The sequence below is a fragment of the Callithrix jacchus genome, chromosome 4 (assembly GCF_049354715.1).
Source record: "Callithrix jacchus isolate 240 chromosome 4, calJac240_pri, whole genome shotgun sequence".
NCBI lineage: Eukaryota > Metazoa > Chordata > Mammalia > Primates > Cebidae > Callithrix > Callithrix jacchus.
Genome location: NC_133505.1, coordinates 38,041,485 through 39,186,253, shown reverse-complemented (window position 1 = coordinate 39,186,253; position 1,144,769 = coordinate 38,041,485). Strand labels below are relative to the sequence as shown.

The 1,144,769-nt window shown below is 44.9% G+C and overlaps 30 protein-coding genes, 9 long non-coding RNA genes, 8 other non-coding genes and 15 pseudogenes across 242 annotated transcripts in view; 32 read left to right on the top strand and 30 right to left on the bottom strand.

Moving 5' to 3' along the window:
• LY6G5C (lymphocyte antigen 6 family member G5C) overlaps positions 1-4,042 on the top strand; it is a 4,102-nt gene extending 60 nt beyond the window's left edge. The window contains exons 1-3 of the mRNA XM_035295250.3: positions 1-65; positions 1,040-1,207; positions 3,606-4,042. The exon at positions 1-65 is cut by the window's left edge and continues 60 nt beyond it. Coding sequence (XP_035151141.1) covers positions 1-65; positions 1,040-1,207; positions 3,606-3,772 — 400 coding nt within the window. The 3' untranslated portion in view covers positions 3,773-4,042. The remainder of the gene's footprint in view (positions 66-1,039; positions 1,208-3,605) is intronic.
• A 3,726-nt stretch (positions 4,043-7,768) lies between these two features.
• On the bottom strand, positions 7,769-10,177 carry LY6G5B (lymphocyte antigen 6 family member G5B). 2 transcript variants are annotated; one of them, XM_002806688.6, is made up of 3 exons: positions 10,009-10,177; positions 9,730-9,858; positions 7,769-9,138 (listed from the first exon to the last, which is right to left on the bottom strand). In XM_002806688.6, the coding sequence occupies exons 1-3, from the start codon at positions 10,064-10,066 to the stop codon at positions 8,738-8,740; spliced, it is 588 nt and encodes a 195-aa protein (XP_002806734.3). In that variant the 5' UTR covers positions 10,067-10,177; the 3' UTR covers positions 7,769-8,737. The 2 variants fall into 2 exon arrangements, with proteins under 2 accessions (XP_002806734.3, XP_017826458.3); XM_017970969.4 differs by having other exon boundaries at positions 9,730-10,027.
• A 1,328-nt stretch (positions 10,178-11,505) lies between these two features.
• Positions 11,506-16,325, bottom strand: CSNK2B (casein kinase 2 beta). 4 transcript variants are annotated; one of them, XM_035295238.3, is made up of 7 exons: positions 16,091-16,325; positions 14,682-14,764; positions 13,615-13,717; positions 12,917-13,032; positions 12,399-12,474; positions 12,063-12,252; positions 11,506-11,735 (listed from the first exon to the last, which is right to left on the bottom strand). In XM_035295238.3, the coding sequence occupies exons 1-7, from the start codon at positions 16,107-16,109 to the stop codon at positions 11,645-11,647; spliced, it is 678 nt and encodes a 225-aa protein (XP_035151129.1). In that variant the 5' UTR covers positions 16,110-16,325; the 3' UTR covers positions 11,506-11,644. The 4 variants fall into 4 exon arrangements, with proteins under 4 accessions (XP_035151129.1, XP_035151131.1, XP_035151130.1 ...); XM_035295240.3 differs by lacking the exon at positions 16,091-16,325 and adding an exon at positions 15,629-15,711; XM_035295239.3 differs by lacking the exon at positions 16,091-16,325 and adding an exon at positions 15,380-15,500.
• Positions 15,780-23,503, top strand: GPANK1 (G-patch domain and ankyrin repeats 1). Of its 6 annotated transcripts, none has more exons than XM_054253803.2 (4): positions 15,780-15,995; positions 16,597-16,747; positions 17,122-17,569; positions 19,454-23,503. In XM_054253803.2, the coding sequence occupies exons 3-4, from the start codon at positions 17,124-17,126 to the stop codon at positions 19,896-19,898; spliced, it is 891 nt and encodes a 296-aa protein (XP_054109778.2). In that variant the 5' UTR covers positions 15,780-15,995; positions 16,597-16,747; positions 17,122-17,123; the 3' UTR covers positions 19,899-23,503. The 6 variants fall into 6 exon arrangements, with proteins under 6 accessions (XP_054109778.2, XP_035151123.3, XP_035151124.3 ...); XM_035295232.3 differs by having other exon boundaries at positions 17,122-17,752; XM_035295233.3 differs by having other exon boundaries at positions 15,780-16,010; positions 17,122-17,752.
• Positions 21,077-23,503, top strand: C4H6orf47 (chromosome 4 C6orf47 homolog). The gene has a single exon (XM_008994152.5). It carries the CDS (start codon positions 21,888-21,890, stop codon positions 22,767-22,769), a length of 882 nt encoding a protein of 293 aa, XP_008992400.1. The 5' UTR covers positions 21,077-21,887; the 3' UTR covers positions 22,770-23,503.
• Positions 23,504-23,620: 117 nt separating this feature from the next.
• APOM (apolipoprotein M) lies at positions 23,621-30,324 on the bottom strand. Of its 2 annotated transcripts, none has more exons than XM_008994147.5 (6): positions 30,265-30,324; positions 25,200-25,354; positions 24,833-24,906; positions 24,644-24,742; positions 24,400-24,498; positions 23,621-23,761 (listed from the first exon to the last, which is right to left on the bottom strand). In XM_008994147.5, the coding sequence occupies exons 2-6, from the start codon at positions 25,250-25,252 to the stop codon at positions 23,736-23,738; spliced, it is 351 nt and encodes a 116-aa protein (XP_008992395.1). In that variant the 5' UTR covers positions 25,253-25,354; positions 30,265-30,324; the 3' UTR covers positions 23,621-23,735. The 2 variants fall into 2 exon arrangements, with proteins under 2 accessions (XP_008992395.1, XP_002746390.1); XM_002746344.4 differs by lacking the exon at positions 30,265-30,324 and adding an exon at positions 25,727-25,892.
• Positions 30,325-30,608: 284 nt separating this feature from the next.
• BAG6 (BAG cochaperone 6) lies at positions 30,609-45,766 on the top strand. Of its 50 annotated transcripts, none has more exons than XM_054253789.2 (26): positions 30,609-30,747; positions 31,471-31,591; positions 34,952-35,069; positions 35,184-35,380; positions 35,615-35,668; positions 35,828-35,902; positions 37,309-37,547; positions 38,068-38,197; positions 39,215-39,412; positions 39,625-39,877; positions 40,242-40,319; positions 40,430-40,537; positions 40,650-40,762; positions 40,867-40,951; positions 41,731-42,014; positions 42,430-42,721; positions 42,884-43,053; positions 43,236-43,289; positions 43,403-43,505; positions 43,597-43,721; positions 43,887-44,033; positions 44,124-44,183; positions 44,300-44,443; positions 44,525-44,632; positions 45,154-45,300; positions 45,581-45,766. In XM_054253789.2, exons 2-26 carry the CDS (start codon positions 31,484-31,486, stop codon positions 45,674-45,676), a joined length of 3,486 nt encoding a protein of 1,161 aa, XP_054109764.1. In that variant the 5' UTR covers positions 30,609-30,747; positions 31,471-31,483; the 3' UTR covers positions 45,677-45,766. The 50 variants fall into 50 exon arrangements, with proteins under 50 accessions (XP_054109764.1, XP_035151087.1, XP_054109763.1 ...); XM_035295196.3 differs by having other exon boundaries at positions 40,864-40,951; XM_054253788.2 differs by having other exon boundaries at positions 30,609-30,836.
• A 914-nt stretch (positions 45,767-46,680) lies between these two features.
• Positions 46,681-63,498, bottom strand: PRRC2A (proline rich coiled-coil 2A). Of its 6 annotated transcripts, none has more exons than XM_078368801.1 (31): positions 63,375-63,498; positions 60,977-61,188; positions 59,990-60,167; positions 59,538-59,637; positions 59,374-59,446; positions 58,677-58,820; positions 58,382-58,533; positions 58,124-58,203; positions 57,833-57,975; positions 57,139-57,229; positions 56,804-57,020; positions 55,770-56,244; positions 54,678-54,868; positions 54,169-54,466; positions 53,591-53,801; positions 51,374-53,251; positions 50,716-50,984; positions 50,379-50,509; positions 50,013-50,142; positions 49,825-49,910; positions 49,401-49,625; positions 49,106-49,246; positions 48,914-48,985; positions 48,631-48,798; positions 48,401-48,483; positions 48,028-48,238; positions 47,841-47,936; positions 47,509-47,721; positions 47,315-47,409; positions 47,127-47,217; positions 46,681-47,019 (listed from the first exon to the last, which is right to left on the bottom strand). In XM_078368801.1, the coding sequence occupies exons 2-31, from the start codon at positions 61,086-61,088 to the stop codon at positions 46,879-46,881; spliced, it is 6,495 nt and encodes a 2,164-aa protein (XP_078224927.1). In that variant the 5' UTR covers positions 61,089-61,188; positions 63,375-63,498; the 3' UTR covers positions 46,681-46,878. The 6 variants fall into 6 exon arrangements, with proteins under 6 accessions (XP_078224927.1, XP_035151077.3, XP_035151074.3 ...); XM_035295186.3 differs by having other exon boundaries at positions 60,977-61,151; XM_035295183.3 differs by lacking the exon at positions 63,375-63,498 and adding an exon at positions 63,019-63,162.
• On the bottom strand, positions 60,689-60,820 carry LOC118153370 (small nucleolar RNA SNORA38). The gene has a single exon (XR_004742609.1). It is a non-coding gene; the product is annotated as a small nucleolar RNA SNORA38 (small nucleolar RNA).
• A 22-nt stretch (positions 63,499-63,520) lies between the features above and the next one.
• Positions 63,521-100,308, top strand: LOC128931727 (uncharacterized). The gene is made up of 3 exons (XR_013534018.1): positions 63,521-63,692; positions 95,796-95,899; positions 99,571-100,308. It is a non-coding gene; the product is annotated as an uncharacterized LOC128931727 (long non-coding RNA).
• On the bottom strand, positions 66,078-67,864 carry AIF1 (allograft inflammatory factor 1). 2 transcript variants are annotated; one of them, XM_002746341.8, is made up of 6 exons: positions 67,761-67,864; positions 67,516-67,577; positions 67,362-67,428; positions 66,954-66,995; positions 66,603-66,765; positions 66,078-66,286 (listed from the first exon to the last, which is right to left on the bottom strand). In XM_002746341.8, the coding sequence occupies exons 1-6, from the start codon at positions 67,783-67,785 to the stop codon at positions 66,202-66,204; spliced, it is 444 nt and encodes a 147-aa protein (XP_002746387.3). In that variant the 5' UTR covers positions 67,786-67,864; the 3' UTR covers positions 66,078-66,201. The 2 variants fall into 2 exon arrangements, with proteins under 2 accessions (XP_002746387.3, XP_008992398.1); XM_008994150.5 differs by having other exon boundaries at positions 67,822-67,864.
• Positions 100,309-101,774: 1,466 nt separating the features above from the next.
• NCR3 (natural cytotoxicity triggering receptor 3) lies at positions 101,775-106,492 on the top strand. The gene is made up of 4 exons (XM_035295241.3): positions 101,775-102,058; positions 105,611-105,955; positions 106,123-106,230; positions 106,370-106,492. Exons 1-4 carry the CDS (start codon positions 102,016-102,018, stop codon positions 106,414-106,416), a joined length of 543 nt encoding a protein of 180 aa, XP_035151132.1. The 5' UTR covers positions 101,775-102,015; the 3' UTR covers positions 106,417-106,492.
• A 366-nt stretch (positions 106,493-106,858) lies between these two features.
• On the bottom strand, positions 106,859-109,611 carry LST1 (leukocyte specific transcript 1). The gene is made up of 5 exons (XM_035295242.3): positions 109,513-109,611; positions 108,512-108,639; positions 108,032-108,127; positions 107,798-107,820; positions 106,859-107,239 (listed from the first exon to the last, which is right to left on the bottom strand). The coding sequence occupies exons 2-5, from the start codon at positions 108,534-108,536 to the stop codon at positions 107,075-107,077; spliced, it is 309 nt and encodes a 102-aa protein (XP_035151133.1). The 5' UTR covers positions 108,537-108,639; positions 109,513-109,611; the 3' UTR covers positions 106,859-107,074.
• Positions 109,612-111,966: 2,355 nt separating this feature from the next.
• On the bottom strand, positions 111,967-113,455 carry LOC144582103 (small ribosomal subunit protein eS1-like). The gene is made up of 2 exons (XM_078368813.1): positions 113,321-113,455; positions 111,967-112,788 (listed from the first exon to the last, which is right to left on the bottom strand). Exons 1-2 carry the CDS (start codon positions 113,427-113,429, stop codon positions 112,106-112,108), a joined length of 792 nt encoding a protein of 263 aa, XP_078224939.1. The 5' UTR covers positions 113,430-113,455; the 3' UTR covers positions 111,967-112,105.
• On the bottom strand, positions 112,796-113,319 carry LOC103792356 (small ribosomal subunit protein eS19 pseudogene; annotated as a pseudogene). The gene has a single exon (XR_013534017.1). The product of XR_013534017.1 is annotated as a small ribosomal subunit protein eS19 pseudogene (transcript).
• A 1,585-nt stretch (positions 113,456-115,040) lies between the features above and the next one.
• On the top strand, positions 115,041-116,896 carry LTB (lymphotoxin beta). 2 transcript variants are annotated; one of them, XM_002746338.8, is made up of 4 exons: positions 115,041-115,209; positions 115,599-115,644; positions 115,831-115,902; positions 116,305-116,896. In XM_002746338.8, the coding sequence occupies exons 1-4, from the start codon at positions 115,048-115,050 to the stop codon at positions 116,757-116,759; spliced, it is 735 nt and encodes a 244-aa protein (XP_002746384.1). In that variant the 5' UTR covers positions 115,041-115,047; the 3' UTR covers positions 116,760-116,896. The 2 variants fall into 2 exon arrangements, with proteins under 2 accessions (XP_002746384.1, XP_008992393.1); XM_008994145.6 differs by lacking the exon at positions 115,599-115,644.
• Positions 116,897-120,178: 3,282 nt separating this feature from the next.
• On the bottom strand, positions 120,179-122,080 carry TNF (tumor necrosis factor). The gene is made up of 4 exons (NM_001257261.1): positions 121,768-122,080; positions 121,133-121,178; positions 120,898-120,945; positions 120,179-120,600 (listed from the first exon to the last, which is right to left on the bottom strand). The coding sequence occupies exons 1-4, from the start codon at positions 121,948-121,950 to the stop codon at positions 120,179-120,181; spliced, it is 699 nt and encodes a 232-aa protein (NP_001244190.1). The 5' UTR covers positions 121,951-122,080.
• Positions 122,081-123,382: 1,302 nt separating this feature from the next.
• Positions 123,383-125,010, bottom strand: LTA (lymphotoxin alpha). The gene is made up of 3 exons (XM_008994144.5): positions 124,850-125,010; positions 124,657-124,762; positions 123,383-124,410 (listed from the first exon to the last, which is right to left on the bottom strand). Exons 1-3 carry the CDS (start codon positions 124,946-124,948, stop codon positions 123,998-124,000), a joined length of 618 nt encoding a protein of 205 aa, XP_008992392.1. The 5' UTR covers positions 124,949-125,010; the 3' UTR covers positions 123,383-123,997.
• Positions 125,011-138,369: 13,359 nt separating this feature from the next.
• NFKBIL1 (NFKB inhibitor like 1) lies at positions 138,370-152,272 on the bottom strand. 4 transcript variants are annotated; one of them, XM_002746332.5, is made up of 4 exons: positions 152,150-152,272; positions 150,739-151,015; positions 139,350-139,571; positions 138,370-139,177 (listed from the first exon to the last, which is right to left on the bottom strand). In XM_002746332.5, the coding sequence occupies exons 1-4, from the start codon at positions 152,246-152,248 to the stop codon at positions 138,588-138,590; spliced, it is 1,188 nt and encodes a 395-aa protein (XP_002746378.1). In that variant the 5' UTR covers positions 152,249-152,272; the 3' UTR covers positions 138,370-138,587. The 4 variants fall into 4 exon arrangements, with proteins under 4 accessions (XP_002746378.1, XP_002746379.1, XP_002746376.1 ...); XM_002746333.5 differs by having other exon boundaries at positions 139,395-139,571; XM_002746330.4 differs by lacking the exon at positions 152,150-152,272 and adding an exon at positions 151,414-151,587.
• A 114-nt stretch (positions 152,273-152,386) lies between these two features.
• Positions 152,387-154,648, top strand: ATP6V1G2 (ATPase H+ transporting V1 subunit G2). Of its 2 annotated transcripts, none has more exons than XM_035295182.3 (3): positions 152,387-152,490; positions 152,910-153,010; positions 153,539-154,648. In XM_035295182.3, exons 2-3 carry the CDS (start codon positions 152,951-152,953, stop codon positions 153,710-153,712), a joined length of 234 nt encoding a protein of 77 aa, XP_035151073.1. In that variant the 5' UTR covers positions 152,387-152,490; positions 152,910-152,950; the 3' UTR covers positions 153,713-154,648. The 2 variants fall into 2 exon arrangements, with proteins under 2 accessions (XP_035151073.1, XP_002746380.1); XM_002746334.6 differs by lacking the exon at positions 152,387-152,490 and adding an exon at positions 152,498-152,645.
• Positions 154,649-157,071: 2,423 nt separating this feature from the next.
• Positions 157,072-169,434, top strand: DDX39B (DExD-box helicase 39B). Of its 6 annotated transcripts, none has more exons than XM_035295179.3 (11): positions 157,072-157,125; positions 158,609-158,864; positions 160,242-160,369; positions 160,660-160,752; positions 163,052-163,235; positions 164,210-164,328; positions 166,774-166,905; positions 168,265-168,374; positions 168,473-168,617; positions 168,756-168,903; positions 169,231-169,434. In XM_035295179.3, the coding sequence occupies exons 2-11, from the start codon at positions 158,654-158,656 to the stop codon at positions 169,245-169,247; spliced, it is 1,287 nt and encodes a 428-aa protein (XP_035151070.1). In that variant the 5' UTR covers positions 157,072-157,125; positions 158,609-158,653; the 3' UTR covers positions 169,248-169,434. The 6 variants fall into 6 exon arrangements, with proteins under 6 accessions (XP_035151070.1, XP_078224925.1, XP_035151071.1 ...); XM_078368799.1 differs by having other exon boundaries at positions 158,521-158,864; XM_035295180.3 differs by having other exon boundaries at positions 157,072-157,242.
• LOC118153344 (small nucleolar RNA SNORD83) lies at positions 157,851-157,928 on the top strand. Its single transcript, XR_004742584.1, has one exon. It is a non-coding gene; the product is annotated as a small nucleolar RNA SNORD83 (small nucleolar RNA).
• Positions 163,286-163,361, top strand: LOC118153345 (small nucleolar RNA SNORD83). The gene has a single exon (XR_004742585.1). It is a non-coding gene; the product is annotated as a small nucleolar RNA SNORD83 (small nucleolar RNA).
• Positions 169,435-169,444: 10 nt separating the features above from the next.
• MCCD1 (mitochondrial coiled-coil domain 1) lies at positions 169,445-170,594 on the bottom strand. The gene is made up of 2 exons (XM_002746385.6): positions 170,415-170,594; positions 169,445-169,932 (listed from the first exon to the last, which is right to left on the bottom strand). Exons 1-2 carry the CDS (start codon positions 170,580-170,582, stop codon positions 169,744-169,746), a joined length of 357 nt encoding a protein of 118 aa, XP_002746431.1. The 5' UTR covers positions 170,583-170,594; the 3' UTR covers positions 169,445-169,743.
• A 6,713-nt stretch (positions 170,595-177,307) lies between these two features.
• On the top strand, positions 177,308-178,097 carry LOC144582265 (peptidyl-prolyl cis-trans isomerase A pseudogene; annotated as a pseudogene).
• Positions 178,098-197,809: 19,712 nt separating this feature from the next.
• Positions 197,810-214,195, bottom strand: LOC100390841 (MHC class I polypeptide-related sequence A). Of its 8 annotated transcripts, none has more exons than XM_017970953.4 (7): positions 210,618-210,731; positions 202,546-202,800; positions 202,021-202,296; positions 201,155-201,433; positions 200,932-201,081; positions 200,602-200,695; positions 197,810-198,468 (listed from the first exon to the last, which is right to left on the bottom strand). In XM_017970953.4, the coding sequence occupies exons 1-7, from the start codon at positions 210,685-210,687 to the stop codon at positions 198,351-198,353; spliced, it is 1,242 nt and encodes a 413-aa protein (XP_017826442.4). In that variant the 5' UTR covers positions 210,688-210,731; the 3' UTR covers positions 197,810-198,350. The 8 variants fall into 8 exon arrangements, with proteins under 8 accessions (XP_017826442.4, XP_017826443.4, XP_078224919.1 ...); XM_017970954.4 differs by having other exon boundaries at positions 202,546-202,770; XM_078368793.1 differs by lacking the exons at positions 200,602-200,695; positions 210,618-210,731 and adding an exon at positions 214,033-214,195.
• A 2,789-nt stretch (positions 214,196-216,984) lies between these two features.
• Positions 216,985-220,626, top strand: LOC144582102 (uncharacterized). Its single transcript, XR_013534013.1, has 2 exons — positions 216,985-218,528; positions 219,854-220,626. It is a non-coding gene; the product is annotated as an uncharacterized LOC144582102 (long non-coding RNA).
• A 36,745-nt stretch (positions 220,627-257,371) lies between these two features.
• Positions 257,372-259,610, top strand: LOC100390118 (ERI1 exoribonuclease 2 pseudogene; annotated as a pseudogene).
• A 19-nt stretch (positions 259,611-259,629) lies between these two features.
• LOC144582101 (uncharacterized) lies at positions 259,630-262,600 on the bottom strand. Its single transcript, XR_013534011.1, has 2 exons — positions 262,396-262,600; positions 259,630-262,005 (listed from the first exon to the last, which is right to left on the bottom strand). It is a non-coding gene; the product is annotated as an uncharacterized LOC144582101 (long non-coding RNA).
• A 5,558-nt stretch (positions 262,601-268,158) lies between these two features.
• Positions 268,159-269,909, bottom strand: LOC100394698 (SWI/SNF-related matrix-associated actin-dependent regulator of chromatin subfamily D member 2 pseudogene; annotated as a pseudogene).
• Positions 269,910-270,524: 615 nt separating this feature from the next.
• Positions 270,525-286,943, bottom strand: LOC100394035 (MHC class I polypeptide-related sequence A). 6 transcript variants are annotated; one of them, XM_078368786.1, is made up of 7 exons: positions 286,259-286,943; positions 275,290-275,544; positions 274,752-275,027; positions 273,885-274,163; positions 273,662-273,811; positions 273,332-273,425; positions 270,525-271,183 (listed from the first exon to the last, which is right to left on the bottom strand). In XM_078368786.1, exons 2-7 carry the CDS (start codon positions 275,321-275,323, stop codon positions 271,066-271,068), a joined length of 951 nt encoding a protein of 316 aa, XP_078224912.1. In that variant the 5' UTR covers positions 275,324-275,544; positions 286,259-286,943; the 3' UTR covers positions 270,525-271,065. The 6 variants fall into 6 exon arrangements, with proteins under 6 accessions (XP_078224912.1, XP_078224913.1, XP_078224914.1 ...); XM_078368787.1 differs by having other exon boundaries at positions 286,781-286,943; XM_078368788.1 differs by having other exon boundaries at positions 274,752-275,010; positions 286,781-286,943.
• LOC108591138 (uncharacterized) lies at positions 286,412-315,089 on the top strand. The gene is made up of 3 exons (XR_013534012.1): positions 286,412-286,960; positions 311,381-311,526; positions 313,366-315,089. It is a non-coding gene; the product is annotated as an uncharacterized LOC108591138 (long non-coding RNA).
• On the bottom strand, positions 300,364-301,028 carry LOC128931946 (large ribosomal subunit protein uL13 pseudogene; annotated as a pseudogene).
• A 4,320-nt stretch (positions 315,090-319,409) lies between the features above and the next one.
• On the bottom strand, positions 319,410-348,568 carry LOC103792351 (uncharacterized). 2 transcript variants are annotated; one of them, XR_013534014.1, is made up of 3 exons: positions 320,627-320,797; positions 320,388-320,504; positions 319,410-319,955 (listed from the first exon to the last, which is right to left on the bottom strand). It is a non-coding gene; the product is annotated as an uncharacterized LOC103792351 (long non-coding RNA). The 2 variants fall into 2 exon arrangements; XR_013534015.1 differs by lacking the exon at positions 319,410-319,955 and adding an exon at positions 348,472-348,568 and having other exon boundaries at positions 320,346-320,504.
• LOC118153289 (U6 spliceosomal RNA) lies at positions 340,204-340,310 on the bottom strand. The gene has a single exon (XR_004742545.2). It is a non-coding gene; the product is annotated as a U6 spliceosomal RNA (small nuclear RNA).
• On the top strand, positions 348,480-351,788 carry LOC144576397 (patr class I histocompatibility antigen, A-126 alpha chain-like). Of its 5 annotated transcripts, none has more exons than XM_054254936.2 (8): positions 348,480-348,574; positions 348,705-348,974; positions 349,199-349,474; positions 350,042-350,317; positions 350,455-350,571; positions 351,012-351,044; positions 351,151-351,198; positions 351,363-351,788. In XM_054254936.2, the coding sequence occupies exons 1-8, from the start codon at positions 348,502-348,504 to the stop codon at positions 351,365-351,367; spliced, it is 1,098 nt and encodes a 365-aa protein (XP_054110911.1). In that variant the 5' UTR covers positions 348,480-348,501; the 3' UTR covers positions 351,368-351,788. The 5 variants fall into 5 exon arrangements, with proteins under 5 accessions (XP_054110911.1, XP_054110910.1, XP_078224924.1 ...); XM_054254935.2 differs by having other exon boundaries at positions 350,994-351,044; XM_078368798.1 differs by having other exon boundaries at positions 351,151-351,203; positions 351,373-351,608.
• A 6,805-nt stretch (positions 351,789-358,593) lies between these two features.
• LOC100393621 (cyclin-G1-like) lies at positions 358,594-359,500 on the bottom strand (annotated as a pseudogene).
• Positions 359,501-379,837: 20,337 nt separating this feature from the next.
• Positions 379,838-380,236, top strand: LOC100387943 (E3 ubiquitin-protein ligase RNF181 pseudogene; annotated as a pseudogene).
• Positions 380,237-393,602: 13,366 nt separating this feature from the next.
• LOC108590331 (putative uncharacterized protein C6orf52) lies at positions 393,603-624,904 on the bottom strand. Of its 28 annotated transcripts, none has more exons than XR_013533999.1 (11): positions 624,629-624,904; positions 623,725-623,846; positions 622,957-623,254; positions 616,917-616,999; positions 616,533-616,713; positions 612,509-612,554; positions 581,145-581,228; positions 573,819-573,932; positions 550,000-550,191; positions 534,016-534,173; positions 529,545-532,228 (listed from the first exon to the last, which is right to left on the bottom strand). XR_013533999.1 is itself a non-coding variant. In XM_078368780.1 (8 exons), exons 4-7 carry the CDS (start codon positions 616,985-616,987, stop codon positions 581,164-581,166), a joined length of 363 nt encoding a protein of 120 aa, XP_078224906.1. In that variant the 5' UTR covers positions 616,988-616,999; positions 622,957-623,254; positions 623,725-623,846; positions 624,629-624,904; the 3' UTR covers positions 393,603-395,712; positions 581,145-581,163. The 28 variants fall into 28 exon arrangements, 13 of the variants coding, with proteins under 13 accessions (XP_078224906.1, XP_078224905.1, XP_078224908.1 ...); XR_013534003.1 differs by lacking the exons at positions 550,000-550,191; positions 573,819-573,932 and adding exons at positions 570,749-570,867; positions 571,423-571,506; XR_013533998.1 differs by lacking the exons at positions 529,545-532,228; positions 534,016-534,173; positions 550,000-550,191 and adding exons at positions 571,168-571,506; positions 576,323-576,526; positions 578,916-579,031.
• On the top strand, positions 434,893-441,931 carry LOC144582321 (uncharacterized). Its single transcript, XR_013534785.1, has 2 exons — positions 434,893-435,787; positions 440,433-441,931. It is a non-coding gene; the product is annotated as an uncharacterized LOC144582321 (long non-coding RNA).
• On the top strand, positions 463,702-472,666 carry LOC100896345 (uncharacterized; annotated as a pseudogene). The gene is made up of 4 exons (XR_013534992.1): positions 463,702-463,934; positions 468,817-468,850; positions 469,052-469,352; positions 469,472-472,666. The product of XR_013534992.1 is annotated as an uncharacterized LOC100896345 (transcript).
• On the top strand, positions 490,532-505,681 carry LOC144582320 (uncharacterized). 3 transcript variants are annotated; one of them, XM_078370643.1, is made up of 4 exons: positions 490,532-490,728; positions 498,095-498,189; positions 498,990-499,094; positions 505,524-505,681. In XM_078370643.1, the coding sequence occupies exons 1-4, from the start codon at positions 490,647-490,649 to the stop codon at positions 505,539-505,541; spliced, it is 300 nt and encodes a 99-aa protein (XP_078226769.1). In that variant the 5' UTR covers positions 490,532-490,646; the 3' UTR covers positions 505,542-505,681. The 3 variants fall into 3 exon arrangements, with proteins under 3 accessions (XP_078226769.1, XP_078226768.1, XP_078226770.1); XM_078370642.1 differs by lacking the exon at positions 505,524-505,681 and having other exon boundaries at positions 498,990-499,389; XM_078370644.1 differs by lacking the exons at positions 490,532-490,728; positions 505,524-505,681 and adding an exon at positions 491,038-491,269 and having other exon boundaries at positions 498,990-499,389.
• On the bottom strand, positions 494,318-494,425 carry LOC118153269 (U6 spliceosomal RNA). The gene has a single exon (XR_004742526.2). It is a non-coding gene; the product is annotated as a U6 spliceosomal RNA (small nuclear RNA).
• On the top strand, positions 506,007-509,318 carry LOC100411069 (HLA class I histocompatibility antigen, C alpha chain). 5 transcript variants are annotated; one of them, XM_035297568.3, is made up of 8 exons: positions 506,007-506,106; positions 506,214-506,483; positions 506,720-506,995; positions 507,657-507,845; positions 507,985-508,101; positions 508,542-508,574; positions 508,681-508,728; positions 508,894-509,318. In XM_035297568.3, exons 1-8 carry the CDS (start codon positions 506,043-506,045, stop codon positions 508,896-508,898), a joined length of 1,002 nt encoding a protein of 333 aa, XP_035153459.3. In that variant the 5' UTR covers positions 506,007-506,042; the 3' UTR covers positions 508,899-509,318. The 5 variants fall into 5 exon arrangements, with proteins under 5 accessions (XP_035153459.3, XP_017824886.4, XP_078226766.1 ...); XM_017969397.5 differs by having other exon boundaries at positions 508,524-508,574; XM_078370640.1 differs by having other exon boundaries at positions 507,570-507,845.
• LOC108590057 (E3 ubiquitin-protein ligase RNF181 pseudogene) lies at positions 521,210-521,683 on the top strand (annotated as a pseudogene).
• LOC108590059 (small ribosomal subunit protein eS27 pseudogene) lies at positions 576,333-576,585 on the top strand (annotated as a pseudogene).
• LOC144582415 (small nucleolar RNA SNORA16B/SNORA16A family) lies at positions 577,549-577,681 on the top strand. Its single transcript, XR_013534998.1, has one exon. It is a non-coding gene; the product is annotated as a small nucleolar RNA SNORA16B/SNORA16A family (small nucleolar RNA).
• On the top strand, positions 603,983-606,143 carry LOC103790497 (serine/threonine-protein kinase MARK2-like). Its single transcript, XM_008990283.5, has 2 exons — positions 603,983-605,784; positions 606,039-606,143. Exons 1-2 carry the CDS (start codon positions 604,243-604,245, stop codon positions 606,117-606,119), a joined length of 1,623 nt encoding a protein of 540 aa, XP_008988531.4. The 5' UTR covers positions 603,983-604,242; the 3' UTR covers positions 606,120-606,143.
• Positions 624,905-625,216: 312 nt separating the features above from the next.
• LOC144582098 (serine/threonine-protein kinase MARK2-like) lies at positions 625,217-748,364 on the top strand. Of its 50 annotated transcripts, none has more exons than XR_013533992.1 (12): positions 625,217-625,351; positions 627,560-627,722; positions 632,064-632,329; positions 634,945-635,090; positions 635,182-635,279; positions 657,554-657,846; positions 658,282-658,621; positions 658,874-659,221; positions 691,338-691,455; positions 709,599-709,716; positions 716,385-716,442; positions 719,113-721,117. XR_013533992.1 is itself a non-coding variant. In XM_078368729.1 (12 exons), the coding sequence occupies exons 11-12, from the start codon at positions 699,418-699,420 to the stop codon at positions 701,296-701,298; spliced, it is 1,626 nt and encodes a 541-aa protein (XP_078224855.1). In that variant the 5' UTR covers positions 625,217-625,351; positions 627,560-627,722; positions 632,064-632,329; positions 634,945-635,090; positions 635,182-635,279; positions 657,554-657,846; positions 658,282-658,621; positions 658,874-659,221; positions 660,964-661,297; positions 676,299-677,862; positions 691,338-699,417; the 3' UTR covers positions 701,299-701,325. The 50 variants fall into 50 exon arrangements, 44 of the variants coding, with proteins under 44 accessions (XP_078224855.1, XP_078224852.1, XP_078224860.1 ...); XM_078368729.1 differs by lacking the exons at positions 709,599-709,716; positions 716,385-716,442; positions 719,113-721,117 and adding exons at positions 660,964-661,297; positions 676,299-677,862; positions 701,218-701,325 and having other exon boundaries at positions 691,338-700,962; XM_078368726.1 differs by lacking the exons at positions 709,599-709,716; positions 716,385-716,442; positions 719,113-721,117 and adding exons at positions 660,964-661,297; positions 675,402-677,862; positions 701,218-701,325 and having other exon boundaries at positions 691,338-700,962.
• On the bottom strand, positions 687,853-699,045 carry LOC144582100 (uncharacterized). Of its 2 annotated transcripts, XR_013534010.1 has the most exons (4): positions 698,999-699,045; positions 698,527-698,662; positions 696,437-696,743; positions 687,853-688,260 (listed from the first exon to the last, which is right to left on the bottom strand). It is a non-coding gene; the product is annotated as an uncharacterized LOC144582100 (long non-coding RNA). The 2 variants fall into 2 exon arrangements; XR_013534009.1 differs by lacking the exon at positions 698,527-698,662 and having other exon boundaries at positions 687,855-688,260.
• Positions 748,365-754,354: 5,990 nt separating the features above from the next.
• LOC144582099 (saoe class I histocompatibility antigen, A alpha chain-like) lies at positions 754,355-783,791 on the top strand. Of its 3 annotated transcripts, XM_078368769.1 has the most exons (10): positions 754,355-754,438; positions 754,568-754,837; positions 755,090-755,365; positions 755,948-756,223; positions 756,346-756,462; positions 756,889-756,921; positions 757,028-757,097; positions 757,248-757,336; positions 781,977-782,041; positions 783,726-783,791. In XM_078368769.1, the coding sequence occupies exons 1-9, from the start codon at positions 754,366-754,368 to the stop codon at positions 781,991-781,993; spliced, it is 1,221 nt and encodes a 406-aa protein (XP_078224895.1). In that variant the 5' UTR covers positions 754,355-754,365; the 3' UTR covers positions 781,994-782,041; positions 783,726-783,791. The 3 variants fall into 3 exon arrangements, with proteins under 3 accessions (XP_078224895.1, XP_078224894.1, XP_078224893.1); XM_078368768.1 differs by lacking the exons at positions 757,028-757,097; positions 781,977-782,041; positions 783,726-783,791 and having other exon boundaries at positions 757,242-757,655; XM_078368767.1 differs by lacking the exons at positions 757,248-757,336; positions 781,977-782,041; positions 783,726-783,791 and having other exon boundaries at positions 756,889-757,155.
• On the top strand, positions 783,726-817,862 carry LOC100397968 (class I histocompatibility antigen, Gogo-B*0101 alpha chain-like; annotated as a pseudogene). The gene is made up of 12 exons (XR_013533993.1): positions 783,726-783,858; positions 784,660-784,712; positions 802,285-802,524; positions 802,828-803,049; positions 803,177-803,446; positions 803,690-803,963; positions 804,548-804,823; positions 804,964-805,080; positions 805,525-805,575; positions 805,658-805,712; positions 815,858-815,976; positions 816,882-817,862. The product of XR_013533993.1 is annotated as a class I histocompatibility antigen, Gogo-B*0101 alpha chain-like (transcript).
• A 10,365-nt stretch (positions 817,863-828,227) lies between these two features.
• LOC144582412 (U6 spliceosomal RNA) lies at positions 828,228-828,334 on the top strand. The gene has a single exon (XR_013534995.1). It is a non-coding gene; the product is annotated as a U6 spliceosomal RNA (small nuclear RNA).
• A 3,474-nt stretch (positions 828,335-831,808) lies between these two features.
• On the bottom strand, positions 831,809-831,915 carry LOC144582411 (U6 spliceosomal RNA). Its single transcript, XR_013534994.1, has one exon. It is a non-coding gene; the product is annotated as a U6 spliceosomal RNA (small nuclear RNA).
• A 19,197-nt stretch (positions 831,916-851,112) lies between these two features.
• Positions 851,113-854,653, top strand: LOC100399078 (HLA class I histocompatibility antigen, B alpha chain). Of its 3 annotated transcripts, none has more exons than XM_008990779.4 (8): positions 851,113-851,413; positions 851,542-851,811; positions 852,060-852,335; positions 852,907-853,182; positions 853,322-853,438; positions 853,879-853,911; positions 854,016-854,063; positions 854,229-854,653. In XM_008990779.4, exons 1-8 carry the CDS (start codon positions 851,128-851,130, stop codon positions 854,231-854,233), a joined length of 1,311 nt encoding a protein of 436 aa, XP_008989027.3. In that variant the 5' UTR covers positions 851,113-851,127; the 3' UTR covers positions 854,234-854,653. The 3 variants fall into 3 exon arrangements, with proteins under 3 accessions (XP_008989027.3, XP_078224847.1, XP_078224848.1); XM_078368721.1 differs by having other exon boundaries at positions 853,861-853,911; XM_078368722.1 differs by having other exon boundaries at positions 854,016-854,067; positions 854,235-854,545.
• A 17,523-nt stretch (positions 854,654-872,176) lies between these two features.
• LOC144582097 (E3 ubiquitin-protein ligase RNF34 pseudogene) lies at positions 872,177-912,984 on the bottom strand (annotated as a pseudogene). Its single transcript, XR_013533985.1, has one exon. The product of XR_013533985.1 is annotated as an E3 ubiquitin-protein ligase RNF34 pseudogene (transcript).
• Positions 912,985-965,196: 52,212 nt separating this feature from the next.
• LOC100406950 (uncharacterized) lies at positions 965,197-968,623 on the top strand (annotated as a pseudogene). Its single transcript, XR_008480954.2, has 5 exons — positions 965,197-967,429; positions 967,569-967,684; positions 968,116-968,148; positions 968,255-968,302; positions 968,487-968,623. The product of XR_008480954.2 is annotated as an uncharacterized LOC100406950 (transcript).
• On the bottom strand, positions 965,787-989,529 carry LOC144582318 (uncharacterized). 10 transcript variants are annotated; one of them, XM_078370633.1, is made up of 9 exons: positions 970,719-989,529; positions 970,178-970,271; positions 968,895-969,099; positions 968,445-968,603; positions 967,597-967,646; positions 967,253-967,357; positions 966,516-966,551; positions 966,215-966,388; positions 965,787-965,926 (listed from the first exon to the last, which is right to left on the bottom strand). In XM_078370633.1, exons 3-8 carry the CDS (start codon positions 969,012-969,014, stop codon positions 966,232-966,234), a joined length of 627 nt encoding a protein of 208 aa, XP_078226759.1. In that variant the 5' UTR covers positions 969,015-969,099; positions 970,178-970,271; positions 970,719-989,529; the 3' UTR covers positions 965,787-965,926; positions 966,215-966,231. The 10 variants fall into 10 exon arrangements, with proteins under 10 accessions (XP_078226759.1, XP_078226760.1, XP_078226757.1 ...); XM_078370634.1 differs by having other exon boundaries at positions 969,551-989,529; XM_078370631.1 differs by having other exon boundaries at positions 970,178-989,529.
• Positions 989,530-1,001,465: 11,936 nt separating this feature from the next.
• Positions 1,001,466-1,004,435, bottom strand: LOC144582319 (patr class I histocompatibility antigen, B-1 alpha chain-like; annotated as a pseudogene). The gene is made up of 2 exons (XR_013534784.1): positions 1,004,393-1,004,435; positions 1,001,466-1,004,264 (listed from the first exon to the last, which is right to left on the bottom strand). The product of XR_013534784.1 is annotated as a patr class I histocompatibility antigen, B-1 alpha chain-like (transcript).
• A 77,699-nt stretch (positions 1,004,436-1,082,134) lies between these two features.
• Positions 1,082,135-1,085,351, bottom strand: LOC144582316 (class I histocompatibility antigen, Gogo-B*0101 alpha chain-like; annotated as a pseudogene). Its single transcript, XR_013534782.1, has 7 exons — positions 1,085,257-1,085,351; positions 1,084,857-1,085,126; positions 1,084,336-1,084,620; positions 1,083,489-1,083,764; positions 1,083,219-1,083,335; positions 1,082,763-1,082,795; positions 1,082,135-1,082,655 (listed from the first exon to the last, which is right to left on the bottom strand). The product of XR_013534782.1 is annotated as a class I histocompatibility antigen, Gogo-B*0101 alpha chain-like (transcript).
• Positions 1,084,686-1,089,826, top strand: LOC144582317 (uncharacterized). Its single transcript, XR_013534783.1, has 2 exons — positions 1,084,686-1,084,766; positions 1,089,455-1,089,826. It is a non-coding gene; the product is annotated as an uncharacterized LOC144582317 (long non-coding RNA).
• A 10,451-nt stretch (positions 1,089,827-1,100,277) lies between these two features.
• LOC144582315 (uncharacterized) lies at positions 1,100,278-1,110,254 on the bottom strand. Its single transcript, XR_013534781.1, has 2 exons — positions 1,109,918-1,110,254; positions 1,100,278-1,101,215 (listed from the first exon to the last, which is right to left on the bottom strand). It is a non-coding gene; the product is annotated as an uncharacterized LOC144582315 (long non-coding RNA).
• Positions 1,110,255-1,144,769: the final 34,515 nt, after the last annotated feature.

Below are 1,144,769 nucleotides of genomic sequence, written 5' to 3'. Positions count from 1 at the left end.
CAGCACCCCCCAAGCCCTGTACACTGTCTTCTTAATAGTGCTGGTCATGATGAGTTTGGCGTTTGGTAAGTGGCTCTAAGGGGTCAGAAGGGTCTCCTGGCCTACAGGATAGAGAAACCCACAGACATCGAGCGTCTGGGTCATCTGTCCAGGACGCTCAGGTAAACCCAGGCAGGAGGAGAGATGGGGATGGATGGGTTTGGTAAGGAATACCTGCTCATGGACTGATGTGCACTCTGAAGGAGAGTTCTTTCTTTCTTTTTTTTAGATTGAGTCTCACTCCATCTCCCAGGCTGGAGTGCAGTGGTGCAATCTCAGCTCACTGCAACCTCCACCTCCCAGGTTCAAGCGATTCTCATGCCTTAGCCTCCCGAGTAGCTAGGATTACAGGCACAAGCCACCACAACCAGCTAATTTTTGTATTTTTAGTAGAGATGGGGGTATCACCATGTTGACCAGGCTGGTCTGGATCCCCTGACCTCAGGTGATCTGCCCACCTCGGCCTCCCAAAGTTCTGGGATTATAGGTGTGAGCCACTGCACCCAGCCTCTGAAGGAGATTTCTAGTGATCACCCCAGGGCTGTCTCACTCCACAGCAGTGACCTGAATAGAGATACTGAAGAAATACTCTTCAGATCTGAGAGCAACACAGAATAGGGAGGGTTAGGGAGTGTGCTGGATGACAGAATCAGAATCCACAGGATAGAACAAGACAGTCCAGCCTGCTGGCCTCCCCACTTGCAAAGCACCATCCACAGAGACAAGGGATTCAAAGCATTTGTTTAGCACTTAATTCTGCCTCACACCAAGTGCTCTGCTGGGTCTGGGGACTGGTTAACGTGTGCTCTGGGCTTAGGACCACAGGAAAGAGGGGATGTATATACTTGCAGATGGGGAAGGACGCAGAGAATTGGGGCTTTGGTGGTTTTCTGAGATAGGAAGGGAAGGAACAGTGGGGTTGAGTGGCCTGGAATCAGGCAGTGGTGGGGTGTGAGGGAGAATGGGGTGTCAGTGGGGTCAGCACTTCTCTGTATTCTAGGTAAGTTTGTTCCTATCAATTGGGAACCCCCTCAACCACTTCCATTCCCCAAATACCTGCGCTGCTACCGATGCCTCTTGGAGACCAAGGAGCTAGGGTGCCTTCTGGGATCTGACATCTGCCTCACCCCGGCTGGCAGCAGCTGCACCACTCTCCACATAAAGAACGGTAAGTGGCCTTCTGCTGTGGGCCCGGCACTCTCCAAACTGAAATTCTCTCAGCCTCCTAAACTGTACCCCAAGATCCCATGACACTGCTCCAACAACCCTGTCTGTCCTTTTTTTTTCTGAGACAGTATCTGGGTCTGTTGCTCAGGCTGTAGTGCAATGGCACAATCTTGGCTCACTACAACCTCCTTACTATGTTCACCTCCCCAGTTCAAGCAATTCTCATGCCTCAGCCTCACAAGCAGCTGGGATTACAGGTGTGCATCACCACGAACTGGCTAATTTTTTGTATTTTTAGTAGAGATGGGGATTGGCTATGTTGGCCAGGCTGGTTGGTCTCAAACTCCTGACCTCAGGTGATCCACCTGCCTCAGCCTCCCAAAGTGCTGGGATTACAGGCATGAGCCACTGCACCCAGCCTCTTTCCTTTTCTTCAGAGCCACTCTATCTCCACTTCCACTACCTTCTCTCCTCAGTCTGTAGCTAAGTAGCTTCCACCCTATCAAGGTGCCCAGCCTTGACAGGGACCCTCCAGATCTCCAGGTGCCCTTGCCTGTCCTCAAGCTGCCTGCTCCCCCATCTCTCTGCAGTTACTGCTGGCGTTGCTCTTCTCCTGCATCCTCCACTCTTCTTCAGTCTCCTCCACGGAGTCTTATTTTCTCTGACCCTTACTGGTTCATGTTCACCAAGGTTTGGTCCTTAGCTGCCTTCCCACTTCATATACTCTCCCCAGAGGATTTTGCCTGCTTTGCTGGCTTCAACCAGCAGCCACATAGCACTTCCTTCTGAATCCGAATGTTATGTCAAACAGCTCTCCTCATATCCCATTGGCCATTGGCCATCTCCACCTTGCTGAAAATTGACTTCTTCTTGATGCCTGCTCTTATACAGATCCCCTACCTTTCTTCAGTTAGCAAAAACATAACACATAATATGTGTTAGGCACTGTTCTAAACACTTGCAATCCACTGAAGCAGGTATGATTACCATCCCCATTTTACAGATGAGGAAACAGAGATGCAGAAAGGTCATAACTTTGCCCCAGTCTCATAGAAGCTGAGCCAGGATTTGTGATGGCTCCAGAGACGGTGCTCTGAACAACCACTGCATGCAGCTGCCTGTGTTCAAATCCTCGTTACCCTTTTAACATAGCTGATGCATAGACATAGGTCAAATATCAGAGTATACGATACCATCAGTGCAAAGCCTCCCACTACTGCCCTAACCCACCTGGCTCCCCTGCATACATAGCCACTTTTTTTTTTTTAAAAGGATGATCCCTCCCGCAATGTTTTGTGCACATTCTACCCTGCACAAATATGCTATTTAGTATTTTTGCACCTCTTCTTTCCCCCCAAGATAGTAGCATCCCATTGTAAACATTATTTTGCACTTAACAGGGGAACTGAATGTTTCAATGTCAGGTTGTAAACAGCTTCCTTGTTTTATTGACCTGCTGTGTACTGCCCTGTAGCATGGGCATATCACAGCTGATTTCCCCATCCCACTATTGATGGGCATTTAGTCCATTTCTCTCAAGCAGGGCAGCAGCAAACATCCCTGTACATGACTTCTTGGGATGCAAGCACAAAGATTTTTCTCTATTACATATAACAGCGGGAGGCATCATCTTATTCTTACTTTTTGTCTGAAAAATAATGACAAAACACCTCCTTCCTGCTATTCAGCCTCCAAAACATTTCCCAGCTTTTTCTCACATGCTCCTGTGGTGCTAGTTCTTCCCATTTGACTCAGTAAGTCCCAGCTCTCCCTCCAACCAATACACTTCGAATGGCTCTTTTCCTCCAGCCTTGCATGGGAAGGAACTTCAAAGGAGTTACATGGCTGGTGAACACTGGGCAGCTCCACCTTTGCCTAACTCCAGGAATCTTTTCTTTTCTGAGACAGAGTTTCACTCTTGTTACCCAGGCTGGAGTGCAATGGCACGATCTCGGCTCACCGCAACCTCCGCCTCCTGGGTTCAAGCAATTCTTCTGCCTCAGCCTCCCAAGTAGCTGGGACTGCAGGCAGGCACCACCACGCCCAGCTAATTTTTGTATTTTTAGTAGAGATGGGGTTTCATCTTGTTGACCAGGATGGTCTCGATCTCTTGACTTTGTGATCCACCCGCCTTGGCCTCCCAAAGTGCTGGGATTACAGGCATGAGCCACCGCACCTGGCCTTTTCTTTTTTTTAAAGATGGGGTTTCACCATGATGGCCAGGCTGGTCTTGAACTCCTGACCTCAGGTGATCCACCCACCTCAGCCTCCCAAAGTGCTATGATTACAGCCACCACGCCTGGCTCAGGAATCTTTTCTTTTTCTTTATTTTGGTTTATGAGTGAGGGGATGAGAGAATCTGGGTCTCTGTATCACTGGTGTCTGTGGTCCTTCCCCAGTTAGTGGTTCTGACATCATGGTGAGTGACTGCCGAAGTAAGGAGCAGATGAGTGATTGTTCGAATACCCGAACTTCTCCGGTTTCTGGCTTCTGGATATTCTCTCAATGCTGCTTCCTGGATTTCTGCAATGACCCTCAAAACAGAGGGCACTATACCTTAGAGTGACTGCAACAACCTTTGGCATAAAATTCCATCAGTTTCCAGCCACCTTCCTGACTTCTCTCAGGGCTTGGCCAGGACTTCTAGTCCTTCATACCAGCTCTCCTTGCCTCCCTCCAGTCACGGGATCCCAGCCTTGGTCTTCCTCTTGGTTGACACCCTTCAACACCCTTACTCCCACTCTGCACCCCCCAGTCCTGCCCCTCCTCCCCCAGGTTTCCTCTGTTGTCCCTAGTCCCTGGGTGTTTCTCCAAAATAAATTTGTGTGCAAACTGTTTGGTTTGTCTCTTTCTTCTGGTGGAGGTGAAGGCTGAGGGAGGTGCACCTGCCTGACTGCCCTACCATGGGGGGAGGTAAGGGGCCCCTAGCCCTGCTGAGCTCTGCTCCTGCCCTGCCTTGGTATGTGATTCAGCTCTAGACCCTAAAAGGGGAAGAGGAAATGAAAGCATTCCTATGGTGAACGCCAGAAAGTCAGGGCATCCTCAGCAGTGCTGTCAGACCAGAGCTGCGTGGGGTTTGGAGGGTTTAGAGGGCTATGTTGGTGGGAGTTGGGGCTGCAAAAGGACAAGGCCCAGATAGAAGGAGGTAGGCGAGAAGGCCACTCTTGCTTTTTTTAAAATTTTTTTATTGTCCCACCTCTCTGCAGAAAGGCCACTCTTTTTTTGAGATGGAGTCTCACTGTCGCCCAGACTGGAGAGCAGTGGTGTGAATCTGCCTCCCTGGTTCCAGCGATTCTTCTGCCTCAGCCTCCTGAGCAGCTGGGATTACAAGCACATATTACCATGGCTGGCTAATTTTTTGTATTTTATTATTAGAGATGGGGTTTCATATTGGCCAGGCTGGTCTTGAACGCCTGACCTCAAGTGATCTGCCTGCCTTGGCCTCCCAAAGGGCTGGGATTATGGGCATGAGCCACCCCCGGGCAGAGAATGCTACTCTCAAAGAGACGTTAGGTTGATTGGATTCTTGGTCTCTTCAATTCTGGGCCAAGTTCTTCAGCTTTTGAGGGTGTTTTCCAGGTTGACCTGCTAGAGTTGTATAAACCTGGGCCTTTCTCTTATACTGATGTCAGAGGTCATGGAGAAGGGTGGACTTAGCGAGGTGGGGTTGGGGGAGCACATTAAGGATTTGTACCTTTGTATTCCAACTGCCTCATGACCTAATTATCATTGGTTTGGTGTCTTCCGTCAGAGTACAGGCCACAGAGATTAGTGAACATGTGTGCAAAACACTGTGTAGGTAACAAAGCTGTACAATGCCATTTCCATCAAGCACAGACAAAACTCATCTAAGCTACTACCAGTCAGGACAGCAGCTACCCCAGCGAACTGGGAAAAGCACCTGGGAGGGATACACAGGCAGGCTTGGCTGCGGGTAAAGGTCTTAATGCTGACTTGGTGGCTGGTTACACAGGTATGTGGTTTACCAAAATCCATCTTGTGATATGTGTAAGTTTCTGAATGTTTCACCAAAAAGGTTTGAAAATAAATAAATCAGCCAGGTGGGCATGGTGGTGTGCATCTACTTGGAGGCTGGGGCAGAAGGATCACTTGCGCCCAGGAGTTCAAGGCCAGCTTGGGCAACATGGCAAGAGCATTAGGAAAAAAAGCCAAACATTGTGTATGCATTTGACTCTAAGGCAAATACGGTTTTTTGAGGGGGAAAAGGCGCTAACTTCCACTTACATATGCACATTTACATGTGTTTTCTCAATCATCTGAGGCACTATCCCTACTTGACAGGTGACCAAATTGAGCCTGAAGAGACTGACTTCCCCAAGGGGTAAAGGAGCTGGGATTGGGCCTCCCAGCCACAAAGCTGCACTGCTTTTCAGAAAAAAAGGTTTCTTTCTTTCTTTTTTTTTTTGAGACGTAGTTTCGCTCGTTACCCAGGCTGGATCGCGACAGATGGCGTGATCTCGGCTCACCGCAACCTCTGCCTCCTGGGTTCAGGCAATTCTCCTGCCTCAGCCTCCTGAGTAGCTGGGACTACAGGCACGCACCACCATGCCCAGCTAATTTTTGTATTTTTAGTAGAGACGGGGTTTCACCATGTTACCACGATGGTCTCAATCTCTTGACCTCATGATCCATTTGCCTCGGCCTCCCAAAGTGCTGGGATTACAGGCATGAGCCACCTCGCCTGGCCCAGAAAAAAGGTTTCATAACCCAAGCACTGGAGTACAAGACTTGGAAGAGCAGACACCTGGCTGTGCTCATCTGGGTATCCAGCCGCTCAACACTGAGCCTAACTCAGAGCAGCATATGTGCAGTATGTTTACTTAGTGTACAGAAAAGGCTGAGTTGTAGCCATCACTGCTTTCTATATGCTTGCAAGATTTCAAAATTAAAATGAAGATCCAACCACTACAGCCCAAGGAGTGCTCTCTGCAGTTGGCCCTTCAACCCTGGAATCCCTGAGGGTGTCCGAGATGCTAGAATCCTTGAAAAGAACTAAGGAATGGCAGGAGGCCAAGGTCCCAGCAGCAGGTGACTCTGGGACATGGCTCTGAGTTCCAGAGTCTTCCTGGTTTAGAGAAAGTTTTTTTTCTATTGAGACTGAGTTTCATTCTTGTTGCCTAGGGTGGAGTGCAGTAGTATAATCTCCGCTCACTGCAACCTCCACCTCCTGGGTTCAAGTGATTTTCAGGCCTCAGGAGTAGCTGGGATTACAGGTGCCCGCCACCATGTCCGGCTAATTTTTTTTTTTTTTTACTACAGATGGGGTTTCATCATGCTGATCAGGTTGGTCTTGAACTCCTGAACTCAGGTGATCCCCCCCACCTCAGCCTCCCAAAGTGCTGGGATTACAGGCATGAGCCATGGTGCTTGGCCGATTTTTTTTTTTTTTTCTTGAAACAGTTTCACTGTTGTCACCCAGACTGGAGTACAATGGCGCGATCTCGGCTCACCGCAACCTCCGCCTCCTGGGTTCAAGCAATTCTCCTGCCTCAGCCTCCCAAGTAGCTGGGATACAGGAGAGCACCATCATGCCCAGCTAATTTTTGTATTTTTAGTAGAGATGGGGTTTCACCTTGTTGACCAGGATGGTCTCGATCTCTTGACCTTGTGATCCACCCACCTTGGCCTCCCAAAGTGCTGGGATTATAGGCGTGAGCCACTGCACCCGTTAGTGAAAAGACCTGGCATCTTCAAGGTTTAATGTTCTATGTTTTGTAGGGTATGTTTAAAGGTGGGAAGACCCAGTCCCTATGCTTTGATCTCCAGCTGAGCAGAGGGTGGGGAAGGATGTGTACCCTTTAAGGGAGGCCGACAGGAAGCCACAAAGGCCAAGTGCAATGGAAAGGGCCCTGCAACCCTATCTGGATCCCACACCTCATTAACTCTTTTTTTTTTGAGATGGAGTTTCGCTCTTGCTGCCCAGGCTGGTGTGCAATGGCTCACTGCAACCTCCGCCTCCCAGGTTGAAGCATTCCCCTGCCTCAGCCTCCCCAGTAGCTGGGATTACAGGCATGTGCCACCACGCCCGGCCAATTTTGTATTTTTAGTAGAGATGGGGTTTCTCCATGTTGTTTGGGTTGTTCTTGAACTCCTGACCTCAGGTGATCTGTCTGCCTTGGCCTCCCAAAGTGCTGGGAATTACAGGCGTGAGCCACCACACCTGGCATTAACCCTCTTTTTTTTTTTTTTTTTTTGAGATGGAGTTTCGCTCTTGTTACCCAGGCTGGAGTGCAATGGCATGATCTCGGCTCACGGCAACCTCCGCCTCCTAAGTTCAGGCAATTCTCCTGCCTTAGCCTCCTGAGTAGCTGGGATTACAGGCATGCGCCACCATGCCCAGCTAATTTTTTGTATTTTTAGTAGAGACGGGGTTTCACCATGTTGACCAGGATGGTCTTGACCTCTTGATCCACCCGCCTCGGCCTCCCAAAGTGCTGAAATTACAGGCGTGAGCCACCATGCCCGGCCCGGCATTAACCCTCTTTAACCTGTTTATACCTGCCCACACCTGAGCCTGACCCCACAAACAATGTCACACAGATTTAGCCCAGTCCCAGTTTATTGTGGAGAAAAACAGGGGACATGGAGCTGAGCAAGACACATCCTTCCCTCTCCTCTCACAGGCCCCTAGGGAGGTGGGTGTCAGGACTCAGTGAGGGGAAAGGGGGCTGAGGAAGCCAGAGACTGACAAGAGAGGACAGAAGAGAGAACAAGACCAGGACAAAAGGGGGGTGGTGGAGACAGTGAGGCAGGGACACAAGATTGCCAAGTCAGGACATCTGCATAGAATTCTATTCCTCATCCTTTTTCTTTGAAACAGTCTCACTCTGTTGTCTAGGCTCGAGTGCAGTGGTGTGATCTCGGCTCACTGCAACCTCTGCCTCCCATGTTCAAGCAATTCTTCTGCCTCAGCATCCTGAGTAGCAGGATGCTACTCAGGGATTAAAGAGGTGCGCTACCACACCCGGCTAATTTTTGTATTTTTAGTAGAGACAAGGTTTTACCATGTTGGCCGGGTTGATCTCAAACTCCCCACCTCAAGTGATCCACCCACCTCAGCTTCCCAAAGTGCTGGGATTACAGGCGTTAGCCACTGTGCCTGGCCTCCTTATCCTTCTTGCTGCAAGTTCAGTCCGGTAGTGGGTCTTAGACACAAGGACAAGACAGAGGAAAAAGAGCTGGATCTAAATAGGCAAGTGACCAGATTGAGAGGGATGTGGGACACTGGAACACTCATAATGGAGAAGGAATGGAGGATCCACTGTGACTTTCCCAGGTCAGCCTGTCTGGGCAGAATCCACACTAGAGATTATTTTCTAGGAGGAAGAATAGTACCAGTGTTCAAGAGAGAAATTACACCAAAGGCATATAGATGCTGGTGGTACAACAGAGGGAGGCCTAATAAATTACTGACCAAAGAATGTGGGTGTTTTCAGAGAGGGGAGTGCAGGATGCTGAGGGTGTCAGAGAGAGACACTTGCACAGAGTGGAATTCAGGAAGGGTGAGGTGTCAGAGTCCAGCCTGGGGAAGAACCAAAAGTCCTGAACTATTGAGGAACAAATACATGCGGCGCAGGTCAGCAAAAGACAAGCCCAGGTTCAGGGGCAGTGTCGCCACGGAGTCCAGGCCATCAGGCTCCTTCCCAGCATGGAAACTGGGGAGGGGCAGTGAGAGGTTCAGGGCCTGGTAGAACCACGGAATCTGCCAGTCAGACAGAGGCAAGGCCAGGGGCCTGTCACGGGGCTCCGGCTGGGAGCTCTGGAGCTGGGGGCTTGACCAGGAGTTGCAATAATCATACTGGCAGCATTGGGCCTCATACCAGTACTCTGCAAAGTAGGTGTTGCGTTTTTCTTGGCAGCGGTAGGAATTGTACTGTCCACAGCCTCGAACAATGAAGCGAACCTTGACATCTGAGGGAGATGGGAAAGCTGATAACCTCTTCCAATAGCTTCCTATAGTCCATAAACGCCAGCCACTGACTTTCCCCTTATTTCACCCAGACCTGACTTCTAACCCACACTCCTTCAAAAAAAAGCTAGAAAAGTGAGCTCTGTTGGTCCCCTAGAACCTTAGACCCCTCCTTCCAAGATCCTTCTCTCTTCCTTTTTTATTTTTTTTGAGACAGGGTCTCGCTCTGTCACCCAGGCTGGCGTGTAGTGGTACAATCTCGGCTCACTGCAATCTCTGCCTCCTGGGTTTAAGAGATCCTCTCACCTCAGCCTCCCGAGGAGCTGGGATTACAGGTGCACACCACCATGCCTAGCTATTTTTCTGTAGAGACAGGGTCTCACTATGTTGCCTAGTCTGGTCTTGAACTCCAGAGCGTAAGTGATCCACCTGCCTCAGCCTCCCAAAGTGCTAGGTTTACAGGCATGAGCCACTATGCTTGGCCCCTCCTCTCTTCTTGTACCCCACACCTGGAGCAGCCCTGATATGTGAGAGGAGAGGAGACCAAGCCATTGGCTGCCCCACTAGCAGCCCCTTCCTGGGAGCTTATTTACCATAATAGATGGTGATCACCATGCATGGGGATGAGCTGCTGATGGTACACTTCTCTGAGCCTGAAATGCATCCTACAGAAGGGTCTTCTAAGAGGCAGAAGTGGCAGGTCCGGATGTCAGGAACAGGAACTGGGGAGGCAGAAGAAAGGATCGATGGGGGCACTGGCTCACTCTCAAATACCCTGGCCAGTAGGAAGCCCAAGTATCCACGGCCAAGCTCCACCCCCATCCTAGACTCAGTTACCCCTCCCTCCCTCCCTGCCCCTGGGCCCCACTTACCCTTTCCCACCGCGAAGCCCACCATGACCAGCACACCTATAAGCACATGGGCCTTCATTATGGGATTCTGGGGAGACGGGCAGTTTCTGAGGGAGGCCCTGAAACCCCACCTTCCTGTGACCACGCTCCTTAATCCTGAGCTGCAGGGTGGTTTTGACAAGGTCTGAGCAGGAGCTACTGTAAGTGCAGAGCTATATTCCTGCCTGTTGCAGGATTCTGGCTGGGGAGGAAGTTATTAATTTGGCAGGAGGGACAGTGTGTCCTCACCCACAAGGTCTGGTTCCTGAGTGTGGGAGCAATGTTCCAGATGGGGCAATACCTGGGTACTACCTGGTTCTTTATCCAGTGTCTACCTTGGTTCTGCATACCCTCCAAAGGCCTATTCCCTCCCATGGAAAGTCCATGGGTTAGAGTCTATCTCTGCCACTATGTGCTGTCTTCCTCATACAACAGAGCCAGTCCCCACTGTGCTGGGAGAAACTAGCCAGGAAACCAACCATCAGCAGTCTCAGCTCCCCCAACAGGAGGCACAGACATCACTGAGCAGCAATTCTAGACCTTGTCCCACCTCGTTCCACCCTTTAGTTATACCGACTTTAGGACTACTTTTACTTTAAAACCAAAACTAGGCCGGGCGCAGTGGCTCACACCTAATAATCCCCTCACTTTGGGAGGCCAAAGTGGGCAAATCACCTGAGGTCAGGAGTTTGAGATCAACATGGAGAAACCCCATTTCTACTTAAAAAATACAAAATTGCTGGGCACGGTGGCTCAAGCCTGTAATCCCAGCACTTTGGGAGGTCGAGGCGGGTGGATCACGAGGTCAAGAGATTGAGACCATCCTGGTCAACATGGTGAAACCCCGTCTCTACTAAAGATACAAAAAATTAGCTGGGCATGATGGCGCGTGCCTGTAATCCCAGCTACTCAGGAGGCTGAGGCAGGAGAATTGCCTGAATTCAGGAGGTGGAGGTTGTGGTGAGCCGAGATAGCGCCATTGCACTCCAGCCTGGGTAACAAGAGTGAAACTCTGTCTCAAAAAAAAAAAAATTAGCCGGGCTTAGTGGCGCATGCCTGTAATTCCAGCTACTTGGGAGGCTGAGGCATAAGAATTTCTCGAACCTGGGAGGCGGAGGTTGCCGTGAGCCAAGATTACGCCATTGCACTCCAGCCTGGGCAACAAGAGCAAAACTCCGTCTCAAATAAAAGATGGAGTTGCTGATTAAGTCCCTTATATAAATAGACAGTCACAGGTATCCAAACAAACACTTCTCATCTTTGAAACATGCTTTTTCTACCTTTTCCTTTTGACCTTGCCCTTCATCACATGCAGTCCTAGGAATTCTGTTCTATACTAAAAACATCACCCAATCCACTGAGCACAAATCTGTCCTGGTTTTCAATCTGGAGAGGGTGGGCTGGGCCATGAGGGCCCTGAAGTCCAATATACCATCACCTTCCCTTCCCCAACCACAAGCACCAGCAGACTAGCTCATGGCCTTTTCTTCCACTTTATTTCATATTCCCACCACAATAATGACTCCTTTAATTTAAACTAAAAACCATACAGGGTTCCTGAAACGGTGGTAAAAAGGAAAGGAAGTGCCAAAGACTGCAGGACAGATCGGGTGGGGAATCAGCGAATCGTCTTGACTGGGCTCTTGAAGTTGCTGGCGGCTTGGAGCTGCAGCTGGTAGGCCATCGGATGGATCTTGAAACCGTAGAGCCTGGGCCAGGGCAGAGGTCAGAGGCAGCAGTATGAGCCCCATCCAGGCCCTGCCAGTGACCTGCATTCCCACCTTCCCACCCGAGCTCCTACATGGACCTGTTCAGAGCTTAAGCCTAGTGTTCCCAACTTCTCAGCTCAAGAACATTCTATGATAAGGTAACTGAAGCACAGACAATCAAATAACTTTCCTACCAGTCACTTAGCAGGGAGATGTCCTGATTCTGGAAGAAGCAGGCCTCAAGAAAGGGACATGCTTTGTCCTCCCTTCTCTCTAGAGGATCTTAGGCCTTTCCTTTGACCCTTAATCACTCTCTCTGCTTCCTACCTGGGCACAAACTGGTTGGCAGGTCGTTTGGGCCGGTACTCGGGATGCACCATGAAGAGCATGTGAGGGAAACCAGTGCCGAAATAGGCGCCATCCGTGTGATGGTGCCGTGATGACTTGGGTGTGTACACATCCATGCACTTGGGGCAGTAGAGCTTCACCATGGCTTCACCTGGGATGTCTGAAAGGCCTGGGAGACAGCCAGACTCAGCAGGCCAGGTAGCCCCCCATTCCCACCCTCACCTCCCCTCAGGACTCAGGCCCCAACATGCTGAGCCCAACTCCTTTCCATAAGACTGTCACACAGTTCCTTCCTTTCCCTGCTTCAACACTCACCAATGGGAAGCATTGGCTGGTTCTCACAGTACACACGGGGACAGTAGCCAAAGTCTCCCTGCTGGTACTTTTCCAACTGAGGTGAATAAAATGGAAGGGGTTGGCAGGTAGGTGTTAAGAGAAGAGGCAACTCCCTTCTCAGCCCAACCCACATCACTCTGTCCCCCACTCCTCCCACCTCTGTCCAGAGGCCCCTTCACTGGCCCAGATGGGCTCTCAAACTCCTATGTTGCCTTTCTTCCAGTTAGGCAGACAACAAACCATCAGAGCCATTCACTGTTTGTTCCTTGAGGAAGAGCCAATCTATAACAACTCTCTGTTCAAGGTCTGTCTCCCTCCCTGAAAACGATCCCTTCAGGATGACCCCCAATCAGGATTAAATTCCAAGGCCCAAGTTCTGGGGTTCTTCCCCTCTTCTCAGCTAGCTTCCTTAGCTGGGCTGAAACATGACTTCTTGCTGCAGGAACCTGTTTCTCTTACTGCTCAGAAAGAGGCAAGTGGGAGCAGAGTGGCCTCACCATCTGGGCAATGCCACGGTTGGTAAGGATGTAGCGGGCGTGGATCAATCCATAAAGCATCTCGGCTGCCTGCTCAATCAAGTCACTCTGGTTGGGGTTGTCTTCCAGTTCTTCATCTGAAACACAGCCCAGCCAAATGCAACCACTTGTTTTTCAGCTTTCCTAGGTGCCCTGCCCATACCCAGGGGCTGCTAGCTATTCAGTTTGCCTAGCACCTACTTTTGAGCCTTACCCTATCCAACACCTGGGCATGTGACCCAGAAACCTGGGCTTCTGACGCTTTCACCAGCCCAAGGCAGAGCTCTGCCTTCTCTTCACACCTCGTCAGCCTCTGCCCTCTCCTCTCCTCTCCTCTCCCTCCCAACTCCCTCCTCAATACATAAATGCGACAATATCAATGCAGAAGATCAAACTCCGGACTAGAAGGTCCAAGGTAGGAGAAACAGACAGCAAATGAGACCCATGAGGAAACCCATTTTGGAATAGATCCGAACTGTGGATTTAAAAAGTATGGGAAACAAGTGATAATGCGTCACAAAACTAGACAAGAGTCAGGTGGAGGATCAAAATAAAGCATGAATTTGGGGTTAAGAAAATCAGAGAACCAAAGGAAATTTCAAAATTCAAGCAAGTGAATAGGGATCTGAAGAGAAAAAAAAGTACACGCACACACACAAACAACCCTGAGGGTGCCTCACCAGGCTCCAGGTCCAAGATCATATCTAGAGCTTGTCGATAGTGAGGGACCTGCTCATTGAGTCCAGTAAGATTAAATTTGTCCTGGATGTAGTCTTCATCCACCTGTCAGGATATGGAAGCCAAGAGGGAACCCATGTCAAAATCTCCATCTTTAACGTGAGCAAAATGCTCTAACTGATGCCTTGTTATCAACCTAACTGCTCTGTTCCCCCTTGTTTCTCACTTGAAACTCAGCAGAAGTACTCGCGTCTCTTCTCTGTTCACCTATACTCCCTCCCATAAAAGCTTTGGCTTTTGTTTTCTAAGGATAAGCAGGTACAGCAGTCTTTTTCTTAGAGAGACATTCTTTTCAAGATCTCTATCCTTATTCCTGTCTCCCATCGCTAGGAACCATTTTGTCCTCTCAGCTGGCTAAGGAAGGTGGAAGCTGAACAGCCTGGTTTCTGAACAAAAGATTTGGATACGTAGCATTTCAATTCTCCTAACGGCCACCTGAGACAGGTACTAGCAGTGCCACTTTAGTAATAAAAGACACACGCTGGGTGCACTGGCTCATGCCTGTAATCACAGCCCTTTGGGAGGCCAAGGCGGGCAGATTACCTAAAGTCTGGAGTTCGAGATCAGCCTGGGCAACCTAGTGAAACCCTGTCTCTACTAAAAATACAAAATTAGCTGGGCGTGGTGGCAGCCACTTGTAATCCCAGCTACTTGGGAGGCTGGAGCAGGAGAATCACTTGAACCTGGAAGGCAGAGGTTGCATTGAGGTGAGATCACACCACTACACTCCAGCCTGGGTGACAGAGCAAGACTCGGTCTCAAAAAGAAAAAAAGAGAAAGTCACAAATTGCCTAGTCCAACGTTATATTGCTGGAGGATGGCAGAGTTGGGACAGGCCCCAATTTTGCCACTTTAGCACAGATTTGCCGGGGGTTACTGAGGGGACTCTTCATTGATGGGAAGTTTTCAAGTAGCATATAAGAGAACGATGAGGAAGTGGAATATGTGGAGAAACGTCTAGTGGGAATCTATGTGGAGCTGGCAAGGAGGGGGGTTGAAGAGAACTCACTTCACAGAAGAATTCATTGCCACGGAGCCCACAGAACCAGGAAATCCAGGACACCTCCTCTGAGCTGCTCATCTTCACGTCAGCTGGAAAACGAAGAATGTCAGTAAAGCTCAAGTTCTCCCTCCTTGCCTCTGGTATCCTCCCTCCTCCCACATTCGGCCCTCCAACCACGGGAGACTTTAGAATTTGGAGCCGTCCTTTTTTAAAGGATCCCAAACTCTGAAACACTCCTCTCCAGCTCCTCTAATTTACGTCTCAGCTCCTTTTCTTTGAGGTTAAACACACTTTGGGGTCCCACCACTTGAGAGAACCCAACAGATACTTTGACCCACCAGCCTGACCCACATCCCTGGAGCTCCCGAAGGCCAGGGCCCTCTCTACTTTGTGTCACCTCCAGCACGGACCTCGGCTCAGGCTCCCTACCACTGCAGCTCTCTGCATGACCCCGGCGCCTTTCCCAAGCGTTTCGAAGTTTATCATTCTCTAGCAAGAGCCGGGCCCCTCCTCTTCTTATGGGCTGGAGCGACCGTCAAGTCCCTTTCACTGGAGTCCACACATCTTGCCTCCGCTCCTCAGGCCACCTCTCCCTCCTTTGTGCCGGACCTGGTCGCTTCCTCCCCCGCCCCCACATCAAAGTACGGAGACCCCATGTGCTGCTCCCAACAAGAGACTCTGAGTAGCGACGACCTCAGACTCACCGCCTGGACGGGGACCAGGACTGGGGTGGGGTAGGGAAGTCGCTAGTTCCAAAGAACGGCGGCGACCGCTACAGCGCAGGCCGCGGACCCGACCGCGGCAAGAGAAGTGGGGTGGGGGGGAGTGGAAATTGGGGAGGGTGGGGAAGAGGGCAACACGCAAGCGCCAAGGGTCAGGTGCTGCGATGGATGCCGGGACACGGAGTCCCAGGTAGAAAGAGAAACTGGTGAAATGAAGGAAAAGCGAACTACCAATCCCAGGAAGACCCGCGGACGACCTGGCTGTCACGAAGCCCCGGAGGAGGACGCTTGCGGGCGGGGCACAGCGAGAAGCCACCGGAAGCGGAAGCCAGGTATGACGTTTGGGGCCAGGGAGCCTGGGAAATATAGTTGTGTGCTCACTGGGAGAAAAGCCGAGATGGGGCGGGGAGAGGAGGGAGACACGCAGTTCCCGTCTAGTTCCGGCGCAGCGGGGCGCTGCTGCCCAGGGGACTGGCCCATCCCCGGCCAATCCGCTGGGTCCTTATTGATTGTTGAGCCCCTAGTGAGAGTCAGTCCCGCCGGACACCCTTGACTGGCCTCCTGTTACCCTCCCGGCTCTGGCCTCATGAGGCGAGAGGTGCAGTTTGGCTCCGTGCGTAGGGACTTGGGTTGGGTGGGCTGGGCTGAGCTGAGCTGAGCGTTGTGAGAACCAGAACGGCCCAGTGCGGTAACCTGAGGTGGGGCCAGCCATTTCGCTCGTCCCCTTGCACTTCTCCTTTTACGCTCTAAGTGTGACCTTAGAACCCTGGTCAGAGTAATGGTGAGGGGCAGGCGTGACGTTATTTCATTTCACGGCTTCTCGGCATTCCACAAGTTTCCCTCCGCCTCCTGAGGGCCTTTCCTAACACGGAGAGTGGATTCCCAGGTCCAGAAAATGGACTTGGAGCGAGGGGGCGGGGAGGGGGGCGGTTCACGTTGAGGAAGGCGAAGGGCATTGTGGGGGCGTATAGGTAAAAGTAGAACCCTAACCGACAGATCCTGGTGCTCGCGCCAGCGGGGCGCGCAGAGCTTTGCGCGTTTGCTATTGGAAAGGTTCCAGCGCGGGAAACTGAACTGGGAGCTTTGCGCACGCCTGAGCCCTCAAGTAATGTGGGTTGTGGTTTTTGTTGTTGTTGTCGTCGCCACGCATGCGTCTTCGTGCCGTGCGGCTGTTTGATTGTGTCAACTCTTCTGTTTAGAATAGTGCCATTTTGCCGTACGAAAGCTACACAGCATCGCAGACTGGAGCCTGTCCTCCAGATCTTCCTAGGGAGTGACTTCTGTTTCGGAGAAAACTCCAAAATGGTATCGAGGAAGATTTAAAGGGACAGGCTGATTTTTTTCTTAATGGTATGTGTGTTTTACGGAGGGGTAAAATGGTTTCAGAAAGAGGCTGGTATTTATTGTTGGTGAGGATGGGGGTGGGAGTGGGGGCGGGACGCAGGACCGCTGGACAACTGTCTCATGGAGTTTTATTAACCTTTGCTAAGGAGCAGAGTCGGTTATTGTAGGGTTCTGTGTTTTTACAGAAAACCTCTTTCCCTTAGGCCCTGCAAGGTCCTAAGTTGTGGCGTCATTTTAGCGGCAGGAGGGTGTTTTTTGACTAGTTTTTCTCATCCCAGCATGTCCCTGGAGACTCTGGTTGCTACAGGGGTCACCAGTAGCTTGGCTTGCTTGTGTCATCCTTCCCTTGCCTGGTTTCATTTTCTCATTTCTCCCAAAAGCCATGTCCCGGCCCTTCCTCATCACCTTCACCCCAGCCACTGACCCCAGCGACCTCTGGAAGGATGGGCAGCAGCAGCAGCCACAGCCCAAGGAGCCAGAGTCCACCCTGGATGGGGCTGCAGCCCGAGCTTTCTATGAGGCCCTGATTGGGGATGAGAGCAGTGCTCCTGACTCCCAGAGATCTCAGACTGAACCTGCCAGAGAAAGAAAGAGAAAGAAAAGAAGAATAATGAGGGCAGCTGCGGCAGAAGCAGTGGCAGCAGGACCATCAGGAAGACATGGACAAGGGAGATCCCTTGAGGCTGAGGAAAAGATGACTCAGCAGATACTGAGGGCAGCCCAGGAGGGGGACCTAGCAGAACTTAGGAGACTGCTGGAGCCCCATGAAGCAGGAGGATCTGGGGGGAATATCAATGCTCGGGATGCCTTCTGGTGGACCCCACTGATGTGCGCTGCTCGAGCGGGCCAGGGGGCAGCTGTGAGCTATCTCCTGGGCCGTGGGGCTGCCTGGGTGGGGGTCTGTGAACTAGGGGGCAGGGATGCAGCTCAGCTCGCTGAAGAAGCTGGTTTCCCTGAGGTGGCTCGCATGGTCAGAGAGAGCCATGGAGAGACAAGGAGAACAGAGAACCGGTGAGGGGAAGCTAGTTCAGACCCATGTTTCAGTGTGTTCTGCCTTTCTCAGCCACTCCACACCAGAGGCCCCAGCACAGTGCTGAAGAGTTCTTTCCTTATGGTCATGTGTAAATTGTCATGGTGGTGTAGTCAAGTGGTTATGAATGTGAGCTCCCTGGATTGATTTATGTTATTATTTTTTTGAGACAAGAGTTTCGCTCTTGTTGCCCAGTGATCTCGGCACACCACAACCTCTGCCTCCTGGGTTCAAGTGATTCTCCTGCCTCAGCCTCCGAGTAGCTGGTATTACTGGCATGCTCCACCACACCTAGCTAATTCTTTACTTTTAGTAGAGACAGGGTTTCTCCATGTTGGTCTTGAACTCCCAACCTTAGGTGATCCATCTGCCTCGGCCTCCCAAAGTGCTGGGATTATAGGCGTGAGCTACCATGCCCAGCAGCTCCTTGGCTTTAAAGCCTGATTCCACTTACTTGGGCAAACAACCTAATGTCTACATGTCCTAGTTTTCCATCTTAGAAATGGGGGTAGTAAGGATTGTTGTTAGTATTCAGTGGGTTAATACATGTAAAATACTGGGTGTGGTGGCGCCTGCCTGTAGTCCCAGCTATTCGGGAGGCTAAGACTGGAGGATCTCTTGAGTCCAGGAGTTCTAGGCTGTAGTGTGCCATGCCGATTGGGTGTCCTCACTAAACTCGGCATCAATATGGTGACCTCCTGGGAGTGGGGGACCACCAGGTTGCCTAAGGAGGGTGAACCAGCCCACGTCAGAAACGGAGCAGGTCAAAACTCCCGTGCTGATCAGTAGTGGGATCGCACCTGTGACTAGCCACTGCACTCCAGCCTGGGCAACAAAGCGAGACCCCATCTATTAAAAAAAAAAAAAAGGAAAAGAAGAAAAAAAGATATGTAAAATGCTAGAATAGTACATACCACATAGTATGCGATATATGAATGTTAGCTGTAGTCATTACTTATCACTAGTATTCCTCCACTTGCCAAAGAGCTTGCTAGGCCTGGTTACCATTTTTTTCTTATAATTATTCTGCTCTGAGTCCCACATGGTTTAAAAAAAAGTTTTTTTAAGACAAGTGCAATAGTGAGAAGGGAAAAGTAGAGTAAGGAGTTTGATCTGTCACTGATTGAACAATCAGTTCAGATAATTCACCACCTTTGGATCAGTCTGGATCCCTCATTGTTAAATAGGAAGGATGGCAGTTTGTTCCTTTTCTTTTTGAGACAAGGACTCACTGTTGCCCAGGTTGAGGTGCAATCTCAGCTCCCTGCAACCTCTACTTCCCGGGCTCAAGCATATTTTTTGTAGAAAGTGGGCTTTGCCAGGGCATGGTGACACATACCTGTAATCCCAGCTATTTGAGAGGCTGAGGCAGGAAAATCACTTGAACCTGGGAGTTGGAGGTTGCAGTTAGTCGAGATCGCACCACTGCACTCCAGCTTGGGCAGCAGAGTCAGACTCCACCTCAAAAAAAAAAAAAAAGCAGGCTTTGCCCAGGCTGGTCTCGAACTCCTGAGCTCAAAGCAATCTGCCCACCTTTGCCTCCCAAAATGTTAGGATTACAGGGGAGAGTCACTGTGCCCAGCTGGCAGTTTGTTCCTTAGAAAAGCTGAAAGGATCCTGTCCCACCCTACCAGCCCCTTTTCCCTCCCCTGCCCTTAATGCTTTTTCTTCTTTATCTGCAGGTCTCCCACTCCTTCCCTCCAGTACTGCGAGACCTGTGACACCCACTTCCAAGATTCCAACCATCGCACATCCACTGCTCACCTGCTGTCACTGTCCCAGGGTCCTCAGCCTTCCAACCTTCCACTTGGGGTGCCCATCTCCAGCCCAGGCTTCAAACTGCTGCTGAGGGGGGGCTGGGAACCAGGAATGGGGCTCGGACCCCGGGGCGAGGGCCGTGCCAACCCCATCCCCACTGTCCTCAAGAGGGACCAGGAAGGACTAGGCTACAGATCAGCACCCCAGCCCCGGGTAACACATTTCCCAGCTTGGGATACCCGAGCTGTGGCTGGGAGGGAGAGAGCCCCTCGGGTGGCCACACTGAGCCGGAGGGAGGAGAGTAGGAGGGAGGAGAAAGATAGGGCTTGGGAGCGGGATCTAAGGACTTACATGAACCTTGAGTTCTGAATTTGGTAAAGTCTGACGCTGGTCTGCTGAAGTCTGAATTTGGGCCTCTGACCTGGGCCCTTTGGCTTCCACTTCCTGGGATCTGCCCTGGTGCAGACCCTTGGGTTTTGGGTCAGTGGGTTCTGTCTTTGCAAGAGATGGGCTGGGAGTGAGAAATAAATCAACCTTTTGTGGTTTAGTCACGTTTCTGGAAGCTGTTTTGAGGAAGCCAAACAAGCCTGGGAGCCACATGCATGTCCCACCTGAGCCAGAAGGGGCAGCCTCTCCAGGTGGCGTGTTAAGGTCACTTCCCTCCCTGCCAGACTGGATTTACTTTCAGGTCCTAGCCTCTCCTGGGAGTGCTCCACCTGTTCTTTCAACCTGCCCTGGACCAGGAACTGCTGAGCTCCATGCAAGTCTCACTTCCCCCCAGGAAGAGTTCCCTGGCTAGTCCAGCCAGTTTACTGATTGTACAAACATAAGTCCATATACTATGTGCGAAGAATCTAGGTAAAGACATTCCCAGCCCTCAAGGAGTTCACAGCTGGAGGGGGAAACAGCCATGTGATCAAATACAGGATGATAGGGGAAGTCAGAGAAGGCCCCTAGAGATGAGAATGGGTAGGGTTTTGCTGGAAGAGGTCAGTGTGATAGGAAGGCCCATGATTATCAAGCTTGTACACTTAGTTGAATTGGGACCAGAACTCTGGCCTCCAAATAAAAACTTTAAGTAAAGGTTCTTCATTCCACCTATTTGTCTACACTTTTCCATACTTCCCCACCACAACACCCTTGTCTTGCTCACGCCAGGTGCTAGGCACAGGAAGAGCTCACTGTTGTGAAACCTAGGAATTAAAATTTGCAGGGACAAGGGAGGGCTGTTCGGGTTGCAAGACTTCTCTCATTTTTTTCTTTGTGGGAAAGCCTTTCATGAAGTTTTGGATGCAAAATGGAGAAGTGGTAGGGATGTGGAAAAGAGCCCAGGGGCAGGGGGCCATAGAGGGCGACCGAGTTTAGGGGCGCATGGGAGGCCCAGGAAAATGGAGAGCTGGGTTTATATTCAGGTCCCGGCCCTTGCTGATAACTTGGCGTCCCGCGGTCTGGCACGCACGGACAGTGCAGTGACACGGGGGCGGTCGATCCACAGGGTCCGCCCCATGAGCTGCAGCACCGCCCCCGCGGGTCCTTCCCGTCCCGGTGCAGCTGCTTCCGGGCTCCGCGGCTCCCGGCGGCTCCGCGAGGACGCTGCCCCAACGCTGGGCCCGGGAGCAGTCCCTGCGCACATCACCCGGATGTGTGGGTTCCCCGGGTAGGCTCGTGCTTTGTCTAGCGACTGGGATCTCCAAGGACATCTTAGTTCTGACCTTGCGGAGGTCGCGTCTGTGCTGCGTGTTCGTAGGCCAATTGGGCCACTTTGTAGAAATCATAGCCCTCTAAATCAAGAGACGAACGCTGCTGGCTGGAGTTTGCTGGACACTTCCATTCTACCCCCCAACAGAGAATTCCTATTCCACGAGGTCCCTTGGGGCAGCATTTAAAAACTACACGATTCAGGAATACCTAGGACTTGGGTCCACCTTCGTGCCTGCTTTATTGGATGAAGCACTGCCTCCCCAGTTTCTGGGGCACCTTGGGGCGTGGCCTTGGTGAGTGAAACTTGGGGTGCTGCCTGCTGGGAAGGAAATCCGGAAACAGGACATTCTGGTGGTAACCCAGGCCTTGTCAGATCTGAGACTCGGAATCTTGTTTGTGGGGGTGTGGATGGTGAATGAATTTGGGTGTGCCTCCCTTCACCCCAAAACTGAAGAAGAAGCAAACCACTTGCCACATTTAAGGCTGCATGACCCTTCAGAGAAGGGAGGAGCGACTCTTGAATTCAGAGTACCACTGCATCACCAGGCAAATACCTGTTCTGAGCCAGAAAGACTCTGGCTTCTGAGGAGATCCTGAGAGTCTGGGCAATACCAGGAAGCAGCCTCAGAATTTAGGGGCCCATTACACACCCTAACCATGTTCCTGCGACGGCTTGGTGGCTGGCTACCTCGTCCCTGGAGCCGCCGGAAACCAACGAGGCCTGACCCACCTGACCCAGAACCCAGACGGGTGGACAGCTCTCCTGAGAATTCAGGAAGTGACTGGGATAGTGCCCCAGAAACCATGGGAGATGTGGGGCCTCCCAAGGCCAAGGACTCAGAGGCATTGAGGGTTTCTAGAGCTGCTTCCAAACCAAGCAGTGAGCTCCAAGTTGAGCAGCTAGGTAGCAAAACAATGGATTCCCTCAAGTGGGACCAGCCTGTCTCTAGCGCCCAAGAGCCTGGGAGACTGGAGGCTGGAGGGGCCATTCCCAAACTTGGATGGGATCATGTGGATTCAGGTGGCACCAGGAGATCAGGGGTGTCCCCTGAAGGGGGATTGAGCGTCCCTGGACCAGGAGCCCCAGTGGAGAAACCTGGCAGGCATCAGAAGCTATTGGGCTGGCTGCGGGGGGAACCAGGAGCTCCCTCCCGCTACCTGGGGGGCCCAGAGGAGTGTCTGCAGATCTCCACCAATCTGACCCTGCATCTGCTGGAGCTACTGGCCTCTGCCCTGCTGGCCCTGTGCTCACGACCACTGCGAGCAGCGTTGGACACATTGGGCCTGCGTGGACCGCTGGGCCTCTGGCTACATGGCCTACTGTCCTTCCTGGCTGCCCTGCATGGGCTCCACGCTGTTCTGAGCCTACTTACTGCCCACCCCTTGCACTTTGCCTGCCTCTTTGGTCTCCTGCAGGCCCTGGTGCTGGCTGTCAGCCTCCGGGAGCCCAGTGGGGATGAGGAGGCCACTGACTGGGAGAGTAAGGGGTTGGAGAGGGAGGGTGAGGAGCACAGGGGAGACCCAGGAAAGGGGCTGTGATTGTGGGGTGGGGTGGGGGCAAAGGGTGAAGATAGTGTGGGCTTTAGGAGAAAAGTGTGGGGCATGACCCAGATTGTAAGCATGGGGATCTCAGGGATGGGGAAGAAACCCCAGAGTATGAGGATGCAGAACCCCCCACTTCATACACAGAAGAGAACAGCTATTTAGTGTGTTTGTGTATGGACAGTGAGGGCATTGCCCTTGGATTCACCAGCTGTTACTACTTTTTGCTTTTACATTTCTCCCACCTTCGGTTTTTTTCTTTCCATCTCCACTTTTTAAAACCCCCCCCAAAAAAAAGTGTGTTGGTAGAGAATAAAGACCAAAGGGTCCTCTCTACCTTTCAAAACTCTCCTGTGGTGGAGGAGACCAGGACAGGATAGACAGACCTCTGCAGTAAGAGAATGGTTAGGACACCCAAGGTATTCCTTGGATCTCGGGATCTGAGCCATCAGGGGAAGAGTGGAGCTGCTAGGCAAGTGGATTAGGGGGTATGTATTGGGCTCCACAGGTGACAAGGAGCCTGCAGGGCGGATCTGGTGATCATGGGAGCCAGAGGGAGTGGGGACAGTGCAGGCAGTATTGGCAGGAGGGCCAATGCAGAAGGGCTGGTACCTCAGGCAGTGTGGGGGAAGCACGGGAGCTTGCAGTCCCCACTTGGGGGCTCGGGGTTTGCTCACTCAGCAATAAATGACTGTCACACCAATCCCTAAATATACCACTACAAAGTGAGAGTTACTGCCACTCTGTTCTTCCTGACGCCGTCCAGCTGGGGGTTTAGGTGGTAGAGGATCCAGGGGGAGTGTTGAAATGGGAAGAGTGGGAATGACGTCTGGAGACAAACCCCAGAATGAGGATTAAAAAATCATCTTTATTATCTTAAATGGGAGTTGGAAGTCTCCAGCTTCTCCCTCTAACAACTCAGCTGCCACTGTACCCGTCTGGGGACTTAGATGAAGTTACAGATCAGTTATTGGACAGCTCACAGGGCTCTGTGATGGGAAGAGGGAGAAAAGAAGAGGACAGAAGTCCAGGGAGAAAAGCAAAGTTGATAGTAATGGGGTGGGGGAGGGGGATGTGTTCTTTCATTCCCTGTGTCAAAGGAGTCTCTAAGGCCCTTTTCCCTCCATGTCTGACCCTCTGCCCTCTTTATGTCGTACAAATTCAGAAACCTCTTTTTTTTTTCTTTGAGACAGAGTCTTGCTCTGTCGCCAGGCTGGAGTGCAGTGGCGCAATCTCAGCTCACTGCAACCTCTGCCTTCAGGGTTCAAGCAATTCTTCTGTCTCAGCCTCTGGAGTAGCTGGAACTGTAGGTGCACACCACCACACCCAGCTAACTTTTGTATTTTTAGTAGAGATGGGGATTCACCATGTTGGCTAGGATGGTCTCGATCTCTTGACCTCGTGATCTGCCTGCCTCAACCTCCCAAAGTGCTGGGATTACAGGCATGAGCCACTGTGCCTGGCAAACCTCTCTTTTAAGTAGTTCAGAACCCATCCTGGTTCCCTCAGGTGACATCACAACTCTTAGCCACATGCCTCTAGTGACATTACACAAGCCTCTTTCACCCTGTAACCCCAGAAGTCTTGGTGGGTCCTAAGCCTCTTCTGTGAGATTTTAACCCCTTACCTTGATTCCTGGGAGTCAGTAAGAAGGCTTTGGAGTCCAGGCAGGAAGTTAGGGACTTGAATTCCTCCACACACTTTTTGGGAGGATATGGTGAGCGATCTGGAAGGGCAAGATGGGGCCAGGCCAATCAAAACCCCTGGAAGCACCTAGCTCTTCCTGGGAGGATGTCATAGGTCCCAGAGTGAGGAGCTCTCTGCCCTCCCTTGTTTCCCTCCAAACCTTCCTGCTTTGCATCCCCACTCACTGTAGAGGAGAAAGCGCTGGTAACCCTGGCCTGTCTCGTTCAGCATGATTCCACCTGGGCACGAGCTGGAGAAGAGCTCAGTCTTCATGTCAGGGCGGCCTGTCAAGGTAGGTTCGGAGAAGCATGAGAACAGAGGTGCAGAACCAAGCTCAGGGTACACGAAAAGGGTGAGGGCTGGGAAGAACCAACCTTCAGTTCTGAGATATGTGTTCCCTTCAGTCAGGTGGTAGATCCATTTCCGGGGCACACAGTGCCCATCTTTCCTGCAGAGGTCATGGTGGCAAGGAGGAAAGAATGAGCATCACCCCAACTACAGTGTACCAGCTTCTATTTACTCCATCTTATTCTTTATTGAAGCCAAGCTCTCCTTGGGTTTCAAGCTACTAAGCATTGGTTAGGCCCATCTCTCTCCAGAGGACAATTAATACAGCCATTGAATTCCATGGGTCAAGAATAATGGATATATCAGCTAAGAGCCCAGCTCTTGGTGGGTGGGTTGTCACACTTTCGGACAGAAAACTGAACCCACTGATGCTTCTGCATCCTCACCACTTACATGCGGATGGTAGCACGAAGGTGGAGCTGCATTGGGGCAGAGCCAGCAGCCATGTTGAAGACAATGTTGTCCACAGGGTCAAAAGTTGCCAACTCCTTCTTGGTGGGAGCTGCCCCTGCAATAAAGTACCACTGGCCCAGGTGGACCTCTGGGAGCTGGAGAGACAATGAGGGGAGTGAAAGAGGGTGAGTTCCAGCACAGGACAGGTCCAACCTCTTCATCAGTCAGGACAGCAAGACTTAGGAGTAGAGGTGTTGGCTGCCTTCCTCTTTCCAACTGGGATTGGATCCATGACAAAGTCATGAAATGACTTTTTCTCTTTGCCCCTCTTCAACCTGGGTAACCACCCCAACCATGCCTCTGCATTGATGGCCACAGTACTGATATTTTTCTTCTTGCTTTCATTATCACAACACTCACACCCGCTTCCTCCCTACCTTTCCCAGGATGGCTTCCAGTCATCCTAGGCCATCCACCCAAGTCCCTCAGAGCTTCCACCATGGGCTTCCCCCAGTCTCAGTCCATACCTCCTTCCCATCCACGCCCAGAGTTGTCAGTTGACTGTGCTCAGGGCACTGGTAGATGGAGTTAAGGATAATACCATAGAGGTAGAGCAGAGCTACCCAAATTTGGTAGAACATCTTCAGGCAGGAGCGAGCTGGTGCTCTGTGTGCCTTAACTGCCCTCTCCCCTACTGGCTGCTCACTACACTCTGCTTTTCCCTTGCACTCGACCCTTGACCCTTTCACCTGCTAATGAATAACTTCAACCTTGTTTTCCAACCCAAACCTGGATTACTTAGTGTTTGGGACATCCTCCCCCTCTTCTGGATGCAATCACTCAACAGGACACCCTGGCATGTCTAGGGTTTCTCAGGAGTTATGAGGAGAGCTGAGCTGTCCAGGTAGAAGCCTGTGGTCTTTGAACTCGTATGTGAGCCTGTATGTGAGCTGCACTGTATGGCGCTGAAGAGAAGTAGTTTGATTGGGCCTCTCATTCATTCACTTAGCAAACTGTTTTTGAGTTCCAGGTGTTTCCCAAGAACTGGCTAATCCCCAGGGACATAAGTCAGTATAGGAAAAACTGGCTGTGTAGACAAACCAGTGCAATACAACCCGATTAAGTGCTTTTGAGCAGCTATGATGCAGATGCTGGGGCACAGTGGATTGCTCTCTAGTTTATAATTGGAAAAATATGTATACCCTGGCAATGTTCACTGACACAAATATGTTCATTCACTCAACATTTATTACTACAAAGAGACTACATAATCTGTCTATTAAAGAGGATAGATGTTGGTGTCAGGCAGAACATGTCCAAACCCTAACTACAGGTGGGGCATGGTAGCTCATGCCTGTAATCTCAGCACTTTGAGAGGCCAAGGTGGGCTGATCACTTGAGCCTAGGAGTTCGAGACTAGCCTGGGCTACATTGCAAAACTCTGTCTCTACAAAAAATTAGCTGGATGTTGTGGCACACGCCTGTAGTCCCAGCTACTAGGGAAGCTGAGGTGAGATGATTGCTTGAGCCCAGGATGTGGAGGCTGTAGTGAGCCCTGATCATGCCATTGCACTCCAGCTTGGGCGACACAGTGAGACTCTGTCTCCAAACAAAAAACAAAAAACAAACAAACCAAAAAAACCCACCAACCCCTAACTACTATGTCTGTTTTTTCATCTGTAAAATTGGCAAATCTTCAATCTCATAGGATTAAATGAAATAATGCCCATAAAGCCCTTAGCAAAGACTGCGCATGGTAAGTCCAAAGTATGTATTTGCTACAATTAATAGTAATGTTTGCTAAGCACTTTAGTTTCTGGTGGGTAGTAAGTTCTCAAATAATAGATGGTAAGAATTGCCAAACAGGCTGTCATTCGACAGCACCAAGTGACTGGAACAGCTAATGCTCTGAGATGTGGGGCTTCCTTGATAATTATGTATTTATTTATTTATTTGAGACAGAGTCTCGATCTGTTGCCCAGGCTGGAGTGCAGTGGCGCAATCTTGGCTCACCGCAACCTCCACCTCCTGGGTTCGAGCAGTTCTCTGCCTCAGCCTCCTGAGTACCTGGCATTACTGGCACCTGCCACCATGCCAGGCTTTTTTGTATTTTTAGTAGAGATGAGGTTTCATCATGTTGGCCAGACTGGTCTCAAACTCCTGACCTCATGATCTGCCTGCCTCAACTTCCCAAAGTGCTGGGATTATAGGTGTAAGCCACTGCACCCAGCCTACTTATTTTTTTAGCCAGTCAAATTTAGCAGTTGGGGGTGGGGGCTGTACACCAACTTTAGTGACACTGGTAATAAGTTCTGATACCCACTACCATCGGACCAGCCCTACTTCTTTATTTTTTTGACGTGGAGTTTCACTCTTATTACCCAGGCTGGAGTGCAATGGTGCGATCTCGGCTCACCGCAACCTCTGCCTCCCGGGTTCAAGCAATTCTCCTACCTCAGCCTCCCGAATAGCTGGGACTACGGGTTGCGCCACCATGCCCAGCCAAGTTTTGTATTTTTAGTAGAGATGGGGGTTTCACCATGTTGACCAAGATGGTCTCAATCTCTTGACCTAGTGATCCACCCACCTCGGCCTCCCAAAGTGCTGGGATTATAGACGTGAGCCACCGTGCCAGGCCCTACTTATTTATTTTTAAGACAGTGTCTCACTCTGTTGCCCAGGTATGATTACCGCTCACTACGACCTTGACTTCCCAGGTTCAGATGATTCTGGAGTAGGAACTATGGGCACACACCATCACATCTGTCTAATTTTTTGTAGAGACAAGGTTTCACCATATTGTACAGGCTGGTATTAAACTTCTGAGCTCAAGCAATCAGCCCACCTCAGCCTCCTAAAGTTGGGATTACAGGCATGAGCCACCATGCCTAGCTTGATAGATTATTTATATCCCATGGGCTGCCACAAAAAATTTGCCCTAAGGGATGAGGCTTGTGTTTTTGTTAAAAACAAAATTTGGAAAAAAAATTTTTTTGGGTGACCAGTATATTACAGTTCATCATACTATTTTATTTTGGTGTAATGTTTGAAAAAAAAATTTTTTTTTTTGAGACGGAGTTTCACCCAGACTGGAGTGCCCAGACTGGAGTGCAACGGCACGATCTCGGCTCACTGAAACCTCCGCCTCCTGGGTTCAAGCAATTCTCCTGACTCAGCTTCCTGAATAGCTGGGACTCCAGGCGCACACCACCATGCCGAGCTAATGTTTGTATTTTTAGTAGAGACGGGGTTTCACCTTGTTGACCAGGATGGTCTCGATCTCTTGACCTCGTGATCCACCCGCCTCGGCCTCCCAAAGTGCTGGAATTATAGGTGTGAGCCACTGCGCCCCACCTATGTTTGAAAATTTTTATAATAAAAAGCTAAAATGTGGCTAGGCACGGCAGTTCATACCTATAATCCCAGCACTGTGGGAAGTCAAGGTGGGAGAATTGCTTGAGGCCAAGCGTTCAAGACCAGGCTGGGCAACACAGCGAGATTCTATCTCCAGAAAAATAAAATTAGCAGGGTGTGGTGGCATGCATCTGTGGTCTCTACTAGTTGGGAGACTGAAGTGGGAGGATTGGTTGGGCTCGGGAGGCAGAGGCTGCAGTGAGCTGTGATTGTGCCACTGTACTCCAGTCTGGGAGACAAAGCCAGACCCTCTCTAAAAAAATAAAATAGGCTGGATGTGGTGGCTGACGCCTGTAATTCCAGCACTTTGGGAGGCCAAGGCGGGCAGATCATGAAGTCAGGAGATCAAGACCATCCTGGTCAACATGGTGAAACCGTCTCTACTAAAAATACAAATATTAGCTGGGCGTGGTGGCAGGCGCCTATAGTCACAGTTACTCGGGAGGCTGAGGCAGGAGAATAGCTTGAAACTAGGAGGCGGAGGCTGCAGTGAGCCAAGACCGCAACTAGGAGGCGGAGGCTGCAGTGAGCCAAGACCACGCCACTGCACTTCAGCCTGGGCGACACAGCAAGACTGTCTCCAAAAAAAAAAAAAAAAAAAAAAAATGTGTGTACATAATAAATAAAATGTAGGCCAGGTGCGGTGGCTCAAGCCTGTAATCCCAGCACTTTGGGAGGCCAAGGCGGGTGGATCACGAGGTCAAGAGATTGAGACCATCCTGGTCAACATGGTGAAACCCCGTCTCTACTAAAAATAAAAAAAAAAAAAAAAAAAAAAAAAAAAAAATTTAGCTGGGCATGGTAGCGCATGCCTGTAATCCCAGCTACTCGGGAGGCTGAGACAGAATTGCCTGAACCCAGGAGGCGGAGGTTGCGGTGAGCCGAGATTGCGCCATTTCACTCCAGCCTGGACAAGAGCTAAACTCTGTCTCAAAAAAAAAAAAAAAAAAAGAAGCTAAAATACAACAACAATTCTTTATTGGGGCAGTAAAGTACAAGTGCTCGATCTGGACTCCTGTAGGCCTAGATTTGTCAGTTCTCCCACTTAGTTCGTCTAAGTGTACTCACCTATAAAATGTTAAAACGCTTATGTTAAAAGGCTGGTTAAGATAAGACAATACACAAAACCCTTAGTATGTGGGCTGGCAGAAGTGCTCATTAAAACAGCTGCTTATTAGAACTCTTAACTAAAATATAACCAGAACCTGGGTATAAACTATGAATCCCAGAAAGGCTGGGCACCCCAGCAACGATGTGCTTTCTGGAAGACTCGCAGTTTCGCGAGGCCGAGGCCCTTTTCTTAGGAAAGCTTAAAAGAAGAGGGCACGGAGAGGCGGTAATGCCTCCACCCCAGCCTTCGGAAGCACGTTGGCCGGCCTTTCAATTCCCCACCGTCAGGGTCTTGTCTTTTGGTCCACTCGGACTCCATTTGCTCCCAATTCTCAAACTCGGAGGCGCCTCATTTCTTGAAAAAAGTCCTGCGAGTTAGTAGCATGCTTAGTTTTCCTAAAACGTGTCATGTCCCCTTGGCCGCACACCGCCGACGAACGTGACACCCACAGCCCGCAAAACGCCCACCCGGCAGAACCGATATCTAGCCCAAACAACCAACCAAAACCCAAATACATCCTTGCCGCCCCCAAATGCCTACTGAAAGTAACTTCCGGTGGCGGAGAAAGAAGGGCGCAGCGAGGGCGATAGGGTCGGGAAGAGTTTTAGCTGGCTAGGACAGTGCCGCCTGAAATTCTCAGCCTGCCAAAATTTAAACATAGATTAATGTGGCATAATCCTCCATCTCCAAATCCAAGGTCCATGCGACCGTCCATAGCCCCTCTCGAAGCAGTGGTGGACTCCCATCTGGCGATTGTTTTTCAGGCATTTACAGTAGCCACCTCAATCTTCCAGCGCTCAAGAGCTCGCATAGGAGAAGCGAGAGCCGACAGAGGGGGGTGGAGCGGTGCTTCAGTGTGTACGCATACGTAGTGCAACGCACGCAGGCGTAGTACGGTCCCCTGGGCGACGGCGGCGGCGGCTCCTCGGGGTCCTCGGCTCCCTCCCACCTAGGCCGGCCCCGGCCCGACTCGCCCTCAGAAACTCACTGGGGCTGTGGACTTTCTCGTCGTGCCCCACAAAAGTAAAGCTTGGGGACCTGGGGGGAGCCGGAAGTATCGCCTTGAGATCCCCAAATACTATCGTGGAAACGGAAGTGGCCGTCGGTGGCAGGTTGGGGGAGACCGGAAGTGACGGTCCGTGGGGAAGTCGGGGGCGGAGCCGCGGGGTCGTTGGGTGTGTGTGTATGTGTGTGTGTGTGGTTGTGGTTGGCCGTAGGTTAGTTGTGCGGTTCTGCTGGAACACCGTGGGAAGGCAGTAGACGAGGGCAGTCAGCTAGCTCGTACGGCGCCCCGTGAGTGCCGTTTTGGGTCTAGTGAGTTAGGGTTCGACGGGCGTGGCGCGCGTGCGCGAAACCACTTTCTCCGCAGTGTGTGGCGCGACCCCCGCTTTCGCCTTGTCCCAGGATTTTGTGACCTCTGGGGCGTTTGTCCCGTCGTGACCGGTGATGACACTGGTCTCTGGTCTCGTGCTTTTTTCCTAATCTGACTGGCTCCCCCCTTATTGTGATTGGCATCGTGGAGCCCCTCCCACCTCTTGTCCTCCAGCTCCTATGCCGTCGATCTCCTGCCCTTTGTGTTTCTCTCCCTGTGCCCCGGAATTACAAGGGTGATGGGGGCAAGTGTGAATGTGTGTGTTTGTACAGGAGAAACTTTTTAGGTATTGGGGCAGGGATTAATGCTAGGGAGGCTTCCGGGTACACGCTGCTCTGGGAGACAACGGGCCTTTCTTCTTCATTCTTCTTTAGAGAGCTGTCGGCCATGGAGCCTAATGATAGTACCAGTACGGCTGTGGAGGAGCCTGACAGTTTGGAGGTGCTGGTGAAGACCCTGGACTCTCAAACTCGGACCTTTATTGTGGGGTCCCAGGTGAGACACCTTAGAAGTTCTGGAAGACACATTTAGATTTTCCTCTTTTAAGCCTCTTAGCCTGATTTTGTGGTCATCAGATTTTCTTTATTCTTTCTTTCTTTTTTTTTTTTTGGAGTTGGAGTCTCCCTCTGTCCCCCAGGCGGGAGTGCAGTGGCGCCATCTAGGCTCACTGCAACCTCCGCCTCCCTGGTTCAAGTGATTCTTCTGCCTCAGTTTCCCAAGTAGCTGGGACTATAGGCACCTGCCATCAGCCAATTTTTGTATTTTTAGTAGAGACGGGTTTCACCATATTGGTCAAGCTGATGTGGAACTCCTGACCTTGTGATTGGCCTGCCTCACTCTCCCAAATTGCTGGGATTACAGGTGTGAGCCATGGCACCTGGCCCTTTTTTTTTTTAATTTTTATTTATTTATTTAAAGATGGGGTTTCACCATGATGGTCAGGCTGGTCTTGAACTCCTTACCTCAGGTGATCCACCCACCTCGGCCTCCCAGAGTGCTAGGATTACAGGTGTGAGCCACCATGCCCTGCCTTTTTTTTTTTTTTTTTTGACATGGAGTCTTGCTTTGTCTCCCAGGCTGGAGTGTAGTGGCGTGATCTCAGCTCACTGCATCCTCCACTTCCCAGGTTCAAGTGTTTCTTCTGCCTCTACCTCCCAAGTAGCTGGAATTACAGCCACTACACCTAGCTAATTTTTGTATTTTTAGTAGATATGGGGTTTCACCATGTTGGCCAGGCTGATCTCAAACTCCTGACCTCAGGTGATCTGCCCACCTAGGCCTCCCAAAGTTCTGGGATTATAGGCATGAGCCACCACACCTGATCTCAGATTTTCTTTTCATTGATTCCTTTGTTTGTATTCCAGTGGAACGTTTTCTGATGTTTTGTGAGTGAGGCTGATTTTGTTCTGTCCTCCACATGGATAGAACTTAATGCAGAGGGAAACAGAGTGAGGAAGAATCTGTGTGTCATCATCCACCCCAAAGGGACAGACATGGCTCTGGCCTTTGGGAAGGGAAACAGCGCAGGGACCCTAAGCAAGTGTATCTTATTGATAGAAAATGGTCAGGTCTGTGCTGTGTTTTTAAAGGATAGAAATCAGAACTCATAATGGAGATTGAGCCTTGATAGACTGTTGAGGGAAATTACTAATTTTTGTGGCATAGCTTGAGTCTTTTGAGCTTAAAGCCTTGGACACAGCTATCTATATCTTTATTCCTGTAATAGAGACGAATTGCATGTGAGTTGGTCCGTGGTTTTCTAAAACATGGTATTAGCTGGATATAAGAAAGCCATATATAGAGTTGTAATTAGATGCGTGTAAACACTTTATCAAGAGTAAGTCTCTAGTTAGGAAAAACGTTTTTGTTTTTATCGCTACTTTTTTTTTTTTTTTTAAGATGGAGTTTTGCTCTTGTTGCCCAGGCTGGAGGGCAGTGGTGTGATCTCAGCTCACTGCATCCTTCGCCTTTTGGGTTCAAGCCATTCTCTTGCCTCAGCTTCCCAAGTAGATGGGATTACAGACGCTTGCCACCACGCATGGCTAATTTTTTTTTTTTTTTTTTTTTTTTTGAGACAGTTTCGCTCTTGTTACCCAGGCTGGAGTGCAATGGCGCAATCTCGGCTCACCACAACCTCCGCCTCCTGGGTTCAGGCAATTCTCCTGCCTCAGCCTCCTGAGTAGGTGGGATTACAGGCACACGCCACTGTGCTCAGCTAATTTTTTGTAGTTTTTAGTAGAGATGGGGTTTCACCATGTTGACCAGGATGGTCTCGATCTCTTGACCTCGTGATCCACCTGCCTCGGCCTTCCAAAGTGCTGGGATTACAGGCTTGAGCCACCGCGCCCGGCCAGCTAATTTTTTTATTTTTAGTAGAGACAGAGTTTTATCATGTTGGCCAGGCTGGTGTCGAGCTCCTGACCTCAGGTGACGAACCTGCCTTGGCCTCCCCAAGTGCTGGAGTTACAGGTGTGATGCGCCAGGTCCTTTTTTGCTACTTTCTTAGTTTTTCTTCTTTTTTTTTTTTTTGTTTTTGTTTTTGTTTTTTGAGACGGAGTTTCGCTCTTGTTACCCAGGATAGAGTGCAATGGCGCGATCTCGGCTCACCACAACCTCCGCCTCCTGGGTTCAGGCAATTCTCCTGCCTCAGCCTCCTGAGTAGCTGGGATTACAGGCATGTGCCACCATGTCCAGCTACTTTTTGTATCTTTTTTTTTTTTTTTTTTTTTTTGAGACGGAGTTTCGCTCTTGTTACCCAGGCTGGAGTGCAATGGTGCGATCTTGGCTCACTGCAACCTCCGCCCCCTGGGTTCAGGCAATTCTCCTGCCTCAGCCTCCTGAGTAGCTGGGATTACAGGCATGCGCCACTGTGCCCGGCTAATTTTTTTGTAATTTTTAGTAGAGACGGGGTTTCACCATGTTGACCAGGATGGTCTCAATCTGTTGACCTCGTGATCCACCCGCCTCGGCCTTCCAAAGTGCTGGGATTACAGGCTTGAGCCACCGCGCCCGGCCAATTTTTTGTATCTTTAGTAGAGACGGGGTTTCACTAATTTGACCAGGAGAGTCTCGATCTCTTGACCTCGTGATCCACCCGCCTTGGCCTCCCAAAGTGCTGGGATTTCAGGCTTGAGCCATCGTGCCTGGCCAGTTTTTCTTCATTAACCTGATTCCAGACCCCATCTTCTTTGCCATTTTTTAATCTTGGGAATTATAGGAGAGTCTGATAAATAAACTCCTGGTATCATTTTGTGTTTGGAAAGGGGTCACTGATGTTTCAGACACACATTCCCGTGGGAGCCAGGCAGAGAATGTAATGTCCAGATGTTTTTTTTGTTTTGTTTCTCATCCATGTTATTTTTCATGGACCTATATATAACCTGAGCTTCATTAAATTTATTTATTTAATTTTTTGAGATGGAGTCTCACTCTGTTGCCTGGGCTGGAGTACAATGGCACAATCTCAGCAACCTCTGCCTCCCTGGTTAAAATGATTCTCTTGCCTCAGCCTCCCTAGTAGCTGGGATTACAGGTGCCCACTACCACACCTAGCTAATTATTTTTGTATTTTTAGTAGAGACAGGATTTCATCATGTTAGGCTGGTCTGGAACTCCTGACCTCAGGTGATCTGCCTGACCTTGGCTTCTCAAAGTGTTGGGAATACAGGTGTGAGCCACTGCACCCAGCCAAGTTTATTGTCTATATTTTGACAGCTGTTACTTCAGTTTAAGGGTTTGCACGGTGATTACCTCACAGTCAAGACAAATGGGTGGTGATTCTGTCAGTTGTCCGTCTCTGTTCTTCCTCTTTCCTCTATTCTTTCCATTCCTGTGCATACCTTCTCTTCCTTGCAGATGAATGTGAAAGAGTTTAAGGAGCACATTGCTGCCTCTGTCAGCATCCCATCTGAAAAACAACGGCTCATTTACCAGGGACGAGTTCTGCAAGATGATAAGAAGCTCCAGGAATATAGTAAGGCGACTGGGGAGGCAGTTGAGACGTTGAGACTGCTATCTGGAGTGTTGAGTTGAGGCCACGGGTTTACCTGTTCATACTATGTTTTGGTGTGTGTCTATTTTTCTGCAGATGTTGGGGGAAAGGTTATCCACCTGGTGGAACGGGCTCCTCCTCAGACTCAGCTCCCTTCTGGGGCATCTTCTGGGACGGGGTCTGCCTCAGCCACTCATGGTGGGGGACCCCCGCCTGGTACTCGGGGGCCTGGGGCCTCTGTTCATGACCGGAATGCCAACAGCTATGTCATGGTTGGAACCTTCAATCTTCCTGTAAGCTTATGTTCCACAGGGGAGGGTCTTTGTGGGTAGCTTTGGTTGTGGTAGCAGCAGGGTATTAATAAGATAGATGCTTCCATCTTTAGGTTGGGTTCAGGGGGCCCTGTGGTATGCTATTGGTGTCAGTGTTTAAGGAGAAAAGAGAGCGGGGCTCCAGGGAATGAATCGGAAGAGTGGAGGCCTTAGTATTGGCTTCTCCCAGAACAACTTCCCTTACCCTTTCCCCAGAGTGACGGCTCTGCTGTGGATGTTCACATCAACATGGAACAGGCCCCGATTCAGGTATTGAGGGGCCTTGGAGGGTCAGGGAAGGGGATCTGGGAGAAGGAGGCTGGGAGGTGGGGTAGACCTGGTTGAAAGATGGCTGGGACCTGATTTAGTAGGTGGTAGAATTCATGGCTTCATCTGTAACCTACCCTGATCACTCTTCTCTCATTGTAGAGTGAGCCCCGGGTACGGCTGGTGATGGCTCAGCACATGATCAGGGATATACAGACCTTACTATCCCGGATGGAGGTAAGTGGGCAAGGCTGGCTAGAGTCTCTCCCCACCTTCCCCCTTTTCTCTCAGCCTGGGGGTTGGGGCATAACTGGCCACATTCACAGGGTTTGGCCTTCGTAATCTAGACTTCTTTGCAGTATTCATTCTTTTGGACAGAAAAACGTATCTTTGTGAGCTGCTCTCATTTCTACCAGTCCTCTTGGTGCCTGGTGCCTGGTATCTGGGGAGTTTGTTTCAGATTTGTCTCATGGGATCTCTTTTTTTTTTTCAGACGGAGTTTCGCTGTTGTTACCCAGACTGGAGTGCAATGGCACGATCTTGGCTCACTGCAACCCCTGCCTCCTGGGTTCAAGCAATTCTCCTGCCTCAGCCTCCCGAGTAGCTGGGACTACAGGCGTGCACCACCATGCCCAGCTAATTTTTGTATTTTTAGTAGAGACGGGGTTTCACCTTGTTGACCAGGATGGTCTTGATCTCTTGACCTTGTGATCCACCCGCCTCGGCCTCCTAAAGTGCTGGGATTATAGGCATGAGCCACCGCGCCTGGCTGGGATCTCTTTTCAATTAAAGGATTCCACATTTGGCCTGGCGTGGGGGCTCAAGCCTGTAATCCCAGCACTTTGGGAGGTCAAGGCAGGCGGAGGTCAGTGAGACCAGCCTGGCCAATATGGTGAAACCCCATCTCTACTAAAAATACAAAAATTAGCTGGGTGTGGTGGCATGTGCTGCATGCCTGTGGTCTCAGTTACTTGGGAGGCTGAGGTAGGAGAATCGCTTAAACTCGGGAGCAGAGGTTGCAGCAAGCCGAGATCATAGCACTTGAACCTGGGTGAGAGAGTGAGACTCCATCTCAGGGAAAAAAAAAAAAAAAAGGATTCCACACTCTTAACTAGTGAAGGTCAGGAAACCACAATCTCTACTCTTTGTTAGAAATCTGTTGACAAATATTACAGATGCTATGGGCAGGCGTGGTGGTTTCTGCCTGTAATCCCAGCACCTTGGGAGGCCATGGCAAGTGGACAACCTGCAGTCAGGAGTTCCAGACAAGTCTGGCCAACATTGCGAAACCCTGTCTCTACTAAAAGTACAAAAATTTGCTGGTTGTGGTTGCATGTGCTTATAGTCCTGGATTGCTTGAATCTGGGAGGTGGAGATTGCAGTGAGCTGAAATCATGCCACTGCATTCCAGCCTGGATGACAGAGTGAGACTCTGTCTCAAAAAAAAAAAAAAAATTACAGATGCTTATTCATCTAATTTATGTTAGTCTTATGCTAGTTGCTAGAAAGTCAGATATACAATTGCAGAGCCCTGCCTTCAGGGAGCCTAGTTAGGACACTTTCTCTATTCAGTCTCCTGCAGAGTAATCCTCTGCAGCAGTCTCATCCTGCCTTTTGGTATCCTGACTCTTCCCCACCTTCAGTGTCGAGGGGGTTCCCAACCGCAGCACAGCCAGCCACCCCCGCAGCCACCAACTGTGACCCCGGAGCCAGTAGCCTTGAGCTCTCAAACATCAGAACCAGCTGAAAGTGAAGCACCTCCTCGGGAGCCCATGGAGGCAGAAGAAGTGGAAGAGCACACCCCAGCCCAAAACCCAGAGCTCACCCCTTCTGGCCCAGCCCCAGCGGGCCCAACACCTGCCCCAGAGACAAATGCACCCAAGTAAGAGATGGAGGGAATCTTTAGGGGGTGGGGAATCCTGAGTGAAGTGTGGGGAGAAGAAAATCAACCATTGTAAAGGAAGGAAAGGATTGTTTGGAGGTCTTAGTTGGAGGGTTAGCATTGAGAGTCGAGGAGGGTATATCTCAGTATAAGTAAATGATGCTAGGAGAGGCAGCTGACAAGAACTGCTCTCCCTGTGGCAAGGAAATCCAAATGATATCTCCTGAGCCTGATCAGAATTCTCTTCTCTGAGTTCACATAGGCTTATTCTCTATTTTAGAGTTAGTTTCTCACCATTGTAGGTGTAGGATTGTGGTGGGGAGGGTGGGAGCAGTTAATTTTCTTCTCCCCATCCTCTCATGGATGGGAGTAAAAAACAAACTTTGCTGGTCCAGAAAAGGATTGGGCTAGCGTTCTGGGAGGCAAGGGAGAGAGAGAGGGTACATGTGGTCCCTGTTGACTGTGAGGTTGGGAATCTGAGGAAAGCTTTGGCTCATCTGTCCCTTGGGTTTGTCCACAGCCATCCTTCCCCTGCGGAGTATGTCGAGGTGCTCCAGGAGCTGCAGCGGCTGGAGAGCCGCCTCCAGCCCTTCTTGCAGCGCTACTACGAGGTTCTAGGTGCTGCTGCCACCACAGACTACAATAACAATGTGAGCCCTTTGATGACCCCACCCCTTCTCCTCAGCCCCAGTACTCCCCAAAAAGAACAGGTGAAGTACAGATAACCCTTTCCCTCCCTCCAAAAACATTGCATCAGGGCCAGGCATGATGGCTCACGCCTGTAATCCCAGCATTTTGGGAGGCCAAGGTGGGTGGATCACCTGAGGTTGGGAGTTTGAGACCAGCCTGGTCAACATGGCAAAACCTCATCTCTACCAAAAATACAAAAATTAGCCAGGTATGGTTGTGTACATCTGTAATCCTAGCTACTTGGGAGGCTGAGGCAGGAGAATCGCCTGAACCCAGGAGGAGGAGGTTGTAGTAAGCTGAGATTGCACCACTGCACTCCAGCCTGGGTCATAGGTTGAGACTCCTGTCTTAAAAAAAAAAAAGGACGGCCAGGTGCGGTGGTGCACACCTGTAATCCCAGCACTTTGGGAGTCCAAGGCAGGTGGATCACGAGGTCAGGAATTCAAGACCAGACTGGCCAACATGGTGAAACCTCATCACTAAAAAAAAAAAAAAAGTGTATATATAAAACACGTTGCAACAAAACGATTTCCCTCTGAACCTGTAAGTGATTTTTTCCTTTCTTACAGAGAAGGTGATAATCTTTGCTGTAACCACTGTCCTGTGTCCCTTAATGAATTTAGAGAGCTTAAAGTAAAAGAGATTCAATAGATAATGACTTACTGATTCATTGTAGTGGTTTTTTTTAAATAGATTTGTATCTTTGCCATTTATTTTTTAAAATCTTATTTAAAATATTAAATAATACAGGTTTTCAGATATGAAAAAATTACTGCAATAAAACAGTTCAGAGGCATTGTAGTGTTTTAATAGGATGTTTATTATGGGAATAAGATAGAATTTATTTGTAGACATTTGGTATAACTTAAAAGTTTTAGAGGACATGGTAGTCTCAGAAGGCATTATTGCTTTTATTGGTGAAATGGACTCCAGCTTGATATATTTTCTGCCTTTCTGTGTTTGGCTGGGGTGTGCAGCACGAGGGCCGGGAGGAGGATCAGCGGTTGATCAACTTGGTTGGGGAGAGCCTGCGATTGCTGGGCAACACCTTTGTGGCACTATCTGACCTTCGCTGCAATCTGGCCTGTGCGCCCCCACGACACCTGCATGTGGTCCGCCCTATGTCTCACTATACCACCCCCATGGTGCTCCAGCAGGCAGCCATTCCCATACAGGTGGGTTAGGGGGAGTCTGGCCTGAGGGAGAGAGTGAGGGGTGTTGGTAGAGTGACCTACAGTAGCTACTGGGCCTGAACGAGGTTAGGAAAGGAGGAGACTTTGGAAACATGGTGATGAAGGCTGGAGATACTTTAGAGGTGTATCACGAGGTGCTCTTGGTTCGGCTCATGTATTTTTCTCACTTTTGCCTGTCTGTCTGTCTTTTGCAGATCAACGTGGGAACCACTGTGACCATGACAGGAAATGGGACTCGGCCCCCCCCAACTCCCAATGCAGAGGCACCTCCCCCTGGTCCTGGGCAGGCCTCGTCTGTGGCTCCGTCTTCTACCAATGTTGAGTCCTCAACTGAGGGGGCTCCCCCGCCAGGGCCGGCTCCCCCACCAGCCACCAGCCACCCAAGGGTCATCCGGATTTCCCACCAGAGTGTGGAACCGGTGGTCATGATGCACATGAACATTCAAGGTGAGTTAGGATCAGTTGCTGGCAGTGAAGAGCAGCAGGATCTGTATGATGTGGGAGGTTCATGCAAAGGTGTGAGGGAACAAGCTGGGGAAGGAAGAGCTCCATGCTGGTGGTAGCCTGGGGACCAAAGCAGAAGCTTTAGTAGGCAGATGTGGATGGTGGGTCAGAAGGGTTGCTTTGTCTTTGGAGATGTGTTTGTGTGGTGAAGGGAGCACCTTCTCCCTGTTTAGATGGAGGGAAAGGCAGGCTTTCTGATTGGGGGATTATATCTGCCTATGTGGTGAAGGATGGCTGATATCAGGAGGATATAGTTAGGCCTTGGCCCTACTTACCTCAGGGCCACTCTTTCTGTCTCTCTGCCCAGATTCTGGCACGCAGCCTGGTGGTGTTCCGAGTGCTCCCACTGGCTCCTTGGGACCCCCTGGTCATGGCCAAACCCTGGGTAAGAGTAAGGGCATCAGAGTAGGCTGAGCTCTGGGTAGAGATGGGGAAGGGCTGAGTGGATGGGTTGAAGGGGTCCAGGTTCAAGGTTACATCAGACCCGCCCCCCAGGCTCCACCCTCATCCAGCTGCCCTCCCTGCCCCCTGAGTTCATGCACGCCGTCGCCCACCAGATCACTCATCAGGCCATGGTGGCAGCTGTTGCCTCCGCGGCCGCAGGTAATGACCTGGAAGGGAAGGCCTGGGAGGTGGGGCACAGTCCATGGTGGTGGCTGGCTGGCAAGGGCCTGGCCATCAGCCCTTTTTGGTCTCTCTCTTCTGCCACCCACAGGACAACAGGTGCCAGGCTTTCCAACAGCTCCAACCCGGGTAGTGATTGCCCGGCCCACCCCTCCACAGGCTCGTCCTTCCCATCCTGGAGGGCCCCCAGTCTCTGGGACTCTGGTGAGCAAGGGTGGGGGAGTTCTAGTGCAGAAGAGTCTGGGGAGAGACTCCAGTGGTACGTGGAAGGGCAGGACTGAAATCCTCCCCTGCTCTCTCTCCAGCAGGGTGCTGGGCTGGGTACCAATGCCTCGTTAGCCCAGATGGTTAGCGGCCTTGTGGGGCAGCTTCTTATGCAACCTGTCCTTGTGGGTAAGTTTTCATCCTTCCCCATTCAGACTTTAAACTCCTTTCCCGGTCTGCTCACAGGCACTTTTCAGTTTTTTTGGTTTTTTTTTTGAGACGGAGTTTCTCTGCTGTTTACCCAGACTGGAGTGCAATGGCACGATGTCGGTTCACCGCATGCTCCGCCTTCTCGGTTCAAGCAATTCTCCTGCTTCAGCCTCCCGAGTAGCCGGGACTACAGGCGTGCACCACCATGCCCAGCTAATTTTTGTATTTTTAGTAGAGACGGGGTTTCACCTCGTTGACCAGGATGGTCTCGATCTCTTGACCTCGTGATCCACCCGCCTCGGCCTCCTAAAGTGCTGGGATTATAGGCATGAGCCACCGTACCCAGCACTTTTCAGTTCTTAATGTATATTCTTGGTTCTTGCTTTCCTGGCATGGGGCTGCTGTAGTGTCTTCAAGTTTCAGCTTGCTTCTTTTTTTTTTTAGGAGACAGGGTCTTGCTCTGTCACCCAGACTGGAGTGCAGTGGTGCAGTCCAGTGAGTGAGTTATGGTGCACTGTAACCTTGAACTCCTGGGCTCAAACAATTCTCCCACCTCAGCCTCCTGAGTAGCTAGCAGTACTAGCTCTTGCCTAGTAATATTCTTTTTTTTTGGTAGAGATGGGGTCTCGCTATGTGGCCTAGACTGGTCTTGAACTCCTGGGCTCAAGCAGTCCTCCTGCCTTGGCCTCCCAAAGTTGTTGGATTACAGGTGAGACCCACCATGCTCAGTCTAGCTTTCTTCTTTTGGTTTCTTACAGCTCAAGGGACCTCAGGAATGGCTCCACCACCAGCCCCTGCCACTGCTTCTGCCAGTGCTGGCACCACCAACACAGCTACCACAGCTGGCCCTGCCCCTGGGGGGCCTGCCCAGCCTCCACCCACTCAACCCTCCACAGCTGATCTTCAGTTCTCTCAGCTTCTGGGGAATCTGCTAGGGCCCGCAGGGCCAGGGGCTGGAGGGCCTGGTGTGGCTTCTCCCACCATCACTGTGGCGATGCCTGGTGTCCCTGCCTTTCTCCAGGGCATGACTGACTTCTTGCAGGTGAGTGGTTGGCATGCTATTCACCTCATTCTTCCTGTTCCCTGGCCCACCCAGGCACTGGTACCTTGTTGCCATTATGTAACTACTAAGAGCCCCTAGTGACATGTTAGGGGAAGGGACCCTGGGAATTCACTGACTGTGAACCCTTCATTTTGGAGATGAAGAAAATGAGACTTAGAAAAAAAAGTGTAGTAATTAGTATCACTGCTTTCTGACAACCTGTGCAGAGGGGGAGGTAGGTAGTTGTGCTGCTTGACTGTTAGATACCTACCATACTTCTGCTTCAAGCAGTGAAGATCAGAATATAACTCTGCATCTTCCCAGAACCATTGGTTGTGCCCTCTTGATGCCTTATTATTTCCTTGTCTGCATTCTCACCTCACCTTCTGTTCTTTGTTCCTTCTCTGTTTGCCAGGCAACACAAACAGCCCCTCCACCCCCGCCACCTCCTCCACCCCCACCACCTGCCCCAGAGCAGCAGACCATGCCCCCACCAGGCTCCCCTTCTGGTGGTGCAGGGAGTCCTGGAGGCCTGGGTCTCGAGAGCCTGTCACCAGAGTTTTTTACTTCAGTGGTGCAGGGTGTGCTGAGCTCCCTACTGGGCTCCTTGGGGGCTCGGGCTGGCAGCAGTGAAAGTATTGCTGCCTTCATACAACGCCTCAGTGGATCCAGCAACATCTTTGAGCCTGGAGCTGATGGGGCCCTTGGTGAGCAAAAGGGGATGCTTTGGTCTGCTCCAGGAAGGGGCAGCCAAAGGAAGGTAGATGGCCTTGGTTTAGGGGTGTTGCCAAGGTGGGATGAGGTTGATGATTGCGGGTGGGCAGGCTAGGTGGTAAAGGCCATTGCTAACATCTTCCCCTGTCCCCCAGGATTCTTTGGGGCCCTGCTGTCTCTTCTGTGTCAGAACTTCTCTATGGTGGACGTAGTGATGCTCCTCCATGGGCATTTCCAGCCACTACAACGGCTCCAGCCCCAGCTGCGATCCTTCTTCCACCAGCACTACCTGGGTGGTCAGGAGCCCACACCCAGTAACATCCGGGTAAATGAAGGCCAGGGGCCCCAGAGCTCTCCTCCTTTGCATATTCAATTCCTTATTTCTGACTGCTTCTCTGCCAGGTAGAGCTCCATTTGCCCCCACACAAGCCCTAGACTTGTTGGGGTCGAGGTGGAAGTGTTGGGAGGACTGAGGTTTTGAACTAAACCTGTTCTGTTTCCCCACAGATGGCAACCCACACATTGATCACAGGGCTAGAAGAATATGTGCGGGAGAGTTTTGTGAGTAACCTGTCTCTATTCCCCTCCTCTCCTGGGTCTGGTCAAGGTAGCTGCCTCCTCCGCTCCCAGTCTTGTGATTGCTGATTTTGGGATCTTTGTGTCTTGTCTCTCAGTCTTTGGTGCAGGTGCAGCCAGGTGTGGACATCATCCGGACAAACTTGGAATTTCTCCAAGAGCAGTTTAATAGCATAGCTGCTCATGTGCTGCACTGCACAGGTCAGAGGCTGGCCAGGCGGGGGCAGGTGGGGCCTGTTGGATATGCAGGGCTGCCATGTGCCAGCATTCCCTCCTTATATTTTGCCCACAGATAGTGGATTTGGGGCCCGGTTGCTGGAGTTGTGTAACCAAGGCCTGTTTGAATGCCTGGCCCTGAACCTGCATTGCTTGGGGGGCCAACAGATGGAGCTTGCTGCTGTTATCAATGGCCGAATTGTAAGCACCGCCCAGCCCTAGGACCTTAGCCTTTTGTTTCCTAAGGTTTCCATTCTCTGCAGTTGTCATTTTTCTTTTCTAAACTGACATTCTGTATTCTGGATCTGATGTATTCCAAAAGGTGGTTGAGGGTTTTGTGTTCTAAATCTGCTTTCTGCCCTTCAGCGTCGTATGTCTCGTGGGGTGAATCCCTCCTTGGTGAGCTGGCTGACCACTATGATGGGACTGAGGCTTCAGGTGGTACTGGAGCACATGCCCGTAGGCCCTGATGCCATTCTCAGATATGTTCGCAGAGTCGGTGATCCCCCCCAGGTAAGGGACCTGATGGGCTATGGGGTTAGGGGACTTGAGAGAACTGGAGAGATCTGAGAGGAAGTATGTTGTTCTCCTTTAATTTCTCAGCCACTTCCTGAGGAGCCAATGGAAGTTCAGGGAGCAGAAAGAGCTTCCCCTGAGCCTCAGGTACTAGGCAGAGGGAGTGATTGAGGGGCCAGATAATGTGGAGTGGAGGCCTGGGGGAGAAAGGTTTGGAGGCTAAGAATTCTGAAGCCTGGCTCTTCCCGCCACCTGCCTTCCAGCGGGAGAATGCTTCCCCAGCCCCTGGAACAACAGCAGAAGAGGTCATGTCCCGAGGTCCACCTCCTGCTCCTGAGGGGGGCTCCCGAGATGAACAGGATGGAGCTTCAGCTGAGACAGAACCTTGGGCAGCTGCAGTCCCCCCAGTAAGTGTCAGGAAGTGATCCAGTGGGTCATGGCAGCTGAAAGTCATGGGCACTACTACTTTCTAATCTTTTCCTCCCCAGGAATGGGTCCCTATTATCCAGCAGGATATTCAGAGCCAGCGGAAGGTGAAACCGCAGCCCCCTCTGAGTGATGCCTACCTCAGTGGTATGCCTGCCAAGAGACGCAAGGTTTGTTTTCCTCCTCCCCAAGCCTCTCTTTGTCCAGGTTTTCCTGTCATGCCTGGAATCAGACTATTTAGAGCTGGTAGGAGCTGCTTCTTACTCAGTCTCCCCTCATTTAATGAGGCAACTTTTCTGGGATTCGGACTTGCTCTTGGTTGTTGGATAACCATATAGGACTTTACCTTAGTGTTTGCTAGCCATCCTGTTAGTTCCTCAGCTGCCTAATCCTCATGTGCCTAGATCCCATTTTCCTTTAAGGTGGGTTTCCTCTTGTGGATTACCTAAACTCTGAATCCCATATGGCTTGACCCCTTCTGCCTCTCGTTTTGAAGAGCACATTCACTTCGGTTTTGGCTAGAGCCAGAGAATTAGGAAGGCATTTCAGCTGTAAAGACCACATCCTGGACTATGTTTCCCCTCTCTCCACTAGCATGGAGACTCAGTGGTTGACTCATGGAAAGGGTGAGCCGATGGTGGCACTGGATCTGACGTTGATCCTCTTTTCCCTCCCAACCCCTATCCCCCAGACAATGCAGGGTGAGGGCCCCCAGCTGCTTCTCTCAGAGGCTGTGAGCCGGGCAGCTAAGGCAGCCGGAGCTCGGCCCCTGACGAGCCCCGAGAGCCTGAGCCGGGACCTGGAGGCACCAGAGGTTCAGGAGAGCTACAGGCAGCAGGTGCCCCCACCTTGAAGCAGAATAGGGATGGTCTAGTGGGAGGGGTTGGGCTAGGGTCCCTCTCCCCTGGATCCCTTCAGTTTTGAAATGGTCAGCCTGGGGCTACCACTTGTTTTCCCCTTTGGCATCTATCTGGGAAGGCTTGGCGATGCCACCCCGGGCTATTTGACAGTGTGCTTGGTGGGGGAAATGTTAGCTTCTGAGGGATGGCCTTGTATGCTTGCTGGGATCATAGGGACTTGGCTAGTGCTTCTCCAACCTGCTTGCTTTTTTTCTCTAGCTCCGGTCTGATATACAAAAACGACTGCAGGAAGACCCCAACTACAGTCCCCAGCGCTTCCCCAATGCCCACCGGGCCTTTGCTGATGATCCTTAGCTCTTTGCTCTGTTGCCCTTTCTCACCAGGAGACCGTTTCCCCCCTCTTCCTTCACAGTATTTAAGAAATAAAAGTCGGGTTTTTCTGGCTGCTTTCTCTCTTAAGTCGCCTGCTGATTAAGAGTGTAAGTCCCTTAATCTTGAGTGAACTTGTTTTTCAAATTAATACTCCCTTGGAGTACCAGAAAGCCTGTAGTATCTCCGCATGAGCATAACAGACACTACGTTCTGTGCACCTAGCATTTGATACTAAGATTTTTGTGCAAAAGCACTTTAAACAAAAGACCTGTACTTTTAGTTGGGAGCATATGCTAGGTGCACACTAGGGTAGAGCTCTCAAATTATCCAGCAAAGTTTCTGAGCAGCTGCAGACCTAAATATAATCTTAGCATAACTAGCATGCAGTGTTACCATGTGAAATCTCAGTTTAACAATGCTGGAACTGGTCTATACAATTCAAAGAGCCTCTTATTAATGTGCTCCAACACGGAGGCCTTAACAGAGACTTCCCCTTAGTTCATCATAAAGGACCAAAGTCCCATGACTGCAAATTCTTTGCTAGTCCCTTTGAGATACTACAGCTGATGTCCCTTCTGCCCTATTTCTCTACCTTGGCCAGTTTAGTGCTGGATCAACTGAGCATGGCAGCTTCCACCTAGACTTGGAACATGAGCTCATAACAGGCCTGCTAGAGTGTCCATATGAAGATGCTGGTTGATAATCCCCAGATGTCCCTCTAAGGCCCCAGATAATGCAAAGGAAACCATATTGGGCTCAGCCCAGGTGTCAGGTGCAGACTGAACCAGCTGAGACCACTCACTGGCACAAAGCGGCAGATTTACCCAGCTGAGCTCGGCCAAATTCGCAAAAATTTAAAGATCCAATACAATGATCATGTCCTTAGTTACAACAGCTTAATGAAATAAGTAACAAATAGTTCCCTGACTCAAACTACCAATCACTCAGCACCAGGCTTTAAAACAATGCAAACAAGTAACCCATACTCAAATCATTGTAGAAATTTTTTTAAATCCTTTTATTATTCTTTTTTAACAAACAGCCCCAGGGATGGGGGACCAGGGGAAGGGGGAGGAGGGGAAGTGAGGCCCCAGCCCCAACACCCCTCCCCACCCACCCCTTTCCCCCTTATATATTTATAATCTATATACAAGCCCCAGGGGTGGGGGGCAAGAGGAACTCCCTCAGCGGGGTGGGGGCAACCCAGGCTCCTTGTCCCCTCGGGACCCGGGCTCCTCCGCCCGTCGGGAAGCCCCTTCTCGAGAAGGTGGCCCTGTCCGCTCCCAGGGCTTAGGTATCCAGCGCAGGGCATCTGGTGAAGAGGCCTAGTGGACAGGCATGTGTGAAAGAATGAGTCATAGTGGGAGGATGGGATGGAAGGACAGAAAATCTGGTGAATTTAGACTTGGGGCTACAGGGGTTTCTCCTTCACCTGCTGGTAAAGGTCGATGCGCTGGGTGCGGAAGACTCCACTGTAGGTGGAAGGTGTGGCCTTGAGACGGGAATTGAGGCCAGAGAAGGACCTGAGAGAAGAAGGGCTTTTAAGGCAAGCCCAGGATCCAGACCCTGGTCCCAAAGCAAGGAAGTACTTAGAGAGTCCACATCCCTATTCCCTTTCACCTTCCAGTTGGGGGAGTACGTGATGACCCAGGTCCCCCAAGGTTGCTGCTCAGTTTTTGATAATCCTGGAACGGCTTTAGTTCCACTGGATGCAGCTGAGGGGGAAAAAAAACCCATGAGTTTCCTGCCTTGAAATACAGAATTCCTACCACCAAGTTTCGGCACTCCCTAGCTCCTCAGTTCCTGTATCTTACCTCTGCTCGCCCCAAGCTAGCAGGGAAGGGCCTGGCAGGTGAAGGCAGCACCCGAGGAGCAGGAGCAGGTGGGGGCCGCACAGCCAGGCTGGGGGGCTGCAGAGCAGGGCCCACAGGTAACAGAGAAAGGGGAGGTGGGGCAGGAGGTGGTGCTGGCGGCAGGGAGCCGAAATTCACCACAGGCAGCTGTGAGTCTACCATGGGTAGAAGCATCTGTAACAAGAAATTTGGGTGTGCATGTTGGGGGCAGGGAGGAATGTCAGAAAAACAGGGAAAATCAAAGGCAGCAACTGGACAGAGAAATGAAGGGGAAATGGGAAGACACGACATACCTGTTGGGCAGGAGCCCCTGAAGGGAGAAAGCCACTTTGGCCACCAGGCTGCAGAGGAGAATAAAAATCCGAAGGGGATGGCAGATCCTGGCGTACCTGTTGGGAAATGGGGAGGAATACATCAACCCCACGAAATCATTCTCCCCACCCTATCTCCCGATATCTAACACCTGCCCCCGCCCCTTACCTGAAGCAACGATGTGTCGGGCAAAGGACTGGGGCAGAAAGCTGTAGAGTAGAGGAAGGAAGGTGGAGGGTAGAGAACTCCTCCAGCCGGCAACTTCCCTAGCTCTGCAGCTTGTAGTGTGGAGAAATCTAGAAACTGGCCCTTGAGAGCTACCCCAGAGAGTAGTGCTGAGGGAGGGGCTGGGCCGGGGGGTAGGTATAGGGGCTGTGATCTGCAAAGAAATTGTGGGGAGAAGAAACTGTTAGGACGTCAGAGTCTGAGCAATCCCTTAAGTTCACTAGCTTCTGGTGCCCTAGAACTGTGTCTGCCCCTTCCCTCTCCCCTGAAACACATCTCCATGTACTTTCTGTGATCCACAGGCATCAAGTCTTACCTGTAAGGATGCAGTGAGGGTGTCCCAGGGCGGAAGCCTCCACTGTTTGGATGTAATTGAGAGTCCATGGCTCCCCCAGAGACCTGCAGGAGAGGAGTAGGGTTCAAATAGCTTTAGTATCTGTGATCAAGAAAAGATCAACACCCCACCCATAGCAGCAAAAAGTAGGGAGAAAAATGAAATGACAAAAAAGTTACTGAAGGGGTCCTGCAATGGGAAGTGGGGCCCACCTCAGAACTGGAAGGTCCAGGGCTGCCATAGAAGACCTCAGGATACAGGCGCTGGCCTGAGGAGCTGGGCTCTGTGCCACAGTGCCCAGAACCCAGGTTCTTGGATTGTGGCTCAGCAGAGGCAGCAGCACTGGGAAGCAGCTCCCAGTCTCGGGATATAGGAATGGCCTGGGAAGGAGAGGCCTTGTGGAGAGGGATGTCTGGCATCCTGGATGCCCTGGTCACACCAGCAAGCTTCTCTGGAAATCTAGAGCCTTTCGACCAAACTCTTACTCCCACTTACCTCAGTGACTGATACTGATAGCTCCTTCTCTGCTTTTAAGGTGTCTCCTACCACGAGGCGTAAGTCAGAGTCCTGTCATCACAAGGCAGGAGACATTGTCCCATGACTTAGACATGTGTCCTCTACATCCCACCTTTAGTCCTTCCCTTCTCTCCACCCAGCTCAGGATACCTAGATCCAGCCCACACAGACCTTGTCACTAGTGCCAAACTGGATGGGGGGGCCAGGTCGATGGGATGGCCGAATGGGGCCAGGCTCTGGTACTCGGTCTGTACGCTGTGACCGTTCTGTGCCAATGGGGCCAGGGGGCAGTGGCTGCTCCCGGGGCAGCTCCTGGATTGGGCACACAGTAAAGTGGGTTGGGGAAGGGCAAGGGAAATCCTAATTGGAATGCCCAGAACACACAGGCAGAGGGAAAGAGCAGAGAAAGGTAAGGCCAAAGTTGGATTCCTGGGAACATTCCCCTTACCCTTTTTTGGTCTTTTACCTTTCTGTCCCCATCGTGGGGGGCAGGTGGCGGTCTCCTAGGAGGTTCAGAGCCAGGTGGACCCTCACAAGTAACGGCATTCAGGGGTGAGGGGCCTCCAGGCCTCTTGGGAGGTCCCTCTGCTGCCCCCTTGAGTCCTCCATCAGGGGAACTTCGCTGGCTGCAGGGACCTGATGACACCTGAGAATCCCCACTCAGGTCCACCCCACTGTCAGACTGACTCATCTGAGAGGAGTGGAGAAGGAGCTAGTTAAGTCAGGGTAGAAAGCACCCCAATAGCTGACTGATGCACACATTTAGACAAACTGCAGAAAGGGGACCACCAAGTGAGAACAGCTTCCAGACTCAACCCAGAGTAGGTGGGGGAGGATGGCCAGTGCTCAAAAAAGTCCCAGCTCAGACATACCCTCCCACCCTCACTCACCTCTGTGCCAGCCACATCCTCAAAAGGACTCAGGGGCTCCATCCAAGGCTCCATGGAGCTGGGCCTATAACTCTTTCGGCTAGTGGCTGGAGAAGGGAGCATCAACCACGAGAAGTGAGAGATGATAGTTCAGAAGCCCATCTCATTCTTAATCCTTCTACCAAAGTCCTTTCCCTCAGTTTACTCACCAGTATGTAAACGGTTCCAGATGTGAGGGGTCAGGGCCTCCGTGCCTGTATCTCTGGATTCTGCCTGAGGGCCTGGGCCCTCAGGCTTGGAGCCCAAGAATCCAGAGCTATGAGGAGGTGGCAAAGATTCCTACAGATAAGTGCCAGAGGCAAAACAGGAATTGGGTGGGAATTGGAAATTATAGGAAGCCTGGACAGAGTGGGGTGACATAGAATGGGTGTGGGGGCAACAAGGGAGACACATGGGAGACTAATACTGAGAATTCTGGGGTAAAAAGAGAGAGATATAGGAAAGAGAATGGAGAAAACATAAGAATTTTCATGAGTAAGGGTGCAGCGAAGCACAATCTGAAACCCATCCCTTACCTCCTGTAGCAGCTCTGGTCTTCTGGGAGGCCGCTCCCGACGTTTAGGGGGAAAGGGACTAACCCCGGTGGGATCCCGGGGAGTCCCACCTACCCCACTCACCATTGGCCCTGGCTCCTCAAAGTGGGTTTCTGGGGAAGAGAAAAACTGTCAGCATCTGCCTTGCTCTACCACTGACCCCAGGCTTTTCCTCCCTACTCCATCTCCCAATCCTTCTATACTTGTTCCCTACAGAAACCCACCCAGCAGCAGGGCCCCTAGGCCAGATTCCCCACCCCCTCCCCCTAGCACTTGACCTTCTCTGGAGATATTCCCACCCGTAACCTCTCCGGCTTACCAGAACCAAGGCCGCTGTTGGCTCTCTGGGGCTCATATCGGGTTGGGGGCCTAGGAGAAGGGCCCTGAGGGGCTTGAGGAGGCCCAGGCTTGTGCCTTGGGTGCCCCCCTGGTGCAGTTACACTCCCTTGGCGGCTACTAAGCTGGGCCAGAGCCTGTTGGATGCCAGCAGGGTTGCTATGGATAACTTGGTCCAGGCGGAAGACAGCAGAACTGCTGGGAGGTGGGGGAGGCAGGGGAAGCCCCTGGGGACGCTCCTCTGGAGGACGACTGGAGAAAACAGAGCATTAGCTCCAGTATCTACTAAATTGTTACTTTTCCCCACAAGTCTGTTTCCCAACTTCTGTTTACAACCTATTCTCTTTCCTTTCCAAATGCAGGTGTTTCTGAGTCCTTCTAAGGGTTCCTATGTGTATAGGTCGACAGAATGGAAAGCAAAGAACAGGGAATAAGTATACGAATGGGTATTCCTGACTCTATCACCCTACCAACTGCTTTCCAGTTGCCTTAGCTAGACTCAGACATTCAACTGACAGAATTCTGAGTCCATGGCCCCTCAGGCCATAATCTCCACTGCACCCAAACTTATCTTTCCCTCATGTTTTACTCCCCTCCTCCAATTTTTAAACCATAATAAATTTAGGTTTGTTCCTACCCACCTTCGGTTCTTGGGAGAGGGCCAGCTCCTCTTGTCACCTCGTCCTGGCCCAGTCCTTCCTCCAGGACCGCCACCTCCTCCTCCACTGCTGCTGCTGCTGCTGCTGCTGCCAGCCTTGCCCCCTGGGCCAGGGCGCCGGTTCTGCCGTTCCATCCCTGGCCGCTGACTTGAGAAGCTCCGTTTACTCAAGTCCTTGGCTCTCTGGCTCAGATCTCCACGGGACATGGCTGAAATGCCTGGTATGCCTCCAGCTCCACCTCCCCCAGGAGTTCCCACAGCTTTGGGTGTTAGCAATGCTGGTGGGGGTGCCTCTTTGTCCCCCCGGCGCTCACTGGCAAAGTCGCTGCTCTCTGATGCAGTCTCCCATTCCTCATTGGCTTGGTCTGAGTTCTGGTTTGACAGATCAGGAGACTTGGCAGCTGCCCGGCGAGGTGGTGGGGCCACTGTGACTGTTGTGAGAGCCTCCTCGGTTCCAGGTGTGGAGGCTGGAAGGGTTACAGAGGGCTTGCCCTCAGTCCCCCTGGCAGCATTCTCCCGCTCTTGTTTCAGCCTCCGGAAACGAGGTGGTTTGTCCTGCTGCTGAGCCCTCCCATGTCGCCTCCTTCGGGGTCGCTCCCCGTCTTCCACACCTATGCCCATGTTGCTGCCTCCACTGCCGCCCCCGCGCGCCATGGGCGACAGAGGCCCTGGGATCAACTTCTCTTTCAAAGGCTCCTTACTTGGTGGTAAAGGACCTGTGGGAGGCTTCTTGGGAGCCAGTGACTTGGCTGGAGGACTCCAGCCTGGACAAACTGGAGGAGGGGGCCTCCCTCCCCCACGGCCTCGGCGAGACGGCACCCCTCTAGGAGTGAAGACTCGCCCACCCCGGGCAGTGGAGAAACGGGCTGGGGCTGGTGAAGGTGGGGCACCTGGTGGTGGGGGAGCAAGAGGGCCCTGGGTGAGTGTTCCCTCCTTGGGTGGGGGGGCCTCCTTGTCTGAGGGAGCCAGATCACTCTCATGGGTCTCGCTGCCTGTTTCTGAGCCCCGCTGCCGGCGCCGCTTGGGAATTTCTTCATACTCTGAACCTTCGCTCCGTGTCTCGCTGGCAGTGCGGCCTCGGGGAGCAGGAGGGTGGTTTGGTCCCCCTGTCCCACCTCCACGCCCATCATCTCCTCGGAATTCTCGGTAACTGCGGAACTCCCGGCTTCGGGCTCCCCGCCCTCGTCCCCCATAGGTCCCCCGAAAACCCCTCCCTCTGGCAAAATACTCGCCTCGGCCCCTACCCCGGCAAGAGGTAGGACCCACTCTTTCATAGGAATAGTCCCTCCGAAGCCTTGGGGCAGGGGAAAGATTCCCACTGGGTGGGGTATCTTTGGGGCCCCCTAGCTTTCCCTTTGCTATTTTGAGTGGGTCTGGCTTTGGGGCTTTGGGGGTTTCATCCCCCTGTTCGAGGGGCTTGGGAGGCAGCTCTTCGATTTTTGTAGGTGGTGGGGGTTTCTTTATAGGCCCAGCCCGGCGGGGTGGGGCCCCTGGCTCCTCTGGAGGGATTCCACGACGACTGCTGCCTGGACGAGGGCCCCAGCGGGTCTCCGTGCGACTCTCTCTACGTGGTGGCGGGGGGCCCTGGCCTCCACTTCCGACTCCGCGGGCAGGCTTTCGGCCTGCTTCTGGCCCTGTCAGCTGTGCAGTCTCCTCCTTAGGGGACTCCTTCTTGGGTGGTGGAGTTTGTATCTTGGCCACTTCATCACTGCCTGGGGGCCAGGGGAGTGGACGGGGCCCAGTGGGAGCTGGTTCCTCCAGAGAAAAGCGAGAGATTGGGGGCCCAGGGGCTCCATTCTCAGGAAAGCCTGGATAACTGGCCAGATAGGGTGGTGGGGGAGGTACTGGAGGAGTCTCACTCCTGAAGAGGGTGACAGAAAGAATGGAAATAAGTATCTCAGGAAAACCAGAACTGGTGGAAAAACAACACTTTATTATGATCTAAACTCTCTTCTACTGTTTTACTGTTTTTTTTTTTTTTTTTTCCAGAGATCGAATCTAGTTGCCTAGGCTGGTCTCAAACTCCTGGGCTCAAGCCATCATCTCGCCTTAGCCTCCCAAAATGCTGGGAATACAGGTGGGAGCTACTGCATCCAGCCTCTCCTTTCTTGTTCCTTCCTATCCCTACCACTAACCCAAAGTACCTTTCTCCTAGGCCTAGATCCTATGAACTCAACCATTTCTTATGACCAAGACTCACCTCATCCCCTTGTCCTCCTCATCCGCAGCCTGGCGCAATGGTGAGGTAAGTGGGCGGGGGTCGGTGGGTGTGGTGGTGAAGACATCTCCTACCCAGGCTAACTTTGGATCCACTGGTGGAGTGCCCCGTTCCCGTAACATGGCGGGTGCATGACGGTCAAATGGCTCTGAGCTTGAGCCCCCACTGTCTGAGCGCTCTCGGGGAACTAGGCCTGAAGAAACAAAAGAACAAATACTTTTCATGTCATAGGTCCTCCAGCCCAACAGGTATCTCCCCAGTCTAGTCCTCCCTGTCAAGTCAGCTCTTCCATCCCTTGTTCCCAGTAGGTCTGGGCCTTGCCTGCTCTCGTGTAACACTATCCACTCAGCTTTCCTACAAAAGAACCAATCCACCCTAAATATCCTGGCCAATGAAGGACTACTGCTTATTTCTTTACCAAGCCCATTTTTGCAACAGAGCTATCTTAGCTGGAAGCATATACCCTTCTCTCTTCACTATTAAAACCTATCACACTGAGGTCACAGCAAGACACTTTTATCCCACTCCTGTTTCCCACTACTCCTCCCACAACCCCTTACCAGAGGGATGCACTCCAGGAGGGTAGAAGTCTAGAGGGGGCCGACCCTGGAGGAGCCGGGGGTCCACATAAGGAGGAATCATCATCCATCGGGGATCAAAGTTCATTGGGGGCATAGGTGGGGGCCGGCCCAGAGCACCTGGGTACAGGGCCTTGGGAGGCGGTGGAGGAGCCTGTGGAGCTGGCACAGCCCCCAGGGTCACAGGCTGTGGTGGTGATGGGGGAACTGGGGTAGGAGGGGCAGAGCTCTGTTGATGCTGTTGCCACTGCTGCTGCTGCTGCTGCTTCAGAAGCTGCTCCTAGAAAAAGAGATAAGACAGGATGAGAGAGGCTCAAGGCACACAGGGACAAAGGAATCAGCAAAGAAAAAACCAGACTAGGGGATATTGGGTGACAATGAAGACAACTGGACAAAGCAGCAGAGAGACCCAGAAGGTAACTTATGAACAGAATTAAGTACTGAAGCCAGGAAGAAAAGCAACCCTTAGAGGGGAAGTAACTTGATCTTACCTGCTGCTGCCGCTGGAAACGAGGAGGCAATGACTTCTGATATTTGGGGTAGCCCAAGCCCTGACTAGGGGGCTGGCGGGGGGGACCAATCCCATCACCCTTGGGTTCCACCTTTGGAGCTGGGGGTGTGGCAGGAGGAGGGACCTCTTCTGGCGGTTCAGGACCCTCTTTTGAGGGCAGTTGCGGTTCCACTGCATTGAAAAACAACAACAACAACAGAGTAACTAGTCCAGCAATAGACACACTCCATGAACGCCCCAGGATTATCAGGTCTCACCTCTAACTCCCCTCTACTCCACACCTGTTCTATTGAAGCCCCTCCCACTTAAGATCCACAAAAGCACTTCATGGCCTCCTATGAGCCTACAATGAGGGCATTAACTTCTACGAAACCATTAAAATAACAGCACTTTCTTCAGTCTTGACCTAAAGGAAATGGTTTTTATTTTTATTTATGTATTTCTTGTGAGACAGTCTTTTCTTTTTTGGGGGGGAACAGAGTCTTGCTCTGTCACCCAAGCTGGAGTGCAACAGCAAGGTCTCAGCTCACTGCAACCTCCGTGTCCTGGGTTCAAGCAATTCTCCCGCCTCAGCCTCCCGAGTAGCTGGGATTACAGGCATACACCACCATGCCCAGCTAATTTTTATATTTTTTTTAGTGGAGACGGAGTTTCACCATATTGACTAGGCTGGTCTTGAACTCCAGACCTCATGATCCACCCACCTCTGCCTCCCAAAGTGCTGAAATTACAGGTATGAGCTGGCTGATGGGGTCTTGCTTTGTTGCCCCGGTTGGTCTCAAACTCCCTAAACTCAAGCAATCCTCCACCCCAAGCCTCCCAAAGTGTTGGGATTACAGGCATGAGCCACAGTACTTGGCCAGGAAATGGTTTCAAGTCCACAATTTGGGATTTCAGACAACAAAACCTTCCTTTAGATACACAAATGACAGGACACTCTATCACTGATAGTCCAATAAACCAAAACAACTGCCTTCTATTTCATTTACCCCCAGCCTTACCACCCTGCACCTTTAAGCAACTTGAACCAGATATCTGACATCTGGTAGTACCTATCCCCATATTTCCATACCTGGGCTGGCTTCGAAGCTGCCACTGCTGGTGCTACTGTTACTGCCACCACCACTCACCGGAGTGGGAGCCGGAGCCACACCTGGAGTAGGAGTAGATTGGGCAGGAGGAGTCTGTGCTGGCTCTTCAGGTTCTTTCTCTGGTGCTGGGGCTGATGCCGGTGGTGGAGCTGGAGATGCAGGGAGTTCTTTGGGAACTGCAGGTGGTGGAGCTGGGGTAGAAGGGGCAGCAGGTGGGGGAGCAGGCTCTGCTTTGAGCCGCTTGTCAGGTGCCCCAAACTTTTCATCAAGCCGCTTGAGCTTCTCAGCACAGGCTGCCCGGCGCTCTTCCTGCATGCGCCGCTCCTCCTCTTCTCGCCGTCGCCGGGCGCGCTCCACTGCCAGGGAAATCTCAGATGATGACTGCTTTCGTCGCTGCCGCCATGCTTCATCCTCATCTTCAGGTGCTGGGGGCTTGCAGGGAGGGCCCCCACGATCCTGTCAATTGGCAAGACCCAGCAGGGCCAGGAGTATCAGTTACTATGCTTTCTTCTCCTTCACAGACCAATCAATTGTCGCTACTTGTAAGACGCAAGGACCCAAGCCTTGGGGTTGATCTCTCTGGGTGATGACAAATTCATTACCCTTGTCTTGTTTGAGGCCAGGTCTTGCTATGTTGCCCAGGCTGGTCTTGAACTCCTGGGCTCAAGTGATCCTTCTGCTTCAACCTGCTCAATAGCTTCGACTACAGATACACACTACCAGATCCAGCCATCTAGCCACCCTAGTGTCTTTTTCTGTTCCCTCTCTCCTTTAGAAACCCAAACACCCAGGCCTTCTTGTTCTTCTTTCCTTATTGGCATCCCAGTTTCTCACTTCTTACCCAGATTCCCCTATCACCAATGATATTTCCAAGCTTTCCAGAGGTGTTCTGCAGCCTGGTACTTCACACAGCCCATTTTAAGCACCCCCTTCCTCTATTACAACTGCTTCAATTACTCAGCTGACAGTAATCTCCCACAGCTGACCCTCTCAATCCCTTATTGTAGATACTCACTGGGTAGTCCCCAGGGGGGCCCCAGTTCCCGGCGGGGCCCCGGTGAGGTGGGGGTGGGGGAGGCTTTGGGGCAGGAGGTCCTGGTTCTGTCTCTGGAGGCCGAGAGGTTTCTGCCCAAGCCGTCTTAGGAGGGGGCGGTTCACTGCCGGGAGAGTTGCCCTTTTTGCCATCTGCTTCAGGGGGCCGTTCCTCACCAGAAGCTGACTGGGAATCCTTGCTGTGAGCAGATCAACAGTGGAATTAGAACCAACTGCAACTAATATACTCCTGTAAGAGTACATTATTGCAAGACAAAACAAGATCCATCCTCCTCTCCCCTAATGGCCCTAACTCACTGGCCCTCAGCTCCCTCCTCATCAGAGTCTCGACCATCTTCCTCATCGCTGAACTTGAGCTTTTCAGTGTAGTCAACCTCTTCATGGGCCCCTGAGGGAAAATATGAGTATTAGTAATGCAAGCATTCTGCTCTCCAGTCTCAGGAGGTAGCCTGCAACTATGTAACAAGATGTACTACCAATGCCAACAGCCTCCCTTTGAAGTCTAGATCCACCAATGAAGTCTTGTCATTCTTATTCCTCTTACCACTTTGCCAGGACTTGGTATTCCCCCTCCGTGTGCCTCCCCTACCCTTCTATTTTTTTTTTCTTTTAAGAGATAAAGTCTTGCTCTGTTGCCCAGGATGGAGTACAGTGGGATAATCATAGCTCACTCTGACCTCCAACTCCTGGGCTCAAGCAATCCCACCTCAGACTCCAGAGTAGCTGGGAACACAAATGCATGCTCCACACCTAATTTTTAAAACTTTTGTAGAGGTGGGGATCTTGCTATGTTGCCCAGGCTGGTCTTGAACTCCTAGCTTCAAGCAATCCTCTCACCTCACACCACAAAAGCACTGGGATTACAGATGTGAGCCACTGGGCCCGGCCTTCCTACCCTTTGGTGTCTGCCTTTCACCCACATAACCCTCTTATTTTTTCATCAGGTTTTGCCTTTCAAGACCCAAGTTCTTGACCCTTAATATCCACTTACCTGCCCAACCATCATCATTCTCCTGATCTAATTGATCAAACTCTTTGAGATTATCCTCTTTGAGAATAGAGGGACGACCCACAGGCTCTACTAGGCGCATTGGTGGCCCTGAGCCTCGGGGGCCCGCCACACGGGGAAAACGGCTGTGTACAGAAAAGAAAATGAAAGATGGCAAGTTGTGTAACCACATGCAAGAGTGATCCTAGACTGAGGTTCCTGGCTAGTAAACCATCTCCTCCCCCAGTAAGCTTCCCCTGCCCACAACCACAAACCCAGACCTGGATTGCTCACCTGGGCCCATCAGGAGTTGGGTATCGGTAAGGCCCCTGGGGTCCGTAGGGCGGAGGGAATGGGAGATATGGGGGATACATCTGTAAAAGGGTCCAACAATAGCTGCTCAGAGGGATAATCATATACTCTTCCAGCTCCTTAAGCCTGCTATCAATCCTCCTCCCACCCTCCCTTCTATCTCATAGGCCAAAGACAGTCCTGATTCCTAGGTCTCCAGCCTCCAATGTAATTGCTCCAAGACAAGACACCAAGACTCACGAAAGGCGGCATCATTCCGCGGTAGGGAGGGAACTGGGGTGGGCCTGAAGGCTGCAGCGCCCCCCGGGGATCATGACCATGATGAAGTTTGGAGTCCGGGCCCTCCAGCTCATCAGGGCCACGCCCACCTCCGTCCCTCCAAGTTGTAGAATCTGTATTTTGGAAAAGGTAGAGAGAGGTATCAACGATTGGAGGGCAAGTGAACGCAGGTGAAAGTGATGGAGAGGAAAGTGAGTAAGTCAACATTTAGCTGAGATGGAACAGGTAATGTCTTGGCCAAAAGGCAGCCACTCACTTTGGGGGCGGAGGCTTGGTCCGGGCCCAGACGACTGTTCGGCAGACTCCCTTTCCTTGGCAGCTTTGTCCTGGTCGCCAGCCGCCTGCAGGGTCGGAAATTCCTCTCGAGAGAATCGCGACAGTAGGCTTGATGCCCTTCCACCTATTAGGATGGGGATGCAGAATGGAAAACAGAAGTACATTTACTGAGGATATGCTTAAAAGTGGAAGGCTCTGACAGGTACCTCAGGTTTCCTGCCTTCAAATTCACCCCCCTATAGAATAACTGCTTCTTCGAAAAGAAAGTCAGTTCTGGGACCACTACACTCCATCATGTAAGAGTGAGACTTGGCTGGGCACAGAGGCTCAAACCTGTAATCCCAACACTAAAAATACAAAAATCTGTCTGGCGTGGTGGCACATGCCTGTAATCCTAGCTACTTGGGAGGCTGAGGCAGGAGAATCGCTTGAACCTTGGAGGCGGCAGGTGCAGTGAGCCAAGATTGTGCCACTGCATTCCAGCAAGACTCCATCTCAAAAAAAAATAAATAAGAGTGAGACAGTGAGACTTAAGGCTCATGTGCCTTCATGAAACTAAATATAGGTTGTCTTAGATTTAGCCAAAGAGGACCAAGGTCACTTTGCTGAAAATACAGTGCAGGGGTCATGCATCCCATGGTGCCTAGACACAGCTCCTCAAACAGTGCTGCACTCACCATCTCCATGTGCTCCATGGGTGACGCTGGCTTGTGCCCAGGACTTTACCCCGCTTGGAACCGAAGGAGTGTTCTGAGGAAGTATTCAGAGAGATGATAAATGATGATGTGGGTGGGGCACCTATGAGCCATTCTTCCCCCAACCCCTCCAGTTCTCCAGGTACCTCGGGGGCTGCTGGGGGTCGTTTCGGCTGGTTGGAGGCAGGCATCTGTGAAGCCGGCAGTGGCTGCGACTCCGGCGGCTGAGCGGTTGAGGCATCGGAACTGAAGGGACAGAATGGGAAGGTTATTCAGGCCAAAGATGCATCCCCGACTTCTCCAGAACTGGTGGAGACTTAGGACTGAAACTCTGCCCATTGCTGCCATTTACAAATTAAGGACAAAATAATTTTGTCATCCTTTGTAGGTTGCCATCTGTTTCTTCATGCTTTCTCTCCAAGACAAAAAGCTAAAGGCATCATTCCTTAGTTACTTAACAAGAAACCTACTACAGATAAGAAAGGAGCCTCCTTCTTTGTCTCTGGTTCTTGTGTGGCTGGGATAAACCAAGCCCCAACTCTCCCTGAAGTTCAAGTTACAATACTCATGACTCTGGGTCCCCAAAGCCTCTGCTTACCTCTTGGGGTCGGACTGCTCCTGTTTGCTTGCCCATCCTGTTCCGTCTTTCGGCACTAGTGAGACATTGGGGTCATTGCCTTTGTTCTCGGCTTTCAGGCTTGGAAGGTTGGCTGGAGGTGGCATACGCCGGGCAATGGCAACTTTCCCGAGACTCTGCAGGCCATGGCGAGGGGCAACTGGAGAAAAAGATGGAGAGAGGGTCAAAAATGACTCATATGGGAGATATGATGGCCTCCCACCGTGGGCCACATTTATACATCTTGAATATTTTATTACCTACTTCCTCCAAACTTCTCTTAGAAAAGATCCCTTCTGCTGCCCTTAATAATCTCTGAAATTGGGCTAGGTGAGGTGGCTCACGCCTGTAATCCCAGCACTTTGGGAGGCCAAGGTTGGCAGATCACCTGAGGTTGGGAGTTTGAGACCAGCCTAACCAACATGGTAAAACCGTCTCTACTAAAATATAAAATTAGCCAGGCATCAGGCATGGTGGTGCATGCCTGTAATCCCAGCCACTCAGGAGGCTGAGGCAGGAGAATAGCTTGAACCCAGGAGGCAGAGGTTGCAGTGAGCCAAGATTGTGCCATTGCACTCCAGCCTGGGCAACAAGAGTGAAACTCCATCTCAAATATAAAAAAAAAAAAAAAATCTCTGAAATTCCTATCAAGAAGGATGAGATATGTAACATTCAATGTTTCTGTATGAGATCGGTTGATCATGAGGCTCCAAGGGGCAAGCTGGCCTCAGATTTTCCCAAGTCCACATTTCTTTGCCTCCAATTCTTACGTGTTCAAAGACAGGCAACCACAGACACGCCTTTGTAGGAGGGTAACTTGATGTTCACCCAGAGCCCACACCTCCTTTAAAGGACCCTCTAGTCTTTTGGTATCTCTACTACAGCCTCTTCTCTTCAAAGAGCTCCAAAACATATGGCCCATCCATGCCTAGTTTCCAACCATCAGAAGTATCTTTGCAGGACCCTCACCAGCGGGTTTCTGGATCTCTAAGGACTTGCCCTTATACGTATCAAACAGGTTGAGCGAGGAATACTTCTTTCCATCCTTTCCCTTGGCAGTCGGCCCCGAGCGATCGGACATTGCGCTGGAAGCTCATTGAGTATGTTGGGTCCTGCAGGCACCTCCCCCAAAACGTGCCGGAGCCTGTGGGCCAGACAGCAAGTGTCTCAGTCTCTGTCCCCTGTACAGACCATAACAGAAGTTTAAAAAATTCCGTTGTATTCTCATTAGGGATTCAGATATGAGGCCCTCTGATGTCTTTTCCTCCAGTCTATGTAAGCTACCCACTCTCTTTAAGCGACCACGATCGACTTAGCTCCCACACAGCCCAAATGCCATGCTCCCTCCTTTCCTCCAGACACCTTTGCCAAGGAAATCCAAGTAAAAATCCAGTATTCTCCTAGTATAAACACTCTGCGCCCTTTGTGCCACTCTACAAAGGGTAGCAGCCTTTTCATTCCTTACAAGTAATAATCTCTTCTCTCTTCACCAAAATCATTTCAGAGACTTAAAACAGGGCAAACAAATTCAAGCAAAACTAAAAAAGCAGCATACAATTCCACCATAGAAGAACTGAAACAGCGCTTTAGATTCCCTATTTATTGGCGACCAGCTACCTAATCATACACCAGGACCCTGTATCCCAGGTTCCCTGCCCAGCAGCCTCGTGTCCATCTGGGAAGGTTTGCAGGAAGGTATGCTGGGAGTTAAAGGATTTTATGAGCTTGTTCAGCTGGAATGGGGGTTGGTACCAGAGAAATCCTCATAGAACAACTGGGGCTCTACAAACTCCCAGACTATAGGAACCCCAAGTATTTGAAATATCCCATCTTTTCCTAAACTTGCTCCTGTATTGGCTCCTGGAAAAAACTGCTTCCAGGTGAAATACTGTTTCACCATGTGAAGAACTGAGAAAAACAAAGCTTTAAGGAGACACCTTGAGAGCACTATGGGCCAGAAACAGAGGGCCAAGGCCAAAGCCATCTTCGTTTTCCTGTCCTCATTAAAAATGTCCATCACCAGTGTTTCTCTCCTTGATACTTCTAGCTCCCTAAGCAAGCCGGACATGTCTCTCAGTCCATTCCAGAGTGACCAGGCATTCATTTACAGACGGGGGCAGTGTAAAGAGACGAGAAATGGTGGAGAAAAAAGCAAGGAAATCCAGACCGGCCCAGAATGAAAGCCAAAATTGGGGAGAGTGAACTTTATGACAAGCCAGAGATGAGATGAATGTAGCTTCGAAGGTGTTTAAGGAGACCAATCTGTGAAAATAAATATATGAAGGGAAAAGAAAGAAAAGGATCATGTAGTGAACAGACCAAAACTAACAGAAAATAATGAATACGAAAACAGGTGGAAAATATATGGAAGCCGGAATGGCAAAGAAAGGATGTAGAGAACGAAGTAAGAGGGCAAAGACCCAAAAAGAAAAACGGGGATGGGGCAGAAAGGAGACGAGGAATAGAAAAAATGAAAAAGCAGACACAGGGCGATTGAGCAACATAGAAAGCCAAGATGCGGGATAAAAGCAGGGTTCTAGAGTGGGAGTGGCTCGACATGAAGAGGGGCGCCCCGGGGGGGGACCACAGCGCTGATAGGAGGGGGATCCAACATGGAAGAAAAGAGCCCTTTGGAGAGGAGAACCTTCGGACGCGGCCCACCCCAGGGCGGCAGCGGGAGAGGGGGCCCACAGATGGGGGTGAGAAGCCAGGAGCGCAGCAGAAGGTAGGGAGTTACGGCCCAGGCGCAAGGGTCATCCCCTGAAGCCAAGACGGTGGGTGGGTGGGGGCAGACTGTGGATCTTGAATGAGCGGCCGGAGGTGCGAGTCCCAGAGTAGAGGTACCAGAGGGGGAGGGGCGGGCAGGCCCGGCAGCGGAGGACAAAATGGCGGCTAATGGCAGCTTCTCCTCCCCCCGGCCCGCCACCGCCGCCGTCGCCGTCGCCGCCGCCTCCGCCACAACCGCTCCCGCGCCGGAAAAGGGCGTCAGCGCACGGTTCACCCAGACTCACCTGGCCGGGTGCGCGGGGATCCGGGACCGGGACCTAGGGGCTCCCCGGAACGGGATGGCGGTGGGGCGGGGGAGGATGGCGGCGGATGGCGCCGGGTTCGGCTCCGCCCGTCTCCCTAGCTCACTCCGCGGCTGAGCTCCGACTAACGGCCCATCCGGGCAACCGCCGCCCCCGGGAGCACCCCCCCAACTCCCACCTCCCTTCGCGCCTAGACACGCCCCTTTATTTGCATAAGGGGCGGGGCATTTTCTACCCTAACCCTCTTCGCTGCCGGGGCTGCCCTTAGTTTAAAAAAAATAAAAGGACCGGGAACGCGGAGCAGGCGGAGGTTATTTGCATGAAGAGGAGGGACTTACGAGCGCTAGGACGCCGATTGGCTGAGGGGGCGGGGCGGGCCTCCCGGGGTCGGCTGTAGGGACGTGTTGAGGGGTAGGGAATGCGGTGCAGGTCGGCTGGGCGGTTGGGACGCAGAATTTACTCGACGAATGTGGGAGAAAGAGGCGGAGCGTGCGTCGTACGTTCAAGGAAAGATGGGAGCGGAGAGACGTAGGGACGCCAAAAGTGGAAGGAAACGTTACACGGCCCATGGCGCCTTCATCTGAGGAGACGGAGAGAGAGGACAGGGGCTGGCGGGGCGGAATTAGCAGCCGGAGGGCGGAGCTTGCGCAGACCTGGTAAGAGTTCCAGCTCTCGCGCCCCTCCAGGGGTTTGGGGTGGTGGTTGTGGGGAAGTTGGGGCGGGGGGAGGGAAATGCACCAGAGGGGCGGGGCCTTCAGTTACTAAATCACGTCATGCAAATGAGGTGGATAGACAGACCAATCCAAAGGTCCCGGGAAGCCTATCGCCTGCACCACGCAGTGAAGGCTTTCTTCGGGCAGTTCTATATATTCGCATAATGTATGCAAATCATTTGTACAAAGATAGGCTAGGAATACCTGGTTCATGAAAATATCGGCAACCATCGACTAAGACGGACATTTAATTTTATAACCAATATCTTCGTGAATAAATTTTCATATTTGATATTGGGAATTTGTAATTTCTTAACAATGGGTTTCATTTTGCAAAATGAAAGTAGTTTGCCTCCTTTGTCTCTTACTACCCGATTCTAGAGGCTCTCTGCTCTCATCTGACCTACTATCATTAAACGACTATGATTTGAAGGCGCTGGAGATATGCACAGGATATTTTAGAAGTAGAGAAATGAAATATGACTATACCTGGGGTGGTTGAGAAATGCTTCTAGAAGAGTTCTTATTAAGCGATATGAAGGGCAGGGCTTGGTGTCTTGCACCTGTAATCTAGCACTTTGGGAATACGGAGGCGGCTGGATCACCCGAGGTCGGGAGTTTGAGATCAGCCTGGCTAACACAGTGAAACTCTGTCTCTACTAAAAATATAAAAATTAGTAAGCTGTGGTGGTGCGCCACTGTAGTCCCAGCTACTCAGGAGGCTGAGGCATGAGAATCACTTGAACTTGGGGATGGAGGTTGCAGTGAGCTGAGATAGTGCCACTGCATTCCATCCTTTGCCACAGAGTGAGACTCCCATCTCAGAAAAACAAAAACAAAAAACGAGAAGTGAAGAAGATTGGAGTAGATGCCTGTGAAAAATATATAAATAAATAGATACGAAGAATGAGTTAGAACTTACCCAAGTTTGAGGAGTATACATCTCAGGTGCAGAGAACAGATTAGTAGAGTCATGAATTTGGGGGGCCTGTGCCTAGGCTGACGTGGCTAAATAAAGGAGACTACTTGTTCATTATGGAAAGTGAAGGCAGAAAAGTTTGCAGGAATCAGATGATAATTTTAGCCTAAGGCTCAGTAAGATTTAAGATGACTCCCTGGCCGACTACCACACATACCATTTTGTTACCCTTTACAAAAGAATTCCTTTTTTTTTTTCTTTTCTTTCTTTCTTTTTCTTTTTTTTTTGAGATGGAGTCTCTGTAGCCCAGGCTGGAGTGCAGTGGCACGATCTCAGCTCGCTGCAACCTCTGCCTTCTGGGTCTGGTTCAAGCAATTCTCCTACCTCAGCCTTCCAAGTAGCTGGGATTACAGGCGTGAACCACTATGCCCAACTAATTTTTGTATTTTTTAGTAGAGAGGAGGTTTCACGATATTGGCCAGTCTGATCTTAAACTCCTGACCTCATGATCCACCAGCCTTGGCCTCCCAAAGTGCTGGGATTACAGGCGTGAGTCACCTTGCCTGGCCAGAATTTCTTTTAAGCGCTGTTCATGGACATTGTCTCCAATGAGTTTCTCCTTCCAGTCTCTCTCTCTTTTTTTTTTTTTTTTTTGAGTCAGAGTCTCGCTCTGTCACCAGGCTGAAGTGGCTGGAGTACTGTGGCGAGATCTTGGCTCACTGCAACCTCCGACCCCCTGGTTCAAGCAATTCTCCTGCCTTAGCCTCCTGAGTATCTGGGACTACAGGCATGAGCCACCATACCCAGCTAATTTTTGTATTTTTTAGTAGAGATGGGGTTTCACCATGTTGGCTAGGCTGGTCTCAGACTCTTGACCTCGGGTGATCCGCCTGCCTCGGCCTCCCAAAGTGTCGGGATTACAGGCGTGAGCCACCATGCCCAGCCGTAAATTCCTTATTTTATTCAGTAACACCAGTTCTTTTATTCATCCACCCATTCATTCAAGTTTTAAACATTGAGGGCTTGTGATATGTCAGGTACAACAGCATAGGTCACTTTATCCCCATTTTCAGAGAAAAGACTCCCAGAGGCTGAGTGATTTGTCAAAGTGACAAAGCTTAAAGTGGCGGAGAATGTTGGTTCAAGGTATTCCTTGCTCTTCATGAAAGCTATCATGGGCCTGGGTACACTGGACATGTCTTTTCATCCTGCCTGCACTCCTTGAGGTTAAGGCTGTCTTATACAGCTGGAATCCCCCTTGGTGCATGAAGCCATCTGCTATAGTGGACACATTACAGTATTGTTGGTGGATTGTTCATATGGGCAAATCCTTGCCACCTTTCCCTCAAGAACTCTCTCTCCTTCCCAAACCCTGGAAAAAAAATCCCCGAAATAAAAACTAAGCTGACTTGATCTGCAGAGCGAGGGTAATTTATTTAATTTGTTGACTCTGGCTTACAATTTTGTCTTCTGTTTCCATATCTGGGTCATTAGAACCCCCTTCAATCCCACCACATTCCTTTTCCCTTCAAATCAGGGCAACTCAGAGATAGCTTTCTTAGCTGGGGGACCCGTTGGCTTTTCCTGTTCTCTCGCTTTTTCCTCATACATCAGGATCCTGGTTGAGATGGAAAGAGGCACAGGGATCAGGGAAGACTCTTCTCAAGGGAATAAATTGTAGGCTGCTGGGAAAGGCTGGAAGGGGATGAGATGTAAAGGTGGAAGGGGAAGGAGGAAGGGCAGGGGTGGGAGGTTCTGGGGCTGTGGGGACCAGGATTATGGATAGGGATGGGGACAGGCCCTTGGAAGGGTCCCTCTAAGGATGGAAGAAAGGATGCTGAGCAAAGTGTAGAAAAGTTGAGCCTGAGGACAAGGGTAGGGGTGGGGGAGGAGAAAACAGGTAAGTATAGGGGAGATTGGAATTTGACACTCACATTTTTAGGATGGCAGATCTCTTGCCCAACATCATCCTGAGAAAGTCAGGGTAGCTGAATGTCTCCCCAGAGCCACTGGACACCTCTCCAATTAATTTCTTTAGCTCTAGGTGAGTCTTGGGGGCCCCAAGTTTCTCCAGCATTCGCTTCAGGGACATGATATCTGGGGGCAGAGGATGAGGATGGGGAGAAGGTAAGGAGACCCTCTCTCTCCTCTCCCACTTCCACATCCCCATTCTTCTTCCTACCACTCTGGTAGGTGGGCCCCCTCCCAAAAGATGAGGAATGGAGCACGTAGGAGAGACCTCTGCCTTCCTAGGCCTGCACCCACCCCAATCACCCATTTCTCACCAATATCGCCGTTTCCATTAAGGTCAAACTCCATGTATTTCTCTGGATGAGGGGAGAGAGCAGAACAAGTAAGCAGTGACTAGAGGGTTTTTGGCAGGGGATTGAGGAAGGGGTTGTCAACCAACTGCTAGGTAGAGGAGACAATGTGGAAGGAGGAGGAGGGGCAGGCAGAGGAAGTAGGGTTGGGGAGTTGACAGCCAGCTAGGATTTAAGGAGCTAGAGGGGATGCTGAGAGGGGCAGGTCTGGGAAAGGGACTGCAGTATGTGGCAGGAGGGCAATAAAGGCAGGCTCCCCTCTTGCTACCACAAAAGTAAACTTTGTGTCTCTGCTGTCCCTGCCCTGTTCTTGTGGAAATCCCAACCCTCCTACCCCCGGCCCCGCCTCCACCCCTATAGTCTTCCCCTCACCTTTGAAGGCTTTCAGTTTGGAGGGCAGATCCTCGTCATTGCTATATTTGGGATCATCTAGGAATTGCTATGGAGGGGAAAATAAGAGCCAGGGTAGGCCCTCCCTATCCACGCCCCATCCCCCAGGCTCTGCCCCCTTAGTTCTTCCTTCTACCTTGTTGATCTCATCCAGCTTTTCTTCCTGCTGGGCCTTCAGCAGTCCAAAAGCTTTTCCTCCTGTGGTGGGGGAAAAGGATTAATCAGCCCTCATCCCTCCTTTCCTCCCCTTACCCTGACATCAACCCAGGGACATTCACAGTTAGCCTGCCTAGACCAGGCGACTGCTCTCCTAGCCCACAGCCCAGGTCTGTCCATCTCCTTCCTCCGATCTGATGCCCCTGCCTATCCCACCCTCCCTACCCTGTAAATCCCTGGTTTGGCTCATAGCTCAGCAGATGCCCGTGGAGGTGGGGAGACAGACCAAGCTGGAGGCCTCTGTCTGCAGGCTTTTCTTCTCTCTCACTAGTCTTCTCAGATCCTCCCAAACTTCCCCTTTCCTCTCATTCCTTCCTCCTCTGCCTCCCAGACCTCACTTCCCCATCAGTTTCTGCTGACACTATCACCCCAGGAAGAAGGGGGAGCCCTGTGTGAAATGCAGATGAGAAAATAACATTCTCCCAAATTATTCTTAAATGAGAGCCCAGTGTGTACATGAAAGAAATATTTTGGGCCGGGCACGGTGGCTCAAGCCTGTAATCCCAGCACTTTGGGAGGCCGAGCGGGTGGATCACAAGGTCAAGAGATCGAGACCATCCTGGTCAACATGGTGAAACCCCGTCTCTACTAAAAAAAAAAATACAAAAAATTAGCTGGGTACAGTGGCGTGTGCCTGTAATCCCAGCTACTCAGGAGGCTGAGGCAGGAGAATTGCCTGAACCCAGGAGGCGGAGGTTGCGGTGAGCCAAGATCGCGCCATTGCACTCCAGCCTGGGTAACAAGCGAAACTCTTGTCTCAAAAAAAAGAAATATTTTGATAAGCTACTGGAGCTGTGCAGAAAGGGGAGGAAGACACCAGGGGGATTTATTCTCAGGAACAAATGATTTTTTTGGACAGGTCCAACGTTCAGGTAGTTATAAGACCTTTCATGAATCTGGGCAGGCAAGTGTGGATAGGAAGTCAAGGAAGGGCTGGCTGAATTTTCTTGCTCTGTAGATAGGAGAAGACTCTCAAGTCTGCTGGCAGCTTCAGGAGGATGACAAGATGGGCACAGGGTTTAGAAAGGGAGAGACATCTCACTCCCAGCCTGGAAGCTGTAAGGGGGCCCTTAGAAATATGGAAATGTCTAATGACACATTTTAATTTGTTTGCTTTAGGATGTGCAGTGTAACCCACTCATCTTATGTCCTTTGAAATCTTCAGTAAAATCTACAGAGATCAGGAATTTGAGAATTTAAGTAGATTCTTTGGAGGAACTGAAAGTGATACTTAAACAGCATTTGTGGACAAAAGAGCCAGGAAATGAGGCTGACATCAGGTTTGCATATTGCGCCTGCGTGCATGCATGTAGGCGTGTTTGTGCCATGGGGGTGCTGGTCACTGTGGGTTCAACAGAATGGATAATAGCCTCTGACACATGCCTCCCTAGGCATAACCTTTATCCCCTCTGCCACTCTTTTTGGCCAGTTGCCTCTTGGGGAGGTGAGGACAGCACATTTCCCTCATGTCCTTGTCCAAACTTCCTGCCCAGGACATCATCCACCCTGTCCCGGCATTAATGACCTTTCCTTCTCCCTTCCCCCCAACATATTTCCTCTTCTGTAGCTGGGAATTTTCACTTCTCACTGCCCTCTCTCTGACCCGGGCAGGTAGGGGAGATCCTGGAGTGAACTGTGGCTTCTTGACTTCCCATTATTGCAGTTGCCTTCTCCTGCTGCAGAGAGAGCTGCAACCCTGCATTCCCAATGTTCTCAGCGCCTGCTGGGAGAAACTTCTTTATTCAAACATTCATTCAACAAATATTTACTGAATGCTTACTATATGCCTGGCATGCCTCTAGGTCCAACAAATGAAAACTCTTGTCTTCATGGTTGATCTCATTGGGGAAGGCAGACAATACAAATAAAGAAGTATATTAAAGGTACTAGGTGCCTATGGAGGAAAGCAAAGTAGGGGAGAGGGAACATAGGAGTATTGCTGATGGTCCCAAGTTGTTGTTTATTTTTTTTGAGACGGAGTCTCGCTCTGTTGCCCAGACTGGAGTGCAGTGGCGCAGTCTCAGCTCACTGCAACCTCTGCCTCCCAGGTTCGTGCAATTCTTCTACCTCAGCCTCCCAAATAGCTGGATGGCCAGGCTGGTCTTGAACTCCAGACCTTGTGATCCACCTACCTCGACCTCCCAAAGTGCTGGGATTACAGGCATGAGCCACCATGCCTGGCTGGTCCCCAGTTTTAAATATGGTAGTCTGGCTAGGCATGGTGGCTTACGCCTGTGGTCCTAGCCACTTGGGAGGCTGAAGCGGGAAGATTGCTTAAGTCTAGGAAATCGAGGCTGTAATGAGCCGTGGTTGTGTCACTGCACTTCAGTCCGAGCAACAGAGTGCTCAGATTGAAGCAAAAAATAAAATAAGTAGGCCAGGCTCAGTGGTTCATGCCTGTAATCCAGCACTTTGGGAAGCAGAGGTGGGTGCATCACCTGAGGTCAGGAGTTTGAGACCAGCCTGGCCAACATGGTGAAACTCTGTCTCTACTAAAAATATAAAAAAATTAGCCAGGTGTGGTGGCACATGCCTGTAATCCCAGCTACTCAGAAGGCTGAGGCAGGAGAATCACTTGAACCCAGGATGGGGAGGTTTCAGTGAGCTGAGATCACGCCAGCCTGGGCAACAAGAATGAAACCTTTCTCCAAAAAAAATAATAAATAAATAAATAAGGCCGGGCGCGGTGGCTCAAGCCTGTAATCCCAGGACTTTGGGAGGCTGAGGCGGGTGGATCACGAGTTCAAGAGATCGAGACCATCCTGGTCAACATGGTAAACCCTGTCTCTACTAAAAAAACAAAAAATTAGCTGGGCATGGTGGTGTGCGCCTGTAATCCCATCTACTCGGGAGGCTGAGGCAGGAGAATTGCTTGAACCCAGGAGGCGGAGGTTGCAGTGAGCCAAGATCGCACCATTGCACTCCAGCTTGGGTAACGAGCGAAACTCCGTCTCAAAAAATAGATAGATAGATAGATAGATAGATAGATAGATAGATAGATAGATAGATAGAGTGGTTAGAGAAGGCTTCTCTGAAAAAGTGATATTTTAGCAAAGATTTTAAGCAAGCAAAGGAACAAGGCTCTGTCTTCCTGTGCCTGCTCTTGCTCTGTCACTCAGGCTGGAGTGCAGTGGCACTTTCTCGGCTCAGTGCAACCTCCGCCTCCTGGGTTCAAGCAATTCTCCTGCCTCAGCCTCCCAAGTAGCTGGGACTACAGGGGCGTGCCACCATGCCCAGCTAATTTTCTGTATTTTTAGTAGAGATGGGGTTTCACCGTGTTAGCCAGTATGGTCTTGATCTCCTGATCTCATGATCTGCCATCCTCGGCCTCCTAAAGTGCTGGGATTACAGGCATGAGCCACCGTGCCCGGCCAAATCACCTTTTTCTCACTGATATCTCTGTTTCCATTCTGGCCAAACTCCATGTATTTCTTTGGGTAAGGAAAGAGAAGAGACAGGGTAAGCACTGGCTAGAGGGTCTTTGGCAGAAGATAGAGGAAGGGGTTGCCGACCAAGTGCTAGGTTGGGGAAAGGATGTGGAAGAAGGAGACTGAGCAGGCAGAGTGGGCTTGGGGAGTTGAGGGACCATGTAAGGTGGATATATGGATAGAAAGAAAAATACTTTTTTTTTTTTCAATATGGAGTCTCGATCTATTACCAGATTAGAGCGCAGTGGCACGATCTTGGCTCACTGCAACCTCCGCCTCTCGAGTTCAAGCAGTTCTCCTCCCTCAGCCTCCTAAGTAGAAGCTGAGACTACAGGCATGAGCCACCACACCCAACTAATTTTTGTATTTTCAGTAGAGACAGGCTTTCACCATGTTGGCCAGGATGGTCTCGATCTCTTGCCCTTGTGATCTGCCTGCCTCGGCCTCCCAAAGTGCTGGGATTACAGGTGTGAGCCATTGCACCTGGCTAGAAAAATACTTCTTGATCCTGAAGTGGAGTAGGTGCCACTGTTGCTTCTAGTGTTGAATCCAGAAACATAGCTGGACATGGAATCAGAGGATGAGTGAGAAATGCTGACTGAGTCTAGAGATGCCAAGGAGGAGGAGGAAGAGGAAGAGGAGGAATTAGTCAATTCCTAACTAAAGTGAAAGAGCAATGCATGCAGCTGAAAAGATAAGTAAAGTCTCAAGAGCAGCTGGAGCCCTGTGATAAGCACGTGTCCTCCAGATCACAGACAGGAGAGGATTGCACACCGCTCTTTGTCTTCTCTAGTGCAAAGGACCATTGCATGGCCCACAAATCCTTTAACAGCTTGAAATGAATGTGCAGACTCCTTCACCCGAGCTTTCCTCACTTGGGCATCAGGATAATTTCCCTATGGTTTTAAATACACCATTTGTTTCTAATTTGTGTAACTATGAGTCCATGTGAACCTCATGGATTTTGGCTTAGGCAAATAGCTTCTCTGTAATTGGCAGCAATTCCATCTTAATAAAGTTCTGTGATTTGCAAAACAAAAAAATATACTATTTTTTTTTTTCATTCAAGGGCTAGTGAATCCTGGGACCCCAGGGTTACATCAAGGTATATTTATCATCATGATTATAGTCCAGGACTGAAAGGGAGTTATTCCAGGCTTTTTGCAAAGAATCTGAGTTTTTGTTCTTGTTGTTTTATTTTGTTTTGAGATGGAGTCTTACTCTGTTGCCCAGGCTGGAATGCAGTGGTGCCATCTCTGCTCACTGCAACCTCCGCCTCCCAGGTTCAAGCGATTCTCCTGTCTCAGCCTTCTGAGTAGCTGGAACCACAAGTGTGTGCAACCACACCTGACTAATTTTTTGTACTTTTAGTAGAGACGGGGTTTCCCCATGTTGGCCCATCTGGTCTCAAACTCCTGACCTCAGGTAATCCACCCTGCCTTGGCCTCCCAAAGTGGTTGGATTCCTGGTGTGAGCCACTGCACCTAGTCTATGTTCAGCTAATTTTTCTATATTTGGTAGAGACAGGGTTTCATTGTGTTGCCCAGGCTAGTCTTGACCCTCTGAACTCAAGCAATTTGCCCAACTCGGCCTCCAAATTACAAGGATTATAGGTTTGAGCCGCCATGCCCTGTCCCCACATTTTTTTAATATTACAACACTTATTATTTTTTGTGCAACTGTGATTAGACAAGAACACTTCACTTCTTACACCAATCACGTGGGGATTTCTTTCACACCAACCAATTTTCCAATTCTTTTGGTAGATACCAACTGGGAGTCCTGCAATTGAAATTAATTCTGACACTCTGCCCAGAGTTACCAGTTACCTAATCCCCAAGGTCTCAATTCCACAAGACTGCCCCTACTCCAGATGCCAATCACCAGGCCTCCTGTACTTCTGACAGACCAACTATAACTGTTTCTATGACTCCCTCCTCTGGCTCAATAATTTGCTAGGATGGCACACAGAACTCAGGTAAACACTTTACTTACGTTGGATAGTTTATTATGAAGGATAAACCTTAATAGTGAGGTGGAAGAGTTGCACCAGGCCAAGTACAGGGGAATGGGGATGTGGAGCTTTCTTATCCTCTCCCTGCACCTCCATGTGTTCACCAACTTGGCAGCTCTCCAGCCCTCTTCTTACTTGGGTTTTTATGGAGGCTTCATTATGCAAGCATACTTGATTAGATAATTAGCCATTAGTTGGAAGTTAGGGGGTTGGAGCTGAAAGTTCTCTCTTTTTTGAGACAAAATCTCGCTCTGTTGCCCAGGCTGGAGTGCAGTGGTGCAATATCGGCTCATTGCAGCCTCAGCCTCCTGAGTAGGTAGGACTACAGGCGCGCGCCACCATGCCTAATTTTTGTATTGTTAGTAGAGATGGGGTTTCACCATGTTGGCCAGGATGGTCTCCATCTCTTGACCTCATGATCCACCCGCCTCGGCCTCCCAAAGTGCTGGGATTACAGGTGTGAGCCCCGGCGCCCAGCCTGTGATTAGATACCAACTGGGAGTCCTGCAATTGAATCACACAGTTGCCTACCTTGGCAACAACCCCCAACCTTAGAAACTTTCTAAAAATCAGCTTACTAACATAAACTCAGTTGTGGCTGAACAGGGCTTGCTATGAATAACAAGCTCCCTTCACTTTAACATTTAGGAAATTATAAGGGCTTTAAGAACTCTGGCCAGGAGCCAGGATGGAGACCAAAATACACACACAACACACACACACACACACACATACATACATACATACACACACACACATTAATATTTTGAGATAGGGAGATGGTCTCATTCTGTTACCTAGGCTGGAGTGCAGTGGCACAAACATGGCTACTGCAGCTTTGACCTCCCAGGCTCAAATGATCCTCCCTTCTCAGCCTCCTGAGTAACTGGGACTACAGGCATGTGCCATCATACCTGGCTAATTTTTAAAATATTTTTTGGCCTCCCAAAGTGCTGGGATTACAGGCCTGAGCCACCATGTCTGACTCTATTTTTTTTTTTTTTTTTTTTTTGAGAAAGGTTCTTGTTCTGTCATCCAGGCTGGAGTGCAGTGGCACCATCATTGCTCACTGCAGCCTCAACTGCTTGGGCTCAAGCAATCCTCCCACCTCAGCCTCCTGAGTAGCTGGGATCCACACCACCACACCTGGCTCATTTTTAAATTTTTTGTACAGATAGGGTCTTGCCATGTTGCCCAGACTGGTCTCGAACTCCAGGGCTCAAGTGATCCTCTGCTCTCAGCCTTCTGGAGTGCTGGGATTACATGTGTGAACCACCACACCCAACTCCAAAATATGTTTTTTATTATCACAATATCACAATGGGAGAAGAGCATTTCAGGCAGAGGGAACAGCAAGTTCAAAGGCCCTGACGTGAGAGCAGTCTGGTTATCTGGAGTGTTCATGGAGCAGCAGGGAGGCCTGTGTATCTGGAGCCAGGTGAGGAGGAGGTCAGCTTGAGTAGGGCCTTGTGAAGACTCTGGCTTTTGTTCTGAGTGAAACTGTCTCCCAGACTGGTCTTTCCATCAAGAATGGCTTAACAGACCACTAGGGTGCGACAGTGCTTAAATGCTCAGAAAAACTACCTGGAATAGAGAAAATGACAGCTACTCTGACTGTGGGACAAAAGTGAAGCCTAGGCCTTCACTTTTTTACAGGCTCATGCCTATAATCCCAGCAGTTTGGGACGCTGAAGTGGGTGAACACCTGAGGTTGAGAGTTTGAGACCAGCCTGACCAACATGGAGAAACCCTGTCTTTACTAAAAATACAAAATTTAAAAAAATAAAAATAAAAATTAGCTAGGTGTGGTGGCGCATGCCTATAATCCCAGCTGCATGGGAGGTTGAGGCAAGAGAATCGCTTGAACCTAGAAGGCAGAGGTTGCAGTGAGCCAGATAGCGCCATTGCACTCCAGCCTAGGCAACAGAAGCGAGAGTGCTGTTGCCAAAAAAATAAAGTGAAGACTAAAGGATATATAGAAGGACAAGCAGGTGGAGAAGGAAACTCAAGGCCTAAACACAGATAAGGGGGAAGAATAGACATGCAAGAAGGTGCCTGGGGCTCTGAAAATTATAAACCAAAGACTGGTGCTTTGAAATGCTGAGAAGCCTTAGAAGCTGCTCCAGAACCAAGGTCCTTCCGCATTTGCTGGAATTTCCTCATCTGACTGAAAAAGCTTCTTTGCAAAGAAATGGAGTTGTCTTAAGATCTCCCTAGAGATCATATTAAATAACCAGATCGACAACCAGAGAGAAGTTATTCAGTCATTACCATACCCAAATAGACTTTTCTTCTCTTTCTTTTTTTTGAGGCAGGGTCTTGATCTGTTGCCCAGAATGGAGTGCAGTGGCATGGTCATGGCTCACTGCAGCCTCAGCCTCCCGGGAGCAACTGATCCTCCCACCTTAGCCTCCTGAGTAGCTGGGACTGCAGGTATGTGCCACCATGCCTAAGTTTTGTTTTGTTTTTTGAGATGGATTCTCTCTCTCTGTTGCCCAGGCTGGAGTTCAGTGGCACTATTTTGACTCGTTGTAACCTCCTCCTCCCAGGTTCAAGCAATTCTTCTGCCTAAGCTTCCCAAGTAGCTGGGGTTACAGCCTCCCACCACCAAGCCCAGTAATTTTTATATTTCTTTTTTTTTTTTGGGGGGGGGGAGACGGAGTTTTGCTCTTGTTACCCAGGCTGGAGTGCAATGGCGCGATTTCGGCTCACCGCAACCTTCGCCTCCTGGGTTCAGGCAATACGCCTGCCTCAGCCTCCCGAGTAGCTGGGATTACAGGCACGCGCTACCATGCCCAGCTAATTTTTTGTATTTTTAGTAGAGACGGGGTTTCACCATGTTGACAAGGATGGTCTTGATCTCTTGACCTCGTGATCCACCCGCCTCAGCCCCCCAGAGTGCTGGGATTACAGGCTTGAGCCACCGCGCCCGGCCCTAATTTTTATATTTCTGAGTAGAGAGGGGGTTTCATTATGTTGGCCATGGCAGGTCTTGAACTCCTAACTTCAGGTGGTCCACCCGCCTTGGCCTCCCAAAGTGCTGGGATTATATACGTGATCCATTGTGCCCAGCCATGCTGGACTAATTTATCTTTTTTTTTTTTAAATGGAGTCTTGCTCTGTCACAAGGCTGGAGTGCGGTGGCACGATCTCAGATCACTGCAACCTCCGCCTCCTGGGTTTAAGCAATTCTCCTGCCTCAGCCTTCCGAGTAGCTGGGACTACAGGTGCACGCCAGTACACCCAGCTAATTTTTTTGTATTTTTCGTAGAGTCGGGGTTTCATCATGTTGGCCAGGATAGTCTCGATCTCTTGATGTCATGATCCACTTGCCTCGGCCTCCCAGAATGCTTGGATTACAGGTGTGAGCCACCAAGCCAGCCTTTTTTTAAAATATAGAGTCTACAGTCTGGGCACAGTGGCTCATGCCTTTAATTCCAGCACTTTGGGAGGCCAAGTGGGCAGATCACCTGATATCAGGAGTTAGAGACCAGCCTGGCAAACGTCTCTACTAAAAATACAAAAATTATCTGGGCTTGGTGGTGTACATTTGTAGTCCAGCTACTCAGAAGGCTGAGGTGGGAGAATTTCCTGAACCGAGGAGGTGGAGGTTGCAGTGAGCCAGTATCTCGCCACTGCACTCTGGCCTGAGCAACAGAGTGCAATTCCATCTCAAAGAAAAATAATAATTTTTAAAAGGCCAGGTGCAGTGGCTCATGCCTGTAATCTCAGCACTTTGGGAGGCTGAGGTGGGCGGATCACACTGTCAGGAGTTTGAGACCACCTGGCCAACATGGTGAAACCCTGTCTCTACTGAAAAAAATACAAAAATTAGCCAGGCATGGTGGTGTGCACCTGTAGTCCCAGCTACTCAGGAGGCTGAGGAAGGAGAATTTCTTGAACCTGGGAGGTGGAGATTGCAGTGAACCAAGATTGTGCCACTGCACTCCAGCCTGGGCAACAGAGCAAGATTCCGTCTCAAAAAAAAAGAAGAGTTTACCTGGAAAATTTTATTTGCATAATATATAATGCATAAAACAACCTTTGTTCCCATACAACTCCACCTCTTACCTTATTATTATTATTATTATTTTTTGAGATGGAGTTTCGCTCTTGTTACCCAGGCTGGAGTGCAATGGTGTGATCTCTGCTCACCGTAACGTCCACCTCCGCCTCCTGGGTTCAGGCAATTCTCCTGCCTCAGCCTCCTGAGTAGCTGGGATTACAGGCACGCGCCATCATGCCCAGCTAATTTTTGTATTTTTAGTAGAAACGGAGTTTGACCATGTTGACCAGATGGTCTCCGTCTCTTGACCTTGTGATTTACCCGCCTCAGCCTCCCAAAGTGCTGGGAATACAGGAGTGAGCCACCGTGCCTGGCCTACCTTATTTTATTTATTTATTTATTTATTTATTTATTTATTTATTTATTTATTTATTTATTTTGAGACGGAGTTTTGTTCTTGTTGCCCAGGTTGGAATGCAATGGAGCGATCTTGGCTCACTGCAACCTCTACCTGCTGGGTTCAAGCGATTCTCCTGCTTCAGCCTCCTGAGTATCTGGGACTACAGGCAGGTGCCACCACGCCTGGCTAATTGTTTTTTTTGTTTTGTTTTGTTTTTTGAGACAGAGTTTCGCTCTTGTTACCCAGGCTGGAGTGCAATGGCGTGATCTTGGCTCACTACAACCTCTGCCTCCTGGGTTCAAGCAATTCTCCTGCCTCAGCCTCCCGAGTAGCTGGGACTACAGACGCGCACCACCATGCCCAGCTAATTTTTGTATTTTTAGTAGAGACAGGGTTTCACCATGTTGACCAGGATGGTCTCCATCTCTTGACCTTGTGATCCACTTGCCTCGGCCTCCTAAAGTGCTGGGATTATAGGCGTGAGCCACTGCGCCTGGCCACGCCTGGCTAATTTGTATTTTTAGTAGAGAAGGGGTTTCTCCATGTTGGTCAGGCTGATCTCAAAGTCTCAACCTCAGGTGATCTGCCAACATCAGCCTTCCAAAGTGCTGGAATTACAAGTGCCAGCCACCATGGCCATCTTACTTTCTTAAATCTGCCTCCTACTTCCAAGGTCCATCTGGCCCATTAATTCTTCCTAATGATTTACTGTCCTCAAAAGAAAACATCCTCCATCTCCTTTCTCCCCTATGAGAAAGGGTATATAAGCTTCTGTATCACACAGGGTTATTGGGTATTCACTCTGTGATTCCCCTCACCTCCGTGCACGTTAAAATTGATATGTCTTCTCTCTATTAATATGCCCTTTGTCAATTAATGTCATTGAGTCTTCAGAAGGTGAAGGGGAAGTTTTCCTCTGGAACCTACAAAGGCACCTCCACCAGCTGGGGATGGTGGCTCATGCCTGTAATCCCAGCACTTTGGGAGGCTGAGGTAGGTGGATCACTTGAGATCAGGAGTCGAGACCAGCCTGGCCAGCATGGTGAAACCCCATCTCTACTAAAAATACAAAAAAAAGTCGGGCACAGTGGCTCATACCTGTAGTCCCAGCACTTTGGGAGGCTGAGGTGGATAGATCATGAGGTCAGCAGTTCAAGACCAGCCTGACCAACATGGTAAACCCCGTCTCTACCAAAATACAAAAATTGGGCATGGTGTGGTACACGCCTGTACTCCCAGCTACTCAGGAGGCTGAGGCAGGAGAACTGCTTGAACCTGGGAGGCAGAGGTTGCAGTGAGCCGAGATTGTGCCACTGCATTCCAGCCTGGGCAACAGAGCGAGACTTTATCTCAAAACAAGCAAACAAACAACAACAAAAAATTAGCCAGGTGTGGTAGCGTATACCTGTAATCCTGGCTACTCGGGAGGCTGAGGTGGAAGGATCACTCAATCCTGGGAGACGTAGGTTACAATGAGCTGAGATCGCTCCACTGCACTCCAGCCTGAGTGACAGAGCAAGACTCTATCTCAAAAACAAAAAACAAAACAAAAAAACCCAAGACATCTCCACCCAAACTCAGCAACCCAGCCCCCTTGACCCCAGAGAGGTTCAAGGGCATGTTATGGAGGCTGCAGCAAGGAATCCATTGAGAACTTGGAAGTAAGGAAATAGATCACTTTGACAGACTGCAAAGTCTAGATCCAAGTGGATATGCCTAATTTCCTTAAAGCAGTGGTTCTCAAAGAGTGATCTTTCCACCAGCATCACGTGGAAAGATGGTAGAAATGCAATTTTGGGGGCCTCTGACCAGACTTACTGAATCAGAAATTCTAGGAGTAGGGCCAAGAATCGCTTTAAAAAAGTGCCTCAGATGCTTCTGATACACACTCATGTTTGACATGAAGAAATAGTGGCTCCCAATCCTGCAAGGCTTGCAGTGCCTTGGCTAAAGATATTAACATAGTTTAAAAATAGGTCAGTGGCCGGGCGAGGTGGCTCATGCCTGTAATCCCAGCACTTTGGGAGGCCGAGGCACATGGATCACCTGAGGTCAGGAAATGTGGTTTTGAGATCAGTCTGACCAACATGGTGAAACTCCCTCTCTACTAAAAATATAAAAATTAGCTGGGCGTAGTGGTAGGTACCTGTAATCCCAGATACTTGGGAGGCTAAGGCAGAAGAATCACTTGAACCCAGAAAGTGGAGGTTGCAGTGAGCCAAGATTGAACTGTTGTACTCCAGCCTGGGAGACAGAGCAAGACTCTGTCTCAAAAAAAAAAAAAAAAAAAGCAAACAAACAGAAAAATAGGTCAGTGGATGGCTCACACCTGTTGTAATCCCAGCACTTCGGGAGGCCAAGGTGGATGGATCACCTGAGGTCAGGAGTTCGAGACCAGCCTGGCTAACATGGTGAAACTCTTTCTCTACTAAAAATACAAAAATTAGCCAGGTGTGGTGGCTTATGCCTATAATCCCAGCTACTCGGGAGGCTGAGGCAGGAGAATTGCTTGAACCCAGGCACTGGAGGTTGCAGTGATCCTAGATTGCTCCATTTTACTCCAGCCTCGGTGACCGAGCAAGACTCCATCTGAAAAAAAAAAAAAAAAAAAAGAATAGTTCAGTGGACTGCTAGACTGGACAGCCTTGGAGTCAGGGAAAGGTGAGTGAGTCACTGAAGCCAAGATTGTTAGTATCCAGCCAAATGATAAGGAAGAGAATACTGACCTGGCTCAATAAGCCTATTTGAACCCTATGAGCTTAGACCCCCTTAGGGAATGGCACATGTGGCTAAGTGTCCTTGTTACGATTGCATGCTGTCCCAGGAGAATTGCTGATGAGAATTGGGCCCCATAGAATGTGCCTATAGGAAGAGAATGCACTGGCCAGGAAGCTTATGTGCTTGTGCGTGGGTGTGTGTGCGCCCGCGTGTCCTGAATGTTTTCTGTTTGCCACCCACTCCCCCAACATTGTTTCTCTCCCACTCAGGTCTTTGCCCAAGGAGACTAACCTATACAGACCACATCAAAGGGTGCGTCTAGCTTCCAGCTGGTTTTGGCTGATGGAGCACCCTGGCGGGAAAACAGCTGGAGGAAGACACTGACTTGGGGGTATTTACTCCTCTGAGTCCTTTCCCAGGTCACCTTGGACTGGCCAAAACCTCCATTTGGCTGGGCACTGTGGCTCACACCTGTTATCCCAGCACTTTGGGAAGCCAAGGCAGGTGGATCACCTTATGTCGGAAGTTCGAGACTAGCCTAACCAACATGGAGAAACCCTGTCTCTACTGAAAATACAAGACTGGCCGGGCATGGTGGTGCATGCCTGTAATCCCAGCTACTCAGTATGGTGGTGCATGCCTGTAATCCCAGCTACTCAGTAGGCTGAGGCAGGAGAATCGCTTGAACCTGGGAAGTGGAGGTTGCAGTGAGCCAAGATTGTGCCCCAGCCTGGGCAACAAGAGTGAAATTCTATCTCAAAAAAAAAAGAAAAGCCGGGCATGGTGGCTCACGCCTATAATCCCAGCACTTTGGGAGGCTGAGGCGGGTGGATCACAAGGTCAAGAGATCGAGACCATCCTGGTCAACAAGGTGAAACCCCGTCTCTACTAAAAATACAAAAATTAGCTGGGCATGGTGGTGTGCGCCTGTAGTCCCAGCTACTCGGGAGGCTGAGGTAGGAGAATTGCTTGAACCCAGGAGGCAGAGGTTGCGGTGAGCCGAGATCGTGCCATTGCACTGCAGTCTGGGTAACAACAGCGAAACTCCATCTCAAAAAAAAAAAAAAAAGTTTAAACGAAAAAGACCCTCCACTTGAGAGCAATACTCCTCTCCAGGTGATCGAGTTCCTGAGACAGGTGATCCAGTTCCTGAGATTATCCTTCCAGGTTTCGGTATCCAGGGGATAGATTTCAGGTGATCAGGTGATCTGTGGACTTGGGGAAAAAATGTATATGTTTTTTTTGTTTTGAGATGGAGTCTCGCACTGTTGCCTAGGCTGGAGTGCAGTGGTTCGGTCTTGGCTCACTGCAACTTCCACTTTCTAGGCTCAAGCAGTTCTCCTGCCTTAGCCTCCCAAGTAGCTGAGATTACAAGTGTACACTACCATGCCTGGCTAATTTTTGTATTTTTAGTAGAGATGGGTTTTTGCCATATTGGCCAGGCTGGTCTCGAACTCGTGTCTCAAGTGATCCACCTGCCTTGGACTCCCAAAGTGCTGGGATAACAGGCGTGAGCCACCGTGCCCAGCCATATCTTTTGCTTAAGTCCAGTGTCACATACGTCATCTTGACTGACTATAAAGTGTGAAGTTCTCATTCAAGCCAAGCAACAACATCCTTTGTACTAATGTCTTGATTTATTAAAATTGAACTTCAACTTAACCTGTATTTCAGTGTGTTGTCTTCGGCCTGGTGTGGTGGTGGTTCACTCCTAACATCCCAGCACTTTGAGAGTTGGGGGTGGGAGTATTGCTTGAGCCCAGCAGTTCAAGACCAGCCTGGGCAACAAAGTGAGACTCCATCTCATATAGGAAAAAAAAGTTAATTGTAAAAAAAAATGCCGTCTTTTATTTAATATGGTAATAAAGCAGTACATGGGCAGGGCACAGTGGCTCACGCCTTGGGAGGCTGCGGCAGGTGGATTGCTTGAGTTCAGGAGTTTGAGACCAGCTTGAGAAACATGGCGAAATCCTCTCTCCACCAAAACTACAAAAAAAAATGAGCCAGGAGTAGTGGTGCATGCCTGTGGTCCCAGCTACTTGAGAGGCTGAGGTGGGAGGATTGTTGGAGCTGGGGAAGTTGAAGCTGCAATGAGGCTTGATTGTGTCACTGCACTTCAGCCATGGTAACAGAGCGAGACCCTGTCTCAAAGTTAAAAAGTAAATTTAAAAATAAATAAATAGTCCGGGTGCGGTGGCTTACACCTGTAATCCCAGCACTTTGGGAGGCTGAGGCGGATGGATCACGAGGTCAAGAGATCGAGACCATCCTGGTGAAACCCTGTCTCTACTAAAAATACAAAAAATTAGCTGGGCATGGTGGTATGTGCCTGTAATCCCAGCTACTCAGGAGGCTGAGGTAGGAGAATTGCCTGAACCCAGGAGGCAGAGGTTGCGGTGAGTCGAGATTGTGCCATTGCACTCCAGCCTGGGTAACAAGAGCGAAACTCCGTCTCAAAAATAATAGTGAATAAATAAATAACAAAAGAAGTGGCTGGGTATGGTGGCTCCTGCCTGTAATCCCAGCACTTTGGGAGGCTTAGGTGGGAGGATCACTTGAGATCAGAAGTTCGAGACCAGCCTGTCCAACATGGTGAAACCCCATCTCTACTAAAAACACAACAATTAGCCAGGCATGGTGATGTGCGACTGTAATCTCAGCTATTTGGGAAGCTGAGGCAGGAGAATTGCTTGAACCTGGGAGGCAGAGGTTGCAGTGAGCTGAGATCACACCATTGCACTTCAGCCTGGGCGACAAGAGTGAAATTCTGTAATAAATAAATAAAGCATATGGCTTTTTAGCCGCATTTCCTAATGCATGTGGCATGTCAGTACTCTGAGACGTTGGGTTGCAGCAGAGAGGTTTTTTTCGTTCGTTTTCTTAATTTTCTTATACATTGCTACAAAGACGTGTCCAAGAGAAAGAGGTTTAATCGAAACTGTCTGCTCCTTAAAACAAAACAAAACAAAAAAGAGGTTTAATCATAGTGCCACTGCATGAGGAGATGGGAGGGACCTTCAACTCCATCTCCCCCAGGAGTTTGTTATGTTGCTTAGGTTGGCCTTGAACTCATAGCCTTGCCTCCTCAAGCGCCAAGACAACTGGCTGGAGCCACCGTGGCTCCCATTTCCCATGAGTTTGGCGCTGGTGTTTTCAAGAGTTTTGGAGTGGGACGAAGTGTAGAGATAATTGATTAGTTGAAGAATGTAGGGGCAGGTCAAGAGACGGGGAGAGGAAGAAGCTGTATTCTCATGTTGATCTTGTTCCTTTTTGGGGGCCTTCAAACTGGTTTTGCTGGAATTCCGGATCTGAAAAACATCTTAAGCGATCCTTAAACAAAACCCTTATAATTCTAATGTCAGAGATCTTGTGTATAGGAAAATGCAAATCAATTCCTACACAGTCTTATGATCCTAATGCTAGCACAATGGGGATGCAAAATGGTCAGGATCTGGAGACTTGTAGGAATAGAGCTGTGAGCCAGAGTACAGCCTGGTTTATGCTTAATTATGACTGTATTTCTGCCCAGATCCCAGCATACAATTCTTGTCAGTCTTCAGACAGTTTCAATGTACCCTATTGGAAGTTTTTATTAATATTTTGATAACTGGAATGCAATTCAATTTTTTTTTTTTTTTTTTTTGAGACAGAGTCTCACTCTGTCACCCAGGCTGGAGTGCAATGGCATGATCTCGGGTCACTGTAACCTCTGCCTCCTGGGTTCAAGCAATTTTCCTGACTCAGCCTCCCTAGTAGCTAGGATTACTGGTGCCCACCAACATGCCCGGCTAACTTTCTGTATTTTTAGTAGAGATGGGGTTTCGCCATGTTTGGCCAGGCTGGTCTTGAACTCCTGACCTCAGGTGATCCGCCTACCTGGGCCTCCCAAAGTGCTGTGATTATAGGTGTGAGCCACCTCGCCCGGTGAATTTATATATATGTGTGTGTGTGTGTATGTAATTTTATGCTTTATTAGAATGACAAAGGGATCTGTGGCACCACTAAGAACTGCTGCTGTAACCTTTCCCCTAATCTCTTTGAGCCTGGGGGTGGCAATATCCCCTTCGGTTCCCTTACATAAAGCTCCCACCTTTGTAAAGAAACTTTGTCTCAAATTATCAAAATGTGTGGTTGCTGTTTGCTGTTGGGACCCTCACTGATAGTGTGCATGTGTACATACGTAGGGAATGCAGGAGTGGGAGAGGCTGGGAAGAAATGGATCTCTACAACTCTATTTCTTTTCCTTTTCATTCTTTCTTCTTCTTTTTCTTTTGGAAATAGAGTCTCTTTCATAAACACAGCTCACTGCAGCCTTGACCTCCTACAGGCATGCACCACCATGCCTACCTAATTTTTTAAATTTTTTTGTAGATATGGGGGTCTTGCTGTGTTGCCCAGGTTGGTTTGGAACTCTCCTGGCCTTAAACAATTCTCCCACTTCAGCCTCCAAAAGTTCTGGGATTATAGTCATGAGCCACCATGCCCAGCATCTGTTTCTCATTCTAAATGAACAAAAGGGCATCCTGGAGTATGCCTCAGAGTTTGAAGCTTGTTTAGTGAGAGGGCTGTTTCTGAGGCAAGAAAATAAGTCAGAATTTTGAGTCTGCAAGATGCAGCCCTGTATAATGATGACCAACTCACCAAGGTTGACATTACCATCAGTCATTTTTAAAAACAAAAAAACAGGGTTTCACTCTGTTGGCCAGGATTGTCTCAATGTCCTGACCTTGTGACCCACCCGCCTCAGCCTCCCAAAGTGCTGGGATTACAGGCATGAGCTACTGCTCCAGGCTGGTCATCATTCTTTTTAAAAATTCTCGCTGTAGACCTTTGTGAGCAATGTGGCAGCAGCTTCTTTCTAAATCTCCTCTCTTGTCTCCTGGAAACCAGAGTGCAGTAAAGAGAGTGGAAATACACATGCACACACTACATTTTCTGTAAAACTAGGAGACAGAAAACCTACAAACTCCCAATTATGTGCATGTGTGACCAAATTCCAAGAAGAGCAGATAGTCCCCAGTGGTACCTCAAGGAACAGCGGGGAGGGAGGAGGTGTCCTAGGGACCGCACATCAACAGAAAATATTCTTTCCTGGGAGGAAAGGCATCACTCTGAGAAGGAAAAGCTGTGAACAAGCTGACCAAGCAGAGGCAAGTACTACTGGGAAAGCTGAAGGGAGAATGTTTTAGAAACTGCCCAAAGGGACCGGGAACAGTGGTCATGCCTGTAGTCCCAGCACTTTGGGAGGCTGAGGTAGGAGGATCATTTGAGGCCAGGAGTTCATGACCAGCCTGAGCAATAGAGCAAGACTCCCATTTCTACAGAAAATAAAGGTAAAAAAGAGCAACAATTTACCAACAAATGATATGTCAGAAATATATTGCCAGTTGTCAAAAGCAGATGAAAACTGTAGCCCAAACTGTTTTTTCTTTTTCTTTCCTTCTTTCTTTTTTTTTTCAGATGAAGTTTCACTCTGTCATCCAGGCTGGAGTGCAGTGGCACGATCTCTGCTCACTGCAACCTCTGCCTCCTGGGTTCAAGCGATTGTCCTGCCTCAGCCTCCCAAGCACGCACCACCAAGCCCAGCTAATTTTTGTGTTTGTAGTAGAGATGGGGTTTTTGCCATATTGGCCAAGCTGGTCTTGAACTCCTGGCTTCAAGTGATCCACCCGCCTCGGCCTCCCAAAGTGCTGGGATTACAGGTGTAAGCCATTGTGCCTGACCTCAGATTTTCGTTATGAATTGAAAATCAGGGCCGGGTGAATTGAAAATCCGCCCGCCTCAGCCTCCCAAAGTGCTGGGATTACAGGTTTGAGCCACCGTGCCAGATGTCTTTAATAATTTTTTGGTCTGCTTAATATATAGTTTCTGAGAGATGTGAATCTTCCTCTAATATTGTAGGTTACTTTTATTTTCTGTCGCTGCTGCACAAATTAACCCTTTTTTTTTTAAGCATCCTGTGTAAAGACTCTAAGGGCAAACAAGAATAGTGTCAGCCAGCCTGGCAGCACTGAGGCAGGCCTCAACTGTGGCCCCTAGAGGGAAGAGGTGAGTGGTCATTAGCCTGCCTTCATTCTCCCACTCAGAGGAAAATGGGGAAGGAAGAGAAATGGAGTGAAAGAAGGAGGTATGGAGATGCGGAGGGATGGGAAGGGAAAATGTGGGAGGCAGAAAGCGATGCAAAGAGAGACAGAGAAAGAGAGGGAAAAAGATGGAGAGGCAGACCAGGATTACAGGCTCACACCTGTAATCCCAGCACTGTGGGAGGCTGAGGCAGATGGATCACTTGAGGCCAGGAGTTCAAGACTAGGCTGACCAATATGGCAAAACCCCCACCTCTACTAAAAATACAAAAATTAGCTGAGTGTGGTGGCACCTGCCTGTAGACACAGCTACTCAGGAGGCTGAGGCACAAGAATTGCTTGAACCTGGGAGGTGGAGGTTATGGTGAGCTGTGATCAAAAAAAAAAAAAAAAAACCAGAAAAATGGAGAACAATATCTCACATGGAAGGTGTTCACTGAATATTTGTTGAATGAGTGAATAAGCAGAAGTGTGTGTGTGTGTGTGTGTGTGTGTGTGTGTGTGAGAGAGAGATGGGGTGGGGTGTGTAGAGAGTGGAGACATGGGGGAAGAAACAAGTAATATGAATAACATGGTAAGACAGAAGGTGTTGTGGACAGAGATGTGGGAGAGATGAGAGAGATACTGCAAAGAGCAATTAAGAGAGATGAGATAGGGTGTCAGGCCCATGGAAGGCACTCGTGAAGAGCGATACTGAATAGATCAATGAACCTTGGTGCCCAGCAATAGGGGGTGAAGTGGATGCTGTGCGGAAACCACACTACCCATCAGAGAGGCAGCTGTGCTCGTTTCCTCCTGAGTCGATGAGGGATTTAATGAGCAGTAGAATGAAGGGGGTGGGGGAAGACACCTGTGATCTTTCAGAGGCAGAATGGACAGGGCGTGGCAGTCGTTTGGATGGAGGAACTAAGGGAGAAGGCAGAGTAGGATGAATCCCAGGTGTTTGCCTTAAGTGAATGGGGCTATCTATGTGTTTCTGTTCATTGAGACAGGGATGACAGGAGGCTAACCCAGTCTGAGTGGACACTGATGACTTTGAAATGCCTGTGGAGTATTCAGGGGAAGCGACTTGGAGAGCAGTTAGACAGTGTGGACTTAGGTATCAAGAAGGAGGCCTGAGGCAGAGATATAGATTGGGGAATTGATAGAGAATAAGCAGTAGTGACAACTGTGACTATGACAGGATTGCCTAGGTTAGCCATGGTAGCTGCTCAAAATTTATTGAATGAAAGTGGGAAGCCAGGCACATGCCTCTAATCCCAGCTATGTGAAAGGCTGAGGCTGGAAGAACACCTGAAACCCAGAATCAGGAATTTGACACTAGCCTGGGCAACATAGTGAGATCTCATCTCAAAAATATATATAAAAAAATATGTGCCAGGCACGGTGGCTTATGCCTGTAATCCCAGCACTTTGGGAGGCTGAGGCGGGCAGATCACCTGAGGTCGGGAGTTTGAGATCAGCCTGACCAACATGGAGAAACCTCATTCTCTATTAAAAATACAAAATTTAGCTGGGTGTGGTGGCACATGCCTGTAGTCCCAGCTACTTGGGAGACTGAGGCAGGAGAATCGCTTGAACCCAGGAGGTGGAGGTTGCTGTGAGCTGAGATCGCACCATTGCACTAGAGCCTGGGCAACAAGAGCAAAACTCCGGCTCAAAAATAAATGAATGAATGAATGAATGAAAGTGGGAGAAACAACCCAAAAATCTTCCAACAGGAGAATGGTGTAATCCCAGCACTTTGGGAGTCTGAGTCAGGTGGATCATGTGGTCAGGAGTTCAAGACCAGCCTGGCCAAGATGGTGAAACCCCATCTCTACTAAAAATACAAAAGTTAGCCAGGTGTGGTGATGTGTGCCTGTAATCCCAGCTACTCAGGAGGCTGAGGCAGGAGAATTGCCTGAACCCAGGAGGCGGAGGTTGCGGTGAGCCGAGATTGCGCCATTGCACTCCAGCCTGGGTAACAAGAGCGAAACTTCGTCTCAAAAAAAAAAAAAAAAAAAAAAAAAAAAAAGCTCCTGTTTAGAGTATAGGAGTCTGGGGACTCAGGTTTGATGGCTTTTATGTCCTTGGAAAGGAGGAGGGGAGATTTCAAAGTGAAGCAGCTTCCAGGATCTGAGATATAGGTCATGGAGAGTCAAGGTGATGCCTCGAGTGGACAAGGTAAAATAACTGTGAAGCTGCACACTTAGGGAATTGAAACGGCATTTGTGAGATGGGTAGAAGAAGGTTTGTAGTAGATTGCGTCATAATAACAAAAACAAAAAAATAGAAACAACCCAATGGTACATCATCAGGTGAATGGATCCACAAGCTGTGCTACATCATATGAAGGATTACCACTCAGCAAAAAAAAAAGGAATGAAACACTGATACACACGACAGTGTGGGTGAATCTCACAGACATCAAGCAGAACGAAAGGAGCCAGATACTAGAGTATGTACCATATGACTCCACTGATATGATGTTTGAGAACAGACTAAAATAATCTACAGAGGCCGAGCACAGTGGCTCACACCTGTAATTCCAACACTTAGGGAGGTCAAGGCAGGAGGATCACTTGAGCCCAGGAGTTTGAAACCAGTCTAGGCAACATAGTAGGACCTCTACAATTTTTTTTTTTTATCAGCTGGGTGCAGTGGCATGTGCCTGTACTCCTAGCTACTTGGGAGGCTGAGGTGGAAGGATGTCTTGAGCCCAGGAGGTCAAGGCAGCAGTGAGCAATAATTGCACCACTGTACTCCAGCCTGGGCAACAGAGCAAGACACTGTCTCAAGAAAAAAATCCACAGAGGTAAATATCAGTTGTTGCATCTAGGAGGGGAAAGGGATTTACTAAAAAGGGACATGGAGGAATTTTCCAGGATAATGGGAATGATCTCTATCTCAATTGCAGCATGGTTACATGGGTGTACATACTGGCCAAAGGTCAAAGGTTATCAAACTGCATTAAGATCTGTACATTTTATTGTATGAAATTATATCTCAATGTTTAAAAATGTCATTTATGTGGACATTAAGTCCATTAAGGAGATGGCAGAGGTTGAAATAGAGAGGAAGCTGAAGAGTCAGGTGGGGCTCTTGATGAATGTGAGGTGGGCTGGACATCAAGGAGAGATTGAAGGTCATGGGTTCAGATGCTATGAGCCTCAGAGGAGAAGCTATTCTCAAAAGCTGAAAGTATCATTACCTGGGAGCCATTCATTAGTTGGAAAATATTGATAAGACTTGGCCAGAAGCAGAAATATATAAAACACTTATAAATGGGGGGGAAAAAGATTTGGCCAGAGAAGTCACCCAGTCTCTCACCCCTGCCAACACTTAGAGAAGGAATTCTGGTGGGGGTGGGGGGTAGGGGCGGAAAAAGGATGAGATCAACTGTGCTGTGGAATTTTCTGTGTTTTCACCTGTTTTCCTGCTCTGAGTTCTGAGTTGGGAGTTTCTTGGCCTCAACCACATCCAGCCAGCCCACAGCTTGTTGTTAAAGAAGTCAAATCAGAGGCCAGACGCGGTGGCTCACACCTGTAATCCCAGCATTTAGGGAGGCTGAAGTGGGTGGATCACTTGAGATTGGGAATTTGAAACCAGCCTGGCCAACATGGTGAAACCCTGTCTCTACTAAAAATACAAAAAAGTTAGCCAGGTGTGGTGTCAGGCACCTGTAATCCCAGCTACTTGGGAGGCTAAGGCAAGAGAATTGCTTCAGCCCAGGAGTCGGAGGTTGCAGTAAATAGAGATCACACCACTGCACTCCTGCCTGGGCAACAGAGCAAGACTCTGTCTCAAAAAGAAAAAAAAAGTTAGACCACTGCACATCCACTTCAGCACTGTTTTATTTTTTATCTTTCCTCTTGATTGCCTGGGAAGTTTCTTTAGAAAAGTTCCATCCTTGGCCTAGTGTGATGACTCATGCCTATAATCCCACCACTTTGGGAGATCAAGGTCAGGAGATCGAGACCATCCTGGCCAACATGGTGAAACCCTGTCTCTACTAAAAATACAACATTACTTGGGTGTGGTGGCACACACCTGTAGTCCCAGCTACTCTAGAGGCTGAGGCAAGAGAATCGCTTGAACCTGGGAGGTGGAGGTTGCAGTGAGCCAAGATTGAGCCACTGCACTCCAGCCTGGCGACAGGATGAGACTTTGTCTCAAAAAAAAAAAAAAAAAAGTTCTATCCTTGTGCCCACTGTGATAATTAGCACAGCAGTTCCTGTCTTGCAGGTTAGCCTTCCCTAGATGTTCTCAGAATTATTAAAAGGGGTTCTTGAATGCACATGCATACCACGATTTATTCTAGATTGACTGAAAAAAAAAAAAAAAACAACCCACACTGTTTTTAGAATTGAAAACATTTTAATCTATGACAAATGTTTAGAAGTCTTAGATATAGAAAAGAACTGGGAGAGCAGCATGCCCTTGAGTCCAGGTGTAGCAATGGCACTGTCACCCTGGCCCAGGACTGGGGAAGGGATAGAGAACCACAAACTCTGCCAGGCGCGGTGGCTCACGCCTGTAATCCCAGAACTTTGGGAGGCTGAGGAGAAAGGATCATGAAGTCAAGAGATTGAGACCAGCCTGGCTAACATGGTGAAACCCCATCTCTACTAAAAATACAAAAATTAGCTGGATGTGGTGGTGCGTGGCTATAGTCCCAGCTACTCTGGAGGCTGAGGCAGGAGAATTGCTTGAACCTGGGAGGCAGAGGCTGCAGTGAGCTGAGATTGCGCCACTGTGCTCCAGCCTAAAGAAGAGCAAGACTCCGTCTCAAACAAACAAAAATCACACACTGAACACCTAGGGGAATGGGGTCTGGAAGTTTGCAAGTGGTACCCCCACTTTACAGATGGATAAATAGTGGCACCAGGACTCCAACCTAGGCTGATTTGTCTTCTAAGCTACATTGATTCCCCTGGGACGTGGAATAGAACCATGTGACTGAGTGTACATTGTGGAAGAGTGGAATATCTTTTTTGAGACAGAGTTTTGCTCATTGCCCAGGCTGGAGTGCAATGGCGCAATCTCGGCTCACTGCAACCTTGGCCTCCTAGGTTCAAGTAATTCTTGTGCCTCAGCCACCCGAGTAGCTAGGATTACAAGCATGTACCACCACGCCCGACTAAATTTTGTATTTTTAGTAGAGATGAGGTTTTACCATGTTGTCCAGGCTGGTCTCGATCTCCTGACCTCAGGTGATCCACCCACCTCAGCCACCCGAAGTGCTAGGATTATAGGCATGAGCTATAATCCCTGCCAGAAAAGTGGAGTTTTATCTTTAGGCCAGTTACTTATTCCATGTCCCCTCTGGTGGTGACCTCTTCTCCCTCCCCAAACCATGGGCTTCTCACAGTTGAGATAGTAGAGACAGTTTTCTCCATATTGTCGCTTTGGCGTGTGATTGGGATGTTGATAGACGGAGACAAGGTAGGACATCAGACTGAAGCTGGAATTAAGGCCCAGTTGAGAAAAGCCACCAATGGTAGCTTGGGCTTCCCATGCTCTGTGACCACCAGGGGGCAGCCCTGGCCTTGCCATGGCACTTCCATCCCACATCCTCTACTTAGCCCTGGGGAGGCGGCCACTTCACTGCTGGGGAATGGCTGAGTTGGTCCTTCCCAAATGGTGGTTGCCCCGGTAGCTTAGAGAGGTCAAATAATTTGTTCAAGATTAAACTGGGCACAGTGGCTCACACTTGTAATCCCAGCACTTTGGGAGGCCGAAGTGGGAGGATTGCTTTAGACCAGGAGTTTGAGATCAGCCTGGGCAACACAGTGAGACCCTATCTGTACAAAAAATAAATGAGGCAAATGTGATGATGTGTGTCTGTAGTCCAAGATACTCTGGAGGCTGAGGTGGGAGTTTCACCTGAGCTCAGGAGTTCAAGGCTGCAGGAAGCTATGATCACACCACAGCCTGGTTCACAGAGTGAGACTCTGCCAAAAAAAAAAAAAAAAGGCCAGGTGCGGTGGCTCACGCCTGTAATCCAAGCACTTTGGGAAGCCGAAGTGGGCAGATCATGAGGTCAAGAGATAGAGACCATCCTGGCCAACATGGTGAAACCCCGTCTCTACTAAAAAGACAAAAATTAGCCAGGCATGGTGGTACGTGCCTGTAATCCCAGCTACTCAGGAGGCTGAGGCAGGAGAATCACTTAAACCTGGGAGGTGGAGTTTGCAGTGAGCTGAGATCGTGCCACTTTACTCCATCCTGGCAATGGAGTAAGACTCCATCTCAAAAAAAAAAAAGATTGTATAACATGATTGTGGGGATCGTGGGAGAGCTGGCATTTGAACCCAGACTCATTCCAAATCAGCATTCTTAACCATGAGATGACTGCTTCTTCTCCAAAAGATAGCTCTGAATTACTTCAGTGATGTGTGAGAACTGGACAGTCTACAAAAGTACTGTGCCACAGAGCTAGAAACACAGACACAAGGGAAAAAACATGTATTAGGCCGGGCATGGAGGCTCACACCTGTAATCCCAGGACTTTGGGAGGCCAAGGCGGATATATCACTTAAGGCCAGGCGTTTGAGACCAGCCTGAGCAACATTACAAAACCCCATCAGTACCAAAAATGCAAAAATTAGCCAAGTGAGGCCGGGTGCAGTGGCTCAAGCCTGTAATCCCAGCACTTTGGGAGGCCGAGGCAGGTGGATCACAAGGTCAAGAGATCGAGACCATCCTGGTCAACATGGTGAAACCCCATCTCTACTAAAAATACAAAAAATTAGCTGGACATGGTGGCGCGTGCCTGTAATCCCAGCTACTCAGGAGGCTGAGGAAGGAGAATTGCCTGAAGCCAGGAGGCGGAGGTTGCGGTGAGCCGAGATCGCGCCATTGCACTCCAGCCTGGGTAACAAGACCGAAACTCCGTCTCAAAAAAAAAAAAAAAATTAGCCAAGTGAGGTGGCACATGCCTGTGAACCCAGATACTCAGGAGGCTGAGGCAGGCAAATCACTTTAGCCTGGGAGGTGGAGGTTGCTGTGAGCCGAGATTGCGCCACTGTACTTCAGTCTGGGCAACTGAGCAAGACTCTGTCTCCAAACAACAACAACATGTATTAATATAAAAGGATCCAGACCAGGACAACATAGCAAGATGCTGTCTTTCCCACCACTACGCCCAGCTAAATTTTTTATATTTTTAGTAGAGACAGGGGCTCATCATGTTGGCCAGGGTGATCTTGAACTCCTGACCTCATGATTCGCTCACCTTGGCGTTCCAAAGTGCTGGGATTACAGGCATAAGCCACTGTGCCTGGCTCTTTCAAAACTAAATAAAAATAAGTCAGTTGTGGTGGCACATACCAGTATTCCAAACTACTTGGGAGGCTGAGGCAGGAGGACTGCTGGAGTCCAGGACATTGAGGTTGCAGTGAGCAATGTTCATACCACTGTACTCCAGCCTGGGTGACAGAGTGAGATCCTTGTCTCTAAACGGTATAATAGTAACAAAACAAAAAACAAGAAAATATATAATAGTAAAAGGAGCCAGAAGGGGGCGTGTGGTAAGGGGTGGACACATGGCATATCACATGTCATCCTTCCCTTCTGTGTACTAGCTCCTGTAGCTGTGTGATACACATACAAGAGTGTCTGGCGTACTATTGTACTAATCCCTAATCCTTGTAGAGGTCTACCTTGTTTTTTATGTTTTGCAGATATGCTGTTTTTTTTTTTTTCTTTTTGAGACGGAGTTTTGCTCTGTTGCCCAGGCTGGAGTGCAGTGGCACCATCTCGCTCACTGCAACCTCAGCCTCCCGAGTTCAAGCAATTCTCCTGTCTCAGCTTCCCAAGTAGCTGGGATTACAGGTGCATGCCACCACATCTGGCTAATTTTTATATTTTTAGTACAGATGGGGTGATATCATGTTGGCCAGGCTGGTCTTGAACTCCTGACCTCATGATCCATATGCCTTGGTCTCTCAAAGTGCTGGGATTACAGGCGTGAGCCACCTTGTCCGGTTATGCATTTTTTTATATATTGAAGTTTGTGGCAATCCTGTGTTGAGCAAATCTATTGGTGCCACTTTTCCAATAGCCTGTGCTCACTTTGTGTCTCTGTGGCACATTTTGGTTAATTGTTGCAATATTTCAAATTTTTCATGATTATTTTATCTGTTATGATCTGTGATTAGCAATTTTTTTTTTTTGAGACAGGGTCTCACTCTGTCATTCAGGCTGGAGTGCAGTGGCAAGATCGTAGCTCACTGCAGCCTCAAACTTCTGGGCTCAAGTGATCCTTCTGCTTCAGCCTCCCAAATAGCTAAGACTTACTGGCACCCGCCAGCACACCTGGTTAACTTTTGAAAAGTTTTTTGTAGAGACACAGTCTCGCTTTGTTGCCAAGGCTGGTCTCAAACTTATGACCTCTAATGATCCCCTTACTTCAGCCTCCCAAAGTGCTGGGATGACAGGTGTGAGCCACTGTGCCCTATCATCAGTGATCTTTGATGTTCCTATTGTAATTTTTTTTTTGAAATGGAGTCTTGCTCTGTCACCCAGGCTGGAGTGCGGTGGTGCGATCTTGGGTTCGAGTGATTCTCTTGCCTCAGCCTCCTGAGTAGCTGGGACTACAGGCACCCACCAGTTACAGTGGGCGCAGTTGCTCACGCCTGTATTCCCAGCACTTTGGGAGGCTGAGGCAGGTGGATCACAAGGTCAGGAGTTCGAGACCAGCTTGGCCAGCATGGTGAAACCTCGTCTGTACTAAAAACAGAAAAATTAGCAGGGCATGGTCATGTGCACCTGTAATCTCAGCTACTTGGGAGGCTGGGACAGGAGAATTGCTTGAACCTAGGAGACAGAGGTTGCAGGGAGCTGAGATCACACCACTGCACTCCAGCCTGGGTGACAAAGCAAGACTCCGTCTCAAAAAACAACAGCAACAAAACACCCAAAATTAGCCAGGTGTGGTGGCACATGCTTGTAGTCCCAGCTCCAGCTACTCTATTTTTTTTTTTTTTTTTTTTTGAGACGGAGTTTCGCTCTTGTTACCCAGGCTGGAGTGCAATGGCGCGATCTCGGCTCACCGCAACCTCCGCCTCCTGGGTTCAGGCAATTCTCCCGCCTCAGCCTCCTGAGTAGCTGGGATTACAGGCACGCACCACCATGCCCAGCTAATTTTTTGTATTTTTAGTAGAGACGGGGTTTCACCATGTTGACCAGGATGGTCTCGATCTGTTGACCTTGTGATCCACCTGCCTCGGCCTCCCAAAGTGCTGGGATTACAGGCGTGAGCCACCGCGCCTGGCCCAGCTACTCTAGAGGCTGAGGCATGAGGATCACTTGAACCCTGGAGGCAGAAGTTGCAGTGAGCCAAGTTTGCACCATTGCACTCTGGCCTGGGCAATAGAGCATGACTCTATCTCAAAAAAAAAAAAGAGAGAGAGAGAGAGATCAATGCCTGGTTTCAAACCTTTGAAGGACAGGCTGACTCTCTTGTTAGGGGCCAGTTGCAGATGGTGACTTTCAATTGAAGTCAGTGCTCATTTACCATTCTGAAAATCCTAGATCCCTTAAGAATTTTTTTTTTTTTTTTTAAGAGCTGAGGCTGAGATGGCTCACTCCTGTAATCCCAGCACTTTGAGAAGTTAAGTGGGCAAATCAGCCTGGACATCATGAGTTTGAGACCAGCCTGGACAACATGGTAAGACCCCGCCTCTACAAAAAATACAAAAAGTATCTAGGCATGGTGATGGGTGCCTGTAGTCCCAGCTACTAAGGAGGCTCTGGTGGGAAGATGGTTTGAGCCTAGGAGATTGAGGCTTCAGTGAGCTGTGATTGTGCCACTGCATTCTAGCCTATGCAACAGAGTGAGACCTTGTCTCAAAAGAAAGAAAGAAAGAGAGAGAGAGAGGAGATAGGGGTCTTGCTATGTTGCCCAGATTGGAGTATCATGGTGCTATGGTTTTCACAAGCAAAATCATAGTATACTGCAGCCCTGAACTTCTGTCCTCAAGTGATCCTCCTGCCTCAGCCTTCTGAGTAGCAGAGACATAGGCACGTATCACTGCACTCAGCAAGAATTAGCTAAATTTACTCTGCCATGCTCTAGAAATGGAACAGTAAAGCCTAGATGGCTGGGTATGGTGGCTCAGGCCTGTAATCCCAGTGCTTTAGGAGACCAAGGCGGGCGGATCACCTGAGGTGAGGAGGTCGAGACCAGACTGGCCAACATGGTGAAACCATGTCTTCACTAAAAATACAAAAATTAGCCGGGCATAGTGGCAGGCACCTGTAATCCCAGATACTAGGGAGGCTGAGGCAGGAGAATTGCTTGAACCCAAGGGGCGGAGGAAGTTGCAGTAAGCTGAGGTCACACCACTGTACTCCAGCCTGGGCGACAGAACAAGATTCCATCTCAAAAAAATAAGATAAAATAAAAAAGCCTAAATGCTATGCATTTGTTTACAACATGGTTTACTGATTTTAGGTTTTCGTTTCAGACCAGGCCTGGTGGCTCATGCCTGTAATTCCAGCACTTTGGGAGGCTGAGGTGGGCGGATCACAAGTCAAGAGATCGGGGCCATCCTGGCCAACATGATGAAACCCTGTCTCTATTAAAAATACAAAAATTATCTGGGTGTGGTGGCATGCATCTGTAGTTCCAGATGCACTACTCTGGAGGCTGAGGTAGAAGAATCACTTGAACCCAAGAGGCGGAGGTTGCAGTGAGCCGAGATGGCACCACTGCACTCCAGCCTGGCACCAGAGCGAGACTCCATCTCAAACAAACAAAGGAACAAAACATTCTTTTCTTTTATTTTTTTCTGAGACACACTCTCAATCTGTTGCCCAAGCTGTAGTACAGCAGCATGATTTCAGTCCACTGCAACCTCTGCCTTCCAGACTCAAGTGATCCTCCTCCTAAGTCACCCTCCTGAGTAGCTGGGACCACAGACATGAGCAATTATGCTCAGCTAATTTTTGTATTTTTTTGTAGGGATGGGGTTTCATCATGTTGCCTAGGCTGGTCTCCAACCATTTTTTTTTTTTTTTTGGAGACAGAATTTCATTCTTGTTGTCTAGGCTGGAGTGCAACGGCGCCATCTTGGCTCACTGCAACCACCGCCTCCTGGGTTTAAGTGATTCTCCTACCTCAGCCTCCCAAGTAGCTCGGATTACAGGTATGCACTACCATGCCTGGCTAATTTTGTATTTTTAGTAGAGACGGGGTTTCTCCATGTTGGTCAGGCTGGTCTTGAACTCCTGACCTCAGATGATCCATCCACCTCCACCTCCCAAAGTGCTGGGATTACAGGTGTGACCCATCATACCTAGCCCAAATTTGCTCTTTTTTTTTTTTTTTAAAAGCTTCTCTTACTACTATTCCCAACTTAAATTTTATTTTATTTAGAGACAAGGTCTTACTCCATTGCTCAGGCTGGAATGCAGTGGCAAAATCATAGCCCACTGCATTCTTGAACTCCTGGGCTCGAGGAATTCTCCAGTCTCAACTTCTGAGTAGCTGGTATTATTGGCACGTGCCACCATGTCCGGCTAATTTTAAATTTTTTTGTAGAGACAGGGTCTTGTCATGTTGTCCAGGCTGGTCTCAAACTCCTGGCCTCAAGCAATTCTCTAGCCTTGGCCTCCCAAAGTGCTGGGATTACAAGTGTGAGCCATTGTGCCTAGCCAGTTTTTTGAATATTTTAAGCCTACTGTTGAGGCCTACTGCTCTGAAAAATAAAATTTCTTTAAAATGATTACTGCTCATTGACAATGTACATGGTTACCCAAGAGCTCTAGCTCTGATGAAGATGTCCAAAGAGATGTATGTTGTTTTCATGCCTGCTAACATAACATCCAGCCTGTAGCCCATGGTTTAAGGAGTAATTTAGACTTTCAAGTATTATTATTTAAGAAATACATTTTATAAGGTTGTATCTTCCATAGATAGTGAATCCTTTGATGGATCTGGGCAATGTAAATTGAAAGCCTCTGGAAGAGATTTACCATTCTAAATGCCATTAAGAACATTCATGCTGGGCATTGGGGCCATGCCTGTAATCCCAGCACTTTGGGAGGCCAGGGCAGGGGATCACTTGAGGTGAGGAGTTCAAGACCAACCTGGCCAACATGGTGAAACCCTGTCTCTACTAAAAATACAAAAAAAATTTAGCCAGGTTTGGTGGCGTGTACTTGTAGTCCCAGCTGCTTGGGAGGCTGAGGCAGAAGAATTGCTTGAGCCTGAGAAGTGGAGGTTGTAGTGAGCCAAGATCAGGCCACCACATTCCAGCCTAGGTGACAAAGGGAGACTCTGTTCAAACAAAAAAATTCATGACTCATGACTCATGGGAGGTAGAAATATTAACATTTATAGGAGTTTTGGAAGTTGATTCTCACCCTCATAGATCACTTTGAAGGATTCAAGACTTCTTTGGAGGAAGTAACTGCAGATGTGATAGAAATAGTAACAGAACTAGAATTAGAAGTGGAGCCTGGGCTGGGCGTGGTAGCTCATGTTTATAATCCAGCACTTTGGGAGACCAAAGTGGGTGGATCACAAGGTCAGGAGTTTGAGACCATCCTGTCCCGTTTTTACTAAAAAAAACAAAAATAGCGTGGTGGTGCACGCCTATAGTACCAGCTACTCAGGAGACTGAGGCAGAAGAATTGTGTCAATCCGGGAGGCAGAGGTTGCAGTGAGCTGAGATCATGCCACTGCACTCCAACTTGGGCGACAGAGTGAGACTCCGTCTGGAAAAAAAAAACTGGAGCCTGAAAATGTGACTGAATTGCTACAATCTTATTAAACTTGAACAGATAGCCAGGTTCAGTGGCTCACGCCTGTAGTCCCAGCACTTTGGGAGGCTGAGGCTGGCAGATCATGAGGTCAGGAGTTCAAGACCAGCCTGACCAATATGTTGAAACCCTGTCTCTACTAAAAATACGAAAATTAGCCAGGCGTGGTGGTACGCACCTGTAATCCCAGCTACTTGGGAGGCTGAGGTAGGAGAATTGCTCGAACCTGGGAGGCAGAGGTTGCAGAGCCAAGAACACACCACTGCACTCCATCCTGGGCGGCAGAGCGAGACTCTGTCTCAAACAAAACAAAACAACACTCGGCTAATTTTGTATTTTTAGTAGAGACGGAGTTTTACCATGTTGGTCAGGCTGGTCTTGACCTCAGGTGATCCGCCCGCCTCAGCCTCCCAAAGTGCTTAGATTACAGGTGTGAGCCACCACCCCGGCCTAGTGGCAGGTTTTGAAAGAAGTTCTACTGTGAGTAAAAGGCTATCATACAGCATCATGTGCCACTGAGAAATCTGTGAGAGTAAATCGATGCAATGAACTTCACCACTGTCTTCTTTTAAGAAAGTGCCTGGCCGGGCGCGGTGGCTCACGCCTATAATCCCAGCACTTTGGGAAGCCGAGGCGGGTGGATCACGAGGTCAAGAGATCGAGACCATTCTGGTCAACATGATGAAACCCCATCTCTACTAAAAATACAAAAATTAGCTGGGCATGGTGGCACGTGCCTGTAATCCCAGCTACTCAGGAGGCTGATGCAGGAAAATTGCTTGAACCCAGGAGGCGGAGGTTGCGGTGAGCCGAGATCAAGCCATTGCACTCCAGCCTGGGTAACAAGAGCAAAAACTCTGTCTCAAAAAAAAAAAAAAAAAAGAAAGAAAGAAAAAGAAATTGCCACAGCCACCCCAGCCTTCAGCAACTGCCACACTAATCCATCAGCAGTCATCAAATCAGCATCAAGGCACCAGCAAAGAACCTACACCAGCAAAAAGATTCTTACTTGCTGAAAGGTCAGATTATCCTTAATGTTATTTAGCAATAAAATATTTTGAAAGTTAGGTACGTAGACTTTTTTCAAACATAATGCTATTGTACGTCTAATAGACTACAGTATAATGAAACATAACTTTTATATGTACTGGGAAACCAAAAAAATCTGTGACTTGCTTTGTTGTGATACTCCATTTATTATGGTAGTTTGGAAGTAAACACAAAATATCTCTGAGGTATGCCTGTATAACCTTGGAGTTACCTGTAATGCATGTGTGTGTGTAAAAATAAATTTTATGCGTATTAAAACAATATGCAGTTTGCAGGTTCTCAATAAATGCTAGTTAAATGGTGGATTTCCCAGTGGGGAATAAGTCCCTGTAGAAGGCACTAGATAAAGTTGACTATGGGCTGGGTGCGGTGGCTCATACCTGTAATCCCAGCACTTTGGGAGGCCGAGGCAGGTGGATCACAAGGTCAGGAGTTCGATACCAGCCTGGCCAACATGGTGAAACCCCCATCTGTACTAAAAATACAAAAATTAGCCGGGTGTGGTGGTGGGTGCCTGTAATTCCAGCTAAGCGGGAGGCTGAGGCAGGAGAATTGCTTGCAACCGGAAGGTAGAGGTTGTAGTGAGCTGAGATCAAAACCACTGCACTCCAGCCTGGGCGAAAGAGCGAAACTGTCTCAAAAAAAAAAAAGCTGACCTCTGCTAGGGGTGTATTCCCTTAATTGAGATACAAATATAAATGAATCCAAACCCTTCCATCAGCTGCACTCACTCGTCTGCTAAATCACCTAAGTCAACACCATCAAAGGAAAAGACGGTGGTTGAGGCCGGGCATGGGTGACCCACTGTGGGAGGCTGAGGGGTGAATTGTTTGAGCTCAGGAGTTGGATACCAGCCTGGGCAACATAGGGAGACCCCATCTCTACAATAAGTACAAAAATTAGCCTGGTGTGGTGGTGTGTGCCTGTAGTCCCAGCTACTCAGAAGACTGAATTGGGAGGATCGATTGAGACCGGGAGGTTGAGGCTGCCATGAGCCATGATGGTGCCACTGAACTCTGGCTGAGCCAAGACGGAGACAGACCCTATCTCAAAAAACCAAAACAGCAATCCCAGCACTTTGGGAGGGCGAGGTTGGCTGATCACTTGAGATCAGGATTTTGAGACCAGCCTGGCCAACATGGTAATACCCCATCTCAACAAAAATTAGCCGGGTGTGATGGTGTGTGCCTGTAATCCCAGCTATTTGGAAGGCTGAGGCAGGAGAACTGCTTGAACCTGTGAGGCAGAGGTTGCAGTGAGCCAAGATCACTCCACTGCACTCCAGCCTGGGCTACAGAGTAAGACTCCATCTCAAAAAAAAAAAAACAAAACACTCAACCAACCAAAGAAAAAGACACACACACACACACCGTGATTGCTGTGTAAATAAAATATAGCTTCACCAATTGGCTTGCTTCTCTTAATCCCTCATAGAAATCCTGGAGCAGCTGTGGGGTTCAGTGAGGCCAGACTCCAGGAAGGGAATGGGTGGGATGGGTCTGGGCACTGGTGAGCAGTGGGGAGAGGAAGTAGGTTAGCTTCTAGGCTGAGAAGTGCTCCTGGAGGCTTATTCTGGGTAAAAGCTGGTCTTCTCGAACCTCGGAAGGTGGGGGAACCCACATCCTGGTCTCACCCACCCAACCGCCCACTCACCCTCGGGTTAGCAGCCATCTAAGCCCCACCCTCCCCCTCACACATTTAGGTAGGCTGCCACAAGCTGGCCTCTTGCCCTCCTAGAGACAGACATCACCACCAGCATCGTCCTCTCTCCTCAGGGAGGCATGCATTTGATGCTTGAGGTCCCTGGCAGTTGTGATCGTTCCCAAGTGATATGTGAGTCCTGTGTGTCATAGGAAGCTCCCCGTCCCCATCTGGGGACCAAAGGCCTGGCTACAAGTAGTGAGTCCTCCCTCCTCCACCCAGACCTCACTGCTCAGATCCCCTTCGCCAACTGGGACATCTTCCGACATGGCCTGGATGCTGTTGCTCATCTTGATCATGGTCCATCCAGGTGACAGGGCGTGTGCTCAGGACTCCAAGGAGTGTGGGTGGGAGGAGGAAGATCCAGAAGGTTGGACTAGATGCTATAGGGAGCAAGCCTGGGGGTGGCTGAAACACCCAGTTCTGAGGGAGGAGTGGGGCCTCTCCAAAGACACTCGGTGGATTCCCTAATTCACAGACTCTCTGTGTCACCCACTGTGAGGCTTTTTAGCTAGGGTCTAGACATATAATTAGGAGTTTGAGAGCTCCCAGTAAATCTATGATAAATTTCTTGGTGAAACTGGTTTTTTGTTTTTTGTTTTTGAGATGGAATCTTGCTTTGCTGCCCAGGCTGGCGTGCAGTGGTGCAATCTTGGCTCACTTCAACCTCCCGTGTTCAAGCGATTCTCCTGCCTCAGCCTCTAGAGTAGCTGGGACAACAGGCACACCCCACCACACCTGGCTAGTTGTTTTTGTTGTTTGTTTTTTTTTTTGAGACAGTCTTGCTCTATTGCCTAGGCTGGAGTGCAGTGGCATGATCTTGGCTCACTGCAACCTTTGCCTCCCGGGTTCAAGCAATTCTCCTGCTTTAGCCTCCCGAGTAGATGGAATTACAGGCACGTGTCACCACACCCAGCTAATTTTTGCATTTTTAGTAGAGACAGGGTTTCCCTACATTGGCCAGGCTGGTCTCGAACTCCTGACCTCAGGTGATCTGCCTGTCTTGGCCTCCCAAAGTGCTAGGATTATAGGTCCCAGTCATTTTTATATTTTCAGTAGAGATGGGGTTTTGCTATGTTGGCCAGGCTGGTTTCAAACTCCTTATCTCAAGTGATCCGTTTGCCTTGGCCTCCCAAAGTGTTGGGATTACAGGCATGAGCCACTGTGCCCCACCTGGTGAAACTGTTTTTTTTTTTTTTGAAACAGCCTCCTTCTTACTGCCTAGGCTGGAGTGTAGTGGCGCTATTTTGGCTCACTGTAGCCTCCACCTCCTGGGTACAAGTGATTCTCCTGCCTCAGCCTCCCAAGTCGCTGGGATTATAGGTTCATGTCACTACTGCTGACTAACTTTTGTATTTTTAGTAGAGACGAGGTTTCACCATGTTGATCAGGTTGGTCTCAAACTCCTGACCTTAGGTGATCCACTCTCCTTGGCTTCCCAAAATGCTGGGATTACAAGCATGAGCCACCATGCCCGGCTAAAACTGTTTTTAATGAACTGAGAGACGTTAACCAACAGGCATATTCATTGACAAAATGCAGGAGTTCTCAAAATGTGGTTTCCTGGGAACCTGGGACAAATTCTCAGGCCCCACTCCAGACCTACTGAATTGAAAACTCTAGGGGTGGGCCCAGGAATCTGTTTTTTAGCAAATGCTTCAGGTAATTTCCATACACACTTAAGTTTGAGAACCACTGAAATAGAATGACTGGTAAATTTCCCTAAGTAGGTAATTTAATGAGAGATTTTAATATTGGTTTAATTCATCAATATGGATGAGTTAAATAGGAATCTCAACCAATTAAGGTCATATCTTCACCTGGAGACTTAATTAGTTAATGTTCTTTTTTTTTTTTTTTTAATTTGAGACGGAGTCTTGCTCTGTCACCCAGGCTGGAGTGCAGTGACTCAATCTTGGCTCACTGCAACCTCCACCTCCGGGGTCCAACCGATTCTCCTGCCTCAGCCTCCCAAGTAGCTGGGATTACAGGTGCCTGCCACCACACCTAGCTAATTTTTTTGTATTTTTAGTAGAGACAGGGTTTCACCATGTTGACCAGGCAGGTCTTGAACTCCTGACCTCATGATCTGCCTCCCTCGGCCTCCCAAAGTGCTGGGATTACAGGCGTGAGCCACTGCGCCTAGCTAGTTAACGCTTTTTTTTTTTTTTTTTTTTGAGACGGAGTTTCGCTCTTGTTACCCAGGCTGGAGTGCAATGGCGCAATCTCGGCTCACTGCAACCTCTGCCTCCTGGGTTCAGGCAATTCTCCTGCCTCAGCCTCCTGAGTAGCTGGGATTACGGGCATGCGCCACTGTGCCCAGTTAATTTTTTGTATTTTTAGTAGAGACGGGGTTTCACCATGTTGACCAGGATGGTCTCGATCTCTTGACCTTGTGATCCACCCGCCTCGGCCTCCCAAAGTGCTGGGATTACAGGCTTGAGCCACCGTGCCCGGCCTAGTTAACGCTTTTTAACAAAAAACAGAGTGGCTGGGCGCAGTGGCTCACGCCTGTAATCCCAGCACTTTGGGAGGCTGAGGGAGGAGGATCACTTGAGGTCAGGAGTTTGAGACCAGCCTGACCAACATGGTGAAACTCCGTCTCTACTAAAAATACAAAAATTAGCTGGGCATGGTGGCCCATGCCTGTAATCCTAGCTACTCAGGAGGCGGAGGCAGGAGAATCACTTGAATCCAGGAGGCGGAGGTTGTAGTGAGCCAAGATCGTGCCATCGCACTCCAGTCTGAGGGCAACAGATTAAGACTTTGCCTTGAAAAAAAAAAAAAAGAAAGAAAAGAAAAGAGAAAAAGAACAAGGATGGCTTACTATGCAATGCCATTAGTACTAAAATACCTGGAATAATATAATTAGTGATGTTCGTCAACCAGGCAGCTGCATTCGTTAATAAGCTTCATTTCTCTATGATGGTTTACATTTTAGCTGGACAAGTTACTACTGAACTGGCTGGAGAATGATGGCAGAGGGTGAGAGTGAGACTTGGTATAGGAAGAATTGGAAAAATGATTGATTGAATAAGCAATGTTAAGAAATCAGATTGGAGGCCGTGCGCAGTGACTTACGCCTATAACCCCAGCACTTTGGGAGGCCGAGGCTGGTGGATCACGAGGTCAAGAGATGGAGACCATCCTGGTCAACAAGGTGAAACCCCCGTCTCTACTAAAAATACAAAAAGTAGCTGGGCATGGTGGCGTGCGCCTGTAGTCCCAGCTACTCGGGAGGCTGAGGCAGGAGAATTGCTTGAACCCAGGAGGCGGAGGTTGCGGTGAGCCAAGATCGGGCCATTGCACTCCAGCATGGGTAACAAGAAGGAAACTCCGTCTCAAAAAAAAAAAAAAAAAGAAAAGAAAAGAAAAAAGAAAAATCAGATTGGTTGGGCCAGGTGCTGTGGCTCACATCTGTAATCCCAGCACTTTGGGAGGCTGAGGCAGGCAGATCACAAGGTCAGGAGTTAGAAACCAGCCTGACCAACCTGGTGAAACCCCATCTCTACTAAAAATACAAAAATTAGCCAGGTGTGGCGGTACACGCCTGTAATCCCAGCTACTTGGAAGGCCGAGGCAGGAGAATCACTCTTAGCTGGGAGGCAGAGGTTGCAGTGAGCGGAGATCTCACCACTGTACTCCAGCCTGGGCCACAGAGCAAGACTTCAACTCAAAAAAAAAAAAAAAAAAAAGAAAGAAATCAGATTGGTTAAGACGAAAGGGTTTCATGAGGCACCCAAAGTGTCTATTCCATGAACCCTATACCTGAGACAGCTGGGATGTTCTACTATAAGCTCACCTGTCTTTTCTCTTTGGAGTAACTCGGGAGCGTTTCTCTGGGTCTTCCTTCTGCCTCCAGGATCCTGTACTCTCTGGGTGTCCCAGCCCCCTGAGATTCATACCCTGGAAGGATCCTCTGCCTTTCTGCCCTGCTCCTTCAATGCCAGCAGAGGGAAACTGGCCATTGGCTCCGTCATGTGGTTCCGAGATGAGGTGGTTTCAGGGAAGGAGGTGAGGAATGGAACCCCAGAGTTCAGGGGCCGCGTGGCCCCCCTTGCTTCTTCCCGTTTCCTCCATGACCACCAGGCTGAGCTGCACATCTGGGACGTGCGAGGCCATGACGCCGGCATCTACTTGTGCAGGGTGGAGGTGCTGGGCCTGGGTGTCGGGACAGGGAATGGGACTCGGCTGGTGGTGGAGAAAGGTGAGATGCTGGGAGGTGGCGTCTCTTCCTGGCTGGAGGCCCCAAGAGGCAATGTCCTTGGGAGTCAGGGATCTTCCCCTGGGGTCCCTATCCTCCTAGGAAGAAGTGCACACAGAAGAAGCCTGTGTGCACTTCTTCCCCAACCTCTTCTCCATTGCCCCGTGCAGAACATCCTCAGCTAGGGGCTGGTCCAGTCCTCCTCCTTCGGGCTGGATTCTATGCCATCAGCTTTCTTTCTGTGGCCGTGGGCAGCACCCTTTATTACCAGGGAAAATGTGAGTAATGGAGCCAGGGGCAATAGTGGACAAGATGGGAGGGGTAGTAACAGAGTGGGAGAAGGGGGGACAGAGACCAGGGAGAGGAGAGCCTTGGGGGACTTCGACACTAAGCAGCTCCTGTCCTCTCTCTGACCAGGCCACTGTCACATGGGAACATGCTGCCACTCCTCAGATGGCCCCTGAGGAGTGATCCCAGAGCCCAGTGATCCGCAGTCCTCTTCAGAAGACCCCAATAAATCGCTCTCTGCCCCACCGCTAACTCCTCCTTATGAGTCTCATGTGTTTTCTTCTCCATTCTCCAGATGCCCAATCTCCCCTCTCTGGATTCCCCCAGTTCTGAACTCTCCCTTCCACCAGGTCTAACCGGGAAAAGTGCAAGAAGGCAGCTTCCAGCTGTGGTGCCCAGGGCCCCTCCCACCGCCATGTGGGGGCTCAGCACACCTGTTTCCCCAGACCCAGGAGGCTGAGCCTGATTGTCCTAAGAAATGGGAAGAATCAGATATGACCCCTCCTTGGCAACTGCCATTTCCTGCCAGGCTCACACATACTCTCTCTTGGCTGTTAGGGGAGCCTGGGTCCCTGAAGACTCTCATTTGCCCAATAAATCACTACTTGATCCCAGAGTGGGTGGGAGGGTGAACCACTCGTTTTTTTTTTAATTTTAATTTTTACATAACAAACTCCCTATTCAAAGGTCAAAAAGCCACAGAAGTTTTGATGATAATCATTTTGAACGGAGGCTCGAGATGGACGACAGGAGTGGGGGGACCACGGTCTTTACTGGGTGGACCACCGGGTGACCCTGTCCGCCTGCCTGGGTTGAGGGGGGTGTCTGGGGTGCTCAGGTGGGTTTGTTCTCAGCAATGCAGGCATAGTCAGCTCTGGGATCCTCCTTGGTGCCTCTCTCTTCTCTGTCCCTGAGGTCAGGTCCCTCGCTGCTGGGCACTGGCAGCCTCTGCAGTGATGCATAGTGGAGCTCCTGCTCCGAGGACCCCTGGGCCTGGGGCTAGGACAGAAGGTGCTGATGGGAGGCCACAGCTTCAGGTCCTTCCCTGTGAGTTCTGCTCCTGCCTCCAGCCTTCCTTACTTCCCTGACTCATATTCTCTCTCTCTCTCTCTCTCTCTCTCTCTCTCTCTCTCTCTCTCTCTCTCTCTCTCTCTCTCTCTCGGCAGAGTCCCACTGTGTTTTCCAGGCTGGTCTTATCCCTGAGCTCAAGCTATCTTCCTCCTTCAGCCTCCTAATAGCTGGAAGTACAGGCGTGAGCCACTGTGCCTGGTTCTAGAGCTTCTCTGTCTCTCTGTCTCTCACTGCACTTTCTCTTTGTGCCTTTTTCACTCTCATTCTCTCCCTGTCTCTCACTCCTGTCCTCTCTCTCACTTTTTCTCTTGGTTTCTGTCTCCTTTTCTCTCTCTCGCCCTAATTTTCTCTGCCTTCCTCATGCTCCTACTTTCCTCTCTCCTCATCTCCCGCCCTCACCCCTCCTCTCAGCGCTCAGCCACACTTCTCCCCCCTCACCCACTCAGGTCCTCTCTTGCCCTCCCCCTTCCCTGTCCCCGGACTCACCCAGCTGCTCTCCAGCCTCTTTACTGGAAGAAAAGAAGAAGCTCAGCACAGACCACCCTTGGTGCTTCTCCCGGCCCCTCACTGGCTCCCCACCCCAGCAGGCATGGGCTCCCTTGTTGGCTTCCCCGTGGCTCCAGAGCCAGGCAGCGAGCGTTCTGGGAAAGCAGCGGGAAAGGGTGTGGGTGGGGCTACAGGGGGCCCTAATGCGGGGCGAGGAGGGAGTGTGGCGCTCACCTCTGCGATGCAGCCGACAAAGGCAGACTGACAGAAGGACCACAGCCAGAAGCAGGAGCCCACCCAGTCCCAGGCCCCCGTAGAGGTATATACTACCTACAGGGAAAAGGGCTCGAGGTTAGGGACCCCCTTTCCAGCCTACTCCCGCCTCCCGGTTGGTTGCTGCTTTCTCTGATTCCCTCTCCAACAGTTTTAGAGGCAGAAAAATATAACCTCAGAGCTTCACCCCAGACCTCAATGCCTCACCTCCTACCAGGGTACATCGGTTATCTTGCTGCATAGCTGAGACCACTCACCCTTCAGAGGCTTCCCAATGAAATCCCTGCTGTTTCTGGGCCTCCTGTGAGGTCCCTTTCCCTCCTGCATCAGCTGTCCCCAGAGGCTGTCCACCTAGTCATGAGCCTCACACATCACTGTTCCCCATCACCTCCTGAGCTCCCAGGACCCTCCCTATGCTGATGCTAGCGGCCCTTTACTTACACATATTGCCATTCCAATCTGGCATTATTAAGTCGGGGATCAGGGACTGGCCTGGAGGTCAGGAACTCTAGCCCTTGCTCTTTTAGGTGAAATGATCAGGGGTTAGTCACATGCCTCAAGTTCCTCATCTGCGAATTGAGGGGCCCTCTGTTACAATCGTTCCCAGGCTGGGGAGCCTCACTTATGTGCCAACCCTGAGCTGACACTTTCCATTCCTCACTGCTAATTCCCAGAACACAGGGTATCATGGTGTCCACTGTCCAAGCAAGGACCCGAGATTCAAGCCTGAACTTGACTATCTCCATCCCAGAAGAGGGGAGCTGGAGTTTAAGGCCAGCTCTGCCCAGCTCCAGAGCCCAGCCCTTTCCTCTGCCCTGGGCTGACTAGGTGGTTTGAAGGGGCCTTTCCAGCCCTGGATGGTTTTAGGTGCTGGTAAGGGGCTGATGGAGCGGAAAGAGCCTGGGCCTGGGTGGGTGTGGGCACTGGGAGGAAGTAGGGAGGGTGATGTCAGCACACCCAGCAGCTGGGCTGCTCCCTGAGCCTCAGAGCAGCGCGGGGGTGTGGGGGCCCCCTTGGCTAGTGTGGAGACCCGCTTCCCACAGGCAGATGTTGCTGGGGCTGAAGTGGGGCATGGAGGAGCGTCTGGGGCCCCTTAACTTCCCCTTAGGCACTTCCTGCCCTTCAACCACTAGTTCCTGTTTGAGGGCAAAGAGGGGGCCGCTGTCTTCACCCCAGAGCCAAATATACTGACTGGGGTCTGGAAACTGCAATCCTCCTGGGTTTAAGAGGAATTCTGGAGAGTGGGGAGCAGAAGCCCAGGTGGAGGCCATAAGGACTGTGGGCATAGAAAGGGATTGTCTTTCATTATTTGGGGAGCAGAGACTCAGAGGATTCCACGGTCCAGGGAAACTCAAATCCATACTCTCCCTCCCCTCATCTTAGCTTCACCTGACTCGGATGTGACCATCCTCCCACCAAGTCCCTGCCCATTCCCAGCTTACCCAGAGCCTGTGGCCTGCAGGATAAAGAGACTCCAAACTGGCCAGGGCTGTCTGGCTGGAGAGAAGTGTTGTCACTTCAGACATTCCTGCCTCTCCTCTGGTTTTAACTTCTCCCCCAGCCTGGGTTCCTCCCCAGCTTTGCTAGGAGAGGAAGTCCGGCTTGAGGGTTAGGGTTACAACATCTTTTCTTTCAAACTCTTGGGCCTGTAGCTAGGGCTGTCATCTCCAGTCATTTCACAGATCCTGCCACTAGTCAGCCAACATCCACCTCCTTCAGGTGTCTTCCTTGGTTAACTTTTTCTATATTACCCCTCACACTGCATCTGTTGAGATTGCTTGATTTTGGTGTATGTATGTGGACACACACACCCCACTCCCACATCAGACTGGGAGCTCTCGCATATTTGGGGTGACCCACTTGTGTCTGATTAACAAACAGGAGACAGACTAGATCTGCCTGAGCCCTGTGGATTCATCTAGGGCAGAAAGTTGGTGACAAGTTGGTGACAGAAAGGAGGCATGCGCAATCCAGGTAAACTTCCTGTAGGAGGCAGCTTTCTGGCACTGAAAACAGAACTAAGTAAAGGCAGCAGCCTGAGGCCCTCTGGAGAGACCCGGGTGAAGGCTTCTTAGTGGCACTGTGATGGAGAAGGAGATGGGTGCTAGAGGATTGCAGGCTTACTCCTTGGGGAGGGTGAAGACTAGGAAACTCATGTAAGGCAAAGGGTGAGGAGGAGATCTGGTACTTGGGTGGGTCCATATTCATCTGCATTTCCCCTTCCAATTTCAAGAAACTTCTACTTCCTCCCTCACCCTTCTCCCCATCCTCCACGTTCCTTATGCTGAATAATATTCAGGGTTTTTTACAGTTGATTATTAAAAAGTACAAACATAGGATGAAATGAAAAGAATTGAACAGTGAACATATTCTTACCACCTAGACACTACTAGTTAACATTTTTTGTTTTGCTTTTGAGATGGGGAGTCTCGCTGTGTCACACAGCCTGAAGTGCAGTGGTGAAATCATAGCTCACTGCAGCCTTGAATTCCTGGGCTCAGTGATCCTCCCACCTCAGCATCCTGAGTAGCTAGGACTGCAGGCACCTGCTACCACATGAGGCTTTGTAGAGATGGGTCTTACGATGTTGCCCAGGCTGGTTTTGAACTCCTTGCCTCAAGCAATCGTTCCACCTTAGCCTCCCAAAGTGCTGGAATTACAGGAGTGACCCACTGCACCTGGCTCTATTAACATCTTTTATTTGCTTTATCACATATTTATCAATCTATCCCACTTTTAAATATCTTTAAAAATCGCAAATATCAGTACATTTTACATCTAAACCCTTCAGAAGCTTCACATTGACTGTAGTTCAGTATTTATTTCCCCATTTCTTTTCTGGCCTGAGGAAGACAAATTTTACATACAAATCTCAAGTCAGTACTCTTTTTTTTTTTTTACCGAATCTCTTGGCCAAAAGGCTGAGAAGCGATCTCTTTTTTTGAGATGGAGTCTTGCTCTGTCACCCCGGCTGGAGCGCAGTGGTGCAATCTGGGCTCCTTGCAACCTCTGCCTTCAGGGTTCAAGTGATTCTTCTGCCTCAGCCTCCTGAGTAGCTGGGACTACAGGTTTGTGCCACCACACCCAGCTAATTTTTGTATTTTTAATGGAGACAGGGTTTCACCATGTTGGCCAGGCTGGTCTTTAACTCTTGACCTCAAGTGATCCATCTGACTTGGTCTTCTAAAGTGCTGGGATTACAGGCATGAGCCACCGAGCCGGGCCCAGTACTCAGTTTTTAAACTGCCTTGCGGCCGAGTGTGTTGGCTCATGCCTGTAATCCCCAGGACTTTGGGAGGTCAAGGCGGGTGGATCACAAGGTCAAGAGATCGAGACGAGCTTGGCCAACATGGTGAAACCCTGTCTCTATTAAAAATACAAAAATTGCTGGGCACGGTGGCTCAAGCCTGTAATCCCAGCACTTTGGGAGGCTGAGGCGGGTGGATCACAAGGTCAAGAGATCGAGACCATCCTGGTCAACATGGTGAAACCCCATCTTTACTAAAAATACAAAATATTAGCTGGGCACGGTGGCACGTGCCTGTAATCCCAGCTACTCAGGAGGCTGAGGCAGGAGAATTGCCTGAACCCAGGAGGCAGAGGTTGCAGTGAGTCGAGATCGCGCCATTGCACTCCAGCCTGGGTAACAAAAGCAAAACTCTGTCTCAAAAAAAAAAAAAAATAAAAATTTAAAAATAAATAAAAATACAAAAATTAGCCTGGTATGGTGGTATATGCCTGTAGTCTCAGCTACTTGGGAGGCTGAGGCAGGAGAATCGCTTGAACCTGGGAGGTGGATATTGCAGTGAGCTGAGAATCGCGCCACTGCACTGCAGCCTGACAACAGAGCGAGACTCCATCACAAAAATAAATAAATAAATAAACAAAACAAACTGCGTTGTCATCAAGGCTCTGGAGCCAGATGCCTGGGTTCAAGTCCTCGTTATGCCACTGGCTCTGTGAGCTCCATAAGATTCTTTTTTTTTGTTTCCCACAAATAAGACTTTCTATTTGCCACTATTATAAGTCTGAACTTTAAACAGATTCTTGGAGTGGTGGTTCATATCCATCAGCTCGTTCAACTTTAGCACCTGTCTCATCGTCAGTGGCTTTTCCAGAGCTACTGCCTTCACCACGAAGCTCCATGAGTTTTCCCAAGTCAAACTTGGGCTTCTTCAGCATTTTTACTTTTCTAACAGAGACATCATGGAGAGGATAAACAGATTGGCAGGGCTTTTCCATGTCTTTCCCAATGCTGTCTGGAATCCATTTATTGACCACTTCTTTCAAGTCATTTGTCTGCACCTCTTGGGTCATGATTTCCATCATCTTCTTCCGGATTTGGCGGACCTGTTGGTGCTGAGCATAAGAGGTCTTCCGTATCTGATTGTTGCGTTTTTTAGTAAAACCAACACAGAACAGACGAAGCAAGTAACCACCGGTAGTCTTGACATCAACATGAGCTTCAATCATCTGCCATTTTTTGACCATGGAACACATTTTGTCACGGGTAAGATCCATGCCATGGAAGTTAGTCAGGCAGTTTTTGCCCTGAACATCTTCAGTAATCAGCTTGAATTTCCTAAATGCAACCTCATCATTCTGCAAATCAGCAAGACTAACTTCAAACACTCGACCCTTGAGGCCGTCAGATGCAATTTTGGTTCCTTGGGTCCTGGTGACTAGCATCTTTCCAATATTTCTTATATTGAACATAGTGGGTGCTTTTTTTTTTTTTTATGAATGAGGCAATTTATTAACCCAGCATAGTTTGTTCTAATGCTTCTTGTTGGCAGCTGCCACCTGTCTGGTGATTTTGTCCAGATCTCTCTGTCCCTGAGGTGTCAGTTTGTGGCCCCCATCTTGGTCCTTTTCCACCATTTTCAGCCCCTCCAGGGCTTGGAGGACCCGGTGGGCCACACTCTTGGAGTCTCGGCTGAAGTGGCTGGGCATGATGCTATTTCTCTGACGTCCCCCATAGATCTTGGTCATGGAGCCAACCCCAGCGCCACCCTGGAGGTACAGGTGCTGCGCTGTGGAAGCAGCTCGCGTGTAGAACCAGTTCTCATCGTAGGGAGCAAGCTCTTTGTGCTTGGCCAGCTTGACGGTGTCCACCCATTCAGGGACTTTCAGCTTCCCGGACTTTTTGAGAAAGGCTGCCAGAGCTCCGACGAACTCCTGCTGGTTCACATCTTTTACAGTAACTCCAGGCATCATGCGGCCTCCGCGCTGCCAGCCAGGGGAAAAGCGCAGGTGCTTTCACATCATACCAATCTTTCTTAGAAAATGGATCAACCACTTTCTTCTTGGCTCCCTTTTTGCTGCCTTTCGTAAGGCGCTGATTCTTGCCAACCGCCATGGTGCTGCTCAGAGAGCCAAAAGGGCGCTCCATAAGATTCTTAACCTCTCTGTGCCCCAGTTTCCTCTTAGAGTTTTTGTCAGGATTATAATTATTGGCTGGGCATGGTGGCTCATGCCTGTAATCCCAGCATTTTAGGAGGCCAACACCAGCTGATCACTTGAGTCCAGGAGTTTGAGCCCAGCCTGGGCAACATGGCAAAAACCCATCTCTATAAAAGATACAAAAATTAGCTGGGTGTGATGGTATGTGCCTGTAATCCCAGCTATTCAGAAGGCTGAGGTGGGTAGATGGAAAGAGCCTGGAAGTCAAGGCTGCAGTGAGCCATGATCCTGTCACTGCATTCCAGCTTGGGCGGCATAGCAAGACCCTGTTTCAGAAAAAAAAAAGTATGGAAGTGTGTAATTCAGTGGCATACACATACTAAGTGCATTTTGTGTATCAGGTATATTATTCTTACTGTTACCCAAACACATAGAGATGTTACCAGGAAAGGGAGATGACTGGGCCCCTCCCAGATTCCCTGGACCTGGACTTGCCTCCCTTGACTCTTTTGGTTTTTTTTTTTATTTTTTTATTTTTTATATAAAAATGGGGTTTCTCCATGTTGGCTAGGCTGTTCTTGAACTCCAGACCTCAGGTGATCCACCCACCTCAGCCTCCCAAAGTGCTTGGATTACAGGCGTGAGCCACCGTGCCCGGCCTCCTCCCTTGACTCTTACCACTCATGCTGCCTTACATCTACTATTTGGTCCTTGCTGCTTTGTTTTGGTTATTCCTGCATTTATTTGTCCTTTTACTCATTTATGTATAAACATTTAGTGAGCACCTATTAATGGAGAGCGCTCATTGTAGACTTTGAAGCTCTTTGAGGGTGGGAGTATGCCGCATCCGTCTGTCTTTACTCTTTGCAGCAGGGAGGTAAAGCTCCATTTCCATCCCTCCTCAGTGAGTCAGCAGTTAGTGGTGAGGCTAAGGCTTACCTCTGCCTTTCTCACCCAGCACAGGGTCTGGAGGTGAGCAAGGGAATGGGAGGAGGTCAGCCCAGTATGGGAATCAGTTCTTCTCAGGGACCCAGACATCCATCCCTCAAGACTCCAGTCCTTGTCCTACTCCAGCCCTTGTCCTACTCCAGTCCTTGTCCTACTCCAGTCCTTGTCCTACTCCAGTCCTTGTCCTACTCCAGTCCTTGTCCTACTCCAGCCCTTGTCTTCAGGTTTGTGGGTCAGCTCTTCCTTCAGCACTGATCTTGAGGGTATAGAAGAATGCAAACCACATTGGAAACCTGGAGATCGGTGTTCTCATTTCAGCTCTGCTGACTGGCTTTCTGCAAGCTACCTTCCCTCCCCAGGCCTCAGTTTCCCTCTCTGCTGAGCCAGAAGATGTCTAAAGCCCCCTTTGGTTCCACCCTGAGAACCTATCTCCATACCCCAACTTCTCCCTCAGTTCAGAGAACCCAGGCATCCAGTTGCCCCACCCCAGCTCTGGGTAAACAGGAAGCTGGGTGAGGGGAGCCGGGGTGTGTGGAAAGTCCCAGCCAGGTGTATGGGTCTATAGGGAGGGGGTGGCCCCATCCCTGAGGTATGAAAGCCCCCGCTCTGCCTCTGGTTCAGTCTCAATGGGGGCAATGGGGCTGGAGGGCAGGGGTGGGAGGCTCCAGGGGAAAGGCACCCTCCTGCTCGCTGTGGCAGGAGCCACATTTCTGGTGACCCTGTTGCTGGTGGTGCCTATCACTGTCCTGGCTGTGCTGGCCTTGGTGCCCCAGGATCAGGGAGGACTGGTGAGTGGCTGCAACAGGTCCTGGTGGAGGGCTGTTTGTTGTGGATGCCGGGCTCCCTCTGGTTGTGCCTGTGGTCTTTTGCCCCCTCTGACTCAGCTGGCTCCGCTGTCCCTGGTGGGGATGTCTTGTGTCTTTGCTGACTCTCTTTCCATGTGCCTATGATGTTGTGCTTGTGTCCCAACGTCAGCCCCTTATGTCTCCTCTTCCCAAGGCACATCTGTCTCTGCCCAAGTGCCTAGGCCTTGCTTGCTCTCCCTTCTAGGGTGGTGTGGTTGGGGATGGTGCTGGTGGGAGAAACCCCAGGCCTGCAGCTTGAGTCCATTTTCAGAGGGGTAGGGGTGACATGAGCTGAATCTGAACTCTGGGCACTGTGACCCCCACCCAACCAGGTAACGGAGACCGCTGACCCCGGGGCACAGGCCCAGCAAGGACTGGGTAAGAGCTGACCGTTTCTCCTTACCCGCTCCAGCCCCTCAGGGGCTCCCAGCTCCCGGCTGCCTACCCAGAGACCTCTTCCTCCAGGAATCCAGGCTCCCCATCCCTGCACCCTGTCCTCTCAAGGGTCGCCAGCATGCGTGGGTGTCCTGGCCCCAATCGTGGACTCTATTATGCCCCTTCCAGGGTTTCAGAAGCTGCCGGAGGAGGAGCCAGAAACAGATCTCGGCCCCGAGCTCCCAGCTGCCCACCTCATAGGTAAGGATCTTAAAGACCCGAATAAGAATTTAAATAATCCGAAGGTTCCAGTTCTGCTCGCCCAGAGTCCCTGGGCTCCATGATTCGAGGGCTCGGTTTCCCACCACCTTTCACCTCTCGTGCCCACCCTTCCTCTCGTCCCCGCAGTGCATCTGCTTATTCTCTCCATCGCAGGCAAAAGCCGGCCCGGAGGTCCCCACTACAGCGCTCTGCGCCCAACATTCCTGTTCCCTCGGCCCCCAACTCGCACTCATCCCAGAGACATTAACCCCCTCCCCTCGACACACACACACCCCGCCCCAGCCCCGCTCGGCTCCCACCGGGGCTAAAAGCCGCCACCCTCCCAGAACCCGAGCCTTTAGGATCGTTTTCCCAAGAGCGCGCGGGCCCATGTCTCCGCAGGCGCTCCGCTGAAGGGGCAGGGGCTAGCCTGGGAGGCGACGAAGGAACAGGCGTTTCTGAGCAGCGGGACGCAGTTCTCGGACGCCGAGGGGCTGGCTCTCCCTCAGGACGGCCTCTATTACCTCTACTGTTTCGTCGGCTACCGGGGCCGGGCGCCCCCTGGCGGCGAGGGTCCCCGGGGCCGCTCGGTCACGCTGCGCAGCTCGCTGTACCGGGAGGGGGGCGCCTACGGGCCGGGCACTCCCGAGCTGCTGCTCGAGGGCGCCGAGACCGTGACCATCGTGCTGGACCCGGCCGGGAGGCAAGGGTACGGGCCTCTCTGGTACACGAGCGTGGGGTTCGGAGGCCTGGTGCAGCTCCGGAGGGGCGAGAAGGTGTACGTCAACATCAGTCACCCCGATATGGTGGACTTCGCGAGAGGGAAGACCTTCTTTGGGGCTGTGATGGTGGGGTGAGGGGATATGACTGCGTGATGCGAGTGTGTGAATATTGGGGTCCCGGACGCCCAGGACCCCATGGCAGTGGGAAAAATGTAGGAGACTGTTTGGAAATTGATTTTGAGTCTGATGAAAATAAAGAATGGAAAGCTTCAGTGCTGCTGATGATACAGATGCTGAGATGTGACGCGTCTTAATTCAGGATGGGTGCACGGGTGTGGGTTAAATATTCTCTGTACTTTTCTGGTTGCTTGAAACAATTCACCACAACACAATGTATGGGCTTTGCTCCTGGGAATGGTGGTCTGCTGATCCCACCCCTCCCTGCCTCCGAATGGCCCGGCCCGGCTATTAGTCCAGCTGGAAGGTGGAGGAAGGGGGACTCCTCAAACTCCTAAGCTTCTCCAGGCATCCTGATTTTCAGGCCCACATGGTCCCAACCAGACTGCACCACACTCTTTTTTCTTGGGTCCCCTCCAACAGTGAGAGGGGTCGCTACAGAGCACAGCAAGCACCGCTCAGAAAGGCCCAGCAGCAGAGTAAGCCCCCATCATGATAGATGAATGAGGCGTGGAGGGGCCCCGCACTTCTCCCCCAGGGCTGCCTGAAGGCCGCTTTCTCTCCTACCTCACAGTCAGCTCTTCTCCAAGGAGCTTAATTCAAGGCTCATGGGGGCTGATGGGAGGAGACTGAAGGAGAAAGAAGGGGAAGATATTAGAGAGAGATGGGGATGACGGAAGGTCTGTGGTGCCCGAAAACACCAGGAAGTTCTGGGGAGGTGTAAAAACCAATGCCACAATGTCCCGTTAAGGGTGAGGCAGAAAATCCTTACCTTTTTTTCACACTTTAGGTCCCCCTTCCCAAAAGTGAGTAAGTGTGGGTGCCTCGGGGTAACGGTAGTCCCTCCTTCACGACCGACTTTCAGCCACAGGCTGGGGGAGGCAGAGGGTGACCCAAGGCCCTATCTAGGTCGCCCCACTGGGTCACCCCACCCCCTCAGCCTACCACACAGTTTTCTCCTGCCTGGCACCCCACGGCTGGTGGTAAAGCCTAATTTCTGAGTTCACTGGGGGCTCCCAGTCTTGGGGTGCTCAATCTCTGCCTCCATATTTGTTTTTGGAATACGATTTTTGAGACAGGGTCTCATTGTGTCACCCAGATGGGGGGTACAGTGGCATGATCATAGTTCATTGTAACCTCAAACCCTGGGCTTGAGTGATATTCCTGTCTCAGCCTCCTGAGTAGCTAGGACTACAGGCATGCCCCACCTGGCTAATTTTTTTTTTTTTTGAGATGGAGTTTCGCTCTTGTTGCCCAGGCTGGAGAAAACCATGTGGTAGTGGAGTGCAATGGTGTGATCTTGGCTCATCACAACCTCTGCCTCCTGGGTTCAAGTGATTCTCCTGCCTCAGCCCCTCGAGTAGCTGGGATTATAGGCATGTGCCACCATGTCCTGCTAGTCTTGTATTTTTAGTAGAGATGAGGTTTCTCCATGTTGGTCAGGCTGGTCTCGAACTCCTGATCTCATGATCCACCTGCCTCATCTTCCCAAAGTGCTGGGATCACAGGCGTGAGCCACGGTGCCTGGCCCCCCTGGCTAATTTTTAAATTTTTTTGTAGAAACAAAGTCTTGTTATGTTTCATAGGCTGGTCTTGAACTAGTGGGCTCAAGTGATTCTCCCACCTTAGCCTCCCAAAATGCTCGGATTACAGGCATGAGCCACTGCACCTGCCCCTTATTTGTCTTTGACTCTGTTAAGAAGATCCTTCATTGGGGAAGGGGGTGCTTTTCTCTTTCCAGATCACCCGAGTGGGACCAAGCTGGCTTGTGAGTCCTTCACCCACCTCTTATTCCCATATATTTTGCTTTTTAAAAAAATAGAGGCAGGATGACAGGATGTCACTATGTTGCCCAGGTTGCTCTTGAGCTCCTGGGTTCAAGCCACCTTCTCACCTTGATCTCCTGAAGTGAAGGGATTACAGGTGCATGCCACCACGCCCAGCAGTTCAGTTCCTTCTTTATTGTCTTCAATCTCTTCAATTTCACCCACTGAGAGAATGGAAGGGGATAGGACAGCTGGAAACTGGTTGAAGGAAGTAAGCCGGAATTCACTGAGTGCCCACTGTGCCAAGGGCTGAGTGAGGCCCTCTGATGGAGGTCAAGCCTCCTCTCACATGCCCTATATGTGGAGGACGTTCCTATCTTCATTGGTTTGATAGGTTAAGTGGCTGGTTCAGGAGGCAGAGTCAGGACAGGGTGATTTGAAGCTTAGATACCTGAATCTCTGGAAGTCCCTTGACTGTGATTCAGGTACCTGAGAATGTGGCTCCTCCCCAGCTTTCTCCGCTGGCTGGCCAGCTGCAGCAGCCGGAAATCTCACCTGAGCTGTAGGATTTTCCCAGCAAGGACTGGAATTCCCAGAATTGGAAATTCCCATGCCCTGAGGGAGAGGTAATTAGGTTCAGGTTCCTGTTTCCTGGGGGATGGGGAATATTCTGCTGGGCTTTGTTTATGTAGGACCCCAGGAGTCTAAGGATGGGACTGGGTCTGAGGGATCTTAATCTCTGTGCAGACAGGACTTTGGGAGCTTCTTCCCACTCCCAACAAGAGGCAGATGCAGAATTAATTCCAAAAAGGAGACCATGTTTCTTTTCTAAGCAAACTTTATTTCTCGCCACTGAATAGTAGGGCGATTACAGACAACTCCCCTGGGGAGCAGAGGTTCAGCGATGAGTGACAGTCAGTCACCAGATCAGTACTGTTCAGACAACTTAATCAGATGAATATTTTTAAAAACATAATCAAAAGAAGGCACAGAGGCCAGGAGGCTACATGGGAACAACCTGTTATTCAGCTCTGTTTTCACAGAAAACATGTCTGGCCAAGGCGGCTCTTACATTGGGTCCCCCGGGATGCCTCGACCTCCTAAATAAATACATATTCGTTGATAAATAAATAAATAATAAATAAATAATAAATAATCACAGGTGCAAACATAAATAGAGGGGCTGGCTTCACGGGGAGGGCCAGGCTCTATGTCTCAGGGCAGTCTGGAAACATCTGGAGAAAGGAAGGCCGAGGTCACTTATGTCAACTTCTGGGTGAGTCTCCTCAAGCCCTGCAACGTTCTGGCAGGAACCAAAGGCTCCTGGTCCCCAGATGTCACAGACTGAGTTCGGAGATCGAAGCTGCAGGCCCCGGTGAGTTCTGGAGGCCCCAGTCTGAATTCTTGGTGGTTGCCAGTGCTTGACTGTGCAGGCCACACTCTCCTGAATCCGGGCTTTCGAATGGTGTTGCTTAAAGTTCTAAGCCTGGGGTCCGACCCTAAGCCCCTAATTCTCTTTTAAGCCAGAAGAGGATGAGGATGTCTGAAGGAGGGGATAATAAAGGGATTGGGGCAGGGGAGGGGTTTGGGAAGGATGGATGTCTGTCCTCCTCACAGGCCAATGATCCCAAAGTAGACCTGCCCAGACTCAGCCAAGTCGAGATAGTCAGGCAGATTGATCTCAGCGCTGAGTCGATCACCCTTCTCCAGCTGGAAGACCCCTCCCAGGTAGATGGGCTCATACCAGGGATTGGTCTTAGCGCCCTGTGGGGTCTCCCTCTGGCAGGGGCTCTTGATGGCAGAGAGGAGGTTGACCTTGGCCTGGTAGGAGACAGCGATGCGGCTGATGCTGTGGGTGAGGAGCATAAAGTTGGAGGGGCAGCCTTGGCCCTTGAAGAGGACCTGGGAGTAGACGAGGTACAGCCCCTCTGATGGCACCACCAGCTGGTTATCTCTCAGCTCCACGCCATTGGCCAGGAGGGCATTGGCCCGGCGGTTCAGCCACTGGAGCTGCCCCTCAGCTTGAGGGTTTGCTGGAGGGAGGGAGAGAGAGAGAGGGGAGTCAGTGTGGCCATGTCGGTTCACTCTCCACATCCTGGCCCTCGAGCTCTGTCCACCCCACATCCGGTTCCTGTCCCCTCTGTCTGTCACCCCACATCCCACCTGGATGACGTTCTGAGTATCCCCCAAGCCCTGTGCTGTTCTTCCACCCTCCCCTTGAGCTCAGTGAGTCTTTCTCACACTGTCTCCAAGGCCTAACTATCCTCAGCCAGGCTTCAGTCCCCACATCCTATCCCTCCAAGTTACAAGACACATCTCAGAACTCTTACCTACAACATGGGCTACAGGCTTGTCACTCGGGATTCGAGAAGATGATCCTGAAGAGGAAAGAGAAAAGGAAAAGCTGAGACCCTTAAACTTCTAGAAAATACTTCCCTACTTTCACGTTCATCTGTCCTCCCCCCAAGAACAAAACTTTAAATTTCCCCCACTACTTCCATACCAGTACTCACCCTGCCCCCCAACCCAAACCCAGAATTAGGAAAGAGGTTTGGAGACACTTACTGACTGCCAGGGCCAGAGGGCTGATTAGAGAGAAGTCCTTGGAGAGCTGTTGAGGAGAAGGAGAATGGTTAGCATTGAGGGAGTCGCCCTGAAAGGAGGAACAGCTGGCTGCCTGCCTGGCCTGCGCTCTTAGCCCTGAGGTGTCTGCTTTTTTTCTCCATTCATCTGTGTATTCACTCTCCATGCGTTCAACAACTCTGTCACTGAGTGTCTTCTGAGCGCCAGACACCCTATCTTCATCTCTCCTTATCGCCCTCATCTCTCTCCTTAGTTCTCTCTCACATCTCTTTCTGTTTCACCATCTTTATTCGTATCACTTCTTTCTTCCCCATCTCTCTGTTACACCCACATCTGTCTCCATATCTTATTTATATATCTGCTTGCTCATTCATTCATTCACTCTATCCACACTTAGTGAACACCTCCTGTGTGCCAGACATCCTGTCTCTCCATCTTTCTCTCTCTCTTCCCCATCTCTTGGCACATCTCTTTCTGCATCCCCATCTTTCTCCACGTTTTTTCTCTCCAGCCTCCCTGTCAGCACACACGTCTTTTGCCCATTCCATCTCCCTCCCTCTCCTGTGTCTGTACTTCCCCTTGGGTGGGAGAGTGATGAAGGCTGGCAAGGCACTCACCTCGTCCTTCTGGGGGCCGATCACGCCGAAGTGCAGCAGGCAGAAGAGTGCGGTGGCACCTGCTACAAGCAGGAAGGAGAAGAGGCTGAGGAACAAGCGTCGCTTGGAGCCCTGGGGCCCCCGGGTCTTGGGGAGTGCCTCCTCGGCCAGCTCCACGTCCTGGATCATGGTTTCAGTGCTCATGGCTGTTCTTTCCAAAGGAGAGAGGGTGGAGCCTTGGGGCAGTACGTGAGAGGGAGATAACCCTCCCGGCAGCTCGTCTGGGGATGTGGTGTCTGAGGTTGTTTTCAGGGGGGTCTGGAATTGCTCCTCTCCCTCTTGGCTGGTCCTCTGCTGTCCTTGCCGAGGGAGCGTCTGCTGGCTGGGTGTGAAACAACTGCCTTTATAAAGTCCCTGAGGGGAGAAGAGGGCGGGGGGAAAAGAATCAATCAACCAGCGGAAAACTTCCTTGGTGGAGAAACCCATGAGCTCATCTGGAGGAAGCGGTAGTGGGCCCTAAAGCTTCAGTCTCCGTTTCTTCTCCATCGCGGGGGTGGAGATTTGGAAAGTTGGGGACACCCAAGCATCAAGGATACTCCTCACGCTCCCCGCCCTCCCCGCTCCGATTCCTAGGGGCCCTTGTGGGCCAGTGACTGATTTGTGTGTAGGACCCTGGAGGCTGAAGTCCCTTCCCCCATGCCCCTCAAAGCCTATTGTCTGAATTTCTTGTGGGGACCAGGTCTGTGGTCTGTTTCCCTCCGATGTCCAGACAGGATGCAGGAAAAAGATAGAGGGAGAACTGGGAGGGGCTTCAGAAAGCTGAGTCCTCAAGGGAGGGAAAATGGAGTTGGAGGGAAAAGCTGAGTTGAGTCCTGAGGCCAGTGTTTGGGTCCCTGGGAGGAGAAGGAGCCAGGGATAGGGCAGCTCCATACTTGCGGGCAGGCTCAGGACCTCGGGGTAGGCTAGGTAGGGGTAGCAGGGACAAGCCTGGGACAGCCCCAGGGAGTGAAATCAGCCCCGGGAATTCACAGACCCCACTGGGGTATAGGGCTTCTCCTTTCATTCTGACCCTGGGACTCACACTGCTGGTTTCAGTCTTGGCTTCCAAGACACTCTGGGGTCCCTGATTTGTTCGTGAAGCTCTCATTTCTCACGGCCCCAGTGTGTGGCCATGTCTTCTTAAACATCGCCTATATTCTGTACCTGGAGGTCCTGGAGGCTCTTTGACTCCCTGGGGCCCTCTGTATGGCCCTGTCTTGGAGAGGGGGTCCCCACGCTCGACCCCCACAGCTCTGGACATTCTCCTACCCTTTGCTGAGGTCACATCTCCCCAGAGGTCTCCTGTCCCCCATTCCTCAGAGCCAATACAAGTGACCATATCTCCCAGTGGTTCCCTGACCCCCACCCCTCCAGACCCTGACTTTCCTTTGTCTTCTCAGCTCCTCCTTTGCTTCCCCTGCAGCAGTCTGGCTGCCTCGCCGGTGAGCCCATCACATGTCCCTGAAGCTCTCTGAGCCCTTTATCCTCTTGTTCTGCCCACAGTTGTTGCTCCCTTTGAGCCCTCTGTCCTGCCCTCCATTCCTTAGATAGACTGGGGAATTCTCACTCCCAGACAGACACGTACAAGCAGATAGCATTTCAGAGAAAAGAGATTTATTGGGCTTCATCAAGGGTGCAGATGCCTCTGTGTGGGGCTCTGGTCGGCAGCTGGCTTTCAGGGCCTTTTGCTGCCTTCTGAGGCCATGTGACCCCCCGTGATGCCTACTTCTTTCTTTCTCAGTCAGCCTTGTACCCATGCCCTCTCACTCCTCATTCCCCCTTGGATGTTCTTCTATTATTCCCCTCTCTCCATCCTCCATAAATAAATAATTTAATTTTTTGCCTTCATAAATAGTCCCCTCCCTGCCCCCAGTCATCCCCCAAGCTCCCCCACGTTTCTGCTCTTCCTCCGTGTGTGGATCTAGGCCCCACCTAGCTGGTGGGACAGACCAACAGCTTTGGGCGGGGAATTCCTAGACAGGCTTGAAATCCTCAGCCAGACAGACATCCGGGATGGTTCAGGCGGGTGTGGTCCCCTGGGATGCCTAGAATTCCTTCTTTGAAAGCTCCAGCTGACTTGATTGGGGAAGACTTGAGCTGGTGGAATGGTCAAAGGAGAGGCGGTGGTAACCCCTGAAATCGTCAGAGTGGAGGCAGAATAGGGAGAAGGTCTTGAAATCAATTATTTTTTCTTTCCAAATTTTCCCAAGTTCTACAGAGCAAAGGCTCCAAAGAAGACAGTACTAGGGCTGAGGACTAGGTGGCCTATGCCATCTGTGTGGGTGGATAGCTGGTCTCCCTGGGTGAGCTGGAACGCAGCCCCATGGTACATCGAGTGCAGCCAGGGTTCCTGCAGCCCTGGATATACCATCTTCTGGGAGCTGAGGAGAGACACGTGGAAGGGGTACTGGGAGGAGAAGAGCTGGACCTCATGGGCCAGGTAGAGCGGGGTGGGTGTGGCCTTGGGAGAGTAGGCGTTCCCAGAGAAGACCACCTGGGAGTAGACAAAGTAGATGCCACTGGTGGGGACCAGGAGAGAATTGTTGCTCAAGGAGAAACCATCCTGAAGGAAGGCACGGTCCGTGTTCGCTCTCCAGCGCAGTGATTTCTGGTTGCTGGGGTCTCCTAGGAACAGCCATAGAGGATGGGGGTGGGAGGTCAGGGGTCTGGGTTAGAGGTCTCAATCCCCGAGGAAGCAGGCACTGAACAACTGAGTTCCTGGGGGATGGCTGGGGGAGGTGTAAGAGTGGGCTGCCAGTGTTTTTGGGGGGTGAAGAAAGTTGGGGGAGATCGGTGGATGCTTGGGTTCCTGAGGCAGGGGTAGGAGCAGAGCTGGTGGGGACATGTCTGGGAAGTCAGATGGATGTTTACCAACGAGGTGAGCAGCAGGTTTGAGGGTGCTGCGGGCAAGATGCATCTTGGGGTGCTGACGGGCAATCTGGGAGGCTGAAGGTGTGAGGCCAACACCAGGGAGCCCCTAGGGGAGAACAGAGTTGAGGGGGGGCTTTAGGGCTCAAGGTTTGGCTGGGCCACCCCAGAAACCCCCATTCTCCTGCTGCCTCACCTGGGCCCCAGGAAGCAGGGCCAGCAGCAGCCCCAGAAGGAGGAGGTGTAGGGGGGTGCCCTGCACCCTTGAGAGGAAGAGACGTTCAGGTGGTGTCATGGGGAAGAACCTGCAGAGAGAGAGAGAGAATGAGCGGGGCGGGGCACACTGCAGAAGACAGGCAACAGACCTCCTTCCCTGGGAGACAGCACCCCCCACCCCCGGAGAAAGAGATCGACAGAGAAGGGGACAGGATGCAGTCAGAGATACCCCAAGGTGAGCAGAGGGAGACAGAGAGAGATGGGAAGGGAACAGAGAGGGATCATGGTGGAAACAGAGAATGTGTGAGAGACAGAGACAAAGAGGCTGACAGATGGAGAGTCAGAGACAGGGAAGGAAACCAAAACCAAACCCACCAAGGCCCAGGCCCAGGCAGGCCGGGGATCCAGGCAGCAGGTGCAGGAGGGACCGAGGCCCAGGCAGAGGGCAGGACACTGCGGGGTGGTAGTCCGAAGCACGAACACGGGCAGCCCGAGGAGATGGGGCCAGAGAGTCTCACCTGCTGTGTGGAGCCCCTGGGCCCGGACGCTCAGGTCCCTTTATAGAGGAAGCGGCAGCGGCAGCGTGGCAGGCAGCGGGCGGGTTCTAGGTCGGGGCTGGGGCCCGGGGAAGCCCCCAGGGCTTAGACGATGCTGCTTTTCAGTCAAAGGCAGGAAAGGCTGAGGCCTAGAGGAGAACCACAGGCCAGGGCTCAGGTGACTGAATTCTGGGAAAGGGAGGCAGGTCAGGGGAATCGTGGGCTGGGAGGGCCAGGGAGTGGGGTCAGGCCTAGGAGTTCCAGAGAAGGGACAGTCAATTCGGAGAGGAGGTTGAGCAGCTGGGGTGTGGGCTGGAGGCCTGGTTCCCTGAAGAGCAATCATATGTAACATCTCTGCACACTTGGCTGAGTACAGGCTTCTCTCTTTGCCCATTTTCTTCTCTTGTCCATTTTCTTCTCTTGTCCTCTGTCCTTGTCCCAAACAACTCAAGTCATACTTGTTCCAGTATATGAACTTTTCAGCCCATCTGGCATGGTTCACATCAAGAAGGTCCATTATATATCCCTTCATCAGGGACATTCTGGTGTTTTCCTCTTGTCCAGGTGAAAATATTAATGGAGCCCCCTTCCATTCTTGAAAGGATCCTAGTTTGGAAGATAAATTTTTTGGTCCCCTTACCCAGAGATGATGCTGGACACATCGTACTCCTGAAGGATGCCCTCCATCTCGTCCTGGCCTCAGGTGGCTTCCACAGATCAGATTTATATAAGCCCAAATAAATACATACTCCAGGATCAACATGGCAGACTCCTTCCAAAGTTCTCTACAGGGGAAGTGTCAGAATTCCACATGGGTGAGGCTTAAGGGTGGTGACTTGCGGTGGGGTGGACACAGCTAAGGGACTTGTCCTGAAGTTGCATTTGCAGAGCCAATACATTATTTTAAAACTGTTCCAGGCTGTGTGCAGTGGCTCACACCTGTAATCCCAGCACTTTGGGAGTCTGAGGTGGGTGGATTACTTGAGGTCAGAGGTCAGAATTTCGAGACCAGCCTGGCCAACATGGTGAAACTCTGTCTTTAAAAAAAAATGCAAAAAATTAGCCAGGCGTGGTGGCGCACATCTGTAGTCCCAACTACTTGGGAAGCTAAGGCTGGAGAATCGTTTGAACTGGGGAGGCAGAGGCTGCAGTGAGCCAAGATCGCACCATTGCACTCCAGCCTGGGGGACAGAGCAAGATTCTGTCTCAAGAAAAAAAAAGTTCCGAGTATTTTTTCCTTTTTATTGATATGTAACAGAGGTTTGAGGGGGACACCTCTTAAGTGTACAGCTGATGAATTTTTCCATCTCTTTGTAGCCATGTAGCCACTGCCAAGCTCCACGTATTTTCAGGTCCCCAGTAGGTTCCCTCATGCCCCTTCCCTGCTGATACCCTTCAAAGACAACCAACCACTCTCTGACCTTTATCCCCATAGATTAGTTCCTCCTGCTTTGGGGTATCATAGAAATGAAATCGTATAGAATCGACACATTTCTGTTTGGCTTCTTTCAGTCAGCATTTTGTTTGTGAGATTCATCCATGTGGTTGCATGTATCGGTAGTGGTTTTTTTTATTATATTGTGATGTAATATTCTATCATATCAATATACTCTAATATATTCTTCTGTTGATGGACATTTGGTTTGTTTCTAGTTTTTGACTAACACAAAAAATGTTGATACCAACATTCTCATACAGGAGCCCATTTTCACTTAGCTTGCAAGTTACAAGGTTTAAAAAAAAGCAAAATTTCTAAAGATGACTTTATTCACTTTTCCTAAGTTTGAGATAATACCAACTGGTCACCTCAAATATTATTACTGCTATTGGTGTGATTTTACTTGGACGGTGTTGAGAGGTTGGAGCTGGGGCTGGTGGTGACCCAGGGGAAAGCCCACTGTTGCATGAGGCAGGCCGATTTTCTCCCCAGGCACAAGGTCCCTGAGGGGTCTTGGAGTAACGTGGAGGGACATGGAAGTAACATTCTGGGTGTGTATGAGCTATTTCTTCTGTTCTGCTCCACTTGAGGCCCTGCACCTTTGCCTTTTATGCTTTACTAGTCTTAGCTATATTTCTTTTTATTCTGTAGGGCAGAAAGGGGTGATTCCTTCCTGACTCATCATGAGGGTCATGGCCAGTACTCCTGTAACAAAAGACAGGTTAACAGGAGAAAAGCACAACACATTTATTTAATCAAAGTTTTAAGGGACACGGGAGCCTTTGGTAATGAAGCCCTAAGGACCCATGGAAAACTATTTTTATGCTTAGATTTGGTGAAGAATGGACAACTATGCAGAAATATAATTGAACAAAACAAGCATAATTTAATGGGGTTGGGGGGAACCCAGGAAGGCCAGCCATATTCTTGGTCTCTCTGTAAAGCATTCCATCCTTCCAGGTATAGGGTAGAACCTCTTCTGGAATGAGGGTTTTTTTTTTTGAGACGGAGTCTCGCTTGGTCACCCAGGCTGGAGTGGAGTGGTGAAATCTTGGCTTATCGCAACCTCCACCTCCTGGGTTCAAGTGATTCTCCTGCCTCAGCCTCCTGAGTAGCTGGGATTACAGAGGTGAACCACCGTGCCCGGCTGGAATGAGGCTCTTATAACCTACTATTAGATGAGGTAGGTCAGAAAATTTCTTTTCATTTTTTTTTGAGACAGAATCTAGCTCTGTAGCCCAGGCTGGAGTGCAGTGGCACAATCTCGGCTCACTGCAACCTCTGCCTCCCAGGTTCAAGCAATTCTCATGCCTCACCTCCTAAGTAGCTGGGACTACAGGCATGCACCACCACTCTTCTCATTCTTTTAACCTTATTAACTCTCATGTCAGTGTTGATTTCCCTCTTAGGCCCTGCTCCTTTCTTTTTCTCTGCATCGCCCTTTCTCTCAGGGTTCTTTTTGCTTCCTGTTGTCTCTTTCTGCTTCTCTAATGGTATGAGCTGATGGATTGAGACCCCAGCTGAGCTATATTAAAACATAAAATGGTATTCCAAGGCCGGGTTCAGTGGCTCACACCTGTAATCCCAGCATTTTGGGAGGCCAAGGCGGGTGAATCATGAGGTCAGGAGATAGAGACTATCCTGGCTAACATGATGAAACTGCATCTCTAGTAAAAATACAAAAAATTAGCCGGGCGTGGTGGCTTGTTCCTGTAGTCCCAGCTACTGGGGAGGCTGATGAGGGGAATCACTTGAACCCAGGAGGTGGAGGTTGCAGCTAGCCAAGATCTCACCACTGCATTCCAGCCTGGGTGACAGAGAGAGACTCCATCTCAAAAACAAAAAAAAAAATAAAAAACAGCACTGTAATTGCAATTAATAGTGGGAGAGAGAAAGAGAGAAATTTAAATCAAAGTGGAAGAATGGGACATTGAGGGACAAAAAAGGGAAGCCAGGAAGGAGTGATGGGAGAAGAGAGACACAGAGGAAGGAAGGGCAAGACTGGGCCAAGGCTCAGTGTCACGTGCATGTGAGATGTGCTGAAGGATGCTCCTTGAGACGGGCCAATCTTGGTTTCAATCTCAGTTTCGGAGGTTCTTTGAAATTTGGTTTCTTTCTTGGGCAGGCCAACAGTTGGTTTGGGACTTTCCCTGGGTGGGAGAACTGATGACTGGAGACTTGTGCCTCAAACTCAGGAAAATACAGTCTTTATAGTGGTCTTTGTGGAGAAACTAGTGAAATCTCTGAGGCCTCCAGATGAGGCTGAAATGACATTAGCTTCGAACTTGAACTTAGCCTCAAAACCTAAATTGGGATTTAATACCAAATTCAACCCTAACCCAAATTTAACCTCAACCCAAATCACAACTCAAACCCAGCTCCAACTGTAACCGTAACCTCAAATCTAAGCACATCCCAATTAATAACACCCCAAATAAAACTTCTGTACACTAACCCAACCCTGTTTCTAGGGCTAATCCTGAAACCAGTTTACCACCACTCCTAACAGTAAACTTAAATCTGACTCTACACATAAGTCCAATCTGAGCCACAAGCCTAAAGTTAAACTTTATCCTGCTTTATGAATTATTCATCCATCCCTCCATTTAGTATCTGAGTGCCTACCGCATGCTGGGCATTGTTCTAGCAGGACGGACGTAGAGGCAGAGGAATCAGAGAAGGTGCCGGCTCCTGTGGAGCTTGAATTCCAGTGAGGCCAGACAGAAAAGAAAGAAACTGAAGAAGAAAGGAATAAGAATTTAAAAAAAAAAAAAAAAAAGAAATAAAAATTAAAAAAAAAGAAACAAGAAGAAATCGGTACACAGTGCTAAGAGAAAATAAGACAGGCTGATGTAATAAGAGGGGCAGGGAGCTACTTTTAAATACAGTAGTCAGCAAAATCCTCTTCGAGTGATTGCATGGCACTGGAGCTGAGGCCCAAATGAAAAGAAATAGTGACCAGGTAAAAGATTGGGAGCAAAAAAAAAAAAAAAGTTTGGGAGCAAAGCATTCCAGGTAAAGGGAGCAACGACTGCGAAGGCTGGAAGGCAGAACCAAGCTGGGGGTGTTGAAGACAAACAGAAGGCCAGTGTGGCTGGAGCAGATAAGAAGCTGGGAAAGGAGTGGGAGATGAGGTCAGAGAGGAGGGCAGGGGTCAGGTCCTGCAGGGCCATGCAAAGAGTGGGAAAACCTCCGGATTTCATCCAGCCACAGGAAGCCTTCAGAGGTTGTCAGTATGTGCTTGTGTGTGTGTTTGGCGGGGGGAAGAGAGGAGAGAGAGGTGAGTTGAAATGACGGATTTGTTTGCTTTGACATGGTGTCTTGATCTGTGGCCTAGGCTGGAGTACAGCGGCACCATCATAGCAACCTCAAAATCATGGGCTCAAATCATCCTTCCACCTCAGCTTTCCAGGTATCTAGGACTACGGGTGTGTCCCACTGTGCCTGGCTAAGAGACAGGGTCTCACTATGCTGCTTAGGCTGGTCTTGCACTCCTGATCTGCTGTCTCGGCTTCCCAAAGTTTTTTTTTTTGAGAGGGGGTTTCACTCTTGTTGTCCAGCTTGGAGTGCAATGGTGTTAGTTATCTCGGCTCACTGCAACCTCTACCTCCCGGGTTCAAGCGATTCTCCTGCCTCAGCCTCCTAAGTAAATGGGATTACAGGTGCAGGCCACCATGCCTGACTATTTAGTAGAGATGGAGTTTCACTATGTTAGTCATGCTGGTCTCAAACTCCTGACCTCAGGTGATCCACCTGCCTTGGCCTCCCAAAGTGCTGGGATTACGGGCGTGAGCCACCGGCAGGCCAGCCTCCCTGGATTTTTTACTTTTATTTTTTGATATGGAGTCTCACTCTGTCACCCAGGCCGGAGCACAATCATGCAATCTCAGCTCACTGCAACCTCTGCTGCCTGGGTTCAAGTGATTCTCCTGTCTGAGCCTCCTGAGTAGCTGGAATTACACATGCACACCACCGTGCCTGGCTAATTTTTGTATTTTTAGTAGAGACAGGGTTTTACCATATTGGTCAGGCTGGTCTCAAACTCCTGACCTCAGGTAATCCACCTGCCTCGGCCTCCCAAAGTGCTGAGATTACAGGCGTGAGCCACCATGCCTGGTCCCCTTTTTTTTTTTTAAGGCAGAGTCTCGCTCTGTCGCCCAGGCGACATCTTCAATGACCTACCATCATCTTCAATGACTTTAAAAGCCACACAGATCAGATGAATCTTATTGTGCAGTGGCACAATCTCAGTTCACTGCAACCTCTGCCTCCCAGGTTCAAGCGATTCTCCTATGTCAGCCTCCCAAGTAGCTGAGATTACAGGTGCATACCACCATGCCTGGCTAATTTTTGTACTTTTAGTAGAGGAAGTACACCATGTTGGCCAGGCTGGTCTCGAACTCCTGACCTCAAGTGATCCTCCCTGCCTCAGCCTCCGAAAGTGCTGGGATTACTGGCATGTGCCACTGTGCCAGGCCTGGATTTTTAAAAAATATATATATTTAATTTTTTATCTCTCTTTCCTTCCCTCCCTCCCTTCCTCTCTCCCTCTTTCTCTCTGTCTTTTAGAGGTGGATTCTCACGTTTTTGCCCAGGCTGTAGTGCTGTGGCACCATCATAGTTTACTGCAGTCTTGAACCCTGGCCTCAGGCAATCCTCGAATCTTAGCCTCCCAAAGTTGTTGGGATTACAGGCATGAACCATTGTGTCTGGTCTGCATTGTTTTTTTTTTGTCAGTTTTTTTGTTTTTGTGTTTTGAGTTGGAGTCTTGTTCTGTCGCCCAGGCTGGAGTGCAGTGGCACGACCTTGGCTCACTGCAAACTCCGCCTCCCAGGTTTAAGCAATTCTCCTGCCTCGGCCCTCTGAATAGCTGGGATTACAGGTGCCCGCCACCATGCCCAGCTGATTTTTGTATTTTTAGTAGAGACGTTAACACTTCTGAATTCCCGCTGGGATTTACCCTTCCTGGATTCAACTTCCTACCCTACAATGACCCTTCTCCCAATCTACTTTACAATATTTGGTGGAATTCCTCACATATTCAAATCCTGTCTTCTACTTTTGAAAGCATTTCCCCCTGGGCATTTAGTGAGTATCTGAGTGCCTATCACATGCTGGGCATTGGGAGGCCAAGGGGGCCTAATGATGCTATTTCTCTCTGTGGTGAAGGTTGCTCTTTCTTCCACCTCCATCACTAGGGGAACGAAGGCAGAAGACAGGGGTCATTATTTTATCACCCCCTGCACTATTGAGAACCTCCTCCTCCTCTCCCAAAGCATGTGCCTTTTGCATTTGCCATGCTGTTCCTGTCTTCACAGCACAATCTTATCCATCAACATCTTTATTATGCTCTTAACAACTTGTATATCTAGCTCAGTCTTTCTTCACATCTTATCTCTACCACCATCCTTTTTTTTTTTTTTTTTTTGAGATGGAATCTTGTTCTGTTGTCAGGCTGGAGTGCAGTAGCACAATCTTGGCTCACTGAAACCTCCACCTCCTGGGTTCAAGTGATTCTTCCACCTCAGCCTCCCAAGTAGCTGGGACCACAGGTGAGTGCCACTATGCCTGGCTAATTTTTGTATTTTTAGTAGAGACAGGGTTTCACCATGTTGGCCAGGATGGTCTTGATCTCTTGACCTTGTGATCCGCCTGCCTCGGCCTCCCAAAGTACTGGGATTACAGGTGTGAGCCACTGCGTCCGACCCCTTTTTTTGTTTTTTGAGACAAAGTCTTTCTCTGTCACCCAGGCTGGAGTACAGTGGCGTGATCTTAGCTCACTGAAGCTCGACCTCCTCCTGGGCTCAATTGATCCTCCCATGTCAGCCTCCTAAGTAGCTGGGACTATAGGTGCATGCCACCATGCCCGGCTAATTTTTTATTTTTATTTTTGCAGAGATAGGGTTTTACTATGTTGCTTAGGCTGGTCTTGAACTCCTGAGCTGAAGTGATCTGCCCCTCTTGGCCTCCCAAAACGCTGGGATTACAGGCATGACCCACTGTGCCCAGCCTCCTACCATCATCTTCAATGACTTTAAAAGCCACACAGATCAGATGAATTGAGAGGTCTGGCCTCTCAATTCTCCAACTTTCTCAAATCTACTGGTTTTAGAGCCTCTTCCCTGCTCCATTTTAGCCACCCAGGAGTAAGGTTGTACCTTAAACCCCCGCATCACTTGGAAGAGTTATGCCTTCAAGATCTTGATCTCTGAATTACCCTTCTCATCAGTCATTCACTTTTCATATCTCACACTCTCTGCCTCCCTTTGAATCAGTTCTTTATTCTCACCAAGACTTCCAGCTGCTTCTGCTTTCCTGGTTTTCCTTGTTTGTTTTACATGTACTGCATGGTCAACAACTTCAAATCCACTCTGTCTGCATTTTAGAATCTCTTACCACCGGGCACTGTGGCTCATGCCTGTAATCCCAGCACTTTGGGAAACCAAGGCAGGCAGATCACCTGAGGTCAGAAGTTTGAGACCAGCCTGGCCAAACATGGTGAAACCCCATTTCTACTAAAAATACAAAAATTAGCTGGGCATGGTGGCAGGCACCTGTAATCCCAGCTACTTGGGGGGCTGAGGCAGGATAATTGCTTGAGCCCTGAGGTGAGGTTGCAGCGAACTGAGATTGTGCCATTGCACTCCAGCCTGGGCAACAAGAGCAAAACTCCATCTTAAAAAGCAAGACAAGGCCGGGCGCGGTGGCACAAGCCTGTAATCCCAGAACTTTGGGAGGCCGAGGCGGGTGGATCACAAGGTCAAGAGATCGAGACCATCCTGGTCAACATGGTGAAACCCCATCTCTACTAAAAATACAAAAAATTAGCTGGGCATAGTGGCGCGTGCCTGTAATCCCAGCTAGCCAAGAGGCTGAGGCAGGAGAATTGCCTGAACCCAGGAGACGGAGGTTGCAGTGAGCCGAGATCGAGCCATTGCACTCCAGCCTGGGTAACAAGAGCGAAACTCTGTCTTAAAAAAAAAAGGCAAGACAAAACAAAAAACTCTTATCTACCTGATGTTCCACCAAGAAGACCCTGAAAAACTTCACTTGGGTAAACTAAGCGGTCTCATTCTTGGGGCTTTGTCTTAGGCTGCTAAGCATTGCAGGAGACAGCTGAGTCACTATAAAAGGCTTACAACTAATCCTGGCCAGCTAATCTCAGAGAATCATCAGTGTTCCTGGACAACTTTTACTCATGCTTTGTTGACTCCCCGTTGTACTCCTGTGGGTGATGTTCCAAATCTCCGTGCCTCTGATGCCCTTCACACTCATCTATTTATACTTCATCGAGCATAAGGTCATCCAGCATACATCTCACTTCCCTCTTTTCCCTTCACTTTGTTATTTATATTTCATCTTTCCTTACATGTTGACTCACAGTATTTTTTGTTTCCGAGGCTGATCCTTTTATCTGTACTCTATCCCACTTCCTCTTTTTTTTTTTTTGAGACCGAGTTTTGCTGTTGTTACCCAGGCTGGAGTGCAACGGTGCTATCTCCGCTCACCGCAACCTCCGCCTCCTGGGTTCAGGCCATTCTCCTGCCTCAGCCTCCTGAGTAGCTGGCATTACAGGCACGCGCCACCGTGCCCAGCTAATTTTTTGTATTTTTAGTAGAGATGGGGTTTCACCATGTTGACCAGGATGGTCTCGATCTTTTCTCCTAGTGATCCACCCGCCTTGGCCTCCCAAAGTGCTGGGATTACAGGCGTGAACCACCGCACCCGGCCCCCTCTATCTTTACTATATTATCTCTCCACTTTTTTCTTCTTTTCACTATCTGTCTCTCTTTTTTTGACAGTCTTGCTCTGTTGCCCAGGCTGGAGTGCAGTGGTGTGATCTCGGCTCATGCAACCACCACCTCCCGGGTTCAAGTGATTCTGTTGCCTCAGTCTCCTGAGTAGCCGGGATTACAGGCATGTGCCACCACGCCCAGCTAATTTTTATATTTTTAGTAGAGACAGGGTTTCACCATGTTGGCTAGGTTGGTCTTGAACTACTGACATCTAGTGGTCTGCTCGCCTTGGCCTCCCAAAGCACTGGAATTACAAGCATGAGCCACTGCACCTTTTTTCTTTTTAATTAATTAATTTTTTTTTTAAGGACGGGGTTTCACCATGTTGGTCAGGCTGGTCTTGAACTCCCAACCTCAGGTGATCCGACCGCCTTGGCCTCTAAAGTGCTTGGATTACAGGCGTGAGCCACCACGCCCAGCCTACCTTTTTTTTTTTTTTTTTTTCCTTGAGAATGAGTCTCGCTCTATCACCCATACTGGAGTGCAATGGTGTGATCTTGGCTATCTGCAACCTCTGCCTCCTGGGTTCAAGCGATTCTCCCACCTCAGTGCATAGCTGGAACCGCAGGCATGTGCCAACACGCCTGGCTAATTTTTGTATTTTTTGTAGAGACAAGGTTTTGCCTTGTTGGCCAGGCTGGTCTTGAACCCCTGGCCCCAAGTGATCTGCCCACCTTGGCCTCTCACAGTGCTGGGATTATAGGTGTGAGCCACTGCACCTGGCCTATCTTTGTCTCTTTAAGCACCTTCATTTTACATTCAATTTTATTTCTTGAAAATAACACAAAAGATTCTTCCTTGAAATCTTTCTCCCTCAAATGTCCAGTCCATCTCTCACCTTGCCTTTTCGTGTGATGTTTCAAAAGACTAGCCCCTTAACAAACCACTTTTTCAGGAACTGGTAAAATTTTCCTCATCTGTAAAATCTGTAGGTAGAACTAAGAGATGATTCTGTTATTCGGTGTTCACTTTGTGCCCACTACCTCCTTTTCCTCACCTCCCACTCATTCCTCAACCTATGTAAAGTGATTTCTGCGCCTCTATTAAATGGAAACGTTTTCTCAAAATTTGTAATCGTCTAGTTCCTGAACCCAACGATCTTCTCAACTCTCACTTAGTAGATCTCTTTGAAGCCTCAGACATGGCTGCCCTGTCTCTGCCTGGCATCCCCACTGCCCGCTTCTCTGACTGCTCCCTAACCTCTCTTTTATTGGTTCTCTTCCTCTGATCATGCTCAGGGCTCTTCCGGTCAACCCCCTTTGAAGATCATCAAAGGCTCAACCTCTACTGGGAAAGGAATGATGCTCTTACCTATTCCTCCAGACCCAACTTCTCTTGACTTCCAGGCCTGCTAGCTGGACAACTCCACCTGAGTGTCATGCTGGTGCCTCAAACCTCCTTTGAGCACTTTATTACCTTAAGCAGATACACCTCCCATTATGTATATAACTATTTGTATATTGTCTCATTACATTGCGAGTTCTATGAAGACAGTGACTTTATCATTTATACCTATTGTCAAGCAGTGCCTTGCTCCTAACAGGTGTTTAATAATGTGTTTTTTTTTTTTTTTTTGAGATGGAGTTTCGCTCGTTGCCCAGGCTGGAGTGCAATGGTGGGATCTCAGCTCACCGAAACCTCCGCCTCCTGGGTTCAAGCGATTCAGCCTCCCGAGTAGCTCTCTAGAGCTGGCACCATACCTTGAGCAGAGCCTGACAAGCCAGAAAATGCAGTATGTTCAGGGAAAGGAGCGTCCTGAGGCAAAAGCGGCACAGATGTGAGGGAACATGTGATGAAGAAAGGACCACAGAAAGTCAAGGTCAGAGGCTGTACTTCATTCTGTGGGTGGTAACAGAATGGTGGCCCAGGTAACAACGGTGAAGAAGTGATGCTCTAGAGAGCAGAGATACACTTCCACCCACCCAGTGTTTCATGGCAGGCATTGTGTCACCCCTTGGGAATCCCTGGCTCCCTCCCTGCCCCCTCCATGCTGGACAGGATGTCTGCTGCCAGCCCCAAGGGGTCAGAGGAAGCCAGGGCCTCTAGGGCTCAGTATTTTTATCAGCCTAGGAAACAGGAGACAGAAGCGGAAACCATGTGGTCAGAGAAAGTGAACAGCCCTTATCTCAGGGGAACCCCCACCAGGGCTGGGGGCCAGACACCAGGGAGGGACGTTGAAAAGACAGTGATCCGGTGGGCCCAGGTTTCAGGGCTTATCTTGCTTTGGTTTTATGTAACTCTTGCAGAAGGGTAAATGATGTGCTTACAAACCAGTGAGAAATCTCTCAGGTGGAGGAGCAAATTTGGTCAGCAGAGTTTTCCATGATTTATCTCTCAACCCCCAGCTTAGGGATCCTAACCCCAACTCCCTCCAAGGCCAAACCTAGGCTCTTTGCATGCCACTTCCGAAAGCTCCTCCGGCCTGTGAGAGGAACCGGACGCCAGGGTCACACACAGCTTGAAGTCTCTTCTCTGAATCACAGCAGCTTCCTCTCACAGGATCTTTCTCGCCAGCAGCCCTTCCCCCTCTTGCATCCTGAACATCTGCCTGCTCCTTTCAGAGGCCTTGGGACTCTTCCTAACATCCGGTTCTCTTCTTCAAGGATCTCACGGCTGCCCACCCATGTTCCCATGTTTCCAGAGGCTTGCCCTCCCTGCCCTCTACTGCCTTCCACTTCCACTCCTGGGGTTCTCCAGTAGAGACTGAAAAATGAGTTTCCGATTGATAAGATGCTGGCTCTGGTGTAGATATGCAGACTGCACTCACCAGCACATGCCTGTCATCTCCTTGCAGCCCTGTCCTTCCTTTCTGCCGAGTTCCCAGTTGTGTCCTGAGTGATAGTAGTGGGATCTGGTCTGCCATTTCCTATCCTAGTTTCCAGGGAGCCCCCCCCCCGCCCTCTCTGTGGGCATCCCCGACTCTCGCCCTGCACCCCTCAGGACTTCGACCACTGGTTCTTGAAAAAGGAAATGTTGATAGGGAAGGCTATGCCTGGGCTGCCCAGAGATGAACTCAGGTTTAGGATGGGGCAGAAGCTGAATGGCAGAGATGAGGATTGGGGCCCTGGAGGAAGAGAGATACAACTGACAAGCTAGAGGGCAGAGACAGATGGACCCAGGAGCCTGGCTAGCCTTGGGTGTGGAGCTGTGGTTGCCCAAGAACAGACAACCCAGGTTACATAATTTTGCTCTTTCCACCTCCTTCCCCTGCTCCTAATTTTAGCAACTGAAATCCACTCCCCCATAGGGCTTTTCCTCCAGCCATTGTGCTTGTATTCCCCCTCCTCCCAGTCTCCTCATGGCCCCCCAGTCCTGGCTACCCCCAACTCGCTCATTCAGTGACTCAGCAAAGGGAAAGCCCTGTGTTGGGGGAAGGAGGTGTTAAGTGGGGAGGAGGATGTGGTTCAGCTTGGGGAGCCAGGGAGGGGAGGGAAACTGGTTTTGTTCCCCTTTTTGCCTCTGTTCACATCTATTTCTCCAGCCACTGACTGCAGGGTGAACAAGACCCCAGTGCAGGGAGCAGAGTGAGACTGGATGGCAAACTGGGCCTTCTCAGGGCTGATCTGAGCGGGCATGCACAGGCTTCTCACCTCCAGCTGAGGGCCCGTGTTAGCGTGTGCGTGTGTTGCAGGTGTGTGGGAGCTGTGGGTTTCAGCAGGCGGGCGGGAAAGGAGATGTCATGGGTGATGAAAACCACAGCAATGGAAAAAGACAGAGGAGACACTGGGAGTGAGATGTGGAACCAGGTCTTATTAGGAAATGGAAGAGTCAAGGAGCAGTGGTGGTGGCCCGCACCCCCCACCCCCACTTGTTACAAGTTTCGATCCCACCCATATCCTCTGCTGAGCAGCACCTGGCTCTTCCTTGTGGTCCCCATCCTCTCCCTTACCCTTCCTTCTGCCTCATCCTGAGGCTGCAGCCCCAAAGTTTCTTGCTTCTTCCCTAGGGTCACTTGAGGGCCTCTGCATGGCGATTCAGGGCCTGAGAAAGGGCTGTCACTGCTCCCATCACACGGCCCAGCTCCCAGGTCTCAATCTGGCTTCGGAATCGCTGCAGAAAGCGATCGGGGTGCCAGCGGACCTGCTGGACCCTCAAGTACCTCCTCAGAGCCCCCTGCTCCTCCAAAGGGGGGCCCCTGGCCACCAGGGCTGCAGCCATGGCCTCTGGGTCCCCTCCCCCAGGGCAGGGCCAGGGCACATCACCAAATCGCCAGAGGCTGCCCCTCCCTGCTCCTCTGGGGTGCTCTGCCCTAGGCCCAGCCCTGGCTGGTTTGGGCCCTCCGTCCCCTTGAGCCTCCTGCACCCTCCTGGCTCGGCTCTCACGAAGTTCTTCCTCCTTGACCCGGGTTCGCTCTCTGAAGAGCCGCTGCTCTTCCTCCTGCTGTTGCCAGCTCTGACTAGAGCTCTCAGCCCGTGGAGGTCGACGGGATCCCTCTGCTTCTCGCTGCTGCTGCTGGCACTTCTGGGCATGTTCCTGGGCCAGGCGATCTGACCAGGCTGAGAAGGACTCAGGTTCCTGGGTCTCATGGGAGGCATCACCTGTTTGGGAGGGTGGGACGGGGGTAGTTGGAGAGAGGCTGTGAGAAGGTGATAGGCCTCAAGAGGCCGGGAAGCACAGAGGAAGGGGCAGAGGAGCCTAGTGTGATGCATTCATGCAGAAGGAAAGCAGCCAGCGGGGAAGGGCAGCTGTGAATGGAAGAGGGCTTCTCACCTTCAAACCTCCCCATGACTTCCTGCCACTCGTCCTCCAGCTCACCCTGGAGCTTCTGTCTCCATTCCCGCTCCTTGGAGGCATCATCTTCTTCCTCCTCTTCAGCAGAATCCCAAGGGGGTCCCCAGCCCAAAATTTGGCCAGGGGTCTCCCCATCCTTATTCTTTATTCCCATGGCAGAGGGACAGCGGCTCAGCAGTGGCAGGAAGAAATCGGTATAGGCTGTTGATGGGAGAGTAGGGAGCAGAAGTTAGCCGCAACTCCCACTCCTTGGCAGGGCTGCCATTTTGAATCCTGTTGCTCACTCACTCCCTTGGTCTTAGAGCCATGGAAGGGTGGCCCACGTGGATGCCTCCTGGGTCTCAGGAAATAACCATCACTGACAAATAGACTGATCGTTTACCACATGCATGATAAGTGTGGTAGCTTAAAATATTCTCACCTGTGTCTTCACAAACTATTTCAGTGTCCTAGAAGGTTCTACTACGCCAACTGACATTTTCTGACCTGCCTGCAGCCACCAGGGCAGTGCCAAAATTCTTCGACTATGTATTTCACTTTTGGCTTAAAAATACTGTCACTATATAAATCCCTTATTTTCTCACCTGAAACCATACGTCAGACTGGTAAACAATCTGAACACTCTAGGCCACAAATACACAAATATATAATGCTTATCTTTTATTATCACTTATCAATAAATTGAGTAAAATAAATGTTTTCAGGGGAATTTCTCTCAGCCACCCGTACTAGGGGATGATGGAAGAGGGGTGGGGAGGGGAACCAGCAACAAGCATGAGCCACAGAATGTGGGCAGCAGCAGAGCAAGCTCTTTCCAAATGACTGCTGACCGAGGGCAGGGGAAAGGGAGCAGAGTATGACAGAGGGTCTCACCCACGGGCTGAGAGAAAACGAGAGGAACTGACATTCCTCAACTCCCCTTTTCTTCAGTCCCAACCTCGCTGCATCCGGCCCAGCGTTAGTTGAGTGCCACACTACTTCCTTCACTGCCAACCCAGGCACCCTGTCCAGGGTCATGTGCTGTGGCTGCCAACCACCTCTTTCGCTGGCGGGGGGTGGGGGTGGGGTGGGAGGTAGAAGAAGGGGAGGGAGGCAGCCTTCCTTCCTGTGGACCTACTTTCTTTCCCCAGGGTTAGAGGAAATGGGCTAGCAGTCCTTAAATCTTTATTCGGTAGTGCTGGAAAGCACTGCTTACCTGGCAGAAAGCAGGAACAGGAGAAGGCACAGCCAGGAAGGCAGGAATACGGAATGGCCCAGGCTTGGCTGGCCAATAACCACCATCCCTAGCCAAACCACATCAGGGTGAGGGGAGGGGGACACTTCTCCCTAGTGCTGCTGTGACCTGTTATAGGCCCTCAGAACCTGTCCCACCCAGGGAGTATCTGGTCCTGTCTTTCAGTCACACATTCCCCATCTGAGCTCACTACAGGTATGAACATGGTGGGTGCTAAGGCTGGCATGGGAGATTTATAGTCACAGGTTTTAAGGAGGAGGGCCTCCAACTATAAAAACATAAGTAAACTATGGCACAGAATATTAAACAGCCGCTACAACTGAGGCATGTGTTTGAAAAAAGCTAGCTACAAAACCGTAGAGAGGATGAGATCCTAACTGTCTGAAACAAGAGACCAAATCCTATGGCTAGAAGAAAAAGAGGCCGGGTGTGGTGGCTCATACCTGCAATCCCAGCACTTTGGGAGATCAAGGCAGGTGGATCACCTGAGGTCAGGAGTGCGAGACCAGCCTGGCCAACATGGTGAAACCGTCTCTACTAAAAATATAAAAATTAGCCAGCAGTGGTGGCATGTGCCTGTAATCCTAGCTACTTGGGAGGCTGAGTCAGGAGAATCACTTGAACTGGAAGGCGGAAGTTGCAGTGAGCTGAGATCATGCCAGCCTGGATGACAGAGTGAGACTGCCTCGAAAAAAAAAAAAGAAAAAAATAAACTGGCAAAAAACATGTAAAATTTCTAGCCTATGGGTGGTGGGGCTGTGGGTGGTTTTCCCCCCAATTTTATTTGACATTTTAATGTGAAAGGGATAAAGTTGAAATTGTCTTTTTAAAGAAAGAAAAAATGTGCTATTAACAGTGTACTGTCTTCCCTTCCAGTCCCGTCTTGGTGTACCTAAATGCATACATGACACGTTTATTCAGAGATATGTAACCATACTATAAATATTGCTTGCCAACTTGCTTCTTTCATTTAACATCTCATTTATATTTTTTTCCACAGGAGAATATACAGTCGACCTCATTCTTTTTGATGACTGTATAGCTAGTGTTCCGCTGTGTGTACAAAACAAATCTCCTCACCCCAATATCCACAGACTTTGTTTCCAAAACTGTTCACCCTCATGAGTACCTTTGTGGACTTGCTACAGTCTTTCTGTGGGGGTAGATATTCATAAGGGGAATTTCTGAGTCAAAAAACATATGTTGTCAAACTCTCAACAAGTTTGTGCCAATATACAAGTGTGCCTATGTCTTCCTTTACCAAAATTCAGTATCATCAACGCTTTTAATTTTGTCAGTTGGATAGATTAAAAAATGATTTTATTAATAATTTTTTTTTCATTTTTTTGGCAAATGAGCTGCTCATATTCTTTGTCTGCTTTTTCTTTGGAAATTATACATATTCCCCATCTTAAAACAAAAAGAAAAAAAAAAAAAGCTGGGAGTGATGGCTCATGCCTGTAATCCCAGCACTTTGGGAGGCTGAGGCGGGCGGATCACGAGGTCAGAGTTTGAGACCATCCTGGCCAACATGGTGAAACCGCGTCTTAAAAAAAAAAAAAAAGGAAATTATACATATTGATATGAAGGGTCTATATATTGTATGTGGTATACATATTATAAATATTTTCCTCATCTATCTTTAAAAACACTTCATTTTTTTTTTTTTTTTTAAATTTGAGACAAGGTCTCGCTCTGTTGCCCAGGCTGGAGTGCAGTGGCATGATCTTGCGCACCACAAACTCCACCCCACCTAGGCTCAAGTGATCCTCCCACCTCAGTCTCCTCAGTAGCTGGGACTACAAGACTACAGCCATGTACCACCATGCCTGGCTAATTCTGTATTTTCTGCAGAGACCAGGTTTCACTGTGTTGCTCAGGCTGGTCTTGAACTCCTGGACTCAAGTGATCCACCTACCTCAGCATCCCAAAGTGTCAGGATTACAGGTGTGAGCTGCTGAAAAATTTTCATGTAGTTAAATCTGTATCAACATATTATTTTCTGACTTTTTATTTCATTTCACTCTTAGGAAGGCTCTCTCTGTTTTCAGATTATAAAACTTTCCCTGAGGCCGGGCGCAGTGGCTCACGCCTATAATCCCAGCACTTTGGGAGGCCAGGTGGGTGGATCATGAGGTCAAGAGATTAAGACCATACTGGTCAACATGATGAAACCCCGACTCTACTAAAAATACAAAAAAATTAGCTGGGCGTGGTGGCACATGCCTGTAGTCCCAGCTACTTGGGAGGCTGAGGCAGAACTGCTTGAACCCAGGAGGCGGAGGTTGCGGTGAGCCGAGATCGCGCCATTGCACTCCAGCCTGGGTAACAAGAGTGAAACTCCGTAACAAACAAACAAACAAACAAACAAACAAACAAACAAACACTTTCCCTGGTTGGGCACGGTGGCTCACGCCTGTAATCCCAGAACTTTGGGAGGCTGAGGCAGGCAGATCACAAGGTCAAGAGATCGAGACCATCCTGGCCAACATGGTGAAACCCCATCTCTACTAAAAATACAAAAATTAGCTGGGCATGGTGGCACGCACCTGTGGTCCCAGCTACTAGTGAGGCTGAGGCGGAAGAATTGCTTGAACCCAGGAGGCGGAGGTTGCGGTGAGCTGAGATTGCACCACTGCACTGCAGCCTGGTGACAGAGCAAGACTCCATCTCAAAAAAAACCAACCAAACAAAACTTTCCCTGCATTTCCTTCTACTACTTTAAATATATATTTACTTTTCTTTTTAGAAATTTAAAAACTCAGCTGGGAGCAGTGGCTCATGCCTGTAATCCCGGCACTTTGGGAGGCTAAGGTGGGTAGATCACGAGGTCAGGAGTTCAAGACCAGCCTAAGCAAGATGATGGAACCCTGTCTCTACTAAAAAATACAAAAATTAGCTGGGCATGGTGGTGGGTGCTTGTAATCCCAGCTAATCGGGAGGCTGAGGCAGAGAACTGCTTGAACCCAGGAGGCAGAGGTTCAAGTGAGCTGAGATTGTGCCACTGCCCTCCAGACTGTTGCTCTAGCGACAGAGCGAGACTTGGTCTCAAAAAAATAAAAAGACATTAACAACTCAAAAAAGGTGGGGCATGGTAGCTCACGCCTGTAATCCAAGCACTTTGGAGGCCAAGGCGGGTGGATCACCTGAGGTTGGGAGTTCAAGACCAGCCTGACCAACATGGTGAAACCCCGTCCTAGGAAAAAAAAAAAAAAACCTCAAAAAAGTACAAAGTATAATACAATACACACCCCCATTCCTACCATAGGGTTTGTTAATATACTGTCATGTTTGTAACATTGTTTATTTTAAAGAAATAAAATAATCACAGATAAAGGTACTTTTCTGTGACACTGCCTTCCAAGTTTCATTTCTCCCCAGACCATCTGTCCCATGAATTTGGTGTGTATCTTCCTGTTATATTCAGGTGTTTAATCTGCTAGAATTTACTTTTTGATTAGGTGTGAGGTAGGACTCTTGTTTTTCTCTAGAAGAGCCAAATGTTCCAACATCATTTATAAAATAATTCACCTGGCTGGGTGTGGTGGCTCACGCCTGTAATTCCAGCACTTTGGGAGGCTGAGGTGGGCAGATTACAAGCTCTTAAGTTCAAGACTAGCCTGCTAACATGGTGAAACCCTTTGTCTACTAAAAATACAAAAATTAGCCAGGCATGGTGGCATGCATCTGTTGTCCCAGCTACTCAGGAGGCTGAGGTGGAAGAATCGCTTGTACCCGGGAGGCAGAGACTGCAGTGAGCCGAGATCTGGCTACTGCACTCCAGCCTGGGTGACAGAGAGAGACTCCATCTAAAAATATATATATAGTTCAGTGGCTCACGCCTGTAATCCAGCACTTTGGGAAGCGGAGGTGGGTGGATCACCTCAGGTCAGGAGTTCAAGAGCACCCTGGCCAACATAGTGAAACCACATTTCTACAAAAACAAAAATTAGCCGGACACAATGGCAGTTATCTGTAATCCCAGCTACTTGGGAGGCTGAGGTAGAAGAATCACTTGAATCTGGGAGGCAGAGGTTGTAGCGAGCTGAGATTGTGGCATTGCACTCCAGCCTGGGTGACAGAGTGAGACACTGTTTCAAAAAAAAAAAAAAAAACTCACCTTTCTCCAGTATTAGAAATGCCCCCTTGATAGCAATTTAGCAGTACAGATCAACTATTCCCAATGCCCTTTAATATTCTGGACATTCACACTGAGAAAAATAAATATAAAAAACATTTTAGCTGGGCGCAGTGGCTCATGCCTGTAATCCCAGAACTTTGGGAGGCTGAGGCGGGCAGATGGATCACGAGGTCAGGAGATTGAGATCATCCTGGCTAACATGGTGAAACCCTGTCTCTATTAAAAATACAAAAAATCAGCTGGGCATGGTGGCACACGCCTGTAGTCCCAACTACTCGGGAGGCAGGAGGCTGAGGCTTGAACTTGGGAGGTGGAGGTTGCAGTGAGCCAAGATCCCACCACTGTACTCCAGCTTGGTCAACAGAGCAAGACTCCGTTTCAAAAGAAAAATCATTTTGTGGAATGGGCGCAGTGGCTCACGCCTTTAATCCCAGCATTCTGGGAGGCTGAGAAGGGTGGATCACTTGATATCAGGAGTTCGAAACCAGCCTGGCCAACATGGTGAAACCCTATCTCCACAAAAAACACAAAAATTAGGCCAGGCACGGTGGCTTATGCCTGTAATCCCAGCGCTTTGGGAGGCCGAGGTGGGTGGATCACCTGAGGTCAGGAGTTTGAGACCAGCCTGGCCAACATGGTGAAACCCTGTCTCTACTAAAAATACAAAAAATTAGCCCTGTGTGGTGTGGGGCCCCTGTAGTCCCAGCCACTTGGGAGGCTGAAGAAGGAGAATCGTTTGAATCCAGGAGGCAAAGGTTGCAGTGAGTCAAGATACCACTACTGCACTACAGATTGGGCGACAGAGGGAGACACTGCCTCAAAAACAAACAAACAAAAATTAGATGGGCATCGTGGCGAGTGCCTGTAATCACAGTTACTTGGGAGGCTGAGGCAGGAGAACTGCTTGAACCTGGGAGGCAGAGGTTGTAGTGAGCTGAGATTGCACCACTGCATTCCAGCCTAGGCAACAGAGCGAGACCCTGTCTCGAAAAAAAAAACATTTTGTGGAGGAAAAATTTACTTTGTCTTAGTGATGGAATCACTGATCTTCTCTGACCTATTAGAAGACATCAGCTCTATCTGAAAAGAATGGACACACTATCTCTTAAAAAAACATTCTTACCGCTGGCGCAGTGCCACGTGCCTGTAGTCCCAGCTACTCGGGAGGCTGAGGCGGGAGGACTGCTTGAGCCCAGGAGTTCTGGGCTGTAGTGCACTATGCTGATCAGGTGTCTGCACTAAGTTCAGCATCAATATGGCGACCTTCTGGGAGTGGGCGACCACCAGGTTGCCTCGGGAGGGGTGAACCGGCCCAGGTTGGAAACTCCCATTCTGATCAGTGGTAGGATCGTGCCTGTGAATAGCCACTGCACTCCAGCCTAGGCAACATAGCGAGACCCGTTCCCCAAAAAAACAAAACAAAAAAACCCATTCCTTTTAGCTTGGTATGGTGGCATGTCCCTGTAGCCCCAACTACTTGGGAGGCTGAGGCAGGAGAATTGCTTGAACCCAGGAGGTGGAGGTTGCAGTGAGATGAGATGGCACCATTGCACTCCAGCCTGGAGTGAGACTCCATCTCAAAACAAACAAACAAACAAAACAAAATAAAAAAAAATTTATTTAAAAAATGTCAAAATCAGCAGCTTATACTGAGTGACTGATGCTCAGAGGAGGAACAGGTAACAGCGGGTGGGGTGGACAAAGGGGGCTTCAAGGAGATTGCCACCAGGCGAGATGGCTCACGCCTGTAATCCCAGCACTTTGGGAGGCTGAGGCGAGTAGATCATGAGGTCGGGAGTTTGAGACCAGCTTGGCCAACACAGCAAAACTCCGTTTCTACTGAAAATACAAAAATTAGCTGGCATGGTGGTGGGCAACTTTAATTCCAGCTATTCAGGAGGCTGAGGCAAGAGTATCACTTCAACCTGGGAGGCAGAGGTTGCAGAGAGCCAAGATCGTGCCATTGCACTCCAGCCTGGGTGATAAGAGCTAGACTCTGTCTCAAAAACATAAAAAAAGAGAAGGAGGTTGGGCTTCTGCTGGGCTGTGAAGGAAGAATGACTTTTAGCAAAGTGGAAATCAGGTGGAAGGGAGGGTGACAAGCCAGAGATGAGCAGGCTTGGCTGTGTGTGTGCAGCATGAAGCAAGCCTGGAAAGCCAAATGCAACATAAACTGATGGCCTCAGGCACTTTAAAGCAGGGCCGCAGGCTACTGCACTGTGCAAGAGTAGAGTGGGTGACGGATGTTAAACGTCTGGTATTGTGCTGGCACAGTGAAGAAGTGCAGTAAATGCTACATTTAAAAAATTAAATAAAACACATTAAAAACCGAAAAACCCAGATTGGCTTTGGGCTTTATTCTTTCCGCAAAAACTGTGAGAAAAAATACCCCTATTTCTCAGTTTTCGTTAACTCTGCTATATGTAAGGGTTATTGTCTGACTGAGGTTTGTTTATACAGTCTTTGAGAGCTAAGACCTCTTACCCATGTTGGGTTGAGTTGATGGTTCTAAAAAGAAGTCACCAAAAGCTTCAAAGGTAGGGGCCATTCATGATGTCTCATTGGCTGTGATAACCCAGCCCAGCCACTCCAATATGCGCTGGCACATCCCTCACACCTAATGTAACAACCACCACCAGGAGATGCTGGGTCATTTAATCTGTTCAAAGAAGATATTTTAATTTTACTAAGGCAGGGTAGTCTATAAAAAAGCTGGAAGCTTGATTTTGCAGAGAGCATAAAAAAAAAAAAATGCTGGAAGCTGAATAAGATGAGCCTTTCAATCAAGGAGTTAGAAGGCCATCTGGTGGCAGGGCTGGCAGGGGACCAGGAATAAATAAAGCCAGAGAGGACACAAAGGTTTGAGAGTGAAGGCCCTAAGCTTGGGTCCCCTTTTGGAAGACAATGACCTGAGAGCTGTGAGATTTCAACCAAATTCCTGAACCTTCTGGCCTCTGCTTTCCTCATCTGTAAATGGGATGCTAACAGTCTCACAAGCTTCTTAAAATTCAGTACAATAGGATTGGGCATGGTGGCTCATGCCTCTAGTCCCAGTACTTTGGGAGGCTGAGGTGAGGACATTGCTTGAACTCAGGAGTTGGAGAACAGCCTGGATAACATAGCAAAACAATCTCTACCAAAAATACAAAAAACTAGCTGGGCATGCTGGTATGTGTTTGTAGTCCCAGCTACTAGGGAGGCTGAGGTGGGAGGACTACTTGAGCCCAGGAGGTAGAAGCTGCAGTGAGGTAAGATTACACCACTACACTCCAGCATGCGCAACAGAGTGAGACCCTGTCTCGAAAACAAAATAAAACAAACAAACAATAAAGGAAATTCCTACCACACTGTCAGGGGCATTTTTACTACTCTAAAGGCCTTAGTTGGGGAATATAAAAATAGTATACTTATTATTTAGCAAGTGCCAAAACTGCACTAAGTGCTTGCCTCATCTGCTCATTCGAAATCCCATTTGTATGAGGCAAATTGGGCTCACAGAGGTAAGCTGCATGTCCTTGTCAATAGTAGAGCTGGGGTCTGGATGCAGGTGTACCTTGGTGTAATCTGCTCTTTTGGCCGGGCATGGTGGCTCATATCTGTAATCCCAGCACTTTGGGAGGTAAAGGCAGGTGGATCACCTGAGGTCAGGAGTTCGAGACCAGCCTGGCCAACGTGGTGAAACCCTGACTCTACTAATATAAAAATTAGCCAGGTGTGGTGGCATGTGCCCATAATCCCAGCTACTTGGGAGACTGAGGCAGGAGAATCACTTGAACCTGGGAGGCAGAGGTTGCAGTGAGCTGAGATCATGCCACTGCACTCTACCCTGGGCGACAAAGCAAGAGACTCTGCCTTAAAAAGAAAAGAAAAGACCTGCTCTTTTGCCTTCCAGGGTTCTGCCTCTTACAATATGAGCTATCAAGTTAGATGCCTATACTTGGTAAACTTAGTTTCAAGTAAAAACAACTGAAGAAACAAATCTGAATATGCTAGCCTATGTCAGGTATGTTAAAGGAAATTTTTAAAAAGGGGGGGTTTTGACCATATGGGGGAGGTTTGGGGGGAGGGGCCTTTTGTCTCTACTTGAGCTGGGGGATGCTATGAGTTGCAAACCCAAACTGAGTTAGGATTGTTCATCCCGATCTAGAGGTTTTCCTCTAATGTTCTTACTGCAGAAGGAAATCTCTAGATGGGGAAAGGTTTTGCCTTTCCTTCTAGTAAAAAGGGTTCTACCTCTAAAGAGCTGCTTCCACCACATAGTAATATCACCAGGTTCCCCATCTAAATCCTTCAGTGTCAAAGGTTTTGCAGAATTCAAATATTTTTGGGACTTGATAGGGCTAACCTAAAAGTACACTTACTTATATTAGGTAGCCCAGGAGGACCCGGGCAGCCCCAAGAACCAAACACATGACTGTTTCTGCAGGGAATTCTGTATGAATATTGATATCAGTAGGATAAAAACAAAGCATAGAAAGCTTACCTTAGTTCAGATTAGGTTTCTGTCCCCAAACGAATTTTGGTGGCAGCCTGATGAAAAATGTTTGGTTCTCAGAGTGTTTTTGAACTTAGAATTGTGGGTAAGGGAGCATGGACCTGTTGATAACACAGATAGGAACAAGGCCCGGCATAGCGGCTCATGCCTGTAATCCCAGCACTTTGAGAGGCTGAGATGGGCGGATCACCTGAGGTCAGGAGTTTGAAACCTGCCTGGCCAACATGGCGAAACCCCATCTCTACTAAAAATATAAAAATTAGCTGGGCATGGTGGCACACACCTGTAATCCCAGCTCCCTGGGAGGATGAGGCAGGAGAATCACTTGAACCCAGAAGTTGGAGGTTGCAGTGAACCAGGATTGTACCATTGCACTCCAGCCCAGGTAAGAAGAGTGAAACTCCATATTAAACAAACAAACAAAAAACGAAAAAGAAAAACAGGAACAACAATCACCAGCATCTACCAATTGCTTATCGTGTGTGCCAGGTACTCTTATTATGTACTATGTCAGTTGAGTCTCAAAACATATATGTACCTGGAACATGGGCACAATAACTGTACAATACTGTAAGGTGTAACACAGGACAACGTAGCTGTTAAAAGCATGGACACTCTATCTAGGCCACCTGGGTTATAATCTCTGCTCTACAAGTGAATAACTGTAACTTTGGCAAACTTCTCTATGCCCTGTTTCCTCATCTGAGAAATGGGGGGATAATATCAGTACTCACCTTGTAACATTGTTGTGAGGATTAAAGGTGTTACTTTATGAGAAATGTCTGGCACATAGCAAAGGTTATGATTTTAATTTTTGCACATGGGCAAACTAAGCCTCAGGTAACCTGTCCAAGAATACATAGCCATCAAGTGTGGAGCTGGGATTTGGGGTTGGGGTTTGAATCCAGGCAATCTAACTCCAGAGCTTACCTTCTATGCTACTATTTGGCTACAAGCAAACAACTTGTCAAGGAACAAAGAAGCTACTAGACAAGATGTGAATTTTTTTTTGAGACGGAGTTTAGTTTTGCTCTTGTTACCCAGGCTGGAGTGCATGGTGCGACCTCGGCTCATCGCAACCTCTGCCTCAGCCTCCTGAGTAGCCAGGATTACAGGCACGTGCCACCATGCCCAGATAATTTTTTGTATTTTTAGTAGAGATGGGGTTTCACCATGTTGACTAGGATGGTCTTGATCTCTTGACCTTGTGATCCACCCGCCTCAGCCTCCCAAAGTGCTGGGATTACAGGCTTGAGCCACCGCGCCCGGCCTAAGATGTGAAATTTTAAGACCAGTTTTTGTTTTGGAAATGTTGGGTTCTTCAGACAATGGTAGCTCAAGAATGTAATGGCACAAATGACAGCCACATGCCAACTTGGTTAACTCCTTCCCTAGGTACTGATGACCAAATAACTAGCTTATTTCTCAGCTATTGGTTGGCTTTCATTTCAGGTCCGGTCAGTTGCTCATGACCTTGTTCCCCACTGGACAAACTCACCATCTGGGCCCTGGCGGGCAGCAGCATGCAGCGCCGTGTCCCCATGGCGGTCCTGGTGGGCAGGGTCAGCCCCAAGCCGAAGAAGCAGGCACAGGGCAGGGGCATCGTGGCGGGCACAGGCCCGGTGCAGTGGTGGGGGCTGCCCAGCATCTACATCAAGGCCTGGGTGTCGCTGGAGGAGGGCTTGGGCCCGGACCAGCCGTCCTGCAGACAAGTAACGACGGAAGCGACGTTCTCGGCGTTGGCGACGGGAAATGGAGGCCATGGAACTCTTGGGCTGAGGAAGGAAAAAAGGCAGCAGTCAGGACTTCAGCCTTGGCTGGTGCTTCTCCCTCCATCTCTGATATCCCCTGTTGTTTCTCCCTTGGTTCCGTTTTTTTCTAACAACTTCAGTAAGAGATGAGGCCTATTCCAACCCTGATCCTTTATCAGATGATAGATTGGAAAAAAAAATTTTGGGGGGGTGCTAGGATCAGAGATTTAATTTTTTAATGTAAAATTCAAGAAAAGGGTAAATAATTGGTTTAAGGCTCAGAAGCCCATGTAAAACTTTTAACAAAGAACTTAAAAAAACCCAACAAGGCCAGATGGGGAAAATTTTTATCAGCAGAAATCTGAGTTTTAAAAAGTCACAGATAATTTCCAATAATGATCTAGAAATTGAATATCATGTACCCGGCAGACAGATGTGGAGGCTTCTTCCTCTGGGACCTGGGGGGAGGGGTTACTCATCAGACCTGCCCCCGCCCCCCCAGTACCCCCAGAGCTGTAGGCCCCAAGGCCTGTGTTTAAGACGCTCGGAGACTGGAGGCGGGAAGGGCGGAGACACTCCAGGATGGAGGAAATGGCGCAAGCTGAGACGCAGGTGGAGGGAGGAAGTGAACTGTAAGGGGCGTTACCGGATGTCGTTTCGCCCCGACAGGGTGGTTCTTGGTTAGCTCTCCCGGGGGAAACTAGGGAACTTACGCTAAAGGGTCCGTCTGAAACCAGAAGACTGGACTAGAGGCGAGGAAAAGGAGGCGAGGAGAGGTCAGGGAGAAAAGAGAGATATTTGGAGGTTTTCCCTGGCCTCCTCTAACTTGACGGAGAGAGGAGATGGTTCAGTGATGGGCAAAAAGATGAGAGGGAAAACGGAAGATAAAGATAGGATAAAAATCACATTAAATGTGGAAGACAAAAGCAAAAACCACCGTGGGCCAAGAACAGGGACAGATCAAAAAAAGAGAAAACATACAGAAAAAAGACAGAAGAAGACTAGCGTAGGACGGGGCAAGTGAGATGCAGAAATTTGGACTTAGGAAATATGTAGAAAAAGATGGAGATGTTAACGGAGGCGGGGAGGGGACGGGGGCGTGGAGAAAGAGAGAAAGGGAGACTCTTCTCAACACACATTGCATGACGATATCCTTACCTTTTCACCCCATTCACAACCCCTTATGCTTCCTCTGATACCACCAATCAAGCTCTCTTTCTCTGACCCCAGTACTCCGCAACTCCGCCCCTGCCTCATCCCTAGACCTTTCCGAGTGCGAAGGCTAACCTGTTGTAAACCCGCAGCTTTGGGTCTGGTCTCTGCTGCTCCCAAGCGGCCCCTTTGGGTACTGCCTGAGCGAGAAGTGCTGGAAAGGAGGACGAGTCATCAATGGGAGGATCAGTTTGGGGGAGACACCCGGTGCAGGAGGCTGAGGGAGAAGGGGAGCACTAAGACCCAGGGGTGGTGGGAGACTGCAGCAACGAGCTGGAGGAGGAGAAGTAAGCCGTGGGGGGTGGGAGCCATTTGGTACCTTGACTGTATTTCAAAACACCATCGGCCATCACAACAGAAATGGCCAGTCAGTCCCAGGGTATCCAGCAGCTCCTGCAAGCTGAGAAGCGGGCAGCTGAGAAGGTGGCAGATGCCAGAAAGAGTGAGTCTCCTCTTTCCTCCCTTAGGAGTCTGGAAAGAAAATTGGGGGCGAGGGACAGCAAACATTCTGGGAAAACCCAAGGCTGGTGGGAAGAGAGCTAGGGTCTGGAGGCTGATTAGGAGAGAAGAAATGGATGGATATTAGAATCTAGCACCTGGCTCGTCGAGAGAAGGCTGTATAACTTTCTGGAAGGGACTGACCCCTGCTATTACATTTTGTGTGTGGGGGTCCACTCCCACCCACTGTCCTTTTTTCTGTCGCCAGGGAAGGCTCGGCGACTGAAGCAGGCAAAGGAAGAGGCACAGATGGAGGTGGAGCAATACCGCAGAGAGCGAGAGCAGGAATTCCAGAGCAAGCAGCAGGCGGTGAGTTGGGGCAGAGTTGGGATGAGACCCCGGTGCAAGTTGGTGGGTGCATCTAGTGAGGTGTGTATGGATGACTCAACAAAAAAATATGGTGGCAGCGGGCTGAGGCTGAGGGGACCCTGGCAGGGATCACATCAAGGAAACTTTGTGATGATATGTAAGAGAGTCTAGGAGTTTTGAAGGACATGTAGAGCTGGTGAGGGGAATTGCCACAGTCTGTGTAAGGTATAACATCTATGTGGAAAATGATTAACACTTATGGTGGAGGGTAGAGTTTTATGGCCATGGATGGTGAGGTGGTGGGGATATTACAGTCTGTTTTAGGAAGAAGTTGCACATCAGGTCTAAGGGGAAAGGGGATTGTGTGGATCTCTCTGGTGTTTGATATTTCTGTGGGATGGGGGTGGTTTCTGAGAGGGCCTTTCTTCCAGGCTTTGCTTCAGGATCTTTCCCTTCATATGCCTGGACCCTTGTCTCTCTGTTTCTGCTTTTCCCTTTCTCTCTTCCACCTCTCTCCCCACCCCCCAGGCCATGGGCTCCCAGGGGAACCTGTCGGCTGAGGTGGAACAGGCTACAAGGCGCCAGGTGCAAGGCATGCAGAGCTCCCAGCAGAGAAACCGAGAGCGTGTCCTGGCCCAGCTTCTTGGCATGGTCTGCGACGTCAGGCCCCAGGTCCACCCCAACTACCGGATTTCTGCCTAGGACCACCGTAGGGCCTAACTCCTTCTGCCAGTTCCTTCCCTCAGAGAAATCCTCCAATCAAAATCACCTCCCACCATAATCCTTGTCTTCTTTCCACCCCCTAGAAATCCTGGGAGGCAGGATTCAGTAGTTTTCATGTGAAACTTATAAATATCCTGCTCACATCTGAATCTCCTTGTTGTTCTTTAACCTTCACTGGGACTTTGTAAACTCTCAAGTCATTCTCACCTAACCCCTGTGTGAAATTGGTAACATGGGGAAGTAGGAATGTGGAAAACATCCTGACCTCAGCATCTGGCTGATGTGGATCCCACTCTTGACTCTGTCACTTGCTGGCTGTGAAACCAGGACAAGCTACTTAACTTGGTACCCTCAATGTCCTCTCCTGTCAAACGGGGATGATAATAATGCCTACCCTGTGAGGGTTGCTTCAGTGATTATGAATTATTCTGTAGAGTGTAGCATAGTTCCTTGCCTGTAGTAGCAGTGATTCAATAAGTAGCAACATTGTGATACTATTACCACACCTGCACACTGGCCAAAACCTACACAGCTATTTCCTCACTTCTATCAGTGGCTCTCTAATTCCACATGTTCATTCTGTGACCTTAGTTATTTTCTGAATAACTGGTTCTTCTTTTTTCCCAGAGACCTTCTGATCTCCTAAAAGAGATGATGACTTCATTTAGCCCCTCTTACAATTCCAGGTAGATAACTGCATTTTGTAGCCTTTGTTTTTCTTATGCTGATCTTTCTCTTTATTGGATTTTCCTCCTTTCCTATTTCCCCAAAGACTTATCAGATACTCACTGCTTTCTAAGATATAAAATGCTGTGTCCCCTCATTTGCATGACCTTCCTTTCTACGTCCTTGACACCTTACTTTCCCATTGTAACAATAAAAAAAGTGTCAATAAAATAATTATTGGCAAATAAATTGGTGAGTTGAAGCTGCCTCCTTTTGCCTCATCATTTCTCATTTTCAGCCACTTTCTTTCTTTTTTTTTTTTTTGAGATGGAATTTTGCACTTGTTGCCCAGGCTGAATACAATGGCACGATCTTGGCTCACTGCAACCTCTGCCTCTGGGGTTCACGTGATTCTCCTGCCTCAGCCTTCCAAGTAGCTGAGATTACGGGTCTGTGCCACCAATGCCTGGCTAATTTTCGTATTTTTAGTAGAGATGGGGTTTCACCATGTTGGTCAGACTGGTCTCAAATTCCTGACCTCAAGTGATCCACCTGTCTCAGCCTCCCAAAGTGCTGGGATTATAGCCATGAGCCACCATATCCAGCCTTCAGTCACTTTCTTGTTCCTTGTTTACAAATTCCCTAAACAGCCCAAATGGCTATCCTCTGAAACCTGTTGGAGAAACAAGAACAAGTCCTTTATTATTTCTCTAAACTGAGAAGCATGGTTCCTCATTTGGGAATCTGAGGACTATAGATGGCAACCGTGGAGAAGAGCTGGAGTGTAGGAGCAAGTACTCTTTGCCCCCTTACTTTGCATTTTCTTCATAGCACTTACTGCTACTTGTTTTTTGAGACAAGATCCCGCTCTGTTACCTATGCTGGAGTGCCAGCTCACTGCAGCCTTGTCCTCCTGGACTCAAATGATCCTCCCACCTCAGCCTCCTAACTGAAACCACAGGCAAGTGCCACTATGCCTGGCTAATTTTAAAATTATTTTTGTAGAGATGGGGTCCCACTGTTGCTCAGGCTGGTCTCAAACTCCTGGGCTCAAGCAATCCGCCAGCCTCGGCTTCCCCAAGGGTTGGGTTACAGGCATGAGCCACTGCACCCTGGCCACTTATTGATACTTGACATTATATTTGTGTTTATGTGTTTTCTTCCCTGTTTTGTAAACACTGTGAGAACAGGGTTATTCACTGCTGTGTCCCCAGATGCTAGGACAGCACATGGCACAGGGTAGACAGTTGGTAAATACTTTTGAATAAATTAAATGATACTTGGGAAAGCAGCCCTTTTATGACACCATTCTTGAATCAGCTACTTCATTTTATTACTGAAGATAAGCTTGCTTCACCAAGGATTTGAACTAATGAGGTAACCCCTAGGTATTTAGTAACCAGATTCTTTGAGCACGGAGGCAGAATACAATAGAGAATTAGAGGTGTTTGCATCCTGGCTGTAACCTCACCAGCCGTACTCCTTGGGACATGTTGCTTTGCCTCTGTCAATGAGATGGGAATAACGGTACTTACTCCTTAGTATTAAATGTGCTAACAGGGAGAAGGCCAAACGTTTGTTATTTATGTTACACAGCAGGACATTATGTCTTATTTTTGTAGCTCCCCATGTCAAAGACGGGGAAGTCAAATGTTTCAAGCAGAAAAAAATCCAGGCTGAACAACGGGACTGTTGGGGCGGGGCCAAAAACTTCTGCTCAAATTAACAGAATTAATGGGCCAAGCGATGTGGCTCACGCCTGTAATCCCAGCACTTTGGGAGGCCGAGGTGGGTGGAACATCTGAGGTCATACATGGGTGAAACCCCATCTCTACTAAAAACACAAACATTTGCTGGGTGTGGAGGCGCCTGTAATTCCAGCTACTCGGGAGGCTGAGGCAGGAGAATCGCTCAAACCCGGCAGGCGGAGTTTGCAGTAAGCCGAGATCGCGCCACTGCACTCTAGCCTGGGCGAAAGAGCAAGACTCCGTCTCAAACCAAAAAACAAAATTAATGAAATGTAGTATAACCCTCAGGCCCTACTATTAACACTTAGGGGAGAATCCAGACCCAGTCTCCCGTTCGGATTCAGAACACCTTCCGGACTCACTGGCCCTAGGGATCAGCTACCTAGGACAGCATCGTTTTGGGAAAATGCCGCCCACCAGCCCCACCACAGGGAAAGAGTCGGACAACACCCACGAGTACGCCAGTTCCCTTAGACTTCCCTCAGCTAGGGCCTGCCGTTTCCTAGTGCGTGCACAGCCGCCCTCAGGTCACCTTCACTACAGGGCCAAGGACCCCGTGGGAACTCGCAGGCCTTGCCACTCTCGTTCCTCGCGCGTCCATGGAGGGGTGCCTAGAGAGAAGACCTGCGTGGCAAAAACCTAAACGAAGAGATGAGGGGCATGGAGAAGAGTAGAAAAAGATCAGAAAGATAACAGTGGGAGGAGATGTTAGTTTCCTTTATAACTTTTGTTACTGGCGGTAGCAGGGAAGTTAGAAATGGTTTTAAAACAAATTTCAGACAGGCATTTTCCAAAGGCAAGCCTGGAGCGCGCGGATCCATACAACTGCGGAAGGCCCTGTTTCCGGTCCTTTGCGCCTGCGCTCTTGCAGCCAAGAAGGCGGGAGGCCGCAGTAGAGAGAAGGCTGCAACCGGAAGTGAAGGCAGATTTCCCTCCTTCGTCGCTGTTGCTGCCGCCATACGCGCTCTCCCTGCTTAGGTAAGCTTCGGCCTTCGCTACAATCCGTTTTCATCTGCGCTTCTCCGTACCCATCCCGTCACATGGGTTCCTGATACCCTCTTCACAGGCGCTGGTCTGATCGCTGGGGCCTAGTTGGTTCGTTATTTCTGTAGCCTGCATCCCTTTCGAGAGCAAACTGTTCCTGGGGGGAGGAAGGGTAGCTAAGAGGGGGCCCAATCCAAGATGGTGTCCTCGGCGCCATTGTGTTCGCTTTGCTCCCTTCATCCAGTGGGTTCTTCTCATATTGGAGGCCTCATCATCAATGAGAGGCGGCGCTAGGCGTCCCTTGGTCTTGGTATTTGCGGAGGGCGGGGCTCTTCTCACCTTCCTTGTCTTTTTTTGGGCCCTTTCTCGGCCCACGATGGGGCTGGGAGGAGGAGCCGGTTGGATTTTTCTCACCTCGACTTGCCCAACCTAATCTGGAGTGCCTTCCAAGTGTTTACGATTGGTGTCATTGTATGTTTCTCAGAAAGGAGTCTCACCTTCGTAGCGCAACAGTGATGTGAGACCACTTGGTAAAGATTTTGTCGAAGCCTGGGTGGGGATTGCCTTTCTCTGTCAACTCTTAGCTTATTGTAGGGTGGAGACGTGAAATTTTTTGTTGTTGTTGCTGAGCCATTTGTCTTGCACTGCCCGCCCCATGCTAATTACACAAGGATATCTTAACGGAAGGGAGGGTACTGAGAAGTGGGAGGTGGACGGCGGCCATATGATGTTTTCCTTTCGAAAGGTGAGCGCTTTGCGCAGTGATGACCCTCATCTATCACCCTTGACTGATGGCTGCTGAGTTAGGCATCTGCACGTTGGGATTATAATAGGGAAAGCGCGGTCCTATGAGGATTTTTCGGACTCTGTCATCTCCATTTTCCACTTCTCCAAGTTATTAGTAGTATTTTATCCTTTATTATCTATTTTGTTTCATCCTTGTTACTTTCAGATCAAGAATTTATTTTTTTTTCTTTTTATTTATTTATTTTTAAAGATGGGGTTTCACCATGATGGCCAGGCTGGTCTTGAACTCCTGACCTCAGGTGATCCACCCACCTCGGCCTCCCAAAGGGCTAGGATTACAGGCGTGAGCCACTGCGCCCGGCCCAGATCAAGAATGTATAAGTTGGTCTTCCTGTTCCAACTTTTCTGGTTTCTGCTACTCGGATTGCTAATCTTGTTGGGATCCTGTGTCCTAAGCATTTTCCCTGGGACTGCTTTTTCTATGCTGTTTTATTTGCTTTTCGCTTGTATGTTTTGTATCTGTTTCTCTTTCCAGGTAAAAGTTTCCCAGTTTAGGGGAAGTGGGAACTGGGGATGGAAAAGAGGAGGTGAAGGCTCTGCTTATGACTAAATCTTGCTTTTTTTTTCTCCCCCCCCCTGCAGCTCTTCTTTTAGAAACTAGTATCTTTGCTTTCCTTTGCTGTTCATCAACCCCCTAATTTTCACCCCTTGTTTTCACCTATTTTCCAAGAACCCATCCAGAGCCCCCTTCCCTTTTTCCCCTGCCGGCCCAGTTATGGCAGAGAACGATGTAGACAATGAGCTCTTGGACTATGAAGATGATGAGGTGGAGACAGCAGCTGGGGGAGATGGGGCTGAGGCCCCTGCCAAGAAGGATGTCAAGGGCTCCTATGTCTCCATCCACAGCTCTGGCTTTCGTGACTTCCTGCTCAAGCCAGAGTTGCTCCGGGCCATTGTCGACTGTGGCTTTGAGCATCCATCAGAAGGTAAATTTTCTCTTGGGCATGTATGCTCATTAGGCTCTTTAAGGATGATAAAAAGATGTGTTCATTGTTGCTCAGGTGGTAAAGGTTTATACTTAAGGCTAGATCAGGACCAGTTGCAGTCGCTCATTCCTGTAATCCCAGCACTATGGGAGGCCAAGGTAGGAGAGGGTCAGTTGAGCTCAAGAGTGCAGGAGAAGCCTGGGAAACCTAGGGACTCCTGTCTCTATGAAACGTTCAAAAATTAGCCAGGTGTGGTGGCGTACACATGGAGAGGTATGGCAAGCCAGGGGAGGATTGCTTGGGCCCTGAAGATTGGGGCTGTAGTGAACCATTATTGTACTACAGTACGCCAGCCTGGGTGACAGCAAGGGAAAAAAAATCAGGAGATAAGTATCAAAAACAATTTTGGATATAGGAGGCTTATACAGGTTTATTGTTTCTTTTATGATAGCAACAAAGTGCCAGTGATTCAAGAGTAACTTATAGGTCTGCTCTTCATTCTTGTGACTGGCTTTTCTTCTCCAAGACGGAGTCTTGCTCTTTCGCCAGGCTGGAGTGCAGTGGCATGATCTCAGCTCACTGCACCCTCCATCTCCTGGGTTCAAGTGATTTTCCTTCCTCAGCCTCAAGAGTAGCTGGGACTATAGGCATGCACCACCTTGCCTGGCTGATTTTTTTTTTGTATTTTAGTAGAGATAGATTTCATCATGTTGGCCAGGATGGTCTCAATCTCTTGACTTCATGGTCAGCCCACCTCGGGCTCCCAAAGTGTTGGGATTAAGGCGTGAGCCACCATGGCCGGCCTTGTCTGCTTATTTTTAATTTTGTCACTTCTAATTTTAAATTTCCAGAGAGCTCCTGGTTGGACCTGTAGACCCCCTTTGTTGGGCCAGGCCACCTGTGGTCTCTGGAAGCCTCTGTGACTGGTTTAAAGATGACTGGCTTCTGGGTCAGGTACCAAGTCCTTCATTTCGTTCAGGGTTGCAGTTATGTGATCCAAAGTAGGGCAGTCTAAGTAGGAAAAATGACCTGTGGCAGGTGTTCAAATGTCATGAATTGTTAAAGATTAAGAAAAATAAAGAAAGAGTCAGGAGCATTGAAGGTGATCAGTTGGTAGGTGCAAGGGAGTTGTTAGTAGGACTGGGAAGGCCTGGACCTGGAGGAGGGTGAAGCTAGGAGGAATGAGGAGTGTTTGATTTTGAGGTGAATGTGGTTGAAGGAGCAGAGAGAGGTAGAAAGTCTGGAAGTTGTCAAGAACCAAGTACATACTAGACTTTGAGAATTGAGTGGTAAGGAATGGGGTTGGCATGATGAAAAAGGTGGTAGAGTTATCTGGAGACTGGAGTCTAATTTATCTTTCCTCCCCCCTTCTTTTAGTCCAGCATGAGTGCATCCCTCAGGCCATTCTGGGAATGGATGTCCTGTGCCAGGCCAAGTCGGGCATGGGAAAGACAGCAGTGTTTGTCTTGGCCACACTGCAACAGCTGGAGCCAGTTACTGGGCAGGTACATTTGGGGAGAGTGCTGGGGAAGGGATTTTGGTTAGGATTATAAGGGAAAGGGGTTTTTGTCCTAGCTACATGATGCTTGCAGAGCCATGAGCACATAACCGCTGTTAGCCTTGACAACCTGACAGCTGTGGGGAATGTTCTGTTGCAAGCATAGAGTTCATGATTTAGGTCACAGAATTAAAGTCATTTATCACTGGCCAGGTATATTTTTGTGACAATCACTTCCCTAGAGGAGATAATGAAGGGCTGTACTTACTGTATGTCTCCATCTACTTCCTGCCTAAGGTGTCTGTGCTGGTGATGTGTCACACTCGGGAGTTGGCTTTTCAGATCAGCAAGGAATATGAGCGCTTTTCTAAATATATGCCCAATGTCAAGGTAAGTCAAGGTAAAGAGACCTGAGAGTGAGGATGTGGCAAGTTGGAGGGATGAGAAACTTAATTTTGGAGAAACTATAGTTTGCCTTGGTTTAACAGAGTGTTAAGATCCTGTATAACAGGAGGATTCATTTCATAAGTGGGCTATGGATGATGCTCAAGACCACCCTTTTCTTACTACTTCATACTGAATTGAATCCTATCAGTTTGATCATTTTGAGGTGTGTGGCAGAGAAAGCTAGAAACTTTAAAAACAGCTCCAGTGGTGAGAATTTTGAGGATTCTGGCCAAGCATGGTGGCTCACTCCTGTAATCTCAGTACTTTGGGAGGCCAAGGTGGGTGGACCACTTGAGGTCAGGAGTCCGAGACCAGTCTGGCCAACACGGTGAAATCCTGTGTATGAAAAATGCAAAAATTAGCCTGGCGTGGTGACATGCACCTGTAGTCCCTCCTACTTGGGAGGCTGAGGTGGGAGAATCCCTGGGAACTGGGAGGCAAAGGTTGCAGTGAGCTGAGATTGTGCCACTGCACTCCAGCCTGGGTGACTTGAGACTTGGTCTCAAAAAAAAAAAAATTTTTTTTGTTTTTAAATTTAAGTTAAGCATTTTTGGCAAGAATGCTGCATAGGTGATGCTGTATCTCCTGTTATGCCACAAATCTGGTTGATCTATCTTTTTTTATTTTATTTTTATTTTATTTCGAGGTGGAGTTCTCTGTTTCTCAGGCTGTGAGTGCAGTGGTGCAATCTCAGCTCACTGCAACCTGTGCCTCCCAGGTTAAAGTGATTCTCCTGCCTCAACCTCCCGAGTAGTTGGGACTACATAGTGCCATCACGCCCAGCTAATTTTTGTATTTTTAGTAGCGACAGGGTTTCACCATGTTGGCCAGGTGGATCTCAAACTCCTGACCTCAAGTGAGCCACCTACCTTGGTCTCCCAAAGTGCTGGGATTACAGGCGTGAGCCATCACGCCTGGCCTCGTTAGAGATTTTAGATTTACGGTGGGATTAGTGTCATGACAGTTTGATTCCATGGTTCTTCTTTTCCCCCTTGAAACTAGAAAGTAGTTTCTGGTGTTACTTGATAGCGTACCAAGGCCCAGATCCCTAAATAACTATTCACCTAATGGATTTAACATGGAGTGATAATATTTAACCTCAAGCAATAATTTCATGGGGTTTGTGTGGAGATTCTGGGTTTATTTAGGATAACTTGATGTTTCGTGTGTTTTTTGTGGTACTTTACACTCATCTGGTGATTTCTTGCTGTTGTTTATTTATTACTATATTACTATTTGAGACAAGAGTCTTGCTCTGTTACCCAGGCTGGAGTGCAGTAGCATGATCTGAGCTTACTGTAACCTCTGCCTCTCGGGTTCAAGTGTTTCTTGCTGCCTCAACCTCCCGAGTAGCGCCCGCCACTGCGCCTGGCTAATTTTTGTATTTTTAGTAGACATGGGGTTTCACCATCTTGGTCAGGCTTATCTTGAACTCCTGACCTCGTGATCCACCCACCTCGACCTCCCAGAGTGTTGGGATTGCAGGCATTAGCCACTGCACCCGGCCTATATTTATTTTTTATTTATTCCTTGAGGTGGAGTCTCCCTCTGTTGCCCAGGCTGGAGTGCAGTGGCTTGATCTCCACTCACTGCAACTTCTGCCTCCCAGGTTCAAGCAATTCTCCTGCCTCAATCTCCTGGGTTATTTTTGTATTTTTAGTAGAGATGGGGTTTCACTGTATTGGCCAGGCTGGTCTTGAACTCCTGGCTTGAAGTGATCCACCTGCCTTGGCCTCCCAAAATGCTAGGATTACAGGTGTGAGCCACCGAGCCCAGCCTTATTTTTATTTTTATTTTTTGAGATGGTGTATCCCTCTTGTCACCCATGCTGGAGTACAGATCGTGGCTCACTGCAACCTCTGCCTCCAGGTTCAAGTGATTCTCGTGCCTCAGCCTCCCAAGTAGCTGGGATTACAAGAATGTGCCACCATACCTGGCTCCTTGATTTTTTAAATGAAGCCTGGCCTCATAAATGAAGGAAGATGGTTAGATTAAGTCAGAAGAACTGAATTCTTGTCCTGACTGTTCTGAGTAGTTCTGTAACTTGAGGCAATCACTTTTGTTATAAACCTCAGTGTTTGGTGGGGCGACATAAAATTTTTAAATTAGGTGACCTCTAAAAGTTTATTGTAGTTTTGAAACATGCTAAAAATTGGTTTAGCTCAAACTGAGAGTGGGAACCCTGGGGGGATTGGACTCTTTCCTTCCTTGTTTTTGAGACTCTTTGCTCTTGGCTTGGCAGGTTGCTGTGTTTTTTGGTGGTCTGTCTATCAAGAAGGATGAAGAGGTGCTGAAGAAGAACTGCCCGCATATCGTCGTGGGGACTCCAGGCCGTATCCTAGCCCTGGCTCGAAATAAGAGCCTCAACCTCAAACACATTAAACACTTTATTTTGGATGAATGCGATAAAATGCTTGAACAGCTCGGTGAGTGGCAGTGCTGGGGCTTGGCTAATGCTGGGGAGTTGTTCTTTGGAGCCAAATGATGTTTATTTGAAACAGGAGCACCTCAGTGTAAGGACGACTCTTATCTATCACCCATGACTGATGGCTCTGGGTTCCCTGGTTGGTTTTTATTCTTTTAAGCACAGTAAGGGGGTCATCTATCATCTTTCTATGATTTCTTTTTAACCTTTGAGAATAGGGGACTTTGATAATTTAGGCATAAGTCGTCACCACCACTACCCTTTCCATTAAATATTTCTGTACTGGGAGTCATAGGGGATATTCTAAACTGAAGGAGAAGACTGTCTACCCTTATGGCATCTCCAGCACAACATACACAGTCAGAATTTATACCTGAATCAGTTTCTAGACTCGGGTCTGAAATTAATGTAGAGAGTGTTTGTAGGAGTTCATGTGGTGTGGTATTCTAGTGCTAAGTGGGGTTAATGAAGAAAGATTTTTCTGTCAGAATTGAATCTTGGTAAATGAGAGTGGGGATGGACATAGGCTCCAGAGAAAAGTTATTACAAATGATCTTTGGCAATTCAATATGGCGAGCTATAAAGGTGGGCTCCAGGTAGAGATGTCTTATTTGTCCAACTGGATAGAAAAGTGATCCAGAGGGTCATAGATGAACTTTGATAGCTGGAATGTAATATGTGCTTGATATTTGTAGTCTGCTGAAGGCTGGCCTGGGCTTGGGCAGGAAAGAGTTGGGAGAATGGCCTGTAAAGCATGTTTTGAAGGCCTTATGCCTGAGAGTATCTGCACAGGGCTTTGTCCCCATTTTATAGTTGTGAACTTCGGGGTTTTTATCTTTCTTGCTTAAACAGTTGGAATATAATTCCAATTCTTGATTCCAAGTTCATTGCAGTCTTCACCTCACTGGGAGGTCTACCTTTAATCTTTACTATACCTGCTTATTTTCTCCTACAATTCTTTTCTTGTTCTCATAGACATGCGTCGGGATGTCCAGGAAATTTTTCGCATGACCCCCCATGAGAAGCAGGTCATGATGTTCAGTGCTACCTTGAGCAAAGAGATCCGTCCAGTCTGCCGCAAGTTCATGCAAGATGTAAATACCCTTCTACCTTCTCTCCCTCCACTCCCCGCCCGCTGCCTCCTCCCCTTCCTCGCCCTCTTCCTCCAGACTCCCTTGTCATTCAAGTGCCAAGAAGTCGGCTTATGCCCAGCTGGGAGTAACGACTCCTTGAAGAGACATACAGAAGCAGAGACAGCTAGTGTTAGGGTCTGCGCGGGTGCCAGGGAAACTCCGGAAGACTTGGTCGGGTTAATGTGAGAGCGGGTAGTGTTCGACTTTTTCTCAAAAATCGCAACATTTTTGAACCTCTTCTCCTTTTGGGGGAGGGCAGGATTTTTCTGCCCTACCACCCACCCATCGTGTCTTACGTGCCCCCTACAGCCACGCATCCTCAAGGTGGCATCGAGCATACAGCTGGAGCCTTCTGCTCACCAAAACTCCTACTTCCCAGTGGCAGGAGAGCAAGAGAGGGACAGACAGATGGCAGGGCATGTCCAAAAGAAGAGCATCAGCACAGATGAATCCTCCCCTTCCCCACCTCCAGGGGTGGGGGCCTTTGGCACCTCAATCCCCGATACCCTACTCCTTCCCACCCACATCTCCTTGCACCCATCCGGAACCTCGGTTGATGTGAGCCGGCAACAGAGAAGCACCGTGGCGCGGCGAGGGAATGCGGACGGCACCCAGCGGTGGATGGCGGCAGCGGAGGCCGCGGGGAAACCTGACCAGGAAGCTGAGGACCAAACCAGCCTCTTTTTCCGTTCCCGGTTTTTTTCCTGAACCCAACGCGTGCCGTGCCCCGTTTCCCCCCATATGTGTTGGGGAGGGGTGTCCTGAATGGGGTGGTAGATTTTTTTTTTTTTTTTTTTTTTTTTTTTCTTAAAAAAATTTTTTTTATTACTCAGAGGAGAGGGACATAGGAAAGGTAAAGTAGATGTAATCGGGTGAGTGTTAGGGTTTGGGGCTAGGTGGGTCCGATTGCATAAGCAGTGGAGTGTGTTCTTCCCCTCCCTGCAGTGTTCCTTCCTGTGGGATAACTCTTTATCTGTATTTGGGGCTAGAATGAAATTTCAAGGAGGCCATGGAACTTGTCTTTAAAAAGCCTGCCTTGGCTGAGCATGGTGGCTCACCTCTAATCCCAGTGCTTTGGGAGGCCAAGGTGGGAGGATTGCTTGAGCCCATTGAGACTAGCCTAGGCAATGTAGTGAGACCTTGTCTCTACCAAAAAAGCTGGGTGTGGTGGCACATGCCTGTGGTCCCAGCTATCTGGGAGGCTAAGGCAGGAGGGTTTGCCTGAGCCCAGGATGTGGAGGCTGCAGTAAGCTGTAATTGTGCCACTGTACTCCAGCCTGGGTGATAGAGGCCCTGTATCAAAAAAAGAAAAGAAAACCTGCCTTGTTTTTTTTTTCCTATGGTACATGCATCATTTCCTATTTGGGCCGCGGGGTCTTCATGTTAACTATCTTTCCTAGGATAGTATAAAAAGTGTTAGGAAAATTGGGTTTTGGAGTTGTGCTAATTTCTGTATGTTACTTTCCTCCCCTTCAGGGGGGTCTTGGTTGTTTTAAAGATGAATGCAGTAAGGTGTGGTGGTATGTGCCTGTATTCCCAGCTATTCAGGAGACTGAAACCGGAGGATTACTTGAGCCCAGGAATTTGAGGCTGTAGTGTGTTATGATTGTGCCTGTGAATAGCCACCGCACTCCAGCCTGGGCAACATAGATCCTGTCCCTTTAAAAAATGCATATCTGCTGCTCTGAATTTGGTTTTTAATACCACTTACTGATACCTTCCCTGTAAGCCTGTAGATGGTTTAATTCATAGTCAAGAGACCAGTCTCATCTAAAACTACCCTGTTGTGGTCTGACGGCAAGTTACTCATCTTGAGTAATTTTTTGTTTCTCCGTAAGTGGCTTTTTTTTGACTGTCCATTTTAGCATTCGGATCTTAAAAGACATCCACTTTTCTAATGTACGTGAGATTCTCTTAGTTGAAGTAGGAGAATCAAATGGAGCAGTCGTCCTCCCCCCCAACCCCATGTTCTTACAAGCAACTCTGATGAAGTTATTCTGACCTTGAGTCATTGCCTCTCATCATTTCCCAGATGTTTGGGCCTTGCTCTCCCTTTGAGAATCCTCTCCCATTTTCTTTCTTCTCCCACCTCTATACGAGGTAATGGCATCTATGCCATTGGGTGGTTTCACTGCTCCTTTATGTCCTTTGCAAAGTTTCTTTCCCATGATAGTTTTTAGTGGGGCAGTCTTAAAACTCAACTGATAGTAAGGAAATTAGATGTAATGTGAGAGAGACCACAGTAAAATGTGGGTATTTTTGGGAGTGGGGTGGGGTTTTCAATCTTCTCTTTCCTCCTCCCCATCCCCCCATGGGGTGTATTGGAGATCAACTTCCTCCACCCCCCCAGGTTTAACCCCCCCACTCTGCCCTCCTCCCGTTCCCCACCCCCTTCCTCCCCCCCAGCCAATGGAGATCTTCGTGGATGATGAGACGAAGTTGACGCTGCATGGATTGCAGCAGTACTACGTGAAACTGAAGGACAACGAGAAGAACCGGAAGCTCTTTGATCTTCTGGATGTCCTTGAGTTCAACCAGGTCAGTTACATGTCTAATAGGGGGATGAGCATTGGAGCACTCCAGCTGTAGCAGAAACCTGAGTATTAAGTACACTTTTATTGAAACCACGTGTGTGATGTGGGAGAGAATGGTGAGGGTATAAATAGAGAGGCCGAGCATGAGCAAGATGGAAGCTGCTGTTCTATTCTGTGGCTGGCATGGATCTGTCCTCAATAATCTCTAGGAAAATAAACTTAAAAAATTAAGATCCTTGGCCAGGCATGGTGGCTTATGTATGTGATCCCAGCTCAGCACTTTGGGAGGCTGAGGCAGGTGGATCACTTGAGCCCAGGAGTTTGAGACCAGCCTGGGCAACATGGTGAAACTTCATCACTACCAAAGAAGAAAAAAATTAGCCAGGTGTGGTGGTGTATGCCTGTAGTCCCAGATACTCCAGTGGCTGAGATGGGAGGATAGCTTGAGCCCAGGAGATTGAGGGTGCAGTGAACTATGATTGCACCACTGTGCTCCAGCTTGGGCAATAGAGAGAGATTGTCTCCAAAAAAAAGTTTTTAGGAAAGGTTTTAGGAAGTTGTTAAAAGCCTTAAAACGACTTTTTGGGGGGCATGTTAGGGCACTTAAATGTTCAATTCTTCTAATACTGCTTACAAGAAGCATTTCTGGCTTGGTGCAGGGCAGTGGCTCATGCCCATCATCCCAGTACTTTGGGAGGCTGAAGCAGGAGCATTGCTTGAGCCCAGGACTTCAAGACCAGTCTGGGTAACATAGGGAGAACCCCATCACTACAAGTAGTGGGAAAAAAATAGTAGCTGGGTGTGGTGGGTGGCATGCACCTGTGGTCCCAGCTGCTTGGGATGGTGAGGTGGAAGGATCTCTTGAGCCCAGGAGGTGGAGGCTGCAGTGACTCAGGATTGTACCACTGCATTCCAGCCTGGGTGACAGAGTGAGACACCATCTCAAAAAAGCATTTCATTAATATACTTGTGAGTGGTCTATTTGCATTAAAAACTACTTTCTAGAATTAGGATAGCTTCCTTAGGTTTAATGTTTTGGTGAGCAGGAATATCAGTCACTCCTCCAGATCTTAATTCTAGTTTTTTACCACTTTTTCATGAGGTGACCTCATCCTTGTCTCCTGCCATGTCTGGCAATTTTGGTTTCTGAACTCTACCTCAGAGGGCAGCCTCCTTAGGTAAAAATCAGTGCTGAGAAAAAGTATTTCCTCTTCTGCTCTAAATATATAGTGGGGGAACAAGAGATGAAGAGGAATTCCTGAGAACATAATTACTGGAAATTCTTCTCTCCCACATAATGTCTCTCACACCATGGACCCCTATTCCCCAATTCCTGGCCCCCCTCCCCTCCACCCCGAGACAGGTGGTGATCTTTGTGAAGTCTGTGCAGCGGTGCATTGCCTTGGCCCAGCTACTGGTGGAGCAGAACTTCCCAGCCATTGCCATCCACCGTGGGATGCCCCAGGAGGAGAGGTGAGTTGAAGATGGGAAAGATGTTTTACATCCTTGGGAGAAAAAGACAATTGAGAGAAGGGAGTCTCAACATTTTTTAAATTTCCTTTCTCACAAAGGCTTTCTCGGTATCAGCAGTTTAAAGATTTTCAACGACGAATTCTTGTGGCTACCAACCTATTTGGCCGAGGCATGGACATCGAGCGGGTGAACATTGCTTTTAATTATGACATGCCTGAGGATTCTGACACCTACCTGCATCGGGTAAGCCCCACATGCTGAAGAAATCCCGTTCTCCCATTACCTTCTTTTCTATATCTTTTTGTACATTACATCTTCATCCTTGCCTCTGGGAGTCTCTTTCCTCTTGGGTCCTCAGTACTACCCTCTGTCTCCTTCCAGGTGGCCAGAGCAGGCCGGTTTGGCACCAAGGGCTTGGCGATCACATTTGTGTCTGATGAGAATGATGCCAAGATCCTCAATGATGTGCAGGATCGCTTTGAGGTCAATATTAGTGAGCTGCCTGATGAGATAGACATCTCCTCCTACAGTGAGTACTGATCTCATGAAACCCTTTAGATCATCCCTGTTCCTCAGTGTGTTGGTCCTAAATCCCATCATCTAGGTCATGGGCACCTGATGTGTAATGGACACTTGACCGGTTCATGTCCCCTGGCCTTCGATGCTGTGTTGGGTTATTTTCCTGACCTGTGTGTGGGGTCTTTGTCTTCTCTCATCATATTACATCCCTTCCCTCACCCGCATGTCTGTCCTCTGAACCCATACAGTACACCAGTATCTGCATGTATACTGTGTGTTCCTGCCTTGCTTTCCCCTTTTCATGCCTTATTCTGACCATGCTACGTTTTCTCCTCAGTTGAACAGACACGGTAGAGGACTCGCCCATTCTGGAATGTGATTGTCTGGCCTTCAGGAGAGAACAGGGTGGGGGTGAAGGAGACACTACTGCCCCCATCCCTGACAGCCCCCACCCCATGGCTTCCGTCTTTTGCATCACCACCACTCCTGAACCCCCATTTCTGATTTGTCAGAATTTTTTTTAACAAAACTAAAAATGAAACACACGTGTCTGTGGTATCTGTAAGTGCTTCGTCCCTTTATTGTATTTGGGGTGAGGTTATTTTAGGTCGTGGTCCTGAATAAATTCCCTGTAAGGCCTGGGTGCCCTGCTGTGAGGTCAAAGGGAGATGGGACTAAGACTCCAGAGCCCTGGCTCCCCCACTACCTGCCAATTGCCTGTGCTTTGTGGGGGGGTCTCTTCTGCTTTCTCTGCTCTGAGAGTGGCTTGGGTGTTTCTGATCCTGAAGTCCCTGGGGGGTGACGCACAGTATTTCCAGTGCCAGAGGGTGCTGTGGGCACTGGGGAAAGCTTAGGCACTGCCTTCCAGGCTCTCTCGGTGCCGCCTCATCTGTTCCTTCAGCTTCTGGATCTTGAGCACCAGGGCTTGGGCTTCCCAGGCTCCTTCCTGCCCTTCCAGGAGTGCCTGGTATAGCTCCAACTGCTGCTCCAGCAGCTCCTCAGCTTGGGCCAGCTCAGCTGTGCGGTGGGTCCCAGGGCCCTGGTAGGGGAAGTAGGGGAGGGAACATCAGCCAGGGCAGGGGTCAGAAGCCCTGGGAAGTGAGAAATTCCACCTTCCCTATCTGTTTTTGACCTGGTAGCCTTTATTGAGAAGCCCAGGGAGCTCCCTCTCTTGGGCATAGGCCTCTGCGGGGCCGCCCAGAGGCTGTAACCGGATGCCTTGAACAAGGATATGGGGTCACTGGAAAGGACCAGCTGCCCCTTTCTGCTAAGAAATAATTAACTGTTAGATGAAGGGGAATTCCTGTTCAAGGACTTTGTGGACTGTGCTGTTGTGGGTGTGGGTGGGGGAAGGGAGCCTAGAGGTCTGGGCTGGGGGAGGGGAGGGGAGGGGAGGAGAAGAGCTGGTAGCTGAACTGAAAAAGATGCAGGAGTAAGGGTGGTGCAGGGTGGGATTGATGGTTTTTTCCCCCACCTCAGTACAAACTCAAACCCTCTGTCCCTACCCTTGGTCCCACTTACCCTGGGCGGGGATGTCATCTTCTCATTGCCTCTGGAGCTGGTCTTTTCCGTGTTTGCCTTGGGGTTTTGGGAGCAGCACCCACGGGAGCCCTGGGGTGGCAGGGACCAGGAGGGCAGGAGGAGGCGTAGGAAATGGCACCGAGAGAGCCAGGACAGAGGGAGGACCATGGCGGGTGACCTGGCAGGGAGCTGTCTGAGCTGCCCAACAGCCACCAGGAACTGGTTCCCTCCAGGCCTTGGCCTCACTTCAGTGCCTGGCCCTGCCCAGGCCCCGGCCACCAGCCCTGCCCCTGCCCCACTCTGCCCCCACCTCTCCCAGCCTACCCCCAGTCAGAGTCCAGGAACACTTCCTGAGGTGAAAAATGTTCCTGCTAGTTTAGGCAGAACTTGCTTCAGAGTGCTGGTGCCCAGCCTACCACAGGTTGGTTTTTTGTTTTTATTGTGCTAAAGTGTTTATTAGGTAGGAATTTTACAAACATTACTTATATTAGCGGTAGCTGCGGAGCTGGAGAGTATTGTGTCGTCTCCAAGCTTCGTGGCAAGAACCACCAATAGTGTGGCAGAACTTCAGGCCTTTCCAATTTGGCCTGCAGATGTCAGCCCATGCGTCTTCCTGTGCTTGTGGACTGCTTTGGTGATCCACTGGGAGTCAGGTTTCCTTCTGATAGTGTTATGGAATGGCTCAACTAGGATAACCCCCCAAAAATTTGTACATGTAATCTTCAACCCAGTAAGAAGTACTCAGAGCTGCACAGTGGCACCCAGCTTGCTTCTCTGCAACAGACTGAAGGCTGTGAGCAAAGTAGCCGGTGAACACCATGATAGGCTTGTAACTTGTATTCTTTTTTTTTTTTTTGAGATGGGAGTCTTGCTCTGTCACCAGGCTGGAGTGCATGGTGCAGTCTTGGCTCACTGCAACCTCTGCCTCCTGGGTTCAAGCAGTTATCTGCCCCAGCCTCCCTAGTAGCTGGGATTACAGGTGCCCACCATCACACCTGGCTAATTTTTGTATTTTTAGTAGGGATGGGGTTTCACCATGTTGGCCAGGCTGGTCTTGAACTCCTGACCTCGTGATTTACCCACCTCTGCCTTCCAAAGTGTTGGGATTACAGACATGAGCCACTGTGCCTGGCAGCCTGTATTCTTAGGAACTGGGTTTTTGGCCACCACCAAGCTTATGGTATGGAATTTCGGCCACCACCAAGCTTATGGTATGGAATCCTACCTACCTTATAACGTAACCTTGCTTGGCTGTAGCCCAGTAGTGTGCTTTATTAGACTGGGTGGGAATCCCTATGGAAAGCAGAGAGCTGGTGGTATTGCCAGCAGTGGACCCTCAGAAGAAAGCGAATGACATCAGATTGCTGCTTCCATAGCTCCTAGATGTACTTGTGTGCATCATCTTAGCTTACCCTGCTGCCAGACAGAAAGGAAAGGCTACCATAGGTCTTGTGTCTTTCTTAACACTGTCTTTTCTCACTTCTCCACTCTGCAAGGTAGGAATTACATCACTGGTTCGCACCTGTGATGTAATTGGCTCAGATGATTTTGTTCGACACTCAGTGGGCAAGTGTTTATTGGGGTCAGCTCTGGGCTAGATGTGCTTGAGGCTCCACAGCTGGTGGATGGAAGGTCCTGGAGGGTTCATGTCCAGGTCCACCTGATTTGAAAACTCACCCTGGCCTTGCTTAAGTGCTGATTCCCCTTTTGCCAATGCTACTCTTTCTTTTATTGTGCTTCCCTTTATTGCTCTTTGCAGACGCTGTTTTTTATTTACATCAATCTATAAATAAATGAGAGGTTTGTGGTAACCCTGTGTCAAACACATCAAGCAGGTCTGTTGGTGCAGTTTTTTCCAACAGCGGACAGACACGTATCTGTGTCACACTGGTAATTCTAAAAACGTTTCGAGCTTTTTCATTATTATACCTGTTACAGTGAGCTGTAATTAGTTACTGAAGTTAACTATTGTGATTGTTTTGGAGCACCATGAGCCACACTCATATAAGACAGTGAACTTAATGGAAAAATGTGTGTGCTGTGACTGCGTCACCAACTGGTCATTCTCCTGGCTCTGCTTTCCCGGCCCTCCCTATTCCCTGAGGCACAACAGTATTGAAAGGCATAATCTATGATGCAACTGGCAAACGTCATTGCCTTATTTTAAGACGTTGTCAAAGCAAAGCAGCCTTCAGCAACCACGCCCCTGATCTATGGAGGCAAGACCCTCTCCCAGCAAAAAGAGGATTAGCTGAAGCCTCAGGTGATTGTTAGCATTTGTTTAGTAATAAAATATTTTAAAATTAAAGTTTATGGCTGGGCATGATGTTTTATGCTTGTAATCCCAGGACTTTGGGAGGCTGAGGCGGGTGGATCACTTAAGGTCAGAAATTCAAGATCAGCCTGGCCAACATGGTGAGATCCCATCTCTACTAAAAATACAAAAATTAGTTTAGCCAGGTGTGGTGATGGGCTCCTGTAGTCCCAGCTCCTGGAAGGCTAAGCAGGAGAATCGCTTGAATTCAGGAGACGGAAGTTGCAGTGAGCCAAGATTGTGCCACTGCACTCCAGCCTGGGCTACAGAGTGAGACCCTGTCTCAAAAAAAAAAAAGTATACACTTTTTTTTTGTATACAATGCTACTCTACACTTAGCAGACGACAACATAGTGCAAACACAACCTTTATATACAATAGGAAACTAGAAAGTTTGTGTGACTTGCTTTATTGCCATGGTCTGGTGACTAATCTGCAGTATCTCTGAGGTATGCCTGTAATTTCCCTTTCCCTCTTCTTGCTGGCCCAGAATGACCTTGTTTCTTGTCCCTGTCTAGCCCTGCATGTTGTAGGGGTTTGCCTACTCTGGTAGGTCTGGAAACTTTGTATCCCTGGTAACCTTGGCTCCTGGCATATGACACTGGTACAGGCCTCAAGCTCTGCTGGACTAATGAGCCTCCCCCCACACCTCCTGAAACTAGAACCAAAGTCCTGTGCACACACCATGCATGTGTGAGCCTGTGCAGAGATGTCGGCTTCCTGCAGGGTGTTCTGAAGAGGTGTCCTGTTGTGACTGGAGGACACAGCCACTGGCTTGGAGGCAGAGGTGGCTCAGAAGGGAGTGGCTGGTCTCAATTTTGATCATCTGGGAACAGGAAGGTCCATAGAAAACCATGTGTCAGAAGACAGGATTGCTGGAGAGTGCACAACTGCTAGCCAGCTCACTATCCAGGTATCACTCTGCACTGGGAAGGAAGATGGCCTTTGCCATGGTGTAGAAGTCCAGGAACCAGGCAGGGAGGCTTTCCCAGTGGTCAGGGCTTCTCACAGTTGGGGGCCAAAGCACTTTAGATGAGGCCAAAGACTTCACATTCCTTATTAGCTGACTTTTCCCCACTTAAGTGGAAAAAGAACCCAGAACCTTTGTAAAAGTTTTAGGGGAAAAGGGCTTTCCCTTTTGTCTCTTAGTGGTATGGTTATGCATGACTCATACTTTAATCGCAATGTGTACACAGCTTAAAAGTCTATTTTTTTTTTTTTTGAGACGGAGTCTCAGCCTGTCACTCAGGCTGGAGTGCAATGGTGTGATCTCAGGTCACGGCAACCTCTGCCTCCAGGGTTCAAGCTATTCTGCCTCAGTTTCCTAAGTAGCTAGGATTACAGGTGTGTACTACCACGTCCGGCTAATTTTTGTATTTTTAGTAGAGACAGGGTTTCTATGTTGGCCAGGCTGGTCTGGAAGTCCTTTACCTTAAGTAATCTACCCACCTCGGCCTCCCAAAGTGCTGGGATTACAGACATGAACCACCAAGCCTAGCCATTGCTTACTATCTTAAAATGCGAGTATGATCACACTATTATTCTTAAAACTCACGTTGACATTTAATTGCTATCCTAATGGTATGAAGATGTGGGACCTTTAGGAATTGATTAGGTTGAATGCATTAATGCCATTGTATGGGATGATACAAAGTATCAGTTCAGCCTCTTTGCCCTCCCACCGCTCACCATGGGATGGTACTGCAGCCAGGCCCTCATAAGATGCCAATGCTATGCTCTTGGACTTCCTAGCCTCCAGATTTGCGGGAAATACATTTATTTTCTTTATAAATGACCCAGTCTGTGCTGGGTGTGGTGACTCACGCCTGTAATTCCAGCACTTCGGGAGGCCAAGGTGGGTGAAGGGCTTGAGCTCAGGAGTTTGAGACAGCCTGGGCAACATGGCAAAACTCCATCTCTACAAAAATATACAAAAATCAGCTGGGCGTGGTGGTGCACACCTGTGGGCCGAGCTACTTAGGAGGCTGAGGTGGGAGGATCATTTGAATCCGGGAGGTGGAGGTTGCAGTGAGTCGAGATTGTGCCACTGCACTGAAGTCTGAGAGACAGGGTGAAACCCTGTCTCAAAAAACGACAAAATAAATTAGCTAGTCTGTAGTATTCTGTTATAGCAGCAGAAAACGGACTAAGACACCTAGATTATGTTGTTGTGTTTTTTTATTTATTGATGTTTTTGTTATTTCTGAGTCTTAATAGAGTCTTAATCAGATGAGCATTCTGGCCTGGCCTCTGCAGGAGGGACCTGTCTTCAGCCAGGGACAAGAGGGGATTAAGACTAGCATCATCCACAGGGTCAAGGGGCTGCAGAGCCCCTTGATGCCATTGTGCTGATGAGCCCTTCAATACTGTATCCTACCCAGTGGATTGGCAGGACTGGGTGACTGGCAGGAATCATTGTTGCCTCCATGTGAAAGTCTTATGGAGATGGTGGCTGAGGGACATTGAAGTTTAGCCATTACATTACAGTGAGAGAGATTATATTACTAAGAGTCAGAGACCTGCGGGGCACTTTCTGTTACTGTCACAGGTGGCTTTCACAGCAGCCTTTCTAGAGAGCTCTTTTTACTTTTCTTTTTTCTTTTTCTTTTTTTTTGAGACGGAGTTTCTCTGTTGTTACCCAGACTGGAGTGCAATGGCATGATCTTGGCTCACTGCAACCTCTGCCTCCTGGGTTCAAGCAATTCTCCTGCCTCAGCCTCCCGAGTAGCTGGGACTACAGGTGCGCACCACCATGCCCAGCTAATTTTTGTATTTTTAGTAGAGACGGGGTTTCTCCTTGTTGACCAGGATGGTCTTAATCTCTTGACCTCATGATCCACCCGCCTCGGCCTCTCAAAAGTGCTGGGATTATAGGCGTGAGCCACCGCGCCCGGCTTCTTTTTACTTTTCTTGCACATGGTCCAGTTGTTCCAACATCATTTGCTGAAAAGACTATCTTTTCTCTATCGTATTGTCTTTGCTCCTTTGTATTTATGTGGGACTATTTCTTGGCTCTCTGTTCTGCTCAAGTGGATCAATTTGTCTATTCTTTGCCAATGCTACTCCTTCTTTCTAAAATTAATTTTTCAACCGACAAAGAGTGTATACATTTATGGTATACATTGTGTTGATATATATACATACACATGCATACACACGTCATGGAATGGATAAACCAAACAATTTAATAACATGTACATTACCTCACATTTTTTTGTGTGTGTGTGATGAGAGTGCTTAAAGCTATTCTCATTTTATTTTGAAATATACAATACGTTGTTAATAAGTTTAGTCACCATAAGTTATAATAGATCTCTTGAACTTATTCTTCCTAACTGAAATCTTGTGTTCTTTGGCTAACATCTCCCCAATTCCCCCACCTCCCAGAATCTCATAACCACCAGTTTACTCTCTATTTATGAGTCTGACTTTTTTCTATACTCCACATATAAGTGAGATTGTACTTGTCTTTCTGTGCCTGGCTTATTTCACTTAACATAAGGTCTTCCAGGTTCATCCATGTTGTTACCAATGACAGGATTTTGTTTTTTAAGGCTGAATAGCATTCCATTGTGTGTATATACCACATTTTCTTATCTATTCATTCACTGATGGACACTTAGGTGGATTCAATATCTTGGCTATTGAGAATAATGCTGCAGCTAGGTGCAATGTCTCGTGCCTGGAATCCCAGCTACTTGAGAGGCAGGAGTTCAACACAAGCCTGGGCAACATAGAGAGACTCTGTCTCTAAAGAAAAAAAAAAGAATAATGATGCATTCAACACAGGAGTGCAAATACCTCTTCAACATATTGATTTCTATATTGTGTTGGCTAGGTCTTTTGCCTCTCCATATAAAGTTTGAATCAGTTTGTTAATATCCACAAAATATCTTACTGAAGATTTTTTTTTTGAGACGGAGTTTCGCTCTTGTTACCCAGGCTGGCGTGCAATGTCGCGATCTCGGCTCACGGCAACCTCCGCCTCCTGGGTTCAGGCAATTCTCCTGCCTCAGCCTCCTGAGTAGTTGGGATTACAGGCACGTACCAGCATGCCCAGCTAATTTTTTGTATCTTTAGTACAGACGGGGTTTCACCATTTTGACCAGGATGGTCTCGATCTCTTGACCTCGTGATCCACCCGCCTTGGCCTCCCAAAGTGCTGGGATTACAGGCTTGAGCCACGGTGCCCAGCCAGATTTTGTTTTTCAAGTTGAGTAAGGTCTCTATTCCTAGCTTGCTAAGAGATTTTACTTTTTTTTTTTATCACCACGAATGGGTGTTGGCAGTTGTCAAATGCTTTTTCTGCCTCTATTGATATTATCATGTGATTTTCTTCTTTAGCCAATTGATGTAAAATCAACATTAATTGATTTTCAAATGTTGAAGTAACTTTTCATACCTGGGATAGATCCCACTTAGTCATGGTGTATTGTTCTTTTCATACATTGTGGATTTGATTTGCTAGCATTTTACTGAGGATTTTTCCATCCATGTTCATGAGAGATATTGGTCTGTGTTTTTCTTTTTTTCTAAAGTCTTCATCTGCTTTTGGTATTTGGCTAATGCTGGCCTCATGGAATGAGTTAGAAAGCATTCCCTCATGGAATCCTGGCCTCACGGAATAAGATAGGAAGTGTCTGTCTTAGCTTTGCAGAGGCTGCTGCCCCAAGCCCTGTACCATCAGCCATGGGCAACCACACCGTGTTCTTCAACGTTGCTGTCGGCAGCCAGCCCTTGGGCTGCGTCTCCTTCGAGCTGTTTGCAGACAAGCTTCCAAAGACAGCAGAAAACTTTGGTGCTCTGAGCACTGGAGAGAAAGGATTTGGTTATAAGGGTTCCTCCTTTCACAGAATTATTCCAGGGTTTCTGTGTCAGGGTGGTGACGTCATGCCATAATGTTACTGGTGGCAAGTTCATCTATAGGGAGAAATTTGATGATGAGAACTTCCTCCTAAAGCATATAGGTCCTGGCATCTTATCCATGGCAAATGCTGGACCCAAGACAAATGATTCCCAGTTTATCATCTGCACTGCCAAGACGGAGTAGTTAGATGGCAAGCACATGGTCTTTGGTGAGGCGAAAGAAGGCATGGTTATTGTGGGCGCCGTGGAGTGCTTTGGGTTCAGGAATGGCAAGACCATCAAGAAGATCACCATTGCTGACTGCGGACAACCCTACTAAGTTTGGCTTGTATTTTATCTTTTTTCTATTCTTTTTTTTCTTTTTTGAGACGGAATTCACTCTTGTTGCCCAGGCTGGAGTGCAATGGCAAAATCTCAGCTCACTGCAACCTCCGCCCCCTGAGTTCAAGCGATTCTCCTGCCTCAGCCTTCTAAGTAACTGAAATTACAGGCACTCGCCACCACATCTGGCTAATTTTTGTATTTTTAGTAGAGACGGGGTTTTGCCATCTTGGCCGGGCTGGTTTCAAACTCCTGACCTCAGGTGATCTGCCCACCTCAGCCTCCCAAAGTTAAATCTATCATTATTCAAGACAAATTTAATTAAAAGTGAAAGGAGGCCAGGCACAGTAGCTCATGTCTGTAATCCCTGCCCTTTGGGAGGCTGAAGAGGGAGGATTCCTTCAGCCCAGGAGGTTGAGAGAAGCCTGGGCAACTTAGTGAGACATTGTCTCTAAAAAAGAAATGTTAGGCTGGGTGTGGTGGCTCACGCCTATAATCCCAGCACTTTGGGAGCCCGAGGCAGGTGGATCACGAGGTCCAGAGATGGAGACCATCCTGGTCAACAAGGTGAAACCCCGTCTCTATTAAAAATACAAAAATTAGCTGGGCATGGTGGTGCGTGCCTGTAGTCCCAGCTACTCGGGAGGCTGAGACAGGAGAATTGCTTGAACCCAGAAAGCGGAGGTTGCAGTGAGCCGAGATCGTGCCATTGTACTCCAGTCTGGGTAACAACAGCGAAACTCTGTCTCAAAAAAAAAAAAAAAAAAAAATTAAATATAAAAAGTGAAATGAATAGACATATATTAAAGAAATTAAATTGATAATTAATAACATTCAGAAACACAACATCATGCCCAAATGGGTTTACTGATAAATTCTACCAAACATTTAAGGAAAAATATAATACCAATTTTCTATAATCTCTTCCAGAAGACAGGTACTTTCTTTGTTGTTGTTGTTATTTAGTTTTTATTTCATAATCATAAACTTAATCATTTTATAATGATAAACTTTAGTAAAAATACAAAAGTTAGCTGGGCATGGTGGCTCGTGCCTGTAATTCTAGCTACTCAGGAGGCCGAGGCAGGAGAATCGTTTGAACCTGGGAGGCGGAGGTTGCAGTGAGCTGAGATTGCGCCATCTCTACTATTTTTAGTAGAGATGAAGTTTCACTGTGTTGGCCAGGCTGGTCTCAAACTCCTGACCTCAGGTGATCTGCCCACTTTGGCCTCCCAAAGTACTGGGATTACAGGCATGAGCCACCACACCCAGCTGGTCCGTGGAACTCCTAAGCCCACACATAGGTAAGCTTGCAGTGTAGGGAGTGTCTGGGAGAGAGAAGGCAAAGGTTAGAATTGCATTCCTAAAGAGCTAAGTAAGAGGTGAACAAACAGGGAAAAAGCAAAAAGGTGAAGATAATGTAAGGAAAATGGGGTACTCAGTTACAGGGCTGCCATAACAAAACCCCTCAGATGAGTGGCTTAACAACAGAAATTCATTTCTCATAAATCTTGTGGCAGGAAGTCTGAGATCAGGGTGTCAGGATATTGAGTTCAGGGTGAGGGCCCTCTTTCTGCCTGGCAGACAGCTGCCTTCTTGCCATATCCTCATGTGGTGAAGGGAATGAGAGCGCCAGCCTCCTCCTCTTCTTATAAGGACACTCATCTCATCATGGGGTCAATCTCTTGACCTCCCCTGAATCCAATAACCTCCCAAAGGCCCACCTCTGAATCCCATCCTGGGAATTAGAACTTTGACATATGAATTTGACACAGAACATTCATTCCATAACCAAATCTTAAGATCAAAGTACTGGAAAATTTGGTTTCTGGTTAGTGAGGGCTCTCTGCCTGGCTTGTAGATGGCCACCTGCTCACTATGTGCTCATGTGGACTTTCCTCCGTGTGGATGCACAAAGAGAGACATCTCTGTGTCTTCCTCTTAGAAACACCAGTCCCATCGGATTAGGGCCCCACCCTTGTGACCTTGTTTAACTTTATCTCCTTTAAAGGTCCTATTTCCAAATGCAGTCACAGTGGGGGTTAGGACATTTACATATGAATCCTCAGGGACATAATTCAGCCCACAAGGTGACTGGTGTGAGTGTGTGTGTGTGTGTGTGTGTGTGGTGTGTGTGTGTGTGTGTATGTGTGTGGGTGTGTTTGTGTCTGGTGCCTACCAGTTGGTCTCAGTTTCCTGAGGCCCTTGAGAGAATGATGCTCAGCACTGCCCCAAACTCGTGGTCTAGCCACACCAGCACTGCAGCCCTGCATTCCCTGACCATCAACTCCCTCTGATGTCACTTGGGCCCAGGAAGAGGGCATCTAGGTTGCAGGGTGCAGGGTCATGGGCAGCTGCTGTCCAGGTGGCTGCTGTAGCCCGGCTGCAGTGTGGGAGCCTCTGGGGAACTCTCCACAGGCTTTGGGACCCCCAGTGTCCAGGGTCAGTCGTCAGGGTAGAAAGGAGATTTGGGGTCAGGGCTGTGGACCTCCTAAACTCTGGGGTTGGAGGTGGCAGAGAGAGGGACCTGAGGGTCCAGACCCAGGTGCTTGGGTCAGCAGAGAAGAAAGAGGCAGCATCTCAAGGTCTGTGGGCAGCTGCAGGGTCCAGCCCTACAGGGTCCCATGAGTCCCTCTCTACAGGTATGGAGATGAGAAACTGGAAATAAAAGACACGAGACATTGAGAAAGAGAAAACAGTTTGGGCCCAGGGGTCAACTGCCAACCAAAGAGGGGAGTCCGGCAGTGGCCCCCAGTGCCTGGATGCTCTGACTTTTATTGAGTGCAAAGCAGGGAGCAGGGTAGGCAGGGTGAGGTAATGGAGGTCAGTGATAGGGTCAGATAAATCACATGTCTTCAAGATAGGGGTCCAGGACTTTCAAGTAGCCAAGACGAAGAGAGAACCTAACATGTCAACACTTTTTCACACTTGTCAAGAAAGAACAATGACATTAAGATTTATGTTACTATTACTGATTTTATCTTTTAAGAAAAGGAGGAACCAGATGCAGAAGCGGAACATGAGAGTTGACATGGAACGTGACCACTGGAGCACAGCACCACACAGACAGTTAAGCCCCCGGATATCTGTGGGTTTCCCTGACAGCCGTCAGGCCTATCACAAGTGCTTGGAGGAGTGGAGTTTTCTCCTAGTTCCCCCAAGGAAGGAGACGTCTCGGACGTTTTGGACATCTTCCTTATCTGGCTAAACAGCGGGCGCTTTCCCAGCGCTGGCACTGCCGCACAGCTGAGGCACCCTCCAGCAGCCTTACGCAGGCATGACAGAGGGCTTGGAGCAACTTGCCTTAGGGTCACTTTTTCACATTGTCACCTCAGTTCCATGCTTCATAACCCAAAATCATTAGTATGATTAAAACTATATTGAGTATATATATTTCTGTAATTACATATGAATAACTGTGATTATTCATGATTATATAGGAATAACTATGTAACTATATTTGTAATTCTTTTCTTTTCTTTTTTTTATCTGTAATTATTTTCTAGTTCTGTATTCAGGTGGAAACAGGCTGAGGCTTCAAACCCTTGGGGCACTTGCAGGGTCTCCCACGGGGTCTCCCACCCACAGGCATTGGGCTGCAGAGGGGACAGGGGCTGCCTGGGAACCTGGGAAATGGGTATTTGTTGCATGAGTCCTGCCACAGGGTCCTCATAGCCCATGATGGCATCCCATCTGGTGTGTCCAGCATATGGTCTTTGGGGCCTACTGGCCTGGCTCTAGCTGTCATCGGGGAGGAAGGAAGCAATCGTGACAGGGGCTTCTCAGTGCTGGGCTCGGATATGTCTAAGATGTTCTAGGGCAGAGAGTGGGACCCTGGAAACCCCAGGAATTTGGGACCTAGCCTGATCCCTACAGGTGTGGTACAGACACCTGCTCTTCCCTCTCCATGGCCTAGGACCTGGAAAACCCTCTCCAAACATGGCCCCCCAGGAGCCCCTACCCCAGCTCCTCCCTCTCCTCTCCTCTCCTGGTAACCTCTACCACTTACGTCCCCCTCTCCTCCCTGTCTTTGCTTCTCCAAGAGCCTCTACCCCCTCCCTGGACCTAAGGCCCCAAGGGCCCCTCCTCTTACATCCTAGAGTCTGACTCCCTGGACTGAGTCCCAGGTGGAGGGTCTCCAGTCCCAAATACAGCAGAGGGAACAAGCGACAGGGATTGGAGATTCCAAAGGCCCATCCCAGGAGACTGAGGGCACCCATTATGTTTATGGGGTCCACCCAAGACCTAGGAACCACCTGTTTTGGCCTGGAGACCTTGCTCTGGCCTGAGGCCACAGTCCACTGTCACTCAATGGGGAGGTAAATGCTGGAAGAGGAGGAAATGCCTCTGTCAGCGTGGATTTTTGGAGTCAGATCTCAAACCTGACGTGGGATGGTGGCTCCCTCTTGTGTTCAGACCCCTGTCCTGCGGCTGGGAGACCAGGGAGACCCAGGGCAGGTCCTAGCTGAGCAGGCGAGGTGGGAGCTCAGGGCCACTGTCCTTGGCCCTGTGGCTACACGGGGGCGCCGCCACGCTGCTCTTAGATTTCTACTGAGCCGCGGGGAGGGGTCTGGGCTGGGTGAGGCGGAGACCGCGGACCCGGAATGGGCGCGAGTGCGGGTGACTGAGCCTCTGAGGAGCCACTCACGGGGGCGGAGGAGAGGCGGGCTCAGAAGACCTGTGCGGTCCCTGAGGCTTCTGCCTCCTCCCTGCAGCCCCTCTCTCCATGCCCTTCATGGCCACACTCTGGAAAACTGAAAGAAGAAACATTTTCTTCTACTTTCTCTCTTTTTTTTTCGGTGCTCCTTCCGATGGCAGTGGAGGGCGTCCAAAGCGCCGCTGCCGCGGTGCCAGCTGCGGTGGGTGCGGGCGCGGGCCAGGGTTGTCGGGTGCCGACGCCGACGCAAAGGGTCCCAGGACGTGGCGCCCTGGGAGCAGCTAAGGTGGGGCCGCGCCGGGCCGCCTGCGGGGGGAGCTGCACAGTAGGCGCCGAGGCCCCGAGGCAGAGCGGGGCTCAGGGAGGTGCAGCGCCTGTGCACAGAGCACGGGGGCTGGCCCGCAACGGGGAGCGGTGGCCGCGCTTCGGCGGCCGAGGGTGGGAAGCGGGAGTGGCTCAGCGCACGCCCTGCATAGGGCGCCAGGATCCTGGGGCTGGGCTGAAAGTTTAGAGAGGGGCTGCCCGAGGCTGCGTCCCCAGGATCTATCCGGCGTCGGGGTGACCTGGTACTCCCGGCAGCCGGGTCAGGGGTTCGCGATCCGCTCCCGGAGGCGCCCCCCTGGCAGAGTTGCGAGCCAGGCAAAGGGGAGCCCCGGCTGGCCCCTGAGTGCCGGGGCCGCAGGGGGAACTTTCGGCGATGTCACTCCTGTCCCGGAATCCAGACCACGCAGGCGAGGGCCTGTAGCCCCGTCCCAGGATGCAAGGAGGCCTACGGGCCAGCAGGAGCGGGTGTGGGAGCTGCAGTGGATCCTCTGTGCCATTGTCCCCAAGGCAGCTGACTGTGCCACCCCCACCCTCACACAGCCGGGCAGGACGCACTCCCAGGCCTGGAGGCTCCGCCATAGCCTTGACCTTGCTCCCACGTGTCCTGGGAACCCACGGGACTCGCGGGACCGGCTCGGGAGCGTCGGGTTCGTTTGTGAGGGGTTGGCAGGGGTCACCGTACCACTTGCATCTCACCCTCTGCGGCTGAGAGGAGACGCAGAGAAGGGTGAGGTCGGGGCTGCACACTCTGCAGAGCCAAGCACAGGTGGGAGCCCCGCCCCTCCTGAGTTGGCAGTGTGGGAGCTCCCCAGGTGCTGCAGCCGCCAAGGTCACCACCGCCAGGGGCCTGGACCTCTTAGTGCTCTCAGTGCGGGAAGGCCTGAAGGCTGGGGGCTGGGCTGCCAGATAAGCGGACTGGAGTAGGGACTCGTGCCTTTTCCGGCTGCCCATGGTCCAGTGGGCACACACTTCCTTCCCTCTGAGGTCCATAAAAGCCCCAGGCTCAGCCAGAGCAGGGTAGAGGATGTAGAGACAACAGGATGACCCGCTGCAGAGAGGAGCCACCCTCTCTTCTGAGAGCTGAACACTGTAAAGGACACCTGCCTACAGAGAGAACTACCCACTGCCAGGCTCCTCTGAGCTGTTCTGACACTCAGTAAAGCTCCTCTTTGTCATGCTCACGGTCCACTTGTCTGCCGATCTGGAGGTAGGACAGAGGAACTCCAGCAAAAACCACAGGTTTCTGGCCAGAAAAGCAACACCCCAAAGATCCTGTAACACTTCTTGATGCAGCAACAATAACATGTGCATGACTTCATCTCAAGAAAGACACCAGATGCTGGGAATGTGCTCCTCTCTGGGAGGGAACCTGGGCACATGGGAAGGGAGGAAAATTTTGTTTGTAAACCCTTTGGAATATCTTGAAGGTTCTTTTTATTTTATTTTGAGATGGAGTCTCACTCTGTCACCCAGGCTGGAGTGCAATAGTGTGATCTTGGCTCCCTGCAACCTCCACCTTCTGGGTTCAAGCCATTCTACTTCCTCAGTCTCCCAAGTAGCTGGAATTACAGGCACCAGCCACCATGTCCAGCTTTTTTTGTTTGTTTTTTTTTTTTTTTGAGACAGAGTCTTGCTCTGTCGTCAGGCACCAGGCTGGAGTGCAGGGGCCCAATCTCAGCTCACTGCAATCTCCACCTCCTGGGTTCAAGCAATTCTCCTGCCTGAGCCTCCCAAGTAGTTGGGACTACAGGCGAGGGCCACCACACTTAGCTAATTTTTGTATTTTTTAGTAGAGATGGGGTTTCACCATGTTGGCCAGGATGTTCTCAAACTCCTGACCTCAGGTGATCCACCCACCTTGGCTTCCTGAAGGTATGAAGGATTACAGGTATGAGTCATTGTGCTCAGTCAAAGGTTCTTTTTAAAACATGTTAACCTGGGGTGTGTGTGGTGGCTCACACCTGTAATCTCAGCATTTTGGGAGGCTAAGGCTGGTGGATTGCTTGAGCCTAAGATTGAAGACCAGCAGGGCAACATGGTAAAACTCTGTCTCTAACACACACACACACACACACACACACACACACCTGAAAAACAAAAATTAGCTGAGTGTGGTGGCACACACCTGTACTCCCAGCTACACAGGAGGCTGAGGTGGGAGGATTGCTTGAGCTCAGGAAGTGGAGGTTGCAATGAATCTAGGTCGCATGCACCATGGTACTCCAGCCTGGGCCACAGAGCCAGACCCTGTCTCAAAAACAAAAGAAAACATGGTACATGAAACATCCCTCTCATAGGCAAAGCCCTCCCCAGTGGCCCCAATTTACCCACACGTGGCCGTGCAACGGGGTCCAGGCTCAGGCCCTCCTCAGGTTGTTCCTCCAGCATGCCCAGGTGCCCACACCTCAGAGCCTCTGTATGGCTGCTCCCCTGCCAGGAAACTCATCTCCAGGAGTTTCTCCTGGGGGTCCCACCAGAGGTCCTTCCTGGAAGGCTCACCTCCTGTGGCATCCACCGCCCTCCTCCACCCTGCTTCACTTTGTTCACAACCCTTTCACTAACATTTAAAAATATATTCAATTGCTCATAGTCCCTCTTTTTTTCTAGAATACAAGTTTTATGTAGACAAGGACAAATATTTTATTTTATTATTTTTAATTTTAATTTTTGAGATGGACTCTTACTCTGTCTCCCAGATTGGAGTGCAGTGGCAGGATCTTGGCTCACTGCAACCTTCTCCTCTCCCCTAGTTCAAGCAATCCTGCCTCAGCGGCCCGAACAGCTGGGATTACAGGCGCCTGCCACCACGCCTGGCTAATTTTGTGTTTTAGTAGAGACAGGGTTTCATCATGTTGAGCAGGTGATCTGCCCACCTTGGCCTCCCAAAATGCTGGGATTATAAGCATGAGCCACTGCACCTGGCCAGGACAAAAATTTTAATTGCAGATGTATTTCTGTTGTCTTGAATAGTGTCTGATTTTTTTTTTTTACTTTTTAAAAAAATTTTTTTAAGATGGGGTTTCACCTTGATGGCCAGGTTGGTCTTGAACTCCTGACCTCAGGTTATCCACCCACCTTGGCCTCCCAAAGTGCTGGGATTACAGGCATGAGCCACGGGGCCTGGCCATGCCTGATTGTTATATTTGTTGAGTGAATGAATGGATGCACACAGACTCACACACCCCAGCACAGAAGCAAAGATGCTGCCAGACACATCAACATGTTCTTACACATATACTCTCCACAGAATGACACTCACACCTAGCTGCACACACACACTGCCACGTTCTCATACAGATATTCTTGAGGCTTAATTTTCATTCAACGTGATGTTGTAAACATTTCTCTTGGGACTCTATTATTAGCTTTTGAATTTTCACCAAATTGCTGTAAAAACTTTCAGTCTTAAAGGTTGAAAGAATATAATGGTCACCCTAGAGCTAATGTATGTAATAAATTATGTTTCTTTTTTGAGACAGAGTCTTGCTCTGTCACCTAGATTTGGTGCAATCTTGGCTCAGTGCAACCTCTACCTCCGAGCTCAAGCGATTCTCGCCTCAGCCTCCCATGTAGCTGGGATTACAGCCACATGCCACCACATCTGGCTAATTTTTCTGTTTTTAGTAGAGATGGGGTCTTGCCATGTTGGCAAGGCTGGTCTCGATCACTTGACCTTGTGATCCGCCCGCCTTGGCCTCCCAAAGTGCTGGGATTACAGGTGTGAGCCATCGTGTCTGGCCTTGATTCAGTAGTATTTTCTTGGCTGGATGACCCAAAGCACCAGCAATTAAATAAAAATGGTAAATGAGACGTCGTCAAAATTTAAAAACCTTTTGCATCAAAAGACATTGTTAAAAGAGTGGAAAGAAAATGCACAGAATGGGAGGAGTTCCACCTTTTGGCTATTGGGAATGATGCTGCTATGAGCCAAGTGTACAAGTATCTATTTGAGTTCCTGCTTTCAATTCTTATTGCATGCGCTTTTGCATCCACTTTGTGTCTGTTTCCTCATCCCAATCATATATCTGATGAGGAATTAATATTCAAAATACCTAAAAACTACGACTTATTAATTAAAAAACAACCCTATTCAAAAATGAGTAATGGACGTGAAGAGACAATTCACTAAAGAAGATATACAAATGGCCAATAGACTCATGAAACATGCTCAGCTTCACTAGGCTGACTGTTGGCGAGGAGGTGGAGAAACTGAATCCTAGTACACCGGTGGTGGGAAAGTACAATGTTGCAGCCACCATGGAAAACAGTATAGTAATTCCTCAAGAAAGTAACAATGGGATTACCATGTGACCCAGCAATTCCACTTCTTGCCTTATACCAAAAAGAGTTTAAAGCAGGTACTCAGGGACTCAAACAGATATTTGTACACTCGGGCTCATAGCGGCATTATTTTCAATAGCCAAAAGGTGGAAGCTAGCCAAGTATCCATAGATGGATGAATGGACTAAGAAATATGGTACATACACATGGACTATTACTCAACCTTAAAATCAGTAAAATTCTGACACATGCTACGACACAGATGAATCTTGAAAACATTATGATCAGTGAAATAAGCCAGAAACAAAAGGACAAATATTATATGATTTCACCTACAGAGAATAGGCAAATTCATAGAAACAGAAAGTATTTGGCCTGGATCCTGCCAAAAAAAAAAAAAAAAAAGGAGGAGAAAAAACACAGAAAGTAAATGGAAGTTACTATTTACTGGGGTGGGGCGAGAATGAGGAGTTATTTTTAATGGGTACAGAGTTTCTGCTTGGGATGATGATGAAGTTCTGGAAATGGATATTTGTGGTGGTGGCTTGAAGCACAATTACAATGTTGTGCTTTGTAAAGACACTTACAAAAATGTGCTTAATGCCAATGAATTAGTACCCTTACCCTCAAAAATTATTAAAAAGTAAATTTTGGGCTGGGCGCAGTGGCTCACGCCTATAATCCCAGCACTTTGGGAGGCCGAGGCGGGCGGATCACAAGGTCAAGAGATCCAGATCATCCTGGTCAACAAGGTGAAATCCCGTCTCTATTAAAAATACAAAAATTAGCTGGGCATGGTGGTGCGCGCCTGTAGTCCCAGCTACTCGGGAGGCTGAGGTAGGAGAATTGCTTGAACCCAGGAGGCGGAGGTTGCGGTGAGCCGAGATCACGCCATTGCACTCCAGCCTGGGTAATAAGAGTGAAACTCCGTCTCAAAATAAATAAATAAATAAATATAATAAATTTTATGCTGTGTATGTTTAACCCAAATTAAAAACAAATATCAACAGTAAACCCAATCACCTCTCATTCTTCTATGGCCTCCACCCCAGAACCATCCTTCCTAGGATAGTAAACAGGAAGGGCCTTCCAGCTGGGCTGCCTGCTGCCTCTTACACCACTGCCACTACCCACACAACAAAGGCACAGTGAGCCTTTCAAATGGGAATTAGAGCAGATCTTCACCACCACATCCCACAGACACTCCAGCTTCTTCCCTTCTTAGGACAATGAAACTCCAATTTCTCACCGTTTCCTACAAGTCCCTCAACACAGGGCCCCTCTGGCAACTCTGACCTCATCCCACCCCTGTCAGCAACAGCTCACTCATCTCCACTCACAGCAGCCTCTTGTCACTGCTCTGTCCTGTCCCTGCCACCTGCCCCTGCTGTGACTCCCACATGTACCTGCTCCCCAGGGATCCACATGGCTCACTCCTCACATGATTCAGGTCTCTGCTCAAATAACCAGTGGTCAAGTTGTCAGAAACGTCTTGCTCGATGACCTTGTCTAAACTATCCCCTGCTATTCCCACCACCACCAATCTTCTGGCCTAGGCATATTTTTCTCAATGGCAATTATCAATAATACTAGGTTTTATTTGGTTACTGTCCATTTGTGTATCAGGGTTCCCAGGGAGACACAACAACCAGATAGATAGATAGACTACAGAGGGAAGAGAGAGGATTTATTAGTGGAACTGGATTACACAATTATGGAGGCTGTGAAGTCCCGTCATAAGCCATTGGAAACCTGAAGAACCAGGGAAGGCAGTAGCATAGTAAGTGGGTAAGCGGGGGCCCGTGGTGCAAGTGTCAGAGTCTGAAACCATAGAACCTGGAGTTCTGATGCCCAAGAGCAGAAGAAGAAGGGTGTCCCAGCTCCAGAGCGAAAGAGTTAATGAGACTTTCCTCTGCTTTTTTGTTCAATTTGCAACCCCAGGTGATTGGATGATGCCTTCCTACGTTGAGAGAGGATCTTTCCCACTCAGTCCACCAACTCACACATCAATCTCCTCCAGAAGCACCCTCACAGATGCACCAACCAATAATGTATTACCAGCTGTCTACATATCCCTTAATCCAGCCACGTTGACACCTAAAATTAACCATCACAGTAACTATTGCTGAAATATATGTTCTTTGAGCAAGGAATCTTGTCACTATATCCCCAATGTCATCATTAGTAAAGAATCAGGGCTCAGTAAGTATTTATTAAATGAATGAACAGGTCAGCACAATGATTTAGAGAAGCAATTTGGTAATGCGTATGAAAAGGCTTTAACATGTTTAGTCTTTGGCCTAATATGTATCATTTGAGTAATCTATGAATATTTTCAAATCCCAAACATAGAAGAACCTTTATGTACAAATCCGCTCTTTAAACATTGTTTACAACGAGACACGATGAAAGCAGATGGATCCAAGAGAAGTTGAGTTATGTCTCCTTGTTCGAAGTGAGATGTAGCTTGTGAAAGTGTTCAAACTTTATGCAGACTTTATAACATGAAAATGACTTGTAAAAAGCAATACTCAAGATAACCCATAACATATGAATGCAACTTTGTAAATTAAAAGCACATAAAAATATATAAGGACTAAACTCTTATTTTAAAATCTTGCCCAAATTCCTATCTAAGGGGTCTGGGGAGTCATGCCCTACAAACCATTCATTCTCATCAGATGGGTTTTATTTAACCCTCTATATGGTGACTTAGTTTCCAACCCTACTCTGGCATAACATTATGAGACAAGGAAGAAAATAAAAACATTTTACCCCCAGGACATGTTTCTTTGTCACATTTTGAAATGGCACTGCAAGCTGTCCTTTGTGGGAGAAAATTCACCTCTGCAAAGAATCCCTATTAACATAGCTAGACTGGGTGGGCATGGTGGCTCACACCTGTAATCCCAGCACTTTGGGAGGCCAAGGTGGGTGGATCACCTAAGGTCAGGAGTTCACGACAAGCCTGGGCAACATGGTGAAACCCCGTCTCTACAAAAATAAAAAAATTAGCTGGGCATGATGTCTAGTGCCTGTCATCTCAGCTACTCAGGAGACTGAGGTGGGAGAATTGTTTGAACCCTGGAGGCAGAGGTTGCAGTGAGCCGAGATTGTGCCACTGTATTCCAGCCTGGACGAGAATCCATTTCAAAACACAAAAAAACAAACAAAACATAGCTAGACCATTTCCTTCCAGGCCCCTCCAATTCTGAATAGATTAACTGAGAGTCTAGTCCCTTTTAAAGTGTCTGAATAGGAAACATTTGTCATTTGTTGTCTATAAAAGCAGCTGCTATGAGACTTCAAAAGAACCTTGATCTCTACAATCTTTCATATAACTTGAACATTTCTTTTCTTTTCTTTTTAATTTTGAGGTGGAGTCTCACTCTGTCACCCAGGCTGGAGTGCAGTGGCGCAGTCTTGGCACACTGCAACCTCCACCTCTAGGGTTCAAGCAATTCTCTTGCCTCAGCTTCCCAAGTAGCTGAGATTACAGGCCTGCACCGCTATGCCTGGCTAAATTTTGTATTTTTGTAGAGATGTGGTTTCACCATGTTTGCCAGGCTGGCTTTGAACCCTGACCTCAAGTAATCTGCCCGCCTCAGCCTCCCAAAGTGCTGGGATTACAGACGTGAGCCACCATGCCCGGCTGAACATTTCCTTTCTATTGATCCAATGTCCTTAGACAAAACCTCGATTGTCTACCAGAAAGTGTTTAAATTTACCTATAGCCTGGAAGCCCACTCACCACCTGCTTTATGTGGTCCTACCTTTCTGGAACAAACCACTGTATTCCTTAAATGTATTTGATGGATGTCTCATGCCTTCCTAAAATGTATAAAACTAAGCTGCACACCAACCACCTTGGGCACATGTTCTCAGGGCCCCCTGGGGGCTGTGTCATGGGCTATGGTCACTCATATTTGGCTCAGAATAAATACCTTTAAATGTTTTCCAGAGTTTGACTCTTTTTGTCAACAAGTGTATATACATAGAAAACAACAGAATGAAAATCAGCACCATTGTACAGGACAGCTCCGGGGCCACCACTCACACTGCAGTCTAAGAAGGTTCAGCAACATGCCTGCTGGGATTTTCTAAGTGGAGATTTAAGTGGTGTTTGTATCTTTCTTCTGACCATTTTCTGTTACCAAACAGATTCTGAGTTTTGTAATGAAAAACGCATACTTTTAACATTCAAAATAAAACACTTGAAGTAAAATAACAAGTGGCCAGGGGCAGTGGTGCATGCCTGTAGTCCCAGCTATTTGGGAGCCTGAGGCAGGAAGATGGTTTCCGCCCAGGAGTGTGGAGCTGCAGTGTGCTATGATCGAGTCTGTGAATAGCCACTGCTCTCCAGCATGGACAGTATAGGAAGGCCCATCTCTAAAGTAATAATAACAATAAAAGGGAGTCCAGAGCTCCTTTGTACATCTTCCTAAAGCTAATTTCTCATTTGCAAATCCACAGGGCAGAAATGCCTATTGATGAGTCCTTCAGAGAGAAGAAGTTAATTCTTCCTCCACCCTCCATCCTTTGGTTATAGCGTTCAGCTGAGCAATCAATGCAACACTAAGAATACGATCAACTTATAGATTACTGACTATTTAAATACATATAATTCCCAACATACCTGAGAGAAGGAGATGGATTCTTTCCTCCCACAGATGAAAAGCTGAGTCACCGAGAACCTGAAGAGTTGGTCTGGGATTGCTGAAAATGTTGGCCTTGAGACTTAGGGGATGCTCAGCCTCCTGCAGGTCTACCTGGGCATAAACCTCATCAATGGAGACTCTACAATAGCAGAAGGAGCAACTGAGATCCAGGGACATTCACACTTGTAGAGAGTCCACACCCAGTGGAATGCAGCTGAAGGATGGGCCAAGATTAGAGTTCAGCTTTTTCCTTTAGCTGGGGAGGAAGTTGTGTGTGTTGGGGTGGGCCAGTCAGCTACACGTAATGTATATGGCGGAACCTAGAGCTATTGCTAGTTTCTCTGCTGAGAACCTTACCCTACACAGAAAAAACTTATACTCACTGGTAAGCAGGATTCTTTTTAGAAATGCAAACTTGACTTCCCTAACATTAACGTCAACTATTGGCCCTCTCACTAATCATCTTTGTTAAGTAATCTCCTAACTCCCACTGAAATTAGCCCCAGAGTTGCATCTGAGCATTCCAAGACAGGAAGTCATTTTGGGGTTTGGACCTGCCTGATCTGGGACTGTCTCCTTAAAGGAGGCTTTTTACTTGCGGAGGAGCAAGGGTGAGCTCTGTTTGGAGGAGAAAAGACAGGGACAGATTCCCAAGAAAACTCAGGACCTTACCATGCAAAAGATTTTGGAATATATTTTTCAACTTCTGAGCAATTAATTGTTGGTCAACCCAATCATGATATCTGCTGGTGCAGTCCTGGAATCTGTGCTTTAAAGCTCCCTGAGATTTCTGTGTGTGCTGATGTCTGACGAGCACACCGTCTCTGCAGAGTAGTGGCCCTTGGAGCTCCCTGTGCCACCACGTTCTCTGATGTCAGTTCCCTCAGCTGCTTTTGAGTTGCGCATATGCATCACAATTCCTGGTCTGCTAATTATTTCCAGGAAATGTATTCATTTGGTAAAGATTCAGCACCTGTCTTATTCTGGGTCCTGTTCTCTATGGACCAGTCTCAGAAAAAAGAATGAAACTTCCTTGGACCTCATGGATGGCACAGCCTAGGTGGAGGTGGGAAGATGGATAAGCAAAGTGCAACATAACAAATTAAGAGTTTGACATGATTTATTTCCTTTGAAGTCTAGATTAATATTTTATAATAATGGTATTAATTTCCATATATCTATGATTACCAATTAATTTTTCTGTTTTTGTTCCTTCCTTTCATTTTTTGGTCTTCCTTTTTCATTTTTCTTGAGAGGGAGTTTCGCTCTTGTTGCCCAGGCTGGAGTGCGATGGCGCAATCTCAGCTCACTGCAACCCCTGCCTCCCAGGTTCAAGCGATTCTCCTACCTCAGTCTCCCCAGTAGCTGGGATGACAGGCATGTGTCACCACGCCCAGCTAATTTTTTGTATTTTTAGTAGAGAAGGGGTTTCTCCATGTTGGTTAGGCTGGTCTCAAACTCCCTACCTCAGGTGAACCCCTGCCTCAGCCTCTAGAAGTTCTGGGATTACAGGGGTGAGCGACCGTGCCAGGCTTTATTTCTTTTTAAATATATCTTAGTGACATTCTAAATATTTGTAGAGGAAGTATTTTGCTGAAAAACCAACAGTTTATTTCTATAAAAAGTCTTTGTTTTTGGCCGGGTGTAGTGGTTCATGCCTATAATCCAAGCACTTTGAAGGCCAAGGCGGGAAGATCAAGAGGTTGGGAGTTCAAGACCAGCCTGACCAACATGGTGAAACCCCTTCTTAAAAAAAAAAAAGTCTTTGCTTTATTCATTTCTTGTTTTGGTTTGTTTTTGTGTTTTGAGATGGAGTCTTGCTCTGTAGTCCAGGCTGGAATGCAGTGGAGCCATCTCTGCTCACTGCAAACTCTGCCTCCTGGGTTCAAGCGATTCTCCTGCCTCAGCCTCCCGAGGAGCTGAGATTACATGAGCTCGACACCACGCCTGGCTAATTTTGTATTTTTAGTAGAGATGGAGTTTCACCATCTTGGCCGCTCTGGTCTCAAACCCCTGACCTCAAGTGATCCGCCCACCTTGGCCTCCCAAAGTGCTGGGGTTACAGACGTGAGCCACCATGCCTGGCCTTTTGTTTTATTGTTGAAAGGTGGGTTTCACAGCCACACATTCCCAGTTTGACGTTGGTGTTTTCCTCAGCTGGTGAATGCTGATGTCTCTTCTGGCTACTGTGGCTGACAGGGAGAGATGTCAGCTACGTTCCAATCCAGATGCATTTTAAATGACCTTTATTTCTTCTATGGCTGCTTTCAAGATCACTGTCTTTACCGTCTGAAGTTCCAGTGCAGTCTGAGCCGATGTGGATCTCCTTTCATTCACTGGGCTGCGTAGACCTTTACTTAAAAGTTTGCCATCACCTCATTATGGAATACCTCCTTTCAGTCACTGTCCTTTCATCTTCTAGGAGTTTAATTAGACTAACGTTAAACCTCATTCAGCCACCGAATAATTGTAGAAGGCAGAATAATGGCCCCACAAATGTATTCAAACCCTAAGCTCCAGAACCTTCGGTTACATAATCTTACATAACAAAAGGAACTGCAGATATGGTTAAGGGTGTGGATACTGAGAGGGGAGATTATCCTGGATTATTTAGGTGAGCTCAGTCTGATCTGGAATTCTTTTTTTCTTTTGTCGTTTAGACTTTTATTTTAGGTTCAAGGGATACACTTTCAGGTTTGTTACACGGGTAAATTGTGTATCATGGGTGTTTGGTGTGCAGATAATTTTGTTACTCAGGTAATCAGCACAATACCCGATGGGTAGTTTTTTAAACCTCCCCTCCTCCCACCCTCCCCCCTAAAGTAGGTCCCAGTGTCTGCTGTTCCCTTCTTTGTGTCCATGTGTACCCAATGTCAAGCTTCCACTTCTAGGTGAGAATATGTGGGATTTGGTTTTCTGTTCCTGCATCAATTTGCTTAGAATAATGGTCTCCAGCTCCACCCACGTTGCTGTGAAGGACATGATTTCGTTCTTGTTGTTGTGGCGGGGTAGCACACCACGGTGTACACGTACCACGTTTTCTTGATCTAGTCCACTGTTGATGGGCATCTGGGTTGATTCCTTGTCTTTGCTAATTGAACGGTGCTGCACTGATCACGAATTCTTAAAGGTGGAGATAACTGAAGAAATGTAGGGCAGATGTAGTATGGAATTTCGTCTGCAGTGATTTCTGATCGAGTGAAATATGATTGTCTCTGTTTAAATGATTGGATTACGTGGTAACATGCATTAATAGATTTAAATATTCTTGCAATCTTGGGATTTAAATAAACTTGGTCAAGAAATTTAGTTTGTTTAGAGCACACTGATGGAAACAGTCTGCTATTTTTCTCATCTATTTTAATCTAATTATTCATAGTGATTTTTCTGTCATGTGTCTTTGTTATTTGTTCCCTAACTGGCTTTAGAGTGAACACTATTCATATCTATAAAGTGAGTGTTCTAGCTTTCTATGTATTTCCCCTTTCTCTTGAATATTTTAAACAAGTCCAATAACCTTCCTTGAAGGGTTGGTAGAACTTCCCTGTGAAAGAATCTCGATGTGGCTGAACAGAAATAGGATTTTACAACTGTTTTGACTTCTTTGTTTGCAGTAAGTATTTTCCTTCGACATAATTTTTTTTTATTATTTCAAGATTGTTTACATCTCCACTATAGCTGCAGTGGCATATTTATCTGTCATAACACTATTTTGTCATAACATATGTTTATCATGTGTATTTATTAGTGTGTTTTGTCATAACATACTTATCTGTCATAACACTGTCTTGCTCCTAATTAACATTGCCTGTTTTTTTCTCTGTTCAAAGAAACAGCTGACTTTGGTAGGCTAGATTCTCAGCAGCGGCAGCTGCCAGCTCGGCCTTGGTGTGTGGTGACTCAATTGCTGTGCCCATGCAGTGTCCATCCCAGCCACCTCGGCCACTTTGTGCAGGGACTGTATGAGCAAGCCCTGTGTGGCTGGGTGGCATCATCCATCAAGCCATCTCGCCCACCTGGTTACAGTGAGCCCCAGCCCCTCGGAGACCCTCTGGTGGGTATTCACATGCAGCCTCTATCTTCACACGCTCTTCCCATGGAAAGAGGTCAGTGCACACTTCACTCTTCCACCCCTCAATTCTCCAACTTTCATTTCCCCAAGTTCCAGACTGGCCAGGCAACCCATGAGCCACTGCCCATGATTCATTCATTCAGGCACTGCTGGGGCATCATTTCACATCCTTCACCTCCTGTGATTCTGTTTGGGTTTGATTCGTAGTTTCTGGCTCGACAGCCATTTCCAAAGCTGTTCTGGTGTCAGCTCCCAAGCTGACTGCTCTTGTTGTATATTCTTCTCTTCATATCTGAGTCCTGGGCATTTATTTCCTGGAATTTAAAAAAATGTCCCTGGTATTTTAAATGCAGCATTTTTAAGGACTTGTAGTATGAGAAATTCCATATTAGCTTAGAGATAATTGTTTTAAAATGCCAGAAATGTGTACTTGAATGGACAACATGCATGAAGGAAGGGGGAGAAATCATAGGTGGACAGTGGGTTTTGACCAAGTGAAAACTCAGGTAAACAACATCTTCATCTAGCAACAGGATTTCCCGCCTCCAAGAAACACCCCTGAGTCCTACTCACTCATAAACCACCCTCCTCACCCTAGAGTAGTCACTCTCTTGATTTGTAACACTGTAGGTTAGTTCTGCGGTACTGACTGAATGGAATCTTATGTCGTTTTCACGTCATCGGCCTCGTCATCTTTGTTGGGCTCATCATCTGCTGTGTGTGGTCACAGCCTGTTCACTCCCACGGCCGTCAAGTGCTCCAGTTTATATATGGCTCATACTCTTGTCCCTCCACTGTTGATGGACCTTTGTGCTGTATCTAGGTTTTACAACCTGTGCTGCTATGAATAATTTTTCATATATTTTGGCAAACACACATACATTTCTACTGCTTTTAACTAAGAGTGCTATTGCTGGGTCATAGGTGAGTGGATGCTTGGCTGCTTCTCTCAAAAAACAATTTTCTAGCTGAGCGTGGTGGCTCACGCCTGTAATCCCACCACTTTGGGAAGCCAAGGTGGGCGGATCACCTGAGGTCAGCAGTTTGAGACCAGCCTGACCAACAAAGAGAAACCCCGTGTCTCCTGAAAATACAAAATTAGCCAGGTGTGGTGGCACATGCCTGTAATCCCAGCTACTCATGAGGCTGAGTCAGGAGAATCGCTTGGGAGGCGGAGGTTGTGGTGAGCCAAGCTTGCATCACTGCACTCCAGCCTGGGCAACAAGAGTGAAACTTTGTCTCAATAAAAAAAAAAAAAGGTTTCTATTGAGCGAACAAATAGTAGGAGAGGGTAAATCTCTTCTTTTATATTATTCAGCTAGTAAATTAGGAAGGAATCAGAGACGGAGAGTATAATTCTTTTGCAACACATAATGAATTAACAGACTTAGCCATTGAACAGCAATGGCAATTAAGAGTATAGTAAAAATAGACAACCATCAGTAAGTTCTTCTTCCTCATGGAAGAACAGCGCAGTGCCATAAATAAAGTAGTCAAGAAAATCATCTAGCTTGCCTATAAGCAAATGTCTGCAGCCAACTACCAATTTATAAAAGTACAGATAAAAATGGCCCATATTAACCCACGCCTTGGGGTGAGCCAGCAAAATGCAAACTGGAAAACTCAGGCAGACAGTATACATTTCAAGGAGGAACATACAGAAAAAAAAGAACAAAAATTATATACTCCAAAGTAAAAGTAAACTGCAATTTTAGATGATGAAAATATAAAATAGAACAAAGAAGTGATGATCATAAGTCAGGCTGTGATTTTATGTGGGGGAGGGAAGAGTTCATCACTGAGCTGGGGCAGACGATGGGGTTTCTGGGCTGGCTGACAAGCTTCTATCTCTCTGGTGTTTAAAGCGTGTTTACCTTTTGAAGAGCAACATTTTCAGACAGGTTTTCTTTTTTGGTACTTGTTTTATTTTATTTATTTCTTCTTAAAAGAAGAAGCATAAAATAATTTATGGGTCACAGTTATGTTCTGCACAAAGCCTACTCCTCACACCCATCTCCAGACACTGAGCTCCAAAACAAGTGGCAGCCCCAGGAGCCCCTGGCAGGGCCACCTCACTTCTGGGTGTGGCCATGTCACTGGAGGAAATGTCCCGGGTCTGTTCCGTGATGCCTGGAAGAACCTGATAGGACACACTGAGAGGAAGCTTCCCTGTCACCTGCAGGTTCTTGGCCATCACTGTAGAGGGAGGAGGTCCTCACTCTCCACAGGCTGGATCACAGCCAGAGATTCCTCTCTGCATGGGGAGTGAGGCTGGTCCTTTCCCTGAACACAGTGACAGAGATCTCTCCAGAGGTGAAGATGACACCATTCTTACGTTCTCTGCTTCATAGGTCAGGGAACTGAGGCACCAAGCGGGAAAGTGCTGGTGAGATCCAGGCAGGGAGCTGAATCCCAGCCGCCTGGCTGCAGAGTCTCAGCACCCTCAGTGGAGCCAGTGGGCCCAGGAGCTGACATCAGAGGCTGAAATCCCAGCTGTGTGGCAACCCTGTGGTCTCCTGTCCCAACCACGTGTCAATCCAGGACCTGCAGGCTCACGAACTCTGGAGAAAAGAGAGAAACCGGTGAATGCTCCACTGGGTGCAGAATGTTGTGTTCATTCCCTGAGGACTTTTCTCTCTTCAGTTGCTCCAAAATCAGATTCTCCCTTTCTCTGAGGGAATATGAGGCCCTCACTGTTTTCTTCCTCCCACCCAGCTTTTCCCAGCCCCTGCCAGTTTCCTCCCATCACTCCATCAACATCAGCACCTGCCCTGTGCCCACCACCCATCAGGCAGGGAGTGAAAGGGCCCCAAGACTAAAGCATAAGACCCAAGAGGGAACCCAGTGTCCTCCCCTCTGCTCAGGCCTGACCAGTTCTGTTAGAGTGAGAGGCCTCCCCGAAGAGAGGCCCTGACCCTTGCCCTCAGTCCCCAGGCCCTCCTCTCCTGCAGAGGCACCTGCACACCAGGGCAGGCCCTGCCCACCGTGGGCTCTGCCCGATACCTGTGGCTCGGCGTTCCTCCCCTCCCAGCCCAGAGCTGGCAGCTCTTAACTGGGGACCCCATCAAGAAGCCTGAGGGTGCCTAGCAGGCTCAGCATGGAAAGACGTGGCTGTCACAGGATCAGTACGTGACCCTGGGACCCCCAGTTTGCTTCAGGAGGCACTTAGCACCCACCCAGGCCTGTGACCTGCTCTAGAGTCCCCACTGCTCCCGCCTGGTCCACTTATCCCTGGAAACGCAGCTCCACCCCACGGCTGCTGCTTGGCAAGGCTTCGAGGCCTTCCTGCCCTGTCTTTAGCAGGGATTCCACCTAGGACACTGCCCTTGCAACCTATAAGGGATTTTCTCCATGTGGAGTAGGGGGGACCCCTTAGCCTGAGGCCTCTGTGCACCTGCTGCACCTGGGAACTGCCACAGTCATAGCCACCATCTCCCACACAGACCCTCCTGGAGTGGGAGCTCCAAATTTGAGTTCCTGTTTCATTGAGTATGCTTTACAACATCAGTATTAGAGGAAATTCTGTCAAGATCATAGAGCTGAGATTACGAACGTCTTTATGGGACATCAACGTTGAAAGCAGGAATTTTGAGAAATTGGCACATGACTTTCATACCCTTTTCCTGGCCAAACTCCCAATGACCTCTGAGGAAGCCAGTCACGCTCACAGAAAACCAGAACTGACAATCCCTCTACGGGAGACTCCGCAGGTGAGAGCAGGAGCCACCACACACCTGCTCTGCCCCTGCTGCGGGTGCCTCCTGGACGGGGCCCTGATGCTGCAGGGCAGGGGATGAACCTTCCCATCTGCCCAGGCCTGAGGGGCAAACAGAGCAATGAGAAACCACCACCCCTACGGCCAGGCACGCAGAAGTGGGGAAATGACAGAAAGACCCAGGTCTCCTGGACGCTCCATCCTCTCACTGTCCCCTGCACTGCCTCTGTTTTTGCAGAAACACAAAACTTCCTACTTTCTCTTTTCATCTCCCATCAAACAACCGGACTGTGGGGGAAATGATCCTGACTGTCCCTTACTCCAAACTTACCAGGCAGTGACCACCTTTAGAAAGGGATATAGCCTCAGGGAGGGCAAGGTCAGGCCACAGAGCACAGAACAAAGCCCCAGAAACATGGTCCCTGGGGACTGTGACCCTTAGGGACTGGAGAAGAAAACACTTGGAGGTAGAATGAGAACAGAGACTGCAGCTGCCCTGATGAGGTGCTGGGCCCTGCCCCTCAAATGGCCCACAGACATCTGCTTATCCATATCATCTGCATGGAAACTCAGGGAGGCCAAGTGGTGGGAAACTGGAAAGAGCAGTGCCTTAAGTGACACAAAGGACATGACACCCGCGAGGCAGCTCCTGGAGGAGGCCCATGGGGAGCTGCAAAGCAGACAGAGAAGGCCGTGTGCGACCAGGACCCTCCTTGTTACAAGAGGGCCTCCAAGGGGCTCCACAGGCAGGGCCCCCGGTCCAGGCTTCATATATCTTTTCCTTGGCGTGTCCCTCCACCAAATGGCTGGAGAAACAGGGGAGAGGGATGCAGAGAGGAAGGGACTCGGGGCACCGCCTCCTCTCAGATTCCTCTCCAGTTTCTAGCCCTCCCCAGATCACAACTGCCTTTACTATTTGCTCCCTCTGAGGCTGTGATCATCCAGGCCCTCAGCACTCCGCATGTGATTCCCAACTCACCCCACCTGGACGCGCCCTAGTGAGCCCGAGAGACAGAGACACTGAGATGGGGACAGAGTAGGTGCCACGGCCGTCCCTGCTGGCCACTCCTTACCTGCAGCAAGAAGAGGCCACAGCTAGACATTTGAGGGCCTTCCCTGGCCCTTGCTTCAGAAGGATTTAGGGGTGCAGATGGAGATGTGGCTCCCATTCCCCTCCCAAATACCCCAACTTTCAACCCCTGTTCCAGAAGCCTGTTCACCTACATGCCTATCTGTGCAGGAGCAATGAGGGGATGCTGCTGCGCAGACAGGAGCCTTCCCATCTCCAGCCACTGCCCCCTTTTCTCACCTGGATGCTGTGCAGAGGATGTTCTCTTCTTCCTGCAATGAAGGACCCAGAGAAGAATAATACCAATAACAGCAGCAGCAGCAGTAGGAGCAGCAGCAGCAAGAACATATAGATTGGCTGGCCATTGACTCTCAAGCACCAGCACCTTCCCTGCAAAAAGGCACTTGTTATGCACCAGGCAGAGAGCCACAGCTGACCCTCTGCAAGGTCACCCCAGGCTCACCAGGGGGCACAGGGTGAGTGCTGTGATTCCCACTGTGTTCCATGTAGCAGGTGAAATTCTGCTCCTCTCCTTGGCAAATGCTGATGGTCACCCAGGTCTGGTAGGTTCCATTCCCATCAGGCAGGACACCCTCCGAGTGCTGGGCGTCCTGGCTCAAAGATACCCCATCCTGACGCCATGTCAGTGTGATATTCTGGGGATAGAAGCCGGAAGCCCAGCACGTCACATTGATGTTGCCATCTGAGTCCTTGAGGCGGGTGACATTCACCATGGGGGGCACTGGAGAAGAAAGTGCAGAGTCGGTGAAGCCCTGCTCCCCTCTAAGAGAGATGCAGGGAACAGGGCTGCTCCTCTCCACTGTTCCCACTCTGGCTGAAGCCCTCACAGACCTCAGACCTTCTGTAAGTCTGTCCTCACCCTGGGGTCCAGTTCCTCTAGGCTGGCAGGAGGATGGGCCTCAGGACTGCAGCCTTAAGTTCTAGGATCCCCACAATGATGCTGAGGAGGGGAATGTTATGGGTGAACTCCTGGGTCTGGGGCCAGGAAGGAACTCTCTGGGATGGGCAGGCTCGGAGGCAGATGGGGCAGCCCTGTCCCTGAAGGCTTCCTCTCCTGCCTGACACCCACCCCAGGCTCAGGATTCTGTTGGAGGACCTGATTTCCCAGATTACAACACTGAATGATTCAGTCCCAGACCCACCGTATTTATCCAGTGGCTCTGACAGGAGAGGAAAATCAGGACATGAAATGCCAACAGGACACGCCTGCATCCACAGCACTGAGCAGGTTTCCCGGGTCGGAGCTGGGGGGTGAGGCAACTCTAGCAGAACTGTGGGGAGAGGAGAGCTCCTGCCCAGGGTCCATACCTGTTCTCCTGACTCCTGCCCCAGATGCCAGATATCGCCGTAGTTTCCACAGGCAGTCTGCCAGCACAGCGCCAGCTTTCTTTGCATTTTCTTCCAAGACCTTCGTGATGTTTATAGGCAGGATCTGAACTCTGGAGGACTGCGACACGTTCCACTCCCGAGTGTCCAGGTTTTGGGAGAGGAAGAGGTTCCCATCAGAGTAGAAATGCCGGAAGCCCCTAGTGCTGCCGTCTTCATGGATCTCACAGAGTCTAATTTCCTGGAGGGAATGCAAGGCTGCCCCCACCCAGCAGTGACTTCTCCATTCCTGAACCCCTCACCTTCCCACCCAAGTGAGGAACTCAGCCCAGCGGGAACCCCTCCCTGGCTCTCCTCCGTACCTCCCTGTGCTGGCTCACCTTCCTGCTGAGCTCCACTGATCCCCCTTTCCCACCTCCAGCCCCAGGCAGATCCAGTGGCAAGAGACAGGTCCCTGCTCTCTGCCCCTAAATTTTCTGGAAAAGGCCTCTCCCTGCCCACTCTCACCTCCTTTCTGCCCCTTTTTATGAGCCAGGGTCATCTTGAGGTCCTTCTCATTCTCTCTCAAGTCCTCGATCTCAGTGTTTGAGGTCTCAGCTCTCAGGACTGCTTCTTCCCACTGTCCCTGGGGCCCTGCTGGGCATTTCTGCCTGTCACAGCGCAGGAAGAGCTGACCATCCAGATGTCCCTCAGCGAGAAATCCTGACTGCACAGATCCATTCCAGGACAGCACTGTGAGGTTATAAACAAGACTGTGGGGCTCTGGGGAAGAGAAAATCACAGATGAAACTTCTCCCTGGAAGTAACTTCACATCGATCCTTAACACACAGGTCTGCTGTATCGACCTTCCTGAGGAGGCAGGAAATGCACATGGGCAAAGGAACAAGAATGAGGGTTTCATATACAATGAAAACTGGGAAGGTGGGAGGATAGAGGAAGGGACTGAGGAATGGAAGAAGGGGGAATGGAGATGGCAAACTTGTAGGCCTGGTGCCAGGGCTGGGTGGCCACAGGCCCCCTGAGGGTATAAGGACCACAGGGAGAGGCTGCCATGCAGGGGCAATGGAGGAACATGAAGGCAGTAGTGGAAGGAAGGTCTTGCCAGAGGGGAGGCGGGGGATGGGAAGGGACTCAGGCTCAGAGGAACCCATGTCCAGTGTGGCTGTGGTGCACAGGTGATGGTGAGATGGAGGCAAGGGGAGCTGCCTCGAGAAAAGATTCATCATGGGCATGGTAGGGCAAGGGAGGGGTGGTCATGAGGCACAAGGGGCAGGACGGTTGTCGCCCCAGTAAAGTTTATAGTGGGGTCAGTATCCCAGAGGGAAGCAATGGTGTGGGCTTGGGTCCAAAGGAGAGTGGCATGATAGCATGATAAGGCCTCAGGACAGGCAAGTGCATGGACCAGCCAGTGTCTACTGGGGTGGGCAGATGACAGGGTCTCAAAGAGTCAGTCCACATTTCAGTGAATAGTGCTGGGGGAACTGGATATTCAAATAAAATCAAATCGGACCCTGAATTTGCACTCTATACAAAAATTAACTCAAAATCAATGAAAGACCTAAACTCTTAACTCAAAAACTAAAACTTAAAAATGGCTAGCCATGTGCAGAAAGCAGAAACTGGACACCTTCCTGATACCGTACACTAAAATTAACTCCAGATAAATTAAAGACTTAAACATAAGACCTAACACCATAAAAACCCTAGAAGGAAACCTAGGCAAAACCATTTAGGACATAGGTGTAGGCAAGGACTTCATGACCAAAACACCAAAAGCATTGGCAACAAAAGCCAAAATAGACAAATGGGATCCAATCAAACTCCACAGCTTCTGCACAGAAAAAGAAACAGTCATTAGAGTGAATCAGCAACCAACAGAATTGGAAAAAATTTTTGCAATCTACCCATCTGTCAAAGGACTGATATCCAAAATCTACAAAGAACTGAAACAGATTTACAAGAAAAAAACAAACAAGCCCATTCAAAAGTGGGCGAAGTATATGAACAGACACATTACAAAAGAAGACATACATGAGGCCAACAAACATATGAAAAAATGCTCATCATCACTGGTCATTAGAAAAATACAAATCAAAACTACATTGAGATACCATCTCATGCCAGTTAGAATGGCGATCATTAAAAAACCTGGAGACAACAGATGCTGGAGAGAATGTGGAGAAGTAGGAACACTTTTACACTGTTGGTGGGAGTGTAAATTATTTCAACCATTGTGGAAGAGAGTATGGTGATTCCTCAAGGACCTAGAAATAGAAATTCCATTTGATTCAGCAATTCCATTACTGGGTATATATCCAAAGGATTATAAATCGTTCTACTATAAGGACACATGCACACGAATGTTCATTGCATTCAATTGTTTACAATAGCAAAGACCTGGAACCAACCCAAATGCACATCGATGATAGACTGGACAGGGAAAATGTGGCACATATACACCATGGAATACTATGCAGCCATCAAAACAATGAGCTTGTGTCCTTTGTAGGGACATGGATGAACCTGGAAACCATCATTCTCAGCAGACTGACACAAGAACAGAAAATCAAACACTGCATGTTCTCACTCATAGGTGGGTGTTGGAACAATGAGAACACATGGACACAGGGAGGGGAGCATCACACATTGGGGTCTGTCGGGGGGAAATAGGAAGGGGACAGCAGGGGGGTGGGGAGTTGGGGAGAGATAGCATGGAGAGAAATGCCAGATATAGGTGATGGCGAGGAAGGCAGCAAATCACACTGCCATGTGTGTACCTATGCAACAATCTTGCATGTTCTTCACATGTATCCCAAAACCTAAAATGCAATTTTAAAAATTTCTTACAAGAAAAAATCTTCATGACATAGGATTTGACAGTGCTTTCATGGATGTGACACCAAAGCACAGACAGAATAGAAACTGGACTCATGAAAATTAAAACATCTGTGCATCAATGTGAATAAGCAATCAACCCCTGAAATGAAATAAATATTGCAAATCATACATCTGATAAGAGATTAGTTTCCAGAATACATAAGGAAGTCTGATGAAAAGAATGAAACAGTCAACCCACTCAAAAATGGGCAAAGTAGCCAAGCGAAGCTACGTGGGGCAAAAATGGGCAAAAGTCTTGAATGGCCAATTCTTCAGAGAAAACATACGAATGATCAATAAACTCGTGAAAAGATGCTCAATATCAGTGGTCATTAGGAAAATACAAATCAAACCCACAATGACATACCACTTCAAACCAATCAGGATGGCTATTATCTCACACACACACACACACACACACACACACACACACGGTGGAGAAACTGAAGCCCCGGTGTACTGCTTCTGGAAATATAAAATGGCACACCTCCTTCAATGGAAAACACTATGGTAATTCCTCTAAAATTAAAAAAATGAAATACCATATGATCCAACAATCTATTTCTGGGTATATATCCAAAGGAAATAAAAGCAGGAACATGAGGAAATATTTGGCCTCCCATTATCATAGCAACATAATTGCCCACATCCAAAAGGTGGGAAGTAATCCAAGTGTCCATTGTCTGAGGAATGGATAACCAAGAGGTGGTACATACATATAGTGAGTATTATTTATCATTAAGAGGAATGAGATTCTGACGCATATTACAACCTGGATGAACCTCAAAAATAGTAGAAGTGAAGTAAGCCAGAAACAAAAAGACAAACATTACATGATTCTACCTAAATGAGGTACCTAGAGTGGTCAAATTCATAGAAACAAAAAGTAGAATGGTGGTTACCAGGGGCCAGAGGTAGGGAGAAATGGGGAGTTACTGATGAATGGTACAGAGTGTTGGGTTGCACGAAAATGTGAATGTATCTAATGTCATCGAAGTGTACACTTAAGAGTGGTTAAAACAGTAAAATTTGTATAATGCACACTTTACCACAATTAAACATTTAAAGAAGAAGAAATACCAATCCTATTCAAACTGTTCTGAGAAACAGAGGAGGGAATACTTCCCAACTCATTTTACAAAGCCAGGAATATCCTGATACCAAAACCAGGCAAAGACACATAAAAAAGAAAACGACAGGCCTATATCCCTGATGAACACTGATGTAAAAACTGTCAATGAAATACCAGCAAACAAAATTCAGCAATACATTAAAAAGGTCATTCTTCATGACCAAGTGGAATGTATTGCAGGTATGCAAGGATGGTTTAACATACACAAATCAATCAGTATAATACATCATATCAACAGAATAAAGGACAAAACCATACCATCATTTCAATTGATACTGAAAAAGCATTTGATAAATTCAACATCCCTTCATGATAAAACCTCTCAAAAAACAGTATAAAAGGAACAGACTTCAATATAATAAAAGCCATATATGACAAACTCACAGCTCGTAACGTACTGAATGGAGGAAAACTGAAAGCCTTTTCTCTAAGATCTGGAACAAGACAAGGATGACTACTTTTTACCACAGTTGTTCAAAACAGTACTACAAGTCCTGGCTAGAGCAGACAGGAGAAGGAAATAAAGGACATGGAAACTGGAAAAGAAAAAGTCAAATTATCCTTGTTTGCAGGTCATGTGCTCTGATATTAGGGAAAACCTAAAGACTCCGCCAAAAAACTATAAGAACTGAAGAACAAATTCAGTAAAGTTGGAGATTCAAATTCAACATGCAAAAATCAGTAGCATTTCTACATGCCAACAGCAAATAATCTGAAAAAGAAATAAAAAACGAATCCCATTTACAATAGCTGCAAATAAAATAAAATACCTAGGAATAAACTTAACTGACGAAGTGAAAGGTCTTTCCAATAAAAATCATAAAACACTGATGTAAAAAATTGAAGAGGACACAAAAAGTGAAAAAGATATTCCATGTTCATGGATTGGAAGAATGAATTTTGTTAAAATATCTATAATACCCAAAGCAATCTATAGATTCAATGCAATCCCTATCAAACACCAATGACACTCTTCACAGAAACAGAAAACATAATCCTAAAATGTACATGGAACCATAAAAAACCCAGAATAGATAAAGCTCTCCTGAGCAAAAAGAACAAAACTAGAGGAATCACATTATCCAACTTCAATTTATACTCCAGAGTTACAGGAACCAAAACAGCATGGTAGTGGCATAAAAACAGACACATGGACCAATGAAACAGAACAGAGAACCCAGAAACGAATCCTGACATCTACAGTGAACTTATTTCCAACGAAGGTACCAAGAACACACACTAGGTAAAGGCAAGTGTCTTTAATAAATGGTGCTGGGGAAACTAGATATCCATATGCAAGAATAAAATTATGTCCCTAGTTCTTACCATATACAAATATCAAATCAAATGGATTAAAGACCTAAACCTATGACCTCAAACTAGGAAACTGTAAGAGAAAACACTGGGGAAACTGTAGGATATTGAACTGGGCAAAGATTTTTTAAGTACTACCCCACAGGCACAGACAACCAAAGTAAAACTGCATAAATGGGATCATATCAAGTTAAAAAGCTTCTGCACAGCAAAGGAAACAGGCCAGGCGCAGTGGCTCATGCCTGTAATCCTAGCACTTTGGGAGGCTGAGTCAGGTGGATTGCCTGAGCTCAGGAGTTCAAGACCAGCCTGGCAACACGGTCTCATCTTTACTAAAAATACAAAAATTAGCCAGGTGTGGTGGCATGTGCCTGTAGTTCCAGCTACTCAGGAGTCTGAGATGGAAGAATTGCTTGAACCCGAGAGGAGGAGGTTGCAGTGAGCCGAGACTGTGCCATTGCAGTCCAGCCTGGGCCACAGAGAAAGACCAACTCCCCACAAAAAAAAAAAAAAAGGAAGAAAAACCTCCTGCATAGCAAATAAAACAATAAACAAAGTGAAAAGACCATCCAAGAATGGGAGAAAATATTTTCAAACTATTCATTTGACAGAAGATTAGTAAGTGAAACATATAAGGAGGTCAGACAACTCTATAGGAAAAAAATCTAATAATCGGAGTTAAAAATGAGCAAAAAATCGGAATAGTCATTTCTCAAAAGAAGACATGTAAATGGCAAGCAGGTATATGAAAAGGTGCTCAGCATCCTTGGTCATCAGATAAATGCATCAAAACTACCATGAGATGTCATCCCACCCCAGATAAAATGGCTGTTATCCAGAAGACAGGCAATGAGGAATGCTGGCAAGGACGTGGCAAAAGAGAACCCCTGAACACTGTTGGTGGGAGTGTAAACTATACACCACTATGGGAAACAATGTGGAGATTCCCCAAAACTAACGTAATAGAACCGTCATATGCTGCAGCACCCCCACTGTTAGGCATATACCCAAAAGAAAGGAAACTGGTATATTAAAGAGCTATCTACTTTTCCACGTTTATTGAGGCACTATTCAAAATAGCCAAGATCCGCAAGCAACCTAAGTGTCCATCAACAGACAAATGGATAAAGAAAACGTGGCGCACATGTCTATTTGGAGTACTATTCAGCCGTCCTGTCATTTGCACAGACCCGGAGATCATTATGTTAAGTGAAATAAACCAGGTACAGACAGACAAACTTTAAGTGTTTTCACTTGTTTTTGGCAGCCAAAAACTAAAACAACTGAACTCATGGGGAGAGAGAATGGAATGATGACTACCAGAGGCTGAGAAGGGTGGTGGGGAGTGGGGAGTGAGATGGTTAATGGTTACAAAAATATAGTTAGAATGAATAAGATCTAGTTGATAGCACAGCAGGGTAAGTCAACAATAATTTACTGTACATGTAAAAATACTGAAAGAGCACAATGGGATTGTTGGCAGCACAAAGAAAGGATAATGCTTGTGATAGATACCCCATTTACCCTAATGTGATGATTACATATTGCATGCCTGCGTTAAAATATGCCATGTACTCCATAAATAAATATGTACTACATACTCAGACAAAAGTTAAAAATTTTAACAAAAGCAAGGGTTGGGGGTACTGGACATAGAGAGAAAACCAAGGTAGAGGGGGAGACTCCCAGCCTGAGGAAGGGCCTGCCAAAAGTAGTGCTGGAGGGGGAACAGTCACCCCAGAGCAGGGAAAACAAAGATTTTAGGTGTGTGGTGTAGGGAGTGAGAGCCCACTGGGGTCAAGGAACCGAAAGAAAAGAATGAAGGTCAAGAACAGTTGGACCAACAGCCTGTTTTAGGTCTGGTTTGGGGAGGGGAGATGGGCAGAGCAAGAACTGGAGGGGAGCGTGAGCGTGAGTGTGGGGCAGGAGTGACTGTGGAGGAACTTGGATTGGGGTGAGGACAGGAGGGGAGGGTGCTCTGTGGGGGGTGGTGTTTGGGAAAGATGAGAACTTGCTGAGGGCCCAAGGCAGGTGAGCAAGAGGTAGGAGCAACGCAAGGTCCCCAGGTGGAGAGGGGCAGAGGGACCAGGGAGGGATGGTCCAGCACCTGTGGGCTGGAGGGTGGGGTCCTCCAGAAGGTGAGGCTGAGGATAAAGGAGAGGAGAAAGGGCCACCATGAGGCAGGGCCCAGAGCAGGCTCCTGCACTGGAGGGGAGGGGGCATCTGCACTGCCCTGTGTCCAGCCTAAGACCGAACTGTCATTAGCACCAGGGCTCCCCTTGGGTGGTCTGGAGGGGAATGGGATGGAGGGAAGGTCCCCCCGCCCTCACAAAAGGCAGCATGAGAAAGTGAGGGTCAGGGACAGGTGGGAATGGGAGGTATAGGGTCACCACTGGATGAAGGCTGCTTATAGGAAAGGCCTAAAAGGGAGACAGGAGGGACCTGCTGTGGTGGTAGCAGGAGCTGGGAGGGCAACAGGACCCAGAGGGCCCTGAGATGGGCAGGGGAGAACGGGGCAGGGAATCTGGTGCCCTTAGATCACTGGTCATTAGTAGGGGTGAAATGCCAGAGTGGAGAGGACCCCCTCACCCCGGCCCCCCAATCCCCCCAGGAGTAGGGGGCCAGGGGAGAATGAGCCAGGAATGAGAGAAGTCGCGGGAAGAATCCTCTGCCCGGAACCTGCAGCCTCCAACCCCCTTTCCCCTCAGCCACCCTCACAGTCCCCACAGCAGCAGAAAGCACCACCAGCTCCAGGTCCCGAGAAAGGAGGGCCCCAAATACAGGAGCTGCTGCCCGGGAGCTGAGAACCCGCTGGCTCCGGGGAGAGGACTGGGCTTCAGGGACCTGGGAGCCGCCCCCAGCACCGGGAGATGCGGCTGCCTCAGTGGCCGAGCTGGGAGGGCTCTCAAATTCCATTCACAGGAGCAGCCCGGGGTGGAGGGCGCAGCCCGGGACCCCAGGGGTCTCAGAAGGGCTGGTTCGTCCGAAGTGAGAGGAGGCAGAGGCGAGGCGAGGAGAGCAAGTGAAGGACAAGAAAATGCAGGGGTGGGTGATGCGCGGTCCCGAGGAGGACAGAAAAGAGACCGGAAAGCAGGGCTGAGGTGTGGCGGCCACGGGCCGCGTCCAGCTCCCCGCACCCCCGACCCCGCGTCTGAGCGCCGCCCGGACCGCACCGCGCTCACCGCGACCCACCGGGACCCCCGGAAACGCCCCGCCACTCCCGCTCCGCGGAGGGCCGCCAGGAACCCCACTCACCAGCGGCGGCTCCCTGGGCTGCAAAAGAGAAGACGCCGGCCAGAAACAGCAGGACCCAAACCAGCCCCATGGCCCGACGTCGCCACCGTCTCAGCGGCTGAAGCACATGTGACTGAGCGGAGCCGGGGAGAAGGCCGCGCTGATATTTAAGCGCAACAACCGCTCCTCCAATGAAAATGAAGGCGGCAACTTCGGCACCACTTAGTCCATACTTGGCGGAGAGGGCGGGGCCACGCTCGGAAATTTCTAGAGGCTTGAGACTCGGGGAACTGTAGCCGGCGGTACCAGGGGCCCAGACGAATGGGAGCGCAGCCAAAAGCGGGGACCTGCTGTGAGTAGCTGAGGGTACAGCTCCAACCTGAGGAGCATGGCCAGGGCCCTGCCGCCCTCTCTGCATCGCCACCACCCATCCCCGCACCCCCACCCTAAGGAGCGCGGGCCTCACCAAGCCCCTTTCGCCGGTCGCCCCATCCGGCCGGCTCTCATTGGCTTGTTCCTTCCAGGACAGACAACGCGCGGCTATTCTCCCGACACACTCCCTCAGCCGCGCACAACGTTACTGGCAATGAGAGCAGTGACCAGATTTGCAGACTTGTTTCCGGATCTCAGTCACCTCTGCCTCTCAGCAGCACCTGCCTCAGGAGAACCGCTCAGACGACAAACTCTTAGACGTTTCAGCTTTAGAATCTCCTTCTCTTCCCTTCGACTCGAAACCAGGTCCCCCTTCACCCCATAATATCCTCTAAGTGTCTGAGGTCTCGCAGGGCCGCCTCTCTATTCAGTCCCTGGCTAATCACAGGGCCAAGGTCGCGGCTCCCCATGGTTCACTATAACACCAAGCTCTCTCCAGACTCCCTTTCCCAGCCTGCCTTAGGACATCTGTACCTCCGGGGCCACAGTCCCTCCAGTGTGACAGATCCACAAGAACTTTCTACATGTCTCCCACCACATCACTCCGTTTCTCTTTAGAGCATCACCATCCTTGGTCCCTTCTGATTTCCTCCTTCCCCTTCATCTCCAGGAGTCAAAGTCAGCTCCTCCAACCCTATTTCAATCCCACAGCCACTGCCTTGGTCTAGGCTTTTCCCTCCCTTCAGCCTAGGTTACTACACCAGCTTCCTAAACACGGTGCCTGCCCCAGTTGTAACCAGAGTGTTCCAAGCCACGCACAGCGCCACATCTGCTGAATGTCACACAGGATGCTTCCACTCTACCATGGAAACCACAGCTGCCAAAACCTGCTGTTTGGGGAAATGTCACACCCATTTCTCTGGTGACATCTCCTCAGGGTTGCAGTAAAAGTGAGCTCTGGGATCTCCTCACCCTATCCCACCAGGATGCCACTGCCTAAGCCATGTCCCTAATCCAGGTCACTGTCACCTCTGCCTGGAGCCCATCAGACCACACCATATCCTTAAAATCTTCCCGCTTAGGCTGGTCTGAGTGTACTGGTGTTTACACCTAATTGATCACAACCAGTATGGATGTCTTTGTTTCTTACTCACTCCCACTATTTCACTTGACTAGCCTAAAAAAAAGAAGAAAATCTTTTCATGTAGATAGCTGTGATGGTGGCACAACCTTGCGATTATGCTAAAAGCCACTGAGCTGTACACTTTAAAAGGATAAATTATGTGGCATATGAATTCTCAATTCTCAATAATAATAATCCTGTCCGGAAAGCCTCTTTCTACTGTGAGAATTGCCTTGTCCCCAGCACACATCTCTTAGTCTTTGGGACATTTAGCCAGTGGTCTTCAAACCTAGCCACTGCATAGAACCACCTGGAGAGTTTTAATATCCATGTTCTCAGGCCACAGCCCAAACCAGTTAAATCAGCAAACCTAGGTTGGACCTAAACCTTCGTACCTTTTAAAGTTCCCTAGGTGTGATTCCAGTGTGTAGTCAAGTTTTAGAGCTCCTGATCTAGCTCATGGTTTCAACCTTCCTGATGGTAGTGACTGTGCCCTGCCTTGAATCTTTTTTTTGGCCTCACTCTGTCACCCAGGTGGAGTGCAGTGGCGGGATTATAGCTCACTGCAGCCTCCAATGCCTGGGCTCAAGCAATCCTCCCACCATAGCCTTCTGAGTAGCTGGGACTACAGGCAAGCGACACCACACCCAGCTGTCATCTGCCATCTTCTACCCTCCCCCATTAGACTATGAACCCTCCAGGATCAGGAACTGTGTCCATTTCCTCTTTGTCAGCCTCACAAACATCTTTTTAATTTGAACTATACCTGTCATTGTTAACTATTTCCCTATGATCCCTAGCCTACACTTTTCTGTGGATGAAAATGTAATGTATTGGAGAATTTTAACAATTTCTTAGTTTTCCCATTAATATTCACTAATAATTTATTTTGATCCTCATAATTTATTGAGCACTGCAGGGACCAGTGTCCTTTCCCCACCTTAGAGAGATTATTTTCACTGCTAAATATCAAGATTATTTTCACTGCTAAAGATCATAAGCTTAGTGAGAGGCAGAGAGGGAGAAGGACCCAGCTCTCATGATGAAGGTCCCAAGCCCTTCCCTCCAGTGTCTACCCTCCCCTCAGGACTTCCTCTGTGTGCCAGCTCCAGCAAAGGTTCTCATTCAGCTCACCCCCGCAAAAGACTTTTCACACCTCAATAATAATAATAAATAGGTAAGGTTTGTTCCAAGGCTTTTAGAAGTGGTTGCGCAAAGACATGAAGCCAGTCCTCTCCCAGGCTAGGGGAGGCAGAGATGTTCTTGAGCTCCAAGTGAGTTGCTTCTCAGCGCCCAGGCTTGGGTGCCCCACCCCCACCAAACCTCCCAAGTCTGCTATCCGAAGCCCTCCCTTTCCACTGCCCCCTCCAGCTTCCTCTGCTCTGCCCCATCAACTATGTTTTCTCCCTCAGCGCTGACCTTAGACCCCGGGACTCAGGAACACAAAGGTGACTTCCTTCTCGCAGACTTTAGTAGTCACTGCTGGGTCCGGAAAAGAAAGAAAAAGGACTCAGCCCTGTCGCTTACATAATGCAGGGCGGGGCTGCGCTTAGCTCCGCAAGCTTTTTTTTTGGGACAGAGTTTCGCTCTTGTTGCAATGGCGCGATCTCGGCTCACCGCGACCTTCGCCTCCCGGGTTCAAGCCATTCTCCTGCCCCAGCCTACCGAATAGGTGGGATTACAGGCAGTTGCCACCATGCCCGGCTAATTTTGTATTTTTAGTAGAGACAGGGTTTCTCCATGTTGGTCAGGCTGATCTCGAACTCCCTACCTCAGGTGAACCGCCAGCCTCGACCTCCGAAACATACTGGCATTACAGGCGTGAGCCACCGCGCCCGGCTTTGCCCGCAAGCTTTTTGAATTCTACTGCCCGCAGTTCACTGCGAAGACTGGGATCACCCGTCACCCCGCCCTGGGCTATGGAAAATGAAGCGTGTTTACCGATATAGAAACGGAATAACGGCGCTGTGGGCTGGGGAGGGCCGAGCTGCCTTTAGGGTTCTGATTTCCAGCTTTGGGGCGCTCACACCCGCCGCTGTGGAGCAGGAATTCCGAGTCCTGGCTGGAGCGCGATCTGGAATCTGACTCGCTTGAATTCTGACTCGGTGGATTCGGATCCGGGTGAGTAGGGAAATGCACCTCAGCCCCTCCCACGGGCGCCCACGGATTCTTGGATCCGAAAACGCTTCCTGCTGCTCAGTCACCCCAGGAAGGCAGCGCCCGCCTCTGGGCTGTTCTGATGGAAACAGGCTCCGCCGCCCGCAGGAAAACCCACAACTAAGGGGCCAGGAAAAAGCCCCTCAGGATCTCGCCACTTCAGTGAGGATCCTAATTTACACCCTCCATCAAAGACTGCAGTGACCGTCACTGAAATGATACAAGACCCGGGGGCCCAGGTCGCTCGGCTCACAGAATGCGGAGACAGCGCCGCCTCGCGTCCCTTCCCTGACCTGCCCCGGGCGGCCGCGATGACGTTTGTTGGCCTCGAGGCTGGAATACACGGGAGATCAAGAGCAGGGAGTCCAGAAAGGAGGGAAGGATGCGGGGGGGGGGGGGGGGGGGGCGGGGCGGGGTGTGTTGAAGAAAGGAGGGAAGACAGGAAGGAAAGGGGAGAGAAAAAGTAAAGGAGAGATAAAATTTAAAACACATAGTTTTATTATGTCTTATTTTTGACCTTTATCTAGTTCTACTTATGAACATTTTTACCGTAGCTTTCTCTCTCTGAATTTGTAAATATAGGGCTATTACTGTTATTTCAGAGCCTGTGAGGGTGAGAGGCAGACAGCATGACCCTCTTCCTCCAGATGTGTCAGGTTGCGTCTCTGGGGCCCAAGAACAGGGTTTTTGTTTTATTTTACATAAGCAAAGTACACATCTCAAAGAGAATAATATTTTCATTTATATTTTTTTGAGATGGGAGTCTTGCTCTGGCATCCAGGCTGGAGTGCAGTGGCATCGTCTTGGTCCTCTGCAACCTCTGCCTCCTAGGTACAAGCAGTTCTCCTGCCTCAGCCTCCTGAGTAGCTGGGATTACAGGTGGCTGCCAGCACACTCAGCTAAGTTTTGTATTTTTAGTAGAGACGGGGTTTCACCATGTTGGCCAGGCTGGTCTCGAACTTCTGACCTTGTGATCCTCCTGCCTCGCCCTCCAAAGTGATGGGATTACAGGCATGAGCCACTGCGCCTGGCCAAAGGATAATATTTTAAATCATCGTTGGGACATACTTCGCATGCAATAAACTGCATCTATTTAAAATGTTCAACTTGTTGAGTTTTAACTGTTGTACACACCCACATCTCCACTACCACAGTGAAGATAAAGAGCATTTTTTTTTTTTGAGATGGGGTCTTGGTTTGTCGCCAGGTTGCAGTGCAGTGGCGCCATCTGGCTCACTGCATTCTCTGCCTCCCTGGTTGAAGTGATTCCCCTGCCTCAGCTTCTCAAGCATCTGGGATTACAAGCTCCCAATAATTTTTTTTTTTTGTATTTTAGTAGAGATGGGGTTTCACCATGTTTACCTCGTGATCAGCCCACCTTGGCCTCCCAAATGTTGGGATTACAGGCATGAGCCACAGCGCCCAGCGGGTAAAGCACATTTCAATCTTCTCCCAAAGAACAGCTACGGGATAAAATTCTATGTAGTCATTAAAAAGAGTAAGATTCATTTTAAGTATTGCTATGAAAAGATGTACACAACATACTTTTAACCTTTTCTAGAAGGTTAAGGAGGCTGGGTGACATGGCTCAGGCCTGTAATCCCAGCACTTTGGAAGGTCAAGGTGGGCAGATCACCTGAGGTCAGGAATTCAAGATCAGCCTGGCCAACATGGCGAAACCCTTTGGGTGTGGTGGCGGGCACCTGTAGTTCCAGCTACTCACGACGCTGAGGCAGGAGAATCTCTTGAAACCCAGAGGTGGAGGTTGCAGTGAGCTTAGATGGTTCCACTGTACTCCAGCCTGGGTGAAAATGCCACATTAATCACATATAATATTATATCTAATCACCTATATAATGTTAATGTATATTTTAAGTAGGGAATACCTGGAAGATTCCTCACCAAAGTTTTCACAGTGAGTTCAGAGACTGGGATAACTTTGTGACTTTCCCTTTCTCTGAAATGTTGGCATTTTATCTTTTAGTATAAACTTAGATTTGGGTGGGTTGCAGTGGTTCATGCCTATAATCCCAGCTCTTTGGGATCGGAGGGAGGAGGATTGCTTGAGCCCAGGAGTTCCAGGCTGCAGTGAACTATGATTGTGCCATTGCACTTCAGCCTGGGTGACAGGAGGAGACCCTGTCCCCAAAACAGAAAAATAAATAAAAGTTTAAAATAATAAAAACTATAAATTGCGATTTATGTGAACGTTAAGGAAGAGAATATTCCAGTTTGAGAATATGAAGCTAAGCCCCCACACTGAAATAGTTAGAGGTTTTTTTTGTTTGTTTGTTTTTTGTGGAGTCTTGCACTGTTGCCCAGGCTGCAGTGCAGTGGCAGGACCTTGGCTCACTGCAATCTCTGCCTCCTGGGTTCAAGCAATTCTCCTGCCTCAGCCTCCTTCAGCCTCCGGAGTAGCTGGGACTACATGCCTGCGCCATCATGCCCAGCTAATTTGTTTGTATTTTTAGTAGAGACGGGGTTTCACCATGTTAGCCAGGATGGTCTTGATCTCCTGACCTAGTGATCTGCCCACCTCAGCCTCCCAAAGTGCTGAGATTACAGGCATGAGCCACCACACCCGGCCAGTTACAGAGTTTTAAAAACCAAACTGTTCAAGCCGCGGTGGCTCAGGTCAAGCGTCCTGGCGCTTGCGGAAGCGAGGCGAATGCTTTGGAGTCCAGCCTGTGTAGCATAGAGAGCGCTCTTCCATTGAAAAAAATAATTAAACACACACACACACACACACACACACACACACACACACACACACACACACACACAGTCATTAAAACCCAGCATCAGAAACTCTGTTTCAAGAGGATCCTTCATCTTTTCCTGGCATTGAATCTTAAAGTGCCTTTAAAAGAGATATTTTTAGTGGAATGGAGATATGTATCACAATATTTACAAAAGAGATTTGGTTGTAACAAAAGGAAAACGCAAATCGGGTGGGGACAACAGGGGACCCTGTTCCATTTATTCTCTAAGCACGCTTGAAACCTGAGTTGCCATAGCGTCCTTGACTGAAGATAAAGTCGAGGCAGATCTTGTTCCTGGAGTATTGACTTGATTTTGCAAACGGTCAAAAGCTTTTGGAAATCAGGCTTTCAGATTGAAAGTCTCAAGAATGTTCTTTCTGGCAGTGAGCCCGTAAGAATCCGGGCCATCTGGATGATGCTGTCTCTGCTTCCACCTAGTGGCAGTGGCTGGAAGGACAGGGCACAGTGATACCGCACCAGTCAGTGGGTCTGAAGCCAAGGTGAACCCGCCTTTGCAAAATCCTCATTAAGGAAATGATGACAGTGAAAGATATCAAACCTAACTGACCCCATCTTGCTTCTAAACTCTGAGCTGCCCTTGTTCATTTTTGGGAGTAGGCCGAACTAGCCTTGGGAAGAAATTTATAGTTTAAAGAGAAACTTTTTTTTTTTTTTTTTTTTTGAGACGGAGTTTCATTCTTGTTGCCCAGGCTGAAGTGCAATGGTGCGATCTCAGCTCTTGGAAACCTCCGCATCCCGGGTTCAAGTGATTCTCCTGCCTCACCCTCCCAGCAGCGGGAATTACAGGCATGTGCCACCAAGCCTGGCTAATTTTGTATTTGTTTTTTTTTTTTTTTTTAATGAAAGAAAGAAAGAGAAAGAGAAAAGGGGGAGAGAGAACAGGAGTCTTGCTCTATTGCCCAGGCTGGAATGCAATCTAAAAGTAGGTATTAAAAACCTCTTTTATGCTGATAATTGTGCTTAACAGCGGAGACAGGAAGGAATAAGGAAAGAAAATAAACAAACAGCCAACCAATATTTCGTTTAAATCTGTGAAACGCTGTGCAGGTGCTGAAGAGTGATTTGCTTCCATTTATGTGGTCACTTTAGGTGTAATGTGATACTAAAAAAATGTATGTTCTGTGGACCTGGGATGAAGAATTCTATAAATATTCACTGAGTTTACTTGTTCCAGGTCTGAGTTCTAATCATAAATGTCCCTGTTAATTTTCTATCTCATTGATCTGTTGAATATTAACAATGTGGTTTCAAAGTCTCCCACTATTATTGTGCGGGAGTCCAAGTCTCTATACAAGTCATTAAGAACTTGTCTTATGTATCTGGGTGTCCCTATATTGGGTACATATATATTTATGATCATTGACTCCTATTGTTGCATTGATCCTTTTATCATCATGTAATGTCCTTCTTTGTTTCTTTTAGGCTTTGTTACTATTAAAGTCTATTTTGTCAGAGACGAAAATGACAACTCCTGTTTTTTTTCTCTCCATTTGATTGGTGAGTCTTCTTCCAATCCTTTGTTTTGAGTCTTTGTGTGTCCTTGCTTATGAGATGGATCTAGATACAGCATGCTGATGTGTTTTGACTTTTTATTCAGTTTGCATGTCTGTGTCTTTGATTGGGGCATTTAATCCATTTAAATTTAGGATTAATATTGATATTTGTGAGTTTAATATTGTCATTTAATGCTAGCTGACTATTTGCCCATTAGTTGATATAGATTCTTCATTAGGGAGATACTCTTTACCTTTTGGTAAGTTTTTGGGATGACTGATACTGGTTGTTCCTTTCTGTGTGTAGTGCTTCTTTCAGAAGCTCTTGTAAAGCAGGTCTGATGGTGATGAAATCTCTGAGTGCTTGCTTGTTCATGAAAAATTTTATTTTTCCTTCATTTATAAAACTTAGTTTGGCTGGATATGAGATTCTGGGATGAAAATTCTTTTCTTTGAGGATATTGAATATTGACCCCCCACTCTCTTCTAGTTTGTAGGGTTTCTGCTGAGAGATCTGCTGTAAGTCTGATAGGTTTCCCTTTATGGGTAGCCTGACCTTTCTCTCTAGCTGCCCTTTGAATTTTCTCCTTTATTTCAACCCTGGTGAATCTAACAATTATGTGCCTTGGGGTTGCTCTACTTGAGGAATATCTTTGTGGTGGTCTCTGTATTACCTGGGGTTGAATATTGTCCTGCCTTTCTAGGTTAGGAAAGTTTTCCTGAATAATATCCTGAAGAATCTTTTCCAGCTTGGATTCATTCTTTTCATGACATTCAGGTACACCTATCAAACGTAAATTAGGTGTTTTCACATAGTCCCATATTTCTTGGAGACTTTGCTCATTCCTTTTTACTTTTTCTTCTTTAATCTTGTCTTCTCGTTTCATTTCATTAAGCTGGTTTTTGACCTCTGATATCCTTTCTTCTGCTTGATCAATTGGAGTGTTAAAACCTGTGCATACTTCTCGGAGTTCTCGCATTGTATTCTTCAGTTTCATTAATTCACTTATAATCCTCTCTAAATTGTCTATTCTCGTTAGGATTTCGCCAAATGTTTTTTCAAAGTTTTAAGTTTCTTTACATGGGGCTAGAACATGTTCTTTTAACTCACAGAAGTTTCTTATTATCCACCTTCTGAAGCCTATTTCTGTTATTGGAATGCATTTGTTGTCCATCAGGCCTTGTTCCCTGGTTGATGAGGAACTGTGATCCTCTGTAGAGGGAGAGGCATTCTGATTTTGAGTATTGTCAGCCTTTTTACGCTGGTTTCTTCCCGTCATTGTAAATTTACCCACCTGTTATCTTTGTAATTACCGACTTTCAAATTAGGTCTCTGAGTGGCCGTCCCACTTGTTAATTCCCAGTGCCAAAATCTGAGCAACCCACTGCACCGTGGATGTCAAATTTCAGCCAAGAAACACCAGTATAGCAAAGTCTCCACATCACATTTAAAGCTCATGCAATGGCTCAAAGAGGATCAACGTCAAAAAACTGAATTCCTAGCTCAGGTGAAATCACCCAAGTTGCCTGTGAGGTGTCGTGGAACCTGCAGGTGGAAAGGGCATCTTTATTTAGAGCTGCAGCCCAATTGCTCCTGCATCTTGGGGCCCCGTGAAGGGACCCTCTCCCTTCAACATTGCACAGTGAGGCCATTTCTGGGGAGAAATGTAGACTCTCCTTGGACTCCTGAGGTTTTTACACTTGCTGACTCTGTGGACTTTGACGTCATCATTAAACACCTTAGAGTGATGTAATTTGCTTTGAATGTCGCTGTAGAACAGGCAGCTGTTCCTGAAGCAGGAAACAAGGGACCGGTGACCTGCACTGTCACCCCCTCCGTGGTTCTCTCATGCAATGAAATCATGAGTCGACAAATCTATGGCTAGGTGAACAGTAAACTCCATTTCAGCAAATGTTTCAGATGTTCCTTCTTGCCTAGTAGTGTTCTGGCTTTACTACAGCCTTAATATTTTCAAATGTATATTTTCCTTGGTGTAGATTTTTAAATAATTCAAATGTATTTATTATACCGGGTTGTTGCAGTAAGCCACCTCGAATGTTGCTGTAGAACTAAAGTAAGCTAATAAATGTGTGGTTCTCCATGGAGTTTCTGCTAACACCATCTTAAAAACTGATTAACCCAAATCCAATCACTCCTCAGTCCTCTACTGCCTCCTCTCTGGAGCCATCCTCTCCAAGATAGTAAACCAGAGGGCCTCCCAGCTGGGCTTCCTGCTGCCTCTCACTCAGCTGTCCATCACCCACACAACAGGCAGAGGGAGCCTTTCAAATGGGAATTAGAGCTCATCCTCACCACCATGTCCCACAGACACTCCAGCCTCTTCCTTCTTAGCACAGTGAAACCCCAGTCTCTCACTGTTTCCTATCAGCCCCTCGTCACAGGGTCCCTCTGGCTGCTCTGGCCTCATCCCACCCCTCTCAGCCCAGCTAACTCATCTCCACTAACACTGCTCAATCCTGTCTCAGGCACCTCGCCCTGGAACTCCCCGTGTGCACCTGCTCCCGAGGGATCCAAAGGGCTCGCCCCTCACACCAGTCAGGTCTCTGCTCAAACAACCAGTGGTCAAGCTCTCAGGCTTCATCAACAAAATATATCTCCTACCATCCTCACCACCAACAGTCTTCTAGCCCTAGCATGTTTCTCCATAACAATTGTCACCAATATTAGAATTGTTTCATTTGTGGTTTGTATCACTGCAACATGTTCTCTGAGGCAGGGACCTTGTCTAGTCACCACTTGGATTTCCAGCATCTAGAAGTCCAGGTACAGAGAAGGGGCTCAATAAATATGGGTTGAATAAATGGGTGAATATAATTGGCACACAGCTTTTGAGGAGGACTTAGATAATATGTATGAGAAGGCTTAAAATGTTCACACCCTTTGACCTAATAACTTCTATTTGAGAAATCTGTGATTTTAAAACAAAATCCAAATTATAGAAAGATCTTTAGGTATAAGGATATTAATTATCATAACGAAAAAACATACAAAAGAAGAGTGGCTAGGTCTTTGTTTGGAAATAGCCTACAGCTATTTCCAAAGAAAGCAGCATGTGAGAAGGTTTTGTAATATGATATAAAGTTGCTTGTTAATAATGAAGTTTTGAAAAGCAAGATTCACAGTAACTCATAAGCATGACTACACTAAGTAGTCCTGCACAGACACCGCATGCACAGAAACCAGGGGTGGAGACTCAGGGGCGGCTGCAGAGCGCAGCTCCAGGGCCCCTTCCCTCTGAAATCAGAGGCTCTGCCAGGCGAAGGCTCATCCTGACCCTCCCAGTGGAGACACAGGCAATTTCCATCCTTCTGCTTCTTTATACTTTTTAATATTTTCTGTATTTGAGTAGGTTTTACTTTCTAAAAAGATAATATATCAGAACATTTTTAAAATTTGAAATAAAATTATAAAGAAGTCCAAATCTTTATTCCCAACTCAGCTTGAAGGAAAGTCTCCTCTAGACTCCACAGGAGAGAAATTCCTGTTGATGGCACCTTTAGAAGGTAAGAAAGGAACTCTTCCTCCACCGTGCCTGACCCATCTTTGGGTTTTCAGCATCAGCTGACTGATAAAGGCAACGCTGAGAGTACGATCCATGTATAGATTCCCCACTGTCATGTAATATGAATCTCAACACACCTGATGGAGTGGGATAGATTCTCTCATTTTCATAGTTTAGGCATCTGAGTCCCTGAGAGCCTGAACGCCTGACATGGATTCTCCAAAAAATGTTGGCCTTGAGACTCTAAAGGGCCCTGGGTCTCCTGTGAAGCCCCCTGTGCATGCCCCGCACCCACAGAGGCTCCACAACAGTGGGAGCAGCACCCAGGGTCAGAGCCCAGGCGAGATGGCACTCAGGGACCATCCACACCCGGGGTGTGCAGAGGAGGGGCCAAAGTGAGAGCCGAACCCCTGCCTAGGCTGTGGTGACAGATGGGCTGCCTGTGGGTCCCAGTGCTCCCGGAGCTATCATTGCTTATCTCCGGGAGACCCCAGACCTGCACATAGGAAAACTCTACATTTCTGGTGTAGCATGATTCTCTTTTGAGGTGTATACACTACCTCTCATATCTTTTTTTTTTCTTTTTTTTGAGAAAAAAAAGATGGTCTTGCTCTGTCACTTGGCTAGAGTACAGTGTGTGATCCTGGCTCACTGCAGTCTCTGCTTCCCAGGTTCAAGAGATACTCCTGCCTCAGCCTCCTGATTAGCTGGGATTACAGGCATGTGCCACCACACACAGCTAATTTTTTTTTTTTGTATTTTCAGTAGAGACAGGATTTCACCATATTGGCCAGGCTGGTCTCCAACTCCTGACCTTGTGATCCACCCACCTCAGCCTTCCAAAGTGCCGAAATTGCAGGCATGAGTCACTGTGCTGGGCCAACTTTCCGAATCTTAAAGCCAGCCATTGTCACTCCTAGTTACACCCCAAAGGGATAAGCCTCTAACTCTGCTGAAAATTGCCTCATAATTTCAGCTGAGCATTTTGAGCCACAGGTGGAAAGTCTGTGGGGCTTGTACCTGGCCTATCTGGAAGGTGGTCCTGAAAGGTAGTATGTGACTAGGTGGGCTCTGAGGGGCATGAATGTCCCTGATCAGAGGGGAACAAGACAGATGGGAAGATTCCAAAAATGAGCTTCAATGGCCTTCTGCCCAGCACCAGCATTTGGAAAATCTCCCAGCCACGTTGGCTTGTGGTTTTGCATTCCACTTTCCTGTCTGCCAGGTCACTGCAGGCAATCCCTTCATTTGGTAAGCATTTATCAAACACCTATTCTGTGCTGGTTATTGTTTTAAGAGGAGCTGGGACTGAGGTAAGAGGAAAGAAACCCTCTTGCTCTCAAGGTGTGCCCAGTCTTGTTCAGGCAGAAATCAGTAAGGACATTGTAACACAAACTGAGAGAGGAAAAGGAAGAAACTGGTCAGGTAGGCAGTTGTGGTGGGTCCTCAGTTGAAATATTTCAAACAAAAGAACAGCCTGCAGGCACAGAGAAGGGAACTTGTACAGGGGGGCTTGCCTAAGACATGTGCACAGCTGCATAAGGATAATAAGAAACGCTACACAGGATACTTGCCCAGATATGCCGGCAATGGAAAAGTCTGTTCTCTGACACATGCGCAGTAAGGGGAACAAGACAATATCGAATTACTTAAGCTAAGAGCCCACATGGGCACTAGGAGCATGGGGTGGAGCTACCAGAAATTCGTGCCTTATGCAAATGAGACACCTAGCCCTCATCAGTTTCTTATAAAAGTCTTTGCATTCAGCTGCAACAATGGCAACCCTCTTCCAAGCGCCTGCTCCACTGGGGAGAGCGTTCTTCTTTTGCTTATTAAAGTTTTGCTCTAACCTCACCCTTTGTATCCATGCTCCTTAATTTTCTTGGTGGTGACATAAAGAACTACAGGTAATACCTCACAAGGAGAGACTGAGACTTCTGCATTGTGGTGCATTGACAAGACTAACAAACTGGCCAGTGGGACATGCACATTTGCTTGTGTGGGAAGTAGAAAAGTTTCTTTCTTTCTTTTTTTTTTTTTTGAGACAGAGTTTTGCTCTTATTATCCAGGCTGGAGTGCAATGGGGTGATCTCGGCTCACCACAACCTCCGCCTCCTGGGTTCAGGCAATTCTCCTGCCGCAGCCTCCCGAGTAGCTGGGATCACTGGCATGCGCCACCATGCCCAGCTACTTTTTTTTTGTATTTTTAGTAGAGACGGGGTTTCACCATGTTGACCAGGATGGTCTCTATCTCTTGACCTCGTGATCCACCCACCTCGGCCTCCCAAAGTGCTGGGATTACAGGCTTGAGCCACCGCGCCTGGCCCGAAAAGTTTCTTTTTAAAGTTTCCTTTCTTGTTAAACAAGTAGTGTGCTAATAACTTTGTTAAGCCCTATCCTACGGAGCTGTTAGACACGCCATGCTTACAGGCACATAGTACATTCTATGTCCTTGTACTTTAACCAAGATATCTGTGCTGGTCGTGCTCACAGGCATGTCTCAACTCTCCATTGCTTTTACCTGTTTAGAAAAGTTTTAAGTCGTTAGCTAATCGGGTTTTAGCTTAGATTGTAAGGTCTGGCTCCAGCCAACTGAAATCAGACACAGCAGTAAGGACAACCCTAAATGTGTAAAAGATTTGTGTGTTTTTCTTTGTTCACTGTACTCTTGTGGCAAAATGGTTAGGAAAAGTATCCTTCCTGCAGTCCAGAAAGTAAAAACTGCGTTGCTGAGTCTTTCTTTGCGGTACTGAGCATCTATTTACAACAGCTTGGTAGACATATATGTAGATCCTCAGCTCTGACTAATGAACAAATACCAAAAATCTCATAAATAACATCACTTGAGCTTTGTTTTGTAGTATAAGTGGGAGCCCACAGGCACCAGGATAGGAGAGCTTTGTTCAGGATCCTGGGTCACAGGACCAAGGATCCTTCCTGGGCCAGGCCAATATTCAGACTAAGCTGATTGAAGACCCTGGTACTTCCTGGCAAGAAAAGGTGTCCAACATCTGACTATCCAGAAGTCACAGCTACTCAGTATTGAGACCTGAAACAGTGAGAGAAAGAGCGAGAGTGAGAGAGAGAGAGAGAGAGAGAGAGAGAGAGAGAGCGAGAGCGAGTGCAGTGCGCATGTGCCTGGGCAACAGAATGAGACTCCATCTCAAAAAAAAAAAAAAATTAAATGGTATATTCTACATGCTCACTGCTGGTTCATAGAAAATGATTGGCTTTTACATATTAACTTTGCATCCTGCATACTTGCTGTAATTACTTGTTAGTTGCAGGAGTTTTTTATGTGTGGATTCTTTTTGATTTTCTACATAGACAATCATATCATCTGTGAACAAAGACAGTTTTAGTTCTTCCACATGTGTATATACCTTTTATTATGTCTTATTGCATTAGCTAGGACTTCCACTACCATGTTGAAAAGCTGTGTTGAGAGGGTCATTCCTGCCTTGTCCTGATCTTAGCAGGCAAGCTTTAATTTCTCACCATTAAGTGTGATGTTAGCTGTGGAGGTTTTGTAGATGCTGTTTATCAAGCTGAGTAAGGTCTTCTCTATTCCTAGCTTGCTAAGAGATTTTATTTTTTAACCATCATGAATGGGTGTTGGATGTTGTCAAATGCTTTTTCTGCCTCTATTGATATGTTCACGGGACAGGGATTTTCTTCTTTAGCCAGTTGATGTATGATTACATTAATTGATTTTCAAATGTTGAAGTAACTTTGCATACCTGGGATAAATCCCACTTAGTCATGGTGTATTGTTCTTTTCATGCATTGTGGATTTGATTTGCTAGCATTTCGCTGAGGATTTTTGCACCCGTTATTCATGAGAGATATTGGACTGTGGTTTTATTTTGTGTAAAGTCTTCATCTGATTTTGGTATTTGGCTAATGCTGGCCTCATGGAATGAGTTAGAAAGGATTTCCTCATGGAATCCTGGCCTCATGGAATGAGATAGAAAGTGTCTGTTTTGGCTTTGCAGAGGCTGCCGCCGGGAGCCCCATACCATCAGCCATGGTGAACCCCACCTGTTCTTCGACATTGCGGTCAACATCGGCCCTTGGGCTGCATCTAAAGACAGCAGAAAACTTTGGTGCTCTGAGCACTGGAGAGAAAGGATTTGGTTATAAGCGTTCCTCCTTTCACAGAATTAGTCCAGGGTTTCTGTGTCAGGGTGGTGACGTCATGCCATTAGGGCACTGGTGGTGAGTCCATCTTTGGGGAGAGATTTGATGATGAGAACTTCCTCCTAAAGCATACAGGTCCTGGCATCTTGTCCATTGCAAATGCTGGACCCAACACAGACAGTTCCCAGTTTTTCATCTGCACTGCCAAGACGAAGTGGTTGGATGGCAAGCACATGGTCTTTGGCTAGGTGAAAGAAGGCGTGGTTATTGTGGGCGCCGTGGAGTGCTTCGGGTTCAGGAAAGGCAAGACCATCAAGAAGATCACCATTGCCGACTGCGGACAACCCTACTAAGTCTGGCTTGTGTTTTATCTTTTTTCTTTTTCTTTTTTTTTTTTTGGAGACAGAGTTTCACTCTTGTTGCCCAGGCTGGAGTGTAGTGGCGTAATCACAGCTCACTGCGACCTTCACCTCCCGGGTTCAAGTGATTCTCCTGCCTCAGCCTTCCGAGTAGCTGGGGTTGCAGGTACCCACTGCCTGTATTTTTGTATCTTTAGTAGAGATGAGGTTTTGCCATGTTGGCCAGGCTGGTCAACATGACCTCAGGTGATCCACTTGCCTCAGCCTGGCAAAGTTAAGTCTGTCATTATTCAAAACAAATTTAATAAAAAGTAAAAGGAGACCAGGCACAGTAGCTCATGTCTGTAATCCCTGCCTTTTGCGAGGCTGAGGTGGGAGGATTCCTTCAGCCCAGGAGTTTGAGAGAAGCCTGGGCTACATAGTGAGACCTTATCTCTCTATAAAAAAATGTTAAATATAAAAAGTGAAATGAATAGACATATATTAAAGAAACTAAATCAATAATTAATAACATTCAGAAACAAAATATCAGGCCCAAATAGGTTTACTGATAAATTCTACCAAACATTTAAGGGGAAATATTATAGCAATTTTCTATAACCTCTTCCAGAAGACACTTTCTTTTGTTGTTATTCTCATTTAGTTTTTATTTCATAAACTTAATCATTATGTAATCATAAACTTAACTCTACTAAAAATACAAAAATTAGCTGGACTTGTGGCGTGCATCTGTAATTCCAGCTACTCAGGCAGCTGAGGCAGGAGATTAGTTTGAACCCGGGAGGCGGAGGTTGCAGGGAGCTGAGATTGCACCGTCTCTACTATTTTTGGTAGAGATGGTTTCACCATGTTGGCCAGGCTGATCTTGAACTCCTGACCTCAGGTGATCTGCCCACCTTGGCCTCCCAAAGTGGGGAGGCATGAGCCACCACACCCAACTGGTCCCCGGAACTCCTAAGCTCACACATAGGTAAGCTTGCAGTGTAGGGAGTGTCTGGGAGAGAGAAGGCAAAGGTTAGAATTGCATTCCTAAAGAGCTAAGTAAGAGGTGAACAATCAGGGAAAAAGCAAAAAGGTGAAGATAATGTAAGGAAAATGGGGTACTCAGTTACAGGGCTGCCATAACAAAACCCCACAGATGGGTGGCTTAACAACAGAAATTCGTTTCTCATAAATCTTGTGGCTGGAAGTCTGAGATCAGGGTGTCAGTAGACTGAGGGCCCTCTTCCCACCTGGCAGACAACTGCCTTCTTGCGGTATCCTCAAGTGGTGAAGAGAATGAGCCAGCCTCCTCTTATTCTTATAAGGACACTAATCCCATCATGGGCTAATCTCTTGACCTCACCTGAATCCAATAACCTCCCAAAGGCCCACCTCTGAATCCCATCACGCTGGGAATTAGAGCTTTGACATATGAATTTGACACAGAAACATTCATTCCATAACCAAATCTTAAGATCAAAGTACTGGAAAACTTGGTTTCTGGTTAGTGAGGGCTCTCTGCCTGGCTTGTAGATGGCCACCTGCTCACTATGTGCTCCTGTGGCCTTTCCTCCGTGTGGATGCACAAAGAGAGACATCTCTGTGTCTTCCTCTTAGAAACACCAGTCCCATCAGATTAGAGCCCCACCCTTGTGACCTTGTTTAACTTTATCTCCTTTAAAGGTCCTATTTCCAAATGCAGTCACAGTGGGGGTTAGGACATTTACATATGAATTCTCAGGGACACATTTCAGTCCACAAGGGGACTGTGCTGTGTGTGTGTATGTGTGTGTGTGTGTGTGTGTGTGTGTGTCTGTTGCCTACCAGTTGGTCCCAGTTTCCTGAGACCCTCAAGAGAACAATGCTCAGCAATGGCCCAAACTCGTGGTCTAGCCACACCAGCACTGCAGCCCTGCATTCCCTGACCACCAACTCTGATGTCACTTGGGCCCAGGAAGGGGGCATCTAGGTTGCAGGGTCATGGACAGCTGGGGCCCAGGTGGCTGCTGTAGCCCAGTTGCAGTGTGGGGGGCTCTGGGGAACTCTCCCCAGGCTTCGGGACCCCCAGTGTCCAGGGTCAGTCTTCAGGGTAGAAATGAGATTTGGGGTGAGGATTGTGGACCTCCTAAAGTCCGGGGTTGGAGATGGCAGAGAGTGACACCTGAGGGCTCAGACCCAGCTGTTTGGGTCACCAGAGAAGAAAGAGGCAGCATCCCAGGGTCTGTGGGCAGCAGGTTGCAGAAGGGGCAGGGGCTGTCCCAGGAACCTGGGAAATGGGTATTGGTTGCCTGGATCCTACCACAAGGTTCTTGTAGCCCATGATGGTGTCCGGTCTTCTGTGTGTCCAGCACATACATGGTCTTTGGGGCCTACTGGCCTGGCTCTAGCCATCATCGGGGAGGAAGGAAGCAATCGTGACAGGGGCTTCTCAGTGCTGGGCTTGGATGTGACTAAGATGTCCTAGGGCAGAGAGTGGGACCCTGGAACCCCAGGAATTTGGGACACGGCCTGATCCCTATAGATGTGACACAGACACCTGGCCTTCCCTCTCCAGGAACAGGAAAACCCTCTCCAAACATGGCCCCCAGGAGTCCCCTCCCCTCCCCCCTCCCCTCCTCTCCCCTCCCCTCCTCTCCCCTCCCCTCCCCTCCCCTCTCCTTGTAACCTCTACCCCTTATGTCTCCCTTTCCTCCCTCTCTTTGCTTCTCCAAGAGCCTCTACGCCCTCCCTGGACCTAAGGCCCCAAGGGCCCCTCCTCTTAGATCCTAGGGTCTGACTCCCTGGACTGAGTCCCAGGTGGAGGTTCTCCAGTCCCAAATGCAGTAGAGGGAACAAGTGACAGGGATTCGAGATTCCAATAGCCCATCCCAGGATACTGAGGGTACCCATTATGTTTGTGGGGTCCACCCAAGACCTAGGAACCACCTGTTTTGGCCTGGAGACCTTGCTCTGGCCTGAGGCCAGAGTCCACTCTCACTGAATCGGGAGGTAAATGCTGGAAGGGGAGGAAATGCCTCTGTCAGCATGGATTTTTGGAAACACTGTCAGGTCCCCAAAAACTGACGTGGGATGGTGGCGCCCTCTTGTGTTCAGACCCCTGTCCTGCGGCTGGGAGCCCAGTGAGACCCAGGGCAGGTCCTGGCTGAGCAGGCGACGTGGGAGCTCAGGGCCACTGTCCTTTGACCGTGGCCACACGCTGCTCTCAGATTCGGACTAAGCCGTGGGGAGGGGTCTGGGCTGGGTGAGGCGGAGACCGCGGACCCGGGATGGGAGCAAGTGCGGGTGACGGAGCCTCTGAGGAGCCACTCACCTGGGCGGAGGAGAGGCGGGCTCAGAAGGCTTGTGCGGTTTCTGCCTCCTCCCTGCAGCCCCTCTCTCCATGCCCTTTATGGCGACACTCTGGAAAACTGAAAGAAGAAACATTGTTTTCTACTTTCTCTCGTTTTTTTCGGTGCTCCTTCCGATGGCAGTGGAGGGCGTCCAAAGCGCCGCTGCCACGGTGCTGGCTGCGGTCGGTGCGGGTGCGGGCCGGGGTTGTCGGGTGCGCACGTCGAGGCAAAGGGTTCCCGGGACTTGGCGCCCTGGGAGCAGCTGAGGTGGGGCCGGGCCGGGCCACCTGCACCGGGAGCTGGACAGTAGGTGCCGAGGCAGAGCGAGACTCAGGGCTGTGCCCCGCCTGTGCACGGAGCCCGTGGGCGGGGCCCGCAATGAATAGCGGTGGCGGCGCTTCGGGGGGGCGGGGGTGGGAAGCGGGAGTAGCGCCTCGTTAGGGACTCTGCCAGCGAAGCCGCCGCAGTGCCCACTCTGCCTAGGGCACGGGGTTCCTGCATCTCGGCTGGAGGCTTAGGGAGGGGCTGCCTGAGGTTGCCTTCCCAGGATCCATCCGGCGGCGCCTGGGTGACCGCCGAGCCTGGCTCTCCCGCAGCCGGGTCCGGGGTTTGCCATCCGCTCCCGGAGGACCCCCTGGCAGGGTTGCAAGCAGGGCGAGGGGGAGCCCAGGGCCACCCCTGAGCGCCCTGGCGCAGAGGGGAAGTTGCGGAGGTGTCACTGCCCGCCCCCACGCCCAGAAGCCAGGCCAGCCAATGAGGGCCTGGAGCCCCGCCCCAGGAGGCAAGGAGGCCAATGGGCCAGCAGGAGCGGGTGTGAGAGCCGCAGTGAACCCCCTGTTCTCTTGTTCCCAAGACAGCCGACTGTGCGACCCCCACCCTCATGCATCGGGGCAGGACCGCTCCCAGGCCCCGCCACAGCCTTTGTGACCCCATAAAACTGCATACCTAAAAACCCTATGAAACTGCATACCTCAACCATACTTCGGCTTTCTGTTGAAACTGCTCTCTATAACCCCGAATGTGACAGGCAAGCAGTCCAAACCCATGCCGTCGTGGCCCCTGCGACTTGTAATACAAGTAACTAAGGTCTGTAATTTCCACCCATAACTCAGACAATGTGTAAACTAACGCTTATCTTGTCTTCTGTAAACCACTTAAGTAACAATCGGAATATCCAAAGTCCCCTGGCCCTTGGAATGTCCGGAGGCCCTCACTGCCACTCCTCAGCCTCAACCCCGAGGTGGTTTTACGGGCATAAAAGGTTTGGTCACCCTCCTTTTGGGACCATGGGCTGGAGGGACATGAGTCCTCCGTGGCCGCCGGCAATAAAGACCCTGCAATTTGGCATACTTTGTCTTGGTGTTGACTTTCGATGCTAGCCCCACTACAACATTTTGGAGATCCCACTGGGATTTTATATTCATCCATCACCAGACAAAAGTCGTCTCTGAGTCTCACCCTGGCGGCTGCTCCCCCTCTCAGGGACCTCTAGGGGAGGCGCCCCCTGAGATGTTCCCGGGCCCCAGAGTTTTGGCCCTGTGGAGGATGAGCAACTACCCGCCCGACATTCACCCAAAATTCCTCAGGGTCCCGGGAACCTCTGGAGGTAAGTCAGGTCTGGGGACCTGTCCATCAGGGGGTCCAAGTCGGGGGGGACCGGACGTGGTCATTGCAACTCTGACCAGGCAAGCCTACTGTGACACGTCACTGGAGGCTCACATTGCCTCACTGGAGGCTCAGGTTGCCTCACTGTTGCCTCACTGGAGGCTCGTGTTACCTCACTGGAGGCTCGGGTTATTTAGTTTTCGATTGTTTTCCATAACCTCGGTGTGAGTGAGAGAGTGAGTGTGTATATAGGTAGTCCCACGGCTGGAATGCTACAGGGCTTGTATGGGCCTTCACCCGAGATTCCATGGGGACGTCATAAGGCATAACGGTGATTCATCTCAGGACTAAAAATTCTGAGGTGACCAGGCCCGGGGTTTATATGGGTACACCTTAGCCAAGATGCTCTGAAGCATCCCTCTGGGGATGTGGCCGGGCAGGCAGCAGACTGGTCTCCCATCTGGGCGGCACCCATCCCTTGTCTGTCAGTCCTATCTGTGGTTCTGTCTTTCTTGTAAATTCACCAGTTTTGTTAGACTCCTGCTGGCTGATATACAGTGGTTTAGACCTGTTACTCTTGAGGTGGATGATATTCTCCATTGACTAAGTGACCATTGACTTCAAGGAACTCTAATTGAGTTTACACCCCTGGAAATAATTCTGTTCTTTCATTTTCTTCTTCTTATTCTATCATTGAGGCCTCATTCTTCCTTTTTTTCATGTCCGAGAGAAAATTCTGCCCCCGATGACTTGGGTGTAATTTTTTTCCTCTGTCTTAGGGAATCAAACTTTAAATAAGAAATTACCAGCCCTCTTTGCCTGTTTAGGGTAAAAAAGGAGTAATTGTCTCTTCTGTCAAAAGAAAAAGAGACAGAAAGAGAGAGAAAGATAGGAGAGAGGAGACAGAGACAGGGAGACAAAGAAAAGAGAGAGAGAAAGTAGACAGAGAAGAGAGGAGAGAGGAGGAAGAGAGGACAAAAAAGTAGGGGAGGGAAAGAGGAGAGAAGAGAGAGAAGAAAAGAGAGAGAAAGTAGAGAAGAGAGGAGAGGAGAGGAGGAAGAGAGGAGAGAGGACAAGAAAATAAGAGAGGAAAAGAAGAGAGGGGAGACAAAAAGAGAGAGACAGAGAAGAGAGGAGAAAAAGTGGAGAGAGGAGACAGAGACAGAGAGAGAGAAAGTAGATGGAGAAGGAGGGGAAGATAGAGAAAGTAGGGGGGAAAAGAGGCACAGAGAGAAAAGAGCAAAAAGAGAACGAGATATGGAGAGAGGGATTTAATGCTTTTTAGGGTCCCTGTGTCAAGGTGACCAAAAGCTGCAGGGGTGGAGAACTTGCAGCTGGCTCAGCTGTGAGCTCCGTTTGAGCACCATTTTAAACTGATGCAAAAAGCATGTTTTTTTTTTTTTTTTTGCCAGCCACCAGCCCCACCTGGCTTTCAGGTAGGCCACATCGCCTCAGGGTGCAGCATTTGCAACTGCAAGGTTGTTGGTTCAAATCCTCAGTGAAGGCAGTCTTAAATTAGTGAAATCTCTTTGGGGGAAATTCAAAAGCTAAAGGAAAAACCAACTGGGGTCATCTAGCTCCCGGCCTTGTACCCCACCTCCAGTGCATGATGGCCAACTTCAAGCTTGGGTTTTCAGGCCAATATGGGATAAAATTAACCCCTGGAGAACTCCGCTGTTTATGTAAACTAGAATGGCCGTCTTTTGATATTGGGTGGGCTGACACTGGGATCTATGACTCAAAAAAAGAAAAAAAAATGACCTAGGCTGTATGGAAAATGTTCACAGGAACTCCTGGACACCCTGACCAGTTTCCATACATTGACCAATGGTTGGATTTAGTCCAACAACCCCCTCCATGTCTCCATGGCTAAAACGCTGCATGAAACAGGCTAGACTTCAGGTCAGGTTAGCCGGCCCAAAGAAAGCCCCATCTGGGCCAGCCATTCTCCCCACCCCAGCAGAGGGTCAGGAATTACCTCCACCCTACTCAAGGCCCTCTGAACCAGGGCTCAGCACCCCACTGGACAGTACCAGTAACCAAACCTTGTCCCACCTGCACACCCGCAGCAGGGCTCCACACCCACTGGTGGTCCTTCCTCTCCGAGAGTGGCCCCCAACTGGAGAAGACAATGGGGGTTGCCCATTCTTTGTTCACATTCCCTTCTTATAAAGTGACTTATATAACTGGAAGGTGATAGAAATTAAAGAGAGGAGGCTGGGCACGGTGGCTCAAGTCTGTAATCCCAGTACTTTGGGAGGCAGAGGCGGGCGGATCATGAGATCAAGAGATCAAGACCATCCTGGCCAACATGGTGAAACCTTGTCTCTACTAAAATACAAAAATTAGCTGGGCATGGTGGCGTGTACCTGTAGTCTCAGCTACTCAGAAGGCTGAGGCAGGAGAATTGCTTGAACCTGGGAAGCAGAGATTGCAGTGAGCTGAGATTGTGCCACTGCACTCCAGCCTGGTGCCTGGTGATAGAGTGAGACTCTGTCTCAAGAAAAAAAAAAAAATTAAAGAGAGGGCCGAAACACCAAGTGCTGGAACAAGCTTTATTAAGAGCAAGGGAAAAGCTGCCGGGCCACACCCAAAATTGGCACGCAGCACCCATGGCGTGGCAAAGGGGATATTAATGGCCTTCAAGCCAGCAGTTACATCCAGTGTGAGGGGCAGTGCAGGAGGGTAGGGGCTGGGGAACTGCTGAGTTTAATAGTTCCTGGGAGGGTTTGTGCTGGGGAACTGCTGAGAGTTCCCGGGAGGGGGTCCTGCTGGGGAACTGCTGAGATGGTGAGAGGGGGAGGGTTAGGGACCTGCAGAGATGGAAAGTTTCCCGGGAAGGGGTCATGCTGGGAGGGTGGGGAACTTATGGCGGTGCTGGGGTTTTACAATGGAGTAAGTTCTGTCAGAAAGCTCAACATCCCCCATTCTCTGAGAAGCCCCAGGCTTTGACAGGGCTCTTAGAATTTCTACTCCAGACTCATGGCCCCACTTGGGACGACTGCCAACAATTATTACTGAGTCTGTTCACCACAGAGGAAAGAGGCATAATTAGACAGGAAGCCCAGAGAGCCATCATAGGTCCAGGGAGAGAAACAGCAGGAAAAAACTGGGACGGAATTAAAAAGGTTTTTTCCCCTCTACCCGACCCCAATGGGACCCCAACACCTTGGGGGTCACCAGGCTCTGAACACTTTTCACCGGTATCTTTTAGAAGGGGTTAGGGGAGTGGCCCACAAGCCCACTAACCTCTCCGAGGCAGGGACTGTAACTCAGGGTCCACAGGAGTCTCCAGCTGCCTTCCTTGACTGTCTACAAGACGCTTATCGCACCTACACTCCTATTGACCCTGAGGCTCCAGAAAATCAGCGGGCCATCAATCTGGCTTTCGTTTCCCAGTCAGCCCCAGAAATTAAAAAAAAGTTACGGAAGTTAGAGGGATTCCAGGGAATAAATTTAACCCAATTGCTGGAAATTGCCCAGAAAGTTTTTAGTAACAGGGATACTCCTGGAGTCATACAAAATAAAAAAGTTACTAATAAAAGGCAGTAATAAAAGCCCTTCAGGAGACAGGAGTCATTCCACGAGGGTAGGGGTCTTGCAAAAGGACCCCTGGGGATCCCGGCCCCCGTTAGGGAGAAACCAATGTGTGTACTGTAAAGAAAAAAGAAATAAGTGCCTCAGGAAAAAAAAAAAAAGATGAGTAACTGTTCAGGAAAAGCCACCGAGGGCGATCCTCAATTTAGAAGTCAGGATTGATGGGGCTGGGGTTCTTATTTACTAAGCCCCCAGGAGCCCAGCATCACTTTAAAAGTTGGAGACAAACCTGTCAGCTTCTTAATCATCACTGGGGTGGCCCACTCGGTCCTTAGCCTCTGGGACCACTATCCAGTAAAAAACAATTATCCAGGGGCCACAGGAAAAACCACAACTAGCCCTTGGACCACCAACTGACTCACTGATCTGGGGAACAGCACCGTCACCCACTCCTTAGTCATTCCAGAGTGTCTGTACCCACTGCTAGGACGGGACTTACTTCACAAACTGCAAATATTTCCTTCAGTGAGGGTCAGGCTCGCCTCTCAGTTCCTCCTCCCTTGGCTTTACAGCCACCTCAGCAAATCCTCATCACCTGTGCTCCGTCAGACGAGTATCTTTATCCTCAGAGGCATATTAACCACCAACATCAGGCCTCCACCAATTCCAAGAGAACGTACCTGGAGTGTGGGCTGAGAGAAATTTCCGAGGCTTGGCAAGTCACCGTACCCCAGTTGTGGTCCAGCTATTGGCAATGGCAACTCCAGTCCAGGTACGACAATATCCCATGAGCCAGGAAGCCAGAGGGGGAATTGCTCCACATATAGCCAGACTCCTAAAAGGAGGGGTCCTTACAACCTGTAAGTCCCCCTGGAATACCTGCTTGCTCCCCATCTTAAAACCAGGCACAAAGGACTATTGGCCTGTACAGGGCTTAAGGGAGGTAAACAAATGAGTGGAAACTGTCCACCCTATGGTTCCAAATCCGTATGCCCTCCTAAGTCTCTTGGGCCCAGAACACCCCCATTACACTGTCTTGGATCTCAAGGTTGCAGTCTTTTGCATCCCATTGGCACCCTGTTAGTCAGCCCATATTTGCTTTTGAATGGACTGACCCCGATACTGGGGTCTGGGGCGACTCACTTGGACAAGGCTGCCTCAGAGGTTCACAAACTCCCCCACTGTGTTTGATAAGGCACTTAGCCAAGATCTTGCCACCTTCCGAGCTGAGTTCTCAGAGTGTACCTTACTCTAATATGTGGATGACTTACTATTGGCTACAAAAACCCAGGAGGCTTGTAAAGAGACCACTCAGTCATTATTAAAGACCCTACAGACTTTGGGTTACTGGGTCTCAACTAAAAAGGCCCAACTCTGCCAACCCAAAGTTACTTACCTGGGCTATATCACAGAGAGGGGCAACTGGGAACTGGCACCCAGCCGAGTCCAAGAGGTGTTGTAAATACCCACCCACGCCTCAAAATGCCAAGTTCGAGAATTCCTTGGGGCAGTAGGGTACTGCAGGCTATGAGTTTTGGGATTCGCTGAGATAGCCAAGCCCCTGTATTCCTGCACTGGAGGAAATCAGCCCTTGACTTGGACAGAGATAGAGCAATGGGCTTTTGATAAGCTGAAGACTGCCCTGACTATGGCCCCAGCCTTGGCCTTGCCAGACATCTTTAAACCCTTCCGGTTCTTTGTACATGAAAAACAGGGAGTCGCTAAGGGGGTGCTCACCCAGACATTGGGACCATGGTCCCAACCAGTTGCCTACCTTTAAAAAGCCTTGATCCTGTAGCCTCTGGGTGGCCAGCTTGTCTGAGGTTGGTGGCAGCTACAGCCTTGTTAGTCAAGGAGGTGGACAAAAGAACCTTGTGGCAGGAGTTAAACTTAGTGGCAACCCACGTGGTGGAGTCACTACTCCGTGGAGCTGTGGGAAAATGGATGTCAAATGCCTGCATAGTTCAATATCAGGCTTTACTTTTGGACCAGTCCAGCATAAAGTTTTTAAAGGCTACAGTGTTAAACCCTGCCACGCTGCTACCAGACAGTGAGCTGGAGGAGCCCATACGTGACTGCCAACAGACAATGGACATCCTCCATGTGGCTCTACCAGACCTCACCAATGTCCCCCTGCAGAACCCAGAGGAGGTACTGTATACGGATGGCAGCAGTTTCATGGTCAATGGAGTCAGGTACGCCGGGGCAGCTGTAGTCACCCTAGAGCGGGTTATCTGGGCCCAGGCTCTCCCACATGGAACCTTGGCCCAAAAGGCAGAACTCATAGCTCTGACAAAGGCCTTAGACTGGGCAGAGGAAAAAACTGTTAATATCTACACGGATAGCTGGTATGCCTTTGCTATGGCTCATTGTACGTGGACCCATTTATAAAGAAAGAGGACTACTTACCTCAGAGAGAAAAGCCATCAAAAGTAAAGAAGAAATCCTAGCCCTACTAGAGGCTATGTGGAAGCCCAAGGCAGTGGCATTAATACACTGCAAAGGGCACCAGAAGGGAGATTCACCAGAGGCAAGGGGAAATAGGGCAGCTGACCTACAAGCCAGATAGGCAGCCTCGGGACCAGTAAAATCTCCACCTCTTCTTGTAACTTTTTTGCCGGCCCTAACCCTGCCCCCTGACCCTATGTACTCACCTGATGAAGAAAACTTTGGTAAAGAACAAGGAGACACACAAGATTCCACAGGATGGAGGATTCTACTGGTCACAAGGATTGTGCCCCCAAAGCTCTAGGACGGGCCCCAGTTAAGGACACACACCAGGCCACTCACTTAGGACAGACCAAACTAACTGAGCTGATAAAAGCCAAATACTACATTCCCCACTTACCTGAACTTACCAAGAAAATTACTACCCGATGTGATGCATGTGCCCGAGTAAATCCGGGAGGGAGCAGGTCTAGCCAGGTAGGAGTGAGACTCAGAGGGACTAGCCCTGGGGAGCACTGGGAAGTAGATTTCACTGAAATAAACCCCCAGCAAATGGCTATAGATACCTCCTGGTGTTTACAGATACGTTCTCTGGATGGGTTGAAGCCTTCCCCACTAGGTCCGAGACTGCTTTGGTGGTCACAGAAAACCATTGCAAGTCCTTGTTCCTTGTTTTGGCCTCCCTTTAACACCGGGGTAGGACAATGGGCCTGCCTTTACTACACAAATTTCTCAGGGCCTAGCCAAGGCCCTGGGCATATCCTGGAAATTACAGTGTGCCTGTCGTCCCTGGAGTTCAGGGCAAGTCAAACGAATGAACTGGACCATAAAAGAAACCCTGACAAAGTTTATCTTAGAAACCGGTGAAAACTGGGTCAGCCTGCTTCCTTTTGTCCTCCTCCGTGTCCGATGCGCACCCTATCAGAAAGGCTTCTCCACTTTTGAAATCATGTTTGGCAAGCCCCCTCCCTTACTCCCCAGACCCACGGATACTGTGCATGCTGAAGCCCATAACTATATACTCCTTAAGTCCTTACAGGCACTCCAGTCTGTTCAATCCCAGGTACACCAGCTCATTAAGGACACCTGTCCCACCTCATCAGACCTCGCAGACCAGCTGAGACACCCCTTCCAGCCCGGAGACTCTGTCCCTGTTAAAAGATTCGCAACCTCCAGCCTCACTACCCCCTGCAACCCCCATTAAAAGGGACCCTACATGGTTATCCTGACCACACCCACCACACTCAAGGTGAACAGACTAACGGCCTAAATTCATCATGCCCACATCAAGACTGCCCCACCGGAAGAACAATGGAGCATCAACCATTCATCCCCTAATTCACTAAAGATAAAACTTGTGTGCTTTCGTGGTCACCACCCTCACCACCTTAATCCATGCTGTAAATCCCTATAGCAAGCCCCCCTTAGAACAAACAAACAATACTAACCTACTAGAGGAATTAATGATTTAATTCCTGTAAATGAAATGAGGGGGGAATGTGACGTGGTAAAAGCCCCATAAAACTGCAGACCTCAACCATACCTCGGCTTTCTGTTGAAACTGCTCTCTGTGACCCCAAATGTGACAGGCAAGCAGTCCAAACCCACACCGTCTTGGCCCCTGCGACTTGTAATAAGTAACTAAGGTCTATATTTCCACCCATAACCCAGACAACGTGTAAAACACTTATCTTGACTTCTGTAAACCACTTAACTAACAATCAGAATATCCAAAGTCCCCTGGCCCTTGGAATGTCCGGAGCCCCTCACCCTCATCTCTGCCCAGGAGGTGATTTATGGAATCTACTGGTCCTCAGAATGTCTGAAGCCCCTCACCCCTACCCCTCAGCCTCACCTCCGAGGTGGTTTACAGGCATAAAAGGTCTTGACACCCTCCTTTCGGGGCCAGGGGTTAGAGAGATGCGAGTCCTCTGTGGCCGCCAGCAATAAAGACCCTGCAATTTGGCGTCCTTTTGTCTTGGTGTTGATTTTCTATGCTTGCTCCAGTATAACACCTTGACCTTGCTCCCCACCATGTCCTGGGAGCCCACAAGCACTGGCCAAAGGTGAAGCCTGGACTTGTGAGACTGGTCGGGAGCATCAGGTTCATTCGTGCAGGGTTGGCAGGGGCCACCATACCACTTGCACCTCACCCTCTGCCGCTGAGGGGAGATGCAGAGAAGGGGCAGGTAGGGGCTGCACCGTCAGCAGAGCCAGGGACAGGTGGGAGCTCTGCCCCTCCCAAGTTGGCAGGGTGGGAGCTCCCCAGGTGCAGCTGCAGCCACCCAGGTCACCACCGCCAGGAGCCTGGACATCCTGGTGCTTTCAGGGCGGGAGGGCCTGAAGGTTCGGGACCGGGCTGCCTGACTGCAAATGCACCAATGGGCACACACCTCCTTCCCTCTGAGGTCAGTAAAAGCCCCAGGCTCAGCCAGAGCAGGGTTGAGAATGGAGGGCCAACAGGATGACCAGCTGCAGAGAGCAGCTACCCGCTCTGCTGAGAGCAGAACACTGGAAAGGACACCTGCCTACAGAGAGAACTACCCACTGCCAGGCTCCTCTGAGCTGTTCTGACACTCAGTAAAGCTCCTCTTTGTCATGCTCACGGTCCACTTGTCTGCCGATCTGGAGGTAGGACAGAAGAACTCCAGCAAAGACCACAGGTTTCTGGCCAGAAAAGCAACACCCCAAAGATCCTGGAACACTTCTTGATGCAGCAACAATAACATGTGCATGACTATCTCAAGAAAGACACATGAGAGGCTTGGAATGTGCTCGTCTCTGGGAGGGAACCTGGGCACATGGGGTCTGGGAAGGGAAATTTTCTCTGTAAACCCTTTGGAATATCTTGAAGCTTCTTTTTATTTTATTTTATTTTGAGATGGAGTCTTGCTCTGTCACCGAGGCTGGAGTGCAATGGCAAGATCTTGGCTCACTGCAACTTCCACCTCCTGGGTTCAAGCACTTCTCCTGCCTCAGCCTCCCAAGTAGCTGGGATTATAGGCACCTGCCACCATGCTCAGCTATTTTTATTTTATTTTTTTATTTTTTAGTAGAGATAGGGTTTTGCTATGTTGGCCAGGCAAGCAGTCCAAACCCACACCATCTTGGCCCCTGTGACTTGTAATAAGTAACTAAGGTCTATATTTCCACCCATAACCCAGACAATGTGTAAAACGCTTATCTTGACTTCTGTAAACCACTTAACTAACAATCAGAATATCCAAAGTGCCCTGGCCCTCGGAATGTCCGGAGCCCCTCACCCTCATCTCCGCCCAGGAGGTGATTTATGCAATCACTGGTCCTCAGAATGTCTGAAGCCCCTCACCCCTACCCCTCAGCCTCATCTCCGAGGTGGTTTACAGGCATAAAAGGCTGCTCTCGTGACTTCAGATGATCCACCCGCCTCAGCCCCCCAAGTGGTGAAATTACAAGTATAAGCCATTATGCCCAGCTGAAGGGTCTTTTTAAAACATGTGGCTTGGAGACCAATCCAAGATGGCCGATCACTAACAGCTCAGGAGAGTAGCTCCCAGTGAAAGCTCAGAAAACGAGACGACGCCATACTTTTAGACAAATTTCATCACTCACGGATCAGCTGATTCCCAGTGGAGGAGCCCCACGGGTCGCCAGTGCAACTCTTGTGGCCGCCGCAGCGGTTTTGCCGGCGCCTCAGTGCAGCAGCTCTTCATGCAGAGCAAACGGGACTGCTTCCCCTACTGACTGGAGTTTGGAGCTCCGGGAAGTCAGAGCCGCTTGTTGCGGACTCAAGAGGGAAGCCAGACCAGAGATTCCCGGGCAGAAGAGCACCATCAGTCTTATCGCTGCTATTTAGGCTGCCACAGTGGGTGGCTCGGATCCCAGCACTGGGAATCAATAAACCGGACGTTGACTCAGAAACCTAATTAGAAAGGCGGTTCATCTACAATGAAGGGAAAAAAACAGCCTAAGAAGGCCGAGTATACTCAAAATCAGAACCCATCAGCAACGGAACAAACCCTGATGGAAAAGGACTCATCAGCAACGGAACAAGCCCTGATGGAAAAGGACTCATCAGCAGCAGAATAAGTCCTGATGGAAAAGGACTGTGTTCCATTACCTGAAGTAGGCTTTAAAAGGTGGATGATAAGAAACTTCTGGGAGTTAAAGGAACTTGTTCTAACCCAATGTAAAGAAACTAAGAACTTTGAAAAAAGGTTCGATGAAATGATGAAAAGAATAGATAATATAGAGAGGAATACAAATGAACTTATGGAGTTGAAAAATACAACATGAGAACTTACTGAAATATGTACAAGCTTAAATAGCCGAATGGATCAAGCAGAAGAAAGGATATCAGAGGCCGAAGACCAATTTAATGAAATAAAATGACAAGACAAGAATAGAGAAAAAAGGATAAATAGGAATGAGCAAAGTCTTCAAGAAATATGGGACTATGTGAAAAGACCTAATATATGTTTGATTGGTGTACCTGAATGTGATGGAGAGAATGAATTCAAGCTGGAAAATATTCTTCAGGATATTATCCAGGAAAATTTTCCTAATTTAGCAAAGCAGGACACTATTCAACCCCAGGCAATACAGAGAATACCACAAAGATATTCTTCAAGAAGACCAACCCCAAGGCACATAATCGTTAGATTCACTAGGATCGAAAGAAGGAGAAAATATTAAGGGCAGCCAGAGGGAAAGATCAGGTTACCCATAAAGGGAAGCCTATTAGGCTTACAACAGATCTCTCAACAGAAACCCTACAAGCTAGAAGAGAGTGGGGGCCGATATTCAATATACTTAAAGAACAGAACTTTCAGCCCAGAATTTCATATCCTGCCAATTTAAGCTTTACAATTGAAGGAAAAATAAAATCTTTTAGGAACAAGCAAGTACTCAGAGACTTTATTACCACCAGGCCTGCTTTACAAGAACTTCTAAAAGAAGCATTATACATAGAAAGGAACAACCAGTATGAGCCTTTCTAAAAATACACCAAAAAGTAAAGAGCATTAACATCAAGAAGAATTTACATCAACGAAAAGATAAAATAGCCAGTTAATATCAAATGGCAGTAACCCTAAATTTCAATCGACTAAATCCCCCAATCAAAAGATACAGACAAAATCTAATGGCATATCTAAAGATATACAAAGACTCAAAATAAAGGGTTGGAAAAAAACTTACTTACCAATTAAACGGAGAGCAAAAATAAATAAATAAAAAGCAGGTGTTGCAATTCTCACAATTAATAAAATAGATTTCAAAGCTACAAGGATACAAGGGTAAAAGGATTAATGTAATAATAAGAGATCTTAACACCCAGATACATAAGACCCATAATGAGATTTAGATTCAATGAGACAGAAAATTGATAACGATATCCAGGACTTGAATTCAGATCCAGAACAAATAAACTCAATAGAGCTCTCCATTTTAAACACACAAAATATATATTATCCACTTAAAACACACAAAATATTGATCGGCCATTATTGATACCCATTTTAGGAAAAAAAAAAAGTAAAAAAAATAAAACACGTGGCTCAAAAATCTCAGCATTTTGGGAGGCTGGTGCTGGTGGATTGCTTGAGCCCAGGACTTGAAGACCAGCCTGGGCAACATGGTGAAACTCTGTCTTTACCACATAGGCACACACAACAACAAAAAAAATTAGCTGAGCATGGTGGCACACACCTGTATTCCCAGCTACTCGGGAGGCTGAGGTGGGTGGAGAGCTTGAGCCCAGGAGGTGGCGGTTGCAATGAACGTAGGTCGCACCACTGAACTTCAGCTTGGGCGACAGAGCCAGACCCTGTCTCAAAAACAAAAGAAAACATGGTACATGAAAAGTCCCTCTAATTGGCAAGGCCCTCCCCAGTGGCCCCAATTTACCCACACGTGGCCGTGCAACGGGGTCCAGGCTCAGGGCCTCCTCAGGTCGTTCCTCCAGCATGCCCAGGTGCCCACACCTCAGAGCCTCTGCATGGCTGCTCCCCTGCCAGGAAACTCATCTCCAGGAGTTTCTCCTGGGGGTCCCACCAGAGGTCCTTCCTGGATGGCTCACCTCCTGTGGCCTCCACCGCCCTCCTCCACCCTGCTTCACTTTGTTCACAACCCCTTTCACTAACATTTAAAAATATATTCAATTGCTTATAGTCCCTCTTTTTTTTCTAGAATACAAGTTTTAGGTAGACAAGGACAAATATTTTATTTTGTAATTTTTTATTTTTGTTTTTGAGATGGAATATTGCTCTGTCTCCCAGATTGGAATGCAGTGGCATGATCTCCACTCACGGGAACCTCCTCCTCCCCAAATTCAAGCAATTCTCTTGCCTCAGCCTCCCGAGCAGCAGGGATTAGAGGCACCTGCCACCATGCCTGGCCAATTTTTGTAGAGACAGGTTTTTATCATGTTGGGCAGGTAATCTGCCCGCCTCGGCCTCCCAAAATGCTGGGATTACAGGCATGAGCCATCACGCCTGGCCAGGACAAAGATTTTAATTGCAGTTGTATTTATGTTGTCCTGAATAGTGCCTGATTGTTATATTTGTTGAGTGAATGAATGAATGGATGCATGCACAGACTCACACACCCCAGCACAGAAAGATGCTGCCACACACATTGACATGTTCTTACACATATACTCTCCACACAATGACACTCATACCCAGAGCCCACACACACTGCTATGTTCTCATAGATATTCTTGAGGCTTAATTTTTATTCAACATGATGCTGTGAACATTTCTTTTGTGACTCTGTATTATTAGCTTTTAAATTTTCTCCAAATTATTGTAAAAAGTTTCAGTCTTAAAGTTTGAAAGAATATAATGGTCATCCTAGAGCTAATGTATGTAATAAATTATGTTTTGTTTTCTTTTTTCTTCTGCTTCTCTCTCCTTTTTTTTTTTTTTTTTTTTTTTTTTTTTGTGAGACAGAGTCTTGCTCTGTTGCCCAGGCTTGGTGCAATCTTGGCTCACTGCAACATCTACCTCCCAGCTCAAGCGATTCTTGCCTCAGCCTCCAAAGTAGCTAGGATTGCAGGCACCCACCACCATGTCTGGCCAATTTTTCTGTTTTTAGTACAGATGGGGTCTCTCCACGTTGGCCAGGCTTGTCTTGAACTCCTGGCCTCAAGTGATCCATCCACCTTGGCTTCCAAAAGTGCTGGGATTACAGGCATGAGCCACCATGCCCAACCCATAAATTATATTTCTACAGTTTTTCTGAAATGCCTGAAAATCATCAGTCAACAGCATGACCCTAATTTCTAATCATTTGTCGATAGCATGACCCTCCACCTCTTAAAAATAACATCTTTTGGCCTGGCATGGTGGCTCATGCCTGTAATCCCAGAACTTTGGGAGGCCAAGGTGGGTGGATCAGGAGGTCAGGGTATCGAGACCATCCTAGCTAACATGGTGAAACCCTGTTTCTACTAAAAATACAAAAAATTAGCCAGGCCTGGTGGCATGCACCTGTAGTCCGGGCTACTCAGGAGGCTGAGGCAGGTGAACAGCTTGAATCTAGGAGGTAGAGGTTGCAGTGAGCCAAGATCGTACCATTGCACTCCAGCCTGGGTGACAGAGCAAGACTCGGTCTCAAAAAAAACTTTCTTCAAACAATAATATTATTACATGGGAGAAAAGTACTACAATTCCTTAATAGCATAAAATATTACAGTAATACAAAATTGTCTTAATTATTTCCCAAATGTCTTTTGTGTGGAGGTGAGCAGAGCTCAGGAGCTCCAGCCCTTTTTGAGATTCCTGTCTTCCCAGCAACTTCTCTCTCTCACCCACTGATAGCACATACTGGAAAATTGAAAAGTAGAAATATTTTTTTCTCATCCCTATTTCTGTTTTTTTTTTGTTGTTGTTGTTGTTGTTTTTGTTTTTGAGATGCAGTCTGACTGTCACCAGGCCGGAGTGCACTGGCGCAATCCCAGCTCACTGCAATCTCTGTCTCCCAGGTTCAAGCGATTCTCCTTTCTCAGTCTCCTGAGTAGCTGTGACGACAGGTGCGTGACACCAACCCCAGCTAATTTTTGTATTTTTAGTAGCGATGAGGTTTACCGTGTTGACCTGGATGGTTTCGATCTCTTGACCTCATTATCCACTTGCCCTGGAATCCCAAAGTGTTAGGATTACAGGCATGAGCCACTGCTCCTGGCTCTCATCCCTATTTCTTAGTCTTTTGAAAACCCTCTTTACTCAGCTTTCCCTTACTTGGGAACAAAATCTTTTCTTTTTTGAGATGGAATTTGGCTTTTCTTGCCCAGGCTGGAATGCAATGGTGGGATCTGAGCTCGCTGCAACCTCTGCCTCCCGGGTTCAAGTAATTCTGCTGCCTCAGCCTCTGGAGTAGCTTGGATTACAGGCATCCACCACCATGCCTGGCTACTTTTGTTTTTCTTAGTAGAAATGAGGTTTTTCCATGTTGGTCTGACCTCCGGTGGTCCACCCGCCTCGGCCTTCCAAAGTGCAGGCGTGAGCCACCACACTCGGCCTACATTTCTTAAAAAGACATTTATTTGGGATCAAAATCTAACAAAAGATAACTTTTACTGCTCCATCAAAAATATTTTTAAGCAGGAATGCAGTTTGGTCCCACTGCCTTGATTTTTGTTAAGGTGCTGGATGTGTTAGCTACCGCGGCGTTTGCACCATCCATGGAATCATCAACAAAAGGTAACAGGTAGATTGCATCCCAATCTTATTGTGAAAACAGGTTTCTCTCCTGGATCCTCTGAAAGGCACTGGAGAATCTCAGTAATCTATAGCAACACTTAGAGAACTGCAAAAATTAACTAAGTTTCCTAGTGGGATACAACTCCTAGGACCTTTAGATTCAGCTCTTTCTCTCTTTCCCTCATTCATCCAACTGATAATTATGTCGATGTTCAAATGAGTAAAAAAGCTGAAAGAATAGTGGAATGAAATCTAACAGTCATCATCGTGCCATGTTTGCTTAATATGTCTTTAGATACATGGAAGCAGGGTGTGATGATGGACAAGGGAGACTCGGAGGGGCTGAGGTAGATGAGGGGGTGGATGATGGGAGGTTGCTTGGTGGACCCAGCGGTGCTTGGTGGATGCTTTGCTCCTGTGACAGATGCACTGGAGGCCCTGACTTCACCACAGTGCAATACATCAATGCAGCAAAATTCACTCGTGCCTCATGAACATATATATATTTTAAATATGCAATTTTGTTAAATAATAAATAAATAAATTAAAGCTGAGCATGGTGGCTCACACCTGTATTCTCTGCACTTTGGGAGGCCAGGTGGGAAGATTGCTTGAGGCCAGGAGTTGGAGACCAGTCCAGACAACACAGCAAAATGCCATCTCAAATATAATCATAAAAAAATATATATTTTTTGAAATACATGAAGATATATGTATCTTTTGTTGTTGTTGTTTTTGTGAGATGGAGTTTCACTCTATAGCCCAGGCTGGAGTGCAATGGGTATGACCTTGGCTCACTGCAACCTTGGCCTCCAGGGTTCAAGCGATTCTCCTGCCTCAGCCTCCTGGGTAGCTGGGATTACAGGCACCCAACATCATGCCCGACCTGTTTTTGTATTTTTGTAGAGATGGGGTTTCACTGTGTTGACCAGGCTGGTCTCTGGTCTCGAACCCCTAACCTCAGGTGATCCACCAGCCTCAGCCTCCCAAAGTGCTGGGATTGCAGTCATGAGCCACCATGCCTGGCCATATTTATATGTGTGTGTGTGTGTGTGTGTGTGTGTATGAAGAGAGACAGAATGAAGAGATTCAGATTTTTGACTGAGCCATTGTATAGTAACTTGCTAGACCCATGATACTTCACTAAACACTTCATTATGCATCTCCTAAGAGTAAAAATCTACATTATCACACCAAAGAAAGTAAACAATAATTCCATAATATTATGTAAAGCCATTTTGTATTCAAATATCTTCACTTTTTTAATTCCTTGTATACATTTAATAACTTGGTTTTATAAAATATCCACTCATTGCCTTTGATTATGTGTCCTTTAGTTATCTATAATCTACAACAATCCACAAGTCTTTTTTATTTTAGAATGGCATTACTTATTGCAGGCCAGATACTTTTAGAATGCTCTCCATGCTGAATTTTTCATATCATTTCCCCTGATGCCTTTTACTGTGCTCCTCTGTCTGCTGTGTTTCCTAAAGATTAAGACAGATCTGGGTTAAACATTTGGCAACAACGTTTACGTAAAGCAGGGGCTGTCACCTGCAGGTTCATCACTCTGGGAGACACACAAGGCTCTTGGGGCTCTTTCTGACCCCACGATAGCCAAATTCATTCTGATTTCCCAGAGATGCGTACTCCTGGGCTGGGAATGCAGTGGGTGCGAGTGTGATTTTCTGGCAGTAGGAGGTCCTGCCATTCTCCCCATTCCTCCCGTGCTTCAGTCCCCCATACCTGAGGCTCTGGTCTCCAGACCTGCAGCCATCGGGCCAGGCCCAGCTAGGCCTGAACTTCCTTTGCCCCTTTCCCAGCCCCACTCTGCTGTGTGTCTGTTTCCTCATCCTTTCCCCCGTTCAAGCTCAGCTCCTGAGTGTCCCTACATCTCCAACCAGTGTCCTCATCTGGGGGAGATTTTCCCAGCAGGACACAGAAGCTGTGTCAGGAGAAATGCTTTGTTGCTGTAACTGGAGTGAGGGGGAGGTGCTGCCAGTGTCTTGTGGGGAATGGCCAGGGATGCTCCTGAGCATCCTGCAGTGCACGTCCCAATCACCCACGCAACAGTTACCCAGCCCAAGGACCAAGAATGCCAAGGGTGAGAAGGCCTGCCAGGCCTTGAGTACACACTTCCTTGAACTCCAGCAAAGGACAGAGACAAAGACCACTGAGAGATGCCCTGAAGGACATGTGTGGCTTCATCCCAGCCATCCCTTCCCTCCCCAGAGTTTTGTCTCTAAGTCTGCAGTGCTTAGGCCCTTAGCTGGGAGCGAGAAACCGATTTTTCCGTGACACTGCATGGAAAAGTGATGTTACGTGCACATGTGCCTTCATTCCCAGACCTCAGACTTTGGTATTTATCACATACCAAAGTGAGGAGTCCAAGACACAACACTTCTTCCAACAGGCCACGACCCTCTACACTAGAGAGAGGGTAGAGATTGAGGGAGGCCCTCACTCCAAATCTTCTAATATTAATGAAGTACTAGAGGTATGAGGAGGGTCACACCTGTAATCCCAGCACTTTGGGAGGCAGAGGCAGGCAGATTACCTGAGGTCGGGAGTTTGATACCAGCTTGACCAATGTGGAGAAATCCTGCCTCTACTAAAAATATAAAATTAGTGGGGCATGGTGGCACACGCCTGTAGTCCCAGCTACTTGGGAGGCTGAGGCAGGAGTATCACTTGAACCCAGGAGGTGGAGGTTGCAGTGAGCCGAGATTTGCGCCATTGCATTCCAGCCTGGGCAGTAAGAGTGAAACTTCGTCTAAAAAAAAAAAGAGGTAGAAGGCAGTGCATCCCCTCTAAGGACCTGGCAGAAAAGCAGCATCTCCACAATGTCAAATTCTATGAAAAAAATACCATTTTGGCAAAATATCCAAGTCAGATTTCTAAGCCCCTGGCAGCAGCTCAAATACAAACAATATCAAAACCCTAAAAGCTTAGTGAAGCTAAAAATCACTGAAGCTGGCTGCAGAGATTTGTGAGACCAGTAGTTAGAGAGAAGAACAACTCAATTTAGAACTGCAGGAGAAAAGCTGCATCATGTGGTCCCCTGAAAGAACCCTTTCCTTTCAGCGGGAAATTGTGAGGATTTTTTTGGTGGGGGATAAAAGTAGAATCTTCTTAAATTTCTGAGGTTTACATTTACTACTTACTCATTGACTTTGTAGATGTCAACTTCACTATGAACATCCTGCAATTCACTTTTTTACTCTAAGTGGAGAGAATCTGAACTAGTTTCTGAAGCAGGAAACCAGGAACTGGTTATGTGCGCAGTCACTGCACTCTGTGCTCTCTTATGCATAAGCACAATAGGTTGTGAGCCAACAGAATTCGTAGCAAGGAAAACAGTAAACCCTCCATTTGAGCCTATGTTTCAGCTTGTCTAGTAATGATCTAATCTTGCGTCACTCTTAACATTTTAAAGTTTAATTTTATTGATATTGATTTTGTAAGAATTCATGTATTTTCTACAAAATTAGCTGAGTATGGTGTCACATGCCTATCATCCCAGCTACTCAGGAGGCTGAGGCAGGAGAATCTCTTGAACCTGGGAGGCCGAGATTGTGGTGAGCCAAGATCATGCCATTGCACTCCAGCCTGGGCGACAAGAGAAAAACAACATCTCAAAAACAAAACAAAACAAAACAAACCAAAAACCAAATAATTTATGTATTTTCTTTTTCTTTTCTTTTTGAGACGGAGTCCCCCTCTGTCGCTGTACTCCTGGAGTGTAGTGGAGTGGTCTTGACTTACTGCAACATTCGCTTCCTGGATTCAAGCAATTCTCCTGCCTCGGCCTCCTGAGTAGCTGAGATTATAGGTGCTCACCACCATGCCCTGATAATTTTTTTGTTTTTCATAGAGACAGGGTTTCACCATGTTGGTCAGGCTGGTCTTGAACTCCTGACCTTGTGATCCACCCTCCTCGGCCTCCCAAAGTGCTGGGATTACAGGCGTGAGCCACCGAACCTGGTCGGAATTCATGTATTTTCATTTCTGTTGGCTTTCCCACTGGAAGTCTCCTCAGAACAACTGTGGAGTAAAGAAAAGTAAAAAATGCGTGGTGCTCCATGTACTAGCGCTCATTGCATCATACAAATGTGTCAGCCCCACTTCAACAGATGGTGCTTCAACAAACAGTGCTGAGGAACTGGATACCCGCACGCAAAAGAATGATGTTGGACAAAATTCACAGCCTTCCTTACACCATACTCAACAATTCACTCAGAATGGATCAAACAACTAAGCTTAAGAGTCAAACCTGTACAACCCTTAGAAGAAAACATTGAGGGAAGTCTTGTGGACATTGGATTCAGTAGTAGATTATTGGCTGGATGACCCAAGGCACAAAGCAATAAAAGAAAAATGATAGGCCGAGCTCAGTGGCTCATGCCTGTAATCCTAGTACTTTGAGAGGCTGAGGTGGGCAGATCACAAGGTCAGGAGTTAGAGACCAGCCTGACCAACATGGTGAGACCCCTGTCTTTCCTAAAAATACAAATATCAGCCAGGCATGGTGGTGCAGGCCTGTAATCCCAGTACCCAGGATGCTGAGGCAGGAGAATCACTTGAACCTGGGAGGTGGAGCTGAGATTGCACCACTGCACTCCAGCCTGGGTGACAGAGCAAGACTCCATCTCAAAAAAAAAGGAAAGACAGAAAATGAAAAATGAAACTTTATCAAAATTTAAAACTGTTTTTGCATCAAAGGACATTAGTAAGAGAGTGGAAAGAAAAGCATAGAATGGGAAGGGTTCCACCTTTGGCTACTGAGAATAATGCTGCTATGAGCCCGAGAGTACAAATCTCTGTTTGAGCTCCTGAGTACCTGCTTCCGATTCTTTTTGCATCCACTTTGTGTCTGTTTCCTCATCCCAATTATATATCTGATGAGGAATTAGCATTCAAAATACATAAAAACTACAACTCATCAATTTAAAAAACCCATTCAAAAGTGAGGAATGGACATGAAGAGACAAGTCACCAAAGAAGAAACACAAATGGGCAATAGACTCATGAAACAACCCAGTTTCACTAGGCTGACTGTTGGCGAGGAGGTGGAGAAACTGAATCCTTGTACACCGCCGGTGGGAATGTACAATGTTGCAGCCACCATGGAAAACAGTATAGTAATTCCTCAAGAAAGTAACAATGGGATTACCATGTGACCCAGCAATTCCGCTTCTTGCCTTATACCAAAAAGAGTTTAAAGCAGGTACTCGGCCGGGCGCGGTGGCTCAAGCCTGTAATCCCAGCACTTTGGGAGGCCGAGACGGGTGGATCACGAGGTTAAGAGATCGAGACCATTCTGGTCAACATGGTGAAACCCCGTCTCTACTAAAAATACAAAAAATTAGCTGGGCATGGTGGCGCGTGCCTGTAATCCCAGCTACGCGGGAGGCTGAGGCAGGAGAATTGCCTGAACCCAGGAGATGAAGGTTGCGGTGAGCCGAGATCGCGCCATCGCGCTCCAGCCTGGGTAACAAGAGCGAAACTCCGTCTCAAAAAAAAAAAAAAGCAGGTACTCAGGGACTCAAACAGATATTTGTACACTCGGGCTCATAGCGGCATTATTTTCAATAGCCAAAAGGTGGAAGCTAGCCAAGTATCCATAGATGGAAGAATGGACTAAGAAATATGGTACATACACATGGACTATTAGCCTTAAAATGAGTAAAATTCTGACACATGCTACGACATGGATGAATCTTGAAAACATTATGATCAGTGAAATAAGCCAGAAACAAAAGGACAAAAATTAAATGATTTCACCTACAGAGAACAGGCAAATTCATAGAAACAGAAAGTAAATGGAAGTACCAGGGGCTGAGGGTGGGGAGACTGTAGAGTTATTTTAATGGGCAGAGAGTTCCTTCTTGGGATGATGACAAAGTTCTGGAAATGGATATTTGTGGTGGTGGCTTTAGAATACTTACAATGTTGTGCTTTGTAAACACACTTACAAAAATGTGCTTAACACCAATGAATTGTACCCTCAAAAATGGTTAAAAAGTAAATTTTATGCTGTGTATGTTTAACCAAAATTAAAAACAAATATCAACAGTAAACCCAATCACTTCTCATTCCTCTATGGCCTCCACCCCAGAACCATCCTCCCTAGGATAGTAAACAGGAAGGGCCTTCCAGCTGCGCTGCCTGCTGCCTCTTACACCACTGCCATTACCCACACAACAAAGGCACACTGAGCTTTTCAAATGGGAATTAGAGCAGATCTTCACCACCACATCCCACAGACACTCCAGCTTCTTCCCTTCTTGGCACAATGAAACTCCAATCTCTCACCATTTCGTACAAGCCCCTCAACACAGGGCCCCTCTGGCGACTGTGGCCTCATCCCACCCCTCTCAGCTACAGCTCACTCATCTCCACTCACAGCAGCCTCTTGTCACTGCTCTGTCCTGTCCCTGCCACCTGCCCCTGCTGTGACTCCCACATGTACCTGCTCCCCAGGGATCCACATGGCTCATTCCTCACATGATTCAGGTCTCTGTTCAAATAACCAGCGGTCAAGTTCTCAGAAATATCTTGTTCAATGACCTTGTCTAAACTATATCCCCTGCTATTCCCACCACCACCAATCTTCTGGCCTAGGCATATTTTTCTCAATGGCAATTATCAGTAATACCAGATTTTATTTGGTTACTGCCCATTGGTGTATCAGGGTTCCCCAGAGAGACATGACCCGCTGGCTAGATAGATAGACCATAGAGGGAAGAGAGAGGATTTATTAGTGGAACTGGATTACACAATTATGGAGGCTGTGAAGTCCCATCATAAGCCATTGGGAACCTGAAGAACCAGGGAAGGCAGTAGCATAGTAAGTGGGTAAGCGGGGGCCCGTGGTGCAAGTGTCAGAGTCTGAAACCATAGAACCTGGAGTTCTGATGCCCAAGAGCAGGAGAAGAAGGGTGTCCCGGCTCCGGAGCAAAAAAGTCAATGAGACTTTCCTCTGCTTTTTTGTTCAATTTGCAACCCCAGGTGATTGGATGATGCCTTCCTATGTTGAGAGAGGATCTTCCCCACTCAGTCCACCAACTCATACATCAATCTCCTCCAGAAGCACCCTCACAGATGCACCAACCAATAATGTATTACCAGCTGTCTACAGATCCCTTAATCCAGCCACGTCGACACCTAAAATTAACCATCACAGTAACTATTGCTGAAATATATGTTCTTTGAACAAGGAATCTTGTCCCTCTATCCCCAATGTCATAATTAGTAAAGAATTAGGGTTCAATAGTACATCAGCACAACAATTTAGAGACCAGGTTGGCAATGTGTATGAAAAGCCTTTAACATGTTTAGTCTTTGGCCTAATATTTATCATTTGAGTAATCTATGAATATTTTCAAATTCCAAACATAGAAGAACCTTTATGTACAAATATGCTCTCAAAACATTGTTTAGAACAAGATACGATGAAAGCAGATGGATCCAAGAGAAGCTGAGTTATGTCTCCTTGTTCGAAGTGAGATGTAGCTTGTGAAAGTGTTCAAACTTTATACAGACTTTATCACACGCAAACTACTTGTGTAATAATACACTCAACAAGAACCATTCAAGACAACCCATAACACATGAATGCAACTTTGTAAATTGAAAGCATATATAAAAATATGAGGATGAAACTCTGATTTATTAATCTTGCCCAAATTCCTATCTAAGGGGTCTGGGGAGTCATGCCCTACAAACCATACATTCTCATCAGATGGGTTTTATTTAACCCTCTATATTGTGACTTAGTTTCTAACCTGCCTCTGGCATAACATTGTGAGACAAGGAAGAAAATAAAATTTTTTTACCCTCAAAACATGTTCCTTTGTCACATTTTGAAATGGCCCTGCAAACTGTCCTTTGTGGGAGAAAATTCACCTCTGCAAAGAATCCCTATTAACATAGCTAGACTGGCTGGGCATGGTGACTCACGCCTGTAATCCCAGCAATTTTGGAGGCGGAGGCAGGTGGAATACCTGAGGTCAGGAGTTCAAGACCAGCCTGAGCAACATAGTGAAACCCCATCTCTGCAAAAATACAAAAATTAGCCGGGCATGATTCCACATGTCTGTAATCCCAGCTACTTGGGAGGCTGAGGCAGGAGAGTTACTTGAACCCTTGAGGCAGAGGTTGCAGTGAGCCGATATCGTGCCATTGTACTTCAGCCTGGATGAGACTCCATCTCAAAAAAACAAAAAGCAACAAACGAAAAAACAAAACATAGTTAGATTATTTCCTTCCAGGCCCCTTCACTTCCGAATAGATTAACTGAGAGTCTAGCACCTTTTAAAATGTCTGAATAGGAAACATTTGTCATTTATTGTCTCTAAGAGCAGCAGCTGTGAGACTTCAAAAGAACCTTGGTCTCTACAATCTGTTATATAACTTGAACATTTCCTTTCTTTTTTTTTCTTAAATTTGAGATGGAGTCTTGCTCTGCCACCCAGGCTGGAGTCCAGTGGTGCCATCTTGGCTCACTGCAACCTCTACCTCCATGGTTCAAGCAATTCTCCTGCCTCAGCCTTCCTGGGCTTACAGGGATGCACCACCACGTCCAGCTAATTTTTGTACGTTTGTAGAGGTGTGGTTTCACCACGTTGGCCAGCCTGGTTTCAAACTCCCGACCTCAAGTAATCTTCCCGCCTCAGCCTCCCAAAGTGCTGGTATTACAGACATGAGCCACACACCCGGCTGAACATTTCTTTTCTATCGATCCAAGGTCCTTAGCAAAAACTCGATTGTCTACCAGAAAGTGTTCAAATTTACCTATAACCTGGAAGCCCACTCCCCACCTGCTTTAAGTGGTCCCATCTTTCTGGAAGAAACCACTGTATTCCTTAAATGTATTTGATGGATGTCTCATGCCTCCCTAAAATGTATAAAACCAAACTGCACAGCAACCACCTTGGGCACATGTTCTCACGACCTCCTGAGGGCTGTGTCATGGGCCATGGTCATTCATATTTGGCTCAGAATAAATATCTTTAAATATTTTCCAGAATTTGACTCTTTTTGTCAACATTATATATACATAGAAAACAACAGAATGAAAATCAGCACCATTGTATAGGACAGCTCCAGGGACCACCACTCACACTGCAGTCTAAGAAAGTTCAGTAACATGGTTGCTGGGATTTTCTAAGTGGAGATTTAAGTGGTATTTGTATCTTTCTTCTGACCATTTTCAGGTCTTCTGTGACCAAATAGATTCTGAGTCTTATACTCTAAAAAATCAAACATTTTTAACATTCAGAATAAAATAGTTGAAGTAAAATAACAATAAGTGGCCGGGGTGGTGGTGCATGGCTGTAGTCCCAGCTATTTGGGAGGCTGAGGCAGGAAGATGGTTTCCACCGGGAGGTTGAAGCTGCAATATGTTATGATCATGCCTGGGAATAGCTACTGCTCTCCAGCCTGGACAATATAGCAAGGCCCATCTGTAAGGTAATAATAATAATAAAAGCAAGTCCAGATCTCCTTCCTACACCTTCCTAAAGCAAATTTCTCATTTGCAATCCACAGGGCAGAAATGCATATTGATGAGTCCGTCAGAGAGAAGAAATGAATTCTTCCTCCACACTCCACGGTACATTCTTTCATTGTGGAGTACAGCTGAGCAATCAACGCAACACTAAGAATGCCATCAACTTATAGATTACTATTTAAATATATATAATTCCCACCATACCTGAGAGAGGGAGATGGATTTTTTCCTCCCACAGATGAAAAGCTGAGTCACCAAGAACCTGAAGAGTTGGTCTGGGATTGCTGAAAATGTTGGCCTTGAAACTTAGGGGACACTCAGCCTCCTGCAGGTCCACCTGGGCATAAACCGCATCAATGGAGACTCCACAACAGCAGAAGGAGCAGTTGAGATCCCGGAACGTTCCCACTTGTAGAGAGTCCACACCCAGTGGAATACAGCTGAAGGATGGGCCAAGATTAGAGTCCAGCTTTTTCCTTCAGCTGGGGAGGAAGTTGAGGGGGTCAGTCAACTACATGTGTCATGTGTGGTGGAACTTAGAGCTACTGTTAGTTCCTCTGCTGAGAACTTTACCCTTCAGAGAAAAGACTCTATACTCACTGGTAAGCAATTCTTTCCAGAGTTGCAGATTCTTTTTAGAAATGCAAAAAAGCAATTATTTTTAGAAATGCAAATATGACTTCCCTAACATTAATGTCAACTATTGGCCCTCTTACTCATCATCTTAATTAAGTAGTCTCCTAACTCCCACTGAAATTAGCCCCAGAGTTGCATCTGAGCATTTGGATCCAAGACAGGAAGTCATTTTGGGGTTTGGACCTGGCTGATCCGGGACTGTCTCCTAAAAGGAGGCTTTTTACTTGCAGAGGAGCAAGGGTGAGCTCTGTTTGGAGGAGAAAAGACAGGGACAGATTCCCAAGAAAACTCAGGAGCTTACCATGCAAAAGATTTTGGAATATATATTTCAACTTGTCAGCACTTAATTGTTGGTCAACCCAATGAGACCATCTGCTGGTGCAGTGTGGGTAACACCCCCATGGGCACCAAGGAAGGAGAACTGTCCAGACCGCAGGCACACCTAGTGCCTGAAGAATATCTTAGTTTATAGTGTTATTGCTCAGCTGTCTCCTTATCCTTCGTATATAATCCTATATTAGTTTATAGAATTAGTGCTTGAAGTCTAACTTACTGCTTACATATATCTAGCATACTTAGTTTTATATAATCTTTCTATATATTCATATAGGTATTGTAGTCGGAGCTGTACTGACACATTTAGTGCTGATTTATAGAATCCTTCTATATAACCATAGAGGAGTTTGTAGTAGGAGGAATGTCTAGAGCAGTCACAGAACAGAAGCAGTACATGGGAAAACAGCCAGACCAGGACGAGAACCAAATATCCAGGCGGTGGCGTCCCTGCCTGGAAGGGCTTACGCTGTATGGCAGGCTTGGAGCAAGAGCCTCTCCTCCTGATAAAGGAGTTGTAGTACCTGCATCCAGTCCCTGTGGAAAGTAGGCCTCAAGCCTGAGATCCTGGAAGTAATCGAGGGAGAAGAATCCCTCTGGTGTGACCAGTCATGGCGGCTGTACACCGTCAGTCTTTTCTCGCTTCCGTGCTAGCTCAAATAATCCTCCCATAAATATCTTAAGAGAAGAGCACAAGTCTGTCAGCTCCCACTGCATTAAGCTTAAGTATCCTTCTATTAGAAATCCTTTCAAGTCGCCAGCCCCCAGGTAAGAAGTGTTGCGGTTGGACTTGGAAGAGCAAGGAGTGTTGGGAATGCAACCAAGCAGCTGGCGCAGCAGCTTGGATTAATTAGGAGAAAGTCAGTTGCATCAGCAAATGGGAACCTAGGAAGAAGCAAATCCAAGCAGTTGCTTGACTACTTAATTGTCATTGATTTTGAATCGACATGCTGGAATGATGGGAAATGCCACCATAGCCGGGAAGTAACTGAATTTCCAGCAGTGTTGCTGAACACATCAACTGGACAGATTGAGTCTGAGTTCAGTGCTTATGTTCAACCTCAGGAACATCCCGTTCTTTCAGAATTTTGCATGGAATTGACAGGCATAAAGCAGGCTCAAGTTGATGAAGGAGTCCCTCTGAAGATTTGCTTATCTCAGTTCTGTAAATGGATTCATAAGATTCAGCAACAGAAGAAGAACCTTATTTTTGCTGCTGGGGTTTCAGAGCCTTCTACTTCTGAAGTAAACGCTTATACATTTGTTACGTGGTCAGACTGGGACTTGGGGGTGTGACTGGAGTATGAGTGTAAAAGAAAGCAGTTGTTAAAACCAGTGTTTTTAAATTCTTGGATTGATCTCAGAGAAACTTACAAGCTTTTCTATAGGAGAAAACCAGAAGGACTAAGTGGTGCCTTGCAGGAAGGGGGAATAGAATTCTCAGGACGAGATCATTCTGGGTTGGACGATTCTCAGAATACTGCCCTTCTTGCTTGGAAAATGGTCAGGGATGGCTGTCTAGTGAAAATTACAAGGTCGTTGAACAAGGTTCCCACTAAGAAGAATTCCAGCATTCTGGCCAGAAATTTGGATACAAATCAAGTTGAAGAAATGTCTGCCTGTAACAGCATCCGGGGTCCTAGCATCTATAATAAGGAGCCTAAAAAATACAATAAATTCTATGAAAAAGTTCAAATGAAGTCAGTTTGTGCAAATTTTCCTATAAAGGCACAGAAGGATCAATTACAAGTAAAGAACAATATAAAAACAGGTCTTCACAATGTCAAAAGTTGCTTATCTATTATTAATTCTAAGCCCTCTACTTCTCTGGGGCATTTGCAGTCTCCTACCTTGAATTCACCTATCTACATGCAAAAGCAAGGAAAAAATGAACATCTTGCTTTTAATACCAAATCTAAGTCTTCAACAGTTGGTTCAGAATTGGTGCTTGTTTCTACCAGCATTCTGACTGTTAATCATGTTTCTGATATGGAAATGAGCTCTACTCTTGTTTACCTATGTTGGCTGATTGGGAGGATGTGGTTTTACTGCCAGCATCTCAGCCTGAGAAAACCATAGAGTGTACAGTTCCCATTAGTGATTCAGATTTAGAGATTTCATTTAATTCTGGAGAAAGATTAATGGTTCTGAAAGAATCAGAAATGCCAAGTCATGAGAACTTGGGAGACATGGAGGAAACTCTCCAAAAATCTGAGACTTCTAAGTCTATTGTATACAAGAGTCCTCACACTACTACTTATAATGTAAAAGAAGCCAAAGATCCAGGTTCAGATGTTTCTGCCTTTAAGTTACCTGAACACAAATCAAGTACGTGCAACAGAGTTAATGCCAATATGTCTCATCCTTTAGTTTTGGGGAAACATCCTTTTCTTCCAGGTGGTACCAAAAGGAATCCATACAGTCCTCAAGCTTTCTCACCAGCAAAAAAACACCCTTCAGTATTCATGAAGAAAAGCCTACGTCATCTGATTGCTCTCCGGTAAGAAGTTCCCGGAAGCTTTCGCCATCTGTATTAACTTCTATAGTTAACCTACAAGAGCCTTGGAAGAGTGGGAAAATGACAGCTCCCTTATGCAAGTGTGGGCGAAGGTCTAGGAGACTTGTTGTTTCTAATAATGGATCGAACCATGGAAAAGTCTTCTATTGTTGTCCTATTGGGAAATACCAAGAAAACAGAAAATGTGGTTATTTCAAATGGGAACGAACACTTCAAAAGGAAAGAGCCAACAGCATAGTTCCATTTCATTCCACAGGGGGACTCACTTTTAATTCTCCAGAAACAAGCCATCTTCGTGACCGAAATGTAAGTATTTCCACCAAAAATTCCTTGAGACTCAGGCCTTCAATGAAGAATTGAGAATCTTTCATGTATGAATTCTAATTGTTTTTTGAATTTCCAAACATGAGTATTCTGATAACATCTTACACTATTTTATATATTAATGTTTACTGAATTCATCACACTTTCTTCAGGAACCACAAATATCATCTTTTGTGAACAGTATTTATTAGATTACATATAATAAGCAACAATAGTATATGATCCTTCTTTTAAAGTTAGAACTTGAAGCAAGTCTTAAACTATTTTTAAATTATGTGCAGGAAAATGTGACTAATAAAAATCCCTAGTCTATTTTCAGTTAGATACATGTACTTTGAGAATTATCATCATCTTCTAACAGGTATTTTGTATTTTTCTAAAAACATTGATAAGTTCTTTAGTTTTATTTCACAGCTCGAACATTGATTCTGATTTGTATATCAACATCTCAGAAGAATTAGTCAACTGAAGTTTGAAAACGTATGTAGCAGATCAAGGTCTCCATTGTTGCGTCTCCTCTGCGCCAGCAACTCCTAGGTGAGGCTACCACAGACCCTGTCAGCCTGTGACTTGCAGGTACTGGGAGATCCCTAGGGAGGACCCCGGAACCTTCAGAGGCTGGAAAACGGGTGATGTGTCCTCAGCCACTCTTCCGTATTTTCCTGGTTCTGGGTTTTACAACTGTCTGGGGATGACCCAAGATGCTCACAGTGGCCCTGTCTCTTGGAGTGTCTGATTCCCACTGAAAAATTATTGTGTGAACTTATTACAAGCAGGGTTCCTGTGTTGCACTGAGACTGGTGGGCTGTGCACAGAGTGGCCACAAAGTTACCTTGAGCAATTTGAATTTGAGCATGCCACTGCCTCAGTTTGATGGCACCAGCAATCCTCTGATGGTCACGCCACCCTTGGCAGAGGCCCACTGGGCTGTGAGGGCAAGGGACTCTGAGAAATACTTCTTTCTTTTGTCAGAGCCTTCTCTTTATTCTGCATCCCGCATGTAATAAGCCAAGAAAAGTCGTCACCATGAATTTATGATGTGCAACGTTACAAACGTTCCTTTTGAGGCTTTTGAACATGGGAAGTTGTGGATGCCCAAGATTTCCTGTTAGAGATGGGATGAGGTCCTTGGATATCAGTGAGGAAAAAGGCAATGAAATGTTGACATTCAGGGATGTGGCCATAGGATTCTGTCCAGAAGAGTGGGAATGACTTGATTCTTCTCAGCAACATTTGTATAGGGATGTGATGTTAGACAACTACAGAAACCTGGTGTTCCTGGGTCTTGGTGACTCCAAGCCAGAATTAATTACCCATCTGGAGCAAGGAAAAGATCTTTGGAATGTGAAGAGACAGGAGACAGTAGTCAAACACCCAGAGGATCCAAGATGGCTGAATGGACAAAACATGAGTGCCAACACCCAGCGAGAGAGATGCAGAAATCCTGAGATCTCCTAGCTCCAACCGAGGTTTTGGGTTTCAGATGAAGAGCTTCATCATCCTGACAAGAGTCTGCACAGAAATCAGCTTGGCCTCCTTGTGGTGTGGATGCTTCTCACTCTCTATTACTATTTTTAAGATTTTTTTTTTGTCTTCAACTTTTGAAAATTTGATTGTAATATGTCTTTGTGTGGTCTTTGAATATAAACAATTTTGAGCTCAGTTATATTTTTGGATGTGTAGATTCATCTCTTTTATGTTTAGAAGTTTTTCAGCCATTCTTCCTTGAAATTTTTTTTTTGACCTTTTCCCTCTCTCCCTATTCTTCCTGGAGTTTCCATAGTACTTATGATGGCAATGTAGTGACTTTTCATTAATATCTTAGACCCTTCTAATTTTTCTTAATTGTCTTAGTCAGTCTAAATAATTAAAATGGAACAACCTTAAACTTTGCTAATTGTTTTTATTTCAGTGATTTTAATATTTGACCTTAGAGTTTTTAATTTTATAATTATCTTTTGATACTTTCTATTTGATGAGACATCATTTTCCATTTTTTCTTTTTTATGTTTTACTCTCTTTTTCAGTATATTTAAATTCATTGATTTAAGGAGTTTTTAATGTCTTTAAATGTCTAGGATACCTCTCGGACTGTTTCAGTTTATTATCTTGTTAATGAGTGATATATTTTGGCCTGCCCTATGTTTTGCTATTTTTAAAACTGTACATTTTGATATTATAATATGGTAACTTTAAAATCATATTAATTAAAAAAATTAATCAATAATTGATGACTTTTTATATTAAGAAGTGATAGGAACATTGACAGTAATGCAGAGGAATCTACCAAACATATTATTTCAAAATTTAGCCTCTGATATCATAACCACCAGATGTTTTAAATCACCAGTTTCTGAGCATACGACCACAGTTTTTATCACCTCTCCATCATCTTGTGGTTTCTAGAGATTGATAGATAGTAAGTTTGTTTTATAGATATGGTAGTTAATGAAACACATTGAAATTGGTTTCCATTCTTTCTTCCTCAGTTCATTTCTTTTTGTCTTCCCACTGATATCTTTGGCAGCTCTTGAATAAATTCTACCTGTTGGCATCAAGGGGAAGAAAATTAGCCTGGAAATTTTTGTCTTTACATAAAGCCAATTATATAGCAGTTCAATTATGAATTCTAGGTGAAAGAATGAGAATACTCATTGGAATGGGTTTTGGGTAAAACCAAAGAAGGGAAAAGGGTATTGTTGAGGAAATTTGCCTTGATATTAAGTATTTACTGCAAGTCCAGAGGACCAAACAAAATAGGTTTAGGGTTTCATTTTTATCTCAAAGATTCTGATTCTCACTCATATGTCATCAGTTCAGTTTGGGACATGTGGTATATAACATGAGTGAAGAAAATAGTCATTAAAAGGGAAAAATAAACAGTTGAAATTTTCCATAACACTGAGCAAATATTCATCATAATTAGGATACGTACCTTTCTGGAATATTTGTAAGGTGCTGTAGTTTTTTAACATGCTCCTGAATCTCCTTTATTAGTTGTTCTTGATCATGTGACTTGTAACCAGGGTTCAGAACAATAGAAGCCTTTACTACCTAAAATTAATATTTGAAACACCAGGAAAAAAAAATTGTTGCACATGACACCTGTTGCACACAGTCTACCTCCTTGCCTTGGTGACCTAATGGGGGAGGACCCCTTTTCTGTATATGACCCTCTACTACTGCGCATGGCACAGCCTCCTGCTGTGCATGGCCCACCTCTCTGCCCAGGTTACAAGCTCCCTCGCTTGTAACTCACGTGATTATGTATGCCCTATCACTAAGCCTATAGATGATGACCTCACTCACCACCCTGCCCCCTGTTTGTATCTAATAAATACAGATGCTCTTGGGCATTTGGAGGCTGCAGCCACTCTCCACTCACAGATGGTGTGGCCCCCTGAGTCCAGATGTCTTCATCAGTTCTACAGTGTCCTGTCTCTTTACTTCTTAGATCCTGCACCTCACCACAGCATAAGGGACACCCCACGACCCTGTGGGGCCTCCACAGCCCTACATGCAGTCCAGGAATCTGTGCTTTAAAAGCTCTCTGAGATTTCTGTGTGTGCTGATGTCTGACGAGCACACTGTCTCTGCAGAGTAGTGGCCCTTGGAGCTCCCTATGCTACTGCGTTCTCTGATGTCAGTTCCCTCAGCTGCTTTTGAGTTGTGCATATGCATCACAATTCCTGGTCTGCTAATTATTTCCAGGAAATGTATTCATTTGGTAAAGATTCATCAAGCACCTGTCTTATTCTGGGTCCTGTTCTCTATGGACCAGTCTCAGAAAAAGGAATGAAACTTCCTTGGACCTCATGGATGGCACAGCCTAGGTGGAGGTGGGAAGATGGATAAGCAAAGTGCAACATAACAAATTAAGTGTTTGACATGATTTATTTCCTTTGAAGTCTAGATTAATATTTTATAATAATGGTATTAATTTCCATATATCTATGATTACCAATTAATTTTTCTGTTTTTGTTCCTTTCTTTCATTATTTGGTCTTCCTTTCTTCCCTTTTTAATTTTTTTTGAGAAGGAGTTTCCCTCTTGTTGCCCAGGCTGGAGTGCAATGGCATGATCTGAGCTCACTGCAACCTGTGCCTCCTAGGTTCAAGCGATTCTCCTACCTCAGTCTCCCCAGTAGTTGGGATGACAGGTGTGCGCCACCACGCCCAGCTAATTTTTTGTATTTTTAGTAGAGAAGGGGTTTCTCCATGTTGCTCAAGCTGGTCTCTAACTCCTGACCTCAGGTGATCCGACCGCCTCGGCCTCCAGAAGTGCTGGGATTATAGGCATGAGCCACCGCGCCAGGCTTTATTTCTTTTTAAATATATCTTAGTGACATTCTAAATATTTGTAAAGGAAGTATTTTGCTGAAAAACCAACAGTTTTATTTATATAAAAAGTCTTTGCTCGATTCTTTTTTTGCTTTGTTTTTGTTTTTGAGATGGAGTCTTACTCTGTAGTCCAGGCTGGAATGCAGTGGAGCCATCTCTGCTCACTGCAACCTCTGCCTCCCGGGTTCAAGCGATTCTCCTGCCTCAGCCTCCTGAGGAGCCGGCATTACATGAGCCCGCCACCATGACTGGCTAACTTTTGTATTTTAAGTAGAGACAGAGTTTCACCATCTTGGCCGCTCTGGTCTCAAACCCCTGACCTCAAGTGATCTGCCCGCCTCGGCCTCCCAAAGTGCTGGGGTTACAGACGTGAGCCACCATGCCTGGCCTTTTGTTTTATTGTTGAAAGGTGGGTTTCACAGCCACAGATTCCCAGTTTGACGTTGGTGTTGTCCTCAGCTGGTGAATGCTGATGTCTCTTCTGGCTACTGTGGCTGACAGGGAGAGATATCAGCTACGTTCCAATCCAGATGCATTTTAAACGACCTTTGTTTCTTCTATGGCTGCTTTCAAGATCACTGTCTTTACCGTCTGAAGTTCCAGTGCAGTCTAAGCCGATGTGGATCTCCTTTCATTCACCGGGCTGCGTAGACCTTTACTTAAAAGTTTGCCATCACCTCATTATGGAATACCTCCTTTCAGTCACTGTCCTTTCATCTTCTAGGAGTTTAATTAGACTAACGTTAAACCTCATTCAGCCACCGAATAATTGTAGAAGGCAGAATAATGGCCCCACAAATGTATTCAAACCCTAAGCTCCAGAACCTTCGGTTACATGATCTTACATAACAAAAGGAACTGCAGATATGGTTAAGGGTGTGGATACTGAGAGGGGAGATTATCCTGGATTATTTAGGTGGGCTCAGTCTGATCCAGAATTCTTTTTTTCTTTTGTCTTTTCGACTTTTATTTTAGGTTCAAGGGATACACTTTCAGGTTTGTTACATGGGTAAATTGCGTATCATGGGTGTTTGGTGTGCAGATAATTTTGTTACTCAGGTAATCAGCACAATACCCGATGGGTAGTTTTTTAAACCTCCCCTCCTCCCACCCTCCCCCCTAAACTAGGCCCCAGTGTCTGCTGTTCCCTTCTTTGTGTCCATGTGTACCCAATGTCAAGCTTCCACTTCTAGGTGAGAATATGGGGGATTTGGTTTTCTGTTCCTGCATCAATTTGCTTAGAATAATGGTCTCCAGCTCCACCCACGTTGCTGTGAAGGACATGATTTCGTTCTTGTTGTTGTGGCAGGGTAGCACACCACGGTGTACACGTACCACGTTTTCTTGATCCAGTCCACTGTTGATGGGCATCTGGGTTGATTCCTTGTCTTTGCTAATTGAACGGTGCTGCACCGATTATGAATTCTTAAAAATGGAGATAACTGAAGAAATGTAGGGCAGATGTAGTGTGGAATTTCATCTGCAGTGATTTCTGATCGAGTGAAATACGATTGTCTCTGTTTTAATGATTGGATTACGTGGTAACATGCATTAATAGATTTAAATATTCTTGCAATCTTGGGATTTAAATAAACTTGGTCAAGAAATTTAATTTGTTTAGAGCACACTGATGGAAACAATCTGCTATTTTTCTCATCTATTTTAATCTAATTATTCATAGTGATTTTTCTGTCATGTTTCTTTGTTATTTGTTCCCTAACTGGCTTTAGAGTGAACACTATTCATATCTATAAAGTGAGTGTTCTAGCTTTCCATGTATTTCCCCTTTCTCTTGAATATTTTAAACAAGTCCAATAACCTTCCCTGAAGCGTTAGTAGAACTTCCCTGTGAGACAATCTGGATATGGCTGAACAGAAATAGGATTTTACAACTGTTTTGACTTCTTTGTTTGCAGTATTTTCCTTCGACATAATTTTTTTTATATTATTTCAAGATTGTTTACATCTCCACTATAGCTGCAGTGGCATATTTATCTGTCATAACACTATTTTGTCATAACATATGTTTATCATGTGTATTTATTAGTGTGTTTTGTCATAACATACTTATCTGTCATAACACTGTCTTGCTCCTAATTAACATTGCCTGTTTTTTTCTCTGTTCAAAGAAACAGCTGACTTTGGTAGGCTAGATTCTCAGCAGCGGCAGCTGCCAGCTCGGCCTTGGTGTGTGGTGACTCAATTGCTGTGCCCATGCAGTGTCCATCCCAGCCACCACGGCCACTTTGTGCAGGGACTGTATGAGCAAGCCCTGTGTGGCTGGGTGGCATCATCCATCAAGCCATCTCACCCACCTGGTTACAGGGAGCCCCAGCCCCTTGGAGACCCTCTGGTGGGTATTCACATGCAACCTCTATCTTCACACGCTCTTCCTGTGGAAAGAGGTCAGTGCACACTTCACTCTTCCAGCCCTCAATTCTCCAACTTCCATTTCCCCAAGTTCCAGACTGGCCAGGCAACCCATGAGCCACTGCCCATGATTCATTCATTCAGGCACTGCTGGGGCATCATTTCACATCCTTCACCTCCTGTGATTCTGTTTGGGTTTGATTCCTAGTTCCTGGCTCGACAGGCATTTCCAAAGCTGTTCTGGTGTCAGCTCCCAGGTTGACTGCTCTTGTTGTAGGTTCTCCTCTTCATAGCTGAGTCGTGGGCATTTATTTCCTGGAATTTAAAAAAATGTCCCTGGTATTTTAAATGCAGCATTTTTAAGGACTTGTAGTAGGAGAAATTCTATATTAGCTTAGAGATAATTGTTCTAAAATGCCAGAAATGTGTACTTGAGTGGACAACATGCATGAAGGGGGAGAAATCATAGGTGGACAGTGGGTTTTGACCAAGTGAAAACTCAGGTAAACAACATCTTCATCAAGCAACAGGATTTCCCACCTCCAAGAAACACCCCTGAGTCCTACTCACTCATAAACCACCCTCCTCACCCTAGAGTAGCCACTCTCTTGATTTGTAACACTGTAGGTTAGTTCTGCGGTTCTGACTGAATGGAATCATACGTCGTTTTCACGTCATCGGCCTCATCATCTTTGTTGGCTCATCATCTGCTGTGTGTGGTCACAGCCTGTTCACTCCCACGGCCGTCAAGTGCTCCAGTTTATATATGGCTCATACTCTTGTCCCTCCACTGTTGATGGACCTTTGTGCTGTATCTAGGTTTTACAACCTGTACTGCTATGAATAATTTTTCATATATTTTAGCAAACACACATGCATTTCTACTGCTTTTAACTAAGAGTGCTATTGCTGGGTCATAGGTGAGTGGATGCTTGGCTGCTTCTCTCAAAAAACAATTTTCTAGCTGGGCACGGTGGCTCACGCCTGTAATCCCACCACTTTGGGAAGCCAAGGTGGGCGGATCACCTGAGGTCAGCAGTTTGAGACCAGCCTGACCAACAAAGAGAAACCCCGTGTCTCCTGAAAATACAAAATTAGCCAGGTGTGGTGGCACATGCCTGTAATCCCAGCTACTCATGAGGCTGAGTCAGGAGAATCGCTTGGGAGGCGGAGGTTGTGGTGAGCCAAGATTGCATCACTGCACTCCAGCCTGGGCAACAAGAGTGAACCTTTGTCTCAATAAAAAAAAAAGGTTTCTATTGAGCGAACAAATAGTAGGAGAGGGTAAATCTCTTCTTTTTTTTTTTTTTTTTGACAAAAGGATTTATTTGGAAATTTCCAAACCTGCCAGAAGTGGCACTCGCCAAGCCCCTAGGCCCATCCTCCTCACCAAGCTCCAAAGGGTAACACCGATCCTCCCAGCCTCCACATGCACACACCCATACCTCAGGCCATGCTAGAGAACTGGAGTATCCCCTCCACGGTCCATGCCACTGGAGAGGCAGCCCTCTGGCATCCCAGGAGATGATGGCGGCCAGAGCCGCTTGCATAGATTGAGGAAAGAAAACAAGGAGGCACCAAACAGGGTTCCCTGAAAACCCCCAACTTTCCCCTGTACAAAAAAAGTGGCTCCCACATAGAAAACTTGCTCCCAAAATAGTGCAAATACCCAAAGGAAAGGAAAAAACCAGCAGCAAGGCTGGGCTTGTAGGAATGGCAAAGAACTTTGGTTTAGAAAGGCTAGGAAGAGTCTGGACTGAACCTCCTCTTCCTGGGCCAGCTCCCCAGAGCCAGCTCTGACCCTCACCCCAAGGGGTTGTCTGTAAACATGCAAACCCAGCAGCCTTTGGTTCCAAAATTGTTACAAAGCACAGCCTCCAGCAGTCCTACTTGGGCCTGCCTGCACGGGGCAGAGGAGGCATCTGCTGAACCCAATTAAAGCCAATGCAAAAAGAATAAGGCTTTGGGGACCAAGCAACAAGGAATCCTATCACTACATTTATAAAACTAAAGCTGCGGAGTAGAGGGTGACAGCAGACAGTTCTCACCCCAATCTACATGTCTGAGGCCCCAGCAAGGACCCAGAGGGTGGTCTGTCTCCAGGGCTGGGAAGAAAGGAAGAGATCCCTGAGCAGTTAGGTCAGGTGAATTCCTAGCACCTGTTCCAGTTCCTGCCTTCGCTGCTGCACCTTGGCAAAGATGTGCCTGCCTACTGCTTCCTGGGCCCAGGGCTGGTGGTAGAAAGCAGCTCATCTCTCCTCCTCAGGATTTCCAATCACATCAGTGATGATCTTGAGGTCTCGGCGCTGGGAACGGAGCCATTCCTGGATGAAGTCCTAGGGGTCAGTGCTAAAGCTGAGCATGAAATCCCTCTGGGTCTTTAGCTGGTTGATGGACTCAATGGTCTCATGGATCTTGACATCAAGGGAGGCAATCTCCTGCTGATTGGTGGTAGAGGCCAGAAAATTGCTCATCTGGGCCTTCAGCGGGTCGTCCACCTCCACATCAATGTCGTAACAGGCTGTCTTCTTCTGGTCGTTTGGGTCCACACTAATGACATGATTGATGACAATGGGGTCCGGGTGCTGCAGCAACCCCGCCAGCTTCATGGGAATCTCAGAGAAACGGAGTGGGCCACAACTGAAGATCTGGCGGAAATAGCGGTTGCAGTTGATGTACTCCTGCTGTGCCCGTCCTGCAGCTGGTTATGCTTGATGTAAAGCCACAGGGCCTGCATGATGGCAGCCCTCGTCTGCGTGTGCACTCCCAGCAGTCTTGCCAATTGGGGGTCCAATTTGTATTGGGGAGGCTGATGATCCAGCACGAGCAGGAGGGTGCACTTGACATTGAGGTCTCCAGGCCGTTTTACCTGGAAGCCATCTGTCCCCTGGGTGGTGGGCATCCGGTGCCACTCCACCAGGTGATTGTCAGGCCCATACAGCTCAATGACCAGGCTCTTAAAGAATGAAGAAAACTTCCACTTCCGTTTGCTAGGATCATCCAGCAGTTTTCCTTCCACTCGGAGTTCCCAGGAAGCCACCTTGTCCCCTGCTGGGGTTCCCCCAGGGGTCCCTGCAGTTCCTACACTGTCGCCTTCTGCCTTGCTGGGACTGAATGTGTTGGAAATGTAGATCCGAAGCTTTCGCTTTTGTGTCAGAGGCTTTTTGATGGCCTCCTGGATCTCCATTCGTTTGCGAGCAATGGTCTGGTCCAGCTTCCGCTCAAAAGCCAAGAGATCCATGTAGGCCTGAGACTCTGGGACAAGCTCCCGGATTCGTTGAGGTAGAACCTTATCTGCCATCTTCCTCCTCTTTAACCCCCGGCGCTGGGCAGGCGTGGGGGGCTGCACCTGGGGCACAAGCAGGCGTTTTCGGAATGGATCCAGCATGGTAGGTGGCATGCCAGGTCGAAGTGGAGCTGCAGCACCAAATGGGGAGCCAGCAGGGGGTCCCACCTGCAACCCAGCCATGGGCATCCGGTTCCCTGGTGACATGCCAGGTCGCTGGTACTGCGCCGCGGGGCCCGCGGGGCCCATGGGGCGGAAGGCGGCGGCCCCGGGGCCCCCCACACCTCCAGCTGGCCCTGGTCCCCGAAGCGCCGGTCCGGGCAGCATGCAGGCTCCAGCAGAAGGCGGCGGCGCTCCCAGGGCCGCGGCCACCACGCCGCCGCCAGGGCTCAGCGGGGACAGCGGGAACCCGCCCGCGCCTCGGCCCGACATCGCTCCGTCCAGTCCCGCGGTCAAACCTCTTCTTTTATATATTATTCAGCTAGTAAATTAGGAAGGAATCAGAGACGGAGAGTATAATTCTTTTGTAACACATAATAAATTAATAGACTTAGCCATTGAACAGCAATGGCAATTAAGAGTACAGTAAAAATAGACAACCATCAGTAAGTTCTTCTTCCTCATGGAAGAACAGTGCAGTGCCATAAATAAAATAGTCAAGAAAATCATCTAGCTTGCCTATAAGCAAATGTCTGCAGCCAACTACCAATTTATAAAAGTACAGATAAAAATGGCCCATATTAACCTATGCCTTGGGGTGAGCCAGCAAAATGCAAACTGGAAAACTCAGGCAGACAGTATACATTTCAAGGAGGAACATACAGAAAAAAAAGAACAAAAATTATATACTCCAAAGTAAAAGTAAACTGCAATTTTAGATGATGAAAATATAAAATAGAACAAAGAAGTGATGATCATAAGTCAGGCTGTGATTTTATGTGGGGGAGGGAAGAGTTCATCACTGAGCTGGGGCAGATGATGGGGTTTCTGGGCTGGCTGACAAGCTTCTATCTCTCTGGTGGTTAAAGCGTGTTTACCTTTTATTGAAGAGCAACATTTTCAGACAGGTTTTCTTTTTTGGTACTTGTTTTATTTTATTTATTTCTTCTTAAAAGAAGAAGCATAAAATAATTTATAGGTCACAGTTATGTTTTGCACAAAGCCTACTCCTCACACCCATCTCCAGACACTGAGATCCCAAACAAGCGGGAGCCCCAGGAGCCCCTGGCAGGGCCACCTCACTTCTGGGTGTGGCCATGTCACTGGAGGAAATGTCCCGGGTCTGTTCCGTGATGCCTGGAAGAACCTGATAGGACACACTGAGAGGAAGCTTCCCTGTCACCTGCAGGTTCTTGGCCATCACTGTAGAGGGAGCAGGTCCTCACTCTCCACAGGCTGGATCACAGCCAGAGCTTCCTCTCTGCATGGGGAGTGAGGCTGGTCCTTTCCCTGAACACAGTGACAGAGATCTCTCCAGAGGTGAAGATGACACCATTCTTATGTTCTCTGCTTCATAGGTCAGGGAACTGAGGCACCAAGCGGGAAAGTGCTGGTGAGATCCAGGCAGGGAGCCGAATCCCAGCCTCCTGGCTGCAGTGTCTCAGCACCCTCAGTGGAGCCAGTGGGCCCAGGAGCTGACATCAGAGGCTGAAATCCCAGCTGTGTGGCATCCCTGTGGTCTCCTGTCCCAACCACATGTCAATCCAGGACCTGCAGGCTCACGAGCTCTGGAGAAAAGAGAGAAACCGGTGAATGCTCCACTGGGTGCAGAGTGTTGTGTTCATTCCCTGAGGACTTTTCTCTCTTCAGTTGCTCCAAAATCAGATTCTCCCTTTCTCTGAGGGAATATGAGGCCCTCATTGTTTTCTTCCTCCCACCCAGCTTTTCTCAGCCCCTGCCAGTTCCCTCCCATCATTCCATCAACATCAGCACCTGCCCTGTGCCCACCACCCATCAGGCAGGGAGTGAAAGGGCCCCAAGACTAAAGCACAAGACGCAAGAGGGAACCCAGTGTCCTCCCCTCTGCTCAGGCCTGACCAGTTCTGTTAGAGTGAGAGGCCTCCCCGAAGAGAGGCCCTGACCCTTGCCCTCAGTCCCCAGGCCCTCCTCTCCTGCAGAGGCACCTGCATACCAGGGCAGGCCCTGCCCACCGTGGGCTCTGCCCTATACCTGTGGCTCGGCTTTCCTCCCCTCCCAGCCCAGAGCTGGCAGCTCTTAACTGGGGACCCCATCAAGAAGCCTGAGGGTGCCCAGCAGGCTCAGCATGGAAAGACGTGGCTGTCACAGGATCGGCACGTGACCCTGGGACCCCCAGTTTGCTTCAGGAGGCCTGGCCTCCCCTGACCCTTAGCACCCACCCAGGCCTGTGACCTGCTCTAGAGTCACCACTGCTCCCGCCTGGTCCACTTACCCCTGGAAACGCAGCTCCACCCCAGGGCTGCTGCTTGGCAAGGCTTCGAGGCCTTCCTGCCCTGCCTCTAGCAGGGATTCCACCTAGGACACTGCCCTTGCAAACTATAAGGGATTTTCTCCATGTGGAGTAGGGGGGACCCCTTAGCCTGAGGCCTCTGTCCACCCGCTGCACCTGGGAACTGCCACAGTCACAGCCACCATCTCCCACACAGACCCTCCTGGAGTGGGAGCTCCAAATTTGAGTTCCTGTTTCATTGAGTATGCTTTACAACATCAGTATTAGAGGAAATTCTGTCAAGATCGTAGAGGTGAGATTACGAACGTCTTTATGGGACATCAACGTTGAAAGCAGGAATTTTGAGAAATTGGCACATGACTTTCATACCCTTTTCCTGGCCAAACTCCCAATGACCTCTGAGGAAAGCAATCACGCTCACAGAAAACCAGAACTGACAATCCCTCTACGGGAGGCTCCGCAGTTGAGAGCAGGAGCCACCATACACCTGCTCTGCCCCTGCTGCGGGTGCCTCCTGGACGGGGCCCTGATGCTGCAGGGCAGGGGATGAACCTTCCCATCTGCCCAGGCCTGAGGGGCAAACAGAGCAATAAGAAACCACCACCCCTACGGCCAGGTACGCAGAAGTGGGGAAATGACAGAAAGACCCAGGTCTCCTGGACGCTCCATCCTCTCACTGTCCCCTGCACTGCCTCTGTTTTTGCAGAAACACAAAACTTCCTACTTTCTCTTTTCATCTCCCATCAAACAACCAGACTGTGGGGGAAATGATCCTGACTGTCCCTTACTCCAAACTTACCAGGCAGTGACCACCTTTAGAAAGGGATATAGCCTCAGGGAGGGCAAGGTCAGGCCACAGAGCACAGAACAAAGCCCCAGAAACATGGTCCCTGGGGACTGTGTCCCTTAGGGACTGGAGAAGAAAACACTTGGAGGTAGAATGAGAACAGAGACCGCAGCTGCCCTGATGAGGTGCTGGGCCCTGCCCCTCAAATGGCCCACAGACATCTGCTTATCCATATCATCTGCATGGAAACTCAGGGAGGCCAAGTGGTGGGAACCTGGAAAGAGCAGTGCCTTAAGTGACACAAAGGACATGACACCCTCGAGGCAGCTCCTGGAGGAGGCCCATGGGGAGCTGCAAAGCAGACAGAGAAGGCCGTGTGCGACCAGGACCCTCCTTGTTACAAGAGGGCCTCCAAGGGGCTGCACAGGCAGGGCCCCCGGTCCAGGCTTCATATATCTTTTCCTTGGCGTGTCCCTCCACCAAATGGCTGGAGAAACAGGGGAGAGGGATGCAGAGAGGAAGGGACTAGGGGCACCGCCTCCCCTCAGATTCCTCTCCAGTTTCTAGCCCTCCCCAGATCACAACTGCCTTTACTATTTGCTCCCTCTGAGGCTGTGATCATCCAGGCCCTCAGCACTCCGCATGTGATTCCCAACTCACCCCACCTGGACGCGCCCTAGTGAGCCCGAGAGACAGAGACACTGAGATGGGGACAGAGTAGGTGCCACGGCCGTCCCTGCTGGCCACTCCTTACCTGCAGCAAGAAGAGGCCACAGCTAGACATTCGAGGGCCTTCCCTGGCCCTTGCTTCAGAAGGATTTAGGGGTGCAGATGGAGATGTGGCTCCCATTCCCCTCCCAAATACCCCAACTTTCAACCCCTCTTCCAGAAGCCTGTTCACCTACATGCCTATCTGTGCAGGAGCAATGAGGGGATGCTGCTGCGCAGACAGGAGCCTTCCCATCTCCAGCCACTGCCCCCTTTTCTCACCTGGATGCTGTGCAGAGGATGTTTTCTTCTTCCTGCAATGAAGGACCCAGCAAAGAATAATACCAATAACAGTAGCAGCAGCAGTAGGAGCAGCAGCAGCAAGAACATATAGATTGGCTGGCCATTGACTCTCAAGCACCAGCACCTTCCCTGCAAAAAGGCACTTGTTATGCACCAGGCAGAGAGCCACAGCTGACCCTCTGCAAGGTCACCCCAGGCTCACCAGGGGGCACAGGGTGAGTGCTGTGATTCCCACTGTGTTCCATGTAGCAGGTGAAATTCTGCTCCTCTCCTTGGCAAATGCTGATGGTCACCCAGGTCTGGTAGGTTCCATTCCCATCAGGCAGGACACCCTCCGAGTGCTGGGCATCGTGGCTCAAAGATACCCCATCCTGACGCCATGTCAGTGTGATATTCTGGGGATAGAAGCCGGAAGCCCAGCACGTCACATTGATATTGCCATCTGAATCCTTGAGGCGGGTGACATTCACCATGGGGGGCACTGGAGAAGAAAGTGCAGAGTCGGTGAAGCCCTGCTCCCCTCTAAGAGAGATGCAGGGAACAGGGCTGCTCCTCTCCACTGTTCCCACTCTGGCTGAAGCCCTCACAGACCTCAGACCTTCTGTAAATCTGTCCTCACCCTGGGGTCCAATTCCTCTAGGGCTGGCAGGAGGATGGGCCTCAGGACTGCAGCCTTAAGTTCTGGGATCCCCACAATGATGCTGAGGAGGGGAATGTTATGGGTGAACTCCTGGGTCTGGGGCCAGGAAGGAACTCTCTGGGATGGGCAGGCTTGGAGGCAGATGGGGCAGCCCTGTCCCTGAAGGCTTCCTCTCCTGCCTGACACCCACCCCAGGCTCAGGATTCTGTTGGAGGACCTGATTTCCCAGATTACAACACTGAATGATTCAGTCCCAGACCCACCGTATTTATCCAGTGGCTCTGACAGGAGAGGAAAATCAGGACACGAAATGCCAACAGGACACGCCTGCATCCACAGCACTGAGCAGGTTTCCCGGGTCGGAGCTGGGGGGTGAGGCAACTCTAGCAGAACTGTGGGGAGAGGAGAGCTCCTGCCCAGGGTCCATACCTGTTCTCCTGACTCCTGCCCCAGATGCCAGATATCGCCGTAGTTTCCACAGGCAGTCTGCCAGTACAGCGCCAGCTTTCTTTGCATTTTCCTCCAAGACCTTCGTGATGTTTATAGGCAAGATCTGAACTCTGGAGGACTGCGACACGTTCCACTCCCGAGTGTCCAGGTTTTGGGAGAGGAAGAGGTTCCCATCAGAGTAGAAATGCTGGAAGCCCCTAGTGCTGCCGTCTTCATGGATCTCACAGAGTCTAATTTCCTGGAGGGAATGCAAGGCTGCCCCCACCCAGCAGTGACTTCTCCATTCCTGAACCCCTCACCTTCCCACCCAAGTGAGGAACTCAGCCCAGCGGGAACCCCTCCCTGGCTCTCCTCCGTACCTCCCTGTGCTGGCTGAGTGCTGGCTCACCTTGTTGCTGAGCTCCACTGATCCCCCTCTTTCCCACCTCCAGCCCCAGGCAGATCCAGTGGCAAGAGACAGGTCCCTGCTCTCTGCCCCTAAATTTTCTGGAAAAGGCCTCTCCCTGCCCACTCTCACCTCCTTTCTGCCCCTTTTCATGAGCCAGGGTCATCTTGAGGTCCTTCTCATTCTCTCTCAAGTCCTCGATCTCAGTGTTTGAGATCTCAGCTCTCAGGACTGCTTCTGCCCACTGTCCCTGGGGCCCTGCCGGGCATTTCTGCCTGTCACAGTGCAGGAAGAGCTGACCATCCAGATGTCCCTCAGCGAGAAATCCTGACTGCACAGATCCATTCCAGGACAGCACTGTGAGGTTATAACGAAGACTGTGGGGCTCTGGGGAAGAGAAAATCACAGATGAAACTTCTCCCTGGAAGTAACTTCACATCGATCCTTAACACACAGGTCTGCTGTATCGACCTTCCTGAGGAGGCAGGAAATGCACATGGGCAAAGGAACAAGAATGAGGGTTTCATATACAATGAAAACTGGGAAGGTGGGAGGATAGAGGAAGGGACTGAGGAATGGAAGAAGGGGAAATGGAGATGGCAAACTTGTAGGCCTGGTGCCAGGGCTGGGTGGCCACAGGCCCCCTGAGGGTATAAGGACCACAGGGAGAGGCTGCCATGCAGGGGCAATGGAGGAACATGAAGGCAGTAGTGGAAGGAAGGTCTTGCCAGAGGGGAGGCGGGGGATGGGAAGGGACTCAGGCTCAGAGGAACCCATGTCCAGTGTGGCTGTGGTGCACAGGTGATGGTGAGATGGAGGCAAGGGGAGCTGCCTCGAGAAAAGACTCATCATGGGCATGGTAGGGCAAGGGAGGGGTGGTCATGAGGCACAAGGGGCAGGAAGGTTGTCGCCTCAGAGAAGTTTATAGTGGAGTCAGTATCCCAGAGGGAAGCAATGGTGTGGGCTTGGGTCCAAAGGAGAGTGGCATGATAGCATGATAAGGCCTCAGGACAGGCAAGTGCATGGACCAGCCAGTGTCTACTGGGGTGGGCAGACGACAGGGTCTCAAAGAGTCAGTCCACATTTCAGTGAATAGTGCTGGGGGAACTGGATATTCAAATAAAATCAAATCGGACCCTGAATTTGCACTCTATACAAAAATTAACTCAAAATGAATGAAAGACCTAAACTCTTAACTCAAAAACTAAAACTTAAAAATGGCTAGCCATGTGCAGAAAGCAGAAACTGGACACCTTCCTGATACCTTACACTAAAATTAACTCCAGATAAATTAAAGACTTAAACATAAGACCTAACACCATAAAAACCCTAGAAGAAAACCTAGGCAAAACCATTTAGGACATAGGTGTAGGCAAGGACTTCATGACCAAAACACCAAAAGCATTGGCAACAAAAGCCAAAATAGACAAATGGGATCCAATCACACTCCACAGCTTCTGCACAGCAAAAGAAACAGTCATTAGAGTGAATCGGCAACCAACAGAATTGGAAAAAATTTTTGCAATCTACCCATCTGTCAAAGGACTGATATCCAAAATCTACAAAGAACTGAAACAGATTTACAAGAAAAAAACAAACAAGCCCATTCAAAAGTGGGCGAAGTATATGAACAGACATATTACAAAAGAAGACATACATGAGGCCAACAAACATATGAAAAAATGCTCATCATCACTGGTCATTAGAAAAATACAAATCAAAACTACATTGAGATACCATCTCATGCCAGTTAGAATGGCGATCATTAAAAAATCTGGAGACAACAGATGCTGGAGAGAATGTGGAGAAGTAGGAACACTTTTACACCGTTGATGGGAGTGTAAATTATTTCAACCATTGTGGAAGAGAGTATGGTGATTCCTCAAGGACCTAGAAATAGAAATTCCATTTGATTCAGCAATTCCATTACTGGGTATATATCCAAAGGATTATAAATCGTTCTACTATAAGGACACATGCACACGAATGTTCATTGCATTCAATTGTTTACAATAGCAAAGACCTGGAACCAACCCAAATGCACATCGATGATAGACTGGACAGGGAAAATGTGGCACATATACACCATGGAATACTATGCAGCCATCAAAACAATGAGCTTGTGTCCTTTGTAGGGACATGGATGAACCTGGAAACCATCATTCTCAGCAGACTGACACAAGAACAGAAAATCAAACACTGCATGTTCTCACTCATAGGTGGGTGTTGAACAATGAGAACACATGGACACAGGGAGGGGAGCATCACACATTGGGGTCTGTCCGGGGGAAATAGGAAGGGGACAGCAGGGGGTGGGGAGTTGGGGAGAGATAGCATGGAGAGAAATGCCAGATATAGGTGATGGCGAGGAAGGCAGCAAACCACACTGCCATGGGTGTACCTATGCAACAATCTTGCATGTTCTTCACATGTATCCCAAAACCTAAAATGCAATTTTAAAAATTTCTTACAAGAAAAAATCTTCATGACATAGGATTTGACAGTGCTTTCATGGATGTGACACCAAAGCACAGACAGAATAGAAACTGGACTCATGAAAATTAAAACATCTGTGCATCAATGTGAATAAGCAATCAACCCCTGAAATGAAATAAATATTGCAAATCATACATCTGATAAGAGATTAGTTTCCAGAATACATAAGGAAGTCTGATGAAAAGAATGAAACAGTCAACCCACTCAAAAATGGACAAAGTAGCCAAGCGAAGCTACGTGGGGCAAAAATGGGCAAAAGTCTTGAATGGCCAATTCTTCAGAGAAAATATACGAATGATCAATAAACTCGTGAAAAGATGCTCAATATCAGTGGTCATTAGGAAAATACAAATCAAACCCACAATGACATACCACTTCAAACCAATCAGGATGGCTATTATCTCACACACACACACACACACACACACACACACACACACGAGGTGGAGAAACTGAAGTCCCGGTGTACTGCTTCTGGAAATATAAAATGGCACACCTCCTTCAATGGAAAACACTATGGTAATTCCTCTAAAATTAAAAAAATGAAATACCATATGATCCAACAATCTATTTCTGGGTATATATCCAAAGGAAATAAAAGCAGAAACATGAGGAAATATTTGGCCTCCCATTATCATAGCAACATAATTGCCCACATCCAAAAGGTGGGAAGTAACCCAAGTGTCCATTGTCTGAGGAATGGATAACCAAGAGGTGGTACATACATATAGTGAGTATTATTTATCATTAAGAGGAATGAGATTCTGATGCATATTACAACCTGGATGAACCTCAAAAATAGTAGAAGTGAAATAAGCCAGAAACAAAAAGACAAACATTACATGATTCTACCTAAATGAGGTACCTAGAGTGGTCAAATTCATAGAAACAAAAAGTAGAATGGTGGTTACCAGGGGCCAGAGGTAGGGAGAAATGGGGAGTTACTGATGAATGGTACAGAGTGTTGGGTTGCACGAAAATGTGAATGTATCTAATGTCATCGAAGTGTACACTTAAGAGTGGTTAAAACAGTAAAATTTGTATAATGCACACTTTACCACAATTAAACATTTAAAGAAGAAGAAATACCAATCCTATTCAAACTGTTCTGAGAAACAGAGGAGGGAATACTTCCCAACTCATTTTACAAAGCCAGGAATATCCTGATACCAAAACCAGGCAAAGACACATAAAAAAGAAAACGACAGGCCTATATCCCTGATGAACAATGATGTAAAAGCTGTCAATGAAATACCAGCAAACAAAATTCAGCAATACATTAAAAAGGTCATTCTTCATGACCAAGTGGAATGTATTGCAGGTATGCAAGGATGGTTTAACATACACAAATCAATCAGTATAATACATCATATCAACAGAATAAAGGACAAAACCATACCATCATTTCAATTGATACTGAAAAAGCATTTGATAAATTCAACATCCCTTCATGATAAAACCTCTCAAAAAACAGTATAAAAGGAACAGACTTCAATATAATAAAAGCCATATATGACAAACTCACAGCTAGTAATGTACTGAATGGAGGAAAACTGAAAGCCTTTTCTCTAAGATCTGGAACAAGACAAGGATGACTACTTTTTACCACAGTTATTCAAAACAGTACTACAAGTCCTGGCTAGAGCAGACAGGAGAAGGAAATAAAGGACATGGAAACTGGAAAAGAAAAAGTCAAATTATCCTTGTTTGCAGGTCATGTGCTCTGATATTTGGGAAAACCTAAAGACTCCGCCAAAAAACTAAAAGAACTGAAGAACAAATTCAGTAAAGTTGGAGATTCAAATTCAACATGCAAAAATCAGTAGCATTTCTACATGCCAACAGCAAATAATCTGAAAAAGAAATAAAAAACGAATCCCATTTACAATAACTGCAAATAAAATAAAATACCTAAGAATAAACTTAACTGACGAAGTGAAAGGTCTTTCCAATAAAAATCATAAAACACTGATGTAAAAAATTGAAGAGGACACAAAAGTGAAAAAGATATTCCATGTTCATGGATTGGAAGAATGAATTTTGTTAAAATATCTATAATACCCAAAGCAATCTATAGATTCAATGCAATCCCTATCAAACACCAATGACATTCTTCACAGAAACAGAAAACATAATCCTAAAATGTACATGGAACCATAAAAATCCCAGAATAGATAAAGCTCTCCTGAGCAAAAAGAACAAAACTAGAGGAATCACATTATCCAACTTCAATTTATACTCCAGAGTTACAGCAACCAAAACAGCATGGTAGTGGCATAAAAACAGACACATGGACCAATGAAACAGAACAGAGAACCCAGAAACGAATCCTGACATCTACAGTGAACTTATTTCCAACGAAGGTACCAAGAACACACACTAGGTAAAGGCAAGTGTCTTTAATAAATGGTGCTGGGGAAACTAGATAGATATCCATATGCAAGAATAAAATTATGTCCCTAGTTCTTACCATATACAAATATCAAATCAAATGGATTAAAGACCTAAACCTATGACCTCAAACTAGGAAACTGTAAAAGAAAACACTGGGGAAACTCTGTAGGATATTGGACCGGGCAAAGATTTTTTAAGTACTACCCCACAGGCACAAACAACCAAAGTAAAACTGCATAAATGGGATCATATCAAGTTAAAAAGCTTCTGCACAGCAAAGGAAACAGGCCAGGCGCAGTGGCTCATGCCTGTAATCCTAGCACTTTGGGAGGCTGAGTCAGGTGGATTGCCTGAGCTCAGGAGTTCAAGACCAGCCTGGCAACACGGTCTCATTTTTACTAAAAATACAAAAATTAGCCAGGTGTGGTGGCATGTGCCTGTAGTTCCAGCTACTCAGGAGTCTGAGATGGAAGAATTGCTTGAACCCGAGAGGAGGAGGTTGCAGTGAGCTGAGACTGTGCCATTGCAGTCCAGCCTGGGCCACAGAGAAAGACCAACTCCCCACAAAAAAAAAAAAAAAAAAAAGGAAGAAAAACCTCCTGCATAGCAAATAAAACAATAAACAAAGTGAAAAGACCATCCAAGAATGGGAGAAAATATTTTCAAACTATTCATTTGACAGAAGATTAGTAAGTGAAACATATAAGGAGGTCAGACAACTCTATAGGAAAAAAATCTAATAATCGGAGTTAAAAATGAGCAAAAAATCAGAATAGTCATTTCTCAAAAGACATGTAAATGGCAAGCAGGTATATGAAAAGGTGCTCAGCATCCTTGGTCATCAGATAAATGCATCAAAACTACCATGAGATGTCATCCCACCCCAGATATAATGGCTGTTATCCAGAAGACAGGCAATAAGGAATGCTGGCAAGGACGTGGCAAAAGAGAACCCCTGAACACTGTTGGTGGGAGTGTAAACTATACACCACTATGGGAAACAATGTGGAGATTCCCCAAAACTAACGTAATAGAACCGTCATATGCTGCAGCACCCCCACTGTTAGGCATATACCCAAAAGAAAGGAAACTGGTATATTAAAGAGCTATCTACTTTTCCACGTTTATTGAGGCACTATTCAAAATAGCCAAGATCCGCAAGCAACCTAAGTGTCCATCAACAGACAAATGGATAAAGAAAACGTGGCGCACATGTGTATTTGGAGTACTATTCAGCCGTCCTGTCATTTGCACAGACCCGGAGATCATTATGTTAAGTGAAATAAACCAGGTACAGACAGACAAACTTTAAGTGTTTTCACTTGTTTTTGGCAGCCAAAAACTAAAACAACTGAACTCATGGGGAGAGAGAATGGAATGATGACTACCAGAGGCTGAGAAGGGTGGTGGGGAGTGGGGAGTGAGATGGTTAATGGTTACAAAAATATAGTTAGAATGAATAAGATCTAGTTGATAGCACAGCAGGGTAAGTCAACAATAATTTACTGTACATGTAAAAATACTGAAAGAGCACAATGGGATTGTTGGCAGCACAAAGAAAGGATAATGCTTGTGATAGATACCCCATTTACCCTAATGTGATGATTACATATTGCATGCCTGCGTTAAAATATGCCATGTACTCCATAAATAAATATGTACTACATACTCAGACAAAAGTTAAAAATTTTAACAAAAGCAAGGGTTGGGGGTACTGGACATAGAGAGAAAACCAAGGTAGAGGGGGAGACTCCCAGACTGAGGAAGGGCCTGCCAAAAGTAGTGCTGGAGGGGGAACAGTCACCCCAGAGCAGGCAAAACAAAGATTTTAGGTGTGTGGTGTAGGGAGTGAGAGCCCACTGGGGTCAAGGAACCGAAAGAAAAGAATGAAGGTCAAGAACAGTTGGACCAACAGCCTGTTTTAGGTCTGGTTTGGGGAGGGGAGATGGGCAGAGCAAGAACTGGAGGGGAGCGTGAGCGTGAGTGTGGGGCAGGAGTGACTGTGGAGGAACTTGGATTGGGGTGAGGACAGGAGGGGAGGGTGCTCTGTGGGGGGTGGTGTTTGGGAAAGGTGAGAACTTGCTGAGGGCCCAAGGCAGGTGAGCAAGAGGTAGGAGCAACGCAAGGTCCCCAGGTGGAGAGGGGCAGAGGGACCAGGGAGGGATGGTCCAGCACCTGTGGGCTGGAGGGTGGGGTCCTCCAGAGTGTGAGGCTGAGGATAAAGGAGAGGAGAAAGGGCCACCATGAGGTGGGGCCCAGAGCAGGCACCTGCACTGGAAGGGAGGGGGCATCTGCACTGCCCTGTGTCCAGCCTAAGACCCAACTGTCATTAGCACCAGGGCTCCCCTTGGGTGGTCTGGAGGGGAATGGGATGGAGGGAAGGTACCCCCGCCCTCACAAAAGGCAGCATGAGAAAGTGAGGGTCAGGGACAGGTGGGAATGGGAGGTATAGGGTCACCACTGGATGAAGGCTGCTTATAGGAAAGGCCTAAAAGGGAGACAGGAGGGACCTGCTGTGGTGGTAGCAGGAGCTGGGAGGGCAACAGGACCCAGAGGGCCCTGAGATGGGCAGGGGAGAACGGGGCAGGGAATCTGGTGCCCTTAGATCACTGGTCATTAGTAGGGGTGGGATGCCAGAGTGGAGAGGACCCCCTCACCCCGGCCCCCCAATCCCCCCAGGAGTAGGGGGCCAGGGGAGAATGAGCCAGGAATGAGAGAAGTCGCGGGAAGAATCCTCTGCCCGGAACCTGCAGCCTCCAACCCCCTTTCCCCTCAGCCACCCTCACAGTCCCCACAGCAGCAGAAAGCACCACCAGCTCCAGGTCCCGAGAAAGGAGGGCCCCAAATACAGGAGCTGCTGCCCGGGAGCTGAGAACCCGCTGGCTCCGGGGAGAGGACTGGGCTTCAGGGACCTGGGAGCCGCCCCCAGCACCGGGAGATGCGGCTGCCTCAGTGGCCGAGCTGGGAGGGCTCTCAAATTCCATTCACAGGAGCAGCCCGGGGTGGAGGGCGCAGCCCGGGACCCCAGGGGTCTCAGAAGGGCTGGTTCGTCCGAAGTGAGAGGAGGCAGAGGCGAGGCGAGGCGAGGAGAGCAAGTGCAGGACAAGAAAATGCAGGGGCGGGTGATGCGCGGTCCCGAGGAGGACAGAAAAGAGACCGGAAAGAAGGGCTGAGGTGTGGCGGCCACGGGCCGCGTCCAGCTCCCCGCACCCCCGACCCCGCGTCTGAGCGCCGCCCGGACCGCACCGCGCTCACCGTGACCCACCGGGACCCCCGGAAACGTCTCGCCACTCCCGCTCCGCGGAGGGCCGCCAGGAACCCCACTCACCAGCGGCGGCTCCCTGGGCTGCAAAAGAGAAGACGCCGGCCAGAAACAGCAGGACCCAAACCAGCCCCATGGCCCGACGTCGCCACCGTCTCAGCTGCTGAAGCACAGGTGACTGAGCGGAGCCGGGGAGAAGGCCGCGCTGATATTTAAGCGCAACAACCGCTCCTCCAATGAAAATGAAGGCGGCAACTTCGGCACCACTTAGTCCATACTTGGCGGAGAGGGCGGGGCCACGCTCGGAAATATCCAGAGGCTTGAGACTCGGGGAACTGTAGCCGGCGGTACCAGGGGCCCAGACGAATGGGAGCGCAGCCAAAAGCGGGGACCTGCTGTGAGTAGCTGAGGGTACAGCTCCAACCTGAGGAGCATGGCCAGGGCCCTGCCGCCCTCGCTGCATCGCCACCACCCGTCCCCGCACCCCCACCCTAAGGAGCGCGGGCCTCACCAAGCCCCTTTCGCCGGTCGCCCCATCCGGCCGGCTCTCATTGGCTTGTTCCTTCCAGGACAGACAACGCGCGGCTATTCTCCCGACACACTCCCTCAGCCGCGCACAACGTTACTGGCAATGAGAGCAGTGACCAGATTTGCAGACTTGTTTCCAGATCTCAGTCACCTCTGCCTCTCAGCAGCACCGCTCAGACGACAAACTCTTAGACGTTTCAGCTTTAGAATCTCCTTCTCTTCCCTTCGACTCGAAACCAGGTCCCCCTTCACCCCATAATATCTTCTAAGTGTCTGAGGTCTCGCAGGGCCGCCTCTCTATTCAGTCCCTGGCTAATCACAGGGCCAAGGACGCGGCTCCCCATGGTTCACTATAACACCAAGCTCTCTCCAGACTCCCTTTCCCAGCCTGCCTTAGGACATCTGTACCTCCGGGGCCACAGTCCCTCCAGTGTGACAGATCCACAAGAACTTTCTACATGTCTCCCACCACATCACTCCGTTTCTCTTTAGAGCATCACCATCCTTGGTCCCTTCTGATTTCCTCCTTCCCCTTCATCTCCAGGAGTCAAAGTCAGCTCCTCCAACCCTATTTCAATCCCACAGCCACTGCCTTGGTCTAGGCTTTTCCCTCCCTTCAGCCTAGGTTACTACACCGGCTTCCTAAACACGGTGCCTGCCCCAGTTGTAACCAGAGTGTTCCAAGCCACGCACAGCGCCACATCTGCTGAATGTCACACAGGATGCTTCTACTCTACCATGGAAACCACAGCTGCCAAAACCTGCTGTTTGGCGAAATGTCACACCCATTTCTCTGGTGACATCTCCTCAGGGTTGCAGTAAAAGTGAGCTCTGGGATCTCCTCACCCTATCCCACCAGGATGCCACTGCCTAAGCCATGTCCCTAATCCAGGTCACTGTCACCTCTGCCTGGAGCCCATCAGACCACACCATATCCTTAAAATCTTCCCACTTAGGCTGGTCTGAGTGTACTGGTGTTTACACCTAATTGATCACAACCAGTTATGGATGTCTTTGTTTCTTACTCACTCCCACTATTTCACTTGACTAGCCTAAAAAAAAGAAGAAAATCTTTTCATGTAGATAGCTGTGATGGTGGCACAACCTTGCGATTATGCTAAAAGCCACTGAGCTGTACACTTTAAAAGGATAAATTATGTGGCATATGAATTCTCAATTCTCAATAATAATAATCCTGTCCGGAAAGCCCCTTTCTACTGTGAGAATTGCCTTGTCCCCAGCAAACATCTCTTAGTCTTTGGGACATTTAGCCAATGGTCTTCAAACCTAGCCACTGCATAGAACCACCTGGAGAGTTTTAATATCCATGTTCCCAGGCCAGAGCCCAAACCAGTTAAATCAGCAAACCTAGGCTGGACCTAAACCTTCGTATCTTTTAAAGTTCCCTAGGTGTGATTCCAGTGTGTAGTCAAGTTTTAGAGCTCCTGATCTAGCTCATGGTTTCAACCTTCCTGATGGTAGTGACTGTGCCCTGCCTTGAATCTTTTTTTTGGCCTCACTCTGTCACCCAGGTGGAGTGCAGTGGCGTGATTATAGCTCACTGCAGCCTCCAATGCCTGGGCTCAAGCAGTCCTCCCACCACAGCCTTCTGAGTAGCTGGGACTACAGGCAAGCGCCACCACACCCAGCTGTCATCTGCCATCTTCTACCCTCCCCCATTAGACTATGAACCCTCCAGGATCAGGAACTGTGTCCATTTCCTCTTTGTCAGCCTCACAAACATCTTTTTAATTTGAACTATACCTGTCATTGCTAACTATTTCCCTGTGATCCCTAGCCTACACTTTTCTGTGGATGAAAATGTAATGTATTGGAGAATTTTAACAATTTCTTAGTTTTCCCATTAATATTCACTAATAATTTATTTTGATCCTCATAATTTATTGAGCACTGCAGGGACCAGTGTCCTTTCCCCACCTTAGAGAGATTATTTTCACTGCTAAATATCAAGATTATTTTCACTGCTAAAGATCATAAGCTTAGTGAGAGGCAGAGAGGGAGAAGGACCCAGCTCTCATGACGAAGGTCCCAAGCCCTTCCCTCCATTGTCTACCCTCCCCTCAGGACTTCCTCTGTGTGCCAGCTCCAGCAAAGGTTCTCATTCAGCTCACCCCCGCAAAAGACTTTTCACACTTCAATAATAATAATAAATAGGCAAGGTTCGTTCCAAGGCTTTTAGAAGTGGTTGCGCAAAGACATGAAGCCAGTCCTCTCCCAGGCTAGGGGAGCCGGAGATGTTCTTGAGTTCCAAGTGAGTTGCTTCTCAGCGCCCAGGTTTGGGTGCCCCACCCCCACCAAACCTCCCAAGTCTGCTATCCGAAGCCCTCCCTCCCTTTCCACTGCCCCCTCCAGCTTCCTCTGCTCTGCCCCATCAACTATGTTTTCTCCCTCAGCGCTGACCTTAGATCCCGGGACTCAGGAACACAAAAGTGACTTCCTTTTCGCAGACTTTAGTAGTCACTGCTGGGTCCGGAAAAGAAAGAAAAAGGACTCAGCCCTGTCGCTTACATAATGCAGGGCGGGGCTGCGCTTAGCTCCGCAAGCTTTTTTTTTGGGACAGAGTTTCGCTCTTGTTGCAATGGCGCTATCTCGGCTCACCGCGACCTTTGCCTCCCCGGTTCAAGCCATTCTCCTGCCCCAGCCTACCGAATAGGTGGGATTACAGGCAGTTGCCACCATGCCCGGCTAATTTTGTATTTTTAGTAGAGACAGGGTTTCTCCATGTTGGTCAGGCTGATCTCGAACTCCCTACCTCAGGTGATCCGCCAGCCTCGACCTCCCAAACGTACTGGCATTACAGGCGTGGGCCACCGCGCCCGGCTTTGCCCGCAAGCTTTTTGAATTCTACTGCCCGCAGTTCACTGCGAAGACTGGGATCACCCGTCACCCCGCCCTGGGCTATGGAAAATGAAGCGTGTTTACCGATATAGAAACGGAATAACGGCGCTGTGGGCTGGGGAGGGCCGAGCTGCCTTTAGGGTTCTGATTTCCAGCTTTGGGGCGCTCACACCCGCCGCTGTGGAGCAGGAATTCCGAGTCCTGGCTGGAGCGCGATCTGGAATCTGACTCGCTTGAATTCTGACTCGGTGGATTCGAATCCGGGTGAGTAGGGAAATGCACCTCAGCCCCTCCCACGGGCGCCCACGGATTCTTGGATCCGAAAACGCTTCCTGCTGCTCAGTCACCCCAGGAAGGCAGCCCGCCTCTGGGCTGTTCTGATGGAAACAGGCTCCGCCGCCCGCAGGAAAACCCACAACTAAGGGGCCAGGAAAAAGCCCCTCACTCGCCACTTCAGGGAGGATCCTAATTTACACCCTCCATCAAAGACTGCAGTGACCTTCACTGAAATGATACAAGACCCGGGGGCCCAGGGCGCTCGGCTCACATTATGCGGAGACAGCGCCGCCTCGCGTCCCTTCCCTGACCTGCCCCAGGCGGCCGCGATGACGTTTGTTGGCCTCGAGGCTGGAATACACGGGAGATCAAGAGCAGGGAGTCCAGAAAGGAGGGAAGGATGCGGGGTGGGGGTGGGGGGGGCGTGTTGAAGAAAGGAGGTAAGACAGGAAGGAAAGGGGAGAGAAAAAGTAAAGGAGCTTTCTCTCTCTGAATTTGTAAATATAGGGCTATTACTGTTATTTCAGAGCCTGTGAGGGTGAGTGGCAGACAGCATGACCCTCTTCCTCCAGATGTGCCAGGGTGTGTCTCTGGGGCCCAAGAACAGGGTTTTTGTTTTATTTTACATAAGCAAAGTACACATCTCAAAGAGGATAATATTTTCATTTATATTTTTTTGAGACGGAGTCTTGCTCTGGCATCCAGGCTGGAGTGCAGTGGCATCGTCTTGGTCCTCTGCAACCTCTGCCTCCTAGGTACAAGCAGTTCTCCTGCCTCAGCCTCCTGAGTAGCTGGGATTACAGGTGGCTGCCAGCACACTCAGCTAAGTTTTGTATTTTTAGTAGAGACGGGGTTTCACCATGTTGGCCAGGCTGGTCTCGAACTTCTGACCTTGTGATCCTCCTGCCTCGCCCTCCAAAGTGATGGGATTACAGGCATGAGCCACTGCGCCTGGCCAAAGGATAATATTTTAAATCATCTTTGGGACATACTTTGCATGCAATAAACTGCATCTATTTAAAATGTTCAACTTGTTGAGTTTTAACTGTTGTACACACCCACATCTCCACTACCACAGTGAAGATAAAGAGCATTTTTTTTTTTTGAGATGGGGTCTTGGTTTGTCGCCAGGTTGCAGTGCAGTGGCGCCATCTGGCTCACTGCATTCTCTGCCTCCCTGGTTGAAGTGATTCCCCTGCCTCAGCGTCCCAAGCAGCTGGGATTACAAGCTCCCAATAATTTTTTTTTTTTTTTTGTATTTTAGTAGAGATGGGGTTTCACCATGTTTACCTCGTGATCAGCCCACCTTGGCCTCCCAAATGTTGGGATTACAGGCATGAGCCACAGCGCCCAGCAGGTAAAGCACATTTCAGTCTTCTCCCAAAGAACAGCTACAGGATAAAATTCTATGTAGTCATTAAAAAGAGTAAGATTCATTTTAAGTATTGCTATGAAAAGATGTACACAATATACTTTTAACCTTTTCTAAAAGGTTAAGGAGGCTGGGTGACATGGCTCAGGCCAGGAATCCCAGCACTTTGGAAGGTCAAGGTGGGCAGATCACCTGAGGTCAGGAATTCAAGATCAGCCTGGCCAACATGGCGAAACCCTGTCTCTACTGAAAATACAAAAATTAGTTGGGTGTGGTGGCGGGCACCTGTAGTTCCAGCTACTTACAACACTGAGGCAGGAGAATCTCTTGAAACCCAGAGGTGGAGGTTGCAGTGAGCTTAGATGGTTCCACTGCACTCCAGCCTGGGTGAAAATGCCACATTAATCACATATAATATTATATATAATCACCTATATAATGTTAATGTATATTTTAAGTAGGGAATACCTGGAAGATTCCTCACCAACGTTTTCACAGTGACTCCAGAGACTGGGATAACTTTGTGACGTTCACTTTCTCTGAAATGTTGGCATTTTATCTTTTAGTATAAACTTAGATTTGGGTGGGTTGCAGTGGTTCATGCCTATAATCCCAGCTCTTTGGGATCGGAGGGAGGAGGATTGCTTGAGCCCAGGAGTTCCAGGCTGCAGTGAACTATGATTGTGCCATTGCACTTCAGCCTGGGTGACAGGAGGAGACCCTGTCCCCAAAACAGAAAAATAAATAAAGTTTAAAATAATAAAAACTATAAATTGCGATTTATGTGAACGTTAAGGAAGAGAATATTCCAGTTTGAGAATATGAAGCTAAGCCCCCACACTGAAATAGTTAGAGGTTTTTTTTGTTTGTTTGTTTTTTGTGGAGTCTTGCACTGTTGCCCAGGCTGTAGTGCAGTGGCAGGATCTTGTCTCACTGCAATCTCTGCCTCCTGAGTTCAAGCAATTCTGCCTCAGCCTCCTTCAGCCTCCGGAGTAGCTGGGACTACATGCCTGCGCCATCATGCCCAGCTAATTTGTTTGTATTTTTAGTAGAGACGGGGTTTCACCATGTTAGCCAGGATGGTCTTGATCTCCTGACCTAGTGATCTGCCCACCTCAGCCTCCCAAAGTGCTGAGATTACAGGCATGAGCCACCACACCCGGCCAGTTACAGAGTTTTAAAAACCAAAATGTTCAAGCCGCGGTGGCTCAGGTCAAGCGTCCTGGCGCTTGAAGAGGTGAGGCGAATGCATTCGAGTCCAGCCCTGGGTAGCATAGAGAGCGCTCTTCCATTGAAAAAAAAAATTAAACACACAGACACACACACAGACACACACAGACACACACACACACACACACACACACACACACACACACACACACACTGTTCATTAAAACCCAGCATCAGAAACTCTGTTTCAAGAGGATCCTTCATCTTTTCCTGGCATTGAATCTTAAAGTGCCTTTGAAAGAGATATTTTTGGCCGGGCGCGGTGGCTCAAGCCTGTAATCCCAGCACTTTGGGAAGCCGAGGCGGGTGGATCACGAGGTCAGGAGATCGAGACCATCCTGGTCAACATGGTGAAACCCCGTCTCTACTAAAAATACAAAAAAAAAAAAAAAAAAAAAAAATTAGCTGGGCGTTGTGGCGCGCGCCTGTAATCCCAGCTACTCGGGAGGCCGAGGCAGGAGAATTGCCTGAACCCAGGAGGCGGAGGTAGCGGTAAGCCGAGATCGCGCCATTGCACTCCAGCCTGGGTAACGAGAGCGAAACTCCGTCTCAAAAAAAAAAAAAAAAAAAAAAAGAGATATTTTTAGTGGAATGGAGATATGTATCACAATATTTACAAAAGAGATTGGTTGTAACAAAAGGAAAACGCAAATCGGGTGGGGACAACAGGGGACCCTGTTCCATTTATTCTCAAAGCACGCTTGAAACCTGCGTTGCCATAGCGTCCTTGACTGGAGACAAAGTCGAGGCAGATCTTGTTCCTGGAGTATTGACTTGAGTTTGCAAACGGTCAAAAGCTTTTGGAAATCAGGCTTTCAGATTGAAAGTCTCAAGAATGTTCTTTCTGGCAGTGAGCCCGTAAGAATCCAGGCCATCTGGATGATCATGTCTCTGCTTCCACCTAGTGGCAGTGGCTGGAAGGACAGGGCACAGTGATATCGCACCAGTGGGTCTGAAGCCAAGGTGAACCCGCCTTTGCAAAATCCTCATTAAGGAAATGATGACAGTGAAAGATATCAAACCTAACTGACCCCATCTTGCTTCTAAACTCTGAGCTGCCCTTGTTCATTTTTGGGAGTAGGCCGAACTAGCCTTGGGAAGAAATTTATAGTTTAAAGAGAAACTTTTTTTTTTTTTTTTTTTTTTGAGACGGAGTTTCATTCTTGTTGCCCAGGCTGAAGTGCAATGGTGCGATCTCAGCTCTTGGAAACCTCCGCATCCCGGGTTCAAGTGATTCTCCTGCCTCACCCTCCCAGCAGCGGGAATTACAGGCATGTGCCACCAAGCCTGGCTAATTTTGTATTTGTTTTTTTTTTTTTTTTTTTAATGAAAGAAAGAAAGAGAAAGAGAAAAGGGGGAGAGAGAACAGGAGTCTTGCTCTATTGCCCAGGCTGGAATGCAATCTAAAAGTAGGTATTAAAAACCTCTTTTATGCTGATAATTGTGCTTAACAGCGGAGACAGGAAGGAATAAGGAAAGAAAATAAACAAACAGCCAACCAATATTTCGTTTAAATCTGTGAAACGCTGTGCAGGTGCTGAAGAGTGATTTGCTTCCATTTATGTGGTCACTTTAGGTGTAATGTGATACTAAAAAAAATATATGTTCTGTGGACCTGGGATGAAGAATTCTATAAATATTCACTGAGTTTACTTGTTCCAGGTCTGAGTTCTAATCATAAATGTGCCTATTAATTTTCTATCTCATTGATCCGTCGAATATTAACAATGTGGTGTCAAAGTCTCCCACTATTATTGTGCGGGAGTCCAAGTCTCTATATAAGTCATTAAGAACTTGTCTTATGTATCTGGGTGCTCCTATATTGGGTACATATATATTTATGATCATTGACTCCTATTGTCGCATTGATCCTTTTATCATCATGTAATGTCCTTCTTTGTTTCTTTTAGTCTTTGTTACTATTAAAGTCTATTTTGTCAGAGACGAAAATTACAACTCCTGTTTTTTTTTCTCTCCATTTGATTGGTGAGTCTTCTTCCAATCCTTTGTTTTGAGTCTTTGTGTGTCCTTGCTTATGAGATGGATCTAGATACAGCATGCTGATGTGTTTTGACTTTTTATTCAGTTTGCATGTCTGTGTCTTTGATTGGGGCATTTAATCCATTTAAATTTAGGATTAATATTGATATTTGTGAGTTTAATATTGTCATTTAATGCTAGCTGACTATTTTGCCCATTAGTTGATATAGATTCTTCATTATAGAGATACTCTTTACTTTTTGGTAAGTTTTTGGGATGACTGATACTGGCTGTTCCTTTCTGTGTGTAGTGCTTCTTTCAGAAGCTCTTGTAAAGCAGGTCTGATGGTGATGAAATCTCTGAGTGCTTGCTTGTTCACGAAAAATTTTATTTTTCCTTCATTTATAAAACTTAGTTTGGCTGGATATGAGATTCTGGGATGAAAATTCTTTTCTTTGAGGATATTGAATATTGACCCCCCACTCTCTTCTAGTTTGTAGGGTTTCTGCTGAGAGATCTGCTGTGAGTCTGATAGGTTTCCCTTTATGGGTAACCCGACCTTTCTCTCTAGCTGAATTTTCTCCTTTATTTCAACCCTGGTGAATCTAAGAATTATGTGTCTTGGGGTTGCTCTACTTGAGAAATATCTTTGTGGTGGTCTCTGTATTACCTGGAGTTGAATATTGTCCTGCCTTTCTAGGTTAGGAAAGTTTTCCTGAATAATATCCTGAAGGATATTTTCCAACTTGGATTCATTCTCTTCATGACATTCAGGTGCACCTATCAAACGTAAATTAGGTCTTTTCACATAGTCCCATATTTCTTGGAGACTTTGCTCATTCCTTTTTACTCTTTCTTCTCTAATCTTGTCTTCTCGTTTCATTTCATTAAGTTGGTCTTCGACCTCTGATATCCTTTCTTCTGCTTGATCAATTGGAGTGTTAAAACCTGTGCATACTTCTCGGAGTTCTCGCATTGTATTCTTCAGTTTCATTAATTCACTTATAATCCTCTCTAAATTGTCTATTCTCGTTAGGATTTCGCCAAAGTTTCTTTACATGGGGCTAGAACATGTTCTTTTAACTCACAGAAGTTTCTTATTATCCACCTTCTGAAGCCTATTTCTGTTATTGGAATGCATTTGTTCTCCATCAGGCCTTGTTCCCTGGTTGATGAGGAACTGTGATCCTCTGTAGAGAGAGAGGCATTCTGATTTTGAGTATTGTCAGCCTTTTTACGCTGGTTTCTTCCCGTCATTGTAAATTTACCCACCTGTTATCTTTGTAATTACTGACTTTCAAATTAGGTCTCTGAGTGGCCATCCCACTTGTTAATTCCCGGTGCCAAAATCTGAGCAACCCACTGCACCGTGGATGTCAAATTTCAGCCAAGAAACACCAGTATAGCAAAGTCTCCACATCACATTTAAAGCTCATGCAATGGCTCAAAGAGGATCAACGTCAAAAAACTGAATTCCTAGCTCAGGTGAAATCACCCAAGTTGCCTGTGAGGTGTCGTGGAATCTGCAGGTGGAAAGGGCATCTTTATTTAGAGCTGCAGCCCAATTGCTCCTGCATCTTGGGGCCCCGTGAAGGGACCCTCTCCCTTCAACATTGCACAGTGAGGCCATTTCTGGGGAGAAATGTAGACTCTCCTTGGACTCCTGAGGTGTTTACACTTGCTGACTCTGCGGACTTTGACGTCATCATTAAACACCTTAGAGTGATGTAATTTGCTTTGAATGTCACTGTGGAACAGGCAGCTGCTCCTGAAGCAGGAAACAAGGGACCGGTGACCTGCACTGTCACCCCCTCCGTGGTTCTTTCATGCAATGAAATCATGAGTCGACAAATCTATGGCTAGGTGAACAGTAAACTCCATTTCAGCAAATGTTTCAGATGTTCCTTCTTGCCTAGTAGTGTTCTGGCTTTACTACAGCCTTAATATTTTCAAATGTATATTTTCCTTGGTGTAGATTTTTAAATAATTCAAATGTATTTATTACACCGGGTTGTTGCAGTAAGCCACCTCGAATGTTGCTGTAGAACTAAAGTAAGCTAATAAATGTGTGGTTCTCCATGGAGTTTCTGCTAACACCATCTTAAAAACTGATTAACCCAAATCCAATCACTCCTCAGTCCTCTACTGCCTCCTCTCTGGAGCCATCCTCTCCAAGACAGTAAACCAGAGGGCCTCCCAGCTGGGCTTCCTGCTGCCTCTCACTCAGCTGTCCATCACCCACACAACAGGCAGAGGGAGCCTTTCAAATGGGAATTAGAGCTCATCCTCACCACCATGTCCCACAGACACTCCAGCCTCTTCCTTCTTAGCACAGTGAAACCCCAGTCTCTCACTGTTTCCTATCAGCCCCTAGTCATGGGGTCCCTCTGACCTCTCTGGCCTCATCCTGCCCCCTCTCAGCCCAGTTAACTCATCTCCACTAACACTGCTCAATCCTGTCTTAGGCATCTCCCCCGGAACTCCCTGTGTGCACCTGCTCCCCATGGATCCAACAGGCTCACCCCTCACACCAGTCAGGTCTCTGCTCAGACACCCAGTGGTCAAGCTCTCAGGCACATCTTCATCAACAAAATATATCTCCTACCATCCTCACCACCAACAGTCTTCTAGCCCGAGCATGTTTCTCCATGACAATTATCACCAATATTACAATTGTTTCATTTGCGGTCTGTATCACTGCAACATGTTCTTTGAGGCAGCGACCTTGTCTAGTCACCACTTGGATTTCCAGCATCTAGAAGTCCAAGTACAGAGAAGGGGCTCAATAAATGGGTGAATATAATTGGCACACTGCTTTTGAGAAGCAATTAGGTAATATGTATGAAAAGGCTTAAAAATATTCTCACCCTTTGACCTAATGACTTCTATTTGAGAAATCTGTGATTTAAAAACAAAATCCAAAATATAGAAAGATCTTTAGGTATAAGGATATTAATTATTATAATAAAAAAATACAAAGGAAGAGTGGCTAGGTCCTTTGTTTGGAAATAGCCTACAGCTGGTGAAAGCAGAGGGTAAGAAGATTTTGTAATATGATATAAAAGATATTTTATTGGAAGAATGAGCACAAAATTGATCTATTCAGATCTTTTGCTCATTTTGAAATCAAATTATTTTTATTTTTATTCTGCTGTTGAGTTGTTTGAGCTCCTTATATATTCTGGTAATGGTTCCCTTGTCGGCAGACTAGTTTGCAAATATTTTCCCTCATTTTATGGGTTGCTTTTACTCTTTTGATTGTTTCTTTTGCTTTGCAGAAGCTATTTAGCTTGATGTAATTGCAATGGTCTGTTTTGGCTTTAATTGCCTGTGCTTTTGAGGTCTTACATAAAAACATTTTTCCCAGACCAATGTGCTGGAGTGTTCTCCACATTTTCTAGCAGTTACATAGCTGCAGGTCTCAGATTTCAGTCTTCCTTTCATTTTCATTTGATTTTTTAATGGTGAGAGATAGGGACCTAGTTTCATTTCCTTCTATATAATTATCCAGTTTTCACATGCTTCTATGTAATTATCCAGGAGGAATTGTTGAAGAGACTGTCTTTTCCCTATTTCATGTTTTTGGCACAACTGTTGAAGAAACGTTGGTTGTAAATGCATGCGTTTATCTCTGGGTTCTCTAGTCTGCTCCATTGGTCTATGTGTGTCTGTGTGTGTGTGTGTGTGTGTGTGTGTGTGTGTGTGTGTGTGTGCGCCACTACCATGCTGTTTTTCTTAACAGAGCTTCATAGTCAATTTTGAAGTTAGGTAGTGTGATGCCTCCAGCTTCGTTCTTTTTGCTTAGCATTGCTTTGGCTCTTTGAAGTCTTTTGTAGTTCGACATAAATTTTAGAATTTTTTTATTTCTGTGAAGTATGTCATTGGTATTCTGACAAGGATGGCATTGAATCTGTAAATTCCTTAGGGCCGTGTTGTCATTTTAAGAATATTAATTCTTCCAATACATGAGCATGGAATATGTTTCCTAATTTTGGTGTCCTTTCCTGTTTCTTTCATCAGAGTTTTACAGTTCTTTTTCTATTAATTTTCTATTTCTTTGGTTAGATTGATTCCTAGGCATTTCACATTTTTTGTAGCTATTGTAAATGAGCCTACTCTTTCGATTTCTATTTCAGATTGTACACTGTTGGCATACACAAATGCTATTGATTTTTGTATGTTGATTTTGTATCCTGCAGCTTTACAGAGTAAGTTTGCCGTTTCTAAGAGCCTTTTGGCGGATCTTTTCCTAGGTATAAAGTCATGTTGTTTGTAAACAAGGCTAACTTGACGTCTTTCCTTCCAATATGGATTCTCTTTCTTTCTTTCTCCTTCCTAATTGCTCTGGCCAGGACACCCAGTATCATGTTGAATGAGAGTGATGAAAGTAGGTATCTTTGTATTGTTATGGATCTTAGAGGAGAAGCTTTCAGCTTTCCCCCATTTAGTATTAGCTATGTGTTTGTCATATATGGCCTTTATTATTTCTAGATGTGACTCTTCTATACCTATTTGGGTGAGAACTTTTATCATATAGGAGTGTTGATTTTTTTTTTTTTGTCTGAGGTGGGAGTCTCACTTTGTTGCCCGGGCTGGAGTGCAGTGGCATGATATTGGCTTGCTGCAACTTTTGCCTCCTGGGTTCAAGTGATTCTCATGCCTCAGCCTCCTGAGTAGCTGGCATTACAGGTGTATGCCACCACATCTGGCTAATTTTTATATTTTTGGTAGAGGCAGGGCTTTGACCTGTTGGCCAGGCTGGTCTTGAACTCCTAACCTCAAGTGATCCACCCGCCTCAGCCTCTCAAAATGCTTGGATTACAGGCATGAGCCATTGTGCCAGCCTAGGAATGTTAAATCTCATCAAATGCTTTTCAGAATGTATTGAAACAATCATATCATTTTTGTTCTTGATTCTGTCAATGTGATGTATCATGTTCTTTGATTTGCATATGTTGAGCCATCTCTGCATTCCTGGGCTGAATTCCACTTGACTGTGGTGTATCATCTTTTAGATGCATTGTTGGATTTAATTTATTAGTATTTTCTTGAGGATTTTTGCATCCATGTTTATAGTGATACTGGCCTATAGCTTTCTTTCTTGTGTTCTAGTCTGGTTTGGTATCATGGTAATACTGGTCTCATACAATGAGTTCAGAAGTATTTCCTTCTCTTTAATATTTTTGAGTGTTTGAGTAAGGTTTTTAAAATCTTTGGTGAAATTTAGCAGTGAATTCATCAGGTCTCAGGCTTTTCTTTGATGGGAAACTTTTATGATGACTCTGATCTCATTACTCATGATTGGTTTGCTGGGGTTCTCTGTTTCTTCATTGTTCAATCTTGGTAGGTTGTATGTATTCAGGAATTTATCCATTCAAAATAGGCTTTCCAATTTGTTGGCACTGTTCTTAATAGCCTGTAAAGATTAACTGTATTTCTGAGGTCTCAGTTGTTATGTCTCCTTTTTTGTTTATGGCTTTATTTATTTGAGTGTTCTCTCTTTCCTCTTAGTCTAGCTAAAAGTTTGTTGATGTTGTTTATTTTTTTAAAAAAACAACTTTTTCTTTCATTGATCTGCTGTTGTCTCAATTTCCTTTATTTCTGCTCTGATCTTTATCATTTCTTTCCCTCTAGTAATTTTGGCTTTGCTTTTTTCATGCTTTTCTAGTTCCTTGAGATACATTGTTAGATTGTTTCTTTGAAGTCTCTCTATTTTTTTTTGATATAGGCATTTATTCCCATGAAATTTCCTCTTACTACTGCTTTTACCATATCCCATAGATTTGTTATGTTGTATTTCCATTTTAATTTATTTCAAGAAATAAATTTAACTTCCTCATTGACCCACTGGTCATTCAGGAGCATGTCATTTGATTTCTATGTATTTGTACAGTTTCCAAGGTTCCTTTTGTTAGTGATTTCTGGTTTTATTCCATTGTGGTCAGAAAAGACATTTTATATGATTTCTATTTTTTTGAATTTGTACATACTTGTTTTGCAGCCTAGGTTATGATCTATTCTGGAAAATCTTCCATGTGGTGATGAAAATAGTGTGTATTCTGTAGCAGTTGGGTGAAATGTTATATAATGTCAGCTAGCCCTGTTAGCTCTAGTGTGTTATTTAATTCCACCTTTTCTTTGTTATTTTTCTGTCTTGATGATCTGTTTATACCTGCGTTTGGGGTGTTAAAGTTGCATACTAGGGCCAGGCATGGTAGCTCATGCTTGCAATCACAACACTTTGGGAGGGTGAGGTGGGTGGATCACTTGAGCCCAGGAGTTTGGGAACAGCCTGGACAACATGGCAAAACTCCATCTCTACTAAAAATACAAAAATTAGCTGTGCATGGAGGCACATACCTATAGTCCCAGCTACCCAGGAGGCTGAAGTGGGTGGAATGCTTGAGTCTGAGAGGTTGAGGCTACAGTGAGCTATGATCATGCCTCTGCACTCCTGCTTGGGTGATAGAGCAAGACCCTGTCTCAAAAATAAATCAATATATAAAGTCTCCTATTATTCTTGTATTGCAGCCTATCTCTCCCTTTAGATCTATTAACATTTGCTTCATGTACCTTGGAGCTCCAGTTTTGGGTACACCAATATTTATAGTTGTTATATTCTCTTATTGAATTCACCCTTTTATCATTATATAGTGACCCTTCTTGTATTTTTATTTTTTACAATCGCTGTAGTCTATCTTATCTAATACATAGTCTTTCTGCTCTTCTTTTGGTTTCCAAATGCATGAATCATCTCTTTCCACCTCTTCGCTGTCATTCTATGCATGTCTTTATAGGTGAAGTAGATGTCTTGAAGGCAACATAGAGTTGGGTATTGTTTCTTTATCCATTCAGCGACTTCATGCCTTTACATTGGAGAGCTGAGACCCATTTAACACATTTAGTGTTATTATTGATAAGTAAGTACTTACTATTGCCATTTTATGGCTTGATTTCTGGTTGCTTTGAGACTCCTCTCTACTTTTCTTCATTTGTGCTTAAGTGATTATCTCTGGTAGTATCTTTTAATTTGTTGTCTTTTTTTTTTTTTTTAGTGAATCTGTTATAGGTTTTTTTGTTGTGGTTACCATGAGTCTCACAAAAAGCATTTTATGGATGTAACAAAGTTATTTTCAAAAGATGACTATTTATCTTAGATCACAAAGAAAAGAACAGAAATCAAGACAAAAAAATCGATCTTAAAAATATTCTACACATTAATACCATCCTCTCTGCCACATTTTGACTTTTAGTTTTCTCAATTTACATAGTTTTATATTACCTCCTAATAAGTTTATATTACCTCTTAACAGGTGGTTGTGCTATTATCATTTTTGATGTTTGTCTTTTAACCTTCATTTGTTGTGAGTGAATCGAATATCAAAAACATAGTAATAGAGTGTTCCAGTTTTTTTCATGTAATTAATTTTACCAGTGGGTTTCATATCTTTAAAAATTTTCTTTGCACATTAAGTGTTTTTTTTTACCATTTCAGATTGAAGAAAAGCCTTTACCACTTTTTGCAATATGGGCTTGGTTGTGGTGAGTTTTCTTGGCTTCTGTATGTCTGGGGAAGATTTTATCTTGCCTTCATATTTGAATGATAATTTTGCTGAATACAGTATTCTTGGATAGCAGTTTTTTATTTTGAGTACTTTGAAAATGTCATTCTACTTCCTCCTGGCCTGTATGATTTATGTTTAGAAATTGGTTGCCAGATGAATTGGAACACCTTTATATGTTTATTGCTTCTTGTATCTCACTGGTTTTAGGATTGTCTCTTTGCCCTTGACCTTTGAGAGTTTGATTATTATATGTCTTGTTGTAGTCTTATTTGGGTTGAATCTATTGGTGTTTAACATTTTCTTGTACCTGGGTTTTTTTTTTTTTTTTTTTTGAGACGGAGTTTCGCTCTTTTCACCCAGGCTACAGTGCAATGGCGCGATCTTGGCTCACTGCAACCTCCACCTCCTGGGTTCAGGCAATTCTCCTGCCTCAGCCTCCTGAGTAGCTGGGATTACAGGCATGCGCCACCGTGCCCAGCTAATTTTTTGTATTTTTAGTAGAGACGGGGTTTCACTATGTTGACCAGAATGGTCTCAATCTCTTGACCTCGTGATCCACCCGCCTTGGCCTCCCAAAGTGCTGGGAGTACAGGTGTGAGCCACTGCGCCCGGCCTACCTGGGTATTTATATTAATATCTTGTTTGAGTTTTTGAATGTTTTCTGTTATTATATTTTTGAATAAGTTTTCTACACCTTGCTCTTGCTCAACTCCCTCTTAAATACCACTAATTCTTACATTTGATCTTTTGAGAATATTTTTTATATCTTATGGGTGGTCTTCACCCCCCCCTTCTTTTTTCTTTAAAAGTAATTTATTTGACTCTGATCACAAAACACAGGTGAGGATCATGGGCATTGTCTGTAACCCCCGAGATGCCCATCTTCCCAGTCTATGCTTCTATAAATATCCTTTGTACAACAGCAAGCTCATGCTGTTCCCAAGCACGTGCACATTCTAACAGCTGCAGAGTATAGTGCATGACCAGGTGAAAGTTAGACAGACGCCCCACTCACAACTAAGGCCCCTCCAATTAGTCTTCCAGATCCTTTTGCTAATAGTAACTGGTTGCTGTTCCTATTGCTCATAGATAAATGACACCTGCACAATTCTGGGTGCTTTCAAGCAACCTCGGCAGGCAGTGACTAGACCCTTTCCTTGCTCCGAGCTTCTTATGTCCCAGGCTGCCTGTGGCAACCGGACTGCTGTTGCCCTGGGGTCCCGCACACTCCAGGGTGACGATGGAGGAAAGCAGGCCAGGCCAAGCATGAGGAATTAACAGTCTTTATTGGGCTCAGACCAGGAGTCCATGGGTCTTGAGGACCTCTGTGTATTTGTCAATTTTTTTCTCCACGTTCTTCTCGGTTTGTTTCCGTAGCCTCATGAGCTGTTTCTTCTTTCGGTACTGGATCTTGGCTTTCTCCTTCCTCTTCTCCTCCAGGGTGGTTGTCACTTCCTGGTGCTTCCAGCCAACCTTGTGAGCCAGGCGCCCCAGATAGGCAAATTTCCTTGAAGGTTTCAGACGCACGACCTTGAGGGCCGCAGGAACCACCATCCGCTTTTTCTTGTCGTATGGGGCGGTGAGATGCCGTCAAACACCCTGAGGAGGTCCAAGGCGGCCTGGCCTCGCTTGGTCTTGTGGGGCAGCATGCCTTGCACGGTCCACCAGAAGATGTGGCTGGGGGCCCGGAAGTGGTAGAGGCCTCGGGAAGGGTTGGTGTTCATCCGCTTGTGGAGGAAAGCCAGGTACTTCAACTTGTTTCTGTAGAAATTGCCAGAAATACTGACAGCCTCGCAGCGAACGACCACCACCTTCCCGCCGAGCAGTACCTGCTTAGCCACGATGGCTGCCAGGCGGCCCAGGAGATGGCCTTGACCATCGAGCACCAAGACCTGCACCTCCGCCATCTTCAGGAACTGCCTGGGAAGCCCCCCCCCCCCCGCTTTTTTTTTAATGTTCACTGATGGTGTATCTTTAAACAGCCAGCCTTTGATCTCACTGATTCCTTTCTCTAATTGTTTCTTGCATTTATCATTCATTTCCAAGATATCAATCTGATTTTTAAATTATTACAATCTTTGTGTGAAATTTTTGATAAACTTCTGAATTGCTTTTCTTTGTTATCTTGTAGGTCACTGAGTTTCCTTAAAATTGCGATTTTGAAATCTTGGACAGAGAGTTCACAAATCACTATCCTATTAGAGTCAGTAACTGAATTTTTCCTTTGTCCTTTTTGGGAGGTCATACTTTCCTGTTTGCTGTTGTTTACTATGAGTATGTGTCTTTGCATTGAATGATTAGTTATTTATTCCAGTTTTCTCTGTCTGGCTTGTTTTGATTTGTATGGAATATATTTTCTTGGTGAATCTTCACTGCTAGGTCACTGCCTCCTTTTTGTCTCTAGGAGACACCTCAAGCTAGGTTCACCTGGGATCTAGTACATGATCAGAGTGCTGCCTGTCCTATACTGGGGAAATCCCAAAGGGATTATCTTCCCAGTGTGGAAAGGCTGGCTAGGCGGTAGTACCCAGGGGACCTACAGCATGGTGGAATTGAACAGCCACTCTGACTTGGCATCTCTGTTCACTAGGTTACAGAGATCCTGGGGTTGGGGATAATAAACATGTCTCCTGTTTGTTTCTGCCTGTCCTGAGAATATGTCTCCCTTCAGGCAATTACTATGCTACCTGTGGGTTAAGGGAAGGACAGGCTTCCTGCTAGGGAACCCAAGAAGGTAGGGAAGCTCACCTCAATTCTACTTTTTCCAGTACAGAAACCGTGAGTTGAAGAGAAAATTTCCATGTAATTGGTGCTCAGAAGAATTGGGGGTGGAGCACTGCGGGTGTGGAGGTACAATTCTACCATCTGCTCAGTCTTTTTCTACCTCTCTGTGGTCCTAGGAACTGTTTTACCCTGATATTTGAGTTCTGAGTTGTTACTGGTATAGATCTTGGCACTGTATATATGTTTTTGTTTTTTGTGTGGGGAGAGAAGCCAGCTTGCCCAATGCCACCATTTCAGTACCATTTGAACTCAAATTACACATTTTTTCATGCTTATAATTTTAAAATGTTAACTTTAATAATAAAAATAAGCAGTAAAAAATGCTAGTAAACTGAATCCAATGGCACATTAAAAAGATAATATGTAGCCGGGCGCAGTGCCTCACGCCTGTAATCCCAGCACTTTGGGAGGCCGAGGCGGGTAGATCACGAGGTCAAGAGATCGAGACCATCCTGGTCAACGTGGTGAAACCCCGTCTCTATTAAAGAAACAAAAAATTAGCTGGGCATGGTGGCGTGTGCCTGTAATCCCAGCTACTCAGGAGGCTGAGGCAGGAGAATTGCCTGAACCCAGGAGGCGGAGGTTGCAGTGAGCCAAGATCACGCCATTGCACTCCAGCCTGGGTAACAAGAGCGAAACTCCGTCTCAAAAAAAAAAAAAGAAAGATAATATGCCATGACAAGTGGGATTTAACCCAGGGAATGCAACTGGTTCAGCATACATGATATATCACGTCGACAGAATAAAGGACAAAACCATACGATCATCTCAATAGATGCAGAAAAAAATCCGATAAAATGTAGCATACTTTCCGTTACAGTTTGGATATTTGTTTTTTCCAAAATCTCATGTTGAAATGTGATCCCCAGTGTTGGAGGTGGGGCCTGGTGGAAGACTTTTGGGTCATGGAGGCAGATCCATCATGTATGGCTTAGTGTTGTCCTCGAAATAATAAATGAGTTCTCCCTTTATTTGTTCCTGTGAGAGCCAATTCTTAAAAAGAAACTGGCACTGCCTCCTCTGTCTCCTGCTCCCTCTCTTGCCGTGTGCTGTACTTGCTTCACTTTTATATTCTGCCATGAATAAGAGCTTTCTGAGGCCTCACCAGAAGCTGAGCAGATCCCACACACAACCATGATTTATGCAAAATTATAAGCCAAATAAGCATCTTTTCTTTATAAATTACCCAGTTTCAGGCATTACATTATAGCAATTCAAAACATACTAACACACCTTCATAATAAAAACTCTCAACCAACTAGGCATAGAAGAAACATACCTCAAAGTAATAAAGGCCACGTATGACAAACACACAGCTAAGATCGTACTAAATGGGGAAAAGCTGAAAGCTCCTCCTCGAAGATCTGGAACAGACAAGGATATCTACTTTCATCACTTTTATTCAACATAATACATAAGCTGGAGGCTTGGCCCAAGCAATTAGGCAAGAGAAAGAAATAAAAGACATTTATAGAGGAAAGGAAGAAGTCACGTTAGCCTTGTTCACAGATGACAAAATCTTATACCTAGAAAAACCTAAACGCCTTACCAAAACACTCTTAGATAAACTAATTCAGTAAAGTTGCAGCATACAAAATCAAATTAAAGAGAACATTAAAAAAGGAGACATATTCTATGCTCATGGACTGGAAGAATTAATATTGTTTCAATGACAACACTGCCCTAAGAAATTTGCTGATCCGATCTATAAGAAATACACGGGGGAGGAGGGGACTCAAGATGGCGCTGTGAGAACAACCCAGGATTGGAGCCCACGTTGAATCTGCAAACGGTGAGTCAGTGCTGCATTTCCAGACTGATCTTTGTTGCCCACAGAACGGGGAAACTCCCAAGTATAAAAAGACACGGGACGCCAGGCAGTAGGTCTGCCTGGCGAAGCCGGCAGCCGGGGCGGCGGCGGCCGGCCCTACCCAGCAATCCCCACAGGGCGCGCTTGTCCGGGTGCCTTGTTGAACCGGCAGCCTGAGACTTGAGAGGGCTGGACTTGAGACTGAACGAGGCTTGCACAGTAGCCCAGCCCAGGGGATTGCAGGGACAGATCGTTTGGGATACCCAGTGGGACGAACAAAACCGCGATTTCAAACTATCCTGGGCAGACGGTCCGAGACGCTCTGTGGGGGAGGGGCGTCCACCACTACGGAGGCAACCTGCCCCAACTGAGATACACGCCCACTGCTGACGCAGCCAGCCGTTGCCGAGGCAACCCGTCCCTACTGAGATACACGCCCACTGCTGACGCAGCCTGCCGTTGCTGAGGCAACACGCTACAACGAAGAGACTCCGCCGCAGGGCGTGGCGGAGACCACAGCAGAGCCGGCAGGAACAGCGCGAATCACACAACAGCAGGGCGGAGCCTTGGCAGCCAAACAGTGGCTAGTCTGCCTTCTAGCTGGGCAGGACACCTGATCGGACATCCAAAAATAAAGCCCAAACCCCTCAACACAGAGCATTTGAGAAAAAAAAAAAAGGGTTGTTTAATGAGCTGTGTTGCAGCAGAATCAAACATAGCAGCCTAACAGCCCTGAATGAACAACAGAGTACACAGCTCAGCAATTAAACCCCTATAAAGTACAAACTGTCTCCTCAAGCAGCTCCCTGACCCCTCTATATCCAAAAGACTGTCATTAGGCAGGCATCATCCTGGGACAAAGAGAGCAGAAAAAGAAACTGGTAGCATCCCTCGCTGTGCCACAGCTACTAAAGGTGCACCCCAGACAAGCAGGGTCTGGAGCGGACCTCAACAGTCGTACAGTGAAGGGGCTAGACTGGTAGAAGGAAAACCAAGCAACAGAAATACTTCATCATCAACATTCTGGGTGTCCACTCAGAGACCCAAACGAAAAGTCAGCAACTACGCAGACGACCAGCGGACAAATCCACAAAGATGGGAAGAAACCAGCGCAAAAAGGAGAAAAACACCCGAAACCAGAACACATCGCCTCCTAGAAAGGACCAAAACTCCTCACCAGCAAGGGAACAAAGCTGGACGGAGAATGACTGTGACGAAATGACGGAATTAGACTTCAGAAGATGGATAATGAGAAACTTCTGTGAGCTAAAAGATCATGTATTAAATCAATGCAAAGAAACTAAGAACCTTGAAAAAAGATTTGAAAAAAGATTCGAGGAAATGATAACAAGAATGGATACCTTAGAGAGGAATATGAATGAATTAAAGGAGCTGAAAAACACAATACGAGAACTTCGCGAAGCAAACGCAAGTTTCAATAGCCGAATTGACCAAGCAGAAGAAAGAATATCTGAAGTCGAAGACCAACTCAATGAAATAAAACGAGAAACCAAGATCAGAGAAAAAAGCGCAAAAAGGAATGAACAAAGTCTCCAAGAAATGTGGGACTATGTGAAAAGACCTAACCTACGTTTGATAGGTGTACCAGAAGGGGACGAAGAGAATGAATCCCAGCTGGAAAATACTCTTCAGGACATCATCCAGGAAAATTTCCCCCACCTAGCAAGACAAGCCAACACTCAATTGCAGGAAATACAGAGAACACCACAAAGATATTCTGCAAGAAGAGCAACCCCAAGGCACATAATCGTCAGATTCAACAGGGTTGAAATAAAGGAGAGAATACTAAGGGCAGCCAGAGAGAAAGGTCGGGTCACCCACAAAGGGAAGCCCATCAGACTCACAGCAGATCTCTCGGCAGAAACACTACAAGCCAGAAGAGAGTGGGGGCCAATATTCAACATTCTTAAAGAAAAGAACTTTCAACCCAGAATTTCATATCCAGCCAAACTGAGCTTCAGAAGTGAAGGAAGAATAAAATCCTTTGTGAACAAGCAAGTACTCAGAGATTTTGTCACCACCAGGCCTGCTTTACAAGAGCTCCTAAAAGAGGCACTACACATAGAAAGGATCAATCAGTACCAGCCATTCCAAAATCACACTGAATGCTAAAGAGCTTCAACATAATGAAGAATCTACAACAACTAACAGGCAAAACAGCCACTTAGCATCAAAATGGCAGTATCAAATTCACACATAACAATATTAACCCTAAATGTAAATGGACTAAATGCACCAATCAAAAGACACAGACTGGCAAATTGGATAAAAATCCAAAACCCATCAGTGTGCTGTATCCAGGAAACCCATCTCACATGCAAGGATACACAAAGGCTCAAAATAAAGGGATGGAGGAAGATTTACCAAGCTAATGGAAAGCAAAAAAAAGCAGGAGTTGCAATTCTCATCTCTGATAAAATAGACTTTAAAGCAACAAAGATCAAAAGAGACAAAGAAGGCCATTACATAATGGTAAAAGGATCGATACAACAAGAAGAGCTAACGATCCTAAACATATATGGACCCAACACAGGAGCACCCAGATACATAAGGCAAGTTCTTAATGACTTACAGAAGGACTTAGACTCCCACACAATAATAGTGGGAGACTTTAACACTCCACTGTCAATACTAGACAGATCAACCAGACAGAAAATCAACAAGGATACCCAGGGCTTGAACTCAGACCTGGAGCAAGCAAACCTGGTGGACATTTACAGAACTCTCCACCCCAAATCCACAGAATACACATTCTTCTCAGCACCACATCACACCTACTCTAAAATTGACCACATAATTGGAAGTAAAGCACTGCTCAACAAATGCAAAACAACTGAAATCATAACAAACAGCCTCTCAGACCATAGTGCAATCAAGTTAGAACTCAGAATTCAGAAACCGACCCAGAACCGCACAGCTTCATGGAAACTGAACAACTGGCTCTTGAATGTTGACTGGGTAAACAACGAAATGAAGGCAGAAATAAAGAAGTTCTTCGAAACCAATGAGAACGAAGACACAACGTGCCAGAACCTCTGGGACACATTTAAAGCAGTCTCTAGAGGAAAGTATATAGCAATAAGTGCCCATATGAGGAGAATGGAGAGATCCAAAATTGACACCCTATCGTCAAAATTGAAAGAGCTAGAGGAGCAAGATCAAAAAAACTCAAAACCCAGCAGAAGACAAGAAATTACTAAGATCAGAGCTGAGCTGAAGGAGATTGAGACACGAAAAACCCTTCAAAAAATCAATAAATCCAAGAGCTGGTTTTTTGAAAAGATCAACAAAATAGACAGACCACTAGCCAGATTGATTAAAAAGAAAAGAGAGAACAACCAAATAGATGCAATAAAAAATGATAAAGGGGAAATCACCACAGATTCCACAGAAATTCAAACCATCATCAGAGAATATTACAAACAACTCTATGCACATAAACTAGTAAACCTGGAAGAAATGGATAAATTCCTGGACTCCTGTGTCCTCCCAAGCCTAAACCAGGAGGAAGCCGAAACTATGAGTAGACCAATAACAAGGTCTGAAGTTGAGGCAGCAATTAAGAGCCTACCTCACAAAAAAAGCCCAGGTCCAGACAGGTTCACAGCCGAATTCTACCAGACACACAAGGAGGAGCTGGTACCATTCCTTCTAAAACTATTTCAAACAATCCAAAAAGAGGGAATCCTTCCCAAATCATTTTAGGAGACCAACATCATCCTGATACCAAAACCCGGCAGAGACCCAACGAGAAAAGAAAACTTCAGGCCAATATCCATGATGAACATAGATGCAAAAATCTTCAATAAAATATTGGCAAGCCGATTGCAACAGCAAATCAAAAAACTTATTCATCATGATCAAGTAGGATTCATCCCAGGGATGCAAGGCTGGTTCAACATACGCAAGTCTATCAACGTAATTCACCACATAAACAGAACCAAAAACAAAAACCACATGATTATCTCAATTGACGCAGAGAAGGCATTTGACAAAATTCAACAGCCCTTTATGCTAAAAACCCTCAATAAACTCGGTATCGATGGAACGTATCTCAAAGTAATAAAAGCTATTTATGACAAACCAACAGCCAATATCATACTGAATGGGCAAAAACTGGAAGCATTCCCTTTGAAATCTGGTACTAGACAAGGATGCCCTCTCTCACCACTCCTATTCAATATAGTACTGGAAGTTCTAGCCAGAGCAATCAGGCAAGAAAAAGAAATAAAGGGTATTCAAATAGGAAAGGTGGAAGCCAAATTGTCTCTATTTGCAGACGACATGATAGTATACCTAGAAGACCCCATCGCCTCAGCCCAAAAACTCCTGAAACTGATAAACAACTTCAGCAAAGTCTCAGGATATAAAATCAATGTGCAAAAATCACAAGCATTCGTCTACACCAATAACAGACTTAAAGAAAGCCAAATCAAGAGCGAACTGCCATTCGCAATTGCTACAAAAAGAATAAAATACCTTGGAATACAACTCACAAGGAACGTAAGGGACCTCTTCAAGGAGAACTACAAACCACTGCTCAACGAAATCAGAGAGGACACAAACAGATGGAGAAACATTCCATGTTCATGGTTAGGAAGAATTAATATCGTGAAAATGGCTATACTGCCCAAAGTAATTTACAGAATCAACGCTATCCCCATCAAGCTACCATTGACTTTCTTCACAGAACTGGAAAAAACCACCATGAACTTCATATGGAACCAAAAGAGAGCCCGCATAGCCAAGTCAATTCTAAGCAAAAAGAACACAGCGGGGGGCATCACACTACCGGATTTCAAACTATACTACAAGGCTACAGTAATCAAAACAGCATGGTACTGGTACCAAAACAGAGATATAAACCAATGGAACAAAACAGAGGCACCGGAGGCAACACAACATACATACAACTATACAATCTTTGATAAACCTGACAAAAACAAGCAATGGGGCGAGGATTCCATGTTTAACAAATGGTGTTGGGAAAACTGGCTAGCCATGTGCAGAAAGCAGAAACTGGACCCCTTCCTGACACCTTACACTAAAATTAACTCCATATGGATTAAAGACTTAAATATAAGACCTGGCACCATAAAAACCCTAGAAGGAAATCTAGGCAAAACTATCCAGGACATAGGAGTAGGCAAGGACTTCATGAAAAAAACACCAAGAGCATTGGCAACAAAAGCCAAAATAGACAAATGGGACCTAATCAAACTCCACAGCTTCTGCACGGCAAAAGAAACAGTCACTAGAGTGGATCGGCAACCAACAGAATGGGAAAAAATTTTCGCAGTCTACCCATCTGACAAAGGGCTGATATCCAGAATTTACAAACAACTCAAGCAGATTTACAGGAAAAAAACAAACAAGCCCATTCAAAAGTGGGCAAAGGATATGAACAGATACTTTACGAAAGAAGACATATATGAGGCCAACAATCATATGAAAAAATGCTCATCGTCACTGGTCATCAGAGAGATGCAAATCAAAACCACATTGAGATACCATCTCACACCAGTTAGAATGGCGATCATTAAAAAATCTGGAGACAACAGATGCTGGAGAGGATGTGGAGAAAAAGGAACACTTTTACACTGTTGGTGGGAGTGTAAATTAGTTCAACCATTGTGGAAGACAGTGTGGCGATTCCTCAAGGCCTTAGAAATAGAAATTCCATTTGACCCAGCAATCCCATTACTGGGTATATATCCAAAAGACTATAAATCGTTCTACTATAAGGACACATGTACACGAATGTTCATTGCAGCACTGTTTACAATAGCAAAGACCTGGAATCAACCCAAATGCCCATTGATAATAGACTGGATTGGAAAAATGTGGCACATATACACCATGGAATATTATGCAGCAATCAGAAATGATGAGTTCGTGTCGTTTGTAGGGACATGGATGAATCTGGAAAACATCATCCTCAGCAAACTGACACAAGAACAGAAAATGAAACACCGCATATTCTCACTCATAGGTGGGTGATGAAAAATGAGAACACATGGACACAGAAAGGGGAGTACTAAACACTGGGGTCTATTGGGGGGAAAAGGGGAGGGCCAGTGGGAGGGGGAGGTGGGGAGGGATAGCCTGGGGAGAAATGCCAAATGTGGGTGAAGGGGAGAAGAAAAGCAAAGCACACTGCCATGTGTGTACCTACGCAACTGTCTTGCATGCTCTGCTCATGTACCCCAAAACCTATAATCCAATAAAAAATTAAAAAAAAAAAAAAAAAAAAAAGAAATTTGCTGATCCAATGTAATCCCTATCAAAATACCAATGAAGTTCTTCACAACAATAGAAAAAAATTCTAAAGTCTATGTGGAACCACAAGAGACCTTGAAGAGCCAAAAGAATGCTAAGCAAAGAAAACAAAGCTGGAGGCATCACACTTCTTCACCTCAATATTTACTACAAAGCTATAGTAACCAAAACAGCATGGCACTGGTATATAAAACAGACATATAGACCAATGGAACAGAACAGACAACCCAGAAGTAAATCCACACATTTACAGCCAACTGATTTTTGACAAAGGCTTCAAGAATATCCAATGGAGAAAGGACAATCTTTCAATAAATGGTGCTGGGAAAACTGAATAACCACATGAAGGAGAATGAAGCTACACCCATATCTCTCATCATGTAAAAAGAACCAAATCAAGATGGATTAAAGACTTAATTCTAAAACCTGAAACTATGAACCTACTAGAAGAAAGCAATGGATAAAAATCTCCAGGACATTGGTTTGGGCAAAGATTTTTTATGTACGACCCCAAAGAACAGGTGCAAAAGCAAAAATAGACAAAGGAGGCTATATTAAACTAAAAAGCTTCTGCATAGCAAGGAAGACAACCAACAGCATGAAGAGACAACCTGTTGAATGGGAGAAATTATTTGCAAACTAGCCATTCAAAAACAGACACATATCCAGACATACACAGCACTCAAACAACTTAACAAAATAATTTTTTTTTTAAGACAGAGTCTTGCTCTCTTGCCAGGCTGGAGTGCAGTGGCACAATATTGTCTCCCTGCAACCTCTGCCTCCTGGGTTCTAGTGATCCCCATGCCTTAGTCTCCCAAGTAGCTGGGATTACAGGTACATGCTAGTTTTTGTATTTTTAGTAGAGATGAGGTTTCACCATGTTGGCTAGGGGTCTCGATTTCCTGACATCATGATCCACCCACCTTGGCCTCCCAAAGTTCTAGGATTACAGACATGAGCCACTGTAATACTAATCCCATTAAAGGGAGGGCAGAGGATCTGAATAGATATTTGTCAGTAGAAGACATATAAATGGCTAAGAGATACATAAAATATGCTCAAGATCATTAAACATCAGGGAAATACAAATCAAAACCACAATTGAGATATGCTCTTATCACAGAATAGTTATTATCAAGAAGACAAAAAAAAAAAAGATGCTGGAAGAGATGTGGAGAAAAGGAAACTCATATGTGCTCCTAGTGGGAATGTAAATTGTGCCATCATTATGGAAAACAATATGGAGATTCCTCAAACCTAAAAGTAGGACTACCTTATGATTCAGCAATTCCATTGCTGGGTATTTATCCAAAGAAAAGGAAATTATCATCAAAGGGGTTACTATATCTTCATGTTTATTGCAGCTCCATTCACAATAACGAAGATGGAATCAGCCCAAGTGTTCATCAGCAGATGAATAGTAAAGAAAATGTGTTATGTATACACAGCGGAAAGCTATGCAGCCTTAAACATGAAATCCTGGCATTCTGCAACATGGACGGAAGTGAAGGTCAGTATGCTAAGTGAAATAGACCAGGCAAAGAAAGACAAATATTACATATTCTCACTCATATGTGAGAACTGAAAAAAGAGTTTATCTTATGGAGGTAGAAAGTAGAATAAATAGTTACCAGAGGCTTGAAAGGGTGTGTGTGGGGGCCGGGAGGTAAAACGAGCTAGCCTAATGGGTACAAACGTACAGTTAAATAGAAGGAATAAATTCTAACTTTTGACAGCACAGCAGGCTGGCTATAGTTAACAACAACGTATTATGTATTTCACAATAGCTAGAAGAGTGGATTTGAAATTTACCCAACACAAAGAAATAAATGCTCGAGGTGATGAATATTCTAAATATCCTCACTTGATCATTATACATTCTACACATGCATTAAAATATTATGTATACCCCCCAAATGTACAAATATTATGTGCCAGTAATTTTTTAAAAAACCAACAAGTTCAATACAATAAGAGATATTTTAAAATGATACAAAAATTATTGGCAAATATTTCCTTTTTATTAACATCAATTTTTTTCTCCTATAAGTATAAAGAGAATAATACATAGCATCAGAAGTGGTTGGTTTTCTGAGAGAGAATCCTTTTCCCAGTTAAAAAGACAGAATCAGAATCACCAGGGTAAATAGGACTTTGGAGAACTACATAGCACTGATCTTGCTGTCCTGGGGCAGCCAGACTCAGAGAGGGCTCCCCTTCCAGGGAAAACTAAACTTTGGCTCTCCTTTTTGGAGGTGTTCTTACTGCAAGACCAACATGGCAGAATATCAGCAGAGTCCAGACAAACGGTCGTATTCTCTTCTATTTCTTACAATATGCACTGCCAAGGATGGTGCAGACTGTTATGGGCTAAACTGTGTCCCTCTACCCATACATTGAGGTCCTATGGTGACAAGATAGAGGGAGAAGACGGCCATCTATAAGCCAAAGAGAGAGGCCTCAGAAGCAATCAGTACTGTAATACATTGATCTTGGACCTGTATCCTCCAGAACTGGGAGATAATACATTTCTATTGTTTGGCTTGCCCAGTCTGTGCCACTTTATTATGGAAGTTTTAGCAAATTAAAACAGAGATATCACCTTTTCTACCCTGCCCAGTATATGAAAATGAGATTTTTCAAGAGTATGAATTATGTAGGATTCCAAAGCATAGAATGGAGAGATTGAAAATTGACAGCATCAGATGATGTAGAGTTTGGGTAGATGTAGGCTGGTTTCCAAGCCTCCGTGGGTCCCATGGTCACCACGCAAAAGTGGAGATGTTCTCATTCCTTTTCATTTTCACTCAGAGCAAAACGTGTGGGTCCAAACTGGTATATTATCAGAAGACATATTTAACTGATTTGAGATATTGAGGGAGAGATTCTTGCTGTACTTTTACAGAAAGACGAATGACAATTATCATCACTAAGGGACTGTTAGGCAGGGCGTTGCTGGTATTGTTTTCCTCCTGCCTTAAGGTGCATGTTCCTAAAAAGTCCAGTCTATCAGTAAATGGCATCACTTAAATTTTTCTCTTGTTTGTTGACCCATTGGTCTTCACTTTATCTCAGTAAGGTTACCAGAATGTTTGTGTTTATCCAGGATTCACAGATGAATTTAAAAGTCCCTAGTAGCAGAGAGCCTCGCCTGAGGTCACACAGCAACTGAGTGTGGTGAAGCAATGATAGGCACATGGCAGCCTGGTCCATACTCCAGTTCTCTAGGTGCCATGAGAATAGCAGCCTTTGATTCATTTTCCATTTAAAAAAAAATCTGAATGAGTGAAGGAAAATGCATGTGGACAACAAAGTGCCAGAGACCTAAGTTGTTTCCTTAAACCTACAGGGTTGGAGCATGGAGAGAGACAGGCTGCCACTGATTCTCTGAATTCCAGCGTCCATTGCCAGTCACCCAGCTGAAAGCAGGAAGAAACTTTCTTTTCTGCACTTGGAACAATAGGATAAATATGTCCGAGAGTCCCACATCTACCACGGAAAAGACAAAGGTCCCTTTCATTCCTTGAATCGTGCCCATTTTTCTAATTACATGTGTTTTCCTGCAACACGTAACTATATCTCCTCCCTTCAAACACCAATTATCACAGTACAAACAACAACAGCACAAAGGAGTTACTGCTGAGCCTGAAACTCTGATGGAAGCTCTGAGTTGAGACTTTGTTTTATGCTTAGGTATTTGGGAGTCATTGCAGAGTTTTGCCTGACTCCACCATGACTCAGTTTGATCAAGGTCTATATGCTACGGGACCTCTCTAGTTCCTCATCAGAAATTACAGTGAATGCCATGTCCAGCTCCTGGGGTGCCTGATGACAATGAGCGGCAGCTCCTCTTAAATTTTATTCTGCTTGTCGGGCAGCACTTTGAGGGTAACCAAGGCCTCATAGACTTCATTACTGCTGGGCCACATGGCCCAAGGCTCCTGGACACAATGAATCCATGGTCTTGGATTCACCTCTGACGTTTAATGACATTTGCTTTCGGGCTTTCACAAGTGGTCTTTGGTTGAGATGGAAGGAAAAGATGCAGGGTCGCAAAACTTCTCACTGCCCAGGGACCACCCCCCCCACTTTCACTCAGCGACTACATGGCCATTTCACGAAATTCCTGAGAACATGGCCAACAGAAACAACAACACAGGGAAGTGCCTTACCCAGAGTTCCATGGAAGGCTGGCTGGAGCCCTTTCGACCACTTACCTAAGCCTGTTGGGATTTCTCTAGCATGAAATGCTCCAGAGGCAGTCATACCATAAGCTTGAATTCTCCAACCCATTGAGTGGAAAGGTCGTAGCCCTGGCTAAATGAGCACTGAATTCTAGAAAGACCAAAGGACCCTCTAAGTTCTGAATCCTGAGTCCTGAATCCTGGAAGTTGGCTTCTGGCCAGGAAGCAGGTGTCACTGACTCTGATCCACAAAAGCAGCCCACGGCTCAAGTTGCTCTCCTGGCAAATCTTCACTGCTTTGTTAGCCCATCCATTTTCTCAACCAGATTTTACAAATAAGTATGTTTTCCTCCTTTTCTCATTGTACTCACTGGAAGGAATGGTCTAAATAACCTAATCAGCAATTCCAGGAAACCAAGACACCGTGTATATACAATCTTTTTTTGAGACAGAATCTCACTCTTGTTACCCAAGCTGTAGTGCAATGGCACGATCTTGGTTCACTACAACCTCCATCTCCTGGGTTCAAGCGACTCTCCTGCCTCAGCCTCCCGAGTATCTGGGATTACAGGTACATGCCACCAGCTAATTTTTTGTATTTTTAGTGGAGATGGAGTTTCACTATGTTGGCCTGGCTGGTTGCGAACTCCTGACCTCAGGCAATCCACCCACCTCGGCCTCCCAAAGAGATGGGACTACAGGCATGAGCCATCGTGCCCAGCCACATGTATATACAATCTTATATGTAAATGTTGCATACGAGAAAGAAAATGCAGACGTACCAGTAGTGGCCACCTAGGCAATGTAACATAGAGGTAATAAAAATAAATAGTTGGGTAGCATCTATCTGTGCCATGATTAAAATACATATCAATAAATTATAACTTCTAAGAGAATAATCTCTAAATTATAACTTGTAAGGTAATAATCTCTACGCAATATATGACTATGATGCTGATAGACAAACCTTGGAGAACCGTCTGAAGACACTTCTCATCACCTTCACCTCATGAGCAGATAGTGTGAAATGAGAAGCAGAGATGTGAAATGTGTGGCAAGCCTCTCTGCAAAGCAGTAGAGTAACATTCTACATGAGCAAATCAAAGCAATCTCCTCACAAATGACACTGGATGTATGGTTTGGGATGTGTGTCCTTAACTATAATGGAGTCAATGCTTTAAGTAGGTCATCTTTTTACATGAACAGGATTCTAAATGACTTATTAGCTGTCAATTAGACAGAAGTTCTTCTCATTGCTAAAAGGGAGACCCTGCCATGAACCAGAATTTCGCAGGTGGAGGTTACTTGCAGACATCAACTTCTAACAGGGTAAATGTCCTGTTTTTTCAGTCAGGGGAAACTGACTTTCACAAGTGGTCTCTGGCTGAGGGATCCCATCGTGAGTGGGGGATTTGCCAAGTCACTTCTCCCTGTTCCTGCTGGGTTTGGAGATGGTGAACCGACAGAAGACACAAACTCTGAGAAGGGACCAGGGTTCTCAGATGCTGGAACACCTCTCCTCCATGACCTTCTCTTCTGCTATGTCTGGGTCCCATGTCTTGTCATCCCTTAGGCCTCCTTCTCGCCAAGAACCAGGCCCCCCTTTTTTTTTTCCGGTGGTGGCACATACCTGTAATCCCAGCTACTCAGGAGGCTGAGGCTGGAGGATTGCTTGAACCCGGAAGGTGGAGGTTGCAGTGAGCCGAGATTGCACCACTGCACTCCAGCCTGGGCAACAAGAGTAAAACTCTGTCTTAAAAAAAAAGAAAAATTATGATAAACATCCCTTTACGCTGACTCCTGACTTTCTGGTTTCCCTTCATCTCCACTAACATCAGGACGTTCCTGAGCATCATAAAAGTCCTGCAATTATAGCCATTTAGAACTACTGAAAAATGCAGGCACTGTCTTCCAAACCAGTATCTGTTAAAGCTGCAGAGAGTAGTTTTTGGTTTCTTGGGAGACAGGGAGGATGAAGGGGGCACTCATGCACAGAACATCTATTCCAACATGCCTGTCTTCATCAGCCTTTGGTTCCTTCCTATACATTATATCAAAACATTTCTCACATCTATCCTATTTAGTTAGACTATGACTAAGTCAAATTTAAAAGCAACTCAACATTTAGAGCCACTCTGAGTGTGGAAAATCTCAAATTGTTTTTCCCCTGCTCTCACACTACAACAACTATCAACACAGCAGACTTCTCTGATGAAATGTAGGGAATTTCTCCAACAAACAAGCTATCGGTTCTGTGATGGACAGCAGCTGGGTGTCCTCTAACTCAATTCTAACACAATCTCCCTATATATAACATCACATCCCATGGGTTGAGAGCTCAGTCCCTACGACTGTCCCCCTCCCACTCCTGATGCCGATCTCAAGCCTCAGGTTATTTTGCTTGTGTTTCTAACTGACTTGCTATAAATCAGGGTTCCCACAACTCACTTCTCAGGTTTGATTAATTTGCTAGAATGGCTCACAGAACTCAGAGAAACACTCACATACACTTACCAGTTTGTTTTAAAAGGTATTCTAAAAGATACAAGTAAAGAGCCACATTAACAGATACACAGGGCAAGTTAGAAGGGTCCCCAGTGCAGGAGCTTCTGTCCCATTGGGTTGGGATGCACCACCCTCCCTGGCACATGGCTGAGTTCTTGTTCACCTTCCTCTAAGCCTCCCTGTGTTCAACTATCCAGAAGCTCTCCAAACTCTGCCCCTTTGGGTTTTGATGGAAACTATATTTTGTATGCATGATTCATTAGATCATTGACTATCAGCTTAACCTTTAGCCTCTCTCCCTTCCCTGCCAATGATATGATCCTTATCTAGAAAAACCTAAAGACTCCACCAAAGAACTATTAGATGTGATAAATAAATTCAGTAAAGTTGTAGAATGTAAAATCAACATACAAAATCACTATAATGTCTATACATTAGTAATGAAGTAGCTGAGAAAGAAATAAGCAATTCCATTTACAACAACAGCTAGAAAAAATACCTAGGAATGAGTTTAAGCACGGAAGTCAAAGATCTCTTAAAAAGAAATCTATTCAACACTGATGAAAGGAAGAAGAGGATGCAAACAAACAGAAAGATAGTCCATGCACATGAATCAGAGGAATTAATATTAGTAAAATGACCATACTTCCCAAAGCAATCTAGAGATTCAAGGAACTCTCAATAAAAATACCAATGTTATTTTTCACAGAATTAAAAAAAATAATTCTAATATTCCTGTGGAACCAAAAAATAAAAAAAGCTGAAATAGCCAAAACAATCTTGAGCAAAAAGAACAAAGCCAGATGCAAAATATATTACAAGGCTATAATAACTAAAACAGAATGGTATTGGTATAAAAACAGACATGTCAATCAATGGAACATAATAGAGAATCCAGAAATAAATCCATATGTTTATAGCCAACTGACTTTTAACATAGGTGTCAAGAACATTTAAAAATCAATATCCATATGCAAAAGAATAAAATGAGATCCCTATCACTAACCCTATATAAAAACGAACTCAAGTTGAATTACATACTTAAATGTAAGACCTGAAACTGTAAAACAACTAGAAGACCACCTAGGAGAAACATTCTAGGACACTGGTCTGGGCAAAGATTTTATGGTTAAGACTTCAAAAATACAGAAAACACAAACAAAAATAGACAACAGGACTATAATAAACTAAAAAGCTTCTGCATAGTAAAGAAAACAATCAGCAGAGTGAAGAGACAACCTGTTGAATGGGAGAAAGTACTTTCAAACCATTTATCTGACAAGGGACTTGTATCTAGAATATATAAGAAACTCAAACAACTCAAGAATTAAAAAACAAAATAATCTCATTTAAGAGTGAGCAAAGGACATGAACAGGCATTTCTCAAAAGAAGACATACAAATGGCCAACAGGAATGTTAAAAAAAAAAAAACTCAACATCACTAACCATCAGAGAAATGCAAATCAAAACCACAATGAGATGTCATCTTACCCCAGATAGAATAGACACAACTTAAAAAGACAAGAACAAAACAAACAAACAAACAGATGCTGATGATGTGGAGAAAAGGGAACTCTTACACACTGTTGATTGGAGTTTAAATTAGTAATGCCACTATAGAAAACAGTAAGGAGAGTTTAAAAAATTCTAAATACAGAACCACTACATTATCCAGCAATTTGGGGTGGAGTGGCAAAACCCTGGAGTTCAGGGGTCAGCGTTGGCAGACATCAGGGCCTGCGGGTGCTTGGGTAGCTGCAGGAGAATAAAAGAGGCAGATGCCTGGGTCCTAGAGTATGGAAGTGAGGGAGGTGCAGAGCTGTCCCCGGAGGGCAGGAATTAATAGAAGAATTCTTGAGACCTCTCGGGAATAGGGAGAGTTCAAGCCCTCAGGATCCAGGGCAAGGGGTCAGAAGCTTGGCCAGGCTCATTGCTGAGCTCTTTGTAAGGCACAATGATCTTCAGACTCCAACCTAAGTCATGCACACATCCTCCGAGAACATCGCCTTAGCTCCAGCAGAGAGGCCTGCTCTTTGCCTGTGACCCTGTGGCCCTTGGGCCTGACATGGTGGCTCCTGCTCTGAAATGCAATTTCACAACCGTTCAGCAAGCTGAGTGCTGTGACCCCAGGCCTCATGGGGCCGGACTCTGATATGACAGTAAGGTCCAAGCTCAGAAAGTATGGCCCTGGAACTATTACCCTGGGCCCCTTAGCGCCAGGCCTTAGCTATCTTTTCTTCAAGACCCTAGGGACTTTCTCCTGCTCTACACACACACACACACACACACACACACACACACACCCCTTCTAAATTGATGCTTCCCATTTTTCTCTCCTCCCTGACTCACTCTTCTTCCTTCTTTTTCTTCTTTCTTTCCTCCTCCTCCTCCTTTTTCTGCTCCTTCTCCTCCTCCCTCTCCTCTCATCTTTCTCCTCCCCCTCCTCTCCTTCTCCTCCTCCTCTTCTTTTTATAAAGAAAAAGGTTTAATTGACTCACAGTTCCAGTGTTGGGTATGATTCCCTCTTCTCTTATGATCCATTTCTTCTCCCTTCTGCTCCCTGGAACCTCCCTGCTTCCTGGACTGAGGCTGCTCTCCCTGGACCTCAGGGTTGGCGCTCACAGGCTGATTGCTGGGATGAGCAGCCTCCACGTGAAGGAGACACCCAGCCTCACTGGAACAGGAAAGATGACTGGGGAGAGAACACAGGTCAGCATGGGGACAGGGGTCACGGTGGACACGGGGTGGGTTGTCTTTCCACCTCCTCACTTTATGCTAACAGGGACGCAGACACATTCAGAGGCCTTTGCAGAAAGAGATACCAGAGGCTCCTGAAGTCACAAAGGGGAGGCATGAAGAAATTCTGCGTCTCAGTCCCACACAAGGCAACTGTCTCAGGCTACAGAAAACAAGTCATGAACAAATTCCGGTCAGTCATGGTAAGTGATGACACTCTGAACAGCCCACCAGACACTTGAAATGTCCCAATCAAAGAATCCACATTACCCAGTCCTTTCCCCTCTGCTTCAACCCCCACTCACTTCAGGCCCCCTAGGGTATCACCTTTACAAGCCCTGAGAGACACATCAGAGCCCTGGGCACTGTCGCTGCCTGGGGTAGAACAAAAACAGGACCTGGTCAGAGCCCGCGGGAGATGTGCAACAGGAGGAATTATGGGGTGGGTGAGCTCCCCACACTCCTGCCCCCACCACTTACACGCAGTCTGAGAATAGCTCCCTCGTTTTCCACCTGTGGGAAGAAAATGTCCTGTGAAGGGATGGGGAGGAGGCAGGGCCATGAGATTAGAGGAACCTCCTAGTCTTGGACCCAAGAGAAGTTTCCAGAACTATGACTACAGACCCAGGGCAGGATCAGGAAACATGAGGAAAGCAGATGTGGGTCCTGGACCAACCACCCTCCTAAGGTCTGTTCTTAGCAGGGACCTTCCCCTGACTCATCAATGCTGGAATCAGGACCACATCACCACAATCATCAAGGTGATACATCTGTCCTTCATTGTCACATACGCTTCACAAAAGAATAAGTGCTGGCACACAGGGCCCCAGGCTGGGTCGGCCCATGTGTGGATGGTGCTTCCCAGTAAGGAGGCAGGGATTACTTCTACCTTGGGCTTGAAACCAACTGGGGGATAAGAAAACCCACTCCTCACCCTTTCCCTACCTGAACTCTTTTTTCTACACATCACAGCAATGACCACAGCTCCAGTGACCACAGCTCCTAGGACACTCAGGCCAGCAACGATGCCCATGATGGGGATGGTGAGCTGGGAAGGTGGCTCTGGGAAAGGAGAGAAATGTGAAGGGCCCTGACCCCAGGTCTCAGCCCTGACCCTGCTGAAGGCTCCAGAAGGGCTCCTGCTTTTTCTGAGAAGCAATATGATCCCTCATCCCCCTCCTTACCCCATCTCAGGGTGAGGGGCTCCGGCAGCCCTTCATGCTGCACATGGCACGTGTATCTCTGCTCTTCTCCAGAAGGCACCACCACAGCCGCTCACTTCTGGAAGGTTCCATCCCCTGTGGGCCTGGTCTGGGCTGGGATGATGGGGTCTTCTAAATATACAATCCTGTGGTCTGCAAATAGAGACAATATGGCTTTCCACACTTTGGTTATGCTTAAAAAATACTCCAGAATTGTAAAAACTTCACACATACTTTCACCTAGAAAAGGACAGTGAGGCCGGGCATGGTGGCGCATGCCTGTAGTCCCAGCTACTTGGGAGGCTGGGTGGGAAGATCGCTTGAGCCCAGGAGTTCTGGGCTGTAGTGTGCTATGCCAATTCGGTGTCTGCACTAAGTTCCACATCAATATGGTGACCTCACAGGAGCCGGGACCACCATGTTACCATCATGCTCCAGTGAACACGAGCAGGCCAAAGCCTGAACCAACGCAATAAGGGGAGGTGTAGCGTGAGTGTTGTCCATTGGGGTCCTCATACTTGGCCAGAAGGACCAGACCCACATTTTTCCCCCTCACTGGGTTACAGGATGTGGAGTGCCTCAGGAAGAACATCTAGAACAAGGAGACTCTAACAAATGCAGACCCTGAAGGAGATGATGACCTGTAGATTTCAATCCCAGACTGGCCAGCAAGCAGAAGCACTGACTTTGGTTCTGGGTGTGACATGGCTGAGCAGAGGGGAGCTAAAGCTCCGGGAAGTGTGAGGGCACATAGACCATGGGCAGCAGCCTTGGTGACCTTGTTATACTTGCCCATGGCCCACCTTCCAGCTTGCTGTCCCATGGCCACCAAGATGATCCAGCTCCTACTATCCATTCTTCTACTTAGTTTTGATGTCTCCAAGCAGAGCTTGTCAGGGATTGTTCCCTGCCAAGGATGAGTTCAGTTACCCAGACCTGAAGGAAAAACAATGCTTGGTTTTTTCTCCAGGTTATCCCACTCTCAGAGAAACGATGATCTCCTATTGCTGTCTGATCACCTGGTAATGATGGTCCCATTCCTACCCAAGCATGGATTCAGTCCATGGTCCAGCATTATCAGAATCCTTGGGCATGATTATATGAAGCCATCCTGATCAAAGGGGATGGAAAGACTGAGAGGCGGCCAGGATGGCTTGATTAAACTGGGGAATGAATAACTTTGTTTTCCTTGATGACCTTCAGGTTGCTCCTTCCCCCAAAACAAGAAGCACAAGTAAAGAGGGGGCACCATCGTCACTAAAGTTGGTATCTGTCTCCATATGACAGGATAGATAAGAGGATGTTACAGAACTGGGGTCTTTGGTATCCATGGGAATGAGAGAATGCAGAAATATCAAAGGTCAGGCAATAGCACTCAACTGTCAGAGAACATGAACTTCATTACCATGAGTCACAAAACAAAGAACAGCAGAAGCCCTGATTCACAGGGCTGTGGATTACCACAGTGTATCTAGTGGAAAGAGATGGGTGAATGATGAAGGTATTTGCTTGACTTACATAACCAGAGGTGAAGAGTAGGTTAGTAGAAGACCGACGCCAACTGCCCCAAAGGAAAGTCACCATCCCTTGCTCAATACTCACTTCAATCAATACTGGCTAATTAAAGGATGCTACAATACTACCGCAAGCACATGTCGTACCCATGTATGTCCTTCCCTGAAGGAATCTGTGGTCAATTATAAGGAAGTAGACCATGAGGAAAGAAGAACAATAAGCTCTTTAAGGAGCTGGTGGATGCAGGGTTGGACTTACTGACATGAAAGGATTAAGACCTTCCTCATAGAGTAAGGGTGCATGGCTCAATTAAAGTCCTCACCCAAGCTAGTCTTACTCCAGTGAGTCTCTGTATCTACTCTGAACACTGCACTGGTCTCTGAATGCCTGAAATGGATGGACCTACTTAGCAAAGCCCTTTGGCTTCCTGTTCGAAACAGTATGGCAGGGAATTGCCTCCATGATCCAATTACCTCTGAGACCCGCAGTTCTAAATCTGGCCAAAGATGAGCATTGTCCGCCACTAAAATGCCTCTGCCACGTTGAATTCTGTGCTAATTTTGTGGCCAGAATGCGGTGATCAAAACGCTCCATTTTTTTACAGTGGCATAGGAAGATGGCAAAAATTTCCTAAAGTGCAATAGATTTTCAAGTGTATTGTGCCTTGTTCTAAAACTTTTATTAAGTAGGTGCACTTGACAGTATTGAGGTCATTTGTTATGGTGCTATTTCAGTTAGTCTAGGTTTAGGCCCTTGTACATTTTGCCCATAACTTTTTACAAAGTACTTCTTTTATTGCACATTCAGAGAATTTACATATATGTCTTCTGTGTGTGTCCTTAAACTTCCAATCTTATTTTGTCTCTTGGAGATTGTTGAATGCAGCTTGTCTGCGAAGGGGATGGGACTAGATTCTAAAATTTATTTGGGACCATGGGAATGATAGTTGGGAAGAAAACTATTTGCACACAGCAGATTTCTAGATACTTTTTGCTGCTAGTTTTATGTAATATTTATTGAACATTTTGACAAATATTTGTTTTTGTAAGCCTAAAAGTTTAAAGAAACTTGATCAAAAGACAGTACAAAAACACTGGCACTTGAATGTCACCATATGCGTGAAATTATATATTTCGGGGTACTGTGAGCTTTTAATGTTAAGTCATATTAAACTCTTAAGTCAAATTAAGCAGACCCGGCGTTGGCAGTGTAGCCATAACTTTCTGATGTTAGTAAAAACAAAATTGGCGACTTGAAATTAAATCATGCCAAGGTTTTGATACACTTGTCTTATGATATTAATGAAACACTTCAAAACACTGTTATGAAGTGTCCAGATTCTCAGATGTTTGTTGTGTGGATTTTGTTTAGTTGTGTGTGTGTGTTTTTTTCAGTGAATGTCTGGCACATTGCAATCCTCGAACGTGGTTATCTTTGCTGTATTCGTACATTCAGCAATAGTACTTGAGCAAGTTTTATCAGCAAGCAATATTGTCAGTTAATAAGGTTTCAAAACATGTAAGGATTTAAACTTGCTGGATGTGAAGATTGAAACTCAAGTCACTGTAGCTTTAGTAATTGCTTATTGTATTAGTTTAGATGCTAGCACTGCATGTGCTGTGCGCCTTCTGATTTTATTAAAATAAAAAGTTGAACCGCACAGTCTCCTTTGTTGTTGTTAATTGTGGTTTATTTTCAGAGGTGAAAATAAAGTTGTGCCCTTGCCTGAAAAATTAAAAAAAAAAAAGCTGTGTGTGGTGGCGCATGCCCATATTCCCAGCTACTCGGGAGGCTGAGGCAGGAGAATCACTGGAACCTGGAAGGCGGAGGTTGCAGTGAGCCAAGATCACATCACTGCACTCCAGCCTGGGCAACAGAGCAAGATTCCATCTCAAGATAATAATAATAATTACAAATTATTGCATCAGATCTAAATCTTAACCTCCAAACTCAAGTGTGCAAGAAATATTCATTTTTTATTTTCTCAAAAAGCAAATTCTATTTCTATCCTCTACCCACACCCTTCTGGGCTGCAGGGAAATTCAATCTCCATCCCTACTAAGGCCACTCCCTGATAAGAAACAAGGAGGGAAGACAGGGACTCTCCCTGGCACTGGACCACGTGAAGCCTCTGACTACGGTGCCCAAGCCCTCAATAGCCCTAAAGTTCTGCATCCCCTGCAAGCCAAGCCAAGTGAGGGCCTGGGAGTCCTGCTGGAGGCTGGAATCAGCAGGCCCGAATTCAGCGTCCCCAGGCACACCACCTGGCCATCCCCATGGTCTAGCCTCTTCTTGGGGTAGGAGAGCTCCCCAATCCTGGACTCCACCAACCTTCATGACCTTCATGTCCTCCTCTTCCTGTACTCAAAAGCAATGAGCACCAAGCATTTGCAAACTCCAAGTCTCCAAGGGCCAAGCAGTTATCTACAAAAACAAGAATGAGACTTGGTGACCTGGGAGCACAGGCTTTGCCTAAAAAGATCAGCATAGGCCAGGTGCAGTAGCTCACGTCTATAATCACAGGACTTTGGGGCAGAAAGATGGCTTGATGCCAGGAGTTCAAGACCAGCCTGGGCAACATAGTTAGATACCATCTCTACCCCCCAAAAAAGTTTTTGTCTTTTTTTTTAAATAAAAAAAGATCAGCACAACTTAGCTTACCAAATTTTTCAGGTAGTGTACCTAATGGTTAGGGAGCTGCATTCTAGAGCTATGCTGCCCAGGGTCAAATTCTGGTGACAGTCTTTGCTTTTGTGAGTCCTTAGGCAAGTCACTTAACCTCTCTGTACCTGTTTCCTAAACTATGAAAAAGAATAATACTTGTGGTCGGACACAAGTAACAAATGAAATTCTAAGGTTTAAATTCCTTGTTTCATAATTTTGGAAATGTGTCTATGGGGTCTGTAGGGCACTTGATATATGTGGCATTCGATAAATACTTTCTCTTGGGATGAGTGAAGGCTTATTTGCCTCCTTATGTTCACCAAGTTAAAGAAAACATGCCAGATATCCAAGGAAGTACAGACATGGATTAGCAACAGGGATGTACATTTATAAAGACTTGAGACTTTTTTTTTTTTTTTTTGAGACGGAGTTTCGCTCTTGTTACCCAGGCTGGAGTGCAATGGCGCGATCTCGGCTCACGGCAACCTCCGCCTCCTGGATTCAGGCAATTCTCCTGCCTCAGCCTCCCGAGTAGCTGTGATTACAGGCGCGCACCACCATGCCCAGGTAATTTTTTGCATTTTTAGTAGAGACGGGGTTTCACTACGTTGACCAAGATGGTCTCGATCTGTTGACCTCGTGATCCACCCGCCTCGGCCTCCCAAAGTGCTGGGATTACAGGCTTGAGCCACAGCGCCCGGCCGACTTGACACTTTTAAGTGATGTCATGTTTTGGTTAATATCCGTACACTATGGTTGTTAAAATACACATTAGGCTGGGCACAGTGGCTCATGCCTGTAATCACAGCACTTTGGGAGGCCTTAGGTGGGTGGATCACTTGAGTCCATGGGTTTGAGACCAGCCTGGGGAACATGGGAAAACCCCATCTCTACAAAAAAAATGCAAAAAATAAAATTATCCAGGCATGGTGGTTCGTGCCTGTACTCCCAGCTACTCAGGAGGTAGAGATAGGAGGATTGCCTGAGCCCAGGAATTCAAGGCCCCAGTGAGCTCTAATCACACCACCGCATTCCAGCCTAGGTGACAAAGTGAGATTCTGTCTGAAAAACAAAATAAAATATATTTATTAAGCTTTCTTGAGCATACTGTATTTTAATGTTATATCTAAGACCCACAGGCAAATCCATGGCTTCCTTATAAAGGTAACTTTGATAGATACCAATCTGTATGTCACACAGTATATCTTTGGGGAGATTAAAAAGTAAGAACACTCTAGCACGCACTGTCAGATATGATAGTTACTAGTCACAAGTGGCTGTTGAAATTAATTAAAGAAAATTTAAAATTCAACTGCACAGTCACACTAGCCACAGAGACAGGAGCAGTGATTCATAAGCCATGTGCAGCACAAGGGGCTGCCGGGCCCCTCACCCTGAGATGGGGTAAGCAGGTGATGAGGGGTGGAGTCTCTTCTCAGGAAAAACAGGAGCAGTTCTGGAGACATTTAGGAGGGCCACGGCTGAGGCCCTGGGGTTAGAGCTCCTCACCCTTTCTTTTCACAGAGCAGTCTTCCCAGCCTACCATTTCCATTGTGGGCACCACTGCTGGCCTGGTTCGAGCTGTGGGCACTGGAGCTGTGGTGGCTACCCTTGTGATGTAGAGGAAGAAGAGCTCTGGTATGTAAGGGATGGGGTCTGCATTTTCTTGTTCCTTTGGGCCTCCTTAAAAAAAGTACCACACATGCACAAAGCATACACACACACACGCACATGTACACACACACAGAGCACAAACACTCATGCTCACAGTCCCTGTATGCTAAATTTTCTGTAATGTGAAGCACTTGTGAATATAAAGCTTGATGATTTCTAGAGATGGAACCTGATTCCCAGCAGTCATAGGTCAGAGGAAAAGGACTCTGATGAGGAGAGACCTCCAGCCACCCGAGAGGGCAGGTGGTCCAGCCCCTGCACATCTCCTGTTCTTGATTTTCTGATCATGCTCTGGGTCTGATTACAGATCCAAAGACAACAAACTGAATTTCAGCCCATTAAAAACTTGTGTGCAACAAAAGACACTATCAATACAGTGAAAAGACACTTCATAAAATGGCAGAAGATATTTGCCAATTACATATCAGGGGTCTAGTATTCAGATACATAAAGATATCTTTACACTTCAATAACAAGAGACAAATAACCCAATCACAAAATGGGCAAAAGACTTGTACAGACATTTCCTCAAAGAAGAGACATAAACAGTCAAGAAACACAGGAAAATATGACCAGCAACATTAGCCATTTCAGAAATGCAAAGTAAACCACAATGATATGGCTGTGGTAATAACTTTTTTAAAAAGGCAAACAGCAAATGTTAGCAAGAATGTGGAGAAATTAGAAGTGTCATCCCACTATGTTTATAGAAATATAAAATGGCCAGCTGAGGTTCTTATTTGGTGGAAGCATTCCTCTCTTGGGAAATCCACTAAGCCCAAGATGGCAGGGATGGGAAACAGAAAAATTTTAAGTAATTAATAGGTGCAATTGTACAAGATCATTTATTACAATAATAAATTATCTCAGCTTTTTTTTTAGTGAAAATGAATTCTTTAACTTTGTTCATCTTTTTATATATTCCATGAGTTGCACATCATATTATGACACACCGGTAGTCTCATCTACTTCAGAGGCTGAGGCAGGAAGAGTTGGAGGCCAGTCTGGGGCAATATAGCAAGGACGCTTATCTAAAAAGAAAAGGTGTTTAAATAAATTGCACAAGTTATTCTAGATCTTTCGTGTTTTCATATAAATTTGTACATCAGTTCATTAATTTCTGCCAAAAAGCCTCCTAGAATTTTGTTTGGTATTTTTTTTGAATCTCTGGATTAATTTGGAGAGTATCACATTTTAACTATGTGCAATCTTGCTTTCCATGAACAGGGGATATATTTATGTAGGTCCTCTATACACTCTTTCCACAGTCTGTCTTTGTTTCCAGTGTCTTGTATTTCAGAGACCTTAAATATTTTTAAGATTTATTCCTCCATATATTATGTTTCTGATACTATGTACTTGGGGAAAAATTTAAATTCAAATGTTATCTTTGTTTATTGCTTATATATGTTATTTGGGATGTGATATTGGGTTTGCTTTTTCTTTTATTTGTTTGGTTTTGGTTTTGATTTTCAAGTATCCTTGTAGCCTAAGATTGATTTGGTGATTTTTCATTAAAGATCTTTGTACTGTTAGCCTTGAATAAAAACAACCTGTAATTATTTTTGGTGCTTCTCTCCTTTTCTCAATTTGGTTATTTTAATTTCCAGTATATTTTTCCACTTCATAGAAGTTGGTAAAAAATGTGCACAGTATTCTCTTATTATTCTTTTCATGGAAGTAGGATCTTTGGTAATAATCCTTTTTACGTTCCAAATACTGGTGATTTCTGTCCTCTGCTTTTTTCTTCATCAGTCTAACTAGAGATTTGTCAGTTTAATGAAGAATCCAATTTGCCCTTTTTTTTCTCTATTGATGTCCACTTTATTTATTTGATTTCTTCTCTTTAGGATTTTCTTCTTTAACTTACTTTGGGATTATTTTGCTCTTCTTTTTCTAGTTTCCAGGGTGGAACTGATTTTAGGTCTTTTCTCCTTTCTAATTTAAGCTCTTAAGCTTCATGTTTCCCTCAGAGCACTGCTTCAGCTGCATCTCACAGATTTGGGTATCTTGTTTCGTGATTATTCAATTCAAAATATTTTCCTACTTCCCTGGTGATTTTGTCTTTGGCCCTTAATTTACGTAGCAACATGTTGTTTCATTCCACATAATTGGGTTTCCAAAATGTCTTCTGTGTATTGATTTCTAATTTAATATTATTGCAGTCAGAGAATACACTATGATGATTTTTTTGCTGTTAAGTTAATTGAATCCTGTCTTCCAGCTCAGCACATTGCCCTGGAATTGCACGGTGCATCTACCTCATGCACCAGGGGAAGAAAAGAGTTCCTACTTCTATTCCTGGAAGTAATGGTGCGTAAATGAAAATTAGATAAGGGTGGCTGAGATTCTGTCTCTCCCAACACTTTCTTTACTTCTATCGATTGCAGAGAGGGGTAACAAAATTTCTACTGATGATGGGTAAAATCAGTCCTTTTTAATCCATATCTGGCCGCAAACTGTCTGCAACCCTCTGTGGGGTTGGTACAGGCTGCTTCCTGGGAGGACAGAGCCTAAGAGACTTTTTGATTTCCCCAGATGGACTCCATGCCAGGGAGGTCATCTCTGAGCCTGGGAAACCTAGGGGGTAAGAATGTCTCAAGAGAATTGTAGAAAGAAAATGACTTGTTCCTTTTGCTGCTTCTACTAAAGAGGAGGTGTCCATAAACCAGACCCAGGGAAGGAGTCTCCAGGCCAGAGCGGGCCCAGGGCTCTTGTGCAGCTCCTCCCCGGTGATCTGAGGTTCCCTCTGCTCTGCAGAGTCCCCAGCAAATCATCCATGTCACCAAGCATATGGGGGCAGATGACTCCTTTTGCACCTCGAGGCCCCTGCACTTTCCTGCAAGTCTCCAGGGTGTCTGGAAACAGAAAAAAAAATGCCTTCTGGTGGAGCAATGCAGTTTTTGGGAGCTCATTGAGTCCAGGGCATCTGCTGCTGAATCTTCTGGCAAGGAAGGAGGTGCCCAGTGAGATTCTCAGCGCAGAGTGAGAAATCTCCTAAGGGTAGGAAGAAATGACCAGAACTGGGAAGCTATTCCTTATTTCACAGTGAGTGCAAACATGATGGGAAAGCATAGAGAAAAAGGAAGAAATTATACGGAAAGGTGCTGGGGCAGGGCAGAGGAGATAACATGGGAGGGGTAGACCAGACCCAGCACTGGTAGGGGGGGTAGAAGAGAGATGTATATTCCTTGACTAGAGAATGGACACTTAAGGGTCAGTATAGAAAATGCTACTGAATGACCAGTAAGTGAAGGAAGAAATTAAGAAAAATTATAAAAATGAAAATGGAGGAAATACAATATCAACTCTACAGGATACAGCAAGGGCAGAACTGAGAGGGAAGTTTATAGAAACAAACACCTACATCAAAAAAGCAGAACTACTTCAAATAAGCAATTTGACAATGCACGACAAGAATTATAAAAATAAGAACAAATCCAACCCAAATTTAGTGGAAGGGAAGAAATAATAACTATCAGAACAGAAGCAAATAAGAGTGAGACTAGAAATGCAGAAGATGAAGGAAAGAGAAAGTTGGTTTTTCTGAAAAGATGACCCAAATGGACAAACCTTTAGTTGTACTAAGAAGAAAGAGAGAAAACCTAAATCAATAAAATCAGAAATGAAACAGAAGATATTACAACTGAAACCACAAAAATACAAAATTTCATTAGCGCAGGGGTGTCCAATCTTTTGGCTTCCCCAGGCCACTTTGGAAGAAGAATTGTCTTGAGTCATTGGTAAAATACACTAACACTAAGGATAGGTGATGAGCTAAAAAGTAAGGAAATCACAAACTCATCTTGTTTGAAGAAAGTTTACAGATTTGTGTCGGACCACATGCAAAGCTGTCCTGGAGGCTTCGTCCTGTGGGTTGGGCAGGCTTGCATTGACCCTATCATGACAACAAATTGAAAAAGCTGGAAGAAATGGATACATTCCTGATACACACCACCTACAAGACTGAACCATGAAGAAAGAGAAAACATCAACAAACCAGTAATGAGTAATGAGATCAAAGCCATAATTAATCTCTCTCACTAAAGAAAAGCCCCGAGTCTGATAGCTTCACTGCTGAATTCTACCAAACATTTAAAGAACGAATACTAATTCTACTCAAACTATTCAGAAAAAATTGAAGAGGAGGGAATATTTCGAACTCATTTTATGAGGGCAGGATTACCCTGATACCCAAAGCATACAAGGACACAATGAAAGACAACTACAGGCCAACATCCTAGATCAACATAAATTCAAAAAATTTGCAACAAAATACTAGCAAACCAAATTCAACTACACATTAAAAAGATCATTCACCATAATCAAGTGGGATTCATCCCAGGGATGCAAGGATGCTTCAATATTTGCACGTCAGTAAACACGATTCATCACATTAACAAAACCAGAAATAAAAACCACACAATCATTTCAATAGGTGCTGAAAAGGCATTTGGTGAAATTCAACATCTCTATGATAAAAACCCTCTACAAACCGGGCACATAACTCAAATGATAAAGGCTACATATGACAAAGCCACAGCTGACATCATACTGAACAGAGAATATTCAAAAGTCTTTCCTCTAACAACTGGAACAAGATAAGATATCAAATTTGATCACTTTTATTCAACATAATGCTGGCTGGAACCCAACTCAGTGTGTGTGACTCCCAGATGGGCTTGGTGCCCATAAACCCAGCTCCATTGTGGGCTGCTGACCTACCAGTGCATAGTGCACACCAGATGAGCCAGCTGTCCTTGGTCCGCCAGGTTTCAGACCAGGCCCAGCCCAGCTTTCTGGGGCTCAGGAACACTGGAAGAGTATTTTAAGAATTAATTTACTAAATTTAAGAATGAATTTACTAAATTTATTAAAATTCAAGAAATTCACTAAATTTCTTGAATTGGTTCTCTAATCTATTTAGATTTAAAGGCACAAATGCCTCTACTTCCAGTAGTGCAGAGAGTGCCAGTACTCAGAATATCATCATTGGACAGACCTAATCAAATACTTATAAGATCTGGCTGACCATGTATTTGAGACCTTGTTAAACTAGCAAGTATAAGATTATTGGCTGATTGCTACCAACTGTGCTGGACAAAATGGGGAAAGAAAAAGATGAACTCAGAGCTGCAAACCTCCAGCTCATGAGCCACATAAATCACCTAAAAGTTTTTGTCTCCTTTGAATGAAATCCTAATCTCCTATAGCTGCAGGGCTGACATTTCTGAAAAATAAACCCGGTGTCTCAACCTATGTGTGGCTAAATCACAACACAAAACAAATCCCAAACTCAAATAATATCTGTCATTGAAGTGAAGGTATTGATTGGGAATAAATGGGATCCTGATCATCTGAATGGGGACATCTAGGCAGATCCTGATGAAGCTAAAGACACTGAACTCCTGTATGCTGCTGAGAATTATTTGCCAATTACATTCAACCACATTTGGTGAAGTTAACCCAGCTTTTCCTGATGAAAAGGTAATGGTCTTCTCTAAGGTAGTTGCCTTCGAGACCCTGTGAATTAACTCAACATTTATCTCCAACACCCCTCTGTAATTCCAGATCTGAAAATAGCCTCAAGTCCTAGCACGTCCTGAAAGGTGAGGTGGAATATATCAGTACAATTTAGAGAAGCAATGTGACAATGTGTACGAAAAAATTTAGAAATGTTTAAAAGTCTGTGACCTAATATTTATCATTTGAATAGTCTATGAATCTTAAAAAATTCCAAACATAGAAGAATCTCTCTATATAAAGATGTTTGTCAAAACATTATTTACAACAAGACAAAATGAAAGCAGATGGATCCAAAAGAAGCTGGGTTACATCTTCTTATCTGACATGGGATGTGGCTTGTAAAAGTGTATAAACTTTTTGTAGAGTTTATAACATGGAAAACTATTTGTATAATACATTCAAAAAGCAACATCCAAGATAACTCCTAACATATGAATGCAACTTTGTAAATTGACAGCGTATATAAAAATATATATATAGAAAATAGCAAAATGAAAATCAGCACCACTGCACAAGACAGCTCCAGGGACCACCATTTCCACTGCAGTCTACAAAGTTTCAACATAATAGCAGTGAGTTTTTAAAGAAAGGCCTAGGTGGTGTTTCTATCTGTCTGTGCATTTTACAGTCTTCTGTGATCAAATAAAGTTTCACTTTTCTAATGAAAAAAAACACACATATATTTTGACATTTAAAATAAAACATTTGAAGTAAAATAACAATGAAATGAGGCCAGACATGGTGGCATGCACATGCTGCTCAGGAGGCTGAGGCAGGAACATCGCTGGAGCCCAGAAGTTCAAGGATGCAGTGCACTATGATCACAGCTGTGAATAGTCACTGCACTCCAGCCTGGGCAACACAGCAAGACCTTATCTCTGTAATAATAATAACAATAGTAACAGTAGTAGTCCAGATCTTCTTCCTGCATCAGCCTAAAGCTACTTTCTCATTTGAACCCAAAGGGCAGAAATGCCTACTGAGGGCTCCACCAGAGAAAAGAAATGAGTTCTTCCTTCACAATCCATGATCCAATTTTTGGTTATAGAGTTCAGCTGAGCAATAAAGATAAAGCTAAAAACACCATCAATATATAGATTACTGATTGTCGTATATGTGTGTTTGTATACACATATATACATATAGATATATATCACTACACCTGAAAGAGGGAAATGATTCTCCCATTTCATAGATGAAAATCTGAGTCCCTGAGAACTTTGATGTTGGTCTGGGTTCACTGAATGTCAGCCTTGAGAATTAGGAGACACCCAGCCTCCTACAAAGCCTATCTAGGCATGAGCCACACCAGTGGAGACTCCTCGACAGCTTGAAGAGCAACTGAGACCCAGGAATGTCCACATTTGTAGAGGGTCCATATCCTGTGGAATACAATTGAAGGATGGGCAAAGGATAGAGTCTACCTACTTCCTTCAGCTGGGGGTGGCAGAAGGGTGGGTCAGTCAGCTACCCATGACGTATATCATGTTCCTAGGACTGTCTTTCATTCCTCTGCTGAGAACTCCATACTGCACAGACAAAAACTATATATTCACTGGTAAGCAGGATCCTTTTTAGAAATGCAAAGATAACTTCCCTAACATTAAAGCCAAACATTGTCCCTCCCAGTGAATCATCTTATTTGGATAATCTCCTAACTTCCCCTGAAGTTAGCCCAGAGTTGCATCTGAGCATCTGGATCCAAGACAGAAAGTCATTTTGGGGTTTGGACCTGGCAGACCTTGGACTGTGTTCTGAAAGGAGGCTTTCTACTTGCAGAAGAGCAAGGGTGAGTTCTGAATATGAAATCCTGAGGGAAAAAGACAGACAGGCAGATCCCCAAGTAAATTTGGAATATATTTGCCAGCCTCCTTTTTATTGTGATAAAATACACATAAACACAAAATTTACCATTGTAACCATTTAAGTGTACAATGCAGTAACATTTAGTAGATTCACAATATTATGTAACCACCATCACTATCAAGTTCCAGAGCATTTTTATCACCCTGGACGGAAACTCCATACCTGTTAAGCAGTCACCTTCCACTCTCTCCTGCCACCAGCCCCTGGCACCATTTACCCAGTTTCTGTCTCTGTAGATTTGCTTCTTCTGAATATTTTATGCAAATGGAATCATACAATATATGGTCTTTTGTGACTGGCTTCTTTCATTTGACATGTTTTTAAGGTTCTTCCAAGTTGTAGCATGTATCAGTACATCATTCCTTTTATGGTCAAATAATATTCCATTGCAGAATAGATTACATGTTGTTTATCCATTCATCAGTTGATGGGCATTTTCTTTTACATTAAACAGAGAAAATAAAAGAGGAGTTCTAAACCACCCCCTGCCTAAATACTTGCTTTTCTGTTTACCTATGAATTTACATTTAGCCGTGTACTTTTTTGCTTCATATGGCTTCAAGTAACGATCTACTGTTCTTCTATTTCAGCCTGAAATAAAAGGCTCCTTTTAGCATTAATTGTAGAATAGTTTATTAGAGACAAATGCTATCAGCTTTTATTTCCCTGTGAATGTCTGAAGTTCTCACCTATTTCTGAAGAGTTTTGGCAGATATACAACTGTGAGTTGACAGGGTTTTTTCTTTCGCTTTTTAAACTGTAAGTTTGTCCTGCCAATGTCTTCTGAACTCATGGTTTCTGCAGAACACTTGGCTGTCAATCTCATGGAGGATCCTTGTACTTGAGAAGTCCCTTCTTTTGTTTTCAAGATGCTCTGTTTGTCTTTGACTTTTCGCAGTTTGATTATAATGTCTCTCAGTGTGGACATCTTTGAATTTATGCTACTTTAAAAGTTTGCATGTGTTGGATACCCAGATTTCTGTTTGTAATAAAATTTTGGAAGTTTGGTGTCATTATTCCTTCAAATACTCTTTCTCCCTCCCTGCTTCTTTCCTCTCCTTTCTGGGGACTCCCAAATGCATATGTTTGATGTTGTCTCTCAGATCTCTTCTGTTGATTTTTCTTTATACTTTTTTCCTTCTGCTTCTCAAATGGGACAATTTCAATTGATCTATGTTTGCATTTACTGACTCTGCATTCTGCATACCAAAATCTGCTCTTGAAGCCCTCCAGTGAATTTTCTATTTTGCTTCCTGTACATTTCAGCTCCAGAATTTCCATTTGGTTCCTTTTCACAATTTTTACCTCTGTATTGATTTTCACCATTTAGTGAAATGTAGTTCTCCTGATTTTCTTTAGTTATTTGTCCATTGTTCCCTTCAGCCCTTTGACTGTGTTTAAGACAGTTGATTTAAAGTCTGTCTCGTAAGTCAGTCCAGTGCTTGGCCTTTTTCAGGAACAATTTCTGTCCATTGCTTTTCCTGTGAATGAGTCATACATTCATGCATGCATAACTCATGTGTTCTGAAGTTGAAAACTAGACATTTTCAATATTATAATGTGGTCACTGAAAATTACATTTTCTAAACTATTTTTGTATAGACTGTGTTTTTATTGGGTGTGGTCACCAAAGTCTCTGTTCAGGTAGCTCAGTGGTCTTCTAGTGTTTTGACAGAGATTTCCTTAAATATCTTGAGCCAAAAAGAGAAAAATTTCCAGTCTTTTCATCCAGTCTCTGGGTGTGTGGGGATCATGCCTTCAACGGTCAGTTAGGCAGTTTACAACTCTGCCTTTGCCTTTACTTCTTGCTTGTGTAATATTGAGAGTCAGCTAGAGGTGTGAACAAGGGACTTTCTCAGGTGCCTTGTGAGCATATGCCCCTCACTAGTCATGTACAAGACTATCTAGATTCCTAGGAATACCGACGCTTTCCCAATCCCTACTTCCCCAGAGCATCCCACTCCCAGCTTTCCTTTCCAGTCTTTTCTGCATGTCTATTACTGTCCACAATTGATATATTTTGCCCCAGAGGTAGCTGCTGACTCATTGGCTTTTAAAAGTGTTTGCTTGTTATCAAATGCTCTCTGCCTTAACTGACTCTCTGCCCTGAGACACATCGAAGTAGGGGGAAATGAAAACCATTTCTGTTCATCCTTCAGGGAGTTGCCCAACAGGACAAAAAAAAAAAAAAGGAAAGAAAGAATTATTTGAGTGCAAGATCTACTCAGCTCCATCTGGCACCAGGAACCCACAGTGGGAACGCAGGTTGCTATCTTCAAGACCACTGCTGACCTGGAGGGAGAAAAGGGCCAAGGGTAAGTTGTGACCCCACTGAGCTCTGCTGCTGAGTCCAGTTGTTTTTTCTGCCTTCACTTGGTTGCTATAAACTTTTGAGGATTTTTCAGAATTTCAATACACTTTATCATTTGTTAACCCAATCAGAATTGGTTGGTGCAGCCCAGGAATCTGTGTTTTAACAACTCTTCTCAAGATTTGTGAGTGTGTGTGTGTGTGTGTGAGTGTGTGTGTGTGTGTGTGAGTGTGCTGATGTTTCACAAGCACATTGTCTCGTGTCATCCCTCTTGTGGGGGGCTGGGCTCCTGGCGTTTCCTATGCCATCATGTTCCCTGATGTCACTCCCCTCAGCTGCTTTTGAACTGTGCTTGTGCATCACAATTCCTGGCCTGAAATTGTCTCCAGGAAATATTTCATAAACACTAATCAAACCCCTACCTTATCCTGGCTACTATACTCCATGGATTAGAGTCTCAGAAAAAAGAAATCAAACTTCCTCAGACCTCATGGATGGCACAGCCTAGGTAGGGATGGGAAGACGGATGAGGAAGTGATAACACAGCATAGTAAGTACTTTACATTATTTTTTCATTTTAACTCTACATGATTAATATTTTATAATGACAATATTGATTTACATGTACCTATGATTACCAATTACTTTTTTCTTTCTCTCTTTCTTCTTTTCTTTTTCTTTCTTCCTTTTCTTTTTCTTTATTTTCCTTCACTCACTCCCTTCCTCTTTCCCTCCCTCCCCCTCTCCTTCCTTCCTTCTTTCCTCCCTCCCACCCTCCCTCCCTCCTTTCTTCCCTCCCTCACTGCCTCCCTCCCCTCTTCCTATTCTTTCTTCCTTTCTTATATATTTTATGACCTAAATATTCTTAAAGTAGGAAACTTGCCAATATACCAACAGTCCTATTTATATTAAAATGTCCTTATTTTACCCTTATTCTTAAAAGATGGATTTGCCAGCCACAAATCTCTGCTTTGACATTGCTCTTCCCTGAGCTCTTCAGTGATGCTCTCTTCTGGTTGCTGTGGGTGATGAGGAGAAGTCAACTACATGCTAATGCAGTTGCTTTTCAGATGATCTGTGTTTCTTCTGTGGCTACCTTTAAGTTCACCATTTGTCTTTAGCATCTGACACTCCAGGGTGGTATGAGCAGATGTTGTTCTCTTTCATCCACAGGGTTATGCACACATTTGCTTAATCGTTGATTATACTCTCATTATGGAATGCCTCCTCTTATTTACTCTCTTTTCACCTTCTAAGAGTTTAACTAATGTTAAACCTTATTCAGCCACCATATTCACTGTGAAACCCAGATGAATAACCTCACAAATATATCCAAACCTTAAGCCTCGGAACTTTTAAATATATTACCTTCCAGAACAAAAGGGGCTTGCAGATATGATTAAGGGTTTGGATTTTATGATGGGGAGATTATTTTGGATTATCTGGGCAGGCACAATCTGATCACAACTTCTTTTCTTTTTTGATGGAGCTCTGATCACTATTTGAAAAACTTCTTTTTATATTTTAATTATAAGTTCTGGGGTACATGTGTAGGGGGTGCAGATCTGTTACATAGACAAATGTGTGCCATCATGGTTTGCTGCACCTACCAACCCATCACCTAGGTATTAAGGGCAGCATGCATAGCTGGTTTTCCTAACCCTCTCCCTCTCCCAACCCACTCCATGACAGGCCCCACTGTGTGTTGTTCCCTCCCTGTGCCCATGTGTTCTCATTATTCAGCTCACACTTATGAGTGAGAACATGCGGTGTTTGGTTTTTTGTATCTGAATTAGTTTACTGAGGATAATGGTTTTCAGCTCCATCCACGTCCCTGCAAGGGACAGGATCTCATTCCATTTTATGGTTGCACAGAATTCCATGGTGTTATGTACCACATTTTTCTTTATCCAGTCTATCATTGATGGGCATTTGGGTTGATTCCATGTCATTGTTATTGTAAATAGTGCTGCAATAAACATATGTGTGCGTGTATCTTTGTAATATAATAATTTCTATTCCTTTGGGTATATACCCAGTAATGGGATTGCTGGGTCAAATGGCATTTCTGGTTCTCGATCTCTGAGGAATGGCCACACCAGCCTCCACAATGGTTGAACTAGTTTACAAACCCACCAACAGTGTAAAAGCATTCCTATTTCTCTGCAAACTCACTTGTACCTGCTGTTTCTTGAATTTTTTTTTTTTAGATGGAGTCTCACTCTGTTACCCAGGCTGGAGTGCAGTGGCACCTTATCAGCTCACTGCAACCTCCATCTCCTGGGTTCAAGGAATTCTCCTGCCTCAGCCCCCTGAGTAGCTGGGATAACAGGCAGCCACCACTATGTCCAGATAATTTTTTTGTATTTTTAGTAGAGATGGGGTTTCACCATGTTGGCCAGGCTGGTCTCGAACTCTTGACCTCAGGTGATCCACTCACCTTGACCTCTCAAAGTGCTGGTATTACAGGTATGAGTCACTGTGCCCAGCCTGTTTCTTGACTTTTTAAAATCTCCATTATGGCTGGCATGAGATGGTATCTCATTGTGGTTTTGATTTGCATTTCTCTAATAATCAGTGATGCGGAGCTTTTTTTCAAATGTTTGTTTGCTATGTAAATGTCTTCTTTTGAGAATTGTCTGTTCATGTCCTTTGCCCACTTTTTAATGGGGTTGTTTGTTTGTTTTTTGTTAATTTATTTAAGCTCCTTGGAGATTCTGGATGTTAGACCATTGTCAGAGGGATAGATTGCACACATTTCTCTCACTTTGTAGGTTGTCTGTTTACTCTGATAATAGTTTCTTTTGCTGTGCAGAAGCTTTTTAGTTTAATCAGATCCCATTTGCCAATTTTGGCTTTTGTTGCAATTGCTTTTGACTTTTTTGTCATGACATTTTTGACTATTCCTGTGTCTTGAATGTTATTGCCTAGATTTTCTTCTAAGGTTTTTATAGTTTTGGGTTTTATTTGTGTCTTCAATCCATCTTAGTTAATTTTTGTATAAGGTGTAAGGAGGGGTACAGTTTTGATTTTTCTGCATATGGCTAGCCAGTTCTCCCAGCATCATTTATTAAATAAGGAATCTTTTCCCAGTTGCTTGTTTTGGTCAGGTTTGTTGAAGATCACATAGTTGTAGATGTGGAATCTTTCTGAGTTCACTATTTTGTTCCCTTGGACTGTGTGTCTGTTTTTGTACCAGTACCATGCTGTTTTGGTTACTGTAGCCTTGTAGTATAGCTTGAAGTAGAGTAGCATAATGCCTCCAGCTCTGTTCTTTTTGCTCAGGATTGTCTTGGATATACAAGCTTTTTTTGGTTCCATATGAATTTTAAAATAGTTTCTTCTAATTCTGTGAAAAATGTCAATGGTAGTTTAATGAGATTAGTATTGAATCTATAAATTACTTTAGGCAGTATGGCCATTTTTGTGATATTGATTCTTCCTATCCATGAGCATGGAGTGTTTTTTCATTTGTTTGTGTCCTCTCTGATTTCCTTGAGCTTCAATGACCTGCTCAAGAGGTCTTTCAATTCCCTTGTTAGCTGTATTCCTAGGCATCTTATCCTGTTTGTAGCAATTGTGAATAGAAGTTTTTCATGACTTGACTCTCTCCTTGTCTATTGTTGGTGTATAGGTGTGCTTGTGACTTTTGCACATTGATTTTGTATACGAAGACTTTACTGAAGTTTCTTATCGGCTTAAGAAGCATTTCGGCTGAGACAGTAGGGTTTTCCAGATATAGTATCATGTCATTTGCAAACAAGCATATTGATTTCCTCTCTTCCTATTTGAATATCATTTCTTTCTCTTATCTGATTGCCCCACCAGAACTTCCAACACTGTTGAATTGGAGTGGTGAGAGAGGGCATCCTTGTCTTGTGCTGGTGTTAAAGGGGAATGCTTTCAGCTTTTGCCCATTCAGTATGATATTGGTTGTGGGTTTGTCGTAGATGGTCTTTATTATTTTGAAATATGTTCCTTTAATACCTAGTTTATTGAGAGTTAAAATATGGCAGGCTTCATGAATTTGTGTGTCACCCTTGTGCAGGGAACATCCTGATCTTCTCCGTATTGTTCCAATTTTAATCTATGTGCTGCCAAAGCGAGCACTGATCACAAGTTATTAAAAGTGGAGATAACTGAAGAAATGTGGGTGAGAGGGAGTGTGGATTTCATCTGCAGTAGTTTCTGCATCTAGTGAAATGTGATCATCTCTGTCTTTTATTCTTTAATTAAGTGGTAAAATGCATTACAGAGTTAAAGTTTAAATATTTTTCTATTCTTGGGATACATAACCTGGGCAGGATATTTAATTTGCTTACAGCTCATTGGTGGACACAGTCTACTACCATTTATCTCAGTATTTTTGCATCTAGTTGCTTAGAAGTGATTATCCTATCATGGTTTTCTGTTACGTATTTGCTAGCTGGCTTTAGAATCTATGTGATTTATGCATAAACAATAATGAGTTCACTCACTTTCTCCATGTTTCCTCATTCTCTTGAATATTATGTACAAGTTCATAATATTATGTATAAGTTCGAAGTTTTGGCAGAACTTATCTGTAAAACATTCTGGATATGCCTGAGGGGAAATAAAGTTCTACAACCATTTTAACTTCTTTACTTGTAGTAAGTTCTTCCCATTGACGTAATCTTGTTCATAGTTTCACAATTATTTAAACCTCTATTGTATCTTTAGTGGCATATTTATCTGTCATAATCCTATTTTATTCTTAATTACCACTGCCTGTTTAATTTTTCTGTCCAAAGAAACAGCTGGGCAGCTTTTGGCAGATTGGGCCCTCAACAGTGGCAGCTGGCCAGGTCAGCCTTGGTCAGTGGCAAGTTCACTGCTGTGCCCATGCAATGTCTGTCCCAGTCACCACAGCCACTCTGTGTAGGGACTCCATGAGCAAGCCTGTGTGGCTGAGTTCTGTTATCCATCAAGCCATCTCACCCACCTGATTACAGGGAGTCCCAGCCCCTTAAAGACACTTTGGAAGGCATCCACACACAACCACTATCTTCACACACTCTGACTATATCAAGAAGACTATGCGTACCTCTCATCTCCACCTCCCAATTTTGCAACTCTATTTTTCCCAAGTTCGTGACTAGCCAGCCAAGCCATGAGCCACTGTCCATGAGTCATTCATTCATGCATTACTGGGGCATCATTTCACATCCTCCACCCACCATGGGCTTGTTTGGGTTTTGATTCCTAGTTCCTGGCTTGACAGCCATTACAAAAGCTGTACTGTGTCAGCTGCCAAGCCTACAGCTTTTGTTGTAGATTCTCCTCTTTATGTGCATTTATTTCCTGGAATTTAAAAAATTGCACTAATTTTTTCAATGCAGCATTTCCAAGGATGTGCAGTAGGAGCAATTCTTCTTATTATAGACAGAATTGTTTCAAAACTTGAGAAATGTCTATCTGAGTGAAGGATGGCATGCATGGAGAAAGGAGTACAATCCACAAGTGAGCAGTGGATTTTCACAAAGTGAACACTCAGGCAAACAACACCCACCTCCAAGCACAGCAATCACAGCCTCCCGGAAACACCTTTGGGTCCTACTCAGTCATAAAACACCCTCCCCAACCCTAGAGTAGCCAGTCTTGATTTCTAACACAAACTAGTTCTGCCAGTTCTAGTTGAATGGCATCATACAGTTGCCACCATGCCCCTGGGTCTCATCTCACTGTGTGGTCATAGTCTACTCACTCCCATGGCTGTCCAAGGCTCTGCTTTATAAATAGCTCGCACCACTTTTCCTTTTACTGCTGTATCTAGATTTTACAAATCATGATGGTATGAATAATGTTTTCATATATTTTGGCACACACACAAATTTCAATTGTTTGATAACTAACAGTGCAATTGTTGGGTCATAGATGAGTAGATGCTTGGCTTAATTTCTCAAACAATGAAGGGGAGAAGAAAAGCAAAGCACACTGCCATGTGTGTACCTACGCAACTGTCTTGCATGCTCTGCTCATGTACCCCAAAACCTATAATCCAATAAAAAATTAAAAAAAAAATTTCTCAAACAAGTTTCTAGTAGTAAACAGTAGAGGAGGGTAAATATCTTAGTTTAGAAATTAGATAATAAATGAGGAAGGAATGAGAGACTGAGACTATAATAACTCTTTTGCAACCTATAGGAATTAACAGATTTAACTATTGAACAGCAATGGCAATTAATGACACAATAAAAGAAAAAAAAAAAAAAAAACTAATGTGAGGTTCTTCCTCTTGATGGAAGAACAAATCCAGTACCATCAAACAAGTCCAAGTGAAAAAGAAATCAAGCCTGAAGCTAAGCGAACCTCCACAGCCAATTGCCAGTTTAGAGGCAATACAGGTAATAGAAATACACATTCAACTATGCCTTGGGAGCAATCAGCAAAATGCACACTATGGGAAGCTCTACCACACAATATACATTTCAAGGAGAATCTATAGAATAAAAGAGAACAAAAGCGTATTTCTAAAGGTAAAACTTCTAGGTGTGCGTGCAGCTCACATCACCAGAGGCAATATGCAGGTCTACTCCTTGAATCCCGGAAGAACCTGATAGGACACAGCTGAGGGGAAGCCTTCCACGCGTTCTGCAGGCTCTTGGCCATCAGTGTAGCGGGAGCCTCACCTCTCCACAGGCGCCTTCACGGCGACTCTCCTCTCTACATAAGGAGTAAGGCTTGGCCTTTCCCCTGAACACAGTGACATGGATTTCATCAAAGGTGGAGATGACACCACTAATCATCCAGCAACCTCACGCTTCTTTTGCTTTACAAGAAAGTTGACTCAGCCTGGTGACTAGTGAAGAAATCCCAGGTGCACAGGAAGGAGAGGTGGATCTCAAGGCTGTGCGTGATCTGCAAAAGGAAGCGCAAGGACCACCAGGTGGCGCTGCTTTGCTGCTCCTGCTCCCAGGAGGTGGCTGCCCAGGATGAGTTTTAAGGTAGAGAGGGATGTCATTGCTCATCCTCCAGGTTCCAAGTAAAAACCTTCCAGCCCAGCCCTTCTCATTTTCCCTGAATCCTCAATGCTAATGAGGATTCTCTTCTCACCTTCCTGGACTTGACTTTTTAAACACTGAAAAATGGATGTGATTTCCAGTTTCAGCATGTCCTGGTTTATTGTGCTGCCAGTAAAATAAAATCAAAATACACATTGAATAAATAAGAAATAAAATAACCCATAGTGAGCAAAGGTTTACAGTGTATATTTCCGAGTCAATATCTCACCCTGTGGCCTGGGCTGGAGTACAGTGGGTGATCATAGCTCACTGCAGCCTTGAATTCATGAGCTCAAGAGATCTTCCCACCTCAGCCTCCCTAATACGTGAGAATACAAGTGCCCACTACCACTCCCAGCTAAATTTACTTATTCTTAATTTTTTTTAGAGACGAGGGACTCACTATGTTGTCCAAGCTGGTCTTCAACTTCTGATGTCAAGCAATTGTCTTGCCTTAGCATCCTGAATTGCTGGGATTACAGGTGTGAGCTGTTATGCCCGGCTTGTAATGTACTGACACTATCATGGTTTCCTTCTCCACATGTGGACACAGCAGCAGACACCCCTTGTCTCTTGGGTCAGGACACTGGGTAGAGTGGAATAGCAAGGCAACAGAGTCACTGCAGAAAGCGCCCATGTGGAAGAGGTCCAGCAGGGAGGGCCAGCTGTCCCAGGGCCACCATATTTAGGGATAACTCCTCTTTCTGGCCAGGACTATTCCTTGATTACTTTTGTAATCACTATAGTTCTGAAATCGTAGGATGATGAGACTCAAGACTGGCTAGGTGTTTTTTTTTTTCTTTTTTTTAAAACCATCTCAGATTTGTTGATATTTTGAATGATTTTTTTTTGTGTCTCAATTTCCTTCAGAACTTAACTCATTCTTAACATTTCACAGTCCACTTTCAGTTAATAATGTACTAGTACTCATAAATATAGAAATCTTGCAACCATCTATCCTCTATAAAATGCCCATCTTTTATGCTATAGACATTATATGTAATATACTCTATGTAGGTTATAAGTCTCACAAGAAAAATTTTTTCTTATCTTTAAACAATTCTGTGTATATACAGGAAGTGTAAATGAGGGGAGCAAGATAGCCTTTTGTACTTAGCTCAATATTTACCATGTTTGATCATCTTCATCTTTTCTGATAATCTCATTTTCCACCTGGTATCATTTGTCTTCCTCCTGAAGAATTTTCCTTACTAATTGATACTGTGCAGATCTGCTGGTGACAAAATCTCTTAATTTTCTTTACTGAAATATCTCCTTATTTTGCCTGTCTTTGAAGGACATCTGGGCTGGATATAGAATTCTTGGTTGACCGTTTTTTCTTCCAGCACTTTAAAGATGTTATTCTACTTTCTTTTGTTTCTGTGGTTTCTAATAAGAAGTCATTGCTCAGGACAGGAGGAACAGAGAAACAAAAACTGGGAAAATAACATGGTAGACCTAAAACCTATCATATCAATGACAAAAACCTACATGAATCAACCTTCCAGTAAAGGGCAGAGATTGTGTGACTCAGTTTAAAAAAAATGCAGAACTCAACCATATGCCCTTTCCAGACGTGCATTTTCTTTCTTTTTAATTTAACTTTTATTTTTAGTTAAAGGGTTCCTATGCGGATTTGTTATATAGGTGAACTTGTGTCATGGGGTTTTGTTGTACAGATTATATCTGTATCCATTATTACCCATCCAAGTATTAAGCCTTAGTACCCATTATCTCTTTTTCCTGATCCTCTCCTTCATCCCACCCTTCACCGTCAAGTAGATCCCAGTGTGTGTTGTTCCCCTCTACGTGTCCATGTTTTCTCATTTAGCTCCCACTAATAAGTGAGAACATGTGGTATTTGGTTTTCTGTTCATGTGTTAGTTTGGTAAGGATAATGGCCTCCAACTCCATGTTCCTGCAGAGGACATGATCTCATTCATTTTTATGGCTGCATAGTATTCTATGGTGTATATGTGCCACATTTTTAAAAAAAATCCAGTGTGCCAGGCGGCTGAGGCAGGAGAATTGCCTGAACTCAGGAGGCGGAGGTTGTGGTGAGCCGAGATCAAGCCATTGCACTCCAGCCTGGGTAACAAGAGCGAAACTCTGTCTCAAAAAAAAAAAAAATCCAGTGTGCCTTGATGAACATTCAGTTTGATTCCTAGTCTTTGCTATTGTGAATAGTGCTGCAATGAACATATGCGTACATGTAAGACATGCAGTTTCTATTTATTTTATTTTACTTTAAGTTCCAGAATACATGTGCAGAATGTGCAGGTTTGTTACATACATATAGTCTGCCATGGTGGTTTGCTGCACCTATTGACTCATCCTCTAAATTTCCTCCCCTCATTCCCCACTTCCAACAGGTTCTGGTGTATGTTGTTCCCTTCCCTGTGTCCATGTGTTCTCATTGTTCAACTCCTACTTAGGAGTCAGAATGTGCAGTGTTTGGTTTTCTGTTCTCATGTTAGTTTGCTGAGGATGATGGCTTCACGCTTCATCCATGTCCCTGCAAAGGACATGAACTCATTTCTTTTTATGGCTGTGTAGTATTCCATGGTGTATATCTACCATGTTTTCTTTATCCAGTCTGTCATTGATAGGCATTTGGGTTGGTTCCATATTTTTGCTACTGTAAATAGTGCTGCAATAAACATACATGTGCATGTGTTTTTATAGTAGAATGATTTATATTCCTTTGGGTATATCCAGTAATGTAACTGCTGGGTCAAATGGTATTTCTGGTTCTAGATATTTGAGGGATGGCCACATTGTCCTCCACAATGGTTGAACTACTTTACATTCCCACATATGCTCTCATCATTCTTGTTTAAACACCTAACAGGCATCCTAATCAGTGCAACATGGCAAGAAAATGAAATAATAGACCAATAGAAGGAGTGGGCATGGTGGTTCACACTTGTAATACCTACATTTTGGGAAGCTGAGGTGGGAGGATCATTTCAGTTCAGGAGTTTGAGACCAGACTGATAGTTACACCTCATCTCTACCAATTAAAAATAATTTTAAAAGGAAAAAGATCAACAGATAGGAAAGGAAGAAATATAAGTCTTTCTTTGTCACCAGCTTTATTGCACATGCAGAAAACACTAGGGAATTCTGAAAAAGTCTCTGGAATTAATTATTGAATTTACAAATAGTTCAGAAAATATATGTGATAATCCACTTAGATGGACATGAAAAGATAGCAAACAATACTGGTCATCAAAGAAGTGAAAGTAAAAACCACAATCAGGAACCACCACACATCACCTGGAACAGGTAAAGTTAAAAAGACATATGATAATCTAAATACTGGCAAGAATATGGAACAAGTACCAATGTCTGATATTGCTGGTTCGAACCATATTTAATACATTTTGTGGGACTGCCTAAGAACTAATGGCCTCCTTAAGATTAAAAAAAAGGGTTACAAAAATGTTAAACGTCCAAATAAAATATGCACACTGCTTAGATGTGCATAATGAAAACAGTCAGTGATGGAGCCTCAGTGAAGAGCATTGGGACTGCTTAGAGCAGTTGCAACTCTGAGGTGATGACTACAGGCTCCCGGTTCAATACACAGTAACAAACCTGCTTCTTTGTACACCGATGTTCTGGTATGGGGACTGGCATGTCTGCCCGGGGGCTCTTGGCCAGCAAGAGGGTCCCAAACTGGAAAGGGGGGGTGCGCGGAAGAGAAGAAGAAAGAACAGATGGGGGTCTGGAGGGTTGAGAAATCAGATGCTTCACCAACAGCTTTATTGAACTCAGGGCCTGCTTATATACATTACAAGTAGAAGTGTTTACCTCATGGGATCAGTGTTTCGTGGGAACAGAAAGTTTGACAATACAATCACAAGTCACCATATTTTGGATAAATATGCTGGGAACAGGGAGATAGATAATCAGGTTAAAGCGGGGGGTGCAGTTATCAGTCACAAGAGTCCAGGTGCAATATCTAAGTTTAAAAGAAACTATTTACCTAGGGCAGGAGTTTCACAAGAAAATCACGGGCTACATTATAAATGATTAAGTCACAAGCAGTATTGTAAATACCACATCAAGGGTCCAGGTGCAGGAAAGACATAAACAAAGCAATTTTTACTACAGTTTGCTTTGAAGATTTAAGTCATAACTTTAAGAAGAAACTATAATGAATAGAGAACCAAAAGTAGACACCATGAGAACCAAAAGTGGACACCATGAGAACGAAAAGTGGACACCGTGAGAACCAAAAGTAGACACCATGAGAACCAAAAGTGGACACCGTGAGAACCAAAAGTGGACACCGTGCCTCCCATCACCTCAGCACAATAGAGTAATAACTCATGTTATTTTTTGTATATCACATAAGCTTTCTTGCAGCTCTCCTTCCCCATAGCTCGACTACCTCCAACAGGGGGCCCGTGTCCGGGATCAAGCTCAACCATATGGTGTGACCCACTACTTGGGAGTCTCACATGGGAGCGTTCCCACATTCTGGACTCACACGGGGAAACTCAGACTAGGGAATGAAGATAATTTTAAATGTAACAACTCAGAGTCACAGATCCATAGTCTGGGAAAGTAAAACTTAGGAGCTTTGAGAGTTTAATTGTAGCTCTATTTTGACCCAGGTCTTTTACAGATTGGAATTCTAACCATTCAGGGATTACCGATATTGTGCTACCTAATGTATTAATAAACAAAAAGGAAACTGGACTCTATGAGAATCTCTATCCGGTGCCTTCAGACAAAAGTTCACCAGGTTTAAAGAGAAAACCCGCATCTCTACACCTCCATTCCCAGGGGTGAGTTTCCTTGTACAAAAGCCCAAAGGGAGAGGTAAGGAGTGGGAGGCAGGCAGTCCAGTTAATGGACGGTGATTCCAGGATGAGAAGTGAAAGGGAAGGGGCTGGGCGCAGCCGGGAAGTCTCTCCCTGGTTTCCACAGACAGATCCTTGGCTAGGACTGGGGCAGTCAGTGTGACAAAGAGGCCTGGTGTAGAAGAGGGCTCAGGACAAAGTCTCAGGTCCCGGGCGTGGCTCTCAGGGTCTCAGGCACCAAAAGCCGTGTCTGCATTGGGGACGCGCAGCGTTGGGGATTCCTCACTCCCCTGAGTTTCACTTCTCCCAACCTGTGTCGGGTGTTTCTGGATACTTAAGACGCGGACCCAGTTCCCACTTCCACTGGGCGTGGGGTTTCTAGAGAAGCCAATCAGCATCGCCGCGGTCCCCCTTCTAAAGTCCCTACTCACTCACCTGGACTCAGATTCTTCCCAGACGCCGAAGATGGCGGTCGTGACGCCCCGAACCCTCCTCCTGCTGCTCTCCGGGGCCCTTGCCCTGACCGAGACCTGGGCGGGTGAGTGCGGCGTCGGGAGGGAAACCGCCTCCGCGGGGAGGAGCCAGGGGCCCGCCTGGCTGGGTCGCTGGACCCCGGGAGCCGCGCCGGGCAGAGGGTCGGGCGGGTCTCAGCCCCTACTCGCCCCCAGGCTCCCACTCCTTGAGGTATTTTGACACCGCCGTGTCCCGGCCGGGCCGCGGGGAGCCCCGCTTCATCGCCGTGGGCTACGTGGACGACACGCAGTTCGTGCGGTTCGACAGCGACGCCGCGAGTGGGAGAGGGGAGCCGCGGGCGCCGTGGATGGAGCAGGAGGGGTCGGAGTATTGGGAGGAGCGGACTATGAGCTACAAGGCGCAGGCACAGAGTTCCCGACTGTGCCTGAAGCTCCTGCCCGGCCACTACAACCAGAGCGAGGCCAGTGAGTGATCCCGGCCCGGGCGCAGGTCACGACCCCTCCCCACTGCCCACGGACGGCCCGGGTCTCCCCGAGTCTTCGGGTCCAAGGTCCACCCCGAGGCTGCGGGACCCGCCCAGACCCTCAACGGGAGAGAGCCCCTGCATTTTCAATTTAGGTCAAAATCCCCGCGGGTTGGTTGTGGGGTGGGGGCTCGGGGGCGGGGCTGACCGCGGGGGCGGGGCCAGGGTCTCACACCTACCAGAGAATGTATGGCTGCGAAGTGGGGCCAGATGGGCGCTTCCTGCGAGGGTTTTACCAGTCAGCCTACGACGGCAAGGATTACCTCGCCCTGAACGAGGACCTGAGCTCCTTAATCGCCGCGGATACGGAGGCTCAGATCACCCAGCGCAAGTGGGAGGCGGCCAATCTGGCGGAGGGGTGGAGAGCCTACCTGGAGGGCAAGTGCGTGGAGTTGCTCCGCAGATACCTGGAGAACGGGAAGGAGACGCTGCAGCGCGCGGGTACCAGGGGCAGTGGGGAGCCTTCCGCATCTCCTATAGATCTCCCTGGCTGGCCTCCCACGAGTAGGGGAGGAAAATGGGATCAGCGCTAGAATATACCCCTCCCTTGAATAAAGAACGGCTTGAGCTTTCCTGAGTTTCCTCTGAGGGCTGTCTGCTCTCTGGGACAATTAAAGGATGACCTCTGAGGAAATGGAGGGGAAGACAGTCCCTGGAATACTGATCAGGGATCCACTTTGACCCCTGCAGCGGCCTTGGGCGCCGTGACTTTTTCAGCCCTTGTTCTCTGCCTCACAGTCAGTGTGTTTGAAGGTCTGATTCCAACTTTTCCGAGTCCCCTGACCTCTTTTCAGGTCAGGACCAGAAGTCGCTGTTCTCCCTCAGAGACTAGAACTTTCCAAGGAATAGGAGATTATCCTATGGGCCTGTGTCCAGGCTGGTGTCTGGGTTCTGTGCTCCCTTCCCCATCCCAGGTGTCCTGTCCGTTCTCAGAATGGTCACATGGGTGCTGCTGGGATATCCCATGAGAGATGCAAAGTGCCTGAATTTTCTGACTCTTCCCCTCAGATCCCCCAAAGACACGTGTGACCCATCACCCCATCTCTGATCATGAGGCCACCCTGAGGTGCTGGGCCCTGGGCTTCTACCCTGCGGAGATCACACTGACCTGGCAGCAGGATGGGGAGGACCAAACTCAGGACACTGAGCTTGTGGAGACCAGGCCATCAGGGGATGGAACCTTCCAGAAGTGGGCAGCTGTGGTGGTGCCTTCTGGAGAGGAGCAGAGATACACGTGCCATGTGCAGCACAAGGGACTGCCAGAGCCCCTCACCCTCAGATGGGGTAAGGAGAGGGATGGGTAAGGAGGGGATGGGGGGTCATGTTTCTTCTCAGGGAAAGCAGAAGCCCTTCTGGAGCCCTTCAGCAGGGTCAGGGCTGAGGCCTGGGGTCAGGGTCTCTCACCTTCCCCCTTTTCCCAGAGCCGTCTTCCCAGCCCACCATCCCCATCGTGGGCATCGTTGCTGGCCTCATTCTCCTTGGAGCTGTGGTCACTGGAGCTGTGGTCGCTGCTGTGATGTGGAGGAGGAAGAGCTCAGGTAGGGAAGGGGTGAGGAGTGGGGCCTGCATTTTTTTGTCTAACTAGGTATTTCAAGCTCCAGGTAGAAGTGTTCCTTGCCTCATTACTGGGAAGCACCATCCACACATGGGCTGACTTAGCTTGGGGCCCTGTGTGCCAGTACTTACTCTTTTGTGGAGCACATGTGACAACGAAGGACAGATGTATCACCTTGATGATTGTGGTGATGGGGTCCTGATTCCAGCATTCACGAGTCAGGGGAAGGTCCCTGCTAAGGACAGACCTTAGGAGGGCGGTTGGTCCAGGACCCACACCTGCTTTCCTGGTGTTTCCTGATCCTGCCCTGGTCCGTAGTCATAGTTCTGGAAACTTCTCTTGGGTCCCAGACTAGGAGGTTTCTCTAAGATCTCATGGCCCTGCCTCCTCCCTGTCTCCTCACAGGACATTTTTTCCCCACAGGTGGAAAAGGAGGGAGCTACTCTCAGGCTGCATGTAAGTGGTGGGGTTGGGAGTGTGGAGGAGCTCACCCACCCCATAATTCCTCCTGTCCCACATCTCCTGCGGACTCTGATCAGGTCCTGTTTTTGTTCCACCCCAGGCAGCGAAAGTGCCCGGGGCTCTGATGTGTCTCTCACAGCTTGTAAAGGTGAGGTTCTGGAGGTCTGAAGTGGGTATGGGGTAAAGCAGAGGGGAAAGGACTGGGTAATGGTGTTTCTTTGATTGGGACATTTTGAGTGTCTGGTGGGCTGTTCAGAGTGTCATCACTTACCATGACTGACCTGAAAATTCTTCATGACTTGTTTTCTGTAGCGTGAGACAGCTGCCTTGTGTGGGACTGAGATGCAGGATTTCTTCACGACTCCCCTTTGTGACTTCAAGAGCCTCTGGCATCTCTTTCTGCAAAGGCATCTGAATGTGTCTGTGTCCCTGTTAGCATAGTGTGAGGAGGTGGAGAGACAGCCCACCCCTGTGTCCACCCTGACCCCTGTCCCCATGCTGATCTGTGTTCCCTCCCCAGTCATCTTTCCTGTTCCAGAGAGGTGGGGCTGGGTGTCTCCATGTATGTCTCAACTTCATGCTGCACTGAGCTGCAACCACTTACTTCCCTACGGAAAATAAGAATCTGAATATAAATGTGTTTTCTCAAATATTTTCCATGAGAGGTTGATGGGTTAATTTAATAAGTCAATTCCTAAAATTTGACAGAGGAAATAAAGACCCGAGAACCTTCCAGAATCCGCATGTTCGCTGTGCTTAGTCTGTTGCAGGTGGGGATGGAGAAGGCTGTGAGGAGCCGAGTGTGGATGGGACCTGTGCCCAGTTGCTTGCTGTTGAGTCCATCATGGGCTTTATGTGGCCACTCCTCAGATGGGTCAGCTTCACTGCTCCATTGTCCTTGTTCCTTCAGTGGAAACTTGTCCCACAGGAGCTGTGACCACAGAGGCTCACACATCTCCCAGCATGGCCCCTGCACACGGGAGTCTCTGTGTTTCTGAGACAAATTTTCAGACCCATTCAGCTCCTGGCCTCCTTCTAGGGCTCCTCTTCTGCTCTGCTCTCCTGCCCTCTCTCCCTGCCCTGGTTCCAGTGATCTTGGTGCTGGCTCCAATCCCAACTCATGAATCTATAAAGCAGAGTCTAATTTAGACTTATATCTGTTTGTGAATTGGACTCATCAAGGACTATTGTTTCTTGAAAACAGAAGTCTGATTGTATGTTGTAGTGTGTAGGGGTGTGTGTGGGTTGGGAGTAGGTGTGGGAAGAGGGATGGGGGAGGAAGGACACACTAGCAGCCCTGCTGAGAAAAGCACAGGCAGCCTCGATGTCAGTGTGAGGGGTCCTTGTGCCGTAGCTGCCAAGAAACAGTACTTGGCCTGAGTCTATGTTAATAAGGATACTGCCTTTGCTCTACAGTGACCTTCGTTGTCAGCCAGACACAGGACAGAGTGGTTCTGCATATGGGGAACATCACTGAAGTAAAATCAAAAAAGATCTCCAACCTTGGGGTGCATGTGTTCCAGTGGGAAGAGGCAGATGATAGCTGCACTATCACCAGAGCAAGGAAGGAAAGTGTTAGAAGGTGGGAAGTGCTGTGAGGCAGGTGATCCAGGGCATGGGCAGTGGGGACAGGTAAGGTGGCTGTTGTGCTGGGGTGGTCAGTGTGTGCCACATTGCAAAGGTGACCTTTGAGAAAAGAGTTGAGGATATCTCAACTCTATCCCACAAGGATATCTGGGGAAGTTCTTTCCAGGCAGGGGAACCTCCAGTGCAAATGCACTAGGGCAGGAAGGTGTCTGTGTTCCCAGGAGAGGAAGGAACCCAGGAGGGCTGGAGAGAGAGATCTGAGGTGAGGTCAAAGGTACAGCCAGGGCAGGTGGACCTGGAGGGTGTGGAGAAGCATCTGACTTTTGCTCTGAGTAAGATGTGGGGTAGTGGACAGTTTTGAGCAGAAGAGAGACATGGTACAACTTCTCTTTTAAAAGAATCTCTGACTGCTGTGCTGAGAACAGAACTGAGAGGTGAGGGACATGGGAAGCAGAAGGAAAAATAGTGGGAAATGAGTTCAGTATTTCAGGCTGGAGATGTCATTACCTTGACTGGGGTGTGAGTAGGGGGAATAGTGGGACATGAGGGGATTCTGGATGCATTTTAAGATGGATTCACAGCATTTGCCAATGGATTGTATCTGTGGTGTGAGAAGGAAGAATCAAGGACACCCATAGTTGTAAAATGAGTGAGTAGAAGGAAGGATGAAGCTGCTGTTAGTGGAGATGGGAAGACTCTGGCAGGAGCATACTGAGGAGGGGGCATCCCAGGCACTCAGTGGAGGAGATGTCTATTAGAAATGCAGGTGAGGGAGCTGGGGTGGCAGTTGGACAGAAAACTCCAGAGTTCAGGGGAAATGAGAAATAGACTGGGCTGGAGAAATAGATTTAGGAGGTCACACCATATAAACACTACTTAAAACCTCAAGCATGGATGAGGGCACCAAGGGAGTGACTGGATATAGAAGAGAATGAGCGCAAGACTGAATCCTGGACCTCCAGTTCTAAGGGATCTGATCAGACCATACCGAGAGCAGACTGCACAGTTCTGACCCCATGCCTAGAGGACACTTAGACAAGGACCGCCCACGTGCACAGGAATCACCTGGACGTGTTGCTGAGATCCAAGAAGTCCAGGGTTGAGCAAGAGATTCTGGATTTATGACAAGCCTGGAGCCTATGTTTCTTGATATGTCTCCATATCAAGAACACCAGGATCCCACATGTCTGTGCATAAGCCTGCCTGTAGTGCTTGTTATATAAGTGATGTCTTGGTCATGTGCATAATACTCTGAAACAGGCATTCTGGGAAGTGGCCTGAGTTTTTTTCTAAGCCCCTGCCCTCCCTGTTGGGAGCCAGATTGGGAACCACTGAGATCAGAGATCAGAGTGCCCAGGATGGGTGGATGGGTGGGTTTTCAAACCTTGTTTAAAAGAAGATTTTTCTCTCAGAAATAAAAGGCAGGATGTATATTAACAGTTATGAGATGTGATCTTCCCTGCTGATCTCTCCACCAATGAGTAGTGGCCAGGTAGACAATTCAGGATGTGGCGCTCACACAAAGAACACGTCTGAATGCTGCTCTCTGGGCCACAGACGGATTTCTCACTCACTTCTTGGAGCAAACTATGAAAAACAAATTTCTCTAATTTACACATAAAGTAGTAGTATGTGGTATTCGGGGCTAATTTTATTGTGGAGAAGGCCACAGAAGAAGGCTGGAAATTACACAACCAGGAACAGAACCCACAGCCCCCCCAGGATCAGGTCTCTCCTAGGAACAACTGCTCCTGCTGCTGAGCACAGAGGCCACTGCTCACACCTCTGACACCCTGGTGCTGGACACAATGGAATAAAACTAGACGTGTACACCAAGAAAAACATTGGCAACTAGACAAATACATGGAAACTAACAACATGCTCCTGAATAAACATTGAGTCAACAGAGAAATTCAGATGGAAATAAAAAAGTTTGTTGGAACAAATGAAAATGGAAACACAACATATCAAAAGCTGTGGGATACAGTTAAACAGGCCAAAGGGGAATTTTACAGCAGAAAATGCCTACTTAAAAAGAGTAGGAACATTACAAATTAACAATATGACAATGAACCTTAAGGAACTAGAAAAGCAACAAACTACATCCAAAATCAGCAGAAAAGAAATAATAAAGATCAGAGCAGAACTAAATAAAGACTTAAAAACCATGTAAGTGATCAATAAAGGGAAAAGTTTGTTCTTCAAAAACATAAACTGAATTGATAAGCCACTAGCTAGACAAACCTAGGAAAACAGAGAGTAGACTCAAACAAAATCAGAAAAGAGAAACATTACAAGTGACACTGCAAAAATATGAAAGACCATCAGAGACTATTATGAACAATTCTGTACTGACAAACTGGAAAACCTGGAGGAAATGGATAAATTCCTAGAAACATACAACCTATCAAGATTAAATTAGGAAGAATAGAAAACCTGAAGCCCTAACATACATAAACCATTCTCGCAGTGGGTCCAGTGGGCCCCTGACCCACCCTGTGATTATTTCCTCAGTGCTGGCTTGCCTAATTGAAATAGACTTTACTCAGCAGTGAGCAGAATCTACCGATTAGTTTCTTTTTTTACCGTTTGTTTTCAGTTCAGGGGCACAAATGCAGGCTGTTTTATAGGTAAACTGGTGTCATGGGAGTTTGTAGCACAGATTATTGAACCACACAGTTTTAAACCTAGTACCCATTAGTTATTTTTCCTGATCCTCTCCCTCCTCCCACCCTCAACCTTCTGAAAGGCTCCAGTGTGTGTTGTTCCCTTCTCTGTCTCTATGCATTCTCATCATTTAGCTCCTACTTACAAGTGAGAACATGCAGTATTTGCTTTTCTATTCCTGCATTAGTTTGCTAATGACTTCCGGCTTTATCCATGCTCCTGCAAAGGACATGATCTCATTTATTTTTTTGGCTACATAGTATCCTATGTCATATATGTATCACATTTTCTTTATCCAGTCCATCATTGATGGGCATTTAACTTGATTCCATGTCTTTGCTATTGTAAAGAGTGCTGCAATGAACATGTGTGTGTGTGTCTTTATAATAGAATGATTTCTATTTCTTTGGGTGTAATGGTATTTTTGTCTTTAGGTCTTTAAGAAACCACGCTCTCTTCCACAATGGCTGACCTGATTTGCACTCCCACCAACAGTGCATAAGTGTTTCTTTTTCTCCACAACCTTGCCAGCATCTGTTATTTTTTGACTTTTTAATAATCACCATTCTGCTTGGTGTGAAATGGTATCTCATTGTGGTTTTGATTTGCATCTTTCTAATGATCAGTGATGTTGAGCTTTTTTTCATATGTTTGTTGGCTGTTTGTGTGTCTTCTTTTTAGAAGTGTCTGTTCATACACTTTGCCCACTTAAAAAAATAATTTATTTATTTTACTTTAGGTGCATACTCTATCTGGCATTTCTCCCCATGTTATCCCTCCTCACCCTCCCCATCCCCCATTGTCTCTCCCCTACCCCCCAAAACTGTCCCCTGTGTGTGATGCTCCTCTCCCTGAGTTCACATGTTCTCATTGTTCAACACCCACCTATGAGTGAGAACATACGGTCCTTGGATTTCTGTTCTTAGGTCAGTTTGCTGAGAATGATGGTTCCCAGATTCATCCAAGTCCCTACAAAAGACTCGAACTCATCGTTTTTTATGGCTCCATAGTATTCCATGGTGTATATGTACCACATTTTCTTTGTCCAGTCTACCATTGATGGGCATTTGGGTTGGTTCCAGGTCTTTGCTATTGTACACAGGGCTGCAATGAACATACATGTGCATGTGTCTTTATAACAGAAAGATTTGTTGTTCTTTGGGTATATACCCAATACAAAAGAAACCATCATTAGAGTGAATCAGCAACCAACAGAATAGGAAAAAATTTTTGCAATGTTCCCATCTGACAAAGGGCTAATATCCAGAATCTACAAAGAACTAAAACAGTTATGAAAGAAAAAAAAGCAAATAAGCCCATTCAAAAGTGGACAAAGGATATGAACAGACACTTTTCAAAAGAAGACATATATGAGGCCAACAATCATATGAAAAAATGCTCATCATCACTGGTAATTAGGGAAATGCAAATCAAAGCCACACTGAGATATCATCTCACGCCAGTTAGAATGGCGATCATTAAAAAATCTGGAGACAACAGATGCTGGAGAGGATGTGGAAAAATAGGAACACTCTTACATAGCTGGTGAGAGTGTAAATTAGTTCAACCATTGTGGAAGACAGTGTGGCGATTTCTCAAGGATCTAGAAATAGAAATTCCATTTGCCCACTTTTTAATGTGGTTGTTTTGTTTTTTCTTGTAAATTTGTTTAAGTCCTTTATAGATGCTAGATATTAGACCTTTGTCAGATGCATAGTTTGCAAAAATATTTTCCCCAACTGTAGGTTGCCTGTTTTCTCTGTTGATAATTTCTTTTGCTGTGCAGAAACTTTTTAGAATTAGATCCCATTTGTCAATATTTGCTTTTTTTTTTTTGCATTTCAGCAACTTTATTGAAAGGTATATCCCTTAGTACAAAAACATAATGGTAGTTGGTTAGTTTACTTCTGCCAACTCAAAATTAACAATGACATATTCAAAATATTGAAATTTATCAGCTTTTTGGGAAAACTAAAATGTTACCCATAAAACATGGTTTATAAAAGTTAAGAATGAGACTGCGGTTCTTTGGTTTTTCATTGTGTATTGATCCATAATGTGATGTCAAATTGGTTACAGTCATTCTGGGTGGACTCAGGCTATACATTGCACTGAGTAACTGTTTACAACACTTTAACACTGCACTTCTTACATTCACTGACTAACATGGAGAATCCTAACTACCTCAGCAGCTTCATTTATAGTTATGAAGGTGTCTACTTGCTTTCTTAAGACTTTGTTTTAGCACAGTAAGGGCATCAATGGAAGTATATTCTCTTTTTATACTGCCATCACTTTTTTTTATTGCATTTTAGGTTTTGGGGTACATGTGCAGAACATGCAAGATAGTTGCATAGGTACACGCATGGCAGTGTGTTTTGCTGCCTTCCTCCCCTTCACCCCCATTTGGCATTTCTCCCCATGCTATCCATCACTTCTAATTTAAAAACAGTCTAGTTAAAAAACTTCTGTAGTGTTGAATCTAGCCTGAACTTACCTTAGTGTGGGAAAGCAAATTTTCAAAGTGATAATTCATTCTGAGTTACTAATACAATAGAAACAAATTTTTTTGATGGGATTCAGTTTGAGGCAGTAGGTTCTGTATAAAAATTTTATCGTAGATACAAATGTCACCTGTTTTCTAGAAAAAAATATTAAAGATAACATTATGGATATGCCAAACTTTCTAGGTCTGTATTTTTCTTTATATAAAGTGCCCTCAAATTTAACTGTAACTCCCATATAGCAATAAAGTCCACATCTCTGGATTATCCATTACTTGCATTATGGGGTGTGTTTACACTGCCTAGAATGTTAACCCTTATTATGCCTTAAACATGCACCTGTGAAATGTTGCTTTTGATGTAAACATCATAACTTAAAATTTAATACTTAAATTAAGTAGGAGTAGGATTAGAATAATGAGAGTGATTGAAGCTATGGGAAGACTGATAGTTGATAGTACTAGTGTGGCTCCTCTGATACCATTTTCAATATCACCCAAAGATATTGATCCAATATTTAAAGTTAGATCGATGATAGAAATGAAAATTCACAGTTTACCTTCTCAGGCTTGTCATTAGCATTTCACATTTAGGCTTTTAGCTTTGATTTGAATGTTCCACAGATGAATTCAAATCTAAACATAATTCCACTACAGCAGAACATTAATTAGGCAGTTTTCTGAAGTATGAGACCATCATGCTTATCTTGTAATGTTTTGAGGCTTCATACCTTAAATCCATTGTAACAGTATGGAATCCATAGAGCAAGGTTGTGGAGAAAGGCTTCAGAGAAGTTTTTTTGTGCTGTAATATTCCAATTAAGGAATCATTTCAGGAATTGTTAGAAGGTAAGTTATTCTGTTGTAACTATGCTTCAATTACCATGCAGTACACTCAGAAACAATCCATTTTAACTTCTCAACATTTGGTTTGGAACACTTGTTTAATGAATATTCAGTTAAACACTTGGATACAAGCTCCTGCCAGAAGGGCAAATCTCTGCCATTTATGTTGGAATGTTTCTGGAGACATTCTACTCCTTCTGTTAACTCCACACACTCCTGTGCTTGGATCTCTAATACAGTGATAGGCAATGCCAACAGAGAAGGCTTTGCTTTAGAAAATACAATCCTGCAATGATATACCTTAAGTTGAGCTTCTAGTCTTTCAAAACTAATGCTACTTCTCCTTTCAAATGGCAAATTCTCCTGAAGGAGTGAGTAATACATTTGGAGAAATTGAATGGCAGTAGTAGCTTTGACTTTCCAACATACCTTCTCCAATACAATCTTTTCCATTCTCATCAAGTCTGAAACCGTAAACCTGTATTGACTTATTCAAATCAAGTCAGTCACCAATGGGACATTCCTTTCCTCTTCGATTGATTTGAAAGCCAAATGGAAGCAGCTCAGTTCAAGGTGCTTGGGCTGTACCTTCAGTTTAGACAGGATCTGTCCAGTAAATCCACAGCTAGAGAATGTCTCTGTGTTGAAGCCAAAGAACTGAGTTAGACTAAGAGATGTTTTACTTCAAAGTCCCTTTGTCTTGCAGTCATTCTGAGGCCACTGTCGTGTGCATACTCAGTTAGTCCAAGCCACAGACCTCTGGCCGACATCTACACTCCTGTTCCAAAAGGGCATTCAGCTGGTGTAGCAGTTTCTGAGAGTCAGTTGTTGTCAGTACCTCAATCATCTTGAGAGTGACTGCAACTCCTCAGTGGTAACCACCTTCCCTGGGCCTGCTCATCTCACCCACAATATCAGATCTGAGATGCCTAGGAGGAGAGGGGACTTGCAAGAGGCCTGGGGAGGTGGACTGTCCTGGGTGGAGGACTTGGCAGTGCCCCTGAGATGACTCGGCCCTGATCAGGGTCAGCTCAAAGTCCCAATATTTACTTTTGTTGCACTTGCTTTTGGCATCTTTGTCATGAAACCATTGCTAATGCCTATATCCTGAATGGTATTGCCTAGGTTGTGTTCCAGGGTTTTTATAGTTTTGGGTTTTACATTCAAGTTTTTAAATCCGTCTTGAGGTGATTTTGTATATGGTGTAACAAAGGGGTTCAGTTTAAATCTTTCACATATGGCTAGCCAGTGTTCTCAGCACCATTTATAAACAGGGAATTCTTTCCCCATTGCTTGTTTTTGTCAGGTTTGCCGAGACCAGCTCAGTTGTGGAGACCCCAACCCAGGTGGTGCTGAAGGAATTAAGAAGCAGACACAGAGATAGAGAGCAAAAGGTATGGGACGGATAGGGGGCCTCAGCATTCCCAGCTGAGGGACTCCAACAGAGACTGACCCACACATTTATTGACAACAAGCAAGTGATAATTTCATTTAACTAAAAGCATTCTTCACAGAGAACAAAACATTCTTTAGTGGCAAGAAACAGACTCTGGCAAGCTTATCTACTGCAGCTGGAATATGTGTAAGGCACATGTGGCTCATGCTGCAGAAGTGCCTCCCTCACACACCAGCAGTCTTCTGTCCAAGAGCCATTAGGTCTTTCTTTCAGGCTCCAATAAACCAACAACCTCTAGCAATGTGCATCACTGCCATCACGGGGATGTCACAGTGCTATAGATATTCTGTTTATGGCCAGTTTCTTTAAGGCCTGTTTATGCCAGGCTTAGGGCCTGCTCTCAAATGCTCCCAACATGTCTCCCCTTTCGATTTTGGAAAGCAGTAAGAGCAAGGGCAGCTTTGTCACGGTGGGCTACTTGTCACGGGATTTGGAATCCTTGACTGCAGACTATACAAAGACAGAAAATATGGATTAGAAACACAATTATCTTCAAAATCACAGAACCAGGGGTTCGCTCAAGATGGCGTGGTAAGAACAACTCAAGATCGCAGCTGTCAGTGAATGCGCAGAGGCCGATGCAGGTGTACCCCAGACAAGCAAGGCCTGGAGTGGACCTCAGCAGTCGTACAGCGGAGGGGCTAGACGGGTAGAAGGAAAACCAAGTAACAGAAATAATTCATCATCAACAATCTGAGCGTCCACTCAGAGACCCAATCGAAAAGTCAGCAACTACTCAGATGACAGGTGGATAAATCCACAAAGATGGGAAGAAACCAGCACAAAAAGGAGGAAAACACCCAAAACCAGAACACCTCACCTCCTGAAAAGGACCAAAACTCCTCACCAGCAAGGGAACAAAGCTGGACGAAGAATGACTGTGACGAAATGACAGAATTAGACTTCAGAAGGTGGGTAATGAGAAACTTCTGTGAGCTAAAAGAACATGTTCTAAATCAATGCAAAGAAACCAAGAACCTTGAAAAAAGATTCAAAAAAAGATTTGAGGAAATGATAACAAGAATGAATAACTTAGAGAGGAATATGAATGAATTGAAGGAGTTGAAAAATACAACACGAGAACTTCGTGAAGCATGCACAAGTTTCAGCAGCCGAATTGACCAAGCTGAAGAAAGAATATCAGAAGTCGAAGATCAACTCAATGAAATAAAATGAGAAACCAAGATTAGAGAAAAAAACGCAAAAAGGAATGAGCAAAGTCTCCAAAAAATGTGGGACTATGTGAAGAGAACTAACTTACGTTTGATAGGTGTACCAGAATGTGACGAAGAGAATGAATTCAAGCTGGAAAATACTCTTCAGGATATTATCCAGGAAAATTTCCCCAACCTAGCAAGGCAGGCCAACACTCAAATCCAGGAAATAGAGAACACCACAAAGATCCTCTGCAAGAAGAGCAACCCCAAGGCACATAATTATCAGATTCACCAGGGTTGAAATGAAAAAGAAAATGCTTAGGGCAGCCAGAGAGAAAGGTTGGGTCACCCACAAAGGGAAGCCCATCAGACTCACAGCAGATCTCTCGGCAGAAACTCTACAAGCCAGAAGAGAGTGGGGGCCAATATTCAACATCCTTAAAAAAAAGAACTTTCAACACAGAATTTCATATCCAGCCAAACTGAGCTTCATAAGTGAAGGAAAAATAAAATTTTTTGTGAACAAGCAGAGATTTTGTCACCACCAAGCCTGCTTTACAAGAGCTCCTGAAAGAGGCACTACACATAGAAAGGAACAACCAGTACCAGCCATTCCAAAATCACACTAAATGCTAAAGAGCATCAACAAAATGAAGAATCTACATCAACTAACAGGCAAAACAGCAAGCTAGCATCAAAATGGCAGGATCAAATTCACACATAACAATATTAACCCTAAATGTGAATGGGCTAAATGCACCAATCAAAAGACACAGACTGGCAAATTGGATAAAAAACCAAAACCCATCGGTGTGCTGTATCCAAGAAACCCATCTCACATGCAAGGATACACAAAGGCTCAAAATAAAGGGATGGAGGAAGATTTACCAAGCAAATGGAGAGCAAAAAAAAAAGCAGGAGTTGCAATTCTCATCTCTGTTAAAATAGACTTTAAAGCAACAGAGATCAAAAGAGACAAAGAAGGTCATTACATAATGGTAAAAGGATTGATACAACAAGAAGAGCTAACGATCCTAAATATATATGGACCCAATACAGGAGCACCTAGATATATAAGGCAAGTTCTTAATGACTTACAAAGAGACTTAGACTCCCACACAATAATAGTGGGAGACTTTAACACTCCACTGTCAATATTAGACAGATCAACCAGACAGAAAATTAACAAGGATATCCAGGGCTTGAACTCAGACCTGGAAAAAGCAAACCGGATAGACATTTACAGAACTCTCCACCCCAAATCCACAGAATAGACATTCTTCTCAGCACCACATCACACCTACTCTAAAATTGACCACATAATTGGAAGTAAAGCACTCCTCAGAAAATGCAAAACAACTGAAATAATAACAAACAGTCTCTCAGACCATAGTGCAATCAAGTTAGAACTCAGAATTCAGAAACTAACCCAGAACCACACAGCTTCATGGAAACTGAACAACTGGCTCTTGAATGTTGACTGGATAAACAATGAAATGAAGGCAGAAATAAAGAAGTTCTTCAAAACCAACGAGAATGAAGACACAACATACCAGAATCTCTGGAACACATTTAAAGCAGTCTCTAGAGGAAAATATATAGCAATAAGTGCCCACATGAGACGAGTGGAGAGATCCAAAATTGACACCCTATCATCAAAATTGAAAGAGCTAGAGGAACAAGATAAAAAAAACCCTTCAAAACCTAGCAGAAGACAAGAAATAACTAAGATCAGAGCAGAACTGAAGGAGATAGAGACACGAAAAACCCTTCAAAAAATCAATGAATCCAAGAGCTGGTTTTTTGAAAAGATCAACAAAATAGACAGACCACTAGCCAGACTGATAAAAAAGAAAAACGAGAACAACCAAATAGATGCAATAAAAAACGATCAAGGGGAAATCACCACAGATTCCACAGAAATTCAAACCATCATCAGAGAATATTACAAACAACTCTATGCACATAAACTAGTAAACCTGGAAGAAATGGATAAATTCCTGGACTCCTGTGTCCTCCCAAGCCTAAACCAGGAGGAAGCCAAAACTGTGAATAGACCAATAACAAGGTCTGAAGTCGAGGCAGCAATTAAGAGCCTATCACTCAAAAAAAGCCCAGGTCCAGATGGGTTCACAACCGAATTCTACCAGACACACAAAGAGGAGCTGGTACCATTCCTTCTGAAACTCTTCCAAATAATCCAAAAAGAGGGAATTTTTCCCAAATTATTTTATGAGACCAACATCATCCTGATACCAAAATCCGGCAGAGACTCAACAAGAAAAGAAAACTTTAGGCCAATATCCATGATGAACACAGATGCAAAATCTTCAATAAAATATTGGCAAGCCGATTGCAACAGCACATCAAAAAACTTATCCATCACGATCAAGTAGGATTCATACCAGAAATGCAAGGCTGGTTCAACATATGCAAGTCTATAAACGTAATTCACCACATAAACAGAACCAAAAACAAAAACCACATGATTATCTCAATTGACGCAGAGAAGGCATTTGACAAAATCCAACAGACTTTTATGCTAAAAACCCTCAGTAAACTCGGTATTGATGGAACGTATCTCAAAGTAATAAAAGCTATTTACGACAAACCAACAGCCAATATCATACTGAATGGGCAAAAACTGGAAGCATTCCCTTTGAAATCCAGCACTAGACAAGGATGCCCTCTTTCACCACTCCTATTCAATATAGTACTGGAAGTTCTAGCCAGAGCAATCAAGCAAGAAAAAGAAATAAAGGGTATTCAAATAGGAAAGGTGGAAGCCAAATTGTCTCTATTTGCAGGTGACATGATTGTATATCTAGAAGACCCCATCGCCTCAGCCCAAAAACTTCTGAAACCGATAAGCAACTTCAGCAAAGTCTCAGGATATAAAATCAATGTGCAAAAATCACAAGCATTCATCTACACCAATAACAGACTTAAAGAGAGCCAAATCAAGAACGAACTGCCATTCACAATTGCTACAAAAAGAATAAAATACCTAGGAATAAAAACTCATAAGGAACGTAAGGGACATCTTCAAGGAAAACTACAAACCACTGCTCAACGAAATAAGAGAGGACACAAACAGATGAAGAAACATTCCATGTTTATGGTTAGAAAGAATCAATATCATGGAAATGGCTATACTGCCCAAAGTAATTTACAGAATCAACGCTATCCCCATCAAGCTATTATTGACTTTCTTCACAGAACTGGAAAAAACCACCATGAACTTCATATGCAACCAAAAGAGAACCCGCATAGCCAAGTCAATTCTAAGCAAAAAAAACACAGTGTGGGGCATCACACTACCGGATTTCAAACGATACTACAAGGCTACAGTAATCAAAACAGCATGGTACTGGTACCAAAACAGAGATATAGATCAATTGAACAAAACAGAGGCATCAGAGGCAACACAACATATCTACAACCATACAATCTTTGATGAACCTGACAAAAACAATCAACGGGGAAAGGATTCCCTGTTTAATAAATGGTGTGGGGAAAACTGGCTAGCCATGTGCCGAAAGCAGAAACTGGACCCCTTCCTGACACCTTACACTAAAATTAACTCCAGATGGATTAAAGGCTTAAGCACAAGACCTGGCACCATAAAAAACCTAGAAGAAAATCTAGGCAAAACCATTCAGCACATAGAAGTAGGCAAGGACTTCATGACCAAAACACCAAAAGCATTGGCAACAAAAGCCAAAATAGACAAATGGGACCTAATCAAACTCCACAGCTTCTGCACGGTAAAAGAAACAGTCACCAGAGTGAATCGGCAACCAACAGAATGGGAAAAAATTTTCGCAGTCTACCCATCTGACAAAGGGCTGATATCCAGAATTTACAAAGAACTCAAACAGATTTACAGGAAAAAAACAAACAAGCCCATTCAAAAATGGGCAAAGAATATGAACAGACACTTTACAAAAGAAGACATACATGAGGCCAACAAACATATGAAAAAATGTTCATCATCACTGGTTTTTTGAGAGATGCAAATCAAAACCACATTGAGATACTATCTCACGCCAGTTAGAATGGCGATCATTAAAAAATCTGGAGACAACAGATGCTGGAGAGGATGTGGAGAAATAGGAACACTTTTACACTGTTGGTGGGAGTGTAAATTAGTTCAACCACTGTGGAAGACAGTGTGGCGATTCCTCAAGGACCTAGAAATAGAAATTCCATTTGACCCAGCAGTCCCATTACTGGGTATAAATAAGGAGGAAATTCTAGCCCTGCTGGAGACTATATAGAAGCCCAAGACTGTGGCACTAGTCCATTGCAAGGGACACCAAAAGGGGGATTCACCAGAGGCAAGGGGAAACAGGGCTGCTGACTTACAGGCCAGGCAGGCAGCTGTGGGGCCAGTGAAACCACTGACCCTCCTGTAACCCCGCCCACCCCAGTTCTGCCCCCTACTCCCATGTACTCCTCAGGTGAGGGCTTTGCAAAGGAACAGGGTGCCACACAGGGCTCCACCTGATGGTGGATACTGCCAGATCAAAGGACTGTGGTCCCTGAGGGTCTAGGATGGTCTCTAGTGAAGGACACACACCAGGCCACTCATACAGGACAGAACAAACTAACTGAACTGCTAAAAGCCATTCCCCATTTACATAAACTTATCAAGGAAATCACTACTTGGTGTGATGTATGTGCCCGAGTAAATCCAGGAGGGAACAAATCTAGCCAGGTAGGAGTGAGACTCAGAGGGGCCAGCCCTGGGGAGCACGGGGAAGTAGTTTTCACTGAAATAAAACCCCCTGTTAATAACTATAAATACCTCCTTGGGTTTATAGATACATTCTCTGGATGGGTTGACGCCTTCCCCGCTAAGTCCGAGACCGTTTTGGTGGTCACAAAAAAACTATTACAGAACCTTGTTCCTCAGTTTGGCCTCCCTCTAACACTGGGGTTGGACAATGGGCCTGCCTTTACTACACAAATTTCTCAGGGCCTAGCCAAGGCCCTGGGTATATCCTGGAAATTACATTGTGCCTATCATCCCCAGAGTTCAGGACAAGCCGAATGAAAGAACCAGACCCTAAAAGAAACCCTGACAAAGTTTATCTTAGAGACCAGTGAAAACTGGGTCAGCCTGCTTCCTTTTGTCCTCCTCTGCATCAAATGCACACCCTATCATAAAGGCTTTTCCCCTTTTGAAATCATGTTCGGTAAGCCCCCTCCCTTACTCCCCAGACCCGTGGATACCATGCATGCTGAAGTCCATAACTATACACTCCTTAAGTCTTACAGGTGCTACAGTCTGTTCAATCCCAGGTACAGCAGCTCATTCAGGACAGCCGTCTCACCCCATTGGACCTCGAAGAGCAGCTGACACACCCCTTCCAGTCTGGAGACTCTGTCCTTGTTAAAAAATTTGCCACCTCAAGGCTCACCCCCATCAGAAGGGACCCTACATGGTTATCTTGACCACTCCCACCACACTCAAGGTGGACAGACTAATGGCCTGGTTTCATCACACCCAAGTCAAGATTGCCCCACCAGAAGGACAATGGAGCATCAACTATTCATCCCCTGATTTACTAAAGCTAAGACTTGTGTGCTCTTCGAGGACACCACCCTTGCCACCTTAATCCGTGCTATAAAGCCCTATAGCAAACCCCCCTTAGAACCCACCTAATATCAATGGATCCTCACTGAGGGCTCTATTGGAGGAAACAATGATTTAATTCCTGTAAATAAAACAAAGGGGGGATGTGACATGGTAATTGCCCCATAAACTGCATACCTTGACTATACCTCAGCTTTCTGTTGAAACTGCTCTCTGTAACCCTAATGTGACAGGCAAGTAGTCCAAACCATTGCCATTTTGGCCCCTGCACCATTTTAAGAAAAACTAAGATTTGTAATAAGTAACTAAGGTCTATAATTTCTATCCTATCCAATGTGTAAATTAACACGTATCTTGACTTCTGTGAACCACTTAAGTAACAATCGGAATGTCCAAAGTCCCCTGGCCCTCAGACTGTCCAAAGCCCCTCATCCTCACCCCCACCCAGGAGGTGGTTTTTGGAATGTCCAAAGTCCCCTGGTCCTCGGAATGTCCAAAGCTCCTCATCCCCACTTCTGCCCATGAGGTGGTTTATGGGCATAAAAGGTCTTGATACCCTCCTTTTGGGGCCATGGGTTAGAGAGACGCAAGTCCTTCTAGCCGCTGGCAATAAAGACCCTGTAATTTGGGCTAGTCTTTGTCTCAGTGGTGATTTCATGCTCACTCAGTTACAACAGACACAATACAATAACTTTTCCAGGGCCATATCCATGTAATTTAACAATTTGAGTTTTCCCATTTCCTATCAGAGTAACAATTTGATCCAAGTAAGGAGTAAGAGTCCGTGAATTTGTATGAGGAAGAAAAAGCCATTCCACCAAATCTTGACAATAACACCAGTAGGAGAATGCTGAGCTGGAAAATGTAACAAATCTAAAGTTTTTGCTGGATCTATTCTATTTATTTAAGCCTTATGCACTTGCTTCTCAACCAGCTGTAACTCTGTCTCAGACTCGTTGTTCATTGCTGAGGGCTAGAGAGACTTGGGTCTCCTCTAAGAATATAAAATAGATTACTCACGGCATAGGTAGGAATGCATAGAGCAGGTCATACCCAATTAATGTTCCCTAGTAATTTTTGAAAGTCATTAATGTTTTAAAATTGATCCCCACTTATGGTTACTTTTTGTGGCACAAGGGTAGTATCATTTACTGACGTCCCCAGTTAAGAGTAAGGGATAGCGGTGTGAATTTTGTCAGGAGCTATAATTAAACCAGCATTAGAAATTAAATTTTGCAAGTGATCATAACATTGGAATAATATTTCCCGAGTGGGAGCAGCACAAAGAATATCATCCATATAAAGTATAATATAACACTGTGCAAATTTTTTATGAGTAGGTTCAATTGCTTGCCCTACGTAAGTCTGGCAAATTATTGGACCATTTAATATGCCTTGTGGCAACACTTTCCAACGATATCTTTTAGCAGGTTTTTGATTATTTATAGAAGGAATAGTGAACGCAAATTGCAAATTGCTCACAGTTCTTTTCTAGTTTAGCTGACCTAGTAGTACACAGTGTTAAATCATTAGGTATGAAGTATGAAGAAGAAAATTGCTTCATATTCCTCTTTTCTTAAAGGAATTTTAGTGATGCTAGAATTAACTTAGCAACTTGCTGCATTAATTATTAAGATGGCAAGTTGAAATTGGTATCAGGAAGTTTTAACGAGAAATCTGAAAACCTCTGGAAGCAGAGACTTAAATAATACACTTGAACCATGTGCTTAAAGCCAAAGGCAGAATAGCTAGCAATTGAGTTTTTAAGCTAAGTTTATGGACTTTAAACTGGCAAACTGTTTTGAAAACAGTTACTAGCTGAGCAAAGACTATCTCTAATCAGTCTTATGCATATGTTCTTTTACTACACTTACATACAATTTTCTTTTACTTTCTGAGAGTGGGCTTGAAAGTTTTACTTTTTAATTTAACTAATATAATGTAATTTGGTTTAGAGTTCTCCTTTAAAGGGTGTGGTTTTACATGCTTAGCCTTTAATTGCTTTTTAACTAATTCCTGGGTCTTCTTTTATAGCCGATTGACATTATCGAAATTTACAAAATTATGGGTAAGGCTTGTGCCACTATTTTTGCCTTTATGATAGAAAGCACATTTTGCAACTTATCAGTTAATTAGGAAATTTTTTTCTACTGAGGAGCAAATCTATATGGCTTGCTTCTAAATGCTCCTTACTAATTCATGGACTAGCTGTAATTTTTTTCCCCAGAGGTTTTACTGTTTTACTTAAATTAGATTTTAAAAGAGTCCCATTTAAAGATAGGGTTGAAATAATAGTGGCTAATGTTAGGGAAAAAAAAATCTTACAAATCCTTAAATTTTAGCAAAGAATTACAATTGGGAAGTTACTTGTTTACAAAAAACACACAAAATTTCACTGTGGGACATCTGTGGAGCCAGAGGCAGCAGTGCGGGTCTGGGCAGGCACCAGTGCTGGCCCCACACAGGTGCTACTTTTTGTTTTCTCACGATGCCTGGGCAGCAATTGCTGGCTTTGGGCTGAGCCTGTTGGCTTGAACGCCTCTGAGCTTTGTCCCATTCCCCACACCCCCGCACCTGGCTACAGGAGACACCTTTGGCTTGCTCTGCTCCCTTCTCCTGCCCAGGCCTAGCTGCGGGCCTGGGTGGAGCTTCCTGATGGGGCTTCCCCCGCCTTTTATTTTTCCTTTCCCCCCTAAGTCTTCCTTCTTACTGAGATTGGAATATCCCTAGCTCCTTCTTTATAAAGCAATGAAAGACAAAGAAACAGAAGAACTGAGTAAGAAAGCACAAATTCATTGGAAACAGCTGACAGAGACTAAATTTAATTCCCCCTTTTTTGAGGAGCTTCCAGAGCCGATTCAAGCCTCATGCCTGCTCGACCTTTGTCCCATCTGTTACCCTGACGCTTCTGAGTTTCCCTTCTTACCACGGGGATTGCTTTAAGAATACTTGGGTGTCCTCCAGCTTAGTTCCACATTCTGCAACCGTAACTCTGGCAACACTTTGTCCTGGGTTCAAGCTCCACGTGGGCACTACTTGCTGAGACTAGCTTGGTCGGGTAGATCCCAACCAAGGCAGCACTGAAGGAATTAATAAACAGACACAGAGATAGAAAGGAAAAAGGTATGGGACAGACAGCGGGCCTCGGCGTTCCTGAGAGCCTCCAACAGAGACTGACCCACACATTTATTGACAACAAGCAAGTTATAATCACCATTTAACTAAAAACATTCTTCACAGGGAACAAAGCATTCTTTAGTGGCAAGAAACAGGCTCTGGCACTTATCTACTGCAGCTGGAATATGTTGTTAAGGCACGTGTTGCTCATGCCATTGATTATGGTTCGGAACCTCCCCACTCTCAGCAATCAGGCTTAGGACCTGCTCTCAAATGCTGCCAACAAGGTTTGTCAAAGATCATAGTTGTAGGTGTGTGATCTTGTTTTTGGGTTTTATATTTGGTTCCATTTGGTCTATGTGTCTGTTTTTGTACCTGTACCATGCTATTTTGATTACTCTAGCTCTGAAGTATAGTTGAAATCAGGTAGCATAATCGCTCCAGCGTTGTTCCTTTTGCCTGGGATTGCTCTGGCTATTTGGGCCATATTTTAGTTCCATGTAAGATTTAAAATATTTTTTTCTAGTTCTGTGAAGAAGGTCAATGGTAGGAATAGCATTGAATCTATACATTACTTTGAGCAGTATCACCATTTTCATGATATTAATTTTTCCTATCCATGAGCATAGAAAGTTTTTCCATTTGTTTGCATCATCTCTTATTTCTTTGAAAGGTGGTTTGTTGTCCTCCTTGTAGAGATCTTTGACCTCCCAATGTCACTGTATTCCTATGTATTTTATTCTTTTTGTGGCAATTGTGAATGGGAGTTCATTCCTGATTTGACTCTCAGCTTGTCTGTTGTTGTCATGTAGAAATGCTAGTAATTTTTGCACACCGATATTGTATCTGAGACTTTGCTGAGGTTATTTATCAACTTATGAAGCTTTTGGGATGAGACTATGGATTTTTCCAGATATAGAATTATGTCATCTGCAAAGAGAAATAGTTTGACCCTTTCTTTCTACTTGAATATCTTTTATTTATATCTCTTGCCTGATTGCCCTGGCCAGAACTTCCAATACTATGTAGAACAGGATTAGTGAGAGAAGTCATCCTTGTCTTGTGTCTGTTTTCAAGGGGAATGATACCAGCTTTTGCCCATTCAGTATGATGTTGGCCTTGGGTTCACCATAGATGGCTTTTACTATATTGAGGTCTGTTCCTTCAAAACTTAGTTTTTAAAAACATGAATAGATGTTGAAGTTTGTCAAAAGCCTTTTCTGCCCTACTGAGATAATCATGTGGTTTTCATCTTTAGTTCTGTTTATGTGATGAGTCACATTTATTGATTTGCATATATTGAAACAACCTTGCATCCCAGGGATGAAACCTACTTGATTTTGGTGGATAAGCTTTTTGATGCTGCTGAATTCTGTTTACCAGAATATGGTTGAAGAATTTGTATCAATGTTCAAGAATATTGGCCTGAAGTTTTCCTTTTTTGTTGTTGCATCTCTGCCACATTTTTGTATCAGGATGATGCTGCCCTAATAGAATGAGTTAGGAGGAACTTTCCTCTTCATTTTTTTGGGAATAGTTTCAGTAGGAATGGTACCATCTCTTCTTTGCACATCTAATAGAATTCACCTGTCAATCATCTGGTCTTGGGGCTATTCTTGGTTGGCAGGCTGTTTATTACTGCCTCAATTTTATTAGTCATTATTTGTTCAGGGATTCAATTCTTTCCAGTTCAGTCGGGGGGTGGAGATATGTATGTCTCCAGGAATTTATCCATTTCCTCTAGATTTTCTAGTTTCTGTGCATAGAGGTGTTTATAATATTTTCTGGTGGTTGCTTGTATTTCCGTGGGGTCAGTGGTAATGTTCATCTTATTGTTTCTGATTGTGTTTATTTGAATTTTTTCTCTTTTCTTCTTTATTCATCTAGGTAGTGGTCTATCTATTTTATTAATTTTTAAAAATAACCTCCTGAATTCACTGATCTTTCGAATGTCTTTTTGTGTCTCTGTCTCCTTAAGGAGATAATATCTTTGTTAATTTTGTTGTTGTTGTTATTTCTCATCTTCTGTTAGGCTTGGGATATGTTTGCTCTTCATTCTGATATTCTTTTAGTTCTGATTTTAGGTTGTTGACTTGAGATTTTTCTAACTTTTTGATATGGGCATTTACTGGTATACATTTTCCTCTTCACACTGCCTTAGCTTTTCCCCAGCCATCTGGTACACTGCATCTTTGTTCTCATTAATTTCAAAGAACTTCTTGATTTCTGCCTTAATTTCATTATATACCCAAAAGTTATTCAAGAACAGTTATTCAATTTATATACAACTGTATGGTTTGAGTGAGTTTCTTATACTTGATTTTGAATTTGTTGCACTGTGGTCCAAGAGACTGTTATGATTTCAGTTATTTTGCATTTGCTGAGGAATATTTTGCTTCTGATATGCAAACGATTTTAGAGTAAGTGCCATGTAGCAATGAGAAAAATGCACATTCTGTTGTTTTGGGGCGGAAAGTTCTGTGCATATCTATCAGGTCCATTTGATCCAGAGCTGAGTTCAAGTCCTGAATATCTTTGTCAATTTTCTGTCTTGATATGTCTAATGTTGTCAGTGGGGAATTAAAATTTCCCATTATTGCCAGACATGGTGGCTCACACCTGTAATCCCAGTACTTTGGGAGGCCGAGGCAGGTGGATCACTTGAGGTTGGGAGTTCAAGACCAGTCTGAGTAACATGAAGAAACCCATCTCTACTAAAAACACAAAATTAGCTGGGCGTGATGGCACATGCCTGTAATCCCAGCTACTCTGGAGGCTGAGGCAGGATAATCGCTTAAACCTGGGAAGTGGCAGTTGTGATGAGCTGAAATCATGCCATTGCACTCCAGGCTGGGCAACAAGAGTGAAACTTAGCCTCAAAAATAAATAAATAAATAAATAAAGTCTCCCACTATTATTGTGTGAGGTTCTGTCTCTTTGAAGGTCTCTAAGAACCTGTCTTATGAATCTGGGTGTTCCTGTATTGGGTGCATATACATTTAGGATAGTTAGATCCCCTTGTTGAAGTGAACCCTTTACCATTATGTAATGCCCTTCTTTGCCTTTTTGATCTTTGTTGGCTTAAAGTCTATTTCATTAGAAACTAGGATTGCAACCCTGGCTTTTTTCTGTTTTCCATTTGCTTCATAAATTTTCCTCCCTCCCTTTATTTTGAGCCTCCGTGTGTCGTTGCATGTGAGATGAGTGTATTGAAGAGAGCATACTGATAGGTCTTGGTTATTTATCCAGCTTGCCACTGTGTCTTTTAAATGGGGCATTTAGGCCATTTACATTTAAGGTTAGCATTGATATGTATGGATTTAATCCTGTCATCATGATGTTAGCTGGTTACTCTGCAGACTTGCTTAAGTGGTTGCTTTATTGTGTCACTAGTCTGTACTTGCTTGAGTGTGTTTTTACAGTGGCTGGTAACTGTCTTTCCTTTCCAAATTTAGTGCTTCCTTCAGGAGTTCTTGTAATGCAGGTCTGGTGGTAATGAATTCCCTTGGCATTTGTTTGTCTGAAGAGAATCTTATTTCTCCTTTGCTTCTAAAGCTCAGTTGGGCTGAATATGAAATTCTGGGTTGGAAATTATTTTCTTTAAGAATGTACAATATTGGCCCTCAATGTCTTCTGGCTTATAGGGTTTCCACTGAGAGGTACACTGTTAGTCTGATTGGCTTCCCTTTGGAGGTGAACTGGCCTTTCTCTCTGGCTGCCCTTAATGTTTTTTCTTTCATTTTCAACCTTAGAGAATTTGACAACTATGTGTTTTGGGGATTATTTTCTCATGAAGTAACTTACTGAGGTCCTCTGCATTTCTGAATTTGAATGTCGGGCTGTCTAACTAGGTTGGGGAAGTTTTCATGGATGATGTCCTGAACTGTTTTTCAAATTGCTTCCATTCTCCCCATCTCTTTCAGGTACACTAATCATTCATAGGATCAGTTTTTTACATAATCCCATGTTTTTGGGAGGTTTTTTTCATTCATTTTTATTATTCTTTCTCTATTCTTTTCTTCCCATCTTACTTCAGATAGCCAGTTTTCAAGCACTGAGATTCTTTCCTCCACTTGCCCTATTGTGCTATTAATACTTGTGAGTGCACTATGAAATTCTTGTAGTAGGTTTTTCAGTTCTGTCAGGTTGGTTACACTCTTCTTTAAACTGGATATTTTGTCATTCAGCTCCCGCAAAGTTTTATCATGATTTTTAGCTTCCTTGCATTGGATTACAGTGTACTCCGTTAGGACAATGAACTTCATTCCTATCTGTATTCTGGATTCTACATCTGTTGCTTTAGCCATCTCAGCCTTAGCCTGGTTCTGAACCCTTGCTAGCTTTTTAGTTTTCAGCATTCTTGTGCTGATTCTTTTTCATCTCTTTGGGCTTATCTACCTTCAATCTTTGAGGTTGCTGACTTTTGAATGGGTTTTGTTTTTCTCCTCTTTTGTTTTATCTTTTAATAGTCTGGCCACTTTTCTGTAGGGCTGCTGCAGTTTGCTGGGGGACTGCTCCTTAGATTTCCAAGTACCTGGAGGCATCACTGGTGAAGATTATGTAACAGCAAAGATGGCAGTCTGCCCCTTCCTCTGGGAGCTCTGTCTCAGGGAATTACATGCCTATTGCCAGCCCAAACACAACTGTAGGAGGTGCTGGAGACCCTGGTTGGGAGCTTTTGCCCAGTCAGGAGGAGCAGCATTGGGGACCTGTTTTAAAACATAGTCTGGCCATGTTTTCTGCAGAGCAGCTATGCTGTGCTGGGAGTCTACTTCGACCCCTGGTTTCCTCAGATACTCTGAAGCTCAAAGGCTGGAATGACATAGTCCCCTAAACAGCAAAGTTGGAGGCCCACCCAACCCTGAGGAGCTCTGTCCTAGGTATGTGCAACACTGCTGCAGGTGGCTGGAATTCCAAGCCAAAATAATCTCAATCTGTGAAGCCGTATGGAAGTGAGGCCTGCAGATGATCACTGTTTGGCCCTGTGGATTCAGTCTCTTCCCTGGGGGTATGTATGGAGATCTAACCTCCCACTTTGCCAGAGCTGCAGTTACTTTTGCCAGGAAGCCAGGAACCTGGAGTATCTAAAGCTCCATGGGTTGAATTGTTTCCTTGATGAATCACAATGCAAGTACCTGGAAGTTTCAGTTGAAAGTGCTGTATTTACTTGCACCTATCATTTCTCCCCATGAGAGAAGGCAAAAATCAAGAAGTGGATTCCAATAGAACTGATTCTATTTAGAAAAATAGTAAACCACACAGAATACTGCATTTCTGGAGGGAGTACAGGGATTAGTGCCATCATCAAAAGGTTAAACTATGCTGGCAAAACAATTCCCATCAGATGCCCACTCAACTTGTTTATTTGATCAGTGTGGAAAACACATGAATTTTAAAGATGTTGATTGATAACTGTAAATTTAACTAGATTGTGACCTTAATTACAGCTGCTGTTCCAGATGTGGTTTTATTATTTGAACAAATTAAGACATCTCCTGTTACCTGGTATGCAGCTACTGATATGGCAACTGCTTTTTTCTCCAGATCCACTGCTAAAGAGCACAAGAAAGTTTACTTTCAACTACCAAGATCAGTAATACACGTACACTTTCCTACTGCAGGGAATTAGCAGTTCTGCAGGCCTATATTAAAATTTAGTCTTTAAGAAACTTGATTACCTTTCCCATCCACAGGACACTGCCCTGACCCATTCCTTGGATGATGTTATGTTGACTAGATCTAGTAAACAACAAGAAAAAATTACTTTAGACTTATTAAAAAAATTTGTGTGTCAGAGCATGGGAAATTTATTTGATGAAAACCAAGAGGTTTTCCACCCCCACCAGTGAAATTTCTAGGGGTCCAGTGATGGGGGCACGTTAAGATGGTCCTTCTAAGGTGACGGATAATGTGTTGCACCTGGCTCCTCCAACACCCAGTGCACTGTCATTTCGGAGGCAGCATGTTCCTCATTTGGGTGTGATACTCTAGCCCATTTACTGAAGGATCTGACCTGAAAAGCAGCTAGTTTTGAGTGGGGCCCAGAACATAAGGCTCTGCAACAGGTCCAGGATGCTGTGCAAGTTGCTCTGCCACTTGAATAAAATGATCCAATGGATCCAACAGAGATTGAATTGACAGAGCAGACAGAGACCTACTTGGAGCCTTTGGCAGCCTCCTGTAAGTGAATCACAGAGAATGATTTTAGATGCATGCTGGGAGAGAAAAGGTGATGTGGCAGGACTGGGAGCCGTGAGCAAAGCCCTGCCACCCTCTGCGGATAACAACTCTCCTTTTGAGAAAAGCTTTTGGCTTGCAGCTGGGCCTTAGTAGAGACTGAATGAGTCACTATGGGCCACCAAATGGCCATGTGACCTGAGCTACCATCATTAATTGGGTGCTGTCTGACCCACAAGCCATAATGTGAGTGTGCACAGCAGCACTCCATCAGCTAAGGGAATTGGTATACAGGAGATCAGGTTGAAGGAAGCCCTGAAGGCACAATTACAGGACACCAGGAAATGGCCCAATTGCTCATGGCTCCCAGTTCTGCTACATTACCTTTCTCCCCTAGCCTGTACCTATGGCCTCATAGGAGAGTTCCTTATTATTAGTTGACTCAGGAAGGGAAAACTAAGATCTGTGTATAGATAGTTCTGTATGGTATGCAGGCATCCCTTCAGGGACATCCCTGAAGAACTGTTTTGAATGGAGATATTCCCAGTAGACAGAAATTTGAGTAGCATAGCTGGTGATTAATTTTGCCTGAAAAGAGAAATGAACACAGATGTGACTGTATATGGGTTCACAGGCTGTAGCCAATGGCTTGATGGATGGTCAGAGAATTTTAAAGAACATGATTGGAAAATTGTTGGTAAGAGGTTCTGGGGATAAGGTATGTCGATAGACCTTTCTAAATGTGCAAAAAATGTGCAGATATCTGTCTCTCATGTGACTAATTACGAAAGGTGACCTCCGCAGGAGACGTTTTGATAAAGTGGATAGGATGACTCATTGTTTGTATACCTGTCATCCTCTTCGCTTAGTGGACTCATGAACAAAATGGCCATGGTGATGCAGGTGGAGATCATGCGTGGGCTCAGTAACAGATTTCTACTCACCAAAGCCCACCTGGCTACAACCACTGCTGGGTATGTACCAAATTTGCCATTAGCAGAACCTACACTGAGTCTCCAACATGACGCCATTCCTGAAGGTGATTAGCCAGCTACTGGAGCAGGTTGATTACATTGAACAATTACCTTCGAGGAAAGAGCAGGGGTTTGTTCTTCCTGAAGCAGATGTTTCCTCTGGATACAAATTTATTTTCCCTGCAAGTTGTGCTTCTGCCAAAGCAATACTCATGGACTTTAGAATGCCGTATCTACTACACGGCATCCTGCACAGTGCTGCTTGGGATTAAGCAACTCACTTCACAGAAAATTAAGTGCCACAATGGGCCCATGAAATTCACAGGTCTTACTGTGTTCTCCATCATCCTGAAGCAGCTGGTTTTACAGAAGGGCAGTATGGCCTTTTGAGCATGCGGTTACAGTGTCAGTCAGGTTATTAATAATAACTTGTGGGTGTTTATACAACTTTCTCCAGAAGTTGCATATGCTCTGAGTCAGCATCCATCATACGGTGCTGTTTATCCCATAGCCAAGATCCGTGTGTCCAGAAATTACCAAATAGAAATGGGAGTTGCACAATTCACTATTACCCATGGAGATCCACTTGCAACATCTTTGCTTCCTGTCCCCACAACCTTATGTCCTGAGGGTCTAGAGGTTTTCCAAGGGAGGAATGCCCCCTCAGGAGACACAGAAATGATTCCACTGAGCTGGAAGCTAAGACAGCCACCCAACCCCTTCAGCTCCTCATGCTTCTGAATCGACAAAGGAAAGGGTGACTGCACTGTCTGGGGTGATTGGTCCTGGTCATCAGGGGGAAATTGGTCTGCTACTATGCACTGGTAGCAAATAAGGCAGTTTGGAACACAGGAGAGGTGTTAGAGCATGTCTTAGTCATACTCTGTCCTATAATTAAGTCAAAAACTATAACAGCCCAAGTCAGGCAGGACTACTAATGACCCATACCCTTCAGGAATGAATGTTGGAGTCACCTAAGCAGAAAAAGAAATCTGATCAGCTGAGGGACTTGCTGAAAGTAATGTAAATATGGTATGGTTAGTGCAAAAAGCTATTTATAAATACTGGTTGTGGCCAGCATGGTGGCACATGCCTGTGATCCCAGCACTTTGGAGGCTGAGGAAGGTGGATTGCTTGAGTCTAGGAATGTGAGACCAACCTGGGCATCATGCTGAAACTCCATCTCTACTGAAATAAATACAAAAAGTTAGTCAGGCTTGGTGGTGTGCTTGTAGTCCCAGCTACTTAGGAGATTGAGGTAGGAGGATCACTTGTTCCCAGGAGGTGGAGGTTGCAGTGAGCGAAGGTAATGCCACTGCACTCCAGCCTGGGCCAACAGAATAAGACCCTGTCTCAAATAAATAAGTAACTAAATAAATAACCAGCTGTAACCGTGTAACCAGTTACAGAAATAGAGATGGTAAGTGTTCTATTACTTCCTTATTTTTTATAGATATTTATGTCTGTGTATATATATATCCATACATGTATTAAGCACATAGCTTTGCTTTCATCTTTTTCTTATTATCTTATAATAAAACATAAGATGTGTTAATAATAGTTCCCTTTTATTTATGATGGTTTAACTTTTATTAAACATGATATTTAGGTTACAGTATATCAAAGAGAAGAGTGAGTATCATGCATTCAGTTTGAATCTTTTTCTGGGGAAAGGGTTAGTGTGTTTTTAGTTGGATGTAAGATAGTTGTATTATCATTGGCAAAAGTATGACTTTATAATTGTTTTTATTTGGAGACTAAGTATGGTTTAAGAAAAGATTTATGGGGCCAAGTTCACAAGCATGGGCTGGAATGGTTGGTCTTGTGGGTTAATTTGACTAAACCATAGAACCTAGTTATTTAATCAAACACTAAATGTATATGTTGCTATGATAATATTTGGCAGTTGTGGTTAAAATCTGATATTAAGTGATTTTTTTTTTCCTGAGACAGAGTGTCACTCTGTTACCCAGGCTGGAGTGCAATGACACAATCTCGGTTCACTGCAACCTCCACCTCCCAGGCTCAACCAATTCTCCTGCCTCAACCTCCCAAATAGCTAGGATTACAGGCATGCACCAAAACCACACTCAGATTATTTCGTATTTTTAGTAGAGATGGAGCTTCACCACGTTAGTCAGACTGGTCTCAAACTCCTGACCTCAGGTGACCCACCTGCCTCAGCCTCCCAAGGTTCTGGGATTACAGGTGTGAGCCACAGCACTTAGCCTCAGTTGATTTTATGAAAATGAAATTACCCTCAAGAATGTGGATGAGACTCTTTGAATAAGTTGAAGGCCTTTGGGCAAACTATGAGGCTTCCAAGAGAGGAAAAACTTCTGCCTCAAGATGACAGTATCAATTACAGTTAAGGTTACCAGTCTTCCAGCCTGGTCTACCAATTTTAGACTGATGACTACAAAATTGTGACTTTCCAGCCTGCCAGGCTGCTGAGCCTATCACATATATTGATATGTGACATCAATAATGTAAAATTAGGGGTGGAAAAAGACGTAAAGAAACAGAATTTCCATATGTGATTGAAGTTGGTTTGAATTCAAGATTGTTATAACTATATTGTTACATGTAATACCACAGGAATCTCAAGCAAAATATGCATAAAATATACACACAAGAAAAATGAGAATGCAGTTAAAACATGTCACTAGAAAAAAACCACAGGATCCAAGAGCTGTGTCAGATGGCCAGTAAACACGACTGCAAGTCATTGGACCCTGAGCAGGAGACTCTAACCAACATGCTGGCTCCATGTGGACTCCAGCCCGCAAGGTCACTTTTCAATAGGATGGACTTTGAAGACTTGGGGTTGGTAGTAGATTGGGACCACCACCTGCCTCCACCAGCCGCCAAGACTGTTGTTGAGAACCTCCCCAGGATAGTCATCAGAGGCTCTCAGGCTAAGCTCAAGTGCCCCATGTGTCTTTTGGAATTTGAGGAAGAGGAGATTGCCATTGAGATGACTTGCCATCACCTCTTCCATTCCAGTTGCATTCTGCCCTGGCTAAGCAAGACAAATTCCTGTCCCCAGTGCCACCATGAGCTGCTCATTGATGATGACACTGAAGATGAGCAGAGATGAGATAACGCTCAAAAACAGCAGCAGCAGCATCGACTGGAGAACCTTCAGGGAGCGATGTACATGTTAGGAGGCTGGGGCTGAGCGCCGGCCCTCTGTGTCTTCCTTACAAACCTTGAATCCTCATTAAAAGTTTCTTTACCACCCCCCGAAAAGAAAAAATAAAGAAAAAATAACCATAAAGGAAGGTTGGAATAAAGGAAATGAGGGACAAAAGAGCTATAAGGCACATATAAAAGCAACATCACAATTACAGAAGTAAGTCCTGCCTTATCAGTAATTACTTTAAATGTAAATGGATTTAACTCCCCAGTCAGAACTCAAAGATTATCACAATGAATAGAATAAAAAGAATCTTATCATATGGTGGCTACAAGATCCTCATTTTGGACCTAAGGAAACACACAAGTTGAAAGTGGATAGAAAAGGATATTCATGAAAATAGTAACCAAGAATTTTTTTATGATATCTCAAAGGGTTCTATGTGTTGGCTGGGCTCATATGATGGCCTGGGAGTTTTACATGGTTTATGGATTGAAGTGGAAGGAATAAGATGCAGGAAGGATGGTTAATAGCAGTTTGCAGAACTGACACAACCACGCTTCTGCCACATTTTATGGGCTAATATACCGGATCTGCTTATGTTTCAGAGGGTGGAGAGACCTTACCTACTGATGAGGGAGTGGTGGGTCAGACTAAAGAAAACCAGGTGTGATGGAAGATATTTTTGCAGTGCTCTTTGGAAAATACATGCAATCCAAAACATCCTATCTGCCAGAAAGACAGAACATCATCATGCCTTACCCCTCAATTCTAAGCCCTGTGATTCTATAGTATCCTAGGGAAGGACCATGTCTTAGGAAGTAGGTGTGGAGTTGAAGCTCTAAATAAAGCCCTATCTACAGCCACAATTTCACTTCATTTTGATGAAATTTTGTGTCATTTTTGGTAAATTAGGGGCTCACAAATCTCTCTTCAGGGATTTCTCCAGTGGTGGGGATGATATGCTTCCCTCCTCCACAGTTCTACTCTACAGATAAGTGGATCTAGGTCTCCGTTTCAGTTATTTAAAACACCAGAGACTTGGATGTGTGCATGCCACAAAATGGTGAAAGGATGCTCTCTGTCACGTTCCCTTCTCTCACTCACTGCATCCTGAACAAGAATCTGCTCTACTTTGACCTTTTGAATGGGGAGGAGGATTGCACTCCTGCCTAATGTTCAAGCTTCCAGAGCCAAACCTCTGCCCATACAGCGTGGTTCATGATAAAGACTAAACCCTATACCGAGAGCTCTCCCTTAACCTATCATAGCAGAAACTCAATCTCATAAAAAGGCCCAGAGTAATCCTGGCTCAGAAGGTTCAGTGTCATGTCCCTTCCACCAAAATAAAGCCAACATATTCATCACAATATGGAGTATTGATAAGGATAAAAATAATTACCACAATAATTTGACAAATATGTTCTTTTTATTATGTCAGCTTTTTTGACATTCAAATATAAAGAAAATAAGCCTGCACAGCAGGAACATTTTTTCCTCTAGCAGAGAATCCTCTTTCCAGTTGAAAAGCTGGAACCAGAATTACTAGAATGGAGCAAGACTTTCAGGTAGGTCACAGCACTGGGCCTTGGGGCAGCCAGAGTTACAGATGGCTCACCTGCTGGGTGACAGCAACATTTTGGTTCTCTGTTTTTTGGTTCTCATTGCAAGAAAAAAAAATTTCAGAGTATCAAGAGACATAGTCAAGCCAAAGAGATTTACTGTATTTTATTCTTTAGAAAATACAATTTCAAGGATAATCTAGACTGTTATGGGCCAAATTGTATCCTCCAACTTTACATGTTGATGTTCTAACCCACAGTAACTGAGAAAGTGACTGTATTTGGAGAGGTCTTTATGGAGGTAAATAAGGTAAAATGAGGTCATATGAATGTGCCCTAATTCAATGTGACTAGTGTCCTTATAAAAAGAGAAGATTGGGCTGGGTGCGGTGGCTCATGCCTGTAATCCCAGCACTTTGGGAGGCTGAGGCAGGTGGATCATGAGGTCCGGAGTTCAAGACCAACCTGGCCAAGAGATGAAACCTCATCTCTACTAAAACTACAAAAGTTAGCCGGGCAAGGTGGCAGGCACCTGTAATCCCAGCTGCTCGGAAGGCTGAGGCAGGAGAATGGCTTTAACCTGGGCGGCAGAGGTTGCAGTGAGCCAAGATCACACCACTGCACTCCAGCCTGGGCAACAGAGCAAGACTCCATCTCAAGAAGAAAAAAAGAGAGAAGATTAGGATACAGACAGATACAGAGAAATGACCATGTGAAGACATAGAGAGAACACATCTACAAGCCAAGGAAAGAAGTCTCAGAAGCAATTAGCACTGCCAACAGCATGATCTTAAACTTTAAGCCTCCAGAACTGTGAGACAATGAATTTCTTTTGTTTAAGTCACGAAATGTGTGGTACTTTGTTATGGCCACCCTAGAAAATTGAAACAAACATATGACCCAGCCCAATGCAGAGTTTTGCCTGACTCCACTCTGGCTCCAATTCGATCAAGGTCTATATGCTCTGGGACCTTTCCAGTTCCTCATCAGACATGACAAAGAATGCCATATCCAGCTCCTGGGGTCCCTGATTGCAGTGAGAGGCAGCTTCTAATGGGGAAGAGCTTTGGGGTGACCAAGGCCTCATAGACTTTATTTCTGTTGGGCCACTTGGCGTCCATCCCCTGACCACAATGATCCACGGGACTGGATTCACCTGTGACATTCATGTCTTCTTTTCTTGGGTGTCCACAAGTGGTCTCTGGTTGAGATGGAGGGAAAGGACACAGGGATTCAAAATCTCTGACTACCCAGTGGCCTTCCCTCATTTCCTAAATTCATTGGCCACTTCTCTAAATTCCTGAGGACGTGGCCAACATAAGTAACAGAGCACAAGGAGGTGCCTTGAACAGAGTTCCATGGAAAGGTGGCTGGTGACCTCTAGATTCTTTGTCTATGCCTGTTAGGCTTTTTTTTTTTTTCATGAAATGTCCTAGAGGCAACCAAATTCTAAGCTTGGATCCTTAAGGCAAAGTGTGTGAAGGTCTTAGCCCTGGCCAAATGAGCACTGAATACAAAAGAGACAGGGATATCTTATAAATATTGGGACACTTTACTCCTGAATCTTGAATCCTGAATCCTGGAAGTTAGTTTCTAACCAGGGAGGCAGGTGTCATTAAATCTGGTCTACCTCTGTGAGGCCTCTTGTCCCTCTTTCCTTCCCATCTCTCTGCCCCATTAATTCTAGAACAGATAGAAACATTTGCCTTCTTTGATGCCTTTTGCTATAAACTTCAATGGCATTTGATTTAATTAATAAATGAAATCAACTTAATAAAATATGAGGTTTAAAGAATGGCATTTGACAAGGGTTTAGAATGAATAAATGCATCAAGTAACGAATTTTGAGAAAATGCATGTAAAACTTATCTATACAAGGATTAAGTGCCTTTTAATGCATCAGAAGCATAGCAGATAAGGCGCCGCCAGGTCTGATCACACCTAATGCATCATGGGGCTTTTATTTCTCGAGCATTTTGGACACAGAGCAATCAAGATTACTCCATATTCTGAGAACCTAGGCAGAACCTGTGGCATTCCAGTAATCTCTGCCCTGCAAAGCTTTTTCTTCTTGCAAGCTCCCTTTTGCAAAGACCCTCCTGGATCTTGTGAGCAGAGGTTGCCGTCCTTCTGAGAGATCTTATGCAAGTCCTCTTTATGAGACCCTTATGCAGCCTCCATGTTGAGAAGGCATCTGTGGGACCAAAGCAGTATTTCCTGCTCTACAACCACCCTGCAGTGTTCCACGGTTTCACAGTGCTCTCAGATTGTCTTTACCTCAGGCCTCCTGTTACCGCTTCATTTCTAGTTCGCTGCACCAACATTTAATATAGCTTAGTTCGGGGTATAAACTTCAGTGTACAATAAGCAAAGCAAGCTTGTAATTCTTTAACTAGAAATAACATAGATCTGCCTCTGGCCATCTTGACCCACAAATTCCCAATGGCATTTTATTAACTTGCCTGTGGAATTAATAAATTATTCTAAATTAATACAAAAAAGTGGAATCACAAATGTGTGAATGCACAGAAGTGTGAATGAAGGGCACTGCACACAAGAAAAAGAGGTGTGCACATGAAGAAATTCTTCATTCCAGGTTTTTACTGATCCCTCTGGTCAAGATGGGGTAAAAGTCCAAATATTTGCTTTCCTCACATGGTCAAATGATTCAGCATAAAAGACAACTGATTAAACACAATTATCTGTGCTTTAAATATATTAGAAAAAATAAATAGGGATAAATAATCCTACCGTCACTAAGATTTTGAGTTATAATAAAACCTAGAAATGTATCTTTTGTCCCCAATTGTAATGATTATAGGATTGCAGCGTTTGGCTTTCAAAAGACCATTTAAAACAACTCAAGGAAATTTTCTAACAAATGCCACAGCAGGACCACAACTAAACCTATGAGCAGTAGTAGAGATAAACAATGACACTGCCTTTAAAATTTCATTTTGAAAAACATGTTTTGAAAGTGGCTGATTGGCTCTTAATTTAACCACTACCATCTGAGGTCATACGTTAGATTGGCAAAGTTGTTAAGTTGTAATTTTTTTTTAAGATGGACTCTCACTCTGTTGCCAAACTTGAGTGCAGTGGCTCAATCTCAGCTCACTGCAATCTCTACCTCCTGTGTTCAAGTGATTCTCCTGCCTCAGCCTCCTGAATAGCTGGGACTACAGGTGTGTAACACCATACCCAGCTAATTTTTGTGTTTTTAGTAGAGATGAAGTTTCACGATGTTGGCCAGGATGTTCCCAATCTCCTGACCTGGTGATCCACCCGCCTCAGCCTCCCAAAGTGCCAGGATTACAGGTGTGAGCCACCACACCTGGCAAAGTCATTGTAAATTTTATGTATTTTATTTTTGCAAGGCAAGTGCTTCTCTCTGCTATCTGATAAAATAAAATGTCAAGCTAGGCATGGTGAGGCATGCCTTGTAGTCCCAAGTATTCAAGAGGCTGAGGCGGGAGGATTCCTTCAGTCTGGGGTTCAAGGCTGCAGCAAGCTATGATGGTGCCACTGCACTCCAGCTGGGCAGCAGAGTGGGAATAAAATGTTCATGTAAAATCTTAGTGTTAGCAGTTCAACCTTGAACTGATTATGTGAGATCCTATTTGAGAGAAGCTGTTGTGTATAATGAAGTTTGGAGAATCTCAACAAGAAGTAAATGCCAATCTTGTTCCTAATTTACAAACTAAAAGGAAATTCCATAAACCTTTAATGCTAAGCTAAATCACTGGAGAATGAATGGCAAAAAATTATCATACAAAATGTAACCAGTTGTTAGGTGTATCCAAATATTAATTAGAAAAAAAAGATGAGGGAACGATCCAAGATGGCTGATCACTAACATCTCAGGATTGCAGCTCCCAGTGAAAGCGCAGAGAACAAGAGGACGCCACACTTTCAGACAAATTTTTGTCACTCGGAGCAGAAGATTCCCAGTGGAGGAGCTGCACGGGTCACCAGCACGACTCTTGTGGCCAGCGCAGCGGTTTTGCCAGCACATCGGCGCAGCAGCTCTTGGTGCAGAGTAAACGGGACTGGTTCCCCTCCTGACTGAGGTTTGGAGTTCCGGGAAGGCAGAGTCACCTATTACGGACTCAAGAAGGAAGCCAGACTGGAGATTCCCAGGCAGAAAAGCACCATCAGTCTTAATGCCGCTGTTTTGGCTGGCGTAGTGGGTTGCTCATATTTTGGCCCTGGGAATTAACAACTTGGAGGTCCACTCAGAGACCTAATTTGAAAGTTGGTAATTACAAAGACGACAGGTGGATAAATTTACAATGATGGAAAGAAACCAGCGTAAAAAGGCTGACAATACTCAAAATCAGAACGCCTCTCCCTCTACAGAGGATCACAGTTCCTCATCAACAAGGGAACAAGACTTTTTGGAGAACGAGTGCATCCCATTAACAGAATCAGGCTTCAGAAGTTGTATAATAAGAAACTTCTGTGAGTTAAAAGAACATATTGTAGCCCAATGTAAAGAAACCAAGAACTTTGAAAAAAGGTTTGACGAAATCCTAATGAGAATAGAAAACTTAGAGAGCAATATAAGTGAATTAATGGAACTGAAGAATACAATATAGGAACTCTGAGAAGTATGCACAGGTTTAAACACTCGAATTGTTCAAGCAGAAGAAAGGATATCAGAGGCCAAAGTCCAACTTAATGAAATAAAACGAGAAGACAAGATTAGAGAAAAAAGGATAAAAAGGAATGAGCAAAGTCTCCAAGAAATGTGGGACTATGTGAAAAGACCACATTTACGTTTGATAGGTGTACCTGAATGTGACGGAGAGAATGAATCCAAGCTGGAAATATTCTTCAGGATATTATTCAGGAAATTTTTCTTAAACTAACAAAGCAGGACAATATTCAACCCCAGGTAATACAGAGAACACCACAAAGATATTCCTCAAGAAGAGCAACCCCAAGGCACATAATCGTTAGATTCACCAGGGTTGAAACAAAGGAGAAAATACTAAGGGCAGCCAGAGACAAAGGTCAGGTTAATTACAAAGGGAAGGCTATTGGACTTACAGCAGATCTCTCAGTAGAAACTCTACAAGCCAGAAGAGAGTGGGGGCCAATATTCAACATCCTTAAAGAACAGAACTTTCAGCCCAGAATTTCATATCCAGCCAAACTAAGCTTCACAACTGAAGGAAAAATAAAATTTTTTATGAACAAGCAAGTACTCAGAGATTTTATTACCAACAGGCCTGCTTTACAAGAGCTTCTGAAAGAAGCATTACACATAGAAAGAAACAACCAGTATTAGCCTTTCTAAAAATATACCAAAAAGTAAAGAGCATCAACATAAAGAAGAATTTACATCAACGAATGGATAAAACAGCCGGTTAACATCAAATGGCAGTAATTCTAAATTTAAATAGACTAAATCCCCCAACCAAAAGATACAGCCAAAACCCAACGGTATGCTACAGCCAGACCCATTTCACATGCAAGGATACACAAAGACTCAAAACAAAGGGATGGAGAAAGATTTACCAACCAAATGGAGAGCATAAATAAATAAATAAATAAATAAATAAATAAATAAAAAGCAGAAGATGCAATTCTCGTATCTGATAAAATAGATTTTAAAGCAACAAAGATATAGTGGTAAAAGGATCAATGCAACAATAAGACCTAACGATCCTAACACCCAGATACATAGAGACTTAGACTCAATGAGACAGAAAATGAATAAGGATATCAAGGTCTCGAACACAGATCCAGAACAAGTAAACTCAATACATATTTATAGAGCTCTCCACTTTAAATACACAAAATATACATTCTTGTCAATACCACATCACACCTACTCATAGGTTTAAATGAAATATTGATTGGCCATTATTAATACCCATTTTTTTAGAATAAAGCAACATTTCTGTTCTCTCTCCCTCTTTTCTTCCTTTTTCTTCCTCTCCTTCATTCCTTTTTTTTCTTTCCTTCTCTCAAAAAAAATAAAAATAAAAAAAATAAACCAAAAAAAAAAAAAAGAAAAAAGATGAATGAAAGACATTCTAGGAAGATAAAAACTGTAAGAGAACTGTAAAAGCTTATCGAGCCCTTGGCTGGAGTTACACAAAGGTGCTACTCAGCTCTAAATTGGGATTAGCATGGTGGCTACTTCTTAAAGTTGATACAAGGCTTAAATGTGTTTTAATGCATCAAAAGCACCTGGAAAAGTGCCTGAGTATACTAAGTTCCAAAGTTTCTGTAAATAAGTAAAAATATATGAAAGTGATGCTAAATTCAAGGTCCTGATCCTCTACTCAGGAGGCTAAGTGGGAGGATCCCTTAAGCCCAGGAGTTCAAGGGTGCAGCAAGCTATGACGGTGCCACTGCACTCCAGCCTGGGTAACAGTGGGGCCCATGTCTAAAAAATTAATTAATTAGATGGCCAATTAGGAGCAGCTCAGGATTGCAGCTCCAGGTGAAAGCACAGAGGGTTAGTGGATGCGCATTTCCAGATGGATTTTTATTGCCCACAGACCAGGAGATTCCCAGGCAGAGGAGTCCCATGGGTTGCCAGCACGGCTGGTTTGGCCAGTACAGATGTTTTGGCCAGCGTGGCTGTTTTGGCTGGCGGAGCTGTTTTGGCTGACATGTCTGTTTTGCTGGAGCCCAAGGGCGGTGGTTCTCCGTACAAAATACACAGGTCTGGGCACTGTTTTAGCTGGAGATTGGAGCTATGGGAAGGCAGAGTCACCCATTCATCTGATTAAAAAGGGGACTGAAACAGGGAGCCAGGCCAGGAGATTCCTGGGCAAAAAAAAGTGCTACAAATCTCAGCACTGCTTTTCAGCCGGCACAGTGGGTCACCACCCGGGAAATCACACAGATCCTGGTGCCTTTTCAACAGGCAACTGGAACACCTGGGAGAGAGTCACCCATTCAAATAAAAAAAAGGCTCTGAGGCAGGGAGCCAAGTGATCAGGCTCAGCTGGTCCCACCCCCACAAAAAAACAGCAGTATGAAATGCTCTGGGTTGAGAGTTTCACAGGAAGCACAGCTGAACCTGGGAAGGTCCAGCTCTATGGGGGAGGGACATCTGCCATTAACGAGGCACTCCACCAGTACGGAGGTAGTCCACTATTGCCGAGGCAGCCCACCCTTGCTGAGGCAACTCACCATTACAGACAGAGTCCACCATTACAGAGGTGGACCACCATTGCCAAGGCAGTTCTAACTATGCCCCTATAAACAGGACTGCAGGGAAGTTCACACTGCAGCTGGGCAGAGCCCACAGCAGCTCAGCAAAGCCTCTGCAGGCAGACAGTGACTAGGCTGCCTCCTCGCTGGGCAGGACAGCCCTGAAAAAAAGATAGCAGCACAATGGAAACTCATAAATAAAGCCCTAAATCCCCGGGACAGAACACCTGGGCGAAAAAAGGGGTTTATGAGTTCTGCTGCAGCAGACTTAAACATACCTGCCCAGCAGCTCTAAATGAAAAACGGAGCTCACGACTTAGCACTTGAGCTCCTATAAAGGACGGACTGTCTCCTCAAGCAGTCCCCTGACCCCCATATGTCCAAAGAGTTACCTCATAAAGGAGAGCTCAGACTGACATATGGCAGGTATCCTTCTGGGACAAAGATAGCAGAAGAAGAAATTGGCAGCAACTCTTACTGTTCTGCAGCCACTGCAGGTGATCCCCAGGCAAGCAGGGCCTGGAGTGGACCTCAGCAGTCCTACAGCAGAGGGGCCAGACTGTTAGAAGGAAAATGAAGAAACAGAAAGAAATAACTTCATCATCAACAAACTGGACATCCACTCAGAGACCCAATCTGAAAGTCAACAACTACAAAGATGACAGGTGGATAAATCCACAAAGATGGGAAGAAACCAGCACAAAAAGGATGAAAACACCCGAAACCAGAACATCTCTCCTCCTACAAGGGATCACAACTCCTCACCAGCAAGGGAACAAGGCTGCATGGAGAATGAGTGTGATGAGTAGACAGAATCAGACTTCAGAAGGTGGTAAATAAGAAACTTCTGTGAGCTAAAAGAACATTTTCTAACCCAATGCAAAGAAACTAAGAAATGCTAATGGGAATAGACAACTTAGAGAGGAATATAAGTGAATTGATGGAGCTGAAAAACAGAGCACAAGAACTTCATGAAGCATGCACGAGTTTCAACAGCCGAATTGACCAAGCAGAAGAAAGGATATCAGAGGTCAAAGATCAACTCAATGAAATACAATGAGAAGGCAAGATTAGAGAAAAAAGGGTAAAAAACAATGCACAAGATCTCCAAGGAAATATTGGACTATATGAAAAGACCTAATCTACATTTGATAAGTGTACCTGAATGTGATGAAGAGAATAAATCCAAGCTGAAAAATACTCTTCAGGATATTATCCAGGAAAACTTCCCCAACCTAGCAAGGCAGGCCATATTCAAGTCCAGGAAATACAGAGAACACCACAAAGATATTCCTCAAGAAGAGCAACCCCAAAGCACATAATCATCAGATTCACCAGGGTTGAAATGAAGGAGAAAATGCTTAGGGCAGCCAGAGAGAAAGGTCGGGTCACCCACAAAGGGAAGCCCATCAGACTCACAGCAGATCTCTCAGCAGAAACCCTACAAGCCAGAAGAGAGTGGGGACCAATATTCAACATCGTCCAATAAAAGAACTTTCAACCCAGAATTTTATATCCAGCCAAACTAAGCTTCATAAGTGAAGGAAAAATAAGAACCTTTACAAACAAACAAGTACTCAGAGATTTCATCACCACCAGGCCTGCTTTACAAGAGCTCCTGAAAGAGGCATGAAACATTAGAAAGGAAGAACCAGTACAAGCCACTCCAAAAACATACCAAATGGTAGAGAGCATCAGCACAATGAAAAAATTTCATCAAGTAATTGGCAAAACAGCCAGCCAGCATCAAAATGGCAAGATCAAATTCACACATAACAATATGAAACCTAAATGTAAATGGGCTAAATGCCCCAATCAAAAGACACAGACTGGAAAATTGGAAAATTGGATAAAAAGCCAAAACCCATTGGTGTGCTGTAGCCAGGAAACCCATCTCACATGCAAGAATACAGAAAGGCTTAAAATAAAGGGATGGAGGAAGATTTACCAAGCAAATGGAGAGCAAAAAAAAGCAGGAGTTGCAATTCTCATCTCTGATAAAATAAACATTGAACCAACAAAGATAAAAAGAGACAAAGAAGGGCATTACATAATGGTAAAAGGATCAATGCAACAAGAAGAGCTAACGATCCTAAATATATAAGCACCCAATACAGGAGCACCCAGATACATGAGGCAAGTTCTTAATGACTTACAAAGAGACTTAGACTCCCACACAATACTAGTGGGAGACTTTAACACCCCATTGTCAATATTAGACAGATCAATGAGACAGAAAATTAACAATGATATCCAGGACTTGAACTCAGACCTGGACCAAGCAAACCTAATAGACATTCACAGAACTCTCCACCCCAAATCCACAGAATATACATCCTTCTCAGTACCACATTGCACCTACTCTAAAATTGACCACATAATTGAAAGGAAGTAAATCACCCCTCAGCAAATGCAAAAGAATGAAAATCATAACAAACAGTCTCTCAGACCACAGTGAAATTAAGTTAGAACTCAGAATTCAGAAATGAACTCAGAACTGCACAGCTTCATGGACACTGAACAACTGGCTCTTGAATGTTGACTTGATAAACAACGAAGTAAAGGCAGAAATAAAGATGTTCTTTGAAACCAATAGGAATGAAGACAAACCATACCAGAATCTCTGGGACACATTTAAAGCAGTCTCTACAGGAAAATATATAGCAATAAATGACCACATGAGAAGCAAGGAGAGATCTAAAATTGATACCCTATCATCAAAATTGAAAGAGCTAGAGGAGCAAGATAGAAAAAAACTCAAAACCTAGCAGAAGACAAGAAATAACTAAGATCAGAGCAGAACTGAAGGAGATAGAGACACAAAAAACCCTTCAAAGAATCAGTAAATCCAGGAGCTGGTTTTTCAAAAACATCAACAAAATAGAGCACTAGCCAGATTAATAAAAAAGAAAAGAGAGAATGATCAAATAGATGCAATAAATAATGATAAAGGGGAAATCACCATAGATTCCACAGAAATACAAACCATCATCAGAGATGATTACAAACAACTCTATGCACATAAACTAGTAAACCTGGAAGAAATGGATAAATTCCTGGACACTTGCCTCCTTACAAGCCTAAACCAGGAAGAAGTCGAAACCCTGAACAGACCAATAACAAGGTCTGAAGTTGAGGCAGCAATTAAGAGCCTACCACCCAAAAAAAGCCCAGGTCCAGATGGCTTCACAGCCAAATTCTACCAGACATACAAAGAGGAGCTGGTACCATTCCTTCTGAAACTCTTCCAAATAATCCAAAAAGAGGGAATCCTTCCCAAATCATTTTATGAGACCAACATCATCCTGATACCAAAACCCGGCGGAGACTCAACAAGAAAAGAAAACTTCAGGCCAATATCCATGATGAACATAGACGCAAAAATCTTCAATAAAATACTGGCAAGCCAATTGCAACAGCACATCAAAAAGCTTATTCATCATGATCAAGTAGGATTCATCCCGGGGATGCAAGGCTGGTTCAACATACGCAAGTCTATAAACATAATTTGCCACATAAACAGAACCAAAGACAAAAACCACATGATTATCTCAATTGATGCAGAGAAGGCCTTTGACAAAATTCGACAACGCTTTCTGCTAAAAACACTCAATAAGCTAGGTATAAATGGAATGTATCTCAAAATAATAAAAGCTATGTGCAACAAACCAACAGCCAATATCATACTGAATGGGCAAAAACTGGAAGCATTCCCTTTGAAATCTGGCACTAGACAAGGACTCCTTCTCTCACCACTCCTACTCAAAATAGTGTTGAAAGTTCTAGCCAGAGCAATCATACAAGAAAAGGAAATAAAGGGTATTCAAATAGGAAAGGAGAAAGTCAAATTGTCTCTATTTGCAGATGACATGATTGTATATCTAGAAGACCCCATCGTCTCAGGGCAAAATCTCCTGAAACTGATAAACAACTTCAGCAAAGTCTCAGGATACATCAAAGGTTTATAGAATTTCCTTTTAGTTTGTAATTTAGAAACAAGCTTGGCATTTACTTCTTGTTGATATTCTCTAAGTTTTATTGTACACAACAGCTTCTGTTGGATAAGATCTCAAGGCCAGGCACAGTGGCCTATAATCCCAGCACTTTGGGAGGCTGAGGCAGGCAGATCACCTGAGGTCAGGAGTTCAAGATCAGCCTGGCCAGCATGGTGAAACCCTGTCTCTACTAACAATAAAAAACTTAGCTGGGCATGGTGGCAGGTGCCTGTCATTCCAGCTATGCAGGAGGCTGAGGCAGGAGAGTTGCTTGAACCCGGGAGGCAGAGGTTGCAGGGAGCTGAGATAGTGTCATTGCACTCCAGCCTGGGCAACAAGAGCAAAACGTTGTCTCAAAAAACAAAAACAAACAAACAAAAAAACCCTCAAATAATCAGTTTAAGGTTGAACTGCTAACAGTGAGATTTGAAGTTAACATCATTGCATTAATTAATTAATTCTTTTTAAGAACATCAAAATGGTTTTATTTCCAGATAAACATCAGCACAGAAATAAAAAGGACTGACCTATGGAGTACAGAAAGTTTAGCTCAGATGCTTTTTGTAAGGTGGGGGAAAAGGGGTAAGCAAGGGATTTACTTTTTAAATTTCTTTTATTGCATTTTAGGTTTTGGGGTACATGTGAAGAACATGCAAGATTGTTGCACAGGTACACAAGTGGCAGTGTGATTTGCTGCCTTCCTCCCCTTCACCTATATCTGGCATTTCTCCCCATGCTATCTCTCCCCAACTCCCCACCCCCCACTGTCCATCCCCTTTTTCCCCCAACAGACCCCAGTGTGTGATGCTCCCCTCCCTGTGTCCATGTGTTCTCATTGTTCAACAACCATCTATGAGTGAGAACATGCGGTGTTTGATTTTCTGTTCCTGTGTCAGTTTGCTGACGATGATGGTTTCCAGGTTCATCCATGTCCCTACAAAGGACACGAACTCATCGTTTTTGATGGCTGCATAATATTCCATGGTGTATATGTGCCACATTTTCCCTGTCCAGTCTATCATCAGTGGGCATTTGGGTTGGTTCCAGGTCTTTGCTATTGTAAACAGTGCTGCAATGAACATTCGTATGCATGTGTCCTTATAGTAGAATGCTCTGCAAGAGCCATTGCTTGTTTCTCTATAGTCATAACACCTGCTCCAGGAACGGTTAATGCCAAGGGATAGACCTGCCAGGCGGCTCGCTGCACTTCAAAAACTGGGAGGGTAGTGCCTCTCAGTTATGTGGGCATCTGGGTAATGCGGGGAGGACAGTGGCAGGTCCATAAGGCCACCCTCAGGAACAACGTCCAGTCCAGTTCGCTTGGCAGGTAAGGCCACGCTGTGTACCCACAGACCCAAAAACTCCCAGAGGGTACAAAGTCCATCAGGGCCTGACCGTGGTGAGGCCACCTGTGCCACCACACCAAAGGTGCATGTTATGTTTGCACAGGTCGTGGCGGGTCCCTATCTCACAGTGGTGTTACCCTAATGTGTTCTATGCAGCGCAGCACCCAGGCTAGGGGTACTACATGTTCCCCAACTAGCCAGCCCCATCTGTCATAAGCACTATGAGCCAGCCAGGGGGCGGGTGTGCCTTGGGTCTTGCTGCTCCCTTTATCCAAAGCTTTGCCGTGTTGCATTCCAGGCACCATCACCAGGGCCAGCTGGTGAGTGACGTCAGGCTTCAGGCACAGGTGTACCCCCGACCACACACTGACCGGCCACAACAAGGTCTCCTAGGGGTGGAGGGGACGGGGCCTCAGCTGACCCCTCACGGGTGGGGAAGTACTAGCAACATTTTGCTCCAGGTGTCTCCTTCAGTCTAGATAATGACTGACTTCTGCTGGGACCAATCACAGAGGAAGGGAGGAGCTGGGGTTGGCGGCCTGAGATAGGAGGGGTGGGGCGACTTCCCTCCCATCCCGAGCCCTTCCTGGAGCTGACACCTGGACAGGTCCAGGGCCTGCACCTGCAGCTGCGCAGTGCCGCTGGACGGAGATTCCTCGGGGGACACTTTCAGTTCGCCTACCATAGGGGAGATTTCACGTCCCGAACCAGGACCTGCAGACCTGGTCAGCGGCACAAACCGCAGCTCAGAGGACGAATCTCACCTGGGAGAGGTTCTGGATTGCGGAAGCCACTAGGGAACCCCTAATGGGTCACTGCACTAGGTGGCTGCTCAGAAGCCTAGAGCTTTACAAGGAGACGCTGCTGCGGGCAGGTACTGGGGTCCTCAGGGCCTCACGCACCTCAGGACCTCCTGGAGCTGGAATTGTGTTCCCTGGAGGCGTCCCTATGGGAAGGAAGAGGGGCCAAACCCAGTACCACCCTCCTCCTCTTCCTCCTCCTCCTCCTTCTCTTCTCCCCTTCCCCCCTCTCCTTCTCCTTCTTCTTCCTTCATTTCTTCTTTTCTTTCTTCTATCTTCTTTCTTCTTGTGGTAGAGGATCCTGTCCAGGCTCCTGAGGCTCTCTTGAGGGCAGGTGGGGAGGGAGGACAGAGAAGGAGGGCAGGGGGGTAAATGGGAAAGAACAGCCCTTACCCTTGTCAACAGTGATGCCCTTGGGTCCATCTTCACCGAGGGCTCTTTAACCCGATTAGAAGATGAAACATCAGGAAACGGAAGCAGCAGACACAGTGAAGGAAAGCAGTCCAACAAACAACTTCTAGGTTCTAATATCAGACTGTAACAGATAGTATCTGAAGGCTGTAAAATGTGAGTGAAAATTAGAAGAGAAACAAAAATTTTAAAACTACAAAATAATATTATCATTAGAAGCTAAAGAATGGCTTTGCAGACAATGAGACACAGTTGTAGAAAGAGAGCATTAGAGATTAGGAAAATTGCTTAACCTGACCCTATTTTGAACTTTGAAAATTGTTCGTCAGGCACTGTGGCTCATGTCTGTAATCCAGGCACTTTGGGAGACCAGATCACTTGAGGTCAGGAGTTCGAGACCAGCCTGGCTGACATGCTGAAACCCTGCTTCTACTACAAATACAAAAAATTAGTGGGTGTGGTGGTGTGCACCTGTAATCCCAGCTACTCAGGAGCCTGAGGCAGGAGAATCACTTGAACCTGGAAGGTGGAGGTTGCAGCAAGCTGGGATTGTGCTTGGGCAACTCCAGTTTGGGCAACAAGCGTGCAACTCCAACACATACACACACACACACACACAGAAAAGAAAAAGAAAGAAAATTGGTGCTGCACCTCTCACAAGGAGGCTGATGAGATTCCCATTACACTTTCTCTGTCTATGAGAATCTACTGTCTGGCTCAGCCTCTGACTCTCCTCGGATCACAAGGAGGCTGATGAGATTCCCATTTCACTTTCTCTGTCTATGAGAATCTACTGTCTGGCTCAGCCTCTGACTCTCCTCAGATCACAAGGAGGCTGATGAGATTCCCATTACACTTTCTCTGTCTATGAGAATCTACTGTCTGGCTCAGCCTCTGACTCTCCTCGGAGCAGCCATCAGCACTTGTGACTCCTCACTGGGGTCCTAATGGAAAAGTCGCCTTGAGATGCTGGGCTTGGGGCTTCTACCTAGGAGAGATTATGCTGATGTGACTGTGGCAAGGGGAAGACCAGACCCCAAAATGCATAGCATGGGGGCCCCAGGCCTGGGGGATGGGACCTTCTAGAAGTGGGTGGCTGTGGCGGTGCTTTCTGGGGAGAAGCAGGTATCCCCATGCTGTGTGGAGCATGAGGGGCTGCTCAGGCCCCTTATACTGAGGTAGGTAAAGAGGGAGTGGGGTGGAAACCCCTTCACAGAACTGGCATAGTGGAAGCTGCTCTGGGCCCTGTGGCAGGGTCAGGATTTTGACCTGAAAGTCCAGGCCCCTTTCATTCCCTTCTCAGAAACACCTTCCAAGCTCATCCTAACCATCGTGGGAACAATTGCTGGCTTCCTGCTGCTTCCTGTTCTGGTTCTTTGAGTTGTGATGCACAAGAATTTCTCCTGTACGGAAGAGGCTGAAGAGCTGACTTTGCCCCATCTCACCTGTTGGGATCCCACTGTGAGTGGGAGACTTGCCCAGTCACTTCTCCCTGCTCCTGCTAGAGCTGGGGATGGTGAAGCCAATCAAGCCACATGCCCTGAGAGGGAACCAGGCAGACTGACAAGGAGGGCACTGCCTGTCAAGTGGCCAATGGCTCCAATCAGAAGAGGTGAAGGGTGAGAGAGGAGGCTGCTGGGAACCAGAAGCTTGGCAGCCAGGAAGGCTGAGAAAGTGCAGGCTGACAGTAGAGGCTGGAGGCTGGAGACCCTGGGGTCAGCTGTGCTGTTCCCTCTGAGCCCCAGTGTGCAGGGGAGGGTCTTTTACACCGGGGAGCTTCAGGCCTCATGACCATTTCGGGGCTTGGTATGCCCTGATCCTCCATGAGGATTCTAAACGTCGAGATCAGGTACCCAGGGCCCCTGGAATCTGATTCTTATATAACCTGAATTATCGTTAATAAAAATATTCTTCTATTTTGTTTATTTCCTACAAGATATAAAATATTACCAAACTGTTGTACATTATGAGCTAATATGTAGGTACCAGGCATATGTGAACAGATCCTCCTAGTTATTTATATTGGAGGAAGGTGGGGGTCCAGCCCCATTCACAGATGTGAACAGCAGGATAGCAATGTCAGGACCACGATACTGGGTGGCCCTAACCCTGAAGGAAAGACCTTCACTGCAAACAGACATTCAGGACGCTGATTTCAGGGTCCTCCGCTTTCTTTTCCTCCTGTTCTGGATTTAATGGTTTAATTTCCTCATCTCAGCTGGTAGCAATATAAACCAGGTATTTATGATGCTTGGGCCCCCCTCTACCATGGCACCTAAGAGGATCTTCTCTTCTTCTAAGAACGTCAGGAGGGTCTACTCTATAAAAACCAACAAGGAAGGGGTGGCAGGAGAAGCTCATCTCGAACTTCTGGAATAGAGGATGGAGCCATGGTCCTGTTCCTCACCGATCCCACGGTCCTGCCTCAAATACAGTCTCCTCCTGCAGGCTCTGCTGGGTCTTTTTTATCATTCTCCAGGTGGTGACAGGGTCCCTGACGCTGATGTGGTGTTCACAGCTTCCTGAAATGTGATCCTTGGGGCCCAATGTCAACAGGAGTTGACTGGGGAGCAGCTTTGTGCTGTAGGGGATCTCTGGATTTGAAGGTAGGGGATGGTGATGGGCTGCCCATAATGTACGGGGTGTTGAGGCTGAGAGTGGCTGAGCTGAATCTGGTCATTACCGTGTTCTCCACAGTTTGGAGCTGCCTTGTGCAGACCAGCAAGACACAGATTGTTCTCAGCTCCCTTGTCTCTGAATCCTGACTTTCTTCCCCCAGCTGTGCAGCTGATGAACTGTGCCTCCTCCCAAGCATAGCACAGGGAGGATGTAGGGAGAGGGACCCATTCCCCTGATGCCCCAGAACCCCTTCCACAGAGTCTCAATATCCAGGCCTGGGGTTCCCTTCTCTGGATCAACCTTCCTTTTCTGGAATGAAAGGGTTACAGTGTTTCCCTCCCAGATCTCCCCTGTGACTCACTCACTCTAAATAGCTGTCTTGCTCTGAGTTAGAATGAATGAGTCACAGGGGAGATCCGGGAGGGAATCCCAGATTTGTTCTCACAGTTTCTTTGAAACTGTGCTAACATGTTACAAACTATTAAGAGAACATGGAAGCTGGGTGCAATGGCTCATGCCTATAATCCCAACACTTTGGGAGACTGAGGTGGGTGAATCACCTGAGGTCAGGAGTTTGAGTCCAGCCTGGCTAACATGGCAAAAACCCATTCCTAAAAAATACAAAAATTAGCTGGTAGTGGTGGTGGGCACCTGTACCCAGCTACTCAGGGAACTGAGGTGAGAGAAGCACTTGAACCTAGGAGGCGGAGGTTGCAGTGAGCTGAGATTACACCATTGCACTCCAGCCTGGGTGACAAGAACAAAACTCTGTCTCAAAAAAAAAAAAAAAAAAAAATGGAGGTTGGGTTCTCTTTTTAGGATTCTGAGGATCTGCGGTACTGAGGCAGGGCCAGGTGGGGAGAGAAGGGTGGGTGGAGCGGCAGGTGCTGAGTGGTGTGCAGCCTTGCTCTCTGCTCCACAAAGTTCCTGCTGAGGTCATTCCTTGTCTATTTGTCTTGATCCCTCCTTGTCCTGTGATTTGTGCTTGGTCTTTAGTGGGGGGTGCTGCTCCAGGTCGGAGGCCTCACATATCTTAAGGCTGAGCCTTTCTCCAAGTCCAAGGAGGTCAAGGGCATGTACTGGCAGCTCTCCATCCCCCCTTGGCTCCATTTTGTGTGTGCCTGTATTTTCACATGTTGACCTCGTCCCTCTCATCAGAGACTTACAGGAATAGTATCCTGTAGGAGAGCTGTTATCATCCTGCTCTGGCCAGGCTCTGCCTCTCACTCTTGGGTTGTGTGTTCTGTTTCCTGTTTTCTAAAGACTTGGGGCAGCCTCTGCACTTGGGGCTTCTCAGACACCCCAAATTGATTGTTTCCACCTTTGCCTTCCTTCCTGCTCTGTTTCCAGAACATCTTATTTTCCCCCTTTATTGTAGTAAGTCAATTTTTTGAATTAACATTATGAATAGATGTGTTAGTGCAATGTCTTAAATACATTCTTGTCACTTCTCTTTTGTAGGAGCACCGTGTGGTCAGTCAGGGACGTGGCAGGAAAGAAATTACATCTTTTTCTTCCTTCTTTTTTTGAGATGGTGTTCCATTCTTGCTGCCCAGGCTGGAGTGCAATGGTGCAATCTCAGCTCACTGCAACCTCCGCCTCCTGGGTTCAAGTGATTCTCCTGCCTCAGCCTCCTGAGTAGCTGGGATTACAGGCATGCGCCACCACATCTGGCTAATTTTGTATATTTAGTAGAGATGGGGTTTCTCCATGTTGGTCAGGCTGTTCTTGAACTCCTGACCTTAGGTGATCCGCACACCTCAGCCTCCCAAAGTGATGGGATTGCAGGCATGAACCACCACTCCCCGCCCGAGATGTTACCTTTTACAGAGGTGCCAGCAAGGCTAAGAAAGTGACAAGGGGCACTGAAGCTCCCTGGGATGACAAAAGAGAAAGGAAAGGAGCAGTTTCCAGAACTGAAGGAAATCTATAGCTTTCAGTACAGGCAGCCCCGCATGCCAGTGGCTGTAGGTAGAGGCTGAAGTGATTACAGAACCACAGAGCTTCCCAGAGGGAGTGAGGGAAATGAAACCCTGAGTTACTTCTCCCCTCACACTCCCATCTCCTGCAGGTGCCTGTTAGCATCCAAACTCAAGCAGAAGCCAGATGGTGAAGGGGCACAGGCTGTACCTGTCATGGTCAGCCTCCTAGTACAGGGGGCAGGGTGGAGGAGGCTGAACAAAGGCTCTGTGGGGAGAGAGCATCAGAGAGCAATGCACCCACCTGCTTACAGTGTTCACATTGTTCAGGGAATTCACTTAAATATCCTAGAGTTTGCCCTAATCCAAGGCATGATTTTAAAAAAATGTTATATATTTATTCATTCAACCTCCCTTGTATGAAACCGCACGTGTTGAAACATTGTTAGAAGTGAAATACAAGACTCAATAAGGCCATCAACTCAATAATATCCAAAAAAAATATGATGCAATGCTTGTAATCCCAGCTACTCGGGAGGCTGAGGCAGGAGAATGGCTTGAACTTGGGAGGCAGAGATTGCAGTTAGCTGAGATTGCACCACTGCACTCTGAGTGACAGAACAAGACTCCATCTCAAAACGATAACAAAAATAACAATTATGCGAGCTGTACACATTAGGCCTTCAGGTGGACAGTGACCATTAGTAAGGCGCTTAGTGGTACCATCAATGGCCAGGGAACAGACCGTATACTGACACCATGCCCTTCAGCTACATAGAACTTTACTGTACATTTCTTCTTAAAATCACAGCTTTAGGCCACTACAGTAACAAGTTCTCCAAACAGAAATTCATTTATTCTTTGTGATAAGATTTGGGTAAGGGTGAAAAGAGTATTAAATAACACTGATTACAGATTCTTTATGACTTTTAGCCAGGCCTAGGAAAGAAATTATACTGAGGCTGGGCATGGTGGCTCATGCCTGTAATCACAGCACTTTGGGAGGCCAGGATGGGCATATTATGAGGTCAGGAGATTGAGACCAACCTGGCCAACATAGTGAAAGCCTGTCTCTACTAAAAACAAAAATTAGCTGGGTGCGGTGGTGCATGCCTGTAGTGCCAGCTACTTGGGAGGCTGAGGCAGGAGAATAACTTGAACCCAGGAGGCAGAGGTTGCAGTGAGCCAAGATATCAATACTACACTCCAGCCTGGGCAACAAGAATAAAACTCCATCTCAAAAAAAAAAGTCTAAGCATTCAATAAAAACCACTTCTCCCTGCCCAATGCCATCCATGGAAATACTTCTACTGCAGAAGAGATGCCATCTTCCATTTACATGTCTGTAAAAGCTAACGCACACCTCTGCTGCAGTAGACAGAACAGAGCTGAGCAGCCCCTTCCACACAGTGCCTTTGGTGGAGAATGTTGGTGTGGCCACAGTGCTCCCTGTCCTCTGCTGTGCACTTTACTGCTCTGTGGAGAGGGGTGAGGACCTCAATGGAGACAGGAGAAATCCTATTTTGTTCAGATGATGTGGCTCTCTTTGGGTTTGTCCAGCAAATCCAAGCTGTGTCTGTGGGTCTGTACGCTGTGTGCATCTTCAGCAGGAACCCCTGTGAAGTGCTTCAGTTCTGAGCTCCCAGTCTCCCTTGTAACCATGGCAAATGGAACCATCCACTTGACACAGTTCTCTCTCTCACACCACTGATGCTCTTAAACCTTCTGTGTCAATTCAAGTGAAGAGAAATACAAGGCAGAAGCAGTGAGTACATCCTAGGAAAATTCTAAGCAGTCAGCATCCAGCACACGGAGATCTGAAAGCTCCGCAATCTGTAAACATTTGCTGGGGAGGCCGTGGCAACAGCACTTTGTATGAGCCATTTAGAGACGCCACCTGCATGTATACATTCAGCCAGGACACAGTGGCCAGGGGACTTAAGCACCACTCAGGGGCCTTTATACTCACTCATTCCACAGTAAGAATGTTATCTCCTGAACAAGCCCCAAAGCTGCACACTGGTGCAACTGTGAACAGATTTCCTCAGGTTTGGCTGCAGTAAATAAAGATAAAATCCCAATCATCTGTAAAAGTGATTTTACAACATTCTGTGCTGTCACATGTTGATTCAAGCAATCCTGTGCCAAGTAAACTATCTCCCTGTGAAGTCTGCAGACCTCATGCGCCTCCCTCAGCCAATCCAGAAGAGGCTGCAGAAGAGGGTGCCACTGCATAGAGGGCTATTCCCTAAGCATGACTTTTGCTGGTTCAACATGATTTTCCAGACTCTCCTCTGTTTGCCCATGTCTGTATAGGCAGTGGTGAGGCTCTGGATCACATGAAACACTGAGGCATATGCATGGAATTCAGGTAGGCCAGCCCATCCTCTTTGTTAGATGTGGGTTCAAGCGGCAGGGGTTTGCACAGACTATTACTGTCCCAAGGCTGAATGCCACCCTAGCCTCTCACAGCCCTGTCAATATTGGCAATTTGTCCACTGGTTTCTGAAAAAAAAAAAAAAAAAAAAAAAAAAAGAAAAGCCACAATTTCCTTCTTTTTTGGGGGACAAACAGAGAAATCAGTGCCCCTTCCCTCTTTCCTGCTGCCCTGTTCCTTCGCAACTTCCCCTCCTCTCCCTGGACATGGTGCAGGGCTCAGGCGCCCAACTTAGGCCTGAAGCTGTCTTCAGGGCAGGCGGGCATGGACCTGTCAAGACAGGAGGTAGGAGGTGAGCAGGAGGAGGCATGCCTTTAAAAAGCAACATCTCACTTAAAATTGCTTAGCAGGTAGAAAAATGCGATGGTATATAACTCTCCCTCCCTTTCCCCACAGGGACTGTACAAATTGTAAATGAATCGCTTGAGTTATTTGAGTGCAAGCCCTAGCAGTGAAGTCTGGCTTACACAGGCACAGGGGATTTCCACGGAGCTAGAGCTGCAGCTCATGGAATCACAGACGCTGCCAAAGTAATGAAAATGGTGAGTCACCTCCTCCGTAAAGGGAGAGAGGTTGAAGGCGGCGCCTCTTGACCCAGACTGGGAAGCTGACATACTGGAGTGTGGGAGGCTTCTTGTAGCCATGGTTCTAATTTCCCTTCGGTAGCCAGGCTCTGTGGGCAGTGGGCCGGGTGTGTCTCAGGAGGGAACGAGGATGCCCAAGCAAGTGCCTGGTGATGCTTTTCCCCTCCGATCCCTTCTCAGCACACACAGGCACACAGGCAAGGCTGACCACAGAAGAAGCTGCGTGGACACCTGAGGACTCCACAGAGGAGCAGCTTTCCTCCAGGTGCTCTGAAGTGGTGATGTCAGAATGGAGGGGACCTGCTGACACTGGCTCTGCCAGACCTCTGTGCTCCCCTCCCCAGCCCCCACGTTCCAGGACTCTTGGCACAAGAAAATGGATCAGACAAGAAGGACCAGGTTGGTGGGAATATCCCTGCCAACTGGCAACTCAAGCCTCACCCAGACCTCACCTCCTCACCTCGCACTCCTCAGACCCTGTTCCTCCAAGCCAAAGTCAGACATGCAAGGGAAATGCCGGGCACAGATGACAGGCTGCATAATTGCTGGAGAAGGTCCCCAAGTCTAGGACCAGACACCTGTCTCACCCTCTCAGGTGACCTTAGTCATCATCCTGCAGGCACTTACACTCCTTCTCAGCACTAGCACTTTCTGTAGACAGTCAAGTTCCTCTTTCTTCTCAGGGGTCACCATGAGCACTGGGGTGACCCAACACGCTGTGCAAAGGGCAGGGAGACTCTTCAATGCCAGCTTATGAATCTGTCCCCTCGCCACTGCCAATGCTGGGAAATGGCACCTCAATCCACAGTCCACTATTTCTTCCTGCCCTACCTCCTCACACCCATCTGGAATTTAGGGGAATGGGGAGGGCAGCCAGCGGTGATGGCAGCAGCTGAGGCCTAAGGAAAACTGAACGGGAAGCCAAGGAACCAGCTCAGGTGACTGCAATTGTTTGCTGCTCTGCATGTGTGTACAAGAATGACCACAAAGGATTTTCAATGAGCAATTCTAAGGTTACCATCCTATTTGGCCACATCATAGACATCAAGTGGATGAACACTGCCTTTATCTATGACATGGGTGAGGATTCCAACCCCTACCTGCATCAGGTTAGCCCCACACCCGGAAGGACACCCAGTCTCCCATTCCTTATTTTTTGTATCTTTTTTACCGTATATCCTGATCCCTTCATCCGGGTGTCTTTCCCCTTTGGGGTCTTCTGCTTCTACTCTCTGTCTCTTTTAAGGTGGCCAGAGCAGGCTGGTTTGCCACAGGGCTTGCCTATTACGTTCACATCACATGAGAATGATGCCAGGATCCGCAGTGATGGGCAGCATCGCTTTGAGGGGAGTGTTAGGAGCTGTCTGATGAGACAGACGTCTCCTTCACAGCGAGTGCTGAGCTCATGAAACTTTTAGATCCTCCCTGTTTTATAGTAGTTTGTCCTCAAGCCCATCATGTAGGTCATGGGCACCTGATACCTAATGGACACTTGATTGGTTCATGCCCCTGGCCTTGAATGCTGTGTTGGGCTGTTTTCCTGGCCTCTGTGTGGGGTCTCTGTCTTCTCTCATATTACATCCCTTCCCTCATCCCTGAATCTGTTATCTGAACCCACACAGTACACCAGCATCTGCATGTGTGCCATGTGTTCCTGCCTCACTTTCCACTTTTCATGCCTTACTCTGACTATGCCATATTTTCTCTTCAGTTGAACAGATGCAGTAGAGGACTCACCACTTCTGAAATGTGACCATCTGTCCTTCAGGAGAGGACATGAGTGTGGGGGTGAAGGAGACACCATTGCTCCCACCCCTGACGGCCCTCACTCCATGGCTTCCCTCCTCTGCACCAGCACCACCCCTGAACCCCCATTCTTGATTGTCAGAATTTTTTAACATCTTAATGAAAGATATGTGTGTCTGTGGTATCTGTAAGTGCTGCATCTTCTTACTGCGTTTGGGGAGGTTATTTTAGGACATGATGCAGGGTAAATTCCTGTAAGGCTGAGGTGCACTGCGGTGAGGTCAAGGGAGGATGATTGAGACTGCAGAGCCCTGGCTCCCCCACTACCTGCCTATATTAGCCAGAGTGGTCTAGAGAGACAGAACTAATAGGATATATATATATGGGGATTTATTAAGTAGTATTAACTCACACGATCACAAGGTCCCACAATAGGTCATCTGCAAGCTGAGGAGCAGGGAAGCCAGTCTGAGTCCCAAAGCTGAAGAACTTGGAGTTTGATGTTCAAGGGCAGGAAGCATCCAGCATGAGAGAAAGATATAGGCTGGGAGGCTCAGCCAGTCTAGGCTTTTCACATTTTTCTGCCTGCTTTATATTCTGGCCATGCTGGCAGCTGATGAGATGCCGCCCACCCAGATTGAGGGTGGCTCTGCCTTTCCCAGTCCACTGACTCAGATGTTAATCTCTTTTGGCACCACCCTCCCAGACACACCCAGGATCAATACTTTGCATCCTTCAATCCAACCAAGTTGACACAGTATTACCACCACACAGCCAACTTCTGGCCTTCTGTGGTCTCTTCCATTTTCCCAGTGGCCTGGGAGCAGCTGGGATATTTCTGATCCCAGGGTCCTGGGTAGTGATGCACAGTATTTCCAGCGCTGAGGGGTGCCATGGACACTGAAGCTTGGGTGTCTCCTCACAGACTCTCTTGGTGCCTCCTTATTTGTTCCTTCAGGTTCTGGATCTTGACCACTAGGGCCTGGGCCCCCACCCCCTCCAGCAGGGCCTGATCCACTCCAGCTGCTGCTCCAGCAACTCTTTGGCTTAGGCCAGCTCAGCCGTGTGGAGGGGAGTTGGGGAGGGAGCGCCAGCCAGGGCAGCAGGGCTGAGACCCTGGGAAGCTGTGCTGCAGAGTCTGGCTGTAAGAAATTTGACCTCCGTTTTTCTTTTTCTAGCCCATTAGTTTCAGTCCACCTGTACCAAGAAGCCCAGGGGGCTCTCTGTCTTAGGTATAGGCCTCTGGGTGGCAGGTAGAGATCCCTGACCCAGGAGCTATACTGGAAACCCCACAGCTGCAGAAAGTCAAGTCGCACCTCTAAAACCCCCAGCTGGTTAAAAACAAAAAAAATTTGACTACCTGAGAGGTTTCATTTACATAACAAGACCACCTTCTCAGCCTCTCTCTTCATGCTTTTAATTTAAAGATTTCAGAGATCTCTTCTTCTAAACAATTAATGAAAACATCAGGTTTTAAGAGGACACATAGTAGTGTCATGGCTAGCCTTAACAGATTCCCTTGACTAAATTAAGAGCAAAAAAATCTGACTTCAAACACTCTGGTAGTTAAAATTATACACTCATCAGCCTAGCACGGTGGCTCATACCAGTAATCCCAGCACTTTGGGAGGCTGAGGTGGGCAGATCATGAGGCTGAGAGATTGAGACCATCCTGGCCAACATGGTGAAACCCTGAGTCTACTAAAAATACAAAAATTAGCCATGTGTGGTGGTGAGAGCCTGTAGTCCCAGTTACTTGGAGGCTGAAGCAAGAGAATTGCTTGAACCTGGGAGGTGGAGGTTGCCGTAAGCAGCCTGGGCAACAGAACAAGACACTGTCTCAAAAAAAAAGATTAAACACTTCTGCCATGGCTCAGGTTTGCTACCTCATCAGGGAACAAAAAAGGCCACCCACTTGTGGCCTAAGAGTCATAACTTTGGTTAAGGCACTTGGGAGGATACCTTTTGGTAAAGAAGGTGAAAAACCAGGAATATCAACTGCTCCTCCTGGCTAACATCTGGTGATAAGGGATCTGAAAGGACTTTTTAGAGCTGTATGTCAAAATTTGACTTCATTACAACTGATATTTTAGACTTTAGTGTGTATATATCGTTTTAAGGTCTCTGTTCTCCCTGTGTAAACATTTCTCAGTCAGCTGACTGCCTCTCTTCTTAAACCCCCTGCTAGTCACATGCACTCCCTCTGTTTCCCTATCTCTCTATTTATTTCCTTTTTATTTTTATTTTTTGAGATGGAATCTCACTTTGTCACCTGGGCTGGAAGCTGGAGTGCAATGGTGTGGTTTTGGTTCTCTGCAAACTCTGCCTCCAGGGTTCAGGTGATACTCCCACCTCAGCCTCCTGAGTAGCTGGGATTACAGGTGCATACCACCACACCTGGCTAGTTTTTGCATTTTTAGTAGAGACGGGTTTTACTATATTGGCCACACTGGTCTTAAACTCCTGACCTCATGATCTGCCTGCCTTGGCCTCCCAAAGTGCTGGGATTACAGGTGTGAGCCACTGTGCCCGGCCTTCCCTATTTATTTCTATCAGCCCCTCCTTCCTCTTGCCAACCTTTGTGCCATATAAGAAAAAAATAAAACAAAATAAAAATTGAATAGCTTGGTATCACTTAAGAAAAACACAAAAGGCACCACACACTGATTTTTGTGAAAACCTGCTGTTTTTTCCTCCAGGAATCCCAAGAGGGAATCCAAGAGAGGACAAAGCTCTCTCAGATCTAAAACTCTGTTCCCTTGCATTGCGTGACCTGATTTTGGCTTTGGATGGCATCAGAAATTACTTTGTATTCTGAGAAAACTTAATATAATGGCTGGGAAATGGGCTGATCACAGAGTGGGCTGATTGGCACTGGGTTGCCCCCAGCCTTGAGAGAATGTTTTTGTAGCAAAACACACTGAAAATATTGCATGGCCAGGACCCCAAGGCCTTGCTCTCTTTTTAAGAACCCAAATTCAGTGTGGGCTCTACCCTGAATCCAATGGTCCAGTTAAAAGATACAGACCAAATTAAAAGCACTGTCTACATGCACTTGATCTCCTTATAAGATCCTATGATAGGCCGGGTGCAGTGGCTCACACCTGTAGTCCCAGGGTGTGATGGCAGTTGCCTGTAGTCCCAGCTACTCAGGAGGCTGAGGCAGGAGACTCACTTGAACCTGCGAGGCAGAGGTTGCAGTGAGCTGAAATGGCGCCACTGCACTCCAGCCAGGCCAGGCGTGGTGGCTCCTGCCTGTAATTTCAGCACTTTGAGAAGCTAAGGTGGGATGATCACTTGGCTTCAGCAGTTGGAGACCAGCCTGGGTAACACAGAAAAAATAAAAATATGAGTTGGGCATGGCGGTGCGCACCTGTAGTTCTAGTGAGACAGCCAAATGCCTACACATATAAAAAAGGATCACCAGAGAATCGCCAGTCCACCTGCACACTGGGAGAATGGGGTGGAGCCTCCAGAAATTCACACCTTTGGCAAGCAGGGAGGAGCCTGGTCTCCAGCTTGTGTGTGGTGCCCTGGAATTCAGTCTGTGAGGTGGGATCCTGTTAGCAGGACTTTCTCTCAGTTTGCTGACAGCTGTTTTTTTTTCTTTCTTTTTTCACCCAAGAAATCCTGCTCTACTCACCCCTCAATGTGCCCATGAGCCTAGTCTTTCCTGGTCTTTTGACAAGAACCCAGTTATAGTTGACTAAGGAGCAAAATTCTGTGACACTAGCTGCTCGGGAGGCTGAGGAAGGAAAATGGCTTGAGCCCAGGAGTTCAAGATCATAGTCAGCTAGGATGATGCCACTGCACTCCAGTATGAGTGGCAGACCATGACCCAGTCTTGAAGAAAATGAAAATAAAACATTTATACTGGCAATTGAAGAATCTTATAAATCTATAAGATCTACTTCTGTCTGTGTGCCTGTATGTGTATGTATTTACATGTGTCATGTGCACATGTGACGGTTCAATTACCAAAATATACAGAAGAGCTCTAATAAACTGGCTTACAGAAAAAGCAGGCCAGGTGTGATTGCTCATGCCTAAAATCCCAGCAGTTTGGGAGGCTGAGGCAGGTGGATCACCTGAGGTCAGGAGATTGAGACCAGTCTGACCAACATGATGAAACCCCGACTCTATTAAAAATACAAAAAATTAGCTGGGCATGGTGGCAGGTGCCTGTAATCCCAGCTACTCTGCAGGCCAAAGCAGAAGAGTTGCTTGAATGCAGGAGATGGAGGTTGTGATGAGCCAAGACCTTGCAATTGTACTCTAGCCTGGGCAACAAAATCAAAATTCCATCTCAAAGAAAAAAACAAAATAACCAAGTGCTTAAATATTTTACCAGAAAAATAGAAATTTTGACTCAAATGCCTTTTAGTTCATGTGACTTTAGTAGTCTTTAGTATACAAAGATAATTTTTAAATTATTGATGAAATACAATAAAATGACTTCAAAATTTAGACATTTGGTCTGAATTGGTCAGGTTAGACACTGTCTCTGCTAGATTCCCACTCCTCCTCTTTCAGATGGACTTTCTGTATTGTTGCCCAGACTGGAGTGCAATGGCACAATCCAGGCTCACTGCAACATCTGCCTCCCAGCTTCAAGCAATTCCCCTACTTCAGCCTCCTGAGTAGCTGTGATTACAGGAATGCACCATCATACCCACTTAATTTTGCTTTTTTTTAGTAGAGACAAGATTTCACCACGTTAGACAGGATGGTCTTGAACTCCTGGTCTCAAGTGATTCACCCACCTTGACCTTCCAAAGTGCTGGGATTACAGTCCTGAGCCACTGGGCATGGCATAGATGTTTTAAGGTATAAAATTATGCTTCTGCAATATTTCTGATATTGTTCAACTTGTCTATCAATTTCTATTTTTATATTTCAGCCTTTTAGGGGCCATGAAAAGGCAGTTTCAGGTAGTTTTCTTTCTCCTGCGTTCTGTGCCACTATGCTCAGCTAATGTTTGCATTTTTAGTAGATATAGGATTTCACCATGTTGGCCAGAATGGTTTTGATCTCTCAACCTCATGATCCACTGGCCATGGCCTCCTGAAGTGCTGGTATTACAGGCATGAGCCACCACGCCTGGCAATTTCTGTTATTTCAGTCACCCAGTGTGTGGTACTTTGTCATGACCACCCTGACAAATTAAAACACACATATTACCCTGCCTAGTATCTGGACATGGAATTTTTCAAGATTATGAATAATATGGGTTTTCTAAGAATTAAATAAATCAATTGAAAATTGCCAAACATAGATGATAAAGGGTCATTTCCAACCACTTTGGGTTCCATGGTTGCCACTCAGAAATGGAGCTGTCCCCATTTCTTTTCAGTTTTACTCAGAATGAAGCTTGTGGTTCCAATTTGATATATAATCACAAGCTGCATTTTCTTAAATAAATTAATTAATTAATTAATTTTTTGTTGCATTTTAGGTTTTGGGGTACATGTGCAGAACGTGCAAGATAATTGCATAGGTACACACATGGCAGTGTGTTTTGCTGCCTTCCTCCCCTTCACCCACATTTGGCATTTCTCCCCAGGCTATCCCTCTCCAGCTCCCCTTCCCCCGCTGTCCCTCCCCTATTCCCCCCATAGACCCCGGTGTGTAGTACCCCCTTCCCTGTGTCCGTGTGTTCTCACCTTTCCTCGCCCACCTATGAGTGAGAATATGTGGTATTTTATTTTCTGTTCTTGTGTCAGTTTCCTGAGAATGATGTTATCCAGATTCAGCCATGTCCCTACAAAGGACACGAACTCATTGTTTTTGATTGCTGCATAATATTCCATGGTGTATATGTGCCACATTTTCCCACTCCAGTCTATCATCGATGGGCATTTGGGTTGGTTCCAGGTCTTTGCTATTGTAAACAGTGCTGCAATGAACATTCGTGTGCATGTGTCCTTATAGTAGAACGATTTATAGTCCTTTGGATATATACCCAGTAATGGGATTGCTGGGTCAAATGGAATTTCTATTTCTAAGGCCTTGAGGAATCGCCACACTGTCTTCCACAATGGTTGAACTAACTTACACTCCCACCAACAGTGTAAAAGTGTTCCTATTTCTCCACATCCTCTCCAGCATCTGTTGTCTCCAGATTTTTTAATGATCACTGTTCTAACTGGCGTGAGATGGTATCTCAATGTGGTTTTGATTTACATCTCTCTAATGACCAGTGATGATGAGCATATTTTCATATGTTTGTTGGTCTGATGTATGTCTTCTTTTGTAAAGTGTCTGTTCATATCCTTTGCCCATTTTTGCATGGGATTGTTTGTTTTTTTCCTGTAAATCTGTTTGAGTTCTTTGTAAATTCTGGATATCAGCCCTTTGTCAGATGGGTAAACTGCAAAAATTCCCATTCTGTTGGTTGTCAATTCACTCTAATGACTCTTTCTTTTGCTGTGCAGAAGCTGTGGAGTTTGATTAGGTCCCATTTGTCTATTTTGGCTTTTGTTGCCAATGCTTTTAGTGCTTTGTTCATGAAGTCCTTGCCTACTTCTACGTCCTGAATGGTTTTGCCTAGACTTTCTTCTAGGGTTTTTATGGTGCCAGGTCTTATGTTTAAGTGTTTAATCCATCTGGAGTTAATTTTAGTGTAAGGTGTCAGGAAGGGGTCCAGTTTCTGCTTTTTGCACATAGCTAGCCAGTTTTCCCAACACCATTTATTAAACAGGGAATCATTTCCCCATTGCTTGTTTTTGTCAGGTTTATCAAAGATCATATGGTTGTAGATATGTTGTGTTGCCTCTGATGCCTCTGCTCTGTTCCATTGGTCTATATCTCTGTTTTGGTACCAGTACCATGCTGTTTTGATTACTGTAGCCCTGTAGTATAGTTTGAAATCCGGTAGTGTGATGCCCCCTGCTGTGTTCTTTTTGCTTAGAATTGACTTGGCTATGCGGGCTCTCTTTTGGTTCCATATGAAGTTCATGGTGGTTTTTTCCAGTTCTGTGAAGAAAGTCAATGGTAGCTTGATGGGGATAGCGTTGATTCTGTAAATTACTTTGGGCAGTATAGCCATTTTCACGATATTGATACTTCCTAACCATGAACATGGAATGTTTCTCCATCTGTTTGTGTCCTCTCTTATTTTGTTGAGCAGTGGTTTGTAGTTTTCCTTGAAGAGGTCCCTTATGTTCCTTTTAAGTTGTATTCCTAGGTATTTTATTCTTTTTGTAGCAATTGTGAATGGCAGTTCATTCTTGATTTGGCTTTCTCTAAGTCTGTTATTAGTGTAGAGGAATGCTTGTGATTTTTGCACATTGATTTTAAATCCTGAGACTTTGCTGAAGTTGCTTATCAGTTTCAGGAGTTTTTGGGCAGAGGTGATGGGGTCTTGTAGGTATACTATCATGTCATCTGCAAATAGAGACCATTTGGCTTCCACCTTTCCTATTTGAATAGCTTTTATTTCTTTTTCTTGCCTGATTGCTCTGGCTAGAACTTCCAGTACTATATTGAATAGGAGTGGTGAGAGAGGGCATTCTTGTCTAGTGCCGGATTTCAAAGGGAATGCCTCCAGGTTTTGCCCATTCAGTATGATATTGGCTGTTGGTTTGTCATAAATAGCTTTTATTACTTTGAGATACGTTCCATCAATACCGAGTTTATTGAGGGTTTTTAAGCATAAAGGGCTGTTGAATTTTGTCAAATGCCTTCTCTGCGTCAGTTGAGATAATCATGTGGTTCTTGTTTTTGGTTCTGTTTATGTGGTGAATTACATATATAGACTTGTGTATGTTGAACCAGCCTTGCATCCCCAGGATGAATCCTACTTGATCGTGATGGATAAGTTTTTTGATGTGCTGTTGCAATCAGCTTGCCAGTAATTTATTGTAGATTTTTGCATCTATGTTCATCATGGATATTGGCCTGAAGTTTTCTTTTCTTGTTGAGTCTCTGCCAGGTTTTGATATCAGGATGATGTTGGTCTCGTAAAATGATTTGGGAAGTATTCCCTCTTTTTGGACCTTGTTATTGGTCTATTCATAGTTTCGGCTTCCTCCTGGTTTAGGCTTGGGAGGACACAGGTGTCTAGGAATTTATCCATTTCTTCCAGGTTTACTAGTTTATGTGCATAGAGTTGTTTGTAGTATTCTCTGATGATGGTTTGAATTTCTGTGAAATCTGTGGTGATTTCCCCTTGATCGTTTTTTATTGCATCTATTTGATTGTTCTCTCTTTTCTTTTTTATCAGTCTGGCTAGTGGTCTGTCTATTTTGTTGATCTTTTCAAAAAACCAGCTCTTGGATTTATTGATTTTTTGAAAAGTTTTTCGTGTCTCTATCTTTTTCAGTTCTGCTCTGATCTTAGTTATTTCTTGTCTTCTGCTGGGTTTTGAGTTTTTTTGATCTTGCTCCTCTAGCTCTTTCAATTTTGATGATAGGGTGTCAATTTTGGATCTCTCCACTCTTCTCATGTGGGCACTTATTGCTATATATTTTCCTCTGGGACTGCTTTAAATGTGTCCCAGAGATTCTGGTATGTTGTGTTTTCGTTCTCATTGGTTTTGAAGAACTTCTTTATCTCTGCCTTCATTTCATTGTTTATCCAATCAACATTCAAGAGCCAGTTGTTCAGTTGCCATGAAGCTGTGCGGTTCTGAGTTAGTTTCTGAATTCTGAGTTCTAACTTGATTGCACTATCGTCTGAGAGACTGTTATGATTTCAGTTGTTTTGCATTTGCTGAGGAGTGCTTTACTTCCAATTATGTGGTCAGTTTTAGAGTAGGTGTGATGTGGTGCTGAGAAGAATGTCTATTCTCTGGATTTGGGGTGGAGAGTTCTGTAAATGTCTACCAGGTTTGCTTGTTCCAGGTCTGAGTTCAAGTCCTGGATATCCCTGTTAATTTTCTGTCTGGTTGATCTGTCTAATGTTGACAGTGGAGTGTTAAAGTCTTCCACTATTATTGTGTGGGAGTCTAAGTCTCTTTGTAAGTCATTAAGAACTTGCCTTATATATTTAGGTGTTCTTGTATTGGGTCTGTATATATTTAGGAACATTAGCTCTTCTTGTTGTATTGATCCTTTTACCATTATGTAATGACCTTCTTTGTCTCTTCTGATCTTTGTTGGTTCAATGTTTATTTTATCAGAGATGAGAATTGCAACTTCTGCTTTTTTTTGCTCTCCATTTGCTTGGTAAATCTTCATCCATCCCTTTATTTTGAGCCTTTGTGTATCCTTGCATGTGAGATGGGTTTCCTGGACACAGCACACCGATGGGTTTTGGTTTTTTTATCCAATTTGCCAGTCTGTGTCTTTTGATTGGTGCATTTAGCCCATTCACATTTAGGGTTAATATTGTTATGTGTGAATTTGATACTGCCATTTTGATGCTACCTGGCTGTTTTGCCCATTAGTTGATACAGATTCTTCATTTTGTTGATGCTCTTTAGCATTTGGTATGTTTTTAGAATGGCTGGTACTGGTTGTTCCATTCTATGTATAGTGCCTCTTTCAGGAGCTCTTGTAAAGCAGGCCTGGTGGTGACAAAATCTCTGAGTACTTGCTTGTTTGCAAAGGATTTTATTTTTCCTTCACTTATGAAGCTCAGTTTGGCTGGATATGAAATTCTGGGTTGAAAGTTCTTTTCTTTAAGGATGTTTAATATTGGCCCCCACTCTCTTCTGGCTTGTAGAGTTTCTGCCGAGAGATCTGCTGTGAGTCTGATGAGTTTCCCTTTGTGGGTGACCCGACCTTTCTGTCTGGCTGCCCTTAGTATTTTCTCCTTCATTTCAACCCTGGTGAATCTGATGATTATGTGCCTTGCTCTTCTTGTGGAATATCTTTGTGGTGTTCTCTGTATTTCCTAGACTTGAATATTGGCCTGCGTTGCTAGGTTGGGGAAATTTTCCTGGATAATATCCTGAAGAGTATTTTCCAGCTTAGATTCATTCTCTTCGTCACCTTCTGGTACACCTATCAAACATAGGTTAAGTCTTTTCACATAGTCCCACATTTCTTGGAGACTTTGTTCATTTTTTTTTTGCGCTTTTTTCTCTAATCTTGGTTTTTCATTTTATTTCATTGAGTTGATCTTTGACTTCTAATATCCTTTCTTCTGCTTGGTCAATTCGGCTGTTGAAACATGTGCATGCTTCGCAAAGTTCTCGTGTTGTGTTTTTCAGCTCCTTCAATTCATTCATATTCCTCTCTAAGTTGTCCATTCTTGTTATCATTTTCTCGAATCTTTTTTCAAGGTTCTTAGTTTCTTTGCATTGATTTAGAACATGTTCTTTTAGCTTACGAAAGTTTCTCATTATCCATTTTCTGAAGTCTGATTCTGTCATTTCGTCACACTCATTCTCCATCCAGCTTTGTTCTCTTGCTGGTGAGGAGTTTTTGTCCTTTGTAGGAGGTGAGGTGTTTTGGTTTCGGGCGTTTTCCTCCTTTTTGTGCTGGTTTCTTCCCATCTTTGTGGATTTATCCACCTGTCATCTGAGTAGTTGCTGACTTTTCGATTGGGTCTCTGAGTGGATGCCCAGATTGTTGATGCTGAAGTATTTCTGTTACATACTTTTCCTTTTAACAGTCTAGCCCCTCTGCTGTATGACTGCTGAGGTCCACTCCAGGCCCCGCTTGTCTGAGGTACACCTGCAGCAGCTGCGGAACAGTGAGGGATGCTACCAGTTTCTTTTTCTGCTATCTTGGTCCCAGAATGATGCCTGCCAAATGTCAGTCTGATCAGTCCTTTTTGAGGTGACTCTTTGGATATACAGGGGTCAGGAAGCTGCTTGAGGAGATGGACTATAATTTATAGGGGCTCAAGTGTTGAGCTGTGAGCTCTGTTGTTTATTCAGGGCTGTTAGGCAGGTGCGTTTAGGTCTGCTGCAGCAGAACTTATAAAACCCCCTTGTTTTCCCTCAGATGCTCTGTCTCAGGGAGTTAGGGCTTTCTTTATGAGTATCCATTGCACTGTCCTGCCCAGCTAGGAGGCAGTCTAGTCACTATTTGCCTGCCGAGGCTCCGCCCTGCTACTGCGGGTCTGCCCTGTTGCCATGGGCTCTGCCCTGCTGCTGTGGGCTCCACCCTGCTGTTGCCCATGGGCTCCGCCCTGTTGGTGGAGTCTCTCTGTTATGGTGGGTTGACTTGGCAATGGCAGGCTGCGTCAGCAATGGGAGTGTACCTCAGTAGGGGCGGAATGCCTCGGTAGTGGTGGACGCCCCTCCCCCACCAAGCTGCACTGTCCTGGATTCAGCTGTGCCCGCAGTGAAACTCTCAATCCTGAGCGTTTCAAATCGCTGTTTTATTTGTCCTTGTGGGGGTGGGACCCGCCGAGCCTTATCACCTGGCTCCCTGCCTCAGAGCCCTTTTTCTCTCTCTCTCTTTTTTAAGTTGAACGGTTGACTCTCTCCCAGGTGTTTCAGTCACCTGCTGATAGGGCACTGGGATCTGTGCGATTTCTCATGCAGCGACCCACTGCGCCGGCTCAAATGTTGCTTCCCGGGAATCTCCTGGTCTGTCTCACTGTCCAAGTCCTGTTTAATCAGATTGATACACTAATCTGCCCTCACAAATCTCAGATTGCCAGTTTAAAAGGGCACCCAGACTAGTGCATTTTGTGTGGGGTGCCGCTGTGCTGCCGTGCCGGCCGAAATGGCTGTGCAAGTCGAAAAGGCTGTGCTTGTGTCCCGTGTCTCTCTTACACCTGGGAATTTCCCCGTTCTGTGGGCAACAAAGATCAGTCTGGAAATGTGTCTAGGACTCACCCTCTGTGCCTTCACTGAGAGCTGCAATCCTGAGTTGTTCCTACTGTGCCATCTTAGAAATGATCAAGCTGCATTTAAGTTTCTCGAGATGTTGAGGGAGCAAACTTTCCCCTAATTTTCTAGAAATTATGAGAAATAATTATTTTGCAATAATTACTAAAGTAAAAATGGATTTTTACCCAGGGTTTTGCAAGTATGATGTGTTTTCTTCCTGCTTTTAAGGGTCATGTTTCTTAAAATCTTATAACTTAGTGACATCACTCTCATGTTTCTCTCTGCATTTACTCCTTGGTACTGGAGAGATCCTTGATGCATCTCAGTAAGGATGAGATGTGTTCTCATGTACTCTCACTACAATGGATGTGTTTATCCATGACTCACAGAATCTAACCATATCCTAGCCACAAGATACTCACTTTGAATCTAGGGACATGTAGAAGTTGAAATTGGAAGGGTACAAAAGGATATTCATGAAAATAATAACTAAGAATTTCTTATGATCTTCCAAAGGATTCTATGTGTTAGCTGCACTCAGATGATGGCATGGGAGTTTTACAGGGTTGAGGGATTGAAGTGGAAGGAAACTGATGCAGGCAGATGGTTAACAGTTGTGTGTGGAACTGACACAACCATGCTTCTGCCACATTTTATTGGCTAACACAGATACCAGATCTGCTCATGTTTAAGGGGGTGGAGAGACCTTATCTCTTGATGAGGGAGTGGTGGGTAAGACTAAAGAAAACCAAGTGTGATGGAAGATATTTTTCCTTTTTGGAAAATACGTGCAATCCAAAACATCCTATCTGCCAGAAAGGCAGAACACCGTCATGCCTTACCACTCAAGTCTAAGCCTGCAATTCTATATGTTGGAAACAATTGCTCAGAGTCACACAGAAAACAAGCACTTAAATGACAGATTTCTCAGCTAGGGAAATTTACGTCTGCAGAAGGGTGACACTCATGTTCTTGGCTGCTGCCAGAGCATACCAAGCAAAGGAGAGAAGGGGTTTTTATCCCTGTCACAGTCCCTACTCTGTGTCCTTTCCCCATTGGCTGGGGTTGGAACACAATTGGCTATTTTTTAGCAATTTCTGAGTTAAAGAGGTGCGGGTCAGTTACAAATGTGTGTGTGTGTGTGGTGGGGGGGTGGAGACATGTCCAGTCATATCTGGGAACAGCAAAGGTGGGAAAGATTACTTGCAGAATCAGGAACACAGAAGTAACTGGAGAGGCATATTTTTCTGAGGTTTGGGACTGGCAGGAAGAGTTGTTGACCAAGCGGTGACTAAGTAATTATAGGTGAGGAGGTACAAAGATAAGGAAGTTGCTTTGGAGAAGAAAGAATATCTCCTTTCCTCATCTCCATCCTTCTTTTCCTTCCAAAGAACAAAGAAGTAAAACTTTTAAAGAGGAACTGTTTGTTCCTAACGTATGGTATCCTGGGGAAGGACTATGTCTTAGGAAGTAAATGTGGAGTCGACACTCTAAATAAAGCCCCATCTACAGCCACAATTTCACTTTATTTTGATGAAATTTTGTGTCATTTTTGGTAAATTAGGGGCTCACAAATATCTCTTTAGGGATCTCTTCAGTGGTGGGGATGATGTGCTTCCCTCCTCCACAGTTCTATTTTACAGATAAGTGGATCTAGGTCTCAGTTTCAATTATTTAAAACACCAGAGACTTGGACACATGCATGGCACAAAATGGTGAAAGGATGCTCTCTGTCACTTTCCCTTCTCTCACTCACTGCACTGTGAACAAGAACCTGCTCTGCCTTGACATTTTGAATGGGGAGGAGGATCACACTCCTGCCTAACCAGAACTAAACCTGCTGCCCAAACAAAATGGTTCATTGTGAAGACTAAACTCTACACCAAGAGCTCTCCCTTCACCCACCAGAGTAAAGCCAAAGACATTTATTCTATTTTGTTCCTTAGAAAGTGGAATCTCAAGAATGATTCAGACTGTAATGGGCTAAACTGCATCCCCTCAAACTGACATGTTCATGTCCTAACTCCCAGTACCTGAGAAAGTGACTGCATTTGGGGAGGTCGTTAAGGAGGTCATTTAGGTAAGATGAGGTCATATGAGTGTGCTCTAATTCAATGTGACTGATGTCCTCATGAAAATAGAAGATTAGGACACAGACAGATACAGAGGGATGAGCATGTGAAGACATAGGGAGAAGACAGCCACAAGCCAAGGAAAGAAGACACAGAAGAAATGTGAACTGCCATCGCCATGATATTGGACTTCCAGCCTCCAGAACTGTGACACAACACATTTCTGTTTTGAGGATGCCCCCCTCACCAAGGCATGAAGGTGCCACTTGACACATACAGATATAAAAATTGCTAGGTCTGTGGAATAGTCACCAATCTTGAGTCCTGGATACTCAGAAATTCTTACCCAGTAACTACACCAAAGCCAGGTTACATGTCGGAGTCCCTCAAATATGCAGAAGTCTGGTGTCTTTGAAAAAGACCTTACAATTCTGTTTTAGATATATTCTTTCTACAGGCCTTTCCCAGAGGAACATTTAGTCATTTACCCCTGTCCACTGGGAAATAGAAAAACCCCCAAAATCTGGAAGCTCAACTTTAATGTCTTTAATTCTGTCCAAGGTTACCCTGGGATGAATACTTTGTTGGAACCTGTATAAAAATCTTTCCCTACACTAAAGTAATGAAGATATTCTACTATATTATTTCAAAGAATGTTTTCCAAGAGATGAGTAAGATTGCATTTTTCCATATAGTAACCAATTGTTCTTAAACTATTTACTAAATAGTTTTTCTCTATCCACTGAACTGATCTGTAATGTTACCTTTGCTTTACACGTGTTCAGGGCTTTCTATTCTATTCAAAAGATCTAGTTTAGTGCCCCTGTCTCAACATCCTGACTCTCTTAATTAAAATAACTCTAACATTAAGTCTTAATATCTGCTAAGGAAATTCTCTCTGCTTATTCTTATTTAGAGTGTCTTAGCTAATTTTTGTCTTTCATATTTCAATATAAGATTTAAAATCAGCTTACTGTCATAAAAATGCTTGATAAATGTTTGATTGAGACGTATTTGAGTTCTTAGAGCATTGTAGGAAATTAATGTCATTATAATACTGAATCATCCAAGCCAGGATCTTGGCAAATCTCTTCAGTTAATCCATTGTCTTCTTTAATTATGTTCTTCTTCAATTACTCTGTAGGGTTTTTTAAGTAACCCAACTGATATCTTTTACAGAATTTGTTAGGTTTAGTTCTAGGAGTTTATATGTATGTGCAGAACAGCTCTATAATTTTTTCTACCTACCATGCAAATCTATCTTACTGACTTCAAGAATGTTCTAATTATTTGTATTTTCTGCTTTCATATTACCATCTGCCAATTATAAGAGTTTTGTGCCTTCTTTTTAAACCTTTTTAAGTGTATTTCTTTTCTTCCATAACAACACTGGGAAGATCCTCAAATACAATGTTTAATAAGAGCAGTGAAAACTACTGGACGACCCATGCAAAAGTTGAGCTGTAAGTCCTGAGAAGTGACTGCGTTGCTCTTGCATTTCAGTCCTTTGAGACCCATCCTAAACCCAGGAATTTACAGCATTTAGATGTAGCCTTTATCTCCCCAGCCCTCGAGGGTCTCAGACAGTTCCCAGACCAGCAAACATCACATAGGACAAAAGCAGCCCCACAGCTCCATTTGTGCTTCTAGATTTCTGCCTGCTCCTGGTTCCTGGCTTGGCAAATCTTCACTGCTTGGTTAGCCCATCTGTACCTTCAATCAGATTTTTCAAATATGTACTCTTTCCCCACTTGTCCAGTAGTACTCAGTGGGAGGGATGATCCAAATTACCTAATTAGTAATTGCTGAAAACTAAAGTACAGTGTACAAATTTTATCTCAATGTTACCAAGAGAGAAAATGCATAGGTATCAGCAGTGACCCCTTACTTAAACATGTGTAACTTAGAGGTAATAAAAACAAAAATGTTAGATAATATCTATTCCAGATTAAAATATATATCAATACACTCAAACTTCTAGGATAAATACCTACATATGTAATAGATGACTATGACTCTGGTAGGCAAACGTGGGAGCAGAGTATGAAGACACTTCTCATCATCTTCACTGAATGAGGCAGATGGTGTGAAATGAGAACCAGAGATTTGAAATGTGTTGCAAGACTCTGTGAAAGGCATTAGAGTAAGTTCTACACAAACAAATCAAAGCAGTCTCCTCACAAATGACATTGGACTTATCTGTGAGATGCATGTCCTCATCAAAATGGAGCTAATCCTGGGTAGGTGATTTTTTTAATAAAATGGACTCTGACTCATTAGTTACTGGTCTACCACCAGTTTTTCCCTTTACTAAAAGGAAGGCCCCACCATGAGCCAGCATTTCCCAGGTGGAGGTCTCTTGCTGACATCAACTTCCAACAGGGTAAATTTTCATGGGAACACAAAGAGAAGAGGAAGAGCTCAAGAAAAAGGGCCTAAAGGAATGACAATAGTGACAATATTTTATACTTTTATTGTGCTATGTGTCAATCAGTGGTCTTAGCACTTTAAAAATACTAATTTATTTTATTCTGACTACACATCAGACTGTGCCTTTTTTTTTCTCTTATATAGATTATGAAAAATAGGAGCAAAGGTCACATGCAAGTAGCAGTGGAGCTGGGTTTGTACCCCGAGAATCCTGCCCCAGTGCCATGCTCACACCACTGCACTTTTCCAGAATGTGAGCGTGGTGGAGAGTCCAGCTCAGGAAGAGAGACAGGAGTGAGAGAAGGAGACTGTGAAGAGTGAATCACTCTGATGGACCCACGATTCCAGGAGAGAAAGACAAGGATTATGTCACTCAGGGAAAATATTCAGAGTTTAAATGTAAGCATCTTCAGCTCGAGGACAGGTAGCTGGGTGAGTAAGACAAACTAAACCAAAGCCACAGCTCTGAAGAGTTTCCTCTCCTGAGAATTCCATGGGAGTTTCCCTGACCTCATGGCCACCTCTCATTCTTATCTTCTAAGAAAAAGAGGAACCAGGTGCAGAAGCAGAACTTGAAAGCAGACATGGAACGTGACTGCTGAAGCACAGCACCACACAGAGACAATTAAGTTCCCGGATGTCTGTGGGCCTCCCTGACAGTGGTCAGGCCTACCACAAGAGCTTGGGAGAGCAGAGCTTTCTCCTCACTCCCCCAAGGAAGGAGACATCTTGGCCATCTTGGATGTATCTTTCCCTAGCTGGCTAAACAGCGGGAGCTTTCACAGCGCTGACACTGTCACACAGCTGAGGCGTCCTCCAGCAGCCCTTATGCGGGTGTGACAGAGGACTTAGAGCATCTTGCCTTAGGGTCACCTCTTTTCCAGTGCCGCTTCAGTCCCATACTTCTTGACCTGAGACTTATTAGTAAGAGTAAAGATTATGAGATTATATAGATGTGCATGTTTATGATTACACGTGAATAGTTATGTGATTATTTTATAATTATATATATATATATAGGAATAACTATATAACTATTTCTCTAATTTGTTTCTAATTCTATGTTTTTATGAGAACACGCTGAGGCTTCAGACCCTTGCCTGGGCTCTTGTGAAGTTTCTTCCCCACACACAGGACTTTCTGCTTCATCAAAAGTTGTAAATAAGGAAGGCAGAAGACAGAGTCATCTAATAATACAGAAGTGGGGCTGTCACATGACCTCATGACAGAAATCACATCATTTTTGCCACATCCTATTGGTCAGAAGCAAGTTGTAGGTCCATTGGTCCTCAGCTGGATGAGATGCCAAGAGACAGAAGCACTGGGCATCATCTTAGGGTCTATACGCAGAGGCTGGGCCATCACCGAATAAGATCATTACAAACCCATGTCCCGGGCTGGGCTGGATGATCTGCAGAGCTGAACTGTGTTTATGAAAGCAAAGCCCTGGATACAAGAACCAGAGGTGCCCACAGGAAAGGCTGGTCTTGCATTCTGTGTGAAGCTAGGCTGGCGTTCTCTCCAAATATTTTCTCTATTACTCTCCACACCTCCCGCATCTCTAAAGAAGCACCACCACTAAACCCATCTGTTTTCTGCAATCGAGTGTCATACTGTCAGGCAAATCCGCTCTCACTATTTCTTCAAGCTTGTTTTCATGCAGATGCCCACAAACTTACTTCTAGTAATTATTTGTTTTCTTTCACTCAGTTTATTTTTTTAGTGGTTTATTTCTCTTGTATGGATTAACTAGTCAATTTAATTAGGGAATTGGTGTTTTCTAAAGAAATCTTTCTACCATTTTTTGGATGATATAAGCTAAAATCCTCTTGACAAGCCTCAGCTCACTTCCCACATGGGCAGTAGACAAAATTAGTGGAAATCCTGGAAAGTCGGGGATTGGCATCGTTCTGAAGCAGGAGCAGACATGTTGGTCACAAAGATATAAAACATATATCTTTGATTTCCTTCTGTCATTGATGACACCATACCTGGCATTCAATACCTGTTTGTAGAGGTGAACTCATCTAAACTCCTCCCTGATCACTCAATAATATGTGAACCCAACAACCTCTCATGTCATGGGCTGAATTCCCTTGTTTTATGTCATTTTTCCAGGTGGGGTGCTGTTCACATGGGGCCCTTTCTCCTTTTCCACCTCATTTTCCAGGTGTGAAACACTGGATGTTGATCACTCAGGGTCCTTTCTTTTTCTTTTTCTTTTTTTTTAAGATGGAGTTTCACTCTTGTTACCCAGGCTGGAGTGCAATGGCGCGATCTCAGCTTTCCGCAACCTCCACCTCCTGGATTCAAGCAATTCTCCTGCCTCAGCCTCCTGAGTAGCTGGGACTACAGGCATGTGTCACAATGCTCAGGTAATATTTGCATTTTTAGTAGAGATGGGATTTCACCATGTTGACCAGGATGGTCTTGATCTCTTGACCTCATGATCCACCTGCCTTGGCCTCCCAAAGTCCTGGGATTATAGGCATGAGCCACCGTGCCTGGCCAGTGCCCTTTCTTACAGAAAGAGATGGCCAAGGGCAGACCTGTGGTCCACAGATCAAATCCAAACTGCGGTGCAGTAAAATAAAAGCAGAGCTCAAGCCATAACAGGAGGCCTATAATAAAGACCTCCTGAGAGTGCCCTATGACTGCAGAACACTGCTGTGTGGTTGCAGAGAAGGAAAAACTGCTTTGGTCCCACATCTCTTCCCAACATAGAGTTTGCATGAGGGTCTCATAAAGAGGGCTTATGCAAAAGACTCTGGGAAGAAATACAACCTCTGCTCATGAGACTCAGGAGGGTCTTTGCAGATGGATGCTTGTGAAGCCTGAAGGTCTTGCAGGGTAGAGATCACCGGAACACCACAGGCTCTGCCTATGTTCTCAAAATAAGGAGCAATTCTAATTGCTCTGTGTCCACAACACTCCGGAGATAAAAGCCCCTTGATGCATGTGTGTTTGGGCAGACCTTAAGGCACCTTATTGACTGCACCTCTTTTGCCAAAGCACCTGGATAGATAATGGGTGGTAAAGTCTCAGGGTCCTTAGTTAGCATTTCTTAGGAGAACCACATTTGTTATTGAATGCTGCAGAGAAGTGCTCTTCCTCAGGCTATCTTCCTTCTCAGTCCCCCTCCCCAAAGCCTGCAAGATTAACAAGATCATGCACCCAATAAAGGCACAGGAAGCTCAGAGCTCAATGTCAATGTGGATCACCTGTGCGGATCACCCCATTGGAGAGTGTGTTGGACCCCTGGACTCATGCTGTAAAATTCTACTCTTCTGTCTTTGTCTTTATTTCTTTTCTCACTCAGAGTGATTCTTCTGGAATGCAGACCTGATCAAGGTTCTTCCTGACTTCAGTGCTGCCAAAGCTGCACCTTGTCCTTGGGATAAAAGCCAAGGTTCTCCCGAAGCCCATGAGCTTCAGCCATTGAACCTGCTCACTGCTCCAACCTTGCTTTCTGCCCCTGTGCTCCTTTCTCTCTAATCTCCACCCTGAACTGCTGACAGTTCCCAGACTCCCTGTGTGCTCTTTCTTCTGAGCCTGTGTTTGTGATACTGATTCCCTAGAAGATTTCTCCTGCCATTCACCCGGGTTAACTGTGTTCGTCATCCAGGTCTCTGTTTAGACATTGCATCCTCCTGGAAGCAGTTTTCCCACACTAATTACAGTAGCCTGCTTTTAGCAGTTCTTTCAATCCTGTTGTGGAATCTTTGGTGTTTCACTCACTGAGGCCTAGGAGAGCCTGATGCATAGTCACTGCCTAATACATGTTTGCTAAATAAATGTGGGGTCGACCATGAGAAACCACCTTACTCCTGCAAGAATGGGCATAATTAAAAAGTCAAAAAATAGTAGACGTTGGCATAGGTACGGTGAAAAGAGAGCACTCTTACACTGCTAGTGGTGAGAATATAAATTAGTACAGGCACTTTGGCAAAAAGTACGGATGTTCTGGAAAATCTTACCCAACAAGAAACCCAAGTGGCACTCAGGTGATCAGAGGGACACACTTTATTACACCAGCAGGCCCAGAAGTGTTCACACCCAAAAGTCTGGACCCCAGCTAAGAAAAGCACACAGTTTTTACAGGTAAAGGGGCAGCGGAAGTAACTTGGGACTTTAGACAATGCAGCAGGTTTTAGACGAAGTGGCAGTTTCCCTTAAGGCTTTCCAGTTAGTAAGCAATAAGCTGAGGTACAGAAGCAGAAAGAGGCAGTTACTAACAAAAATAGGGGCAGTTTTAAAATAGGGACGGCTGCTGACTACGTGCTGACAAAATCCTGGGCAAAATTTCCGCTTCATCCCCCACTTTGATGCTCTCTTATGGTTATTAGGGAGCATCCCCTTTTACACCCTGGTGTCTGTACTTAGCGGCTTATACTCACAGAGGGTTAGTAACTGAGCACTTGGTTTTCTAATTACCATGACTTCAGTAAACTGCCAGAGTATGTTAATTAGGCAAGGGCCAAAGGCAAGGGCCAAGATTATTAATAGCAAAACAGGAAGTGACATTTTACACCATAAATGGACAAAGAATATCCCTCAAGGGAAGACAATAATGTCAGCACAACAGTAGAACAACAAATGCTGTCCAAGTATTAAGATTTCAGACCACATCTTGCTGGAGCATGATTTTCATGGGATGCCGAGGGTCTGGGCGCACAGACCACCTGTCCAGCGATGTGTCCGGGTGGGCCCTCTCTGCTCTGGAATAGTGTACCCACAGAACGACTCCTGTAACTTGCAGAACAGTTTGGATGACAAGGATTACAGCATGGGGCCCTGTCCAGACAGATTGGAGGGGTTCCTTTTTCCAATCTTTCACCTAGACCTGGTCCCCAAGTTGGAACGAATGTACTGGATTTGCTAGGAAGAGAGGTGCTCTTTCGATTACAAAGTGACTATCTGGGGACAGCACCCTTCCCAATGCCTGCAGCTGGGATGTCATGCTTGTTTCCCCTAGCTGTCTCAGGTCTCCTGTTACTTTGTTAATGAGGGGAGGGTGCTCCCGAATAGGATTTCAAAGGGTGAGTAGCCCGTGGGTCCTGCTGTACACCATGACTGCAACAGGGCTAGGGGAAGTATATCTACCCAGGAAGCCTGGGTTTCCTGACAGAGCTTTGCTAGTGTAACCTTCAGGGTTGGATTCATGTGCTCCACTTGCCCTGAACTTTGTGGCCTGTAGGCTGCATGAAGTTTCCACTTAATCTTGAGCACACTGGTGAGGGCTTGGATAATTTCTGCCACAAATGCTGGCCCATTGTCATTGTGTATGGTGGATGCTGTCCCATTGTCATTGTGTATGGTGAATGCTGGCCCACTGTCACTGTGTTTGGTGGAATCCCATATCAGGGAACAATTTCACAAAATAGGACTTCCACTACTTCTCGGGCTCTTTCCATCTTAGTTGGCAGTGCCTCAGCCCAGCCTGAGTACGTACATACAAGGACCTGTAGGCATTTGTACCCTTTACTGGGCTTAATTTCAGTGAAGTCCACCTCTATGTCCTCAAAGGGGTAGACACCCACCTGTTCCACCCCTGGGGCAGGTTTCAGTCACTGTGGGGGGTTGCTTTTAGCACAGGTAAGGCACTGATTGCTTTCTGCAGCACAGAGTTTAGGGAGGGTTGCAATATGGTAATAGCTGTGGAGTAAGGTCTCCAGAGAAGTTTTACCTAGGTAGTGAGACCATGGCCCTGAGTAACGATGGTGTGAGCCAAGTTCCTGGGCACTATCGGTCTGTGGTCAGGGAGTAGCCACCATCCCCCAGCACTCTGCTTTCCCCCTCCTGCTGTGCCCACTGGTTTTCTTCCTTAGAGCACTCTGGCTTTCCCATATCCTCTTGGAGCCAAGGGGTGACTGAATAAGTGGGCAGGGGCCTGTACAGGTTCTTTCTGCAGTGCGGCTGCCTTAGCTTCTCTGTCAGCCAGACGGTTTCCTATAGAGATAAGATCAGTTCCTCTTTGGTGGCCCTTGCAATGCACGACAGCTACCTCTTTGGGCTTCCAAACTCCTTCTAGCAGTCTGAGAATTTCTTCCTTATTTTTGATTTCTTTTCCTCCTGCTGTTAGCAGCCCTCTCTCCTTGTATATCACCCCATGTATGTGGACAGTTGCAAAGGCGAACTTGGAGTCAGTGTGAATATTGGCCACTTTACCTTCTGCATGGCACAGGGCCTGAATGAGGGCATGTACTTCTGCCCATTGTGCTGACCAGCTGCTGGGCAAAGGGGCTGCCTCGACCACTTCAGTGGCAGTGGTGACTGCATACCCTGCATACCTCTTCCCGTTTTGGACATAGCTGCTTTCATCAGTGAACAGGTTTAAGTCTGCCTTTCGGAGGGGACAGTCCTTCAGGTCTGGCAGACTAGTAAAGATTTCATCTATCACCTCCTCAGTCTTGGTCTGGGGTCCCCTCCTCTGTGGGTAGAAATGTGGCTGGGTTGAGGCCACTGTCTCAATGGTGACCCATGGGTTTTCATAGAGAAGCCCTTGGTAGTGGGTTAAACAAACATTTGAGAGCCACTGGTGCCCCTGACTGCTCATAAGGGTGGACACTGAGTGAGGCACTTTGATATGGACAGTCTGGGCCAAGGTTAGCTTGTCAGCTTCCTTCATCAGAATAACTGTGGCAGCTAAGGCTCGGAGACAAGGGGGTCATTCCGATGCTACTGCATCCAACTGTTTAGACAGATATGTTACTGGTCTCTGCCAAGGCCCAATGGTCTGGGTGAGGACCCCAAGTGCTATCTTCTTTCTATCCTGAATGAATAGATTGAATTCTCAGGTGACATCTGGAAGTCCTAGTGTTGGGGCACTTTGGAGCAGTGCCTTGATTTCCCAGAAAGCCATGTCTTGGCTACCACCCCCCTCAAGGGGTCCATAGTCGGGAATCCATATTCGGCAGAAGCCTGCCACCCCAAGAAACTCCCTGAGCTTCCACTTGGTATTGGGAGTGGGCGTGGAGCAAATCACCCTTTTTCTCTCTGGTCCCAAGGACCGGTGTCCTTTGGTGCTGATGAACCCCAGGTATCTCACCTGTCGTCTGCATATTTGGGCCTTAGCCATCCCTAGGGGCTTCATCTCTGCCCAGACTGCAGGGAAGGAGTCCAGGAATTCTGGTGGGATTTCCTCTGACCTCTCGGCAGTGTGCAGTTTTCATTCTTCCTCACGTGGAAGTGTGATTGCCCAGACCAGGCTCCCCTTTGGCTCACTCACAGTCAGACTGGCTGGCTCCCCTGGTTTAAAAGCAATTTGCGCCCTTAACAAGTCTTTTCCCAAAAGGGGAACAGGACATTCTGGTAGGTAGAGGAACTCATGGCATACCTGGTGCCCTCCTAATTGGCATATCTGATCTTGGCAGAACGGCCAGGGCTCTACTTGGTTGTCTGTTGCTCCCACAACAGTTGCCTTTCAGTTGCTAAATGGGGCAACCAGAGTGGTGATCATGAGTACTCTGCTCCAGTGTCTACTATAAAAGTCATTGGGTGGCCCCAGACCTTCATCCTGACATGGGCTCTCGGGGGCCAAGTTTCACAGAGGTTGGCCCGTCCTAGTCTGAGTTCATCCTTGACAAGGCAATCAGGTGGGCCTGGCTAGGTTCTGGCTGGTATTCTGCCCTCCCTTGGTGGGGGGTGCCCCACCCAGGACCATCTGTTTGGGGCACTCGTTCTTCCAATGTCCCACCTTTTTGCAGTATGCACAGTGATCTAGCCACAAGGGAGGGTGCTCATATCTCCCCTCTTTGTGCGGGGGGTGTGTAAGGCAAGGCTGGTGGGCTGGGGGCTGATGGTGCCAGAAGGACATAAGGCAGTGAAAGCTCCTCCTTGGGGTCACCGTCATGAATTGGTTGCCTGGGTCCCTTAGTTGCTTGGGCCACGAGGACCTTGAACTGTCACTTTTTTCCAGTGCAGAATTGAACCCAAGGGGAAGGGTCTGAGCTATCTCCAACCAGGAGTCAATATATGGGATCTGGTCCGGGTGGCTGGGGTTGCTGGTCACAGCCTTCCAAACAGCCTGTAGAGAGGTCCAGGGTGCCCTCTGGTCACCAGCCAATGCTAAGAACCAGCCACTCTGATATGCAGAGGATCTTTAGCTTTCCTGGGGTCATTCTGACCCCATAATTTTCAGAAAAGCCCTTCCTGAAGTTTTTGACCATACAGTTTAGGACCGTGGGCTTAGACTGACTTTTCCCCATGATGTTTGTCCCTTTCTGACCATTGGCACAAGATAGACAAAGGAGGGGGTGTCCCATGAAGGACCACTTGGTTTCCCACCTGGTCACATCCCTTGCAGGAACTTAGGTGCCTCTTAGCATCAGCAGGTCAGTATAATCCCCCAACTCGGATCGAGCTCAGCTCGCACTTAGCTCAATACTGCCATAAGCCTTATGAGGTCGCCACAGACACACAGGCTCAGGCCCTCTTGGACTCCATAGTTTGCACATAGAGCCACAGAATGGAGGTTCAAGGGTGGGCCCTTGAGCTCCCCATGCACTCACACACTCACTCAGAGATTATCACATTTCTACCCTGACTCAGGAAATCTTACTGCTGTCTCCAAATGGAGATCCAATCTCTCCTTCCACCTGTAGATGGGCCTGCCTAGGGTCAGATCCCAGGACCTTACCTTATTCAGAGTTCCCTTCAGTTCAGTCCATCTCCCCCGTGAGTTCGGCGAGTGGCAATGCCGGAGCAACTGCCGTTCTCCCCCCAGGAAAGAAGGCCCTGTAGAAGCTTATGGGGGGCCCTGCCTTGTTTTCCAGTGGGGAACAGGCAAGCTATCTGTTCTTTCTGACCCCAAACCAGTGGCTCAAGGGGCCAGCGCAGTTGGGTTTCCTGGTCAGGGAACAAAATGTTCTGGAAAATTTTACCTGATAAGAAACCAAAGCAGAACTCAGGGATCAGAGGAACACACTTTATTATGTCAGGGGGCCCAGAAGGGTTCACACCCAAAAGTCTGGACCCCAGCTAAGAAAAGTACACAGTTTTTACAGGTAAAGGGGCAGGGGAAGTAACTCAGGACTTTAGACAAAGCAGCAGGTTTTAGACAACACAGCAGTTTTCCTTAAGGCTTTCCAGTTAGTAAGCAATAAGCTGAGGTACAGAAGCAGAAAGGGGCAGTTACTAACAAAAATAGGGGCAGTTTTTAAATGGGGACGGTTGCCCACTACGTGCTGACAAAATCCTGGGCAAAATTTCCACTTCATGGAGATTCCTTAAATATCTAAAACTGGATCTACCATTTGATCCAGCAACCCTATTACTGGGTATCTACCCAAAGGGGAGTAAATCATTATATGGAAAAGACGCATGCACATGCATATTTAGGGCAGCACAATTCACAATTGCAAGGATACGGAGCCAACCTGAGTGACCATCAACCAGTGGGTGTATAAAGAAAATGTGGTGTAAATACACCATGGAACATTACTCGACCATAAAAAAGAATAAAATAATGTGTTATACAGCAACTTAGGTGGAGCTGGAGATTATTTTATTTTATTTTATTTTTGAAACGGAGTTTCGCTCTTGTTACCCAGGCTGGAGTGCAATGGCGCGATCTCGGCTCACTGCAACCTCCGCCTCCTGCGTTCAGGCAATTCTCCTGCCTCAGCCTCCTGAGTAGCTGGGATTACAGGCACGCGCCACCGTGCCTAGCTAATTTTTTTTTGTATTTTTAGTAGAGACGGGGTTTCACCATGTTGACCAGGATGATCTCGATCTCTTCACCTCGTGATCCACCCGTCTCATCCTCCCAAAGTGCTGGGATTACAGGTGTGAGCCACCGCGCCCGGCCTGAGATTATTATTATAAGTGAAGTAACTCAGGGATGGAAAAACCAAATACTGAATGTTCTCACTTATAAATGAGAGCTAAGCTATGAGGATGGAAAGACATACAAAGTGATATAATGGGCTGTGGGGACTTGTGGGGAGGTTGGGAAGAGGGTGAGGGATAAAAGACTATTTTGGGTACAGAGTACACTGCTCGGGTGATGGTGCACTAACATTTCAGAATTCACTACTAAAGAACTCTAAATGTAACCAAAAACTACCTGCCCCCAAAAACTATGGAAATTTTTAAAAATTAATAATTATGGGGCTGATTTGCAATTCAAAATTTAGTTTGAATGGCTAATACAAGATTTAACCTCTTACAGTTCTGGAGGTGTGAAGTCAAAAATGGGTCACTAGGGGCTAAAGTTAATGTGTCATCAGAGCTGCATTTCTTCTGAGGCCCTAAGGGAAAATTGTTTCCTCACCATTTCCAGCTTCTTGGGGCTGCCTGCATTCCTTGGCTCTTGGTCCTTTCCTCCATATTCCAAGCCAGCAGTCACATCATTTCAACCTCTGATTCTGTTGTCACATCTCTAACTCTGATGCTGTCTTTACTCCTTTCACTTACAAGGTCTGTTGTGATTACATTGAAGCTGCCTTCAATCCAGGATAATCTTCCCATCTCAGGAGCTGCAGCTTAATCACATCTGAAAAGTTCCTTCTGCCCTATTAGAAGACGTTTCTATAAATTTCAGGACACAGATACGTTTAGGAGACCATTATTCTGCCTGTTACATGACTTTGTCAATATTTGCTACCCCTGGTTTCCAAACATTAGTGTATGCTCTTATTTCTATATTACACACTTTATTCCTGAAATACCAGATGAGTCTATTTGTCTGATACAGGGAAACGGCTCACTACCCCCAAGAAGAGCTCAAGAAATTTCTATTTTCTCAAAGCCTACAAATTGTACTGATTCTTCAATGTGCATTGGCTGTAAATTAGTCAATAATCTTGCTGGGATGTTGGAGGGAGAAGAAAGGAAATGACTAGACAGCCCTTCTGATTCTGTCCCACGTCCCTGATGGCTGGTCATCTTGGGCGATAAGACAGTTTCTTTCCTAGGCCAGGTGCGGTGGCTCACACCTGTAATCCCAGCACTTTGGGAGGCCGAGGCGGGTGGATCACGAGGTCAAGAGATCAAGACCATCCTGGTCAACATGGTGAAACCCCCTCTCTACTAAAAATACAAAAAATTAGCTGGGCATGGTGGCGCATGCCTGTAATCCCAGCTACTTGGGAGGCTGAGGCAGGAGAATTGCCTGAACCCAGGAGGCGGAGGTTGCGGTGAGCCGAGATCGCGCCATTGCACTCCAGCCTGGGTAACAAGAGTGAAACTCCATCTCAATTAAAAAAAAAAAATAAGTTTCCCTCCCATGTAGACGTGGTCATTTCTGACTCCCCAAGAGGTTTTCACAGTATTAATGTCCACTTCATGCATCAGTCATCTTCTTGTCATCTATCTCCACGTTTACATTTTTCTTCTCTTCTCCCACTATAGTCCTGTCTTGATTCTTCAGCCATTGCCTTCCTTTTACATGCATGTGCTTCAGCCAATTCTCTAGGAAGACATTTGAGATAGCTCTTTATCATTTGTTACTATGTTTATTTGACCGAAGAGTTTTCAAGATTCTTAACTTTCTATTTTTAAAATTTTAGTGTAAAAGTAATTCATGCTCACCATAGGAAATGAAACAACCAAAATATGCATAAATATACTTTCAAATCTATCCTATCACTAAATCCAAATTCACTTTACTAAGATAATTACTATTATCTCAGCCTACTCTCTGTGTGTCTACTTTCTTCGCTTGCATGCAAACCTTATTGGTAGCTTTTTTGAGCAAAAGACTACAAATTTTACATGTAATTTAATAATTTTAAGGACCACGTGAGATATTACTTAAATGGCATAAAATCCACATATTGAAAATATACAATTCAGTGGTTTTCAGAATATTCACAGTTGTGCCTCCATTACCACAGTCAATTACAGATCACATTCCTCTCCTTCCAGCTCAGCAGAAAAATCCACATTCAAATCCCTAACCCTAAGAAGTTATCAACCTATGTTTTAGCTCTTCAGATTTACCTTTTCTGAACATTTTACGTAATAAAGTTATACAATATGCGGTCTTTTGTGTCTGTCTTATTTCACTTATCATAAAATTTTCAAAGTTTGTGTGGGTTGTAGCTTGTATCAGTGCTTCATATCTTTTTTATTGCTTAATTATATTTCTGTATGAATGTATCACAATTTGTTTATTTATTAGTTGGTGACATTTTGGTCCTCATTTTGGATTATTACTGATAATCCTGCTATAAACATTTTGTATAGGTTTTTATGTGAATTTATGTTTTCATTTCTCTTGGGCATACTCTATACATGGGAGGGCATTGCTGGATCATATAATAACTTAATGTTCAACATTTCGAAAAACAGCTGGCCTGCTCTCTAAAGGGGATATGTCACTTAAATTCTCACCAGCAAAGTGTGAGTGTTCTAGTATCTCCACATTCTCATAAATACTAATTATTATCTTTTCAATTATAGCCATGCTAGTGGGTGGGGAATAGTAACTCAGTTTCAGGTTGATGTATATTTCCCTGATGGTTGATGATATTGAATGTTTCTATGTGCTTATAGGCCTTTTGTGTATTATTTGTCTTTTGATTATTATTTTATTATTACTAACATTATATTGAGTTACAATCATTCTTTCTATATTCTAGATACAAGTCATTTCCTTACCAGATGTAAGATTTGCAAAAATTCTGTCCCTTTCAATGAGTTGCTTTTCACTTTCTTGGTGGTGTCCTTAGACACAAACACTTTCAATTTTTATGATGTTCAGATTTTTTAATTTCCTTTTATTGCTTGTGTCTTTGGTATCATTTAAGATCAGATATTTTTACTTAATCCAAAGTCATAAGGATTTATGCCTACATTTTCTTTTAAGACCTTTCTAGTGTTAAGTCTCATATTTAGGTTTCTGATACACTTTCAGGTAATTTTTATATATGGTGTGAAGTAGGGATCCAGCTTTATTCTTTTGCATATGAATAGCCTGTTGTCTCAGCATCATTTGATGGACAGATAATTTCTTCCCCCACTGAATTATATTAGCACCATTTACAAAAACCAATTAAGCGTGAAAGTGAAGAGTATTGCTGGACCCTCAATTTCAGTCCTATTTTGTTCTTTTTAATGCTGCTGTAAGTTGTATTTTTTAATAATATTTTTGTTAATGAATTGATACTCTACAGAAATACTTAATTTTTGTGTTTTTATTTTGCATCCTATCAATGTGCTAAACTCATTTAGTATTAGTAGTTTAGTAGTTGCTAAACTTGTTTTTAGTGAATTCTTTTGTATTTCTATATATAGATTTAATCATCTGCAATTGACATAGTTTTACCTCTTCCTTTTTAACCTAGATTTTATTTTATCTTATTTCTCATTTAACCTTTTAAAAATTACATTATTGTATTTGCAGTGCCCTACCATTTGATGTGTTTATTTCTATTATAACATGAACATTTTTGAATTTCACAGAAAAAAGTTTCATGCATCATTTTATTGATATTCCATAGTATCTTATATGCACCTGCTCTGCTGGGGTAAATATTTAGGTGGTTTTCTTTATTTGTCACCCACTCTACAGACATCTTTATACACATATTCTCACAGCCATCCCAGACTTTTCTAATTTCTCACAGCATCAGTGGTTAAAGTAATTACCTGTCTGACTAGGTGGACACAATGACTGACAATTCCATTGCTGCTGTGTGTAATTTAAGATCAACAACTACATTTGGAACTCAGATCGTCTAGGCCCAGCTACACTTAGTCTTTCTTAGTCTCAGAGATTCCCTCTCTGCCTGTTAATTTCTCTATCCCTAAAACTACCCTTGTACTCCAGCCCAAAAATGTTTCCTAGCCCAGTAGTCTTGGATCTACCACTTGCTAACTAGAAGGTGTCATCTCAGAAGGTAAGTAAGGAATTTATCTCCATTCACTTTCTATTTGCTTATCATATCTCCATGTAGCTCAGGTAGATTGAGCTGAAAACATTCTTGTGTTTAGTAATGTGGCCAAAAGTGTAAAACATTCTAAGGGACTTGTAAACTATAAAGATAAAATGCCAGCTTCTGCATGCAGCATACATGTTAAATTCTATTGAAGAGGGAGACCCAGGCATCTCAGATCAACTTCCCTTTTTCATTCCTAAGACTGTAAACTGAAATCCTTTTCATATGTAATCCCTGAGACTGTAAACCAAGTTCCTTTTCATACGTAATTCCTAAGGCTGTAAACCAAAACCCTTTTCATATATAATTCCTGAGACTGTAAACCAAGACCCTTTTCATATGTTAAGCTGTAAACCTAAGATTCTTCCATGTGTAACCTCTAAAGTATAAGCCTATATAAAGATGGAACCTTCTTTTGTTAGGGGAGCTTGGCTCTTAGGCAACTATGCCACGTTGCTCCCGGCTGAATAAACCGTCCTTCCTCCTGTATTCGGTGTCCCAGAGATCCTTTTCCCATGGCCGCTCTGGCTGCATTTTTGGTGCGTTGGCTGGGAAGTGAGTCTTGGATAGCAGACGGTGGGAAAAAGTCTCTTAGGTAGTTTGCCTAGCCCTGTGGAGCATCCCTGCAGGGGGACTCCTGCTCGCTGGGGTGATGCATCCTGAGAGTGTTCCTGGGCAGGTATTTGCCTAGTGGAAAAGCCTCACCAGAGCAGAGCAGGGAGGCCCTGCAGTGTGGATCCACCCAGTGACTGAACACCGAGGAGGAACAAGTATTTGGGGAAGTCTGGACCACTGAATTTGGTAAGATTGAACCCGGGAAAGTAGCCTCCCCCATTTTGGGTGGAAGCACGACCTGATGACCCACGGGTGCCAGATCGGCAGTTTTGAAGGTAGCTCTCTCTGTAACCTTGGAAGCTTTTGCTTATGGTTTTGAATGGGAAGGAGAGCAATTGGATGTGTGTCTGTGTGTGTAGATGTGTCCAACCGGACTCATCAGTCATAAAAGGTGTTGGGCCCATTAGGAAGGGCCTTAAGCACCCAGCAATTTGTAAGAATTAGAGACAGCCACATTAGGCTGAATAAAGCAGCATCTGGGCATTGTAAAAGGATTGAAGAATGTAAATCAGAGAGTGCTCTGCGCTGCGTCTTGCTAGGCAGGAACTGCTATAAGTGAACTAACACTCTCCTAACTGTGGGAATTATTTCTTTGAAGTGTTAGTATGGATCGCTCCCATAGCAAGCTCAGCCCTTTAGAAACCATGCTGAAAAATTAAAAGAAGGGATTTAGTGGGAATTATAAAGTAACTATGACACCAGAGAAATTAAGGGCTTTATGTAGGAAAGATTGGCCAGCATTTAGGGTAAGCTGGCTCCCAGAGGGGACCCCAGACAGGTCCCTTGTCTCCAAAGTAAGGCATGAGGTTATATACGGTGAACTAGAACACCTCAATCAATTTCCATACCTAGACTCATGGCTGCAGTTAGTGTTAAATTATCTGAAGTGGCTAAGAGAGAAGGCAGCAACTGTTTTAGTAGTCAGGGGACAGACTGCTAGAAACCACCATCCTCTTTGCCACTGAGAAATGCAGATTCTCAAGTCCAGGCAAATTCAGTGGCAGAAACGGGCAGGATTTGCATGCATGAATACTTCACTTATTGGAAGTAGCTAACCGGGTATTTGTAACCAAGAGGCAGTAAGCCAGAAGGAAAATCATAGCGAAAGGGAACATCAGGCTCAATGGAAGGCCAACTTGATAGCTGCTCTATGAGAAGAATGCCCCCAAGAGCATGGAAAAAGGGGGGTTCCTGGAAAGCCCCACAGTCTGCCCGCCCGCGCCTGCAATGCGATCAGGGTGCATTTTGTCAAGAAATAGGATATTGGAAGAAAAAATAATGTCCACAGTTAATGGGAGAACAGGGCTATCCTAAGCATGAGGATCCAGATAAAAGTGAAGGGGCTCTGTTCAATCTAATGGAAGGGCCACTGTGTGATATAGCTGGCCTAGAATTAGAACCAGTACAATGCCATTTTAAAATGGGAAAACTGTTTCCATTCTCCTCACAATGACTGCCAGCCATGGCTTCTGTAAACTACTAAGATTACCTTGCAAAATGCAAAGAGAGGACAAGCTGCATACTTTCTCTTATCTGTAACTGCCAGAATTGCTGGCCTTTGTTTACCAAAGTAAGCACCCCCAGATAATTCCATCCTGGTGCCAAGTAACCTAAAATTATGTGGACCCCACACCTGTCCAAATAATGTATAAACTAATGTTTATCTTGACCTCTGTAAACCACTTAGGTGGCAATCGGAATGACAAAAGTACCCTGGCCCTTGGAATATCTGGAGCCCCCTCACCCTCGTCTCAGCCTAGGAGGTGATTGACCGCTTTCATTCCCATCTCCGCTCCTCACCCCCACTCCCATGGTGGTTTTGTGGGTATAAAAAGTTCTTGTCACTCTTCTTTCTCTGCCATGGGTTGGAGAGACGTGAGTCCTCCGTGGTCGCCAGCAATAAAACCCTGCAATTTGGCATACTTTTGTTCTGGTGTTGACTTTCTGTGCTAAGTTCAATGCAACAACTGGACTAAAAGAGAGGGGTCTGGACTCATATGCCCCCAAAGAGCCCACGGTCCAGATGACAGCCTTGTAACCAATGTTTTTAGAGCTATTAAGGTGTTAAGAGAACAGACTTTCTTGTACTTAATGGACTGCCCCTGCCCCCCTTCTCTGGCAAAACCTGTTGTGCAAATCAAGGGCCACTATCCCATTCAACAAAAGAGATTCCCTGCAGCTAAAAATGCCTCAGGCAGGGGTCATCCAGGCTCTCATTGTCCCTTGGGAAGGAGGGTGGAAACTTCCTGGCCAGAAGCAGAGGACTGATATTATCACCTATGCAGGGTTTGCATGGCTTTACACCCAACTCATACACACAGTTGGGATTTTTGCCAGCAGAGGATAGTTGGTTCACTTAATTGGACTTAAAGAATACCTCCTTAGCATTGGACTGGCCTCAGAGGGTCAAAAACTATTTGCATTTCAATGGGAGAAACCCAGAAACAGGTGTAACCACTCAATACACCTGGACCCAGCTTCCCAGGGGATCAGAAACTCTCTGATTATCCTTGGAGAGGCATCAGCACATGACAACTCCCCAGAAGCTTCTTGCTTGCATGCTGCCCCTGTATGCTAATAACCTTCTATTGGGACACCCCACGGCAGTTGGGTGTGCAAACAAATGCCTTACTCCAGCACCTGGAGGACTGTGGGTATAAAGTGTCTAAAAGGAAAGCCCAGATTTGCCAAAAAAGCAAATGCAATATCTGAGGCTCATCATCCAGAAGGGGGATCACAGCCTAGAAGCAAAGAGGAAGCAAGTCACTTGAGAGCACTCCTGGGAGTGGTGGGTTTTGTAAATTGTGGATTTCCAAACTTCACAGTACTAGCCAAACTCCACTATGATGTGACAAAGTTGGGAGACAAGGAACGCTTTGAATGGAGATCCTAGCAGCGTCAGGCCTATCAGGAACTGAAAACGAAACTAATGTCAGCTCCAGCTTTGGGGCTGCCTGATTTAACAAAGTCCTTCATATTACATGTGGCAGAAAGAGAAAAAGTGGGAGTTGGGGTCCTAGTCCAAACAGTAGGACCTTGGCCCAGGCCTGTAGCTTACCTCTCCAAGCAGCTGGATGGAGTTTCCAAAACATGGTCCCCATGCTTAAGGGCCCTGGCAGCAACTACTCTGCTAGCACAAGAAGCAGTTAAGCTAACTCTGGGGCAGAAATTAAATATCAAGGCACCTCATGGGGTAGTGACTCTAATGAATATCAGAGGGCACCACTGGTTATCAAATGTTAGGCTGACCAAATGAAAGGGCCTGCTATGTGAAAATCCCTGCACCACCATTGAAGTCTGCAACACCTTAAACCCCGCCACTTTGCTCCCAATGTCAGAGGGTCTGGTTGAACACAACTGTGTTGAAGTCTTGGACATAGTCTATTCCAGCAGGCCTGATCTTTGGGATCAGCCATGGACAGTAGTAGACTGGGAGTTGTATGTGGATGGGAACAGCTTTGTCAATCCAAGAGTGGAAAGACGTGCAGGCTACGCCATGGTAACTCTGGACACTGTAAATGAGGCCAGATCCCTGCCTCAGGGCACCTCAGCTTAGAAGGCTGAACTCATTGCTTTAACTCAAGCCTTAGAGCTGAGTAAAGATAAGGTTGTAAACATTTATGCTGACTCTCAATATGCCTTCCTGACTCTCCAAGTACATGGAGCACTGTACAAAGAGAGAGAGGCCCGTTAACTTCAGGGGGAAAGGAAATAAAGTAGCAGCATGAAATTTTGCAGCTGCTAGAAGCAGTCTGGAAGCCCCAGAGGGTGGTGGTCGTGCATTGCTGAGGACATCAGTGGGAACATCTGTGGCCCTGGGAAATTCCTGAGTGGATTCAGCAGCTCATAAGGCAGCATCTGCCCCCTACTGAATAACAGTTATAGCCCCGCTGATTCCCCAGACCCTTGATCTAATACCTACTTACTCTAAGGAGGAAAGAGACTTTCTCCAGACAGAAGGGGGCAACTGATTAAAGAAGGATGGATCCAACTGCCAGATGGAAGAATAGCAGCACCACAGCCACTAGGGCAGCAGGTGTACAAGCCATACATGAGACCACTCATTTAGGTCAAGAGTCACTTGAAAAGATGTTGGGCCAGTACTTTCACATCTCACACTTAGCAGCCTTGACCAAAACTGGCACAGCGATGCATTACATGTTGGCAACACAACACGAGGCAGGGCCCAACTATTCCCCCTGGAATTCAAGCTTATGGAACAGCTCCATTTGAAGATCTCCAGGTAGACTTTATTGAAATGTCCAAGTATAGGGGACATAAGTATTTGTTGGTCCTGGTGTGCATATACTCTAGGTGGGACTGAAAGAGCCCATGAAGTAACCTGTGTACTGCCTTGAGATCTAATCCCTAGTTTTGGACTGCCATTGCACATCGGAGCAGACAACAGACCAGCATTTGTGGCAGATTTAGTCCAGAAAACAGCAACAGCCTTGGGTATCACCTGGAAACTGGACACTGCCTACTGACCTCAGAGTTCTGGAAAAGTGGAAAAAAATGAACCGGACCATCAAAAACAGCTTAGGGAAAGTGTGTCAGGAAACAAGATTAAAGTGGGTGCAGGCACTTCCCTTGGGGTTATTCAAAATTAGATGCACCCCCTCTAGGAAGACAGGATATTCTTCTTATGAAGTCTTATATTATAGGCCCTCTTCCATACTCCGGGCACTCCCAGGAACTCCTCAGGAGTGGGGGGAGATTGAGTTAGGATGCCAGTTATGAGCTATTGGGAAAATCGTCCAGGATATTTCAATCTGGGTAAATGAAAGATGTCCTGTGAGCTTATTCTCTCCAGTTCACCCTTTCTCACTAGGTAATCATGTGTGGATAAAGGACAGGAGTACAGCCCCTCTAAAGCCACAATGGAAAGGACCTCGTACCTGATCCTGACCAACCCCACAGCTGTGAAGATAGAGGGAATCCCAGCCTGAATCCACCACAGCCGTGTAAAAACCAGAAACAGCTGAGACTTAGACCAAGGCAAGGACTGCAGAATCACCTTAAAAAGAACAAGCCTTGCTCCAGTCACATCCTGGAAGCTGGCTGGTCCACACATGGCCAAAGAATGAGGAAATTCATCATGGAACTTGTTACTCTTAATATTTGGACTTGTACAGTAGGAACATTAACTCATTTTGAAGAATGGCCTCAGTATGTACACCAGGTAGGACGTAAAAGTTACTGCCATTCTTTTGTCCTGCAGTTCTTATAAATGTACGGGACACAGAAGAAAACCTGTTTATCTAATGGTACTCAATATAAGGTGTGTAATCTGTGAGATGGACAGGTAGTTGTGTCACAGGCATCATTAAGTCCTCTTTCTTCCTATTAAGAAAGAGAGAGACAGGAAAGCTGTTAGGGTATCCAGTCCCACTAGGGAGAAGAGAGACCTAAAAATAGGGGATTGGACAGATGATGAGTCCAGAGAGAATTATTGACTATGATGGGCTGACCACATGGGCTGAGGATGGCTCATGGGGATACCAAACCCCTATTTACATGCTCAACTGGATCATCTGATTGCAGGCTGTTTTGGAAATGAAAAGGGCAAAGCTCTGTCCCTCTTGGCCTGACAAGAAACTCAAATGAGAAACGCAATTTATCAGAACCAATTGGCCCTAGATTATTTGCTAGCAGCCAAAGGAGGAGTCAATCTAACCAACTGCTGTCTGCACATAGATGACCAGGGGCAAGCAGTGGAGGATACTGTGCCAGACATGACCAAACTGGCACACGTGCCTGAACAGGTGTGGCACGGGTTTAACCCTGAGTCCTTATTTGGAGGTTGCTTCTCATCCTTGGGAGGATTCAAAACCCTCATCATAAGTGCTATAATAATAATAGGTGTTTGTTTACCATTCCCTTGTCTACTCCCCCTGTTGCTTCAGATGATTAAGGGATTCATCACTGTAGTTAGCCAAAAAATGACATCACAAGTATGTTATATGAAACATTATCAGTTGGTTTCTTCAGAAAATCTGGAAAGTGAGAATGAAAGTGAGACCTCTCACTGATATTATAAAGTGGTGAGAGTCTCAAAGCAGGGAGTGAAGAGGGAGACCCAGGCATCTCAGATCAACTTCCCCTTTTCATTCCTAAAACTGTAAATTGAAACCCTTTTCATATGTAATTCCTGAGACTGTAAACCGAGACCCTTTTCATATGTTAAGCTATAAACCTAAGATTCTTCCACATGTAACATCTAAAGTATAAGCCTATATAAAGTTGGAACCTTACTTTGTTGGGGGAGTTTGGCTGTTAAGCAACTATGCCACCTTGCTCCCAGCCGAATAAACCTTCCTTCCTCCTGTATTTGGTGTCTGAGAGATCTGTTTTCCACGGCAGCTCCTGCTATGCTATGTCACTCTTCTCATTTTCAGAACTGGTTCTGAAAAGTTGAAGATTGAGCTTTTTATGAACTGATTGGTGTCTGTTCTGCTTAGAAGATCACGCCAGTTAGAATGGTGATCATTAAAAAATCTGGAGAAAACAGATGCTGGAGAGGATGTGGAGAAAAAGGAACACTTTTACACTGTTGGTGGGAGTGTAAATTAGTTCAACCATTGTGGAAGACAGTGTGGCGATTCCTCAAGGCCTTAGAAATAGAAATTCCATTTGACCCAGCAATCCCATTGCTGGGTATATATCCAAAGGACTATAAATCATTCTACTATAAGGACACATGCACACGAATGTTCATTGCAGCACTGTTTACAATAGCAAAGACTTGGAATCAACCCAAATGCCCATCGATGATAGACTGGATTGGGAAAATGTGGCACATATACACCATGGAATATTATGCAGCAATCAGAAATGATGAGTTTGTGTCCTTTGTAGGGACATGGATGAATCTGGAGAACATCATTCTCAGCAAACTGACACAAGAACAGAAAATGAAATACCGCATATTCTCACTCATAGGCGGGTGATGAAAAATGAGAACACATGGACACAGGGAGGGGAGTACTAAACACTGGGGTCTATTGGGGGGAAAAGGGGAGGGCCAGTGGGGGGGTGAGTTGGGGAGCGATAGCCTGGGGAGAAATGCCAAATGTGGGTGAAGGGGAGAAAGGAAGCAACACACTGCCATGTGTGTACCTATGCAACTGTCTTGCATGTTCTGCACATGTATCCCAAAACCTAAAATGCAATAAAAAATAAAAAAAATTAAAAAAAGGTTATTCCCATTTGACTGAGAGGATGGTTGGAAGCAAGTGCTCCTCCCTTTCAGAGGCTTTTAAAAATACTTATTTTTAAAATAATGGCTGTGAAACCACAGCCATAACCACTGGCAAAAAAGCAAACAAACATTCCTTTAACTGCTCTGCACTTGGTACATTCTCTTCTTCCTGCTAGGAAGTATCTCCTCTCCCTCACTTCACAGACTGGAGTTTTCTAAATTCCTAGTCTCAACAAAACAAACTGTATTTTGAAATTGTTGTTTTCCTAGAATACCATGATTCCAGAAGATGCCTTCAACCAAGACTAATAATATGACATGTAGGAAACCTTCAGATAAGATAAACCTTCAGATAAGAACTTCTGTAAAATTGTAGCTGGGCTATGATTAGAAAATTGTCACAATATCAACAAATCTTACAAAAGAGCCACTGATTCAACAGGTCCTCAGAGATCCTGTATGGAAGCCTATGAAATTTAAACATCCTGAATGTATTCTGTGGAAAGTAATAAGAACAACCATAGTAATAATTGCTGCATTTCAAAGGCTCTTGCTGAATTTCAGGCACTGGCTTTAGATGGCCAGGGGAGACCTATGGTAATTCAGTCTAAATAATTATAAGCTTGCTTGGCTCAGAGTACACTGAAGTTTATATACCAAACTAAACTATATATTGGTGTAGTAAATTAGAAATCAAACAGCAACAGGAAGCCTAAAGTAGAGACCATCTGAGAGTGCAGTAACTCCGGGGAACACCTCGGGATGGTTGCAGAGCAGGGAACCCTGCTCTGGTCCCATGAATGCCTTCTCAACATGGAGACTGCATGAGTGCCTCGTGAAGAGGGCTTATGCAAAGGTTCCTGAGAAAGGAAGTGACCTCTGCTCACAAGATCCAAGAGGGTCTTCGCAGATGGGAGCTGGCAAGGAGGAGAAAAGCCTTGCAGGGCAGAGATCAAGGAACACCTCAGGCTCTGCCTAGGTTCTCAGAATATGGAATGATTTTTAATTGCTCTAGGTCCTCAGTGCTGGAGATAAAAGCCCCTTGATGCACTGGGTGTGGTCAGACCCCTTGGCTCCTCATCTTCTATACTTCTGATGGAGCCATACCCTGATAACAATTGGGGATAAACTCAGAGTACTTGTTTAGTATGTCTTAGAAGGATCTCCAGTGCTCTCCACCCAGCTATCTTACCTACTCCTTTACCCTCCCCTTCCATGCCTATAAGATCAATGAGATTAAGCACATAATAAAAATGTTTGGAGCCCAAAGCTCAGGGCCAAGGCATTTCCCATCCTTGCATTGGTTCCCTGGATCCATGCTGTAAATTCTACTCTTGTGTCTCTGTCTTTATTTCCTTTTCTCAATCCCTTGTCACTGCAGGGACTAAGGGCACTCATATACAGGGTTGGGGCTGGTACCCACACATCTTACACTATACCTACTGCTTTAGCCTACTGTATGATTGTAGCAAGACTGATCTCAAGCTACCTCCCCTGCCCCAACAAGTTCTCTTATGACAGTGATAATAAAATACAGGGCTAATAAAGTATTGGGTAAAGAGAGGCGATGGAAAGAATGCAGTATTTGAGACTACGCTTATAATGCTTACAATCACAACCCATAGCTATTAGAGTTTATCTTAAAATTTCCTCCCTGGTATCCCATTGCATCCAGTTGAGAGAGGCTCTACTCTCTACATCCCAGAACATGTAGATCTGTCCGTGGTTCTGAAAGACTCACTGGTGGGTCCCACCAATGACATGAAAGGCATTCATACTGTGGAAAACTGCCCACTAGTGAAAATGTACAACTGAATTTGTACATTTATTACTTAGCGGGTTGGAGAAAGTGATGTGCTGAACAATTGAACAATAACTTGGAAAGATGCCATAGAAAGACGGCAGAATATTTTTATATACATGATACTGAAATGCACAAAATCAGAATAGGACACATTATAAGTGAGAACTTTATCTTGAAATTTTAATCAGAATATGAAGAAAAGAAATCCAGCATTAGACTTGGAAAAAGAGAAAATAATTTATATTTCAATTAACTATGTTTATAAATTCTCAGCATATACACTATTCTTTTAAACCTCAATATATATTTAACCAACCATTTATCTTTATTTTTTGTTTATTTTTTTTTCTTTCATCTCATACCTGCTACCCGGTATATCCTTTTGTGCCTAAAGTAATCGTTTTACAACTTCTTGTACTTTGCTAGGTGTGTTTGTGTTGAATTGTCTTTACCTGCAAAAATCCACGCAGATTTAATTTTTATTATTTTATTTTCATGCTAAAGTGTTATGTGTTGGTCTTTTCAAATTTTTCTGAAGATTATTTATAGTTTGTTTTTCACTGAATATACTTAACAGTTTGTTCTGTAATCATAGGGAGTTCAGCAATTTTATATCCTATGTGATTATTCGGATTTCTCAGTTGTATGATGGTATGGTTCTGCTGTCTGTTGTATATTCTTGTTCTGTAACAGTGTTTTGTCTCATGAACATAGTTCTCTGAGCTGTTAAGTGCTCCTTTGCTGGTGTAATGATTTTTTGGAATTTTCAGAGTAGGCAATGACAGTACAAATTTTCCAGAGAAGTTTTGCTTGATTTTCCCAGGTTCCTTGGAGTCTGCACTACTTTAAAATAAATTCATGGCTTGATGATCTTCAGGCCATCCAGGTAGTGTGAACTTGGGCTGCAAATCCACTTGTCTTTAATCTCAGGAGCAAGATTTTTGCCTCACTCTGCTCAGCACCAAGGCGAGTGTCTGGGTAGACCTTCAAGCATGGGATATTTTCCTTATACTGAGAAACCAGCTTTAGGGATCTTGGTTAAATGGAAGAGAACACTATTAAATTTCCCACTCTGAGCACTATCTGAACTTTGTCTTCTATCCCAAATACCTTAGGAGGCCATGAAAACTAAAGCTTAATTGTCCTACATTAAGTGAATAAGCTCAGCAAGAAAGTAAATGCAGGGTTCCTTGAATTGGGATTTAACAATTTTTATTAAAGTGTCAGACTCTCAATGCTTCTATATTGTGTTTTACTTTTTCACCATCCATTTTTGTTCATAAGAGGGTAGGTATATCTACCTAAGTGTGCCACATGAGAGGTTCACATCTCCTCCCCAAAGCTCCTATCACAAACCTTCCCATCTTATTCCTTTGAAGCCACTGAGTATCTAAGGAAACTATTAGTGACTGCCCCTGCATTGATTTGAAGTGGAAATTTTGTCCAGGATTTTGTCAGCACGTAGTCAGCAGCCGTCCCTATTTTAAAACTGCCCCTATTTTTGTTAGTAACTGCCTCTTTCTGCTTCTGTACCTCAGCTTATTGCTTCCTAACTGGAAAACCTCAAGGGAAACTGCTGTGTCGTCTAAAACCTGCTGTGTTGTCTAAAGTCCCGAGTTACTTCCCCTGCCCCTTTACCTATAAAAACTGTCTACTTTTCAAAGCTGGAGTCCAGACCTTTTGGTGTGAACCCTTTTGGGCTTGCCAATGTAATAAAGTGTGTTCCTCCGATCCCCTGAGTGCTGCTTGGGTTTCTTGTCAGGTAAGATTTTTCAGAACAGATTAAGACCCAAAAGTAAGACATTTCTCTTTCTGGTAAACAGGACTTCCAGATGGTCTCGTTAAACCTCTTCACTGGAAGTATTTTTATTTCCATTACTCTTGATGATGATTCCTGAAAGGGACTGTAATTCCATGACATTTGACTCTGGTATACCCAAGTATATTCAAATTTTTTTCCTCTACAGTTAATTGTCCTTAGGGAAATCCTCAAGACCTCAGTAATAAGACAATGGAGAGTGGATTCTCCAGCAGTAATAAGGATACCAGGAGTGTCATACAAATCATTAGGTAACTTACCTGGTCTTGTGGGACCTGCGAAAGTCTGATGCTGCATATACCACTTCCCATGCAGACTGAGGGCTGGTGAGCATGACTGAGCATATAAAACTCAGGTTGTAATGAGCATGAGCATGTCAAGTCACTTGGTCATTTTATATATCATGATCATAGCATTCAGAATCTACCAGGGCCCAGATGTAAGCCAGAAGCTGTTACTTAAATTGAGAAAAAGAATGGAACCTTTTCCTCAAACCCTGAAACTTGGGCAATGAATCCTATGACTGCCTCACACACACATGCACACAGGCACACATGACACACATACACACACACATGACACATGAACACATCACACACACACGCATACTCAACAATGTCCAAATAAGCATTTGGGTGAATGGCAGATATGCTTGACTTTTGCCTGGAGCAAAATGATATTTCTATTTATTATGCAATGTTTCTGTACTTGTACTAGCTAATGGGCTGTTGGATCAGAGAAATCCCCTTGCAGGATAAGAAGTCACAACTTTCTCATTGGTGAAATCATCTGTCTTCATTAGAGTTTGATAATATCAGTGCAGTTATTTCTCAAACAGTTTGTACTCTCTAAACTTGATAGAATTCCTCAAGTTAAAAGGACCAGGGCCTCAATAATGGAGGATCTTATTGCCAATGGCTACCACCAGCTGTAGTGTTTATTAAAAACACATGTGAGGACCTGGTTTGGGGAAAGAATCAAGAACAAAAGCAGTGCTTGTTTTGTACTTCACTGAACCACTTCCATGGTCTCCATTCAACTTGAGCTTCAAGTCTGGTGACTTGATTCACAGACTGTCAGAAAATTATGAGCTATGGAATGTGCTCTCTCCAATACTGAAGAGGCCAATCATGTGTGGGGTGTCCTTCTTTATCATTGTGGGTTGTATAGAGTCAGTGATTGCCATAGAAACTTGGAATCACAGACACCAGGCTTAATCTTTCATTATTCATTCAATCTTTTTTTTTTAATTGCATTTTAGGTTTTGGGGTACATGTGCAGAACATGCAAGATAGTTGCATAGGTACACACATGGCAGTGTGATTTGCTGCCTTCCTCCCCTTCACCCACATCTGGCATTTCTCCCCATGCTATCCCTCCCCAACTCCCCCCGCACTGTCCCTCCCCTATTCCCCCCAATAGACCCCAGTGTGTGATGCTCCCCTCCCTGTGTCCATGTGTTCTCATTGTTCGTCACCCGCCTGTGAGTGAGAACATGCGGTATTTCATTTTCTGTTCTTGTGTCAGTTTGCTGAGAATGATGTTCTCCAGATTCATCCATGTCCCTACAAAGGACACAAACTCATCATTTTTGATTGCCATGGTGTATATGTGCCACATTTTCCCAGTCCAGTCTATCATCGAAGGGCATTTGGGTTGGTTCCAGGTCTTTGCTATTGTAAACAGTGCTGCAATGAACATTCCTGTGCATGTGTCCTTATAGTAGAAAGATTTATAGTCCTTTGGATATATACTCAGTAATGGAATTGCTGGGTCAAATGGAATTTCTATTTCTAGGTCCTTGAGGAATCACCACACTGTCTTCCTCAATGGTTGAACTAATTTACACTCCCACCAGCAGTGTAAAAGTTTTCCTCTTTCTCCACATACTCTCCAGCATCTGTTGTCTCCAGATTTTTTAATGATCGTCATTCTAACTGGAGTGAGATGGTATCTCAATGTGGTTTTGATTCGCATTTCTTTAATGACCAGTGATGATGAGCATTTTTTCATATGTTTGTTGGCCTCACGCATGTCTTCTTTTGTAAAGTGTCTGTTCATATCCTTTGCCCACTTTTGAATGGGCTTGTTTTTTTCTTGTAAATCTGTTTGAGTTCTTTGTAAATTCTGGATATCAGCCCTTTGTCAGATGGGTAAACTGCAAAATTTTTTTCCCATTCTGTTGGTTGCCGATTCACTTTAATGACTGTTTCTTTTGCTGTGCAGAAGCTGTGGAGTTTGATTAGGTCCTATTTGTCTATTTTGGCTTTTGTTGCCAATGCTTTTGGTGTTTTGGTCATGAAGTCCTTGCCTACTCTTATGTCCTGAATGTATTCATTCAATCTTTTTTAAAACACATAGTCTCACTCTCTTGCCTAGGATGGAGTTCAGTGGTACAAACACAGCTCACTGCATTCTCGACTGCCCCAGGCTCAGTTGATCCTCCTACCTCACCCTTCCAAGTAGCTGGGACTACAGCTGTGTATCATCAGACCTGGCTAAATTTTGTGTTTTTTGTAGAAATGGGGATTTGCCATGTTGCTCAGGCTTGTTGTGACTCCTGGGCTCAAGGAATCCACCCACCTTGGTCTCACAGATTGCTGGGATTACAGATATAAGCCACAGCACCTAGCTCTAATCTGATTTTAATTTTAGAAATCTAACTTGAGAATTTCTGATGCCTGAATTCATATTTGTCTCAGAAGATTGAATTGTGGGCTGCAAACTTCTATCCCAAAGTCTCTTTCAGGGTGGAACGTCTGGGAATGGGAACATAAAAAGATAGACCAGAAAGTTTTCCTCTCACAGCAATATGTGATAAGAGCTGTAATGTTAAAAGACTCCTTTTGTATTAGGTAAGGACTGCAAGTTGGTGGCCTTTCTTTCTTACCTATGAGCGTTCTCTAGCCTCCCAGCACTTAACTGCAGCCCTACTGGCTCAATGTGGGCAGATCGTGGAGTTCAGAGCCCAAATCAGCTAGAAATTAAAATGAGAATTTTGAAAGAGAGCTGCAGAAGAGTTCGGATCAACAATGTGAATGCAATTTATGCTCACATACGTCCCTGGCTGAACACTAAACTCTGTGTGTGGGCCATTAGAGAATCTGGTTAAAAATCAGAAAGAAACTAGAATGTCAGGCCTCCAGGTGGAAGCCCAGACCAGAAAGTCTGAAGTCTTTCCTGCCTAGGCTGATCACCCCCACCCCTGCCTTTGTTCCCCATTATCCCTGTCAAACATCAGAGCAATCACGCCCCCCATCCACCATCTTAATTATTATGATCATGTGAATACTCCTCATCCCACCCTGCCATCTTAAGTGTTCATAAGATAATGTAAATACTCCTCACCCCACGCTGCCATCTTAATTGTTCTTACACCCTATCCCACCTGCCATTGTAACTGAACTTATGGTAATGTATACTCCTTGCCCCACCCCAACCACTGTAACTGATCTTACTCTGTAACTTTCCACTGCCCACCCAAAACCTATAAACCAATTCCTATCCTGCTGCCCTTCACTAATGCCCATTTTGGCTTTAGCCTACCTGCACCCAGGTAAATAGCCATGTTGCTCACACAAAGCCTGTTTGGGGGGTTTCTTTATTCAAAGTACAAGTTTTAACATAGAGTGAGGTTTACCCTCCAAAGAGATAAATGATCCTGGTGAATCTGCAAGTCTGCAGTACCATGGACTGAGTGCATCTGCCAACCCGCAGAGCTCAGGTAGAAGAAAGCAAACATCTTACAGGCTTGAGGGGTGAAAGGGCAGGGTGTGAGGCTAACAGAACAACTGGAAATTCAAAGAGAATTCCAGGAACAAAGCAACCACAGTGAAGCTGAATCACAGTATCTGAGTATAAATGATTCAAATACTTGGTCAATCTCTAAATTACACAGATGCAGGATGCACACCCAGAAACCCCTGCTGAAACTACATAAGATACTAAGTGGAAATTCTCAAACAGAAAAAATGAAAATGAAAGTATTCTGGATGAGGTCCACAGAAGTTTTGAGATGGCAGAATAAAGGACAAGTCTGTGATTTTGAATAAAAATCTCTAGAACTTGCTAATTCCAAAAAACAGATTAAATGTTCAAGTGGACCCTCAAAGGAAGACAGAGACACAGTATCAGAAAAATATTTAAAAAAATAGTTGAAAAGTCCCCAAATTTAATGGAGAACTTCGGCTCATATCTAAGATGTTCAACAAATGAAGTAAAATAACCACACAGAAAATTACAAACAGGATGACCAAGGTTTTGAACATTTATTCATAATTTACAAATAAAATACATTATATATTTTATCAATTAAAGACTAGTGGAAATGTATCGGCCAGAATGGCAAGTAATTTTTTAGTATAAATCAGAGTATCTGTCATCTGGCAGGGCTACCATGCTGTTGTAAGTTAAATCTAAAGTGGTATTTAAAAAAAAAAACTGCTTCTGTTAAACAATGTGTGTCTCTTTGTATATCTTACTACACACTATGCACAGGTAAGATCTACATAAAATTATATTTTTCCTTACCAAAAAATGGGGTAAGAAGAGGAAATCACAGCAGAGAAATAGGTGCCAGCTGGCTGGGCTCCTGTTTAACACTCCAAGCAACACCTGGGACTGGGGATTCCTCCTAGGGAGACGGCAGCCTGTCATCAGAGCTCAAGAGTTTGTGATCAGCAGAATCCACTTGGGAAGGAGGCTGTGCTCATCAAGCCCACTTGTTCCCACAGGAGGTTTCAAGGTGTCCTCTGTGAATTTCCCTTCAAGCAAGGGTTTCTGACATTTGTCGAAATCTCAGCCACCAGTAATGCAAGATATAAGATTATTTACAACAGTTCACAGGAATGAGAACGATGCCTCAGGCCTTTATCAGTACAGATTGCATAGGGGAATGCACTGATCTAATAAGTGTGCAACAGTGGGGAACTGTGGACATGACCAAGGCAGACTGGAGCTCTGCAGTAATTACAGAGCTGGCCCTGAGCTGCTGTCCTCCCTTGAGAGCTAGATGCCATCACTAACAATGACAGTGCTTCCTGGTGAGTGAATATGGGGCAAAACAGCTTTTCATTATTTTGACTCAGAATTAAAATGTGAACCAACTCTCTGCCATTGTCTTGACCTTGGACTTCGCAGGCTCTAGAGTTGTGAGAAATAGATTTCTGTTGTTTATAAGCCACACAGACTACGGTATTCCAATGGACTAAGATAGAAAATCATAAAAATACCAAGTATTTGGAAATTAAACATCAAAATTCTAAATGACAACTTTGTCAAAGAAGAACTCCCAAGAGAAATTAGAAAGTCCTCTAAACTGAAGGATATGAAAGTACAGAATCTGTAGGATGAAAGAACAGGGACACATTCTTTGCAGCAACACGGATGGAGCTAGAGGCCATTACCCTAAGAATTAACACAGGAACAGAAAACCAAACACCACTTGTTCTCATTGATAAGTGGGAGCTCAACAGTGAGTACACATGGACTCAAAGAAGGGAACACTAGACACCAAAACCTACTCAAGGGTGGAGGATGGAGAAGAGGGAGGATTAAAAAACTTCCTATCAAGTACCATGTTTATAACCTGCATGGTGAAATATTCTGTACACTAAAGCCCCATGACATGGAATTTAAATATATAACAGGCCTGCACATGTGCCACTGAACCTAATGGTTTAAGAAAATTAATAAAAAATAGAATGCAGCACTCATTTGTGATAAAGTTTGTCAGTAAATAGGGATAGTGGGCAAGTTCTTCAATTTGATAAATGGCTTCTATGTCAAACCTACTTCTCACATCATATTTTATGATGAAAATTGATGACTTTCTACCTAAGATCAGGAAAACGGGAGAGATGTTGTCTTGGAGGTCCTGGCCAAAGCACTGAGCAAAGAAAAAGAAAGGAAAGACTTTTAAATGGAAAAAAAAAAAAAGTAAAGTGTACTAGTTTGAAGATAATATTATGTAAGTGGGAAATCTTAAGGCAAATAAAACTTCTAGAAGTAATATGTAAATTTATTAAAATTGTAGGGTACAACTATACAAAAGTAAAGTATCTAAAGTAATGTAAAATCAGAATGATGAAAAATTTTAAAACACACTCATAACACAATGATTAAAGTAATACCAGTTTCAAGCATCAATTTTTTAATAATGTGTATGATTTGTACACTAAGATCTACATGGCATCCCCGACAGAAAGTAAAGAAGATAGAAATAAACAGAGAAATAGTGTATTCAAGACCTAAAATATCCAGCGTTATTAATTCCCCAAGACTGAGCTATTAAATTAAGCACCATATCAATTAAAACACTGGTGAACTTAAAAAGAAATGTTTAAAGAAATTGGCAAGCCAAATCTGCCATTTCTATACAAATAACTTCCAATAGCTGAAATAATTAAAAAAAAATTAAAGGAATTTGGAGGATGCGTACGGGGTAATTTCAAGATTTAGTAACCCCTAGAAATAAAAGTAGTGTGACATTGTCATAAAATAGTTATAAATCAATGGAATAGAACCACACATACCCGTCTGAAGAACCACACAAACACATCTGATTCCAACCCTGACATAGAGTAGGCGCGCCCTCCCGTGTTCAGACCCCTGTCCTGCTGCCCGGAGTCCAGGGAGACCCAGGGGAGGTCTTGGCTGAGCAGGCGAGATGGGAGCTGAGGGCCACCGTCCTTAGCCCTGTGGCCACAAGGGGGCGCCGCCGCGCTGCTCTCAGATTCTCTGAGCAGAAGAGAGGAGTGGGCTGTAAGCCAGGCAGAGATGGCTGATCAGGGGCTGAGCATCAGTGGGGGTGAAGGAGCCTCTGAGCAGCAAGGGACCCCACAACGCTTGGAGGAGGGGAACGCTCTGGAGCCTTGTGCAGTCCCTGAGGTTTCTCTCTCCTCCCTGCAACTCCTCTCTCCAGCCCTTCATGGCAACACTCTGGAAAACTGAAAAGAAGAAACATTTTCTTCTACTCCTTTCTTTTCAGTGCTCCTACTTCATGTAACAATAACATGCGCATAACTTCTTTCCAGGAAGGATGAGGGATGCATGAGACTTGGTAAAGTCCTTATTTCTGGCAGAGGACCTGGGCTCTGGGGAGGGAGGAAAATTTCACTCGTAATATCTTTGGAATGTTTTGAAAAATCTTTTCAAATCATGTTACGGAAAAAAATCCCTCTCATTGGCAAGACACATCTGAGTTGACCCAGATGTGTCTATGCAATGGGGCCAGGCTGAGGTCCTCCGTGGCATCTTTCATCTGGCACGACCAGGTGTCCACACCTCAGAGCCTCTGCACAGCTGCTCCTCTGCCTGGAAGCTCATCTCCAGGACTCTCTTCCAATCTCCTCATTCTCATTCTTCTCACTCCCACCAGAGCCCGCCTTGCACTACCCACTTCATGTAACAACAGTAACACATGCATAACTTCTTTCCAGGAAGGATGCATGAGACTTGACAACATGTGTTCACAACAAAGTGTTCACAACCCTTTTACTAACATTTAAGAATTATCTACTTATTTATTTTGAGAAACTGGATTGTGCTTTGTCACCCAGGCTGGAATGCAGTGGGGCAATCTTGGCTCACTGTAGCCTCAAACTCCTGGGTTCAAGTGATCCTCCCACCTCAGCTTCCCAAGTAGCTGGGGACTACAGGTGTGTGCCCCCACACTCAGCTAACTTTTTACTTCTTTTTGGTACAAAGGGAGTCTTGCTTTGTTTCCCAGTCTGGTCTCAAACTCCTGGCCTCAAGGGGTCCTTCTGCTTCAGCCAGCCTCCCAAAGTGCTGGAATTGCAGGTATGAGCCACTGTGCCCAGCTACAAATGTATTTATTTAAAGACAGGGTTTCACCATGTTGGTCAGGTTGGTCTCAAGCTCCTGGCCTCAGGTGATCCACCCACTCAGCCTCTCAAATGCTGGGATTACAGGTGTGAGCCACCACACCTGGCCAAATGTATTTATTTTAATTGCTTATAGTCTTGCTCTCTCTCCAATACAAGCTTTATGAGGACAAGGACAGTGATTTTGATTGTTCACAGCTGCATTTTCCTTGCTTTGAATTTAGGGATAACTTCTCTTTCTGGGAAGGACTGTTCTTTTGATTACATTTCTTTCACAACAGTTCTGAAACTGTAGAATAATAAACTCAAGACTGGCTAAGTTTTTTTTTTCCCCCTCCAGAAAACCATCTCTGGCCGTGTGCCAGATTACAGGGTGGTTCATGCCTCTAATCCCAGCACTTTGGAAGGCTGAGGAGGGCTGGCCATGAGGTCAGGAGTTTGAGACAAGCTCGGCCAAAAGGGTAAAACCTATCTCTATTAAAAATACAAAAATTAGGCTGGGTACAGTGGCTTAAGCCTGTAATCCCAGCACTTTGGGAGGCTGAGGTGGGTGGATCATGAAGTCAAGAGATCGAGACCATCCTGGCCAACATGGTGAAACCCTGTCTCTATTAAAAAAAAAACACAAAAATTAGCTGGGCATGGTGGCCCACACCACACCTGTAATCCCAGCTATTTAGGAGGCTGAGGCAGGAGAATCACTTTAACCCAGGAGGTGGAGGTTGCAGTGAGCCGAGATCACGCCATTGCCCTCCAGACTGGGCAACAGAGTGAGACTCCGCCTCAAAAACAACAACAACAATGACAAAAAAAGTGCTAATGGGCACTCAGGCTTGAAGATCGACATCTTCAAGATTTGTTGATCTTTTGAACATTTTTTTGTGTCTCAATTTCCTTCAGAGCTTAGCGCATTCTTAACATCTCATAGTCTACTTTCAGTTAATAATGTGCCAGTACCCATAAATATATAAATCTTGCAACCATGTATCCTCTATAAAATGTCCTTATTTTATGGCATAGATATTATATGTGGTATATCTATGTAGGTTATAAGTTCCACAAGAAAAAACTTTTTCTTATCTTTAAACAGTTCTATGTATACAAAGTAAGTGTAAATGAGGGGAGCAAGATAGCCTTTTTTTTTTTTGAGACGGAGTTTCGCTCTTGTTACCCAGGCTGGAGTGCAATGGCGCGATCTTGGCTCACCGCAACCTCCGCCTCCTGGGTTCAGGCAATTCTCCTGCCTCAGCCTCCCAAGTAGCTGGGATTACAGGCATGCACCACTGTGCCCAGCTAATTTTTTGTATTTTTAGTAGAGACAGGATTTCACCATGTTGACCAGGATGGTCTTGATCTCTCGACCCCGTGATCCACCCGTCTCGGCCTCCCAAAGTGCTGGGATTACAGGCTTGAGCCACCGCGCCCGGCCGCAAGATAGCCTTTTGCACTTAGCTCAGTATTTACCATTTTGATCATCTTCATTTTTTCTGATAATCCATTTTCCACCTGGTATCATTTGCCTCTAGCCTGAGGAATTTTCTTTACCAATTGTTATTGTGCAGATCTGCTGGCGACAAATTCTCTCAATTTTCTTTTACCTGAAACATCTTTTTATTTCGCCTTTTTTGAAGAACATCTGTGCTGGATATAGAATTCTTAGTTGATCTTTTTTTCTTCCAGCACTTTAAGTAGTTATTTAAGATGTTATTCTACTTTCTTTTGTTTCTATGATTTCTAATAAGAAGTCATTGGTCAGGACAAGAGGAACAGAGAAACAAAAACTGGGAAAATAACATGGAGACCTAAAACTAATCATATCAATGACAAAAACCTACATGAATCAACACTCCAGTGATAGCAGAGAAGCAGAGATGTGTGACTTGGTTTAAAAAAAAACACAGAACTCAACCAAGTGCTGTTTCCAGACAAGCACTTTCTTTCTTTCTTTCTTTTTTAATTTAACTTTTATTTTTAGTTAAGGGGTACATGTGAAGGTTTCTTATTTAGGTATATTGTGTCATGGGGTTTTGTTGTACAGATTATTTTAGTACCCATTATTACTCACCCAAGTATTAAGCCTGAGTACCCATTAGCACTTTTTCCTGATCCTCTCCCTCCTCCTTTCCTCCACCTTCAAGTAGACCCCAGTGTGTGTCTTTCCCCTCTATGTGTCCATGTGTTCTCATTATTTAGCTCCCACTTATAAGTGAGAACATGTGGTATTTGTATTTTTGTTCCTGTGTTAGTTTGCTAAGGATAATGACCTCTAATTCCATCCATGTTCCTGCAAAGGACATGAGCTCATTCTTTTTTATGGCTGCATAGTACTCTATGGTGTACATGGGCCACATTTTCTTTATCCAGTCTACCATTGACAGACATTTAGGTTGATTCCAAGTCTTACCTATTGTGAATAGTGCTGCAATGAGCATATGTGTACATGTAAGACACATACACTTTCTTTTTTTATTGAATTTATTTCATTTTACTTTAAGTGCTGGGACACATGTGCAGAATGTGTAGATTTGTTGTATACATATAGCCTGCCATGGTGGTTTGCTGAACCTATTGCCCCTTCCTGTAAGTTCTTTTTCCTCATATCCTACTCCCCAACAGGCCCTGGTGTGTGTTGTTTGCCTCCTTGTGTCCATGTGTTCTCATTGTTCAACTTTCACTTAGGAGTGAGAACATGTGGTGTTTGGTTTTCTGTTCCCATGTTAGTTGGGCTGAGGATGATGGCTTCAAGCTTCATCCATGTCCTTGCAAAGGACATGAACTCACCTTTTATGGCTGTGTAGTATTCTATGGTGTATAGGTACCACATTTTCTTTATCCAGTCTATCATTGATAGGTTGATTGGTTCCATGTCTTTGCTATTGTAAACAGTGCTACAGTAAACGTACATGTGCATGTGTCTTTATAGTAGAATGATTTATATTTATTTGAGTATATAACCAGTAATGAAATCGCTCAGTCAAATAGTATTTCTGGTTCTAGATCTTTGAGGAATGGCTGCACCATCCTCCATAATGGCTGGACTGAAGTGGAAAGTTCGTGAAAAATCTCCTGATTGCCTGTCTAACCTCTATCTGCTTCTGTACACTCGCTTCCAGCTTACCAACTAGGAAGTCCCTTGAGAAACTGCCACATTGCCTAAAACCTTGAGTTACTGCCCCCGCCCCCAACCTATAAAAGCTGTGTGCTGTTCCAGGCTGGGGTCCAGACCTTTGGGTGTGAACCCGTCTGGGCCTGCTGACATAATAAACTGTGTTCCTCTAACCCTCTGAGTGCCACTTGGGTTTCTTGTCAGGTGACATTCTTCCATAGCAGTTGGTTCCCTGATTGGGAAACCCAACCATACTGGCACCTTGAGCCACCACTTTGGGATCAGAAAGGGCAGACAGCGCATCTGTTCCCCACTGTGGAACAAGGAAGGACCCCCCCCCCACCTGTAGTTTTCAACAAGGTCTCCTTCCCAAGCAGGAGAACTACTGCTGCTCCAGTGTTGCTGCTCACCGGACTCACAGAGGGGATGGACTGAACTATGAGAAGCTTCAGATAAGGTAAGGTCCTGGGACCTGACCCTAGGCAGGCCAGTCTTTGGAGGGAAGGGGAACCTGATCACCTCACAGGGTCTCTGCAGGGAGACCACAGGTAGACTCTCCAGGCTAGGGAGGGAATGTGATAAACTGTGTGAGTGAGTGAGTGAATGTAGAATTCAAGGGCTTGTCCTTGGATCTCCGGTCTGTGGCTCCATGGTGAAAACTACAGAGTCTCAGTGGACCCTAACCTGCAATTGGGTGGTGACCTCATAAGATTTAGGGCAGTAATGGGCTATGCTCGATCTGATTTGGGGTATTATTCCAACCTGCCAATGCTAAGAGGCACCTAAAAGTATCCACGAGGGACTTGGCCAGGTGGGCACCTGAGTGGTCCTTAACAGGACACCCCCTCCCTTTGTCTGTCTCATGCCGCTGGTCAGAGGGGGGCATACATCATGGGAAAGGGCCAGTCCAAACCCATTATCTTAGACTGTATGGTCAAGAACTTTAGGAAGGGTTCCTTTGCAGATTATGGGGTCAAAATGACCCTGGGAAGACTAAAAACTCTCTGTGAAGTGGGGTGGCTGATGTTTAATGCTGGCTGGCCATCTGGAGGAACCTTAGATGTCCCCATCATTCAGGCTGTTTGGAAAGCTGTGACCAGCAGTTCCAGACACCCGGACCAGTTCCTTATATCGACTCCTGGCTGGAGGTAGCTCAAGCTTTGCCACCTTGTGTTCGATTCTGCGCTGGAAAAAAGGGAAACTGCAAAGTCCTTGTGGCTCAGGTGACTAAGGGGCCCAAAAGACCTATGCACCAGGTGACCCTGAGGAAGAAATCCAGCCGCCTCTGTACATTCCCTTGGCTGCACCGTCAGCTCCTCCCAACCTGCCCGAGATGCCTCCTGAATCACTAGAGACCGCCGAGACTGGTGCAGCCAGTCCAGAGCCTCCGTGCCCCAAAACACCCCTGGCCAGGCACCTCCAGTCCTCACAGCCAGCACTAGCCCTCAAGATGCCTTTGCAGGAAACCCGGGCCGCCCTCACTGTGACAGATGATGAAACGGTTGAGCTGGGGAGGCCCATCCTTTACTACCAGACTTCAGTACTATGGATCTCCTGAATTGAAAACACCACACTCTGGTGTACTCAGAGAAGGCTCAGGCCCTGGTTGACCTTTTAGAATCCATATCCCAAAAGCACTAGCCCAACTGGGATGACTGTCTCCAGCTCCTCTTCACACTGTTCAACACAGAAGAGCAGAGGTGCATCCTGACTGAAGCCTGTAAGTGGCTCCAAGAACAGGCCCCAGTGGGGTCCCTGGACCTGGCCTGGTGGGCTGTGGAGGCTGCACCTGACATCAAGCTGAACTGGGACTTCAACACTGAAGCGGGAAGAGCCTCCCTGCAGCACCACCAGAAGGCCGTCCTCAAAGGAGTCCAGGAGGGAGCAAGAAACTGACCAACATGTCAAAAACCACAGCAGTCACTCAAACCAAATGAGACCCTCTGTGACTTCTACGAGTGACTCTGTGAGGCCTTCCGGATATATACCCCATTTGGCCCAGAGGCACCAGAGAACATGTGGATGGTCAAGGCCACCTTTGTCACCCAGTCAGCTCTGGACATTCACCAGAAGTTGCAGAGGCTGGAGGGCTTTGTGGGAATGAACTCCGCTCAGCTGCTGGAGGTTGCCAATAATGTCTATGTGAACCGAGACCTACAAGCACAGAGGGAGGCAGACAAATGCATGAAGCAGAAGGTGACACTTTTGGCAGTGGCTCTTGGCCACCCCAATCTGACCCAGTGCCCGGGTCCCCTGTGCAAAGAGGGGAGGTCTGAGCGCTGCCCCCCCCGCCCCGCTTATGGCCTGATCAATGTTCCTACTGCCAAGAAGTGGGGCACTTGAAGAATGAGTGCCCCAAACAAGCAACCCCAAGTGGGGCACCTCCCCAAGGACAGGTGAAGTACAGCCAGAGCCTAAGCCGGCCCACCTGATCAATTTGGCCAGAACAGACTCAGACTAGGACAGGCCGGGCTCTATAAAGCTTGGCCCCTGTGAGTCCATGGTCAAGATGAAAGTTTGGGGCCACCCAATAACTTTTATGGTAGACACCTGGGCAGAGTACTTGGTGATCACCATCCCTGTTTCCTCGTCTGGCAACAGGAAGGCTGCTATAATGGGAGCAACAGGCAGCCAGGTAGAGCCCCAGCTATTCTGCCAAAACCAAATATGTCAATTAGGGGGACACCAGATACACCTTGAGTTCCTCTACATGCCAGAATGCTCTGTTCCCCTCTTAGGGAGAGACCTGCTAAGTAAACTGGGGGTGCAGATTACCTTTGAACCAGAGGTCTGACTTTGGGTGAGCCCAAGAAGGGCCTGATCCTGGTGGTCACTCTTCCGCATGAAAATGAATGGAATTTGCACACTGTCAAGAGGCTAGAAGAAAACCCAACAGAGTTTCTAAATGCCTTCCCTGCAGTTTGGGCAGAAAAGAACTTTCCAGGAATGGCTAAGGCCCATGCACTGCTAATAATTGACCTCAAGCCTAGAGGCCTCCCTGTTAGGCAGAAACAATACCCGATACCCCGAGAGGCCCAGCTGGGAATTCAGGAACACATTTCATGGCTCAGAAAAGAGGGAATCCTGGTGGAATGCCAGTCTACCTGGAACACCCCTTTATTGCCAGTGAAAAAGGCTGGTGGTGGATACTGCCCAGTGCAAAGCCTGAGAGCAGTTAACAGTGCTGCAATCACCCTCCACCGTGTGGTTCCTAACCCATATGCTCTCTTGGGTCAGCTCCCCGCTGAGACCGAGTGGTTCACTTGCTTGGACTTGAAGGTTGCCTTTTTCTGCCTATGACTGGCATCAAAAAGCTAGCCACTTTTAGCCTTCAAATGGGAAGACCCCCAAACAGGAAGACACAACTAACCTGGACTCACCTACTCCAAGTATTCAAAAACTCTCCCACACTCTTCGGTGAGGCACTTGACACAGACCTAGCTGCCTTCCCATGAGAGGACCTGAACTGCACACTGGTGCAGGACTCGGACGACCTGCTCCTCACGGGCAGGAGACAGGAGGACTGCTGGGAAGGAACCAAGGCATTGCTGCAGCTCCTCATGGAGGCGGGATACAAAGTCTCATGGAAAAAAGGCTCAAATTTGTAGACAATAGGTGCAGAACTTAGGATCTGTCATCACGAAAGGCCACTGGTCCTTGGGACCAGAGAGAAAGAAAGTAGTCTGCTCCATGCCTGCTCCCAACACCAAGCGAAAACTTCCGGAGTTTCTTGGAGCAGCTGGCTTCTGTCACATATGGATCCCGAGCTTCTCAGACATAGTGAGACCCCTCTATGAGGCACTAACTGGGCTGGAAGATAGACCCCTTGAATGGGGTAATAGCCAAGACAGGGCTTACTGGAAAATCAAAGGACTGCCCCACAGTGCCCTGGTGCTGGGACTTCCAGATGTTACCCAGGAATTCAATTTATTCATCCAAGAGAAGAACAAAACAGCACTCGTGGTCCTCACCCAAACTGTTGGGCCTGGGCAGAGACCAGTAGCATATCTGTCTAAACAGCTAGATACAGTGGCATCAGGATGGCCCCCTTGTCTCCGAGCCTTAGCCCCCACGGTTATTCTGATGAAGGAAGCTGACAAGCTAACCTTGGGCCAGACTGTTAATATCAAAGTGCCCCACCCGATGTCCACTCTCACGAACAGTCAGGGACTCCGATGGCTCTCAAATGCCCCTCTAACCCACTACCAAGGACTGCTATGGGAGAACCCATGGGTCACCATTGAAACCATGCATGGCCTCAACCTGGCCACATTCCTGCCTATGGAAGAAGCAGCTCTAGACCACGACTGTGAGGAAATGGTTCATGAAGTTTTCGCTCATCTGCCAGACCTCAGAGACACTCCAATCTCAAAAGCAGATTTGAACCTGTTCACCGATGGGAGCAGTTACGTCTGAAATGGAGAAAGGTATGCGGGACATGCAGTCACCACCTCCACCGAAGTGATGGAGGCGGCTCCCCTGCCCAAAGGCTGTTCAGTGCCACGGGCAGAATTATATGCCCTTATCCAGGCCCTGTGTCATGCAGAAAATAAAGTGGCCGATATCTACACTGATTCCAAGTACACCTTTGCAACCGTCCGCATACACAGGACAACACACAAGGAAAGAGGACTGCTGACAGCAGGGGGAAAGGAAGTCAAAGGCAAGGAAGAAGTCCTCTAATTGCTAGAAGCAGTTTGGAAACCGAAAGAGGTAGCTGTTGTATGTTGTAAGGGCCACCAAAGAGGAACGGGTCTCATCTCCACGGAAACCAGCCAGCCGACCAAGAAGCTAAAGCATCCGCAAGGCAGGAAGATCCAGCACAACCCCCCCCCCGCCCACTTATTCACAGTCACCCCTTGACTCCTCGAGGATTTGGGAAACCCAGGGTACCTCAAGAAGGAAAATAAATGGGCGCAACAGGAGGGGGTGAAACAGAGCACAGAGGGATGGTGGCTGCTCGCTGACAACAGACCCGTGGTGCCCCCAAAATCTGGCTCCACTGTCATTACTCAGTGCCACAGTCTCACCCACCTAGGAAGACTGCCCTGGGAACCCTACTCAGCAGATATTACTACACTGCACGCTCCCTAAACTTTGTGCTGCAGGGAGCAACCAGTGCCTAACCTGTGCTAAGAACAACCCCACACAGCGACTGAAACCCATTCCAGGGGTGCAATGGGTGGGGACTACCCCTTTAAGACGTAGAGGTGGACTTCACTGAAATCAAGCCCAGTAAAGGGTACAAAGACCTACTGGTCCTTGTATGCACACACACAGGTTGGGCGGAGGCACTCCTGACAAAGACTGAAAGGGCCCGAGAAGTGGAGAAAATCTTACTCCGCGAAATTGTTCCCTGGTACAGGTTTCCACTCACCTTACACAGTGACACTGGGCCAGTGTTCATGGCAGAGATCGTCCAAACCCTCACAAATGCACTCAAGATCAAGTGGAAACTTCCTACAGATGACAGGCCGCAAAGTTCAGGGAAAGTGGAGCGCGTAAATCGAACCCTAAAGGTTATGCTGGCAAAGCTCTACCAAGAGACCCAGGCTCCCTGGGTAGACATGCTCCCCTAGCCCTGCACACCAGGACCCACCGGCTACTCACCCTTTGAGATTCTCTTCAGGAGGCCTCCCCTGCCTTAGTCAGCAAAGTAGGGGAGTCCTCAGACAGCTAGGAGAAACAGACATATCATCTCAGTTACAGGCATTGGGGAAAACACTGTCCCAGGTCAACCGGTTTGTAATGGAGAGAGCACCCATCTCCCTGGCCAATCCAGTGCATCCTTCCAACCTGGGGACCAAGTCTGGGTAAAGGGCTTGAAAAAGGAATGCTCCAACCTGTCTGGACAGGGCCCCATACTATAATCCTTATCACTCCAACTGCTCTCAAAGTTACAGGAATCATTCCGTGGATTCACCATTCCAGAGCCATAACGGCCCATCCGGACACATCCCCAGACCTGTGGACTGCACATCCAGACCCCCAGTGCCCTGTGAAAATCACATTCCAGCGAGCCGAGTCCTGAGGACTTGTCAAGCCCTGCTCTAGTCACGCAACTGGAAGCTGACTAGTCAATGCACGGCCGAAGCTTGAGGAGTCTTCACTGAATAAGCAGATGTGGACTGATTTTAGTACTTGGTGCTATTCAGGCAGTGCTTACTGTTCTGCCATTGTGCTGTCATTGCTGCCGTCCCTTGAAGGACATTCCTTGCCCATGCCTAGTGCAGAATGTTACTTTCGGTTTTGTTCATGATGGCCTTCATGACAAACTTAGTAAGGGGGGATGGTCTAAATAAGCATCCTATCTACACCCATCCTACATGGATGCCGTCAGCTTTGCTCCTTCCCCTCCTCCTTCCCTGCGGGATCCTAGTTCACTCGCACCCATCATGCCTGGAAACATGCAAAATCAAAGGCATTTCACCCCCTACTCCTATATGAAGGCCACCTGCTATCAGCGAGGCAGCCCTAAACTCTGCATAAGCCTGGACTTAAAAACCTGTTGGACAGGAAAAATGGAAAAATCTGATTGCCCAATCGTGCAATACCACAGGTGGGGTCAGGACCACAGGACCTATTACACCTATTATGGGATGTCAGATGGCTCAGGGGTTCAAGACCAGCCCTGAACAAAACAAATCCAAGAGGTTAAGAATGAACTTATTAAACTAGCCAGGGCTACGCCTGAGCCCCATAGAAGCATAAATCTCTCAGCAATCAGAAGGCTTACACAGCCCTTAGAAACTGATGCCCAATTGACTCGAATTCTAAACACAACTTATCAGTATATACAAGGGGACACTAACCTCACTAATTCTTGCTGGTTGTGTCTACCACTCCAACAGGGAATATTTATGGCTACTCCAGTCCCTGATGGTTGGAATCTCTCCTGGACATAAGCCAACCAAATGGCTCTGCTGGGACCAGTAGCCGAGAATGTACTCATGAAGGTCAAAACCAACTTCACCTGTGTGCAAAGTCCCAGAGGGAACTTGCCAGTCAGCAACCTCTCAAACCTCCCTTCCACTACTACTGTTAACCTCTTCCAGTGTGCCTCCCCCAACCCCGGGTATCTTCTTCCTATGTGGCAGACAGGCATATACTTGTTGAGGCAGAAATTGGACCGGAGTATGTAACTGAGCATTCTTAATCCCAGAAACCTCAGTTTCTTGCCACAGACCAAGAAATTGAGATGGCTCTAAATCCCCCCTACCAGTCCAAATGAGCTGTATTGCTTCCCCTCCTGGTAGGAACTGGCATAGCAGCTGGAGTAGGCACTGGAATAGGAGGCATCAGCACTTCAGCCCACTTCTTTCATAAACTGTCCTGGGGACCAGGCACAGTCGCTCACGCCTATAATCCCAGCACTTTGGGAGGCTGAGGTGGGTGGATCACAAGATCAAGAGATCGAGACCATCCTGGTCAACAAGGTGAAACCCCGTATCTACGAAAAATACAAAAATTAGCTGGGCATGGTGATGCATGCCTGTAGTCCCAGCTACTCGGGATGCTGAGGCAGGAGAATTGCTTGAACCCAGAAGGTGAAGTTGCAGTGAGCCGAGATCGTGCCATTGCACTACAGTCTGGGTAACAACAGCAAAACTCCATCTCAAAAAACAAAAACAAAACAAAAAAAACTGTCCTGGGAACTCAATGAGGACATGGAAAGCGTGGCCAACTCCCTAATGTCCTTGCAAAATCAGCTAAATTCCTTAGCAGCCATGGTTCTGCAAAACCACAGGGCCTTGGACTTATGGCTGAAGAAGGGGTTACCTGCCTCTTCTTGCAGGAAGAATGCTGTTACTATGTAAATCAGTCAGGAATTGTCATGGGAAAGGTCAAGGAATTGAGGAATCTCATTCAAAGGCTACATACTGAGTCAGAAAGCCTCTGGGGCTCCCCAGGACTTGGAACTTGGACTCAATGGGTCCTGCCTGTCTTAGGGCCTGTACTAATGCTTTTCCTGGCCCTCACCTTCAGCCCCTGGCTAGTCAGTGCACTCCAGCGCTTCGAGGCCACAGTAGTCAAGAAAACAACAGCCCAACTGCCACTAAACTCAGCTGAACTATAAAGGTGATGCTCCATATAGTTCATAAAACAGCATCAAAGGGGGAATGAAGTGGAAAGTTTGTGAAAAATCTCCTGATTGTCCGACTAACCACCACTATCTGCTTCTGTACGCTCACTTCCTGCTTGCTAACTAGGAAGTCCCTTGAGAAACTGCCACATTGCCTAAAACCTTCAGTTACTCCCCCTGCACCCAACCTATAAAAGCTGTGTGCTGTTCCAGGCCAGGGCCAGACCTTTGGGTGCGAACCTGTCTGGGCCCACCGGCATAATAAACTGTGTTCCTCTGACCCTCTGACTGACGTTTGGGTTTCTTGTCAGGTGAAATTCTTCCACAACAGAACTAGTTATATTCCCACCAGCAGTGTAAGTGTTCCTATTTCTCCGTAGACTTGTCAGCATCTATTGCTTCTTGACTTTTTAGTAATTGCCATTCTGACTGGTGAGAGATGGTATCTCACTGTGGTTTGTTTTGCATTTCTCTAACCATCAGTGATGTGAAGCTTTTTAAAATATATTTCTTGGCCACAAAAATGTCTTCTTCTGAGAAGTGTCTGTTCATATCCTTTGCCCGCTTTTGAATGGTGCTGTTTGTTTTCTTATAAATTTGTTTAAGCTCCTTTTAAACAAATATGTGAGCTCTCATCATTCTTGTTTAAACACCAAAAAGGCATCCTCACCAGTGCAACATGGCAAGAAAATGAAATAAAGGACCAATAAAAGAAGTGGGCACGGTGGCTCATGCCTGTAATTGCTACATTTTGGGAGGTTGAGGTTGGAGAATCACTTGAGTTCAGGCATCTGAGACCAACCTGATGGTGAGACCTCATCTCTACCAAGTAAAAATAATTTTAAAAGGAAAAAGATCAATGGATGGGAAAGAAAGAAAGGAATGTCTTTCTTTGTCACCAGCTTCACTGCATACGTAGAAAACACTAAAGAATTCTGAAAAAGTTTCTGGAATTAATCCCTGAATTTGCAAAATAGTTCATAAAATATATGTCATAAGTCACTGAGATGAACATGAAAAGATAGCAAACAATACTAGTCATCAGAGAAGTGAAAGTAAAAACCACAATGAGAAACCACCACACATCACCTAGAATAGGTAAAGTTAAAAAGACATACGATAAATCTAAATACTGGCAAGAATATGGAAAAAATAGAAAATATATGATAGTACTGGTGGGAATGCAAAAAATGTTGCAGCTGATTTGTAAAGCGGTTTGGCAATTTCTTATACAGCTGCCCATCCATTATCACATGACCCAGCAATCCCGCAAATATGTATTTATCTAAAAGAAGTAAAAATGTAAGGCCACACTTGTGAGCAGTTATTTATAGTGGCTTCATTAATAACACACCGTAACTGGAGTAATCCCTATGTCTATCAACTGGAGAATAGAGAAACCAGTGAATAAACTGGGATTCCAGCAATACTCGGCAGCTGCTATAATTTCAAACATTGTTATGCTGAGTGAGAGACCAAACAAAGGACTGCATCACATATGATCGCATGTCCATGAAATTCTAGAAATTTCACTTTTGCAGTGAAAGCAAGTGGAGCAGTGGGTGAGGGTGGGAAGAAAGGATTAAATAGAAAGGGAAAGAAAGGAAATTTTTAGGGAAAAGAAACTGTTCTCTACAGTGCCACAATTCTGGAGTGACTGGGTTATGGGAACTAAGGAGAGAGGAGGGTGTGGGGGATGAGGGGGCAGAGAGAAGGGCTGGGGAAGCAGGAGGTGAGGAAACGGAGCAGGGGAAAGGACTCTAAAGCAGTGGAGAAGCCGAGCAGGGGCTTCTTTGCATGTGGTGTTTCTCTACTGACCAGTGTGGAGTTACACGACTACAAATAATTACCAATATTCACCAAAAAGCACAGATAAAACTGGTAAATTTTTTATTTGTAAATGCCCTAATAAGCAAAAAAAAAAAGCAGGGCAGGGGGAAGAAGGCAAAAAATAAAGACATTTTTAGATCATCAAAACCATAAAATTCATTTCCTAGGCATCCTGTACTACATGTAATTTTAAAGGAAATTCTTCAGGCTGAAGGGAAATGATACTAGATGGTGACCCAGATACACAGAAAGGAACAATTAACAGAAATGAGGCACACACACATATCACATACACACTCATTTTCTTCATTTCCTGAAGGCATATGACTGCTTGTCTACAACAAAAAGTATTACACTGTATCATTGAGTATATAATGTAGATTGATGTAATAAACACAACAATAACAGCATAATGATAGGTTAAATGAAACGATACCATTTCAAGTGTCCTTTATTTTGCTGGATGTACTTTAACATTATTACCTCAATTTCACTGTGAAAAGTCAAGAAATCAAGTTTCCATTCTTAGAACAATAAAAAATCAGTGTAAAGAAATATAGCTAAAAGCCACTGGGAGAATTAAAACCATAAACTAAAAAGTGTTTCCTTGACACATAAGAAAGTAGCAAAGGAGGAACAGAAACTGTGAGATATGAGACAAATTGAAAACGTATAGCGAAATGGTAGACCAGAATCCAACCATTGTAAGTGAAGAAATGACACGACCTGAGTCACATTAGCAGGAGGGCTAAGCACTGTGGGGAGGACAGACATGGGCAGGAAGTGAGGGACAGTGTTAGTGCCACAATTCAGGAGTGACCGGGTGGTGGGGCTAAGGGAAGAGGAGGATGTGAGGGATGATGGGGCAGAGAGAAGGGCGGGAGAAGCTGGAGGAGAGGAAAAGGAGAGAGGAAAGAATTCTGAAGCAGTGGAAAAGCCTAGGAGGGGGTTCTTTGCATTCGGGTATTTAATATAGTTTGTGGAACTGCCTAAGAACTAATGGCCTCCTTAAGATGAAAAAAAAAAAGGGTTCCAAAATACTAAGCTTCCAAATAAAATATGCACACTGCTTAGATGTGCATCATTCACAAAAACAGGCAGCGCTGGAGCGTTGGTGAAGAGCACTGGGACTGCATGGAGCACTCGCAACTTTGAGTGATGACTACAGGCTCCTGGTTGCAAAACACAGTAACAAACCTGCTTCTTTGTATTCAGGAGATGTTTTAAACTCACACAGGGAAACTCAGGCAAGGGAATGAAGATAATGTTAAATGCAACAACCAGAGTCACAGATCCTTAGTCTGGAAAATTAAAACTTAGCTTTGAGAGTTTAATTGCGATGCTGTTTTGACACAGATCTTTTGCAGATTGGAATTCTAACCATTCAGGGATTACCAATATTGCGCTACCGACTGTATTAATAAACAAAAAGGAAACTGGTCTCTATGAGAATCTCTATCTGGTGCCTTCAGACAAAACTTCACCAGGTTTAAAGAGAAAACCCCTGTCTCTACACCTCCATTCCCAGGGCGAGCTCACTCTCTGGCATCAAGTTTCCCGTGGTGAGTCTCCGTGTACAAGAGAGCGGGAGAGGTAAGGAATGGGAGGCTGGGAGTCCAGTTCAGGGTCAGGAATTCCAGGAGGAAAAGTGATGGGCGCAGCCTTGGAGTCTCTGCCTCTCCCTGGTTTCCATAGGTCAGGACTCATGCAATCAGTGTGACAAAGAGGCTTGTGAGGGATCCCGACAAAGTCCCAGCTCCTAGGCGTGGGTCTCAGGGTGTCAGGCTCCAAGGGCTGCGTCTGCTTTGGGGAGGTGCAGCGTTGTGGATTCCCCACTTCCATGTGTTTCACTACTTCTCCCAACCTGTGTCGGTCCTTCTTCCAGGATACTCACCAGGCGACCCCAGTTCCCACTCCCATTGGGTATCGGGTTTCTAGAGAAGACAATCCCCACGTACTCACCGGGACTTGGATTCTCCCCAGACACTGAGGCTGGGGTCGTGGTGCCTCGAACACTCCTCCTACTGTTCTCAGGGACCCTGGACCTGACCGAGACCAGGGCGGGTGAGTGCGGGGTTGGGAGGGAAATGGCCTCTGCTGGGAGGAGAGAGGGGCCCGCCTGGCGGGGCCTCAGGGGCGCCGGGAGGAGGGTTGGGCGGGTCTCAGCCTCTCCTTGTCCCCAGGCTCCCACTCCTTGAGGTATTTCGGCACTGCCTTGTCACGGCCCGGCTACGGGGAGCCCTGCTTCATCGCCGTGGGCTACGTGGACGACACGCAGTTCGTGGGGTTCGACAGCGACGCCGAGAGTCCGAGGATGGAGCCGCGGGAGCCGTGGGTAGAGCAGGAGGGGCAGGAGTATTGGGACCGGGAGACGCGGAGAGCCATGGCCAAGGCACAGACTTTCCGAGGGAACCTGCGGATCCTGCGCGGCTACTACAACCAGAGCGACTACAACCACAGCGAGGCCGATAAGCGACCCCTCCCATCCCCCACGGACAGCCCGGGTCCCCCAGAGTCTCCGGGTCCGAGGTCCACCCCGGGGCTGCGGGACCCGCCCAGACCCTCGACCCAGGAGAGCTCCAGGCGCCTTTACCCGGTTTCATTTTCAGTTTAGGCCAAATAGCCCGCGGGTTGGTCCGATCGGGGGCGGTGCTTGGTGGGCGGGGCTGACCTCGGGGACCGGGCCAGGGTCTCACACCATCCAGGGGATGATTGGCTGCGATGTGGGGCCGGATGGGAGCTTCCTCCTCGGGTATCTCCAGTTCGCCTACGACGGCAAGGATTACATCTCTATGAACTAGGACCTGCGCTCCTGGACCGCCGCGGACACGGCGGCTCAGAACACCCAGCTCAAGTTCAAGGTGGCCAAAGTGGCTGAGCAATCGAGAGCCTACCTGAAGGGCGAGTGCGTGGAGTGGCTCCGCAGGCACCTGGAGAACGGGAAGGAGACGCTGCAGCGCGCGGGTCCCAAGGGCAGTGGGGAGCTGTCCCCATCTCCTGTAGAACTCCCAGACGGGCCTCCCACGAGGAAAAGAGGAAAATGGGATCAGCACTAGAATATCGCCCTCCCTTGAATGGAGAATGGCATGAGTTTTCCTGAGATTTCTCTGAGGCCCCCCTCTACTCTCTAAGACAATTAAGGGATGACGTCTATGAGGAAATGGAGGGAAAGACAGTCCCTGGAATAATGATCAGGAGTCCCCTTTGACCCCTGCAGCAGCCTTGGGCGCCGTGACTTTTTCTCTCGGGCCTTGTTCTTTGCCTTAACACTCAACGTGTTGGAAAGTCTGATTCTAGCTTTTCTGAGTCCCTTGGCCTCCACTCAGGTCAGGATCAAAAGTCGCTGTTTCTGTCTCAGAGACTAGAACTTTCCACGGAATAGATTATCCCAGGTGTCTGTGTCCAGGCTGGGATCTGGGTTCTGTGCTCCCTTCCCCACCCCAGGTGTCCTGCCCATTCTCAGGATGGTCACATAGGTGCTGCTGGGGTGTCCCATGAGAGTTGAAAAGTACCTGAATATTCTAATTCTTCCTGTCAAACCCCTCAAAGACGCACGTGACCCACCACCCCGTCTGTGACCATGAGGCCACCCTGAGGTGCTGGGCCCTGGGCTTCTACCCTGTGGAGATCGCACTGACCTGGCAGTGGGATGGGGAGGACCACACCCAGGAAACCAAGCTTGTGGAGACCAGGCCAGCAGGGGACGGAACCTTCCAGAAGTGGGCAGCTGTGGTGGTGCTTTGTGGAGAAGAGCAGAGATACACGTGCTATGTGTAGCACAAAGGGTTGTCGGAGCCCCTCACCCTGAGATGGGGTAAGGAGGGGGATTTGGGATCATGTATCTTCTCAGGGAAAGCAGGAGCCCCCCTGGAGCCTTCAGCAGGGTCGTGGCTGAGGCCTGGGGGTCAGGGCCCCTCACCTTCCCCTCCTTTCCCAAAGTCGTCTTCCCAGCCCACCATCCTCATTGTGGGCATCACTGCTGGCCTGGCTGTCCTAGGAGCTGTGGTCAGTGGGGCAGTGGTCGCTGCTGTGATGTGGAGGAGGTTGAGCTCAGGTAGGGAAAGGATGAATGGGTAGGGTCTGGGTTTTCTTGTCCCTTTGGGGGTTTCAAGCCTCAGGTAGAAGTGTGTCCTGTCTCATTACTGGGCAGGACCATCCACTCACGGGCCGACCCAGCCCGGAGCCCTGTGTGCCAGCACTTATTTTTTCGGGAAGCACATGTGACAATGAAGGACAGATGTATCACCTTGATGACTGTGGTGCTGGGGTCCTGATTCCAGCATTCACAAGTCAGGGGAAGGTCCCTGCTAAGGACAAACCTGAGGAGGGCAGTTGGTCCAGGACCCACACCTGCTTTCCTCATGTTTCCTGATCCTGCCCTAGGTCTGTAGTCATAGTTCTGGAAACTTTTCTTGGGTCCAAGACTAGGAGTTTCCATTAAGATCTCATGGCCCTGCCTCCTCCCAGTCCTTCCATAGGATGTTTTCTTCCTACAGGTGGAAAAAGAGGGAGCTACTCTCAGATGTGTGTAAGTGGTGGGGGCGGGAGTGTGGAGGAGCTCACTGACCCTATAATTCCTCCTGGCCCACATCTCCTGCGGGCTCTGACCAGGTCCTGTTTTTTTCCTACCCCAGGCAGCGACAGTGTCCAGGGCACTGATCTGTCTCTCAGGGCTTGTAAAGGTGAGACGCTGGGGGTCTGAAGTGGGCAGGGTTAGGGGCAGAGGGGACAGGACTGGGTAATGGGGATTCTTTGATTGGGACATTTCAAGTGTGTGGTGGGCTGTTCAGAGTGTCATCACTTACTGTGACTGACCTGAATTTGTTCATGACTATTGTTTTCTGTAGCCTGAGACAGCTGCCTTGTGTGGGACTGAGATGTGGGATTTCTTCACACCTCCTCTTTGTGACTTCAGGAGCCTCTGGCATCCCTTTCTGCAAAGGCATCTGAATGTGTCTGTGTCCCTGTTAGCATGACATAAAGAGGTGGAGAGACAGCCCACCCCATGTCCACCATGACCCCTGTCCCCACGCTGACCTGTGTTCCCTCCCCAGTCATCTTTCCTGTTCCAGAGAGGTGGGGCTGGGCATCTTCATCTCTGTCTCAACTTCATGGTACATTGAGCTGCAACCTCTAATTTTCCTAGTGAAAATAAGAATCTGAATATAAATGTGTTTTCTCTTGAATCTTGAACTCCCGACCTCAGGTGATCTGCCCGCCTTGGCCTCCAAAGTGCTTGGATTACAGGCGTGAGCCACTGTGCCCGGCCCCATAAATGTGTTTTCTCAAACACTTGCCATGAGAAGTTGATGGGTTAATTAAATAAGTGAATTCCGAAAATATGAGAGAGGAAATAAAGACCTGAGAACCTTCCAGAATCCATGTGTTTACTGTGCTGAGTCTGTTGCAGGTGGGGATGGAGAAGGCTGTGAGGAGCCGAGTGTGGATGGGGCCCGGGCACAGTTGCTGTTGAGTCCATCAGGGACTTTTTGTGGTCAGTCCTCAGCTGGGTCAGCTTCACTGCTCCACTCTCCTTGTCCCTTGTCTAGCAGGAGCTGTGACCACAAAGGCTCATACGTCGCCCAGGGCGGCCTCTGTGTTTGTCTCTGTGTTTCTGAGACAAATTTTCAGACCCATTTAGTTCCTGCCCTTCTGGGGCTCCTCTTCTGCTCTGCTCTCCTGCCCTCTCTCCCTGCACTGGTTCTAGTGATCTTGGTGTTGGCTCCAATCTCAACTCAAGAATCTAAAGCAGAGGCTAATTTAGATTCATATGTGTTTGTAAAATTAGATCCACAGTCAAAAATTGTTCTTTCCTGAAGACAGAAACCCGATTGCATGCGGGATGGGGGGTGGAGGGATGAGAGGGTGGGAGGAGGGTGGGGGAGGGAGGACGTACAAGCAGTACCCGTGAGGAAAGCACAAGCAGCTTCGATGTCAGCCTAGGGAGACCTTGTGCTGTAGCTGCCACAAAACAGCACTTGGCCTGAGGCTATGTTAATAAAGATGCTGCCTTTAAAATAGGAGGTGCTCTACAGTGATGATTCATTCAACTGAGCTTTGGTGTTGGCCAGTCATAGTACAGAATGGTTCTGCATCTGGGAACATCACTGAAGTAAAATGAGAAAAATCTCTGGCATTTTGGAGCATGTGTTCCAGTGGGAAGAGGCAGACGATAGATACACTATAACCAGAGTAAGGAAGGAAAGTGCTAGAAGGTGGGAAGTGCAGTGAGGCAGGTGATCCAGGGTGTGGACAGTGGGGACAGGGAAGGTGGCTTCTATGCTGGGTGGTCAGCATGTGCCTTGTTGCAAACCTGACCTTTGAGGGACATGTGAGTGTCCACAAGGATGTTTGGGGAAGTTCTTTCCAGGCAGGGGAAACTCCAGGGCAAATGCACTAGGGCAGGAAGGTGTCTGAGTTCCCATAAGAGCAAGAAGGCCAGGAGGGCTGGACAGAGAGAAACTAGATGAGGTCAGAGGTGTGATCAGCGCAGGTGGGCTTGAAGCAGGTGGGGTTGGATCTGACCCTTGTTTTGAGTGAGAGGGGAGTTAGAGGACAGGTTTGAGCAGAAGAGGGACATGTTATGACTTATTTTTTAAAAGGATCTCTCTGCTGTGCTGAGAACAGAATTGAGAGGCAAGTGACGAGTGAGGCAGAAGGGAGAATAGTGGGAAGTGAGTATAGTAGTCCAGGCTGGAGATGTCATTACCTTGACTGGGATGTGAGCTGTGGAAATAGTGGCATATGAGGAGATTCTGGATGCATTTGAAGATGGACTCACAGCATTTGTCAACAGATTGTATCTGTGATGTGAGAAAGAAAAATCAATAGTTGTAAAATGAGTGAGTAGAAGGAAGGGTGGAGCTGCTGTCAGTAGAGATGGGGGGACTCTGGCAGGAGCATACTGAGGAGGGTGCATCCCAGGCACTCAGTGGAGGAGATATCTCCTAGGAATGCAGGTGAGGGAGCCGGGGTGGCAGTTGGACAGACAACTCCAGAGTTTAGGAGAAAGGACTGGGCTGGAGAAGTAGACTTAGGAGGTCACACCATATAAACGATACTTAAAACCTCAAGCAAGGATGAGGGCACAAAGGCCTCATCCAAGTGATTGATAGTGATTGACGGTGGAAAAGAATGAGCGCAGGGGCTGAACCCTGGACCTCTAGTTCTAAGGGATCTGATCAGATCATACCCAGAGCAGACTGCACAGTTCTGACCCCACGCCTAGAGGACACTTAGACAAGGACCTCCCATGTGCACAGGAATCACCTGGACGTGGTGTTGAGATCCAGGAAGTCTGGAGCCAAGCAAGAGACTCTGGAGTTATGACAAGGCTGGAGCTCCTGCTGCTGGTCTCCAGATGACACTTGGAATAGAAAGAACACGTGGATCCCACGTCTGTGCATCAGCCTCACCTGTAGGGCTTGTTATATAAATGATTCCTCGGTCTTGTGCGTAATTCTGTGAAACAGGGGTTCTGGGGAGTGGCCTGAGGATTTTCTAAGTCCCACCAGCAATCCTGTTGCTCAGCCAGATTGGGAAACACTGACATCAGTGATCAGAGAGTGCCCAGGGTGGATGGGTCAGGTGGGTTTTCAAACCTTGGTTAAAATGTTTTTTTCCCTCAGAAAGAAAAGGGAGGATGTGTATCATCAGTTATGAGACGTGATATTCCCTGTTGATCTCTCCACCATGGGGCAGAGGCCAGATAGACAATTCCGGATGTGGCTCTCACACAAAGAACAACTCTGAATGCTGCTCTGACACTGCCCCACACATTGATTTCTCACTCACTTCTTCGAGCAAACTGTGGAAAACAAATTTCCATAATTTATACATAAAGTTGTATATCTAGTATTAGGGGTTAATTTTATTGTGGGGAAGGCCACAGAATGAGACTAGAAACTACACATCTAGGAACAGAATCCACAGCCCACCCTGGATCAGGTCCCTCCTAGGAACAACTGCCCTGCTGCTGAAGACAGATGCCACTGCTCACACCTCTGACACCCTGGTGCTGGACACTGGACCCCGAGGCTAGGACAGATGTCACTGCTGCATCTGGAAACTGGACATCACCACTGCCACTCAGCCACATTTACTAAAATGCATTCTGCACAGTCCTAGCTCTCTGTGCCACCTCATTCTGGCTCAGAGTTTGGCACTGATACAGGAGTTAAAAAGAAATTATTTAGGCAGGTTGTGTGGGTACAGAAGACTCCATAAGGTTTTCTTTTTAATAAAGCGCATTCCCCAAATCATGTTCTTTACTAAGAAAGAGCCTGTAAAATCAAGCTTCACGCATAGACAAGCAAGCTGGAAGCTCTCACAGGTGAATGCGGCAGCTGTGCCAATAGAAAAAGGACACCTGGGACTAGGCATGTTCACAATGGTGGTTCCATCTTCCTTTCTCTTTGCCAGCCCCATTTACTGTAAGGAGCAGACAATGTGGTGCTGGCTAAATGGAAAGTCCATTTGCATAATAGGATTAGGATGGGGTAAATATCACACCTGGTCCAACCAACCTGTGGGGCCTACATAAATCAGACACCGTCTCCTCAAGGCTGAATATAAAATTTGGGGCACTCTTATTCTGGGCCAGAATTCTCTTGCAAGAGAGAGCTGTTCCCCTTTGTCTTTCTTTTGCCCATTACACCTCTGCTCCTAAACTCACTCCTCGTGTGTTTGTGTGCTTAATCTCCTCCCAACACTTTACATACTGTAAACGAAAAATATACTTCAAAGCCACCCCTCCCAACCATCTTAATGGACACACTCAGCCAGGGCACTCAACAGTTCACCTGGAAGACCGGCTCAGGCCATCATGGGAAGCAGGTGTTGAACATGTCTCATTATGTCCCCTTCCCTTTTGGAATTCAGGAAAAGCTGACCAGCATTTACCATCAGCATAGACCTTAAGTCTCATCAGAAACATTTCCAACCTATTCTCTCTGAAGCCTGCCACCTGGAAGCCTCATCTGCATGATAAAATTTTGGACTCCACAACCTCTTATCATAACACAGACATTCCTTTCTATTGATAATAACTCAACCAGTTGCCAATCAGAACATTTGAAAATCTACCTATATCCTAGAAGCACTACCTCCACCCCCACTTGCTTTAAATTGTTCTGTCTTATCAATATCGTGAAAATGGCCATACTGCCCAAAGTAACTTACAGTTTCAACACTATCCCCATCAAGCTACCAATGACCTTCTTCACAGAACTGGAAAAAAACACCTTAAACTTCATATGGAACCAAAAGAGATCCCGCATAGCAAGTCAATTCTAAACAAAAAAGAACACAGCAGGAGGCATCTCACTACTGGACTTCAAAGTATACTACAAGGCTACAGTAATCAAAACAGCATGGTACTGGTACAAAAACAGAGATATAGACCAATGGAACAGAACAGAGGCATCAGAGGCAACACAACATATCTACAACCATACGATCTTTGACAAACCTCACAAAAACAAGCAATGGGGAAAGGATTCCCTGTTTAATAAATGGTGTTGGGGAAACCGGCTAGCCATGTGCAGAAAGCAGAAACTGGACCCTTCCTGACACCTTACACTAAAATTAACTCCAGATGGATTAAAGACTTAAAGATAAGACCTAACACCATCAAAACCCTAGAAGAAAATCTAGGCAAAACCATTCAGGACATAGGCATAGGCAAGGACTTCATGACCAAAACACCAAAAACATTGGCAACAAAAGCCAAAATAGACAAATGGGACCTAATCAAACTCCACAGCTTCTGCACAGCAAAAGAAACAGCCATTAGAGTGAATTGGCAACCAACATAATGGGAAAAAATTTTTGCAGTTTACCTATCTGACAAAGGGCTGATATCCAGAATTTGCAAAGAACTAAAAGAGATTTACAAGAAAACAAACAAGCCCATTCAAAAGTGGGCAAAGGATATGAACAGACACTTTACAAAACAAGACATACATGAGGCCAACAAACATATGAAAAATTGCTCATCATCACTGGCCATTAGAGAAATGCAAATCAAAACTACATTGAGATACCATCTCACGCCAGTTAGACTGGTGATCATTAAAAAATCTAGAGACAACAGATGCTGGAGAGGATGTGGAGAAACAGGAACACTTTTACACTGTTGGTGGGAGTGTAAATTAGTTCAACCATTGTGGAAGACAGTGTGGCGATTCCTCAAGGACCTAGAAATAGAAATTCCATTTGACCCAGCAATCCCATTACTGGGTATATATCCAAAGGATTATACGTCATTCTACTATAAGGACACATGCATACAAATGTTCATTGCAGCACTGTTTACAATAGCAAAGACCTGGAACCAACCCAAATGCACATTGATGATAGACTGGACAGGCAAAATGTGACACATACACCATGGAATATTATGCAGCCATCAAAAACAATGAGTTCGTGTCCTTTGTAGGGACATGGATGAACCCAGAGACCATCATTCTCAGCAAACTGACACAAGAACAGAAAATGAAATACCACATGTTCTCACTCATAGGTGGGTGTCGAACAATGAGAACACATGGACACAGGGAGGGGAGCACTACACACTGGGGTCTGTTGGGGGGAATAGGGGAGGGACAGCGGGGGCTGAGGAGTTGGGGAGGGATAGCATGGGGAGAAATGCCAGATATAGATGAATGGGAGGAAGGCAGCAAATCACACTGCCACGTGTGTACCTATGCAATTATCTTGCATGTTCTTCACGTGTACCCCAAAACCTAAAATGCAATAAAAATAAAAAAATAAATAAATAGTTCTGTCTTTCTGGACTGAATCAATGTATATCTTAAATGTATTTGATTAATGTCTAATATCTTCCTAAATTGTATAAAACCAATCTGCACCCCAACCACCTTGAATACATGTTCTCTGGGTCTCCTGAGTGCTGTGTCATGGGCCATGGTCACTTAGATTTGGCTCAGAATAAATCTCTTCAAATATTTTACAGAGTTTGACTCCTTTCATTAACACTGTGGAATTCTGATGTAGTAAGAGGGTTCAAGTGCTGAGCGTGAGGGTGAAAAAATAATAAAAAATTTTAATTATTGGAGCAATGATTCAAGATGAGTACTTTATCTGGTACATCTGGTACCTGGTAGGCACTTGGAGTGTCTGAATGAACCAGTGATAATAAATAACATCTTTCCACCCAATACCATGAAAATAAGTTGTTATGTCACGTGTTTGTCTATCCCAGTTCATACTATAGGCTATCGAAGTGGCATTGTGTGACAGTGGCATGGTTATTTACACGTCTTCCCTTGCCATTGTCTCTTACTAGAATTAAAAAACCCAAATTTGTAAGATCTCAGAGGATCTGGTTGCACACTGAGGTTTTATATTAATATCCATATTTTCTTGTGTGTGGAAATATTTCTGGGGAAAGAATCTCTAACATTTATTAGTTTTTTTTTGTGACCATCGCAAAAACCTCAAAAACACTAACTTTTAGTTTGGAAGTAGGACCACTTTACATCTGGACAATGAACAGCTGTTAGCAACCTGTGTTTAGCAAATTAGGGTCATGAAACAAATGTTTATGTTTTTTACCTTTTCCTCTGGGACTGAAGAAGGTAGAGTTTTACTTGCTTACTGTGACTGTAAGTTTCTCTCTGTAGGATGGTGATGAGGTTTTCCTCCACCCAAGTAATTTTCTGATTCACCAACAGCAGTTGAGAGTCCTAGAATTTGACCCACTTCTGACACTAACTACATAGAAGAAACTCCAGGTCCAGAAGGCTTCATTGATGGATTGTATGGAACATATAATTGAGAAATAATATCAATTTTACACACACTCTTTTAGAAATTAAAGGAGGCAACCATTTTCAACTCAATTTAAGAGGCCAACATTACTCAGGTTAAAAAAAAAGGAAGAAAGAAAGAAAACCCAGACAACAAAAAAGAACCACAAGCAACTCTTTGTCTTGAACCGAAACCTAAAATTCTATTCAAAAAGTTATTAAATTCAAATAAACATAAAAAGAACAATATGTCATGCCAGATTGTTTTTTATGGAGAAGTAAGTTTGGTTTAACACCTGCAAATTAAATAACACAACTCACTCAATTAATACAGTAAAAAGCAGGCTGGGTGCAGTGGCTCATGCCTGTCATCTCAGCACGTTGGGTGGCCAAGGTAGGCAGATTACTTTACGTCAGGAGTTTGGGACCAACCTGGCCAACGTGGCGAAACCCCATCTCTACTGGACGTGGTGGTGGGCGCCTGTAATCCCAGCTACTCAGGAGGCTGAGGCAGGAGTCTCTTGAATCCGGGAGGCAGAGGTTACACTGAGCCAAGATCGTGCCGCTGCACTCCAGCCTGTGTGAAAAAGTGAGACTCTGTCTCAAAAACAAACAAACAAACAAACAAAACTCCTAGTTTGCAGGAGACAATATTATGTAAGTGGAAAATCTTAAGGCAAATAAAACTTGTAGAATGAATAAGTGAATTTATCAAAATTTTCGGGTACAATTCTATACAAAAGTAAAGTATCTGCAAGTAATGTAAAATTAAAATGATGAAAAAATTTAAAATCCACTTATTAAACAATTATTAAAGTAATGCCATATTCAGGCATCGACTTGTTCGTAGTATGTATGATTTGTATACGAAGGTCTACATGGCCCCACTGAGAGAAAGTAAAGATCAAAATAAACAGAGAAATAATGTATTCAAGAACTGGAATCTCCAAAGTTATTAATGCCCCAAGATTGAGATATTAAATTTAGTGCCATATCAATTAAAACACTGGTGAGCTTTAAAAGAAATGTTTAAAGAAATTGGCAAGCTGAATCTACCATTTCTATGGGAATACAAATAACTTCAAATAGTCAAAATAATTTTTAAAAAGAAGCAATTTGGAGGCTACATGTGGAGTTATTTCAGGATTTACTATAAGCCTCTAATAATAAAAAGTAGTGTGACCTTGGCATAAAATAGGCATAAATCAATGGAACTGAATAAAGAGTACATGAGTAGACCCACACATACACGTCTGATCCCAACCCTGGCAAAGAGTCAGGGCGCCCTCTTGTATTCAGATTCCCGTTCTGCTACCGCGAGTCTAGGGAGACCCAGGGGAGGTCTTGGCTGAGCAGGTGAGATGGGAGCTCAGGGCCACTGTCCTTAACTCTGTGGCTACAGAAGGGTGCCGCCGTGCTGCTGTGGGATTCTAATGAGCAGCAGACAGGAGTGTGAAGTAAGTCAGGCAGAGATGGTTGAGCCGGGGCTGAGCATCAGTGGGGGTGAAGGGGCCTCTGAGCAGCAAGCGACCGCACAACGTTGGGAGGAGGGGAACGCTCTAGAGCCTTGTGCGGTCCCTGAGGTTTCTGTCTCCTCCCTGCAACTCCTCTCTCCAGTCCTTTGTGGCAACACTCTGGAAAACTGAAAAGAAGAAACATTTTCTTCTACTCCTTTCTTTTCAGTGCTCCTGTTTCATGTAACAGCAAAAACCACCGCATAACTTCTTTCCAGGAAGGATGCATGAGACTTGGTAAAGTGCTCATTTCTGCCAGAGGACCTGGCGTCTGGGGAGGGAGGAGAATTTCCCCTGTAATAACTTTGGAATGTTTTGAAGAATCTTTTCAAAACATGTTATGTGAAAAATTCCTCTCATTGGCAAGCCCCTCTTCAGTGACAGGCTCAGTTTATCCAGATGTGGGTTTGCAATGGGGCCAGGCTCAGGCCCTCCACGGCATTATTTATTTAGCACACCCAGGTGTCCACACCTCAGAGCCTCGGCACAGCGGCTCCCCTGCCTGGAAGCTCATCTTCGGGGCTCCCTCTCACCCTGACATTTTCCTCATTCCCACCAGAGCCTGTCCCTGCACTGTCCATTTCATGTGGCATCTCCCATCCCTCTGACCCCACCCTGCCTTGCTTTTTTTGTTCACTACCCTTTTACTAACATTTGAGAATTATGTATTTATTTTGAGAGATCGGGTTGTGCTCTGTCACCCAGGCTGGAGCAGGACGCAGGAGCTCCAGCTCTCTCTGAGGTTTCTGTTCTCCCTGCAACTTCTCTCTCCAGCCCCTTGAAAGCAACAATCTGAAAAGTAGAAGAAACATTTTATTTCACTCTCCATTGGTCAGGTTTCTTAAAACTCCCATTTACTCAGTTTTCTTTTATTCGGAAACAACATCTCCCTGTCCACATAATATTCTAAGGTGGGGACACGTGTATTGGCATTATCGAATCTGAGCACAGCTCCCCTGGGCCTCCGTCCCCTCAGCAGGGCAGAAGAGGGCCCCTGTATGGGGTCACATGTGGGACCCAGAAGTGGCTCCCCCTGCAGAAGGTGTCAGGGTAGACCTGAGACCTGGAATGAGCTCACTTCCTCTCCTCAGGGTCAAGAATCAATCCCCTAAGAATCCCCCTGCCTCAGGTACTCCATTCTGTCATCAGGGGGTCAAGAAAGGTCCACACAGAACTAAGACCCAAGCACGCCACCGTCCTCACCTCCATGGACAGAGCCCAGGTAAGAGCCACCCCTACTCTTCCTCCCTCATCTCCCACAGCCTCAGCACCACTGTCTGCCTTGAGTCCACCAGGACTGTGCTCCTGATGACCTTTCCCTGTTTGCGTCAGCCACCCTGGGACCCCCACATACCCTGCATTCACATACCCACAAGGTTCTGCACACCCCTTTTCTGTCCTCCTCATCCTCCCTCCCCGACTTCAGAAATCTTCCCACAGCATTCCCTGGAATTCTCAGCCCATGATCAGCAAAACCTCCACATCCTTTCTCAGGATGTTCCTGCCCCTTGCAGCTCCAGCAGGAACCTGAGTTTCCCAGAGGACACAGAACCTTCAGAAGTCCTCCCACATGGAGAGTTTCCCCAGCGACTTGTACTTTTGGACTCACTTCTCATTGTGGTTTTGAGACCTTCCTGCCTCCCTCTGCCTTAAGCCCCCTAAGCTTTCATCAGATTAGGGCCTCACTCCCCTCATTATAGCCACTCCCTGTGGGCTGCAGGCCATTCCTCTCAATTCTGACTTTTTTTTTTTTTTTTTTTGAGACAGTCTTGCTCTATTTCCAGGAGCCAGGCTGGAGTGCAGTGGTGCGATCTCCGCTTACTGCAAACTCTGCCTCCCACGTTCAAGCAATTCTCCTGCCTCAGCCTCCCAAGTAGCTGTTACTACAGGTGCACGCCACTACGCCCAGCTAATTTTTGTATTTTTTAGTAGAAATGGGGTTTCCCCATGTTAGCCAGGATGGTCTTGATCTCCTGACCTTGTGATCTGCCTGCCTCGGCCTCCCAAAGTGCTGGGATTACAGGTGTAAGCCACCATGCCCGGCTCAATCCTGACTCTTGTAGCTCCTGGTTCACTGGCTTGCTCTCCAGCAGTGCTGTCTCCTTGATCTTGATGACTTCAACATATGCAGATGTGGTGGGCTGAGTGATGGTTCCCTAAGAAGTCCAGTCTCAATCCTTAGAACCTGTGAACAGGTTGCATTACATGGCAAAAGGGACATTACTCATGAATGAAGATTAAGGACCTTAAAATAGAAATATCCTGCACTATTAGCATGGGCCCAGTCAAACAACATGAGCCATTAAAAGCAGAGAACCTGCTCTAGCTGGAGTCAGAGATGTCGCAGAAGAGGGAAGAAGAGAAGACACAGCAGAGGAAGCCAGAGGTTCCAAGTCGGGGACCAGATGTGCCACAGGGCCACGTGTGAGGACCCAAAAGAAGGCTCTCGGAGCTAAGTGTGGCTCCCAAATGGCAGCCAGAAAAGAAAAAGAAACCTCAGTTCTATCTGCAAGGAAGTGAATTCAGCCAAGAGCCTCAATGAACTTGGGAGTGGATTTTTCCCCAGAGTCTTCAGGAAGGAACACAGACCGGCCCTTCCTTGATCTTAGCCCCATCAGACTGTGGGGACTTACAGCCCACACGACTGTGACATGATGAAGAGGGGCTGTTTAACGCCACTTTGGTTGGGGTAATTTTATGACAGCAATAGACACCCACACAGCAGAGAGGATGCCCTCACTCCCTGGTTTCTGAGATCCTAAAACTCCTCTCCTCTGTGACCTCCTCTGCTGGGCCTGGGCCCTGTGTCATCATTTAGGCCTGGTCATGGCCAAGAACTCCAGCTCTGAAATACTCTCAGTCTCACACTTCCCACTCTCTGACCATCTTCCCACTCATCCCCTTGCAGGGTGGCCACAGGCTCTGAGGACACAGATATTATCATTTTATCATGTTGTAATTTTACATCAGCAAATAATTCATTCTATGAGTACTTGTTTTTCAGGTTTGGTGTCCATCTTGTAGTACATCAATTCCAGCAATCCTTTGACACACTCAGCCTCTGGGATTCTCAATCTAGTGATACTGCCTTCTACCCATTGTCCCTCAGCCCTGGGTGTCCTCTCCTGCCTCCTCACCCATTTTGGATTCTGTGGTAAATAATCTCCATCCCTCCCTTCCCTCTCCCTTGTGTAGTCACACTTACTTGGCAAAACTACACAGCTGGTGGGTTCCACCTCTGCCTATGCTGCACCCCCTGAGCTGCAGGAGGCTGGAGGGCTGCACACAGGATGCTGACTGCTCCATCTAATTTCCCAACCCAAACCTCATGGGGAGCACCCACCATGGCTGGCAATCACTCTCTCCCTGCGTGGCCCACCCTCAGTGTCCTCCTGGCCTGGGTGACTCTTACACACCTTCTCTCTGTGCTAACACATCCAACCCTCCTTCGCCATTCTTACTTCAGCTGATGACCTTGCCTTCCACTTCACTAAGAAAACCCAACACGTTAGAAGACACTTCACAGAGTCCTCCACCCTCTGCTCATGCATTTACAGCTGTGCCGCTTGATGGGCCTTCCACCACAGAGACAGCTGTTGTAGCTTCACCTACTCCCAGCCAGAACCAGTTCCTCTGCTGGTGCTCCAAACCTCATCACATCTCATCTACTTAAAGATATTAATCCATCAGTCCATTCCTTTTTTTCTCTTCAAACATCATGATTTTTTTCTGTCTCCACTGGACCATGTGGCAGTAACAAGAATGCATATCTGAGGCCCTTAGCTAGAGGAAGGATAGCTGATGATGGTCCCAGCTATTCTAGCCTGAAGTCTATCACCACATTTGCCCTGAAATAGGCTCCTTCCAGCCAACGATTGAGAACAGCAGGGAAATTAAGGCAGGACCTCTCCTCCGAAGAAGGCTGACAGCTCCAGGGCTCTCTGATCCCCATACTGAACTTTCCTTATCCTGCACTGGGTCTAGGACGCTTCCAGCTGACCTTCCCTCCCTCTCTCCTTCACTGGGGTTTAGACTTGCATTATGCTCGGATGGCTCTCCCAGCATTTTCTGTCTTCCTTCCCAATTTCTTTCACAAGCATTTACCTATTGAATCCTGGCACATTTAAATCTATATTAGTGTCTTCTCCTCAGGGATCCTAACTAACAAGAGTGGTACCAGGAGTGTTCCAAGAACACAAGCAAAAGCAAGGGGATTTGGGATGAGCTCACCCACTGCTGGCCAAGAGGATGCCATCTGGGTGAGTGGAGGACACAGAAACTGCACAGCACAAGGTGCAGCTGAGCAACTGTGGATCTGCCCAGTGCTGACCCGAGAAGACGCCCTGGTTAGGGGATGCTATGGCAGGTGTGATGAGAGAAGCCTCTGCACAATAACGACAGGGTGAGACGGAAACCTGCAAAGACAGTGCAGGTGGCTGGTGACTGCTCGGCTGTGTTGATGGTCTATGAAAGCATAATGAGGATCTGAGGACTGTTAACAGCAGTCACTGGCTATGTGTGCAAGCCTCTGCACTGTCTCATAGACAGTCCTTTATCTCCTATAGAGGATGGGCAGACAGCATGGAATAGCAGCTGAAGACATCACTGTGAGGGTCACAGCACTCAGAGATGTTTGACACTCAGCCAAGGCAGGCCTGCTCTGGGAAAGTCAGTGCCCTGGTGGGGAAACCTGAGATTCTGCAAACTGGAACAGGGTTATCCAATGGGTACCCTCCAGGACCCTCTGGGCATGCAGAGGAAGCCCACCCTTTTCTAGTAATTGTTCCCACTTCCTATGCTGGAAAATGCTGCAGAAGCCTCACCTCTATGATGCAGCAGGAATCTGACTCAGGAGCTTTGCAAAAATGATCCCACATGTCCTTGTGGGAGCCCGAGGAGCACTTCTGGGACTGGAATTTGAAAGTGCTTGATCAAGGGGTCAGAATGTCAGCCTGGATGAATAAAAACCCTTTGGCTTGAGGGCACTTCTCAGGACATGGGTTTATTGAGGACTCCAGGGCATGAGGCACACTCACTGCCAGGTGGCTCTGTGTAGACGGGAAAAAATAATGGCCAACTCTCGGCACGTTAGCCCTGACTTAGTTGCCCTGGAACAACTAAGCCAGAGGCCCACCAGGGTCATGTCCCACCAGAAGGCCCAGAGGGCACACCTTACACCAGAGCCCTCAGAAACATGCTGGAGAGAGAGACCCGCATCACTAAGAGTGTCAGGGTGTTGTCCTCTGTAGAATAAGGATCATAATAGGAAATGTGGTCCCAGAGTTGGCCTAGTTACTATCTGTTGGGAGGGTGTGGCCCTGAAGAGATAGAGATCAAGCGGTGGCAGTAGCCTGCAAATGTCAGAGGGTGGGGTTCCCATGACAACCCCAATAGAGCATCCAAGGTGCTGCTTGACCTGCAGGGAGTGTGGGGAAGGTGAATAGAGGGCGGTGTCCCAGGGTCAGAGCAGAAGGGTGGCCAGTAAGGGCGCTGCTTGACATCTGTGATAAGAAAGCAAGAATTGAGGAGCAGGAGGCTGAGGGTTTTTGACCCAATACAAAATCAGAATCCATTCTCAATGCCCAGACCTCAGCCAACTTTCAGATTCAGATCCCAGTGGCAGAGGAGGAGGAGTCCATATGCCCAGGAGGAAGGACCCTGGAACACCATGTGCGAATATGCTGAGTCAATTCCCTGAGCTCTTCTGCAAAGGAACCTATATCCATGTACTCAGAAGGCTGTACACTGAGAAAGGGAAACAGGCAGAAGTTGGGGAAGTGATGACATTGGTTGTAAGCTGACACTGATGCCCAGATTCCCACAGCATCATCATGTCCCATCAGAGAAGTGCTTCCAGAGCCCAGGACACATTATAACTCATAATCCCGTGGTCCCAGCCCTGTTTATTCCCTATTCCATGAGTGCATATTTGGCACTGATGCCCTGGCAGCTGGAGTCACCTTCACACTGGGTCCCTAGCCTGTGGAGTAAGGGCTCTTATTGGGCTGAAGGCCAAAGGGAAACCTCAGAAACTGCCCTCATCCCAACTGAATGAGAGGTGATATTATGTCCCAGGGCCGGTCTTGTGGAGGTTATTGCAGGTATTGTGGGGGTAGCACCACGGTTAAAGAGCTGTAGGAGGTCTGGTGATGTTGAAGTTGCCTATTATCTTTGTGTGTTTTTTCCTTGAAGAAGCCTGATGGGGCCTAAAGAATGAGCAGGATTACTTCAGATGTGACCAAGTAGCTGTCTTTGCTGCAGCTGCCATGCCGGCTGGAGATCACTGCTAGCAGAGGGTAATAACCCAAATGGTGCGCAGCCGTGGATTTGCTGAGTGCATTCCTTTCCAATTAGAAGATGGATATGAAGTTATTCACAATTCATACCACATTTATTTATACTTCCTCTGAGAGCTATTATAACTCTCGTGCCATCTGTAACATAGTCTCAAGAGATCCTGGATATTCTACAGAATATTAAATCTGTTCGTTTCATTGGCAACATCATAGATTGGGGTGGATGAGGAAGAAGGTGGAAAGTACGCTGGACATCTTGGTAAAACACACGCACCCCAGAAAGAGGAGGATACATTTCACAGAACTTCAGGAGTGGCCACTGCCGTGAAATTTTATGGGTCTGGTGGCTAAGGCCATGCAGGGATATTTGTTCCAAGTAAAAACCAAACCAAACAAAGAAAACCCATTGCATCTTTCATTCTCACTTAAAAAAAAAAAAAGGGAAACACACTGCTTGGTGAATCTCATAGGTTTCTGACAACGCCATGTTCTAGGTATATCATCTGGGCCCACATTTTGGGTGACATAGGAGGAGGCCAGCTTCAAGTGGGGCCTACACAGGACAGGACCCTGCAGCAGATTCAGGCTGTGGCCCAGTCAGCCCCATCCCTCAGACCCCTGGCGCTGGAGGTGGCAGGGGTGGGGAAAGATGCAGGATGGAGCTGAACCAGGCATCAGTGGAGAGTCACAGTGGGGGGCCTGGGATCTGGAGTAAGATCATGTCATTCACAGCAGAGACATATGCCTCCTTCTAGAAGCAACCTTTACTGTTACTGGCTCTGATCAGATAGAATTCTTGACCATGGGACACCAAGAACCATGTGATGCCAAGTGCTTATATGAATTGGCTTCTGTGTGACCTACAGAGTCATAGATTGGACTGGTCCAACAGTGTCCATTATGAGATAAAGTGGTCCACGTGGATTGAGCCTGAAGCCCAAGTTAACTCCTCATCAGCCCAGGGGCACCGTCCTCACCTGCCCCTGAGGTGGCGTGGAACAACCAAGCAGACAAATGGAAGTCAGCCAGCCTTCTCTGTGGGTCAGCTCAGACCTGGCAGGATGGGTGTGTGAATGCAGCACCCACAATGGCTCCCTTCACCTGTCCATCCTGCCAGGTTACTCATCTTTTTGAGGCTACCTATGGGGCCAGCAGGACTGACTTCCACCTGCCAAGGCCGATCTACCTTCTGCTGCCTCTAAATGTCCAACTTGTCAGGATTAAGGGCAGTGATAGGCCCTAATGAGCCCTTCTAGGGCACTATTTCTTTAGGTGATGAAATAGCCACTAAGTGACACTCTGACCACATTGAGCCTCATCATGGAAGGGCCAAAGGTTCATCCTCACAGGGATAGACACTCACTCCATGGGTAGGCTTTTTTCCCCCTATTCTCAGACTCTCAGCCAGCACCACTATCCAGGAGCTGCTGACCTTCCTGATCCACAGGTTTGGAATTGTTTTCAGCACAGTATCTTCCTGGGGCACCGTCCTCACAGGGAATTGGATGTAGGTACAGCATGGGCCATGACCAGGGGACCCACTGATCCTATCACCATCTGCACCGTGCAGGAGCTGCAGGCCACACAGGACACTGGACAGGCCTTCAACAGGCACAACTCAGTACCAGCTTGGAGGAAACACTGAGGAGTGGGTGCCATCTTTCAGGACACAGTGCAGCTATTGAATCAGAGATATCACCACTGTGCTGTATTCTCAGTAGCGAGAAACTTGGGTCCAGAAAGCAAGGTATGGAAGAGGGTGTGGCTCCATGTCCCATCGCTTATATTCACCCACTGTTGAATGTGTACGTCTCATCTCCTGAATCTGGGTGTTGTAGTATAGGAGGCCCTGGTTTCCAAAAGGGAGGCACTCAGACAAGGGGACATACAAGAGCTCAGTAAACTACGCATTGCAGTTGCCTTCAGGGAAGTCTGGACAGTATGGGCCCAGAGACAAGCAGGGGGAAGGGCACTCCCCTTCCCTCCAGGCAGGGGTGATGGACCCCGATCCCCAGGAGGAGAATACAGGGCTCCTGTTACACAATAGGGGCAGGAGGAGTTGGTGTGAAACCCACAGATTCACTTGGGGGCCTCCTTGTTCCCCTTGTCCCATTGTAAATGTGAACAGAATCATCCAGTGACCCAGTCTGAGAGAGTTTGGTTTCCAAAGTCCCAGACCCCTTGCGGGGAAGGTGTGAGCCACTCTCCCAGGTAATTTCCCAAGGCCTTGCTCTTGCGCTCTGACATCCTCAGCAGCATTGGTGCAGAGGCCTGGCTTCCCATGGGTTGTCCCCAGACACTGCCGGGTACAGCAGGGACGCTAAGGCAGGCCAGTACTGGGCAACATGGACTCCTCTGTTGGCCAACGGTGGCTGGAGGACTCCTCCATGGCCTTGCTCATCTGTCCTCAGATGGCCTGTGGTCTAGGATGCATGCGTCCAACAAACCTTCTATCCTCTTGTCCGGCACTGGAGTCAGCTTTGCCTCTGGGCCTGCCACTTTTCCCAGGGTTCTCAGGCTCCCTGCCTATATTCTCTGACAGCTGTGTCCCCGAGTAAACCTTGTGGGAGGCCCTGAGCCAGAAGCACTCAAGGAAATCTCTCCCAGATCCCTGCCCACTGGAAACTGCAGGAGATGATGAATATTTGTTGTTTTGGGCTGCTAAGCTTTACGTGACTTATTATACAGCAATAGACAACTAATAGAGCTTCAAAAGACAGAATGAATTATTGCACTTTAATTTTTATTTTCTGGAAATTAATAGATATTCAATGTTATCTGGTTCTAAGATTTCAGAAGTTCAATATCTTAATAGGATGTAGTTTATTACCACTCACAACAATCTATTTATTTTAACTTCAGTTGCCTACTGTGACCCAATTAAACACAAAGGAAGATCGTGGCTATGCTAGGATGAGTCAGTGATGGCCTCCAGAAAACGACTCCGGGTTATGCACCTTCCCCCAGTGACTCAGTCAACACTACTGTGGGTGCTGCTGTGCAGGGTCCTGCACATGTAAGTAAGGTCCCAAATCAGTTGACGTTAAGACCGTGACTATCCAGGCTTGACCTGTCCTAATCAGGTGAGCTCTTAAAACAACTTGGTTCTTCCTCAGCAAAGTGACTCACAGTGTGAGAGGGATTCAATGTGAGGGGTTTCCTCCACTGTGAGCTTTGAAAATGGAAGGGCCATGTGGCAAAGGATGCTGGTGGGCACCAGGAATCGGGAGCAGCTCCACCCCACCTCCACCTGACAGCTGCAGGGAGCAAGGACTCCAATCCTACAGCTGCCTGAAACTGAATTCTGCCACCAAGCTCTGTATACGCTTAGAGGAGGACCCAACCTCAACATGAGGACACAGCTTGTGAAACTCTCAGCAGGAAACCATTCACACCAGCCTGTGGCCCTCACTAGTCATGTACAAGGCTATCTAGGTTCCCAGGAGTATGGAAGCTTTCCAGAACCCTGCTTCCCCAGAGCATCTCACTCCCAGCTTTCCCTTCCTGTCCTTTCTGCATGTCTAATACTTTCCTCAATTGACATATACATATTTTTTTTTTGCCTCAGAGGTAGCTGCTGACTCATTGGCTTTTAAAGTTTTTTTTTCTTTTTCTTTTTTTTTTAAATGAAATTCTCTCTGCCTTGGCTGACTCTCTGCTGTGAGACAGATTGAAGCAAGGGGAGAATGTGAACCATTTCTGTTCATCCTTCAGGGAGTTGTCCAAAGGCCAAAAAAATAAGAAAGAATTCTTTGAGATCAAGATCTGCTCAGCTCCATGTGGCAGCAGGAACCCACGCTGGGGACCCAGGCTGCTGTCTTCAAGACCACTGCTCACCTGGAGGGAGAAATGGCCAAGGGTAAGTTGTGACCCCACGAAGCTCTGCTGCCGAGTCCAGTTGTTGTTGTTGTTTCTTTTCTGCATTCACTTGGTTTCTATAAACCTTTGAAGATTTTCAATACCCTTGATTGTCAATCCAATCAGAATATCTGTTGGTGCAGTCCAGGAATCTGTGTTTTAACAACTCTCCTCAAGATTGTGTGTGTGTGTGTGTGTGTGTGTGTGTGTGTGTGTGCTGATATTTCACAACCACATTGTCTCTTGTGTCATCCCTCTTGTGGGGGGCTGGGCTCCTGGAGTTTCTTATGCCACTGTGTTCTCTGACGTCACTCCCCTCAGCTGCTTTTGAGCTGTGCTTGTGCAGCACAATTCCTGGCCTGTTAATTGTCTCCAGGAAACGTTTTTACTTGGTAAACATTCATCAACCCCCTACCTTATCCTGGGTACTGTACTCCATGGATTGGAGTCTCAGAAAAAGGAATCAAACTTCCTCAGACCTCATGGATGGCACAGTCTAGGTAGGGATGGGAAGATGGATGAAGAAATGATAACACAGCATAGTAAGTGCTTTACATTATTTTTTCATTTTAACTCTACATTATTAATATTTTATAATGACAGTATTGACTTACATGTACCTACGATTACCTCTTTCTTTCTTTCTTATTCCTTTCTCTTTCCTTCCTTCCTTCCTTTCTTTCCTTTCTTTCTTTTTTCCCTCCCTCCCTCCCTTCTTCCCTCCCTCCCTTCCTTCCTTCCATCCATATTTTATGACCTAATATTTTTAGAGTAGGAATTTTGCCAATAAACCAATGGTCCCAATTGTATAAAAATGTCCTTATTTTACTCTTATTCTTGAAAGACGAATTTGCCAGCCACAGATTTCTCCTTTCACATTGCTTTTCCCTGAGCTCTTCTAAGATGCTCTTTCTTCTGGTTGCTGTAGGTAATTAGGAGAAATCAGCTACATTCTAACCCAGCTCATGTTCAGATGATCTGTGTTTCTGCTGTGGCTACCTTTAAGTTCACCATTTGTCTTTAGCATCTGACACTCCAGGGCGGTATGAGCAGAAGTTGTTCTCTTTCATTCGCAGGGTTATGCACACATTTGCTTAATCTTTAACCATAATCATTTTATGGAATGCCTCCTTCCATTTACTCTCTTTCCATGTTCTAGGAATTGAACCAGTGTTAAACCTTATTCAGCCATTATATTCACTGTGAAACCCAGAATAATAACCTCACAAATATATCCAAACCTTAAGCCCCAGAACTTTTAAATATGTTACCTTACAGAACAAAAGGGACTTACAGATATGATTAAGGGTTTGGACTTTGTGATGGGGAGATTATTTTGGATTATCTTGGCAGGCCCAATCTGATCACAACTTCTTCTTTTATTTTAATTTTTATTATAAATTCCAGGGTAAGTGTATAGGATGTACAGGTTTGTTACATACACAAATGTGTGCCATGGTAGTTTGCTGCACTTGTCACCCCATCATCTAGGTACTAAGCCCAGCGTGCATAACTATTTTTCCTAATACTCTCCCTCCCCCAAGCTACTCCATGACAGGCCCCACTGTGTGTTTCCCCGCTACCTGTGTTCATGTGTTCTCATTATTCAGCTTGCACTTGTAAGTGAGAACATGCTATAGTAGTTTGTTTGTTTTTCTGTATCTGAATGAGTTTGCTGAGGATAATGGCTTCCAGCTCCATCCATGTCCCTGCAAAGGACATGATGTTATTCCTTTTTACAGCTGCATAGTAATCCATGGTGTGTTTATGCCACATTTTTCTTTATCCAGTCTGTCATTGATGGGCATGTGGGTTGATTCCATGTCATTGTTATTGTGAATAGTGCTGCAATGAACCTACGTGCACATGTATCTTTGTAATATAATGATTTCTATTCCTTTGTGTGTATACCCAGTAATGAGATTGCTGGGTCAAATAGTATTTCTGGTTCTTAATTTCTGAGGAATGGTCGCACCATCCTCCACAATGGTTGAACTAGTTTACATCCCCACCAACAGTGTGAAAGCATTCCTATTTGTCTGCAAACTCAGAAATAGCATCTACTATTTCTTGACTTTTTAATAATCTCCATTATGGCTGGTGTGAGATGATACCTACCTGTGGTTTTGATTTGCATTTCTCTAATGGTCAGTGATGAGGAGCTTTTTTTCCATAGGTGTGTTAGCTATCTTCTTTTAGAAAGTCTTCTTTTGAGAACTGTCCAATTATGTCTTTTGCCCACTTTTTATTGGGATTGTTTTTTTCTTGTAAATTTAGTTAAGTTCCTTGGAACTTCTGGGTATTAGACCTTTGTCAGATGAATATATTGTAAATTTCCCCCCACTTTGTAGGTTGTCTGTTCATTCTGGTAATCGTTTGTTTTGCTGTGCAGAAGCTCTTTAGTTTAATTAGATCTCATTTGCCAATTTCGGCTTTTGTTCCAATTGCTTTTCATGTTTTTGTCGTGAAATCTTTGACTGTTCCTATGTCCTGAATGGTATTGCCTAGATTTTCTTCTAGAGTTTTTATAGTTTTGGGTTTTACATTTATGTCTTTAATCCATATTAGATAATTTTTGTATAATGTGTAAGAAGGGGTCCAGTTTCAATTTTCTGCATATGGCTAGCCAGTTCTCCCAGCACTTATTAAATAAGAAATATCTTCCTGGTTGCTTGTTTTGGTCAGGTTTGTCGAAGATCACATAGTTGTACATGTGTGGTCTTATTTCTGAGTTATCGATTCTGTTCCATTGGTCTATGTGCTGTTTTGTACCAGTACCATGCTGTTGGTTACTGTAGCCTTGTAGTGTAGTTCGAAGTTGAGTAGCATGATGTCTCCAGTTTTGTTCTTTTTGCTTAGGATTGTCTTGGCTTACAAGCTTTTTTTGGTTCCATATGAATTTTAGAATAATTTCTTCTAATTCTTTGAAAAATGTCAATGGTAGTTCCATAAAAATAGCATTGAATATATACATCACTTTGGGCAGTATGGCCATTTTCCAGATGTTGATTCTTCCTACCCATGAGTATAAAGTGTTTTTACATTTGTTTGTGTCCTCTCTGATTTCCTTGAGTAGCGGTTTGTAGTTCTCTTCGAAGAAGTCCTTCAATTCCCTTGTCAGCTGCATTCCTAGGCATCTTATTCTGTTTTTTACAATCTTGAATAGAAGTTTATTCATGATTTGACTCTCCGCTTGTCTGTTGTTGATGTATAGGAATGCTTATGACTTTTGCACACTGATTTTGTATCCTGAGACTTTACTGGAGTTATTTCTTAGCTTAAGAAGCTTTTCTGCTGAGACAATTGGGTTTTCTAGATATAGGATCATGCCATTTGCAAACAAAAACAATTTGACTTTTTCTCTTCCTGTTTGAATATCCTTTTTTTCTCTTACCTGATTGCCCTGGCCAGAATTTCTAATACTATGTTGAATAGGAGTGATGAGAGAGGGCATCTTTGTCTTGTGCTAGTGTTAAAGGGGAATGCTCCCAGCTTTTGCCCATTCAGTATGATATTGGTTATGGGCTTGCCATAGCTGGCTTTTATTGTTTTGAGGTATGTTTCTTCAATACCTAATTTACTGAGAGTTTAAAAATATGGCATGCTTCAAAAATTTGTGTGTCACCTTTGTGCAGGGAACATGCTGATCTTCCCTGCATTGCTCCATTTTTTAATCTATGTGCTGCCAAAGCGAGCACTGATCACAAGTTATTAAAAGTGGAGATCACTGAAGAAATGTGGGTGAGAGGGAGTGTGGATTTCATCTGCAGTAGTTTCTGCATCTAGTGAAATGTGATCACCTCTGTCTTTTATTCTTTCATTAAGTGGTAAAATGCATTACAGAGTTAAAGTTTAAATATTTTTCTATTCTTGGGATTCATAACCTGGGCAGGATATTTAATTTGCTTATAGCTCATTGGTGAACACAGTCTACTACCATTTATCTCAGTATTTTTGCATCTAGTTGCTTAGAAGTGATTATCCTATCATGGTTTTCTCTTATGTATTTGCTAGCTGGCTTTAGAATCTATGTGATTTATGCATAAACAATAATGAGTTCACTCACTTTCTCCATGTTTCCTCATTCTCTGGAATATTATGTATAAGTTCAGTAACCTTCTTCTAAGTTTTGGCAGAACTTATCTGTAAAACATTCTGGATACGCCTGAGGGGAAATAAAGTTCTACAACCATTTTAACTTCTTTACTTGTAGTAAGTTCTTCCCATTGACGTAATCTTGTTCATAGTTTCACAATTATTTTAACCTGTACTATATCTTTAGTGGCATATTTATCTGTCATAATGCTGTTTGATTCTTAATTACCATTGCCTGATTTATTTTTTCATCCAAAGACACAGCTGCTTTTGGCACACTGGGCCCTCAACAGTGGCAGCTGCCAGATCATCCTTGGTGAGTGTTGACTCAATTGCTGTGCCCATGCAGTGTCCATCCCAGCCATCATGGCTATTTTGTGTAGAGACTCCATGAGCAAGTCCTCTGTGGCTGAGTGGCCTCATCCATCAAGCCATCTCGCCCACCTTATTACAGGGAGCTCCACCCCATAAAGACCCTCTGGTAGGCATCCACACACAACCACTATCTTCACACACTCTGCCTATAGCAGGAGGTCTATGTGTACCTCTCTCCTCCACCTCCCAATTTTCCAACTCTGTTTTCTTCAAGTTGGTGACTGGCCAGCCAAGCCATGAGCCACTGCCCATGACTCATTCATTCATGTACTACTGGGGCATCATTTCACATCCTCTACCTCCCATGGGACTGTTTGGGTTTTGATTCCTAGTTCTTGGCTCGACAGCCATTACAAAAGCTATTCTGGTGTCAGCTCCCAAGCCTACTGCTCTTGTTGTAGATTCTCCTCTTTATATATATTTATTTCCTGGAATGAAAAAAATGCAGTAATTTTTTCAATGCAGCATTTCCAAGGATGTGCAGTAGAAGTGATTCTTCTTACTGTAGAAGTGATTCTTCTTACTGTAGATAGAATTGCTTGAAAACACCAGAAATGTATATCTGAGTGAAGGACAGCATGTATGGAGAAAAGGGGACAATCCACAAGCGGGCAGTGGATTTTCATTAAGTGAACACTCAGGCAAACAACACCCATATCAAAGTACAGCAGTCACAGCCTCCTGGAAACACCTTTGGGACCTACTCTGTCATGAACCACCCTCCCCCACCCTAGAGTAGACACTCTTGATTTTTCAGCTCCATCAAGTCGTTTATATTCTTTATGCTGGTTATTCTAGTTAGCATTTTGTCTAACCTTTTCTCAAGGTTCTTAGTTTCCTTGCATTGGGTTAGAACATGCTCCTTTAGCTAGGAAAATTTGTTATTATCCACCTTCTGAAGCCTGCTTCTGTCAATTCATGAAACTCATTCTCCATCCAGTTTTGTTCCCTTGCTGTTGAGAAATTGTGATCCCTTGGAGGAGAAGAGGTGTTCTGGGTTTTGGCGATTTCAGCCTTTTTGTGCTGGTTTCTTCCCATCTTCGTGCATTTATCTACCTTTGGTCTTTGAAACTGGTGACTTTTGGATGGGGTCTCTGAGTGGATGTCCTTTCTATTGATTTGAAGCTATTTCTTTCTGTTTTTAGTATTCCTTCTAACAATCAGGCCCCTCTGCTTCAGGTCTGCTGGAGTTTGCTGGAGGTCCACTCCAGACCCTGCTTGCCTGGGAATTATCCATGGGGGCTGCAGAACAGCAAAGATTGCTGCCTGTTCCTTCTTCTGGTAGCTTCATCTCAGAAGGGTACCTGCCAGATGTCAGCCAGAGCTCTCCTGTATAACGTGTCTCCTGGTCAGGATAAATGGGGGTCAGGGAACCACATGAGGAAGCAGTCTGTCGCTTATCAGAGCTCAAGTGCTGTGCTGGGAGATCTGTTGCTCCCTTCAGAGCTGCTGGACAGGGACATTTAAGTCTGCTGAAGCAGAACCCACAACCACCCTTTCCCCAGGTGCTCTGTTCCAGGAAGGTAGGAGCTTTTTTGAATAAGTCCCTGATGGTCTACTGCTTTTTTTCAGAGATGCCCTGCCCAGCAAGAAGGGGGTCTAGTCACTGTCTGCCTGCAGAGGCACTGCTGAGCTGCCGTGGGCTCTGCCCAGTTGCTATGTAAACTTCCCAGGGGCATTGTTTACACAGGCGAGGTTAAAACCACCTACCTGAGCCTCAGCAATGGGGGACACCCCTTCCCCCCACCGAGCTCATGTCCCAGGTTGAGCTCACACTGCTGTGCTGGCTGTGAGGATTTCAGGCCAGTGGATCTTAGCTTGCTGGTCTTCCTGGGGGTGGGACCCACTGAGCCAGATCACTTGGCTCCCTGGCTTCAGCTCCCTTTTCTTCAGGGGAATGAGTGGTTCTGTCTAACTGGAGTTCCAGGTGCCGTGGGGGTATGAGGAAAAAAAAGAAAACTGCTGTGGCTAAGACAGCCACCCAGTTTTGTGCTGCAAACCCAGGAAGCTGGTGTTGTAGGAACCAGAAGGAATCTCCTGGTCTGCAGGTTGTGAAGACTGTGGGAAAAGTGCAGTATATGAGCCAGAGTGCTAGAGTGTCCAAAAAGTCCCTAATGGCTTCCGTTGACTAGGAGAGGGAGTTCTCCAACTCCTTGGCTTCCTGGGTGAGTTGATACCCCACCCTGCCTCAGTAGCCCTCCTTGGGCTGCACCCACTATCTAACCAGCCCCACTGAAATGAACCTGACCTCAGTTAGAAATGTGGGGATCGCTTGCCTTCTGGCTTGCTCTTGCTGGGAACTGCAAACCAGAGCTGTTCCTATCAGGCCATCTTGGCAGAAGTCCACTCTTGATTCTTAACACAGATTAGTTCTGCCAGCTCTAGTTGAATGGCGTTATGTAGTCACCATCTTGTCCCTGGGTCTCATCGTCTTGACGTGCGTGGTCGTAGCCTATTCACTCCCATGGCTGTCCAATACTCCACTTTATAATAGCTCACACTTCTCATTCCTTTACTATTGATAGACAATTGTTTTGTATCCATATTTTACAAACTGTGCTGGTATGAATAATATTATTATGTATTTTGGCACACACATACATGCATTTTTATTGGTTTATAACCAAGAGTGCAAGTGGTAGGTCATAGGTGAGTAGATGCTTGGCTCAAAAAACAAACTCTCAAAAAACAAGTTTCTAGTAGTAAACAAACAGAAGAGGAGGGTAAATCTCTTATTTCAGAAATTATCAGGAAGTGAAGAAGTAATGAAAGACTGAGACTATAATAATTCTTTTGCAACCCATCATAAATTAACAGATTTAGCCATTGAATAGCAATGACAATTATTAACACAATACAAGAAAAAACTAATGTTTGGTTCTTCCTCTTGATGGCAGAATCCAGTACCATCAAACAAGTCCAAGTGAAAAAGAAATCAAGCCTGAAGCTAAGCGAACCTCCACAGCCAATTACCAGTTTAGAGGCAATACAGGTAATAGAAATACACATTTAACTATGCCTTGGGAGCAATCAGCAAAATGCACACTATGGGAAGCTCTACCACACAATATACATTTCAAGGAGAATCTATAGAATAAAAGAGAACAAAGTATATTTCTAAAGGTAAAACTAAATTATAATTTTAGATGATAAAATTATAAAATAGAACATAGAAGTGATGATCATCAAAGCCAGAAGAGAAAAGAGTTTACCCCTGGGCTGGGGCAAATGATGGGCCTTCTGGTTTGCCCCCTAAACGTCTATCCCTGGTGGTTAATGGGTGTTTACATTTTATTAAAGGACACAAATTTTAGACAGATTTTTTTCCTTTTGGAGTACTGTATTTTATCATATGACACAAAGGCTAATGAAAAAGTACTTTATAAAGTATGGTTCCTGTTTTGTACAAAGCCTCCTCTGCATTTTCCTCTCTGGACACAGAGCACCCAGAACAACCAGCAACCCCAGTACCCCCAGCAGGGTGACCTCACTTCTAAGTGTGCATGCAGCTCACATCGCCAGAGGCAATATACAGGTTTACTCCTTGACTCCTGGAAGCACCTGATAGGACACAGCTGAGGGGAAGCCTTCCCCGCCGTCTGCAGGCTCTTGGCCGTCAGTGTAGAGGGAGTTGGTCCTCACCTCTCCATAGGCGCCTTCACGGCCAGAGCCTCCCCTCTGCATGGGGGAGTAAGGCCTGGCCCTTACCCTGAACACGTGACATGGATCTCGCCAAAGGTAGACATGACACCATTCCCCCCCCAGCAACCTCATCCCTCTTTTGCTTTACAGGAAAGTCGATTCAACCTGGTATCCAGTGAAGAAATCCCTAGTGCAAAGGAGAGGTGGATCTCAGGACTGTGCGTCATTTGCAAAAGGAAGCGCATGAACCACCAGGTGGGGCTGCTGAGCTGCTTCTGCTCCGAGGAGGTGGATGTCCGGGATGAGCTTTAAGGTGAAGAGAGGGATGTCATTGCTCATCCTCCAGGTTCCAAGTAAAAACCTTCCTGCCCAGCCCTTCTCGTTCTCCTTGAATCCTCAAAGCCAGTGAGGACTGTCTCCTCACCTCCCTGGACTAGGCTTTTTAACACTGGAAAGTGGATGTGATTTCTAGTTTCAGCATGTCCTGGTTTATTGTGCTGCCAGTAAAATAAAATCAAAATATACATCGAATAAATAATAACTAAAATAACCCATAGTGAGCAAAGGTTTACAATGTATTTTTTAGAGTCAAGATGTACCTCTGTGACTGGGCTGGAGTCCAGTGGTGCAATCATAGCTCACTGCAGCCTTGAATTCATGAGCTCAAGGGATCTTCCCACCTCGCCTCCCCAATACCTGGAAATACAAGTGCCCATGCCCACGCCTAAGGGTACTTATTTTTATTTTATTTTTTACAGATGAAGGTCTCATATGTTGTCCGAGCTGGTCTCCAACTCCTGATCTTAAGTGATCCTTTTTCCTTAGTGTCCTGAATTGCTGGGATTACAGGCATGAGCTGTCATGCTTGGCTCATCCTGTACTGAAACCATCAAGATTTCCTCCTCCAAGTGTGGACACAGCAGCAGACACCCCTTGTCTCTTGGGTCAGGTTACTGGGTAAAGTGGAATAACAGGGCAATGGAGTTGACAGGGAGGGCCAGCTGTCCCAGGGCCACCATATTCAGGGATAACTCCTCTTTCTGGGCAGGACTGTTGTTTGATTACCTTTGTATTCATAATAGTTCTGAAATCATAGGATGATGAGACTCAAGACTGGCTAAGATTTTTTTTTCAAAAACACCATCTCTGAGATTTGTTTATCTTTTGAAATTTTTTTGTGTCTCAATTTCCTTAAGAATTTAACTCATTCTTAACATTTCATAGTTCACTTCCAGTTAATAATGTACTAGTACCCATAAATATAGAAATCTTGCAACCATTTGTCCTCTATAAAATGTTCATCTTTTATAATATAGATATTATATGTAATATATCTATATAGGTTATAAACCCCACAAAAAAGAACTTTTTACTTTTTCTTATCTTTAAACAGTTCTGTGTATATAAAGGAAGTGTAAATGAGGGAAGCAAGATAGCCTTTTGCACTTAGCTCAATATTTACCATTTTCTATCATCTTCATCTTTTCTGATTATCCCATTTTCCACCTGGTATCATTTGCCTCTAGCCTGAGGAATTTTCTTTACCAGTTGTTACTGTGCAGATCTGCTGGTGACAAATTCTCTCAATTTTCTTTTACCTGAAATATCTTCTTATTTTGCCTTTCTTTAAAGGACATCTATGCTGGATGTAGAATTCTTAGTTGACCTTTTATTCTTGCAGGACTTTAAAAATGTTATTCTACTTTCTTTTGTTTGTTGGTTTCTAATAAGAAGTCATTGGTCAGGACAGGAGAAACAGAGAAACCAAAACTGGGAAAATAACATGGTAGACCTAACACTTATCACATCGATAATGACAGAAACCTACATGAATCAACAATCCAATGAAGAGCAGCAATTGTGTGACTTGGTTTAAAAAACACACAGAACAATTCTAACTGGCGTGAGATGGTATCTCAATGTAGTTTTGATTTGCATTTCTCTAATGACCAGTGATAATGAGCATTTTTTCATATGCTTTTGGCCTCATGTATGTCTTCTTTTGTAAAGTATCTGCTCATGTCCTTTGCCCACTTTTGAATGGGCTTGTTTTTTTTTTTTTTTTGGTAAATCTGTTTTAGTTCTTTGTAAATTCTGGATATCAGCCCTTTGTCAGATGGGTAAACTGCAAAAATTTTTTCCCATTCTGTTGGTTGCCAATTCACTCTAATGATTGTTTCTTTTGCCGTGCAGAAGCTGTGGAGTTTAATTAAGTCCCATTTGTCTATTTTGGCTTTTGTTGCCAATGTTTTTGGTGTTTTGGTCATGAAGTCCTTGCCTACTCTTATGTCCTGAATGGTTTTGCCTAGATTTTCTTCTAGGGTTTTGATGGTGCCAGGTCTTATGTTTAAGTCTTTAATCCATCTGGAGTTAATTTTAGTGTAAGGTGTCAGGAAGGGATCCAGTTTCTGCTTTCTGCACATGGCTAGCCAGTTTCCCCAACACCATTTATTAAACAGGAAATCCTTTCCCCATTGCATGTTTTTGTCAGGTGGCAATCATTAAAAAATCTGGAGACAACAGATGCTGGAGAGGATGTGGAGAAATAGGAACATTTTTACACTGTTGGTGGGAATGTATATTAGTTCAACCATTGTGGAAGACAGTGTGGCGATTCCTCAAGGACCTAGAAATAGAAATTCCATTTGACCCAGCAATCCCATTACTGGGTATATATCGAAAAAATTATAAATCATTCTACTATAAAGACACATGCACACGAATGTTCATTGCAGCACTGTTTACAATAGCAAAGATCTGGAACCAACCCAAATGCCCATCAATGATAGACTGGACAGGGAAAATGTGGCACATATACACCATGGAATATTATGAAGCCATAAAAAACGATGAGTTCGTGTCCTTTGTAGGGACATGGATGAACCTGGAAACCATCATTCTCAGCAAACTGACACAAGAACAGAAAATGAAATGCCGCATGTTCTCACTCATAGGTGGGTGTTGAACAATGAGAACACATGGACACAGGGAAGGGAGCACTACACACTGGGGTCTGTAGGGGGAATAGGGGAGGGACAGTGGGGGCTGGGGAGTTGGGGAGAGAGAGCATGGGGAGAAATGACAGATATAGGTGAAGGAGAGGAAGGCAGCAAATCACACTGCCACATGTGTACCTATGCAACTATCTTGCATGTTCTTCACATGTACCCCAAAACCTAAAATCCAATAAAAAGATAAATAAGTAAAATAAAAAATAAAAAAACCACAGAACCAAACTATATGTAGTTTCCAGATATGCACTTTCTTTTCTTTTCTTTTTTTTTTTTTTTGTAACTTTTATTTTTAGTTAAGGGGTACATGTGCAGGTTTGTTATATAGGTAAATTTGTGTCATGGGTTTTTTGTACAGATTATTTCTGTACCCATTGCTACCCACCCAAGTATTAAGCCTGAGTACCCATTAGCTCTTTTTCCTGATCCTCTCCTTCCTCCCTTCCTCCACCCTCAAGTAGACCCCAATGTGTGCTGTACCTCTCTATGTGTCTATGCTTTCTCATCATTTAGCTCCCACTAATAAGTAAGAATATGTGGTATTTGGTTTTCTGTTCCTGCATTAGTTTGCTAAGGAAAATGGCCTCCAACTCCATCCATGATCCTGCAAAGGGCATGATCTCATTCTTTTTCATGGTTGCATAGTATTCTATGGTGTATATTTCTCACTTCTTTTTTTTTTTTTTTTGAGATGGAGTCTCACTTTGTCACCAGGCTGGAGTGCAGTGGCATGATCTCAGCTCACTGCAACTTCTGCCTGCTGAGTTCAAGCGATTCTCCTGCCTCAGCCTCCCAAGTAGCTGGGACTAGAGGCATACACCACCACGCCCAGCTAATTTTTGTATTGTTAGGAGAGATGGTGTTTCACTATGTTGACCGGGGTTGTCTCCCTCACTTGACCTCATGATCTGCCTGCTTTGGCCTCCTAAAGTGCTGGAGGCAGTCACATTTTCTTTATCCAGCCTACTATTGATGAACATTTAGGTTGATTCCAGGTCTTTGCTATTGTGAATAGTGCTGCAGTGAACATATATGTACATATAAGACATGCACTTTTTTTTTTTATTTAATTTATTTTATTTTACTTTGAGTTCCAGGACACATGCAGAACCTGCAGGTTTGTTACATAGTCTACCATGGTGGTTTGCTGCACCTATTGACCCATCCTCTAAGTTCCCTCCCCTCAATCCCTACACCCCAACAGGCCCTGGAATGTGATGTCCCCCTCCCTGTGTCCATGTATTCTCATTGTTCAGCTCCCACTTAGAAGTGAGAACATGCGGTGTTTAGTTTTCTGTTCCTATGTTAGTTTCCTGAGGATGACGGCTTGCAGCTTCATCCATGTCCCTGAAAAGGACATGAACTAATTCCTTTTCATGGCTGTGCAGTTTTCCATGGTGTATATGTACTGCATTATCTTAATCCAGTCTATCATTGATGGGCATTTGGTTTGGTTTCCTGTCTTTGCTATTGTAAATAGTAGTGCAGTAAACATACATGTGCATGTGTCTTTATAGTAGAATGATTTATATTCCTTCAGGTATATGTCCAGGAATAGGATTGCTGAGTCAAATAGTATTTCTGGTCCTAGATCTTTGAGGAATGGCCACACTGTCCTCCACAATGGTTGAACTAGTTTACATTTCCACCAACAGTGCAAAAGTGTTCCCATTGCTCCACAGCCTTGCTAGCATCTATCTTTTCTTGACTTTTTAATAATTGCCATTCTGACTGACAAGAGATGACATGTCATTGTGATTTTGATTTGCATTTCTGTAATGGTCAGTGATATTGAACTTTTTTTCATATGTTTCCTGGCCATGTAAATGTTTTCTGAGAAGGGTCTGTTCATATCCTCTGCCCACTTTTTTATGGGGCTGGGTTTTTTTCTTGTAAATTTGTTTAAGTTCCTTGTAAACAAACATGTGAGCTCTCGTCATTCTTGTTTAAACACGTAACAGGAATCCTAACCAGTGCAACATGGCAAGTCAATGAAATAAAACACCAATAGGAGGACCAGGCATGGTGGCTCATGCCTGTAATCCCTGCATTTTGGAAAGCTGATCACTTGAGTTCAGGAGTTTGAGACAAGCCTGATAGTGAGACCTCATCTCTATTACATACAAATAACTTTAAAAGAAAAAAGATGAAAAGGAAGAAATAAATGTCTTTCTTTGTCACCAGCTTCATTGCATATGTAAAAAACACTAGGGAATTCAGAAAAAAATCTCTGAATTAATCACTGAATTCACCAAATAATTCATAAAATATATGTAATAAGTGACTTAGATGAACATGAAAAGATAGCAAACAACACTAGTCAAGTTAAAACCACAGTGAGAAACCACCCCAGAACACCTAGAATAGGCAACGTTAAAAAGACATAAGATAAGTCTAAATACCGGTAAGAATATGGAAAAAACAGGAATGTCTGATATTGCTGGTGCAAATGCAAAAAATGTTGCAGTCAATTTGTAAAGCGGTTTGGCAATTTCTTATACAGCTACTCATCCATTACCACATGACCCAGCAATTCCACAAATATGTATTTATCCAAAAGAAATAAAAGTGTAAGGCCACACTTGTGAACAGTTACTTATAGTGGCTTCATTAATAACACACCCTAACTGGAGTAATCCACATGTCTCAACTGGAGACTAGAGAAACAGATGAGTAAACTGGGATTCCAGCAATACTGGGCAGCTACTCAGCAACAAGAAAGGAATGAATGTCATCATCTCAAACATTGTTACGCTAAGGGAGACCAAACAAAGGACTGCACATGATTGTGTGTCCATGACATTCTAGAAATTTCACTCTTGCAGTCACAGAAAGCAGGGCAGTTGTTGAGTAAAGGGAAGGGGTGATGGTGGGAGGCAAGGATTAAATAGAAAGGGACAGAAAAAAAGTTTTTAGGGAAAAGAAACTGTCCTCTACAGTGCCACAATTTGAGAGTGACTGGGCAATGGGAACTGAGGGGACAGGAGGGTGTGAGGGATGAGAGGGGCAGAGAGAAGGGCTGCAGAAGCAGGAGGTGAGGAAAAGGAGCAGGGGAAAGAATTCTAAAGCAGTGGAAGAGCCTAGCAGGGGGCTCTTTGCTTCCAGTATTTAATACATTTTGTGGGACTGCCTAAAATGTATTAAATACTTCCTAATGGCTTCCCTATGATTAAAAAAAAAGGTACAAAAATTCCAAGTGTCTGAATAGAATATGCACAGTGCTTACATGTGCATAGCTCACGAAAGCAGGCAGTGCTTGAGCGCTGGTGAAGAGCACTGGGACTGCATGGAGCTCTCGCAACTCTGAGTGATGACTACAGGCTCCCGGTTCAATACACAGTAACCTGCTTCTTCTTATTCAGGAGGTGCTCTGGACTCATATAGGAAAACTCCAGCTAGGGAATGAAAATAATTTTAAATGCAACAATCTGGAGTCACAGATCCATAGACTGGGAAAGTAAAACTTAGGAGCTTTGAGAGTTTAACTGTGATGCTGTTTTGACCCAGGTCTTTGACAGATTGGAATCCTAACCATTCAGGGATTACAATATTGTGCTACCTACTGTATTAATAAAAAGGAAACTGGTCTCTATGAGAATCTCTATCTGGTGCCTTCAGACAAAACTTCACCAGGTGTAGAGAGAAAACCCCTGTCTCTACACCTCTATTCCAGGGCGAGCTCACTCTCTGACATCAACTTCCCCGTGGTGAGTCTCCGTGTACAAGAGTCCAAGGGGAGAAGTAAGGAGTGGGAGGCAGGGAGTCCAGTTCAGGAACGGGGATTCCAGGACCAGAAGTGAAGGGGAAAAGGCTGGGCGCAGCCTGGGGGTCTCTCTCTGGTTTCCACAGACAGATCCTTGGCCAGGACTCAGGCAGACAGTGTGAGAAAGAGGCTTGGTGTAGGAGAAGAGGGATCAGGACCAAGTCCTAGTTCCTGGGCGTGGCTCTCGGGGTCTCAGGCACCGAGGGGCGTGTCTGCACTGGCGAAGTGCCGCGTTGGGGATTCCCCACTTCCCCGAGTTTCACTTCTCCCAACCTGTCAGATCCTTCTTCCTGGATACCCTAGGCTTATCCCTGGTTCCCCCGCCCATTGGTTTCTAGAGAAGCCAATCGGCTTCGCCGAGGTCCCGGTTCTGAGGTCCCCAGCCACCTACCCGGACTCGGATTCTACCCAGACACCGAGGCTGGGGTCATGGAGCCCCGAAGCCTCCTTCTGCTGCTTTCGGGAGCTCTGGCCCTGACTGAGACCTGGGCGAGTGAGTTCGGGGTCGGGAGGAGCTAGAGGCCCGTCGGGAGGGGGCGCAGGACCCGGGGATCCGCGCCGGGAGGAGGGTCGGCGGTCTCAGCCCCTCCTCGTCCCCAGGCTCCCACTCCCTGAGGTATTTCAGCACCACTGTGTCCCGGCCCGGCGGCGGGGAGCCCCGGTACTTCTCAGTGGGCTACGTGGACGACACTCAGTTCCTGCGGTTCGACAGCGACGCCGCGATTCCGAAGACTGAGCCGCGGGCGCCGTGGGCGGAGCAGGAGGGGCCGGAGTATTGGGACCTGTTGACACGGAGAACAGAGGCCTGCGCACAGGCTTGCCGAGTGAGCCTGCGGGACATACGCGGCTACTACAACCAGAGCGAGGCCGGTGAGTGACCCCGGCCCGGAGCGCAGATCAAGACCCCTCCCCATCCTCCACGGACGGCCCGGGTCCCACCGAGTCTCTGGGCCCAAGATCCACCCCGAGGCTACAGAACCCGTCAGTACCCTGGACCCGAGAGGGCCCCAAGGTGCCTTTACCCAGTTTCATCTTCAGTTTAGGCCCAAATCCCCGCGGGGCTGGGTGGGCTGGGGGGGCGGGGCTGACCGCAATGGCGGGGCCAGGGTCTCACACCCTCCAGGTGTTGTTTGGCTGCGACCTGGGGCCCGATGGGCGCCTCCTTCTCGGGTACTGCCGCATAGCCTACGACGGCAAGGATCACGTCGCCCTGAACGAGGACCTGCGCTCCTGGACAGCCGCGGACATGGTGGCTGAGTTCACCCAGCGCAAGTTGGAGGCGGAGAACTATGCAGAGCAGTTGAGGGCACAGCTGGAGGGAGAGTGCGTGGAGATGCTCAAAAGATACTTGGAGAACGGGAAGGAGACGCTGCAGCGCGCAGGTACCACGGGCATTGGGGAGCCGTCCCCATCTCCTATAGATCTCTCGGGATGGCCTCCCACGAGGAGGGGAGGAAAACGGGATCCGCGCTAGAATATCGCCCTCCCTTGAATGGAGAATGGCATGTTTTCCTGAGATTCCTCTGAGGGCCCCTCTGCTCTCTAGGACAATTAAGGGATGACGTCTCTGAGGAAATGGAGGGGATGACGGTTCCTGGAATACTGATCAGGGGTCCGCTTTGACCCCTGCAGCCGCCGTGGGCACCTGACTTTTTCTCTCAGGCCTTGTTCTCTGCCTCACACTCAAATGTGTTTGAAGGTCAGATTCCAGCTTTTCTCAGTCCCTCAGCCTCCAGTCAGGTCAGGACCAGAAGTCCCTGTTCTTCCCTCAGAGACTAGAACTTTGAAATTCAAAGAATAGATTATTGCAGGTGCTGTGTCCAGCCTGGTGTCCGGGTTCTGTGCTCCCTTCCCCATCCCAGGTGTCCTCTCCATTCTCAGGATGGTCCCATGGATGATGCTGAGGTGTCCCATGAGAGATGCAAATTGCTTAAATTTTCTGACTTTTCCCATCAGAACCCCCAAAGACACACGTGACTCACCACCCCATCTCTAACCAAGAGGTCACCCTGAGGTGCTGGGCCCTGGGCTTCTACCCTGCAGAGGTTACACTGACCTGGCAGCGGGATGGGGAGGACCAAACTCAGGACACAGAGCTTGTGGAGACCAGACCAGCAGGGGACGGAAACTTCCAGAAGTGGGCGGCTGTGGTGGTGCCTTCTGGAGAAGAGCAGAGATACACGTGCCATGTGCAGCACGAGGGGCTGCTGGAGCCCCTCAGCCTGAGATGGGGTAAGGAGGGGGATGGGGTAAGGAGGGGATTGGGGGTTCACATATCTTCTCAGGGAAAGCGGGAGCCCTTCTGGAGCCTTCAGCAGGGTCAGGGCTGAGGTCTGGGGTCAGGGCCCCTCACCTTCCCCTCCTTTCCCAGAGCCGTCTTCCCAGCCCACCATCCCCATCATGGGCATCATTGCTGGCCTGGCTGTCCTAGGAACTGTGGTCATTGGAGCTGTGGTCACTGCTGTGATATGGAGGAGGAAGAGCTCAGGTAGGGAAGGGGTGAGGAGTGGGGTCTGGGTTTTCTTGTCACACTGGGTATTTCAAACCCCAGGTAGAAGTGTTCCCCTGCTCATTACTGGGAAGCACCATCCACACATGGGCCGACCCAGCCTGGGGCCCTGTGTGCCAGCATTTATTCTTTTGGGAAGCACACTTGACAATGAAGGACAGATGTATCACCTTGATGATTGTGGTGTTGGGAATCTGATCCCAGCATTCACGAGTCAGGGGAAGGTCCCTGCTAAGGACAGACCTTAGGAGGTTGGTTGGTCCAGGACCCACACTTGCTTTCTTGGTGTTTCCTGATCCTGCCCTGGGTGTGTAGTCACGGTTCTAGAAATATCTCTTGGGTCCAAGACTAGGAGGGTCCTCTAAAATCTCATTGCCCTGCCTCCTCCCTGCCCTTCACAGGACATTTTCTTCCCACAGGTGGAAAAGGAGGGAGCTATTCTCAGGCTGCGTGTAAGTGGTGGGGGCGGGAGTGTGGAGGAACTCACCCACCCCATAATTCCTCCTGGCCCACATCTCCCACGGGCTCTGACCAGGTCCTGTTTTTGTTCTACCCCAGGCAGTGACAGTGCCCAGGGCTCTGATGTGTCTCTCAGGGCTTGTAAAGGTGAGACCCTGGGGGTCTCTAGTGGGCGGGAGTAGGGGCAGATGGGACAGGACTGGGTAATGGGGATTCTTTGATTGGGACATTTCAAGTGTGTGGTGGGCTGTTCAGAGTGTCATCACTTACTGTGACTGACCTGAATTTGTTCATGACTATTGTTTTCTGTAGCCTGAGACAGCTGCCTTGTGTGGGACTGAGATGCAGGATTTCTTCACGCCTCCCCTTTGTGACTTCAAGAGCATCTGGCATCTCTTTCTGCAAAGGCATCTGAATGTGTCTGTGTCCCTGTTAGCATAACATAAAGAGGTGGAGAGACAGCCCACCCCATGTCCACCATGACCCCTGTCCCCGCACTGACCTGTGTTCCCTCCCCAGTCATCTTTCCTGTTCCAGAGAGGTGGGGCTGGGCATCTTCATCTCTGTCTCAATTTCATGGTGTGCTGAGCTGTAACTGCTTCCTTCCCTACTGAAAATAAGAATCTGAATATAAATGTGTTTTCTCAAATATTTCCCATGAGAGGTTGATTGGTTAATTAAACAAGTCAATTCCTAAAATCTGAGAGAGGAAATAAAGACCTGAGAACCTTCCAGAATCCACATGTTTTCTGTGCTGAGTCTGTTGCAGGTGGGGATGGAGAAGGCTGTGAGGAGCCGAGTGTGGACGGGCCTGTGCCCAGTTGCTGTTGAGTCCATCATGGGATTTATGTGGTCAGTCCTCAGCTGGGTCAGCTTCACTGCTCCATTGTCCTTGTCCCTTCAGTGGAAACTTGTCCATCAGGAGCTGTGACCACAGAGGCTCACACATTGCCCAGAGTAGCCCCTGCACACAGGAGTCTCTGTGTTTCTGAGACAAATTTTCAGACCCAATCAGCTCCTGCCCTTCTTCCAGGGCTCCTCTTCTGCTCTGCCGTCCTGCCCTCTCTCCCTGCCCTGGTTCTAGTGATCTTGGTGCTGGCTCCAATTCCAACTCATGAATCTATAAAGCAGAGTCTAATTTAGACTGACATTTGTTTGTGAAATTGGACCCATCATCAAGGACTATTCTTTCCTGAAGAGAGAACTGTGATTGTGTGCTGCAGTGTGCAGGGGTGTGTGTGGGTTGGGAGTTGGTTTGCAGGGAGGATTGGGGGAGGGAGGACACACCAGCAGCCCTGCTGAGAAAAGCACAGGAAACCTCGATGTCAGTGTGAGGGGCCCTTGTGCTGTAGCTGCCAAGAAACAGCACTTGGCCTGAGTCTGTGTTACTAAGGATACTGCCTTTAGAATAGGAGATGCTCTACGGTGACCTTCGTTGTCGGCCAGACACAGGACAGAGTGGTTCTGCATCTGCGGAACATCACTGAAGTAAAATCAGAAAAATCTCTAACCTTGTGGAGCATGTGTTCCAGCGGGAAGAGGCAGACGATAGATACACTATCACCAGAGCAAGAAAGGAAAGTGCTGGAAGGTGGGACTTGCTCTGAGGCAGGTGATTCAGGGTGTGGGCAGTGGGGACAGGGAAGGTGGCTGTTGTGTTGGGGGGGTCAGGCTGCACCACATTGCAAAGGTGACCTTTGAGGAAAGAATTGAGGGACACGAGGAGTGTCCTCGAGGATATCTGAAGAAGTTCTTTCCAGGCGGGGGAACCTCCAGTACAAATGCACTAGGGCAGGAAGGTGTCTGTGTTCCCAGGAGAGGAAGGAGCCCAGGAGGGCTGGAGAGAGAGAATCTGACGTGAAGTCAAAGGTACAGCCAGGGCAGGTGGGCCTGGAGGGTGTGAAGAAGCATCTGACCTTTGTTCTGACTAAGATGGGGAGGTAGCAGACAGTTTTGAGCAGACAAGAGATGTGGTACAGCTTCTCTTTTAAAAGGAGCTCTGACTGCTGTGCTGAGAACAGAATTGAGAGGCAAGGGGTGAGGGAGGCAGAAGGGAAAACAGTGAGAAGCGAGTGCAGTATTCCAGGCTGGAGATGTTGCTACCTTGATCGGGGTGTGAGCAGGGAAATAGTGGGACATGAGGGGATTCTGGATGCATTTTAACATGGACTCACAGCATTTGCCAATGGATTGTATCTGTGGTGTGAGAAAGTCGAATCAAGGACACCCACAGTTGTAAAATTAGTGAGTAGAAGGAAGGGTGGGGCTGCTGTGGAAATGGAGAGACTCTGGCAGGAGCATACTGAGGAGGGAACATCCCAGGCACTCAGTGGAGGAGATGTCTACTAGGAATACAGGTGAGGGAGCCCGGGTGGCAGTTGGACAGACAACTCCAGAGTTTAGGGGAAATGAGAAATAGACGGGGCTGGAGACATAGATTTAGGAGGTCACACCATATAAACAATACTTATAACCTCAAGCATGGATGAGGGCACCAAGGAAGTGACTGGCTGTAGAAGAGAATGAGTGCAGAGACTGAACCCTGGACCTCCAGTTCTAAGGGATCTGATCAGACCATACTGAGAGCAGACTGCACAGTTCTGACCCCACACCTAGAGGACACTGAGGCAAGGACCGCCCATGTGCACAGGAATCACCTGGACATGGTGCTGAGATCCAAGAAGTCCAGGGTTGAACGAGATTCTGGATTTTTGACAAGACTGGGCCTGTGTTTCTGGTCTCCAGATCAAGAACACCAGGATCCCACATGTCTGAGCATCAGCCTGCCTGTAGTGCTTGTTATATAAGTGATGGCTTGGTGTTGTGCATTTACTCTGAGACAGGTGTTCTGGAAAGTGGCCTGATTATTTTCTAAGCCCCTGCCCTCCCTGTTGGGATCCAGATTGGGAACCATTGAAATCAGAGATCAGAGTGCCCAGGGTGGGTGGATAGGGTGGGTTTTCAAACCTGGTTTAAAAGAAGATTTTTCTCTCAGAAATAAAAGGCAGGATGTATATAATCAATTGTGAGATGTGATATTCCCTGCTGACCTCTCCACCATGGGGTAGAGGCCAGATAGACAATTCAGGATGTGGCTCTCACACAAAGAACAACGCCTGAATGCTGCTCTCTGACACTGCTCCACAGACTGATTTCTCACTCACTTCTTGGAGCAAACTATGGAAACCAAACTTCTCTAATGTACACATAAAGTGGTATATCTGGTATTGGGGGCTAATTTTATTGTAGGGAAGGCCACAGAACAGGGCTGGAAATCACACAGCCAGGAACAGAATCCACAGCCCACCCAGGATCAGGTCCCTCCTAGGAACAATTGCCCCTGCTACTGAGCACAGATGCCACTGCTCACACCTCTGACATCCTAGTGCTGGACACTGGACCCTGAGGCTAGGACAGATGCCACTGCTGCTCCTGGAAACTGGACATCGCCACTGCCACTCAGCTGTTTCCACTAAAATGCATTCTGCACAGTCCCAGGCTCTCTGAGTCACCGCATTTTGGCTCAGAGTCTGGCAGTGACATAGGAGTTAAGAAGAAATTATTTAGGCAGATATGAGGGTACAGAAGTCCTCAGTAAGGTTTTTCTTGTAATGAAACGCAGCCCTGAAATCATTTTCTTTTCGAACAAAGAGCAGTCTGTAACATGAGTACATTTAACAAGAGAGATAGATTCCAAGAATAGTGGGGACTTCAACATCTAAACCTCAACATTAGTCAGATCATCTACACAGAAAGTCAAGAAAGAAACATTGTATTTAGATTGAACTTTAGACCAAATAAAGCTTACAGATATTTACAGAGCATTCTATCTAACACTACAGAATATACTTTCTTTTCATGAACACAAGGAACATTTTCCGGGAGAGAGCCTATGTTAAGCCATAAAACAAGTCTCAACAAATTTTCAAAAATTGAAATTATACTAAATATCTTCTTTGGCCACAATGGAATAAAACTAGACATGTACACCAAGAAAACTTTGGCAACTAGACAAATACATGGAAACTAACAACATGCTCCTGAATAAACATTGAGTGAACAGAAAAATTCAGATGGAAATCAGAAAGTTTGTTGAAACAAATGAAAATGGAAACACAACATATCCAAACCTGTGTGATACAGTTAAACAGGGCCAAAGGGGAAGTTTACAGCAGTAAATGCCTGCCTAAAAGGAGTAGAAACGTTACAAATTAACAATATGATGATGACTCTTAAGGAACAAACTAGAAAAGCAACAAACCACATTCAAAATTAGCAGAAAAGAAATAACAAACACCAGAGCAGAACTAAATAAAGACTTTTAAACTATGTAAGTGGAAAAAAAGCAGGAGCTGCAATTCTCATCTCTGATAAAAAAGACTTCAAACCAACAAAGATCAAAAGAGACCACGAAGGACATTCCATGATGGTAAAAGGATCAATGCAACAAGAAGGGCTAATGATCCTAAATATATACGCACCCAATACAGGAGCACCCAGATACATAACGCAAGTTCTTAATGACTTACAAAGAGACTTAGACTCCCACACAATAATAGTGGGAGACTTCACACCCCATTGTCAATATTACACAGATCAATGAGAGAAAATTAGCAAGGATATCCAGGACTTGAATTCAGACCTGGACCAAGCAAACCTAATAGACATTTACAGAACTCTCCACCCCAAATCCACAGAATACACATTCTTCTCAGCATCACATCACACCTGCTCTAAAATTGACCACATAATTCAAAGTAAATCACTCCTCAGCAAATGCAAAAGAACAGAAATCATAACAAACAGTCTCTCAATCAAGTTAGAACTCAGAATTCAGAAACTAACTCAGAACCGCACAGCTTCATGGAAACTGAACAACTGGCTCTTGAATGTTGACTGGATTAATGATGAAATGAAGGCAGAAATAAAGATGTTCTTCGCAACCAACAAGAATGAAGACACAATGTACCAGAATCTCTGGGGCACATTTAAAGCAGTGTCTAGAGGAAAATATATAGCAATAAATGCCCATATGAGAAGCAGGGAAAGATCTAAAATCGACACCCTATCATCAAAATTGAAAGAGCTAGAGGAGCAAGATTAAAAAACTCAAAACCTGGCAGAAGACAAGAAATAACTAAGATTAGAGCAGAAATGAAGGAGATAGAGACACAAAAAACCCTTCAAAAATCAATAAATCCAGGAGCTGGTTTTTCGAAAAGATCAACAAAATAGACCAGTAGCCAGATTAATAAAAAAGGAAAGGGAGAAGAATCAAATAGATATAATAAAAAATGATAAAGGGGATATCACCACAGATTCCACAGAAATACAAACCATCATCAGAGATTATGACAAAAAACTCTATGCACATAAACTAGTAAACCTGGAAGAAATAGATAAATTCCTGGACACTTGCATCCTCCAAAGCCTAAACCAGGAAGAAGTCAAAACCCTGAATAGATTAATAACAAGGGCTGAAGTGGAGGCAGCAATTAAGAGGCTACCACCCAAAAAAGGCCCAGGTCCAGATGGCTTCACAGCTGAATTCTACCAGACATACAAAGAGGAGCTGGTACCATTCCTTCTGAAACTATTCCAAACAATCCAAAAAGAGGGAATCCTTCCCAAATCATTTAATGATACCAACATCATCCTGATACCAAAACCTGGCAGAGACTCAGCAAGAAAAGAACACTTCAGGCCAATATCCATGATGAACATAGACACAAAAATCTTCAATAAAATACTGGCAAGCCGATTGCAACAGCAAATCAAGAACCTTATCCACCATGATCAAGTAGGCTTTATCCCGGGGATGCAAGGCTGGTTCAACATACACAAGTCTACAAACGTAATTCACCACATAAACAGAACCAAAGACAAAAACTATATAATTATCTAAATTGACACAGAGAAGGCCTTTGACAAAATTCAACAGCCCTTTATGCTAAAAATCCTCAATAAACTAGATATTGATGGAACATATCTCAAAATAATAAAAGCTATTTAAGACAAACCAACAGACAATATCAAACTGAATGGGCAAAAACTGGAAGCATTCCCTTTGAAATCCAGCACTAGACAAGGATGCCCTCTCTCACCACTCCTATTCAATAAAGTATTGGAAGTTCTAGCCAGAGCAATCAGGCAAGAAAAAGAAATAAAGGGTATTCAAATAGGAAAGGTGGAAGCCAAATTGTCTCTATTTGCAGATGACATGATTGTATATTTACAAGACCCCATCATCTCAGCCCAAAACCTCCTGAAACTGATAAGCAACTTCAGCAAAGTCTCAGGATACAAAATCAATGTGCAAAAATCACAAGCATTCATATACACCAATAACAGACTTAAAGAGAGTCAAATCAAGAACGAACTGCCATTCACAATTGCTACAAACAGAATAAAATACCTTGGAATACAACTCACAAGGAATGTAAAGGACCTCTTCAAGGAGAACTACAAACCACTGCTCAATGAAATAAGAGAGGACACAAATAGATGGGGAAACATTCCATGTTCATGGTTAGGAAGAATCAATATCGTGAAAATGGCCACACTGCCCAAAGTAATTTACAGATTTAACACTATCCCCATCAAGCTACCAATGACCTTCTTTACAGAACTGGAGAGAACCACCTTAACCTTCATATGGAGCCTGCAGAGCCAAGTCAGTTCTAAGCAAAAAGAACAAAGTGGGAGGCATGACACTACCAGACTTCAAACTATACTACAAGGCTACAGTAATCAAAACATCATGGTACTGGTACCAAAACAGAGATATAGGCCAATAGAACAGAACAGAGGCCTTGGAAGCAACATCACACATCTACAACCAGCTGATCTTTGACAAACCTGACAAAAACAAGCAATGGGGAAAAGATTTCCTGTTTAATAAATGGTGTTGGGAAAACTGGCTGGCTATGTGCAGAAAGCAGAAACTGGACCCCTTCCTGACACCTTACACTAAAATTAACTCGAGATGGATTAAAGACTTAAACATAAGACCTAACACCATCAAAACCCTAGAAGAAAACCTAGGCAAAACCATTCTGGACATAGGTGTAGGCAAGGACTTCGTGACCAAAACACCAAAAGCATTGACAACAAAAGCCAAAATAGACAAATGGAACCCAATTAAACTCCACAGCTTCTGCACAGCAAAAGAATCAGTCATTAGAGTGAATCTGCAACCAACAGAATGGGAAAAATAATTTGCAACCTACCCATCTGACAAAGGGCTAATACACAGAATCCACAAAGAACTAAAACAGATTGACAAGAGAAAAACAAATAAGCCCATTCAAAAGTGGGCAAAGGATATGAACAGACACTTTACAAAACAAGACATACACGAGGCCAACAAACATATGAAGAAATGCTTATCATCACTGGTCATTAGAAAAATGCAAATCAAAACTACATTGAGATACCATCTGACGCCAGTTAGAATGGCAATCATTAAAAAACCTGGAGACAACAGATGCTGGAGAGGATGTGGAGAAATAGGAACATTTTTACACTGTTGGTGGGAGTGTAAATTAGTTCAACCATTGTGGAAGACAGTGTGGCGATTCCTTAAGGACCTAGAAATAGAAATTCCATTTGACCCAGCAGTCCCATTACTGGGTATATATCCAAAGGACTATAAATCATTCTACACATGCACATGAATGTTCATTGCAGCACTGTTTACAATAGCAAAGACCTGGAACCAACCCAAATGTCCATCGATGATAGACTGGACAAGGAAAATGTGGCACATATACACCATGGAATATTATGCAGCCATCAAAAATGATGAGTTCGTGTCCTTTGTAGGGACATGGATGAACCTGAAACCATCATTCTCAGCAAACTGATGCAAGAAGAGAAAATCAAACACCACATGTTCTCCCTTATAGGTGGGTGTTGAACAATGAGAACCCATGGACACAGGGAGGGGAGCATCACACACTGGGGTCTGTTGGGGGGAAATAGGAGACGGACAGTGAGGGGTTGGGAGTTGGAAAGAGATAGCATGGGGAGAAATGCCAGATATAGATGAAGGGGAGGAAGGCAGCGAATCACACTGCCATGTGTGTGCCTATGCAAGAATCTTGAATGTTCTTCACATGTTCCCCTAAACCTAAAATGCAATAAAAAAAATAAAAGTAAGATTGTGTCAGAGCATGTAAAATGTATCTGATAAAAATCAGGAGCCCCCTTAACCCCCCAGTAGAATTTTCTAGGGGTCCAGTGATCGGGGCAGATTAAGAGTTTTTCTAAGGTGATGGGTAATGTGTTGCATCTGGCTCCTCCTACAACAAAAAAGCAGGCACAACACTCACTGCACTGTCATTTCGGAGGCAGCATGTTCCTCATTTGGGTGTGCTACTCTTGCCCATTTACTGAAGGATCTGACCTGAAATGCTGCTAGTTTTGAGTGGGGCCCAGAACATAAGGCTCTGCAACAGGTCCAGGATGCTGTGCAAGTTGCTCTGCCACTTGAATAAAATGATCCAATGGATCCAACAGAGATTGAATTGACAGAGCAGACAGAGACCTACTTGGAGCCTTTGGCAGCCTCCTGTAAGTGAATCACAGAGAAAGATTTTAGATGCATGCTGGGAGAGAAAAGGTGATGTGGCAGGACTGGGAGCCGTGAGCAAAGCCCTGCCACCCTCTGCAGATAACAACTCTCCTTTTGAGAAAAGCTTTTGGCTTGCAGCTGGGCCTTAGTAGAGACTGAATGAGTCACTATGGGCCACCAAATGGCCATGTGACCTGAGCTACCCATCATTAATTGGGTGCTGTCTGACCCACAAGCCATAATGTGAGTGTGCACAGCAGCACTCCATCAGCTAAAGGAATTGGTATACAGGAGATCAGGTTGAAGGAAGCCCTGAGGGCACAATTACAGGACACCAGGAAATGGCTCAATTGCTCATGGCTCCCAGTTCTGCTACAGTACCTTTCTCCCCTAGCCTGTATCTATGGCCTCATAGGAGAGTTCCTTAAAATTAATTGATTCAGGAAGGGAAAACTAAGATCTGTGTATAGATAGTTCTGTATGGTGTGCAGGCATCCCTGAAGAATTGTGTTGAAGGAAGATATTCCCAGTAGACAGAACTTTAAGTAGTCGCTGGTTATTAATTTTGCTTGAAAAGAGAAATGAACACAGATGTGACTGTATATGGGTTCACAGGCTACAGCCAATGGCTTGATGGATGATCAGAGAATTTTAAAGAACATGATTGGAAAATTGTTGGCAAGAGGTTCTGGGGATAATATATGTTGATAGACCTTTCTAAATGTGCAAAAAATGTGCAGATCTCTCTCTCTTTTTTTTTTTTTTTGAGACGGAGTTTTGCTCTTGTTACCCAGGCTAGAGTGCAATGGCGCGATCTTGGCTCACCGTAACCTCTACCTCCTTGGCTCAGGCAATTCTCCTGCCTCAGCCTCCCGAGTAGCTGGGATTACAGGCGTGCACCACCATGCCCGGCTAATTTTTTGTGTTTTTAGTAGTGACGGGGTTTCACCATGTTGACCAGGATGGTCTCGATCTCTTGACCTCGTGATACACCCGCCTTGGCCTCCCAAAGTGCTGAGATTACAGGGCAGTATCTCTTATGTGACTAATTCCGAAAGGTGACCTCAATAGGAGAGGTTTTGATAAAGTGGATAGGATGACTCATTATTTGTACCCCTGTCATCCTCTTTGCTTAGTGGACTCATGAACAAAACGGCCATGGTGATGCAGGTGGAGATCATGCATGGGCTCAGTAACATAGATTTCTACTCACCAAAGCCCACCTGGCTACAATCAATGCTGGGTATGTACCAAATCTGCCATCAGCAGAACCTACCCTGAGTCTCCAAAAGGACAGCATTCCCGGAGGTGATTAGCCAGCTACTGGAGCAGGTTGATTACATTGAACAATTACCTTCGAGGAAAGAGCAGGGGTTTGTTCTTCCTGAAACAGATGTTTCCTCTGGATACAAATTTATTTTCCCTGCAAGTTGTGCTTCTGCTAAAGCAATACTCACGGACTTTAGAATGCCGTATCTACTACATGGCATCCTGCACAGTGCTGCTTGGGATTAAGCAACTCACTTCACAGAAAATTAAGTGCCACAATGGGCCCATGAAATTCACAGGTCTTACTGTGTTCTCCATCATCCTGAAGCAGCTGGTTTTACAGAAGGGCAGTATGGCCTTTTGAGCATGCGGTTACAGTGTCAGCCAGGTTATTAATAATAACTTGTGGGTGTTTATACAACTTTCTCCAGAAGTTGCATATGCTCTGAGTCAGCATCCATCATACGGTGCTGTTTATCCCATAGCCAAGATCCGTGTGTCCAGAAATTACCAAATAGAAAATGGGAGTTGCACAATTCACTATTACCCATGGAGTTCCACTTGCAACATCTTTGCTTCCTGTCCCCACAACCTTATGTCCTGAGGGTCTAGAGGTTTTCCAAGGGAGGAATACCCCCTCAGGAGACACAGAAATGATTCCACTGAGCTGGAAACTAAGACAGCCACCCAGCCCCTTCAGCTCCTCATGGTTCTGAATCAACAGACAAAGGAAGGGGTTACTGCACTGTCTGGGGTGATTTGTCCTGGTCATCAGGGTGAAATTGGTCTGCTACTATGCACTGGTAGCAAATAAGGCAGTTTGGAACACAGGAGAGGTGTTAGAGCATGTCTTAGTCATACTCTGTCCTATAATTAAGTCAAAAACTATAACAGCCCAAGGAAGGCAGGACTACTAATGACCCATACCCTTCAGGAATGAATGTTGGAGTCACCCAAGCAGGAAAAGAAACCTGATTAGCTGAGGGACTTGCTGAAAGTAATGGAAATACAGTATGGTTAGTGAAAAAAGCTATTTATAATTACTAGTTGTGGCCAGTATGGTGGCACATGCCTGTGATCACAGCACTTTGGAGGCTGAGGCAGGTGGGTTGCTTAAGTCTAGGAATGTGAGACCAACCTGGGCATCATGCTGAAACTCCATCTCTACTGAAATAAATACAAGAAATTAGTCAGGCTTGGTGGTGTGCTTGTAGTCCCAGCTACTTAGGAGATTGAGGTAGGAGGATCAGTTGTTCTGAGGAGGTGGAGGTTGCAGTGAGCCAAGGTAATGCCACTGCACTCCAGTCTGGGCAGCAGAACAAGACCCTGTTTCAAATAAACAAGTAACTAAATAAATAACCAGCTGTAACCATGTGACCAGTTACAGAAATAGAGACAGTAAATGTTCTATTACTTCCTTATTTTTCATAAAGATATTTATGTCTGTGTATATATATATCCATACATGTATTAAGCAAATGCCTTTGTTTTCATATCATCTTACAATAAAACATAAGATGTGTTAATAATAGTTCCCTTTTATTAATGATGGTTTAACTTTTATTAAACATGGGATTTAGGTTACAGTATATCAAAGAGAAGAGTGCATATCATGCATTCAGTTTGAATCTTTTTCTGGGGAAAGGATTAGTGTGTTTTTAGTTGGATATAAGATAGTTGTATTATCATTGGCAAAAGTATGACTTTATAATTGCTTTTATTTGGAGACTAAGTATGGTTTAAGAAAAGATTTGTGGATGCCAAGTTCACAAGCATGGGCTGGGATGGTTGGTTTTATGTGTTAATTTGACTAAACCATAGCACCTAGTTATTTAACCAAACACTAAATGTATATGTGGCTATGATGGTGTTTTGCAGCTGTGGTTAAAACCTGATATCAACTGATTTTTTTTTCCTGATATGGAGTCTTACTTTGTCACCCAGGCTGGAGTGCAATGACACGATCTCAGTTCACTGCAACCTCCACTTCCTGGGGTCAACTGATTCTCCTGCCTCAACCTCCCAAGTAGCTAGGATTATAGGCATGCGCCACCAACACACTCAGCTAATTTTGTATTTTAAGTAGAGATGGGGTTTCAGCATGTTGGTCAGACTGGTCTCAAGCTCCTGACCTCAGGTGATTCACTTGCCTTAGCCTCCCAAAGTTCTGGGATTACAGGTGTGAGCCACTGCACTTAGCCTCAGTTGATTTTATGAAAACAAAATTACCCTAAAAAAAGAGAATGAGTTGAAGGCCTTTGGGCAAGCTATGAGGCTTCCAAGACAAGAAAATATTCTGCCTCAAGATGACAGTAGCAACTACAGTTTAGGTTACCAGTCTGCCAGCCTGGTCTACAAGTTTTAGACTGATGGCTGCAACATTGTGACTTACCAGCCTGTCAGGCTGCTGAGGTGTAATATGTGACACTGATAACATAAAATCAGGGGTGGAAAAAGATGTAAAAAAGCAGATTTTTTTTTTTTTCTTTTTTGAGAAGGGACTTGATCCACTGCTGGCTGTGAAGGCCACAAAGGTTTGCCCCAGGAAGTGGAAACTTCAAGTGCTGGATTCATGGGGTGTTGATGAAAGAAGCAGAGTTTTCACATGTGATTGACGTTGGTTTGAATTCAAGATTGTTTTAACTATATTGCTACATGTAATATCACAGTAATCACACACAAAATATGCATAAAATACACACATAAAAAAATGAGAATGCAATTAGAATATATCACTAGAAAAAACCACAGGGTCTGAGAGCTGTGTCAGATGGCCAGGCAGCCATGGCATCCTATTTCAATAAACACGAGTGCGAGCCATTGGACCCCAAGCAGGAGACTCAAACCAACATACTGCTGGAGTTTGCAAGGTCACCTTTCAATAGGATGAACTTTGAAGACTTGGGGTTGGTAGTAGATTGAGACCACCACCTGCCTCCATCAGCTGCCAAGACTGTTGTGAACCTCCCCAGGATCATCATCAGAGGCTCTCAGGCTGAGCTCAAGTGTCCCATGTGTCTTTTGGAATTTGAGGAGAAGGAGACTGCCATTGAGATGCCTTGCCATGACCCCTTCCATTCCAGCGGCATTCTGCCCTGACTAAGCAAGACAAATTCCTCTCCCTTGTACCACCATGAGGTGCTCATTGATGATGACACTTAAGATGAGCACAGATGAAATAAGCTTCAAAGACAGCAGCAGCAGCATCGACTGGAGAACCTTCAGGGAGCAATGTACATGTTAGGAGGCTGGGGCTGAGCGCTGGCCCTCTGTGTCTTTGTTACAAACCTTGAATCTTCATTAAAGGTTTCTTTACCATCCCCCCACCAAAAAAGAAAAAATAAACACAAAGAAAGGTTGGAATAAAGGAGATGAGGGATGAAAAAGTTATAAGACATTCATAAAACCAACATCACAATTACAGAAGTAAGTCCTTTCTTATCAGTAATTATTTGAAATGTAAATGGATTGAACTCTCCAAGCAGAACTCAAAGATGATCACAATGGATAGCATAAAAAGAGTCTTGGCCGGGCGTGGTGGCTCACGCCTATAATCCCAGCACTTTGGAGGCTGAAGTGGGTGGATCACGAGGTCAAGAGATCGAGACCATCCTGGTCAACATGGTAAAACCCCGTCTCTACTAAAAATACAAAAAATTAGCTGGGCATGGTGGTGCGTGCCTGTAATCCAAGCTACTCAGGAGGCTGAGGCGGGAGAATTGCCTGAACCCAGGAGGCGGAGGTTGCGGTGAGCCGAGATCGTGCCATTGCACTCCAGCCTGGGTAACAAGAGCGAAACGCCATCTCAGAAAAAAAAAAAAGAGTCTTGAAGATGGCGCTGTAGGACCAACTCAGGATTGCAGCTCCCAGTGAAATCGCAGAGGGTGAGTAGATGCCACATTTCCAGGCAGATCTTTATTGCCCATAGACCAGGAGATTCCCAGGTGTAGGAGCCCCATGGGCCACCAGCATGGCAGTTTGGGCCGGTGAGGCTGTTTGGGCTGGCACAGCTATTTTGGCCAGGGCCACAGCGCAACGGCACTTCGTACAAAGTACACTGGTTTGGTTGCCCTGTTAAACTGGCAATTGGAGATTTTGGAAGGCAGATTAGCACATTCATCTGATTAAACAGGACTTAAACAGAAAGCCAGGGCAGCAACGTTGTTTGAGCTGGCGCAGTGGGTTGCTGCATGGGAAATCACACAGATCCCGGCACCCTTTCAGCAGGTGACTGGAACACCTGGAAGAGAGTCAACCATTCAACTTAAAAAAAAAAAGGGCTCTAAGGCAGGGAGCCAGGTGATCAGGCTCAGTGGGTCCCACCCCCACAAAAACAAACAAAACAGCAATTGGAAACGCTTGGGGTTGAGAGTTTCACAGCAATCACAGCTGAACCCAGAACAGTGCAGCTCGGTGGGGGAGGAATGTCCACCATTACCGAGGCACGCGACCCCTACAGAGGTACTCTGCCATTGCTGACGCAGCCTGCTGATGCCGAGGCAACCCGCCATAACAGAGAGAGTCCGCCACTACATAGGCAGGCCACCATCACCACCACAGTTCTAACCACACCTATATAAACAGGACTACAGGGAATTACACACGACAGCAGGGCGGAGCCCACGGCAGCAGGGCAGAGCCCATGGCAACAGAGCAGAGCCCATGGTAGCTCAGCATAGCCGATGCAGGCAGGCAGTGAGTAGACTACCTCCTCGCTGGTCAGGACAGTGCAACGGATACTCATAAATAAAGCCCTAACTGCCCGGGACAGAGCACATGAAGGGAAGAAAAGGGGGGGCTTTATGAGTTCTGCTGCAGCAGACTTAAATGTACCTGCTAGCAGCCCTGAATGAACAACAGAGCTCACAGCTCAGCACATGAGCTCCTATAAAGTACAGATTGTCTCCTCAATCAGCTCCCTGACCCCCGTATATCCAAAGAGTCACCTCACAAAGGACTGATCAGACTGACATCTGGCGGGCATCATTCAGGGACAAAGATAGCAGAAGAAGAATCTGGTAGCAACCCTCATGGTTCCGCAGCTGCTACAGGAGTTCCCCAGGCAAGCAGGGCCTGGAGTGGACCTCAGCAGTCCTACAGCAGAGGGTCCAGACTGTTAGAAGGAAAACTAAGAAACAGAAATAACTTCATCATCAACAATCTGGACGTCCACTCAGAGACCCAATCGGAAAATCAGCAACTACTCAGATGACAGGTGGATAAATCCACAAAGATGAGAAGAAACCAGCGCAAAAAGGAGGAAAACACCCGAAACCAGAACACCTCACCTCCTACAAAGGACCAAAACTCCTCACCAGCAAGGGAACAAAGCTGGATGGAGAATAAGTGTGATGAAATGACAGAATCAGACATCAGAAGGTGGGTAATGAGAAACTTCCATGAGCTAAAAGAACAGGTTCTAAATCAATGCAAAGAAACTAAGAACCTTGAAAAAAGATTTGAGGAAATTATAACAAGAATGGACAACTTAGAGAGGAATATGAGTGAATTGAAGGAGCTGAAAAACACAACACAAGAACTTCGCGAAGCATGTACAAGTTTCAACAGCCGAATTGACCAAGCAGAAGAAAGAATATTAGAAGTCGAAGATCAACTCAATGAAATAAAACAAGAAGCCAAGATTGGAGAAAAAAGTGCAAAAAGGAATGAACAAAGTCTCCAAGAAATGTGGGACTATGTGAAGAGACCTAATCTACGTTTGATAGGTGTACCTGAATGTGATGAAGAGAATGAATCCAAGCTGGAAAATACTCTTCAGGATATTATCAGATTTACAGGAAAAAAACAAATAAGCCCATTCAAAAGTGGGCAAAGGATATGAACAGACACTTTACAAAAGAAGACATACATGAGGCCAACAAACATATGAAAAATTGCTCATCATCACTGGTCATTAGAGAAATGCAAATCAAAACTACATTGAGATACCATCACACACCAGTTAGAATGGCGATCATTAAAAAATCTGGAGACAGCCAATGCTAGAGAGGATGTGGAGAAATAGGAACACTTTTACACTGCTGGTGGGAGTGTAAATTAGTTCAATCATTGTGGAAGACAGTGTGGCGATTCCTCAGGGACCTAGAAATGGAAATTCCATTTGACCCAGCAATCCCATTACTGGGTATATATCCAAAGGACTATAAATCATTCTACTATAAGGACACATGCACACAAATGTTCATTGCAGCACTGTTTAAAATAGCAAAGATCTGGAACCAACCCAAATGCCCATCGATGATAGACTGGACTGGGAAAATGTGGCACATATACACCATGGAATATTATGCAACAATCAAAAATGTTGAGTTCATGTCCTTTATAGGGACATGGATGAATCTGGAGAACATCATTCTCAGCAAACTGACACAAGAACAGAAAATGAAATACCACATATTCTCACTCATAGGCGGGTGATGAACAATAACACATAGACACAGGGAAGAGAGCACTACAGACTGGGGTGTAGTGGGGGGAATAGGGGAGGGACAGCAGGGTGGGTAGCTGGGGAGGGATGCCAGATGTGGGTGAAGGGGAGGAAGGCAGCAAATCACACTGCCACGTGTGTACCTGTGCAACTATCTTGCATGTTCTGCACATGTACCCCAAAACCTAAAATGCAATAAAAAAAAAGAAACATTCTGCCTTCTTTGATGCCTCTTGCTATAAACTTCAATGGTATTTGATTGAATTAATAAATGAAATCAACTTTAATAAAAGATGAGGTTTAAAGAATGGCATTTGACATGGGTTTAGAATGAATAAATGGATCAAGTAATGAATTTTGAGAAAATGCATGTAAAACTTAACTATACAAGGATTAAATGTCATTTAATGCATAGTGGATAAGGCACCACCAGGTCTGATCACACCCAATGCATCATGGGATTTTTATTTCCTGAGCATTTTGGACACAGAGCAATGAAGATTACTCCATAATCTGAGAACCTAGGTAGAGCCTGTGGCATTCCAGTAATCTCTGCCCTGCAAAGCTTTTCCTTATTGCAAGCTCCCATTTGCAAAGACCCTCCTGCATCTTGTGAGCAGAGGTCTCCTCCCTTCTCAGAGATCTTACACAAGTCCTCTTTACAAGACCCTCATGCAACCTCCATGTTGAGAAGGCATCTGTGGGACCAAAGCAGTATTTCCTGCTCTACAACCACCCTGCAGTGTTCCATGGTTTCACAGTGCTCTCAGATGGTCTTTACCTTAGGCCTCTTGTTACTGCTTCATTTTTATTTTACTGCACTAATATTTGATATAGCTTAGTTCGTGGTATAAACTTCATCATACAATAAGCAAAGCACGCTTGTAATTCTTTAACTAGAAATAACATAGATCTGCCTCTGGCCATCTTGACCCACAAATTCCCAATGGCATTTTATTAACTTGACTCTGAATTAATAAATGATTCTAAACTAATATGAAAAAATGGAATCACAAATGTGTGAATTTACAGAAGTGTGAATGATGGGCACTGCACACAAGAAAAAGAGGTGTGCACATGAAGAAATTCTTCATTCCAGGTTTTTACTGATCCCTCTGGTCAAGATGGGGTAAAAGTCCAAATATTTGCTTTCCTCACATGGTCAAATGATTCAGCATAAAAGACAACTGATTAAACACAATTATCTGTGCTTTAAATATATTAGAAAAAATAAATAGGGATCAATAATCCTACCATCACTAAGATTTTGAGTTATAATAAAACCTAGAAATGTATCTTTTATTCCCAATTGTAATGATTATAGGATTGCAGCGTTTGGCTTTCAAAAGACCATTTAAAACAACTCAAGGAAATTTTCTAACAAACTCCAAAGCAGGATCACAACTAAACCTATGAGCAGTAGTAGAGATAAACAATGACACTGCCTTTAAAATTTCATTTTGAAAAATGTGTTTTGAAAGTGGCTGATTAGCTCCTAATTTAACCACTACCATTTGAGGTCATATGTTAGATTGGCAGAGTCATTAAGTCGTAATTTTTTTTTTTGAGATGGACTCTTGCTCTGTGGCCAAGCTGGAATGCAGCGGCACGATCTCAGTTCACTGCAATCTCTACCTCCCATGTTCAAGCGATTCTCCTGTCTCAGCCTCCTGAGGCGCATAACACCACACCCAGCTAATTTTTGTATTTTGAGTAGAGATGAAGTTTCACAGTGTTGGCCAGGATGGTCTCAATCTCCTGACCTGGTGATTGAGGTCAGGAGATTGACCTCAGCCTCCCAAAGTGCTGAGATTACAGGTGTGAGCCACCACGTCTGGCAAAGTCATTGTAAATTTTACATATTTTATTTTTGCAATGCAAGTGCTTCTCTCTGCTATCTGATAAAATAAAATGTCAAGCTAGGCATGGCGAGGCATGCCTTGTAGTCCCAAGTATTCAAGAGGCTGAGGCAGGAGGATTCCTTCAGTCTGGGGTTCAAGGCTGCAGCAAGCTATGATGGTGCCACTGCACTCCAGCCTGGGCAGCAGAGTGAGAATAAAATGTTCATGTAAAATCTTAGTGTTAGCAGTTCAACCTCGAACTGATTATGTGAGATCCTATTTGGGAGAAACTGTTGTGTATAATGAAGTTTGGGGAATATCAACAAGAAGTAAATGCCAATCTTGTTCCTAATTTACAAACTAAAAGGAAATTCTATAAACCTTTAATGCTAAGCTAAATCACTGTAGAATTAATGACAAAAAATTATCCTACAAAACATAACCAGCTGCTAAGTGTATCTGAATATTAATTAGAAAAATAGATGAATGAAAGACATATTCTAGGAAGATAAAAACTATGAGAACTGTAAAAGCTTATCAAGCCCTTGGCTGGAGTTACATGAAGTTGCTACTCAGCTCTAAATTGGGATTAGCATGGTGGCTACTTCTTAAAGTTGATACAAGGCTTAAATGTGTTTTAATGCATCAAAAGCACTTAGAAAAGTGCCTGAGACATCCTAAGTTCCAAAGTCTCTGTAAATAAATAAAAAATATATAAAAGCAATGCTAAATTCAAGGTCCTGATCCTCTACTCAGGAGGCTAAGTGGGAGGATCCCTTAAGCCCAGGATTTCAAGGGTGCAGCAAGCTGTGACGGTGCCACTGCACTCCAGCCTGGGCAACAGTGAGGACCCATGTCTAAAAAATTAATTAATTAATTAAGTGATGTTAAATTCAAATCTTACTGTTAGCAATTCAACCTTGAACTGATTATTTGAGGGTTTGTTTTTTTTTTTTTTGAGACCATGTTTTGCTCTTGTTGCCCAGGCTGGAGTGGAATGACACAATCTCAGCTCCCTGCAACCTCTACCTCCTGGGTTCAAGCAATTCTCCTGCCTCAGCCTCCCGTGTAGCTGGAATGACAGGTGCTGCCACCATGCCCTGCTAGTTTTTGTATTGTTAGTAGAGACAGAGTTTCACCATGCTGGCCAGGCTGATCTTGAACTCCTGACCTCAGGTGATCTGCCTGCCTCAGCCTCCCAAAGTGCTGGGATTATAGGCCACTGTGCCTGGCCTTGAGATCTTATCCAACAGAAGCTGTTGTGTACAATAAAGCTTAGGGAATATCAACAAGAAGTAAATGCCAAGCTTGTTTCTAAATTACAAACTAAAAGGAAATTCTATAAACCTTTGATGCTAAACTAAATCATGGTAGAATGAATGACCAATAATTATTCTACAAAACTTACCAGCTGCTAGGTGTGTCTGAATATTAATAAGAAAAAAGATGAATGGAAGAAATGTTCTAGGAACAAGAACTATAAAAGGGCTGTAGAAACTTATCAAAGTTCTTAAAATTGAAACAAACATTAAACGTGTTTGAATGCATCAAAACCACCTAGAAGAGTGCCTGAGACGTAGGAAATGCTCAAGTTTCTGTAAATAAATAAAATACATTTAAAAGTGACGCTAAATTCAAAGTCCTCTGCAAATGCCCAAATGTTCTGTTCATCTTCCACTTACAATCCACAGTGAAATGTATCTGATGAATTGAATGAAATGTGTGAGGTGTTTGTCATCTTTAATGTTAACCTTGGTACATTATACAACATTCTTCTCTTGTATTGTACTACTTGTATTGTAACAAATTTACCAAGATAACACAGGCTTAACTTGTTTTTAATTTTTTTATTTGTTTATTTTTTTGAGACAGAGTCTCGCTTTGCTGCCCAGGCTGGAGTGCAGTGGGCAATCTCAGCTCACTGCAACCTCTGCCTCCTGGGTTCAAATGATTCTCCTGCCTCAGCCTCCTGAGTAGTTGAGATTACAGACTTGTGCCACCACACCCAGCTAATTTTTGTATTTTTAGTAGAGACAGGGCTTCACCATGTTGGTCTGGCTAGTCTTCAACTCCTGACCTTGTGATCTGCCTGCCTTGGCCTCCCAAAGTGCTGGGATTACAGACATGAGATGGAGTTTTGCTCTGTTGCCCAGGCTGGAGTGCAATGGTGCTATCTCAGCTCACTGCAACCTCCACATCCTTGGTTCAAGAGATTCTCTTGTCTCTGCCTCCCAAATAACTGGGATTACAGGTGTATGCCAGCAGGACCAGCTAATTTTTGTATTTTTAGTACAGACAGCATTTTGCCATGTTGGCTGGGCTGGTCTTGAATTCCTGACCTCAGGTGATCAGCCCACCTTGACGTCTCAAAGTACTGGGATTACATGTGTGAGCAACTGAGATGGGCATTTTAATTTTTTTTCATACAGCATAGAATTACGCTGCTACATTTTTAAATTTCAGATGATTTAAAAGATATTTACACTATAGTAGCCAAACAATAATAATTATAAGTAACCAACATGGTGAAACCCATCTTTACTAAAAATACAAACATTATCAGGGTGTGGTGGCAGGCACCTGTAATCCCAGCTACTTAGGAGGCTGAGGCAGTAGAATTGCTTAAACCTGGGAGGCAGAGGTTGCAGTGACCCAAGATTGCGCCACTGCACTCCAACATAGGCAATAGAGACCCTGTCTCGAAAGAGGGAAAGAAGAAAAGAAGGAAAGAAAGAAAAGAAAAAAAGAGAAAGAAAGGAAAGAGGAAAGAAAGAGAAAAAGGAAATAAAAAACTGTATTTTGGATAAATTTCTCACCTTAAAGCAAAATCTCTTATTGAAAAACACATTTATTTCACATACAAATAAGAATTCAGCATATTTTCTATACCCAGAGATAACAGAGATTAACATTTTTTTTTGTTTTTTTTGTTTTTGGTGGGGGTTCAGGTATTTTATTAGCTGCTGAGTGCAAGAAAGTCTCATCACTGAAGAAGCTGAAATCCAATTTTTCCTTGAAATGGGATCTTTCCAAAATTAGTAACAATGAAGCAGTCAGTCACATGATGGATGGCTGAGCAAAAAACAGAGACACCAGATGCTGAATTTTGTTTCTGTAATTCTGCCTTGTCCACAGGGCCCTATTTACCCTTCAATCAATTAAAATAAAAGAGATTTTAAAAGTCAGTTTCTTATTTGCACTAGCCACATTTCAAGTACTCACAATTCACAGAATATGAATGTCTGTTTCTGTGCTCTAATGAACAGCACAGACATAAACACTCCATCACTGCAGAAGGGAATTGGACAGCGGTATTCCAATATTTCATGGACAGGATCCTGAGTATAATGACAGAATAATGACAATTCCAAGTTCCCATTTCAGTTCACGGTCTCTTCTCTGATTCGTGGTGTAGCACGGGGCCCATCTCTTTTGTGAATAAAGGTTAATTTGTCCAATTATACACAAGTAGCTAACATTACTTTTTTTCTTTTTTGCCAGTCTTACACTGTAAGTTACAACCAAAGTGAAGGGCCTGAATTATATTTTCATTTTAACAAAGGGTTTTAAAGGGGAAATCCGTCTGAAAAAGGAACAAGTCAGGAAAACAAAAACAAAACAGAAGTTTCCATACCAATTCCCATAGCAATAATCCCTTGGCCGTCCTGAGAGTTCCCCCTCATCCTGATTTCATAGTAATCCTGTTTACACCTTTCAAACTTAACCCCCATGCATATGTCTCTAAAACAATATAGGTTATCTTAAACTTCATAGAGATTTTGAACTTTTTATACAAATGGAATCGTGCTATGTGTATTCTTATGAGACCTTATTTTAGCTCAAATATATGCTTGCTAAGTTGTTATAGGTGTCTCTAAAGGGTTCTTGTTTTGTTATTTGTAGAATTGCATTGAATGAATAAAACACACATTAAATTAATCCTTTTCCCTTTGTGGTCATTCTGCTTTTAGAATTTAAAAATTACAAATGATGCTGCTATAAGCCTTCTTGCACATGTATGTTGGTGCACACGTGCACTGGAGCACAATATTGGAGCACAGATCTCTCACAATAATATGCCTAGGAATGGAATTACTGGTGTATGTGTATAATATCCCACCCAAAGAGATGATGTCCTAGATTAAGTGACTGTACCAATTTGCACTATGGCGAGCAGTGTGTGGCAGCTATTGATGGTCCATATTCTCACCAATATTTGGAATAGTCAGTGATTTTAATTTAGAAATTCTAGCAGATTTGTCATGACATCTCATTATGTTTCTTTCATTAAACTTTAGTAAGATATAAATCACATAAAACTCACCATTTAAAGTACACAATTCAATGTTTTTTCACATATTCAGATTTTTAAATCACCATATCTAATTTTAGAGCATTCTCGTCATCCCAAGATGATGACTTTAGAATATGTCTCTCTATAAAATGAAGTCAATCCATTCATTTTGACTTCATGAGTGTTTTCTCTATCATTGGCAACTTTTCCAGTTTTGGAGAAGTACCTTTCCAAGTTCCTTTAAAAATTAGACTTTTAAGCCGGGCACAGTGGCTCACGCCTGTAATCTCAGCACTTTGGGAGGCTAAAGAGGGCAGAACACCTGAGGTCAGGAGTTGGAGACCAGATTGACCAATAAGAGAAACTCCATCTCTACTAAAAATACAAAAAATTAGCCGAGCATGGTGGCACATGCCTGTAATCCCAACTACTCAGGAGGCTGAGGCAGGAGAATCACTTAAACCTGGGAGACGGAGGTTGCAGTGAGCCGAGATTGTGCCATTGTACCCTAGCCTGGGCGACAAGAGAGAAACTCTGTCTCAGGGGAAAAAAAATATGTAATTTTAATTAAAATTATGTTCAGTAAAGAGATTTGGAAAACGTTGACAAATTTTGTCACATTGAGACTTATAATTCATGAATATGGAATGCTTCTTTATTAAATATCCTTAAATAAAGCATTGCTGTTTGCATTTGTGTATTTTTTAGTAAATTTATTCCAAAGATCTTGAAGTATTTTGCTAGTGTTCATAATATCTCTTTCTCTGTTGGATTTGTTTAAGTGCTAATGGTGGTACGTATATGTTAGGTTCAAGCCCAAGCTGGGGGGCTAGGGGAGTCAGTGGACAGGTGGCAGGTAGCTGAAAGAACAGTCATGGAATTGTAGGCAGGTGGGACAGAGCTTTATTTCTCTCGGTATGGGAGCGGGAGAGCAAGCACTATGCACATCGTTAGCAAGGGAGTTATACTTTTTACAGGCAATAATGCTTCCAAGGTAAGCAGGAGCTTACGTGAGTAGTCACATTACCTGCCTTACATGGCGTTGTTACATAATGCATTGGTTTATGCTCCTGAGCTCCAGACCCACTGTGTCATGCTGCACTGGAAGGCTGCCTGGGTCCATTTCTGACTGAAGCACCACCATCCTCCTTGCACTCCACTCCCTAGGCCGATGGCGTCTTCCGGGTAGGGACACCTGCCCATAGGGTGGACTCCTGAACCTATAATCCACAACAACAATACAGAGAGCAACAACTCACTGCTAAGATTCCAGCTATGCCACTTATGACTATCAGGATCCAGCATAGGCCAGAACCTAGGGACGCCCACCACCTCTGGAGGGGGTCATCAGTAAGGCCCTTGACCACCTTTATTCCCCATGCGACCCCTTGCAGGGCTGATGTTATGTTTTGCTGATTGTCAGGGATAAATGTACAGCACTGTGTTCCTACAAAGCACAGGTGTCTCCTTGGGAGCAGGTACTATGTCTAAGGCCATCCAGTCTTATAACACAACTTTTCTAATCTGATTAACCTCATCGGTCAACAGGAGGAGGCCTGCTTGGGTGTGTAATTCAGAACCAGAGCGGTATGCTCTGCAACAGCCGTCACTTCTTCCTCTGTAGTCATAACACCTGCTCCAGGAACAGTTAATACTAAGGGATAGAACTGCCAGACGGCTCGCTGCACTTCAAAAACTGGAAGGGTAGTGCCTCTCAGTTATGCAGGCGTCTGGGTAATGTGGGGAGGACAGTGGCAGGTCCATAAGGCCACCCTCAGGAACAACGTCCAGTCCAGTTCCCTGTAAGCTAAGGCCACCCTGTGTACCCGCAGACCCCAAAACTCCCAAAGGGTACAAAGTCCATCAGGGCCGGACCTTGATGAGGCCACTTGTTTCACCGCACCTTTGGTGTGGTGACGCGTGTTATGTTTGCACAGGTCGTGGCGGGTCCCTATCTCACATTAGGGTTAATGTGTTCTATGGAGGGCAGCACCCAGGCTAGGGGTACTACATGTTCCCCCACTAGCCAGCCCCATCTGTCATAAGCACTATGAGCCAGCCAGGGGGCGGGCGGGCCTTGGGTCTTGCAGCGCCGTTTTCCCAAAGCTTGCCATGTTGCATTCCAGGCACCACCACCAGGGCCAGCCTGTGAGTGACGTCAGGCTTCAGGCACAGTCTTACCCCCCACCACACACTGACCAGCCACGACAAGGTATCCTTAGCGTGGAGGGGGCGGGGCCTCATCTGACCCCTCACGGGTGGGGAAGCACTAGTAACATTTTGCTCCATGTTTCTCCTTCAGTCTAGATAATGACTGACTTCTGCTGGGACCAATCACAGAGGGAGGGAGGAGTTGGGGTGGGCGGGCTGAGACAGGAGGGGCGGGGCGACTTCCCTCCCATCCCGGGCCCTTCCTGGAGCTGACACCTGGACAGGTCCAGGGCCTGCACCTGCAGCTGCGCAGTGGCCCTGGACGGAGATTCCTCGGGGGACACTTTCAGTTCGCCTACCATAGGGGAGATTTCAGGTCCCGAACCAGGACCTGCAGACCTGGACAGCGGCACAAACCGCAGCTCAGAGGAGAGGTTCTGGATTGCGGAGGCCACTAGGGAACCCCTAATGGGTCACTGCACTAGGTGGCCGCTCAGAAGCCTGAGCTTCGCAAGGAGACGCTGCCGCGGGCAGGTACTGGGGTCCTCAGGGCCTCACGCACCTCAGGACCTCCTGGAGCTGGAATTGTGTTCCCTCGAGGTGTCCCTATGGGAAGGAAGAGGGGTCAAACCCAGCACCATCCTCCTCCTCTTTCACCTTCTCCTCCTCCTCCTCCTCCTCCTTCTCTTCTCCCCTCCCCTCCCTTCTTCTTTCTTCCTTTCTTCTTTTCTTTCTTCCATCTTCTTTCTTCTTGTGATTGAGGATTCTGTCCAGGCTCCTGAGGCTCTCCTGAGGGCAAGTGGGGAGGGTGGACAGAGCGAAGGAGGGCAGGGAGGTAAATGGGAACAGCAGTTACCCTTGTCAACAGTGATGCCCTTGGGTCCATCTTCACCGAGGGCTCTTATATGTAATCAGAAGATGAAACACCGGGAAACAGAAGCAGCAGAGACACAGTGAAGGAAAGCAGTCCAACAAACAACTTCTGGTTCAATATCGGACTATAACAGATAGTATCTGAAGAATGTAAAATGTGAGTGCAAATTAGAAAAGAAACAAAAATTTTAAAACTAAAATATAATATCCCCATTAGAAGCAAAAGAGTAGCTTTGTAGACAATGACACACAGTTGTAGAAAGAGAGCATTAGAGATAGATTAGGAAAATTGCTTATCCAGAACCTATTTTTAACTTTGAAAATTGTTGGCCAGGCATTGTGGCTCATGCCTGTAATCCCGGCACTTTGGGAGACCGCGGCAGCCAGATTACCTGAGGTCAGGAGTTGGAGACCAGCCTGGCTGACATGCTGAAACCCTGCTTCTATTACAAATACAAAAAATTAGTAGGGTGTGGTGGTGTGCACCTGTAATCCCAGCTACTCAGGAGCCTGAGGCAGGAGAATCACTTGAACCTGGAAGGTGGAGGTTGCAGCAAGCTGGGATTGTGCCATTACACTCCAGCTTGGGCAACAAGGGTGCAACTCCAACTCTCTCACGCTCTCTCTCTCTCTCTCTCTCTCTCTCTCTCTCTCTCTCTCTCTCTCACACACACACACACACACACAGAAAAGAAAAAGAAAGAAAATCGGTGCTGCACCTCTCACAAGGAGGCTGATGAGATTCCCATTACACTTTCTCTGTCTATGAGAATCTACTGTCTGGCTCAGCCTCTGACTCTCCTCGGAGCAGCCATCAGCACTTGTGACTCCTCACTTGGGTCCTAATGGAAAAGTCGCCTTGAGATGCTGGACTTGGGGCTTCTACCCAGGAGAGATTATGCTGATGTGACTGTGGCAAGGGGAGGACCAGATCCCAAAATGCATAGCATGGGGGCCCCAGGCCTGGGGGATGGGACCTTCTAGAAGTGGGTGGCTATGGTGGTGCCTTCTGGGGAGAAGCAGGTATCCCCGTGCTGTGTGGAGCATGAGGGGCTGCTCAGGCCCCTTAAACTGAGGTAGGTAAAGAGGGAGTGGGGTGGAAACCCCTTCACAGAACTGGCATAGTGAAAGCTGCTCTGGGCCCTGTGGCAGGGTCAAGATTTTGACCTGTAAGTCCAGGCCCCTGTCATTCCCTTCTCAGAAACACCTTCCAAGCTCATCCTAACCATCATGGGAACAATTGCTGGCTTCCTGCTGCTTCCTGCTCCAGTCTTTGGAGATGGGATATGCAAGAAGTTCTCATGTATGGAAGAGGCTGGAGAGATGGCTTTGCCCTTTCTCACCTGTTGGGATCCCACTGTGAGTGGGAGACTTGCTTAGTCACTTCTCCCTGCTCCTGCTAGAGCTGGGGATGGTGAAGCCACTAAGCCACATGCCCTGAGAGGGAACCAGGCAGACTGACAAGGAGGGCACTGCCTGTCAAGTGGCCAATGGTCCCAATCAGAGAAGGCGAAGGGTGAGAGAGGAGGCTGCTGGGAACCAGAAGCTTGGTTCTGGAAGGCTGAGAAAGTGCAGGCTGACAGTAGAGGCTAAGGGCTGGAGACCCTGGGGTCAGCTGTGCTGTTCCCTCTGAGCCCCAGGGTGCAGGGGAGGGTCCTTTACACAAGGGAGCTTCAGGTCTCATGGCCATTTCTGGGCTCTGTACTCCGCTGATCCCCCATGAGGATTCTAAACATTGAGATCAGGTACCCAGGACCCCTGGAATCTGATTCTCATATAACCTGAATTATCTTTAATAAAAATATTCTTCTATTTTGTTTATTTCCTACAAGATATAAAATATTACCAAACTGTTGTACATTATGAGCTAATATGTAGGTACCAGGCATATGTGGACAGATCCTCCTAGTTATTTATATTGGAGGAAGGTGGGGGTCCAGCCCCATTCACAGATGTGAACAGCAGGATAGCAATGTCAGGACCACGATACTGGGTGGCCCTAACCCTGAAGGAAAGACCTTCACTGCAAACAGACATTCAGGACGCTGATTTCAGGGTCCTCCGCTTTCTTTTCTTCCTGTTCTGAATTTAACAGTTTAATTTCCTAATCTCAGCTGGTAGCAATATAAATGAGGTATTCATGACACTTGGGCCCCCCTCTACCATGGCACCTAACAGGGTCTTCTCTCCTCATAAGAATGTCAGGAGGGTCTACTCTATTAAAATCAACAAGGAAGGGGTGGCAGGAGAAGCTCATCTTGAACCCCTGGAATAGAGAGCGTTGGAGCCATGGTCCTGTTCCTCACCCATCCCACAGTCCTGCCTCAAATACAGTCTCCTTCTGCAGGCTCTGCTGGGTCCTCTTTATTTTCATTCTCCAGGTGGTGACAGGGTCCCTGATGCTGATGTGGTGTTCACAGCTTCCTGAAATATAATCTTTGGGGCCCATTGCCAACAGGAGCTGAGGCTGGGGAGCAGCTTTGGGTTGTGGGGGATCCCTGGATTTGAAGGTAGGGGATGGCGATGGGCTGCCCATAATGCTTAGGGTGTCGAGGCTGAGAGTGGCTGAGCTGATTCTGGTCATTACCGTGTTCTCCACAGTTTGGAGCTGCCTTGTGCAGACCAGCAAGACACAGATTGTTCTCAGCTCCCTTGTCTCTGAATCCTGACTTCTCTTCCCCCAGCTGTGTAGCTGATGAACTGTGCCTCCTCCCAAGCATAGCACAGGGAGGATGTAGGGAGAGGGACCCATTCCCCCAATACCCCAGAACCCCTTCCACAGAGTCCCAATATCCAGGCCTGGGGTCCCCTTCCCTGGATCAACCTTCCTTTTCTGGAATGAAAGGGTTACAGTGTTTCCCTCCCGGATCTCCCCTGTGACTCACTCACTCTAAATAGATGTCTTGCTCTGAGTTATTTTTCTCACATCCCTTCTTTGAAGCTGTGCTAAGACATTACAAACTATTAAGAGAACATGGAGGTGAACGATCCAAGATGGCCGATCGCTAACATCCAGGGATTGCAGCTCTCAGGGAAGGTGCAGAGAACTAGAGGACGCCACACGTTCAGACAAAATCTGGTCGCTCACGGAGCAGAAGATCCCCCAGTGGAGGAAACACACGGGTGGCCAGCGCGACTCGACTCTCGTGGCCGGCGCAGCAGTTCCGCGGGCACCTTGGCGCGGCAGCTCTTGGAGCAAAGTAAACAGGTTCGGAGGACCCGCATGGGTCCCCAGCAGGACACCAGAGCCCGGCTCAGCGGCTGTGACTGCACCTTGGTGCGGCAGCGCTCAGCTCAGAGTAAACGGGACCGGTTCCCCTTCTGACCGAGGTTTGGAGCCCCGGGAAGGCAGAGTCACCTACTATGGACACAAGAAGGAAGCCAGACAGGAGAATCCTGGGCAGAAAAGCACCATCAGTTTTAACGCTGCTGCTCTGGCCCTGGGAACTAACAACCTGGACGCCCACTCAAGAGACCTAATCTGAAAGTTGGTAAATTCAAAGACGGCAGGAGGATAAATTTACAATGACGGGAAGAAACCAGCGTAAAAAAGCTGAGAACACTCAAAATCAGAACGCCTCTCCCTCTAAAGATGATCACAGTTCCACATCAACAATGGAACAAGGCTTGATGGAGAATGAGCGCATCCTGATGACAGAATCACTCTTCAAGGAATGGATAATAACAAACTTCGGTGAGTTAAAAGAACACGTTGTAGCCCAATGTAAAGAAACTAGGAACTTTGAAAAAAAGTTTGATGAAATCCTATTGAGAATAGACAACTTAGAGAGGAGTATGAGTGAATTAATGGAACTGAAGAATACAATATAGGAACTCCGAGAAGTATGCACAGGTTTAAACACTCGAATTGTTCAAGCAGAAGAAAGGATATCAGAGGTCAAAGTCCAACTTAATGAAATAAAACGTGAAGAAAAGATTAGAGAAAAAAGGATAAAAAGGAATGAGCAAAGTCTCCAAGAAATGTGGGACTATGTGAAAAGACCAAATTTACGTTTGATAGGTGTACCTGAATGCAACGGAGAGAATGAATCCAAGCTGGAAAATACCCTTCAGGATATTATTCAGGAAAATTTTCCTAAACTAGCAAAGCAGGTCAACACTCAACCCCAGGTAATACAGAGAACACCACAAAGATATTCCTCAAGAAGAACAACCCCAAGGCACATAATCGTTAGATTCACCAGGGTTGAAACGAAGGAGAAAATACTAAGGGCAGCCAGAGAGAAAGGTCATGTTACCCACAAAGGCAAGCCTATCAGACTTACAGCAGATCTCTCAGCAGAAACTCTACAAGCCAGAAGAGAGTGGGGGCCAATATTCAACATCCTCAAAGAACAGAACCTTCAGCCCAGAATTTCATATCCAGCCAAACTAAGCTTCACAACTGAAGGAAAAATAAAATCTTTTATGAACAAGCAAGAACTCAGAGATTTTATTACCACCAGGCCTGCTTTACAAGAGCTTCTGAAAGAAGCATTACACACAGAAAGAAACAACCAGTATTAGCCTTTCTAAAAATACACCAAAAAGTAAAGAGCACCAACATAAAGAAGAATTTACACCAACGAATGGATTAAACAGCCAGTCAACATCAAATGGCAGTAACCCTAAATTTAAATCGACTAAATCCCCCAATCAAAAGACACAGCCAAAACCCAATGGCATGTTACATCCAGACCTGTTTCACATGCAGGGATACACAAGGACTCAAAACAAAGGGATGGAGAAAGACTTACCAACCAAATAGAGAGCAAAAATAAATAATAAATAAATAAAAAGCAGGAGTTGCAAATCTCGTAGCGGATAAAATAGATTTTAAAGTAACAAAGATACAGTAGTAAAAGGATCAATGCAACAACAAGAGCTAACGATCCTAACACCCAGATACATAGAGACTTAGACTCAATGAGACAGAAAATTAATAAGGATATCAAGGACTCGAACTCAGATCCGGAACAAGTAAACTTAATAAATATTTATAGAGCTCTCCACTTCAAATACACAAAATATACATTCTTGTCAATACCACATCACACCTACCCATAAGTTTAAATGAAACATTGATTGGCCATTAATAAAACCCAATTTTTTTCAAAATAAAGCAATATTTCCATTTACTCTCCCTCTTTCTCTTCCTCTTTCTTCCTCTCCTTTACTTATTATTTTTTTTTTCCTTCTTTCTCTCAAAAAAAAAAAAAGAAATCAACTTGTAAACCTCTAGATCCAGGTCAGCAACGTCTCTCTCATTGCTTGATTTCCTTCCTTCCCTTCCCTCCCTCCCTCCCTGCTTCCTCCCTTCCTTCCTTCATCCCTTTCTTCCTCCCTACCATCCTTCTTCCCTCCCTTCCTGCCTTCCTCCCCCCCCCAAAAAAAAAAAAAGAGAACATGGAGGCCAGGTGCAGTGGCTTATGCCCGTAATCCCAACACTTTGGGAGACTGAGGTGGGTGAATCACCTGAGGTCAGGAGTTTGAGTCCAGCCTGGCTAACATGGCAAAAACCTATTCCTAAAAAATACAAAAATTAGCTGGTTGTGGTGGCAGGCACCTGTGATCCCATCTATTCAGTAGACCGAGGTGAGAGAATCACTTGAACCTGGGAGGTGCAGGTTGCAGTGAGCTGAGAGTACACCATTGCACTCCAGCCTGGGTAACAAAAGCAAAATTCTGTCTCAAAAAAAAAAAATGGAGGATAGGTTCCCTTTTTTGGATTATAAGGATTTTCTGTGCTGAGGCAGGAGCAGGTGGGGAGAGAAGGGCGGGTGGAGGGGCAGGTGCTGAGTGGTGTGCGGCCTCGCTCTGTGCTCCACAAAGTTCCTGCTGAGGTCATTCCTCGTCTATTTGTCTGGATCCCTCCTTGTGGTGTGATTTGTGCCTGGTCTTTAGGGGCGGGTGCTGCTCCAGGTTGGAGGCCTCACACATCTCCAGGGTGAGCCTTTCTCCAAGTCCATGGAGGTCAAGGGCAGGTCCTGGCAGCTCTCCATCCTGCCCTCAGCTGCACTTTGTATGTGTCTGTATTTTCACACATTGACCTCGTCCCTCTGATCAGAGATTTCCAGGAATAGCATCCTGTAGGGGAGCCGTCATCATCACGCTCTGGCCAGGCTCTGTCTCTCACTTTTGGGTCGTGAGTTCTGTTTCTTGTCTTCTAAAGACTCGGGGCAGCCTCTGCACTTGGGGCTTCTCAGACACCCCAAATTGATTGTTTCCACCTTTGCCTTCCTTCCTGCTCTGTTTCCAGAACATCTTATTTTCCCTTTTTATTGTAGTAAGTCAATTTTTTAAATTAACACTGAATAGATGTGTTAATGCAGTGTCTTGGGTGCACCGTGTGGTTAGTCAGGGACCTGGTAGAAAAGAAATGATACCTTTTTCTTCCTTTTATTTATTTATTTATTTATTTGAGATGGCGTTCCATTCTTGCTGCTCAGGATGGAGTGCAATGGGGCAATCTCAGCTCACTGCACCCTCTGCCTCCTGGGTTCAACTGATTCTCCTGCCTCAGCCTCCTCAGTAGCTGGAATCACAGGCATGCGCCATGATGCCTGGCTAATTTCGTATATTTAGTAGAGATGGGGTTTCTCCATATTGGTCAGGCTTGTCTCAAACTCCTGACTTCAGGTGATCCACCCACCTCAGCCTCCCAAAGTGATGGGATTACAGGCATGAGCCACTGCTCCTGGCCTGAGATTGTACCTTTTACACAGATGTCAGCAAGGCTAAGAAAGCGGCTGGGCGCCGTGGCTCACGCCTGTAATCCCAGCACTTTGGGAGGCTGAGGCGGGTGGATTACAAGGTCAAGAGATTGAGACCATCCTGGTCAACATGGTGAAACCTCATCTCTACTAAAAATACAAAAAAAATTAGTTGGGCATGGTGGCGTGTGCCTGTAATCCCAGCTACTCAGGAGGCTGAGGCAGGAGAATTGCCTGAACCCAGGAGGCGGAGGTTGCGGTGAGCTGAGATTGCGTCGTTGCACTCCAGCCTGGGTAACAAGAGCGAAACTCCGTCTCAAAAAAAAAAAAGAAAGCAACAAGGGGCACTGAAGCTCCCTGGGATGATAAAAGAGCAAGGAAAGGAGCAGTTTCCAGAACTCAAGGAAATCTATAGCTTTCAGTAGGGGCAGCCCCGCATGCCAGTGGCTGTAGGTAGAGGCTGAAGTGATTACAGAACCACAGAGCTGCCCAGAGGGAGTGAGAGAAATGAAACCCTATGTTACTTCTCCTCCCACACTCCCATCTCCTGAGGTGCCTGTTATCATCCAAACCCAAGCAGAAGCCAGATGGTGAAGGGGCACAGGCTGTACCTGTCATGGTCAGCCTCCTAGTGCAGGGGGCAGGGTGGAGGAGGCTGAACAAAGGCTCTGTAGGGAGAGAGCATCAGAGAGCAATGCACCCACCTGCTTACAGTGTTCACATTGTTCAGGGAATTCACTTAAATATCCTAGAGGTTTCCCTAACCCAAAAGCATGACTTTTTAAAAAATAAATGTTATTTATTTATTCATTCAAGCTCCCTTGTATGAAATCAGTGCTGAAGCATTGTTAGAAGGGAAACACAAGACTCAATAAGGCCACCACCTCAATAATACCCAACAAAATATGACGCAATGCTTCTAATCCCAGCTACTCGGGAGGCTGAGGCAGGAGAATTGCTTGAATTTGGGAGGCAGAGATTGCAGTTAGCTGAGATTGTACCATTGCACTCTACCCTGAGTGACAGAGCAAGACTCCATCTCAAAATAATACTAATAACAATGATGGGAGCTGTATACATTAGGCCTTCAGGTGGACAGTGACATTAGTAAGGCACTTAGTGGTACCATCAATGGCCAGGGAACAGACCATGTTGATGCCATGCCCTTCAGCTACATAGAACTTTGCTGTGCATTTTCTTCTTAAAATCACAGCGTTAGGCCACTACATTAACAAGTTCTCCAAACAGAAATTCATTCATTCTTTGTGACAAGATTTGGGTAAGGGTGAAAAGAGTATTAAGTAACACTGATTGCAGATTCTTTATGACTTTTAGCCAGAACTACGAAAGAAAGTATACAGAGGCTGGGTGTGGTGGCTCACGCCTGTAATCCCAGCACTTTGGGAGGCCAAGATGGGCAGATCACGAGGTCAGGAGATAGAGACCAACCAGGCCAATATAGTGAAACCCCGTCTCTACTAAAAATCAAAAATTAGCTGGGCGCAGTGGTGCATGCCTGTAGTGCCAGCTACTTGGGAGGTTGAGGCAGGAGAATCACTTGAACCTGGGAGGCGAAGGTTGCAGTGAGCCAAGATATCAATATTGCACTCCAGCCTGGGCAAGAAGAATAAAACTCCATCTCAAAAAAAAAAAAAAAAAACTCTAAGCATTCAATAAAAACCACTTCTCGCTGCCCAATGCCATCCATGGAAATACTTCTACTGCAGAAGAGATGCCATCTTCCATTTACATGTCTGTAAAAGCTAACGCACGCCTCTGCTGCAGTAGACAGAAGAGAGCTAAGCAGCCCTTTCCACACAGTGCCTTTGGTGGAGAATGTTGGTGTGGCCACAGTGCTCCCTGTCCTCTGCTGTGCACTTTACTGCTCTGTGGAGAGGGGTGAGGACCTCAATGGAGACAGAAGAAATCCTATTTTGTTCAGATGATGTGGCTCTCTTTGGGTTTGTCCAGCAAATCCAAGCTGTGTCTGTGGGTGTGTATGCTGTGTGCATCTTCAGCAGGAACCCCTGTGAAGTGCTTCAGTGCTAAGCTCCCAGTCTCCCTTGTAACCATGAAAAATGGAACCATCCACTTGACACAGTTCTCTCTGTCAACCACTGATGTTTACACTTTTTGTATCAATTCAAGTGAAGAGAAACACAAGGCAGAAGCAGTGAGTACATCCTAGGAAAATTCTAAGCAGTCAGCATCCAGCACACAAAGATCTGAAAGCTCCGCAATCTGTAAACATTTGCTGGGGAGGCCGTGGCAACAGCACTTTGTATGAGCCATTTAGAGACGCCACCTGCATGTATACATTCAGCCAGGACACAGTGGCCAGGGGACTTAAACACCACTCAGGGGCCTTCACACTCATTCATTCCATAGTAAGAATTTTATGTCCTGAACAAGCCCCAAAGCTGCACACTGGTGCAACTGTGAAGAACAGATTTCCTCAAGTTTGGCTGCAGTAGATAAAGATAAAATCCCAATCATCTGTAAAAGTGATTTTACAACATTCTGTGCTGTCCTGTGCCGATCAAAGCAATCCTGTGCCAAGTAAACTATCTCCCTGTGAAGTCTGCAGACCTCATGCGCCTCCCTCAGCCAATCCAGAAGAGGCTGCAGAAGAGGGTATAAGCATAGAAGGCTTATCCCCTAAGTATGACTTTTGCTGGTTCAATATGACTTTCCAGACTCTTCTGTTTGCCCATGTCTGTATAGGCAGTGGTGAGGCTCTGGATCACAGGAAATGCTGAGACATATGCATAGAATTCAGGTAGGCCAGCCCATCCTCTGTCAGATGTGGGGATCAAGCAGCAGGGTTTACACAGACTGTATTACTGTCCCAAGGCTGAATGCCACCCTGGCCTCTCACAGCCCTGTCACTATTGGCAGTTTTTCCACTGGACTCTGAAAAAAAAGCCACAATTTCCTTTTTTTTTTGGGAACAAACAGAGAAATCAGTGCCACTTCCCTCTTTCCTGCTGCCCTGTTCCTTCGCAACATCCCCTCCTCTCCCTGGACATGGTGCAGGGCTCAGGCGCCCAATTTAGGCCTGAAGCTGTCTCCAGGGCAGGTGGGCATGGACCTGTCAAGACAGGAGGCAGGAGGTGAGCAGGAGGAGGCATGCCTTTAAAAAACAACATCTCACTTAAAATTGCTTAGCAGGTAGAAAAATGCGATGGTATCTAAGTCTCCCTCCCTTTCCCCACAGGGACCATACAAATTGTAAATGAATCGCTTGAGTTATTTGAGTGCAAGCCCTAACAGTGAAGTCTGGCTTACACAGGCACAGGGGATTTCCACGGAGCTAGAGCTGCAGCTCATGGAATCACAGACGCTGCCAAAGTAATGAAAATGGTGAGTCACTTCCTCTGTAAAGGGAGAGAGGTTGAAGGCGGCGCCTCTCGACCCAGACTGGGAACCTGACATGCTGGAGTGTGGGAGGCTTCTTGTAGCCATGGTTCTAATTTCCCTGCGGTGGCCGGGCTCTGTGGGCAGTGGGCCGGGTGTGTCTCAGGAGGGAACGAGGATGCCCAAGCAAGTGCCTGGTGATGCTTTTCCCCTCCGATCCCTTCTCAGCACACACAGGCACACAGGCAAGGCTGACCACAGAGAAGCTGCATGGATACCTGAGGACTCCACAGAGGAGCAGCTTTCCTCCAGGTGCTCTGAAGTGGTGATGTCAGAATGGAGGGGACCTGCTGACACTGGCTCTGCCAGACCTCTGCGCTCCCCTCCCCAGCCCCCACGTTCCAGGACTCTTGGCACAAGAAAATGGATCAGACAACAAGGACCAGGTTGGTGGGAATATCCCTGCCAACTTGCAACTCAAGCCTCACCCAGACCTCACCTCCTTACCTCGCACTCCTCAGACCCTGTTCCTCCAAGCCAAAGTCAGACATGCGAGGGAAATGCCGGGCACAGATGACAGGCTGCATAATTGCTGGAGAAGGTCCCCAAGTCTAGGACCAGACACCTGTCTCACCCTCTCAGGTGACCTTAGTCATCGTCCTGCAGGCGCTTACACTCCTTCTCAGCACTAGCACTTTCTGTAGACAGTCAAGTTCCTCTTTCTTCTCAGGGTTCACCATGAGCACTGGGGTGACCAAACACGCTGTGCAAAGGGCAGGAGCCTCTTCAATGCCAGCTTATGAATCTGTCCCCTCACCACCGCCAATGCTGGGAAATGGCACCTCAATCCACAATCCACTATTTCTTCCTGCTCTACCTCCTCACACCCATCTGGAATTTAGGGGAATGGGGAGGGCAGCCAGCGGTGATGGCAGCAGCTGAGGCCTAAGGAAAACTGAACGGGAAGCCAAGGAACCACCTCAGGTGACTGCAATTGTTTGCTGCTCTGCACGTGTGTCCAAGAATGACCACAAAGGATTTTCAATGAGCAATTCTAAGGTTACCATCCTATTTGGCCACATCACAGACATCAAGTGGATCAACACTGCCTTTATCTATGACATGAGTGAGAATTCCGACCCCTACCTGCATCAGGTTAGCCCCACACCCTGAAGGACCCCCACTCTCCTGTTATTTTTTGCATCTTATTTACCTTATATCCTCATCCCTTCCTCTGGGTGTCTTTGCCCTGGGGGTCTTCTGCTTCTACTCTCTGTCTCCTTTCAGGTGGCCAGAGCAGGCTGGTTTGGTCAGGGCTTGGCCATCACATTCGCGTCACATGAGAACGATGCCAGGATCCTCAGTGATGGGCAGCATAGCTTTGAGGTGAGTGTTAGGAGCTGTCTGATGAGACAGACGTCTCCTCCACAGTGAGTGCTGAGCTCATGAAACTTTTGGATCCTCCCTCTTTGTTAGTATGTTTGTTCTGAAGCCTGTCGTGTAGGTCATGGGCACCTGATACATAATGGACGTGTTACCGGTTCATGCCCCTGGCCTTTGATGCTGTGTTGGGCTGTTTTCCTGGCCTCTGTGTGGGGTCTCTGTCTTCTCGCATCATATTACATGTCTTTCCTCAGCCCCGAGTCTGTCCTCTGAACCCACACAGTACACCAGCATCTGCATGTGTGCCATGGGTTCCTGCCTCACTTTCCCCTTTTCATGCCTTATTCTGACCATGCCATATTTTCTCTTCAATTGAACAGATGCAGTAGATGACTCACCAATTCTGGAATGTGACCATCTGTCCTTCAGGAGAGGACATGAGTGTGGGGGTGAAGGAGACACCATTGCTCACACCCCCGACAGCCCCCACCCCATGGCTTCCTTCCTCTGCATCAGCACCACCCCTGTACTCCCATTCTTGATTGTCAGAATTTTTAACATCTTAACTAGAAATGAAAGACATGTGTTTCTGTGGTATCTGTAAGTGCTACATCTTCTTACTGTGTTTGGGGAGGTTATTTTAGGACACGATCCAGGGTAAATTCCTGCAAGGCTGAGGTGCACTGCGGTGAGGTCAAGGAAAGATGACTGAGGCTGCAGAGCCCTGGCTCCTCCACTACCTTCTTGTATTAGCCAGAGTCCTCTAGAGAGACAGAACTAATATGATATATATATGGAGATTTATTAAGTAGTATTAACTCACACGATCACAAGGTCCCACAACAGGTCATCTGCAAGCTGAGGAGCAGAGAAGCCAGTCTGAGTCCCAAAGCTGATGGGGACTCAGTTTGATGTTTGAGAGCAGGAAGCATCCAGCATGGGAGGAAGATACAGGCTGGGAGGCTAAGCCAGTCTAGGCTTTACACATTTTTCTGCCTGCTTTATATTCTGGCCATGCTGGCAGCTGATGAGATGCCACCCACCCAGATTGAGGGTGGCTCTGCCTTTCCCAGTCCACTGACTCAAATGTTAATCTCTTTTGGCACCACCCTCCCAGACACACCCAGGATCAATACTTTGCATCCTTCAATCCAACCAAGTTGACACAGTATTACCACCACACAGCCAACTTCTGGCCTTTTGTGGTCTCTTCCATTTTCCCAGTGGCCTGGGAGCAGCTGGGATACTTCTGATCCTGGGGCTCCTGGGTAGTGATGCACAGTATTTCCAGTGCTGAGGGGTGCCATGGACACTGAAGCTTGGGTGTCTCCTCACAGGCTCTCTTGGTGCCTCCTTATTTGTTCCTTCAGGTTCTGGATCTTGACCACTAGGGCCTGATCCACTCCAGCTGCTGCTCCAGCAACTCTCTGGCTTGGGCCACCTCAGCCGTGTGGTGGGACCAGGGGCTTGGTGAGGGGAGTTGGGAGGGGAGCGCCAGCCAGGGCGCTGAGACCCTGGGAAGCTGTGCTGCAGGGTCTGGCTGTAAGAAATTTGACCTCTGTTTCTCTTTTACTAGCCCATTAGTTTCAGTCCACCTGTACCAAGAAGCCCAGGGGGCTCCCTGTCTTAGGTATAGGCCTCTGGGTGGCAGGTAGAGATCCCTGACCCAGGAGCTATACTGGAAACCCCACAGCTGCAGAAAGTCAAGTCGCACCTCTAAAACCCCCAGCTGGTTAAAAAAGACAAAGAATTTGACTACCCAAGAGGTTTCATTTACATAACAAGACCACCTTCTCAGCCTCTCTCTGTGTGCTTTTAATTTAAAGATTTCAGAGATCTCTTCTTCTAAACAATTAATGAAAACATCAGGTTTTAAGAGGACACATAGTAGTGTCATGGCTAGCCTTAACAGATTCCCTTGACTAAATTAAGAGCAAAAAAATCTGACTTCAAACACTCTGGTAGTTAAAATTACACACTTATCGACTGAGCACGGTGGCTCATACCAGTAATCCCAGCACTTTGGGAGGCTGAGGTGGGCAGATCATGAGGTTGAGAGATTGAGACCATCCTGGCCAACATGGTGAAACCCTGAGTCTACTAAAAATACAAAAATTAGCCGAGTGTGGTGGTGAGAGCCTGTAGTCCCAGTTACTTGGAGGCTGAAGCAAGACAATTGCTTGAACCTGGGAGGTGGAGGTTGCCGTAAGCAGCCTGGGCAACAGAACAAGACACTGTCTCAAAAAAAAAAAAAAGATTAAACACTTCTGCTATGGCTCAGGTTTGCTACCTCATCAAGGAACAACAAAGGCCACCCACTTGTGGCCTAAGAGTCGTTAGTTAAGGCGCTTGGGAGGATACCTTTTGGTAAAGAAGGTGAAAAGCCAGGAATATCAACTGCTCCTCCTGGCTAACATCTGGTGATAAGGGATCTGAAAGGACTTTTTAGAGCTCTTATAGTCAAAATTTGACTTCATTACAACTGATATTTTAGACTTTAGTGTGTATATATCGTTTTAAGGTCTCTGTTCTCTCTGTGTAAACATTTCTCAGTCAGCTGACTGCCTCTCTTAAACCTCCTGCTAGTCACATGCACTCCCTCTGTTTCCCTATCTCTCTATTTATTTCCTTTTTATTTTTATTTTTTGAGATGGAATCTCACTTCGTCACCTGGGCTGGAAGCTGGAGTGCAATGGTGTGGTTTTGGTTCTCTGCAAACTCTGCCTCCAGGGTTCAGGTGATACTCCCACCTCAGCCTCCTGAGTAGCTGGGATTACAGGTGCATACCACCACACCTGGCTAGTTTTTGCATTTTTAGTAGAGACGGGTTTTACTATATTGGCCACACTGGTCTTAAACTCCTGACCTCATGATCTGCTTGCGTTAGCCTCCCAAAGTGCTGGGATTACAGGTGTGAGCCACTGTGCCCGGCCGTCCCTATTTATTTCTATCAGCCCCTCCTTCCTCTTGCCAACCTTGGTGCCATATAAGAAAAAAATAAAATAAAATAAAATAAAAATTGAATAGCTTGGGATCACTTAAGAAAAACACAAAAGGCACCACACACTGATTTTTGTTAAAACCTGCTGTTTTTTCCTCCAGGAATCCCAAGGGGGAATCCAAGAGAGGACAAAGATCTCTCAGATCTAAAACTCTGTTCCCTTGCATTGCGTGACCTGATTTTGGCTTTGGATGGCATCAGAAATTACTTTGTATTGTGAGAAAACTTAATATAATGGCTGGGAAATGGGCTGATCACAGAGTGGGCTGATTGGCACTGGGTTGCCCCCAGCCTTGAGAGAATGTTTTTGTAGCAAAACACACTGAAAATATTGCATTGCCAGGTCCCCAGGGCATTGCTATCTTTTTGAGAACCCAAAATTCAGTGTGGGCTCTACCCTGAATCCAATGGTCCAGTTAAAAGATACAGACCAAATTAAAAGCACTATCTAAATGCAATTGATCTCCTTATAAGACCCTATGATAGGCCGAGTGCAGTGGCTCACACCTGTAGTCCCAGGGTGTGATGGCAGTTGCCTGTAGTCCCAGCTACTCAGGAGGCTGAGGCAGGAGACTCACTTGAACCTGGGAGGCAGAGGTTGCAGTGAGCTGAAATGGCGCCACTGCACTCCAGCCAGGCAAGGTATGGTGGCTCCTGCCTGTAATTTCAGCACTTTGAGAAGCTAAGGTAGGATGATCACTTGGCTTCAGCAATTGGAGACCAGCCTGGGTAACACAGAAAAAATAAAAATATGAGTTGGGCATGGCGTGGCGCACCTGTAGTCCTAGTGAGACAGCCAAATGCCTACACATATAAAAAAGGATCACCAGAGAATCGCCAATCCGCCCGCACACTGGGAGAATGGGGTGGAGCCTCCAGAAATTCACACCTTCGGCAGGCAGGGAGGAGCCTGGTCTCTTCAGCTTGTGTGTGGTGCCCTGGAATTCAGTCTGTGAGGTGGGATCCTGTTAGCAGGACTTTCTCTCAGTTTGCTGACAGCTGTTTTTTTTCTTTTTTCACCCAAGAAATCCTGCTCTACTCACCCCTCAATGTGCCCATGAGCCTAGTCTTTCCTGGTCTTTTGACAAGAACCCAGTTATAGTTGACTAAGGAGCAAAATTCTGCGACACTAGCTACTCAGGAGGCTGAGGAAGGAAAATGGCTTGAGCCCAGGAGTTCAAGGTCATAGTCAGCTAGGATGATGCCACTGCACTCCAGTATGAGTGGCAGACCATGACCCAGTCTTGAAGAAAATGAAAATAAAACATTTATACTGGCAATTGAAGAATCTTATAAATCTATAAGATCTACTTCTATCTGTGTGCCTGTATGTGTATGTATTTACATGTGTCATGTGCACATGTGACGGTTCAGTTACCAAAATATACAGAAGAGCTCTAATACACTGGCTTATAGAAAAAGCAGGCCAGGTGTGATTGCTCATGCCTATAATCCCAGCAATTTAAGAGGCTGAGGCAGGTGGATCACCTGAGGTCAGGAGATCGAGACCAACCTGATCAACATGATGAAACTCCATCTCTATTAAATATACAAAAAATTAGCTGGGCGTGGTGGCAGGTGCCTGTAATCCCAGCTACTCTGAAAGCCAAAGCAGGAGAGTTGCTTGAACACAGGAGGTGGAGGTTGTGATGAGCCAAGACCTTGCAGTTGTACTCTAGCCTGGGCAACAAAATCAAAATTCCATCTGAAAGAAAAAAACAAAAAAAGCAAGTGCTTAAATATTTTACCAGAAAAATAGAAATTTTAACTCAAATGCCTTTTAGTTCATGTGACTGTGGTAATCTTTAGTATACAAAGATTTTAAAATTATTGATGAAATACAATAAAATGACTTCAAAATTTAGACATTTGGTCTGAATTGGTCAGGTTAGACACTGTCTCTACTATATTCCCACTCCTCCTCCTTCAGATGGACTTTCTCTATTGTTGCCCAGACTGGAGTGCAATGGCACAATCCAGGCTCACTGCAACAACTGCCTCCCAGCTTCAAGCAATTCCCCTACTTCAGCCGTCCCAGTAGCTGTGATTACAGGAATGCCCCATCATACCCACCTAATTTTGTATTTTTTTTGGTAGAGATAAGATTTCACCATGTTGGACAGGATGGTGTTGAGCTGCTGGTCTCAAGTGATTCACCCACCTTGACCTTCCAAAGTGCTGGGATTACAGTCCTGAGACACGGGGCATGGCATAGATGTTTTAAGGTATAAAATTATGCTTTTGAAATATTTCTAATATTGTTCAACTTGTCTACCAATTTATATTTTTATATTTCAGCCTTTTAGGGGCCATAAAAAGGCCAAGTTTCAGGTATTTTTCTTCCTCCTGCGTTCTGTGCCAATATGCTCAGCTAATTTTTGCATTTTTAGTGGGGACAGGATTTCACCATGTTGGCCACGATGATCTTGATGTCTTCAACTCATGATCCACTGGCCATGGCCTCCCAAAATACTGGGATTAGAGGCATAAGCCACCACACCTGGCAATTTCTGTTGTTTCAGTCACCCAGTGTGTGGTACTTTGTCATGGCCACCCTAACAAATTAAAACACACATATTACCCTGCCTAGTATCTGGACATGGAATTTTTCAAGATTACGAATAATATGGGTTTTCTAAAAATTGAATGAATGAATTGAAAATTGTTAAGCATAAATGATAAAGGGGCATTTCCAAGCCACTTTGGGTCCCATGGTTGCCACTCAAAAGTGGAGCTGTCCCCATTTCTTTTCAGTTTTACTCAGATCAAAGCTTGTGGTTCCAATTTAATATATAATCACAAAATGCATTTAAGTTTCTTGAGATGCTGAGGGAGCAAGCATTCCCTTAATTTTCTAGAAATTATGAGAAATAATTCTTTTGTAATCATTACTAAAGTAAAAAGGGATTTTTACCCAGGGCTTTGCAAATATGATGTGTTTTCTTCCTGCTTTTAAGGGTCATGTTTCTGAAAATCTCATAACCTAGTGACATCACTTTCATGTTTCTCTCTGCATTTACTCCTTGGTACTGGAGAGACCCTCAATGCATCTCAGTAAGGCTGAGATGTGTTCTCATGTATTCTCACTAGAATGGATGTGTTTATCCATGACTCACAGAATCTAACCATATCCTGGCTACAAGATACTCACTTTGGATCTAGGAACATGTAGAAGTTGAAATTGGAAGGACAGAAAAGGATATTCATGAAAACAATAAGAATTTCTTATGTTCTTTCATAGGATTCTATGTGTTGGCTGAGCTCAGATGATAGCATGGGCGTTTTACATGGTTCAGGGCTTGAAGTGGAAGGAAACAGATGCAGGCAGGATGGTTAATAGCTGTGTGTGAAACTGACACAACCACACTTCTGCCATGTTTTATTGGCTAACACAGATCCAGATCTGCTCATGTTTAAGGGGTGGAGAGACCTTACCTCTTGAGGAGGGAGTGGTGGGTAAGCCTAAAGAAAACCACGTGTGATGGAAGATATTTTTGCAGCCCTCTTTGGAAAATACGTGCAATCCAAAACATCCTATCTGCCAGAAAGGCAGAACACCGTCATGCCTTACCACTCAAGTCTAAGTCCTGCAATTCTATATGTTGGAAACAATTGCTCAGAGTCACACAGAAAACAAGCACTTAAATGACAGATTGCTCAGCAAGGGAAATTTACTTCTGCAGAATGGTGACACTCACATTCTTGGCTGCTGCCAGAGCATACCAAGCAAAGGAGAGAAGGGGTTTTTATCCCTGTCACAGTCCCTACTCTATGTCCTTCCTCCATTGGCTGGGGTTGGAACACAATTGGCTATTGTTTAGCAATTTCCAAGTAAAGAAGGTGCGGGTCAGTTACAAATGTGTCTGTGGAGGGGCTTGGGGTGAAGGGTGGGGAGACATGTCTGGGCATGTCCAGGAACAGCAAAGGTGGGAAAGATTAGTTGCAGAATCAGGAACAAGGAAGTAACTGGAGAGGCATATTTTTCTACAGATTGGGACTGGTGGGAAGAGTTGTTGACCAAGCAGTGACTAAGTAATTAGACGTGAGGAGGTATAAGGATAAGGAAGTTGCTTTGGAGAAGAAAGAACATCTCCTTTCCTCATCTTCTTCCCTCAACTCCTTTCAAAGAACAAAGAAGTAAAACTGTTTAAGAGGAACGGTTTGTTCCTAACATATAATATCCTGGGGAAGGACCATGTCTTAGGAAGTAGGTGTGGAGTTGACACTCTAAATAAAGCCCCATCTAAAGCCACAATTTCAGTTTATTTTGATGAAATTTTGTGTTATTTTTGTAAATTAGGGGCTCACAAATCTCTCTTCAGGGATTTCTCCAGTGGTGGGGATGATACGCTTCCCTCCTCCACAGTTCTATTTTACAGATAAGTGGATCTAGGTCTCAGTTTCAATTATTTAAAACCCCAGAGACTTGGATGTGTGCAAGCCACAAAATGGTGAAAGGATGCTCTCTGTCACGTTCCCTTCTCTCAGTCACTGCATCCTGAACAAGAACCTGCTCTACTTTGACCTTCTGAATGGGGAGGAGAACTGCAATCCTGCATAACCTTCAAGCTTCCTGAGCTAAACCTGCTGCCCAAACAGAATGGTTTATTGTAAAGACTAAACCCTACACCAAGGGCTCTCCCTTCACCCACCAGAGTCAAGCCAAAGAGATTTATTCTATTTTGTTCTTTAGAAAATGGAATCTCAAGGATGATTCAGACTGTTATGGGCTAAACTGCAACCCCTCAAATGGACATGTTTATGTCCTAACTTTCAGTACCTGAGAAAGTGACTGCATTTGGAGAGGTCTTTAAGGAGGTCATTTAGGTAAGATAAGGTCATATGAGTGTGCTCTAATTCAATGTGACTGATGTCCTCATGAAAATAGAAGATTAGGACACAGACAGATACAGAGGAATGAGCATGTGAAGACTAGGGAGAAGACATCTACAAGCCAAGGAAAGAAGACACAGAAGAAATGTGCACTGCCATCACCATGATATTGGACTGCCAGCCTCCAGAACTGTGACACAACGCATTTCCATTTTGAGAATGCCCCCCTCACCAAGGTATGAAGGTTCCACTTGACACATACAGGTATAAAAATTGCTAGGTCTGCGGAATAGTCACCAATCTTGAGTCCTGGATATTCAGAAATTCTCACCCAGTAGCTACACCAAAGCCAGGTTTTATGTCAGAGTCCCTCAAATGTGCAGAAGCCTGGTGTCTTTGAGAAAAGACCCTACAATTCTGTTTTAGATATATTCTTTCTACAGGCCTTTCCCAGAGGAACATTTAGTCATTTACCCCTGTCCACTGGGAAATAGAAAAACCCCAAAAATCTGGAAGCTCAACATTAATGTCTTTAATTCTGTCCAAGGTTACCCTGGGATGAATACTTTGTTGTCACCTGTATAAAAATCTTTCCCTACACTAAAGTAATGAAGATATTCTACTATATTATTTTAAAGAATGTTTTCCAAGAGATAAGTAAGATTGCATTTTTCCACATAGTAACCAATTGTTCTTAAACTATTTATTAAATAGTTTTTCTTTATCCACTGATCTGACCTACCTTTGCTCTACACGTGTTCATGGCTTTCTATTCTATTCAAAAGATCTAGTTGAGTGCCCTTGTCTCAACACCCTGACTCTCTCTAGAATGCTGCTCTTGCATTCTAACATCAAGTCTTGATATATGCTAAGGAAATTCTCTCGCTTATTTTATTTAGAGTGTTGTAGCTATTTTTTGTCTTTCATACGTCAAGATTTAAAATCAGCTTACTGTCACAAAATGCTGGATAAACATTTGATTGAGATGTATTTGTTCTCAGAGTATTGTAAGAAATTAATGTCAGTATAATATTGAATCATCCAAGCCAGGATCTTGGTAAATCTCTTCAGTTAATCCACTGTCTTCTTCAATTACACTCTTCTGTAATTACTCTGTAGGGTTTTTTAAGTAACCCCATTGATGCCTTGTACAGAATTCGTTAGGTGTAGTTTTAGGACTTTATATGTATGCACTTAAGCAGTATCAATTTTTTAAAATTTTATTTTCCATCTTTGCAGAACAGCTCCATAATTTTTTCTACTTACCCTGTAAATCTATCTTACTAACTTCAAGAATGTTCTAATCATTTGCATTTTCTGCATTCAACATATTACCATCTGCAAACTATAAGAGTTTTGTGCCTTCTTTTAAAACCTTTTTAAGTGTATTTCTTTTCTCCTTTACAACCCTGGGAAGATCCTTAATTACAATGTTTAATAAGAGCAGTGAAAACTGCTGGACCACCCATGCAAAAGTTGAGCTGTAAGTCCTGAGAAGTGACTGCGTTGCTCTTGCATTTCAGTCCTTTGAGACCCATCCTAAACCCAGGAATTTATGGTGCCCCATATGCACCCGGCAGCATTTACATGTAGCCTTTATCCCCCAGCCATCGAGGGTCTCAGACACTGCCCAGACAAGCAAACATCACCCAAGGCAAAAGCAGCCCCACAGCTCCACTTGCACTTCTAGACTTCTGCCTTCTCCAGCTTCCTGGCCTGGCAAATCTTCACTGCTTGGTTAGCCCATCCGTACCTTCAATCAGATTTTTCAAATATGTACTCTTTTCCCACTTGTCCAGTAGTACTCAATGGGAGGGATGATCCAAATTACCTAATTAGTAATTGCTGAAAACTAAAGTACAGTGTACAAATTTTATCTCAATGTTACCAAGAGAGAAAATGCATAGGTATCGGTAGTGACCCCTTACTTAAACATGTGTAACTTAGAGGTAATAAAAACAAAAATGTTAGATAATATCTATTCCAGATTAAAATATATATCAATACACTCAAACTTACAGTAAAAACACCTACATATGTAATAGATGACTATGACTCTGATAGACAAACGTGGGAGTACAGTATGAAGACACTTCTCATCATCTTCACTCCATGAGGCAGACAGTATGAAATGAGAAACAGAGATTTGAAATGTGTTGCAAGACTCTGTGAAAGGCATTAGAGTAAGTTCTACACAAATAAATCAAAGCAGTCTCCTCACAAATGACATTGGACTTATCTGTGAGATGCATGTCCTTATTGAAATGGAGCTAATCTTAGGTAGGTCGTTTCTTTTAAGTAAAATGGACTCTGACTCACTAGCTACTGGTCCACCACCAGTTTTTTCCTTTGCTAAAAGGAAGGCCCCACCCTGAGCCAGCATCTCCCAGGTGGAGGTCTCTTGCTGACATCACCTTCCAGCAGGATAAATTTTCATGGGAACCCAAAGAGAAGAGGAAGAGCTCAAGAAAAAGGGCCTAAAGGAATGACAATAGTGACAATATTTTACACTTTTATAGTGCTATGTGTCAATCAGTGGTCTTAGCACTTTAAAAATACTAATTTATTTTATTCTGACTACACATCAGCTTGTGCCTGTTATTTTCTCTTTTACAGATTATGAAAAATAGGAGCAAAGGTCACACACAAGTAGGAGTGGAGCTGGGTTTGCACCCAAACAATCCTGCCCCAAGGCCATGCTCACACCACTGCACTTTTCCAAAATGTGAGGGTGGTGGAGAGTCCAGCTGAGGGAGAGACTAGAGTGAGAGAAGAAGGCTGAACAGAATGGATGACTCTGATGGACCCACGATTCCAGGAGAGAATGACAAGGATTATGTCACTCAGAGAAAATATTCAGAGTCTCTGGTTTAAACGTAAGCATCTTCAGCTCGAGGACAGGTAGCTGGGCAGGTAAGACAAACTAAACCAAAGCCGCAGCTCTGAAGAGTTTCCTCTTCTGAGGATTCCGCGGGAGTTTCCCTGACCTCATGGCCACCTCTCATCCTTTTCTAAGAAAAAGAGAAACCAGGTGCAGAAGCAGAACTTGAAAGCAGACATGGAACGTGACCGCTGAAACAGAGCACCACATAGAGACAATTAAGTCCCCGGATGTCTGTGGGCCTCCCTGACAGTGGTCAGGCCTACCACAAGAGCTTGGAAGAGCAGAGTTTTCTCCTCATTCCCCCAAGGAAGGAGACATCTTGGCCATCTTGGATGTGTCCTTCCCTAGCTGGCTAAACAGTGGGCGCTTTCACAGGGCTGACACTGTCACACAGCCGAGGCGTCCCCAGCCCTTATGTGGGTTGACAGAGGACTTAGAGCATCTTGCCTTAGGGTCACCTCTTTTCCAATGCCACTTCAGTCCCATACTTCTTGACCTGAGACTTATTAGTAAGAGTAAAGATTATATGATTATATAGATGTGTATATTTATGATTGCACTTGAACAGCCATGTGATTATTTTATAATTATATATATATGAATAACTATAAACTATATCTGTAATTTGTTTCTAATTCTATGTTTATATGAGAACATGCTGAGGCTTCAGACCCTTGCCTGGGCTCTTGTGGAGTTTCTCCCCCACACAGGCCTTTCTGCTTCATCAAAAGTTGTAAACAAGGAAGGCAGAAGACAGAGTCATCTACTAATACAGAAGTGGGGCTGTCACATGACCTCATCATAGAAATGACATCATTTTTGTCACATTCTATTGGTTAGAAGCAAGTTTTCAGTCTCTCGGTTCTCAGCTGCATGAGACGCCAAGAGACAGAATCACTGGGCATCATCTTAGGGTCTATACGCAGAGGCTGGGCCATCACTAAACAAGATCATTGCAAACTCATGTCCCGGGCTGGGCTGGATGATCTGCAGAGCTGAACTATGTTTATGAAAGCAAAGCCCTGGATACAAGAACCAGAGGTGCCCACAGGAAAGGCTGGTCTTGCATTCTGTGTGAAGCTAGGCTGGTGTTCTCTCCAAATACTTTCTCTTCACACCTCCTGCATCTCTAAAGAAGCACCACCACTAAACCTATCTGTTTTTTTCTATCGAGTGTCCTCCCGTCAGGCAAATCTTCTGCTCTATTTCTTCAAGCTTGTTTTCATGCAGATGCCCACAAACTTACTTCTAGTAATTATTTCTTTTCCTTCACTCACTTTATTTTTTAGTGGTTTATTTCTCTTGTATGGATTAACTAGTCAATTTAATTAGGGAATTGGTATTTTCTAAATAAATCTTTCTACTACTTTTTGGACCATATAAGCAAAAATCCTCTTGCCAAGCCTCAGCTCACTTCCCACATGGGCACTAGACAAAATTAGTGGGAATCCTGGGAAGTCAGGGATTGGCATAGTTCTTAAGCATTAGCAGACATGTTGGTCACAAAGTTATAAAATATGTATCTTTGATTTCCTTATGTCCCTGATGACATCAGACCTGGCACTCAATCCCTGTTTGTAGAGGTGAACTCAACTAAACTCCTCCCTGTTCACTGAATAATATGTGAGCCCAACAACCTCTCATGTCATGGACCAAATTCCCTTGTCTTATGTCATTTTTCCAGGTGGGGTGCTGTTCACATGGGGCCATTTCTCCTTTTCCACCTCATTTTCCAGGTGTGAAACACTGTATTTCAATCACTCAGGGTCCTTTCTCTTTCTTTTCTTTCTTTTTTTTTTGAGACGGAGTTTTGCTCTTGTTACCCAGGCTGTAGTGCAATGGCGTGATCTTGGGTAACCACAACCTCCACTTCCTGGGTTCTGGCACTTCTCCTGCCTCAGCCTCCCAAGTAGCTGGGACTACAGGTGTGCACCACCATGCCCAGCTAATTTTTGTATTTTTAGTAGAGATGGGGTTTCATCATGTTGATCAGGATGGTCTCGATCTCTTGACCTCATGATCCATGTGCCTTGGCCTCCCAAAGTGCTGGGATTATAGGCGTGAGCCACCACACCAAGCCAGGGTCCTTTCTTACAGAAAGAGATGGCCAAGGGCAGACCTGTGTTCCATGGATCAAATCCAAACTATGGTGCAGTAAAATAAAAGCAGAGCTCAAGTGGTAACAGGACACCTATAGTAAAGACCATCTGAGAGTGCCCTATGACTGCAGAACACTGCTGTGTGGTTGCAGAGAAGGAAAAACTGCTTTGGTCCCACATCTCTTCCCAACATAGAGTTTGCATGAGGGTCTCATAAAGAGGGCTTATGCAGAAGACTCTGGGAAGGAAGGCAACCTTTACTCACTAGACTCAGGAGGGTCTTTGCAGTTGGATGCTTGTGAGGCCTGAAGGTCTTGCAGGGCAGAGATCACCGGAACACCACAGGCTCTGCCTGTGTTCTCAGAATATGGAGCAATTCTAATTGCTCTGTGTCCACAATGCTACAGAGATAAAAGCCCCTTGATGCATGTGTGTGTGGTCAGACCTTATGGCACCTCATCAACTGCACCTCTCTTGCCAAAGCACCTGGATAGATAATGGGTGGTAAAAGCTCAGTGTCCTTAGTTAGCATTTCTTAGAACCACATTTGCTATTGAATGCTGCAGAGAAGTGCTCTTCCTCAGGCTATCTTCCTTCTCAGTCCCCCTCCCCAAAGCCTGCAAGATTAACAAGATCATGCACCCAGTAAAGGCACAGGAAGCTCAGAGATTCAATGTGGATCACCTGTGCGGATCACCCCACTGGAGAGTGTGTTGGACCCCTGGACTCATGCTATGAAATTCTACTCGTGTCTTTGCCTTTATTTCTTTTCTCACTCAGAGTGATTCTTCTGGAATGCAGATCTGAGCAATGTCCTTCCTGACTTCAGTGATGCCAAAGCTGCACACTGTCCTTGGGACAAAAGACAAGGTTCTACCCAAACCCATGAGCTTCAGCCATTGAACATGCTCACTGCTCCAACCTTGCTTTCTGCCCTGTGCTCCTTTCTCTCTAATCTCCACCATGAACTGCTGAGAGTTCCCCAGACTCCCTGTGTGCTCTTTCTTCTGAGCCTGTGTTTGTGATACTGATTCCCTAGAAGATCTTTCCTGCCATTCACCCAGGTTAACTGGGTTCCTCATCTAGGTCTCTGTTTAGACACTGCATCCTCCTGGAAGCGGTTTTCCCACACTAATTACAGTAGCCTGCATTTACCAGTTCTTTCAATCCTGTTGTGGAATCTTTGGTGTTTCACTCACTGAGGCCTAGGAGAGCCTGATGCATAGTCACTGCCTAATACAGGTTTGCTAAATAAATGTGGGGTCAACCATGAGATACCACCTTACTCCTGCAAGAATGGGTGTAATTAAAAAGCCAAAAAATAGTAGACATTGGCATAGATATGGTGAAAAGAGAACACTCTTACACTGCTAGTGGTGAGAATATAAGTTAGTACAGCCACTTTGGCAAAAAGTATGAATGTTCTGGAAAATCTTACCCAACAAGAAACCCAAGTGGCACTCAGGTGATCAGAGGGACACACTTTATTACATCAGCAGGCCCAGAAGGGTTCACACCCAAAAGTCTGGACCCCAGCTAAGAAAAGTACACAGTTTTTACAGGTAAAGGGGCAGGGGAAGTAACTCAGGACTTTAGACAACGCAGCAGGTTTTAGACGAAGTGGCAGTTTCCCTTAAGGCTTTCCAGTTAGTAAGCAATAAACTGAGGTACAGAAGCAGAAAGGGGCAGTTACTAACAAAAATAGGGGCAGTTTTAAAATAGGGACAGTTGCTGAGTATGTGCTGACAAAATCCTGGGCAAAATTTCCACTTTATCCCCCACTTTGATGCTCTCTTATGGATATTAGGGAGCATCCCCTTTTACACCCTGGTGTCTGTACTTAGAGGCTTGTACTCACAGAGGGCTAGTAATTGAGCACTTGGTTTTCTAATTACCATTGTGACATGGTAAAAAGCCCCATAAAACTGCAGACCTCAACCATACCTCAGCTTTCTGTTGAAACTGCTCTCTATAACCCAAATGTGAATAAGTAATTAAGAATGGTGATCGCCACCCTACCCAGACAATGTGTAAACGAATGCTAATCTTGGCTTTTGTGAACCACTTAAGTAACAATCAGAATGTCATATAGTTCCCTGGCCCTTGGAATGTCTGGAATCCCCTCACCCTCATCTCCGCCCAGAAGGTGATTTACAGAATCCCCTGGCCCTCAGATTGTCGAAATCCTTTCAGCCCCACCCCCACCCCACACCCTCATCCCAGAGGTGGTTTTAGGGCATAAAAAGGTCTTGTCACCCTCCTTTCGGGGCCACGGGTTGGAGAGACGTGAGTCCTCCGTGTCCGCTGGCAATAAAGACCCTGCAATTTGGCATACTTTTGTCTTGGTGTTGACTTTCTATGCTTGGGCCAGTACAACATTTTGGAGGCCCCAGCGAGATTTATCTTTGTCCATCACCAGACAAAAGCCATCTTAGACTCTTGCCTGGGCGGCCGCTCCCACCTTGCAGGCCTCTAGGGGAAGCACCCCCTGAGCTGTCCCAGGGCCCCAGAGTGCCACCGTGGAGGATAAGCGACCACCCGGCCAACGTTCATCCAAAATTCTTCAGGGTCTTAAAAGCCTCCAAAGGTAAGTTTGGTCTGCAATCTGGTCTGGAATCTGGGAACTAGTTCAAGGGGGGTCTGAGTCAGGGGACTGGATGCAGTCATTGCAACTCTGACCAGGCAAGCCTCACTGAGACGTCACTTGAGGCTCCTGGTGGTGGACACAGTGGGTGTCAGCCTTCTGGTAGCTGGTACAGTGGGTATCAGCATCTGGTAGCTGATATAGTGGGTACCAGCATTCGATTGTTTTCCATAAACTCTGTGTGAATGAGAGAGTGAATGTGTATATATGTAGTCCCCGTAGCTGGAAAGCTACGGGGCTTGTGTCAGCCTTCACCTGCGGTTCCATGGGAGCGTCATAAGGCATAATGGTGATTCACCTCAGAGCTGTCCTACTCGGATCTCCATCCTGAGGTGACCAGGCCTGGGGATTATACAGATACACCTTAGCCAAGATGCCCCTGAAACATCCCTCTGGGAACATGGCTGGGCAGGCAACAGACTGGTCTCCCATCTGGGGGGCGCCCATCCTTTGTCAGTCAATCCTATATGTGGTACTGTCCTTATTGTAAAATTTCTGGTTTTGTTAGACTCCTGTTAGCTGAAAAACAGTGGTTTAGACCTGTTATTCTTGAGGTGGATAATATTCTCCATTGGCTAAGTGACCATTGACTTCAAGAAACTCTAATTTAGTTTACACCTCTGGAAATAATTCTGTTCTCTTTCCTTTTCTTCTTCTTATACTATCATTGAGGCCTCATTCTTCCTTTTTTTTCATATCTGAGAGAAAATTCTGCCCCCAATAACTTGGGTGTAGTTTTTTTTCTCTGTTTTAGAGAATAAAACTTTAAATAAGTTTGATTTAAACTTTAAATTCTCTTTACCACCCATCTTTGCACGTTTAGGGTAAAAAAAGGAGCAATTGTCTCTTCTGTCAAAAGAAACAGAAACAAGGAAGAACAGAGAGAAAGTAGACAGAAGAGAGAGGAGAGAGGACAAGAAAGTAAGAGAGGAGACAGAGAAGAGAGTGGAGGAAGTAGGAGAGAGGAGACAGGGAAGAGAGTGGAGAAAAATAAGGAGAGAGAAATTTAATGCTTTATAGAGTCCCTGTGTCAAGGCGACCAAGAAAAAAAAAAAAAAAGCCACAGGGGTGGGGAACTCGAAGCTGGCCCAGTGGCTGGGAGCTTCGTTTTAAAGTGATGCAAAAAGTTTTTTTTTTTCCTCTCTGCTGGCCACCAGCCCCACCTGGCTTTCAGGCAGGCCGCACAGCCTCAGGGTGCAGCATTTGCAACTGCAAGGTTGTTGGTTTAAATCCTCAGTAAAGCCAGTTTTAAATTAGTGAAATCTCTTAAGGGAAATTTGGCATTAAAAAAAAACACACACACACAAATGGGGTCGTCTAGCTCCCGGCCTTGTACCCCCTCCAATGCATGATGGGCAACTTCAAGGTTGGATTCTCAGTCCAATATGGGGTGAAATTAACCCCTGGAAAACTCTGCTCTTTGTGTGAGCTAGAATGGCCATCTTTTGGAGTTGGGTGGCCAGATACTGGAACCTACAACCCAAAAATTATTCAGGCTGTATGGAAAATGGTTGCAGAAACTCCTGGATACCCTGACCAGTTTCCATACATCGACCAATGGTTGGGTTTAGTCCAACAGCCTATCCCATGGCTAAAGCACTGCATAAAACAGGCTTGGCTTCAGGTCATGTTAGCCGGCCCAAAGAAGGCCCCTACTGCACTGACCATTCTCCCCACCCCAGAAGAGGATCTAGAATTACCTCCACCTTACTTTAGACTCTCTGGACAGAGGTCTCAGCACCCCTCTCCAGACAGCACTGATAGCCAGCCCTTGTCCCCACTCCACACCCATAGCGGGGCTCCATACCCACCCCAGGTATTACCCCTTCGAGAGGTGCCCCCAATGGAAGGAGGTAGCTGGGGCCACCCTTTCTTCATCCACATCCCCTTCTCTTCCAGTGACTTATATAATTGGAAGGCTCAACACTCCCCCTTTTCTGAAAGGCCCCAGGCACTCACAGGACTCCTAGAGTCTATCTTACTAACCCACTTCCCCACCTGGGATGATTGTCAACAATTACTCCTAATACTGTTTACTGCAGAAGAAAGGGGCAGAATTAGACAGGAGCCCATAAGGCCATAGTTGGAACTGGGGGAGGCTCGGTGGAGGACCACCGGGAGAAAATTAATGAAATTTTCCCTTCCACCCAACCCCAGTGGGACCCAAACACCTTGGCGGGTCTACAGGCTTTGAACAATTTTCACTGGTACCTACTAGAAGGGATTAGGGGAGCCACCTGAAGCCCACTAACCTCTCCAAGGTAGGGACTATAACTCAGGGCCCGCAGGAGTCGCCGGCTGCCTTCCCTGAGCGTACAGGACACTTATCGCACCTACACTCCTATTGACCCTGAGGCTTCAGAAAATCAGCAGGTCATCAATCTGGCTTTCATTTCCCAGTCAGCCCCAGATATTAAAAGAAAGTTACAGAAGTTAGAGGGATTTCAGGGAATGAGTTTGTCCCAATTGTTGGAAATTGCCCAAAAAGTTTTTTACAGTAGGGACACTTCAGAAGCCAGACAGGATAAGAGAGTTACTAAAGCAGTAATCGCAGCTCTTCAGGAAACCTGAATTATCCCATGGGGACAGGGAACCCCAAAGGGGAGCCCCTGGGGTCCCCAGCCCAGCCTAGAATGCAACCAGTGTGGGTACTGCTGACAGATAAGCCACTGGAAGAACGAGTGCCCAGAAAGGAGAAGTCAAGAAACAACTCAGGGAAACCCACTGAGGGCCATTCTCAATTTAGAAAGCCAGAATTGATGGGGCCAGGGCTCTTATTTATTAAGCCCCCAGGAGCCCAGAGTCACTTTAAAAATTGGGGGCACACCTGTCAGTTTTTTGGTCGACACAGGAGCGGACCACTCAGTCCTTACTCGGCCTCTGGGACCACTATCCAGCAGAAGAACAATTATTCAGGGGGCCACAGGAAATACCACAACTAGCCCCTGGACCACCAATTGATTCACTGATCTGGGGAACGGCACTGTCACCCACTCATTCTTAGTCATTCCTGAGTGTCCATACCCACTCTTAGGAAGGGACTTACTTCACAAACTCCATGCAAATATTTCTTTCAGTGAGGGTCAGGCTTGCCTCTCAATTCCTCCTCCCTTAGCCAAAGGGCTGCTCACTATCTTGGAGCAGATCCAGGGAGCCGGTATGCACGACCATTCTTGGGGCCTGCTCTGTCCACTGACCTAGAATGAGACTCTGCAGGAGGCCTCTGCATCATGCCCAGCCTGCCAAAATTTTGCTTCTGCTCAGGGACCAACAAGAGACTGCTATTCTCTGAAGCCAACATCAGTCTGGCCAGTCAAGCAGGTACTTTCCAAACTGGAACAATTAGATCCAGCCAGCCATCCTTCCTAGAAAGCCCTGCTATGTAGTGATCAAAGACATGGGCTTTAATCACTTGGGTTCAAATCCCAGCTCTCCCATTCATTAGCTGTGCAACTTTAGGCAATTTTCCTAACCAGTCTGAGCCTCAGTATCCTCATCTCTAAAAGGGGTACAATGATTCCTACCTCTTAGGGTTGCTGTGTGCATAAAACAAAGTGATATACGGAGTGACTGGCACATTGCATTCAATGTGTGGGAGCCATAGTCTACTCAGAGTGTTACTGGGTTATCTACCGGCTCTGCCATGGAAAGGGTATTAGACACAGATGGGGACAGAAGTCAGCTGTGGGAGCCGCACTAGGGAGATCAAGAAGGGTGGAATGGAAAGAAACAGGGGGCCCAGAAGCCTGGACTTCCTCGTGGGCTGAGGAAGGCCATGGAGGGGAGCATCCCAGAAACCACCAAGAACTGTGTGGTGAGTGGCCAGCCTGCACTACTAGGTACACAGTGCCATGCCAACACTGATGTGGAACTGCTTCCTTCAATCAGAAAGAGGAGATTGCTTTTCCCCTCTTCTAACACTTTTAAATGACTGTGTTTGCCTGCTGATAGTCCCTAAGTATGACGTGATAAATATCCCATGGAAAGGAACCAAGGAACACGGGCCTAAAACCCGTGAGGTGGTGTGAGGGGGAGGAGAGGAGAGGGAAGGGGCAAAGGGCCAAGCACAGTAAAAGATGTGATGGTGCTTTGGCGCCACCAATCGCATCTCTGACTTCATCTACTAGTCTCCTCTCTCCCTCTGTCCAGCCACACTGGCCCCTCTCTATGCCTTGAACACCTCAGCTGTGTTCTACCGCAGGGCCTTGGAACTTGCTTTCCCTCTGCCTGTGGGATTCTTCCCACAATGGCTCATGCTCCCTCCTTCCGCTAAAACGTCACCTTCGTGGTCAGGCCTTCCCTGGCCGTCCATGTGAAACTGCCACTACCCGCTTTCTGCTTAGTTTTCTACAGTGCATCTAAAGCCATCTCAACGTGCTGTTAGTCAACTCTGGCTCCTTCCCTTTCCCCAACCTCAGTTACCATAAGAGCAGAAGATTTTTTTTTTTTTTTGATGGAGTTTCGCTGTTGTTACCCAGACTGGAGTGCAATGGCGCAATCTCGGCTCACCACAACCTCCGCCTCCTGGCTTCAAGCAATTCTCCTGCCTCAGCCTCCTGAGTAGCTGGGACTACAGGTGCGCACCATCATGCCCAGCTAATTTTTGTATTTTTAGTAGAGACGGGGTTTCACCTTGTTGACCAGGATGGTCTCGATCTCTTGACCTTGTGATCCACCCGCCTCAGCCTCCCAAAGTGCTGGGATTACAGGCATGAGCCACTGCACCCGGCAAGAGCAGAAGATTTTTTATCTGCTTTATTTATCCCTTCATCCCTAGTGCCTAGCACATAAGAGGTACCCAAAAAACATCTGTTGAATAAATGGAGTAGGAAAGGGGAAGATGGAATTAGAATCACATTTTAATAATCCTAGATCCTCACTGGTCTGAAAGAACTCTTGTTACTAACATCATTGAAGGTGCTGGGAGAGTTCCAAAGCAAGGATCAGATACCATCTGAGGCTTCCTCTCTTGCGCCCAAGAACTCCTCAACAGATTTCCCCAAAGTGCAGATTGTTTCAAATATTTCGTTCAGAAAAAGGCTGGGCCTATGCTCTCCTTGTGCCATGAGAGGGATGCCTTAAAATAACACGGGGATCAGCCAAGCCACCACCTGTACCTGGAGGCAGATGAGCACTGTATTAGTTTCCTATTACACGGTAACAAATTACCACAAACTTAGTGACTTAGAACAAAACATTTATTCTCTTACAGTTCTGGACGTCAGAAATCCAAAATTACTTTCACTGGGCTAAAATGAATGTGTTGGCAAGGCCACATTTCCTCCAGAGGTTCTAGGGGAAAACAGTTTCCTTGCCTTTTCCAGCTTCCAAAGCTATATTTGTTGCGTTTTTGGCCTTCTCTTCCACCTCCAAAGCCAGCAGTGTAGTATCTTGCTGAGGTAGTTACATTGCCTCCTTCTCCTGTGTCCATTCTCTCTCTCTGGCTCCCCCTTATAAAGACATTTGGGATTGCATTTAGGGGTCCACACAGATAATTCAGGATAATCCCCTCATCTCAAGATCCTTAACTTAATCACATGTGCAAAGTCCATTTTCTCACCTGATATTCACATGTTGCAGAAGTTATAAAGGGGTTTATTTTGGGGGCCACTATTTAGCTTACCACCAAGGAAGCAAGCTCCAAAAGTCTGGAAGAAACACAGTTCAGATCCCTGGTCCACATAAAATAAGTGTCAGATTGGGAGCCTTGGCAGCATCCCAGGCCAGGGTCTTTCTTTCACTGTAACTTTTTTTTTTTTTTTTTTTTTTGAGACAGAGTTTCGCTCTTGTTACCCAGGCTGGAGTGCAATGGCGCAATCTCAGCTCACTGCAACCTCCGCCCCCTGGGTTCAGCCAATTCTCCTGCCTCAGCCTTCTGAGTAGCTGGGATTACAGGCACGCGCCACCATGCCCAGCTAATTTTTTGTAATTTTTAGTAGAGATGGGGTTTCACCATGTTGACCAGGATGGTCTCGATCTGTTGACCTCGTGATCCACCCGCCTCGGCCTCCCAAAGTGCTGGGATTACAGGCTTGAGCCACCGCGCCTGGCCTCACTGTAACTATTTGTATTTAAGTAGGCAGTAGGCCAGGTGCAGTGGCTCACACCTGTAATCCTAGCACTGTGGGAGGCCAAGGCTAGTGGATCACTGGAGGTCAGGAGTTAGAGACCAGCCTGGCCAACATAGTGAAACCTCATCTCTATTAAAAACACAAAAATCAGCCAGGTGAAGTGGCACGCACCTGTAATCCCAGTTACTCAGAAGGCTGAGGCAGGAGAATCGCTTGAACCTGGGAGGCAGAGGTTGCAGTGAGCCGAGATTGCACCACTACACTCCAGCCTGGGGGACAGAATGAGACTATGTCTCAAAATAAAAAAAAAAGTAGGCAAAGGAGAGTTCATTTTATGGAACTGAGCATTCTGGCCCTTGGAGGACCACCTTGAAAGGGAAAAGCAGTTTTCTCTTCTCCAGCCTAAAGCCCCCAACGGACGGCTGAGGTGTATATTCCAGGATGTGTGTGCTGAGGGTCAAGGGGAATCCATCAGGACCTCCGAACTTTCCTAAAGGCTTTCACACAGGAGAGCGGGCTGCAAAGAAATGGTCTGAACCATATGAACAAGCCCCAGAACAAGCCCCAGGATGGCAGATAAGTTCTGCCTCTCATGAGTGCTGCTTGGGATGGAGGATTCTGAATCCATCTGGGCTTGGAGAGGAAAGCTGATGTGGTCAGAGTGCCATGAGCACCACATCAAACACTAGGAATGGGCAGGTCAATGGCAATCTGCACGCTGTGACCTGGTCTACATGGCACCTCTGGAGGCTATAGGAAGGTGGCTTCTATCCAGACCAAAAGTGACTTGGAGAAGCACACCCTGAGAAACATGAAGAGAAACCGCTCCAGAAGACAACTGTACACCGTGGACACTCTCCTCTGTTGTGTGGACATCAGATGCTTTCTTACTTCGTTGGAATATGCTGCTAATTCTGAACCATTTCGCATCACTTCTCCCCAAAGCCCTCAAGGGCCAGTGATGTAACTGAGGAGGGTAAACTTCTAATGTAAGAACAATACATTTCTCTTACCAGGTTTATTGATGTGAGGTTCACCAGTGGACCCAGCTGAACAGCAGGATTTAGTGAAGAAATGATACAGCAGTGACAGCCAGGGGAGATTTTGCCCCCTAGAGGACATTTGGCAATGTTTGCAGACATTCTTGGGTTTTACAGTAGGGGAGGGGAGAGTGTCACTGGCACTTGGTGTGTAGAAGCTAGGGATGCTGTCAACATCCTAAAATGCACAAACAGCCCACACAAGAGATGATTATCCAGCCCAGTATGTTTACAGTGCTAGGCCTGAGAAGTCCTATACTAGAGAAACAGGAACTAGGAGGCAAAGAAAGTCAACCTCTACAAACATGAAGATGTTTTAGGCAATTAAGGGAAACGAAGAGCATGCCTTCCTTAATTGTCTGGAAAAGGAGGTAATGAGTAGAGCTCTGGGTTCTGACAAACTCTAGAACAATGTGTTTGTGAGGAGAGAGTGCAGGGTGGCCTGCTTGGCTAGTGCTGCCGGTTGGAGAGCAAAGTTGGCTTGTACTTCCACTGGAGTGGTGGCAAGGAACTCTGCAAGGTGGCTCACGCCTATAACCCCAGCACTTTGGGAGGCCAAGGCAGGCGGATCACAAGGTCAGAAGTTCGGGACTAAAAATACAAAAACTAGCTGGGCATAGTGGCACATGCCTTGTTAACCCAGCCACTCAAGAGGCTGAAGCAGGAGAATTGCTTGAACCCGGGAGGCGGAAGCTGTAGTGAGCTAAGATCACGCCACTGCACTCCAGCCTGGGAGACAGAGTAAGACTCCATCTCAAAAAAAAAAAAAAAAAAAATCAGCTGTTAGGTATCTTTTAGTATCATGATATGGAAGTGAACTTAAACATGAAGCGGTTTTCCCACACTACCTGGAGCACCTCCCTTCAGCATCCTCCTAGAAGAGAACTCTTTCCAAGCTCAGTTGCCATTAGCTGTGGAGAACTTAGTAATGTTCTCAGGGGAGTAGCTGAGGTGACGATGAGGCTGAGCAGAAGTTAGGCGTGAAAGAGAACTTTTTGGGGGAGTCTCTCTGAATCTGCTATGATTCTGAGGGCTGCCTGATTAAAATAAAATTATATAAGAAAAAAAAAAGAAAGACAGGACTTTTTTTTCTTTTTCTTTTAGAGACAGGGTCTTACTCTGTCACCCAGGCTGGAGTACAGTGGTGCAAACATGGCTCACTGCGGCCTCAACCTCCTGGGCATGACTGATTCTCCTCAGGATCACTTGAGGTCAGGAATTTGAGACCAGCCTCAACATAGTAAGGCCCATCTCTACAAAAATTTTAAAAATTAGCCGGCCTGGTGGTGTGCATCTGTAGTCCCTGCTACTTGGGAGAAGTAGGAGGATCCCTTGAGCCCAGGAGTTTGAGCCTGCAGTGCACCGAGATCGCCCCACTGCACTCCAGCCTGGGTGACAGAATGAGACCCTGTCTCTTAAAAAAAAAAAAGTAAATAGCTGGGCGCGGTGGCTCACACCTATAATCCCAGCTTTGGGAGGCCGAGGCAGGTGGATCATGAGGTCAGGCGTTCGAGACCAGCCTGGCCAACATAGTGAAACCCCGTCTCTACTAAAAATACAAAGAATGTCAGGAGTGATGGTGGGCACCTGTAATCTCAGCTACTTGGGAGGCTGAGGCAGGAGAATCGCTTGAACCTGGGAGGCAGAGGTTGTAGTGAGCCGAGATTGCACCACTGCATTCTAGCCCAGGTGACAGTGTGAGTCACTGTCTAAAAAAAATTAAAATGTTTTTAAATAAAATAAATAAATAGGAAAAGCACTGTGTGAATGAGTTGCAAGCTAAACTAGACACTTGTTTCATGAAACACCATTTTTACTAGAAAGATTAACAGGCAAATGATAATTATTTAGACTTTACTATTTGACAGACTTTTTCTTGAAAATGGATGAAGTGAGATTGTTAATTCAAAAAAAACTAGCTGGCAGGCACAGTGGCTCACATCTGTAATCCCAGCACTTTGGGAAGCCAAAGTGAGCAGATCACTTGAGGTCAGGAGTTCAAGATCAGCCTAGCCAACGTGATGAAACCTCATCTCTAATTTAAAAAATACACAATTATCTAGGTGTGGTGGTACACACCTATAATCCTAGCTATTCAGGAGGCCAAGGCAGGAGATTTGCTTGAACCTGGGAGGTGGAGGTTGCAGTGAGCTGAGATCACACCACTGCGCTCCAGCCTGGGCAACAGAGTGAGACTCTGTCTCGAAAAAAAAAAAAAAAAGAACTGGCCAGGCACAGTGGCTCATGCCTTTAATCCCAGCACTTTGGGAGGACAAGGCAGGAGAATGGCTCGAGCTCAGGAGTTTGAGACTAGCCTGGGCAACACAGGGAGATCTGATCTCTACAAAAAGTTAAAAAATGAGGTGGGCATGATGGTGCATGCATGTAGTAGTCCTAGCTACTTGGAAGGCTGAGGTGGGAGGATCACTTGAGCCCAGAAGTCAAGGCTACAGTGAGCCAAGAATTCACCACTGCACTCCAGTCTGGTCAGCAGAGCGAGACCCAGTCTAGGGGTGGGTGGAAGAAAGGCTGGGTGTGGCAGCTTATGCCTGTAATTTCAGCCTTTGGGAAGCTGAGGCAGATGGATCACTTGAGGCCAGGAATTCAAGATCAGCCTGGTCAATGTAGCAAGATCACAAGACCCCATCTTTACAAAAAATTTTTTAAAAAGCTGGGCATGCTGGCACATACCTGTGGTCTCAGCTACTCTGGAGGCTGAGGAAGGAGGACTGCTTGAGCCCAGAAGTTGAAGGATGCAAGTGAGCTATGATTGCACCACTGTACTCCAGCCTGGGTGACTGAGGGAGACCCTATCTCAAATAAAATAGAACAAAAGAACCAACAGTATGTTACCAATGGTAAAAATCAAGCTTTCAAGAGAAAACTCAAATTTAGAAAACATGCATTGGCCACTGCGAGCCTAACAGCTTCCCAATACTTAAAGACTTTTTAAAATGAGATCAGTGGTGATACTAATGAATATGGTTTTTTGACAATGTAAAATAAAATGTGTCAACATTCGGAAGATCTACATAACTCAATGAAACAATATTTCCCAATAACCAATTGAAAGTAAAAGATCCATTCAAAGTGCAAGACAGACCAATGGATTTTTTTTTTTTTTAATTTTTTATTGCATTTTAGGTTTGGGGGTACATGTGCAGAACATGCAAGACAGTTGCATAGGTACACACATGGCAGTATGTTTTGCTTCCTTTCTCCCCTTCACCTACATTTGGCATTTCTCCCCAGGCTATCCCTCCCCACCTCCCCCTCCCACTAGCCCTCCCCATTTCCCCCCAATAGACCCCAGTGTTTAGTACTCTTCTCTCTGTGTTCATGCGTTCTCATTTTTCATCACCCACCTATGAGTGAGAATATGCGGTGTTTCGTTTTCTGTTCTTGTGTCAGTTTGCTGAGGATGATGTTCTCCAGATTCATCCATGTCCCTACAAATGACACAAACTCATCATTTCTGATTGCTGCATAATATTCCATGGTGTATATGTGCCACATTTTTCCAATCCAGTCTATCATCAATGGGCATTTGGGTTGATTCCAAGTCTTTGCTATTGTAAACAGTGCTGCAATGAACATTCGTGTACATGTGTCCTTATAGTAGAACGACTTATAGTCTTTTGGATATATACCCAGTAATGGGATTGCTGGGTCAAATGGAATTTCTATTTCTAAGGCCTTGAGGAATCGCCACACTGTCTTCCACAGTGGTTGAACTAATTTACACTCCCACCAACAGTGTAAAAGTGTTCCTTTTTCTCCACATCCTCTCCAGCATCTGTTGTCTCCAGATTTTTTAATGATCGCCATTCTAACTGGCGTGAGATGGTATCTCAATGTGGTTTTGATTTGCATCTCTCTTATGACCGGTGACGATGAGCATTTTTTCATATGATTGTTGGCCTCATATATGTCTTCTTTTGTAAAGTGTCTGTTCATATCCTTTGCCCACTTTTGAATGGGCTTGTTTGTTTTTTTCCTGTAAATCTGTTTGAGTTCTTTGTAAATTCTGGATATCAGCCCTTTGTCAGATGGGTAAACTGCAAAAGTTTTTTCCCATTCTGTTGGTTGCTGATTCACTCTATTGACTGTTTCTTTTGCCGTGCAGAAGCTGTGGAGTTTCATTAGGTCCCATTTCAGACCAATGGATTTTAATGGCAGAAAGTATGAAAAGTCTGTTGGTAAAGTTTCAAACTCCATATTGCAACTAACCTTTGTTGAGTATAGCATAGTATAGTATAGTAATCAAAGAAGAACAGAAGAATACCCACATGATCTGCAGAGGCTATTAAAATACTCCTCCCTTCCTCAACCACATATCTATGTGAGGCCAGATTTTTTGTCATATCTTTCAAACAAAACAACATACCACAAGAGATTGAATCTAGAAGCAGATGTAAGAATTCAGCTGTCTTTTATTAAACCAGGCACCAAAAAAAAAAAAAAAGACTGGCAAAAATGTAAAACAACATCACTCCCCTCAATAATTGTTTTGTTTTGAAAAATAGTTCTTTTTCATTAAAAAGTCATTTATGATGGCATGTAGTGCATTTATTATATTAAATAATTCTTAAAACTTAGTAACCTTTTGACTTATGACACTGATTTCAACAGAAAAGAAAAAATTAGTAACTTTAAAAAATTCCTCTGTTTTAATTTCTTCCTTTTTTTCTTTTTGAGACAGGGTCTCACTCTGTTGCCCAGGCTAAGTGCAGTGGTGCGATCTTGGCTCAATGCAGCCTCTGCCTCCTAGGTTCCAGCAATCCTCCCACTTCAGGTTCCTAAGTAGCTGGGATTACAGGTGTGTGCCACCACATCAAGCAAATTCGTGCATTTTTTGTACAGGTGGATCTCACCATGTTGCCCAGGCTGATCTCGAACTCCTGAACTCAAGTAATCCACCAGCCTCGGTCTCCCAAAGTGCTGGGATTACAGGTGTGAGCCATCACACCCAGCCTGTTTTAATTTCTAACATGGTAAACATAAGCCCTTGGGCTCTCCAATAACTTTTAAGAATCTAAAGGGATCTTGAGGCCAAAAAGTTTGAGAATGCTGTTTTACAATATTCTAAAGTTGACTTCAAATTAAGCCACCTTTCTTTCCAAGCCCAACCTCAGACCCAGTTTTTTCAGGGACAAAGCCAGCCTTCAGTGATGACTTACTCCTCTAAATGTGTGTCCTTATACAGCACCATGTGCTTAGTATTCGCCAGTTCTCTAACATTTAAAAAATATTTTTTGTGCATATTCTTTTTTCAGTGAGGTTCCCCACCCTGGGGGTGGGGTCAGCCAAGGATCACGCCTGAATGTCTGAAACACCTGTAACAAGATGTGGTCCATAGAAGCGCCTCAGGAGGGTTGGGCTTGGTGGCTCATGCCTGTAATCCCAGCACCTTGGGAGGCTGAGACAGGCAGATCACAAGATCAGGAGATCAAAACCATCCTAGCTAACATGGGGAAACCCTGTCTCTACTAAAAATACAAAAAAATTAGCCAAGGCAGATGCTTATAATCCCAGCTACACAGGAGGCTGAGGAAGGAGAATTACTTGAACCCTGGAGGTGGAGGTTGCAGTGAGCTGAGATCATGCCACTGCACTCCAGCCTGGACGACAGAGTGAGACTCTGTCTCAAAAAAAATAAAATAAAATAAAGTTAAGTGCCTCAGGTGAGAAAGACTAAAATGTCAACAACCATAGTTTTTTGAGATTAACACTAAAAAATATGATAAAGTTACAAGCTCACCTTTGCCAGAAACTAAGAAAGAAAACTTCTCCAGCTACTCAGGAGACTGAGGCAGGAAGATGGCTTGAGGCAGGAGTGGGAGACCAGCCTGAGAAACAGAGCAAGGTCTTATCTCTAAAAAAGAAAAAAAAAATTTTTTTTAATGAGCCAGGCAGGAAGTCCTAGCTAGAGGAATCAGATAAGAGAAAGACATTAAGGGCACCCAAATTGGAAAGAAAGAAGTCAAATTATCCTTGTTTGCAGATAATACATTATATTTGGAAAAAGCTAGCTGGGTGTGGTGGCTCACACCTGTAATCCCAGCACTTTGGGAGGCTGAGGTGGGTGGATCAGGAGGTCAGGAGTTCAAGACCAGCCTGGCCAATACAGTGAAACTCCGTCTCTACTAAAAATACAAAAAATTAGCCAGGCATGGTGGCTGGCGTCTGTAATCCCAGCTACTCAGGAGGCTGAGGCAGGACAAATGCTTGACCCTGAGAGGCAGAGGCTGCAGTGAACAGAGATCGCGCCACCGTACTCCAGCCCGGGTGACACTGTGATACTCCGTCTTAAAAAAAGAAAAACTAAAGACTCCACAAGAAAACTATTAGAACTAATAAACAGAATCAGTAAAGTTGCAGGATACAAAATCAACATACAAACATTAGCAGCAAGGCTGGGCATACTGCCTCATGCCTGTAACCCCAGCACTTTGGGAGGCCGAAGCAGGCAGACTGCTTGAGGCCAGGAGTTCGAGACCAGCCTGGCCAACATGGCAAAACTCCTCTACTAAAAACTAAAAAGAAACTAGCCAGGCATGGTGGTGCACACCTGTAGTGCCAGCTCCTGGGGAGGCTGAGGCATGAGAATCGCTTGAACTGAGGAGGCAGAGGTTGCCAAGCTATGATTGCGCCACTGTACTCCAGCCTGGGAGATAGAACCAGACACCCTCTAACATCTCTGTCTCAACAACAATAATAAAATCAGTAGCATTTTTACATGCCAACAGTGAACAATGTGAAAATTTTTAAATTAATCCCATTTACAATAGCCACACAAAATTGATTACCTAGAAATTAACTTAACGTGGTATAGATGCAGCAAAGAACAAAAAAAAAAGAAAGAAATTAACCACAGAAGTGAAAGATCTCTGTAATGAAAACTATAAAACACTGATGAAAAAAATTAAAGAGGACATCAAAAAATGGAAAGATATTCCATGTTCATGCACTAGAAGAATCAATATTTTTAAAATGTCCATACAACCCAAAGCAATCTAAAAATTGGATGAAGTCCCTATCAAAATACCAATGAAATTCTTCGTAGAAATAGAAAAAAAAACCCTAAAATTTATATGGAACCACAAAAGGCCAATAGCTAAAGCTATCCTAAGCAAAAAGAACAAAACTGGAGGAATTACATTACTTGACTTCAAATTATACTACAAAGATACAGTAACCAAAAGAGAATCATACAGGCATGAAAACAAGACACACAGGCTGGGTGTGGTGGCTCATGCCTGTAATCCCAGCACTTTGGGAGGTTGAGGTGGGTGGATCACCTGAGCTCAGGAGTTTGAGACCAGCCTAACCAACATGGTGAAACCCTATCTCTACTAAAAATACAAAAAAATTAGCTGGGCATGGTGGCAAGTGCCCATAATCCCAGCTACTTGGGAGGCTGAGGCAGGAGAACTGCTTGAACCCAGGAGGTGGAGGTTGCAGTGAGCCAAGATTGCACCATTGCACTCCAGCCTGGGCAACAAGAGTGAAACTCTATCTCAAAACAGAAAAACAAAAAACAGACGCATAGACCGATGGAACAGAGAACCCAGAAACAAATCCACATGCCTACAGTGAACTCACTTTTGACAAAGGTGCCAAGAATATACACTGAGGAAAAGACAGTCTCTTCAATAAATGGTGCTCAGAAAACTGGATATTCATAGGAAGAATAATGAAACTAGACCCTTATCTCTTGCCATATACAAAAACCAAATAAAAATAAACTAAAGACTTAAATCTAAGGCTTTAAACTGTGAAACTACTATAAGAAAACATAGGAGAAAATCTCCAGGACACTCGTCTGGGCAAAAATTTCTTGAACAGTACCCCACAAACACAGGCAACCAAAGCAAAAATGGCCAAATGTGATCACATCATGTTAAACAGCTTCTGCACAGCAAAGGAAACTATCAACGTGTAGTGAAGAGACAACCCACGGGATGGGAGAAAATATTTGCAAACTACCCATATGACAAGATATTAATAACAAGAATATACAAGGAGTTCAAACAACTCTATAGGAAAAAAAATCTAATAATCTGATCAAAGGATGGGCAAAAGATTGTAATAAGACATTTCTCAAAAGAAGACATACAGGGCCAGGTGCTGCGGCTCATGCCTGTAATCTCAGCACTTTGGGAGGCCGAGGTGGGTGGATCATGAGGTCAGGAGTTCGAGACCAGCCTGACCAACATGGTGAAACTCCATCTCTAATAAAAATACAAAAATTGGACAACCTACCCATGAGAACATGCCTCTTGCAAAGGATCTCCGTCATCCCTCTCCAGAAGAGGAGAAGAGGAAACGCAGGAAGAAACGCCTGGTGCTGAGCCCCAGTTCCTACTTCATGGATGTGAAATGCCCAGGATGCTATAAAATCACCATGGTCTTCAGCCATGCACAAATGGTAGTTTTGTGTTGGCTGCTCCACTGTCCTCTGCCAGCCTACAGGAGGAAAAATAAGGCTTACAGAAGGATGTTCTTTCAGGAGGAAGCAGTGCTAAAAGCACTCTGAATCAAGATGAGTCGGAAACCATCTCAATAAACACATTTTGGATTAAAAAAAAAAATACAAAAATTAGCTGGGCGTGGTGGGGTGCACTTATAATCCCAGCTACTCAAGAGGGCTGAGGCAGGAGAACTGCTTGAACCCGAGAGGTGGAGGTTGCAGTGAGTGGAGATCGAGCCACTGCACTCCAGCCTGGGTAACAGAGCAAGGCTCTGTCTCAAATAAAAAGACATAGAGGCCAGTTGCAGTGACTCATGCCAGTAATCCCAACACTTTGGGAGGCCGAGGTGGGCAGATCACAAGGTCAGGAGTTTAAGACCTGGCCAACATGGCAAAACCTTGTCTCTACTAAAAATACAAAAATTGCCAGGCGTGGTGGCAGGCACCTGTAATCCCAGCTACTCAGGAGACTGAAGCAGGAGAATTGCTTGAATCCAGGAGGCAGAGGTTGCAGTGAGCCTAGACTGTGCCATTACACTTCAGCCTGGGTGAGAAGGGCAAGACTCCATCTCAAAAAAAAAAAAAAAAAAAAAAAACACACACATACAAATGGCAAGCAGGCATATGTAAAGGTGCTCAGTATCACTGATCATCAGAAAAATGGAAATCAAATCTACAATGAGGCTGGGCATGGTGGCTCATGCCTGTAATCCCAGCACTTTGGGAGGCTGAGGCAAGTGGATCACCTCAAGTCAGGAGTTTGAGACCAGCCTGGCCAACATGGGAAAAACCCTGTCTCTACTAAAAATGCAAAAATTAGCCAGGCATGGTGACGGGCGCCTGTAGTCCCAGCTACTTGGGAGGCTGAGGCAGGAGAATTGCTTGAATCTGGTAGGCAGAGGTTCCAGTGAGCCGAGATCATGCCACTGCACTCCAGCCTGCACAACAAAGCAAGACTCCAGCTCAAAAAAACACTACAATGAGATATCATCTCACCCCAGTTAAAATAGCTTATATCAGTGGCCCTTATTGAAGCTGCAGCAGCTTCCACATAGCTGCTATGGTGAAAAAGGAGCCGAGTGACAGTTTTCCTTGATGTTTGTCATTCTGTTTGTTGTAACTCATCTGCAACATTTAGGAAAAACAGAGTTCCATTATAAAATAAAAAAATAAGCCAGGCGCGGTGCAGTGGCTCATACCTGTAATCCCAGCACTTTGGAAGGCCAAGGCAGGCAGATCATGAGTTTGAGGCCAGCCTGGCTAACATGGTGAAACCCCAGCTATACTAAAAATACAAAAATCAGCTGGGTGTGGGGGCACATGCCTATAATCCCAGCTACTCGGGAGGCTGGGGTACAAGAATCACTTGAACCCAGGAGGCAGAGGTTGCAGTGAGCCAAGATCGCGCCACTGCACTCCAACCTGGGTGACAGAGCAAGATGCTATCTCTAAAGAAATACATTTTAAATGGCTTATATGCAAAACACAGGCAATAAATTCTAGTAACAATGTGGAGAAAAGGGAACCCTTTGCACACTGTTGATGGGAATATAAATTAGTACAACCACTATGGAGAACAGTTTGGAGGTTCCACAAAATAACTAAAAATTGAGCTACCATATGATCCAGCAATCCCATTGCTGAGAACATACTCAGAAGAAAGGGAATCAGTGTACTGTAGAGATATCTGCACTCCTATGTTTGTTGCAGCACTGTTTACAATAGCTAAGATTTGGAAGTGACCTGAGTCAACAGATGAATATATAGTACATATACACAATGGAGAACTATTCAGCCATAAAAAAGGATGAGATCCAGTCATCTGCAACAACATGGATGAAACTGAAGGTCATTATGCTAAATGAAATAAGGCAGGAACAGAAAGACAAATCGCATGTTCTCACTTATTTATGGGATATGAAAATCAAAACAATAGAACTCATGGACATAGAGGGTAGAAGGATGGTTACCAAAGGCTGGGAAGGGTAGTGAGGAGTTTCAGGGTGAGGTACAAATGGTTAATGGGTACAAAAAATATATAGAAAGAATAAGACCTACTATTTGATAGCACAACAGGATGACTACAGTCAATAAGAACTATATATTTTTAAATAACCTAAAGACTATAAGTGGATTGTTGGCAACTCAATGGATAAATGCTTGAGGGGATGGAGACACCATTCTTTAGAATGTGCTTATTTCACACTGCATGCCTACATCAAAACATCTTGATTGGGCACAGTGGCTCACGCCTGTAATCCCAGCACTTTGGGAGGCCAAGGTGGATGGATCACCTAAGGTCAGGAGTTCGACACCAGCCTGGACAACATGGTGAAACCCCATCTCTAAATAATACAAAAATTAGCCAGGCGTAGTGGCACGCACCTGTAATCCCAGCTACTCCGGAGGCTAAGGCATGACAATCGCTTGAACCCAGGAGGCGGAGGTTGCAGTGAGCTGAGATCATGCCACTGCACTCCAGCCTGGGTAACAGAGTGAATCTGTGTCAAAAACAAACAAACAAAAAACAACAAAGAACAAAACCATCTCATGTACCTCATAAATATATAATGGGTACTACTGTGTACCCATTAAATAAAAAAAAAAAAACAAATAGCCAGGCATGGTGGTGTTCACCTGCAGTCCCAGCTACCTAGGAGGCTGTGGTGAGAGGACTGCCTAGGCCAAGCTTATCCAACCCACAACCCATGGACCACATGCAGCCCAGGACAGCTTTGAATGCAGCCCAACACAAATATGTAAACTTTCTTAAAACATGAGATTATTTTGTGATTTTTATTTTTAGCTCATCAGCTATTGTTAGCGTATTTTATGTGTAGCCCGAGACAATAATTCTTCTTCCGATGTGCAATGTGGCCCAGAAACGGCAAGAATATAATAGCAATATCCCATCAAGAAAGAAAATAAAGAGAAGAGAAAAGAAAGAAGAGAACAGAAAAAAGAGAAAAGCGGAGGGAAGGGGAGGGGAGGGGAGACAAGATGCTCCTACCTGCACCTGGGAGATCAAGGCTCAGGGATGAACTGGACAAATGACCCCCAGAAACGCATATACAATTGCTGCCACTGGGCCTAGCTACTGCTAAATCAAATGACAAAGCAAATCAGTTCAACTCAGTAGCTCTCCCTGCTCAGGGGGTAATTCAACCTCTTCCCTTTTGGGGAACCTCAGAAGCCTCTGAAACTTCTCCCTTCTTCCTCCCTCACATTCCCTTCAGAGGAAAGCACTTGGTATGGGTTTGAGAGCAGGAGGGCCCCCCCGCAACCCCAGGACCTTCCTGAAAGATCCACAAACAACCTGACCCACACGGACAGGGAGACACGGGGACTCACCACCCTGTTTGACAACAGGAAAACATGCAGGGTGTTAAAGGCAGAAAAGGGGAAGTGAAGCCCACAGACAGCTACTGGAACCACTGAACTTCAGAGATTAAAACAAATCAGACAGGAGGCCCACATTTCCCCCGGCCCCCAGCAGGGACCCACAACAACTCTGCCTTCCAAATAGGACAATGAACATTGTATTCCCTGGAGCTCCACTTCCGAGAGTTTATAAATCTGCCAGGCATCCTGAGAACATGGAAACAGCAATGGGAAACTCAGAGCATTGTTCAGACTCTTGGTGAGAACTCCCTACCCCTGCAGAGATGGAAGAAACAATTCTGTGTACTATGGCCAGCTCTCATATATACCAGCAAACCACAGACCCATAAGGCAGAGCAGAGACTGGATCTGTTTTTTACTATTATCATTTCCCAAAGTGCCTGGCACATAATTGGCACTCAAAAATATTTGTTCCCGCTGTGTGCAGTGGCTCACAGTATAATCCCAGCACTCTGGGAGGCAGAGGCCGATGGATTACCTGATATCAGGAGTTTGAGACCAGTCTGGCTAACATGATGAAATCCCGTCTCTATTAAAAATACAAAAATTAGCCGGGTGTGGTGGCGCATGCCTGTAATCCAGCTACTCGGGATGCTGAGGCAGGAGAATCACTTGAACTGGAAGGCAGAGGTTGCAGTGAGCCAAGATTGTGCCACTGCACTCCAGCCTGGATAAGAGCAAAACCCCATCTCAAAAAAAAAAAAAAAAGACATCTAATTTAAACCATCCTTACACACACACACACACACACACACACACACATGTATGTATATGTATTTGTTCCCTAAATAAGAGAGAATGATGGACACCATCTTAGTGGCCTGGCACCCTAGGTACACATATAGGCAAAGACAAAAGTCTGTTCATTTATTCATTCAACAAATATTTATTCAGTATCTCCTCTGTGCCAGGCACTACCCTAGACACAAAGGCAGCAGAATAAGTCCCTGCCCTGTGGAGTTTATCTTTTAATGGGCACAAAGGTGGGAATCTCCATGCTCCTGAAAAAACTATGCAAGCCATAGACATTTGATAATTACTTAATCAACGCCTAGACTATGCATAAGCAACTGGTACCAGATGCTGTGACAGGAACCTGCAATCTGGGACTTAGCCCTAGTGAAATTATTTCATCTACAAGGTCAGGATCTTAAATCTGCACCACGTGTTAGTGGATGGTCAGAGACCCCTGAGTAAAGAAAATGGGATTACCTCATCGGTGCATCTGTCTTCATCTGTTGGTGAGCAGAAGCCACTGTGTGAGCATCATGTGCATGCCCAAAACACTGTACAACACTGCAGGACAGAAAAAAAAATCGGCTTTAGCTGAGAGGTGCCAGGGGCCCTAAAAGCAACTCTAATAAGTTATAAACATTGTAACTCACAGAGTGCTCCCAAGGTAATCTGGCTCCTTGTCTGTCCCTTACACACCACCCTGAGATGTGATTCTGAGCCTGAGTCAGCAAATATTTCCCCAATCCTGGAAGGAGTCTGCTCACTCCCAAGTAAGCAGACACTGGCTTTGCTGATTTTGTCAGGTTAGGCAGAAGGAGCAGGCAAGGTAAGAAAGGAGCTGGTGCCCAATACCCCCCATGGGTAGCAGCTCATAAATGAAGATGTCCTGAATCATGGTTGATTCCTTCACCAAAGCCCCTGGAGACTGAACTGGAGTCACATCCTAGTTACCAGCCTGCTGAGTTATGAAGGCTAGGAGCCATGTGTCAAGGAAGAAGACCCACATGTCTGAAACCGGATACAAGGGGCCATGTTCTCCCTGCTGGGCTCAAGGTAAGCTCCAAGCTCTCCTCTGACACCCTGGAATTCTGCTGTTGCAAGCAGCTCCTCCCGCTGGCTCCAAAGGCAGAGAAAAATGCTCAGGGATGTCAAACTGTCTCCAAGAAGCAGCCATTAGGTAATCTGGGACCACATGGCATAGACAATGGCATCAGGCACAGGGCTTCTGACATCATTTAGGCAAGGGCCTGGCAGAACGGACAAAACCCACAGAGACCTGGGTAGGGAGGAAGAAGAGGATGTTTCCAAGCTGGGCAGTGGAGCTGGGTCCCGCAATTTCCAGGCCCTCCAGAGGCACGCGAGGAAGGCACCACTGTTCAGCTTCCCAGCCTGTAGGGGGCACCCAGAGAGGTGGGCCTCAGAGACAGAATACAGCTGAAGCCCTTAGACGTGACAGGTCCAACTCCTGAGAGAGAGAAGCTGCACTATCCCAGGATGTGCCAGGATCGCAGGCCCTGAAGACAGCTTGCACAACAGTCAGGACAGCTGTAGGCCCAAAGCAGAGGCCTAATGGCTTCCAGGCCACTGCCCTACACTGGCTATCCTCTTACCAGGCCTTAAGGGAAGGGGTTGAAGGGACCACAGGTGGGGTTGAAAGACTGAGTAGGAACAATTCTTCCCAGATGTGTTGAGGCATGTTATACAAGCAGGCAGTGGCAAAGAGGCAAGGAGAAAGGCAGCCAAACTGGCAATCAGTGTCATCTCAGTGCTCTGCGACACCAAGGTGGGGAGGACTGCTGGAAGCTAGGAGTTCCAGATATTGTGAGAGCCTGTCTTTACAAAAAAAAACTTTTTTTAATTTAGTGAGTGTGGTGGTATGCACCTGTAGTCCCAGCTTCTCTGGAGGCTGAGGTAAGAAGATCCCTTGGAGTGCAGGAGTTCGAGGTTACAGTGCGCTATGATACTGCCACTGCACTCCAGCCTGGGCAACAGAACAAAACGTTGTGTCAGAAAATAAAGAAAAACAATCCAGACCCAGGCTCTGCAAAAATCACTGAATGGGAAGGAATTTGGTAATTGACAATCACGACTACCTTCTCAGAAAACGACAGAGTGAACAAACTGCAAGAAGCTTTCCAGCTAGGCTGCTGGTGCCCAAGCTGCTCCACAAGGACCGGCCTTAACCTGTTCTCAAACCTCTCACCTGCCACCACAGCAGAGAGCCCTACTAAGGGGTAAGTGCAGACAGGAGTAACAAACTGCTCAGAAGAGTAAGAAAGGGTCCTTCTTGGGAGCCAGAGACTAGACTAAAAATCTGCCCCCAACACTTTACCTCAACCTCTTTAGAATGATCCACTAAAACCCCGGAGAGATGCTATTCACAGGAACAAGGAAACCTTCTGGTCCAGTCTGCCCAAATCCCTGCAAGTGCTGCAAAGGGGGTCTTGGGATCAGTGAAGAGGCGACTGGCTCAACGACAGGCCATCCACAATCCTATTGCTTTCATAGAAAACAGCGCACAAGAGGATTACAGAACGGTAAAGTCTGGTCAAGCTGGTTCCTTTGGCTCTCCATCACAGCTCCTGAAGGTTGCCAACTCCTGTGTCCAATCTGGGCTCAAAGATAGACAGCACAATCCTCAAAAGGGAAGTCCTAGAAACCTGGAGCCAGATGAAACGACAAGCCTTCATTTCTAAATGTGAGACTGGGTCACACTTTCAGAATCCTCCAAGATCAGATTGGGTATGTTACCCGGTGAAACAAAGGATATGTTATTTCTTGAAGACTTAGCAAAGGATATATTATTTCTCAAAGATTTCTTTAGAGAACCAACACCAAATAAAGGAGCTCAAACTGAAGGATATGAAGAGAATTTTCTGCTTGGTAAGTTTAACGTCCAGACACACCAGGAAGGTGGTGGGCTCTCGAGCCTCAGAGAAGATGATCTACATGACCGGAAGCAGATATGCCTGGTCAGGTTCCTGACAAGGTCTAACTACTGCAGTCCCACATCCTTCCCAAGTAGTTCTCAATTTGATACCTCACACTATGCCTGGGCAAAGGGAACAGAACTTTGGGGTTGCCCTTCCTCTTGCATGCAGAGGAAATTAAGCTCCCAGGGGAAAAAAATAGGGAGAATTTGGATTCCCTAGATTCAGAAAAGAATAAAGAAAAAGAGGGAGAAGAGACTCCGAGAGAACATGTTCAGTGACCAACGTCAGAGGCACATTCAGTTGGTCAAAGATTGTCAAAGAGATAGGAGAGAAAATCAGCAGCCGTTTCAAGCCACCAATAACAAAAGGGACAGATGCCCGCCAGCCCCAGGGCTAACAGGCCGGCAATCTATTTCAAAACTCAAACAGGGAAAAAAAAGTTCTGGAGCCAGCACAGAGGAAAAAGGTTGAGGACTACAAACATTTTCTGGAGCACAGCTATGAAGAATGCTCTTAGCCCTTTGGGATGGAGCACAGGGTGGAGGGTGGGAGTGAGGGCAGAGAGGCTGGAGTATCGTGGTATAAACGTATTCCATACATCCAGAGTGGAAAGACACAAAACCCTGATTCCTGGAAGGGGAGAAGAACTGGACAAAGCCTCCAGCTACCCGTGGCACACATCCAACTCAGCGCCGTCTCTTCCCAAGGGTTCCTGAAAGTCAACAGGCCCATAAAGGGGAAGTATTAAAGCTGAGATGAGAAGAATGGCCCACAAACTGGACATCATCTCTGACGCAATACCCAAGTCAATTCTCCCACACAGATATATCTGTTATTTCCTTTAGTCAGTCAGCCTCTTAATTCGATCAAGGTCTGAACACCTCCACCCCACCCCATGGGTATGTCAACCTCAGGTCAAGTGAAAGCAGAGTCAAGTGAAAGCTAACGCTTCTCCCAGAAGCAGGGGAAAGGAACAGGGAGGGAAAAGAAGGTGGACGACAGGAATGCAGGGGACAGGGCTGTTAGGAAGGAAATCGGAAAGACGAGCAAAAACAGGCCCTCTCAGGGAGCCAAGGTAAGAGAGGCTTAGGGAGACAGGGACTGCAGGCACGGAGTTGGAAAAAGTCTAGTAACACCCTGGGGAAGAGGATGGGGTTCCATAATACTAGGAGGGATTAGGACACAGAGTAAGAAGGGGACAGGGATGCGGAAGGAGAGCAAGGATGGAAGGATGAAGGCAGGAGACAAGGGGTACAGAGGAAAAGATCCCCGAGAAGACCCTAGATAGGGCAACAGATTAGGGAACACCAGAAAGGGGTAAAGAAAGAGGAGGTCAGAGACAGGGGAAAAAATGGGAGTGGCCCCCCCGGGCCTGACGGGGTTCTCATAAGTAGGAGGAGACGGGGCGAAGAGGCCCAAGAGGGGGCACAGAGTCGAGTGGACGGAGGCCAGTGTTTCGTACTCACTCAAGCAGCTATGGGGGTCCAAGGGCGGGGGGCGCAGAGGCGGCAGGGCGCCTGCACTGCAACGCACGACTGCTGACCGGACCGGGCCGGAGCATCTGGAAGCCGCCGCGACGCTGCTCGCGGACCCCGGCCGCTCCCCGCACCCCGCACCCCGCTCCCCGCCGCCGGGACCTGCGCCCCAGTCCTGGGGGCTGCCTCGGTCCGGGCCCGCCGCTTCCCGCCACCGCCGCTTTCCGCCCGCTTCCCCCGACTCGGACTGACCTGTCCCGGCTGCCTAAGGCGCCACTGCCGCCCTCTCGCAGGCTCCGCAGAATCCTCCCGCTCCTGCCAAAACTTTTCCCATTAATCCCCAGCTCCGCGGCGGCCGCAGCGTCACACGCTCTGCGGCCCGGCCCCGCCCCCGCCGGCACGACGTCACCGCGCAGCTCTGCCCTTCCCTCCCCACGCCCCCTCCCGCCCGGCGGCGGCCAATCACCGCGCCTCCTGGAGGCTCCTCTGATTCTGCCTCTCCGCCCACCGCACGCTGTCCCGGGCCCTCCTGCGGCGCCCTCTGGTGCGGGATGCGGGCACAGCAGGGAAGGGAGGAGCCGGGGAGCGCCAGGGCCAGTAAAACGAGTCTAGCAAGTGTCACAAGACGGAATTTAAAGCTGGAAGGGAATTTCGAGGTCATCTAGTGCAACCTCCTCATCTCCCATTGAAGAAACTTAGTCCTAGAAAAGATAAGTGACTTGCAGTGACGAGTCTGGAGGGACTCTTAACCCAGTGCTAGGTCCACTAGAGGAGATCATACCGCCTGTACTTTTCAAAAAAGGGCTTTCCGCTTTCAAGAGGCTTCTACAACTGGAAACTTACGGTCTTAGACTTCTTAACCTTTCTTCCCATGTGCTTACGTAATACGCTTATTCACCTAAAATAGGTAACATCTTCTCTATAGTTGTAGACAATTCTGTTCTCACTTCTTAACCCAGGTCTTTAAGACCTGAAAGGGACCTATTATCCCAACCTGGCGCTTGAGATGTACCACAAAATGCTACCTAGCAGCTGGGAGGCAATCTGGTGGAAGAAGTTGGCTTTCATCTGGCGATGAACAAAACTTGACTCAGGTATATGACCAATGCCTCCTCTCCATCATCATTAAAGCTTACCCCGCCCCTCCCCTTTGAGGACACCTTCTATAGGCCACAAGCTCCTCAGGCCACACCCTAGCTATCTGGATGTGTGATTTTTTTCTTGAGACACAATTTCACTCTGTTGCCCCTGCCTGCCTGCAATTGTGCAATCAGCTCACTGCAACCTCCGTCTCCGGGATTCAAGCGATTCTCCTGCCTCAGCTTTCCAAGTAGCTGGGATTACAGGCACCCGCCACCATACCCAGCTAATTTTTGTATTTTTAGTAGAGACAGAGTTTCACCATGTCAGCCAGGCTTGTCTTGAACTGTTGACCTCACGTGAACCGCCGGCCTCAGCCTCCCAAAGTGAGCCTCCTCACCCAGTCTGGATGTGAATTGTTGTTGTTGTTGTTGTTGAGACCGGTTGGCTCTCTGTTGCCCCGGCTGGCGTGCACTGGCACGATCACTGTAGCCTCTACCTCCCTCGAGTGATCCTCCCACCTCAACCTCTTGAGTAGCTGGGACTACAGGGGTGCACCACCACAACCGGCTAATTTTTTGTGTTTTTAGTAGAGACCGGTTTTCGCCATGTTGCCCAGGCTGGTCTTAACTCCTGAACTCAAGTTATCCTCCCACCTTAGCCTCCCAAACTGCTGGGATTACAGATGTGAGCCACCATGCCTCGGAGGGATGAATGATTTTTTTTTTTTTTTTCATTCTGTCTGCTTCTCTTTCTTTTTTTCTTCTACGTTTTGAAATGATTGTGCATTATACTTCTAACTTAGATGTCAACCTCCTTGCCTTCTGAGATTGAGGTCAAAATGGACTGTGGAAATCAAAGACCCTCTCCTAACATTTTTGCAACTATCTGGGGGTTTATATTCTCTTAAATATTTATGTCTCTGTTTCTGCTTTTGCCAGGCTGTTGCTGTACCACGGTTCACAAGCCTGGAAAGGAAACTCAGCTCTCCCTGAGGACTGCCTGCACCTCTTCCCACACAAAATATTCATGAGTACAAAGACATTAGGGTCCTCTGGGCCCTGGAGCAGGTCATATGATAGATAGCAAACAGTTTAAACTTACCCATCAGAAGTTTTTCTTCCCTTTTTTATTTTTTGAGACAGAGTTTTGCTCTTGTTGCCCAGGCTGGAGTGCAATGGCACAATCTCGGCTCACTGCAACCTCCGCCTCCCGGGTTCAAGCGATTCTCCTGACTCAGCCTCCCAAGTAGCTGGGATTACAGGCACCCGACACCACACCCAGCTAATTTTGTATTTTTAGTAGAGACAGGGTTTCTCCATGTCTCAGGTGAACTGCAAATCTCAGATGATCTGCCTCTCAGAGTGCTGGGATTATAGGTGTGAGCCACTGCTCCTGGTCAGAAGTTTTTAAAAGTCCTTTTCACACCCCTAGCTGAGGTTTTCTAACTGGCCCTGCACCCGCTAGCCTCCTCCAGAATCACCACCTCTCCTTCCCGCCCACCATTCTCTCCTGTGTCCCACCCTCACTGGAGGAAACACAAATTCCTCTGGCTTTTCAGACAGAAAGAGAAAGAGACACTTTAACCTTATCTCTTTGTTGCTTAAGTTCCGTCCTTCCCAGGGAAACAGATACACCAGCCAAATCTCCTAATGATGCCTATCCTATAGCTCTAGTTTATACAGATCACTGGGCACTCAGGTTGTGACTCAGCTTATATCCCAGTGTTAAGGTCCCTACAGATGACTTTGTTGTCCACAAAATAGTTCACTTTGGCTGCTACCAAGGTCCTAGAATATACTGCTTCTTCTTCTATTCCATTTTTGGAATCCTGAGTTTATTCTCCATGCTTCCATTCTAATTCTTTTGACTGTTCACCTCTACAAAGTAGGGAGAGGTACTAGACACAGAAGGTCACATATTGTAATGTGTGTAATGATTTCCTACAAGAGAACACTTTTCAGCAATAAGGAACAAACGAGATACACAGACATACACGTTGTATGTACAACATTGATGGATTTCAAAAACATTGTGTGGCACAAAAGAAAAAAGACACAGAAGGCTACATACTATGTAATTTCATTACATGAATTCCTGGAGCAGGAAAACTAATCTGTCATGACAAAAAGATTAGTGGCTGCCCATGTAGAAAACTTAAATAAAAGTGGCACAAAAATATTTTATCAAGGTGATGGAAATGTTTCATGTGTTAATTAGGTGTTGATTAGGATGGTAGTTACCTGGTGTATAAATTCCTCAAAACACACAGAACTGTATATCTAAAAGCTGTGCCTTTTACTGTATCTAAGTATAGCTTAATAAAAAATAAATATGGCTGGGCGTGCTGGCTCACACCTGTAATCCCAGCACTTTGGGAGACTGAAGCGGGTGCATCATGAGGTCAGGAGTTCAAGACCAGCCCGGCCAAGGTGGTAAAACCCCATCTCTACTAAAAATACAAAAAAACTAGCCAGGCATGGTAGTGTGCGCCTGTAACTCCAGCTACTCTGGTGGCTGAGACAGGAGAATTGCTTGAACATAGGAGGCAGAGGTTGTGGTGAGCAGAGATCACACCACTGCACTCCAGCCTAGGTGACAGAGCAAGACTCCATCTCAAAAAAAAGAACGTACGACCTCACGTAGGCCTTTATTTCTACTTCTTGACCTAACTTCCACAGTACTCCACGGGTTTCTGGAGCGTATAACATGTTTTATTCTGTACTTTAGTATTTAGGGAAATTCTCTCTTCCATGCCTCTCCAGATGTGATCAGATGCCTGATTCATCTTGCAAATCAAGATGACACCAGGAAGTGTCACCTGGTAGTAGGAATAGCCATTGTCTTATTTATTGAATGAATTAGTGCTACATATTCCTACAACTTTTCAGCTTGAAACTTGCATTCGCCCACAAATTCTATTTCAGACTCATCCTTGCTGCTTTTGCAAATAAATGCAGCTGACAGAATCATTTGCAAATGAAGCAGCGTATCTTACACAATAAACACTTATCTCAGAGGTGAACGAATCCAGAATGCTTTCTCTCTTCAGGATGCAAGATGTCTTAGTTTTGGCGATTGTTTTACTTTGTTTCCCTTGATGTCTTCTTGTTGACTTACAGGCCACTATTGGCAAGATATGTGCGTCTATGGCCCTGGGGATTTAAAGTGGCTGTATATATCTTGTAGCATGTTCACTAACAAGTTAAAGTTGGAGACCTACCCACTTACTGTGGAATGCCTAGAACTGAGGATTCGAGAGAAAACTCTGAACCAGAGTGAATTCCCTGTGGAAACAGACTGGTATCTGCTCCAAGAGTAAAAGCTACTTCAAAGAAAATATAAAATATCAACAATAAAAAAAACTAATAACTCTTATTTTGGAACATGTGTCCTACTTTCCTCATGGGTCTTGCCTAGGACACATGGCAGACCTGGGGACCACCTGTGAGCCTGCGGGAAGAACATCCCAGGTCACTATGAACACGGAAGGCGTGAAAGTTCAACTGACTGCAGTTGGCACCTTAGCCATGAGTGGCTGTTTCTTAACTCCTCATGTAACTCCTACTCTAACCCATTCTAATCACAGTCTTAAATATTACGTTATGTGTATTGTAAAATGCCCTAATTAAGGAGTGTCCCTTCAGAAATTAGTGGTTTTCCCAGTCTTCCTTATTGAAAGAGGGATCCAGCTTTTTTGTTTGTTTTTTAGGCAGGGGCTCATTTTGTCACCCAGGCTACAGTGCAGTGGCATGACCTCAGCTCACTGCAGCCTCGACCTCCTGGGCTCACGCCATCCTCCCACCTCAGTCCCCAAGTAGCTGGGACTACAGGTGCATGCCATCATGCCCTGCTAATATTTTGTACTTTTTTGTAGAGATGGGGTCTCGCCATGTTGCCTAGCTAGGCTGTCAGCTGTTTGATATGTAAGTAAGGACAGAAAGTCACCTTAAAGCAGAATAGTTCCTTCTTGCTGTGCCAAGAACTACTAAATGATTGAACACTTTTTTAAGTATAGAGCCATGAGCCTTAGTATTCTGGGGAAAAGGTTTAACCAAGCTCTTTGAATTTTGAGAGCTTTGTGAAAATTGGTCTCACCTCTTAATGGAAGAATTGGCCTCCAAGAAGCAGCCAGCGGAACACTGTCTTCCCGGGGCTCGAGCCTGTTTGTAAAAGATGATCTGCTAGCAGAATGTAACCCTCAGCCATTACTTTGCCTTAAAAACCTAACTTGCTTTGAAAACCTAATGTATTTATAGCAGCATTATTCACAATAGCCAAAAGGTGGAAGCAACCCAAATGGACAAATGGATAAACAGAATGTGGTACACATACATTCGATAGAATATGATCCATCCTGAAAAAGAATTCTGACACGTGCCACCACATGGATGAACCTTGAAAACATTGTTACGTGCAATAAGCCAGACATTAAAGATCACATATTATATGGTTCCATTTATATGAAATGTCCAGAATAAACAAATCTACAGAGACCGAATGGTGGCTGCCAGGGGATGGGAGGAGAAGGGGAATGGGGAGTTATTATTCAATGGGTACAAAGTTTCAGTTTGGAAAGATGAAAACTTCTGGAGATGGATGGTGGTGATGGTAGCCAACAACATGAATATACTTAATGCCACTGAACTGTCCATTAAATCAATAAAGATGCTCATCAATAGAGAAGGGACTGATTTTTAAATTTGCGTGATAAACCTTACCCGTGTTTACTGTGCTTTTCCTAGTCACCTCTCCATAACTTGCCTCCCTCAATCTCCTTTGAGATGAAGGTCACAGGTGTTAAAGCCTGAGTTCTAAGCCACCTCTATGAGAGTCACTCATTTTTCCCTGGGTATCTTCTGGGTCTGGGTATGTACACGTTAATAAATGTCAGCTTTTCTCTCGTTAATGTTTTCCATTATGGTGGGGGAGGGCACTAAAAACTCCGAAGGGTATAGGAAAAAATGTTTTTTTCTAACCTACAGAACTGTCAGAGGACTTCAGCCCTAGCAGTGATCCCAAATGAGAAGCCCAGTCTTTATTGCTGATCCTATTTAAAATATTTTCAAAAAGATGACATGATGATTTGGCAGTGAAAAGGGTACAGAAAACAAATCAGCAGAGCCAAAATTTGAGTTTAGTGGAGCCCATATTTGTTTTTAGAGAAATGACCACAAATCCATATTTTCTTGCATATGAATTGTAAAGAAATGACCAGTTTATTTCATTTATAACAATCTTGTGTGTAAATAAAATAACTTTGATTTTTAATTTTTATTTATTATTTTTGAGACAGAGTCTTGCTCTGTCACCCAGGCTGGAGTGCAGTGGTGTAATCTCGGCTCACTGCAACCTCCGCCTCCTGGGTTCAAGTGATTCTCCTGCCTCTCCTCCCGAGTAGCTGGGACTACAGGCACTGCCACCACACCCAGCTAATTTTTTGTATTTTTAGCAAAGACAGGGTTTTGCCATGTTGCCCAGGCTGGTTTTGAACTCCTGAGCTCAGGCAGTCTGCATGCCTTGGCCACCCAAAGTGCTGGGATTACAGGTGTGAACCATTGCGCCTGGTCAGTGTGATTTTTTTTAAAAAGTGTCTAAATGAAGCAAGAGCAGGGGTTGGCCAGATAAATAGTTCTGCCTCTGAAGGCCATCCTATCTTTGTCCCAGCAATTCGCCTCTCCCATTGTAGTGCAAAAGCAGCCAAAAGGGAACCAGTGAGCTTGGCTACCTCTCATTAAGCATTATTTAAATCCAAGGTGGTTGGATTTGGACCATGAGCTATAGTTTGCAAATCCCTGGTCTAAAAGGGCCCCTATAAATTTTTAAAATAAAAATTATAAGTGGTTAAACAAAGTATTGTCATAGTTTAATTGGCAAGGTTTTATATTTCTTAGTGGTACAAGAAATTATGGAACTTACATTTAGTAGAATTTTAGATTGAATGACATACAGTGTGTATGTCCGTAAGGGGCATAGCATCACACAATAAGGCTTGATGAGAATGAATAGAAGTTAGCAGTTAGATAATGCTTCTAAGGTTTTGGGCAGCATTGTTAAACTCAGTTTGGTAGGGCAGCATATAACATGGCATGCAGAACTTGATGAAGCTTGATTAAGAAGATCTGGATTTAGGGTGTGATGAGGGAGCTCAGGACAAAATGAAAGCATCAGCATACATTCATATGTTTAAAAGGCTCCTGGTGGTATGAGCTCACAAGGGGTCTCCTGATCTGCAGGTTGCAAAGATCCATGGGGGAAGTGTGGTTTCATGAGTGGGGTTGCACCACTCACACTCACCACTTCCCTTGGCTGGGAGCAGGGGTTCCTTTGGACCCAGGCTGTTCCCAATTGGGTCATCACCCCACCCTTTTCTTTGTTCTCTGTGGGTCCAGTTGTTTTCCTAATCAGTCCCAATGCAAGAACCTGGATATTTCAGTTGAAGGTGCTAAATTCACTCGCCACTTTCATTCCTCTCCATGAGCACTGCAGCTGCTTCTAATCAGCTATCTTGGCCCCTCTGCCTTTCAAGTAACTTTCTAAAGGCAAAACTGACCATGCCAATCCTATGCTTAAAATTCTTTCATTGTCTCCTAATTTTAATAAAATCCAAATTCTTTACAGTGACCTAAAATCCCTGCCTAAACTTACTTATGACTACCACACTAGCCATGTATTTGCAACAGGGAACAGTATCAACCTCCAAGGAGGTGAAAATTGGTTCTGGAGGAATAGAGAGGGGATAAGTCTTACTTTTTCCAATGTGTAAGGAACAGGCATAGAGCATATATAATAAATATGGAATTAAAATCTTATAGAGGGGGGACAATTAAAAAAAGAGTGTGAAGAAAAATTGAGAATCCACCTAACCTAATCTCAGGGCTACCATGTTGCTAGGGGCTACCGTATTGCGTAGCACTGGTCTTACCTCTAAGTCCTGTAAGACCAGTGCTACACAATACGGTAGCCCCTAGCAACGTGTGGCTACTGAACGCTTGCAATGTACCTAGTGCAAAAGGAAAAGCAAAGTTTTAATTTTGCTTAAATAGAAATTTAATAGCCATATGTGGCTAGTGGCTGTGATATCAGACAGCACAGCTCTACACACATGCTATCTGTATCTATCCATGCTAGAGTCAGGATACTTTGCTAGAAATAACAAAAATTCAGAATGGATTACACCTAAGTCCAGATAAGAGAGAATCCAGGGTTGGCTAATTCAACAGCTTCGAAGCCATTATCATGGATCCAGGGTCTTTCCATCACCCTTCACTGCCATCCCAGGTGCATCAGCACTACCCTAAGATTGTTTTCCTGATAGTCACAGTATGTCTGCCACAGTACCAGGCATCACATCTAAAACTAATGCTCAGTACGAGACTGCAGCTGTCTCTTTTTTTGTTCCTCCTTTTAAAAATGAGAAAACATCACCTCACATCTTGTTAGCCAGAATTTTATCAGATGTCTTCACTGATCACTGGCAACAAGAATGGGATTACTACACATGACTCAGATGCTATGAAAGCCATTCCCTGGAGCTGAATATAGTGCTGGTCCCCAAAACATATGGCTAGAGGAGGAAGGCTGATCAAGCCAGGCCTTGTAGGAAAGTAGGGACTTGCACAGCTTGTATTAAGGAGGGAAGAGTGAAAGCAGAACTTCACCCTCTGTTCTAGGTAGAACTAAGCTGAACTAGTTCAGAATATCCCTGTGCCAGTGGTTTTCAGAGTGTTGTTATCCAGAAACTTTTTAGAGAATTGAAAATCGTCAGGTTCCACCCAAAACTTATTGAATCAAACTCAGGATGGTGCACAAGAATCTGTGTTTCAACAAGCCTTCTAGGAGATTCTGATACACCCTAGTTTGAAAACATTGCCCTATTCCAGTGGTTTTCAATTGTGTGTGTGTGGGGGGGGACAATTTTGTCTTTACTAAAGATACAAAACATTGGGAACATTTGGCAATGTCTAGAGACATTTTGGTTGTCACCACTGTAGTGCAGGGTGCCTCTGGCATCTAGCAGTAGAGGTCAGGACAACGTGCAAGACAGTCTCCCACAGCAAAGATGCGTCCAGCCCCAAATGGCAATAGTGCCAAGGTTGAGAAACCACGGGGCAGAAGAAGCTCCTTTATAGTGGCTTCAGCCCACCTGGCTCTCCACCCAGGTTTCAGGTCTTTGAACCTGGTTAACGCAAGGATTAGCATCTGTCAAGCACCTTCAGAGCAGAAGAGATGTCAGATTGCCTTTGCCCACAGTCTGATCAACTTCCTTCTAAGCAATCAGCCTTCTAGTGGTCAACTCAGTCAGATCAGTCCCTGGGGTCACTTAAGTATCAGGACACAATGATTATTTCAGGACAAAAAAAAAAATCTTATAAGGAACACAGTCGATATACACATTGGCTGGCTTTTGTGAGGGCCTAATTCCTCTATCTTAGAAAGTTGACAGGTTGTTTGGATCAAGCAAACCTTTTCCATGCTTTTTCGTTGTTGATTTGTTTTTGTTGTTTTTGAGACAGAATTTCACTTTGTTGCCCAAGCTGGTGTGCCATGGTACAATCTCAGCTCACTTGAACCTCTGCCTCCTGGGTTCAAGCGATTCTCCTGCCCCAGCCTCCTGAGTAGTTGGGATTATAGGCATGTGCCACCATACCCAGCTAATTTTTGTATCTTTAGTAAAGACAGGGTTTCTCCATGTCGGTCAGGCTGATATCAATCTCCCAACCTCAGCTGATTCTCCCACCTCAGCCTCCCAAAGTGCTGGAATTACAGGTGTGAGCCACCACGCCCAGCCTGATGCTTAGGAATCTTTCTGTTCAATTGAGTCTCTACCACCACCTTTAGCTCTCTCTCATGGGGCCAGGAAATGGAGATCAAGCATCCAGTTCTAACTAACATTTTCTAGACAAGACAGAAGCAAGGAACCTTACATTGCCTATGGATATAATTTCTAAGAGAGTTTGAAGTTACAGAAAGCAGCGAATCATATCATAGTAGGCAATGCCACAATCAGTTCAGCTCAAACCCACCTCATATTAAACCTATTTTCCGAGGGTTTTGTATCACAGCTTGTTCTACCATGATCACCACATGAGCTCTTCTGACACTTACCTAATATAACACACTTCCAGGAACAGATGTGCTGGTGAAGTTTATTTACATTAATGTTCTCTTATGTCAATCACACATAAGCCCTGGATGCTAGTTTTCATATACAGAATCCAGTACCTTCCTGGGAGAACTACTTTTTTCCCTAAACAAAAGAAGACACAATTAATATGATAACTGGGGAGCTTAATGAACATCTTGCTTCACTTTGGGGTGTCATCTGGAATTTCTGAGTCAACTGTATCCAGCGGCTGCCAGTGGCAATTCATGAGGGAGTCGTAGAGTTCTTCACTTTTCACCATAAACTCTTGGTTTGATTCCTCAATATTCAAATGAAGATGTGGATCTGCAGAAGTCAATAATGGATATGAAAGAAATAGAGTTTTACAGAACACATATTAGAAAGGTTTTAGAAAGCATTTGCAGGAAGTACCGCAGATAGTAAATGTTAAAATTCTTAAATTGCATATTTCCTTTCAATAAGACTTGAAAATAGAAATTTAAGCTATAAAAGTAGTAGTGTTGGCCAGGCATGGTGGCTCACACGTAATCCCAGCACTTTGGGAGGCAGAGGTGGGTGAATCACCGGAAGTCAGGAGTTCAAGATCAGCCTGGCCAACATGGTCTCTACTATAAATACAAAAATTAGCTGGGCATGGTGGCAGATGGCTGTAATCCCAGCTACTCAGGAGGCTGAGGCAGGAGAACAGATTGAACCAGGGAGTCAAATGTTGCAGTGAGCTGAGATTGCACCACTGCACTCCAGCCTGGAGATAAAGTGAGACTCTGTATCAAAAAAAAAAAAAAAAATTAAAAAAAAGTAATAGAATCAACAGACTTAACGAGCATCTGACCTTGACAGAAGAGATGGTGAAATAATAATGGACAGATTTGAGATGCTTCAGAGGTGGCTTCAACTTAGGAGGAAAGAAGAAAAGGAAAATCAAGAACCACTGCCATGTTCCTGGCATGAGCCAGGTAGATACAATGCTAAACAGTGAGCCAAGCCAAGGGCCCCGAGGACAGGGGTTTATAAAAATAAACATGCTATTTTAACTGCTCAGTTAACAGATTCATGTTAGTGAATAAATTTTACATAGCAACTAATTCAGAAACACAGGATGACTTGGCCTTCTATCTCTGAAACATAGAACCCTATGAGGAGGTGGTATTATGTTATAGCAAACGTATTAGACCTGGATTTTCAGCCCAAGTTGCCAGGCTTCCAGAGCTTGCCAAGGCTTTCAAGGTCATTAATTTTTTTAATGTAACCTGTTTTTGTCCTCTTCTTGTACTGAATGTAAAGGAAGAAGCCTTTTGTGTTTTCCTTTGTAATTTTTCCAAGCCTCAGTTCCTTGAGGATCATAATTTGCTTCCTAACACTCATATGGGTTCACGCTATTCATCTGTAGTGCAATGGGACTAAATCTTGGCCCCACAAAATTCTTCTGTTAAAAGCCTAAACCCCACAATGTGAAGGCATTTGGAGATGAGGACCGGGAGGTCAGATGAGGTCATATGGGTTGGTTGCTGGTATGATAGAAGTAGTGCCCCCATAAAAAGAGACAGCAGGCTGAGCACAGCAGTTCACACCTGTAACCCCAACACTTTGGGAAGCTAAGGCCAGCGGATCACTTATGTCTTGGAGTTTGAGATCAGCCTGGGCAACATACTGAGACCCCATCATCACAAAATATAAAAATAAATTTTAAAAGAAGATAAAGCAGAGAACTTGCTCACATTCTCTTCTACAAGGCATGCAAAAAGAGGTCAAATGTGGAAACAGGAAGAAGGCTGCTGTCTGCAAGCCAAGAAGGGAGCCCTCACCAGAAATCAAATTAGCCTGGATATTGGATTTCCATCCTCCAGAACTGCAAGAATATAAATTTCTGTTTAAACCACCCATTCTGTGGTATTTTGCTACAGTAGCCCCAGAAGACTAATGCAATACCCTTCTATATTTATCATTTTGGAACCAAAATGGTCAAATCAGCCTTAGGCATCATATAAATTTCATGAGCTACTTCTCATTTTTCTTCACTGGAATCACTGGTGACTGTGTTGTCTGATTCTTACACTTTAGAGCTTCCCAACCTTTCTGAACCATCTTTCCCTTGAGGATTTCTGATCATAAAAGTAGAAGTTTCCCTTTTTTCCCCCCAAAACATTCTGAAATTTTCTTAATACACTTCTGCCCCCAGTTCCTTTCCTTCACCATTGTTACAGGCAGTTGTTTGCTAAAGGGTCCCTGACCGCATGCCCCTAGTGGGGAGAGAGGTGTCAGAATCATGTGCTTATGAGCATGCTCTCTACTTAACTTGCAGCCAAGAGAACAGATAAGGTGTGGTTAGCTCCAAACCCTGGATGATATGATCTCTGCCCTTCCAGTGATGTTGACCAAAACTATAATAGAAGAAGCCTATACAGGACAAACTAATTATGTCTTCCCTAAACCTGTGCATCTTTTAGACCAACACTGTCCAACACTAGCCACATGCAGCTATTGAGTGAGCATTGCTAGCCTTGACTAAGATGTGATGTAAGGATAAAATACACACCACATTGAAAGCAGAATGGTGGTTGCCTGAGGGAAGGGAGAGTGAGGAGTTACTGTTATTTAATGGGTATGGAGTTTGAGGTTATAAAATGAAGAATTCTGGAGATGAATAATGATGGTTACACAAAACTATGAATGTACTTAATACCACTGATACATTTAAAAGTCTATTGCTTCTCAGCCTTTTGGCTAAGACCAAATGTGATACATTGACAAGTCAAGATGATAAATTTTATGTTATGCATATTTCATTCACCACAATTAAAAAAATTTTAAATCTGCTTTAAGGTACAATCTGAATAGCCCTCAAAATAAGAATCCCCCACAATCTGCAGGTGAGGGGGCAGCCATAAAAGAAAAAAAAATAGAAAAAATATACACTGTATTTCAAAGACTTGATGTAAAATGAAAGTGATTAATTTTTATATTGATTGCATGTTGGAATAATACCTTGGATATTGTCTTAGATTGGGCTGCTAACAACATATCAGAGACTGAGTAGTTTATAACAACACAGTTATTTCTCACAGTTTTAGAAGCCAGAAGTCCAAGATCAAGATGTCAGCATGGTTGGGTTCTGGTGAGGACCCTCTTCTGGGCTGCACACTGCCCAGAAGTCATATCTTCACATGGGAGAGGGCAGGGAGAGGAATCAAGCTCCCTTGTGACTCTTGTAAGGTTACCAATTCCATTCATAAGGACTCTACCCTGATGACCTCACCTAATCCTAATCACCTCTCTAAAGACCCACATCCTAAAACTATCGCATTGGGTGTGAGGGTTTCAACATATGAATTTGGCAAGGGAAAAGAACGCAAATTCAGTCCATCACAGATATTAGGTTAAGTAAGAAACATTATTGGGCCGGGCATGGTGGCTCATGCCTGTAATCCCAGCACTTTGGCAGGCCGAGGCAGGTAGATCACTAGGTCAAGAGATCGAGACCATCCTGGTCAACATGGTGAAACCCCATCTCTACTAAAAATACAAAAAATTAGCTGGGCATGGTGGTGTGTGCCTGTAATACCAGCTACTCAGGAGGCTGAGGCAGGAGAATTGCCTGAATCCAGGAGTTGGGGGTTGCGGTGAGCCGAGATCATGCCATTGCACTCCAGCCTGGGTAACAAGAGAGAAACTGTCTCAAAAAAAAAAAAAAAGAAAGAAAGAAACATTATTAATTTCACCAGTCTCTTGAGTTGGTTCTTTAATTTGGCTACTAAAAAAATTTAAACTACCTACATAAATAGCTTTGTGTTTCACATTATCTATTCTTTAATTTCTAAATGTTCCAAACTGACAGAAAAAAAACTATGTATTTATCATGTACAACATTTCTTTTTTGTTTTTTTTTTGCTTTTTGAAACGTAACATTTCAAGTATATATTCATTGGTGAATCATCAAAAGCACTACTTCACAGTTATTTTTCATTTTTGTAGTGGAAACACTGAATGTCCTCTATGTATTTTTCTTTATTTTTCCTTTTTCCTTCTCTTTAAGACTAGTCAAATGCAGCAGTAAGAAGCAGGGAAAGAGTAGAACAAAAAGTTCAATACACAATTGACTCAACAACCAGTTGCGATAACTCACTACCTTCGAACTAGTCTGTATTTTTCAATATATTTCTTCATTAATTATAGTCACCATGCTGAACAATATATCTTTCTCTTTTTTCTTTGATGGGGGGTTGGTGGGGGGGGGACTGGAGTCTCACCCTGTTGCCCAGGCTGGAGTGCAGTGGCACAATCTCAGCTCACTGCAACCTCCACCTCCTGGGTTCAAGTGATTCTCCCACCTCAGCCTCCCAAGTAGCTGGGACTACAAGCAGGCACGCCATCATGCCTGGCTAATTTCTGTATTTTTAGTAGAGACAGGATTTCACCATGTTGGCCAGGCTGCTCTTGAACTCCTGACCTCAAGTGATCCATCCACCTCGGCCTCCCAAAGTGCCGGGATTACAGACATGAGCCACCATGCACCCGGTCATTTTTTGCTATTTGCATGAAGAATGCCAGTGGTATTTTAATAGAGAGTGCATTGAATCTGGCTGGGCAAAGTGGCTCATGCCTGTAATCCCAGCACTTTGGGAGGCCAAAGCAGATGGATCACCTGAGGTCAGGAGTTCAAGAACAGCCTGGTCAACATGGAGAAGCCCTAGCTCTACTAAAAATACAAAAATTAGCCAGGCATTTGGCACCCGCCTGTAGTCCCCGCTACTTGAGAGGCTGAGGCAGAAGAATTGCTTGAACCCAGGAAGCGGAGGTTGCAGTGAGCCAAGACTGCGCCACTGTGCTCCAGCCTGGTGACAGAGCAAGACTCCGTCTCAAAAAATATATATATATATTTTCAAATTCTATTTGTTGTAACATCAAACACAGATATAAAAGTCTCCAGCGTATAGGACCTCCAACCTACAATGTTAATTAAAACAGGAGGGAAATTCGCTGATGGAATCATTGGAAACTTTCAGGTGTGATTCTTTGGAGGAGAACATGGGGGCAGAAGCAAAGTCAATTATTTTTTAGGAGTTTCATTGGATTTTAAAAACCTTTTCTTTCAAAGTTGTTAACTGAAATGCCAGGAATGAGTTACATTGTTCACTGATCCCTTCCCCAAACAAAGAACTTGCTACTTGGAGGCCCCTGATCAATCACTAGAGATTGAAGCGCAAGAAAAGAAACATTGTTGACTGGAGATGCTGTTCCTAGACCTCCACAGGCTTTGCAAGTATCTTGGCAAATATAGTTAAATAAAATATAAAAACAAAGATTGTAGTTGTCTTGCTTCTTCTCACTGTCTGCGTTTCAGATGTAATGAGACGAAAATCACTAGTTTATGACAATCTTATATAGTTGAGTTTTATAAGAATGACTTAGAAATGCTTCCCAATAAAAAAGAAAGAAATCAAAGTCCAATAAAGACCCAGAAGAGAATAGAAATTACTAAAAGTTACAGGTTTTAAAAATTTAGTTTCAAGATATTTATCTGAAAAATCATAGATCAATGTAGATAAAAATTAACATTGTCCTTCCGTATTAGCATTTGGTATTAGCACTTGACAAATACTTAAATGTTGAATGTCTGATGAGAATTTACTTCCCAATTAGATTTTTTAGTTGTTTATTTTCACATTTCTTGAGGCAAGCGGTACAGAATGTAGTGGCCAAGGTCATGGCGCAGGAGTGGTTTGAAACCCTGCTTCTCTACTTACTGTGTGTCTGACCATGGGCAAATTACTGATCAAAAGTACACGTCAGACTGGCAGAACTCTTGTTCATGTTCGAAACCAAAGGTTGGTAAACTTTTTCTGTAAAGGACCAGATAGTAAATAGTTTTAACTTTTGGGCCATATGGTATGTATCATAACTGCTCAGCTCTACTTCTGAAGCACAAAAGCACCATAGATAACAAGAAAAAAATGAATTGTGGCTGCCTTCCCATCAAACGGTACATACAAAAGCTGGGATGGGTCATAGTTTGCCAACCCCTGATCTGGAATACACCTGAATGTGGTGCATAGCCTTCATTACCTTTCTTGTAAAATTGTCTCAAATTGAAGCTGGAGGTCCTTTCTTCCCCTCTGAGATTCCTTCTTCCACTCTCCCCCCCCACACATTTTCTATCTGCAGCTTTATTCTGGTGGCAACCCAAAAGGTCAAGGCTGGGCTCCATCCCGCAGCACAGCAGGATATTGGCACAGACTCAACCCTCCCAGGTTCTCAGAATGGAGCTCATACAAAGCTAAGCCTCTTGATGATACTGCCAACCTCACAGAGCTCAGTGCTTAGTATATTTTGTTTTTTGAGATAGGGCCTTGTTCTGTCATCCAGGATAGAGTGCAGTGGCACAATCTCAGCTCACTACAACCTCTAGCTCCCTGGATCAAGTGATCCATCCATCCCAGCATCTGAAGTAGCTGGGACCACAGGCACAAGTCACCAAGTCTGGCTAAATTTTGTATTTTTTGTAAAGATGGGGTTTCACCATGTTGCCCAGGCTGGTCTTGAACTGGGCTCAAGGGATCTTCCTGTCTCGGCCTCTCAAAGTGCTGGGATTACAGGCATGAACCACCATGCTTGGCCAAGTAATTAGTTTTTAATGGAAAATGAGTCTGTATCTTTTAAGATCTTTGGAAAGATATCCATTCTTCTTCCCTCACGGCAGCTAGCACAATGTCCTACACCCAGTAAGTATTTGTTGATGTTAGTGTGAGGTCATGGCAACTGTGACTTTATCCCTTTGTACATTAGTTTGGTGAAGACCTGGCTTTCTAGTTCCAGAAGCAGAACTGAAGCAAATTCCTTTTCTTTTCGGGAAACAGACCTTTCGCAAAGAGACACGGATTCTCAAAGGAAAACAAACCTGTCTTCCTGAGACTCATAGGGGAGTGATTGGGGAGGTGCTGGAATCCTCGGGGGAAATTATGGGTTATGGTTTCTTTCTGTTCTAGATAAGGGTTGGGCACAGGCAGATCCTGAGAAAAGTGGAGTCCTTTATTGCCCAGTGGGAGATGGCATTTCCAGGAGCAGTCCTGGTTGGTGCAATGGTGGCTGGTTGTCCTGTTTCTTTAGGCTCTTATAGGGAGATAGCCAGGGTGGCTCCCTAAAGAAAACAGCTGGGTGGAATCCTTATCCTTATCAACATGGCTAGATCACAGGGGCTGGTGGCCTTATCCTATCAGGGCAACCAGTGATTTCACCATGTCACCAACTACTCCTTTAGAAACCAACCGCATTGTTACATTTCAAGCATAACACTAGTGCCCAAATCCATTCTGCCATATTATAACTCAACTGCATCAGCAAGTTTATTGCTAAAAACCTAGAGTCTCAAATACTTTATGAGACAGCCTGAGGATGTAAGAAAGTAAGTCTAATTTCACCATAGCATTTACTTGGCTGTGTGTACGTGCACACGCCACGTCCCGGGAACGAGGAAATTTCCCTCAAAAAGCTCTAATCAATTCACTTTAGTAATTTCTTGTTTGTTTCACTCTGATACTGAGTTTTCTTCTCATTCAAACATTCATTTATTCATTGAAATATTAGAAATATTAGTCAAGTGTCCTCTATGTATCTATCCATTGTCCTAGGTACTGTGGATACCACTGTAAATAAAACATGTAAAACACTTGCCTTCGTGAAGTTTATATGCAAGAGTCTGACAAAGAAATATGCAAGTGAAATATGCAAATGTCAGATGTTGCTAAGTGCAATGGAGATCAATGAAGTAGGGAGGGTGGTGAGAGAGCTGCAGAGATGTAGACTGGTTGGGGGGTTGCTGTGAGCAGCGGGACTCAATCCCTCCCAACCTGGCCCCTGTCACTCATTCAGACTAGTGCATCCCTCCAGAGAGCCACCCTCGATCATCCTGGGCCTTCACAGAGGCTACCCTCCTGCCCTTGTCCCTACTCACTTAGGCGACCCCTCCTCACACCGCAGGGCTCAGCACACTGGCCTCCAGAGAGCCCCACTTCTTCCCTCACCAGCGCTGACCTGAGGCCCAGGTCACTGTTCTCTGGCCCCACTTCACCTGGTGCTTCTCACGCTGAAGGAGCTTCATGGCTGGGGGGCCTTCCTGAAGAGGCTATGGGCTCATGGAGTGTAGGGTATGTCTGTTTCCTCTGTGTCCATTACATAATCTCAACCACATGAGGAAGGAAAAACCCTACAAGGAAAGGAAAATATTCTCTCCCTTCTCAATGGTTGACATCAACCATTGAGAGATGAAAGAAAAGGAATTAAATATGTTGCATGTAGATATTAGGAGATCTTCAAAATCCAAAAGCTATTTCAGATTTTGAAATTACAAATGATTGAAAACCACCATGGCACGTTAAACCTATGTAACAAACCTGCACAATCTACACATGTACCCCAGAACTTAAGAGTACAATAAATATAGAAAAAGAAACTACAAATGAAAATGCTGTTGAAGCGTTGTACCAGTTTAAATAGCTGGGAAACAAAATATCAATCTCTATAATCCATCTAGACAAAAGCACTTACTTTTTAAAAGAGGAAGATGTTTTGGGGACCAAAAGAGAGAAAACCTCTGTGAAAGATCCCCAGCCATGATTGGCCCTGCTTTGCTCTGAGCTCATGAAAAGCCTTTGTGATGTCATAACAGACAGGCCTATATAAGGCCCTGGCTGGGTCATGGTTTTTGGTCTGAGAAATCCCTGGAAGCTTTTTTGGTGACCTGTGGACTCAGACCAGCTTAGCGATTACGAGTTGTTTGGCGGGGTGGGGGGAGTTTTTGTGGGAGGGGCGTTGTTGTGTTTTTTAGTTAGTATAGTTAATATAGTTGGTACTGTTTCTTAGCATTTTAGTGTTCTTTGGGATAGTTAGTATTGTTAATATTTTAGCGTAGTCCATAGAGTTAGAGTAGTTATTTGTATATAGTTAGTGTAGACAAAGTAGGCACCATGAGGCAGGGCTTGGCCTCCACCTCACCTGCCCTGCGGCCACCTTATTATCAAATACTAAACTTTATAGGCCGTGGTGCCTTTGGGGAGGTCACGCTGGCCCGCCACTTAATGACTGGCATCCGGGTGGCGGTGAAAACAATCAACAGAACCAGCTTCCTCTCTAGCCACAGAGAGATGACTGTTTTACAGTCGGTCCGCCACGGCAACATCATTAACCTTTACCAAATGATTAACAGCAGAGAGGCGTGCCATTTCGTTATGGAGTATGCCGCAGGAGGAAGCCTGGCCAACTGGCTTGACCACCACATAGTGGAGGAGGAGGAGGCCCGAGGCAAGTTCCAACAAATGCTGTCCGCCGTGAGCTACCTCCACCGCCGAAGCATCGCTCACCGAGATCTTAAACCTGACAACATGCTGTTAGATGGCAAAGGGACCATAAAAATTACAGATTTTGGATCAGCCATAACTTTTTATGAGGGTCAGAGGCTGAGAGCAGGTCATGGGACCCTCCCCTACATGGCCCCAGAACTCTTTGGGGCCCAGGGCTATGAATGTCCCGCCATGGACATATGGAGCCTAGGCGTCACGTTATACCAGATGGTGTCCAACAGTCTGCCCTTCTTCGCAGTGAGTCGTTTCCAACTGATATCCCTCATTCTATCTGGCCAGTATGTTATTCGGCACTATTTCTCAGAAGGCCTAAAAAGCCTAATTAAAAACCTTTTAATATCTAATCCCAATGAGCGGCCGACAGCAGACAAAGTCTTGAGGGACCCGTGGGTGAACAACGGCCAGGACTTGCCTCCAGCGACGTATGAAGAGCCGATTGAAGACCACCCGAACTGTGAGACCATAAGGCTCTTGGTGGCCATGGGATTGAAGCCAGAAAACATCGTAAAGGCAATTGAAGGCCACGTCTTTAATTATCCCATGGCCACCTACCGTATTGTAGATGGAGAAAAAAAGCCATCCATTACCACTCCACAGTCTCTTGCTCCTGGGGATCCTACATGTTTAGTCACTGAGATTTCCAGTTCACCTGCCGGCCTTCACAGGAAGTCAGACCCCCAGCATGCCCCCACGGCCTCCCTGACCATCGAGCGCAATTGTGGAGATGTAGAAAACTTGGCACGGCAAGCCCTCCAGTGTGACCGTGTGGCCTCCTCCACTGTAAGCGCCATAGGCGGTGGTGGTGCTTTAGAAACCTTGGCAGAGCAAGCCCCCCAGCGTGACCTCGTGTCTGCAGCCTCCAGCAAGTGCTCCACCGGCAGTGAAAATTTAGAAACTTTGGCTCAACCAGCCCTCCCGCATAACATGGCCGCCTCCACTCAGATCACCACCCAGAGCACCGTGGCTCAACAACCAGGACACGAAGGCAGCATCCTCCAAGCTGGGCAGCCCGAGGCTGTGTTGGCCCAGCCAAGAAGAGGCTGGAGCTGCCGCAGGGCTGCCCGAAGGTGCATTGCCATAATAAGGAGATTCTGTTGCTGCCTCTGTCCACCCAAGAGGCAGAGTAAGAGGGCCCACCCAAGAGAAAAAGTAAGTAGGTGGGCGGTGAAGCCGCACTTCTTGCATTTTACTATATTTATTCTGTCTTTATTAGTATTGTTTTAATTGGCAAATCTCTGGGGCCGGAGAGTGGCAGAGGGAGGGAATGGGGGGTATTTGTCAAAGGACCAAAGTCTAGACAGGAGGAAGAGGTTTTGACTCTAGTGCACAGCAGGGTGACCAGAGTCAATAAGAATGTATTGCATTTTGCAAAACATGTTCATGTCAAATGTCTCTGCATTTAGATTGGAGAGGACGAAGGCCCGAAACCTGAGATGCCCAGGAGCAACGTTGGAGCCTGCAGCACTTTATATAAAAAAATATAAAAATAAATGTATCATTCTGATAAATGACCATTTCTTGCTTCTTGCAAATTTTGTAGTAGCATTGGAAAGGTGGCACGTGGGTTGCAGACACTCTGCTGCTTTGTGCCCTCCCTGCACAGGACCGGGGCTAAGAGAAGGGCAAGGCATGAGGCAAAGGAAAAGCAGATGTACTAGCACCTGCCTTAGTTGAAAGAAAAGCGGGGATAATGAAAGGATGGAGGAGGATGTGGAAGAGAGCAAGAAAAAGATAGAGCTAAACCAGAGTCTAAACCTGGCCCAGAGTGGAGACGGTCTATAAAGATCATGCAGTTTACCCCCTTGCAATACCTAGTGGTGGCATATGATCCAAACTGGTGGGTCACTGTCTTACACTACTACTATTGTGGCTATAGGAGTATCAGGTAAAAATGAACAAAAACAAACCCTTTTGCCAATCAAAATATGTCACTGGAAGGCAAGAGGTGTGGCACAAGTTCTTATATCTTCCCAGCTGCCCTGTTCCTTTGTTGGGGAGAAATCTGCTCCAAAAACTACAAGTAAAAATTTCTTTTAAGCCTAAAGATAACAAGACTTTAGGTTTTAAGTAACCAAAGACTATGGTATTAGCCTTCACAGTGGCAATTATTTGCTAGGGATATTTCTTACACCAGAAATCATCCCTCGCTTCGGTCTACCTGCCACCATCCAGTTGGACAATGGTCCAGCATTTACTGCCCAAGTAGTCCAGCTGGTTGCCGAGTCCCTCAACATCTAGATACTACACATCCCTTACCATCCTCAGTCATCGGGTAAAGTTGAACAGGCCAATGGCATCCTCAAAGACCATTTGGCCAAACTTGCTATTGAGGTAAAACTCTCTTGGCCCATACTCCTACCCCTTGCCCTGGCCTATATCCGGACCATCCCATGGGGGCTAACGGGCCTGAGCCCCTTTGAATTGCTGTACGGCCGGCCTTTCCTGGTTTCCTATAATCTCCCTGCGCGACCACCACCACTGGCCTCCTACCTTTTGTTTCTCTCTCTCCTCTGCCAAGCACTCAGGGAGCATGCCAATTGCACTCTCCCTGTCATTCCAGGACCAGAGGACCTCCACCCGGCAGCACCTCTCCAGCTGGGTGACAGCGTTCTCCTCCAAGAGCTCAAACCAGGATCCTTGCAACCCAGGAATCCTGGACTGAGGGCCCCACCACCAGGACTCATAATCTTGCACAGGCAAACTGCCAAACAGGCAGCTGTCAGTCTACTGTCTCCATCCTCATCCCACATGGTAAAAGCGCCATACTCGGTCGTAATCATGGGTTTCACTTTCAGCATGGGCTGTGTTTTCTATATGACCAAACCAAGGACTACTGTCATTGGTGGAACACACCACCTATGGGGGGTGCCCATACAGCTCTTGTGTTATTCACAAGCCACAGCCTCCAAGCTGTCCCAACCACATGCTCGCTTACTTCAGCAATGGTTCCTTAGCCCTCAACATCTGTGACCCCGGCACAGCTGTTAGGATACAGGAGTGTCTGGTAAAGTCTGTGAAGATTATACCTGGAGCCACCCTCAGGGAACATGGCTAATATTTCGGTCCTATACCCGCATTGTCTCTGAAGCAATAGAACAGCTCAGTTCTGTAAGCCATACAATCCTGTAAAATGAAGCCATCCTAACTAACCAATTCAAACCCTCAGATGACACCTCTCAGTCTTTCTCTTGGTTGACTGTAGTACAGCAGGGAGCCAACATGTTAAATTTAACTAAAGATATGAATATCACCAACTGCTTTATATGTGCCTCTCTCAGCAACCCCCCCTTTAGCTGCAGTTCCCCTCAGGTCCGGGTTCAATCTGTCACAATCACCTATGGGACCCGGCACCATCTTAACAGATATCCCCTTGTTCCAAGTACACCCTCAAAATTTCTCTCTCTGCCATGAGACAGCCAGCAGCTCCAGTCCCAGCTATAACACCACAGTAAAGGTAAAATCCTCCCTCTACGCACCACCAAGAGGATATTTCTGGTGTAATGGAACCTTACCTAAAATTATTAATGCCTCCTTCCCTTTCCCTTGCGTGCCTGTCACCTTGGTCCTGCAGTTAGAGGTATATGGACAGGCCGAACTTCTATCCCTCCTTCCACCCTCCCCTAATCACCAAGACAGATGAGCAGTCTTCCTCCCACAGGTCGATGGTCTCTCTCTAGCATCCTCTCTGGTGGCAGCCGAGCTGGGTAACAGCGCCCTAGGCTACAGTGTCACCTCAGCCACTCAACTAGAGGACAAGCTTTGTGTGGCTATCGAAGCGTCAGCTGCCTCCCTGGCCTCCCTCCAGCAACTCAAAAACGTAACTACTAGTAGCCTACTGTTGACTGGAAGCCTTACTGATGACATAAACAGTCAATTGACAAGTACTTGTATGTTACATGCGTTGTATACTGTATTCTTACAACAAAGTAAGCCAGAGAAGAGAAAATGTTATTAAGAAAATCATAAGGAAGAGAAGATACATTTACAGTACTATGCTGTATTTATCAGTAATACAAGTTTGTTGTGGTCTGTTTACAAGATGAATCATCTGTTGAAAGGGCGATGACTGCAGTTCAGACCTCAGTCTATGGTACAGATCAAGCAATTCAACTTTTTCTTGTAATGACATGACTTCCCTCTGCTTTTTGGGAGCACATCCAGCATCACTAGTGATATTTCCTATGCATTCCATTGGGTTAGGAAGGGTTTACGGTATTGCACCAAACATGATGAAAATACACAAGAACTTCAAGAGATCACCTTTTAGTGTGATAGAAAATTGACCAGGGAGAGAAACTGCTCACGGGGAAATGATTAGCATCACACTTCATATTTTATTATTACTATTATTTTTAGATGAAGTCTCGCTCTGTCACCCAGGCTAGAGTGCAGTGGCTTTATCTCCATCACTGCAACCTCTGCCTCCTGGGTTTAAGCTATGCCTCCCAAGTAGCTGGGATTACAGGTATGCACCAGGATGCCCAGGTAATTTTTGTATTTTTAGAGGAGATGAGGTTTCGCCATTTTGGCCACGCTGCTTTCGAACTCCTGGCCTCAAGTGATACACAAACCTTGGTCTCCCAAAATGCTGCATGCAGCATTTTAAGAGAATACTTGCAACACTTAAGCTCACGGCGATAGCAACAGGAAATGGCTATGAAATTATTGCAGTAGTATGGCATTACTACAGTTAATTTTATGCAGTTATAATTCAATACTGCATTTTTACATTTGTTTATATATTTCTCTCGACTACAAATGGCATCATATACAGCCTATAAGTGTATGCACAAGTTTTGATGAATTTTAACTTTTTATAATAAATTTGTGTATATTTTATAGTGGTAAATTATAAAACAGACTAGTATCTACATATATTTTCTGAATTCATGACATACATTACAATTTCTTAATGTTTCCAATATTTCTAGGCTGTGTTCATTGAGTTTTTTCAAATAATTGCAAATCTCAAAAAACATTTCCAATATATTTCCTGGAAAAAATCTGCAAATAAACAGATCCACAAAGTTCAAACACATGCTCAGGAGCACTGTACCTATTTTACATCCTGATCAGGATGCCTTATTTAAAACATACTTACTTTATGTTAAAATGCACGCTCTGAATGAAAAGACCACCCAAATAGGCTTTGTGTGAGCAACATGGCTGTTTATTCACCCGGGGGCGGGCAGGCTGAGTCAGTGGAGGGCAGTGGGATAGAAGCTAGTTTTATATGTTTGCAGTAGGCAGTGGAAAGTTACAGAAGTTACAGTTTAGAGTGGTCTTTTGCAAGCTGGGAGGGGGTCGTAGGGTCTGGAGTCACAAAGTTGACCAAAGTTGGTTACAAAGTTGACCAAGATTGGTTACAAAGTCCAATGACCTTGTCAATTAAGGCCGGAAAAAGAAACAATAGAAGAATGTCTCAGGTTAGTTAGGCACCAAAAGGGTTGATTGCCTTCCACTTTTCATGGTCTCCAAATTCCTTCACACGTTTTCTAATTCCAGAAGGCCCTCCAGAGGTGTACGTGTGCACCATGGTTCCATGAGTCAGCCTAAAAGAACTTACACTTTATTTTTTAATTATGAAAGAAGTATTTGCCATAAGTTGATTTCATTTGTTCAGGCAATAATGTGTTATAAAATTATTCTTGCCCCTAGAAAGAATTTAGGAGCCATCTCCTATCAATTACATAAAAACCCAGGAAAAGAACATGAGTAAATTCCCCCACACTGCTATTATTAACACCACTCATTGATCCAAGAAGGATTATCTGAGGTAACATGTCTCCCTCCTGCCTCAAGCTTCTGAGCTATATCCTGCCACCAAGAGCATATGTCACGTTGAGAAATGCCAACAGATTTAAACAGATTTACCAAGACCTAATTAAGAAGTTCACATTTATACTGACCAGTACTGTGCCCGATTTATGACCAGCCAACACGTGAGTGGTTATCATATGGCAGAAGCTGTTAAACCACCTAAAAGTACTTTAGACCCGGCATGCCCACACTTCCTATGAGATAGGTATCAACATCCCCACTTTACAGAAAGTGAAGCAGACACACTAGAGATTAATTTGTCTAGAACTACAGAGCTAGTAGGTGGGATCTGAATCCCCTGGCAGTCTGTATCCTAAAAGAAAACTTTTACCTCCATTATTCTGATAAGAGGCAGAAAACACCCAAATGCCTAGGCAAACAGGAAAGTGTCCATGGAGAACCTCCAACCTGCCCAAGTCATTGTGCACAGGGGATTTGCCTAAACATGCCCATGGTGAAAAATTCCGTCCCTTAACACATGCACAGTAAGGGAAATAAATCAATGTGGAGTGGCTCAGACTAAGGGCCCACATGCACACTGGAAGAATGGGGTGGAACCACCAGGAATTCATGCCTTATGCAGGGGAGGAGCCTGGCCTTTTCAACTTGTGTGTACTGGCCCGGTATTCAATTTGTGAGGTAGAAACCTGCATTCAGGATCCCTCTTTTTCTTGAGAGCTTTCCTTTCACTTAATAAATTCCCTCCTCCTCACCCTTCAATGTGTCCGCATGCCTAATTTTTCCTGGTCATAAGACAAGAACCTAGAGATTTAGCTGAACTAAGGAGCAAGAAATCCTGCATCAATTTTAATAAATTGTGGCCGGCGCAGTGGCTCACACCTGTAATCCCAGCACTTTGGGAGGCTGAGGCCGGTGGATCGCGAGGTCAAGAGATCAAGATCATCCTGGTCAACACGGTGAAACCCCGTTTCTACTAAAAATACAAACTATTAGCTGGGCACGGTGGCGCGTGCCTGTAGTCCCAGCTACTCAGGAGGCTGAGGGAAGAGAATTGCCTGAACCCAGGAGGCGGAGGTTGCAGTGAGCTGAGATCACGCCATTGCACTCCAGCCTGGGTAACAAGAGCGAAACTCCGTCTCAAAAAATAATAATGATAATAAATAAATAAACTGCATAACTGATAAAGACAGGAAGAGAGATTCACACTTAACCTGAAAGAAATCCCAGAAAGCTGAAATAAGCACCCTTTAGTGATGCTCAAATCAAAGTACTAAAAACTAGAACTGCTCACCAGTATCTAAAGATTTCAACATCAATTTGATTTAATTTAAACACCGAGCACCTACCAATATGTGAACTCTGAATTAGTCACAGGGGCTACAAAGACTAATAACAACATGCTCCCTTCTTTGATAAAGTCACAAAGACAGTGGGTGGGTTTGTCTGGTAGGGGAAGGGGTTGGATCAAGAGAGAGAAAAAAAGAACATGTGATAAGACAGGCATGTGATAAGAAAAAGACAATAGCATTCTCTGAATTTCTCCTCTATTTTTCTTTCTTATTACTTAAAAGTGGCAAAACATTTTCTTCCCTTCCTCAAATAAGACACATTCAGAGTGTTTGTCCCCAGGCAGACAAACTTTGTTCTTTTCAGAACAGATTAAGAACTACAGGAAGCACCACCAGCCTGATACTAGGGAGCTGTCCTGACAAGTACCCCAGGAACCAATAACCCTGAGGCCACAGCGATCGCCTCGGTGCTCTTCTCCCTTGAAAATCAGAATTAAAGCATAATTTACCTCAAAGTCTAAACTTACAGAGGAAATGGCGCTTAAAAGCAACGTATTATCTTCTTCCTGTTTGGGAACATCCCCCTTTCTCAGTCCTTCAGAAGGGCCCAAAGAAGTAGTTTGGCTAAAGTTGTTCCCATAGAACCAGTTTCCAAAAACAGGAGAAATTACTGAAGAATATGGCTTAGGCAACCTACATGGGAATTTTCCAGTTGAACCTCCCGGTTTCCAGCAAGCAGAGTGAATGAGAAACCAGGAAATGGGGTTTTGTTTTCAACCACTTGAGCACAAGGTTTATGTTACCTTCTAGTGGGTCTTCATCTTGGTTTTCAGCTAGAGCTGTGGTTTCCTGCAATAAAAAAGGATCTCATGAGAAAATAATTTTACTTAAAGGTTAAATATCAATACATACTTTATTGGGAAAAACTCTAGCTTCTAAAAATACTATCTAAAATAAAAATAATATTGAAAATTAATCCCTTAAAATCAGATTCTGAATTTGATGGAAAGAATCTTTAGGTGACATGGTACAATTATGAAAGAGGTAAACTGAGTCACAGAAGAATTATTACAAAAGAGCAGCAAGCCTAACAGGGGCCTCTGGCCTTTGGATTTTCTGGGACCTAACTAGCATCCTAGAGCCTGAGCTAGGAACCAGACACCAGGGTCCCTGGTATCAGGCTCCTTATTTCCTGTACTCATGCCTGACTCTACCTGGAGTTCTGCTCCTCCTTCCAGAATACAATCTATAAAGTCTCCATAAGCACATTTTCCTCATGGCCCTCTAATCATATCCCCAAAACCCATGGCTCAGCTAAGAACCAGGATATTAGGTGCTCAAGAAAATGAGAGGCTACAGCAAAGCAAACCAATCATATTCTTACATAATGAGAAAAGTGAACTGCAGAGGCACTCGCAAAGTAAATCTTGGTTGGTTAACCCAGACTCTGTTGGATCTACTGGGGCAGCATACATTTTTACGATTCCGCTATAGACTTGCTGGGAACCTGTCTTTTTAAGTATGGCTAGCTATTCCAAGGAATCACTCTATCAAGGAAGGGCTGATCTAGCTCCTGGCACTTAATTAAGCTTCCCTTGCTAATAAGAATGAGAAGGTACTGAGAGTCAAAGATCCACTATCTTTCCTTTTCCGTCTATCTGAAAGTATGTCTCCCCTTCACTCTGAAATATGTACAGGTTTGGAAAATAGGTTACCACAAATTTCAAAAGACAATCTGTGTCATTTTTGTATTTAGATATGGCTAAATGGTGGCATGCAGCCCATAGTCTCAGCTACTTGGAAGGCTGGGGCAGGAGACCCAGGAGATAAGGCTGCAGTGAGTTATGATAGTACCACTGCATTCCAGCCTGGGCAAAAGAGCAAGACATCATCTCTAAAAACTAATTCTATAAAAGGGAAAGAAAGAAATGGCTAAGACACCCAGAATCCATGCCTCCACAAGTCCTTTCCAATAATACAAGACTAAGTAACCTCACATTTTCCTCCTTTCAATGTGCATTCTGGCAAATGTGGATGCTAAATAACCAGGGTGAGGGAAGCAGCAACTATTTGGAGACAGATAGTATCCAAATCTTTCTAGTCTGAGGGTCACTGGCACTGTGTATGCAGCTGACTGCCTTTAAAAAGAAGCACGTTTATAGGCTGGGCGAGGTGGCTCAAGCCTGTAATCCCAGCACTTTGGGAGGCTGAGGCAGGTGGATCACTAGGTCAAGAGATCGAGACCATCCTGGTCAACATGGTGAAACCCCATCTCTACTAAAAATATAAAAAATTAGCTGGGCACGGTGGTGCGTGCCTGTAATCCCAGCTACTCAGGAGGCTGAGGCAGGAGAATTGCCTGAACCCAGGACACGGAGGTTGCGGTGAGCTGAGATCACGCCATTGCACTTCAGCCTAGGTAACAAGAGCGAAACTCCATCTCAAAAAGAAGAAGAAGAAGAAGAAAAGCACGTTTATAAGTCTTTCCTCAGCTAGAGATAGTCTGGGAAAGTGTGCTGATGGGCCACAAAGACCTGAGAATCATGTTGGAGACACCCACCTCCACAATGCCAAAATGTAAAGAAGAGGGCTGCAGAGGGGTAACCCATTAACTTGGGGAGATAAAGGTTATGGACAGAGGCACAGCACATTGGGGGAAGCAGGGAATAAAGCTAGGACATCTCAGCAATACACGCTTTATTAGAGAACAAAATGGGGATGGGTGAGTGAAAGAGCGCTACCACAGAGCCTTCCCATCTTTAGTTTTGCTCAGCAGCTTCCCAACAGGGATCACCCAGCAGGATGGCAGGCAGAAGGCACAGTGGGGTCACCACAACCACAAAATATATTTATATAATTCTTGTACAAAAAAATGCATGTTACAGTAATAATTTGGCTGGAGGGCGAGATAAAAATCTCAGGATGTGCCCACAAAAATGGACAGAGGAATGGAGAGAAGGGGTAGCCAGGTGAGAAAAAAAGGCTGTTCATTTCTCAATTTTCTCATGAGTGATGAAAAATCAACAAATACTTTCACTTCTGAAGTTGGTAATATACTCATTCTTATACTTCTCCATTTAAAGATAGGAGGGTAACCACCAAAAACAGACCATCTCCCAAAAAAGAACAAAAAGGGAAGAGGCGAAAGAAAAAAAAAAAGAGTGACAAAACCTCAGGCAATGTGGTGAAATATATTTTTTTAAGCCCTTCAATATCAAACATCTGTTAAAAGGGAAAAACCTGTATTGGGCCAAAAGGGGGGAGAAAATGACAAGAAATCTAAAACAGACCTGAGAAAAATTGAAAATGAAACTTTGGGTGGTAAAATATCATAATATAAAGCAAATGTAAGTTTTAAAAGTCAAGGGTCTAGATGTGAAATTCAACTTTGATTTTAAGGCAAAGATCATCATGCAAACGGTGTCACTATGCATATTAGGAGAAAAGCTAGGGTGGGGGACGTCCGTAACATTTAGAGCAAAAATTGTTAATTTCTCTAACCTGTGAATATCTTATGCAGTCAAGCAAGAGAAACACAGCTCAACAGAAAAACTAGAAAGATTGTATCAAAGTCACAGAACACAGATACCAATAAACACTTCAAGCGATATTTGCCCTCGGTAATAGATAAATGCCTCCCTGGCCTATCAGATTGCCCGATCATATACAGAGAGGAATGTAGAGTAGCAAGAACACCCACCACAATAATGAAAAGTACAAATTCTTGCAGACTTTAAGTAATTTGCTATTTAAACATTTTTATGTTACATCCTTTAATCCAGCCCTTCCACATCCAGAAATAAATTCTTGGGAAAAAATCAACACTCAGAAAAATGCTTGAAGATAAGTAAGTTTGTTAAAGTCTGGAAAATATTCAAAATGTCAGATAAGGGATGAGCTAAAAATCACAATGTATCTAAATGAGCTCACTCTGTTGCTCACGCTTGAGTACAATGGCACAATCATGGCTCACTGAAGCCTCAAACTCTTGGGCTCAAGTGATCATCCCGCCTCAGTCTCCCAAGTAGCTGGGACTATATGTGTGAGCCATTTTGCCCAGACCATAAATGGGCAACTTTTAAAGAAAGGTCTCCTTATGCAGAAGCAAGCAAAGAGCAAAACGGTATGTACTACATAGTTCACTCTTGCCTAAATCATCTCCTAACCACCAAAACAGAAAGACAAACCATGCTGATTTAGCAAGAGTACAGGGGAAAGATCTAGAAGACATCCACTCCAACAGTACTTTCTTCTAAGTGGAAAGGGAGTAGGGAAGGAGAAGGGGTGTGGGGGGAGCTTTTCCCTGACTTCAATACATCTTTGTGTGATTTGAGAAATATGTCACTTTAGTAATTCAAAGTATTACATCTTTTTAAAGTGTTTTTATATCTAATTGCTATAAAACAAACCCCAAAACTACTTTTGGTCCTATATTAAGTGTTAAAGAGTAAAATTTATTGAATTATGACAATTTAAAATTTAGTAGCAGGAATTTAGACAAAGACTTCATCAGCCTTTTGTTTCTGGAAGAGAATGAGAAATTATCTGCAAGTGAAAACTTACGGGTTATATATGTCCAAACTCAGCGAATCATAAAAATTAAACATGTACAGGAGACTTTCTGGGTATCAAGTGTACACCTCAGTAAAGCTGAACAAACATTTGTCTGAGGCTATCATCAGCTTTACTCTCTAGTTTTAAAACAGGCAGCAAAAGCTGTGGCTGTGGGAATTTGGATGAGAGGATAATAATGTGTGAAGATAGGAAAGTGATGTTTACTATTATCGGGCCCATGAATGACACAAGATTCATTCCAGCAAGGGATACCTTAGGCATAACCAAAGTTCCAGCTGTGTGTTGAGGGGTCTCACGTGCAGAAAAACAGTTCTGTCCATTTCCATCCACTGCACAGCTGTAGCTGTAGCCAGAAAGAAGGTAAGAGCTGGGCTGCTGCACGTACCAGTTGCCACAGTGGTAACCCTGGATGGGCTGGAACTCCTGCTTCACTCTAATAGCAGAGGGGAGAGCACAGCAATGACAACCATCACCAACCAACATAGAATCATCCACAAACCCCCCAACTTCTTTCCAGGAAGTTTGCAGTAAGTTGAACACCTATGTTCAAAGCCATTGTTTGTAAGTTACCAACAGTTATGTAGCAAATAGAACAGTAACAGCTTTCTTTTTCCTTCAAAGGAGAAAACTGCTCACCTTTGCCAGTAGCTGGAATAGTTACTGTGTTGAGCTATGCCAAAACCTGCAAAACTCTCCTGTTCTGCCATTTATCCAGAAACCTTACAAAAAGAGAGCAGAATCCGGTTTTTATTCCTGCATCAAAAATTCTGGCCTGTGGGCTAAAACCTCTCAACCCTGACAGGTAAGTCTCGCAACTACCTGAGATAATTACATTTAGTGGCAATTCCTGCTAGGCAATTAATTGCTTGACTTTCCTGACAACAGGGCAAAGGTGTGTGGGGGGGGGGGGGGTGCACTAAGGCACCTGGGAAAAATTCTGCCACCTGTTCCTCTGGCTTCCACCTTCCGGCCCTCTCTCCCAACTGTCAGGCCTGGGGGAGCCAGCAGAACCCCAAGGAGGGACAGAAGGGGAAGATGTGTCCGTCGACAATGAAAGAGTCTCCACTGCATCCCTTATCATAACAAGAGAAATCTTTAATAACAAAACCTTAAGACAAATACATTTCTCTCCTCAGTTATCATTCTGAGAATAACTATTGGAACTAGCCAGTGCTTTTTTGTTTTTTTTAATCCCATGCAGGGATTAAAAGCATAATTATTGAAAGCATAATCCAAACTAGCTGCAAAATTAAGGGGCAGCGAAGAAGGCCTTCCTTTGCTCCCTTCCCTCTTGTTTCTCTTCCTTTTCTCTCTCTTACACCCTACATTAATGAGAGTACAGGATACAATTTTAAAGAAATATTTCTCTTGTTCAGTATTTTTCAAAAACTCATGATAAAGCTTCCCAAAATTTAACGTGCATACAAATGACCTAGACTTGTTTAAAATGTAGGTTCTTTAGGCTGGCACAGTGGCTCACATTAGTAATCCCAACACTTTGGGAAGCTGAGGCGGACAGATCACGAAGTGAGATCGAGACTATCCTGGCTAACATGGTGAAACCCCATCTCCACTAAAAAATAAAATAAAATAAAAAAATTAGCCAGGCGTGGTGGCCCACACTTGTAGTCTCAACTACTCAGGAGGCCGAGGCAGGAGAACAGCTTGAAACCAGGACGCGGAGGTTGCAGTGAGCTGAGATCACGCCACTGCACTCCAGCCTGGCAACAAGGTGAGACTCCATATTAAAAAAAAAAAAAGATTCTTTAACTTGACAGATCTGGAGTGGAGCCTCAAATTCTGCCTTTATAGCTGGCTCCTGCCACTTTAAGCAGCAAGGATACACAGTGTCAAAATTCAAGATAACTTTTGAGTCCATATGGGGTGCTTAGGGTGTGGCCATTTCCCTGCTGCTGGCTAATAACTAAGTGCTAATGTATTTTCTGTTTACCTGTATTGTGAAAAATAGCAGACTTGATGAATTCAAAACATTCTGATCATTCAATCATTCACCAGTTATTTATTGAGCCATTACGACAGTCATCCCTTAGTATCCAGGGGAGATTGTTTACAGGATCCCCCTCAGATACCAAAATCCTTTGATGCCCAATATAAAATGGTGTAGTATTTGCAAAGAAGCTACACACATCCTCCCATAAACCTTAAATTCTGTCTAGATTACTTAAAATACTTAATACAATGGCTATACATTACTTCATGTGGGTTCAACAGTAGTATCCGGCATGCGGCAAATTCAAGTTTTACTTTTTGGAGTTTTTGTTTTTAAGATGGCGGCTCCCTCTGTCACCCAGGCTGGAGCACAGTGCTGTGATCTTGGCTCACTGCAACCTCTGCCTCCCAGGTTCAAGTGATTATCCTGCCTCAGCCTCCCCAGTAGCTGGAATTACAGTCACCTACCACTACACCTGGCTGATTTCTGTATTTTTAGTAGACATGGGATTTCACCATGTTGCCCAGGCTGCAGTGCAGTGGCGTGATCTCATCTCACTGCAACCTCTGCCCTCCAAGTACAAATGATCTCCTGCCTCGGCCTCCCTAGTAACTGGGATTACAGGCAACTGCCACCCCTGGCTTTTTAGTTGAGACGGGGTTTCACCATGTTGACCAGGCTGGTCTCAAACTTCTGACCTGAGGTGACATGATCGCCTTGGCCTCCCAAAGTGCTGGGATAACAGATGTGAGCCACCTTGCCCAGCCTCCCAAATATTTTCAATCCATGATTGGTTGAATCCAGTGATGTAGAACCCACAGACGCTGAGAGCTGATGGCATACACAAGGCAAGGCAACTGGCATTGATATAGTGGAGTTTATCCGGAGTGAATCTCCCCATGTCTTCAAGGGAGATTTTATTGATTAGCATCTATGGCAGACATTGTTGGGTGCCACCCAATATTGATTTTCTTCCATTATAACAATTCTGATTTCACATGGGCCAGCAATAGGCTCAAGCTAAAAGACTACATTTCCTGGATTCTCCCTTGAAGCAAGACGTGGCCAAGTGGCCAATATGGCTAAGAAGATCTAAATAGAAGTATTAGAATGGGATTGGGGAAAGATGTGTGGGAAAAGGGTATTTGCTAACTTGGAAGGGGGCCTTTTTATCGTCTACTCTCTCCCCAGGTCTGGTGCTGGGATTACAAATGACAGGGGGAGTCAGAATAACTGCAGCTATCTTGGCTATGAGGTGACATGAGGGAAGAAGTCATACAGAGTAACATGGTGATCCAAGACAGAATGAGTCTGGGTCACTGATGACTAAGGACTCTTTCCACTAGCACTAGACTGGCCTACTACTGGTTTATTTTACTTAATAAATGTCTTGTTTAAACCACTGTTATGTCAGGTTAAATACAATTCCTAACGACTATACCTTAGACAACCAATAAAAATGTTAAAAATTCTTTTTCTATAAAATCTTTTTTTTTACTTATCTCATTTTAGAACTGACTTTATTTCACACAAAGAAAATCACAATTATGGCTATGACCAGGTGAGTGTTGAGGCTGCAGTTGGAAAGGAATATAGAAGTTGAACACTGAGGAGGTGGTAAGGAGACCAAGGAAGAGAGAGGTCAATGTAATCATGCTGAAACCAGCTAGGAAAATGGCAGCAGCTGTGGTGAGGAAGGAGACTCGGGCATCTAGGATCACCTCCCCCTTGATCTCCACACTGCATTTCAATAGAAGAAAAGGCTGGCTGGTGCCTCCTAAATCACCTTCCTATAGGATAGCAGGCATAGTAAGGGGGAATCTCTCCAGAAGATACTGTTTTTACTTAAACAAGATCAAATCTCCACCCCACTCCATTTGGAGACCAGAAACCTTTCACATGTAATTCCTAAAACTAAACCCAAGACCCTTTCATATGTGATTTCTAAAGCTGTAAACCCAAGACCCTTTCACTTGTAATTTCTAAGGCTGTAAACCTAAGATCCTTTCACGTGTAATATCTAGAGTGTACGCCTATATAAAGGCAGAGCTTCTCTTTTAGGGGAGCTTGGCCGTTTGGACAAAACATAAAGCCTTGCTCCCAGGCCGTAATAATAAAACCCCTTCCCTCTCTAATTCAGTGTCTGAGAGGTCTGTTTCTCATGGCTGTTCCTGCTTCAGTGGAACACAAGGTTTCGAGGAAGATCCCAGGGAAAAGATGGGCACTTAAGGCCTTGGAGAGGACAGTGACCAGGAAGGGCTCACAAGCACTGTTTTGCTCTCTAAAAGCCCCAAATGCAAATCTTCTGTTTCAACTAGATTACTCCCATGAAGCAGGTGAAACAAATTCTACTTGGGCCCAACATTGGGCAGGTTCAGAGCAGGTAGAGGATTATCTCCAATTCCCTTTGTGCTGGGAAATACAAACTGGACCAAACCCTCTATGAATACATTCCCATGCAACCTCCGTAGTCCTTGAGGTTAACAGTGTTGCTATGTGTCTCACTGAGAAAGGAGAATTCAGTAGGAACATGAGACTCTTGTGATATTTCTAACAGGGCTGGTTTTTCTCTACTATATCCTGTTTTTACCCCAGGATATCCACTTTACTACCCTCACCACCTAAGAAAAACAAATACTGGATTTTACTCTAGCAAACCAAAGCTAGGTACTACAAATATTTGTTAAATGAATGAATAAATCAGAGCATAGCTCAAGTGCAAAAATCTTTTCAATCAATAATTTAAAAGCAAAGCCACAAAACAAGATAATCCTCTTGTGCTTTAGTATTGATTAATGAACTCTCAACATTGGTTGTTTCTTGGAAGCTGCAGATTTCACAAGAATAAAATTAAATGGCTTTTTACATCCTTTGTTTGGAGAGAACAGAAGGCTTTACGGGAAGTTATGCTCAGTTCAAATCCAGTTAAACAAGTATAAAACTCTCTACTGTCTTTCTCCAGACAATGAAAATCCGCAATCTTAAGACCGAAACTGTTGAAAAACGCACACTTTGAATGAAGAGACCTTCCAAACAGGGATTGTGTGAGCAACACAGCTGTTTATTCACCCGGGTGCAGGTGGGCTAAGGCCGAAAAGCGCATTAGCAAAGGGCAGTGGGATAGGAGTTGGTTTCAAAGGTTTGGGTAGTTTTTATGGGGGGCAAGGGTGTTGCAGAGTAAGTCCAGTTACAGTGGTGGACGTTAGGAGCAAGGAGTATACATGACCACAAGTTAAGTTACAAAGGCAAGATTAGGTGAGAGGTCTCTACATTATCGTAAGAACAGTTAAGATGGCAGGGTTGGGTGAGGGGCTTGTCAGGGAAGCTCCAATGGGTGATTATGGACAATGGGGAATGTAGGCAAGGGGTAGGAGACAGCCAAGGCAAGCAGGACTTCAGACTTTCAGGCTCCAGGCTTGCATATGGAGACCTGACAGAAACTACTGCCACAGCCATGCATAAAATGCAATGCTGCTGCTTTCCTTTGTTAAAGCGAATGTTCAAGGCTGAAGACCCATAAAAAACAGCATTACTGGCCGGGTGCGGTGGCTCATGCCTATAATCCCAGCACTTTGGGAGGCCGAGGCGGGTGGATCACAAAGTCAAGAGGTCGAGACCATCCTGGTCAACATGGTGAAACTCCGTCTCTACTAAAAAAAAATACAAAAATTAGCTGGGCATGGTGGCATGCGCCTGTAGTCCCAGCTGCTCGGGAGGCTGAGGCAGGAGAATTGCTTGAACCCAGGAGGCGGAGGTTGCGGTGAGCTGAGATCGTGCCATTGCACTCCAGCCTGGGTAACAAGAGCAAAACTCCGTCTCAAAAAAAACAAAAAAAAAATTACTGGCTCTACTGTTATTTAGCTGTGTGTTCTTAAAAACGTCCGGATTATCTCAGCACTTATAACCTAAGAGTGAATCACTGCATTTTACCCTTAACGAGTTACCCTGACACTAATCTTTTTGAAACTGTACTTAATGTTCTCCAAAAATGTACATCCACATATTTGCATATAATTTATTGGGACTGAAAACCCCTGAAACTCATCCATGAACCCCCCCAGATTAGTAATAGCTGGACTAGGTGTTGTCTCAGTCCTCCGAGCTTTATAATTGGTTCCACTAATTTCTAAGTTTTGGGGATTTTTGTTTTGTTTTTTGATGTTTTGTTTAGAAAAACGACTTTTAGTTACCTTCATGGTGCTTAACACCATTGTTTCCATTCTAGAACCAGCCATATTCTAAACTTCCCGGTCGGAACGAAAGTTACTTAAGCAAGTAAAAGTGTGACAGTTTGTAACAGATTCTGAATATAGTAATAACCTTTTTATGGTTAAAATTTATTTTTAAAAACGTATTAAACAAGTATTAATTCTTCTCAAACATCAGTTGAGATGTCCCTGGGGTAAGGAGACAAGGTATCAGGGACAGTCCAGAAGTAAAGGAATATACAAAGCATGACTTTGACAGCTGTAGAGGTTTTCTTTTTTAAATTTTTTATTGCATTTTAGCTTTGGGGGTACATGTGCAGAACATGCAAGACAGTTGCATAGGTACACACATGGCAGTGTGTTTTGCTTCCTTTCTCCCCTTCACCCACATTTGGCATTTCTCCCCAGGCTATCCCTCCCCACCTCCCCCTCCCACTGGCCCTCCCCATTTCCCCCCAATAGACCCCAGTGTTTAGTACTCTTCTGTGTCCATGTGTTCTCATTTTTCATCACCCACCTATGAGTGAGAATATGCGGTGTTTCGTTTTCTGTTCTTGTGTCAGTTTGCTGAGGATGATGTTCTCCAGATTCATCCATGTCGAGGTTTTCTTTTTTTTTCATTTTGGATGGGAGTATAATGCTTTTGCATTAAAATGAACAGATACGTTGTGGAGCAAAATGAGTAAAGACACGTTTTTAAAGATAAAATGTGAAAGTTCAAATATATATGTCTTGCCTACTCAGTTTTTGTTTTCATGTCCAGAGCACACTCACTTCACACTCCTCCCAGTGGTTCTCTCCTGGAAAGTTACACACTACAAAAAGAAGTAATCTAAATCGTAAAATAATTTGACTTTTTGTAACACAATGAAGATAACTAGCACAAAGTGAAAAATGATATGTTTTTTTTGGAGACAGAGTCTCTCTCTGTCGCCCACGCTGCAGTGCCGTGGTTTGCTCGGCTCACTGCAGTCTCACCCTCCCGGGTTCAAGTGATTCTCCTGCCTCAACCTCCCGAGGAGCTGGGATTTCAGGCGCCTGCCACCATGCCCTGCTAATTTTTCTATTTGTAGTAGAGGTTGGGTTTCACCATGTTGCCCAGGCTGGTCTCAAATCCCTGACCTCAAGTGATCTGCCCGCCTCGGCCTCCAAAAGTGCTGGGATTACAGGCATGAGCAGCCACACCTGACCAAGAATTATTTTAGAAGAATGAATGAATACAAGGATTTCCACTAGACTGAAAACTAGTTTGTCAACAGCATTTCAGTGTCTGTAAAGTGCTTACATTTGGAGTTGACACAGCTGGCAGGTGACAACCCAAAGAGGATCTGCTCGTAGCAACCCGCGACCAGCTCCATTCAGCAAAGCACGTGCCTCTTCCGCCAGCCCGGCTCAACCTGGAGGTGACTGAACCGGACGTCAATAAATAAATAAATAAAAATAAAAAGGCCTGAGTCCTTTCTGCATCGGCGTCCGAATTATACGTCATGGGTTCAGGGCTGCCTCTAAGTCGCCTGTAAACGTGCAAACACTTTCAGCGTTTGAAGATCACAAAAGAGGAGGAAATGTCTCCTGCGCTACAATGTCAACCAACGCATCCAAAGTGAAATCGTCTCCGCAAGACCCAAATCGGCCTTTATTAATTAACACGTACTGACAATCCAGAACACCAGAGAAGAAAATTTCTTGGAAAAAGAAGGGTCTAAGCGCTGAAGCATTGTATCGCACTTGAAATGGAGGCTGAAGTTTTGACTAGGACGGACTATGCATCTTGTTTATCACCTTACCTACTACGGTGTTTATGAGAACTATACAAACCAAGATTTACTCTATTGGGAGATTGTGGGAAAGCTGTAATGTCTAACGCATACCTCAACCTCTAAACCTTATTAAACTTTTTTCTTCTTTGAGACGGTGTCTGGCTCGTCACCCAGGCTGGAGTGCAATGGAGCGATCTCGGCTCACGGTAGCCTCGACCTCTTGGGCTCAAGCGATCCTCCCACCACCGCCTTCAGAGTAGCTGGGGCCACAGGCGTGCGCCACGCCAGGCCCGGCTACTTTCTAAATACTTTTGTAGAGATGGACTCCAGCTATGTTGCCCAGGCTCACTCCTCCATCCCCAAGAGATGCCGCAACTTTGGCCAATATGACCCCAGAGTTAGACAAGTGAAGCAAGCAGGCATACAAACCGTGCAGGGGCAAGCAGGAACGCGGACAGATCTCGCACACCGGGTCCCTCGAGGCAGCGCGGACGCTGAGCCGCTGGAACAGGTCATCGCGAACCCTAAGTCCCACCCCTCCTTGCCCTGTTACGAAAGGCTAGTTCCACTACTTCCCGAACAAAAAGGAACCCTAACTTCTACCCTCCTAGTACACAACCCACACCAAATCGCACGCCAAGAGCCCCACCCCACTGCAGGGAACCGCAGCCACAGCTCCGCCCCACCGGGCCGGAAATTGACCCCGCCTCCTCCTGGACATCACGGAAACGAGGGTCTTCGCAGAGGATGTCCCGCCTGCTCCCCTCAGACGGACCTAGCTTTCGCCTTCCTAAGATATGCCTGCTTGCCCCCAATTTTTTCCTTCTTGCAGTGAGAACGTCCTCATATTGCATCCTTACTTATTCTCCTCTTGGGAAATCCATGTGATCTTCCAGCGCTGAAAGTGTTTGCACGTTTACAGGCGACTTAAAGGCAGCCCTGAACCCATGACGTATAATTCGGGCGCCGATGCAGAAAGGACCCAGGGCTTTTTTTTTTTTTTTTTACATCCGGTTCAGTCACCTCCATATTGAGCCGGGCTGGCGGAAGAGGCACGTGCTTTGCTGAATGTAGCTGGTCGCGGGTTGCTAGGAGCAGGTCCTCTTTGGGGTAACTGTACACCCGAAGTCTGAGGCGTGCGGCGACCGCGAGGTGAGATACCGCGTACCGGGAGACAGCCGGAGGCGGGGCCGGGAAGGTTGGGTTTGGTTCCTACACAGCAGAGGTAAACATTTGAGCGCCTGCTGTTCACTGTCAGATCTCTGGATGAATTGATGAATCAAACCTAAGAGACTTAAGGGAAAAGCTAACCTTTTAAAACACAGAGTGGATATTTTTTCAAAATTAGACAATATCTGCTTGTTACAGTAGACAAAAGGGCCACGGGACACAGAGGAAACGGCATTTCTGCATACGGATAAGTGAGTCGTAGATGGTGGATTTAAGGGTAGATAGATCCCATAAGTTGACTGTATTCAAAATTTAATGAAAAAAGATCTCTCTCTTTCTCTGAATTTCTGTCCTAGAATTTTACAAATTATTAGAGCTAGATTAGGAGAAATCACTTGTAGATAAAGCGATACTAGTTCGTTATTGGTTGGGAACTTATTTGCGAGCTGGGCAGTGGAGTTGCAAAGGTGCTGGAGGTATGGATCTTGCCTTAGAGACGTTCCCTCCATAAGGGTTGGAGGACTGAGGAGATACATAGATGGAGAGAAATTACAGCAGAATGAACAGAAAGCTTTAGTAAATTGCCAGTAGCCAAATAGGTAGGTAGGACTGTACTCACGGCTAGAAATCCTACCTCCTAACATCTAGCTCAGTTTTATTCTTGAAGCAATTCTCAGCATTTTCCAGAAACCTGTTTTATTGAGTACAGTACTTTATGAAGTCAAGGTGTCAATCTTGAATTACCTAGATAATTTGGGAGTATGTCACTCGACCTGTTGCTTTTGTTTATTTTGTTTCCTACTCCAGTTATTTGCTTTTGGTCTTTGGCTGAAAAGTGATGTTTTTTGAATAGTCAAAGATGGATACTATTGAGTGTTTTCTTTCCAGTGAAATTACTTAACTATGTTTCAGACACACAATAGGCCTACAGCAATCCTGAGGCAGATACAGTTTTTCTCATTTTTGCAGATGAGGAACCAAAATTTTCCTCCTAAATAGGTTAAGCAACTGCTGTAGGCCATACAGCTAATAATTGGCAGAGCTGACCCAAAATGTCAGGAGCCCCCCAAGGGTCTCTGATATTTGAGGCTCTTAACATTCCCCTATACTGCTACTAAATCTAAGTGATAGCCTAGATAAACCCACATTGTGTGAATTTGAAAAGGTTATTATTTGATGTAAGCCCATAGCAGCCCCTCAAGAATGCTTGATTCAAAGGAGACCCCCTTGGTCTTAATTGATGGAAGGAGTATCTGTTGCTGTAATTATGCAGGTCCTGATTTGCAGTAACACGTGTTCAAAGAAGTTTGATGGGTGTTTTCTGTTTGTTTCCCAAATACTTTTTGATGCAGTTCCTTCAGTTTAAGGAGTGTGAGTGTGAGAGTGTGTGTGTGTGTGTATGTGTATTTTGCTGTCATACTTCACATTCATCCAGACTTCCTAATCCTATTGTCACATGGCAATAAGCATACAGGTGCTGAGATTTCATTATTGGTGATTCTCAGGGACTTATGTTGGTGCTCATGGAAGCATACCTTTACTCTGTTGGTTTTTCTTTGTAAGACTTGCGGTTGGGCGTGGTGGCTCATGCCTGTAATCCCAGCACTTTGGGAGGCTGAGGCAGGTGGATCACTTGAGGCCAAGAGTTTGAAACCAGCCTGGCCAACATGGCAAAACCCTGCGTCTACTAAAAATACAAAAATTAGCTGGGTGTGGTGACAGGCACCTGTAATCCCAGCTACTAGAGAATCTGAGACATGAGAATCGCTTGAACCTGGGAGGCAGATGTTGTGGTGAGCTGAGATCACGCCACTGCACTCCAGCCTGGGTGACAGAGCAAGACTCCATCTCAAAAAAAAAAAAAAGATTCGTGTAGAATCTAAAAGTCTTCTCTCGTCCAGTCTCCATTACTGCATTCTAGAGTGGCGATACCCAGTGTTGCCTTCCCATCCCCTTGCTTTACCTTCCTGATGAAGTCTCAAGTCCTTTGTGTTAAACTACATGTCATTTTTTAGTTTTACATGTCATTCTTCCATGTGTAGGATCCATTGACGATTTTCATGAATTGCAGAACGATTTATCTTTTCAGTAACCGATAAATGGTTCCATGGTTCATAAAAACTACCAGTGGATAGTTGGTAAAACTGTGGGGTGACTGTGGCATTAATTGTGTGTTTTCATCTTCAGCAGCAATGGACTCCTGTGGCCGATTTCACTCACCATGCTCACACTGCCTCCTTGTCAGCAGTAGCTGTCAATAGTCGTTTTGTGGTCACTGGGAGCAAAGATGAAACAATTCACATTTATGACATGAAAAAGAAGATAGAGCATGGGGCTCTAGTGCATCACAGTGGTAAGAAAATTGTATCTTAAGTTGAGCCATTTGCTGTATCTATTTTATGGCAGATTCTGTGGTAGAAGATAGAGGAATTTTAAAAAAAATGGTTTCTTAGCTTGGCGCAGTGGCTCACACCTGTAGTCCCAGCACTTTGGGAAGCTGAGGCAGGTGGATCACTTGAGGTCAGGAGCTTAAGACCAGACCCTTCTCCACTAAACTACAAAAAAATTAGCCAGGTGTGGTGGCACCTACCTGTGGTCCCAGCTACTTGGGAGGCTGAGGCAGGGGAATCATTTGAACCCGGGAGGCAGAGGTTGCAGTAAGCTGAGATTGCGCCACTGCCCTCCAACCTGGGCAACAGAGTGAGACTCCATCTCGGGGGGAAGAAAATGGTTTGCTCTGGGTTGTCTCACAGTTCGTATTGGAAGACAGAAAGGAGGAACTCAGGGAGTAAGGGAGTCAGAGTGAGGTTTCACTGAAACCTTCCTTAAAATGAATCTGAATTTTTTTTTTCTCTTCTCGTCTGTATTATTTTAAAAGAGAAATGTCAGTTGTTAGGCAGATAAAGTTTGCAAGGAGGGCGAAAGGACATTGCAGGCAGAGCCGGCAGTGTGAGGAGCACAAGTAGTAGGATCACAGCAATATCTCACTTTATTGAGGGCATATTGTGTACCCCTCAGTGTGCCAAGAAAGTAGTTTTATCTTTAGTTCATGGAAGAGAACACCTAGTTTCAAAGATGTTACTTGACTTGCCCAAGGTCTCAAAACAGTGGAACTAGAACTTGAACCTAGGTCTAAAGCCCATGCTTTTGACCGCTGGTGTGCATGAGGAGCCGTAAGCTGTTCTGGATTGTGAGAAGGTTAAATTGGAGTATGAGGGGCTACAGAAGTAGATCCCAGAGACCTTGAGAGAAGGCAGGTAGAGGCTGAATAAGAGGGAGGAAGCAAGCAAGCTAATGAGTGATGTGGGCTTGAGGGAAGTACTGTCAGTCTGCTATGGGAGGGCTGCTAACTGAGAGAACCCAAACAGAAGGAATGATGAAGGCCTGCCCCATTGGAATTGGCAGCTATGGATCGAGCAACATCAGTTTGCAGGGTTTTCTGAGTTTCTTCAGTAGTAAGCCCCAGATATTTCCCTAGAGAGAGGAAGGTTACTTGGTGCGTGCAGTAGGAGGATTAAGTTACAAGGGAATTAAGAATTTTGGTGAAGGAGTAGATTAGGTTGTCAGCTTAGAGAAAATGTGTTGTCAAGGGCCTGGAGATCTCTGAATTACAAAAGCAGATGGAGTGTGAGTACAGGAAGGCGTGAAAGGGATGGGAAGATGTAAGCTTGTGGTCAGCAAATAGGTTCCCAGAGGTCAAGATTTCTAACGTGGAACAGCTCTACGTGGTAATGATGCCCAGGCTCTGGTGGTGGGGACTGAAATACAGAGGAGGCAAAGATCACTGGAGTTGAAGTCAAGGAGTAGTAATTCCCACCTTGTTGAGTTTTCCACACTGGTGGTCAAGGTACCAGGGATAGTGGCAGAATCAAGGGAGAGAAAGACTGAACAGGTAAGTTTTTTTCTTCAGTACCAAACATTTTATGCTGTTTTTATTGCATTTTCCTAGGAGACAGAGAATGAGGAGTAACTTAGCTAAGAAAGTTGGTTTTCTGCAAAGGCAGATAAAATAGGTGCCTTTTCCTATCCAGTCTTTCTTGTATTTCAGAGGATCCACAGCAGGCACGGGTTTCCAGCAGTAAATATGCAGCCATAAACGGCTTCCTTCTATGACATGTTCTCTTAGTATTCAGACTGCTATAACAAAATACCTTAGACTGAATCATTTCTGTATAATGGAGATTTATTTCTCACAGTGCTAGAGGCTGGGAAGTCTAAGATTAAAGCACCAGCAGATTTTCATGTCTGCTAAGGACTGGCTGGCTGTTGCTGTGTCTTCTTATGGTAGAAGGGCAGCAGCTCCCTGTACAATTCTGCAAGGTCCAGCTTGAGAGTTGGAGCCAGTTTTAAAAAAGCAAACAAACAAACAAAAAAAGTTGTTGTTTTTGTTTTTTTTTTTATAAGGGGTCTTGCTTATTGCCCAGGCTGAAATGCAGTGGAGTGATCTCAGCTCACTGCAACTTCCACCTCCTGGGTTTAAGTGATTCTCCTGCCTCAGCCTCCCTAGTAGCTTGGATTACGGGCACCCACCACCATGCCTGGCTAATTTTTTACATTTTTAGTAGAGACGGGGTTTTACCATATTGGCCAGGCTGGTCTTGAACTCCTGATCTCAAGTTATCTGCCCACCTTGGCCTCCCAAAGGGCTGAGATTACAGGTGTGAGCCACCTCGCCTTGCCAAAAAAAAAAAACTTTTATAAGGTCAATAATCTTGCTCATGAGTCATCCTCACTTAAAGCTTCCACCTCTTAAACTATCGCTTTGGCAACTAAGTTTCAGCAAATGATTTTGGGGGACACGTTCACACCATGGCAGACTGTCCATTATGCTTTAAGAGCTGTCTCACCCTTCATCGGCTGTGCTTTGAGTGTTTTACATATACATTCTTTTTTTTTCCCTTTCCCATACCCACTTCATACAACGAAGCCTTCTCTCTCAGGTTTGGAAGAAATAAGTTAAATTCAACCTGCCCATACCCATTAGTACAAGAGTTCAACAATAAGAAAAGGAATGACACAGAAGGAGTTTAGACTTTGCGGGGGGGTGAATGAAATAGGGTTCTTGGTTTCTTGGTTTCCTCCATTTCTTGTATAAATCCTTTTTTTTCTTGTCTTTTTAAGAATTCTTATTTTTCCTTCAACCCTTATTTTAAGTTCAGGGGTACACATGCAGGATGTGCAGGTTTATTACATAAGTAAACGTGCCTTAGTGGTTTGCGGCACAGATCCCATCCCCTAGCCATTAAGCCAGGCATCTTTTAGCTGTTCTAATGCTCTCTCTCCCCCCACCTTTCCCCTCCCACAGGCCCCAGTGTGTGTTGTTCTCCCTGTGTGTCCATGTGTTCTCATGATTCAGCTCCCACTTATAAGTGAGAACATGTGGTATTTGGTCTTTCTTTTTCTTTTCTCTTCATTTTCTTTTCTTTTCTTTCTTTTTTGAGAGGGAGTTTAGCTCTGTCACCCCAGCTGGAGTGCAGTGGCAGGATCTAAGCTCACTGCAACCTCCACTTCCCAAGTTGAAGTGATTTTTGTGCCTCAGCCTCCTAAATAGCTGAGACTATAAGCACACACCACCACGTCCAGCTAATCTTTGTATTTTCAGTAGAGATGGGGTTTTGCCATGTTGGCCAGGCTGATCTTGAACCCCTGACCTCAGGTGATCTGCCCGAATTGGCCTCCCAAAGTGCTGGGATTACAGGCATGAGCCACCACACCCGGCCAGTGTTTGGTTTTCTCTTCCTGCATTAGTTTGCTGAGGATAATGGCTTCAAACTTCATCTACATCCCTGCAGAGCACATGGTCACATTCCTTTGTATGGCTGCATAAATCCTATTTTTCTCAGAGTTGGTAATAGATAAACTTTTTTCTAGGTTAGCAGATATAGGAAAGTAAACTTTCCAAAGTGAGAAATAGGATAATAGGGAGAGGAAAATATGGACAAATGAATGAGAAGTGTTTAGTAATGGATCAAAACAGGTCAGAGTGATAATGACTTGATCGTGGCTGATTGGGTGGCTAGTTCAGGCTTTAGAAAGTGGAAGTCATGTGGCAGTACTCCTGGTTTGTTCCCCGGATTAGCTTGTTAGCCAGTTAGTTTTGTTTACTTCTGTTTAAATTATCCTAGCCAGCCATTTCCTAAATTTGTAATTTGAAGAGGTAAAGCAAGGATGTGAACTGATTCGTTCAAAAATGTATCTAAACTGCAGGTACTCTGCTGAAAATATTTGCATAGATTTTAGCAGTTGTACATATACAAAAAAATTTAAGGTGTATTTTAGTAATATTAAGACATCGAGGCCAGGCACGGTGACTCACGCCTGTAATTCCAGCACTTTGGGAGGCTGAGGTGGGCAGGTCACTTGGGTCCAGGAGTTCAAGAGCAGCCTGGACAACATGGTGAAACTCTGTACCTACAAAAAATACAAAAGTTAGCTAGGTGTATTGGTGTGAACCTGTAGTCCCAGCTACTTAGAAGGCTGAGGTGGGAAGATCACTTGAACCTAGGAAGCAGAGGCTGCAGTGGGCTAAGATTGTGCCATAGCACTCCAGCTTGGGTAACAGAGTAAAACCCTGCCTCCAGAGAAAACAAAAAAGGCATTGAGTGTTTTAGTTAGCATAGCATAGCCTTCAAACCAGAAATGGAGTTTGCATTTAAAATGAATATTATTTTTGCCGGTTTTGGTTTTTCCACAGGCACAATAACTTGCCTGAAATTCTATGGCAACAGGCATTTGATCAGTGGAGCAGAAGATGGACTTATCTGTATCTGGGATGCCAAGAAATGGGAATGCCTGAAGTCAGTTAAAGCTCACAAGTGAGTTGGGCTCTTCCCTTTGGCATTCTCCATGTGCCAGTCAAGTCGGGGACTGTTAGTTTCATTTTAGAGGACATGTGACCTTCCTTTCTATTCACCCATCTGGCAAGTTGGCCCTGTCGGTTGGTACAGATAAGACATTAAGGTAAGTCATTAATGCTCGAGAGCATTTTTCTAAGGTGTATCTTTTACTACAGCTCTCCACCATTTAAAAACACTGTGAAACAGGCAGGGCATTTCACAGTATATTTAAATGGTGGAGAGCTGTAGGAAAACATGGTGGCTCATGTCTATAATCTCAGTGCTTAGGGAGGCTGAGGCGAGTGGATCACGATGTCAGGAGTTCAAGACCAGCCTGGCCAGTATGGTAAAATCCCGTCTCTACTAAAAAAGAAATTAGCCAGGCATGGTGGCAGCGTCTATAATCCCAGCTATTCGGGAAGCTGAGGCAGAGAATTGCTTGAACCCGGGAGGCGGAGGCGGAGGTTGCAGTGAGCCAAGCACACCACTGCATTCCAGCCTGCTCAACACAGCGAGGCTTTGTCTCAAAAAAAACAAAATGCTGTGAAACAATGGAAAGGTCAAAAGCTAGTGAACCCTTTCATAATGGTAGGATAAAGATGATAAGCTCTGTACTCAAGCATGTAATTTTGCTCCAGTCATCATAGCTGTGAAGTGAAGATTTTTAGGAAGGGAAGCCTTTGGAAAATACAATGGTTATGATGTGTTAAAGGGATATGGGAATGAAGCAAGCCTTAATCCTGCCTGATAATTCAGGATGTTGCTGTAAGGAAGATAGCAGGTCTTTTAAATAGCCAATATTTAGTAAAATTGTCACTAGAGTAAGTCGTCATTATGCTTGTTCTTTTACGCTTAGTAAAAGTTAGTTGGTGGTCACACCATAAGTGAGCTTCCTGTTTTGCAGAACGCGGAATCTTGTAGAAGGAAGATCAGCATTCATAAAAAATATAAAACAAAGTGATTATTATAATTTTTTTTTAAGACGGAGTTTCGCTCTTGTTACCCAGGCTGGAGTGCAATGGCGCGATCTCAGCTCATCTCAACCTCTGCCTCCTGGGTTCAGGCAATTCTCCTGCCTCAGCCTCCTGAGTAGCTGGGATTACAGGCATGCGCCACCATGCCCAGCTAATTTTTTGTATTTTTAGTAGAGAGGGGGTTTCACCATGTTGACCCGGATGGTCTCAATCTCTTGACCTCGTGATCCACCTGCCTTGGCCTCCCAAAGTGCTGGGATTACAGGCTTGAGCCACCGCGCCCGGCCTAAAGTGAGTATTTTTGTTTGAAATACAGGTTGAGCATTCCTAATCTGGAAATCTGAAATCCTTCAAAACTGAAACTTTTTGAACACTGGTGTGATGCCTCAAGTAGAAAATTCAACACGCAGGCCAGGCGCGGTGGCTCATGCCTATAATCGCAGCACTTCAGGAGGCTGCGGCAGGTGAATCACCTGAGGTCAGGAGTTCAAGACCAGTCTGGCCAATGTGATAAAACCCCATCTCTTCTAAAAATACAGAAATTAGCCAGGTTGGGTGGCGGACACCTGTAATCCCAGCTACTTGGGAGGCTGAGGCAGGAGAATCACTCGAACCTGGGAGGCAGAGGTTACAGTGAGCCGAGATTGGCCATTGCACTCCAGCCTGGGTGACAAGAGCAAAATGCCATCTCAAAAAAAGAAAAAGAAAATTCAACACCTAACCTCATGATGGATCACAGTCAAAACTTTGTTTCATGCCCAAAATTATTTAAAACATTGTGTAAAATTACCTTCAGGCTAGGTGTATATAAAACATAGATGACTTTCATTTTTAGACTTGAAACATGAGTTCCACGGGTTGTATCCTTGAGATATTTTGCTGTTTAAATGCAGATATTCCAAAATCCAAAACAGTTCTGGTCTCAAGCATTTTGGATAAGGGATACTCAACCAGTATATTTTAGAGTGACTTAATGGACTATGCATATAGATAGATACACATTCTTACATTTGTGCATGTTACACATTTCTTTCCCTGCATGGTGGTGGTTACCTCTGAGTAAATGCTTTGGGTTACTTTATTTTCCCATTTTAGATCTAGATTCTTGTGGCTTTGCCACCTGCCTTTGATTTTTATTATATTTTATTTTATTTTTGAGATAGAGTCTTGCTCTGTCACCCAGGCTGAAGTGCAGTGGCACAATCTCAGCTCACTCCAACCTCTGCCTCCTGGGTTCAAGTGATTCTCCTGCCTCAGCCTCCCAAGTAGCTGGGGTTACAGGTGCATGCCACCATGCTTGGCTAATTTTTTGTAGTTTTTGTAGAGATGAGGTTTCACCATCTGGTCTCGAACTCCTGGCCTTAAGTGATCCACCCACCTTGGCCTCCCAAAATGCTGGGATTACAGGTGTGAGCCACTGCACTTGACCCACCCTTGACTTTTTGAACCTAGATTATTTTCTAAAAAATTGAACTTGCAAAATGTGTTATGAAGAGCAAATGGCATCATGGATTTGAGAATGCACATTATAAATATTTGCTATTTTTATTACTATGATCATTTTATGTTTTATTTATGAAATAATAGGTCAGGCATGGTGGCTCATACCTATAATCCCAGCACTTTGGGAGGCTGAGGTGGGTAGATTACGAGGTCAGGAGATCTAGACCATCTTGGCCAACATGGTGAAACCCCGTCTCTACTAAAAAAAATTAAAAATTTAAAAATTTAAATAAAAAATAAACTTTATTTTTTTCACTTACAGATGCTCACCTAGTGGAATGGTCCCCAAGAGGAGAGCAATATGTAGTTATCATACAGAATAAAATAGACATCTATCAGCTTGGCACTGCATCCATTAGTGGCACCATCACAAATGAAAAGAGAATTTCTGCTGTTAAATTTCTTTCAGTAAGTAATCAGAAATCAGTGACCGAAGTTTGTGGTGATGTTTGGAACTGTTGATGACATTCTGCCTGTTATTATTTTTCCTCTCTCCTAGGAGTCTGTCCTTGCAGTGGCTGGAGATGAAGAAGTTATAAGGTTTTTTGACTGTGATTCGCTAGTGTGCCTCTGTGAATTTAAAGCTCATGAAAACAGGTAATTTTACCAATCTCAGGTGTATATGTTGAGTCTTAATAAATGGTATATATGCAGCAGTTTCTTAAACCAGGGTATATGTTTTTATTAACTGCAGAAATAATCAGACATACCTATGTGGACAGTATGTGGTATCTGGAGTCTAATAAAATGGTGGAAAATGTTATCTTCATGGCCTTTAATAATGCAAAAGTGGGCTGGGCATGGTGACTCACGTCTGTAATCCCAGCACTTTGGGAGGCCAAGGTGGGTGGATCATGAAGTCAAAAGATTGAGACCATCATGGCCAACATGGTGAAACCCCATCTCTACTAAAAATACAAAAATTAGCTGGGCATAATTGTGTGCGCCTGTAGTCCCAGCTACTCGGGAAAGCTGAGGCAGGAGAATCACTTGAACCCAGGAGGCAAAGGTTGCAGCGAGCCAAGATCACACCACTGCACTCCATCCAGCCTGGCTACAGTGCGAGACTCCCTCTCAGAAAAAGAAAACAGAAAAAAAAGCAAAATCGGTGAAGTTGTTTTTTGGGACTAGTCCTTTGCACAAGATAGTTTTTTAAATGTCTGTTAGATTTGGAGCCTGAAATCAAACGTATTTGAACAAACAAAAGACTAAAGTCTTGAGCTTTGTTCCCAACTACTTTTGTCCTTTTATGTAATTCCCCTTGCCTACTTCTTCCCCCTTTATGAGTGATTTTTTTTCCCCCTGCAGGAGAAGTGAACTGTTATTGAGTTCCAGTTTTGTGCCAGTCTTTATTACCTTTTAATGCTTACTGTATTTCTAGGGGGTAGATAATCTCAAAGTAAGCAGTCAAGTGGCTTGGCTAAGATTACCCCACTCTTAGGTAATGCAGCTGAGAGCTGAACCCAGTTTTATCTGACTCTTAGATCCCTGCTTTTTCTAGGAATTTTGAAAAAGGTGATCTAATGTGCAGAGTTATATTTTGATGTATTTCATTTGCATGTTCTATGTCTCAAATGAGTCTTCTTATTTATTAACAGTGGTTAAGTTTTAAGAAATCTGTACTTGAGGTACTGCAGTTACTAAAATAAAGGCCTTGCTCTTTCCCTATATTGGGGAGTAAACATTCTTCAAGGTCGCCCATTCCAGGTGTACTAGTAACACTTAAGATATTTGGCCATTCATTCAGTCAACAAGTGTTTATTGATCATCATTATGAAATACTACACGAGGTATTTAATAATGAACAGAAAAGACAAGAGCTTGTGCTCTCATGGCTCTTCTATTGTAGCGAGGCAATAGATTATAAAGTAAGCAGATCATTATGACAGAATGGAAATAGAAAAGTAGAGTGATTAAGGAATAAGCGTAATTGGTTTAGATAGGATGATGAGGCAAGGAGATGTGAGACTTTAAGAATGAGAAAGGAGCTAGTTTTAAAAATAAGAGAGAGTAGGGCCGGGCACCGTGGCACACGCCTTGAATCCCAGCACTTTGGGAGGCCGAGGCAGGTGGATCACCTGAGGTTGTGGGTTCAAGACCAGCCTGACCAACATGGAGAAAACCCCATTTCTACTAAAAATACAAAATTAGCTGGGCGTGGTGGCACATGCCTGTAATCTTGGCTTCTTGGGAGGCTGATGCAGTAGAATTGCTTGAACCTGGGAGGTGGAGGTTGCAGTGAGCTGAGATCACACCACTACACTACAGCCTCGGCAACAGAACGAGACTCCATCTCAAATAAAAGGAAGAGAGACCCACAGGTGCCACGACCCTGAGGGAGAACAGAGCTTGGTGTATTTTAGGAGCAGATAGAAGACCTTTGTGACTAGGTGAGAGTGAGCAAGGAAAGGGTGGTGGAAGCCAAATGGTGCCTATAATCATATTTTTTCTTACTATGGAAAAATTTAAAAGCATTTAGACTGGTTTATGATACTAATTTTTTTTTTTAATGGTACCAACTTTTAAAATTAATTAATTTATTTTAATAGAGATGGGGTATCACCATGTTAGCCAGGCTGGTTTCGAACTCCTGACCTCAGGTGATCCACCTATCTCGGCCTCCCAAAGTGCTGGGATTACAGGTGTGAGCCACCGTGCCCGGCCTTATGGTACTAACATTTTAAGACTTGCCACCAGCTTTAGCAGCTGTCACTGTGTGACCAATCTTGCTTCATCTATATGCTCAGCCACTTCCTCTCCCATGTTATTTTAAATTAAACCCCAGTTTTGTAGAGTTTTTGGAAGTTGATTTGATTTACATTTTTAAGGGGCAAAATAGAAGCAGAAAGGCCAATGAGGCTATGTCTGTGATCCAGAAGAAAAGTGATGGCAGCTTAGACTATCAATGGTGGCACTGGAGTGGAGAGAAATGGGTGTGTGGGAGAGACCTTGATTCATTGTTTCTGTTGCCTTTTCTCTCCTTACTGAACTTGGAATTTCTTGAGATGAAGGGCTTTGTTTTACTCATCTTTAGTTCCCTTGTAATAACCTGATTATTTATAGTTATCTATTGTCTTTTCAACTTTTCCTTCAGATATGGTGGGCAGTTGATTTTATCTTGTATTTTGGGCCTGAGTATGATTCACTAATGGAATGTGAAGCTTAGTTATATATATATATTTTTGAGATGGAGTTTCGCTTTTGTTACCCAGGCTGGAGTGCAGTGGCGTGATCTCGGCTCACTGCAACTTCCGCTTCCTGGGTTCAAGCGATTCTCCTGCCTCCGCCTCCCCAGTAGCTGAGATTACAGGCGTGTGCCACCATGCCTGGCTAATTTTTGTAGTTTTAGTAGAGACAGCTTTTTACTATGTTGGCTAGGCTGGTCTTGAACTCCTGACATCAATTGATCTACCAGCCTCGGTCTCCCAAAGTGCTGGGATCACATGTGTGAGCCACCATGGCCAGCCCCCATTCACCTTTTTACCAGTTGAACATTCCTTGTGACTGTGAAACCCGGTCCAAATACACACCTACATGCTTATATGAACACACGGATAGATGACAGCAAAAACAGTCACCTGTGAGGGAGGGGACTGCAGCGTCCTCGAAGTGGCCTGTTGGCAGGAAGGCTACAGGAACGGGAGAAAGTTGCGGCAGTTGCCCTGGTGTCTGCCTGCATCCCTCAGCTTTCCTCCCTACCTATGAAGACTGTTTACTGAGCTCTTGGGCAACTCTCTGCCTTTTTTCTGTCTGTGGGAGGATGGCTGGTCATGGTCACAGGGCAGGCTGGAGGTCCAGAGAGTTAAAGAAGCAGCCTTCAAGCAATGACCAACCAGCAGTTGATGAAAAAACACCCTTCTGGGCATGGTGGCATGCATCTGTCATCCTAGTGACTCGGGAGGCTGAGGTGGGAGGATCACTTGTGCCCAGGAGTTCAAGGCACAGTGAGCTATGATCCTGCCGCTACACTCAGGCCTACGCAATAGAGCAAGAATTTTTTTTTTAAGTTACAGTCTCTCTCTTTTTTTTTGAGATGTAGTATGGCTCTTGTTGCCCAGGCTGCAGTGCAGTGGCGTGATCTCAGCTGACTGCAACCTCCACCTCCCAGGATCAAGTGATTCTCCTGCCTCAGCCTCCCAAGTAGCTGGGATTACAGGCATGTGCCACCATGCCCCGATAGTTTTGTATTTTTAGTAGAGACGGGGTTTCTCCATGTTGGTCAGGCTGATCTCAAACTCCTGACCTCAGGCAATCTGCCCGCCTTAGCCTCCCAAAGTGCTAGGATTACAGGCGTGAGCCACTGTGCCTGGCCAAAAGTTCTTATCTCTTAAAAAAAAGAGGCTGGGTGCAAGGTGGCTCACTGCTGTAATCCCAGCACTTTGAGAGGCAGGAGGATTGCTTATGCCCAGGAGTTTGAGATCAGCCTGAGAAACATAATGAGACCACGTCTCTACAAAAAGTAAAAAATTGGGCCGGGCGCAGTGGCTCATGCTTGTAATCTCAGCACTTTAGGAGGCCAAGGAGGGCGGATCAACTGAGGTTAAGAGTTCAAGACCAGCCTGGCTAACATGTTGAAACCCTGTTTCTACTAAAAATACAAAGAATTAGCTGGGCATTGTGGCACATGCCTGTACTCCCAACTACTTGGGAGGTTGAGGCAGGAGAATGGCTTGTTCCTGGGAGGTGGAAGTTGCAGTGAGCCGAGATTGTGCCGTTCCCTCCAGCTTGGGCAACAGAGCGAAACTCCAGCTTAAAGAAAAAAAAAGTAAAAAATTATCTGGGCATGGTGGCATGCACCTATAGTTCCAGCTCCTTGGGAGGCTGAGGCAGGAGGATCACCTGAGCCCAGGAAGTTGAGACTACAGTGAGCCATGATTGTGCCTCTGCACTGCAGCCTGGATGACAGAGCAAGACCTTGTCTCAAAATAATTAATCAATGAAACATCAAACCCCTTGCTGCCTGGCAGCTGGCGTGGGTCAACTCTGAGGCATACTCTAGCCTGGCTCTCTGAGCTCTCCAGAGGGCTATAACTGCTCACAGTGGTGACTGGTTCCATGACGTCTCCATTCTTGGCATCCTTCCCTCCCATGTCACTTCTCCATTCCTCTGCTGGTGTTTGCCGTGGGCACCCCCACATACACACACACACACATTCAAGTGTGTGTCCTCTAACCTTTGTCTCAGGGTCTGCATCCTGGGGAACCTAAACCAAGACAGAGGTTCCAAGATGAGTCTTCAACAAACTTATAATCAGTCTGGGAGATGAAATCCACAGTTATGATCATGAAGTACTATTAATAATAAGAGAGCAGGGTCGGGCACGGTGGCTTACGCCTGTAATCCCAGCACTTCAGGAGGCCGAGGTGGGCAGATCTCCTGAGGTCAGGAGTTCAGGACCAGCCTGGCCAACATGGTGAAACCCTGTCTCTATTAATAATACAAAAAATTAGCTGGGGGTGGTGGCAGGCGCCTGTAATCCCAGCTACTCTAGAGGATGAGGCAGGAGAGTCGCTCGAACCCGGGAGGCGGAAGTTGCAGTGAGCTGAGGTCATACCATTGCACTCCAGCCTGGACAACAAAAGCAAAACTCCCTCTCAAAATAATAATAATAATAGAACATATATATAATAAATCTAGCCAAGATGACCTGCCTCTTTTAAGTATGGGCTCTGTGCCAGGGACTGGTCATTGGGCACAATGTCTCTTATCTTGCTGAAGCCAGATAAGAGTATTCATACTCACCAGAGTCCTTCTGTTACTCCATTTGCATTGCTATGAAGAAATGCCTGACACTGGGTAATTCATAAAGAAAAGAGTTTCATTGGCTCATGGTTCTGCAGGCTGTACAGGAAGTATGACACCAGCATCTGTTCCTTGTGAAGGCCTCAGGAAGCTTGCAATCATGGTAGAAGGCAAAGGGAAGCAGGTGTCTCACATGGTGAGAGAGAGCAGACAGACATGGTAGTTCATACCTGTAATCCAAGCACTTTGGGCGCCAAGGCGGGCGGATCACCTGAGGTTGAGAGTTCAAGACCAGCCTGACCAACATGGTGAAACCCTGTTTTTAAATTTAAAAAAAGAGAAAGAGAAAGAGCTCATGAGAGAAAGTGGTAGTAGGCGCCACACTTTTTTTATTTATATTTATTTATTTATTATTTATTAATTTTTTTTTTGTAGAGACACTTTTTTTTTTTGAGTTGGAGTTTTGCTCGTTACCCAGGCTGGAGTGCAATGGCGCAATCTCGGCTCACCGCAACCTCTGCCTCCTGGGTTCAGGCAATTCTCCTGCCTCAGCCTCCTGAGTAGCTGGGATTACAGGCACGCGCCACCATGCCCAGCTAATTTTTTGTATTTTTAGTAAAGACGGGGTTTCACCATGTTGACCAGGATGGTCTCCATCTCTTGACCTCATGATCCACCCGCCTCGGCTTCCCAAAGTGCTGGATTACAGGCGTGAGCCACCGCGCCCGGCCCGATCTCACATAAACTCAGAGCAAGAACTCTCTCATCACTGCAAGGAGGGCACCAAGCTATTCATAAGGGATCATCCTCATGACCCAAGCACCTCCCACCAGTCCCCACTTCCAACACTTGGGATTATATTTCAACATGAGAGCTGGAGGGGACAAATAACCAAACCATGTCATATTGCCCCATGACCCTCCAAATCTCATATCCTCACACTGCAAAATACAATCATCCCTTCCCAATAGTCCCCAAAAGTCTCAACTTATTTCACTATCAATCGGTCAAAAGTCCCAAGTCCAAAGTCTCACCCAGAGATGAATTTCTTCCACCTCTGAACCTGTGAAATGAAAGACAAGTTACTTACTTCCCAGATACGGTGGTAGTACAGGCATCGAATAAACATTCTCATTTCCAAAGAGAGAAATTTGCCAAAAGAAAGAGGCAAGAGACCCCACACAAGTCCTAAATCCAGCAGGGCAGTCATTAAATCTTAAAGCTTTGAAATAATCTCCTTTGACTCCCTGTCCCACTGGGGAGCTCTGGCCTTGTGGCTTTGCAGGGTGCAGCCCCTGGGGGTGCTCTTGGTTGAAGTTGAGTGCCTGCAGCTTTTCCAGGCTCAGGAGGCAAGCTGCCCATGGCTCTACCATTCTGAGGTCTGGAGCATGGCAGTCCCCTTCCCACAGCTCCACTAGGCAGTGTCCTGATGGGGACTCTGTGGGGATTCCAATTCCTCATCTCTCCTCCCCTGTGGCAGGCTTCTGCCTTGGGCACCCAGCCTTTCTCATACATTCTCTTAAATCTAGGGAAAGCTGTCAAGCCTTCTTCATGCGCAGTCTGTGCACATGCAGACTTAATGCCACATGGGAGCTGCCAAGGCTTATGGGTTGCACACTCCAGAATGGTAGCCCAAGCCATATCTGGTGCCCTTTGAGCCATAGCTGGACATGGAGCAGCTGGGATGTGGGCAGCTCTGTCTCAAAGCTGGGCAGGGCAGCAGGACCCTGGGCCTGGACCAGGTAACAAGTCTCCTCCTAGGCCTCTGGGTCTGTGATGGGAGGGGCTGCTTTAATGATTTCTGAAATGCCCTTGAGGCCTTTTTTTCCATTGTCTTGGATATTAGCACTTGGCTTCCTTTTAGTCTTGGAAATTTCTTTAGCAAGTGATTGCTCCACAGCCTGCTTGTATTCCTCTTCCGAAAATACTTTTTTCACTAGCCTGGCACAGTGGCTCATGCCTGTAATCCCAGTACTTTGGGAGAATGAGGCGGGTGGATTGCCTGAGGTCATGAGTTTGAGACCAGATTGGCCCACAAAGTGAAACCCTGTCTCTACTAAAAATACAAAAAATTGGCCAGGCGTGGCAGCTTATTCCTGTAATCACAGCACTTTGGGAGGATGAGGTGGGTGGATCATGAGGTCAGGAGTTTGAGACCAGCCTGGCCATCATGGTGAAACCCCATCTGTACTAAAAATACAAAAATAAGCCGGGCGAGGTGGCAGGTGCCTGTAATCCCAGCTACTCAGGAAATTGAGGCAGGAGAATCCCTTGAACCCAGGAATTGGAGGTTGCAGTGAGTTGAGATCGTGCCATTGCACTCCAGCCTGGGGAACAGAGCCAGACCCGGTCTCAAAAAACAAAAAAAAATTAGCTGGGTTTGGTGGTGGGCATCTGTAATCCCAGCTACTAGGAAGGCTGAGTCAGGAGAATTGATTGAACCCAGGAGGCAGAGGTTGCAGTGACCCAAGATCGCACCGTTGCACTCCAACCTGAACAATAGGAGCATGAAACTCCATCTCAAAAAAAAAAGAAAAAAGAAAATGCGCTGGATGCAGTGGCTCATGCCTGTAATCCCAGTACTTTGGGAGGCTAAGGCAGGTGGATAACTTGGGGTTGGGAGTTTGAGACCAGCTGACCAACATGGTGAAACCCCTTCTCAAATACAAAAAATTAGCCAGGCGTGGTGGCACATGCCTGTAGTCCCAGCTACCCAGGAGGCTGAGGCAGAAGAATCGCTTGAACCCAGGAGGTGGAGGTTGCTATGAGCCGAGATCATGACATTGCACTCCAGTCCAGGCAACAAAAGCTTAAAACTGTGTCTCAAAAAAAAAAAAAGAAAATGCTGCTGGGTGCGGTGGCTCACGCCTGTAATCCCAGCACTTTGAGTGGCTGAGGTGGGTGGATCACCTGAGGTTAAGAGTTCAAGACCAGTCTAGCCATCATGGTGAAAACCCCATCTTTAAAAAAAAAGAAAGAAAATGATTTTCTGCCACATGGTCAGGCTGCAAAGTTTCCAAGCTTTTAAGCTCTACTTCCTTTTTAAATAAAAATTCTAACTTTAAGTCATTTATTTGCTCCCATATCTGATAATAGGTTGTTAGAAGCAGTCAGGCCACATTGAATGCTTTACTGCTTAGAAATTTATTCCATCAGATACCCCAAGTCATCACTCTTAAGTTCAAACTTCCTCAAATCCTTAGAGCATGGAGACAGTGCAGCCAAGTTCTTTGCAAGGACATAACACAGGTGACCTTTACTCCAGTTCCCAATAACTTCCTCATTTCCATCTGAGACCTCATCAGCCTGACCTTCAGTATCCATCTCACCATCACCATTTTGGTCGAAACCACTTGACCAGTCTCTGAGAAGTTCCAAACTTCCCCTCAACTTCCTGTCTTCCTCTTAACCCTCCAAACTCTTCCAGCCTCTACCCATTATCCAGTTCCAAAACCACTTTCACATCTTCAGGTATTTTTATAGCAATGCCCCACTCTTGGTACCAATTTTCAGTGTTAGTCCATTCTTGCATTGCTATAAAACAAATATCTAAGGTGGTTGGGCATGGTGGTTCACGCCTGTAATCCAAGCACTTTGGAGGCCAAGGCAGGCGAATCACCTGAGGTCGGGAGTTCAAGACGAGCCTGACCAACATGCTGAAACCCCGTCTTTAAAAAAAATTATAAAAAAAAGAACAAATATCTAAGGCTATGTAATTTATACAGAAAAGAGGTTTGATCAGCTCACAGTTCTGCAGGAACTGCACAGGAAGCATGGCACCTGATGAGGCCTCAGGAAGCTTCCAGTCATGGTGGACAGCAGAGCAGGAGCAGGCATGTCACATGGTGAAAGAGAAAGCAAGAAAGAGATCGGGGAGGGGGGAGGTACCACATTTTTTTTTTTAAACAACCAGATACTGTACAAACCCAGAGCAAAGACTCACTCATTACCATGAGGAGGGCACCAGTCATTCGAGAGGCATCCACCCCCTTAACCCAAACATCTCCCACCAAGCCCCACCTCCAACACTGAGGATGACATTTCCATATGAGATTTGGAGGGGACAAATATCCACACCATATCAGTCCTCTACCTTCGTAGTCCCCATTTGACAGATAAGAAAGCTGAGGTTTAGAGAAGGCTTTTGCTCAAGGTTAAGAGCTAGGCAGTGGCAGTTTGGCCTGGAGAGCCTAGGCCCAAACAGCGAGGTCCCTAAGCACTGATTGCATTGTGGAGAGCAGAAGAGAGAGAGGCCAGAGGTCCTTGGCATGACCTTTCAGGAAGGGAGACCTTGAGGATGGGCAGACGTGGGAAGATGAAGAGTCCGGCAGAGGGCCTTGGGCCTCAGTTTTCTCATCTGTCAAGTAGGCATGATAATAGGACCCCTCCCCTCCCATAGGGCCATTTGGGGATTGAATTAATATAGACATAAAGAGCCTGTAGTAAGTGTTCACGAAATACTAATTATTATGAATGGGAACAATGTGAGCTGTCGGGTGTGGTCCTGGTTGGAGGTCTGAACAGGTTCCAGAGGCAGCCTTCCAGTTCCCACTCCCAGCACCCAGGCCCTGAAGGGAGAGAGCTGCAAAGGCAAAAAAAAAAAAAAAAAAAAGTTAATCAGTCCGGAACCCCTGAATTTGGGGGTTTAGTCAGGCAGCCTGCATTCCTGCATTTTCCTTTTTAAAAGAACACCACGACCTCTGTCACCCAATCTTCACATCTCCATTCTCAACAACCTGGAAGTCCTCCCTGCTGTCTAACCTCTTATCTTCCTGCTGTGCATTTAGTCTGTGGGGCAAAGGGAGAGCTAATGAATCTCAGCGATTGGCTTTGGAGTCAGCTGGAAGCAGGGCAGGTGGAGCCTGTGTGTGGTCCACAGACTATGGTGCCAGAGAAAACTCACTCTGGGCTCAAAGGCCTGTCTGGCTCAGGATGGAGGGAGTGGGCCAGGGCCTCACCACCGGACGGTGGGATCACAGAAGATCTTGGAGGCAGCTGCAGGTGGAGGCTGGAGATAGGCTTTGGTGAAGTCCCTGTCCCAACTTTGAGGCTCCTCCCAGCCACTGCTGGGGAAGTGTTCAGGGCAGGGTCTGTGAGGGGTCCTCTGCCGGGCTGCCCTGCCTTTGTCTGAGTGTAACGCCTGAGTGAAAAGAGATTATCCTCCCAGATTCCCCAGCTGTGACTATTCTGCAGCACGGAGGTGACGCCTACAGGCTCTGGTGACAAGCAGACCTGAGTTTAAGCCCCAACTCTGTCACTTATTAGATTGTGACATTGAGCAAACCCCTTCACCTCCCTGAGCTTTCCTTATGTGACAAATGAGGATGCCTTGCTGTACAGCCTTCACCAAACAGCTGACTTTCCATTCCCCATCTGGAGCACAGGAGTGAACCATTAGCTGTTTGATTGACAGCAAGTCCCAACAGCTTGGTAAGCCTCAGTTTCCCCATCTGTAAAATGGGAATTAGAATGAGTTAAGACTAAGCACCAACACACCTAAGCACCATGGCACCACCTGGGGGGGCATCGGGTGCTGGCGATGGTTGGTTATTTATTCCTCCTTTCTGAATCATCCCCATGTGCCTCGCTCTGGGTAGCTTTCCTTTCTGCTCCCCCAGCCAACTCCAGACAAACACAGAGGGCTACTAGTATGCTGGGGTCACTCCTGGGAGTGGTTACGCCTTGAAATAGAGCATAGAATGACAGCAGTGCCAACCACAGGAAGGAGCTTCTGATGTTCAGCTTGGCCCAATCCATGTCTACCACAGGCTTGCAGGGGGTCAGGAGCTGGGCTGCAGCTGGGGTCCATGGCAACCAGGGGCACCTAGGCCCTTGGGGAATCCTCCCCTTCATGCCCCTGCTTTGACTGGGAGGGGAGAGGAGAATGCCAGTGTAATGGTCCTTCAGGGTTGGTTCACCCGAGAACTCAGCTGAGTGTGGGCAATGCTTGGCAGGAATCCATCTCTGTACTCTGGGAACCACCCTTTGGAACTCAAGGAGACTGACCACAGGCCCTCCCATTCCTGGGACCCTCTTCCAGGGACCTTCAGATTCCATACTCTGCTGCTTCCTGCAGCAAAGTGACAGGGATCTGAATGTTTCCTGTGAAATGAGCCCCACATGAGACTGGCAGGCAGCAGGCGCCCACTGGGGGTTTATGGGATGAATGAGTGATTGGAGATGTGGAGGAAAAGGCAGGGGACTGGCTGGGCATGGTGGCAAACACGTATAATCCAAGCACTTTGGAGGCCAAGGCAGGTGGATCACCTGAGGTCGGGAGTTCAAGACCAGCCTGACCAACATGGTGAAACCCCGTCTTAAGAAAAACAAAAACAAAAACAAAAACGCCAGGCGCGGTGGCTCACGCCTGTAGTCCCAGCACTTTGGGAGGCCGAGGCAGGTGGATCACGAGGTCAAGAGATCTAGACCATCCTGGTCAACATGGTGAAACCCCATCTCTACAAAAAATTAGCTGGGCATGGTGGCACGTGCCTGTAATCCCAGCTACTCAGGAGGCTGAGGCAGGAGAATTGCCTGAACCCAGGAGGCGGAGGTTTCGATGAGCCGAGATCGCGTCACTGCACTCCAGCCTGGGTAACAGGAGCAAAACTCCTTCTCAAAAAAAAAAAAAGTCCAGACACTGGCTCAGTCTCCAGGACTCTTCCAGCGTGGCCGAGGACACCTCTTCACACAAGATGGTAGAAACAAATCATAGGCGCAGCCGCACCAAATTCACAGAAGATCAGTTGAAAATCCTCATCAATACCTTCAATCAAAAGCCCTACCCAGGTTGTGCCACCAGACAAAAACTTGCTTTAGAAATCAACACAGAAGAGTCCAGAATCCAGAATTGGTTTCAGAATCGAAGAGCTAGGTTTGGATTCCGGAAAAGACCAGGATCTGAGACTTTAGAATCAAGCCAGAGCCATGGGCAAGACCAATCTGATACGGAGTTTCAAAGTAGAGAAGCCAGACGATGTCGTGCCGTGTACGGCACCTTTCAGTTATGCACTCTCATTGAGGCAGTTACGAAAAACCCACACCCTGGGATTCATTACAGAGAACAGCTTGCTAAGGAAATTGGTGTTCCAGAGTTAAGAGTTCAAATTTGGTTCCAAAATCGAAGATCTAGATTTCATCTCCAGAGAAAAAGGGAACTTGTGTTCTTAGAACCAGAAGACCAGGGCAAGATTTCTGAGGGACTGCAAGGTGCAGAAGATACACAAAATGGCACCAACTTCCCCAGCGACTCTCATCCCTCTAAAGCCAGAGCATGGTGAACACGGTCAAGGTTAGCGTACTTTATATTATCAGTTGGGCCCCAAATCTCTGCAGTCTTGGGGAAGAGTGTTGCCCAGGTGCCAAGGCAAGAGACTGAAGGCACAATCTGTCCCCAGTATCATAAATAACTGATAACTTAGTTATAGCAATGCTACCGGATAGATTTGGAAACAATCACATAATCAATTATATAATCAATCTTATTAAATAATAATTCTCTTTTATTTATTTATTTATTTTGAGATGGAGGCTTGCTGTTGTTACCCAGACTGGAGTGCAATGGCACAATCTCAGCTCACCACAATCTCTGCCTCTTGGGTTCAAGTGATTCTCCTGCCTCAGCCTCCCGAGTAGCTGGGACTACAGGTGTGCACCACCAGGCCCTGCTAATTTTCATATTTTTAGTACAGACAGTGTTTCACCATGTTGACCGGGATGGTCTCGATCTCTTGACCTCGTGATCCACCCGCCTCGGCCTCCCAAAGTGCTGGGATTACAGGCATGAGCCACCGCGCCCGGCCTTATTTTTTTTTTATTTTTTATTTTTTTAAAGATGGGGTTTCACCATATTGGTCAGGCTGGTCTCCAACTTCTGACCTCAGGTGATCTGCCCGCCTCAGCCTCCCAAAGTGCTGGGATTACAGGTGTGATCCACTGCATCTGGCCCATAATTCTCTATTATTAATCTTTGCTCTAGTTTTATAGCATAGAATCATTTCAGTCTTATAGTATAGACATAATCGGGTGAAATATAATTAGCAACTGAAGGGACATTTTGAGAAGTGATCCTGAGGCGACAGTGAGAGCCTTGTGATAATGCCAGCACCTGGGAAGGCACCATTACTTAGCAGTTAGGCCTTGTGCTAAGGGGCCACACACTGGGAAGGCGCCCTGTTACTTAGCAGGCCATGAAGGGAAGTTTCCCTATTACCGGGGGGAGTTCAGAGAACACTCTGCTCTGCCCGGCTCTTGAGAAAGGCCTGACATTAGCCAGGCCTGCACAGACATCCAGGGGCTTAAATGCCTCTCTGTGGTGCTGTGCTCCAGTGGTCACCATCCTTGTCCACTTTCATGTTCTGCTTTCCCACCCAGAGCTCCTTAGAAATCGTGAGAAGTAAGAATAGCAGAATCCTAAATGCCTTTGATCTTTCTGATAAGTGCATAGAAAGATGCTGACGTTTGTGCCTCCCCTCCTTGCAGCGGCTGCCTGAGAGGGAGGGGCCCCTGTACTATAAGCACGTGATTTGCTTGACCCTATCAATCATGTCAGATGAGTCACTTTCCTTATCCTGCCCCCCTGCCTTGTATACAATAAATATCAGCGCCTCCCGGCATTCTGGGCCACTACTGGAAGATGCAAGGATTTTCCTCTAGAACCTCCCGAGGAGAAACCAGCCCTGACAACACCTCGGTTTTAGGACTTCTGCATTCCTGAACTATAAGACAATAAGTGTGTGTTTTAAGGCACAAAGTTTTTGGAGTAAGCAAGGAACTAATATACCTTTGCTTCATTGCCAGTGTGTGGCCCACAGCAGGTGCTCAATAAATGTTTGTTGAAAAAGAAAAAAAAAAAAAAAAAAGCAGAGGACCTAGGTTGGGGCTCTCAGTGCCCCTCTGAGTCCTTCCACGGTTTCTGCTAGGCTGTTCCTCTGTCCTGGGCTTCCTCCCTCTCCACAGGGACACGGAGATGCTGGGATTAAAGTCTTAGTACTACCCTCCACCAACAAGTGCAGGAGTTAGTGGTTACACAACCTGCTCCCCACCTCGGCTCTCCCACCCCTTGGTGGGACAACCTGAGGCTGTAGGGCACAGCCCCTGAGAATGTCGCCGGCAGGGTCGAGCCCCATTGCCAACCAGGCTTGTGCTTCCGGGGATCTTCTCCCAAATAAACCCCTTCCAGAGAAAATCTGCCCAACTTTGAAGGCCAGACTCTGAGGATGTTTGCAGCACCGGGGCCTCCGGAAGGCAGCACTGCATTCAGCCCCTTGGGATGTTTCTGAGGCCTGGCTGTCTCTGCATTGTGGTGCCTGGGGGGGTTGGGAGCTGTAATCACTCAGACCTCAGCCCAGCCTCCTCTGTTCTCAGGCCGGCCCAGCAGCCGGTGGGACTGTGGGAGGAAGAGGCCAACTGCTCAGGCCAGGCCGGCTTCTCTCCATCTGGCCGGCAGCCTCCCCCTACTGCCCTAGGACAAGGGCCCCAGTGTCTGCTCAGCTCCTGGGCAAACAGCAGGCCTTTCTCTCCCTCTCCACTCTGGAGCCTCAGCTGTGACCCCTCCCTGCCCCCTTGGGAGGCACAGCCCTCCATGCCTGACCTTTTCCTTCTCAATGATTCAGAAACAGGCTGACAAGCCCAGCAAGGGAGCAGGTCCTGTATAGTGGGTGAACCCCCATTTCATCGTTCCCAGCTTTGGCCAGGCAGCCAGGGCAAGAATTGGCTGGGAGGGCCTCAGTCCTGCCAAGATGGGGTGGGGTTCGGCTGGAGGCCAGGCCCAGCCCAGGTGGACTTGACGTCTTGCGTTTCACCTCTGTCTCCCTCAGACAAAGCCTGCTCCTTCCTGCCTGGCCCTGCCCCTGGGGAAGTTTTCCACACCGCTCTCCTTTCCCAGCAGGATTACAGGGCTGATGCTCCCCCTCCCAACCCACGTTTCTTGTTGGCAGGTGAGGTGCCAAGGCCTGGGCATACTCACAGAAACCTGCCCTGCTTCCCTCTTGGTTCAGGGTCTACCTCGAGCATCTGGAGAGAGAAAGAATGGCCAGAGGCCACCCCCTCTCTTTGGGAGCTCCTGCCAAAATGCCAACCTGGGCTTCAGGATGGGATGACTTCAGAGGGCAACTGGGAACTGTAATTAACCTCCACTGCAATCCCCACCACTCCCAACTCAGATTCAGAACTCAGGGGGTTTGGCAGCTCAGCCTAGCCCCCCAGCTTCCTCCTAGCCATCGGGTATAACAGACAATCAAAAACGGATTACTAAACAGGGAAGGGGACTTGGAGGCCTGATTTGTGAAGATCTTGTTAAAAGTTTGCCTTATACATGTCCTATTCTTGGTCATCCATTTGAAACAAAATTCCACCATTAGATGGTCATTCCTTTAGTGCTTGCTCTCTCTCTCTCTCCTCTCTCTCTCTCTCTCTCCCCCCCCCCCTCTCTCTCTCTCTCTCTCTCTCTCTCTCTCTCTGTCTATTTTGAAAACAATCCTCAGGTCTGGCTTGGCATGGTGGCTCATGCCTATAATCCCATCACTTTGGGAGGCAGAGGTGGGTGGATTGCTCAGGAGTTTGAGACCAGCCTGGGCAAAATGGTGAATCCCGTCTCTACTAAACTATTAGTAAAAAATTAGCTGGGTGTGGTGGCGTGCACCTGTAGTCCCAGCTACTTGGGAGGCTGAGGCAGGAGAATGGCTTGAACTCGGGAGGCAGAAGTTGCAGTGAGCGCTGAGATTGTGCCACTGCACTCCAGCCTGGGCAACAAGAGTGAAACTCCGTCTCAAAAAAAAAGAGAGAGAGAGGGTAAAAAGTGATTCTTTTACCAGTTCCTGGCCCCCAGACCTCCCACCCAGAAGCCCCTAAAATCACTGGCTTCCTGGGAATCCTGATCAGAGCTTCTTATTCTCTCTGGGAGAGGAGCCTTGGAGGTGGAGCTGGTGGGTGCTGGGAGATACCCAGCAATTGAGGTTGGGGCCTGGGCCAGGCAGATCAGTCATGAGGGGGATGATGGTGACTCCTTCCTGGGCCTGAACTTGGCTCCAGCTTAACAGCATTCCACTCAAGCCACTTGGAAGAGGTGCAGTCCATCAGTTCTTCCCAGTTCCTTAGAGCATCTCTGGGAGCTCTGTGCTCCCCACCCAGGGAACCCAGGCACCTGACACCCCAAGCTGTCGTTCTCACGGTCTCCTTGTGTATGTATCTCCTGATGTAGTTTATATGCTTTCCCCACCTCTTTCTCCTTGACAGTTCAATTCCACGCAGATTTATTAGGCACATACTGTTTTCTTTTTCTTTTATTTTTTTGAGACGGAGTTTCCCTCTTGTCACCAGGCTGGAGTGCAATGGCATGATCTCGGCTCACTGCAACTTCTGCCTCCTGGGTTCAAGCGATTCTCCTGCCTCAGCCTCCTGAGTAGCTGGATTACTGATGCATGGCACCACGCCCAGCTAATTTTTGTATTTTTAGTAGAGACAGGGGTTTCATCATGTTGGCCAGGCTGGCCTCAAACTCCTAACCTCAAGTGATCCACCTGCCTCGGTCTCCCAAAGTGCTGGGATTACAGGGGTGACCCACCTTGCCCCCCCAAGCACTTACTGTTTTCCTGACTTGACCTGGAGACACAAAGTGAAGGACACAGCTTCCTTCATCCAGCTCACAGTTGGCTCAGGGAGGCCAGAAAAGACAGAGTGTTTCAATCCAAGATGGCCCATGATATGTTCTTTGATGGGGGGGAATAAGGAAATCTCATGTTAAAAATTCTGTGTTGGTTTAGGATACAGTTCAGTGGGCACATTCCTATGTAGCTGGCAAGAGGGTAAATTAGAATATCCAAGGCTGGGGTTGGTGGCTCACGCCTGTAATCCCAGCACTTTAGGAGGCTGAGGTGGGCGGATCACAAACTCAGGAGATGGAGACCATCTAGGTTAACATGGTGAAACCCTGTCTCTACTAAAAATAAAAAAAAAATTAGCTGGGCCTGGTGGCAAGCACCTGTAGTCCCAGGTGCTTGGGAGGCTGAGGTAGGAGAATGGCTTGAATCTGGGAAGTGAAGGTTGCAGTGAGCCAAGATTGCACCACTACACTCCAGCTTGGGCTATAGAGTGAGACTGCATCTCAAAAAAAAATCCAAACTGGGGAGCCACGATGGCTCCGGCCAGTTGTCCTGGCGCTCGAGGAGGTGAGGCTATGAGTTCAAGGCCAACCTGAGCAACATAACAAGCTCTCATTGATTGACCAAAAAAAAAAAAAATTTTTTTTTTGCCAGGCGCGGTGGCTCAAGCCTGTAATCCCAGCACTTTGGGAGGCCGAGCTGGGTGGATCATGAGGCAAAGAGATCGAGACCATCCTGGTCAACATGGTGAAACCCCATCTCTACTAAAGATACAAAAATTTAGCTGGGCATGGTGGCGCATGCCTGTAATCCCAGCTACTCGGGAGGCTGAGGCAAGAGAATTGCCTGAACCCAGGAGGCGGAGGTTGCGGTGAGCTGAGATCGTGCCATTGCACTCCAGCCTGGGTGACAAGAGTGAAAACTCTGTCTCAAAAAAAAAAAAAAAAATCTAAATTGGAGAATAATTTGGCAACTCCTAGGAAGTAATCCAGCAATCATACTTTCTAAGTTTTTATTCTAGAGCAGGGCTTCTCAAGCTTTTTGACAGGTATCCTCAATAATAAATATATTGTTACCCATAACACACACATCATGCAACAGACAACTTTCACCCTATTATTTACCCTGATGATGTGTTACAAACATTGATACTTTCTAGTCAATTTTGAGTTTTAAAAATGCTGATCTTGGCGGGGCACGGGTGGCTCACGCCTTTAATCCCAGCACTTTGGGAGGCCGAGGTGGGTGGATCACAAGGTCAAGAGATTGAGATCATCCTGGTCAACAAGGTGAAACCCTGTCTCTACTAAAAATACAAAAATTAGGTGGGCATGGTGGTGCACACCTGTAGTCCCAGCTACTCGGGAGGCTGAGGCAGGAGAATTGCTTGAACCCAGGAGGCGGAGGTTGCGGTGAGCCGAGATCATGCCATTGCATGCCAGCGTGGGTAACAACAGTGAAACTCTGTCTCAAAAAAAAAAAAAATGCTGATCTTCACCCACTAAGTTGATTTCCTATCTCATGAATGGGCCTCAATCCACAGTTTGAAGGACACTGCCCCTGAGACATGCATGCATGTGCACAAGGAGACAAGAATGTTTACTGCAACATTGTTGCAATAGCAAAACTTAGATAATTCTTTATTCAAGACCTGTCACCAACAAAATGGATAAAGTAATTGTGATGTGGCCAGGAAGTAGACTATCACACAGTAGCTGTGTATCAAAGGATGCACACAGGGTGATAACATTTATACCAGATATAAGATTCTGCAAAGTGACATCATGCATTGTTTATGGATACATTGAAATGCCGTACAAACATAAAAACCTACCTGAAATGAAACCCACCCAAATCAGGATAGTGGCTGTCTCTGGAGGGAAAGAACTTAGTTGAAGAGTGCATGAGGAGGGAGGAGCTTCAACTGAGTTTTTTGTTTGTTTGTTTTTTTAAGACAGGATCTCACTCTGTCGCCTAGAGTAGAGTGCGGTAGCATAATCAAAGCTCATTGCAGCCTTAACCTCCCTGGGCTCAGGTGATTCTCCCACTTTAGTCTCCCAAGTAGCTGGGACTACAGGTGTTCATTTTTTTTTTTTGAGACAAGGTTTTTGCCATGTTGCCCAAGCTGGTCTTGAACTCCTAGGCAAAAGTGATCCTCCAGGCTTGGCCTCCCAAAGTGCTAAGATTATAGATGTGAGCCACCTTGCCTGGCCACAACTGAAATTTTAAGTTTTAATTAATGAATTAATTTTGAGACAGAATCTTGCTCTTGTTGCCCAGGCTGGAGTACAATAGCACTGTCTCGGCTCACTGCAACCTCTGTCTCCCCAATTCAAGCCATTCCCTGCCTCAGCCTCGGGGGTAGCTGGGATTACAGGCATGCGCCAGTATAGCTGGCTAATTTTGTATTTTTAGTAGAAACAGTGTTTCTCCATGTTGGTCAGGCTGGTCTCAAACTCCCAACTTCAGGTGATCTGCCCACCTTAGCCTCCCAAAGTGCTGGGATTACAGGCATGAGCCACTGCCCCCGGCCCTTATTTTTATTTTTGACATGGAGTCTTACTCTGTTGCCCAGGGCTGAGTGCAGTGGTGTGATCTTGGCTCACTGCAACCTCCACTTTCTGGGTTCAAGTGATTCTTTTGCCTCAGGCTCTCTAGTAGCTGGGACTACAGGCAAATGTCATTTCACCTGGCCAATTTTTTTTTTTTTTTTTGTTTCACTGAGTCTTGTTCTGTCGCCCAGGCTGGAATGCAGTGGCATGATCTTGGCTCACTGTGACCTCTGCCTCCCAGGTTCAAACAATTCTCCTGCTTCTCAGCCTCCTGAGTAGCTTGGATTACAGGCACGTGCCACCATGCCTGGTTAATTTTTGTATGTTTATTAGAGACGGGGTTTCACCATGTTAGTTAGGCTGGTCTCGTACTCCTGACCTCATGATCTGTTCGCCTCGGTCTCCCAAAGTGCTGAGATTACAGGCATGAGCCATTACACGCAGCCTGCCTGGCTAATTTTTGTATTTTTGGTAGAGATGGGCTTTCACTATGTTGGCTAGGCTGGCCTTGAACTCCTGACCTCAGGTGATCTGTCTCCCTTGATCTCCCAAAGTGCTGGGATTACAGGCATGAGCCACTGCACCCCACCTAAATTTTAATTCTTTAAAAAAAAAAAAAAGGAACCAAATTTGGCAAAATACAAAGATTTGGCAAAGTTGGAGGAAAGGTACAGCACACTCACTGTATTTTTATCTATTACTTCTTGAAATGGTTCATAATAGTACTTAAAAGATTGGTGCTCCAGTAACTTAGGGAAGAAGACTATTCTGATCTTGGGAAACTGAAAAGGGGAAGTGCTAGAGGGAGCCACAGGAGCCCAGGCACAGGTGTATGAGTGGATGAGGTCCCGGGTAAATGAGGAGGGACATACTCTCACTCCTGCCTGGGATACTGTGCTGACGGCTCACGCTTCTCTCAGATGTTGGTATGGTACTTTACCCATTTAACAGATGAGGACACAGGCCGAGAGAATGTCTTCTAGGAAGTGGCAGGGTGGGGACTCTAACCAGGCTGTAAGAGTCCGAGCCTGCGTTCTTTCTTGGTCAGTCCACAGCATGGATCCTCCTTGAGGAACAATAGTGGTGTCTGCAGAGGGTGGGAGGACAGCAAGACTTGAGGGTCTGGTGTGCTGGGTTCAGGTCTGTAGACTGTTCTGTGGGCAGTGAGGAGGCATAGGAAGGCTTCACGTAGGGAGGAGGGGAGTGAACTCACTGCAGCTGTACCATCTGTTTCTTTTATTTCTTTATTTTTTTGTTAATCAATGAGAGCTTCTTATGTTGCTCAGGTTGGCCTTGAACTCATAACCTCACCTCCTCAAGAGCCAGGACAACTGGCCAGAGCCACCGCGGCTCCCTATTTCTTGCTTTCTTTTTTTTTTTTTTTTTTTGAGATGAAGTCTCACTCTGCCACCTAGGCTGGAGTGCAATGGCAAGATCTCAGCTCACTGCAATGTCCACCTCCCAGGTTCAAGCGATTCTCCTGCTTCAACCTCCCAAGTAACTGGGATTACAGGCATGTGCCACCACGCCTGGCTAATTTTGTATTTTTAGTAGAGACGGGGTTTTTCTACGTTGGCCAGGCTGGTCTCAAACTCCTGACCTCAGGTGATCTGCCCATTTCAGCCTCACAAAGTGCTGGGGTTACAGGCATGAGCCACCGTGCCCTGCACCATGTTTCTTTTTTCTTTTTTTTTTTTTTTGAGACGAAGTCTTGCTCTGTTGGCCAGCTGGAAAGCCACCGTGCTCAGCCACCATCTGTTTCTTAAACTTTGGTTTCTGTTGTTGTTTTTTAACCAAATGAACTTTTCTTGAAACAAATTCTAACTCAGAACCCAGGTATATAAAAGAGCTTACACTGGAGCTGATTTGGTGAAGCAGGTGATGGGGGCCCAGAGCACTCACCTCTGAGACCTCCTGGTTGGTGGAGAGACAGAGGTTCCAAGTACTCCTAGGCTGGGGAGGGGTGGGGAGAACCAAGGCCACGTGCTTTAGTCCAGAGAGGCCAGAAGTGGAGTGAACTCCATTCCCGGCTACCATACCTCATCTGAGTTATGGAACCATATACGGATGTCAGGAGAGGAGACAAGTTTTCAACTTGTCCCTCTTCCTCCTCACCGTCTGGGGAGGGGAACAAGGTAATTGGGCTCAGGCTGACAGCTGGATCAAAGCCTGATGCCCAGCAGAGGCCTGACATAACAGGCCTTCAATACATACTTACGGAATGAATGCATATTTTTTCCTGCTAAGTTTTGGGGAAGATACAGGAGGCCTGGCTTCTGGAGTAGGTGACACTGTTCCAGGGGCTGGCCCTTCTCAGTGAGGTTCCAGTGATCCACCGTTGTGGCTCAGTTGGTGTGAGGTGGTAGGAGAACACCGGGCTGAAAATCAGAGGCTTGGTTAGCTTCTGCCTGCAGTTGCCAGGAGCCTGCTGAGTGCTCTTGATGGGTGGTGCTCCTTCTCTGGGTTTTGGTCATCTCTTTTTGGCACAATGGACTGGATGAGGTTTTTCAAACTGCAGTTTGCAACCCATTTGGAACATTTAAAAAAAGCAATTCAGTGGGTTACAATCAGCATTAAAGCAACACCAACACAACTCAAATAGAATAGAAAATATCAGCCGGCATCAAAGGTCATTAAGAGTAAGCATTGTTTGGCGAAAATATTATTTTGCTTATATATAGATGAAGGTGTGTACTGGTCTGCTGTGAAACTTGTTACTGTTTGCCCTGGTGAAAAACAAAACAAAACTGTAAAACACGGGACTCGGCGATCCTGGAAGTGTCCTTCCCTCCCAGATTCCTGGGGGTCCTCGAAAGAAAAATAAAAAAGAGAACCGCCCCCCCACCCCGCCACTGCCTGGGGCTTTTCTCTTCCCAGGGTCAGCAGCTGTCTCTTTGCTCTTAGATGTCTCCACCCCTCCCCTAGCCTCTCTTCTTCCTGCTTCAGTCACCGAGTCCCCTCCTCCCTTTCTTCCAGGGACAAACGCCCCCCCACAACTCAGGAAGTGGGGGTGGGGGTTCTGAAGGGAGCGAATGTGATCGGATGGGGGTGGCAATGGGCACCCTATCCTAGAAGTTCAAATAAAGGACTAGAAAGCAAACACCCAAGCACCGGGAAACAGAACAGAAAGTAAGCGAGCGGGGACGCGAATTGGAGGGCAGGACTTCGGGAGCCAGAGCCTGGAGGCGCCGCCGCACCGGGTCACTCCCAGAGGGCCGGCACCCAGACTTGGCATCCTTGGCGCTTGCGTGCGCTATCAACCAGCGAAGGTAACTTGGTAACTGTGCGACCCCCTTGTAGACCCCTGCCCGGTACCCGACCCCAAATAACAGGTCGAGAGTTGGAAGCCGAGTTCAGGTTTATTGGAACCAGCGGGCAGGCCAGGAAAGGAAGGAGATCGAGGCTGGCTGCGACTGCGCAGCTGGGGTAGGAGGGTTTTATATAGGGGGGTGGACGGGGCGTGGACACAGGGCTGGCGGAGTGTCGTAGGAGCTTAGGATAGGCTGTCCGTCTCTGGGCAGACTGCTGAGGTGGCTCAGAGGGTTATGTGTCGGTTCAGGATAGGCCGAGGCTTGGCGGACTTTTCTCAGGGCAGCAGGAAGCCTGGGGGGAGGGTGGGGGCAAGAAACCTGGGGGAAAGATGGCGGGACTTTCTACCAAACAGTAACTTTCTTTCTTTCTTTCTTTTTTTTTTTTTTTGAAAGGAAAGACGGAAGGAGCCAAGAGTTTTGGAGCCAACTCCTGGAGAGGGAGCGGCTGAACTGATTCGGAAGTTGGATCTCTTTGTACACAGGAATGCAGAGGAAAAAAAAAAAAAACAAAACCCACCCCATTGCTTCATTTCCCCTCCAAGCCCGAGCACTTTCTATTGTGCAATTAAAAGGCTTTTTTCACGTTGGGAAAAGTGAATCCCGAATTTGCGCTGCAAGCGAGGGCACTCCAGGGCGCATCCTCCGCGCGCCGCTCCGGGGTAGCGCCAGCGGGAGCGTTGGACTCCGGGAGCCCCGAGGGCAGAGAGCTCCCCACTACGCCTGGGCCTCCCAGGTACGCAGTTCCGCGAGCCCGCTGGACCCAGAGCTCCCCAGTGCGGTGCAGGATGCCTTTGGGGACCAGGAGGGCTGGCAGCGCATTTGGTGTCCGGGAGGTCGGGACCCGGACCAGCGAGGAGCGCGGGGCGCCGGGAGGCAGGCCGGTGCACATGGGTGCCGGCGGGCGGGTCGTTGGCTGAGGGGGGTGGGGGGGCGGGATTTGCCTGTATCTGGCGGCCCCAGACTTCCTGCTCCTTCTACGCTGCAGGTACGCGCGGGCCGGGCCTGGCGGGCTGGCGGCGGGCGCGCCCAGACGTGGGTACCTCCTCACCCGGACCCCGGGCCGCGCCGCGCCGCGCCGCCTCCTGGCTCCCGTGGCCACTAGCCCGCCCCGGCCTCCCCAAGCGTCGGGCTCCGAGGTGGGGGCGCGCCCCTCCCCGTCCCCCGGACGCCTCAGTCCTCTGCACTGAGCTTGGCCACGCGCCCCTGGGCGCCCCCCACGCCCCGGGCTCCGGAGGGCCGCAGCCATGAGTGAAATGTTCAGCTTTCTCCACATCGGGGACATCGTCTCCCTGTACGCCGAGGGCTCTGTCAATGGCTTCATCAGCACTTTGGGGTAAGTCTAGCTCGAGAGGGGCGCGGGCAAAGAGGGGGCGCCGTGGGCCTTGGTGCCAGCTGAGTGCGTCTTGCCGCCGCCCTCCGACAGAGGGCCTGGAAGTCCCCCCAGCCTCAAGGAGCAGGGACCGCCTCGTCTCCTTCTTTTAGAGAAAGGAAGTGAAGTGTTTGCTCAGGTAGGACTCGGGCGCCCTACTGGAGTTGGCAGGAGGAGCCCCCATCGGCGCAGCCTCTACCCTCCTGCACAAGCCTTTGGAGGGGGCGGAGGGGCCGAGACTTCCTTTGCAGGTGGTCCTTGGGGCAGGTGGGTGGCTGGAGGCTGAGTTGGAGAAGGGCAGCCGGGCCTGGATGTGACCAGCTCTGAGGCCAGGGCGGAGCTGTGGGAGGTGGGCAGGCTCTGCTTGGAGCCCGGAATCCTCCGTGGTGCCTTTGAGGGGTCTCACCTTCTCCTCACAGCTCTCTCCCTGTTCTTTCCAGCTTCAGTAGGAGTGTCTTAGCCCTCCCCTTCCAGGCTTTCAGGTCCTAGCCAGCTGCCCCTTCTCCCCGTCTCTCCCCTTCAATTTCCTGCACTCCTCATCTGGCGCCCTTGGGTCCCTGGTTCTAGCTTCTCTCCAGCACTTCACAAACATTAATTAATTCTGGCCACCACCTCCCAGGGTCTGGGCTGGATAAACAGGGAATCAATTCATGTCTCTGGAGAGGGCCAGGCCTATAGCAGGGATGGGGCAGGAGAGAAATTAGGCAGAGAGGATGGGTTTATCTTCAGGCGAGTAGCTGGGTGATCGGGAGTGTAGCGTGGTTTCTCCAGCCAAGGCCCAGAGCAGGGCCTGCTACCTTTGTCCTGTTTTCAGTCTGGGAGCCTAGGTTAAATTGTCTCATCCTCCCAGCCACACATAGCTTCCCTCTAGGGGACACCCCGTCTTCTCCTGACCCACTCAGTGGGACCAGCCAGCCTGGTGGTGCCTCTGGGGGACTTGGAGGACAACCTGGCACCCTCAGCTCAGGACTGGCTCTGGACAGGGCCCAACTCACCCCAAGCCTAGGAGGTGCGGGGTCACCGGTCTCCCCCAGCATTGCTGGGAGTTTAGCTTTGGTCTTGCTGGATTGTGGGATTGGAGGGCTGACTCTGCCAGCAGGGAGTTCTCACCCAGCATTCCAGCATGCCTGGTCCCCTTCTCGCAGAACCATCCACGTCCCTCCTGGTGGCCTCTCCTTCACACGTGGAATCCCTGGCTACTTTTCCCCCCTTCCTCTAGATCTGACTTGTTCCTAGCTCCCTAAAGGATGGGGTTGGAGCAACATCTGGGCCAGCATCTGTGCAGGCCTCCTCCAGAGAGCAGTGACTAGTCTCTGGCTGCCCTGAGGCCAGGGCCTGCATATAGTAGGTACTGAGTAAACACCTCTGATAAAGCTGAGGGAAGGAGTAGAGGGTGTGGGGGTTGTGGGGGATGTAGGGAACTATTGGGGAAGTCCCCTCCTAGTGAAGAGCACCAAGGACTTATGGGAAATGACCACCTCTGTTGCTTAGTGCCTGGCCCGGGGCTGAACACACTGTGGTTTTTAAGCACCTGTAGGGTTTTTTTTTTAGACAGGGTCTCACTTTGTCATCCAGGCTAGAGTGCAGTGATGCCATCTTGGTTTACTGCAGCCTTGACCTCCAGGGTTCAAGCAATCCTGCCTAAGTGCCCCCAGAACTAGCTGGGACTACAGACAAACCTGGCTAATTTTTGCATTCTTTTGTAGAGACAGGGTTTCACCATGTTACCCAGGCTGGTTTCCAAGTCCTGAGCTCAAGCAATCTGCCTGCCTCAGTCTTCCAAAGTGCTGGGATTACAGGCGTGAAACACCGTGCCCTGCCTAGCACCTGTGAGATTTAACAACATCAGGGAAAACATCTTACTGCTGCTTCCCCTGCTCTCAGGCAGGCCTCACTCCCTCCCAAGGATTCCCTCTGTTGCCTCTGTAACTTCCTTCCACCTCGGCCCTTCCCGCCCCAGGAACTGCTTCCTCCACCCACCGTGATCTTGGGGCAGGACCTGGCGACCTCTAGACCTCTAGAGCGCTCTTCGATGACAGGGTGAGCCCTCCCTCTGCAAACACCTCCAACATCTCCTGATTTTCCACCCGCAGGCGCCCACCCTCCTGGCATGGCTTTCTAGCATCAGCCTGTGCAGGTCTGCACCGTAATTTTCTTTTTCTTTTTCTTTTTTTTTTGAGACAGGAGTCTCGCTTTATCACCAGGCTGGAGTGCAGTGGAGCGTTCTTGGCTCACTGTAACCTCTGCCTCCTGGGTTCAAGCGATTCTCCTGCTTCATCCTCCTGAGTAGCTAGGACTACAGGCATGCACCACCAGACCCAGGTAACTTTTGTATTTTTAGTAGAGACGGGGTTTCACGATGTTGGCCAGGATGGCCTAGATCTCTTGATCTTGTGATCTGCCCACCTCGGCCTCCCAAAGTGCTGGGATTACAGGCGTGAGCCACAGCGCCCTGCCTACTGCATCATAATTTTCTGGGGCTTTTTCACCTGGAGCTCTGGGTGCACCGCATGACTGCAACCTGTCTCGTGCTCTCAGTCTCTTTACCTTTGCTCTTGCGTCGTTCCTGCCCTTTAGCCAGTCTCCACCTGGGTAAATCTGTCCCACCCTCTAAGGCCTAATGCATTGTGGCCTATTTTGAGAGATCCAGCTTCCCCTACCTGCAGGGCAGAATTAACCCTTTGTCCTCTGTGCTTTTGAACTATTTTGGACAAACCACTCTCTGGTGTCCCTCACATCGGAGGCTTCCCTGTAGACCCATCTAATGCTGGGCATCTTGCCAGGATTAACACCATTCATACATTTAGCAGGTCCACAGGCACTGTAATGGGTGCTGGGGACTTGGTGGTGGTTCAAGGAGCTGTGCTTCCTGTTTCCTTGGACTTAGGAGTCAAAGAAGGAGTGATTTGTAAGTGCTGTAAATAATCAGTCCAGCAACTTCAGCGACACCAGGAAGCTTGTCAGAAATGCAGAATGTCAGACCCCCATGCCCAGTCCTACTGAATGAAAATCTGCATTTTATTAAGATCCCCAGGGGACTGGTGCCTCCTTTCTCAACTCTCGTCCCCTCTGCCTTTCCCAAGGCTGTTGGTGCCCATGTCTGTGAACCCTGAGGCTGATTTGACTGAATTCCTGGGCTAACCCAGTGCCCAGTGTGTGGGTCCCAGGAGGTACCCAGTAAGGGCTGGATGAAATGCATTTGTTGAAGACAGGGGTGGCCTTGGTGGGCAGATGGGCCAGGTCACCTGGGAGATGGGAAGGGGGCATTGGTTGGGGAGGGAGGCAGGGGCAGCCTTCAGAGCCAGAGCTCTTCAGTGCAAAGTGGAGGAGGCCAATTAGAGCCTCCTGGAGAATTAGAGGTCCTGGTGAAGATTGTACATTAACTATGGGTCGGAAGGATGGCAGGGGTTCAGGGAGTGGATTCAGGAGTGGTGAGACTGCCGGCCAGCAAGGGAAAGCAGGACCACACCTGTTCTTGGCAGGAGAGTGGCCACTGCCACTGCCTTATCCCTCACCCCAGGGGGAGCAGCAGAGGCCAGGGCTGGAGTAGCTGATTAGGGCCAACAAAAAGTGGAGGATTTAATGTGGCTTCAGGCCAGTGGCTAGGAAGAACTGGCCTTGGATACACAGGATGGACCCATCAGGATCTCATGTCATCTCTTGAAAATCTTTTTTTTTTTTTTTTGGAGATGAAGTTTTCACTCTTGTTGCCCAGGCTGGAGTGCTATGGCATGATCTCAGCTCACCGCAACCTTTGCCTCTCAGGTTCAAGTGATTCTCCTGCATCTGCCTCCTGTGTAGCTGAGAGTACAGGCATGTGCCACCATGCTTGGCTGATTTTGTATTTTTAGTACAGATGGGGCTTCTCCGTGTCGGTCAGGCTGGTCTCGAACTCCTGACTAGGATTACAGGTGTGAGTCACTGCACCTGGTGAAGATCTCTTTTGAGTACCCAGAGGGGTGGCCCCAGACCCACACAAAGTAGACTGGGGGAGTGCAGGTGAACTGGGTCTTGGAGCTGAACTTTCAACATTTGTCAAAGTGCCTCTTCCCACCCATGGCTGGGGTTTGGTGCCCCATTTGGAGCTCTCAGGGTCTCTGGACCTGGATCACCCGGGGCTGGGTGATCATAACGGGTAGGATCAGAAGGGACCCTGCCTCTTACCCATGGGGTTCCCTGTTCACCTGCTAGCCTGACCCACTTCCCTGGAGGTCAGGACCCAAGAAGTATGGGGGTGAATATAGAGGAAGCACAGGTTCCCAGGCTCATGATCCCTGCGTCAGAAACCTCAGGGGCATGGCTCTCAGGAACAGTGTCAGTCTCGTGTTCCATCAACAGCTTGCTGGGTGGTTTTCGTTTTGTTTTGTTTGAGATAGGGCCTTTGTCCCCGGGGCTGGAATGCAGTAGTGTGATCTGGGCTCACTGCAGCCTTCACCTCTGGGGCTCAAGCAATCCTTCCACCTCAGTTCCCCCCAGTAGCTGGGACTACAGGCATGTATTACCACGCCTGGCTAGTTTTTGTATTTTTTGTTGAGACAGGGTCTCCCCTGGCTGCCCAAGCTAATGTCAGACTCTTGGGCTCAAGTGATCCTCCCTCCTCGGCCCCCCGAAGTGCTGGGATTACAGGCATGAGTCACCATGTCTGGCTGTTACTGGGTGTTGCTGGCTGTTTGTGCTCTGGCTGTACCTGAGAATCTCCCAAGGATTAAAAAAAAAAAAAATCCAGCTCCCAAGTCTCATGCCAGACCAATTGCACAGAATGGAACAAGCTGGACCTGTGCCATCTTTAAGGCTGGGGTCTGGTCGTTGGATTTTTTTTTTTTTTTTGAGATGGAGTCTCTGTCACCCAGGCTGGAATGCAGTGGTGTGATCTTAGCTCACTGCAACCTCCGCCTCCCAGGTTCAAGCGATCCTCCTGCCTCAGCTTTCCAAGTAGCTGGGATTACACATGCGTGCCACCATGTAGGGCTACATTTTTTGTATTTTTAGTAAAGGCAGGTTTTCACCATGTTGGTCAGGCTGGTCTTTATATACTGTCCTTGTGATCTGCCCACCTCAGCCTCTCAAAGTGTTGGGATTATAGGCGTGAGGTACCGTGCCCGGCCTGGGTGTTGGATTTTTAAAAAGCTTTCCAGGTGATTTTAATGAGTACCTGGGGCCTGGATCCCTAGCTGGGGGCCTCCCAGGCTGACAGTCTGTAAGGAAAGCCTGCCTGCTGGGTCTACCTGCCCCTCAGCCCGGAAGGCCCATCTCCTCTTTGTCTTCATCAGACTTTATAATGTCATTCAACAAACATTTATTAAGCATCTACCGTGTGCTAGGTAAGGCACTGTTTTAGGCACTGGGAAATCAGTGGTAATCAAGGCACAGGTCCAGCTTGTTCCATTCTGTGCAGTGGGGCCCTTTGAGCCTTAAGTCTGTGAGACACATGTAATTCCAGGAATGTGAGACTGCCCCTCCTATTCCTGCATTTCCTGGGTGGATTTCAGACCTGCCTTGGCTTTCATTTAGCTATTTCACTGGAAGGAGATGTTAGACTTCTGTACCCCAAGTCAGAGTCTTGGTCTCAGCCTAATCTATGCAACTCATGTTTTGAAAAAAAATATATATATATATATTCAGATTTAAATAAATATACATTCCATGGAGAAAATGTGAAAAACTAAAAGAAAAAGTATCTGTAACTTACATTAACATTCTCTAAGTGACTTACATTAACTGTGACTTATATTGACATTCTCGATGACCTTCTAGCCTTTTTCTTTTTTTGAGATGGAGTCTTGCTCTGTCACCCGTTCGAGTGCAGTGGAGCCATCTTGGCTCACTGCAACCTTTGCCTCTCAGGTTCAAGTGGTTTTTCTGCCTCAGCCTCCCGAGTAGGTGGGACTCCAGGTGCCCATCACTACACCTGGCTAATTTTGGTATTTTTAGTAGAGATGGGGTTTTACCATGTTGGCCTGGCTGGTCTTGAACTCGTGATCTTGTGATCCACCCACCTTGGCCTCCCAAACTGCTGGGATTACAGCCACTGTGCCTGGCCCTAAACAACTTTATTTATTTATTGTTTTGAGACAGAATCTTGCTCTGTTGCCCAGGCTGGAGTGCAGTGGCACAATCTCAGCTCACTGCAACCTCCACCTTCTGGACTTAAGCAATTCTCCTGCCTCAGCCTCCTGAGTAGCTAGGACTACAGGCTCTTGCCACCAAGCCCAGCTAATTTTTTCCGGGTGAGATGGAGTTTCACTGTGTTAACCAGGATGGTCTCGATCTCCTGACCTTGTTATCCTCCCACCTCAGCCTCCCAAAGTGCTGGGATTGCAGGAGTGAGGCACTGCGCCTGGCCACCTTAATTTATTTAAGCAACTCTAATATTCAGCATTCAGGCTGTTTGTAAATTTTTGCTGTTACGAACCATTTGTCTTGAACATCCTAGTCCATACATTCCTGAACACTTGTCTAGTTATAGGTATCCTCTCAGGTAATACGTTTCCAGAAATGGAAAGACAAGGTACACCTTTACCTCTTAGTAAAGGTGTCTAATGTTTTGTGTTTCTGTGGTGGTGGAGGGGCGTAGGAACAGAACTTGTGCCACAGAAGGTCAAACCTGATTCATGTCCTGTGTAAATGTTGCACTAGCATGTGGGGAGTAAAACCAGCCTCCGCCCTTGAGGTTAGGCTGCGGAGGTACCAGGCGCTTCCCTGGCAGTGCAAGGATATGCTGGAGAAGGGATGAAGTGGAGAGAGGGTGGTGTGGGGGTTGGCTCAGCCTAGAATCAGGGCCACACGTCCACCTTGGGACTCCAGGGTCTCTGCTGCATCCAGTTCCTCGGCCTGGCCTGAATCCTGTTGGTCTGAAAGAATCCTGCTAGAGCCACTTGCTCACACTCTGCCCTGCCCTACATTCCTGACCCCACATCCTCTCCCTGGCTTGGTGCATTGGGGCGGTGGCTTGGGTTGGGGATGGGGACACATGCTGAGTTTTAGGGTGGGGCCACACCAGCTTTCTGCTTTCTGCTTTCGGGGAAGTTTCTGGGTTTCCATGATCTCTGCACACATGCCTGGAGTCCCTGCATGTCCACCCCCAGCCCTTCTCTCTAAACTTCACCCCGTGTACAGCTGGGGCACCCCTCTCTGGGAGTGGGGCTGTGTGAGTGGAGGGCAGGAAATCTGGGGTGGGGGAAGGAGGAAAGCAGAACCCAGATCTCCACTAAGTTCATCACAGGCCTCCGAATGTGAGCTCTGAAGCCCTGGGTACATCAGGCTGGTCATACAAAAGGTGCCAGTGGCACCCAGCATTCGTACCTGCAGTCACAATACCCTGCAGTCAGGACCCTGGCTTAGAGAGCTTGGGGTCACGAAGCAGGGGCCTGAGGAGAGGAGGTTACAGGGCCTTTCAGTCCAGGGACTAGGAGAGAAATGTGGGTGCAGAAATGAGGCTGGGCGTTCACAACACAGTGAGTCCAGGGTGTGGGCTGGGGATGGAACTGGGTGGAGTCCCATTACTGAGGGATTTCCACTCGGGAAGACAGGCAGGAGAGACTCATTGCAGAGGCTTCAGTGAGGGAGTAAAATGATCAGAGTGGTATGTTTTTTTGGCCAGCAGGTAGACAGAGCCAGAAGGGGCAGTGAACACAAATCTCAGTCCAGGAGCAGCTGCAGGTGCTTGAGGCAGATACCTGTGCATATTTGGTTAGCAAATCACTCTCCCCATCATTCAGCCAGCCAGCCAGCCCTTACCCCTTCCTGCACAGTGCAGGAGAACCCTCTTCTCCAGTAGAAGTCTAGAAATAGATGATGGGGGTGATATAGGTAATGGGAGGGAGAATTAAGTCTGTGACTCAAAGATGATGATGATGATGATGGCAATGGGTAGACTTTGCAGATGACTTCATTGGGTGGCTCTGGCCTTTATGAATGCTCTCACAGCCTGAGGCGTAAATATACTTCAGAAAAAGTAGAGAGAACCTTTTAGAACACCGATTTGCCTACCACCTAGACTTAATAATTGTTTACAGTGCTCATATTTGCTATGTGTATTTTTTTTTTTTTTTTTGAGATGGAGTTTCGCTCTTGTTACCCAGGCTGGAGTGCAATGGCGCAATCTCGGCTCACTGCAACCTCCGCCTCCTGGGTTCAGGCAATTCTCCTGCCTCAGCCTCCTGAGTAGCTGGGATTACAGGCACGCACCACCATGCCCAGCTAATTTTTTGTATTTTTAGTAGAGACGGGGTTTCACCATGTTGACCAGGATGGTCTCGATCTCTTGACCTCGTGATCCACCCGCCTCGGCCTCCCAAAGTGCTGGGATTACAGGCTTGAGCCACCGCGCCCGGCCTTGCTATGTGTATTTTTTGCTGAGGTATTTTATGAATAATTACATACATTGCAACTTTTTCACCTCTAAGTATTTTATTATGCATCCCTATGTAACTACAGTGCTGTGATCACACCAATTAATAGTTTTCTAATGGCATTCAGGACCCAATCCATAGTCAGATGTGCCTATTGTCCTCAGTGGTATTATCAGAGTTCTCTGTAACCTCGAACTCCTGGACTCAAGCGATCCTCATGCCTTGGCCTTTCAAAGTGCTGGGTTGTGCCTGGCCTTAGTCTGTGTTTGACTGACCATTGGTTTCTTTCTTTTCTTTTTTGAGATGGAATTTTGCTCTTGTTGCCCAAGCTGGAGTGCAATGGTGTGATCTCGGGTCATCACAACCTCTGCCTCTTGGGTTCAAGCAATTCTCCTGCCTCAGCCTCCTGAATAGCTGGGACTACAGGCGTGCACTACCACGCCTGGCTAATTATTTCTATTTTTAGTAGAGACGGGGTTTCACCATGTTAGCCAAGATGGTCTCGATCTCCTGACCTCATGATCCGCCTGCCTCGGCCTCCCAAAGTGCTGGGATTACAGGCATGAGCCACTGTGCCCTGTCACAGTTATTTTTTTTTTTTGAGATGGAGTTGCCCTCTTGTCGCCCAGGCTGTAGTGCAATGGCGAAATCTCAGCTCACTGCAACCTCTGCCTCCTGGGTTCAAGTGATTCTCAGCCTTCTGAGTAGCTGGGATTATAGGTGCCAGCCACCACACCTGACTAATTTTTGTATTTTTAGTAGAGACGAGGTTTCACTATGTTGGGACAGGCTGGTCTTGAACTCCTGACCTCAGGTGATCCACCCACCTCGGTCTCCCAACCCCTGCCTGGCCTGACCATTGGTTTCTTTAAATTAGGATCCTATCTCAAATTACATTTGATTCTTAAGCCTCTTCAGTTTCCTTTAATCTGAAACAGCGCCCTGCCCCCATCTCCTTTCCCACTGTGAACACTGAATTCTGGCAAGGCAGGGCTGGGCTGTAGGCTGCCTAGCTTGCTGGATTGATTTGTCAGGGCTGCCTTTGTTGTTTTGTTTCCTAGAGAGCTCTGTGGAGGTCTGGAGCCAGGGCGAGCAGGCTTGAGGGTCCTACAGCCTCAGTTATTCTGTTAGGTGAGAAAGACTGAGAGTCCAGTTCTGGATTGTCGGGGTCCGGCACGTCTGCCAGGGGGGCTACTGACCCGCCTGCCAGGGGGGCTACGACCCGCGGGAGTCACCAAGACCACCAACGTAGATGTCTCGTTCAACCGGAGGGAGAGAGCACGCGGAAAAAAAAGAGAATAGAAAAGTGGGGTCTGGAGGGCCACAAGACCTGAAGTCACGCAGGCAACTTTATTTTTATGAGTTACAGCTTTTATACCTTTTCTCTAGTTACATTTACTTTAGCTCAGCAGAAAAAGGGGGCAAACAGAAAAGGGAACAGAAATCACGTAAAAATAGTTATCAGGGGGCCTGTGATAACAGCTCACAAAGCATTTTCAAGGGGGATTGTGATAATAGCTTACAAAGCAGTCTAAGAGTTAATATACATTTTTCAAAGATACACAGTGCAAGCAAACAATGGTTCCTTAAAGGTGGCTTGTTAATTATGCTTTCCATCAGGAGGTAGAGCAAAGGCTCAGCCCCTGAGAAAATATGGGCAGGGGTCTCTTGCCCCTCTCAGGCACCTCAATTGCAGCAAGCCTATTGCCTACACAGAGACTAAGGGGGATATGAAGCAGTCAGCACAATGTCCTCACAAACCGCAGGCCCTTACCCTGCATTCTGTTCTTGCCTTAGTAGCTTAGCCATTCTTGCCTCGACTCGACAGCCCTCGAGAGCGGTGGGGAGAGCAGCACAGGTCCAGCAGCCAAGTTGGGGCGAGACAGCTACTGTCTCAAGCCCTTGGCATGAACGCTGCCATGGATTATGGATAGTGGGAGACAAGCCTGGGGCTGGCAGGGCTTGAGGCAAGGGCAGGCTGGCAGCCCATGGTTGCATCTTTTCTTCCTTTCTTCCCAGCTTTCCCTCTGGTCTCCTGCTCCCTTTCTTCTCCTTGTCCTTACAGATATGTTCTCCCATGCACCCAGCACTGCTGTAGAGACCCCAGGACTTATCAGAGAGCCCACCTGCCCCTTACAGCCAGAAACCCAGGCCTGTGGCAGAGGCAGGCTGGCACACTGGCCCCGACCTTTATTTCTACTGAGTTGTTCTTGCTATTGGGGTTCTCTGCATGTGCAGCTTATTGTCCTTTCTAGACTTTAAGCTTTCAGAAGGCTTTAGCTGTACTTGTTTTAAAATTCCATATATTCCATACACTGCCTGGCCCCTTGGTTGGCACAGGATGGATTCTTGGTAAAGATATGTAGAGGCAAAGAAAGTAGTTGCTTTTGCAGGGATGCAGGAGTTAATTTCTTTTCTCTGACGAGCCAGGAATCCCAACCAGTGAATCTGGGTTCCTGTCTTAACATTCCTGCCTCACCTCTGGCTAGCAGGTGTGACTGGATATCTGGAGAAAAGGTCCCCCAGGCCTCCCACCCACCGCCAACCCAGTGTTCAGACGGCGCCTGCTGTTGGAGTGGCCTCCTTGGGGCTGGCCTGGATCTGTGGAATCGTGGCCAGTGTCTAGGGCTGGGAGTCAGAAGACCTGGGATCTGGAATTTGCTGTTCCATTAACTTGTGTGACCTGGGCTGGTCAGTTTTCCCTCCGTGCCCCAGGGACAGTTTTCTCAATCACAGCTGGATGGAGTTCGGTTGTTCAGGGTCCCTCGGGGATCTCCCCAGTCTGTGACTCCCCCTCCCATGGTGCTCTGATGGTGGCCAAGCTGGTAGGTGCAGGTTTTGAGTCAGCCTCCTTGATAGTCACCTGCCCCACTTCTATCTCGCTCCCTCCTACTTATCTAATCTTTCCAGACAGCACTGCCTCGCCCTGCTGCCTTTCCCATGGCAACCACCTGGATCTCCAAAGTCCACGCTGGGTGAAATGGGGCCACCCAGGTCCTGGAATGTAGCTGTCTTCCTTTCCCACCTCAAATCAAGGTTTTGGAGTGTAGACCCCGTGAGCATTCAGGGATTGTGCCCTCCTCATCCCTTAGAACAAGCTGTTAACCAGCTCCTCTCCAGAAGGCCCAGGACGGCTCTGCCTGCCCACAGGCCTCCAGCCAGGACCCTTTTCTTGTGGCCTCATCCTCCTGTCTCTTCTGCTATTCAGACTGGTCTTGTGCCTCCCAGTGGATGAAAGGCGCACTGCAGGGACTGTCCTCTGGGCTCCTGAGCCCTCAGGTGCCGGCCATGAGCTGGGCTGGTCCTGAATGGAGGGGAGAAGGGGACACACAGGTGTAGACAAGGCCTCTGTCCTCCGCACTTAGCATGGCTGAAGGAGATCCCCGAGGGTGGGGACCACACCCAGCTACTGTAGGCTCGCAGTGAGGTTTGTCGAGTAGATGGAAACCTGGGTTGTGTTTGTGCCATTCTCTGAGCCACTATGTGGCTCCGGGGTTCGGTCCACTCTGTGGCCCTCACACTGGACTATGGTAAGAACGCAATGAGATACTGGATGTAAAAACGATTGATAAACTATAGAGTTCGAACGATAGAAGGGCAGTTTTTCTGTGATCTTGGCTGGGGTACCACCGGCCTCTAGATGAGGGGTGAGGCCGGTGGTGGACGTGGGCAGGGAGCTACGGGGGAGCCTCAGCTCGGCCTTGAGATCACAGGAATGGATTGGGGCTTCATCGTAGTAGAGGCTGGACGGTGACATCGGCGGGCTGGAAGAGGGTGGGAACAGGCCCTTTCCGAGGCCCGTGGGCGGAGGGACCTTGTGGGGAGGCGTTCGGGGGGCGGGGTGAGGCGCCGCGGCCACTTTGCCCTGGAGAGCGCGGCTCTGGTTTCAGCGCCAGGCGCGCACCCAGTAGGGCACCTGCGGCCCAGCTAGTTTGATAAACACAGGTGCCCGCCATGAGGAAGAGTCAGGGTGGGGCGCTAAGGCCAGGGACATCGGTGCCAGCGGGTGGGGAGGGGTCCCCCGGGGACGCCCTCCGCGGGCAGCCGAGACAGGGAGAGCAGGAAAGCGCGGGCGCAGCAGCACATCACCCGCCCCGCCCCGGGGTGGGAGACATTCTTGACAAAATGCACCCTGATCGCATTGCAGGTGCAGGTGGGTAGACTGTGGGACTTTCCAGGAACCCCCCTTTTTCCACGCTCTTGGGGGCATTCTTCTCATAGAGCAGCTATCAAGTTGGCCTTCCATTGAGCCTGATGTTCCCTTTCGCTATGATTTTCCCTCTGGCTTACTGCCTCTTGGTTACAAATACCCGGTTAGCTACTTCCAATAAGTGAAGTATTCATGCATGCAAATCCTGCCCGTTTCTGCCACTGAATTTGCCTGGACTTGAGAATCTGCATTTCTCGATGCTGAGGGGGATAGTGGTTTCTAGCAGTTTGTCCCCTGACTACTAAAACAGTTGCTGCCTTCTCTCTTAGCCACTTCGGAGGGTTTAACACTAACTGCAGCCATGAGTCTAGGTATGGAAATTGAGGTGTTCTAGCTCGCCGTATATAACCTCATGCCTCACTTTGGAGACAGGGGACCTGTCTAGGGTCCCCTCTGGGGGCCAGCTTACCCTAAATGCTGGCCAATCTTTCCTACATAAAGCCCTTAATTTCTCTGGTGTCATAGTTACTTTATAATGCCCACTAAATCCCTTCTTTTAATTTTTCAGCATGGTTTCTAAAGGGCTGAGCTTGCTATGGGAGCGATCCATATTAACACTTCAAAGAAATAATTCCCACAGTTAGGATGAGTGTTAGTTCACTTACAGCAGTTCCTGCCTAGGAACTGAATAAAACTGACGGTTTATTCAGCCGGGAGCAAGGTGGCATAGTTGCCTAAGAGCCAAGCTCCCCTAACAAAAGAAGGTTCCATCTTTATATAGGCTTATTCTTTAGAGGTTACACATGGAAGAATCTTAGGTTTATAGCTTCACATATGAAAAGGGTCTTGGTTTACAGTCTCAGGAATTACATATGAAAAGGGTTTTGGTTTACAGCCTTAGGAATTACATATGAAAAGGAACTTGGTTTACAGTCTCAGGGATTACATATGAAAAGGATTTCAGTTTACAGTCTTAGGAATGAAAAAGGGAAGTTGATCTGAGATGCCTGGGTCTCCCTCTTCAATAGAATTTAACATGTATGCTGCATGCAGAAGCTGGCATTTTATCTTTATAGTTTACAAGTCCCTTAGAATGTTTTACACTTTTGGCCAGATTACTAAACACAAGAATGTTTTCAGCTCAATCTACCTGAGCTACATGGAGATATGATAAGCAAATAGAAAGTGAATGGAGATAAATTCCTTACTTACCTTCTGAGATGACACCTTCTAGTTAGCAAGTGGTAGATCCAAGACTACTGGGCTAGGAAACATTTTGGGCTGGAGTACAAGGGTAGTTTTAGGGATAGAGAAATTAACAGGCAGAGAGGGAATCTCTGAGACTAACAAAGACTAAGTGTAGCTGGGCCTAGACGATCTGAGTTCCAAATGTAGTTGTTGATCTTAAATTACACACAGCAGCAATGGAATTGTCAGTCATTGTGTCCACCTAGTCAGACAGGTAATTACTTTAACCACTGATGCTGTGAGAAATTAGAAAAGTCTGGGATGGCTGTGAGAATATGTGTATAAAGATGTCTGTAGAGTGGGTGACAAATAAAGAAAACCACCTAAATATTTACCCCAGCAGAGCAGATGCATATAACATACTATGGAATATCAGTAAAATGATGCATGAAACTTTTTTCTGTGAAATTCAAAAATGTTCATGATATAATAGAAATAAACACATCAAATGGTAGGGCACTGTAAATACAATAATGTAATTTTTAAAAGGTTAAATGAGAAATAAGATAAAATTAAATTCATCTAGGTTAAAAAGGAAGAGGTAAAACTATGTCAATTGCAGGTGATTAAATCTATATATAGAAATACAAAAGAATTCACTAAAAACAAGTTTAGCAACTACTAAACTACTAATACTAAATGAGTTTAGCACATTGATAGAATGCAAAATAAAAACACAAAAATTAACTATTTCTGTAGAGTATCAATTCATTAACAAAAATATTATTAAAAAATACAACTTACAGCAGCATTAAAAAGAACAAAATAGGACTGAAATTGAGGGTCCAGCAATACTCTTCACTTTCACGCTTAATTGGTTTTTGTAAATGGTGCTAATATAATTCAGTGGGGGAAGAAATTATCTGTCCATCAAATGATGCTGAGACAACAGGCTATTCATATGCAAAAGAATAAAGCTGGATCCCTACTTCACCCCATATATAAAAATTACCTGAAAGTGTATCAGAGACCTAAATATGAGACTTCACTAGAAAAGTCTTAAAAGAAAACATAGGCATAAATCCTTATGACTTTGGATTAGGTACAATTATCTGATCTTAAATGATACCAAAGGCACAAGCAATAAAAGGAAATTTAAAAATCTGAACATCATAAAAATTGAAAGTGTGTGTGTCTAAGGACACCACCAAGAAAGTGAAAAGCAACTCATTGAAAGGGAGAGAATTTTTGCAAATGTTACATCTGGTAAGGAAATGACTTGTATCTAGAATATAGAAAGAATGACTGTAACTCAATATAATGTTAGTAATAATAAAATAATAATCAAAAGACAAATAATACACAAAAGGCCTATAAGCACATAGAAACATATTCAATATCATCAACCATCAGGGAAATATACATCAACCTGAAACTGAGTTACTATTCCCCACCCACTAGCATGGCTATAATTGAAAAGATAATAATTAGTATTTATGAGAATGTGGAGATACTAGAACACTCACACTTTGCTGGTGAGAATTTAAGTGACATAGCCCCTTTAGAGAGCAGGCCAGCTGTTGTTCAAAATGTTGAACATTAAGTTATTATATGATCCAGCAATCCCCTCCCATGTATAGAGTATACCCAAGAGACATGAGAACACAAATTCACATAAAAACCTATACAAAATGTTTATAGCAGGATTATCAGTAATAATCCAAAATGAGGACCAAAATGTCACCAACTAATAAACAAATTGTGATACATTCATACAGAAATATAATTAAGCAATAAAAAAGATATGAAGCACTGATACAAGCTACAACCCACACAAACTTTGAAAATTTTATGATAAGTGAAATAAGACAGACACAAAAGACCGCATATTGTATAACTTTATTACATAAAATGTTCAGAAAAGGTAAATCTGAAGAGCTAAAACATAGGTTGATAACTTCTTAGGGTTAGGGATTTGAATGTGGATTTTTCTGCTGAGCTGGAAGGAGAGGAATGTGATCTGTAATTGACTGTGGTAATGGAGGCACAACTGTGAATATTCTGAAAACCACTGAATTGTATATTTTCAATATGTGGATTTTATGCCATTTAAGTAATATCTCACGTGGTCCTTAAAATTATTAAATTACATGTAAAATTTGTAGTCTTTTGCTCAAAAAAGCTACCAATAAGGTTTGCATGCAAGCGAAGAAAGTAGACATACAGAGAGTAGGCTGAGATAATAGTAATTATCTTAGTAAAGTGAATTTGGATTTAGTGATAGGAGAGATTTGAAAGTATATTTATGCATATTTTGGTTGTTTCATTTTCTATGGTGAGCATGAATTACTTTTACACTAAAATTTTAAAAATAGAAAGTTAAGAATCTTGAAAACTCTTCAGTCAAATAAACATAGTAACAAATGATAAAGAGCTATCTCAAATGTCTTCCTAGAGAATTGGCTGAAGCACATGCATGTAAAAGGAAGGCAATGGCTGAAGAATCAAGACAGGACTATAGTGGGAGAAGAGAAGAAAAATGTAAATGGGGAGATAGATGACAAGAAGATAACTGATGCATGAAGTGGACATTAATACTGTGAAAACCTCTTGGGGAGTCAGAAATGACCACGTCTACATGGGAGGGAAACTTTTTTTTTTTTAAATTGAGATGGAGTTTCACTCTTGTTACCCAGGCTGGAGTGCAATGGTGCAATCTCGGCTCACCGCAACCTCCGCCTCCTGGGTTCAGGCAATTCTCCTGCCTCAGCCTCCCAAGTAGCTGGGATTACAGGCATGCGCCACCATGCCCAGCTAATTTTTTGTATTTTTAGTAGAGAGGGGGTTTCACCATGTTGACCAGGATGGTCTTGATCTCTTGACCTCGTGATCCACCCACCTCGGCCTCCCAAAGTGCTGAGATTACAGGTGTGAGGCCACCGCACCTGGCCTGGGAGGGAAAGTGTCTTATCGCCCAAGATGACCAGCCATCAGGGACATGGGACAGAATCAGAAGGGCTGTCTAGTCATTTCCTTTCTTCTCCCTCCAACATCCCAGCAAGATTATTGACTAATTTACAGCCAATGCACATTGAAGAATCAGTACAATTTGTAGGCTTTGAGAAAATAGAAATTTCTTGAGCTCTTCTTGGGGGTAGTGAGCCGTTTCCCTGTATCAGACAAATAGACTCATCTGGTATTTCAGGAATAAAGTGTGTAATGTAGAAATAAGAGCATACACTAATGTTTGGAAACCAGGGGTAGCAAATATTGACAAAGTCATGTGACAGGCAGAATAATGGTCTCCTAAACGTATCTGTGTCCTGAAATTTATAGAAACGTCTTCTAATAGGGCAGAAGGAACTTTTCAGATGTGATTAAGCTGCAGCTCCTGAGATGGGAAGATTATCCTGGATTGAAGGCAGCTTCAATGTAATCACAACAGACCTTATAAGTGAAAGGAGTAAAGACAGCATCAGAGTTAGAGATGTGACAACACAATCAGAGGTCGAAATGATGTGACTGCTGACTTGGAATATGGAGGAAAGGACCAAGAGCCAAGGAATGCAGGCAGCCCCAAGAAGCTGGAAATGGTGAGGAAACAATTTTCCCTTAGGGCCTCAGAAGAAATGCAGCTCTGATGACACATTAACTTTAGCCCCTAGTGACCCATTTTTGACTTCACACCTCCAGAACTGTAAGAGGTTAAATCTTGTATTAGCCATTCAAACTAAATTTTGAATTGCAAATCAGCCCCATATTTATTAATTTTTTTAAATTTCCATAGTTTTGGGGAGGCAGGTAGTTTTTGGTTACATTTAGAGTTCTTTAGTAGTGAATTCTGAAATGTTAGTGCACCATCACCCAAGCAGTGTACTCTGTACCCAAAATAGTCTTTTATCCCTCACCCTCTTCCCAACCTCCCCACAAGTCCCCACAGCCCATTATATCACTTTGTATGTCATTCCATCCTCATAGCTTAGCTCTCATTTATGAGTGAGAACATTCAGTATTTGGTTTTTCCATCCCTGAGTTACTTCACTTATAATAATAATCTCCAGCTCCACCTAAGTTGCTGTATAACACATTATTTTATTCCTTTTTATGGTCAAGTAGTGTTCCATGGTGTATTTACACCACATTTCTTTTATACACCCACTGGTTGATGGTCACTCAGGTTGGCTCCATATCCTTGCAATTGTGAATTGTGCTGCCCTAAATATGCATCTGCATGTGTCTTTTCCATATAATGATTTACTCCCCTTTGGGTAGATACCCAGTAATAGGGTTGCTGGATCAAATGGTAGATCCAGTTTTAGATATTTAAGAAATCTCCATGAAGTGGAAATTTGGCCCAGGATTTTGTCAGCACATAGTGGGTAACTGTCCCCATTTTAAAACTGCCCCTATTTTTGTTAGTAACTGCCCCTTTCTGCTTCTGTACCTCAGCTTATTGCTTACTAAATGAAAAGCCTTAAGGGAAACTGCTGTGTCATCTAAAACCTGCTGCTTTGTCTAAAGTCCTGAGTTACTTCCCCTGCCCTTTTACCTATAAAAACTGTGTACTTTTCTTAGCTGGGGTCCAGACTTTTGGGTGTGAACCCTTCTGGGCCCCACGACATAATAAAGTGTGTTCCTCTGATCCCTGAGTTCTGCTTTGGTTTCTTATCAGGTCAAATTTTCCAGAACATTTTGTTCCCTAACCAGGAAACCCAACTGCGCTGGCCCCTTGAGCCACTGGTTTGGGGTCAGAAAGAAGAGATAGCTTGCCTGTTCCCCACTGGGAAACAAGGCAGGGCCCCCGATAAGCTTCTACAGGGCCTTCTTTCCTGGAGGAAGAACGGCAGTTGCTCCGGCATTGCCACTCGCCGAACTCACGGGGGAGATGGACTGAACTGAAGGGAACTCTGAATAAGGTAAGGTCCTGGGATCTGACCCTAGGCAGGCCCATCTACAGGTGGAAGGAGAGATTGGATCTCCATTTGGAGACAGCAGTCAGATTTCCTGAGTCAGGGTAGGAATGTGATAATCTGAGTGAGTGTGTGAGTGCATGGGGAGCTCAAGGGCCCACCCTTGAACCTCCATTCTGTGGCTCCATGGTGCAAACTGGAGTCCAAGAGGGCCTGAGCCTGCGTGTCTGTGGCGACCTCATAAGGCTTATGGCAGTATTGAGCTAAGTGCGAGCTGAGCTCGATCTGAGTTGGGGGATTATACTGACCTGCTGATGCTAAGAGGCACCTAAGTTCCTGCAAGGGATGTGACCAGGTGGGAAACCAAGTGGTCCTTCATGGGATACCCCCTCCTTTGTCTATCTTGTGCCAATGGTCAGAAAGGGACACACATCATGGGGAAAAGTCAGTCTAAGCCCACGGTCCTAAACTGTATGGTCAAAAACTTCAGGAAGGGCTTTTCTGAAAATTATGGGGTCAGAATGACCCCAGGAAAGCTAAAGATCCTCTGCAGATCAGAGTGGCTGGTTCTTAGCATTGGCTGGTGACCAGAGGGCACCCTGGACCTCTCTACAGGCTGTTTGGAAGGCTGTGACCAGCAACCCCAGCCACCCGGACCAGATCCCATATATTGACTCCTGGTTGGAGACAGCTCAGACCCTTCCCCTTGGGTTCAATTCTGCACTGGAAAAAAGTGACAGTTTAAGGTCCTCATGGCCCAAGCAACTAAGGGACCCAAGGAACCAATTCATCAGGGTGACCCCAAGGAGGAGCTGTCACTGCTTTATGTCCTTCTGGCACCATCAGCCCCCAGCCCACCAGCCTTGCCTGACACACCCCCCACACAAAGAGGGGAGATCTGAGCACCCTCCCTTGTGGCTAGATCACTGTGCATACTGCAAAGAGGTGGGACATTGGAAGAACGAGTGCCCCAAACAGATGGTCCTGGGTGGGGCACCCCCCACCAAGGGAGGGCAGAATACCAGCCAGAACCTAGCCAGGCCCACCTGATTGCCTTGTCCAGGATGAACTCAGACTAGGATGGGCCAACCTCTGTGAAACTTGGCCCCTGAGAGCCCATGTCAGGATGAAGGTCTGGGGCCAGCCAATGACTTTTATAGTAGACACTGGAGCAGAGTACTCATGATCACCACTCTGGTTGCCCCATTTAGCAACTGAAAGGCAACTGTTGTGGGAGCAACAGACAACCAAGTAGAGCCCCGGCCATTCTGCCAAGATCGGATATGCCAATTAGGAGGGCACCAGGTATGCCATGAGTTCCTCTACCTACTGAAATGTCCTGTTCCCCTTTTGGGAAGAGACTTGTTAAGGGCACAAATTGCTTTTAAACCAGGGGAGCCAGCCAGTCTGACTGTGAGTGAGCCAAAATGGGGCCTGGTCCGGGCAGTCACACTTCCATGTGAGGAAGAATGAAAACTGCACACTGCCGAGAGGTCAGAGGAAATCCCACCAGAATTCCTGGACTCCTTCCCTGCAGTCTGGGCAGAGATGAAGCCCCTAGGGATGGCTAAGGCCCAAATATGCAGACGACAGGTGAGATACCTGGGGTTCATCAGCACCAAAGGACACCGGTCCTTGGGACCAGAGAGAAAAAGGGTGATTTGCTCCACGCCCACTCCCAATACCAAGTGGAAGCTCAGGGAGTTTCTCGGGGTGGCAGGCTTCTGCCGAATATGGATTCTTGACTATGGACCCCTTGAGGGGGGTGGTAGCCAAGACATGGCTTTCTGGGAAATCAAGGCACTGCTCCAAAGTGCCCCAACACTAGGACTTCCAGATGTCACCTGAGAATTCAATCTATTCATTCAGGATAGAAAGAAGATAGCACTTGGGGTCCTCACCCAGACCATTGGGCCTTGGCAGAGACCAGTAACATATCTGTCTAAACAGTTGGATGCAGTAGCATCGGAATGACCCCCTTGTCTCTGAGCCTTAGCTGCCACAGTTATTCTGATGAAGGAAGCTGACAAGCTAACCTTGGGCCAGACTGTCCATATCAAAGTGCCTCACTCAGTGTCCACCCTTATGAGCAGTCAGGGGCACCAGTGGCTCTCAAATGTTTGTTTAACCCACTACCAAGGGCTGCTCTACGAAAACCCACAGGTCACCAGAGACAGTGGCCTCAACCCAGCCACATTTCTACCCACAGAGGAGGGGACCCTAGACCAAGACTGTGAGGAGGTGGTAGATGAAATCTTTACTAGTCTGCCAGACCTGAAGGACTGTCCCCTCCCAAAGGCAGACTTAAACCTGTTCACTGATGGAACCAGCTGTGTCCAAAACAGGAAGAGGTATGCAGGGTATGCAGTCACCACTGCCACTGAAGTGGTCGAGGCAGCCCCTTTGCCCAGCAGCTGGTCAGCACAATGGGCAGAAGTACATGCCCTCATTCAGGCCCTGTGCCATGCAGAAGGTAAAGTGGCCAATATTCACACTGACTCCAAGTTCGCCTTTGCAACTGTCCACATACATGAGGTGATATACAAGGAGAAAGGGCTGCTAACAGTAGGAGGAAAAGAAATCAAAAATAAGGAAGAAATTCTCAGACTGCTAGAAGGAGTTTGGAAGCCCAAAGAGGTAGCTGTCGTGCATTGCAAGGGCCACCAAAGAGGAACTGATCTTATCTCTATAGGAAACCGTCTGGCTGACAGAGAAGCTAAGGCAGCCGCACTGCAGAAAGAACCTGTACGGGCCCCCGCCCACTTATTCAGTCACCCCTTGGCTCCAAGAGAATATGGGAAAGCCAGAGTGCCCTAAGGAAGAAAACCAGTGGGCACAGCAGGAGGGGGAAAGCAGAGTGCTGGGGGATGGTGGCTACTCCCTGACCACAGACCGATAGTGCCCAGGAACTTGGCTCACACCATCGTTACTCAGGACCATGGTCTCACTACCTAGGTAAAACTGCTCTGGAGACCTTACTCCACAGCTATTACTATATTGCAACCCTCCCTAAACTCTGCTGCAGTAAGCAATCAGTGCCTTACCTGTGCTAAAAGCAACCCCCCCACAGTGACTGAAACCTGCCCCAGGGGTGCAACAGGTGGGGGTCTACCCCTTTGAGGACATAGAGGTGGACTTCACTGAAATTAAGCCCAGTAAAGGGTACAGATGCCTACAGGTCCTTGTATGTACGTACTCAGGCTGGGCTGAGGCACTGCCAACTAAGATGGAAAGAGCCCGAGAAGTAGTGGAAGTCCTATTTTGTGAAATTGTTCCCTGATATGGGATTCCACCATACACAGTGACAGTGGGCCAGCATTCACCATACACAGTGACAATGGGCCAGCATTTGTGGCAGAAATCATCCAAGCCCTCACCAGTGTGCTCAAGATTAAGTGGAAACTTCATACAGCCTACAGGCCACAAAGTTCAGGGAAAGTGGAGCACATGAATCCAACCCTGAAGGTTACACTAGCAAAGCTCTGTCAGGAAACCCAGGCTTCCTGGGTAGATATAATTCCCCTAGCCCTGTTGCAATCATGGTGTACAGCAGGACCCGTGGGCTACTCACCCTTTGAAATCCTATTCGGGAGCACTGCCACCGCTCCCCCCCCGCCCTGTTAACAAAGTAACATTAGACCTGAGACAGCTAGGGGAAACAAGCATGACATCCCAGCTGCAGGCACTGGGAAAAGTGCTGTCCCCGGTCAGTCAGTTTGTAACAGAAAGAGCACCTCTCCCTAGCTAATCCAGTACATCCCTTCCAACTTGGGGACCAGGTCTAGGTGAAAGATTGGAAAAAGGAACCCCTCCAATCTGTTTGGACAGGGCCCCATGCCGTAATCCTTGTCATCCAAACTGTTCTGCAAGTTACAGGAGTCGTTCTGTGGGTACACTATTCCAGAGCAGAGAGGGCCCACCCGGACACATCGCTGGACAGGTGGTCTGTGCGCCCAGACCCTCGGCATCCCATGAAAATCATGCTCCAGCAAGATGTGGTCTGAAATCTTAATACTTGGACAGCATTTGTTGTTCTACTGTTGTGCTGACATTATTGTCTTCCCTTGAGGGATATTCTTTGTCCATTTCTGGTGTAAAATGTCACTTCCTGTTTTGCTATTAATAATCTTGGCCCTTGCCTAATTAACATACTCTGGCAGTTTCCTGAAGTCATGGTAATTAGAAAACCAAGTGCTCAGTTACTAGCCCTCTGTGAGTATAAGCCGCTAAGTACAGACACCAGGGTGTAAAAGGGGATGCTCCCTAATAACCATAAGAGAGCATCAAAGTGGGGGATGAAGTGGAAATTTTGCCCAGGATTTTGTCAGCACGTAGTCAGCAGCCGTCCCTATTTTAAAACTGCCCCTATTTTTGTTAGTAACTGCCTCTTTCTGCTTCTGTACCTCAGCTTATTGCTTACTAACTGGAAAGCCGTAAGGGAAACTGCCACTTCATCTAAAACCTGCTGCGTTGTCTAAAGTCCCGAGTTACTTCCGCTGCCCCTTTACCTATAAAAACTGTGTGCTTTTCTTAGCTGGGGTCCAGACTTCTGGGTGTGAACCCTTCTGGGCCTGCTGGTGTAATAAAGTGTGTTCCTCTGATCCCCTGAGTGCCACTTGGGTTTCTTGTTGGGTAAGATTTTCCAGAACATCCGTACTTTTTGCCAAAGTGCCTGTACTAATTTATATTCTCACCACTAGCAGTGTAAAAGTGTTCTCTTTTCACCATATCTATGCCAACGTCTACTATTTTTTGACTTTTTAATTATGCCCATTCTTGCAGGAGTAAGGTGGTTTCTCATGGTCGACCCCACATTTATTTAGCAAACCTGTATTAGGCAGTGACTATGCATCAGGCTCTCCTAGGCCTCAGTGAGTGAAACACCAAAGATTCCACAACAGGATTGAAAGAACTGCTAAATGCAGGCTACTGTAATTAGTGTGGGAAAACTGCTTCCAGGAGGATGCAATGTCTAAACAGAGACCTGGATGAGGAACCCAGTTAATCCAGGTGAATGGCAGGAAAGATCTTCTAGGGAATCAGTATCACAAACACAGGCTCAGAAGAAAGAGCACACAGGGAGTCTGGGGAACTGTTAGCAGTTCATGGTGAAGATGAGAGAAAGGAGCACAGGGGCAGAAAGCAAGGTTGGAGCAGTGAGCAGGTTCAATGGCTGAAGTTCGTGGGCTTCGGGAGAACCTTGGCTTTTATCCCAAGGACAATGTGCAGCTTTGGCAGCAATGAAGTCAGGAAGAACCTTGATCAGATCTGCATTCCAGAAGAATCACTCTGAGTGAGAAAAGAAATAAAGACAAAGACACAAGAGTAGAATTTTACAGCATGAGTCCAGGGGTCCAACACACTCTCCAGTGGGGTGATCCGCACAGGTGATCCACATTGACATTGAGCTCTGAGCTTCCTGTGCTTTTATTGGGTGCATGATCTTGTTAATCTTGCAGGCTTTGGGGAGGGGGGCTGAGAAGGAAGATAGCCTGAGGAAGAGCACTTGTCTGCAGCATTCAATAGCAAATGTGGTTCTCCTAAGAAATGCTAACTAAGGACCCTGAGACTTTACCACCCATTATCTATCCAGGTGCTTTGGCAAAAGAGGTGCAGTCAATAAGGTGCCGTAGGGTCTGCCCAAACACATATGCATCAAGGGGCTTTTATTTCCAGAGTGTTGTGGACACAGAGCAATTAGAATTGCTCCTTATTTTGAGAACATAGGCAGAGCCTGTGGTGTTCCAGTGATCTCTACCCTGCAAGACCTTCAGGCTTCACAAGCATCCATCTGCAAAGACCCTCCTGAGTCTAGTGAGTAAAGGTTGTATTTCTTCCCAGAGTCTTCTGCATAAGCCCTCTTTATGAGACCCTCATGCAAACTCTATGTTGGGAAGAGATGTGGGACCAAAGCAGTTTTTCCTTCTCTGCAACCACACAGCAGTGTTCTGCAGTCATAGGGCGCTCTCAGATGGTCTTTATTATAGGCCTCCTGTTATGGCTTGAGCTCTGCTTTTATTTTACTGCACCGCAGTTTGGATTTGATCTGTGGACCACAGGTCTGCCCTTGGCCATCTCTTTCTGTAAGAAAGGACACTGGCCAGGCACGGTGGCTCATGCCTATAATCCCAGCACTTTGGGAGGCCAAGGCAGGTGGATCATGAGGTCAAGAGATCAAGACCATCCTGGTCAACATGGTGAAACCCCATCTCTACTAAAAATGCAAATATTACCTGAGCATGGTGACACATGCCTGTAGTCCCAGCTACTCAGGAGGCTGAGGCAGGAGAATTGCTTGAATCCAGGAGGTGGAGGTTGCGGTAAGCCGAGATCGCGCCATTGCACTCCAGCCTGGGTAACAAGAGTGAAACTCCATCTTAAAAAAAAAAAAAAGAAAAAGAAAGGACCCTGAGTGATCAACATCCAGTGTTTCACACCTGGAAAATGAGGTGGAAAAGGAGAAAGGGCCCCATGTGAACAGCACCCCACCTGGAAAAATGACATAAAACAAGGGAATTCAGCCCATGACATGAGAGGTTGTTGGGTTCACATATTATTGAGTGATCAGGGAGGAGTTTAGATGAGTTCACCTCTACAAACAGGTATTGAGTGCCAGGTATGGTGTCATCAATGACAGAAGGAAATCAAAGATATATGTTTTATATCTTTGTGACCAACATGTCTGCTCCTGCTTCAGAACGATGCCAATCCCCGACTTTCCAGGATTCCCACTAATTTTGTCTACTGCCCATGTGGGAAGTGAGCTGAGGCTTGTCAAGAGGATTTTAGCTTATATGGTCCAAAAAATAGAAAGATTTCTTTAGAAAACACCAATTCCCTAATTAAATTGACTAGTTAATCCATACAAGAGAAATAAACCACTAAAAAATAAACTGAGTGAAAGAAAACAAATAATTACTAGAAGTAAGTTTGTGGGCATCTGCATGGAAACAAGCCTGAAGAAATAGTGAGAGCGGATTTGCCTGACAGTATGACACTCGACTGCTTCTTCCAAATATTCAAAATAATTATTTTGGAATAAGACTAACTAGCAGAGATATCTTACAAGACAGTTCATACTGGACATGTATTCAAAAGGGTGTCTCTCTGAACTGACCCACTAATTTATTTATAAATCAAACCCCCTAACCTTCCTCCTCCCTGGCCCACTTTTTTTTTCAATAAAGTAATATGATTTCAGCTGGGCACAGTGGCTCATGACTTGTAATCCCAGCACTTGGGAAGCCAAGGGGGGTGTCGATCACTTGAGGTCAGGAGTTCGAGCAGCCTGGACAACATGTGAAACCCTGTCTCTACCAAAAATACACAAGTTGGCCTGGTGTGGTGGTGCACACCTGTTATCCCAGCTAGTCAGGAGGCTGAGGCACGAGAATCACTTGAGCCCAGGAGGTGGAGGGTGCAGTGAGCCTAGATTGCACCACTGCACTCTAGCCTGGGAGACAGAGTGAGACCCTGCCACAAAAAAAAGAAGAAAAAAAAAAGTAATACAATTTGGATTTGGGTATTAAAAAAAAAATTCCTCTGAAGACCCAAAGTTTCTGAGAAATACTTACCGAAACAGGACGCATCACACTTGTGCAGTATAAAGCTTTCAAGAGCTTGCCCTTGATTTTAGCTCTTTTAGGTTAAACATTCCCATGACTTTTCTATTCAGCTAACAAGTGAACTTATTCCCTTACTCGATACAATTCCTACCTACACATTGGGACAAAGCCTCAAAGCCCAAAGGAGAGAGCCAATTGGCCCTAAAAATGCCTTGTGCACTCTGATGCCAAGGTGCCAAGAGTATGAAGCGACAGACCAGCCATAAGAGATAGCCGCCTAGACTTTTGTCTTTGAAGGCTGCCAAAATCGGGTCCCTTCTCTCGGGAGTATCTCCCTCCCAAACTTCACTTGAGACTCTCATCATTACAACTGTCAGCTGCAAAATGTTTGCAGTTGCTCTCCACTTGTGCATTAGCATAAAGCAGCTTGCTTTATTGGGTTAATTCAAAAGAGTTATCAAGGACTTACTGTGCGGCTGTAGGCACTAGAAGGACAGTAAAGAACAAATGATAAAAATCTGTCTTCCTGAAACTTACATTCTGGTAGAGGAGACTTTCAAGAAACAAGCTAAAGAAACAAAATATGCAGTACACTAAACAATACATGCTCAAGAGAAGAGAAAATGAAGCAGGCAAGGGGAATACACACTCTGGTGGGCTGGGTAGGAAAGGTTAGAATTTTAAGATTAAGTGGTCACACATAATCAGGCAGAGAGTATGTGCCTAAAGGGGTAGCCAGGGCAAAATCAGATGGAGTAAGAGAAAGGTGGTTAGCATATTTTAATAAGCCCTGAAGTGGAGAGGAAACCCTACAGGAAGGGGGACAAAGATTGAATATAGACCCCTGAAGACAAACGCAGATTTCACATTTTGCCAAGACCTGTCCTTTGAGTTGAGGATAGCACAACAGATGTTCTCCCTTCGTAGCCAAAGAACCAGGCTCTGCTGCTAAAACTCTCAGGCAGTTCATCGGACCGAGGGCACACACACACACACACACACACACACCCCACCCCACCCCACCCCCCCACCCCCGCTTAATGCCGAGAGGAAGCGGTACTAATCCAGAGTGGAGGACTGGCCTGGGAAACCCGGCAGAGAGAGGAGTTGTCCTAAAGAACACACCAGAAGCCCCTCCAACCCCAGACACTGATAAAACCCAGCCTCCTCCCAAGCCAATCTGTAAACCCAGGACGCACCATCGAGCGCACAGACACATCCCCGGGGTGCAGGGAGGAGAGGGGCCGGAGCTTAACCGTTAGGGCCCGAACCCCAGGACTCCAGAGGCAGGGTGGGTGCAGCGCGCGAGAAACGCCGTTTTTCGCTCCAGGCGCCGGCGGGCGGTGGCGAGAGCAGGTTCCGGGGGCCGGAGGGTGGGCTGCGGGCGGGAATGGCTCGCGGGCATCCCGGTCGCCAGCCCAGTGCATGCAACAGGGGGCTGAGCGCGAGCGGGTACCTCGAGGTACTGGAGCGGGACCGGGGAGCAGGAACAGGAACAAAGTTCCGGAGACCAGTGGGCCTCGGGCCGACCCGCGCGCCCCCGGCCCAAACGTTCAGCTCCCGCTCCCTAGACCCGCGCGGACCCTGCCCCTCCGAAGGTAGCCGGTTCCAGCGGCGAACCCGCAAAGTCCGCGCAGCCACCCGCTCGGCCCTTTCCCGCCAGGTGCGTGGGTCCAGGAGAGAAAGAAAGCGCGGCGGTGGCGGTGGCGGTGGCGGTGGCGACGCGCAGTCCCACTCACCATGATCCGCAGCGGCTGTGGCGCGGCAACCCAGGCGGGCGGCGATGCACTGTCCAGGGTAGCCAGGTCCCTCTGCCCGGCGCTGTCTCGGCGCCCGCGCCTCCCCGCCCCCTCGGGCTCGCGCCGCCGCCGTGCAGCGCACGGATCCTCGGGGCCGTTTCGTCCCCGCCCCCTCGCCCACAGAGGCCTCGCGGGCCGCCCCGCCTGGAGGGCGCGCGGCGGGAGGGGCTCAGGGCTAGCGAGGCGGCGCCCTCTTTCCCTGCGGCGCCGCGCGCCCCCTCCTAGGCGATCCGCCTCGCTCTCGCGGCTGCGGCGCTCCCTGGCGGCCGGGAGGTGATTTGCAGGCCCAGCCGGCGTCGGTTGCGCGTGGCGGCTCAACGTTCGCGGAACCCCACGAGGACCCACCACCTGCCCGGATGGGCGGCTGCTGCCGCGGGAGGAGTAGCGTGCAGGGCAGGCACGCTGGTCCTGCTTCCAATTGGGTTTCGTGGGTTTGAAGCACACGTTAGGAGGAAATGGCTCTGTTCGTGCAGTTTTGCGGGGTCTGGTTTTCTTAGGTTTAGGGGATGGAGTGGGTTTCTCTGGGGGTGCGGTGGGGAGCGGATCAGTTTGGATACCGGCCCATGGCAGGAGGCACCGTCCCCCTCCCGGTCCGACCCGGGGCTTCCAGCTGACGCCACCGACGGTGAGCGCACTGTGAACAGAACGGTACACTTCTAGTTACTTTATTTTTGTGTGGGGCCCAAGTGAAAGACGTGGGAAGAATTGGACTTCCCTGAGTATTACATGAACTTTCCTCCATTTCACCCTTAAACTTGGGAAGTTGGTGGCTCCCTTCTGTATCCACAGCATTTCGGGAGACTGAGGCGGGCTGATCACTTGAGGTCAGGAGTTCGGGAGCAGCCTGGGCAACATGGCAAAACCCTATCTCTTAAATCAAAAATACAAAATATTAGCCGTATGTGGTGGTGCGCGTGCCTGTGATCCCAGCCACTCGGGAGGCTGAGGTGGGAGGAGCGCCTGAGCCCGGGAGGTCGAGGCTGCTGTGAGCTGAGATCGTGCTACTGCACTCCAGCCTGGGCGACAGAATAAGACCCTGTCTAAAAAAAAAGAAAAAAAGAGGTGATTATTGGGGTTGAGAACAGCATGTGTGGATGTGCACGGAGGTACCTGCCCCATGCACTTTGCATCCCACACCTTGGGTGGTGTGGGCGCCCTTGCAGAGTTTTGTGCGGTAGCAGAGTGACATAGGTACCAGGGCTCAATCTTAACTGTGATACAATCACCTAATATATAGTTTCCTAATGGAGAGTTTTTAAATGTTATATAGAAGTTCCCATAGCTGAAGTGGTCAGCGTTATGCACGTTTGTTTATAAAAGGTAGATGACTTTATGACCATGAACAGGTAGATTAACCTGGTCTGATAAAGCCTCGGGAGACAGCTCTGCCACATACTGGGTGTGTGGTATTGGGTTGATTACCTAAACTCTCTGTGCTCCAGTGTCCTGATCTAAAAATTCAGAATAAAATAGCGCTTACATGACATGTGGCTGTTAGGGTTAAATTAATATCGCTAAAATGCTAGAAAAATATCTGATACTGAAGTACTAGTTATTGATTTGTTATCAATTTTGAGAATCAGAAAGTGATATTCTATTTAATGCTGGTATATTTTTATAAAAAGTGTGACCCAAATCAAAGATACAATTTGATTTCAGCTTCACTTACTTTGTTCACTCAGCAAAGCTTTCAATACCTACTATGTGCTAGGCATTTTGGGAAGAGCTAGGGTTACAGTGATGAAGAAACACAGTCCCTGTTAAGAGTTTTCAGAACCTATGATGATCTATGTTATGATATTTAGAGACTTGAAGGAAATTCACACAAATAGTCCTCAACTATTGTTTTTCCTTGGATAACAGTATTATGGAATGATTTTCTTCTTCTTCTTGCTCTTCTCTTTTTCTGGGGGGGTTCCACTCTGTCACAGAAGCTGGAGTGCAGTGGCTAGATCTTGGCTCACTGCAACCTCCGCCTCCTGGGTTCAAGAGATTCTCCTGCCTCAGCCTCCTGAGTACCTGGGATTGTAGGCGCCCATTACCAGGCCTGGCTAATTTTTGTATTTTTAGTAGAGATAGGGTTCGTCAGCCTGGTCAGTCTCAAACTTCTGACCTTGTGATCTGCCTGTCTCAGCCTCCCAAAGTGCTGGGATTGCAGGCATGAGTCACCGTACCCAACCTTTGGTTTTATTATTTTTTAAAGCTTTTTTTTATTGTCTATTTTACATGTGTTATACTTTGAAAGCTGTATAAAAGTCACTTCCAAGTGTTTTGAATATTGAATGATAAAAACTCTGGACCTGAATTTCATTGTATCACTAATCCAATGCAGCAGAATGTGAATTCTTAATTTAGACAGTGATTTTTAGACATTATTGTGTATAAATAGCACCAGAGGGTTTAATACAATACAAGCATACCTGAGATCCATCAAGATGATCTCAGGTACAGACCAAGAATATAAATTTTTTTTTCAGTTTTGCTTTTAGATTAATATTTACTATCAGTTTCACATCACAGGAATTCAAAAGGAGTATCTACTTCATTCTAGAGGCATCTGCGACCCTGCATAAAGCATAATGGAGTCTCTGTGGGTCTCGAAGTGGTGAAACCTCCATTCCCCAGGAATACGGATTTTGAACAAGCACCTCAAATGATGCTGGTACAGACAGGCAGTCCATGAACCATTATTTTGAGAAACTTAATTCCATTATCCATTCAGGGAAATCTTTAGTCTATTTAACAACATAAAAGGAAGAAAACAATTTTTAGGTGACAACAGACCTTCAAGAACCCTGCTGCTGTTGCTTGCAAGAATTGTATCATTGATGTCATCTAGACCTTGCAAAGCACACCAGTTAAACATGGGGAAGGAATTCTTTTTTTTTTTTTGAGATGGAGTCCCACTCTGTCACCAGGCTGGAGTGCAGTGGCCTGATCTCGGCTCACTGCAACCTCCACCTCCCAGGTTCAAGCAACTTTCCTGCCTCAGCCTCTTGAGTAGCTAGGACTACAGGTGTGTGCCACCACACCCAGCTAATTTTTGTATTTTTAGTAGGGACAGGGTTTCACCATGTTGGCCAGGATGGTCTCAATCTATTGACCTCGTGATCCACCCACCTTGGCCTCTCAAAGTGCTGGGATTACAGACATGAGCCTCCATGCCCGGCTGGGAAGGAATTCTTAAACTTTGAATTATCCCTGTACTTCCACATTACCATTTAGCCTAATAATTATTATTTTACCTCTATTCTGTAAAAACACATGTAAATCCATGAGGCCAGAAGGAGATCTAAAAAGTCATCTATATCTTATCTGTTTCTTGAAATATTATTTTATGGCTTTCCCTATCACTACAACAAAGGAACAAATGAGACAGCAAATGCCAGAGGGTCTTTTCCCCACCAATATTTTATTAGATAGAAAAAGGAAGTGGTGTCCGGGCTTAGTGGCTCATGCCTGTAATCACAACATTTTGGGAGGCCAACGTGGGCAGATGACGAGGTGAGGAGTTCGAGACCAGCCTCATGGTGAAACCCCATCTCTACTGAAAATACAAAAATTAGCCTAGCTGGGCATGGTGGCAAGCACCTGTAATCCCAGCTATCAGGAGACTGAGGCAGGAGAATCGTTTGAACTTGGGAGGTGGAGGTTGCAGTGAGCTGAGAATGCACCATTGCACTCCAGCCTAGGAGACAGGGTGAGATTCCATCTCAAGAAAGAAAAGAAAGAAAAAAAGAAGAGGTTCTACCTGTATAAACACAGGACTGGAAAGGTACCTTAACCAAACATAACTGTGAAAGGGTCTTCACTGGATATAACATGAATTCCCACTTATTGATCAGTGAAAAAGTTAACATGCCATCACTTACATGATTTTATAGTATTTAATGTCATCGTTCCCTTGTATGGATTACCCAAAAGCTTGAATCTGCTTATGTTTCTTTAGCTGTACTCAAGCCCATATTGAGCGTGTGTCCAATAACAGACTAATTGTGTTTGGTACTTACATGGAGGTGGTGCTATATAAAGTGATCATTAGCATAATCTAAGAATCTGAAACCAAAAAATAGACATCAAACTGATTCTCTTTCTCTCCCTCTGTCACATATCTTAGATTTTGTAGGTGAAGAAAGTGTGTCTCAGAGGAGTTAGAGAAGACCAGTTAATAGATGACAATGCTATGGCCTGGAACTCCCATTTGGATCCTGGGTCTCCTATCTCACTCAGCCTGGGTGAGTTTTCTGTGTCTCTACTGCCTCTCCAGTGCTAGTCTGCCAGCCCTCATCACAATTGTGAAGTAGGTAAGCTTTGTTTTGGGGAGTTTAATCTCCTTTTAGTGTGGTTCTCTTCTGAAGCATCCCTTTTGATATGCCTAGCATCTTTCTGTTTTATCTTGAGAAAAATTCTCACTTATAATGTATTGTGACTTTAAATCAATCTACTACATTTCTTAAAGTATTTGTACTTTTAGGGCAGTTGTAGAAACAGACTCTGGAAATCACATCCTTTCCTTGGCCATGTGCTCTGCTTTGTGTAAAAAAAGCTCTGCACCTGTGTGAGTTTAGAAATGAAAAATAATAAGATAAAGAGTAAAGAGCAAGCCCAAATGAAGGCACGTTGACTCTGGAAATCACATCCTCTTTCGCTAGAATGAGAGTAATGTAAACAAGAGACTAGACTAGCAACTCAGAATGAATCATTTTGAAGTCTATGATTTTCTAGCCTGTAGTTAAAACGTGGTCAGAAATAGCTGAGGTGTAGCAAATGATTTTTACAACATTATGTAAAGTTGGGTTTTTTTTGAGATGAGATCTATTTTTTTTTTTTTTTTTTTTTGAGCCTGAGTCTTGCTGTGTCACCCAGGCTAGAGTGCAGTGGCACAGTCTCAGCTCACTACAACCTCCCCCCCTCCTGGGTTCAAGTGATTCTCCTGCTTCAGCCTCCCAAATAGCTGGGATTACAGGTGCATGCCACCATGCCCAGCTAAGTTTTGTATCTTAGTAGAGATGGGGTTTCCCCGTGTTAGCCAAACTAGTCTCAAACTCCTGACCTCAAGGGATCCACCTTTTTTGACCTCGCAAAGTGCTGGGATTACAGGCGAGAGCCACCATGCCTGGCCAAGATGGGATTCCCTTATGTCGACCAGGTCGGGGGGCCCTAGTTTATTCGGCATGCAGTCACGTGGTCCTCAAAGTTACTCAGAAAATCTGAAAGGAAAAGAGACCTCAGAGAAGCATCAGGGGTGACCTCACCTGCAGCAAATCATTTCCAGTGTCTCTGCAGGGCTGAGGCTCTGAGCGGGTGCAGGACAGGGTCCCACACATTGCACATGGCCTCCCCACACTCACACTGCCTGGTGAGCATTTTCAGGAGGACCAACAGCCCCTTCAGGTCCCATCTGCCCATGTTAATCATGCTGAAGGGTTCCCAGGAGGATCCTGAAGTCCTGGGTACCAGACTGTGCTGAAGTCACAGTGGTGGGGGTGTGGTCCCCAAAGCACCTGGGGGGGCCACTTGTGCTGCTGGGTTCCTGGCTGTCTAGTGTGGCATTGGTCTTTCTGCTGTGAATGGTTTCCCCTTTTTGATAACAGCAGCACAAAGCAGTACCCCTCAGAGGCATGACAGAGGAATGAGCCTTCAGCCAGGCCCAGGTTGAAGGGGTGCTTTGAAATAGGCAGGTGTCCTGGGTGTGAGGAGAGGGTTGATGGCAAGACCCAGCAGCCCCAAGGGATGGAGGGGGTGATGGGAATGGGGGCTTTCATAAGGCAGGTTCCAGCTTCCCAGGAACCCGGTGTTTCTGTGCCAGGCAGTGAATCTGTTGGTACAGACAACCATCAGCACCCATCAGGGAGCTTCCTCATGGGTCCCTAGGGAGCCTGAGGAAGGTCCAGGAGGCACCACCCTCATGCATGGCTGGGGCTCAGTGTGCACAGCCTTGAACATGCAGTGACCCTGCCCACTACTGATGCTGGCCAGGGATGGTACTGGAGTTCCACCATTCAGATAAGATTCTCCATCCCCAATAAAGAGCAGGACCAGGAAGCACGAAGCAGGCTGGGGAAAGGATGGTAGTGTTGTGGGGCCCTTGTCTCCCCAGTGTGCTGCTGGCCTTAAAATCCACTTTGGGGGCGAGGCTCCCCCAGGTGTGAATACTGACTCTCCCTCCACCCAATGCCAGTTTGCAACCCCAGGGAGAAGGTATCTGTGGGCCCCACTTGAGCTCCCTAAGAGCCCCTGTGAGTCCGTCCCTCTGCCAAGCAGCTGTGCCCCCTCTGGAAGTGGCACCACCAATACCATCACCTGAAGTGGAAAATTCTGGCTTACTCTTCAGCCTGTGACTATGACATCACCATTACTTTTGGCCTCACCCCCCACCCCCTTTGACCTTTACTAATAGGTTCTGGCCAACTAAGGATCATTGTCTGATTTGAGGTTGTTGTGGAAACCAGCTGGGGCAGCTTTGAGCTATTGAGAAGCGGTGGGCCCGTGGGGCATTTAGACTATACTTCAAATCTGATTCCCAGTCCAGCACTCCTACCCCCAGCGGCTCCCATTTATCTGTCCACTTGCCAAGAAAGGGCCCAGGGCAGCGTGCGGGGCTCAGGGAGGGAGAGCAAGGCTCAGGTACATACTGGGATTCATAACTCATATTTACGCTGAATGTTAGGAGTTAAATTCAATGAAAGAGTCTTAGAAAACATATCCTAGTTTTCAAAGCAACATATATCCAAATGTTAAAATCTGTATGCATTGGCATACAGAATAACCATACTTTATTAAGAATTTTAGAAAGAAAGATAAATGGAGGGCCAGTGAAACCAGTTATTTAATTTATGCTCACACTTCATAAATTCACTGTGAGGTGTGAACTTTCTCAATGCATTGCCATGTATCAACAACTTTCAGAGTCAATCATGGGTAGCTGTATGGACCTCACCTAGCAGTAGAGGAAAGCAAAATCCAAGACACAGATTTTAGTAAGGTCTAGAAAGTGCCTGATCCAGCCGGGCACAGTAGTGGCTCAGACCTGTAATCCCAGAACTTTGGGAGGTCGAGGCTGGTGGATTGCTGAGCTCAGGAGGTTTAGACTATCCTGGCAACATGGCAAAACCCCGTCATGTTGCCACCATAGCTAGGTAAAATACAGAAATTAGCTGGCTGTGGTGGCACCCATCTGTAATCCCAGCTACTCAAGAGGCCAAGGTGGGAGGATGACTTCAGCCTGGGAGGCAGAGGTTGCAGTGAGCTGAGATGGCAGCACTGCACTCCAGCCTGGGTTACAGAGTGACACCCTGGAAAGAGAAGAAAGAAAAGGGAAGGGAAGGGAGGGGGAAGGGAGGGAAGAAGAGGGGAGGGGAGCAGAGGAGAGGATGTGTTTGGTGACGGTTCCCAACTCTGTGAATGTTCTAAAATGTACTAAAAAATCCTGAACTGTATGCTTTAGGTGTGTGAATTGCATGGTATGTGAATGACCTTGACACAGATGTGATTAAAAACAACAGAAATCAGCTAGAGGTGCATGGTGGCTGCCCTTAGACTTGGCCAGTGTGTTTGCTTGCCACAGTCTCCACCTCCCTGTTACTCCCTGACACTGCACCTTGGGGCCAGGTCCGTTTAGCACAGCACTTCCAGCTGTGTTCCTCACACCCCGCTGCCTCCCCTCACTGACTTTACACCTATCCTGCCCTAGAGGAAGTTAATTTAGTGACAGTCTATGTGAAGATAGTCAGTAGGTGCAAAAAGCCAATGAAAGGTGCCCTGGGTGTGTTTCTGGATGGAGACTGTGGGACATGGTCACTGCAAAGGTGAACTCTGACTTTGGCCTTTCCTGGAGCCAGGAAGTCATTTCCTGCTGCTGTGAGCTTTCGAGGGCTACCTCCATGAACCAGGCAAAGCCAAGAGCAAACCCGAGTATCAGGATGGCAGGAGACCCACAGTCAGGGCACCTCTAGCCCATCCACAGTGCTGCACCATCTGAGTCCCCACCACACACCAAGCACCGGATCAACCCAGGCCTCGCTGGGTCCGGGGAAAGTCTCCGAAGCTGGCCTGACTGCAACACTCCTCAATCACCAGGAACCACCCCTTTTAACAGAGGAAAGCAGGTCTTGGGCTTACAGCATCTCAAAGGCTACCGCACAACAATGGTTTAATGACATGCTGGGGTGGGTGTCACTGCCACTGTTGTATCAAACCAATGAGCTTTGGGCTGCCTTGGATTGATGACTTAGAGAGGGTCTGTTACACTTTCTGTAGTAAGAGCTCCCTTCTAAAGTAAGTTCTGTGTTTGTGATTGCATCATAACCCATCATGCAGATATGCAGACGTGTCTGAGTGTTTGTTTGTTCTTAATCTTTTCATTCTATTCTTCCCTATATTTTTGAAAGAACAAAAACATTTTGACCATTCAAACACTCTGATTAGAAAAGAACGGCGAAAGTACAAATGAAGACATAAAAATAATCAGCCAGCCTCCCTGTCAACATGGGGAAATAGAAAAAGTGAGACTAGAATAAGATATTGGAAAGCAGAACACTAAATTCTTCCATGCCACGAGCACAGATAAGTCAACACTTGCAAGAATAGGGAGAGGGTCAAGAAATCAACCTGGGGAAACAGAGAAAGGTGCAACCTCTTTAATATTTTTATTTTAATGGAAAGATTGACAGAAAGGAAACCATTAGGTAACAGTGTGGGTAGTTTGTGGACATGGAATGAAAATCATAAAGGTAACCTGGGTGCGGAGGGTCACACCGGTAATGCCAGCACTTTGCGAGGCCAGGGCGGGTGGATCCCTTGAGCCCAGGAGTTCGAGACCAGCTGGGCAACATTGTGAGACCCCATCTCTAAAAAAAAATACAAAAATTAGCCAGGTGTAGTGGTGTGCGCAGCCAGGTGGTGGTAGTCACAGCTACTCTGGAGGCTGAGTTGGGAGGATTGCTTAAACCCAGGAGGTCAAGGCTGCAGTAAGCTATGATCCTGCCACTGCACTCCAGCCCAGGCAACAGAGTGAGACCCTGTCTCAAAAATAAAAAAAATTACAAAGGTAGCATGAAAATGACTAAAGTTGCAGAATAAATGAGAGACTCTAACAGCTTTGCTAGTTATACCTGATGACATTAAGTGACAGCTTTTAAAACACCAATCTATGAACATCACAATGGCCCAGAGGAAGAATGAAAATCACCCTGGGGACCAATGACCCAAACTTACCATGGTGATGGCCCTGGTTTCCTGGTAGGCCATCTTGATGTCGTCCACAGCACTGGTATTGAGGACGAAGTCACCTGAGTCTTTCCTGAAGTGGAGCTCCACTGGCAGGAGGCAGATTCAGGGAGAGTTGGACTGTGTCTTGGAGAGTGAGGGGGTCCCCTGGTGGGTCTTACCCAGGCAGCTGGCAGGGCATGGGCTGTATCTGGAAGCCAAGACGGTCCTAGATGGTCACCTCTTCCAGGCTCACCCTCACATCCTCTACCAGGATGAGCTCTGTGGAGACCGATGAAGGCACTGGAGGGTCATGCTGAAGGGCAAGGGCAAGGCCATGAGATGCAGGAGGCCACAGGACACCCACAGACCAATACCAGGTCATCCTCCAGGCCGCCCTTCAAAAAGAACAGGCCCAGAAGCCCCAGGGCCTGGCCTTGCTCCCAGCCACAAGCCTGATAAGCCCCTGGTGCTCCTGAGCCCCGTGGAATGGCCAAGGCCTATTTGAGGCCTCCCATCAGGCCCCCAAGGTGGAGTCAGTTACCGACTCCTGCACTCCAGACCCAGGATGCATTGGCAGCAGTCCCACTTAGGTGCCTCCCCACCCTACCAGGCCCCAGTGGTGGGTGACTCTCACACACACCCTGCCCTTCAAGACCTCACAGCAAAGGGCCAGCTTCAGAGCATGTGGCAGACACCACTCCAGGCAGGGACAGGAAGGCCACTCTCGGCCAGGCTAGGCAGTGTGGGTGGGTCCCCTGGAAGAGTGGCCAAGCCTGGCTCGCAAGAGAACAAGGACAGCCTTCATGCCCTAGGGCGGCACATGACCCACAGAGCTCTGCTTCCTGCCTCGTGTCACACAAGGGAGCCACCCAGATCCGAGGTCCCCAGGGAGTCGCGTGTTTGAGCACCTCCTCGGGTCCACAGTTGTGCCAGGCGTTCAGGGTGCAGCAGCTGCCCTCAGGGAGAGGCAACTCCAATGCACATATGGAAGAGCAGGAGCAGGCCAAGTGTGGTGGCTCTCACCTGGAATCCCAGCACTTTGGGAAGCCAAGGTGGGAGGATCACTTGAGCCCAGGGGTTCATGACCAGCCTGGCCAACATGGCAAAACACATCTCCACTAAAAATACAAAAAATTAGCTGGGTGTGGTGGTGCATGCCTGTAATCCCAGATTCTCAGGAAGCTGAGGCAGGAGAATCACTTGAACCAAGGCAGCGGAGGTTGCAGTGAGCTGAGATCATGCCATTGTACTCTGGCCTGGGTGACAGAGTGAGACTCTGTCTTGGGGGAAAAAAAAAAAAAAGGAAAATAAGTGCAGAATCCTGGGGAGAACATGTCAGGGTGTTCAGGCTCCAGGCAGAAGGCTATGACACCCCCCCATTGCTGACCAAGGGATTCCTAGTGCCAGTGAGGGCTGAGCCAACAGGGACAGGCACAGGTGTGCCCCTTCAGGGGCCATCTCCCTCCAGACCAACCTCCTGAGTGCTGCCCTCATGGGCCTCAGTCTCTTCCAAATCTTGCTCCCCAGGAGGCAATAAAAGCACCTCATCCTGGCATTTAGGAACCCTGGGAATCCAGCCCCACTTTCTCCTTCCAGCCTATGCCTGCTGCCTCCACCTAAATGTAGAAGGACCTACATTTCCTGGTGGCCATGCCCTCTGTGGGGTGGCTGTCATCCATGCAGGGTTATTCCTGGGGAGCCCTTCCCTTCCACCCTCCAGTGCACCTACGGGACCCCTACTATTTATAGCAGCACCTCCACCTGGGGCAGAGTCAGGCTGTGAGGGCTGTGGCCCTGCGAGGGGCTCAGAACTATTCCACAACCCCAGTGCTGGAATACAGGCTCAGCCTCTGTCCTGGGACTTGAGTGCTCCCAACCTGGCCCCTGTCACTCGTTCAGACTAGCGCATCCCTCCAGAGAGCAACCCTCAGTCATCCTGGGCCTTTGCAGAGGCTACCCTCCTGCCCTTGTCTCTACTCACTTAAGCGACCCCTCCTCACACCGCAGGGCTCAGCCCACTGGCCTCCAGAAAGCCCCACTTCTTCCCTCACCAGTGCTGACCTGAGGCCCAGGCCACTCTTTGGCCCCCACTTCACCTGGTGCTTCTCACGCTGAAGGAGCTTCATGTCTGGGGGGGCCTTCTTGAAGAGGCTATGGGCTCATGGAGGGTAGGGTATGTCTGTTTCTTCTCTGTCCATTACATAATCTCAACCACATGAGGAAGGAAAAACCCTACAAGGAAAGGAAAATATTCTCTCCCTTCTCAATGGTTCAACCATTGAGAGATGAAAGAAAAGGAATTAAATATGTTGCATGTAGACATTAGGAGATCTTCAAAATCCAAAAGCTATTTCAGATTTTGAAATTACAAATGATTGAAAACCACCATGGCACGTTAAACCTATGTAACAAACCTGCACAATCTACATGTGTACCCCAGAACTGAAGAGTACAATAAATATAGAAAAAGAAACTACAAATGAAAATGCTGTTGAAGCGTTGTACCAGTTTAAATAGCTGGGAAACGAAATATCAATCTCTATAATTCATCTAGACAAAAGCACTTACTTTTTAAAAGAGGAAGATGTTTTGGGGACCAAAAGAGAGAAAACCTCTGTGAAAGATCCCCAGCCATGATTGGCCCTGCTTTGCTCTGAGCTCATGAAAAGCCTTTGTGATGTCATAACAGACAGGCCTATATAAGGCCCTGGCTGGGTCATGGTTTTTGGTCTGAGAAATCCCTGGAAGCTTTTTTGGTGACCTGTGGACTCAGACCAGCTTAGCGATTACGAGTTGTTTGGCGGGGTGGGGGGAGTTTTTGTGGGAGGGGCGTTGTTGTGTTTTTTAGTTAGTATAGTTAATATAGTTGGTACTGTTTCTTAGCATTTTAGTGTTCTTTGGGATAGTTAGTATTGTTAATATTTTAGCGTAGTCCATAGAGTTAGAGTAGTTATTTGTATATAGTTAGTGTAGACAAAGTAGGCACCATGAGGCAGGGCTTGGCCTCCACCTCACCTGCCCTGCGGCCACCTTATTATCAAATACTAAACTTTATAGGCCGTGGTGCCTTTGGGGAGGTCACGCTGGCCCGCCACTTAATGACTGGCATCCGGGTGGCGGTGAAAACAATCAACAGAACCAGCTTCCTCTCTAGCCACAGAGAGATGACTGTTTTACAGTCGGTCCGCCACGGCAACATCATTAACCTTTACCAAATGATTAACAGCAGAGAGGCGTGCCATTTCGTTATGGAGTATGCCGCAGGAGGAAGCCTGGCCAACTGGCTTGACCACCACATAGTGGAGGAGGAGGAGGCCCGAGGCAAGTTCCAACAAATGCTGTCCGCCGTGAGCTACCTCCACCGCCGAAGCATCGCTCACCGAGATCTTAAACCTGACAACATGTTGTTAGATGGCAAAGGGACCATAAAAATTACAGATTTTGGATCAGCCATAACTTTTTATGAGGGTCAGAGGCTGAGAGCAGGTCATGGGACCCTCCCCTACATGGCCCCAGAACTCTTTGGGGCCCAGGGCTATGAATGTCCCGCCATGGACATATGGAGCCTAGGCGTCACGTTATACCAGATGGTGTCCAACAGTCTGCCCTTCTTCGCAGTGAGTCGTTTCCAACTGATATCCCTCATTCTATCTGGCCAGTATGTTATTCGGCACTATTTCTCAGAAGGCCTAAAAAGCCTAATTAAAAACCTTTTAATATCTAATCCCAATGAGCGGCCGACAGCAGACAAAGTCTTGAGGGACCCGTGGGTGAACAACGGCCAGGACTTGCCTCCAGCGACGTATGAAGAGCCGATTGAAGACCACCCGAACTGTGAGACCATAAGGCTCTTGGTGGCCATGGGATTGAAGCCAGAAAACATCGTAAAGGCAATTGAAGGCCACGTCTTTAATTATCCCATGGCCACCTACCGTATTATAGATGGAGAAAAAAAGCCATCCATTACCACTCCACAGTCTCTTGCTCCTGGGGATCCTACATGTTTAGTCACTGAGATTTCCAGTTCACCTGCCAGCCTTCACAGGAAGTCAGACCCCCAGCATGCCCCCACGGCCTCCCTGACCATCGAGCGCAATTGTGGAGATGTAGAAAACTTGGCACGGCAAGCCCTCCAGTGTGACCGTGTGGCCTCCTCCACTGTAAGCGCCATAGGCGGTGGTGGTGCTTTAGAAACCTTGGCAGAGCAAGCCCCCCAGCGTGACCTCGTGTCTGCAGCCTCCAGCAAGTGCTCCACCGGCAGTGAAAATTTAGAAACTTTGGCTCAACCAGCCCTCCCGCATAACCTCACGGCCGCCTCCACCCAGATCACCACCCAGAGCACCGTGGCTCAACAACCAGCACACGAAGGCAGCGTCCTCCAAGCTGGGCAGCCCGAGGCTGTGTTGGCCCGGCCAAGAAGAGGCTGGAGCTGCCGCAGGGCTGCCCGAAGGTGCATTGCCATAATAAGGAGATGCTGTTGCTGCCTCTGTCCACCCAAGAGGCAGAGTAAGAGGGCCCACCCAAGAGAAAAAGTAAGTAGGTGGGCGGTGAAGCCGCACTTCTTGCATTTTACTATATTTATTCTGTCTTTATTAGTATTGTTTTAATTGGCAAATCTCCGGGGCCGGAGAGTGGCAGAGGGAGGGAATGGGGGGGTATTGGTCAAAGGACCAAAGTCTAGACAGGAGGAAGAGGTTTTGACTCTAGTGCACAGCAGGGTGACCAGAGTCAATAAGAATGTATTGCATTTTGCAAAACATGTTCATGTCAAATGTCTCTGCATTTAGATTGGAGAGGACGAAGGCCCGAAACCTGAGATGCCCAGGAGCAACGTTGGAGCCTGCAGCACTTTATATAAAAAAATATAAAAATAAATGTATCATTCTGATAAATGACCATTTCTTGCTTCTTGCAAATTTTGTAGTAGCATTGGAAAGGTGGCACGTGGGTTGCAGACACTCTGCTGCTTTGTGCCCTCCCTGCACAGGACCGGGGCTAAGAGAAGGGCAAGGTGTGAGGCAAAGGAAAAGGCAGATTTACTAGCACCTGCCTTAGTTGAAAGAAAAGCGGGGATAATGAAAGGATGGAGGAGGACGTGGAAGAGAGCAAGAAAAAGATATAGCTAAACCAGGGTCTAAACCTGGTCCAGACTGGAGAACAGTCTATAAAGATCATGCAGTTTACCCCCGTGAGCACTGGAGGCTCACTGTCTCACACTACTACTATTGCGGCCATAGGAGTATCAGGTAAAAACGAACAAAACAAACCCTTTTGCCAATCAAAATATGTCACTGGAAGGCAAGAGGTGTGGCACAGGTTCTTATATCTTCCCAGCTGCCCTGTTCCTTTTTTGCAGAGGAATCTGCTCCAAAAACTACAAGTACAAATTACTTTTAAGCCTAAAGAAACAAGACTTTAGATTTTAAGTAACCAAAGACTATGGTATTAGCCTTCACAGTGGCAATTATTTGCTAGGGATATTTCTTACACAAGAAATCATCCCTACCTGCCACCATCCAGTTGAACAATGGTCCAGCATTTACTGCACAAGTTGTCCAGCTCATTGCCGAGTCCCTCAACATCTAGATACTACACATCCCTTACCATCCTCAGTCATCGGGTAAAGTTGAACAGACCAATGGCATCCTCAAAGACCATTTGGCCAAACTTGCTATTGAGGTAAAACTCACTTGGCCCACACTCCTACCTCTTGCCCTGGCCCATATCCGGGCCACCCCATGGGGGCCAATGGGTCTGAGCCCCTTTGAATTGCTGTACGGCTGGCCTTTCCTGGTTTCCCATAATCTCCCTGCGTGACCGCCACCACTGGCCTCCTACCTTTCGTTTCTCTCTCTCCTGCACCAAGTACTTAGGGAGCATACCGACTGCACTCTCCCTGTGGTTCTGGGACCAGAGGACCCCCACCCGGCAGCACAAACTGTCATTGGTGGAACATCACCTATGGGGGGTGCCCGTACAACTCTTGTGTTATTCACAAGCCACAGCCTCCAAGCTGTCCCAACCGCATGCTCGCTCACTTCAGCAATGGTTTTTTAGCCCTCAACATCCGTGACCCCGACACAGCCATTAGGATACAGGATACTTGGCTTCCCAAGTGCTGGGATTACAAGTCATGAGCCTCTATGCCCAGCTGAAATCATACTACTTTATTTAAAAAAAAAAAAAAAGTGGGCCAGGGAGGAGGAAGGTTAGGGGGTTTAATTTAAAATAAATTAGTGGGTCAGTTCAGAGAGACACCCTTTTGAATACATGTCCAGTATGAACTGTCTTGTAAGATATCTCTGCTAGTTAGTCTTATTTCAAAATAATTATTTTTTTTTCAAATTTCCTTTTGTTTTTCTATTTCTATAATGTGGATTTATGGCAGTGGTTTTAAAAGACTTAGACTAGAAAAATGTATTAATCGTAAATAAATTGTTTAATAAAATTTACATGAGTAAGTTTTTGAAAAAGATGTAATTAGAGCTGACTATACAAGTTCAGCAGTTCTGTGGTTACCATTTTCCCAGATAGGTAGCAGAAATTAAATGTGAAAAGGAAAGAAAGTTTGTCTTTGAAATTAATACCAATGAACCAACCAAAGGTCAATGAAAGATACTTTATTGACTTCAATTTGTATTTGTAGGAGATTTTACTGTTAAGATTTCTAGGATTCAAAGTATCCAGCCTTTTTTTCTTTCTGTTCTTTGAAAGTAAGCATTTTCAAGGAGTACAAAATCCATTTTTAAAGCATCAGTTGGGTAAGCTTAATTTTTGGTTCTTCAACAAAGGTTCCATTTAGTTTAGCTTCCTTCAAAACGTTTTAGTCACTTTGACAGGTCCAGGTGCTTTTGTGCTCCAAAAGAGAATGTTGAAAATTTGTCAAGTAGATCTGTATTATCTGTCTAGTTATGTTCAGAAAACAGGCCCTGCTGTTTAGGATTAGGTGGATGATCGTCTCCGTTGGACAGTTGGATATGTACCATCTAACTTGATGGGTTTGCATTTCTGGGAATAAACATTGATAAAAGGAAAGAAGCTGCACCAGAAACGTCTTTAATGGCCGGATCTGGTGAAAATATGCCAGCATCAGTAGCTCATCATAATTCTAAAGTTACAAATCCACACGTTTGTAGCTTTTCTTCTTAATTGAATTGGGACATAACTGACTTTGACAATGAACCATTCTAATAAATAGTTTAAATATTAGAGCGCATACTTGTTCTGAAATTTCTGTCACTGTTTAGAACTTGAGATCTGGGGTCATCGTGGCCTTGAATCCTAACACCGACATTTAACTGTGTGACCTTGGGCCTCAGTATTTTATTCTATAAAAGATGTTTAATAAGGTTTTTGGGAGGAACAAATAAGACGGTGCCCTTTATGTGTCTAGCATAGTGCTTGGGGTGCTTAGTAAATATTAACTATTATGATGATGTGTTTCCTTTTTTCTTCCATATCTATGTTTAGTTGAGATACCTCAGAATGATGTCTCTATCCCTTTTGTGATCTTAATATATAACTAATATTGCTGTCCAATAGAAATATAACATAAGCCACATATGTAATTTTCAGTTTTCTACAAATCACGTTAAAAAAGTACAGACAAGTGAAATTAGTTTTAATAATGTTATTTAACCCAGTCCATGCATATATTTCATCATCTAATCAATGCAGAAAAAATGAGATTTTAAATTCTTTTTTTCCCATAGAAAATCTTCAAAATCTAATGTGTATTTGATGCTTAGAGCCCATCTCAGTTCAGGGTACCCATATTTCAGTTGCTCAGTGGTTGCCTGTGGTTAGAGGCAACTGTATTGGACAAACAGCTCTAGATTGCACAGAGCTTCCAAGTTTGCCTCTTAAAGCTCTTAGACCCTTTCCACTAGTGAGAACCTCGCCGCCACCTTAAACCCAGCATTACAAAAAGAAAGCTACTCATCTTTCAGACTCTCTACTCTGTTCCCTTTTGCTGTTAGTAATTCCACCAGCTCTTCAGTCTACTGTCTGAAATCGGATTCGTATTCTCTTTTTTCTTGTATGTTGTTTGTTGTCTAATATTCTCATATTTTTATTTGAAAATATTTTTTTCTTCAGTCTGACTTCATTCTTCCTACTATATATTTGAACATATTTTAAAATCTCTTTCCCTCACCCCTTGAGCCCTGTTTCCAACATTTTTGCCTTATCTACAAATTTCCTTTATTTTTTTTCTTATTATACTTTATGTTCTGGAGTACATGTGCAGATCTTGCAGGATTGTTGCTTAGGTACACACAGGCTCTCTCTGAGTCTCTGGGCTCCACATTCTCTCCATTCTTTCCTCAGCCCTTTATAACGTTAGAAATTGTTTCCATTTCATAGGTTATTCCTATCCTTACCTTTCCTTTATCAAATATCCAGAAAAGTATAATTAGTTTAACTGACAGTTTGACATTAAAATAATTTATTCAAGAGAAGAGGCACAAATGAAGGAGGAAAAACAAGCTGTGGGAAGGGAAGATGAAACCATTCTTTGAGTTTTATATGCCTTTCAGGAAATATCAGAAGGAATCGATTCTAGTAGTCTATAGTACAGTAATTATAGTTAACAATGTATTGTATATTTCAAGATAGCTAGATGAGAATTGTAATATTCCTAACATAAGAAAAGATAAATGTTTGAAGTGATAGATGTTCCAGTTACCCTAACTCGATCATTACATTGTATACATGTACCAAAACGGCACATGTATCCTGGGAAAATGTACAACTATGAGGCATAGATTTAAAAATAGAAATATCATGGAACTGATTAATAATAATCACAATCACCACCCCAAAGCAATGAAACTTGATTTTTTTTTTAATTGTACTTTAAGCTCTGGGGCACATGTGCACATCCCGCAGGGTTGTTGCATAGGTACACACATACCATGGTGGTTAGCAGTCTCTGTCCCCCTTTGGCTACATCAGGCATTTCTCCCACTGTTTTTCCTCCCCAGCCTCCCTACCCCCCCACTGTCCCTCCCCAGCCCTTCCACCCCCAACCTGCCCCAGTGTGTGATGTTCCCCTCCCTATGCCCATGTGTTCTCATTGTTCAACACCCTCCTATAAGTGAGAACATGTGGTGTTTGGTTTTCTCTTCTTGGGTCAGTTTGCTGAGAATGATGGTTTCCAGATTCATCCATGATGTTTACACAGTGCTTTCTAAGAGACAGGGCACCTTCCTCTGTGCCTGGTGAACAGAGGGACAAAACAAAAGAAAGGCACTGGATGAAGAGTCAAGAAACCTGGGTTCTAGCCCTGGCTTTATTATTTACTAGCTCTATTCCCTTGCTTAAGTTGCTTTGAGACACTGTACACACCTGCTCAATGGGGTATTATATCTGTGGTGAGATTGTTTTGTTAGAATCAAATGGGGCCTCAGCGTTTTTACATTGTCTCTCCTTTGGCTGTGTAGATCTTCCCCTCCGTGCCCCCAGCCTACCCTAATTACTCTAGTAAAACTGGAACCTGCCTTATATTCACACACACAGCTAGATATGTACCACACTTGATCCTCTTACACTGCTTTTTTCCCACAGCACTTATAACCCAGCAGTTTGCTAATTTATGTAACAATTGAAACCATTTAATCATTAATCTCTCTTGATGCATTTAAAATCATCACAATTCAGTTTGGGCATGTTTCAGTAGTATAGCTGCTTCATCAATACACATAGGCTTGTGTTACCTTTTAGTAAATGATAATATGTATTCCTACAACTGTATTCATACTTCATAGTCCTATTTGTGGTGAGGGCCAGGTTATATCATTTATAAATAATGAAATCCATGTTTCATCATAAGTTTTAAATGAAATTAAAATGCATATGTATTTCTGTAATTTCATATTTATGGGTTATGTTCTTATTTACATAAATCTATATAGCATTAAGTTCTTGCTGAAATTAAAAATGATTTTCTTAGTAATATAAACAAAGCTATGATATATTGACTTGCTGAATAATTATTTTTACTTTACATATATGTAGCCTTTACCTAGCATAACTTAAATATGCTGCCAATACTGTATAATGATACTATTTTATATTTATTAATCAGCTGGATGTTTTTCAATGAATTTTAATACACATTAAAACTTTCTAAAGCCTCACAAAAAAACTTTTGTGAGAGGCAAGTCCTGTAGCAATATACCTTCCTTCGTAAGGAAGACAATGGCCCCTTTCCTTTGGCCTTTTCTGTGTTCAGACTCCTTAAAAAAAAAATGGCACACGTCACAAGTCATTTTGAGATTTACTGCCTGAAGTCTGCATCAGACTCATAAATACAAAGCAACCATGCTAGTGTCACAATATTTTGGAAGCCATGTTTTTCTGTTAAAAAATAGGGTTATGACATCAACCCCGTTAAAGTCCTGCCGCTGCTACTAAAACGCTACCATGTTCCTTTTGTAAATTAGGCTTACTATCATAAATCATTTTCTGCTCACAATTTTAAAAGTAAGCAGAAACACCCTATTTTAATACATTTCTTAACACTAATCTCACCAGTACTTGCTTCATATAAGATAGAAGATAGAACATGTGTAACAGTCTTAAAGTTCTAAGCGCAAACTTTGGAATATTTTGCATTTGTTCTCCTTTTGAAGGAAATAAATATGCTCTCTACATTGAATATGTATTCTTTAAAATTGCTCTCAAGGAGACATGCAAATACATTGCCTCAGTCATTTTTTCATTAGATACACTCATTGTTTATTCAGCACGTGCTCAGTACTACTAATTAGAGGCAGTGTGTGGGCACTATGAATTTAAGTATAAAAGACAGCCCCTAGGGTTACAGTGATGAAGAAACACAGTCCCTGCTGTTAGGAGTTTTCAGAACCTATGATGATCTATATGATGATATTTAGAGACTTGAAGGAAATTCACACAAATAGTCCTCAACTATTGTTTACCCTTGGATAACAGTATTATGGAATGATTTTCTTTTCTTCTTCTTCTTGTTCTTTTTTTGGAGTTCCACTCTGTCACAGAAGCTGGAGTGCAGTGGCTACATCTTGGCTCACTGCAATTCAAGAGATTCTCCTGCCTCAGCCTCATGAGTACCTGGGATTATAGGCGCCCACCACCATGCCTGGCTAATTTTTGTATTTTTAGTAGAGATAGGGTTGGTCAGTCTGGTCTCAAACTCCTGACCTTGTGATCTGCCTGCCTCAGCCTCCCAAAGTGCTGGGATTGCAGGCCTGAGTCACCGCACCCAGCCGTTGATTTTATTCTTTTTAAAGCTTGTTTGTATTGTCTATTTTACATGTGTTATGCTTTGAAAGCTGTATAAAAGTCACTTCCATGTGTTTTGGATATTGAATGATAAAAACTCTGGACCTGAATTTCATTGTATCACTAATCCAATGCAGTAGAATGTGAATTCTTAATTTAGACAGTGATTTTTAGACATTATTGTGTATAAATAGCACCAGAGGGTTTAATACAATACAAGCATACCTGAGATCCATCAAGATGATCTCAGGTACAGACCAAGAATATGAATTTTTTTTTCCAGTTTTGCTTTTGGATTAATATTTGCTATCAGTTTCACATCACAGGAATTCAAAAGGAGTATCTACTTCATTCTAGAGGCATCTGTGACCCTGCATAAAGCATAATGGAGTCTCTGTGGGTCTCAAAGTGGTGAAACCTCCATTCCCCAGGAATAAGAATTTTGAACAAGCACCGCAAATGATGCTGGTACAGACAGGCAGTCCATGGACCATATTTTGAGAAACTTAATTCCATTATCCATTCAGGGAAATCTTCAGTCTATTTAACAACATAAAGGGAAGAAAAAAATTTTTAGGTGACAACGGACCTTCAAGAACCCTGCTGCTGTTGCTTGCAAGAATTGTATCATTGATGTCATCTAGACCTTGCAAAGCACACCAGTTAAACATGGGGAAGGAATTCTTTTTTTTTTTTTTTTTGAGATGAAGTCCCACTCTGTCACCAGGCTGGAGTGCAGTGGCCTGATCTCGGCTCACTGCAACCTCTACCTCCCAGGTTTAAGCAATTTTCCTGCCTCAGCCTCTTGAGTAGCTAGGATTACAGGTGTGTGCCACCACACCCAGCTAATTTTTGTATTTTTAGTAGGGACAGGGTTTCACCATGTTGGCCAGGATGGTCTTGATGTCTTGACCTCGTGATCCACCCACCTTGGCCTCTCAAAGTGCTGAAATTACAGGCATGAGCTGTAAGGAATTCTTAAACTTTGAATTATCCCTGTACTTCCACATTACCATTTAGCCTAATATTTATTATTTTACCTTTATTCTCTAAAAACACATGTAAATCCATAAGGCCAGAAGGAGATCTAAAAAGTCATCTATATCTCATCTGTTTCTTGAAATATTATTTTATGGCTTTCCCTATCACTACAACAAAGGAACAAATGAGACAGCAAATGCCAGAGGGTCTTTTCCCCACCAATATTTTATTAGATAGAAAAAGGAAGTGGTGTCCGGGCTTAGTGGCTCATGCCTGTAATCCCAACACTTTGGAAGGCCAAGGTGGGTGGATGATGAGGTGAGGAGTTTGAGACCAGCCTTATGGTGAAACCCCATCTTTACTAAAAATACAAAAATTAGCCTAGCTGGGCATGGTGGCAAGCACCTGTAATCCTAGCTATCTGGAGGCTGAGGCAGGAAAATCGTTTGAACTTGGGAGGTGGAGGTTGCAGTGAACTGAGATCACACCATTGCACTTCAGCCTAGAAGACAGGGTGAGATTTCATCTCAAGAAAAAAAAAAGAAGAGGTTCTACCTGTATAAACACAGGACTGGAAAGGTACCTTAACCCAATATAACTGTGAAAGGGTCTTCACTGGATATAACATGAATTCCCACTTATTCATCAGTGAAAAACTTAACATGCCATCACTTACATGATTTTGTAGTATTTAATGTCATCATTCCCTTGTATGGATTACCCAAAAGCTTGAATCTTATGTTTCTTTAGCTGTACTCAAGCCCATATTGAGCGTGTGTCCAATAACATAAACTAATTGTGTGTTTGGTACTTACGTGGAGGTGGTGCTATATAAAGTGATCATTAGCATAATCTAAGAATCTGAAACCAAAAAATAGAGATCAAACTGATTCTCTTTCTTTCCCTCTGTTACATATCTTAGATTTTGTAAGTGAAGAAAGTGTGTCTCAGAGGAGTTAGAGAAGACCAGTTAATAGATGACAATGCTACGGCCTGGAACTTCTATTTGGATCCTGGGTCTCCTATCTCACTCAGCCTGGGTGAGTTTTCTGTGTCTCTACTGCCTCTCCAGTGCTAGTCTGCCAGCCCTCATCACAATTGTGAAGTAGGTAAGCTTTGTTTTGGGGAGTTTAATCTCCTTTTAGTGTGGTTCTCTTCTAAAGCATCCCTTTTGATATACCTAGCATCTTTCTGTTTTATCTTGAGAAAAATTCTCACTTATAATGTATTGTGACTTTAAATCAATCTACTACATTTCTTAAAGTATTTGTACTTTTAGGGAAGTTGTAGAAACAGACTCTGGAAATTACATCCTTTCCTTGGCCATGTGCTCTGCTTTGTGTAAAGGAAGCTCTGCACCTGTGTGAGATTTAGAAATGAAAAATAATAAGATAAAGAGTAAAAAGCAAGCCCAAATGAAGGCACGTTGACTCTGGAAATCACATCCTCTTTCGCTAGAATGAGAGTAATGTAAACAAGAGACTAGACTAGCAACTCAGAATGAATCATTTTGAAGTCTATGATTTTCTAGCCTGTAGTTAAAAATTGGTCAGAAATAGCTGAGGTGTAGCAAATGATTTTTTACAGCATTATGTAAAGTTGGGTTTTTTTTGAGATGAGATCTCTTTTTTTATTCTTTTTTGAGCTGGAGTCTTGCCCTGTCACCCATGCTAGAGTGTAGTGGCACAGTCTCAGCTCACTACATCCTCCCCCTCCCAGGTTCAAGTAATTCTCCTGCTTCAGCCTCCCAAATAGCTGGGATTACAGGTGCATGCCACCATGCCCAGCTAATTTTTGTATCTTAGTAGAGATGGGGTTTCACCACGTTAGCCAAGCTGGTCTCAAACTCCTGACCTCAAGGGATCCACCTGTTTTGACCTTCCAAAGTGCTGGGATTACAGGTGAGAGCCACCATGCCTGGCCAAGATGGGATTCCCTTATGTTGACCAGGTCGGGGGGCTCAAGGGATCCTCCTGCCTTAGCCTCATGAGAAGCCAGAATTATAGGTGTATGCTACCACAAATTATTTTCATTATTATAAGTTATGGAAGATGTTATTGTAAATGTAGTTGATGATAAAATGTACATGGGTGCACAAAATTTAATAGTCTCTTCCCTTGACTTTGTTTCACCTTAGACTGATTGGTCTTGCATTTTCTTTCTATTGCCATCAAGAACAGCAGCCTTCAATATGAAAACCCTATATGCCAACAAATAATCAACTCAAAAATTTTGTCAACTTCACCCCAAAGTTAGGAATTTAATTGTATTAAGAAGTCATCAGGTGGCTGGATGCAGTGGCTCATGCCTGTATTCCCAGCACTCTGGGTGGCTGAGGCAGGTGAATCACCTGAGATCAGGAGTTCAAGACCAGCCTGGCCAACATGGTAAAACCCCATCTCTACTAAAAATAGAAAAAAATTAGCTAGGCATGGTGGTGGGCACTATAATCCCAGCTACTCTGGAGGCTGAGGTAGGAGAATCACTTGAACCCGGGAGGTGGAGGTCACAGTGAGCCAAGATTGCACCATTACACTCCAGCCTGGGCAACAAGAGCCAAACTCCATCTCAAAAAAAAAAAAAAAGAAAAAAAAATCTGGAGACAATAGATGCTGGAGAGGATGTGGAGAAATAAGAACACGTTTACACTGTTGGTGGGAGTGTAAATTAGTTCAACCATTGTGGAAGACAGTGTAGCGATTCCTCAAGGATCTAAAAATAGAAATTCCATTTGACCCAGCAATCCCATTACTGGGTATATACCCAAAGGATTATAAATCATTCTATCATCAAGACACATGCACACGTATGTTCATTGTGGTTTTGTTTATGACTGGGAAGATTTGGAAACTAAACCAAATGCACATCAATGATAGACTGGGAAAAAAAAAAGTGGCACATATACACTATGAAATACTATGCAGCCATAAAAAACAATGAGTTCATTTCCTTTGTACAGGCATGGATGAACCTAGAAACCATAATTCTCAGCAAACTGGCAGAAGAACAGAAAACCAAACACCATGTTTTCATTCATAGGCGGGTGATGAACAATGAGAACACTTGGGCACAGGGAAGGAAACACAGAGCTAGGTGTGGGGGAGGGGGGATGGTGGCGGGGAGGATGGGGAGGGATAACACTGGGAGAAATGCCTGATGGGGGGATGTAGAAGTGTTGGGAGGTGGTGGAGGTGGGGAATGGAGACAGCAGACCACAATGGCATGTAGGTACCTATGCAATAATCCTGCAGGATGTAGGATATGCACATGTACTCCAGAGCCAAATACAATTAAAACAAACAAAAAAAAAAGGTATGCTCTTCTATCATCCTAGCACAAATGGAAACTCAGGCCCATACTGACTGATGGCCTGTTTAAACTCTTAACAGTTTGAAGGGAAGGGGTTCAAAAGCAACCCATACTTGCCCTTGCTGATCTGGAAGGTGTGTAACCACTGGGAATTGCCATGCCTCTAAATCTCCCTCATTTCCCACTTGTTGAATCCCAGCTTGGATAGAACTGGTTACCATAGATATAGGAGTATAAGCACCTGGACTGGTTACCATAGTTCTAGGAGCACACACGCCAACAGAAGCAGCGGTAGAAATATCAGGGAGGCTCTGACCATCTCTCTACAAGATACTGAGCAGGGCTGATGGGCACACCTTTTCCTTATTTGACTTTTTATCTTTTTGCTCCATGATTTCTTTACATACTTAATCACACTCCTTCTCTTCTCCTGAATTTTCTCCTGAATCCTTTTTCTCATCTTATGTCTGAAACAGCTCCAGGGCAAAACACACCAAAGTCCAAATGGACCACACCAAATAAACCCTGTGTTGGCTTGATCTTTGGCTGATGTTACCCCAATATGACCGAGTTCCCCCAGCTGCCACCCTTGGAGATTTTTTTCAAATGTTCTTGCGCCAATTCCGAGCTCCCCCAACTAACCCTGGGAGATTTTTTCAAACATTCTTGGTCTACTTCAAGGTTCTCCCTAATTCACCCTGGGAGTCTCCCTTGGGCTCCTCCTGAGCTCCCCAACTTACCCCAGGGATTTTTTCCAGTAGTATTTGGGCCACTTCTGGGTTCTCCCTAATTCACCTAGGAGTCTCCCCCCAGGCTCCCTCTGGCTCCCCCTAACTCACCTGGGGGATTCTTTTCAAACATTGCAGAGATACCTTCAGCTTAGCCTCTTTTTACATTGTTCAGGCAATCCTTCATCCTGGGTTTTAGTCTCCACATTTTGGCACCTCTTACCAAAACCCAGCTCAGTTGGGAGACCCCCACCCAGATGGCGCTGAAGGTATTTGAGAGGCAGATACCAAAACAGCACAACGGAGTGAATCTATCCTGGGGACCAACAGCCTGAGAGCCTGTGGGGCTGACAGCTCTCCAGACTGAAAACCCCTGAGCAGAGAGTCATCCATGTGTTTATTTGCTCTTTGACAAGTGATTCTTATTAATACACAGGTGATCTACATATACAAATATACTAGTAGGCAGCTGTTACCCGAATACCACGAATTAGAAACTAAAAGTATCTTCCACAAGAGAACCATGGGGGTGGGGTAAACTTAATGTTTCTCAACAGTGGTCATGCCTGCTTGCTGTTGGGAATCGGGTTGTTTTGCTCACTGAAACTGGTAAACTTACTGAGGCTTGCTCTCGGCTTTGATGACAGGGCAGCATGAAAGACAGCTTTCATTTTATCCGCCTACATTAGAGAAGACTTTCAACCTTTTTGCTGAGTTGTGGAGCTCTGGTTCAATCTTAGAGAAAGGCAGGATAGTGGAGTGGGGCTTGGAGCCAAGGTAACTCCAATTTCCAACAGGCTCCATCACCGATGAGCTGTGTAGCCTCAGGCACATCACTGAACCACTCTGAGCCTGTTGCTTCAACTGTAAAATAGAGATAATAACACAGCATCTTGCAGGAGTTGTGTGAAGATGAAAGCTTTAGGTACATAAAGATATAAAATATGGAAGAGTTTGGCACATAATAGACCCTCATAAATGTTCAGGAGTGCACAGAATAATTAATCATAAATATTGTTTATGAAATTAACAAACCAGAAGATAAATTATGCTCATGCTAACCCACCCACCTTATGGATGATTAGTTCGGATTCAGGATCAGATTTGAAATATCTTTTGAAACATATGTAGGGCAGAGAAATTAACATTCGAGTGCCTGGAGAATCTTAAATTTTCTCATTCCTGACTTCTGATATAAAATTTGCAATACAGCATAAGTTTTTGGTATGCTCCCTTTTCTTTCAGACTTATTTACTTTTAATGAACAAACCAACCCATGGTATCATCTACAGTAATGGCAATTACAGTGAGTAGGAGATAGAGCAATAAAAATGAACCATAAACTCTAGTTCATAAAGGGACGCCCAAATCCAGGAGCTGACACAGTGAAGCTTCTAAAGACGTCATCGGTGACTGATGTTGCTGCCGTGTGATTGAATGGTTGTTTAGTCTGAAGGAAGTGGGCATCAGTCAAAAAGGAAGGATGGCATAGTTATCTCACCCATTTGCTAAATCAAAATTGGAGAAATTATCTAGGGCAATCAGCTATTCTCTTGAGAACATAACTATTTCTTAATTACCTAACTAGAAAACTCATGAGCCTCTGGAGAATTCTTAGGAAATGTTACAGAGAGTTTATGTGAACTGCAGCCTCTGGTGGCAAATGCCCCAGAGCAAATCTCTCACTTGAAATGAGTTCTCAGGGTCTGATGCAGCCAATCATCCCCTTGTCGCTGTTCCCTCCTTCCCATCCCTTTCTGCTACCACCAGTCTACGTGACTTCCCAGCTGGCCCCCTGCCCCCAGCCTCTCCAGAGTTGCCTTCATGAAACACAGCTCTAATCACATCAATCTGACTCAGACACTTTTAGTGGCCCCCCCATGTCCCACATGATGAAGTCCAAACTTTTTCAAATGATACTTAAGGTCTTCCATGATCTGGCTTCAACTTACGTTGAAATCTCTTCTCCTAGGTCTCCTTTACCACAGCCCTTATTCTCATCCTCACTAGTAACCTCATGCATCCATTCAACAAACATTTTTAAAATGCCACAAATCTAGCATTGTGATGGAGGGTGAGCAAGACACAGTCTCTGCTCTGGGGAGCTCAGAGTCTGGCGATGGGCTCAGAGTCTGGACAAGCCAAAGAGTGTTTTCTCCAGTTACTAACCCAGAGTTAGTCCCCAGTCATTTACCTAAGAATGCCTCGTACTTTTTCTTTCAAACACAAATAACAAGTAAAGGATTATCTAGGTAATTATTTATTGCCTATCTCTCCTCCCCGCATTAGCCTATAAACTTTTAAGGGCAGAGAGGGCAGAATCATGTCTGATAAGTTCATCCTACATGTGCATTGACAGTTATATAGTAAATGACCTAAAATAAATATTTTTGAATGATATGTATTTGTGGCCATTTTTTCTTTTTGGAGCTTTACCATATTACTCTCAGATATTGTGCAAAACATTCCAGAATCTGGAATGTGTTCTCTAGTTCCATGGGGCTGTTTCTCACCTGGTCTGATGGCCAATAACACGCATAGGACTCCTTTATTCCTGCCTCAACAGAAGTGTCTGTGCACACACACACACACACACACACACACACACTTGCACACGGTCTCACACACTCCCATCCCTCTATTTATTTTTATATTTGCATCCAGAAGCCAATATGTTATCAAGGGGATGTTAACCTGGTTAGAAAATCCGACTCTGACAGAATCTTGAATATTTGCTCCATAAATTCATCAGTGCAAGGGCAGACTTCATACTTAGCAACATTCAGAATTGCCTTGGTTCCAAAATTTTAAAAAGGAATGCAAAATTAAAAAGAATCAAAATGCTTAAAATGCTAAATATAGAGAATAACTATGAATACCAAGCCCCTTGCTAATCTTATAGATTGCTCATCTCGACTTATGGCTTCAAATATTACTTATGTGTTGTCTTAGGGTGGGTGACCCAGAAGCAGAGCCTGATTTGTACGCACATGATTTCTTAAGGAAATACTCCCTGGACTAGTAAGGCTGAGGGAGATGTAAACAGAGGAGAGAAAGCCCAGCAAAGGTTTAATCTCAGGCAGGCTTTGCAAAGGGTGGTGGGTTTAACCCAATCCTGGGTGTACAGAAACCCTGGGGCTTAAGATATGCCCAGAGTTTTTTGGAACAAGAGAACTAGGCTTTCACACACCTTCTGCTCTGTACCCTGTGCCTGTGTGTCACTGGTCAAGGATTGTCCTAGAACACGAGTCTTCAAACCCTGGGCCACGAACCGGTACCTGTCTGTGGTACTGTTAGAAACTGAGCTGTAGAGCAGGAGGTGAGTGGTAGATGAGCAAGCAAGTGAAGCTTCATTTGTATTTACAGTCACTCCCTATCCCTCGCATTACTGCCTGAGCTCCACCTCCTGTCTTATAGCACAGGAATCACCAACTTCTGGACCAGGAACTGGTACTGGTCCTGACCTGTTAAGAGCTGAGCTGCACAGCAGAAGATAAACAGTGGGCCAGAGAGTGAAACTGAGCTTCACCTCCTGTCAGATCAGCAGTGGCATCAGATTCTCATAGAAGCAGGAACACTATTGTGAACTACATATGTGATGGATCTAGGTTACACGCTCCTTATGGTAATCTAGTGCCTAATGATCTGTCACTGTCTCCTATCACCCTCAGATGGGACCATCTAGTTGCAGGAAAACAATTTCAGGGCTCCCGCTGATTCTACATTATGGTGAGTTGTGTAATTATTTCATTGTAGATTTCAATGTAATAATAATAGAAATAAAAGGCACAATAAATGCAATGTGCTCAAATCATCCCAAAACCATCCCCTGCACTGCCCGGTCCATGGAAAAACTGTCTCCCACAAAACCGGCCCCTGGTGCCAAAAAGGTTGGGGACCACTGTCCTGGAGGGAAGTCAATTTCCAAGTATATCTTGTTTTCTGATTGTGGAGGGGAAAGCAGCTCTAAAAGCCTAAGGGAAGACTCCAAAAAGACACAGGTGCTGGGTGTTAGAAGCAAAAGCAGGAGTGGGGCTCTCAAAAGAAAACAAGGTACCGCAGGGAGTCTAGGTGGAGCAGCTGTGTCCACTACGTTGCTGAATGCTCTCACAGTTTCCTCCAGCTTGGACTTCTCACCTGACCTTCAGACGCATGCATCCAACTGCCTGCTTGACATCTCTACTTGAACATATGTGTCCGTTACCCATTGCCACAATAATGTTGTATAACATACAACCACAAAACCTTAGTGCATATAACAAACTATTATTTTTGCTTACAGTATGTGGACCAGCTGGGCAGTTCAGATAATTTGTGCTGGGCTTGGTGAAGCTCATTTATGCATCTATTGTCAGCTGTGGGTTTGCTGAATGGCTTGAGTAATCTTTTCTGGGCTTTCTCAAATGTATGGGGCCTCAGCTGGGAAAACTGAGCTGATTTCACTCTGCTGCACATGTCTCATCCTTCAGCAGGATAGCCTGGGAGAGAGGGAGGATGGGAAGGTAAGAGGGAGAGAGGGAGGGAGGGTAGGAGGGAGAGAGGGAGGGTGGGAGGAAGAAGAAGAGAGAGAAAACACGCAGGTGAGAGCGCCCTACTTTGCAACGTAGGCAGGCAGCATTTATAGACAGAGAACAGAAATGAGCTTCAGAAACAACTTGATTAGTTACAGCTCAGTAACCAATCAGCAGACACTATATTTGAAGCTGGTCTGATCAGTTGGCCACCTGTAACTGACTGAAGCTCAGTTGCTGTGACTGGTTGGGACTCAGCTATTTGTTACCAAAGTCTGCTCGTGAGTTTTGCTTTCATCTAATTTATGTCTAGGTTAGATTGCAGTTTGTTACTGCAATCTAACTTAGACACAAGAACGGAGGCAACCCCAGGTGGAATTTGGCTTCACTTAACAAGGCTTAGGCCCAGAACCAGCCACTGTTCCTATTACCACATTCTGTTACCAAAAGAAAGTCACTGGTCAATTCAAAGAGTGAGGAAATAGACTTCATCTTTGACGGAGGAGCTTAGAGTCCATTTCTGTAATCAACCTCCTAATGTCTAACTGGCATCTGCTTTATTGGTGGCAGTTGAGCAGAGTTTCATTGCTAAAGACTTACAGGTCACCAAATGACAGTGTTTACCAATCCACAGTTTTCTGCAGGAAGAGGATACGATATAGCAGCAGCTTGAAGTAGGGGCATGCATCACAACCGAGGGCTGTGTGGGAAGTAGAAAAGTTCCTTTTTAAAGTTTGGTTTCTTGTTAAAGAATAAATCATAAGTGTGCTAATAACTCTTCGTTAAGCCCTATCCTATGCAGCTATTAGACATGCCATGCTTACAGGCACATAGTACATTTTATGTCCTTGTACTTTAACTGTGCTGGACGTGCTCACAGGCATTTCCCAGCTCTCCACTGCTTTTACCTGTTTAGAAAAGTCTTAAGTTGTTAGCCAATGGGGTTTTAGTTTAGATTGTGAGGTCTGGCTCCAGCCAACGGAGATCAGACACAGCAGTGACAACCCCAAATATTTAAGAAATAAATTTGCATGTTTACCTTTGTTCTTTGTACTCTCATGCACGATGACTAGCGAGGGTACCCTTCCTGCAGTCCAGGAGGCAAAAATTGCCTTGCTGAAAGACACTTTGTCTCAGTGCCAGTTTTTCTTTGCAGCACTGAACATCTATTTCCAACAGGCTGTGTCACACAGCAAGGGGTCCAGAGGGGCCAGGTGCAAGCTCCAATTATCCTCCCTCTGGAAGGGCCACACTTGACATGCCCTCTCCCAGATCAGGAACCACTGATACGTAGATGGAACACCTTACAACTAGGGAGCCCCAAATGGAGTCTTGTCTTGGGTCTCAGGATTTTTTTTTTTTTTTTTTTTTTTGAGGAGTCTAGCTGTATCACCCAGGCTGGAGTGCAGTGGCATGATCTTGCCTCACCACAACCTCCACCTCCTGGGTTCGAGTCCCAGCCTCCTGAGTAGCTGGGACTACAGGTGCCCACGGCTATGTCCAGCTAATTTTTGTATTTTTAGTAGAGATGGGTTTCACCAAATTGGTCAGGCTGGTCTCAAACTCCTGACCGCAGGTGATCCACCGACCTCAGCCTCCCAAAGTGTTGGGATTACAGGTGTGAACCACCATGACCATCTGATCTTGGGTGCCTTTTATCCCATAGGCATCACTTGGGCACTTGCTCTTGTGCAACTGAGCCCAATGGCAGAGCCTTCTAGGGGGTGAGGGAGGAGACGGTCCTCACTGAAACCAGGTGCAAACCATCAATCTAACCTCACCATTACTAATCAACAATGCTGACAAGGTAGTATAAACCATCCAAAAACTCCACAGACCTATGGGTACAAAGTACCACTAGTAATCAATATGTTCTGTGTCTTCCCAGGGAACGATGCTATGCAGGTCTATTTCTCATTTCAGTAAAAGTTCAGGCCAATTCTAGACCTGCTGGAATCACTTCACAGAGCACAGCATCTCAAATGCAACGTGTTCAAAACTGAGATCTTGATGGTGCTTCCTCGATTCTTTCTCATCCTGCTAATGACAACTTCATTATATTTGCTCAGACCAAAGACCATGGCATCATGTGACAACTCTCTGTATTTCATGCCCCACCTCCAATCTATCAACAAATCCTGTTGGTGCTACCTTCAAAATATGTTCAGAATTTGGCTGAGTGCAGTGGCTCACACCTATAATGCCGGCACTTTGCGAGGCCAAGGTGGGTAGATCACTTGAGGTCAGGAGTTAAAGACCAGCCTGTGAAACATGGGGAAAACCAGTCTCTACTAAAAATATGAAAAAAAATTAGTTGGGTGTGGGGTCATGCACCTGTAGTCTCAGCTATTTGGAAAGCTGAGGTTTTCAATCACTTGAACTTGGGAGGTGGAGGTTGCAATGAGCTGAGATTGCACCACTGCACTCCAGCCTGGGAGAGTGAGACTTCATCTCAAATCTGTATATATATTCAAAGTTCTATCACTCTCACCTTCCTCACTCACACTACCATGATCCAAGGTGCCCTCATCTTTCACCTGCTGCTGTGGTTTAAATGTGTGTGTCCCTCTAAAATCCATATGTTGGAACTTAAACCCCAACCTGATGGTACTAGAAGGTGGGATCTCTGGGAGGTGATTCAGTCATGAGGATTCTACCCCCATGAATAGGATTAATGCCCTCATGAAAGGGCTGCAGGGAACTAGCTAGGTCCTTTTGTCTTCTGCCATGCGAGGACACAGAGAAGGCACCATCTATGAGAAACAGGCCCTCACCAGACTCAGAATATGCTGGTGCCTTGACCTTGGACTTCACAGCTTCTGGAACTTTGAGAGTCAGTTTTGATTGTTTAGAAATTGTCCAGTCCCAGGTATTTTGTAATAGCAGCTGGGCCTCGACTAAGACACCTCCTAACTGGCTACCGGCTGTGCCCTGCCCGCTTTCAGTCTCCTCTCAACATAGCAGTCAAGGCAAACCCATGAAAAGTGAGTCACTTCTCTGCTAAGACATCGCAAATGACTCTCATCCCACTCAGAAGAAAAGCAGAGGTCCTAACTCTGACCACGGGCTCAGTGTGACTTGGTTGCTCTTGACTTCTCTGATGCCATCACCTGCTACACTCTTTTCTCCACTCTAGTTGGACTACCTTCCTCGTTCCTCAACATGCAGGCACGCCTCCGCTTCTGGCCTTCCAGGTTCCCTCCACTGGAATGCTCTTTTCCCCTGTGATCTGTTTTGCCCCCTACTTCCTGCAGGTTTTCTGGTGGAGGCTTTCTAGATACTTACCTAAAACTTCAGTCTCCTTCCAACATTTACAGTCCTCTTCCAGTCTTCAGTTACTTTTGTTTCTTAGCCTTTATCACTGACCAGCACTATATACATTTACTTATATGTCCCTTTTACAGACGGTCTTCCTTCTAGAAGGCGAGTTCAAGGAGGGTAGGAAGGTTGCTTTGTTTACTACTGTATTCCCAGTTCCCAGAACTGAACCCGATACATGGAAATTACTCAGTACATATTTTTTGAATGAATGTTACTCATAATCATAGATCAGTAATATCATGGATCAATCAGACTGTAAATTGTTTTGGAGTATGAGCTATCATATATTTTAATATTCCACATTGTATGTGATATATATCTCTTCATTTTTGCAGGTTTTCAGTAAACATGTATTGAAAGAGCTAAACTGAAATATGCTAACCTTTAAATTAAAAGTGTACCAGTTTTAATATTTGGAGCTGTGAATGACTTTCAAAAATAATACAAATGTTTAAGATTTTATACAAAAGAGTCGCTATGCTTGATTATATCGAAGATATCACTGAATATATAACACCATTATTTTATGTTCTATGGAGACAAAAAATGCTGCCAATTAAATGATGATTAAATACTTGTTTATCATTTTAATTTTTATTTGGACCTCATTGAAATTGCTTCTTAAGGCTTATTTAGCAAAGACATTCCTCTATATCATGTGTGTGTGTGTGTGTGTGTGTGTGTGTATGTACACACACATATGAAAAGTCAAATGTAATTGAAACAAACTGTCTAAGCATTCCTGAGACAACTTCACATTCCGAATTCAACTCTTCACAACCATTTTTTGACCTTGACTCATTAATGTCCATGTTTCAAAATCAAGAATGTTCTTTAAAGAGCGCACTCTTGTCTCTGGAATTGTCCCCCAGGTCCCCGACATGATTTAGCACTTTTGGATGAACCAGAGCAGGCAATGACAGCTACAGCTACATCCTGACAGCTGCCTGGTCTCAGTGCCTGTCACAGGCACCCTGAGTTCAGCAATGTTAAAACTGGAAAAAAATTTGCACCTTAGAGTCAGTGACATCGGGAATACAGTGAGATACCCACTTCCAAAGGTCTTAATGGTCTTTTTAAAAAAATCAATTCTAACTTTTCCTCTTTCTACTATTGTAAAATAGGTGAATTTTATTAACCATAGCAATCATTTGCAGCACATACAAAGAAAGCCTTTCATTAAAATTTATCCTAATTATTTGCACAATAATAATCATAAGTCATTAAAATGAATTGCAGGGGTCAGAAAATTATTAAAGGTTGGTAATAGTTTTAATCCATCCAACTGAAAAAAAATAGTCCTTCAAACTCTGATTATAGTCAGTCTTTTATAGACATGTTTGGAGGACATTTACACACAGCCTCTAGCATACTTCAAGTCATATCTAGTCACTTGTAATACCAACTACAATGTAAATGCTATGTCAACAGTGGTTATGCTGTATTGTTTTAAAATTTGTGTTATTTTTTATTGTTGTATTGTGGTTTTTTTTTCAGAATATTTTCAATCTACTGTTGGTTGAGTCTCTGGATGTGAAACTCCAAAAGAGGGAGGACTGGTTATAACCTTAATCCAAGAGAAACATACGACGGTTATTAAGATTGCAATGTCTTTTTATTATCTCTGTAGTAACTGGTTACTAAAGTGACTAGTTATTAAATATATTTTTAAATATTAAACAGTTTTTATTGGGGTAAAGCTCACAGAACATAAACTTCATGATTTAAGAGTATATAGATCTGTTTCTACAAAAAATAAACAAATTAGCGGGTGTGGTGGCCCATGCTTGTCGTCCCAGCTTCTTGGGAGGCTGAGATGGGAGAGTGGTTTGAGCTTGGAGGCTCAAGGCTGCAGTGAGCCAAAATTGCACTGTAGTACTCCATCCTGGGTGACAGAGCGAGACCCTGCCTCAAAATAACAACAACAATATTGTCTAATTCACAATATTGTACAACCATCACCTCTATCTAGTTCTAAAGCATCTTCATTGCCCCCCGAAAAGGGAACCACTTACTTACCCATTAAGCAGTCTACTCCCCTTCCCCCTGCTTCTAGTCCTTGGCAACCACCAACCTTTGTCTCTGTAGACTTACCTATTCTAGATAGTTCATGTAAGTGGAATCATATATTACATGACCTTTTAGGCTGGGTGCGGTGGCTCATACCTGTAATCCCAGCACTCTGGGAGGCTGAGGTGGGCAGATCACGAGATCAGGAGTTCAAGACCAGCTTGACCAATGTGGTGAAACTCTGTCTCTAGTAAAAATACAAAAATAAGCTGGACGTGTTGGCATGTGTCTATAATCCCAGCTATTCAGAAGGCTGACTCAGGAGAATCATTTGAATCCGGGAGGTGGAGGTTGTAATGAGCTGAGATTGTGCCACTGCACTCCAGCCTGGGTGACAGAGTGAGACTTCATTAAAAAAAAAAGTGACTTTTTTGTATGGCTTCTTTTACTAAGCAGGTTTTCAAGTTTCATCCACCTCATAGGACATGTCGGTACCTCATTCTTGTTTATGGCTCCGTAATATTCCACTGTATGACTATACCACAGTTTCTTTAAGCACTTACCAGTCGATAGACTTTTGGGTTGTTTCCATTTTTGGCTATTGTAAATAGTGCTGCTATGAGCACGGATGCACAAGCTTTAGTTTGAATACCTCTTTTTCAGTTCTTTTAGGAATCTACCTAGGAGTGGAGTTGCTGGGTCAGATGGTAATTCTATATTTAACTTTTTAAGGAACTGCCAAAGTGATTTCCACAGAGATTGCATCATTTCATATTCCTACTGGCAAGGCATGAGGGTTTCACTTTCTCTATGTCCTCACGAAACATTAAATAAATGATTAAAAACAGTTTTTTTCTGAAACTGTAATATAGAATTTACAAAAATATAAGATTACAGAACTGTTTGGAGGGCATTTTGGCACACAGCTTGGCATTTTTAAACATTAACAGTGCAAAGTATTCGGCACTTCCCTGCACTCAGAGCCCCTGGTTATTCTGAAAGCCATGTGGCACTTGACCTCAAAGTTAGTTTTAAGGCTCTGTCCCCTTGCTCCCTCCATGGTATAGAACGTTCCCATTTCTCATAGGCCTTTATGTCTCCATTCTCTTTCTGCAGAACACAAAGTCTTCCTCTGTACCCCCTGCCAAGTAACTCCTTCCAACCCCTCAGTCTCATTAACATCGCAGCCCATAGGGAAAACCAGCAGAGGCACTAACACCTGCCCACACATCTCCCACTGCAGTATGATAATGTCTAATGAGACTTTCCAAGGCTCACCTTCTGCAAGACAAACTCCAATTCTCCCTGCTGGATTCCTGCTGTTCCTGTCCCCAGTCCAACACCTTCTTGTTATGAAAACCTGGCAGTTTTTCAATTAAGCAGATTGCCCATGTCTTTCCAGAAATCTCATGATCCTGGTGTGGTGAAAGGACAGAATATGTGGGCTCTGGGCCTTATCTGCCACCCATGACCTTTACTCTTTACAGCATTTCCTATTGAGTTTCTGCCATCTGCAAAGTACTGAATTATATAGCAGACAGATCACTGGTCCTGCCTAGGTCTCAAATCTGTAACATGAAGAGGAGATATCTTATCTTCCCTGGATCTGATGATCCTGGACATCCATTCCAACCGAAAGTAATTCCATGCTTATGAATTGGAAAGACTGTTTTGATGGGAGGGAACAGCAGTTCTTAGAAATACGTGTGTATCAAATGAGTAAACGTTCCCAAAATATTTGGGAGAGGAGATGAGACATGGAAAGAAAATTGCCAGTTGCCATCACTTTCACAAGACCCCCCGAATTCAGCAGAATGGAAATCTCAGTATGAAAGGCAATCCTCGAACTTAAATGCATTTTTGTGTATTAGCCTTATTTTCCCAATTTCTAGGGAACCACTGGCTTAGAGGACAGAATCCAAAGAAGCAGAAACCCACTCTCCCATTGACGTCTCAATAATGTGCCATCTGAACGATTTCTCAGTTCTCTCTCTGGTTTCTTTCTCAAGTAACTCAAAAGTTCTCACTGACCCATTTGAGCATTTTCAAAGTGTAACTAGCGTCTACAGACACTAGAGGGCAGAGCGCAGCCTGAGGTCCGGTCCTGAGGCTGCAGAGCCATCACCTCATTTCATTTTCCCTGTGTGCCTCCAAACGGCGCTGCAGCTCGCGTCAGTCTTGTCCCCAGCTCGGATGCTCCTGGCACTGAGCTCCTTTCTGGAGAGGGTAGGGAGAGTCTATCCTATCTGAGACGCAAACTGAGGAAGGGGCACCCTGCCTTCTTGGAGATGCTGCCCTGCATCAGAAACCCAGGAGGAGCTTTCCTCTTTGTATTTAAATTCTGTAACTTGCATTCATCATTGGCATAAAAAATATTTATATGGCGCGGTGGCTCACGCCTGTAATCCCAGCACTTTGGGAGGCCGAGGCGGGTGGATCACGAGGTCAAGAGATCGAGACCATCCTTGTCAACATGGTGAAACCCTGTCTCTACTAAAATACAAAAAGTTAGCTGGGCATCATGGTGCGTGCCTGTAATCCCAGCTACTCAGGAGGCTGAGGCAGGATAATTGCCTGAACCCAGCAGGCGGAGGTTGCGGTGAGCCGAGATCGCGCCATTGCACTCCAGCCTGGGTAAGGAGAGCAAAACTCTGTCTCAAATATACATATATATATATATTTATAAAGTCCTTTAGCAGCGTCATAAGCTACTGAGCGTGGACTCAACAGACGCTGCGCCGTCAGGGTTGAGTGACCCATCACACATGCTGAGGAACATTTTCCTGCCGTCAGTTTCTTCAGGGACAGCAGGACGATATTCTCCCTTCCCTCCCTCTAAAAAGGCAGGCAGGATAGCATCTTTGGTGTGTCTTAGCATTCTCACACAGTGTTCTCAGTTCATCCTGAACCTTGAGAGGGAGGTATTCTATTTATCCCTGTTTCATTATTCTTTTAAAACTCAGTCTCGGTTTTCAAAAATCAGTTTTAACAATTTTAAACTTTTCAAAGTAAAGTTGATGTTAAAAACATGAAATACCATGAAAGAGCTTGTCATGAGAAGGAATGTTCCCAGTCTATTCCTTCCCACACGCCACCCCTGGTTCTGCAGCTAAAGGCAGCCTTTAAGAACTCTTAACAGTTTCTATTTCAGGATTTAGTGGAGGTCACCTCCCTATCTCCAAGTGATGTGCCCATGATATTACTGCTTGTTTTATTGAATCTAGATGATAAATGATCAATTGAGTTTCTCTTATAACAGACAAGGATTTATCCTTTTTTGTTTTTTAGATGGAGTCTTGCTCTGTTACCAGGCTGGAGTGCAGTGGTGAAATCTTGGCTCACTGCAATCTCCTCTCCACCCCCTGGGTTCAAGTGATTCCCCTGCCTCAGCCTTCTGAGTAGCTGGGATTATAGGCACATGCCACCATGCCTGGCTAATTTTTTGCATTTTAGGAGAGACTGGGTTTCACCTTATTGGCCAGAATGGTCGGGATCGCTTGACTTTGTGATCCGCCCACCTCAGCCTCCCAAAGTGCTGGGATTACAAGTGTGAGCCACTGCACCTGGCTGTTTTTAGCTTTTTGATAAAGTCCCTTATGATCTCTGCTTTGATGATGAGAAAACCGAAGCTCACAAGGTTTGAGTGACGTGTCCAAGGTCATATAAACAAAAACTGATGGAGTGGCAATGAGGGAAAGAGGACTCAGTTTTCCTAATTTTAGGATTTTTGTAATTTCCACCCCACATTGTGAGGGACTGAATCTACCTTTGCAAATATTATAACCCAGAAAATGATGACAGTGAAAGAGATCTGACCTAGCCAACTCCATCTTGCTTCCAGCCTCCAAGCTGTCCTTGTTCATTCCTTGGTGTCGGCTCAACTAACTTTGGGAGGAACTTAGTTTATAGTTTAACTTTGAAACAAAGATGATGACAGCCCTTTCCCAAAACAAATCCCTTTCCCACTTGGGCACTAGACTGCCTTTACAGGACAAACAGATTAGCCACAAGATTAGAAATTATGGTTTAGGAGTTGTGCAGCTGGAGACTCTCAGGTTCTGAACCTCCTCAGATTACTCCTGGGGATAAATCACCATTGTAAAATCTAAGATCAGTGCTTGAGGTATTTTGCAGATGCTGTGCTGGATGTATCAGCTGGCAAAACCCAGATCGATAAGCTGGCTCAGCTTGTCTTGTGGCTCCCACCCAGGGACTGACAGACGGCACAAGAGGACAGCTTCAACTCACTATGATTTCATCTCCAACCCAACAATCAGCACTCCTGACTCACTGGCCCCCTACCCATCAAATTATCCTTAAAACTCTGATCCCTGAATGCTCAGAGAGACTGATTTGAGTATTAATAAAATTCTGGTCTCCCATAGAGCCAACTCTGCATGAACTAAATTCTTTCTCTGTTGCGATCCCCCCATCTCGATAAATCAGCTCTGTCTAGGCAATGGGCAAGGAGAACCAACCGGGCAGTTCCAGGACCACTTCAAGGCTTACCTGCCAGGGTAATTACCTTCTAGGCTTGTCTTCAGATGTCAAGACTGATGTAGGGGCTGGGAGCGGTGGCTGACACCTGTAATCTTAGCATTTTGGGAGGCCGAGGTGGGCGGATCACATGAAGTCAGGGGTTCAAGACCTGCCTGGCCAGCATGGCGAAACCCCATCTCTACTAAAAATACAAAAATCAGCCAGGTGTGGTGGCGCATGCCTGCAATCCCAGCTACTTGAGAGGCTGAGCAAGAGAATCATTTGAACCCAGGAGGCAGAGGTTGCAGTGAGCCGAGACTGCACCATTGCACTTCAGCATGGGTGACAGAGTGAGACTCCATCTCAAAATAAATAAATAAATAAATAAATAAAGACTAATGTAGTAAGACTCCTCAAAATGGGTCTGACAGATAAAATACAGGATTCTCAGTTAGGTTTGAATTTCAGACAAAGAACAAATACTTTTTAAGTATAAATACACCCTAAATATTGCACAGGACATACCCACTAGAACATGCATGGGACAGATTTGCCTTCATTTGCTAAATCTGGCAATTATAGCAGAGAAAACATTTCTTTCCCCACCCATTGCCAGGTTCAAGGTTGAGACTCATGGTTGAGACTCCTATAACAAGAGAGAGCTTAACAAGAGAAGAGTTCAACAAATTTACTTCAAATAATTCTATGTGACAAGGGCTGGGCACAGTGGCTCATACCTGTAATCCCAGCACTTTTGGAGGCTGAAGTGGGATGATTGCCTAAGTTCAGGTGTTCAAGACTGGCCTGAGCAACATAGTGAGACCCCCATCCCTACAAAAAGTTTGAAAATGAGCTGGGTGTGGTGGCATGCACCTGTAGCTCCAGCTATTTGGGAGGCTAAGGTAGGAGGATCACTTGGGAGAATCCTCAGTGGGAGGAGGTCAAGGCAGCAGCAAGCCATGGTCATGCCCCTGCACTCTAGCCTGACTGACAGAGCAAGACCTTGTCTCAAACAAAACGAAAGAAGTTTTATGTGACTCAGACACCTTCAGAAATAAAGATCCAAAGAAACAGGGAAAACTGTGCATGTTTATGAACAGTCACGCAGAAGTCTGCTTGGATAAAGGGGTATAATCTAAAGGTTATAAACAGGAGGGAGTTTAGCAAGTCCTGTTCGGATTCTTCTTTGTGTCTCTGTGTTTTCAGATGGGGACATTCCTTTCCTCCAGGTATATGGTGGGTCCCTGGAGTGAGAGATTTACAACCTACATCAGAGGAAAAGGAACCAGGGGAAGAAAGTGGGGGACACCTTCCAGCTTCTGTTGTCTTCTGAAATGCCAAGGTGCCCTATTGTGGGGTAGTGTGTGCTGAACCCCATCACAATTCTTATTTATGACTATGAATCTAGGCTTATACTTAGGCTGCTTTTCCTTTTTCTTTTTTTTTTTTTTGAGACAGAGTCTTGCTCTTTAGCTGAGGCTGGAGTGCAGTGGCGCCATCTCAGCTTATCGCAACCTCCGCCTCCCAGTTTCAAGCGATTCTCCTGCCTCAGTCTCCTGAGTAGCTGGGATTACAGGCACCCACCCCATGCCCGGCTAGTTTTCATATTTTTTAGTAGAGATGGGATTTCACCATATTGGGCAGGCTGATCTTGAACTCCTGACCTTGTGATCCACTCACCTCGGCCTCCCAAAGGGCCGGGATTACAGTTGTGAGCCACTGTGCCCAGCCTAGTCTGGTTTTAAACCTCTAGAACTGTGGGTACAGTAACAGGTCTGTGGTTTATTAATGACAAAGAAATTTTTCTGGGAAAGACACTATTTATGATTTTCATATAGATAAAAAACAGGCAAAGTTAAAATATATAATGTTTACAGATACAGACATAGAAAGTAAGATTACAAAGAAGAACAAGTCAATTGGTAACACAAAATCAGGAGAGGGGCTACCTGGTGTGTGTGGGGTATGTCATGAGAAGAAGCATACTAGAGACCTCAAAGATTTAGGGAAACGATGTGCATTTCATTTTTTAATGTAGTATGTTTCTTTTTTTTTGAGATGGAGTTTCACTCATCACCCAGGCTGGAGTGCAATGGCACAATCTTGGCTTACCGCAACCTCTTCTCCCGGGTTCAAGCAATTCTCCTACCTCAGCCTCCAGAGTAGCTGGGATTGCAGGCATGTGCCACTATACCCGGCTCATTTTGTATTTTTAGTAGAGAGGGGGTTTCTCCATGTTGGCCAAGCTGGTCTTGAACTCCTGATCTCAGAAGATCCACCCGCCTTTACCTCCCAAAGTGCTGGGATTATAGGCATGAGCCACCTCACCCAGCCTGATGTAGTATATTTCTATGCACTGTTTGTGCATATATTAAAAAAAAAAAAAAAGGCTGGGTGCAATGGCTTGCGCCTGTAATCCCAGCACTTTGGGAGGCTTAGGTGGGCAGATCACTTGAGGTGAGGAGTTCAAGACCAGCCTGGCTAACAGGGTGAAACCCCATCTCTACTAAGAATACAGAAAAAAAAATTATCTGGGTGTGGTGGTGCATGCCTGTAACCCCAGCTACTTGGGAGGCTGAGGCAGAGAATCACTTGAACCTGGGAGCAGAGGTTGTAGTGAGCCGAGATCACACCACTGCACTCCAGCCAGGACAGCAAAGTGAGACTCCATCTCAAAAAAAAAAAAAAAAAGAAAAGAAAAAAGAAAATGAGATTTCCTAGATTCTGAATGACACAGACCAAGGTTGTAAACCTAGCTGTAGCATCTCTAAGATTTGGTTTCTTTACAGAATGGGAATAATAACACATAGCTGGCAGCACTGTTGTGTGGTCTAAAAATAATATATGTAAAGAGCAGCACAGGGTGTGCACCTAGCTAGCATGTCTTTAGGAAATGCTACTGTCAAGCAAGTCTATGTAGGAGTGAGGCAGAGATTATGCCAGAACATCCGCATCCCACGAGGCAAAGCTGTGGTCAGATCCTGTCTTTGCTTCTGTTGGCCGTTGCCTTCTTATCTAAACTCTTTATTTTGCTAGCGTATATTGAAATTCTGAAGAAATCACCTGAAATTTCACATAATTTTGAATGTTGAACTACTTCTTAAAAATAAAATGCAGCCCTTTATAAAATAGATTTGTGAATGAATGAGTGATGTTTGTAAAGAGAAGAGCCAAAAAGGAAAGTCAATCCCTTGTTAGTGTTAAGTTCTACCTTCAAAGCACAGGAGATATGTAGAGAAGTCAATGAGGAAAAGTCTGTTGATTGGAACAGGCCATCATTTGCCACGGACATGCAAAAGGCAAATTATTTTCCTTAATTGTACACTGTCAGGCTCCCCGCTGGATAAAGAGATTTTTAGCAAAATTCTAGAATGTGATTTTTTTTTTTGCGTTTTCCCATGTTCTATATACTTCTATATGGAATTACTAACATACTAAAGTCTTATGGCTTAAAAAAAAAATGACCAACTTCCCTTGACTGAAGAATTTGCTTTAAGCCATAATTGAATGTTAAACAAAGCCTCTTAAAAAAATAAGGTAAAGGAAACCTTCAAATTATGAATGCTAATTGAAGAATTTTTCACTTAAGTATTCAGAATTGGCAGAAAGGAGGATTCATCATGTCAAATTAGAAAGAAATATTCTATAAAAATTCATTTTTATACATTTGCATTGAGTTAAAATATCCTGAGAGTAAAACATCCAGACTCACCAGTAATACAATCGCATAAGTCAAAATAATATTGAGAAATTGTTTTACCCTCAAAAATATTAACAGTCACTGCTGCCACAGCTGTGGTGTACAGTGAAGTGGGTTTTCTTGCACTGTGCTAGTGGAGTGTAAACTGGGCAATCTGGAAAGCAGTTGGCTGGTATATATTAAGAGCTCTAAACATGTCTATGTTCTTTGACCTTGTAACTCTATAGACTGTTTTCCTAAAACTTCAGAGACACCGCTTTGGCCAATAAGACCTACCCTTCATCAGAGGTCTGGGTTCCAGTTCATGGAATAAAGGTGTGCGCATATTATCATTATATTTTCTGATGATGGTGGAAAAGTAGGCTATCTAAACTTGTTCATCGATAGGGAAATGTGAGGTAAATTAGTGTGCGCTCACATTACAAGTACATTTACCAAGATTTTAACGAAAAGATAAAATGCTCACAAGTTTACATTAAGTGAAAAAAGCAGTAGGCAAATAATACACGGTTTTCTCGACTATGCAAAATACACACTTATAAAAATATTGGAATATGAGAAACCAAACTACTGGCAAGTAATAATTTTAGGATTGTGGGCTTGCAAGTGATTCTTATTTTCTTCTTTATATGTTTTCCTGTTTTCCAAATTTTCTATAATAAGCACTATTACCATTATAATAAAGCCAAAAAAGATACTTTAAAAACTTCTGAGGCACTGGCATTTTTCTGTAATGGTTATACATGAATTGACTCATGTTCAGGGGAGAAAGGAAGCTAATGAGAGAGGTACAATATACCATTTCATTTCCTCAAGGCAGGGTTAAAATGGGATTTCTCAACATGTGGTTACTTCAAAGGGTGTGTGCAGCATACATTACCAATTACCAGTAAGTTGCATAATTTCACTATATTTCTAGAACTCCAGTGCCTGAGTTAAACAGAAGTCATGTTTTCCATGTTGATATATGAAATGACATACGTCTCTAGTTCCTTGGGAGAGCACGCAATTTGTAAGGCCTATTATTTTTATGTTATGAAACCCATCTCTGTAATTATTAGGCAGAAGGCGTCATGAAGTTGGCTGAATACAAAGGAAGGGGAAGCGAAGTGTTTCCAGCTCTCTGATGTTTCCTAGTGATAGCCATTGATTAGAACACTGTTATTTTAAAGCAATTCCACTGAAAACAGAATATGTTTACAGAACATTAAGTGATGACTTTATTGAGCTTTAAATTTCATGATTTGGGCATCAGTCTCTCCAGAATTTCAGGATATGTCTTAATATGTTTAGAGTTGTTGTAAAAAACACCTGAGACTGGGTAATTTATAAAGATAAAAGGTTCTTTGACTCATAATTCTGGTGGCTGGAAGGTCCAAGATTGGGCATTGGCATCTTGTTGAAAGCCTTAGGTTGCTTCAACTCACAGTGGAATGTGAGCCAGTATGTGCAAAGAGATAGTGAGAGAGGAAGCAAGGGAGATGGGGTGGGGGTGGGGGGTCCCAGGCTCTTTCTAACAACCAGCTCTGATGGGAATTAATAGAATGACAATTCACTCGCCCTGAGGGAGGCCATTAATCTATCCACAAGGGATTTGCCTCCATGATCCAAACACCTTCCATCAGGCCCACCTCCAACACCACTACACTGGGGCTCAGATTTCAACATGAGTTTTAGAGGGGACAAACGTCCAAACCACAGCATAGCATGGTGGGAATAGGATAAAGCAGGGATCCATTGTTAGATTTTACTCACAAGTAAAATGTGTTGTTCTGAGTCTTCTTGGTCAGATCCTCCTTTCAGATAATAATTCTTAGATTGAAAGGGTCAGTTCTAGAGTGACATTACATATACTGTTGTTTATAATGCAATGCTCTTTGCAAAAACAGGTTTAGGTTAAAGAAAGGCCAGTGGTCAGGCTGACTGGCAACATACAAAGGAAAGGCTATAAAAACTTTAACTTTACAAAGTTGTTCTTCAGCATTTTGCTATGTGGCATTTACTATTTCAGAAACTAAAGAACAATATTAACTGAAATGTTCATAAAGTCATCAAGTTTATATACCTCCTTTTAAAAATATTATTTGAGAGGTGGGAGAATCATTTGAGCCCAGGAGTTCAAGACCATCCTGGGCAACATAGCAAGGCCCCATCTCTAAATTAAAAAAAATAAAAATTAAAATGTCATTTGATCCTGGAAGTCTCACACATTATAAAGGAAATATTTAAATAAGGCTCTTTAGGTTACTTGAAACACTCTTCGGCTTGGCTTAGCTTGGCTGAAATGAACATCGTATTATGTTGGAGAAGAGTACTTTGTTCCGCTAATATATAATATTATATATGTACTACTGCTTTATGAATTAATTGTTTCATGGATGTTGGCTTATATCCCCAACTAGGTTAAAAATAGCAGTGGGCAGGAGCTGTGTCTTATATTCCTTTTGTATTCTCCATGGTATCAAACATAATGCTGAAAATAAGGCTGCATTTGGAAAGACGAGGAAAAACACAAGACCAGTGAGAGAGAAAGCACCAGAGAATGAAAATCTGAAAGGAGACTAGGGATGCTTCAGCCTAAAAGAACAATCTAGGGCTGGACTTAAAGGTCTGAGGTCTGAAGACCCTGCAACATGTCCCCTTCCAAAAGAAGCTGTTACAGGTGGGGCTCTGTTTGACTTTCAGAAGGATTTTTGCTGGGCATGACTCCTCACATTAAGTGAGAAAATTTTTAGAACTTTTGTGCTGACGCATTCATATTTGAAATGCAGTCTAATGTTCTTATCGAGCACATCAAAGGAAATAGCCCTATTTTGTAATCTACTGGAGCTTTAAGAAAATTTTAACTGGATCAAATCAACTATGTGCAGAGTTGCTTTGAGTTGCTTTACGAAGCACTTATATGATTTATGGCATCGATTCCCAGGTATATGTAAAGGATTATTTCAGAATTAATCAATTATATCTTATATCATCACCCACAACAATCATCATCTTTAGCTACCATTACATTTGGACCAAAAGAGTGAACATCTTAAAATTCCTCCGGAATAAATGATCCATGCTAGTTCTCATCAATTCCTCAGACAAGGGTTCACTTGGCTAGATGTTAAAGTTTGAATCTGGCCAGGCACAGTGGCATATGCATGTAATCTCAGCACTTTGGGAGGCCAAGGCTGGTGGGTTGCTTGAGCCCAGGAGTTTGAGACCAGCTGAGGCAACATGGTGAAACCCTGTCTCTACAAAACAATGCAAAAATTAGACGGGTGTGGTGGTGCATGCCTGTAGTCCCAGCTACTTGGGAGGCTGAGCTGAGAGGAATCCTTGAGCTCAGAAAGTCGAGTCTGCAGTGAGGCATGGTCACACCACAGGGCAACTGAGCAAGATCTTGTGTCAAAAAAAAGTTTGAACTAATAGCATGCAACTTTTTGCTGCTGTTATTTAATTAATAGTTTATTTGATAAATATACTCCACGAGAGGCATTCCAAATGCATTTGGGGGATAAAGACAAACTTCTTTATGTTTGTGGAGATAAGCATGAATAGAAGGAGGGAGACCATCAGGAATGATACGCGTTACCATAATCATGTATGTGAACTGCAACACATAAAACTAAGTCTTACGTTGAGAAAAACAGTTGGAATTTAAGCACTGCTGGTGTGTTATTTGTTAAGCTAGTGTCTCTCGGCTTTGAACTCATGCTTCCATATCCTGTTTTGTGATGCTGGCACTCTGCAAACCTTTCTCTGTGTTGGTTGCTCCCTTTAGGCTCTGCCAATTGGGCGCTAGAGAGAGACTGTGGGGCTGGAGGGGCAGACGGGGTGCTCTCTTTTCCGTCTGCTTCACAGTCACCTTAGCTGTATAGGCAGCAGCAGTTCCCTCCAGACGCCGCATGATTCCAATTTGCTGACTTCCTAAAATGTAGAGAACCAGCCTTATCATGCATGCCCAGAGATGTGGCCTCACTGAACAGGGAACTCCCTCCCTTCCTCACAGGTCCGGGTCTCAGCTCCCGAGGACCCTCTCCCAGATTTCTGAGGCACTATCCAAGCAACAGTCGCTCCTCAGAGGTCTGAATTCCCGTCTATAGCGACCCACTCTCCAACCCTGTGAGTTTCAGTCATTTCAACCTTTTTCTCTATTTCCTCAGTCCTGGGGGGACAGCAGCATCCTATGGGGGTGTGAGGTGTCTCTGAGATACCTTACTCTTCCTTTATGCCTTTTGAGTTGTTCCATATCTGGCTAGCAATTCTTGTTACTACATTCTCTCTGTTAAACCAACCGGGGTGATTGCTGTCTTCCTACTGTATCCTGACCAACACAGCTTCCTCAAACAGTAAGGCTGGGGTCAATGTTAATCTTCATAAAATGCACATGGCTGGTTGCTGAAAATTTTGGGCAGATAAGAGGGAAAAATGTGTTCAAGTTTTTGTGTGAACATATGTTTTCATTTCTGTTGGGTAAATACCGAGGAGTGGAATGGTTGGGTCACAAGGTATTGGTTGAACTGTTTATGAAGCTGTCAAAATAGTTTCCGAAGTAGCTGCACCATTTAACATTCCTGCCAGCAACACATGAGAATCCCAATGCTTTACATACTCTCCAATACTTAGTATTGTCACTCTATTTTAGCCATCCTGGTGGACGTATAGATGACATCTCATTGTGATTTAAAATTTCATTTCCCTAGCGACTACATTGAGTGTCTTTTCATACACTAAATGCCTTTTGGAGGTGCATTTTGGTGAAATATCTGTACAAAGCATTTGCCCACCTTTTATTAGATTACTTATCTTCTTGTTGTAAGAACTATTTACATATTCAAGATATCCATCTGTGTTTGGCAAATATTTTCTCCCAGTTTGTGGCTTGCCTTTTAATTTTCTTAACATTTTGAAAAGCAAAAGTTCTACATTTTGGTTAATTATTATTATTATTTTTTGAGACAAAGTCTTGCTCTCGTTGCTCAGGCTGGAGTGCAGTGGTGCAATCTCAACTCACTGCAACCTCTGCCTCCCGGGTTCAAGTGATTCTCCTGCCTCAGCCTCCTGAGTAGCTGGGATTACAGGTGCCCACCACCACACCTGGCCAATTTTTGTACTTTTTAGTAGAGATGGGGTCTCGCCATGTTAACCAGGCTGGTCTCTAACTCCTGGCCTCAGGTGATCTGCCCACCTTGGCCTCCCAAAGTGTGCCTGACCTTAATTAATTTATTTTAAAAAACTCTCTTCAAAACTCAAGATCACTAAATTCTCCTATCGTAGAAATTTTATACTTTTGGCTCGTATATTTAAGGATTTATTTTGAGTTAAATTTAGTGGATATTGTGAGATAAAGATTCAGGTTTTGTGTTTTTTTTTTTTTTTTTGGAACTGACACTCCAGTTGTTTCAGAACCATTTCTTTGAATGATTATCTCTCTCTCTCTCTTTTTTTTTTTGAGATGGAGTTTCGCTCTTGTTACCCAGGCTGGAGCACAATGGTGCGATCTCGGCTCACTGCAACCTCCACCTCCTGGGTTCAAACAATTCTCCCGCCTCAGACTCCTGAGTAGCTGGGATTACAGGCACACGCCACCATACCCAGCTAATTTTTTTTTTTTTTTTTGTATTTTTAGTAGAGACGAGGTTTCACCATGTTGACCAGGATGGTCTCGATCTCTTGACCTCATGATCCACCTGCCTCGGCCTCCCAAAGTGCTGGGATTACAGGCTTGAGCCACTGCACCCGGCCTTGAATGATTATCTTTACCCCATTGAATTGCCTTGGCATCTTTGTCAAAAATCTATTGGTTACACGTGTGTGTATTTTATTTCTAGAGTCTCTATTCTGTTCCGTTGATTTATATGTCCATCTTGATACTAATATGAAACTATTTTGATTACTGTAGTGTAACAGAAAGTCTTAAAATGAGTTAGTAAGTTCTTCAACTTCTTTTTCAACATTGCTTTGGCTACTCTGGTTTCTTTGCATTTCCACATACATTTTAAAATTAGCTTGTCATGTTTATAAAAATAAAGTCTGTTGGGATTTTAATTGGGATGTCCTTAATTCTACAGACCAATCTGGGGTGATAGCAGTAAACATTTTATAATTTGTTACATTAAAATACCTAGGTCTATCTTGCACTTCGAATGATTTTTACCATACGTGATTTTGTGACATCATGCACTGCTCATTTGTGAAATATCAGGTCACTGAGTCATGCAGAACTTCCAAAAGTTTACAAATTATATTATATATTTAAAATTATATTGATTAATATCACTATCTCACTGAAAATGTCTTTAAGTATCATGGAGCTTTTAAGCTCACAGTGGCACAAACATGTTTCTAAAAATTCTGACTTTTTCACAGAAAGCTCTAATTTTATCACTGGCAACAAAGGCTTTCAGTTGTTTTCCTTGAAGTGTCAGCCTTACTTTTGGTTCTTTTTTCAGAAAACATCTGCTAAAAACTCAAGCCTGAATCTGAGTTGTCTGTCAGTTGCTCTTAAAAAAAACACACACAACAATGTTAAAAGACAGACTGTCAGAGTGGATCAAGAAACAAGACCCAATTATATGTTGCTAACAAGAAACTCCTTTTTACAATGGGGCCAATTTGAGGGTGGAGGGTGAGGACTGAAAAACTACCTATTGGGTATTATGCTGATTACCTGAGTGACAAAATTGTCTGTACACCAATTCCCCACAATATGCAAGTTGCCCACTTAACAAACCTGCACATGTACCCCTTGAAACTAAAAGTTGGAAAGGAAAAAAAAACCTCATGTTAACTATAAAGGCATATAAAAGTAAAAGGATGGAGAAAGATATACAATGCTAACACTAATCAAAAGACAGCAGAGTAGCTACATTAACTTTAGACAGAGCAGGCTTCAGGCCAAGGAAAGCTGGAGGGGATGAAGAGGAGTATTCCATAAAAATAAAAGGATTAATTCTCCAGGAAGATGTAATAACCCTTAATTGTGAATGTCCCTTACAACAGAGCATGATAATACATGACACAATAACTGATAGAACCGTAAGGAGAAACAGATGGATCCACCATTATATTTGGAGACTTTAAACACCCCTTTATGGGTAATTAATAGATTCAGCTAGCAGAAAATCAAATAAAAATGGTGTTTTATGAAACGAAACCAAATAATGGTTAGGGCAGCGGCCAATTCAAACACAGAGGCTTTCTCTTGAGACAACCATTGTATAGCTGACCCAGGAACAACACGGGTTTGAACTGAGCAGGTCCACTTATGCATAGATTTTTTTCCATATAGTGAAAATTGTTTTGGAGATTTGCAATAACTTGAAAAAACTCACAGACAAACCAAGTAGCCTAGAAATATCAGAAAAATTAAGAAAAAGGTATGCCATAAATGCATGAAATATATGTAGATGCTAGTTTATAATTTACTATCATAAACATATACAAATCAGTGATAAAAAGTTAAAATTTATCAAATCTTATAAACACAAACGCAGACCATATGTGTTTCCATTCCCAGTCAACAGAAATGTAAACAAAAGCAGTAAAGATGCAGTGTTAAATCATAACTACATAAAATTAACTGTAGTACATACTGTACTACTGTAATAATTTTGTAGCCACCTCTTACTGCTGTTTCAGTGCGCATAAGTGTATCCACTTAAAATGCCACATGAGCAGTTTGTCTCTCTAGTAAAATTCGTATTACAGTAAAAAGTGATCTCCTGTTCTTACATATTTTTCATCATGTTTAGGGCAACACCATAAATCTTGAATAACATTATGGGACCCACATGAGTTGCCACCAGTAATGCTGGAAGTGCTCCCAAGAAGCAGAGAAAAGTCATAATGAAGGAGTGTATTTTCTTTCTGGGTCCACAAGGAGGTGTAGTTTCAGGGGCAAGAACTACCTAATGCCCCTCTCTCCTCTATCCATCCAGGAGACTTAACCGTTTTTGTTTTAAACTTTCAGGGGGAAAAAGACCAAAGATCAATCACTCCAGTGGAAGTTTAGAGGAACTCTTTTCATTGGCCAGGGGGCTTGGAAAAGGTGGGAATTCCTCCCAGGTTAAAAGTCCCTGTCTCCCTCATCAGGGCGGATTTCCCCCTCTGGGGTCCCCTTCCACAATCCTCGTGAAAGCTGCATTTCCTCTCCTGGATTCCATACTTGGGTCCCTTCCACACTCTTCGTGGAAGCCTTTTTCTCTGCCTAAATAAATCACTTTCTGCAAAAACTTTTTGGGGTCCGGTATTTACTTTACAAGCTGTGCCCGGCGTGGTCCCCTCTCCCATTCTCAGGTGAGTGAAAGACCAAAAGCCTGGAAAAAAGTCCTCTCAGGGGAGCTAAGCCCTCCCCTGCACCCCAAAACCTGCAAACATTTTGACGAGTCAGCAATGAGAGGGGTACACAGGAAAAAAAAAAAACCTTCAAACTGTAAGTAAAACCGTTCCCATTCCGTCTGTCTCTTTAAAAACACCAAAGTAGCGGCGCCAAGCCTCGGGGGCAAAACCCAGCCTGTCTTTAAGCGGCGAGGGCCAGGTTTAAATAAAGGCGCAGTTTTTCCTCCAAACTCTCTACTGGCTTTCTGCTCCTCTGGGCCAAAAACCTGCAGGAGGCAAGGCAGGCAAACACTGTCTGCAGTTACCTGGTGTCCCCGGCCGTGTGTTCTTGCAGTAAACTAAACCTGCCGGGCAAAAAGGGCAAACACTCTCCCCGGGTCTTTCCCTCCTTGCCGTTTGGGAACTGAAACTGGAAAACCGTGGCTCAGCCCCGGGGATGGGCCCAGGCACGTGCTGCGGCCACTGTCACCGGCGCTGCAGGCTGGAAAAAAACAGCAGGGGCCGGGGGCGGTGGCTCACGCCTGTAATCCCAGCACTTTGGGAGGCCAAGGCGCGTGGATCATGAGGTCAAGAGATCGAGACCATCCTGGCCAACATGGTGAAACCCGGTCTCTACTAAAATACAAAAATTAGCTGGGCGTGGTGGTGCACACCTGTTAGTCCCAGCTACTCTGGAGGCCGAGGCAGGGGAATTGCTTGAACCCGGAGGAAGAGGTTGCAGTAAGCCGAGATTGCGCCACTGCACTCCAGCCTGGCGCTTGGCGAAAGAGCAAGACTTGTCTTAAAAAAAAAAAAAAAAAAAAGCAGGGAGGGGGCAAGGTATAGCCCAAGCCTGCACGGAGCCAAAAGGCACGGTGGCCTGTACAACAGCCCGGCTAGCCTCGCCGGCGTTCCCTAGTCAAAACAGCAGTAAGAAAGGGGTCCAGGGTGCGCACATGGTCCTGGCATCACGGCAACCACGGCAAAACAGGCCGCAAGGGGCGGGGCACGCCTTCTCCTCTGGCACATAGCAGTGTAAAAAGGCTGTCCTGGGCCTTCGCCTGCCAGCCGTGGGTCCCTGTGTGCCTGTGTGGGCGGGGCTGAAAAGGCAGCGACTAGGGAAGTAGCCCAAATGCGCAGGCAGTTCTGGCAAGGTCAACATGGCAAACCAAAAGCGGCGGGGGGGCGGGGGCAGCAGGGGTCATGGTACTCAAAACTCACAGCCGGCCCAGCAGCGGTTGCAAACAAAAGCCGTCTGTGTAACCCGTGCCCAATTTTTAAAATCACAGCGGCAAACAGTTTTTTTTCTCTCGGCAGGATGGCGGAAAAAAAAAAAAAAACAAACAACCAGCCGTGGCCTAATCAGGCCAGCCATACCATCTCACGGTGCAGCATTCTCATTCAAATAAGGCTTAAAAAAGCTTTCTGCCTTCCCTTCCTGCAGGTGGCCAAGATGGTAAAGGAGTTAAGGTGCAGAACTGGCAGCTCTAAGGTTACTGGTACAAATCCCTGGTAAAGACAATCTTAAATTGGGGGAATCTTAAAAAAAATTCGAAAACTGAAGGCTATGGGACCTTGTGTTTTGTGTATAATTTGTCTTGCTTGAGATTGGCTCTTGCTCTAGGCAAAACTTTTCCATCTAAAAAAGTATAATTAAACCAGAACTATACTTTTGGCTAGAGCCCAGAAGTTCAAGGATGTAGTGCACTATGATCACAGCTGTGAACAGTCACTGCGCTCCAGCCTGGGCAACACGGCAAGACCTTATCTTTACAGTAATAGTAATAAGAATAATACAATTCTTCTTCCTGCCTCAGGCTAAAGCTACTTTCTCATTTGAACCCAAAGGGCAGAAATGCCTACTGAGGGCTCTATCAGAGAAAAGAAATGAGTTCTTCCCTCACAATCCATGATCCAATTTTTGGTTGTAGAGTTCAGCTGAGCATTAAAAGTAACACTAAAAACACCATCAATACATAGATTACTGATTGTCATATATGTGTACATGTATATATGTGTGTCTGAATGCATATATATATAGTGTACATATACACATACACACACATATATAGTGGTAAACATATACGCACACACACACACACATATATATAGTGGTAAACATATATATATGTTTATGTTATGTAAACATACATATGTTTACATATATATATATATGTATGTTTACCACTACCGAAAAGAGGCAGATGGATTCTTCCATTTCATAGATGAAAAGCTGAGCCCCTGAGAACTCTGAGGCTTGGTCTGTGTTCACTGAATGTCAGCCGTGAGAATTAGGAGTCACCTAGCCTCCTGCAGAGCCCATCTAGGCATGAGCCACACCAGTGGAGACACCTCAATAGCTTGAAGAGCAACTGAGATCCAGGAACATCCACACTTGTAGAGGGGCCATATCCAGTGGAATACAACTGAGGGATGTACAAAGGGTAGAGGAGAGTCTAGCTATTTTCTTCAGCTGGGGGTGGCAGATGAGTGGGTCAGTCAGCTACCTATGAGGTGTATTATGTTCCTAGGACTGTCTTTCATTCCTCTGCTGAGAACTCCGTCCTGCACAGGCAAACACTATATATTCACTGGTAAGTAGGATCCTTTTTAGAAACGCAAACATAACTTCCCTTATATTAAAGCCAAACATTGTCCCTCCCAGTAAGTCATCTTATTTGGATAATCTCCTAACTTCCCCTGAAGTTAGCCCAGAGTTGCATCTGAGCATTTGGATCCAAGACAGAAAGTTCTTTTGGGGTTTGGACCTGGCTGATCTTGGACCATGTGCTGAAATGAGGCTTTCTACTTGCAGAAGAGAAAGGGTGAGCTATGAATAGGAGATGAAATCCTCAGGGGAAAAGACAGATGGGCAGATTCCCAAGCAAGCTTGGAATATATTTTTCAGCCACTTTTTTATTGTGATAAAATACACATAAACACAACATTTATCATTGTAATCATTTAAGTGTACAATGCAGTAACATTTAGTAGATTCACAATGTTATGTAGCCATCATCACTATCAAGTTCTAGAGCATTTTTATCACCCTGGAAGGAAACTCTGTACCCGTTAAGCAGTCACCTTCCACTCTCCCCTGCCACCAGCCCCTGGCACCATTTACCCAGTTTCTGTCTCTGTAGATTTGCTTCTTCTGAATATTTTATGCAAATGGAATCACACAATATATGGCCTTTTGTGACTGGCTTCTTTCATTTGACATGTTTTTAAGGTTCTTCCAAGTTGTAGCATGTATCAGTACATCATTCCTTGTATGGTCAAATAGTATTCCATTGCAGAATAGATTACATGTTGTTTATCCATTCATCAGTTGATGAGCATTTTCTTTTACATTACATAGAGACAACAAAAGAGGAGTTACAAAACACCTCACCAAAAATACTTGCTTTTCTATTTACCTATGAAATTACTTTTAGCTGTGTACTTTTTTGCTTCATATGGATTCAAGTTACTCTCTAATGCCCTTTTATTTCAGCCGGAAGCACTCCTTTTAGCATTACTTGGAGAATAGGTTTACCAGAGACAAATGCCATTAGGTTTTATTTGCCTGTGAATCTCTGAATTTCTCCATTATTTCTGAAGGAGAGTTTTGCCAGATATTCCACTGTCAGTTGACAGGTTTTTTTTTCTTAATGAACTTTAAGTTTGTCCTGCCAATGTCTTCTGAACTCATGGTTTCTGAAGAACACTTGGCTGTTAATCTCATGGAGGATCCTTGTACTCGAGAAGCTCCTTCTCTTGCTGTTTTCAAGATGCTCTGTTTGTCTTTGACTTTTCACAGTTTGATTATAATGTCTCTCAGTGTGGACATCTTTGAATTTATGCTACTTTAAAAGTCTGGGTGTGTTGGATACTGAGGTTCCTGTTTGAAATAAAATGTTGAAGGTTTGGGGCCATTATTTCTTCAAATACTCTTTCTCCCCTCTTCTTTCCTCTCCCTTCTGGGAACTCCCGAAATGCATATGTGTGATGTTGTCTCTCAGATCTCTTCTGTTTATTTTTCTTCATACTTTTCCATTCTGCTTTTCAAATGGGACAATTTCAATTGACCTATGTTTGCATTTACTGCCTCTGCATTCTGCATACCGAAATCTGCCCTTGAAGCCCTCCAGTGAATTTTCTATTTTGCTTCCAATACATTTCAGTTTCAGAATTTCCATTTGGCTCCTTTCCACAATTTTTACCTCTGTATTGATTTTCACCATTTAGTGAAATGTAGTTCTCCTGATTTTCTGTAGTTATTTGTCCATGGTTTCCTTCAGCTCTTTGACTGTGTTTAAGACAGTTGATTTAAAGTCTGTCTAGTAAGTCAGTCCAGCGCTTGGCCTTCTTCAGGAACAATTTCTGTCCATTGCTTTTCCGGTGATGAGGTCATTCTTTCATACATGCATAACTCATGATTTTTCTAGTTAAAATCCAGACATTTTCAATATTATAATGTGGTAACTCTGAAAATTACATTTTCTAAACTATTTTTGTATAGACTGTATTCTTTATTATTATTATTGTTGTGTGTGGTCACTGAAGTCTCTATTTGGTTAGCTTAGTGGTCCTCTCGTGTTTTGACAGAGATTTCCTTAATGTCTTGAACCATAAAGAGAAAACATTCCAGTCATTTCATCCAGGGTCTGAGGATGCTGGGATCATGCCTTCAACAGTTAATTAGGCAGTTTACAACTCTGCCTTTGCCTTTACTTCCTGCTTGTTGGCATCAGCTAGAGATGTGAACAAGGGACCTTCTCAGGTCCCTTGTGAGCTTGTGCCCCTCACTAGTCATGTACAAGGCTATCTAGGTTCCCAGAAATATGGAAGCTTTCCCAAACCCTACTTCCCCAGAGCATCTCACTCCCAGCGTTCTCTTCCAGTCTTTTCTGCATGTCTGTTGCCGTCCTCAATTGATATTTCTTGCCCTAGCGGTAGCTGCTGACTCACTAGCTTTTACAAGTTTTTGTTTCTGTTTGTTTGTTTGTTTTAATCAAATGCTCTCTGCCTTGGCTGACTCTCTGTCCTGAGACAGATCAAAGTAGGGGGAAAATGCAAGCCATTTCTTTTCATCCTTCAGGGAGTTGCCCAAAAGGACAAAAAAAAAAAATATTCTTTGAGAGCAAGATCTACTCAGATCCATCTGGCATCAGGAACCCACACTGGGAACCCCGCCTGCTGTCGTCAAGACCACTGCTGACCGGAAGAGAAAGAAATGGGCCAAGGGTAAGTTGTGATCCCACTAAGCTCTGCTACTGAGTCCCAGTTGTTTTTTCTGCATTCACTTGGTGGCTATAAACTTTAAAATTTTTCAGAATTTCAATACACGTGATTGTTTGTCAACCCAATGAGAATATCTTCTGGTGCCATCCAGGAATCTGTGTTTTAACAGATCTTCTCAAGATTGTGTGTGTGTGTGTGCGCGCGCGCACGCATGTGTGTGTGCTGATGTTTCACAAGCACATTGTCTCTTGTGTCATCCCTCTTTTTGGGGGCTGGGCTCCTGGAATTTCCCATGCCACCATGTTCTCTGATGTCACTCCCCTCAGCTGCTTTTGAACTGTGCTTATGCAGCACAAGTCCTGGCCCATTAATTGTCTCCAGGAAACCCTTTTACTTGGTAAACACTTATCAAACCCCTACCTTATCCTGTGTACTGTACTCCATGGACTGGATTCTCAGAAAAAGAAATCAGACTTCCTCAGACCTCATGGATGGCACACTCTAGGTAGGGATGAGAAGATGGATGAGGAAGTGATAACACAGCATAGTAAGTGCTTTATGTTATTTTTTCACTTTAACTCTACATTATTATTCTATAACGACAATATTGATTTACATGTACCTATTATTAGCCATCCATCTTTCTCTTTCTTTCTCTGTCTTTCTTTTTTCTCTTTCTTTCTCTCTCTCTTCTCTCTTTTTTCTTCTATTTCTTTCTTTCCCTTCCTTCCTTTTTTCCTTCCTTCTTTGTTTCTTTCCTCCCTTCCTTTTTTTTCTTTCTTCCTTTCTTATATTTTTTATGACCTAAATATTTTTAGAGTAGGAATTTTGCAAATAAATCAAGCATCCTATTAATATTGTAATGTCCTTATTTTGCTCTTCTTCTTGAAAGATGGATTTGCCAGCCACAAATATCTGCTTTGACATTGCTCTTCCCTGAGCTCTTCAGTGATGCTCTCCTCTGGTTGCCGTGGGTGATGAGGAGAAGTCAGCTGCATTCTAACGCAGTTGTTTTTCAGATAATCTGTGGCTACCTTTAAGTTCACCATTTGTCTTTAGCATCTGACACTCCAGGGCGGTATGAGCAGATGTTGTTCTCTTTCACTCACAGGGTTATGCACACATTTGCTTAATCTTTAATTATAATCTCTTTATGGAGTGCCTCCTTCCATTTACTCTCTTTTCATCTTCTAAAAGTTTAACTAGTGCTAAACCTTATTCGACCACCATATTTACTGTGAAACCCAGACGAATAACCTCACAAATACATCCAAACCCTAAGCCTTGGAACTTTGAAATATGTTACGTTACAGAACAAAAGGGACTTACAGATATGATTAAAGGTTTAGACTTTGTGATGGGGAGATTACTTTGGATTATCTTGGCAGGCCAGATCTGATCACAACTTCTTTTTTATTTTAATTTTTATTATAAGTCCTGGGGTACATGTGTAGAATATGCAGGTTTGTTACATAGACAAATGTGTGCCACTTTGTGCAGGGACTCCATGAGCAAGCCCTGTGGGGCTGAGTGTCATCAATCATCAAGCCATCTCACCCACCTGATTACAGGGAGCCCCACCCCCTTAAAGACCCACTGGTAGATAAATACACCCCTAAAGATATGGTGGCATCCACACACAACCACTATCTTCTCACACTCTGCCTATAGCAAGAGGTCTATGTGTGCCTCTCTCCTCCACCTCCCAGTTTTGCAACTCCATTTCCCTCAAGTTCGTGGCTGGCCAGCCAAGCCATGAGCCACTGCCCATGACTCATTCATTCATGCAATACTGGGGCATCATTTCACATCCTCCGCCTTCCGTGGGCTTGTTTGGGTTTTGATACCTAGGTTTCCGGCCCAAAAGCCATTACAAAAGCTGTCCTGGTGTCAGCTCCCAAGCCTACTACTGTTGTTGTAGATTCTCCTCTTTATATGTATTTATTTCCTGGAATTAAAGAAAATTGCATTAATTTTTTTCAATGCAGCATTTCCAAGGGTGTGCAATAGGAGCGATTCTTCTTATAGTAGATAGAATTGCTTCAAAATTTCAGACATGTATATTTGAGTGAAGGACAGCATGCATGGAGAAAAGGGGACAATGCACAAGTGGGCAGTGTATTTTCACAAAGTGAACACTCGGGCAAACAACACCCACACCCAAGCACAGCAATCACAGACTCCCAGAAACACCTTTGGGTCCTACTCAGTCATAAACCACCCTCTCCCACCCTAGAGTAGCCACTCTTGATTTCTAACACACATTAGTTCTGCCAGTTCTAGTTGAATGGCACTAGACTGTCACCATCATGCCCCTGGGTCTCATCATTTCGCTGTGTGTGTTCGTAGCCTATTCACTGCCATGGCTGTCCAATGCTCCACTTTATAAATAGCTCACACTTCTTGTCCCTTCACTGTTGATAGATAATTGTGTTGTATCCAGATTTTACAAATCATGCTGCTATGAATAACATTTTCATATATTTAGGCACACACATACACACATTTCTATTGGTTTATAACTAGTAGTGCAATTGATGGGCCACAGGTGAGTAAATGCTTGGATTAGTCTCTCAAACAAACAGTAGAGGAGGGTAAATCTCTTTAGAAATGATTCAAATAGTAAATGAGGAAGGAATGAGAGACTGAGACTATAACAACTCTTTTGCAACACATAATGAATTAACAGATTTAGCCATCAAACAGCAATGGCAATTAATAACACAATAAAAGAAAAAACTAATGTGAGGCTCTTCCTGTTGATGGAAGAACACAATCCAGTGCCATCAAACAAGTCCAAGTGAAAAAGAAATCAAGCCGAAGCTAAGCGAACCTCCAAAGCCAATTACCAATTTAGAGGCAATACAGGTAATAGAAATACATATTCAACTATGCCTTGGGGGCAATCAGCAAAATGCACACTATGGGAAGCTCTACCACACAATATACGTTTCAAGGAAAATCTATAGAATAAAAGAGAACAAAGTATATTTCTAAAGGTAAAATTAAATTATAATTTTGGATGAGAAATTATAAAATCGAACAAAGAAGAGATGATTGTAAAAGTCAGGACATGTTTTTATTTGGGAGAGCAAAGAGTTTGTTGCTGAACTGGGGCAAATGATGGGACTTCTGCTTTGCCCTGCAAACGTCTATCCCTTGTGGTTAATGGGTGTTTGCTTTTTATTAAAGGACACAAATTTTAGAAAGTTTTCTTTTTCCTTTTGGAGTCCTATATTTTATTTTATGACACAAAGGCTAATGAAAAAATAATTTAGAGATTATGGTTACTGCTCTGCACAAAGCCTCCTCCCCATCCTCCTCTCTGGACACTGAGCACCCAGAACACCCAGCAGCCCCAGGACCCCCAGCAGGGGTGACCTCACTTCTAGGAGTGCGTGCAGCTCACATCACCAGAGGCAATACGCAGGTCTACTCCTTGACTCCTGGAAGAACCTGATAGGACACAGCTGAGGGGAAGCCTTCCCCGCCTTCTGCAGGCTCTTGGCCATCAGTGTAGAGAGAGCGGGTCCTCACCTCTCCACAGGCGCCTTCATGGCCAGAGCCTCCTCTCTGCATGGAAAGAAAGGCTTGGCTCTTCCCCTGAACACGGTGACATGGATCTCGCCAAAGGTGGAGATGACACCATTCCTCCCTCAGCAACCTCACGCTCTTTTTGCTTTACGGGAAAGTTGACCCAGGCTGATGTCCAGTGAAGAAATCCCAGGTGTATAGAAAGAAGTGGATCTCAGGGCTGTGCCTGATCTGCAAAAGGAAGCTCGTGGACCACCAGGTGGCGCTGCTGCGCTGCTCCTGCTCCCAGGAGGTGGATGCCCAGGATGAGATTTGAGGTGAAGAGAGAGATGTCATCGCTCATCCTCCAGGTTCCAAGTAAAAACCTTCCATTCCAGCCCATCTCGATCTCCCTGAATCCTTAATGCTAATGAGGAACGTCTCCTTCTCACCTCCCTGGACTGGGATTTTAACACTGAAAAATTGATGTGATTTCTAGTTTTAGCATGTCCTGGTTTATTGTGCTACCAGTAAAATAAAAGAAAAATACACCTCGAATAAATAATAAATAAAATAACCCATCGTGAGCAAAGGTTTACAATGTATTTTTTGAGTCCATATCTCACTCTGTAACCTGGGCTGGAGTCCAGTAGTGTAATCATAGCTCACTGCAGCCTTAAATTTATGAACTCAAGGGATCTTCCACCTCAGCCTCCCCAATACCTGAGAATACAAGTGCCCACCACCACGCCCAGATAAGTTTACTTATTCTTAATTTTTTTTAGAGATGAGGGTCTCATTATGTTGTCTAAGCTGGTCTCCAACTTCTGATCTCAATCAATCCTCTTGCCTTAGCCTCCTGAGTTGCTGGGATTACAGGTGTGAGCTGTCATGCTTGTAATGTACTGACACCATCATGGTTTCCTTCTCCAAGTGTGGACACAGCAGCAGACACCCCTTGTCTCTTGGGTCAGGACACTGGGTAGAGTGGAATAGCAAGGCAACACAGTTACTGCAGAAAGCGCCCATGTGGAAGAGGTCCAGCAGGGAGGGCCAGCTGTCCCAGGGCCACCATATTTAGGGATAACTCCTCTTTCTGGCCAGGACTGTTCTTTGATGACTTTTGTATTCACAGTAGTTCTGAAATCATAGGATGATGAGACTTAAGACTGGCTATGATTTTTTTTCAGACCATCTCTGAGATTTGTTGATCTATTTTTTGTGTCTCAATTTCCTTCAGAACTTAACTCATTCTTAACATTTCACAGTCCACTTCAGTTAATAATGTACTAGTACCCATTAAATACAGATATCTTACAACCATTTATCCTCTATAAAATGTCCATCTTTTATGATATATATTATATGTAATATACTCTATATAGATTATAAGTCCCACAAGAAAAAACTTTTTCTTATCTTTAAACAGATCTATGTATATAAAGTAAGAGTAAATGGAAGGAGCAAGAAAGACTTTTGCACTTAGCTCAATATTTACCATTTTTGATCATCTTTATCTTTTCTGATAATTTTATTTTCCACCTGGTTTCATTTGCCTCTAGTCTGAAGAATTTTCTTTACCAATGATACTGTGCAGATCTGCTGGTGACAAATTCTCTTAATTTTCTTTTACCTGAAATATCTCCTTATTTTGCCTGTCCTTGAATGATATCTGTGCTGGATATAGAATTCTTAGTTGACCCTTTTTTCTTCCAGAAATTTAAATATGTGACTCTACTTTTTTTGTTTGTTTGTTTCTATGGTTTTTAATAAGAAGTCATTGGTCAGGACAAGAGGAACAGAGAAACCAAAACTGGGAAAATAACGTGGTAGACCTGAAACTTATCATACCAATAATGACAAAAACCTACATGAATAAACAGTCCAATGAAGGGTAGAGATTGTGTGAATTGGTTTTAAAAAACACACACACACTGAACCCAACCATATGCTCTTTCCAGACATGCACTTTTTTTTAAATTTAACTTTTATTTTTAGTTAAGGGGTATATGTGCAGGTTTGTTATATAGGTAAAATTCTGTCATTGGGTTTTGTTGTACAGATTATTTCTGTACCCAGTAGTACCCACCCAAGTATTAAACCTTAGTACACATTAGCTCTTTTTCCTCATTCTCTCCCTCCTCCCACCCTCCACCCTCAAGTAGACCCTAGTGTGTGTTGTTCCCCTCTACATGTCCATGTGTTCTCATCATTTAGCTCCCACTCATAAGTGAAAACATGTGGTATTTGGTTCTCTGTTCCTGCATTAGTTTGCTAAGGAGAATGGCCTCCAACTTTATCCATGTTCCTGCAAAGGACATGAGCTCATTCTGTTTTGGCTGCATTGTATTCCATGGTGTACATGTGCCACATTTTCTTTATCCAGTGTACCATCGAAGGACATTTAGGTTGATTGCAAGTCTTTGCCATTGTAAATAGTGCTGCAATGAACATATACATACATGTAAGACAGGAGTTTTATTTTTATATTTAATTTCTTTTATTTTACTTTACATTCCAGGATACATGTGCAGAATGTGCAGGTTTGTTACATATGTATAGTCCGCCATGGTGGTTTGCTGCACCTACTGACCCATCCTCTAAGTTCCCTCCCCTCATTCCTCACTCCCCAGCAGGCCCTGGTGTGTGTGCTTCCCCTCCCTGTGTCCATGTGTTCCCTTTGTTTAGCTCCCTCTTAGGAGTGAGAACATGTGGTGTTTGGTTTTCTGTTCCTGTGTTAGTTTGCTGAGGATAATGGTTTCCAGCTTTATCTGTGTTCCTACGAAGGACATAAACTCATTCCTTTTTATGGCTGTGTATTATTTTATGGTGTATATGTACTACATTTTCTTTATCCAATCTATCATTGATGTTTTCCATGTCTTTGCCATTGGAAATAATGCTACAATAAACATATGTGTGCATGTGTCTTTATAGCACAATGATTTATATTCCTTTGGGTATATATCCAGTAATAGGATTGTTGGGTCAAATAGCATTTCTGGCTCTAGATCTTTGAGGAATGGCCACACCATCCTCCATAATGGTTGAACCAGTTTACATTCCCAACAACTACAAAAGTGTCCCTATTTCTCCAGAGCCTTGCCAGCATCTATTGTTTCTTGACTTTTTGATAACTGCCATTCTGACTGGCAAGAGATGGTGTCTCATTATGGCTTTGATTTGCATTTATCTAATGATTAGTGATATTGAGCTTCTTTTCCATACATTTCTTGGCCACTTAAATGTCTTCTTCTCAGAAGTGTTTGTTCATATCCTTTGCCCACTTTTGAAGGGGCTTTTTTTCCTTGTAAATTTGTTTAAGTTCCTTGTAAACAAACATGTGAGCTCTCATCATTCTTGTTTTAACACCTAACAGGCATCCTAACCAGTGCAACATGGTAAGAAAATGAAATAAAAGACAAATAGAAGCACTGGGCATGATAGCTCCTGCCTGTAATCCATGCATTTTGGGAGGTTGAGGTGGGAGAATCACTTGAGTTCAGGAGTCTGAGACCAGCCTGATAGTGAGACCTCATCTCTACCAAATAAAAATAATTGTTAAAGAAAAAGATCAAAAGATAGAAAAGGAAGAAATGAAATCTTCCCTTGTCACCAGGCTCATTGCATATGCACAAAACACTAGGGATTTCTGAAAAAGCCTCTGGAATTAATCACTGAATTTGCAAAATAGTTCATAAAATACCTGTGATGTCACTGAGATGAACATGAAGAGACAGCAAACAATACTAGTCATCAAAGAAGTGAAAGTAAAAACCACAATCAGAAACCACCACACATCACCTGGAATAGGTAAAGTTAAAAAGACATATGATAAATCTAAATGCTTGCAAGAATATGGAAAAAATAGAAATGTCTGATATTTCTAAAAGGAATGCAAAAAATGTGGCAGCCAATTTGTAAAGCAGTTTGGCAATTTCTTATACAGCTGCCCATCTATTACCACATGACCCAGCAATCCCACAAATATGTATTTATCCAAAAGAAATAAAAATGTAAGGCCACACTTGGAAGAGTTATTTATAGTGGCTTCATTAATAAAAAACCCCAACTGGAGTAATCCACATGTCTATCAATTGGAGAATAGAGAAACCAGAGAATAAACTGGGATTCCAGCAATACTTGGCAGTTGCTCAGCAACAAAAATGAATGAATGGCATCATCTCAAACATTGTTATGCTGAGAGAGCAAACAAAGGACTACATGAAATATGATTACATGTCCATGAAATTCTAGAAATTACACTACTGCAGTGACAGAAAGCAGAGCAGTGGCTGAGTGAAGGAAAGGGGTGAGGGTGGGAAGCAAGGATTAAATTTTTTAGGGAAAAGAAACTGATCTCTACAGTGTCACAATTCAGGCGTTACTGGGCAGTAGGAATTGAGGGAAGAGGAGGGTGTGAGGGGTGAGAGGGGCAGAGAGAAGGGCTGGGGAAGCAGGAGGTGAGGAAAAGGAGCAGGGGAAAGGACTCTAAAGCCATGGAGGAGCTAGTAGGGGGTTCTTTGCATCTGGTGTTTCTCTACTGGGCAATGTGGTAGCTACATGACTATAAATAGTTTTTTTTTATTACACAAAAATGCCCTAATAAGCCAAAAAAAAAAAAAAAAAGGAGAAAAGGAGGCAAAAATATTTTTAGATCATCAAAACCATAAAATGTATTTCCTAGGGGTCCTGTACTACATGTAATTTTAAAGGAAGTTCTTCAGGCTGAAGGGAAATGATACTAGATGGTGACCCAGATACACAGAAAGGAACAATTAACAACACAAATGATGTACACACACATATATCACATACACACTCATTTTCTTCATTTCCTGAAGACATATGGCTGCTTGTCTACAACAAAAAGTATTACACTGTATCGCTGAGTGTTTGATGTAATATACACAACAATAATAGCATAATGATAGGTTAAATGAAACTACACTGTTACATGTGTCGTTTATTTTGTGTAATATACACACAATAATAGCATAAGGATAGGTTAAATAAAACTACACTGTTACACGTGTCGTTTAATATTACCTGAACTTCACTGTGAAAAGTCAAGGAATCAGGTTTCAGTTCTTACAACAATAAAAAATTAGTGTAAATATACAGCTAAAAGCCACTGGGAGCATTTAAACCATAAATTAAAAAATGTTTACTTGACACTCAAGAAAGTAGCAAAGGAGGAACAGAACTAAAAGATATGAGACAAATTGAAACCATATAGCAAAATGGTAGACCAAAATTCAATCATTGTAAATGAAGAAATGACACGACCTGAGTCACATTGGCAGGACTGCTGAACACTGTGGGGAAAATAGACACGGCAGGAAGTGAGGGACAGTGTTAGTGCCGCAATTCAGGAGTGACAGGGTGGTGGGGACTAAGGGGAAGGGAGGGTGTGAGGGATGACAGGGGCAGAGAGAAGGGATGGAGAAGTAGGAGGTGAGGAAAAGGAACGGGGAATTGTAAAGCAGTGGAAGAGCCTAGCAGGGGGTTCTTTGCATTCGTTTTTAATACATTTTGTGGGACTGCCTAAAAACTAATGATCTCCTCATGATTAAAAAAAAAAAAAGGTTACAAAAGTACCAAGTGTTCAAGTAAAATACCCACTCTGCTTAGATGCTCATAGTTCACGAAAGCAGGCAGTGCTTGAGCGCTGGTGAAGAGCACTAGGACTGCATGGAGCACTCGCAACTCTGAGTGATGACTACAGGCTCCCGGTTCAATACACAGTAACAAACCTGCTTCTTTGTATTCAGGAGGTGTTCTGGACTCACACAGGGAAACTCCCACTAGGGAATGAAAATAATTTTAAATGCAGAAACCAGAGTCACAGATCCATAGCTTGGGAAAGTAAAACTTAGGAGCTTTGAGAGTTTAACTGTGATGATGTTTTGACCCAGGTCTTTGACAGATTGGAATCCTAATCATTCAGGGATTACAATATTGTGTTACCTACCGTATTAATAAAAAGGAAACTGGTCTCTATGAGAGTCTCTATCTGCTGCCTTCAGACAAAACTTCACCAGGTTTAAAGAGAAAACCCCTGTCTCTACACCTCCATGCCCAGGGCGAGCTCACTCTCTGGCATCAAGTTCCCTGTGGTGAGTTTCCTTGTACAAGAGTCCAAGTGGAGAGGTAAGGAGTGGGAGGCAGGGAGTCCAGTTCAGGGACGGAGATTCTAGGAGGAGAAATGAAGGGGAAGGGCCTGGGCGCAGCCTGGGGGTCTCTCCCTGGTTTCCACAGACAGATTCTTGGCCAGGACTCAGGCAGACAGTGTGACAAAGAAGCTTGTGTAGAAGAATAGGGATCAGGACAAAGTCCTAGTTCTTGGTCGTGGCTCTCAGGGTCTCAGGCACCAGGTCGTTTCTGCATTGGGGAGGCGCAGCTTTGGGGAATCCCTAGTCCTCTGAGTCACTTCTCACAGTCTGAGTCGGGTCCTTCTTCCTGGATACTCATGACGCGGACCCAGTTCCAACTTCCATTGGGTGTCGGGTTTCTAGAGAAGCCAATCAGCGTCGCCGCGGTCCTGGTTCTAAAATCCCGATTCGCCCTCCCCAGTTGCCTAGGATGGCGGTCCTGGCGCCCCGAACTCTCCTCCTGCTGCTCTTAGGGGCCCTGGCCCAGACCAAGACCTGGGCAGGTGAGTGAGGCGTCGAGAGGGAAACAGCCTCTGCGGGGAGGAGCGAGGGGCCCGCCGGGCGGAGGAGCAGGACTCGGGAAGCCGCGCAGGGAGGAGGATCTGGGGGTCTCAGCCCCTCCTTGCCCCCAGGCTCCCACTTCATGAGGTATTTCCACATTGCTGTGTCCCGGCCTGGCCGTGGGGAGCCCCGGTACCTAGAAGTCGGCTACGTGGACGACACGCAGTTCGTGCGGTTTGACAGCGACGCCGCGAGACCGAGGATGGAGCCGCGGGCGCCGTGGGTGGAGCAGGAGGGGCCGGAGTATTGGGAAGAGGAGACACAGAGAGCCAAGGATGTGGCACAGACTTTCCGAGTGAACCTGCAGACCCTGCGCGGCTACTACAACCAGAGCGGGGCCGGTGAGTGACCGCCGCCCGGAGCGCAGGTCACGACTCCTCCCCATTCCCCACGGACAGCCCGGGTCCCTCGGAGTCTCCAGGTCCGAGATCCACCCCGGGGCTGCCGGACCCGCCCAGACCCTGGACGCGGGAGAGCCCCGGGCGCCTTTACTCGGTTTCATTTTCAGTTTACACCAAAGTCCCCAAGGGTTGGTCGGGGCGGGGGTGGGGCTCGGTGGGCGGGGGTGGGGCTGACCGAGGGGGCGGGGCCAGGGTCTCACACCCTCCAGTTGATGTACCGCTGCTACCTGGGGCCCGACTGGAGCCTCCTCCGTGGGTATCTCCAGTTCGCCTACGACGCCAAGGATTATATCTCCCTGAACCATGACCTGAGCTCCTGGACCGCCGCGGACACAGCGGCTCAGATCACGCAGCGCAAGTGGGAGGCGGCCAATGTGGCGGAGGAGTGGAGAGCCTACATGGAGGGCACGTGCCTGGAGTGGCTCCGCAGACACCTGAAGAACGGGAAGGAGACGCTGCAGCGTGCGGGTACTAGGGACAGTAGGAAGCCTTCCCCATCTTCTATAGATCTCTCGGGATGACCTTCCAGTAGGAGGGGAGGAAAATGGGATCAGCGCTAGAATATACCCCTCCCTTGAATGGAGAATGGCATGAGTTTTCCTGAGTTTCCTCTCAAGGCCCCCTCTGCTCTCTAGGACAATTTAGGGATGACGTCTCTGAGGAAATGGACGGGATGACGGTTCCTGGAATACTTATGAGGGGTCCCCCCTGACCCCTGCAGCCGCCTTGGGCGCTGTGACTTTTTGTCTCAGGCCTTGTTCTCTGCCTCACACTCAATGTGTTTATTTAAAATTTTGATTCCAACTTTTCTGAGTCCTTCCACCTCCACTCGGGTCAGGACCAGAAGTCGCTGTTCCCCTCTTCTCAGAGACTAGAACTTTGCAAGACATGGAAGATTATCCCAGGTGCCTGTGTCCAGGCTGGTATCTGGGTTCTGTGCTCCCTCCTCACCCCAGGTGTCCTGTCCATTCTCAGGATGATCACACGGGTATTGCCATGATGTCCCATGAGAGATGAAAAGTGCCTGAATTTTCTGACTCTTCCCATCAGATCCCCCAAAGACACATGTGACCCACCACCCCATCTCTGACCATGAGGCCATCCTGAGGTGCTGGGCCATGGGCTTCTACGCTGCGGAGATCACGCTGACCTGGCAGCGGGATGGGGAGGACCAGACCCAGGACATGGAGCTTGTGGAGACCAGGCCAGCAGGGGATGGAAACTTCCAGAAGTGGGCGGCTGTGGTGGTGCCTTCTGGAGAAGAGCAGAGATATATGTGCCATGTGCAGCATGAGGGGCTGCTGGAGCCCCTCACCCTGAGATGGGGTAAGGAGGGGGATGGGGGTCATGTCTCTTTTCAGGGAAAGAAGGAGCTTTTCTTGAGCCCTTCAGCAGGGTCAGGGCTGAGGCCTGGGGTCAGAGCCCCTCACCTTCCCCTCCTTTCCCAGAGCCGTCTTCCCAGCTCACCATTTCTATCGTGGGCATCGTTGCTGGCCTGGTTGTCCTAGGAGCTGTGGTCATTGGAGCGATGGTCACTGCTGTGATGTGGAGGAAGAAGAGCTCAGGTAGGGAGGGCATGAAGCGGGGTCTGGGTTTTCTTGTCCCACTGGGGGTTTCAAGTCCCAGGTAGAAGTGTTCCCTTCCTCATTACTGGAAAGCACCATCCACACATGGGCCGACCTAGCCTGGGGACCTGTATACCAGTACTTATTCTTTGTGAAGCACGTGTGACAATGAAGGACAGATGTATCACCTTGATGATTGTGGTGTTGGAGATCTGATCCTGGCATTCACAAGTCAAGGGAAGGTTCCTGCTAAGGAGGGCAGTTGGTCCAGGACCAATATCTGTTTCCCTGGTGTTTCCTGTTCCTGCCCTGGGTTTGTAGTCATAGTTCTGGAAACTTCTCTTGAGTCCCAGACTAGGAGGTTCCTCTAAGATCTCATGGCCCTGCCTCCTCCCTGTCCCCTCACAGAACATTTTCTTCCCACAGGTGGAGAAAGAGGAAGCTACTCTCAGGCTGTGTGTAAGTGGTGGGGGCGGGAGTGTGGAGGAACTCACCCACCCCATAATCCCTCCTGGCCCACATCTCCCATGGACTCTGACCAGGTCCTGTTTTTGTTCTACCCCAGGCAGTGACAGTACCCAGGGCTCTGATGTGTCTCTCATGGCTTGTAAAGGGGAGACCCTGAGAGGCCCAAAGTGGCTGGGGGGTGGGGCAGAAGGGAAAGGACTAGGTTATGGGGATTCTTTGATTGGGACATTTCCAGGGTCTGGTGGGCTGTTCAGAGTGTCATCACTTACCATGACTGACCTGAATTTGTTCATGACTATTGTTTTCTGTAGCCTGAGACAGCTGCCTTGTGTGGGACTGAGACGCAGGATTTCTTCACGCCTCCGCTTTGTGACTTCAAGAGCCTCTGGCATCTCATTCTGCAAAGGTTTCTGAATGTGTCTGAGTCCCTGTTAACATAATATAAGGATGTGGAGAGACAGCCCACCCCATGTCCACCGTGACCGCTGTCCCCACACTGACCTGTGTTCCCTCCCCAGTCATCTTTCCTGTTCCAAGAGGTGGGGTTGGGTGTCTCCAACTCTGTCTCAGCTTCATGGTGCAGACTGAGCTGCAACCTCTTACTTCCCTACTGAAAATAAGAATCTGAATATAAATTTGTTTTCTCAAATATTAAGCTGATGGATTAATTAAATACACCAATTCCTAGAATTTGAGAGAGGAAATAAAGACCGGAGAACCTTCCAGGGTCCGCATGTTTGGTATGCTGAGTCTGTTGCAGGTGGGGATGGAGAAGGCTGTGAGGAGCTGAGTGTGAGTGGGTTCTGTGCCCAGTTGCTGCCGAGTCCATCATGGGATTTATGTGGTCAGTCCTCAGCTGGGTCAGCTTCACTGCTCCATTGTCCTTGTTCCTTTGCTGGAAACTTGTCCAGCGAAAGCTGTGACCACAGAGGCTGTCACTTCTCCCAGGGCGGCCCCTGCACACAGGAGTCTCTGGGTTTCTGGCCCAAATTTTCAGACCCATTCAGCTCCTGGCCTCCTTCTAGGGCTCCTCTTCTGCTCTGCTCTCCTGCCCTATCTCCTTGCCCTGGTTCCAGTGATCTTGGTGCTGGCTCCAATCCCAACTCATGAATCTAAAGCAGAGTCTAATTTAGATTCATATTTGTTTGTAAACTTGGGTCCATAGTCAAGAATTGTACTTTCCTGAAGGGAGAAACCTGGTTGTGTGCTGCAGTGTGCGGGGGGTGGGGGGTGAGGGGTGGGTGCATTTTAAGATAGACTCACAGCATTTGCCAATGGATTGTATCTGTGGTGTGAGAAAGAATAATCAAGGACACTCATAGTTCTAAAATGAGTGAGTAGAAGGAAGGGTGGAGCTGCTGTCAGTGGAGATGGGGAGACTGTGGCAGGAGCATACTGAGGAGGGGGCCTCCCAGGCACTCAGTGGAAATGTCTACTAGGAATGCAGGTGAGGGAGCTGGGGTGGCAGTTGGACAAACAACTCCAGAGTTTAGTGGAAAGGACTGGGCTGGAGAAATAGACTTAGGAGGTCACACCATATGAATGATACTTAAAACCTCAAGCATGGATGAGGGCACCAAGGAAGTGATTGACTGAAAAGAATGAATGCAGGGAGTAAACCCTGGACCTTCAGTTCTAAGGGATCTGATCAGATCATACCCAGAGCAGACTACACAGTTCTGACCCCACACCTAGAGGACGCTTAGACAAGGACCTCCCATGTGCACAGGAATCACCTGGACGTGGTGCTGAGATCCAGGAAGTCTGGAGTCAAGCAAGAGACTCTGGATTATGACAAGGCCGGAGCTCCTGCTGCTGGTTTCCAGATCACACCTGGAATAGAAAGAACACGTGGATCCCACATGTCTGAACATCAGCCTCCTCACCTGTAGTGCTTGTCATGTATGTGATTCCTTGGTCTTTTGCATACTAATACTCTGAGACAGGCATTCTGAGAAGCCGCCTGAGTATTTTCTAAGCCCCCCACCAGCAATCCTATTAGTTAGATTGGGAACCACTGAGATCAGAGACCACAGAATGGTGGGTAGATGAGGTGAGTTTTCAAACCTGTTTAAAAGAGGATTTTTCTCACAGAAAGAAAAGGCAGGATGTATATCATCAACTATGAGAGTTGATATTCCCTGTTGACCTCTCCACCATGGGGCAGAAGCCAGGTAGACAATTCAGGATGTGGCTCTCACACAAAGAACACCTCTGAATGCTGCTCTCTGACACTGCTCCACATAGTGATTTCTCACTCACTTCTTGGAGCAAACTATGGAAACCAAATTTTTCTAATTTATACATGAAGCAGTATATCTGGTATTGGGGGCTAATTTTGTTGTTGTGAAGGCCACAGAACAAGGCTGGAAACTACACAGCAAGGAACAGAATCCACAGCCCACCCTGGATCAGGTCCCTCCTAGGAACAATGCCCCTGCTGCTGAGCACAGACGCCACCGCTCACACCTCTGACACCCTGGTGTTGGACACTGGACCCTGAGGCTAGGACAGATGTTGCTGCTGAACCTGGATGGAAACTGGACATCACTACTGCCACCCAGCCACCTTTACTAAAATGAATTCTGCACAGTCCCTGCCTCTCTGTGTCACCTCATTCTGGCTCAGATTATGGCAGTAAATAAATAAAGAAATTATTTAGGCAGATAGTGAGGGTATGGAAGTCCTCAGTAAGGTTTTCCTTTTAATGAAACACAGCCTCCAAATCATTTTCTTTTCTAACAGATTGCAGACTATAAAATTACTACATCTAGCAAGAGAGATAGATTCCAATACAATAATAGCGGAGACTTCAGACTTCAATATCCAAACCTCAGCATTAGACAGATCATCTATACAGAAAATCAGGAAAGAAACATTGGATTTAAACTGACCAAATAAAGCTAACAGATATTTACAGAGCATTCTATCTAACACTACATTCTTTTCACGAAAACATGGAACATTTTTCTGGGAGAGAGCCTATGTTAAGCCACAAAACAAGTTTCAATAAATTTCCAAAAATTAAAATCATATCAAATATCTTCTCTGGCCACAGTGGAAAAAAACTAAAAATATACACCAAGAGAAACTTTGGCAGCTGGACAAATATATAGAAATTAAACAACATGCTCCTGAATAATCATTGAGTCAACAGAGAAATTAAGATGGAAATCAAAAAGTTTCTTGAAACAAATGAAAATGGAAACAGAACATATCAAAACCTGTGGGATACAGCTAAACAGGGCTAAATGGGAAGTTTATACCAATAAATGCCTACCTTAGAAAAGCAGAAACATTACAAATTAACAATGTAACAATGAACCCCAAGGAACTTGAAAAGCAACAACCACCACATCAAAATTAGCAGAAAAAATAATAAAGATCAGAGCAGAACTAAATACTTTTAAAAACCACGTTAATGATCAACAAAGTAAAAACTTTGTTCTTTGAAAAGATAAGCAAAAGCGATAAACCACTAGCTAGATAAACCAAGAAAAAGAGAAGACTCAAAGATCATCAGAAAAGAGAAACATTACAACTGATACCAAAAAGATGTGAATGATCATCAGAGCCTATTATGAACAATTCTGTACTGACAGACTGGAAAACCTGGAGGAAACGGATACATTCCTGGTGACAACCTACCAAGATTAAATTAGGAAGAATAGAAAACCGGAAGCCCTAACATACATGAACCATTCTCTCATGGGCCAGTGGGCCCCTGACCCACCCTGCGATTATTTCCTCAGCGCTAGTTTGCGTAATTGAAATAGACCTACTCAGCATCAAGCAGAATCTGCAGATCAGTTCCTTATTTTAACTTTCATTTTCAGTTCAGGGGCACAAGGACAGGCTGTTTATATGTAAAGTTGTGGGAGTTTTTTTCACAGATTATTTAATCACTCAGGTTTTAAGCCTAGTACCCATTTGTTATTTTTCCTGATCTTCTCCCTCCTCCCACTTTCCATCTTCTGAAAGGCCCCGGTGTGTGCTGTTCCCCTCTATTTTCCAATATTGTTTCCCTCTATTTTCCCCTCTAAATTCTCATCCTTTAGCTCCCACTTGTAAGTGAGAACATGCATTAGTTTGCTAAGGATAATGGCCTCAATCTCCATTCATGTCCCTGCAAAGGACATGATCTCGTTCCTTTTGCTGTCTGCAGAGTATTCTACAGTATATATGTACCGCATTGTCTTTATCCAATCTATCACTGAAGGGCATTTAAGTTGATTCTATGTCTTTGCTATTGTGAATAGTGCTGCAATAAAAATATGTGTGGGCGTGTGCCCTTATAATAGAATGATTTATCTTTCTTTGGGTATAATGGTATTTCTGTCTTTAGATCTTTCAGAAATCACCACACTGTCTTCCACTATGGCTGGCCTAATTTGCACTCCCAACAACAGTTTCTAAGCGTTCCTTTTTCTCCACAACCTTGGCAGCTTCTGTTATTTTTTGAGTTTTTAATAATAGCCATTCTGTCTGGTGTAAGATGGCATCTCATTGTGGTTTTGATTTGCATTTCTCTAATGATCAGTGATGCTGAGCTTTTTTTTCATATGTTTGTTGGCTGCATGTATGTCTTTTTTTTGAAAAGTGTTTGTTAATATGCTTTGCCTACTTTTTAATGTAGTTTTTTTATCGTAAATTTGTTTAAGTTTCTTAAAAATGCTAGATATTAGACCTATGTCAGATGCATAGTTTGCAAAAAAAAAATTCCCCCATTCTGTAGGCTGTCTGTTTATTCTGTTGATAATTTCTTGCACTGTGCAAAACCTCTTTAATTGAATTAGATCCCCTTTGTCAATTTTTCCTTTTGTTTCACTTGCTTTTGGTGTCTTTGTCAAAAAATTGTTGCTCATGCCTGTGTCCTGAGTGGTGTTGCCTAGATTGTCTTCCAAGGTTTTTATAGTTTTTGGTTTTACATTTAAGTCTTTAATCCATCTTGAAGTGATTTTTGTATATGGTATAAGGAAGGAGTTCAATTTTAATCTTCTGCCTATGGCTAGCCAGTTATCCCAGCACCATTTATAAAGGGAATCCTTTCCCCATTGCTTGTTTTTGTCAGGTTTGTCAAAGATTATAGTTGTAGGTGTGTGGTGTTATTTCTGGGTTCTCTATTCTGTTCCATTAAAACACTGTCTGTTTCTGTACCAGTATCATGCTGTTTTCCTTACTGCAGCTCTGAAGTATAGTTAAAATCAAGTACCATGATAACTCCAGCTTTGGTCCTATTGCCTAGAATTGGTTTGGCGATTTGGGCTCTTTTTTGGTTCCATGTGAATTTTTAAATAATTTTTTCTAGTTTTGTGAAGAATGTCAATGGTAGTTTGATAGGAATAGCATTGAATCTAAACATTGCTTTGGGCAGTATGGCCATTTTCATGATATTGATTTTTCCTATCCATAAGCATAGGAAACTTTTCCATTTGTTTGAACAGTGGTTTGTAGTTCTCCTTGTAGAGATCTTTTACTGCTACAGGTTAGCTGAATTCCTAGGTATTTTATTGTTTTTGTGGCAATTGTGAATGGGAGTTCATTCCTGATTTGGCTCTTGGCTTACCTGTTGTTGACATGTAGAAATGCTAGTAATTTTTGCACGTTGATTTTGTATCCTGAGACTTTGCTGCTGTTGTTTATTAGCTTAAGAACCCTTTGAGCTGAGCCTGTGGGTTTTTCTAGATGTAGAATTATGTCAGTTGCAAACAGGAATAGTTTGACTTCTTCTCTTTTTATTTGAATAGTCTTTATTTATTTCACTTGCCTAAACTTCCAATACTATATTAAATGCGAGTAGTGAGAGAAGGCATTCTTGTCTTGTGTCAATTTTCAAGGGGAATGCTTCTAGCTTTTCCCGTTCAGTATGATGTTGGCTATGGGTTTGTCATAAATGGCTTTTACTATTTTGAGGTATGTTCTTTCAATGCCTAGTTTATTGAGAGTTTTTTAAAAATATGAATATATGTTGAATTTTATCAAAAGGCCTTTTTGCATCTACTGAAATAATCATGTGGTATTGGTTTTTTGTTCTGTTTATGTGATGAATCACATTTATTGATTTGCATCCATTCAACCAAACTTGTATCCTAGGGATGAAGCCTATTTAATTGTGATGGGTAAGATTTCTGATGTGCTGTTCGATTCGGTTTGCCAGTATTTTGTTCAAGATTTTTGTATCACTGTTCATCAAGAATATTGGCCTGATGTTTTCTTTTTTGTTGTTGTTGTATCTCCACCATATTTTGATATCGGGATGATCTACCTTATAGAATGAGTTAGGGAGGAGTTTCAGTAGAAATGGTACCATCTCTTCTTTGTACATCTAATAGAATTCATCTGTCAATCATCTGGTCCTGGGCTTTTTTGTGGTTTGGTAGGCTGTTTATTACTGCCTCAAGTTCAGAACTCATTATTTGTTCAGAGATTCAGTTTCTTCTTGGTTCAGTCTTCGGGGTGGTATATGTGTCCATGAATTTATCCATTTCTTCTAGATTTTCTAGTTTATGTGCATAGTGGAGTTCATAATATGTTCTGGTAGTTGCTTGTATTTCTATGGGGTCAGTGGTAATGTTCCTCTTACTGTTTCTAATTGTGTTTATTTGAATTTTCTTTCTTTACTTCATTATTAGTGTATCTAGTGGTCTATATATTTTACTAATTTTTTTAAACCTCCCCACTTCACTGAACTTTTGAATGGTGTTTTGTGTCTTTCTGTCTCCTTTGGGAGATAATATCTTTGTTAATTTTTTTGGTTATTTCTTGTACTCTGCTAGCTTTGGGATATGTTTGCTCTCCTTTCTCAAGTTCTCTTAGTTGTGATTTTAGGTTGTTGAATTGAGATTTTTCTAACTTTTTGATGTAGGCATTTAAGGCTATAAATTTCCCTCTTAACACTGCCTTAGCTGTTTCCTAGAGATTCTGGCACATTGAATCTCTGTTCTCATTAATTTGAAAACACTTTATTATCTATCCAAAAGTAATTCAAGAACAGGTTATTCAATCTCTCTGTAATTATATGGCTTGAGTGAATTTCTTTTTCTTGATTTTGATTGCACTGTGGTCTGAGATATTGTTTGTTATTATTTCAGTTCTTTTGCATTTGCTGAGGAGTGTTTTACTCCTGATTGTGTAATATATTTTAGAGTAAGTGCCATGTGGCAATGAGAAAAATGTATATTCTGTTGTTTTGGGATGGAGAGTTCTATAGATATCTATCAGTTCCATTTGATCAAGGGCTGAGTTCAGGTCCTGAATATCTTTGTTAATTTTCTGTCTTGATGATCTGTCTAACATTGTCAGTGGGATACTAAAATCTCCTATTATTGTGTGAGATTCTAAGTCTCTTTGAAGGTCTCTAAGAACCTGCCTTATGAATCTGGATGCTCCTGTATGGATGCATATATATTTAGGATAGTTAGATCTCCTTGTTGAATGGAACCCTTTAACGTTATGTAACGCCCTTTGTCTTTTCTGATGTTTGTTGGTTTAAAGTCTGTTTTGTCAGAAACTAGGATTGTAACCCCAACTTTTTTCTGCTTTCCATTTGCTTGATAAATTTTCCTCCATCCTTTTATTTTGAGCCTCTGTGTCTTATTGCATGTGAGATGGGTGTATTGAAGACAGCATACTGATAAGTCTTGGTTCTTTATCCAGCTTGCCACTCTGTGTCTTTTAAGTAGGGCATTAAGACATTTGCTTTAAAGGTTAGTACTGATATGTATGGATTTGATCCTGTCATCATGATGTTAGCTGGTTACTTTGCAGATTTGCTTACATGGTTGCTTTATTGTGTCACTAGTCTGTGTACTTCAGTGTGTTTTTTGTTGTGGCTGGTAACTGTCTTTCCTTTCCATATTTAGTACTTCCTTCAGGAGTTCTTGTAATGCAAGACTGGTGGTAATGAATTCCCATGGCATTTGCTTGTCTGAAAAGAATCTTATTTCTTTTTTTTTTTTTTTTTTTTTTGCTTATAAAGCTTAGTTGGGCTGGATATGAAATTCTGTTGGAAATTCTTTTCTTTAAGAATGTTCAATATTGGCCATCATTGCTTCTGGCTTGTAGGGTTTCCTCTGAGAGGTCCACTGTTAGTCTAATGGGCTTCCCTGTGGAGGTGACCTGGACTTTCTCTCTGGCTGCCCTTAATGTTTTTTCTTTCATTTAAAACCTGGAGAATCTGATGACTATATGTCTTGGGAATGATCTTCTCATGCCGTAACTTGCCAGGGTCCTCTGCATTTCTGAATTTGAATGTTAGCCTGTCTAGCTAGGTTGCGGAAGTTCTCATGAATGATGTCCTGAAATGTTTTCCAGATTGGTTCCATTCTCCCCATCTCTTTCAGGTACGCCAGTTATTCATAGATTCAGTTTATTTACATAATCCCATGTTTCTGGGAGGTTTTGCTGATTCCTTTTCATTCTTTTTTCTCTATTCTTGTCTTCCTGTTTTATTTCAGAAAGCCAGTCTTCAATCACTGAGATTCTTTTCTCCACTTCCTCTATTCTGCTACTAATACTGGTGAGTATACTATGAAATTCTTATAGTGTTTTTCAGCTTTGTCAGGTTGGTTACATTCATTTTTTTATTTTGGGAAGGAGTTTCGCTCTTGTTACACAGGCTGGGGTGCAATGGCACGATCTCAGCTCATCACAATCTCCACCTCCTGGGTTCAGGCAATTCTCCTGCCTCAGCCTCCTGAGTAGCTGGGATTACAGGCATGCACCACCATGCCCAGCTAATTTTTTGTATTTTTAAAAGATGGGGTTTCACCATGTTGACAGGGATGGTCTCGATCTCTTGACCTTGTGATCCACCCGCCTTGGCCTCCCAAAGTGCTGGGATTACAGGCTTGAGTCAGCGCGTCCCGCCATTCTTCTTTATACTAGCTATTTTGCTGTTCAGCTCCTGCAATGTTTTATCATGCTTTTAAGCTTCCTTGCATTGGATTACAGTGTACTCCTTTATCATAGTGAAATTCATTTCTATTTATATTCCCAATTCTACTTCTGTTGTTTCAGCCATCTCAGCCTTAACCTGGTTCTCACTGCTAGCTTTTTAGTTTTCAGCATTCTTTTGCTGATTGTTTTTGTCTTTGTGGGCTTATCTACCTTCAATCTTTGAGGTTGCTGATCTTTGAATCGATTTTGTTTTTCTCCTCTTTTGCTTTCTCTTTTAACAGTCTGGCCACTTTTCTGTAGGGCTGCTGCAGTTTGCTAGGGACCTGCTCCAGTTTCTAGTTGCCTCAGATTTTCCAGTATCTGGAGGTATCACCAGTAAAATTTATGTGACAACAAAGATGGCAGTCTGCCCATTCCTCTGAGAGCTCTGTCTCAGGGAAGTACGGGCCTGTTGCCAGCCCAAACACACCTGTAGGCGGTGCTAGGGAACCTGGTTGGAAGGTCTTGCCCAGTCAGAAGGAACAGCATTGGGGATTTACTTTAAAACATAGTCTGGCCATGTTTTTGTAGAGCAGCTATGCTGTGCTGGGGTTCCGCTTTGACCTCTGGCTGCCTTGGACACTCTGAAATTGGAAGGCTGGAATGGCATAGTCATACAAACAGCAAAGTTGGGGGCCCACCCCTCCCCAGGGAGCTCTGTCCCAGTTAGGCACAACACTGATGCTGTGGATAGAATCCCAAGCCAAAAGAATCTTGTCCTGTCACGTGATATGGAGTGGGGCCTGCAGCCCTGTGAATTTAGCCTCTTTCCTAGCAGTATGTATGGGGGTCTAATATCCCACCTTGCCAGAGCTGCACTTACTTTTGCCAGGAAGCCAGAATTCTAGAGTATCTAAAGCTCCATGGGTTGAGTTGTTTCCTTGATTAATCCCAATGCAAGTACCTGAACGTTTCAGTTGAAGGTGCTCCATTTATTTGCCCCTTTCATTCCTCTCCATGAGAGTCACACATCCTAGGTGTGTTTAGCCAGCCATCTCAGCCACTCCCCCAGAACCTTGACCTAAGGAGTGAGGGCTCCTAAGGTTAAATCAGTAAGTAGAATCCAGTAGAACCGTCATTATTTTAAAAAATAGTAAACCACATGCAATATTACATTTCTGGAGAAAGTACAGGGATTAGTGCCATCATCAAAAGGTTAAAATATACGGGCAGAACAATTCCCATCAAATGCAAATTCATCTGATTTATTTGATCAGTGTGGAAAACCAATGAATCTTAAAGATGCTGATTGATAACTATAAATTTAACTAGATTGGGACCTTATATGCAGCCATTGTCCCAGATGTGGTTTTATTACTGGAACAAATTAAGACATCTGTTACCTGGTCAGAGCATGGGAAATTCATCTGATAAAAATCAGGAGTCCCTCACCCACCCCCACAGTGAAATTTCTAGGGGTCCAGTGATGGGGGCACATTAAAATAGTTCTTCTAAGGTGAAGGATAACATGTTGTATCTGGCTCCTCCTACAGCCAAAAGGCAAGCACAACACCCACTGCACTGTCATTTCAGAGGCAGCATGTTCCTCATGTGGGTTTGCTACTCTAGCCCATTTATTGAGTGACCTGAAAAGCAGCTAGTTTTGAGTAGGGCCCAGAACATAAGAAGGCTCTGCAGCAGGTCCAGGATGCTGTGCAAGTTACTCTGCCACTTGAATAAAATGATCCAGTCGATCCAACAGAGGGAGACAGAGACCTACCTTGAGGCTTTGGCAGCCTCCTGTAAGTGAATCACAGAGAATGATTTTAGATGCATGCTGGGAGAGAAAAGGTAATGTGGCAGGACTGGGAGCCATGAGCAAAGCCTTGCCACCCTCTGCAGATAACAACTCTCCTTTTGAGAAAAGCTTTTGGCTTGTAGCTGGGCCTTAGTAGAGACTGAATGATTCACTATGGGCCACCAAATGACCATGTGACCTGAGCTACCCATCATTAATTGGAGGAGAACTGGTTGGAGGGATTTCTCCCCTGGCTTTTGGTATTGATTCAGGGAGAAATGAGATATGATTGGCCTGGATTCATTAATATTGGATCTTCACTCAGTATCTCAGATTAAATGTGCTGTTTTGAACACCTAAGAGTGATGTTAATACTCAGCCCTGTTAGCTCATTAAAACCTGAATTCAACTGTGGCCTAGCACAGTGTTTCTCAAATTTGTCTGCACTTTAAATTATGTGGGAGATTTTAAATAGTTCCAGGTCTAGATCAACAAGTAAAACCAACTAAATCTAACTCATCAAAAGTAGGATCCCAGAAACAGTATTGTTCATAAAACTCTCCAGGTTTGACTCCAATCAACAGTCAAGTTAAAAAGCAGTGGCTCACAGCAGTGATTCTCAATATTTCTTGTGTATCAAAATTATCTGGGAATTGTAGCAAAAGTATAGAGGTCCAGATATTCTAGTTTAACATGCTGGAGCCCTGATTTTATTAAAAGAAATAATCTCTCCAGATTTTACTATATGCAACAGTTTGTGAAAACCACTAGCCTATATCAACAGAGTCCCTATCACAGGCATGCTGCAGAGGAAGGTGTCTGAATGCAGCTCAGAGAGATAGGAAAGTGGGAATGTAACCACTATGTGCAACCTGCTTAGCCATCTCCTAACCATGTCTCCTTGGAGGGCTGACAGGATGCCCCCTCACCAAGGCATGACACATATGGGTATAAAAACTGCTAGGACTGCTGAACAGTCACCAATCTTGAGTCCTGGGTATTCAGAAATTCTTACTTACACCAAAGCCAGTTGATATGTCAGAGGCCCTTTTGTGCTAGATATATTCTTTCTACAGGTCTTTCCCAGAGGAACATTTAGTCATATACCACTGTCCACTGGGGAATGGAAAACCTCAAATAATCTGGGTGCTCAACATTAATGTATTTAATTCTGTCAAAGGTTACCCTGTGGTGAATACTTTGCTGGAATCCTACATTTTGGGAGGCTGAGGCAGGAGGATCACCTGAGGTCGGGAGTTCGAGACCAGCCTGACCAACATGGAGAAACCCCATCTTTACTAAAATTACAAAAAAACATTAGCGAGGTGTAGTGGTGCATCCCATTTACTTGGGGGTGGCGGGGGGCTGAGGTAGGAGAATCACTTGAACTCGGGAGGCGGAGGTTGCTCAGTCAGCTGAGATCGCACCATTGTGCTCCAGCCTGGGCAACAAAAGCAAAACTCCATCAAAAACAAACAAACAAACAAACGAACAAACAAACAAACAACAACAGAAACAAACAAACAAAAAAAAACTTTCCCTACCCTAAAGTAATGAAGATATTCTACTTTATTATTTTAAAGAATGTTTTTACAAGAGATAAGGACAATTGTATTTTTCCATATAGATAACCAGCTGTATTTAAATTACTTACTAAATAGTTTTCCTTTACCCACTGATCTGTAATGCTATCTCCTTTAACTATGCTCAGAGCTTTCTATTCTGTTCCAAAGATCTAGGCTACTACCCCTTCCTAAACACCCCGACTCTCTTAATTAAAGTAACTCTAACATAAATCTTCCTATCTGCTAAGGAAATTCTCTCTGCTCGTTATTCTTATTTAGAGTGTCGTGGCTATTTTTTGTCTTTCCTATTTCTATATAAGGCTTAAAGTCAGCTTAATAAGTGTCACAAATGCTTGATAAACATTTAATTGAGATGTATTTGAGTTCTTAGAGCATTGTAGGAAATTAATATCATAATATTAAATCTTCAAGCCAGGATCTTGGCAAGTCTATTTGGTTAATTAATTGTCTTATTAAATACTGTCTTCTGTAATTACTCAGTAGGGATTTTTAAATATCCCAATTGATACCTTGTACAGAATTTGTCAGGTGTAGTTTTAGAAGTTTATGTAAATGCACTTTTGCTCTATCAATTTGTTAAATTTTCATCTTCTGTCTGTGCAAAACACCTCTGTAATTTTTTTCTTCCTGCCCTGCAAAGCTATCTTATTAACGTCAAGAATGTTCTAATCTTGTATTTTTTTTTGCATTCAGCATATTACCATTTGCAAATTATAAGAGTTCTGTGCCTTCTTTTCAAACCTTTTTATGTGTATTTCTTTTCTTCATTTTTAACACTTGGAAGATCTTCAACTGCAATGTTTAATAAGAGCAGTGAAAACTGCTGGACCACCCATGCAAAAGTTGAGCTGTAACTCCTGGGCCTTCACTGTCTTGCTCTTACAGGTCAGCGCTTTGGGACCTATCCTAAACCCAGAGATTTATGGTGCCACATATGTCCCTTGCAGCCTTTGGATGTAGCCTTTATCCCCTCAGCCCTTGAGGGTCTCAGACACTGCCCAGATCAGGAAACATCACCCAAGACAAGAGCAGCCCCACAGCTCCACTTACTTTTCTATATTTCTGCCTTCTCCTGGGTCCTGATCTTCACCGCTTGTTTAGCCCATCTGTACCTTCAATCAGATTCACTTTGCCCAGTCTCCTTCTCTCATTCCAGTCTCCAAATCATTTTCTTTTGTAAGAAAGAGCAGCCTGTAAAATCAAGCTTCAGACATAGACAAGCAAGCTGGAAGTTCTCATGGGTGAATGCAGCAGCTGTGCCAATAGGAAAAGGACACCTGGGATTAGGCATGTTCACAATGGTGGCTCCATCTTTCCTTCTCTTCACCAGCCACGTGTACAGTAAGGAGCAGACAACATGGCACCCCCCCTAGTGGAAAGCCCATTAGCATAATAGGATTAGGGTGGGGGAACAGCTTTTCCCACGCACTATGTAAATGTCACACCTGGTCTAACCAACCTGTGAGCCGTACATAAATCAGACACCATCTCCTCAATCCTGCCTATAAAATCTAAGGCACTCTGATTCCAGGCCGGAATTCCCTTTCAGGCATCCCTCTCTCTTACACCAGAGAGCTGTTTGCCTTTGTCTTTCTTTTGACTATTAAAAAACCTCTGCTTCCAAGCTCACTCTTCATGTGTAGGTGTCCTTAATGTTCTTGGTGCAAGATGGCAAAATCCCTGTTATTTACCCAAGACAATGACAAAGCTTCAATAGGTGCTCATCTGACTGGTGGAGCCTAAGACTGATGTCCATGATCAACTGCAGGGGTGACTGGAGTGTTGTCCTCTTCTAGGGAGGGAGGTGTTTTCTGTCTCCTCTTAACACTTTACATCTTGTAAACCAAAAATGAACTTCAAAGCTACCCCTCACAACCATCTTAATGGACACCCTCCTCAGCCAGGGCACTCAAAAGTTCACCTGGAAGACCGGCTCAGGCCATCATGGAAGCAGGTGTTGAACATGCTTTATATGCCCTCTTCCCTTTTGGAATTCAGGAAAAGCAGATCAGCATTTACCATCAGCATGGACCTTAAGTCTGATCAGAAACATTTCCAATCTATTCTCTCTGAAACCTGCCACCTGGAGGCTTCATCTGCATGATAAAATTTTGGTCTCCACAACTTCTTACCATAACCCAGACATTCCTTTCTATTGATGATAACTGAATCATTTGCCAATCAGAACATTTTAAAATCTACCTATATCCTAGAAGCACTAACCCCACCCCCCACTTGCTTCAGATTGTTCCGCCTTTCTGAACTGAACCAATGTACATCTTAAATGTATTTGATTGATGTCTCATATCTTCCTAAAATATTTAAAACCAACCGGCACCCCAAACACCTGAACACATGTTCAGGGCTGTATCATGGGCTGCGGTCACTCATATTTGGCTCAGAATAAATCTCTTCAAATATTTTACAGAGTTTAACTCCTTTCATTGATGATGTGGAATTCTGATGTAATAAGAGGGCTCACATGCTGAGTGTGAGGGGTGGGAAAAGAATGACAAATTTTAATTATTGGAACAGTGATCCAAGACAAGAACTTTATCTGGTACCTGGGAGGCACTCGAAGTGTCTGAATGAACCAGTGATGAATAACTAACATCTTTCCACCCATTCCCTTGAAAATGAGTTATTACCTCAAGTGTTTGTCTATCCCAGTTCATATTCTAGATTATTGGAGTGGCATTGTGTGATGGTGAAATGATTATTCACACATCTTCCCTCGGTATTGTCTCTTACTAGGATTTAAAAACCCAGGTTTGTAAGATCTCAGAGGATCTGGGTGCACACTGATGTCTTATATTAACATTTATATGTTTTTGTGTGTGGAAATATTTCTAGGGAGAGAATCTCTAACATTTGTTAGATTTTTTGTTTGTTTTTGAGATGGAATTTTACTCTTGTCCAGGCTGGCATGCAGTGGCATGATCTCAGCTCACCACAACCTCTCCCTTCTGGGTTCAAGCCATTCTCTTGCCTCAGCCTCCTGAGTGTCTAGGCTTACAGGCATGAGCCACCAGGCCTGGCTAATATTGTAATTTTAGTAGAGACAGGGTTTCTCCATGTTGGTCAGGCTAGTTTCAAACTCCCGACCTCAGGTGATAAGCCCACCTCAGCCTCCCAATGTGCTGGGATTACATGCATGAACCACTGTGCCCTGGCACATTTATTTGTTTTTGTTTTTTTTTTAATTTTTTATTGGATTTTAGGTTTTGGGGTACATGAGCAGAGCATGCAAGACAGTTGCGTAGGAACACACATGGCAGTGTGCTTTTCTTTCCTTCTCCCCTTCACCCACATTTGGCATTTCTCCCCAGGCTATCCCTCCCCACCTCCCCCTCCCACTGGCCCTCCCCTTTTCCCCCCAATAGACCCCAGTGTTTAGTACTCCCCTTTCTGTGTCCATGTGTTCCCATTTTTCATCACCCGCCTATGAGTGAGAATATGCGGTGTTTCATTTTCAGTTCTTGTGTCAGTTTGCTGAGGATGACGTTCTCCAGATTCATCCATGTCCCTACAAACGACACAAACTCATCATTTCTGATTGCTGCATAATATTCCATGGTGTATATGTGCCACATTTTTCCAATCCAGTCTATTATCAATGGGCATTTGGGTTGATTCCAGGTCTTTGCTATTGTAAACAGTGCTGCAATGAACATTCGTGTACATGTGTCCTTATAGTAGAACGATTTATAGTCTTTTGGATATATACCCAGTAATGGGATTGCTGGGTCAAATGGAATTTCTATTTCTAAGGCCTTGAGGAATCGCCACACTGTCTTCCACAATGGTTGAACTAATTTACACTCCAACAGTGTAAAAGTGTTCCTTTTTCTCCAAATCCTCTCCAGCATCTGTTGTCTCCAGATTTTTTTAATGATCGCCATTCTAACTGGCGTGAGATGGTATCTCAATGTGGTTTTGATTTGCATCTCTCTGATGACCGGTGACGATGAGCATTTTTTCATATGATTGTTGGCCTCATATATGTCTTCTTTCGTAGAGTGTCTGTTCATATCCTTTGCCCACTTTTGAATGGGCTTGTTTGTTTTTTTCCTGTAAATCTGTTTGAGTTCTTTGTAAATTCTGGATATCAGCCCTTTGTCAGATGGGTAAACTGCAAAAATTTTTTCCCATTCTGTTGGTTGCCGATCCACTCTAGTGACTTTCTTTTGCTGTGCAGAAGCTGTGGAGTTTCATTAGGTCCCATTTGTCTATTTTGGCTTTTGTTGCCAATGCTTTTGGTGTTTTGTTCATGAAGTCCTTGCCTACTCCTATGTCCTGGATAGTTTTGCCTAGATTTCCTTCTAGGGTTTTTATGGTGCCAGGTCTTATGTTTAAGTCTTTAATCCATCTGGAGTTAATTTTAGTGTAAGGTGTCAGGAAGGGGTCCAGTTTCTGCTTTCTGCACATGGCTAGCCAGTTTTCCCAACACCATTTGTTAAACAGGGAATCCTTTCCCCCTTGCTTGTTTTTGTCAGGTTTATCAAAGATTGTATAATTGTAGATATGTTGTGTTGCCTCCGGTGCCTCTGTTTTGTTCCATTGGTCTATATCTCTGTTTTGGTACCAGTACCATGCTGTTTTGATTACTGTAGCCTTGTAGTATAGTTTGAAATCCAGTAGTGTGATGCCCCCCGCTGTATTCTTTTTGCTTAGAATTGACTTGGCTATGCAGGCTCTCTTTTGGTTCCATATGAAGTTCATGGTGGTTTTTTCCAGTTCTGTGAAGAAAGTCAATGGTAGCTTGATGGGGATAGCGTTGATTCTGTAAATTACTTTGGGCAGTATAGCCATTTTCATGATGTTAATTCTTCCTAACCATGAACATGGAATGTTTCTCCATCTGTTTGTGTCCTCTCTGATTTCATTGAGCAGTGGTTTGTAGTTCTCCTTGAAGAGGTCCCTTACGTTCCTTGTGAGTTGTATTCCAAGGTATTTTATTCTTTTTGTAGCAATTGTGAATGGCAGTTCGTTCTTGATTTGGCTTTCTTTAAGTCTGTTATTGGTGTAGACGAATGCTTGTGATTTTTGCACATTGATTTTATATCCTGAGACTTTGCTGAAGTTGCTTATCAGTTTCAGGAGTTTTCGGGCTGAGGTGATGGGGTGTTCTAGGTATACTATCATGTCGTCTGCAATTAGAGACAATTTGGCTTCCTCCTTTCCTATTTGAGTACCCTTTATTTCTTTTTCTTGCCTGATTGCTCTGGCTAGAACTTCCAGTACTATATTGAATAGGAGTGGTGAAAGAGGGCATGCTTGTCTAGTGCCAGATTTCAAAGGGAATGCTTCCAGTTTTTGCCCATTCAGTATGATATTGGCTGTTGGTTTGTCATGAATAGCTTTTATTACTTTGAGATACCTTCCATCGATACCGAGTTTATTGAGGATTTTTAGCATAAAGGGCTGTTGAATTTTGTCAAATGCCTTCTCTGCGTCAATTGAGATAATCATGTGGTTTTTGTTTTTGGTTCTGTTTATGTGGTGAATTATGTTTATAGACTTGCGTATGTTGAACCAGCCTTGCATCCCCGGGATGAAGCCTACTTGATCATGGTGAATAAGTTTTTTGATTTGCTGTTGCATTCGGCTTGCCAATATTTTATTGAAGATTTTTGCATCTATGTTCATCATGGATATTGGCCTGAAGTTTTCTTTTCTTGTTGGGTCTCTGCCGGGTTTTGGTATCAGAATGATGTTGGTCTCGTAAAATCATTTGGGAAGTATTCCCTCTTTTTGGATGGTTTGAAATAGTTTTAGAAGGAATGGTACCAGCTCCTCTTTGTGTGTCTGGTAGAATTCGGCTGTGAACCCGTCTGGACCTGGGCTTTTTTTGTGTGGTAGGCTCTTAATTGCCGCCTCGACTTCTGACCTTGTTATTGGTCTATTCATAGTTTCAGCTTCCTCCTGGTTTAGGCTTGGGAGGATGCAGGAGTCCAGGAATTTATCCATTTCTTCCAGGTTTACTAGTTTATGTGCATAAAGTTGTTTGTAATATTCTCTGATGATGGTTTGAATTTCTGTGGAATCTGTGGTGATTTCCCCTTTATCATTTTTTATTGCATCTATTTGGTTGTTCTCTCTTTTCTTTTTAATAAATCTGGCTAGTGGTCTGTCTATTTTGTTGATCTTTTCAAAAAACCAGCTCTTGGATTTATTGATTTTTTGAAGGGGTTTTCCTGTCTCAATCTCCTTCAGCTCAGCTCTGATCTTAGTTATTTCTTGTCTTCTGCTGGGTTTTGAGTTTTGTTGATCTTGCTCCTCTAGCTCTTTCAATTTTGACGATAGGGTGTCAATTTTGGATCTCTCCATTCTCCTCATATGGGCACTTATTGCTATATACTTTCCTCTAGAGACTGCTTTAAATGTGTCCCAGAGGTTCTGGCATGTTGTGTCTTCATTCTCATTGGTTTCGAAGAACTTCTTTATTTCTGCCTTCATTTCATTGTTTACCCAGTCAACATTCAAGAGCCAGTTGTTCAGTTTCCATGAAGCTGTGCGGTTCTGGGTTGATTTCTGTATTCTGAGTTCTAACTTGATTGCACTATGGTCTGAGAGGCTGTTTGTTATGATTTCAGTTGTTTTGCATTTGTTGAGCAGTGCTTTACTTCCAATTATGTGGTCAATTTTTGAGTAGGTGTGATGTGGTGCTGAGAAGAATGTATATTCTGTGGATTTGGGGTGGAGAGTTCTGTAAATGTCTATCAGGTTTGCTTGCTCCAGGTCTGAGTTCAAGCCCTGGATATCCTTGTTAATTTTCTGTCTGGTTGATCTGTCTAATATTGACAGTGGAGTGTTAAAGTCTCCCACTATTATTGTGTGGGAGTCTAAGTCTCTTTGTAAGTCATTAAGAACTTGCCTTATGTATCTGGGTGCTCCTGCATTGGGTCCATATATGTTTAGGATCGTTAGCTCTTCTTGTTGTATCGATCCTTTTACCATTATGTAATGGCCTTCTTTGTCTCTTTTGATCTTTGTTGCTTTAAAGTCTATTTTATCAGAGATGAGAATTGCAACTCCTGCTTTTTTTTGCTCTCCACTTGCTTGGTAAATCTTCCTCCATCCCTTTATTTTGAGCCTTTGTGTATCCTTGCATGTGAGATGGGTTTCCTGGATACAGCACACTGATGGGTTTTGGATTTTTATCCAATTTGCCAGTCTGTGTCTTTTGATTGGTGCATTGAGTCCATTTACATTTAGGGTTAATATTGTTATGTGTGAATTTGATACTGCCATTTTGATGCTAAGTGGCTGTTTTGCCTGTTAGTTGTTGTAGATTCTTCATTATGTTGATGCTCTTTAGCATTTAGTGTGATTTTGGAATGGCTGGTACTGGTTGTTCCTTTCTATGTGTAGTGCCTCTTTTAGGAGCTCTTGTAAAGCAGGCCTGGTGGTGACAAAATGTCTGAGTACTTGCTTGTTCGCAAAGGATTTTATTTTTCCTTCACTTCTGAAGCTCAGTTTGGCTGGATATGAAATTCTGGGTTGAAAGTTCTTTTCTTTAAGAATGTTGAATATTGGCCCCCACTCTCTTCTCGCTTGTAGTGTTTCTGCCGAGAGATCTGCTGTGAGTCTGATGGGCTTCCCTTTGTGGGTAACTCGACCTTTCTCTCTGGCTGCCCTTAGTATTTTCTCCTTTATTTCAACCTTGTTGAATCTGACGATTATGTGCCTTGGGGTTGCTCTTCTTGCGGAATATCTTTGTGGTGTTCTCTGTATTTCCTGCATTTGAGTGTTGGCCTGTCTTGCTAGGTGGGGGAAGTTTTCCTGGATAATGTCCTGAAGAGTATTTTCCAGCTTGGATTCATTCTCTTCGTCCCCTTCTGGTACACCTATCAAACGTAGGTTAGGTCTTTTCACATAGTCCCACATTTCTTGGAGACTTTGTTCATTCCTTTTTGCGCTTTTTTCTCTAATCTTGGTTTCTCGTTTAATTTCATTGAGTTGGTCTTTGACTTCAGATATTCTTTCTTCTGCTTGGTCAATTCGGCTATTGAAACTTGTGCATGCTTCGTGAAGTTCTCGTATTGTGTTTTTCAGCTCCTTTAATTCATTCCTATTCCTCTCTAAGTTATCCATTCTTGTTATCATTTCCTCATATCTTTTTTTAAGTTCCTTAGTTTCTTTGCATTGATTTAATACATGTTCTTTTAGCTCACAAAAGTTTCTCATTATCCACCTTCTGAAGTCTAATTCCATCATTTCATCACAGTCATTCTCCGTCCAGCTTTGTTCCCTTGCTGGTGAGGAGTTTTGGTCCTTTCTAGGAGGCGAGGTGTTCTGGTTTCGGGTGTTTTCCTCCTTTTTTCGCTGGTTTCTTCCCATCTTTGTGGGTTTATCCGCTTGTCGTCTGCGTAGTTGGTGACTTTTCGATTGGGTCTCTGAGTGGACACCCAGATTGTTGATGATGAAGTATTTCTGTTACTTGGTTTTCCTTCTACCAGCCTAGCCCCTTCGCTGTACGACTGCTGAGGTCCACTCCAGGCCCTGCTTGTCTGGGGTGCACCTCTAGCAGCTGTGGCACAGTGAGGGATGCTACCTGTTTATTTTTCTGCTATCTTTGTCCCAGGATGATGCCTGCCAAATGTCAGTCTTTTGGATATAGAGGGGTCAGGGAGCTGCTTGAGGAGACAGTCTGTTCTTTTTAGGAGCTCAATTTCTGAGCTGTGAGCTCTGTTGTTCATTCAGGGCTGTTAGGCTGCTATGTTTGATTCTGCTGCAACAGAGCTCATTAAAAAACCCTTTTTTTCTCAAATGCTCTGTGTTGGGGGGTTCGGGCTTTATTTTTCGATGTCCGTTGAGGTGTCCTGCCCAGCTAGGAGGCAGACCAGCCACTGTTTGCCTGCCGAGTCTCCGCCCTGCTGTTGTGTGATTCGCCCTGTTCCTGCAGGCTCTGCTGTGGTCTCTGCCACGCCCTGTGGTGGAGTATCTTCGTTGTAGCGTGTTGCCTCAGCAACGGCAGGCTGCGTCCGCAGTGGGTGTGTATCTCAGTAGGGACGGGTTGCCTCGGCAACGGCTGGCTGCGTCAGCAGTGGGCGTGTATCTCAGTTGGGGCGGGTTGCCTTGGTAGTGGTGGATGCCCCTTCCCCACAGAGTGTCTCGGACCGTCTGCTCGGAATAGTTTGAAATCGCGGTTTTGTTCATCCCACTGGGTACCCTGAACGCTCTGTCCCTGCAATCCCCTGGGCTGGCCTACTGTCCAAGTCTCATTCAGTCTCAAGTCCAGCCCTCTCATGTCTCAGGTTGCCGGTTCAACAGGGCACCCGGACAAGCACACCCTGTGGGGATTGCTCGGTAGGGCCGGCCGCCGCCGCCCCGGCTGCCGGCTTTGCCAGGCAGACTTACTGCCTGGCGTCCCATGTCTTTTTTATACTTGGGAGTTTCCCCATTCTGTGGGCAACAAAGATCAGTCTGGAAATGCAACTCCGACTCACCTCTTTGCAGATTCAACGAGAGCTCCAATCCTGGGTTGTTCTCACAGCGCCATCTTGAGTACTCCATCCATTTATTTGTTTTTATGTGACCCCCTCTGTGGCCTAAAAGAAAATCCTAACTTACAGGTTAGAGGTAGGGCCACTCCATGTCTGGACAATGAACAGCTGGTAGCAACCTGTGTTTAGTAGACTTAGGGACATGAAATAAATGCTTACATTTTGTTTATCTTTTCCTCTGGGACAAAAGAAGGTAGAGGTTTACTTGCTTCCTCTTACCACAGGCTTCTATCAATGGGATGGTGATGGGGTTTTCCTCCACCCAAGTAACTTTCTGATTCTCCAACAGCAGCTGGGAGTCCTAGAATCTGACTCAATTCTGACCCTAACTACCTGGAGTTCGTCTCAGATTCCACAGGTTTAAGGGCTCAGCACCACAAGACTGTCCTCACGTCAGATGCAAGTCACAAGTATCGGGTCCCATGTTAGCTACACTTCTGTCTGACATGGCTGCAGAGTCAGGGGTTTCTCACCTCCCAAGCCTTGATAATTCTTAAACTAACTCAAAGAACTCAGAAAGTTGCTATTTTCATACAAACCATAAAACATCCAAAACAGTTCTCAATCAGTTTAGAAGTTTATTTTCCCAAGCTGAAGATGCACCTTGGAAAAAGACACACAAATCATTGTAGCATCTGTGGCCCACGCTTTTCCTAAGAGGGTTTTGAGGGCTGCAATATTTACAGGGGAAAATCAGGCAGGAGAGTAAGAAGGAACAGTCAACTATGCTTTCATCTCGTGCTCAGTAAATCTACATTTTACATGAAATAAAGTAAACTGTGGGGTAGAAAAGTCAAATATGCATTTGTCTCTGGGTGGGTAGAGGGATGATTTCTAGTCTTGTTTTTTCTGTGCCTGTGAAGATCAGCTGTTAATTTATATTGTCAGAGGAAATTCAACAAAACTCTGTTTTAGAATAAAGATATTGGGCCCCACAAGGAATTATCCCATGAGCAATTTGTGAGGGAGGCCACATGGGGAGAGATGTGATCTTCTATCTTTGTGGTTAGTTGTGCAGGAACAAAAGAAAGGCAGTTTTTCCATCACTCAGTTTCCAAACTTAACCTTTTCCTTTGGTATAGTGAGTTTGGAGTTCTGAAATTTTATTAATTTTTTTTTTTTATTTTTTTGAGACGGAGTTTCGCTCTTGTTACCTAGGCTGGAGTGCAATGGCGCAATCTCGGCTCACCACAACCTTCGCCTCCTGGGTTCAGGCAATTCTCCTGCCTCAGCCCTCTGAGTAGCTGGGATTACAGGCATGCACCACCATGCCCAGCTAATTTTTTGTATTTTTAGTAGAGACGGGGTTTCACCTTGTTGACCAGGATGGTCTCGATCTCTTGACCTCGTGATCCACCCGCCTTGGCCTCCCAAAGTGCTGGGATTACAGGCTTGAGCCACCGTGCCCGGCCCTGAAATTTTATTTTTTTTCATACTCAGTATTGCAGTTTATGATTGTCATAGCTTAAATCAGCTGTCGCCAACTTTTTGGCATCAGGGACCAGTTTCATGGAAGACAATTTTTCCATGGACTAGCAGAGGTGGTGGGGGTGGAGGGGAATGGTTTCAGGATGAAACTGTTCCACCTCAGATGATCAGGCATTAGTGTTTCATAAGGAACATGCAACCTAGAGCCCTCACATACAGAGTTCACAATAGTGTTCATGCTTCCATGAGAATGAAATTCCGCCACTCATCTGACAGCAGGCGGAGCTCCTGTGCTCATGCTCTCTTGCCCACCAATCACCTCCTGCAATGCGATCTGGTTCCTACCAGGCCAGGAATTTGTACCAGTCCACAGCCCGGGGCTTAGGGACCCTGGTTTAAATTATGCCACTATAGAAGAACACTTGAGACTAGATGACTTATAACAAATAGAAATTTATTTGATTCATGGTTATTGAGGATGGAAATTCCAAGATTAAGAGACTGTATTTGGTACAAAGCAAAAGGGCAAGAGACGGTGAGAGTTAGAGGGAAAACGAGGTCAAACTCACAGCCTCAGATCCTTTCATGATCTGACTTAATCCATTAATGAGGTCAGAGCTCTGATGATCTAATCACCTCTCAAAGGTCCCACCACTTAAAGATGTTGCATTGGGGATGAATCATCCAACAGATGCATTTTTGGACAAACATTCAAACCACAGTGGTTATAAAGGATACAAATGAGCAGCCAGATGAAGTGTGCACAGGGTGAGGTCTGAAAGGGCTCTGAGCACAGGAGCCTCTGTTCTGATGGAGATGAGGTGCACCATCCTCCCAGCACATGGACACACAGATGTGTTCACCAATTGGAAAGCTCTCCAAAACCCAATCTCTAGAGGTTTCTATGGAAGTTTCATGTGTAGGCAAGATTAATTAAATCACTGGCCATTGGTGACTGAACTCAACCTCCAGCCCTGCTTTCCTTTGCAAAAGTAATTGACTGGGCTGAAAGTTCCAATTCTCTAATCATAGCTTCATGCTTCTGGCAAGCAGCCCCCATCCTGAAGCTACCTAGGGGCTCCTCAGCCTGTGGTCATCTCATTGCCATGTTAAAGTCATGCTTATCACTGAGGAGACTGCAAATGTTTTATAACCTGCTTGTCAGGAAACAGGGACAAAACCAAATATTTTGATTGGACCACAGATCACACCCTAGTCTTTGACCACATTATCTCTTTTATAATATTTATATATTTATTTTAGAGACAAGGTCTTGCTGTGTTGCCCAGAGTAGAATGCAGTGGCACAATCATAGCTCACTGTAACCTTGAATTCCTGGGCTCAAGTGATCCTTCTGCCTCAGCCTCCTGAGTAGATAGCATCACAGGTGCACACCACGTGCTTAATTAATTTTTAAATATTTTTATAGGGATGGAGTCTCACTATTTTGCCCAGGCTAGTCTCAAACTCTTAGCCTTAAACAATGCTCCTACCATGGCCTCCCAAAATGATAAAATTGCAAGCATGAGCCACTGTGCCTGGCCAATCACAGGTCTCCTATATCGGAGGAATCATAACAGTAAAAAAAACCTGGCACGTTACCAGAATCCTGTTTGGTCATTAACAATTATCCCGGTGTAGTCCAAAAACAGGAGTAGTCTCAGCAACATGTAGATGCACCCTTTCAGGCATCTGGTAAAATTGATCTAAGAGACAATATCATCTCTTGCTCATGCCTCTTTCGAGTAGTTCATTTTACATTGGATTTTCCTCATTACATAACCCATTTATTCATTCGTTTACCCTCAGCTATTTCTCCTTTTCTTCTTTTATACCAAACATTTCCAGCTATGGAAGGAACATGAGGTTCTGCTGCTCTGCGGGCCTAGACTGCGGGGAGCAATACTGTTTTAGTAAGTGTCTCCCATCAGCCCATTCCAGTTAACAGACGTTAGGGTTATGCAGGTAGAGAACTGGTTGGCTATCTGACCCCAGGCAATACAGCTGCATTCAGTGCTAACCCCAACTTATCCAGATGCACTGAACGCACAACCTCCTTCTCCAGGCCCTCAGGAATTCTTGCATTACAGACATAAAATATATTTACAGTTTCCTGCTTAGGAATAATTCCTGTTTCTAGACTGTATTTGCATCCCTAGTCCTGGGACCATCAGGTATGAGAAAAGCAAGATGAGGTAAAGTAGAGTCATCATTCCAGTGTCCTCCTACCTTGGGAAGGACTGTAGGTAGATCACACCAGCACCTTCCCCTGCTCCACCAGGAAAGGAGAGATAATGTCATGTCAAATGTGAGCTCATTCATGAAGGTGTGTAAGCTCACCCTTCATGCTTATGTCTCCCCACTCCTGCTTTATACAGTCAATGTTTCAATGGGCTATTTTAATTCTCTATGGAACTCTTCCTCTGAGGAAGCTATTTCTCTGACCATTGTTGGACATTGTGGGGAAGTGTGTTTCCTGGTGTATTGTGGCTCAGTGGTCCACATGGTGGCAATACCTCCCATTCAGGTTCATTTTTTTTATTGTCTCTGCTTATCTCTGTCTCTTTTCTTGTAACACTTTTTTTTTTTTTGAGGCACAGTCTTACTCTGTCTCTCAGGATGGAGTGTAGTGGCACCGTCTTGGCTCACTGCAACCTCTGCCTCTCAGGTTCAAATCATTTCTCTTGCCTCAGTCTCCCAAGTAGCTGGACTATGGGCAGGCTGTATTTCTAGTTTCACCATGTTTTCCAGGCTGGTCTCAAACTCCTAACCCCAAGTGATCCACTCATCTCAGCCTCCAAAAGTGCTGGGATTACAGGCATGTGCCACTGCACCCAGTCTTGTTAAATAGAATAGTTCTTATGAGTATTTTGCACCTGTGAGGTGGGGAATGCAAGAGGAATATGTCTTGATTCAGCCCATCTCTGCATTGCTACAGCCCCGGAGTCTACTTATTTCATGGACCCAGGCGATCTTCACAAACAACATAAATTTTTTTCTGAGATGTGATCTTAATACATTTTCCAGACTCAAATATTTATCAGGCTAAACTCAAATGCCTGTACTCAAGATATCCTTCTGCCTCAGCCACTTTCATAGCTGGAATTACAGGTGCACCTGGCAAGCACTTAGAGATAAATGCTTGTTCATTTCAATCATCTTTCAGACCTGGAAGGGAGTTATTCTGATGAGCATTGAACAGCACCAAGGGAATGATGCTGAACCAGTCATGAGAAACCATACCATAATCCAATTACTTTCCACCTAAAATGCTGGGGATCACATCTTGACATGATATTCGGGCAAGAACAATATTCACTCCCTATCAGGCATCAATGTGTTTTACATTAATGCACCTCTCAAATTACCATAGTGATGTCCATAGGACTGTGTCCCATAGGGCATTCTTTTCATAGGCTAGTTTTCCATTCCTCTCTTGATTAATTATATGGCTAGGCCATCAGTCACTGCCCGTAAGTCAGTAAAAACTAAAACATAGGAGCTTTTATCATTGTTCAAGCCTTCCATCACTGCTAAGAAAATACTATGCAATTCAGCCCGCAAGAGTTGTTCTGTTTTTATTGTCTTTGATCAAAGGGGAGGACTTCCGAACAGGATGTTGTCCATTCATCTTGCAAATGTTGTACACGAACAAACCAGCTCTTTATGGGTCAGAAGATTGATACTGCAGTTCAGATCCCAGGGCAGAATTCCATCTTGCTTGGGAAAGGTCAGTGTTTTAGTCAATTTACACTTTTAATGAATTGAATGAAGTCCATTCATTTTATAGAGGGCAATCTACTTTGCTCAAAGTACAGCAATTTGTATGTTAATCTTATCCAAGAAAGAGCCTAAAAACATCCTCCAGAATAATGCTTTAACACCTACCTGGGCACCAGGTCTAGATGACAAATAAAATTATTTATGACATTCTTTAATACAAGAATATTCTAAGGAAATTAGCCTTTGACCTAATAAAATAAGGAATAAACAACTGTTTCTGAAAATTTATAACTAATCATCAACAAACTCTCCCTACAGATTGTTTCTCAAGTGTAGTTTATAATTGTGGGTGAATATAACATATATTTATTCAAAACCAAACAAAGAGAGAAAATTGAAAATGGAGAAAATTAAAAAAAACATAAGAATAATAATAAAGATGACAGCAGTTATTTCATTGGAAACAGTGCAAAGGAGGAGACAGATGAGCCACATCTCTAAAGTTCTGAAAGGAAAATGCTGTCATACTAGATGTTATTTTCTGAAAAAAAAAAAAAAAAAAAATCCTTTAAAGCATATATGTAATATGCATAATTTTAATTGACAAATAATGATATATTGATGAGGAACTGTGAGTTATACTGGGATTTATGTATACCATGCATAATGATTAAATCAGGCTCTTTAACACACCCTAAGAACATCTATCAAAAAATAAAGGGATTTTAGACTTATAGGAAGTGAAAAAATTTACACTGTAATAATGAACTGTAATAAATAAACTGTAATAAATGTTTCACCCCTTCAGGCAAAAAGAAAATGATACCAACTGCAAATATGTAATGAAGAGCAGCAGAAATGGTAAGCATGTGGGTAGATACATAAGATTTTTTCATAATTTTAAAATCTTATTAAGAGACAATTGTAATGCCTTTACCAAAAAATGGTAGAGAACTCCAAAAACACACTCCCTTACTAAAGCAACTATTAACCTGGAAAAAACTATCAGAATTAAGTTATTCTGTACTCTGGAGTCTATGAAAAAACTTTTTACAACAGCCAAAGTAGTGCTTAATGAAAAAGAAGCTCTAAATTTTGGTAAGAGAGCATGGTGACACTATTCCTTAGCCACCTACTCACTCCCACTCCCACACCCTCAGCTATGAGGTAGCCACGGGGACAGTGGCCACATTCCTGGTGTAGCTTCCTGATGCCAGAAGAGGCAAAATGGAGTTTCTTCTCAAAGAATTGTGTTTGTATCCTTTGACAGGTATGATAGCCCCCAAAAAGATCAGCTCAAAGGCTGGTCTTTGCTTCACTCCTCTTGGAACTTTATTAAGATTGGAGTGGTCTCCATATTAATGTTTGTCAAAAGCATTTAAAGGCAAATACTAGTCATAGATGCCTGAGGCAAGGAATAACAGATGGGCAAAGAGCAGACTGACTGAAAAGGCTAGAAAGGTAGATGCTGAAGATAGAGATACATAGGGCAATATGACATTCAAAATATCCTACATATGCTGAGAAAATCAGAATGCCACATACATGGCCAGGGCTAAACACATGCTTTAAAAGTAACTGAGATGACCTTAGGCTTTTACCTTTGGATGATCTTTAGCCTCTATATAAGCAGTCAATGAAGTTAAGGTGGATGTCTAAACTGACCGGTTATGTGTTGAAGGAGTGTCCCACCTCAGAGTCTATCCACAAAGTCTGAGAGGGCATTATTTATTTACTTTTTGGCTAAAGCTGTTTAAGGAAACCTCTGTCAAAACAGTAGCTGACCATAAAGCTAATAGAATACATTTCAGTGACTGTACATGGCAAAGAACAAGCTTAAAAAATAGTTTAGAAAAGTCACTAAGAAACAATTCCATCAACAAGAAGCTCTGGGGAATGGGAAAAATATAATATCCAGAGTTACCACATTGTTGTATTCAAAGTGGTCAGTTTTTAGCAAAAAATCTTGAGGTATTCAAAAGTTTAAGAAAGTGGACCATTCACAGAAAAAAAAAAAAACACATCAGCAGAAGCTGTCCTTAAGAAAGCCAAGTCATTAGTTGGACGTACTAGACAAAGAAAGACTTTAAACCCATAGTCTTAAATATGTTCAAATAGATTTTTTAAAAGTTGAAAAGAGGAAAACAAATAAAAGTACCAGAAGAACAATATCTCACCAAATAAAGGCCATCATTAAAAATATCATAAGGAAACTGAAATTCTAGAGGGGAAAGTATAATTACTGAAATAAAAAATTCATTAGAGATGTTCAATAGCAGACTTGAACAGGTAGAAGAAAGCATCAGCAAACTTGAAGACAAGTCATCTTAAATTGTAGACTGTGAAGAATACAAACAAAAAAAGGAAAAAAGAAAAATAATAGTGAACAGAGCCTAAGGGACTTGTGGGACACCATCATGCTGATGAATACATGCAGAATTTAGTAGGCAGAAGAACCAGGAAATTGAAGATAAGCCAATTACAATTATGGAATCTGAAGAGCAGGAAGGAAAAAAAAGTAAAACAGCAAATGATCAGAGGCTATGACACCTCTGAACAGCATCAAGCGGACTGACAGATGCATAATGGGAATCCTCAAAGTAAAGGAGAGATGAAAAGAGACAGTAAAAATATGGGGTAACATAACAGGTGAAACCTTGCCCAACTTGAGAAAAATCTGTGCATCTACACAGTCACATTGAAGAACTTCAATGAAATCCAAGTGGAATAAACTCAAAGAGAGCCAAACCAAAATACATTATAACCAAACTGTTGAAATAGAAGCAAAGAGAACTTGGACAGCAGCAGGTAACAACACATTACGTACAAGGGATCCTCATTGAGATTAACAGCCAATTTCACACCAGAAAATGCCAAGGAATGTCAGAGTGGTATGACATGTTTAAATTGCTGCAAAAATAAAGCTGTCAACCAAAAGTTCTATATCCAGAAAACTTATTCCTCAAAAATGAGAATATACGGTTTTGCAAGATGAAAATAGTTTTGGAGATTGGTTTGCAAAACTGTGTGAATGTTCTTAGTAGTACTGAACAGTACCATTACAAATGGTTAAGATTGCAAAATTTATGTTATGTACATTTTATCACAATTAATGTTAAAATGAAGAAATTGAGATTTTCTACATAATAACAACTGAGAGTTTCCAATGCTAGCAGATCTTTCCTATAAGAAATACTAGTACAAGTCATTCAGGTTGAAATGAAAGGACACTAGACAATAGCCCAGAGACACATAAAGAAATTATATGCAAAAAACCTAAGACAATTTAATGTGGAAAAGCATACACTCTTCATCTAATGGAACTGTGACAATTGCATGTTCACATTCTAGAGGATGAAGCTGAGAGCTGGAAGTGGTGACCCCACCTGCAATCTCAGCATTTTGAGAGGCTGAGACAGGAGAATTGCTTGGACCCAGCAGTTCAAGGTTACCATGAGCTCTGATTGCACCACTGCACTCTAGCCTGGGTGATACACTGTCTCTACCAAAGGAAAAAAAAAAGACAGAAATTAAAACCCTACCTCACAGTATATGCAGAAATTGTCAAATGGATTAGAGACCTACATGTAAGGGCTAAAACAGAAAACTCCTAGAAGAAAAGAGAGTGGGCTTATTTTTAATAATTTTTTTCTGTTTGTCTGTTCCTGAACAAATACTTCACTCTTTTAATCACTGTGGCTTTCAAGTATCTGTTGATATCTGACAGTTTAAGTCCTCCAATTGTGTTCACTTCCAATATTGTTCTGGCTATTTTAGGTTCCTCATATTTTTGCATACATTTTAGAAGGAGCACGTTGATTCCCATAAAAAAAACTGTTGAGATTTTTATTACAATTGCATTGATTTCATAGATCATTTTGCGGATAGATGGCACCTTGGCAATATTGTCTTCCTCACATATATGAAATAATTTTCTATTTAATTTGTCTTATCAAGGTCTTGTAATTTTGAGTAATGAGATTTTTGTATAACCTTTATATTTATTTCTAGGAACTTCTGTTTCTTCATGGTATTGTACATATTACTGTTTAAAGAATGTCAGTTCTCACCGTTTATTACTCATGTATAGAAATGTTACTTTTTGTTTTATATTGGCCTTGCCAAATTCACTTACTTTTAATAGTCTGTTTATAGAGCCTCTTAGATTTTCTTCATACACGATAATGTTTTCCTTGAGGAAGACAGTCATATTTCTTATCTAATCTATTATTATTATTATTATTTGCTTTTGGTCACTCAGTACAATGTTAAATAAAAGTCACGATTACTGGTCATCCTTCTCTTGTCCCCAATTCAGAGGAGTGGGGATTATGATAACTACAATTCAACATGAGATTTGGGTGGGGAAACAGCCAAACCATATTTCAGTCTGCCTTTTATGTCTGTGGGTTCCACATCTGTGAATTCAACTACCTGAGGATTGAAAAATGTTATATTGCTGCTAATGTATACTATGCAGTTAGGACTACCTACAATGGTTATGTTCTTGTCTGTACATGAAGATGTATGGACATTGTCATTATTTTCTAAGCAATATAGTATAACAACTATTTACAAATCATTTACATTGTATTAGAAATTATAAGCAATCTAGAGATGATTTAAAGTATATGGAGGGATGTGCATAGATAATAGGAAAATGCTAGGCTACTTTATATATGGGACCTGAGCATCCATGGATTTTGGTATCCACAGAGGTCCTAGAACCCATCTCAAAAAGTACCAAGGGAAGACTGAATAAGACTGACCAGCCTATTTTAAGTTTTTGAAAGAACTGACAGGGTAAAGAAATCTGGGCAAGGAATTTTCCTGGTGGGAAGGAATTTATTTATAACTCAATTTTTTGATGGATATGGGAGTATTTATATTTTCTATTTAGTTGTCTGTTGGCTTTGTTCAACCATCTTTTTTCAAGACCTCATGTCTTTATGCCTAAATTGTAAAAGGTCTTGCCATGAAGCTGTGTCTAACATTCTCTTCTTTTTGTTTCCATAAAATCTACAGTTTTATAATGTCCCTTCTCATAGTGTTCATTTGTGTTTTCTCTATTCTTATAATTATCTTTCAGGGGATTTTGAAATAAATTGCCCATCTTTTGCCTATTTTCCTTAACATATTAATCATAAATATTTAGAAGAATGTCCTTGCTTGCTGGCTTCAATATCCAGATCATCTCTGAGTCTGCTTCTGTTGATTATTTCTTCTCTAGTTGTTGCATTCGCTCTGCTGCTAGGCGTGGCACATATTCTAGATGATGTATTTTAGAGGTTCTCTGTTTTGTTATCTTCCTCCAAAGACTGCTAACAGTTTGACAGTTAGGTAATTATTGAAGAATCACCTGTAGTAAAAATCAGACCCACTTTGATTCTGCTTAGTCTTGATTTTAGCCTTTGCTAGATGGGTGGGTCTATTTCACTGTGGTCCTTACTCCAAGGCCAGAGTCCTCACTTAGAGGGCTTCCCCATCCTGATATCTCAACACAGGTTTTGCAGGGCTAAACTTTCAACATCTCCTCACACAATGGAGCTTCTGACATTTCTACTTAGCATGCAATCTCCAAGCAGCTCTCCTCTGATGGGCTTCTTAGAGCATCATGTAGAGCATACGAAGCTTATGGGTGCAGATTTTGGGTGTTTCCTCTCTGAAACTCCTTCCCTCAGCACCCTACCCCTAAACCCCAGTCAGTATTCCAAGCCTGAACTCTGATCTCTGTTTCCTTTGCCAGTGAGATTGTTTTTCTCTGCTTGGGCTCCATTTCCCTTCATTGTATATTGGCAAATGCTTTTAGAAAGAAAGATGATGAGAATGTGAATCTCCCTTTCTGGAACTTTCATTCTCCAAAGGGTGATAGTCCTGTGCTGGATGCTGTTTTGTGGATGCACAACTGCATTGTATGTTTTGTCTGACTGTCTGACTTTTATAATTGTTTACAGTGGGAGGATGAGTTTAAAATGAGCTGCTCTGTGACAGTTTGAACCAGAAGACCTCTAAACCTCCAATATCATTTGCATTTCAAATTCTTCATAGGATAATTTAACACCTCACAGGAAAAGATAATATATTTTATCTTGGTGCCTAGTTTAAACCTCAATTTCAGTTTCAACAACCTTACACACACACAATACACACACACAGGCCACTGTGTTATATAGTCACGCACTGCATAATGATGTTTGAGCCAATGATGGATGACATATATGACAGTCGTCCCATGAGAGTTTAATGGAGTTGAAGAATTTCTGTCCCCTGGTAACACTGTAGCCATCACAACCTCATAGTACAATGCATTAGTCATGTGTTTGTGCTGCTGCTGCTGTTAACAAACCGACTGCACTGCTAATCCTATAAATGTCTAGCACATACAGTTTGTACGGTACATAATACTTGATAATAGATGGCTATGCTATGTTTTATGTATTTACTATAGTTTTTATTGTTATTTCAGAGTGCAATCCTTCTATGTATCAAAAAAACTTAACTTATAATAGCCTCAGACAGGTACTTCAGGAGGTATTCCAGAAGGAGGCAGTGTTATCATAGGAGATGGCAGCTCCATGTGTGTTATTACCCCTGAAGGTCTTCCAGTGGGATAAGATACGAAGACTGAAGATGGTTGATATTGTTGATCTTGACCTCGTGTCAGCCTAGGCTAATGTATGTCTTTATTTTTACCAAAAAATATTGAAAGATTTTAAAAGATAGGAATGAGCTTCTAGAAGGAGAATATAAAGAAAAATATTTTTGTAGAGCTGTATAATGTGTTGATGCTTTAAGCTAAGTGCTATTACAAAAGAGTAGAAAAGTTAAAAAGTATATAAAGTTAAAAGTTTACAGAAAGCTATGGCAACTAATTTATCAATTAGTTATTAATTATTAATAAATGACTAATAATAAAATTTAATAAGCTAACTTATTATTAAAGAAAGAAAATAATTATTAAAATCAATTCAGCGTAGCCTAAGTGTACAGTGTTTATAAAGTATAAGCGGTGTGCAGTAATGCCCTAGGCCTTCACATTCACTCACCATTCACTCACTGACTCACCCAGAGCAACTTCCCATCCTGCAGGCTTCATTCATGGTAAGTATCCTAGACAGACGCCATCTTAAAAATCTTTTTCATTTTTACCACATTTTTACTGTATTTTTTCTCTCTTTACACATGTTTAGATCCACAAATACTTACCATTGTGTTAAATTGGCTGCAGTATTCCATACAATAACATGCTATGCAAGTTTGTAGCCTAGGAGCAATGGGCTTTTTCATGTAGTCTACATGTGCATTAGGTTATACTATCGAGGTTTCTGTAAGGACACGCTATGATGACCACACATGACAAAATCACCTAAGGACTCGTTTCTCAGATGCTATCTCACTATCAAGCAAAGAAAGACTGTATGTTCATGTATGCTACTTGAAGTTTAAAATTTTCAATTTGATATGCTTGTGTCTCTTTTAAGAAACATTTTCAAGGCCGGGCGTGGTGGCTCAAGCCTATAATCCCAGCACTATGGGAGGCCGAGGCAGGTGAATCACGAGGTCAATAGATCGAGACCATCCTGGTCAACAAGGTGAAACCCCATCTCTACTAAAAATACAAAAAAATTAGCTGGGCATGGTGGCGCATGCCTGTAATCCCAGCTACTCAGGAGGCTGAGGCAGGAGAATTGCCTGAACACAGGAGGTGGAGGTTGCAGTGAGCCGAGATCGCGCCATTGCACTCCAACCTGGGTAACAAGAGCGAAACTCCGTCTAAAAAAAAAGAAAAAAAGAAACATTTTTCATTCTATCAACTGTTGCTAAAAAAAGAGAAAGGAGCGGGGCACAGTGGCTCATGTCTGTAATCCCAGAAGTTTGGGAGGCTGAGGTAGGTGGATCATTAGAGCCCAGAAGTTTGAGACCAGCCTGGGTAACCTGGCAAAACCCCATCTCTTTTTCTCTTATTTTTTTCTTTGAAAGTAAAAAAGGAGAGAAGGAGAGGAAGAAAGAAGAAGAAAAAGAGGGAGAGAGAACAGGAATATTGCTTTATTCTAAAAATGGTTATTAATAATGGCCGATCAATATTTTGTGTGTTTAAAGTGGAGAATGTATATTTTGCATATTTAAAGTGGAAAGCTCTATAAATATTTATTAAGTTTACTTGTTCTGGATCTGTGTTCAAGTCCTGGATATCCTTATTAATTTTCTGTCTCGTTGAATCTAAATCTCTTTATGGGTCTTAAGTATCTGGGTGTTAGGATCGTTAGCTCTTATTGTTGCATTGATCCTTTTACCACTGTATCTTTGTTGCTTTGAAATCTATTTTATCAAATGCGAGAATTGCAACTCCTGCTTTTTGTTAATTTATTTATTTTTTCTCTCCATTTGGTTGGTAAATTTTTCTCCAACCCTTTGTTTTGAGTCTTTGTGTATCTTTGGATATAAAATGGGTCTGGATGTAGCACACCATTAGGTTTTGGGTGTATCTTTTGATTGGGGGATTTAGTCTATTTAAATTTAGGGTTACTACCATTTGATGTTAACTGGCTGTTTTATCCATTCGTTGATGTAAATTCTTCTTTATGTTGATGCTCTTTATTTTTTGGTATATTTTTAGAAAGGCTAATACTGGTTGTTCCTTTCTATGTGTAATGCTTCTTTCAGAAGTTCTTGTAAAGCAGGCCTGGTAGTAATAAAATCTGTGAGTACTTGCTTGTTCATAAAATATTTTATTTTTCCTTCAATTGTGAAACTTAGTTTGGCTGGATATGAAATTCTGGGCTGAAAGTTCTGTTCTTTAAGGATGTTGAATATTGGTCCCCACTCTCTTCTGGCTTGTAGGGTTTCCACTGAGAGATCTGCTGTAAGTCTAATAGGCTTCCCTTTGTGGGTAACCTGACCTTTCTCTCTGGCTGCCCTTAGTATTTTCTCCTTCATTTCAACCCCGGTGAATCTAACGATTATGTGCCTTGGGGTTGCTCTTCTTGAGGAATATCTTTGTGGTGTTCTCTGTATTACCTGGGGTTGAATAGTGTCCTGCTTTGCTAGATTGGGAAAATTTTCCTGGATAATATCCTGAAAAGTATTTTCCAGCTTGGATTCATTCTCTCCATCACATTCAGGTACACCTATCAAATGTACATTAGGTCTTTTCACATAGTCCCATATTTCTTTGAGACTTTGCTCATTCCTTTGTATCCTTTTTTCTCTATTCTTGTCTTCTCGTTTTATTTCATCAAGTTGGTCTTCGACCTCTGATATCCTTTCTTCTGCTTGATCAATTCAGCAATTCAAATTTGTGCATATTTCACTAAGTTCTCGTTTTGTATTTTTCAACTCCGTTAGTTCATTTATATTCCTCTCTATATTGTCTATTCTTTTTAGCATTTCGTCAAACCTTTTTTCAAAGTTCTTAGTTTCTTTACATTGGGTTAGAACAAGTTTTTTTAACTCCCAGAATTTTCTTATCATCCGCCTTCTGAAGCCTGCTTCAGATAATGGAACACAGTCCTTTTCCATCAGGGCTTGTTCCATTGCTGATGAGGAACTGCAATCCCCTGTAGAGGGAGAGGGGTTCTGATTTTGGGTATTCTCAGCCTTTTTAGGCTGGTTTCTTCCCTTTATTATAAATTTATCCATCTGTCATCTTTACAATTACCGCCTTTCTAATTAGGTTTCTGAGTGGACGTCCAATTTATTGATTCCCAGTGCTGGGATCCCAGTAACCCACTGCGCCGGCCAAAATAGCAGCGATAAGACTGATGGTGCTCTTCTGCCCGGGAATCTCTGGTCTGGCTTCCTTCTTGAGTCCATAACAAGCGGCTCTGTCTTCCTGGAGCTCCAGACACCAGTCAGTAGGGGAACCAGTCCTGTTTACTCTGCATGAAGAGCTGCCGTGCCAAGGCGCTGGCAAAACTGCTGCGCCAGCTACAAGAGTTGCACTGGCGACCTGTGGGGCTCCTCCACTGGAAATCTTATGGTCCGTGAGAGACGAAAATTCATCTGAAAATGTGGCAACCTCTCATTCTCTGAGCTTTCACTGGGAGCTACAATCCCAAGCTGTTAGTGATCAGCCATCTTGGATCAGATCTCAAACCCCATCTCTACTAAAAAAACAAAGATGAGCCGGGCATGGTATTGCACGCCTGTAGTCCCAGTTCCTCAGGGGGCTGAGGCAGAAGGATCACCTGAGCCTTGGGAGGTAGAGGCTGCAGTGAACCATGATAGGGCCTGCACTTTAGCCTGAGTGACAGAATGAAACCTGACTCAAACAAACAAACAAACAAACAAAAAAAAAAAAAAAAAAAAGAAAGAAAGAAAGAAAAAGAAAAGGAAAAAGAAAGAAGAAAGATTTTTGTACCCAAATGTTTTTAGGTTATCCTCTTAATAACTTTGGTAGTAATTTACTTTTTCATATTTGTCTTTACCGTTGATTTAATTTTTTGTTTATATCAAGGTGTGGAGATATAATTTAATCATGGCATGTTTGGTAGACTACAGATGCTGGGAAAGGGCTTAAGAGATGATGATGAATCAAAATACAGGATAGAGGCTGGGTGCGGTGGCTCAGGCCTGTAATCCCAGCATTTTGGGAAGTTGAGGTGCATGAATTGTTTGAATCCAGGAATTTGAGACCAGCCTGGGCAATATAGTCATATCTTGTCTGTACAAAATATTTTTTAAAAATTAGTTGGGTATTGTAGCATATGCCTGTAGTTTCAGCTACTTGGCCAACTGAGGCTAAAGGATTGCTTCAGATAGGGAGGTCGAGGCTGAAGTGAGCAATGATTGTGCCACTACACTGCAGTTAGTAAGGTTTTTGTTTGTTTGTTTGTTTGAGGCAGGGTCTCACTCTGTCTGAAAACAAACAAACAAAAATTAAAAAAATTAAAAACCCAATGCTCAGGATAGAAATCTCCATACATTATAATACATAAAAATAATGACAGAGATCATAAAATAAAGTCGTTTCTGTGTTGAAGACTTTCTGATGATTTTGATGTTTTTGTTTGTCTATTTCCTAGAAACTTTTCTTTTTCTTTCCAGAAATTATGTATGATAAGAATAATGGGCCAGGCATGGTGGCTCATGCCTGTAATCTCAGCACTTTGGGAGGCCAAGGTAGATGGATCACCTGAGGTTGGGATTTCAAGACTAGCCTGGCCAACACAGTGAAACCCATCTCTACAAAAAACACAAATTTGTGTGTGTGTGTGTGTGTGTGTGTGTGTGTGTGTGTGTGTGGTAGGCACCTTTTTAAATTTTTTTGTGGTGGTGCATGCCTATAATCCAAGCTACTCAGGAGGCCAAGGCTGGAGAATCACTTGAACTAGAGAGGCAGAGGTTGCAGTGAGCCAAGATTGCGCCATTGCACTCCAGCCTGGGCAACAAGAGTGAAACTGTCTAAAAAAAAAAAAAAAAAACACCACACACACACACAAAACTTATGATAAACAGCCCTTTCCTCTGATTCCTAACTTTCTGGTTTCCCTTCATCTCCACTGACGTCAGGACAATCCTGAGCATCATGAAAGTCCTGCAATGATAGCCATTTAGAACTTTTAAAAAACACAGCACTCTCTTCCAAACCAGTATCTGTTAAAGCTGCAGAGAAGAGTATTTTTTTGGTTTATTGGGAGACAGGGAGGATGAAGGGGGCACTCACACCCAGAACATCTATTCCAACACGCCTGTCTTCATCAGCCTTTGGTTCCTTCCTATACACTATATCAAAACATTTCTCACATCTAATCCTAATTAGTTAGGCTATGACTAAGTCAAATTTAAAAACAATTCAACATTTAGAATTACTCTGAGTGTGGAAACTCAAATCATTTTTTCCCCTGCTCTCACACTACAACAACTATCAACACAGCAGACTTCTCTGATGAAATGTAGGGAATTTCTCCAAAAAACAAGCTATTGATTCTGTGATGAACACCAGCTGGGTGTCCTCTAACTCAATTCTGACACTATCTCCCTATATATAGCATCACATCCCATGGGTTGAGGGCTCAGCCCCTACAACTGTCCCCCTCCCACTCCTGATGCTGATCTCAAGCCTCAGGTTATTTTGCTTGTGTTTCTAACTGACTTACTATAAATCAGGGTTCCCACAACCCACTTACCAGGTTTGATTACTTTGCTAGAATGGCTCACAGAACTCAGAGAAACACTCACATACACTTACCAGTTTATTTTAAAAGGTATTCTAAAAGATACAAATAAAGAGCCACATTAACAGATACACAGGGCAAGTTAGAAGGGTCCCCAGTGCAGGAGCTTCTGTCCCATTGGGTTGGGATGCACCACCCTCCCTGGCACATGGCTGAGTTCTTGTTCACCTTCCTCTAAGCCTCCCTGTGTTCAACTATCCAGAAGCTCTCCAAACTCTGCCCTTTTGGGTTTTGATGGAAACTATATTTCGTATGCATGATTTATTAGATCATTGACTATCAGCTTAACCTTCAGCCTCTCTCCCCTCCTTGCCAATGATACAATCCTTATGTGAAAAAAAGCTAAAGACTCCACCAAGGAACTATTAGATCTGATAAATAAATTCAGTAAAGTTGTAGAATGCAAAAGTCAGCATACAAAAATCAGTATAATGTCTATACATTAGTAATGAAGTAGCTGAGAAAGAAATAAAAAAGGCATTTCTATTTACAATAGTTAGAAAAAAAATGCCTAGGAGTAAGTTTAAGCAAGGAAGTAAAAATCTCTTAAAAAGAAATCTACACAACACTGATGAAAGAAAGAAGAGGATGCAAACAAATGGAAAGATATTCCCTGCTCATGAATTAGAAGAATTCATATTAGTAAAATGACCATAGTTCCAAAAGCAATCTAGAGCTTCAAGGGAATCCCAATAAAAATACCAATGTTATTTTTCACAGAATTAGAAATAATAATTTTAATATTCCTATGGAACCAAAAATAAAACAAAAAACTGAAATAGCCAAAACAGTCCTGAACAAAAAGAACAAAAAGCTAGATGAAAAATATACTATAAGGCTATAGTAACCAAAACAGAATGGTATTGGTATAAAAACAGGCATGTCAATCAGTGTCAATCAATGGAACATAATAGAGAATCTAGAAATAAATTCATATGTTTATAGCCAACTGACTTTTAACAAAGGTGTCAAGAGCACACTGAAAATGGATAGCCAAATGCAGAAGAATGAAATTAGATCCCTATCACTAACTCTATATAAAAACCTACTCAAGTTCAATCATATACCTAAATGTAAGACCTGAAGCTATAAAGCAACTGGAAGAACACCTACGGAAAACATTCTAGGACATTGGTCTGGGCAAAGATTTTATGGGTAAGACTTCAAAAATATAGAAAACACAAACAAAAATAGACAAATGGGACTATAAGAAACTAAAAAGCTTCTGCACAACAAAGAAAACAATCAACAGAGTGAAGAGATAACAATTTATCTGACAAGGGACTAAAACATAAAATATGTAAGAAACTCAAACATCTTAAGAATTAAAAAACCAAATAATCTCATTAAAAAGTGAGCAAAGGATATGAATAGACATTTTTCAAAAGAAGACCAACAGGTATGTTAAAGAAAAAAAGCTCAATATCACTAACTGTGAGGGAAATGCAAATCAAAACCTCTGAGATGTCTTCTTACCCCAGATAGTACAGACACAGCTAAAATGACAAAAATAAAACAAACAACCACCACAAACAAAACAAAACAAAACAAAGCAATACAAAAACCCCAGATCCTGGTGATGTGGAGAAAAGGAAACTCTTACACACTGTTGATAGGAGTTTATTTATATATATATTTATTTATTTATTGAGACAGAGTTTCGCTGTTGTTACCCAGACTGGAATGCAATGGCAGGATCTCGGCTCACCTCACTGCAACCCGCCTCCTGGGTTCAAGCAATTCTCTTGCCTCAGCCTCCCGAGTAGCTGGGAATACAGGCGTGCACCACCATGCCCAGCTAATTTTTGTATTTTCAGTAGAGACGGGGTTTCACCTTGTTGACCAGGATTGTCTCGATCTCTTGACCTCGTGATCCACCTGCCTCCCAAAGTGCTGGGATTACAGGCGTGAGCCACCATGCCCAGCCTGATAGGAGTTTTAATTAGTACAGCCACTATAGAAAACAGTAAGGAGAATTTAAAAAAAATATAGAAAGAGAACCACTATATCATCCAGCAATCTGTGGGTGGGTGGCAAAACCCCGGAGTTCAGGGGTCAGGGTTGGCAGAGAGCAGGGCCTGGGGGCACTTGGGTAACTGCAAGAGAATGAAAGAGGCAGATGCCTGAGTCCTAGATTATGGAAGTGAGGGAGGTGAGGGGCTGCCCCCAGATGGCAGGAAATTAACAGAAGAGTTTTTAAGACCTCTTGGGAATAGGGAGGATTCAAGCCCTCAGGATCCAGGGCAAGGGGTCAGAAGCTTGGGCCAGGCTTGTCACTGAGCTCTTTGTAACCCACGACTATCTTTAGACTCCAACCTAAGTCATGCGCACATCGTCCCAGAACAACATCTCCGTTGCTCTAGCAGAGGGGCCTGCTCTCTGCCTGTGACCCTGTGGGTCCTGGGCCTGGCATGGTGGCTTCTGCTGTCAAAGGCAATGAGAAGCAGCCATTCAGCAAGCTGAGTGCTGTGACCCCAGGCCTCGTGGGGCCGGACTCTGATATGACAGTAAGGTCCAGCTCAGAAAGTATGGCCCTGGAACTATTACCCTGGGCCCCTTAGCACCTGGCCTTAGCTATCTTTTCTTCAGGACCCTAGGGACTTCCTCCTGCTCTACACACACACACACACACACACACACACACACACACACACACCTTCTAAAGGAATACTTCCCGTTTTTCTCTCCTCCCTGACTCACTCTTCTTCCTTCTTTTCTTTTTCTTCTTCTTTCCTTCTCCCATCCCCCTCGCACTCCTCCTCCTCCTCCTCCTTCTTTATCATCATAATCTCCTCCTCCTCCCCCTCCTCCTCCTTATTCTTCCTCCTCTCCTCTTCCTCTTTTTCCTCTTCTCCCCTCCTCCTCCTCCTTCTTCTCCTTCTCCTTCTCCTTTTTCCTTTTTCTTTCTTCTTTTTATAAATAAAAAGGTTTAATTGACTCAAAGTTCCAGCGTTGGGTATGATTCCTTGTTCTCTTATGATCCATTTCTTCTCCCTTCTGCTCCTTGGAACCTCCCTTCTTCCTGGACCGAGGCTGCTCTCCCTATACCCCAGGGTTGGCGCTCAAAGGCTGATTCCTGGGATGAGCAGCCTTCACTTGCAGGAGCAGTGGCAGGAACAAGAGACAGGACAGGAGGCCAAGGTCTCATCCTGGAGGCTGAGGGATTAGGTCTTCTGGTAACACGGGTTTGGGGGTGGGTCAACCCCAGACCTGAACCTGCTGTTTTGCCCTGGAAGCCTCTCTCTGCCCTGAGATGAAAGTGCAGTCAGTTGCAGGAGAAAACGGTCATATCAACATGGATTTTGGGAGGCTGGATGGACTCAGAGCCTGACTTGAGACCCAGAGGCTCCCTCTTGTGCACAGCCCTGTCCTTGTGCTGGGAGCAGAGGAAGAGCCTAGCAGGTCCTGGCTGGGGATAGAGGGGAGAGTCGTCCTCTGTCCTGGGTCCTGTGGCTATGCTAGGACGTCGCTGTGCTGCTCTCGGATTCTGACTGAGCACTCTCTGGGACAGGGCTGCGGGCTGAGTGGGCAGAAATAGCTAAGCATGAGGTCATCCACGCGGTTTGGAGGTTACTCCTGAGCAGCCCTGTAATCTACAGGGCTCAGGCTAGATTTGCTTGTCTTGCAACGTGAAGCAATTGTGGAGTAGCAAGAGCTGGCTCTAGAATTCTTATGGTGAATACAGTTCTCATAGAATCCAACCAGAATGAGAGTCCAGGGCCTGAGTTGACTGTCCTGGGCACACTCGACTGTGACGGAGTTGCCAAAAATGTAACTTCGGCACTTGCAGAAATTTCAATGATTGTCAAAAACACCAAATACTTGTGTACAATTTCACTTCTGATGTCTGTGGCTGTGCTTTGAAAGGGCAGAAAGAGCCATGGAAAGAGGCTGAAAGACTCCTCTGCGAATTCTCAAGTCCTTTTTCATAGCAGTAACAATTCAGAAGTGACTGGGCAGTGGGAACTAAAAAGAGAGGAGGGCGTGAGGAATGAGGGGCAGAGAGAAGGGCTGGGGAGCACTAGGTGAGGAAAAGGGGCAGGGGAAAGAATTCTAAAGCAGTTGAGGAGGTCAGCAGGGGGTTCTTTGCATTGGCTGTTTTGCTGCTGGGCAGTGTGATAATTATAGGACTATAAATAATTACCAATATTCACCAAAAAGCACAGCTAAAACTGGTGACTTTTATTACCTGTAAATTCCCTAATAAGCAAAAAAAGGGGTGAAAAGGGAAAAATAAAGACATTTTTAGATTATCAAACCATAAAATTCATTTCCTATGGGACCTGTACTACATGTAATTTTAAAGGAATTTCTTCAGGCTGAAGGTAAGTGGTACTAGTTGGTGACCCAGATATACAGAAAGGAACAACTAACAACAGAAATGATGCACACACATATCACACACACACTCATTTTCTTAATTTCCTGAAGACATATGGCTGCTTGTCTAAAACAAAAACTATTACACTGTATCATTGAATTTATAATGTATATTAATGTAATATACATAACAATAATAGCATAGTGATAGGTTAAATGAAACTATACCATTTGAAGTGTGCTTTATTTTGCTGGATGTATTTTAATGTTACCTGAACTTCACTGTGGAAAGTCAAGGAATTGGGTTTCCATTCTTACAACGATAAAAACATGAGTATAAAGAAATATAGCTAAGCCGGGCACGGTAGCTTACACCTGTAATTCCAGCACTTTGGGAGGCTGAGGTGGGCGGATCACCGGAGGTCAGGAGTTCGAGGCCAGTCTGACCAACATGGAGGTCTCCATATGCAAACCCGAACCCAGAAATTCTAAAGTCCTGATCACTGCCCCCTGCTATCACCCAGCGGAGCTTCCCTGGGAGCTTTCCCCTCACCCTACCCTGCCGTCTTAACTTCTTATAATAATGTGAATACTCCTCACCCACCCTGCCATCTTAACTGTTCTTATAATAATGTGAATACTCCTCACCCCACCCTCCCGTCTTAAATACTCTTATGTCTTACCCCACCTGCCATTGTAACTGAACTTATGGTAACGTATACTCCTTGCCCCAACCCCCACCACAGTAACTGATCTTACCCCATAACACCCCTGTCCCCTCCCCAAAAGATCTTCCTCAACCAGTAAAACTAACTCCTATCCCATCGCCCTTCACTAACGCCCTTTTCAGCCTTAGCCCACCAGCACCCAGCTGAATAAACAGCCATGTTGCTCACACAAAGCCTGTTTGGGGAGTCTCTTCATTCAAAGAGCATGTTTTAACATGGAGAAACCCTGTCTCTACTAAAAATAGAAAATTAGCCATGTGAAGTGGTGTGTGCCTATAATCCCAGCTACTCTGGAAGGCTGAGGCAGGAGAATCACTTGAACTAGGGAGGCAGAGGTTGTGGTGAGCCGCGATGGCGCCATTCATTGCACTCCAGCCCCGGCAACAAGAGCAAAACTCCGTCTTAAAAAAAAAAAAAAAAAAAACCACTGGGAGAATTAAAAGCATAAACTAAAAAATGTTTACTTGATACATAAGAAAGTGCAAAGGAGAAAAAGAAACAAAAAGATAGGAGACAAATTGAAAACATATAGCAAAATGTAGACCAAAATCCAACCACTGTAAGTGAAGAAATGACACGACCTGAGTCACATTAGCAAAACTGCTGAGCACTACGGGGAGAACAGACATGGGCAGGAAGTGAGGGACAGTGTTAGTGCCACAATTCAGGAGTGACAGGGTGGCAGGGACTAAGGGGAGAAAAGGGTGTGAGGGATGACAGGGGCAGAGAGAAGGGCTGGAGAAGCAGGAGGTGAGGAAAAGGGGCAGAGGAAAGAATTCTAAAGCAGTGGAAGAGCCTAGCAGGGGGTTCTTTTCATTAGTATTTAATGCATTTTGTGGGACTTCCTGAAAACTAATGTCCTCTTTATGATTAAAAAAAATGGGTTAGAAAATACCAAGTGTTCAAATAAAACATACTCATTGCTTGGGTGTGTGTAGCTCAGGAAAACAGGAAGTGCTTGAGCGCTGGTGAAGAGCATTGAGACTGCATGGAGCTCTCACAACTCTGAGTGCTGACTACAGGCTCCCGGTTGCAATATACAGTAACAAACCTGCTTCTTTGTATTCAGACGTTCTGGACTCACACAGGGAAACTGATTAGGGAATGGTGATAATTTTAAATGTAAGAACCCAGAGTCACAGATCCATAGTCTAGGAAGGTAAAACTTAGGAGCTTTGAGAGTTTAACTGTAATTCTGTTTTGACACAGGTCTTTGACAGATTGGAATCCTAATCATTCAGAGATTACCAATATTGTGCTACCTACTGTATTAATAAACAAAAGGGAACCTGGTCTCTATGAGAATCTCTATCTGGTGCCTTCAGACAAAACTTCACCAGGTTTCAAGAGAAAACCCCTGTCTCTACACCTCCACTCCCAGGGCGAGCTCACTCTCTGGCATCAAGTTCCCTGTGGTGAATTTCCTTGTACAAGAGTCCAAGGGGAGAGGTAAGGAGTGGGAGGCAGGGAGTCCAGTTCAGGGACGGGGATTCCAGGAGGCGAAATGAAGGGAAAGAAGCTGGGCGCAGCCTGGGTTTCTCTCTCTGGTTTCCACAGACAGATCGTTGGCCAGGACTCAGGCAGACAGTGTGACAAAGAGGCTTGGTGACGGAGAAGAGGGATCAGGACAAAGTCCTAGTTCCCGGGCGTGACTCTCGGGGTCTCAGGCGCCTAGGGCCCTGTCGGTATTGGGGAAAGTGCAGTGTTGGGGATTCCCCACTCCCCTGAATTTCACTTCTCCCAACCTGTCAGGTCTTTCTTCCTGGATACTCATGACGCCTCCCCAGTTCTCACTCCCATTGGGAGACGGGTTTCTAGCTAAGCCAATCAGCGTCGCCGAGGTCCCGGTTCTGAAGCTCCCAGACGCCTACCTGGACTCAAGATTCTCCCCAGACGCCGAGGATTGGGTCATGGCGCCCCGAATCCTCCTTCTGCTGCTCTCGGGGGCCCTTGTCCTGATTAAGACCTGGGCGGGTGAGTGCGGGGTCGGGAGGAAAACGGCCTCTGCGGGGAGGAGAGAGGGGACCGCCCGGCTGGGGCGCAGGACCCCGGGATCCAATGGGAGGAAGGTCGGGCAGGTCTCAGCCCCTCCTTACCCCAGGCTCCCACTCCATGAGGTATTTCTGCACTGCCGTGTCCCGGCCCGGCCGCGGGGAGCCCCGCTTCATCTCTGCGGGCTACGTGGACGACACGCAGTTCGTGCGGTTCGACAGCGACGCTGCGAGTGGGAGAGGGGAGCCGCGGGCGCCGTGGATAGAGCAGGAAGGGCCGGAGTATTGGGACCGGGAGACACTGACCCTCAGGGCCAGCGCGCAGACTCACCGGGGGAACCTGCGGACCCTGCGTGGCTACTACAACCAGAGCGAGGCCGGTGAGTGACCCCGGCCCCGGGCGCAGATCACGGCCCTCCTCATCCCCGACGGACGGTCCGCGTCGCCCGGGTCTCCGGGTCAAGATCCACACTGAGGCTACAGGACCCGCCCAGACCCTTGACCCTAGAGAGCCCCAGACGCCTTTACCCAGTTTCCTTTTCAGTTTAGGCCCAAATCCCTGCAGCTTGGTCTGGGCGGGGGTGGGGCTCGGTGGATGGGTCTGACTGCGGGGTTGGGGCCAGGGTCTCACACCCTCCAGACGACCTATGGCTGCGACCTGGGGCCTGATGGGCGTCTCTTCCGCGGGTATTACCAACATGCCTATGACTACAAGGATTACATCGCCCTGAACGAGGACCTGCGCTCTTGGACAGCGGCTGACACGGCTGCTCAGATTACCCAGCGCAAGTTGTAGGCCGTCCATGAGGCAAAGGGGCTCAGGGCCTACCTGGAGGGCACATGCCTGAAGTGGCTCCGCAGATACCTGGCCAAGGGGAAGGAGACTGCAGCATACGGGTACTAGGGACAGTGGGGAGCCGTCCCCATCTCCCGTAGATCTCCCAGGATAGCCTCCCATGGGGAGGGGCGGAAAATGGGATCAGTGCTAGAATATCGCCCTCCCTTGAATGGAGAATGGCATGAGTTTTCCTGAGTTTCCTCTGAGGTCCCCTCCGCTCTCTAGGATAATTAAGGGATGACGTCTCTGAGGAAATGAAGGGGAAGACAGTCCCTGGAATACTGATCAGGGGTCCACTTTGACCCCTGCAGCACCCTTGGGGCACTGTGATTTCTTCACTCAGGCCTTGTTCTCTGCCTCACACTCAATGCGTTTTAAGGTCTGATTCTAGCTTTTCTGAGTCCCTCGGCCTCCACTCAGGTCAGGACCAGAAGTTGCTGTTTCATTCTCAGAGACTATAACTTTCCAAGGAATAGGAGATTATCCCAGGTGCCTGTGTCCAGGCCAGTGTCTGGGTTCTGTGGTCCCTTCCCCACCCCAGGTGTCCTGTCCATTCTCAGATGGTCACATGGGTGCTGCTGTGGTCTCATGGGTATTCCATGAGAGATGCCAAGTGCCTGAATGTTCTGACCCTTCCTGTCAGACCCCCCAAAGACGCATGTGACCCACCACCTTGTCTCTGACCATGAGGCCACCCTGAGGTGCTGGGCCCTAGGCTTCTACCCTGCAGAGATCACACTGACCTGGCAGAAGGATGGGGAGGACCAAACTCAGGACGCTGAGCTTGTGGAGACCAGGCCAGCAGGGGATGGAACCTTCCAGAAGTGGACAGCTGTGGTGGTGCCTTCTGGAGAAGAGCAGAGATACATGTGCCATGTGAAGCACAAGGGGCTGCCCAAACCCCTCACCCTGAGATGGGGTAAGGAGGGGGATGGGGTAAGAGGGGGATGAGGTGTCACATCTCTTCTCAGGGAAAGCAGGAGCCCATCTGGAGCCTTTCAGCAGGGTCAGGGCTGAGACCTGGGGGTCAGGGCCCTTCACATTCCCCTCCTTTCCCAGAGCCGTCTTCCCAGCTCGCCATCCCCATCGTGGGCATCGTTGCTGACTTGGTTTTCTTTGGAGCTGTGGTCATCGGAGCTGTGGTGACTGCTATGATGTGGAGGAGGAAGAGCTCAGGTAGGGAAACGGTGAGGGGTGAGGTCTGGGTTTTCTTGTCCCACTCAGGGTTTCAAGCCGCAGGTAGAAGTGTTCCCTGCCTCATTAGTGGAAAGCACCATCCACACATGGGCCAACCCAGCCTGGGGCCCTGTTTGCCAGTACTTACTGTTTTGTGAAGCACATGTGACAATGAAGGACAGATGTATCACCCCTTGATGACTGTGGTGTTGGGGTCCTGATTTCAGCATTCATGAGTCAGGGGAAGTTCCTTGCTAAGGACAGACCTTAGGAGGGCGGTTGCTCCAGAACCCACATCTGCTTTCCTCGAGTTTCCTGATTCTGCCCTGGGTCTGTAGTCACTATGGCTAGAAACTTTTTTTGGAGGGAAGTTTCTTGGAGCCTCCAAGTCTAGGAAGCTCCTCTAAGATCTCACGGCCCTGCCTCCTCCCTGTCCCCTCACAGGACATTTTCTTCCCACAGCTGGAAAAAGAGGGAGCTACTCTCAGGCTGCATGTACGTGATGGGGGTGGGGGTGTGGAGGAGCTCACCCACCCCAAAATTCCTCCTGTCCCACATCTCCTGCGGGCTCTGACAGGTCCTAGGCAGCGACAGTGCCCAGGACTCTGATGTGTCTCTCACGGCTTGTAAAGGTGAGATTTTGAGGGTCTGAAGTGGGTACGGGGTGGGGCAGCAGGGAAAGGACTGTGTAGTGAGGATTCTTTTATTGGGACATTTCTAGTGTGTGGTGGGCAGTTCAGAGTGTCATCACTTACCATGACTGACCTGAATTTGACCACACCTATTGTTTTCATAGCCTGAGACGGCTGCCTTGTGTGGGACTGAGATGCGGGATTTCTTCACGCCTCCCCTTTGTGACTTCAAGAGCCTCTGGCGTCTCTTTCTGCTAAGGCATCTGAATGTGTCTGTGTCCCTGTTAGCATAATGTGAGGAGGTGGAGAGACAGCCCACCCCATGTCCACCGTGACCCCTGTCCCCACACTGACCTGTGTTCCCTCCCCAGTCATCTTTCCTGTTCCAGAGAGGTGGGGCTGAGCATCTCCATCTGTGTCTCAGCTTCATGGTGCACTGAGCTGCAACCTCTTACTTCCCTACTGAAAACAGAATCTGAATATAAATGTGTTTCCTCAAATATTTGCCACGAGAGGTTGATGAGTTAATTAAATAAGTCAATTCCTAAAATTCGAGAGAGAAAATAAAGACCTGAGAACCTTCCAGAATCCACGTGTTTGCTGTGCTGAGTTTGTTGCTGGTGGGGATGGAGAAGGCTGTGAGGAAGCAAGTGTGGACAGGGACACTAGGTTTTCTTCTAGTGTTTTTATGGTAGTAGGTCTTATGTTTAAACCTTTAACCCATGTGGAGTTAATTTTTGTATAAAGTGTAAGGAAGGAATTCAGTTTCATCTTTCTGCAAATGGCTAGCCAGTTTTCCTAACACAATTTATTAAATAGGGAATCCTTTCCCCATTGCTTGTTTTTGTCAGGTTTGTCAAAGATCAGTTGGTTGTAGATGTGTGGTGTTACTTCTGAGGCCTCCATTCTGTTCCACAAGTCTATATCTCTGTTTTGGTACCAGTACCATGCTGTTTTGATTACTGTAGCTTTGTAGCATAGTTTGAAGTCAGTGTGATGCCTTCAGCTTTTTGTTTTTCTTAGGATTGTCTTGGCTATGCATGCCCTTTTTTGGTTCCATATAGTATATAAGGCCCTCTCCCCCAATTCTGTGGAAAAAAGTCAATGGTAGCTTGATAGGGATAGCATTGAATGTATAAATTACTTTGGGCAGTATGGCCATTTTCATGATATTGATTCTTCCCCTAACCATGAGCATGGAGTGTTTTTCCCTCTGTTTGTGTCCTCTCTTATTTCCTTGGCAGTGGTTTGTAGTTCTCCTTGAAGTTCACTCATGATTTGGCTGTTTGTCTGTTTTTGGTGTATAGCAGTGCTTGTGATTTTTGCACATAGATTTTGTATCCTGAGACTTTACTGAAGTTGCTTATCATCTTAAGAAGATTTTGGGCTGAGACGATGGGGTTTTCTTTTTCTTCTTCTTTTTTTTTTTTTTTTTTTGTTGTTGTTGCAGAAAAGCAATTTATTAGACAGAGAGAAAGAGAAAAAGAAAGACAGCTCCCACACTGTCATGGGAGGGTACCCAGAGAAGGAATCCCGATGATGGGGTCTTCTAAATATACAATCATGTCATCTGCAAATAGAGACAATTTGACTTCCTCTTTTCCTAATTGAATACCCTTTATTTCTTTTTCTTGCCTAATTGCCCTGGCCAGAACTTCCAATACCATGTTGAATAGAAGTGGTGAGAGAGGTCATCCTTGTCTTGTGTCAGTTTTCAAAGGGAATGCTTCCAGTTTTTCCCCATTCAGTATGATATTGACTGTGGGTTTGTCAGAAATACCTCTAATTATTTTGAGATACGTTCCATCAATACACAGTTTATTGACAGTTTTTAGCATAAAGGGCTGTTGAATTTTGTCGAAGGCCTTCTCTGCATCAATCATGTGGTTTTTCTCTTTGCTTCTGGTTATGTGATGGATTACTTTTATTGATTTGCGTGTGTTGAACCAGCCTTGCAGCCTGTGTATGAAGCTGACGATCTTGATGGATAAGCTTTTGGATGTGCTGTTGGATTCGGTTTGCCAGTATTTTATGGAGGATTTTCCCATCGATATTCATCAGGGATATTGGCCTGAAATGTCTTTTTTTACTTGTGTCTCTGTCAGTTTTTGGTATCAAGATGATGTTGGCCTCAAAATGAGTTAGGGAGTATTCTCTTTTTCTATTGTTTGGCATAGTTGCAGAAGGAATGGTACTAGCTCCCTTTTTACTCCTGGTTGAATTTAGCTTCGAACTCATCTGGTCCTGGACTTTTTTGGTTGGTAAGCTATGAATCGCTGTCTTGATTTCAGACCTTTTTTTTGAGACGGAGTTTCGCTGTTGTTACCCAGACTGGAGTGCAATGGCACAATCTCAGCTCACCACAACCTCCGCCTTCTGGGTTCAAGCAATTCTCCACCCTCAGCCTCCCAAGTAGCTGGGACTACAGGCATGCACCACCATGCCCAGCTAATTTTTGTATTTTTTGTAGAGACGGGGTTTTACCTTGTTGACCAGGATGGTCTCGATCTCTTGACCTCGTGATCCACCTGCCTCGGCCTCTCAAAGTGCTGGGATTATAGGTGTGAGCCACCACGCCCGGCCGATTTCAGACCTTCTTATTGGTCTATTCAGGTCGACTTCTTCCTGGTTTAGTCTTGGGAGTGTGTAAGTGACCAGGAATTAATCTATTTCTTCTAAATTTTCTGGCTTATTTACATAGAGGTGTTTATACTATTCTCTGATCGTAATTTGTATTTCTGTGGGATCAGTGGTAATATCCCCTTTATCATTTTTATTGCATCTATTTGATTCTTATCTCTCTTCTTCTTTATTAGTCTGGCTAGTGGTCTATCTATTTTGTTGATTTTTTTCAAAAAACCAGTTCCTGGATTCATTGCTTGTTTGAAGAGTTTTTCCTGTCTCTACTTCCTTCACTTCTGCTCTGATCTTAGTTATTTCTTGTCTTCTGCTAGCTTTTGAATTTGTTTGTTCTTGCTCCTCTAGTTCTTTTAATTGTGACATTAGGGTGTCAATTTTAGATATTTCCTCCTTTCTCTTGTGGGCATTTAGTGCTATGAATTTCCCTCTAAACACTGCTTTAAATGTGTCCTGAGGTTTTGGTACATTGTGTCTTTGTTCCCATTGGTTTCAGGAACATCTTTATTTCTGCCTTCATTTCATTATTTGTCCAGTAGTCATTCAGGAGCAGGTTGTTCAGTTTCCATGTAGTTGTGTGGTTTTGAGTGGGTTTCTTAATCCTGAGTTCTAATTTGATTGCGCTGTGGTCTGAGAGACTGTTATGATTTCTGTTATTTTGCATTTGCTGAGGAGTGTTTTTTCCAATTATGTGGTCTATTTTAGAACAAGTGTGATGTGGTTCTGAGATGAATGTATATTCTGTGGATTTGGGGTGGAGAGTTCTGTAGATGTCTATGAGGTCTGCTTGGTCCAGATCTGAGTTCAAGCCCTGGATATCCTTATTAATTTTCTGTCTTGTTGATCTGTCTAATATTGACAATGTGGTGTTAAACTATCCCACTATTAATGTATGGGAGTCTAAGTCTCTTTGTAGGTCTCTAAGAAGTTGCTTTATGAATCTGGGTACTCCTGTATTGGGTGCATATATATTCAGGATAGTTAGGTCTTCTTGTTGCATTGATCCCTTTACCATTATGTAATGCCTTTCTTCATCACTTTCGATCTTTGTTTGTTTAAAGTCTGTTTTATCAGAGACTAGGATTGCAAACCCTGCTTTTTTTCTTTGCTTTCCATTTGCTTGGTAAATATTGCTACATCCCTTTATTTTGAGCCTATGTGTGTGTTTGCACTTGAGATTGTCTCCTGAATACAGCACACTGATGGGTGTTGACTCTATCCAATTTGCCAGTCTGTGTCTTTTAACTGGGACATTTAGTCCATTTCCATTTAAGGTTAATATTGTTATGTGTGAGTTTGATCATACCATTATGATGCTAGCTGGTTATTTTTCCCGTTAGTTGATACAATTTATTCATTGTGTCTAAGGTCTTTCCAATTTGGTATGTTTTTGCAGTGGCTGGTACTGGTTGTTTCTTTCCATGTTTATTGCTTCCTTCAGGAGCTCTTGTAAGGCAGGCCTAGTGGTGACAAAATCTCTCAACATTTGCTTGTCCATAAAGGATTTTATTTCTCCTTCACTTATGAAGCTTAGTTTGGCTGGATATGAAATTCTGGCTTGAAAATTCCTTTCTCCAAGAATGTTGAATATTGCCCCCCATTTGCTTTTGGCTTATAGGGTTTCTCCCAAGAGATCTGCTGTGAGTCTACTGGGCTTCCCTTTGTGTGTAACCCGACCTTTCTCTCTGGCTGCACTTAGCATTTTTTCCTTCATTTCAACACTGGTGAATCTGATGATTATGTGTCTTGGGGTTGCTCTTCTCAATGAGTATCTTTGTGGTGTTCTCTGTGTTTCCTGAATTTGAATCTTGGCTTTCCCTGCTAGGTTGAAGTTCTCCTGGATAATATCCTAAAGCGAGTTTTCCAACTTGGTTTCATTCTCTTCATCATTCTCAGGTACACCGATCAAACATAGATTTGGTCTTTTCATGTAATCCCATATTTCTTGGAGGCTTTGTTCATTTCTTTTTGTTCTTTTTTTAATCTTGTCTCTTGCTTTATTTCACTGAGTTGATCTTCAATCTCTGATATCCTTTCTTTTGCTTGATTGATTTGGCTATTGAAACTTGTGGATGCTTCACGAAGTTCTCTTGCTATCTTTCTCAGCTCCATCAGGTCGTTTATGTTCTTCTCTAAACTTGTTATTCTATTTAGCATTTCATCTAACCTTTTTTTTCAAGGTTCTTAGTTTCCTTGCATTGGGTTAAAACATGCTCCTTTATCTCAGAGAAGTTAGTTATTACTCACCTTCTGAAGCCTACTTCTGTCAATTTGTCAAACTCATTCTCTGTCTAGTTTCATTCTTTTGCTGATGAGGAGTCGTGATCCCTTGAGGAGAAGAGGTGTTCTGGTGTTTGGAATTTTCAGTCTTTTTGCACTGGTTTCTTCCCATCTTTGTGGATTTATCTACCTTTGGTCGTTGAGTCAGTGACCTTTGGAACAGGTCTCTGAGTGGATGTCCTTTCTGGTGATGTTGAGACTATTTCTTTCTGTTCGTTGGTTTGCCTGCTAACAGTCAGGCCCCTTTGCTGCAGGTCTGCTGGAGTTTGCTGGAGGTCCACTCCAGACACTGCTTGCCAGGAAATCACAGTGGGAGCTGCAGAACAGCATAGATTGCTGCCTGTTTCTACCTCTGATAGCTTTGTCCCAGAGGGTCACCCACTAGATGGTAGCCAGAGCTCTCTCGTGTGAGTTGTCTGTTGGCCCCTACTGGGAGGTGTCTCACAGTCAGGATTCACGGGGATCAGTACTGCCACTTGAGGAGGCAGTCTGTCCCTTATTTAAGCTGGAACACTGTGCTGAGGGATTTGCTGTACTTTTCAGAGCTGTCAAGTAGGGACATTTAAGTCTGCTGAAGCTGTACCCACAACAGCCTTCTGTACCCAAGTGCTCTGTCCCAGGAAAGTGGAGGCTTTATTTATAAATCCCTGATGGGCTGCTGCCTTTTTTTAGAGATGCCCTGCCCCATGAGGTGGGAGTCTAGTGACATAGTCTGCCTGCAGAGGCCTTCCTAAGCTACTCTGGGCTCCACCCAGTTTGAACTTCCCAGAGACTTTGTTTACACTGATGTTAAAACCACCTAATGGAGTCTCAGCCATGGCAGATGCCCTCCTCCCTCCCCCACCAAGCTTGAATGTCTCAGGTGGAGTTCAGACTGCTATGTTGGCTATAGGAATTTAAGCTAGTGGATCTTAGCTTGCTGGTCTTTGTGGGGGCAGGAGTCACTGAGCCATATCACTTGGCTCCTTGGCTTCAGCCCCCTTTCCAGAATAGTGAATGGTTCTTTCTCACTGATGTTCCAGGCACCACTGGGGTATGAGAAAAAAATCTGCTGTGGTAAGCTCAGTGTCTTCCAAAACAGCCACCCAGTTTTGTGCCGGAAGCCCAGGGCCCTGGTGTTGTAGGCACCGGAGGGAATCTCCTGGTCCACAGATTGTGAAGACCATGGGAAAAGCACAGTATCTGGGCTGGAGTGCAGGGGACAGTCCCTAATGGCTGCCCTTGGCTGGAGAGGGAGTTCCCTGACCCCTTACACTTCCCGGGTGAGGCGATGCCCCACCCTGCTTTGGCTCGTGCTCCTTGGGCTGCATCCACTGTCCAACCAATCCCAGTGATATGAACCAGGTACCTCAGTTGAGTTGCAGAGATCAACTGCCTTCTGCATCTATCTCTTTGGGAGTTGCACACTGAAGCTGTCCCTATCTGGCTATCTTGCCGGCAACCCGGTAATTTGTCTTATTTATTTATTTTTGAGACTTGGTCTCACTCTTTTGCCATGGGAGTGCAATGACATGATCTCTGCTCACTGCAACCTTCACCTCTTGTGTTGAAGCAATTCTTTCATGGCAGCCTCCTGAGTAGCTGGAATTAAAGGTAGGTGCCACCACCCCCAGCTAATTTTTGAATTTTTAGTGGATACAGGGTTTCACGATGTTGGCCAGGCTCATCTCGAACTCCTGACCTCAAGTGATCTGACTGCTTGGCCTTCCAAAGTGCTGGGATCACAGGATTGAGCCACCATACAGGACCTTCCTCTTATACCTTTGAGGAGATGCCACAGATCACTGGATTCCTCAAAACCTCACCAACATAGCAGACACTTGAATCTTTGTATAGTTCACCACACTTTGGAATGCATTTGCACTATGAAAACTTGCAGAGTATATTTCAGTTCTTGCTCATCAAATTTTAATATATCGTTAACACAGTGAACAAATCTGATGTTCTGAGAACTATTCAGATGGGCCAGTTCCTTTATATGACGGTAGCGAGCAGGATATGTAATGTATCCTGGGGATAAAATGTAAAATGTAGAGTTATTTGGTTTTGGTGGCTATAAATAGCCTCTGGCCTTCTTTTTCATATGTATTGAAAATAATGCATTTAGACAGATCAATAGTCTTATACAATGAATAAGGCTCTCTATAAATCTGATCTACTAAAAATATAACATTCTGGTTGGGCAAGGTGGCTCATGCCTCTAATCCCAGCACTTTGAGAGGTCATGTCAGGCGGATCGCTTGACCTCAGGAGTTTGAAACCAGCCTAGGCAATATGTGAAACACTCTCTCTACAAAAAATACAAAAATTAACTGAGTGTGGTTACTTGCACCTGTAGTCCCAGCTACTTAGGGGGCTGAGGCATGAGAATCACTTGACCCCTGGAGGCAGAGTTTGCAGTGAGCCGAGATCTTACCACTGGGTGATGAATGGGACCCTGTCTCAAAAAAAAAATTATATTGAGACCAGTTAATAAAGTTGCGACTATTTATTTTTTTGAGATCGAGTTTCACTCTTGTTGCCCAGACTGAAGTTTAATGGAATGATCTCGGCTCACTGCAACCTCAGTCCCCTGAGTACTAGCGATTCTCCTGCTTCAGGCTCCCAAGTAGCTAGAATTACAGGCGTGCACCACCATGCCTGGCTAATTTTGTAGTTTTAGTAGAGACAGGGTTTCTCCATGTTGGTCAGGCTTGTCTCGAACTCCTGACCTCAGGTGATCTGCCTGCCTTGGCCTTCCAAAGTGCTGGGATTATAGACATGAGTCACCATGCCTGGCCCGAAGTTGCAACTATTTATTGGGTGAGTCTGCATTAGTCTGTTTTCATCTGCAATTATCAGTCCAATTACTGCAAGAACTAAATCACTGCATTAAACTGTTATATGATGGAACCAAATTCTTGCACCTTCTAAGTCTTGGAAGTTTGGCTCACTTTGCTTCTGCCTTGCTGCTGCCTGGCCTCTGGCTTCCTGGGATTCTACTGTTCCCTCTGCTGCTAGGGAGACAGGTTCTACAATATCATCTCCTAGAGGCAGTTCCAGCCTGCAAACGACAGACAAAATGAGGTTAATACCCTGTTCACCTGCTCGTTCCTTATTGTTTAGTAGACAGCCCTTTGGCTCTTCCACAGAAATAGTCACCTGGTGGGCTGTCCACTTCTACAAAGCACATCTGTCTATGCCAGCAAGCTCACTGCTCAGTGATCTGAGCTTTTCAATCTCTGTCTCCACAATCTACCTTGACAGTCTGGCATCTCTCCTTCATTTCATGTGAGCCATTACTTTTTATTAGAATGGTTTTCTTGAGATAAAATTCACATACATTATTCAACCATTTGAACTCAGTGGATTTTAGTATCATCATCACAATCAATTTTAGAACATTTTCATAAACCCATACCCATTTATTCCCAAGCAGTCGTCTCCACTTTCCTCTAACACTGCCTCAGTCCTAGGCAACAAGAAATCTACTTTCTGTCTCTAGAGATTTAGTTTTTATGGACATTTCATATAAATAGGATAATATAATGGATGGTGTTTTGTAATGGACTTCTTTCACATAGCAGAATGTTTTCAAGATTCATCCATGTAGTTACATGTATCAGGATTCATTCCTTTTTAGGACCAAATAAAACATCTACACTGCTTACCCCACCTTACTCATTTCTTCCTTTCAAAACCACAACAGAGGATTCCACCCATACCTTCCCCTCCTGCTCCACCTGATCGGCCCTGGTGCTGCCCCGTGTGGCCCTGCCTTTTGCTCTGTGCTCCTGCATTTGTGTGTAATTAGTTCTTCCTTTAGTGGCATTGGCCTCTCTGTGTCATCCCTCAATCATCCAAATCTGTTGGGTATTCAAAACACCTACCAAAGCCCAAATCTTATCATAGGTTCATTCTAACATGCTCTTACTGAGACACCTGGGAGTTCTCCAAGGTGTGAATTCTCCCTCAGTACAATGAGCAGTCAACTCAACTTCATCATCTAAGGTGTGCTCCCGGTGGTCTTTGGCTGAAGGGTATTCACACATTATTACTACTTTGTCTATTTACTTCTTATATGTCTTTGAGGCTGGTTAAGGGAATGGATTTGTATATTTATGTGCTTGTGAATGACAGATTTTTAAACTTGTAATTAGTCAAATCAATCATCATCATTCTTTATGGCTTTCTGCACTTTGGTTATGTTTAGAAAATCCTTCATAATTGTAAAAACCTCACACATATTTTCACCTAGAATTTTTCTAGGTGAGACAATGAGAAAAGAGTCATCTTAGGGTGAAAGGAAACAATTATTCCAGTTGCAGGGAGGTAAAGGATACTAATGTGATGGAATTCTAAGGTTTAAATTCCTTGTTTCATAATTCTGGAAATGTGTCCACAGGGTCTGTAGATCACTTGGTATATGTGGCATTCAATGAATACTTTCTCTTGGAATAAGTGAAGGCTTTTTGCCCCCTTAGTGTTCGCTAAGTTAAAGATAACATTATGCCAGGTTTCCAAGGAAATGCAGATGTGGGATGGCAACAGGAATATGCCTTTATGAAAACTTGAGACTTTGAAGTGATGTCATGTTCTGGTTAATGTCTGTACACTATGGTTGTTAAAATACACATTAGGCTGGGCACAGTGGCTCATGCTTGTAATCCCAGATACTCAAGAGGCAGAGATGGGAGGATCACCTGCACCCAGGAAGTCAGGGCCCCAGTGAGCTCTAATCACACCACTGCACTCCAACCTAGGTAACAGAGTGAGATTTTGTCTGAGAAACAAAATAAAACAAAACACATTCATTATACTTTCTTGAGCATACTGTATTTTAATGTTATATCTAAGACCCACAGACAAATCCATGGCTCCCTTGTGAAGGTAACTTTGATATATATCAATCTGTATGTCACAAAGTGTATCTTTGGAGAGATTAAAAAGAACACTCTAGTATGCACTGTTAGATATGATAGGTACTAGTCACAAGTGGCTATTGAAATTAATTAAAGAAAATTTAAAATTCAACTGCTCAGTCAGAGTAGCCACAGAGACAGGAGTAGAGATTCACAAGCCATGTGCATCACAAGGGGCTGCCGGGCCCCTCACCCTGAGATGGGGTAAGCAGGTGATGAGGGGTGGAGTCTCTTCTCAGGAAAAACAGGAGCAGTTCTGGAGACCTTCAGGAGGGCCATGGCTGAAGCCCTGAGATTACAGCCCCTCACCTTCTCTTCCTTTCCCAGAGCAGTCTTCCAGCCCACCCTCCCCATTGTGGGCACCACTGCTGGCCTGGTTCTCTTTGGAGTTGTGGGCACTGGAGCTGTGGTGGCTACCCTTGCGATGTAGAGGAGAAACAGCTCTGGTATGTAAGGGATGGGGTCTGCATTTTCTTGTTACTTTGGTCCTCCTTAATAAAAAGTGTGCCACACATGCACCAAGCACACACACACACACACACACACACACACACACACAGCACAAAGACTCATGCTCGTGGTCCCTGTATGCTAAACTTTCTGTAATGTAAAGCACTTGTGAAGATAAAGGACGCATCACCTTGATGATTCTAGAGATGGGATCTGATTCCCAGCAGTCATAGGTCAGAGGAAAAGGACTCTGCTGAGGAGAGACCTCCAGCCACCTGAGAGGGCGGTGGTCCAGCTCCTGTACATCTCCTATTCTTGATTTTCTGATCATGCCCTGGGTCTGATTACAGATTCAAGTAGAAAAAAATTGAACTTCAGCACATTAAAAACTTGTGTGCTGATAAGACATTATCAGTACAGTGAGAAGACAATTCATAAAATGGAGGAAGATATTTGCCAATTACACATCAGGGGCTAGTATTCAGATACATAAAGAAATCTTTACATTTCAATAGTAATAGGCAAATAATCCAATCACAAAATGGGCAAAGGACTTGTACAGACATTTCCTCAAAGAAGAGACATAAACAGCCAAGAAAGATAGGAAAATATGATCAGCAACGTTAGCCATTTCAGAAATGCAAAGTAAACTACAATGATATGGCTATGGTAATAACTTTTTTTAAATAGCAAATATTAGGAAGAATGTGGAGAAATTAGAAGCTTCATCCCACTACGTTTATAGAAATATAAAATGGCCAGCTGAGGTTCTTATTTGGTGGAAGCATTCCTCTCTTGGGAAATTCACTAAGCCCAAGATGGCAGGGATGGGAAGCAGAAAAATTTTAAGTAATTAATAGGTGTAATTGTTCAATAACATTTATTTTATTTTATTTTTGAGACGGAGTTTTACTGTTGTTACCCAGACTGGAGTGCAATGGCACGATCTCGGCTCACCGCAACCTCCACCTTCTGAGTTCAAGCAATTCTCCTGCCTCAGCCTCCGAGTAGCTGGGACTACAGGCACGCACCACCATGCCCAGCTAAGTTTTGTATTTTTAGTAGAGATGGGGTTTCACCTTGTTGACCAGGATGGTCTCGATCTCTTGACCTCGTGATCCACCCGCCTTGGCCTCCCAAAGTGCTGGGATTATAGGCGTGAGCCACAGCGCCCGGCAAGAACATTTATTACATAATAAATTATCTCAGCTTTTTTAGTGAAAATGATTCTTATAAGTTTGTTCATCTTTTCATACATTTCATAAATTGTACAGTATATTATAACACTGGTAGTCTCAGCTGAGACAAAGGCTGAGGCGGGAAGAGTTGGAGGCCAGTCTGGGGCTACATAGCAAAAACCCTTATCTTAAAAAACGTGTTTAAGTAAATTGCATGAGTTATTCTATATCTTTTGTGTTTTCATATACACACTACATCAGTTCATTAATTTCTGTCAAAAGGCCTCCTAGAATTTTGTTTGGTATTTTTTTGACTCTCTGGATTAATGGAGAGTATCACATTTTAACTATGTGCAATCTTGCTCTCCATGAACAGGGGATATATGTACGTCGGTCCTCTAAACACACTTTCCACAGTCTGTCTTGGTTTCAAGTGTCTTATATTTCAGAGACCTTAAACATTTTTAAGATTTATGTTTCTGATACTAATGTACTTGGAAAAAAATTTAAATATAAATGTTATCTTTGTGTATTGCTTATATATGTTATTTGGGTATGCTATTGGTTTTTTTTTTTCTTTTTTTAAAATTCGTTTGGTTTTGGTTTTGACTTTCAATTATCCTTGTAGCCTAAGATTGTTTTGGTGATTTTTCATTAAAGATCTTTGCACTGTTAGCCTTGAATAAAAAGAGCCTGTAACTTTTTTCAATGCTTCTTTTCTTTTCTCAATTTGGTTATTTTAATTTCCAGTACATTTGTCCATGTCATAGAAGTTGGCAAAAAATACATAAATATTATTTTATTATTCTTTTAATGGAAGTAGGATCTTTGGTAATAATCCTTTTTACATTCCAGATACTGGTAATTTTTGTCCTCTCTTTTATTCTTCATCAGTCTAACTAGAGGTTTGTCAGTTTAACGAAGAATCAAATTTGCCTCTGTTTTCTCTGCTGATGTCTACTTTATTTATTTGACTTCTTCTCTTTAGGATTTTCTTCTTTCACTTACTTTTGCATTATTTTGCTCTTCTTTTTCTAGTTTCCAGGGTGGAACTGATTTTAGGTCTTTCCTTCTTTCTAATTTAAGCACTTAAGCTTCATGTTTCCCTCAGAGCACTGCTTCAGCTGCATCTCACAGATTTGGGTATCTTGTTTCGTGATTATTCAACTCAAAATATTTTCTTACTTCCCTGGTGATTTTGTCTTTGGCCCTTAATTTACATAAAAACACGTTGTTTCATTCCACATAATTTGGATTTCAAAATATCTTCTTTGTATTGATATATACTGTAATATTATTGTAGTCAGAGAAGACACTCTGAGGATTTTCATTTTGTTAAGTTAATTGAATTCTGTCTTCCAGCTCACCACATTGCTCTGGAATTGCACGGTGCATCTACTTCATGCACTAGGGGAAGAAAAGAGTTCCTTCTTCCATTCCTGGAAGTAATGGTGCATAAATGAAAATTAGATAAGGGTGGTTGAGATTCTGTCTCTCCTGACACTTTCTTTACTTCTATCAATTGCAGAGAAGGGTAATAAAATTTATACTGATTATGGGTAAAATTAGACATTTTTTATCCATAGCTGGCTCCAAAGTGTCTGCAACCCTCTGTGTGGTAGGTACAGATCGCTTCCTGGGAGGACAGAGGCTGAGACTTTTCCCCAGATGACTACATTCCAGGGAGGTCATCTCTGAGCCCTGGGAAGCCGAGGGGTAAGAAAGAGTGTCTTGAGAGAACTGCAGAAGGAAAATGTCTTGTGCCTTTTGCTGCTTCTAGTAAAGAGAAGGTGTCCATAAATCAGACCCAGGGAAGGAGTCTCTGGGCCAGGGAGGGCCCAGGGCTCTCATGCAGCTCCTCCCCTGTGATCTGAGGTTCCCTCTGCTTTGCAGAGAATCCCGACCAAATGATGCCTGTCACCAAGCAGATAGGGGCAGGTTACTCCTTTTGCACCCAGGAGGTACCTCGAGGACCCTGAACTGTTCTGCAAGTTTCCAGCCTGTCTGGAAACAGGAAAAAAATGCATTCTGGCAGAGCAATGCAGTATTTTGGAGCTCACTGAGCCCAGAACATCCGCTGGCAAGGAAGGAGGTGGTGCCCAGTGAGATTCTCAGCACAGAGAGAGAAATCTCCTAAGGGCAGGAAGACACAACCAACTTATTCCTTATTTCACAGCAAGTGCAAACATAATGGGAAAGCATAGAGAAAAAGGAGGAAATTATAGGGAAAGGTTCTGGGGTGGGGCAGAGGTGACATTGTGGGTGGGGTAGACCAGACCCAGCACTGGTAGCGGGTAGGAGAGAGAGGTATAATTCTTGACTAGAGCATGGACTCTAAAGGGTCAGTATAGTTACTGAGTGAAATGGGTTGCATATGTTTTAAGGACCTTAAAACCTGTTGCACTTTATCATTGTGAATATAGGGAGAAGAAGGGAAACTTCATAATAAAAACAGACCCGGTGTAGTAGAATCAACAGTCAGCCCTGGAACCTGTTTTCAATACCCTTTACCCAGGTGTGAGCCCTCTGACTCCTGGATTCCCCACTCTCCGGCACCCAGTTCCCTCTCCTGTAATGAACTGGGGTCAGGAGAAGAGATGGACAGATGGGCGGTGCTGAAGGGCAGTCAGTGACCTGTGCCTGCAGATGAGAAACCGCAGCCTAACTTGACAGGAGGTCATGCAGAAAGGAGTTTGCACCCAGAGCCCCCAGCTCAGGGTTTCCATCCCAACTCGATATTTCTAAATACTCAGGGCTCTGCCCAGTCTGGTTTGACCATGTGCCCCCTTCTCCACACTGTGGGACCCTGGCTATCCTCCAAACTCCACACCAGGTGGCACCAGGTTCAGGTTCATCATGGACACTGCAACATACGACAAGGCAACATTTTTGACCCAGCCGCTTTGGCAACTTGGTCCAGCCTTCTCTGGAGGGAGCCACCGAGACCTTTCTGAGGAGCTTGGACTGACGGGGAACAGGGCTGCGATCTCAGATCGGATTGGGGATGGACACCGGAGTCATCTTCTAACCACCGGCTGGGCTCTAACCACGGAATTCAACTCTAACCACTGACTCCTCCAGAGAAGAAGAAAGAAGCCTCTCAGTACACCAAGATGAAACCATAAACCGCAGCCCAGGTAGAGAAACCTCAGCTTAAATAGTGCAGCCACTAGATGTCCGACGCTTGTAGTCAAAGAGGAACCTGTGAGGCTGTAGCGGCTGCGAGATCCGAGCGCGCTCCCGCCCAGCGGAGGCCCCGGGCTCAGGGAACCGGAGCTGCTTCTCTACGGGTTCGCGGCCGTAGAAACCCTCCGCTCCGAATCCGGGCTGGCATCTCCGGGAAGCCTTGAAACGCAGCTCCCGGGTGGGCCAGGAAGGCTGTCCGAGTTGGACAGCGCCGGCCGGGGCCTCCCTCATAGCCGAGCTGCCCGCCGCCCTCCAGGCCCAGCCGAGCTGGTGCTGCCCTTGGTGCCTGGCGACCCCACGAGCCCCCATCTTCCAGCTCGGGGCAGTATGGCCCAATCGGGCGCTGTGGGGGTCTGTTAGGAAACCATTCTCTGCTTTGAGGACAGGCGCGGAGCTTCCCTGGGAGGAGGAGGCTGTGAAGGAAGAGGGGCGGACACGAGGCTTCTGGCCAGCCGCGCCTCAGGCCCGGGCCTCTCTGTGTCCACATCTAGAAAACTCACACAGTACACAAACACATGGAACTTAAACAAAGATGCTCGGCCAGTAATCGGTGGCTCATGCCTGTAATCCTAGAACTTTGGGAGGCGGAGGCAGGCGGATCACGAGGTCAGGAGTTCTAGACCAGCCTAACCAACATGGTGAAACCCCGCATCTACTAAAAACACAAAAATTAGCCGGCGTAGTGCGGCGGAACTGCAATCCCAGCTACTAGGGTGACTGAGACAGAAGAATCACTTGAACCTGGGAGGCGGGGTTGCCGTGAGCAGAGAGCATGCCACTGCACTCCACTCCAGCCTGGACGACAGAGTGAGACTCCGTCTCAAAAAAGAAAAGAAAAGAAAAGAAAATACTCTTGAATGACTAGTAAGTGAAGGAAGAAATTAAGAAAAAAGTAAAATTTCTTAAAACAAACGAAAATGGAAATACAACATACCAACTCTACGGGATACAGCAAAGGCAGCACTAAGAGGGAAGTTTATAGAAAAAAACACCTACACCAAAAAAGCAGAATGACTTCAAATAAACAATTTGACAATGCACCACAAGGAACTACAAAAATAAGAACAAATCAACCCCTAATTTAGTAGAAGGAAAGAAATAATCAATATCAGAACAGAAGGAAATAAAATTGAGACTAGAAATGCAGATTAAGGAAATATAAGGTTGGTTTTTTTGAAAAGAGAAACCAAATGGACAAACCTTTAGCTAGACTAAGGAAAAAGAGAGGTGGAGAGAAAACCTAAATCAATAAAATCAGAAATGAAAAAGGAGACACAACCAACTGAAGCCACAAAAATACAAAAATTCATTAAAGCAGTGGTGTCCAATCTTTTGGCTTCCCTGGGTCACTTTAAAAGAAGAATTATCTTGGGCCATTTGTAAAATACACTAAAACTAAAGATAGGTGATGAACTAAAAAAAAAAAAAAATCACAAAAAACCTCATGTTTTTTTTTTCTACACATCAATTTTTTAATTTTTATTATTTATTTATTTATTGCATTTTAGGTTTTGGGGTACATGTGCAGAGCATGCAATACAGTTGCATAGGCACACACATGGCAGTGTGTTCTGTTTGCTTTCACCCCTTCACCCACATTTGGCGTTTCTCCCCAGGCTATTCCTCCCCACCTCCCCCTCCCACTGGCCCTCCCCTTTTCCCCCCAATAGACCCCAGTGTTTAGTACTCCCCTCTCTGTGTCCATGTGTTCTCATTTTTCATCACCCGCCTATGAGTGAGAATATGCGGTGTTTTTTGAAAAAAGTTTACAAATTTGGGCCATATTCAAAGCTATCCTTGGAGCTCTTCCCTGTGGGTTGGGCAAGCTTGCATGGAGCCTATGATGAACTACTATATGCCAACAAATTGAAAAACCTCGAAGAAATGGATACATTCGTTAGGTACACCACCTACAAGATTGAACCATGAAGAAACAGAAAACAAAGCAAAAATGAGTAATGAAATCAAAACCATAATAAATCTCTCTCATTAAAGACAAGCCCAGAGCCTGATAGCTTTACTGCTGAATTATAGCAAACATTTAAAGAATTAATCCTAATTCTACTCAAACTATTCAGAAAAATGTGAAGAGGAGGGAATGCTTTCAAACTCATTTTACGAGGCCAGGATTACCCTGATACCAAAAGCATACAAGGACACAAAAAAAGAAAACTACAGGCCAATATCCCAGACCAACATAAATTCAAAAAATTTACAACAAAATACCAGCAAACCAAACTCAACAACACATTAAAAAGATCATGCACCATATCAAGTGGGATTCATTCCAGGGATGCAAAGATGCTTCAATTTTGCAAATCAATAAACAAGATTCATCACATTAACAGAACAAAACAAAAAACCACAGGGTCATTTCAGTAGGCGCTGAAAAGGCATTTGGTGAAATTCAACATCTCCATGATAAAAACCCTCCACAAACTAGGTATAGAAGAAACATAACTAAAACAATAAAGGCTACATATAACAAACCCACAGCTAACATCACACTGAACAGAGAATATTTAAAAGTCTTTCCTCTAAGAACTGGAACAGAACAAGATGCCAGATATTATCACTTTTATTCAACAGTGGCTGGAGCCTGACTTAGTGCATGCCACTCCAGAATGGGCTTGACACCCATAAACCCAGAAGCATTGTGGGCTGCTGACCCACCAGTGCATAGCGCACCCCAGATGAGCCAGCTGTCCTTGGCCTGTCAGGCCTCAGACCACACCCAGCCTAGCTTTCTGGGGCACAGGGACAGTGGAACAGAATTTTAAGGATGAATTTACTGAATTTTGGTGCAGTGATGGGGGGAGGGTTCTTGAATTGGTTCTATAATCTATTTAGATTTAAAGGCACAAATGACTCTATTTCCAATAGTACAGAGAGTGCTAATACTCAGAATATCATCATCAGATAGACCTAATCAAATACTTATAAGATCTGGGTGACCATGTATTTGAGACCTTAGAAGACTTTGTTAAACTAGCAAGTATAAGGTGATTGGCTGATTGTTACCAATTGTGCTGGTTGAAATGGGGAAAGAAAAAGATGAACTCAGGGCTGCAAACTTTCAGCTCATGAGCCATATAAATCTAAAAGTTTTTGCAATTTCTTTGAATGAAATTTTAATCTCCTGTAGCTGCAGGAGATTATTTTTATTTCTGAAAAATAAGCCCCAGAGTCTCATCCTGTGGGTGGCTAAATTAAAACACAAAAGAAATCCCAAACTCAAAGAATATGTTTTTTCAGTGAAGGCATTGATTGGGAATAAAAGGGATGCTGAAAATTGGAATGGGGACATCTGAGCAGATCCTGATGAAGCTAAAGACACTGAACTCCTAAATTCTGCTGAGAATTATTTGTCACATTTGGTGAAGTTAATCCAGCTTTGCCTAATGAAAATGGTCTTCTCTAAGGTGGTTGCCCTCAAGACCCTGTGTAAGACTCAACATTTACCCCCAACACCACTCTGTGATCCAGATCAGTAAATAGCCTTGAGTTCTAGCATGTCCTGAAAGGTGAGGTGGAATATATCAGTATGATGATTCAGTGAAGCAATCTGACAATGTGTATGAAAAGATTTAGAAATGTTTAAAAGTCTGTGACCTAATATTTATCACTTGTCTATGAATTTTTTAAAATTCCAAACATAGAAGAATCTTTCTATCTAAAGATGCTTGTCAAAACATTATTTGCAAGACAAAATGAAAGCAAGTGGATCCAAAAGAAGCTGGGTTACATCTTCTTATCTGAAATGGGATGTGGCTTGTAAAAGTGTATAAACTTTATGCAGAGTTTATAACATGGAAAACTACTTGTATAATAATACATTAAAAAGCAATATCTAAGATAACTCACAACATATAAATGCAACTTTGTAGAATTCAGCATATATAAAAATGCATACAAAATAAAAATCAGCATCACTGCACAAGACAGCTCCAGGGACCACCATTCGTGCTGCAGTCTACAAAGGTTCAACAATATAATAGCAGTGAGTTTTTAAAGAAAGGCTTACATGATATGTTTCCATCTATCTGTGCATTTTAAAGTCTTCTGTGATCAAATAGGGTTTCACTTTTGTAATATAAAAACATATATTTTAACATTAAAAATAAAACATTTGAAATAAAATAACAATGAAATAAGGCCAGCCATGGTGACATGCACCTGTAGTCCCAGCTACTCAGGAGGCTGAGGCAGGAACATTGCTAGAGCTCAGAAGTTCAAGGATGCAGTGCACTATGATCACAGTTGTGAATAGTCACTGCACTCCAGCCTGGGCAACATAGTAAGACCTTATCTCCGTAATAATAATAATAATAATAATAATAAAACAGTAGTAGTCCAGATCTTCTTCCTGCATCAGCCTAAAGCTACTTTCTCATTTGAACCGAAAGGACAGAAATGCCTACTGAGGACTTCACCAGAGAAAAGAAATGAGTTCTTCCTTCACAATCCATGATCCAATTTTTGGTTATAGAGTTGAGCTGAGCAATAAAGGCAACACTAAGAACACCATCAATATATAGATTATTGATTGTCATATATGTGGCCCTGTGTGTGTGTGTGTGTGTATATATACACACATATATTACATATGTATATGTATATATACATATACATATGCATATACATATTATATATTACATATATACATATACAGTACACATATATACATATATAGTACACATATATGTATATATAATTGTGTGTGTGTGTATATATGTATATATGTATATATATGTACATATATACACACATCTGTATATATATTATATATATACACACACACACAATTATATATAATTATATACAATGTCTATAATTATATATAATTGCCACTACACCTGAAAGAAGGAGATGGATTCTTTTATTTCTCAGATGAAAATCTGAGCACCTGAGAACTTTGTGGCTTGGTCTGGATTCACTGAATGTCAGCCTTAAGAATTAGGAGACACTCAGCCTTCTGCAGAGCCCATCTAGGCAAGAGCCACAACAGTGGAGACACCTCAACAGCAGAAGAGCTGAGACCCAGGAACATTCACACTTGTAGAGGATCCACGTCCAGTGGAATATGACTGAAGGATGGGCAAAGGGTAAAGTCTAACTACTTCCTGGGGTGGCAGATGGGTGGGTCAGTCATGTCTTTCATTCCTCTGATGAGAACTCCATCCTGCAGAGACAAAAATCATATATTCACTGGTAAGCAGGATCCTTTTTAGAAATGCAAACATAAATTCCCTAACATTAAAGCCAAACATTTTCCCTCTGAGTAAGTCAGCTTATTTGGAAACTGCCTCTGAAGTTAGCCCCAGAGTTGCATCTGAGCATTTAGATCCAAAACAGACAGTCATTTTGGGATTTCAACCTGCCTCATCTTGGACTGTGTTCTGAAAGGAGGCTTTCTACTTGTAGAAGAGCAAGGGTGAGCTCTGAATAGGAGATGAAATCCCAAGGGGAAGAGACAGACAGGCAGATTCCCAAGCAATCTTGGAATATATTTGCCAGCCTCTTTTTTATTGTGATAAAATACAGATAAAGACAAAATTTACCATTGTAACCATTTAAGTGTACAATGCAGTAACATTTAGAAGATTCACAGTGTTATTGTATTTTCATCACCCTGGAAGGAAACTCTGTACCCGTTAAGCAGTCACCTTCCACCCCTGCCAGCAGCCCCCAGCACCATTAACCCAGTTTCTGCTTCTCTCGATTTGCATCTTTTGAATATTTTATGCAAATTGAATCATGCAATAAATGGACTTCTGTGACCGACTTCCTTCATTTGACATGTTTTCAAGGTTCATCCAAGTTGTAGCATGTATCAGTATATTATTCCTTTTATGGTCAAATAACATTCCATTGCAGAATAGATTACATGTTTTTTTTATCAGTTGATGAGCATTTTCTTTTACATTAAATAGAGAAAGCAATAGAGGATTACAAACCACCCACAGCTCCCCACCAATACTCACTTTCCTTTTTACCTCTGAAGTTACTTTTAGCTGTGTACTTTTCTTGTTTCATATGGCTTCGAGTTGCTATCTAATATGCTTTTACTTCAGCATGAACTAAAAAGCTTCTAGCATTAATTGTAAAATAGGTTTAGTAGAGACAAATTTCATCAGCTTTTCTTTACCTGCGAATCTCTGAATTTCTCCATTATTTCAGAAGGAGATTTTTGCCAGATATACAACTATCAGTCGACAGGTTTTTTTTTCCCCCCGCACTTTAAGTTTGTTCTGACAATGTCTTCTGAACTCCAGGGTTTCTGAAGAACACACTGGGCTGTTAATCTCATGGAGGATCCTTGTACTCAATGAATCCCTTCTCTTGTTTTCAAGGTGCTGTGTTTGTCTTTGACTTTTGATAGTTTGATTGTAATGTCTCTCAGTGTAGACATCTTTGAATTTATGCTGCTCTAAAGTTTGAGTATGTTGGATAACCAGATTCCTGTTTTTAATAAAATTTCTAAAGTTTAGAGTCTTTATTTCTTCAAATACTCTTTCTCCCCACTTCTTTCTTCTCTCTTCTGGGGACTCCCGAAATGCATATGCTTGATGTTGCCTCTCATATCTCTTCTGTTGATTTTTCTTCATACTCTTTCCCTTCTGCTTCTCAAATAGGACAATTTCAGTTGACTTATGTTTGCATTTACTGACTGCATTCTGCATAGAAATCTGCTTTAAAAGCCCTCCAGTAAATCTTCCATTTTGCTTCCTGTACATTTCAGCTCCAGAATTTCATTTGGTTCCTTTTCACAATTTTTACCTCTGTATTGATTTTCACCATTTAGTGAAATGTAGTTCTCCTGATTTTCTTTAGTTATTTGTCCATGGTTTTCTTCAGCTCTTTGACTATGTTTAAGACAGTTGCTTTAAAGTCATTGTCTAGTAAGTCAGTCCAGTGCTTGGCATTCTTCAGGAACAATTTATGTCCATTACTTTTCCTGTGAATGGGTCATGCATTCATACATACATAACTCATGTTTTTTGAAGTTGAAAACTAGACATTTTGATATTATAATGTGGTAACTGAAAATTATATATTCTAAACTATTTTGTACAGACTGTATTCTTTATTGTGTGTGGTCACTGAAGTCTCTGTTCTTTTAGCTCACTGGTATTCTAGTGTTTTCACAGAGATTTCCTTAAATGTCTTGAGCCAAAAAGAAAGAATTTTCAGTCTTTTCATCCAGGCTTTGTGGGTGTGTTGGGATCATGCCTTCAGCAGTCAGTTGGGCAGTTTACAACTCTGCCTTTACCTTTACTTCTTGCTTATCCGGCTGTTGGCAGTCAGCTAGAGGTGTGAACAAGGGAGCTTCTTGGGTGCCTTGTGAGCATGTTCCCCTCACTAGTCAATTATAAGCCTATCTATTTTCCCAGGAATATGGAAGCTTTCCAAAACCCTACTTCCCCAGAGCATCTCACTCCCATCTTTCCCCTCCAGTCTTTTCTGCATATCTATTACTTTCCTCAACTAATTTTTTTTTTTGGCCCCAGAGGTAGCTGCTGACTCAATGGCTTTTTACATTTTTTTATTTTATTTTTTATCAGATGCTCTCTAGCTTGGCTGACTCTCTGCCCTGAGACAGATCGAAGTAGGGGGAAAATGCAAAATTTCTGTTCATCCTTCACGGAGTTGCCCAACAGGAGAAAAAAAAAAAAAGAATTCTTTGAGAGCAAGATCTGCTCAGCTCCATCTGGCACCAGGAACCCACTGGGAACCCAGGCTGCTGTCTTCAAGACCACTGATGACCTGGAGAAGGAGAAATGGGCCAAGGGTAAGTTGTGATCCCACTAAGCTGTGCTACTGAATTCCAGTTATTTTTATTATCTGCATTCACTTGTTTGCTATAAACCTTTGAAGATTTTATGCTCACTTTGGCAGCACATATACTAAAATTGGAATGATACAGAGAAGATTAGCATGGCCCCTGTGCAAGAATGACACACAAATTCTTGAAGCGTTCCATAAAAAAAAAATCTTTGCAGACTTTTCAGAGTTTCGTTACACTTGACTGTCAACCCAATCAGAATATCTGTTGGTGCAGCCCAGGAATCTGTAGTTTAACAACTCTCCTCAAGATTGTGTGTGTGTGTGTGCATGTGCTGATGTTTCACAAGCGTGTGCTGATGTTTCACAAACACATTGTCTCTTGCGCCATCCCTCTTGTGTTGGGCTGGGCTCCTGGAGTTTCCTATGCCACCACGTTCTCTCACGTCACTCCCCTCAGCTGGTTTTGAATTGTGCTTACGCATAACAATTCCTGGCCTGTTAATTATCTCCAGGAAACGTTTTTACTTGGTAAACATTCATCAACCTCCTACATTATCCTGGCTACTGTACTCCATGGACTTGAGTATGAGAAAAAGAAATCAAACTTCTTCAGCCCTCATGGATGGCACAGCCTAGGTAGGGATGGGAAGATGGATGAGGAGATAATAGTACAACATATTAAGTACTTTACATTATGTTTTCATTTGAACTCTACATTATTAATATTTTATAATGACAATATTGATTTATTTGTACCTATGATTACTTTTCTTTCTTTCTTCTTTCTTTCTTTCTTTTCTTTCCCTCCTCCCTTTCTTCTATCCATATTTTATGACTTAAATATTTTTAGAGTAGGAATTTTGCCAATAAACCAATGGTCCCATTATATAAAAATGTCCTTATTTTACTTTTATTCTTGAAAGATGGATTTGCCAGCCACAGATTTCTCCTTTCACATTGCTTTTCCCTGAGCTCTTCTAAGATGCTCTTTCTTCTGGTTGCTGTAGGTAATTAGGAGAAATCAGCTACATTCGAACCCAGCTCATGTTCAGATGATCTGTGTTTCTGCTGTGGCTACCTTTAAGTTCACCATTTGTCTTCAGCATCTGACACTCCAGGGCGGTATGAGCAGAAGTTGTTCTCTTTCACTCACAGGGTTATGCACACATTTGCTTAATCTTTAGCCATAATCATTTTATGGAATGCCTCCTTCCATTTACTCTCTTTCCATGTTCTAGGAATTTAACCAGTGTTAAACCTTATTCAGCCATTATATTCACTGTGAAACCCAGAATAATAACCTCACAAATATATCCAAACCTTAAGCCCCAGAACTTTTAAATATGTTACCTTACAGAACAAAGGGACTTACAGATATGATTAAGGGTTTGGACTTTGTGATGGGGAGATTATTTTGGATTATCTTGGCAGGCCCAATCTGATCACAACTTCTTCTTTTATTTTAATTTTTATTATAAATTCCAGGGTAAGTGTATAGGATGTACAGGTTTGTTACATACACAAATGTGTGCCATGGTAGTTTGCTGCACTTGTCACCCCATCATCTAGGTATTAAGCCCAGTGTGCATAACTATTTTTCCTAATACTCTCCCTCCCCCAAGCTACTCCATGACAGGCCCCACTGTGTGTTTCTGCCCTACCTGTGTTCATGTGTTCTCATTATTCAACTCACATTTGTGAGAACATGCTGTAGTTGTTTTTTTGTTTTTCTGTATCTGAATGAGTTTGCTGAGGATAATGGCTTCCGGCTCCATCCATGTCCCTACAAGGGACATGATGTTATTCCTTTTTATGGCTGCATAGTAATCCATGGTGTATGTGTGCCACATTTTTCTTTATCCAGTCTGTCATTGATGGGCATGTGGGTTAATTCCATGTCATTGTTATTGTGAATAGCACTGCAATGAACATACGGGAGCATGAATATTTGTAATATAATGATTTATATTCCTTTGTGTGTATACCCAGTAATGGAATTGCTGGGTCAAATAGCATTTCTGGTTCTCAATTTCTGAGGACTGGTCACATCATCCTCCACAATGGTTGAACTAGTTTACATCCCCACCAACAGTGTAAAAGCATTCCTATTTGTCTGCAAACTCACCAGCATCCACTATTTCTTGACTTTTTAATAATCCTCATTATGGCTGGTGTGAGATGATATCTCACTGTGGTTTTGAGTTGCATTTCTCTAATGGTCGGTGATGAGGAGTGTTTTTCCATAGGTTTGTTAGCCGTCTTCTTTTAGAAAGTCTTCTTTTGAGAACTGTCTGATTATGTCCTTTGCCCACTTTTTAATGGGGTTGTTTTTTTCTTGTAAATTTATTTAAGATCCTTGGAGATTCTGGATATTAGATCTTTGTCAGATGAATATACTGCAATACCCTCCCACACACACACTTTGTAGGTTGTCTGTTCATTCTAGTAATTGTTTGTTTTGCTGTGCAGAAGCTCTTTAGTTTAATTAGATCCCATTTGCCAATTTTGGCTTTTGTTCCAATTGCTTTTCATGTTTTTGTCATAAAATCTTTGACTGTTCCTATGTCCTGAATGGTATTGCCTAGATTTTCTTCTAGGGTTTTTATAGTTTTGAGTTTTACATTTATGTCTTTAATCCATATTAGTTAATTTTTGTATAATGTGTAAGAAAGGGGTCCAGTTTCAATTTTCTTCATATGGCTAGCCAGTTCTCCCAGCACCACTTATTAAACAAGAAATATTTTTCTGGTCGCTTGTTTTGGTCAGTTTTGTAGAAGGTCACATAGCTGTACATGTGTGGTCTTATTTCTGAGTTGTTTATTCTGTTCCATTGGTCTATGTGCCTGTTTTTGTATGAGTATCATGCTGTTTTGGTGACTGTAGCCTTGTAGCATAAAGTTGAGTAGCATGATGTCTCCAGTTTTGTTCTTTTTGCTTAGGATTGTCTTGGCTTACAAGCCTTTTTTGATTCTACCTGAATTTTAAAATAATTTCTTCTAATTCTGTGAAAAATGTCAACGGTAGTTTAATAAGAATAGCATTGAATCTATACATTACTTTGGGCAATATGGCCATTTTCATGACATTGATTCTTCCTATCCATGAACATGGAGTATTTTTCCATTTGTTTGTGTCATCTCTGATTTCCTTGAGCAAAGGTTTGTAGTTCTCTTTAAAGAGGTCCTTCAAGTCCCTTGTTAGCTGCATTCCTAGGCATCTTATTCTGTTTTTTTTTTTTTTTTGCAATCTTGAATAGAAGTTTATTTATGATTTGACTCTCTGCTTGTCTATTGTTGGTGTATAGAAATGCTTATGACTTTTGCACACTGATTTTGTATCCTGAGACTTTACTGGAGTTATTTCTCAGCTTAAGAAGTTTTCTGCTGAGACAATTGGGTTTTTCTAGATATAAGACCATGTCATTTGCAAACAAAAACAATTTGACTTTTTCTCTTCCTATTTGAATATCCTTTCTTTCTCTTACCTGATTGCCCTGGCCAGAACTTCTAATACTATGTTGAATAAGAGTGGTGAGAGAGGGCTTTGTCTCATGTTGGTGTTAAAGGGGAATGCTTCCAGCTTTTGCCCATTCAGTATGATATTGGTTGTGGGTTTGCTATGATGGCTTTTATTATTTAGAGGTATACTTCTTCAATACCTAATTTATTGAGAGTTTAAAAATATGGAATGCTTCAAAAATTTGTGTGTCACCCTTGTGCAGGAGCCATGCTGATCTTCTCTGTATTGTTCCAGTTTTAATTTATATGCTGCCAAAGTGAGCACTGATCACAAGTTCTAAAAAGTGGAGATAACTGAAGAAATGTGGGTGAGAGGGAGTGTGGATTTCATCTGCAGTTGTTTCTGCATCTGGTGAAATGTGATCATCTCTGTCTTTTATTCTTTAATTAAGTGGTAAAATGCATCACAGAGTTAAAATTTAAATACTCTTGTATTCTTGGGATACATAACCTGGGCAGGATATTTAATTTGCTTATAGCTCATTGGTGGACACAGTCTACTACTATTTTTCTCAGTATTTTTACCTCTAATTGCTTAGAAGTGATTATCCTATTATGCTTTTTTTTTAATGTATTCCCTAGCTGGCTTTAGAACCTATGTGATTTATGCATAAACAATAATGAGTTCACTGGCTTTCTCCATCCTCATTCTCTTGAATATTATGTATAAGTTCAGTAACCTTCTTCTAAGTTTTGACAGAACTTATCTGTAAAACATTCTGGATATGCCTGAAGGGAAATAAAATTTTGCAACCATTTTAACTTCTTTACTTGTAGTAAGTTCTTCCCATTGACATAATCTTGTTCATAGTTTCACAATTATTTTAACCTCTACTTTATCTTTAGTGGCATATTTATCTGTTATAATGATATTTTATTCTTAATTACCATTGCCTGTTTTATTTTTTCATCCAAAGAAACAGCTGCTTTTGGCACGCTGGGCCCTCAACAGTGGCAGCTGCCAGGTCATCCTTGGTGAGTGTTGACTCAATTGCTGTGCCCATGCAGTGTCCATCCCAGCCATCATGGCTATTTTGTGTAGAGACTCCATGAGCAAGTCCTCTGTGGCTGAGTGGCCTCATCCATCAAGCCATCTCGCCCACCTTATTACAGGGAGCTCCACCCTGTAAAGACCCTCTGGTAGGCATCCACACACAACCACTATCTTCACACACTCTGCCTATAGCAGGAAGTCTATGTGTACCTCTCTCCTCCACCTCCCAATTTTCCAACTCTATTTTCTTCAAGTTTGTGACTGGCCAGCCAAGCTATGAGCTACTGCCCATGACTCATTCATTCATGCACTACTGGGGCATCATTTCACATCCTCCACCTCTCATAGGCCTGTTTGGGTTTTGATTCCTAGGTCCTGTCTCGACAGCCATTTCCAAAGCTGTTCTGGTGTCAGACCCCAAGACTACTGCTCTTGTTATAGATTCTCCTCTTTATATGTATTTATTTCCTGGAAATAAAAAAAATTGCACTAATATTTTCAACACAGCATTTTCAAGGATGTGCAGTAGGAGGAGTTCTTCTTACTATAGATAGAATTGCTTCAAAACACCAGAAATATATATGTGAGTGAAGGACAGCATGCATGGAGAAAAGGGGACAATCCACAAGTGGACAGTGGATTTTCACAAAGTGAACACTCATGCAAACAACACCCACATCAAAGTACAGCAATCCCAGCCTCCTGGAAACACCTTTGGGACCTACTCTGTCATGAACCACCCTCCCCGCCCTAGAGTAGATACTCTTGATTTTTCAGTTCCACCGTCTTTAATGTTCTTCTCTATGCTGGTTATTCCAGTTAGCATTTCATCTAATCTTTTCTCAAGATTCTTAGTTTCTTTGCATTGGGTTAGAACATGCTCCTTTAGCTAGGAGAAGTTTGTTATTACCTACCTTCTGAAGCCTGCTTCTTTAATTCATGAAACTCATTCTCCATACAGTTTTGTTCCCTTGCTGGTGAGAAATTGTGATCCCTTGGATGAGAAGAGTTATTCTGGTTTTTGACGATTTCAGCCTTTTTGTGCTGGTTTCTTCCCATCTCCATGGATTTATCTACCTTTGGTCTTTGAAGTTGGTGACTTTTGGATGGGGTCTCTGAGTGGATGTCCTTTCTGTTGATTTTGAAGCAATTTCTTTCTTTTTTTTTTTTTTAGTATTCCTTCCAACAATCAGGCCCCTTGGCTGCAGTCCTGCTGAAGTTTGCTGGAGGTCCACTCCAGACCTTGCTTGACTGGGAATCAGCTGTGGGGCCTGAAGAACAGCCAAGATTGCTACCTGTTCCTTCTTCTGGTAGCTTCATCTCAGACGGGTACCTGCCAGATGTCAGCCAGAGCTCTCCTGTATGACGTGTCTCCTGGTCAGGATAAATGGGGGTCAGGGAGCCACATGAGGAGGCAGTCTGTCCCTTAACAGAGCTCAAGTACTGTGCCAGGAGATCTGTTGCTCCCTTCAGAGCTGCCAGACAAGGACATTTAAGTCTGCTGAAGCAGAACCCACAACCACCCCTTTTTCCAGGTGGTGTGCCCCAGGAAGGTAGGAGCTTTTTTTCATAAGTCCCTAATGGGCTACCGCTTTTTTTCACAATGCCCTGCCCAGCAAGAAGGGAGTTTGGTCACTCTCTGCCTGCAGAGGCACTGCTGAGCTGCCATGGGCTCTGCCCAGTTGCTGCGTAAACTTCCCAGGGGCTTTGTTTACATAGGTGAGGTTAAAACCACCTACCTGAGCCTCAGCAATGGGGGACACCCCTTCCCCCCACCGAGCTCATGTCCCAGGTTGAACTCAGACTGCTGTGTTGGCTGTGAGGATTTCAAGCCAGTGGATCTTAGCTTGCTGGTCTTCCTGGGGGTGGGACCCGCTGAGCCAGATCACTTGGCTCCCTGGCTTCAGCTCCCTTTTTTCAGGGAAATGAGTGGTTCTGTCTCACTGGAGTTCCAGGTGCCATGGGGGTCTGAGGGAAAAATAGAAAACTGCTGTGGCTAAAACAGCCACCCAGTTTTGTGCTGGAAACCCAGGAAGCTGGTGTTGTAGGAACCAGAAGGAATCTCCTGGTCTGCAGGTTGTGAAGACTGTGGGAAAAGTGCAGTATATGAGCCAGAGTGCTAGAGTGTCCAGAAAAGTCCCCAGTGGCTTCCCTTGACTAGGAGAGGGAGTTCTTCAGCCCCTTGGCTTCCCACATCAGTCAACACCCCACCCTGCCTCAGTTGCCCTCCTTGGGCTGCACCCACTGTCTAACCAGTCCCAATAAGATGAACCTGATCTCAGTTAGAAATGTGGAGATCACTTGCCTTCTGGCTTGCTCTCACTGGGAACTGCAAATTGCTCTTCCATTTGGCCATCTTGGCAGAAATCCACTCTTGATTCTTAACACAGATTAGTTCTGCCAGCTCTAGTTGAATGGCATTATGTAGTCACCATCTTGTCGCTGGGTCTCATCATCTTGACATGCGTGGTTGTAGCCTATTCACTCCCATGGCTGTCCAACACTCAACTTTATAATAGCTCACACTTCTCATCCCTTCACTATTGATAGACAATTGTTTTATATCCAGATTTTACAAATTGTGCTGTTATGAATAATATTTTTATATATTTTGGCACACACGTACACACATTTCTATTGGTTTATAACTAAGAGTGCAATTGCTAGGTCATAGGTGAGTAGATGCTTGGCTTAGTCTCTCAAAAAACAAGTTTCTAGTAGTAAACAAACATAAGAGGAGGGTAAATCTCTTACTTTAGAAATTATCAGATAATAAATGAGGAAGGAATGAGAGACTGAGACTATAAAACTCTTTTGCAACCCTTCATGAATTAACAGATTTAGCCATTAAATAGCAATTACAACTAATAACACAATACAAGAAAAAACTAATGTTTGGTTCTTCCTCTTGATGGAAGACCAGAATCCAGTACCATCCAGCATGTCTAAGTGAAAAAGAAATCAAGCCTGAATCTCCATAGCCAATTACCAGTTTAGAGGCAATACAGGTAATAGAAATACATATTGAACTATGCCTTGGGGAGCAATCAGCAAAATGCACACTATGGAAAGCCTACCTCATAATATACATTTCAAGGAGAATCTATAGAATAAAAGAGAACAAAGCATATTTCTAAAGGTAAAACTACATTATAATTTTAGATGATAAAATTATAAAATAGAACAAAGAAGTGATCATAAAAGTCAGAAGAGAAAAGAGTTTGGGGCAAATGATGGGGTTTGTGGTTTGCCCTGCAAACATCTATCCCTGGTGTAATGGGTGTTTACTTTTTATTAAAGGACACAAATTTTAGACAGTTTTTTTTTCCTTTTGGAGTCCTGTATTTTATTGTTTGACACAAAGGCTAATGAAAAAATAATTTATAAAGTATGGTTCCTGTTTTGCACAAAGCCTCCTCCCCGTTTTCCTCTCTGGACATCCAGCCGCCCCAGAACTCCCAGCAGGGTGAACTCACTTCCGAGTGTGCATGCAGCTCACATCACCAGAGGCAATATGCAGGTTTACTCCTTGACTTTTGGAAAAACCTGATAGGACACAGCTGAGGGGAAGCCTTCCCCGCCGTCTGCAGGCTCTTGGCCATCAGTGTAGAGGGAGCTGGTCCTCACCTCTGCACAGGCGCCTTCGCGGCCAGAGCCTCTCTCTACATGGGGAGTAAGTCCAGGCCCTTCCCCTGAACACATGACATGGATCTCGCCAAAGGTGGACATGACACCATTCCTCCCCCAGCAACCTCACGCTTCTTTTGCTTTACAGGAAAGTCGATTCAACCTGGTATCCAGTGAAGAAATCCCTAGTGCAAAGGAGAGGTGGATCTCAGGACTGTGCGTCATTTGCAAAAGGAAGCGCATGAACCACCAGGTAGCGCTGCTGCGCTGCTTCTGCTCCGAGGAGGTGGATGTCCAGGATGTGCTTTAAGGTGAAGAGAGGGATGTCATTGCTCATCCTCCAGGTTCCAAGTAAAAACCTTCCTGCCCAGCCCTTCTCGTTCTCCTTGAATCCTCAAAGCCAATGAGGACTGTCTCCTCACCTCCCTGGACTAGGCTTTTTAACACTGGAAAGTAGATGTGATTTCTAGTTTCAGCATGTCCTGGTTTATTGTACTGCCAGTAAAATAAAATCAAAATATACACTGAATAAATAATAACTAAAATAACCCATAGTGAGCAAAGGTTTACAATGTATTTTTTAGAGTCAAGATGTCCCTCTGTGACTGGGCTGGAGTCCAGTGGTGCAGTTATAGCTCACTGCAGCCTTGAATTCATGAGCTCAAGGGATCTTCCCACCTTAGCCTCTCCAGTACCTGGAAATATAAGTGCCCACCACCATGCCCAGCTAAGGGTATTTATTTTTATTATATTTTTTAGAGACGAGGATCTCATATGTTGTCCAAGCTGGTCTCCAACTCCTGATCTTAAGTGATCCTTTTGCCTTAGTGTCCTGAATTGCTGGCACTCCAGGCATGAGCTGTCATCCTGGCTTGTACTGTACCTACACCATCAAGATTTCCTTCTCCAAGTGTGGACACAGCAGCAGACACCCCTTGTCTCTTGGGTCAGGACAAGGGTTAGAGTGGAATAACAGCGTAACAGAGTCACTGCAGAAAACACCACTGGGAAGAGGTCCAGCAGGGAGGGCCAGCTGTTCCAGGGCCACCATATTTAGGAATAACTCCTCTTTCTGGGCAGGACTGTTATTTGATTACCTTTGTATTCATAACAGTTCTGAAATCGTAGGATGATGAGACTCAAGACTGGCTAAGATTTTTTTTTCAAAAACACCATCTGAGATTTGTTGATCTTTTGAATTTTTTCTGTGTCTCAATTTCCTTCAGAATTTAATTCATTAAAATTTCTTTTTTTTTAAATTTCGTTTTAAGTTTTGGGGTACATGTAAAGAACATGCAGGATAGTTGCATAGGTACACACATGGCAGTGTGATTTGCTGCCTTCCTCCCCATCACCCACATCTGGCATTTCTCCCCATGCTATCTCTCCCCACCTCCCAACCCCGTGCTGTCCCTCCCTTAATTCCCCCCAACAGACCCCAGTGTGTGATGCTCCCCAACCTGTGTCCCTGTGTTCTCAATGTTCAACACCCACCTATGAGTGAGAACATGCAGTGTTTGATTTTCTGTTCTTGTATCAGTTTGCAGAGAATGATGGCTTCCAGGTTCATCCATGTCCCTACAAAAGACATTAACTCATCGTTTTTGATTGCTGCATAATATTCCATGGTGTATATGTGCCACATTTTCCCAGTCCAGTCTATCATCGATGGGCATTTGGGTTGGTTCCAGGTCTTTGCTATTGTAAACAGTGCTGCAATGAACATTCATGTGCTTGTATCCTTATAGTAGAACAATTTATAATCCTTTGGATATATATCCAGTAATGGGATTGCTGGGTCCAATGGAATTTCTATTCCTAGGTCCTTGAGGAATCACCACACTGTCTTCCACAATGTTTGAACTAGTTTACACTCCCACCAACAGTGTAAAAGTGTTCCTCTTTCTCCACATCCTCTCCAGCATTGGCTGTCTCCAGATTTTTTAATGATCGCCATTCTAACTGGCGTGAGATGGTAGCTCAATGTAGTTTTGATTTGCATTTCTCTAATGACCAGTGATGATGAGCATTTTTTCATATGTTTGTTGGCCTCTTCTATGTCTTCTTTTGTAAAGTGTCTGTTCATATCCTTTGCCCATTTTTGAAGGGGCTTGTTTTTTTTCTTGTAAATCTGTTTTAGTTCTTTGTAAATTCTGGATATCAGTCCTTTATCAGATGGGTAGACTGCAAAAATTTTTTCCCATTCTTTTGGTTGCCAATTCACTCTAACGACTGTTTCTTTTTCTGTGCAGAAGCTGTGGAGTTTGATTAGGTCCCATTTGTCTATTTTGGCTTTTGTTGCCAATGCTTTTGGTGTTTTGGTCATGAAGCCCTTGCCTACGCCTATGCCCTGAATGGTTTTGCCTAGCTTTTCTTCTAGGGTTTTTATGGTGTTAGGTCTACGTTTAAGTCTTCAATCCAACTGGAGTTAATTTTAGTGTAAGGTGTCAGGAAGGGGTCCAGTTTCTGCTTTCTGCACGTGGCTAGCCAGTTTTCCCAACACCATCTATTAAACAGGGAATCCTTTCCCCATTGCTTGTTTTTGTCATGTTTGTCAGAGATCTGATGATTGTAGATATATTGTGTTGCCTCTGAGGCCTCTGTTATGTTCTATTGGTCTATATCTCTGTTTTGGTACCAGTACCATGCTATTTTGATTACTGTACCCATGTAGTATAGTTTGAAGTCCGGTAGTGTGATGCCTCCCGCTTTGTTCTTTTTGCTTAGAATTGACTTGGTTATGGGTGCTCTCTTTTAGTTCCATATGAAGTTTAAGGTGGTGTTTTCCAGTACTGTGAAGAAGGTCATTGGTATCTTGATGGGGATAGTGTTGAATCTGTAAATTACTTTGGGCAGTATGGCCATTTTCAAGATATTGATTCTTCCTAATCATAAACGTGGAATGTTTCTCCATCTGTTTGTGTCCTCTCTTATTTCATTGAGCAGTGGTTTGTAGTTCTCCTTGAAGAGGTCCTTTACATTCCTTGTTAGTTGTATTCCTAGGTATTTTATTTTCTTTGTAGCAATTGTGAATGACAGTTCGTTCTTGATTTGGATCTCTTTAAGTCTGTTATTGGTGTATAGGAATGCTTGTGATTTTTGCACATTGATTTTATATCCTGAGACTTTGCTGAAGTTGCTTATCAGTTTCAGGAGATTTGGGGCTGAGACGATGGGATCTTCTAGATATACTATTATGTCATCTGCAAATAGAGACAATTTGACTTCCTCCTTTCCTATTTGACTACCCTTGATTTCTTTTTCCTGTCTGATTGCTCTGGCTAAAACTTCCAGTACTATATTGAATAGGAGTGGTGAGAGAGGGCATTCTTGTCTAGTGCCAGATTTCAAAGAGAATGCTTCCAGTTTTTGCCCATTCAGTATGATATTGGCTGTTGGTTTGTCATAAATAGCTTTTATTATTTTGAGATATGTTCCATCAATATCTAGTTTATTGAGGATTTTTAGCTTAAGGGCTGTTGAATTTTGTCAAAGGCCTTCTCTGTGTCAATTGAGATAATTATATAGTTTTTGTCTTTGGTTCTGTGTATGTGGTGAATGACGTTTATACACTTGTGTATGTTGAACCAGCCTTGCATCCCTGAGATGAATCCTACTTGATCATGGAGGATAAGCTTTTTGATGTGCTGTTGCAATTGGCTTGCCAGTATTTTATTGAATATTTTTGCATCTATGTTCATCATGGATATTGGCCTGAAGTTTTCTTTTCTTGCTGAGTCTCTGCCAGTCTCAGGATGATGTTGGTTTCACAAAATGATTTGGGAAGGATTCCCTCTTTTTGGATTATTTGGAATAGTTTCAGAAGGAATGGTACCAGCTCTTCTTTGTATGTCTGGTAGAATTCGGCTGTTAACCCATCTGGATCTGGGCTTTTTTTGTGTGGTAGGCTCTTAATTGCTGCCTCAATTTTAGACCCTGTTATTGGTCTATTCAGGGTTTTGATTTCTTCCTGGTTTAGCCTTGGGAGGATGCAAGTGTCCAGGAGTTTATCCATTTCTTCCAGGTTTACTAGTTTATGTGCATAGAGTTGTTTTTAATAATCTTTGATCATGGTTTGAATTTCTGTAGAATCTGTGGTGATTTCCCCTTTATTGTTTTTTATTGCATCTATTTGTTTATTCTCTCTTTTCTTTTTTATTAATCTGGCTAGTGGTCTGTCTATTTTGTTGATCTTTTCAAAAAAACAGCTCCTGGATTTATTGATTTTTAAAGGGTTTTTTTGTGTGTGTCTCTATTATTTATTTTTAAAGGTTTTTTTGTGTTTGTGTGTGTGTCTCTATCTCCTTCAGTTCTGCTCTGATCTTAGTTATTTCTTGTCTTCTGCTAGGTTTTCAGTTGTTTTGATCTTGCTCTTCTAGCTCTTTTAATTTTGATGATAGGGTGTCAGTTTTAGATCTCTCTTTGCTTCTCATGTGGGCATTTATTGCTATATATTTTCCTCTAGACACTGCTTTAAGTGTGTCCCAGAGATTCTGGTATGTTGTGTCCTCATTCTCGTTGGTTTTGAAGAACATCCTTATGTCTGCCTTTATTTCATTGTTTATCCAGTCAACATTCAAGAGCCAGTTGTTCAGTTTCCTTGAAGCTGTGTGGTTCTGAGTTATTTTCTAAATTCTGAGTTCTAACTTGATTGCACTGTGGTCTGAGAGACTGTTTGTTATGATTTCTGTTCTTTTGCATTTGCTGAGGAGTGATTTACTTCCAATTATGTGTTCAATTTTAGAGTAGGTATGATGTGGTGCTGAGAAGAATGTATATTCTGTAGATTTGGGGTGAAGAGTTCTGTAAATGTCTTTTAGGTTTGCTTGTTCCAGGTCTGAGTTCAGGTCCTGGATATCCTTGTTAATTTTCTGTCTTGTTGATCTGTCTAATATTGCCAATGGGGTGTTAAAGTCTCCCACTATTCTTGTGTGGGAGTCTAACTCTCTTTGTAAGTCATTAAGAACTTGCCTTATGTATCTGGGTGCTCCTGTATTGGGTCCGTATATATTTAGGATTGTTAGCTCTTCTTGTTGCATTGATCCTTTTATCATTATGTAATGTCCTTCTTTGTCTCTTTTGATCTTTGTTGCTTTAAAGTCTATTTTATCAGAGATGAGAATGGTAACTCCTGTTTTTTTTTTTCTCTCCATTTGCTTGGTAAATCTTCCTCCATTCCTTTATTTTGAGCCTTTGTGTATGTTTTCATGTGAGATGGGTTTCCTGAATACAGCACATTGATGGGTTTTGGTTTTTTATCCAATTTGCCAGTCTGTGTCTTTTGATTGGGGTATTTAGCCCATTTACATTTAGGGTTAGTATTGTTATGTGTGAATTTGATCATGCCATTTTGATCCTAGCTGGCTGTTTTGCCCATTAGTTGATGCAGATTCTTTATTGTGTTGATGCTCTTTACCATTTGGTGTGTTTTTGGAGTGGCTGGTACTGATTGTTCCTTTCTATGTTTAGTGCCTCTTTCAGGAGCTCTTATAAAGCAGGCCTGGTGGTGATGATATCTCTGAGCACTTGCTTGTTCACAAAGGATTTTATTTTTCCTTCCCTTATGAAGCTTAGTTTGGCTGGATATGAAATTCTGGGTTGAAAGTTCTTTTCTTTAAGGATGTTGAATATTGGCCCCCACTCTCTTCTGGCTTGTAGGGTTTCTGCTGAGAGATCTGCTGAGTCTTATGGGCTTCCCTTTTTGGGTAACCTGACCTTTCTCTCTGGCTGCCCTTAGCATTTTCTCCTTCATTTCAACCCTGGTGAATCTGACGATTATGTGCCTTGGGGTTCCCCTTCTTGAGTAATATCTTTGTGGTGTTGTCTGTATTTCCTGGACTTGAATATTGGCCTGCCTTGTTAGGTTGGAGAAGTTTTCCTGGATAATATCCTGAAGAGTATTTTCCATCTTGGATTCATGCTCTCCATCACATTCAGGTACACCTATCAAATGTAGCTTAGGTGTTTTCACATAGTCCCATATTTCTTGGAGTCTTTGTTCATTCCTTTTTACCTTTTTTTCTCTAGTCTTGCCTTCTCATTTTATTTCATTGAATTGATCTTTGACCTCTGATATCCTTTCTTCTGTTTGGTCAATTCGGCTGTTGAAACTTGTGCATGCTTCACGAAGTTCTCATGTTGTGTTTTTCAGCTCCATCAATTCAGTTATATTCCTCTCTAAGTTGTCTATTCTTGTTAGCATTTTGTCTAATCTTTTTCAAGTTTGTTAGTTTCTTTGCATTGGGTTAGAATGTGTTCTTTTAGCTCACAGAAGTTTCTTATTACCCACCTTCTGAAGCCGGATTCTGTCAATTCATCACACTCATTCTCCATCCAGCCTTGTTCCCTTGCTGGTGAAAAGTTGTGATCCCTTGTAGGAGGAGAGGTGTTCTGGTTTCAGGTGTTTTTATCCTTTTTGCACTGTTTTCTTCCCATCTTTGTGGATTTATCCACCTTTTGTCTTTGTAGTTGTTGAGTTTCAGAATGGGTCTCTGAGTGGATGTCCAGTTTGTTGATGACGAAGTTATTTCTTTTTGTTTCTTAATTTTCCTTCTAACAGTCTGGCTCCTCTGCTGTAGGACTGCTGAAGTCCATTCCAGGCCCTGCTTGCCTGAGGATCACCTGCAGCAGCCTCAGAACAGTAAGGGTTGCTGCCAGTTTCTTCTTCTGCTATTTTTGTCCCAGAAGGAAACCTGTTAAATGTCAGTCTGAGTTCTTCTTCATGAGGTGGCTGTTTGGATATACAGGGGTCAGGGAGCTGCTTGAGGAGACAGTCTGTCCTTTATAGGAGTTCAAGTGCTGAGCTGTGAGCTCCGTTGTTGATTTAGAGCTGCTGGGAAGGTATGTTTCAGTCTGCTGCAGCAGAACTCATAAACCCCTTTTTTTTCCAGGTGCTCTGTCCCAGGGAGTTAGGGTTCTATTTATGAGTTTCTGTTGTGCTGCTACCTTTTTTTCAGGGCTGCCCTGCCCAGCAAGGAGGCAGCCTAGTCACTGTCTGCCTGCAGAGACTTTGCTGAGCTGCTGTGGACTCTGCCCAGCTGTCATGTGAACTTCCCTGCAATCCTGTTTATACAGGTGTAGTTAGAACTGCCTCAGCAATGGTGGCCCACCTCTGTAATGGTGAACTCTCTCTGTGATAGTGGGTTGCCTTGGCAACGGTGGGCTGCCTCAGCAATGGCGGACTATCTCCATAGTGGTGGAGTCCCTTGGTAATGGTGGACGCCCCTCCCCCACAGAGCTAGACCTTCCTGGGTTCAGCTGTGCTTGCTGTGAAACTCTCAACCCAGAACATTTCCAATTGCTGTTTTTTTGTAGGGGTGGCACCAGCGGAGCCTGATCACCTGGCTCCCTGCCTCAGAGCCTTTTTTTTTTTCAGTTGAATGGTCGACTTTCTCCCAGGTTTTCCAGTCACCTGTTGAAAAGACGCTAGGATCTGTGTGATTTCCCATGCGGCAACCCACTGCGCTGGCTGAAACAGTGGCCCTGAGATTCATGGCTTTTTTTTTGCCCGGGAATCTCCTGGCTGGCTCCTTGTTTCAGTCCCCTTTTTAATCAGATGAATGAGTGACTTTGCCTTCCCGGAGCTCCAATTGCCAGCTAAAAGGGCACCCAGACCCGTGTGTTTTGTACAGAGAACTGCCACACTGGAACCGGCAAACAGCTGCATTGGTCAAAGCATCTGTGCTGGTGACCCATGGGGCTCCTCCACCTGGGAATCTCCTGGTCTGTGGGCAATCAAAATACATCTGGAAATGTGGTGTCCACTCACCCTCTGTGCTTTCACTGGGAGCTGCAATCCTGAGCTGCTCCTAAATCAGCCATCTTGGATCTTCTCTAATTCATTAAAATTTCATAGTTCACTTTCAGTTAATAATGTACTAGTACCCATAAATATAGAAAACTTGCAACCATTTATCCTCTATAAAATGTTCATTTTTATGATATAGATATTTCATGTAATATATCTATATAGGTTATAAGCCCCACAAAAAAGAACTTTTTACTTCTTATCTTTAAACAATTCAATTGTATATAAAGTAAGAGTAAATGAAGGGAGCAAGATAGCCCTTTGCACTGAGCTCAATATTTACCATTTTTGATCATCTTCATCTTTTCTGATAATCTCTTTTTCTACCTGGTATCATTTGCCTCTAGACTGAGGAATTTTCTTTACCAATTGTTATTGTGCAGATCTGCTGGTGACAAATTCTCTTAATTTTCTTTTACCTGAAATACCTCCTTACTTTGCCTTTCCTTGAAGAACATTTGTGCTGGATATAGAATTCTTAGTTGACCTTTTATTCTTGCAGCACTTTAAAAATGTTATTCTACTTTCTTTTGTTTCTGTGATTGCTAATAAGAAGTCATTGGTCAGGACAGGAGAAACAGAGAAACCAAAACTGGGAAAATAACATGGTAGACCTAAAACGTATCACATCAACAATGACAAAACTTACATGAATCAACATTCCAGTGAAAAGCAGCAGTTGTGTGATTTGGTTTAAAAAAAAAACAAAAACAAAACAGAACCAAACTATATGCAGTTTCCAGACATGCACTTTCTTTTTTTGTTTGTTTTGTTTTTTGTAACTTTTATTTTTAGTTAAGGAGTACATGTTTGTTATAGAGGTAAACCTGTGTCATGGGGTTTTGTTGTACAGATTATTTCTGTATCCATTAGTACCCACCCAAGTATTAAGCCTTTAGTACCCATTAGCTCTTTTTCCTGATCCTCTCTCTCTTCCTACCCTCCACTCTCAAGTAGACCCCAGTGTGTGTTGTTCCCCTCTACATGTCTGTGTTTTCTCATCACTTATCTCCCACTAATAAGTGAGAACATGTGGTATTTGGTTTTCTGTTTCTGCATTAGTTTGCTAAGGATAATGGCTTCCAACTACATCCATGTTCCTGCAAAGTACATGATCTCATTCTTTTTAATGGTTACATAGTATTCTATGGTGTATGTCTCCCACTTCTTCTTTTTTTTTTTTTTGAGATGGAGTCTCACTTTGTCACCAGGCTGGAGTGCAGTGGCATGATCTCAGCTCACTGCAACTTCCACCGGCTGAGTTCAAGCGAGTCTCCTGCCTCAGCCTCCCAAGTAGCTGGGACTAGAGGCACACACCACCACGCCCAGCTAATTTTTGTATTGTTAATAGAGATGGTGTTTCACTATGTTGGCCAGGGTTGTCTCCATCACTTGACCTCATGATCTGCCCCCTTTGGCCTCCCAAAGTGCTGGGATTACAGGCAGTCACATTTTCTTTATCTAGTCTACTATTGATGAACATTTAGTTGATTCCAAGTCTTTGCTGTTGTGAATAGTGCTGCAATGAACATATGTGTACATGTAAGACATGCACTTTCTTTTTTAATTTAATTTATTTTATTTTACTTTAAGTTCCAGGACACACGCAGAACCTGCTGGTTTGTTATAGTCTGGCATGGTGGTTTGTGGCACCTATTGACCCGTCCTCTAAGTTCCCTCCTCTAAATCCCTACTCCCCAACAGGCCCTGGTGTGTGATGTCCCTCTCCCTGTGTCCATATATTCTCATTGTTTAGCTCCCACTTAGAAGTGAGAACATGTGGTGTTTGATTTTCTGTTCCTGTGTTAGTTTGCTGAGGATGATGCCTTCCAGCTTCATCCATGTCCCTGAAAAGGACATGAACTCATTCCTTTTCATGGCTGTGTAGTATTCCGTGGTGTATAAGTACCACATTATCCTAATCCAGTCTATCTTTGATGGGCATTTGGTTTGGTTTCCTGTCTTTGCTATTGTAAATAGTACTGCAGTAAACACATGTGTGCATGTGTCTTTATAGTAGAATGATTTATATTCCTTTGGGTATATGCCCAGTAATAGGATTGCTGAGTCAAATAGTATTTCTTGTTCTAGATCTTTGAGGAATGGCCACACTGTCCTCCATATGCTTGAACTAGTTTACATTCCCACCAACAGTGTAAAAGTGTTCCTATTGCTCCACAGCCTTGCCAGCATCTATTTTTTCTTGACTTTTTAATAATTGCCATTCTGACTGGTGAGAGATGATGTATCATTGTGGTTTTGATTTGCATTTCTCTAATGATCAGTGATATTGAGCTTTTTAAAATATGTTTCCTGGTCACATAAATGTCTTCTGAGAAGGGTCTGCTCATATCCTCTGCCCACTTTTTTATGGGGCTGGTTTTTTTTCTTGTAAATTTGTTTAAGTTCCCTGTAAACAAATATGTGAGCTCTCATCATTCCTGTTTAAACACCTAACAGGCATCCTAACCAGCACAACATGGCAAGACAATGAAATAAAAGACCAACAGAAAGACCAGTCATGGTGGCTCACACCTGTGATCCCTGCATTTTTGGAGCCTGATCACTTGAGTTCAGGAGTTTGAGACCAGCCTGATAGTGAGACCACGTCTCTATTAAATACAAATAATTTTAAAAGAAAAAAGATTGATAGATAGAAAAGAAAGAAACAAATGTCTTTCTTTGTCACCAGCTTCATTGCATATGTAAAAAACACTAGGGAATTTGGAAAAAATATCTGAATTAATCATTGAATTCGCCAAAAAGTTCATAAAATATATGTAATAAGTCACTTAGATGAACATGAAAAGATAGCAAACAATACTAGTCATCAAGAAGTGCAAGTTAAAACCACAATGAGAAACCACCACATATCACCTAGAATAGGTAAAGTTAAAAATACATATGATAAGTCTAAATACTGGCAAGAATATGAAAAAAATAGGAAGGTCTAATATTGCTAGTGCAAATGCAAAAAATGTTGCAGTCAATTTGTAAAGCAGTTTGGCAATTTCTTATACAGCTACTCATTCCTTACCACATGACCCAGCAATCCCACAAATATGTATTTATCCAAAAGAAGTAAAAATGTAAGGCCACACTTGTGAGCAGTTATTTATAGTGGCTTCATTGATAACAAAGACTAACTCAAGTTATCCTTATGTTTATCAGCTGGGGAATAGAGAAACCAATGAGCAAACTGGGATTCCAGCAATACTGGGCAGCTGTTGAGCAACAAAAAAGGAATGAATGGTGTCATCTTAAACATTGTTACGCTAAGGGAGACCAAACAAAGGACTACACATGATTGCATGTCCATGAAATTCTAGAAATTTCACTCTCTCAGTCACAGAAAGCAGGACAGTTGTTGAGTAAAGGGAAGGGGATGAGGGTGAGAGGCAAGGATTAAATAGAAAGGGACGTAACGAAACTTTTTAGGGAAAAGAAATTGTTCTCTACAGTGCCACAACTTGAGACTGACTGGACAACAGGAACTGAGGGGACAGGAGGGTCTGTGGGATGAGAGGGGCAGAGAGAAGGGCTGGGGAAGCAGGAGATGAGGAAAAGGAGCAGGGGAAAGAATTCTAAAGCAGTGGAAGAGCCTAGGAGGGGTTCTTTGCTTTCAGCATTTAATCCGATTTGTGGGACTGCCTAAAAACTAATGGCTCCCCTATGATTTTTTTTAAAAAGGGGTACAAAAATACCAAGTGTCCGAATAAAATGTGCACACTGCTTACATGTGCCTAGTTTACGAAAGCAGGCAGTGTTTGAGTGCTGATGAAGAGCATTAGGACTGCACTGAGCACTGGCAGCTTTGAGGTGATGACTACAGGCTCCCTGTTCAATATACAAACCTGCTTCTTTGTATTCAGGAGATGTTCTGGACTCACACAGGGAAACTCCGGCTAGGGAATGAGATAATTTTAAATGCAACAATCAGGAGTCACAAATCCATAGATGGGGAAAGTCAAACTTAGGGAATGAGATAAACTTATTCTTTTTTGAAAGAAAAAAAGAAAGGGAGAAAGAAATAAAGAAAAAGAATGAAAGAGAGAAAGAAAGAGGAAGAGAAAGCAGGAGAGAGAATGGGAATCTGGTTTTATTGCCCAGGCTAGAATATAGTCTAAAAATGGGCATTGAAAACCTCTTTTATGCCAATAATTGTGCTTAACGTGGAGACAGGAAGGAATATGGGAGGAAAAAAACCAAACAAGCAGCCAACCAATATTTCATTTAAACCTATGAAATGCTATGCAATTACTGAGGAGTGATTTACTTCCAATTATGTAGTCACTTTTAGAATAGGTGTGATGTGGTACTGATAACAATATATGCTTTGTGTATTTGGGGTGGAGAGTTCTATAAATGTTTATTATGTTTACTTTTTCCGGGTCTGTGTTCAAATCCTGGATATCCTTGTTAATTTTCTGTCTCGTTGATCTATCTAATATTGGCAATGTGATGTTAAAGTCTCCCACTATTATTGTGTGGGAGTCTAAATCTCTTTGTAAGTCATTAAGAACTTATCTTATGCATCTGGGTGCTCCTGTATTGGGTGCGTGTATATTTAGGATTGTAGCTCTTCTTGTTGCAATGATCCTTTTACCATTATGTAATGTCCTTCTTTGCCTCTTTTGATCTTTGTTGCTTTAAAGTCTAGTTTATCAGAGGTGAAAATTACAACTCCTGCTTTTTATTAATTTATTTATTTTTGGTTTCCATTTGGTTGGTATATCTTCCTCCATCCCTTTGTTTAGAGTCTTTGTGTATCCTTGCTTGTGAGATGGATCTGAATGTAGTTTACCAATGGGTTTTGGCTTTTTATTCAATTTGCCTGTCTGTGTCTTTTGATTGGGAGATTTAGTCAATTTAAATTTAGGATTGATAATAAAACATATGAGTTCAATACTGCCATTTGATGCTAGCTGGCTGTTTTGCCCATTAGTAGATGTAAATTCTTCATTATATTGATGCTCTTTACCTTTTGGTATATTCTTGGAAAGGCTGATACTGGTTGTTCCTCTCTATGTGTAGTGCTGCTTTCAGAAGCTCTTGTAAAGTAAGGCCTGGTGGTGATGAAATCTCTGAGTACTTGCTTGTTCACAAAAGATTTTATTTTTCCTTTGCTTATAAAGCTTAGTTTGGCTGGATGTGAAATTCTGGGTTGAAAGTTCTTTTCTTTAAGGATGTTGAATATTGGCCCCCACTCTCTTCTGGCTTGTAGGGTTTCTACTGAGAGATCTGCTGTGAATCTGATAGGCTTCCCTTTGTAGGTAACCTGACCCTTCTTTCTGGCTGCCCTTAGCATTTTCTCCCTCATTTCAACCCTGGTAAATCTGACAATTATGTGCTTTGAGGTTGCTCTTCTTGAGGAATATCTTTGTGGTGTTTTCTGTGTTACCTGGAGTTGAATATTGTCCTGCCTTGCTAGGTTGGGAAAGTTTTCCTGAATAATATCCTGAAGAATATTTTTGAGCTTAGATTCATTCTCTTCATGACATTCAGGCACATCTATCAAATGTAGATTAGGTCTTTTCACATAGTCACATATTTTTTGGAGACCCTGCTCATTCCTTTTTTATCCTTTTTTTTTTCTCTAATCTTGTCTTCTCGTTTTATTTCCTTGAGTTGGTCTTCGACGTCTAATATCCTTTCTTCTGCTTGATCAATTCGACTATTAAAACTTGTGCATACTTCATGAAGTTCTCATGTTATGTTTTTCAGGTCCATTAATTCACTTATATTCCTCCCTAAATTGTCTATTCTCATTAGAATTTCGTCAAACCTTTTTTCAAAATTCTTAGTTTCTTTGCATTGGGTTAGAACATGTTCTTTTAACTCACAGAAGTTTCTTATCATCCACCTTCTGAAGCCTGATTCTGTTAATGGAACGTGCTCGTTCTCCATCAGGCCTTGTACCATTGCTGATGAGGAACCGTGATCCCCTGTAGAGGGAAAGGCATTCTGATTTTGGCTATTCTCATCCTTTTTACACTGGTTTCTTCCCATCATTGTAAATTTATCCACCTGTCATAATTTTTTTTGTAATTACTGACTTTCCAATTAGGTCTCTGAGTGGATGTCCAACATGTTGATTCCCAGTGCAGAAGTCTGAGCAACGCACTGCGCCAAATAGCTTAAGATTGATAGTGCTTTTTCGCCCAGGAATCTCCAGTCTGGCTTCCTTCTGGAATCCCTCCTTCAATCAGCTGAATAGGCAACTCTGCCTTCCCCGAGCCCCAAACATTGACCAAAAGGGGAACCAGTCCCATTTATTCTGCACCAAGAACCGCCATGGGGCTGGCAAAACCACCGTGCTGGCCACAAGAGTCGCGCTGGCGACCCATGGGTCTCCTTCACTGGGAGTCACCTTGTTCGTTAGCAACAAAAATTCGTCTGAAAGTGTGGCATCTTCTCGTTCTCTGTGCTTTCACTGGGAGCTACAATCCCGAGCTGCTAGTCATCAGCCATCTTGGATCTCTCTCCGGAATGAGATAATTTTAAATGCAACAATCAAGAGTCACAGATCCATAGACCGGGAAAGTAAAACTTAGGAGCTTTGAGAGTTTAATTGTAATGCTGTTTTGATTCAGGTCTTTTACGATTAGAATTCTAATCATTCAGGGATTACCAATATTGTGCTACCTACTGTATTAATAAACACAAAGGAAACTGGTCTCTATGAGAATCTCTATCTGGTGCCTTTGGACAAAACTTTACCAGGTTTAGAGAGAAAACCCCTGCCTCTACACCTCCACTCCCAGGGCGAGCTCATGCTCTGGCATCAGATTCCCCGTGGTGAGTTTCCTTGTACAAGGTCCAAGGGGAGAGGTAAGAAGTGGGAGGTAGGGAGTCTAGTTCAGGGACGGGGATTCCAGGAGGAGAAATGAAGGGGAAGAGGCTGGGCGCAGACTGGGGAATCTCTCTCTCTGGTTTCCACAGACAGATGCTTGTTCAGTGTGACAAAGAGGCTTGGTGTAGGAGAAGAGGGATCAGGACAAAGTCCTAGTTCCCAGGCGTGGCTCTCAGGGTCTCAGGCGCAGAGGGCCATGTCTGTATTGAGGAAGTGCAGCCTTGAGGATTCCCTGAGTTTCACATCTCCCAACCAGTCAAGTCCTTCTTCCCGGATACTCATGACGCCTCCCCAGTTCTCACTCCCATTGGGTGCCGGCTTTCTAGATAAGCCCGTCGGCGTCGCCGCGGTCCCGGGTTCTGAAGCCCCCAGTCACCTACCTGGACTCAGATTCTCCCCAGACTCCGAAGCTGGAGTCATGGCGCCCCGAACCCTCCTTCTGCTGCTCTCAGGGACCCTGGCCCTGACCAAGACCTCGGCGAGTGAGTTCCGGGTCGTGAGGGAAACGGTCTCTGCTGGGAGGGGCGAGGGGACCGTCTGGCTGGGGCGCAGGACCCGGGAGCCGCCCCGAGAGGAGGGTCGGGCGGTCTCAGCCCCTCCTTGTCCCCAGGCTCCCACTCCTTGTACGGTTTCTTCTCCACCGTGTCCCGGCCCGGCCGCGGGGAGCCCCGCTTCATCGGCGTGGGTTATGTGGACGACACGCAGTTCATGCGGTTCGACAGCGACGCGGCGGTTCCGAGGATGGAGCCGCGGGCGCCGTGGGCGGAGCAGGAGGGGCCGGAGTATTGGGACGGGCTGACACGGAGAGCCAAGGCCTGCGCACAGGCTTGCCGAGTGAGCCTGCGGGACATACGCGGCTACTACAACCAGAGCGAGGCCGGTGAGTGACCCCGGCTCGGAGCGCAGATCAAGACCCCTCCTCATCCTCCACGGACGGCCCGGGTCCCACCGAGTCTCTGGGCCCAAGATCCACCCCGAGGCTACAGAACCCGTCCGTACCCTGGACCCGAGAGGGCCCCAAGGCGCCTTTACCCAGTTTCATGTTCAGTTTAGGCCCAAATCCCCGCGGGGCGGGGGGGGCTGGGTGGGGGCTGGGGGGGGCGGGGCTGACCGCAATGGCGGGGCCAGGGTCTCACACCCTCCAGGTGTTGTATGGCTGCGACCTGGGGCCCGATGGGCGCCTCCTTCTCGGGTACTACCGCATAGCCTACGACGGCAAGGATCACGTCACCCTGAACGAGGACCTGCGCTCCTGGACAGCTGCGGACACGGTGGCTGAGTTCACCCAGCGCAAGTTGGAGGCGGAGAAGTATGCAGAGCAGTTGAGGGCAGAGCTGCAGGGGGAGTGCGTGGAGAGGCTCAAAAGATTCTTGGAGAATGGGAAGGAGAAGCTGCAGCGCGCAGGTACCAGGGGCAGTGGGGAGCTTTCCCCATCTCCTATAGATCTCCCGGGATGGCCTCCCACGAGGAGGGGAGGAAATGGGATCAGCGCTAGAATATCACCCTCTCTTGAATGGAGAATGGCATGAGTTTTCCTGAGTTTCCTCTCAGAGCCCCCTCTGCTCTCTAGGACAATTAAGGGATGACGTCTCTGAGGAAATGGAGGGAGGATGGTCCCTTGTATACTGAAAGGAGTCCCCTTTGACGCCTGCAGCCACCTTGGGCACCGTGACTTTTTCTCTCAGGCCTTGTTCTCTGCCTCACACTCAATGTGTGCGAAGGTCTGATTCCAGCTTTTCTCAGTCCCTCAGCCTCCACTCAGGTCAGGACCAAGAAGTCCCTGTTAGTTCCTCACAGACTAGAACTTTTCAAAGAATAGATTACTGCAGGTGCCTGTGTCCAGGCTGGTGTCTTGGTTCTGTGCTCCCTTCCCCACCCCGAGTGTCCTCTCCAGTCTCAGGATGGTCACATGGATGATGCTGGAGTGTCCCATGAGAGATGCAAGTTGCTTAAATTTTCTGACTCTTCCCATCAGAACCCCCAAAGACACATGTGACCCACCACTCCATTACTGACCATGAGGCCACCCTGAGGTGCTGGGCCCTGGGCTTCTACCCTGCGGAGATCACACTGACCTGGCAGCGGGATGGGGAGGAGCAGACTCAGGACACAGAACTTGTGGAGACCAGGCCAGCAGGGGATGGAACCTTCCAGAAGTGGGCGGCTGTGGTGGTGCCTTCTGGAGAAGAGCAGAGATACACATGCCATGTGCAGCACGAGGGGCTGCCGGAGCCCCTCAGCCTGAGATGGGGTAAGGAGGGGGATGGGGTAAGGAGGGGATTGGGGGTTCACATGTCTTCTCAGGGAAAGCAGGAGCCCTTCTAGAGCCTTCAGAAGGGTCAGGGCTGAGGTCTGGGGTCAGGGCCCCTCATCTTCCCCTCCTTTCCCAGAGCCGCCTTCCCAGCCCATCATCCCCATCGTGAGTATTGTTGCTGGCCTGGCTGTCCTAGCATCTGTGGTCACTGGAGCTGTGGTCACTGCCGTGATGTGGAGGAGAAAGAGCTCAGGTAGGGAAGGGGTGAGGGGCAGGGTCTGGGTTTTCTTGTCACACTGGGTATTTCAAACCCCAGGTAGAAGGGTGTCCTGCCTCATTACTGGGAAGCACCATCCACACTTGGGCTGACCCAGCCTGGGGCCCTGTGTCCCAGCACTTATTCTTTTGTGAAGTAGATATAACAATGAAGGACAGTTGTGTCACCATGATGATTGTGGTGTTGGGGTCCTGATTCCACCATTCACGAGTCAGGGGAAGGTCCCTGCTAAGGACAGACCTTAGGAGGGTGGTTGGTCCAGGACCCACACCTGCTTTCTTGGTGTTTCCTAATCCTGCCCTGGGTGTGTAGTCACGGTTCTAGAAACTTCTCTTGGGTCCAAGACTAGGAGGTTCCTCTAAAGTCACATGGCCCTGCCTCCTCCCTGCCCTTCACAGGACATTTTCTTCCCTCAGGTGGAAAAGGAGGGAGCTACTCTCAGGCTGCGGGTAAGTGGGGGGCAGGAGTGTGGAGGAGCTCACTCACCCCATAATTCCTCCTGGCCCACATCTCCCGCGTGCTCTGACCAGGTTCTGTTTTTGTTCTACCCCAGGCAGTGACAGTGCCCAGGGCTCTGATGTGTCTCTCACGGTTTGTAAAGGTGAGTTTCTGGGGGTCTGAAGGGGGTATGGGGTAAGGCAGAGGGGAAAGGACTGGGTAATGGTGATTCTTTGATTGGGATGTTTTGAGTGTGTGGTGGGCTGTTCAGAGTGTCATCACTTACCATGACTGACCGGAATTTGTTCATGACTATTGTTTTCTGTAGCCTGAGACAGCTGCCTTGTGTGGGACTGAGATGCAGGATTTCTTCACGCCTCCCCTTTGTGACTTCAAGAGCCTCTCGCATCTCTTTCTGCAAAGGCATCTGAATGTGTCTGCGTCCCTGTTAGCATAATGTGAGGCGGTGGAGAGACAGCTCACCCCATGTCCACCGTGAACCCTGTCTCCATGCTGACCTGTGTTCCCTCCCCAGTCATCTTTCCTGTTCCAGAGAGGTGGAGCTGGGTGTCTCCATCTCTGTCTCAACTTCATGGTACACTGAGCTGCAACCGCCTACTTCCCTATGGAAAATAAAAATCTGAATGTAAATGTGTTTTCTCAAATATTTTCCATGAGAGGTTGATAGGTTAATTAAATAAGTCAATTCCTAAAATTTGAGAGAGGAAATAAAGACCTGAGAACCTTCCAGAATCCATGTTTGCTGTGCTGAGTCTGTTGCAGGTGGGGATGGAGAAGGCTGTGAGGAGCCGAGTGCAGACAGGGCCTATGCCCTGCTGAGTCCATCATGGGCTTTATGTGGGTCAGCTTTACAGCTGGGTCAGCTTTACTGCTCCATTGTCCTTGTCCCTTCAGTGGAAACTTGTCCCACTGGAGCCATGACCACAGAGGCTCACATGTTGACCAGGGTGGCCCCTGCACACGGGAGTCTCTGTTTCTGAGACAAATTTTCAGACCCGTTCAGCTCCTGGCCTCCTTCCAGGGCTCCTCTTCTGCTCTGCTCTCCTGCCCTCTCTCCCTGCCCTGGTTCCAGTGATCATGGTGCTGGCTCCAATTCCAACTCATGAATCTATAAAGCAGAGACTAATTTAGACTTACATTTGTTTGTGAAATTGGACCCATCATCAAGGACTATTCTTTCCTGAAGAGAGAACCATGATTGTGTGCTGCAGTGTGCAGGGGTGTGTGTGGGGTGGGAGTTGGTGTGGGAGGAGGGATGAGGGAGGGAAGACACACCAGCAGCCTTGCTGAGAAAAGCACAGGTGGCCTCGATGTCAGTATGAGGGGTCCTTGTTCTGTAGCTGCCAAGTAACAGCACTTGGCCTGAGTCTATGTTACTAAGGATACTGCCTTTAGAATAGGAGATGCTCTACAGTGACCTTTGTTGTTGGCCACAGGACAGAGTGGTTCTGCACATGGGGAGCATCATTGAAGTAAAATCAGAAAATTCTCTAACCTTGTGGAGCATGTGTTCCAGTGGGAAGAGGGAGATGATAGATACACTATAACCAGAGCAAGGAAGGAAAGTGCTGGAAGGTGGGAAGTGCTGCATGGCAGGTGATCCGGGGTGTGGGCAGTGGGGACAGGGAAGGTGGCTGTTGTGTTGGGGTAGTCAGTGTACACCACGTCACAAAGGTGACCTCTGAGGAAACAGTTGAGGGACATGAGGGGTGTCCACAAGGATGTCTTGGGAAGTTCTTTCCAGGTAGGGGAACCTCCAGTGCAGATGCACTAGGGCAGGAAGGGGTCTGTGTCCCCAGGAGAGGAAGGAGCCCAGGAGGGCTGGAGAGAGAATCTGAGGTGAGGTCAAAGCTACAGCCATGGCAGGTGGGTCTGGAGGGTGTGGGGAAGCATCTGACCTTTGCTCTGAGTAAGATGGGAAGGTAGCGGACAGTTTTGAGCAGAAGAGAGACATGGTACAACTTCTCTTTTAAAAGGATCTCTGACTGCTGTGCTGAGAACATAATTGAGAGGTGAGGGACACAGGAGGCAGCAGGGAAAACAGTGGAAAGTGAGTGCAGTAGTCCAGGATGGAGATGTCGTTACCTTGACTGGGGTGTGAGCAGGGGAAATAGTGGGACATGAGGGGATTCTGGATGCATATGAAGATGGACTCACAACATTTGCCAATGGATTGTATCTGTGGTCGAATCAAGGACACCCATAGTTGTAAAATGAGTGAATAAAAGGAAGGGTGGAGCTGCTGTCAGTGGAAATGGGGAGACTCTGGCAGGAGCATACTGAGGAGGGGGCATCCCAGGCACTCAGTGGAGGAGATGTCTACTAGAAATGCAGGTGAGGGAGCTGGGCTGGCAGTTGGACAGACAACTCCAGAGTTAGGGGAAATGAGAAATAGACTGGGCTGGAGATGTAGATTTAGGAGGTCACACCATATAAACAATACTTAAAACCCGAAGCATGGATGAGAGCACCAAGGAAGTGACTAGCTATAGAAGAGAATGAGTGCAAGGACTGAACCCTGGACCTCCAGTTCTAAGGGATCTGATCAGACCATACTGAGAGCAGACTGCACAGTTCTGACCCCACACCTACAGGACACTTAGACAAGGAACTCCCATGTGCACAGGAATCACTTGGATGTGGTTCTCAGATCGAAGAAGTCTAGGGTTCAGCAAGAGATTATGTATTTATGACAAGACTGGAGCCTATGTTTCTGGTCTCCAGATCAAGAACACCAGGATCCCACATCTGAGAATCAGCCTCACCTGCAGTGCTTGTTATATAAGTGATGTCTGGTTCTTGTGCATAATACTCTGAGACAGGCATTCTGGGAAGCAGCCTGAGTATTTTCTAAGCCCCTGCCCTCACTGTTGGGAGCCAGATTGAGAACCACTGAGATCAGAGATCAGAGTGCCCACAGTGGGTGGATGGGGTGGGCTTTCAAACCTTGTGTAAAAGAAGATTTTTCTCTCAGAAATAAAAGGCAGGATGTACATCATCAGTTATGAGGTGTGATATTCCCTGTTGATCTTTCCACCATGGGGTAGAGGCCAGGTAGACAATTCCAGATGTGGCTCTCACACAAAGAACACCTCTGAATGCTGCTCTCTGACACTGGGCCACAGACTGATTTCTCACTCACTTCTTGGAGCAAACTAATTTCTCTAATTTACACATAAAGTAGTAATAACATGGCATTGGGGGCTAATTTTATTGTGGGGAAGGCCACTGAACAAGGATGGAAATTATACAACCAGGAACAGAATCCACAGCCCACCCTCGATCAGGTCCCTCCTAGGAACAATTGTCCCTGCTGCTGAGCACAGACGCCACTGCTCACACCTCTGACACCCTGGTGCTGGACACTGGACCCTGAGGCTAGGACAGATGTCACTGCTGCACCTGGAAACTGGACATCACCACTGCCACTCAGCCACCTTTACTAAATGCATTCTGCACAGTCCCAGGCTCTCTGTGTCACCTCATTCTGGCTCAGAGTCTGGCAGTGATATAGGAGTTAAGAAGAAATTATTTAGGCAGAGTGAGGGTATGGAAGCCCTCAGTGATGTTTTCCTTTTAATGAAAAGCAGCTCCAAATAATTTTCTTTTCTAACAAAGAGCAGCCTGTAAAATCAAGCTTCAGACACAGATAAGCCAGCTGGGAGCTCTCATGGGTGAATGTGGCAGCTGTGCCAATAGGAAAAGGATTCCTGGGACTAGGCATGTTCACCATGGTGGCTCCATCTTCCCTTCTCTTTACCAGCCATGTGTACAGTAAAGAGCAGACAACATGGGACCAGCCAAGTGTAAAGCCCATTTGCATAATAGGATTAGGGTGGGATGAACAGCCTTCCCCATGAACTGTGTAAATGTCACACCTGTTCCAACCAACCTGTGAGCCCTACATAAATCAGACACCATCTCCTCAAGCCTGCATGTACAATCAGATGCACTCCCATTGCAGGCCAGAATTCCCTTTCAGGAGCCCCTCTGTCTCAAAAGAGAGAGAGCCGTTTCACTTTGTCTCTCTTTTGCCTGTTAAATCTCTGCTCCTAAACTCACTCCTCATGTGTCAGTGTCCTTAATCTTCTTGGTGCAGGAAAATGAACGCTGAGCATTTACTGGAGAGAAAGATGCTGCTTCAGCAGGTGCTCATCTGCCTGGTGCAGCCTAAGACTCATGTCCATGATCAACTGCAGGAGTGACTGGAGTATTGTGCTCTTCTAGGGAGGGAGGTGGCTTCTGTCTCCTCTCAAAACTTTACATGTTGTAGGCCAGGCATGGTGGCTCACACCCATAGACCCAGTACTTTAGGAGGCCAAGGTAGGTGGATGGCCTGAGGTCAGGAGTTTGAGACCAGTCTAGCCAACATAGTGAAACCCCATCACTACTAATAATACAAAATTAGCCAGGTACGGTGGTGCATACCTGTAATCCCAGCTACTTGAGAGGGTGAGGCAGGAGGATTACTTCAACTTGGAAGGTGGAGATTGCAGTGAGCTGAGATTGCACCATTGCACTCCAGCCTGGAAGCAAAACTCCACCCCACAAACACACACACACACACACACACACACACACACACACACACACACACTTTACATGTTGTAAACCAAAAATAAACTTCAAAGCCACCCCTCCCAACCATCTTAATGGACACCCTCAGCCAGGGCACTCAACAGCTAACCTAGAAGACTGGCTCAGGCCATCATGGGAAGCAGGTGTTGAACATGCCTCATTACGTCCTCTACCCTTTGGGAATTTAGGAAATGCTGACCAGCATTTACCATTAACACAGACCTTAAGTCTGATCAGAAACATTTCCAATCTATTCTCTCTGAAGGCGGCTACATGGAGGCTTCATCTGCATGATTAAATTTTGGTCTCCACAACCTCTTATCATAACCCAGACATTTCTTTTTATTGATAGTAACTGAATCATTTGCCAATCAGAACATTTGAAAATCTACCTATGTCCTGGAAGCCCTACCCCCCACCCCCACTTGCTTCAGATTGTTTTGCCTTTCCGGACTGAACCAATGTACATCTTAAATGTATTTGATTGATGTCTCATATCTTCCTAAAATGTATAAAACCAACCTGCACCCCAACCACCTTGAACACATGTTCTCAGGGTCTCCCGAGGACTGTGTCATGGGCTGTGGTCACTCATATATGTCTCAGAATAACTCTCTTCAAACATGTTACAGAGTTTGACTCCTTTTATTGACAGTGTGGAATTCTGATGTAGGAAGAGGGTTCAAGTGCTGAGTGTGAGGGGTGGGAAAAGAATGACAAATTTTAATTCTTAGAGCAGTGATTCAAGATGAGAACTTATCTGGTACCTGGGAGGCACTCGGAGTGCCTGAATGAACCAGTGACTAATAAATAACATCTTTCCACCCTTCCCCTGAAAGTAAGTTATTATATCAAGTGTTTGTCTATCCCAGTTAATACTCTAGATTATTGAAGTGGCATTGTGTGATGGTGAAATGATTATTCACATGTCTCCCTGCAGCATTGTCTCTTACTAAGATTTAAAAACCCAGGTTTGTAAGATCTCAGAGGATCTGGGTGCACATTGATGTTTTATATTGATATCTACATTTTCTTGTGTTTGGAAGTATTTCTAGGGAAAAAATCTCTACCATTTATTAGTTTTTATGTGACCCCCTCACAGGTCTAAAAGAAAATCCTAACTTCTAGGTTAGAGGTAGGACCACTCCACATGTGGACAATGAACAGCTGCTAGCAATCTGTATTTAGCAGATTAGGGTCATGAAATAAATGTTTATGATTTTTTATCTTTTCCTCTGAGACAGAAAGTTATATATTTACTTGCTTATTCTGACTGTAAGTTTCTCTCTGTGGGATAGTGATGGGATTTTCCTCCACCCAAATAATTTTCTGAATATCCAACAGCAGTTGAGAGTCCTAGAATTTGACACAATTTTGACACTAATTACCTGGAGTCCACCTCTGACTCCACAGGTTTAAGGGCTCTATCCCACGAGACTGTCATCACTTCAGATGCAAGTCACAAGTCACACCTGGTCCAAGCAACTTTGGGCCCTGCATAAATCAGGCATCATCTCCTCAAGCCTGCCTATAAAATCTGGGGCACTCTTGTTCTGGGCTGGAATTCTCTTTTGGGCTCCCCTCTCTCTTGAAAGAGAGAGAGAGAGAGAGAGAGAGAGAGAGAGAGAGAGAGAGAGAGAGCGAGCGCACTATTCCTTTTTGTCTTTCTTTTTTCTATTAAACCTCTGCTCCTAAACTCACTCCTTGTGTGTCAGTGTCCTTAATATTCTTGGTGCAAGATGAGGAACCTCAGGTATTTACACAAGACAGTGATGCCCCTTCAGCAGGTGATCATCTGACTGGTTTCATGAAAACTGACCCAAGAAGAAATAGAAAATGTGGCCAGGCAGAGATAAATCACAGAAATTGAATTTGTAATTGAAATATTTCCCATAGAGGAAACTCCAGTTCCAGAAGGCTTCACTGATAGATTGTATGGAACATATAATTGAGAAATAGCAGCAATTTTACACACACTCTTTTAGAAATTAAAGCAAGCAACCATTTTCAACTAAATTTATGAGGCCAACATTATGTTAAAAAGGAAAAAAAGAAAGAAAGAAAATCCAGACAACAAAATCACAAGAAAAAAGAAACACAAACAACTATGTCTCTAGAACTCAAAACCAAAATTCTATTCAAAAAGTTAGTAAATTTAAATAAATATAAAAAGAGCAATATGTCATGCCAGATTGATTTTTTTTGTGGAGAAGTAAGTTTGGTTTAACACCAGCAAATTAAATAACACAACTCACTCAATTAATGTAATAAAAAGCAGGCTGGGTGCACTGGGTCACACCTGTAATCCCAGCACTTCTGGTGGCCCAGCCGGGCAGATGCCTTCACATCAGGAGTTTGGGACCAGCCTGGCCAACATGGAGAAACTCTGTCTCTACTAAAAATACAAAATTAGCTGGGCATGGTGGTGGGCACCTGTAAGTCCAGCTACTCAGTATGCTGAGGCAGGAGAATCTCTTCAACATAGGAGGTGGATGTTGCAGTGAGCCAAGATTGTGCCACTGCACTCCAGCCTGGGCCACAGCATGAGATTCTTGTCTAAAAAAAAGAAAAAATTTGAGACAGGGTCTCACTCTGTCACCAAGGCTGAGTGTAATGGCATGATCATAGCTAACTGAAGCCTCAACCTCCCAAGTTAAAGCAATCTTTCTGGCTGTCACAATGCCTGCACCAGTTCCAGGACAGACACCAGCAACTCCACCCCTACTATCAACAGAGTACACCGTCAGTCTACAGAATGGCAGAAAATATTACAAACTATGTATCCGACAAAGGTCTAATATCCAGAATCTGTGAGGAATTTAAACAAATTACAAGCAGAAAACAAACAACCCCATTAAAAAGTAAGCAAAGGACATGAGCAGACTTTTATCAAAAGAAGCCATATGCACAGCCAAGAAGCATATATAAACACACTAATCATTAGAGAAATATAAATCTAAACCACAATGAGATACCATCTCACACAAGTCAGAATAGCTATTATTAAAAAGTCAAAAATTACAGATGCTGGTAAGGTTGGAGGAAAGAGGGAATGCTTATACACTGCCAGTGGGAATGCAAATTAATTAGTTTGGCCATTATGGAAAGCAGTTTGGCGATTTTTCAAAGAACTTAGGGCTGCCATTTGACCCAGCAATCCATTTATTGGGTATATTCCCAAAGGAATAAAAATCATTCTGCCTTAAAGACACATGCACGTGTATGTTCTCTGCAATATTATTCAGAATAGCAAAGACATGGAATCAACCTAAATGCCCAGCAGTGGTAGACTAGATAAGGAAAATGTGGCACATCTACACTGCAGAATACTACACAGACATAAAAAAGGACAAGGTCATGTCCTTTGCAGCAATACGAATGGAACTAGAGGCCATTATTTTGATAACTAACACTGGAACAGAAAACCAAACACCACGTGTTCTCATGTATAAGTGGGAGCTCAGCAGTGAGTACACATGGACTCAAAGATGGGAACACTAGACACCAAGGCCTACTTGAGGATGGAGGATGGAGAAGAGTGGGAATTAAAAAACTTCCTATCACGTACCATGTCTGTAACCTGCTTGGTGAAATAATCTGTATGTCAACCCCCCCTGACACGCAATTTAAATAGATAACAAGCCTGCACATGTACCAGTGAACCTAAAAGTTAAAAATTAAATTAATAAAAAATAGAATGTAACACTCATTTGTGATGAAAATTATCATTACATAGGAATAGTAGGCAAGTTCTTCAATTTGATGTAAAACTTAGGCTTCTATGTAAAACTACAACTCACATCATATTTGAAGATGAAAATTGATTATCCTCTACCTAAGAACTGAAAACCAGCAAAGATGTTATGGAGGCCCTGGCCAGAGCATTAAGCCAAGAAAAACAAATGAAAGGCTTATAAATGAAAGAGAAGTAAAGGGTCCTAGTTTGCAGGTGATGATGTCATTGCCTAGGTTGCCTTCCAGGGTTTTTACTCCAGGGTTTTTACAGTTTTGGATTTTACATTTAAGCCTTTAATCCATCTTGAGGTGATTTTGGTATATGGTGTAAGAAAGGGGTTCAGTTTAAATCTTCTGCATATGGCTAGCCAGTTATCCCAGCATCATTTATAAATAGGGAATGCTTTCCCATTGCTTGTTTTTGTCAGATTTTTCAAAGATCATAGTTGTAGGTGTGTGGTCTTATTTCTGGGTTTTCTGTTCTGTTCCATTGGTCTATGTGTCTGTTTTTGTACCTGTATCATGGTATTTTGCTTACCATAGCCTTGAAGTATAGTTGAAGTCAGATAGGGTAGGCTGGGAGTGGTGGCTCATGCCTGTAATCTCATTATTTGAAAGGCTGAAGTAGGTAGATCACAAGGTCAGGAGTTTGAGATCAGCCTGGCCAACATGGTGAAACCCCATCTCTACTAAAGATACAAAAAATTAGCCTGGCATGGTGGTGTGTGCCTGTAATCCCAGCTACTTGGCAGGCTGAGGCATGAGAATTGCTTTAACCCAGGAGGCAGAGATTGCACTTAGCAGAGATTACACCATTGTACTCCAATGTGGGAGACAGGGTGAAACTCTGTCTCAAAAAAAACAGAAAAGAGAAAAGAAATCAGTTTGATGCCACCAACTTTGTTCCTTTTGTTTAGGATTGCCTTGACTATTCTAAAATAGCTCTTTCTAGTTCTGTGAAGAATGTCAGTGGTAGTTCAATAAAAGTAGCACTGAATCTACACATTGCTTTGGGCAGTATGGCCTTTTTCATGATATTGATTCTTCCTATCCATGAGCATAGGTAGTTTTTCCATTTGTTTGCATCATCTCTGATTTCCCTGAACAGTGGTTTACGGTTCTCTTTGTAGAGATCTTTTATCTCCCAAGTTATCTGTGTTCCTAGATATTCTATTCTTTTTGTGGCATTTGCAAATGGGAGTTCATTCCTGAATTGGGTCTCAGCTTACCTGTTGTTGGTGTGTAGAAATGCTAGTAATTTTCTCACATTGATTTATCCTGAGACTTTGCTGAAGTTGTTTATCAGCTTAAGAAGCTTTTGAGCAGAGACTACGGGTTTTTCTGGATATAGAATCATGTCATCTGCAAACAGGAATAGTTTGACTTCCTTTCTTCCTCTTTGAATACTTATGTATTTCTCTTGCCTGATTTCCCTGGCCAAAACTTCCAATACTATGTTGAATAGGAGTAGTGAGAGAAGGCATCCTTGTCTTGTGCTGGTTTTCAAGGGGAATGCTTCCAGCTTTTGCCCACTCAGTATGATGCTGGCTGTGGGTTTATCACAGATGGTGTTTAATATTTTGAGGTGTGTTCCTTCACTACCTAGTTTATTGAGAGCTTTTTAAAAACATGATTAGATGTTGAATTTTATCAAAAGCTTTTTCTGTGTCTACTGAGATAACCATGTGGTTTTTGTCTTTAGTTCTGTTTATGTAATCAAGCACATTTATTGATTTACATATTTTGTTTTGTTTTTTGAGACGGAGTTTCGCTCTTGTTACCCAGGCTGGAGTATAATGGTGTGATCTCGGCTCACCACAACCTCCGCCTCCTGGGTTCAGGCAATTCTCCTGCCTCAGCCTCCTGAGTAGCTGGGACTACAGGCATGCGCCACCATGCCCAGCTAATTTTTTGTATTTTTAGTAGAGAAGGGGTTTTACCATGTTGACCAGGATGGTCTCAAGCTCTTGACCTCATGATCCACCTGCCTCGGCCTCCCAAAGTGCTGGGATTACAGGCTTGAGCCACCGCGCCTGGCCTGATTTACATATTTTGAACCAACCTTGCATCCTGGAGATGAAACCTACTTGACTATGGTGGATGAAGCTTTTTGACGTGCTGCTGGATTCAGCTAGCCAGCATTTTGTTGGAAATTTTTGCATCAATGTTCATCAAGAATGGTGGCCTGAAGTGTTGTTGTTGTTGTATCTCTGCCACATTTTGGCATCAGGATGGTGCTGGCCTAATAGAATGAGTCGAAGAGGAGTCACTCCTCCACATTTTTTGGAAATAGTTTCAGTAGGAATGGTATCAGCTCTTCTCTGTACATCTAATAGAATTCACCTGTCAATCATCTTGTCCTGGACTTTTATTTGTTGGTAGGCTATTTATTACTGCCTCAATTTCAGAACTGTTTGGGGATTCAATTTCTTCCTTGTTTAGTCTGGTGGGCTGGTGTATGTGTCCAGGAGTTGATCCTTGTATTCTAGATTTTCTAGTTTATGTGCGTAGAGGTGTTCATATTTTCTGGTGGTTGCTTATGTTTCTGTGGGGTCAATTATAATGTTCCTCTTATTTCCCTGGCCAAAACTTCCAATACTATGTTTCTGTAAGGCCGGTTGCCTCACTGAGAGGCCGGACACACCCACCTCTGCACTAACCACCTGACTGCACCCGGCACCAGGCTCTGCACTCAGCACCTAGCTCTGCCACATGGCTCCCCTGGAAGACTCTGGCTGATGCAATCCTGGCCGGCTCTCACACCAGAAAACCCACCCAACAACCTGCCAACCAATGGCAGCCCACCCCATCCCACTCCCACTCCCCTGGAGCCAATCAGAACACCCAGCTGTTGCTCATTCCTCATAGTCATAAAAGCCCGCAGCCCCAGGAAGTCAGCGCAACTTCTCTGACCCCCTTTCCCCAGACCATAGAACCTCACCTGGGAGCTGAATAAATTGGCATTTAATTTTCTTATACTGGCCTCAGTTTCCTCATTTTAAACTCGGCAATAACCCTTACAAGTGGTGCCAAAACCCCCACCTTAGCTGCAGTTCCCCTCAGGTCCAGGTTCAATCTGTCACAATCACCTATGGGACCCAGCACCATCTTAATGGATATCCTCTTGTTCCAAGTACACCTGCAAAATTTCTCTCTCTGCTATGAGACAGCCAGCAGCTCCTGGCCAAAGAAACTCCCTTACCACCCTTGGCCCCTCCACCATCCTCCTCCTTTTCTGACCCTGACCCACCTGAAGAACTCCTTTCTACCCCCCCGACCCACAAACCCTCTGCCATATCCAGAACCTAAACCCCCTCCAGCTCCTCCTCTTCCTAGTCCCAACCTAGCCTCTCCTGTCAGTGCTCACACCCACTTGCACTGTGCTCCTAACAAAGAAACCTCCCTCCTTTGCCCTCTTCGCGAAGTCGCTGGAGCAGAAGGCATTGTTCGCGTACATGTTCCCTTCTCCCTCTCTGATCTATCAGCCATTGAGAAATGCCTAGGGTCATTTTCCACCAATCCTACTGCTTACACCAAAGAATTCCACTACCTCACCCAGGCTTATGACCTCACCTGGCATGATACCTATGTGATTCTGCCCTCCACCCTCACCCCAGATGAGCGTGACCACATCCTTACAGCAGCCTGGGTGCACGCTAATCAGGTACATCTCACAGACAATCAAATGCCAGTAGGTGCAGAAGCGGTCCCCGAGGCTGACCCTAATTGGAAGTATCAAACTGGTCAAGATGGCCACTGTCGCCATGACCAAATGCTACAGTGCCTCCTAGTGGGCATGCAAAGTGAAGCCCAAAAGGTAGTTAATTATGATAAATTAAGGGAAATAACTCAGGGTCCTACTGAAAACCCCGCCACCTTCCTCGAGTGATTAACTAATGTTATGATCCTTCATACCCGGCTGGACCTGGCCTCTTTACTGGGGGCTACAGTCCTAGCCACCCATTTCACCTCTCAGTCAGTGGCTGACATTAGAAAGAAACTTAAAAAGGCTGAGGAGGGCCCCCAAACTCCCATACAAGACCTGGTAAACATGGCATTTAAAGTTATTAATGGCTGAGAGAAAAAGGCTGAGGCCACTCGCCAGGCCCATCTACAGCAAAAGGTAAGCCTCCAAACCCAAGCTCTTGTGGCAGCCCTGAGGCCAGCAGCCCACCAGGTGCCTGGTGGAGGGGATCCATCTAAACCCGCCAAGAACTCTGGAGGCATTCCGCCTGGGCCCTGTTTCAAGTGTGGTCAGGAGGGACACAGGGCACATCAGTGTGCATGTCTCCGACCACCTACCAAGCCCTGCCTGGACTGCAAGCAGCTTGAACATTGGCATAGTGATTGTCCATCCCAGACTACAGGCCCACCCCCCGCACCTCTATGTGGAGGGCAGGCTGGTCCACAGGAAGCAATCCCATTTCTTGAACTTCTCCACCTTCTGGACGACTGATGCAGCCCAGACTCGAAGACCCCCATCAACCTTGCTGAGCCCAGTGTAATGCTGCAGGTAGTGGGTAAGTCCATTTCCTTCTTAGTGGACATGGGGGCTACCTATTCTGTAATGTTTTCCTACCCAGGACTTAGCATACCTTCTCAGGTTTCAGTCATGGGAATTGACAGAAAGCCTTCCTGTCCTAATCAAACCCATCCTTTAGCCTGTGTCCTCGACGGACACCCCTTTTCCCACTCTTTTTTAATTATACCCTCATGCCCAGTCCCCCTTTTAGGATGAGACATTCTCCAGACTGTGGGGGCCACTCTCCAACTCACTGGCCCCCACACTCAAGCCCATCGTCCACCCCCTTCCTACTGCCACTCCTAACTGATGCCACACCCTGTCTTAACTCCTTACCCCAACCCCCTATCCCTCCTGACATAGTTAATCCCCTGGTATGGGATACCTCCAAGCCTGTAGTGGCCAAACATCATCCCGTGGTTAAAATGCTTCTCAAAAATCCTACCCACTTTCCTTCATGTCCTCAGTTCCCCATCTTGAAGGCCCACCGTCAAGGCCTGAAGCCTATCATCACCTGCCTGCTAGCCCAGGAACTACTTATTCCTACCAGTTCCCCTTGTAACACTCCTATCTTGCTGTCCAACAGCTACTGCCTGGTTCAGGACCTGTGCCTTATTAACGAGGCAGTGGTACCCCTCCACCCTGTAGTCCCCAACCCATACACCCTATTATCAAACATTCCCTCCACTACCTCTCATTTTACAGTTCTTGACCTCAAGGATGCCTTCTTTACCATTCCCCTTCACCCTGAGTCCTGCTTTCTCTTTGCCTTCACCTGGACAGATCCTGACACCAAACTGTCACAACAGCTTACCTGGATGGTCCTGCCTCAGGGGTTCCTTAGACAGCCCTCACATTTTTGGACAAGCCTTGGCAGCTGACCTTGGCACCTGCCCCCTTCAACCCAGTCTCCGTCTCCAGTACATAAATGACCTGTTACTTGGTAGCCCCTCCCTCTCCCTATCCCAACAGCATACTGCCACTCTCCTTAACTTTCTCGGATCTTGGGGATATCAAGTATCTCCCTCCAAAGCACAGGTATTAGTCACTTTGGTTGTCTACTTGGGCATTTGCCTCACCCCCAAAACTAAAAGCCTAACAACAGATTGCCGGAAGGCACTTCTTTCACTGCAGCCCCTGGAGACTGCCGACCAGATTGTCTCCTTTTTAGGATTTGTAGGATTCTTCCACCACTGGATACCTAACTTTGCCTCTCTAGCTAAACCTCTGTATGTAATGGCTAAGGACACCCCCACGAGACCTCTCTCCCATCCTGAGATTGTAAGATGGGCTTTTAAAACCCTCCAAACTGCTCTGTCCACTGCATCCCCACTTCATCTGCTGGACCTCAATCTCCCCTTTTATCTGTTCACTGATGAAAAACAGGGCATTGCTCTCAGGGTTCTAACCCAACCCCTGGGTCCTGTGTTCCACCCTGTAGCCTACTTATTGAAGCAACTTAACCCCATAGTCAGGAGGTGGCAGCCTTGCCTGCGGGCTAGGAGCAGCAACAGAACTTACCAAGGAATCCCTAAAACTTACCCTGGGCCAGCCCATCTCAGTGTTCTCTCCTGGCTAGCTTACTTACCTCCTCTCCCACAAATCCCTCACTCACCTAGGGCCTTGCAGCCTAGAGGAGTTCCACCTGCTCTTCATTGAGAATCCTTCAGTCAGTCTTCACCATATTTCCCCACTCAACCCAGCTACCCTGCTTCCTCTTACTTCCCTTCTCCTTTCCCCAGCCCACTCCTGCCCTGAACTAATGGATGCATTTGCCAAACCTCGGGAGGGCCTATTGACCTTCCCCTGCCTAACCCAGACCTTACTTTCTATGTGGATGGAAGTTTAGTAATAACAGCTAATGGGAGGAGAAAGGCAGCCTATGCAGTAGTCACAGATTCAGCCACCCTCGAGGCACATCGCCTCCATTATGGAACCACATCACAAAAGGCAGAGCTCATTGCCCTAACCCAAGCTTTCACACTAGCACAGAGAAAGTGAGCAAATATCTGTACTGACTCAAAATATGCTTTTCTTATTACCCGTTGCCACTCTGCCCTCTGGAGAGAGCAGGGATTCTTTACCACAAAAGGGTCTCCCATAATCAATGCTACACAGACCTTTTACAGGCCTTATCATTGCCCAGAGAGGTTGCAGTCATACACTGCTGAGGACACTGAGCCCAGCATGATGCCATCTCCAGGGGCAATTTGCAGGCAGACACAGCAGCAAGATCTTTAACTAATGCCAAGTTGACCCCTACCCCTGTTCTCTTCCTTACCACAGCCACATAGCCTGTATACTCACCATCAGAAAAACAGGCCCTTATACTAAAGAGGGGAACAGAATCTAATCAGGCCTGGATTTTCCTAAATAACAGAATCGCCCTTCCCCAGGAACAGGCCCCTAAAATTATTGCTGAAATCCACCAATTCTTACATATAGGGCCTCAGGCGTTACACTACTTTGTACAGCCACTCTTTTTCTCACCAGGTCTGCAACAAACAATTGAGCAGGTACACAAGGCATGTATTACTTGCTCTAAGGTCTCACCTCAGGGAGACTTAAGGCCACAGTTTCCTACTCACCAAATGAGGGGCAACCTACCGACCCAGGACAAGCAAATTGACTTCACTCATATGCCCACTCACAAAAAGCTCCGCTACCTCCTAACTTTTGTAGATACTTTTTCAGGTTGGATTGAAGCCTTCCCCACCTGCTGGGAGACAGCAGACATGGTGGCCTCCCTCCAGCAACAAATCACGTCACTGGCCCAGGTAACTCTCCAGAACTGATGGGCGCTTGACCTGCTGACAGCAGAAAAGGGAGGTACCTGTCTGTTTCTTCAGGAGCAGTGCTGCTATTACATCAATGAAACAGGCCTTGTAGAAGAAAATGTCATCACTCTCTATTGCCTCCAAGAGGACCTCCGCAAGAAGCAGAATGCATCAGTCTTGCCTTCTAACTGGTGGCAATCCCCTATGCTAACCCGGCTAACCCCTATTATCACTCCCATCATAATAGTTTGTCTTCTGTTAATGCTAGCCCCTTTTTTCCTCAGGTTTTCACAGGCCTGCATGAGAGAAATTTCCAGGGTGGCCGTAAACCAGATGCTACTTCACCCCATGTCCAACTCCCAACCGAGGCACCAGCCAACTGACCCTTCTCCTTTGCTTATGAAGCTTAGTTTCACTGGATATCAAATTCTGGGTTGGAAATTCTTTTCTTTAATAATGTTGCATATTGGTCCTCAGTCTCTCCTGCTTGTAGGATTTCTACTGAGGAATCAACTGTTAGTCTGATGGGCTTCCCTTTATAGGTGATCTGGCCTTTCTCTCCGGATGTCCTTGACATTTTTTCTTTCATTTCAACCTTGGAGAATCTGATGAATATGTGTCTTGGAGATGATCTTCTCATGGAGTAACTTATGGGGTGCTCTGCATTTCTGAATTTGAATGTTGGCCTGTCTAGCTATGTTGGGGACGTTCTCATTGATGTCATCCTAAAACGTTTTCCAAATTGGTTCTATTCTTCCCATCTTTTTCAGATACACCAATTTTTCTTAGGTTTGGTTTCATTACATAATCCCATGTGTTTTAGAAATTTTATTCATTCCTTTTCCTCCTTTTTTCTCTATTCTTGGCTTTCTGTCTTATTTCAGAAAGCCAGTGTTCAAGTGCTGAGATTCTTTCCTCCACTTGCTCTATACTGCTATTAATACTTGTGAGTGCATTATGAAATTCCCATAGTGTGTTTTCCAGCTCTGTCAGATTGTTCATGTTCTTCTTTATGCTGGTTCTTTCATCTGTCAGCTCCTGCAATGTTTCATAATGATTTTTAGCTTCCTCGCATTGGATAACATTGCACTCCTTTAGCACAATAAACTTCGTTGTTTTCCATATTCTGAATTCTACTTCTGTTGTTTCAGCCATCTCAACCTTAGCCTGGTTCCAAACCCTTGCTGGGTTTTTGAGTTTTCAACATTCCTTTGCTGATTCCTTATCAACTTTGTGGGCTTATCTACCTTCAATCTTTGAAGTTGTTGACCTTTGAATGGGTTTTGTTTTTTTCTTCTTTCATTCTCTCTTTTAACAGTCTGGCCTCTTTTCTGTAGGGCTGCTGCAGTTTGCTGGGGGCCTTCTCTAGTCCTAGTTGCCTCAGATTTTCCAGTACCTGGAGGTATCACCAGCGAAGGCTACATAAAGCAAAGATGGCAGTCTGCTTCTTCCTCTGAGAGATCTGTTCCAGAAAAGTACAGACCTGTTGCCAGCCTGAACACACCTGTAGGAAGTGCTGGAGACCCTGGTTGGGAGGTCCTTCCCAGTCAGGAGGAACAGGACCAGAATCTAGAGGCTTGCCAAAAGGAGGAATGCTCCCTCAGGAGACACAGAAATTATTCCATTGAGCTGGAAGCTAAGAGAGCCACCCAGCCCCTTCAGTTCCTTATGATTCTGAATCAGCAAACAAAGGAAGGAATTACTGCACTGTCTGGGTGAATGTTTTGGTCATCGGGGGAAATTGGTCTGCTACTACACAGTGGCAGTAAGTAAGACTATGTCTGGAACACAGAAGATCTCTTAGAGCATCTCTTCCTAGTACTCTGCCCTATAATTAAAGTCAGTATAAACTACAACAGCCCAAGTCAGGTAGGAGTACTAATGAACCATACCCTTCAGGAATGAAGGTTTGAGTCACCCAAACAGCAAAAAAAAAAAAACCTGATCAGCTGAGGGACTTACTGAAGACAATGGGAATATAGGATGGTCAGTTAAAAAAAAAAAAGTATTTAAAAATACTAGCTGTGGCCAGCATGGTGGCTCATGCCTGTAATCTCAGCACTTCAGAAGCTGAGGTGAGTGGATTGCTTAAGTCTAGGAATGTGATGCCAACCTGGGCAACATGCAGAAACTACTGAAAATAAATACAAAAAATTAGTCAGGCATGATAGTGTTCTTGTAGTCCCAGCTACTTAGGAGGTTGAGGTAGGAGGATCTCTTGTGCCCAGGATGTGGAGGTTGCAGTGAGCCAAGGTAATGCCACTGCACTGGGCAACAGAACAACAAGCTATTCTAAATAAATAAGTAAATAAATAAATAAGTAACCAGCTGTAGTCATGTGACCGGTTACAGGAATAAAGATGGTAAATGTTATGAGTATTACTTTCTAATTTTTTTTGTTATTTACATTCATATTTATTTCTAATGAACACATTTAATTACTTTAAATTTTTTTATTGTACTTTTGGTTCTGGGGTACATGTGCAGATCATGCAGGATTGTTGCATAGGTACACACATGGCAATGTGCTTTGCTGCTTCTATCCCCCTGTCACCTACATCTGGCATTTCTCCCCATGTTATCCCTCCCAAATTTCCCCACCCCCCACTGTTCCTCCCTTGGCCCCACTAACAGACCCCAGTGTGTGATGCTCCCCTCCCTGTGTCCATGTGTTCTCATTTTTTAACACTGCCTATGAGTGAGAACATGTGGTGTTTGATTTTCAGTTCTTGTGTCAGTTTGCTGAGAATGGTGGTTTCCAGATTCATCCATGTCCCTACAGAGGACACAAACTCATCATTTTTTATGGCTACATAGTATTCCATGGTGTATATGTGCCACATTTTCCTTGTTCAGTCTATCATCGATGGGCATTTGGGTTGGTTTCAGGTCTTTGCTATTGTAAACAGTGCCACTATGAACATATGTGTGCATGTGTCTTTATAATAGAATTTATAATCCTTTGGGTATATACCCAGTAATGGGATTGCTGGGTCAAATGAAATTTCTATTTCTAGGTCCTTGAGGAAGCACCACACTGTCTTCCACAATAGTTGAATTAGTTTACACTCCCAGCAACAGCGTAAAAGTGTTCCTGTTTCTTCACATCCTTTCCAGCATCTGTTGTCTCCAGATTTTTTTAATGATCGCCATTCTGACTGGCATGAGGTGGGATCTCAATGTGGTTTTGATTTACATTTCTCTAATAATCAGTGATGATGAACATTTTTTCATGTTTGTTGGCCTCATATATATCTTCCTTTGAAAAGTGTCTGTTCATATCCTTCTCCCACTTTTGAATGGATTTGTTTGTTTTTTTCTCATAAATCTGTTTTTGTATTTTTTTTTTTTTGTAGATTCTGGATAGTAGCTCTTTGTCAGATGGGTAGATTGCAAAAAGTTTTTCCCATTCTGTTGGTTGCTGGTTCACCCTAGTGTTTGTTTCTTTTGCTTTACAGAAGCTGTGGAATTTAGTTAGGTCCCATTTCTCTTTTTGGCTTTTGTTGCCAATGCTTTTGGTGTTTTAGTCATGAAGTCCTTGCCTATGCCTATGTCCTGAATAGTTTTGCCTAAATTTTCTTCTAAGGTTTTCATGGTGTTAGATCTTATGTTTAAGTCTTTAATCCATCTGGAGTTAATTTTAGTGCAAGGTGTCAGGAACTGGTCCAGTTTCTGCTTTCTGCACACTGCTAGCCAGTTTCCCCAACACAATTTATTAAATTGGAAGTCCTTTTCCCATTGCCTGTTTTTGCCAAGTTTGTCAAAGATCAGATGGTTGTAGATGTGCAGCGTTGCCTCAAGAGCCTTTGTTCTGTTCCATTGGTCTATATCTCTGTTTTGATACCAGTACCCTGCTGTTTTGATTACTGTAGCCTTGTAGTATAGTTTGAAATCAGGTAGCATGATGCCTCTGGCTTTGTTTTCTTTGCTTAGGATTTCCTTGTCTATGCAGGCTCCATTTTGGTTCCATATGAAGTTTAAGGTGGTTTTTTCCAGTTCTGTGAAGAAGGTCATGGTAGCTTGATGGGAATAGCATTGAATGTATAAATTACTTTGGGCAGTATGGCCATTTTCACAATATTGATTCTTTCTAACCATGAGCATGGAATGTTTTTCCATCTGTTTGTGTCCTCTCTTATTTCGTTGAGCAGTGGTTTGTAGTTCTCCTTGAAGAGGTCCTTTACATCCTTTGTTAGTTGTATTCCTAGGTATTTTATTCTCTTTGTAGCAGTTGTGAATGGGAGTTTGCTCATGATTTGGCTCTTTGTTATTCTGTTATTAGTGTATAGAAATGCTTGTGATTTTTGCACATTGATTTTGTATCCTGAGACTTTGTTGAAGTTGCTTATCAGTTTAAGGAGATTTTGGGCTGAGATGATAGATTCTTCTAAATATACAGTTATGTCATCTGCAAATAGAGTTAATTTGACTTCCTCTTTTCCTAATTGAATATGCTTTATTTCTTTTTCTTGCCTAATTGTTCTCGCTAGAACTTCCAATACTACCTTGAATAGGAGTGAGAGAGGGCATCCTTGTCTGGTGCCAGATTTCAAAGAGAATACTTCCAGTTTTTGTCCATTCAGTATGATATTGGCTGTGGGTTTGTCATAAATAGCTTTTGTTATTTTCAGATACATTCCATCAATACCTAGATTATTGAGAGTTTTTAGCATAAAGCACTGTTGAATTTTGTCGAAGGCCTTCTCTGCATTTATTGAGATAATCATGAGGTTTTTGCCTTTGGTTCTGTTTATGTGGTGGACTACGTTTATAGACTTGCATATGTTGAACCTCCCTTGCATCCCCAGAATGAAGCCTACTTGATCACGATGAATAAGCTTTTGATGTGCTGTAGCACTCAGTTTGCTAGTATTTTATTGAAGATTTTTGCATCTATGTTCATCATGGATATTGGCCTGAAGTTTTCCTTTTTGTTGAGTCTCTGCCAGGTTTTGGTATCAGGATGATGTTGGTCTCATAAAATGATTTGAAAAGGATTCCCTCTTTTGGATTGTTTGGAAGAGTTTCATAAGGAATGATACCAGCTCCTCTTTGTATGTTTGGTAGAATTCAGCTGTGAACCCATCTCAACCTGGACATTTTTTATTTGATAGGCCATTGCTGCCTCAACTTCAGCTCTGTAATTGATCTATTCAAGGTTTCAACTTCTTCCTGGTTTAATTCCTGGACACTTACTTGTGTCCAGGAATTTATCCATTTCTTCCAGGTTTACTGGTTTACGTGCATAGAGTTGTTTGTAGTAGATTGTAGTTTGTATTTCTCAGGAATCAGTGGTGATATCCCCTTTATTGTTTTTTATTGCATCTATTTGATTCTTCTCCCTTTTCTTTTTTATTAATCTGGCTAGTGGTCTGTGTATTTTATTGACCTTTTCAAAAAAACCAGCTCCTGCATTTATTGATTTTTTGAAGGTTTTTTTTTGTGTGTGTCTCTATCTCCTTCAGTTCTGCTCTGATCTTAGTTTTTTCTTGTCTTCTGTTGGCTTTTGAGTTTTATTGATCTTGCTCCTCTAGCTCTTTCCATTTTGATGATAGGGTGTCAATTTTAGATCTTTCCGCACTTCTCATGTGGGCATTTATTGCTATAAATTTCCCTCTAGACACTGCTTTAAATGTGTTCCAGAGATTCTGGTATGTTGTGTCTTCATTATCATTAGTTTCAAAGAACATCTTTATTTCTGCCTTCATTTCATTGTTTATCCAGTCGACATTCAGGAGCCAGTTGTTCAGTTTCCATGAAGCTGTGCAATTCTGAGGTACTTTCTTAATTCCGAGTTCTAATTTGATTGCCATGTGGTCTGAGAGACTGTTTGTTATGATTTCCTTTCTTTTGCATTTGCTGAGGAGTGATTTACTTTCAATTATGTGGTCAGTTTTCAAGTAGGTGCGATGTGGTGCTGAGAAGAATGCATATTCTGTGGATTTGGGGTGGAGATTTCTGTAAATGTCTATTAGGTCCACTTAGTCCAGGTCTGAGTTCAAGTCCTGGATATTCTTGTTAATTTTCTGTCTTGTTGATCTGTCTAATATTGACAGTGTAGTGTTAAAGTCTGCCACTATTATTGTGTGGGAGTCTAAGTCTCATTGTAGGTCATTAATAACTTGCTTTATGTACCTGGGTGCTCCTGTATTGAGTGCCTATATTTTTAGGATTATTATTTCTTCTTGATGTATTGATTGTTTTACCATTATGTATTGCCCTTCTTTGTCTCTTTTGACCTTTGTTGGTTTAAATTCCATTTTGTCAGAGAGTAGGATTGCAACTCCTGCTTTTTTTTTTTTTTTTTTGCTCTCCTTTTGCTTGATAAATATTCCTCCATCCCTTTATTTTGAGCCTATGTGTGTCCTTGCATGTGAGATGGGTTTCCTGAATACAGCACATTGATGGGTCTTGACTTTTTATCCAATTTTTCAGTCTGTGTCTTTTGATTGGGGCATTTAGCCCATTTACATTTAAGGTTAATGTTATTATGTGTGAATTTGATCCTGCCATTTTGATGCTAGCTGGTTGTTTTGCCCATTAGTTGATGAATTTTTTTTTCATTGTGTCAGTGGTCTTTACAATTTGGTACATTTTTGGAGTGACTGGTACTGGTTGTTCCTCTCTTTGTTTAGTGTTTCTTTCAGGAGCTCTTGTAACTCAGACCTGGTGGTAACAAAGTCTCTCAGCAATTGCTTGTCCATAAAGGATTTTCTTTCTCCTTCACTTATAAATCTTAGTTTGTCTGGATATGAAATTCTGTGCTGAAAGTTCTTTTCTTTAAGGATGTTGAATATTGGCCCCCCACTCTCTTCTGGCTTGTAGGATTTCTGCTGAGAGATCTGCTGTGAGTCTGATGGGCTTCCCTTTGTGGGTAACCTGACCTTTCTCTCTGGCTGCCCTTAGCATTTTCTCCTTCATTTCAACCCTGGTGAATCTGACAATTATGTGCCTTGGGGTTCCTCTTCTTGAGGAATATCTTTGTGGTGTTCTCTGTATTTCCTGGACTTGAATAGTGGACTGGCTTGCTAGGTTGAGGAAGTTCTCCTGGATAATATCCTGAAGAGTGTTTTCCAGTTTGGATTTATTCTCTCTGTCACATTCAGGTATACCTAGCAAATGTAGATTAGGTCTTTTCACATAATCCCATATTTCTTGGAGGCTTTGTTCATTTCTTTTCACTCTTTTTTCTCTATTCTTGCCTTTTTGTTTTATTTCATTGAATTAATCTTCAATCTATGATATCTTTTCTTCTGCTTGGTCAATTCAGCTAGTAAAACTTGGGTATGCTTCATGAAGTTCTCATGCTGTGTTTTTCAGCTCCATCAAGTCATTTATATTCTCTAAGCTGTTTATTCTAGTTAGCATCTCATCGAATCTTTCTTCTAGGTTGTTAGTTTCTTTGCATTTAGTTAGAACATTTAGTTAGTTCTTTTAGCTCTGAGAAGTTTGTTATTACCCATCTTCTGAAGCTTCTTTCCATCAATTTATCAGATTCATTCTCCATCCATGTTTGATATCTAGCTGGTGAGTTTTGATCCTTTGGAGGAGGAGAGGCACCCTGGATTTTAGTGATTTCATCTTTTTTGCACTGGATTCTTCCTGTCTTAGTGGTTTTTTTTTTTTTTTGCTTTTAAAAGTAATTTTATTCCTAAAGTTAAAATCAGCTAGTGGTAGCACTGAAAATACACCTTCACTATACAAAACAGTGTAAACTGATTACACATTAATTAAGAATTTAGCACACACACTTTTAATAAAAGATGCTAGATGCAGCCCTTGCTATAAAAAGCTATACCTGAACAAAAATGGACATGTGTAGTCTAAGGCCACGGCAGTAAACTATAGAATGTCAGTTGTTCCCAATTATGTTTAAATGCAGAAACAGCAACAATGTGGAAACTTGCATTCATCAAATGTTAGCATTTAAAATATACATGACTAATAAAGTGAACATTCAGAGGAGCCCCTGCTCAGCATGTTCCACATCGGTCACTTGTGGTCACTTAACTCATCCAAAGATGACAGAAGTTTCAAACACCTGAGCAGTTTAAGTTAAAAATAGGATGAAGGGGAAATAAGAGAACAGGATAACTGTTCTACAAAGACAGCAGTGGCTGATGCCCACATGGCACAAACAGGCTGACTTCAATAAGTGTTCATGGGATGTATGATAAAGTCCAACTGAGCCTGGGAAGCTCATGTGTCCACAGGCAGACAGGCTCACAGCATGGCCCAAGGTTTTCGCAACTCAGTATGGATCTTGGATCTTTCTGTCCCCACTTAGTAGTGAAAATAATTTTAAAAAATAGTTTCAGCCTTTGAACAGTAACTTTCTAGTTCCTTCAGTGCATTGAAATGTTTGGGGTCAAGTTTGGGGTGACTGTCCTGTAGAGGGGAGCCTCAGTTTTAGGACTTGAACACGTGCACAGCTCGCACCACATACTGCTGGCAGATGGGACACTCACTCGTGCGCTTGCTGCACTTGGTGCAGGTAACCATGTGCCCACACTCCAGCAGGACACAGTCAATGACGCCATCCATGCAGATGCAACACAGGCTGTCGTCTTCCTCATCTTGTAGCTGGAGCCATTCGCCATAGGACTTTTGGTTTTCTTCATTCTCTTTGTATAACCAGTTTATTTTCTCTACCAGTTCCCATTTTTCACAACAGCCAGAATATTGACAAAATTCTGAGTGAGAATTTCCTTCAGCTGGTGCACGCTCATCCCTTCCACATCATCAAGGCTTGACAAGTCAGACAGTGAAGCTCTCACTCTCTCTTTGGAGAGCCCAGGGGTCCGATCATCTGCATTTTCTTCTTCTTCATCATCATCCTCATCGTCGTCATCATCATCATCTGTGTTTGCTGAAGTGATTTCACATTGTACCTTCTTTCTAAAGACTGAAAATGAAAGTCCACAGGCTTTGCAAACTATGTTGGGCCCTTCCATAGCTGCTAGTGGGTGGAAAAATCAGAGTTTGGTGTAACTCTGAATGGACCAGTGGCTCCTGCAAATCCTGACTGCTGGCCCCTGACAGCTCCAGTTCCCATGACTTCATTCAGCAGCCCACAGCATGAAGCCCACAAAGATGTGGCACCCACCTTCCTCATGCTTCAGTTTTTTTTTTTAAACAGTATACTTGATCCTTAACACCACTTCCCCACCTTCATGGCTGCAACCGCCTCAGCTGAGCCAGCTTTGCCAGGGAACTCAGCACCATAGCAGCTCCTCACACTGCTAACCTCCTTCTCTCTGGGCAGTGATTATGGCACCTTCCATCTTAGAGGCTTTATCTCTCTGTGGTCTTTGTAGTTGGTGACTTTCAGATGGGGTCTCTGAGTGGATGTTCTTTTCGTTGATGATGAAGTTATTTCTTTCTGTTTTTTAGTTTTCCTTCTAACAGTCAGGACCCTTTGTTGAAGGACTGCTGGAGGTCCACTCCAGACACTGCTTGCCTGGGGATAACCCACAAGGGCTGCAGAACAGTAAGGGTTGCTGCCAGTTTCTTCTTCTATTAGCTTCATCCCAGAAGGGTACCTGCCAGATGTCAGCCTGAGCTCTCCTTTATGACATGTCTCTTTGAGAATATGGGGGTCAGGGAGCTGCTTGAGGAGGCAGTCTGTCCCTTATAGGAGCTCAAGTGCTGTGATGGGAGCTCCATTGTTCAGTGAAGAGATGCTGGACAGGTACTTTTAAGTCTGCTGCAGCAGAACTCATAACCACCTCTTTTCCCAGGTGCTTCTGTCCTAGGAAGTTCAGCTTTATTTATAAGTTTCTTTCATGCTGCTGCCTTTTTTCATAGATGCCCTGCCCTGCACAGAGTAGTCTAGTCACAGTCTGCCAGGAGAGGCACTGCTGAGATGCTGCAGGCTCTGCCCAGCTGCTGTGTGAACCGCCTTGGTAGTGGCAGACTGCCTAGGTAGTGGTGGTCACCCTTCCCCCAACTGAGCTGGACTGTCCCAGCTCCAGCTGCACTTGCTGTGCAACTCCCAATCCAGACCATTTCAGATTGCTTGTTTTGTGGGAGTGTTACCCGCTGAGCCAGATTACCTGACTCCTTGTCTCTGCCCACTCCCTTTCAGTTGAATTGGTGGCTCGGTCTCCCAGGCATTCCAGGCACCAGGTGGAATGGCTGCCCAGATTTGTGTGTTTCTGTGTGCCAACCCAGCACTGGCTGAAACCACCATGCTGAAAACTTGTGGCACTTTTCGGCCTGGGAATCTCCTGGTCTGTGGGATATGAAAATTCTTCTGGAAATGCAGTGGGCACTCACCCTCTGTGTTGTTCTTGCTGGGAACTGCACTATGGAGCTGTTCCTATTTTGCCATCTTGGATCCTCCGTTTCTAATGTTTATATAATGATATTTATGTCTGTGTGTATGTATCCATACATGTATTAAAGAAATATCTTTGTTTTCATATTTTCCTTATCATCTTGTAACAAAACATAAAATGTGATAACAAGAGTTCCATTTTATTAATGATGGTTTACCTTTTATTAAACATAGTATTTAGGTTACAGTATATCAAAGAGAAGAGTGCATATTATGCATTCAGTTTGAATCTTTTTCTGAGGAAAGGCTCAGTTTGCTTTTAGTTGAATGCAAGATAGTTGTATAATCTTTGGCAAACATATGACTTTATGGTTGTTTTTATTTGGAGACTAACTATGGTTTAAGAAAACATTAATGGATGCCAAGTTCACAAGCCTGGACTGGGATAATGGCTCTTAATGTGTTAATTTTACTAAACCATAGTGCCTAGTTATTTAATCAAACACTAAATTTATATGTTGCAATGATGGCGTTTTGCCATTGTGATTAAAATCTGATGTGAGTTGACTTTATAAAAAGGAAATCACCCTAAAAAAATGTGGGTGATACTTTCTGAATCAGCTGAAGGCCTGGGCAGAATGTGAGTCTTCCCAGAAAAGAAAATATTCTGCCTCAAGGTGATAGCAGCAACTACAGTTTAGGTTTCCAGTCTGCCAACCTGGTTTACAAATTTTAGACTGAAGACTGCAACATTGTGGCTTTCCAGCCTGCCAGCCTGCTGAGGTGTAATTTGTGGCATCAGTAATGTAAAATGAGAGGTGGAAAAAGATGTAAAAAAAGCAGAGTTTTCATGTTAATTTCAACTCAAGACTGTTATAACTGTATTGTTATATACAATATCATAGTAATGGCAAAGAAAATATACATAAATGATACACAAAAGAAAATGAGAAGGCAATAAAAACATGCCACTAGAAAAAAATTGACTAAACACAAAGGAAGGTTGGAACTAAGGACATGAGGGATGAAAGAGCTACAAGACATGCATAAAACCAACATCACAATTACAGAAATAAGTCCTGCCTTATCAGTAATTACTTTAAATGTAAAATGATTAAACTCCCCAATCAGAACTCAGAGGTTATCACAATGGATAGAATAAAAAGAATCTAACCATATCCTCACTACAAGATACTCACTGTGACTCTAAGGACACACAGAAGTTGAAATTGGAAGGATAGAAAAAAATATTCATGAAAGTAATAACTAAGAATTTTTTATGATCTCCCTTAGGGGTCTATGTGTAGGCTGGACTCAGATGATGGCCTGGGAGTTTTACATGGTTCAGGGATTGAAGTGAAGAGAAACAGATGCAGCTAAGATGGTTAATACCAGTGTCCAGAACTGACACAACCAGGCTTCTGCCATATTTTGTTGGCTAATGCAGATATCAGATCTACTCATGTTTAAGGGGGTGGAGAGACCTTACCTTTTGATGAGGGAGTGGTGGGTCAAACTAAAAAAACCAAGTGTGATGAAAGATATTTTTGCAACCATCTTTGGAAAATACATGCAACCTAAAACATCCCATCTGTCAGAAAGAAATAACACCATCATTCCTTACTGCTCAAGTCAAAGTCCTGTGATTTTATATGTTGGAAACAATTGCTCAGAGTTGCAAAGAAAATAAGCACTTAAATGAAGATTTCTCAGCAAGGCAAATTTACTTCTGCAGAATGGTGCCACTCACACTCTTGGCTGCGTAGAGTGCACACTGAACAAAGGACAGCAGGGTTTTTTTATCCCTAATGAAGTCACCACTTCTGTGGCCTTTCCCATTGGCTGGGATTGGACTGCACAATCTAAGTTGACCTTGATTGGATATTGTTTAGCAATTTTCAAATAAGGGAGGTACAGATCAGTTACAAAAGTGGTGAAGAGAAAGATGTTTAAGCATGTCCAGGCATGTCCAGAGATGGTAAAGGAAGGAAAGATTACTCACAGGGTCAGGAACATGAAAGTAAGTGGAGAGGCATATTTTTCTACAGATTGGACTGGTGGGAAGAGTTGTTGACCAAGCAGGTGATGAAGGTGAGAGATGAGGAGGTTCCAGGATAAGGAACTTGCTTTGGAGAACAGGGAACAAAAAGGTAAATCCTTTTAAGAGGAACTATTTGTTCCTAACATATAGTATCCTGGGGAAGGACCATGTCTTAGGAAGTAGGTGTGGAGTTGAAGCTCTAAATAATCATCTACAGCCACTTTATTTTGATGGAATTTTGTGTCATTTTTGGTTAAATGGGGACTCACAAATCTCTCTTCAGGGATCTCTCCAGTGGTGGAGATGATATGCTTCCCTCCTCCACAGTTCTGCCTTACAGATAAGTGGATCTAGGCCTCAGTTTCAATTCTTTAAAACACCAGAGACTTGGATGTGTGCATGCCACAAAGTGGTGAAAGAATGCTGTTTGTCACTTTCCCTTCTCTCACTCACTGCACCATGAACAAGAACCTGCTCTACCTTGATCTTTTGAAAGGGGAGGAGGATCACACTCCTGCATAACTTTCAAGCTTGCAGAGCTAAATCTGCTGCCCAAACAGCATTGTTCGTTGTAAAGACTAAACCCTACACCAAGAGCTCTCCCTTCACCCACCATGGCAGGGACTGAATTCCATGAAAAGACCTAGAGAAATCCTGGCTCAAAAGGTCCATTGTCATGTCCCTTCCACCAAAATGAAGCCAACATATTCATCACTATATGGGGTATTGATAAGGATATAAAAATAATTATCACAAAAATTTGACACATACATTCTTTTTATTACATCAACTTTTTTTGTTCTGCAAATATAAAGAAAAGAAGCCTGCACAGCAGAAGTTTTTCCCCTTGGAGAGAATCCTATTCCCCGTTGAAAAGCTGGAGCCAGAATCACTAGAATAGAGCAAGACCTGCAGGAATGACACAGCACTAGGTCTTGGGGAAGCCAGAGTCAGGGAGGGCTCACATTCTTGGTGACACCAACCTTTGACTCTCCTTTTTTTTGTTCACATTGCAAGAACAAAATTTCACAGTGTCAAGAGACGGAGTCAAGCCTAAGAGATTTACTCCATTTTATTCTTTAGAAAATGCAAACTGAAGAATAATCCAGATTGTTATGGGCCAAATTCTATCCCTGCAAATTGACATGTTGATGTCCTAAATCCCAGTAACTGAGAAGGTGCCTGCATTTGGAGAGATCTTTAAGGTGGTCATTAAGGTAAAATGAGGTCATATGAGTGGGCCCAAATTCAATGTGGCTGGTGTCCTTATAAAAAGAGAAAACTAGGAAACAGACAGATACAGAGGAATGACCATGTGAAGACCTAGGGAGAAGACATCTACAGGCCTCAGAAGAAATGTGTACTGCCAACACCATTATCTTGGACTTCCAGCCTCCAGAACTGTAACAGTGTGATACAGTAAATTTCTGTTTTTTTAAATTGTTTGTTTTGTCAACCAGGCTGGAGTGCAATGGCATGATCTTGGCTCAAGGCAACCTCCACCTCCCAGGATCAAGTGAGTCTCCCGACTCGGTCTCCTGAGTAGCTGGGACTACAAACATGCACCACCACACTCAGCTCATTTTTTTATTTTTAGTGGAGATGGGGTTTCACCATGTTGGCCAAGATGATCTCAATCTCTTGACCTTGTGATTCACTCACATCAGCCTCCCAAAGTGCTTGGATTACAGGCATGAGCCACTGTGTCTGGCAATTTCTGTTGTTTAAGTCGCCCAGTGTGTGGTACTTTGTTATGGCTTCCCTAACAAATTAAACCACATTACCCTGCCTAGTATCTGGACCTGGAATTTTTCCAGGGTATAAATTACTGGGTTTTCTAAGAATTTAGTGAATCAATTAAAAATTGACAAGCATAGATGATAAAAGATCATTTCCAAGCCACTTTGGGTCCCATGGTTGCCACTCAAAAAAGTGGAGATGTCCCCATTTCTTTTCAGATTCCTCAGAATGAAGCTTGTGGTTCCAATCTTATATATAATCATAAGCTGTATTTAAGTTTCTTAAGATGCTGAAGAGCAAGTTTTCCCCCTAGTTTTCTAGAAATTAGGAGAAATAATTGTTTTGTCATCATTACTAAAGTAAAAGGGGATTTTTACTCAGGGCTTTGTAAGTATTATATATTTTCTACCTGCTTTTAAGGGTCATGCTTCTTAAAATCCTAAAAGCTAATGACATCGCTTCCATGTTTCTCTCTGCATTTACCCCTTGGTACTGGAGAGACACTCACTGCATCTCAGTAAGGATGAGATGTGTTCTCATTTACTCTCAGTAGAATGGATGTGTTTCTCCATGACTCACAGATGAATTAAAAAACACCAGGACTTGGAAACATTCTCCTGAGGTCACAGCCATTGAGTGGTGGGGCAGTGACAAGCACATGGCACCCTTGGTCTAGTCCAGTACTCTGGGTGCCACTAGAATTGCAGAATTGCAACTCTTCATTTTTATACCTTTGGATATGTTCTTTCTTTCTTTCTTTCTTTCTTTCTTTCTTTCTTTCTTTCTTTCTTTCTTCTTTCTTTCTTTCTTTCTTTTTCTTTCTCTTTCTTTCTTTTTTTTTCTTGAGACAAGGTCTCACTCTATCACACAGGCTGGAGTATAGCAATACAATCTCAGCTGACTGTAACCTCCACCTTCCAGGTTCAAGTGATCCTCATGCCTCAGCCTCCTGAGTAGCTGGGACTACAGGTGTATGCCACTATGCCTGGCTAATTTTTGTACTTTTAGTCGAGATGGGGTTTTTCCATGTTGGCCAGGCTGGTCTTGGACTCCTGACCTCAGGTGATCCTCCCATCTTAGCCTTCTGAAATGCTGGGATTACAGATGTAATCCCAACCATTTTGTTATTTTCTTAACCAGATAAGGAAAATGCATGGTGAAAATAAAGTGCAAAAGCCCTAAGCCCTTGCCTTAGATTTACTGAGATGGGGGATGGAGGGAGAGAGGCTGCCACTGATTCCCTAAATTTCAGCTCCCAATGTTGGCCACTCAACTAAGAGCAAGAAATTTACCTTCTGTGCTTGAGACATCAGGGCATAGATGACAGAGTACCATATCTACCATGAAAGAGAAAAGAGTCCCTCCTGCCTAACAAATCATGTCCCAGTTTTCTCATTGCATGTGCTTTCCTGCACACATAACTATTTCTCTTTACTTCAAGTACCAGTTGTCACAGGGCAAATATAGCAACAGCAGAAAGGAATTGCTACTGAGCTTGATGCCCTGGTGGAAGCTCTGAATGGAGACTTTATTTCATACTTGGTGCCTCTGAGTCAGTGCAGAGTTTTGCCTGACTCCACTCTGGCTCCAATTTGATCAAGGTCTATATACTCTGGGACCTCTCCAACTCCTCATCAGACATGACAAAGAATTCCATGTCCAATTCCTGTGGTCCCTGATGACAGTGAGAGGAAGCTCCTAATGGAGGAGAGCTTTGAGGAGACCAAAACCTCATAGACTTCATTACTGTTGGGCCACTTGGCTTCAGTTCCCTGACAACAATGGATCCACGGGACTGGATTCACCTCTGACATTTGTGTCTTTTTTTCATGGGCTTCCACAAGTGAGATGAAGGGAAAGAACACAGGGATTCAAAATCTCTGACTACCCAGTGACCTCCCCTCACTTCCACTCAGAGGCAACATAGCCATTTCACTAAATCTCTGAGGATGTGGTCAATGTAAGTAATGGAGAGAGTTTCATGGAAGGGTGGCTGGTGCCCTCTAGACCCTTTGTCTACACCTGCTGGGCTTTCTATAACATGAAATGTCCCAGAGACAGTCAAATTCTAATCTTGGATCCTCAAAGCAAAATATGTGAGGCTCTTAGGCCTGGTCAAATGAGCAAGGCTTTGAGAGACCAGGAGATCTTCTAAATATTGGGATTCTTTACTCCTGAATCCTGAACCCTGATTCCTGAACCTGCAAGTCAGTTTCTGGCCAGGGAGTCCAGTATCATTATATCTGGTCTGCCTCTGTGAGACCTCTTGTCCCTCTGCCCTTCACATCATTCTACACTCATTAATCCCAGAAGAGATAGGAACACTCTGCCTTCTTTGATGCCTTTTGCTATAAACTTCAGTGGCATTTGATTGAATTAATAAATGAAAGCATTAATAAAAGATGAGATTTAAAGAATGGCAGTTAACATGGGTTTAGAGTGAATAAATGGATCAGGTAATGAATTTTGAGAAAATGCATGTAAAATTTATCTTAATTCCCATTGACAGTATTAACTTGACAGTGGAATTAACAAGTGATTCTAAATTAAAACAAAAAAGTACAATCACAAATGTGTGAATGCACAGAAGTGTGAATGAAAGGCACCGCACACAAGAAAAATGATGTGCACGTGAAGAAATTCTTCATTCCAGGGTGTTTTGGTTTTCTTTCTTTTTTAAAACTGAAAAATAATATCATTAAGATTAAAAGCAAAAGAGTGCTTTGCAGAAAGTGAGATACGTTTGTAGAAAGAGGGTATTAGAGATTATGAAACTTGCTTATCCTGAACCTATTTTTAACTTTGAAAATTGTTGCTGGATCTCTCACAAGAAGGTGCTGGCTGAGATTCCCATTAAATGTTCTCTATCCATGAGAATCCTACTGTATATGACTCAATATTGCTCAGCCTCTGGCTGTCCTCAGAGCATCCATCAGCACTTGTGGACCCTCACTCAGGACCTAATGGGAAAGTCACCTTGAGATTCTGGGCCCAGGGCTTCTACCATCAGAGATTATGCTGATTTGACTGTGGAAAGGGGAGGACCAGACTCAGATTTAGGATATACCCCTTATACTGAGGTGGGTAAAAATGGGTATACGGTGGGAATCCCTTCACAGAACTGGCACAATGGAAGCTGCACTGGACCCTGTGGCAGGGTCAGGATTTTGACCTGATGGTCCAGGCCCCTTTCATTCTCTTCTCAGAATCACCTTCCAAGCTCATCCTAAGCATCATGGGAACTATTTCCGGCTTAGCACTACTTCCTGCTCTGGTCTTGGAGCTGGGATGTGCAAGAAGTTCTCAGGTATGGAAGAGACTGGAGAGATGGCTTTGCCCCTTCTCACCAGTAGGGATCCCACTGTTTTGTGGGAGACTTGCTGAGTACCTTCTCCCTGTTCCTGCTGGAGCTGGGGATGGTGAATCCAGTCAAGCCACAAACCCTGAAAGAGAGCCAGGCAGACTGTCAAGGAGGGAACTGCCTGTCAAGTGGCCAATGGCCCCAATCAGAAGAGGTGAAGGGTGAGAGAGGAGGCTGCTGAGAACCAGAAGCTTGGCAGCCAGGAAGGCTGAGAAAGTGCAGGCTGACAGTAGAGGTCGGAGGCTGGAGACCCTGGGTTCAGCTGTGCTCTTTCCCCTGAGCCCCAGAGTGCAGGGGAGGATCCTTTACACGAGGGAGCTTCAGGTCTCATGGCCATTTCTGGGCTCTGTACTCCCCTGATCCTCCATGAGGATTCTAAATATCTGGATAAGTTTTCCAGGGCCCCAGGAATCTGATTCTCACATAACCTGAATTACCTTTAATAAAAATATCATCCTTCTATTTTGTTTATTTCTTACAAGACATAAAATATTAAACCAAACTTTTGTGCAGTATTAACTAATATGTAGGTACCAGGTGTATGTGGACAGATCCTCCCAGTTATTTATATTGGAGGAAGGTAGGGGTCCAGCCCCATTCACAGATGAGAACAGCAGGATAGCAACACTCAGAATCACAATGCTGGGTGCCCTGAACCCTGAAGGAAAGAACTTTACTGCAAACAGACACCCAGGAGACTGTTTGCAGGGTCCTCCACTGTCTTTTTCTCCTGTCCTGGGTCCTGGGTTTAATGATTTAATTTCCTAATCTCAGCTGGTAGCAATATTAACCAGGTATTCATTGACCCTTGAGCCCAGCTCTACCATGGCACCTAACAGGGTCTTCTCTCCTTGTAAGAACATCAGGAGGGTCTACTTTATAAAAACCAGCAAGGAAGGGGCAGCAGAGGGTAGCTCATCTCTAACCCCTGGAATAGAGAGGATGGAGCCCTGGTCCTGTTGCTCACCCATCCCATGGTCCTGCCTCAAATACAGTCTCCTCCTGCAGGCTCTGCCAGGTCCTCTTTATTATCACTCTCCAGGTGGTGACAGGGTCCCTGATGCTGATGTGGTGTTCACAGCTTCCTGAAATGTAATCCTTGGGGCCCATTGTCAATGGGAGTTGACTGGGGAGCAGCTTTGTGCTGTAGGGGATCTCTGGATTTGAAGGTAGGGGATGGCGATGGGCTGCCCATAATGCTCGGGGTGTCGAGGCTGAGAGTGGCAGAGCTGAATCTGGTCATTGCCGTGTTCTCCACAGTTGAGAGTTGCCTTGTGCAGACCAACAAGACACAGATTGTTCTCAGCTCCCTTGTCTCTGAATCCTGACTTCTCTTCCCCCAGCTGCACAGCTAATGAACTGTGCCTCCTCCCAAGCATAGCACAGGGAGGATGTAGGGAGAGGGACCCATTCCCCTGATGCCCCAGAACCCCTTTCCACAGAGTCCCAATATCCAGGCCTGGGGTCCCCTTCCCTGGATCAACCTTCCTTTTCTGGGAATGAGAGGGTTACAGTGTTTCCCTCCCAGATCTCCCCTGTGACTAGCTCACTCTAAATAGATGTCTTGCTCTATCAGTTATTGTTCTCACATACTTTTCTTAAAGCTGTGCTAAGATATTACAAACTATTTTTTTTTTTTTTTTGAGACAGAGTTTTGCTCTTCTTTCCCTAGTTGGAGTGCAATGGCGGATCTCGGCCCACCACAACCTCTGCCTTCCAGGTTCAAGCAATTCTCCTACCTCAGCCTTCCAAGTATGTGGGATTACAGGTACACACCATCAAGCCTGGTTAATTTTGTATTTTTAGTAGACACAAGATTTCTCCACTTTGATCAGGCTGGTCTTGAACTCCCAACCTCAGGGGATCTGCCCACCTGGGCCTCCCAAAGTGCTGGGATTACGGGTATGAGCCATTGTGCTCAGCCAGATATTGCAAACTATTAAGAGAACATGGGGGCCAGGCACGGTGCTCATGCTTGTAATTCCAGCACTTTTGGAGGCTGAGGTGGGCAGATCACCTGAGGTCAGGAGTTGGAGATCAGCCTGGCTAACATGATGAAATCCCGTTTCAAAAAAAAAATTACAAAAATTAGTCTGGCTTGGTGGTGGGCACCTGTAATCTTAGTTACTCAGGAGGCTGAGGCAAGAGAATTACTTGAACCCAGGCAGGGAAGGTGTGGTGAGCCAAGATTGTGCCATTACACTCCAGCCCGGGCAACAAGAGCAAAACTCTGTCTCAAAACAAAACAAAACAAACAAAGAGACAGAGAACAGGAGAGTAGGTTTTCTTTTTGGATTCTGAGGATCTGCTGTGCTGAGGCAGGGGCAGGTGGGAAGAGAAGGGCTGGTGGAGGGGCAGGTGCTGTTTGGTGTGCCTCCTAGTGCAGGGGTCAGGGTGGATTATGGTGAACAACTGCTCTGTGGGGAGAGGGAAGTAGAGAATAACACGCTCACCTGTTTACAGTGCTCACATTCCTCAGGGAATTCACTTAAATATCCTAGGGTTTGCCATAATTCAAAGGTATAGCTTTAAAAACAAAACCACACATGTCATTTCTTTATTCATTCAACCCCCCCTTGTATGTAGAGCCACACATGCTGAAGCATTGTTAGAAGGGAAACACAAGACTTAATAAGGCCACCACCTCAGTAATATCCAACAAAATACGATGCAATGCTTGTAATCCCAGCTACTCGGGAGGCTGAGGTTGCAGTGACCTGAGACTGCACAATTGCACTCCACAGTGAGTGACAGAGCAAGACTCTGCCTCAAAATACTAATAACATTGACGGGAGCTGTACACATTAGGCCTTCAGGTGGACAGTGACCATTAGTAAGGCACTTAGTGGTACCATCAATGGCCAGGGAACAGACCGTATACTGACACCATGCCCTTCAGCTACATAGAAATTTACTGAGCATTTTTTTCTTAAAATCATAGCTTTAGGCTACTACATTAAAAAATTCTCCAAAAAAAATTAATTTTTTTTAGATGGAGTCTCGCTCTGTTGCCCAGGCTGGAGTGCAATGTTCTGCTCTCAGCTCACTGCAATCTCCGCCTCCTTTGTTCAAACGGTTCTCCAGTCTCAACCTCCTGAGTAGCTGGGATTACAGGTGTGCACTACTATGCCCAGCTAATTTTCATATTTTTAGAAGAAATGGGGTTTCACCACATTGGCTAGGCTGGTCTCGAACTCCTGATCTGGTGATTCGCCTGCTTCCAGCCTACCAAAATGGTAGAATTACAGACATGAGCCACTGTGCCTGGCCCACTTATTCTTTACAATAAGATATGCGTAAGGGTGAAAAGAGTATTAAATAATGCTGATTACAGATTCTTTATGACCTTCAGCCAGGCCTAGGAAAGAAATTATACCTAAGAATCCTATTGAATGTGGAAATAACTTCAACACCAGTGCCATCGAGGGGGGCTGAAGAGACTGAGACAGGAGAATTGCTTGAACTCAGCAGGTGGAGGTTGCAGTGAGCCAAGATTGTGCCACTGCACTCCAGCCTCAGTGACAAAGCGAGACTCCACCTCCAAAGAAAAAAAAAAGAAGGATAGCAGCACTTAGAAAACAAGCATCCATAAAAGACATTATGCATTGTCAACAGATAGTGTGAGAAGAGCAGCCCCAGCTGTGGCTCTGAATCACAAAAAGCTTCTCACAACTACCTGCTCCACTTAGTACCACACAGTGCAGATCCCCCGAGGAGAGACCAACAGCAACAGCTGCACTCCTCACCTTCAAGCTGGTGCTATTGTGTCAACAACCAATCAAGTCTAGCGTTATCCTCCTTGGCAGCATCTGAAGCACTTACTGGTGTTCTGGAGGAGGCTGATGTACTTGACTCATTTATTTTAAAAGTCTAAGCAGCCAGATGTGGAGGCTCATGCCTGTAATCCAAGCACTTTGGGAGGCCGAGGCAGGTGGATCACCTGAGATCAGGAGTTTGACACCAGCCTGACCAACATGCTGAAACCCCATCTCTATTAAAAATACAAAAAAACAGCTAGATGTGGTGGTGGGCACCTATAATCCCAGCTGCTGAAGAGGCTGAGGCAGGAGAATTTCTTGAACTTGAGAAAAGTCTAAGCAGTCAATCAAAACCACTTCTCCCTGCCCAATGCCATCCACAGAAATACTTCTACTGCAGAAGAGGTGCCATCTTCCATTTACATGTCTGTAAAAGCTAATGCATGCCTCTGCTGCAGTAGACAGAACAGAGCTGAGCAGCCCCTTCCACACAGTGCCTTTGGTGGAGAATGCTGGTGTGGCCACAGTGTTCCCTGTCCTCTACTGTGCATTTTACTGCTCTGTGGAGAGGGGTGAGGACCTCAATGGAGACAGGAGAAATCCTATTTTGTTCAGACGGTGTTGCTCTCTTTGGGCTTTGTCCAGAAAACCCAAGCTGTGTCTGTGGGTCTGTACGCTGTGTGCGTCTTCAGCAGGAACCCCTGTGAAGTGCCTCCATTTTGAGCCCCTCCCTTTTAACCATGGCAAATGGAACCATCCACCTGACACAGTTCTCTCTCTCACACCACTGATGCTCTCAAACCTTTTGCATCAATTCAAGTGAAGAGAAACACAAGGCGGAAGCAGTGAGTACATCCTAGGAAAATTCTAAGCAGTCAGCATCCAGCACACGGAGATCTGAAAGCCCCGCAATCTGTAAACATTTGCTGGGGAGGCCGTGGCAACAGCACTTTGTATGAGTCATTTAGAGACGCCACCTGCGTGTATACATTCAGCCAGGACACAGTGGCCAGGGGACTTAAGCACCACTCAGGGGCCTTCACACTCACTCATTCCACAGTAAGAATTTTATGTCCTGAACAAGCCCCAAAGCTGCACACTGTGCAACTGTGAAGAACAGATTTCCTCAGGTTTGGCTGCAGTAAATAAAGATAAAATCCCAATCATCTGTAAAAGTGATTTTACAACATTCTGTGCTGTCCTGTGTTGATCCAAGCAATCCTGTGCCAAGTAAACGATCTTCTCCCTGTGAAGTCTGCAGACCTCATGCGCCTCCCTCAGCCAATCCAGAAGAGGCCACAGAAGAGTGTGCCGCTGCATAGAGTGTTCATCCCATAAGTTTTGCTTGTTTAATATGATTTTCTAGACCTCTTCTCTGTTTGCTCAGATCTGCATAGGCAGTGGTGAGGCTCTGGATCACAGGAAACACTGAGGCTTGCCCAGCCATGGTGGGATTACAAGCCTGTAATTCCAGTACTTTGGGAGTTCGAGGAGGGCAGATGACCTGAAGTCAGGAGTTTGAGATCAGCCTGGCCAACATAGCGAAACCCCATTTCTACTAAAAATACAAAAAATTAGCTGGACGTGGCAGTGGGTGCCTGTAATCCCAGATACTTGGGAGGCTGAGGCAGATATCACTCGAGCCTGGGAGGTGGGGTTGCAGTGAGCTGAGATCACACCATTGCACTCCAGTCTGGGCAGCAAGAGTGAAACTCTGACTCAAAAAAAAGAAGAAAGAAAGAAAAAGAAAAAGAAAGAAATTATGAAGCCTATACATAAAATTTGGGTAAACCAGCCTATCCTTTTCTTTGTCAGATGTGGGGGAGCAGGGGTTTTCACAGACTGCATTACTGTCCCAAGCTTAATGCCACACTGGCCTCTCACAGTCCTGTCAATATTGGCAAGTTGTCTACTGGATTCTGAAAACACACACACACACACACACACACATTTTCCTTCTCTTTGGAACAAACAGAGAAATCAGTACCCCCTTCTCTTTCCTGCTGCCCCATTCCCAATGGAGAGATTGAGAACATCGTGGCCAACGTGGTGAAACCCCATCTCTACTAAAAATACAAAAATTAGCCTGGCGTGGTGGCTCCTGCTTGTAGTCTCAGCTACTAGGGAGGCTGAGGCAGGAGAATTTCTTGAATCCTAGAGGCAGAGATTGCAGTGAGCCAAGATCATGCCACTGCACTCCAGCCTGGGCAACAGAGTAAAACTTCATCTCAAAAAAAAAAAAAAAAAAAATTGAACACTTCTGCCATGGCTCAGTTTGCTCCCTCATCAGAGAACTACAAAGGCCACCCGCCTTGTGGCCTAATAGTCATAACTTTGGTGAAGGCACTCGGGAGGATACCTTTTGGTAAAGAAGGTGAAAAGCCAGGAATATGAAATGCTCCTCCTGGCTAACATCTGGTAATAAAAGATTTGAAAGACTTTTTTTTTTTTTTTTAGCTCAGTAGTCAAAACTTGACAATTAAAACTTAATGTTTTGGACTTTATGTGTATGTATTGTTTTAAGGTCCCTGTTCTCTCTGCATAAATATTTCTCAGTCAACTAAATGTTTCTCTTCTTAAACCCCCTGCTAATCATATACACTTTCTCTTTCTTTCTTTCTTTCTTTCTTTCTTTCTTTCTTTCTTTCTTTCTTTCTTTCTTTCTTTCTTTCACTTTCTTTCTTTCTTTCTTTCTTTCTTTCTTTCTTTCTTTCTTTCTTTCTTTCTCTCTCTCTCTCTCTCTCTCTCTCTCTCTCTCTCTCTCTCTTTCTTTCTTTCTTTCTTTCTTTCTTTCTTTCTTTCTTTCTTTCTTTCTTTCTTTCTTTTTTAGATGGAATCTCATATTGTTGCCCAGGCTGGAGTCTGGAGTGCAATGACGTGGTCTCCGCTTACTGCAACTTCTGCTTCCCAGGTTCAAGCCATACTCCCACCTCAGCTTCCTGAGTAGCTGGGATTACAGGCACATGCCACCACACCTGGCTAGTTTTTGCGTTTTTAGTAGAAATGGGGTTTCACTATGTTGGCCAGGCTGATCTGGAACTCCTGACCTCGCGATCTGCCTGCCTTGGCCTCCCAAAGTACTAGGATTAGTGAGCCACTGTGCCCGGCCTTCCCTATTTATTTCTATCAGCCCCTCTTTCCTCTTGCCAACCTTGGTGCCATATAAGGAAAAAATAAAATAAAATAAAACTCGAATAGCCTGGGATCCCTTAAGAAAAACACAAAAGGCACCACAGACTCATTTTTGTGAAAAACTGCTGATTTTCCCTCCAGGAATCCCAAGAGGAAATCCAAGAGAGAACAAAGACCTCTCAGATCTAAAACTCTGTTCCTTTGCATTCCATGACCTAATTTTGGCTTTGGATGGCATCAGAAATTACTTTGTATTGTGAGAATGCTTGACTCTGGTGTATATAATGGCTGGGAAATGGGCTGATCACAGAGTGGACTGATTGGCACTGGGTTGCCCCCAGCCTAGGGATAATGTTTCTGTAGCAAAACACACCAAAAATATTGCATGGCCAGTTCCCAAGGCCTTACTCTCTTTTTGAGAATTCAAAATTCAGTTTGGGCTCTACCCTGAATCCAATGGTCCAGTTAAAAGATACAGACCAAACTAAAAGCACTTATCTAAATCCAATTGATCTCTTCATAAGATCCCATGATAGGCTGGGCATGGTGGCTCAGACCTGTAGTCCCAGCACTTTGGGAGGCTGAGGTGGGCAGATTATGAGGTCAGGAGATTGAAACCATCCTGGGTAACATGGTGAAACCCGTCTCTACTAAAAAAAAAAAAAAAAAAAAAAATTGGCCTGGCATAGTGATGGGTGCCTGTAGTCTTAGTTACTTGGGAGGCTGAGGCAGGAGAATCGTTTGAACCCAGGAGGCAGAGGTGGCAGTGAGCCAAAATTGTGCCACTGCACACCAGCCAGGCAAGGCATGGTGGCTCCTGCCCATAATTTCAGCACTTTGAGAAGCTAAGGTGGGATGATCACTTGGCCTCAGCAGTTGGAGACCAGCCTGGTTACACAGAAAAAAGAAAAACATTAGCTGGGCATGGCGGTGTGCCCCTGGAGTCCTAGTGTCTACACTAGCCAAATGTGTACACAGATTAAAAAAGGGTCACCTGAGAATTGCCAACCTGCCTGCACACTGGGAGAAGGGGGTGGAGCTTTCATAAATTCATACCTTCAGCAGGCAGGGAGGAGCCTGGTCACTTTAGCTTGTGTTGTGGTTGCCTGGAATTCAATCTGTGAGCTTGAATTCTGGGGTTCTGTCAGCAGGATTCCCTCTCAATTTGTGAGAGGCTTTTTTTTCTTTTCTTTCTATTTCCTTTTCACCCAACAAATCCTGCTCTACTCACCCCTCAATGTGTCCATGAGCCTAGTCTTTCCTGATCATGTGACAAGAACCCAGTTACAGTTGAACGAAGGAGCAAAATTCTGCAACACTAGCTATCAGGAGGCTGAGGAAGGAATATTGTTTGAGCCCAGGAGTTCAAGGTTACAATCAGCTAGGATCATGCCACTGCACTCCAGTATGAGTGACAGACGATGACCCTATCTTCAAAAACATAAAAATAAAACAATAATATTGGCAAACAAAGAATGTTATAAATCTATAAGATCTACTTCTATCTGTGTGCCTGTATGTGTATGTATTTACATGTGTCATGTGCATATGTGATGGTTCCATTACCAAAATACATAGAAGAGCTCTAATAAACTGGCTTAAAGTAACAGCAGGCCAGGAGTGATTGCTCATGCCTAAAATCCCAGCAATTTGGGAGGCTGAGGCAGGTGGAGCACATGAAGTCAGGAGATTGTGACCAGCCTGGCCAACATGATGAAATCCCATCTCTATTAAAAATGCAAAAAATTAGCTGGGCATGGTGGTGGGTGCCTGTAATTCCAGCTACCCTGGAGGCTGAAGCAGGAGAATTACTTGAACGCAGGAGGTGGAGGTTGCAGTGAGCTGAGATCGTGCAATTGTACTCCAGCATGGGTAACAAGAGCAAAAGTCAAACCAAACAAAAACAAAAACAAAAAACAAAAAAACTCAAAAACTCAAAAAAAGAAAAAAAGAAAGAAAAAAGCATGTACTGAAATAAAATATTTCATCACAAAATAGAAATAGAAATTCAACTCACATGCCTTTTAGTTCATGTGACTTTAGTAATCTTTAGTATATAAAGGTAAGTTTTAAATTATTGATGAAATACAATAAAAAAAGACTTCAAAATTTAGACATTTGGTTTGAATTAGTCTGGTCAGATACTGTCTCAGCTAGATTCCTGCCCTTCCTCCTTCAGATGGACTTTCTCTATTGTGGCCCAGACTGGAGTGCAATGGCACAATCCCAACTCACTGCAACATCTGCCTCCCAGCTTCAAGCAATTCCCCTACCCCAGCCTCCTAAGTAGCTGTGATTACAGATGCACGCCATCTTACTCTTATAATTTTGTGGGCTTTTTTTGGAAGAGACAGGATTTCACCATGTTGGTCATGCTGGTCTCAAACTCGTGACCTCATGTGATCCACCTGCCTTGGCCTCCCAAAGTGCTGGGATTACAGCCTGGGCCACCAGGCATAGCATAGATGTTTTAGGGTATAAAACTATGCTTCTGTAATGCTTTTGATACTTGTTTAACTTGTCTAGAAACTTCTATTTTTATATTTCAGCCTTTTAGGGGCCATGAGAAAGCTGAGCTTCAGAAAGTTTTCTTTCTCCTATGTTCCGCATCACCATGCTCAGCTAATTTTTGTATTTTTAGTAGACACAGGGGTTCACCATGTTGGCCAGGGTGGTCTCGATCTCTTGACCTTGTGATCCTCTGGACCCAGCCCCCCAAAGTTCCGGGAATTACAGGTGTGAGCCACTGCACCTGGCAATTTCTGTTCTTTAAGTCATCCTGTGTGTGGTACATTTTTATGGCTGCCCTAACAAATTAAAACACACATAACACCCTGCCTAGTGTCTGGACAAGATTATGAATTATCTGGGTTTTCTAATACTTGAGTGAATCAATTGAAAATGACAAGTGTAGATGATACAGGGTCATTTCCCAGCCACTTTGGGTCCCATGGTCACTCTTTTCAGTTTTACTCAGAACAAAGCTTGTCGTCCCAATCTGATATATAATCACAAGCTGCACTTAAGTTTCTTGAGATGCTGAGGAAGTAAGTTTTCCCCTAATTTTCTAGAAATTATGAGAAATAATTATTTTGTAATCATTACTAAAGTAAAGGGGATTTTTACCCATTTTACTTTTTGCAAGTATCATGTGTTTTCTTCCTGCTTTTAAGGGTCATGTTTCTTAAAATCCTATAAGCTAATGACATCACTTCCATGTTTCTCTCTGCATTTACCCCTTGGTACTGGAGAGACCCTCACTGCATCTCAGTAAGGATGAGATGTGTTCTCATGTATTCTTACTAGAATGGATGTGTTTATCCATGGCTCATATCTAACCATATCCTGGCTACAAGATACTCACTTTGGATCTAAGGACACATAGAAGTTGAAATTGCAAGGGTAGAAAAGGATATTCATGAAAATAGTAACTAAGAATCTTTTGTGATTTCTCATAAGATTCTATGGGAGGCATGTGTTGGTTATAAACGTGGCAGGAAGAGACATGTCCGAGGTATGGGTATGTGGGGGCACAGCAAAGGTGGGAAAGATTACTTGTGGAGTAAAGAACAAGGAAGTAAGTGGAGAGGTGTATTTTCTACAGATTGGGACTGGTGAGAAGAGTTGGTGACCAAGCAAGTGACTAAGGTAATTAGGAGTGAGGAGGTACAAGGACAAGGAAGTTGCTTTTGAGAACAAAGAACATCTCCTTCCCTCATCTCCCTCCATCAGCTTCTTCCAAAGAAAAAAGAAGTAAAACTTCTCAAGAGGAACTGTTTGTTCCCAACATATAGTATCCTGGGGAAGGACCATGTCTTAGGGAGCAGGTGTGGAGTCAAAGCTCTAAATAAAGCCCCATCTACAGTCACACTGTCACTTTATTTTGATGAAATTGTGTGACATTTTTGGTAAAATGGGGGCTTACAAATCTCTCTTCAGGGATCTCTCTAGTAGCAGGGATGATGTGCTTCCCTCCTCCACAGTTCTGCTTTACAGATAAGTGGATCTAGGTCTGTTTCAATTATTTAAAACACCAGAGACTTGGATGCATGCGTGTCACAAAATGGTGAAAGGATGCTCTCTGTCACTTTCCCTTCTCTCACTCGCTGCACCGTGAATGAGAACCTGCTCTACTTTGACCTTTTGAATGGGAGGAGGATCACACTTCGGCATAACCTTCAAGTTTCCAAAGCTAAACCTGCTGCCCAAACAGCCTTGTTCGTTGTAAAGACTAAACCCTACACCAAGAGCTCTCCCTTCACCCACCACGGCAGGGACTGAATCCCATAAGAAGACCCAGAGAAATCCTGGCTCATAAGGTCCATTGTCATGTCCCTTCCATCTAAATGAAGCCAACATATTCATCACAATATGGGGTATTGATAAGGATATAAAAATAATTACCACAAAAATTTGACACATACATTCTTTTTATTACATCAACTTTGGGTTTTTTTGGTCCTGCAAATATGAAGAAAAGAAGCCTGCACAGCATTAGAAGTTTTTCCCCTGCGAGAGAATTATCTTTCCAGTTGAAAAGCTGGAGCCAGAATCACTAGAATGAAGCAAGACTTTCAGGAATGACACAGCACTGGGTCTTGGGGCAGCCACAGTTAGGGAGGGCTCACCTTCTGGGTGACACCAAGCTTTGGCTCTCCTTTTTTTTGTTCTCATTGTAAGAACCAGATTTTAGAGTATCAAGAGACAGAGTCAAGCCCAAGAGATTGACTCTACTTTATTCTTCAGAAAATGGAAACTCAAGGATAATCCAGACTGTATTGGGCTAAATTGTATCTCCCCAAATTGACATGTTTATTGTCCTAACCCCAGTACCTAAGAAAGTGACTGCATTTGGAGAGGTCATTAAGGAGGCCATAAAGGTAAAATGAGGTCATGTGAGTGTGCCCTAATTCAATGTGACTGGTGTCCTTATAAAAACAGATGATTAGGACACAGACAGACACAGAGGAATGACCATGTGAAGACAAAGGGAGAAGACATCTACAAACCAAGTAAAGAAGTCACAGAAGAAATGTGCACTGCCACCACCACCATCTTGGACTTCCAGCCTCCAGAACTGTGACACAACACGTTTCTTTGTTTGTTTTTGTTTTGAGATAAAGTCTCGCTCTGTCAACCAGGCTGGAGTGCAATGGAACTATCTTGGCTCACTACAGCCTCCAGCTCCCATGTGCAAGCGATTCACCTGCCTCACCTCCAGAGCAGCTGTGACTACAGATGTGTGCCATCAGGCTCAGCTAATTTTTGCATTTTTAGTAGAGACAGGGTTTCACCATGTTGGTCAGGATGGTCTTTATCTCTTGAAATGGTGATCTGCCTGCCTCAGCCTCCCGAAGTGCTGGGATTACAGGCATGAGCCACCACCGCTGGCAATTTCTGTTTCTTAAGTCCCCCATTGTGTGGTGCTTCATTATGGCCACACTAGCAAATTGAAACACACATATTACCCTGCCTAGTATCTGGACATGAAATTTTTAAAGATTATGAATTATCTGGGTTTTCTAAGAATTGAGTGAATCAATTGAAAATTGACAAGCATAGTTGATAAAGGGTCATTTCCAAGACACTTTGGGTACCATGGTCTCCACTCAAAGTGGAGATGTCCCCAGTTCTTTTCAGTTTACTCAGAACAAAGCTTGTTGTCCCAATCTGATGCATAATCACAAGCTGTATTTAAGTTTCTTGAGACGCTGAGAGAGCAAATTTTCCCCTACTTTTCTAGAAATTAGGAAAAATAATTATTTTGTAATTATTACTAAAGTAAGAAGGGACTTTTACCCTGGGCTTTGCAAGTATGATGTGTTTTCTTCCTGCTTTTAAGGGTCATGTTTCTGAAAATTGTATAAGCTAATGACTTCACTTTCATGTTTCTCTCTGCATTTACCCCTTGGTACTGGAGAGACCTTCACTGCATTCAGTAAGGATGAGATGTGTTCTCTTTTATTCTCACTAGAGTGGATGTGTTTATCCATGTCTCACAGATGAATTAAAAAGCACCAGGACTTGGAGAGATTCCCTTGTGGTCACAGCCATTGAGTGGTGAAGCAGTGACAAGCACATGGCACCCTTGGTCTAGTCCAGTATTCTGGGTGCCAGAAGAACTGCAGAATTGCAACCCTTGATTTTTATGCATTTGGTTATTTTCTCTATTTTCCTTCTTCCCTCCCTTCCTCCTCCTCCCCTTTTCTCTCTCTCTCTCTCTCTTTCTTTTTTGAGACAGGATCTGACTCTATCGCACAGGCTGGAGCACAGTGGCATGATCTCTGTTGACTGCAACCTCCACCTTCCAGGTTCGAGTGATTCTCCTGCTTCAGCCTTCTGAGTAGCTGAGACTACAGATGCCTGCCACCACAACTGGCTAATTTTTGTATTTTTAGTAGAGATGCAGTTTATCCATGTTGGCCAGGCTGGTCTCGAACTCCTGACCTCAGGTGATCCTCCCATCTCAGCTTCCTGGAGTGCTAGAATTACAGGTGTAAGCCACCATGCTCACCCATTTGGTTATTTTCTTAACCAGAGAAGAAAAATGCATGGTGAAAATAAAATGCAGGAGCCCTAAGCCCTTGCCTTAGATTTACTGGGGATGGAGAGAGACGCTGCCACTGATTTCTGAATTTCAGCTCCCATTGTTGGTCACTCAACTGAGAGCAGGAAAGTTTACCTTGTGCACTTGGGACATCAGGACAAAGATGACAGGGAGTCCCACATCTACTGTGAAAGAGAAAAGAGTCCCTCCTGCCTTATGAATCATGTCCCAGTTTTCTCATTGCATGTGCTTTCCTGCATGCACAATGATTTGTCCTTCCTTCAAGCACCAGCTGCCACAGGGCAAATATAGCAACAACGGAAAGGAATTGCTACTGAGCCTGATGCTCTAATGGAAGCTCTGAGTGGAGACTTTATTTCACACTCAGTGCCTCTGAATCAGTACGGAGTTTTGCCTGACTCCACTCTGGCTCCAATTCAATCAAGGTCTATATGCTCTGGGATATTTCCAGCTCCTCATTAGACATGACAAAGAATGCCATGTCCAACTCCTGGGGTCCCTGATGGCAGAGAAAGGCAGCTCCTAATCAGGGGAAGCTTTGAGGTGAGCAAGGCCTCATAGACTTCATTACTGTTGGGCCACTTGGCTTCAGTCCCCTGACAACAATGGATCCATGGGACTGGATTCACCCCTGACATGCGTGTCTTTTTTGGGGGCTTCCACAAGTGATCTCTGTTTGAGATGGAGGGAAAGACACAGGGATTCAAAATCTCTGACTGCCCAGTGGCCTCCCCTCACTTCCACTCAGGGACAACACAGCCATTTCTCTAAATTTCTGAGGATGTGGCCAACATAAGTAATAGAGCTCAGGTTGGTGCCTTGAAGAGAGTTCCATGGAAGGGTGGCTGGTGCCCTCTAGCCCCTCCGTCTACACCTGCTAGTTTTTTTTTTAACATGAAATGTCCCAGAGGCAGTCACATTCTAAGCTTGGAGACTCAAAGTAATGTGTGTGAGGGTCTTAGCCCTGGCCAAATGATCAATGAATTTGAGAGAGATTAGAAAACCTCCTAAATATTGGGACACTTTACTCCTGAATCCTAAACCCTGAATCCTGGAAGTTGGCTTCTGGCCAGGGAGGCAGGTGTTCTACCTCTTGGAGGGCTCTTGTCCCTCTGCCCCTCACATCTTTCTACTTCCACTAATTCCTGAACAGATGGGAACATTCTACCTTCTTTGATGCCTTTTGCTATAAACCTCAATGGCATATTATTGAATTAATAAATGAAAGCAACTTTAATAAAAGATGATGTTTAAGGATGGCATTTGACATGGGTTTAGAATGAATAAATGAATCATGTAAAGAACTTTGAGAAAATACATGTAAAATTTGTCTTTAATTCCCAATGGCATTTTATTAACTTGATTGTGGAATTAATAAGTGATTCTAAATTAATACCAAAAACTGCAATCGCAAATGTGTGAATGCACAGAAGTGTGAATGAAAGGCAGTGCACACAAGAAAAAACGTGTGCATGTAAAGAAATTCTTCACTCCGGGTTTTATTGTTTGTTTGTTTGTTTTGACTGAGTCTCACCCTGTCACCCAGGCTGCAGTACAATGGCACAGTCTTGGCTCACTGCCTCCCAGCTTGAAGTGATTATCCTGCCTCAACCTGCGGAGTAGCTGGTATTGCAGGGGCCCGCCACTGTTGGGGGAAATCCCCACAATTGCCGTGGTAAGAGTCTGAAGCCTCAGCCTATTCCCATATAAATATTGATTTAGAAAAGAATTAGAAATATAGGCACATAGTTATTCCTTTATATAATCATATATAATCTTATAGTTACTCACATAATCATAAAGACATATACTTAAGACAACCTTTAATTTTACTAATGACTATTGGGTTATGAAGCATGGAACTGAGGTGGCATTGTGAACAAAGTGACCCTAAGGCAAGATGCTCTAAGCCCTCTGTCACGCCCACATAAGGGCTGCTGGAGGGTGCCTTGGCTGTGCCAAGCTGGCAGCGCCAGCTCTGGAAAAGCGCCTGCTGTTTAGTCAGCTAGGGAAGGAGGTGTATGAAATGGCCAAGACATATCCTTCCTGGGGAAGTTTGGAGAAAACTCTGCTTCTCCAAGCTCTTGTGGTAAGGCCTGATGGCTGTCAGGGAAGCCCTCAGACATCCAGTGGCTTAACTGTCTCTATGTGATGCTGTGCTTCAGCGGTCACATTCCATGTCCACTCACGCTCCACTTCTGCACCTGGTTTCTCTTTTTCTCAGAAGATAAGAATTAAAGTCCTTGACATGTCTAACAAATATGCGAAAGCACTGATGCATTAGGTTTTCTCCTCATCTCAGCTACTTGAGAGTCCTGGGCCCCTGTCTCCAAGACACGTGATTTGCCTGACCATATCACCAACCACCATTACCTCACCCTGCCTTCCCTGCCCACTGCTTTGTACTCAATAATTAAGTCAGAGTGTCCAGGCACTCAGGGCCACTGCCGGACTCTGCGCTTTGGTTGGCAGTGGACCCCTGAGCCCAAACTCTCTTTTCTCTATCTCTGTGTCTGTGTCTTTTATTTCTACAGTTTCTCGCCTCGACACCAGCAGTGAGGGGCTCACAGAACCCTGTAGGGCTGGACCCTATATGCCACCAGGGCCAGCTAGTTTTGTATTTTTTATACTGATGGGATTCACTATGTTGGCCAAGCTGTTCTTGGACTCTTGACCTCGTGATCCACCCTTCTCAGCCTCCTGAAGTGCTGGGTTTACAGGCGTGAGCCACCGCACCTGGCCAATTTCAGGTTTTTACAGATCCCTCATCAGGATGGGGAAATACCTGAAAATCTGCTTTCTTCACATGGTCAAATGATTGAGCATAAAATACAACTGATTGGCCACAATTATCTATGCTTTAAATATATATTTTTTTAATTCATAAGGAAAAACAATCCTACCATCACTAAAATTTTTAGCCATCAGCACTTGTGACCCCTCACTCTGGACCTAATGGGAAAGTCACCTTGAGATGCTAGGCCCAGGGTTTCTACCCAGCAAAGTTGTGCTGATTTGACTGTAGGAAGAGGAGGACCAGACCCAGGATGTAAATGCTGCTCCAGGTTGGAGGCCTCACACATCTCCAGGCTGAGCCTTTCTCCAAGTCCATGGAGGTCAAGGGCTGAGAATGTCAGCTCTCCATGCCGCCCTCAACTCCACATTGTGTGTGCCTGTATTTTCACATGCTGACACCATCCCCCTCATCAGAGATTTACAGGACTAGTACCCTGTAGGAGAGCTGTTATCATCCTGCTCTGGCCGGGCTCTGTCTCTCACTCTTGGGTTGTGTGTTCTGTTTCTTGTCATCTAAAGACTCAGGGCAGCCTCTGTACTTGGAGCTTCTTAGATGCCCCAAATTGATGGTTTCCACCTTTGCCTTCCTTCCTGCTGTTTCCAGAACACCCTTATCTTTCCCTTTTATTGTAGTAAGTCAATTTTTTGAATTAACATCATGAATAGATGTGTTAGTGCAATGCCTTAAATACATTCTTGTCACTCCCACTTTTGTGGGAGCACTGTGTGGCCAGGAACCTGACAGGAAAGAGATGGCACTTTTTTTTTTGAGACAGTTTCACCCTTGTTGCCCAGGCTGGAGTCCAAAGGTGTGATCTTGGCTCACTGCAACCTCTGCCTCCTATGTTCAAGCAATTCTCCTCCCTCAGCCTCCTGTGTAGCTGGGATTACAGGCGCACACCACCATGCCCAGCTAATAGTGTATTTTTAGTAGAGAAGGGGTTTCTCCATGTTGGTCAGGCTGGTCTTGAACTCCCAACCACAGGTGACTCACCCACCTCAGTCTCCCAAAATGCTGGGATTATAGGCAGGAGCCACTGCGTCCCGCCTGAGATGACACCTTTTACACAGTTGCCAGCAGGGCTAAGAAAGTCACACGTGGTGCTGAAGCTCCCTGGGATGATCCCCGGCAGGAAACTGTTCTCATCTCTGAGCTTGAAAGAGCAAGGAAGGCAGCAGTTTCCAGAACTCAGGGAACTCTGTAGCTTTCATTAGGGGCAGCTCCAAGTGTCTGTAGCTGTAGGTAGAAAACGGCAATGATTACAGAACTACAGAGCTGCCCAGAGGAAGTCAGGAAAATGAAAACCTGGGTTACTTCTCCCACACTCCCAGCTCCTGCAGGTGCCTGCTATCATCCAAACCCAAGCAGAAGCCAGATGGTGAAGGAGCAAAGGCCATACCTGTCATGGTCGCCTCCTAGTGCAAGGGGCAGGGTGATGTTGGTGAACAACTGCTCTGTGGGGAGAGGGAAGTAGAGAATAACACGCTCACCTGTTTACAGTGCTCACATTCCTCAGGGAATTCACTTAAATATCCTAGAGTTTGCCCTAATCCAAAGGTATAGCTTTAAAAAAAAATTGTCACTTATTTATTCATTCAACTTCCCTTGTATGTAGCCACACATGCTGAAGCATTGTTAGAAGGGAAACAAAAGACTTAATAAGGCCACCACCTCAGTAATATCCAACAAAATACGATGTAATGCTTGTAATCCCAGCTACTCAGGAGGCCGAGGCAGGAGAATCACTTGAACTTGGGAGGCAGAGGTTGCAGTGACCTGACATTGCACGATTGCACTCCACCCCTGAGTGACAGAGTGAGACTCTCTCTCAAAATAATACTAATAACAATGATGGGAGCTGTACACATTAGGCCTTCAGGTGGAAGGCACTTAGTGATACCATCAGTGACCAGGGAACAGACCGTATACTGACACCATGCCCTTCAGCTACATGGAAGTTTACAGTGCATTTTCTTCTTAAAATCACAGCTTTAGGCCACTATAGTAACAAGTTCTCCAAAAAAATAATTATAATTTTTTTGAGATGGAGTCTCACTTTGTCGCCCAGGCTGGAGTGCAATAACTTGACCTCAGCTCACTACAATCTCTGCCTCCCAGATTCAAATGATTCTCGTGCCTCAGCCTCCATAACAGCTGAGACTACAGGTGTGCACAACCATGACTGGCCAATTTTTGTATGTTTAGTAGAGACAGGGTTTCACCATATTAGCTAGGCTGGTTTTAAACTTCTGGTGATCTGCCTGCCATGGCCTCCCAAAGTGCTGGGATTACAGATATTGAGCCACCGTGCCTGCCCATTTCTTCTTTCCAATTAGATTTGGGTAAGGATTTAAAGAACACTGGTTACAGACTATTTATGACTTTTAGCCAGGCCTAGGAAAGAAATTATGCCTAAGAATTCCGTTGAATGTGGAAATGACTTCAGCACCACTGCATTCGATGGTGCTGAAGAGGCTGAGGCAGGAGGATCACTTGGACCAGGGAGAGGTGGAGGTTGCAGTGAGCCGAGATTGTGCCACTGCACTCCAGCCTGGGTGACAAAGCAAGACGCCATCTCAGAAAAAAAAAAAGAAGAAGATATCCATAGCAGCACTACTTACAAAGCAAGCATTCATAAAAGGCATCGTGCGTTGTTAACTGATAGTGTGAGAAAGGCAGCCCCAGCCCAGCTGGTAGTGGGCTCTGCATCACAAAATGCTTTTGCTCCACTCAGTCCCACGCAGCACAGAACCCCCGAGGAGAAACCAACAACAGTCGGGCTCCTCACCTTCAAGCTGGTGTTATTTGTGTCAACAACCAGTCAAGTCTAGTGTCATTCTACTTGGCAGCATCCGGAGCACTCACTGCTGTCTGGAGGAGGCTGGTGTACTTGACTCACTTATTTTAAAAGTCGAAGCCTCTGGGCATGGTGGCTCATGCCTGTAATCTGAGCACTTTGGGAGGCTGAGGCTGGTGGATCACCTGAGGTGAGGAGTTTGAGACCAGACTGACCAACATGATGAAACCCTGTCTCTATTAAAAATACAAAACATTAGCCAGGTGTGGTGGCAGGCACCTATACTCCCAGCTGCTGGAGAGGTTGAGGCAGGAGAATCACTTGAACCTGAGAGGCAGGGGTTGCAGTGAGCTGAGATCTCACCATTGCACTCAAGCCTGGGCAACAAGCATGAAGCTCCATCTCAAAAAAAAAAAAAAAAAAGAAAGAAAAGAAAATTCTAAGTAGTCAACAAAAACCACTTCTCCCTGTCCAATCCCACCACAGAACTACGACAACTGCAGAAGAGATGTGGTCTTCCATTTACATGTCTGTAGAAGCCAACACACGCCTCGGCTGCAGTAGACAGAAGAGAGCTGAGCAGCCCCTTCCACACAACTGTCTTTGGTGGAGAATGTTGGTGGCCACAGTGCTCCCTGTCCTCTGCTGTGCATTTTACTGCTCTGTGGAGAGGGGTGAGGACCTCAATGGAGACAGGAGAAATCCTGTTTTGTTCAAACGATGTGGCTCTCTTTGGGTTTGTCCAGTAAATCCAAGCTGTGTCTGTGGGTCTGTATGCTGTGTGCATCTTCATCAGGAACCCCTGTGAAGTGCCTCAATTTTGAGCCCCTCCCTTTTAACCATGGCAAATGGAACCATCCACTTGACAGAGTTCTCTCTCTCACATCGCTGATGCTCTCAAACCTTTTGCATCAATTCAAGGGAAGAGAAATACAAGGCAGAAGCAGTGAGTACATCCTAGGAAAATTCTAAGCAGTCAGCATCCAGCACACGGAGATCTGAAAGCTCCGCAATCGGTAAACATTTGCTGGGGAGGCCGTGGCAACAGCACTTTGTATGAGCCATTTAGAGACGCCACCTGCATGTATACATTCAGCCAGGACACAGTGGCCAGGGGACTTAAACACCACTCAGGGGCCTTCACACTCATTCATTCCACAGTAAGAATTTTATGTCCTGAACAAGCCCCAAAGCTGCACACTGGTGCAACTGTGAAGAACAGATTTCCTCAGGTTTGGCTGCAGTAGATAAAGATAAAATCCCAATCATCTGTAAAAGTGATTTTACAACACTCTGTGCTGTCACATGTTGATCCAAGCAATCCTGTGCCAAGTAAACTATCTCCCTGTGAAGTCTGCAGACCTCATGCGCCTCCCTCAGCCAATCCAGAAGAGGCTGCAGAAGAGGGTGCCACTGCATAGAGGGCTATTCCCTAAGCATGACTTTTGCTGGTTCAATATGACTTTCCAGACTCTTCTGTTTGCCCATGTCTGTATAGGCAGTGGTGAGGCTCTGGATCACATGAAATGCTGAGATATATGCATAGAATTCAGGTAGGCCAGCCCATCCTCTTTGTCAGATGTGGGGATCAAGCAGCAGGGTTTACACAGACTGTATTACTGTCCCAAGGCTGAATGCCACCCTGGCCTCTCACAGTCCTGTCAGTATTGGCAACTTGTCCACTGGTATCTGAAAAAAAGAAAAAGCCACAATTTCCTTCCTTTTTCTGGAATGAACAGAGAAATCAGTGCCAGTTCCCTTTCCTGCTGCCCCATTCTTTCACAACCACCCCTCCTCTCCCTGGGCATGGTGCAGGGCTCAGGCACAGACCTCAGGCCTGAAGCTGTCTCCAGGGCAGGCGGGCATGGACCTGTCAAGACAGGAGGCAGGAGGTGAGCAGGAGGAGGCATGCCTTTAAAAAGCAACATCTCACTTAAAATTGCTTAGCAGGTAGAAAAATGCGATGGTATCTAACTCTCCCTCCCTTTCCCCACAGGGACTGTACAAATTGTAAATGAATCACTTGAGTTATTTGAGTGCAAGCCCTAACAGTGAAGTCTGGCTTACACAGGCACAGGGGATTTCCACGGAGCTAGAGCTGCAGCTCATGGAATCACAGATGCTGCCAAAGTAGTGAAAATGGTGAGTCACTTCCTCCGTAAAGGGAGAGAGGTTGAAGGCGGCGCCTCTCGACCCAGATCGGGAACCTGACATGCTGGACTCCAGGAGGATTTCTGCAGCCATGGTTCTAATTTCCCTGCAGTGGCCGGGCTCTGTGGGCAGTGGGCCGGGTGTGTCTCAGGAGGGAACAAAGATGCCCAAGCAAGTGCCTGGGGATGCTTTGCCCCTCCGATCCCTTCTCAGCACACACAGGCACACAGGCAAGGCTGACCACAGAATAAGCTGCATGGACACCTGAGGACTCCACAGAGGAGCAGCTTTCCTCCAGGTGCTCTGAGGTGGTGATGTCAGATTGGAGGAGACCTGCTGACACTGGCTCTGCCAGACCTCTGTGCTCCCCTCCCCCACCCCCAAATGCTAGGACTCTTGGCACAGAAAATGGGTCAGACAAGGACCAGGTTGGTGGGAATATCCCTGCCAACTGGCAACTCAAGCCTCACCCAGACCTCACCTCCTCACCCCGCACTCCTCAGCCCTGTTTCTCCAAGCCAAAGTCAGACACGCAAGGGAAATGCCTGGCACAGATGACAGGCTGCATAATTGCTGGAGAAGGTCCCCAAGTCTAGGACCAGACACCTGTCTCACCCTCTCAGGTGACCTTAGTCATCATCCTGCAGGCACTTACACTCCTCAGCATTATCACTTTCTGTAGACAGTCGAGTTCCTCTTTCTTCTCAAGGTTCAGCCCGAGCACTGGGGTGACCAAACACGCTGTGCAAAGGGCAGGAGCCTCTTCAATGACAGCTTATGAATCTGTCCCCTCACCACCGCCAATGCTGGGAAATGGCACCTCAATCCACAATCCACTATTTCTTCCTGCCCTACCTCCTCACACCCATCTGGAATTTAGGGGAATGGGGAGGGCAGCCAGCGGTGATGGCAGCAGCTGAGGCCTAAGGAAAACTGAACGGGAAGCCAAGGAACCAGCTCAGGTGACTGCAATTGTTTGCTGTTCTGCACGTGTGTCCAAGAATGACCACAAAAGATTTTCAATGAGCAATTCTATGGTTACCATCCTATTTGACCACATCATAGACATCAAGTGGATGAACACTGCCTTTATCTATGACGTGCATGAGGATTCTGATACCTAACTGCATTAGGTTAGCCCCACACCTAGAAGGACACCCAGTCTCCCATTCCTTATTTTTTGTATCTTTTTATACCTTATATCCTCATCCCTTTTTCCAGGTGTCTTCCCCCTTTTGGGGTCTTCTGCTCCTACTCTCTGTCTCCTTTCAGGTGGCCAGAGCAGGCTAGTTTGGCACAGGGCTTGTCCATCACGTTCGTGTCACATGAGAATGATGCCAGGATCCTCAGTGAGGATCGCAGCATCGCTTTGAGGTGAGTGTTGGGAGCTGTCTGATGAGACAAACATCTTCACAGTGAATGGTGAGCTCGTGAAACACTTATGTCCTCCCTGTTCCTTAATATGTTTGTCCTCAAGCCCATCATGTAGGTGGGACACTTGACTGGTTCATGCCCCCTGGCCTTTGATTCTGTGTTGGGCTGTTTTCCTGACCTCTGGGTGAGGTCTCTCCCTTCTCTCATCATATTACATCCATTCCCTTCCCTCAGCCCTGAGTCTGTCCTCTGAACCTGCACAGTACACCAGCATCTGCATGTGTGCCTTGTGTTCCTGCCTCAGTTTTCCCTTTTCATGCCTTATTCTGCCCATGCCATATTTTCTCTTCAGTTAAACAGGCGTGGTAGAGGACTCACCAATTCTAATAGTGACTGTCTATCCTTCAGGAGAGGACACTGGAGTGGGGGTGAAGGAGACACCACTTCTCCCACACCTGACAGCCCCCACCCCATGGCTTCCTTTCTCTGTATCAGCAGCATTCCTGAAGCACAATTCCTGATTGTCAGAATTCTTTAAATCCTAACTGAAAATGGAACACATGTGTGTCTATGGTATCTGTAAGTGCTACATTTTCTTATTTATTTATTTTATTTTATATATAGATATATTTTATTGTACATTAGGTTCTGGGGTACATGTGCAGATCATGCAGGATTGTTGCATAGATATATATACATGGCAATATAGTTTGCTGCCTCCATTCCCTCTTCATCTATATCTGGCATCTCTCCCCATGTTATACCTCCCCAACTTCTCTGCCTTCTGCTGTCCCTCCTCTAGTCCCCCCCAACAGACCCCAGTTTGTGGTGCTCCCTTCCCTGTGTCCATGTGTTCTCATTGTTCACCACCCGCTTGTGAGTGAGAACATGTGGTGTTTGATTTTCTGTTCTTGTGTTGGTTTCCTGAGAATGATGGTTTCCAAATTAATCCATGTCCCTAGAAAGGACAGAACTCGTTGTTTTTTATAGCTGCAAAGCATTCCATGGTGTATATGTGCCACATTTTCCTTGTCTAGTCTATCATTGATTAGCTTTTGGGTTGGTTCCAGGTCTTTGCTATTGTGAAGTGTCACAATGAACATACATGTGTATGTGTCTTTATAATAGAACGATTTATAATCCATTGGATATATACTCAATAATGGGATTGCTGGGTCAAATGGAATTTCTATTTCTAGGTCCTTGAAAAATCACCACACTGCCTTCCACAATGGTTGAACTAATTTACACTCCCACCAACAATGTAAAAATGTTCATATTTCTCCACATCCTCTCCAGCACCTGTTGTCTCCAGATTTTTTAACGATTGCCATTCTAACTGGCACGAGATGGTATCTCAATGTGGTTTTGATTTTCATTTCTCTAATAATCAGTGACGATGAGCATTTTTAAATATGCTTGTTGGCCTCATATATCTCTTCTTTTGAAAAGTGTCTGTTCATGTCCTTTGCCCACTTTTTAATGGGTTTTTTTTTCTTGTAGATCTATTTTAGTTCTTTGTAGATTCTGGATATTAGCCCTTTGTCAGATTGGTATATTGCAAAATTTTTTTCCATTCTGTTGGTTGCCAGTTCACTCTAATGATTGTTTCTTTTGCTGTGCAGAAGATGTGGAGTTTGATTAGGTCCCATTTGTCTATTTTGTTTTTGTTGCCAATGCTTTTGGTGTTTTAGTCATGAAGTCCTTGCCTATGCCTATGTCCTGAATGGTTTTGCCTATGTATTATTCTAGGGTTTTGATGGTGTTAGGTCTTATGTTTAAGTCTTTAATCCATCTGGAGTTAATTTTAGTGTAAGGCATCAAGAAGGGGTCCAGTTTTCCTTCTGCTTTCTGCACATGGGTAGTCAGTTTTTCCAATGTCATTTATTAAACAGAGAATCCTTTCTCCATTGCTTGTTTTTGTCAGGTTTGTCAAAGATCAGATGGTTGTAGATATGTGGCACTGCCTACCAACCAAAAAAAGCCCAGGTCCACATGGGTTCACAGCTGAATTTTACCAGACATACAAAGAGAAGCTGGTGCCATTCCTTCTGAAACTATTCCAAATGATACAAAGAGAGGGAATCCTTCCCAAATCATTTAATGAGACCAACATCATCCTGATACCAAAACCCATCAGAGACTCCACAAGAAAAGAAAACTTCAGGCCAACATCCATGATGAACATAGATGCAAAATCTTCAATGAAATACTGGCAAACCGATTGTAACAGCACATCAAAAACCTTATCCATCACGATCAAGTAGGCTTCATCCCAGGGATACAAGCCTGGTTCAGCATACAAGCATTATAAACGTAATCCACCACAGAAACCGAACCAAAGTCAAAAACCACACGAGTATCTCAATAGATGCAGAGATGGCCTTCAACAAAATTCAGCAGCACTTTATGCTAGAAACTCTCAATAAGTTAGGTATTGATGGAATGTATCTCAAAATAGTAAAAACGATTTATGACAAACCCATAGCCAGCATCATACTGAATAGGCAAAAACTGGAAGCATTCCCTTTGAAATCTGGCACTAGACAAAGATGCCCTCTCTCATCACTCCTATTCAATATAGTATTGGAAGTTCTAGCCAGAGCAATCAGGCAAGAAAAAGAAATAAAGGATATGCAATTAGGAAAGGAGGACGTCAGGTTGTCTCTATTTGCAGATGGCATGATTGTATATTTAGAAGACCCCAACATCTCAGCCCAAAATCTGCTGAAAGTGATAAGCAACTTCAGCAAAGTCTCAGGATACAAAATCAATGTTCAGACATCACAAGCATTTCTATAAGTCAATAACAGACTAGAAGAGAGCCAAATCAAGTGCAAACTCCCATTCACAATTGCTACAAAGAGAATAAAATACCTAGGAATACAACTAACAAAGGATGTAAAGGACCTCTTCAAGGAGAACTACAAACCACTGCTCAACAAAATAAGAGAGGACACAAACAGATGGAAAAACATTCCATGCTCATGGTTAGGAAGAATAAATATTGTGAAAATGGCCATACTGCCCAAAGTAATTTATAGATTCAATGCTATCCCCATCAAGCTACCAATGACCTTCTTTACAGAACTGGAAAAAAATCACCTTAAATTTCATATGGAACTGAAAGAGAGCCTGCATAGCCAAAATTATCCTAAGCAAAAAGAACAAAGCTGGAGGCATCACACTACCTGAATTCAAACTATACTACAAGGCTACAGTAATGAAAACAGCATTGTTCTGGTACCAAAACAGTGCTACATTTTCTTACGGTGTTTGGGGAAAGGTTATTTTAGGACATGATCCAGGGTAAATTCCTGTAAGGCTGAGTTGCCCTGCTGTGAGGTCAAAGGTGGATGGGAGTGAGACTGCAGAGCCCTGGCTCTCCCACTACCTGCCTGTATTAGTCAGCATTCTCTAGAGAGACAGAACTAATAGGATATATATATATATATATATATATATATATATATATATATATATATATATATATATATGGGGATTTATTAAGTAGTATTAACTCACATGATCACAACAATAGGTTGTTGGCAAGCTGAGGAGCAAGGAAGCCAGTCCAAGTCCCAAAGCTGAAGAATTTGGAGTTTGATGTTCACGGGCAGGAAGCATCCAGCATGGGAGAAAGATATCAGCTGGGAGGCTCAGCCAGTCTAGGCTTTTCACATTTTTCTGCCTGCTTTATATTCTGGCCATGCTGGCAGCTGAGGAGATGCTACCCACCCAGATTGAGGGTGGCTCTGCCTTTCCCAGTCCACTGACTCAAGTGTTAGTCTCCTTTGGCATCACCCTCACAGACACACCCAGGATCAATACTTTGCATCCGTCAATTCAACCAAGTTGACACAGTATTAACCACCACACAGCCAACTTCTGGCCTTTTGTGGTCTCTTCCATTTTGCCAGTGACATGGGAGCAGCTGGGATATTTCTAATACTGGGGTTCCTGGGAGATGGTGCACAGTATTTCCAGTGCTGAGGGGTTCCATGGACTTTGGTGGGAAGCTTGGGTATCTCCTCACAGGCTCTCTTGGTGCCTCCTTATTTGTTCCTTCAGGTTCTGGATCTTGACCACTAGGGCCTGGGCCCCCACCCCTCCAGCAGGGCCTGATCCGCTCCAGCTGCTGCTCCAGCATCTCTTTGGCTTGGGCCAGCTCAGCCGTGTGGTGGGGCCAGGGGCCTGGTGAGAGGAGTTGGGGAGGGAGCGCCAGCCAGGGCAGGGGGGCTGAAATCCTAGGAAGCTGTGCTGCAGGGTCTGGCTCTAAGTGAGAAATTCAACCTCCCTTTCTCTTTTTCTAGCCCATTAGTTTCAGTCCACCTGTACCAAGAAGCCCAGGGAGCTCCCTGTCTTAAGTATAGACCTCTGGGGGACAGATAGTTATCCTTGACCCAGGAGATATACTGGAAACCTCAGCGGCAGAAAATCAAGTTGCACCTCTAAAACCTCCAGCAGGTTAAAATAGATAAAATTTTGACTACCTGAGAGGTTTCATTTACATAACAAGACCACCTTCCCAGACCCTCACTGTGTGCTTTTAATTTAAAGATTTCAGAGATCTCTTATTCTAAACAATTAATGAAAACATCAGGTCTTAAAAGGACACATAGTAGGGTCATGGCTAGCCTTAACAGATTCCCTTGACTAAATTAAGAGCAAAAAAATCTGACTTCAAACGCTCTGGTAGATAAACACTTCTTGGTTGGGTGTGGTGGCTGACACCTGTAATCCCAGCTCTTTGAAAGACCAAGGCGGGCTGAACACAAGGTTGAATAATTGACACCATCCTGGCCAACATAATGAAATCTCATTTCTACTAAAAACACAAAAATTAGCTGGGTGTGGCAGTTGGCCCCCTCAGCCCCAGCTACTTGGGAGGCTGAGGCAGGAGAATTGCTTGAACTCAGGGGGCAGAGGTTGTGACGAGCCAAGATCATGCCACTGCACTCCAGCCTGGGCAACAGAAAAAGACTCTATCTCAAAAACAAACAAACAAACAAACAAACAAACAAACAAACAAACAAACAAACAAAACACTTCTGCTATGACTCAGGTTTGCTACCTCAGCAGGAAACAACGAAGGCCAGGAATATCAACTGTTCCTCCTGGCTAATATCTGGCAATGAGATTTGAAAGGGTTTTTTTTAGAGCTCTGTAATCAAAATTTGACCTAATTACAACTGATATTTTAGACTTTAGTGTGTATATATTGTTTTAAGTTCTCTATTCTCTCTGTGTAAACATTTCTTAGTCAACTAAATGTCTTTCTTCTTAAATACCCTGGTAGCCACATGCACTCCCTCTGTTTCCCTAGTTTCCTCTTCCTTCCTTCCTTCTTTCTTTCTTTCCTTTCCTTTCCTTTCCTTTTCTTTTCTTTTCTTTTCTTTTCTTTTCTTTTCTTTTCTTTTCTTTTCTTTTCTTTTCTTTTCTTTCTTTCTTTCTTTCTTTCTTTCTTTCTTTCTTTCTTTCTTTCTTTCTCTTTCTTTTTTTGAGACACTATCTCACTTTGTCACCAAGGTTGGAGTGCAGTGGTGTGGTCTTGGCTCATTGAAACCTCTGCTTCCCAGGTTCAAGTGATTCTCCTGCCTCAGCCTCCCAAGTTGCTGGGAACACAGGTGTGTGCCACCACACTCAGCTAATGTTGGTATTAGTAGAGATGGGGTTTCACTATATTGGTGAGGCTGGTCTCAAACTCCTGACCTTGTGATCCACCCACCTCAGCCTCCCAAAGTACTGGGATTATAGACATGAGCCATCTCGCATGGCATAGATATTTAAGGTATAAAACCATGCTTCTCTAATACTTTTAATTCTTTTAGATTTCAGCCTTTTAGGTGCCATGAAAAGGCCAAGCTTCAGGTATTTTTCTTTCTCCTGTGTCCTGTGCCACCAAGCTCAGCTAATTTTGTATTTTTAGTAGAGATGGGGTTTCACAATGTTGGCTAGGATGGTCCTTTTGACCTCGTGATTCAAATGTTGGAATTACAGACATGAACTACTGCGCTTAGCAATTTCTGTTGTTTTAGTCACCCAGTGTGTGGTACTTTGTTTTGGCCACCCTAGCAAATTAAAGCACACATATTACCCTGTCTAGTATCTGGACATGGAATTTTTTTCAAGATTATGAATTATCTGGGTTTTCTAAGAATTGAATGAATCCACTGAAAATTGACAAGTGTATATGATAAAGGGTCATTTAAAAACCATGTTGGGTTCCATCATTAGCACTCAAAACTGGAGGTGTCCCCAGTTCTTTTCAGTTTTATTCAGAACAAAGCTGGTGGTACCAATCTGATACATAATCACAAGCTGTATTTAATTTTCTTGAGATGCTTAGGGAGCAAGTTTTCTCCTTATATTTTAGAAATTAGGAGAAATAATTATTCTGTGATCATTACTAAAGTAAAAAGAGGTTTTCTACCCTGGAATTTGCAAGTATGATGAGTTTTCTTCTGGCTTTTAAGGGTCATGTTTCTGAAAATCCTATAAGCTAATGACATCACTTTCATGTTTCTCTCTGCATTTACCCCTTGGTACTGGAGAGACTCTCACTGCATCTCAGTAAGGATGAGATGTGTTCTCATTTACTCTCAGTAGAATGGATGTGTTTATTCATGATTCACAGAATTTAAACATATCCTGGCTACAAGACACTCACTTGGGATCTAAGGACACATAGAAGTTGAAATTGGAAGGATAGAACAGGATATTCATGGAAATAGTAACTAAGAATTTCTTATGATCTCTCATAGAATTCTATGTGTTGGCTGAGCTCAGATGATGGCATTGCAGTTTTACATGGTTCAGGAATTGAAGTGGAAAAAATAGATGTAGGCAGCATGGTTAATAGCAGTGTGCAGAACTGACACAACCACACTTCTGCCATATTTTGTTGGCTAATGGAGATACCAGATCTCATCATGTTTAAGGGGTTGGAGAGAACTTACCTCTTAAAGAAGGAGTGGTGGGTCAAGCTAAGTAAAACCAAGTGTGATGAAAGATATTTTTGCAGCCCTTTTTGAAAAATACATGCAATCCATTACATCCTATCTGCCAGAAAGGAAGAACACCATCACACCTTACTGCTCACGTCTAAGTCCTGTGATTCTATATGTTGGAAACAATTGCTCTAAGTCACAAAGAAAACAAGCATGAAATGAAGAATTTCTCAGCAAGGCAAATTTACTTCTGCAGAGGAGTGCCACTCCCACTCTTGGTAGCTGAGAGAGCACATCAAACAAAGGAGAGAAGGGGTTTTTATCCCTAATGTAGTTCCTACTTCTGTGTCTTTCCCCCATTGGCTAGGATTAGACCATACAATCTAAGTTGATCTAGACTGGCTATTCTTTAGCAATTTCCAAATAAGGGAGGGGGGGTCAGTTACAAATGTGGCAGGGAGAGACATGCCCAAGCACTTCCAGGCATGTCTGGGCACAGCAAAGGTGGGAAAGATTATTTGCAGAGTCAAGGAAGTAAGTGGAGAGGCATATTTTTCTACAGATTGGGACTGGCAGGAAGAGTTATTGACCAAGCAGATGACTAAGGTAACTAGGGGCAAAGAGGTACAAGGATAGGAAGTTGCTTTGAAGAACAAAGAAGATATCCTTCCCTCATCTCCTTCCAAAGAACAAAGATGTAAAACTTTTTCAGAGAAACTGTTTGTTCCTAACATACAGTATCCTGGGGAAGTTCTATGTCTTAGAAAGTAGGTGTGGAGTAGAAGCTCTAAATAAAGCCCCACCTGAGCCACAATTTTACTTCATTTTGATGAAATTTTGTGTTATTTTTGATAAAATGGGGGCTCACAAACCTCTCTTCAGAGATCTCGCCAGTGGTGGGGATAATATGCTTCCCTTCTCTATAGTTCAATTTTACAGATAAGTGAATGTAGGTCTCAGTTTTAATTATTTAAAACACCAGAGACTTGGATGTATGCATGCCACAAAATGGTGAAAGAATGCTCTCTGTCATTTTCCCTTCTCTCACTCACTGCACCCTAAAAAAGAACCTAATCTACTTTGGCCTTTTGAATGGGGAGAGGATCACACCCTGCCTAACTTCAAGCCTTCAGAGTGAAACCTGCTGCCCAAACAGAATGGTTCATTGTAAACACTAAACCCCACACCAAGAGCTCCCCACTCACTCACTATGGCAGGGACTTTATCCCATGGAAAGGCCCAGAGAAATCCTGACTCAAAAGGTCCATTGTCATGTCCCTTTCAACAAAATTAAGTCAACATATTCATCACAATATGGGATATTGATAAGGATGTAAAAATATTTACCATAAAACTTTGACAAATGTGTTCTTTTTATTACATTAACTTTTCTGACCTGCAAATATAAAGAAAAGAAGCCTGCCCAGCAGGAGAAATTTTTCCCCTGGGAGGCAATCTTATACCCAGTTAAAAAGCTGGAGCGCATTCACTAGAATGGAGCAAGACTTTCAGGAATGACACAGCACTGGGTCTTGGGGCAGCCAGAGTTAGGAAGGGCTCACATTCTGTGTGACACCAAGCTTTGGCTACCCTTTTATTTTGTTCTAATTGCAAGAACAAAATTTCATAGTATCAAGAGACAGAGTCAAGCCAAAGAAAGTTAGTCAATGTTTTTGGCAGTTTTTAAATTTTGTACTTTAAATTCTGGGGTACATGCGCAGATCATGCAGGTTTGTCACATAGGTATACATATGCCATCATAGTGGTTTGCTGCAACCATTGCCCCATCATCTACATTAGGTATTTTTCCTAATACTATCCCTTCCCAATCCCCTCACCCCCCCAGGCCTCAGTGTGTGATGTTTCCCTCCCTGTGTCCATGTGTTCTCATTGTTCTACACCCACTTATGAGTGAGAACATGTGGTGTTTGGTTTTCTGTTCTTATGTCAGTTTGCTGAGAATGATGGTTTCCAGTTACACCCATGTTCCTGCAAAGAACATGAACTCATCTATTTTTATGGCTGGATGGTATTCCATGGTGTATATGTGCCACATTTTCTTTATCCATTCTATCATTGATGGGCATTTGGGTTGATTTCAAGTCTTTGATATTGTGAAGAGTGCAGCAATAAACATACATGTACATGCGTCTTTATAATAGAATGATTTATAAACCTTTGGGTATATACCCAGTTGGTGGGATTAATTAATCCAACCATTGTGGAAGACAGTGTGGTGATTCCTCAAGGACCTAGAAATCAAAATACCATTTGCCCAGAAATTTACTCAATTTAATTCTTTAGAAAATGCAATCTCAAAGATAATCCAGACTGTTATGGGCTGAATTGTATCTCCCCAGATTGACATGTTGACGGCCTAGCCCTCATTACCTAAGAATGTGACTGCATTTGGAGAGGTCTTTAAGGAGGTTATTAAGGTAAAATAAGGTCGAATGAGTGTGCCCTAATTCAATGTGACTGGTGTTCTCAGAAAAAGAGAAGATTAGGACACAGACAGAGACAGAGGAATGATCAGGTGGAGACCTAGAAGACCTAGGGAGAAGACATCTACAACCAAGGAAAGAAGACACAGAAGAAATGTGCATGGCAAACACCATGATCTTGGACTTCCAGCCTTCTGAACTGTGACACAACACATTTCTGTTTTGTTTGTTTGTTTTTGTTTTGAGACAGAGTCTCGCTGTGTCACCCAGGATGGAGTGCAGTGGTATGACTGGCTCACTATAATGTCTGCCTCTTGGGTACAAGCAATTCTCCTGCCTCAGCCTCCTGAGTAACTGGGACTACAGGTGCACACCACTACGCTCAGCTAATTTTTGTATTTTTAGTAGAGATGGGATTACACCATATTGGTCAGAATGATCTCAATCTCTTGACCTCAGGATCCACCTGCCTCTGCCTCCCAAAGTGCTGGGATTACAGGCATGAGCCACTGTGCCCAACAATTTCTGTTTTTTAAGTCACCCATTGTGTGGTACTTTGTTATGGCTGCCTTAACAAATTAGAACACACATATTACCTTGCCTAGTATCAGAATATGAAATTTTTTTCAAGATTATGAATCATCTAGGTTTTCAAAGAATTGAGTAAAACCATTGAAAATTGACAAGTGTATATGATAAAGGGTCATTTACAAACCACTTTGGGTCCCATGGTCACCACTCAAAAATGGAGATGTCCCATTTCCTTCCACTTTTACTTAGAACAAAGGTTGTGGTTCTAATCTGATATAAAATCACAAGCTGAATTTAAGTTTCTTGTGATACTGATGGAGCACATTTTCACCTTATTTTCTAGAAATTATGAGAACTAATTATTCTGTAATCATTACTAAAGTAAAAAGGGATTTGTACCCAGGGCTTTGCAAATATGATGTGTTTTCTTCCTGCTTTTAAGGGTCATGTTTCTGAAAATCTCATAACCTAGTGACATCACTTTCATGTTTCTCTCTGCATTTACTCCTTGGTACTGGAGAGATCCTCAATGCATCTCAGTAAGGATGAGATGTGTTTCTCATGTGTTCTCACTGAAATTGATGTGTTTATCTGTAACTCACAGAATCTACCCATATGGTAGCTACAAGATACTCATTTTGGATATAGGGACACATAGAAGTTGAAATTGAAAGGATAGAAAAGGATATTCATGAAAATAATAACTAAGAATTTTTTTATGATCTTTCTTAGGATTCTATGTGTTGGCTGAGCTCAGATGATGGCATGGGAGTTTCACATGGTTCAGGGATTGAAGTGGAAGGAAACAGATGCAGGCAGGATGGTTAATAGCAGTTTGCAGAACTGACACAACCACGCTTCTGCCATATTTTATTGGCTAATGCAGATATCAGATCTAGTCATGTTGAAGGGGGTGAAGAGACCTTGCCTCTTGATGAGGGAGTGGTGGGTCAGACTAAAGAAAACCACATGTGATGGAAGATATTTTTGCAGCCCTCTTGGAAAAATACACACAATCCAAAACATCCTATCTGCCAGAAAGGCAGAAGACCATCATGCCTTACCACTCAAGTCTAAGCCTGTGACTCTATATCTTGGAAACAATTGCTCAGAGTCACAGAGAAAACGAGCACTTAAATGAGAGATTGCTCAGCAAAGGATATTTACTTCTGCAGAAGGATGTCATTCACATTCTTGGTCACTGCCAGAGCACACCAAACAAAGGAGAGGAGAAGTTTTTATCCCTGTCACAGTCCCTACTCTGTATTCTTCCCCCATTGGCTGGGGTTGGAACACAATTGGCTATTGTTTAGCAATTTCCAAGTAAAGGAGGTGCGGGTCATTTACAAATGTGTGGGGGAGACATGTCCAGGCATTTCCAGGAACAGCAATGGTGGGAAAGATTACTTGCAGAATCAGGAACAAGGAAGTAACTGGATAGGCATATTTTTCTATAGATTGGGACTGGTGGGAAGAGTTGTTGACCAAGCGGTGACTAAGTAACTAGACTTGAGGAGGTACAAGGATAAGGAAGTTGCTTTGGAGAAGAAAGAACATCTCCTTTCCTCATCTTCTTCCCTCAACTCCTTTCAAAGAACAAAGAAGTAAAACTTTTTAAGAGGAACTGTTTGTTCCAAACATATAGTATCCTGGGGAAGGACCATGTCTTAGGAAGTAGGTGTGGTCATAACTCTAAATAAAGCCCCATCTCCAGCCACAATTTCACTTTATTTTGATGAAATTTTATGTCATTTTTCGTAAATTAGGGGCTCACAAATCTCTCTTCAGGAATCTCTCCAGTGGTGGGGATGATATGCTTCTCTCCTCCACAGCTCTATTTTAGAGATAAGTGGATCTAGGTTCCAGTTTTAATTATTTAAAACACCAGAGACTTGGTTGGATGCATGCATGCCATAAAATGGTGAAAGGATGCTCTCTGTCACGTTCCCTTCTCTCACACACTGCACTGTGAACAAGAACCTGCTCTACTTTGACCTTTCGAATGGGGAGGAGGATCACATTCCTGCCTAACCAGAGCTAAACCTGCTGCCCAAACAGAATGGTTCATTGTAAAGACTTAATCCTACACCAAGAGCTCTCCCTTCACCCACCAGAGTCAAGACAAAGAGATTTATTCTATTTCATTCTTTAGAAAATGGAATCTCAAGGATGATCCAGACTGTTATGGACTAAACTGCATCCTCTCAAATGGACATGGTGATGTTCTAACTCCCAGTAACTGAAAAAGTGACTGCATTTGGAGAGGTCTTTAAGAAGGTCATTAAGGTAAAATGAGGTCATATGAGTGTGCTCTAATTCAATGTGACTGATGTCCTCATAAAAAGAGATTAGGACACAGACAGATACAGAGGAATGAGAATGTGAAGACATAAGGAGAAGACATCTACAAGCCAAGGAAAGAAGTCACAGAAGAAATGTGCACTGCCACCACCATGATCTTGGATTTCCAGCCTCCAGAACTTTGACACAACACATTTCTGTTATGTTTGTTTGTTTTTGTTTTGAGACAGAATTCACTCTGTTGCTCAGGCTGGAGTGCAATGGCGAGATCTTGGCTCACTGCAACCTCTGCCTCCCAGCTTCAAGCAATTCTCCTGCCTCAGCCTCCTGAGCAGCTGGGACTACAGGCATGCACCATTACACTCAGCTTAATTTTGTATTTTTAGTAGAGAAGGGGGTTACACCATAATGGCCAGGGTAGTCTCTATATCTTGACTTTGTGATCCACTGGCCTCAGCCTCCCAAAGTGCTGGGATTGCAGGCTTGAGCCACCACACCCAGCAATTTCTGTTGTTTAAGTCACCCTTGTGTGGTGCCTGATACATAGTAAGTGCTAAAGTCTCTGTGAATAAACAGAAAAATATATAAGCCCTGATTTTATTAAATTATCTCTCCAGATTTTGCTGTATGTAGCAGTTTGTGAAAACCACTAGCCTATATCAACAGAATCATATCACAGGCATGCTGCAGAGGAAGATATCTGAACGCAGCTCGGAGAGATGTGAAAGTGGGAATGTATCCACTATGTGCAACCTGCTTAGCCATCTCCTAACCACATTCCTTGAAGGGCTGAGAGGATGACCCTTCAACAAGGCATGAAGGAGCTGCTTGATCCATACAGGTATAAAAATGGAATAGTCAGCAGTCTTGAGTCCTGGGTATTCAGAAATTCTTACCCCATAGCTACACTAGAGCCAGTTGATATGTCAGAGCCCCTCAAATGTGCAGAAGTCTGGTGCATTTGAGAAAAGACCGTGTAATTCTGTTTTAGTTATATTCTTTCTACAGGCCTTTCCCAGAGAAACATTTTCCAAGAGATGCGTTCAATTGCATTATTCCATATAGATAACCGATTGTTCTTAAATTATTTACTAAATACTTTATCCACTGTTCTGATGTATGATGCTACCTCTGCTTTACACATGTTCAGGGCTTTCTATTCTGTTCAAAAGATCTAGTTTACTGCCCCTGTCTCAACATCCCGACTCTCTTAATTAAAGTAACTCTAACACTAAGTCTTCATATCTGCTAAGAATTCTTAGAGTGTTGTAGTTAGTTTTTGTCTTTCATATTTTCATATAATGTTTTAAATCAGCTTACTGTCACAAACATCCTTGATAAACATTTGATTGAGAGGTATTTGAGTTCTTAGAGAATTGTAGGAAATTAATGTCATTATAATATTGAATCATCCAAGCCAGGATTTTGGTAAATCTCTTCAGTTAATCCACTGTCTTCTTTAATTGCACTCTTCTATAATTACTCTGTAGGGTTTTTTAAGTAACCCAATTGATACCTTGTACAGAATTCGTTAGGTGTAGTTTTAGAAGTTTATATGTATGCACTTATGCTGTATCAATTTTTTAAAATTTCATTTTCCATCTTTGCAAAAAAGCTCTATAATTTTTTCTACCTACCATGCAAATCTGTTACTAACTTCAAGAATGTTCTAATCATTTGTATTTGTTGCATTCAGCATATTATCATTTGCAAATTATAAGAGTTCTGCGCCTTGTTTTCAGACCTTTCATGTGAATTTCTTTTCTTCCTTTACAACACTGAGATGATCCTCAATTACAGTGTTTAATAAGAGTAGTAAAAACTGCTGGACCAACCAAACAAAAATTGAGCTGTCACTCCCGAGAACTGACTGGGTTGCTCTAGCAGGTCAGCCCTTTGGGACACATCCTAAACCCAGGAATTTATGGTGCCCCATATGCACCCTGCAGCATTTAGATGTAGCCTTTATCACCCCAGCCCTCAAGGGTCTCAGACACTGCCCAGACCAGCAAACATCACCCAAGACAAAGGCAGCCCCACAGCTCCACTCATACTACTAGACTTCTGCCTTCTCCAGCTTCCTGGCCTGGCAAATCTTCACTGCTTGTTTAGCCCATCCATACCTTCAATCAGAATTTTCAAATATGTACTCTTTTCCCACTTGTCCAGTAGTTCTCAGTGGGAGGGATGATCCAAATTACCTAATTAGTAATTGCTGAAAACCAAATACGGTGTACAATTTTTATTTCAGTCACCAAAAGTTAAAATGCTTAGGTATCAGCAGTGACCACTTACTTAAACATGTGTAACTTAGAGGTAATAAAAATAAAAATGTTAGACAATATATCTTCCAGATTAAAAAATATATATCTATACACTCAAAGCTCTTTTTTTTTTTGAGACAGAGTTTCACTTTTGTTATCCAGACTGGAGTGCAATGGCACCATCTCGGCTCACTGCAACCTCTGCCTCCTGGGTTCAAGCAATTCTCCTGCCTCGGCCTCCTGAGTAGCTGGGACTACAGGTGTGCACCACCGTGCCTGGCTAATTTTTGTATTTTTAGTAGAGATGTGGTTTCACCTTGTTGACCAAGGTGGTCTCGATCTGTTGACCACCCACCTTGGCCTCCCAAAGTGCTGGGATTATAGGTGTGAGCCACCATGCCCGGCCACACTCAAACTTCTAGGAAAAATACCTGCATATGTAATATATGACTATAACTCTGGTAGACAAACATGGGAGTACAGTATGAAGACACTTCTCATCATCTTCACTCCATGAGGCAGATGCTGTGAAATGAGAACCGGGGATTTGAAATGTGTTGCAAGACTCTGTGAAATGTATTAGTGTAAGTTCTACACAAATAATTCAAAGCAGTCTCCTCACAAACGACATTGGACTTTTCTGTGAGATGCATGTCCTTATTGAAATGGAGCTAATCTTAGGTAGGTCATTTCTTTTAAGTAAAATGGACTCTGACTCACTAGCTACTGGTCCACCACCAGTTTTTTCCTTTGCTAAAAGGAAGGCCCCACCCTGAGCCAGCATCTCCCAGGTGGAGGTCTCTTGCTGACATCACCTTCCAGCAGGATAAATTTTCATGGGAACCCAAAGAGAAGAGGAAGAGCTCAAGAAAAAGGGCCTAAAGGAATGACAACAGTGACAATATTTTACACTTTTATTGTGCTATGTGTCAATCAGTGGTCTTAGCACTTTAAAAATACTAATTTATTCTGACTACACATCAGATTGTACCTGTTATTTTCTCTTTTATAGATTATGAAAAATAGGAGCAAAAGTCACACACAAGTAGGAGTGGAGCTGGGTTTGCACCCAAACAATCCTGCCTCAAAAACATGCTCACACCACTGCACTTTTCCAAAATGTGAGGGTGGTGGAGAGTCCAGCTCAGGGAGAGAGACAGGAGTGAGAGAAGGAGACTGTGCAGAGTGGATCACTCTGATGGACCCACGATTCCAGGAGAGAAAGACAAGGATTATATCACTCAGGGAAAATACTCAGAGTCTCTGGTTTAAACTTAAGCATCTTCAGCTCGAGGACAGGTAGCTGGGTGAGTAAGACAAATTAAACCAAAGCTGCAGCTCTGAAGAGTTTCCTCGCCTGAGAATTCCACGGGAGTTTCCCTGACCTCATGGCCACCTCTCATCCTTATCTTCTAAGAAAAAGAGGAACCAGATGCAGAAGCAGAACTTGGAAGTAGACATGGAATGTGACCGCTGAAGCACAGCACCTCATAGAGACAATTAAGTCCCCGATGTCTGTGGGCCTCCCTGACAGTGGTCAGGCCTACCACAAGAGCTTGGGAGAGCTGAGTTTTCTCCTCACTCCCCCGAGGAAGGAGACATCTCAGCCATCTTGGACGTCTCCTTCCCTAGCTGGCTAAACAGTGGGAGCTTTCACAGTGCTGACACTGTCACACAGCCAATGCATCCTCCAGCAGCCCTTATGCAGGTGTGACAGAGGACTTAGAGCATCTTGCCTTAGGGTCACCTCTTTTCCAATGCTGCTTCAGTCCCATACTTCTTGACCTGAGACTTATTAGTAAGAGTAAAGATTATATGATTATATAGATGTGTATATTTATGATTCCACGTGAATAGCTATGTGATTATGTTATGATTATATGTATATAGAAATAACTATATAACTATTTCTCTAATTTGTTTTTAATTCAATGTTTATATGAGAACATGCTGAGGCTTCAGACCCTTGCCTGGGCTCTTGTGGAGTTTCTCCCCCATACACAGGCCCTTCTGCTTCATCAAAAGTTGCAAACAAAGAAGGCAGAAGACAGAGTCATCTAGTAATACAGAAGTGGGGCTGTCACATGACCTCATGACAGAAATGACATCATTTTTGCTGCATCCTATTGGTTAGAAGCAAGTTATAGGTCCATTGGTCCTCAGCTGAATGAGATGCCAAGAGACAGAATCACTGGGCATCATCTTAGGGTCTATACGCAGAGGCTGGGCCATCACTGAATAAGATCATTCCAAACCCATGTCCCAGGGGGGCTGGATGATCTGCAGAGCTGAACTGTGTTTATGAAAGCAAAGCCCTGGATACAAGAACCAGAGACGCCCACAGGAAAGGCTGGTCTTGCATTCTGTGTGAAGCTAGGCTGGCGTTCTCTCCAAATATTTTCTCTATTACTCTCCACACCTCCCACATCTCTAAAGAAGCACCACCACTAAACCCATCTGTATTTTTCAGTTGAGTATTATACTGTCAGGCAAATCTTCTGCTCTCACTATTTCTTCAAGCTTGTTTTCATGCAGACTCCCACAAACTTACTTCGAGTAATTACACTTTGTTGATTTCTTTTATTCACTCAGTTTATTTTTTATTTGTTTATTTCTCTTGCATGGATTATCTAGTCAATTTAATTAGGGAATTGGTGTCTTCTAAAGAACTTTCTACTATTTTTCATATAAGCTAAAATCCTCTTGCCATGCCTCAGCTCAATTTCCACATGGGCACTAGACAAAATTAGTGGGAATCCTGGAAAGTTGGGGATTGTCATAGTTTTTAAGCAGGAGCAGACATGTTGGTCACAAAGATATAAAGCATATACCTTGATTTCCTTATGTCTCTGATGACACCATACCTGGCCCTCAATACCTGTTTGTAGAAGTGAACTCAACTAAACTCCTTCCTGATCACTCAATAATATGTGAGCCCAACAACCTCTTATGTCATGGACCAAATTCCCTGTTTTATGTCATTTTTCCAGATTGGGTGCTTTCACATGGGTCCCTTTCTCCTTTTCCACCTCATTTTCCAGGTGCCAAACACTGGATCTTGATCATTCAGGGTCTTTCTTATAGGAAAAGATGGCCAGGGGCAGACCTGTGTTCCTCAGCTGAAATGCAAACTATGGTGCAGTAAAATAAAAGCAGAGCTCAAGTGCTAACAGGAGGCCCATGGTAAAGACCATCTGAGAGCGCCCTATGACTGCAGAACACTGCCGTGTGGTTGCAGAGAAGGAAAAACTGCTTTGGTCCGACATCTCTTCTCAACATAGAGTTGGCATGAGGGTCTTATAAAGAGGGCTTCTGCAAAAGACTCTGAGAAGGAATGCAACCTCTTCTCACAAGACTTAGAGGGTCTTTGCAGATGGATGCTTGTGAGGCCTAAAAGTCTTGTAGGGCAGAGATCACAGGAACACCACAGGCTCTGCCTGTGTTCGCAGAATATGGAGCAATTCTAATTGCTCTGTGTCCACAACGCTCCAGAGACAAAAGTTCCTTGATGCATGTGTGTGTGTTCGGACTTTATGGTGCCTTATGGACTGTACCTCTCTTGCCAAAACATCTGTATAGATAATGGGTGGTAAAATCTCAGTGTCCTTAGTTAGCATTACTTAGGAGAACCACATTTGCTATTGAATACTGCAGACAAGTGCTCTTCCTCAGCCTATCTTCCTTCTCAACCCCCCTTCCCAAAGCCAGCAAGATTAACAAGATAATGCACCCAATAAAAGCACATGAAGCTCAGAGCTCAATGGCAACATGGATCATTCCAATGGAGAGGGTGTTGGACCCCTGGACCCATGCTGTAAAATTCTAGTCTTGTGTCTTTGTCTTTTTTTCTTTTCTCAGTCATTTGTCACACCAGGATGCAGGCACCCATGTACAGGGTTGGGCTGGTTCCCAACACTTTCTACCCTTTCCTACATCCTAATATTCTCCCTATAGTTCCCACCAGGGTTTCCCCAAACCCCTTTTTCTCCATGTATCCAATCTAGCATCTCTCAGTTCATTCTTCACACTTCACCAGAGTGATTCTCCTGGAATGCAGATCTGATCAAGGTTCTTCCTGATTTCAGTGCTGCCAATGCTGCACATCGTCCTTGGGATAAAAGCCAAGGTTCTCCCCAAACCCATGAGCCTTAGCCTGCTCACTTATCCAATCTTGCTTTCTGCCCCTGTGCTCTTTTCTTTCTAATTTCCTACCTGAACTGCTGACAGTTCCCCAGACTCCCTGCGTGCTCTTTTTTTCTGAGCCTGTGTTTGTGATACTGATTTTCTAAAAGATTTCTTCTGCCATTTACCTGGATTAATTGTTCATCATCCAGGTCTCTGTTCAGACATTGCATCCTCCTGTTAGCAGTTTTCCCACACTAATTATAGTAGCCTGCATTTATCAGTTTTTTCAATCTTGTTGTGGAATCTTTGATATTTCACTCACTGAGGCCTAGGCGAGCCTGACACATAGTAACTGCCTAATAAATGTTTCTAAATAAATGTGGGGGCGACCATGAGATACCACCTTACTCCTGCAAGAATGGGCATAATTTAAAAGTCAAAAAATAGTAGATGTTGGCATAGATGTGATGAAAAGAGAACACTTTTACACTGCTAGTGGTGAGGATGTAAATTAATACAACCACTTTGGCAAAAAGTATGGAGATTCCTTAAAGATCTAAAACTAGATCTACCATTTGATCCAGCAATTCTACTACTGGGTATTTACCCAAAGAAATATAAGTCATTATATGGAAAAGACATACACACATTCATATTTATGGCAGCACAATTCACAATTGCAAGGATATGGAGCCAACCTGAGTGCCCACTGACCAGTGGGTATATATACAGAAAGAAAATGTGGTGTATATACACCATGGAATATAACTGAGCCATAAAAAGAAATAAAATAATGTGTTATACAGCAACTTGGATGGAGCTGGAGTTTAGTATTATAAGTGAAGTAAGTCAGGGATGGAAAAACCAAATACTGAATGTTCTCACTTATAAATGAGAGCTAAGCTATGAGGATGCAAAACTTACAATATGATATAATGGGCTGTGGGGACTTGTGGGGAAGTTGAGAAGAGGGTGAGGGATAAAAGACAATTTTGGGTACAGAGTACACTGCTCAGGTGATGGTGCATCAACATTTCAGAATTCACTAGTAAATAACTCACACATGTAACCAAAAACTACCTGTCCCCCCCAAAACTATGGAAATTTTTAAAAGTTAATAAATATGGGGCTGATTTGCAATTCAAAATTTAGTTTGAATGGCTAATACAACATTTAACCTCTTACAGTTCTGGAGGTGTGAAGTCAAAAGTTGTCACTATGGGCTAAAATTGAAGTGTCACCAGAGCTGCATTTCTTCTGAGACCCTAAGGGAAAATTGTTTCCTCACCCTTTCCAGCTTCTTGGGGCTGCCTGCATTCCTTGGCTCTTGGTCTCTTCCTCCATCTTCCAAGTCAGCAGTCACATCACTTTGACCTGATTCTGTTGTCACATCTCTAACTCTGATGCTGTCTCTACTCCTTTCACTTACAAGGACTATTGTGATTGTATTGAAGCTGCCTTCAATCCAGAATAATCTTCCCATATCAGGAGCCACAGCTTAATCACATCTGAAAAGTTCCTTTTGCTCTGTTAGGAAACATTTCTAAAAGTTTCAGGACACAGACATATTTTGGAGACCATTATTCCGCCTGTCACATAACTTCACCAATATTTGCTACCCCTGGTTTCCAAACATTAGTGAATGCTCTTATTTCTATATTACACACTTTATTCCTGAAATACCAGATGAGTCTGTTTGTCTGATGCAGGAAAAGAGCTCACTACCCCCAAGAAGAGCTCAAGAAATTTCTGTCTATTGTCTCAAAGCCAACAAATTGTACTGATTCTTCAATGTGCAATGGCTGTAAATTAGGCAATGATCTTGCTGGGATGTTGGAGGGAGAAGAAAGGGAATGACTAGACATCCCTTCTGATTCTGTCCCATGTCCCTGATGGCTGGTTATCTTGGGCTGTAAGCCAGTTTCCCTCCCACATAGACCTGGTCATTTCTGACTCCCCAAGAGGTTTTCACAGTATTAGTGTCCACTTCATGCATCAGTCATCTTCTTGTCTTCTATCTCCATGTTTACATTTTTCTTCTCTTCTACCGCTGTAGTCCTGCCTTGATTCTTCAGCCATTGCCTTCCTTTTACATGCATGTGCTTCAGCCAATTCTCTAGGAAGACTTTCCAGACAGCTCTTTATCATTTGTTACTATGTTTGTTTATTGACCGCAGAGCTTTCAGGATTTTAACTTTCTATCATTAAAATTTTAGTGTAAAAATAATTTATGCTCACAATAGAAAATGAAACAATCAAAATATGCATAAATATACTTTCAAATCTCTCCTATCACTAAATCCAAATCCACTTTACTAAGCTAATTATGATTATATCAGCCTACTCTCTGTATGTCTTTCCTCACTTGCATGCAAATCATATTGGTAGCTTTTTTGAGTAAAAGACTGTAAATTTTACATGCAGTTTAATCATTGTCAGGACAACTTGACTCATAACTTAAATAGTATAAAATCCACACATTGAGGAGGGATCCAAGATGGCCTATTAGGAGCAGCTAAGGATGGCAGCTCCCAGTGAAAGCATGGAGGGTGAGTGGATGCCACATTTCCAGGCAGATTTTCATTGCCCACAGACCAGGAGATTCCCTGGTAGAGGAGCCCCACTCGTTGCCAGCACAGCTGGTTTGGCTGGCATGGTTGTTTTGGTCAGCATGGCTGTTTTGCCAGTGCCCCAGTGCGGTGGTTCTCCATACAAAATACACAGGTCCAGGGGCCATTTTAGCTGGCAATTGGAGCTCTGGGAAGGCAGAGTCACCCATTCATCTGATTATAAAGGGGACTGAAACAGGGAGCCAGGCCAGGAGATTCCCAGGCAAAAAAAGTGTGACGAATCTCAATGCCACTGTTTCAGCTGGCACAGTGGGTCACTGCATGGGAAATCACATAGCTCCCAGTGTCTATTCAACAGGTGACTGGAACACCTGGGACACAGTTGACCATTCAACTAAAAGAAAAAAAAAGGTTCTGAGGCAAGGAGCCAGGTGATGAGGCTCAGCTGGTCCCATCCACATAAAAAAACAGCAATCAGAAATGCTCTGGATTGAGAGTTTCACAGCAAGCACAGCTGAACCCAGGAGGGTCCAGCTCTGTGTGGGAGGGGTGTCCACCATTACTGAGGCAGTCCACCACTACAGAGGTAGTTTGCCATTGCTGAGGCAGCCCGCCATTACTGAGGAAGCCCGTCATTACAGAAAGAGTCAGCCATTATAGAGGTGGGCCGCCATTGCTGAGGCAGTTCTAACTACACCTGTATAGACAGGACTGAAGGGAAGTTCACATGGCAGCTGGGCAGAGCCCACAGCAGCTCAGCAAACCCTCTGCTGAGGCATCCCTGAAAAAAGCCAGAAGCACAACAGAAACTCACAAATAAAGCCCTAACTCCCTGGGACAGAGCACCTGGGGGAAAAAAAGGGGGGGGGTTTATGAGATATGCTGCAGCAGACTTAAACATAACTGCCCAGCAGCCTGAATGAACAATGGAGCTCACAGCTGAGCACTTGAGCTCCTATAAAGGACAGACTGTCTCATCAAGCAGCTCCCCAACCCCTGTATATCCAAGGAGTCACCTCATAAAGGAGAGCTCACACTAACATCCACCATGTATCCTTCTGGGACAAAGATAGCAGAAGAAGAAACTGGCAGCAACCCTTACTGTTCCATAGCCACTGCAGGTAATACTCAGGCAAGCAGGGCCTAGCATGGACCTCAGAAGTCCTACAGTGGAGGGTCAAGACTGTTAGAAGGAAAACTAAGAAACAAAAAGAAATAAATTTACTATCAACAAACTGGACATCCACTCAGAGACCCAATCTGAAAGTCAACAACCACAAAGATGACAGGTGGATAAATACACAAAGATGGGAAGAAACCAGTGCAAAAATGATGAAAACAGAAATGCCTCTGCTCTTACAAGGAATCACAACTCCTCACCAGCAAGGGAACAAGGCTGGATGGAGAATAAGTGTGATGAATCAACAGAATCAGGCTTCAGAAGGTCGGTAATAAGAAACTTCTGTGAGCTAAAAGAACATGTTCTGACCCAATGCAAAGAAACTAAGAAAACTTGAAAAAAGATTTGACAAAATGCTAACAAGAATAGACAACTTAGAGAAGAATATAAGTGAATTGATGGAGCTGAAAAACACCCTGAGAACTTCAAGAACATACACAAGTTTGAACAGTTGAATTGACCAAGCAAAAGAAAGAATATCAGAGGTCGAAGATCAACTCGATGAAATAAAATAAGGAGGCAAGATTAGAGAAAAAAGGGTAAAAAGAAATGAACAAAGTCTCCAAGAAATATGGGACTATGTGAAAAGACGTAATCTATGTTTCATAGCTGTACCTGAATGTGACAGAGATAATGAATCCAGGCCAGAAAATACTATTCAGACTATTATCCAGGTAAACTTCCCCAATCTAGCAAGTCAGGCCAATATTCAAGTCCAGGAAATACAGAGAACACCACAAAGATATTCCACAAGAAGAGAAAACCCAAGGCACATAATTGTCAGATTCACCAGGGTTGAAATGAAGGAGAAAATGCCAAGGCCAGCCAGAGAGAAAGGTTGGGTTCCCAGAAAGGGAAGCCAATCAGACTCACAGCAGATCTCTCAGCAGAAACCCTACAAGCCAGAAGAGAGTTGGGGCCAATATTCAACATCCTTAAAGAAAAGAACCTTCAACCCAGAATTTCATATCCAGCCAAATTAAGCTTCGTAAGTGAAGGAAAAATAAAATCCTTTGCGAACAAGCAAGTACTCAGAGATTTCATCACCACCAGGCCTGCTTCAAAAGAGCTCCTGAAAGAGGCACTAAACATAGAAAGGACCAACAAGTACCAGAGTCTCCAAAAACATACCAAATGGTAAAGAGCATTGGCACAATGAAGAAACTGCCTTAACCAACAGGCAAAACAGCCAGCTAGCATCAAAATGGAAGGATCAAATTCACACATAACAATATTAACCCTAAATGTAAATGGGCTAAATGCCCCAGTCAAAAGACACATACTGGCAAATCGGATAAAACGTCAAAACTCATCTGTGTGCTGTATCCAGGAAACCCATCTCGCATGCAAGGATACACAAAGGCTAAAAATAAAAGGACAGAGGAAGATTTATCAAGCAAATGGAGAGAAAAAAAAAAGGACATTACAAAATGGTAAAAGGATCAACGCAACAGGAAGAACTAACAATTCTAAATATATACCCACCCAATACAGAAGCACTCAGATGCATAAGGTAAGTTCTTAATGACTTACAAAGAGACTTAGACTCCCGCACAATACTAGTGGGAGACTTTAACACCCCATTGTCAATATTAGACAGATCAACGAGACAGAAAACTAACAAGGATATCCAGGATTGAACTCAAGACCTGGATCAAGCAAACCTAATAGACATTTACAGAACTCCCCACCCCAAATCCACAGAATATACATTCTTCTCAGCACCACATCACACCTCACCTACACTAAAATTGACCACATAATTGGAAGTAAATCACTTCTCAGCAAATGCAAAAGAACAGAAATCATAACAAACAGTCTCCCAGACCACAGAGCAATCAAGTTAGAACTCAGAATTTAGAAACTGACTCAGAACTGCACAGCTTCATGGAAACTGAACAACTGGCTCTTGAATGTTGACTGGATAAACAATGAAATGAAGGCAGAAATAAGGAAGTTCTTTGAAACCAAGAGAATGAAGACACAACATACCAGAATATCTGGGACACATTTAAAGCAGTGTCTAGAGGAAAATATATAGCAATAAATGCCCACATGAGAAGCAAAGAGAGAGCTAAAATCGACATCCAATCATCAATCAATCATCAAAATTGAAAGAGCTAGAGGAGCAAGATCAAAAAAACTCAAAACCTAGCAGAAGACATGGAATAACTAACATCAGAGCAGAACTGAAGGAGATAGAGACACAAAAAAAAACCTTCAAAACATCAATCAATGGAGGAGCTGGGTTTTCAAAAAGATCAACAAAATAGACCACTAGCCATATTAATAAAAAAGAAAAGACAGAATAATCAAATAGATGTGATAAAATATAATAAAGGGAATATCACCACAGATTCTGCAGAAATTCAAACCATCATCAGAGATTATTACAAACAACTCTATGCACATAAACTAGTAAACCTGGAAGAAATGGATAAATTCCTGGACACTTGCCTCCTCCCAAGCCTAAACCAGGAAGAAGTCGAAACCCTGAATAACAAGGGCAGAAGTTGAGGCAGCAATTAAGAGCCTACCACATAAAAAAAGCCGAGGTCCAGATGGGTTCACAGCTGAATTCTACCAGACATACAAAGAGGAGCTGGTACCATTCCTTCTGAAACTATTCTAAACAATCCAGAAAGAGGAAATTCTTCCCAAATCATTTTATGAGACCAACATCATCCTGATACCAAAACCAGACAGAGACTCAACAAGAAAAGAAAACTTCAGGCCAATATCCATGATGAACATAGATGCAAAAATCTTCAATAAAATACTGGCAAGCCGATTGCAACAGCACATCAAAAAGCTTATCCACCATGATCAAGTCAGCTTTATCCTGGGGATGCAAGGCTGGTTCAACATACGCAAGTCTATAAACACAATTCACCACATAAACAAAACCAAAGACAAAAACCACATGATTATCTCAATTGATGCAGAAATGGCCTTTGATAAAATTTGACAGCCCTTTATGCTAAATACCCTTAATAAACTTGGTATTGGCAGAATGTATCTCAAAATATCAAAGCTATTTACAACAAACCAACAGCCAATATCATACTGAATGGGTAACAACTGGAAGCATTCCCTTTGAAATCTGGCACTAGGCAAGGATGCCCTCTCTCACCACTCCTATTCAACGTAATACTGGAAGTTCTAGCCAGAGCAATCAGGCAAGAAAAGAAATAAAGTGTATTTAAATAAGAAAGGAGGAAGTCAGACTGTCCCTATTTGCAGATGACATGATTGTATATCTAGAACCCATCATCTCAGCCCAAAATCTCCTGAAACTGATAAGCAAGTTCAGCAGAGTCTCAGGATACAAAATCAATATGCAAAAATTACAAGCATTCCTATGCATCAATAACAGACTTAAAAAGAGGCAAATCAAGAACAAACTGCCATTCACAATTGCTACAAAGAGAATAAATTACCTAGAAATACAACTAACAAGGAACATAAAGGACATTTTCAAGAACTGCAAACTACTGCTCAATGAAATAAGAGAGGACAAAAAGAGATGGAGAAAGTTTCCATGTTCAGGTTTAGGAAGAATCAATATCATGAAAATGGCCATACTGTGCAAAGTAATTTACAGATTCAATGCTATCCTTATCAAGCTACCAATGACTTTCTTCACAGAACCGAAAAAAAAAAACCACCTTAAACTTTATATGGAATCAAAAGAGAGCCCCCATAAACAAGTCAATTCTAAGCAAAAATAACAAAGTGGGAGACATCACACTACCAGACTTCAAACTATACTACAAGGCTATAGTAATCAAATCAACATGGTACTGGTACCAAAACAGAGATATAGACCAATGGAACAGAACAGAGGCCTCAGAGGCAACACAACATATCCACAATTATTGGATCTTTGACAAACCTGACAAAAACAAGCAATGGGGAAAAGGTTCTCTGTTTAATAAATGGTGTTGGGAAAACTGGCTAGCCACGTGCAGAAAGCAGAAACTGGACCTTTTCCTGACATCTTGCACTAAAATTAACTCCAGATGGATTAACTTAAACATAAGACCTAACACCATCAAAACCCTAGAAGAAAAGCTAGGCAAAAGGATTCAGGACATAGGTGTAGACAAAGACTTCATGACCAAAACACCAAAAGCATTGGCAACAAAAGCCAAAATAGACAAATGGGACCCGATCAAACTCCACAGCTTCTGCACAGCAAAAGAAACACTCATCAGAGTGAATCAGCAACCAATAGAATGGGAAAAAATTTTTGCAGTCTATTTTTGCAGCCCTTCTGACAGAGGGCTGATATCCAGAATCTGCAAGGAACTAAAACAGATTTACAAGAAAAGAACAAACAAGCCCATTCAAAAGTGGGCAAAGGATATGAACAGACACTTTACAAAACAAGACATACATGAGGCCAACAAACATATGAAAAAATGCTCATCATCACTGGTCATTAGAGAAATGCAAATCAAAACTCTCATCTACTGGAGTGAGATGGAGTTGAGACACCATCTCACTCCAGTTAGAATGGTGATCATTAAAAAATCTGGAGACAACAGATGCTGGAAATAATGTGGAGAAATAGGAACACTTATACACTGTTGGTGGGAGTGTAAATTAGTTCAACCATTGTGGAAGACAGTGTGGTGATTCCTCGAGGACCTAGAAATAGAAATTCCATTTTACCCAGCAATCCCATTACTGGGTATATATACAAAGGATTATAAATCTCTCTACTATAAAGACACATGCACATGAATGTTCACTGCAGCACAGTTTACAATAGCAAAGACCTGGAACCAACCCAAATGCCCATCAATGATAGACTGGACAGGGAAAATGTGCACATATACATCATGGAATATTATGCAGCCAACAAAAACGATGAGTTCGTGTCCTTTGTAGGGACATAGAAGAACCTGGAAACCAACATTCTCAGCGAACTGATACAAGAACAGAAAATCAAACACCTCATGTTCTCACTTATAGGTGGGTGTTGAGCAATGAGAACACAACACTGGGAGGGAAGCATCACATACTGGGGTCTGTTAGGGGGAAATAGGGGAGAGACAGTGGGGGGTGGGGAGTTGGGGAGAAATAGCATGAGAAGAAATGCCAGATATAGGTGATGGGGAAGAAGGCAACAAATTACACTGCCATGTGTGTACCTATGCAACAATCTTGCATGTTCTTCACATGTACCCCAAAACCTAAGATGCAATTTTAAAAATCCACACATTGAAAATATACAATTCAGTGGTTTTTAGAATATTCCCAGTTGTGCCTCCATTACCACAATCAATTACAGATCACTTTCATCTCCTCCAAACCCTGCAGAAAAATCCACATCCAAATCCCTAACCCTAAGAAATTACCAACCTAGGTTTTAGCTCTATGGATTTACCTTTTCTGAACATTTAATGTAATAAAGTTTTACAATATGTGGGCTTTTGTGTCTGTCTGTTTTTACTCATCATAACATTTTCAAAGTTTTTGTGGGTTGTAGCTTGTATCAGTACTTCTAATTTTTTTATTGCTTAATCATATTTTACGGTATGAATGTATCATAATTCATTTATTTATTAGTTGGTGACATTTTGGTCCTCATTTTGGATTATTACTGATAATCCTGCTATAAACATGGTGTATACATTTTTATGTGAATTTGTGTTTTCATTTATCTTGGGTATACTGCATACATGGAAGCAGATTGCTGGATTATATAATAACTTAATGTTCAACATTTTGAGCAACTGCTAGCCTGTTTTCTAAAGGGGCTATGTCACTTAAATTCCCACCAGCAAAGTGTGAGTGTTCTAGTATCTCCATATTCTCATCAATACTAATTATTAGCTTTTCAATTAAAGCCGTTCTAGTGGGTAGAAAATAGTAACTCATTATTGGGTTGATGTATGTTTCCCTGATGGTTGATGATGTTGAATGTATTTCTATGTGCTTATAGGCCTTTTGTGTATTATTTGTCTTTTTCTTATTTTGTTAATTATTAATTATTATTTTATTACTAACATTATACTAAGTTACAATCGTTCTTTCTATATTCTAGATACAAGTCCTTTCCTTACCAGATGTAAGATTTTTGAAAATTTTCTCCCATTTAATTGATTGCTTTTCACTTTCTTGGTGGTGTCCTTAGACACACACACTTTAAATTTTTATGATGTTCAAACTCCTATTTCTTTTTATTGCTTGTGCCCTTGGTATCATTTAAGATCAGATATTTTTACCTAATCCAAAGTCATAAGGATTTATGCCTATGTTTTCTTCTAAGAGTTTTCTAGTGTTTAGTCTCATATTTAGGTCTCTGATACATGTTGAGGTAATTTTTATATACAGTGTGAAGTAGGGATCCAGCTTTATTCTTTTGCATATGAATAGCCTGTTGTCTCAGCACCGTTTGATAGAAAGATAATTTATTCCCCCACTGAATTATATTTAGCACCATTTCAAAAACCAATTAAGCATTAAAGTGAATACTATTGCTAGACCCTCAATTTTGTTCCTATTTTATTCTTTTTAACGCTGTTGTACACTGGACTTTTAATGACATTTTTATTAATAAATTGGTATTATACAGAGACACTCAATTTTGTATTTTTATTTTGCATCCTATCAATGTGCTAAACTCATTTAGTATTAGTAGTTTAGTAGTTGCTAAACTCATTTTTAGTGAATTCTTTTGTATTTTTGTATACAGATTTTATCATCTGTGATTGAGATAGTTTTACCTCTTCCTTTTTAATCTAGATGACTTTTATTTTATTTTAGTGCTCATTTTGTTCTTTTAAAAATAACATTATTGTATTCACAGTGCCTTACCATTTGATATTTTTATTTCTATTATATCATGAACATTTTGAATTTCACAGAAAAAATATGTAATGCATCCTTTTATTGCTATTCCATAGTATCTTATATACACCTGCTTTCCTGGGGTAAATATTTAGGTGGTTTTCTTATTTGTCACCCACTCTACAGACATCTTTATACACATATCCTCACAGCCATCCCAGGGTTTTCTGATTTCTCACAGCATCAGTGGTTAAAGTAATTACCTGTCTGACTAGGTGGACACAATGACTGACAATTCCATTGCTGTTGTGTGTAATTTAAGATCAACAACTACATTTGGAACTCAGATCATTGAGGCCCAGCTACACTGAGTCTTTCCTAGTCTCAGAGATTTCTTCTCTGCCTGTTAATTTCTCTATCCCTGAAACTACCCTTGTACACCAGCCCAAAATGTTTCCTAGCCCGATAGTCCTGGATTTACCAATTGCTAATTAGAAGGTGTCATCTCAGAAGGTAAGTAAGGAATTTATCTCCATTCACTTTCTATTTAGTTATCAAATCTCCACATAGCTCAGGTAGACAAGGCTGAAAACATCCCTGTGTTTAGTAATGTAGCCACTGAGCTCACCGTCATTGCTCTTTTCATACCTTAGTCCCACTCAAAGATTTAAGTGGCAGCTTCCCACTTATGATTTTAAAAAGTGTAAAACATTCTAAGGGACCTGTAAACTATAAAGCTAAAATGCCAGCTTCTGCATGTGACATGTACGTTAAATTCTATGTCTAATACTCTTCTCATTTTCAGAATTGGTTCTGAAAACTTAAAGATTAAGCTTTTTATGAACTGATTGGTGTCTGTTCTGCTTAGAAGATTATTCCCACTTGACTGAGAGGATGGTTCAAGCAAGTTCTGCTTCCTTTCAGAGGCTTTAAAAACACTTATTAGGAAGAACGTATTGCATAAGGCATTTGACAAATGAAACCACAGCCATAACCACTGGCAAAAAAGCAAACAAACGTTCCTTTAACTGCCCTGCACTTGGTATATTCTCTTCTTCTTACTAAGGAAGTACCTCTTCTCCCTTCACTTCACAGACTGGAATTTTCTAAATTCTTAATCTCAACAAAACAAACTGTATTTTGAAATTCTTGTTCTCCCAGAATACCCAGAGTATTACCATGATTCCAGAAGATGCCTTCAACCAAGACTAATAATCTAACATGTAGGAAACCTTCAGATAAGAACTTTCATAAAATTGTAACTGGGCTGTGATAGAGAATTATCACAATATCAACAAATCTAACAAAAGAGCTGCTGATCCAACAGGTCCTCAGAGATCCTGTACAGGAGCCTATAAAAAGAAACATCTTGAATGTATTCTGTGAAAAATAGTAACAACAACCATAGTAACAATAATGGCTGCATTTAAAAGGCTCTTGCTGTATTTCAGACACTGGCTTTAGTACCTACATGGGTTATTTTGTCCAATATTTATCACATTATGCATATGTTATTATCTACAATAAAGAAATAGAATCTGTAAACTGTAACTTATTCAAGAAAGTTAGGTACAGAGATGTTAAGTTACTTGCCCAATGTTACATAATTTTGAAGATATGAGGCCAGAATTCACTTCCGTGCCATTTTATGTGGGGCAAGATGGCCAGGGGGAGACCTATGGTAATTCAGTCTAAATAATTATAAGCTTGCTTGACTCAGAGTTCACTTAAGTTTATACACCAAACTAAACTATATTATTGGTGGAGTTAATTAGAAATCAAGCAGTAAGAGGAAGACCATCCAAGAACACAGTAACTCTGGGGAACACCTTGGGAAGGCTGCAGAACAGGGAATGCTGCTCTGATCCCACGAATGCCTTCTCAACATGGAGACTGCATGAGGGCCTTGAGAACAGAGTTATGCAAAGATCTCTGAGAAGGGAGGTGACCTCTTCTCACAAGATCCAAGAGGGTCTTTGCAGTTGGGAGCTGGCAAGGAGGAGAAAAGCCTTGCAGGGCAGAGATCAAGGAACACCTCAGGCTCTGCCTAGGTTCTCAGAATATGGAATGATTTTTAATTGCTCTAGGTCCTCAATGCTGGAGATAAAAGCCCCTTGATGCACTGGGTATGGTCAGACCCCTTGGCTTCTCACCTTCTATACTTCTGATGGAGCCATACCCTAATAATAATTGATGATAAACCCAGAGTACTTGTTTAGTATGTCTTAGAAGAATCTCAAGTGCTCTCCACCAGGCTATCTTACCTACTCCTTTAACCTCCCCTTCCAGGCCCATAATATCAATGAAATTAAGCACATAATAAAAATGTCTGGAGCCCAAAGCTCAGGGCCAATGCAATTTCCATGCTTGCATTGGTTCCCTGGATCCATGCTGTAAATTCTACTCTTGTGTGTCTGTCTTTATTTCCTTTTCTCAATCCCTTGTCACTGCAGGGACTCATAAGGGCACTCATGTACAGGGTTGGGGCTGGTACCCAACATTTTACACTATATATACTGCTTTAGCCTACTGTATGATTGTAGCAAGACTTATCTCAAGCTACCTCCCCTGACCCAACAAGTTCTCTTATGACAGTGATTATAAAATAGAGAGCTAATAAAGTATTGGGTAAAGAGAGGTGATGGAAAGAATGCAGTATTTGAGACTATGCTTATAATGCCTGAAATCACAATCCATGGCTATTAGAGTTTATATTAAACTTTTCTCTCTGGTATCCCATTGCATTGAGTTGAGAGAGGCTCTACTCCCTACATCCCAGAACATGTAGATCTGTCCGTGGTTCTGAAAGACACACTGGTGGGTCCCACCAATGACATGAATGGCATTCATATTGTGGAAAACTGCCCACTAGTAAAAATATACAATTGAATTCGTACATTCATTACATAGGGGGTTGGAGAAACTGATGTGCTGAACAATTCAACAATAACTTGGAAAGATGCTGTAGAAAGACGGCAGAATATTTTCATATGCATGATACGGAAATGCACAAAACCAAAACAGGACACATTATAAGTGAGAACTTTATCTTGAAATTTTAATCAGAATATGAAGAAAAGAAATCCAGCATCTGACTTGGAAAAAGAGAAAATAAATTACATTTCAATTAATAATCTTTATAGATTCTCAGCATATACACTATCCTTTTAAACCTCAATATATGTTTAACCAACCATTTACCTTTATTTTTTTGGTTTGTTTTTTTCTTTCATCTCATACCTGCTACCTGAGATATTCTTTTGTGACTAAAGTGCATTCTTTACAATGTCTTGTACTTTGCTAGGTGTGTTTGTGTTAAATTGTCTTTGTCTGCAAAAATCCATTGAAATTTCATGTTAATTATTTTATTTTCATGCTAAAGTGTTATGTGTTGGTCTTTTCAAATTTTTCTGAAGATTATTTATAGTTTGTTTTTCACTGAATATACTTAACAGTTTGTTCTGTAATCATAGGCAGTTTAGCAATGTTATATCCTATGTGATTATTCGGATTTCTCAGTTGTATGATTGTATGATTCTGTGTCTGTTGTATTTTCTTGTTCTTTAGTGGTGTTTTGTCTCATGAACATAGTTCTCTGTTGTTGTTTTTAACTGTTAAGTGCTCCTTTGTTGGTGTAATAATTTTTTGGAATTTTCACAATACCAATGACAGTACAAATTTTCCAGAAAAGTTTTGCTTGATTTTCCCAGGTTCTTGGAGTTTTCACTACTTTAAAATAAATTCATGGCTTGATGATCTTCAGACCATCCAGGTAGTGTGAACTTGGGCTGCAAATCCACTCGTCTTTAATCTCAGGAGCAAGGTTTTTGCCTCACTCCACTCAGCACCAAGGCGAGTGTCTGGGTAGACCTTCAAGCATGGGATATTTTTCTTATACTGAGGAACCAGCTTTAGGAATCCTAGTTAAATGGAAGAGAACACTATTAAATTTCCAACTCTGAGCACTATCTGAACTTTGTCTTCTATTCTGAATACCTCAGGAGGCCATGAAAACTAAAGCTTAATTATCCTACATTAAGTGAATAAGCTCAGCAGGAAAGTAAATGCAGGGTTCCTTGATTTGGGATTCAACAATTTTTCTTAAAGTGTCAGCCTCTCAATGCTTCTACATTGTGTTTTATTTTTCTACCACCCATTTTTGTTAGCATGAGGGTAGGTATTACCTACCTAAGTGTGCCACATGCGTGGCTCACATCTCCTCAAAGCTCCTTATCACAAACCTTTCCATCTTATTAATATGAAGCCACTGAGTATCTCAGGAAACTATTAGTGACTGCCCATGCATTGATATGACGTGGAAATTTTGCCCAGGATTTTGTCAGCACGTAGTCAGCAACCGTCCCTATTTTAAAACTGCCCCTATTTTTGTTAGTAACTGCCTCTTTCTGATTCTGTACCTTAGCTTATTGCTGCCTAACTGGAAAGCCTTAAGGGAAACTGCCAAGACGTCTAAAACCTGCTGCGTTGTTTAAAGTCCCGAGTTACTTCCCCTGCCCCTTTACCTATAAAAACTGTGTACTTTTCATAGCTGGAGTCCAGACCTTTTGGTGGGAACCCTTCAGGGCTTGCCAATGTAACAAAGTGTGTTCCGCTGATCCCGAGTGCTGCTTGGGTTTCTTGTAGGGTAAGATTTTCCAGAACAGATTAAGATCCAAAAGTAAGACATTTCTCCTTCTTGTAAACAGGACTTCCAGATGGTCTAGTTGAACATCTTCTCACTTGAAGTATTTTTATTTCCATTACTCTTCATGATGATTCCTGAAAGGGACTCTAATGCCATGTCATTTGACTCTGGGATATCCAAGTATATTCAAATTTTTTCCTTTACAGCTAATCATCCTTAGAGAGTTCCTCAAGACCTCAGTAATAAGACAATGGAGAGTGGATTCTCCAGCAGTAACAAGGATACCAGGAGTATTATACAAATTATTGGCAACTTATCTGGTCTTGTAGGATCTGCTAAAGTCTGATGCTGCATATACCACTTCCCTTGCAGACTGAGGGCTGGTGAGCATGACTAAGCATATAAAACTCAGGTTGTAATGAGCACCTCAAGTCACTTGGTCATTTTATATATCGTGATTATAGCATTCAGAATCTACCAGGGCCTAGTAGTAAGCCAGAAGCTAGTACTTAAATTGAGAAAAAGAATGGAACTTTTTTCCCAAACCCTGAAACTTGGGCAATGAGTCTTATGACTGTCACACACATATACACACACACACACACACACACACTCAACAGTGTCCAAATAAGCATTTAGAGGCCAATGGCAGATATACTTGACTTTTGCCTGGATCAAAATGACATTTCTATTTATTATGGAATGTTTCTGTACTTGTACTGGCTAATAGGATGTTGGATCAGAGAAATCCCCTTGCAGGATAAGAAGACACAACTTTTTCATTGGTGAAAGCATCTGTCTTTATTAGAGTTTGAGAATATCAGGGTGGTTATTTCTCAAACAGTTTGTACTCCCTAAAGTTGATAGAATTCCTCAAGTTAAAAGGACCAGGCCTCAATGATGGGAGGACTCTTTGCCATTGGCTACAACCAGCTGTAGTGTTTATTAAAAACACATGTGAGGGCCTGGTTTGGGGAAAGAATCAAGAACAAAAGCAGTGCTTGTTTTGTACTTCACTGAACCCCTTCCATGGCCTCCATTCAACTTTAGCTTCAGTTTTGGTGACTTGATTCACAGACTGTCAGAAAATTATGAGCTATGGAATGTGCTCTCTCCAATACTGAAGAGGCCAATCATGTGTAGGGTGTCCTTCTTTATCATTGTGGGTTGTATAAAGTCAGTGATTCCCACAGAAACTTGGGGTCACAGACACCAGGCCTAATCTGCTTTCATTATTCATTCAATCTTTTTTTTTTAAGTATATTCTCAATCTCTTGCCTAGGCTGGAGTCCAGTGGTACAAATACAGCTCACTGCATCCTCAACTGCCCTGGGCTGAGTTGATCCTCCCACCTCAGCCTTCCAAGGAGCTGGAACTACAGCTGTGTGCCACCACACCTGGATAATTTTTGTGTTTTTTTGTAGAGATGGGGCTTTGTCATGTTGCCCAGGCTTGTTGTAACTCCTGGGCTCAAGGAATCTACCCACCTTGGCCTCTCGGATTGCTGGGATTACAGATATAAGCCACTGCACCCAGCCCTAATCTAATTTTAATTTTAGAAATCTAACTTGAGAATTTCTGGTGCCTGGATTCATATTTGTCTCAGAAGATTGAATTGTGGGCTGCAAGCTTCTCTCCCCAAAACCTCTTTTAGGGTAGAACTTCTGGTTATGGGAACAAAAAGAGATAGACCAGAAAGTTTTGCTCCAATAACAATATGTGACAAGAGCTTTAATGTTAAAAGACTCCTTCTGTATTAAGTAAGGACTGCAAGTTGGTGGCCTTCCTTTCTTACCTAGGAGTGCTCTCCAGCCTCCTAGCAGATAACTACAACCCTAATAGCTCAATGTGGGCAGATCATGGATTTCAGAGCCCATATTAGCTAGAAATTTAAATGAGAATTTGGAAAGAAAGCTGCAGCAGAGTTCAGATCAACAATGTGAATGCAATTTATGCTCACATCCCTGGTTGAACACTAAACTCTGCACAAGTGTGGGCCACGAGGGAATCTGGTGAAAAATCAGAAAGAAACTAGAGTGTCAGGCCTTCACGTGCAAGCCTGGATCCAGAAAGTCTAAAGTCCTGCCTGCCTCGGCTGATAACCCCCACCCCCGCCTCTGTTCCCCATCATCGCTGATCAACCAGTGGAGCGATCACCCCTCCCTGCCATCTTAACTGTTATTATGATAATGTAAATACACCCCACCCCACCCTGACATCTTACCTGTTCTTACACCCTAACCCCACCTACCATTGAAACTAAACTTATGGTGAAGTATACTCCTTGCCCCACCCCCACTACTGTAAGTGATCTTACTCTGTAACTTTTCACTGCCCACCCCAAACCTATAAACCAATTCCTATCGCACTGCCCCATTTCTGCCTTAGCCCACCTGTACCCAAGTAAATAAACAGCCACGTTGCTCACACAAAGCCTGTTTGGGGGGTTCCTTTATTCAAAACATGAGTTTAAACATAGAGTGAGGTTTACCCTCCAAAGAGATAAATGATCCTGGTGAATCCACAAGTCTGCAGTACCATGGACTGAGTGCATCTGCCAACCCGCAGAGCTCAGGTAGAAGAAAGCAAACACCTTACAGGCTTGAGGGGTGAAAGGGCAGGATGTGAGGCTAACAGAACAACTGGAAATTCAAAGAGAATTCCAGGAACAAAGCAACCACAGTGAAGCTGAATCACAGTATCTGAGTATAAATGATTCAAGTACTTGGTCAATCTCTAAATTACACAGATGCAGGATGCACACCCAGAAACCCCTGCTGAAACTACATAAGATACTAAGTGGAAATTCTCAAACAGAAAAAAGAAAATGAAAGTATTCTGGATGAGGTCCACAGAAGTTTTGAGGTGGCAGAATAAAGGATAAGTCCATGATTTTGAATAGAAATCTCTAGAACTTGCTCAATTCCAAGCTACAAAAAAACAGATTAAATGTTCAAGTGAACCCTCAAAAGAAGATAGAGATGCAGGATCAGAAAAAATATTTTAAAAAATAATAGTTGAAAAGTCCCCAAATTTGATGGAGAACTTTGGCTCATATCTAAGATGTTCAACAAATGAAAGTAAAATAACCACATAGAAAATTACAAATAGGGTGGCCAAGGTTTTGAAAGTTTTATCATAATTTACAAGTGAAATACATGATATAATTTATCCATTAAAGACTAGTGGAAATGTATCAGCCAGATAGCAAGTAATTTTTTAGTATAAATCAGAGTATCTGTCATCTTGCAGGGCTACCACACTGCTGTAAATCTAAAGTGGTATTTACAAAATTCCTGTTAAACAATGTGAGTCTCTTTGTATATCTTACTATACACTATGTACATGTAACATCTAACTAAAATTATACTTGTAATCCTTACAAAAAAGGGGGTAAAAAGAGAAAATCACAGCAGAGAAATGTGTGCCACCTGGCTGGGCTCCTGTTTAACACTCCAAGCAACACCTGGGACTGGGGATTCCTCCTAGGGAGACTCGAGAGTTTGTGAACAGCAGAAGCCACATGGGAAGGAGGCTGTGCTCATCAAGCCCACTTGTTCCCACGGGAGGTTTTAAGGTGTCCTCTGTCAATTGTCCTTCAAGCAAGGGTTTCTGGCATTTATTGAAATCTTAGCCAGCAGTAATGCAAGATTTAAGATTATTTACAACAGTTCACAGAAGCAAGAATGATATCTCAGACCTTTATCAGTAAAGATTGCGTAGGGGAATGCAGTGATCTAGTAAGTGTGCAGCAGTGGGCAACTGTGGACATGACCAAAGCAGACAGGAGCTCTGCAGTAATTACAGAGCTGGCCCCAAGCTGCTGTCCTCCCTTGAGAGCTAGATGCCATCACTAACAATGACCGTACTTCCTGGCTAGTGAATATGATGCAAAACTGCTTTTTCTTATTTTGGCTTAGAATTAAAATGTGGACCAACTTGTCCCTAACCACAGGGCCACTCTGCCATTGTCTTGACCTTGGACTTTGCAGGCTCTAGAGTTGTGAGAAATAGATTTCTGTTGTTTATAAGCCACACAGACTATGATATTCCAATGGACTAAGATAGATAATCATAAAAATACCAAGTATTTGGAAATCGAAAGTCTAAATAACAACTTTGTGAAAGAAGAACTCGCAAGAGAAATTAGGAAGTCCTCCAAACCGAAGGATATGAAAGTGCAAAATCTATGGGATGAAAGAACAGGGTCACGTTCTTTGCAGCAACATGGATGGAGCTAGAGGCCATTATCCTGAGAATTAACACAGGAACAGAAAACCAGACACCATGTGTTCTCACTGATAAGTGGGAGCTCAACAGTGAGTACACATGAACTCAAAGACCAGAACACTAGACACCAAGGCCTACTCAAGGGTGGAGGATGGAGAAGAGGGAGGATTGAAAACTTCCTATCAAGTACCATGCTTATAACCTGAATGGTGAAATATTCTGTACACCAAAGCCCCATGACATGTAATTTAAATATAAAACATGCCTTCACGTGTACCATTGAACCTAAAGGCTAAAACAAATTAATAAAAAATAGAATGCAACACTCATTTGTGATAAAGTTTGTCAGTAAATAGGAATAGTAGGCAAGTTCTTCAATATGATAAATGGCTTCTATGTCAAACCTACCACTCACATTATATTTTATGATGAATATTGATGACTGTCTACCTAAGATAAGGAAAATGGCAAAGATGTTTTCCTGGAGGTCCTGGCCAGAGCATTGAGCAAAGAAAAGGAAAGGAAAGACTTTAAAAAAAAAAAAAAAAAAAAAAAAAAGTAAATTGTACTAGTTTGAAGATAACAATATTATGTAAGTGGGAAATCTTAAGGCAAATAAAACTTCTAGAGGTGATATGTAAATTTATTAAAATTGTAAGGTACAACTCCTATATAAAAGTATCTACAAGTAATGTAAAATCAGAATGATGAAAAATTTTTAAATATACTAATAAAACAATGATTAAAGTAATACCAGTTTCAGGCATCAATTTTTAAATAATGTGTATGATTTGTACACTACGATCTACGTGGCGCCCCTACAGAAAATAAAGAAGATTAAAATAAACAAATAGTGTATTCAAAAACTGAAATAACCAGTGTTATTAATTCTCCAAGACTGAGCTATTAAATTAAGCACTATATCAATTAAAACGCTGGTGAACTTTAAAAAAAATATTTATGTGGCGATTCCTCAAGGACCTAAAAACAGAAATTCCATTTGGCCCAGTAATCCCATTACTGGGTATATATCCAAAGGATTATAAATAATTCTACTATAAGGACACATGCACACAAATGTTCATTGCAGCACTGTTTACAATAGCAAAGACCTGGAACCAACCAAATGCCCATCGATGATAGACTGGACAGGGAAAATGTGGCATGTATACACCATTGAATACTATGCAGCCAGCAAAGTTCGTGTCCTTTGTAGGGACATGGATGAAGCTGGAGACCATCATTCTCAACAAACTGACACAAGAGCAGAAAATCAAACACCACATGTTCTCACTCATAGGTGGATGTTGAACAATGAGAACACATGGACACAGGGAGAAGAGCATCACACACTGGAGTCTGTTGGGGGGAAATAGGGGAGGGACAGTGGGGGATGGGAAGTTGGGAAGAGATAGCATGGGGAGAAATGCCAGATATAGGTGATATAGGTGAAGGGGAGGAAGGCAGAAAATCACGCTACCATGTGTGTACCTATGCAACTATCTTGCATGTTCTTCACATGTACCCCCAAAACCTAAAATGCAATAAAAAAAAAAAAAGAAATTGGCAAGCCAAACCTACCATTTCTATGGGAATACAAGTAACTTCCAATAGCCGAAAAAAAAAAATTTGGAGGATGCGAATGGGGTAATTTCAAGATTTACTATCAACCGCTAGAAATAAAAAGTACTGTGACATTGGCATAAAATAGTTATAAATCAATGGAATAGAACCACACATACACGTCTGATCCCAATTCTGACATAGAGTAGGCGCGCCCTCCTGTGTTCAGACCCCTGTCCTGCTGCCGGGAGCCCAGGGAGATCCAGGGGAGGTCTTGGCTGAGCAGGCGAGATGGGAGCTGAGGGCTACCGTTTAGCCTTGTGGCCACACGGGGGCGCCGCCGCGCTGCTCTCAGATTCTCTGAGCAGAAGAGAGGAGTGGGCTGTGAGGCAGAGATTGCTGACCCGGGGCTGAGCATCAGTGCGAGGGTGAAGGAGCCTCTGAGCAGCAAGGGACCCCACAGCGGTGAGAGAGGAGAAAGCTCTGGAGCCTTGTGCAGTCCCTGAGGTTTCTATCTCCTCCCTGCAACTCCTTTCTCCAGCCCTTCATGGCAACACTCTGGAAAACTGAAAAGAAGAAACATTTTCCTCTACTCCTTCTTTCTTGTCAGTGCTCCTTCTTCATGTAACAACAGTAAAACGTGCATAACTTCTTTTAGGAAGGATGAGGGATGCATGAGACTTGGTAAAGTGCTTATTTCTGGCAGAGGACCTGGGCTCTGGGGAGGGAGGAAAATTTCACCTGTAATACTTTTGTAATGTTTTGAAGAATCTTTTCAAAACATGTTATGGAAAAAAATCCCTCTCATTGACGAGACAAATCTGAGTTAACCCTGATGTGTCTATGCATTGGGGTCAGGCTAAGGTCCTCCGTGGCATCGTTCATCTGGCACGACCAGGTGTCCACACCTCAGAGCCTCTGCACAGCTTCTCCCCTGCCTGGAAGCTCATCTCCAGGACTCTCTTCCAATCTCCTCGTTCTTCTCATTCTTCTCACTCCCACCAGAGCCCGCCTTGCACTACCCACTTCACGTAACAACAGTAACACGTGCATAAATTCTTTCCAGGAAGGATGCATGAGACTTGACAACATGTGTTCACAACAAAGTGTTCACAACCCTTTTACTAACATTTAAGAATTATCTACTTATTTATTTTGAGAAACTGGGTTGTGCTCTGTCACCCAGGCTGGAATGCAGTGGGGCAATCTTGGCTCAGTGTAGCCTCAAACTCCTGAGCTCAAGCGATCCTCCTCCCACCTCAGCCTCCGAAGTAGCTGGGGACTACAGGTGTGTGCTCCCACACTCTGCTAACTTTTTATTTCTTTTTGGTACAAATGGAGTCTTGCTATGTTTCCCAGGCTGGTCTCAAACTCCTGGCCTCAAGGGTTCCTTCTGCTTCATCCAGTCTCCCAAAGTGCTGGAATTGCAGGTATGAGCCACTGTGCCCAGCTACAAATGTATTTATTTATTTTTTAAAGACAGGGTTTCACCATGTTAGTCAGACTGGTCTCGAACTCCTGGCCTGAGGTAATCCGCCCCCTCGGCCTCCCAAATGCTGGGGTTACAGGCGTGAGCCACCGCATCTGGCCAAATGTATTTATTTTAATTGCTCGTAGTCTTTCTCTGTCTCAAATGCAATCTTTATGAGGACAAAGACAGTGATTTTGATTGTTCAGAGCTGCATTTTCCTGGCCTTGAATTTAGGGATAACCTCTCTTTCTGGGAAGGACCGTCTTTGCTTACATTTGTATTCACAACAGTTCTGAAACTGTAGAATAATAAACTCAAGACTGGCTAGATTTTTTTTCCCCCTTCAAAAAACCATCTCTGGCTAGATGCCAGATTACTGGGTGGTTAATGCCTATAATCCCAGCCCTTTGGGAGGCTGAGGAGGGCAGGCCATGAGGTCAGGAGTTTGAGATCAGCCTGGCCAAAATGGTAAAACCTCATCCCTATTAAAAATACAAAAATTAGCTGGGCATGGTGGCCCATACCATACCTGTAATCCCAGCTACTCAGGAGGCTTAGGCAGGAAAGTTATTTTAACCCAGGAGGCAGAGATCATGGCATTGTACCCCAGACTTGGGGACAGAGTAAGACTTCACCTCAAAAACAACAACAACAACAACAAAAGAAATGAACAAACAACAAGAAACCATCAAGATTTGTTGATCTTTTGAACTTTTTTGTGTCTCAATTTCCTTCAGAGCTTAGCGCATTCTTAACATCTCATGGTCCACTTTCAGTTAATAATGTACCAGTACCCATAAATATATACATCTTGCAACCATGTATCCTCTATAAAATGTCCCTATTTTATGGCATAGATATTATATGTGGTATATCTATGTAGGTTATAAGTTCCACAAGAAAAATATTTTTCTTATCTTCAAACAGTTCCATGTATATAAAGAAAGCATAAATGAGGGGAGCAAGAAAGCCTTTTGCACTTAGCTCAATATTTACCATTTTGATCATCTTCATCTTTTCTGATAATCCCATTTTCCACCTGGTATCATTTGCCTCTAGCCTGAGGAATTTTCTTTACCAATTGTTATTGTGCAGATCTGCTGGTGACAAATTCTCTTAATTTTTTTTTTTTACCTGAAATAGTTCCTTATTTTGCCTTCTTTTGAAGGACATCTGTGCTGGATATAGAATTCTTAGTTGACCTTTTTTTCTTCCAGCACTTTAAGTAGTTTAAGATGTCATTCTACTTTCTTTTGTTTCTAGGATTTCTAATAAGAAGTCATTGGTCAGGACAAGAGAAACAGAAACAAAAATTGGGAAAATAATGTGGTAGACCTAAAACTAATCATATCAATGACAAAAACCTACATGAATCAACACTCCAGTGATAGCAGAGAAGCAGAGATGTGTGACTTGTTTAAAAAAAAACACAGAACTCAACCATGTGCTGTTTCCAGACATGTACTTTCTTTCTCTTTCTTTCTTATTTAACTTTTATTTTTAGTTAAGGGGTACATGTGCAGGTTTGTTATTTAGGTAAACTTGTATCATCGGGTTTTGTTGTACAGATTATTTCTGTACCTATTAGTACCCACCCAAGTATTATGCCTAAGTACCATTAGCTCTTTTTCCTGATCCTCTCTCTCCTTCCTTCCTCCACCATCAAGTAGACCCCAGTGTGTGTCTTTCCCCTCTATGTGTCCATGTGTTCTCATTATTTAGCTTCTACTTATAAGTGAGAACACGGTTCTCTGTTCCTGCATCAGTTTGCTAAGAATAATGGCCTCCAACTTTATCCATGTTCCTGCAAAGAACGTGATCTCATTCTTTTTTATTGCTGCATATACTCTATGGTGTACATGGGCCACATTTTCTTTATCCAGTCTACCATTGACAGACATTTAGGTTGATTCCAAGTCTTACCTATTGTGAATAGTGCTGCAATGAGCATATGTGTACATGTAAGACACATACACTTTCTTTTTTTATTGAATATATCTTATTTTACTTTAAGTGCTGGGATACATGTGCAGAATGTATAGGTTTGTAGTATACATATAGCCTGCCATGGTGGTTTGCTGAACCTATTGACCCATCCTCTAAATTCCCTCCCCTCACCCCCTACTCCCCAACAGGCCCTGGTGTGTGTTGTTCCCCTCCCTGTGTCCATGTGTTCTCATTTTTCAACTCTCACTTAGAAGTGAGAACATGTGGTATTTGGTTTTCTGTTCCCATGTTAGTTGGGCTGAGGATGATGTCCTTGCAAAGGACATAAACTCATCTTTTATGGCTGTGTAGTATTCCATGGTGTATATGTACCACATTTTCTTTATCTAATCTATCATTGATAGGCATTTGGGTTGGTTCCATGTCTTTGTTATTAACCAGTGTAAACAGTGCTACAGTAAACATACATGTGCATGTGTCTTTATAGTAGAATGATTTATATTCCTTTGGGTATATAACTAGTAATGAAATTGCTGGGTCAAATAGTATTTCTGGTTCTAGATCGTTAAGGAATGGCCACACTATCCTCCATAATGGTTGAACTGAAGTGGAAAGTTTGTGAAAAATCTCCTGATTGCCTGACTAACCACCTCTACCTGCTTCTGTACGCTTGCTTCCTGCTTGCCAACCAGGAAGTCCCTTGAGAAATGGCCACATTGCCTAAAAACTGAGTTACTCCCCCTGCCCCCAACCTATAAAAGCTGTGTGCTGTTCCAGGCTGGGGTCCAGACCTTTGGGTGTAAACCCATCTGGGCCCACCAGCATAATAAACTGTGTTCCTCCGACCCTCTGAGTGCCATTTGGGTTTCTTGTCAGGTGACATTCTTCCACGACAGTTGGTTCCCTGACTGGGAAATCCAACCATGCTGGGCCATTGAGCCACCAGTTTGGGATCAGAAAGGGCAGATGGTACATCTTTTCCCCACCGTGGAATGAGACAGGACCGCCCCGCACCCCGTACTTTTCAGCAGGGCCTCCTTCCCCGGCAGGAGAACTGCTGCTTCTCCCGTGTCGCCACTCATCAGACTCATGGATGAGATGGACTGAACTACAAGGAGCTTCCGATAAGGTAAAGTCCCAGGACCCAACCCTCCTCTCCACAGGAGACCACAGGTAGACTCTCCAGGCTAAGGAGGAAATGTGATCAATTCTGTGTGAGTGAATGAGTGAATGCAGAATTCAAGGGCTTGTCCTTGAATCTCCAGTTTGTGGCTCCACAGTGAAAACTACAGAGTCCAAGTGGGCCCTAACCTGCAATTCAGTGGTGACCTCATAAGGTTTAGGACAGTATTGGGCTATGCTTGATCCAAGTTGTGTGACTATTCCGACCTGCCAATGCTAAGAGGTGCCTAAAATTTCCTGAGAGGGACTTGGCCAGGTCAGCACCTGAGTGGTCTTTAATGGGACACCTCCTACCTTTGTCTGTCTCATGCCACTGGTCAGAGGGGGGCATACATCATGGGAAAGGGCCAGTCCAAACCCATTATTTTAGACTGTATGGTCAAGAAATTTAGGAAGGGCTTCTTTGGAGATTATTGGGTCAAAATGCCCCTGGGAAGACTAAAAACTCTGTGAAGTGGGGTGGCCGATGTTTAATGCTGGCTGGCCATCTGGAGGAACCTTAGATGTCCCCACCATTCAGGCTGTTTGGAAAGCTGTGAGCAGCAGTCCCAGACACCCAGACCAGTTCTTTATATCCACTCCTGGCAGGAGGTAGCTCAAACCTTGCCACCTTGTGTTCAATTCTGCACTGGAAAAAAGGGAAACTGCAAAGTCCTCGTGGCTCAGGTGACTAAGGGGCCCAAAAGACCTATGCACCAGGTGACCCTGAGGAAGAAATCCAGCCGCCTCTGTACATTCCCTTGGCTGCACCGTCAGCCCCTCCCAATGTGCCCGAGATGCCTCCTGCAACACTAGAGACCGCCGAGCCTGGTGCAGCCAGTCCAGAGCCTCCGTGCCCCAGAACACCCCTGGCCAGATACCTCCAGTCCTCACAGCCAGCACTAGCCCTCCAGATGCTTTTGCCAGAAACACAGGGCCTCCCCACATGACAGACAATGGAACGGTTGAGCCAGGGAGGCCCATCCTTTACTACCAGACCTTCAGTGCTACAGATCTCCTGAATTGAAAACATCACACTCTGGTATACTTGAAGAAGCCTCAGGCTCTGGTTGACCTTTTAGAATCCATCTTCCAAATGTACCAGCCCAACTGGGATGATTGTTGCCAGCTCCTCTTCACACTGTTCAACACAGAAGAGCAGAGGCAGCATATCCTGATTGAAGCCCATAAGTGGCTCCAAGAACAGGCCCCAGTGGAGTCCCTGGACCCGACCTGGTGGGCTGTGGAGCCCACACCTGACATAAAGCTGAATTGGGACTTCAACAATGAAGTGGGAAGAGCCTCCATCCAGCACTACCAGAAGGCCCTCCTCAAAGGAGTCCAGGAGGGAGCAAGAAACTGCCCAAAATATCAAAAACCACAGCAGTCACTCAAACCAGATGAGACCGCCAGTGACTTCTATGAGTGACTCTGTGAGGCCTTCCGGATATACACCCCATTTGGCCCAGAGGCACCAGAGAACATGTGGATGGTCAAGGCCACCTTTGTCACCCAGTCAGCTTTCTCTGGAAGTTGCAGAGGCTGGAGGGCTTTGCGGGAATGAATTCCGCTCAGCTGCTGGAGGTTGCCAATAATGTCTTTGTGAACTGAGACCTACAAGCACAGAGGGAGGCAGACAAATGCATGAAGCAGAAGGTGACACTTTTGGCAGTGGCTCTTGGCCACCCCAATCTGACCCAGTGCCTGGGTGCCCCATGCGAAGGGTGGAGGTCCGAGTGCCCCCCTCACCCATTATGGCCTGATCAATGCTCCCACTGCAAAGAAGTGGGGCACTGGAAGAACGAGTGCCCCAAACAAGCAACCCCAAGTGGGGCACCTCCCCAAGGACAGGTGAAGTACAGCCAGAGCCTAAGCCGGCCCACCTGATCGGTTTGGCCAGAACAGACTCAGACCAGGACAGGCCGGGCTCTATAAAGCTTGGCCCCTGTGAGTCCATGGTCAAGGTGAAAATTGGGAGCTACCCAATAACTTTTATGGTAGACACCAGGGTGGAGTACTCAGTGGTCACCATCCCTGCTGCCCTGTTTGGCAACAGGAAGGTTGCCATAATGGGAGCAACAGGCAGCCAGGTAGAGCCCCAGCTATTCTGCCAAAAGCAAATATGTCAATTAGGTGAACACCAGATATGCCATGAGTTCCTCTACCTGCTGGAATGCTCTGTTCCCCTCTTGGGGCGAGACCTGCTAAGTAAGCTGGATGTGCAGATTACCTTCGAACCAGGAGGGTCAGTGAGTCTGACTTTGGGTGAGCCCAAGAAGGGCCTGATCCTGGTGGCCAGTCTTCCACATGAAAATGAATGGAAGTTGCACACCATAAAGAGGCTAGAAGAAAACCCAATGGAGTTTCTAAATGCCTTCCCTGCAGTTTGGGCAGAAAAGAACCCCCCAGGAATGGCTAAGGCCTGGAGCCCTCCTTGTTAGGCAGAGACAATACCCGATACCTCAAGAGGCATAGCTGGGAATTCAGGAACACATTTTTTGGCTCATAAAAGAGGGAATCCTGGTGGAATGCCAGTCTCCCTGGAACATCCCTTTATTGCCAGTGAAAAAGCTTGGTGGGGGATATCGCCCAGTGCAGGACCTGAGAGCAGTTAACAGTGCCACAATCACCCTCCACCGTGTGGTTCCTAACCCATATGCTCTCTTGGTTCAGCTCCCCGCTGAGACCGAGTGGTTCACTTGCTTGGGCGTGAAGGTTGCCTTTTTCTGCCTATGACGGGCATCAAAAAGCTGGCCACTTTTAGCCTTCAAATGGGAAGACCCCCAAACAGGAAGAAAGACAACTAACCTGGACTTGTCTAACCCAAGGATTCAAAAACTCTCCCACACTGTTCGGTGAGGTGCTTGCCACAGACCTAGCTGCCTTCCCATGAGAGGACCTCAACTGCACACCGGTGCAGGACTCGGACGACCTGCTCCTCACCGGCAGGAGACGGGAGGACTGCTGGGAAGGAACCAAGGCACTGCTGCAGCTCCTCATGGAGGCGGGATACAAAGTCTCATGAAAAAAGGCTCAAATTTGTAGACAACAGGTGTGGTACTTAGGACTTGTCATCACCAATGGCCACTGGTCCTTGGGACCAGAGAGTAAAAAAGTAATCTGCTCCATGCCTGCTCCCAACACCAAGTGAAATCTTTGGGAGTTTCTTGGGGTGGCCGGCTTCTGTCACATATGGATCCCCAGCTTCTCGGACATAGAGAGACCCCTCTATGAGGCAATAACTGGGCTGGAAGATAGACCCCTCCAATAGGGTAATAGCCAAGACATGGCTTACCAGAAAATCAGAGCACTGTTCCGCAGTTCCCCACTGCTGGGACTTCCAGATGTTACCCAGGAATTCAATTTATTTATCCAAGAGAAGCACAAAACAGCACTCGTGGTCCTCACCCAAACTGTTGGGCCTGGGCAGAGACCAGTAGCATATCTGTCTAAACAGCTAGATACAGTGGCATCAGGATGGCCCCCTTGTCTCCGAGCCTTAGCCCCCACGGTTATTCTGATGAAGGAAGCTGACAAGCTAACCTTGGGCCAGACTGTTAATATCAAAGTGCCCCACCCGATGTCCACTCTCACGAACAGTCAGGGACACCGATGGCTCTCAAATGCCCCTCTAACCCACTACCAAGGACTGCTATGGGAGAACCCATGGCTCACCATTGAAACCATGCATGGCCTCAACCTGGCCACATTCCTGCCTACGGAAGAAGCAGCTCTAGACCACGACTGTGAGGAAATGGTTCATGAAGTTTTCGCTCATCTGCCAGACCTCAGAGACACTCCAATCTCAAAAGCAGATTTGAACCTGTTCACCGATGGGAGCAGTTACGTCTGAAATGGAGAAAGGTATGCGGGACATGCAGTCACCACCTCCACCGAAGTGACGGAGGCGGCTCCCCTGCCCAAAGGCTGTTCAGTGCTACGGGCAGAATTATATGCCCTTATCCAGGCCCTGTGTCATGCAGAAAATAAAGCGGCCGATGTCTGCACTGATTCCAAGTACACCTTTGCAACCGTCCGCATACACAGGACAACACACAAGGAAAGAGGACTGCTGACAGCAGGGGGAAAGGAAATCAAAGGCAAGGAAGAAGTCCTCTAATTGCTAGAAGCAGTTTGGAAGCCCAAAGAGGTAGCCGTTATACATTGTAAGGGCCACCAAAGAGGAACGGGTCTCATCTCCACGGAAACCAGCCAGCCGACCAAGAAGCTAAAGCAGCACAAGGCAGGAAGATCCAGCACAACCCCCCACCCACTTATTCACAGTCACCCCTTGGTTCCTCGAGGATTGGAGAAAACCAGAGAACTCCAAGAAGGAAAATAAATGGGCGCAACAGGAGGGGGTGAAACAGAGCACAGAGGGATGGTGGCTGCTCCCTGACAACAGACCCGTGGTGCCCAAAAACCTGGCTCCATGTTCATTACTCAGTGCCACAGTCTCACCCACCTAGGAAGACTGCCCTGGGAACCCTACTCAGCAGATATTACTACACTGCACGCTCCCTAAACTTTGTGCTGCAGGGAGCAACCAGTGCCTAACCTGTGCTAAGAACAACCCCACACAGCGACTGAAACCCATTCCAGGGGTGCAATGGGTGGGGACTACCCCTTTAAGACGTAGAGGTGGACTTCACTGAAATCAAGCCCAGTAAAGGGTACAAAGACCTACTGGTCCTTGTATGCACACACACAGGTTGGGCGGAGGCACTCCTGACAAAGACTGAAAGGGCCCGAGAAGTGGTGAAAATCTTTCTCCGTGAAATTGTTCCCTGGTACAGGTTTCCACTCACCTTACACAGTGACAATGGGCCAGTGTTCATGGCAGAGATCGTCCAAACCCTCACAAGTGCACTCAAGATCAAGTGGAAACTTCCTACAGACGACAGGCCACAAAGTTCAGGGAAAGTGGAGCGCGTAAATCGAACCCTAAAGGCTACGCTGGAGAAGCTCTGCCAAGAGACCCAGGCTCCCTGGGTAGACATGCTCCCCCAGCCCTGCACACCAGGACCCACCAGCCACCACCCTTCAAGATTCTCTTCAGGAGCCCCCACCCTTAGTCAGCAAAGTACAGGGAGACCTCAGGCAGCTGGGAGAAATAGACGTATCATCTCAGTTACAGGCATTGGGGAAAATACTGTCCCAGGCCAACAGGTTTGTAATAGAGAGAGCACCCATCTCCCTGGCCAATCCAGTGCATCCTTCCAACCTGGGGACCAAGTCTGGGTAAAGGACTGAAAAAAGGAACCCCTCCAACGTGTCTGGAGAGGCCCCATGCTGTAATCCTTGTCACTCCAACTGCTCTCAGAGTTACAGGAATCATTCCATGGATTCACCATTCCAGAGCCATAAGGGCCCACCCGGACACATCCCCAGACCTGTGGACTGCACATCCAGACCCCCAGCGCCCTGTGAAAATCACATTCCAGCGAGCCGAGTCCTGAGGACTTGTCAAGCCCTGCTCTAGTCACACAACTGGAAGCTGACTAGTCAATGCACGGCTGAAGCTTGAGGAGTCTTCACTGAATAAGCAGATGTGGACTGATTTTAGTACTTGGTGCTATTCAGGCAGTGCTTACTGTTCTGCCATTGTGCTGTCATTGTTGCCGTCCCTTGAAGGACATTCCTTGCCCATGCCTAGTGTAGAACGTTACTTTCTGTTTTGTTCATGATGGCCTTCATGACAAACTTAGTAAGGGGGGATGGTCTAAATAACCGTCCTCTCTACACCCATCCTACATGGATGCCTCTGCCGTCAGCTTTGCTCCTTCCCCTCCTCCTTCCCTGCGGGATCCTAGTTCACTCGTACCCATCATGCATGGAAACATGCAAAATCAAAGGCATTTTTACACCCTACTCCTATACGAAGGCCACCTGCTATCAGCGAGGCAGCCCTAAACTCTGCATAAGCCCGGACTCAAAAACCTGTTGGACAGGAAAAATGGAAAAATCTGATTGCCCAATCGTGGGATTCCACAGATGGGGTCGGGACCACTGCTGGACCTGTTACACCTATTATGGGATGTCAGATGGCTCGGGAGTTCAAGAAAAGCCCTGAACAAAACAAATCCAAGAGGTTAAGAATGAACTTATTAAACTAGCCAGGGCTACACCTGAGCCCCATAGAAGCATAAATCTCTCAGCAATCAGAAGGCTTACACAGCCCTTAGAAACTGATGCCCAATTGACTCGAATTCTAAACACCACTTAGCAGTATATACAAGGGGAGACTAACCTCACTAACCCTTGCTGGTTGTGTCTCCCCCTCCAACAGGGAATATTTGTGGCCACTCCAATCCCTGATGGTTGGAATCTCTCCTGGACATAAGCTAACTAAATGGCTCTGCTGGGACCAGTAGCCGAGAATGTACTCATGAAGGTCAAATCCAACTTCACCTGTGTGCAAAGTCCCAGAGGGAACTTGCCAGTCAGCAACCTCTCAAACCTCCCTTCCACTACTACTGTTAACCTCTTCCACACGGAGGTCTAGTGTGCTCCACCCACCCCGGGTATGTTCTTCCTATGTGGCAGACAGGCATATACTTGTTGAGACAGAAATTGGACTGGAGTATGTAACCGAGCATTCTTATCCCCAGAAACCTCAGTTGCCACAGACCGAGATACTGAGATGGCTCTAAATCCCCACTACCAGTCCAAATGAGCTGTATTGCTTCCCCTCCTGGTAGGAACTGGCATAGCAGCTGGGGAAGGCACTGGAATAGGAGGCATCAGCACTTCAGCCCACTTCTTTCATAAACTGTCCTGGGAACTCAATGAGGACATGGAAAGCGTGGCCAACTCCCTAATGTCCTTGCAAAACCAGCTAAATTCCTTAGCAGCCATGGTTCTGCAAAACCACAGGGCCTTGGACTTATGGCTGAAGAAGGGGTTACCTGCCTCTTCTTGCAGGAAGAATGCTGTTACTATGTAAATCAGTCAGGAATTGTCATGAGAAACGTCAAGGAATTGAGGAATCTTATTCAAAGGCTACATACTGAGTCAGAAAGCCTCTGGGGCTCCCCAGGACTTGGAACTTGGACTCAATGGGTCCTGCCTGTCTTAGGGCCTGTACTAATGCTTGTCCTGGCCCTCACCTTCAGCCCCTGCCTAGTCAGTGCACTCCAGCGCTTTGAGGCCACAGTAGTCAAGAAAACAGCAGCCCAACTGCCACTAAACTCAGCTGAAATATAAAGGTGATGCTCCATATAGTTCATAAAACAGCATCAAAGGGGGAATGAAGTGGAAAGTTTGTGAAAAATCTCCTAATTATCGAACTAACCACCACTATCTGCTTCTGTATGCTCGCTTCCTGCTTGCTAACTAGAAAGTCCCTTGAGAAACTGCCACATTGCCTAAAACCTTCAGTTACTCCCCCTGCACCCAACATATAAAAGCTGTGTGCTGTTCCAGGCCAGGGCCAGACCTTTGGGTGCGAACCCGTCTGGGTCCACGGGCATAATAAACTGTGTTCTCTGACCCTCTGACTGACGTTTGGGTTTCTTGTCAGGTGAAATTCTTCCACAACAGAACTAGTCTATATTCCCACCAGCAGTGTAAGTGTTCCTATTTCTCCGTAGACTTGTCAGCATCTATTGCTTCTTGACTTTTTAGTAATTGCCATTCTGACTGGTGAGAGATGGTATCTCATTGTGGTTTGTTTTGCATTTCTCTAACCATCAGTGATGTGGAGCTTTTTAAAATATGTTTCTTGGCCACATAAATGTCTTCTTCTGAGAAGTGTCTGTTCATATCCTTTGCCCACTTTTTAATGGGGCTGTTTTTTTCTTGTAAATTTGTTTAAGTTCCTTGTAAACAAATATGTGAGCTCTCATCATTCTTGTTTAAACATCTGACAGGCATCCTAACCACTGCAACATGGCAAGAAAATGAAATAAAAGACCAATAGAAGTACTGGGCATGTTGTTTCATGCCTGTAATCACTACATTTCTGGTGGTTGAGGTGGGAGAATCACTTGAGCTCAGGAGTCTGAGACCAGCCTGATGGTGAGACCTCATCTCTACCAAGCAAACATAATTTTAAAAGGAAAAACATCAATGGATAGGAAATAAATAAATAAATAAATGTCTTTTCTCGTCACCAGCTTCGCTGCATATGTAGGAAACACTAGGAAATTCTGAAAAAGTCTCTGGAATTAATCACTGAATTTGCAAAATAGTTCATAAAATACATGTAATAAATCACTGAGATGAGCATGAAGAGATAGGAGGCAATACTAGTTATCAAAGAAGCGAAAGTTAAAACCATAATGAGAAACCATCACACATCACCTAGAATAGGTACAGTTAAAAATACGTATGATAAATCTAAATACTGGGAAGAACATGGAAAAAATAAAAATGTCTGATATTGCTGGTGGGAATGCAAAATATGTTTCAGCCAATTTGTAAAGGGGTTCAGCAATTTCTTATACGGCTACCCATCCATTACCACAGGACCCAGCAATTCCACAAATATGTATTTATCCAAAAGCAGTAAAAATGTAAGGCCACACTTGTAAGCAGTTATTTATAGTGGCTTCATTAATAACACACCCTAACTGGAGTAATCCCTATGTCTATCAACTGGAGAATAGAGAAACCAGTGAATAAACTGGGATTCCAGCAATACTGGGCAGCTGCTCAGCAACAAAAATGAATGGATGACATCATCTCAAACATTGTTATGCTGAGTGAGAGACCAAAGGACTGCATCACATATGATCGCATGTCCATGAAATTCCACTACTGCAGTGACAGAAAGCAGAGCAGTGGTTGAGTGAAGGCAAGGGGTGAAGGTAGGAGCCAGGGATTAGATAGAAAGGGACAGAAAGGAAGTTTCTAGGGAAAAGAAAGTGTTCTCTATAGTGCCACAATTCTGGAGTGACTGGGCTGTGTGAACTAAGGAAAGAGGAGGGTGTGAGGGAGGAGGGGACAGAGAGAAGGACTGGGAAAGCAGGAGGTGAGGAAAAGGAGCAGGGGAAAGGACTTTAAAGCAGTGGAGGAGCCTAGCACAGGGTTCTTCGCATGTGGTGTTTCTCTGCTGACCAGTGTGGTAGTTACATGGCTACAAATAATTACCAATATTCGCCAAAAAGCACAGATAAAACTGGTAAATTTTTTATACGTAAATGCCCTGATAAGCAAAAAAAAAAAAAAAAAAAAAAAAAAGGGGCAGGGGGAAGAAGGCAATAAAGACATTTTTAGATAATCAAAACCATAAAATTCATTTCCCAGGCATCCTGTACTACATGTAATTTTAAAGGAAATTCTTCAGGCTTAAGGGAAATGATACTAGATGGTTACCCAGATACACAGAAAGGAACAATTAACAACAGAAATGATGCACACACACATATCACATACACACTCATTTTCTTCATTTCCTGAAGGCATATGGCTGCTTTTCTAAAACAGAAACTATTACACTGTATCATTGAGTATATAATGTAGATTGATGGAATAAACACAACAATAATAGCATGATGATAGGCTAAATGAAACTAAACCATTTCAAGTGTCCTTTATTTTGCTGGATGTAGTTTAACATTACCTCAACTTCACTGTGAAAATCAAGGAATTTTCAATTCTCAGAACAATAAAAAATTAGTGTAAAGAAATATAGCTAAAAGCCACTAGGAGAATTAAAACCATAAACTAAAAAATGTTTCTTTGACACATAAGAAAGTAGCAAAGGAGGAACAGAAACTGTGAGATATGAGACAAATTGAAAACAAATAGCAAAGTGGTAGACCAGAATCCAACCATTTTAAGTGAAGAATTGAAACGACCTGAGTCACATTAGCAGGAGGGCTGAGCACTGTGGGGAGAACAGACAAGGGCAGGAAGTGAGGGACAGTGTTAGTGCCACAATTCAGGAGTGGCCAGGTGGTGGGGACTAAGGGAAGAGGAGGATGTGAGAGATGGTGGGCAGAGAGAAGGGCTGGAGAACCAGGAGGTGAGGAAAAGGAGAGAGGAAGAATTCTAAAGCAGTGGAAGAGCCTAGGAGGACTGCCTAAGAACTAATGGCCTCCTTAAGATTAAAAGGAAAAGGGTTACAAAAATACCAAGTGTCCAAATAAAGTATGCACACTGCGGCCGGGCGCGGTGGCTCACTCCTGTAATCCCAGCACTTTGGGAGGCCGAAGCGGGTGGATCACGAGGTCAAGAGATCGAGACCATCTTGGTCAACATGGTGAAACTCCGTCTCTACTAAAAATACAAAAAATTAGCTGGGCACGGTGGCGCATACCTGTAATCCTAGCTACTCAGGAGGCTGAGGCGGGAGAATTGCCTGAACCCAGGAGGCGGAGGTTGCGGTGAGCCGAGATCGCGCCATTGCACTACAGCCTGGGTAACAAGAGCGAAACTCCGTCTCAAAAAAAAAAAAAAAAAAAAAAAAAGTATGCACACTGCGTCTTTCACAAAAACAGGCAGCATTGGAGTGTTGGTGAAGAGCATTGGGACTGCATAAAGCACTGCCAACTTTGAGGTGGTGACTAAAGGCTCGTGGTTGCAATATAAGAAACAAACCCTGCTTCTTCTTCTTCTTCTTCTTTTTTGAGACGCAGTTTCACTCTTGTTACCCAGGCTGGAGTGCAATGGCGCGATCTCGGCTCACCGCAACCTCCGCCTCCTGGGTTCAGGCAGTTCTCCCTCCTCAGGCTCCTGAGTAGCTGGGATTACAGGCACGCGCCACCATGCCCAGCTAATTTTTTGCATTTTTAGTAGAAACGGGGTTTCACCATGTTGACCAGGATGGTCTCGATTTCTTGACCTCGTGATTCACCTGCCTCGGCCTCCCAAAGTGCTGGGATTATAGGCTTGAGCCACCGCGCCCTCTCCTCCTCCCTCCTCCCTCCTCCTCCCCTTCCCCCTCCCCCTCCTCCTCCTCCTCCTCCTCCCTTTTTAAATTTTAGGTTCTGGGGTACTTCCACAGATCCCCATGTTATCCCTCCTCGACCTCCAGCCCCCTCCCCATTGCCCCTCCCTTGTCCCCCTCCCCCAACAGACCCCTGCTTCTTTGTTCAGGAGATGTTCTGGGCTCACATAGGGAATCTTGGGCTAGGGAATGAAGATGATTTTAAATGTAACAACCCAGAGTCACAGATCCTTAGTCTGGGAAAGTAAAACTTAGCTTTGAAAGTTTAATTGCGATGCTGTTTTGACCCAGGTCTTTTACAGATTGGAATTCTAACCATTCAGGGATTACAATATTGTGCTACCTACTGTATTAACAAACACAAAGGGAACTGGTCTCTATGAGAATCTCTATCTGCTGCCTTCAGACAAAACTTGACCAGGTTTAGAGAGAAAACCCCTGTCTCTACACCTCCATTCCCAGGGCGAGCTCACTCTCTGACATCAAGTTCCCCGTGGTGAATTTCCTTGTATAAGACTTCGAGGGGAGAGGTAAGGAGTGGGAGGCTGGGAGTCCAGTTCAGGAACGGGGATTCCAGGACAAGAAGTGATGGGGAAGGGGCTGGGCGCAGCCCTGGCTTCTCTGCCTCTCCCCGGTTTCCACAGACAGATCCTTGGTCAGGACTCAGGCAGTCAGTATGACAAAGAGGTTCCTGAGGGATCAGGACAAAGTCCCAGGTCCTGGGCATGGGTCTCAGGGTGTCAGGTTCCAAGGGCCCGTCTGCACTGGGGAGCAGCGTCGCGGATTCCCCCACTTTCCTGTGTTTCACCACTTATCCCAACCTCTGTTGGGTCCTTCTTCCAGGATACTCACCAGGCGACCCCAGTTCCCACTTCCATTGGATGTAGAAAAGACAATCAGCGCCTTCGAGGTCCCGGTTCTAAAGTCCCCACGTACCCACCGGAACTCAGATTCTCCCCAGACACCGAGGCTGGGGTCCTGACGCCTCGAACCCTTCTCCGGCTGCTCTTGGGGGACCCTGGCCCTGACCGAGACGGGGGCGGGTAAGTGCGGTGTCAAGAGTGAAACGACTTCTGCGGGGAAGAGCGAGGGGCCCGCCTGCTGGGGCGCAGGACCCCGGGAGCCGCGCCGGGAGGAGGGTCGGGCGGGTCTCAGCCTCTCCTTGTCCGCAGGCTCTCACTCTTTGAGGTAATTCGGCACTGCCTTGTCCCGGACGGGCCACGGGGACCCCCGCTTCATCGTCGTGGGCTACGTGGACGACACGCAGTTCGTGGGGTTCCACAGCGACGCCGCTAGTCCGAGGATGGAGCCGCGGGCGCTGTGGGTGGAGCAGGAGGGGTAGGAGTATTGGGATCGGGAGACGCGGAGAGCCATGGCCAAGGCACAGACTTTCCGAGTGAGCCTGCAGACCCTGCTCAGCTACTACAACCAGAGCGAGGCAGGTGAGTGACCCCGGCCCGGAGCGCAGGTCACGACCCCTCCCATCCCGCCCAGACAACCCGGGCCACCCCCCCACCCCGCCTCCCGAGTGGCCGGGTCGAGATCTGCCCAGAGGCTGCGGGACCCGCCCAGATGCTCCACCGGGGAGAGCCCCAGGCACCTTTACCCGGTTTCATCTTAAGTTTAGGCCAAAATGCCTGCTGGTTGGTCCGGGTCGGGGCGGGGCTCGGTGGGCGGGGCTGACCTCGGGGACCGGGCCAGGGTCTCACAACCTTCCGGGAATGATTGGCTTCGACGTGGGGCCGGACGGGAGCTTCCTCCGCGGGTATCTCCAGTTCGTCTATGACGGCAAGGATTACATCTCCATGAACTAGGACCTGCGCTCCTGGACCGCCGCGGACACGGCGGCTCAGAGCACCCAGGGCAAGTTCGAGGCGGCCAACGTGGCGGAGCAATCGAGAGCCTACCTGAAGGGCGAGTGCGTGGAGTGGCTCCGCAGGCACCTGGAGAACGGGAAGGAGACGCTGCAGCGCGCTGCTACCAGGGGCAGTGGGGAGCCTTCTCCATCTCCTGTCGATCTCCCAGACGGGCCTCCCTCCAGGAGGGGAGGGAAATGGGATCAGCGCTAAAATTCGCCCTTCCTTGAATGGAGAATGGCATCCGTTTTCCTGAGTTTCCTCTGAGGGCCCCCTCTGCTCTCTAGGACAATTAAGGGTTGATGTCTCTGAGGAAATGGAGGGGAGGCAGTCCCTGGAATACTGATCAGGGGTCCCCTTTAACCCCTGCAGCAGCTTTGGGCGCCTTGACTTTTTCTCTCAGGCCTTGTTCTCTGCCTCACTCACACTCAATGTGTTGGAAAGTCTGATTCCGGCTTCTCTGAGTCCCTCAGCCTCCATTCAGGTCAGGAGCAGAAGTCGCTGTTCCTGCCTCAGAGACTAGAACTTTCCACGGAATAGGAGATTATCCCAGCTGTCCGTGTCCAGGCTGGGATCTGAGTTCTGACACTCCAGGTGTCCTGGCCATTCTCAGGATGGTCACATAGGTGCCACTGGGGTGTCTCATGAGAGATGCAAAGTACCTGAATTTTCTAACTCTTCCTGTCAGACCCCCCAAAGACACACGTGACCCACCACCCCATCTCTGACCATGAAGTCACCCTGAGGTGATGGGCCCTGGGCTTCTACCCTGCGGAGATCACGCTGACCTGGCAGCAGGATGGGGAGGACCACACCAGGGAAACCAAGCTTGTGGAGACCAGGCCATCAGGGAATGGAACCTTCCAAAAAATGGGCAGCTGTGGTGGTGCCTTCTTGAAAAGAGCAGAGATACACATGCCATGTGCATCACGAGGGGCTGCTGGAGCCCCTCACCCTGAGATGGGGTGAGGAGGGGGATGGGTAAGGAGGGGCATGGGGGTGTCATGTCTCTTCTCAGGGAAAGCATGAGCCCTTCTGGAGCCTTCAGCAGGGTCAGGGCTGAGGCCTGGGGTCAGGGGCCCTCACCTTCCCCTCCTTTCCCAGAGCCATATTCCCAGCTCACCATCCTCACCGTGGACATCGTTGCTTGCCTGGCCATCCTGGGAGCTGTGGTCGCCGGAGCTGTAATGTGGAGGAGGTTGAGCTCAAGTAGGGAAGGGGTGAGGAGTGAAGTTTGGGTTTTCTTGTACCTTTTGGGGTTTCAAGCCCCAGGTAGAAGTGTTCCCCTGCCTCATTACTGGGAAGGACCATCCACACATGGGCCGACCCAGCCTGGGGCCCTGTGTGCCAGCACTTATTCTTTTGTGAAGCACATGTGACAATGAAGGACAGATGTATCACCTTGATGATTGTGGCATTGGGGTCCTGATTCCAGCATGCACAAGTCAGAGAAGGGTCCCTGCTAAGGACAGACCTTAGGAGGGCAGATGGTCCAGGACCCACACCTGCTTTCCTTGTGTTTTCTGATCTTGCCTTGGGTCCGTAGTCATAGTTCTAGAAACTTCTCTTGGGTCCAAGACTTGCAGTTTCTGCTAAGATCTCATGGCCCTGCCTCCTCCCTGTCCCCTCACAGGAAGTTTTCTTCCCACAGGTGGAAAAAGAAGGAGGTACTTTCAGGCTGCGTGTAAGTGGTGGGGGCAGGAGTGTGGAGGAGCTCACCCACCCCATCATTCCTCCTGTCCCACATCTCCTGCGGGATCTGACCAGGTCCTGCTTTTGTCCTAACCCAGGCAGCGACAGTGTCCAGGGCCCTAATCTATCTCTTGTGGCTTGCAAAGGTGAGACGCTGGGGGTCTGAAGTGGGCAGGGTTAGGAGCAGAGGACATGGTTAGAGGCAGAGGGGACAGGACAGGGTAATGTGGATTCTTTGATTGGGATGTTTTGAGTGTGTGGTGGGCTGTTTAGAGTGTCATCACTTACCATGAGTGACCTGAATTTGTTCATGACTGTTGTTTTCTGTAGCCTGAGACGGCTGCCTTGTGTGGGACTGAGATGCAGGATTTCTTCACGCCTCCCGTTTGTGACTTCAAGAGCCTCTGGCCTGTCTTTCTGCAAAGGCATCTGAATGTGTCTGCATCCCTGTTAGCATAATGTGAGGAGGTGGAGAGACAGCCCACCCTGTGTCCACCGTGAACCCTGTCCCCATGCTGACCTGTGTTCCCTCCCCAGTCATCTTTCCTGTTCCAGAGAGGTGGGGCTGGCTGTCTCCATCTCTGTCTCAACTTCATGGTGCACTGAGCTACAACCTCTTGCTTCCTTACTAAAAATAACAATCTGAATATAAATGTGCTTCCTCAAATATTTGCCATGAGAGGTTGATGAGTTAATTAAATAAGTCAATTCCTGAAATTTGAGAGAGGAAATAAAGACCTGAGAAACTTCCAGAATCCTCATGTTTGCTGTGCTGAGTCTGTTGCAGGTGGGGATGGAGAAGGTTGTGAGGAGCCGAGTGTGGACGAGCCTGTGCCCAGTTGCTGCTGAGTCCATCATGGGCTTTATGTGGTCAGTCCTCAGCTGGGTCAGCTTCACTGCTCCACTGTCCTTGTCCCTTCAGTGTATACTTGTCCAGCAAAATCTGTGACCAAAGAGAGTTACACATCACCCAGGACAGCCCCTGCACACAGGAGTCTCTGTTTTTCTGAGACAAACTTTGAGACACATTCAGCTCCTGGCCTCCTTCTAGGGCTCCTCTTCTGCTCTGCTCTCCTACCCTCTCTCCCTGCCCTGGTTCTAGTGATCTTCGTGCTGGCTCCAATCCCAACTCATGAATCTAAAGCAGAATCTAATTTACATTCATATTTTTTTTGTTAACCTGGTTGTGCTGTGCAGTGTGCAGGGGTGTTGGTGTGGGAAGAGGGTCGGGGACGGAGGACACACAAACAGCACTGATGAGAAAAGCACAGGCAGCCTGGCTGTCAGTGTGAAGGGACCTTGTGCTGTAGCTGCCACAAAACAGCACTTGGCCTGAGTCTGTCTAAACATCCTGTCTAGAATAGGGAGGCGCTCTACAGTGATCATTCATTCACCTGCATTTGAATGGGTCTGCATCTGGGGAACATCACTGAAGTAAAATCAGAAAAAGCTCTGGCCTTTTGGAGCATATGTTCCAGTGGGAAGAGGCGGATGATAGATACACTATAATCCGAGTAACGAAGGAAAGTGCTAGAAGGTGGTAAGTGCTGTGAGGCAGGTGATCCAGGGTGTGAAGACTGGGGACAGGGAAGGTGGCTGTTGTGCTGGGTGGTCAGTGTGCACCACATTGCAAAGGTGACCTTTGAGGAAAGAGTTCAGGGACATGTGAGTGTCCATGAGGATGTCTGGGGAAGTTCTTTCCAGGCAGGGGAAGCTACAGGGCAAACTCACTAGGGCAGGAAGGTGTCTGTGTTCCCAGAAGAGCAAGGAGGCCAGGAGGGCTGGACAGAAAGAAGCTAGATGAGGTCAGAGGTACGGCCACAGCAGGTCAGCCTGACCTTTGCTCTGAGTGGGATGGGAGTTAGAGGACAGTTTTGAGCAGAAGGACATGATATGACATCTCTTTTAAAAGGATCTCTGACTACTATGCTGAGGATGGAATTGAGAGGTGAGGGACAAGGGAAGCAGAAGGCAAAACAGTAAGAAGTGAGTGCAGTATTCCAGGCTGTAGATGTCATTACCTTGACTGGGGTGTGAGCAGGGGACATAGTGGGATGTGAGGGCATTCTGGATGCATTTGAAGATGGACTCACAGCATTTGCCAATGGATTGTATCTGCGGTGTGAGAAAGAAGAATCAAGGACACCCACAGTTGTAAATGAGTAAGTAGAAGGGCGGAGCTGCTATCAGCGAAGATGGGGGGACTCTGGCAGGAGCATACTGAGGAGGGGGCCTCCCAGGCCTCAGTGGAGGAGATGTCTACTAGGAATGCAGGTGAGGGAGCTGCGGTGGCAGTTGGACAGACAACTCCAGAGTTTAGGGGAAAGGACTGGACTGGAGAAGTAGATTTAGGGGGTCATACCATATAAACAATACTTAAAACCTCAAGCATGGATGAGGGCACCAAGGGAGTGATTATGGAAAAGAATGAGCGCAGGGACTGAAACTTGAACCTCAAGTTCTAAGAGGTCTGATCAGCCCACACCCAGAGCAGACTGCACAGTTCTGCCCCCACATCTAGAGGACACTTAGACAAGGACTTCCCCTGTGCACAGGAATCACCTGGACGTGGTGCTGAGATCCAGGAAGTCTGGAGTCAAGCAAGAGACTCTAGATTATGACAAGGCCGGAGCTCCTGCTGCTGGTCTCCAGATGACACTTGGAATAGAAAGAACACCAGGATCCCACATGTCTGTGCATCAGCCTAGCCTGTAGGGCTTGTTATATAAACCATTCCTCGGTCTTGAGCATAATACTGTGAGAGAGGTTCTGGGGAGTGGCCTGAGTATTTTCTAATCCCCCACCAGCAATCCTGTTGCTCAGACAGATTGGGAACCACTGACATCAGTGGTCAGAGGGTGCCCAGGGTGGGTGGGTCAGGTGGGTTCTCAAACCTTGGTTAAAAGCGGTTTTTTTCCCTCAGAAATAAAAAGGAGGTTGTATATCATCAATTATGAGGTGTGATATTCCCTGTTGATCTGTTTACCATGGGGTAGAGGCCAGGTAGACAATTCAGGATGTGGCTCTCACACAAAGAACACCTCTGAATGCTGCTCTCTGACACTGCTCCACACAGTGATTTCTCACTCACTTCTTGGAGCAAACTATGGAAACCAAATTTCTGTAATTTACACATAAGGTCATATATCTGTTATTGGGGTTAATTTTATTGTGGGGAAGGTCACAGAACAAGGCTGGAAACTATGCATCCAGGAGCAGAATCCACAGCCCACCCTGGATCAGGTCCCTCCTAGGAACAACTGCCCCTGCTGCTGAGCACAGACGCCACTGCTCACACCTCTGACACCCTGGTGCTGGACACTGGACCCTGAGGCTAGGACAGATGTCACTGCTGCACCTGGAAACTGTACATCACCACTGCCACTCAGCCATTCTCTCTAAAATGCATGCACAGTCCCAGCTTCTCTGTGTCACCTCATTCTGGCTCAGAGTCTGCCAATGATATAGGAATTAAGTTGAAATTATTTAGGCAGATAGAGAGGGTATGGAAGAATCAGTAAGCTTTTCCTTTTAATGAAAAGCAGCCCCAAATCATTTTCTTTTCTAACAAAGAGCAGCCTGTAAAATCAAGCTTCAGACATAGACAAGCCAGCTGGAAGTTCTCACAGGTGAATGCGGCAGCCGTGCCAATAGGAAAAGGACACTTGGGATTAGGCATGTTCACAATGGTGGCTCCATCTTCCCTTCTCTTCACCAGCCACATGTACAGTAAGGAAAAGGCAACATGGCACCCCTCTAGTGGAAAGCCCATTAGCATAATAGGATTAGGGTGGGGGAACAGATTTTCCCATGCACTATGTAAATGTCACACCTGGTCCAACCAACTTGTGGGCCCTACATAAATCAGACACCATCTCCTCAATCCTGCCTATAAAATCTAGGGCCCTCCCATTCCAGGCCGGAATTCCCTTTCAGGCGTCCCTCTCTCTTACACCAGAGAGCTGTTTCCCTTTGTCTTTCTTTTGCCTATTAAACCCCTGCTTCTAAGCCCACTCCTTGTGTGTCAGTGTCCTTAATGTTCTTGGTGTAAGATGGCAAAATCCCTGTTATTGACCCAAGAAAATGACACAGCTTCAACAGGTGCCCATCTGACTGGTGGAGCCTAAGACTCATGTCCATGATCAATTGCAGGGGTGACTGGAGTGTTGCCTCTTCTAGGGAGGGAGGTTGTTTCTGTCTCCTCTCAACACTTTACATGTTGTAAACCAAAACTGAACTTCAAAGCCACCCCTCCCAACCATCTTAATGGACACCCTCCTCAGCCAGGGCACTTAAAAGTTTACCTGGAAGACCAGCTCAGGCCACCATGGGAAGCAGGTGTTGAACATGCCTCATTATGCCCTCTTCCCTTTTGGAATTCAGGAAAAGCTGACCAGCATTTACCATCAGCACAGACCTTAAGTCTGATCAGAAACATTTCCAATCTGTTCTCTCTGAAGCTTGCTGCCTGGAGGCTTCATCTGCATGATAAAATTTTGGACTCCACAACCTCTTATTATAACGCATAAAGACATTACTTTCTATTGATAATAAATGAATCATTTGCCAACCAGAACATTTAAAAATCTAATTATATCCTAGAAGCCCTACTCCCCACTCCCACTTGCTTCAAATTGTTCTGCCTTTCTGAACTGAATGAATATACACCTTAAATGTATTTGATTGATGTCTCATATCTTCCTAAAATGTATAAAACAAACCTGCACCCCAACCACCTGAACACATGTTCAGGGTTGTATCATGGGCTGTGGTCACTCATATTTGGCTCAGAATAAATCTCTTCATATATTTTACAGAATTTGACTCCTTTCATTGACGATGTGGAATTCTTATGCAATAAGAGGGCTCAAGTGCTGAGTGTGAGGGGTGGGAAAGAATGACAAATTTTAATTATTGGAGCAGTGATGCAAGACAAGAAATTTATCTAGTACCTGGGAGGCACTCGAAGTGTCTGAATGAACCAGTGATAAATAAATAACATCTTTCTACCCATTCCCTTGAAAGTAAGTTATTACCTCAAGTGTTTGTCTATCCCAGTTCATACTCTAGATTATTGGAGTGGCACTGTGTGATGGCGAAATGATTATTCACATATCTTCCCTCAGCGTTGTCTCTTACTAGGATTTTAAAACCCAGGTTTGTAAGATCTCAGAGGATCTGGGTGCACACTGATGTCTTATATTGACATTTATATGTCCTTGTGTGTGGAAATATTTCTGGGGAGAGAATCTCTACCATTTGTTAGGTTTTGTTTGTTAGTTTTTGAGATGAAATTTCACTCTTGTTGCCCAGGCTAGCATGCAATGGCAGGATCTCAGCTCACCACAGCCTCTCCCTTCTGGGTTCAAGCAATTCTGCCTCAGCCTCCCAAGTCACTAGGCTTACAGGCAAGCGCCACCATGCCTGGCTAATATTGTAATTTTCGTAGAGACAGGATTTCTCCATTTTGGTCAGATTGGTCTTGAACTCCCACCCTTAGATGATCAGCCCACCTCAGCCTCCCAATGTTTTGGGATTACACATATGAGCCACCATGCCCTGGCACATTTATTTGTTTTTATGTGACCCTTTCAGAGGACTAAAAGAAAATCCTAACTTCCAGGTTAGAGGTAGGGCCACTCCATGTCTGGACAATGAACAGCTGGTAGCAACCTGTCTTTTGCAGACTTAGGGACATGAAATATATGCTTACATTTTGTTTATCTTTTCCTTTGGGACTGAAGAAGGTAGAGGTTTACTTGCTTACTCTTACTGTAAGCTTCTCTCTGTGGGATGGTGATGGGGTTTTTCCTCCACCCAAGTAACTTTCTGATTCTCCAACAGCAGCTGGAAGTCCTAGAATTTGACTCAATTCCGACCCTAACTACCTGGAGTTCACCTCAGACTCCACAGGTTTAAGGGCCCAGCCCCACAAGACTGTCCTCATTTCAGATGCAAGTCACAAGCATCGGGTCCCAGGTTACCTGCATGTCTGCCTAACATGGCTGCAAAGTCAAGGGTTTCTCACCTCCCAAGCCTTGATAATTCTTAAACTAACTCAAAGAACTGAGGAAGTTGCTATTGTCATGCAAATCATAGAACATCCGAGACAGTTCTCAGTCAGTTTAGAAGTTTATTTTCCCATGCTGAAGATGCACCTTGGAAAGAGACACACAAATCATTGTAACATCTGTGACCCATGCTTTTCCTAAGAGGGTTTTGAGGGCTGCAATATTTAGAGGGGAAAAGCAGGCAGGAGAGGAAAAAGGAAGAGTCAACTATGCTTCATCTCATGTTTAGTAAATCTGCATTTTAAGTAAAATAAAGTAAACATTGGGTAGAAAAATCAAATATGTGTTTGTCTCTGGGTGGGTGGAGGGATGATTCCTAGTCTTGTGTTTGTCCTGAACCTGTGAAGATAAGCTGTTAATTTCCAATGTCAGGGGGAAATTTAACAAAACTCTGTTTCAGAGTAAAGACATTGGGGCCCACAAGGAATTATCTTGTGAGCAATTTGTGAGGGAGGCCACCTGGGGAGATATGTGGTCTTCTATCTTTGCAGTTAGTTGTTTGGGAACAAAAGAAAGGCAGTTTTTCCATCACTCAGTTTCCAAACTTAACCTTTTCCTTTAGTATAGTGAGTTTGGCATTCTGAAATTTTATTTTCCTTTCACACTCTGTATTGCAGTTTATTATTGTTATAGCTTAAATCGGCGGTCCCTACGTTTTTGGCACCAGGGATCGGTTTCATGAAAGATAATTTTTCCATGTACCAGCAGAGGCAGCAGGGGGAGGAGGGGAATGGTCTCAGGATGAAACTGTTCCACCTCAGATGATCAGGCATTAGTGTTTCCTAAGGAGCATGCAACCTAGATCCCTTGCATGCACAGTTCACAATAGGGTTCATGCTTCCATGAGAATGAAATTCTGCCACTCATCTGACAGCAGGCGGAGCTCCTGTGGTCATGCTCCTGCTCTCTTGCCCACCAATCACCTCCTGCTGTGCGATCTGGTTCCCACCAGGCTGGGAACCTGTACAGTCCACAGCCCGGGGCTTAGGGACCCCTGGCTTAAATTATGTGACTATAGCAGAACACCTGAGACTGGATAACTTATAACAAACAGAAATTTATTTGATTATGGTTGTTGAGAATGGGAATTCCAGGATCAAGGGATTGTATCTGGTACAAAGCAAAAGGGCAAGAGAGGGTGAGAGGTACAGGGAAAAAGAGGACAAACTCACAGCCTCAGATCCTTTTATGATCAAACTTAATCCATTCATGGGGGCACAGCTCTGATTGTCCAATCACCTCTCAAAGGTCCCACCTCTTAAAGATGTTGCATTGGTGATGAATTATCCAACACATGCATTTTTGGACAAACATTCAAACCATAGCAATTATAAAGGATACAAATAAACAGACAGATGAAGTATGCACAGGGTGAGGTCTGGAAGGGCTCTGAGCACAGGAGCCTCTGTTCCCATGGAGATGGGGTGCACCATCCCCCCAGCACGTGGACACACGGGTGTGCTCACCAATTGGAAAGCTCTCCAAAACCCAATCTCTAGAGGTTTCTATGGAAGTTTCACGTGTAGGCAAGATTAATTAAATCATTAGCCATTGGTGACTGAACTCAACCTCCAGCCCTGCTTTCTTTGCAGAGGTAAGTGATGGGGCTGAAAGTTCCAATCCTCTAATCACAGCTTCATGCTTTGCTGAGGAGACTGCAAATATTTTAGAACCTGCTTGTCAGGAAACAGGGACAAAACCAAATATTTTGATTGGACCATAGATCACACCCTAGTCTTTGACCACATTATCTCTTTTATAATATTTATATATTTATTTTAGAGACAAGGTTTTTCTCTGTTGCCCAGAGTGGAATGCAGTGGCACAATCATAGCTCAGTGTAACCTTGAATTCCTGGGCTCAAGTGATCCTTCTGGCTCAGCCTCCTGAGTAGATAGCATCACAGGTGCACACCACTGTGCCCAACTAATTTTTAATATTTTGTAGTAATGGGGTCTCACTATTTTGCCCAGGCTGGTCTCAAACCCCCAGTCTTAAACAATGCTCCTACCATGGCCTTTCAAAGTGATGAAATTGCAAGCATGAGCCACTGTACCTGGTCAATCACTCATCTCCTATATCAGAGGAATCGTAAGAGTAAAAAGAACCTGGCACATTACCAGAATCCTGTTTGGTCATTAACAATTATCCCGGTGTAGTCCCAAAACAGGAGTAGTCTCAGCAACATGTAGATGCACCCTTTCAGGCATCTGGTAAAATTGAGCTAAGAGACAATATCATCTCTTGCTCATGCCTCTTTAGATTAGTTCATTTTACATTGGATTTTCCTCATTACATAACCCATTTATTCATTCGTTTACCCTCAGCTATTTCTCCTTCTCTTCATTTATACCAAACATTTCCAGCTATGGAAGGAACATGAGATTCTCCTGCTCTGCTGGCCTAGACTGCGGGGAGCAATACTGTTTTAGTAAGTGTCTCCCATCAGCCCATTCCAGTTAACAGACGTTAGGGTTATGCAGGTAGAGAACTGGTTGGCTATCTGACCCCAGGCAATACAGCTGCATTCAGTGCTAACTCCAACTTATCCAGATGCAGGGAAGGTACAACCTACTTCTCCAGGCCCTCAGGAATTCTTGCATCACAGACATAAAATATATTTACAGTTCCCTGGTTAGGAATAATTCCTGTTTCTGGATGCCATTTGCATCCCTAGTCCTGGGACCATCAGGTATGAGAAAAGCAAGATGAGGTAATGTACAGTCATCATTCCAGTGTCCTCCCACCTTGGGAAGGATTGCATGTAGATCACACCAGCACCTTCCCCCACTCCACCAGGGAAAGAGAGATACTCTCATGTCAAGTGTGAGCCCAGTCATGAAAGTGTGTAAGCCCGCCCTTCATGCTTATGTCTCCCCATTCCTGCTTTATACAGTCAATGTTTCAATGGACTATTTTAATTCTCTATGGAACTCTTCCTCTGAGGCAGATATTTCTCTGACCATTGTTCGACATTGTGGGCCAGTGTGTTTCCTGGTGTATTGTGGCTCAGTGGTCCACAGGCTGGCAATATCTCCCATTCAGGCTTTTTTTTTTTTTTTGTCTCTGCTTATCTCTGTCTCTTTTCTTGTTAAGGAGAACACTTCTTTTTTTTTCTTCCTTTGAAACACAGTCTCACTCTGTCTCCCAGGATGGAGTGTAGTAGCACCATCTGAGTTCACTGCAACCTCTGCCTCTCAGGTTCAAGGCATTCTCCTGCTTCAGTCTCCCGAGTAGCTAGACTACAGGCAGGCACCACTATGCTGGCTAATTGCTGTATTTTTAGTTGAGACAGGGTTTCACCATGTTGGCCAGGCTGGTTTCAAATTCCCGACATCAAACGATCCACCTGTCTCAGCCTCTGAAAGTTCTGGGATTACAAGCATGAGCCACTGCACCCAGTCTTATTAAATAGAATATATTTTATGAGTATTTTGTGTATGTGAGGTTGGGAATGCAAGAGGAATACGTCTTGATTCAGTCCATCTCTGCATTGCTACAGCCCCAGTGTCTACTTATTTCATGGACCCAGGTGATCTTCACAAACAAACATAAATTTTTTTTCTCAGATGTGGTCTTAATATGTTTCCCAGGCCAGACTCAAATATTTCTCAGGCTAAACTCAAATGCCTCTACTCAAGATAACCTGCCTCAGCCAATTTCATAGCTGGAATTACAGGTGCACCTGGCAAGCACTTACATATAAATGCTTGTTGATTTCAATCACCTTTCAGACCTGGAAAGGAGTTATTCTGATGAGCTCTGAACAGCACCGAGGGGATGATGCTGAACCAGTCATGAGAAACCACCCCATAATCCAATCACTTTCCATCTACAATGCTAGGGTCCCATCTCGACATGAGATTCGTGTAAGAATAACATCTACTCTAGATTAGGCATCAAGGTGGCATTACATTCATGCTCCTCTCAAAGTACCATAATGACTTCCATAGGACTGTGTCCCATATGGGCATTCTTTTCATGGGTCAATTTTCCATTGCTCTCTTGATTAATCATATGGCTAGGCCATCAGTCACTGCCCATAAGCCAGTAAAAACTAAAACATAGGAGCTTTTATCCTTCCATCACTGCTGGGAAAACACTATGCAATTCAGCCCACAAGAGTTGTTCTGTTTGTATCTTCTTTGATCAAAGGGGAGGACTTCTGAACAGGATGTTGTCCATTCATCTTGCAAATGCTGTACACAAACCAACCAGCTCTTTATGGGTCAGAAGACTGATACTGCAGTTCAAATCCCAGGACAGAATTCCATCTGGCTTGGGAAAGGTCAGTGTTTTATTCAGTTTACACTTTCAATGAATTGAATGAAGTCCATCCACCTTATAGAGGGCAATCTACTTTGCTCAAAGTACAGCAATTTGTATGTTAATCTTATCCAAAAAAATAGCCTAAAAAATCCTCCAAAATAATGCTTTACCACCTATCTAGGCACCAGGTTCAGATGACAAATAAAATTATTTCTGACATTCTTTAATACAATAATATTCTAAGGAAATTAGGCTGTGACCTAATAATAAGGAATAAACAACTGTTTCTGAAAATTTATAACAGTCATCAACAAACTCTCCCTACAGATTGTTTCCCAAGTTTAGTGCATAATTGTGGGTGAATATAACATATATTTGTTCAAAACCAAGCAAAGAGAGAAAATTAAAAATGGGGAAAATGAAAAAAACCGTAAGAATAGTAATAAAGATGACAGCAGTTATTTCATTGGAAACAGTGCAAAGGAGGAGACAGATGAGCAACATCTCTAAAATTCTGAAAGGAAAATGCTGTCAAACTAGATTCTATTTCGAGAAAAAAGACCCTTTAAAACATACATGTAATATGTATAATTTTAATTGGCAAATAATACATTCATGAGGTACTGTGTGATATACTGATATATGTATACCATGTGTAATGATTAAATCAAGCTATTTAACACAACCTAAAAACATCTATCAAAAAATAAAGGAATTTTAGACTTATAGGAGGTGAAAAAATTTATACCCAGCAGACATGAGCTGTAATAAATGTTTCAGTCCTTCAGGCAAAAACAAAATGATACCAACTGCAAATATGAAATGAAGAGCACCAGAAACGGTAAGGACATGAGTAGATACATAAGATTTCTTCCTAATTTAAAAATCTTATTAAGAGACAATTATAATGCCTTTATCAAAAAATGGTAGAGAACTCCCAAAATGCACTCCCCTACTAAAGCAACTATTAACCTGGAAAAAACTATCAGAATTAAGTTATTCTGTACTCTGGAGTCTATGAAAAAACTTTTTACAACAGCCAAAGTAGTGCTTAATGAAAAAGAAGCTCTAAATTTTGGTAAGAGAGCATGGTGACACTATACCTTAGCCCCCTACTCTCTCCCACCCCCAACCCCTCAGCTATGAGGTAGCCACGGGGTCAGTGACCACATTCCTGGTGTAGTTTCCTGATGCCAGAAGAGGAAAAATGGAGTTTCTTCTCAAAGAATTGTGTTTGTATCCTTTGACAGGTATGACAGCCCCCAAAAAGATCAGCTCAGAGGCTGGTCTTTGCTTCACTCCTCTTGGAACTTTATTAAGATTGGAGTGGTCTCCATACCAATGTTTGTCAAAAGCATTTAAAAGCAAATACTAGTCATAGATGCCTGGGGCAAGGAATAACAGATGGGTAAACAGCAGACAGACTGAAAAGCCTAGAAAGGTAGAGGCTGGAGGTGGAGATTCATAGGGCAATATAACTTTCAAAATATCCTACGTATGCTGAGAAAACCAGAATGCCACATGCATGGCCAGGGCTAAACACATGTTTTAAAAATAACTGAGATGGCCTTAGGCTTTTACCTCTGGATGATCTTTAGCCTCTATATAAGCAGTCAATGAAGTTAAGGTGGATGTCTAAACTGACTGGTTATGTGTTGAAGGAGTGTCTATCTGCAAAGTCTGGGTGGGGGGTGGGGGACATTATTTATTTATTTTTTGGCTGAAGTTGTTTAAGGAAACCTCTGTCAAATCACTAGCTGACCATGAAGCTAATAGAATACAGTTCAGTGACCGTACATGGCAAAGAACAAGCTTAAAAAATAGTTTAGAAAAGTCACTAAGAAACAACTCCATCCACAAGAAACTCTGGGGAGTGGGAATAATATGATATCCAAAGTTACCAAATTGTTGCATTCAAAGGGTTTTGCTTTCAACAAAAAATCTTGAAGGTATTTAAACGTTTAAGAAAATGGTCCATTCACAGAAAAAAATGCAACAGCAGAAGCTGTCCTTAAGGAAGCCAAGTCATTGGACTTACTAGACAAAGATTAAACCAACAGTCTTAAATATGCTCAAATAAATAAAAATAAAAAGACCATGGTAAAAAGAGAAAAAAAAAGGAATGGCCGAGAGCGGTGGCTCAAGCCTGTAATCCCAGCACTTTGGGAGGCCAAGAGATCGAGACCATCCTGGTCAACATGGTGAAACCCTGTCTCTACTAAAAATCCAAAAAAAATTAGCTGGGCATGGTGGCGTGTGCCTGTAATCCCAGCTACTCGGGAGGCTGAGGCAAGAGAATTGCCTGAACACAGGAGACGGAGGTTGCAGTGAGCCAAGATCGCGCCATTGCACTCCAGCCTGGGTAACAAGAGCAAAACTCCGTCTCAAAATAAAAAGGAACCAGAAGAAAAATATATCATCAAATAAAGACTGTCATTAAAAATATAATAAGGAACAGCAATTCTAGAGGGAAAAGTATAATTATTGAAATAAAAAATTCATTAGAGGTGTTCAATAGCAGACTTGAACAGGTAGAAGAAAGAATCAGCAAACTTGAAGACAAGTCATCTTAAATTGCAGACTGTGCAGAATACAAAGAAAAAAAAAGGAAGAAGAAAAAATAATAGTGAACAAAGCCTAAGGGACTTTTCAGACACCATCATGCTGACCAAGATATGCAGAATTTAGCAGGCAGAGGAACCAGCAAATGAAGATAGACAAATTATGATAATGGAATCTAAAGAGCAGGAAGGAAAAATACAAAGGCAAATGATCAGAGGCTATGAAACCTCTGTCCAGCATCAAGTGGACTGACAGATGCATAATGGGAATCCCCAAAGTAGAGGAGAGATGGAAAGAGACAGTAAAAATATGGAATAACATAACAGGTGAAACCTTGCCAAACTTGATAAAATCTGTGAATCTCACATTCACATTCAAGAACTTCAATGAAGTCCAAGCAGAATAAAGGTAAAGAGAGCCAAACCAAGATACATTATAACCAAACTGTTGAAATAGAAGCAGAGAGAACTTGGACAGCAGCAGGTAACAAATAACACATTATGTACAGGGGATCCTCATTGAGATTAACAGCCAATTTCATTCCAGAAAACACCAAGGAATGTCAGAGTGGTATGATATGTTTAAAATGCTGCAAAAATAAAGCTGTCAACCAAAAATTATATATCCAGAAAACTTATTCTTCAAAATGAAAATATACAGTTTGCAAGATGAAAACATTTCTGGTGATTGGTTTGCAAAACCGTGTGAATGTTCTTAGCACTACTGAACAGTACCATTACAAATGGTTAAGGTGGTAAAGTTTGTTATGTGCATTTTATCACATTAACCAGTTAAAATAAATGGAAAAATTGAGATTTTCCACGTAATTAACAACTGAGAGATTCCAATGCTACTAGATCTTTCCTGTAAGAAATTCTAATGTAATTCAGATTGAAATGAAAGTGCACTAGACAACAGCCAGAGACACATAAAGACATTATATGCAAAGAGCCTCAGTAAAGGTGTTAAGACAATTCAATGTGGGAAAGCATACACCCTTCATCTAATGGAGCTACGACAATTGGATGTCCACATTCTAGAGAATGAAACTGAGAGCTGGAAGTGGTGACTCCACCTGCAGTCTCAGCATTTTGAGAGGTAGAATTGCTTGGACCCAGTAGTTCAATGTTACAATGAGCTCTGACTGCACTACTGCACACTAGCCTGGGTGACACAGACACTGTCACTACCAAAGAAAAAAAAAAGGAAAGAAATTAAAACACTACTTCATGGTATATGCAGAAATTAATGTAAAATGGATTAGAGACCTACAAGTAAGGGCTAAAATAAAAAACTCATAGAAGAAAAGAGAGTGGACTCTTTGTTAATATATTTTTTTTCTGTTTGTCTATCCCTGAACATGTACTTCACTCTTTTAATCAATGTGGCTTTCAAGATTTGATTAAACTATTCAAATCTGATAGTTTAAATCCTCCAATTATGTTCACTTCCAATATTGTTCTGGCTATTTTAGGCTCCTCACATTTTTGTATACATTTTAGGAGCATGTTGATTCCCACAAAAAAAAAAAAAAAAAACACCTGTTGAGATTTTTATTACAATTGCATTGGTTTCAGAGATCATTTTGTGGATAAATGGTATCTTAGCAATATTGTCTTCCTCACATATTTGAAACAATACTCAACTTAATTTGTCTCAGCAATGTTTTGTAACATTGCTTGTTACAAATGAGCAATGTGATAAGTAATGTGATGAGATTTTATATGACCTTTATATTTATTTCTAAGAACTTCTGTTTTTTAGTGGTATTATACATAGTACTGTTGAAAGAATGTCAGTTCTTCTCACTGTTAATTACTCATATACAGAAATGTTACTTTTTGTTTTATATTGGCCTTGCCAAATTCACTTATTTTTCATAGTCTGTTCATAAAATGTCCTAGATTTTTTTATATACAATAATGTTTTCCTTGAAGAAGACAGTTATATTTCTTATCTAATGTAATTTTTTTTTTTTTTTTTGCTCTTGGACACACAGTACGATGTTAAATAAAAGTCATGATACTGGACATCCTTCTCTTGTCTGCAATTCAGAGGAGTGGGAATTATGATAACTACAATTCAATATGAGATTTGGGTGGGGAAACAGCCAAACCATATCACACAGTCTGCCTTTCATTTCTGTGGGTTCCACATTTGTGAATTCAACTACCTGAGGATTGAAAATGTTATATTGCTGCTGATATATACCATGCAGTTAGGACTATCTACAATGGTTACGACCTCATCTGTACATGATGTACAGACATTTTTCTTTTCGTTATTTCCTGAGCAATACAGTATAACAACTATTTACAAATCATTTACATTGCATTAGAAATTATAAGTAATCTAGAGATGATTTAAAGTATATGGAAGGATGTGCATAGATAATAGGCAAATACTAGGTTACTTTATATATCAGACCTGAGCATCCATGGATTTTGATTCATCCACAGAGGTCCTAGAACCCATCTCAAAAAGTACCAAGGGAAGATTGTATAAGACTGACATGCCTATTTTAAGTTTTTGAAAGAATTGACAGGCAAAGAAATCTGGTCAAGGAGTTTTTCTGGTGGGAAGGAATTTATTTAGAATTCAACTTCTTAATGGATGTAGGACTATTTATATTTTGTATTTAGTTTTCTGTTGGCTTTGTTCAACCATCTTTTTCAAGAACTCATGTCATTATACCTAAATTGTAAAAGGTGTTGCCATGAAGCTGTCTAACATTCTCTTCTTTTTGTTTTAATAAAATCTACAGTTTTATAATGTCCCTTCTCATAGTGCTCATTTGTGTTTTTCTCTGTTCTTATAATTAATCTTTCTAGGGATTTTGAAATTCCTCTTTTCTCCTTAACATACTGATCATAAATATTTTGAAGAATGTCCTTGCTTGCTGGCTTCAACATCCAGATCATCTCTGAGTCTGCTTCTGTTTATGGTTTCATCTCTAGTTGTTGCATTCACTCTGCTGCTCGGCATGGCACATATTCTAGATGTATTTTAGAGGAGCTTCATTTGTTATCTTCCTCCAAAGACTGCTAATAGTGTGACAGTTAGGTAATTATTGAAGAATCACCTGTAGTAAAAATCAGACCCACTTTGATTCTGCTTAATCTTGATTTTAGCCTTTTCTAGGGTGGGTCTATTTCAGTGTGGTCCTTACTCCAAGGTAAGGGTCCTTACTTATAGGTCTTCCCCATCCTGATGTCTCAACACAGGTTTTGCAGCGCTAAACTTTCAACATATCCTCACACTATGGAGCTTCTGACATTTCTACTTAGCATGCGATCTCCAGGCAGCTGTGCTCTGGCGGGCTTCTTAGAGTGTCACCTGCAGCATATGCAGCTTAGGACTGCAGATTTTGGGTATTTCTTCTCTGAAACTCCCTCCCTCAGCACTCTACCCCTAAATTGCAGCCAGTATTCCAAGACTGAACTCTGATCTCTGTTTCCTTTGCCAGTGAGATTGTTTTTCTCTGCTTGGGTTCCATTTCCCTTCATTGTATTTTGGCAAATGCTTTTAGAAAGAAAGATGATGAGGATGTGAATCTCCCTTTTAGGAACTTCCATTCTCTGAAGGGTGATAGTCCTGTGCTGGCTGCTGTTTTGTGGATGCACAACTGCATTGTATGTTTTATCTGACTTTTGTACTTGTTTACAGTGGGAGGATGAGTTTAAAATGAGCTAGTCTGTGACAGTTTGAACCAGAAGACCTCTAAATCTCCAATAGTCATTTGCATTTCAAATTCTGCATAGAATAATTTAACACCTCACAGGAAAAGTTAATATATTTTATCTTGGTGCCTAGTTGAAACCTCAAGTTCAGTTTTAACAACCTTACACACACCAAACACACACATGCACACACCCACCACTGTGTTATACAGTCATGCCCTGTATAATGATGTTTAAGCCAATAATGGATTGCATATATGACTGTCATCCCATGAGAGTTTAATGGACTGAAAAATTCCTATCACCTAGTGACACTGCGGCCATCATAACTTCATAGTACAATGCATTAATCATGTGTTTGTGATGATGGTGCTGTACTGCCAATCCTATAGAAGTCTAGCACATACGGTTATTTACAGTACATAATACTTGATAATGGTAATAGATGGCTATGCTATGTTTATGTACTTACTACAGTTTTCATTGTTATTTTGGAGTGTGGTCCTTCTATATATCAGAAAAGTTAACTTAAAATGGCCTCAGCCAGATACTTTAGGAGGTATTCCAGAAGCAGGCATTGTTATCATAGGAGATGGCAGCTCCATGCATGATATTACCCCAGAAAATCTTCCAGTGGGACAAGATATGAAGGCTGAAGATGGTTGACGTTGATCTTGACCTCCTGTCAGCCTAGGCTAATGTATGTCTTTAGTTTTACCGAAAAAGATTAAAAGATAAAAAAATAGAAATGAGTTTCTAGAATGAGAATATAAAGAAATATATTTTTGTTGAGCTGTATAATATGTTGATGTTTTCAGCTAAGTGCTATTACAAAAGAGTAGAAAAGTTAAAAAGTTTATAAAGTTTAGTTGCCCAGGCTGGAGCGCAGTGACTATTCACAGCTGTGATCATAGTGTACTACATCCTTGAACTTCTGGGCTCTAACGATGTTCCTGCCTCAGCCTCCTGAGTAGCATGTGCATGCCACCATGTCTGGCCCCATTTCATTGTTATTTTGCTTCAAATGTTTTATTTTAAATGTCAAAATATATGTTTCTATATTAAAAAAGTGAAACCCTATTTGATCACAGAAGACTGTAAAATGCATAGACAGATAGAAACACCACCTAGACCTTTCTTTAAAAATATTGTTGAACCTTTATAGACTGTAGTGCAAATGGTGGTCGCTGGAGCTGTCTTGTGCAGTGGTGCTGATTTTCATTTTGTTATTTTCTCTCTATATATTTTTATATATGCTGTCAGTTTACAAAGTTTCATTCATATGTTATGGGTTATCTTGGAAGTTGTTTTTTGAATGTATTATTACACAAGTAGTTTTCCATCTTATAAACTCTGCATTAAGTTTATACACTTTTACAAGCCACATCCCATTTCAGATAGGAAGATGTAACCCAGCCTCTTTTGTATGCATCTGCTTTCATTTTCTCTTGCTGTAAATAATGTTTTTACAAGCTTCTTTATACAGAGATATTCTTCTATGTTTGGAATTTTAAAAAATTCATAGACTACTCAAATGATATTAGGTCAGAGACTTTTAAAAATTTCTAAGTCTTTCCATACATACCGTCACATTGCTTCTCAAATAGTTGCAATGATGTATTCCACTTCACCTTTCAAGACATGCTAGAACTCAAGGCTATTTACTGATCTGGATCACAGAGGGGTGTTGGGGTTAAATGTTGAGTGAAATCACAGGGTCTTGAGGACAAATACCTTAGAAAAGACCATTACCTTTTCATTAGTCAAAGCTGGATTAACTTCCCCAAATGTAGTTGAATGTAATTGGCAAATAATTCTCAGCGGAATTTAGGAGTTCAGTATCTTTAGCTTCATCAGGAAATTCTGAGATGTTTCCCTTCTGATTTTCCGCATCCCATTTATTCTCAATCAACACACTTAAATGACAGATATTCTTTGAGTTTGGGATTTGTTATGTGTTGTAATTTACCCACCCACAGGATGAGACTCTGGGGTTTACTTTTCAGAAATTTCAGCCCTGCAGCTACAGGAGATTAACATTTCATTAAAAAGAAACAAAAACTTTTAGGAGATTTATGTGGCTCATGAGCTGAAAGTTTGCAGCCCTGAGTTTATCTTTTTTTTCCCCAGTTTGTTCAGCATTATTGGTAACAATCAGCCAATCACCTTATACTTGCGAGTTTAACAAAGTCTTCTAAGGTCTCAAATACATGGTCATCCAGATCTTACAAGTATTTGATTAGATCCATCTAGTGGTGATATTCTGAGTCTCAGCACTCTATGTACTACTGGAAAAAGAGTCATTTGTGCCTTTATATCTAAACAGATTATAGAACGAATTCAAGAAACTCCCCCCCTCCAAAATTCAGTAAATTATTTTTAAAATTCTGTTCCAGTGTCCCTGTGCCCCCAAAAGCTGGGCTGGGCATGGTCTGAGGCCTGGTGGACCAAGAACAGCTGGCTCAACTGGGGTGCACTATGTATGCACTGGTGGGTCCGCAGCCCACAATGCTGCTGGGTTTATGAGCACCAAGCCCATTCCAGAGTCGCCCACACTGAGTCAGGCTCCAGCCTGCATTATGTTGAATAAAAGTGATAAAATATGGCATCTTGTCTTGTTCCAGTTCTGAGAGAAAAGACTTTTAAATATTCCCTGTTCAGTGTGATGTTAGCCGTGTGTTTATCATATGTAGCCTTTATTGTTTTAGTTATGTTTCTTCTATACCTAGTTTGTGGAGGGATTTTTATCATAGAGATGAGATGTTCAATTTCAACAAATGCCTTTTCAGCACCTATTGAAATGATTGCGTGGTTTTTGTTTCTGGTTCTGTTAATGTAATGAATCGTGTTTATTGATTTGCAAATATTAAAGCATCCTTGCATCCCTGGGATGAATTCCAGTTGATCAGCTACTCATGGGGTGTATTATGTTCCAAGGGCTGTCTTTCATTCCTTTGCTGAGAACTCCATCCTGCACAGACAAAGCAACATATTCACTGGTAAGCAGAATCCTTTTTAGAAATGCGAAGATAACTTCCTTTTCATTAAAAAGGTGAGTGATCTTTTTAACGTGTTGTTGAGTTTGGTTTGCTGGTATTTTGTTGTGAATTTTTGGAATTTATGTTGATCTCGGATATTGGCCTGGAGTTTTCTTTCATTGCGTTCTTGTATGCTTTTGGTATCAGAGTAATCCTGGCCTCATAAAATGAGTTTGAAATATTCCCTCCTCTTCAATTTTTTCCTCAATAGTTTCAGTAGAATTAGCATTAATTCTTTAAATGTTTGGTAGAATTCAATGAAGCTATCAGGCTCCAGCCTTGTCTTTGAAGACAGATATTTATTTTGGCTTTGATCTCATTACTCGTTATTGGTTTGTTTATGTTTTCTCTTTCTTCATGGTTCAATCTTGTAGGTGGTGTGTGTCAAGAACGTATCCATTTCTTCGAGGGTTTTCAATTTGATGGCATATTATGATTCATCATAGGCTCAATGCAAGCTTGCCCAACCCACAGGACAAAGCTTTGAATGCGGCCCACATTTGTAAACCTTTTTCAAACAAAATGTTTCTTTTTTTTCTTTCTTTTTTTTTTTTTTTAGCTCATCATCTATCCTTAGTGTTAGTGTTATTTTATATGTGGCCCAAGACAATTCTTCTTCCAAAGTGGCCCAGGAAAGCCACAAGATTGGACACCCCTGCTCTTTTTGTATTTTTGTGGTTTCAGTTGTTATGTCTTCTTTTTCATTTCTGATTTTATTGATTTAGGTTTTCTTTTTTCTTAGTCTAGCTAAATGTTTGTCCATTTGGTTTATCTTTTCAAAAAACCCAACATTATGTTTCCTTAATCTTCTGCATTTTTACTCGCAATTTTATTTACTTCTATTCTGATGTTTCTTTCCTTCCATCAAACCTGGGGTTGCTTTGTTCTTATTTTTGTAGTTCCTTGTGGTGCAAAGACAAATTGTTTATTTGAAGTCGTTCTACTTTTTTGATGTAGGTGTTTATTTCTATAAACTTTCCTCTTAGTGCTGCCTTGTATTTCCATTTTCCATGTTGTATTTCCATTTTCATTTCTTTTAATAAGTTTATTTTTTTCTTAATTTCTTCCTTCACTTACTAGTCATTCGAGAGCATTTTACTTAATTATTTATTTATTTATTTATTTATTTATTTATTTTTGAGACAGAGTCTGGCTCTGTAGCCCAGCCTGGAGTACAGTGGAGGGCTCACTGCTCACCGCAATCCCCGCCTCTCAGGTTCAATCCCCGCCATTCTGCCTCAGCTACCCGAGTTCCTGGGATTACAGGAGCTCGGCACCACGCCCGGCTAATTTTTGTATTTTTAGTAGAGGCAGGGTTTCACCATGTTGGTCAGTCTGGTCTCGAACACCTGACCTTGTGATCCACCCACCTCGGCCTTCCAAAGTGCTTATATTACAAGTGTGAGTCACCGCCGCTGGCCAAACATGTTTGTTTAATTTCCATGTGTTTGTGTACTACATGAGGTTTCTAGATGTGGACACAGGGAGGCCTGGGCCCAAGCGGCGGCTGGCCAGAGGCCTGGTGTCTGCCCCTCTTTCTGCAAGGCCTCCTCCTCCCAGGGAAGCTCCGCGCCTGTCCTCAAAGCAGAGAATGGTTTCCAAATGGACCCCCACAGCGCCCGATTGGGCCATCACACCCCGAGCTGGAGGATGGGGCTCGTGGGGTGGCCAGGCACCAACGGCCGCACCCGCGCGGACCCGGTCTCTCCTCCAGGCTTGGCTGGACCTCGAGGGCTGCGAGCAGCTCGGCTCTGAGGGAGGCCCCAGCCGGCGCTGCCCAACTCCAACGGCCTTCCTGGCCCACGCGGGAGCTGAGTTTCAAGGCTTCCCGGAGAGGCCGGCCGGGATTCCGAGCGGAGGGTTGCTCAGGCCGCGAGCGCCGGAGAGAAGCAGCTCCGGTTCCCTGAGCCCGGGGCAACCGTTGGGCGGAAGCGCGCTCGGATCTCGCAGCCTCTAAAGCCTCAAGGGCTCCTCCTGGACTGCAAGCCTTGGACCTCTAGTGGCAGCTCTGCACTATTTAAACTGAGGTTTCTCTGCCATTGCTGCGGTTTATGGTTACAGCTTAGTGTACAGAGACGCTTCTTCCTCTTCTGGAAGAGTCAGTGGTTAGAGTTGAATTCCGTGGTTAGAGCCCACTTTGTGGTTAGAAGACGACTCTGGTGTCCAATCCCAAACCCCTTCCGAGATCGCAGCCCTGTTCCCCGTCAGTCCCAGCTCATCAGCAAAGGGCTCGTCCGGTCTCCAGAGGAGACTGCACGAAGTTGTCAAAGCGCCTGGGTCAAAAGTGTTGCCATGTCTGATGGAGTGGTGTACACGATGAACCTGAGCCTGGTACCAGCATCTGGGGGTGTGGAGTTGGGAGGGAAACCCGGGATCCCACAGTGTGAGGAAGGAGGCCCATGGTTAAACCAGACTGGGCAGAGCCCTCTGTATTTGGGGATCTCCAGCTGGGATGGAAACCCTGAGCTGGGGGCTATGGGTGCAAACTCCTTTCCGCATGAGGTCTTGTCAGGTTACGCTTTGGTTTCTCATCTGCAGGCACAGGTGACTGACCGCCCTTCAGCATGGGCCCATCTGTCCATCTCTTCTCCTGACCCCAGTTCATTACAGGAGAGGGAACTGGGTGCTGGAGGGTGGGGAATCCCAGAAGTCAGAGGGCTCACATCTGGATAAAAGGTTTTGAAAACACAGGTCCCAGGTCTGACTGACTGTTGACTCTACCACACCGGATCCGCTTTTATTATGAAGTTTCCCTTCTTCTCCCTTTACTTTCAGTGATAAAGTATAACACATTTTAAGGTCCTTAAAACATATGTAACCCTTTTCACTCAGTAACTATACTGAGCCTCAAGTGCCCATTTTCTAGTCAAAGATTATACCTCTCTCTCTTATCCCCCCTCCCCCCGCCCCATCAGTGCTGGGTCTGGTCTACCCCTCTCACATTATCTCCTCTGCGCCAACTCAGCACGTTTCCCTATCATTTCTTCCTTTTTCTCTATGCTTTCTCATCATGTTTGTGCTTGCTGTGAAATAAGGAATAGCTTCCCAGTTCTGGTTGTTTCTTCCTATCCTTAGGAGATTTCTTGCTCTGCGCTGAGAATCACTGGGTACCTCCCTCGTTGCCAGAAGATTCAGCAGCAGATGCCCTGGACTCAATGAGCTCCAAAATACTGCATTGCTCCACCAGGAGGAGTTTTTTTTTTCTGTTTCCAGACACACTGGAGACTTGCAGGACAGTACTGGGGCCTCGAGGTACCTCCTGGGCTCAAAAGGAGTCATTTGCCCCCATCAACTTGGTGACACAGATCATTTGCTGGGGACTCTCTGCAGAGCAGAGAAAATCTCAGGTCACTGGGGAGGAGCTGTGCAAGAGCCCTGGGCCGGTCCTGGCCTGGAGATTCCTTCCCCAGGTCTGGTTTATGGACACCTTCTCTTTTGTAGAAGGAGCAAAAGGAACAAGTCATTTTCTTTCTACAATTCTCTCAAGACACTCTTACCCCCTAGGCTTCCCAGGGCTCAGAGAGGGCCTCCCTGGCACGGTGTTCATCTGGGGAAACCAAAAAGTCTACTAGCCTCTGTTCTGCCAGGAAGCAACCTGTACCTACCCCACAGAGGGTTGCAGACAGTTTGTGGCCAGATATGGATTTTTAAAAAAGGACTGATTTTACTCATAATCAGTATAAATTTTATTACCCCTCTCTACAATTGATAGAATTAAGGAAAGTGTCAGGAGAGACAGAATCTCAACCACGCTTATCTAATTTTCATTTATACACAGAATGGAAGAAGAAACTCTTTTCTTCCCCCTGGTGCATGAAGTAGATGCACAGTGCAACTCCACAGCAATGTATTGAGCTGGAACACAGGATTCTATTAACTTAACAGCACAAAAATCATCAGAGTGTATTCTCTGACTACAATAATATTAAATTAGAAATCAATACAAAGAAGATATTTTGGAAACCCAATTATGTGGAATGAAACAACATTTCTATGTAAATTAAGGGCCAAAGATAAAATCACCAGGGAAATAAGAAAATATTTTGAATTGAATAATCACAAAACAAGATACCCAAATCTGTGAAATGCAGCTCAAACAGTGCTCTGAGGGAGACATAAAGCTTAAGAGCTTAAACTAGAAAGGAGGAAAGACCTAAAATCAGTTCCACTCTAGAAAACTAGAAAAAGAAGAGCAAAATAATGCAAAAGTGTCAAAGAAGAAAATCCTAAAGAGTAGAAATCAAATAAATAAAGTAGACATTAATAGAGAAAACAGAGGCAAATTTGATTCTTCATTAAACTGACAAACCTGAAGTTAGACTGGTGAAGAAAAAAACAGAGGACAAAAATCACCAGTATTTGGAATGTAAAAAGGATTATTACCAAAGATCCTACTGCAGTTAAAAGAATAATAAGAGAATACTGTGTACATTTTTTGCCAAGTTGCATGAAATGGGCAAACATACTGGAAATTAAAATAACCAAATTAAGAAAAGGAAAGAAGCATGGAAAAAAATTACAGGGTCTTTTTATTCACGGCTAACAGTACAAAGATCTTTAATGAAAAATCACCAAAACAACCATCGACTACAAGGATAATTGAAGATCAAAAGCAAAACCAAACAAACAAATTAAAAAAAGAAAAAGAAAATCCAATATCACACTCCAAATAACATATATAAGCAATAAACAAAGATAACATTTAAATTTAAAATTTTCCCCAAGTACTTTAGTGTCGGAAATATAACATATGTAGGAATAAATCTTAGCAATGGTTAAGATCTCTGAAATCCAAGACACTGAAAACCAAGGCAGACTGTGGAGTGTGTAGAGGACCTACATAAATATATCCCCTGTTCATGGAGAGCAAGACTCCACATAGTTAAAATGTGATACTCTCCAAATTAATCCAGAGATTCAAAAAATACCAAACAAAATTCTAGGAGATCTTTTGACAGAAATTAATGAACTGATGTACAAATTTATATGAAAACATGAAAGGTATCTCTCTCTCTCTCTCTCTCTCTCCTCATGGAAGTTTTCTCTCCTCTCCTTTTTTTCTATTTTCTCTATCTAATAACTTTTCTGGAACACTTCTTGGGTCTGATATTTACTTTACGATACCGTGCACCTGCAGTGGTCCCCCCCTCTCATTCTTCAGAGGGTGGAGACCCAGAACCTACAACATTCTCTCAGGGGAGCTGTGCCTCCCCAGCACCTAAAAAACTTGGTTACAGTACCTGGTTCATAGCATTAGGACTGGTTGGCCAGTGGGTGACGCCCAAGAAGAACTAGCCAAGGCAGGGTGGGGCATCACGTCATCTGGGGAGTGCAAGGGGCTGGGGAACGCCCTCTTCTAGCCAAGGGAAGCCATTAGGGACTATCCCCTGAACTCCAGCCAAGATACTGTGCTTTTCCCATGGTTTTCACAACCCGCAGACCAGGATATTCCCTCCTGTGCCTACAACATCAGGCCCTGGGTTTCCAGAACAAAACTGGGCAGCTGTTTGGGAAGACATTGAGCTAGCCACAGCAGTTTATCTTCTCATACGCCAGCGGCACCTGGAACACCAGTGAGAAAGAACTGTTCACTATCCTGGAAAGGGGGCTGAAGCCAAGAAGCCAAGTGATCTGGCTTGGTGGGTCCCACCCCCACAAAGACTAGAAAGCTAAGATCCACTGGCTTAAATCCTTACAGCCAGCACAGCAGTCTGAACTCCACCTGAGACTTTCAAGCTTGGTTGGGGAGTGGGGAGGGTGTCCGCCATTGCTAAGGCTCCATTAGGCGGTTTTAACATGAGTGTAAACAAAATCTCTGGGAAGTTCGAACTGAGTGGAGCCCATGGTAGCTTAGAAAGGCCTCTGCAGGAAGACTGTGTCACTAGACTCCCACCTCACAGGGCAGGGCATCTCTGAAAAAAGGCAGCAGCCCATCAGGGATTTATAAATAAATCCCCCGCCTCCCTGGGACAGAGCACTTGGGTACAGAAGGCTGTTTTGGATACAGCTTCAGCAGACTTAAATGTCCCTGCAAGGCAGCTCTGAAAAGAACAGCAGCACAGTGTTCCAGCTCGAATAAGGGACAGACTGCCTCCTCAAGGGGTTCCCTGACCCCCATGTATCCTGACTCTGAGACACCTCCCAGTAGGGGCCAACAGACACCTCATACAGGAGAACTCTGGCTGGCATCTGGTGGGTGCCCCTCTGGGACAAAGCTATCAGAGGAAGAAACATGCAAAAATCAGTGCTGTTCTGCAGCTGCCACTGGTGATTTCCAGGCAAGCAGGGTCTGGAGTGGACTCCAGCAAACTCTAGCAAACCTATAGTAGAGGGCTTTGACTGTTAGAAGGAAAACTAGCAAACAGAAAGAAATGCTCTCAACATCAACAGAAAGGACTTGCACTCAGAGATCTGTTCCAAAGTTCATCACCTTCAAAGACCAAAGGTAGATAAATCCACAAAGATGGGAAGAAACCAGTGCAAAAAGGCTGAAAATTAAAAAAAACAGTGTCTCCTCTCTTCCAAGGGATCACAATGCCTCACCAGCAGGGGAATAAAACTGGACAGAGAATGAGTTTGACGAATTGACAGAAGCAGGCTTCAGAAGGTGGGTAATAACAAACTTCTCCAAGCAAAAGGAGCATGTTCTAACCCAATGCAAGGAAGCTAAGAACCTTGAAAAAGTTTGGACCAAATGCTGACTAGAATACAGCTTAGAGAAGAACATAAACGACGTGATGGAGCTCAAAAACACAGCACGAGAACTTCATGAAGCATACACGTTTCAATAGCCAAATCGATCAAGCAGAAGAAAGGATATCAGAGATTGAAGATCAACTCAATTAAATAAATTGAGAAGACAAGATTAAAGAAAAAAGTAAAAAGAAATGAACAAAGCCTCCAAGAAATATGGGATTACATGAAAAGACCAAATCTATGTTTGATCAGTGTACCTGAAAATGATGGAGGGAATGAATCCAAGTTGGAAAACTCTCTTCAGGATATTAACCAGGAGAATTTCTTCAACCTAGCAAGGCAGGCCAACATTCAAATTCGGAAAATACAGAGAACACCACAAAGGTACTCCTTGAGAACAGCAACCCCAAGACACATAATCGTCAGATTCACCGGGGTCGAAATGAAGGAACAAAATGCTAAGGGCAGCCAGAAAGAAAGGTTTGGTTACCCACAAAAGGAAGCCCATTAGACTCACAGTGGATATCTCAGGAGAAACCCTACAGGCCAAAAGAGAATGGGGGACAATGCTTTCAACATTCTTAAAGAAAAGAATTTTCAACCCAGAATTTTATATCCAGCCAAACTAAGCTTAATAAGCATAGAGAAATAAAATCCTTTGCGAACAAGCAACTGCTGAGAGATTTTGTCACCACTAGGCCTGCCTTACAAGAGCTCCTGAAGAGAGCCCTAAACATGGAAAGAAACAACCAGTACCAGATACTTGCAAAAACATGCCAGATTGGAAAGACCATAGATGCAATGAATAAATTGTATCAACTAACAGGCAAAATAACCAGCTAGCATCATAATGGTATGATCACACTCACACATAAAAATATTAACCTTAAATGGAAATGCCCCAGTTAAAAGACACAGACTGGCAAATTGGATAAAGAGTCAACACCCATCGGTGTACTGTATTCAGGAGACCCATCTCATGTGCAAAGATACACATAGGCTCAAAGTAAAGGGATGGAGGAATACTTACCAAACAAATGGAAGCAAGCAAACAAAAAAAGCATGGTTTGAAATCCTAGTCTCTGATAAAACAAACTTTAAACCAACAAAGATCAAAAGAGACAAAGAAAGGCATTATATAATGGTAAAGGAATCATTGCAACAAGAAGACCTAACTATCCTAAATATATGCACCCGATATAGGAACGCATACAAAGATACCTACAAAGAGACTTAGACCCCCACATATTAATAGTGGGATACTTTAACATCACACTGTCAATATTATACGGATCAACGACACAGAAAGCTAACAAGGATATCCAGGACTTGAACTCAGATCTTGACTAAGCAGACCTAATAGACATCTACAGAGCTCTCCACCCCAAATCAACAGAATATACATTCTTCTCAGCACCACATCACACTTGTTCTAAAATAGGCCACTTAATTGGAAGTAAATCCCTCCTCAGCAAATGCAAAATAACAGAAATCATAACAAATAGTCTCTCAGACCGCAGTGCAATCAAATTAGAATTTAGGATTAAGAAACTCACTCAAAACCACACGACTACATGGAAACTGAACAACTTGATCCTGAATGACTACTGGACAAATAATGAAGTGAAGGCAGAAATAAATATGTTCTTTGAAACCAGTGAAAACAAAGACAATATACCAGAACCTCAGGACATATTTAAAGCAGTGTCTAGAGGGAAATTTACAGCACTAAATGCCCACAAGAGAAAGGAGGAAAGATCTAAAATTGACACCCTAATGTCACAATTAAAAGAACTAGCCAGACTAATAAAAAAGAAAAGAGATAAGAATCAAATAGATGCAATAAAAATGATAAAGGGGATATCACCACCGATACTACAGAAATACAAACTACCATCAGAGAATACTATAAACACCTCTATGCAAATAAGCCAAAAAATCTAGAAGAAATGGATGAATTCCTGGATACTTACACCCTCCCAAGACTAAACCAGGAAGAAGTCAAATCCCTGAATAGACCAATAACAAAGTCTGAAATTGAGGCAGCAATTAATAGCCTACCAACCAAAAAAAGTCCAGAACCAGATGGATTCACAGCTGAATTCTGCCAGGGGTAAAACGGCAGCTGGTACCATTTCTTCTGAAACTATTTCAAACAATAGAAAAAGAGAGAATCCTCCCTAACTCATTTTATGAGACCAACATCATCCTGATACCAAAACCTGGCAGAGACACAACTAAAAGAGAAAATTTCAGGCCAATATCCCTGATGAACATCGATGCAAAAATCCTCAAAATACTGGCAAACCAAATCCAACAGCACATCAAAAAACTTATCCATCACAATCAAGTCAGCTTCATCCCTGGGATTCAAGGCTGGTTCAACATAGGCAAATCAATAAACATAATCCATCACATAAACAGAACCAAAGACAAAAACCACATAATTGATGCAGAGAAGGCCTTCGACAAAATTCAATAGCTCTTTAGGCTAAAAACTTTCAATAAGTATTGATAGAACATATCTCAAAATAATAAGAGCTATTTCTCACAAGCCCACAGCCAATACCATACTGAATGGGGGAAGACTGGAAGCATTCCCTTTGAAAACTGACACAAGACAAGGATGACCTCTCTCACCACTTCTTTCAACATGGTATTGGAAGTTCTGGCCAGGGCAATTAGGCAAGAAAAAGACTTAAAGTGTATTCAATTAGGAAAAGAGGAAGTCGAATTGTCTCTATTTGCAGACTACATGATTGTATATGTAGAAGACCACATCATCTTAGCCCAAAATCTCCTTAAGCTGATAAGCAACTTCCAGCAAAGTCTCAGGATACAAAATCAATGTGCAAAAATCACAAGCATTCCTATACACCAATAACAGATAAAGAGAGAGCCAATGATGAGTGAATTCCCATTCACAATTGCTGCAAAGAGGATAAAATACCTAGAAACACAACTAACAGGGGATGTGTAGGACATCTTCAAGGAGAACAACAAGCCACCGCTCAATGAAATAAGAGAGGACACAAACAGATGGAAAAACACTCCATGCTCATGGTTAGGAAGAATCAATATTGTGAAAATGGCCATGCTGCTGCCCAAAGTAATTTATACTTTCAATGCTATCCCCATCAAACTACCATTGACTTTCTTCACAGAATTAGTACACAGACAAAACAAAACCAACCCCTAAATATTGTATAGAACCAAAAAAAGGGCATGCATAGCCAAGACAATCTTAAGTGGGATGGGGAGCGGGGGGAAAGCTGGAGGCATCAGGCATCAGGCTACCTGACTTAAAACTGCACTACAAGGCTATAGTAATCAAAACAACATGTTCCTGGTACCAAAACAGCGATATAGACCGATGGAACAGAACAGAGGCCTCAGAAGTAACACCACACATCTACAACCATCTGATCTTTGACAAACTTTACAAAAACAAGAAATGGGGAAAGGATTCCCCATTTAATAAATGATGTTGATAAAACTGGCTAGCCATGTGCAGAAGGCTGAAACTGGATTCCTACCTTACACCTTATACAGAAATTAACACCAAATGGATTAAAGATTTAAACATAAGACCTAACATCATAAAAACCCTAGAAGAAAACCTAGGGAATACCATTCAGGACATAGGCATGGGCAAGGACTTGATGACTAAAACAACAAAGCAATGACAACAAAACCCAAGATAGATGAATGGGGTCTGATTAAACTAAAGAGCTTCTGCACAGCAAAAGAAACTACCAATACAGTGAACTGACAACCAACAGAATAGGAAAAATTTTTGCACTCTATCCATTCTACAAATGGCTAATATCCAGAATCTACAAAGAACTTAAACAAATTTACAAGAAAAAAAAAACCATCAAAAAGTAAGTGAACAATATGAACAGACAATTCTCAAAAGAAGGCATTTTTGCAGTCATCAAACATATGAAAAAAGCTCATCATCACTGGTCATTAGAGAAATGCAAATCAAAACCACATTGAGATACCATTTCACACCAGTTAGAATTAGAATGGTGATCGTTACAAAATATGGAGACAACAGATGCTGGAGAGGATGTGGAGAAATAGGAACACTTTTACACTGTTGATGGGAGTGTAAATTAGTTCAACCATAGTGGAAGACAGTGTGGTGATTCCTCAAGGATCTAGAAATAGAAATTCCATTTGACCCAGTAATTCCATTACTTGGTATGTACCCAAAGGATTATAGATTATTCTATTATTAAAAAAACACACACAAGTATGTTTATTACAGCACTGTTCACAATAGCAGAGACTTGGAACCAACCCAAATGCTCATCAATGTTAGACTGGATAAAGAAAATGTGGCACATACACACCACAGAATGCATCCATAAAAAAGTATGAGTTCATGTCCCTTGCAGGGACATGAATTAAGCTGAAAACCATCATTCTCAGCCAACTGACACAAGAAAAAACCCAAACACTACATGTTCTTCTTCACAAGCAGATGTTGAATAATGAGAACACATGGACACAGGGAGCAGAAAATCACACACTGGGGCCTGTCAGGGGGTGGGGGGCTAGGGAAGGGATAGCAGGGGGTGGGGGAATAAGGGAGGGATAGCATTAGGAAAAATACCTAAGGTAGATGACAGGGTGATGGATGCAGCAAACCACCATGGCACATGTATACATATGTAACAAACCTGCACATTCTGCACATGTACCCCAGAACTTAAAGTATAATAATAAAAAAGAATAAATAAATGAAGTCATATTATACCCCTCTTCTGCTCAAAACTGTCCTCTAACTCTTCATCCCACTCTGAGCAAAGGTCAGATCCAACCCCAAGCCCCTCAAGCCCACCTGCTCTGGCCACACCTCTGACCTCATCTAGTTTCTCTCTTTCCAGCCCATCTGGCCTCCTTGCTCTTCTGGGAACACAGACAGCTCCCTGCCCTAGTGCATTTGCACCGGAGTTCCCCTGCCTGGAAAGAACTTCCCCAGACATCCTCATGTCCCTCAACTCTTTCCTCAAAGGCCACTTTTGCAACGAGGCACACACTGACCACTTTTGTACAACAGCCACCTTCCCTGTCCTCACTGCCCACATCCTGGATCACCTGCCTTATAGCACTTCTCGCCTTCTAGAACTTTCTTTCTTTTTTTTCCTTATTCTGCTTATGGTGTATCTATTGTCTGCCTCTTCCCACTAAAGCACATGCTCCACAAGGTAAGAAATTTTTCTGATTTTACTTCAGTGGTGTTCTGTTTCCCAGATGGAGAATCATTCTGTCCTATGCCTGGTTGACACCAAAGGTCAGTTGAATGAATGATCACTGTAGAGCACCTCCTATTCTAAGGACAGTATCTTCATTAACACAGACTCAGGCCAAGTGCTGTTTTGTGGCAGCTACAGCACAAGGTCCTCTCACACTGAATCGAGGCCACCTCTGCTTTTCTCAGCGGTGCTGCTTGTGTCCTCCCTCTGGCATCCCTCCTCTCACACCAACCCCCCTGCACGCGCGTGCACACACACACACACACATTGCAGCACACAATCAGGTTTCTCTCTTCAGAAAAGAACAGTCCTTGATGATGGGTCCAATTTCACAAATAAATGTAAGTCTAAATTAGACTCTGCTTTATAGATTCATAAGTTGGGGTTGGAGCCAACACCAAGATCACTAGAACCAGGGCAGAAAGAGAGGGCAGGAGAGCAGAGCAGACGAGGAGCCCTAGAAGGATGGCAGGAGTTGAATAGGTCTGAAAATGTGTCTCTTTATAGCACAGAGACTTCCGTGTGCAGGAGCCACCCTGGGAGATGTGTGAGCCTCTGTGGTCACAGCTCCTGTGGGACAAGTTTCCACTGAAGGGACAAGGACAGTGGAGAAGTGATGCTGACCCAGCTGAGGACTGACCACATAAAGCCCATGATGGACTCAGCAGCAGCTGGACACAGGCCCCGCCCACAATCGGCTCCTCACAGCCTTCTCCATCCCCACCTGCAACAGGCTCAGCACAGGGAACATGCAGATTCTGGAAGGTTCTCAGGTCTTTATTTTCTCTCTCAAATTTTAAGAATTGACTTAATTAACTCATCAACCTCTCATGGCAAATATTTGAGAAAACAAATTCATACTCAGATTTTCATTTTCAGTAAGAAAGAGGTTGCATCTCAGTGCTGCAGGAAGTTGAGACACAGATGGAGACACCCAGCCCCACCTCTCTGGAACAGGAGAGATGACTGGGGAGGGAACACAGGTCAGCGTGGGGACAGGGGTCATGGTGGACACGGGGTGGGCTGTCTTTCCACCTCCTCACATTGTGCTAACAGGGACGCAGACACATTCAGATGCCTTTGCAGAAAGAGGTGCCAGAGGCTCTTGAAGTCACAAAAGGGAGGGAGGAAGAAATCCTGCGTCTCAGTCCCATACATGGCAGCCGTCTCAGGCTACAGAAAACAACAGGTGTGGTCAAATTCAGGTCAGTCATGGTAAGTGATGACACTCTGAACAGTCCACCACACATTTGAAATGTCCCAATCAAAGACTCCCAAGTACCTAGTCTTTTCCCCTTGGCCACACCCCCCAGAATCTTACCTTAACAAGTTGTGAGAGACACATCAGAGCCCTGGGCACTGTCCCTGCCTGAGGTAAAACAAAACAGGACCTGGTCAGAGCCTGCAGGAGATGTGGGCCAGGAGGGATTATGGGGTGGGTGAGCTCCTCCACATTCCCACCCCCCACTTACATGCAGCCTGAGAGTAGCTCCCTCCTTTTATGCTAGTGGGAAGAAAATGTCCTGTGAGGGGACAGGGAGGAGGCAGGCTTTTAGAGAAGCCTCCTAAACTTGGAGGTGTCGGGGTCCGGCACGTCTGCCGGGGGACTACCGACCTGCGGTAGTCCCTGAGACCTCCAACGTAGATGTCTCATTCAACCTGAGAGAGAGAGTGCACGGAAGAGAAAATATAGAAAAGCAGAGTCTGGAGGGCTGTGTGAAAATTATGGTCAAAACGCAGCAAATTTATTTTTGTGGGTTACAGCTTTTATACCTTTTTTCTTGTTTACATTTACTTTATCTCAGTAGAAAGGGGTAAACAGAAAGGAAATAGAAACTCCATAAAAAATAGTTATCAGCGGCTTGTGATACCGCTCAGAAAGCAGTTTAAGGGGGCTTGTGGTAGTAGTTTACATTTCAAAGATTTTACATTTCTAAGATACAATGGCACCCTTAAGGTGGCTGGTTAAACTTGTTTTTCACCAGGAGCTAAAACAAAGGCTTAGCTCCAGGGAAAATATGGGCAGAGGTCTCTGCTCCTCTTAGGCATCTCAATTGCAGTAAGTTTATTGCTTACACAGAGACTGATGGGGACATGGAAGCAGACAGCACAATGTCCTCATAAACTGCAGACCTTTGCTTTGCATTCTGTTGTTGCTTCAGTGACTCAGCTCGAGGCCCTTTGTCTCACTCGACAGCCCTCGAGGTGGGGAAATGCAGACAGGTCCAGCAGCCAAACTGGGGTGAGTCAACTAGCTGTCTTGAGCCCTTGGCGCGAACACTACATGGAGGCTCCAAGAAACTTTCCTCCAAGAAAAGTTTCTAGCCACAGTGACTGCAGACCCAGAGCAGAATCAGGAAACATGAGGACAGCAGGTGTGGGTCCTGGACCAACCACCCTCCTAAGGTCTGTCCTCAGCAGGGACCTTCCCCTGACTCATGAATGCTGGAATCAAGACCCCAACACCACAATCATCAAGGTGATACATCTGTCCTTCATTGTCACATGTGCTTCACAAAATACTAAGTACTAGCACAGAGGCCCCAGGCTGGGTTGGCCCATGTGTGGATGGTGCTTCCCAGTAATGAGGCAGGGGGCACTTCTACCTGGGGCTTGAAAGCTCCAGTGGGACAAAACCCAGATCCCATCCTTTCCCTACATGAGCTCTTCCTCCTCCACATCACAGCAGTGACCATAGCTCTGAGGACTACAGCTCCAAGGAAATCCAGGCCAGCAACGATGCCCACGATGGGGATGGTGGGCTGGGAAGATGGCTCTGGGAAAGGAGGGGAAAGTGAGGGGCCCTGACCCTAGGCCTCAGCCCTGACCCTGCTGAAGGGCTCCAGATGGGCTCCTGCTTTCCCTGAGAAGAGACATGACACCACCATCCCCCTCCTTACTCTGTCCCTCTTCTTACCCCACCTCAGGGTGAGGGGCTCCAACAGCCCCTCATGTTGCATATGGTACGTGTATCTCTGCTCTTCTCCAGAAGGCACCACCACAACCACCCACTTCTAGAAGGTTCTGGCCCCTGCTGGCCTGGTCTCCACAAGCTCTATGTTCTGAGTTTGGTCCTCCCCATCCCGCTGCCAGGTCAATGTGATCTCTGCAGGGTAGAAGCCCAGGGCCCAGCACCTCAGGGTGGCCTTGTGGATCACATGTGTTTCTGGGGGTCTGACGGGAAGAGTCAGAAAATTCAGGCACTTTGCATCTCTCATGGGCCACCCCAGCAGCTCCCATGTGACCGTCCTGAGAATGGGCAGGACACGTGGAGTGGAGAAGGGAGCACAGAACCCAGACACCAGCCTGGACACAGGCACCTGGGATAATCTCCTATTCCTTGGAAAGTTCTAGTCTCTGAGGGTGGAACAGCGACTTCTGGTCCTGACCTGAGTGGAGGCCAAGGGACTCAGAAAAGCTGGAATCAGACCTTCAAACACATTGAATGTGAGGCAGAGAACAAGGCCTGAGAGTAAAATCTCGGCGCCCAAGGCTGCTGCAAATGTCAAAGGGGACCTCTAATCTGTATTCCAGGTACTGTCTTCGCCTCCATTTCCTCAGAGGCATCATCCCTTAATTATCCTAGAGAGTAGAGGGGCCCTCGAGGAAACTCAGGAAAACTCATGTCATTCTCCATTCAAGGGAGGGCAATTATTCTAGCGCTGATCCCATTTTCCTTCGATCCTCGCCATCCTGGGAGATCTACAGGAGATGGGGAAGGCTCCCCACTGCCCCTGGTACGTGCGCGCTGCAGGGTCTCCTTCCCGTTCGCCAGGTATCTGCGGAGCCACTTCAGGTATTTGCCCTCCAGGTAGGCCCTGAGCCCCCTCCGCCCCATGGGCGGCCTCCAACTTGCGCTGGATAATCTGAACAGCCACGTCAGCAGCTGTCCAAGAGAGCAGGTTCTCCTTCAGGCGATGTAATCCTTGCCATCATAGGCAAGTTGTTAATACCCGCGGAGGAGGCGCCCATCAGGCCCCGGGTCGCAGTCACAGCTCATCCGGAAGGTGTGAGACCCTGGCCCCGCCCCCGCGGTCAGCACAGCCCACCGAGCCCCGCCCCCGCCCAGACCAACCCTCAGGGATTTGGGCCTAAATTGAAAAGGAAACCGGGTAAAGGCGTCTGGGGCTTTCCCGGGTCGAGCATCTGCGTGGGTCCCGCAGCCTCGGGTGGATCTCAAACTCGGGGCGACGTGGGCCGTGCGTGGGGGATGAGGAGGGCCGTGATCTGATCTGCTCCCAGGGCCGGGGTCACTACCGGCCTCGCTCTGGTTGTGGTAGCAGAGCAGGGTCCGCAGGTTCCCTCGGTGAGTCTGTGCGCTGGCCTTGAGAGTCAGTGTCTCCGGGTCCCAAGAACCGGCCTTTCCTGCTCCATCCACGGCGCCCGCGGCTCCCCTCTCGGACTCGCCGCGTCGCTGTGGAACCGCACGAACTGCGTGTGGTCCACGTAGCCCACCGAGATGAAGCAGGGCTCTTCGCTGCCGGCCGGGACTCGGCGGTGTAGAAATACCTCACGGATTGGGAGCCTGGAGGTGAGGAGGGGCTGAGACCCGCCGGACCCTCCTCCCGCTCGGCTCCTGGGGTCCTGCGCCCCCGCCAGGCGGGCCCCTTGCTCCTTCCCCAGTGACAGTTTCCCTCGGGACCCTGCACTCACCCGCCCAGGTCTGGATCAGGGCCAGGGCCCCAGAGAGCAGAAGGAGGAGGGTTCAGGGCGATGGAGGAGACCCCTTCCTCAGTGTCAGGAGAATCTGAGTCCCAGTGGGTGCGTGAGAACGTTAGAACCGGGACCGCGGCGACGCTGATTGGCTTCTCTAGAAAACCAATACCCAATGGGAGTGGTAACTGGGGATACTCGTGAGTATGCAGGAAGGACCCCACACAGCTTGGGAGAAGAAGTGAAATTCAGGGGAGTGGGGAATCGCCAACGAGGCACCTCCCCAATGCAGACACGACCCCTTGGTGTCCCCGAGACCCTGAGATCAAAGCCGGGGACCAGGGACTTTTCCTGATCCCTCTTCTCCTACACCAAGCCTCTTTCTCACACTGTCCGCCTGAGTCCTGGCCAAGGGTCTGTCTGTGGAAACCGGGGAGAGATTCCCAGGCTGTGGCCAGCCCCTTCCCCTTCACTTCTCGTCCTGGAATATCCGTCCCTGAACTGGGACTCCCTGCCTCCCACTCCTTATCTCTCCCCTTGGACTCTTGTACGAGCAAACTCCCCACGGGGAACTTGATGCCAGTGAGTGAGCTGGTCCTGGGAGTGGCGGTGTAGAGACAGAAGTTTTCTCTTTAAACCTGGTGAAGCTTTGTCTGGAGTCACCAGATAGAGATTCTCCTAGAGACCAGCTGTGGACCTTAATCCTTTGATAAAAGCTTTCCCCATTTTCTCCTTTGCTGTTAAAAGGGAAAATAACTACTTCTATTCTGGATAACTTTTAACTAATCATCTTAAAACTCCAGTATGGAATATTTATCCATGAAGGAAAAATTGTGTTAAGTGCTTTTTATAAACTGATTCTTATATATACGAGGTGGTTCAAAGCTGGCATTAAAATGCTATCTTTGTCCTTACAATTGTTTTATTGTTTAGATTATTATTTAGATTCTGGTGGAACTTTTTTGAGCCATTAATAAAAAATAGCAGAAATAACTGAAAATAGTTGCTTTAGGCTCATTCTACTGGTCATTTCAGTAAAGAATAATTGATCCAGAAATACCCCTGTGGGTATTTAAAGTATATAAAGTTTTATTATGATGAAAGAACAGTTTTCATTGGGAAGAGATTTTAAATTTGCATTTTCTTGTCTTTTCTTTTTCTGTAGGAAGGAACTTGAAACCTTCAAATATAATGTTGTGTTAATTCTTCACTTTAAAGTAGTTGAGAGTTCATTGTTGTCAGATGTTCTCTCTTGATGATGATGAAAGAACTCATTTTAAAAATCAATTTACATAAAAATGTAAAACTTTGCTTAGTATTGTTTTTGTAGGTTTTGTTTAATTTGTTTTGTGGTTTTGATGTTCCCTCTAGCACTTGTACCCAGTGAGAGTTTCGGCTAATTATCTTTATAAGTGTTAGGAAGGTGCAGTGCTAACTTTGAGGTTGTTGAGAATCACAGTTTAAGAAGATTCTAGTTCCTCTTTTGCAGTCTGGGCCTCGTGGAAAGGGAGTGGTAACAAAGATCAAAGGGTGCCTCTGTAATTGACATTACAGTCACTCTTGAGAGGTTTTCAGTGCTGGGTCTGGCTCTGCTGCTGTGTTATGATTTTGGATGAGCCTCTTACCTTTTCCAGCACAGTTTCTCTCTCCATTCGTAAAATTAGAGGCTCAGATTAATTATATTCTGAGATTCCAAAAGCACCCAGCATTACTTTTTACTTTCAGGGAATGTTTGAAGGAGGGATGCTAGAGAATAATTCTTGGTCATTTTGACTCTTACTGGTCATGGAGAAACACTAGTGAAAAACACATACTTTCCAGTAGCTCAAGGTCCTTCCAGTTTGCTATTTTTCAATTATTCACGAGCAATTAAGTAAGTAGAAATCCTGTTCTACAGAGACTCATTTCAATAACTGAAAAAAACTCTTTGAATCACTTAATAAATCACTTCTGATTTAGTTGTTTTATGTTTATTATACTTCACATATAAACCAGCATTATCCTTTAGATTTACTGAATGATTAAAGATTTTCAAGAGTATCATTTGTGGTTGAATTATTTATGTGTCTGATCTGTTGGTATTTAGAAAAAATGACAACTTCTCAAGATAAAAGATATAAAGGCTAATTTCTTCTGTAGCTATTATTGAACAGCCTTGTTTTGGCTGGATTTCTGTTTGATCTACTACAGCTATAGTAAATGATTAAGCTCATGGCTCATTTAACATTCATGGTAATGTTAAATGACCATGTGATATAATGTGTTGCCATGGCTGTCATTGTTCTTATTCAATTTGTAAACCACTACTTGTGTACATTTTTTTAAATCAGTGGTTTAAAATAAGATTTGAAATCCTTATAAAATTCTTTTTCCCTCTCATTCTTTTGGTTGACTAGTTTAATATCCTATATAACAGGAAGGGATGGAAAAACACAGTCACGTTAATATTACAAGACAGGCAGGGACACAGATTATGTAAAATGTCAGTTTTACTTGCATCTCAGTGCTGAGGCATACTTTTTTAGTATGACAATATTCAGGAAAAAGAAGAGAATAGCAGTTTATAAAAGGTTAGGTAGTGTTGTACATTACCCAATAGAATCATTCAATTTAGGCTGAAATATCTTGTGTATACACACATTCCCAATTATGTGCAAATACAGCAATTAGATCCACCCACAGACCAATTAAAGATCTCAAATGTGAACAAACCCTGAATTGAATGTTGCATTATGTCTAGATTTTTAGTATCAATGTTCATTCAAAATGGTTTCTTCGTTTTGTTAATTAATTTATTTGTTATTTTTTTGAGACAGAGTCTCACTCTGTCACCTAACCTGGAGTTCTGTGACCTGATCTTGGCTCACTGCAACCTCTGCCTCTCGGGTTCAAGAGAGTCTCCTGCCTCAGCCTCCTGAGTAGCTGGGATTACAGGTGCACAGTACCACACCTGGCTTATTTTTGTATTTTTAGTAGAGACAGTGACTCAGGTTGGGTGAGGTTACTGCCTTCTGTCTTCAAGGAGCTAAAGGACTGTGGAAAGCTTATAGGTTAGAACGGCAAATATATAATTTGAATACAATATAGAAATAATAGAAATAAGCACACTAAGGTGGGAATAACCAACCAGAGAGAGGACGTCACTTGATCTGAATGACAAGTACTCACTGGGCTGGAAAAGATAATAAAGACATTCCAGGAAGAGGAAAGAACAATTGTAAAGATGCAGATATGTTTATTTCAAGAATACAAGTTAAAATTTAATTTATTTATTAAAGGAGCCACAAATAATTTGCCGTGGCTGAAGCATATGGTGTGTGGGGTGAAGTGATGAGGGTTGAAGTTGGACAGAGAGGCAAGAAACAACTGGTACCCAGCCTTGAATGCCATGCACAGGAACTTGGACATTTCCCTTTTGGCCAGTGGTCTTCAGAGAGGAATGTGGGTATGAAAAACAGGAGCAGAGAGGAAACTGGAATTTTTATTTGCTTTTCATGTCATCCTTTTAAATGTCAATTTTGTGTATGTTGTGTAATAAATTAGAACATGAATTCATGTGTATGCTCTGTGAATATACACATTTGGGGGTACATTTGCTTGTGGCAGGGGTGTATGATCAAAAAGAGCTCAGAGTATACTGTTGTAGCTGATAGAGTCTGGATAGGGAGTGGGATAACCTTGAGGGTTTCAATCTAGGTAGAAGGATCAGATTTGCATTTTAAAGCAAGTTTTCTGGAATCAAATAGGAGATACGTTAGAGAAGAGCAGGTCTAGACTAAGGTCAGTTGGGAAACGATAGATTTGAATTCAGGCAGTGCTATAATAGAAAGAGATTCAAGAAACTGAGTAGGGCCAGGGACTCTGGCTCATGCCTGTAATTTCAGCATTTTGGGTGGCCAAGGCAGCTAATCACAAGGCCAGGAGATCGAGACTATCCTGGCTAACACGTTGAAACCTGGCTCTACTAAAAATGCAAATAAATAAATAAATAAATAAGCTGCACGTGGTGGCACGCATCTGTAGTCCCAGCTACTCAGGAGGCTGAGGCAGGAGATTCACTTGAACACCAGAGGTGGAGGTTGCAGTGAGCCAAGATCGTGCCACTGAAATCCAGCCTTCCAGCCTGGGTGACAGAGACTCCATCTTCCACTCCAAAAAAAGAAAAAAAGAAACTGAGTAGAATAAAAAATCAGTAAACTATTTCTTTTTATTGCTGCATTAATATTTCGTTATATGAATACACTCCATTTTGTTTAGCCACTCACCAGCTGATGGACATTTGGATTGTTTCTGGGTTTTGCCTATTGTGAATAATGCTGCCTTAGACTTTCTTATGGAAGTCTTTGTGTTGACATATGTTTTTATTTATCTTGAGTATATAGCTAAGACTAGAATTTCTGGATCACATGACAAGTTTGTGTTTAACTTTCTGAGAAACTGCTAAACTGTTTTACAAAAATGGCTGTACCACTTTCCGTTCCTGGGGTCAGCAGTGTGTGAGGGCTGCAGTTTCTTTTTATCCTTGACAACACTAGTTAGCTCTTATGTTTAGGTCTGTGATCTATTTTCAGTTAAGCCTTGTGTTTGTGCAAGTTCAAAGTCCACCTTCATTATTTTTTGACATATTGATATCCAGTTGTCTCAGGACCATTTTTTTTGGCAGACCTTGGAGCTCTAGGCTTCACTGTGCCCAAGTCTCCCTCACAAGCCTCAGAACTATTTTTTGATTCCCCATTGAATTGCTTTGGCACCTTTGTAGGAAACCAGTGATCATAATGTAAGAGTTTTTTTCTGAACGCTCAACTTTGTTTTTTATTGCCAATGCCACACTGAGTTGACTGCTGTAGCTTCGTAGTAAAATTGAAATTGGGAGGTCTGAGTCCTCCAACCTAGTTCTTTTTAAAATTGGTTTGGCTATTTAAGGTCCTTTGTCTTTTCACATAAATTTTAGGATCATTTTGGCAATTTTAACAGAGAAAATAACCTACTGAGACTTTAATAGGGATGGTTGTGTTGCATGTATACATCAATTTGGGAAAAATTGTCATCTTAATGATATTGAGTCTTTCAATCCATGAACATAGAATGTATCCCTTTTTAAGTCATCTTCAGTTTTTCTAAGCAGTTTTGTTGTTTTCAATATATGAGTCTTCTTTTGTTGAATTTACTCCTTAATATTTCATTCTTACTGAGTGAATTTCATCTTGAGCATGTTAAATTTTCAGTAGCTATAAGACATTATAGGTGGAAGTGTCCAATGGGCTATTGAACCTCAGGAGAAAGAGCTGTGCTAGATTTGAGACTAGCCAGCATGTAGGTGGGAATGGAAGCCTGGGGTTGGATGAAGTTGCCCACGGAGAACAGGGCAGAATGAAAAAAGATGACAATGCATAAAAATCTAGGAAGCATGATTCACCAGACAGGTACAAGAAGAGGTTGCTGCCCATAGTGGAGACCTAGAGGCAAAGGGGAAAATGCAGCAAGGAGAACATTTCAAGGACATGTCAAGAAGCGATGTCATATTGTTGTGGAGAAGACAAACTGAAATATTGCCTGAGAGCGAACTGATGATCTTAATAAGGACACTTTCGGCAGCATGGGTTTGTGTATGTGAGGGCTGGGGGTGGAAACCAGATGGCAGGGGATTGGAATGAGTGGACTGTACTGCCTTGTTCACCATTGTGACCCAGGTGCTTGGCACTTTGATGCTTATTACATATGTAAATGAATGAGGAAGTAGAAACAATGCTTTCGAAAGCTAAGGCTAAAAGATTGAAAGAAGGGTAGTTAGAGGAGACAGGTTGAAGGGAGGATTTTTTTTTAATTTTGGGAGGAAATTGAGTATATGTATGTGAAAAAGGAGCAAAAGCTGTAGAGAGGGAGAGGTTGAAGATACACTGAGAGTGGCTGATGGATGGAGCTGTGATTCAGAGGGGACCAGTAGGAGTGGGATTTAGACCATACGGTTTTGAAAAAGGAAAAGATTGTGGAGAAGTATTTGTAACTACAGAATTGATGATTTAAGATACTTATTAAATATATATAGCATATTCCAAGCCACTGATTAGTGTTGGTGAATTTGAAAGACCCTTTAGGCTAATGCTACATTAAAAATGAGGTGGGGGAACATTTTAGATGCCTTGTGTGTTATGAAATGAACTATATTTTTAATTTTTATGTTACTACTTTGAAACAGCAAGATTTCATCTTTCTCTTGGTGTGTTACTAAAGCATCTCTGTACCTAGATGACAAATTCAGATGGATTTAGCGTATTTTCAGCCTTTCCTCCCCTCCATTTTGAGCTGCATTTGGTATGGTCCCAGACCAGTGCATACATCTTTGTACACTAGAGCCCCTGAGAGCTTGCATTTTGCTTTTATAGAGGCAGTAGATTCCAATGTTTGTCTGCTTAAGCCATCAGCAAAAAACTAACAGGCTTACTACAATTTCTTTGGAAGAAGTTGCTTCTGGCTTCAGCCTCACTTCCTTTGTTCTGCATCCCAGAAGATGCATGTGAGGGTAGCTGCCTGGTAACTGGAGGCTTCACTTGACCAGCACTGAGCTTCTGTTCACTCATTCAGGTCTCACATCCATGTCATCTCCAGGACTCACCAAATATAGTCAGAGGAATCCCTGTAGGTGGAACTTTATTTTATGTTTTTCCTTTGCTGCTTTCCTTTGAAATGTTTACTTCCATGCTTGGATACATGGCTGTATTTGCATGGTATGCAGATGACATACTGTTTAAAAGCAGAAATTAAATTTCAACTTGGCTTTAACCAACAAGGAGTACCTTTTTATGAGAGCATTATTAGTTTCTTTCTATTACCACCAAGTAATAATTACTAAATTAATACCTAAAATAAGTTTAAAATGTTGCATGGAAATGTAGGACTTTTTTTTTTTATAATGTATGTCTTCTCATGCATCAGGTGAAATTCATCAAACTGACATTTTTTATGAAGCAATATTTATATTAAAAGATAAATATAAAATATCAGGAAAGTAATGCTAGTTATTTGAATAATGAGTCCAGTGCTGCTCCATACAACTAATTCAGCATCTCTTGCTGCTAGCATGTTCATTTTTCAAGAGGCAGTTAATAGGGTTAAATATGTGAGCCATATCCAAAGATGGTATAAAGTTACAATTCATTCTCTGCTACTATATAGGTTCATCTAAAATGGCTGATTTTCAATATGGATTTTGAAAAATGTCATAATGCTTCATACAGGTTGAACATTTATGATTTTCATAATTTTATAGAACTTTAGTGTATTCCTCATTAGCCAGAGGCTGTGGTTTTAACGACATCTCTGCATGGTATTTATGTACATATTACTACATACACAGGGATATTGAAGTTGTGGAACTTACTGCAAAAATGCCTGAAAATTTAACCGTGCATTTTTTGGATGAGTAATTTATTGTCCTCTCCTTTGGGGGTAACTAAGGAATAATTTTTAATAGTTACTGCATTTTTTAAAACTCCCTGTTATTCCTTTAAGTTGGCATACATTATGGCTTATTATATACATCATGCCTTGTCTGGTAGAAGCCACTTCTCTTTAAATGGGGAAAAAAATGAAGTGCATGTTGTCTCTAATCTATCAATGTTACTCTATTTTTAATATTAGAAATTTGAATAAGGTATATCAAACTTAAAAGTTCCTTCTTTGTGTCCCTATTTCATGTCTGTATGTGTAGAACATAGCAAAACCCTTCAAGCTTAGACATATTAACAGAAGTAAAATGATAGCTCAGGAATTCATAAAATTGGAGCATTAATGGAATCAGATTCTAACTAGAGGTTTTACCACATTCTTGTTCATTAAGTGTTCAGGACCAGACTTATCAGTGAGAACTTTGGCATTTAGTTTTAAAGGATTTACTTCTAGGGAATGTATAATAAATGAGACATTTTCTCTTCTCTCAGTCATTATCTTAAATAGTGGTTCTAAGAGTAAAGATCTGCCTACAGGTATAATCTGATATTCAGTGTTGCTGTTTTAAATTATTCATCTAAGGAATTACTCATTGAAAATCTTGATTTCTTGGTAAATACTGGCAAGATTTTTGAGGTATCTCCTCATCTTTTTCTCATACGTCAATATATGTAAGTGTATATTCATTTTTTCAAAAGCCAGTTTATATTTACGTAACAGTGTTTAAATAAAGTTAGTATCTATGTCCTGTAATACCAAAATACTTATATCCTGTCTGTTAATTGTAGCTCTAAGTTTATTTTTAAGATGTAGTTGATTCTTTATTCTAATACCCTGTCTTAAGTTGTCATGCTGGGCATGACCTGAAATTCTCTAAGATGATGTTCTATATTGAAGGGGAACTGGCACTTTAACAGCATGCTTAGGTATTAAACTACATAAAAATAGAGCATCAAGTTTGGGGTTGTCATGCTTAATGTTACCTTTCTGGGATTTCTTGTAATGATTATAAACCACCATTGTATGATCAATAATTATAGCAATAGAGTATTTTAGAAGTGAATCAGGACAACATTTTGTTGTCTATCATATGTGTTTGGTATCATGTATAAATATAGCTCTTCTGTTGTATTACCTTTTTGCTGGAACATGGTATAACTTGACAGCAAAAATTATACCTTTCAGAAAACTAAACTTTAAAACCACAAAAAAGAAATCTTTGAAAATTTTAGCTGTCAGGCTTAAAAAGAGAATGTTTGTTGAATTGATATGGAGCTTCATGATTTTGTCTTAGCTTTTTAGAGGTTTGTGCTGGAAAATAACCTGTGGGATCTTGTAGCTCTGCTGATAAAATTGTTGAAGGCAACTGATGAATTTTGTACTTTCTCAGAAGATTGGTAGCTGCCTGATGGTTTTTTATAAACTTCTAGAGCAGGGGAGAAGTCAAATGGTCAACTGAGCTGAGAAATTCTCACTCCGACCCTTTTGATGATATAGGATGCTGCTTCTTTCTGGCTACTTCCTGTTGAATAGAAGCAGAGTGAGGGAGAAGGGTCAGTTGGCTGGTGCCTCGGTTGGGAGTCGGACATGGGGTGAATTAGCATCCGGTTTACCGCCACCCTGGAAATTTCTCTCATGCGGGCCTATAAAAACCTGAGGGAAAAAGGGGATAGCATTAATAGAAGACAAACTATGATGATGGGAGTGATAATAGGGGTTAGCCAGGTTAGCATGGGGGATTGCCACCAGTTAAGAGGCCAGATTGATGCATTCGGCTTCTTGTGGAGGTCCTCTTGGAGGCGATAGAGAGTGCTGACATTTTCTTCTATGAGGCCTGTTTCATTGATGTAATACAGCACTGCTCCTAAAGAAACAGACAGGTACCTCCTGAAGAAACAGACAGGGCCCTTTGGTTTTGGAGAGTTACCTGGGCCAGTGACGTGATTTGTCACTGGAGGGAGGCCAGGGAGGCGGCCGATGCTTCGATAGCCACGCGAAGCTTATCCTCTAGTTGAGTGGCTGAGGTGACACTGTAGCCTAGGGCGCCGTTACCCAGCTCGGCTGCCACCAGAGAGGATGCTAGAGAGAGACCAACGACCTGTGGGAGGAAGACTGCTCATCTGTCTTGGTGATTAGGGGAGGGTGGAAGGAGGGATAGAAGTTCGGCCTGTCCATATACCTCTAACTGCAGGACCAAGGTGACAGGCACGCAAGGGAAAGGGAAGGAGGCATTAATAATTTTAGATAAGGTTCCATTACACCAGAAATATCCTCTTGGTGGTGCGTAGAGGGAGGATTTTACCTTTACTGTGGTGTTATAGCTGGGACTGGAGCTGCTGGCTGTCTCATGGCAGAGAGAGAAATTGTGAGGGTGTACTTGGAACAAGGGGATATCTGTTAAGATGGTGCCGGGTCCCATAGGTGATTGTGACAGATTGAACCCGGACCTGAGGGGAACTGCAGCTAAGGGGGGGTTGCTGAGAGAGGCACATAAAAAGGAGTTGGTAATATTCATATCTTTAGTTAAATTTAACATGTTGGCTCCCTGCTGTACGAGAGTCAACCAAGAGAAAGACTGAGAGGTGTTATCTGAGGGTTTGAATTGGTTAGTTAGGATGGCTTCATTTTACAGGATTGTATGGCTTACAGAACTGAGCTGTTCTATTGCTTCAGAGACAATGCGGGTATAGGACCGAAATATTAGCCATGTTCCCTGAGGGTGGCTCCAGGTATAATCTTCACAGACTTTACCAGACACTCCTGTATCCTAACGGCTGTGCCGGGGTCACGGATGTTGAGTGCTAAGGTACCATTGCTGAAGTGAGCGAGCATGTGGTTGGGACAGCTTGGAGGCTGTGGCTTGTGAATAACACAAGAGCTGTATGGGCACCCCCCATAGGTGGTGTGTCCCACCAATGACAGTAGTCCTTGGTTTGGTCATATAGAAAACACAGTCCGTGCCGAAAATGAAACTCATGGTTGCAACCGAGTATGGTGCTTTTATACGATGTGGGATGAGGATGGAGACAGTAGACTGAAAAGCTAACTGTTTGGCAGTTTGCCTGTGTAAGATTATGAGTCCTGGTGGTGGGGCCCTCAGTCCAGGATTGATGGTTTGAGCTCTTGGAGGAGAACGCTGTCACCCGGCTGGAGAGGTGCTGCTGGGTGGAGGTCCCCTGGTCCTGGAATGACAGGGAGAGTGCAGTTGGCGTGCTCACTGAGTACCTGGGGAAGGAGAGAGAGAAACGGAAGGTAGGAGGCCAGTGGAGGTGGTCATGCAGGGAGATTACAGGAAACCAGGAAAGGCCGGCCATACAGCAATTCAAAGGGGCTCAGGCCCGTTGGCCCCCATGGGGTGGCCTGGACCTGGGCAAGGGCAAGAGGTAGGAGTGCTCTTGGCTCACTTGCTCAGCCAAGGTTTCTAAGGAGCTCACAATGGAGGAGGCCACGTTGTCACTCTGGGGGGCTTGCTCAGTCAGGGTTTCTAAATGTCCACAATTGCTGATGGAGCTCTTGATGGTCGGGGAGGCCATGGGGGCATGCTGGGGGTCTGGATTAAAACTCTCTGGCTTCTTCTGCAGGCCACCATGTGAACTGGAAACTTGAGTTGATAGGGAACAGGTGGGATCCCCAGGAGCAAGGGACTGTAGTGTGTTAGTCGATTGCTTTTTTCCATCTAAAATAAGGTAGGTGGCCATGTTATAATCGAATAAGTTTTCTTTAACTGCCTTGGTGACATTCTCAGCCTGGCACCCCATGGCCACAAAAAGCTGGATGGTTTCAGCGTTTGGGTGGCCCAGGATTTACTCTTCATATGTTTTCGGCGGCAACTCCTGGCCATTGTTCACCCACACGGGTCCCTCATAATTTCTTCTACTGTGGGTCGCTTTTTGGGGTCTGACATTAACAGTTTTTTCATTAGCCTTTTAAGGCCTTCTGAAAAGTAGTCAGGGCTAACATACTTTCCATATCTAATTATGGATTTGAGTGGCTCAGCACTCTCTGAGAAGAAGGGCAGAGTCGCAGACACCATCTCGAACAAAGTGACGCCTAAACTCCAAATATCCATAGCACATTTACCCATTGACCCGGAAGACTTCTGGGGCCATGTAGGGGAGGGTGCCACAACATACTGTCAGCCTCTGCCCCTCATGGTAAGTTGTTGCTGAGCCAAAGTCTGCAATTTTTATATTTCTTTCACCGTCCAAGAGGATGTTGTCTGGTTTCAGGTTTCTGTGAGCTATTCTTTTTCTGTGGCAGTACTGCACGGCTTAGAGCATCTGCTGGAACATGGCTCGGGCTTCCTCCTCCATCACGATGTTGTGTTGAATCTAGTCGGACAGGCTTCCTCCTGATGCGTACTCCATTATTATCAAGGGGCACACTTTTTGGTGTTAATAACTTCATATAGTTTAATTATATTGGGGTAGTGCACCGATTTTAAAATGCCTATTTCTTTCTGCATTTTACTCCTAATCATGAAGTAGGAGTTAGTGTTTTTGGTGGTTTTCACGGCCACCTTGGTCCTAGTAAGCAAGTGCTGTGCCAGCGTGACCTCACCAAAGGCACCACGGTCAATGAAGTCCAGCATTTCATAATACGGTGGCTCCAGGGCAGGTGAGGTGGAGGCCAATCCCTGCTTCATGGTGCCTGGTATCTGTCTACACCAGCTATACAAGTAACTAACTCTACTGACTATGCTAAAATACTAAGCAACGATACTGACTATACTATCTACGCTAACAATGCTAACTAGAAAAACACACCTCAGGCCTCCTCCTCCATCACGATGTTGTGTTGAATCCAGTCGGACAGGCTTCCTCCTGATGCATATTCTAGTATCAAGTTGCAGGCCTCTGTGGTGTTAATAATCTGATAGAGCTTAATTATATTGGGGTAGTGCACCGATTTTAAAATGCTTATTTCTTTCTGCATTTTACTCCTAATCATGACGTAGGAGCTAGTGTTTTTGGTGGTTTTCACGGCCACCTTGGTCCTAGTAAGCAAGTGCTGTGCCAGCGTGACCTCACCAAAGGCACCACGGTCAATGAAGTCCAGCATTTCATAATACGGTGGCCCCAGGGCAGGTGAGGTGGAGGCCAATCCCTGCTTCATGGTATCTCTCTACACCAGCTATACAAGTAACTAACTCTACTGACTATGCTAAAATACTAAGCAACGATACTGACTATACTATCTACGCTAACAATGCTAACTAGAAAAACACACCTCAGGCCTCCTCCTCCATCACGATGTTGTGTTGGATCCAGTCGGACAGCCTTCCTCCTGATGCGTACTCCATTATTATCAAGTGGCACACTTTTTGGTGTTAATAACTTTATATAGTTTAATTATATTGTGGTGGTGCACCGATTTTAAAATGCTTATTTCTTTCTGCATTTTACTCCTAATCATGAAGTAGGAGCTAGTGTTTTTGGTGGTTTTCACGGCCACCTTGGTCCTAGTAAGCAAGTGCTGTGCCAGCGTGACCTCACCAAAGGCACCACGGTCAATGAAGTTCAGCATTTCATAATACGGTGTTATAATCGAATAAGTTTTCTTTAACTGCCTTGGTGACATTCTCAGCCTGGCACCCCATGGCCACAAAAAGCTGGATGGTTTCAGCGTTTGGGTGGCCCAGGATTTACTCTTCATATGTTTTCGGCGGCAACTCCTGGCCATTGTTCACCCACGGGTCCCTCATAATTTCTTCTACTGTGGGTCGCTTTTTGGGGTCTGACGTTAACAGTTTTTTCATTAGCCTTTTAAGGCCTTCTGAAAAGTAGTCAGGGCTAACATACTTTCCATATCTAATTATGGATTTGAGTGGCTCAGCACTCTCTGAGAAGAAGGGCAGAGTCGCAGACACCATCTCAAACAAAGTGACGCCTAGGCTCCAAACCTCCAGGGTGGGGCATTGGTAGCCATTGACCCGGAAGACTTCTGGGGCCATGTAGGGGAGGGTGCCACAACATACTGTCAGCCTCTGCCCCTCATAGTAAGTTGTTGCTGAGTCAAAATCCGTAATTTTTATGTTTCCTTTACCGTCTAAGAGGATGTTGTCCGGCTTCAGGTTTCTGTGAGCTATTCTTTTTCTGTGGCAGTACTGCACGGCTGAGAGCATCTGCTGGAACATGGCTTGGGCCTCCTCCTCCATCACGATGTTGTGTTGAATCCAGCCGGACAGGCTTCTTCCTGATGCGTACTCCATTATTATCAAGTGGCACACTTTTTGGTGTTAATAACTTCATATAGTTTAATTATATTGTTGTGGTGCACCGATTTTAAAATGCTTATTTCTTTCTGCATTTTACTCCTAATCATGAAGTAGGAGCTAGTGTTTTTGGTGGTTTTCACGGCCACCTTGGTCCTAGTAAGCAAGTGCTGTGCCAGCGTGACCTCACCAAAGGCACCACGGTCAATGAAGTCCAGCATTTTATAATACGGTGGCCCCAGGCAGGTGAGGTGGAGGCCAATCCCTGCTTCATGGTGCCTGGTATCTCTCTACACCAGCTATACAACTACTCTAACTTTACTGAATATGCTAAAATATTAAGCAACAATACTGACTATACCAAAGTACGCTAAAATACTAAGCAACGATACTGACTATACTATCTACGCTAACAATGCTAACTAGAAAAACACACCAACGCCCCTCACACAGACTCTCCCCCACCCCAAACACCCCCACCCCCAACCCTCTCCAAACACAGAAACATACAGATACACACGCACACACACACACACACAGAGCACAACTCGCAATCGCTAAACTGGTCTGAGTCCACAGGTCACCAAAGAAGCTTCCAGGGATATATCCGACCAAAAACCATGACCCAGCCAGGGCCTTATATAGGCCTGTCTGTTATGACATCACAAAGGCTTTTCATGAGCTCAGAGCAAAGCAGGGGCCAGGTGGGGGTAGAGAAGAGTTGGCGCTGGTGAGGGAGGAAGTGGGGCTTTCTGGAGGCCAGTGTGCTGAGCCCTGCAGTGTAGGGAGCGGTGGCCATCTTGAGCGTCATGATAGCCGTCTTGCGATCTTGTTGCTCAAGCTTCTGCTTTCCTTATCTTAGTTTCACATTCTTCTTAGTCACGAGGCCAGCCTGCAGCCTCATCTCCATGATTACTTTCTGATGTCAGAACTCAGAGCTTCCCGCCTTTGCTTGCTTACAAGCAGCTGCTTTGTACCTAATAAATGAGACTTGATCAGATCTTTGACTTGTCTCCATTCTTCGCGTCTCCTGTCTCTCTCTTAATCCCCACTCCCTCCCTAGGGTCTCTGATGCTCGTCCCGTGGGTCAGGACACTGCAGTGTAAGGAGGGGTCACCTAAGTGAGTAGGGCCAAGGGCAGGAGGGTAGCCTCTGCGAAGACCCGGGATGACCGAGGGTGGCTCTCTGGAGGGATGCGCTAGTCTGAACGAGTGACAGGGGCCAGGTTGGGAGCTCTCGAGTCCCAGGACAGAGGCCGAGCCTGTATTTCAGGGCCGGGGCTGTGGAATAGTTCTGAGCCCCTCACTGGACCACAGCCCTCAGACCCTGACTCTGCTCCTGACCTGGGAGTGGGCTCAACTGAACTTCGCCTCCTCGCCAGCCTCGGTGCCTTCATCCTCCCCCACCCACGCCCCTCCTTTCAGGCTCCCAGAGGGATCCAAGGAAAAGCCACCTCTTGCTTCCACCACCCACCTGCTGGCCCTGAGACCTTCAAGGAGAAGCCCTCCTCCTTGTCCACTAGGGCTCGCCTGGGCCCTGCCTTACAGACCACCCTGTGTGCCCATGTGGGTCAGGACATCATGTTTCCTACACACAGTCCCCACTGCCTGGAGTCCTCCATTTACTCTCCTGCACTGGGTGCCCTCCGGTCTCTTCAGTCCCAGCTGAGATATCTTGCACTCTGGGGAGCATCCCTGAGCCCCAGACACAGAGGAGCCTCTTTTGCCCTAGATCCCAGAACTGCTTCTGCTTTCCTTCTGCCACAGTGCAGAAACCTCTACCACCCCCCGCCACACACACGCGCGTTCACGCACATACTCACACCTCGCACACACTGGCCACCATCTGGGGATGTGGATTTCTGCCTGCTGGACTGCCTCTCTCCCACCCCAGCCTCTCAGGGGCCCCAGTCACAGGTGCTGCTATTAACAGTAGGGGCCCTGTAGGTGCACTGGAGGTGGGGAAGGGAAGGGCTCCCCAGGAATAGCCCTGCATGGATGATAGCCACCCCACAGAGGGCATGGCCACCAGGAAATGTAGATCTTTCTACATTTAGATGGAGGCAGCAGGCACAGGCTGGAAGGAGAAAGTGGGGCTGGATTCCCAGGGTTCCTAAATGCCAGGAGGAGGTGCTTTCATTGCCACCTGGGGAGCAAGCTTTGGAAGAGACTGAGACCCATGAGGGCAGCACTCAGGAGGTTGGTCTGGAGGGATATAGACCCTGAAGGGGCACATCTGTGCCTGTCCCGGTTGGCTCAGCCCTCACTGGCACCAGGAATCCCTTGGTCAGGAATGGGGGGCTTCACAGCTTTCTGCCTGGAGCCTGAACACTGTGACATGTTCCCCTCAGGATTCTGCACTTTTTTCTCCTTTTTGTTTTTTCCCCGAGACAGAATCTCACTCTGTCACCCAGGCTGGAGTACAATGGCGTGATCTCAGCTCACTGCAACCTCCACCGCCTTGGTTCAAGTGATTCTCCTGCCTCAGATTCCTGAGTATCTGGGATTACAGGCATGCACCACCACACCCAGCTCATTTTTTGCATTTTTAGCAGAGATGGGTTTTCCCATGTTAGCCAGGCTGGTCTTGAACCCCTGGGCTCAAGTGATCCTCCCACCTTGGCTTCCCAAAGTGCTGGGATTACAGGTGTGAGCCACTGTGCCTGGCCTGCAGTCCATTTTCTTATGGACAACCCCACATGGGCAGACTGCCAGGAGCTTCTTTTACTGCTGTGTAACACAGAAGAGTGACACAGAGTAACCCAGCAACCCTCCAGTATCTGGAGAGAAATGCCCCAACAAGCAGAGTTGATGCCCCGCTGATATGCTGAGGAATATTACCAGTGACAGATCCCCAGTGGGATCTGAACAAGGCAGAAGTGTTGCAATACCCACAAGCATTTTGGGAGGCACTTCTAAATGGAATAAAGGCAAGAGGGAAAAAGGCCCTGAATGTGGGAAAATCTCGGAGATCTGCCAAAGCGCAGATAAGAGCCTAAGTGAGTTTTATGAGAGGCTTTGTGAGGCATATTGACTCTACACTTCGTTTGATCCAGAGGCAGCAAGAAATCATTGCCTGGTGAATGCAGCCTTTGTTAGTCAGGTTCAGAGTGATATTAGGAGAAAGCTTTGGAAATTGGAAGGGTTTGCAGGTATGACTACCACTCAGCTCATAGAAGTAGCTCACTAAGTGTCCATCAACCAGGAGAAGGCAAAAATGACAGCTAGAAGGGAAGTGGATGGGAAGCTTAAATGAAAGGCTGATTTGCTAGCAGCAGCCCACATGAAAAGGGGGGCAAATGCCATGAGGTTTCATGGCTGTGGTTGAGGCTGAGGGAGAGGTTTAACTTGAGAGTACTTTGAGAATCAGCCTAGGCTATAGAAAGATCAGTGTGCAATATGCAAGAAGAAATCATACTAGAAAAATGAATGCCCAGAAAGGGAGTCAAGAGACACTAATGAGAGGCAGAAGAAGATACAGAATCAAAAAGCAAGTCACTGTGCCCTAGGTGATCAGGATGCCTACCTAATCATTCTGGCAGGAACTGAGTGCCATGGGAACTGAAACAGACCAGGCTCCATCTCCTTAGGCCCCCAGGAGACTATGGTAGAATAGAGGTAAGGGGCCAAGAAATAAACTTTATGGTAGATTCTGAACATTCAGTAGTAACTCACACAATTGCACATTAATTTAGTCATATGCTACTCTAATTGGAACCACCGGTATGGCAGAGAAAAGGTCTTGATGTTGATCAAAAAAGTGTGCTATTGGAGGGTGGGAAGTCTAGCACGAGTTCTTATACCTCCCAAACTGCCCAGTCCCTTTGTTAGGAGAGACCTGCTTCAAAAACTGTAGGCACAGATCTCCTTTACACCAGAAAGAAATTAACTTTAGATCTCACCAAGCCTGTGGCCATGGTGCTAGCCATAACCATGTCACAGGTTGAGGAATGGATATTGTACACTGAAATGATGCAGGTGCCAAACTGCCCAATACTCCTGAGGAAGAAACTATGTTGACTAGGCTAATAGATGAATTCCCAGAGTTCTGGGCTCAAAGTAGCCTACCTGGGTTAGCAGTAAATCATGCTCCAATTGTAGTAAAATTAAAACCAGGTGCCACCCCTGTTTGACTTTGCCAGTACCCCATGCCTCATGCAGCCATCAGAGGTATATTGAAACGCATAGAATGACTTCAGAACCACAGCATTCTGGTGCCATGGCTGTCATCCTGGAACACTCTGCTCCTTCTGGTGCAGAAGCCAACCGAAAAACTTCATATGCCAGGAGTATATGACTATAGACCAGTACGGAATTTGTGAGCCGTCCATGAGGCTACAGTTACTACTCATTCAGTAGTGCCAAACCCCTACAATCTAATAACTTATTTCAGCAAGCACAGCCTGGTTTACCATACTAGATCTAAATGATTCCTCTTTCTGCCTCCGTCTAGCACCAATAAGCCAACCATTATTTGTCTTCCAATGGGGCAATTTTCAACTCACTTGGACCAGACTTCCACAGGGGTTTAAGAGCTCTCCCACAATCTTTGGGGAAGCATTGGCAATAGACCTTAAGGCCTACACTTCTCCCAACAAAGGGTGTGTCTTACTGCAGTACGTGGATGATTTTCTCTTAGCAGTCCCAATCCTAGAAGATTGTTATCAAGGGACACAAAGTCTTCTCCACCTGTTATGGAAGGCAGGATATAAAGTGTCAGGAAAGAAAGCCCAAGTGAGAAGTATTGGGTACCTAGGATTTAGCATAAACCAAGGGAAGCAGAGTCTAGGTATGCCCTGTTTGCAGCCTTCCAACCCCAACCTGCAGGTGTCATATAAGAGAGTTTTTAGGGGGAGCAGAGTTCTGCCATATCTGGATTCCAGATATCTCACTTACAGCAAAGCCACAAAAGCAGGGAGGGAAGGGTCTTTCCTTTGGGAATTGAACATGAAAAGGCATTTAAATGAGTTGAGCAAGGCTTAACTGGGCTAAGACTACCCGACATGACCAAGCCTTTCTTCTTGTACATACATGAATGGAAAGTAATGGCCATTGGGGTCTTAACCGAAGTCCTGGGATCTTGTCACCACCCAGTGGCCTACTTATTAAACAATTAGATGTAGTGGCATGAGGATGACCCCCTTGCCTTAAGGCATTAGCTGCCACTTCCATGTTGGTGGAGGAAGCAGAAAAACTGACCTTAGGGCAGCACTTGACTATGCATGTGCCACATTCAGTCCTAACCATAATGGATCAAAGAGGACACCACTGGCTGTCAAACATGAGAATGACTCAACATCAAGGGCTCTTATGCAATAATTCTCATGTAACTCTGGAAACCATAAAGACCCTAAACCCAGCCATCCTGCTTCCCATAGAACAAGGGGCCCTACTCCATGACTCCATAGAAACAATAGATGAAGTGTTCTCTAGCCAGAAGAATCTTACAGATCACCCCTTCCAGAACCCAGATATAGAACACTTCACTGATGGAGGCAGCTTCATAGAAGCAGAAAATCAGTGGGCTGGGTATGCAGTAGTAACTTTGGACTCAGTTGTAGAGACCCAATGCTTGCCAACAGGAACATCAGCCTAGAGAGCAGAATTAATAGCTTTAACCAGAGCATTATTACTGGCAAAGGGTAAAAGAGCCAACATATACACTGACTCTAAATATGCATTTGGCACCCTGCATGTGCATGGGAGTATCTATAAAGAGGGCTCTTGACAGCCCAAAGGACAAACAAAACATCCAGAAGAAATTTTGCAGCTTTTAGATGTAGTACAGGCACCAAAAGAAGTAGCAGTTATATACTGTAAAGGCCACCAGAACGCAGCAACACCAGAAGCTAAAGGAAATAGAAAATAGGCTAAGTGGGTAGCCCTACGTGGTGTCCCTGCATCCCATATAGAGACTAGAAAGGCTGCCTGTGCCATGACCCTCATCCCAGAGGCATTGTATTCAGATACTCCAGATGATTCTCCAAATGAAAAGGCCTATTTACTCAGGAAACTGGAGCCTATACTAGAGGAGGTTGGTGAAAGTTTGCAGGTGGGAAGTTAGCCATTCTTGAAGTAGTAGCCCATAGAATTGTAAAACAATTCCACCAAGGAATTCATATAGGAAAGACAGCACTAGAAGCACTTTAGGATGCCACTTCTATGTGCCACAGCTCACTGTCATCTCTTGAGCTGTTTGTGCCTAGAACAACCCATGGCTGGGGCCACTTTGGCCCCCAGGAATTCAAGAAGTAGAAGCAGCACCTTGTGAAAATTTGCTTGTGGATTTTACAGAGCTGCCTTGGGCAGGAGGCTATTGCTATATGTTAGCAATTGCACCTACTCAGGTTGGTAGAGGCTTTCCCCACCAGGACAGAAAAGGCACAAGAAGTAACTAGAATATTACTAAAAGACAATATCCCCAGACTTGGGCTACCTTCAACTATAGGATCAGCCAGTGACCCAGCATTTGTAGCCAAAATTGCCCGAGACCTAACATGGCTGTTAAAAATAATCTGGAAACTGCATACTGCCTGTCACCCACAGAGCTCAGGAAAGGTTGAGCATGTGAATCAGATGCTCAAGCAACTATTAAAGAAATTCTGCCAGGAAACCCATCTGCAGTGAGATAAGGTCTTGCCGATGGTTCTCCTCTGAGTCCGGTGCACCCCCACCAAACAAATAGGATATATACCCTATGAAATTCTGTTTGGCCAGCCATCCCCAATTATAACTCAAATTAAAGAGGACATCAGAGAACTAGGAGAATTACCTCTGAGAAAGCAAATGCAGGCCTTAGGCATAACTATGCAGGAAATACAAGGTTAGATTGGAGAAAAATTACCTATCAGTGTAACAGATCCTGTGCATGTCTTTAAACCCGGGATTCAGTCTGTCAAGAAGTGGAACCCAACCACAATAGGGTCAACATAGGATGGGCCCCATAGTGTAATGTTGTCCACCCTGACTGCTATTAAAGTTGCAGGCATCAGACTTTAATGGATCCACCACAGCTGGCTGAAGAAAGCAGCAGCCCGGGAAAAGTGGACCAGCAGGAAGGATTTGGAGCACCCAACCAGGCTGATCCTGCAAGAAGACCAAGCTGCCAGCAGGAATGACAGCTCTGCTCTAGTCACACAACTGGAGGCTGACTAGTCCACACATGGCTGAAGCTTGAGGAGTCATCAAAAGTAAATGTGGATTAAAATTTTAAGCCTAATTGCTCTCTTAGTATTGTTAACCATTCTATTACTATGTTGTCATCTTTGCCAACCCCTGTGTACAAGGAAAGATTTATGCTGTTCCTGCATAGTGGTATAGAAATGCTAATTTTTACTTTATTTTTGTTAACTCCAATAGCTGTACAAAAGGAAGGGCAATTTGTAGAAGAATGTACTTAGTGCCTGAAGACTACTTGGTTTGGGAATACAGTAGTTAAAACCTTGCTGTACCAAACATAAGTTTACAGGGACTCAGTTAGGGGCTTCTACTTATAATCAAACAACTTATTCAGTTTGTGACTCAGGCAATGAGCAACGTTATGTATGTTAAGATCCCAAGTTCATGCCTGGGACTTGGTTTGAAGTCCGAGATAAGTCAGTAGGATGGGATCTTCTAAACCAAACTAAAGTCCCTCTTTTTCCTGAAGGAAACATAAATCTATAATTTCTGTTGGACGACATTCACAAGGACAACCTGACCCAGTAAACTCAGCAATAACACAGGACATGACATTTACTATTATAGACTCGATTGCCCACCTTCTACTTGCTCAGAGACATACTGCAGGAATTGCCAAACATGGACCCATATCCCAACCACCAAGAAACCACCAGCAAAAGAAACTATGTTTATGAAAATATTAAACTAAATTGTAAGGCAGGCAACTGCCAACCTGTAACACTTACAATCCTCAAATGAAACCTGCCTGTAGAAATCCCAGGTTATTGTATCACAATGCATTTAAGTGATAGGAAAACAGTTATCTTATGTATTACTAAGACAACTCAGAATCATTGGCTTAGCAATATTTCTGAGTTTTCAAGTCATTTTAAGAAAACTAACCAAGTAGCCAGTAACTTGTTTTCTCAGCTGGCTGACAGTATAGCTGGTAATCTAAGTGTTTCCTCTTGTTATGTCTGTGGAGGAACTAACAGGGGGAATCAGTGACCATGGGAAGCAAGGGAAATTATGCATCAAGAAAATGTTGCCTTATGCAATAGCTGGAAGGCACCCCTGGCCTATATTGGATTTGTGGACAACCGGCCTATTGGCAGTTACCGGCCAAATGGATGGGAGCCTGTGTACTGGGAACAATCAGACCATCTTTCTTACTCCCTTTGCAGCTAGGAGAAACTCTAGGATACCCTGTTTGTGATGAAGTAAAAAGTAGAAAAAAGGAAGGGTTTAGACATCAGAGGAGGTATAAAAATAGGAGACTGGAAAGACACTGGTTGGCCCCTGAAAGACTGATTCAATACTATGGGCCAGCTACCTGGGCACAGGATGAGTCACGGAGTTCCCAAATGCCTATTTATATGCTTAACCACATTATCAGCATACAAGCAGTGCTTGAATTCGTGACTAAGGAAACTGCACTGGCTTTAGATCTGCTGGCTGTGCAATCCGCAAGAGTAAGAAATACTATCTACCAGAACAGGCTAGCTTTGGACTATATCCTGCCCAAGAAGGAGGTGTATGTGGAAAGTTTAACTTAACTAATTGTTGCTTAGAAATTGATGACAATGGAAAAGCTGTCATGGAAATAACTGCACAAATGAGAAAACTAGCCCATGTCCCAAGTCAAACTTGGAAACCTGGATGATCACCGGACACCCTCTTCCGAGGTTGGTTCTCATCTTTTGGAGGATTTAAAATGCTAATTGGAGGGGTGTTTTCTGCTTATTCTATGTGGATTTTTAATCCTTCTATGTCTCCTACCTCTAACAGAGGCATAGAATCAACTACAGAAGCAGGTAGCCAGGCATACCACCACCCAAACAATGGCCTTAACTAAGTGTCAACCCATTTCTCAGAAAGAAAATTTATCACCCCCTGCCCCGATGAGCTGCCTGGAGGCAATGGGCTCATCAAACTTGTAATCTTGCCTTAAGTTTAAACTAAAACAGGAACCAGAGTGACTGGGCAAAACAAATTAAATTAATTCAGCAGCATCTTAATAAACACAGGCTAAAGTAATGCCTGTTAGCACAAGTAAGTGAGTCAAAGGTGTATCAAGGCAGAGGTCTCAAAGGCCTGCAGTCAGCTTCAGGAAATTCTATCTCAACCTTCTCATCCTATCTCACCCCAGAAGATGGCTGGCTAGCCAATCATAGGTAAGATTCCTCAAGGGAGGAGCAACCCAAGACAGGCCCAGTCACACAGGGGCATGAAGGCCAAGGCAAGAAAAAGGCCCTGGCACTGTACCTGACTGTAAGTACTAAAGCAGAGCAGCCACGGAGCATGCCTGCCCTCTATTAGTCATCTCAAAGTAAAACTTTGGCCTAAAGAATCAAGGTACAACCTACATAGAAGGCAATTAAAACATCTGTCCCGCCCAGGTACTCTCTCCTACATATAATTTAGTACTGTCTTCAAAGAGGAGGCCATCATGGTTGTGCGTTCTATTAAAACTATTACTTACATATAAAATGCACCAAAGAGGGGATGAAGAGGAAAAAGAAAAATTAACAAAACAGCATAATATAAAAATAAAATTAATGTAGTTAAAAGGAGCAGGAATAAAATTTTTCTTCTGTAAGCAAACTTCCCTGAGTCCTCCCCCCTACCTTGGAATTGCATCCTTTGCAAGTTTTATAAGTTTATGAATTCTTATATTCTTGTTCTCTAGAGCTGATAACTGTAAGTTTCTGTAACACAACAAGTCATAAGAAATGCCCAAGCAGGTTGGACTCCAGCCTTCTGGTCCCTGTAGTGCAAGGAAACAGATAAGGCCTGTGTTGGAATCCTTGAGCTCTACAGATAGCAAGCATCTGCACTGCATAGCAAAACTCATATGTAAGCCTGAGTTATGTGCCTGTTATTGCTTGATAAATTGTCTTTGTTCTGCACCTGCACACTTGTTTTTGCACCACTGTATATTTCACGTATAAAGAGTCAAGCCCTGTTTTTGTTGGGTGCTCAGCCATTTTGGATGTGAATTCGAGCTGGGCCAGTGTACACCTTCTGCAACCTCAATGGTCTCTCCAGACTCTGAAATTCTGCAAAAGTACGAGACACAGTCCTGTGGAAATTAGTGTAGTAATTTGAGAGGTTCATTAATGTAAGACACATTGATGCCTGATATAGAGTGGATGTTATTCTTGTCCAAATCTCATGTCAAGATGTGATCCCCAGCATTATAGTGGGGCCTGGTGGTAGGTGATTGGATCAGCGGGCAGGGCAGTTTCTCATGAATGGTTCAGCATCATCCCATCAGTGCTGTTCAATGTCCCTCAGAATAACTCCCTTCCAGATCTGGAAGGTGTTTAGAATTGACAAGCATTTATCTCTAAGGGTTTGCCAGGTGTACCTGTATTTCCAGCTATGAGAGCAGCTGAGGCAGAAGGATATCTTGAGTCCAGGAGTTAGAGTTTAATCTGAGTAACATTTGAGTTCAGCCAGAGAAACATTTCAAGACCACATCTCAAAGAAAAAAAGAAAATTCATATGCTTGCTTGTGGTGATCACATGGGTCCATGAAATGAGACACTGGGGCTGTAGCAATGCAGAGATAGGTTGAATCAAGACATGTTCCTCTTGCACTCCCCACCTCATGAGCACAAAATACCCATAAGAAATGTTGTTATTTCTTTTTAGATGGAGTCTTCCTCTGCCACCCAGGCTGAAGTTCAATGGCATGATCTTCATTCATCACAACCTTCACCTCCTGGGATCAAGCGATTCTCCTGTCTCAGCCTCCTGAATAGCTTGGATAACAGGTGTGTGCCACCACGCCTGGGTAATTTTTTGTATTTTTAGTAGAGACGGGGTTTCACCATGTTGGCCAGGCTGGTCTCAAACTTCTGACCTTGTGATCCACCTGCCTCAGCCTCCCAAAGTGCTGGGATTATAGGCATGATCCACCGTGCTCAGCCAGAAGTGTTTTCTTAAGAACAAAAGAGACAGAGATGGCATATGGCTATGTGGCAGATTCTCTTATGGGAAGACTTTGAAAATACATAGCTGGCAAGTTAACCTGATACCAGTAGCCCCAGGAATCACCAAATGGGCCTTGGCAGCAACAGATCCTCATCCTGGGGTAAGCCTTGTTCCGCTGGTGGTAGATGTGTTATCAAACTGAACTGGGGTCCACTCACCTGGGTCAGTAAAAAGAAACATTTATACTGAGATTTTGTAGTGGGAGAAAGGAGGGCATTTATTTGTAGGGTGCCAAGCAAGGAGAATCAGGCAGCTCACAGTTAAGACCCAACCTCCGTGATGGCTCACAAGCAAGCGTTTTTAAAGTTAGGGGTAAATTTTAGGAAAGCAGAGTCACAGGCAACATCCTAAATCAATGCATAGAAGTTATACACTGGTTTGGCCTTAAAAGGTGGAATATCTCGATGAAGGAGGTTACAAGTCATAGGGAGATTTAAAGATTCTCTGATTTGTGATTGATAAGGAAGCCAAGCTTCCTTACACAGTTGGGGGCAGCAGAGAGAAATGTTCAGGCCTGGCCTGTGAGCTTGACTCTTTACAGGACCCTCAGGAAGAAATTTAGAAGAAAGAACAGCAGTCAGAGTTCAGTCCTCAGTTTCCCCTTTATGAGATCTCCCTGTCCTTATTTTTTAGGAATGCCAGTTTCTGCAAAACAACTCCAGGACACATGTTAAGATGTTATCTTCAGTTTCTATAGAGAATCCAATATCCTGGGACTGTAACTTCCTTGGCTATTGTTTTAATCTATCATTACCTTCTTGCTTATAAGTCCACTCAGTTACTTTTTAAGGCTGGCGAGGTGCCTGGAATTTCTTTTGAAGGAACTGAAGGTTTTCCTTTATTTTTATGTTGGGAGTTCCTGGCGGGCTTCTAAGAGAGCTCCCTGCTTTACCTCAGATGCAAATGCTCCAAGTGCTACAAGAAACTTAAACAGGAGATGATGCAACCATGTGGACCACCGAGTCACATTTCTTCACACCAGAAAATGCAGTTGCTCCAAACGCCCAACGATGGTCAGAGAGATACTCTCCTCAGGGGAAGAGTTCCACAGAGAATGAAAATAGTCCATTGAAACACTGGGTATGTAAAGCAAGGGTGGGGAAGCATGAAGGGCAGGCTTATACACCTTCATGAGTGGGCTCACACCTGACATGAGAGTATCCTCTCTTTTCCTGGTGGAGCGGGGAAAGGTGCTGGTGTGATCTACATACAATCCTTCCCAAGGTGGGAGGACACTGGAATGATGACTGTGCTTCACTTCAACTTGCTTTTCTCATACCTGATGCAGTGGTCTCAGGCCTAGGGATGCAAATAAAAGTCCAGAAACAGGAATTATTCATAAGTAAAAAACTGTAAATATATTTTATGTCTATTATGCAAGAATTCCTAAGGGCCTGGAGAAATAGGTTGCACCTTCTCTGCATCTGGGAAAGTTGGAATTAACACTGAATGCAGCTGTATTGCCTGGGGTCAGATAGCTAACCAGTTCTCTACCTGCTTAACCCTACAGTCTAGGAGAAGGAGAAACAGTAACTGAGGGTAAATGAATCCCTGAATGGGTTATAAAGTCAGGAAAATCCAGTGTTTCATGAACCACTCTAAAGAGATATAAGCAAGAGATGATATTTTCTCTTAGCTCAATTTTACCAGATGCCTGAAAGGGTGCATCTACATGTTGCTGAGACTACTCCTGTTTTTGGACTACACCGGGACAATTGTTAATGACCAAACAGGATTCTGGTAATGTGCCAGGTTCTTTTTACTCTTATAATTCCTCTGATACAGGAGATCTGTGATTGGCCAGGCACAGGGGCTCATGCTTATAATTTCATCACTTTGGGAGGCCATGGTAGGGGCATTATTTAAGGCCAAGAGTTTGAGACCAGCCAGGGCAAAACAGTGAGACCCCATTCCTACAAACAATTTAAAAATTAGTTGGGCTGTAAAAGTAATTGTGGTTGAAAAAAATAAAAATAAAAATTATTTAGGCATGGTGGTGTGTACCTGTGATGCTATCTACTCAGGAGGCTGAGCCAGAAGGATCACTTGAGCCCAGGAATTCAAGGTTACAGTGAGCTATGATTGTACCACTGCATTCTACCCTGGGCAACAGAGCAAGACCTTGTCTCTAAAATAAATAAATAAAAATTATAAAAAGAGACAATGTGGTCAGAGGCCAGGGTGTGATCAGTGGTTCAATAAAAGTATTTGGCCTTTGGCCCTGTTTCCTGACAAGCAGGTTCTAAAACATTTGCAGTCTCCTCAGTGATAAGCATGGTTTTAATATGGTAATGAGAAGACTAATGGGCTGAGGTAGCTTCAGGATGGGGGATGGTTCCCAGAAACACAAAGTTGTGATTAGAGGATTGGAACTTTCAGCCCCATCCTTTATCTCTGGGAAGGAAAGAGGGACTGGAGGTTGAGCTCAGTCACCAATGGCCAATGATTTAATTAATCTTGCCTACACAATAAACCTTTTATAGAAAAATCTAGAGACTGAGTTTTGGAGAGCTTCCTAACTGGTGAGCACATCTGTGTGTCCACGTGCTGGGAGGACGGTGCACCCCATCTCCATGGGGACAGATGCTTCTGTATTCAGAGCCCTTTCAGACCTCGACCTGTGCACCTCTTCATCTGGCTACTCAACTGTGGTTTGAATGTTTCCCCAGGGAAGCAACTGTTGGATAATTCATCCCCAATGCAACATTTTTAAGAGGTGGAACCTCTTAGAGGTGATTGGACAATCGGAGGTCTGCCCCCATTAATTGATTCGGTCTGATTATAAAAGGACCTGAGGCTGTGAGTTTGACCTCTTTTTCCCTCTTCCTCTCACCCTCTCTTGCCCCTTTGCTTTCTACCAGATACAGTCCCTTGATCTTGGAATTGCCATCCTCACCACCATGAACCAAATAAATTTCTGTTCATTATAAGTTTTCCAGTATCAGGTGTTCTACTACAATCACATAATTTAAACCAGGGTTCCCTAATCCCTGGGCTATGGACTGGCCCAGGATCCTGGCCTGTTAGAAACCAGTCCACACAGCAGAAAGTGATTGGTAAGTGAGAGAACATGAGCATGAGCATGACCACCTGAGCTCCGCCTGCTGTCAGATAAGTGGCAATTTGATTCTCATAAGAGCATGAACCCTATTGTGAACTCTGCATGCAAGGGATCTAGGTTGCATACTCCTTATGAAACACTAATGCCTGATCATTTGAGGTGCAACAGTTTCATCTGAAACCATTCCCCTCTGCCCCCTGCCATCTCTGCTGGTCCATGGAAAAATTGTCTTCTATGAAACCGGTCCCTGGTGCTGAAAAGGTAAGGACCGCTGATTTAAGCTATAACAATAATAAACTGCAATAGTGAGTGTGAAAGGAAGATAAAATTTCAGAACTCTAAACTCATTGTACCAAAAATAAAAGTTAAGTCTGGAAACTGAGTGATGGAAAAACTGCCTTTCTTTTGTTCTTCTCCCCAGGTGGCCTCCCTCACAAATTGCTCACAAGATAATTCCTTGTGAGCCCCAACATCTTTACTCTGAATCAGAGTTTTGTTGAATTCCCCCTCCCCACCAACAATGTAAATTAACAGCTTATCTTCACAGGTACAGGACAAACACAAGACTAGAAATCATCCTTCCAACTACCCGGAGACAAACGCGTGTTTGACTTCTCTACCCAACGTTTACTTTAGCTTATGTAAAATGCATATTTACTGAGCATGAAATGAAAGCATAGTTGACTCTTCCTTTTTCCTCTTCTGCCTACTCTTTTCCCTTTAAATGTTGAAATCCTCAAAACCCTCTTAGGAGAAAGCATTGGGCTCATGCTATGGTGATTTGTGTCTCTTTCTCCAAGGTGCGTCTTCAGCTTGGCAAAATAAACTTCTAAACTGATTGAAACCTGTCTCAGACATTTTTTGGTTTACATGACAATAGCAACTTCCTGAGTTCTTTGAGTTAGTTTTAAAAGTTCCGGGCTAGGCGCAGTGGCTCATACCTATAATCCCAGCACTTTGGGAGGCCAAGGCGGATGGATCACGAGGTTGAGATGGAGACCATCCTGGTCAACATGGTGAAACCCCATCTCTACTAAAAATACAAAAATTAGCTGTGCATGGTGGCACAGCCTGTAGTCCCAGCTACTCGGGAGGCTGAGGCAGGAGAATTGCTTGAACCCAGGAGGTGGAGGTTGCAGTGAGCTGAGATCATGCCATTGCACTCCAGTCTGGCTAACAAGAGCAAAACTCAGTCTCAAAAATAAATTTTTTCCAAACCTTGGGAGGTTAGAGATCCCTGACTTTGCAGCCATGTTAGACAGCAGTGCAGGTAACCTGGGACCCGATACTTGTGACTTGCATCTGAAATGAGGACAGTCTCATGGGACTGAGACCTTAAATCTGTGGAGTCTCAGGTGAACTCCAGGCAGTTAGTGTCAGAATTGAGTCAAGTTCTGGGACTCCCAACTGTTGTTGGCGAGAATTAGAAAATTGTTTGGGTGGAGGAAAAACTCATCACCATCCCACAGAGAGAAACTTACAGTAAGAGTAAGCAAGTAAACCTCTACCTTCTTCGGTCCCAGAGGAAAAGATTTTTGAAAATTAAGAATTTATTTCATGTCCCTAAGTCTGCTAAGCAGGTTGCCACCAGCTGTTCATTGTCCACATGTGGACTGGTACTACCTCTAACCAAGAAGTTAGCATTCTTGAGGTTTTGAGGGGGTCACATAAAAATGGAGATTCTTTCCCCAGAAATATTTCCACACACAAGAAAATATAAATATTGATATAAAATATCAGTATGTACCCAGATCCTCGGAGATCTCACAAACCTGGGTTTTTAAATCCTAGTAAGAGACAATGCCGAGGAACGATGTGTGAATAATCATTTCGCCATCACACAAGGCCACTCCAATAATCTAGAGTATGAACTGGGATAGACAAACACTTGAGGTAGTAACTTATTTTCAAGGGAATGGGTGGAAATATTTATTAGTCACTGGTTCATTCAGACACTCTGAGTGCCTCCCAGGTACTAGATAAATTTCTTGTCTTCGATTACTGCTTCATGAATTAAAATTTGTCATTCTCTTCTCACCCCCCACACTCCAGCACTTGAAACCTTTTATTACATCAGTGCACCTGCTCTGACCACATATCTGCCCTCCTCTCAGTTTCTCTCTGTCCAGGCCTCCTGGCCTCCTTGCCCCTCTGGGAACAAAGAAAGCTGTCTGCCCTAGTGCATTTGAACATGAGTTATCCCTGCTTGGAAAGAACTTCCCCAAACATTCTTGCGGACACTCTTCACGTCCCTCAAATCTTTCCTCAAAGGTCACCTTTGCAATGTGGTGCACACTGACCACCCCAGCGCAACAGCCACCTTCCCGGTCCCCACTGCCCACACCCTGGATCACCTGCTTCACAGCACTTCTCACCTTCCAGCACTTTCCTTCCTTACTCTGGTTATAGTGTATCTATAGTCTGCCTCTTCACACTGGAACACATGCTACAAAATGCCAGAGATTTTTCTGATTTTAATTCAATGGCGTTCCCCAAATGCAGAACCACTCTGTCCTATGTCTGGCGGACAACAAAGGTCAGTTGAATGATCACTGTAGAGCACTTCCTATTCTAAAGACAGTATCTTTATTAATGTAGCCTCAGGCCAAATGCTGTTTTGTGGCAGCTACAGCAGCAGGTCCCGCAGTGTTGCTCATGCCCTCCCTCCCCTATCCCTCGTCCCACACCACCACCACCCCAAGTCCAGCAAAATGCAGCACTTAATAAGGTTTCTCTCTTCAGAACAATTTTTGACTATGGACCCAATTTTACAACAACTGTAAACTGAAATTAGACTGCTTTATAGATTCATGAGTTGGGATTGGAGCCAGCACCAAGATCACTGGAACCAGGGCAGGGAGAGAGGGCAGGAGAGCAGAGCAGAAGAGGAGCCCTAGAAGGAGGCCAGGAGCTGAATGGGTCTGAAAATGTGTCTCAGAAACAGAGACTTCTGTGTGCAGGGGCCGCCCTGGGTGAGGTGTAACTCTCTGTGGTCACAGCTCTTGCTGGACAAGTTTCTACTGAAGGGACAAGGACAGTGGAGCAGTGCAGCTGACCCAGCTGAGGACTGACCACAGAAAGCCCATAATGGACTCAACAGCAACTGGGCACAGGCCCACACTCGGCTCCTCACAGCCTTCTCCATCCCCACCTGCAACAGACTCAGCACAGTGAACATGCAGATTCTGGAAGGTTCTCAGGTCTTTATTTCCTCTCTCAAATTTTAGGAATTGACTAATTAACCCATCAACTTCTCATGGCAAATATTTGAGAAAACACATTTATCTTCAGATTCTCATTTTCAGTAGGGAAGTAAGAGGTTGCAGCTCAGTGCACCATGAAGTTGAGACTGAGATGGAGGCACCCAGCCCCACTTCTCTGGAACAGGAAAGATGACTGGGGAGGGAACATGGTGGACACGGGGTGGGTTGTCTCTCCACCTCCTCACTTTCTGCTAACAGGGACACAGACACATTGAGATGCCTTTGTAGAAAGAGATGCCAGAGGCTCTTGAAGTCATGGAGAGAGGTGTGAAGAAATCCTGCGTCTCAGTCCCACACAAGGCAGCTGTCTCAAGCTACAGCAAACAATAGTTATGAACAAATTCAGGTCAGTCATGGTAAGTGATGACACTCTGAACAGCCCACCACACCCTGGAAATGTCACAATCAAAGAATGCCCATTACCCAGTCCTGTCCCCTCTGCCCCAACCCTGTCCATTTCAGATCCTGCAAGGCCTCACCTTACAAGCCCTGAGAGACACATCAGAGCCCTGGGCGGTGTTGCTGCCTAGGGTAGAACAAAAATAGTACCTGGTCAGAGCCCGCGGGAGATGTGGGACAGAAGAAATTATGGGGTGGGTGAGTTCCTCCACACTCCTGCCCCCACCACTTAGACGTAGCCTGACAGCAGCTCCCTCTTTTTCCACCTGTGGGAAGAAAATGTCCTGTGAGGGGACAGGGATGAGGCAGGGCCATGAAATCTTAGAGGAACCTCCTAGTCTTGAACCCAAGAGGAGTTTCCAGAACTATGACTACAAACCCAGGGCAGCATCAGGAAACATGAGGAAAGCAGGTGTGGGTCCTGGACCAACCACCCTCCTAAGGTCTGTCCTTAGCAGGGACCTTCCTCTGACTTGTGAATGCTGGAATCAGGACCCCAACACCAGAGTCATCAAGGTGATACATCTGTCTTTCGTTGTCACATGTGCTTCACAAAAGAATAAGTGCTGGCATACAAGGACCCAGGCTGGGTTGGCCTGTGTGTGGATGGTGCTTCCCAGTAATGAGGCAGAGAACACTTCCACCTGGGGCTTGAAACGCCTAGTAGAACAAGAAAACCCAGACCCCACCCCTCACCCCTTCCCTACCTGAGCCCTTTTCCCTCCACATCACAACAGCCATCACAGCTCCCATGACCACAGTTCCTACGACAGCTAGGCCAGCAATGATGCCCATGAAGGGGATGGTGCGCTGGGAAGACAGCTCTGGGCAAAAAGGGGAAGGTAAGGGGTCCTGACCCCAGGCCTCAGCCCTGACCCTGCTGAAGGGCCCCAGAAGGGCTCCTGCTTTCCCTGAGAAGAGATGTGACCCCCCAATCGCCTCCTTACCCCATCTCAGCATGAGGGGCTCTCATGACAGCCCCTCGTGCTGCCCATGGCACGTGTGTATCTGCTCTTCTCCAGAAGGCGCCACCACAGCCGCCCACTTCTGGAAGGTTCCATCCCCTGCTGACCTGGTCTCCACAAGCTTGGTGTCCTGAGTTTGGTCCTCCCCATCCTGCTGCCAAGTCAATGTGATCTTTGCAGAGTAGAAGCCCAGGGCCCAGCACCTCAGCCTCATGGTCAGAGATGGGGTGGTGGGTCACGTGTGTCTTGGGGGTTACTGAAAGGAAGAGTCAGAAAATTCAGTCACTTTGCATTTCTCATGAGACACCCAGCAGCACCCATGTGGTTATCCTGAGAATGGACAGGACGCCTGGGGTGGGGACAGGAGCACAGAATGCAGACACCAGCCTGGACACAGGCACCTGGGATAATCTCCTGTTCCTTGGAAAGTTCTAGTCTCTGAGGGAGGAACAGCGACTTCTGGTCCTGACCTGAGTGGAGGCCTAGGGACTCAGAAAAGCTGGAATCAGAGCTTCAAATTTATTGAGTCTGAGGCAGAGAAAAAGGCCTGAGAGAAAAAGTCACGGTGCCCAAGTGTGCTGCAGGGGTCAACTGGGACCCCTGATCAGTATTCCAGGGACTGTCTTCCCTCCATTTCCTCAGAGAAGTCATCCTTTAATTGTCCTAGAGAGCCAAGGGGACTCTCAAAGGAAACTCAGGAAAACTCTTGCAATTCTCCATTCAACCGAGGGCGATATTCTAGTGCTGATCCCATTTTTCTCCCCTCCTCATGGGAGGCCATCCCGGAAGATCTATAGATGAGGGAGGCTCCCCACTGCCCTGCTACCCGCGCTGCAGCGTCTCCTTCCAGTTCTCCAGCTATCTGCGGAGCCACTCCAGGCACCTGCCCTCCAGGTAGGCTCTTCACTGCTCCGCCACACTGGCCGCCTCCCACTTGGGCTGGGTGATCTGAGCTGCTGTGCAGGAGGCTGTCCAGGAGCGCAAGTCCTCGTTCAAAGAGAGGTAGTCCTTGCGGTCTTAGGCTAACTGGTAATATCCGCAGAGGAGGCGCTGGTCAGACCCCAGGTAAGCCCTACCAACCGAGCCCCGCCCCCGCCCGGACCAATCCGTGGGGATTTTGGCCTAAACTGAAAATGAAACCGGGTAAAGGCGCCTGGGCCTCTCCCGGGTCGAGGGTCTGGGCGGGTCTCGCAGCCTCGGGGTGGATGATCTCGGAACCGGAGACTCACGGGGACCTGGGCTGTCCGTGGGGGATGGGGAGGCGTCGTGACCTGCGCTCAGGGCCGAGGTCACTCACCGGCCCGCTCTAGTTGTAGTGGCCGCGCAGGGTCCGCCGGTTCCCTCGGATATTCTGTGCGGCGGCCTTGGCTTTCTGCGCCTCCGGGTCCCAGTACTCCGGCCCTCCTGCTCCACCCACGGCGCCAGCGGCTCCATCCTCGGACTCGCGGCGTCGCTGTCAAACCGCACGAACTGCGTGTTGTCCACGTAGCCGACTTCGAAGTACCGGGGCTCCCCGCAGCCTGGCCGGGACATAGCAGTGTTGAAATACCTCATGGAGTGGGAGCCTGGGGGCGAGGAGGGGCTGAGACTCGCCCGATCCTCCTCCCGGCGCGGCTCCCCGGGTCCTGTGCCCCCGGCGAGCAGGCCCCTCCCTCCTCCCAGCAGAGGCCATTTCCCTCCCGACCCCGCACTTACCCGCCCAGGTCTGGGTCAGGGCCATGGGCCCCGGAGAGCAGCAGGAGGAGGGTTTGGTCCCCCAGGACCTCCATCCTTGGTGTCTGGGGAGAAGCTGAGTCCCAGTGGGTGACTGGGAACTTCAGAACCGGGACCACGGCGACGTTGATTGGCTTGTCTAGAAACCCGACACCCGGTGGAAGTGGGAACTTAGGCGGAGTCTTGAGTATCCTGGAGGAAGGACCCTACACAGTCTGGGAGAAGTGAAAACTCAGGCTAGTGTGGAATCTCCAACGCTGCGCCTCCTCAGTGATAATGTGCACGGACTCGTGGCGTGCACTTTGGAGCGCAACACCCTGAGCCACTGCCGGGACCTGGGACTTTGTCCCTATCCCTCTTCTCCTACATCAGGCTTCTTTGTCACACAGTCTACCTGAGTCCTGGCCAAGGATCTGTCTGTGGAAACCAGGGAGAGACCCCCAGGCTGCGCCCAGCTCCTCCCCTTCACTTCTTGTCTTGGAATCCCCCTCCCTGAACTGGACTCCCTGCCTCCTACTCTCCTTACCTCTCCCCTTGGACGCTTGTACAAGGACACTCAACATGGGGAACTTGATGCCAGAGAGTGAGCTCACCCTGGGAATGGGGGTTAGAAACAGGGGTTTTCTCTTTAAACCTGGTGAAGTTGTGTCTGAAAGCACCGGATAGAGATTCTCATAGAGTCCAGTTTCCTTTTTGTTTATTAATACAGTAGGTAGCACAATATTGTTAATTCTTGAATGATTAGAATTCCAATCTGTAAAAGACCTGGGTCAAAACAGCATCACAGTTAAACTCTCAAAGCTCCTAAGTTTTACTTTCCCAGACTATGGATCTGTGACTCTGGTTGCTGCATTTAAAATTGTCTTCATTCCCTTGCCCGAGTTTCCCTGTGTGAGTCTGAATAGAAAGAAGCAGGTTTGTTACTGTATATTGCAACCGGGAGCCTGTAGTCCTCACTCAGAGTTGCAAGCGCTCCATGCAGTCCCAATGCTCCAGCACTGCCTGTTTTCATGAACTATGCACATGTAAGCAGTGTGCATATTTTATTTGGACACTTGGTATTTGTATAACTCACTTTTTTCTTTGATCATTAAGAGGCCATTAATTTTTAGGAAGTCCCACAAAATGTATCAAAGAACTCTTTGCTAGGCACCTCCGCTGCTTTAGAATTCTTTCCCCTGCTCCTTTTCCTTACCCCCTTCTTCTCCCACCCTTCTCTCTGCCCCTCTCATCCCTCATACCCTCCCCTCCCCTTAGTCACTGCCACCCTGTCACCCCTGAATTGTGGCACTGACACTGTCCCTCACTTCCTGCCTGTCTGTTCTCCCTACAGTGATCAGCAGCTGCTAATGTCGCTCAGGTCGTGTCATTTCTTCACTTACAATGGTCGGACTTTGCTCTGCCGTTTTACTACACGTTTTCAATTTGTCTCATATCTCACAGTTTCTGTTCCTCCTTTGCTACTTTCTTATGTGTCAAGGAAACATATTTTAGTTTATGGTTTTAATTCTCCTACTGGCTTTTGACTATATTTCTTTACACAAATTTTTTGTTTTAATAATGGAAACTGGATGCTTTGACTTTTCACAGTGAAGTTCAGATAATATTAAACTACATCCGGCAAAATAAAGGACAGTTAAAATGTTATAGTTTCATTTAACCTATCACTATGCTATTATTGTTGTTTATATTACATCAGTATACATTATATACTCAACAATACAGATGTAATACTCTTTGTTTTAGACAAGCAGTCATATGTCTTCAGGAAATGAAGAAAATGAGTGTGTATGTGATATGTGTGTGTGTGCATCATTTCTGTTGTTAATTGTTCCTTTCTGTGTATCTGGGTCACCTTCTAGCATTATTTCCCTTCAGCCTGAAGAATCTCGTTGAATTACATGTAGTACAGGTCCCCTTGGAAATTAGTTTTATGGTTTTGATGATCTAAAAATGTCTTTATTTTTGCCTTCTTTCCCCCTTTTCTTTTCTGCTTATTGGGGCATTTGCATGTAATAAAATTTACCAGTTTTGGCTGCACTTTTTGGTGAATATCATTAATTTGTAGTCATGTAACTACCACACTGGTCAGTAGAGAAACACCACATGCAAAGAACCCTCTGCTAGGCTCCTCCACTGCTTTAGAGTCCTTTCCCCTGCTCCTTTTCCTCACCTCCTGCTTCCCCAGCCCTTCTCTCTGCCCCCTCATCCCTCACATCCTCCTCTTTCCTTAGTTCCCACAGCCCAGTCACTCCAGAATTGTGGCATTGTACAGTTTGTTTTCCCTAGAAACTTTCTTTCTGTCCCTTTCTAGTCAATCCTTCCCACCCTCACCCACTTCCCTTCACTCAACCACTGCTCTGCTTCCTGTCACTGCAGTAGTGTATTTCTAGAATTTCATGGACATGCGATCATATGTGATGCAGTCCTTTGTTTGGCCTCTCACTCAGCCTGACAATGTTTGAGATGATGTCATTTATTCATTTTTGTTGCTGAGCAGCTGCCGAGTATTGCTGGAATCCCAGTTTATTCACTGGTTTCTCTATTCTCCTCCACTTGATAGAAATGTGGATTACTCCAGTTAGGGTGTGTTATTAATGAAGCCACTATAAATAACTGCTTACAAGTGTGGACTTACATTTTTAATTCTTTTGGATAAATACATATTTGTGGAATTGCTGGGTCATGTGGTAATGGATGGGTAGCCATATAAGAAATTGCCAAACCCCTTTACAAATTGGCTGAAACATTTTTTGCATTCCCACCAGCAATATCAGGCATTCCTATTTTTTCCATGTTCTTCCCAGTATTTAGATTTATCATACGTATTTTTAACTGTACCTATTCTAGGTGATGTGTGGTGGTTTCTCATTGTGGTTTTAACTTTCACTTCTTTGATGACTAGTATTGTTTGGTATCTCTTCATTTTCATCTCAGTGACTTATTACATGTATTTTATGAACTATTTTGCAAATTCAGTGATTAATTCCAGACACTTTTTCAGAATTTCCTAGTGTTTTCTACATATGCAATGAAGCTGGTGACAAAAAAGACATTTATTTATTTATTTCCTATCCATTAATGTTTTTCCTTTTAAAATTATGTTTGCTTGGTAGAGATGAAGTCTCAGAATCAGGCTGGTCTTAGACTCCTGAGCTCAAGTGATTCTCCCACCTCAACGACCAGAAATGTAGGGATTACAGGCATGAGCCAACATGCCCAGTACTTCTATTGGTCTTTTATTTCATTTTCTTGCCACGTTGCACTGGTTAGGATGCCTGCTAAGTGTTTAAACAAGAATGATGAGAGCTCACATGTTTGTTGACAAGGAACTTAAACAAATTTACAAGAAAAAAAACAGCCCCTTCAAAAAGTGGGCAAAGGATATGAGTAGACAATTCTCAGAAAAAGACATTTATGTGGCCAAGAAATGTATGAAAAAAAGCTCAATGCCACTGATCATTAAAGAAATGCAAATCAAAACCATAATGAGATACCATCTCTTGGCAGTCAGAATGGCAAGTAATAAAAAGTCAAGAAACAATAGATGTTGGCAAGGCTGTGAAGAAATAGGAATGTTTTTATACTACTGATGGAAATGTAAACCAGTTCGACCAATATGGAGGACAGTGTGGCTATTTCTCAAAGATCTAGAACCAGAAATACTATTTGACCTTGCAATCCCATAACTGGGTATATACCCAAAGAAATATAAATCATTCTTCTATAAAGACACATGCACATGTATGTTTATTGCAGTACTATTTCCAATAGCAAAGACATGTAACCAACCCAAATGCCCATCAAGGATAGATTGGATAAAGAAAATTTGGTACATATATACCATAAAATAATACATCCATAAAAAGGAATGCTTTTATATTTTTTGCAGGGACATGGATGAAGCTGGAAGTCATCATCCTCAGCAAACTAACACATGAACAGAAAACCAAACACCACATGTTCTCACTCCTAAGTAGGAGTTGAAAAATGAGAAAACATAGACACAGGGAGGGGAACAACACATACCAGGGCTTGTTGGGGAGTGGGGAACAAAGAGTGGGAACTTAGAGAATGGGTCAGTAGGTGCAGCAAACCACCATGGCAGACTATACGTATGCAACACAACTGCACATTCTCCACATGTGTTCTGGAACTTAAAATAAATTAATTAAAAAAGGAAAGTGCCTGTTTTACATGTACGCAGATGTTCATTGCAACACTTCATAATAGCAAAGACTTGGAATCAATCTAAATGTCCATCAATGATACACTAGATAAAGAAAATGTGGCACATATACACCATAGAATACTATGCAGCCATAAAGAAGGATGAGATCATGTTCTTTGTAGGAACATGGATGAAATTGGAGGCCATTATCCTTAGCAAATGAACACAGGAACAAAACACAAATACCACGTGTTCTCACTATAAGTGGGAGCTAAATGATGAAAACACAGGGACACATAGAGGGGAACGGCACACACTCAGGTCTACTTGAGGGTGGAGGGTGGGAGGAGGGAGAGGATCAGGAAAAAGAGCTAATGGGTACTAAGGCTTAATATTTGGGTGGGCACTAATGGGTACAGAAATAATCTGTAAAACAAAACCCCATGACACAAGTTTACCTAAATAACAAACCTGCACATGTACCACATAACTAAAAATAAAAGGTAAATTAAAAAAAAAAGTGCATGTCTGGGAAGAGCATACAGTTTGATTTTATGTTTTTATTAAACCAAGTCACACAATCTCTGCCCTTTATTGGAAGGTTGATTCATATAGGTTTTTGTCATTGATATGATAGGTTTTAGGTCTGCCATGTTATTTTCCCAGTTTTTATTTCTCCGTTCCTCCTGTCCTGAGCAATGACTTCTTATTAGAAACCACAGAAACAAAAGAAAGTAGGATAACATCTTTAAAGTGCTGGACGAAAAATTGGTCAGCTGAGAATTCTATATCCAGCACAGATATCCTTCAAAAAAAGGCAAAATAAGGAGATATTTCAGGTAAAAGAAAATTAAGAGAATTTGTTGTGGTGTTTGCGCCAAGGGCTCGAGACAGCTAGTTGACTCGTCCCAGTTTGGCTGCTGGACCTGTACTGCATTTCCCCACCTCGAGGGCTGTTGAGTGAGACAGGGCCGTGAGCTGATTCACTAAAAGCAACAACAGGATGCAAAGCAAAGGCCTGCAGTTTATGAGGACATTGTGCTGTCTGCTTCCATGTCCCCCTTCAGTCTCTGTGTAAGCAATAAACTTGCTGCAATTGAGATGCCTAAGAGGAGCAGAGACCTCTGCCCATATTTTCCCTGGAGCCAAACCTTTGTTTTAGCTCCTGGTGAAAAACAAGTTTAACCAGCCACCTTAAGGGTGCCATTGTATCTTTGAAATGTAAACTACTACCACTAGTCCCCTTAAACTGCTTCCTGAGCAGGATATCACAAGCCCCTGATAACTATTTTTTATGGAGTTTCTGTTTCCTTTCTGTCTACCCCTTTCTTTCTTTCTGCTGAGATAAGGTAAATGTAAACAAGAAAAAAGGTATAAAAGCTGTAACCCACAAAAATAAATTTGCTGTGTTTTGGCCATAATCTTCACGCAGTCCTCCAGACTCTACTTTTCTATATTCTTTCTCTTCCGCGCACTCTCTCTCTCAGGTTGAATGAGACATCTACGTTGGTGGTCTCGGGGACTCCCGCAGGTCGGTAGTCCCCCAGCAGACATGCCGGATCCCGACAATTTGTCACCAGCAGATCTGCACAAAAACAATTTGGTAAAGAAAATTCCTCAGGCTAGAGGCAAATGATACCAGGTGGAAAATGGGATTATTGGAAAAGATGAAGATGATAAAAAATGATCAATACTGAGCTAAGGGCTAAAGGCTATCTTGCTCCCCTCTTTATTCTCACTCTATATCCATAGAACTGTTTAAAGATAATAAAAAGCATTTTTTGTGGGGCTTATAACCTACATAGATACATTACATATAATATCTATACCATAAAATAGGACATTTTATAGAGGATAGATTGTTGCAAGATTTATGTATTTATGGGTACTAGTATGTTATTAACTGAAAGTAGACTGTGAAATGTTAAGAATGTGTTAAGTTCTGAAGAAAATTGAGACACACATAAAATTAAAAAGATTGACAAATATTGGAGATGTTTTTTATTTATTTACTTATGTTTTTGAGGTGGAGTCTCACTCTGTTGGCCAGGCTGGAGTGCAGTGGTGCAATACCAGCTCACTGCAACAGTGATTCTCCTGCCTCAGCCTCCTAAGTAGCTGACATTACACGTGTGTTGCAGGCCACCATGCCCAGCTAATTTTTGTATTTTTAGTAGAGACGGGGTTTCACCATATTGGCCAGGACAGTCTTGAACTCCTGACCTTGCGGTCTGCCTGCCTCGCCCTCCCAAAGTGCTGGGATTACAAGCCTGTGCTACTGTGGCCAGCCAGAGGTGGTTTATGGAAAACAACAACAACAACAAAACACCTTAGCCAGTCTTGAGTCTCGTTATTCTACAGTTTCAGAACTGTTGGGAATACAAAAGTAATCAAAGAACAGTCCTTCCCAGAAAGAATAGGTATCCCCAAATTCAAGGCAAGGAAAATACATCTGTGAACAATCAAAACCATCATCACAAAGCTTGTATTCTAGAGGAGAAGACGACTATAAGCAATTAAAATAAATACATTTGTAGCTGAGCACAGTGGCCCATACCTGTATTCCAGCATTTTGGGAGGATGAAGTGGGAGGACTCCTTCAGGCCAGGAGTTTGAGACCAGCCTGGGAAACAGCAAGACTCCATTTGTACCAAAAAGCAATACAAAATTATCTGAGTGTGGGGGCATACACCTGTGGTCCTCAGTTACTTGGGAGGCTGAGGTAGGAGGATCACATGAGCCCCAGGAGTTTGAAGCTACAGTGAGCCAAGATTGCATCACTGCACTCCAGCCTGGGTGACAGAGCACAACGAGGTCTCAAAATAAATAAATCAGTAAATAATTCTTAAATGTTAGTAAAAAGGTTGTGAATAAAAGCAACGTAGGGTGGGGTCAGAGGGATGGGAGATGCCACATGAAGTGGGCAGTGCAGGCACGGGCTCTGGTGGGAATGAGGAGAATGTCAGGGTGGGAGGGAGCCCTGGAGATGAGCTTCCAGGCAGGGGAGCCGCCGTGCAGAGCTTCTGAGGTGTGGACACCTGGGTGTGCTGGATGAACGACGCCATGGAGGGCCTCAGCCAGGACCCATTGCACAGCCACATCTGGGTAAACTGAGGCAGTCACTGGACAGGACCTTGCCAATGAGAGAGATTTTTCACATATGTTTTGAAAAGATTCTTCAAAATATTCCAAAGGTATTACAGGGGAAATTCTCCTCCCTCCCCAGACCCCAGGTCCTCTGCCAGAAATAAGCACTTTGCCAAGTCTCATGCATCCCTCATCCTTCCTGGAAAGAAGTTATGCGCATGTTATTGTTACATGAAGAAGGAGCACTGAAAAGAAAGAAGGAGTAGAAGAAAATGTTTCTTCTTTTCAGTTTTCCAGAGTGTTGCCATGAAGGGCTGGAGAGAGGAGTTGCAGAGAGGAGTTGCAGGGAGGAGACAAAAACCTCAGGGACGGCACAAGCCTGAAGAGCTTTCCCCTCCTCCCACGATTGTGGGGTCCCTTGCTGCTCAGAAGCTCCTTCACCCCACTGATGCTCATCCCCGGGTCAGCCATCTCTGCCTGGCTTACAGTCCACTCCTCTCTTCTGCTCAGAGAACCTGAGAGCAGCGTGGCGCTCCCGTGTGGCCACGGGGGTAAGGACGGTGGCCCTGAGCTCCCATCTTACCTGCTCAGCCTGGATCTCCCTGGGCTCCCGGCAGCAGGACAGGGGTCTGAACACAAGAGGGCGCGCCTACTCTATTGTCAGAGTTGGGATCAGTCGTGTATGTGTGCTTCTATTTATGTACTCTTTATTATACTTTATTGATTTGACTATTTAATGCCAAGGTCACACTACTTTTTATCACTAGAGGTTTGTAGTAAATCTTGAAATCACCCCATAGACATTCTCCAAATTTTTCTTTTTAAAAATTATTTTGGCTATTCGAAGTTATTTGTATTTCCATAGAAATGGTAGATTCAGGGCCGGGCGCGGTGGCTCAAGCCTGTAATCCCAGCACTTTGGGAGGCCGAGGCGGGTGGATCACGAGGTCAAGAGATGGAGACCATCCTGGTCAACATGGTGAAACCCCGTCTCTACTAAAAATACAAAAAAATTAGCTGGGCGTGGTGGTGCATGCCTGTAATTCCAGCTACTCGGGAGGCTGAGGCAGGAGAATTGCCTGAACCCCGGAGGCGGAGGTTGTGGTGAGCCGAGATCGCGCCATTGCACTCCAGCCTGGGTAACAAGAGCGAAACTCCTCCCCAAAAGAAAAAAAAAAAAAAAGAAAGAAAGAAATGGTAGATTCAGCTTGGCAATTTCTTTAAACATTTCTTTTAAAGCTCACTAGTGTTTTAATTGATATTGCACTTAATTTAACAGCTCAAACTTGGAGAATTAATAACTGGACATTTCAGTTCTTGAATACACAATTTCTCTGTTTTTTGTTTTTTTTTTTTTATGAAGTCTTTATTCAATCTGCTTGCTCATTTTTATAGCCTCCTTTTTTTGTTCTATAGAGACAAAAATTTTCTCTTTTGCATATTAAATATAAATGTGTTAGGGTAAATTTTCTTCTGCTTTACGTTTTGTCTCTCAGGCATGTTTTTCCTACATATTTTAATGTCTATCTTTCATGTGGAGGAGTTTCTTAAATGTCTTATAATACTTACCTTTTTTTTTCTTTTTTTTTTGAGGCGGAGTTTCGCTCTTGTTACCCAGGCTGGAGTGCAATGGCGCGATCTCGGCTCACCGCAACCTTCGCCTCCTGGGTTCAGGCAATTCTCCTGCCTCAGCCTCCTGAGTAGCTGGGATTACAGGCACGCGCCACCGTGCCAGCTAATTTTTAGTATTTTTAGTGGAGACGGGGTTTCACCAAGTTGACCAGGATGGTCTCGATCTCTTGACCTCGTGATCCACCCACCTCGGCCTCCCAAAGTGCTGGGATTACAGGCGTGAGCCACCGCACCCGGCCTCTCTGTTTATTTTGATCTTCTTTACTTCCTGTCACTGTGCCATGTAGATCTTAGTGCAGAAATCATAAACACTATTAAAAAATTGATGCTTGAACATGGTATTACTTTAATCATTGTTTTATGAGTGTATTTTTAAAATTTTCATTATTCTGATTTTACATTACTTGTAGATACTCTAATTTTGTATATGAGTTGTACCCTACAATTTTGATAAATTTACTTATTACTTCTAGAGTTTTACCTGCCTTAAGACATTCCACTTACATAATATCACCTGCAAACTGGGACACTACTTTTTTTCATTTAAAAGTCTTTTCTTTCTTTTTCTTTGCTTACTGCTCTGGCCAGGACCTCCAGGACAACATCTTTGCCATTTTCCTGATCTTAGGTAGAGTCATCAATTTTCATCATAAAATATAATGTGAGTTGTAGGTTTCATATAGAAGCCATTTATCAAATCAAAGAACTTGCCTACTATTCCTATTTACTGACAATTTTTATCACAAATGAGTGTTATGTTTTATTTTTTATTAATATTTTTAAACTTTAGGTTCAGTGGTACATGTGCAGGCTTGTTATCTATTCAAATTGCATGTCATGGGGGATCGGTATACAGATTATTTCCCCATGCAGGTTACAGGCGTGGTACTTGATAGGAAGTTTTTAAAACCTCCCTCTTCTCCCATCCTCCACCCTTGAGCAGGCCTTGGTGTCTAGTGTTCCCTTCTTTGAGTCCATGTGTACTCACTGCTGAGCTCCCACTTGTCCGCAAGAACAAGTGGTGTTTGGTTTTCTGTTCCTGTGTTAGTTCTCAGGATAATGGCCTCTAGCTCCATCCACATTGTGACAGAGGACATGACCCGTTCTTTCATCCTATAGATTCTGTACTTTCATATCCTTCAGTTTAGAGGACTTCCTAACTTCTCTTGTGATTTCTTCTTAGACAAAGTTTTCATTTAGAATGTTGATGTTTAATTTCCAAATACCTGGTATTTTTACAATCATCTATCTTAGTGCATTTGGGCTGTTGTAACAGAATACCGTAGTCTGTGTGGCTTATAAACAACAGAAATCTATTTCTCACAAGTCTAGAGCCTCTAAGTCCAAGGTCAAGACAATGGCAGAGTGGCGCTGTGGTTAGGGACAAGTTGGTCCACATTTTAATCCTGAGCCAAAATAAGGAAGAGCTGTTTTGCCCCATATTCACTAACCAGGAAGCGCTCTAATCATTAGTGATGGCATCCAGCTCTTAAGGGAGGACAGCAGCTTGGGGCCAGCTCTGTAATTACTGCAGAGCTCCAGTCTGCTTTGGTCATGTCCACAGTTCCCCACTGCTGCACACTTATCAGATCACTGCATTCCCCTATGCAATCTTTACTGACAAAGGTCTGAGGTATCATCTTGTTCCCATGAACTGTTGTAAATAATATTACATCTTGCGTTACTGGTGGCTGACACTTTAACAAATGCCAAAAACCCTTGCTTGAAAGACAATTGACAGAGGACACCTTGAAACCTCCTGTGGGAACAAGTGGGCTTGATGAGCACAGCCTCCTTCCCGTGTGGCTTCTGCTGTTCACAGACTCTTGAGCCCTGATGACAGGCTGCTGTCTTCCTAGGAGGAATCCCCAATTGCAGGTGTTGCTTGGAGTGTTAAACAGGAGCCCAGCCAGCGGCACCTATTTCTCTGCTGTGATTTTCTCTTTTTACCCCCCTTAAAATTATACTTTTAAGGATTAAAAGTATAATTTAATTTAGATGTTACCTGTACATAGTGTATAGTAAGATATAGAAAGAGACACACATTGTTTAACAGAAGTGTTTTTTAAAAAAATATCATTTTAGATTTAAGTTACAACAGCATGGCACTGCTGCAAGATGACAGATACTCTGATGTATATTAAAAGATTACTTGCTATTCTGGCTGATACATTTCCACTAGTCTTTAATGGATTAACAGGTATCATGTATTTCACTTGTAAATTATGATAAAACTGAAAACCTTGGCTGCCCTATTTGTAATTTTCTATGTGGTTATTTTACTTTCATTTGTTGAACATCTTAGATATGAGCCGAAGTTCTCCATCAAATCTGGGAACTGTTCCAATATTATTTTTTCAAATTTGATCCTGTGTCTCTATCTTCTTTTGAGGGTCCACTTGAACCGTCAAGTTTTTTTTCATATTTTGGAATTGAGCAAGTTTTAGAGATTTCTATTCAAAATCACAAACTTGTCCTTTATTCTGCCATCTCAAAACTTCTGTGGACCTCATCCAGAATACTTTCATTTTCTTTTTTCTATTTGAGAATTTCCACTTAGTATCTTATGTAGTTTCAGCAGGGGTTTCTGGGTGTGTATCCTGCTTCTGTGTAATTTAGAGATTGACCAAGTATTTGAATCATTTATACTCAGATACTGTGATTCAGCTTCACTGTGGTTGCTTTGTTCCTGGAATTCCCTTTGAATTTTCAGTTGTTCTGTTAGCCTCACATCCCGCCCTTTCACCCCTCAAGCCTCTAAGCTGTTTGCTTTCTTCCACCTGAGCTCTGCGGGTTGGCAGATGCACTCAGTCCATGGTACTGCAGACTTGTGGATTCACCAGGATCATTTATCTCTTTGGAGGGTAAACCTTACTCTAGTTTCTTTCTGATTTTCCCCAGAGTCCCAAGTGGCCCACACCCATGCAGAGTTTAGTGTTCAACCAGGGATGAGAGCATAAATTGCATTCAAACTGTTGATCTGAACTCTTCTGCAGCTCTCCTTCAAAATTCTCATTTAAATTTCTAGCTGATTTGGGATCTGAACTCTGTAAACTGCTCACATTGAGCCATTAGGGCTTCAGTTATCTGCTGAGAGGCTGGAGAGCACTCATAGCTGAGAAAGAAAAGCCACTAACTTGCAGTCCTTACCTAATACAGAAGGAGTCTTTTAACATTAAAGCTTTGTCACATATTGCTACTGGAGAAAAACTTACTGGTCTATCTCTTTGTGTTCCCATAACTAGAAGTTTAGCCTGAAATAGGCTTTTGGGAGAGAAGGTTGCAGCCCACAATTCAATCTTCTGAGAAAAATATGGATCCAGGTACCAGAAATTCTCAAATTAGATTTCTAAAATTAAAATTAGATTAGGGCTGGGTGCAGTGGCTTATATCTGTAATCCCAGCAATTTGGGAGGTCAAGGTACATGGATTCCTTGAGCCCAGGAGTTAAGACAATCCTGGGCAACATGGCAAAACTCCACCTCTACAAAAAACACAAAAATTAGCCAGGTGTAGTGGCACACAGCTGTAGTCCCAGCTACTTGGAAGGCTGAGGTGGGAGGATCAACTGAGCCTGGGGCAGTTGAGGCTGCAGTGAGCTGTGTTTGTACCACTGGACTCCAGCCTGGGTAAGAGAGTGAGACCATGTTTAAAAAAAAAAATAGAATGAATAATGAAAGAAGATTGGGCCTGGTGTCTGTGACTCCAAGTTTCTATGGGAATCACTGACTTTATACAACCCACAATGACAAAGAAGGACACCCTACACATGATTGGCCTCTTTAGTATTGGAGAGAGCACATTCCATAGCTCATAATTTTCTGACAGTCTGTGAATCAAGTCACCAAAACTGCAGGTAAAGTTGAATGGAGGCCATGGAAGGGGTTCAGTGAAGTACAAAACAAGCACTGCTTTGTTCTTGATTCTCTCCCCAAACCAGGCCCTCACATGTGTTTTTAATAAACGCTACAGCTGGTTGTAGCCATTGGCAATGAGTCCTCCCATCATTGAGGCCCTGGTCCTTTTAACTTGAGGAATTCTAACAACTTTAGGGAATCCAAGCTCTTTGAGAAATAACTGCACTGATATTATCAAACTCAAATGAAGACAAATGATTTCACCAATAAAATATTATGACTTCTTATCCTGCAAGGTGATTTCTCTGATCCAACATCCTATTAGCTAGTACAAATTCAGAAACATTCCATAATAAATTGAAATGTCATTTTTATCCAGGCAAAACTTAAGTGTATCTGCCATTCACCCATACATGATTATTTGGATATTGTTGAGTGTGTGTGTGTGTCATGTGTGTATGTGTGTCATGTGTGCATGTGTGTGTGTGATGTGTGCATGTGTGTGTGAGGCAGTCATAGGACCCATTGCCCATGTTTTAGTGATTGGGGAAAAAGTTTCATTCTTTTTCACAATTTAAGTAATAGCTTCTGGCTACTACTGGGCCCTGGTAGGTTCTGAAGGCTATGATCATGATGCAGAAAATGACCAAGTGACTTGAGGTGCCCATTACAACCTGAGTTTTATATGGTAAATCATGCTCACCTGCCCTCAGTCTGCATGGGAAGTGGTATATACAGCATCTGACTTTCGCAGGTCCTACAAGACCAGGTAAGTTACCTAATAATTTGTACGATACTCCTGGTACCCTTATTACTGCTGGAGAATCCACTCTCCATTGTCTTATTACTGAGGTCTTGAGGAGTTCCCTAAGGATGATTAACTGTAGAGGAAAAAATTTGAATATGTTTGGATATCCCAGAGTCTAACGTCAAGGCATTAGAGTCCCTTTCAGGAATCATCATCAAGACTAATGGAAATAAAAATACTTCCAGTGAGAAGACATTCAATGAGACCATCTGGAAGTCCTGTTTACGAGAAGGAGAAATGTCTTACTTTTGGGTCTTGATCTGTTCTCCAAAATCTTACCTGACAGAAAACCCAAGCAGCACTCAGGGGATCAGAGGAACACACTTTATTATGCTGGTGGCCCTGAAGGGTTCACACCCAAAAGTCTCGACCCAGCTATGAAAAGTACACAGCTTTTATAGGTAAAGGAGCAGCAGAAGTAACTCGGGACTTTAGACAACGCAGCAGGTTTTAGATGACATGGCAGTTTCCCTTAAGGCTTTCCAGTTAGTAAGCAATAAGCTGAGGTACAGAAGCAGAAAGGGGCAGTTACTAACAAAAATAGGGGCAGTTTTAAAATGGGGACAGTTGCTGACTACGTGCTGACAAAATCCTGGGCAAAATTTCCACTTCAAATCAATGCAGGGGCAGTCACTAACAGTTTCCTGAGATACTCAGTGGCTTCAAAGGAATAAGATGGGAAGGTTTGTCATAGGAGCTTTGGGGAGGAGACGTGAACCTCTCATGTGGCACACTTAGGTAGATATACGTACCCTCATACGAACAAAAATGGTTGGTGGAAAAATAAAACACAATATAGAAGCATTGAGAGGCTGACACGTTAATAAAAATTATCGAATCCCAAATCAAGAAACTCTGCATTTACTTTCCTGCTGAGCTTATTTGCTTAAAGTAGGATAATTAAGCTTTAGTTTTCATGGCCTCCTAAGGTGTTTGGGATAGAAGACAAAGTTGAGGTGGTGATCAGAGTGGGAAATTTAATAGTGTTATCTTCCATTTAACTAGGATCCCTAAAGTTGGCTGCTTAGTGAAAGAAAAACATCTCATGCTTGAAGGTCTACCCAGACACTCGCCTTGGTGCTGAGTGGAGTGAGGCAAAAACCTTGCTCCTGAGATTAAAGACAAGTGGATTTGCAGCCCAAGTTCACACTACCAGATGGTCAGAAGATCATCAAGCCATTAATTTATTTTAAAGCAGTGAAAACTCCAAGAACCTGGGAAAATCAAGCAAATCTTCTCTGGAAAATTTGGGCTGTCATTGCTACTCTGAAAATTCCAAAAAATCATTACACCAGCAAAGGAGCACTTAACAGTTAAAAGCAGCAGCAGAGAACTATGTTCATAAGAGACAAAATATCGTGAAAGAACAAGAAAATACAACAGACACAGAATCATACAATCATATAACTGAGAAATCAGAATAATCATATAGGATATAAAATTGCTGAACTCCCTATGATTACAGAACAAACTGTTAAATATATTCAGTGAAATAGAAACTATAAATAATCTTCAGAAAAATTGAAAAGACCAACACATAAAACTTAAGCATGAAGATAAAATAATAAAAATTAAATCTCAGTGGATTTTTGCAGGTAAAGACAATTTAACACAAATATACCTAGTAATGTACAAGAAGCTGTAAAGAATGTACTTTAGGCACAAAAAGATATCCCAGGTAGTGGGTATGAGATGAAAGAAAAAAAAACAAAGATTCAAGGTAGATGAGTGGTTAAATATGTATTGAGGTTTAAAAGGATAGCATATATGCTGAGAATCTATAAAAATAGTGAATTAAAATATAAATTATTTTCTCTTTTTCCAAGTCTAATGCTGGATTTTTTTCTTCATATTGTGATTAAAATTTCAAGATAATGTTCTCACTTATAATGCATCTTATTCTGGTTTTGTGCATTTCGGTGTCATGCATATGAAAATACTCTGCCGTCTTTCTACAGCATCTTTCCAAGCTATTGTTCAATTGTTCAGCACATCAGTTTCTCCAACCCCCTAAGTTTTTCTGTTCTAATAAGATACCACTATCTATTTATCCAAGTCACAAATGTGGAAGTCATAATCTCCTCCCTCTCCTACCATCTCTGCCCAGTTCTCAGTCCAGTCCAATATTTCCTGACTCTGTCCTTGCTTTCTGTCTTCACTGATCCTTTCCTGAGTTCTAGCCCATGTCTTTGTCACCTGAGTTACATGAATAGCCTCCTAATTAGTCTTCCTGTCTGTAGTCTTGTGTCCCTTCATTTATATTACTGTTAGAGTGTTCACTTTTTCCAAAATGCAGATAATGTTTTTCACTTTCAAGATAAAAACATTAAGTGATGATGGCGATGATGACAGTAATGATAATAATAGCCTTTACTGAACACTTACTGTGTACCAGACACTGCTTTAAAACTCTAAATTAACTCATAGAAGTCTCACAATGACCATTTGAGTAGGTGTACTCGCTTCTCTGCCAGTAAGAAAAGAGAGACTAGGGGAGATGAAACAACTTGTCAGGAGTTGGAATTAGCAGCGCTGGGCCAGAAGCAATGTTTTTCTGACTGCAAAGTCTCCTCATATCTTTGATAATACACTGCCTCCACCTAAAGCCATCTGTGCTCTGTGCCTGGGAGCCATGGAGTATGAAAAGGATCTTGCTTCTCTTCATGTACTGACTGCTCTGGGTGACTCAATGTAAGCATGGGCAAGCAGAGATTTTAGGGCCTGGTGCCTCTTGATCAGGAATATATTTGCACATGGGATACATGAGTTTTAAAAAAAATTGCCTTTACCCTGTCAGCTATAAATGCAACAAGCCTGTAAGGACATACAGTTTCAAGTGGTGGGGCATGACTATAGACTTGCTGATAAATGACAAACCATTGATTTGGTGATAATTAATGGTGGGACGGATCTTTAAGGAATTGGCTAGCCACTAAAAATTTTGAATAAGAAAATCCATGGGCCAGGTGCTGTGGCTCACGCCTATAATCCCAGCATTTTGGGCGGTGGAGGCGGGTGGATCACGAAGTCAAGAGAGCGAGACCATCCTGGCCAACATGGTGAAACCCCATCTCTACTAAAAATACAAAAATTATAGCTGGGTGTGGTGGTGCATGCCTGTAGTCCCAGCCACTCAGGAGGCTGAGGCAGGAGAATCGCTTGAACCTGGGAGGTGGAGGTTGCAGTGAGCTGAGATCGCACCACTGCAGTCTGGCCTAGTGACAGAGCAAGACTCCATCTCAAAAAAAAAAAAAAAAAAAAAATCAGTAACACAAAGGTGATATTAATTTTTTAAGTAGTTGTATAATAAAAATTTTTAGCCAATTAGTCGCTATGGGCTAGTCACCAAACACCAGTACACCAGGGAAAATAAAAGTGTTTTTTGTAGACTTGTTTCTGAAAACCATGAGATGTCTAAACCACAAGATGTCTTCAGGGATATGTTGAGGATTTTTCCTCATTCATACATCAGTCATCCTAGCTTTCAACGTTAGTTTTTATTAGTTTCCTAAAAATAATATACTTTCCCCAAGCTAGGTAAACCCAGATGTCGCCTGGAAGTTTTGGAGTAGCTCTGAGTTTCATATATCTGACTCGAATCCTATAGATTTTATATGTAAGTAACTTTCTGTTAGGGCTAAACTTGGCCCCTGAACTGTATTTGGATGCTGAAGATGGTACACATGCAGAGTCAGAGAGCTGTGAGTTGTATTCCCAGTTCTGTCCCTTACTATCTGTGTGGCCTTCCATCCTCAAGCCTCATTTTCCTCATGTATTAAGTGAGAGTGATGATACCTACAGTTAGGTAATTGCATGTTATAGGAGACAGGATGTGTAAAATGCCTTGCATAATGTGGAGTATATAATGGGGACTCAATAAATATCCCTTACCCCTGTCTCATCTTATGTTATCCTACTTGCCTCAACCTCTTTCTCCAGGCATGGCTTTCCATATCAGATAGATTTTCCTGTAAAAGAGTTCTAGGAAAGTGATTCTTGTAAGGTGAGTGGAATGCACTATAACTTAGTGCTGCCAACCTGCCTAGAACTTTATTATCTTTTTTGGAATTCATTTTTCTTAAATTCCAGGTCATCTTTGTTACCGTATCCTTCAGATTCTTTCCAACTTTAAATTCCAAAATTCTGGGGTCTTATCATCTTGTTACTTACTAGGCTATATTTGCCCAAAATAGATAAAGTTTATATTAATAGCATAATAAGGATTTAATACCATTTTTACAGTGAACCAGCTGCTTTTCAAGAGGTTTTATTTTATAAAGTTGAAAATGTTTTGCTGGTTTTATGTAAGAATAAATGACAACAGGGATTTTTAAGGTATAGAGAGTCCTAAGAAAATTCACCCCAAGCTGGAAGCAGACCCCTCACACCACCCACCACCAATCCCCCTCAGACTCTATTAACGGAACCCAACCAAGCCTGTAGGGAGACACATTTTCAGGTGGTACCGCAGGACTGTGGACTGCCAGGAAACAACAGACCTCTTACTGGGTGGTGATGAGTGGTAGATGCTTCTTTCTGGAGAGTGGGCTTGTGAGATCTTTCCCAGGAACAAGTAGTCACAGTAATAGGTTCTGTCCATCAGCCATAACAAAGGGACACTATTCAGGAGTGTTCTATAAAAGAGTATTGCTGATCATGCTTAAAAAAATTTCTCCACACATATCTACATGTGAAGAAAACTGTTGGGGTGCATTTTGCAGTTGGCATTTTGATGTGGTATTTTGTGTTAGCCTTTGATCATGGATTTGTCCCCGGGAGGCAGTTTAGTATTCAGAGAGAATTTGCTTTGTCCGTGTTTATGGAGGCATTTATCCAGTAGCTTCTGTCTATTAAGTTTTCATCTTGAGTCTGAGCTACTTGATTTCTACTCACATGCACATTTAATATACTTCTTGTAACATTCCATAGACTTATTTATTATGTGATTCTTTCTTTCATTTTCATTCTCTCCCATAACTCAATCCTTGGAGAGAAAATGATTAAATAATAGCAGTTTCACCCTTTGGAATATTATTAGCTTTTGAGTCTAGTGTTATTCTTTGAATGTTTTAGTTTCAGGGTTATGCTAAATTTTGTGAAGGCATTAAGCTGAATTGAGTAAATTTTGAAATATGGTAACATTTAAAACAAGGCATTTCAATTCTTTTTATTTGATCTTCTGAAAATACTATTATGGAAGTAAGAAACTCAATTTTTAGAAAATGCGGTGACAAGTTGTTTCACATAAGATAATACTTGATCAGACTTTATCAAAAATAAAATATAGTTACAGCAAGGGCCTCTTTGAAGAAGTAGACCTTAGTCATCCTGCGGCCTTAGTACTTGGTAATCATGATGCCGGGTGTCTGTTGGATCCAACTCTGGGCACGTGTGTGATGCAGGATGGATGAAATGCAGTTTCTGCACCTCAGGAACTGTGTGATGTTACGCTAGAGATGACACCTGTACAGACAGAACTACATTACGAGGCACCATGTGAGATGTATAACCTTGACCGAGTTTAATGCTATGGGATTTTTGATAAAGGAGAGATTCCTGATTGGGTGTCAATGAAGTCTTCTTGGAAGAAGATGAACTTGAAGGCTTTTTTACACTAATAATTATTATTAGCTTTTTTAATGCTAATAACAGAGTTTGAAGGAGAGTGACTAGAACTTAAAACTCCTGCTTACCCATACTTTTTCATCTAGTTAACTGAGAGTGTGACTTAATGCTTGAGAGTAAAGTATCTGCTGTGTTCTTGATAAATGTTGCGCATCATCATCAGTTATACTGTCCTTGAAAACTCATCAGCTCAGTCCTTGCTTCTCTAGGAGATTCTTTCCTACCAAACCAAAATGAATGAGTATTCTCTTCTTTATTTTTAGAGTATTCCCAGCATGTCATTACCAAAGCACTGTAATCTATGATGTTGATTTCTAATTATTGCTTTCCTTCTCTGTCTCTCCCACTAAAGTTCCTTGAGGTTATGAACATGTCTATCCCAAACCTAGCATTATTCTTAATGCTATTCCTAACACTACCATAGTGTCTAAGGGCCAGGCCTTACTTCCCAGGCAGAGGGGAGGCTCTGGCCGTGAAGGCGCCTGTGGAGAGGTGAGGGCCTGCTCCCTCTACACTGATGGCCAAGAGCCTGCAGATGACGGGGAAGGCTTCCCCTCAGCTGTGTCCTATTAGGTTTGTAGGGTCCATCCCTACTGGTTCTAGAGGGTATTCTCTATGGGTGCGGAGACGAGAAACTGTAGAAATAAAGACACAAGACACGGAGAAAAAGAGAAAAAGTTGGGCCCAGGGGTCCACTACCACCAGTTCGTGGAGTCTGGTAGTGGCCTCGAGTGAGCGGACACTCCAACTTTTACCGGGTACAAAACAGGGGCGGGGTCACGTGTCTAAGTAACAAAGGGCCCAGAGCTTTCAAGCAGCTGAACGAGGGGCCCAAGGCTTGCAAGTAGCCATCAGCACTTTATGTTATGCTTTTCAAGTAAGAACAAAGCCTTCAAGAATTATGCTACTTCTTACTATCTTCAAAAGAGGAACCAGGTGCAGAAGTAGGAGGTGAAGGCAGACACAGACTGTGGCCACTATAGCACAGCACCACATAGAGACAATTAAGCCCTAGGGTTGCTGCGGGTTGGGCTGACTGATATCAGTCCTTCCACAAGAACATGGGAGGGGGGGAGTGAAGTGTTCTCTGACTCACCGCAGAACAGGGAATGTTCCCTTCTGAGGTCTGCTGAGTAGCAGGTGCTTCCCCAAGCACTGGCGCTACTGCAGAGATTTTTAGATGGCCTCCAGCAACCCTTACTCAGTGTGACAGAGGGCTTAGTTTCGGCATTCAACAGGTTATCTCTGCTGATCGGCACCAGTTGATGTCCGGCAGGTACCAATGCCCTTGCCTCATGGCCACATTCCATAATGTCCCCATCAATCCCTGATCACAGCAACTTGAAGTTCCTAGATAATCATTCAAATAAAACACAAGAAGGCTTTAATCAAGGCTTAATATTCATTAAGACTAATATTTAATCACTCGCGATACTTAACATTCAATAAGACTAATACCTAATTACTCATGGTACTTATTTCAACCAGATTCTTCTTTCTATATTTTATTTATTAAATGGGAAATGCCTGAGGCTTCAGTCTCTTGCTTCAGCACTTATGAGACTTTCCTCCCACAAGGTTCTCCAGGAGTCAAGGAGTAGACCTGCGTATTGCCTCTATTGATGTGAGCTGCATGCACACTTAGAAGTGGGGTCACTCCTGCTGGGGTCCTGGGGCTGCTGGGTGTTCTGGGTGCTCAGTGTCCAGAGAGGAGGATGGGGAGGAGGGTTTTTGCAAAACAGTAATCATACTCTCGAAATTATTTTTTATTAGCCTTTGTGTCATAAAATAAAATATAGGACCCCAAAAGGGGGGGGGGAAAAACTGTCTGAATGTGTGTCCTTTAATAAAAAGTAAACACCCATTAACCACCAGGGATAGACGTTTGTGAGAATAACCAGATGCCCCATCATTTATCCCAGCTCAGCAATAAACTCTTCCCTCCCCCAACTGAAAACACATCCTGACTTTTATGACCATCACTTCTTTGTTCGATTTTATATTTTTATCATCCAAAATTGTAATTTAGTTTTACCATTAGAAGTATTCTTTAAGGAATTGGCTAGCCACTAAAAATTTTGAATAAGAAAATCCATGGGCCAGGTGCTGTGGCTCATGCCTATAATCCCAGCACTTTGGGAGGCCAAGGCGGGTGGATCACAAGGTCAAGAGATCGAGACCATCCTGGTCAACATGGTGAAACCCCGTCTCTACTAAAAATACAAAAAAATTAGCTGGGCATAATGGCACATGCCTGTAGTCCCAGCTACTCAGGAGGCTGAGGCAGGAGAATTGCTTGAATCCAGGAGGTGGAGGTTGTGGTGAGCTGAGATTGTGCCATTGCACTCCAGCCTGGGTAACAAGAGCGAAACTCCATCTCAAAAAAAAAAAGAAAAAAAAAGAAAAAAGTATGCTTTTGTTCTCTTTTATTCTATGGATTTTCCTTGAAATGTATATTGTGTGGTAGAGCTTCCCATAGTGTGCATTTTGCTGATGGTCCCCAAGGTGTAGTTGAATGTGTATTTCTATTACCTGTATCGCCTTTAAATTGGTAATTGGCTGTGGAGATTTGCTTAGATTCAGGCTTCATTTCTTTTTCACTTGGACCTTTTTGATGGTACTGGATTGTGTTCTTCCATCAACAGGAAGAACCTCACATTAGTGTTTTTCTTTTGTTGTGTTGTTAATTGCCATTGCTGTTGGGTGGCTAAGTCTGTTAATTCCTTCCTCATTTATTATCTGAATAATCTAGAGTGATAGATTTACCCTCTTCTGCTATTTGTTTACTACTAGAAACCTGTTTTTTGAGAGGCTAAGCCAAGCATCTACTCACCTAAGACCCAGCAATTGCACTCTTAGTTATAAACCAATAAAAATGCGTGCATGTGTGTGCCAAAACATATGAAAATATTATTCATGATTAGTAGCAGCATGATTAGTAAAATCTGGACACAACAGGATTGTCTATCAACAGTGAAGGGACAAGAAGTGTGAGCTATTTATAAAGTGGAGTATTGGACAGCCATGGGAGTGAGTAGGCTACAACCACACACAGTGAGATGATGAGACCCAGGGGCATGATGGTGACAGTCTAGTGCCATTCAACTAGAACTGGCAGAACTAATCTGTGTTAGAAATAGAGTGGCTACTCTAGGGTGGGGGAGAGTGGTTTATGACTGAGTAGGACCCAAAGGTGTTTCCGGGAGGCTGTGATTGCTGTGCTTGGATGTGGGTGTTGTTTGCCCAACTGTTCACTTTGTGAAAACCTACTGCCCTCTTGTGGGTTGCCCTCCTTTCCCCAGGCATGCTGCCCTTTACTCAAATATACATTTCTGGTGTTTTGAAACAATTCTATCTACAGTAAGAAGAATCACTCCTGCATATCCTTGGAAATGCTGCATTGAAAAAATTAGTGTAATTTTTTTAAATTCCATGAAATAAATACATATACAGAGGAGAATCTACAACCAGAGCAGTAGGCCCTGGAGCAGACACCAGGACAGCTTTTGTAATGGCTGTCGAGCCAGGAACTAGGAATCAAAACCCAAACAAGCCCATGGGAGGCGGAGGATGTGAAATGATGCCCCAGAAGTGCATGAATGAATGAGTCATGGGCAGTGGCTCATGGCTTGGCTGGCCAGTCATGAACTTGGGGAAAATAGAGTTGCAAAACTGGGAGGTGGAGGAGAGAGGCACACATAGACCTCGTGCTGTAGGCAGAGTATGAGAAGATGATGGTTGTGTGTGGATGCCTCCATATCTATAGGGGCATATTTGTCTACCAGAGGGTTTTTAAGGGGTGGGGCTCCCTCTAATCAGGTGGGTGAGATGGCTTGATGATTGATGCCACTCAGCCCCACAGGGCTTGCTCATGGAGTCCCTGCACAAAGTGGCACACATTTGTCTATGTAACAAACCTGCATATTCTACACATGTACCCCAGGACTTATAATAAAAATTAACATAAAAAAAGAAGTTGTGATCAGATTGGGCCTGCCCAGATAATCCAAAATAATCTCCCCATCACAAAGTCCAAACCTTAATCATATCTGCCAGTCCCTTTTTTTCTGTAAGGTAACGTATTTAAAAGTTCTGAGCCTGGCCAGAAAAATGGCTTCTCTGGTGCTCCGGAGGGAAACGTCGGCAGGAGGTGGACTGGGAATCAGCATTTCTGCAAAAAGCCTGTGGTGCTGAAAGTGTGCTTGGGGGCGCGGCAACGGCTGGTCCGGGAAGATGGAAAGGCAGCAGATGAGAAAAAAGAGACCAAGAGGGATTAGATGTCAGACCTACAGTTTGATGACACCCTCTGAAAACATCATCCTTTTCTGCCCTTGTTTTGTGGTGACATGCAAAGGACTGTCTTTGTCATTTTCAAAAGGTGTCAGGTTCCTGCATGGGACAAACCTCTGATTTACAAGCCAGCCTCTTTGCGTTGCAGCCTCTTTTGGTTCATCATTGGCCACTGAAAATTTAAGATCCCTGCAGTGTGATGGAAATGTTCATACCGTTAATGGAAGTAGTTTATGCTAACTTGGATATCTGCAAGCAGCTTTATGAGCCATAAAAGTCAACATCTTTCATTCATTACCTCTAAAGGCTGTTTACAGAAAAGATAAGGCAGGCCCAGCTCAGGGTACCCTTTGAGAATTACTGGGAGGGTCTGGCAGGAAGGAATAACAGGAAAGGATTCAGAATCAATGCCAAGGCAGTGGAGACAAGCAGCCTGTGGACACAGGGACTAGCATATCGTTTATTTCTTCAGGAGCCAGATTGTCACACTGATGTGGGACCAGGCTCCAGATGAAGGACCCAGTAAGAAAGGCTGTCATAGCTGCCTTCATTCTTTCTAACCCACAGCTGGTTTCACGAGCAGCCTTCCTGCCTCGGGGTGGCATCTGTTTCACAGATCTCATCAACACTTGGTAAAAACTTGAAAAGCCGGCCCATTCTGATGCAGTACATTCTTCCAGGGTCTCCATAAGTCCTCCATATTTTCAGGCTGGTTCCTACCTCTCTTAACCAAAGCTGGCACCACAATCTGCAGGCACCAGACTGTACTCCAGACTGAACGACAGAAGGAGACTCCATCTCAGAAAAAAAAAGGATGGTAATAATTTGTTCTATGGTCAAGGAAATGCCTCCAAGAGTATTTTTCTAGCTCCCTATTCTCAAACCAGTACATTGTGAAGCATAGTTGATTGCTCTCAATATTCTTTCCCAGGAAATTAAAGAAGGAGCCAGATGCAGTGTTTCATGCCTGTAATCCCTGCACTTTAGGAGGTGGAGACGGGCGGACCACAAGGTCAAGAGATTGAGACAGTCCTGGCCAACATGGTGAAACCCCATCTCTACTAAAAATACAAAAAAAAAAAAAATTAGCTGGGCATGGTGGCAGGTGTCTGTAGTCCCAGCTACTTGGGAGGTTGAGACAGGAGAATTGCTTGAACCCTGGAGGCTGAGGTTGCAGTGAGCCAAGATTGCTCTGCTGCACTCCAGCTTGGTGACAGAGGGAGATTCCGTCTAAAAAAAAAAAAACAAAAAACGAAAGTTCTACCTGAATTCAGGTCTATGTAGAAAGTTCTCTTGGTCCTAGCATATTAAGGTAGGTGAAATCAGTAGTGCAAGCCTACTGGGCATTTTTAAATTGGTGCTCACCTCAGCTTTCTTGCCAAATAATTTAGACTGCAGTCTCCCTCCTTGATTGCTGGTCTAACAGTGAACTTCAGGATATGCTAGAGCCTCTGCTTCCTGCCACTTGTCTGTCATTGTTTTTGTAAATCACATCCTGGGTCACAAGGGCATCTAAGTGAGAGTGTGGGATGATGAGTGCCACTCAGGCAGGGCCAACCATCAAACTTTTGTTCTATTCTTGAATCAAAGGATGAATAAGGCCTGAGGGTGCATCTCACACCCCTGTAGAGGACGATCCTGATCCCCAGCCTGCACAGAGGCTGACAGCATCCTTATGGAGGTGTCATGGTGGGTAGTCATGCTCACATACCACAGAATGTACGTGGGCCTGTGCTAGCTGAGAACCACCCTCTTCAATAATGACACACAACAAAAATGATGTCATGCTAGCAACTCCCTGTTGACCTTTCCTGTCCTGCCAGCCCATCTCCTGTCTTCTGACAGGAAGTGATGGTGGAAAAGCTGCCTCCTCCCAGCACCAGCCCTGAGCAGCGTCCAGCGTGTCTTCCATGTTGGCGTTTGTCAGAGTTGGACTAAAGCAGTGAGAGTGCTTCTTTCTGGGAATAGCCCAGTGTTCAGTACATTTAGAGAGAGAGGTTCCTGCCTCATGTTTAAATGGGGTTTGAAGCTGGTTTAAATGAATGTTTTTAAAACCCCAAGGGGAAGGTGGAAGTATTTTTTTTAATTATTATTATACTTTAAGTTCTGGGGTACATGTGCAGAACATGCAGGTTTGTTACGTGGGTATACACGTGCCATGGTGGTTTGCTGCACCCATCAACCCATCATCTACTTTAGATATTTCTCCTGATGCTCTCCCTCCCCTTGTCTCCCACCCCCTGACAGGCCCTGGTGTGTGATGTTCCCCTCCCTGTGTCCATGTGTCCTCATTGTTCACCTCCCACTTATGAGCAAGAGCATGAGGTGTTTGGTTTTCTGTTCTTGTGTTAGTTTGCTGAGAATGATGGTTTCCAGTTTCATCTGTGTCCTTGCAAAGGACATTTTTATAACTGCATAGTATTCCATGGTGTATATGTGCCACATTTTCTTTATCCAGGCTATCACTGATGGGCATTCAGATTGGTTCCAAGTCTTTGCTATTGCGAACAGTGCTGCAATAAACATATGTGTGCATGTGTGTTTAAAAAAAAAAAGTTCTGAGGCTTAGGGTTTGGGTATATTTGTGAGGTTATTCGTCTGGGTTTCACAGTGAATATGGTGGCTGAATAAAGTTTAACAGTAGTTAAACTTTTAGGAGATGGAAAGAGAGTGGACAGGAGGAGACATTCCATAAAATGATTATGATTAAAGATTAAGCGAATGTGTGCATAACCCTGTGGATGTAAGAGAACATCTACTCATACCGCCCTGGAGTGTCAGATGCTAAAGACAAATGGTGAACTTAAAGGTAGCCACAGAAGAAACACAGATCATCTGAAAAGCAGGTGCATTAACATGTAGCTGACTTCTCCTCATCACCCACAGCAACCAGAGGAGAGAGCATCACTGAAGAGCTCAGGGAAGAGCAATGTCAAAGCAGACATGTGGCCGGCAAATCCATCTTTCAAGAATAAGAGCAAAATAAGGACATTTCAATATAAATAAGACCCTTGGTTTATTAGCAAAATTCCTACTCTAAAAATATTTATGTCATAAAATATATAAGAAAAGAAGAAAGAAAAGGAAGGGAGGAAGCGAGGGAGGGAAGAAGGAAGGAAGGAGAGAGAGAAAGAGGAAAAAAGAGAGAATGAAAGAAAGTTTAATGGCCAATCATAGGTAGACGTAAATCAGTGTTGTCATTATAAAATGTTAATCATGTAGAGTTAAAATGAAAAAATAAAGCACTTAATATGTGTGTTATCACTTCCTCATCCATCTTCCTATCCTCACCTAGGCTGTGCCATCCATGAGGTCTGAGGAAGTTTGATTCCTTTTTCTGAGACTCCAGTCCATGGAGTATAGTACCCAGGATAAGGTAGGGGGTTGATGAATGTTTACCAAGTAAAAACGTTTCCTGGAGACAATTTCAGCAGGAATTGTGATGCTCAAGCACAGCTCAAAAGCAGCTGAGGGGAGTGACATCAGGGAACATGATGGCACAAGAAACTCCAGAAGCCCAGCCCCCCACAAGATGACACAAGAGACAATGTGCTTGTGAAACAGCACACACACACACACACACACACACACACTCTTGAGGAGAATTGTTAAAACACAGATGCCTGGACTGCACCAACAGATATTCTGATTGGGTTGACAAACAATCAAGTGTATTGAAACAATCAAGTGTACTGAAAATCTTCAAAAGTTTATAGCAACCAAGTGAATGCAGAAAACAAAAACAACAACAACTGGACTCAGCAGCAGAGCTTCGTGGTCACAACTTACTCTTGGGCCATTTCTCCCTCCAGGTCAGCAGTGGTCTTGAAGACAGCAGCCTGGGTTCCCAGCGTGGGTTCCTGCTGCCACATGGAGCTGAGCAGATCTGGCTCTCAAAGAATTTTTTTTTTGTCCTCTTGGTCAAGAGCATTTGATTAAAAACAAAAAACTTTAAAAGCCAGTGAATCAGCAGCTACCTCTGAGGCAAAAGAAAAAAGAAAAATATGTATTTGTATATCAATTGTGGACAGTAATAGACATGCAGAAAGGACCGGAAGGGAAAGCTGGGAGTGAGATGCTCTGGGGAAGCAGGGTTCTGGAAAGCTTCCATATTCCTGGGAACCTAGATAGTCTTGTACATGACTAGTGAGGGCCACAGGCTGGTGTGAATGACTTTCTGTTGAGGGTTTCACAAAGCTGTGTCCTCATGTTGAGGTTGGGTCCTCCTCTAAGCGTATACAGAGCTTGGTGGCAGAATTCAGTTTCAGGCAGCTGTAGGATTGGAGTCCTTGCTCCCTGCAGCTGTCAGGTGGAGGTGGGGTGGAGCTGCTCCCGATTCCTGGTGCCCACCAGCATCCTTTGCCACATGGCCCTTCCATTTTCAAAGCTCACAGTGGAGGAAACCCCTCACATTGAATCCCTCTCACACTGTCAGTCTCTTTGCTGAGGAAGAACCAAGTTGTTTTAAGAACTCACCTGATTAGGACGGGTCAAGCCGGGATAGTCACGGTCTTAACATCAACTGATTTGGGACCTTACTTACATGTGCAGGACCCTGCACAGCAGCACCCACAGTAGTGTTGACTGAGTCACTGGGGGAAGGTGCATAACCCGGAGTCGTTTCCTGGAGGCCATTACTGACTCATCCTAGCATAGCCACGATCTTCCTTTGTGTTTAATTGGGTCACAGTAGGAAACTGAAATTCAAATAAATAGATTGTTGTGAGTGGTAATAAACTACATCCTATTAAGATATTGAACTTCTGAAATCTTAAACCAGATAACATTTAATATCTAGTAATTTCCAGCAAATAAAAATTAAAGTGCAATAATTCATTCTGTCTTTTGAAGCTCGATTTGTTGTCTATTGCTGTATAATAAGTCACGTAAAGCTTAGCAGCCCAAAACAACAAATACTCATCATCTCCTGCAGTTTCCAGTGGGCAGGGATCTGGGAGAGATTTCCTTGAGTGCTTCTGGCTCAGGGCCTCCCACAAGGTTTACTGGGGGACACAGCTGTCAGAGAATATAGGGAGGGAGCCTGAGAACCCTGGGAAAGGTGGCAGGCCCAGAGGCAAAGCTGACTCCAGTGCTGGAAAAAGGAGAGAAGGTTTGCTGGATGCATCCTAGATCACAGGCCATCTGAGGAGAGATTTGCAAGGCCATGGAGGAGTCCTCCAGCCACAGTTGGCCAACAGAGGAGTCCCCTGTTGCCCAGGAATGGCCTGTCTTAGTGTCCCTGCTATACCCGGCAGCCTCTGCACCAATGCTGCTGAGGATGTCAGAGCACAAGAGCGAGGCCTTGGGAAATTACCTGGGAGAGGGGCTCACACCTTTCCCGCAAGGGGTCTGGGCCTTTGGAAATCAAACTCTCTCAGACTGGGTCACTGAATGATTCTGTTCACATTTACAATGGAACAAGGGAAACAAGGAGGCCTCCAAGTGAATCTGTGGGTTCCACACAAACTCCTCCTCTCCCTATTGTGTATCAGGAGCCCCATATTCTCCTCCTGGGGATCAGGGTCCATCACCCCTGCCTGGAAGGGAGGGGAGTGCTCTTCCCCCCTGCTTGTCCATACGGTGCAGACTTCCCTGGAGGCAACTGCAATGTGTAGTTTACTGAGCTCTTGTATGTCCCCTTGTCTGAGTGCCTCCCTCTTGGAAACCAGGGCCTCCTATACTACAACACCCAGATTCTGGAGATGAGAAGTGAAAATTCCACAGTGGGTGAATATAAGACATGGAGCCACATCCTCTTCCATACCTTGCTTTCTGGACCCAAGTTTCTTCCTACTGAGAATACAGCACCGTGGTGATGTCTCTGATTCAATAGCTGCACTGTGTCCTGAAAGATGGCACCCACTCCTCAGTGTTTCCTCCAAGCTGGTACTGAGTTGTGCCTGTTGAAGGCCTGTCCAGTGTCCTGTGTGGCCTGCAGCCCCTGCATGGTATAGATGGTGATAGGATCAGTGGGTCCCCTGGTCATGGCCCACACTGCACCTATATCCATTTTCCTGTGAGGATGGTGCCCCAGGAAGATATTGGGCTGAGAGCAATTCCAAACCTGTGGGTCAGGAAGGTCAGCAGCTCCTGGATAGTGGTGCTGGCTGAGAGTCTGAGAATAGAGGGGAAAAAAAGCCTACCCATGGAGTGAGTGTCTATCCCTGTGAGGATGAACCTCTGGCCCTTCCATGATGAGGCTCAATGTGGTCAGTGTGTCACTTAGTGGCTGTTTTATCACCTAAAGAAATACTGCCCTATCAGGGCTCACATGGGCCTATCACAGATCTCTAATCTGGACAAGCTGGATATTCAGGGACAACAGCAGGTAGATCTGCCTTGGTAGGTGGGAGTCAGTGCTACTGGACCCGCCTGCCAAAGCCGTTGAGTGACCTGGCAGGATGGGCAGGTGGAGGCAGCCATTGTGGGTGCTGCATTCATGTGCCCATCCTGCCAGGTCTGAGCTGACCCACAGTGAAGGCCGGCTGACTTCCATTTGTCTGCTTGGTTGTTCCACACCACCCCAGGGGCAGGTATTTTCTGGGCTGATGGGTGTTAACTTGGGGTTTAGCCTCAATCCACATGGACCATTTCATCTCATGATAGACACTGTTGGGCAGTCCCATCTATGACCCTGTAGATCACACAGAAGCCAATTCATACAAGCACTTGGAATCACATGGTTCTCGGTGTCCTGTGGTCAAGAATTATATCTGATCAGTAGATCAGATAAAAGTTGCTTCTAGAAGGGGGCACATGTCTCTGCTGTGGGTCACATGATCTTCCAGATCCCAGGCCCTCCACTGTGACTCTCCACTGATGCCTGGTTCAGCTCCATCCTGCATCTTTCCCCACCCCTGCCACCTCCAGCACCAGGGGGTCTGAGGGATGGGGACGACTGGGCCACAGCCTGGATCTGCTGCAGGGTCCTGTCCTGTGTAGGCCTGACTTGAAGCTGGCCTCCTGCTATGTCACCCAAAATGTGGGCCCAAATGATAGACCTAGATACGGAATGTGGTGTCGTCAGGACCATAAGCGCTTCGTCAGACTGCGTGCTGCTTCTTTTTATTCTTTCTTTCTTTCTCTTTCCTTCCTTTCTTTCTTTCTTTCTTTCTTTCTTTCTTTCTTTCTTTCTTTCTTTCTTTCTTTCTTTCTTTCTTTCTTCTTTCTTCTGCAGTGAGGATGAAAGATGGAATGAGTTTTTTGTTTTGTTTTTACTTGGAAGAAATATCCCTGCATGCCCCTAGCCACCAGACCCATAAAATTTCACTGCAGTGGCCACTCCAGAAGTTCTGTGAAATGTATCCTCCTCTTTCCGGGGTGCGTGTGTTTTACCAAGATCTCCAGCGTACTTTCCACCTTCTTTCTCCTCCATCCCAATCTATGATGTTGCCAATGAAACGAACAGATTTAATATTCTGTAATGTCGGGGATCTCTTAAGACTCTGATATAGATGGCACGAGAGTTACAATAGCTCTAAGGGAAATAAATGTGGTGTGAATGTAAATAACTCCATATCCACTTTGTAACTGGGAAGGAATGCACTCAGCGAATCCACGGCTGTGCACCATGTGCCTGCAGCCTTATTACCCTCCACTAGCAGTGACCTCCAGCCGGCATGGCAGCTGCAACCAAGACTGCTACTTGGTCACATCTGAAGTAATCCTGCTCATTCTTTAGGCCTGATCAGGCTTCTGCAAGGACAAAATACACAAAAATAATAGGCAACTGCAACACCACCCCACCTGCTACAGCTCTCTAACGGCGGTGCTACCCCCACAGTACCTGCAATAACCTCCACAAGACCTGCCCTGGGCCATAATATCACCTCTCATTCAGTTGATTTGAGGGCAGTTTCAGAGGTTTCCCTTTGACCTTCAGCCCAATAAGAGCCCTTACTCCACATGCTGGGGACCCAGTGTGGGGGTGACTCCAGCTGCCAGGGCGTCAGTGCCAATTATGCACTCATGGAATAGGGAATAAACAGAGCTGGGACTATGGGATTATGAGCTATAATGTGTCCTGGCTTCTGGAAGCACCACTGTGATGGGACATGATGATGCTGTGGGAATCTGGGCATCAATGTCAGCTCACACTCAATGTCATCACTCCCCCAAATTTTGCCTATTTCTGTGTCCCAGTGTAGTCTCCCGAGTAAATGGCTATAGGTTCCTGTGCAGAAGAGCTCAGGAATTGACCCAGCATATACTTCCATGGTGTTCCAGGGTCCTTCCTCCTGGGCATATGGACTCCTCCTCCTCTGCCACTGGGATCTGAATCTGAAAGTTGGCTGAGGTCTGGGCATTGAGAATGGATTCTGATTTTGTATTGGGTCAAACACCCTCAGCCTCCTGCTCCTCAATTCTTGCTTTCTTATCACAGATGTCAAGCAGTGCCCCTGCTGGCCACACTTCTGCTCTGACCCTGGGACACCGCCCTCTATTCACCTTCCCCACACTCCCTGCAGGTCAAGCACCACCTTAGCTTCTCTGTTGGGGTTGTCATGGGAACCCTGCCCTCTGACATTTGCAGGCCACTGCCACCACTTGAGCTCTGTCTCTTCAGGGCCACACCCTCCCAACAGATAGTAACTAGGCCAACTCTGGGACCACATTTTCCATCATCATCACCATCCTACAGAGGACAGCACCCTGAGGCTCTTAGTGATGCGGGTCTCTCTCTCCAGCACGCTCACGAGGGCTCTGATGCAAGGGGTGCCCTCTGGGCCTTCTGGTGGGACCTGACCCTGGTGGGCCTCTGGCTCACGTAATGGCTCCACCCACACGCCCACTTTCCTCAGCCTTCTTATTCCATCCTCTGCATGTTCCAGGGCAACTACGTCAGGACTAGCTTGCTGAGAGTTGGGCATTATTTTTTCCCATCTACCTAGAGCCACCTGGCAGTGAGTGTGCCTCAGGCCTTGGAGTCCTCAATAAGCCCATGTCCTGAGAAGTGCCCTCAAGCCAAAGGGTTTTTATTCATCCAGGCTGACATTCTGACCCCTTGATCAAACACCCTCAAATTCCAGTTCAGAAGTGCTCCTCGGGCTCCTACAAGGATATGCGGGCTTGTTCCTGAAAAGCTCCTGAATGGGATTCCCGCTGCATCATAGGAGTGAGGCTTCTGCAGCATCTTCCAGGACAGGAAGTGGGAACCATTAATAGAGAAGGGTGAGCCTCCTCTGCATGCTCAGAGGGTCCTGGATGGACCCCATCCGATAACCGTGTTACAGCTTGCAGAATCTCAGGTTTCCCCACCAGGACCCCGACTTTCCCACAGCAGGCCTGCCTTGGCTGAGTGTCAAACATCTCTGAGTGCTGTGACCCTCACAATGATGTCTTCAGCTGCTATTCCATGCTGTCTGCCCTTCCTCTATAGGAGATAAAGGACTGTCCATGAGACAGTGCAGAGGCTTGCACACATAGCCAGTGACTGCTGTTAACAGTCCTCAGATCCTCATTATGCTTTCATAGACCATCAACACAGCCGAGCAGTCACCAGCCACCTGCACTGTCTTTGCAGGTTTCCTCTCACCCTGTCGTTATTGTGCAGAGGCTTCACTCTTCACACCTGCCATAGCATCCCCTAACCAGGGCGTCTTCTCGGGTCAGCACTGGGCAGATCCACAGTTGCTCAGCTGCACCTTGTGCTGTGTACTTTCTGTGTCCTCCACTCACCCGGATGGCATCCTCTTGGCCAGAAGTGGGTGAGCTCATCCCAAATCCCCTTGCTTTTGCTTGTGTCCTTGGAACACTCCTGATACCACTGTTGTTAGTTAGGGTCCCCTGAGGAGAAGACACTAATATAGATTTAAATGTGCCAGTATTTATTAGGAGAAATTCTTGTGAGAGAAATTGGGGAGAAAGAGAGAAAACACTGCAAAAGCCATCAGAGAGTGATGCAAGTCTAAACCCCAGTGAAAGAGAGAGGGAGGAAAGGTCAGCTGGAAGCATCCTAGACCCAGTGCAGGCTAGGGGAAGTTCAGTACGGGAATCAGGGAGCCCTGGAGCTCAGTCAGCTTTCACTGGAGGAAAGGTCCTGCCTTAATTTCCCTGCTATTCTCAACCACTGGCTGAAAGAAGCCCATTAGAGCATGGTTTCAGAGCAAATGTGGCCATGGACTTCAAGCTAGAACAGCTGGGACCATCATCATGCATCATTTCTCTAGCTGGGAGCCTCAGATGTGCATTCTTGTGACTGCCACATGACCCAGCGGGGAGAGAAAAAGTGATGATGCTAAAATAAATATCTTTAAGTAGATGAGATGGAATGAGGTTTGGAGCACCGGCAGAGGAACTGCTTCTGGCTGGGAGTAGGTTAAGCTACAACAACTGTCTCTGTGGTGGAAGGCCCATCAAGCGCACAGCTGTAAATGCATGAGCAGAGGGTGGAGGACTCTGTGAAGCTGTCTCCTAATGTGTTGAGTTTTCTCAGTGAAGTGGGAAGCAAGGTCATCAGCTGAACTAAGAATGGGGAAGGAGGGCTGGATGTGTGAGCAGAGAGAGAAGGTGTGTAAGAGTCAGCCAGGCCAGGAGGAGGCTGAGGGTGGGCCATGCAGGCAGACGGTGATTGCTGGCCGTGGTGGGTGCGCCCCATGGAGTTTGGGTCATGAAGTTAGAGACAGCAGTCTGCATGCTGTGTGCTGCTCTCCAGCCTCCTGCAGCTTGTGGGGGAAGGTGCAGTGTAGGCAGCAGTGGAATCCACCAGCTGTGTAGTTTTGCCAAGTAAGTGTGACAACACAAGGGAGAGGGAAGGGAGGGATGGAGATTATTTACCATAGAATCCAAATCCGGGGAGGAAGGAGTAGAGGACACCCAGGCCTGAGGGACAATGGGGAGATGGCAGGATCACTAGATTGGGAATCCTGGGGATTGGGTGTGTCGAAGGATTGCTGGAATTGATGTACTACAAGGTGGATACAAAATGTGAAATACAGGTACATATAGAATGAATGATTTGCTGATATCAAATTATGGCATATGATAACGTGATAGTATCTGTGTCCTTAGAGCCTGTGTCCACCCTGCAAGGGGATGAGGGGGAAGATGGTCAGAGAGTGGGAAGTGTGAGACTGAGAGTATTTCAGGGCTGGGGTTCTTGGCCCTGATGAGGCCTAGACGATAGGACATAGGGCCCAGGCCCAGCAGAAGAGAAGGTCATGGACGAGAGGAGTTTTAGGATCTCAGAAACCAGGGAGTGAGGGCATCCTCTCTGCTGTGTGGGTGTCTATTGCTGTCATAAAATTACCCCAACCAAAGTGGCTTTAAACAGCCCCTCTTCATCATGTCACAGTCGTGTGGGCTGCAAGTCCCCACAGTCTGATGGGGCTAAGATCAAGGAAGGGCAGGTCTGTGTTCCTTCCTGGAGACTCTGGGGAAAAATCCACTCCCAAATTCATTGAGGCTCTTGGCTGAATTCACTTCCTTGTAGATAGGACTGAAGTCCCTGTTTCTTTTCTGGCTGTCATTTGGGAGCCATGCAAAGCTCCTAAAGCCTTCTTTTGGGTCCTCACATGTGGCCCTGTGGCACATCCGGTCCCCCTGCTTGGAACTTCTGGCTTCCTCTGCTGTGTCTTCTCTTCCTCCCTCTTCTGCGACATCTCTGACTCCAGCCAGAGCAGGTTCTCTGCTTTTAATGGCTCATGTCATTTGACTGGGCCCATGCAAATAGTCCAGGATAATCTCCCTATTTTAAGGAGAGTGTCATTACATGAGCAGTGTCCCTTTTGCCATGTAATTCAGCCTGTTCACAGGTTCTAAGGACTGACACAGAACTTATGTGGAGACCATCACTCAGCCCACCACATCTGCATATGTTGAAGTCATCAAGATGAAGGAGACAGCACTGCTGGAGAGCGAGCCAGTGAACCAGGAGCTACAAGAGTCAGGATTGAGAGGAATGGTCTGGGGCCCCCAAGGAAATGGCTACAATGAGGGGAGTGGGGTACTAATCTGATGACAGCTTAGGGAGGTTAGGGAGGAGGGAGAGAGAAAGTTCTCAAAACCACAGTGAGAAGTGAGTCCAGAGGTGTAAGTCACTGGGGAAACTCTCCATGTGGGAGGACTTCCGAAGGGTCTGTGTCTTCTGGGAAACCCAGGTTCCTGCTGGAGCTGCGCGGGGCAGGAACATCCTGAGAGAGGATGTGGCGGTTTTGCTGATCATGGGCTGAGAATTCCAGGGGGCACAGTGGGAAGATTTCTGGAGTTGGGGAGGGAGGATGAGGGGGAGAGAAGTGGAGAGTGCAGAGCCTTGTGGGGATGCCAGTGCAGGGTGTTTGGGTGACCCAGTGTGACTGACACAAACAGGGAAAGGGCATGAAGATCTCAGTCCTGGTGGACTTGAGGCCGACGATGGTGCTGAGCCTGCGGGAGATGAGGGAGGAGGGACGGGGTGGCTCTCACCTGGGCTCTGTCCATGGAGGTGAGGATGGTGGCGTGGTTGGATCTTAGTGCTGCCTGGACTTTTCTTGACCCCCTGATGACTGAATGGAGTACTGAGGCAGGGGGATTCTTAGAGGATTTGATTCTTGACCCTGAGGAGAGGAAGTGAGCTCATGTCCATGTCTCATGTCTACCCTGACATCTTCTGCAGGGGCTGCCGCTTCTGGGTCCCACGTGTTACCCCAGCACAGGGGCCCTCTTCTGCCCTGCTGAGGGGACAGACGCCCAGAGGAGCTGTGCTCAGATTTGATAATGCCAATACATGTGTCCACACCTTAGAATATTATGTGGACATGGAGATGTTGTTTCCAAATAAAAGAAAACTGAGTAAATGGGAGTTTTAAAAACTGAGCAATGGAGAGTAGAAGAAAATGTTTCTACTTTTCAGTTTCTCAGAGTGTTGCTTTGAAGGAGCTGGAGAGAGAAGCTGCCAGGAGAACAGAAGCCTCAGAGAGGGCTGGAGCTCCTGAGCCCTGCTCACCTCCACAAGACAGACGTTTGGGAAATTATTAAGACAATTTTACATTACTTTGAAATTTTGTAATATTAGAGAACTACGGTAACTCTCTTCAGTGTAATAATACTATTGCTGGAAAATGTGATTTTTTAAGAGATGGGTACTGAAGTATTTAGGAATGAGGGTCATGATGCTGGAAGGTGATTGTCAGATGTTTCAGCAAAAATTGTAGAAATATAATTTATTACACACACAAAGAAAATAATTAAATCTATGGTGACCATTGTGTTCTTTCAAACTTTTAGATTCTTTGAAATTTTTTTTACAATAATTTGGAGAATAATTTAAAGGTAATAATAAAAAAATCACATGGGAAATGTTCACATCATGTCGAATGAAAATTAAACTTTAAGACCAGATGAGTTGGCTCATACCTGACCGAGCTTTGAGACGCTGAGGTGTGAGGATCACTTTCGGCCAGGAGTTTGAGAGCAGCCTGGGCAACAGAGCAAGACCCCCTCTCAACAAAATATTAAAAAATTAATTGAGCTTGGTGGCAGGTACCTGTGGTTCTAGCTACTTGGGAAGGTGAGGTGGGGGACTGCTCAAGCCTGGAGTTCAAGGTTGTAGTGAGCTGTGATGACACCACCGCAATTTAGCATCAGTGACAAAGTGAGACCCTGTCTCAAGACAAGAAAAAAGATAAGAAAAAAAAGAGTATTAAGCATTTAACAGCATTCCAGCACATGTGTGTGAGAATGTGTCTGCTGTATTTTGTGTGTGATTGTGTCATTGTGTGGAGAGTATCTGTGTAAGAATGTGTGTCAATATGTGTGATGGCATCCTTGCATCTGTGTGTGTTGGTGTGTGAGTCTATGTGTGCACTAATTCATTTATTCATTCATTTCACTCAGCAAGTATATTTGAAGTAACAACTCAAGGCAGGAGAAATACAGCTGTGAGCAATCAAAATTACTGTCCTCGTCCTCATAAAACATGTATTCTAGAGGAGAGAAAGAGTATAAGCAAATTAAGATAAATGCATTCATAGGTTGGCATGAATGTGTGTAATCCAAGCACTTTGGGAGGCTTAAGAAGGAAGACCACTTGAGACCAGGAGTTTGAGACCAGCCTGGGAAACATAGCAAGATTCTATTTGTACCAAAAACAAAACAAAACAAAAATTACAACACTAGCTGAGTGTGGGTGCACACACCTGTAGTCATCAGTTACTTGGGGGGCTGAGGTGGGAGGATCACTTGAACCCTGGAGTTCGAGGCTACAGTGAGCCAAGATTGCACCCCTGCCCTCCAGCCTGGGTGACAGAGCACAACCAGGTCTCTCAAAATAAATAAATATGTAAATATTCTTAAATGTTAGTAAAAGGGTTGTGAACAAAAGGCAGGTTGTGTGGACACCTGGGTCTGCTGCATGAACGATGGGGTCAGGTGGGATCAGGGGGATGGGAGATGCCACATGAAGTGGGCAGTGCAGGGGCAGGCTCTGGTGGGAATGAGGAGAATGTCAGGGTGGGAGGGAGCCTGGAGATAAACTTCCAGGCAGCGGAGAAGCTGTGCCCAGGCTCTGAGGTGTGGACACCTGGGTCTGCTGCATGAACGATGCCATGGAGGGCCTCAGCCTGGCCCCATCACACAGTCACATTTGGGAAAACTGAGGCAGTCATTGGAGAGGGCCTTGCCAATGAGAGGGATTTTCACATAACATATTTTGAAAAGATTCTTCAAAATATTCCAAAGGTATTACAGGGGAAATTCTCCTCCGTCCCCAGACCCCAGGTCCTCTGCCAGAAATGAGCACATTACCCTCGCTCTCTGCCTAAATAATTTCTTCTTTACTCCTATATCACTGCCAGAATCTGAGTCAGAATGAGGTGACACAGAGAGGCTGGGACTGTGCACAATGCATTTAGTAAAGGTGGCTGAGTGGCAGTAATGATGTCCTGTTTCCAGGCACAGCTGTGACATCTGTCTTAGCCTCAGGGTCCAGTGTCCAGCACCAGGGTGTCAGAGGTGTGAGCAGTGGCGTCTGTGCTCAGCAGCAGGGGCAGTTGCTCCTAGGAGGGACCTGATCCAGGGTTGGCTGAGGATTCTGTTCCTGGATGTGCAGTTTTAAGCCTGGTTCTGTGGCCTTCCCCAAGATAAAATTAGCCCCCAATAACAGATACTCAACTTTATGTGTAAATTACAGAAATTTGTTTTCCACAGTTTGCTTCAAGAAGTGAGTGAGAAATCAGTGTGAGGCGCAGTGTCAGAGAGCAGCATTCAGAGGTGTTCTTTGTGTGAGAGCCACATCCTGAATTGTCTACCTGGCCTCTGCCCCATGGTGGAGAGGTCAACAGGGAATATCACATCTCACACTTGATGATATACATCCTCACTTTTCTTTCTGAGGGAAAAAACTGCTTTTAACTACAGTTTGAAAACCCACCCTGGGCACTCTCTGATCACGGATCTCAGTGGTTGCCAATCTGCTGAGCAACAGGATTGCTGGTGAGGGATTAGAAAGTACTCAGACCACTGCCCAGAATCCCTGTCTTACAGTATTATGCACAAGACCGAGGAATTGTTTATATAACAAGCTGGACAGGCGAGGCTGATGCACAGACATGTGGGATCCTGGTGTTCTTGCTACTCCAAGTGTGATCTGGAGACCAGCAGCAGGAGCTCCAGCCTTGTCATAAATCCAGAGTCTGTTGCTCGACTCAACTACCTGGATCTCAGCACCACATTCAGGTGATTCCTCTGCACATGGACGGTCCTTGTCTACGCATCCTCTAGACATGGGGTCAGAACTCTGCAGTCTGCTCTGGGTGTGATCTGATCAGATCCCTTAGAACTGGAGGTCCAGGGTTCAGTCCTTGCATCATTCTTTTCCATTGCCAATCACCCCCTTGGTGCCCTCATCCATGCTTGATGTTTTTAGTACCATTCATATGGTGTGACTTTCTAAATCCATTTCTTTTTTTGGGGGGGGGGAAGGAGGAAGGGAGGAAGGCAGGAAGGGAGGGAAGGAGGAAGGGAGGGAGGAAGGAAGGGATGAAGGAAGGAAGGGAGGAAGGGGGGAGGGAGGGAGGGGGAGGGAGGGAGGGAAGGGAAGGAAGGAATTCAAGCAATGAGAGAGACATTGCCGACCTGGATCTAGAGGTTTACAAGTTGATTTCTTTTTTTGAGAGAAGAAAAGAAAAAAAAAATGAGTAAAGGAGAGAAAGAAAGAGGAAGAGAGAGAGGGAGGGTGAATGGAAATATTGCTTTATTCTGAAAAAAAAAAAAAGGGTATTAATAATGGCCAATCAATGTTTCATTTAAACCTATGAGTAGGTGTGATGTGGTATTTACAACAATGTATATTTTATGTATTTGAAGTGGAGAGTTCTATAAATATTTATTAAGTTTACTTGTTCCGGATCTGAGTTCGAGTCCTTGATATTCTTATTAATTTTCTGTCTCATTGAATCTAAGTCTCTATGTATCTGGGTGTTAGGATTGTTAGCTCTTGTTGTTGCATTGATCCTTTTACCACTATATCTTTGTTGCTTTAAAATCTATTTTATCCGATAACGAGAATTGCAACTCCTGCTTTTTATTTATTTATTTTTGCTCTCCATTTGGTTGGTAAATCTTTCTCCATTCCTTTGTTTTGAGTCTTTGTGTATCCTTGCATGTGAAACAGGTCTGGATGTAACATGCCGTTGGGTTTTGGCTGTGTCTTTTGATTGGGGGATTTAGTCGATTTAAATTTAGGGTTACTGTCATTTGATGTTAACTGGCTGTTTGATCCATTCATTGATGAAAATTGTTCTTTATGTTGGTGCTCTTTACTTTTTGGTATATTTTTAGTAAGGCTAATACTGGTTGTTTCTTTCTGTGTGTAATGCCTCTTTCAGAAGCTCTTGTAAAGCCCGCCTGGTGGTAATAAAATCTCTGAGTACCTGCTTGTTCGTAAAAGATTTTATTTTTCCTTCAGTTGTGAAGCTTAGTTTGGCTGGATATGAAATTCTGGGCTGAAGGTTCTGTTCTTTGAGGATGTTGAATATTGGCCCCCACTCTATTCTGGCTTGTAGAGTTTCTGCTGAGAGATCTGCTGTAAGTCTGATTGGCTTGCCTTTGTGAGTAACCTGACCTTTCTCTCTGGCTGCCCTTAGTATTTTCTCCTTCATTTCAACCCTGGTGAATCTAACGATTATGTGCCTTGGGGTTGCTCTTCTTGAGGAATATCTTTGTGGTGTTCTCTGTATTACCTGGGGTTGAATATTGACCTGCTTTGCTAGTTTAGGAAAATTTTCCTGAATAATATCCTGAAGGGTATTTTCCAGCTTGGATTCATTCTCTCCATCGCATTCAGGTACACCTATCCAACGTAAATTTGGTCTTTTCACATAGTCCCACATTTCTTGGAGACTTTGCTCATTCCTTTTTATTCTTTTATCTCTAATCTTGTCTTCTTGTTTTCTTTGATTAAGTTGGACTTTGACCTCTGATATCCCTTCTTCTGCTTGAACAATTCGAGTGTTTAAACCTGTGCATACTTCTCAGAGTTCCTGTATTGTATTCTTCAGTTCCATTAATTCACTTATATTTCTCTCTAAGTTGTCCATTCTCAATAGGATTTTGTCAAACCTTTTTTCAAAGTTCCTAGTTTCTTTACATTGGGCTACAACATGTTCTTTTAACGCACAGAAGTTTCTTATTATCCATTCCTTAAATAGTGATTCTGTCATTGGGATGCGCTCCTTCTCCATCAAGCCTTGTTCCATTGTTGATGTGGAACTATGATCATCTTTAGAGGGAAAGGCATTCTGATTTTGAGTATTTTCAGCCTTTTTATGCTGGTTTCTTCCCATCATTGTAAATTTATCCTCCTGTCTTTGAAATTACCAACTTTCAGATTAGGTCTCTTGAGTGGACGTCCAAGTTGTTAGTTCCCAGGGCCAGATCGGCAGCGTTAAGACTGATTGTGCTTTTCTGCCCAGGATTCTCCTGTCTGACTTCCTTCTTGTGTCCATAATGGGCGACTCTGCCTTCCTGAGGCTCCAAACCTCGGTCAGAAGGGGAACCAGTCTTGTTTACTCTGCGCCAAGAACTGCCGTGCTGAGGTGCCGTCACAGCCGCTGCACTGGTCTCAGGAGTCTTGCTGGGGACCCGTGTGGGTCCTCCAAGCCTTGGTCGGAAGGGGAGCCAGCCCTGTTTACTCTGCTCTGAGAGCTGCTGCATCGAGGTGGCAGCGAAACCACTGCGCCGGCCACAAGAGTCGCGCTGGCCACCCGTGTTCCTCCACTGGGGATCTTCTGCTCTGTGAGTGACCAGAATTTGTCTGAAAGTGTGGCGTCCTCTAGTTCTCTGCGCTTTGGCTGAGAGCTGCAATCCCGAGCTGTTATCGATCAGCCATCGTCTTCTTTTTTCTCTAAATCCATTTCTCCAGTCCAGTCCTTTCTCCTAAACTCTGGAGTTGTCTGTCTAACTGCCACCCCAGCTCCCTCACCTGCATTCCTAGTAGACATCTCCTCCACTGAGTGCCTGGGATGCCCTCTCCTCAGTGTGCTCCTGCCAGAGTCCCCCCATCTGCACTGACAGCAGCTCCACCCTTCCTTCTACTCACTCATTTTACAACCATGAGTGTCCTTGATTTGTCTTTCTCACACCACAGATACGATTCATCTGTATCTACTGTGAGTCCATCTTAAAATACATCCAGGATCCCCTCACGTCCCACTATTCCCCTGCTCACACCCCAGTCAAGGTAACGACATCTCCAGCCTGGAATACTGCACTCACTTCCTATTTTTGCTTGTGCCTCCCTCATCCCTCATGTCTCAGTTCCATGCTCAGCACAGCAGTCAGAGAGAGCCTTTTAAAAGAGAAATCATATCATGGCCCTCTTCTGCTTCAAGCTGTCCTCTAAGTCCCCATCCCACTCAGAGCAAAGGTCAAATTCAACCCCACTCTCCTCAAGCCCACCTGCTGACCTCATCTAGCTCTTCTCTGTCCAGCCCTCCTGGCCTCCTTGCTCTTCTGGGAACACAGACACCTTCCTGCCCTAGTGCATTTGCCCTGGAGGTTCCCCTGCCTGGAAGGAACTTCCCCAGACATCCTCATGGACACTCACATGTCCCTCAACTCTTTCCTCAAAGGTCACCTTTGCAATGTGGTGCACACTGACCACCCAGCACAAAGCCACCTTCCCTGTCCCCAGTCTTCACACCCTGGATCACCTGCCTCACTGCACTTCCCACCTTCCAGCACTTTCCTTCCTTACTCTGGTTATAGTGTCTCTATCGTCTGCCTCTTCCCACTGGAACGTATGCTCCAAAAGGCCAGAGATTCTTCTGATTTTCCTTCATTGATGTTCGCCAGATGCAGAACCATTCAAATGTCAGTGGAATGAATGATCATTATAGAGCACCTTCTATTATTTATTAACATAGACTCAGGCCAAATGCTGTTTTGTGGCAGCTACAGCAGCAGGTCCCCTCACAGTGACATCCAGGCCGCCTGTGCTTTTCTCAGCAGTGCTGCTTGTGTCCTCCCTCCCCCACCCTCCTCCCACACCAACCCCCATGCATACTGCAGCACAAAACCAGGTTTCTCTCTTCAGGAAAGAACGATTCTAGACTATAGACCCAATTTTACAAACAAATATGAATCTAAATTGGCCTCTGCTTTAGATTCATGAATTGGGATTGTAGCCAGCACCAAGATCACTAGAACCAGGTCAGGGAGAGAGGTCAGGAGAGCAGAGCAGAAGAGAAGCCCTAGAAGGAGGCCAGGAGCTAAATGGGTCTGAAAATGTGTCTCAGAAACACAGAGACTCCTGTGTGCAGGGGCCGCCCTGGGTGATGTGTAACTCTCTGTGGTCACAGCTTTCACTGGACAAGTTTCCACTGAAGGGACAAGGACAATGGAGCAGTGAAGCTGACCCAGCTGAGGCCTGACCACATAAAGCTCATGATGGACTCAGCAGCAACTGAGCACAGGCCTCGCCCACACTCAGCTCCTCACAGCCTTCTCCATCCCCACCTGCAACAGACTCAGCACAGTGAACATGTGGATTCTGGAAGGTTCTTCCGTTTTTATTTCCTCTCTCAAATTTTAGGAATTGACTTACTTAATTAACCCATCAACCTCTCATGGCAAGTATTTGAGGAAACACATTTATTTTCAGTAAGAAAGTAAGAGGTTGCAGCTCAGTGCACCATGAAGCTGAGACAGAGATGGAGACACCCAGCCCCACCTCTCTGGAACAGGAAAGATGGCTGGGGAGGGAACACAGGTCAGTGTGGGGACGGCGTCACGGTGGACACGGGGTGGGCTATCTCTCCACCTCCTCACATTGTGCTAACAGGGACACAGACACATTCAGATGAATTTGCAGAAAGAGATGCCAGAGGCTCTTGAAGCCATGAAGGGGAGGTGTGAAGAAATCCTGCATCTCAGTTCCATACAAGGCAGCTGTCTCAGGCTATAGAAAACAATAGTCATGAACAAATTCAGGTCAGTCATGGTAAGTGATGACACTCTGAACAGCCCACCACACACTCGAAGCGTCCCAATCAAATAATCACCATTACCCAGTCCTGTCCTCTCTGCTCCACCCCTACTCAGGGTCTCACCTCTACAAGCAGTGAGAGACACATCAGGGCTCTGGGCACTGTTGCTGCCTGGGGTAGAACAAAAATAGGACCTGGTCAGAGCCCGCAGGAGATGTGGGCCAGGAGGGATTATGGGGTGGGTGAGTTCCCCCACACTCCCAGCCCCCACCACTTACACGCAGCCTGAAGACAGCTCCCTCTTTTTCCACCTGTGGGAAGAAAATATCCTGTGAGGGAACATGGAGGAAACAGGGCCATGAGGTCTTAGATGACTCTCCTAGTCTTGGACCCAAAAGAAGTTTCCAGAACTATGACTACAGGCCCAGGGCAGGATCAGGAAACACGAGGAAAGCAGATGTGGGTCCAGAACCAACCACCCTCCTAAGGTCTGTCCTCAGCAGGGACCTTCCCCTGCTGAGATCAGGTCCCCAACACCATGATCATCACAGTGATACATCTGTCCTTCATCGTCACATGTGCTTCACAAAAGAATAAATGCTGGTACACATGGCCCCAGGTTGGATCAGCCCATTTGTGGATGGTGCTTCCCAGCAATGAGGCAGGGCACACTTCTACCTGGGGCTTGCAACCCCCAGTGGGACAAGAAAACCCAGACCCCACCCTTTCCCTACCTGAGCTTTTCTTCTTCCACATCACAGCAGTGACCACAGCTCCAGTGACCACAGCTCCTAGGACAGCCAGGCCAGCAACGATGCCCATGATGGGGATGGTGGGCTGCAAAGACGGCTCTGCGAAAGGAGGGGAAGGTGAGGGGCCCTGACCCCAGGCCTCAGCCCTGACCCTGCTGAAGGCTCCAGAAGGGCTCCTGCTTTCCCTAAGAGACATGGCACCCCCATGCCCTCCTTACTTCATTCCCCTCCTTACCCCATCCCCCTCCTTACCCCATCTCAGAGTGAGGGGTTTGGGCAGCCCCTCGTGCTGCACATGGCATGTGTATCTCTGCTCCTCTCCAGAAGGCACCACCACAGCCACCCACTTCTGAAAGTTTCGATTCCCTGCTGGCCTGGTCTCCACAAGCTCTGTGTCCTGAGTCTGCTCCTCCCCATCCCGCTGCCAGGTCAGTGTGATCTCTGCAGGGTAGAAGCCCAGGGCCCAGCACCTCAGGGTGGCCTCATGGTCAGAGACAGGGTGGTGGGTCACATATGTCTTTGGTAGGTCTGATGGGAAGAGTCAGAAAATGCAGGCACTTTTCATCTTTCCTGGGACATCCCAGTAGCACCCTTGTAACCATCCTGAGAATGGACAGGACACCTGGGGTGGGGATGGGAGCAGAGAAGCCAGACATCAGCCTGGACACAGGCACCTGGGATAATCAGCTATTCCTTGGAAAGTTCTAATCTCTTAGAAAGGAGGAGCAGCGACTTCTGGTCCTGACCTGAGTGGAAGTCAAGGGACTCAGAAAAACTGGAATCAGACCCACACACACATTGATTGTGAGGCAGAGAACAAGGCCTGAGTGAAAAAGTCACGGTGCCCAAGGCCGCTGCAGGGCTCAAAGGGGACCTCTCCCTGATCAGTATTCTCGGGACTGTCTTCCCCTCCGTTCCCTCAGAGAAGTCATCCCTTAACTGTCCTAGAGAGCAGAGGGGGCCCTCAGAGGAAACCCAGAAAAACTCATCCTATTTTTTATTCAAGGGAGGGGTATATTCTAGCGCTGATCCCATTTTCCTCCCCTCCTCGTGGGATACCAGCCCGGGACATCTACAGGAGATGGAGAAGGCTCCCGACTGCACCTGGTAGCCGCGCGCTGCAGCATCTCCTTTCCGTTCTCCAGGTGTCTGTGGAGCCACTCCAGGCACCTGCCCTCCAGGTAGGTTCTCGTCCTCTCCGCCCCACGGGCCGCCTCCCACTTGTGCTTGGTGATCTGAGCCGCCGTGTCCGCCGCGATCCAGGAGCTCAGGTCCTGGTTCAGGGAGATGCAATCCTTGCCGTCGTAGGCGTGCTAGTCATACCCCAGGAGGAGGCGCCCGTCGGACCCCAGGTCGCATCTCCTGGAGAGTGTGAGACACTGGCCTGGCCCCCGCGGTCAGCCCCGCCCACCTAGCCCCGCCCCGCCCCGACCAACCCGCAGGGATTTTGGCCTAAACTGAAAATGAAACCGGATAAAGGCATCTGGGGATCTACCCGGTCAAGGGTCTGAGCGGGTCTCGCAGCCTCAGGTGAATTTTGAACCCGGAGACTCAGGGAGACCCGGCCGTCCTTGTGGGGTGGGGAGGGGTGGTGACCGGCGCCCCGGCGGGGTCACTCACCGGCCTCGCTCTGGTTGTAGTAGCGGAGCAGGGTCCTCAGGCTCACTCGGTGAATCAGTGCCCTGACCTTGAGGGTTCGTGTCTGCTCCTCCCAATACTCCGGCCCCTCCTGCTCCATCCACGGCGCCCGCGGCTCCATCCTGGGAATCACCGCGTAGCTGTCGAACTGCACGAACTGCGTGTGGTCCACGTAGCCGACGGAGATGAAGTGGGGCTCCAGGCGGCTGGGCCGGGACACGGCGGTGTGAAAATACCTCAAGGAGTGGGAGCCTGGGGGCGAGGAGGGGCTGAGACCCGCCCGACCCTCCTCCCGGCGCGGCTCCCCGGGTCCTGCGCCCCCGCCAGGCGGGCCCCTCGCTCCTCCCCGCAGACGCCATTTCCCTCCCGACCCTGCACTCACCCGCCCAGGTCTGGGTCAGGGTCACGGACCTCGAGAGCAGCAGTAGGAGGGTTCGGGGCTCCACGACCTCCATCCTTGGCGTCTGGGGAGAATCTGAGTCCGGGTGGGTGACTGGGGACTTTGGAACCGGGACTGCGGCGACGCTGACTGGCTTCTCTAGAAATCTGTGGGAGTGGGAACTGGGGACACGTCAGGATTATACAGTACACGACACAGGTTGAAAGAAGCAGCGAAACTCAGGGGAGAGAGGAATCAACACTGCGCCTCCCCAGTGCAGACAGGGACCTCGAGATCCCGACACCCTGAGGGCCACGCCTGGGACCACCGACTTTGTCCCGATCCCTCTTCTCCTACACCAGCCTCTTTGTCACACTGTCTGCCTGAGTCCTGGCCGAGGATCTATCTGTGGAAACCAGAGAGAGACCCCAAGGCTGCGCCCAGCCAGGAAACTCACCACGGGATACTTGATGCCAGAGAGTGAGCTCACCCTGGGAATGGAGGTGTAGAGACAGGGGTTTTCTCTTTAAACCGGATGAAGTTTTGTCTGAAGACACCAGAGAGAGATTCTCATAGAGACCAGTTTCTTTTTTGTTTATTAATACAGTAGGTAGCACAATACTGGTAATCTCTGAATGATTAGGATTCCAGTCTGTAAAAGACCTGTGTCAAAACAGCATTGCAGTTAAACTCTCAAAGCTCCTAAGTTTTACTTTCCCAGGCTATGGGTCTGTGACTCTGAGTTATTGCATTTAAAATTATCTTCATTCCCTAGTCGGAGTTTCCCTATATGAGTCCAGAACACCTTCTGAATACAAAGAATCAGGTTTGTTACTGTATTTTGAACTGGGACCTGTAGTCATCACTCAGAGTTGCCAGAGCTCCATACAGTCCCAAAGCTCTTCGCCTGTGCTCAAGCACGGCCTGCTTTAGTGAGCCATGCACATTTAAGCAGTGTGCATATTTTAGTCTGACACTTGGTATTTTTGTAACCTTTTTATTTTTTTTTTAAATCATGAGAAGGCCATTCATATTTAGGAAGTCCCACAAAATGTACTAAATACCAAATGAAAAGGACCCCCTGCTAGGCTCTTCCACTGCTTTAGAATTCTTTCCCCCTCCTCCTGCTTCTTCAGCCCTCTCTCTGCCCCTGTCATCCCTCACACCCTCCCTTCCCCTTAGTCCCCACCACCCTGTCACTCCTGAATTGTGGCACTAACACTGTCCCTCACTTCCTGCCCATGTCTTCCCTCCCCACAGTGCTCAGCAGTCCTGCTAATGTGACTCGAGTCGTGTCATTTCTTCACTTACAATGGTTGGATTCTGGTCTACCATTTCGCTATATGTTTTCAATGTGTCTCATATCTCATTGTTTCTGTTCCTCCTTTGCTACCTTCTTATGTGTCGAGGAAACATATTTTTGTTTATGGTTTTAATTCTCCTAGTGGCTTTTAGCTATATTTCTTTACACTTATTGTTTTAAAAATGGAAACCTGATTCCTTGACTTTCACAGTAAGTTCAGGTAATATCAAACTACATCCAGCAAAATAAAGGACACTTCAAATGGTATAGTTTCATTTAACCTATCACTATGCTATTATTGTATATATTACATCAATATACATTATAAACTCAAGAATACAGTGTAATACTTTTTGTTTTAGGTAAACAGCCATATGTCTTCAGGAAATTTAGAAAATGAGTGTGTATGTGATATGTGTATGTGCATCATTTCTTTTCTTTTCTTTTTTTTTTTTTGAGACGGAGTTTAGATCTTGTTACCCAGGCTGGAGTGCAATGGCACGATCTTGGATCACTGCAACCTCTGCCTCCTGGGTTCAGGCAATTCTCCTGCCTCAGCCTCCTGAGTATCTGGGATTACGGGCATGCGCCACCATGCCCACCTAATTTTTTGTATTTTTAGTAGAGACAGGGTTTCACCATGTTGACTAGGATGGTCTTGATCTCTTGACCTCGTGATCCACCTGCCTCGGCCTCCCAAAGTGCTGGGATTACAGGCGTGAGCCACCACGCCCAGCCTATGTGCATCATTTCTGATGTTAATTGTTCCTTTCTGTGTATCTGGGTCAGCATCTAATATCATTTCTTTTGAATCTGAAGAACCTTCTTTAAAATTACATATAGTACAGGACCCACAGGAAATGAATTTGATGATCTAAACATGTCTTTATTTTTGTCTTCTTTCCCCTTCTTTTCTTTCCGCTCAGGGCATTTGTGTGTCATAAAATTTACCACTTTTAACTGTGCTTTTCAGTGAATATTGGTAATTATTTGTAGTCGAGTAACGGCCACACTTCCCAGCAGAGAAACACCGAATGCAAAGAACCCTCTGCTAGGCTCCTCCACTGCTTTAGAGTCCTTTCCCCTGCTCCTTTTCCTCACCTCCTGCTTCCCCAGCCCTTCTCTCAGCCCCCTCATCCCTCACACACTCCTCTCCCCTCAGTTCCCACTGCCCAGTCACTCCAGAATTGTGGCCCTGTAGAGAACAATTTGTTTTGCCTAAAAACTTTCCTTATGCCCCTTTCTATTTACTCCTTGCCCCCCCATCCTCACCTTTCCCTTCACTCAACCACTGCTCTGCTTTCTGTCACTGCAGTAGTGTAATTTTTAGAATTTCATGGACATGCAATCATATGTTCTATAGTCCTTTATTTGGTCTCTCCCTTAGCATAACAATGTTTGAGATGACTCCATTCATTCATTTTTGTTGCTGAGCAGCTGCTGAGTATTGCTAGAATTGCAGTTTATTCACTGGTTTCTCTATTCTCCGGTTAATAGACATGTGAATTACTCCAGTTAGGGTGTGTTATTAATTAAGCCACTATAAATAATAACTGCTCACAAGTGTGGTTTACATTTTTATTTCTTTTGGATAAATACATATTTGTGGGATTGCCTGATGATGTGGTAATGAATGGGTAGCTGTATAAGAAACTGCCAAATTGCTTTACAATTTGGCTGCAACATTTTTTGCATTCCTATCAGAAATATCAGACTTTCCTATTTTTTCCATATTCTTGCCAGTATTTAGACTTATCATGTGTCTTTTTAACTTTACCTATTCCGGGTGATGTGTGATGGTTTCTTATTGTGGTTTTAAGTTGCACTTCTTTGATGGCTAGTATTCTTTGCTATATTTTCATGTTCATCTCTGTGACTTATCACACGTATTTTATGAACTATTTTTAAAAATTCAGTGATTAATTCCAGAGACCTTTTCAGAATTCCCTCGTATTTTCTACATGTGCAATGAAGCTGGTGACTAAGAAAGATTTCATTTCTTCCTTTTCTATCTTTTGATCTTTTTTCTTTTACAATTATTTTTCTTTGGTAGAGATGAGGTCTCACTATTAGGCTGATCTCAAATCCCTGAACTCAAGTGATTCTCCCACCTCGGCCTCCCAAAATGCAGGGATTGCAGGCAGGAGCCATCATGACAGGTCTTTCTACTGTCTTTTGTTTTATGTTCTTGCCATGTTGCACTGGTTAGGATGCCTGTTAGGTGTTTAAACAAGAATGATGAGAGCTCACATTTTTGTTTACAAGGAACTTAAACAAATTTACAGAAAAAAAACAGCCCCTTCAAAAAGTGGACAAAGGATATGAACAGACACTTCTCAGAAGAAATCATTTTTGTGGCAAAGAAATATATGAAAAAAAGCTTAATGTCACTGATCATTAGAGAAATGCGAATCAAACCATAATGAGATAGCATCTCTCCCCAGTCAGAATGGCAATTATTAAGAATTGAGGAAACAATAGTTTCTGGTGAGGCTGTGGAGAAATAGGCATGCTTTTACACTGTTGGTGGAAATTCAAACTAGTTCAACTATTATGGAGTATGGTGTGGCCATTCCTCAAAGATCTAGAACCAGAAATGCTATTTGACCCAGCAATCTCATTACTGGGTATACTCAAAGGAATATAAATCATTCTGCTATAATCTGTGTCCCTGCAAAGAACATAAACTCATTCCTTTTTATGGCTGTGTAGTATTTTATGGTGTATACGTACCAGATTTTCTTTATCCGGTCTATCACTGATGGGTCTTTGGGGTGGTTCCATGCCCTTGCTGTTGGAAACAGTGCTGCAATAAACATATATGTGCATGTGTCTTTATAGCAGAACGATTTATATTCCTACATTTCAAAACCACTTGCTGTTGTGTTCTGTTGCCAGTTCCTGGGACCAGGCCTCAGACTGTGAAGTGTGTGACCTCCAGCATCCAGTCCAGGGGGAGCCACCAAAACCACGTTTGACACAGATGAAGCTGGAAACCATCATCCTCAGCAAACTAATACAGGAACAGAAAACCAAACACCACATGTTCTCACTCCCAAGTAGGAGTTGAACAATGAGAACACATGGACACAGGGAGGGGAACAACACACACCAGAGCCTGTTGAAAAGTGGGAAACTGGAAGAGAAAACTTAGAGAATGGGTAGATAGGTGCAGCCAACCCTCATGGCAGACTATATGTATGCAACAAACCAGCACATTCTGCACATGTGTCCTGGAACTTAAAATAAAATAAGTTAAATAAAAAAAAAGTGCCTGTCTTATGTGTATGTATATGTTCATTGCAGTACTATTCATAACAGCAAAGACTTGGAATCAACCTAATTGTCCATCAATGTTACACTGGATAAAGAAAATGTGGCACATAAACACCATAGAATTACTATATAGCCATAAAAAAGAATGAGATCACGTCCTTTGCAGGAACATAGATGGAATTAGAGGTCATTATCCTTAGCAAACTAACATAGGAACAAAAATACAAATACAAGATGTACTCACTTGTAAGCGGGAGCTAAATGATGAGAACACAAGGACATGTAGAGGGGAGCAACACACACTGGAGTCTACCTGAAGGTGGAGGGTAGGAGGAGGGAGAGGATCAGGAAAAAGAGCTAATGGGTACCCAGGCTTAATACTTTGTGGTGTACTAATGGGTACAGAAATAATCTGTACAACAAAACCCCATGACACAAGTTTACCTAAATAACAAACCTGCACATGTACCTCTTAACTAAAAATAAAAGGTTCATTTAAAAAAAATAAAAATAAAAAGTGCATGTCTGGAAAGAGCATACGGTTGGGTTCTGTGTTTTTATTAAACCAAGTCACACAATCTCTGCCCTTTATTGGAGTGTTGCTTCATGTAGGTTTTTGACATTATTGATATGGTAAGTGTTAGGTCTACCATATTATTTTCCCAGTGTTTGTTTCTCTGTTCCTCTTGTCCTGACCAAAGACTTCCTATTAGAACCCACAGAAACAAATGAAAGTAGGATAACATCTTTAAAGTGCTAGAGGAAAAAAAGGTCAACTAAGAATTCTACATCCAGCACAGATGTCCTTCAAAAGAAGGCAAAACTAAGGAGATAGTTCAGGTAAAAGAAAAATAAGAGAATTTGACATCAGCAGATCTGCACAATAACGATTGGCAAAGAAAATTCCTCAGGCTAGAGGCAAATGATACCAGGTGGAAAATGGGATTATCAGACAAGATGAAGATGATAAAAAATGGTAAATACTGAGCTAAGTGCGAAAGGCTATCTTGCTCCCCTCATTTACCGTTACTTTATATACATAGAACTGCTTAACGATGAGAAAAAGATTTTTCTTGTGGGACTTATAACCTATATAGATATATTACATATAGTATCTATACCATAAAAGATGGACATTTTATAGATGATAAATGGTTGCAAGTTTTATGTATTTATGGGTACTAGTATGTTATTAACTGAAAGACTGTGAAATGTTAAGAATGTGTTAAGTTCCGAAGGAAATTAAAACAAAAAGAATTCAAAAGATTGAGAAGTCTTGGAGATGGTTTTTATTTATTTATTTTGAGGTGGAGTCTCACTCTGTTGCCCTGGCTGGAGTGCAATGGCTTGATATCGGCTCACTGCAACCTTCACCTCCTGGGTTAAAGGGATTGTCCTGTCTCAGCCTCCTAAGTAGCTGGGATTACAGGTGTAGCTCAGGTCACCACACCCAGCTAAATTTTGCATTTTTAGTGGACATGGGTTTCACCACCATGTTGGCCAGTCTGGTCTTGAACTCCTGACCTCATGGTCTGCCTGCCTCGGTCTTCTAAAGTGCTGGGATTATAGGCTTGAGCTACCAAGCCTGGCCAGAGATGGTTTATGGAAAACAAACAGAAAACCTTAGCCAGTCTCGAGTCTCATTATTCTACAATTTCAGAACTGTTGTGAATACAAAAGTAACCAAAGAACAGTCCTTCCCAGAAAGAGGAGTTATCCCTCAATTCACAGCAAGGAAAACACATCTGTGAACCATTAGAAGCACTGTCCTTGTCCTCATAAAGCTTGCATTTGAGAGAGAGAAAAACTATGAGCAATTAAAATAAATACATTTGTAGCTGGGCCCAGTGACTCGTACCTGCAGTTCTAGCACTTTGGGAGGCTGAAACAAGAGCACCTTTTGAGGCCAGGAGTTTGAGACCAGCCTGGGAAACAAAGCAAGACTCCATTTGCACCAGAAAGAAATACAAAATTAGCTGAGTGTGGTGGCACACACCTGTAGTCTCCAGCTACTTACGAGGCTGAGGTGGGAGGATCACTTGAGCCCAGGAGATTGAGGCTACAGTGAGCCAAGATTGCCCCACTGCACTCCAGCCTGGGTGATAGAGCACAATCCAGTCTCCCAAAATAAATAAGTCAATAATTCTTAAATGTTAGTAAAAGGGTTGTGAACAAAAGCAAGGCAGGGTGGGGTCAGAGGGATGGGAGATGCCACATGAAGTGGGCAGTGCAGGAACGGGCTCTGGTGGGAATGAGGAGAATGTCAGGGTGGGAGGGAGCCCTGGAGATGAGCTTCCAGGCAGGGGAGCAGCTGTGCCGAGGCTCTGAGGTGTGGACACTTGGGTGTGCTGGATGAACGACGCCGTGGAGGGCCTCAGCCTGGCTCGATTGCACATCCACATCTGGGTAAACTGAGGCCAGCAATGGAGAGGGCCTTGGCAATGAAAGCAATTTTTCACATGACTTATTTTGAAAAGATTCTTCAAAACATTCCAAAGGTATTACAAGAGAAGTTCTCTTTCGTCCCCAGACTCCAGGTCCTCTGCCAGAAATGAGCACATTGTCAAGTTTTATGCATCCTTCCTGGAAAGAAGTTATGCACATGTTATTTTTGTTACATGAAGAAGGAGCACTGACAAGAAAGGAGTAGAAGAAAATGTTTCTTCTTTTCAGTTTTCCAGAGTGTTGCCATGAAGGGATGGAGAGAGGAGTTGCAGGGAGGAGACAGAAACCTCAGGGACCGCACAAGACTACAGAGATTTCCTCTCCTCCCACCGTTGTGGGGTCCCTTGCTGCTGAGAGGCTCCTTCACCCCCCACTGATGCTCAGGCCCGGGTCAGCCATCTCTGCCTGACTTACAGCCCCTCCTCTCTTCTGCTCAGAGAATGTAACAGCATCGCGGCGGCCCTCCTTGTGGGCCACAGGGCTAAAAATGGTGGCCTTGAGCTCCCATCACACCTGCTCAGCCAAGACCTCCCCTACGTTTTCCTGGGCTCCCGGCAGTAGGACAGGGGTCTGAACAGAAGAGGGCGCCCCAACTCTGTCAGAATTGGGATCAGACGCGTATGTGTGGTTCTAGTACATTGATTTACGACTATTTCATGCCAACGTCACACTACTTTTTATTACTAGAGTTTATAATAAATCTTGAAATTATTCCATGTACATCCTACAAATTTCTTCTTTTTAAAAATTATTTTGGCTATTGGAAGTTATTTGTTTTTCCATAGAAATGGTAGATTCAGCTTGCCAATTTCTTTAAACATATCTTTTAAAGCTCACCAATATTCCAATTGATATTGCACTTAATTAAATACCTCAGTCCTGGAGAGTTAATAACACTGGATATTTCAGGTCTTGAATACACTATTTCTCTGTTTATTTCTATCTTCTTTACTTTCTGTCGGTGGTGCCTTGTAGATCTTATTGTACAAATCATACAAACAATGAAAAAATTGATGCCTGAACATGGTATTACATTAATCATTATTTTATGAGTGTATTTTTAAATTTTTGATCATTCTGATTTTACATTACTTGTAGATACTTTACTTTTGTATCGGAGTTGTATCCTACAATTTTGACAAATTCATTTACTTCTAGAAGTTTTATATGCCTTAAGGTTTTCCACTTACATAATATTGTCTCCTGCAAACTGGGGCACTCTACTTTTTTTTAATTTAAAAGTCTTTCCTTTCTTTTTCTTGGCTTGCTGCTCTGGCCAGGACCTCCAGGACAACATCTTTGCTGTTCTCCTGTTTTTAGGCAGAGTCATCAATTTTCATCATAAAATATGATGTGAGAAGGAGGTTTCACATAGAAGCCATTTATCAAATTGAAGAACTTGCCTACTATCCCTATTTACTGACAAATTTTATCACAAATGAGTGTTGCATTCTATTTTTTATTAATTTATTTTTTTAACCGTTAGGTTCAGTGGTACATGTGCAGGCCTGTTATATATTTAAATGGTATGTCATGGGGTTTAGTGTTCAGATTATTTCCCCATGCAGGTTATAGGCATAGTACTTGCTAGGAAGTTTTAAAATCTTTACTCTTCTCTCCTGCTCGACCCTCAAGTAGGCCTTAGTGTCTAGTGTTCCTTTCTTTGAGTTCATGTGTATTCACTGTTGAGCTCCCACTTACCAGCAAAAACATGTGGCGTTTGGTTTTCTGTTAGTTCTCAGGATAATGGCTCCATCCATATTGCTGCAAAGGACATGACCTTGTCCTTTTTCCCATAGATGTTGTACTTTCATATCCTTCAGTTTAGAGGACTTCCTAATTTCTCTTGTGATTTCTTCTGTGATGAAGTTGTCATTTAGAATTTTGATGTTTATTTTCCAAATGGTTGGTATTTTTATGATCATCTATCTTAGTGCATTTGGGCGGTTGTAATGGAATACCATAGTCTGTGTAGTTTATAAACAACAGAAATCGATTTCTTACAACTCTAGAGCCTGTGAAGTCCAATGTCAAGACAATGGCAGAGTGGCCCTGTGGTTAGGGACAAGTTGGTCCACATTTTAATCCTGAGTCAAAATAAGGAAAAGCTGTTTTATCCTGTATTCACTCACCAGGAAGTGCTGTCATTATTAGGATGGCATCTAGCTCTCAAGGGAGGACAGCAGCTTGGGGCCAGCTCTGTAATTACTGCAGAGCCCCAGTCTGCTTTGGTCATGCCCACAGTTCCCCACTGTTGCACACTTTTTAGATCACTGAATTCCCCTATGCAATCTGTACTGATAAAGGCCTGAGGAATCATTCTTGTTCCTGTGAACTGTTGTAAATAATCTTAAATCTGGCACTACTGGTGGCTGAGATTTCAACAAATGCCAGAAACCGTTGCTTGAAGGGTAATTGACAGAGGACACCTTGAAACCTCCTGTGGGAACAGTGGGCTTGATGAGCACAGCCTCCTTCCCGTGTGGCTTCTGCTGTTCACAAACTCTTGAGCTCTGATGACAGGCTGCTGTCTTCCTAGGAGGAATCCCCAGTCCCAGGTGTTGCTTGGAGTGTTAAACAGGAGCCCAGCCAGCTGGCACCTATTTCTCTCCTGTGATTTTCTCTTTTTACTTCCTTTTCTGGTAAGGATTAAAAGTATAATTTTATTTAGATGTTACCTGTACATAGTGTATAGTAAGAAAGACAAAGAGACACACATTGTTTGATGGGAATTTTTTTTTAAATACCACTTTAGATGTAACTTACAACAGCATGCTAACCCTGCAAGATGACAGGGTTACTTACTATTCTGGCTGATACATTTCCACTAGTCTTTAATGGATTAACACATATCATGTATTTCACTTGGAAATTATGATAAAACTTTCAAAACCTTGGCCACCCTATTTGTAATTTTCTATGTGGTTATTTTACTTTCATTTGTTGAACATCTTAGATATGAGCCAAAGTTCTTCATCAGATTTGGGAATTTTTCACATATTTTTTCTGATTCTGTGTATCTTCTTTTGAGGCCCACTCGAACATTTAATCTGGTTTTTTTTTTTAAGTTTTGGAATTGAGCATGTTCTATCCAAAGTCACGAACTTGTCCTTTATTCTGCCATTTCAAAACTTCCGTGGACCTCATCCAGAATACTTTCATTTGCTTATTTTTCTGTTTGAGAATTTCCACTTAGTATCTTATGTAGTTTCAGCAGGGGTTTCTGGGCTTGTATCCTGCATCTGTGTAATTTAGAGATTGACCAAGTACTTGAATCATTTATACTCAGATTTTGTGATTCAGCTTCACTGTGGTTTCTTTGTTCCTGGAATTCTCTTTGAATTTCCAGTTGTTCTGTTAGCCTCACATCCTGCCCTTTCACCCCTCAAGCCTGTAAAGTTTTTGCTTTCTTCAACCTGAGCTCTGCGGGTTGGCAGATGCACTCAGTCCACAGTACTACAGACTTGCAGATTCACGAGGATCATTTATCTCTTTGGAGGGTAAACCTCACTCAAATTTCATTCTTACTTTTCCCCAGATTCCCAAGTGGCCCACACCCATGCAGAGTTTAGTGTTCATCCAGGGATGTATGTGAGCATAAATTGCATTCACACTGTTGATCTGAACTCTTCTGCATCTCTCTTTCAAAATTCACGTTTAAATTTCTAGCTGATTTGGGCTCTGAACTCCATGATCTGCCCACATTGAGCCATTAGTGCTTCAGTTATCTGCTGGGAGACTAGAGAGCGCTCATAGGCAAGAAAGAAAGGCCACCAACTTGCAGGCCTTACCTAATACAGAAGGAGTCTTTTAACATTAAAGCTCTTGTCATATATTGTTATCAGAGGAAAACTTGCTGGTCTTTCTCTTTATGTTGCCATAACCAGAAGTTTGATCCTGAAAGAGACTTTTGGGAGAGAAGGTTGCAGCCCACAATTCAATCTTCTGAGACAAATATGAATCCAGGCACCAGAAATTCTCAAGTTAGATTTCTAAAATTAAAATAAGATTAGGGCTGGGTTCAGTGGCTCATGTCTGTAATCCCAGCACTTTGGGAGGCCAAGGTGGGTAGATTCCTTGAGTCCAGGAGTTAGGACAAGCATGGACAACATGGCAAAGCCCCATCTCTACAAAAAAGACAAAAACTAGCCAAGTGTGGTGGCACACAGTTGTAGTCGCGGCTACTTGGAAAGCTGAGATGGGAGGTTTAGTCAAGCCCAGGGCGGTTGAGGCTGCAGTGAGCTGTTTGTACCACATGGACTCCGGCCTGGGCAAGAGAGTGAGACCATGTTTAAACAAAAAATTGAATGAATAATGAAAGAAGATTAGGCCTGGTGTCTATGACCCCAAGTTTCTGTGGGAATCACTGACTTTACGCCACCCACAATGATAAAGAAGGACACCCTACACATGATTTGCCTCTTTAGTATTGGAGAGAGCACATTCCATAGCTCATAATTTTCTGACAGTCTGTGAATCAAGTCACCAAAACTGCAGGTAAAGTTGAATGGAGGTCATGGAAGTGGTTCAATGAAGTACAAAACAAGCACTGCTTTGTTCTTGATTCTCTCCCCAAACCAGGCCCTCACATGTATTTTTAATAAATAGTACAGCTGGTTGCAGCCATTGGCAATGAGTCCTCCCATCATTGAGGCCCTGGTCATATTAACTTGAAGAATTTCACCAACTCCAAAGAGTACAAGCACTTTGAGAAATAACTGCACTGACATTATCAAACTCTAATGAAGACAGATGCTTTCACCAATGAAAATGTTATGACTTCTTATCCTGCAAGGGGATTTCTCTGATCCAACATCCCATTAGCTAGTACAAGTACAGAAACATTCCATAATAAATAGAAATGTCATTTTGATCCAGTCAAAAGTCAAGTGTATCTGCCATTTGCCCCTACATGCTTATTTGGATATTGTTGAGTGTGCACGTGTGCGTTTGTATGTGTGTTGTGTGTGTATGTGTGTGTGAGGCAGTCATAGGTCTCATTGCCCAAGTTTCAGGGTTTTGGGGAAAAGTTCCATTTTTTTTTTCTCAATTTAAGTAATAGCGTCTGGCTTACTACTGGGCCCTGGTAGGTTCTGAATGTGATGATCATGATACAGAAAATGACCAAGTGACTTGAGGTGCCCGTTACAACCTGAGTTTTATATGGTCAATCATGCTCACCAGGCCTCAGTCTGCAAGGGGAAGTGGTATATACAGCATCAGAATTTAGCAGGTCCAGTAAGGCCTGGTAAGTTGCCTAATAATTTGTACTATACTCCTGGTATTCTTATTACTGCTGGAGAATCCACTCTCCCTCCTTTGTCTCATTATTGAGGTCTTGAGGTGTTCCCTAAGGACAATTAACTGTAGAGGAAAAAAAATTGAATATGCTTGGGTATACCAGAGTCAACCACCATAGCATTAGAGTCCCTTTCAGGAATTGTCATCAAGAGTAATGGAAGTAAAAATACTTCCAGCGAGAAGATGTTCAATTGGACTATCTGGAAGTCCAGTTTACCAGAAGGAGAAATGTCTTACTGTTGGGTCTTAATCAATGCATGGGCAGTCACTAATAGTTTGCTTAGACACTCAGTGGCTTCAAAGGAATAAAATGGAAAGATTTGTGACAGGAGCTTTGGGGAGGAGATGTGATCCACTCACAGGACACACTTAGGTAAACATACCTACCCTCATGCTAACAAAAATGGATGGTGAAGACATAAAACACAATGTAGAAGCATTGAGAGGCTTGACACTTTTTAAAAAAATTGTCGAATCCCAAATCAAGGAATTCTGCATTTACTTTTTTGCAGAACTTATTTACTTACTGTAGGATAATTAAGATTTCGTTTTCATGGCCTCCTAAGGTATTTGGAATAGAAGACAAAGTTCAGGTAGTACTCACAGTGGGAAATTTATTAGAGTGTTCTCTTCCATTTACCCAGGATCCCTAAAGCTGGTTCCTCAGTATAAGAAAAGCATCCCATACTTGAAGGTTTACAGAGACAGTCACCTTGATGGTGAGTAGAGTGGGGCAAAAACCTTGCTCCCAAGACTAAAGACAAGTGGATTTGCAGCCCAAGTTCACACTACCTGCATGGTCTGAAAATCATCAAGCCATGAATTTATTTTAAAGTAGTGTAGACTCCAAGGAACCTGGGAAAATCAAGCAAAACTCCTCTGGAAAATTTGTACTGTCATTGCTACTCTGAAAATTCCAAAAAATCATTACACCACAAAAGTAGCACTTAACAGTTAAAAACAACAACAGAGAATTATGTTCATGAGACAAAACACTGTGAAATAACAAGAATATACAACAGACAACAGAATCATACCATCATATAACTGAGAAATCAGAATAATCACATAGGTTATACAATAACTGAACTACATATGATTAAAGACAAACTGTTAAATATATTCAGTGAATAAGAAACTACAAACAATCTTCAGAAAAATTTGAAGAGATCAACACATAACACATAAGCATGAAAATAAAATCATAAAATTTAAATCTCAATGGATTTTTGCAGAGAAAGACAGTTTAACACAAACACAGCTAGTAAAGTACAAGAAGTTCTAAATAATGTACTTTAGGCACAAAGAGATATCCCAGGTAGAAAGTATGAGATGAAAGAAAAAAACAAACAAAAAATAAAGGTAAATGGGTGACTAACATAAATTGAGGTTTAAAAGAATAGCGTATATGCTGAGAATCTATAAAGGTAGTTAATTGATATATAGATTATTTTCTCTTTTCCAAGTCTAATGCTAGATTTATTTTCTTCATATTCTGATTAAAAATTTAAAATAAAGTTCTCACTCGTAATGTGTCCTATTCTGGCTTTGTTTTGTATATTTCAGTATTGCGCATATAAAAAGAATATTCTGCAGGTCTTTCTATTGTATCTTTCCAAGTTATTGTTGGCTTGTTCAATACTTCAGTTTCTCCAACTTTGTCAGTAACAAATGTGCAAATTCAATTGTACATTTTTACTAGTGGGCAGTTTTCCAGAATATGAATGCCATTCATGTTGTTGATGGGACCCGCCAATGTGTTTTTCAGTACCACGGACAGATCCACATGTTCTGGAATGCGGACATGTAGATCTGGAACATGATCCAGTGTTCTCTCAAGTGAACGCAACGGGATACCAGGGAGGAAAGTTTAAGATAATTCTAATATCCATGGAATTGTGATTCTAAGCATTGTAAGCATAGTGTCAAATACTGCATTCTTTCCACCCCCTCTCTTTACCCAATACTTCATTAGCCCTGTATTTTTTTTTTTTTTTTTTTTTTTTTTTTGGAAACGGAGTTTCGCTCTTGTTACCCACGCTGGAGTGCAATGGCGCGATCTCGGCTCACCGCAACCTCCGCCTCCTGGGTTCTGGCAATTCTCCTGCCTCAGCCTCCTGAGTAGCTGGGATTACAGGCATGCACCACCATGCCCAGCTAATTTTTTGTATTTTTAGTAGAGACGGGGTTTCACCATGTTGACCAGGATGGTCTCGATCTCTTGATCTCGTGATCCACCCGCCTCGGCCTCCCAAAGTGCTGAGATCACAGGCTTGAGCCACCACGCCCGGCCAGCCCTGTATTTTATAATCACTGTCATAAAAGAACCTGTTTGGGTGAGCTGGGGGGAGCTTTAGGTCAGTCTTGGTACAATAATAGAATGTCCTAAAGCAGTACATCTAGTCTAAAATGTCCTGGAACTGAATTCTGGCCTCATAACTTCAAAATTATGTAATATTGGACAAGTATCCTAACATCTCCATAACTCACTTTCTTGAATGAGTTACAGTTTACAGATTTTATTTTTATATTGTGGATAATAACATCCTTCTCATATGGTTGTGATAAATACTGAATAAAATAGCACATGCAGGTACTAAAGCCAGTGCCTGAAATACAGCAAGAGCCTTTAAATGCAGCCATTATTGTTATTGTGGTTGTTGTTATTATTTTCCACAGAATACATTCAAGATGTTTCCTTTTTTTTATGTTTTTTTTTTTTAAATTTTTATTGGATTTTAGGTTTTGGGGTACATGAGCAGAGCATGCAAGACAGTTGCGTAGGTACACACATAGCAGTGTGCTTTGCTTTCCTTCTCTCCTTCACCCACATTTGGTATTTCTCCCCAGGCTATCCCTCCCCACCTCCCCCTCCCACTGGCCCTCCCCTTTCCCCCCAATAGACCCCAGTGTTTAGTACTCCCCTTTCTGTGTCCATGTGTTCTCATTTTTCATCACCCACCTATGAGTGAGAATATGCGGTGTTTCATTTTCTGTTCTTGTGTCAGTTTGCTGAGGATGATGTTCTCCAGATTCATCCATGTCCCTACAAACGACACAAACTCATCATTTCTGATTGCTCCTTTTTAAAGGCTCCCCTACAGGATCTCTGAGGATCTGTTGGATCAACAGCTTTTTTGTAAGATATTGTGACAATTCTGTAATCACAGCAGCTACAATTTTATAGAAGTTCCCAGTACCTTATCTGAAGGTTTCTTACATGTCAAATTATTAGTCTTGGTTGAAGGCATCTTCTGGAGTCATGGGAATAACCCAGATACTCTGGGAAAACAATGATTTCAAAATACAGTTTGTCTTGTTGACATTAGGAATTCAGAAAATTCCAGTCTGTGAAGTGAGGGAGAGGAGATACTTCCCTAGCAGGAAGAAGAGAATGTACCAAGTGCAGGGCAGTTAAAGGAACGTTTGTTTGCTTTTTTGCCAGTGGTTATGGCTGTGGTTTCATTAGTCAAATGCCTTATGCAATACGTTCTTCCTAATAAGTGTTTTTAAAGCCTCCGAAGGAAGGAGGACTTGCTACCACCATCCTCTCAGTCAAGTGGGAATAAACTTGTGAGCAGAGCAGACACCAATCAGTTCATAAAAAGTTCAATCTTCAAGTTTTGCAGAACAAATTCTGAAAACGAGAACAGTATTAGACATAGAATTTAACATATATGCTGCATGCAGAAGCTGGCATTTTAGCTTTATAGTTTACAGGTCCCACAGAATGTTCTACATTTTTTAAAATCATAAATGAAAAGCTGTCACTTAAATCGTTGAGTGGGACTAAGGTATGAAAAGAGCAATGACGGTGAGCTCAGTGGCTACATTACTAAACACAAGCATGTTTTCAGCTCTGTCTACTTGAGCTACATGAGATTTGATAACCAAATAGAAAGTGAATGGAGACAAATTCCTTACTTACCTCCTGCAGATGACACCTTCTAGTTAGCAAGTGGTAGATCCAGGACTATTGGGCTAGGAAATCTTTTGGGCTGGAGTACAAGGGTAGTTTCAGGGATAGAGAAATTAACAGGCAGAGAGGGAATCTCTGAGACTAAGAAAGACTAAGTGTGGCTGCGCCTCAACAATCTTAGTTTCAAATGTAGTTGTTGATCTTAAATTATGCACAGCAGCAATGGAATTGTCAGTCAGCCAGTGTGTCCACCTAGTCAGACACATCATTACTTTAACCACTGATGCTATTGGAAATCAGAAAACTCTGAGATGACTGTGAGGATATGTGTGTACAGATGTCTCTAGAGTGGGTGACAAATAAAGGAAACCATCTAATATTTACCCCAGGGGAGCAGGTGCATATAGGATACTATGGAATAGCAATGAAGTGATGCATTAAACCATTTTTTCTGAGAAATTTAAAAAATGTTACAATAGAAATAAAAATATCAAATGGTAGGGCACTGTGAATACAATAATGTCATATTTTAAAAGCTACAATGAGCAACAAGATGAAGTAAAAGTCATGTAGGTTAAAAGGAAGAGGTAAAACTATCTCAATTGCAGATGATAAAATCTATATATACAAATACAAAATAATTCACTAAAAATGAGTTTAGCAACTACTGAACTAATACTAAATTAGTTTAGCATGTTGGGGGGATACAAGATCAAAGTATAAAAACTGAGTGTGCTTCTATACATTATCAATTCATTAATAAAAATGCTACTAAAATTCAACTTACACAGCATTAAAAAGAATAAAATAGGAACAAAATTGAGGGTCCAGCAATACTCTTCACTTTATGGTTAATTGGTTTTTGAAAACAGTGCTAATATAATTCAGTAGGGGAAGAAATTATCTTTTCATCAAGTGGTACTGAGACAACAGGCTATCCATATGCAAAAGAATAAAGCTGGATCCCTACTTCACACCATATATAAAAAATTACCTTAAAGTGTATCGGAGACCTAAATATGAGACTTAACACTAGAAAACATAGGCATATATCTTTATGACTTTGGATTAGGTAAAAATACCTGATCTTAAATGATATGAAAGGCACTAGCAAAAAAGGGAAATAAAAGAAATTGAATATCCTCAAAATTCAAAATGTGTGTGTATCTAAAGACACCACCAAGAAAGTGAAAAGCAACGCACTGAATGGGAGAAAATGTGTGCAAATCTTCCATCTGGTAAGGAAAGGACTTGTATCTAGAATATGCAAAGAATGATCGTAACTCAGCATAATAATATTAGTAACAATAAAATGATAAATAATAAATAAAATAAAATAATAAATAATAAAATAATAAGAAGACAAATATACTGAGGCCCATAAGCACATAGAAATATGTTCAAAATCAATAACCATCAAGGAAATGTATGTTAACCCAAAAATGAGTTACTATTTCCCATCCACTAGAATGGCTATAATTGAAAAGAAAAGACTTAGTGTTGATGAGAACATGGAGATACTAGAACACTCACACTTTTCTGGTAGAAATTTAAGGGACTTAGCCCCTTTAGAAAGCAGGCCAGCAGTTGCTCAAAATGTTGAACATTGAGTCATTATATGATCAGCAATCCCCTCCCATATATACGGTATACCCAAGAGAAATGAAAACATAAATTCACATAAAAACTTCATGCCACGTTTATAGCAGGATTATTAATAATAATCCAAAATGAGAAGGACCAAAATATCACCAACTAATAAACAAATGGTGATATATTCATGCAGTGAAATATAATTAAGCAATAAAAAAGATGTGAAGTACTGATAAAGCTACAACCCACACAAACTTTGAGAACGTTATGGTAAGTGCAAAAAGACAGACACAAAAGGCCACATGTTGTATACTTTTATTACATAAAATGTTCAGAAAAGGTAAATCTGTAGAGCTAAAGCCTAACTTCTTAGGGTTAGGGATTTGGATGTGGATTTTTCTGCAGGGCTGAGAGGAGATAAAAGTGATCTGTAATTGATTGTGGTAATGGAGGCACAACTGTGAATATTCTGAAAACCACTGAATTGGATATTTTAAATGTGTGGATTTTATACTATTTAAGTTATATCTCAAGTTGTCCTGAAAATGATTAAATTACATTTAAAATGTGCCGTCTTTTGCTTAACGAAGGCTACTAATATGGTTTGCATGCAAGTGAAGAAAGTAGACATAGAGTTGACTGTTGTAATAGTAATTAGCTTAGTAAAGTGGATTTCAACTTCGTGATAGGAGAGATTTAAAAGTATATTTATGCATATTTTGATTGTTTCATTTCCTATTGTGAGTATGAATTATTTTTATACTGAAATTTTAAGAATAGAAAGTTAAAAATCTTGAAAGCTCTGTACTCAAATAAACATGCTAACAAATGATAAAGAGCTGTCTGGAATATCTTCCTAGAGAATGGGCTGAAGCACATGCATGTATAAGGAAGGCAATGGCTGAAGAATCAAGGCAGGACTACAGCGGTAGAAGAGAAGAAAAATGAAAACGGAGAGATAGAAGACAAGAAGATGACTGATGCATGAAGTGGACACTAATACTGTGAAAACCTCTTGGGGAGTCAGCAATTACCAGGTCTACGTGGGAGGGAAGCTGTCTTACAGCCCAAGATGGCCAGCCATCAGGGACATGGGACAAAATCAGAAGAGCTGTCTAGTCATTCCCTTTCTTCTCTCTCCAACATTCCAGCAAGATTATTGACTAATTTACAGTCGTTGGACATTGAAGAATCAGTACAATTTGGAGACATTGGGACCACAGACAGAAAATTTTTGATATCTTCTTGATGTAGTGAGCTGTCTTCCTGTATCAGAAAAACAGACTCACTCTGGTATTTTAGGAATAAAGTATGTAATATAGAAATAAGAGCATACACTAATGTTTGGAAACCAGGGGTAGCAAATATTGGCAAAGTCATGCGACAGGCAGAATAATGGTCTGTATCCTGATATGTAAAAAACATATGTCTGTATCCTGGAATGTACAAAAATGTTTCCTAGTAGGAGAAAAGGAACTCTTCAGATGTGATTAAGCTGTGGCTCCTGAGATGGGAAGATTATCCTGGATTGAAGGCAGCTTCAATGTAATCACAATAGTCCTTGTAAGTGAAAGGAGTAGAGACAGCATCAGAGTTAGAGATGTCACAACAGAATCAGGTCAAAGTGATGTGACTGCTGACTTGGAAGATGGAGGAAGAGACCAAGAGCCAAAGAATGCAGGCAGTCCCAAGACCAGAAAGGGTGAGGAAACTATTTTCCCTTAGGGCCTCAGAAGAAATGCAGCTCTGATAACACATTGATTTTAGCCGTTTTTGACTTCACACCTCCAGAACTGTAAGAGAATAAATGTTGTATTAGCATTCAGACTAAATTTTGAATTACAAATCAGCCCTATATTTATTATTATTTTTATTTCAATAGTTTCAGTGAGGGGGGTAGAAAGAACGCTGAGGGTTCTGAGTGATCAAGACCCAGTGTTAATAGGTTGTTTCTGGTTATGTGGGTGAGTTATTCAGTACTGAATTCTGAAATGTTGGTGTACCATCATCCAAGCACTGTACTCTGTACCCAAAATTGTGTTTTATCCCTCACCCTCTTCCCAACCTCCCCACAACAAGTCCCCACAGCCCATTATATCATTTTGTAAGTTTTGCATCCTCATAGCTTAGCTCTCATTTATAAGTGAGAACATTCAGTATTTGGTTTCTCCATTCCTCAGTTACTTCACTTATGATAATAAGTTCCAGCTCCATCCAAGTTGCTGTATAAGACATTATTTCATTCCTTTTTATAGCTGAATAGTATTCCATGGTGTATTTACACCACATTTTCTTTATACACCCACTGGTCGATGGGCACTTAGGTTGGCTCCATATCCTTGCAACTGTGAATTGTGCTGCTATAAACATGCACATGCATGTGTCTTTTCCATATAATGACTTACATTTCTTTGGGTAGATACACAGTGTACGATGCTGGAATAAATGGTAGATCTAGTTTTAGTTCTTTAAGGAATCTTCATAGTTTTTTCCAAAGTGGTTGTACTAGTTTACATTCTCACCACGAGCAGTGTAAGAGTGTTCTCTTCTAACCACATCTATGCCAGCATCTACTATTTTTTGGCTTTTTAATTATGCTCATTATTGCAGGAGTAAGGTGGCATCTCGTGGTTGACCCCACATTTATTTAGGCAATTTACTATGTGTCAGGCTCTCCTAAGCCTCAGTGAGTGAAACATCAAAGATTCCACAACAGGATTGAAAAAACTGGGAAACGCAAGTTACTATAATTAGTGTGGGAAAACTGCTTCCAGGAGGATGCAATGTCTAAACAGAGGCCCGGATGAGGAACACAGTGAACCCAGGCGAATGGCAGGAGAAATCTTTCAGGAATCAGTATCACAAACAGAGGCTCAGAAGAAAGAGCACACAGGGAGTCTGGGGAGCTGTCAGCAGTTCAGGGTGGAGATTAGAGAGAAAGGAGCACAGGGACAGAAAGCAAGGTTGGAGCGGTGAGCAGGTTCAATGGCTGAGGCTGGTGGGTTTGGGGAGAACCTTGGCTTTTATCCTGAGGACAATGTGCAGCATTGGCAACACTGAAATCAGGAAGAACCTTGATCAGATCTGCATTCCAGAAGAATCACTCTGGTGAAGTCTGAAGAATGAACTGAGAGATGCTAGATTGGATGCACGGAGAAAAAGAGGTTTGGGGAAATCCTGGGGGCAACTATAGGGAGAATATTAGGATGTAGGAAAGGGTTGAAAGGACCCTGAGAGTTCTGAGTGATCAAGACCCAGTGTTTCACACATGGAAAATGAGGTGGAAAAGGAAAAAGGGCCCCAGTTGTAAAGCACCCCACCTGGAAAAATGACATAAAACAAGGGAATTTGGCCCATGACATCAGAGTTTGTTGGGCTCACATATTATTAAGTGATCAGGGAGGAGTTTACTTGAGTTCACCTCTACAAACAGGGATTGAGTGCCAGGTATGGTGTCATATGAAACATAAGGAAATGAAAGGTATATGCGTTATATCTTTGTGACCTACATGTCTGGTCCTGCTTTCAGAACGATGCCAATCCCCGACTTTCCAGAACCCCCACTAATTTTGTCTCGTGCCCATGTGGGAAGTGAGCTGAGGCTTGGCAAGAGGATTTGAGCTTATATGGTCCATAAAATAGTAGAATGATTTCTTTAGAAGACACCAATTTCCTAATTAAATTGACTAATCCATACAAGAGAAATAAAATTAATAAAAAATAAACTGAGTGAAGGAAAAGAAATCAACAAAGTGTAATTGCCAGAAGTAAGTTTGTGGGCATCTGCATGAAAACAAGCTTGAAGAAATAGTGAGAGCAGATTTGCCTGACAGTATAACACACAGATGAAAAAAACAGATAGGTTTAGTGGTGGTGCTTCTTTAGAGATGCAGGATGTGTGAAAAGTAATAGAGAAAAATATTTGGAGAGAAAGCCGTCTTAGCTTCACACAGAATCCTAGACCAGTTTTTCCCATGGGCATCTCTGATTCTTGTAACCAGGGCTTTGCTTTCATAAACACAGCTCAGTTCTGCAGATTACGTGGTCCAGCCAGGACCTGGGTTTTTAATGATCTTGTTCAGTGATGGTCTGGCCTCTGCATACAGACCCTAAGATGATGCCCAGTGATTTTGTCTCTTGACATCTCATCCAGCTGAGAACTGGTGAGACCTATAATTTGCCTCTAACCAATAGAATGTGGCAAAAATGATGTCACTTCTGTGATGAGGTCATGTGAGAGCCCACTTCTGTATTACTAGATGACTGTCTTCTGCCTTCTTTGTTTGCAAGTCTTGATGAAACAGAAAGGCCCATGTAGCAAGGAACTGAAGTCAGCCTCTGGCAACCAGCCAGTAAGAAATTGAGGCTGGCAATCTAATGGGCATGGAGGAATGAATCCTGCCAACAATTGCTTGAGCTTGGAAGTGGATCCTTCCCCAGTTCAGCCTCCATATAAGACCCAGCCATGGCACTCTGAAGAAAATCATGTGAGAAAGCTGCATAGCTGTGTCTTGACTCCTAACCCATAGAAATGTGGGATAATACATGTGTGTTGTTGTAAGTTGCTAAGTTTGTGGTTATTTCTTACACACCAATAGATAGCTGAAAACACCTCCCACAGCTTTCACTGAGTCAAGCGACCCCTGGGAGCAGTTAGAACTTCTCTCATCCCCTTCCCTATGGCAGCCCTTATCCTTCTCCTAGGTGGACATCCCACTTTCTCTTTACCAGTGTAAACATCAAGTTCTCTTACTATCTCCATTGCTCTCCTCTCACACCATCCAGGAGGCCCCACTAGGGACTGGCAGGCAGAGAGAAGGAAGTACCGGGGTGGTCTGGGGTATGGCTAGACCCCTTTTCATGGTTTGCCGTTTAGTGCAGGTATTATCAGATGGAAGAAAAAAGGTCAGAAAACAGCAGGGATTGGAAGGACGTGAGTGAATACTCCGTGGCTTTCAGGCCCATGTGGGCTGTGAAATAAAACAGTGATGCATAGACTCTCCGTGGCTGGTGTTTACCGTTCAGCATTCTAGATAGGGCACCTCATGCACCATGATGCAAACACCATTGACACCCTCCAGGGCAGATATAAACCTCCCTTTCCCCTGCCTCCAGCAAGTTATGGGTCACTTCAAGCCTGGTGACTCCCCCGTTGGGACTGCGGCAAATGCAATAGACTCCAGTTAAGTCTCTGTGCCTGGAGAAGAAAGGGAAGCTGGTCAGAGTCCTCAGGAGGAGGTGACCCACTGGAAGCCAGTGGACAGGTATGAGGGCGAGTGTGACAGAGCAGTTACTTGGGCTCAGCAGTCAGACTGTCTTCTTAGAGTCATGGGTCAGACCACTGATGGTTACTAAACTTCCTAGTGACCTCAGTTTCCTTGTCTGTAAAATGGGGTTGATAGTTGTCTTTAAAATCGGGCTCTTGTGAAGTTATTTAATCATTTAATGCATATAAATCCCTTAGGAAAGTGACTGACACTTTTTTCAAGGCACAGTCTTGTAAAATAGTGGGACTCATCCATTTAGCTCCTGTTTCCTTATTCCAAGTATGATGAGGACCAGTTCTCCCCAACATTTATCCTGATACCCCCCCATCGCTCAGATGGAGAGCTGTTTTGTTCCTTACAATCAATGTTGTGGGGGGTAACCAGGAAAAGTCCAGAGTGGTGCCAAGTATGAGGAAGTCACAGAGCAACACACACACACACACACACACACACACACACACCACACACCCATTCATGCTTATGTACATAAATATGTACAGACACATACATATACACACTGAAAAACACACACATACACATAGATGCCTATACCTGTTTATACATCCATATGTACACAGACCCGACATACGCACCTTACACACTTTCTTTCAATTTGCCAATTCAGTTTGGGGCCTGGGTTATTCCAACTCAATCTCTTTTAATAAATTTAGGAATCTGAAGGAGAAGAACCTGAGTATTTTTATCCCACAAGAGACAGACCCACTTTTAAGACACTGTAGGACTTTCTGAGCCCCATGTGGCCCTGCTCCTGGAAGCTCATGGAGGAGTGGGAAAATCTGACTTTAGATCAAGGTCCTGGCATCCAGAGGCAGTCACAGGAACTGGTCTTCCCTGGGTACTAGGCCTCCAGGAGTCCAGCAGGCCCCCTTCCTCCTACCTCACCTGTGGCTTCTCAGCCTGCCTTCCACAGCCAGGGCCCCTCCCAGGCTTTGCTGCACAGCAGGAGTCTCCACCAGCTCCAGAAGAAACAGGGACAAAGTTTAACTCAACTCCCTCGGGTGAGGCATCGTCAGGTCCAGCTTTTTGGTTCTAACATTGGTGATATCACTTTTCAGTATTAAAATATCTGTTTCTTTTCTAATTTGCAAAAAGGTTTATACCATTTGATACTCATATGTGCTATGTTCTATTAGAACCTAGCAGTCCTTTGCGGTTCTTTCACCCACTGCGTCTCTGCTGATTCCGTTCCTGGCCGTTTCCTGGTGTTTCACCTTCTGGTTGGGTTAAAGAGTACATGAAATTGTTGGGCACAGAGGACCAGGGAGAGAAAGACTGGCGGACCCAAGTACATCACTGTTGACAAGGGTAACTACTGTCCTTTCCTATTTACCTCCCTGCACTTCTTCTCTCTGTCCTCCCTCCCCACCCACCCTCAGGACAACGGCAGGAGCCTGGGCAGAATCCCGAACCTCACAAGGGAAAGGCTGAGGAGGAGGTGGGGACTGTTTGGGTCTCCTCTTCTCTCCAATAGGGACGCCTCCAGGGAACATAATTCCAGCTCCGGGGTGTCCTGACGCGCGGTCCCGAGGACCCCAGTACCTGCCTGCAGCAGCATCTCCTTGTCATGCTCCAGGTGTCTGAGCAGCCACCTAGTGCAGTGACCCATCAGGGGTTCCCTTGTGGCATCCGCGATCCAGAACCTCTTCCAGGTGCACTAGATCCTCCGAGCTGTGCTTTGGGGCGCTGTCCAGGCCTGTAGGTCCTAATTCAGAGACATGAAATCTCCCTGTCGTATGCTGACTGAAAGCGTCCCCTGAGTAAGGTCCCGTCTGGAGCCACCACCCAGACGCGCAGCAGCATCTGCAGGTGTGGGGCCCTGGACCTGCCCCGGGGTGAGCCCGAGGGGGGACGGAAGAGGAGGGAGGTCGCCCCGCCCACCCTAGCTCCTCCCTCTTTCTGTGATTAGTCACAGCCGAAGTCAGTCATGATCCAGATTGAAGGAGAAACCGGTAGCAAAATGTCCCCAGAGCTTCCCCGATCCGCGAGGAGTCAGCTGAGGCCCCGCCCCCAACGCCTGGGAGACCCGGACCCGTCAGTGTGGGGTGGGAGTGACACCTGTGCCCGGAGCCTGACGTCACTCACCGGCTGGCCCTGGTGGTGGTGCCGGCCCAGAAACCTCAGGGCCCTCAGTAACACACTCCCTGCGGTCTTCAAGAACTTTCCTCAGGGCGCCCACAGTCCTGCCCCATCTTCTCCACCCGCGGCACCCGCGGCTTCACACTCGTATCCTCTCCACGGCTGTGGAGGTGCAGGAACCGCGTATCGCCCAGGAAAGGCGCCGCTGAGGACCCCAGGGCGCACGTGGTGGAGGGAGGCGGAGCCCGGTGGCCTCCAAGTACCCCGAAGTGCCGGCCTGGGCCCCGGGAACCCACACAATTGGGCGGGAGAGGCGCAGGGAGCCTGAGACCCCGCCCTGTCCCCTCGGGTCCCCACCCGCCCCCGGTCTTGGAGACAAGCTAGCTCCACTTCCCCGCGGGGACCCAGCCTCCCGGGCTCCCTCCCATGCCCTGGGAGCTTCTTACTGAGTGTAGAGAGCTGGGGAGGGGACAGAGGGACAAGAACTAGGGGAGGGTGGCGTAGGGCAGCTCAGCTGGGAGAAACGACCTAAGGAGTCTGCAGACCACAGCCTGGGGCGGAGGCGCCACCGGAGGAGCTGCTGAGCCCCGCAGGCCGCCCTTTCCCTCCAGCCTCCCCAGCCCAGTTCATCCGGATCCTCTCCTCACCAGCCCAGGTCTCCGCAAAGTCAGGGCCCACAGAGGCGCAGGATGGGGTTCCGGGACGCGGGATCCGGCTTCTCTGGGTATCTTGAAGTCCAGGGAGGATCCTGGAGATCTCCCAGTTTATGAAGCTCATTCTCCACTCACTCTGATGGCTCCTCTAGAACCCAGGACCCAACGGTCCATCCAGGGAGAAAAACAAGAGCAAAGGTGGTCATGAGGTCAGGGAAACTCCCGCAGAATTCTCAGGAGAGGAAAGTCTTCACAGCTGCAGCTTTGGCTGGGTTAGTCTTCCCCGCCCAGCCACCAGTCCTAGAGCTTGAGATGCTTAAGTTTAAACCAGAGACTCTGAATATTTTCCTTGAGTGACTTAATCCTTGTCTTTCTCTCCTGGAATCGTGGGTCCATCAGAGTCATCCACTCTGCGCGGTCTCCTTCTTCTCTCACTCGTCTCTCTCCCTGAGCTGGACTCCACCACCCTCACATTATGGAAAAGTGAAGTGTCGGGAGCATGGCCCTGGGGCAGGATTGTAGGGGTGCAAACCCAGCTCCACTCTTGTTTGTGTGTGACCTTCGTTCCTGTTGCGTTATCTATAAAAGGGAAAAATAACAGGCACAAGTCATAGATGTGTAGTTAGAATAAAATCAGTTTGTATTTTTAAAGTGCTAAGACCACTAATTGGCACATAGCACAATGAAAGTGTAAAATATTGTCACTGTTGTCATTCCTTTAGGCCCTTTTTCTTGAGCTCTTCCTCTTCTCTTTGGGTTCCCTCAAAAATTTACGCTCTGTTGGAAGTTGATGTCAGCAAGAGACCTCCATCCACCGGGGAAATGCTGGCTCACGGTGGGGCCTCCCTTTTAGCAAAGGAAAAACGTGGTGGTGGACCAGTAGCCAGTGAGTCAGAGACCATTTTATTTAAAAAGGATCACCTGCCTAGAATTAACTCCATTTTGATAAGGACATGCATCTCACAGATAAGTCTAATGTCATTTGTCAGGAGACTGCTTTGATTTGTTTGTGTAGAACTTACTCTAATGCCTTTCACAGAGTCTTGCAACACATTTCAAATCCCTGGTTCTCATTTCACACCATCTGCCTCATGCAGTGAAGATGATGAGAAGTGTCTTCATACTGTACTCCCACATTTGTCTACCAGAGTCATAGTCATATATTACATATGTAGGTATTTTTCCTAGAAGTTTGAGTTTTATTGATATATATTTTAATCTGGAATAGATAGGCTTTAGCTACCATTTTTGTTTTTATGACCCCTAACTTACACATGCTTAAGGGGTCACTACTGATACTTATGCATTTTCTCTCTTGGGAACATTGAGATAAAATCTGTACACTGTACTTTAGTTTTCAGCAATTACTAATTAGGTAATTTGGATCACCCCTCCCATTGAGTACTACTGGACAAGTGGGAAAAGAGTACATATTTGAAAAATCTGATTGAAGGTACAGATGGGCTAACCAAGCAGTGAAGATTTGCCAGGCCAGGACCCAGGAGAAGGCAGAAGTCTAGAATGTGGGGCTGCTTTTGTCTTGGGTGATGTTTGCTGGTCTGGGCAGAGTCTGAGACCCTCGAGATCTAGGGGATAAAGGCTACATCTAAAGGCTGCAGGGTGCATATGGAGCACCATAAATTCCTGGGTTTAGGATGGGTCCCAAAGGGCTGACCTGCAAGAGCAACCCAGTCAGTGCTCAGGAGTTACAGCTCAACTTTTGTTTGTTTGGTCCAGCAGTTTTCACTGCCCTTTTTAAACATTGTAATTGAGGATCTTCCCAGTGTCTTAAAGGGAGAAAATAAGTACACATAAATTGATTTGAAAAGAAGGTACGGAACTCTTATAATTCGCAAATGATAATATGCTGAATGCAGAAAATATAATGATTAGAACCTTCTTGAACTTAATAAGATAGCTTTGTATGGCAAGTAGAAAAAATGATAGGGCTGTTTTGCACAGATAGAAGGTGAAAATTTAAAATATTGATACCGCAAAAGTGCATACATATAAACTTCTAGATCTAAACCTAACAAATTCTGTACAAGATATCAATTGAGATATTTAAAAAACCCTCGGAGTAATTAAAGAAGACAATGAATTAACTGAATAAATTTACCAAGATCCTGGCTTGGATGATTCGATATTGTCACGATATTTATTTACTAAAGTACTCTTGGAACTCAAATACATCTCAATCAAATTTTTATCAAGCATTTTTTGTGACATTAAGCTGATTTTAAGGCTTATATATAAATATGAACGAAATAGCTATGTCACTCTAAAGAATAATGAGCAGAGAGAGTGTCCTTAGCAGATACTAAGAATTATATTAGAGGTATTTTAATAAGAGAGTCGGGGTGTTGACACAGGGGCAGCAAACTAGATCTTTGGAACAGAATAGAAAGCCCTGAACATGTGTAAAGCAGAGGTAAACTTAAAGATCAGCAGGTCAAGGAGAACTAGTGATTAATTTGAGAACAATTGGATATCAATATGGAAAATGCAATTGTACTCATCTCTTGTGAAAGATTCTTTAAAATAATATAGTAGAACAACTTCATTACTTTAGTGTAGGGAAAGATTTTTATATAGGTTACAACAAAGTATTAACCCCAGGGTAACCTTTGACAGAACTAGACATTAAAGTAGAGCTGGATTATCTTGGGATGATGAAAGTGTTCTAAAATTAAATATGTTGATTTAAAACTCTGAATATGTGAAAAATCATTGAATCATATACTTTAGATGGATGAGTAGTATGCAATTTGTATCTCAATAAAGTTTAATGAAGAAAATATAATGAGATATTTTGACAAATCCACTAGAATTTCTAAATAAAAATCTTTGACTATTCCAAATATTAATGAGAATACGGCCCATCAAGAGCTGCCACACTGCTTGCCACAGCCACTTTGTCTAGCAGTGTGGCATCTTCTCTTTGAGTGGGATACACACACACACACACACCCACACACACACACACACACCAGGAATTGCACTCCTAGGCGTACAGTTTTGAGAGATATGTGCTCGTTGTGCCAACATACATTTGCAAGAATGCTTATAACAACATTGTTTATAATTTTTAAAATGTGGACACAAATGAAATGATCATCAATGAGATAAGGGTGAATTTAATGTACGGTTTATTTATTCAATGAAATGTTACAAACAGTACACCCTACAGACACTGATAACAACTTGGCAAACATACATTTGATCTACAATAAGGTCTTGTAAGAATACAGACAGCATGATGTCATTTGTATGAAAAACAAAACTTTTATAAAGTGTGAGAAAACCTATGTTGTTTTAGAGATATATGCATCGGGGTAAAGCTTTAAAGAAAGGCGTGAACAGGATTCCTGTGAAATCAGGATGAGGGTGAACTCTCAGGACAGCAAAGGGATTGTTATTGCTACGGGAATGGGTGTGTAAACTTTTTTTTTTTTCCTGACTTTTGTTTCTTTTTCACATGGATCATCCCTTTAAAACCATATGTTAAAATGTAAATATAATTCATGACCTTCACTTTTGGTTATACCTTACAGTGTAAAACTGGTAATAATAAAATAAAAGTAATTTTAAGTACTTATCTGTAATTGGAAAAATTAACCTTTATTTCCAAAAAAGATGGGCTCCCCACTGCACCACTCATCAGAGAAGAGACTATGCCTTGGAATGGGAGCTCGAAGTTGTCAGCATCCTGTAATTATACTCAGGATTTCGTCCTTAAACACTGCAACACTGCTGTCCACCTCCCTTCTGCGGTGATGGAATTCCTGCATCTGTGCTGTTCATTACAGCAGTCACCGGCCACTCATGAATTCTGAGTACTTGAAATGTGGCTAGTACAAGTGAGAAACTGGCTTTTAAAACTTATATAATTTTAATTGATTTACTGCTGTGTGGACAAGGCAGCTTTACAGAAACAAAATGCAGCATCTACTGTCTCTGTCTTTTTGTTCAGCCATCTATCATGTGAATGACAGCTTCACTGTTACTAGCCAATTCCAAAGAAAAATGGAATTGCAACTTCTTCAGAGGGTAGACTTGCTTAAACTCAGTAACTAATAAAATACCCAAACCACCTTGTTTATCTCTGTTCTGAGTACTTTTTTATTTCTTTTCATTTTTTTCTATTACTTTGAGCAAAAATCAAGAAATGAATTCTTATTTGTATGTGAAATAAATGGGTTTTCCAACAAGAAATTTTGCGGTAAGGTGAGAAATTTATTCTAAATATAGTTCTCTACTTTCAAATGTTTCATACAAGCTGCTTATAATTCCTAATGTTTGGCTACTATCGTGTAAATATTTTTCAAATCATCTGAAATTTTAAAATATAGCAATATAATTCTAGCCTGTGTGTGAAAAAAAGATTGAAAACAAGGTAAATCTGTGTTAGCTTGTTAAATTATTTGTTACAATATAAGAGTGCTGTACAATGTACCAAGTTTAATGTAAAAGGTGATAAACACCTCACACAGCTCATTAAATTAATCAGAAACATTTCACTGTGAATGCAGAAGGGGAAATGAACAGAATTTTAAATACATTGAGCATGTGCAAAGGATCAGGACTTTGAATTTGGTATTATATAGATATTTACAGAGACTTTAGCACTTAATATGTCTCAGGCACAGTTCTAGGTGCCTTCGATACCTTAAAATACATTTAATCCTTGCTTCAACTTTAAGAAGTATCCACCATGCTCATCCCAATTTAAAGATGAGTAGTAACTTTGTGTAACTCCAGCCAAGGGCATGATAAGCTTTTATAATTCTTTTGTAGTTTTTATTCCTAGAACACTTCTTTCATTCATCTTTTTTCAAATTAATCTTCAGATACACCTAACAACTGGTTATGTTTTGTATGACAAATTTTTATCATTCATTTATACTGATTTAGCTTAGCATTAAAGGTTTATGGAATTTTCTTTTAGTTTGTCAATTAGAAAAAAGACTAACATTTACTTCTTGTTGATATTCCCCAAACTTCATAGTACACAACAGCTTCTCCCAAATAGTATGCCACATAATCCGTTCAAGGTTGAACTGCTAACACTAAGATTTTGCATTGACATTTTATTCTCACTCTGTTGCCCAGGCTGGAGTGCAGTGGCACCATCATAGCTTGCTGCAGTCTTGAACCCCTGGACTGAAGGAATCCTCCTGTGTCAGCCTCTTGAGTAGCTAGGACTACAAGGCATGCCTCACCATGCCTGGCTTGACATTTTATTTTATCAGATAGCAGAGTGAAGCACTTGCATTACAAAAATAAAATACATAAAAATTACGACTTTGCCAGTCTAACATATGACCTCAAATGGTAGTGGTTAAATTAGGAGCTAGTGAGGCATCTTCCAACAGGTTTTTCAAAATAAAATTTTAAAGGCAGTGTCTTTGTTTATTTCTACTACTGCCCATAGGTTTAGTTGTGGTCCTGCTATAGCATTTGGTAAGAAAACTTCCCTGAGTTTTTCTTTTTTTTTTTTTTAATTTTTTATTGGATTTTAGGTTTTGGGGTACATGAGCAGAGCATGCAAGACAGTTGCGTAGGTACACACATGGCAGTGTGCTTTGCTTTTCTTCTCCCCTTCACCCACATTTGGCATTTCTCCCCAGGCTATCCCTCCCCACCTCCCCCTCCCACTGGCCCTCCCCTTTTCCCCCCAATAGACCCCAGTGTTTAGTACTCCCCTCTCTGTGTCCATGTGTTCTCATTTTTCATCACCCACCTATGAGTGAGAATATGCGGTGTTTCATTTTCTGTTCTTGTGTCAGTTTGCTGAGGATGATGTTCTCCAGATTCATCCATGTCCCTACAAACGACACAAACTCATCATTTCTGATTGCTGCATAATATTCCATGGTGTATATGTGCCACATTTTTCCAATCCAGTCTATTATCAATGGGCATTTGGGTTGATTCCAGGTCTTTGCTATTGTAAACAGTGCTGCAATGAACATTCGTGTACATGTGTCCTTATAGTAGAACGATTTATAGTCTTTTGGATATATACCCAGTAATGGGATTGCTGGGTCAAATGGAATTTCTATTTCTAAGGCCTTGAGGAATTGCCACACTGTCTTCCACAATGGTTGAACTAATTTACACTCCCACCAACAGTGTAAAAGTGTTCCTTTTTCTCCACATCCTCTCCAGCATCTGTTGTCTCCAGATTTTTTAATGATCGCCATTCTAACTGGCGTGAGATGGTATCTCAATGTGGTTTTGATTTGCATCTCTCTGATGACCAGTGACGATGAGCATTTTTTCATATGATTGTTGGCCTCATATATGTCTTCTTTCGTAAAGTATCTGTTCATATCCTTTGCCCACTTTTGAATGGGCTTGTTTGTTTTTTTCCTGTAAATCTGTTTGAGTTCTTTGTAAATTCTGGATATCAGCCCTTTGTCAGATGGGTAGACTGCGAAAATTTTTTCCCATTCTGTTGGTTGCCGATCCACTCTAGTGACTGTTTCTTTTGCCGTGCAGAAGCTGTGGAGTTTCATTAGGTCCCATTTGTCTATTTTGGCTTTTGTTGCCAATGCTTTTGGTGTTTTGTTCATGAAGTCCTTGCCTACTCCTATGTCCTGGATAGTTTTGCCTAGATTTCCTTCTAGGGTTTTTATGGTGCCAGGTCTTATGTTTAAGTCTTTAATCCATCTGGAGTTAATTTTAGTGTAAGGTGTCAGGAAGGGGTCCAGTTTCTGCTTTCTGCACATGGCTAGCCAGTTTTCCCAACACCATTTGTTAAACATGGAATCCTTTCCCCATTGCTTGTTTTTGTCAGGTTTATCAAAGATTGTATAGTTGTATGTATGTTGTGTTGCCTCCAGTGTCTCTGTTTTGTTCCATTGGTCTATATCTCTGTTTTGGTACCAGTACCATGCTGTTTTGATTACTGTAGCCTTGTAGTATAGTTTGAAATCCGGTAGTGTGATGCCCCCTGCTGTGTTCTTTTTGCTTAGAATTGACTTGGCTATGCGGGCTCTCTTTTGGTTCCATATGAAGTTCATGGTGGTTTTTTCCAGTTCTGTGAAGAAAGTCAATGGTAGCTTGATGGGGATAGCGTTGATTCTGTAAATTACTTTGGGCAGTATAGCCATTTTCACGATATTAATTCTTCCTAACCACGAACAAGGAATGTTTCTCCATCTGTTTGTGTCCTCTCTGATTTCGTTGAGCAGTGGTTTGTAGTTCTCCTTGAAGAGGTCTCTTACGTTCCTTGTGAGCTGTATTCCAAGGTATTTTATTCTTTTTGTAGCAATTGCGAATGGCAGTTCGCTCTTGATTTGGCTTTCTTTAAGTCTGTTGTTGGTGTAGACGAATGCTTGTGATTTTTGCACATTGATTTTATATCCTGAGACTTTGCTGAAGTTGCTTATCAGTTTCAGGAGTTTTGGGGCTGAGGCAATGGGGTCTTCTAGGTATACTATCATGTCGTCTGCATATAGAGACAATTTGGCTTCCACCTTTCCTATTTGAATACCCTTTATTTCTTTTTCTTGCCTGATTGCTCTGGCTAGAACTTCCAGTACTATATTGAATAAAAGTGGTGAGAGAGGGCATCCTTGTCTAGTGCCAGATTTCAAAGGGAATGCTTCCAGTTTTTGCCCATTCAGTATGATATTGGCTGTTGGTTTGTCGTAAATAGCTTTTATTACTTTGAGATACGTTCCATCGATACCAAGTTTATTGAGGGTTTTTAGCATAAAGGGCTGTTGAATTTTGTCAAATGCCTTCTCTGCGTCAATTGAGATAATCATGTGGTTTTTGTTTTTGGTTCAGTTTATGTGGTGAATTACGTTGATAGACTTGCGTATGTTGAACCAGCCTTGCATCCCTGGGATGAATCCTACTTGATCATGATGAATAAGTTTTTTGATTTGCTGTTGCAATCGGCTTGCCAACATTTTATTGAAGATTTTTGCATCTATGTTCATCATGGATATTGGCCTGAAGTTTTCTTTTCTCGTTGGGTCTCTGCCAGGTTTTGGTATCAGGATGATGTTGGTCTCATAAAATGATTTGGGAAGGATTCCCTCTTTTTGGATTGTTTGAAATAGTTTTAGAAGGAATGGTACCAGCTCCTCCTTGTGTGTCTGGTAGAATTCGGCTGTGAACCCGTCTGGACCTGGGCTTTTGTTGTGTGGTAGGCTCTTAATTGCTGCCTCAACTTCAGACCTTGTTATTGGTCTATTCATAGTTTCAGCTTCCTCCTGGTTTAGGCTTGGGAGGACACAGGAGTCCAGGAATTTATCCATTTCTTCCAGGTTTACTAGTTTATGCGCATAGAGTTGTTTGTAATATTCTCTGATGATGGTTTGAATTTCTGTGGAATCTGTGGTGATTTCCCCTTTATCATTTTTTATTGCATCTATTTGGTTGTTCTCTCTTTTCTTTTTAATCAATCTGGCTAGTGGTCTGTCTATTTTGTTGATCTTTTCAAAAAACCAGCTCTTGGATTTATTGATTTTTTGAAGGGTTTTTCGTGTCTCAATCTCCTTCAGCTCAGCTCTGATCTTAGTTATTTCTTGTCTTCTGCTGGGTTTTGAGTTTTGTTGATCTTGCTCCTCTAGCTCTTTCAATTTTGACGATAGGGTGTCAATTTTGGATCTCTCCATTCTCCTCATATGGGCGCTTATTGCTATATACTTTCCTCTAGAGACTGCTTTAAATGTGTCCCAGAGGTTCTGGCACATTGTGTCTTCGTTCTCATTGGTTTCGAAGAACTTCTTTATTTCTGCCTTCATTTCGTTGTTTACCCAGTCAACATTCAAGAGCCAGTTGTTCAGTTTCCATGAAGCTGTGCGGTTCTGGGTCGGTTTCTGAATTCTGAGTTCTAACTTGATTGCAGTATGGTCTGAGAGGCTGTTTGTTATGATTTCAGTTGTTTTGCATTTGTTGAGCAGTGCTTTACTTCCAATTATGTGGTCAATTTTAGAGTAGGTGTGATGTGGTGCTGAGAAGAATGTGTATTCTGTGGATTTGGGGTGGAGAGTTCTGTAAATGTCTATCAGGTTTGCTTGCTCCAGGTCTGAGTTCAAGCCCTGGATATCCTTGTTGATTTTCTGTCTGGTTGATCTGTCTAGTATTGACAGTGGAGTGTTAAAGTCTCCCACTATTATTGTGTGGGAGTCTAAGTCCTTTTGTAAGTCATTAAGAACTTGCCTTATGTATCTGGGTGCTCCTGCATTGGGTCCATATATGTTTAGGATCGTTAGTTCTTCTTGTTGTATTAATCCTTTTACCATTATGTAATGGCCTTCTTTGTCTCTTTTGATCTTTGTTGCTTTAAAGTCTATTTTATCGGAGATGAGAATTGCAACTCCTGCTTTTTTTTGCTTTCCATTAGCTTGGTAAATCTTCCTCCATCCCTTTATTTTGAGCCTTTGTGTATCCTTGCATGTGAGATGGGTTTCCTGGATATAGCACACTGATGGGTTTTGGATTTTTATCCAATTTGCCAGTCTGTGTCTTTTGATTGGTGCATTTAGTCCATTTACATTTAGGGTTAATATTGTTATGTGTGAATTTGACACTGCCATTTTGATGCTAAGTGGCTGTTTTGCCTGTTAGTTGTTGTAGATTCTTCATTATGTTGAAGCTCTTTAGAATTCAGTGTGATTTTGGAATGGCTGGTACTGGTTGATCCTTTCTATGTGTAGTGCCTCTTTTAGGAGCTCTTGTAAAGCAGGCCTGGTGGTGACAAAATGTCTGAGTACTTGCTTGTTCGCAAAGGATTTTATTTTTCCTTCACTTCTGAAGCTCAGTTTGGCTGGATATGAAATTCTGGGTTGAAAGTTCTTTTCTTTAAGAATATTGAATATTGGCCCCCACTCTCTTCTGGCTTGTAGTGTTTCTGCCGAGAGATCTGCTGTGAGTCTGATGGGTTTCCCTTTGTGGGTGACCTGACCTTTCTCTCTGGCTGCCCTTAGTATTCTCTCCTTTATTTCAACCCTGTTGAATCTGACGATTATGTGCCTTGGGGTTGCTCTTCTTGCGGAATATCTTTGTGGTGTTCTCTGTATTTCCTGCAATTGAGTGTTGGCCTGTCTTGCTAGGTGGGGGAAATTTTCCTGGATGATGTCCTGAAGAGTATTTTCCAGCTTGGATTCATTCTCTTCGTCCCCTTCTGGTACACCTATCAAACATAGGTTAGGTCTTTTCACATAGTCCCACATTTCTTGGAGACTTTGTTCATTCCTTTTTGTGCTTTTTTCTCTGATCTTGTTTCTTGTTTTATTTCATTGAGTTGGTCTTCGACTTCAGATATTCTTTCTTCTGCTTGGTCAATTCGGCTATTGAAACTTGTGTTTGCTTCGCAAAGTTCTCGTATTGTGTTTTTCACTCCTTTAATTCATTCATATTCCTCTCTAAGTTATCCATTCTTGTTATCATTTCCTCGAATCATTTTTCAAATATTTTTTCAAGGTTCTTAGTTTCTTTGCATTGATTTAATACATGATCTTTTAGCTCACAAAAGTTTCTCATTATCCATCTTCTGAAGTCTAATTCCGTCATTTCGTCACAGTCATTCTCCGTCCAGCTTTGTTCCCTTGCTGGTGAGGAGTTTTGGTCCTTTCTAGGAGACTAGGTGTTCTGGTTTCGGGTGTTTTCCTCCTTTTTGCGCTGGTTTCTTCCCATCTTTGTGGATTTGTCCGCTGGTCGTCTGCGTAGTTGCTGACTTTTCGATTGGGTCTCTGAGTGGACACCCAGAATGTTGATGATGAAGTATTTCTGTTGCTTGGTTTTCCTTCTACCAGTCTAGCCCCTTCGCTGTATGACTGCTGAGGTCCGCTCCAGACCCTGCTGGTCTGGGGTGCACCTCTAGCAGTTGTGGCACAGCGAAGGATGCTACCAGTTTCTTTTTCTGCTATCTTTGTCCCAGGATGATGCCTGCCTAATGTCAGTCTTTTGGATATAGAGGGGTCAGGGAGCTGCTTGAGGAGACAGTTTGTACTTTATAGGGGTTTAATTGCTGAGCTGTGTGCTCTGTTGTTCCTTCAGGGCTGTTAGGCTGCTATGTTTGATTCTGCTTCAACAGAGCTCATTATAAAAAACCCCCCTTTTTTTTCCTCAAATGCTCTGTGTTGAGGGGTTTGGGCTTTATTTTTGGATGTTCGATGAGGTGTCCTGCCCAGCTAGAAGGCAGACTAGCCACTGTTTGGTTGCCGAGGCTCTGCCCTGCTGTTGTGTGATTTTCCCTGTTCCTGCAGGCTCTGCTGTGGTCTCTGCCATGCCCTGCGGTGGAGTCTCTTCGTTGTAGCGTGTTGCCTCAGCAACGGCAGGCTGCGTCAGCAGTGGGCGTGTATCTCAGTTGGGGCAGGTTGCCTCAGTAGTGGTGGGCGCCCCTCCCCCACAGAGCGTTTCGGACCGTCTGCTCGGGATAGTTTGAAATCGCGGTTTTGTTCGTCCCACTGGGTATCCCAAACCATCTGTCCCTGCAATCCCCTGGGCTGGGCTACTGTCCAAGTCTCGTTCAGTCTCAAGTCCAGCCCTCTCAAGTCTCAGGTTGCCAGTTCAACAAGGCTCCCGGACAAGTGCGCCTGTGGGGATTGCTGGGTAGGGCCGGCCGCCGCCGCCCCGGCTGCCAGCTTCGCCAGGCAGACCTACTGCCTGGCGTCCCGTGTCTTTTTATACTTGGGAGTTTCCCCGTTCTGTGGGCAACAAAGATCAGTCTGGAAATGCAGCTCGGACTCACCATTTGCGGATTCAACGCGAGCTCCAATCCTGGGTTGTTCTCACAGCGCCATCTTGAGTCCCCCCCGAGTTTTTCTAAATGGTCTTTTAAAAGCCAAATACTGCAATCCTAGAATCATTGCAATTGGGAACAAAAGATACATTTGTAGGCTTTACTTTATTATAACTTAAACGCTTAGTGATGATAGGATCATTTTTCCTTATGGATTTTTCTAATATATTTAAAGCATAGATAATTGTGTTCAATCAGTTATATTTTATGCTGAATCATTTGACCATGTGAGGAAAGCAGGTATTTGGACTTTTCCCCCATCTTGACCAGAGGGATCAGTAAAAACCTGGAATGAAGAATTTCTTCATGTGTACACATTTTTCTTGTGTGCACTGCCTTTCTTTCACACTTCAGTGCATTCACACATTTGTGATTGCATTTTTGTATTAATTTAGGATTACTTATTAATGCCACAGGCAAGTTAATAAAATGCCATTGAGAATTAAAGATAAATTTTACATGCATTTTCTCAAAATTTATTGCTACATCCACTTATTCATTCTAAACTCATGTCAAATGCCATTCCTTAAGCCTCATCTTTAATTAAAGTTGCTTTCATTTATTAATTCAATCAAATACCTTTGAAGTTTATAGCAAGAGGCATCAAAGAAGGCAGAATGATTCTATCTGTTCTGGGATTAATGGGGGTAGAGAGATGGGAAGGGCAGAGGGACAAGAGACCTCAGAGAGGCAGATCAGATATAATGACACCTGCCTCTCTGGCTAGAAGCCAACTTCCAGGATTCAAAACTCAAAACTCAGGATTCAGCATTAAGGAGTAAAGAGTTCCAATATTTAGAAGGTTTATTGGTCTCTCTCAAATTCAGTGCTCATTTGGCCAGGGCTAAGACCCTCACACACATTAATTCAAGGGTCCAAGCTTAGAATGTGGCTGTCTCTGTGACATTTCATGCTAAAGAAAGCTCAGCAGTTGTAGACAAAGAGTCTAGAGGGCACCTACTCCCCTTCCATGAAACTCTATTCAAGGCACCTCCCCGTGCTCTGTTACTTATGTTGGCCACATCCTCAGGAATTTAGTGAAATGGTCGTGTTGCCTCTGGGTGGAAGTGAGGGGAGGTCACTGGGTAGTCAGAGATTTTAAATCCCTGTGTCCTTTCCCTCCATCTCAACCAGAGACCACTTGTGGAAGCCTAAGAAAAAAAGACACAAATATCAGAGGTGAATCCAGGCCCATGGATCCATTGTGGTCATGGGACTGAAGACAAGTGGCCCAACAGTAATGAAGTCTATGATGCCTTGACCACTCCAAAGCTCTCCTCCACTAGGAGCTGCCTCTCACTCCATCAGGGACCTCCAGAGCTGGACATGGCCTTCTTTGTCATGTCTGATGAGGAGCTGGAGAGGTCCCAAAGCATATGGACCCTGATCAAATTAAAGTTAGAGTGGAGTCAGACAAAACTCTGCATTGATTCAGAGGCACCTAAATGTGAAATAAAGTCGCCACTCAGAGCTTCCATCAGAGTGTCAGACTCAGTAGCAATTCCTCTGCTGTTGCTGTTTGCCCGATGACAACTGAAGATTGAAGGAAAGAGAAATTGTTAGGTGTGCAGGAAATCACATGCAATTAGAAAACTGAAATTTGATTCATTAGGCATGAGGGACTTTTTTCTATTTCACAGTATATGTGGGACTCCCTATCATCTTTGTCCTGATATCCCAAGTGCAGAAGGTAAGCTTTTCTGCTCTCAGTTGAGTGACCAACAGTGGGAGCTGAAATTCAGAGAATCAGTGGCAGTCTCTCTCTCTCCATCCCCCAGCCCAGTAAACCTAAGGCAAGGGCTTAGGGCTCTTGCACTTTAATTTCACCATGCATTTTCCTTCTCTGGTTAGGAAAATAACCAAATGGCTGGGTGTGGTGGCTTACACCTGTAATCCCAGCACTTCAGGAGGCTGAGGTGGGAGGATCACCTGAGTTCAGGAGTTTGAGACCAGCCTGGCCAACATGGTAACCTCATCTCTACTAAAAGTATGAAAATTAGCCAGGTATGGTGGCATGCACCTGTAATGCCAGCTAGTCAGGAGGCTGAGCCACAAGGATCACTTGAACCTGGAAGGTGAAGGTTGTAGTCTGCTGAGATTGTGCAGCCTGTGTGATAATGTGAGACCCTGTCTCAAAGCAAGCAAGCAAGCAAGAAAGAAAGAAAGAGAAAGAGAAAGAGAAAAAGAAAGAGAAAGAGAAAGAAAGAACGAAAGGAAGAAAATAATCAAATGTGTAAAAATAAAGGGATGCAATTCTGCAGTTCCTGTGACACCTACTAGAGCACTGAACAAGACCAAGGGTGCTATGTGCTTGTGACTCAATGGCTATGACCTCAGGAGAATGTCTCCAAATCCTGGTGCTTTTTAATTCAACTGTGAGTCATAGATAAACACATCTATTCAAGAGAGAATACATGAGAACACAGCTCATCCTTACTGAGATGCAGTGAGGGTCCAGTACCAAGGGGTAAATACAGAGAGAAATATGAAAGTGATGTCATTAGCTCATAGGATTTTAAGAAACATGACCCTTAGAAGCAGGAAGAAAACATTAGACTTGCAAAGCCCTAGGTAGAAATCCCTTTTTACTTTAGTACTGATTACAAAATAATTATTTATCAGAATCTCAAGACCTTAAATGCAGCTTGTGATTATATATCAGTTTGGAACCACAACCTTTATTCTAAGTAAAGGTGAAAAGAACTGGGGACATCTCCACTTTTGAGTGGTGACCATGGGACCCAAAGTGGCTTGGAAATGACCCTTTATCGTCTATGCTTGTCAATTTTCAGTTGATTTACTCAAGTTTTAGAAAACACAGATAATTCATAATCTTGAAAACATTCCATGTTCAGATACTAGGCACGGTAGTACGTGTGTTTTAATTTGTTAGGGCGGCCATAGCAAAGTACCATACAATGAGTGACTTAAACAACAGAAATTCTCAGGTGTGGTGGTTCATACCTGTAATTCCAGCACTTTGGGAGGCCAACGAGGGTGGATCACGAAGTCAAGAGATCGAGACCATCCTGGCCAACATGGTATAACCCCATCTCTACTAAAAATACAAAAATTCGCTTAGCATGGTTGTGCATGCCTGTAGTCCCTGCTGCTCAGGAGGCTGAGGCAGGAGAATCACTTGAACCTGGGAGGCACAGGTTGGGGTGAGCCAAGATTGTGCCACTGCACTCCAACCTGGTCAACAGAGTGAGGCTCTGTCTCAAAACAAAACCAAAGAAAACAGAAATTAATTGTGTCACAGTTCTGGAGGCTGGAAGTGCAAGATGATGGGATTGGCAGTGCACATTTTTCCTGCATCTTCTTTTTTTGGCTTGTAAATATTTTCTCCCTATGTCTTCACATGGTCATTCCTCTGTATCTGTGTCCTAATCTTCTCTTTTTATAAGGACACTGGTCGAGTTGAATTAGGGCACAGTCATATGACCTCATTTTACCTTAAAGACCTCTCCAAATGCAGTCACTTTCTCAGGTACTGGAGGTTAGAACATCAACATGTCAACTTGGGGGAATACAATTTAGCCCATAACAGTCTTGTTTCCCTCCCTTGAGATTGCATTTCTAAAAAATAAAATGGAGCAAATTTCCATGGCTTGACTCTGTCTCTTTATACTCTGTAATTTTGTTCTTGCAATGAGAACAAAAATAAAAAAAAAAAAGAGGAACCAAAGGTTGGTGTCACCCAGAATGTGAGCCCTCCCTAACTCTGGCTGCCCCAAGACCCAGTGCTGTGTCCTACATGAAAGTGTTGCTCCATTCTAGTGACTCCAGTTCCAGCTTTTTAACTGGGAATAGGACTCCCTCCCAGGGGAAAAACTTTTCCTGCTGTGCAGGCTTACTTTCTTTGTATTTGGAGGACAAAAAAGTTGATGTAATAAAAAGAACATATTTGTCAAAGTTTTATAATAATTACTTTTTTTTTTTTAGATGGAGTTTCACTCTTGTTACCCAGGCTGGAGTGCCATGGTGTGATCTCGGCTCACTGCAACCTCCGCCTCCTGGGTTCAGGCAATTCTCCTGCCTCAGCCTCCTGAGTAGCTAGGATTACAGGCACGCGCCTCATGCCAAGCTAATTCTTTTGTATTTTTAGTAGAGATGGGATTTCACCATGTTGACCAGGATGGTCTTGATCTCTTGACCTCATGATTCACCTGCCTCGGCCTCCCAAAGTGCTGGGATTACAGGCGTGAGCCACCATGCCTGGCCAATAATTACTTTCATATCCTTATCAATACCATATATTGTGATGAATATGTTGGCTTCATTTTGGTGGAAGGGACATGACAATGGACCTTTTGAGCCAGGATTTCTCTGGGTCTTCCCATGGGATTCAGTCCCTGCCATGGTGGGTCAGTGGGGAGCTCTTGGTATAGGGTTTAGTCTTTACAATAAACCATGCTGTTTGGGCAGCAGGTTTAGCTCTGGAAGCTTGAAGGTTTAGGCAGGAGTGCGATCCTCCTCCCCATTCAAAAGGTGAAGATAGAGCAGGTTCTTGTTCAGGGTGCAGTGAGTGAGAGAAGCGACAGTGACAGAGAGCATTCTTTTACCTTTCTTGGAATGCATACATCCATGTTAACTGGTGTTTTAAGTAATTGAAACTGAGACCTTGATCCACTTATCTGTAAAGTACAACTGTGAAGGAGGGAAGCATATTATCCCCACCACTGGAGAGATCCCTGAAGAGAGGTTTGTGGGCTCCCATTTTACCAAAAATGACACAACATTTCATCAAAATAAAGTGAAATTTTGGCTCTAGGTGGAGCTTTGTTTAGAGCTTCTACTCCACAGCTACTTCCTAAGACATGGTCCTTTCTCAGGACACTATATGACAGAAACAAATAGTTTCTCTTCAAAGGTTTTACTTCTTTGTTCTTTGGAAGGACATGAGGGAAGGAGATGTTCTTTGTTCTCCAAAGCAACTTCCTTGTCCTTGTACCTCTTTGTCCCATAGTTACCTTAGTCACCTGCTTGGTCAACAACTCTTCCTGCCAGTCCCTATGTGTAGAAAAAATATGCCTCTCTACTTACTTCCTTGTTCCTGACTCTGCAAGTAATCTTTCCCACCTTTGCTGTGCCTGACATGCCTGGATATGCCTGGAGGTGCTTGGATATATCTCTCCCCATCATGTTTGTAACCGATCCCCACCTCCCTTATTTGGAAATTGCTACACAATAGCCAATTGGGGTCAACTTAGATTGCATGGTCCAACCCTAGCCAATGGGAGAAGGACACAGAAGTAGGGACTGCATTAGGATAAAAACTCTTTCTCTCCTTTGTTCAGTGTGCTCTCTCAGTGGCCAAGAGTGTGAGTTGCACCCTTCTGCAGAAGTGAATTGCCTCCTGAGAAATTCTTCATTTAAGTGTTCATTTTCTTTGTGATTTCAAGCAATTGTTTCCAACATATAGAATCACAGGACTCAGAATTGAGTGGTAATGCATGATTGTGTTCTTGCTTTCTGGCAGATAGGATGTTCTGGATTGCATGAATTTTCCAAAAAGGACTGCAAAAATATCTGCCATCATACTCGGTTTTCTTTAATCTGACCCACCTTTCCCTCATCAAGAGGTAAGTTCTCTCCACCCTCTTAAACATAAGTAGATCTGATATCTGTGTTAGCCAATGAAATATGGCAAAGGATGGTTGTGTTAGTTCTGAGCACTGTTATTAACCATCCTGCCTGCATGTGTTTCCTTCCACTTCAATCCCTGAACCGTGTAAAACTCCCAGGACATCATCTGAACCCACCCAACACATAGAACCCTGTGAGAGATCATAAAAAATTCTTAGTTACTATTTTCATGAATATCCTTTTCTGTCCTTCCAATTTCAACTTCTATGTGTCCCTAGATCCAAAGTGAATATCTTGTAGCTAGGATATGATTTGATTATTTTTATTCTAGCCATTGTGATAATCTCTGAATTCTGATTGAGGATTTTAACCCATTTACATTTAAGATAATTAGTCATAGTAAGAACTTCAGTAATTGTGATGTTGGTTTTATGCATGTCTTATAGTTGTTTTGCCCTCATCTCCTTCATTCCAACCTTCCTGTGTTTAGTCAAGTTTTTTCTAGTGACATGTTGTAATTGCCTTTTTGTTTTCTTTTGTGTATATTTTATCTGTATTTTATTTGTGATTTCTGTGGTATTGCATATAACAATACACTTATAACAATCTTGAATTGAAACCAATATGAAAACTCTGCTTCTTTACATTTTTTTCCACCTCTCATTTTATGTTATTAATATCACAAATTACACCTTGGCAGGCTAGCAGGCTGGAAAGTCAGTCTCAAATGGAAGACCAGGCTGGAAGACTGGAAACCTAAACTGTAGTTGCTACTGTCATCTTGAGGAAGAATTTTTTCTTCTCTGAGAAGCCTCACATTTTACCCAAAGTCCTTCACCTGATTGAAAAAGTCATACCCACATTTTTAAGGGTAATTTCCTTTTCATAAAATCACCTGATATCAGATTTTAACCACAACTGCAAAATACTATCATAGCAACATCTAAATTTAGTGTTAGACTAAATAACCAGGTGCTATGGTTTAGTGAAACTGACACATAAGAACAACCATTTTAAGCCGGGCACGGTGGCTCATGCCTATAATCCCAGCACTTTGGGAGGCTGAGGTGGGTGGATCATGAGGTCAAGAGATCAAGACCATCCTGGTCAACAGATTGAGACCATCCTGGTCAACAAGGTGAAACCCAATCTCTACTAAAAATACAAAAATTAGCTGGGCATGGTGGTGCGTGACTGTAGTCCCTGCTACTTGGGAGGCTGAGGCAGGAGAATTGCTTGAACCCAGGAGGTGGAGGTTGCGGTGAGCCGAGATCGTGCCATTGCACTCCAGTCTGGGTAACAACAGTGAAACTCTGTCAAAAAAAAAAAGAACAACCATTCCATCCTTGTTTGTGAACTTGGCAGCCATTAACAATTTCTTAAACCATACTTAGTCTCCAATTGAGAACAACTATAAAGTCATACTTTTGCAAAACATGGTACAGCTATCTTGCATCCAATTAAAAACACACTAACCCTTTCCTCAGAAAAAGATTCAAACTGGATGCATGATATACACTCTTCTTTTTGACATACTGTAACCTAAATACCACGTTTCATAAAAATTAAACCATCATTAATAAAAGGGAACTATTGTTAGCACATCTTATGTTTTATTACATGATGATAAGGAAAAGATAAAAAGAAAAGCATTTGCTAAATACATGTATGGATACATACACACAGACATAAATATCATTATAAAAACATAAGGAAGTAATACTCATAACCCTTACTGTCGTTATTTCTGTAGATGGTCACATTGTTACAGCTGGTTATTTATTTATTTGTTTGTTTACTTATTTATTTGAGATAGGGTCTTGTTGTATTGGCTAGGCTGGAGTGCAGTGGCATTACCTCGGCTCACTCCAACCTCTACCTCCTGTGCACAAATGATCCTCCTACCTCAACCTCCTAAGTAGCTGGGACTACAAGCACACCCCCAAGCCTGACTAATTTCTTGTATTTATTTTCAGTAAATATGGAGTTTCAGCATGTTGCCCAGGTTGGTCTCACATTCCCAGACATGAGCAATCCGCCCGCCTCAGCCCCCTAAAGTGCTGGGATTACAGGCATGAGCCACCATGCTGGCCATGACTAGTATTTATAAATACTTTTTTTTTCTTTTACTGACCATCTTATATTCCCATTGTCTTCAGCAAGTCCCTCAGCTGATCAGCTTTCTTTTCCTGCTTGGGTGACTCAAACCTTTATTCCTGAAGAATATGGGCCATTAGTAGTCTGACTGGACTTGGGTTGTTGTAGTTTTTATCGACTTTAATTATAGGGCTGATTACTAAGAGATGCTCTAAAAGATCTTCTGTGTTCCAGACATAGTCTTATTTACTGCCATTATGTAGTAGCAGACCAATTTCCCCCTGATGACCAGGACCAATCACCCCAGACAGTGCAGTAATTCCTTCCTTTGTCTATTGGTTTAGAAGTATGAGGAGCTGAATGGGCCAGGTGTCTGTCTTAGCTTCAAGGTGAATGGTATTATTTCTATATCTCCTGAGGGAGTATTCCTTCTTTTGGTAAACCTCTAGATCCTGATACTGTTCCTCCTGACTGGGCAAGACCTCCCAGCCAGGGTCTCCAGCACTTCCTACAGGTGTGTTCAGGCCGGCAACAGCTGGAACTGACCTCCCAGAAGAAGAAGACTGCCATTTTTGCTGTTACATAACCTTCACTGGTAATACCTCCAGGTACTGGAAAATCTGAGGCAACTAGGGACTGGATCATCCCCTCAGAGAACTGCAGCAGCCCTACAGAAAAGTGGCCAAACTGTTAAAAGATAAAACGAAAGAAGAGAAAAACAAAATATACTCAAATGTTAGCAACCTCAAAGACCGAAGGTAGAAAACCTGCAAAAATGAGAAGGAATCAGAAACACATGCTGAAAACTCAAAATCACAGCAAGGGTATGGAACCGGGCTAAGGCTGAGATGGCTGAAACAACAGAATATGGATACAAACGAAGTTAATTGTGCTAAAAAAAAGTCCACTTAATCCAAAGCAAGGAAGCTAAAAATCATGATAAAACATTGCAAGAGCTCACAGACAAAATAGCCAGTAAAAAGAAGAATGTAACCAATCTGATAGAGCTGAAAAACACACTATAAGAATTTCATAGTGCACTCACAAGTATTAAGAGCAGAATAAAGCAAGTGGAGGAAGAAAATCTCAGTGCCTGAAGACTGGCTTTCTGAAATAAGACAGGAAAGCAAGAATAGAAAAAACAAGAATGAACAGGCATGACCAAAACCTCTGAAAAACGTGGAATTACGTAAAGAAACCAAATCTAGGAATGATCGGCATACCAGAAAGAGGTGGGTAGAACAAAAACAATTTAGAAAATGTTTCAGGACGTCATCCATGAGAACTTCTCCAAGCTAGCTAGACGGGCCAACATTCAAATTCAGAAATGCAGAGGACCCCAGTAAGTTACTCCATGAGAATATCATCCCAAAGACACATAATCATCAGATTCTCCAAGGTTGAAATGAAAGAAAAAATGTCAAGGGCAGCCAGAGAGAAAGGCTAGATCATCTACAAAGGGAAGTCCATCAGACTAACAGTTGATCTCTCAGTGGAAATCCTACAACCTAGAAGAGATTGAGGGCCAATATTCAACAGTCATAAAGAAAAGAATTTCCAAGCCAGAATTTGATATCCAACAAAACTAAGCTTCATAAGCAAAGGAGAAATAAGATTCGTTTCAGACAAATGCCGAGGTAGTTTATTACTACCAGACCTGCATTACAAGAACTCCTGAAGGAAGTAATAAATATGGAAAGACAGTTACCAGACACTACAAAAACACACTTCAGTACGTAGACTAGTGACACAATAAAGCAACCACATAAGCAAGTCTGCAAAGTAACCTTCTAACATCATGATGACAGGATCAAATCCATACATATCAATGCTAACCTTAAATGTAAATGGTCTAAGTGCTCCATTTTAAGAAACATAGAGTGGCAAGCTGGATAAAGAACCAAGACCTATCAGTATGCTCTCTTTAATACGTCCATCTCACAGGCAATGACACACATATGCTCAAAATAAAAAGATGGAGGAAAATTTACCAAGCGAATGGAAAGCAGAAAAAAAAGCCAAGGCTGCAATCCTAGTTTCTGACATAACAGGAGTTAAACCAACAAAGATTTAAAAAGATAAAGAAGGGTATTACATAATGGTAAAGGGTTCAATTCCACAAGGAGCTCTAACTCCTTGTGGAATATATGCATCCAATACAGGAACACCCAGATTCACAAGGCAGGTTCCTAGAGGCCTTTAAAGAGTCTTAGAATCTCAAACAATAATAGTGAAAGATTTTAATATTCCACTGACAATATTAGACAGATCATCAAGTCAGAAAATTATCAAAGATATTCAGGACCTTAACTCAACCCTGGCTCAAATAGACCTGAGAAATACCTACAGAACTCTTTACCCTAAAACAACAGAATATACATTTTTCTCATTGACACATGGCATTTACTCTAAAATGGATCACACAATTGGAAACGAAATGGTTCCCCACAAATGCAAAAGAATTGAAATTAGAACAAACAGTCTCTTGCACCACAGTGCAATCAAATTCGAAATCAAGACTAAGAAATTCACTCAAACCATACAATTACATAGAAATTGAATGACCTGTTCTTGAATGACTTTTGGGGAAATGATGAAATTAAGGCAAAAATCAGGAAGTTCTTTGAAGATAATGAGAACTAAGATACAATGTACGAGAATCTCTGGGAAACAGCTAAGACCCTGTTGAGAGGGAAATTTATAGCATTAAATGCCCCCATCGAAAAGTTAAAAACATTTCAAGTTAACAACCTAAAATTGACAAAGGAATCTAATTAAACTAAAGAGTTTCTGCACAGTAAAAGAAACTATCGATATAGTAACAGCTTTCTTTAAAGCTTTACCCCGATGCATACATCTCTAAAACAACACAGGTTTTCTCAAACTTTAAATTTTGTTTTTCATACAAATGACATCATGCTGTCTGTATTCTTACAAGACCTTATTGTAGATCAAATGTATGTTTGCTAAGTTGTTATCAGTGTCTGTAGAGTGTTCGTGATTACTGTTTGTAACATTTCATTGAATAAATAAACCGTACATTAAATTCACCCTTATCTCATTGATGATCATTTCATTTGTGTCCACATTTTTAAAATTATAAACAATGTTGTTATAAGCATTCTTGCAAATGTATGTTGGCACAACGAGCACATATCTCTCAAAACTGTACACCTAGGAGTGCAATTCCTGATGTGTGTGTGTGTGTGGGTGTCTGTGTGTGTGTGTGTATCCCACTCAAAGAGAAGATGCCACACTGCTAGACAAAGTGGCTGTGGCAAGCAGTGTGGCAGCTCTTGATGGGCCGTATTCTCATTAATATTTGGAATAGTCAAAGATTTTTATTTAGAAATTCTAGTGGATTTGTCAAAATATCTCATTATATTTTCTTCATTAAACTTTATTGAGATACAAATTGCATACTACTCATCCATCTAAAGTATACAATTCAATGATTTTTCACATATTCAGAGTTTTAAATCAACAAATTTAATTTTAGAACACTTTCATCATCCCAAGATAATCCAGCTCTACTTTAATGTCTAGTTCTGTCAAAGGTTACCCTGGGGTTAATACTTTGTTGTAACCTATATAAAAATCTTTCCCTACACTAAAGTAATGAAGTTGTTCTACTATATTATTTTAAAGAATCTTTCACAAGAGATGAGTACAATTGCATTTTCCATATAGATATCCAATTGTTCTCAAATTAATCACTAGTTCTCCTTGACCCGCTGATCTGTAAGTTTACCTCTGCTTTACACATGTTCAGGGCTTTCTATTATGTTCCAAAGATCTAGTTTACTGCCCCTGTGTCAACACCCCGACTCTCTTTATTAAAATACCTCTAATATAATTCTTAGTATCTGCTAAGGACACTCTCTCTGCTCATTATTCTTTAGAGTGACATAGCTATTTCGTTCATATTTATATATAAGGCTTAAAATCAGCTTAATGTAACAAAAATGTCTGATAAAAATTTGATTGAGATGTATTTGAGTTCTAAGAGTATTTTAGTAAATAAATATCATGACAATATCAAATCATCCAAGCCAGGATCTTGGTAAATTTATTCAGTTAATTCATTGTCTTCTTTAATTACTCCGAGGGTTTTTTAAATATCTCAATTGATATCTTGTACAGAATTTGTTAGGTTTAGATCTAGAAGTTTATATGTATGCACTTTTGCGGTATCAATATTTTAAATTTTCACCTTCTATCTGTGCAAAACAGCCCTATCATTTTTTCTACTTGCCATACAAAGCTATCTTATTAAGTTCAAGAAGGTTCTAATCATTATATTTTCTGCATTCAGCATATTATCATTAGCGAATTATAAGAGTTCCATACCTTGTTTTCAAATCAATTTATGTGTACTTATTTTCTTCCTTTAAGACACTGGGAAGATCCTCAATTACAATGTTTAAAAAGGGCAGTGAAAACTGCTGGACCAAACAAACAAAAGTTGAGCTGTAACTCCTGAGCACTGACTGGGTTGCTCTTGCAGGTCAGCCCTTTGGGACCCATCCTAAACCCAGGAATTTATGGTGCCCCATATGCACCCTGCAGCCTTTAGATGTAGCCTTTATCCCCCTAGCTCTCGAGGGTCTCAGACTCTGCCCAGACCAGCAAACATCACCCACGACAAAAGCAGCCCCACATTCTAGACTTCTGCCTTCTCCTGGTTCCTGGCCTGGCAAATCTTCACTGCTTGGTTAGCCCATCTGTACCTTCAATCAGATTTTTCAAATATGTACTCTTTTCCCACTTGTCCAGTAGTACTCAGTGGGAGGGATGATCCAAATTACCTAATTAGTAATTGCTGAAAACTAAAGTACAGTGTACAGATTTTATCTCAATGTTCCCAAGAGAGAAAATGCATAAGTATCAGCAGTGACCTCTTACTTAAACATGTGTAACTTAGAGGTAATAAAAACAAAAATGTTAGATAATATCTATTCCAGATTAAAATATATATCAATACACTCAAAATTCTAGGAAAAATACCTACATATGTAATATACGACTATGACTCTGGTAGACAAACGTGGGAGCACAGTATGAAGACACTTTTCATCATCTTCATTCCATGAGGCAGATGGTGTGAAATGAGAACCAGGGATTTGAAATGTGTTGCAAGACTCTGTGAAAGGCATTAGAGTAAGTTCTACACAAACAAATCAAAGCAGTCTCCTGACAAATGACATTAGACTTATCTGTGAGATGCATGTCCTTATCAAAATGGAGTTAATCCTGGGTAGGTGATTTTTTTTAAGAGTAAAATGGACTCTGACTCATTAGTTACTGGTCTACCACCAATTTTTCCCTTTACTAAAAGGAAGGCCCCACCCTGAGCCAACATTTCCCAGGTGGAGGTCTCTTGCTGACATCAACTTTCAACAGGGTAAATTTTCATGGGAACCCAAAGAGAAGAGGAAGAGCTCAAGAAAAAGGGCCTAAAGGAATAACAATAGCGACAATATTTTACACTTTTATTGTGCTATGTGTCAATTAGTGGTCTTAGCACTTTAAAAATACTAATTTATTTTATTCTGACTACACATCAGACTGTGCCTATTATTTTCTCTTCTATAGATTATGAAAAATAGGAGCAAAGGTCACACACAAGTAGCAGTGGAGCTGGGTTTGCACCCCGAGAATCCTGCCCCAGGGCCATGCTCACACCACTGCACTTTTCCAGAATGTGAGGGTGGTGGAGAGTCCAGCTCAGGGAGAGACTGGAGTGAGAGAAGGAAACTGTGCAGAGTGAATCACTCTGATGGACCCACAATTCCAGGAGAGAAAGACAAGGATTATGTCACTCAGGGAAAATATTCAGAGTTTAAACGTAAGCATCTTCAGCTCGAGGACAGGTAGCTGGGCAGGTAAGACAAACTAAACCAAAGCCACAGCTCTGAAGAGTTTCCTCTCCTGAGAATTCCGCGGGAGTTTCCCTGACCTCATGGCCACCTCTCATCCTTATCTTCTAAGAAAAAGAGGAACCAGGTGCAGAAGCAGAACTTGAAAGCAGACATGGAACGTGACCACTGAAACAGAGCACCACATAGAGACAATTAAGTTCCCGGATGTCTGTGGGCCTCCCTGACAGTGGTCAGGCCTACCACAAGAGCTTGGGAGAGCAGAGCTTTCTCCTCACTCCCCCAAGGAAGGAGACATCTTGGCCATCTTGGATGTATCTTTCCCTAGCTGGCTAAACAGCGGGAGCTTTCACAGCGCTGACACTGTCACACAGCTGAGGCGTCCTCCAGCAGCCCTTATGCGGGTGTGACAGAGGACTTAGAGCATCTTGCCTTAGGGTCACCTCTTTTCCAGTGCCACTTCAGTCCCATACTTCTTGACCTGAGACTTATTATTAAGAGTAAAGATTATGAGATTATATAGATGTGCATGTTTATGATTACACGTGAATAGTTATGTGATTATTTTATAATTATATATATATATAGGAATAACTATATAACTATTTATCTAATTTGTTTCTAATTCTATGTTTTTATGAGAACACACTGAGGCTTCAGACCCTTGCCTGGGCTCTTGTGGAGTTTCTTCCCCACACACAGGACTTTCTGCTTCATCAAAAGTTGTAAACAAGGAAGGCAGTAGACAGAGTCATCTAATAATACAGAAGTGGGGCTGTCACATGACCTCATCACAGAAATGACATCATTTTTGCCACATCCTATTGGTTAGAAGCAAGTTGTAGGTCCATTGGTCCTCAGCTGGATGAGATGCCAAGAGACAGAATCACTGGGCATTATCTTAGGCTCTATATGCAGAGGCTGGGCCATCACTGAATAAGATCATTACAAACCCATGTCCCGGGGGGGCTGGATGATCTGCAGAGCTGAACTGTGTTTATGAAAGCAAAGCCCTGGATACAAGAACCAGAGACGCCCACAGGAAAGGCTGGTCTTGCATTCTGTGTGAAGCTAGGCTGGCGTTCTCTCCAAATATTTTCTCTATTACTCTCCACACCTCCTGCATCTCTAAAGAAGCACCGCCACTAAATCCATCTGTTTTTTGCAAATATGAATGTGTTCCTTCAATGTCCTCCTTGAAGACCTATAGAACAGCCCCCGGGAAAGTCCCCACGCTGTGCATGAAAATCTGCATTGCCAGAACGCGTCTCCTCTTCCACATAAAACTCGCCTAAACCTGCAAAGTTATTCCTCCTGCTGAAAAAAATAATGGGAGGCACTGTGTGATTAACTTCCCATTATTGCAGAAAAGCTGCAGACTCCAGATCAAAGACTACACTGCTCTTTGTCTAAGAAACCTACCTGGAAAAACAAAAGTCTGTTCAATCAACTAAAACTATACAGTCAAAACTACCAGGGCAAGAGACACACATGCCCGTGAGCAGGATATTCTGTCAAAAATTAAATCCAGGTTACCTACAGAACAAACAGGCACACATCTGCAGTGACAACAGCATGACACTAACCCAGAGGTTCTAAACCAAGGGTAGTTTTGCCCCTAGGGACATTTGGTAATATCTGAACACATTTTTGGTTGTCATAACTAGGGGTGCTGCTAGTATCTAGACGGTAGAGGTCAGAGATACTGAGAAACCCCCTCCAATGCATGGGACAGCTTTCCACAATGAAGCATTATCTAGCCCAAAATGTCAATAGCACCAAGGTTGAGAAAGATCAGCCTCGTTGAGTGAGTGGGAACTACACTCACCAGCTTTTTTTGTTTCCAGCAACATTCTACCCTTCCCTTCTTCTTTACTTCCTGGCCTTTCATGACTCATCTACAGTATTTATTTCTTTTTCACTCTCTAACCCAGACTTCAGCCAAGCTCCAAGCTACATACATACATATTTTGACTCTGACACAAATTTTGTCTTTGTTTTCTTTTGACTGTACCACAGTGACTAAAATTTCTACTTCAATCATGCATTGAGATAAAACAGCTTAACATGTATGTGCTCTCTCAATAGGAAAGCCTCTGCCGAGTGCGGTGGCTCACGTCTGTAATCCTAACTCTTTGGGAGGCTGAAGCGGGCAGATCACTTGAGGTCAGGAGTTCGAGACCGGTCTGGCTAACATGGTGAAACTCCATCTCTACTAAAAATACAAAAATTAGCCAGGCGCGGTGGCACATGCCTGTAATCTTGCTCTTTGGGAGGCTGAGGCAGGAGAATCGCTTGAATCTGGGAAGTGAAGGTTGCAATGAGCCCAGATTGGGCCATTGCACTCCAGTCTGGGAACAAGAGCGAAACTAGGTTTCAAAAAAAAAAAAAAGGAAAGCCTCATAAACCACTTTCAGACATTTGTAATAAAGGGTCACTTCGGAAGTCTAGAAAAGCCCTGTGGGAATAGGACACCTGGCAGAAAGCTTGTGATAAACGTCTAGAGATCTGGAAAGCTTTGAGTGCACAGAGGCTTCTGAGAGCAGTCCCAGCTATTATCCCACAGGGTGTGGTCCTCAACAGCCGGGAAGTGGCATGAGAGATCCGGGAGCTAAGGGAAAGAAGGGCTAACCAAGAGTGAGTAAGGAGAGCCCTCCTGAAAAGAGAAAAGGAAACTCAGGCTACACTAAACTTTTTGCAATTCTTCCCATGGGACATTGGCCCAAACACCTGAAGTCTTGCAACAGAAGGAACTCACCTCTCTATCCTCCAGGGTGATTCTCCCCGTAACCTACACCAACACATTTGTCATTTTTCTGCCCCATTCTCACTTACTCCACAAAGTCTTCTTTAACTAATTCTACTTTTCACTACATGCCTTTCACAGTTAATTGCTCAGTTGGTTTTCTGTTCATTTCCATTCATTTTTCAAAGGAAATTCTATCATATTAAGACAGCTTCTTACAGGACTAAACTTCTTTGTATTGACTTGCCTTTTTTTTTTTTTTTTTTTCCTGAGACAGAATCTTACTCTATCACCCAGGTTGGAGTGCCGTGGCATGATCTTGGCTCACTGCAACCTCTGCCTCCCAGGTTCAAGCAATTCCCCCTGCCTCAGCCTCCTGATTAGCTGGGATTACAGATGCCTGTTACCATGCCCAGCTAATTTTTATATTATTTTGTAGAGTTGGGGTTTTGCGATGTAGGCCAAGCTGGTCTTGAACTCCTGACCTCAGGTAATCTGACCACCTCAGCCTCCCAAAGTATTGGGATTACAGGTGTGAGCCACCGTGCCTGGCCGCCATAGTACATTTTTTAAAACCATGAGATTAACATTACTAAGAAACTATTGTTGGAAATAGATGCTCGGTGCTGCAAAGGAAAATCAGCACTGAGACAAAGGATCTCTCAGCAACGCAACTTTTACTTCCTGGACTGCAGGAAGGGCACCCTCCCTAGCCATCGCCCCACGAGAGTACAATGAACAAAAGAAAACAGACAACTGTATCCCTTACGCATTTGGGGTCGTTCTTACTGCTGTGTCTATCTCCATTGGCTGTAGCCAGACCTCACAATCTAAACTAAAACCCGATTGGCTAATAAAACTTTTCTAAACAGGCAAAAGCCGTGGAAAGCTGGGACATGGCTGTGAGCACATCCAGCACAGATATATTGGTTGAAGGACAAGGACATAGAATATACTATATGCCTGTAAGCATGGCATGTCTGACAGCTACATAGGATAGGGCTTCACAAACTTATTAGCACACTTACTCTTTAACAGGAAAGGAAACTCTAAAAAGGCACTTTTCTACTTCCCACACTATTAACCAAATGCCAGACTATATTTGCATTTCCCCAATTTTTGTGCCAATGTCCTTTTTTTCTGTTCCAGGATCCCCTTCGGGACCCCACATTGCATTTAGTTGTCATGTCATCTTGGTCTCCTCTGGTCTGTGGCTTTCTCAGCATCCTTCGTTTTTCATGACCCCAGCGGTTTTGAAGAGCACTGGTCAGGTATTTTGCAGACAGACTCTCAATTTGGGTTTGTCTGATATTATTCTCAACAGTTAAGGACTCAGTTGTTTTTCTTCTCATTTTCACTCTTTTGTAGTTGAGGATGGTGAGTTTTTAGAAAGACTATCGTAGAGCGACAGCATAGCGCATCTCATTACATCATGTAAGAGGGAACATGATTATTAACATGACTTACTGCTGGTGCTGTAAATCTTGATCACTTATTACAGGTTATGTCTGCCAAGTTTCTCCGTTGTAAAGTTGCTGTTTTTTGTTTCTTATGCTCTATTTTTTTGGAAGCAAGTCCATCCCATACTTCTCCACGGGGGAGAGGAATGACATAACACTTGCTGGAAGAGAAAGTATCAACATATAGTATTTGGAATTCTTCTGCAAAAAAGATTAGTCTCTTCTTCTCTACTTATTCAATCGTTTATTATCAGTATGGCCTCATGGACTGATTTTATTCCTTGGGTTATAATCCAATACTATCATTATTTGTTTTGTTGCCAGTTATATATTTAACCTGCATATTTTTTCCAGAAATTAAAATCTAAAATGTTCTCATCATTCATGTAGGTGGAAATTATTGTACTTATCTTAAATGTATATCCTCCCAGCTTCCACGGCTGTCCCCTAGTTCTGGGATTGTGAGATCTGCTCCAGGGCTGCCACACTGCCGAACCCCAGGGGGTGCTGATCACGATGTAAATGATGCATTGTGCCCCCCGGTGTTGTGCAACAGGGGAAGACAGGCAAACTCTGTTTTGCATCATTTTATAAAATTTCACCAGACACCCTCCTCTCAACTTGCATTGTTTCAGATTAAGAAGAGTCCCACTTTCTCTTTACCACGACATTATTAGACAGACGCTCTATTCATAGAGACATAAATTCTCAGTCCTGAAAATGCAGATTTCAATCTTTATTTGCCACATAGATCCACTTCAGTCTTGCTACTGAGATGCTGATGTGTGGATGTCTCCTTCTAGAATGTTGCTGAAACAGAGTTGCAGTTAGAAGGTCTTTATCCGTCAGTTACTGAAGCAGCAACGGTGACTGGAGTGGAGTAGAGGCTGGTGGAGGGAGGAACGGTGAGGAAGGGTCGAACAGCGACAGGTGCAGTCTGCAAGGCTGGCTCTTCCGTGGCGATATGCAGTGTGCGCAAATGGAAGTCGATCTCTTCCTATTTGAATTACTCTTCTCTGATCCTTCTCCAATTTTGCTATGTCTTTCTTGAACTGTCTAGAACTGCACACAGGACACACAGAAATACTTCATGGCTTTGAGTACATTTCGACTTCCTCATCAACCATCTTCTTTATGTGCCCAAAATGCACGCATATGAAGCCATCTGTTCTGCAGGGGGTTTTTGTTTGTTTTGCTCAGGTGGCCCGATCCCAGCTCACTGTAGCCTTAAACTCCTGGGATCAAGCAGTCCTCGCACCTCAGCCTTGTCCTGCTATTTTCAAGGAACAAGCTACAGTTACCCCTGAGCCATCTCTTGTGCCAGGGCCTATGTTGGGTGCCTCGAGACCTCTCTTTCAGCTTAGGTTGGGGCCCCCTTGAGCTCCCTGACACACTGTCATAGCACATGCTCTCCTTTGGACCTTCTCCACTGGACTGTGAGATCTTGGGGACAGGGACCTCAGTACCTTGTACAATGACTGGAACACACTGGGTAGTTATACACATGAATGAAGAGTCAGTAGTTCATGGTCCATCAAGATTTGCCCACAGTGAAATTCATCCCCTACTTTATCCCCATATACTCATCTGATAAAAACAAGCCTTTAGGCCGGGTGCGGTGGCTCACGCCTGTAATCCCAGCACTTTGGGAGGCCGAGGCGGGTGGATCACGAGGTCAAGAGATCGAGACCATCCTGGTCAACATGGTGAAACCCCGTCTCTAGTAAAAATACAAAAAATTAGCTGGGCATGGTGGCATGTGCCTGTAATCCCAGCTACTCAGGAGGTTGAGGCAGGAGAATTGCCTGAACCCAGGAGGCAGAGGTTGTGGTGAGCCGAGATCACGCCATTGCACTCCAGCCTGGGTAACAAGAGTGAAACTCCGTCTCAAAAAAAAAAAAAAAAAAAAAAGCCTTTAAGTTTCTAGACATTTACTGATCATAAGAACTCAGTATTTTGTGCTTATGTGGTGATTTTCCTGTCCACTTTCTCTTCCAGGTAATTTTAAACTATATTATTTAATTATAAACCAAGCAGAAGCCTGGGAGATTCTACAGCCATACAGGGATGCATCAGCTTAACCTGATCTTTGGTTGCTGCTCTGAATAATGATTATTAGTAAATAAGTCCATAGTAAAATAATTCTTATTTTAGAAGACATCTGTTCCCCTTTAATAAGTCAGCCCTCCCCAAAGAGGAAAGGATTTGCTATAACAGCCCCCTCTTATCTTTCCTTCCTGTCATTCTTCACCCTTCAGATGAGAAGTAGGCAATTCTATTTAAAATAAGAAGGAAAGGTTTCTGTTTAAAAGTCTGTATGTGATTAAAAATATATAGACACACACACATATATATATATATTTTTTTAAATTAAAAAAATTAAAAACTGTGTGTGTGGTTAAAAGATATATATAGATATATGCATAAATACATTTTTTTACAGTGGTTTAAATTTAGCAACAAACTTGAATAGACAGTAGAGAGATTTCCTGTATACTCTCTGCCCTGACATGTACAGCCTCCTCCACTATCAATACAACACCAAAATGGTACATATATGAATCTACATTAGCATATCCTTATTAGCCAAACTCCATAGTTTACATTAGGGTTTGCTCTTGTTGCTGTACATTCTGTGGGTTCAGACAAATGTATAATGACAAGTACCCACCATTGATATGGTTTGAATGTTCTTTTTCCTCCAAATCTCATGTTGAAATGTGTCCACCAGTGTTGCAGGTGGGCCTAGTGGGAGGTGTTTCAATCATGGGAATAGATCCCTTATGAATTGCTCAGTGCTGTCCTCATGGTAATAACTGAAGTTTATTCTATGAGTTGATGCAAGATCTGGTTATTTAAAACAGCTCTCCTGCCTCTGCACTTGCCATGTGATGCACTGGTTCCACTCATTTTCTGCCATGATTGGAAGCTTCCTGAGGCCTCACCAGGAGAAAATGCCAGCACTATGCATCCTGTATAGCCTGCAAAACCAGGAGCCAAAATACTCCTCTTTTCTTTATAAATTACCCAGTCTCCTATATTCCTTTATTTTATTTTTTAAGACAGTTTCACTCTTGTTACCCAGGCTGGAGTTCAATGGTGCAATCTTGGCTCACCACAACCTCTGCCTCCTGGGTTCAAGCAATTCTCCTGCCTCAGCCTCCCAAGTAGCTTGGATTACAGGTATGTACCACCATGCCTGGCAAATTTTGTATTTTTTTTTAGTAGAGACAGCATTTCTCCATGTTGGACAGGCTGATGATCCACCTCAGATGATCCACCCACCTCAGCCTCCCAAAGTGCTGGGATTACAGGCATGAGTCACCATGCCTGGCCTCAGATATTCCTTTATAGCAATGCAAACTGATTAATACAGATAGTGTTGTATATCTGTGGGTCTACATGTATAATGACGTGTATCCACCATTTATAGTATCATACAGAGTCTTTTCACTGCCCTAAAAATCCTCTGTCCTCTGCTCAGTCATCCCTTTCTCCTCACTAACTCCTGGCAACTGCTGATCATTTTACTATTTTTATAGTTTTTGCTTTTCTAGAATATCATACAGTTGGAATTGTATAGTATGCAGCCTTTTCAGACTGGCTCCTTTCATTTAATAATATGCATTTACATTTCTTCTATGTTTTTTCGTGACTGATCACTCTTTTCCTTGGTGCTGAATAATATTCGTTGTCTGGATATACCAAAAAAGTAAACTTTGTAATAAAGCATGACATAGTGAAGTACACAAATCATTAGAGCACAACTGGATACATTTTCATAAAGTGGACCCTCCTGTGCAGCCAGCACCCATATCTAGAAGCAAATCATTTCAGTATCACAGACGTCCCCTGGTGTCCTGTTCCAGTCAATGCCCCCAAAAGTTAACCAGTGTCCTGTCCTCTAACTTCATAGATTAGTTTTCCCTGTATAAAGACAGCTCAGAAGTGGAACTTGGAATCATTTCTTTTCATGAGAAACCTAGAAAACAACCAAGCAATTTTCTCCTAGAATCTGACATAAGTCTAAATGAAAGAGAAAACCTGAGAGATAGTCAGAATAGTATTTCTTCTTTATTTTCAGAAAGGACACATACTAGTTCCCTCCTGGAGGTGCAGGATGG

Coding starts and splice junctions, on each gene's coding strand:
- C4H6orf47 (XM_008994152.5), top strand. CDS start 21,888: ATGTTCCTGCGACGGCTTGGTGGCTGGCTACCTCGTCCCTGGAGCCGC.
- LOC100411069 (XM_078370641.1), top strand. CDS start 506,043: ATGGAGCCCCGAAGCCTCCTTCTGCTGCTTTCGGGAGCTCTGGCCCTG. Junction 506,484..506,719: donor CTACAACCAGAGCGAGGCCG/GTGAGTGACCCC, acceptor TGGCGGGGCCAG/GGTCTCACACCCTCCAGGTG. Junction 508,575..508,680: donor GAGCTATTCTCAGGCTGCGT/GTAAGTGGTGGG, acceptor GTTCTACCCCAG/GCAGTGACAGTGCCCAGGGC.
- LOC103790497 (XM_008990283.5), top strand. CDS start 604,243: ATGAGGCAGGGCTTGGCCTCCACCTCACCTGCCCTGCGGCCACCTTAT. Junction 605,785..606,038: donor GGGCCCACCCAAGAGAAAAA/GTAAGTAGGTGG, acceptor CTCTGCATTTAG/ATTGGAGAGGACGAAGGCCC.
- BAG6 (XM_035295189.3), top strand. CDS start 31,351: ATGTGTGTGTTTGTACAGGAGAAACTTTTTAG. Junction 35,070..35,183: donor TAAGAAGCTCCAGGAATATA/GTAAGGCGACTG, acceptor ATTTTTCTGCAG/ATGTTGGGGGAAAGGTTATC. Junction 39,878..40,241: donor GATGCACATGAACATTCAAG/GTGAGTTAGGAT, acceptor CTCTCTGCCCAG/ATTCTGGCACGCAGCCTGGT.
- NFKBIL1 (XM_002746332.5), bottom strand. CDS start 152,248: ATGAGGCAGGGGCGGAGTTGCGGAGTACTGGGGTCAGAGAAAGAGAGC. Junction 151,016..152,149: donor GTTGTGAATGGGGTGAAAAG/GTAAGGATATCG, acceptor TTCCTTCCTCAG/CCCAAGAGTTCCATGGCCTC. Junction 139,178..139,349: donor AGTCATGGGGAGGTTTGAAG/GTGAGAAGCCCT, acceptor CCTCCCAAACAG/GTGATGCCTCCCATGAGACC.
- LOC144582103 (XM_078368813.1), bottom strand. CDS start 113,429: ATGGCGGTTGGCAAGAATCAGCGCCTTACGAAAGGCAGCAAAAAGGGA. Junction 112,789..113,320: donor GTATGATGTGAAAGCACCTG/CGCTTTTCCCCT, acceptor AAAAAGCACCCA/CTATGTTCAATATAAGAAAT.
- CSNK2B (XM_035295237.3), bottom strand. CDS start 15,161: ATGATAAACTTCGAAACGCTTGGGAAAGGCGCCGGGGTCATGCAGAGA. Junction 13,033..13,614: donor GATCTTGGACCTGGAGCCTG/GTGAGGCACCCT, acceptor GCTGTGTTTCAG/ATGAAGAACTGGAAGACAAC. Junction 12,253..12,398: donor CCAGCCAATGCTTCCCATTG/GTGAGTGTTGAA, acceptor GCTGTCTCCCAG/GCCTTTCAGACATCCCAGGT.
- LOC100390841 (XM_017970953.4), bottom strand. CDS start 210,687: ATGGGGCTGGTTTGGGTCCTGCTGTTTCTGGCCGGCGTCTTCTCTTTT. Junction 202,297..202,545: donor TAAAAAGGGGCAGAAAGGAG/GTGAGAGTGGGC, acceptor GGGTGGGGGCAG/CCTTGCATTCCCTCCAGGAA. Junction 200,696..200,931: donor ATCCTCTGCACAGCATCCAG/GTGAGAAAAGGG, acceptor TTCTTGCTGCAG/GTAAGGAGTGGCCAGCAGGG.
- LOC144576397 (XM_078368798.1), top strand. CDS start 348,502: ATGGCGGTCGTGACGCCCCGAACCCTCCTCCTGCTGCTCTCCGGGGCC. Junction 349,475..350,041: donor GGAGACGCTGCAGCGCGCGG/GTACCAGGGGCA, acceptor TCTTCCCCTCAG/ATCCCCCAAAGACACGTGTG. Junction 350,572..351,011: donor GTGGAGGAGGAAGAGCTCAG/GTAGGGAAGGGG, acceptor TTTTCCCCACAG/GTGGAAAAGGAGGGAGCTAC.
- ATP6V1G2 (XM_002746334.6), top strand. CDS start 152,564: ATGGCCAGTCAGTCCCAGGGTATCCAGCAGCTCCTGCAAGCTGAGAAG. Junction 152,646..152,909: donor GGTGGCAGATGCCAGAAAGA/GTGAGTCTCCTC, acceptor TTCTGTCGCCAG/GGAAGGCTCGGCGACTGAAG. Junction 153,011..153,538: donor TCCAGAGCAAGCAGCAGGCG/GTGAGTTGGGGC, acceptor CCCACCCCCCAG/GCCATGGGCTCCCAGGGGAA.
- LOC100399078 (XM_078368722.1), top strand. CDS start 851,128: ATGTCTGTATTGAGGAAGTGCAGCCTTGAGGATTCCCTGAGTTTCACA. Junction 853,439..853,878: donor GTGGAGGAGAAAGAGCTCAG/GTAGGGAAGGGG, acceptor TTCTTCCCTCAG/GTGGAAAAGGAGGGAGCTAC. Junction 853,912..854,015: donor GAGCTACTCTCAGGCTGCGG/GTAAGTGGGGGG, acceptor GTTCTACCCCAG/GCAGTGACAGTGCCCAGGGC.
- LTB (XM_002746338.8), top strand. CDS start 115,048: ATGGGGGCAATGGGGCTGGAGGGCAGGGGTGGGAGGCTCCAGGGGAAA. Junction 115,645..115,830: donor ACAGGCCCAGCAAGGACTGG/GTAAGAGCTGAC, acceptor TGCCCCTTCCAG/GGTTTCAGAAGCTGCCGGAG. Junction 115,903..116,304: donor CCCAGCTGCCCACCTCATAG/GTAAGGATCTTA, acceptor ATGTCTCCGCAG/GCGCTCCGCTGAAGGGGCAG.
- LTA (XM_008994144.5), bottom strand. CDS start 124,948: ATGACACCACCTGAACGTCTCTTCCTCTCAAGGGTGCAGGGCACCCCC. Junction 124,763..124,849: donor CCCTGCTTCCTGGGGCCCAG/GTGAGGCAGCAG, acceptor GTTCTCCCCTAG/GGGCTCCCTGGTGTTGGCCT. Junction 124,411..124,656: donor ACCTGCTGCTCACCTCGTTG/GTAAACATCCAT, acceptor GGCTGTTCCTAG/GAGACCCCAGCAACCAGAAA.
- NCR3 (XM_035295241.3), top strand. CDS start 102,016: ATGGCCTGGATGCTGTTGCTCATCTTGATCATGGTCCATCCAG. Junction 105,956..106,122: donor TCGGCTGGTGGTGGAGAAAG/GTGAGATGCTGG, acceptor TGCCCCGTGCAG/AACATCCTCAGCTAGGGGCT. Junction 106,231..106,369: donor CCTTTATTACCAGGGAAAAT/GTGAGTAATGGA, acceptor CTCTCTGACCAG/GCCACTGTCACATGGGAACA.
- TNF (NM_001257261.1), bottom strand. CDS start 121,950: ATGAGCACTGAAACCATGATCCAGGACGTGGAGCTGGCCGAGGAGGCA. Junction 121,179..121,767: donor TCGGCCCCCAGAAGGACGAG/GTGAGTGCCTTG, acceptor TCTCCTCAACAG/CTCTCCAAGGACTTCTCTCT. Junction 120,601..120,897: donor GCCTGTAGCCCATGTTGTAG/GTAAGAGTTCTG, acceptor CCCTCCCTCCAG/CAAACCCTCAAGCTGAGGGG.
- AIF1 (XM_002746341.8), bottom strand. CDS start 67,785: ATGAGCCAAACCAGGGATTTACAGG. Junction 67,578..67,760: donor CCAAACCAGGGATTTACAGG/GTAGGGAGGGTG, acceptor CCCCCACCACAG/GAGGAAAAGCTTTTGGACTG. Junction 66,766..66,953: donor TAATGGAAACGGCGATATTG/GTGAGAAATGGG, acceptor CTCTGCCCCCAG/ATATCATGTCCCTGAAGCGA.
- LOC100394035 (XM_078368784.1), bottom strand. CDS start 283,445: ATGGGGCTGGTTTGGGTCCTGCTGTTTCTGGCCGGCGTCTTCTCTTTT. Junction 275,028..275,289: donor TGAAAAGGGGCAGAAAGGAG/GTGAGAGTGGGC, acceptor GGGTGGGGGCAG/CCTTGCATTCCCTCCAGGAA. Junction 273,426..273,661: donor ATCCTCTGCACAGCATCCAG/GTGAGAAAAGGG, acceptor TTCTTGCTGCAG/GTAAGGAGTGGCCAGCAGGG.
- LOC144582318 (XM_078370629.1), bottom strand. CDS start 969,014: ATGATGGACTCAGCAGCAACTGGGCACAGGCTCGTCCACACTCGGCTC. Junction 968,604..968,894: donor GGATTCTGGAAGTTTCTCAG/GTCTTTATTTCC, acceptor TTATGCTAACAG/GGATGCAGACACATTCAGAT. Junction 966,552..967,252: donor CCTCCCCATCCTGCTGCCAG/GTCAGCGTGATC, acceptor CCCGTTCTCCAG/GTGCCTGCGGAGCCACTCCA.
- MCCD1 (XM_002746385.6), bottom strand. CDS start 170,582: ATGGTCCTCCCTCTGTCCTGGCTCTCTCGGTGCCATTTCCTACGCCTC. Junction 169,933..170,414: donor AGATGACATCCCCGCCCAGG/GTAAGTGGGACC, acceptor TTCCCCTACCAG/GGCCCTGGGACCCACCGCAC.
- LY6G5B (XM_017970969.4), bottom strand. CDS start 9,958: ATGGGGGTGGAGCTTGGCCGTGGATACTTGGGCTTCCTACTGGCCAGG. Junction 9,139..9,729: donor GGTGATCACCATCTATTATG/GTAAATAAGCTC, acceptor CATCTCCCTCAG/ATGTCAAGGTTCGCTTCATT.
- LOC144582098 (XM_078368743.1), top strand. CDS start 699,418: ATGAGGCAGGGCTTGGCCTCCACCTCACCTGCCCTGCGGCCACCTTAT. Junction 700,963..701,217: donor GGGCCCACCCAAGAGAAAAA/GTAAGTAGGTGG, acceptor CTCTGCATTTAG/ATTGGAGAGGACGAAGGCCC.
- LOC144582099 (XM_078368769.1), top strand. CDS start 754,366: ATGGCGGTCCTGGCGCCCCGAACTCTCCTCCTGCTGCTCTTAGGGGCC. Junction 754,439..754,567: donor CCAGACCAAGACCTGGGCAG/GTGAGTGAGGCG, acceptor CCTTGCCCCCAG/GCTCCCACTTCATGAGGTAT. Junction 757,098..757,247: donor GAGACCCTGAGAGGCCCAAA/GTGGCTGGGGGG, acceptor CTGTAGCCTGAG/ACAGCTGCCTTGTGTGGGAC.
- LOC108590331 (XM_078368770.1), bottom strand. CDS start 616,987: ATGGCAGAACAGGAGAGTTTTGCAGGTTTTGGCATAGCTCAACACAGT. Junction 616,714..616,916: donor TATTCCAGCTACTGGCAAAG/GTGAGCAGTTTT, acceptor CTCTGCTATTAG/AGTGAAGCAGGAGTTCCAGC. Junction 612,555..616,532: donor GAACTTTGGTTATGCCTAAG/GTATCCCTTGCT, acceptor TTTTTATTGCAG/GAAACCACAGCTCTAGCTGA.
- PRRC2A (XM_078368801.1), bottom strand. CDS start 61,088: ATGTCCGATCGCTCGGGGCCGACTGCCAAGGGAAAGGATGGAAAGAAG. Junction 49,247..49,400: donor CCCACGATGGGGACAGAAAG/GTAAAAGACCAA, acceptor TGCCCAATCCAG/GAGCTGCCCCGGGAGCAGCC. Junction 48,484..48,630: donor CTGGACCTTCCAGTTCTGAG/GTGGGCCCCACT, acceptor CCTCTCCTGCAG/GTCTCTGGGGGAGCCATGGA.
- DDX39B (XM_035295179.3), top strand. CDS start 158,654: ATGGCAGAGAACGATGTAGACAATGAGCTCTTGGACTATGAAGATGAT. Junction 158,865..160,241: donor CTTTGAGCATCCATCAGAAG/GTAAATTTTCTC, acceptor CCCTTCTTTTAG/TCCAGCATGAGTGCATCCCT. Junction 160,370..160,659: donor TGGAGCCAGTTACTGGGCAG/GTACATTTGGGG, acceptor TTCCTGCCTAAG/GTGTCTGTGCTGGTGATGTG.
- LST1 (XM_035295242.3), bottom strand. CDS start 108,536: ATGCCAGATTGGAATGGCAATATGT. Junction 108,128..108,511: donor AGATTGGAATGGCAATATGT/GTAAGTAAAGGG, acceptor TTTTCCCTGTAG/GTAGTATATACCTCTACGGG. Junction 107,821..108,031: donor TTGTCGGCTGCATCGCAGAG/GTGAGCGCCACA, acceptor CTTTTCTTCCAG/TAAAGAGGCTGGAGAGCAGC.
- GPANK1 (XM_035295232.3), top strand. CDS start 17,124: ATGTCCCGGCCCTTCCTCATCACCTTCACCCCAGCCACTGACCCCAGC. Junction 17,753..19,453: donor ACAAGGAGAACAGAGAACCG/GTGAGGGGAAGC, acceptor CTTTATCTGCAG/GTCTCCCACTCCTTCCCTCC.
- APOM (XM_002746344.4), bottom strand. CDS start 25,840: ATGTTCTACCAAATTTGGGTAGCTCTGCTCTACCTCTATGGTATTATC. Junction 25,355..25,726: donor TGGGCGTGGATGGGAAGGAG/GTATGGACTGAG, acceptor TTGTCTCTCCAG/CTCCCAGAGGTCCACCTGGG. Junction 24,907..25,199: donor CTTCGTGCTACCATCCGCAT/GTAAGTGGTGAG, acceptor TGACCTCTGCAG/GAAAGATGGGCACTGTGTGC.
- LOC144582320 (XM_078370642.1), top strand. CDS start 490,647: ATGTGGCAGCAGGAACCCACGCTGGGGACCCAGGCTGCTGTCTTCAAG. Junction 490,729..498,094: donor GGAGGGAGAAATGGCCAAGG/GTAAGTTGTGAC, acceptor TCTTGATGGCAG/AATCCAGTACCATCAAACAA. Junction 498,190..498,989: donor CCAGTTTAGAGGCAATACAG/GTAATAGAAATA, acceptor TTTGCTTTACAG/GAAAGTCGATTCAACCTGGT.